This window comes from Micropterus salmoides, unplaced genomic scaffold (genome assembly GCF_014851395.1).
Source record: "Micropterus salmoides isolate LMB-PRFRI ecotype aquatic unplaced genomic scaffold, ASM1485139v1 Ms_hic_scaffold_7, whole genome shotgun sequence".
NCBI classification, from domain to species: domain Eukaryota; kingdom Metazoa; phylum Chordata; class Actinopteri; order Centrarchiformes; family Centrarchidae; genus Micropterus; species Micropterus salmoides.
The window spans coordinates 28,586,447-29,739,879 of NW_024044459.1; the positions used below are offsets into that span (position 1 = coordinate 28,586,447).

The window sequence follows — 1,153,433 nt, forward strand, 5'->3', positions numbered from 1 at the left end:
GCAAAGTGGGAGCTGCTGACATGCTGATGGGATTTGAGTTGGCTCAGTGACAACAGTTAGCATAACAGAGCAGTGTTACACAACAGATAAATGAACAATGACAAGTTATAATTATTACAATTTTTCCAGTTGCTGTTACACAAGAACACTTTTACATGTGCTTCTTCTGTATTACTTTTGAGATGTATTAATACAATGTATTTTTTCCACATAGCAATATTTATATGAAACTCATGCTTCACTGTCATGCCAATTATCATTTAGGATGACGTAAGAAGATTTGGAGCGAGGCTGAGTCTTCTGTCAGGCCTGTGAGTTTTGGCAAACGTTGTTGAGCAGTGGAGACAGAGGGATGTGAGAGGAGGCGGCGTTCGGTCGGTATGAGGCTTAACTACTTTCTGGAACTTTCTGAGACTCAAAACTCAACTCAATCAAATTCATATTTTCCTTTTACCTTAGTCTGACAATTTGGCGATGTTTTGTGGCGCCTTGTCTAGTTAGTTTCTCTTTGCCTTTCAGTTTCATCTCAGCTCTTTTTCTTGAAAACTATTCTGTTTCTTTTTTTACTATTTCTCTTTCTGGTAAACTTCGTTGTACTTTCTGTCTTTCAGTTTGGCCCCTCTCTTCTCTTTTCTGAGTGATGAATCACCACTGAGTCATGAGGGTCCTGTCCTGGGATGTGGCTAACTGTGCTAACTCAGCTGACAGGGATCAGCCAATAGGGAAGAGGGGCTGGACCACACCCTTACTAGTTCTACCCAATGCTGCTACTCCAATATCTGACTGCACACACTTTTCTTTACTTTCTAGGAAGCATCTTCCTTAACACTGTACAACCCTACTTCTTGTTGTATTTTAAAATGTTGTTCTTTATTTTTCTTGTGGTGTGTAAAGTCATAAATAGATATTACATTTCTCAAAAAAAAATCCCAACTGGTTTTGATTCTCTGTCCCGAACCGACGAGTCACTTTAGGACAAGGGCAGCCCAGTCCGGTCTACTCCAGTTCTGTGACTCATTTTAATCATTTGGAGCAGCTGGCTGGTAAATAAAAAAAAGAGACTAAAAGGCTTCTCTCATTTGATCTAACTGAGTCAGGCTTTTGGCAGCCTCTTTTCCCTCCAAATGAGCAGCGCTGCAGCAATGAGGGCTGCGCTCATCGTCACTGTGAGCAGTGCAGACAGAAGGAATGTGTGACACATTTCAGCGCAATCGTCTTCTGACCAGCTCACTTTCTGCTCACCGTGTGCTTGGCTGCTCTCTGCTCCTTTCCACAGCAATATGATATGGTTGGTGTATGAGGTGAACGTTAAAGTCACCTTAGCATTTAAGATTGCTGTCTAACTTTTTAAACACCCTGTTACAGTAAGATGTTTTTTTCATCTTGATAATGCACCAGGAAACTAGCTCTGAATATGTTTTGTGAACTAGTCATTTAACTGTCTACATTTTCAAATGGTAAGAAGTATAAAGTGATGTCAAGGCTGTTTACATTGATTCAATATCCAATATCTTTTCAGATATTATGTCGTTTTAGAAGGTTCTCAGCCAAGTTCGGCTTCCCTACTGCCACCTTGTAATTCAGGTTGGAGGATGACACTGAGGAAAAACAACAAACACCATTGATGACCACAACAGAATTTAATCATGAGACAGGATATTTATTAATTTCTCTTAGGCAGTTAACGAAGTGCAATTTACCCATTGATGTCAATGAAGAATTTGAATGGACACAAACAGATTTCAGGTTCATTAATGTGGTCAGTGAAAATACCTAAACACCCACACAGCTAAATGTTACTAAGACCACCACCACACTGCATGTGGTTCCCTCTGTTGTTCTCCACGCCTGCCGATATGTGAAAACAGGTGGGCGACTGTAAACAATATGACCTACAAAGCATGCAGCATATAAAAAGCTCCCATTACTCAGAATAAATGCTTCCTGGTAAAGATGTTCATGGTACTATCAATAGTGTAACATTGAGGCGAGAGATTTGCATTAAAAGGGAAGAATATATTGGAGTTCAATTAAAGGCTAAATTAAGTGTTTCTGTTCTTGCTCTTCAACCTAATGTTTAAGCACACTTGCTGTAATCCCTTCTTTGATGTGGATGTTGGACTCGTGCCTGAGGGGAATTCATGGAAATGGTGAAAAAGATATAACACTTCATATTAAATACTTTCATCATCTTAATAAAAATTATACTTCTGCTTCTGTTCATATCTGAGGTCTTTTCTCCTTCATCACACTAACTCCATTGTTCCGGGTTGGTCAGTCAGCTTTCCCATTGCCAACCCTCAGGTGCCCTGACTGCCTTGCATTTGACAACAATAACTGATATTGTTCTCATATGCTGTCAGAGCCTGAATGGGCCGGTCACTTTGCCTCATGCCATGTTGCTGCTGTTGGTGTTGGTGAACTGTTGGATCAAAAAAGCTGTGTCTGGTAGCATGCATCAGTGTGACATGAGGATTTTCTCTCTCTGATGTGTCACTACCTTTAGTTTGGAAAAGGCACACGTCTCTCCACTGAGGCCATAATTGGGTTCGCTCTGTCTCACTTCACTCCACCAACTTCCACCCCACTTGGTTGTCCAGCTTGTTATCTGTTAGGTGTGACTTTAGATGCTAATAGAACTGCTGTAAGTGATATCTGCCAGCAAGAGCAAGTGTTCTTTCTGAGGCAAACAGGACTAAGCTAAATTGAGATTAGAAAATAAACATAAAGACTAACGTGGCTGGTAACAGGTCATGTAAACTGGAAATTCTGCTTTTGATGATATTGATGATGATGATCATGATGGCAGGCATGGTGGTGAATGTGGTGGTCACAGTAAATAGCCATGAGAGGATGACAGTAGGGCAGCTATCACTCACATGTATTACGCTGTCACAACCCACAACTGGTGGGTGATAATCAAAAACTGGTCTCAGCCTGCTCGACTGAGCAATGCACACCAGGAAGAGAGAATGAGAGAAAGAGTTATATAGAGAGAGAAAGCGTTAGAGAGACAAGGAGAGGGACATCAGTTTGAGCGACATACCAGATAGCTGGCGACTCTGAAATACTTTACCAAGGCTCCAGTCCCTTTTGTGTACATAGTTAGACACATTTTATACTTTATTTGATTCTGCAATACAGTCACATCAAGAGTCCAATTTAATGAACAATCCAGCATATTCAAGCAGATCCCACTTCATCATGGCTGTACAGTTTTCAAGAGTAAAAAAAGCAATGTCTTTTCCATATGACCTGTGACTGCAGATATGGAACAGTACTTTGCTAGCTGTTTGGCTTTTATTATGTGTAGCCCAGTGCGAAGTCCACGTACCAGCAGCCTGTGTACATGTCCTAAACATCTGAAAACTAGAACAATGAACTGGGATTGAGGGCGATACAGTGATTTGCACACACTTTTACATGCATGAGAATAAGCACATATGCGTGCTCTCATACCTTTTGGGTAAACAGAGAAAAACCCAAATACATGGGCATACAGTATATTTAACTGAGCAAAAGCAAAAACATGGCACAGAGAGGATGATCTTACCAACCAGACAGCATAGTGAGAACAAGACAAGAACTTCATTTGCAAACATGATATGTCTACTCCCCTTGGATGCATGCAACCCAGCATGCGCCCCTCAGTCAGCCATGTTGGCAAGGCCACAACAGACAGTATTTCCTTTGCTGAGTCAAATGTCATGGAGCAACAACAGCCTGCAGCTACAGCAGCCTCTGTCTACTATAATGTGAGGAGAAACAACAAAAGGCATAAAAGAGACAGCTAGAAAATGACCAAAGAGAAAGTCTGTCTTTGTCTGTTTTTCTGTTCTTTTCTTGAATTCCTCATTCAGGTCTGCTCTGCTACACAACACTGTCACTTTCAATGAATAAACCTCCTCATTTCAATGAACATGCTGTATTGATCTATTAAGTCTATATCTATGGCTCAAGACATCCTGTTTGCTCCATCTCCACAACGCTCTCTTCTGCCTGACCTTTGGAGTCAGTGAATGGAAAGAGTCAAAATGTCATGTTATTTGACCTGGGTGTCAGCAGCTTCAAATAAAAACTGAGCAAATGTAGGACCCGCAGAAAATAAGACCGGCATGCAACAGCTCAAGTCTCTTTTGTAATTATGTCATCTCTATTGTGGAAAGTAGTTTGCATGCCTTGTGTATGACGAGTAATTTCTTTGCAGAGAGCTTGCCAAACTAGTCTTGAAACGTTAAGAAATGTCACTTTAAACCATAAAAAGACAGAAGTTATGTAAAGCCTATAATCGACACGCACAATCATGTCTATGTGTCAAGCAAAGTGTTTCTGTCCATTTGTTTAACAAAATAAACTTGATTTAATTTACAGTCCATAGTTAATTAAATGGATCTTTTACAAGATGCTAGTCTACTATCCCACTAAAGAGGATACAGTCTTTATTAAAATCAATATAAAAAATCAATAATTTATACATTTATATATGTGATTTAAAGGTGCCTAACCACATTAAATGGCATGAAACTAGAATCAAAGCTCGGATGGCAGTTACTGCTACTCTGCTACGCAAACTAGTAAAAACTTCAGCAGGCTTTTATCTGGGGTTTTTACATTTCATGATTTTATCACAGCCTAAATTAGTTGGGATATGGGATAACTGAACAACTGATAACTAACGGAATTACCAAGCTGTTCAAAATGGATACTTTTCAATTACAGATTACATCTAGAGAAAAACAAAAAGCAAATCTAGCTTTAGCTTTAGCTTTGACATGGCTTAGGCATTACTCCCTGGTCGACTGTCTTTGTGACAAAGTGCAGTAAGTGCGATGGTCTTCCATAGTCCAGATGTGTTAGACCAAAGTGCAGCCTAATCAGCAACACAAATCTTCCAATCTAAACTCACTTTTGACCAGATGTGTACAATAGTTAGGCTACTGTGTTGGCAGGTTGGGAAAAAACTATTTTCTTTAATAAAATGGCATACCTTTGATCACTGTAGCATTGCCATGGGTTACAACTAATACATCTATTATAACTTACTGTTTGTATTATAATAACGTTGCAGGCTACTGACTCTTATTTAGGCCTACTTCCATATTCGGCTGGAGAAGGCCAAAGTCTTCATCTAATCACCCAAGAATAAACACATACTCAAATTGTTCAAGCAGTGTGACGCAGCTGGCACAGCTGAAGCCATCGGATACCTTCCAGAAGTTGTTGGTGATGTCAGACATAGGGTAGCGGTGATGAGTGTGATTTAATTGACCGTAGATCACAAGATTGTCTAAGTCACTTTGGCTTGTCGAAGTGCAGAAAAAACTGTGATCTCATTAAAGAAAGGTCATCATTTGCCATCTTAATGAGAGGCAATATAAAAAACACACATACACACACACACACACGTACACTAATGCAGGTACATATTTGCATGATTTCCTCGCTGTGCTTATTGTCTGTGTCATCTCGCAGATATGAGAGACGATAGCTTAAACATATGCAAACACATGTACAAAAGCACACTCTCTCCACCACCCTCATTTAAAAATGTTTACTTTTAAACATATGAGTCACTTTTTGCTCTGTGGTGTGTTTCAGGGAAGGCTGACAGGAGCATGGGGAATGTAGTGGGAGTACAAGTGCCATGTGCGTAATACACAGATTCACAAATGCTTACTGGCAGGGCAAATCATCTGTACTTGAAGTTGACTGAATTCTGAAGATGTGAATGTGGACAGTAGTGCTTGCTCAGCTGTTTCTGTGATATGAAGACCTGAAGTGGTCTGGGTTGTGTCTCTAGCTTGCTCTCCTAGTAGGGAAAGAAAAGTGATGTTATCTGTTAAGCAAGATCCTGCCATGATATGCATACCACACTTTATCAATAAAGTCAGGTATGCAGACATGACAGTATGTTACGAATAGTCTGTATCTGATGCATAACTACCTAACCTTGGAGCTATGGTGAGTTAAACCTCTAACTTCCATACACTTCAGATTATCTGCAAGCAAATTATTGATTATTTGACATGTCACATATGTCACATGGGGTTGATTGGTTGATCAAATTACACCTACACTGCCAAGACACTTCTAATGAGGTATGTTTACAGTCTGCTACACTGTGAGACACCGAGTGCACAAGAGGTACATGTAATGCAATAACCTTCTTGCGTGTGCATTTTCTCCAAAAGAAGGCTGCAGTATATGCATAACAGATCTGAGGTGGATGTAGGATTTTTCTACATCAGCAGCCACAAGGGTCCATACTTTACATAGCGGGCATGGTATTATGCAGGGGGTGTAGGGGTTCCCCCCCTGGAAAATCTGAAATCAAGATTCTTCTTTTCCTGCATTCTGGTGATTTTTTATGGATAGAAACAACCACAAAACCTCATTAACAGCAAATCAACATGGTGATGGAATTGTCTTTGAAAAGGTGAAACAAAATTCAGGTGCCAGAAAACAATATAATTTTTGGGGGAGGACAAGTACAAATCTCCCCCAATCCTACATTCAGGGACCAATCAGATTTCAGCTGGGGCCAATTTCCCTGTGGCCCCGCCCCTGGAACAGATCATTTTGAGAAAACAGGGATATTAACCAGGGCAACAGGTAGCACACGTAAATTTTTCGAGTTTGTGACTCCGCCTTCTTCTCATACTCATCCCTCAGCACCACAGCGACCTACTGTCTGGCTGTATTGATTTAACTGCTGAAGAGAGAGATCACTGATAGTTCCAAAAAGAGACTATAGACAATCTGTGCTCTTTTCGTCATCCTGTGTTTGCTGTCTTCTGTCCTTTATTTTGTCAGACAAACTTACGTTAAGGATTTGGTGGTTTCACTGAGAGCTACAAGGCAACATCCATTCAGTATCCATTCAGACAGACTGTAAATGAGTGAATCAGCTGTTGTCTGGTTGTCTTCTCTCTTATCTTTCACTCTGGAAGTGTGAACTTCAGAGTATCCTTAAAGTGGGACATAGCAAGTGTCTCGCTGCTGACAGACTGCAACCACATACTATGTGTAATGTAACATTAATATTGCTGCTCTAGATTAAGAGGAGAGGAGAGGACGCTGGCATTTATTGTTCGCTTTTTCTGAACAGTATTTCTTTTTGAGTTTTTGCACGGATTGATATGAAATTGAAGGCTTTACTCACCTACTGACATCTCCTCCAACATCAGCGGATTGTTGGTCACCTTCCGCTGTCAGTGGTGAACACCCGGATTTCTCCGTCGTTCCAGCGCTGCTACTACGAGGTATACTCATGGGGCAGCCATCTAGCTGTCCCGGTCTGGTTTTGCCTCAAGCTGATACCTCTGCAGTTGGTAGCTAGCTGTCAGCTGCCTCCAGCCAGTCCTCCGTGCCTCATGCACCCCGCTGCCATGATATGGACCATCTTCTCCCTGTGCTTGACAGTCTTCCATCTCTGTGTTTAGATAATGGCTAAATGGCTCCAGGCTAACACTTTCGGCGACCAGCATGAAGCTCTACTACTCTATCCCACAGCTGCTAAATCTCAATAACTGCTCCATTCCAACGTGCATTGCAGCCATCAAAGAACTTGGACTTCAATGCCGTCCGCGTTGCATCTACAGAAGTTTGTTTACCATCAGTCTGACCAGCCTGCTTCAAACATTCCATCCATCTGGACCACTGTCGCACATCTGCCGCGTCATCAGAGCAGTGTCGCTCTCGGTGCTAGCAACACGGGAAACATCGCGAGATCTCTGCGCGCTCAGCTGAGCAGCACGAGAAACACGGCGAGATCTTTCCACACCAAGCAGGCCAGAAAACATGAAGTGGATTCCAATGTACTACGATCTCTGCAGAGATTCACCACAGCATCAACACTCAAAATAGAACTTTTCAATACACAATCCCACAGAAATAAAGCATCCTTCATATAAGACCACATCATGGACAAGGGATTAGACTTCATGTGCCTGACAGAAACATGGCACCAGCCAGGGGTTTACTCAGCGTTTAATGAAGTCTGTCCTCCATGCCATAAGTCCCCTCATCATGAAGGTCATTAACCACTCCCTCCAGGCTGAGCATGTTCCAACAACACTGAAAACCGTTGTCATCAGGCCATTTATCAAAAAACCCACCCTAGACCCAGAAGTCTTTGCCAACTACAGGCCCATCTCCAACATTCCATTCCTTTCCAAGATACTGGAAAGAGTAGTTGCTGCACAGCTTTAGGACCATCTAAAACAAAACAACCCGTTTGAGAAATTTCAGTCTGGTTTCCGCCCTGGCCACAGCACAGAAACAGCTCTGGTCAGGGACACAAATGACCTGCTGATGACTGTAGACGCTGGCTCCCCATCTCTTCTCATCCTCCTGGACTTGACTGCAGCATTCAACACTGTGGACCACAACATCCTACTTCACCACCTATGTTCCACTATCGGTCTTTCTGACTCTGTCTATGAGTTGTTCTCATCCTACCTCACCGGGAGAACTGAGCATGTTGCCTTTGGAGAGGCTAAATCCCTGACACACAACGTCACCTGTGGTGTCCCTCAAGGCTCAGTACTCGGCCCCACCCTGTTTATCCTCTGCATGCTCCCCCTTGGCCACGTCATTAGCCAGCATGGAATTTCATTCCACTGCTATGCTGATGACACTCAACTCTACCTCAGGACAAACCCAACCCCCTCTGCTGCTCTGCCATCATCCACTCTGACCACCTGCTTGGAGGAGATAAAGGCATGGATGAAGCAAAACAACTAAGGAACAAGCTAAGCTCTGCAGCTAAACAGCTCCAAGACTGAAGCCATCTTATTCAGCACCCCACACCAGGTTCGGTCATCTGACATTACCAGCATCTTTGAGGCTCACATCAAACATCTCTGCAAGACCTCCTTCTTCCACCTCAGGAATCGCTAAACTCTGTCCCAAACTTACTCCGGCAGATGCGGAAAAGTTTTTCCACGCTTTTGTCTCCTCCAGGCGGGACTACTGTAATGCGCTCCCCACCGGGATCCCTGAGAAAAGCCTTCAGAAGCTGCAGTACATCCAGAACAGCGCTGCTAGGATCCTGTTGTGGGTGAGCAAACATGACCACATCACCCCCATCCTCAAATCACTCCACTGGCTTCCTGTCTCACTCAGGATTGAGTACAAGGTCTCCCTCCTTACCCACTAGTGCATCCATGGTGAAGCCCCCCCCCCCCCCCCCTTCCTCAAGGAACTCCTCACACCACAGACCTCCACACCTGCCCTCCGATCTGCCTCAGTATATCTCCTGGAACCTCCCACAACCAAGCTCCGTACAATGGGAGATTTGCCACCGGTCTGGTTTCACTGGAACCACGGCTGCTGGGTTGGGACATCAAGCTGTGGCAGCTTTGCATTTGGCTAAGAAAGATGATTTCCACTTTTACAACAGCTCTGAACATCTCATCTGAGACTCTGTGATTTTTCAGCCTCCAAAATCACTGCCTCACAGATCTGATAATGTCAGAAAGAACCAAAAGGTGAAAACAATACAAGTGTGCTTTAGAGGTACTGCCAAGTGGATTTTGTTACCTTTGGACAGAGCTAGGCGAGCTAATTCCTACTAATTAAGTGTGGCCTTGTGGTATCAACCTTCCTTGTCTTAAGAAAGCAATTAAGTGTACTTCCCAAAATGTCAAACTATTCCTTCAAAACCAAAGACGCAACTCAACAGGGACCACCAAAAGGTTCCCAGTGCAACTCAGTGATGTGGCTGGGCTGGCCTTTTCAAGTCCCAAGGATTCAGCTCTTAACCACAAACCAATTAACTCCTCAAGATCTCTGCTGGTACACCCTAAAGACAGGACAGGAGAGGAAGACTTGAGGAAGACCCCAGAGAGACCACCTTTGAACAAAGAGAGGGATTATCATCTCCCCCATTCACAATCACGTTATATTATTGGATCATTTCAAAATATTAATCTTCTTTTAGTAGCTTCTTTTCTTCCCACCTTTAGATGGGCTCTTTTTTTTAAGACTTGAGAGATCCATTTCTCAGGGTTCATAAACTAATCTAAGACTGGTACCTAGTCAAACACTTGACCTCCACCATTAGATAAGGTTGTGGCAGGACTTCGTACATAGCTAAAATTACGTAACATTACATAACTAATATATGCAATCAAATATGCTAAGTGCACTGGGTTCACTAGTAGTTTTTATGTGGCAGTTATTTAGATGTCTATCAGCAGGCCTGACTAAAGGTCTGGAGGGCTTGGTGTTTGTTGGGCAGCAGATCCATTTTCCTTGTACTCTTAACTTACTGATGTCGGCTGCACCATGTCTCATTAACAGTGATGACATAATGCAGTCTACAGGCAATGCAGTTTACTCTAATGGATACATAATGGAAATATGTTGGAGCTGAAATGTCGACATGATGGCAGGCTGCAATAACGCATAAAATTAATTGCTTGTGTCTTAACTGCTTTTCTTAGAAGGGGGTAAATAATAACCCCCCTACCCTTTTTAGAAATTCTAGGATCTTTTTAGATCCTATAATAATAATAAAAATAATAGAATAATGACTTATTTGTTCTTCTTTGCTCATTACAAAACAATGTTTTTCTTCAACTCTCAGGGGAAAGACTTTTGGGGATGGGTGCCAAAAGTGATGTTATCATATTGCAGAAAACAGTGGAGACACGCACACTTGTTGTGTTTGGAAATGTGATATGATTTGTTGAAGGATAGAGGTGTTTCAGAAATTTCTCCACCCTCAGTTGTGGACAAGTCCCAAAGTTTGCTTGGTGCTTTGCCCTAAGGGATGAAAACTTGGCACAGATCTGGACAGAAAAATAAAAACAGGGGAAAAGGAGTTCTACACCACCAGCCACTCCATCTCTCCCACTCCAGTGATTGGGCAGAGTAGGATCAATAAGTTTTATAGATTTCAGAGCTAGGAAACTAAGGGCTCTGGTTCACTTCCTAAATGAAAATAAACTACTTCATGTGTAAGAGAGGAAAACTCATTTTTTCTTCCCTCATCTTATTCTTCCCTCTACAGTCTCACCCCCATCATTATCCAGTGGGAGGGAGGTATATAAAAAGACTCCATTTTGTAGTTGCTTCATTTGTGTCAAAATATCTTGAAGCAGCACACTCATCTCCTGCTGCTGCAGCTCTTTCATTATCTGTTGTGATCGTGACCATCCACCATGAACCTGGGCAGATAGCTATAACTCTTGAGCAATGGTGACAGTGGAAACAAATGGAAGGATGGATGATTCCCGCTTCTCTTTAGTCTATGCCTCTATTTTTCTGTTTTTCTGTCTTGAGCAGTAAAAGTAACAGCCTCTCATGCAACCAGCAGGCAAGTTCAAAAGTTGAGCTCAAGTAGGACAGAGGTAAAAGGTCGGTGCAAGGGTCTAATAGAAGTTGGATTTCAAGAGGTTCAAAGCTACTGTCAAAGTTAAAAGGGTAATACATTTACCCCCGCTGATTGTTGACGGAGCAGATCAAAGACGGGCCTTTGCTCTAAAACATGTATGCAACAGATAAAAATGTCCCTGAAGAGCGAGTATAAAGAGAAACTATAATTCAACTTTACAGTATTTTGAATATTCTCCACACTCCATTGCTTGAATTTTCAGATGCATTGCTCTCTGCAGACACCTGCAGAGCAGTCAGACCTCTTCTCAGTGTAGAACCAGTTTGTCAAATTCCTGTGAGGCAGTGGTCATTCACACAAACCATCCTCTGTGGAGGTTTGACCCTTGATCCCACAGTGGTCATAACATCAGAGGCACCCTCCAGCAGTAAACTGCCTCTTTGACATAATATGAGCAGTAAAAAATGGATACAGCACAGCTATATGTAAAATATATGGTAAATCATTTATTAACAATGTTACACAATTTTCTTCCTCAGCAGCATAGTTATGCTGAGGTGATCTCAATTGCTAGGTCTCTACAGAAAAAGAAAATCAAAATATACATTCAGAAAATGACTCCATAAAGGACTTCTTTAAAAAATTAATTTAGTAAAACATGTATGTATGTGTTCATATATATATATATATAAAAACAGAAGTACAGTAAAAATCAAATACAGTATCAAACATCTATATGAAAATGTTCTATTCAAAAACTGTTTTAGTGCAAAATCATTTTATAATATAAAAATACTGTGTCTGATATGAAGAACAGAGGACATGGGATCTTTGTGAGGTGAACAAGTTAGAGATGTGTGTCGGCGATGGGGATTCGTCTCAGCTCAACTATCTGGGAGTTGCTCACGCTCCCTCCGTCGTGGCTTCCAGGGATGGACTCGTTATCGCTGACATTAAGTCCAGACCCTAAAACAGAAAAAAAAAAGTTAGATTTCACTTCAGTCCAAAAACACAAAAAGCATTTATTCTTTATGCAGTGTATGTGCAAGAATTTCTGCAGCAGAGTGTATGTTGTTTTTGAGGTCTTTATATATTACATGTACCTTAATACTCAACAGTAGTGGATCATCTCGTATTCACAGTTTCATCACATTAGTGCAACAAATCCACACAGCTTATCTGTAGTGGCGATCATCTGTCACATTTGTCCTATGTAATTGATACTATATTAATTTTATATAATATTAATTATAATGTCTGTGTTATCACACAGCATACTGTACTGTATCTGATCAGTCGTGGGAACGAGTTGTAAACGGAGCAGACTGACAGACTGATGTAAGAGTGGAAGGAGGCAGTGAAACAAAGTAAGTCATTATGAGGACAAATCCTACAGCACGCCTGTTGGTAAAACAGTAACATATAATAAACACTTTCTATATAGTAAGTACTCACATATTCATATGTATAAATATTTTGGGCTACTATGGATTACTATGGATATCTACTGTGGGTGTTCAACAAGTAGATAGGAAGGTTACTATATGTTTTCCGTGTTGTTTGTTTGTTTGTTTGTCTGTTTGCAGGATGTCTTGAGAGCTTCTGGAGTTCAATGTGTTTTGGTAATAAATTCTGCAACCAGTCAAGAAATAAGAGATCACTTTAAGTGTAGATCCAGCAACTGCTGAAAGGGCTTCTACATGTTGTGAAATAGAAATTTCTGTGCATTTTCATATTAAAAATCACTGATGTGAAATCACATAAATAAATTATTTTAACATTTTCTATTATTAGGACAACAAACGTGAGATTTATTTCTTGGGTATACTTTTTACCTCATCTGCTTCTAAGATAAACTGTATTGATAATTTGTTCATCCTTAACTTTTCACTTTTCCGATTCCTAAATTTCTATTTTACAAGATGTCTTAATGTCAGACACTAAATACCTCTCTCTGTATTGATAAAGGCTGTTGGCTGTGTAAACACTAGGAACAACAATTGAACAAAGTTCAGGATTTTAATGTTCTGCTAAGTGGTACGTCGAATCCTTTGCATTATGCATTAAACCGTAACCTACAAAATAAGGTGATGTATGACTCTTATGACATAACCAGAGGAGTGTCCAGACCTATGATGCTTCATGCAGTCAGGTACAATATATAAATGGCAGCTTCTTCTTATTTGATAAGAAGACGCTGCCATTTAACAGTAAAACCAACAAGTTAACGACCAGCTGTCAGTCGTACTACGAAGAGTACATGTGTGAAGGTACGTGTGTGCCTCTGTGTGTGTTAATAGTTCACTACCAAATGAAGCGTGAAGACCCTGATTACAGCGCTACTTGCTGACCCTCGTCAGGCGGTGCCCTATTATGTAATTCTGATGAGCGATTTATCTTTACTGCTGACTGACTAGTTGAAATTAAAACCATAAGTTAAAAGTTCAGTGTGACGCACATGGCCTAAGAGAAGTTCAGAGGTCACCAGGGAGAGTGTGAAATAAGAAAATCCTTATGGCAGGTAGACAAAAAAAATCAGTTTTGAGCAGCAATATACAGAGGATTTTGACCCAAGTTTATCAAAAGAATTGAAGTTTTGAGTATCTGTTGTCCACTCAGCAAAGATCAAGTTTTATGTTTTCCAGAGACCTGCGAGGAGCCAACAGTTTTGACTTCATCAAATCTGGCAAACCTGCCTCTCTGCTACACTGAATAATATGAATGATAACTTCATCCTGCTGAGTTTGCAGATGAGGGGACCAACACATTCCCTGGCTCGGTTGCTGAAGCCTCGAGGCCATTTAAGGTTGAACACCACACGAGCTCAGGACAGCAGGGAGAGGTCAGGAGGAGAGCAGATCAGAGACAAATGTCCCGCTGCCACAACCGTCACTTTACTTGAGATGGGGAGTGACACACATGCATGGACAAACACACGCCTCTGCCTCTGTTTCACGTTGTTGCCTCACAAGAGGATATGTCCAAGTTAGAGTGTAACACTATCGTCTCAGCCTAGTGCACATATATTAACACCTGGTAATCTCGAACTCACACCTGCTAGCAAGGACATTTAATGTGTAAAGTTAAAGTTTAGTTTTTCTGGGATGCACGCTAGCATGTGCTGCTGCATTTAGGCTGCACTGATGCAGCTGAACAGACTCTGTGAGGTTCCAACAAAGTAAAGCTTGGGTTTCAAGATTTAAAGCCTGATGTGTCCCAAACAGGACAACCTTCTCTGCAAAGTCAAACTGAACCTTGGGACAAAAACATCAGAAGCCTGGCATTGCTCAATAGTTGTTAATGATTCATTTATTTTCCTTGAACGTTATTATCCAGAATTCCAAGAGATTAACCGAGAAAGTCAATGTGACCTGACTCAGTCGCAGTCCTATCAGGTTGGTCTTCACTACATATCTCTCATCTCTTCCAGAGCAACCAGCATATGACCAAACTCTTGTTATTTCAATGATGTGAGACTAAAACTGACTGGCATATACTTAAATCTGAGGTTTAAATGGTTAGCTTTCCATCAGCAGGAGCACTTACTATTGGCGCGGAGTAAAAGGGACTGAAAGATCTGAAAAGCAATAAATAACCAAAGAATAACAATCCAGGGACGAGTACCAGACAGAACGATTACCATTATAAATCTAGCCTCCCTCTGTTTAAAATAAACAAACAAATCACTGGTCTTTCAAAAGTCATGTTGTTTGCTCCTGTCTCGTGTCAATGTCTCGATATGAGTCTGTCTTCATTAATTGTCGCAATGCAAAGTGTGAAGTGATTAACTACAATTAATCTACAGCAAACTCAAATGACATTTATGAAAGCATCACACTACCATATTAATTATTACTTTATCACTTTATTTCTCATTTTAAAGTAACATAGTATGCAGCTTGTTTATAACAACAATTTAGATGATAAACTGTCTGCAGTATAAAACTTACACTGCAATCATTGGTTATTTTTTTCAAGTGTGCGAAAATGACTCCAGTGGAGTCACATTAACAGCAGAGGAGTGTCCCGGTGTACTGAAGATTTTGTTGGCTCTTGTCCAGCTGGGCCTGATTCTTATTCAGACAGTGTGAAGCAATTACTCAGAGATTTGAAAGAGTGAGGAGAGGACTGTCCATGTCTATGTGTGTGTGTGTGTGTGTGTGTGTGTGTGTGTGTGATATATCAGTGAGGTGTTTGGGCCCTCAGCTCATTAAACATTGATAGCAACAGAGGAAGAAAGGTTACCATGGCAGCAGAAGGATTTAAGGTAAGCAGAGGAATGACCAATCAGGGTCTGATGCTAATGGATGCTAAAGATACTGTAGGCATATGAAATAATAAAATACACACTCTTTGTTAGTGGTTAATCCAACATGAAATCATAACATATCTATTTTGCTATCAGCCACATGTGTCAGGCCTGGTTAAAAAGGTTTAATTTTGAGTTTAAAGTTTTGTGGCCAACACATTGCTTTTGATTGTGGTGACATTTTGCACAGTACCGGTAACCAGACTAAAGTCTAGTGATAAATTCAATATGTCAGAAATTAATCTAATAATTAAGGCACTTGAGTTGAAGTGGACAAAAGTGAAACTAGAAACAGTTTTGTGTTGACTCTATTGATACTAAAGTGGAAATTCAATATTATATTGTGATCCTGGTTACTGTTGCTGGTACTTTTTAAAACTCATGCGTCAGAAAATGACACTGTGTAAGAGAAACTCATTTTACATTACATAACATCTGTGCATTGGTGGGATCCTCACCAGTTTTTAAGGCAAATATGAGGTCATCAAACTCCTGCGACTCCTCGTCGGCGGTGACCAGGTTGGTGTTGATGAAGCCTCCCTCGGTGGTGTACGTTCCCATCACAGGACTGGGTTTAAACACACTGCTGGGCTGACTGCTGGGCCGCAGCGATGCTCGCTCCCAGTCTGCTGACACCTGAGGCACACAGATGCACATATACAGCCATATGAGCACATGCACAACTAGCACACAGAGATGGGGACTCGAGTTTGAGACTCAGACTCAAGTCCGACTTAAGTCGCGCACACAGTGACTTCTGACTCGACTTGAGACTCGTCCTCAAAAGAGTTCAGACTTGACTCGGACCCGAGGTGTGGGACTTGTGAACAATGTTTATTTTTAGGACACGTCTGATGAGCTTGCAGTTATTACCTATAACCTACCTACGTAACAAGTAGTATAAGCTGCGCGCTGCCACACGTGAGAGTGGACAACAAACACCGGCAGCAACTGCTGTGCCATTCATCATAAAATTTGGCTTTAAAACTTCATATAACAAGGTCCAAACAAAGAAGGGCTGAATGCAAAATAGGTTAGTAACCTGAGGTTAGTAAATATGTTTAGCTCAGCATTGGCCATTTAACGTTAGCTTGCTTCTTGCCTTAGCTACGACCTACCGGAGGTTAACTCTGACTGTCCTTCGTTATGAAAAGATGAATGAGCGCTTGTTTACTTGTGGCTGCAAACAGGTTCCAGGTTTATTGTTGATCATGTAACGTGACAGTTTTATTTAGTTATAACCATGTTTAACCATTTAGTTATATCATTATAACCACGAGTGACATAGAGAGTAGTTCTTAAGTTGCATATCATAGTTCACGTTAAAGACTGTCTTCATGTGTTGTTGATAAAGATCAGATCAATGCTCTGAAAACATTAACCTGATAATGCAGGGCAAAATCAGGTCAACCATTCTCATTATCAATACTCTCACACACATATATGCACATTTAATTCAGCAAATGGCTGCGTCTGTCAGCCATGTAATCATGTCTGTGATGAGTTAGGGTCAGCCAAAGTGCATGTTGTCTAAGCACCCCAAAGGGGTAAGGCCAACCCACAGGGCAGTGGGTTCACGGGGTGAGAGCAAGGTCAGTGGGTATAGGGTTTCACACTGAATCAGAACTAACAACATGGAAAGGATGCTGCCGGCAGAGAGTTAGACAGATGACAGCGGAGAATCAAAAATTATTCATTTTGGGTGAATAAACACTTCATGCATTCTTAAAGCAAAATACAAGAGTGAAGGGACAGAAAAAATGAGATGAAGATGGCAGAGAGTGAAACAAAAAGAGGAAACAACCACAATAATCACCCTGTGAATCCACAATCTCCCCTTGTTTTCCACTGTGTTCATTTATTATGAATGCCTCATCTGTCCATGTACATGTATAAATGTACGTGTATCTGTGTGTTGTACAGGCATCTGAGACTCGCCTGACTGTAACTGGCACAGAGCGTACCAGTGAGGTGAATTAGGCACCACCAGGCACCTCATACCTGTCACATCCACTTAGAGAGGAGGCAGTGAGTGGATGACTCGAACCTTTCAACAAACTATTCAACCCTCTGTTCTAATCTCACTTTAATTCCTTTTCAACCAATCCTCTCCACAAATCACCAATCATGTAAGACTCACCGCTCCTAGTGGTCTCTATCTGTACTCTTATTTTTCTTACTTTGCTGTAGCCAATTCTCAGATGTGAAGAGAGATTGAGAAGGAGAGAGGTAAGGGGAGGTTCCCAGGAGTAATGAAGTTAATCCCTGCCCCCTTTCTTCTCCTTCTTTCTTTCCCTCTCACCGGCTTAGTCCTTATAGGGTATTCTCCACGGACAACATTGCTGGGGAGAGTTACTACAGAAGTACTGCAAGTGTGTTTCCACTGTGTGCTTGAGTGTGATGTGTAGGTCGGATAGAAAGGTTGCAAGAGGAGTTAATGTGGGTGTTTGTGGGAGTTATGAAGACTGGCCACACACACACACACACACACACACACACACACACACACACACACACACACACACACAGATGTTACATAATGAGAATCAATCTGAAGCAGACAGGCCAAACAAATGTCTGAGTGTGTGAAAGTGAATGTTCTCTGTGGAGTTACGTTAAGCTTATGTGAGAAATGTGTGAAGGAGGACTGGGAATAGGCAAATAGAGCCATGGGAATGAGGGCATGGGAAAAAAAGGGGAGGGGACGAAAATCAAGCAAGAGAGAGAAAAGGTGGAACACATTTTTTTATAAGCTGGGTCTAATTTTCTGTTTTGGCTATCACTCATATAGGTTATGATAAGATTTTACAAAATGTCTGAAATGTGACAGCATGTGGCACCGTTTCTCCAAAGGGGCAAAGATCATCAAGTGGTGAGATGATTACACAGTTTGTAAACAAACGATTCAGAGTTAAAAGCACAAGCATGTGCATCCAAAATGTCAGTTTTAAGTTGAACCAGGAAGTGAATTATGTATTGGTTGCTGCTTCCCCAGATTTTAGCAAAGCAAAATGTTTTCATTACTAAAAGAACTGATGGCTAAATCTACAAGCAGAAGACACAGATCATAAAAAAACACAATTTTCCATTTAGTTTTGAGATGAGGACATAGTTAAGAGTGGAACATGTCATGTACGGCAACTAAAATAAAAATGCTAAGCATTAGAGGTGGAGAATATGGAACATACTTGAAATCCATATTATCGAGCTCTGTGTGTGTATGTACCTCCTCCATGGCGCTGATGAGATTCTGAGTTGATTTGCTTATGTCGCCCCCTACAGTGGTGGGTCCCCCACCCTGATACGTAGAGTCGGGACTGTCATGGCCACTCATCTCCACTGTGTAACTGGCTTTAGTCGGCCAACATAGCTGGTTGTGCATGACGAAGTACACTGCAATCACATACAAGCCCTGTAGAGAAAGAGGGAAAACCAGCATTAAGAAATTCTCCACAGTCTGATCTTTTGCAGAGCACCTGAAGATCATTTATGATCAGTCTAAAGCCTGTTTAGACAATCTGTTAGGACAAAGTCTGTGATGCTGGCTACATATTTTCAAACTGTGAAACACGAGCATAAATCTGTTAAATCAAGTCATACTGCAGTCAGGATGCAATGCATGGGTACTGGACAAAAGGTTCAACTTCTTTCACATCATTATTAGCAGCAGCATATCTTCCAGCATGATTAACATAAAATTACTTCATCATTGGGCCATGATGTCGTTGGAACAATGACAATTCCTCGTCATTACCAAATCCTCTTGGCCAACAGCAACGGGGCGCGAATTACCCCAAGACACCAGAGTGTCAAATACCACAAGCCCATCCCGTATTTCACAACACCCATCACCAGGCGATGATGGCAGACAGAGATGGAACGCACAAAGAGTGCAAGGCACAAAATGTGTGAATATGTGCACATACAAACACCCAACCTATCCTCACACACTTATTCAGACATATGAAAAGACTGTGATTCTGTCTAATTTAAAGTGACAAGAAATGGGCATAAAGTAAGTTCCTGGACACTGAAGGACAGTAATGATCCCTGACATCATAAGAGATATATATGATCTTTAGATATGCTAATTGTTAATAATTAATAAACCCAGATGTATTTAGTTGCCTTGTATGCGAAAAATACATGTCTATTAAATGTTCAACTTGTCTGGTGAGCAAAGTGTCTCATTTTTAACAAGATGCAGAGACTTAGAACTTTCAAAACTATCCCAAACAGAATGTTTTAAACATCTCACTTTATGACAAGCAGTATGTTACATACTCAAACTATAAAGCTGCATGTTACAAAACCACATGCATCTGTTTCTTTCTTTTCTGTGTCTAACAGAGCACAAGAAACAGCAGATCAGACAGCTGATTAGCAAAGAAGAGTAAACCAGCATGCTCGTATATAGTAAAGTGATCATCATTACCCATGTACCTGAAGAATATTGACATAGAAAGGGATTATAAACAGTTCTGATGGTTACAATCACCATTACAAGGAAGACAACAGGAACCGTAACTGGAAACTGTGTGTTTATGGGAGCACTGTAAAACAGGAACATTCAGCTTGTAAGAAGGAAAAAAAGGGTTGCAAATAGATAAAACACACAGAACACGTAACAGTTCATTGGCTGTGCTTTCTAGCCTGGAGTTACACTAACTGTGATTGCTGTACATCCACTTAAATGTATATGTGTCTGTGCATTAATGTGGAGTGTGAAGTGTGAAAAGGAGAGATTTAAACAATTTCATGGTTAGGAGCTAGGTTTGGCGTTATGAGTGTTTATACTGTCATGAGTTTTTGTTTGCATTTTCTGTGTATTAGGTTAAAGAAGGAAATACACTTTCATTGCGTGATAATATAAATCATTAAAAGCACAAAAGAAGCCATGTGTGTATTCACATATGGGTGTGGATGTTGTTAGCTATCACGACAGAGCTGTGGGTGATTAGCACAGATCATTAGCAGGCTGTGCAGCCTGAGGAACAGGCTTTACTACCTGAAGGGGGGTTAGGGTTAGCGGGGGGAGGAGGGGTGTGTGTGTGTGGGGGGTGTTATGAGCACAGATTGTTACTTGTTGTGTGAGGCCTGCAAAGAATTAGGATTTAGATGACACTGATCTGTTGCTTTTATGAGCACTGAAAATTATTTCTCACAATATTATCTCCAATGTATTGTGTGTAAGATTGTATAGACACGCGTGGGCCTGGGTCTTCTTTTCCATAATACCACACAGATATCCTGTGTCCTATTTTTAGGTGAGTACAAAGGTTGAATGAGGAAACAGGGGTGGAATTGAATTGTAATGGAGCATGGTGCTGCTTCACTGAAGTGGATGTCTTTGACTGTGACAATACAACGAGGTAAGGTTTACCGGCAGTGAGGCCGCCGCAGGAGGAAATAATGAGGGGTGGTACTGTGGTGATTTGATTATTGTCTTCTAATTGGGCCTGATGTGGCACAGATGTGGATGCAGAGTAGCAGTGTGGTATAATAGAAAACGAGGGAGGGAAGAAATATGGAGGGAGAAAAGAAACAAACTGTGGTCTGTGGATTAAAAAGTCAAATTTTCCTAATTATTACTACAAATATGACCAGTTTCAGAGTTTGGTTGTATCGAATACCCAGCTGCAGACTAAAGTTTGCTTTCTTCAAACACAGCGCTCAATAACCAAAGAGTAATCTGTGCTCTGATACACAAACACAGTGGTGCACAGCTGTAACATCTGCAGCTGTTTAATGGTGTTCGGTAATCAGCTGTTGGGGGGTGAGCCACACAACCACATCAACAACAACACCAAGGTAAACATGGAAAATTCTCCTAATGGAAAATTCACGGCATGAAGGAAACAACAACAACTGCTCTTCTAAACTTTGCAGCAGAGACCTGCAGTATAATGACTTCCAACCTCAAGGCAATGGAACAGAATGGAAAATTATCACATTAAAGACCTGAATTAAGGATAAGATAGCGTGTTTAAATAAGCAGCTAGTGGAATAATAATGTTGCCAGAAACAGGTGGCTATGCAGCACCTTAGTCTGTGCAATATGGAAGTACAAAGTTCGTTAACTCTTTTGGTAATTTAAACATTTACACATTGAGTGCAGCAAATCCAATAATGAAGTGACAATAAAATTAGAATTCAATCTAGTTATTAAGATGATGCTGGATGGGCGACATGAAATCTAATCTGAAGAGATTAGAGAGAGTTAATTTGTTAATGGATGTGACAATCATCACAACTTTTAGTTGACATTTTCTTGTGCAACAGTTTTCAACAAAGTATCCTGTAAATAGCCCTTTAATCAGAACTTCTTGAAATGGCACCAGGGCACATTAACACAGGAATTCACTTCTTTCATATGTCTTCAAAGGCCTGCATCTGATATGAATCATGACAATCTAATTGCTGTTCAAGGTGTTTGATAAGAAGTACATTTTCAGTCTTGTTTATCAGGATCCCATTTGCTTTCATTCAATCTCTTATGGCAATCCCACATAATGTCAGCCCTCTTACTCCAACTCTTCTCTCCTTCACAGCTAAGTAAATTAAGCTTGCTCCACAAAATGTGCATGGGCACACACAAATCTAATTGCAACCATGCTTGGTTCACAACAACAGCATCGACACATAATATCTTTCTTTAGCAGTGTTTTGTGAAAACTGGGTCAGACGAGTTTGTTTACTGCTAATCAATGTCTTTGGACACGCTTTGGCTTTGGGGCTCTTTACCTGTCTGTTCCACTCTGATGACTACTTCTTTATTCCCTCCACAGACCCAGATCAAACCCCAGAGGCTCCCGTTTTGGTCTGAACTTTGAGGTTGCAATGTAGGAGCTAGGATTGAAAATCAATTGCCATAGTTGTTTTCTAAAAGTCTTTTTTTTTCTCTTTTAGACAATGCTGCAAGGTTCAAAAGTTGGCTGTGAGGGTCAACTTGTCGAAAGAATTTCTTCCACCTGAAGCCAAGGGAAAACTGGATGAGGAGACAATCTATTAGGCTGGCATGAAGTCCTTTAATCGTATGTCTCCCCTCTCATTAGAAATTTCGCTGACAGCCATAGAGCCAACCAGGAGGGGACATGTGTTATACATGTGATGTGTGTGTGTGAGTGGGTGTGTTTGTGCGTGACTGCCTGCCTGTATGTTTGAGTTATTTGTGTGAAGGCCGACCTCGGAGGATTGGACACAGAGAAGTAGGAGGCCTTGGGGGCCTAAATCAAAGACAAGAATGCATTAAGGTCACTAAAGTAGGAACAAAAGAACTTTAATCTTGTGTTCCCATGGGATTAAAGCAGCAATCAAAGTTAAAAGAAAAATAAAACTGTGACATAAATTAATTTTAGGAATCTAACAAACGAATGGTTATTCAGTCTCTCAGAATCAGCTTTATTGCCAAGGTTTACACATACAAGGAATTTACTTTGGTGACTTGGTGCATGAATAAACATACAATATCTAAATATAAAAATATTAAGTTGACAAAGTAAATGACAGAACAAAAATTGTGCAAAAGAATTAAAAATCCTATTATTGACAAACCTGGTCATATAACCAGTGACCACTGACTTTAAAGAGCACCATCACACTATTGGTCAGCTGTAATAAGTGACCACATGATGTCACAGAGGGGAACAAACTCATAAACAAGTGCTAAGTGCGACATCGACCATTGGCATTGACATCACTTCTCTTCATTAGTCACTGTATCAACAGGAGAAGTTTACTTTGGTGCAACACTGTTGTCTTTTACATCTGGATGCCACATATCGTCACGGGTTACCACAGACCCGTTATGGCACACTTTACAGGCAGATGGTGTCTCTCAGAGGATGACAGAAGAGGATCACAGACATTTATCGACTGGACAAGAAAGAAAACCAAGGAGAGAGGGGTCGGGAGGGCTTCCTGGATATCTTTTTCGAAAAAAGGTTGTCATGGTCGATCAAAGAAGTTGAGTGCACATACTCAGCATCATATCGTGAGGTTGTCTTTGGGAAATAGACGTATTAGTGCTGTCAGCATTGCTGTAGAGGTTGAAGGGGTAGGGGGTCAGCCTGTCTGTGCTCAGACCATACGTCGCACACTGCATCAAATTGGTCTGCATGGCTGTCGTCCCAGAAGGAAGCCTCTTCTAAAGATGATGCACAAGACAGCCCACAAACAATTTGCTGAAGACAAGCAGACTAAGGACATGGATTACTGCAGACAGACTCAGCCGCCCTGATTTCCTCGGGCAGGCTGTCCCAGTATTCCAGCATGATATCGACCCCAAACACACCTCCAAGACGACCACTGCCTTGCTAAAGAGATACTGTAATTTATTCGCTCAAGATGCAAAACATTTCCACACTATATTCCTGTGCAGTCCAACGCTTAGCCACCCATCGTCACTATATTGAAGCCGTGCTAGCCTTTCCAAAGTGTCCGAACCAGTATTAGACCATCAAGTGACACTGTATGACTATAAAAACATACTTGTTCAGATGGTTTGGCAGCTCTCTTTGGTTGTTAAAAGACAGGTTTCACAGCAGGCTTTTTCAGTGAAACAGTTTAGTGAAATCCTCTCAGACAACACCGAACCTATTTTTTTCTGATCAGCCACATGCAATCAATAGTAATACTACAAGAAAAAGTTATTGATGACATTACCCAATACCAAAATGGAGAGAAAGTAGAAGAATAGAAGATAATAGAAGAATAAACTAAAAAGAATTCAGTTCACTTAGGATGCACACTTTTGTCACCTGTATATATCTCCTCTTATACTTGGAGCTAGTGTAGTACTTGAGACCGGTCTTGAGATCACTTTTTGATGGTCTTGGTCTTGTCTTGGACTCGACCGCATTTGTTCTCGGTCTTGGACATTGAGGACTCAGGATTTTATTTCAAGGGATATCAATAAATTTCTTTTGCATTATCTGATTTATTTGTTAGCATCCTAACTTTGACTGGATGGAAAACGTATTGCTTCAAATGCAACCAATAACCCTAATTAAAAATGTGTTGTTACCATTACCGATTTCAGCTCTTCATGTTTGTATATGGGTGTTTTAATAGGTATGTGGATCTTTCAGATCAGTTTGAGAAGCACCTATGATCTCGTTCCACATTTTATTGTGTGTCGGTCTTGGTCTTGACTGGTCTCAAACCCCTAAAGGTCTTGGTCTTGTCTCTGTCTCGATAAACTCTGGTCTTGGTCTTGACTTGGTCTCGGTTTGGGTGGTCTTGACTACAACACTACTTGGAGCACAGTGTCGGAATATAGACTGAGAACAGCAAACTAAGCAAGGGGTAAGCAGAGAGACAACAAATAGAGAAAAGCACAAATGGAAAGTGGAGAGAGAGATGGCAGTGAGAGGCTTCAGTGAGATGTGACACAGTGATAACCCCTCCTCTCTCTCCACTCCTGAGGCTCTTCTTGTGCTGCCTCACCAACACATCAAAGCAGAGCTTCAAAGTGGGATGAAGCAGCCTTCATCACTCTCTAAGTCAACAAAACATCAACAGACACACACACACTCACGCATGTACACAGACACACATACCAGACTAGTAGCCTAAATCATCAATATTTTATTTGTGGTAACTTCCAGAAAGCCCTCTTATATTATCCATGAAATGCAAACACACTCAGAATTACCACACAGAAGAAAAGATCTATGTTAATCAAAAAGTACACATGCTGATATTATTATTTTTGCACCCTGTAGAACCCTCAAATCCCCACACTTTTTCCTGGCTCAGAGTGCAGTTTGAAGTTTGCGAGGTAATTTGTAGATTTTAGTGTGCAATTAGGAGCTGTATAACAAAATAAATGAGTGTATCTTTAATGATGTAAACCCAAGTCCAACCTGGAAAAAGAAATGCTTGGCAAACTCAAAATACAACACACTTCAAGTGTGAGGGTGCACATCAAAACATTTGTTTGGATGAATTTCACTTCTTAACTCTGCACTTGGGACAAATTTATGTTAATGGTATCAGTAAATTGTCTTGCCTGCAATACAAGTTGGTGAGATGCTGCTGTTGATTGAGAAAATTGTATAAATTTAAAGTAGACAAGTAAGCAAGCATGTAAACAAACTAATAGATAAATAAGTAAATGAGCTCACCAGCAAACAGTTAAAGATGACGTAGAGGATGAGCATCCACAGGTACCTGTAGCTCATATGGAGTCCAGCCCACAGCCAGACCAGGGAGATGAGCAGGAACAAGTAAAGGACCAGCGGCACCTCTGGGCACAAGATAACAAACACAGGAGGATTAAAAAACAACATCTTCACAAGTTAGTACGCCAAAAACTAAATAAAATATATAATATGAGTATGTAATGTAATATCCAGTTGATAAGCTTGTAAGTACACAAGATAGTAAAAGCTTATGCCAGCTGTATTCTTTTTATGAATGTGCATGTACACATTCTCACACACACCACACACACACACACACACACACACACACACACACATACTACAAGTGAGTTTCACACTTCATGCTTGAATCTAGTTTCAAGTAGTATAGCATGTTTTTAAAGCAACGGCTGATAATCCCCAGTAAGAAGAGAAGGTTTGGGTGTTAGAGCCAGGAGCAGGCCTCAGGAGTTGTTTAATGAACCAGTTTTCACCCCCTTATTCAGCATTGGTGTACAGCAACTTTCTGCTCCAAAAGTCTTAATGAGTCCACATGTGGACCCTGGTTTAAGTGATTACTGTAAACTGCTGGAGAGAAGAAATACAAAATTGGCTGAGAAGACCTCAGACACACACACACACACACACACACACACACACTGAAAACCCTTTATGTATGCCAATAAGCAAGCACACATGCAAGCATGCGCTCAGGGCTGTACTCCCATTTTCCCCACTCAGGGCTTCATCTATTGAACATTTGCGATGCCACTAATGCACTGATCAAAAGCCAGTGCGGACAATCATTTAATTTGTGGAAAGGTAACAGACAAATGTAAATATATATATACATATATATATACACTTTATATTTTAAGGAGTGGCAATAGTACAGTGCAAAATAGAGTAGATTATCAAAATGGACATGAAATTATAACTCTGATTAATTCACTGATATAAAGAGTGTGTGTATGTGGCTAATTAATAATTACTTTTGAACAAACAGCCTGGTGGACAATGTTTTTTCAATTTTGTTTGATCGCTAATAGCTTCTAAATGCTTAACAATGACATTAAAACCAATCCTACATTGCCTAGTAACATTCTTTAGTATAAAATACTAATATTGAAATTGACAATGCTTAAAGGTTCAGTGTGAAAGATTTAGTGGCATCTAGTGGTGAGGTTGTGAATTGCAACCAACTGTCCAGTCTATCACTGCCCCCTACCCTTTCAAAGAGCATAGGACAGCTACGGTGGCTGAGACAGCACAAAAGGTTTCTCTTCTGAGACAGCATAGAGTAGTCAGTCCAGAAATTAGGTTTCTTTAGGTAGATATATTAATGATTTATATTTACTTAATTATTTAGTATATCCATATGTTACTGTGACTTGGACACTGACAAATAACATGGAAAATGTAAGCCAAGAGAGTGAAACATTGTCACTGTTTCTGCACCACAGCATTATAAACCACATAATAGATGAAATTTATACAAACATTGACAAGGGAAACACATTAATTCTATCTGTGATCATGGACCCTTGCCAAAACTGCCCATCAACAATAATATCTGGCCCGCGGCCAGATTATGGTGCTTTGATAGCTGTAAAAAATATAAATAAATAAATACTTTGATAGCGGTGCTGAATTAGATCTCAGTCAAGGTAGTAACAGTTACACACATAATCACTTCCTCTTTGTAGTTTTGCCTGCAAAATAAAAGTGTGAGAAGCTTGTTTGCTGTAATGCTTACTTGGAGTTGAATTGAGAGCTTTTTTCTTTGAAAAATTGGGAAAATAATTTAACAGAATCTGGCAGCAAATTAAAACAGATGTCATCCAATATCTGAATGTAGCAAAACTGTCGCAAGCTCCATCAGGAGGTAGTAACTTTAGCAGTAAAAAAGAGGAACAGAGAATGTGACGAACTTAAACAGGAGAAATTAGTAGTTCGGGGGTCGCCCCGGAAAAAAATCCTTGGGGAAACACAAATAGTAAATATGGCCCTAAAAACACATGCAACATGCACAATGCACACATGAACTGCTAAAATGCTCACTCTTTCCCCTGCATGCTGCATACAGTACAGTGTACACACACAACACTGTACACAGCATGCAGAAATACAGGCAAACAGATCTTCCGAATTAGGACTAGGTCAAGTGTTTTTAAGATAAGACAAGCCCACCACATGTTTCTAAACAGAGTTCTCCTGTAGCAACTGGCGCCACTAGTAACCCACTTTCTGTCAGTGTTGATAGACCACATACAGTATGTCATGCTACATAAGTACATAAGTAGAGATGAATACTTAAAATGTGTCTGTCCTTACTATAAAAGATAAGACAGATACATTCATATTCCTTTTAACAACTGCAATTGTAAGATTCATGATTCTTGATTAATGATGTGAGAGTTCAAGAGAACAATCTCACATTGAAGTGGAGACTGAATTAAGGCCACTGGCGTATCATCTATCAGTTCATGGTATTCCTCTCAGCTTGAAAAATCATTCCCTCTTCTTTTATTAGAACAGCTAATTAGAGGACAAACAAAATGAGCACTGCCAATCAGGAGCAGACTAAGTCAACAGTCAAGAGTGAGTCATCACAACAGAGAGAGAGTCAGAGAGAGGCCTGCTAAATAAAACAGCTCATTACTATCCAGCTTATTTCCTTCAAAAGGAAATAATGAAGCAGGACAAGGCAGCTGTTGAAATAAGCCAAAATAATGTATATTTTTAAAAGATGTGGCCCTTATAAAGACGATGGGTTACGGGGAAAATTAAAAAGAAAAGGCCGGATTTGATCAAATTTATAGCCTGATTTTTCAGTTTTTTTGTATTGGGGGCATCAGATTCTCTTTACAAAAAGGGGAAGAGATTTGTTTGCTAATTGGCCATCAAAGGTGCAATGCAGTAGTAGAATATTTTAAACACACCCTCTTTTTGGTTAGCATAAATTAGCATCGGCTTTAGCTCTGGTCTGATAAATACTGAGCTGATGAATAAGTAAAATCAAATGTATTAAAAGTGCATAATCACGCACACACAAGAGTCTCTCAACACACGTTACAATGGCAGTAGCACTAACAAACAATGCAACTGATAGATTATTAAGAAACACAAATTATATATATTAATAGGTAGAGATAAAACATTGATAACAATAGCAATAAATCAACAAGTTGCAATGAGAGGATTCAAACAAACAAAGATAATGAACCGACCAGATGATTACAGTAAATTAAATAATACGACTACGAATATAGCTGGGAAGACTGTTAGGAAGGGACTACAAAGCGGACCCAGAAGAACGCAGGAGGCGTGTTAGTGTGTATGACAGAAAGAGATGTGAGAGGTAACCAGTGCTAGCCCATGTGGTGCTTTATAGGTCAGTGTGAGTACTTTAAAATCAGCTGTAGTTTGTACTGGCAGCAAATTGGAAGAGGTTCTAGTTCTGGTTAGGATTCTTGCAGCAGTGTTGGACAGTTTCCAGGCTATTTGGCTGGGGTAAGCAAGAGAAAAGGAAATTAACAATAATCAAGCCATGAAGACATGAATGTATAGATCAGAATCTCTGTATCAGATAATGAGAGAAATGGGTGTATTCTGGCTGTATTACGGAGATTGTGAAACGCTAACTTAAAAGCAGACCTGATGTTGAATTCAAGCGACAAGGAACTCATCCATAAAGATACAGAGACACATATTTAAATGGACATATGTGTTTGGCCGGTCCAACAATAACAATTTTGGTTTTATCTGTGTTTAACATTAGAAAGTTAGAAGTCATCCAGTTATTAATTTCAGACAGGTATGCGTTCAGATTAGAGAGACTGATAGATCCACTGGGTTGAATAGGAATGTATAACTGTGTATTATCAGCATCATAATGAAAACGAACACAATAATTACATAATGGTAACACAGAAGAGAAGAGGACCTAGGATAGAGCCTTGAGATACCCCAGAAGTACCTATATATCTATATGGTCATATTTACCATGACCATATAGAGCACATTTTATTAAACTGACACAAAAGACACTGTACAAAAAGAGTACACAATAAGATGAATCTTATATATTACTTAACAAATGGATTTGAAGGCAACAGAAAATCAGCTTTATCCCAGATTGAATAAAATGCTGACCCCTCGATGGGAAATGGACAATGCATCAATTCAAAATTACACTGCGGAGTCACTCTAGCTGTAGTCTTCTGGTTGGTGTTATGTAGGACAGACTGTGCAGTTCACTTCACAAGTAGGATGGAAACACAGGGCGAGGGGCCCAAGTTTGCACAAAAAGCTCTCACGTAGGTGCCACTTCCCCCACCCTGTCAGTTCCACTCTGCTCCAAGTTCTGTTCCTTATCTCACTGCACTTTTCCTCTGGCTGAACCCTCTTATCCTTTCTTAGCAATGTTTCCTTCATTTTCTTCCTTTTCTGGTTGCCATTAAGACTTATTTCCTGTACATCTTCTTTACTTATTCTTACAATACTTTGGTCATTGTTTTCTATGGCCTCTATGGCCCATTTTGGGACATTCAGTCTCATTTTGGTATATGTTTGCTCAGAGTTAGAATAATCTGCTTAATAAGCATGTTCATACATTGCTTTACACAGTTTTTCTCACTCTCTCTCTAACTTCTCTCTCTCTCTCTATCTTGCACATCTGTCTCCATCTCCTCCCTGGTTTGATTTTTCCAGCCATGTAAGCACATTCCAGTCTGTGTACAAGGCAGAGCTCCCACAGTAAGGACAGGTTCCTAGAGCCAAATGGAGACTAACTGCAAAATGCTGACCGACTATTTGGTTTAGTGATACCATGAAGAAGAAGAAGCAGTAGAGTAGGCACAAGTGTTCCTTAGTTACTGTATGTGTGCATATGCTTGTATGGGTATGAGTATGCAAGAATGATGTGTAAGCCTTTGCATAAACAAACGCATGACAGGGTCTTAGCTTGTCATTGGCATCTTTCTGTCTGGTGGAGCTAAGTAATAAATAAACAGTTTACCATAGCCCCCGAGTAGTGCAATTTCTGCTCAAAAACTATTTCTTGTGATTTTCTCTGGAGACAAGTGAGCTACTTTTCTCCACAGGAGAACAGGCTCAGAGCTGGTTCCTGGTGTGAAAAGACAAACTAAGAGGAGGAATGGGTTCAACAAAAACAGCAGGGCAGAAAGTCAAGATGCTGCTGACATTACTGTCACACAGGAGGTCAGCAGCTGTAATAACAACAAGCTGTAATAAACAAACACTCCACACACAAGTAATGTGTGTTTGAACCATGTTTGAACGTACAGGCACAGTTTAAGCTGTTTTTATATTGTTTAATTGCAGAGAATAATCTGGTAAGAGAAATGATATTGTGCTCTTGTGATAACTGAAGAAAACACTGAAGAACTATAAAGAATTCAGAAGTAAATTCAGCAATTTACAAAGGAAAATAAGCCCAACAGCGATGGAAGAAGTTCTCCTTCTTTACTTGAGTAAAAGTAATACAGCAAAGAAATACAACAAATTAAGAATACCCCTCTTACAAGTAAAATCTCACTTAAGGAAAATAACAGATGTATTAGCAGCAAAGTGTACTTATAATTTAAAAGCTTTCTGCAGAAAATACAAACAAATATATTACATTATTAAATTGTTAATACTGATAGATGAGTGCATAAATAGCATTTCACTGTTGTGGCTAGTTGAGGTCCATTTAGATTGAACTACTATATACAATTTAGTCAAGTGGTTCCCAATCTATGGGTTGACCCCCTCAAAGGGTCACAAGAGAAATCCAAGATGATTAATCAGGTAGGGAAAAATAAAAAATCAAAGTTCAAATTTGAGTTAATTTTTGGGGATCATTGCTGTTTTTGTAAATTAGTAGATAATTTTACCTCATTGGGCATCAAAGAGGTAAAATTTAAATGAAACCATCTGAGAGGTTTAGAGAGGGGATTACTCTTTGGTAGAATTTTAACAATATACAGCTGTAATTAAAAGTCTTTGACATTTCAACCGAAGATAAGATAGAGGTGTTGCTATTTTAGTGTTTACAATAATGTCAAGTAATAATCTCCATGTTGGTGATAGGCAGTCTACTTATAACTAGGACTGATGAATGATGGGAACAAACTATTCCTAAAAACAAAACAATAAAATACTTTCAACCAAATACATCAACTTGAATTGACTTGATATGTACATGATGAAGCCATAACGAATATATATTCAAAGCTATCGATAACTACGCTATGAGAGCAAAATATGCCTAATATACATGTCTGACACCAAATAAAGCAACTGCACAGCCTTAAACACACAAAATACATAATACCGCACTTTGCAATCAAACCTGATTCATCACCTGTTTATTTCCACATTCCTGACCAAGAACAACAAGTTATTCATTCAACTCTGCTCACGTTGAAAAGTCTGTTCACCTCTGTATCGAAAGAACACCATATCTTGCAAACACACATTGTGGGTTCAGTGGGGTCTAAATTTAGTTTAGTTAGTTTATGTGTTTTTTATGCTGACATGTCTGACATTGGGCACAATGGCAGAGTTCCAATATTTGCTCAGGCACAGGTACATATCACACACTGGCACACTTTCTGGATTTCACTGACGTCAGAAGTCCTGCTATATCTCACACGGCCCTGTGAGTTTCACATGTGGGCTTCTCACAATCACTCACGCATGCACACACACACACACACACACACACACACACACACACACACACACACACACACACACAGATTAGCCCTCAGCTTATCTCATCAGTCGTTTGCTGCAGCAAGGCATTTGAAAATGTTGGTGAGCAAATGGCATCAGCTATCACACAGGTTCTGCACGAATGTCAGCTGGACAGGAACGTCAAGGTGAAGCTCACACTAATAGACTAACCCATATCTGATGTATCAAGGTGAATCAAAGGAGTTTTTATGATTGGTCTTTCATCTGACCACTGCATATGGCAGGACTGAAACTGATCAGGGTTGTTTTATCAGTGCCTGTAGCTTTTGAGAACTTGTACATAAGTCCAGGGAATGAGCAGAGGCGTAGTCTGTGCTAAAAACAATTTAATACTACAGACCTGTTGAGACATGTTGAGACAAATACTGATAATAATGCCAATACTGATACACTACTCTGCTAAAATCTTAAATAAATAATAATAATACAGGTCATATTGTTTGTGTGCATTTGTGTTCATGCTTATAGATGTGCATGTGTATATGTGGTGGTATTTTGTCATTATGCCTCCAGATAAAAACTATAAAACTGTTGCTGTCCGATTTTGAGCTTTTGAATTCATTTGAATGCCCATTCATGAGCAGCCTTTTCAAAGTGCAGCTGTATTCACAAAACTGGACACACATATTCACACCTCAAGGGCCGTTCCGTTGAGTTTTAGAAGCTGTTGAAACCTTTGTCGACTGCTTCTTCTCTTATTTTAGCATTAAACATACAGCACAGCATTCATGGTTTCCATAACCCTCAACTCACCCCAAACCTATCCTGTCGACTCTTGATCTCTGCTGTCCACACTGTCCCCCAGAGTAAAATGCTCCTGTCAGGAAAAAATCCTACATGCTGACCTTTAACCTGGTTTGTGAATGTAAAAGTATTGCTCTCTTGTTAATAATGCACACCTACCTGCAACTCAGCAAAACACTGTTTTGGTTTTATATACTACTTCAAAGGCCACACACAGTGTGTAGGGCAAACTGCTTGCCAGCCAAAGGACTGGCACTAATTCAGGCTTTGCTTTGTCATTGGAGGGCCTTGACTGAGCAAAACAAGCTAAAGCCTGCTGATTCTCACCGATGGCCACTGATTACAGCCATGATACTGAGGGACTAAAGTGGTTTGGTTAGGATCTTCATGTGCGGACGAAGTGACTGACTGCGCTAAATAAATGCCACTGATTCATACTGACCATAATTCCATGATGGTTATTTCTCTGTAAACAAGAACATTACATAAAGCACATGAGTTTTTTTTCCACACACCTTACAAAACTGCACTGAGTGCATTCAGTGCTTTAAATGATCCTAAATATGCAATGAAACATGAAACAGTGTCGTAGATAGGTTTTAAAGTTGCCATATTAACCCAAAGAACATCAGAGTGTATAAAACACTTTTCTACCATTATACTTTAAACTACTTTGCTTTAAACTGTGTCATTCCATTAAGTTGAATTAGCTGAATAAAAATGTGACTGTCAGCATTATTATTATTTCAGTCGGAAAAGCAGGTATTGCTAATGTTTTGTTCCTGTCTCATGAATCCATTTGGTATACACAGACCAAACAGAGACAGAGCCTGTAAGCTGAGCAAAAATAGAGGCTGAAACCTTTAGACAAAAATAGGGGTGGATGCAGTCTAGTTCCTGAGGGCATCCTGGCAGCAGGTTATTTGTTTTTGTGGTGTTATGTGTGCAGAGTGAAAAATTGCGTGATTGTGCACGTAAGCAACTTTATCTTTTTATGTGCACACATATTTTTGCCTTTTAAAGTAGAAGCACAAGAGTGCACATAATCCGTGCTTATGTATGACAACATTTATTGGAGTGTTTGTGTATACGTTTATGTATTTGGAGGTTTGTTGGGTACCTGTGCTGTTGGTTCGCCCGCGGTAAATGTCGTCGTAGTTCTTCCACTGCTGAGTAACCTGGTAGGCGTGGATGAATACGACCACCACCGCAACCAGACAGATGAGTGGCACCAGCACCGCCGTGCACAGAGCTGCGTAGATGTTCGGGATGAAGCATCTAGAGGAGGGTCATTCAGAAATGTGAGTGATTAGTTTTGTTTCAGCGTATGTAGAAAGAAGCAGAATGTACTTGAAAAGAAGAGAAATGGAAAGACAGAGTGGTGGAAGTTGTGCTAAAAAGCATTAAGTAAAGAGTGTGTCCTGCTCAAAGGTAAGCCCTAGAAAACAGAAACATATTACATGCATATATTGCTCACATTTACTCAAGTTAAGCCCTTGTTCCTTCAAGTTTCACAAACAGGATCTGGCCTGTGAGACCTCTGAGTCTCACAACACTCTTGCTCAACAGCAGCTTTTGCCCTCAGCAGCAAAATACGTATGTTTTTAAATCTTCTGAACAACCAGGTCCCCCTGCAGCTACAGCGGGATAATATCTAAGGCCAAAGACGCTTAAAAGTGTTTTTCTATTTAAAGGATGAGAGAACATTGCAAAGCACAAACAACACGTTACATTTGTTTCCTGCTTTGAAAGGGAGATAAACGTGGAGTGGTTATGTGAGTTCATCTGCTGATCCAGCCTAACAGCCGAAGGAAAGACTTTTGAATTTATTTGGGGACAAACTGGATTTCAGGCTTAAGAGAAATAATAAAAGGTCAAAAGAAAGCTTACTTCTTGAAAAAGTGGAATTCTTTATTAAAGCTTCCTGTTTTAAAAAAATACGATCAAGTAACTTATCCCTACAATTTGTCTAGTTTTTATCTATTTGTCTGTCTCTATGTTGTTTTCCTGGGAAATCTCATAAGTGAATGATTTTTCTCTGGGAAAGTCAACATCCTCATATAAACTGTAACTGCCAAACAACTATCAGAACACTTGTGTGACTTTGTCCTTTTCACACAACAAGCTCAGCCCCTGGTTTGGTGGGAGCATGTAAAACAGATAGCAGACTTGAGACTCACCGCAGACTTGAGAAATCGCAGAGAAATAATTGTGGTTATGCTAGTCATAACACAACATGAGGTATGCCAAATAAAGCATTGCATCACCCTGTCCCAGCAAGACAGCCTGACTATGAGATTGCAAACACACTGGAATATGGATATTTGTACCGCTGTGGCCTTGTGAGAGGAATGTGAAATGTAGTGAATATAGACAACATTACCAAGGGTCCCATTTCACCAACATCATGGTTTGAGAAAGAAGAAATAAAGTGAGCAATGCCTTTTATGGGGGGATTTCCATTGAAATGCTGCTGGGATTTTCTTTTTTATAGGTCGTAGAGGTTGTGGGTCACTGAAGTACAGGGCCTTGTTTAAGGAACACCTAATAGAATGGTAATAATAAGTGAGAGAGGACTAAATACTGTAACTGACATGAAATTCAATAAATACAAGTGTGCCAACATTGTAAGTATTCTATCTATATATATCTCATTTTCTATCTATATCATACAATAAAAAAAAACATTTAGATAGTTAAATATCAATAAACCTGCCTAATAATTATCTATTAATTATTTATTTATATATTTTCAGGTGTTTTCACAATGCACATTGATCAACATCAATGTACAGTGCTTTACAAAAGGCTCATTTTCAACTGTTGTTCCTTTGCCAGATGTTAAATTAGCCATTAAAACAACAACATGATACTCAACATCTAAAATTAGAACAGGAGGGGGCAAAACATGACGCAGCTGAACAGGAGACTCTATTATAATTTATTCGTCTGCTTTTATGTTCACAGTTTCTGTTTTATTCACACTTGAATTTAAAGACAGGTCTGTTACATTTAAGAAACGTCACTATTTAATTTATAGACATACAATGTATGTGCCACAGTAAACCCACAGAGCAGTTCCAGGAGCTCTCAACCACACAATGTGAGACCCAGCTGGATGAAGGAAAAACTTGACTATAACAAAAATATGGAATCATGACATAAACAGGGAGAAAAATGGAGATCTGTGATTTAAAGGTGGGGTATGTGATTCTGGAGAAATCCAACAGAGCGACATACTTCTATATTCCTGTAGCTATCGAGTCCAACATGGATCTACTTGTAGACTATAAAAGTACTATAAAAGACCTTATACTGAAAGTTGAAAACAAAAGGTTTTAGAATATACTATATGACAAAAACACATACAATTACAACACAAATACAATATATATGACACAAAAATGCTCACTGATGCAAAGTCCGAGCTTGACACCTGTTTACACACAGGCATGGTGAAACTGAGACAGCTTGAACTGAGAAAACAAGGCCTGTTCTGCCTCATCGTCCTCTGCCTCAAAGAGGAAGGTACGCTTCCAGGGGAACTGAATACTCTTCTGTGTCCTTGAATCGCTCATGTATACCCTCACTGTCTCACATATACCCACCCACAGGAAATACGCACTCACACGAGACCCCAAGGATAACAGCCACACCTAAGACCACTGGCTAATTTTGGACGGGATTTAAGAGTTCGAACTTAATCACTATTTGACTTCCCCTGTTACGCACCCTTGATCACACACGAAAGACGGCAACTCAAGCACATACGTTGCCCTGTAGAAAGTTTACTTTTGCAATTACTACACACACACTCACAAACACACACATACACTTCAACATAAACACCCTTGTCCTGATGGGACAGAAGCTGGGAAAGAACTCCTCATTCGTGACAAGATGATGAGCGGTTATTTTTAGTTCTCTCTCTCTCACTCACACACACACAGCCGCATAGTATATGGGTCATTTAAGGTTTCTCGCTTCCTGCTGTATGACAGCCTCCACCTCCAAGGTAAGGTTTTGACATGGGGAGAAACAATCAGTTGATTGGGCAAGCTACCTCCTCACATGATGTCACTGGCTCAGGTGTTTTTTATGTTTGTACTCTTGCCTGAAGTGGAATTTACCTAAGTTTAAAAAAGAAACTGAAGTCACTACGACTGACTCAGGCTGGTTTAAAAAACACACTCTTATGAAAACAAATTACAGTTGTTATCAGTTCTTAAGGCCACTTGTGTATGCATGTGTTTTGCACTGTCCACTCACACGTCTCCTTGCACCAGTCCATATACAGAGTGTATGGTCCATCCAAAGCCGCCAAGCAAGACGATGACCAAGACAATGATGACCAGAGCAGGAAGTCCCCAGCCCAACAGGAAGTAGAGCAGATATTGACGGTCTGTGTGCTCGTCATTCATCACCAGCACTTGCCAGAAGTTCACCGCCTGGGGGGCACAGTTTGAGAAAAGAACTTGTGTACAGGACTGGGAAGAGAAAAACAGTTATGTGCTTACACAAGTGACACCTTAATAGACTTTATATAATATATTTCTCTTAAACTTATAGGAGCCAAATAGTGTTGTGAGGAAAGGCATAAATTATTTATTTTTTCTTTGCCTGTGAGGACATTTGATCTTCGTTGTGAGTGAAGTACTAAACGCACACATACAATCACATTTGTACTGCACCCACAATAGCTATGTTTGCTTTGTAATCTAGCAGGCTTTGATAGTGACATCCATCTGATACACTAAGTCCTGCATTGTTACATAAGCAGCTTTTCTGAACACCTGTTGGTTACACACAGACACAATGTCTTATCCCTGTGTAAAGACCTCAGCAGACAATTGCATATATTTCAGACAGTTTTAAACCACTGCACCAGTGAAAACCAAATTGCAAAGGTTAAGTTTTAAAGTCAAGCTCAGAGGCAAAACACAGTAACTCTCCAACTTCTGTGCTACAAATTGATGACCTTTACTCCACCTAGCCTCATTTAGACCAAACTTTTTAGAGACTATAAAGATTTAACGTTAATGTAAAAAGGAAACAAATATTTAGGAATTATAAGCAAAGCAATTAAAAGTCCCTTCTTCAGTTTAGAGAGATAAACATTTACGCAACAGCTCAACAGCTATCATGAATAACAGCTGAGGGTGGTTATGGCTGTCCATCTGTCTGTGAACACTGACGTAACTAATGACAGGAGGTTAAGGGATGCTAACCTCCCCCTTAGATAACCTCCGTCTCCCCCACAATCATAACCATAGTGTATAATTACTTACACAACCAGTCCAGTTGTGTAACAGCTCGACTGCAATGCGCTGAGACAATAGCGTGATGTCGGTGTAGATTGAAGAACCTTTCCTTGACTGTGAGCATGATGGAGTTATTGAGGTACAATAAAAGGATTATGGGTAACTTTGTGCTGAGCTGTTGCCTCTGCAGTGTCTGTTGATACTGTAGCCTAAGAACAAAGCAATGGGTTACCAGGTTAAATGACTGGAATACAAATCAAAATGCTTGCTGACTAGCTGGCTTGATGATTGGTTATGGTTTTGTCACATGCATGGACTGTTTAAAAGGTTGGATCAACCAAATTACAAAAACAACAACTTTTCTGACATATAGTGGTATCTAGACATGCAAATCATTTTGGTTTTGTTTTGTATTTAGACTGCATTAGGGTGACAGCAGAAACTCAGAGACAATATCTCAACAGCTTGACAAATAAAACTGAAACTATCTACATTGCTGGATATCACAGAAAGTAAGTCATTTATCGTAATTAAGGGTTAACAGATCCTTCAAGTGTGATTGAAGCAGTTGCACCGTATGTCCGACGACATGGCCACTGGTAAACACACGGTCAAAATTGAATACATTTGTCTACTAGCAACTAACTACCTAACTACAAAAATGTGAAACTGGCACCCTGACTGGCTGTTTGTCTGACTAACAACTAGTACAGTGGAACAGGGTAGAAATACACTGTAGGCCAGAGCTGTACAGTATTGTTATGTAATATTATGCAGTTTCTCAGTGAGCTGAGGTTGACTCTGCAAGCCTCTGCAGTCAAGAAAAAGCTGGCTTGAATAGTGATTTTTGGCATTAAGTCAGCGCACAATCTCCTCACCAACTATTGGGTGTGCACATCCTCACCCACACACCCACACACAATGCAGTTATTGATTTAAAGTCTTCTTCATGGTCTGAGATGGGTTGCTGGCGCCCACTCATATCAGCCACTTAGCTGAAATCAGCTACCTGATAGGGGGGGGAAATTTGTGGTGACACAACACTGGGGTCGATACTGAGACGTCGGTGAGGACAGATGGGTTCTAGTGCTGCACATCAATGAAATCCAGAGTTGCAGCAGTATTTTCATTGTCAGCTACTATTGTTGCTGACAATAAAGAAATGAGGACCTTTCTGGCAGGGGTGTTACAGAACATGGGTAATGTAAGAAAAAGTAAATCTATGTAAGTGAGTCAGTGTGTGAGTGAGTGACCGAGTGAGTGAATGACTGAATAAAAAACTGAAAATCCTAAGTGATTTTTTTTCTTTTCAACGCTACATTTATCCTCCTATTTGAACTCCTTCTGGGGTAAATCATGGTTTAGGTTTTCTCCATTAGACCGTATCAGCTCTACTACCATACTAATTACTTCCATTGTACAACTTACTACAACCATTACACTGTGTCAAACCCACTTTAACGTCAAAACACATTTTATCTCACTGCCAATTTTCGTCATCCAAATTCTAACACTTCATAAGCCAAGAGAAAGCCTTTGGTGTGAACCTTTATCCCTTAAGATATCTCAGAGGGCGTCTGTTAAACATTTTGATGTGACAAAAACACTGCATACATCCATCTTATTCAAAGGTCTAATCTCATAATACTCCATCAATAATAACGTATGTGCCAGGGAAGATTATATCCACCACATAAACAACAATTACGTTCACTTACAAACGTCACAAGTTGGAAAAAAAATTGAGCCGTGATGGAAAAAAAGTTACATAAGAAAGTTCACTTGGGGACAGGTCTCCTCAGTATACTGGTCTGCTTCCCATATTTATGTGGTGGACCTCATTTTAACCCAGCCTAAATTACTTGTACACATTCTTAATATCTAAATCATGGTTGGACACAGAATGACAGTTTTATGAGATTTTGAGTCATGATGACAATGGATCCCATTTTCCACCTTAAAATGTGAAATATTATTTGGGCCTGAGCTTTCATTACTGTTTTCACAACACAGTCAGCCACAACCCAGTGAATATAAGTTGGTTTGCAGTCCGTTCTAAAAACTAAACCATGCTGTCCTAGTTAAGGTCAGTGTATTTTTAAGTTGTCAAAATCCTAAACAAATGTACAAGGAGTTATTTTAAAGTAATTGTTTCACTGCAGGGCAGGATTTGGAGGCAGATCAGCTGAGGTAAAGGGTCTATCCCTGGGGCAGCGTTCCTCCCTAGAGCGCCAGATGTATTCCGGCCCATGTTTACCACATTCCTGTGCTCTATCAGCAGGCCAAGTCATATATAGTCTCTCTGAAGGATTAAAATGGTCTTAGGCGAGATTTACACTGCACCTAAAAATCATAATCTTTTTTGGCTTTGTGTGTGGCATACATCTGATGTATTTAATTGTATAAACATTAACAGATTAATAAGTGCAGTATTTTGGTGTTTAAGCAGCAATGAAGTATAAATCTAGCCTTAATATCTTCATCATGTGCACATGTTAAGCTGCAAGGTGGGACTTTGCCTGCCAGGCTTTGTTCTTGGCAGTTCTATAAAAAAGAAAAAGACAAGAAAAAAGAAATAAAGAAAGAAACAGAGGGCAGATGGTCAAGAAGGAGGGGGAGAGGTGTTACTAAGTGGTACCAGTCCAGGGTCAAAGATCATGTCATGCAGCTTTCTGGTACATTCATCTTACCCCCAATCAAAACCTGCCTAAGCCCACGTAGTGGGGGAATTAAGTTTCACTAGTTATTACGTAAAAAACACATGCTTTATGTAAGGAACAAAAGACAAAAGAAAGAATAGGAAACCTGTTGATGCCAAGTCATGAGGAAAATAAGAAAAAGAAGAAAAGGGGGTTTTACTTATAGGGCCCATATATATATATTATATTATAATCATATCTGATAACAAAAGTGATGTTCAGATTAACTGCAAAACACTACAGTGACATATTAACAATATAATAAGGTTTAGCTGTATGGCAACAATTACTGCAAAAACAATTGGTTTAATGCAATAAGTAGGGTACGTTTATTAGTTGCTATGTAGAGTCAAGGGTGTCCAGTGTTGCTTCTTCTTGCTGTTACCTGGATGAGCATCCAAAAGAACTGACTGAGGTGGAAATAGTGAGAGAAGAGCGCCAGAGTGGCACAGCTGTCCTCTGAAAACATTCGGCCATGGAAAGCTGACACCAGGAAACACATCTGTAGAGAAAGAGTGAAAAAGACAACTTTAATATCACCATTACCATTGTGTGTAAATGAGCCTTTCATCCTATCGCCTAGGAAGCAGCAGCAGCAGCAGCAGCAGCAGCAGCAGGCTTTTATGGGAATCACTGCATGAACATAATTTGCTCTTTCTAGAGAGCATGGTGACAATGCGATACACACAGGTTCAGTAGGCCTTGCAGTGTCAGCCGGTCATATTGCGCATGAGGCATTTATTGCTTATTTCATAGTACATATACATTATATATATATATATTCCTATACATATTCATTTTTAAAGGAGACAGAAGGATTCAGATAGCCCCCCTACTTAAGCAGGGCATCCTATCCTGCAGACTGTTACATCACCATGCAGCAAGCTATACAGGCAGGAGCAAAAATAAAAACATCAACAAAATTTAAACCACCAATATGTTCCTTTCATAAGAATAAGAACTTCCACTTGGGTGTAACACTTCTCTAAATAACGGAATAAAGGGCAATGCAGAATCACAGCAGAAAACAGTTTGTGGTTAGTGTGTGTGTGTGTGTGTGTGTGTGTGCGTGTGAGAGAGAGAGAGAGTTTTGTAGGTGGGAACGCATCAGGGCCAAAATTCAATTTGTAACATTGGAGGTGGAAAACCCATGAGGGCAGCAGAAAATCCTGCTGCTCTGCTGTCCATCAGAAAGCTTCATTAACCTCAAGCACTGACAGAGAATGGTGCCAATGCAGCCGGACGACTGTTACATAACCTCAGCTTGTCGGCCTTCTGCCAGTGCCATGGACCAGAGACAGTGAATGGAAGAGAGCAGGAGACGATGGATGTGGTAACCTGGTGTCAAATGTTACTTACATTATATTCATGACACTGAGCATTCAGGGACATAGTAGCAGACACAGCTTCAGGTTAGAAAAAATCTGCTTAACACTGAGTATATTTTGTTGTGTATGTGTGTAAATAGTGTCGTAACAGCTCTGTGTCTCTTTATCCTACACATACAGTAATCACATCTGTTACCTCAAGAGTCATTTAATATGACTTAAGAAAAGCCAAGCACATGATTCTGAAGACAGATGAGGTGAGTTCTTTATGTCTCCAAAACAAGCTAATGTATTCTGTTGGTACCACCTTGTTTTGGCTAATTTGCTTAGCAAGGCAGTCTCTATGGCCTGCTTCTCTACAGGCTTTCTCTTCAAGTCTTTTTTCCCCTCTGTCCTATTTTCTTACATTTTGCACACCCATAGGGAAAATCCTAAAAAAACACTCCTGGATTTTCCAGCTCTTACTAACCCTGCCTGCATCCTCCTGTTGAGTAAGGGGAAAAGTCATGGCCTTTTTAAAAAAGAAATAAGAATCATGAGTCAGTTTCCCATCCATGCTCCAAGCCCTGCAGGGTGTGAGTGGGAGGGATGGAAGAGGAAGGAAACTCGTGCCTGAACTGCCTGGAATCGTGCCTGAGTGGAGAAGCTGTTCAGGTAGCTTATGGGAACAAAGATTATGCGGCGGGGTTGTGTGTTTTTGGCAGAGAGTTAGCTTCATCTGGCCAAAGGCACAGTATGACACACCATCCATCCTCTCAAAAGCAAAACAATGGGGAACTACCAAGCGAGAAATGCTAAATCAACTGCAGGACGCTAGACACATAATCATAAGCGAACATGCAGTACAGACACGCATGTTTGTTTAACACAAAAGGATTTAATTTTGTGAAATCAAGCGTGGGGCACAGTCAAGAGTGGGGCATGCACAAAGGGAGTGGCAGCGCCCTTTAGGTATTTTTGTGGCTGTGTGCACCAAGGGCACACATGGAAGTGGAGTGTGATATATTATCAGGGGGTGCGTTAGGGGCCTGTGGATCACTTTGGCTCATCTCATCCTTGTTAATGATTATTTGGGGTGATTTAAACGATATTTGGTTGGATCTACAGCAAATGCGACAATATCGTCAAAAATCAAACACTAGTAACACAAGTCTTAACATGCCACAGCTTTGAGCAACAAACCGGCACAAATTTAATGTAGCCTTTCGTGACAAACCCTAATAGCCACAGGGATAACCATTGAACCACTGAAACTACTGACCTGAGTTGAAACGATGACATAACAGGTTATGAGAAATGACCTTATAGGGAAGGAGGGCAAAGGGCTGAAAAGAGTGCGTGCAAGCAGTGGTGTGAACAGACCGGTGGCTGCCCACAACATGTTTATGTGCCAATGTGTTTGTGTCCTCCATGGAGCTGAGCTAGGAACTACCTGGCTCAGGTCAAGGATTGAAACCAGGTAAACAGGTATGGTGAACCAGTCTGCGTGAGTCAACAGGTAACAAGGTGTGTACCATAAAGATTTGATTTCATTAGAGCTAGCATCTGCATTTTCAAAAGACCCTAAATTAAGTAATGACTGGTACACACGCAACACAAACACACTGACAGGAACTTGATCTAACCTTTTATTGCTTTTGTGTCAACTACATAATAAGGGTCTGGCCAACATATCATACTTCATGCCATATGACTAAAATAACAGGTCAGGGCATTAAACTGTAAAAAGATCTGAACCACTAAAGTACATACGGTGTTTCTACATGGCTTATTTTCTTTTATGTAACATTGAAGGGGAGGCTGTATAGACACATATACACTGTGCAGTGTAGGTCTGAGTGAACTTTTTCAACTGAGCCATTATGTTTTCTGTAAATAGACAAGTAAGACTGCTGTTGCCATTAACTGGGGCAATGTGTATTGAAGGGTAGCGTTATCTGCCTAGAAACACTGGCTGTCACGGGAACCAATTTACATTGGAGGCTAAAAACAAGCCTCCAAATAAACACAGGAAACAGATCTTCGGATCCTTGGAGGAAGAAATAATGCCAGACATCCTGTAATCTGAGCCTGGCATAAACTAGAACATGCAATGAAACTACACCAGCGAAGACAATCTCTATTCTGAAACTAGCATGAGAAATAGGGTGTGACAGAGATAAGGGGCACTATAGGGAACTAATTACATTTAGGACAAACAAACTGAATTTCTAACACTAGGAATGCTAAATGGCACGAAACACACAGAGTAAAACAGAAGAGGGGGAAGTGGTATGGGGGAAAAGGGAATCAATACGGTTTCATGACAGAGCAGACTGATCCTCAGGGCAATTGTCAGTGTTTTTATACATTATCAGTACTGACATGCAAACACCTAATTTACTCTGCTGGAACAATTAAGCAACTGCCTCTGTTATATATAGTATAGTTACCTGTGAGGATGGAGGGGCTATCTTGGACAAAAACCCAAACTACATCCATTTGTTCTTTGATTGCGTAATTCCTATACCTGTTACTTGAATCTCACTGAAGAGACGACACGTAAAGAGATTGCTATAATTCAAGCAAGTGTTATATGGACCTTTGTAGAGGCTTCTTAGTTGAGATTAAGTAGGTATGGAGGTAACAGTTACATATGTGGCCATTGTCCAGTCAACTGTGAAAATAAAATTGGTATATTTTAGCACTGTAGTAATTATGACCTGCTACAGGTTAGAATGGTGGGTAGGTGACAGGTGTGGGTTTATTAGAGCCCTATCTACTGCTCTGTCCTTTGTCCTCAAGCCTCCTTCTCCTTTGTGTAAATCACCAGGACCTGACCTGATTAAACCCTCAGGCCTTATAGCCCTAAAAGCAGACTGTGAGGTGCAGCAGGACTCAAATTACAAGTCATGTCAGTGCATTGTTTGTTATGTGCGTGCTTTCGTGTCTGGAAAAACAGGAACCACCAGAGCCAACACACATTATGCCTGAATACAACTAAGTTATTGCCCTGTTGTGCAAAGATTACATATAAAGATGCTGTCTCACTCACATGTGATTTTGTCCACAACACCCAGGAAATTACCCGAGAGCACATGAGGGAGAGAAAGTAAGACATTATGTCATAAGGGAGATATTACTGTAGGAGACACAGGCCATGACAAGGTCTTTGAGAATACATATAAAAAGTTGAAAAACAAAGCAGCTTTTCTTCTGCAGAATGTTTTTGTGGCCTTGTCATCAGGCCCATGGCTTTAAGCCTGAATTACTGGTCCTTCTCCTAGGCTATGTGTCCAATCAGAGACCTCCCCTATGTTTTGTGTCCCTGAAGCACCCAGGAGACTGGCAGTTCACGTTTTTTGTTGTTGTTTTTGTTCCAGATCGACTGTTCTTTAGACAAGATTCAACCTCCCTTTGATATGATAAACAGGTCTGAAAGAAATAAATAGCTTATTTTCCAACCATAGCTCAGCAGCAGTAAATGATAAAGAAGGTGGCCTTAGCCAAAATTAAATCTCAAGAGAACAGAAACATGTAAGAAGCATTAGAAGCACCATACCGTAAAAACCTGAATAAAGCTGCCTGCACCAATTAAAGGGCACGACTGTTTGCTTATAAGGTATAATAAAGAAGATATATGCTGCAAAAGCAATCTGCACACAGGAAACTACTAAAATGTTGGTGCAGTTACTTTGTGCTGCTGCTGGTTGCAGCTCTCATCCTCCCAGTGTGTTTTGCTGCTAATCGATAGCCCTGTGTGCTCACTGGTAGCTAAATGTACCAGTGTGGCTAAAAATAGAATCTGCCTGATGCATTACATCATTGAGGGTATGGAGCCTTAGTTGTCTGCTAGACTATCCATCTAGACTCATGTCCAAAACACAACTTCCACCTCTCCCCTCCTCCAGGCTCCTTTATCCCATCCTTCTCCTCTACCCCCAACTCCCTCTCCATCCTCTGTTCCACCCTGCAACACCCCCCCCTCTATTTCCTCCTCCTCCTCTCTAACAGCTACCGGTCTGATCTAGCTGGTTCCAGCCTCAGCCTGCACCCTGGGTGTTTCCTCTTTTGCCTTTGTTCAGAAACAGATAAAGCGAAAGAAAGGTAGAAAGAGAAATATGAGATTATCAAGACACCCTAACTCCCTTCATCATTTTCTCGCTGAATCAATGCCTTCTTATCAAGCAACTTCATTCCTCATCACTATCAATCACGCCACTTCTTCTCATTCGCAGCTGACCAAGTAACACTAATCTGGCAACTTAAATATGTACAATTATGCCAGTTATTCAGTGCCAAAAAAAGTAATTTTTTCTTGCCTTACACTATTATTTATGTGCAAGCATCAGCAGTCTCCTCACGTGCTGCAGCCAAACAGTTCATGCATGTCCGCTGTTTACGTGCTGAAGCACACAGGACAGCCAACAGCAGGAAGCCAGTCACATAGGGATTGCTGATAGCTGGGTTAGTGGGCCAGCGTGTGTGGAGAAAGAGGAGAGATTTAACATTTGCTGACAAGACATGTAGGGTTATTAAAATAAAAGTGAAGACAAAAACAGACGAGCCCGGCGTGAGCTGCTGCATCTCAGTCGAGATGGAAAAATCTTACTGTTGCAAAGTGCCTTATGTCATTTTGAGATAAACAGAGCCGCTACAACTATATTTTGAGCCTCAGTGGACACTTCAATAACATACTATGCAAGAGTTGTTAAGTGTTTTTGAGCGTTAAGTGACTTAAGGTCAGGGTGTAGAAGTAAAGTTCTTAGTGTTTTGGGTTGAATCTCAGGCTGAAGCTTACTTGCTGAGCCAGTTGTTGGCAAATAAACACCCACACTTTAGTCTGTTTCACATTCAAACAACCATAACACCTGCTTCTGTGAAGCAGGGAGGGACATATCAAGAGCCCCTACCACATATTCTACGAATGATTGATTTATTCCCAGAATAAATCTGAGTTTTGATGTGATCCGGTGTGACACAGCTATATGGGACTGTCAGTAGCAGGCAGTTTAAACAAGCTCAAACATCGTCAACAAGTTACAGTGTCAGTAGTGTCATTGTTAATGGAAGCTAATAATCAATAAAACATTTTGTACAATACCTAATGCCTTGTTCCACATGTATTTCTAATGTATTACATTAAAAAGAATTCCAAATTACTACATGTTTTACATATACACACTTATTGTAAAGCATCTTAAATTGGGATTGTTTTTCTTGTTTTCTGCGTGGTGTGAAGACTAAATATAATGGTAATATGGCTCATCATAATCAGTTTCTATTTAGTGAACGCACATGTAGATGAAAACTACTCCCAATGACATTTTTGCTGTTGTTGCATCTCCTCCCAATGCTCATGCTAAACTCATTCAGAGACCAATGCTCATACTCACTCCCCCATAGAGAAGATCTCAGCAGTACCACCCACATGAAGGGCATTTAGCTGCATTCCAGCCGGCCTCCTCTCTTTTCTCCCATTCACACTTCAGTCAGTGTCTGCTGCTGGAACCCTGCAGCTGCTTTCGGTCGCAACAGGGCTACTTTCAAGAAGCCTCTTGAATTTCCTTCCTCAACATCTGGTGTGAACAAGTCTGGAGACCAGACAGAGAACTCTTTGGGCTGCAAGGCACGAGACACACGCACACGGATTCAAGTGCATACACACACCTATGAAAACACAGCTGCTCAAGGTCAGCTCCCTAAACACACACACTCAATGGGTCTACTTTGCTCTGCCACAAACCTCTGTGTGTGCCTATGGGCTTTAGTGGCATGACATGGGTGTGCACCAACCCACAAATAGATTTCTACAGCCTACTTCCATGGTATGACCATTAAACACAGTTGCTTTATGATATTCTAGGTCAATAGATGAAATACCACACAGCAAAACATCATAAAAACATGACCACTGTTCAGTTATATCACAAATGTGAAAGGAGTTTCTTTGTTTAATGGCTTCCAAAGCCTTTCACTCTCAATTAGATGCATAAAACCTTCCTCAATAGCACAGGCTATCTTTCCTTGTGGGCAGATACTAAACGGTATGTAACATGCACAAGTATGCTGATATAACAATGACAGTGCCATGTGAGTTACATCACAGACTTAAGCTACACACGTTTTCAAGAAATCACACGCTGAGCTTTTTATGGTGACCTGTTGCATCACTTCCAGACCGGTAGAAATTTCATGCTTCAACTGATCATCAGAAGAATGATGGCCAAGTCTAATCATATTGATCAGAGAGCCTACAGAAACCTACACAGACCCAGTAAAGCAGCCTCATCCACTGCTGTCCAACAGGCCATCGATCCAGCAGAGCTCCCTTCTGTGCAAACTGGCTGGTCTAAGTGTCAGTCAGTGGGAGGCTGTAAAGCCAATCAATTTGTGAAGGGTCTGATCAAGTTAACTACTGTATGGTCCATTCATGCTGCTCCCGCACACAAACCCACTAGACATTGCTATTACCTCACTGTGTAATTTAGAATTAATCAGAGCCACAGCTGTACTATGATACGCTGTGTGTTGTCTCAGACACTTCAAATACCACATCAAACTTAGAGTAAATTAGCACAATGCTTGGAAGACTTTGGCTCAATCCTACAGTTGTAATTAAACTGAAAACTGCAATTTTGTATCAAACTACTTTGATTATTCTGCACTAGAGAACCTCTTGATTCCATATACTAAGAGAGAAATATGTTTACAGCTTTAACATTTCTACAGTTGAACTCATTCAAAGGAGGATTTTGGTCAAACCATTTCCTACTGGATATCAGTGCAGCAATATCTTAGTGTACAAAAAGTTCTACTCATAAAAAGGAGAGCTCAGTGGAGTCAGTGTTGATCATGCACTTCATTTAGATCTGCTGTTGAACTTGGCTCTGGCGGTGGAGCTACAGGGACCTCTACAGGTCATAGTGATCAAGAGCTTGTCATGCTACATACTTCTGTATGAATGTTTAGTGTGTGTTTGTGTATAGGGTGGAATGGTTTCAATGAGTGGGTATGCGGTACATACGGCCATCTGTGTATGCTATGTATGTATGTTTTTGCATTTATTAATACGAGCATGAGCATGTATTTCATAACTATGGCATCATGGAGCTTTGTGTCAGTTATATGTGTGGGAGCATATTCACATGAATGAGCGTGGATATGTGTCTATCTGTCTGTCTGTATGTATAAAACTGAGACTAAATTCAAGCAAATTAAAAAACGGACAGAGTAAACTGATTACAGTTTGCTAAAAAGCCAGAAAATAAAATACCTTATTATAGTTATATTTAAATAACATTCACCATTTCCTTCCTCCATTCAGCATTTCCTGATTATTTGAGGAAGTTACGCGGCTCTTATTTCTATTTCAGGCCATTAAGCTGGCATTAGAGTCTCTCTCTCTCTCTCTCTCTCTAAGTAGTAGTTTGCAAGGCATGTGAAAATGGCTTTAAAGGCTTTTCAATAGATAATTACTTTACAATCTAAATATGAACTGTACAACATGGGTCAAAACGGACAGCATTAACATGAATATGTTGTTCTTGTTCAACCCAACCAAGAAAACAAGTGCAAACATCGAGCTAGAATGGCAACACCACTGACCTCATCAGCTTCAGGGTAAACCATGTTTTCACTTCTTTAAACCTCCAAGGTTCACTCCACTCTGCACACAGAGGTCTGCCAATACAAGCTGTCAAACTCCAAAAATAGAACAGGATACAGGGGACTTTGACAACTGTAGGCCCCTACTTCAGTGACTCAGTGACTGAGCCTGTCAGCCTGCTTGATAAAGTCCTTGATGGCAAACTGAATGACTCCACAGAATTAGGTAAAAGGTGCCTGCTGCAGCAGGGAGTTTAGTAAGAACAGCTCTACACAGACCAACAATAACTATTGTTACATTTTAAACAGATTTATTTGTGCCAGTGCATTTATTACAACTTGGCCTTAAATTCAAAGCTATGAATAAATAATGATACAAACCCTTGATTTGTGAGTGAGTCCTTGAAAATTAATTTGATAAAAAACTCCATATTGCAGCTAAATATTCATGTTTATGTGAATCTGTGTTTATGGACTTAACACAGTGACTTGTTGTAGTGTTTAAAGGTGTGTCTAACTGAGATATTCCATCACCTCAGAATTAACTGCCCAAGGCATTGACAGCTTGTAGGATTTTCTCATGGATGTGTGCTGCCTCATGTCTCACAGCTACCAGACAAGGCAGGAGCTCACTGTAGAGCCCTGATGAGGGAGAATGGCTACTGTGGCCTCCTGTTTACTGTGCTTTTTCTGGAAATAGAGGACAGTTCATAGAAGTGTTTCTAGGGTCACCAGCTGTTAGGACAACACACATTTGGCAAAAATGAGTGTGTAACTTCCAGAGTCCAGAAGGGCAGAGTTTGCCACTGCACAATGGATGGCTAGAAAAAGAATACCATTAATCCAATTTATATTGCACTTGTAGATATTAGCAAATCCCAGGGGCAGACAAGTAACTATGGACACACAAACATAACTGCTTGTAACCTATGCAAAAGCACAGTAAATGCTTATAATGAATAATGCATATCCTATACCTCTAAATGGAATTATTTCCTTATTATCCAATATTTAACAAAGTGAGTTAATGGTTCAACATAATCGGTTTCATATTATTGGTCAATTGTTTTCCAAGAGAACTGGACTGACAAGGATGTCTCGCATTAGTAGAAATACTGTATACGTGAGAGCATGTTTCATCCTCACGATGTCACACTGAAAAGACTAATGTCTGAACACCTTGCTAGATAAATATCTAGACTGATTCATGAAAAAAATGTTGCCTTTAAGGTATTTGTGCAACAGTACGCAGGTGAGGGCTACAGAAAAGGTTACAACACTTATGAAATTTGTTGATGTTTGCATGTACTGTATAATAGTCTATACAGTCTGTCAGGAAAGTGCTTGAGACCTGATGTCATAAATTAGTTGAATATTGCTTAATATTACCATGAAAGAGAGGAAATAAAGTGTGTATGATCTGTGGTCCAGTTGTACGTGACAAAGAGAAGGAAACTATAAAAAGGCTATGACATTAGCTGAACTTTTAATTCCGTGGTGTACAACCATTGTGTGAAGTTGATGTTATTGCAACATAAGGCAACATGATCAAGCAGTAGACTGTCTACAGATATGAGTGTAAATCTCAGTTAAGTATCCCTTTCAAGGCGCTTTACTTATCCAGCTGGCAAAAAAGCTGGTTGGATAAAGATGAAAAATAGACTACAGAACACATGCCACATGAAATATCTTTTTTAATTTTAGATCAGACCACCTTCAGAAGCTAGTGTAGTTTGCCATAAAACTAATCGACTGGTGGTAAATAAGCTGGTCTATTTGCAGTGAATGGTCTTCAAACCAAGCTCTCCAAGCACTAAGACTTGCATCTGATCAACAGTTAGTTGTGGTGACTGTAACAAAAACACTTGCTGCAATATACCAACAAAATGGAGGATAAGAAATACTTCTAACTGTCTTTGATGGAATCAATGCAGGTTTCTACACATTGATAAACCTGGTTTGCAACACACATTTGATAGGCCTCAAAGATAGACGCAATATGTTCTTGTGAGAAACACTGAATGTAAACACAACTGTGTTTACAGGAAAACTCCACAGGGTACTTTTAAGGACTAGCTGTCATTCCATTGGTGATGTTATTAAACTGAGGAAAATGGTCCTGGCAGACATCCCAAATGTTTGGTGAGTCTCTGAGAGTAAGTGGAGCGTCTGTAACAAGTTTAGGGAGAAGCTACATGAGAAAATATTGTCATTGGTCAAACTGATGAATCATACAGGATGTGACTAGCCATTTTGCAGAGACGGAGTGAGAAAGAGAGGGAGAGACAGACTGAGATAGTCTTTTTGCAGCTTGTAATGTCACAGCTCTCATCTTAGCCCAGCTGCAGCCAGGATGATAAAGGGGACAGAAAATAGAAACAATGACATTACTTGTCATTTTGTGAAATAAAGGTTGGGTGAGACGAGAAGGAAGAAGCCAGAGGAGCAGAAAGACAGTAAGTAAAGCACGAAAATGAAGACATGAAAGAAAATTTGGAAGCAAAAAATACGCTATTAGTTTGTATAGTGTAGCCTCATGCATTAGCCAAAAGAGACATGGTCACGATGAACAGTGAGTGCTGCATGGACGAAAGATGCTGCTGACTTGAACAGAGACGGATAATATTGAGAGGAGTCAGGGCAACACTAGGCAAGAGGCGTCGGACAAGCCAGGAGAGTGTAATGTGAGTCTCCCAATAGGCCGTCTTCACCTCTCCACTGTCCTGTGTACACACACACACACACACACACACACACACACACACACACACACACAGGCCCTGAATGCTGATACTTTATACCCTTACATCACTTGCCTGCCATTAGTTCAGACAGACAGAGAGTGAAGAGCTTAGAATTACATTCAAATATTATCAAGGACTTGCCATATACCTTATCTGGCTGTTTATTGTCACTGTAAAGAACATTTTTGTTAACGCATTTTAGGGACGTTTTATTTGAAGTTTCTGAGAAAAACATATTAGAAGAATCTGAGAGCGGACGGGAGAATGAATTCGTAATTGCTTTCTCATTCTGTTTCTAAACACTTGTGGGGATAAGCATAGAATACGATAAGCTATTCTCTGACGTAAACCAGAGAAGTAGACACACACAAAAACTCTCTCTGTTTATTGATTTAATGATTGATTGGTCTTGATGGGAACAGATAAAGTTCCTCAGGAAAAACAGAGTCACTCACTCAATATACAAAGACTTGTGTTGATCTTCCGTTCTGCCGTCAAGGACGCGTTAAGGGCTTGGATTACGTAATTCCTACATCCCTTTTACTGGAGGGCTGAGAAACTGCATGCATGCTCGTCTAAAACCTAAATCCCCTCCCGACCCACCCACGTACACATACATACTGACGTCAAACAGGAACTTTTAGGAATTCCGGCAGCAATCAGACAGCAAGTGAGGGAGGTGAGTGGTGTATGGGGGAGATAGAAGTGAGTGTTTATGTGCGTGTGTGTGTTTGTGGATTGAGGCGGGAGGCTCTAGAATGCTGGATCCAGTCCCAGAGCGAACAGGAAATCCTTCATAAGAATCACCTAAACACCTCCCAGATACTGAAATAAAGCACTGGGACCAATGGGGTAAACACTTCACTGAGTGTGTGGGAATGGCTGCCTGGGATGTGGATAAATTACAATGGATGATAAATTTAATTGTGTTTTGTTTGCAATAGAGTGGGAGATTAGATTTTCCTTTTTCACACCAGAACCTGGATACGTGTTCAAGCACACATATCGCCAAAATTTGATTCTGTATTTGACCAGGCTGAAATATTATATGATTTACTATATAAAATAGATGAAGAATTCTGTGATTCTTTCAATATAATTACATCTTATAATCATAACACTGTTGACACTTCTTCACCTTTCACTGAAAAGTATCTCATGTAATTTTCTGTTTGAAATTTTACCGTTCTCTGTTGGGAATCTCTTTGGCCAAGGCAAATACCCTTTCCCTTTTCTGAAACTAGGAGCTGAACGATGAGAAAAGGTGAGAGAAAGGGTTGTAAATAAAAAGAGAAATGAAACCATAATTTTTGTGACCTTGCTTGATTGATTGATTTATGTTTTGGTAAAAGGCTTATGATGTCAGTGATCTGTTCCCTGGAGACCATATGAATACTGATCTAAGAGTTTACAATGTGGTTTTACTTCACTTAGGACCACATAGAACAAATTAACAAATTAAATTCTCAGATTCAGTTTTTGTTCCGTTCACAATAAACTTCACTTTCTAAGTTAGATAGCAAGATAACTCAAAACATTTGAAAAATGTTAAAATGTTCGAGAAACACAAGATAAATGTCACATGTGGTAAAAAGAAAATCTGTATTGGGAGGGTAACAATCAGATCACAATCACACAGATCCTCTTTGAAAGAATATACAATTTTCAGGTTTAAAAATATTTCTTCCATGACATAACTTGCATGTACATTTGAATTTACATACATAGACTGTACATACTCACCATACCAGACCTCTGATTGCCCAAGATAACTGGGCTTTATTGCTGCTCGTGTGATGAGCCCTGCAAATCCCATGCACATTAATGCACATGCACACATACAACCAGGTGAGGTTCACTTGCTTAGTACATATGCACTGGGTAAATTTCCACTCTACACAGACAATCTTCGGTTGTCTTGCTGAGGGTAAGACAAACTGCTGGCCAGAGTCAGAGACTGCCCTGCACAACCTCTGATGTAACAAAGACATGTGCACACACCTACACATACATACACACACAAAACCACAGTCATTCACAGTGAGAGAACTCTCCCTTGAGATGGTGGATGAGACAAATCATTATTACCACTCAGTAGGAGGTTTGATGTCTATATCATTGTCGGTGGCCACTCTTTATTGCCCTGCAGGTGTCCGGATACCAGCCCACCAAAACCCCTTTGAAACCTCTTCTCTCATAAGGCTCTCCACAGCAACAGCCTTGCCCTGGTCCTTCTCACTTCGACTCGTCTTCTCAGACGCCCCGCCAATGCTTATAAAAGTTAACTTCTGAACCTTTAACTGAGCTGTAAAAAGTCACACGTCAGTCACAATGACATCAATAGTTAGGGAAATGGTTGTGATGGAACTACAGCGATGATGAGATGGAACATTTCCCTCTCACTAGTGTGGCCTTTCTTCAGTGGTTCCTTGAAAATAGAGCTAATGTTAATGTAATGTCTCTGAATTTTTCAGGCGATGGAACTAAGTGCATTTTATTTTTAACTGATGATGAAAAGGATGGTATTCAGAATACTAAGACGGTCAGACAATTAAAGTACTACATAAAGTGAACCCAAGCCTCCACCTCCATCTCTTCCACCTGCTCTCAATTCAGACTCTCACAGAGGGGTGGTGGTATTTTTCTTGTTCTCTCTCGTTGACTGTAGCTTTTGCAGTGAGAAATAAATCAAACCGGCAGCTTTAATTTTCTCCCCACAGAGGGCAGCGCCAGTGACTAATCAGAGCCAAGCCACCACAGATGGAGGGCCCTTTCTGTCTGAGGAGGTTGGTGCTGGACCTGACAGTTCAAATCAATGGTGAGGCACGAGCAAGGCTGAAACCCACAAGTTCAGGAGACATGTCTGTCACTAATTACCATTTCTATCAAAGATCTTTGGCCTTCTGAAATGCAAAACTACTCGCCTTCTATTGACTTCCTTTGACTGTAAATATAAAACAGAGATTCATTCCAAATTGACCATTTAGTGCTGTACAAGAGGTAAAGCTTCCGTTTAACAGTGATGTGGATTAAGATAAATCTTTACAGATATAGACTTCAACAGACCATAATGGTGATTTGGTTTTGTAGTTAGACATAATGATCCTGATCTCTACATGGATGTTTTTAACAAGTGCTGTTTACATGAAATGCAGTTAAAATGAATATTCTATGTCCCAAGCCCAAGGACAATTTTTACTTTATTTGTTTTCATTATTTAATAATAGGATCTTGTAGTAAAACATGTAGGCAAAACAGCAGCAGCTTTTCCACAAAGACGCTATACTTATCTTAAAGCCTCTAAACCCATTGTAGAAGCTTAGCTTCAATTAAACAAAATGCAGACTGACCAGTGTATGAGTTTTGGTGTGACGGCATTACTTATAAACAAAGTGGAAATATGAAAAGCCCTTTATACAAATGCTCACCCACGACTTTCTGTTCGCTAAATGTTACTGGATATCTACTGGTTACTGGTTATCTGTTTGTCAATAGGAATACAGGATGGATAAGCAAAAAGATCACCCCCATGCATTTACATAAAAAGAAAGTTATGCTTATTCTGTTTCTAGCTAGCCATCTCAGATCTAAGATAAAGTGCATAGTTAAGTTGAGACAATGATGTCAGTTGGTCTTTTTTAGTTCAGCACATCCTAAACTGTGAGCCCACCATTACCTCCAAAATATTCCCAGCATTTCCAGATGACCAGAGGGCTCTTATCTTAATACCAGGGTACACATTCAGTTAGGCCTTCACTTTGACAGTCTGGAATTCAAAGACGCCACAGAAACACACCCATATATTTTATAAACTATAGCACAATCTGAGACACAGGTGCATCCAAGGGAGAAGGCCATAACATGGTATACAGTACCATCAAGGAAACAGAACAGGATGGAATTTTCCATCCAAAACCCTTTTAGGTTCAGGGGCTCTGCCTGGGCCATAAACAGGTCGAGCCCAAGGTGGTTAGCCCCCAACGACTGCTTTAGTAGGGGCTCGTGTTTGTCAACCAAAGAGAGGGGGGGACCAGTGGAAAATTACCAGTCCCGCACTCGCTCACGCACACACACATGCACACATAAACACATGCATGGTCGGGACCAGCAGAGAGACTAACCTGCAGCCATGTATCTATCTCGCTCATTGCTTATGTGACAGCTTGCGTTTTTAATGGCTGAGAGTGCGGGGGACATGGTTGTGTTGTCAGGACGCGCCGGCCCGCAAACTACGCAACCAATGACATTCGATGATGTGTGTTCACATCTATGCACATTTCCAAGAAAATACCTGTGACATGTCTAGTGGCTAGAAAGAAGGCTTGGTAGCATACGGTATATGTGTGTGTGTGTGTGAATGTGTGTGCACTCTCAGTAGATGTTTAAAATATTTAAATATAAAGGAGCAAATATATGAGTGTTTTAAAAAATATTTTGTCAATATTTGTACGTCATGAAAGTGAAGATGTTTGTTGCACTACACACATTACAGCTGTGTTAATGTGTGTGAACTACTGATCCATATAGCACAGAGAGATGAATGCCTCTATAATAATTTCCAAAGGTTCCCAATCCATCTACATTTAAGGCCATGTGGATAATCTATAGATATGAACAGATGGAAATGCCAAAGAAACTACTGAAGATGGTGTGGGAGTATGAAGAATTCATAGGCTGCTCATTGTGTGTTAGTGCTCATTGTGACCTTTATAGTAAAGCAGTGTAATACTACACAGGATCTGAGCAAAGCTGTATTACCTGGGTTCCAAGGCAGCTCATCATCATGTGAGTGAGCAGTTTGGCAGCAAACATAGGGAAACGGGAGCACAGCACGTGGGACATAATGGCCAATGCAAAGCCTGAGGAGGTGGAAGTGGAAGACACGGAACCAATATTAATGATACATTAAAAATGATTTATATATAACAGAGGCTATTTATAACAATGTGGGAGGAATATGGAGGATCAAACTCTGAGAAAGGAACACACCAGAGAGAAAGCTGGAGAGAAAAGCAAGTAGGCGCTGGGCAAACACAAATAAACACAGGAAAACAAGTGGCATATGAAGAAGAGAAGACACAGAGCGTGTTTTGTACCTGAGATGCAGATAAATCCCGAGACATAGAAGGCCTCGTTGTAGGATGCAAGAGTGGCAAACTCTGCGTAGGCCGTGTAGATTGACAAGTGGGAACAGGCACATTCCACATAGTTCCCACTCTCTTTCACAACCCTGCAGTATCGACCATCTGCTGACCAGCTAGAGGAGAGAGGAGAGGATGCAGGAAAAGGCAAGGAAAGAAAAGTGGCAGACAAGTGAAGACAGCTGTTACAACATAGTATACAAAATACAGGTGAGGCAGATAACAAGAAAAGGCAATTAGCCTGATGTGTACGTTCAATTTGCTCTCTGGCGTTTTGGCGTCTTTGAGCATTATCTGTTGTCACCTTTTCCTTTCATCAAAGATGCTGTACGTGACAAACCAGAACATTATAATCATGTTTGATCTGGATTCGGTTGCACAACTAACAGACAGGAAGGGAGGGAGAGTCACATTGCACCGTTGACCTTTGTCAATTATTTTGTTTCTGTCCACCTTTTGCTCTCACTCCATTTCAGTTCTCTAATGCATTTTGTTTCCTGGGACAAATTGTCCAAGTAGGTGTTTCGGCCAAACCAAGCCCAGCAACTCCTAACTTGTAATAGCGTGTTCCAGCCAAGTCCCATTCCACGTCCCAGGAATATCCTCAACAAACTGACTCAGAGTGGGAGGACTGAGAGTGCAGTGGACTGAATGTGCAGATATTAAACAGAAAGAAGTGACTTCCCCTATTGCCACAGAGAGCCTGACAGGCTGGACAGTCACTCACCCAATAAGTGTGAGGATGACAGACACAGGTGAGAGGCAATAAACCACCTAGTTGAGATAACTAGCCACTGATACTAACAGGTAACAGTGAAGCTTTCATGGTCATATTATCATGAATAGAATAGCTGAGCATGTATCTGAATAGGTGTGGATTACCTTGCAGTGGTCTGGTTCCAGAGAAGGCACAGAGATCGGCCTGGTTTAACTTGGTGACCAGGTGAGTGGATACGATACACCACCTCATTGCCATCTTCTAGGGGTCGTGAACCTCTGTTCTGGAGGCTGGCTGAGAATACCTAGATATAAGCAGAAAGAGAGAAGAGAGGTTAGTTGTGGAATGAACTAAAAAATGAATGGTTAGGTTACATACTAGAATAATACTGCCACCTGCTGTTTAATCAAACACATTAAACACAAAATTCGTCTTAGTGATTCCCTACCTTCCCATTGAGAGCAGTGGTTGTACCATTGGTCAGAAACCAGTGTTCAGTTCTAAACTCAGTCAGTTGAATCTGGCTGAGGTTGCTACAGGCAGCAGTCGAAACAGCTGGTACTGCCAGCAGCGTATCTGGCAGCTGGAAGAAGTCTGCGTTACGCCCCCTGAATTTGTGTCCATTGATCTGTGTGGGGTACCACTGGAAGGCAGAGATGGTCATATACGGACATGTTTCCAGGATGGTATCCCTTCTGGAGAAATCACACAAAGAAGAACATTTGTAACACCAAGCATGAAAACCTTGCTATTAAAAGGAAAATCCTTAATGTTTTGATGCAACATGTATGGTCGGGTTGTGTTTATCTGTAAATTCCCAGAACATATTCAACATCATAAAACTTTAAAGCGGCATATCTCCCTCCCACTCTTCACTGTTTTGAGGGGGGACACTCACATCTCACACTGACTGTGCGCGAGGAGGGAGAATGCAAATCGCTCTGCCACCTCAGCAAGGTGGCTGAGGCCTCGAGTGTCGACTCTGCTGGGATTGGCCAAGGCACACAGCAGGTCATAGGTCAAATTGCGGCTACTTTGTTGTGAAATGGTCCTCTCTGCCTCTGCAAGCACCTGTCTCAGAGGAAATAGAGATGAACAGAGAGAGAGAGACGGATGGAGAACAGTTCTTTCTGTATTTACAGTTATTTCTGTATTTGCAGTCTAGCAGCAATGCATTGATTAACAGTTTGCTCTACTATTGTTTGCGAGTATTATCCCTCTGATATAATGTATTCCTGATTTGTCACTTTCTTTGGTTTAGGCCTCAGTGTTATGCAGCTTTCATAGTGAATTAATGCCTTCCCTTCTCCTGCTCTTGTGCTCCCACGTTTCCTCATGCTGTGTACCTCATTTCTGCTGTCTCTGCTCTCTCTTCTGCCCCCAGCGCACTCTTTCATATTAAATTACAGCAGTGCCTCCGCTTGTCTGGAGACTGAGCAAGCGCAACATCTAGACTCTAAAATCAAATAGAGTGACAACTGAGACCTTTTCAGATGTCAAACTGGTCCTCGGATCTGTCAGAGTGGTGAAGTTGCAGTGATATATGGCCTTAAGGGAAGGTCTGTTACACTCTGACACTGAGCTAAGCTTCAAGTAGTCATTATTACATTTAAAAATAAATCAATTTGCACAATGGGCTGGCATTTTTTTCGACCAAATATGATATGGACAGTATATGATGACCATTTGGATAAAATGACTTACTAATTATTAGCAAGTTTACTTGAAAAACTTTCATGCTTTAACAAACTCTCCAATATTCAAAAATCCTACATGAAATCTAGTTTTATAACTGATATTGGTAAGGAGCAGAAAGAACAGTTAAGTACTACATCAATTTACAGTACTTTACTGTTTTATCTCTTCCTGCAGTTACAATCAAAATGCATACAATTGGCATTTTAATAAGGTTTTAGTTTACAGGTAATGCTTTTGTCCACACACCCTCTTACCTTCCCCAGAGCTTCGTGTACGGCGGCCATCTGCTCACGAGTTACAGGTGTAGTGACCTTATCGATCAATCCTTGTAGCACCTGGTTCAATATAGTTGGGTCAAGAGGCTGATGTAATTGGTCCAGTAAGACCCACACAGATTCACTTGCTGCATTTGACACCAGAGTCACATTAGCCAGCCCAAACTGAGGGTGCACTCTGGTTCCCCCTGTAGCATTGTAGAGCTCCACCTGAAAGCGCTTTGGTGTGGGCAATGATGAGGCAAGGTCAGGTGTGAGGTAAATTTCCAGTGATGTGTTATGGTGGCCCACATCGAAGGTTAGCCTACCCTCCTGTTTAGGAAAGTCCATTCCTTCTTTAGCAGGCCGGATTATAGAGGGACCCACCACCTCGTCTCTGAGGAGTTCCTATAGGAAAAATAAATGTACACGATCAAAAGATACTGTAATATACCCACAAAATGTAACAACATTGACAAATATGGGCGACCAGAAAAAAGTGAACAAAAAGAACTGTACATCAGACTAGTCTATACTAATAAAGGCACAATTCTCATTCGGTAAACAGTGTCCACATGGTCTGCATTCCAATAACAGCATATGTAGATAGATGAGTGAAGCTGACCATGTTGTGAAAGCGTAATTTAAACCAAATGAGGACTGGGCTTTTATTATGCATCAAACCTTCTGTTTCGCAACATGCTTTAGTTCTGAGAGATGAAAGCAGATGACCTTGCCATGTGTCTCAGTGAGGTTTTTGATTTTTGCTGAGTGCACTTGACGCTCTCTGACTTTGATCTCTAATATCAAAAAGTGTGAGTGCCAGTGAATACTTTATGCCTGTGAACTGCACGTAGCCAAGATATTTCTAATCCTAAAAGAGGTTGGTAATGAGATTAAAGGACGAGGAAACATTGGTCATCATCAATAAACCATGGCCATTATTAATATATCTACATAAATAGTAGAACTGGTTGAAGGGCAGACTGGGACTACTACCATCACAAGAAAAGAAAAATAACTACTAAAAGCAATTATTTTATGGCTCACCATTTAAAAAAACTAGTAAATATGAAAAGCTCCTCACCATGCTACTAATTTTGCAAAATTGTTTTATAATGAAAAAAAACGCAAGAATTGTGCAGGCGTGACAACATTGGTGCTCAGCTGTAGCACGCAGAGCATGACATAATCATGTTTTTCTAACTGGCTTAAATAATGACAGTTTTACAAAAGAGACATATCAGATCAGTATACCATTAGATTTGTGTCTGCTGAAACTCATGGAAAATCAGGTCAACAAACCCAGGTCAGACACAGAAAGATATTTAAACATCATTCAGATATTCCACTTTTAGTGATTAGGGAAAAACCCTATTTCAGCTAGTAAGTCATTGGAATTTTATTGGCCAAGACTGAAAATGAGATTTCCTACTACCAAGAATAACACTTCCAAGGCAAAGCAGAATGAACAAAAAGTAATCCCGATAAATAAGCAAACAAATAGCAGTGTTAAACATAAATTGAACCAATTAAAAATTTTATTTCAAGCATTTGCACAGTGCATGTTTGTGTGCATTTGTGCATATGTGTGTCCACTTGTATTCATATGTATGCATGTGCGCCATTTATTATGTATGCTTGTGCTTCATTACTTATCTGTTTGTCACCCACCAGTGTGCGATATTGTATGGACATGACTGAAGCTGTGCTTCCTTGTCTGTAGACCTGGAGACTGAGCCTTGTGGTCAGAGGGGTGGCGATGGGCAGTCTATGGCCAACAGCGAAGTACACGACGCCTTGTGGATCGTCGCTCTCTGCCAAGGTGATGTTGGCAAAACGGGTGGTCTCATTAATGGTAGCCCCGGCACCCACCTGATAAATCTCCACCAAGAACCATGCCTGGTCCTCTGGTTCCTACGGTAAAACAGATGAGTGACTTATTAGGAATGCACCTATAAAGAAAATCATTATTCTACTAAATTTGTAATCTATCTTTATACTGTAGAATTTGAAAGATTTCAAGGTCAGCAAGATACCAACATGCCGTAGCACTGCTTTCACCAGTTTTTTCATCTCCGCCTCTCTCTCACCTCATCATCCTGGACCTCCACAGTAAGAGCACAGATTATCTCTCCTCTCCTACAAAGTGCAGTTCCTGAGGTCCGCACCAGCTGTCTGGTTAGGTCGACTCCATTGTTAACAAGAGTTAGACTTGCCTTGCTGAAGGTAACTCTCCAGAAGACCTGCAAATCTTCAAATGCTCTAAACAGAGGATGAAAGAGCAGACTAAATAACTACAAACAATAAAACATCTAGGTGGCAGTCAAATATGGAACTATTTCTAGGGCACAGTCTGTCATTAAGTTTACTTGTTAGGATCAGTTTTTAAAATCAAGTGTTGTTTTATTACCTGTTTTCCTGTCTCTGCAGATAGAGGGACGCAGTTCTGTTCTCTGAGTCCTCGTCCAGAACTTGGCCCATCAGAGAATTAAGACTAAACCCTACAATCCCGTTATGGAAGTCGCTCCCTGGTATGGCCAGAGGGAAGGATAAACCAGAAACAGAGAGTGCTAATTAATTTCCTCACAACCTCATAATCCTATGATGATTTATTTTGCAACCAATCATACATGCAGACTAATCAAATAATCTGCCCATTACAGTGATTATGTGAGGCCAAAAATAGCAGCTGGAGACTAATATAACAGTGACCTAATGCAAATCAAGTGAAACTGGCCAAGAACACTGGATCACTCATTGAGATAGCGTAGCAATAAAAAAAAAAAAAAAAAAAAAAAAAAAAATATATATATATATATATATATATATATATATATATATATATATATAATTTTAGAACACACTGCGCTCAAAACAGTAATAATAAAAAAAAATCTTCAATCTATAGTTTACTCAAACAAAGATCATTTGTTCATTATTTTACCAAGGATAGTGATCTTGGCAAATGCTCCAAAGCCCTGGTATGGACTGTCTGTGATTTGCGCTCCTCCCTCTGGATCACTGAGGTAAACAAAGAAAACTTCCTGTCCTTCGGGCTCTGAGTCATCCAGGATGAAGAGGATAACCTCTGTCTCATTCTGACCAGCCTCAAGGGACACTATAGTGGACATCAGGCGAAAGTCCTGTTCCTCCTTTGCGAGGGTCCCGACAGGTTCCAGAATAAAGGGAAAAGCTGCTGTACTTCCATCTGGATAAAAGTGCACAGCAACACAACTTAAAGCATAAACATCACAGTAAATAACAATATCATATATTGCAACAGAGCAATAAAGCAGTGGAACAAAACAGACACACACCACTATATGCTTGGACCCGAACCCTCACAGCCCCAGCCACACTGTTGGACCTGCGCACCCTCAGGACCACCTTTCGCTCCTGCTGGGTCTCCTCATCCCTGTCCTCTGGTATCTGGACCAGTCCAGGTCCAATACTCAGCACTCCTCCAGTCACATCACTAGCCAAGATGGTGACGGTGGCCAAACTGTGCTGAGGGTTGATGCGAGGAGAGGTATCTGCCCACGCTAAGTGTGGAGTAAGGACTTGAACATCTGTGAGGTTGACGTGAAAGTACTCATCAGCCTCCGAAAGGGAGTCATCAAGTATTGAAAGGCGGAAGGAAGCGTTGGTTTGGCGGGGGGAGTCAAAGACCAAACGGCCGTCTGGCACCGCAATGAAATCCTCTCCTGCTGCTGCGCTGCCTGCTACTGTTTTATAGGACAGGTGAGTGCTGTTGCTACGAGAACCGTAGAGTCTCTGAACATACAGTGTTATGGTCTGGATGTCCTCTGCAATGACCAGCTGGCGGGAATTTGGGGCAAACTGGTAGATTCCCAGTGGCTCCACTTCTGCCACAGTATATCCTGACCTGTGAGAGACAGACATCAGAGTGAGGCTACATTTGACACAAAAATTGTCAATTGTAATCACGATTCAGGAAATCATTGAATATATACAGCTCTATCACAACTGTGAACCACTGTGAAACCATTACCGGAGTTTGATAGTGCTGGCTGCAGAAGTGATGGAGGTGGCAGCAGTGATGTGTAAAGCATAGGCAGCCATCTCAGATGCATCAGCAACAGCTGTCAGAGATATGCTTTTAGTCTCTCTCCATGGGCCAGGGTCAAAGAGCCTGAATATGAAGAAAGGAGCACATTACCAACAATTAAGAATGCAGGCTGTCAGTAGTCCATGTTGGTGTTTGGTATCAGCCTGAACACCAGATTGCAAGTGCTTGGTCCCCAGAAAGAACTAATCATATTCATTGAGAATAGTTCATCCTATCAGAGATGAAAGCTCAGATTGCTTCACTGCCGTCCAGGTATAACTAATGGTTAACATGGTTAACCAAACAGAAGGGCATACACTACTATACATTTTAAATAGGGACACATTACGAATTAAATTATTCATTGTTCAAATGTTACTTAACTTTAAATCATTTGAAAGTAATAATGCAAGTCGTTTGAGGTAACATGTGAGTCTGCACTGCTATCAGTCAGAGATCATTCCCTCTCTGAGTCTTTTACCTGAGCTTGGGGTGATAGCTCCCAGTCTGAGGCCAGGCGGAGCCTGTCCTGAAGGATACCCAGTATTCCACTGCACCCTGATGTCCCCAAACAGCCCCGTTCGTGTGACTTTTGCTTCACATTTTCCTGTTTCTATACTTGAAACCTGCAGAGACAGGGAGGCAAAGCCAACCTGCACAACATATATAAGAAAGACAGTTAATAATGCTGTCCTCTTGGTGCAACCTTAACCAGTAAACCAGTAAAAAAAAATAGTTTCTTATAAATGTAATTATGTAGTACTTTACATTACTGACCTAAGTTTGGTTTAAAAATATACATATATACAGAATATTCTGTACTCAATGCCAGCCAAATGCATTAGCACTAGTGTGTTACATGGAACATTCAAAAGGCTCAAGAAGAAACAGGTGAGTGTTCACAGAGCAGTCAAGGCCTCAGCACTAACTCAGTTATAATGGCTTAATATAGGTTTCAAATTATATTAAAGTCTGTGGAGAGAGATATCAGAGGAATATGGTAAAGTACACCCAAGTTTGTCCTCTGGTAGCTGAGAAATAATTGAATAAACTGACGGGTATTGATTAACTGTCTGTCAGTACATGTCTAAATTGCTATACGCATCATATTCATGAATATATTATCCATGTTGTTCATGTAGGAAGGTAATGTTCAAATAATTGAATTCTTCCTAAACAAAAAAACTGCAAAGTGACAAAGTGAGTATATCACCATAAGAAACATACACCCTAATAAAACATCCTTGAGCATGTCACTCAATCAATAATAGGAGCACTGAACAGTAGCAAGTCTATCCCAAGTGCCCTGCAGAGGGGGCAATTAAAAAACAGATAAATCATATATCAACAAACAAAAAAACCCACAACCACAACTTGCCTCTGAGCTGGCAGCTTTTTCGGGCACAGTCACCGTAGCAACGCTGGCTTCGCGAAGGAGGCGAGGTGGAGAGCCGAGGATAGGACTGACTAGTCTGACATCAGTCAGTTCTGCTGTGAAGCTCTCACCCACTGACAAAAACACCTACAGAGAGAAAAGCATGAAAACAAAAGTGTTATACAGATGCCTAAAAACAACATAAACCTTTACATCATTCACAGAATTTCTAAGTCTTAATTTGCTGAACGCATGTCTCTGCACAAGAATGCTCATCTGTACCTGGCTGCTGATGGGCACAGTGACAGAACTGAAGGTCTGTCCCTCTCTGAAGAACAGGCTTCCTTCAGCTTGTCCTCCCAGTATCTCCTTAATATTTATCACCATCCCTCCACTGATCCTGTAGCCCACACTAGCGTTGCCAAACAGCCCGGCAAGCCGTGTCACATTCATAACCAGAGCTCTGGTGACATTAGACCCTGACCCCACTACCACTATAGACTGTTGCTCAGGGTTGAGGGAAAAGATACCATGGGGTTCATCGTTAGCACGCACCCTAAGGAGAGGGAGAAAGATACATTTCAAGTTAATTCAATCTGTCAAGGCTTTTTACCTGGAAGTCGGTCTATGTTATTGGGTTTAACAGAACTATCATGACCTGATGCGTGTTCTGATGAGGTTTGGGTTGGCATTCAGAGTAGCACCGCCCTCTACAGATGTGAGCTGGACAGTGTAGAGCTCCTCCAGCTCTGGCACTGTATCGGGCATCAGACTGAGGACAATTTCTGCCTCCCTTTGGCCTTCTAGGATCATCACTGAGCCAGCAAAGGCAAGGAAGTCACCTGCTATGTCTGAGTCACTCTGTATCTGCCAGTGCACCTGAGGTGTGAAAAAAACGTATTACTGTGTTAACACTTTAACAGTGGCCATAAAGAGTTTATTGATATCAGCTAGTTTAAGCACAGTAACTGGACATCATTAATAGATAATAAATGTATACTGATGTAATCTTACCGTTATGTTACCGATGACACCCTCTCTGCGTGTAATTAACAGCGAAATGTTGAATGGGCCCTCTGCTTCTGTGGATTCATTGTAGACACGCTCTCGAAGAGCTTCCTCAGTAAACTGGACTATACCATTTGGGTCACCAAACTTTTCTATCTGGGAGACAACACATTAGAGTATGGGTAAGCAGGGTAATGAAGGTTGCATCTCATTAGATTTCCTTCAGTAAAAAGCCCTTTAGTAATCAAATTGTAATAATCCTTGTTGAACAACCTTACTGATGGTGAAATCAAACGTGCAGGCGTGACAAAATTAAGTACCTTCAGTGTTATGGAGCCAGCCCGAGGATCAACATCCACCTCTCCAGACAGAATGCTGAGCTCTACAACAAATGTCTCTTCCACCTCCACTTCCCCGTGGGGAAGAATCCGCAGCTCTATGGTTCGTGTATTGTTCTCTCCATCCCTGAAGAAGAAGGTCCCGTTCACAGGCTCTCTAATGTCTGTATTAAATGGAGGAAGGACCTCTCTGCTGTTAGGGCCACGCACGATCCACGCAACCTGTCAGAAGGTTAAACCGGTTTGAATTAGTTAATGTCCATGAAGAGAAACTTCTGAGAGTAAACTGCAAACAACCATTAATGAGACGACTGAAGATTATTGATTTGATCTAAGATATTGTTCCTCATACCGTTGCATTGCCCACCAGGCCTCCTGCTCGCTTCAAAACAAGACTGAGTATGAGGGTGGAGTTAGGGTTGACCACAGTGATTAGGCTTTCGTTGAGGAAACGCACCACCCCGCTTGGAGAGTCACTCTTGGCGATGGTTACCCTTGCAACATGTTGAGAGCCTAGAACTGCTCCCCCAGTAACTCCAACCAGCAGGACCTCAAACATCTCTGCATATTCGCTGGGGGTGATAATTTCAGCATTAAACTGGGATTAAATAACATCTTCACTCATTATAGTCTTGAATTAATGTTTGTCCTGAGCTACTGAATTGTGTTGTCTGCTGACCTCCTGATGATTTATCTTCTCTACAGTGCTTAATGTCTTCCTACATAAGATCCATAGAAAATATGTGTGCGAGCTAAACATACGGTACAATTTACGGGATTAAGCTAGATATTTATTTAAATTAGTTTTAATTTCTCATCTCACCTGTCTGGGTCATCTATGATAGTGACATTGATGTAGCTGGAATTCTGGCCATGGACAAATATCACTGAGCCATTATTCAGGATGTAGTCGAGGTCAGGGGCTGCACTCAGGCCTCTAGAAATAAACTGAGCTGAAACTGTTCCATATGAGCCGACTCTCCTCACCACTGGGATCAACAAAGTGCCCACATCCTCCTCAACTGAAAGAAAGAAAGCCAGAAGAGAACAGGGATTTTACATATAGCAAATAATATTTTAATATCAAATTTTGTCTGACAGTAGAGGTTTATTTGTGTTTTTGCCTTACTTGAACATTTACAAGATTTAAACATCATCACAGTGCCTTTGTTTTGATTCTTACCTGTTATGTTGACATAGTCCTGCCTGAACTCCAGGATACCCTCAGCATTGTCATTCTTTAGTATGACCACAGCAAGAGAAGAGATGTTGCCTACAGCTGGAGGCTGGTCCAGTTGGAGACCTGACTCCTTCACTGTGTAGTCCACAGCACTGACCACCAGAGGGAGACACAGAATGAAGAGTCACTGACAAGAAATCTTTGAGAGTCAACCATAGACTGTATATAAAAAGCAGTCAACACAGTATTTTGACTAAATTAAGGCTCTGTAATGCCTATCTTGTGAATGACTACAACCATCCAATCTCATTATTGGCCTACAGTACTTGCTTTATCTTTATTATATTTTCTACCTACTATATTTTTTATTATGTACCAAAATACCAAAGCAAATTCCTTGTTTAAAATGTAAACATACAACAACCTTTTTAAACAATTACACTCACCATCTGTTGACATTATCATAACTATTTAAACCAACAAAGTTATTAATCTACTCCACCATATAAAGTTACTTTACCTGACATTAACTAGCTCCACTCCGGTGATGTTGAGGAAGAACATCTCAGGCACCTCGGGAAGAACGTCATCCTGGATATGCAGTGTGACTTGCTGTGAGGTTAAGCCTGGGGTGAAGAGTAGTCGTCCTGAAGCTGGAGTGAAGTCCACTCCACTGACTGCGGTGTTGCCTGAGGTCCTATAGGTCACCCACACACTGCCTAGACTGCCTAAGGAGCGATTAACTGTCACATTCACCTGTGGTAAAGAGAGAAAACATATAGCTGTGGGTTACTACTCCACCATATCACAGAACTACATATGTATCATTCTCATTTTGTTGACCTCACCATTCCCTCCTCCTCAGTTACGCTGATCTGCTGCTGGGTGAATGAGAACAGGCCATAGGGGTTGTCGCTGGCTGCCATAATAATCTTGGCATGCTTTGCGATGGGACTGATTTCCAGACCAGAGGTGGCGGAGTTCAGAGTAAGCTGGTACTCACGGCGCTCTTCAGGCAGTTCATCATTCAGTGCCTGGCATCATGGTAAGCACACAGAAAGACATTATTACGATGCATTTTGGTCTGAATATGTGTACTATGTATATCTGCAGTGCACTGACATTTCAGTGAACTACTCAATCTATTTTAGTCAGTACCTTCAGAATAATGGTGGCATCAGACTGTCTGTCTCTCATAGTCACAGTGCCAGAGATGGCTTCAAACTCAGAAACCACAGCTGGAGTGATATTCCAGTATACCTGGACCTCTCCAAACACACCTGGCCCTCGCACAAGACTGGGGGAAACGCACAAATACACACAAGGATTTTCACTTTACATTCTTGATAAATAAAGAGAGGCAGTGAAATATAAAGCTCTTACTTGTTTTCCCAGGTTAGTGATACAGTTTGATGTTTATCTCACCTGACCAAGGCGCTACCATTGTAATCTCCCTGAGGTTCTCCAATGAGTATGTTCCTGGAGGACTCTGCTATTCCAATAATCCCCAGGGCAGCCTTGTCTGCCCTGATAGTGATGGTGGCCATGCCTGGAGAAGTACGTGACAGACCAGGGTAATGATGAAGGATGGGGAAGATAGATATGAGTATTGCACTGATGGAAGACAATCATGAAAATTCCATTAGTTTCTTCAATCATCTGACCATCATCATAAATACTGACCATTTAGGGGGTCGATGATAGCACCACTCTCAAGAGGAAATAGCCGGACAGTGAAATACTCATCCCCTTCCAGTACAGTGTCAGCAAAGGCTCTAATCACAAACGTCTTCATAGACTCAGTCTGGAGAGTTTGAAAAATATAGCAGACTTGATGAAGAAACTTGCATGAAGCAACACACTGCACCGTACATAAAGACAGAAGATGGAGTGAGTATTTCTCAATAATTATTAGAGGGTAACAAAATAATTCAATAAAAATAATATCGTAACAATATGTGGTGGGACGGTGACCCCTCGTTCTTTACCTCAGTGAATACAAGAGTTCCATTGAAAGGTGAAAGGTCATTTGCGGCCTGGTCTTCCAGCTGCCACCTGAGTGTCACTGCCCCCTTGCCTCCTGCACTACGCAGCACTGCTATTGTGGCCACAGCAGCAGGATCATCCACAAATGCTGGCTCACTGACAGTAACCTGAGAGGGAATTGAGTAAGATGAGAAAATTAAATTACTAAATCCTACACTGTAGAAAAGGTAGTTATAGATAAGTTGAGAATCAAAGATTTCAGATGGTGTTTATACTTTATTTTTCTTTACAGTGGATGAATAGGAAGGTATGAAAGTAGAGTATGTTTATTTACTGGAAGTGTCCTTAAGTAGACTCACCTGTCGTTCCCGAAATCCAAATTGTCCAAGAGGTGAGTCGTTGGGTGGAATGCTGATAGTTACAGAGGTCACTTCTCCCAGTCGAGCACCACCTATCACGCGCAGTAAATTCACTCTGAAGGTCTCCAAAGTCTCCACTTGTTCGTCATCCAAGATGGTGATGGCAATCGTGGTTTCTCTCTAAAAATAAGGAAGCTGTATGCAATAACCTGTGGACAGCCTTGCATTATGGCTTTATGCGATAGTGAAAGCAGGTTCATTTCAAATGTATCCATTTACCTGCCCATCTTGAAAGGTTATGTTCCCAGATCTGGGGCTGAAATCATTAAAATCAGCAGTGATTGGCTGAGCCTCCCAGTAGATGACCAATCTTCCAGTTGTACCAGCGAGTCGCACCACTGACAGATAGAGGATGTTGTCTGGTGGTGGTACCTCATGTGCGAGCACACTTCCAGTGATATCCTGGACAACATCATTAAAATAATAATAATGTTTACTCAGGATCAAATATTATTTGTAATTACATATCTATTAGTTACATTCAGTCTTTTAGATGTGTCCCTACTAAGCTCTCTAGATACACACCACAGGTTTGCAAAACTGCACCATAAATATCACCATTAAGACATCATGTATAATGTTTATATATATAAAAGTCTCACTGAGATTAAAATCTCCTTTTCAAGAGTGACCTGGCCAAGAAAGCAGCATAAACAATGTTACAATTTTAAACACAAACAATACAAACAGACACACTACAAGCGAGAGAACACAATATCCAAGTTATGGTTGTATAGATGACACTGTGCTCACCACAGAAACATTGAACCACAGAATCCCTCGAGGGTCATCATTCTCCTGGATGGTGACCTCTGCTACTTCCATACCAGGCCTCTTCACACTGGGCTGCCCTGCTCCCAGTGACTGGGTAACTAGTGCCACACTGGTGATATTTACCAGGAAACTCTCTGCCAGCTCTGGGATGTCATCCTTAGAAAGCACATGTGTACATATACACTCAATAATGTAAAAACATACATGTGCATGAACAAGTACTCTCTCTCTCTCTCTCTCTCTCTAACAGACACATTTATACTTTCATTCATAAGCTTTGTCACTAAATGTATATCATTCCAACTGCTGTTAAACGTTCAGACAGCAGTAACCTTAAATTCTGCAAGATATATACAACATTGCGCTACTTGGGGGTAAAAATGGTCACCACAGGCCCATAAATGTGTGCTAAGATTTAAGATGTGTGAGATGAGATGTGAGACTAACACTTTGGCTTAGATTAAGCAAAAAAATCTATACTGATTGATACATGCATTTTAAGTATGCATGCTCGCACTCTTCTCTTTCTACTTGGTTTTACATGTTTAATGAACTGTTATGTTAGTACAATGTAAACATTCCTATTCCTAATATATTCTTCTGTACTCAAGAACATTTAATAAACTGCTCTATTTCTCAATGTCCTTTCTTACCGGCAGGATTGTGACAGTGACAAGGGCCACAGTAGCACCATTTAACATGATGATGGTGTTGTCTTTGGGGGTGTAGTCCTGTCCTGCAGTAGCCTGGTTGGATGGGGGTTGGTACAGGGCTGGCCTGGTCTGGTAATGGATTTCCACCTCACCTGAAGAGCCCTGCTCCCTCACTATAGAGAGGGTCACATTGACAGGAACCCCTGCGGGTTTGGAGAAAAGGGAGGTTACATAAGCAAATGTTAAAACACAGAACAAATAAAAAAAAATAAACAAATGATATATATATATATATATATATATATATATTTCCATGACCTATCATGTCATGGAAGATGGCAATAACAACCTGAAAGTAAAATCCCACATGGTTATGTTAAATATTGCTTGAAGTCCAGCATTTAGGTATGCTACTCTACTATTGTGGACTTCTCTGACATTTTAGGCCAGCCTCCAATACACAGATCAGGACAAATCCTAAATTTCTTCAAATCCTGGAAATCGCTGCAGATCTCTTTTACAGTAAATCTCAAAGTGTGATTACTATAATAGTTCCTTAAAAGACCTCATCCAAAAAACATGAATGATTGTTATTCAGTAACCAGCTAAATTTGCAGCAACTGTTACTGGAACAAAGAGAAAGCAAAACTGATGGATATCTTTGAATATGTTGGCAATAATGTAAACTAATTTGAGTAAATGAGACTCCTCTGCACCATGATCCAGTACAAACGCACATTTACTGAAAAATCATCACTCATTTATTTATTTCTTTTCTTACAGAAATTCTTACTCTGTGGTTCTTGTGTTAGTGTAAACTGGGAGTCCAGATGCCATCCAATCACCCCATAGGGAGAACCATTTGGCAGGATGGTGAGTAGAGCTTGTGCCCGCTGCTTGTCAATAACTGCAGCCTGTTGTAGGTCCTGCAGCCCCACAGTGGTAACATCCCGTAGGGTGATAGTGACACTCTCTCTCAGCTCTGGGACACCATCTGCTATCACAGTCAGGGAGATGATGGCCAACGACTGGCCCTCTGAAAACGTTACCTACGGTTTAAAACAAATTTGTTTATTTATAATTTTGACATTGTTTATTTTGGGAAGTATTTTGTCAGTATAATTAGAAATTGATCATACTGTATTTATGATAGGAGGGCAAGGTTTACTAACCACTCCTGAAGTGGGGAAAATGTCTGCCAGACTGCCACTGGCAGCCCAGTGAACAGTCAGTCTGCCAAAAGTCCCTCTTCTCCTCTCCACACTGAGAGAAACTGGATTATTTTGCTCCAACTCATCTACCTCCAAAGATAGAGAATTCTGCAGAGAGGAAATGAAAATATATTACTATATTACAATAGCTTGTGGAAATGTTTAAAAAGTATATTTGAAATTCTTCTGATGATCTAAGTAGCTTAAGGTACAAAGGCTGTAACACGATGACTGCTTTACATGACGGTCAAATGCACAAGCTGTGTTTATCTGCTTACCTGAGCAAAGCCGATGACTCCATGGGCATCATCGTTGGTTGGAACAATGACAGTCACCTGACCACCAAATCCAATCTCAGCCCCACCCTTTGGATTCTTCAGACTGACCTGAAAGTACTCCTGCTCCTCAGGTATGTCATCATCTATGATATTCACGGCTATCTCTAGCTCACTGTCACCTGGTGCAAAGTGCAACTCCCCAAAACTGAATGTGAAGAAACAAAGAAAACACAATGTCCGTTATTTAACTTCCATTGTGTCTTATTTCTTATTTCTTGAGCAGAATTAGCTTTTTCTGAGAAAAATCTTTCCTGTCTGTGACAATCTGGGTACCTGGGTATGAAATCAGACTGATTGGAGACAGAAGTGAATTCATAAACACTGGAGCTATTCTCCTCAGTAGAAGCCAAGAGGGTCTTGCTGGTGTTGAGAGACGGAACCATGAGAGAAAGGAAACTAAAGGCTGGTGGAGCCCTCAGGATCATGGTGAACAGGTTGACATCAGACCTCCAGGAGTATAGTGATGAGCTATTTCTTCCAGCTAGCAGGACATAAACTATGAAAAAGAAAAATAGTTAATCTGGATGTCTGGTCAATTAATTCTAATAGTACAGCCAACAAAAAAACCTTGCTTTACAAACAAAGGAGTTTATGACATTTATGCTTACTGATGCCAGAAGGAGCAGTGAAGGGGTGAACAGAAGTGAGGCCTGGGTGAGGAATGGACTGATAAAGCTGTGGTGAAGACTGCCCTGATCTCCACAGTAACACCTCACAGGATGGAGCGAGACCTGGAGAAAGATACAGGAATGCATGGAGACACACACAGATTAAGGTTTTTTCACGCTAGAATAGCCTGTTTATGTAAAGTAAGGACTGGTCTGACTGACACACCCTAGACTGACAAATTACAACCTCTGAGTCCCTCTGTGGCTCTGCTCTGCTCCACACTGAGGCCTTTCTCGTAAACCCACAACAGGTCTGAACCAAGAAAACTCACCACTTTTGCAGACTCAGAGGGGATATGTCTCATCAAAATATACACAGCGTAGTATAAATATATGATCTGGCCTACATTGTGAATTTCAGTTTGTGTGTCTTCTAAAGTATCAATGATTTGTTTGTACTATTCTAACCAACATCTAACCGCTGCAAAATCCACTAGAAAGTACACTGAGAGTACGACCACAGAAAAAGCAACTCATTATTGCAAAAACACAACCATCCTCTTAGTCAGTGGTTGAAGAAGTACCCCGAACTTTCACTTAAGTAAAAGTAGAAATACCACAGTGTAGAAATCTCTGGTGCAAGTAAAAGTATTAGAATCAAAATATACTTAAAGTACCAAAAGTGAAAGTACTCATTATGAAGATTTGCCCATTTCAGAATAATGTATATTATATTATTCGATTTTAATTATTGATGCATTAATCTTTACATTACTTGAGTTTACTGAACTTAATTTTCTGTAATTTAAATAATTTCAGTTAACTTAATTTATTTGAGCAGATTTTTAATTCAGTGTATTTGATCATTTATTTGTTGGTTATATTTTGAATTATCTATCTGAATTTAGTAGAATTGAGTAGTTATAGTCCAACAAAAAAACACAAATGACATCAAAACAAGACAGGTCACCTTCAATAACAACCAACAGGAGAGTGTCCTCTGCTCTTGTGTTGATTGTCTCCACCTGAATGGCTCTGCCGGTGAGCTGGAGAGGCTGTGGATTCTGAAATCTTCCATTGGTCCATTGAAGCAGGAGGCAGCTGAAAGTCTGTCTGTCTATGCACACCAGCAGGAAGGGCACAGCTGCACGAGTGAATGGAATTACACTGAGGATGTCCTGTTCGAAGTCAAGAGTCTGGAGGAGCATGAAGGAACCCCCAGTCCAAAGAAAAATCTGTAGCATGAAACAAACAACATCATAAAACTTTATTTAGTCATAAAGGCTTGAAATTCCTCCTTTAATGATCTTGACAGAACTGAAAATATTTAAAGATCTGTCAAATAGTGGAACAGTGACCTGGCTTGATGCTATTAGATAATCTCTGCCTTCAATGGAGAAGTGTTTCACGTCCAGAGCTTCGACACCTAAGGTTTGTTCCTAAAGAAATCAGATTGCTTCAAATAATACAAGGCAATGCCACAGTGTTACAGTAATTGTACAAAAACGTGACAGTAACATTGTGCCATGATTGTGTTTCTACTTACCAATGTGATATTGAGGTCCTTCTGCAATTTGAAGATGCTGAGGTTGGCAGCAGGGTAGAAGGGTGGGCCACTATGTGTGATGCCTATGTAGGTAGAACCATTCACTGCAAACCCAACACAAGAGCTTGGGTCCTGAATCCTAACAGACTGTAAGGACCAAAAGACAGAAAGACTGTTATGCTAGCAGTGTAATTTTCTATAAATTAGCTCATTGTTGGGACTCATTGCCAATTATTACTGGATTTTACTGAATTCTTTTACAGTGGGGACGTCGTTTGCTGTTGTAAGCCTACCTGTACTGGCACAAAAACACCCTGCCACTGATAAAGAGTGGCCAAGGTGTGGGAGGATCCAACAATTGGTATCCTATCCAGCCTCATAGCCAGGAAAGAAGGCCCTTTGGGAAGGGAGCACCAAGCAGAGGTGGGGTTGCTCTTAAAGCTCTGGTACACGCCAATTACCAAGAGGTGACCCTCTAGAAGAAAAAAGTAAAAGAGGGACGGAAAGAGGGATTAAAGGAACAACAGAGGAAACAAGGGGGATTTACGAGTGTTACATTTGTTGGTCTTACCAGAGGCAAAAGCTGTGTCAGACTGTGTCTCCCATTCCACACTGACAGCTGACTCCAGACCATTACTGCGAGACACGGTGAGGAAGACTGCTCTGCCACCTTCACTAGCAACCACTTTTGTGCTAGTTCTATACAAAAAACACACATTAAATAAGATTACATAAACATGATTGCATGCACATATTTGCATAAGTATGGTTGTGTGCATTAATTTTCACAGTTACACTTGTATAACATGTATAACATTATATACTGCACGTGTTTATGATATTCAAAGTTTTAGATCCTTCTGGTCCAATTGTATTGAGACCTGTTGATAGTAGGTCCGATGCGGAACAAGCCAGAAGGAGCCAAGTTCTCCAGGACAGTGATGAGAGTTTGGAGTTGGTCTCCCAGCCGTGCACCTCCTGTTGGGTTGGACAGGGTCGCTGTGAAGGTTTCATTCACTTCAGGCTCAGCATCCCGTACTGCCCAGATCTCCAGCATCTGAAACAACACAGATCAGACCGAAGACCTTCTGATAAATCAAAAAAAATGTATATGCTGTTTCACACACAAAACACTTTGACTACCATTTTTAAGCTTTGAGAGCAAAAGAAAAGAAAACTGACCTATTCATGTATGTGTTTGAATGCTGTTAGCCAATAAAAACTTCCCCTCACCTTAAATCTGACTCCATCCTCCAGTACCACAAACCCTTGCGCTGGCATCAAATCGCCCTCTGCTAGACTGCCGTTGGAATCATTGATGGTAAACTGAACAGTTACGGTGCCAAATGTGCCTTTCTCAGGGTTTCGAACCACGTACAGCTTGGCCACACTCTCACTCAGCCTCGACACAGATGTGGGCTCCCTCAATAAGAAATGCTTGCTGGTGTTAAAGGATATGACACCATGTCCATCGTCACTGGCCAGGATATTAACGGTTGCTGCAAGAAAATTATGTAGTTTAGGAAAATAATATCCTAGATAGCAACAAGTGCTCACTGGAACAATGTTTGAGGTACAAGAATTTTAAATTCCTACAAATCCTTTAAAACCTCCTGGCCAATCAGAAACAAGTATTTTTTATTGCCACGGTAAAAGACCTCTTTCACCTCTTTTTGTTGTTATTTTATTTAACTCCTAACCCTATTAATCCAAATCTCTACCATGTCTTCACCATGAATTGCAAATTTTGTTTTGAACATTTTAACTGAATATTATGATTATTCTATTGTATTCTCTTCTGCCCTTGTATCTACCTGTGGTATTGGTGCCCAGCTCCAGTCCAGGGGAAGGCTCAGACAGGATGAGCTGGAATCTCTCAGCTCCCTCTGGAATAGCATCATCGATGATCTGCACTTCTACAAATTTATGCCGTTCGCCATGAACAAAATGAAGAATCTGTGTGGACAGAGGGGTTTTAGGTTAAAAAATATTCTACTACTACATGTCTATGAAGACTCTCAGTCTTCCAGGTTAGCTTTCGGCTCTCATCCAAAAGGCTGAGGAGTCCTTTTGGATGAGAAGTGAAATGTCAAGACTATATAGCAAGTCCAGTTGCCCTTGACTTAGCCATTCTGGATATTCATGAAGGATGGATATGTCAATGTTTTTTGTGTAATGTTTCAATACTGTGTATGGCTGACCGTTTCACTAGTATTGTAGTCCAGTCCCTGTTGTGCTTCCAGGTTCTGAGCATAGAAGAAAAGAGAGACATTTCCATACGTCCCCTTGTTCCTGTACGCCACGAGAGTCAGTGCCCCTATTGTTTCATTCACTTCAAACCTGGAAACCAGAACATATTTGGATAAGAAAAACACTGAAGAAGAGTGAGTAAGAAATGTCTTATTTGTGGGTGCATTTCTTACATGGTGTTTGTCCATTCAATGACTCCTCTAATTCCATCATTAGCAGCAATGCTAACCTCTGCCACCAAACCCTGGGTGTCTGGGGAAAATACAACATACAAAAAGGAAACATATGGTGACCATTACACTGTCAATTGTTCATAATAACTGTTCAGTATTAGCATCAGCGCTGACTTCAGGGCTTTAACTAAAGCGCAAGCACCACCAGCAAGATGTGCGAGAGGAAACTGTAGGAGATCTAACTACCATCATGGCACATTTCAGCGAAGGATTACAGCTAAGAAGCGTCTCCTAAGTGGCTTGGGAGGCTGAGCAGTCGAGTTTTTGGGTGGACTGATTTATGACCCCCTGAATAGTCTTCTCCCATTCACTCTATGGCCAAGACACTGGTAGGCCAGCTACGGGTTTAGTTTGGCTTTCTCTCTCCTCACCACACAGTGCTACTCGGCTCCCACCAAATCCCCAGGCTTCCTCAATCATGGAAAGCATCAATCTCACCATCCAAGCCACATAATGACTGCTGCCAAAAGAGCGGCTGTGTGTTTACTGTGTGTCTCCATGCAGGAGGCAGATAGTATTCTGGGAGCCTCCAAGTGCTGCTCTGCCTACAGTGTTCTGTGTACTCATCACTTTCTAAAGTTACTCATTCATAAATTGGGCTGTGGTTTGGATTATGCAAAAGCAGTAGCAGTCGCTACCAAGTGCTGTAATGCTGTATTTTGACGGTCAACTAAAATTTTGTAGTTATGTAATGTTATGTAGCATACAGGATTTGATTGCACATCAAACTAGATGACATTTTAGGCAAAGATTGTGAACATAAGAATGTGTATTTTACCTGGCAATGTGCAATACACAACCTCTACTCATCAAATAGAGCAAATGGTGAGAAATTATAGAAAAGAAAAAAGGAATGTGATTTCATTTCATGCATAAAAAATGCAAAATTCATTAAAAAACAAATCAAACAAAAATAAACCACGATGTTTACAGCACATGTAATTTGAAACTGTAATGGAACAACAGTCTACGATGGCCAAAGCTGATTCAGTATATTCACCGTGGTACAGAATAGCTCTAAGCTGCTAAAATGACCATACCTAGTTTGGGAACAGTCGCAAGGGTCGTGATGAGCACTGCTGATGTTATGTTGACCAGGAAGAACTCCTGCAATTCTGGAATGTCGTCCTAATAAAACAAATGGACATTCAAACAAATCTGCATCAAGTAAAGCTTGTATCAGAAAGAGAATAAAAGCTCATTGGCAGAAATCAAATATTACTTTTGTCATATTGTTGAAACAAGATACTGCAACATGCAGGTTCACCTTACAGCGACCAGAAATTGAAAGGATAAATCATGCCACAACGGTGTGTTAAAAACCAGCCCAGTCTGACCTATTCTACCTATTCTGTATCAAGTTTGATGGACAGATAACTTGAAGAATGGAACACAGACATAGTCTTTACCTCTAGTATGGTGACAGGGATGGCTACAGAAGTCTGTCCATCTTGAAGAATTACAGAACCAGTACCAGAGATAAAGTCTTGTCCTGGGTCAGCGAGAGCACCCTCTATGTGGGACAGGTCCTGTAGAGAACCTTTTATAACCTCATATGTGATATTCACCGCTCCTGTACACAAACATTTAGGTATAGAATCAGTTACAAGGTAAAGAATTACAAAGTTTATATAGTTAACAAAGTAAAGCACACTGCAAAACATACTTGACCTACTGACCTGAGGCTCCAAACTCTCTATTTACGTAAATGTTTATGGTTCGGCTCTGTTCCTCTGTGGTCACTCTACGTGATGATGGGGCTATGGTCAGCAGCCCATAGGGCGCATCACTGGTGTCCACAGTAAGCACCGCCTCACTGCCTTGAACATCCAGGGCAGCATGGCCTGTCACCGCAACACCTGTGTGGAAGTCAGAGGAATGTTCATTTCAGTAATAATTCTGACCAGGGTTATTTTGAGGTGTTTGTGGTATCTTCACAAAGATTTCATGCACCACAAAGACACTAACAGTAGACGCATTACCTGAAGTTTGTATGTTGGACAAGGAAACTTTGTATTCATCTTTGTCTTCTGGTGTGACATCATCAAGAAGCTGCAGGACTATGGTGTCATTTAATTCTCCCTGTAGGAGACACACACGAAAATACACAATTACTGCTGGAGATACTGAACTACACCCGTACCATTTAAATGTAATGTCTTTCAGCTTTTAGTTGATTCTACAAGCTCTGTGGTCGATACCTTCAACCTCCCTCACTGAAGAACGATAATAACAACATGCTGATCTGTACAAAAGTCTGCCCTACTGTGGAATAAATGTGTTTTTCTATCCCACAATAATGTGTTCAATGATCTCCATCTATTATTTACCTCAGTAAAAAAAAGTGTCCCTGAGGTTTGGGTGAAGGTCCGGTGTACAAGGGGCCCTTGTACTGTCCAATCCACAGTGACATTACCCAGACCTGGAGCTGTTCTCAACACTAACAAAGACAGCCTCTCTCCTGTAACAAAAAATAATACAGTCAATTTCAGGTTGTTGTGAATGAAGGAATAAGAAGACTCTGCAGCACATAAGCCCTTCCTCAGCTTTAAATCAGTCTAAAATCTACATTTGACCAAATTGCAATTGTAGCTGAAAATATATGTTGTTAAAGATTGAAACAGTTATAGACATTTAATGTGAATTGCTTTTCTTATACTGCAGATGCCAGTAGCGGCAACTCGAGGTCTCTAATTGTATGGAATTTACTCAGGGAGACTTCAACCGCTCATGCATACATTATTTCAAGATGACAGGCACATCGGCCACCTGTTGCTGCATGCTGCCATTACTATGAGTGCATCCCCTTACGTTTGCACTCATACATAGTTAGGACACATCTCTAGTGACAGGGACAGTGGATAGGGTTTGGTATGTAATGTATGGGGGTAGTAATGTGCTTAGACATACATACTACCAACTGAATATCCAAACACATAACAGCAGTAATCAAAAATAGCTACCCACCTTCTCTGGCGATGACAGAACGTGAAGCTGGATGGAATCCCACTATCCCAGCCACATTATCGTTGGCCAATATCACTATGGTTACAGTGTCAGAACTGGGCAAGATTCGACTTCCTCCCTCCGTATTAACAAGACCAATCATGAGGCTCTCGTTGTCCTCCGGCTCAATATCATCTCTGATCACTATCTCTATTGTTTTCTTCAGATCACCTGCAGTCAAACAGGATAAAGTACATCCAACCTTAGTTAGGTGCACATGCTAATGTTCTTTTAATTCTTCTCACTATTAGATACCTAACAGCAAACTGCTTTAACTTTCATGTTAAGAACCCCATGATACATTGCCCAAATGTTGACTATTTAATCCCAAAGTCCCAAATAATTAATACAAAACTACATGCTATTGCTAACGGTAATTTATCATCCACATACCATCAAAGACCAGAGTCCCTCCAGTCCCAGTAAAGTCAGTATTCGGAGTAGCCTTTCCTCCAACAAACCTCCACTCAACGGTGACAGTTCCCAGATTCCCTCCTCTCCTCTCTATAACTAGGGGCACCACAACCATGGGCTCTTCTCGAACCTCTAGATAGAGCCCCCTATTAGTGGTGTTAGGACTGAGGCTGTATATCAAAAATACGCCAAACGCATCCCCATTCATTCCTATAGTGACCAAAGCTTTGTCTGGCTGGCCAATCGAGGGCAGGTTCTTCTGAGCCACAGTGAGATTTATCAGCTCTACCTTTAAAAAATACATGGTAAAATGTTTTATTTGTGATATAGTTTGAAGAAAAAAATATTAAATAAATAAGAAAATGTAATGCATGTAAAACAAACAAAACCATAAATAACAATGGGCAGTATATATATGATTGGGTTTTACCTTTAAGATCTGTATGGAGAAGCTTTCATCCATTTCAGGAAATGTATCAGTCAGGATTGGGACTGTGAGGTTGGCGACCCCTGACCCATCATCCATGAAGGCACTCTGAGCTGTCACAGGGGTATAATCACTCCCTGCCACAGCCTGGGCACTGAACAGGACAGCAGCTGCAGTGACGTTTTTTACATAAGTCATAACCTGAGATTTAGAGGTCAGCTTGTCAGCCCCTGAAGTCACCCAAGTGCAGGATGGTGGATTCACCCCTGATGACACAGAGAAGGCCTGGCAGGCACGCTCTCTCAGACAAGCAGCCGCACATGCAGCCAGGGGGTCTCTCTGACCAGTGATGTTAACGGTAATAAAGGGGGCAGGGGATGGATCGCCTGGTTTTGGGAGGTTATAGTACAGTAGCAGGTTCTGGCCATTAGTCTGAGCTATGCCGACAATGTCAACCTCAGAGGTGCTGTACACGATCTCCAAGCGACCAAAGTGACCGTCTCTGGAATAAAGGCAAAGCAGATAGAAAAGGTGGTTTAACGTGAGTAGGAGTACAAAAAACTTTAAACAAAACCATTATTCCAGAGGAAAAAGTAAGTAAGTAAGTAAAGTACCTCCTGCGGACAGTAATATTGGCTCTATAAACTCCCTCAAGTGGCTCCTGAACACGGTAAACAGACTGTTGAAAGTAGACTGTCCCATATGGGTTATCATTGGCAGGCACTATAATGTTAACAAATGTATCGGCTCCAAGGTTTCCTCCATTACTGGCGCCAATAAGCTCCACCTTAATTATCTAGAAAAAAACAGAAACAACATAAAACATTGCAACAAAACATTTTGTAAAATATTTCAAAGGAAGTATCATTTCACCTAATTCACAAAGGCATTTTCACTGTCAGCTTTTTACCTCAGTGATTTCAGGTACATCGTCAGCTAAAATCTCCACTCGGAGCGTCTTCATGGTCTCTCCAGGAGCAAATCTCACCTCTCCCGATGTGGGACTGATGTCCCCCACAGCTAGTTTACCATTGACAGTGGCCTGCCATTGGACCACCACTGTACCAATAGTACCAGCATTACGCACTATAGGTAACATGACCTCAATGGAGTTAGATCCTGGTTCCTCTATGGTAACTGGAACAGCTTGAAAGACTATGTGAAGAAAAAGAAAAACTTGCTTAACAATGAGAAATTTTTCAAAATAAGAAGAAAAAACTGACACATATCCTGGATAATGCCTACTAACCAAAGGCACCAAAAGGGTCGTCAGAAGGCAGTATGGTGATGATGGCACGTGTGAGCTCCCCCAGGAGAGCTCCTCCGGTAGTCTGGTTGATGAGCTCGATGAGAAAGGTCTCCTCTAGCTCAGGGACCACATCATTGATGACATAGATGGGTACAGATTTACTAGACTCCCCTTCTAGGAGAACCACATCAGTGGAGGCTACGCTGTAGTCTTCACCTATAGGATTAAACACACGCACATACATATGGACATAGCAAGCCTGCTAACAAATCATAGACAGAAAGATTCAAACCCATACTCCATGTCCAATACTTACTGACTCTGGCTGTCAAAGGCACTGCTCTGAACTTGACAGATACGTCAGCAAAAATCCCGCCGACACGTGTAACATTTATTATGGGCCCAACGTAGTTCTCAGCTACACTGACAGCAGAAGCTGACAGCTGGAGGACTCCAAAAGCATCGTCGCTGGCCTCCACTATAACCTGGGCTACAGTGTCAGTCATGGGGCCGAGAGAAGGGGAATTGGAAACTGTAAGGAACGGTAAGGAGATATTTCATCATTTTAGTGTGGTGGGGTTGATATAATTTTATATGAGGATTTCTTTAAAAAAATCGTACTGATTCTCTCCTGCTCTCCTTTGATGAGCTGAACACTGATCAACTTCACAAACACTGACTCGTCTCTTTCTGGATCCTTATCATCCAGCACTCGAAGGGTGATGTTTGCTTCACTCTGATTGGCCAAGAACACAACAGAATCCAGGAGGGGAATAAAATCCCGCCCCTCAGTGGCTCGGCCAACACCAGGGGTCCTGTAAGGTTCCGGATCTGCTTCCTTTAGTGTCCCATATGTGACTCGCACCTAAACAATTAAAATAGGAAAATCTCATATAGTTTGGTACATCCACCACATCTGTCATTCTGGTTTATTTATTTAATTATTAAAAGTCAAAGAAACAGTATCCCATGGGAGTTTAATTTCTTTACATCCTATTAAGCTTCTGAACCTTTTACAGTAAGACACACCTGACCCATCAGGCCTCTCTGTCGCAGGATGATGAGGGAGACAGTTGCGTCAGCTTCAGGAAGTCGGACTGACTTTGTTACATTAGAAAATACAAAAACACCATAAGGGTCGTCGCTGGCGAGCACAGTCAGAGTAGCAGATGTCTGCACACCCAGACGACCGTGGGAGACGTTAACCAAGGACACTGTGAAACGCCTGTCCAGCTCAGGCATCTCATCCTGGGCCACCTTGATGATGATGTTCTCTGATTTCTGACCTACACCAAAGGTGATGTTCCCGAACCTGCCGAGGAGCTCCCTCTCAGAGCTGGGATCAGCATCCCAGTACACAGTTACATTGGAGAGGTCACCAAAGGACCGATCCACCTGGAAGAGAGCAAAAAGAAAACATAGCATAATAATGAATCCTGTATGTAAAAAAACAAAACTACATTTTTCTAAAAGCAGTATTAACCTCTTGATACTAATGCAAAGACAAGGAAACAACTATCTTCTTGAGCATCAATGGGCAATTCCTAATTTTAAAATTTTATTACACTGACCTGCAGGACCACAGAGCTTCTTCCATCCTCAGGTTCTGTCCCATTCACAGACAGGGATTTGGGACTGAATTGAAACACTCCATGGGCGTCATCAGAAGCAGCAATTGTCACTGTGATGCGGGATGCAACTCCCAAGCTGGCTACACACAAAACACCAGATACGACCCTGTGTTATTTTCTGGTAATAAATTCTAGGAGCATTTTTAAGAGTTTCAGTTTGAAGTAAATGAAAAGTACCCAATGGTCAGAGAGGAGGGACTTGAAATGTGACTATCATCTTTCAATCAATCAAGCCAGTGATTCTGAAATGATAATACAAACCTTCTTACACTAACTAAGTGATATTATCATCAAGAGCATGAGACTGAAATGGCAGCTTCATAAAATGTGTGGAGGTTATTTCAGAGTAGGTGACAGCAGCCCAAACGTAGTATAAAAAACTGTGGTCTCTGACACTTAACCCTACTGAAAGGCTATTTGCTTTTCCCACATTACTCTACTTGGGTACTTCTCACAGGGTTCACAGTACAATGTAAATACCACACAAAGTCAAACACACTTGCATGTGCACGCACACACCTACAGATGTGTATATATGTGCTCAAGAAGACAGAGCTGAAAGATACTAACTGATAAAGTGTTAGGAGATATTTTTTGGGGTACTATGTCTGAGAAAATTCATATCTGAATTATTTCAACCATCCACTTCACCTAAGAATTTCAGTAATATAGGTGAATTTCTCAGCTTTCATCGTCCAAATCTGTTTCTATTCTATCCAACCATCCAACAATATTATATAGAAGATCAAAAGATATGTGTAATTTTGACGACATAAAATGTCTCATTGAAATATCAAAATATTGCTTGCCAGCAGCCTAAGGGAGCCTAAGGGAGAAATGATATGGGTGTGGAGGTGAAGGAATGGCAACCAGAAGCAGTTTGGGGAGAAAAGGAGGGGGATACTTACCATGGTGGTAATAGGATGGAAGGAGGAGGTCAGAGTCACTCTCCCCACTACCACTTCCTTCACTATGCAGAAACTGATCCACTGATGGATCACACACGAGGATCAAACAAGTGTCACACCATGTTAGAATCACACCAGGAGAGTTGAGATCGAAGGGCAAACGGAAAGGAGGGTAGATAGGTAGTCACGTAGGTAGGTGGGTATGTGGAAGCACACAGGAGCACAGCACACAAAACACACAAAAACAGTAGGGCAGACTGGTATTAAGATTGGTATTGACAGGGTTCTCATAAAAAAAATAAATATCAAAATGTGACTCAAACTAATGAAAACATTGTCTTGAGTTTATTTTTGGGCTCATATTTCTCACCTCCTCCATCAGCATTGTAGAGCTCCACTCTAAAAATCTTGTCCAGCTCAGGGACAGGATTGTCTATGATGGTCACAGTGATGAACTTTAACCTCTCCCCTGGAAGAAAGTCCAGCATGCCCTCTGAGTCCTGCCGGTGGAATACAGAGAAGGAGGAAAAATGTATTCTCTCTTCATGCACTTTATCGATACATCATTGCCGTGTATGAATGAGTAAGATTAAAGACTTTAGCGGAAACTAACCTCGTAGTCTTCAGGGCTAGATGCTGTGAAGGGGGTTGTCCTATATCCTACCATGACCCTTCCCAAAAGGCCTTGGGCTCTGGCCACCAGCAGACGAATTTGTCCATCTTCCTCATTAACAGTTATGTGGGCAGGTTCTAACGCTGGAGAGATCAAGCCCTCCCCTGGAGGGCTGGGCTGAAACTGCAGCAGGCCTGGATTAGAGAAGGGTGTGTGTGTGTTTGTGTTTGTTATAGTAATGGTTAGAAGAAAGGAAATAGGGGATAATGTAATGAGAAGGAGGGGAATGATGCAATGACAGCAGGAGGGCAGATAAGAGGGAGAAAGAGGGAGAAAATTGTATTTACATTTAGCAACTCAATAAGCCACTTGTCAGAACATAATAATTTATATAGAGATGGCTTATTGCTATTAAGAGTAACAGTGAAAGGACAACAGTGCTGTTTTTTGAGCATGTGGGTAAATACCATAAGGGTGGTCACTAGCTTTGACAGTGACCGTGTTAACAGAGTTATTTGGGTCGATGCTTGCACCGCTGGTGGGGGTGGAGCCTATCTTCCCGTCACCAGACTCTGCTGACACCAGCTTGATCTGAAAGGACTCTGCCAGCTCTGGGAGGTTATCATCCAACACCAACAGGTTCAGTACCTAACAGAAAGATGTTAATATAAATAAAAATATATTATATTTTGTTGGTAAAATGTGGTCATAGAGTCAATGTTGTGTGCCACAAGCATAAAGTATAAGCTTAATTATCAGCTGACACCTGTTGACTCATCAGTAAATTCACAAACAACCAACCAAACAACCAACCACTAGGTGGGGCTGGTTGTCTAAAAACGTTGCATATGGATGACTGTGAAATCCTGCTGTTAAACTGGACAAAGTATTTATCTGATATCAAGGTACATCACACTTGTTTTTATCCACTGAGTGATTGCCCTCAGTGTGACCCTGGATTAACTTGGAGGTGTTTTCTCCCACTGATATAACATCACATTAATACAGATTCTACCATTGAGTCACTCTCACACACACAGTACACACACCTCAGAGCGCTGTCCAGGCATGAAATGCACAGCTCCAGTGGCATTAATAAAATCCTGATGCGCTGGTGTCTTACTGTCCAAGCTATCCAGTTGGGTAACACTGTAGTTGACATAAACGTGATCCAGAGATCCCCGCATACGCTCAATCACACAAGAGATTATGGAGCCCTCCACAGTGGTCTGTGAGGACAAACAGGGGAATAAAAATGTCAATTCATTCTGAACCACTGGAGTAAATGATAAATACTGGTTGCATCCAACTGCAGTCATTTCATTTGTAATGGTTAAATGAGCTAGCTGCCTTACTAATTCCAACACAGTAATAATGTGATTTTAAGAGGAAGCTCCTGATAGCCCCCACATGCCGCTACGTCTATTTATCCCAAAGGATCAAGGATATAAAGAAGATCCTCTGGTTCTGATGGAATGCCATCCCCAGGCCTGCCACCTGTTGTGCTGATGGAAACGAGGAACTAGATCTCCCATTTCCAGTGCTGGAACTCCAGTTCCACAGGAATGCCCTGACTGGCAGACCTGCTACAGCCTCACCAGCTGTCGCTCTACCTGAGAGGGGCCAACATGAGAGCCCACAGATCCAGTGCAACTAAAAACAGACAGCATACTCTCTCTGCAGCCAGGCATGAAGACTGATTAAATATGCAGCAGGACAGGGACTGAGAAAAAAGTCAGTTTTCATTACGTGTTTCTATGTAAATGTTTTCTCCTAGACACAACTGAGTGATAACATTTAAAAATTTGGTCTTAAATGCAATTTGCGAGGTGCTTGTAGATGATCATAGCAGCAAAAATGGTCCACTAAATGCTAATCACTAAATACTGTGCACTTACATCAGGTATGCAGGCACCGGTGAATCCAAAGAGTCCGTTGGCATTGTCACTCTTCATGACTCGCAAAATAGCAGTGGGTCTGGGGAAAGGGAGGCGGGCTCCACCTTGAACTGCTACCAACTGTAGATAGAACACCTCCTCTCCCTCCTCCTCATTATCATCCCTGACCTCCACCACAAACGACTTCTGCCTCTCCTCCTGCCGGTACCGCAGATAACCTGAGATGTTACGCAGGTCTGTTTTAGCAGGCTGGTTGTGAAGCTCTTGGATTTGGCTGTGGTTCAGCTTAGTCCTGTACAAGCGAACATCCTGGAGAAGGCCCACGTACCGCTGTTTGCCCTCAGGATCCGACCCAATAAACACTGACGCAGGTCCTGGAGCAGAAATACACAGAACGAAACAGTAATGTTTTATATGCCAAATGGCCAAAGTTATGTTAGGCTGTATGGGTAGGAAATAGTTGGATACACATGTAAAACAAATCAGTCATTGCCTCAGGCTCAATGTACAGGATATGATATGACTGATATTGATGGTGACCAAAAGGACGTGTTGCCTTTAGCCTTTTGAGGGTTCAAAGATGCTGTACCCACTATGTGATTTAAAAAAATACGGATCTTAATACCTGAAACTATTTTACTTTACTTATGGAAAAAAAATGCATTTGACACATAGTTAACTCTTAAATTGTTTGCAAGTCACAAATTGACAAATGTATTTTGTAAGATAATACTAGTACAAGTATTTTTTTTATTATTATACTTAATTCACACCTGTAACTTTTCCATGAGTACGTAGTTGGCTTGAGATCGGGTAATATAATAGCAACTGTAAATTTAATCATTTACACCCTTTTTTGACCCAGACAGGGACATTTAATTATAATATTGTTTATTATTAACATTGTTAATGGTGAAACTAATTTGGTTGCAATGTTGGAGTGTATTTGGACCTCAAAGAGAATCTTTATTAAGGCCACCAAATGCCTAGGTCCAGCTCTTTCTCATTACTAATTTATATACTTACACCTGTTGCGTCTATCGCGTCCTCTACTTGCACAAAATGGGACAGATGCAGGAAATCTGCCACAGTGAGCAAGTACAAAGCCCTGACACAAAGCAATTCCTCTGTGGGTTGAATTACCAGTAGCAGACAATACACACATGACATGATTGATGATAATGTATACAACTAACGTGATTGAAGTTAGCCAAAGAGCCATCAGAATATTTCTCCTCTGGATGATTTTGGTCTACTACAGGCTGCGACTATTGTTTCCAGTAATTAGAGAGAACAGGAAGAAAAGAGGATGCCGACTGATTCCCTTTAGCAGCAACAATATCCAGCAGTGCTGAGGCTAAGTGGTCACTCAAGCATTGCAGAGTCCCAGTAGTCCCGAACAATGAGGAAGTGATGGAGAGGTGGGTGCGTGTGTGTGAGAATGTGCATTAGTGTGTGAGGGTGTCCATGGATTGTGTATCTAAGAAGTTACAACCTGTTGTTGCTCCATATGTGAACAATGAGATATGCTTGAAACCCTCTCACACACACACACACACAAACTCACAAAAGCAAATTCAGAAAATCACACACAGACCGTCATGGACATCATCACTAAGGACATGAGCTGTAGTTCTTGCCTCTCCGAAACTGACTATTGTACTGAGATGGCAGTAAACAAAAGCGTGGGAAATTGGCAAGTCATAATTTGGCCTGAGTAGGTTTTGGCCTTTGAGTGACACTTTGACATTGTAAAATGAATTTAGAAAATACATTTAACACTGCAAGAATTAAAAGTGTTACTTCATCACAGCTTCACATTCCAACAAATTGGTAAACAACATTTTTAATCTATAAATCCATCAGAATATAATTTGATATGGAGTTTTAAGGCAATATAAGACAACTGAGGCCAAATTTTGATGCCCAAACTAAAGGTGCATTGGTAGACAAAAAAAAAAAGCTCAACATAATAAACAGAGATATGGGGGCTCTATGTGCACAATAACCTGAACTTTACCACTATGCTATGCTGATAAAATAACTCACCATCAGTGATGCCCTCTCCTTTGATGCTCTTTAGTCCTCCAGGAATAGGGTTTCCATCCAGGAAGAACTCAATAATCCCATCATCAACAGTAATGATCACGTGTAACCAGGTATTGCTCTCTACAAATTTTTCAGCAGTGGCTCGAGCCATCTGGATATTGTTTGAGCCAATCACTGTATAGTACAGCATCACTGTGACATGAGACCCATTGGTGTTGACCTTCACTCCATAATGCAAAGTCCCATTCCCGGTTCCCTTGCAGACTATGAAGCCATCAGTGTCTGGTCCTGGCACTAGCCAAGCAGAGAAGGTGAAGTTGCCAACGGCAGCAGGTCCATCTTCAGGGGAAATGGTCCCATATGCTCCTGGAAGCCCAGAGAAAAACCACGTGTCTGTGGCTGAGTGGTGTCGCCTGGCATGAGGCCTGAGCTCAACCTTGTCTGGGAAGGAGGCTAGAAGGAGCAGGTCATCCATCAGAGGAAGGCCCTCTGGGAAGCGGCCAGATACAATCTCCCAGGCAACCCGCACATCACCAAAAGTACCCTGCTGTCTGAGGATGGTGAAGGAAGTGACATCAGCCATATCATCCACTGGGAGGACATCTTCCGCTACTTCTTGGTCCAGGTTGCTGTCAGTGATGGCAAAGACGCCAAATGGGTCATCATTGAAAGGGATGAGAACCGAGGTATTCAGAGCAGTCTCAGCTAGTCGTCCACCCGTCCCTGGGTAACCGCCTTAAAGAAATTATGGACAAGAGCTGAAGGGTTTTCAAGTAAAATTAAATGTATCCTTCATTTCTATCATTTTTGAGATTTTAAAGATAATGACTGCCACAAAATTTCATGGCAAGTTTAAACTCAGTGAGAGAAATTATTTGTTACAGTTATTGCTGCCACCTTTCTCTAGTGATCAATTTACATTTTTACATTATCTCTCAAATCTGACAATATGTCACTTTTATCTTGAACTCACCTGAGATATTAACCAGCCTGAGGACGAACAACTCATTGAACTCTGGAAGCTTATCTGAGATGGCCTCCAGGACAACAGGCTTGGTCTCTTCCCCTGTAGTGAAGGTTATTGAGCCAGATGTGTTGGTAAACTCCTGGTTTTCCTCCAGAGGAGTCACTGAGTCATTGGCAAACAGCTGCCAGAAGACTGTAACGTTCCCAAAATGGCCCCTTGCACGCAGGACACTGGAACAGAAAGAGGAAAGAGTAATAATTTCAGTAAAAGATCACAAGTAAATGAGCATGAAAAGCACAAATATAAAACTGTTTACAAACTTTTAAATCAAGATGTTTTGCACAAAAGAAACATGAATTGAAACGTGTTTCTTACTAAAAAGAATTGGTCTTGCCCTCTTTAACAGGTTTCTCTGCGGCTTCCAGGGAGAAAATGCCATTGGCATCATCATTGGCCTCAATCACCACAGTAGCTGTGTCTGCTCCATACACAACAGCATCGCCTGCAAACATGCATATTATAGTTAGATCATGTTGATGTTGCATTAGTATACTTAGGTCACCAAATCAGACAGACAGACAGACAGACAGATAGACAGCTAGACAGATAGACAGATAGATAGATAGATAGATAGATAGATAGACAGATAGATAGACAGATAGATAGATAGATAGATAGATAGATAGATAGATAGATAGATAGATAGCACTGACCATATTATTATTGTCATGCTAAATTTCATGCAATTGGGGGAGGCTCTCTCATTAACATAGCACACAATAACTATGGCAACCAAGCCCAGAGCTTATTATTCATGAAAAACAAGAGTCCAAAATAAAGCCGTCTCTCAGCAAAGGAGCTAAATTGAACACAGTCAAGGACAGAACCTCAATAAACCACAACCATTATACTTAAAGTTTTTTTTAAAACTAAAAATAAGAAAGAAAAACAAGGGAATATTTTGCTGAATAAGTATCCCCAAAACTGCAATAACCTCTCACAGGAACATACTTCAAGTTGCCAGATTATGAGTACACTGTCACAAGCATGAAAATCTGCTCATTATTAAACAGGCAAGGTAAAGAGTGTCAAGGTCTCAATATGAGTTTGACTGACTTCTAACATGAGCGTTATTGACTTTTAACACAATCACTATAAAGGGCAATCCCCTGGCATAAACCAGAGGCTAACCCTTACTCGACTCTACTCCATGTCAATCAGTAAACAGAGAGAGGCCAGTGGAGTGGCTGGTCTTTGTGTCTTAGAAAGTCTGGAGTCTGGTAATTAAGGTCCTGTTGGGGCCCACTGGTCTTTCATTCCTATCCCTGACACACAATACTGGGATTAAGAGAGCTTCCAGTGTCACCACAGACAATGCTAAATAACCCAGTTACTCCTCTCTGTACATACACAACTGGCATTATGACAAGAGAGGATAAACAGGGGAGAAAGTGTTGATGTTATCTTGAGATGAGGCGTGATCACCTGGTTCTTCTGCTACAAAAAATTAAAAAATGAGAAAAGCAACTGACTTCTCAGCCAATTTCATCCTGAGAGGGAATGCACATTACATTGTTTTGGTTACATCAAGGGACCAACATATATGATAACTAACCACTGCTATACTATACTACACTAACCACTTGTTTAAAGGAAAGCCCATACTCACCAGTAGCATTGTAGAGAACAATGTAAAAGGGTTCATCGGTCTCTGGTATGTTGTCATCTTCAACTGCCACAGAGATGCTCTTCATCCATTCACCCACTTCATACACCAGCAACGTGACATTACTGAGAACGGTGAGGTCACCTGGCGATGCCTCGCCATATTCCACACGGTACATCACTGTGGCAACAAAGTCTGCCCGCCCTGCCCTCAAAACAGTGAAGTTGGCCACTCCCCCTTCCTGAAGCCGCACGAGAACAGGTTCTGAGGAGAGGGCGAGACGTGGAAGGGGAGAAAGGGAGGAGAGAGGAGGAGTTATATTTTATTACAGTCTTTCAGAGGATCCTTCATAAAGTATCCAGAACAGTATCCTTACCAGAAAAGTAAATGGGGTCATCATTCTTATTAATCTGTAAATAGGCATTGAGTATGTTTCCCAGTCTTGCACCACCTGTAGCATTTAACACCGTGATAGTGAAATTCTCCATGGCCTCCGGGATCTTAAAAAAAAAAAAGAATTAAAATTCAAACAGGAAATGAAACTCTAAATATAGATTGCATGCATTTTTGAGTTTAGTTTCTCACTTACCTGATCAGGTACAGAGAAGAGAGTGAGGTTTTTGAGGTACTCCCTTTCCTTGAAGGTGATGTTTCCTTGGAGGGGGTTGACATCTCCAGACAGGGCTGGCTCCAGGACCCAGGACACTGACACTTCTCCAAAGCGACCCCTATTCCTCACTACAGGGTACACCGCTGAAAAATAGATGGAGAATATCTATTAAGATATTGAAACCTTCCTTAAAGTCATTAACTTTAGTATATGTGCATATTCTCTTGAAATATTGCCTCCGGTCAAAGACATCATTTTGGTATAGAACACAATAATAAAGTATTTTCTGTCCCACAGCTAAACTTTTTAGTTGCATAGCTCCTATGTATACCGTTATGCTAAGAACACACACTGGATACATTCACTAGAGGCTGAGAAAATCTTTTCACCTCTCCTGTTCTCGGCACCAGATTGAACAATGAATATGGCTGTGAGGACCAAATGTCTTGCACTACAAGTTGATCAAAGTTACTAGATTATTTACAATAAATCATTATTATACACTGACACGATACATACAACTTTTTTAATTACCTAGCACATACAAGACATTTTGAATACTTTTATCATAGTCCAGCTCATCCCACATACAGACAAATGTTCTGGGATTCCCTCCAATTAGGTCCATTTAAAGTGTCAATGAGATACCACTTGACATGGAAAAGTATCCCCATTATCTAAAGGACTGCTACTTCAAAGTACCCTGGTAAATCTCGCTCCCTTTGCTCTCATTGATGGCCACTGTCAGTCCTGATTGGATGAACTCAATGATGCCAAAGGGGTCGTCGTTCTTCCGCACTGTGATGTTGACCTCTCTGTGGTTGCCTAGGCGACTGGGTGGAGTGCTGTGGCTACTAAGGACCACAGAGAAAGTCTCGTCCAGCTGTATGCACACACACACACACACACACACACACACACACACACACATACACACGCACACACACATACACATGCAGACACACAGATTTCATGTTGTCACCACTATCAGACTGGAATTACTTAAATTTGTAGTGAATTAAATGGTTATTATATAGACTTGAAAAGTTAACAATGAATTGACCACGTTCTCACCTCAGGCACCCCATCAGGTGTTGCCACCAGTGCCACCACCACCTCTCTCTCCCCCGGTTTAAACTCCAGGATACCCGTGGCACCGTAGAATTCAGAGTTGCCCGAAGGCACGACAGCATATCGCACCAGCTGTTTCAGCAGCTGTCCCTGGGCTCTGACCACGTGCAGCTCTACAGCTTCACCCTCCTAGTTAAGTTTAAAGTTTACAGAAGTCATGTGAACAAAGGCTTGTTAGATATTTTAATTACACAAACAAAATTTTAATGAAATCGTGTGGTTTTAAGTTGCGGTTTCATGCAAGACTTACATTGATGAAGAAAGGACCTCTGGATAATGGGGAGAACTCAAATACTCCCCCAGGGTCATCGTTCTCCATGATGACAATCTCTCTGCTGGTGTAGCCCGCTTTCAGGATCTGATTCTCAACATTACTCCTGGGACAGAAATACACACTCTGACATGTAACTTTCACTGTTTCTTTTGTTGTGTTTTTTTTGAGCTTCTGAAACAGACATTATATGAGAAAACAGCTTAACTTTAATCTCAACATTCCTTCTACTGTGTGATGCTAATTCATTGTTGGGTCTGTATTCTGAGATCCTGCTGTTTAAACCACTTTTAATAACAATGTCAGTCAACGGCGTGCCTGCATCGTTATTGCTCCACAGGGGTGTATGTATGTGTGTGTATGTTGAGAAAATTGGAGCCAAGTAAGCATCACATAACGGGTAAATTAGAGACAAAGACATGACAGAATGAAGAACTCCAAACAAACACTCCCAGCCAAGGCGCTGCATGCATACAAACACTAACATCTTTAAAAGGGTACATAATCAAGCCTGGTTAAATTAGAGCCAAACACATAAAGAAGATTCTCTATTTACGTCCAACAACCACTCTCCTTTGGGTTCCCTTTTTTTTCACACCATCACTGAATACCCCACCCTACCCCAGTCCCCCTCATCCCCACGTCAACCAAAGACCCCAGAAATCCTGAAGTAGGCTCTTCTCTGAAAAACAAAGTCCTGATTCACGCCATACAAAAGGGCCAGGTTCACTCCACTCTCCACTTACCCGAAGTACACTATAAAGCGTGCAGTCTCCACCCTGCAGAGGAGGAGTGGGAGGGAGAGAGAGAGCTGCCATTCTCATCAGAACGTAGACTAACAGATGCACCCAAAACCCCCAAACCACTACCACAAGTGCGCGCACACACACACACACACACATACACACACATGCGCGCGCACAGAAATAAATACATTGGACGGGATGAGATAGCACTTTCAGCCTTTCCAATTCCACTGAACCCACTTATTGTAAGTTGGCTCTAAACATTACACAGTATCAGCTTCATGCTCTAAACCTCGAAAGGTTATTGTATTACAATTAAGTTTATGGGAAAAACAGAAGGGTTTAATGTGCCTCGGTGATAATTAACAGAATGAATCATTTTTATGTAACTTTTCATGCAGTTAATGTGCCTACCTATCCAGAGTGAGCAGTAAGGTCTCGTTGACTTCTGGGATATTGTCAGCCATGACAGTGAAGTTGATGGAAGCATCACTCTGCCCAGAGAGGAAAACCACAGAGCCACGTAGAGGCTGAAGATCTTGAGCAGTTATATCTACACGATTGGCTCCAATTGGCTGAAGACTCCAGAACACTACAGCCTGACCGTCTGTCCCATCACGCCGCAGAGGGAGGCTTACCTGCAGCACCAAACGTCACTAGAATTAACTTTCTGTACGCACATACAGTAAAGTCACTTTCTGAACACAGATATCTGACTTGCAGCATGGTGGCTATAAAGTCAGTGATTAGAGACTCTTCTCAGTTACAGTAGCAACATAGGAAACCTCTAATTTTCTTTTACAGTGGTGGTTAATTTAGCACTTTACGAAGTACATGACAATGATCCAAAATGATATCTCCAACACTTCAAATCTAACACTTACTCAACATAACAGTAGCATAATGTTAAACAAATTATGGTACATTATAGATCTATGCTGTTTTATGTGACAATGAACTCTCAAAGTCAATAGAGACAAACATCACAGAACTTAAACTACATGCAAATACTACCTCTGAAAACAGAAGTCATATCTTACTGTGCTGGTATTGCTGTCCTCTGGTTCATAAACCACCACTGTGGTGTTACTTGTAAAGCCGATTTCCCCATTTGCAATGTCAGGGGTGACAGTCAAAGTCAGGTTTAAAGGTCCCCCAAACATTGGGCTGTTTGAAGGAATTGGAAGGTTGATATTAACCAGCTCCAGTGTATTCAACTACGGGAAATAGAAGAAAGAACTCCATTAATACAAAGCTCAAACAGGGTAACAAGCAGATAGGTGTTCATATTTAAGTTCTGAAAAATAAAGCAGGTTACAGCTCTTCACCATCTGGTCACTTTTAAAGAAGTGATGAATTGCCCATTGGTGCTCCATTCACTCCTTTTATGTTTGTGCATGTATGTGTTAAAGGGTTTGACTGAAAGTGTGTGACGTGAATGTGGTTCTACAGAATGTGAAGAGGGCTTTTCTTGTACTTGTTGGCTCGCTTTAAGAGGTAGGTGCTGTTGTTAGTTTGGACAACAAATCCCAAAGCAACACGCCAGATTTGAGTGGCAGTGTCAAATCGTTCACACATGCAAATTAGGCACTACAACTTTGGATGGCACTGATTTTGGGCAGAAGTGCAACCACAAAAAGAAAGAGCACATTCTTGGTTGTGCAAGCAAACTTCAAACAATAAAAATTTTAAAATCTTAACATGAAATGTAGAAAAAAACAAACGAATCATATTTCATAGACATGTGTCGCTTATGTGCTGCTCTGTACCTTGTTTCCAGCCTTGTTACCTGTATTAAGAAATGAGCTCCATTCTGCAGAAAGGCATCATTCCTGATTGGCAGTTTGAGATGTACCATCCGCTCACGGGCAAACACCACATTAACGGACCTGCTAACATTCAGAACCTGGTCACGGGCCTTTGCTGGGTCTATTGGGCCTGCAGGAATGTAGAGGGCGGTGAGGGTCATCGACACATTACCCAGTGTACCACCGTCTCGCAGGAAATTTAGTGACAGGAAACGACCCTCAGGTTGGCTCTGGATGCTTTGCTCTTTTGCCGGGTCAAACCGAAAAAGCCCATAGACATTGTCACTGTCCTCAATGTAGAACACGGTCTGGGGGAATCATAATAACATTAACATTATAACATGTTCATATTTCAAGGTACAACTTTGCGTTGGAAGAGAACTGGATTTAACAAGTTTGACACATGGGTCTTAGCTCCACTGCAAATGAGGGTGCACCATGTGAAGTGAGGAGGAAGATGATTGATCTTTAGGATGTGAGGGGATAATTGCAATGAAGCCCAGATTTACCATCAATTACTTAGGATGAGGATTTTGTTGTGTATCCTGTTTTTATTGTTGCTAAGACTGTCTTGGGTCATAGGAAGAAGACTGAAAGTAGTAAAACAGAGCCCTGAGCTAACTTTAGAGAGGCATCCTCTTTAATTAACTCTGCTAAGACGCTAAAGTAGTTTTCATGAGCATTTCAACTGAGGCTCATTCCCCTGAAACCTACACTTGCCTGATGTGTTGCCTGGCATGTTCACAAATGCCAATTTACAGCTTAGTGTAACGTTAATGACAATTAACACTGATAAACGTGTCCCACTGTTTAAGTTGTTTATTAAGTCTTCAAGGAATTGCTGTGGAGCCAGCTCTTTCTGCACAGATGGCAAACAGACCCAATAACTTCACAACCTGACGTGGTGTTCTGGCGTGTGTTTGTATGTGACCAAAGCAGAATTTGTATGTGTCTCATCTTATGCCTTCAACATAAACAAGACTTAGATTTGCCTTCACACATGGCCAAGAGTCTTGGACAAAGATGGAAGCTATAAAAAACCTGTCACCACTTCACCCACGCGTTCTAAACAAACCCACACAGACACCACACACACAGTGTGTGCCTGCTGTTTCTGCTTTGTTTTGATTCAGCCACATTAAGGGAACACCCACGGAGCATGTGACACACTAAAGGGTTGACTTTTGCAGAATGTGCCAAGTTTGCCACTGTACCTTACAGTAGATCACACACAACATTCACACATGCATAACATGTGCACATCTGGAGGATATGTTCCCTAACAAGTGCAGCCTTCGGTCTCTCTGTTACAAACCATTATAGCAACACAGAGCAGCTATAAATAACAAAGAAAAAATTGGTCTATCAAAGACCTCCTCTATACTGACCTCCATGGGTTCGTCAACCTCCGCATTTCCAGTTACACTATTGGGCAGCAGCTTGAAAAGAAAAGCCTCTGCTTCCTCAGGTTGATCATCCGCCACAATGTTTATCGGAATCACAGCGGTCACCTGACCGGCAGCAAATCTCACTGTCCCCGCTGCTGGCCGCAAATCATCAGACACTGGGGAGCGGTCACTGGAGTTTCTACTGATGGACCAGTTGGCGGACACGGCACCATAGCTTCCTCCATTTCTTACAATAATGATGCTTTCAAATCTAGGGGAAATGATAGAGGAACAAATAAAGGATGGCTTTTTTTAATGCTGCCCTAGCAACTATATTTCGACACTATATACAGCACATGAGTATTTACAGGACTGTGAAGATCTTACGGTACCCATTCAATGGGATAAAATATATATGTCATCACAGTTTCATAAATATTTGTAAGTTATCCACCTCTGTATCAGGTCTTCATTGATGGTGATTGGGTGAATGACTGCGCTGCTGCTTATTGACAGGACACCATGAGGCTTATCATTGGGCTCAATGGTCACTAGCACAGCATTGGGTGATACTAGCACAGCATCTCCTCTGATGGTCTCTTCCAGCAAGACCAGATGGAAGGATTCTGCGATTTCTGGCACGGCGTCGTCAGTGATGTTAAACAGCAGGCTGGTCTTGTAGACAAATGGAGGGAATGTAACTGTTCTGACTGGCTGCAGGTCGAGGAAATCTATAGCTGGTGTGGCGCTGCCCAGTCCTTCACCGCTTACCACCATGTAATCTATAGAGACCTAAAGACAGTATAGTCCAGATGGTTTATATACATTTGTCTGATGCTTGTTTTTTTCTGCATCTATACTCTGTCCCTATATATGTACATTTATACAGTATACTGTATGTACAAGATCTCACAAAATGAGTACACCCCTCACATTTTTGTAAATATTTGATTATATCTTTTTATGTTTCAGTACTGAAGAAATGACAATTAGCTAAATTGCAAAGTAGTGAGTGTACAACTTGTATAACAGTGTAAATGTGCTGTCCCCCCAAAATAACACATCACACAGCCATTAATGTCTAAACCGCTGGCAACAAAAGTGAGTACACCCCTAATTGAAAATGTCCACATTGGGCCCAGTTAGCCATTTTCCGTCCCCGGTGTCATGTGACTCGTTAAGCCTAGTTCACACCACACAATTTTTAGCCCGATTTGCCGCTCGGTGACCGTTGGGCTGTGATCAGGGGTAAATCAGTGATCGATCGTTGGTCGCCAGTCGTTATGTGTGAACTACTCAACAACGCGTCCCCGACACATTTCTGACACATCGTCGATGTCTGCCAAATATCTAGCATGCCAAATATCTGGAGGAGTCGGCCGACTCGACATCAACATCCAGCCAATGAGAGCAGGCAGCCGGCATTGCAGGCAGCTACTTTTTCACCGCAAAACACTTTTTACTCACCTCCAGCTCTCTCTGTAGCTCAGACAATCCCTGCTACCTGCTTGTGCTAATCCATTCTTTCACCCATATTCTTCATCTTCATCCATAGTCTTTATAATTGCTATCTTTATTTACAACAAACAATAGCTGTTTTGTGTGCAGGATCGCTCATTTCCCGTTACAAATTTCACGTGTGTTTTCTTGACAAAACCTGGTTTGGAGACCAGCGGCAGGTGACGCAGCTGCTGTCAGCTTGTGTAGTGTGTGACCCCCTGTCACCGATCAGTCTCATGGTGTAAATGCCACAATGACTTCAAGACTCCCCTCACAAGATGGCAAGTTGTGTAGTGTGAACAGCACGGCCATCGGCCGACACTGAAAGTCATGTAGTCTGCACCAGGCTTTAGTGTTACAAGGTCTCAGGTGTGAATGGAGAGCAGGTGTGTAGAATTTACATCTGATATAAGAATTGTTGCTCTACATAAAGACGGCCTACGCTATAAGAAGATACCCAAGACCCTGAACCTGAGCTGCAGCACGGTGGACACAGATCAGGTTCTACTCAGAACAGGCCTCGCCATGGTCGACCAAAGAAGTTGAGTGCACATGCTCAGCGTCATATCCAGAGGTTGTCTTTGGGAAATAGACGTATGAGTGCTGCCAGTATTGCTGCAGAGGTTGAAGGGGTGGGGGGTCAGCCTGTCTCAGACCTCGGACCTGCTCAGACCATACGCCGCACACTGCATCAAATTGGTCCGCAAACAGTTTGCTGAAGACAAGCAGACTAAGCACATGGATTACTGGAACCATGTCCTGTGGTCTCATAAGACCAAGATAAACTTATTTGGTTCAGAAGGTGTCAAGCGTGCGTGGCGGCAACCAGGTCAGGAGTACAAAGACAAGTGTGTCTCGCCTACAGTAAAGCATGGTGGTGGGAGTGTCATGGGCACTGGGGAGCTACAGTTCATTGAGGGAACCATGAATGCCAACATGAATACTGAAGCAGAGCATGATCACTCCCTTTGAAGACTGGGTCGCAGGGCAGTACTCCAACATGATAATGACCCCAAACACACCTCCAAGAAGACCACTGTCTTGCTAAAGAAGCTGAGGGTAAAGGTGATGGACTGGCCAAGCATGTCTCCAGACCTAAACCCTATTGAGCATCTGTGGGGCATCCTCAAATGGAAGGTGGAGGAGCGCAAGGTCTATAACATCTACCAGCTCCCTGATGTCGTCATGGTGGAGTGGAAGAGGACTCCAGTGGCAACCTGTGAAGCTCTGGTAAACTCTATGCCCAAGAGGGTTAAGGCAGTGCAGGAAAATAATGGTGGCCACACAAAATATTGACACCTTGGGCCCAATTTTGACATATTCACTTAGGGGTGTACTCAATTTTGTTGCCAGCGGTTTAGACATGGCTGTGCGATGTGTTAATTTGAGGGGACAGCAAATTTACACTGTTATACAAGCTGTACACTCACTACTTTACATTGTAGCAAAGTGTCATTTCTTCAGTTTTGTCACATGAAAAGATATAAGCAAATATTTACAACAATGTGAGGGGTGTGCTCACTTTTGTGAGATACTATATATCATTAAAGTGGTTGTGCCTCATCCTTTAACAGTCAAAAAATTAATAGAAAGGAACCTTGGTGTCAACAGAGCCGATGAGCGGTCCATCCTCAGTCAAGTGACCACGGGTCACATTAAGGGCAATGACTCCTGCGGACTCTGATACTGCCATGATAGAGTGGGAGAACCGCAGTGGGCTGTCATTACGCCTGATTCTCAGCTGGACACTGCTGGCGTTGGACCTGAGGAGGGCTCCACCTGCCACGCCCGTTAGCCTGACTGAAAACACCTCATCATCCTCTGGAATCTGATCAACAAAGAGAAAGAATCACAATCACATACAACTGTACATTGTAAGTATCTGTTTCAAAAATCTGAGTATGTAACTTGCACACTTGCACAACCTTTAAAATGGCAATCTGGATAGTCTTTTTAAATGCTACAATACATTTTATTTTATTTTTATTAATTTTAGATCATCACTCCATCTTTTAACAATCAAGAATCGTCTAAGAAAGATGGGAAAGATTGACAAAAGCTAATCCATATATGTGGCCACATATTTGGATTAGCTTTAAATAAGGAGTTTGTTCAATACCTGGTCATCCTGGATAAGGATATTGAAGTGCACTACAGCTTGTCCTACAGGAATGGTGATGTTTCCTCTGTCTGGACTGAGGTCCTCAATGGCAGGGTTGAGACCTTCAGAGATCTGAACAGGTGGAGTCACAGTGATGGTTACACTCAAGCATGCCCATGCACTCTATGTGGATTTTCATTTATCATAAACATGCTGTATATAAATAATGGAGAAAAGAGGATTTCCTAACATGGAATTACATGTTCCTATTTGGTCTACATTTATCCAGTGGGATAATCTTACAAAAAGTATCTCCAACATCTCCATTTGTCAACATAAGCATCTATAACAATGTCAGTCTTTCTTAAATACTACTAAGCATCTTAAGTTTTAAATTTGTTGGTTTAATGCACTCACCTCAAAGTTCACAGTCACAGTCCCGTATGTTCCTTTTTCTCTAATTAGGGTGAAAGGTACATATTGGTTCCTTCCTCTTGGTTCATCGACTACAACCTCTTCTGTCTGAGATGAAAAGTGTGAGACAGTAAATCAAACAGAAATATAACCCCCAATCAGTTCAATTCAATAAATTGTTTGCATTTACTCATGACAGTAAAGAGGCACAGGGAATGCAGAGACAGAGGGGCAAAGCAAAACATATATTTTTAAAAAAGACTGCAATACAAACCAAAAATAAAGTAAATTTGAGTTTAAATGGGTCCTGAACAGGATTTCTGACAAATCAAAGACAGATCCTTATCAAGTACAGCCAGCAGATTCAAGTAAAATTTGCTATAACCAAAGAAATTCAGGAGAATACAAATGAAGAAAACAAAGCAAAGAAATGCTATACAAGAATTAATTCAGCACTCTAACATAGACAAGGCCAGGAGGCCTTTATTGATTCGAAGCAAGCCAAATCATTATCCAGCATATGAGACCATCTGGAGATGGTAGGGCAAACAGTTCCCAATATACCACAGTTACCATGGAAATGCTATACACTCGCACTGATAAATTATTCCAGGAGTGTTGTGGTTTTGATTTCCCCATGAAACCCACAACCACTAGATGGTCACTTCTCCCACAACCACAATACTGGCATGATTGAAACCATCTCAGCAATAGTGGGTCCAAGTTACTCCACCCCCGAACTCTGTACTTTCTACTACTACTTACTAACAGCAGTGGGTTACATAGAAACCAGTCACAAATGCAAGTGCAGGTTCGTATGGCCAGATAAGTTTTGCAAAATATTGGTGACCACAGGCACAAAATATTGTTAGTAAGAGGAATGCATCATCAACAGGTGTAGTTGGGGCAGGTTTCAGTAATGGACATCAATTCAGCACTTCTTACACCCTTCAAAGAGTCAAGAGAAGTGTCCAGGCGGCTTCACTTGTCCTGGGAAAAGGACCCCGGAGTCCTCCTCTAATCCAACTAATTTGCAAAGTAATAAAATAAAATGCTCTACTTGTTACAGAAGATGTTACTGTTTTGGCATTTAAAGTATGTTCATATCTGAAATAGTAACCGCAAACTCAGTACAGAACTGTAAGCAATAATGATAAAAGTTAGCATATTTGCATTACAATACTAACTATGACTAACTAATATGAGAAGTGACAGACCAAAGTGGATGACAGAGGTTTCTTACTGAGTTGAATGCAATTATTCCAAAGGCATTGTCATTGGACAGGATGGTGATGGTTGCCTTGTTAGGTGTTCCAAGTGTCACGCCATTAGAGGAGCTCTGGAAAGCACGGAGAATTGAAATGGTTAGATAAAAGCAGGCCAAATATACAGTATGTACTTTAAAACATCTTAACCTCATGTGAGAAACCAGAACGCCTGCCTTATCCACTGTCTTCACTTCATTTCTGTACTCCTACTGAGAGGCCCTGGTGAGAAGTTACAAAGACAGGAAGTGCTGGTCTCAGCCCAGTTGATTTGTCAGCCTAGGTCACAGCGGGATACCTCTTCGGGACTAGTGCTGTGCTCTGTGATTCAGAACTAAGACCTGACAAATGTAAAATCTCAGCGTGCTTACAATCCCACAGTGACGTCACGAGGCTTACACTGAGAGTTTTTAAACAACCGTAACCTATGATCTGTGCAAGGAAGTTTTCCTTTTTCTGAACCCTGTTAAAGACACAGACCACAACCTTGTTATTTGGTGTTACTTTCCAAAGTTTCCATTAGTGAGCTTACCAATGTTTTCACAAGTAGCTCATGGACCAACTGTGCTCAAGTGCACAAGCTTCCACCATATTCCAAAATCCCTTTGCAACACATAAACAAATCTGGATATAAGCTTTTAATATATATGCAGGCTGGAAAATGATCAGCTATGAGAGTCTTGACATAGCATAATAAACAGAAACACAATTTGCTCCCTATTTTGAAGTGCTTTTTCTCTGCCAAACACTGTAAGCATGCACATGCACATGTTACGGTGAGAGCAAGCAAAGGAGAAAATGAAAAACAAGAAATTGCTTAGGCCTCTTGCATTCATCCCTCTATTCAAACAGGGCTTTTCCCAGCTGTAATAGAGCTTTCTTTCCGCTGCCGAGCTCTTGTAGCGGTCAACTCACAGACACAGAATCCACACGCTTTTACAAAGCCAAGCCACTGGCCAAGCCAGGAAGCTGCTCGCAGACACATACACACACACACTCTTGTGTGCCCAACTACATAAACATACTGAAATATAAAGCGATTCACGCACACAGATTGGCTTCTTAATAGCCAGCTGTGTTAAACACATGTAGCACTACATAACCCTTGCCTCCCCCAACCTAATATGCTACAACCCACTCTGTGTTGCTACCTTCTGTTGCTGCACAGTGCTGGTAGGCTGCACCTGCTCTGGCCAACAATAATTCTACACCATTTCTATATAACAAGTCTTGTTCTGTCATACTTACTTCTAACATAGATAGTACAATAGTTTCTATTGAAACAGATTTATCTGTCAGAAATGATTCATGTACCATGATCAACCGCTTCTTTTCTTACTTGTGCTTGATCTACGACACCCCTTGTAGTGCACATCCATCCTCCAGACAGTCTTTCAGTAAGCTGATAGGGTAGCATTTGGCCAAAGCTTTGTCTCCGCTGTAGTGTAAACAGAAGGGCTAAGTGGGCTTCGTCTGGTCTTTCACTCTAGTAGCAGGCTAAATACGGGCTTGCGCTACAGGATTTTAACCAGATGTGACAAAAATGCGGCGTCAAATTGACAGTGTTGTGAAGAAAGTCACTCTTACTGACAGCTTTTCTGAGTTGTGTTTAGTAAATGTACATAGCTGACAATCAGTGATTCATGACCTTTGTCTTAGGTTCTTTTTTGTGAGGGATAAGACAGCAAGACCAGGCCCCCTTAGTGCATCAATCAAACTTGACAGCTAAAGGCTACGTAAAACCATGGAGATAGTCTCTAGGTGTAAGGCATCCCGGGCTGTAGTGGTAATTCTTTTGACAAGGATTTACAATTTCTACCCATTAAAAACCATTTTATAGCTGTCCTATCCAAGACAATGTACAATAGCAAAACCATGTTACAAATGCAATAATAACAAGCCATCTGTCTGTTTAATTTCGTTTTAATCTTGCAGCAACAGTACCAGAATAAAGTAGCATCACCAGAAAGTTGCACCTTCTGGTGAGATGTTGAGTTTTGTCAGAAAAAAAAAGTCTCAAAATGCATGAAGAGATTTGAATGTACTTGGGTGTGAATCCATTCATTCATTGTAACAGGCTGAGCTTTCATCATCAATAGTGTGTCAATTGCAATGGTGAACACACAACATATACAGAAATGAAATCCATGGAATGGATATGCTCATCAAAGTCAATGGGGAAAGTGAATGAGAGGATCACTTTAATCTACTGTGTGGTGAGGCTGTGGCTGTCAAAGTCACTTTCTTTTCACAAAGGTGTCTTTTAGTGGGGAACCTCAGAGACGCACACAAGTTTTGGCCCCACCCTGGCAAAGCCTAAGAAATGTCCTACAGAGCAGACAGATCAAAGACCCTGCAGCTCCAGGCTTACTGTGGTTGCTGCCCCCACTCTCTATTGTTTAGTAGCTGGGGTGTTTAAGACTGTCATGGGCAGAATTAAAACACTGGGACCTTGTGGAAAGGAATCTTGGAGGAAGAGGAGAGGGATTCGTCATCAATTCAGAAACACTTTTGGCACATAAATGCGATACATTTACTTACACAAAAGTTACACACACACACACACACACACACACACACACACACACATAAACTAACAGACAAACATTGGGCATTTACCTGTAGTATAAGGTTGAAGGTAAATGTCTCGTCGGCTTCAGGCAAGTCGTCGTCTTTCACACCAATTTGGATGGTCTTATTGGATTCTGTTGACAGCAGGAATGCTGCAGCATTGATGCCTTCAAAGTCACCTGTGTCGATTCCCTCTAGCTGAGTAAAACAAGCAAAAATAAAATTGTATCAATCACCATTTAACTAAAGTAAGACTCTTGCTTCTTTGCATATTTTCTGTTTGTTAAAGATAATTTTTGCATGTATCTGAAAGTGTGACATGGAGAGAAACAGGAAAGAGATCGAGACAATGTGGCAGATCAAAGATGGGTTTGAACCCTGGATGCTGCAGGTGCATGATTTGTGCCATAGGCGACTGAGCCAATCGGATGCTCCGGGCTTGATGTGTTTGTCTGTTTCTACTCTTTCCACCGGCTGAGAGCAGATATTGTGTTCCCGTCTCTTTCTTTCCTTTCTTCTGGTCCCTTTATCTGCTTGATCTTGAGTTTCAAAATGCATTTGTCTATGTCTATTAGTTTCCTGGAAAAAGGCCTGGTTTTACACAGTATTTTATGAACTAATAAGGAAGCCCAGGTATAAAAGTTCATGTAAGAAGAAATATGATTAAGATCAAGAAGCATATGGAACCCCCAAACCACACTCTCCAGCGCAATCAGCTCGCCTTACGAGACACCAACTGTGAGAAGCTGACACTAGTCCCCATGTGGGGGGCATAAAGGCAAAACCCATTCTGTGATTTCCAAGACAGTTTCTGCAGACACACTGTGTGCGCACATCTTTCAGCTATAGATTAAAACGTCCCAGATTCTCTCCTTCACTGGACATGAAGATAACAGCTGAGCAACCCGGCAAGGTGATGAGATACAGACAGAACAGATGATTTGACAGGATGATGAGTATGGACACACAATGAGCTTGTGGTATGTCTTACAAGAACCAAAGCCGTCACATTGACTGGGTCTCCCACTCTCTCCAAAACCAGTCGGACCACAGATGAGCTGCTCTCGTTGACAACAAAGTCAGTCTCCCCCACGAACCGTAGTGTGGCTGACTCAGATGTAGTGCCAGGTATGGACAGAGCCAGAATCAACCCAGCTAGCAGGAGGACAGGGAGCATTCCTACAACAAGGAGGAAGCATATGGAAGAAATATTAAAAAATATACAGGAAAAATAGACATAATGCATAAATAAAGCAGAGGCCAATGCTGGATATATTTTGAGTTTCACAAATTAAGAGAGCTACAGAAAGTGTACGTTCAGTTCATTCATTCCCTATGTAAACACACTCCAGATTTAGTGTTTTAGAGTTTTATTCAGAGTAAAGATGTAGGATGTGAGGAAAGTCAAAAAACAGAGAGGATGACAACATATTTACAAAGATTCAGAAACAACTCTTAAATATTCAATATAAAAATATTCAATTCATGCAACTTCATTAATGATATCCCATATTCTCTATACTAATGAATACTTTAAAATATACAGTCACTGTAGATTAAAACTAATATGATCTACAAGTAGTCTTGAGTGGCCAGATGTCCAAAAGTCCTGGCATTTGAAAATGTAAAGCAAGGATGACTGGCAGGCTTGCTGGTCATTGTGGTCTGAATAATTCCAATGGCTGTTGTCCTCATGTTGTCATAAATTCTTAAAGTAGTTGTTGTTGAGTTTATTCTTCCTGACCACATGCATTTAATATGTCATGACAGAATAAATGTGATCACTCTAGGTAGTTTCAGTAATTCAGCATGAAGCTTCAGGCAGCTTCCGTACAATTCTGTGCCGCCAACACTCTCTTCTCTCTCTCGCTCTCTAATTATTTTTTTTGCTCTCCTGCTTCCTCCAATCATCCTCATATCTCCGTATGTCTCTTCTCCTCTCCTCTTGTCTCCTCATTGGTCCTCTGCCTTCCCTCTCTTCTCCCCCTGTCCTTGCCTGCTTAGCTCTCTCACCCAGAATAATCCTAAAGCTGGATGGAGCCACTCAGACAGTTGTCATGGTTAACACAACAAAACAACACAGCATGACAAGTGGGGTGGAGCCAGCTTAAAGCTAAATTGCAGCCACTCTGTCCTGTCTTTTCCCTCCCCGCTGCCTTTTACCCATCCCATTCATAATCTGCGCCGCACAGCCTTGCCAACAGTATGAACACGTCTTTAAAAAAAAAAAATTTGCTCTTAATTACAAGGTTGAAAAAGAACATCAGCAGCTACGGTGAATGAAGTCATGCTGTTTGGGTTTTTTTCACAAGCAGAAATCGTTTAGGAAAGTTGGACATTGAAAATATCCCATTTTTCATATGTTCCATTACTGTTATATCAATCGGAGTTATTCTCAGTATTGGTGGGTTATAAAATAGCAACCATCCATCAATCAGTTTGTCAGCTCAATGAGGAGAACTGGACACTGTATATGACTCAATTGATGCAGATGTCATGGGTGTATGTGACAGAGAGAGAGCACATGTTAAGTGTGTGAGGGTTTGTGTGATGGAGATGATGTCAAGGGGCACGTGTGTGTGCATGTGTCATGCCCATGCCAGCAGTGGAGAGATTGCTGGGAAATCCATCAAAAAAGGATTTAGACCTGGTGGGTAGCAGGGCTGGACAGTGAGGAACAGAGGGTGAGGCTAAGGGGGAAGAGCGGTGAGTGTGTCGCCGGACAAAGAGGGCCGGGGCCTGAATAAATCCTGTTACTCGCGCTGCTCTCTCTCCTGGGGTTGGGAACTTCCTGCAACACTGAGAGCTTGAATGAAAAGCTATAAACCCTCTCTCTTGCACCATCTCACTGGAACTGCCTTACACTAGTCTAGGCTACACTCTTATGGGTAATAGTGCACCTGAGGGTGTGTGTGCAATTTCAAAGCATCTGGACACCTGCAAGTCTATATCCACTTGCCTGCCTAATTAAGTTACTGTATTTTGGACAGTTAAGGCACCAAATGTTTGTTTTGGTCATGGCAATACCTCACTGACCACAGTTTGGAATCATCACAATTTTATGACATAGAATAAAACATTTTTCATTTCATCTCTATGTCGTGTCTGCTTTCGGTGTTCAGAACAAAAGGTCCGACTTCCCACACACCATTTCTTCAGTAAATCTTTGTGCCTAAAAACCTCACTTCCAAACTTCCAAATGATCGCCTGACATCACTTAGACCACAATCTTTAAGATGGATAGTAGGAAGCATCCAACCCCCTAACCCCCTACTCTAAAACAGAAGGTTGTGGCCCATTTTGCATCCATTGATCCAGAAGCCGCACTTCCTTCAAAGTGCCTAATATAAAGCATATGCTGTGTGGATGGCACAGGTCTGTTTTATAAGCGGCAGGGCAGTTTTTGTGCTGGCATCATGCGTTGTGCCAACCCTGACCCCAGGAGCTACAGGGGGACCAAGGATCTGTCTGTCACAGCAGCAGGCGCCAGTGCCTGGCGCAGACCTCTTGACATTGATAAGACTAGTGGAGTCAGAGTCCATGTAGAGAGGAGCACAGAGACACAGTTGCATGCGCGCACACGCGCGCGCGCGCGCACACACACACACACACACACACACACACACACACACACGATTGCATACATGACTGCATTTGCCAGAGCTGGCACACTGTTTATCTCTCATATGCATCCAAAATGCAAGGTTTCAATGCTCAGATGGACGGCTGGGTGACAGGCCAGGACACTGGAGAGCTCTGAAATCTATGAAAACACACTGTCCATCACAAATATCCTGGGCCAAAGAAATAGAGAATGATGGCTGGGGCCAGGACTCTGGGACATGGCGCTCTAACAAGCCACAGACAACACCACAACTAAAGAGACTTCACATTCTGAACATCCAAAATTGCTATTATTGACTTATTCTGTGACTCTGACCTCAGTCAGCTGACTTTTCTTTTATACTGCATTATTTTATTTGCTGGAACTCACACAGAGTCCAATAAATATGTATTACCCACTATATATAGTGCTGGCTAAATATGTGACGCACATCATGTATTCATCCACAATCATACAACAATACATTGTCATTGTACTCCTTAATAAGTCATCAGGCGCAAATGAAAATTAACCATTGGTCTGGAACAATCCTGAATCATTCTTCAAAAACAATTAGGTACAAAACTTCTAAAGCTACTGTTTAAATCTGGTTATTATATTGTTAAGCCTTAAACTTGAACCTGCTTTCACCATAATCATTCTTGTCCAGTACATACTACTTCCAGAAAACTTTTTTTTTTCAATTTGCAGTCATTTAGAATTATGGTCCATCTTGCACAAGCAGGCTTTGTGCTTGCCAGGAAAGTTTCTTAGCACTGGGCACTGAGCTACAACACTAAGTCCACTCCTTTCCCCAGCTAAGCTCAGATCAAAGCTGAAGGAACAATGCATAGGCAACACACACAAAACTGTAAGTCTACTACGTAAAAAACAAACACACAAATACTATATGTAGAGAGTCTCCCTTCAGTATCCACTTGTATTCATCCATCTTCTTATCTGTCTTTGTCACACATCTTATCACGTCCTTATACTTGGAGAAAACCCCCTTTTCCTGTATCTCTGTGATGGATAGCTCATCACCAAACAGGATTCTCAGCAGGTTCAAACGAGATAGGCACCATGACCACTCACAGTGATAATATCAGTGCTGGTCAGTGTTGGTTTGACCCAGTTACGTTTCAGCGCTTTCCCGAAAACTATAACACTGGATCCCCTGCGGTCACACACACACACACACACACACACACACACACACACACACACACACACACACACATACACACTCTCACTCGATGATCTATTGGATATCCCTGTCAGAAGTGCTGAGGAGGTGTCTGGTTGCAGGGCTGCTCCCGGGGTCAGTGCTCGTCACTGATGCCTCTAGGGTTTCTCCTGACAGTGGCCTCTGTGTCGTAATCTTTAGCATCAATTATTCACTGCAAGCCTAAGACTTCACAGTTAGAGGATTGCAGTAAGCGTGACACTGCAGGATTCACTGTGTAGAATGTGCTATGTGCCGTCTGCGGTTAGTCAGGTGATCAGGCCATTGACACAAGTATACGTAACACACACGTGCTGTCACAGGCTGTCAAGTTTGACAGCGAGAGACTGGAATTTCTCCCTAGCTAGCCAGTTAGCTATGGCTCTGTTCTTTGTCGCATTAAATACAGAATCTATCGACCCTTTATTGTCACTTTAGCCCTCTGGGAGCTTCTCGAGTTAAAGTACCAGCCTCTACAATCATAGTCAAGGATGTTGCCTTTCCCCTAGTTGAAAATACTGTATTGAAAGCTTTAAAAGAGAAAAGCAATACTCTTACTTCCTTTTTGTTAGAGGGTGTGTGGTAGAGTTTTAATCAAGGGCTTTCCCATGAGGCATCCCTGCCCTGAGGCTTTCCTGGTCCTGAGACGCCCGTGGTGAAGAGGCTGTGGTTATATCTGGCAGTTTAGTCACACGCGCGCACACACACACACACACACACACACACACTCAGAAAGTGATATCCAGTTGTCTGACACTGGGAGGCCTGCAGTGGGATCTCATTCATCAATCTTACAGCTCTGGTCGGTGATCTGGAGTCAATCTGGCCACAAAAAAAACCTGCTCTGTCATTAACATGAACTAATATAACAGTGTTCCTGGAACGAACAGTTGTGCCGCTCCTCAGGACAAGTTCAAACTAAAAACCAACCATGAAAAACAGACATGACTGATACTGACAAAGTGATAAACAGATAAGTAAACAGCAACACACAGGGAGACAGACGGTGTGGCAGAGAGGCATACAGAAAAAGGCCAAAAAATAATCCAATCTGTATTTATGTATAACATAATGGTGACTGTTAAACAAATTTCTTTTGGCGATATGAACTCTGGAAAATTGGACTGCTGTCAAATATGTAAAAATGCCTAATTTGAACAGGCAGGGGGCAGAATTCGCTGAAATTATCTAGAACAAATGTCAAGAAAAAAATACTATGCAATAAAATAAAATATAATAATAATGTTAAATCTGTCATTTAATGCATACAAACAAAATGTTTCTCTTTTCATAGAAAGGCTGCTGTATTAGTTCAGTTCGTATAAGTTTCAGGCTACACGTTTGGCCCGAAACAACCGTGCCTCCTCAGGCTCTGTTTATTGGATTGTTTTCTGTTTGAGCTGCACTCCACACTAAGCGATGCCACCACTCCAGTGTGCGTCGGGCCCTACCTCAGAAACCACCCACCGTCCGTTCTCAGCCCGGCGTAGCCGCGGCTGCCATACCCGGTCAACTCACAAGCCCATAATTGCACTTCACATGTAGTTTCTCCCTCTGGTATTTTTAGATCAGTGAATGTTCTCGCCATAGAGGGAAGTTGGGGAGAAGAAATTAAGAAACTTAATAAGTGAGTAGAACAAAAACATACATCATTAAATCTGACAAGAACTCCGCGTTACTCACTAGGCTTATTTTGGAGAGCTCTGTCCAAAAACAGAATTCTATTTATTTTGAGGAGAAAAACAGAAAACCTACCATTAGTCCAACAAGAAGGGGGTGAAAGATTTTTGGAAAATGGGGATAGCAGTATGCAGAATTACGGCCAAATTATGCCATTCCACATAAGGGGAACTAGAAAACACTTGAATGAATACCTCTCTAAAGAACAAAAATGCACGGGGTCAGTCTCCCAGCTATTGTCAGACGATACTTTTCAACCAGGCATTTCTCCTTCAGGGGCAAGAGGCTGCCAATCAAGTGTGCATTTTACTGTGAAAAAAGAAACAGGGAGAAGGAGAGTTTTTTTGAGGTATTGTCCACATGGCCCTGGTCGGCTGCTCTTAAGTTGAGCCAATGGCATCTCGCATCTCTAACTAAAGACAAGAGTTTTTTCTCCTTCTTGGGAAATAGTGGCAAGAAAGAGAAAAAGGGAAAGTGGTTCCAATTGAGTAGGAACCAGTGCGTGAGCAATTTAGAGCGTTTTCCAGTTTGAGGACTGGCTGACTGATTAGCCTGTATGACACACAGTGATGGAGGCAGACAGAAAAGCACTTTCAGGGGATTAAACAAGGTTGTGCTCTCCACAGCCTTGCAGACCAAAGGGCCAAATTAGAAAGCGTATTACTTCATTGCATGTAACCAGCTGGGCCTGGATGAAATGCTAATTGCATTTCAAAAGAGTTCCCAAAACAGAAAGGCAACCCAGAACGGGGGTGTATTTTCATTGGAGAAGAAGCGGGGCTTTACGATTCACTGACCAGCACGCAATTTTAAGGAGCAGGCTTTTTTTCACTCATGCTCCTTTTTGTGTTTCGTGTGCATTTCTGAAATTGCCACAGTTCTCTATTCTTTTGTTTCTCCCACTTTTTGGCATACTGGCCTCCTCTCCAACAGAATCCAAACCATCCTATTCAGACTCCCTCCTTTTCTCTCGGCTCTACTCTTTATCACTGCTAAACAAGGACACGCACAGCACACACATCCTCGGTACAGTAGGTGTGGGAGAGCCCCTCTTTCAAGCCTTTGCAGCGCTGGAAAACTAAATGCCAGATGGCAAGATTGAGGAGGAAGCAAATCCCCGAACAGAACCTGATTATCATAGAGAAAAAGAATAAGAAAATGTTTTAAAGTTGTCGCTTGTTTGCTTTTATCTAGCTGGTCATTAGGATTGTTGTCTGTCCCGCAGATTCAGAAGCAATCATTAACAGAACTGATTGCTATGTAACTGTGAATGTGAGAGGGAGCATACACATTGAAAGTGAACAAGACATGCGTGTGTTTTTGGATCCTGTCATATACTTATCATAAACACACCTCCCATCAATTTCTCATCTTATCTGGCATTAAATAACATTTCAGTCTAATCGAAAACATTTCTCTCTGCAGTGCTTCTCAGATCACACAGTGAATGACACAAAGATGCAGGGTGTGTTTTCTATTTATTATCAAGTGATCCTGATCTCTTGAGACATTCTACTCACAAAGCTATAATCTATAATGAAAGGCATATAGAGAAACTTGATACATACATCTTTGTACAACAATAAACACACCCCGCCAGCTCTCAGCCATGCTCAGATCAACCACCCCCACCTACTCGAGGAATTCCTCTGCCATGACCAACTACAGTACAATGAGAGAAGTGAGGGATAAACAGAGAAAGACAAGAAAAGAAAGAAAGAGGGGCTGGTGTACGGGACGGGGCAGATGGGGGGGGGGGGGAATAATACAGATTGGGGCATACACACACACACTGGGGGATAAATAATGGTGAGGGTAATGGAGAGAACTAAGGGTTTTGGAAGATTGATCTAAGAGTCGGTGACCTACATCAACAGGTTTATGTTTTAAATAGGCACCCTGACTCCTCTTTTCTGTGGCTCACTGCCTCTGCCTCTCTCTCTCTCTCTCTCTCTCTCTCACACACACACACACACACACACACTCACAAAGACCCTCGTGAGAGGCAGTAGTACTAACAAAGAAGGAAGGGTCTATGGATGGATAGCCATGATGTCCTTACAGCTGAACGCAAAGTGTGACCCACTCAACCTGACCTGTCTAAAAAAGGACATGAAGGAGGGGGCACCACATGATGTCTTCCATGTGGCTCCCCCAAAATCATCTAGGTGAGGTGTAGAACTCATGGGGGTTTATGGCCGGACAGAGGGACCCATGTAGGGGGGCAGCATGTTTAAAGAATTGGAGCAGTGAAGAGCAACCGAATAGTGCATTCATTTATCAAATTAAGGCTGTGAAGCAGGTTTAAAGCTTTGGGATAATAATTCATTCAATGAAAAAAATCAAAGTAATCCTTCTTTCAACAGTCCTTGAGACTTCATTTAATTTAGAGTCTAGCCATGTTAATGTGAACCAGAGGCCAGAGGAAACAGTCTTCCTAAATGTTCTTTTACTTTTCACTATGTTTTGACATCTGAGAAAAGGATGTTGCTCTGTGTGCCTCCTGCACTGACTTTCCTTAGCTGCTTTAGTTTGATTTAATTACTTTAATTAATCTAATTGCCATAGAATGTGGTGGGCATATTACAAAAATATTAGAAATGAAATCACTGTTTGACTGATTAATTAAAATATTTGTGGTGGGATGTTTTTTAAATATACTCAGCAAAGAAGGCAGGGGCGGGCTCTAACCTATCTGAGGCCACCAGCTTTACTAACATCACAAGAGGTCAGAGTTCAAGTTTAATACTCAAATAGAGATGCTGAGCAGCTGTAAATCTCATCATTACCCCTACAGAATGCAAGATATAACAATAGGTGTGTGTGTAAGTGTGTGTATGTATGCAAGTGTGATTATAAGAGTTGACAGCGAGGTCATGGCTGAGGGTTTGCTGCAGCGACCGTACTAGCATCCTCTCACCGGGAACAATATGCGGTTGGTCAGACCCACTGAAAAGACCACAGGATTGTTGGCCATCGCTGAGGGCCCACCACTTTCCTGTCGCTCTGCTCCAAGGACAACAATTACTAAAACATGATACTGTCCCCTGTGCGTAAGCATGAACTGTCAAATGATTTTTGAAAACAAACAATTAAAATCCCAGAGAACATTCTAAGAGACTTATTTACAACTTGAATTTGTCCATTCAGTAAATCTAAAATCAGGGTTTACACACATACTGGCATCAGCTTTGATGATCCCAGTCAAATAAAACAACAGGAAGATGTGAATAAACTAGCATGGTTCCTTTGTTATTTGTTGCTGGGAGGCATGTTGATTAGAAATTAGAAAATGCAAAATGAGCTACATCAGATCTTGGCACTATAAACTAATAAATTTCAATTCTGTGAGTGGAATAGATAAATTTCTTTTAAGTTGTTGTTAGGCATTTGTTTATTCTTCTTTGTCCTTCCTTGTCTCTCTGATGTCTCCTCATAGGGTTGAGAGCATTAATTATACTGTCTGCCCACATGTAGTGCATTTTTTTCCACATTGGCCAAATATCACATAATTGAGAAGCAATAAACTGAAATGACACCAAACACTGAATGAGATGGCTTGAAACTAACCTCAGTTTTAGAACGATTATCTCTAAATCTCTTCATGTACAGCCTGGAAAACTGCTTAAATGAGCAGCCACGGAAAACAGCATAAATCCAAAAAAGCAACAGGAACTCTTGCTTGTGGAAATATTGTTGACCCTGTTTGCCTTACTAAAGTTTTCTTCATTATTTGTACAAATATAAAGCATTTTGTACTGTGTAAGTATGGGGAAGCAAGTATGGGGAAACATTCCACGTGTCAACTGTGCATGCAAAAATGTAGAAGCTAAGAACCTATTGCACCAAAAAATGTCTCTGGAATTTGGTTTGGTGTTTCAAAAATGTTATTCTAACACCTATGGTTCATACACTCAAATAAGCATTCAGTGAGCCAGGTCAGCCCCCGGTGTTGGCAGGTTTTAAGATATTCATCTGTCTTGCACCAAAGGATTATGAATTGTTCTACTGCAAGGTACTTCTGAGGGAAATGGTCATTTGAGGGAGAACTGGGAAAGTAAGTGCAACATTTTATCCTCTCAAAGAGTGGAAATAAAAACCAGACCATAACTAATAAGAGATGTATAGTCGGTAGGTCTATGGGTTTTCGCACCATGAAAAATGCAAATACAGAACACTCACTGAGGAGAAGTCTAACATTTTGCATTGTGTTTACTTATCCTAATAACAAGTGCTATATAAGTGAGCATCGCTCTCCTCGGGCCTGAGTTTTCATGTGATTATCTAAGAGGATAAGGTAAGATGCAGAAAACATGTCAGAACAACAACCAAACTTTCAGTATAACTAGCGGGGATGTGTCAAGGAAGTAATATGGAACTACTGTAGGATCATGAATATTGCCATATATAGAGTTGCTATCAGACCATGAGTTCCAGATGAAGATATCCTTTACAACTCTTGTCCCCAACAGTGATCCTTGGTGCACAGATCAGCTGAGGCGGCATGCAGCCTGTTGCAGGGCGGTTAAGCATGCAGAGCTGCGCCTTCATCTACTATTTCCCCACACACTGGGAACGCAAGCCCTCTCATCCCCAGAAAACATCAATCTCATCTTGTCTGCAATGTGCATCACTTCAGCACCTTTCATCAATGAACAAGCTCCGTTTATGGCACTGTCCCCTTTTGTACTGTGCAACCATTAGAGGGGTGAGACAGAAGGAGAGAGAGGCAGGCAGTAAAACAGTTTCCGCCCAGTGAATCACATTCAGGCCCTCACACAGGCGACTGGGGGCTGACCCCTGCCAGGCGATGACATAAACACTGACAAACAAAGGACCTGAGCTCCGAGCAAGTGTGGTTCTTTGAGGATCCAAATCTACAAAAATAGACCAACAGACGGACTATGACCTGTGGGTTTGTGATAGTGGAAATAGAGATTATAGGTTGTATGTTAGGTTTTTTAACGGCAAGTTTTGCTGCTGCAAACAAAGAGGGAGGACATAATTATTCAAAAGACTGAAGATAATTTCACCCTTTTACACAAAGATACATTTCAGAAACAGTCAACAGGGAAGGCTGGCGCTGAAGGAAGAGCAGGTGTAAGTGATGAATGGACACAGAAGCAGCTCCCTCCCTTCCTCCCTGGTGAGAAAGGGGATTTAACTCTCCTGAAACACCACAGAGGAGGCAACAAAAGAGATTTGCAAGGGACGCACCCAGATGACATCATGTCAAGTCAATTAGAGACAAGGTGGACATATTCAATTATTCAAGGACTGAAAACCCTACCCCATCAACTGTAAATGATGGAGCCTGGACATCTGCATAAAATACGCAAAGAAGCAGCAGCACAATGAGACTACAGTCACCACTCGTTGATTTAACAGTAACAGCACATGTGCGCAACTCAAAGTGTGCCGAGATTACTTATGGCCAAAGTAAGCCTATAGATTAGTCAACGGAGCCTTTATGAGAGGGTCTCCAGCCCACCATGTGTGGCAGTTCCCCCTGAATTGTTGTTTTATTTCAGTGGGAGAGGGAAAACCCACACAAAGCGCAGTAATCACACTGGAGATCCTGGATGTAACCATGGAAGCGTTTGTCTCCGTCCTCAATGGGCTACCCGGCCATTCATTTACTGATTGCGCTGAATCAATATTTAGGCTTTTCAATTTTATTAGCTGCTCTGAGGGGGATTTTTTGGCACAATGCAAAAAGAAATTAGCTGTGGCCAACCACTTTTAATCGTTTTCTTATAGTGTTATACAATATGTCTGCTTGAGCTGTCTGGCATAATTGATGAGGAGTATCGCTACTCATTTGTTTCCTTTATTCTCTGCACTATTAATCTACCACTGGCATTAGCGCCTGGAGTCACCAATAATTACTTACTCACTTGCTGAAAAATAAATCCAAGACATTTGCATTGTCCTAGAGGTAATGTAACCACAACAAAGGCTATTTCATCTCGCATCCAAGTCTTTCTACGGAATTATCCAGCAAAGTTTGGCACGCATCCGTACTATTAGCGCACACTCATAATGACTAACTAACACACACATCTTTAAAAAGAGACCAGATAAATCATTCCAATAACTTACCTGACACCTTGCTTAGCCTCTCTGTCCAAGATAAATTACTATAATGTATCTACTGCAGAGGATAACATCTATAAGTGCTCCCAGCTCCTTCTCTTCTCAAACCGCAGCCAATAACTGCACCATTTGGTACTGATGATTAAAACATACTGAATTCGGGTTTTCCTTCGGCAGCTTTGGGTTCCCGGTGAACAACATGCGCGTTTGTCATGTAACGGGACTGAAGCCGGGAGAAACAACGGAGACGGAGCGCGGTTCCCCGGTGTGTTCAGGACCCTCTCTCCTCTCTCTCTCTCCCTACGCACAGCTCCGGGCTGCTGCAGCCATGTGAGAGTATGAGCAACTGCTACTGTACACACACACGACTCGCTGTTCCAGCAGAAAGATTAGTTTGCAGCTACTCAGGGACTCCAGCTCGTTCCCCGGTCGCTGCCTAATGAGAGGAGATGTTTTAATCCCATTTGTCTCTCAACTGTGCTCCATGTGGTGGTGGACAGCTCCACCCAGCGAGCCACGGACGTTTGAAAAGCTAATAACTTGACCTCTAGCGCCATCTCGCGGGCTGTGTTAGAAGCGCCAGTGGTTACGTCATTACGTAAATATTCTGTTGACGTGGCGTGAGCAGTTCAACAGTAGCTAGCAGGCAGGTACCAGTTTACTAACCAAAGGCAAGGTGAGAGAGAAGACAATCCCGTGGAAGTATGGATATGACTCAGGTCAACTGATTGATCGGTGTCAACCTTCTTCAGGTAAAGGTAGTAGACTTTCTCCAAATATATCATTCTTTACTTGTGACAACTGACCGATAAACTGCAACTTAGTTAGCTATTGACGTTAGCCACATAAAGCTACTTAGCACTAGCCTAGCCGGTGTAGATGCTTAGTTTGCTTAATGTGGACTTGCGCTGTAAGTTACACCACCCTCCTATCGCTACAAGACCAACCTGACAGTGCGTGTAAGCCATTGCTCTGGTGGCTTAAACAGACGTGTTTCTAAAGTTACGTAATAATTCCTAATGGACTACGACATCGACTGAGGTGTATGTTTTATAGTAGTAACGTTAGTTGCTAACCGGGAATTTTGCCACAGTAACTCTTTGCAAGCGTAGCTAGTGAGTTAACGATAATCACAGTCCTGCATGCTTGATAAAGAAGATGATTGTTAGTGTCCTAACAGCTTAGATGGTTAGCTGCTAACTTAGCTAACATTACCTTACCTTGGTCAGAAACCTGGTATTTTGTTTCAAGTAACGTAACGTTAGTAACCAGAGGCTGCTTTGCTCACAGGTTAAAGCTGTGATAGGTGAAAAGATGGGTAACGTTGTGTGACAAGATGTCACATTAGCTGGTGATGTACCATGGCCGTAATAGGTATCAGTATACATGTTATATAAACAGAGGACCTTGACATCTTTTGATTGAATGTACTGCCTGTAAGGTCACTTGTCATACAGAAAGAGGTCCAATCTTATCTAGTTTAACTCTAGCCTGAATGCACAGGACTGTCAGAGAGGTTTTTTACTTTTTCCCAGCATGCTGAACAATGTGAGAAACGTATCATTAGCAAGTATACTTCACTGCTGCCTGCACCTGTTAATTGCAGGTTTCAGAGAGAGAAATGCATGTTTCCTCTTGCATGGTGGCATAAAGTTCACAAAGGCCAAGCCGTTTTATAGCTGTTGGTTGTAGTTTATTTGATTCATATTTGTAAGTTTATCTGAAACAGTGGTCACATTTGGTATGACATTGATGGCTGTAATAGTACAATGGTGATTTTTTTTTTTATGGATGTCCACTGTAGTCTCTCCCCCATGCTGTTAAGCTGGGGAAAACAATGACATCTATTGCTAGTAATAGTACCATACCGTTAAGCCATCCTCCTAAATAAATATTTGTTTAGCTTAGTTCAAACGTGTTTTCCTTGTTATCTTCTTTCAGGGTTAAGGATACCTTGATGGTATTCCGGAAGAATATGCTGTACAAGTTCAGGATTTGTTACTCAAGCCTATCCCTGCTCTTCCCAACACAGTGAAGAAAAAATGTCCAGTAGAAACCAGCTCTATGGGTTCCAGTCAGCCTCCATAGTGCAGCCTGCCAATGGCGGCCATGCCTATTTGTTTGGAAACAATGGCTCAGAGAATGACCTGTCAGAGGAGGATGGGGAGAGCTGTGAGCTGCGGCCACGTGGCAGAGAGAGGCTGCGGAGGAGCACCTCCAGAGAAAAGATGGAGGATATCATCTACCTGACCAGAGATATCCAGGAGGGTGACACCCTGAACAGCATTTCCCTGCAGTACCATTGCTCAGTACGTCTGCGCTCAGATCTGTGTGTGTGTGTGTGTGTCTTACCCAGTAGTACCCGCTCAACTCTTCCTCATTCCCATGATAAAGTGGACTACATTCTTTCATTCTTGGCCCTTTACACAATTAACAGTTATTATTGATAAATCTGTGTCTTACTTTTTTTTATACAATGAGAGATGTAGCATTATAAATATCTAGATCCAGACTGAACATTGAAAGCTTCAATGTTAAATGTTAAAGATGTCTTCTTTGTATCTCTGTTACTGTATTTTATCATTTAAGAAAACTAAGTTTCAGCTTATTGTTTAGCTGTCCGATACGCAACCAACTGTTTTGCTGTTTTGGTTCACTATTACTGCCCTCACAGTGATGTCAGCCTCAGGAAACAACTTTTTCTAACGAGAAGCTCTAAATACTGTGAAGGCCCATAATACCGATTCCACACTACCTGCTCAGCACCAAACAAAAGATAGACACAGTTAGCTGGCAGGCATAGTGAAGCATCAGGAGTTGGCTGAGACAAAGAACGGAGCTAAAAGGAGAGTGAATATTTACGTTTGCCAGGTGGCCAGAAACAGGACTGATAATGTTGCTGCAGAAGTTCACCACATCAACTTAAAAGGTCTACTTGTTTCAACAGAAACATTGACCTTTTAAGTTCTCAAATTGTATTAAAATTGTAGACAAGTATACAATATGGACAGGCTAATTAAAATGTCTTTGGTTGTTAAATTATAGTTTTTTGATTGAGTTAGAACGGTCAGTACAATTTACCAGCGCCCAAATAACATGGTAGTTTTTCTAATGGAAAACTTGTTGAATTGTCATTACATACCCTATGTTTAATTCCACCATAATCATATGGATAATATTTACAACTCTGTGTGTTAATCTGGGTGGAAAGGCTGCCATTTTAGTTTGTTGGTTGACTCAGAATCCAGAATATTTAGCTGACAGTGAATGTAAAATAACACTAACTGTAAGGGAGCATGGTTAGCTCACTTGGTTGAGCACCTGCCCCCCTGAAATATCTTTTAATAAAAACATTTTCTTTGTAAGCAGCATAGTAAATTCATCTTTCTTTTGTGCATTTCTCAGGTGGCTGATATTAAGCGTGCAAACAACCTCTTGACAGAGCAGGACTTCTTTGCCCTGCGGTCGGTCAAGATTCCTGTGAGGCGCTTTAGCGTCCTCACTGAGACTCTCAGCACTGGACCTCTCCCGTCTGCCTCCCCCTCAGGTGGGAGGCGCCTGCCCCAGATCTCAACCGTTACCTCACTCCCCTCTGAGTCCTCCACAGACTCTTCTTCTTCCACCGACAGTGTGGAAGGATTCCTCTTGGAGAAGGACAAGGACATTGAACGGCTGGTGAAATCCACAGGTCCGTCTCGGAGCAGTCTGAATGAGGTCGTGTCCTCCTTAACGCTGCAGCAAACGCAGCCACTGCTAGGAGAAGTAGAGTACAAACCAGCACAGAGAAAGGACCCTTATTATGGAGCAGACTGGGGCATGAGGTGGTGGACAGCTGTGGCCATCATGCTGGTCGTTGGTATTGTCACACCTGTGTTTTATCTGTTGTACTATGAGGTTCTCATGAAAACTGACGTCAGCCATCATGGCATTCCTACACAAGCTAATGTCAACATGCGTCCTGAAGATCACCATGGCAATAATAATGGTGACCTTGCTGTTGGAGAAGACAAACATGCAGGGCCTGGCCCTGGATACCTTGATGGAAATGTGGGTAATGGAGATCAACAGGGACCCGGTGGGGACAAAGCAGGAGACAGAGAACACGGAGGACATGAGAAAACATAACAAGGGATTCTACCTTTACATACAAATTTGTTGCTTACTCAGAGACCTAATAAAACTGGGTGGATGTTCCCATTTTGAGTAGTTTTTATAGACTTTATACATCAATGCAATCTGTCTGGTTTTCAGGAATAGGACTAGAATAAGGGTGTGGCCACAGTCGTCCCTTGTCTGTTCATTTACATTTATATACTTTTCAAGTAGAGCTGTAAGTATTAATTGATTAATCAATTAGTTGTCAACTATTAAATTATTAAAATAATCGGCAGCTATTTTGATAAGCCATTGTCAGAAAAAAAGTCCTAATTTTCAGATTCCAGCTACTCAAATGTACATTTGAGGACGTCATCTTGGACTGGTCTGGGCTAATCACAAAAATGATGGACAGATTAATCAATAATGAAAATAATCCTTAGTTGCAGCCCTATTTTCAGTTATAAATGGGCGGAAAAGATGCTTGGCTGAAATGTTTCGAATGATGGATTTATTGTTAACAATCAATGTACCCAATAGAATGTTTGTTATCGTCTATGCTGTTGCATTCTTTGTAAGCTACCCACAAACTGTGTCCAAAGATTTTGAAAACAAGCCGAGACAGACAAGCAATTCTGTTTATTCAGTGATGCGACCAGTGGTCACACCCTAAGAGATTCATTAATTTTGTGGATTTGGTTTTAAAGCAGTTCTTACTGTTTAATCAAACTGTAGAAATTTTTTGCCATGTTAGAAATGGTGTCCAATGCTGTTTGTTGGAAAGGTATGATTACTGCCTTTGTGTTTAATATAGAATTAATTTATTTCAAGACTATTGAACATTAGCCTTTATTTACACTATCAGTATTTGAGACAAGTTGAATTAGGTTTATGGATTTCCATGAAAGTTGCTTAATATCTTTTGCTTTTAGCTTGCCTGTTTGTCATTCCAAAAAACCTCGAAGAGCATGGTGAGGAAAATGGGAAATGCACAATATTCCCACAATGACTCATACTCATTATGTGAAATTTTACACTTTGTTATATAGCCCTTTTATTTTATCACTGTGATACTTCATGAAAAAGCATTAAGTGTTGTTGACAGTATGTGCCTTTCAACCTGTGGAAATGTGCTACAGGCTGAAAAATAAATACATCTATTTTGAATAAATTATTGCCAGTGTGCACATAGTTTGGCTTCTCTTATTTACATATGCCTTTACGGACAGCTTGCGTCTCAAGCTCAAACTTAACAAACCCACTATCACTCTGCTAAACAGTATTCCCAACTTATGTACAATATTTAACCAAAAGAAACAATCACATGACGATTGTCAACTTCAACCGTGTACGCATGCTTGAGTGACACCCTCTCAGTATGTTCCTTCACCGTCCATATTATCATCACTTTCTGCAGCAAAATCTTCGCCATTGTCAAAATAGCTGTCAATGTAGTCGTTTTCCTAGAAAGAAATAAAAGTAGAAATATTAAGTCTGCTGCTTACATATCGACCACATTCAGTTTGCATTGAACACAGTTAGGAATAAAGGAATTGAGGTTGTCATTTGTAATCTAACCTCTTCAATATCCTCTTCATCATATTCTTCCGCTTCAATTTCTTCCTCCTCATTCTTATCCTCAGTTTTCTTTTCGGTCTCATCGTCTGATTTTTCTGGGTTCCCGTCATCTTTCTTTGCCAGTTCCTGAAATGTTGACATTAACATTAAATTACTTATTTAAGCATTTGCCTGCTCAGAAGGACATACATAGTTGTATTTGATAAATCACACAAATTAACACATGTAACACTCAGTAGTTGAACACAGAACAAACAATCGGGGGAAAAAAAGCTTACATCTAATTTACTCAGCAGATCTTCTGCGTCTTTGCGTGATATCTTCACAGTTTTCTTCTTTATGCCTGTTGGATTTAATCATTAGGTCTGTATTCTTACAGTCACAGAAAGGGAATCTTATCACATGCATAATGGTTTAAATTTACCTGGTTTAGCACAAGGTTTTTTCTTTTGGGGCATCAATTCTTTTGGGAAGAGGTTCCAGTCTAAAATATTAGGAATCATATTTCCATTATTTTCCTTTTTTCCCCCTCAATATGCTCAAATTGCATGACAGTTTGTTATGCTTAAGTTACGCAAGTACCTGGAGTCCATTCCTCATCCTCCATCTGGCTTTGCTTCAGGTATCGCTCCGTGTACTTCTCCACTTCTGTTTCATGTAAACAAAGAGAATGTTCTGCTTCATTACACCCCCAAACAAGTCATCACATTCAGCAGTTTCATGAGGGTATCAACACAAAAAACAAAACACTGGTTGCTAATCCTTATTCTTAGCAACAGCAGTAAATCATAATTTTAAGTATAGAGTGAGCAACTATTGGCTGCATATATGTACTGTATATACGATTTTGTTTGTCCCAAAACAAAATGAGTGACTTTTATAGACATGATCTATCAAGTCCCACTGTAATTACAGTTAGCACGTTTAAAGGCATTCTGAAAAACCTTAATTGACTACCTTTTATGGATATATTTAGCTCATCGCTGAATAAGGGAACTCGAAAAGGCCCCATCAAGCCAGACCATGGAAATCATATTAAAACCACCAGATGAGGCAGCAGCTGTAACTTAATATTTCTGCCATAAATCTGCCTTTCCCCAGATACGACCCTAATAAAATGTCTCAGTTCCTAAGTGCTGCATTATCCTCACTGACAGCAGCCAATTGTCTTGCCATAACATTTCTATTGGATGTCAGGTTTCTAATGCACTACTCTCCCCCTCACCTGCTTTGTTGGACAGAGGCTTGATGTTGTGTGGTAGCCGCTGCATCGTTCCCCTCATCTCCTGCTTTAAGGCCAGCATGTAGTCCTCATCTTCGCCAGCTTTCAGTGGCACTGGCTTAAAGTCTGTGCTCTGCATGAGGATAAGATAGTGGAAGGGAGATAACAGCAATCAATTATAACTTTTCCATAGAGTTTGATATGTGTGTGATTAACACTATGGAGCAGATGTGGCAACATATTGAAAAAGCTGTACATTTATAGATGCAGTTTTAGTATCTCCAATTTATTCTTCAACAGATTACGTTTTAGTTTTATCCAATATGAGTATTTACAGTCAAACTCTGTATAGTAAAATGGTGCCAAACTGATGTGTGCACAGCCCATTTTGGTACAATGATCAAAATTGGTTTATCAGTTGACCGGGGGACAAACTCTCAGTCAAGCACAAGTGAAGGATACTGAAGTGCTTAACTTGAAAAATAAACAAATGGTGTTATTATTATTTATTATATTACACGGTATCCTGCAAACGTTGTGTAAAGAAAAAAAATTACAGAACCTCCTTAACTCATCCTAAACAAGTGTCACATATAAAGCCCGGCTTAAAATTAAATGGGACAAACTGACCCTTAGAGGCCTCAAATGTGGTAACATGTGGTAAGTTGCTTAGGAATATATACCACCAAATCAAAATGTCATGGTTGGTCTCTGGGTTTGTGTGCAAAATATAATAAAGCTGTCATGTGTAATGTGCCGTGTGTATTGTACTTGAAAGGCACTTAAATTTATGAGGATAGCTACAGAATGCACAGAAAATATGAGGAAGAGAAGTCAATTGGGTCCAAAAGTAATTTTTGCCCTATTTTCAGCACCATGCAGAGATTAATAGACGCATCCTGGAGCAACTGATAGTTCATCTCCTATAGGAGGATGCTCTAGGAAGACGTACTTAATGGGAAACTACTTTTAAACAGGTGCAGGCTCTTAACATGGCCATGACACATAGCTGTTTTTGCAAATATTTGCAAAATTTTTCATGGCTTGTACTTTAATTTAAATACATCATAACAGAACCTACACATCTCTTTGAATTGTCAAAAAAAATAAAAATACTGGTGCAGTTACAGATTTGAATTTCACCCTCCCTGAAATGTTTGGCATGCAACACTTGGAGGGCTTATGGGTGAACTGAGTATACTGCAATGTGATATGTCATTGTGTGTGTGAGTGAGTGTGCTCGGTACTTACTGGAAACAGCGGGCTGGGCCCCACCCTGGCTTCTGGCATGCTGCCCCTGCCGATGCCCAGAGCGTCAATGTTGAAGGTAAAGGCAGCTACTCCACGACCCTTGCCTGCCATGGCTGCAAGCCTCCTCTGTACCTGCAGCACAGAGTCCACATGTCTCCAGTCAACTTCACTGTGAAACACGTGTAGACACAACAAGTTACTGTACCACAGCTGCTTTCATAGCCTTATGCAGACTATGCAGCGTTGGTCAACATATATATATTGCATCAGAGACTCAACCACACATACACACAACCACACATAACTTTACAAGAAGCTGTAATACTCACTATGGGACTATTAGAGAATTGCTCCTAATGTGGAACGTTAAAGTTTGTGTATTTCAGGGCTATTCGGCGGCATTCAGCCTTTACCAAGTCTCTATGTTTTCACTTTTAGAGTTTACTTGTCATTAGCTTTCAGCTACTCAGTTCTATCTATTGTTCGGACGTAAACTAACTCCTGAAATCACTAAATTTAAAGGTAAACCTAAGGCAGATTTGAACGGCTGTGCTAACACCAGCATGGAAAACGAAGCACACACGACTCAGCAGTATGTGCGTAAATGTGCCTTTAACTCGCCCCTCCCCTACGTGACGTTTGAGAAGGCGTGGTTTATTTAAAGCCAATAGTTGCGCGCTTGAGGCTGTCGTCACTCGTGAGTTCGCCCAATGAGCACGCTCTTCTCCAACAAGGGTGTGTCGGCGGCCACCATCACACTAACCTCAATGAAAACATATCACCTCTAGCTAGTTACACCTCTCCGCCGAAAAATCAGCTGACAGCACGAAACCCGCAGCAGGTTACTTCGATACGTGCATGAACTGGGATGTCTGCAGCCGACTGGTACGCTCACAAGTCGCTCGGAGACGGACTCTTCTGGATCCAGGAGCGATTCTACCAGTCGGACAACCGGGCCAACATCTGGCTGCTGCGCGGCACACACCAGGACGTGGTGATAGACACTGGTCTGGGCTTGAGGAGCTTACCTGACTACATCGACGGCAAGGGGCTGCTCGGCAAGGATCCGCAGAGGAAGAACCCGCTGCTGGCCATCGCCACCCACGCCCACTTCGACCACTCGGGCGGTCTGCATCAGTTCCAACAGGTGGGCGTCCACAGCGCCGAGGTCGATGCTTTGGCCAACGGAGACAACTTCGAGACGGTCACCTGGCTCAGCGACAGGGAGATAGCCGAGGCTCCCAGTCCAGGATGGAGGGCAAGGCACTACAAAGTGAAGGCTGTGCAGCCCACACACATACTGCAGGAGGGTAGGTAGGAGATGCAGCCTTTGCAGATTTGTTTTAGGGGGGTGGATCTGTGATAAAACTCCACCTCATAAGGTCTAAATGCATTCGTCTAGGGATACGCATAATGGTCGATACCATTAGATGATATTCAATGGACTCAAGAGCTGTAGTTTGCACATTAGGCTCTACCATACAGAACCTTTTATCTCCACTGGGGGATTTACCCGCACAATGAATTCAGACCAATAATGACTTGCTAAATAAATCCAAGTCACATACTAACCTACACATGCAGTGTCAGAAATATAGGCATACAACATGTGCGGTGGTGAGGAACAATATGAGGTGAGAGGTAGCTTATACAGGTGTAAATGTAGTATTACATAACATGAGCTGGGCTATGTAAAAAGTGCAGAGACGGGTCATTAATCAAAGGGGGGGGGGGGCACTCTAAGGAAACTGTGTTGATTGTTTGTGAGATGAGATAAGACAAGAAGAAATGAGGTTTTTGCAGCTAATATGCTCATTCTTTAACTGTATTTGCAGAGCAGCTCTATTTTAAGCCAGTGTGCTGATGAATTTGGATTCTGTTACTTCCAAGAAAGAAAGAAGAAGAAATGGGCCATACTTCTGGAGAGCATCCCAAATATTAATAACCTCATAGCACTGATTTAGCCTTCACCCAAAGTGCTGTTAGCATATACACACCAAATCAATCACTAATGGACTAAACTCAGGACAACTAAGCTTTATCACTCATTTCATGATAGTTGTTGCACAAAGCTTTTATCTCAATGTATGGGAAGAGTAGCTATGTTTTTGTTGGAGTTTGGACCAAAACGTTTATCCAGTTATTGTCTTTAGTATTCTCACAGAGTAATTTCTGCACTTCCGGTCAATACACTGACTTGTTCTGCTGTGTCAGAGCCACTGCTGCATTGCAGTTGGAATATCTTTGCTTGATGTGTCAGTTTCAGTTTTCCGTTTCAATGATATACTGAATGTCCTGGACTCTGCACATCATGGTGATACGAGGTGACACACAAATATAACCCTGGCTTCATTCCATCCAGCCAAATTATGAGGAACATAAGGATTTAGTTACAAGTTATATTGTGTTTGTATGTGTGACTATGATACTACTTCTCCCTCTCTCCTGTCTAGGCGATGTCATCAACCTCGGTGACAGACAGCTGACGGTGCTCCACATGCCTGGTCACTCTCGGGGGAGCATTTGCCTCCACGACCGTGACAATAAAATGCTTTTCAGTGGAGATGTGGTGTATGATGGCGCCATGATTGACTGGTTGCCCTACAGCCACGTCAGTGATTACATCAGCAGTTGTGAGCGGCTGGTGGGGCTGGTGGACAGCGAACAGGTATCACACTGAAACACACCAGAGGTTGGCCTATCCATTTCAGCTCATTGTTCCTCCAATCCTCAGTTGGATAACTCAAGATATCCAATCCCATCTCCTAAAACAAAACATAGTAGATATATAATGAAAATGTCATTGTCCTGTTCAATTCAATTTTATATATATAGCGCCAAATCACAACAACAGTTATCTCACAGCCCTTTTCATAAAAGAGCAGGTCTAGACCGTACTCTATGATGCTATTTACAGAAGCCCAACAGTTCCCACCAAGAGCAGCACTAGGCGACAGAGGCAAGGAAAAACTTCCTTTTAAGAGGCAGAAACCTCAAGCAGAACCATGGCTCAGGGTGGGCGGCCATCAGCCTCGACCGGTTGGGGTGAAGGAGAGAGAGAGAGAGAGAGAGAGGGCAGGAGAGGAACAGAGAGAAAAAGAGAGGGATGGAAGAAGAGAGGGGGGGAGGGAGGCAGCCTACACAATATACACACAGAGGTACAGACAGTAAAGGTGATGTTGCTATAGACTAAATGAAAAAATGGTACAGATATTTATAGTAGTGTTAATGGTAACAGTCGTAATGTTAATGATTATAATAACAATAATAACAATAATAATAATAGGACTAGTAACAATAGTTGTTGTAGCAGAGGGTGTCGAACAGGAACACGGGGGCAGCAGGTGACCCGCAGCCACAGATCCAGACTCCACAGCTCCAGAGCCAGAAAACCTGCAGGAAGTGATATGGAGGAGAGAGGAGAGGGACGAGAAAGCACAAGACTACCAGAAAGGGGAGAAGTTGTGTTAGTAACATGCAATAATGGGATGAGGTTGCATACAGAGGGAGAGAAAGTAGAGGAGAGAGGAGCTCAGTGCATCATAGGACAAACCCCGGGAATCTAGACATATAGCAGCATAACTAACGGATGGTTCAGGACTAACCTGAGCCAGCCCTAACTATAAGCTTTATCAAAGAGGAAAGTCTTAAGCCTACTCTTAAATGTGGAGATGGTGTCTGCCTCCTGTTATGGTGTTTTTCAACAGAAGTGTCAAGTAAATTTTAGTTCACTACACTCAATGATAATCGGATTTTACATTATAATGACAACACAATTTTTTGTAGAATATAAATGTGTTGAATGGAAAAGATAGTAGTTTCCATGCAAAGCAATAGATTTAACTGACTTTATATTCCTGCTGTATGTAATAATCATCCTTATATCAGAGCTACGTACCACGTACTGCTGGATACAGATTGGTACACAGAGAAACGATCCTTGAGTGTACCACAACAGATGGTTTGGAAATTCTTGTACCACATACTGTACATCATTTTAAAGTGTTTAATAACTGGAAAATTCATTAAACAGGTTGACCAAGTCCTCCCAGGACACTACAACACCTTTGGTGCAAAGCGGCTTCACCGGATTGCATCCACATATATCAGCAGAGCTGGAACATGCCCTGCAAAATTCTCCACCTTTGCCTGGAGTACTCTGGCTGGGGTGGCGCTGCGGGCAAGTAATCCACGGAGTGCCTGCTAATGAGAGGGGATCATGGAGCTGGAGGAAGCACAAGTGCACAACAAAAATGTTCATGGAGGACATGAAAGAGGGTGAGGAGGGGAGACACCCGTCATTTATCTGTAACTAGATGTAAACTTGTTAATTTACTTAAGTAATCCAACAAGAATCATATAATTGCCAAACTTTGTGTAAAATGTCCATATTGGGTTACATAAGTCAATAATCAGCATCATAAGCATACAATATAAAGTATTTATTATTGTGATTTTGTTCTATACTAATGAATATGTATTTCTTGGATTGAATATTATTACATGTATGTTTTTTATACTTTAAGCAAATGTGAAGTTGCAATAGCACAACAATGGTACAATTCTGCACTGCAAACAGAAAGCATGGAGCTTTGGTTTCTCCTCTGAGGCATTTGAAACAGTCAGTATGGCCATAGTATTTCTCTATGCATTTTACAATGCTCAGTGAAGACTCAGTGTCGACTACCTCCTATGTTTGTAACAGTACTTTGTACTATTGACCAATTTAAGGCATTGCTATCGACAATAAAGCCTCTGTTCTACCTGCCTTTCTTGATAATTCTACAAGACAGACAAGTGCAGCTTCTATATGAAATTTCATCTTCAGTCGTTCACAAATGATGGGATCTCCTTTGGGATTTGCTGCTGGAAGGCATAGAATGTGATCCATCATTTGCTCAAAGTGCAAAGTACTTTACTGATCTAACAGAAACGTCTCCCACTGCAGGAAAAAGTGTACATGGTGGAAAAAAACAAAATTTTCCCTGAGACTATCTTTGTAATATACTATACAGAATTTAAATAAAGTGGGGTATATTACAGATTTACATGTAATATTTCTAACAGATTAAAAGATTACATATCATGTGGATGTGTGAAGAATAAGAGTCAGTTCTGAATTCAAAAACATTTATTATAATTAATGTTATATTATTTAGACATGAGATTTCCACATTTCTCATTTAATGTTTGCCTTCTAGGACGGCGTACATGCAGAACACAAAGCCTGCTAAACTTGCAAGGTTATAACATTCAATGTTACTTGTTCGAAATAGTTTAAGATCTGCACATCATCTGTTAACATTATAATCAGGTATCGATATAGCTGCATTTATAACAAAATCAATAATGTAACAAAAGACAAATAGAGGAGGTTTATTTGTTAACTTATAAAAATTAATCTACAGTAACAAATGTTGTTGTCCAAACATTTGACAGTTTTAATTCTTAGTAAAAATGGTTGCCCGAGTTCTGAGCCCCAAGGTGGAAACTGTTACCAAAGTAAAAGCCACAGTAAACAACAAAGACAGAGAAGAAGAGGCTTGACTGCACTGACAGAGACACTGACTCTCCTGCATGATTTGTTTTCACATGAAAGAACTAACTGCTGTTAACAGTTGTCTAAATGATAATAACTTATAAATAACAAAAAACAGGTGGCAAACAAGCCATTTTACTCTTGATCACTCATGATCTAATGGTTGACTCTGGTTTCATGTAAGTACTCAGTTTAATTTAAAGTTGCCTAGAATGCAGCCACCATAAAATTATTAAGAAATGTTTCAGTGTTGCATAATATTTGATAGATGAATGTTTCACATTTTATTGGAAATAATCTGGAACCACTTATGATGAACTCTCTTACTGCAGTGAGGCAGTGTAGCAGAATAATAAGTATGGCTTGGGTTTTCAATAATGCTTTGGTTAATTTCAGTTTTTTCTATGGTTCTGTTTGTAAGGATCGATTATTGTGCAGATAAATGTGTAAAAATTAAGACCAGAGCACAGATTCTTACCCTGAAGAGATCACAGTAATAACCAGTACAGTAAGTATGAGCACTTGCATAAAATTAAGCTTTCACCAGATTCATTGTTGAAATGCTCTCAAGTAGTTTAACATTTTAAGTCGAATCATGCAAAAAAGCAAAATGGTGCATAGTAATTTTAGCAGAACCACAATGGTGATGATCATCTGTTGTATTAATATTAGATACGTACACTTAAGTAGATCACAGTACAGGCAACAGACATCAACCCTTCCCTCCACACTCAACGGTTTCTAAAATTCGAAAAAACTGATTATACCTTATGTTCATCTTGCATGTTCGACCTGCCACATGCTCATTGGCTTTCATAGCATAAACACCGCAAACCTTTATTTATAAAATACAGATAGGATTGAACATCCAGTCGAAATAGTGCTAGTGCATTGATAGAGATGACCTTGAAACAATGTTTGAGTGGCCAGGATGGCTGATGCAGAGGACAAAACCAAAAAAATGATCTGGTTTCTGAATTAGATTCCAGGGACAGACAGTGGGCCTTGTGTGGCGTGTTTATCGGAGCAAGTCCTTAGCTCAAAGGATAACTTTCTCCCAAGCAGCATGGCCATAATTTCTCAAAGTAAGCAAAGTACCTCCCATTTAGTTTTGGACCATCTTCAAAATTGTGGCAACCCAGAAAAGTACAGTCGCCTGCAGTGATTGTCACCTGTCTTTTGTGTTAGAAGACATTCCAGTTTGCCCCAGGAGGGTCTTCCATGATCAATCCTCCAACAGGAGGCAGGCTAGAGGCAGCTTATCCTCCTCAGGGCTGTGCTTGTGGCCTAGCAGGTTGCCTGAGGTTGGTTCACATATGTTAAGCCAGTTAAACCATGGTATAATGAGCACAGTTGCCTTTAGGCCAGCATAAAATGTCTGTCAGGCAGGACAAGTTCACACCTGACTTTGAAGCCAGTTGCGAGGATCAAGTCTGGCCCTGAGGTTCCTGAGGCTGCGTCGAGCTGGGGAGGGCCTTGAGAAGGGGGCTCCCTCAGATGACTCGGGGCTGTGGCTGCCCTCACTGTTGCTGGAGCTGTTGCTAGAGGTGGAGCTGGAACAGGAGAGCGTGGTCTGTGTGCTGCGTTGTGACTGAGGTGAACGTGAGGAGATGGGGAGTGGGGTGAGCAGCGAGGAAGGAGGAGGCTGGCAGGGGCATTGGAAGTTCCCTCCTCCTCCATACCCCCGCCCTCGAAGGGTGCTGAGCTTAGCATCCAGCGACAGAGTGCGTGGCCTCACACGGGAAGGAGAAGATGACAAGAGAGAGAAGTTTGAAGAAGGCTCGGGCCAGCCACGGTGGTGAGAGCAGGGACTGGTGCTGCAGTGGCTGTCGCTGTCTGAGGTCAGGCTTGTATCTGAGGACAGCAGAGCCGTCTGTGGGCAGCGATGAGGGCTCACAGGGCTCCGGGGCATACGATGAGGGGAGGAGGGGCTGTGGCCAGAAATGCGAGAGGTACAGGGACGGGGGCGGCCAGCGCTTTTGAGGTTGTTCTCCTCAAACACAGACATCCAGGTGGGGGAGGTGCCCAGCTGGCTGCGGAGCTCCAGCTCCTGCATCCTCCGAGCCAAGATGTCTGACACAGTGCTGCTGAGGTCATCAGATGACTCAATAACTGCAGGAGAGATGCAGCAAAACCTATCATTATACTGCTGTATACTGAGGTTAGACCTGTTTTTTTAAAAGGATTTTAAGGTGACATCTTTAAATAATTGTTTGTCTTAAATCTGAGATTTTAGTTTTTTAGAAATCACATTTCTACCATTTGAATTGGTGATATAGTCATAACTTCTTAACTATAACTTTTTCTTAAATTTTTAAGACAGGCATTAGGATAGTTTTAATGCAAAATTAAGGAATATTTTTTGTTACATTTGGATTTTGGATGGATTTACAGACATGTTTGCAGTTTATGAAATATTTTTTGTTTTTTTAATATATATGAGTTTATGAGGACAAATTGCAGACAAATTAGTGTTCAGATCTTCTGTTTGTCTAGTAATGCATTGTAAAAGACTTAAACTCCGTAAAACATGTCTTGATGATTATTCATTTATGATGATGAAACATAACGAGCCTGTCCTGTTTTGCAGTATCTACTCATTATTGGCCAGATGAGGATAATCTTGGATTTGCAGTAAATCCTGGACTGCAAAATTTCTTTATATTCCTGTCTTTATATTTTCTACTTACTATGGTTATTGTTATGCACAAATACACCAAAGCAAATTCTTTGTATGTGTAAACCTACTTGCCAATAACCTGATTCTGATTTACCACAACACAATTTATATAGCCCTACTCCTTTTACTTCACCTGTCGTTGTAATAGGATGAGAGCAGAGCACGAATCTCAGCAGACACAGCGTTATCCTGCAGCAGAAGACCCTCACAGGAGGGTGTGGCAAGTGGGGCTGCCAGGGTAAAGGTTAGGAAAACCAAGTGGGAGATTGCCGAGAAAGATGGGGTGGCGTGAATAGGATGTGTGCAACAGGTGGAAGAGTTTTTATGTGTTTTGATGGTCATGACCAAAAACAATAAGGGTTGATGCGTGTTTATGAAAGAAATGAATGTTAAGGTGTGATGAGAGAACAAAAAAGATTTGTTCAAGGATAAAGATAATTCACCCGTTAAAAATGAATGATGAACGTTGAGGAACAACGTGGCGTTGGTCATGAATAATGAATGAGGACACAAGGAAATAATAAAGAAAGACAAAAGAGACAAAGCCAAGGAGTGATGGATTCAGGACACAAGAGGACAATTTAAAAGGACAAAGAGAGACAGAGAAACAAAGGACAGAGAGTGAGTCAGCGTGTCAAAGATAAGACCCATTCTATCTACAGTACAGAGAAGTAAAGCAGAGTGTGAGTTTGAGATATTGGAGAGGAAATTTAATTGACAGCATCTCTCATGCACATGGACCCAAGGAATTAAAGCTACACGCAGTCACATGCAATTCAGCCACAGTGCTTTCTTTCCCTGCTTTCCCTTTTATGTTTTTTCTACTTATTTTTTCAGCTAAAAGTGACCACAAATGTTTTTTGATTGCATATCCACAGTGATTTAAATCAGGGTCTTACCCATTTCATGATAGAGTGAGCCCTGTTTTGGTGTGACAGGAGCCGGTTTCCTTGGTGATGGCAGTTCAATTTTCATTAAGTCATCACAGCACTGCTTCCACTGGCCTGTGTTGAAGACAAATTGTCTGTTTCAACGCACCATTCAGCAGATATAGAAGTATATGTCCTTGAAATGGAAGCAGCTATGGGTGCCATATTGGTGTATATCACACACACTTCCTGTGTTACAGCATAGCAAGTACTTACTCATGTCATAGAAATGTTGCCAAAAGGCCTCCATCCACTGGTGTGTGTCCTCGCGGCTGTCTGCTGTCAGTGTGTGCGTGACCTCCTCTCCTCCGTACTGGTTACTAATACAGATATTCTGAACTTTACTGTGAGGGTCTTTCTCCGACGCACGTATTCTGGTCTCCTGAAACACAGGAGCGACAAAGAATACAATCACTGCCACAAAATGACTACAATCATGAATCTATGAATGCCAGGAGTCCTGAATGAAGAAAATTATGTGCTGCAACAAGTGATCATTATGGCAATTGTAATTGTAAATCCCTGCTGAAAATAAGCCATCACTAATAAAGCCACTAATTAGCCATCTTCCCAGCCATTTCCCTTCAGCACTTATCCAACAAAAGGTGCAGACTCCCAATTCCCACCTCCTCGTTCCACTCCAAATATGTCTAGACCGTTTATCACCACTAGATGGCAGTGTTGTTCCATTTGTCACACTGCTCTGTAGGAGAGACAGATAAGTGACGAACAAAGGATCATACAGAGCTGATCTGTTCTGACTGACTTGGCTTTAGGTCAGCTGTGAGCTGAGGGTCAGAGGCTACAAAAGACCGAATGAGTCACTATGGAAGGAATGAGAAGCCCCATAGGCATCAACTGTCTGACAGACACAGGAAATAAGATGATCAAGAACCTGACTGGCTGACTGACTGTTCTTCTCTTTAGTGTCTGGAGAAACGGAGGGATGGGAGAAATATGATTCCTGATTGGGTGGGGCTGACCGCTGTGTCTTGTCTCGTGTTTGCAAATGCTCAAGAAGATACAGAACAGATTTTAATTTAACAGACATGCCCGTTTTTTTCTAGCCTTGCTTAACATTTAAACAGTTACACCTGAAGGCTCAGCAATAGAACCACAGTTTTCTACTTTTGGCTTCTGAGGAACTCTACTGGGGCAACAAAGTACCTTGCTCAAGGGCACCTTAAATGAAGTTACTGAGAGAAGAAGTCATTTCTTATGTACTTTTTTGGCTCAGAGTCTACCAGTTGGCTCAAGATTCAAACTGGCAGCAATCCACAAGCCCACTTCCTTACCATCTAGGCTACCAATGCCTAAGGCATTACCAACTACACAGCTGTATGGGTTCTGTAAGGCTGGATCAACCTGTGGAGATTGAGTGTTTCTTCATTTTCATGTGATTCCTTTGCTGACCTTGTTGATGGCAATGGTGAAAGCTGGCTCAACATTAGCCTCCACATCTTCTTGTCGGTGGTAGCAGAAAAGGCTTGTTCCTTTTAAAACAGCGTACACTTTTGTCCAACCCTGAGGGTCACCTCCCAACTGCTGCGAGGTAGAGAAAATGATCAGTTAAGTGTAGAGTAGGGAAAGGAACACAAAGAGAGAAGGCAACATAAGAAGGAGAGGAGAGAAGTGGAGGAGGAGAAAAGGGCAGAAATAAACAAGGAAAAAAAATTTAACTATGGAAACCCTTGTGGGGAATAGTGTCACACACACAGCTGCCTACTTACCTTAACTTTTAAACATCCACTCATCATCTGCTGGGTCATACAGTGAGGCTGAGCTGCGAGGCGGCAACACATACTGCCATAGAGTGGCAGCCAATAAGAACACTCTTCTACATGGAGAGAGACATGGATGGGCAAAAGTAAACACCATTGATAAATAAAAATATCCCCAAAAGACATTCAAAATTCCACACAAACAGGTATAGTCCTATGCATCCACACACACACACACACACACACACACACATTCCCCCATGTCAAACTGCCCCTCTTTAACACACAAAACAAGGCGCAGGGGTGTAAAAGACTGACAGCTGCAGGGAGTGTCATGAAGTGCAGCAATGAAACTTTACAGCAGGCTGAAGGGCCAATGAATAAAACACTAGGGGCCTGTCTGTCTGAGGCTCTGGGCCCTTGTTAGCCCACATTATTACAGCTTTACACAGGAGTCACCTCACTAGCACGGTCATTATTACTGTGACCTTGACGATGGCTGTCTGTCAAAGGACGGTGCAGGAGAGAGGAAGGGGAGGAAGGAGGGGAGGAGTGGGGAAGACGCACAGTACTCTCAGTTTAAGGGAAAATATTAGAATGCAGGGAGGAGAAGTGACACATCGATGAGTGGGAGAAGGACAAAAAAATGACAGATGGCTGATTTGGCAGAGAAAAGAGAAAGCTGCTGAGGAGACAGATTGATGAAGGCTGCCACTCACCGTTGCCTGAGATGGTGAGGTCATGCGTGCGAAAGCTGTCCTGGACGTGTAACAGTGACAGGGTGGTATGAGCTAAAAGGTGGTACTTAGGGCCCCTGTCAACACACAAGAGAGGGGATAGAGATTTATTCTGTTTGAATATGCATGTTTATAGTGGAAAAAATATTCCTATCAATAAATATGCCTACCTGTACTGTTTTAAATATGTTATATGTCTCTATTCAATATGTATAAAATGTAAACTAGCTATTTTTAAATAGTAAACTCACGGTACAGAGGGGACTGGCAGCAGAAGTGGAGCTGCCCCTCCGTTGCTAACAGGACTACATGGTCCAGGCTCCATGGCTGCCCGGAGCTTCTTCCCCGCTGATCGCCCCAGCGAGGAGCTCAGTTTACTGGCTAGTTTCCTTGGCGTGCTTCCTGCTGAGTAGTCGTCCTCTGAGCAGCAGCTGTACAACTCAACACGCAGCTCAAAACCTGGCCTGGCTTCATTACTGCGAACAGATACACATTTGGCAGAGAACACACATGATGAACACGACAATATCAATGTCACTCACAGGCTGTATGTGAGCATGTGTTTTGTTATAGGGCAGACAAGTGACTTACAATACGATGGTGTTGTCAAAGCAAATATCGGTGAGTGTCCGGTCCACTATCACCATGTCTGTGTCAAAGATCTCTCCTCCCAGCTGCAGCAGGCAGAACACTGCACACCGATGAAGCTCTACAAAGGATAAAGTGGAAAGGCAGAACAAAAGAGAAAAATAAAAATGTGAAATGCCACATTTATGAGACATCTCAACAGCTTTCATTCAGTTGCATTACTTGAAAACTCATTTTCAGCTACAAAACACCATCATAGCCATAACAGTGAAAAATATACACTGATCAGCCATATCACTACGACCACCTGCCTAATATTGCCTAGGTCCCACTTTTGCAGCCCTAACCCGTTGATGAATGGACTCCACTAGACCTCTGAAGGTGTGCTGTGGTATCTGGAACCAATACGTTAGCAGCAGATCCTTTAAGTTACGAGGTGGGGCCTCCATTTATCAGACATGATTGTCCAGCACATCCTACAGTTGCTCGATTGGATTCTAGGGAATTTGGAGGCCAGTGAACACCTTGAACTTGTTGTGTTCCTAAAACCATTCCTGAACAATTTTTTCCTTTGTGGCAGGGCGAATTATCGTGCTGAAAGAGACCCCTGCCATCTGGGAATACCGTTTCCATGAAAGGGTGTACATGGTCTGTGTACTGGTTTCCACTTATTATTTATTTATTTACCATTCTCTATTTCTCTATTTCAGTGCTCCTCAGACTATGTCATATTGTATATACTGTATACCAATACACCTACCTCAGGCCATAAGGTCATAGGTCTTATTTATTTTTTCCAGCATCCTTTGTACTATGCTCCATCACACTGTGTACATGTGTACATGTATGTGTATGTGTACCTGTATATCATATCCACCTTCAACATGTACATAATGAGAATATTTTACTCTTGCATCCTTTGCACTCTGATTACTACACTATTTGTCAATATGTCTATATTGTTTTGTTCATAGTGTGTATATTAGTGTTGTCTACTCTGTAGTTTGTGTCTGATTTTATTTTATTATATTATTATTTTATTATTGTATAAGTACATCGTGAGCAATGTACAATCCTGAGTCAAATTCCTCGTATGTGTACAAATACCTGGCAATAAAACTGATTCTGATTCTGATTCTGACAAAGCTTGGGTAGGTGGTATGTGTCAAAGTAACATCCACATGAATGGCAGCACCCAAGGTTTCCCATTGCAACATTGCCCAAAGCATCACACTGCCTCCGTCAGCTTGCCTACTTCCCATAGTGCAACCTGGTGCCATGTGTTCCAATAGGAAGGGACGCACACACACCCGGTCATCCACGTGATTTAAAAGAAAACGTGATTCATCAGACGAGGCCACCATCTTCGATTGCTCTGTGATCCAGTTCTGATGTTCACGTGCCCATTGTAGGTGCTTTCGGCAGTGGACAGGGGTCAACATGGGCACCCTGACTGGTCTGCAGCTAACTGCGAGGCACTGTGTGTTCTGACATCGTTCTATCAGAACCAGCATGTTTAACCTCCAGTACCTCGTCTGTTGGATCGGACCACATGGGCCAACTTTCTCTCCCCACGTGCATTAATGATGCACCATGACCCTGTCACTGTTTTTCCTTCCTTGGACCACGTTTGATAGGTACTGACCACTGCAGACTGGGAACACCCCACACAAGCTGCAGTTTTGGAGATGCTCTGACCCAGTCGTCCAGCCATCGCAATAATAAATAATAAAGTCGCTCAAATCCTTCCGCTTGCCCATTTTTCCTGATTTTAACACATCAACTTTGAGGACAAAATGTTTACTTGCTGCTTAATATATCTTACACACTGATAGGTACCATGGTAACGGGACAATCGGTGTTATTCACTTCACCTGTCACGGGTCATAATGTTATGGCTCATCAGTGTATATAAGAAAGAGTAATTTTTGTATCATTGTTTTCGTATAAATAGTGTGACCCATGATGATACTATCTTCTATTGTGTGTTTTTCTTCTTCTTCTTCTTCTTCTACTACTACATAACCAAATCCAATCATTTTGCCACTTCTCAAATTCAAGGTTACAACTGAAAAGGCTGAGAGAGAGGCTGTCTGCTCCTCCTTATGTACTTGCCGGTCTACCGCACATTGACACTTAATATTCATACCTATTATTCCAAGTATGAGCTCAACACTTAAACACTTTAAATATGATGGACACATGAGAGAGGAACTTGCTTTTCCCCTCCTTGCCTCCGGGGCTCAGTTTATGTCTCAGTGTGCTTAATGACCTTGACTAACAGCCTCATTAAGCTTTGTTAAGAGGCTACTACCTGTCTCTTGAGTTCATTTATATGCACAGGTCATACAGATTAATTCCATTCAAGTTGCCTTCTGAGAGAATGAGCACTGCGACTGCACGAGGGTTAACTACATTGACTCTATAAAAAGGAGGTGGGATAACAAGAAGTCATATAAAGATTATCACTGTTATATTTTCAGTGCACCAATGAATACTGAAATGCCATAATAACATTTAAATATGATCTAGTTCACAAAAATATTCCACAGGACAAAATAACCAGGGAGTTCCTTAAGTGCACAACAGATTTCATTTGTTTTCATTATTAGTAGGGCAGTATTCTCTACCCTACTAACAATGACCCAGTTCAGCACCCGTGTGCTGCTGCTTCTCAGAGCCAAGAGGCAAAGCCAGCAGGACTGAACAGTGGGTCAGGTTGTGCTGCCAGGAGTTTCTCACTTCCAAAAAAAAAAATCAGTTCCCGTAAAATAACAGATATATCTGGTAAAGCTGGAACACATTGTAATGATCAGTTCCAGTAACTGTGCTATGGACCCTTCATAGAGTAAATAAAATGCAGTTAGCATATCTTTAAAATTGGAAACAAAAAGTCCATCAGTGTTTCCCCCCTAAAGCTAACGATAAAAGGTGATTTTTCTTCTTTAGTCATGAGGATTCCCATGCTGTGATCAGACATAGCTTTCACAGACATTCAACATCTTTGCATTAGCCATTTCATAACTGTGTGAAGCCACACACCTCTTCCCTCAGAGGCAAATCATTAATAAATCCTAAAGGCATAAATCATTAATTACACATCAATAAACGTCTTCACACACATACAGAGTTGGCTCCTCACCTCCTTTGTTCTTGAAGTACTCGGTGTCTTTCCACATGAGAGGGATTCGAAGATCTGTAACGACAACAGACAGGGGATTAGACTGCAAAAATGTTAATCACCCTTACTGTCTGTACTGATATGTGTGTATCAGTATGTGTGCCTCACTAAAGTATCAAATTACTGACTATGTGTGTGTGTGTGTGTAGGTGTGTGCGTGTGTGTGTGTGTGTCTGCATGCGTGCGTATGTAGCATGCTCTCCAGCTGGGGATCAGACATCCAGTAACGCTCCCATAAATATCTACCCACAAATGCACACACGCTCACAGTCTCACATCTCACATATATTACATATCACACATTACATATCACATACATATTACTTTCTCATCATCCTTTTAAAAACAAACAAACCAGAACAGCTTAAAAAATAAACCCTTTCACCCCTGTTGTCTTTCTCCCTGGTGTGAATGATCTCTCTGCATTGTGTCTGCCATACAGAGCAGCTCCGACTGCTCTCTCTCATATTGCATTAGGCAGCATCTACAAGTTCACCTCAGTCAATAAGGAGAGAGTAAAACATCTCTATTAGAGAGAGAGGAAGCTGGATCAGTCTTGCTGCTGCATTAAATCCTAAAACCAAAGCCATCACCAAGATTCTATTCCCCTCACATATTGCTTGGTCCATTTCCAAATCTCTAACAATAAATACGATAACTTGCTTGCTTCTCACAAATTCTCCACAAAATGTTCTCATTTGTTCTCTGTAATGTTTAATGTCTCCTAAAACACACACATCAAACATTCAGACATGGTTTTACTTGCCTGAGATGGCCACTTTTCCTTTGCACGGAAGTCTGTCGTCCATCGGCCCTGCATCCGATGACCTCCGCGTGACCTTCTGCATGACTTGAGCCTCTTTCATCCTCTGCAGCTCAGACATGTAGGCCATGATACGAGTGCTACAGGTCTGCAGGCTCTTTGCCGCTTCCAACGCCTGGTCTTTCTGGGAGCAGGCGGCCAGCAGCTTGCAGGCCCCATCGCGCATCCGGATCTCATGGTCAATCTTCTTCTGGATGTCGCTGTCCTGCAAGGGACAAGAGATGGTGGAGGAGAATACAGGGAAAAAGAGAGAGTGTAAGGGAAATTATGTATAATGACACATTTGAAAGAATCTTGTCTTAGGCAAAAGGAGGAAGACATTTAGAAATGTACAAGGGGTGAACTGAGGGAGGTGGAAAACAGGGATGGCTTCTCTAACAGATGCAAATAAGGGCATTTGGGCCCCTCGGAGAAAAGAAAAAGACATCAAGAAAATGTAAGTCTGCAGTAGATTAAATGTCTTTTGTGGATACATTATTGAGGTGTGTCTCTGAAAGCACTCAGTAGTCTGTGGTCATTAGTTTGTGTGGACATGGACAATATTCAAACACATGGCCTTCTGCCCTCTTACTGATGAGCCCACCCCCCATTAAGCAGACACGTGGATGCTGAATCATTTAGTGCAAACATTCATTACACACACACACACACACACACACAGAGGGAACAACACATCTTAAGTGAGAGAATAAAGAATCAAGCTGTCACGCATTGCAGCCTGCAGCCCAAATGACAGACCCCAGACCCACAAATGTAGATATACACGCAGCAATTACGATCCACTGTCCCTTTCCTCAATCTTTCTCGAATGGAAAAAAAAAGGTTTAACTAAATTTAACCTGGCTTATCTAGAGCAAGAAAGACATCCAGACTGTGATTTAAAAGAGTCTGTACACACACCCGCACTGTGGAGTGAACACATGCACGCACAGTCACAAACCCAAAGACATGTAGAGAGTAAAGGTTCCTCGATCCAAAATTGTCTGGCTCTGCTACTGGTGATGCTGTCCAGAGTTTAAACAAATCTCTAAGCCCCTCTTCACTCTGTCAACAGTGCAAAAAATATTGCATACATGAACTTAAAACAGTGCACAGTGAGGGAAAGAACTAACATATGGGGTAAGAGGCATGAGAGAGGACAACGGGACCCAGGCATCAAACAAAGACCAAGCAAAAGCAAAGTCGGGTTGACCTTGAGTGTTAGCGCCAGTGCTCTTTTTCAAGCCAAAACACCTTTGAATCACGCATTTGCACATCAATTGCTTCAATCCAGGGAATATCGACCAGTAAGGTCGCCTTTAAAGAACTGGTTAAACAAATCAGGAAAACATTTACTTTGCGTTTATAATGAATGAACGAACAAATGGCATGCAACACCTGCCCGACTACTTGAGTATGTGTATGTGAAAGGGTGTGTGTTGGTCCTCTTCAGCAATACATTTACAAGCTCACACTTTCCCCACAAATAATCTCTAATACTCCCTTTGCCTTTCTTATCCCACCCCTCTCTCTGCCTGATAAATGCACTTTCTCCTCCCCTACTCTGAAATTTCTCATTTATCTTCCCTCTCTCTCTGCCTGATTGTCATGAATTTTTTATATTTTTGATTTAAGCTTTTATACTTTCACTGCTCATTTTCTTCCGCTTTCTCTCACACTCAATCCGTTCCACTTCACTGTCCTGAATTAGCTTTTCTTTCTTCTCCTGCATACCCCCTTTCACCTTTCTACCTGTCTCTGTGTTAGCACGAGTGCCATACTTTATTCAACAGAGGAGCAGTGGGAGAGGAATTAATGTGGTTTGGACATTAAAGTCCACATTTGGACACAGATCCTCTCTTGGACGCATGCAGTGCACTTCAAAATGAGGTTTCTGATTAACCACTGTATTGGAAAAACTAACTCGCTTCTTGGGACAGAACCACACTTGCTCTGCATGGTAGTGAAAGCTGTAAATAACAGATTCTACTACTCTGTCTCTAAAAAACCAAACCATCAAACCAATAAAACACTGTCAGTAATAGTCTGACATGCATTACAGTATCACTTTTTTTTTTACTTTTACACAGTACAACATTCAAAGGGACAGAGGTGTTTCTCCTCAGAAACACTGCCAGAGCAAAGAATTATCAGACAAAATGAGAGAATGGGTGAGTGTATTTCTGCTGATCAAGATAATGATCAGTTTAGAGTCGTGTACAATTTACACCGTGGATGTTGAACACAATGCAGCTACGTAAGAAACCCTGTCATTAAAATAAACACTTTATCTGAATGAAAAGCAATTATAGTACTCTTGACTGTGAAAGAAAGGAGTCCAAATTACAGCAACAGCATAAACATAGATATAATTTAACTACTGGATGTCTACAGGGTACAAGTGGAGAATTCAATTTCTCAGGTCAAGTGTTTATGAGAGTTAAGTGGTTTACTGAGTTTGTGTCATTTTAACTGAGAAAGGGAGAACAAGAGAGGAGGAAGATTCACATTCAAGCCTGCATTTATGTTTTTTTATACAGCGAATACTTAACAGATAATTTATGAGACATCCTTAAAATAGAGTAGGAGAATAACACATGTATATTTCCTTGATCATCAGTTTTACAAAAATGAGCACAAGGTTTGAAATGCCTGTGCCTAGACAACAAACTTCTTGTCCGCTGTTTCTACATAATCGACATCGTCCTGCTTCCAGGGAAGACAGATAATATTCACTGTCAGCACTGAATATTATCTGAAGTGGGACTTTAAAGGTGATTTGATAAATCTATTATTTAATCAATCACAACTTTGATGATCAATTAATCGTTGAACCAATTCATCAAATATTAACATTTGTAAAGAAAAAAGAATAAGCTTCTCAAATGTGAAGATCTACTGTTTTTCTCTCTCTCAAAAAATAAACAACTGAATACAACACTCTGGACTTGATAGAAATTGTTATTGGCATTTTATAGATCAAGCTATTGTTGTTGTTGAAAAAAATAAATGATATAATATTCTATCAGAACAAAACCATTAGTTGTAAGCGATAAACATAAACAAACAAGGGGAAATAGAAATTTGTGCTGAGGATAAAGAGAGAAACGAGAGAAAGCCCAGCTCAAGCTGTGTCCAAATGTCCTTGTCAATGGTGGCACAGCAAACCATGCTGCATGCACCACTGAGCCGGAGGCTAGCCAGCCAGTTTTGAAGGAACGCACACACACACATATAGTACACACACACATACACAGAGTAAAGGAGCTGTCACCACAGTCCAGTTCTGTACAGTGGGTCTTAGAGTGTCCCGCTAGGAGGAGGTCCTGTATTTATAGCCGCTAAATTAACAGGCTTCTCCTTCTGGGGATTTCAGAATAGAAGATGAGCAGCCTAGATCTAACTCTAATCCACGTCTGGCTGTATGTCAGGCTAACAACAGTACAACAAAATGACATAAAGACTCACAGACAGGGAAGTAAGAGATAAACACACCAAACAACACAGGCTTACACACATGCAACAACAAGCAGTACAAATGTCTAAGGTGGATAAACTAATTCTCTTTTTTAAATCATTTAACAAATGCTCACAGGCACACAAATAGAACCATACAAATAAACAAGTTGTCACAGTTATTCTCTCACACAGTCTCTTCAGAGTAGCAGGTGTTAGACCAGTGGGCACTGCCAGAGAGGCTGCCTGCCTGTGATGGTGGCATTGTGGACAGCAGCCAGATAGAGGGTGAAGCAAGGGTGTATGGACGACAGGGATGCAGCGCATCAAGCAGTGACACATAGGCGAGGTGGTTCTGTCAAAGAAAACAAGGGGGGACTTGAGGAAAGGAGAAGAGAGGATGGGAGAGTGAAAAGAAAGGAGGAGATATGAATTGACAGGGCAAAAGGTCTGGGTGGAGTGTGAGAGGCAGTTGAGAGAAAAAAAAGAGATAAGAAAGGAAACTGCAAGTGGGAGAAAAGAAAGAGAAAGTACAGAATGTCAAGAGACAAGCAGGGTATAGGGGGAGGGGATGAGGAGGGAGGGATGGTGAGGATGACACGCAACAGGAAGGCAGATCAAGGTGCTGGAGAAGAAAAGACAAGACTGATGGGAAAGACACACAGTGGTGGCAAAAGGGAGGTGGCAATCAGGAAATGAAGAGAAAGAGATTTGAAATAGAAAGAGAGGTGGTGGGTTCAATATGAGCAAATCTGTTGCCGAGGTAATGAAGCATGAAGCTCTGTAAATGAGCAGGCGTGGAAATAATTGGGAGAGATAGTGTGTCTTTGTCTGAGAAGAGAAAAATATAAGTGTGTCTCTCCAAAACTAGACAGTTGTACTAATGACTAAAGACAGAATATGTCATAATACAACTTAAAGAGAGTTATGATGGAATTTGGATCAACTGAATACTACGTTTTCGTAGATGATAAAGCCGGTTAGCCATTAATTGTAGGACTGGTGGTTCAATTCCTGAGCACATATTGAAGTCCTTGAGCAAGACAACCAGTGTGTGTATAAAAAAGTCAAATCATTGTAAAGAATAATGTAATGAAAAATATAAATACATCCAATAAATCTATTTTTTTTTTCAATAGACACAGCAATAGTTAAACAACATTAGCTTCAAACTATCTTGAAAGCATCACTGTGTGGCCAACACAGCATATGCATAATGCCAGTGTAACCTTTCAGCAGGTCATTTTATGCCCCAGTAGATACCAGATGGTCATTTCCTCCATCACCTCTCTGTCCCCGTCTGGCTGTGTGTGTTGATCCTCACTTGTGTCTGTGGGTGTGATTTGAGAGACACTAACACATACACCTACACAAACATACGCATGCTGGTTGGGGATTTGACGCCACTGCAGATGGTGTGTAATGGGTTGTTTACGATGTGTTGTTCCGCATGAATAAGCTTTCCTGTTCAGATCACTGACCCTTGACCTCTGACCTCTATCCCTGAGCAGACCAGGTGACTGCAGTTACAGCATGGGGTTTAACACAGAAATGAGTATTATATTCATCAAGAAACAACACAGCTTTCTTTGTACAGCAGAACCATATTTTAAAAAAACAACACTAAATTGTGTTAAAATTTCTGAACAAAATTATCAAATTTTAAAATGCTGCAACAAATTTTAGAGCTGAAAATAGAACGCATATTTTTATTTCATTTCATTGTAATAGCAATCTCTTCTGTTGTCTGAAATATCTTAACAACTACTGGATGGACTGTCATGAAATTTGGTAAAGACATTTTTGTCCCCCTCAGGATGAATTGTAATCACTTTGCTGATCCCCTGACTTTTCATATACAGCCATCATCAAGTCACATTTTCAATTTGTCCACTACTTTGGTTTATGACTAAATACTATGCAAAACTATAATGACTAATGTTAGCATGCTAATGTGCTAAACTAAAATGGTGAACATGCAAACATTACATGTAAGCATTTTCATTGTTAGTATGTTAGCCTGCTGACATTAGCATTCAGCACAAATCACTGCTGTGCCAAAGTACAGCCTCACAGAGCATAGAGCAGCTAGCATGGCTGTAGAGCTGTACTCTTGTTAGATTATACCAGTTCAGACCTAGCACGAGTCTTTACTGCAGTACTAGCATATACTTAATAATATGCTGTACATATGAAACATTTAGCATCAATATCGAGGAATCATCCCCATGCTCCCAGGTTCCTATGAGCATCTCCTGATACAAATTAACATTGTATTGGGCTTATTTTACAGTTCTAAATTGCAAAAGAACTTAAGGGAGATGGACGTTTCAATGCAGTTTGAATGTCACCGTGGAGATATCAATGTCATTAAAACTAACTTGCCTGCAAATGTAAGGCCGTGGGTTTCAAGGAGTATAATATCAGTAAAAAAGCTGTGGGTGGGCGATATCAATATACTGACCCAGGGAAACACACATTGAACATTTGGCCTAAGGAAAAAAACATTGCTCAGAACTTAAAAGCCTTTAAAAGGTCTGTGGTCAGTGGATGAATTGTCTTTTTGCTCATCGTCCTCTGTAAGGAGGTCAGAGGTCGTGAAGCGGACTGCTATAATTGTGATGCAATCTGCATCCTCCAGTTAAAGGCTGGCTTCTCTAACCACTTTAAAACCATGCCATCTTTGCTGACTCTGAAGTTGTTTTCTTTGTGGACGGACTAGACACCACAGCTGACTGGCACAAGACAAAAGCTGGATGGACAGACAGAGTGAAAGAAGCTGATAGGAAAGTGAGAAGCAACAGGACAGTGGAGAAAAACAACAGCAAGACTAAAACACACTCAGATAAAAAGACTAAAGTCTTGGTAACTCATTCATACACACAAAAACAGACAAGCAAACACACAAGCTCACACAGTCAAAAGAACATGCACAATCTGTCAATCTTCACAGCCTCTGACATGAAGGCTGACACAAATGTGCTCTGTCTCTATTTCTCACACACACACACACACACACACACACAACCAAGAACTGCAAATTCCTGACCACTCCCATAAGTTGGGACTTCACTGACCAAACTGCTGGCTTTCAATTAGCCAACCACAACTATGTGCCTCGCCTTCCTCTCCACCCTCTTCCGCTACTTTCCCTCATGCTCACCCTCTTCCTCTCCCACACCCAGAGCACGGCTGCAGTTAATGATGGAGGGAGCAGTTGAGAGTGCAAAAGATAAATGAAGAGAGAGAGAGAAAGAGAGAGAGAAAAAAAATCAATGGAAAATTAGCTGAGAGGGTTAGAGTATGGGAGAAAATGAAATGTGATAAAGAAGATGCAAGTAGAATATAGGGAAAGAGGGAATAATGAAGAATGATGAGATGGAGTGGGGAGTGAATAGCTGGGATGGTGGAGGAGGAAGTCACATTAGCAGACTGTGAGTAACACACAACACATGTCACTATCATACGCATGCCCACAGACACATATCAAAGCATACATATGTGCAATGATTTACAGAACCCATAGCCTGGAGTCAGATTAGAAGAAAACAGACAACAATCCCAAACAAAAACCCAAACCACTTTAAAACAATGATCCAATTCACCAAACAACATCCCTACAGTGTTTCAGACCCCAGCTGCTACTGGGAAGCAAGGGCACAACAAAAGTGAAGGGAACTGGTTGGGTACTGGTCATGGAAGACAGAGAGGAGGGGGGAGAGAAACAGTAACCGGGTGGAGTGTTTGCATTTGCTTTTTACGACAGCTAAGCTGGCTACAAAGCAGTCCAAGTCTGTTCATTGCCAGGACACACTTACAAGACACACACCCAGGGCCCTCTCATATGGCAAAATGTGCCTGTGTACCTCAGTCTAGGCGCCAACATGCTGATGTCATTATTGAGGTGATTGCTATAGAGTTTCAACGGTGGACCAAATCGCCCTTATAGCTGGAACACTGCAAACTCTCCCCCCTCCCGACAGCTTATGCGTTCAATTATTTGCTGACAATAGACACTGTTTCAGCTTTGCTTGAATGGAAAACTTTGTGTATCCGTGAGTGCTTGTCCACATGTGCTTGTGTGTGCGAGCTTGTGTCCAAATGACTTTGTAGCCAGCTGTTCTCACACAAAGGCAGTGTGTTTCAATGCAGCTGGGTCCCAGAACACATGGGGTGGAGTCGGAGCATTAAGTGCTAAAGACAGAAATAATATGCGTGTGTCTGTGTCCTTAATCGTGTTTTATGTGCATGCAGGAGGTGACAGGATCTGCCTATGTATGCAAACAAGTGCACACAAGTGGATCAATGCATAGTCGTTCGTGTGTGCACTTCGCACGTGCAAGTGCATTCTTTTTTGGCTGCTGGCCCTAAGGAAAGCAACAGTGGACTGAATTTCAAGCTATAAAACAAATTTGTTTAGAGCTACGAGCGAGCACAGGGAGCTTAGCATCTGCCAAGCACTGATCACTTCAGCAATTTATAGGCACACTAAAGCTTGATGGCTCTTACACGGCTATGCACACTCAGCCTAATACACCAGGTCTGCATTATCATATAGTAGCACAGTGGGAGCTGGGAGAAGCAGCAGGCTGGCAAACCAAACTGCAGAGTCATTTGAAGGTAATGCATAGGTGATAGAAACAGAAAGTGTGTAAACACTTGTGTTAGTATATCTACTGTATGACTGTGTGTGGTCTGTCAGCATATGACGAACAGGCCTGGAGTATAGATTTATGATATGCTCTATACAGGTTCCAGACCAGATTCATAAATAACCTTGAGCTGGGGAAAATGCTTACATTCAACCTACAGGGTAGTTTATTATGAGTAAGAACGGCACAAACACACTAACAGCAGGACCCCCTCTTGATCCCCATCCATTTCACCAGAGGGAACAAACTGGACTGCATACAAAACACAAAATAATGCTATGTTCAGATATTAATAAACTGGATTGTAAATCCTCTCTGACTTATAAAGCAGAATCTAAAAGAAGTACAACAAAATGTAATGTTCTCTTCAAGGATCCAAACAAACCATAAAAGGTTTGAATTGCTGCTCATACAACTTACTTGCAAGAAATGTAATAATTTTATTCTTGAGCAGTTCTGGCATAGTTTTGTATGTTTCACAGCTTTTTAAAAAACATATTTTTGGGGGCATTTTTTGCCTTTATTGGATGAATGGGGAGCCCTCTCCCTCTTTCGTACCATGGGAATGGGGAGGTGACAAGCAGCAAAGGGCCACTGGTCGGATTCGGAAGGTAAGGTCTCAGTCTTGTACATGGGGTGCACACTCTATCAGGTGAGCTAAACCATGCCCCATGTTTCACAGCTCTAAAGTGAAGAAAACACGATCCACAGCTCCTGGTGAGGAGCGAGACAGAGAAGGGACAAGAGTTGTCACCAAGGAGCTTCCTTTTCCAATCAAACAGAAATGGAGAACCCCTAATGAGAGTAATTGGCAGACTGCACTGCATAAGGCAATTAATGACACACACACACACACACACACACACAGAGTGTTGTGCACTGTAGGCCTAAAACACAGCTACTGACTGTTATTCAAGTTGATAAGTGATTAGCCAGACTTTCCTGTAAGCCTGAGAGAGAGTGGAGGGTTTAGGAAAAGAACTGGTATGAAGCAGGTCCTCCTAAGCCCCTGATCAAAGACTGTTGTCAGTGAGTGGGGAGATAGAGTGAAGGGGATTTCATGACATTAAAAGATACACATGAGGTAAAAAGGCACTGATGTGACATTTTTAACCAATTTGTTTTCACATGTCGTTACAGCCTGTTCTTTTTCTAACACGTCAAATTAATGTTTGAAGAGAGGTGTTAGTCTGTGAACGGAACTTGGCTGTGTCCCTTATCGCTTACAGTGGCGGTGAGGGGGTTGGGTGGACTGTCACGTGGCACAATACTTTCTTTTAAAAGAAGAAAAAAAATAATTTGACTCTCCCAAGAACCTCAGTGTGTGTGCAAGTGTCATGTTGACTGACAGCTCTCTCAGTGTGACATGTTACTTCGCACCTCGGATAAGCATGGGGGAGGAGGCACAGGGAGGAGTAGGACACCATGACAGGCCTTGGATTTGATCTCTGCCATGTGTCTAGGCTGGCCAGCTGAACTTTTTCCAGTCTTTGCCTGACTGGTCAAGTGTATCACACGACTTTATTGTATATTTTAGAGGAGTCCTCATACAGCATGGATAAACGAGCAATACATTTTAATGAAATGCTATTGGTACCCTAGTGTTTGCTCATAGCATCCTATTCTTCTGCAAACATTCCAAATTCATTTGGAGCACGCTGGTGTGATTAACATCAACAATTCCCATGCTGCAAACAAAGAAAAGACAAAAACAAGAGTCAACGTGAACGTCTACAGAACAAACATTTTGACAAAACAGACTCCTTTCGTATCTATTTTCTTTTTCATGTCAGTAATTACTTAGGTGTTTTTCTTTTTTTTACAATGAAACCCTTCAATCATGCAATTAGATGGAAACATGTTCAATTCACAAGATGTATGAGAATGATGTGATCGAGTGTGTGAGTGTTGTTGGAGTGGGAATATAGGGACAGACAAATGGCGGATGAGGAACGGCTAAAGGGACAAAGGGAGGGTGTAGAGGGCAAGAGGTCACAGTGCTGCAGTTTCCCGAAGGAGAGTGACATCCCTGCTGGGCCCCGAACCATTAAGCTTCTTTTCATTCTCAGTGGGGTGAGGGGTGGCAAGTTATCTCACTACCACAAGCCCATCCTAACATTTGCTGTGCAACACACTGGAACACATTTCTAAAGCTCTCATTAGTTGACTTTTGCAAATAAGCCCCCCCCCCCCCCCACTTTTAACAGCCTGACACAATTTCAGTGACACACACAATGCTCGCCTCAGTAATCCTAGGCTTTCCTACTTGTCTGAATCAGGATGAGGAAATCGGGGCTAATTAGCTCAGCCGGCCTAACTAGCATTTAAGCCTGCCAAACTCTCCTCCCTCTTGTCTTTTACCTCTGCTCCCTACACTACAGACACACATGCAGAGGTGCAGATAAGCGCAAAGCATGTGGGGCTAAGACCATATTAATGCAGCTAAATCTGAAAATGCATTATTCTTTTCAGTTTAAGCCTTCTATTCACAATCAAAAGCACTCTTTAAACTGGGTACAACACTTGCAGTGTAGCATGGATGGGCAAAACAGAGCTTTTATAAAATCCTAACATATGATTGTCATTTAACTTAAAACATAAACAATCGCATATGTCCTACACCTCTGCTAACCATATGGGTTTGCTGTTTACCTGCTGCCATTAAACTGAGACTTAAAATTGATTTTTCTTTGTCTGTTTTGGCATTTAAGTTTGGACTTTGAAAAACATTTTTATAATTTTCCTAAACATCTGTATGGGAAACTCATCCCATACAGATGTGCTCAGCTTATTTTAATTAAGTTGAATAATTTGCAGTGATAGCTTGTCATGCCAATAGTTTTTTGGCTGGCAGCATCACCAGCAAGTTATTTCTACCCTGTAAGCGCACAGATGGTCAAAATATATATTCATACTGTATGTGTCCACTATTCTCTCTAGTTATCTTCTCTCCACTCTCCCGGATTACTCCACAATTGAATTATGCTCATTGCAACTTGGGCCATATAGAGGTAAAAGTAATCAGACAATGTTGTTTACAGCTTCTACTGTCTTAATCAATAATGGGATATTGCAATCTATGTAAATATAGTCATTTTCTCTGTCTCTTTCTTATATTCGGTGTGCTGTCTGTGAGCCCCTTTTCTAGCCAAGAGCTTTTTTTATCACTCTCTATTATTCATCACTGTTGCTACTGTTGCCTTATTTAGAGTATATGGCCACATGTGTATATATAATCACATGTGCTGCCCCCACGTGAGATCTGTTAGAGGGGAGGTGAGGTTATTGCTAGTCATGGAGGTGTATACGACAGAGAGAGACAACAACAAGGCAGCACATCCTCTGTGATGAAGCTGTGTGTATCTATGTAGAATGTGTGTCCTTGAAGCACTATCAACCAGCGAGAGCCCAGAAGTGATTATAATATTCATGAAGCTGCAGGACTTATGAGCTGAGTTAAAGCAAAGCCAGATATGACTAAACTGCCCTCTGCCCTTAGGGTGAAATGACCAAGAAAGGGATAGACAAGGCACAGCTGGAGGGTGTGTCTGTGTGTTAATGTGTTAATGTGTGTGGGTGAGTGGGGGGATTGTAGCTTATGCGCTAATGAAAGCCACTTATCACTCAAATGTAACAGTTTCAATCAATAAAGTCTATCTTATTTTATTTAAAAAAAATACAGGATTCATATCCTCAATTGGTCAGCAACCAGATGACACACTGGGAAGCATTGTGGTATGCAATTAATTAATGGCTGCTTATGACCAGGATAATAAAAGTAGTATTTGTTTCACTGCTGTGATTAATGACAGTCATTTCAATGTCATAGGGAACACATGTAAGGTGAGATCCACTCACAGTCCCTGAGTCTGTCACTTTGGTTCCACCCTTCTGCCCCTTTACAGCACATACAGCCTGCTCTGGTTACTAATGTCCACATTAACGATTGGAGTCTGTGTGTGTTGTGCATACGTGTGTGTTTGTGTGTACAAGCATGTATGCCAGTTCAGTGCAAGACAGATAGACAAATGAGTTGGGGAAGGCGAGGAGGTGGATAAGAACAACTGAGATTGAGAAGCGAAAAGAACAAGAGAGGGAATATAATTAAATGCAGAATGTGTCTGTGAGTGTCTCTTATCTCTAGCCTCCAGAACATCTCTAACAGATTGGGAGATCTACATTTACATGCACGCACACAAACTAGTGGAACACTTAAAACTTCTACACCCTCATTTACTCCACCACTTATCCACACACCAACACCGCACAAACAGACACCAGTTGTACATAATATTTACTCAGCTCCAACAGAACAATGAACAGCCTTTATCTACTGACATTAAAATGTACCAAAAGCTGGCTGAGATGAACGAAGCTAGTCTGAATCTCACATGGACTAACACTACAATTCAAAGTGAACCACATTTGTCTTTCCTGCTTATGTGCTGTGAGGGAATTAGTACAAAGCATTCATCTACACAGGACAGATAAACCATACAATTAACACATATTTAGGCCATATACACAGACAATATTGAAGCATGTTGGAGCAATAAGGGCTTTTCACTGAATACTGGATACTATGGAGGCAGTTCCTCCATAAACACAGCAGCGTGTAAAAGCTGCAATGAAAGGTAATTTTCTTTGTACTGTGAATTCTATTAATCATTTAAATGATATTTAGGTGAGCCTTGTTTTGAATTGAGAGAGGTTTACTGTCCCATGAAGATTTAGCTTTTCAGCCCAAAAACATTTTTAAAAAGTAGGGCAAAAGAGTAAATATTATTATTGTCTTTGAAACTTCGTATTTAAAGAATATAAGTTCACTTTCAAAGTACTGGCTATTGGTCATGTCAGTCTAAAAATATTGGAACTGGTCCATATCGGTCAAGTTTTTCCAGCGTGGAACAAATGCAGAAGAGAGGTCTGACACTCACTGACTGCTCAGTGTGTTGGTATTTATGGAGGCTCTATCTCAGTTAGCCTACAGACACACGAACACACAGAAAAATAAATGCTGGTAAATATGCTTCATTGTTGTTGTTTGGCAGCAGACCATTCGGGAGTCAAGCATTAACTGTGCACCACATCCCTTTCAACTTCTTTTGCTAAGCAAATCCATGAGCTATTTTGTGTCCTCTGTCACAAACATGCTTCACACACAATCCTGTCTGTCTGCAATATCTAACCACAACCCACAGTGAGGTATTATGTGACCATGCATGATGTGTGCAAGGAATGATGTCTGTGTGTGAGGGTGAGGGTGTATAGCTGTATCTTTGATATTATTATTATCGATTCTATATGGCCATGCCAGCATTTCATCAGAGGACCATGGGAGCAAGGTAAAGAGTAGCCAAGATGGATTATCAATAATACGCTGAACAAAATTATAAACGCAATACTTTTGTTTTTGCCCCTATTCATCATGAGCTGAACTAAAAGATTTAAGACTTTCTCTATGTACACAAAAGGCCTGTTTCTCTCAAATATTGTTCACAAATCTGTCAAAATCTGTGTTAGTGACCACACTTTGCAGAGATAATCCATCCACCTCACAGGTGTGGCATATCAAGATGCCGATCAGACAGCATGGGTATTGCACAGGTGTGCCTTAGGCTGGCCACAATAAAAGGCCACTTGAAAATGTGCAATTGCATCACACAGCACAATGCCACAGATGTCGCAAGTTTTGAAGGTCATGGATGTTGTTGTTGCCCATGAATTGAATATTCATTTATCTACCATAAGCCGTCTCCAAAGGCGTTTCAGAGAATTTGGCAGTACATCCAACCGGCCTCACAAACGCAGACCATGTGTAACCACACCCGCCAGGACCTCCACATCCTTCATCTTCACCTCCAAGATCATCTGAGACCAGCTACCCGGACAGCTGCAGCAACAATTGGTTTGCATAACCAAAGAATTTCTGCACAAAATGTCAGGAACCATCTCAGGAAAGCTCATCTGCATGCTAGTCGTCCTCATCAGGGTCTCGACCAGACTGCAACTTCGCACAACCACTAAAGCACCAATACAGTGAAACTGCACATTTTCGAGTGGCCTTTTATTGTGGCCAGCCTAAGGCACACCTGTGCAATACCCATGCTGTCTGATCGGCATCTTGATATGCCACACCTGTGAGGTGGATGGATTTTCTCGGCAAAGGTGAAGTGCTAACTAACACAGATTTTGACAGATTTGTGAACAATATTTGAGAGAAATAGGCCTTTTGTGTACATGGAGAAAGTGAGTTAATCTCATGATGAATGGGGGCAAAAACAAAACTGTGTGTGTGTGTGTGTGTTTGTTTGCGTGTGTGACTGTGCACACATTTTGTGGCTTCGCTCATATTGGCAACACAAGAACAATTCCGTTAAACAAACATAACCTAATCATGGATTGGCAGCACAGAAGCAGTTTAAAAAGAAAAACACACACACACACACAAAGGTAGCAGGTATTAGACAGCCTGTCTAACAGCGCTGTATAAATGACTGACAGCTCAGCATCTACTTCCTCAGACTGACATGACAGATAGATGCGGACCAGGTCTGATTGTGATCCGTTGCCAGCAGCTCTCCATTAGCTATTTGTCCGAATGTCTGTCTGTGGGACTGAGCTCTCTGCTCCATCAATCCCTTCACAATCTCCCTCTCCTGTCGGCCTGTTTATCTGCCTGTCTTCCGTTTGTCCATCACTGATTTCCCCATCCGCTGAAGCATCATGAGGCATCAATCTGCTTCTGCATAAATGTACATGCTGACCCATGTATGATTCTTCCAACAAACATATATGTGCTCTCATCTGTCTCTCACTCTGTTCTCTTTTTTTGAGGCACTAGTGTCAGGGCAAACCCATTGGGCTCAGCCTGCCACAACTCTTGCTTCTAAAAGGAGAAAGAAAAATAGGACAGAGCATTACTGAGAGAACTCTGCCGTGCAATGTCAGGGCAATTTTTGAACCGGCTTTGTTTAGTGTGTATTTGAGCTGTGAAGCCAGAAACTGAGAGCAGGAGAGGAGGACCAAAGCTGGCAAGAGAGGCTGTGAAATATTAAGAAACCTCTAGAGAAAGAAAGTGTGTGTATGAATAAGTGTGAGTTAAAAGATCTATAATTGGGTGGGTGGAGAGGCAATGTTATGGCGTAGCAGGGTATAAACGCCTCATTTTTCACGCAATTCCTAAGACAACTGGCTCAAGGAGACCCCCCCCGACCCCCCGACAGCTGCTGTCATGCTGTACAGTACATAGAGTAATGGGTTGCAGTTCCCCCTGTGTTTCTCAGGCCCAGAAGTCCTGCCTATCTCAGTTCCAGCAACTGCCTCCTGGGAAAAAGCAATGGACAATATCAAGAGAGAAAACAGAATGACCTCTACTGCAGACACAAAGCAGCATAGTGCAGGGGCAAAGAGAGGCAGCAAGAGAAAAAACATGCGCACGTACACACACACGCGCACACACGCACACACACACACACACACACGTGACTGCAGAGGTGAATGAAGGCTGGGGAAGGAAGAGAAGAAGGAGAGACAGACAGATACAAGCAAAGGGGACACTCGAGATATCTATCTTGATACACAGGCAGAGAAAGAGGAGAGAGAGACAGAAAGTTGGGTGGACAGACAGAGACTTGACTGCAGAAAGCTTCTCTGCAGTAAGTGGTTATTGATTGTAAGACAAGGGCCGAAGGATTCCATGGCCAATGAACTGACACAGGATGCTGACTTCTCCCCTTTGTATAATTGCAAACGCAATGAAAAGCTCAAGCAGGAATGCATTTAAAAGAAGACCAGTTTAACTGCAGCATGCAATGCAACACAGCGAAATCATAGCATAAAAAATCACCAGGAACACTGAATTTTGAGGATGCTGTGTAGTCACACTGAGGAGGAGCTCTGGCACATCAGTGACCTTTTCACTACTAATGATCAGAGATGTCTGTGCTTGTAACAGTAGTAGGGACAAAATGAACACACACAAACACACACACACACACACACACACAATACGCTTTGAGCTCTCTATGCACTGCACACACGCATACATGTACACTGGGATACAGACATACACAGAGACACAGACACACACAGAAGCACAGGCTGTATTACAGTAATGGAAAGATCACATCTGTCTTGCTCTTTCAATCCCTGACTGATGTTGATGCAGGTGACCTTTTTACTCAACATGAGGCTAAAATCTAAACTCTAGCTCTCTCGCATCAGGAAGCAGACTGTCATTAAGGAAAGTGAAGGCAATCAACAGACATAGATGTAGCCAGTTGTTTGGTTAATTTGTGCATGGATAGGGTTTCAGTGGTGATAGAAAAGTTGATTTTAGGAAGTGGTCTGAGCCACCAGACTGCTGATCAGATGTGCTCAAACTAAGAAACTAGAATGGCTGCCCGTCACATGCACTCATGACATGTGGCTTCTAGCATTTTGATGAAAACGTTTTTTTTGTAGCTGTCCTTTTGTAAAGCACTTTTCTGTGGTTCCGTGTGCACGTGTTTAAGTGGAAAGCATGGCATGGCAACTGCTCCCTCGTGATAGACGTGTCTATGCTATGTGGATTCGCATCCTCAAGGCAGACAGACAAAACAGATTTATGTGAAAACCATGTAATTTTAATATTGTATATTGTATATAGTATTGCTGTGAAAAATAAGCAATGAAAAGCTAAATATGCTAACACCAGCATTCAATTTAAAACCGCGGCTATTTTTGTGCTGCCAATTCAAGGCATTTAGGAAAGATTTATTCACAAGGAAGGTTGATGACTGGGAGATGTAAGTCATTATTGCAGTGACACCCCACAGTATTCACATTGTTCCAACTCTGAGAGGCTGGTTGATATATTACAGTACAGACAACAAGGTCTGACAATTTGAAATTGGGAGGTATTATCCCCCTACAAACTTTACTCCATTAACTCCAGCGACCCACAAGCATAGCACAGAAAGAGCAAGACAAAATGAGTTATCCAAGGTGACAAAAAGGAACAAATTCATTGCTTGCTATTATTATTTAGCTGGTCTTTATACCCACAGGACATGTAATTAATGTAGCTTTGTCTGCTCCCTGATGTAAAAAGGCACACATTGTCATAGACAATTAGTACAATATGGAATATATTATAATCAAACTCCCTTAAAAAGCTTGCACTTTAAAAAATGTGATGATTAGTCAAAGCTACTAACTTGTGCAACACAAAATAAAAGAGTTCATAAATCATTAGGTACCACTCTTTAATTCAGCATGCATTTTATACATCAATTATACAATTTACTCTGGTAAATTCACATTTTATTACTGGTTCATCTATTTTTGCCTCAGAAACATAGTGGGCAGTTAAAGAACAGTGTATACCAATCTAAAAGTTTACATTTTATTAATTAAATCCGCTGGTTGAATCAGCTGTTCGCTGAAAAATATCCTATTGATTCAAGATAGGTCTTGATTAAGTTCAATCAGGAATGCAGACTTGGAGACAAACAAGACAACTTTAAAATCTTAGGATTTTTAATAGGGGTCTTGCGTCTCTTGAAAAGTTAACAGCAGAGTATCAGAGTGAACTTCACACAATCAATAGCAGATCCATTGCGATGTCTCCAGATCTCTTAGGATCATACAGCCTGCGTGATCTGACAGTGACGAATTAATCCAAAGTGTGACGTGTAGCCTATTACAGCTGACTGACATTTTCCATTTAATCTGAAATCTGAATCTAAAGTGCTCTGAATCTTTCGGCAAAACACGTTTGGAAAACAACAACTGACCTTACCCTTTGATTGTTGGAGTTGTTCATCGTATCCAAATTGGAGCACTCCGCTTCCAAACTCTCCGAAACTGGCAGCACCGGCGCTTTAAGCAGCACCAAGGTCCGTTCAACGTCCCACACACCCAGTGAAATACCTTAACTCAGATTTTCCCTTTGAGGCACCTCCATCATAGGCAAAATTAAATATCCACTCAAAATAGCTGCCGCTTATTAACCTCTGAAGTTGTTAAGGATCCGCGCAGAAATCACAAACCACACTCGTGGCAATTTGGGAAGGATAGCGGTCAAGTGTTTGAACCCCTAGCTGTGGTATTTTCATTGTCATCATCATCGTCGTCGTCAGTGTCGTCGCCGTACGAGTAATTAGCTCCAGAGCTTCAGTCCTGATTCACACACACCACCACGAGCACAGGGGAGGATAAAGACTGACCGGCTGATGGACCAACCGAGAGCCGCTTCTGAGGAGGCGGGTTTGTGTGTGCGTGTGTGTTTTCCTAATCTGTGTGTAGCTGCGCGCAAGCAGAGAAGAGCGAACAGTCATTTGGCTCTCAAGGCTGTGTCCAGGGATCACCACGGGTCCTTGAGGAAGCTTCCCAGAGGCGTTGGCAGCGATTTTATGAACAGTGTCATCCCACGGTCATCACCAGACATACAGGAAATTAGATAATGTGCCAATATTATATATTTTTTCTCAGGGGGTTGTTGTTGTCATTCCACTGTAGTATAAACAGACATTTCAGTTTACTGTCCCATTGGTTTCCAATGTCCCTGGAATCAAAATGGCATTGCATGGTCTAAAGCTATTTGGGTGAAACTGACATAAGAAGGATTTGGCAGCTCTGAGTTTGGCCATAGTTTGAAGTGGGCTGCAAGTGTGTCAGTAAAATCCACTGTGGTCGCTCTGTGCCTACACCGCCCACAGTGGAAAAAAGCGTTTTTTCTTTTTAAAGCTATGACTCAACTTTTGTTTCACAAGGCACTGGTCAATATACTGTTTGGATTGCTGAACAGTTCAGGCAAAACACCCCTTTTCCCCACATCCTTGCTTGCTTCCATATTTTTGTAATTGCATGATTTTGACGACAATAAGTAAATACAGACACTATAATACCATCACATTTTAAGTTCCTCTAGTAATATACATTTGATATAATGATTTGTTGGCATTGAAAATTAAATGATTCTACTTAGAACTGGTCAGTGAATTAGACCAACATGTTGTCTATAAAGGAAAAGATAATGTTCCAATATCAAAACACAGTCTCCATAAATAATATTGGACAACTGCCTACAGTTGGTAAATTTATATTCAATTCTACTGACAGAACAACTCATCATTCCAGGGAAAATAAAACTCCTCATCCATCTACCTCTGCCCTCTCTCTTTCAGTGGCTGTCTTTGTTTATTGTCTGGTCCATATGTTCACACTGGAAAGTTGTTGCGCAGTGGAGTGCATTGCCTTGTCAACTGGTGATGTATGAGAGTGATTTGTCGGCAGGCGGAAACGGAAAACACAGAGGAGGCCAGCTAGAATAAGAGTGGGAATAAACCGGGTTAAGGACTCCTAGTTTGGCTCCACAAAATCTGCACTGGAAAACTACTGATGGGGTATTCAGGACATTGTTTGCAAATACAAGGAGACCAGTTATGAAAATATACCTCTGTAGTATAACTGTAAAGAATCAACGACTGTTCCCTTTTTTTTAATTGTTTTAACATTTTCCTAAATGTCAGCAAAGCAAAATGGCTACAATACAAAAACCACACTGCTTGTTTTGTTGTGTGTTGTTTGTGGGTGAGATGAGAAGTGAAATGAGATACAGCCCAGAGATGCAGCAGATGACATGTAGGAGGATCAGGATGGAGGAGGAGAGAGTTGTCAGTGGGCAGCCTTGGCTAATGGCAACAGAGAAACAAAGTCCATGTCAATGGTGCAATAATACATCTGTGTATCTGGCTGGGTAAATACAGCTCTTTACCTCTAGCTAAGGACCGAGCTGGGGGGGGGGGGACCTCGCACAGAAGCCAAACGCTGAGACACCAACAAGAATATTTAATCGGTAATAAAAATTTGCCTTCAACCCTCTAATACAAATCTATCATTCTCTCTCTTTGCTCATCTCACCGTGTGAGTAGATGTGCGCAACAAAAACAAGATGAGTCTTGATAACTCAGGACTTAGAGCTGTAAATATCCTACAGTTAATCAGATTAAGGTTTCATCATCAAGTAGCAGCGCCAGGGAGCCAGTCAGGGAAGTGCTGTCGGAGACAAATCTTCACCGGGGTGTGGTTCAGTGAACATGTGTAAGTGACACAGACAAGACAGTGGTGGCTCAAATAGTCCATATCCACCTGTCCATAGCAATATGGTATTGAGCAAACATATTTTAAGGAGTCTGGATGTAAGATAAAGCACATACTTGTATGGAGTCAGCATGAGTTTTGCATGAGTTATGCTGCATGAGTCAGTTGGACCAGCTGAATAAATGATAGCATCATTCCCAATGTCATTACACCGCCTTTCACAGGATGAGAGGACATTCCTCCAGCCAGACTAACCTATTCAGCCATCTCCCTCTGAGACTCGAACACTTCCTGTTGACTCACTGACAAGTGTTTTTTTCCCCCAAACAAAAATCCTCTCTGAGGCTACTGTACATCCACAAGATCACTTCCTCCCGACTGTAGATAGTAGACTGCCTGTTGTGTCTAATTATAGCCTAAAACATATTTCTACACTATTTCTGTTTAATTTGTAATCTTTTCTTAAGATTGAATAAGAATGAAATCTAAATTCCTATCACAGCCTGGAGGAGCATCTGCACAGTAAATAAGCTTACAAAAATTCACCCTTTGGGTTTGTGCAGATTTGAATCTGGTGCTTTTGTTCACAGCAGTTGTTGAGGGATGGCCTGTGTTTCTTTTTCACATGTTTCATCCACTTTTTTCACAGCCCTTTGTTTGAATAACGGTCTCTGGGCAATTTCACCTAAACAGAACCTCATGCCTCACCAAATTTCTTCATTGTAAGGTGTGAGACCTTTTTCTTCCTGTTACCACCATATTTTTAGACAACTATTTTGTTCATGGAGGCACAATATTGACATGACATTCATTGCAATTATTTATAACAGTTTAGTACATGTGGATTACACCATACTGTAGACTATGTAACTTTAAAATACTAAACTAAAAATTACTGTTTTAACATGCATGGCTCAGTAATTGGGCATGCTACCTGAATTGTATGGGAAAGGAATATTAAATCCATTTGGGTCTCCTATTATCCTAACAAATAAACTGCAATCCTTTTGTATTAATTGTGCAGCCATACTAAAGTATGAATTGTTTTTTGTTGAGACACAAAAGGAGAAAATACCTTTTCCACTTACTTACTGGAGTTGGACAGCCTAACAGCCCCCTACTGGCCATATGAAGGCATGACAATATCTACAGACATTGAAACAGGATCATTCCCTCCTTTCCCTTACTTTCATTGTTGAACTGTGCCTCGTGTCTAAGGAACTGTGCCCATATTGTTATGCATCATGTTTTTGTCTTAGGACCAAGAAGCATCTAGATCCCTGTTTTCCTCCCAGTGTAAGGCAGCAAGATGTGCTGGAGAACAGGTCATGGACATGACAGTTGTCTAACCTCAAGTATGCTTGCAAACAAGACAAAAACACTTAAGACTTCTCAGGCTTATTGATGTAGTCGTTTTATAACATACAAGCAGTGCTATTCATTTGCCTCTTATAGTAGTGGCAGAGTGCTTTACACACTAACTAGACCGCAGATCTTAAATAGCCTTTAAATCTAGATTACAAAACTGTGTGTATACCTCATCTATTTCAGTCACAAAACTGCTAACACTGACATTCATTATCACTACAACAGCGTCAACGTCTGCAACATGAGAAACCTAACAAACATCATGAGACACAGCTATTGCAACCTTCTCTTAAGTGTTTTGCAAGTTAAACCAACAGTGATCATATTCAAAGCTATATATACTTACTGTCAATCTTGATGGGTCAGTGACAGCTGCAGTGGCCAACTGTGAGGACATGAGCCGTGTGTGTGTTTTTATATATGCCTAAAATAGTGCCTCAATAAACTTACACGTGTAGTTACATAACAACCAGTTTGTGTCCAGTAACATACCAATACCACAGTGTGTCAGAGGGGCCTGGTGTAACAGGGGTTAATAGGGGGTTTCACTCCAGTTAACTATCAACCAATCATATCGAGCTATGCTTCTCCCCAGAACCAACAGGAATCCCTGTACAGTTCATTAGTCCATCCAGATGAAGAAAGGATTAACCTTTTCATCATCCTAAAGATGACAGGATTAGAAACACATATAACAACATATTGACACCTTTCAGCTCTGACAACCTGAGGAGGCACAGGTATTAGCTTCACTAAGGGTGGGGGCGAAGGAGAACACAACAGTTAATGGAGTCAAAGACATGTATGTTTATTTGTGTTATTTTTATGCAAGGAGACAGGATAAAATATTGTGGTACTAACACAACAGTGAGCCATGTATATAAATTTGTTTAACTCTGAAAGGGTATGATACACACAACTCCCACACAAACACGCACGCATCTTCTCCTAATGTGACCCTGAACTTTTGACCCCAAGTCCCAAACATGACATCATCTAGCTGGAGAGTTTGTTCCACTGATCTCATCACTGTAAGACACAGAGGAGGGTTTTATATTAGGGGGGGGGAGCTCTGTCATGCCTCTCAACACTTCATATAACAACAAGAGGCCCCTTTCAGCAACCTTGGCCCTCAGATCCACCTCAGCCTTAAGCCCCCCAGCTCCTGCTGACCCGCCTCCAAACCTTGGAATTCCCCCGTGACAGTTTGCCTCTGGCATTTAGTTTTTCCTCAACAGCACAATCATCCGTCTTCTCAAGACAAGGCATCCAACAACAGAAGTCACATAGGATTCAAGCTAGAATGGTCTTTCCATATTCTTGTTGCACAGATAACGAAGCCTTCTTCAGATACTGTGAGGCCATCTGTTCAGCTTTCTCTTTGTCACTTTAAGTATTGTATGATTCAAAATGATCATTGTTAAAACAAACAAACAAACCACTATTTATGTGACATTACTGTTATGTGTAGTCTCTTACACTGCGAAACTTAGACATGGAGAGCGAGACAATAACTTTGTCATTAGATCATAAATGAAAGAAAGAACAGATCCTCTCTTGTCCTTGATGAAAGCAGAATGGACTCTCAGATGGTCTCAGGCGGCAGCCCTCCAAATGCTGACAGAGTTGTTCCACCTGCCAAACACACCCACCCACCAGTGACACACACATGCATGCAGCAACTTAGTGGCCAAGGATCCTGCAGCGAGCAGTGATTTAATTAGACAATTAGGCTTTCTGCTTAAACACACAACTCTCACACACACACACACACACACATTTTTAGATCCCGGTGGGGACTTTAACCTGAATGCACACTAACCGACGGGGACTATAACCGTAGAGACTAGGGCTGAACGATTAATCGTTTTCAAATCAAAATTGCGATTTGAAAGAACGCGATTAGCTAATCGTGACGACGGCGATTAAAATGTAGGTTAATTATACAGCCCGTCTTGCAGTTACAAATTCATTCCGTTGTCTTTCTTGTTTGACAGATCTGCTGGCCAACCACAAGCGCCATGCGCCTCCTGTTATGGTCCTACTTACCAATCAGAGCGGGCACAGGGCGTGTACATTTTATAACAACAAATGTAGAACAACAAACTAGAGGAAAATGTGGGATCATGGCACCAGCTGAACTGACACAGGCAGCGGCTGTGCGGTAGTTTTGTCCGGGTCATCTCACACCTAAGTGTTTCAGCAGAGGAGCGTTTAGCCTACATGTTGTTAACGTGTTGTTAATTTGTCATTTTGCTTGCTTCAACGGATAACAGCTCTCTTTGAGCCCGTTCCTCTCTCTGCAGGCTAACGTTACATATGCACATGGAATATTTCAGAACAAGAGCGTTTTGCCTGTCTGATTTTGCTAACTTGTTCAGATTTTGCTTATTTGTTCAGTTGTCCTCGATTTTTGAACTTCTACTATGGTTAAGGTGGTCTATGGTTAAGTAGGCTATGTAGTTAAATTGTTTCATTTTTGTCTGTTTTAACTGTGTTTATTGTTGATGTACGATCGGAGTCTGCAAAGGGTGTTTTATCTTGAAAATCGACCAGATTCTCTATGCCGTTCTGTGTATGACTTCCTGTCGGGTTCATCTGCTCTGTGCTGCTGCTTGACGCAGCTTCCGTCAAAAATAGACTGGCAGTGAATATTGAACTTTAGCAAAACTTCAATAAAAAAAATTGCAGCAGAGAGGTTTTAGGGTTCAGGTTACAATAGGGTTAAGATTAGACATGCAGTTGTGATGGTAAGGTTTAGGATAAGGGGCTAGGGAATGCACTATGCCACTCAGATGCCCCCACGGTGATAGAGGAACAAATGAAAAACACACACCACATTCTTTAAGGTCAAAGCGATGCTGGTGATGCCACCAACGCTGCTTACTTCACTGGGGAATGGATTGTTTTAATGGTGGCAATTGTTAAGACAGCTCTTGCTTCATACTTGTCCTCCACCTCTCTGACTACCACCTACTCTGTGTTCCAGGGCACTCACTGTGCATGGTAAAAACGTTGAGAGGGACAGAGAGATCAGAAAGAGAGAGATAAAGATACAGAAATAGACTGAAAGTATTCATGCACAGTTAAAACTCCCCCACATACTGTACATATACCTCATCAAAGACACATAATTGCATAAAGTCACAGCATGAAACATAAACTTGCACGCAATCATGTAAATTGTGTATCGTGTGTGTATCTCACAAGCTGAAAAGCCCATAAACACATCACACAGACACAAGCATAAATTGTATCCATATGGATGAAGACAAAAGCAAGCTATAGGCTCAGTTAAACACATTACTAAATTCTCTTTTTAACACAATGTGTGTTCGCACACATTTTCAAAGACAACCATCTGATTAAACAGCCGGCGTTGCCACCTGCATCTCCAGAACATATTCAGATGCTCTTAATTCTTTTTTTTTAACAAAGGAATACAACATTTTTAATATTGCCTCTTGAAAACGGTGACTTGTGAGCTGTTTGTGCAAAGTCAAACATAGCTTTAAATCCAATCTTCGCAGATTTGAATAATGCCTGCAGTCTCAATTCAAACAGCTTAAGTGGCTCTTTGCAGCTGCAAAAAAAATCCTTTAACAGCTAAAAGCAAAGTGTCTTTCTGCGCATTCAGGTGAAAGCAGAGAGAGTGGAGACGGAGGATTAAAGACAGATGATGATGAAAAGTGAGATAAAAGAGTGGAAATACAGGCTGAAAACTGAGATAGAGGCAGAGCATCAGGAGAACAGCAGAGTGAACTTATCAAAGGGCTTTAGGCAGATATAACACTGAGAGGGAAGTGAATGACAAAAAGAAACAGGCTGGGAAGGTGTGGGGAGTCAGGTCTATGTTCCAATAACAACACCTCTCTATTTGGCTTGGTGTTTTCTCCTTCTCACTCTCCTGGGTCTTGCTTGCTGTTTTCCAAAGGAAGCTGGCTCAGGCCGAGGCATAACTGGCTCTTGCTCAAACAGAGTGCCTATTCAGACCTGTACTGCTCTTCCTAACTGCTGCATCGCCAATGGCTGGGGTGGAGACTGAGCTACAGGGGGGGACACGGCACTGTGGCGAAGTCCACAGGCGGTTAGGGGGAAGCATTGGGGTGCAGAGGTGAGGTGGGGAGCCAGATGGTTTGGAGTGAGTAGACTTGAGGCTGGCAGAGAGAGAGGAAGGCTTGCAAGAGATGGCGGAGGTTTACGAGTTAGATGTGCGGTTCCAAGATGGAGAGGAGGGCTTAGTAGGGAGCGATGGGTGTGTGAGATGTGATACAAAGCCCCCTTTCTCCTCTACCTCACAAACACACCGTGTCTGCTTTTGGCATCCAGCACTGAAAGAACTGTAACTCACTGTAGCTATCCATGATGGAGATGCCAATGACACGCTTACAAATACATAACGCACACACAGCAAACAGACTAAAACCCATGTACATAACACTTACAAGTGAATAAACTTGTCTTTTTCCACAAATTTTAGGCTGTTGCACAACTGTAGGAAACTCTTCCATCTAATTCAAACAAATGCAAAAAGCCCAGTCAATCCAGGTTGATAAACCTAATGTCCCAAATTAAATCAAAGCACTCCACTTGAATATATAGCTTACAGTGTTGGCTTATTACTCTTAGCAAATATTTACTCATACACGCTCTCTGAAGCACACAGATGAACTTAGCAGGGAGCAATGGTACGGTGAAGTGGTCTGTTGTAGAGGAATGTGTTTTGGCTCAGACAGAGAGCGAGCGCTGTTAGCTTTAGCACACCTTCCACTGAAGCAAGCAGGTGTGGTGTAACTTAGGCTAACTAAACAACCTCAAAGCTACCTAAATAACCGCACAGACACACACATCTACACACATCCACACACAGACAAATTTCAACTGCCGATGCTTCTTCATGGAAGGATACATTGATACTGACTTCTGTGCTAGGATGACGCAAAAGGCAGTAAAAATAAAACATTAACAAATTAATGGTGATAATGATAAAACAAGATAACAAGATAACTGGGAGGCACCAGACATTACAAATTAAATTATATGCAACTACAAGTCTAGGCCCTGGTAAGCCAAGGAAGTGAAGCTAAGCCTTACATGCACTATTTTGCTGTCCCCAGTAAAAATAAAATCAACCTTTGCTCTTACTGCATATTCATCATCAAGGTTGAAATCAGTCTAGCCAGAGGGCACAAGAAGATACTGGCTTTCTGTCCCAGAGTCCCAGAGTCAGAGCAATTGACTGCTGTCAAGTTGGCCAGGACCTTTAGAAAGCATGAGGTCTGTGGGGCCTAAATATCGGTTACCAGGGCTGATACTTTGAAGGCTTTATAAAACAGTTAGTTATAACAGTTATAAACATAGTTGAAAAATGGTGATATAGCTAATGTTTTCAGACACATAACAACAAATATGTGCAATGGAACAAATTTAATCATACAGAAAAGATATTTCAGTGTAATCACAGCACAATAGATTCAAATACAAGGAAAGGCTGCATTGATCTGGCTGGACAGACTAACATCTGATAAGTCCCTTTCAATCAAACGGTCAAGGCAGCTTGACCAGTGACCTGAGATCAGAAGAAGAGAGGCTGCATGAATACCAGCCAATGGATATTTAAGGCCTGCCTGTGGTGTCTTGAATCTGCAGAACTATTTGTGGCATGGCCACAGCTAAGTTTAGGGTTCAGGAGCGTGTGAGAGGTCAAACATGAGTCCCGGGTGAGGCAGCAAAAAACTCCCACCTGACCCCCACACGAGTTTGTTGTCAACTAGGGTCAGAGGTTGAGCTTCCATGACTGCACCATGTTAGGGTCAATGTGTGTGTGTATTTTTGCTTAAGGACTTCTATAGAAATTGTTGAGTAAAATATTAAAATACAAGTGGTAATTCATCTGGCCCTGCGATGGACTGGCAACCTGTCCAGGGTGTACCCCGCCTTTCACCCAATGTCCCCCCCCCCCCGTGCACAGGTTGACAGTGATCGAGTGTGAGTGGTAATTCATCTGCCTGATTACTAGCATAATAACCATGAAGGATCAAAAAGCATTAAGTAAATGCTGCTTGGTGGTAATCTAAAATTTAAAAGGGCCTGGACACATGTGAATGCTTTGGATTGTAAGCTTTTACTTGTATATCAGATAGTTCTGACAGACAGAAATCATGAACTTTGTTTCTCTATAACAAATTTATATCTAGCTACACTCCAAAAACTGAAACCAAAAAGGGAATCTCTTATAACTTCGAACAGATGATATCAGTAGCAGCCAGCTATAGCAGCTTGATGCTGCACCCAGTAGCTCAGTAGAGCACATACACACTCACACACAGAGAAAGTATTGTACTTTCACAAACAATGACTGACTTACAGAATGAAATGCTCAAAACAAATCCTGCCTTTTTATAACATGGAAAAAATTAATGACCCCAGAAACCCATTAACAAATGTCCACATTTAACTTGGGCAAAGCCACGATCCATGTATTCAAGGCCAGTCAGAAGGCTAAAGTTAGACCAGGGATTAAGTGTCCATCTATGGCCCTTGGGCTATCAATGTGGAGAAGGGGACTGGACAGGGGGGACATAGCCTGAAGAAAGCTGAGGACCAGGACAGGAGAAGAACAACATGGGGGCAAAACAAATAAAAAACAAACTATTTCTGTATCCGGATCTGTAGTGACAGGAAATTGTGCGTAAATGTATATTCATGGCAGGGAGGGTCAGTGACATCATGTTGTCACCCCCGGTGGGAAACAGTAATTGCAAAGGACCATTTCCTATTTCCCATCAGCCACCTCTCTTTTGAGGGGATTCCTGTATTCTGTGGGCCAAATGCTTTTTACACTTTGCATGTGACTAAATCACTGCATTGACTCTCTTATGGGCCTCATAAGAGACGAAAGAAAACAAGTGCACTGGAGCCAAGAATGCAGTAATTCCTCTTATAACAGACTTGTTTAAACCTGACAAGCAGAAAAGTTACTTCCAACTGAGCTTGAAAATAACACAATGGCTGCTCTCTCTCCCCTCCTGACACAGCAATTATACATGCTCGAGGAATGCTGGTACCTGAGGGCATGATCTTTTCACTTTTTAATTTTCTTTTTAAATGGCAGATGCCCTTATCTTCTGAAAGGACCAGTGCCGAAAAACAGTAACAAACTAGTTGTATTTCTGTATGTGTGTGTGCATGGGTTGGGAGTGGCTTTCAGTTATATGTGGCTGCAGGTAAAAACAAAAGAAAGGGTTTACAGTGTAATAACTGCAAGTTGTGATGACCCAACAGGACATTTGTGAAAAACCCTAGAACAAAAAAATATCCATAGCAGAAATTACAGTTAGAATGTGGGCCGTGCAGCTCAGCCACATACAAAGAATCCCTGTCTCATAAACCCACCCAGCCAGAGGAGACATGGAGGGAGGGAGAAGAGGGGGTGACTGAGTGAATAAGCAAACAAGTGAGTGTTTACCAGCAAAAATACTCTGAATACTGAGTTGAAGACGAGCACAACTTTGTATCAAACAAATTGAAATTCAACCTGGTTATTGCAGAGAAATGCCTCTTGCAGCCGACCCTGACTGTTGAACACCCTGTGAAGGAGTAGAAGTTTTTCCTCCACAGGGCTTAATAAGGGCCTATCATCTTGTTATTATGCACTCGTACCCATGCAAATTCCATTTTCAGAAATAAAATTGGAACGGAGACAACAAAATGCTTAAACGCACAAAGGTCTTCAGACAGAAAAGCCTGTTACTACATTCCACCATAATGCCCTTGATTCAATATGACAAAGTACCACTTTCCAGTCTATGTCTGAGCTGTAAACAAGTTTCTTCACCAAAGGAGGCTCACACAGGACACAGGACTGTGACAGGATCTAACAAGCTATTGCCCTGTCAGCTTGTTGGTAAAGAATACCTTGTGATAGCTGATTTATCAGGCTATAGGTGCTGTGAAAGCCTCAGGGGAACCTTTTTTATACTGTACCCTTGAGTGCTGGTGGCTTTAAAGTTTAACGAGAGTTTCAAAAATAGACCAACATTTCCAAAACATAACATCCCAAACAGAGAATAGACTAGGCTTGACACAAGCTGAACTTGGCAGGAATGTGTGTTATTTCATAATCACGTGTCTCTTATGTGATAAAAAGTCAGACACCTGGCACACTCTGTGGCACTTGGCACAGGTAGATAAACAAAGAAACACCTCACACATGAAGATGATGCCAGACTGCTAGCAGGTACAACACACCAGTGAGTGATATCATCTCTCTTACAGCCCCTGGGTCACACAGCTGAAGGCTTTTTCGACTAGATTCCAGTTGACATTGTGAGAAAGAAACAGCCTGCTTTTTACACCTCTAAACAGCTGCAGCACAGACAGCCAATATCTTTTCAGATTATGGGGCCATAAAGTAAAGCATATTAGAATTTCCTTTTGAAATTCCTGTAACATTTCCAGTGGCCATGTGTCTCCTCTTCCTTTCAACTCTGTTCAGAATGAAAAAGGCACATTTTTGAGATATTTCCTCTGAAAAATTTAAAGGGACAGAGATGGCGGAGATTTGCAAAAAAGGTGAGATATAACATTAATTAACATCCTTTCTCAGAACTCAATACTAGCTTACACACGCGCACGTGCACACACACACACACACACACACACACACACACACACACACACACACACACACACACACACACACACACACACACACATACACAAGGACTTATGAGGCCCATATGTGCAGCTGTGGACTGTGTGTGAACTTGTTGGAAGGGGAGACACAGAGAGACGGATAGCATACAGTGTTGTTTTCTGGTTGCTGTCAGTGGGAGCTTTGCCATCAGTAAAGGGGGAGACCACACTGTTGTCAGCTCGACTTGTTTGTCACACAGAAAATTCTTCAACCAACCCCTCTGCAAGCTTTAGAACACCCAAAGCACAGCTGCAGACTCAGTCAGCTAACAGTGATGCACTTTACCTTAGGGAGGAAAGACAAGTCTGATTTTTTTTCAGTTATTAGTGAGCCTGCTTGTATTCAGGGTAGATAGTCAACCAATCAAGAAAAACAAAAGTAAAAGAGCCTGAGACATGATCAAACACACCTCTCCCACTGACACACCCCACAACTTTGATATTGTGTAGAAACTGATGTCAACACTGCTTATAAGAGCAACAAAAATGCGTGCAGAGGATAAACTGGAAATTGAAGTAAACGTTTACCTGTAAACTTAGTGCAATCTGACGGATGTACATCATATTGAGGTCCTCCAATATCCAGAGTTTTTCCTCCATATTTGCGAGTTTATCAACTGGCATCCTTTAGGAAGATATCCACAAAAATAACGTCTTCTTGGAGTTAATGATCTGGTTAAAACCGCTACCCCGCAGGTACCGGGGAGATAAAGTTCATTATGACAGTGTGCTGTCCAGTCTATACTCGTACAATCAGCGCGTAAAACAATGCGTAAAAGTTCCGATCCCCATCCAAAACAAGACTGGTCGCTCCGGGAAAACAGACAGATGTGGTGTGCATAAAAGCATGGGCTGCACCGTAGTAACCTTGTGCATAAAAAATACCCCAAACCCGTTCACAGCGCGTATTCTTCTTCTCTACTTTTCTCCGGGCAACAAAGATCCTCTTAAACACCCACAGTCAACACCCAGCGGTAGCGGGGAAAGAATGGATCCTTTTAAAATGCAGTTCTTCTCTTTGTGTCCCTGTGTCCCGATTGTGAATGCAGTCTGTCCTCTGTGTGACAAGAGACCTCTCCACAAAAGGGCATCGCCTCTGCGGGAGTGATCGACACAACTAGTCCACTGTGTGCGCCCTGACGCTGCCTAGGCGCTAAATTAACCCCTACGACGCGCCTCTGGTGATAGTAATGAACTTTTTTCTAAAAAGAAAAAGAAAGAGGGAAAATAGAAGAAGAGATCACTGCAGCAGACCCCACGCCCCTTTAAACAAACAAATAGCAAATACCACACCACCACACAAGCATAGCGAGTGGGGAGCTTTGTTCTTTTTACTGGCTTGATAATAAATGGATAAATTATAACCGTGTCGGCTGGCGCTGTTCATGTGGAGAGGCAAGAGTGAAAATGAACACCCAGTGATATTATCTGTAACACCAACTTGATCAGAAAAAGTCTAGATATAGTGCATTAGTTAAATTATATCAGTCCACACTTCGGTTTTAGTTTTAGTTTAAATACATTTTTAAAAAACAAAATGGAAAACATTCATCCAGATGCAACTTTGTGTTGTTGTTAAAAAAATCTGAAAGCCAGATATTTGAAGAAGGAAATATGTGCCTTAGTAGGTCACAGGGTCAGTGTCATTTGGCAAATTCAAATACATATTTCATAGCACAGATCTTTTTAAATCTTTTATCACATAACGTTTTAAATATTCATTTATGTTGGTCCTGGCAAATCTTAGCATATCAAACAAAAACAGGTTCCCAAAAGTCAAGTCAACTTAACACTCAGTGCTGGGTAAAGTTAGATGCTACAAAATATGAGAAAGTTGTTTTTAAAGGAGAAAATGTTTCCCTACTTTGAAAATACAAGACATTTAAAGTCGTGTCAGGGCATTGACAGCCTTTCCCACCACTCCAGCTGTTTGTTGGCCAGTTTCCTCTGTCCTCAAAACAAGAGAATCCCAAAGTTTACTCCATGTGTCTTTCAGTCTTAAACAGTACTGATGTTTCCGCTTCTGTCCTCTGGGAAAAGTGGCTTACAGCCAATGTGCCTTTGCTCTTGAGAACATAAACATCAAGTAGCAGAAGAGAAACCCAAACATTTGTCCCGTTGTCCTCTCCAGCACAATAGGGGGCCTGGCGATTTCAGAGAGTCACTAACTGATTTCAAGAGCTCATCTTGAGGAAAAAGATCACTTCTTACAGTGAAGTAAATAAAGTATCAGGGTGATTGTTTTGATGGACGTCACTTTGACATGACTTTTGGGACCACCCCTCGCCACATACATGCCCATTTGGCACTTTGAATCATGTGCTGTAAAGTCTTTCACACAGGCAGACAGTGAAAACAAAGGAGCTGTAAAAGCCCTTTCACCTCAGAGGAAAGAAGGAGAGTAGCCACGGGTGCCAGTAGCAGGCCGGGTCATTTCCCCAACAAAAGCTTCCAGCCTCGAGAATTACTTGCTTAATCTGTCGCAGACACCAACATACACACAGTAAGAGAAGAAATGTATTGTTCTTGAGGTGGAGAGAGAAAAAGTTGAGGTGATTGCACAGAGGGAGGGTTATGGGTGCTCTCAAAACATTCTGGGACTTTTTTTCATATATAGTATGTGCATGCATTCGATTCACAGTCCACCGTGTGCAGATTCATGTTTATTCAATCCCCTCTTAAAGTCAATCTGGCATGCTGCAAAATTGGAAAAATATTTGCTGAAAAAGAACTTAAACACTATACTGAATTGTGTTAAAACAGGTTTAACTCCTTTAATGAAGTCATAAACTTTTTCTTACAGCTGTTCTCACTTTATTACTGACAGACATGGATGTATTCTTTAGAGAATGAACAAACAACAGGACAACTATTTATTATTCCAACGTCGCTTAATCCATTTAGTCTTTCGTTAGCCTCTCTATTACACAGCAGCAGTTCCTTGAAGCAGAACATGCTGCAGGTAAATCTCCCTGCAGAAAACACAAAGACTGACACCTTATGACAAAAGCCTAGAGGCCGAAAAAAAACAGGCTATTATCTCAATGACAGGGCACGCTGGCAGGCAGGCGTGCCGGCTATAGCTAAAACACAGAGCAGCGCTGCTTCTTGGCCAGGTGCCACTGAGGACGAGGCAAACTCAGGTATTCAAAGATAGCAGTGGTTAGTGGAGACAGCTTTAGGTCTGACTGGGATTTTATTATGTTAAATGGTGATAACCTACCTACTAATGGGTGGATGAGCAGTTTGTGTCTAAATGCTTGGTCTGACTGTAGTGGGCCAGATGTGCTAATTGCTGCCACGAGGGAGGAGTGACACAAATATATTACAAAATCAGTAAATCCAACCAGGAACTCTGAGGTCTGATCAAAACAGGGAGGATAAGGAAAACTGAACACCAACAGGAAGTACTTGTTCTATGAAAAGACTAGAAAATGTGGATAAAATCTGCCCCCCCCCCCCCCGCTGACTCTTGCGTAATAGGTTTCAAGGGGCCTGAACTGCTCTTAAGACAATAGCCGGTGCATTTCTTGTTTCTGAACGGATGTGTGGAAGAATATGGAAAACTTCCTGTCCATACACCTAATCAGCAGGAATGAAAAGGCTGGAGTCGTAGCTGAGGGTAACTGGGACAGCCAGTGGTGCTGCGCCAAAGAGATTTTACAGACAAATGTTTTATATGTAGTTCTTGATGTGGAGGAAAGAAAGGGTTTTAAATGACAGATTTATATTTTCATCTTTTAAAACATTAGTTGTTGGTCAGTCAGGTGGGCAATGGTGATGTTTTGGGCAGTGAAGTGTGGACGGAAGGACAGGCTATCAAGACAAATGGACTGCATACAATTTGCAGCTTTAATGCCTTACTTACCGAAGTGCTTGCCAGATCTAGGAATAGGGAAAGTCTGATGGGGTAAGAAAACAAGCTTTCAGATGATAAAAAAGGTTATATACAAGCCAACAGTTCAGCCAGATTATCTAAACCAGATTATTTGGAAACCAAAAGTAAGTCCACCTGAAATGTTAGTAATAAGAAATTATGATCTCAGCAATTAACTTGACTGTCATCATTACCGATAGGGACAAAGGCAAAACCTATGAAAATAAGACCCTAGCTGCAATAAATCACAATCATCCTTTAATATCGCCAGACTCCATATGCTTCAGAACACAGAATATGCCCACGGTTCAGACAGGCAGTCTACTATAAGCCAAAAAGAACTCTAAGGAGATGATAGTCTGGGGAGTGTAAAAAAAATCCAACAAACTGATGACTATCAAACAAATGCGATTTTCAGCTTCTAATCAGCACTCTCTTATCACCTCACATAGCAACACCGTATTTATCTTCAAAACTGTAGAGTCCGTGGTAAAGGTTAAAAGCTGTCTGTAGTCTAAAAGCACAGTGTGGCAGCAGAACAGGGCAAGGAAACAGGAGAGGGCCCCAGGCCAGCCGGGCTCCAAACCACAACAAAGAACCCTGACTGTCATCGAGACCCAATCTGAAAACTGAACCGCACCCACATCACGACTCCCACTCACCAAGAGAGACATACGTACACAGAGACAAACCTACACTTAGATACACAAATAGACAACCAGGCATAAACAGACATATACAAAACACTCTGAACCATGTGAACATAGTACACACATACACACAAACACATTTAAACTGTGGCAAAAGTGTGTCAAAATGATCAAGGTTTGATTGTCTGATTGCGGCATCCCAAACATTCATCCTCCATATTTTTTTCACACAGAGGGCAAAGAAGTAAAATAAGACCTATTACAGAGCTTTTTCAGACAGGGCACAGGGACATTGAGAGAAAAAGAGCTATCTTTCAACTGATTAATAGTTGCACACTGAAAATGGGATCTGCCAAAGCACCATGTTACAAATCTGTTCCTGTAACATGTGTCATAAATAAGAGGAATGTTCACAAAGGTCTTTAATTTTTGTGACTTCAGAAAGACGAAAGATAAAATTTAACTTTCTGTGATTGTGCACAGTTACAGGGAGAAACATTTTCTGATGAACACAGAAACAGACACACAAACCGGCAAGTCAGTCTACTGAAAATAAAAAATTTAATATCACAGGACTTCAATTACATGGCTGTGTTGCGGCAGGCACAGGGTCACATCTGTTTCACTCGACGACAGCAGCGTGTGACGAGCTGTGAAACCAGACGTATCGTAAGAGAAATCCCCCTGGAGGTCAGTTCTCAGTTTTAGAGCATGAAAAACCAGTGCTGACAGCTATGCACTCATAACTCAGACACAGAGACAGAGACACAACGTAATGACACTGTAAATCTCATTGACGGTCTACCTTGTTATTAGATGTATCACTTTCAGTCTGATCTAACTTCTACTTTAAGATTAGAGATGCAGGACGTGGACCCACAAATCATGCAGCTGGTGTTGTTCTACTGGAAATCCCATATTGAAAAAAAGGATGTGTGTGTCACAGTCTATGGATTAGCTTAGAAAAGCTGGGGGAGTAGCCTGCCAAATCACACAGCAATGACAGAACAAGGAGTCTTTTTCACACCTGGTTTGAGAGGCCATCTTATTTCTCAACATGACCCCTTGTACTCTTACCTATAAAGGAAAAACATGCTCAAATACTCAGTTATACACAGACACACACACATATCTATACAGACAGTGGAGCAGCATGTCAGGTGTAAGCAGAGCACTCTGGTTGCTTCCCAGAATAATTGCTAACTTTCAGGAACGCTACCTCAGCCATTCACAGGGGACTGCAGCATCTCATCACTCTGAAGAACTGGGGAACTCAGTGAAAGAGAAACGTACTCGTTAGGCAATTCATCTCCATTGATTTCTACCCCCAGGGGTGCAGGCTGTGCAACATCAGAGGAAGGTATGTATGGGTTTAAGAGGATATGTACACTAAGGCAATTCATTTACTATTTACTACTGCTAAAAATGTGAACATGTAAACTAACTTACTATTAATGAGTATAAGGTGAATATAAAGTGAATGTCAACTCTGTCAGGGAAAGGTGAATAAGAGGAGAGAAAGGTGCATCTTAGTTCCTGCAGAATCTGAAATGGAACAATGGCTCCCTCTGCAGAGCAGATACAGCAACACAGCAAAATGTGTCACCATGTGAAACACAATTTAAAATTCAGATAGGTTGCATAGTACTTTAGTAGCTCATAATAATAATAATAATAATAATAATAATAATAATAATAATAATAATAATAATAATAATAATAATAATCATAGCAGTAATAATAAAAAGACATTAATTTAATGTGTGTCCATGTAAAATTATAAAATTCTAACGAGACGAGACTAAGAAAGAGAAATAATGTTAGAGAAGGTAAATTGCTCAAATCTCTCTCCAAGCTCTACCAGACATGACAAAGATGAGCTCCACAGACATGAGAGTGAGCACTGAAGAGAAAGCCAGACACAAAACTCATTGATCCATATATAAACAGACAGGCTTTAAAAAAAGCATGAAATTCTGCACTTTTATTTGCTGTGTGGTCACTTCTACCAGACTGTCATAAATGTTTTTAGTAGAGCTCACACCAATAGACTGCTGTTTGCAGTAAAAGTCTGTCTGGGTAAAATCTAAGACAGAAGCCACAAATGTAAACATCTGCAGAAACAATATGAAAACCTAAACATCGGCAGAGAAGACATTAGGGACCATATCTCAAACTGACAAGCATAACATCTTTAAAGGTTACTGATTTTGGGCTAGCTAAGAGCGGGGGAGAAGACAGTCTAAGGAGGTAATTGACTGAACATGGTACTGAAAATCATGTAAACACGCACAAACCATTCATGTCATTGAATTGCCATTTAATAAAAATTTTTATTGGTGATAATTTTTATTGTCTTGCTTCCAAGAACACATATTTGAGTTAAAAATTACACCCAAATCATCAGCCGCAAACATCCCTTAGTCAGTTGTTTTTCTCATCTGACTGGATAGCTACATTTGGGGAATCCCCTAGTGAGAGCTGAGTCTGGATTGCATATACATGCAGTACACATAGAATTTTGAACTCAAAATACATACTGCATATGATAAAACGTGTATAATGTGCTCCCATACTGTATATGTACTGTGCTGTATATGGAGTCTTTTAGTCTATTAAATGTCAGAAAATGGTAAAAGAAAATGGCCACCAAACATTCTTAGAGCTCAAATGTCTTTTTTTTTTAACCAAGTCCAAAATTTAAGATATTCAATTTACAATGACATAAAACAGAGAAAAGCAGCAAATGCCCACTTTTAAGAAGATTAAATCATCAAATACTTGGCAAACGACTTAAACAATCCATTATCAGAATTGATAAGAACAATTTTTAGTTTTCTGACTAACTGATTAAATGACTAATTGTTTCAGCTCTAATTAGGTTGTATGTCAATGTGATCTCCAGGAATGGTTCTTAAAGGAAACACAGTATAATTTCTACCTACAGTATGGGTGATTAAGCCTCCAAATCCACCTGAGTGAACATTTGGACAAGCTGATCTCTTTCTTTTTCTTGAGGTAGGCAATAATGGAAAACTAGTGACAGACACGATTAAAAGTAATTGCTGAGACAGCAGGAACAACACAACAATACAACAAGATCTGACGCCACACCGTCTGCCACTGGGCCTAGTAAACAAACACATTAAAACACTATGCAGCATGTGGGGAAGGCAGACATGCATAATAGACCCATCTGCTCTCATCAAGTCAAACACCTGCTCGGCATCATCAAAACAGAGAGCAACATCATTGGTGGTTGTGCCCCTTTGCCCTCTCCTTACCACAAACACTTTCAGGGATCTCCTGGCCAGGCTACACTGCAAAAAATGTCCTTTCATCTAAGATACAGTTTTGAATTTAGACTCAATGCTGCACTAAATTATTTGGTAGAAAAGAGCAGTTTGAGGACAGAACTGCAATACAATACCTGCATCAATCAAATAAACACCTACATTTCCTGGTTATTACACACAGCTCACAGCAGGCATGTAGGTGACTTAGCTTGAACTCATCACTCTGTAACACAGTGCGATTGCATGAAAAGAAAACAATAGTCCAAATCAGTGCAGGAACAGGCATGCACAACACAACTACCCACCATAAAACACACACACACACACACACACACACACACACACACACACACACACACACCTCTAAGAACAGAATCGATTCCTTTCACAGTACATTCCTCTGTATGAAAGAGAGGCCCTGACTCCATTTCACAATAAACTCCGGTAGTTATGTGGTGTATAGGAGCAAGGGATAAAAAGCCTCTTTGTCCAGAAAAAAATGAGATAAGGTGCTCGAATAGAAAGAACATTGGAAAACATGTAGCACAGTGGGCTGACACAGACATGCCCCATATTTGTGTGGAATTGAAGGTTAATCACGTGTCCCTGGTGAAGTTACAGGCTATACTTAGAGCACACAGTGGTGTAATGAAATCACAAAGAGCGCAAGGTGACTTTTTCTCACTGCCTATCTGGGTTTATGATAACTTATAGCTAAGTGTTACCAATATTTTCAACTGTAGTTCACCGTTGACCTGTTTGGTTTGCATGTCCATACAAAATGTAACAAAATACAGACATGTCTGCTTTGTGTGTTACTTTACAAGGGGTGAAAGAGAGACAAACCAGCCTCCTTAATTTTGATAATTCCATTAAGTTTTATAAGAAGAAGAAGAAAACTGAAAAATACACACAGTTACATAAATGCCAGCATTTGCAACCATTTGCAAGTGTTCAGCACAGCATGTTTGTCAGAGAATGGCATTTTTCCCACATAGAGACAAAGCCTCTCATGTTTCTAAGCCCGGTGTGACAAGTCAAAAGTGGCTGACAACAAGTGTCTGTGACTGTAAATGAAACCGCACATTGTAATCTGTGTGTGTGTGTGTGTGTGTGTGTGTGTCTTTTTGTCAATGTTTAACAGAAGAATACGCAGTGGGGGTCTTATGTTCACAGGAAGAAGATACCTTTGGCATGAGGCAGTCAATATCTGTCTGTTAGCCCCCGATAGGTTATGGTTATGGTCTCTGGTGCAGTGTGTATACAAAGATGAACAGTGAAAATAGATTTAGAGATAAAGGGACATAAAACCAACAGCAATCTTCTACGTCTGTCTAGAAGTAAAGACAAAAGAGGACATCCTCTATGTAATCTGGATCAGGAAAGTGGGTTAGCCCATAAGTGGTGTGGCCCACATAATAGGGTTCTCCTGGGGAAGGGAGGCATTGAGGATGATAGATTGGGGAGAATGAAACAGTGGAATGATGTCAAAGCTCACAGAGGCAGGAAGCAGGTATACAGCTGATAGTTTACCTGCAGCATTAATAATAATAATAATTTTAAATGTTATATATATAGCACTTTTCAATACAGGGTCGAACAAGTCAAACAAAAATCAGTATCTAACAGAGTCGTGTATAACGAAGAATATATAAAACATAGAAGAAGTCAATGTACAGTCAAGGGAATATAATCAATCAATAAAAAGTCAATATAAAAATAGTGAAAAAATAAAATACACATCAACCTTTGAAGGCTTTTTTTGTATAAATGTGTCTTAAGAAATGAAATGAAACCAGTAACAAACTCTGGTGCCTGATCTTCTCTGGTAGACTGTTCCAGAGTGTAGGGGCCCTGACAACAAAGGCCCTGTCTCCTTTGGTTTTTAGCCTAGACTAGGATTAGCAAACAACGCCCAGGGTATCAGTCTGCGACCTGGCTCCTAGGGGGATAAGAGCTCAGAAATATATGAAGGTTCCAGCCCATGCCAGGCCTTAAAAGTGACTAGAAGAAACAGGCAGCAAGTGCGAGGATGCTAAAACTGGGGTGATATGGTCACATTTTTTGCAACAAGTCGAGCTGCAGCATTTTGAACTAATTGTAGGTGGTGAATTATTTTCTGACTAAGATAGATATAAAGGGAGTTACGGGAGGAGATAAAAGCATGGATGAGTTTATCCAGATCTATGGCTGAAATAAAAGACTTTACCTTGGCTTCAAAACACGAGTTCTGGTCAAAAACTACCCCATGATTTCTGGCCGAGGGCTTAGCGTGAGTTGCTAGCTCACCTAGGTTCGCCATGATGCCCGTATGTTTCTTTGTCATCATCACACATTTTACTGTCATTCAATCTGGGTTCCTCAGATTCAAAAGCTTTATCCACTTTGCTAACAAAGGTAGTAACTGAATGAGACAGTCTGTGATGCACGGAGGAAGTTTCCCATCTGGGGGAGCGGGAAAGCATCCACTGAATACGACACCTCCATCTATCTCTCCATTTGTCTGTTAACTGAGTCACTGCCAGTGACAGCGTCGCTCAGGACAGCGCATACTGTGTGAACAAAGACTGTCTATGTCTGACAATAAGCAACAGACCTTACTCAAGGAGACACTGCTGCTTAGTCACTGTCTAAAGGTGTGTGTGTGTGTGTGTGTGTGTGTGTGTGTGTGTGTGTGTGTGTGTGTGTGTGTTTTTATGTGAAACTGAGGCTGGCTGACAAACTGCAGTTATCATGATTGACTAATGACGAGTTCAAAACAGCAGCTTTCATTCATAACACAGAATGGTAAGGGGGGCTGTGAATGTGCTGGCATACATGGACATGCACACATCTCTAAAGTGGATACTAACAGTTTGTATGACTCACTTCCTCTGTGAGTGTGTGTGTGTGTGCACTGTACTGTTATCTTTGCTCTCTCTATTGACGCCTTGGTCAGGGTGAAGTCCTATACAAGAAAATGTGCCGAATCTGTAGTTGGGTGGGGTTCACTTGCAACATCAGCAACAGACCCTCAGCTGTTAAACTGCGCCCTGACACCAGTTGCCACATAGAGACACAAGCCACTAACCACATTCCAAGGCCAAAACACTTACGCATAAAAACATGTATAGCCCTCACACTAAGGTAGTCAACTCTGTATCCATTTACAGCAACGAGGACCTGGAAATAGATATCTGCATGGCATGAGAACACTATAATAAAATAATATGCTAAAAATGAACTGTTTTGAATTAAATTAAAATCATATTTTAGTTTCATGATGCTAATTTTACTATATGTCCAAGCCAAGCATTAATTGTTTTTTCCATCATGTCCAGTGTGTGTATGTGTGTGTGTGTGTGTGTGTGTGGGGGGGGGGGGTAAGTATTATTACTGTATAACAGCAAGGACATTACGTGATTTACATTTGATTTAAATCAAATTCCCCTACAAACAATAAGTCTATTGTGTTAAATATTAAACTACAACCTAACCTTGCCTTGTTGCTTAAAAAGATAAAGAATGTGAGTTCAATAGTGAAATAAGTAAGAATCTTTATTAAATACCTAATTTGAACAATACAGCTTTGTTCTCTCTTTCACCAAACTTATTAGGCAAAACAGTCAAGTTATTGCCATGGGAACAATAGCAGGACATGGTTGAATTTTACTCACAGCTTGAAGAAACTGAGATTAAACAATTTCTCATTTGTGCTAGCACTGAGAGGCTGAGTGGGAACAGTGCTCCACAATGACGTATACACAAAGACTGGGTAATAAAAAAAAGAGTTAAACATTCGCTAGTTAAAATATCCTTCAGCATACCAAGGGAGCCTCCAACCAGAAAGCTCCAGTGGTTGAGCTTTGTTTGAGAGAAAGGTTCTTAGAAGGGGTAAACTTTCCCCTGGCATCTCCCCTGCACCCCTGCAGTGTTCAACATGACATAAAAGCCCTGAGGGTCCACACACACACACACACACACACACACACACACACACACACACACACTTAAGTGTTCATACAGATTTAAGATGTACTCTGCACTAAATTGGGATCGAAATTCCACATCATAACTCTCACAGAACTCTATGGAGACCAGATGTGGCAACTTTGACACTGCTGTTGTTCAAGAAATGTGGCAGAATGCATCCACTCCTAAGAACCCCCATGCCAATGACCCCCTTTGCCTAGCATTTCATGCCCCAGCACAGGGCTTGGTTTGGGCTACAGAGCAGCGATGGCCCATTGTTCTGTGGGTACACAGAGCTGTCTTGAGAGGGAGACTCGGGGGAAGTTTTGGCATTCCTTGAAAGCAACTCTTTTCTCAATGGGTTCATGGTCTGAAGTGCTTCCTCTTGCTGGCAAAAACATCTTCCTGGCAACATCTATACGCCCTCTTTCCCTCTGTGGATGTCAGGAGCAAACATTTTCGTACATAAACAGGCTTAGTTCATCACAGTTTTCTGCCAGGCCACATTAAACACTAACAGAAGCCACACTGATAGGTTGCCGAACATGAGGCTATAAACCATACATCCGAGCATATGAAGAAAACATATCAGTTAGACAATATCTCAGACTTGGGGGAAATAACACCGGGATGCATCAGTTTCCACTGATAAAAGCAAAATATTCCTGATACCTGAGAGATGATAATATGAAGAAAAAAAAACAACAGGGAAACATTTCTCTAGCTGAACAGAGTTCTGATAGGAGCTTCTGCATCACGTTACACAAATTACTGGTTTGACCAACACATTCTTCTTTTAAGGGTGGGTGTATATATGCTGAGCAAAGGGGACACCCATAGTATCCAAAATGTCACTCAAGCTACTAATTTGTTCAGTTTGGACACTTATGGGTGAGAGTGTGTAGATCTACAGGGTGGAGAAGGGCAGAACACCAAAACCAACCAAACCACAGCTGTTAAAGCTTTTATTCAGCACAAATTAATGGCAGATTCAGAGACCTGCAGGCTGGGAGAGTGTGGGTGGATGGGTGTGTCATCACACACACATAACCACTTCCTGGCCGTGCATTGCTGGTTGTAGCCACAGTGTTGTGGACTAGTATGGACCATCCTTGAGTTAAACATAATGCAGAGTCGGAGCATTGAAATCGAGGACATTCCATCCCCACCTCCATAATAATAACCACACTAGCCCAGGCTCCCACTGCATGCCTGGGTGGCTTCAGCTGAAACAGCAGACGAGAACCGAGACAGAGCAGAGTGCAGAGACACACTGGTGGCCTTGTGGATCAGAGAGGAGGGATGTAGAAAACAGATGTCTTCTCTGCTCCCACTGAGAGCAGCAGGCAGAGGATCTACGGGACGGCTGCAGAATGGATTTCTGAACAAATGCTGTATGAACATGTCATTGTTTGCTCGGTTTCCCATTCTCCTTCCACTCTCTGACCATATTACCCTGTCAATTTGTGATACGCACACAGCAGAATGATTCAGCACCACTGGACCTCAGAGGATGTGGAGTCAGAACAGAGCCAGAAAGACTGTCAGTCAGGACTTGTCCAGATAATGCAGAGACATTTGAATTATATTCATACAGAAACAATAACTCGCCAAGGATATAATAAGTCTGAAAATCAACCTGGATGCCTAGCAATACAAAATTTTATTTACATAACTGATTGCCATAATTAGGCACATAGTCCACAGAAATTCCCAAAAGTCTGGTTCTGCACTCTCTAAATTAATTTATAATTATTTATTTAAATCATGCTTCCGGCTTAATTTGCCTCCAGCCTCCAGGCACACTAAAACACTTTTAAACTTATTGTTTTTACCATTTTACTCCATTCAAAGGATACTACACGTGTCCATTTAACAACAATCATGCTTTGAATATGGCCTCACTGGGGCATGGAGAGTCCTAAACAGCATCTTTTCTCTACCGAATCCACATTTTCATTGCCCACATACATACAAATGAGTGTGCAGGGCAAAGTCGGCAGTACTCACTTTGGTTCAGACCAACAAAGGAGTCTTTATCAGCTGCTTGAGCATTGTGCATTTCGTTCTCCGATAACGTACCATTGACTGACTGAAATTTGAGACAAGCCACCATTACATACCAGTACACATATTTACATAACAGACTAAGATGTTGCCTCAAATAAACACACACACATACACAAAAATGTGATATCCCTTGGCACAGTGAGAAGGGGGTGCTTGCACGGTGAGGTAGCCTGCTTCATTGAAATGCCACAGACTGGTTCCACAGTGGCATTGACAGAGCCCTAAAACACAGAGCCGGAGGAGAGTCCCAGTCTCTGAAAGAGGATCATTAGCATTGGCAGCAAGGGCAGGGACACAAATTAATCTTGTATATATGAGAACCAGCTGAGAACAGATTACAGAGTTAAGGAAGCCATGATTGTTGTTGTTATAAGAAAGGAAGTCTTTACCCTGATAAATAAGTAACACAGAGACTAAATAGGGGATGATAATATGAGTTAGGGGTGGGATATATCTGTGAAGCTTCATTTAAAGATGAATGTAAAGGCTTGGCATATGCCTGGTCAGTGGCTTTTTATCCCCTTTTCTTTTCATTTTTTCTCAGTCGTGCTCTTTACACTTCTGCTTCCTCTCACCCTCACCCGACCCCGCTGGCCAAATAAATACATGAATAAATATTATGTTAAATAAGTAATGAATGCCTGCACGGCCTAAAAAAGACCATGTGTCACTGCTCATCTCTCTTATCACAATGCCTCTGAGGAAAATTGCTTACACTGTTTGTACGCTCTGTACACAATCATCAGTTCATCTGAAAAACACATGAGATCATTCACTCCTGAGATACTGTGCAGATTTAACCCCATCAACAGTACTGCACCTACAGGAGGTGCTGCATGTTTTAGGCCTTTCCCAGCTCGTGTGTCAGATATGAACACCAGATCAGGATAATTCTGACTGCAGATCAATGTGATGGAGTGTGCCTGGCCGCCCTGGGGTAGTGATGCTTTCCTGTGACATGAATTATAAACAACTAATACACATAAGCTGACACTGTGTACGCGTGAACACATGTGTGGACAGGGTGGAAAAGCAAGAGAGATTCAGAGAGGGAAGGAGAGAGACAGAATTAATACCCTATCTTTTCTATTTGCGACATTGCACCATTAATACTCCTTAAGTATCCTCTTACAATTGAGTACTCCCTCCCTCCCTCATACTCCACACACACATCTGTCTTTTGTATTTTATTTTTTTACGTCTGTCTAGTATTACCAAAACAATTCTTATCAAAACTGTGTAGATCTAAATTGTGTGTTTAGTTTTAGGTAGTATTAATTTAACAGACACAAACATCCCTAAAACAGAAACATGTTTCTGACTGAAAAACCAAATACCGGCATTCTCAAGTGAAACCAAAGTAATATGCAAACCGAACAGGGCTCAAAGTAAAGTGTGTGTGTTTGTGTGTCTGTGTGTGAAAGAGAGAGAAATGATGAGATAACGGAGATAGACAGAGGTAGAACGTTCCATCAAGACAGCATTAATATGCTCTGTAAGTAAATATAATTAGAGGTTAGATTGGAAGTCGCTTTTGAGCCTGTCTGATCTGCCGACAAACAGTGGCTAATACAAAGCAGATGTTGACATGGAAGCTTTGCAGAGAGGAAGAGGAAAACATGCATGAAGAGGACCAGTTCTAATCCAGCGATAAACAGCTGAGAGGGATACAGAGCTACAGCTCTGACCTAGTTCTCAACTTTTGGAAGCAGCCCTTTTAGACTATTCCCTTGCAGGTGGCTGTCCACAAGCACTGTGCTTAGCAGAAGAGCAGTTTTGAAATTTTGCAGTGTTATTCAAAGAAACAGTTGAACAAGGTAAGTGTAAATGGGAAGGAAAGAAATTATGGAATTATTTAAATGAAATTAAAAAGGAGCCAAACAAATGTCATGCAATAACCATCTGAAGGTGCCATGTAGGGACAGGCTATTAAAACAATTTCATGGGAGACTGAACATAACGTGAGGCACATTTAGCTTACTATCAACCCACTACTGAGTCCCACAGACACACTCTTACCTCTCTGTAGAAATATTATAGGATTCTGGTTAGAATCGAGCAAAATGCAAAGTAGTTTGGAAATGCTGCAAATTAATAAGAGCTTTAATTTGTGGACGAGAATGCAGCCCCAGTTCCCCGGTGCAATATAATTAAAATATTGCACAAAGCAAAACAGGGCAGCCTACACACGCAAATGCCTGCAGAGCAAGATTAAAGTGCCAAATAAGTTAGTTTGCAGAGGGAGAGAGATCAGTCAAAGTTGTAAACAGAGATCCCCATAGCATGTGTGCGTCTGTGCGTGTGTTTGTTTGTTGTGTGTGTGTGTGTGTGTGTGAGTGAGAGAGAGAGTAAGAGATGAGACGGTGGTGATAACTGGCGGACAATCTTAGTCTCTACCTGTGATGTGTCCAGGAAAACGCTCTTTCTGAACTTCCCTCGCCGTATCTCCATTTCCAGGGCAGAGCCGCGGGCAACGGTTGCTCTCGCTGTTTGATTTCGGCAAAACATCGCCTCTGCTTTCTGGCAACTTCACAGACAGTCCTGAAAACACCGTATTAGCTGAACTTTCAAATATCGCTTCGAAAACTGCCCAACAGCCCAGCGCAGATCCAGGAGGCACACAACGGCCCCACCGGAGAAAAGTCCCAAGAGACTTAGGCAAACCCAGAATCAAATACTGGCGTTTCTTTTGATGTGGGAGACGAAACCGAAGCAAGTCCACTCACAGGGGGGGAAATCCTTCTTTCACAGTTGACTTTACACTTTCCCAAACACTGCCCTCTTTTGCGTCCAACAGTGACACGGTGAAACCCCATGTGGTGCAGCTGAGACCTAACTTTGCCTTGTCCTGTATACGGAGACATCTACAGGCGGTGAATGACGTGCACTCCGTAGAGATTTACTATTGCAATATCTGAGATGCCTGTTGTAGGCCTGTTCCTGCAAGTCATTCAGCAGCATAGTCTAGAGAAAGCATAGGAACCACATGGCCTTAATACTTCATTCTGGTATATAACATACAACATCTAACAAAAATTTAGGCTAAGCTACATGTTGAAGACATTAATCTAAATTAGGTTAATTGTATAAGAAAGAATTTTGTCTTGTTCATACTTAATTTATAAAGATTTCTGGCTGTGTTTTCTTACTGCTATAACATAGGCACTCTAAAGTTGTCATAAATTAAGCACTGTGAATATTAAAGTGGTGATGACTTCTAAAGTGGATAAAGTTGTATATCATGCTCAGATTTGATCATGATTAGATCTATGAAATGTACTTTACAAATACAAGTTATTATCTTATGTGACATATTCAAACAGATGCCATTTAATGGGCTGACCACTCCATTGAATTATTGTTTTTCTATAAAGTTCAGCCTGAATGGTTTGATATCACTGGAAAGCTTGATGTCTTCATCAGAATACATATGTATACATATGAATATATAAGAGATGTTTGGCCAAGTAATGTGCCTTGGAATGATGAATCCACCAGTGGAGCTGGGTTGATAAGGTTAATAGCACATGGCTTCTTAGCCTATCACATAAAGAGGTTACTAAATAAAACAGCCTATTAAAGGACCAGGAGCTTTTTAAATGTACAGTATGTTTCAGGTGATGCTTATGTGCTACTCTGTGGCCTCTGAGAATTCCTATTTCCTTAATACTAATAATGCAGCCTACTAGGGGGCTGTGAAGTGGGGGGTATGGGCTATAACAATATATTTACGAAAATCCGCAACAGAGCATGAAGATCCTGCAGGAATGTGAGTCACAATCTGTGGCGGCACCAGGACATTACTGGACCAGCTGTGAGTGGAATTTTGAAAGGTCAGAAAGTCATTCAGGTCCCACTGAGGCAGAGGTCACATTCACTTAGAGAGTGACAGAGGTCTGCTGGGAAGTCCCAGCCTCATGACACAAGATAATGCTGCAACGCAGTTAAGTCCAATCCTATAAGAAGGCACATTTTATCCACATAGGGGATGCCGTCCAACTCATGATTCTATAACTCATTCTATAAGTTTCAAGTAAGCAACGTACCATATCCTCACACGCAGCTTTGTACTGACTGATACAAGAGGCTAATTAGAAGGTAGTCAAAAGCCTAAATAAGTAAAAGAGCCTTTAGTGATGCAAGGCTGGATAGCAATGCATTAAGATAAAGTCTACATCAGAGTTGTGTAATTGCGAGCCATTGTTCACTGTGACTTTCCTACTATTTACAACATAGATGCTTTAATTAACATTAATCCACTGTCAAACATCATGGTATCATGTGATGGTGAGCATGTTTTGTTCGTTTTTGTCCGAATCATAAACAGCCTTGATTCCGCAGTCTGTCTGACAATAATAAAATCTAATTTTAGTGTCTGTTTCTTTGGAACAGAGAAAAATATAAACAGTGTTACCAATTACACTTCATAGTCCAAATTTATGTTTTCCAGTCTCAAAAACACACACTCTCCTCTGTTGGGGTTAATGGTGTTTGCACCACAATCTTAAACATGTAATGATGACTGTATATCTGCAAGGAGTGTTTGGTGCTCGGCTTCTACAGAAAAAGGGAAAGGGGCTTTTGCAGCCCCTGTTTCTCTAATCTCCCCCCCCCCAAGTCTTTTATTTAAAAAACAGGATGTTTGTTGATGTTGGGAGCTTGAGTAAATAGCTGAAGGCGCTGTAACTCATGCAGCAATGTGATCTCACTTGGCTGTCTGTCTGTTTCCTAGAAGGGACTATGTGAAATGCAGATTATGTTTACACGCCTCATGCCGCTTTGGTCAGTAGGGGGTAGACAGTCACAGAGGGGAGCAGTACTTTCCCAAGCTAGATCTGACCCCCTTTTAACTCCTTGCTGGGCTTCATTGACCCCTTTGGGCTGCTCACTTTGCTGCAGAGTCAGGCAAGCATCAGGCTTATGTGCAGGCTTTGCCATGGCAGATTTTAAACCCATGTGTGGGGAAAGGATAGGTCTTGTTTATCACCTCTTGTTTATAGAACATATTCTATTTCTAAATCCCACAAACTACATTTTCTCCCGTTATCGCCTCTCTTTTCTCTGTTTTGCCACACAAATGCACACAAAACAGCAAAAACAAAAGTGGCTGCTACAGTGAGAATCAAACAGCAGTCAACAGTGGCACAGCAACAGCTATAAAATGCAGACCGCAGTCAGCATACAAACAAAGGGGGCCACTCTTTACTCAGAAAGCAATGGCTATGGAGCAGCTGGAGGAAGATCACATGATATAAAAAGCAGGAGACAATCATGCTGTTAAACTGTACCACACAATTCTATTGTCTCTCATCCACACACAGACACATAGTGTATGACTAATTGCCCACCAGTTTAGAACCAGAGGAGTGGTATTTTAAGCAGGGAGCAAATCACCAGTATAGGAAATATGGGAAATCTCTTTGGCTTCCTTTCATGGAATGAAAGCGCTGCAGGCTCAGCAGAATGATCGTGGCTGTTCCCACTGTAATTACATGTGTTTTTCAATATTCCAAATATACACTTGCATACAGTATTTGCAACCTACTTCATCTACTGTTCTAACATTACTAAAACTCATACATTCCAGGAATGTACAACAACGGTTGCTCAGACCTAAAGTTATAAAGACAGTAAAAGAATGAAGGCTCTCATTCCACACAAGCAATAAATCCTAACACATCAGTGTGTCCACTTGAATAGTATTCAAACACCCCAACCTTACCTCGGACCTGTAAAGACCATTTTGTCTTTTTAAATGTCTTTTAATGATCTTAATGTTTAAATGACTTTGTGTAAGAATCAATCTTTAACTGCATAACTGGTCCAATGTGTCATACTGAGTTTTGCTACCCTCCTGAAATATGCACACATCTGATGTGAGTTGAAAACATTATGATGGATGTGATCTTATATTGGATGGTGGACGAGGAAACACCTCAGGGAAAACAGAGAGCTTGAATGTAAGGCATATACTGGAACGATTCTCTGAATTAACTGAGCGGAAAGCACCAGAGGGACTAAAGAAGGACTCGAGGCTGGCTTGCAATCACATTCTTAGCATGCCAAGACACACAACAGTTTACTTGCCAGCAATGGGAACCCGGAAATGGGGGAGTACCCCAAAGTTTTACTTTAGAAATGTACAGTATGGGGGCCCAGAATTTACAAACTGCCGGATGCTAACTTGCATATGTCGGGCCATTAGCATAATAAGCATTAATAAGCATAATCACCTATATGGACAACATTTCAGCAAAACCAGAAGGGGCCATGTTTCAAGTCCCAGTGGGCCAATTTTGATGAATTCGGATTACAGTTTGAGGTCATTTATGTGCTAAATACAGTGGATTGCATTTCAGATTCAAGAGAGTTAAATGTCATTGGTGTAAATGTTATAATATATATTTCTTTCTCCCCTCAGACAATGTTTGGGAAACGGCACCCCGCATCACATCTTTAGTTTACTTGGTAAGTTTCACTCAATTCCTGGATGCATATGGGATCATGATTAGATTATTTGATCCCATAGACACTCAACATTTGAGCCAAAATAGCCTAATATTGCTGTTTGACATAACTTCTGACTACACCAAATAGTTTTAAAAAAGGTCTGTCCTAAGGACTCTGATAGCGGGAAAACAGTTCCGAAAAACTAACTAAACTGTATCTCTGAAGTCTCACACATGTAGGTTATTCTATGCGATCTCTTTTTGATAACTAATGCAATAAGCAATGTAATATTGTTTTATTTCCATTCACTGAGCCTCCCCTGAAATTGTTTGGAGCCTCCCAAGGGAGGCCCTCCTCACACTTTGAAACCCCCTGCTGTAGCTGTAAAGTTGCTTGATTCCACCCATTTTTAGACTCCTTTTGATATATTTACTTTTACTTCTGTGCCGCCTGCCTGAATTTATTCATTTTTCAATTCAGAAAAAATGCTAAAAGGAATGTGCAAGAGTCTCATGCTCTACCGACTGAGCAAGCTAGGATGACAGCAGAAAAATGGAAGCTACCTTCTTCTGCTATAGTTGCAAAATCAGTATAATGATGTAATTGGCTCTCCCAAAAACGCTGCTGCCTCACATGGGGCCCCAAACTTGCCACTAGCATCATTTGAACAACATGTTTATGGCATGCTTGGGAAGATACCCAATCTGTGGCAGTCTTCAGCCTTCGCACTGCTCTGTGTTCAGGTAAAAATGCTGGACTCACTGCAAAAACTTCAGGCAATGGTCAGCCACAGACTCCCAATGACGACTGACCGGTGTGTGTGACAATAAAAACTATCTATAAATGGCTTTTATTTTGATATTTTTATGTTTACTACTGTGTCACCTGTCTGTCTTTCTTTATTCATCCATGCACACAGGAAAAATGGGCCAAAATCAGACCATTTTTTTAATGTATTTTAAAAGGGCTCTAACTGCCTTAAACTTGAACCATTAGGGCCCTTAGAATTCTACTTCTCAGAGGTATCCTCTCATCAGAAGTCAAGTTCAGCTGCAGTAGCTCAAGGTTTTCAGCAATCTGATTGTCATTCTAGTGTTTGAATCACCTTCACAAAAAAAAACAGCACCCAGGGATAGGATTTCCGCTTGTTGCCTTCAACGTTAACCTCAGGTGGACATAAAAATAAAAATATAACAGGAAGGAAAGGCTGGGGGAGTTGCTTGATCCCATCCCTCTATGACACCCCAACACCTCTTTCTGATCTGCTCACAAAAGGGACTGCAGTCGAAAAGTAAAAAAAAAAAAAAATCTCCTTTCCTAACCGGCTTTCCTTGACCTCGATGGCAAACGTCATGAGGTCAAGAAAACACACAATTATGGGATGTTACTGCCGTGATGAAACAACATTAGGTGCGTTTGACTTCATGCGGCGCTGCGCAGCGCTGACTTAACGTGATGCATGCTGGACTTAAAATAAGGCATGCTGGTTAGAAATTGTGTCGCGCTGCAAAACGTCACCATGTCACATGACATTAATTATATTATTAATGACATTTTTTAATTTTTTTATTCCCCGCCCCTGCAGTCACCTGCAGCTCACGTTAGACTATCAAGTCGGCGAAAGTCAGCCGCCGTCATCTCGAACTAATGTTCCACAGATTGATTTAATGCAGGCCATCTAAAGGTGTACAACACGGTCTCGGCGACATAGCTTACTTCATAAGCAAGATATCAAAAAGACATAAGGTAGGCCTGCCAGTCACCAAATAATGGAAAGGGTTGTCGCATTGAGGATGCTTGCTCACACTCACCCTCCTGCATAGGGTATTTATCAACATGAATCCCAATTATTGTATGTAAACACATAGAATGACCGCGTAACAGTGGTGAGCGAGCGAGAGGGCAGAGGAGGCGCTGAGTGCATATAGGCCTATGATGCGCGCAGCTCTGTAATCAAATACGATTTTACCCATTTTAAATAGTAAAAAAAATAATTAAAAAATCAATATTTGGCGGTCAGCGTTGATAATGTGGCAAGCCGCCACAAATAAATGAAGAGGTGGGAAACACTGAAATAATACATCACCTTCACTGTAGAGGTCATCCAGCTTGATCATTGCCTTAAGGCAAAAGTGTTGGCATCTGTCACTTTAGTAAAAATTAATTATTGATTTTGCTGAAGGCTGGCAGTCCATAGCCTTCAACATTATCCTCTCTTTGATCATTAGACTAACAGCTGGCATGGGTCTCAGTTATTGTTGACAGTTCAAGACATAGGCCCTATGCATATTCATGCATGGAATAATAATAAAAATCTTTTGTTATTCTACAAAATCCAAATACAACACTTTATGGTAGCCTATTTCAACAATCTGAAACATAAAATGGTGTTGAAACAGATTACAGCAAAGCAAATATAAAACAAACCAAAAGAAAGAAAGCAAGAAATTGTGAGTGTCATATTCAAATATCATAATGTGCGTCTGTGTTGCAAGGATTTTGTGGCCAATGGATTTTATCGTTTGAGTTTGAAAATGTGCGTCGCTTTAAGTATTGCTTCCGCAAGGAATTGTGGGATGGCATTATCTCCTTTCCTTTCCTAAAGTATGGTTCAGTACCTGACGGTCGGCCAAGCAGTTGCTGAAATATTGTCCATATTGGTGATTATGATAATTAATGCTAATTGCCCAACAAATGCAAGTTAGCATCCTGCACATCCATAGTCAACCGCTTATCCTGCGAACAGGGTCGCGGGGCATCCTGCACATTTATAAGATAAACTTTAGGGGAACTCAACAATTCCGGGTTCACAATAGGGCTCTACAGACCAAGTCCAAATAGACTAAATGTACAGCAGACACACAGAAGTGGAGTGTTTCTCTATATGGCATATGGTTATCCTGTACAAAGTTTAAACACCAAGCTCCTGTGTACTCATTTTTCACTCACATTTTCCTATAACGTGAATACATTATACTTGTCTGACTTCTGCTGGACAATACTTGCCATTACAACCACACATCATGGAGTCGGTCACACACATTTGGATAAGTAATCTCCCACAAACAATTAAGCTAATTTGCTCTTTAGCTAATTAGTAAAATAAATAATATATATGTATGAGTGAAACAACTGGCTGCAATTGCACACATGTACTGTCCAATAAATCTTCATTTCACAATAGTGCACCCGTGTTACAGTGCAATAAAATCAATATAATGAGCCAGTTCAGTGTGCTGATAGCCTTTATTTTAATCTATTTACAAAGAATACAAAACTCCTTGAACTCGGATGAATGTTTTCACTGTTCTCACCATGTACATTTCATTAATAACACTTCCTTCTGAATTGAAGAAGACACACATCAGGCACAGGGAGGGTGCCTGCTGCCCTGAGTAACTGAAATCTTGAGTTGACCATTTCATTTGTGGTGCAGGTTTGTCCAGTTGGCAGCTTCTTTGCGTCCTTGTTTCAACCCCTGTAAAAATAAAAAGAATATATATAGCTCAGCTCCCCTTTTTAAAAAAATAATCAAGGACTATCACATATTGTGAAGCTGGAAGGATTTGATGAAAAGGCTCTTTTCACTAAGGAGTGTGACAGTAAAAATGGAGTAACTTTACCAAAAAGGCAAAAAAGTGTCCAAATTACCATAAACAAACTACTTTTCACTACATAATGCAAGAGGCTGAACCTGCAAATAATAACTGTAAATCCCTTTTATAGCCCATAATGAGTCAGTTGGCTTCTGTGCACATACCAAGTAGTATCCTGTGTGATATCCACTCATGTACCAGGAGATGAGCACGCTGCCCAAGGCCTCATCATCCACCATGTCGGGGCTCATCGGTGGAGGTGGAGGGATCATCTGAGGCAAAGACAACAACAGAAGAGTGTGTGTGATCGCAACACTGATGCTGGAAGCTGACTGCATTTGCTGTCTATCACCGACATTCTTAATTGACATGTTTCTTATTTTCCCAGCTGGAAGAGTTAAGTGTGCGCTTTTTACATATAGATTGCAGACCCCATTATAAGACACTATCTGCAGCTTTTACATTTGTAATTAGTATAAAGATATATTCCAACTCACTGGTGGACCAAAAGGCATCATGGGAGGCCAGGAAGGAGGTACAGGACCGTGGCCACCAGGTCGTCTGTTTCCCCCCTGGCAGAGAACACAAAAGTCCAAAAAACATAATTGTTAAGGATTGAAAGTAACAGACTGTGATCTCAGTATTACCAAATATTACTCCAGACAATTTAGCTTGAAAAGGTGGTTAATGCCTTAAACAACCCTCTTTAGTGAATTCTACTTGTCATAAAATAAGTGCAGTCTAGGGCTGTTCAGTTCTTGTAATCTTAGCAACTCACATATACAGTGAGGAAAATAAGTATTTGAACACCCTGCTATTTTGCAAGTTCTCCCACTTAGAAATCATGGAGGGGTCTGAAATTGTCATCGTAGGTGCATGTCCACTGTGAGAGACATAATCTAAAAAAATAAATAAATCCAGAAATCAAGGTTAAATCAATGTTAATTTTTGGTACAGTAGCCTTTGTTTGCAATTACAGAGGTCAAACGTTTCCTGTAGTTTTTCACCAGGTTTGCACACACTGCAGGAGGGATTTCGATCCACTCCTCCACACAGATCTTCTCTAGATCAGTCAGGTTTCTGGGCTGTCGCTGAGAAACACGGAGTTTGAGCTCCCTCCAAAGATTCTCTATTGGGTTTAGGTCTGGAGACTGGCTAGGCCACGCCAGAACCTTGATATGCTTCTTACAGAGCCACTCCTTGGTTATCCTGGCTTTGTACTTCGGGTCATTGTCATGTTGGAAGACCCAGCCTTGACCCATCTTCAATGCTCTAACTGAGGGAAGGAGGTTGTTCCCCAAAATCTCGCAATACATGGCCCCGGTCATCCTCTCCTTAATACAGTGCAGTCGCCCTGTCCCATGTGCAGAAAAACACCCCCAAAGCATGATGCTACCACCCCCATGCTTCACAGTAGGGATGGTGTTCTTGGGATGGTACTCATCATTCTTCTTCCTCCAAACACAGTTAGTGGAATTATGACCAAAAAGTTCTATTTTGGTCTCATCTGACCACATGACTTTCTCCCATGACTCCTCTGGATCATCCAAATGGTCATTGGCAAACTTAAGACGGGCCTTGACATGTGCTGGTTTAAGCAGGGGAAACCTTCCGTGCCATGCGTGATTTCAAACCATGACGTCTTAGTGTATTACCAACAGTAACCTTGGAAACGGTGGTCCCAGCTCTTTTCAGGTCATTGACCAGCTCCTCCCGTGTAGTTCTGGGCTGATTTCTCACCTTTCCTAGGATCATTGAGACCCCACGAGGTGAGATCTTGCATGGAGCCCCAGTCCGAGGGAGATTGACAGTCATGTTTAGCTTCTTCCATTTTCTAATGATTGCTCCAACAGTGGACCTTTTTTCACCAAGCTGCTTGGCAATTTCCCCGTAGCCCTTTCCAGCCTTGTGGAGGTGTACAATTTTGTCTCTAGTGTCTTTGGACAGCTCTTTGGTCTTGGCCATGTTAGTAGTTGGATTCTTACTGATTGTATGGGGTGGACAGGTGTCTTTATGCAGCTAACAACCTCAAACAGGTGCATCTAATTTAGGATAATAAATGGAGTGGAGGTGGACATTTTGAAGGCAGACTAACAGGTCTTTGAGAGTCAGAATTCTAGCTGATAGACAGGTGTTCAAATACTTATTTGCAGCTGTATCATACAAATAAATAGTTAAAAAAATCATACATTGTGATTTCTGGATATTTTTTTTTAGATTATGTCTCTCACAGTGGACATGCACCTATGATGACAATTTCAGACCCCTCCATGATTTCTAAGTGGGAGAACTTGCAAAATAGCAGGGTGTTCAAATACTTATTTTCCTCACTGTATATATAATGTGTTTTATATATATATTTTGAAAACACATTTTCCATTGATCTTTTCATGACTTTATAAAAAGTGACATCAATACAGAGGGTAGACATATTAACATAAATGTATTGCAATTCAATACCCCAGCGCTAAATGTATAGTATTATTATTAGTAGTAGTATATTCTAGTTTTAGTCACATTGTAAACACTTGGACATTTCATTTTACTATTACATTTTGCCACAGCAAAGAGCAAGCCTTTTGACAGAACTTAAAAAAATCTAAATTCTTTTAATCTAAAATTTTAACATTTCACCATTTACATGCTCCCCCTCGGCCACACAATACGTCACCATGGTCTCCGTTTCCACCGTTACGCTGATGACACACAGCTGTATATTAGCACCAAACCATCCACTGAGCTTCCCCCTCAGTCACAACTGTCTTAATGAAATAAAAACCTGGATGTCATCCAATCTACTCAAGCTAAACAGCAGAAAAACGACGCTAATGGTAGTGGCTCCCAAGCCGCTGCTCCTGAGGGTAGGTGATCTACTCCTCAAAGTGTATGGTTGCTCCACCTCTCCATCCCAAGAAGTCCGCAACCTTGGACACATTTCCAGACTTCGACCATCACTCTCAGACTCTGTAACAGAGTCACTCATCCATGCCTTAATCACCTCCCGCTTGGACTACTGTAATGGTGTCCTGTATGGGGTACCCAGCAAGGTCCTGGACAGGCTATAATCGGTCCAGAACTCTGCTGCCAGGGTTCTCACACACTAGGTCATGGCAGCATATCACCCCAATCCTCAATCAGCTTCACTGGCTCCCGGTCAAATTCGGCATCACCTACAAAATCCTACTCCTCACCTATAAATGTCTCCATGCCACTGCCCCCCAGTACCTACTGGACCTTCTCCACACCTACACCCCCTCACGGAACCTGCGGTCCACTGACAAGGGGCTGCTCTCTGTACCCCACATCAGATTGTGGACTTTTGGGGACAGAGCCTTCAGCGTCACAGCCCCCACCCTCTGGAACTCCATCCCCACAGAGATCCGAAATGCTCCTTCTCTGGACACCTTCAAAAACCTTCTAAAAAGCCACCTCTTTCCAAAATAAAATTACTTTTTATTGTTCTGTCTCTGCAATTATGTGTAAAGCATCCTTGGGTCTTGTGAAAGGTGCTATATAAATATAATAAACGTTATTATTATTATTATCATCATCAACAACATTTTAATCTCAAGCAATTATATTGACTATGAAATAACTATGAAAAATTAATCATTACAAGTTAATTTTTTGCTGACTAATAAGGAAATGTGCTGAGGTAATCTTCTTACCTGTCTGAAAGCATGCATGGGAGGTGGGCCTGGAGGAAACCCAGGGAAGCCAGGACCACGCATAGGGGGAGGTTCTTTGTGGGTCTTGGACTTTTGGAGTTTACAGTGTGGCTGTTTGTGTTGGTTTGGTGTGGTTGACCGGTCACTCTCCTCTGTTGACGATTCTGCCTCCTTTACCTTAATTGCAGAGACAAAATTGCTTTAGCTTTGATTTGTTGATTTTTTATTCCATGGTGACTTCACATAGGGGAACTATCTTTGGATTTTTCTGAGCGTATAAACCCCCCCAGAAGATTTTTTTTTTTTTTTTTTTTTTTTTTTTAAAATCAATAGCCAAAGCGATTTACAATCCATATCAAATATAAGCGGTTTGGTAATTACAACTTTATCCTTGCATTGGTTACACTGTAATCTTTTTTTTAATGTGCATTGCATTTCATGGGGCAGTACCACGAAGCAGGATATAAGTGATGGGAGCTTTGAGAAGTAACTTTAGGGTTAACCCTGAGTTCCAAAACGGTTTTGTAAGTAGGCTACAACTTGTTGTAAGTTTTTAAGATATAACAGTAAGCCTACATATCTCTTCAAAATTTGTTTCATTTCCATTTATTATTCGCTCCCAAGTCCGTTTTACAGAGCCTTTCGCAGCCGTTAAAATAAATGGGTTTAATTTTGTGAGGGTGAATATTATGAGCATATGGCTCGGTAGGCCTATTGACAATAAGTTTAATGGGGTTATATGTAGTTTTTCACTAGCACTTTTCAATAAATCTCTTTTTACTGCTCATTTGTCAATGTGCTGTATCCTCACTTTGACATTAACCAAACGCCTCTTTTCTCTGTTGCTTGGAACAGCCACTATTCTGCTTCATATGTGAAGCAATCGGGTCGGTTCTAGCTGCATGAGCGCTCCAGAGCCTCTTGCCGACTAGAGACAACACCGCAGCAAACTAAGTGCAGTCCACCAACACCATAAAACGACTGGTTCCCAGCACAACATAGTCTCCAACAAAGTCCAACATAAAGTCCGACATAATTTAAGTCAATGTAGCGTTATCATGTAACGATTACTTACTTGAAAATATTATTGTTAACGTTGCAGTGGGAGTTTACCCGAATTTCCAGCAATGTTGTGTGAAGGTGTTGAGAATCAGTTTTTCTGGGCCAATTTGTACACCTTTTTGGCATGGACAGATATTTTGTTGCGTTTTCTTTATGCTAAGTTAATTTAGAACAATATTTGAAACACTTTTGAGTGTGTTAAATAAATTAATCTGATTTTTGAAGTTATGAGAAATTGTTAAAAGTGAGTTGGAATGACCACTTAATCAGAGCCGTAGGCTTTTCATGTGGAAACACCGACACCTAGCCGAAGCTGAAAGAATAAGGCTAAAATTATCATACAAGCCATAAGAACAAGTGCTGCTTGATTATGGCAAAAATCCTAAACACGATTATTTTGGTCATGATTGAAATCACGATTATTAACACGATTACTGATTGACTTAGGAAACAGCATGCATTCACTGAACTTTAAAAACTGAATGTGTCATTTTTTAAAATTTATTATGGATTCTCCCAAATTACCCATGAAATAATAATCGAATATTATTAACTTTAAACATCCTCTTATACACTGAGTGGAGCAGGGCAGGGGCCCTGTACCATGAAGCAGGATTTGAGCTTATCCAGATAACTTTGGGGTTAACCCTGGGTTTTCAGTACCATGATGGTGGTTCACTTCTTACTGGGGTAGATGGCCATGGTAACTTCTGCTGAACGGCTAACCTGCATTGGAGTAGGTTATGTTCCAGATAAGAGATCAACTCTATAAAAACGCCGCCTACTGACCAATCAGCTCTCTTGGGAAATCACCATCTGTTGGAGACCCCACAGACTTTATCAGCTGATTTTATGTTTGCTGCTAGTCATGATCTGAAATACACAAAATGAAATACTTGATGGTAGGTCATCATCTGTGCATTATGGAGGGGTATACACATTTTGGCAGACTGCATGTCCGGCCTGGTAGAACAAGTACTGTAATCACTTTTTGTGTATGAAAAGTGATATTTAAACGCAATGTATTATTAAATGATTATGATAATTTACCCTTTAAGGAGGGGGGTTCAGAACAATTTTCAGCGATATGCAACGGCTATCATAATGCGGATTACAAAGACAAAATACAATGTCATTGTCTACAATGCTGCATTCAGTTTAATGTACATTTCGAATCAAGTAGATGTAATTGAGGCGAGTAATGTGTTAAACTGATTACAGTGATCTTGATTTTCCAAACAGTAACACAGATAATCAAGTGATCAACTCCGAGGTCAGTTATAACATCGCCAGATCTATCGTGAAATAACTGTTTGCTTTACGAAGGAAAATATATAGTCCATAGTTGAATGTTTAGACAGTCTCAATGAATAATACGAAGTTCAAAAATACTTAACGTTAGCCCACAGAAGAATAAAGACATTTATTTTGATAGATAAGCGATATTAAAATGATAGATTAAACAACCTACATGTTATATTTTTTTATTTACTTAGGTGAAGTCTAATGTCCACCTTCACCACTGAATGCATGCGCGCTCCCGCAGCCGATGGAACACTTTCTATCAGGGGTAACTACCTGGGCGCTGCTGTAAAGGAAAGGGTGCGCTGGATTTATAACATAAGTCAAACAAGCGCCATTGCGAAACTGCTTGCGGCACAATAATAGTTTTATTTTGATTAACTTGTTTTTATAATCGTTGGAACCCCCAAAATCGAAATCGTGATTAAAATTTGATTAATTGCTCAGCCCTAATAAGAACACATCAAATCAACACATCCATATAATAGGCTATGCCTGTTAACTAAGGCATTCACAATGTCGGCAATTTTCTGTCCTACTGCATGTTCTTAGACTATGTCTATTTGTCTAATATTACAGTTTGCTCTTCGTTTGTAAAATATGACGCTTTGCTGCCAGTGGACTTTTCCATGTTTGCGATTGGTTATCTGCTACTAACAACTCATGGCTGGATCGGGAAACCCTGGGTTGATTTACAGAGTTGATAACCAGCTTCGTATGACTCCTTATTCCAATCCCGATTGTTAGGGTTAAGTGAAGCCAGATAACAAAAAGATATCCTGGGTATGTTGAACTTGCTTCGTGGTACAGGCCCCAGGAGTTGTTATTTGATAAAGATCAAGTACTGTAATTGATATTTAACTCACTTTGCCTCAACTGACCTTGTCTGTCAATCAGTTTCTACTATTAATTGCAGACTATAGTGGCCAAATAAAAACAAAAGTAAAGTATTTGAAAAAGTAAAAAGGACAGTATGTCAAAAGGAAACTTATATAAAATTTTTCTCATACTGCAAATATGCAGAATACAACAGTTGGCTCATCGCCATAGTGACTTTTTAAATGAATAATTACTCTAGCTTCTGTTCACAGTGAATGGCAAAATGTGAAGTTGGTGAGTCTTCTCCAAAGTCATGCTATCAAATTTTTTGTTTGTTTGGACATGACATCATGTCTTTTACATTTGGCACACGGGATTAATATAAATACACCACCAAACAAAATGGACTCAAAAGATGCAATGTACATCACCATTAACCCTGTTAAACAGGTAACAATATAAAAAGAAATCTAATGAATATGCTAAATGTATTGTATTGGATAATTACAGAGACAATCAATTATTTGCACTGCTTTACCTTGGTATTTGTTTCCTCATCGCCCTCAGAAATTTCGGAAAGCAAGTCTTCAAGATTGTGCTTCTCCTCGTTGCCATATCCGGTGTAAACCACTATACATGTGCCCCTCTTCTCGTCTATGGAGGAGATAGTGGCTGCATAGAGCTGGCCATCCTCTGACCAGTATGCAGTGCATGAGTCCCCAACCTGCCACTGTGACATGATATAAATTGTAATTAAGACCTCTTTGTTAATTCGTGAACTCTAAGCCTTCTTCCCTTCTTCATACTTATCTGTTGTGTTTAGTAATGTTTAGTACCAATTACACACCTCTTTATCTGGTGGTGCATTGTTTCTTTTCCTGCTCTGGTTCTTTTTGTTGTTCTTCCGTTTTTTTCCTGGTTGGTTTTTCTTGGAAGCATGTGGCTCATCTTCACTCTTAAGGGCAGTCTGACACACACAAAACAAGAGAAAAGCAGACACATAAGTGGCAAAACCCCCCTTAACATTATATATGCACATACACTGCAAAGCACCTATTTTACCTTGAACGATGCAACAGCCTTGTCATATGCCTTTATCAATGCAGTGTCATCCCATATATCCGAATCATCACTCTGGAAAAGAGAACATATTTAGAGCCCCCGCTGATGAAAACTGCTTTTTAAACAGGTATTTACAGTTCAGTACGAGATAGTAAAGATGTAAATGGCTTGAGGACTGTCGGCCAATTTGCTACAGTGCAGCTAATTTTTGCAGCTGCCCCGACATGTTTACCTTTGCATCCCCTGCACAGTGAGAAATTATGCTAACGTTATAAGACTTTCTGCAGATATAACGTTAAGTTAGATAATTCACGTGATGTCTGTCCACGACTGTATTACAACAAGGCAATATCTTGACTACTGAAACACGTTATGTACACAGTGGATTTCTGTGTTCGGTTTTCTTTTCTTCATTTCCTCTTTGTTACAGAACTTAACGTTAGCCAAACTCTGCGTTGGTTTGTAGCTTAGCTACCTAGCTCCCCATCTCAAACCAAACATATAACTGCCTACAACGGTTAACATGTGTTGTCATCTTATGGTCAGTAGTGTATATTAACTAACCTGTCCAGCCCCGCGAGTAAACAACACGTCTTTGCATCCATTCGCCATGTGAAGATGTGCAGATTACCCCTGCTAACTGCTAATTGCTAAACAACGAGCAACGTGCGTCGGATATGGCGACTTACTAAAGCGATGTTGACGTATATATATTGCGACACAGGGGTTGGCTTGGCAACGAAGGTAGCAGGTAGTACTCGACTTCTCCAAAACCCACAAACAAAGCAGATTGTTGTGTGTTATTGACTTAACTAACTTAAATTCCCCCCAACCAGACAGCACCGGAGACTGAGCGTTGTGTTTTGAGCAAGCAGACATGATCGATTCCGCTCTAAGTTCTTTGGGTGCCACAGTTGTCGTCGCTACATCCAGCGATGAGAATCACCCACCAGAAAACATCACTGACGGGTGAGTAAGTTAACGTTATTTAGTTGTTTCTGACTCCAATGGCTTTGTCGACCTTACATTGAAAGTTAACGTCAGGTTTTCTGTTTGTTCAACGCTAACGTAACGTACTGAACCTCAAACCCATCGGATCAATGTTGATATTTTGATTTTTGTTTCACCCAGAAACACTAAGACTTTTTGGATGTCCACCGGGATGTTTCCTCAAGAGTTCATCATTCGCTTTGCTGAACCCTCGAAGATTTCTACTGTGACAGTGGACAGCTACAATGGTATGTTCTGTGTCTGTGATAGTGTCTATATACTGTTACTGTTTGTTTGTTGTTTGAGAAATCAAGCAAAGCATTATTGTCTGAATTAAAGCCTTGAAGTTCCCCATGACTGTAAACACAGATTATTTCCCTCACAAAATGAACTGGCCAAAGCTAGTCCATTGGCGTATACTTACTCATTTTGTTAGCATTCAAACTGTATATTAAATCTCATATTTTTAATAGTTACTGTCTTTGTCAATGCTGTCGTCAACATTACATTTTACATTTACATTTATTCATTTGGCAGACACTTTTATCCAAATCTACTTACATTTGAGGAACAACATACAAGCATCAATATAGTAATATTTTATTAACAGCTGGATCATAATTAATGTTCCAAAGTATGGATGTTCCTTCAGGTGTTAGACCAATCTGACAATGGCCTAATTTTTCACATTTCTTAAATGGACAGAATCTAAACATAGTGGCCTTTGAAAACAAAAAGCAAATTACTACCAAATACATTCTAAAACTTAAGGAGAAATACATGAATGATCAGCTTTCAGCTCACCATTGATATACTCTGCCATGCCTTGTATTTTAGATTGTGCACTGAAAACAATCTGGTGTTTGTACCCTGCCTCTGTACATGGGGAAACAAAGAAAGTGGCTTGGACTGAGCCACACAACACTATTTCAGCCATGATTTGTCTGTCAGGTAACGTTAAATGACTTGCCCACAGACATTCAGCTGACTTTCCAGTTTGCCAAGATATGCTGTTGTTGTGAGGTTAGCAATAGTAGCAGGAGAGTTGTGTTGCTGTCTGGAACTGGTGTGCTGGTTCTGGGAAACTCTTCCTCTCTGCATGGAAGCTTACCAGCAACTGTTGCGACAGTTTGCTATCCCATAACTTAGCTTACTTTGTGGTATCATTGTTCGCTCTGTATCATGGTATTTGTCGTGGTTTTGAATTTCTCCATAATCATAAACCCCACCTCAAGACTGTGTTTCCTGAGACTTAAAGGTTTAGATCAGTAGAGTTTGTAATCAAGTAAAGAGGCCTATATTTTTTATTATGACCAGTTGATAAACACAGAAATTAATGTTGTGTCTATTCCTCAAACTCTTTGATTAGGCTATTTGTGAATACATTTACATGGTAAAAAAATTACTGATTGATTTGATTTTGGTTGAGATACTGGCCAAGAACTGACTGTGTGGTATTTTGAAGGAGTAAAAACATGATTGGAACAACACTTACAAAAATTATTATGAATTCTCATTAAATTCACATTAGTCACATGTAAGAGAACACAGATATGTGGGATAGATTTTGAATGTGCAGATAGTTTTGGACATCAGCAGAAAACCTGCTGAAAAACAGGATCTATTGAAGTCCAGTAGTTTATAACTGAATTAAAATTATATAATTTATCATTGAAATGAAATGGTGCCACATGCACATTTAAAGCGGTTACTTCCCCAAACAAAAGACTGGAGGGCGGGCTTTGATTGTGTGCAACAAATTTAATGGCGAGTTGTGAGCAATTTCATTCAAAACCACAAATGTCAGCCTCATGGTGGCATCTTCTGGGGACCACGAATGTTTGTACAAAATGTCATGTCAACCAACAGACTATTGCCATGCCTATAGTATTGCATAAAATGTAATTTTACCACATTTTACAACAATTATAATGCTCATTGTCAAAATGTATTTGTTCCTAGGCATGAGTAACAAACCAAAATGTTCACAGTTTGTCATATTTTATCACAAAACCTGAGATTATATGTTTTTCTTAATCGAAAAATATAACTAGTTTGTGTTGTTTCAGTGTTTATTTTCTCCTTTTCAAATAATTTATAGATATCTGCTTGTATTTTTTTCTTTTGCAGTCAAGCATCTAAAGATAGAAAAGAATACATCGCCAAATACTTCTCAATTTGAGTTTGTTACAGAGAAAGGTAAGGGGGGCTTCCATCTACAGTATCTGTTTGCACATTTGGTTTAAATGCCAAATAATTAAAATTGTGATTAACAATGATGTCTCATAGAATTTGAACATACGGAGGGACATCTTCAGTCAAATACTTTTTTGGTAAGTCGAAATGAAAATATTATTATGTAAAAGATATGAATATATAGAATTAACAGGTAAAGCAACTGCTTCTTTGTTTTTCTCTTTCAGCTAAATGGAAGCAGTGCAAACCACCTTCGTTTTATCATCTCCTCAGGATATGATCACTTTGTCTCAGTGCATAGAATCAGCGTACAACATTTACATACTTGATTGTTGTGAATTAAAGCCTCTGGGTGTATTTTATATATGGCTTTATGGTATTATTTGATATATATGTATGTCACTCTGATTTGATAAGTGACGCACACACACAGAGACATTCTCTCCCTTGCGGCAGACAGCTGCTACAGAAACTGTTAACCAGAATCTTATAAGCATATTCCATGTATATGTGGGGTTAATTGATTTGGAAAAGCAAATAATTTATGTCTAAACAAAATTAGTTTTATCAGTGAAGTTTCAATTGCAATTGCAGAAAACTACATGTGCATTTTAAAATCTGGTCTCAAATTCTGAAATTGGCTTGATTCCATTTTCTGTATTTGTGGTTATTTAATGTTATGGATTCACTTATGGGGCTTTTTATCCCACATTCAGCTGTTCCTGCTAATTCCACAAGCTGATAGTTGGCAAAGCTTTAGAATAAAAGAGTTGGATTGTGATGAATGGTAGAATTACTTACAAAGGAAGTTTCTCTCTGTGTGAGAGATAGAGTTAATTAACTAATTTTGAGCAGTGGGGGCTTAAATTGGCATCCGCGCCCCCTTTAGAAATGGGGAACCATTGGCGATGCAGCTGGGGGGTTGGGGAACCAGATGGTTTCCCAGCCAACCACTGAATCTCTAAAGACCGTGGGCCAATTCACACAAAGTATTCAAGCCACCTCCTGTACTAATATCCTCCACACACACACTTGCACACTAATACTGACTCCTACCTACCCCTATTGCCATTTTAACTTGTCTGTAGCAAAGGGTTCAGCAGTGTGCGAGGACACTTTGGGACTCCCTCCCCAATTACTTTGCTGACTGTGGAGGAGCTTGGGGATTTGCAGAGGCTGTGTATGTTGTAGCCTGGTCTGCATGCAGGGCTCAGAATAAACCAATAAAAATATGAAATACATGCCAAAATAACTAGCCCCCTGATATTTTAGAGCAACTAATTGCTTAGGGGTATGGCTGGGATATAGCACATTTGAGTATGAGTGTGTAATAAGTAATGAGGGTAAGGTATAAACTGATACAGTGTACTCATCTATTATTTACCGGTATGGAATATTTATTATAATGTTAGAGGTGAGGGTCGGGCCATGAATGAAAGCGCAAACTCACATTTCATAGGAGTATAATTTTTTTTTTCACAATAGTTAAAATTTTTTTGCTGTACATATTTATCCAGAGACCCTTTTTATATGTTGAAAGGTTTGCAAATGCACCTCCCCGTCACTAATGAATTCAGGCTCTTTTGTGCTTGACTGTCAGCCGATCAGCAGAATCACAGCAGGATATGAATGCATTATTATCATGTCACTGCAGGGCAAGTCACCCAGTGTCTTCAAACGGCGGCCTAACTGCTGTCCAATAACACTGACATCTGCTGGACCAAAACTCTGTAAGTCCAGATTCCATACAAAGAGATGTGTATCATTTCTTCCCCCAAACTGCTACTACACGCCATGGTAACACTTTACAATAAGGGACACAAAATTTTAAGTAGTTACCATGGAACAAATGAGGAACGAATGAGGAACTAACTGCTAAATGCGAAAACTCCTAATCAAATTTCTTCTCAAACTAATAATGATTAGTTAATTAAGATACAAGCGATTAATGAATCAGCAACAGAAACAACGTGATTATTCATGAATGAACGGTGAACGGCACACAACTAGTAAGCGTAACTACTCCTTCATTACTAATTACATAAACATTAGTTACAGTTTTTGTGCTCCCCAAGTAAAGTGACACATAATACTGAGCAGTTACTATGTGATCCTTCATTACTTCATCATTATGTTATGATTGCCTACTCTTTTTGTGACCCCCTAAAGTAAAGTGGTGCATCATACTGGGTGGTTACTGAATCATTACTTCATCATTAATTAAGTTAATCAGCAACGACTCATGATGCAAGTGATCAGTATGATCGATTCACAGACATTGATGAACTAATCATTACCTAAAAATTCATTAATATAAGATCTCCCAGTCTGTTCTCTAATAAAGCATAATTATCTGCTATATAGTCCGCTATTAGGAATTATTAGGGAATTTCTTCCCTACTATTTGTTCCCCACTTGTTTCTTAATTAACTAGTCGTTAACCAATTATTAGATACTCTATAAAATTTGATTATGGTGTTTTCTCATTAACTAATGGTACACTTGCAGTTAGTTCCTCATTTGTTCCTCTTTTGTTCCCTGCTAACTACTCAAAATGTTGTGTCCTTTTATTGTAAAGTGTTACCAATGCCATATTTAAACATCATCATCTTATGAAAAGGATGAATATTGAAAGCTAAAACATAATGCTTGTAATTGTCATCATGTGCCATTAAAATAGATCTAAAAATCTATTCTGCTGTAAAAGTACATGTGAAATGGCCGTATACATATTGCATAAAGCAAATGAGAGCATTGCAGAAAGGATACAATCATTCTGTATGTGATGTTTCTTATATGGTTATTTTGAGTAAGAAATCCCCTCACCCACCCAGCTCTGATATTTTCTTTCATGTCAGCCCAGTGACTTCGAATTTCTAGCTATCTCTTCTGTGTGGTCCTCCTTTCATGTTAGTGACGGAGCCATGCGCATTGACAATGGGCCTTAATTTGATTTCATTTTTGATTTGGTCCAATCAGCTTAGTTATGACAGGCGCAGAGCTGGAAAGAGCTGCTGCATGGGGAAGGAAACACTATAAAGGCAGAAATTAGATGATTAGACTGCAGAGGAAAACAATCTTCTCATTATTTAAGTCCAAGAAGGATGGAGAATCATAATGAGGGATTGACAAAGAGTGCAGTTGACAGCTTTGAATATATATCAACAGCATTCATATTTATTTCTAAATCCAGCATGTGCTTGTGAAGTTGTGTAATAAATAGTAACAAGTGTTTGACAAAAATTTGTTTTATGCAGTATTGTCTATTGTGGTGTGGTGTTCTTAATCAAAACTATTCAACCATATTACCTTTCAACATGGAGTGCATTAAAGGACAGTTTTTGTAATCATTAAACAAAAACATAACACAGAATAATCCAATAATATGTTTGTTGATTTTTTTTTTTAGATAAACAGCATTTTTGAATACACAAATTAAGTTGGCAAAGGTGTTAAAAAGAGCACTGATGCAAAAAAGACAAACATTTGCTGCTATTTAAATCATCCATGTTTGCACCCTAGCTTGTTTGTTGATACTAATTTCCAATTCTATCTCAGCATACCGTCTGTTTCACTGAGGCTTTTGTTCCCAGGGTGTGCAAGTTGCTCTTTGTTGGTTTTGTAGATCGAATTCAAAGAAATTTTCACCAGTACCACAGCTTTAGTATCAACTGTCCTTATGCTGCCTCCCTATTCGACCACTTTTCTGTGCTAAGGCCGAGAGTAAGGGCTGTAAAACACTTATCAGTCACTTGAGTTTGAGTGCCCCTGGTTACAGCACCTCACCTTAGCATTCCACTTAGTCTGTCTGGCACCAAATCTCTCCTGACCTGCTGCGGTAATGTAATGTAATGGTGGGTAGCTGAGTAATCTCAAGCAGCCTCATTACAAAGATTACCACACATTCTTGAGCGTAGTGTGTGCATATATTTCTGCCTGATAGTTGATGTGAGCTCCTGAGTATTGAGTGGGTCGAGTAGTAAACTTTTGCTTCACAATCTACTTTGCCCTTGTGGGAAGTGGAATAGCTCCAAAATAGTAGAGCCAAATGTCCAGGGCTGCTAGGAAGGATTGTTTGTCTCTGAGTGGAACAGTGCCAGCTAACTCTCACAAAGTTAGATGAACAATGTAGGGACAGAGATAGACATTACTGGAAGATCACCCCCTTTTCCCCTTAGTGTTTCTCTTAAAATATTTGCTTTAATTGTATTATATCCAACCCCCTTTAATGTCTTTCTCTCTCTCTCTAAACACACACAGAAGGTGAATCCAAACATTAGCATTTGCCATTCGTATCTGTCAGAAGTGGTCTACACTGTATTATGTGCATTTCTGTATCAGGAATTAACATATTGGTAGTGTAATAAACTTTCCATGCATCATTCAGGTATAAGGTTTGCTTGCTCAGACAATCCAGTGACCTAGTCCATTGGTCCAAAGTGTTAATTTCGGCTCAAGTTTAGATGGAGCCATAGAAAATTAAATTAAGTAATTAGATGACAACTGTGAGATTTCATCAACACAGTCATTCTGAACTACAGTGAACCCATTTCAGATGTTTGTGTTCATAAAGAAAAAAAATAGTTTCATATATCAATATCTGTTCAGTGGAGTGATGTTATTGTATGAGTGGAAACGATATGGTACCTGAATTGACACACGCAATGGCACTGCCTTGCGAAATAAATCACTGAAATGTTTTGAAGTTCTTAAGGATGAAAATGCATGACAGGATAAAATTATTTTAACATGTATTTTGAAGTGAAAAACAGATATGTAAATAGATATGTGCCTTGTTTTGAAATGGTTTAAATTTTCTGTGCGCAGTCCCCTTAAGAATGGACAGAGTGGGAGCACACAGTTACGTGGATACACAGGGCAAAGTGGATGATGATAGATGATATATCACTGCTATTTTCCATGCTGGGAGGGACAGATGTTAAGGCATAATCATGCTTATCATGTGTTACCATCAGATATTTACAATGAAACAGATAAATCAGCTATTGTCTGGCCTGCATCCATTAACAACTAATAAATGGAGTTTACAGTACAAAATTGTGCATGATTTGAACGATGAGTGATCCTGTTTGACAGCATGGTAAAAAAAAAAATATTGTCATTTGAACATTCAATAACTTAATATTTAGTTTTAAACAAATACTAAAAGTAGTCACAAAAAGCTATTTTCAGTTGTATTGTTGCTATACAATTATTGGCTCATGCACATTATATTAAATAACCAAATACTGTGTAAAACACTAATTAGCAGTGAATCTCCCGGTGTTATAATATCATAAATAGCTGTGGTGAAAAAACAATCAGTTCACTTTTACTGAATGTGTGTGAGTGCTTCCCATCAAATCTCTGTGGCAATAACATCGTCATATGTTTGTAACCCTGAGCTGTAGTTGATGTCTATGCCCAGCTCTGTCCGGTTCTCCAGTTCAGCGGTCAGCTCCTTCAGGATCCTCTCCAGGTCCTGGTTTTTCTTGTGCATTTGCAAGTAGTTGATCTGTAGCTGCTTCTGGTACTTGATGACCCTGTCTTTCTCCTTGTTCCATGTTTGCCTCTCCCGCTCGAAGCTGCTGGCCAGCCTCTCGTGTGCATCCTTCTCCTCCCTAAGTTGCCGCTTCAGTCTTTCCACCTCCCTCTGGAATAATTCTGTGGAGATGTGTCCACTGTTCTCCTCCCCCTGGCCCTGAGCAGGGGAGTCTGAGCCTTGGATTGGTCTTTCCGAGACCTGAGTCTGGGTATGGGCCTCAAGTTGCAAACTGTGCTGCACCCTCTGCTCTTTTGCCATGGCCAGATCCTGTTTCATTTCCTGAATGTCTGTCTCCAGTTTGCCTACTTTCTCCCTCAGCAAACCAGCCTCATTCTTCTTGCGCTGGAGTTCATTTTGGCACACCTGAATTTAAAATGTAAAATATTCAGACAAAGGCTGTAATTAAGAAGACTTTTATGAGTGATATAACAGGTCTAATGAAGTGTCAAATAAGCTCAGATTATATAAATCTGCTGGAACATGGACATCACTAACACAGTTGAGTAAGGTCACAGTTGAGTGTAGCACATAATAACAGGTATCCTTCCTATCTAAAAGGGCTTTTATATGATAAGCACTGTGTGGGAATCTTATTCACGCGTCCTTATTTGAAAACCATTATGCAATGAATTGTCAGTGAATCAGTCATCAACAGACTAACCTCAACCTCTACGGTGCGAGAGTGGAGTTTGCCCTCGTGGTCTTTATTCTGTTTCTCGAGCATCTCCATCTTCGCTGTGTTTTCCTTCAGTGAAACCCTGAGGCTTACTATCTCGTTTAGCTTGTGGCTGACGTCCGCCTGGCAGTCTCTCAGTTGCTGCTTCAAAAGTGAGATCTCCCCTGTCTTCTGGCACACCTACATTTGGACAGAAACAATAATGAAGGTGAACCAGTCATGAGTGATGTTGGGTGTGATATGGACCACACGCTGGTAGTTCAAGGAACAATGAACCGTTGGATACCCTTTCACTGTTTATGATGTTCTGTTATTTTCATTTTGATATATTTCCCTCCATCCAGCATCATGTACATTTTACAACTACAATGAACATGTTTTTTTTTTTGCATTTTCGATAAAGAAAGCTCAGAGAAAATGGTTGGGAAACACTGTGTTGGGCAGGTAACAAACAGTTGGTTTATCAGAGCTGGTTTGCTAAAAATGACTGGAAACTGGTCTGATGAGAGTGTTGAGACTGAACAAAAAACAGTAAGGTTGCTTACAGTAAAAAAAAAAAAAAAAAGAGAGCTGAAAGTTCCCTCCCAGAGAACTGCAAAGTTGGTGATAGTTCTCTATGGGTTCATCACTTTGATCCTTTAACATTACACAGATATTTGTTTAATTGATAAGTTCATTTCACACATCTTGTGAACGAACTCTGTGGCTTGGGACAATATACCTATGGGTGAGGAGGACTACAGTGATAGCAAAGCGGGAAGTTTTAGATTCAAGAAAAAGTACATAATCCTCCCGATTAAAGGCAACATTGTGAACTACTGAGGAAAATGTGAATGGAGAAGTTGGTCTATCTGACTCTTTTATGATGGATTTGTGTTTCTTATTAAACATGATATGGTGGATTTTTCCTTTAGTGATGGAAGAACATTATGTTCCCACACCTCATCAGCAGCCTTCAAGGTGTGTGCTGCAAGGTTTCAAACCCAACAGATATCACACATGACTCATGACTCACCTCCCATTGAGTTTCCTCGAGTGTCGGAGTGAGCAGTGTGCTCTCTCTCTCATAAGATCTCAGTCTGAGCTCAACAAGATCTTTTTCTCGGGTAAGCTTTGAGACATCCTCCTGAAGCCTCTCCTTCTCGGCCTGTGCAAGAGTTTTTTAAATTTTATTTCACCTATTCATGCAAGTGTGCAGTGTGTGGAATTTCTATGCATCTACTAATACTTTAATTTCTTAAATGAAATTAAGGTAAAATACTATATCTTAAATGTTTCACTGGAAAGGGAGCAGGGTTGGTGGGATGATGACGAACCAGAAATTGAGACAACAGGAAAAATAAATGGAGGTGGGCTGACCTGGAGCTGGCTGACCTGCAGCTGGAGTGCTTGCTGGGTTTTTGCAGCCATTTCGGACACTTGTCGAAGCTTTGTGGAGCATCGCTGCTTCAGTCCATCCATCTCCTCAGTACAGTACCTTTGTCTCTCCTCAAACAGTTGGCAGGTGTCTGTTTCCTTCTCCTCAAAAGTCACCTATTGCAAGGTGAAGACATCTCAATAAGAATTTGTCATGTTGTACAGTCTAATTACTGATCTTGATTAAGAGCTTTTTTTTGTAACGTGACAGCTTAGTACCTGTAGCTCCTGCAGTTCAGTCTCTCTCTGCAGCAGCCTTTGTTCCAAACGTTCAATTAGTGACTCATCTGTAGTAATAGGGGATCGAATCCCACCTGCAGTTTCAGAGAGAGGGCTTGGCTCATCTGCAGAAAGTGGGGAGCCATTAGCCTTAGATGCCAGTCCCCCACTGTTTAAACCAGCCCTGTAGCTACCGTCTAGGTTAGCACTATTCCCATTGACCCATGGAGGGAAATTGGGTTGTGCTCCCTTGCTGAGGCTGTTTGCGGGAGCTGAGCTGCCATCACTTTGAGTGACAGGGCCTGCAGAAGCACTTAGGCTGCCGCTGGTGCTGTGGGTGGGCAGGCTAGACATAGAGTTGCGTCCGGAGTCGGAGAGAGTCCCTGAAAGGAAAATAGATGACATTTTATTTTAAGGTAATTTGTCTGTCAACCTGAATAATCTAATTTAAGGCCATAGCTATCTCTATAATATAAAGACCTGATAAGGTATCTTGCTTGTGTCTAATGTCTGGACTCTTTGCTTTCTCCAGAGGACAAAGGATGTGGTCCAGGCTGTTGTGGCCTGTCTCTGTGGAGGATGTACTCCTGGGAATCACTGGCTTGAAGGCAGTGGAACGGACCAGTGACTTCTCAGCAGAGGTCTGAAAGAATGAAATGACACACAGTCAGGAGTGCACTTCCCTATTTTTGTTTTTTTATATTCAGTGGCTCCTCTTAGCTGACAGTATGGCAAAAAGCAAGTCCTCTTGTACTGTCACAGAGAGCACAAGAAGCCAAGGACGGGTCACATTCTGAAACCTGTAAATCATAATAACTGTCTTTAACAGAGAAAAATACTGTCACATGCTGTACAAATGAAAGGGATTGATTTTTCCCCCAAATCATGTCTTTTCATATTAGAAATAAAGTCACTGAAGCGTGCAGAATTGCTTCACTACAAGCTGGCTGTCTTAAAAGCCACACAACAGTAGTTGCAAGTAAAATTCACTGGACTGTCATAGAAGAGAAAACTAATTTCAAAGATGAACTTATACTCCACATGCCCCATCTGTGCTGTCCAAGAACATCACAAATAGTACAATACCTCCCCTCCTTTCTGTCCTCCTCTCCTCCCCTCTGTATCCCACATCTCTCCCCCATGTGCTGTCCAAGGGAAGATGAATAGCTCTTCTCTGTGATATTAATAATATGAGCTACTGCTGAAGTGTAAGAGGTAAAGCTTGTGAGCTCAGCATTCCTTCTCACTGACTTCATGACTGGAATGCCTTTTCTAGTTATTTTTCTCTCTTTCTATCCCTCAAACTCTCTTTGGCCCCTGATCTCTCTCTCCTTTCTCTCTTATTCCCTGCTCTGTCTCTTTTAAAGCTGCTTCCTATTCCTCTCCTTTCTCCCCCCTCTCGCCCCTGAGGAATAAAGACCTATTGAAAGAGACTAAGTTTGCCTACATATTCTTGGCACAGAAATGACTTCTCTGAGAAGATCAAGGCATTCTTAGGTCATTAATCTGGGAGGGGGTGATTAATAAACTGGGAAGGTTCAATGCAGGTTATGAGGAATGGCTGCTACCAATTAAACTACCTGCTGTGCATGTTTTATCCTCAACTTGGCTGTGAGGTTTTCAAAGTCTGCTGCTCATGTTATGCAGTATGACTTCTTAAAGGTTTTTAGAATAACTATAGCAACGGCTCCAGTCAAGTAAAAAACAAAGCTATGAAAATGGACATCAGAATCTCAATTAATATCTAAATCTAATATTCTTAAAGGAATCGTTTCACATTTTGGGAAATACACTTTTATGCTTTCTTGCCTAGAGTTAGATGAGAAGATTGATACCACTATCATGTCTACACCCTAAATATCAAGCTACCACACGCAGCCCGTTAGCTTAGCTTAGCGTAAAGCCTAGAAACAGGGCTAACTCGAAAAGTGTGCTCAATAGAATGCAGTTCTCCGCCAGGTGTGTCTGGGGATATGTGGGTGGGGATCAGGGAGTGCAGTGCAGGCTGTGTGTCCAGCATTTATGCATGTATATGTGTAATATAGTGTAAGTTTTCTTATATGGATGTATACAAAGTTTTTAATAGTAGATAGATAATAGTAGATAACAAGAGTTTGTATAGTATAGTCAGTTTTCTCTAATATTCATTGAATAGTGTTAAAATGTTGTAACTGAGCATCCTGGGTTTGCATTACTGTTTAAACTTAATACGGAAACAATAATAGGACAATAAGTCCAAACTTTAGGATTTATTTTTAACATTTTGTTATTTATTCAGAACACATTATTGTAACACACCTTACAAAATAAAACCCCTCCCTACCTTCCTCTCCCCTCACACAAAGAAGACCCCCAATTTTCCCTACCGGCTCCCTTACAGTCAAGATGGCAGCGTAGATAACAAACGAAGATTTATTCACTTTGGTGGATCATAACATTATCAGGTATGGAATTAATATGGAGATGCTCATGTTCAAGATGAGACCAAACTTTTCCATGGATGTCAGTGCACAACAAAACCCAAAATGTGGCCTGCAACAGCCTATGTAAGCCTTGTTTTTAGCCTAGCTGAATGTCGGAAATGGCTTTTGCTATGTTGTTGTGCATATCATAAAATGGCGAATACTGCTGAAAAGTTGACTAAGCTTTATGATCATTTATAAATGATAGGCTCAGTCAATAAAGTAGGGTTTTCAAAAATTGTGAATCACCACAGCCACAAGAGGTCCTTGAGCATACAATCATGTGCACAAATTATATAAGACTGATGGGTTCAGTTGTATGTGAGATTAGCTGCGGTCATAATTAGGGTAGTGTGGCATAAGACGCCCCGCTAAGCTCAATGTCAATTTATTTACACAAAATAATATTTTATAGTTTTTTTTTTTGTATCTTGGACATGGCCATGCTTAGGGTAACATAATATAAAGTAAAATACCTACAGTTGACAAATTGAGCAATGTGAGCATATGTGAACTTATAACCTCAGAATTTTACCTCAGACTTCCTAATAGTGAAGTTGCTAGTTAGCTAAAGGGACTATCCAGTGCCTTAATAACATCTAACTTACAAACAATCAACCATAAAGGGGCACGGCTACCCCAAACATACTAATCTAGCATTTTACCACTTTAACCAAAAACTATAAAAATCTTTCTCTCTAAACAATTGCATAACTTGTCTTAAATCTCCCCTTAATGTAAATATACATATATATATATAAATGGAACACAAATACAGCTTATTTTAAATGACAAAAAAATTACATGAACTTAGGTCAGAATGGTTTTGATAAAATAACTTCAAAAACTGTGATGTTGAGAAAAAAAACGTGACATTTTGTGTTTTTTGTTAGAATCCTCGTGGGTGGGTGTCTTACCCCATGTTACCCTACATCTGCATAAAAAAAATTTAATTGTTGTTTATATACTTTGTTTTTTGTACAATCATATATAACATGTTAATTAGTGAGCTTAAGAGTTGCATGAAAGAAGAAATAATGGGCATTTTGCTCACCTTCTCAATAATTTTTCCTGACTTAAACAGCAGTTTTGGTTGTTGTTGGCTGTTCTTTTCACTTGGATGATCTTCCATTGATCCTCCTCTGTGGTGCATTGACCTCGGTTTATGGCTGACCTTGAATGGAACAGGATACGTATTTTATACTATTTATTGTATAAGTGCAGTGTAATATATATACAATATACTTCTTAGTAATTAAAACCATATTGTTTGATCCCATCTGATTGCTTTCCTTGATGTGAAAATTAGCTTACCTTGATGTAAAAGAAATCTTCACTTCGTCCCGAACGGGAGTGGTACAGGCCTTTAGAGGGATGCGTGTTGGACGAGGAGCCCTGAGTAAAGCCACACTTAAGTAACCCATCAAGGCTGCAACCTCCACTCTTTCTATGATAATTTGCACCCTTTTTTAACCTATAGTCAGATGCTTTGCAGTGTTTGCTGTTGAGGCTGTTGCCATTGACAAGGCTGCTGACACTACCCATGGTCCTGCAGGCATAGGTGAGGGGATGGTGGGGCTGAAGTCCAGATGGTCAAGTTACACAGAAGTGAAGGGAAGACACAACTCATGACCACAGAGAATCACTGTCAGTGGCTTCATCTGCAAGATAAGAAAGGGGTAAAACCCAGAGAATATAGCTACAGATCATTAAACAGAAGATGTTCATGAAAGGACAAAGCCATGTCATTGTTTTCTCTGATGATTCAGTTCTCTAGTGTTGTGCGATTGTATTATTTCCTGTTCAGTCCAGACATGCAGTGTTGAAGCAGGTGTGTTCATATTTGCAAAACACTGAAAAAAACAGTCCATCTTGGCACTCTGCCTGGCTTTGTGCATCTAGATTTATGGCTCAGCCGTTGAATTTGACAAATAACCCTTTGGGTGCCCTTCCTCTAAACAAACTGGCAATTAGGCTATTCACTGCCTACTCAACACTTAGCTGGTGCTGCCATCTGAATAACACTATACAACCATTTCATAATTTCTGTTGAACTTGAACAGACAGACACAAAATTATTAAGCTTTAATTATGTGATTGGCTGGATTATGAAATAAAGATTGGAATAAACACACAGAATATGAATGGAGTTGTGTTTTTAACATTCTCATACAAGAACATTTATTCATAGGTACTAGTGAAGCTGTCTTTTCATTGTACCCACCTCCCTTTAAAAGACAACCAGACCCCAGATGCTGCTACTCATGATCTCTAACTCACAGGGGAAAAGTCGTTTCAGTAGTGACTTATTAGTAAAGTGTTCCATCTGATCAGGCCTGTGGGCTCCCCTAACCACCTGGTCCTCAGCCTTTAAGCATTTCATAATCACCACACCAACAAAGCATGGCACAAATGGCCTGCCGTAAGACACATATTAGTGTACCTATTTGGCTTGAGGCTAATCCATAATTATTGGTTACAAGGTGGTGTTTATAAGGATCCACATGGCTGTCAGTGTCATTCTCCTGAGGTGTTTGAGGGGCATGCTTAAATAGGGAAATGCTGAATGAATGCGGGAGAGCTGATCAAGGCTGTCACTTTTCATTGCCCAGAAAACACTGATAAGCAAGATGAGATGTACAAAATAGATGTTTCACAATGAGGAGAATAATAGGAGCATCACAGACAGACAGCAAGTGAGACAGAGTAGCATGCATACTGAAGAAAGAAATAAAGTTTCAGCGGTTGCTATGGTAGAATAAAAGGCTGACATTCATTGTCTATTTCAGTTGAATACAGGAACAGAAAGATAATCCTGAATTGTAAGAAGCGTTCTAATCGTGAAAGGATCACATAGACAGTTGGAAGTCTTCCAGCACAGCTTCAGTTTTGATTTTCTGTTTCATTCGGGATGGAATTCATAATATATTATACAAAGTAAACAGCTACTGTTGAGTAATGTTATGTGATGTTAAATTTGTAGAAGCAATAGTACGAAGCAAAGCAGTCCCCTGTGCCACTGATGTAAACAGTCTCTGACATGACTGCCTCTATTCCACTGTGCCTGGATGCCTGCCACTAAATCTAAACTCCAGCCTTCACTGTCACTCTCAGATATTAGCATCTACCACTGACATGAGACTGAAGTAATGAAACAATAGATTTTACTTACTGCCAGGTCAAACTAAGCATCCATCTCTAGCAAGGCCCCTGCAGAGTCATCTATCCAGTCCTGAAGAAACTGAACAGGCAGACGTGTGTATGTCTGTTTGTGTGTATGCACTTGAATAAACCAGCAGCAAATGCAAACTGCACACATATGACCAGGGCCAGAGGGTTCGCTAACTGTTCTGTGGAGGGGGAGGGTCTTCTGCTTTTCTAGTCGGTCTGTACCCAGCTTTGCATAACTGACATGCAAATTCAACTGTGTGTGTGTGTGTGTGCGTTTCGGGACCTCCGCTCCACCCAGGGGAGCCAGTGTACAACATGTGCTCCCATAGAACTGGCGTGTGCCGCTCAAGTGATTAACTCACAGTCTTCACAAAAGATCTTTTACACCCCCCCGTGTATCCCCCTCCTTTCCCCCCTATCACCCACAGACACCCTCCGTTTGTGCATCGATTCACTGTGTAATAACCATTCATCTCTTAACCCCCCCTCACTCCGTTCATCCATCAGTCCCCTCCCTCCGTCCATCCGTCCCAATTGGTGCCCTGCACCCACCCTGAACAAACAACACTTCATCTGAAGGAGAAAAAAAGCCGCTTGCCCTCTCTCTTTTCGCTCTTTGTCTGTTGAAGTGTGCCGCTCTTTGTGTGGACTCTTGTGTGCCGGTTGATGTATTCTCCCCAAACAGCCCAGGACCATATTTGAGTGTTAAATAAATGACTAGTCCTCACAATAAGAGGGCTGGAGAGCCTCAGTTTTATAGTGATTTACCACCATACTGTCTTTATGCTGTTGTTTGTTCTAACACACACACACACACACACACACACACACACACACACATACACACACACACACACACACACACACACACACACACCACGCTATTAACACACACTTTCTTTCACACAGTCTCCTTGCTGGAGTGCAAGTCTTTCTAAGGCAGTAGAGCGTTCAGCATCCCACAGAGAGCACACTGTTGACAAAACACCTTGTGGATGAAATACAATCACACATCATGACAGGAAAATATACAAGGTACTGTGTTCCAAATGAACAAACCACAACAACAGAAAAGATATAGCCCCTAAGCACTGCTGCTGACAAAACAGGTGTAAATCTTAAACCCCATTTTTGTCACAAGTAAGGTATACTTTCTTTTAATGTGAACAAAACAGACAGCTTTACCACATATCTACAGATCGAATACTGCTGATTCAGTGATATCATCACACAAAAATCAATACAGAAATCAGTTTGTTCAAATTGAACTAATAATGAACCGTGGGAAGCAGCATGACCCATAGTGTGATCTTTCAACATGTGCAGACAGAATTGCGCTACACTTTACATCATATTACATCACACTTTCTGAAGCTTTTTACCACAGTGTTTTCACAAAGAAAGTTTGACCCACTAATAAAATAATATATAGTGTCTCTATAGATCTACCATAATCGTTTTCAGCAGCCCCACTCACTCATGGTTTAAGCTGACTATCATTGTTCCTCGATTTGTCCCATTCAGCCCCCTAGGTGAGTTTGTCTGGACAATGATCCTGCCATTTCAGTTTCATGTTCCCACTCACTTTTTAGAGGGAACTGGTCAATTTCATTCCTATTTAATGCAAATATTGAAGTGATTTGAATATAGTTTCATTGCAAAATTTTAATAAGCAGTACTAATGTTATAACCTCACAGCTTTTGCATGGACAGTGTGATTAAAAACCTTTGGTGAAATGGGACATGGGGGGTGTGAGTGTGTGTGGATGCATACATCTCATCTTATATCTGATTGGCTGCATGTTTTTCTGTGTCTGCACAAAGAAGTGTGTGCACTTGTGTGTTGTGTGTGTGTCGTGTGTGTGTGTGTGTGTGTGTGTGTGTGTATGGGCGGGGTGTCACCATAGCTTTCGAGCCCCAGCTGACCTGCCTGACACAAAGCCCTGACCAGCTGACAATACATCCCCCCCACCCCACCATAACACACACACAAGAAGACACACTCACACACAGCCACACACTCCAAGAGCATAGCTAATCCATTAACACAACCAGTGGAAGGCAGCAGAGTGCTATAAAGGTCCAGGATTTATACCTGTCTCACAATGACCATGAAACTCTCCTCTGTTCTCACTGCACCTCCACACTGCCACGGTGCCAGATGGCAACACTTTAATTCTCACTGTCTTTATGGTAATTTCTAACAGATGCATGTGTAATCTATCTAGTTCAGTGTGTCTGTTTTTTTAGGTCACTCTCAGATGGCTTATTGTTCATTGTTTACATGTGCTGTCTTAAGTGCACGCAGAATTTTATACACTGTATCTCTAACATACTTGTGAGGGAAATGGTCAGGATTAAAGCAGCAGAGACCGATATATCCTGAATTTTAGTCCTTAGCACTTTCCATAATGCAACTCAATAGAATCTTTTCTTTAAAACCTTCATGACCAGTAAATGCCCATGTCATTTAAACTCTACACATGCAGGACTTTTGTTAAAAATTCAAAGCCCAGGTTAACCCTGATGACACTCTCAGGGTTTCTTTTTCTGACTGATAATGATAGCATGCTTCCTCCAGACTATTCCCCACAATGAGTAAACTGATCTTGTAACACACCCTCATACCTAAATGACAGAAGACGTACAAACAACATTTATGATTGTTGAAGAGCAGCAGCGACAGGCGTCCTCCGTTGTCACTCGGTACCCCTTTAGCATCAATGTTCAGTGCTACATATACACCTAGTATAAATAACTCAATAGCCTGCATAGCGAAGAGGAGGTTGGGGTGGCTGAATGGGTCAGAGACTGGGCGTTCACCCAGGAGACTGATATTTGTTTCCTATGTGAAACAAATAGTCAATGTTGATTGTTTTTAACAATAAAGCTACGTAACATACACAGCTAACTTAAGTTATGTAAATTAGTAGTTGTTTTGCCTAAACCTAACCAAATTCCAATAGTTTCACAATGGCAAACACGTGTTTTATTTTGAAAACCTAACCAGACGATGTATATTTATTATTGCTAACTTTACCTCGGAGACCCACACGTGCAAAGCTAAAGGGATAACCAGTATGTTAAAAAGCAACACCAAGGGGTGACAATTGACCCATTCATTCATCCATCCACACCAGCCTCCCTATACTACCTCACCAGACTTTGCTACCATCAAAAAATACTATGGCCACTATGGTCGCCGCCTTACAATAAGCTTCAATATTGTTCATAATAAGCTGCTTGCACCGATAACCTACACAGCCATATTTGTGAGGATGATGGTCTTGATGTGTAAAAGCAATGTAGTTCCCCTCCCATTCATTTTTCCAAAGAATGCCTTAGAAGTAAGACCTATTTCCGATTTATTTATTTAAATTTTAAAGTGTCATATTTTACAGGCAGCCAATACTTTTGATAACACTGTGAGATAATGGAGTTGAAAGCACAGATGGTTTTGCAAAAGGTTTTGATGTGCTGTGTTCAAGTGCTGGCAGGGATGTCTGACATCAAAGACTAGGAATTGACCACTGAAGAGAAACCTTTTAAACACTTAAAGCTCCCAAATTGACGTTATCAAATCCATCCATATTGGCTCACCAACTTCTGTATTGTACCTTTAATCCTGGAGGAGACATTAATCAATATCAATCCTCATTATGCTATTCGACCCTCTAAATCAATGCTGAACGTGAAGCCCCCCAGTGTGATGTAACATGTTAGATGACTGGAATCGATCTGTGGTTAACACAAATAAATTGATGATTCAAATTTAATGAAGCAGGCATGTCCCATTATCCCAGGCATGACACATTGGAAATTAAAGAGAGGAGAAGAAGGAACAGCTCACATGTGACAGCAGAACGTATATTTGAATGATAAGCTGATTGGTTGAATTATTGAGAAGTAATATTCTGACTCTTTCTCTGTCTGGCCTGTCAAGACCCCAGGCACACACACACACACACACACACACACACACACACACACACACACACACACACACACTGCCCTATCTTGTGTCTTACTCACTGTGGCTGAGTTGTGGATGAGTAATGTGGCCTCCAGTAGAACATCAACTGGGAATGAAGTGTGGGGTACAGACAGCCATCTATCTTTCACTTTCACTGCTAAAACATCTATCGACTGACCAAGCACACACACACACACACACACACAATGGCATCCAATAGTAGCTAATTGGGTAATCCTTTTAGTGCATTGTAAAGTAGATTGAGCATGAATAGGGATTCAATGCTGAAGAGAATACCAGACACTCATTACCACCCCAGAGTGAGGAGATGGAATACCAGGCACGGGGAGAGAGGCAGTAGCAGAAAGGGAAAGAGACAGACATGGAAAGACAGAGTGTGTGAGTGACAGAGATTTATATTCTGTGGCGCTAACATTGCACTGTTGACTACTGTATTGTCCAGCAAACAGTCAATGTCTTCTCTGTTCAAAGTTTGAGGGGTTTGGATACAGAGAAAGACTTAAGAACTGTATGTTCACTTGAATCATGTGAGTGTCATTAATTTGATCTCAGTGTCTTCTATTGGCAGCCATGTGGCCACATCTTTGACTAGAGGCCAGCTTTTAGTGAAGGACCCCCTGTTGAAATTAGATTGCTTTCAGATGCCATTATGCGCATCCAAATGAGACGTTAGGTCATTAAAACAATCAACCTCCTTGGGTTTTAATAGATAAGGAGGTTGTCTACTCTGCTCACTGGATTTGTATGGCTGGCCAACTACTGCTACTGTAACACAGGCATTTGCATAACCTTGGCAGCTGGAGTATAGAGGAAAATGTATTTTTAATGGAGTTTAAATGGGATCCTTTAGTGTTCCGACGAGGATGGGAAGTGATGCCCATGAATTTAAGGAGTCCTGAAATTAAATTTTTTAAATCTCCTTTTATTTTTCTTTATTGAGCTGCGTACAAGATTGATTATTGCCTTACAATACATCTCTGCACTTTGCTGTAATGCTTCAAACGTATGCAGTGCCCTGGAATCTGTCCAAAAATGGTTTTAAAGAGTTGTATGTGTCTTCAGTTAGATACACAAGATCACCGGCCAGCTCCATAGCCATGAAATATTTACATCTAAGGCTTTTATCCCACTCTATAAACAGCAACTGAACATGTATTGAAACAAGTGGTAGTATTTTTAGACATTCTGAATTATCACCCATCCATTGCCCACGAATATTTACCTTTTCCATTAGCCATCTCTTGTTTTGAACAGGATGCGTCATTTATGCATGATATGACAGTGTCAAATATATAAAATTTAAACTTGATGGATTGTCATAAAAGCTTCGTTGTAGTATCAGATTGTTATTTGTATAATAATTGAGATTTCAAAGAGGAAAGTACACTTCGTCAAAAATGTTATATTGGTAGCACATTATACTGACTATTGCTGGTTTCAGGTCAGTTTTCAGATCCATTTAAGTTCTGGTTTTGTAGTGAGATTACATCAGATCATAAATTGTGTTCCAAATTCAAAGGAAAGATAAACATTTTTAACTTAGTAGTAACACCTAACATTGACATTTTTTCACATAGTCACTGCACTATTTTTTAAATGTCTGTCTAATATATATATATTTTTTGTTTGATACAGCATCAAAGTGGAATGACATGCATAGGTAGGTGGAAAAGAATGAGGCCTTTCCTGGCACCGGGGCCCATTGACTCTGCAAGCTGAAGAATCTGTGATAAGGTTGTCATTCTGGAGCATAACCATCCTCCCATCCTCCTAATCTGCTGTGGCTGTGTGTATGTGTGTGCGTGTGTATGTGTGTGGGGATGGTGTAATGTGGGAGTAAGAGAAGACACAATGAGCTCACTTTCAGGGGTCTATATCATTCTGAAAGCAGCTGGTAACATGCGCTGCAGGCGATACCTGTGCTCAGCTTCAAAATAAAAGCCCCCTGACATTGTAATGCTAAATATTTCATTGTGGGGAAGCTCTGAATTCTTTCAACAGTTTGGGGTGTCATAACTGACAGTTGTCACGGCTGAAACTCACCTACTCTGTACAATTTCTCAGCTGATTCATATACCATTATAATATACTTCTATTTCATGGACGTTAATATGAAGCATTACTGAAAAGTTGAAAACTCTGCAACATCATCATGAGGTTAGACTAAACAAAGATGTTGAGATGCTGCACGACACACAGGCTTCACTCTTGAAAGGATGCTGCATTTGGGTATCTGGGACAGTTATTTTCAGAAGCGTCTTCTTTAGCAGGTCATGACAGCTCCAGTGGTTTGGTTTGTCACACACTACAGATATGGAACTGAGCTGCATTAATTCCCATGAAAAAATGCAACATATCAAAAATATAAAATGACCTCTGAAGTCACGATATTTACATCAAGAAAGGAATTCTGCACTAAGCAAAACAAATAGCTCAGCTTTTCTGCTTTAAAAAGACTAGAGACCTGTCTTTGCTACCTTCATCCTCCACAACCTCTCCTTGTGATTCTGTCTCTCCCCTGTTTTTTCCTTAGTACAATAACTTAAAAGCTGAACATGCCCTTGCAGGTACTCTTTACTTACCCATTCACCTTGTCACCACCACAACACCTACATTACTGTACACAGTTGTGATGTGACGAAACTGGGAGGTTGTGCAAAGGGGAAATTACTCCCCAAACAGATCTGTTCCTTTTATTGCTATTATATTATATGGTAAAATCATAAAAATATTTAAGAAAAGTAAAATTACTTTAGAGAATCATAGGGTGGGACATATATAGATGAACACACTTAATCCATGCTTAAAATACCTATAACAACCGTCTCTGTGTCCAGTGCCATTAATTTCCCTGAATTGCTGTGTATAGTGTAACATTTAAATGAAGCCCCATGCTGCTCCCTATTATTTCCCCAGTTTAACAACAATGGTTTGCCCAGTAATGGCTGGGCTGAAAGTAAAGAACATGATTGTTGTTTTCGGCAAAGAAAAAAAAAGTTGAAAACAGACATTTCATTCAGAGCTGGCATGTCCTTACACACAGAGATGATTTTACTTTGAAATTCAGCTTGCACATTAAAAGTAGCGAAAGACTTCCTTGTTGAGAAACTTTTGTTCACTCAGAATGCTTAACTATGTAAATAACAGACATAATTCAGTGTGGTACTCAAAAGAACAGAGTTTCCATTTTGTCCCTTACTTTGTACAAACAGCTAAAAAAACTTTTAAAAAGGCAGCTCCACTTAACAAATCACACACACTGAAGTCTGTGGGATCTGCTCGTACCACCCAGGCTCGCTCCTGGTTGAAGTTGCAAGGCTGTGAGCCCTTATTGATTCTCTACCATGATTTGTCCCCTGTCCCCTCCACTCAAATAGCCATAACCTTCCTTCAAGTCTGGCTGGAGGTGACTTACCTCCATTATAGTCTGCCTGCCACAGTCACAGTCACTGCTGCTGCTGCTGCTCTGTCTTCCAAAGCTGTTTGGATCACTGTGGGCAAACCACATTCAACCAGAAACTTTTGTTGCTGTTCTCTCTAGGTCCCCCTCTCACCCCTCTTCAACACCTGGTATGGCGCAATCGGTCCGTCCCATCTCCCATACACTGAACACTGTCACGTTCCTCCTTAAACACGCTCTTTCTCCCCTCCCTCTCTTTACAGTGAATCCTTGTTGCCTCACTTCTGAACTCCCTCCCACTCTCTCCTTCACTCTGAACATCCAACACTCCCTCCCACCCTCCCTCCGTTGCTTGCTCGTCCAGCTCTTGTACATTTCTCTTTAGGTGTGCACTATTTCTTTAGTATTTATTACCCTTTCATCCCTTGTTCCATGCATCCCTGCATCTTTCCCCACCTTGCTTCTCAATCTCTTTTTTTCTCTTTTTCTGGCATTATGGCCAGCCTGCCTACATTCAGCACATCATCTCTGCCCACACTACTTTATATGTAAGTGGTCTAAATATCTCTGTGTTGGAATGTGTGCACCTTCAAATGTTCCTTCATATTCATAACCATTGCAGCCTATATGATTGCATATGTGTGCACCTGCAAATATGTCAGTTAAGTGGCTGTTGGACTAATGACTCATCCATGCTGTTACCCACCATGCTCTGCTGCTGTAGATTTAACCTGCTTCACTGCGCCTGACTCTGTTGGCTCTCACACACAGGAAGCCAGGGGCAGATCTGTTGTGTGTTGGTTTATTTATGTAACAGATGAGTTGAATAAATGATCTGTAGTGCGCATGCATCTTTGAGTACATCCACCCATCCCTCTGTTTTTCCTTTCTGTACATCATTTTCCTGCACTCCTGTTTGCATGTCTTTCTTGTTCCTGTTGTCTTCCTCTTTGTTTTTTCTTTCCTCTTTTGCAGTCTACCCTCCTTTCTCATTCTTAATCTTTTGCCCCAAAACTCTCGACAACTGCTGCATCACAATTAGACGTATCCAAACTTCCAGTCTGTCTGTAAAATTAAGTTTGAAGTCGCTGGCCATGAACATAAAGTACAAAGTTTCTCTTTCCTGTCTGGGAATGTTGGTGATAATAATGACTGTTGCAAACGTCATTCAGTGGGTTAAGGGGTTAGGGTTAGGGGGTGTGCCAATTTGTAATGATATTACCCCCTTTACCGCCTTTATGCTCAGTGGGTGCCAGAGATTTGTATGTGCGTGTGTCTTTGTGCACTTGATACAAGCCTGTAATATTAGTTGTGGCCAGGGTGTATTTGAATGCACTCAGTTCAATACTTGACACTATCCTGGATCCCTTTTTTATACTGCCTTGTGCTATGGCTGACCACACCAAGGTTATTGATGTGATTTACCTGATAATTTCAATGTTACTCAGATCAATGTGTTTGCTTGTTAAAGGTGGGCTATAGTATTGTAATCCAATCCACATCTTTTTGTCAAATTCAATGCATATCTTATGCATATCTTACTCGGACTCGGCCACAAAACGCTATTCCAGCGGTGCTTATCTTCCAAGCTATACTGTTGTTGTGATGTTAGCTATAGTAGTAGGAGAGTTGTGAAAATCGTTGTCTGGAGCTGGTGTGCTGGCTCTAGGATCTCTAGGCTCTCTGCATGTTAGCTTTGCAGCAGCACACTAGCATTAGTTACATTACTTTCAGTATCATTAAGTCGACATCATGGTGCTGAATTTCTCTAGAATTGCATACCCCACCTTTAATTTACTGTTGAAACTCTGTGTTGTGCTGTCATTCTCCCTTGTCAAAGAGATCATCAATGGGACAATCCTGGTTAGATAAAGGCTAAATAAAAAAACAACACACTAGACAGTGTGTCATTATCTGCTCACTCTTCAAAGGCCCTTAATCTGACTAGTATCCTGTTTGCCCTCACATAAGCATCTGCCTGTGTGTGCATGAGTATATGTGTGGGCAGGACTGTGCATTTGGGGTTGTGTGTGTGCATGTGCAACATATAATTTCATGGTTATCTCAAAAGTCTGTGTGCTGTGAAAGAGTCTGTTTTTATCTGTCCAAAGATATCAATGATGGTGATTGTTAAAAATAGTTAATTATTAATTATCCGTCTACCTCAGCAGCCTTTTGTGCACGAGAGTAGTGTATGTTTTTATGGTTCTTCTTGTATTTATACTCACTGTCATATAAATCTTCTAGCAGGTCTCTAAAGATTGCATTACAGGAAAACAATTAAGAGATGTTTGTGTTTTCTGCCAAAATGAATGAACCAGCGTGATTACTCATGTGAGTTTTGTGTGTTGTGTACTTGAAGGAGCAGCTCAGGCTGTCAGACTAGGAATAGGCTGCAGCAATTGATTAGATTTTATGTCAAATTTGCTCTTCCAGAACGTGCCTCCTTTTCTTGGCCTGGCCCCATCTCCCTGCTTATCTTTATTCACCCCCACAGACACAGACACACACACACACACACACACACACACACACACACACACACAAAGGAAGATCAATACCTTGTTGAATGAAAAAACCTTGCATAATGTTGTTGACCCAGCTGGCCCAAAAACTGACCCTACCCAATGTCGGGTGGCCAGAGGCTGGACACAGATGGGTTGCACACACACAAACACAGGTGCAGATACAGTCAGAGGCTCCAGTTTTAGATCACGCTTTTATGTTACATCTTTTAGATTTTGGTCATTTTAATTCCAGTCTTTTATTTAGGCTAAGGCTGATTTTAGTCATCAGGCATAGATCTTAAGCTAACCAGCTACTTATACCGGCTGCCAAGATGCTACTGATCACACCATTAAAAACATTGTTTCAGCACCACTCCCCACACTACCAAATTTCTCTTTCGATGATTGCATGGCTATTGCATCCAGTATTTATCCTGGATGATGATAAACTTGTCCGTCTAGTCCCTCCCAAACTATTACTTCTGTGGATGTTTTCCAGCCTATCAGCCTAGAAGATTTGATGGACTAGGAAGATGAAACTAGGCCCATATATAAACTCCCACTTCTATCAAACATTTTAAAGAAACTTGTGCAGTGCTGGAGAGGCATGATGTCTATGATAAATTTCAGCCAGGGTTTCTCTCTACTGAAACTGCTCTTCTGAGGGTCTCTAACGACAGTCTAATGTCCTCTGATGCGGGTGAGTGCTCTGAGCTAGTACTTCTAGACCTTTGCTCTGCATTTGACACAATAGATCATCATATCCTGATTAAGAGGCTACGTGATTTGGTGGGCACATCAGGCTCAGCATTGGCTGGTTTACAAAACATCTCTTTGACAGAAGTTTCTTTGTCTGTATAGGCTATTTACTTTGTATGTGATTTCTCTCATGGTGTCCCTCAGCGCTTGGTTCTGGGGCCCCTATTGTTCTCTTTATACCTTCTACTCTTGGGAAAGATCTTTGACAGATTTAATATCACATATCACTTACTTGTCGATGTCTAGCTCTTTTTCTTTCAAACCCAGTGAGGCTATCTATATTATATATTAGGCTCCCAGATGCTCTAAACGCCAATTATGGAATGTAAACCAGAATTTCTTTTACAGCGCAATGCTGATAAAACTCACCCCCATGATTATGCAATTACTGGGCCTCTCACCTCTGCTGCTCTTTTCCTCATAACCGTAAATGCACGTAGTGACATGTGCACATACATGTAGCTCTGGATTTTGGTAAACCGGTGTTCTGATATGCACACACAAAGCCACACTCAAACACACACTCATACACACACTGCCGATCTCAAAATCCAATTTCTTATGTAAGCCTGCTCAGTGTTTACACATATGCCTTTTTTGGCAGGCTAGTGGATTTAGACAGCTGGATGTGAATCTAATATCAATCCATATTACACTGGATATTAAATAGACACTGTCAACTCACAATAGTATCACACTTGGAGCAAATGTGTAGTTTGATTTACTACTGGGATTTTAAACTGTAAGCAGCTATAAATATTGAAACGTTGGTATGATTTTATTCCAAAATGTCTGTCAAAGGCTCTGTTGGAGTGAAACATTAGTCTAAACTTAAAGTTGTTTTTTTGCAAGAAGCAGATAACGTAGTTATTTAGTAAATCAGTTTGAAAAAAAAAAGACAAAAGAAGAATAAAACATTTAAGTTTAATTTGAAGCACAGAATAAGTGGTGGTTTTAAAATAATAATTAGAAAGATTATTCCAGAATATATTTATAGGATTTAAGATTTGAACCCTTCATCTATACTTTACAACTTTACACAACTATTATCGCTGAAGAATGATTTTTGTGGTGGAAATATTTCCAAGATTAAAGTACCATTTCCCAAGGTACAATCCAAGTCCTTTGTGGGAGGACTTCATAATGGTAATCGACAGTAATAAATGAAAGCCAAACCGCTTCACCACAGGAAACTGCTACTCTTTTGGGTCGTAAACAGGTAGCAGTGACATTGACGCTCCAGTTTAATTACTGTGAACTACTCCCCAGTGCTCCTTCTATCTCTCTAATAGCATTTCCACTGCTGTCTGAAATGGTTTGTAGGTCCTACACAAGGCCCTCCATCATTTAAACTGTATATTTGGGGAACATTCACCCCTCCAGAGCTTGAATCACTCAGCCCCTATGAAAAAATTAAGTATGCATTTGCCTGATGTAGGTGCCGCTGCACTAACAAGCTGAATGGCCTTCGGTAATCCTCAGGCCTTGGTCTTTTCTTTCTTTCTGAAGTGCTTCTCTCTTTTTTCATCTCCTGTCAAGGCTGACAGCTCCACTGTGTATCAGCATGTTCACCTGGGGCCGAGCAGAAGGGCAGATAGAGATAATATTGACAGAAGTAGTCAGACACAGATAAATGATGTCACTCTTGAAAAGACAGAAGTGAAATGTACAAGAAATGGAAGGAAGGAGGAAAAAGAGATGGAATTTGAGTAAGAAAATAAGCAAAAGAGGTTGAGGCGAGGTCTGAGTGCACATAAGTAGGGCTTGAGCTGAGGCTTTATTGATTCTGTTGGCTTTGTCTGTCACTGCCTCAGAGGACATAGTTGGCCTATGATGTATGGCTGCGTAATCCTCTGCTTCTGCAGTGAGGGACACGAGTCAGGGAGTCAGGCACTACAGGGACCTCGTGTTACACTGCTGGTAAAGCAGGGGCAGGGCAGCCCTCCGAGCCCTGTACATCACAACAAGGAAGAGCAAGACAGACATTCACCTGCTTGTTGACCTGCAAGAACATGACTTCGCACTGAACTTGATAAAGCTCCAGCACTCACTGCCAGACAACAGACAGCATAAACTTGTCATCAATAAATAAAATCTATACAGAGATCTGAATTTTCCCCTGGCATAAATACGTATAACTTGTCCTGCCCGTTGCAAGAGATGAAGTGAGGCTGTGCACACACGTACACCCCCCCATAACACACACACACAGATGCTCGCACATCAAAGCAGCGATGGCTGTCTCTCTCTGTGCAAGGCAATTTGCTCTCCCCAAGATCTCTCTCACCAGCAGCATATAAATAAGCCTGGCACCAAGCAGTCAGAGCACACAGTAACAGCCTGTCAGGTTAGATGAGCACAATGAAGTTGTCTGTCTGTCCCCACACAACTGATGAGTGGCACAAGTTACACATTACACACCCACAAACACATACAGGGGTATTGGTATTGATTTAATGTACCTTGCTCAACTCTGCTAAGCCACAGTTTGATGAGGCTTTAATTCATCAACCTACTGTCTACTGCACTATCTTCACAGACGAAGGAGGATAAACTGACATTAGATAAAAGAATAGGGCCAAATACATACATACCTGCTTATCAATATACATCTTGACCCCTTGGAAATGTGTACAAGTTAGAGGTGAATGTTGGAACAGGGATGCCTTGGGCATTCACTGAATCTCTGCTTGGAGTTTCCAGCTGCTGTTTCACTCTCATTTTTTCTTTTGGACTAGAATTACACATAATCCTATTAAGTTGTGGGGTTAATAGAAGAACTGTTGCTGATGATTTCAGTTTTTGATGCAGGGGCATAGAGGAGCAGGATGACTGTGCCCATACGTTGTATGGATGGATCACCCCAATCCAGTCATTTTGCCTCCAAGGTGTTGTGTGCGTAATTTCACAAATAAAGTCATCCATCTCTCTCTGTGGTTAACACTTCACAGGCTAACAACAGTTAACTGCTTTGAGAAGTCTTAAGCATCTGCTAATAGGGATTATATGGAGTGTAACTAAGCTATAAATTGCAGTGAGGTGCACGATTCATGTAGCGTGAACAGAATAGCAGAATACACCAAACACCTCCTCCCTCTGAAATCTGTTTGTTTCAGAGAGTACAGTTAGGTTATGTTCGAGATGATGATCTTATTGAATTTTGTAGTTTCTTCTAAAGATTGATCGTGTAATATATGTAAATTGCCATAATGGCTAATCTATAACTGACCTTTGGGCTTCTTGCCAGCTCTCAACAAGTGTCTCGACTGAAAATCATGGTCTGTAAGCCAGTAGTTATTACTTTACAAAGAAGCCAAGCTTGTGAAAAATGGCCTTCACTATCATATATAATTAAGCCTCTGTGAACACTAGCACAGCACTAAACAAATGTGTTAATACTTGCTGCACTAATTAAAACTGAGGCCCTGCTACACTAATGCACTTATAGAAATCCTGCTGTAGACATAATACCAGCTTGTGATTGCACTTTATTCATACTGTTATTTTATCCGTCTTTTATTCTGTGCCACAAACTGCTCATAGGCTGGTACCTTAAAATAACCCAACTTCACATAACCCATTTTCCTCAGCCATTTTGTCAGTCTTGATCTTTCCTGATCACTTAATCCCTTTTAGCATGGCTAAAGTAACTAAGGTGTGTTGACAGTATGAGGCTGAACCTCACAAATCAGCTTCTTAATGTATGAAAGAAAAGGAAAATGTGGAGCCATTGCAAATCTTCCGTTGTAGTGGTGCTGAATGTAGAGAAGTTGCTTATCTTCTTCACAAGGGGGCACTGTTGCCATACACTTCATAAACCAAGGTTTCCATTATTTTTCATTTTCTCTTCTTTCTAGATGATATCATACATGAAATGAAATTATGTTATTACTTATAAGCAGGAGGGGAGTATTAACAACAGCTTCCCCATTTCTTTCCTTGTTTAAAATTAGCTGAGTGATCCAGGGGGCAGTCCCTCCATTGTGCTTGCAGCACACTGGGTCCCTGTTAATTTCCTATCTCTGTGGTGAGGCAGTCATTATCTGAGGATGGGCATCTACAATGGATAATTATCCAGGGAAAAGGATTTCAAACTGTGGAGAAAATACTGCTTTCAGCAAGGGGGCCTGAATGCACAAAAACACTGGCGAGCAGTTAGTCACTGCCATTACGTGTTTCTATCTGCCTTTTTCCAAATGCCCAGTTTTGAATTGGACCAACCCCCAACAAAACATTTTTAAAATCACTCCCTTCTCCCGTTTCCCCACATAATTCTATATGTACTGCTGTTTTAAAACTAATTTCCAAATGAGCTTGCTGGCTGGGGAGACCAGATAATAAGTGTGTAATTTGAGTGGACCACTGGGCAGAACGTGAGAGTGGACACAAACACCAATACATGCACACCAGTAAACACAGGTGCATACACATAAACACACGCATACACACAAACATGCCGAAAGGATATAAAAGTTGAAGCTGTGCGTGAGTGTGACATGTTTCAATCACTGTTGAGTTGATATCAGTAATTACTTTCCTTTGTTTCAAAGGCAGCTTTTTGGGGTGTGGGTGGGTCTCTTCCTTGGTGAGAAAACATAGTGAAGTCCAACATCAAACGCTCTCTGAGAGAGTCCATTTATCAGCACAGACACTCTCATTTTAATGCATTTTGACTTATAATTTTGATGAATAGAAAGGCTTCTCGACCCTGATAAGAATCCTCTTCGACTGTCAATCATTTTATCTCGAAAGTCGAAAGAAAAATTACTCAACATAATGGCACGTCAATGTTATCTCTAACTCTTACATGCAGATCAATACTGCAGTCAATTTCTTTGTGTGTGAGGGGACTCCACTGTAAGAGTTAAAACTGAGGCTAGCTGCCAAAAGTTTAAACAGATCCTGGATCAGAATCAGTTTGACCCTACAGTGCTGAGAGAAGTTCAGTTCCCTCAAATGCACTATGAACTTGAATAAAAAGCACTTTCTTATTCCACTGTGGACCTCTTATCCTGCAGAGATTGAATTGATGCTGTTCTGAGCGGTAAACTCAAATAAAATCCGATAAATTATATCAGACCAAAAGAACATTATTAATGACTTGGAGCAGTTTCACACACACACACACACACACACACACACACACACATACATACAGACATATACACTGCACACCATTCCCTCTTCCCTGTTGCAGTGATTGACCCTGGAGGGCAAGTGAGAAAGAAGCCAGATTTTGAAAAATACATTACAACCTAATAAGTTTATCCCCCTATAAGCAGATAAAGGTTAAATAAAATAACAGGAATTCTCTCTGGATCAGAAATAAGCGGATGACAACACTGTGCTCTGATTTGTTTCTGGTGTACTGGTTTAGTGCAATATAATTGGCCATACGGTCTGCAGAACACAGGTGATTTACAGATAAGTGGGTCTGCATGGGCCTGGTTCAAGCTAATGCTCAGCCACTAACGTCAGCAGTTGGTCTCCTTTTTGTTTCAACTCATTAGACCTGAGTGCTACGGGTGGACGGAGCTGAGAGTCGTAGAGCTGCAACTCTTAGAAAAGCCTTGTAAGTCTAGGTCTACAATACCTAAAATAAAAACAGTTTAACTTCATAGTGGACTTTATTCACTCCCACTTGCAGATATGGGAGCTGGGAGAGTGAAAAATGAGAAGAGACAGTGAGAATAAATATCATAATAAATTTTAGGCTCTGTCACGCTTAACCTGTCACTGTCACTTGAATACCTTAGTTTGGGATGTTGGGACACCCCCCCCGCCGCCTTTACCTCCTGACAGTTTCAGTCCTTTTCCTAAATATGTATCATTCTGTATCAGTGGATTAAAGGTCCCAGTTGGCTGAAGATTAAAGTAAAGATACCCAAAAGAAAGACAATTGTGGCCAACATTTTTTCCATCTGATTATGCATCATATAATATTTATTTTAACATTTACAGTCTCCATGCTAGAGTTTTGTTGTACCTTTGCCGAGCTTTTACTCTGTAATATATTCAAATGTACCCACATTTCTGAAGGCTATTTAGTCACTTAAATGAATCATTTAGGTCAGAAGACCAGCAAGGTGTATGAAAGGTTTTTGAATGCAATGGCCTTGGATGGAGTCTGCAGTGTATTAGCTGTGAAAATGCTTGGATCCTAAACAGAAGGAGTCTTAATGCTGCCATCTGGCCAACAATCTCCCTTTAAAATCAGAGCAAAAGACAAGCACAGCAGCACTTCTGTTGACAGGAAGCATTTGGAAGAACCATTTCTACAAGAACAAATCATCAGCTTTGTGTTTGTCCATTATTGTCTCATTGTCTTCCCCCATTAGCTGTAAGCATCAACAAGCAGTCATCTTCTCTTTCAGCGTACTTGACCTCCTCAATTAATCACCCCTCCTCTCTTCTCTTTCCATGAAATGTTTATGTCTTCCTCAGTCTCCAGCTCTACATGTCTCTATCATTTCTTTCCATCTCATGGAGTCTCCAGTGATATCTTTGTAAAAGATGGAGCAGTCATCATGTCAGTGATAAAGAGCAAGCATTCATTTTTTTTTTGATACATACCATATTGATCTACCTCATTATGAATCTAGCCTCCGAGTTGTGCTACTTAACTTAAAGGAGTAAGGGTTAGGCTTATTTGCTTTCTTGGGGAGAACTAGATTAAAAGATCAATACCACTCTCATGTCTGTTTCCTTTAACTATAAGGCTTCAGCCAGCAGCCATTAGCGTAGCTTCAACATTCAACATTTCGGGAAACATTTTGGAAATATGCTTAATCGCTTTCTGGTGGAAAGTTGGCTCATATCTGTCAGTTAGATATGAAGCTACAGCCAACAGCTGGTTAGCATGGATTAGCACAAAGGCTGAAAACAGGGGGAAACAACTAGTTTGGCTCTGTATAATGGTAAAAGAAATCTGACTGCCCAGGAAGTTACTGCTCCCAGTCCAAAAACAATTCAGCATACATTTTGTTTTTTGGTCCAGCTTAAACCAACTAGATACATCTAATGAGTAATCAATAGTTATTATTTAGTGCCATCTTCAGAACTTTACTGTCAGTTGTAGCTACAAAGTGCAGCACTTGGTATATGTCGGTGCTGTATCAGTATTCACCAAAAAACTGCTTTAGTGGGAGAAGGAGAGCACAGAAAACTGAAATAATCTTCAGCCAGGTTTGTGATTTCTCACTTTTTTGTGCCTTTTTTTCTCTTGGTCTTCGCACCCCTCTTCATATCTATCTCCCTTTTGCTCCCTCTCTGCAATACTCTGCTTCATACACACATACATACACTACCCACAGCCACTCAGTGTATATGGGCCTCCCCTCTCTCATCACTATCTAAGACATCACCCACCACTTCCATTTTTCCTCCGTTTCCCCAACTCACTCGTTATTTCTCACTGTTCAAATCTCTTCCTCCACCTTTCCTCTCTGCCCTCCCCCCATTCTTTCTCTCATTTCGCTCTCTCTATCTCAGCCCTGCCTTATGTGTGGTTGTAAGGGGAGGTGTTTTGACCTGACATTGGGTTTGTTCAGCACATCAGTCTACAGCTGCTGGAGGCCGTGTGAGGTCCTCAGGGGTCAGGGTTTTTCAGTTGTGGAGTGCAGTTCTCAAGCCACTACGCTCATTCGGAATACAAACCTGGAGCTCATCTCTTCAGGGGTGGGGTGGGGACAGGGGTGAGAGGGGATTCAACAACACCTCTTGTTCCCTTCATTCATCCCTCACACATTCAGGTGCACTCTTTCTCTCATCTCTCCTCCTCCTTCTCTGTTCCCCTCTCTTTCTATGCCTCAATGCATACATAAAGTACACAGACTCAGGGTAGTACAACGGCCCTGGGCAAAGACCTAAAAATACAAGCTTCCACACACCGTTGCGCAAGGCTACACACACAAATATACACACAAGATTTTACACTAAGATTCTCTGAGCTGCTCTCTACCTTTGCACTGAGCTATATGATGTTCACCTTCACTCAGACTTTCTATCCACTAAATAAATCTCTGTCCATACGTTCACTAGTTTTTGATCTGAACTTAGCTCCACTGTGTTTATAGCTGGACTACAAATCAGACATCAGGTGTTACCTAATGCAATGTCAAAAACACTGCATCACTGCTTAGTTTCTAATTTATTTATTTAACTACTGATTTGGACAAATCTGATATTCATTATAATAATGCATTTCCATCAATACTATTGGTATGGTATGTTGACATATCATCTCAGTCGGGATGAGTGAACCAAAGGCTATTTAATTCCAACAACAAGTCCAGAAGTCTCCCTCCTGCTTTTGGTTGTGCACCACCTATAAATATTTATAATTCATTAATATTATTTGCTTTGGTTATGATATGACTGTTAACACCAGGAAATAAATAAGACCACTGCCACAGTTGAGGCAGATTTGCTGGAGCAGCGAAATACTCTGTTTTACGGTAATTGATGCAGCACTGGTATACAGTATTTCATATGCTGAGTAATTTTCTAATTGGTCAAGGCGTAGCAAGTTATTGTGCAGCCCTGCAGCACCCTCGGTGAGAGGAAACACATGCTCATCAGAGAGAAAGAAAAGGGGGAAAGGAATGCAATGAATTGTGAATCTCCTTGAGAAATGCAACCCGAACTGAGTCTCTGAATTTTCAATGAAAATATTATTTTTCTGAATAGATTCACACTGCTAGACTGCTTGCTGTGTTTCTTTTTCCACTCCTAACTCCTATACTGAGCCCTTCAACACAGAGGTATGGATGTCTTTGCATAAGGGATTTTCACACCTTACAGTGTCTTGTATGAATTTTGGGATTAGATGGAGAATAGGTAGAAATGCTATATCATGGAAAATGTTGGCACCAGATACATATCCATCACCAAAGGAGTGTATAAAATGTAGTGAGCACATTTTTAAAGGCATTGCTGTCAAACTATTCATTCTTCCCATTCCTTATTTACAAAATACTGTAATCATGTAATCAAAATTCCAAAAAAAAAGCAAATTGCAAAAGCCAAGTGAAATTGACAAAAATGTTGGTGTATTGCTGTTGTTTTGTTTTATCCACTGGAGGTGTCTTGATGGGTCATCTGCTCTAAATTCAAACATTCTAGTAGCGAGAAAAGCCAAGGCTTTTTTTGGAGAGCTCCTGTAATCCAAAAATCCACCATACCATTTTAAATCACCACAGGCAGCAGGAATAATGAATCTTTCACTATGTGTACGTCATAAACATGTAAACGCGCTGGGCCGGGAGGTCCAAGAGTAATGAGAGGCAGTCTAAACAGTCTGTCATCATCTATGCTTTTAGAGTGGGTCCTTTACCAAGGCCCCTGCAAAGTATATTGGTAGCGTTATAGCATAGCGGTCCTCAATTTATCAATAAAAGAACCAATGTGTCACTCCAGCAAACACACAGCCGGCATTTGCATTCAAGATAACGAGACCTGTCATGTGAATTTTATACTCTGTCTCCTCGCTCTGTTTGTACTGTCCCTCTTTCTTGCTCTCTTGCCTTTCGTTTTTCCTCTCTTTGGAAATTCGGATGTAAGCTCCTCCTGTGGCCATGGTGCATCTTGTGAAGTTTCCATTCTAATGCATTACTGATAAATTATTCACAAATTTGTATTGCATTATAGCATTTCTTTTATTCTATTCTGTTCGAAAACTCTACTCTTCTCCAGTGTTTCATTCTATTAAGCTGCCCCCAATAATACCACTTGCAGAACTCTTCCTACCAACCACCCATTGTTGCATGTCGCTTGCAGCTTTTTTCTTTGGGAGCCTGTGTCAATTATGTTTGCATTGTGCCTTCACCTTTTGCAAGAATAATATGTTTTCTGAAAGTGCAAACAAAATTTAACACCTGATTCAATTGCAAACATTCTTTTGAGAATGAAAAACAGTATTAAAATACAGTAAAAATGGACTCTCTCTGCACAGACCAATCCAGAGAGGGTAAACAATATCTACAGTGGTGAGCAGCATTATAATCCCTACGCACAGGACTCCATACAGCTCTATGTATTGTGTGTGTGTGTGTGGTTGTGTATATGTACCTTCAATGGGCTGTGGCTGTACAATAAAGGCCAGACTACAGCTGTGAGTGAGACAGAGATCCCATCGCCAAATCCAATAAGAGGAGTAGAATTTCATTACAGATGTTCAGCTTGGATATGACGGCTCCATCAATAACCACCCCTCAAGTGAGAGGCAGAAGGGTGAGCATGACGCAGTCAAAGTCGTACAGCCATGGCAGAATCTATATCGCATTGTTTCACAGTTCCACTAGCATGAGTCCTCTTCTCCCTCCTTCCTGCATTCTCTCCCTGTCTCTTTGTTCTTGCTGATGTCTCTTTTTCGTCCTCTCTGTCCCCCTCTTTATTTCACCTTCACTTTTTTGCCTTGACAATAGAAATGTCCAGTCTTTCTTCAATGGAGCAAGGAATTACATCTCAAGTGGTCTGGTTCAATACTGCTGTCCACTCCCCTCGCCAGACAACAAAGATGTTTGCTTAAAAAGATATATGGCCTTTGTTTTGATTTCCAATTACTGTCTCTCTCTCTGTCTCTGTGTTTCTCTGCTCTTCACTGAAACAATTTTCAAACAGCATGTTATAAGTAACACCATTTATTAACAATACAGAGACAGTTTAACGATTACAGAGACAGTTTAACGATTCAAAAAGGACAATATCATTTAATGGAAAAAGATATCCTTTTTTGTTCTTTTTATAAAAAAAATGAATGTGCATGTGTTCTTCTCATTTTCTGTGTCAACGTAACAGGAGCTATAGCCCTTACTGACTTTTTTCCAATAGCAAATAACAATAGCATTTTGCTGAAGATCACTAACAAAAAGAGTGTACTTAAGATCATGTGTACAAAGTGTCTGGCAAATGTCATCCATCTTGAAAGTGTTGGTATGAATGGTCAGATGAAGTAACATAAAATTCTGAAGAACTCAAACCATTTAACTTTTTCAGATGCGTATAACATTTGCTTTTTTAGACTAAAATATCTGAAGGATTCAAACTTTTTCAAAACAGTCAACAAAAATGTTTTGAGGAATTCATAGTCCAGGTACTTTTCACTATCCTTCTATTGTCATTATATCATGAATGACCTTCATCTAGACAGTATTTATTACTTTGATTAAAATGTTTCTCAGGAATGACAAGGACAGGGTTAGATTAGATTGAACTATTTCACATATATATGGTTTTTCAGGCTTATTATTATATAATGTTAAAAAAAAAGGTCACACCACAAATGTGTCATTTATATTGATTAAATTTGTCTTGTCATGCAGAGAATCCACTGGAGAGGCATACATATTTGTGAAAAGCCACCACTTCACATTTTACCTGATTACCTCTCACTGCCATCTGGAACCCCCACCACATGTTTAATGCTTTGGCCAACATTTGTTTTATTTATTGTGTGTTTGAAAAACACATTTAATGGAAGCACATGCTGGAATTCCAAAATGCGTCACAGATGTTCTAATAAGCAAGAATTAGTCATTTAAATACACCTGTAGTATCAGCTAGAACAGCAAAGTGAATCTAACAAGAGCATCCCAGAGCATCAGAGAAAAGAAAGTGGTGTCATGACCAATACCATGTTCCTGTGATGCGCTGGGTTTAAACACAGATCTGCTTTCACATCCATCTTTCTTATGTTTCCCTTCTCTGTCCTCTTTGATTTATCTAAGAAAGACAAAAAGCCTTCTCGACAACAAGAAGGTGAGCCTTGCAATTCAGGAGGAAAAGCTAGACTCACTGGTGTTGCATCTCTCTCTCTCTCTCTAATCACTTTAGTTCCCTGCAATTGCCATTAAAATCGTATTGTAAATCTATCAACCAGGAAGGATTTCTCACATTACAGCAAAATAGTAACACCTTTAGGGGAACAAATGAAACCACAAAGACAATAATTTGGCTTACTGCTTGTGACAAAAACATCCAAACGTTTTTTGCTGGCATTAAAGAAATATTTAATCTCACAAGGATATATACTATACAATATGAGCACTCCATTACTTTGAATATATTTGTCTGCTGCTCTTTCTTTTCCCATTTTTTCCCCCTGCAATTTATTTTCACAGTTTATTACAGTGTTAAGGAAACATGCTGTGGCTGGGATTTTTCTGCCCAGGCATTGTAAGAATTCTCATTCTCAGCTCAGATCGCAGTGGTTTTGAGAGCCATTAGTTCATGCCATACATATTTATCAAGAATCAACACATCTAGGCTGTGTATCAAACTTGATAAACAGGATTTTATATCAAACATCCAGTTCTGTCAGGCATGAAAGTGATATATTTTCAAGCACATCTGTAACTATTACCAAACATTTTACTGGTGGATCTCTTTCGGGTGTCAACAGGCTGCCTACTATACTTTTCTCTTGTATGATGACATAAGCCACATTAACAACTCATTACAAGCGTTTACATCAGTTCCTGTGGTAATCTCCAAACAAAGACCGTGAACTCCACAGTAGCAAATGTATCACATATTTCTCAGACAAAACTCTTTGGCACCTTACCTAACACAGGGTAAAGGGTCCAATTGCATCAGCTACAAACTGCTGTGGAGAAGAGAAGAAGAAGAGACCCCCACAAAAACAGGTGGGTGAGCACAGAAAGGAATGATGGGACAGCAATGGGAGCTGTTTGTGATTGGAGCATTCCTAGCCCCAGTAAACCTTTCTTCTCTCTCTGCCATGTGCAGAGTGTTGATAAGAGACATCATCCCACTGACTCATTAATCAACTGTGAAATGTACAGCTACCTGCCGCTTTCTTATTCCCGTGGCCCCAAAAAACCTCCGCTACCTGCTTCCTCCGCTTCTCCTTTTCTGCCCGTCTGTAAAGAGAAGAAACAAACTGGACTCCACAAGGATTCCTTTAGAAAAAAAGAAAAGCAAACTGCTCTCCTTGCAAATTTCTGTTTCAAGATTTTTTACTCCTTCCCAATCATATCCACATGCAGACAGCCTTGTGTACACATGCATTCACATACAGAGACAAGCATGAACACACACACTCAGTGTTTAAACACAGGAATGCAAGGACACGGTGACAAAAAGAGCGCCCACTACTCTGCAGCTGGTTTGCGCTTGAAAGTTGCACAGTTGAGCACTTTGTTCTGCACACATAGACACATGTCCTACGCATTTCTGTCTCAGTAGCTTAAATTATGATCATGCAGACAGATAACCATGTTATTTTGGCTGCCACTGTTCACTTTTTTCCCTATAAAAGCACTTTATTCTGTCTCTTTTCAAGCTGTCCCATAGCTGCACTCTTGCACAGGTCTGTCCTAAAATCCCTGATACATTTCTAAATTGTGCTGTGTGTTGTGTAGGTCTCCTGCATATACATTCTCTTAAGCTGTGTAAGAACTGCTGATCTGCTGTCTTTTTCACCCCTAACTCAGACCCATTCCAGGGACAATAAAATGAAGAGGGGGATGGGGTGAATTTTGATCAGTTTATTTGCATTTTCTACATGTCAAAACCCGTAATTTATCTGCCAGTTTTGATCGCCTTTATGGGAAGCTGACTATATAATCACTCACAGTGCGTCATCACTTTTTCTGAAAAGTAAGCAACACACTGACCAAATCAAAGTTTGATTAATAGGCAGGGAGGTATAGACAGCATTGTTCTGGTGACAGCTGCGTAAACAGGGCGCCCAGAGAGCTTTTAGCTGTAAATGTTCTGATTGAGCAGATTGTACACTATACACAGCAGGGCAGAAGTTCACTTTCATGTTGCATTTATGTGAAAGAATATACTGCTAACAGGTAAACACTATGATTTACATTAATGACATGCTGCGGAGGCATGTTCTGGTTCCACACATAGAGTGAAAGCCCAAAAAACCAAAAACATTTCATGTTGTCAAAAGGGTTGAACATAAAGTGTCAGTCAGTGACCTCTCACAGTAAACAATCCAGAAACACCACCAGATTCTTGTTATCATCCAGGAACAAAGGCTGCAGTCTGTTTGCATGTTACCTTCTCCCAATAATCATCCTGCTGTAGACTTCTGAGCACTCAATATTTCAGGCACAATGTAAAATATATGGAGGTGTAAGTGACTGCAGGTAAAGAAGGGCCCAAGTGTCAAACTGAACATACACATTTTGTCAGTAAGCATAAATATATTGTATTTGTAATTTGATATGAAAATGTAGGCATATACAAATAATGAGGTTTTCATGCTATAAAAAGGACCAGTGTCTGTGTTGGAGGACAAATCTTGAGCACTGGGTTGTGTCTGTGGTGGGGTCTGCACTATATCACGGCTGTATTGCATTATGGACTACTGGGGCTGTTCTTGCCAGAGAATTTGCAGCTCTGCTTCATCTTTGATGGATTTCTCTCTCGGAAATTGTTTAATGTTGACATAACATGTTTTCTTATTCCCAAACACTGAACCAGAGTTTTACTGTTGATGTAGATGTATGTGTTAGATAGATGGATAGATTTGTTTAAATTGATCTGTTTTGTAAAGTTTTACACAGGTACATCATAATTCAAAAGTACCGCAGTATTGCCAGGAACAATGTCTGACAAAACAGAGATGCTTGAGGACATACTTCTGACAGTATTTACTTTTATTCATTTAGTTGATGCTTTTATCCAAAGCAACTTACAATTGGTATATATGTCAGAGGTCACACGCCTCAGGAGAAACTAGAGGCTGAGTGTCTTGCTCAGGGACACATTGGTGGATGTGTCACAGTGGGGGAATTGAACCCAGGTCTCTCACACTAGAGGCATGTGTCTTATCCACTGCACCATCATAAGCACCAAGTACTAATGTCTTCTGTATTATTTAATCTTTTGAAATACTTTCATTGTTTGAAATGATGGCTGATGTTACAAATGTGTGATTATTTGTTATACGACTGGCAAAAAATCTCTAAAATGTCTGTATTTTTTACCTCAAAGAGTCACCATATCTTTTGACATTCAAAATGATAACAAGACCGAGCCAAAACATCAAACACGGTGTCACTGTCAAATGTATTGAACGTGGAGCTCACAATGTGAAATTATACATATTATGTTCAAGTGTTTGACATTTTATATTCTCAACAGACCAGAGCAGTATAACCACCAGTTTAGGAAATCATTGTAATTTATGCCAGGCCTGACCGCACTGTCTATGGTGCAACCACAGTTAACAATAACATATTGAGCAGAGTTTAGTTTTACATCTGTTCCAGTGACAGATTGTAAACCTTTTTCTAAATCGCCCGGTAACATAAAGATGTTAGGTTCAGTAGCATGCATTTATGTGGCATAACACTATACTTGATGTGCCGCCTGAAGGCATAAACATTTTGGTGGAAGCACTGATTGTGCGTCAGTAACAGTCAACATTCATTCACTGCAAGGAAAAATTTATGTATGCAGAAACACAGAAAAACACATCGTTCATTTGCAAACATGCCAGTGAAAGTTTGAATACATGTCAGAGGGCGTATGTTTTAAAAAGAAAAGCAATACATCATGGGTAAAATTTATATTTTTAGTGTATGAATATAGTGATATATTCTAAAATAAAGTTCCAATATTATTTGGTCTGCTTGTTCTTGTTTGGAAATATACTATAGTCCAGAACAAATATAATTCTCTTCATTATATTTTAAAAATAACTGTGTTTCAGCAGTCATATTGAATGACTTTGAAGTCCTCACTGATGGTTGGCTGAAGATCTCAGCTCCTCTAGTTCAAAATAATGAAATCTGCCCACTTGAGACTTTCCAGTTGAAATGCTACAAATTTACCAATGTGAAATGATTTCCAGTCAAATGGAGGGATAGGTTTTTTAAAGTATATGTTAAAGGTTCAGTGTGTATGTTTTAGTGGCATCTAGTTGCGAATTGCAAGCTGCTATTCAAGATGCTACTACAAAGATGTGTTGGATTAGCATTAACAGAGTGTATAAAAAACATGCAGATGACTAGTTCACTTTACATGCATAGCAAACTAACCGTTAACCATTTTACAAATTACATGTTTACAAAATATATATATGCAATATGTGATTTTGCATGAATCTGTATACTCCTTTATGTCTCATGAACACTTTTTTGCAATACAGATTTAAGGAGGACTAAGAGATTCTGGTTATTCCGACACCACATGAATGCACTGCTCCCCACTCCCTTTCCATGCACACAAGAGAAGCTATGGTGGCCGACATGCTTAGTCGGCTAAATAATAGCTGTGGTCTTCCATTTAGCCAAATTTCTTACTTCTAATAAACCAGTAGACTACTACTCCTGCTACTACTTTATTACTTTAACTAACATTACTTGTTCTACTTCTTTGTACGTATTCAGCGTAGTGACGAACCGCACTCTGTAGAGCGGTTTGCCCATTTGGGCTACTGTAGAAACATGGCAACGCAACATGGCAACATCCATGTAAGAGGACCTGTGGTTTATGTAGATAGAAATGGCTCATTCTAAGATAATAGAAACGTAATGGTTAATTATGTAGGTTTTTTATACACCATTGAAAACATAGTTATGTATATTATGTTGCATTTCTGTCAATAGATAATCCTAAATATTATACACTGAACCTTTAAGATTTTTAATATGACACCCATATCGACATTGAAAAGGTTGTTGATCACTATCCACGCTGGCCATGATGAGATCTCTTTTTAGCATTTTCCCATTTCTTACAGTAGAATCACACTAGGAAGTGATCACATCACAGGGTGAATGATTACAGCAAATAACTATGCACATATGAGGCCTTTGAGTGTTGAAAGTAAGACAATCTCAACTGCAGGGACTGCAGATGAGAATTAGATTTTAGCTATGTCTGGTAAATAAATATATTCACAATCACAATGTATTTTAAGACTAAACAAACAAAATATTCCTTGTTAATTACTGAGTTTTAGAGATCCTGGTCCTGGAGATTCTGATCCTGGAGATTTTGTTACATTTACAAAGAGCCATGCTAGCTGTTTTCCCTGTTTCCAGTCTTTATGCTTTTTAAGACATTTTTGAATTCCTACAATAAGGGATCTTTAAAATATTATATGAAAAGAGGAACAATATAGTTAAAGGGCTGGGTCACAAGCACTTTCAAAAGCTGGTGGCTGTCCTTACTCTTAGAAAAAACTGCTGTTAATTACACTATGCATCATAACCTCTGCTCTCTGAGGGGGCAGAATGAACCCCCACATTGGCAATTTCAACTGCTCCTTATGAGCTACTTTTCTCCTCCATGTAAACATAGACGCACACACATTGCAATAATTGTCCACACACACTCAATGAACACAGTATAATACACCCACACACCGGTTATGGCTTTCCAAGCAGTTTGAGCTCATTTAATCTCATCTCATCTCATCTCTGTATACATTCTTTGTGATCAAACCTTTATAGACAAATATAAACGCAGATAATGAAGGCCTTCCATTTGTACCAATACTCAATACAGAGCCATCTTAGCATACAGTAATGTCCATTCAAGGTACTGTAGATATAATTCAGTTGAATGAAATAAAAGTGTTGCTTATATACATAGAGACAGAAATATACACATGTGCAGGTGGACGTATGGCGCACACCCATCAACAACAACATCTCAAATGACCAAAGAACCATTAACTGGTAATGTCGCAGACTTTAGTTCTTTTCACCGCCTGCTGAAAAAGTTTACTGTAGCACCCAAATGAAAGAGCTGTACGGTAGATTGATTATGGTCACGGATACTATACCAACACTTAGAACACTGAGTAGCCTTTACAGTTTAGAGTTTACACTTGTGTTGAAGAGACAGAATGTAATCATTCCCCTTCCCCGCCCCTAAATTTGTGGTCTGTTCATCCAAGAGAAGCTTAAGTCAAGAACCAATTCAAGACAAAAAAAAGTGTGACTGATATAGCAGAAATATGTCTCTTTCTCTTGCTTTCTCTTTTCGCTTTCACTCTACCCCATTTACCTCTTGCTCATTCATTTTCTCTGCATCAATTTCTTTTCTGTCAACCCTGTCTTCTTTTAATTATGTTGTTCATTCCCTCTCTCTCTCCTTTGGTGAAAAAAGTTCAGGAGCCTTGACATAATCAGCTTCAGTTCTCCAGGTGTCTCAGTCAGAGGGAGAGTTGTTCCTAGAGAATGGCCTTCATGGCCTCTCCTACCAAGGGTCTGTTTTAGGAGCCATGTGCTTCATCACAGTTGCGGTCCGCCCAAAACAATACATTAAATAAACAACAAAATCACAACTGCAAAATTTCAGTATTTTCCACCTTTTTCCTCTTTTTGTTTTTTTCCTCTTTCATAAATGCCATTTATGTCAACTGCCCAGAGATTCAGCCTTCTTAATATCAGTCTCAGAAATAACACCTTCTGCTTTTGGGATCAGCTTGTGGGTGGATGACCTCTTTTTTCTCCTCCTGGCACTTCTATAAGGCATGCTGGGCCAGGACCAGAGCCAAAACCAGGCTGGGAAGCAGAGCCCAGACGTTGGCACACAGACAGGCAGAGTGATCCTCTGGCAGGCCCCGGGTTTTGCCCAAGCCACCGTCTCTTGGTTCAGGATACTGGGCAGATAAAGGGACACACAGAGGGAGAGAGACGTGTAAAGGTTAGACATGACTCAGACACTCGTGCTGCTTTCTTGTTCTGGTATTTGATAAGGGAAAGGAGGAGGAGGCTGGCGAGACAGGCCAGGGTCAGAGGAGAAGAGAGGAGTCAGAAAGTCGGAGTAAGAGTGAGAAATTACATGTATCCATGGCAGACCCGCTTTGGCATGAGTTTTTGATCCACCAAATGTTTTGATATGTGAAGTATATTTCAAGCCCCTGCTGCTTAGTATGCTCTCTGCTTCTTAAACAAGTTGGCAACAAAGGAAAGCTTCTTGTGAAGACTTTTTCTTTTTTCTTAAACTCTTTTAGGTTGTGCCAGCAAGTCTCTAAACTGTTTTTAAAGCTATCATTACGGACTTTATTTACAAGAAAAACATGTTACGAAGCCAAACACACACTACAGAAGCCAGCAGCAGCTGTGGATTTCTTTCAATATTTCATAAGGCATAAATTACAGCAAGAAAAAACTGAAAGCTGAAAAAACACTTGCAAGACACCTTGTATGCAGTGTTACTGTGCACAATCAAAACTACTACAATGTTTATCCTTACGCACAAGAGAAAATATATACATGCACAGTTTGCAAACTGAGAGAAAGCCATTCAGTTTACAGACATGTTATGGCAGAGAGCAGTGGGAACACATCAGTCCAGATATTAAACTCTATGGCCTCCAGAGTTCCGCTGTTATATCCACACTGCAATGGCCTTATTATGTGCTTTTCAATAAAATTGTTAGCATTTTGAATATTTTTTCAATTTTCTTGGATTCTTGTAACACAAAGCATAACCATTTGCCTCCAAGTTAAAGTAGTCTCGCTCAATTTGCAGAGGCACCATTTTCACTCCAGCACAGCAATACAGAGGCACATCATAAGGAACATGAAACATTTTCTACTCCTCCTCCTCCACTACCATCATCATCCCCTTAACTCATCTTCACCAGTGTAACCTTTGCAGAGATTGCTCTTTGGTTCATTTCCCTGTACACAGAAAAAATGTCTACTCAGATGTTATCTATCAGCACCTCATCTTCTAACAGAACAAGGCAACATATAAACGAGAAAATAAATAATGAAACAAGAAAGTAGTGTTGAATTATATTAACAGGACAGGAGGGCTATTTTTTACTGTAAAGGGAAAGAGAATAGTATCCAAAATAGCTGCCCAGTACCTGGGCTTGTGCATTCACACGCAACACTCTACAAATTAATGGTTAAATGACACTTGCCAAAAAAATTTGGGAAAAAACTATGGGTAGCTTGACAATGCACCAAACACATCCGCGACTAAAAGCCAATTAATTAGCAAGGGCAGTGATGTGTGGCAGCAGCCTGTTGACAAGAGTCCAGATCTCTGGCTGCAGCCAATATCCACACAAATGCTTCTGAAAAGGTACACACACACATTAACACATACACATGCATGCACCGTGACAGAATACAGACAATGTCAAAACACGCACTCATTTACTCATGCTTTGACACATGCACAGGATAGAAAACAAGTATTTATTTAAACTGTTTATGAGAATGTATCAAACTTGTCATTGAACAGGCAACTACACATGTTGACAGTGTTTTTATCATTGATCAAATTTACAGTGCAATGGGGCTGCATTTCGCAAGGTTAGTTATTGAGTAACCCTGAGTTACGTAGTTTTTGCCCACAATCAATTCTATTCAACTGAGCTGAAAATCAACACATGACAGTGTTACATGGGAACACAGACAACACAAGCTTCCCAGTGGTTATGAGGTTTTGGGGGTTCACATACAGAAGCTGTTTTAATATTTCATTGAAAAGTAAACTCAAAATGCAGTACAAATGAACAGTTCAACTTGAACAATTATTTATTCAAGAATATATTAAGAGAGGACAATTTAAATCAGGATTACAATTATACGACAAACAAAATCCATCTTATCTGTGAGACCCACACTGACCCTGGGAATAAAGACATCACTGGGAGTTTACAATTTCCTTCATCAAACTCTACAGAACCATGTTAATATATGGAAAAACTATTGTTTTTCTTCATATAAATAAATCAGGACTTGTGATGGCTAGCCGTCTGACATACAAGGCTCAAAGCACCAAGTTTCAGCCCACATGTTTACTCACTGAGCATGGGATAAAGCCCGAAACCACTGGGAGTGACATTTTGAATAATTATGCATCTAAATAAGCTGAAAATACTCTATAAACTATAAGAGAGCCGTATGACTGACATGAACAGGATTAGTAACAGACTGCATATTCTCCTTTACTCACTCTTCTGTGACTGTGCTTCTTATAATAGGTCATCCTTTGGTGTCATGGTCATTTGTCATTCATCCATCTATCACAAACCTAATATATTCTGTTACCCAGGCTATTTGTACACATGTGTGCATGCATGTGTGTGCTTGCTACTACTGGACCCACGCTGGCCGCCATGAGATTTACAGCCTTGGACACTCAGTCTTCTGCCAAGAGGACTCATACCATAACAACACTCCCCCAATTTATCTGCCAGGGAAGTTTGACAAGTTTTAATTGCCAGGCATAGTTGTCTGAGAACACAGGGCCGCCCAAAATGTCCCTACCAGCTCCCTCTCTAATTATAAACTTCCTGCTTGAGTAATCACACGTCTTATTGTTTCCTAATTACCATTTTTACAATAAATTAAACACCACGCTGCAGTGAGACAGGCACAGAGCGGTGCATCAATACTGACACACACACACAGAACCTTTGGAGAAAGCAATTCCACCATCCATTCCCTCTCTCTCTCTCTCTAACACCTTTCCCAAACATACACACTGTTGTTGTTATCAGCGGTGCTTGTTCATTTATTCTTCTCTTTGCAGCATTTTTAAGGTTTTAATTTGCTGTCTTCACAACAATGAGGGTTTCTGCGTAAAGGACAATACCGCATGACTCGGGTGCAGTGTGACCATTTAATGGCTGTGAAAGCCCCTGGAATTACTCAAAATAGATGTCTTAATGGGAGCCATTCATTCAGCATGCACATTTGCATTCATAAATACTGAACACTGCTTGGATTTTGTGTATATCTGTAAGAGTCACTGAAAAATTACATTAAGAGTAACATCAACAGCAGCAGCAGCAGCTGCGGCAGAAGGTTTTACATAGTACAGTTTTATACAACAGTGTCTAATACAAGCCAAGCGTGGTAACTAGGTCTCCTGCAAAGGTGAAAAGCATCATTAGTCTTACACCAGAAGGCGGCATGGCACATCTAAAATACATCTGTAAAACAACAATATTTCATTGTGAAAACTAATCAAACCCAACAGCTAGATAAAAAAAGAAAAGAAGGAAGGAAAACCTCTCCCTGGCCCAAAGTACAGTGAAATATACCTGTTCTGTTCAAGAGAGACAGAGAAAGAGAGAGAGTCTTTGGCAGACAATATGGTTCTGCCATTTTCACATTTTATTTGAAGAGAAAATGAAGTACAGTTCTATTAAAAGACAAACACACATGCAGCACAGCAAAGAGTGATGTTTTTCTGCTCCAGACGGTGAACCCAGTTATAGCCAAGATGACTGCAGTCTTCAGAGGAGACGGCATTCAGCATAGAACAGGCCCTGGGCCAGTATTTTAGAACCTCTAATCCAGATTAAAACCCCCACCTCCCATTTCTTTCACTATTTCATTGTCTGAGAGAGAAATATAATATTTCAACCAAATGTCATCATCTTGGGTGTAGCATAAACTGTCTTATCATAAAGCGTCTGTTCTGATGTGCCAATTGCTATAACAAGCATAGAGATTGAATGTGATGTGACTGTGAATGGTGCAGCGTGTTGAGCTTTATGATTTTGCCTCTGTACAAAATCCTTCTTTCATGAAAGCAGAGTGGAGGAGTGTTTTTGTGGTTACTCTTGTAATAGGTCCATTTGAACAAATGTATGCAAAGAAGTTGCTGGAAACTGCTTAAAATGTATGGGTATGTTAAAAGAACCCCACCATTGCTGTTTGATTTCCACACAATGACCTGACCTATATAACGATATGATATGACTCCAGGATTAATACTCTTGATTTAAAAAGCCTATCTGACTGACAGATGGCAGTAAATAATGACTCTGCATTGCATTTTTCATATTAATGTGACATTTGCAATATCTCAAGCAATGAAACAATCAATGCAAACCTATTACCTTTGGGATGGTGACAAAGGGAGCTTCTGAAGTGCCTGTTGACCAGTCTGACCCCGTCTTCGTCGTCGCTGATGGCCCTGGGACAGACACATTTTTGTTCTGCATGTTGTCTATCCCATAACCAAAAGCCTTAATGGCATTTCCTGCAGGGACAGAGATATAAAGTCATTTGTTTTTGACTGCCGTCCCAGCAAGAAGACAGCTAGCAGACAGACAGCTCTAAGTCAACTTCTTGGTCCCCTGCCCAATCTTTGGCAACCGAGGGAACAAGGGAGGGCGGAGTGGGATTGAGGAAGGATGGAGTAAAGAGAGTACGGAGAGCCAGTCTTTTTGATTCGTCAGTAGGCTTGAGAGTTGCGCGCCAAATTAATCAAAAACAGCATTCACAGGATTGTCTGTGAAATCAATAATGCATTATGTTTAATATTTTAAGCTGTGCCTTATTTTTGAATTCCTAATAAGTGTATACTGTCAATTTCGCTAGTAATTATCCTTCTATAAGGTATTCTGCAGACACAATGGAAACATTTATCAAATACAAACAACTTTGTTTCATGTTCTCAGCTCATTACAAAAACCCTTCTATGTTGCAACAGCCGTTCTCAAATTTGCAACAAGCTGACCAAATAGTGGCATAATGTCCGCACTTGAGATGATGAACCCCAATTTGTTTGCCAGCAGTTGTACACACAGAAACGTAATTTTTTTAAAGCAGAAAATCAATCAACTCAAACAGAGGAGAGCAGTCTATGAATGCATATGAGTGCTTGTGTATCCACCTGCAGATGTACTGTATGCATGTGTGTAATTTTCTGTCTAAGTGCATGTGTGAGTCTCTGCAAAAATGTGATAAATCCCTGTTCAGTCAGCTTTTCAGCTAGATATGGTAAAATAGAGGCTGAGTACCTTTTCACTGCTCATCCGTTTAAAACACGAGGCTTGTTTCTCTTTGTTCAGCCAGAGAGAAGGCAAGGCATGTAATTGCTTGGCAACCACCTCCATTATAAGGTCAGCATGCAGAGATGACTTTGAATAGATTTATGTGACTGATCAAATTCAAAACATTCCCAAATAAAAAAGATATGGCATTTCCCCACCGCCACACAAAGGACAAACAGGATAGCTATGGAACACACACTCATAATCGGATGGACACACGCACACACAGTCCTTAGTACTCCTGATGCATGGCCACATAGATTTGTCTGTCACATCCTCTCTCCCACACAGGGTTGAACACGCACACATGCAAGTATACATACTGTACAGCACATACAAAGGCACACACACACACACACACACACACACACACACACACACACACACACACACACACACACACACACACACACACACACACACACACGCACACCCCTGCACACTTAACACATACAAAAGCAGCCTTCATGTTTCTCATTCTGTTCAACTGTGATTTAGGCTGCTGCTGCCAGAAAATAAGAGCACAGAGAGGAACAGAGCTCACCAGTGAAGCCTAACAACTTTGATGCTAACAGTGAGGCGCTAGTGAAGTACTGCTGAGACATGTGATGTTACGCATCTGTTTGTCAGGGTCAGCGTAGCTAGCTATCCCCCTACAGATGCTGTAAGATGGGGGGAATAAAGTCATAAATCAAACTAGTTGGCTGGAGGGCCGCTACACAGGATGTTTTACTGCACCCAAATGTTCAACTGAGTGATTAAGCTCATTGCCAATAGCAATTCAATTTTTTAATGACTCTGATAAGTTTTCCTTTAACCTCTGGGGATAACATGCATTGCCCTACCTGCAGGGACAGATGGAGTAAGAGACAAGGGAGGAGAGAACAAGCGTAACAGAGACAGAGAGGGGAGGAAAATCCGGGTTCAGACTATGTTTGGACTATAATTATAAAATCCTTTCAGCTGGGATGTTTTGGTTGGCCTCCACACATTTTTGACTAAATATTGAAAGTTCCTCTGTTGGACTTTCCATTTGCTTGATCTTGCAAATGGAGAGAGTGGAGAAGAGAGTGTGGATAATGAATGATTTGTTTAACGCATGGTTTTCAATTTGAATGTGCTTTGGTTGGTCGATCAGTGTAACAATATACATACAGTATATGTATGTATGTATTTATAGTACTGTTTTGTGAGTGTGTTTTGTGTATATTCTCCTCTCTGGTGTGTGGAAGTTTATCGCCTGTTCCCCTTGACTGCAGAGAGGAGATGCTGCATTTTGTGTTATTTTTCAAGACGCCTCCTCAGCTCCCAGCCTCATCCCTCATCCTGCACAGTCAGCTAAAACGGTACCCCAGCAATCTATTGAAATGGTCTGAAAGCATTATCCACACAATGGAACATGTTAAAGGCAATGGTGTCTTGTAGCGCTGATGACACTGCTCACTTGCCATAGCAAGGAAGACGCTTGCTGTATTTTACTTCTCAGTGAAAAAAACATACAGTAAGGATGTTTGAGGTAACCACTGTGTCATGCTGCACCCTGAGTTATGCATTAATGTACACATGATATGTATTTTCATTTCTGACATTATTTCATTAGTGCTAGATCTGTTCCTTTTCATGACATTTTCCTCCCGCAAGGGATAAGCCCTTTAACTCTCTCAGATTGAATATGAAAATGACATGCAAATAGTTTCTTTTGTATTAAAGTCTGGGCATATCTTGCCCAAAGGAAGGATGAGAAGTGATAAGAAATTACTAGTTTCTGAGAAACTAAGAACATTTCATTCCAACTCAATCAGTCGGCAAAGGGATGCCAATTGATAAGTTGTATCAAACTATGTAGCAGGCAAATTTTCATTAGGTGTTAACTGTCTCAGGGACATGTTTCATTGAGATGTTTATTTTATATGTTTCTGTCACAAATTCTTGTGAGTTCATACAGCCATTGTATATGATAAAAGTTTGGTTAAAAATGTGGTGCACTTTATTTCAACATGGAGTGTAATAATAGGTCACATGGCCAGAGTTTAGTCAAGAGCATAACAGTGGCATCCAATATGGATGCCGAGACCCCAAAATAACTTAATTCTGCACTTGGTTCAAAAGGCGCACATGGTTACTGTATGTATTTATTTATTTGTTTTACTTTTGTTTTACTTTCCGTGTATAAAGTTTTGTTGATTTAAATTGACAACTTTTTCAGTATTTTTTTTATTTTGTCACATTTTGGCAGTGCTAACATGTTTGGGCCTGTTTATCAACAGACACTGTAGCTTGAGAGACTTTAAAATGAGAGATGTATATTTTTAATAACTTTTAATGTAATTTATTTTCATGTAGGTTTCAATGTTTCTGCTGGCAAAAGACAGAGAGAGATAAAATAAAGCTTCAAAAGACATCTGTATGAAGCGTGACCATTATTTCATGGGTTACATTAGGACTTCAATAAGTTCCATCCTTCCATTCATGAAACCATAAATATTTTCACTTAATTCTTCCGGCTTTAATTCCTCTTTTGTAATAATCAAATAATATGTTCTGTTTAATTTAAATAAAATTTTAAAAAAATTTGGGACATTTTAATACCATGATGTCTGTAAGAGTATTTAGATCCACCCCCATTATTTCCACATTCAGTTCCCCCACCACCATCCACTCCTCAACATCACATCCAGTTATCTCACTGAAGAGCTCTATGACACTGAAAAACAGAATCTGAAATGAAACCATTAAAGTTGCCTTAGACTAGAAGTTCATGGTTAACACTACTCTTACGCGGCAGCAAGAGTAACTACCGCATCACACCCTTTGCTGTCATCAGTATTGCATGGCTGTTGAACCCCTATCAGTTACAAAACACATTTCAGATGCATGCAGAGTATCCGTGCATCGGGATGGCTCACTTAGGCATGTATTATCGGAGAAGTACCGCAGGAAGTTTATACATTCCTCTTCTTGGTTTCCACTGCCCTTACAGGTGCACCACGGGGAGATGGTCCAGTTGGAGAAGCTGCTGTCGACATAGTTGGGAGTAATTTCTGTCCCTAAAAGTTTGCATCCACATGCAAACAGACATGAAGACACACATACACAAAATAGGACAAACGGTTAAGGGTCACTAATGGACAATAATGGACTACATTTATTGCAAATAGTATATAAAATGGACAACAAGGTGTTAGTCATAGGAATGGGTTTGCACTGTTTATGGGAAGGTGAAGCATTCTGTAATGCTTTATTTTAGATGTAAAGAGGCCATTATGTTATGAACATTTTTGCAAAGTAGGTGCTTTAGGAAGTGCGTGTGCTGTTTGAATATAGCACTGCTGTACCAAAACATTTTAATTTTCAAATGTCTCTCTGTGTCAATGCTCAAAGCTGGAGTCATGGGTGTTGGATGCACTTTGTGTAGCATTTCCCAGAGAAATCCAGGAAGCACCGTGGCATATTATCACTTTATACTGCACAAATTTATGACACATGGTGGGGAAGCAGTGACTGATACTGAAATATGGACACTTCAGCAGTTATTTCATTTAAGTTTGCATTTGAAACTCTTTGTGAGCTCAGTGATGCCGTTACAGCATCACCACCAAGGTGCTGTTATCAAACGTTGGCTGGGATTGAAAAATATGCACATATTAGTCCCTGCACGTTGTTTGAGCAACATTTACTATAAGCAAACAGATGGTCATCAAGAGTTTTAATTAAGTAAACGCTCTCTCTGTGCCTCTGCTCCCTAATTACTTCTAGTAGGGAATGATGTCCAGTGTGCTGGGGAGATATCAGGCCAGGGGGGAACAAATGGAGAGTCTCGCTCCTCTGCCTGCTCCTCATGATAAAAGTGAAGCTAGAGTAGATTGCCGTCAAACAGTCTATAACCATCACCCTTTATCTCACCATGTGTCTGTAATTAGTGAAACTTTGGGATTTGGAGGTAAATGTGCATTTCACACAAACATAGTCTCACTTCATCACAGGGTCACCTAAAGCCCTGGTTGTACTGACCGATGAGCCTTGCGTAGGAGGCCAAGCAGGCTTGGTGATTGTCTTGGTTGGGACAGGTGCTCACTGCGTGCGGAGTCACCCAGCAGTTCACCTTGTAATCAGCCAGCCTTGACCTGTACAACAAACATGAAGCACAGACAGAAAAAGAGAGGCAGGGGCTCAGTGGCAAGCATCACAGATGAACACACATACGCAAATTCAAAGCACAGGGCCCCATTTCTGGCACAATTTTTACTCTACAGCAGCTGCCAATTGTGACCAGCTTTAAACTGGGAAAGTATTATGCAACATCTGGTTCTGGGCTGCAACAAACAGGTGCCCTGAATAGTAACCAGGTCTCGCTCATACCTCAATACAAACAAAATATTCACTATCTTCACAGCATGCAACATTTGTGCAAAGATGAGAAAGATAGATCAAATGCCTCTTTTGGCTGTTCCTTCCATGCTTATCCTGGACATCTCGACTGACTCCCAAACTCACTTTCCCTGCAAACCAAGGGAACTGATGAAAATAGTATGTTTTGTTTCGGCGTGTGTTTGTGATAAGGGCTTTAAGTCTGTGGAGGCCCCCAGGGTGGCATTGCTAATCCACTTAAGTAGGTTTATTGGGAGTAACGTGTGCAAAGTTGCTCTGTCTGTACTGTTCACATCACAGCTGCCCACTAAGTGAATCACAATCCAGTGCACACTTCTCTCTCTTTCTCTCTGTCTCTGTCTCTCTCTGTGCCATGACTCATTCATTCTGACCTGGTCTGACCACTTTTTGCAGTCTTAAGTTCAAAGGTACTGTAATGTACCTCAGGCCACCTTGTCCTTAGTGAACACAAACAAGCATGCACACACAAACACGCACACACATCCAACATAAACACAGAAAAAGGTTTAGTAAGGGCAGTTCACTGAATGCATTTTTCTGGCTGGTATCTAGTTGCTTGCCAGTGTTTGAGCAACTTAGTAGCTGATAAACAATAGCTGACTAGACTCATTTATGACAACTGCTCTGATAGCCTTCTCTTCTTTTCTCAGTCTGTTATACAGTCATTTGTTACAGTGTTTTTTAAGGGTGTTATGGGGGTTGTTAATAGCAATACATCATTCTCAGATTAATTGTGACACATTTTAATTACCATAAAGAAATGAATCACCATCCGGATGCCAGCCAGAGTGCAAGCCTTTATCTCGAACTGATACTGTTTGTTCCATACATTGTTCAACATTTTATGCCTGGACTCCACTAAGCACAGCTCTATAAGGTTGCATCTTTGTTCCGTCCACTGCACGGTTTCATACCCCACTGGGAGCGTTCGCTGACTTGCTCTGATTTTATTGATTTGTTCATTTTTCCTTGATTTTTGTGCTTCTACCATGGGTAGATATACTATGTAGTTAAATGGTTTCTTTTTTGTCTTTTTCAATTGTGTTTATTGTTGATATATAAGATGGGGAGTCTACACAGGATGTTATATTTTGGAAATTTATCTCTATGCCATTTCTGTGTCTGACTTGCACTCCAGGTCGATCTGAAATGTGCAGCTTGATGCGGTGCTGGTTTTGCAGATTTTGTTTGTTAACCTTTGGTCGGAGTCAGGCTAGCTGTTTACTCCCATTTCCTGTCTTTATGCTAGGTTAAGATAACTATCTCCTGGGTGTATTTTCATATTTAACGGTCAGACATAAATATAAATATTGATTGATTTTCTCGTCTAACTCAAGGCTACAAAGCCAATAAATGTATTTCCCCAAATGTTTAACTATTCCTTTGAGACAGCATTTTTGTCAGCCACTTTTTTCCCCCTTGTGCCAAAGTTTCAGTCGGAGGATTTCTCCGACTGAAACGTTTTTTCATTTTCACAGAATTTTAGTTCTTGCTATCCTGACAAACCTATCTACCCTGAAGTAGATGTTTTAACCTGTTTTTTCATTCGTCTGACAGGCACACTTCCATAACGCTTTTATGCTTTTAACCAATACAGCTGTCCACACAAGACACATAACAGCTTGTGCATGTGTTGTGCTCTCAGCTCATGTTTTGCAAATTTTTTTGCTGTGCAGACTCATGTGTTAAAAATGTACCTTCATTTGTGCCACAGAAACAGTATCCTCTTTGCTGACTTCATTCCAATAAGAAATGTAAGAGCCTTCACCCAAAATGTTGTTCACACAATGAAAATGTGTAAAGTCTTTACCTCATGATGGTGTCCATATATAGCACCTTTAAATACAGATTTTCCTCATAGAATTACAACAACTACTGGACAAAATATGTAAATTATGTATTTGCATGTATTTTCACATTCACACATGATTAAATAGCAAAACTGTAAAGGATTTCTTACGACTTATTGTCTATTTATCTGGTCATGTGAATTATACTGTAGTTAGTGAGAAACTATGACAGATGTATCTACAGCATTGCATTCATGCAATAATCAGAAGATTCATTTTAAAAAACAAGAATGTGCTGATGATGCACACCACTGCATGCCACAGTAGCCTAAACAGGTGGAATTTTAATGTCACAGAAATTAACATACTGTCTTGTCTTTAAATATGCATTGCAGGCGTATCACTTATTATACGTGCTACAGTGGTGCTACTTGATCACTTATTCATTATTTTGCGCCCTTTTCATAAGGTTCTAAAGTAATTGGATAAGATGAGATGCATTGTAATGACACTGAGCTTCTACCTGCATGTTTATCAGCAGACACTCAATCTATTACTTTTGGCAGGAGGGACATTGCCAAAGGTGTCATTTATACTAGGGATGCTGGGGACATGTCCCCACCACTTTTTGAAATGGCTAATTTTGTCCCCATCACTTTTTTAAGGCAAAATTTGGTTAAAAAACTTGCATATAGCTTGCAGTTAAATAACAAATGAAAATGCTTTTAGTAAGATTTATTTGCACATTAAGAAAACACGCAGTGCAATTAAAATATAGAAGAAACAAATGTTTTTCCATTCTCTTCCTCTGAACATGACAAAAGAGGAGGGAAGACTGAATCATGCCTACATATGTGTTGCCTCAGCAGGGATGATATTACATGAGAAAAGTTGATCTACAGGAGAAACAGATCAGAAAGCAACACGGAATGCTTGACAGCTGCACTGACTTAGATTCTATTATATTTATATATTTTGAAATGTCACTTGCTACCTGAATTTTGTGTTTGCTTTTACATAGATAAAAACATTTCCACCATAAATTGGTGCAGAAACTTTCACCAGAATGCAGGAAATTAAGTGTTTAAAGATCTAAATTTCCTGAGGGAGGTCCCCCCACACCCCCAGCTCATATATCTTGGCAATGAGGATATCTTGACGCCCTTGGACATTGCCATTCAGGAAACTCCTCCTGTTGTTGCAATGAGCTCAAGACCATTGTGCTTACTGTTGTGCTGCATCTCAACTCTGTGAATAAGGAGAGACAAGCAGATTTGGCTGAGGGGGAATATGGGGTGATGAGGTTATAATCTCTCTGTCTCCCTGTCTCTCTCTCTGTGTCTTTCACCACAGCAGAGATGCAGCCAATGTGGTGTGATGGGCTTGGGCCTCCTGGAGCAAACCCCACTCAGACTCACATCATTACTCCAACTCCTTCTCCATCCGCCCTCATATCAAATCACCCAGAGAGCCTCCCAATGTGACATGCCGCTAACATCACATCTAAAGCCATGCTTCAGAAAACAGGACACATAGTTGCTCTACCATGGCTGCAAAGGCTGATATGCACACATACTGAAGTAGCGATACACACTACATAATGTTAATTCACACAAAAAGCACACACACACACACACACACACACACACATAACTACAAACCTATCCCTCTGCACACCTGTTCTCCTCACTCAAAGCCCTCTCTCATCCATTCCTGTTCTGAGTGAAAGAAGGCCCTTGTACCCACAATCATGCCTCAGATGACAAAAAAAGATACAACAGACAGAGAGAGCGAGAACAGCTCTATTGTGCCTATACAAAGCAACCTTTAGAACCACATTTTCTATTTCTTATGGGCAAAGGGTCTTTTACTTCTGTGCTAACAAAGAATGTGAACGTCAGATTTCTGTAGGAAAGGCACAGACCACAGAAGATTAAAGAAACTGAACAAGCACTGTGTTTCTTTTTAGATGCAGAGCTCTTTCAGACAATGATGGTTTAAAAACAGTAATTTAAAGTTTAGAGAGGTGTCCTGAGTGTTCAGACAATGGTGTTCCAACACCAGGATGCAGCAAATTTCATGGCTTCCACTGGCTTTCCATTATACCTCGGCAAAGCGCCACTCGCTGCTGAAATTACAGGCTGTCTAGCTCAGCAGAGTTTTATGGTCATTTCAGCCTCTCAGCCCCCAGGGAAGTGGCAGGGGAGCCCCCACAGAGGTAGACTTCTTTCAACCAACCTGACACTTTAAACACAGTGATTCGGCTGAGCACTGAGTGCCTGTCCATTTAGCTTGGCAGTAATAGAAAACTAATGGCTTTTTATATGAATTCTTATTCCTATCACTTGATGCCTGTGACAAACAATGTGACTCAAATCAGATGAGTGTCAGTCTTGGAAACCATTTCCTCATGAAGGAGGAGGGGCAGGAAGAAAAAACAGCTATCAGACTCCACAGCCCTCTAATAGTTTCCTTTCTACATTAAAAACAAAAGTCTATTGAGAGTCTTATCTGTGCTGTCTACAAATATGAGTTATTCTACAAATGATAATTTCTGTTAAATGTGAAATTACAGCTCTTCAGTCCTATCACTTTCCTCAGTCTTCAGCCCAGAGAGGTTTAAGGAAACCATAACTCTCCCTTTTTGTACAAAAAGCATAACAATAACTATGACACAACAGCTGCCAACTAAATAGCAAATACACGAAGCAAATGAGAAAAACAAAAGATGTTTGTCTCGGTTCATCTTTTTCTCCATTCTTTTGTGTTCCTCCGACCTTATCTCCCCTCTTTCATTAATGTCTTGTTGTCACTGTTGTATAAACTGATTGTCATTGCAGCCTCAAGTGCTCATGTGCAAACTCACAGCTAGGGATTGTGACCCTAGTTTAATCAATAGGACTCAACAACCTCGTGTGTCCTTTTGTAACTTGATGCCAAAGGAAACAATAAGGCATGGCAAAGCTGAGATTTGACTATTACTTTCTTTTGACACTCTGCATTGTGTAGCACGGCTCATTGCATCATAACAAACCCTAACATTAGAGCACTGACCTTGTGGGTGGAGTGCTATGAATATATTTTGATTAAAAGGGCATAACATCTGTCAGAGTTATTTCTGTCTTTCCACTAAAAGACACTCTTTAGTGTCGGATGATTTGGTCGGCTACAGTGGCATTCTGCTCCTGCCTTCCCAAGTTCATTTCTGCTGGTGACACTGTGACAGTCTCTTTGTTGCTCTGGTCAGAGGTGATTGTCCATTTTACCCACAGCTATTTTCTCTTGAATGTGCCTGGACAGAGGCCGGCCTTTTTGGCAGCACTGTACTCATTGGGATTCGCAGTCAATACTCTAAAAGGGCAGTGTGGACAGATGGCATTCAGTCAAAACACAAGGCAGTTTAGCTTAGCTGTCACATGACACAACCTTTCGCCCCCTTACTCAGCAGAGAATTGAAACCATCAAAAACTGTCTTGTGACACAACCTTCCTTGAATTATTAAGCAGAAAACAAGCAACAATCCAAACTTGCACTTTCATTTAATTAACACACTTTTTATTTTATTTTGAAACACTTATGCATAATTGTATGCTCAGAAAATTGGCTTGCAGTTCAGTGTTTCTTTTCCTTTCTCACATTCTCGTGCTCTCTGTCCCTGCTTCTGTCTACACCACCTGCTGCAGATGTCTTACAACCACCTACTGAATGTTATGTCATTGGGTGAATGCTAAATCAAGCATACCACACACAAAAACCCAGCACTCTCTGTTAGGTATGAGTAGATTATTCAAGGTTATCTGAGCTCCCTAAATACTCTCTGAACAAGGCAAACATCCATCCGCCAGACAAGTATACACATCAAACAAATGATAAACTGTCCCTGAAAAAACGAGTTTACCAGTAATTAAATAGCTCTTAGTCACCAACCAAACAATTATGTGGGAAAAGTTTAAAGAAAGGTACATGCTGCAGCTATCAGTGAGACTCCTTAAGTACAAAGAGAAGTTTAGAGTAAGAATGACAAAGAGTGAAAGAGCAGGTACTAATTGACACATTCAAAACTGCCGACCATTCTGTAGATACGTCTAAAGTCCTATTGAAACTGTTTGCATTAATAATAAATATGGTACCTTTAGAGGGAGAGATTGTGTAGGAAAGGATGAGGCCTAGTCAGTAATGACTGCAGTTTTCCCCTATACCGTGTTCCCTTAGAGATTACAGTTGGGAAAGTAAATGGGCATATACTAATCCATGTATTGGAATTAAATGCACAACTCTTTCTTTCCAACTCCTGCCCCATCCCTCTCACTACTTCTCTTCCTCTCTCTCTCTCTCTCTCTTGCTTATTTTTTCACCATGTTTGCCACTCTCATGTAGCCAGCAAGCTGAGCACGTCTTCGCTGAAGCCCAGGCCTGATTTAAAGCCGCATACTGCAGCAAACTGTACTATGTATGAGGAAAAGGTCACCAATTGACACATGCTTTGCTTGCAAAACTAGAGCTTTACACTATCAGAAAAGACTCTTCACTTTGATAGCTTGTATTGTAACCAGAGAGATAGAAACAGTCCAGGTATTACCTTGAGCACAGAATTTTTCAGGTAAGCTTTTATTATTGTGAGGACCATTTTGGGTTTGAGGCCTTCAGATTGATGACATTTATGGAAACTAAGGGCACTTTGGCCAGTCCTTGCTTCTTCAACAGGGTTGAAGAAGCAAGGACAGACCCCAAGGACAGGGTCTAAAATCTACATTTGATTAGATTTAGGTTTAAATCTGCACTAATCAGCCAATGTTCTTATATTAACAATGTATCTAATGACTATGTGTAAAGTCTTGTCCACATCGAAGCTGTTTCAGCTGCATTTTTCAGTCATCCATCTCATGTGTCTGTCGGAACAGATACTCTTCTATTTTAATTAATACAGCTGTCTACACAGGCCGTGTAATGTGTTACGTGTCACTTGCACTATGTGCGTGTAACCATACACTGATGCATATTTACATGCATCAAGTCTTGAAGTGTTTTATTTGCATCCTGTGTAGACACTTGAGGACTGAAGCTGCTGCTATTGCTCTACTAAGTTCTAGCGTGAAATGGGTTGTTAGTAGCTGAGTGTCTTTCAGTTCACTGTTTTGGCTTTACAGGCCAACACAGACTGCTTTGTGTCATTCTTACCTCTCTTATCAACAATGTTTTCAGCCACAGCAGGCAGCTGTTTACAGTAAAAAAGCTTAAAGAAACACACATTACTGTAATAATATTACTTTTCCCAGTAACTAGTAGTGTAACTGATTACTATTTCCAAAACAGTAATGTTATTACAGTTAGGCTACTAATCCAAGTAACGCTGCATATCTGAACGCACCATCCTTGACGTGAATGCATGACTGCGCGGCAGGTCAGCGGCACCTTGTTCAAGTCAGCTGTTAGCCAAAAAAATTACCATTATTGTTTCACAGTCTAAGATATAAAGAACATTTTCGTTCGTTGTAAAGTTTGTGTGACCAGAAAAAAGCTTTCAACCGCAATCAGTTCTGCATCTAACTTATTGAAGCATCAGCTAAAGCAGCACAGCAATGTGAAACTTATGGAAAGAAACTCCTGCCGCTACTGCCAGTGATGCTTGCACTCATCTGGAGAGAGTGGCATTAAGTAACGTTTTATGTTTTGTAAAAATACTGAATACTGCACTTAAAATACATGTGCAGGAAAACAGTAGTTCAAAAGTCGGGATTTACTTGCTTTTTTTTTATTTCAGCGTTGTATGCAGCATGTACGTTGTTAAGAAACATTATGTTTTGAAAAAAAAAACAGACTTCTTGCTTGCTGCTGTTATTATGATGTTAGTAAAAAAGTCGGGAGTCAGGAGAGGCTGCTTTGTTTGGGGGGAAGGGAGGGGGGTGGTAGGGGAGGGGGGTGGTAGTGAAAGTAATATGGTAGTAACGAGTAACATAACTAGTTAATTTTATCACCCAGTAATAAGTAAAGTAATATAATTACTTTTTAAAGGAGTAATAAGTAAGTAATAACTTATTACAATTTCTGAGTAACTTGCCCAACACTGTTAACAGCAGACAGGCAAAGTCAGCATAGTGGAGCATTTAACAGCTAAACAGCCAGATATTTCTCTTAAGAGTTAGCCGAGACCAAACCAAAACTGGGAGGAGAGTAAACATTGCACTTAAATTCATTGGGTCACCAGAAACCTGACTCTAAATGAATCCTAAAGTCGCTCTGTGTCTGCTGAAAGTGTAAATTGGGAACTGTTTGCTAAAATGTTCATGTTTGCATTTCAACTTTATATGGTATAAATATATCAACGGTCTTCTGCACAAAATGACAAAAGAACAATTCTCTAATTCGCGTTTAAGATGGAAGAAGGGTTGAGTTTAGGCATGTAGTTGAGATGGTCAGTGCATTATTAACACATACAGATTTTAAGTAGCAGGCTGCCTCTTGTGAATCTATAGCTTGTGCAGATTTGGGATTGAGCATGTAATTTACATCTCTGCTCTCACTAGACCTGTACACAGCAAAGTAGTTAATTTCCTGAGAAATCTCTTTCCACACAGTCAAGTCTTGGCGGCTCATTATAGTTACAGTATATCATAGTCTCTATGTATGTGTGAATGGGAGGTTAGGGAAGGGTTAGTTGGAATGCACTGAGGGTCCTCACAAGAGCCAAAAGTGTATGTGTGTGTGTGAGTGAATGTGAGAGAAACTAATGATAAAAGTGCAACAACATCCTGATTTCTTTTAGCCTCGTATCAGAAGCTACAGAGTAATGCCATCTGGGCCAGTCATTCTCCCTGCACTGTTCTCTCTCAGTGGAGGCTTGAGTTGTCAGATACAACAGAGCAGACTGTTGATTTAGGGCAATATGTGTGTGTGTGTATGTGTGTCAAAGAGAGAGAGAGTGAGAGAGCGAGAGTAGTACCCTGTGAATTTTCTTTAAGCAAAGGCAGCCTGGTACAGTTCATCTCCCAAACTGGGTCAGGTTACCTGTACAATGATCGATTGTCTCTCAGCTCCCCACTTTGATAACCAGTGGCCAAAGAACTCAATCAAAGAGCACTCAGTGAGCTCGGAGACCGGGGGATATTAATCAAAGATAGAAGAATTGCATTGATCCTTCAGACAATCAATACAGTATACAACTCAATGCTCTTTGGATTAGACTTCCTTGGGCTTGTGTTGCGCGAACTGACATGGAACTGAATAGGGAGTTTCTCTGCTTGCATACAGCATGCATGCACACTACACTACCCAAAACAGCACATCCAAATATAGCCTATTGTCACTCTGTGGACTCAGCAGTCCCAAATGAATAGATGTTGGAACAGAGAGGGAAGAAGCTGAGAGGAAGTGAGGGAAATAGAAGAACAGTAACAAACGTAGGAATGTCCATTTTTGTCTGTTGGTGCAGGATTATAGACGGAAATAACGTAAACACGGCAGCAGAAGTACCACCAGGTGTAGGAAATAAGAGCTGCTCCATTTAATACTTGTTCTCTGTCCATCTCCAATCCCTAGATCTCCAGAGTATGTTAACAATTGCATCGCAGAGACCAGGAAGAGAAGGAAATTTTCCAGTGCAATATGCCACCTAAGACCAAGCCAACATTATATATTTGAAATCCTTTCAAATATTTATTATTTTTGTGTTTGATTAAGCTCTGGGCTCCACCTGGAACAATCTGAACAGTCCCCAAAGATAAAATCACAGCCAATCTGGCATCCAATGTGCTCAAGGTAAAACTCAAAAAAGAAAGTATTTCAAGGCATTTTTCATAGTGTAAAGCAAGGCGCTGCTGGTCTTCCAAAATAAATAATAAAATAGGTAAGTATACATTTTTAAATCCATTTTGACTTGCACGTGTTTTGAGCCGTGACCCTTTCTACATCAGAGTGTGTTGCAGTGAGCTGAGCTTGTCTTTGACATGGCCTGCAGAGTCTGCTGCAGAATCCATAGCTATACGCCCAAACCACTGACCTCCAACCTGCTGCAGTAGTTTTACGGCCTGGATCGATTCGGCGACCCTCCCTCCCTCTCCACCTCTCTCTCTGTCTCATTATCTCTCCCTCTGTCTCTTCCTCCTACCATTCCCTCCTCTCTCAATCCGTCCCTTGTGTTAAAATGAAATAGGCTTGGGCTAGCTGTGTATCCCCTGTTTGGAGTCAGACAGGCGTCCCCGGGGGAGACAGCCCTGCCGTTGAATGATCTTCCCCTGCTTTTATCAACACATCTCTGAGAGGGGAGAATGGAGCCAAGGAAAGTTTCCCCTGGTGTTGTATTTGAGTGTGCAGTCACTTCTGTGTTTAAAAAGTTTTGGAAAAGCTCTTTATAGGTGTCTGTATATAATCTGTGGACTTTGTCTCCATTAGCATGACAAATACATTTTAAATGTTTGTTTTTGAGTTGTTTGTCCAACACACTGAAGGTGCAGAACAAATTAAGAACATATTGTGTTGGTTAATGCAATATTTTATGATAAATTATCAGATCAAATAAAATAACAAATCAAGGCTTCCAAGGTCTTATAGGACAGAGCTGTCCTGTGATAATGCCTGCTATCATGTAACAGATAGAGGGCAATGAGAGAGAGAGAGGACACATTAAAAATATCTCACAGGAGGGTGATGATTGTGGATACCTCAAGGCAGGATGAAATCACCAATCAGAGAGCACTGTCAGCCCAGCACTGACCAATGACATCTCAGTTTAATTGAATCGTAGTGACATTCTCTTGCATGGCAGCACTTATTCACTGCACGCACCCAGATTATTAGAGTCATGTTCAAGCTGAAAGTGGTTGTGTGTGAGCATGTGGGTTTGTGTGAGTGTGACTGCTAAATGGTTGTTGGTGCAGGCCAGTGTGTGTGTGTCTGTACTGTATGAGTGTGTGCACTCTCATCAAGCTGTTGACCTCAGTGGGGCATTACGTGGCCACAGATAATGAGCTTTAACGTTCTATTTCATCTTTCTCAATACGAAGGTGCACAGCAGACACCCGGGGGCCTAAAGGTCAAAAAAGCAACTCAGCCTGAAAACAGATTACACAATGCAGGCAAGCAGGTAATTATTAAGACAATCATAAATCGGAGTGGAGGCAATAGAGTTTCCCTACTTTAGCATCATTGTAGTTGGATTTAGTGTTGGTGGAGAGCAATTGAGGTTTGCCATCAAAGCTCAGCCTCGAAGGCTGCTAACCTTTATGGAAACAGGATAAATGTGATGCAACATAGATAAACATCTCACAAGGAATTGCTATTTATGGCTAGCAAAACTCATTTCAATTTCATGTGACTGTGGATTATTATTAGTTATTATTTATATTGTACAACATGTTGTTTATTTTAATGCAAAGAAATCTGTTTATACTGTTTCAAATGGCTTCAAGCACTTTTATGTAATGTATTGGTTGTTGTGTCCTAAACAAATTCCAAACTTTTAAATAGTCAAACATGCTTTTCTGAAGAAGCGGCAGTTCTTTTTTTAGGCAGTTACTGCAAGTATCCAACCAGGGAAGGTGCTTTAATATTCCATGACTACTGGGGTTGGACTGCTACTTGCAGTATTAAACCCACAAACTCTGTCAAGAGCCATCACTGATTGTCTCCCTGTCTGATAATTCTTACATCATGAGTATTATTTTTAGCCCTGAGCTTTCAAGGGTCTAACACTTGGTCAAACTCCATTAGGCTCATAAATGAGCTTTTAAATGCTTAGAATTATTCAAAAGTACCACATTTTTTATGCTGTTAGACTAATGAATGTAGAGAATATCTCCTTCAGCCAGCTGGATGTATAGCCTATAGATTGCCAGGCATAGTACATGGTTCTGGGCGGTGTAAAAAGGTCTTGACAGCTGATTTGGCTGATAGTACAACTGCTGTGTTTCACCTGCTCCCAGCAGCACTAACACAAGGAAACATGTCACGGCTGGGTAGGTGTGAATTGAATCCGGTCACTTGAATCCAATCGAGGCCCCATGCAGCCAACGTGATCCACTAATGTTTTGTTCAGCTTAATTGAGCGTTGTCCCTTCAACTTAGCCTCACATCTTCATCCTGCGTCTAATAGCCACAGCTTCCCTAAAAGTCTAATTACTTCACTGGCAAAGTTACAACAGACAAATATAGAACTTTTGGATGCCATGGGAGGAAACAGGAACTCTTTCTAACTCTCGCACGGATTCAATTTTCTTTTTTCTCATTTTCCATGAATACAAAAAGATGATAATGAATCTTCAGATTTGTTTGGCAGGAGCTCGTCTCATACACACAACACTAAAATCTGTACTCTAAGAACACACACACACACAGACATGCATGCACATAAAACAAATGTAAGCCCTGCCACCCCTCGCAGGATACTCTTCCTTTTCTCTTTACATCCCAAATGCCACCCACCATTTTTCTTTCTTTTACCTGCAGAGTGGGTCCTGGCGGCAGACCCTCCGTAGCTCCAAACAGTTGGGTTTCTCCTTATCTTTATAGGAGCAATCTGGCACGATTGTCTGTCTGCGTCGTTCTGCACAACCTTCGGTCTGGCATGGGCAGAAGAGCAGCCGGTGGCTGAACTCTGGGGGCACACGGTCCAGGAACAATCTCAGTGCTTTGTGGCAGCGCTTCTTGCTGCAGGTTTCACCCTTGTTGGGGTCCTCCTTGCTGCAGGTAGCAATGTAGGCGGAGCGTTGCCTCTTGCAGCTGCCATTGAGGTTGCAGGCTTTGGCCGCATCAAGACAGGGGTTGCAGTTTTTCTCAGCATCAAGACAGTGGAAACCTTTTGGGGCCACTGTGAGCATCCCTGACAGTGGATACAAAGAAGAATGAGAACTCAGTGACTTTACTCAACCTAAAGGGTAGAGAGTCCTATGTTTAAGTCTCACAATTAATTGAAAACACTGATGGAAGACATAGCAGATGCACTTGAAAAAAGACCTTTGTATTACAGTCTTATTACATATATTTCTAAAGACGGATGATTAGTTAGAATTTAAAATGCTAGATTTTTTGTGATTGTTCGTAATTAAGCAAACAACCTGGATCAAATAAAATCACAGCAGATGTATATAAAAAACATACATCTGCTCATGTATTCCATTGATCATCTGACTCAACATCATCAATCTGAAATAGGTTACAGTGGGCTCAGCTGCCATACGAGTTCAACAAATAAAACAATAATCCTCACATCTCCACCCGTCGGGGAGTTCATTGCAAATGTTAGACTTGAACGCTGAAGGAGACTCTTCAATATCATCTATGCTTCTCTGTTTCTCCAACCAACAGTAAGCCACTGGAGGGATGCCTGCAGCTACCCTACATCCACTCTGACTGAATTATTTATTCAGTCTGTTTCAGACCTTGAGTGAAATATGAATGAATTGAGCTATGATTCCAAATTGGATGTTAATAAATGATTCATTTTCAGGTAATACTACGATGCGATCATCATAATATTTGTTCATTATCGGGTTGCTGTAGCAAGTTACTTCAATTTGATACAAATGATTCTGATATTTTTGTTATATTACTTATTAAGTTAACAATTTACGATATACTATAAACTATTAAAATAGTTAAATGCAAACAGAAGTCTTTGGGAAAATATTGACAAGAAAGCTCATTAATTTGAGTACTGGTCAGTGGAAAACAAAACTACACAAAACAAGTGAAGGTCAAGGAATTGTCAAAGACCCCATGATGTAATACACCCTGTACTGTATGACCCACTTATTATATGGTGCAAGAATAAGCTCCCTTCTGTTTTTTCAGTGTAATCAAAAGGTGAAATATTGCAATTAGCCCTCAGGCTGCACATCGGATTTGTGGAAAACAGATTATGCCATTAGATGTGTCTGTGTGTTGTGAGATACTGCGTATACCACAATGGCAGTACAAAAACATACCTTTTCCTGAGATATACTGGTAATAAAGCAGGATCATGTTCACTTGTGGCATCCCTCTCTTGTATTCAGGCTATATTAGAAAAGTTAACCTCCCTCCCCTGTAGATAATGATATTTCAGAGGTCGTAGCGGCATGGTGACACCCAGAGAGATTCATCTCTTATTCAACAGAACCAATCTCACTCTGTGTCTATCAGACAGCCAGGAGCAGAAAGTCCATTTATTTTAGAGGGGTGTGCTAGAGATTCTGTATTGTTTCCAAGTGGTGCATCACACGTTATCAATCCTAGAAATGGCAATACATAGAACAAATCACACGGGGGAGGGGGGTGGCAAACCCCCAAAATTAATGATTTCAGATCATGTCAGATAAAACAAAACTCACTGCCACTGAAGAATAGCCGTGGTAAAATACCAGGAGTTTGTCACAGAAAGAAGAAGGCACACTCACCGTTAACCAGAGCTTTCATTTAGATATATCAAGGTTAAATGTTGCAGGTGCTCTGATAAACAGGCAGGGTGTTAAGAGACATGCCCTAAATTCAACAGATGTAAGTGTTCAAAACAGTGCTGTCTTTTTTCATTGTTTGTTACAGGCCACCAGGGAGAACCTTTCTTTCTTCAAATAATAAGAGTATTCACTTTTATGACTGTTATTAAAATAAGACATCATCGTATCATCAAATGAAACTTGTTTATCCTTGCACTCTCTGAGGGGAGAGGATAAACACTCCACAACAGATGTCTGGCAGTATAACAAACTCAGTCTTGTTGGTGTACGTGACTAAAAAGGCAGACAGAATTGTGTTGAGATAATTTACTTAATGCAACTATAACATCAAACCTGACAGGCAGGAAAAGACAATTAGCTGACCTTGTCAAGTAGGAGCAGCTTGGTTGATCTGTGATTATAATGAGAATCGAAAAGAGAGCTGATTTTGGCACCGGGCATGAAGAGGCCGAGTCAGGACCAAAGTTTTACTAAAGTGGGCCAAGCTTGGCAGAAGCGGGCCTGAAGGGGGGCTGTATGGTTCAGCTGGAGGAGAGGTTAGCAGGGCGGCTGTCCAGTGGTTCAGGCTGCATTACATTGATGGATTGCAGCTCCTAAATCTCCCCTGGCCATCTGCAGGCTCTAATGTGGGCCACTGGGGGGTCCAGGATGAAAAGGGAATAGGAGAAGGATGAGCTCCTAAGATTTATCTGACCAAGCAGGGCTGAAGCCGCTTTTTGAGGCTGCAGCGATGGACGGGTTTTTACTACCTCTGATTGGGGAGCTGAGATTGAATTTGGTGCTCAACCCAAAAAGATGTCCTGGGGCAAACATAAGACACAAAGCCCACTTGATGACTTTGACGTGCTTACACACAAACAGGATGATAGCAAGAGCAGGAGGAGAAGAGGATGGAAGCAAAGAAGTGGTGCAGTATTGTGTTATAGAGAGTTATAATTGATTTTCCAAGTGCATTACAATGAAGGTTGTCAGCAGACATATTCTGCTATAATGTGAGGAGAAAGGGGTTGATAAGCTAATGATAGGAGATGTAGAAAAATGGAAAACGCTTTAAGAGGGGAGAAGAGGGTTGAGCTGTTGATTACAGCAGATAGAAAGATGACATGAGAGGACACTGACTAACAGATTGGACAGCCACTTACAGAGACATACTGGAGAGCTTTCAATTAATCCAGCCTAATTCAGGAAAGATGAACGACTCTTGCTCAGAATAATTAACCCAGCCCATCAGTAGTGCAATCAACAGCTCTCAGCATCACAATAGTTTACACATATCTATTAACGCACCTTGCTGACTGTTGTACAATACATTAATGAGGAAGCGAGGCACTGACTAAATGAATGAACAGATAGACAGGCGGGTGGGTGCATTGATTGATTAATGAATGTAATAAACACAGAGCAATCAGTGTCACTGAGTGCAGGAAAAAAAGTAATGTTTTTCCCATCATAGTTTGGCATTGTTGGTCGCAGAATAAACTAATATGTAATGTGTGCAGAGATGTTTTAGGTCTGCATTTTAGCACAATGTGCCGTATTAAATTATTATTATTATTTGAGGAATACAAAACATTAATTGACAAAAAGAGTTTCAAATTGTAGCACAACTGCCTCATATGTCTCATAATATTTAGTTGCTGTCAACAACAGTTAAACAACTGTAAATAGGCTTTTAATAGGGCTTTCTACTGTATGTGCATCATAAATTAGACGCCACTAATGGCAATGTAGTGGAGAAAGAAAGAAAGAAAGAAAAGCGTTAAAATGTGAGATAGGAGACACCTACAGGGAGATAAACAAGGAGAAACAGAAAATTACCTAAGACCTGTGTTCCAGTGAAAGGAAAAACAGAGGGATAACAAAGAGAGAGGTGAGGGAGGTGGACAGAGCATGTATGAATAAGAAGAAGTGGATAAAACGTTCACGTACACTGTATCTGGATTTTGATGCTTATTTTCCCAAAGAGTAAGGGATCTTCCTTCCCCGGTAATTGCTCTCCGTCAGCCTAATTTGAATTCTGCATTTCATATATCATCCCATACTCAAGGGACACTGCGCTGCAGAGGGGAGTTCAGCCCAGGTTAGGAAGAGGCTCTTCGCTCCGGGTATGTTCTCAGTAATTAGGAAAGGTGCCAAAGTTTGGATTTAATACAGCCCTGGGTGAGCATGCGAGAGCTTGTTAGGGAAGTCTTTAGTTCAGACCCCGAGGAGCATGTCAAGCATTTCCGTGTCAAAGGGCTCATCAGTCATTATCTCTGTACTCTGTGTCGCAGAGGGGTTTCCAGAGGGGAGGAAGAGGGCACTCTAGATCTACAACATCATCTCCCTAAGCCTTACTGAGCAAGTATAGACGTCATCAGAGGAAGGCCAGCGGAGTTGAAACTGAATTCTAACTCTAAGTATGAAATTATTGCTGCAAAATGAACCAGTTCAGAGAGAGCGAGGGGAGATGGAAATGACAAGAACAGACTAAATATTTGTATGTGAGAATTAATGTGTGCGGAGGTGGGAAAGTGGTGTCCAAAGGAATTTTAAATCATTGTAAACACACTTTTAAATACTTGAGCTGTTTATGAGCCTTTTCCATCAAGTTGAGCTTCCTCAACTTCCTCAGTGAATTTCAAAGTTAGAACATCCTCAGTAGTCCCTGTCAGGTTTAATATGCATGCTGTTAAGCTCCTTGCCAACTGTCATTGGCAATAACACATAATGTATTAAAATAATCTAATAAGATTTGTGTGCCAGGTGAACCTTCAGAATACTGTATCAATGATCTGCTTCCTTGTTCATGACCACCATGCAAGTAGGGAATATAAACTAAAAGTACTAACAACAAACATGTTCGGTGGATTATTCAATGGTAATTAAATTAATAAACTTGTTAGAAAAATGCTGACTATTACAAAGGGTCTCTGATAACTGAGCTTCAAACAACAACTCATTACTGACCCACAGAGAGACAGGCTAAGGGTAAACTGATTAGAAAATTCACACTGAATAATTACGCAAACAAAGTAATATAAATGCATGCAGGCACAATCACACCAATCTTACACAAACAAACACATGCAAAGATACAGTCAGATCCCTAATAACCTAAACCCCCTACCGCACGCATGCAAAAAAGAGATCTTAGTGTTTGCCTAAGTAATAGTAATTGTTATGAGGACAATGTGAAAATGTCAAACATTTCAGCAGCATGCTGAGCACGGCTGTTGCCCTGGTCCTTTCCCCCAGCTGTAGAAACAGCTTTCTGGATTTAATTGGATGGTGGGCACATTGAGCTGAGAGGTGAGAGGCTTAGTGCTGAGAGTTAGAAGGTCTAACTAAGGGATGTTAAACTTAATTCCTAGAGGGACCCCTGAATGCAGGATTCTACGCTGCCCTCTGCTCCTAATAAGTTAATTAGCACAGCGCTGGGTCAAGAGAACAGAATACATTTCACATGGAGCATATTAACAGTTACAGTTTTTTGCATGCTGTACGTAATATGGTCTTTGATAAGAGTCCGGGTGCATTGTGGAAGAAGGTTTCTCTCCCACATTCTTCCTACATGATGTCTTATTGATTTGAATCTTGAGTATATTGACTCGTACGGCAACTCTGCCATGAAACCAAAAAAGCAATGGTTATGCATAGTAACTCTAGAGGGGTTCTGCCTGCAAGAATAAAATGTAAAACATTTTCTTTTTCCACTTTGCTGCACTTTTATTTTCCATAATAGGAAACTCAATATCTTAAAGACATCAGCTTGTACTCTGGGAAATTGTGAGGAGTATTTGTCCCTGTTTTCTGATATTTTATAGACCAGACAATCAATTAATCAAGAAACTAAGTTGCAGCCCTACTCCTCATCATCAGGTATCTGCATGCATCAAACAAACTACAGTAATAGGATCACATCAGGCACCACTGTTGATTCATTTTAATCGCCCCAACACGTAACTTGGTCAGGCGATTGGCAGGTTGGGGGTTGTAAACAATGCAAATGTGCTTTTCTGTAGCATCTCCATGCTTCATCTTTTTGTTTGAATTAAGCCAGATTCCCACTGGTGTTCAATCCAATTTGATTAGAACTGGGAAAATATGCATTTATATTATTTATTGCGCTCAATTCTTACAGCAACTAAAGAGGTTTGGGGTTGATTATAATAGATTTCCTGTGGGAAAGACTCACTCAGCACTCCATATCATTTGGTGATGAAAATATTTCCAGTGACACAAGATGTGACACAATGTTTCTTTCTTATTGCAAGGCTAAATGCACCCCTTAGCTTTCCACTAAAGACAGTACTGTTCATGTCCCACAATGTCAAGTAGGAGATGTCAAGAGATAAGGACAACTAACTTTCATTCTTGACTTTGGTGTTTTAACAACATGTAGGAGTAAGCTAACGTAAATGTTTGTGTCTCTCCTTTAACAAGATGACTGCTGTAACTGGAAAGAAAATATGACCGGCTGATTCATGCACTGGATTGGAGCTGCTGAAAACTTAAACACAAAGTTCATAAGTTCATATGGTGGTAAAAGACTCCGGGTCGCATTAAGGTAAGAAAGTGTGTTAAGCTGCTTTTGTATGAAAACAATTGTATGAAACAATACTTTTGTTTCACATCCTGGGTCTCTGACTTGCACTGGGGTTTGTCTGCATTTGTACATACATCCTTTAACTTGCAATATTCCTTGTTTCTGTCGTTGGAATGGTTTTCATTGTGACAATTCAATTACAGCACAGAATCTAATAATAAGGGCCAAAGTTGTCTAATCTCTTTCTCAGTCTCAGGCGGCTGTAAGGAATATTTTGTGGTATTATTGAAACTTTTCATTTCTGCTGTATTAAAGATTCCATGTACTGCTGTCTGTGCTGTTGTGGAGCAGAGGTGTCATTGGCATGAACTCGTTCTCTCTCTGTGTTTCTCTATGTCTCACTCTCTTTGTTTCTGATATAAGTAACAGGTGTGTTCATAGTTATAAAAAAATCTTCATAGTGACATGGTGCATTGTGTTTTCAGGATGTTGCTGGGATCAGAATGTGATTATTGCAGCTTTTAGTTTTAACAAGGGTGACTTGCTAAAAAAGCCCTGCCTTGATTAAAGGTATAACTTCTCTGCATTAAAATGTCTAAAAATGACTACACCTATGTTATGTATTTTCTTTAGTTGTGTACTTACAAGGTCCCAAATGTTTTTAAATATTTTCAAACCCAAGCAAATCCATCATTGTAATTATGGTAATGGTGTGTTTCATTTAGTCCGAAGTCATAGTGTTTAGCCACACTTTTATGAGAAAGAGAAGACAATGAGAGAAACAAGAAAATGTTAACAGCAGAGTCCGGTGTCTGCCGAACACCGTCTAAGAAACACTGATTTTTAAAGTGAAACTGCTTTATTCAGTGTTTTTACCAGTTTTATCCATCTGATCTGTTTGCTATGGACTTCCTGAACGATCCCATAGTGACAGGAAATTACATACTGTGGCTTTAATAGAACTATAGGTTTACCATCATCGAATTTTAGATCCACCAATTACACTGAAGTTGTCAACAGAACTCTACCAAAGGAGAACACCATTGTTTAAATAGCATTCCCAGGGGTCACTTGCACTTGCAGTCAGCTGTCAATATTGTCCTATTTACATGTTTGATACCCTATATAACCTCTGCTCTATGTCCATCTATCATCTCCATCATCAGATAATCCTCTGCCCTGACACTGACAGCAGGGCATAGCAGAAGTGTCACAGGTCACATGAGTGAACAACTGCTTAAGCAGAATGTAGAAAAGCGGGCAGGTGTGCAGCATCACACCTCATGACAGTGGGCCAGCATGTGGCAGAATCTATCTGATACTGCACTGGAGAGCAAGTTTCTTCTGGCTGACAGTGAAGACTAACTGTGCCAGGTGTCTAGTGCTGTGTCAACTGTGGAGTAGTCCCTACATGAACCTGCAGCCCACATAGGGCTTCTAGACAACATTTCTTGCCTAGAAAGCAGAGAACCATGACTTTTTTCAGCATTTGATAAAATGCATTTTTCATGCAACCTGGTGACCTCGCTGACTTCTTAACCCAGCTACTTCCAGTAGCTAGCAAACTCTCAGCATGGCACACAGAGGAAGAAGAACAGGGTTCGAGAGACCACACTGCACCTCACCTCCACAGCAAAGGGATCAGTGGAAAAAGGCCCACTGATGTCAACGAGTATGCTCTAGTGATGAAACTTTTGCTGAGCAGTGACGCAATGAAACACTGCTGATGCAGGTGCACAGTTCCAGCCAAGCCAGGTCAGGATGAGCAGAATTCACTGCTGTATTTCTAATAAAGCCATCTTATAGCCATATTATTGCCACTGAACGGCAGCCACCACCCCTACTTAAGAGACAGACCCCACAGGGTTATATGTGCTCATTGCATGCAAATTTTCAGTTTGAAGATCTTCAAAAATGAGTGGCTTAGACTACACAGTCCCATTAGAATGAGAAGCCCTTGTGAAATAGTTTTCCAGGTATCAATGCAAAAACTGAACCCCCATATGTTCTGTTTAGTTTTAACTTCAGAGTGTGAGTGCCTACAGTAGTATATAATTATTTTACATTTCTATCACAACTTCTGTCCCTTATCTTCCTCCCAGACAAAAACTTTTGAAATAGCAGAGATTATTTTTCAATTTCCTACCTTTCCTCACGGAGAGTATACATTCCCCCGTCTTCATCAACCAACCAGATATCATATATTCCCTGGGTCTCTACACTGTTTAACATTTTTAGAAGTGATTATGAATACTTTTGTGTGGTTTAATAATCAAAGTGAGAAGTATTTCCATAAAACAAGTGTGTAATTACTTATCTTTTAGCCTTCGGTTTTCTCTCAGCGCCACAATCAATTACTCTTTCCTCCAAAATGATAAATAATGAGGAAAGCTTGTGGCTAAACAGATTTCAGAGAGTAAATCCAATATTTTTCCTTGGAGAGAATAGAGGAAACAGCTGAAGCAAAATGGATACAGTAATAAGTCCCCTGTTGTATCATAATATGTGTAAGGTACACTGCATTGTGCTCTTTGTTGTACTGGGGCACTTTTACTTGTACACAAGTGTCTGTACTCTTTGATTATTTACTTGGTTGATTGTCAGGACATCTCAAAACTACTAAACAATGACATTTTGGAAATTTTTGGTCATATGCCAAGGCAGAACTGTAGCTATATTTAAATGAGGGTGCACATGCTGTATCTACTCTGAATGATTTCGCAATAATTGATTGATGGCATTTCACCAAAATGTGGAGCTACAGCAACAGGAAAAGCTGAAATCACCATTACTCAGTGTCCATGAGTGTTACTTACTTGAAAGTTTATCTTTGTACAAAGCCCTAATAAAACTAATCACAAATCAGTATGATTGTTTGTGACTACACATTTTTAGGATGAATCTCAAATTGAGACACAACTTATAAACATTTACTGTCATTAAATGAGACATTTTCAGGATTCTTGGCAGAAGTAATGGAAGCTGTTTCTGAATGCTTTCTAGATGAATATGCACTTAAATCTGGGAAGGCAGTTTGCCATCATCTCTCAAAAACCCAAAGTAATCAAAGGCTGCAGAATTTCATATTTATTCTAGTACTCTCTGTTCTTTCAATATATCAAACAAGCACATTTCCAAAAACAAGTGATACACTGCTGATTTCAAACTACGGGGATTATGCAAAAAGCATGTCTTTCTTGTACCCCCCAGTTATAAAACAAAACAAGATACATCAGCCAAAAGAAAAGTAAAATGTGCTGTCTTCAGTGTTTGTAGATTGCTTTTGGCAAAAAAGACACACAAAAAAATAAAGACAATATCCTCCGGAAATTTCTTTCAGAACTGGATAAAGAAAACAATCGAATTTTCATGTGACTATAGCCTGTAGCTCTGGCAGTGGACAGACGTCGCCCCTGTGTCACACCTATTGTTCAACTCACTTCTCTGCACTGCATTAGCTATTGTAGTTGTGTCTTATAATGAGATCTACATTGATTAGTGATACCATAGCAGTAATAACCAGTACATTAAATAGCAGGCTCCCCTGGTGAGTGCTAGGTTGTTTTATTAGTAAACAAAAGAGGAAATCAAACTGAAACCAAATCAATACCTTGGAAAATGTGGGGTAGTACACTGAGAATATGCATATGTCACAATACAGATCAGACGATAAGCACCCAGTTTATTCAAAGGACAAGGACTGTTGACTGGTGCACTGCAATCAAGGAAAGATCAACGCAGGCTCAGGCGCCATTGCAATGTTATCCATCCCGATGGAACCTCTGACTCACCCTCTCTCGAATAAATATTTACATCATATTTCTAGTCATATGATAAACCATCAAGTTTTCAGTTAAGATCAAATCTATAATACCTGAAGAGATGGAGGCCAAACGGAAAGCATCAGGGTGTCGGTTTGGTGCTACCGGTTCATATGGGGAAGAGTCATCCATGTCTCCACCTGCAACAACAGTAAGGATGACAAAGAATTATTATCACTCAAGTGACCTGCTCTGCACTTTACCCTCACAGCAGAATCATAACAAAAACAGGCCTGCTCTATCAATAATCTTAAGGAAGCATTCGTAGGAATGTATTTCAGCTCCACTAACCTGAAAGACAAACAAAAACAGAAAGGAAATTCAGTTCACGATTCCTTTTTTGGCTCTATTTAAAACACACATCTAGTGGAAACAATTTAATAAGTAAGCCTTTATCTTTCGTTTGATGGATCGACTGAATGCATGTTTTGGATTGAATATAAAATTATACTCTAATGATGTCATTTCACCGTATTAGATTGGCTGACCCACAACATACTCGATCAGTTCTTTTTTTTCAACAGGATGCTCATAATGGTCAAATAGTTTCCTTTTGGAGAGAGTATTTGTTCATGCTGTAGTTTGATTTGGGGGAGCAGCAGAAGGACTAAAGCATGAGTAATAGATCTTCCCCGCTAACAATGTGTTGCCAGAGCTGTTTTGTAAAAAAGGGGGAAAAAAGAGAATGTTTTTTAATCAAATTAGCACTCAACTGACTGAGTCTCTCCCATGTGCCTGCTCCTCTGTAGGCCCTAATCCTGCATTTAAAATTCATAGCCATTCGGTGTGATTGAGACAAACCCTCCAGTGTGTAATAGCTTTGCATTCTGATCCCAACAGAAACACAGTGAGGGTGTTGTGAGGAAGGCTTGGAGGCCTGCTGCTACAAATGAGAAAATCTGAGACCTGTTGGTATAAGACTGCACTGCCTAGACAACCAATCTGTAGATCCAATCAATACATATAGAACATTTTGTTTATCAACATCCTCCTTTGATACTTTCAAAAAAGATGATGCAAGCTGATAAAATGTTGTCTTGTAGCTGTGTGAATGTGTGTGCCTGTGCATACCAGTGTTATTCTTGTCTCCTGTGCACATGTTTAATTATCAAATTAGAGAAATAAAAGCCACGATAACATCAGCTATGTGTTGATACTTCACTAAAAGTAGAATGCCTGTTGCACAATTTGTCCATTACTAACTAACCAAAAGCACAGGAAGATGTTTACATGTACACTGGCACACAGTAAAAAGGAATGACTAAACATAGAAAATTAAGGGAACCGGGAATTACTAAAGGGAATTTTCGATCATAATTTGTCCACAGAGTAATGAAAACCAACTTAAGAATTGCTTTATGTCTAGTTCTACATCTCCCCCTTCCATCAATATTGACAGTCATGACAAGAAGGTGCAGCTCAGCTGGCCATTCTCAGAGCACATATAGCTATTGACATCTGGCACAGTTGAGGATTGTATGTGTGTTTGAGAAAGAGAATAAGAGCAGAGGAGAATCAGTCCGGAGACACAAAGGAAAGAAAAGAAAAGACAGACAAAGACAGAGCAAAGTGGAGAACGAGAGAAGAGCTAACACAAAGAGGGTGACAGAGAGACTCACTGTTTGTCTTTTTTGTATTGAACGCCATGCATGCACATTAATTCATTGTCGTTGAATTTAGTGTATTTCCCCCTTTATTTTTTTACAGATGCCTTTGCGTCACCCATATCTTTTTTCATGTTAGTCTTGACATTTCTGTCAAGAAAAAGGGACCTGAGTGGCTGCCAGCCGCAATCTCCCAGTATGTCTAATTACAACTATTACCTTCTAAAGCTATAGTACTTTAGAAGCCTTTCAAGAATTCAAGACTACCACTTATTCGGCAAACAACTACCTTGACCCTCCTTTCATGTCTTTTTTCGGCAGAACACACAGTCAATGTGTATTTCAAAAAAAAAAACAGGCAAATATTCCACAGGAAAGTGTAATGCTTCTTCCAGTGCACCAAGAACACTTTGTACTGCAGAGTGCAACATGGACTAAAGGATGCTCTATCTTTTGCCAAAAGCAAAACATCTTGTTATGAGGTTGCTTACCATTTTGTTCAGGCAGCTTCTTACAGAGTAGCAAAGCTTCGCTGCACAATCAGCTGGGAATCAGTGTTAAGGCACATTAAATTTCATAAGTAGGACTGTACAGTGGTTATTCTATAAAACAATAAAGTCAAACCGTACAAGCAGCTGTAGTTAATGAATTTTAAAAGCTTATTTACATGAATGTTACAAGCCGTGTTGAATCATATAATTGTAAAACACACCATAATCACACACACCCTTAGGATGTGAAAAACCCCACAGCAGGATGCCTTGTTGTATTTAAAAAAAAACTGCTCTTTGACAGTCACCCTGGACCCAATTATGCATTCATAATAGAAAATTCTTCCCAGCTGTTTAGCGATAAGATGTTTTTAGCCACAGGGTAACAACTTATCGCTGTAATTAAGCCTCCGTTTGACTTCATTTGCTCTGATAGTATGGAGCATGACCGGCACAGCTCAGACAGACAACCAGGCCTTTCCCTAGTTACTGTTTGGCATGAGAGGAATACTGCTTTTAAGTGGATTCACAGTCCTCTCCTTTGCCATAAGGGGTTTTATGAAGCCGTTAGGGGCCATCACTCATCCTTTTCATATGCATTATCAATGAAACTAAACTCCTGAGGTGATGGAAACTGTCCCATGGATTTTTTTGTGGCAAACAGTTTATGGCTGGAAGCAAAGTCAATTTTAATTTCACCTTGTTTTGTTTTTAAAAGGTGTCCTTTACTTGTGATCCTGTTTAATATTGATTTTATATTAAATATCTATATTGTTCCCTATTTTTGCTACAGGCAATATTGGAAATAGACCAAATGCCCCTGTTACATATAACATATTACTTCTTATTTAAATAATAACAATATATTGCAACATTACTTCTGTTCTTATATTAATCACTTGCAAAAGAAAGAAAGCTTAGCACAGCCTGAGCAGCCTGAAGCACAGCCGGAGGTCCTCTGCAGAGCCCCGCTGGTTTTTGCACGAACTCGGGTGGTAACAAAAGGTGACCGAGCCTTTGCTGTCAGAGCCCACAAAGTTTGCAAATGAGCTGTCTGTGGCGATAAGGCTAGCCAGAACACTTTCCTCTCTAAACCACTTCTCAAAGCACACTTGTATTTGATTGAAATGTATCAAAGGAAACACTGGAAAATGGGAATTCACATTTTTATTACATTAGGATAAATGCATTAATCTTTCCTCTCAACTTCCTCCCATAATGTGCTCATTTCAACAACAAAAAGATAAAGTAAAGTGATACCACAAATGCATCTTTCTTTGAATTTCTTAACAGAACACAAGTTGAAGCATAAATTCAGTTAGCGGCTCAGCTTTTGAAGTGATATTGACATTTTAAACTCAATTTCAAACCATACAAATAGAATATTGGATTAGCCAGAATAATATTTCAAGTCACAATTCCAATCCAGCATGGCGTGGTGGGCAAACACAGCTGTGAAAATGAATACTGAAATCTTCAACCCTCCCTTTGGCTATGCGATTGTAATGTTAATGTGAATAGTTACACATTCGCTTACCTAAATCAGCATTTTAATACCTGGTGTCAGGTACTAAATGGTGAATATGGTGTAAATCCTGCAAAACTTAGTAAAAAAGGCTATCATCTTTACAGCACAGCAGAATATTGGGGAGAACATTAAAAAACAGGAAGCAGCAGTGCCTCCCAATATATTAGCCTCTTTTCACCATTTTACATTACATTTTATATCAACATGAATGCGTGGGAAAAATCCATCATTTTGCATGTTACAAATTAACAACAGCATAAATAGCTCATATTGAGCAACTTAAATATTTACTGTAAACATGATTGGTGTTGCTACATTGGTAAATGAGGGATGTTTAATCTAACTGTATAAAATGTGCCCGACTCAGTTGTGCTATGAATTTCTCAATATGGAAGAATGAAATCTTGGCTGACTTATTTCAACAAGCAGCTATTTCAATTAATGATGCACACAGTGACAGTGAGAAAGAAAGAGAGAGAGGGAGATAGTGTGAGAGAGAGAGAGAGAAAAGTAACCATGCTGTGATGACAGCTGCAGGGCCTGGTAGTTGACTTCTGCGATGCACATTCATTCAGCACCACTGTGAACCTTTCTGCCCAGACTGGTTCTTAATGCCCACATCATGACAGTATTCACTGAGCAGAATGGCCTGTCACTCACTGTCCCGACTGATAGAAAGCCTGAGAAGTCACTGCTATAAAAGGCTAATCTAAACCCCGCTACCTGGCCCTCATTTCAGCTGCACTGTCACACTCTATACCAGCTTCATAGTGAATGGGAGTCATTTCGGGCAGTTCACCTTACAGTATAGAAAATCATTAGACAGATTTATGAGGACAAACAGGGCCTGTTTTGTCATCATATTTCACTGATCCTTTTCACATTTTGGGATGAAAGATGAAAGGGGAGAAGGAGGAGTGAAAAGGACAAGAAGGGGAAAGCTCTGAAAGTCCTTATTGATCACATCCAGAGGCTATCGACAGGTCCCTTCCTCTGATGATGAAGTAGCCACCTAGCAAGTGCCGACTGGGTCTCCAGCGCAGGGAGGGAGAAAGCAGAGAGGACATATTCAGCATGCAGGAGCCTGCTTCCCATATCCCCTGACATGCAAGCCAGGCTGGAAAAACGTTCTGCTTATGACAGTGGATGGCTAAGGTAATGGCCGGTGACTGCTACCATTGCTCATAGTAATGATGGTTTCACCCAGGAATACTGTGTACCTTTGTACCCCACCCTGCCTCCTGGTTTCGCCCGTGACTCTTTCATTCGTCCTCTCTCTCTTTCACTCTTTGTGTTTTTCTGTCTCTCTCTTAAATTTTCTTCCCCCCTCATCATCTATCCACCTTCCTGTCTTCACCTCCTGTTCTCTTTCTTGCTCTCTCCATTTCTCTTCCATCCTGCCTGAGTCTATCATGATGTGCCCAGCATTCTTACACTGCCCATGTCATGTAACCTCCCAGCATTAGAGGCTAACTTGTGACACTAGCATGATGTAGTGACGTATTCAGAGGGTGACCTTTGCAACGCTGACATTCATGAAAATGGAGAAAATAAATCATTCCACAAAACTGTCTGATATTCTCAAAATTTCATGTAAAGACACTGTCTCATCTTACAATGAGACTGGTGTAGAGCACTGGTGGAGCTCTCCTTTCTCTCTCTGCAGTGAAGGTTGGCTCAGCTAATTAAACTGCACTGAAAGGTCCTCACAAAAGATCTTCGATCCAAGATCTTGGCTAGCTGAGGGTATGAAATTATGTATGTCGGAGGTGTGGAACTTATAGTTTAAATGACCAATCTACTGCAAGCCTACAAGGCTATATCCACATGAGGCCCAGGGCACAATTGAAAGAGAACCGCAGCCACCTATACAATATCCCTGTGTGAAGCAGCCAATGTTTCTTTCTTAGTAATTACTTCTTTAATAGATTCAAACTACTAGAGCTCATTGCCTCACACCGACACAGGCCCATTCAGAGCAGAAACCACCCATTATCCATCAAGAACGGCTGCATTGACGCATTGAATTCAGGTGCCATTTTCTGTTAAAAAATACAATTAACAGGTGACCATTAGCACAATTACTGATGGCTCAAAGAGTGGCTTTATAACACCGTTTGGGTTTTAGGCCAAATAGGGCAGTACAGTAGCCTAAACTGTGGCCGACCCCTCCCACCCTCCCACAAACTGTTTCAAACAGTGGCTGTGTGGTCCTCATACCACAAGAACAGATTGTTTCCATCTGCAGCTTGCCTCATCAACAAGGCCCGAATGTACATACAGTATATACTGTAAATATGTCTGTCACATGTAAACCTCATTTTGTAAATATTTGCATCCATTACACAAACTGCCATTTTCCACATATTCTTGCACATATTCTTTATTGTTCTTTTGTATATTTTATACCTTTTTTATTAAACTTTCTTATAATTCCTATACTAAATCCCTGAGGGAAAATTTGTTCTCTGCATTCAACCTATCCTAATTAATTAGGAGCAGTGGGCAGCCATTGTGCAGTGCCCGGGGAGCAGTTAGAGGTTCAGGGCCTTGCTCAAAGGCACCTTCGGCAGTCAAGTAGTCAATTTAATATTTTTAGATTTCTATATTTTGTGTTTATTGTTATGCACCAAGTCACAAAGGAAACACCTTGTATGTGTGAACCTGTTTGGCAATAAAACTGATTCTGATTCTGATTGTAGAGGCAACAATAGCATAGCAATCAAGAAGAAAGTCTGATCCCACATCATAGCTACAGGGCCTTGTTATTTGAACAGATTTAAAGTGCTGCAGAAATGTAGCTGCAACCACCTGCTGAAACGTGTCAAAATCCTCTCCGCTAATATTTCAAGAAGACACATCAAGCAACACTTGATAACGGCATTGAGTCACGTTGTTGTCACACTGTACTGAGGCACTCTGTGCTGCAAAGTGTATTCTCAGCAACAATGCACTATTTCATCACAAAAATTGTCAACTTTTAAACACCTTTTAAAGATTCAGGCCACTTGTGCTGCTCCTTGTGTGTCTGGACCTTGTTTGCTATAACCAGTGTAATTTACAGTTAAATCTCGTGGACACAGAACATGTTGCAGCTTGAGGGCCTTTCCACTCGGTTATTTTATGATGATTCTGGCTAAAGACTGAATGATTAACTTTTCAGTCTCATTGTAGACTGGCCATGGTAGACAGTTTGCTTTCAAATAAGTATGACATTTTCAGTTATCAGACTGAAGGAGCAGTGAATTCTCACTCTCAAGAGACATAGGAGAGGCGCATGTTGCTCAGTTTAACACAATGGTTGTGCATGAATGGTAGCTACTTTAATCTGAAATTCACTTTCATTGCACAGAACTGATGTCACACGACATGAGTCTTGGGGGTGGGTGCGGGCAAAGGAGGTGATGCTGATGCTTGGCTGATGGTGTTCTGGTTTAGCAATGATTAATACATATCTCACATACAAGGTGACATCACACTCTCTTCTGTCCTTCATCGTTTTGAACCATTGTTTAATGTCCTTCCATTGCAATCAGTCCATGGCATGAATTTCCTCAACTAGAAATTAAATTAATAAGACAAAGATAGGTGAACATTTTGAATTGGAATATTAAACTAATAACCATTACTTAAGCCATTACTTGTCTTGTCAATTAAAGTAAATTCACTTCACTTTACTGACTCGAATTGACTAAAAATACTGGCATGATGTTTTTTGTTCAAACATGTTGCCGAAGCAAGTAATGTCTCTGGCATCAGCAGAGGTGAGAGAAGGGTAAGCGGCAGGTTGTTTTTTAACATTTGTATTTTAATTTTATTGGCAGATGGTGACTAAACACACACCAAGCTTAAATTTTAGTCCACCCATCCATCCATCCCTCCATCCATCCATCCATCCATCGTCAACCGCTTATCCTGCGTACAGGGTCACAGGGGGCTGGAGCCAATCCCAGCTTACATTGGGCGAAAGGCGGGGTACACCCTGGACAGTTCGCCAGTCCATTGCAGGATTCTAGTCCATATGGATCATTATTATTAATAATAATAATATATATTATTATTATTATTATTATCCACTCCAAACTTATACCCACTGCTGGATCACAAATACAAAAACTAAATGAATCAAATAAAAAAGTTTTCACTTTTACTATTTAATTCTAACTGTTGGTTTATCAATGCAACCACTTTGGAGCTTAATGACATGAGCATCAGATGAAGGAGAAAGAGACGAAGCAGCAAAGTAATGAACTTAAAGAAGCAGACCATTCCAAGGTTGTTTTGAATCTTTGAATGTCATGTTCTTTATATCACTTAAAATACAGCCCCTGAACTGATTTACATGATGAGTACTTCTATGTGTTATCTATGTGTTTTGTTTGGCTGACAAAGTCCTTTTGATTCAAAAAAGATCTTCTACAGAAAGGTATGCATTTTAAATACAATCATATCTTATTCAAGTACGAACCTCCCAGGTTTGTACTTTGACTGATGTTGCGGATGTGATCCTTCCTTCATTCACACATGAAAAACTACTTAATTCCCTTATTCTCTTAAGTTAAAGAAATGCACATGATCCCACATAAATGGCATCCATCCATCAATTGTCAACCGCTTATCCTGCGTACAGGGTCGCAGGGAGCTGGAGCCAATCCCTGCCGACATTGGCGAAAGGCGGGGTACACTCTGGATAGTTTGCCAGTCCATCGCAAGGCCACACATGGACAAACAACCACACATCCACACCTAAGGACAATTTTGGAGACACCAATTAGGAGCGAACTCACGCAAACACGGGGAGAACATGTAAACTCCACATAGAAAGGCCGGGGCAACCGGGGTTTGAACCTACAACCTTCTTGCTGTGAGGCGCCACCACGCCGCCCCCACATAAATGTAATGTGCATAATTTTTTTATATTTAGTTTAAGCCATCACTTCATTGTGCACATTTTAGAAAAAAAATATTATGTAGAAAGGATCAAACAATTCTTTGGTGCCCTTGTTCAAAAGAGATATGTTTCTTTTTACTTGAGAACAATACTACAAAATCGTCAACAATAAGGCAAAACTGGTCTTTGATATGAAGCCCAATAGTGGATGTAAAAAAAGTATAGCTGGATGTTTTTTTATATTTCACATTCATAAAGCCAAAACAAAATTAAAGCCAAAACTTCAAATTAATTTGCTCTGACCTCATCAACATGTTTTTAACGTTAGTAAAATGTTTCCCCCCGCACTGTGTTTGTACAGGCCTACATGATTAATCATGTTAGCAGGTGCACTCTTTATTGAACTGTTTACTACTTCTTTCACTTGGGTCTGTCTGTGAAATAAAAAAAACATTAGTATACGCACTAAATAAGGTAGTGTGATAACCTTGCCTGAGGCAGTGAAGTGTCTGTGTGCTGTGTGTGTAGGGCTGGTCTGAGAGCAGGGCATTGTTTCAATCCCAGTCCACCCCTCGTCAACATCAGCTTTCTCCTCACAGACATGATGGTTTAGCCCTCAAGCTTGCAGGCCAACTTCCTACCACTGGTCAACATGGGTCATTAGAGACGTAGAAACTTATAGCCACAGCCTGATTTCTATATGGCCTTCAACACTTTATAATGGCTTTAGGCTGCAGAAAGTGGCTAAATATGTTTGTCCTCAAATCACCAGACATTACTTTTCATATAGAGCGTATCACATAAAAGTAAAATTTACACAGGTCTCTGCCCTCTTCGGCTTGTCACTTGGCAGTCGTTCTTGTCCTTCTCTAGCTCTACTCTTCTTTTAATCCATAGTTCCTTGCTTTTCTTATCTTTGTCTCACATATAGTCGTGCTCATCATCTCCCTACATTACATGAGAAAATTAAAAATTTCAAAACTACATTACACGATATCTAACCCAACAACTAGGTATATCTAAACCTATTTTGTCCACAAATTATTTCAGTCATGGAAGAAGTGGTTTAGCACCATTTTCGAGAGGGTCTGTTGGGATTCAGCCCATCATGTTTGTTTCCAGAGATGGATGTTGTACACAGATTGTTTCCAGTTAACAAAAGCCTGCTTGACTGCACAATGGATCGTGATTAGATTAAAGCTGCACTGTAAGAGCTTTTCGTTTCTGTTAAAGCGGGTTTTATCTCCGAGGGCGACAGGGCCAAAACGGGACACTGCTGAGAGGCATTTATTTGGAAAGAAACACAAGCTCTGTGAAGGGCATACTGCAGGCACAGGAGGTCTCCATCCTTGACAGCCAGATGACTTGCATGATGCATTCAAACACTTTGGCTAATGCAGCAATTTGTTGGGGAAAGGAGAAGGAAAGTGAGAAAGAGATATAGAGGGAGGAAAAAAGATCATTACAGAGGAGAAAGAGTAGAGGAGAAAAGAGAGAAAGACAGGAAGGGAGACAGAAGGCCTGGGGAGCATCCATGTCATTACATTTCCCTTGAACTCATGTCATGGACCCTCTGTTGCCATCAGTCTGATGAAGTGTAGCTGGTGCTATGAGCAGTCAGCCTGGCGAATCACTTCACGGATCACAACACAAAAGACCAGAATGCTCAAAGCTCGGAGACTTTGCAACATTTCCACCATTACCCCACATGTCAAAACAGAGTACATTATGTCCTCCATGATTACGTGGCATGACGCTTGACATCAGTCACAGAGACTTTGGCCACGTGTACAAGCATGCAGAAATGTCACTCTTAGGTTAACCCTTAAAGATGGACCTAGAGTTATATCAGTCCAGGAGGCTGCTTTATGCTCTCTACACGTATTGCAATGTAATCCTGGAGATGTCAATGTTACAACAAGAGTGCTGTTTTATGTCCTGCGTAAGTGGACACATAAGGGCCACTGAGCTATACGATTGCAACCTAATTACATGGTAATATGGAACACTTTAGGTGAAAACCAATAAGTCTACAAACAGGTCTGCATAATGTAATCCCATTATAGATCCATTACCTTTGAGAGGGTGAGGAAAGTAGGAAAGCATATATTTTTCATCAGGGGCTTCTGGGTATCTCTATAAGAGGGCATCAGGGAATAAGGCATCAACAATGGGTGTAGTGTACATCCTGCTTGTCTTTGCCCGGAAAGTATGCTGGTACTTGAGATCGGAACATTCATTTAAAATAAATGTTCGAATAATATAGAAGTTATTCACTTTAATATCAATGGAGGTGTGTTGCACATCCACAAACACGGACTATCTACTGCAGCAATGCATATTTTTTCAATGCACTCAATTTCTTTTATTCTTGCAATCTTGTGCTTGACCATGAGGCTCATATAGAGCCCTGCTATACATGTTCAGTAACAAAACCACTGAACACGTTGTAAGCTGAATTCATATATGGAATACAGAAGGAAACAAATGGCACAGAAGACCCATTTCCTTCATTATAAGCTGACTGGTAAAAATGTGAAAATAGCAGGTGCTAATTTCAACTGAATTCATGTGTAGTTTTACAAAGAGACAGCATGACTTAAAGAGGTATTATTATATTACAGTCTATTAAATTACCACACATTTAAACATGATGTGATATGCATTTTGCAAGACATAGAATCGTAAAACTATCTGCCTCCTACCTTCATTGAGCCCCATGTGGATGGTCCAGTAGTTCTGCAGACACTGCAGCTCCTTCTTCATGCCCCTCTTGCAGCGGCAGTCATACAGACGAGTACCCACCAGCACTTCCAAGGCAGCCTGGCACTCCCTGTTGTTGTCCAGCATGGCTTCTTTCTCCTTGCCCACAAGGCACTGGCGCATTACCCGGTACCGAGAGCTGCAGTAAGGGTCCTGGTTGCACATGTCGCTCGCCTGGATGCAGTCTACCCATTCTGGCTGAGCTCCTGGCCCAGACCCGGGGCTTGGAGATCCTGGAGAACCACTGGCCAAGGACACAGACAAAGCTGAGGGACCATCCCAGGAGCTCGCTGCCTCATCTAGGTAGGGAGGAGGAAGAGATCAGGGGTGACAATGAAGTGTGAATGAATGGGATTTTGAGTTTGTATGTGTGTGAGTGTGTATGCAAGTGCAACACATCATAAACCTGCTTTCACTGTTATTTTGTTGACGCAACAGGTTGGATGTGAGACCTCTAAACAGGTTTAGTGGCCTATGACATGACTATTCATGTCAAGGCATCTTTTAGCAAAACAGTGAAATCCCCCCTGGGCCACAAGAGTCTCACACACCTCTAAATGGGGTCTTGTTCTGTCTCATTTACTTTATTTTCAGTGGTCTTATGCTCACCTGTACTCACTTTAGTGCATCTAAAGCCTCCAAAAAAAAGTTAGACTGCAGCTTTCACTTTGCTATTTAATCTATTGACTAGATCATTGAAGAATATCTAATTATCTCATGTCAAACGAGCGCCTAATCTAGAACTACAGTTAATTTACATCTTGGTGACCAGAAAATGAGCTTGTAATGAGTAAACAGACTGGGGTGTAGCAGTTTGACGGGAGTCAAGATTCAAGCGCACCTTCACACGAACCAAAGTACGAGACAGTTCTGGTGAAATGACAAGAGAGACCCCTTGTGGTGATCTTGAGCATTGAGCGCCGAGAAGAGGACATACTGCATCAGTATCAGAGAGCAACGAGTAAGAAAAGAGTAACATCAACTTAACTGTTAAATATTTGATAATTCAGATGAATTTTACTGAAGCACTGCGATGATATCTAACATATAGAATATAATGTGTTGATGATAATATGATAATTGTTTGTGATAATAACGTGGTGGTGGCAATGATAAAGATGACGAAGATGATGATGATGATGATGATGATGATGATGATGGATATTCTAATATTCAACCAAACACAAGTGTGTAACTGTATAGATGTCCCGATGAATGACTAAAAGCTGTGTTACGCTGTTACAATAATTAGTTTTGTATTTCTACTGTGGTGGTTTAATGGATTCGATATAAGCGATTTACTCGCACAGACCAAGTTCTGTTTGTGGCTATTAAATATAATCAAATTAAACCATCCGGCTATAACTTGAACTTGCATCAGCCTTTTACTATGCACAATAAAAAAGCAGGAATAAAATTGTGCCCTGAAACAACTCCTGCATGAGAAAAGTGAACACATACCATAAAATACTCCCTGACAATGATTACTGATGTCAGAATTGATCTGTATGACTTATTGACAAGTAGCACATCGTTAAAGGACAGTTTTCATTATTTTACTTCTCACCTAAGAGCAGACGGAAGATGTAAAACCACATCCACACAGTGAGAGACTTCATATTGGACTTAGAGGCAAGGGAGATGAGTTGGGGTCCAATAAGACTAATATTTCCACCTTGTGAAAGGTTAATTCCCCTTTCCGGATCCTTGACCAAGGTGTAGGCTAAAAAAAAAAAAAAAAGATATAAAATAAAGATATCCTCAGTAAGACGCACCTCCAAAAAAAAATCCTCGACTCCCAACAATAATCCACGTTTTGTGGGGAAATAACAGACTAACCACGACACAGAAAAAAAAAATCTTTGTTATTGAAAAAAATCAAAAATCAAAGGCCAAGCAATCAATCAGTCAATCCATGAAAGAGGTTACTCAGGGTCCGTCTGCGCTGCGTTCATACCGACAAACTACTGAGACTTGATCTCTCCGCATTATAAAGGCTCAGACTTGCCGCTCCAATTGCCCCTTGGATACAAAGTGTCCCTAAAACATCCCTTAAACTGTCGGAAAATCAGCTGTCAGCTATGCCAATATCTCTAACGAGGTAGAATAAATCATCTGAAAGTGCTACAAAACGCTGACTGGATTTTTTTCCCCCACACCACCACTGGTTCCCTCAAAAAGCTGCGCGCTCCTCTGGAGTGAGTGAACGCTTCTTTTGCACTGACTGCGTGTGTGTCGAGGCATCACAGCACTTTATAAAGAGGAGTTTCTGTGGGCCAGCAGATGGCGCTGCCGGTGGGTGCTCTCATTGGAAAACGTGGGACTCGGTCACATCTAGGTCCAATAATAAATGTTCCCCTATAGAAAAAAAAAATCACCTCCATATTCCTGTAATTTTCTTGAGAGGGAGCTGGGGAAAGAAGCACCTGCGGTACTCAGCAGTGAAATTACATACCTCACCTGGCCTGGTGGTATTTCCTTGATCTCCTGGGGTGTTGCTGAGGGATTTCTGTGAAAGCTATAGGCCTACATTTTGATTCTTCTATAATATCATTCTTCCACGATTACTATCTCTTTCACAAGGGAGTCTTTACAGTGTTGCTCAGAACACAGCTGTGGGAGGAAGAACATAGGAAGCAAAAGTGTGTTGGCTATTTGCACTCATAGCAAGAATATCCGGTCATCCAGCACATAGTGAATCTTTTATTAATGTAAGTATTTAGCAGGGTCACTAAGCCAATTCTTTTTTGGCTGACATCAGGGCTTCATTCCAACAACTCATAGAAATGTGCAAATGACTTTTAGGGACAGGGTTCGATGGTAGACTCAACAATGATGGTAAAAATGTCATCAAATGTCATCTTTCATTTCACCAATAACAGTTCTGATGACATGCTCCCTCTCATTGAAAGTTGTTTTTTTTTTTTAATGAGCACAATGCCTACTATTATATATGTGTTCTGGGGAAATAAGCACACAATCCACTGAATCTGCCATTTTTCAAAGTGGTTTCACATTAAACAAAATTACTTTGTTGTGCATCATCGCTTAAATATTGCCTGGGATGTCATAAATCTTGAAAACAAAGTCTCCATTTAGAGGCTCTGACAGTGACAAACTGCAAGGCCACTGGCTCATAATGATGTTTGACTGTCAACCCAGGCCTTAAATCCAAGAGGGACAAGAGCTTGCTGTTATAATGGCAAAATCAGCCTCATTCTGCCTATATTGGCCCGGGTTTATTCTCAACTCCCCCCAGAGTTTGAAGTCTTTGTCATTATGAGGACACTGAAAAGCATCAGCCACCACCATGAATGTGTCTTGCATCTGTCCTGCATTAGCGCTGCAGCAACTGATACAGCTATTCTTCAACAGCAGAAATAGATTTTTTCAATGGCAACCTTGTGCTTCTTTTATTTTAGCAGATTACAAAGGAGGTGTTTCAAGTAATTTCTCACCGAAGAGCAATTGCATAAACTGTGTAAAGTTTTATAAAGTTGAGCAGCACTAGGTTTGGGAGGAAGAAGGAAAACACAGAAAGGCATGAAATCAAGAGAGAAACATTAGCTCCAAACACAGTGAATAAAACAGCTACATTTGCAATGTGGATTATTATTCAGGCCTCACACTATTTCCATCCATGATAGTGCAATATGGATAAATCCTCTACTCACAATTTTTTTTCTCGAGCCAGACTGTCAGGTCCGTGGTGGCAGTTTATTCTTGTTGACATTGCGCGATTCACCCCCCTCAGTGAGTATTTAATTGCTCCATTCTGACTTCATAAAGCATCTGCAGTTGTTTATTTCACATGTACAATTAGAGAGGGCCCACAGAGATAGACACACCCACACACACACACACACACATGCATGGCTCCGTACGTGATACACTCATTCATAAATAAGCATATACTTGTGCACTGGAGAAAGCCCTTGCAGACACACAAGCACGCAGATGCACATTATCTGTATGTCAGATAACCATGCCCCCACAAGATGGCTCAATACCGTGAAGACAGGGAATGACAAATCTGGATATAGAAGACATTGTTCTCACCATTGAGGGAAATCTGTCCCTGCCTCCAAGAAGTGTGTCTAATATGGTGAATATAGATGGTATCATTATGAATTCATGGGATGTGAAATAATGATACAGATAACAAGTTAAGACTCTGTACAATAACTTGTGCTTAGAGAGCCGGGGGGGCTTTGTAAGTGAGTGTGTTTTCAGAACTGAGAGCAGCTTGTGTGCTTGACCATCATTCAAACTCAGCCCAGGTGAATCCAACACATTTAAGCCATCAAAGTGTTAACTATCTAGGATAACACCTTGAATGAACCATTGATCCACATGCTCAACATCTCATCCCGTAATACTTTAAATTAAATGGGTTTTGGGAATCATTGATAAGCATTTGCTTCGCCTCACAGCTTTGCAAACACAAAATTTTGCTTGACATTTAAGAGGGCAAAGGTCGCTGTATCTCTATGTGCTGGTCATGCTAGTTGGAGGGAGTACTAATGAACTTATAGTATGTGCACACACACACACACACACACACACACACACACACACACACACACACACACACACAAGCACACACGGAGGTTAAGCATGAATGATTAGATTAGGAATTAGGGGCTAATTAATGTGTATCTTGGGAGACCTGTACAGCATGCTCATGAGGAGACACAGTTGAGCAGAGAACATGACAAAAATATAAGTGTTGTTAATTCCCAGTATTAAATTAATTTCAACAGTGTACTATAACTCTATTCCCTCCTGTTTTATTCAGTTCTGTGTAATAAGGGAAGCTAAAGATGAAACATCTGCCTGTGTGTACAGTACAGTCATAAAATATTGAAGGTTGGGACTTGCTGTTGCAAAATATATTTAAAACCTTACCCACTGTAACTCTTGACTAAAAGTCAATTCTGATATGTTAAAAAAGGCAAAAAATATATGGGTCATAATACATTTGAAACCTCTCAGCTTTCACACTGCTGTAGTGCCTGCATCAGGTGCAGAGCCCGGAGTAAGTTCAAATCAAATCGTTCAAATCAAAATCAATGTGAGAGAGAAAATAACCAATGAAATAAGCACCAGTAAAGTCAATTGTAGAGATGGATGGAGTGACAGGTTATGCTGTAGGCTACTTCACATCCTGTGTCGGGCCTTTGTGTTTTATTCAGCACTGTTCTGTTCAGCTCACAGTTTAATACAATGAAACAACAAACTGCTCTTGTTCGTTTTCAAGGTCCTACATGTCAGTGTTTATGTGTATGTCAACTTTGTTTTGGGTTGTTTTGAGCGTATAAACAGCGCTACGTTTGTGATGTGACCTCTGTAGACTCTCTGGAGGCTATCGACCAGTTACATCCATTTGTTTTCAGACGTTGTCCATTTCTATCACGTTACTTCAACAGAAATTGAATTTCCTCTGATGCATTTTTATGTTTCCTAAGTGCTGTTCTGTTCTCACTGGGAGTATAGCGTTTCCAGTGGCATGATGATGCAAAAACACTATGGGTTTAAACAGAAAAAGGGGAAATGGATTTTATTTTAATGTGTGTATTGACTTTCAAGCTGTTGGTGTTTCTTAAAAATATTTTCCATGTAGTTGAATTAGTTCTTCCATGTAAGCACCCTATGCATTGTCTAAAGACTGTTTCAAAATCTTACAAGAACAGTTAAGAGCACATAGAGGACAACCTTTATTAGCGTGCTGATGCCATGCTGGGCTTTCTGTCTTGTTAGAGTCCAAAAGATTGCCATTTTTCTGGCAATGACATTGACAGAAATATTATATTCTGTGGATAAAATGACTGGTTGCTGGTTCAGTTTCAGCAATTTGCCACAGAGCTGTAAACAGTGGCACTTCTAGCCCATCTCGTTAAACACGCCGTGGGTCCCGTATGGGATATTGACAGGGACCTCTGCTCTTCCCAGTTCAGTAAAGGTCTTGGCATCCAGGACAAGCAGGAAAGTACTTTTCTCCTGAAAACGGAAGAGATTAAAATGTAATGTAAAGAAAAAAGGTAACCCTTCTCCCAATGATGATAGTGAAAGTATCAAATCATAGTAAAAAAATATCTCTGTATGGTCAGGTCACACAAAAATATACACAAAGTCTGCTTTGCATGCTTTATGACTCACTGTGGTTATTGATCTTTTTCTTTATATTTCTCACAGTACAGTCTCAAAGTACACAGTTATAATCTAAGGCCAATGTCAAGTTAACAATGTCTGCTGATGCTCTTTTAGATTGATTTTGTGGGGGTCTTCTCGCAGTTGTTAACTTACTTCTCTGGGTGTGATAATGACTGACAAGACCACTCCATCATCTTCCTCAGTAGCTCTGGGCGAAGCAACAAAGACAGGCTCAGACGGGTACAAGCCGGGATAACGCCACACCTAGACAAGGAAGATTACATAAGCATCTCTTTCACTCGGAGCTGTTTCATGTTATAAAGCCAACTCCCAACCTGCTGCCCTCAGTGATAGAGAAATAGCATCAGAGATTACTTTGATGTGATAATGCCCAGCCCAGTTAACAATACGGTCTCCCTAAGCAGTCTTTGATTGATACAGACCTTAAGTCCCTTGGTCTGGACATCCATCTTGAGCAGGGAGTCACCAAAGACATGTCCAAAGCCACAGGAATAGAAGTAGCGGTAAGGTCTGCCATTGTACTGGTCATAGTTGATCTGAGGGAACTCAAGGCCACCGTATTGCAGCAGCTCATCATCGTGAAGTTCCTCATGGGTCATATAAACCTGTAGGGTCACAGGGAAAATTCAGGAGTTTTCTCAGATCAGTGCAAGTTTTACATTTTACAAAGAAATGTGCTCACTTAATGCACACCTACAGACCTGATTTACTGTTGCTGCAGTGCAACGCTGTGAGGGCTAGAATCAATACTGAATTACAGGTAAACGGATACCTGCACAAGATCTAGGGCATACATTTCAAACTTTAGTTCAGAATAATTAAATTTTAATTTAATTTAAAAAATATATGTACCTTCAATTGCAATTACAAGCCCACCTTTTTCGATCCGTCTTCAGTGACTGTGGTAGCCAGCAGCACTTTCACAGCTGTTTTTCAGCCGTCACATGTACATAACACCGCTCTGACTGAGAACTAAGACTGAGGACAGTGTATCACTGTGGTAGTCATGACAACTAAAACATCACCCTTTCTTTCAACATTTCACTGTGTGTGTGTGTGTGTGTGTGTGTGTGTGTGTGTGTGTGTGTGTGTGCGCGTTAAATGGCAATTGTTCAGCCGCATGGTGGACTCTCATTTTGACATCATTTTTATCTGCTGTAAGACAACTGAACAACTGAAAACTATCTTGCAGAAAGTACCTTCAATGTATTATCATGCTGGATAATTGCACAGTGTGTGGGAGGGAATTGACTGCATTCATCATGATTATAGGTCTCATACTTTACTTGATTCCAGTAAAACCAGATTGAGCTTAATGCACAGTTAAACATATTAGTTTATTTACAGAATGACCATACTGCACTCTGTTTAATCCTACCTCGCCTGACATTGTCTTCTTTGCTGTGGCTTTATAGTTATGCAGAGTGACAAGGTTTTGCTCCAAAGGAGTGTGTTCGTCCACAGTCAAGGGTAGGATGTATCGTCTTGGGAGGTTTCTGCACAGCGAGTTGTAAAACTGCCAAAAGAAATCAGACATGGAAAACTGTGAGTGTGGGTCCCTTGACTGAAAGGTGCAATGTAACCTCAGGAGCAATCAAACCCAAACAGATTAAGAAATAGTGACACAAAATCACGTTCCTATATGCTAGTAATATTGTTTGGACGCATTTTGATGTTATTTTTTGGTAAGTATGTTGTGAGTAAAGTAACACATGTTACAGATATTACAAAAGCTTATCGCATCAGAAACTGAACAATTTATGAAAAAGTAAAAGTAAACAAATCTGTACAATTGAACCAACTCTGCCAAAGAGACAGACTTTAATAAAAATTGTAAACAAGAGAGAGAGAGAGATGACCTTGAAAAAGGATGGCCCTTATACATAGAATAACAAAAACATTAAATGCTGATTCATGTTTTATATTTTTCATATTTTGTGGACATTGTTTATAGTAAATACTATTTAGGTGGATGTATGAATTGATGGTAATGTTAAAAATGCAAACTAGCTGAACAATGGTGGATGGTTATGAAAAACACTTCTGTTGAAATAGTTTAGTAAAAGCCAGCACACAGAGCTGCTCACTAGTGAAAATGAATAAAACATTATTATGTCGGGCATTAGTGATTATATGTGTGCTTGCATATGATTACTCAGTCAAACTGTATGCATTTACCTTATCCATTTCATCTCCCGTGCCTCTGCGGACGTTCTCCAGTGTGAATTCTCCAATGACTTCACCATCGTCCCCACAGCACATGTCCATAACCAAGAAGCCGTTGTCTTCAAAAGCATTGATCTGATGAAGCGTGAACATGGGTGCCGCACGGTACTTCACTTTGCTCTCCTGTTGGACCAGTCAGAACAACCAGTCAGGAAAATATCAACAAAATAATTAAGGCTTTTGGACAAACAAGAAGGAGTACCTATGTTGGTTTTCACATTTGAGGACAGGCGCCCTCGCTGCTGTTATTGTGTTGTACCTTCACATTATGAAAGTGTGATATTGTATGCTTAATGGGTATGCTGTGTAATGAGATGAGAAAATTGAGAGTAACAATGGATGAGAAAACTACACCATCAGAGTGTGACTTCATCAAAATAAATAAGGAAAAAACTTCACCATGCGTGAAGAGATTTGCTTGCAGCTTTCCTTCTTTGTTCTGACAATTCGGCAAATGAGTGTGTGCTTCCTACTTCATACTATTTTTGTATGAAGTAAGTCTGTTGCTGTGCATTAAATAAATCTTAACCTACCTTCCCAGTGTGCCGGTTGACCAAGTGGAAGATAGTTTCATACTGAGGCTCCCAGGTCATGACTTTATGAAAGCTCTTTCCCTGGATTCTGTACAGCATGAACTTCAGCAGATCCAGTTTGATTGGCTGCTCAATGAACACAATATAGTTCTCCGACATGACTGCACACACATGAGGAAATGTATGCATCAATCAAAAACACAATTGAAACATCTCATAACATATTTCATCATCATAAGTCCCACCATAACTTATGCTGGTTTTGGTTTCATGACAGAGTTCATTGTTTTTTGCAGTGCCCCACTGATTTGCCTCATAAATATTTTCATACATAAAAGAGATAATTACTGCAAGGCCATGTGACCTGTCAACAAAATTGTTGTGTTAAAGTTTCCATGTGGCCCCATGTTGTTTAATTGGACCAGTATTGGAGGATTTGCAAAAATGACGCCATGAAACAATTTTTCTGAAGTGGCCAAATCCACTGCTACTCCTTCTGGCCAAACAGTTTGCAAAGCCTCAGTACTGACCTTGCATGACACTTGAGACAAAAATATTGTGCTTGCTCACAAACATGTGAAATGGGGGCTAAACATATCCCCCTCACATGTACTGTAACTCGACTGACAGAAGTAATTATGTGGTGCCTTGTGTAACTGTACAATGTTCCATCACTTGTCAGATTTCTTGGTGCCAGACAGTCTGGCAGGCAAGGTGGTCTCTATACTGAGATATAATCAGGGATCTGGTGCAGTAAAAAAAAACAAATGGCGCAACACTGTGTTGGATCTGGCAGAGCAATGAAGTTGTGCTTGCATAGCTGATTGGCATAATCGCAATGCGTCATTATCAACAACTTCTTCATCAACTGCTTGGATATCAGTTGACTAGAAACATCCAATCATATTCACTTTTACTCCTTCACTTTTTTGGTGATAAACTAATGCCAGTGCTACCGCAGCTACCTAAACCATCCAAACCTCCACATTACACGCTAAGCTTTTGATGCTGTTGACTTTACTAAGATCTAACATTTGTGTATTTGTTTATTAGGGGGATTCGTCCTCTGAGCGAAGAACCTTTTCCTGTTGGGTTTCTTTAAGAGCTCCCTCAAAGAGCAGAGCCTATTCCACAAGATTTAACTGTGTAGCCATGTGCTCTGTGGTCTTGACATGGGTGTCACTGAGTGAAATATAGACATATAACAGTAAAAAACTGATTTTCAAACAAACAACAAAACATTAAAAGTCAATACACAAAGGATGTCTTGGTAACAGTGCTCTCAGAGTTAAGCCATGGAAGAAACTACAGCAAAAAGTTGATTATGTGTCTTTTTAACACATTTAATATTTTTTACGAGAGACAGAGAGTGTAAAAGAAAGTGGGTTTGCAAGTCAGAGGCAGATTTATAGACAAAGAGAATGTGAAAGCTGAACAGAAAGACAAAAGAGCTGTGATTGACAAAAAGAAGCAGGACGAGACTAGAATTCAAATTAGTAATTAATAAGAGCACAGAAAAAGTGTGACGCTCTCTTTCATTGAAGTACACTCACGCTGTCAGTGTAGGCAAAAAAAACAGAATCTCTCTTAGAACTCATTAATTCCACGTCAGTATACATCCAACATGCAGATCACTTTAAGAAGGCATAGCCTGATTGTTATACCGCAGGGTGTATCTCACCAAAGCTGTGATAATAGGAAGGTTTCCTGGGTTCAGCTGCACGGATGGAGCAGATCACTTTGGCTCCATGCAGGTCTGCAGAGTCCTCTGTTGCTGTCTTCTCCTCAGGAGGAGGCACACGGATGATGTTGTAGAAGAAACCTGAAGAGGCCAAAAAATAATAATTATGCAGTATTTGTTATAATGAATTACGTAAGGATATTTAGATAAATATATGGTACAATCTGGATACAAGTGAAGCAATGTTACCGCTTTTTCCATAAGAGTTGCCCATGTTGTATGTGGCCCCCTCACGGTCATAATGTGGATGAGCTGTAGCTGAGTTGACAGCAATATATTGACTCCAGTCCACCTTAAATGGACAGTATCATCATCTTTGTTAGCCTCATCATCATTATTTACCAGTCACACATCTTCAGTGTCTGTAGCCTCTAACTGCTTATCAGCATCAGCATTCAAATGAGACTTTTATATTTGTCATACTGACTCACCTTCTCCTTTGTCTCCAGGCTCTGTGGATCTATTCGTCTCATGTAGTTGGTTTCTGTGCTGACATAATAGTCTCCCTTGTACTTGACAAAGTTCACACTGGCGTTATCTGTGGCCTCTGTTCACACATACAGATGTCAGGAACATATTAAATTTAGCTCTTTAGCAAAGTGCATCATCCTCAGATATCACTGGAAACTACTTTTTTTCCCATCAATTTCTTCCTCCTTAATTTTTCCGAAGCTTTTTGTCATGCTTCAGATTGATCGTTCCCTTATACACACACACTTGTGCATGCACAAACACACACACACACACAAATATTGACTTGTGTTCCCTTTACCTCTATAAAAACACAATATAAGGTAACACCAGCTTTCATTAGGCTGCAGAAGCAATATGCAGTACATCACGTACAGTCAAGGGCTGACAATTTCTTTGACTTTTACTTTGTCTCCAGTAATCTGGAACAGCTGCCTTGTTACCTACAGTATATGCACAAATCAGTTGTATTGTATAATAATGCATGGCACTGCTGGTGCTGCATTATGCTGCACTGAAGTGGATTATGCATGGGAATATGCAATATGTAAAGAAGATCCACATACTAGGAATCTGAAAGCGTGAAAAGAAGCGTGCAAAGAAGTTCTTGCAGGGATCAGGCATGGCTAACGTCCCAAACTCTGACACCACGATGCGGTCCTTCTCTGAGTTGCGGACATATGAGTCACTTCGCAGGAAACGGCTGCTGTAGGTGACACTGCCCTCACAGATGTGGAACCGGTGCATCATGGCCATGCCGTCAAACCAGTGGGTGTATCTGAGAGAAGAAAGACAATTAATTTCTCACCAGGGTATTTGTGCAAGACAAAGGGGAAAGGGGAGAGAGTGGTGTGAGTGCTGTACGACAATGGATACACTGAAAAACACTCATAATTTGGGGAGTCAATTCTTTATTAAATATTGACAGAAATCCTTAATTCCTCCATCCACATTATTATTATTATTATTATTATTATTATTATTATTATTAGACTTTATTGTCCACCTTAGTGGAAATTTGTCATTTTTCATGAGGATCAAAAATGGAGAATTTGTCACAGGTGAAGCAAACTAGACGGTTGCTTGTTCAGATAATAATTACTGACTTTGTTTATAAAAAGCTAAGAACTGTGTCTCATTTATAGATACAGGTACAGATCACAGACCGTCTCATAACTATTGTTGTGAATGTATGTTATTGGCATTATCAAAAGACCTGTCAGTCAATTTTTCGTGTGATGGCTGGATTCAATCCTGTTTTTAAAATACTATAAATTACAGATAATGACTATGCTGTACTTCCTTTTTAGGGTTCATACCGCGTAGCGGTAGAACCCTTCTATGTTTGTGTGTTTTAGTTATTATTATTATTTGTTGTCTGCCGCGCCGGCTCAAATTCCCATGAGCTGGAATGAGCTAGAAACATGAAACTTGCGGGAATAACTGGAAATGGTGTGCATCAGCTTCCATAGAAATATGAACCCAATTAACCCCAAATAAGGCTTAAAAATGCAAACTTTGAAAGGCCACGCCCCTCACGACTTGAAATTTCTCACACAGGTGCAGCTCAATGTGCTCTACAAAAAAGCCTCAAGGACTATTAAGGTCTGCCTATAAAATTTTTCTGCCATTTGAATTTTTTGAAAAACACATTTTTGACATCTCCTCCTAGACCGTAGCTCCGATTGCCACCAAATTTTCAGTGAATCATCATTGGATCAAGCCTATTAAAATTTGTATAAAGCATGTCGATATCTCAATTACTTTTCAAGATATGGACCAATGAACTTTGTAAGGGGCGTGGCTATGGACATAAATGACCACAAATCAGCAACCAAATGTTCAGATAGGTGCCCCTGATATACCTGGACAGTTTGATGTACATAAGTCCCTAGGGGGCACTACAAGTGCAAGAAAGGTGCTTAGCATTACACAAATTACACTATAAATCCCATATTCATCTCCAATCATCACAAATCTCTCTGGATGTGTCCTCATAAGTAAATGAAACATGCCCTGAAAGTTTCAGTCAAACTTAACACCTGGGGGCGCTATACATGCAAACAAACTGCAGGGGATAAAACGCAAATCAGGCTACAAAATACACATTTTTTGTCCAATCAACACAAAACTTGCAGGATATGTCTAGATAAGGACCTCACACATACACTGCAAGTCTCATTCAAATTGACCACTAGGAGGCGCTATAAATGCACAAAAGGAAGCTAGGAAGGGGGGGGGGGGCACGGCCACCCTAATAAAATTGGTGGCTACCCCAGTGGACTCTGCCCCTCTGTCTCTAATCAGAATATAGAGAATATAGACTTGTTTACTGGTTACCAATTATTATTTATTCATCATTCTCTATCTCAGTGCTGGTAACACTGTTCATACTGCTATATTGTCATATTGTATATACTGTTTACCAAACCCACCTACCTCAAGTACACCTGCACATAATACTTATTCAGTCCAGCATCCTTTGCACTATGCTCATCGCACTGTGTACATGTATTCATGTATGTGTACCTGTATATCACATCCACCTCCAACATGTACATAATAATGGTAATAATAATTTACTCCTGCATCCTTTGCACTCTGCTAATTGCACTATTGTCTCAGTCTTTCTTTATTGTTGTTGTTTATAGTGTGCATATATGTGTTCTCTATACTGTAGCCTGCGTTTGATTTTATTATTGTATTATTGTATAAGTAAGTGCATGGTGAGCAATGTACAATCCAGAGTTAAATTCCTTGTATGTGCACACATACCTGGCAAATAAAGCTCTGATATTATGTCATTCCTGTGTTAAAAAGTTTAAATGTCTTAGCAGCATGTAGGTGTTGTCATATTAGGCTCTGTTTTTTTAAGAGAGGCCTCCGATTCGTATATGTAGATGCCTGTCACCTTTCTAAACTTGTGATTGGTGAAGGGGCGGGCCTAAAAGGCAGAGCGGAGCGGAGCTACGAGTCAGCCTGCTGCTTCCAGCGTGTGTTTTTCTCTGGAGGTAACTTATCCACAAGCTGCAGCAGACAGAAAGGTGAAATGTAATAATTATACAGACAGTCAGTAGCCTGGCTGGTTTATAATAAGTTTGTCACTCTGCTACACAGTTTTGTGTACTGTACTGTGTGAGAGCCGTACTAGTCTGCAGATAGCAACAGGTTAGCAACATCGCTAACAGCAAGCTAACGTTAAACGCTGTCGCTGCGCATGAGCTGATAAGCACCTCTGGCTTTGAGGGAGACCATCCTGTACTTGTCTTCATCTTCATCTTTCTGAGAGGATTGCAAAACATGACACCAGCGGGAGTTATCTGGACAATGCTGTGAAACTGAACTTACTTTAAAGGCTTAAACATGGCTGCCTAACAAACAGGTGGAGGAAACAGCTACAAGCTCAGCGACGGTCGGATCCTAATGTTTATTAAACTCCAGAAGTCCTCCAGAAGTTTGCCCAGAGGAAAAGCGGCGCTGCGCCTTTCTGCTGAAGTGAGCCTGCTTTGGTGAGTGAAGCATCGTTAATCATCCTGACTCTGTGCTGCTGCTCTGTGTATGGGACAAACTGTTGTGCTGGACCGGTTGATACCAGGCTATGGATTGTGCTTGTTGTCATGTAGCCGCTTTCATGCTGCTTTATTATCCGCGGTTATTATGCCAATATGGCGGCTGGCTGTGCTGGATGAAAGGTAAGGAGCCAGGAGTGTAAATGAACTCTCTCTCTCTCTCTGGCTCTCTCTGTGTTTTGTGGAGCCATGCTGTTTGTTGACATGTTAGAAACATAGCAGCAAGAGAGAGTATTGTAGTTTTACTGGCATCTATATTTTGAAAACATTTTAATAAAATAGTATGGTTAATAATACTAGTATATACATAGTGTATATTTCAATTAAATTATTATATAGTCTAATATGAAAGAAAAATATTAATTCTCCTTGATGTCTGTAATCCTGCGTGGGCTTGTTCCCAGTAAATGTTTTGTTCTTTGCAGTCAGTGCACTCCTACAAATAAAAGCTATAGTTGTTTTTTTAAGGAAAAGGTCAACAACAACACATACAGATACATAACACATTAAAACAGGATTTTTATGGCCGCTTGCCATAATGCAAACACATTTTTTACATCTCCTCCGAGATCGTAGCTCCAATTGACACCAAATTTTCTCTGGATCATCATTGGCCTTAGCTTATATAAAGTTGTATAAAGCTTGGTGATAGCTCCTTTCGTTTTCAAGATATTGACCAATAAACATGTAAAGGGTGTGGCTCAGGACATAAATAGACAAGAATCCGCAAGCGTTGGTCCAATCATCACAAAACTCACAGTATATGTCCACATGTGTGCCGGAAATATGCCTTGAAAGTTTCATTCAAATCGACCACTAGGTGGCTCTTTAAATTCATCGTAACTGGATGTGGAATGATACAAATCAAGCTATAGATCAGAAAATGGTTGTCCAGTTGTTACAAAACTTGTAGGATATGTTTTATAACAATGTTGAACCATATGTGTGAAATTAATTTGGTGGTGATATTGAGAAAAAAGGTATGAACCCGCGAATCGCAGCTTGCGGCTATATTCTTGTAAATGTTTTTTAACTGTTCATAAAAATAAAGTTCTGTTAATTTAAGTAATGTATGTACTTTAGTTTGGCCATGTTTCTTTTCATAGTATTTCTCAAATACCTGTCATTCCCAAATTCAAACTTCCCAGGGCCATTCCTCAGGAAGCTCCCATTGATCCAGGTTGGAACAGTTCCCTTGATGGTGGTGGGGATGGGATGAGGGGTTTCCTCCACAGAACGCACTAGATGCGCCAGGCTTTCCAGCCCACTGGCCTGCGGACATCGCTGCCTGCTGGCCACTGAGAGAGGAGAGGAGAAGAGAAGAGGGTTGCTGAATGGCGGATTTTTGATTAAAGTAAAATGTAAAATCTATGGAGATAAAGCAGAAAGGAAAGATTTAGATGCAATCATGATAGCACGGAGTACTTAAGCAGCAGCTGAACTCTTGGCCCCCCGTACACCCCACCTTTCTCTCTCTCACTCACTCACTCACTCACTCACTCACATACACACACACACACACACACACACACACACACACACACACACATCACCATAAATATGCATAGACACTTGGTATAATCCTGTAAAGCATTTATAGCTTTGAACTTTGAACTAGTGTGAATAAGGATGTGATATAAGATCTTACAGAAAACCACTTGTTAGCACAAAACAGTTGATCACGGATGTAACTAAATAATTCACCTTCGCAGACGGGCATTGTTGGTGTGGCCTACTAATGTCAACACAATCGTTAACAAGAAAGATCTTTAGCAGCTTCAGCTTTTTTTCTTTGATTGAGTTATTACCAGCTGTATCTCACACTTTATGGTCCTCTGCAGCTGCATTTCAACACTCAAAAACAGCCATCAAACTGTACAAGTGATTTAAAAATGGTTTAGTGAGGAAAAACATTATCTCTTCTGTGGTAGAAGACATTATGTACTATAACAGCTGCTGCTAGTATAATCTAATGGCTCTCTGGGGTCATGCACTGTGAATGACACCAGCACTATCTACTGTCTTATCTGTTATCCAATAACCAATTCACGTTCATTACCTCATATCTCCACACATAATGGAGATTGTAATATATATGTTTCTGAATATTATGCGATTAACAAAAGCAAATGTGGTTCAATACGGAGCCCCGTGCTGAGCTTAGGATGCAATATCACAGTTTTTTGACTGTGTGAATTGTTATTGCAACCAATCAGCAGGGCCAGAATTTTGTCCATTCCCATGGCACTAGTTCAACAGACAATAAAAATGGGAATGTGCAATAGAGAGATAACCGCTGTAGACTTTAACAATCTCTTACAATGTTGACTTTTGATTGTGATTACTGCAGCATTGCAAATGATGCCTGAATGTGTGTAGTCATTTTCAGGGGGGTATTTCATGTAGTTTCCTACATGCTGATTTCAAAATCAAGTCTCTTGAAACAGCGACACTGACGAGCCAGGAACTGTTGTGGATAATAGCTTCAGGTATTGCTTTGTTCATCTTTCATTTTTGGATAATCACTATTGCATCAGTAGTATATTTGAAACAGCTATTGCTTTAACAAAATGTTTTCCTCACAGTGCCAACAGTATGCCAGTGTACAAGGGACTGACCTTGTTGGAATTAACTGTCATATTCCTGCACATCTCTTTGATTTCTGTTCTTTACCGTTTTGCTGTGCAGGGACCTGTCAGACACTGTTCTTCTTTTAGTTAACAGCTGGGAATTACTAAAAGCTATTAATGAGACATTGTGCATATTCTTTTACCAGCTCTGATTCAACAGGGTACCACGGAGCAGGAACAATGGAAAATGCCAACATTTCCTATTGCAGCTTTGATTTTGAAATGCAAAATAAAATCCATTATGACTAAACCACAGAATGCCAAATATCTCTGTGTGCATGTGTGTTGAACTCTACAGAAGTGTATATGTTGCTATTGTCCCCGCTTTAAAGGGGGCTACACTAAGATGCAGCAATGTTACAAATGTTGACACTTAGTTCTGCAACAGGTAGTCATTCCCTTTCCCCAAAATAAATGATAAAAAAGCATTACATGCAAAAGGTACTTTACTGTATCTTGTCAGTTCATTTATCCCTAATACAACAAACCAAACATCTTTACTTTTTCTTCACACTCATATTTTGAATAAATGATGAATGAAATCAATCTGCTAGAATGAAATATTTAAGCTGTACCCCAGTTTCAATTCATTCTTCGATTGTTTTGGCTACACAGCTGAAAAAGGGTGTCTACTCACTGCTGTGTTTCTGGGGCTCTGTCGTCTTGGACATGGTCGTTTTGCGGCTTTGATCAGACAAACACAGAAGATTTACATAAGGCCTGACGAAAACCTTTGAACCTTTGGTCCCTTGCCAAGTCAAGGAAGCAATGTCAGGCACCAGTTACAAAAGTGACAAGATCATTGCTTCATGATGCAAGCCATTGTGTGCACAGTGTGACATAATACATCCGTATAGATTTTTTAAGGATAGCAGACACAAAACTATGCCTGGTATTTTTCCTATATTAATTTTTGGGTTATAGAGATTCCCCTGTGTTGTGACACTGTATTTTTAACAATACTTCAATAATAGAAAAAACATCAAAGCACATCCGCTTTCATACAATAAGACTCAGTACATAACACTACCACTAAGATACACAACAACAAACACCAACTCAAAGCCTGTCTAATACATACAATAGCTCTATATAATAATTTCATTTCTCTCATAATTGAGAAAAGAAGATCACTTAGCAACACAGCCACCAAATCCCAAATAAAAGTGGGAAGATGGCCCTCTACATCCATAGCACCTTCTCATCTTCAAGAACAGATAAAAAATGTTCTACACTATTCCTTGTTTAAACAAATACAACATTAGCATTTTATTAAAAGTATGTTGTATTACTTTCTGAAATAAAAAACTTAGAATAATATGGAACATTGAGTAATGAATTCCATTCCACCTTTTCTTAATAATGAACCCCTGGCAACAGAAAACGACCCTCTGATGACTACAGAGTAGAATAATAATGGTCTGTCTGAAAATAATGATATGTTACTGTAGAATATTTCTGTGGATTTACTTATGACAATATTTTTATAAAGCATACTAGAGAATAATGCAACCTGCTTTTGACACTTGCCTGTAAATATAAAACCAAGCCAAATGATTATTCATTGCTCACTCTTGTTCGACATGGGCAGTGAAGAGCAATGCAAGCTGCTTTTTTTATGAGCTACCTGTAACATTTTCAAATTACTTGTTGTGTTGGACCAAATCACTGAAGAATAATCTGACTGTGATAACACTAATGCTTGCACTAATCAGTTGGTTAAATAGCTAGGCATGAATTTTGTACAGTGTTTGGAGCAGCCATGCTTCTGCCCAATTTTACAAACATTTGATCAATTTGGTTGTTCCAAGACATTTTGCTATCAACAGTGATCCCTAATAGCTTTGATCAAAGGAAACTTTGCAAAGCACTGCTGTTAAAATATATATACACATGGACACAGGCAATCAGGATTTTCTTTCAAAGACCACCATGCAATATTCTGTCAGTGTGTCCAATTCTGATAAGCATTGTTTTCAGCAAGTGACCCTGCATGCAGAAAAAATAGGCCTCTCAGATCTATAATAGTTGTGGTGGATTCGAAACCAATGTTCAATGAATAACAATACTGCTACTTGTAAACTATGTGTAAATGCAGAAGAACAATACTCAAAGGGAGAACACTCAAATGTAGGAAAAGATAATATAATGAAAACTTAAGTAACAAACACTTTGTATAATACTAAAAATGACAGTTGTCGACAAGACAGCATAATGTCTCTAAGTGTTTTATAAATGTATAGGTTGGTGGAGGGATTAACATTTAAGACAGAGCAAGGGTGAAGCAATACATAAGAGAGTGAATGCCATTTTCAGCTAATTGATATTTATTTGTCACAAAAAAAGGCAATGTGGACATTATCCAATGAAAATAGAAACATAAAGTGACTGTAAAGTGAGAAGGCACAAATGCCAAATCAAATAAATAATACATTCAAGCAGTTCAACCCTGCGTGGTATGAAATGGGCTGCACCCAGTCCCACTGCTCCCTTTCCAGTCTTTCCCACTCAGCATGAAACAACTGGAAACCTGGCAAGTACGCACAAGACTTGTAGGAAGACCAGTTGAGTCAAGATGTGCTTTTCAGATTTAATTAAAGTAGTTCCCAACATAGGAGTTTCTAACGGATGATTAGCCAAAAATGTTGAGAAGCACTGAAGTAAAACCACAGTAAACAAAGACATTAACATGAAATAAACATATGTACCAACAATTGAAAAGTGAAGTCAGGCAAAGCCTTCTGTTAAGTAGGAAGGAAAATGATAAAAGCAAATCAGCAGCAGAAAGCCAAAGCTTGGATTTACTTCAGCCCTCGGGCCCAAAACACACTCCCTGTGGCAAAAAAGGCAGCAACTGCAAAATACAACTGTATATATTTTTAAGGCAAAAAGTTTAACAATATGTACTTTAGTGGGTTCAGAATGGGCTCAGAATTAGACTATTGCTACAAACCAAAAGATCCACCACACTGTTCTTGGTCATACTGCATACCAGTGATGGTTGTTGGATACAAAGAGGCATGCAAGGGAAAATTGTTTAAAAAAAACACACCACTGACAGCAGCCAATAGCACGAGCTGCCACACAAATATTTATACATTATTACAAAATCTTTCTCCTTTGGTCCACATGGGGCACGTCAATGGCCAGTACAGTGTTTACTGCCTCAAAGTGATATAAAGGAACCATAAACCTTACAGTGTCATTCAGGGTTCAGCTGCTGCTCTGATAGGGAAAACAGGCTGAAGCATACCTGTTACAAACCCCCAGGGGGTTTCAGCTGACGAGGTGTTCTGCTTTGCTCAGCCATGAAACCAGTTAGTCTCATCCCGCAACATGACAGACTGCATCTGACTGCATATAAACATATTTCAGTGGTAAGAAGCAGATTTTGTAGATCAGAGGTTTTGAACTCCGTATGAAGGGTCGGTGATATATCAAGTTATGTTTCGCTACAAAAACTGCATCATCTGTTAATCTATTTTTTAAATCTCTTTCTCTGTTTAATGCAGTTATATCAATTCAGCACCCAGTTCATTATCTTGTGTAATCTGGCCACTATCAACCTATCAAATTAATGAATACAAGAGGTTTAATTAGAAAATAGGAAAGGGAGGCATCTATTCTGGATACTGGCCTGTAATATGTTTAACAGTGTTTTAGAGATTTGAAGAGTAACTTTAATTAGCTTTCAACTAATTGCATATCACAGCTGTAGAGAAGCTTATGCACACACAACAGGGATGCATGCACACGTACACAAGTACACACAGGCAGACACAAACACATAGGCCAAGTATGCCTCAGCTTGTTTTGCTGCTGTAGTTGCCTTTCAAGTGTTTTTTTCATCCTATCAAGTGTTTTCTCCATTCTGTAAACTATAGATGGGTAACTCTAACCAAACTTTGAAACAAAACTTTAAAAACAACATGGTGCTGTATATCCAGCTGTTCTTTGTGGTGTATTCATTTTTTTACTATCATTTTCAATGTCAAAGTTCTGTCTGACCTCCTTTTCAGATGCTGCAACCCACTTAGAGTGAAGAGTGAAGATTTCTAAATGATGCAACATATAGCACAGAATTGTTCTCTTTTGTAAAAGAATATAAGTCAATTTGGTGTCTAAACAGATAAATTGTCCCATCTAGTGGTGAACGGAGAAACTAAATGATTCATGAACAAGTCCAGTCTGCCTCTGAGGTAGTCTGATGAAAATGTTTTTTTTTTCTTTCTGAAATACTTTGTATAACAGCACAATGTTTATTTAAACAGGTCATAGACCAGAGATGTAACAGCCCAAACAATTAGTAACACCTTGAAGATCATTATCAAGCATTTTATGTTGAAATACTGACCATTCCTCACCACCTTTCCTACTGACTCTACTTATTTACTGCACCATAACACCTAACCTTTATTGTGCCATGTAATATCACCCAAACAGTCTTTGACAGATTTACAATGTCTGCACACTGAGTCACCTCAGGCCAGCAATCTCTGACACTTTCATACCTCAGGAGTTGTTTCTATGTCCTCCGAGTCTCATAAAACATTCAAGTTTTGTTCATTCAAGTCATTATTACAACCTCATGATACACTGGGTCAGTGTTTTAAGCAGTGCATTTACAACAGCAAGTTAATGAAGAATACCAAGAATGGTTAAATGTGAAACATGCTGAGTGATATGTTTGGTCATACAATGTGCCAGATTCCTGCCACTGCAGAATTCACTGCAGAACTGTGTTCGTTGTAAGATGTCAGAAAGATTGTAGTCTAGCTGTCGATATTTTCTGCACCAGTGACACCATCTGTTTCTCATTGTCCTGGTTATTTATCATAGTAATGCTTCTGAGTTTGATTTTTGTTTTACATTTCCAAGAAAACAAGCAAGGACCAATGATCCAGATGTTGGCTTCCCATGCTGTTATGCAAGCAGTTAATTCCAGGTTTCAGGGAAGAGGCTTTGTGTCATGGAAAGGAGTAAAGGTGAGTTAAAAAAAACTAAATATGATCTGGAGGTTGTCTGGAATGATTCTCCAACATTTACAAACATACACATACCATGCATGTATACATATGAACCCTCATGAATACACATATTCTATGTAATGAGTAAACGAGAGTACATTGTAGCTCTACATGAAGGTCATGGGAAATGTTCCAGAAAACACACCTGTACGATTTGTCAGCCAGGCAGTTGCACTGACTCTCGTTGCCATTGGTCCATCTTCATCCTTGGAGACCGTGCCAAACCAATGTTACCGCATTCAGAGCGGGTGTTGTCTGTACTGAAAAGTTTAAAAGAGAGAGTGTGCCCTGCTGTCCCTCAGCAGAAGCATCAATCAACATGATCCCCATTGTGCTGGCCTCAGTGCTCATTGCTAGCGGTGAGAACATCTGGCTTTCTCTAATTCTGTGTGTAATTGTTTCTGCGTGTTTGCAAGTTGGTGTGTGTGCCTGCACATTACCACACAATCTTTTTATTGAAAAGAAAAATTGTGTGGGAATCAAAAGTAATACTATTGTTCTTCCTCATGAACACTCCCTGTTTCATGTCCATTACATTCATTTCTACCTCCACCTTGTCCAGCCCTTGGGTGCGGCACCCCAGCCATTGAGCCCCTGACTTCCCGTGTGGTCAATGGAGTAGATGCCAAGCCCCACAGCTGGCCCTGGCAGGTATGCTAATGTGTACACATCTGTCAATGTTTTTATATTTACTGGCAAACCTTATGGGTCTGGCATCTGCTTATTAGATGCCAGTCCCAGTGGCTATTGAAAATTCCATAATTAAATGGTTGCTTTTGAATTTAATCAGCAAACTATGCCATCCATCTATACATCCACAACCTGCTTTTTACAGTAACCTTGTATGTTGTCCATTTTCGTCTCCAGATCTCTCTGCAGTATGACAAGGACGGTGTGTGGAGGCACACTTGTGGGGGATCTCTGATTGCTGCCAACTGGGTCATGACTGCTGCTCACTGCATCAAGTACGAGAAGCAGAGGAACATAAACACACAAACACAAAATCACAACCACCAATGCCCTCATCTACGGGCAAAAGTCAAATACGGACAGATCTTCTGTGCAATGTACTGTACTTATTCTGCACCACTTATTCTGGACCCTAAACCCGATTTAACCCACATAGAAATGAAGATTGAGCAAATCATGAACTCCAGAGGGTTCCAACCCAAATGTCACACTAAAAAAACTCAAGGTCACCTGGACCGCTTCCCAGTTCAAATCCTCATCTTGCTGCCACATTTAATCATCAATTTGAGCTCATCAAATCGTTCAATTCTGCACTAAATCTTCTGTCTGGTTTAGAATTGGCCTCAACAGTCTGCTCTCTCCCCCAGCACCAAGCTCTCCTACAGGGTGTTTGTGGGCAAATACAACCTGGTCAAGGAAGAGGCTGGCTCCAAGGCCATCCTGCCTGAGAAGATTATTGTCCATGAGAAATGGAACCCCATCTTTGTGGCCTTCGGGTAAGACAAGCACTACCGTACAGTACAAGTCAGCCTGAATAGCCTGCTGTGACATACAGTACATCATGATCCCATCTGTTCTGTGTCGAAGTGACAAATTGCATTTACTCACTTTGACGCTATTTCTCTATCTCCATGCATGTCATATTTTTCCACAGCCAATAAAAAGTGCAAGACAAAGTAAATAAGAGTGGACCTCTTAAAGCATATTTTGTTGACCCTCAAATATGCGACCAGACTTTTTCCAAAGTGAAAGATTGGAGAGATAAAATGAGCCATTAAGTTGATTTATTTGTTTAGACATGATAACGATAAGAAAGAATGAAAAACCAAAGATTTTACTAGTTCTCGATGTTGTATCCAGCATTCTCTCTATCTCCTTTTTCTGCCTCTGGAGAAAGATTTCAAAATCGCTTGTCAGTATAACCGCCTCCCTAAGTCTCTTTCTCTCTCTCTCTCTCTCGCTCTGTTTCTGTCTTTCTTGCAGTAACGATATTGCCCTCATCAAGCTGTCGGAGTCAGTTACTTTGAGTGACCAGGTGCAGTTGGCATGTGTCCCTCCTGCTGGCACTGTGCTGTCCAACCTCTACCCCTGCTACATCACCGGATGGGGCAGGCTGTACAGTAAGTCACTGTTTGTGGAAGGCTGGGCTGTGTTTATGTGTCAGTTTTGTTTTTGCAGCTTAGCATTTCTGAAGTGTCTTCATGTTCCTGTCCTTCAGGGTGTGTGATGTTTTAATTTATTACCAGCTATGTGTGCGTGTGTGTGATCAAGGTTACCCATGGAAACCTCGAAAGTTGGGATGAAAATCACATGCATTAGATTTTAGTTGAAATCTTTTTGGGGGGAAGATCACTCTTAAATTGAAAATTTGTGTCGGACTGTGAATTTGACACTTGGGGAAATGCTGCAAAGCAGATTTGACAGACAGCTAGTGTATGTGGATGATAATAGACTGCCTGTGTGTTTTAGCCGGAGGCCCCATAGCTGATACGCTGCAGCAGGCTTTGATGCCTGTGGCTGACCATGCCACCTGCTCCCAGCCTGACTGGTGGGGTATTGCTGTCAGGGCCACCATGGTCTGTGCTGGTGGGGATGGAGTCGTGGCTGGATGCAACGTAAGTCTGAGGACAGAGAACATGATTTTCATTTATGTGTTTTCAGCTATTTCTTTTTTTTTTCTTTCAAAAAAAATCTGAGCTATTAAACTTGCATTGTAGAGCTTGCATAACCAGCTCTGGCAATGCTGTACTTAATTATCGCACTGAAGCAAAGTTCAATTTGAATGTAATGACTGTGTTCAGATGAAAACGTCCAAGAAATCAAAGGGGAGACATTTTTTTCACCATACTTAAGTGTTGTCTAGCTGCCAAGGAACATGACAAATGCTTCGTTCTCCCATTGTACTTACTGAAACAAAGACTCTGATTTTGATTCTCATAGTTGTGCATTGCCAGTCTACCAGTACGTCGACCAAATGAATAAAACATAATCCCTTCTTCTTTCTTTCCATGTCCAGGGAGACTCTGGCGGCCCTCTGAACTGTAAGAACAGTGAGGGCGTCTGGCAGGTCCATGGTATTGCCAGCTTTGTCTCTGGCCTTGGCTGCAACTTCGTGAAGAAACCCACTGTCTTCACCAGAGTCTCCGCTTTCAATGACTGGATCGACCAGGTAAGGGAAACACAAACAAATTTAAATTATGTTCTGAAGGAACACCTCCAGTTGGCTAATAAATGCTGTTTTCCTTTAGCTAATGACTTAATGTTTATGTTTTCAGGTTATGATGAACAACTAAAGAAGAAGTGTCAATAAAAATCAAAAAAGCTGCATTCGTCGTATGTGTAATTATTCAAACACATGTTTGAATAACAGACTCACATTTGATAAACTCACATCCAGATGAATGGGGAATGAACCCTAAATTTGTGATTCTGTGCTTTCCTGTGAGGCTAGCAGGAAATGGAAACAATGTCAACAAATGTCCAGCAGGTGTCCTCATACACTCAGAATAGGAAATTGGTTCTGACAATCTGTGCAGATTGTCCAATGATTCTGTCTGGAAAACAGCTACAACAAACAGATGAGATAGCAAATAGCTCACATAAAACAAGCAGGTGATTCAGACAAAAGTGCCCATCTACAATATGTCAAATAACATCAAGTTGCATATTGGATAATAAGAGTTAATGGTGTGTGTCGTTACGAAATAGACTTCATATAAAATATGAATGTAATATCCCTGCTTAAAACTGACCTGGTTTGTCCCCATGTCCTTTCAACAAGAGGGCTTTATGAAAATCATAATCCTCATCTGAGGAGTCTATCTTTCCTCACAATAATGCTCTGAAAATTAAGAAAGCTAGAATGGCAAAATTGAGATTAACACGTCTTTTTTTCCCCCACTTCCTGTAATGAGATGGGGATGAAAGAGTGGGAGGGGGGATTAAGAAAGAAATTCAATTGCCACTAACTTTCTGTTTTATCTCAATCTTTCACATTTGTCACATTTGCAAGACTCACACGCAGACACACACACAGACACACACACACTTATAGGTTTTGACAGGGTAATGGAGGTGTGTGAGCATCTTCATTGATATGAGAGGCAGTGATCAGACATGACACATCCTGCAAGAGCAAATAATAATGACTCTGTGTGTATGTGTGTGTGTGTGTCGGCATGCACGCGCATGAGTGTCTGTATATTAAGAGCTGACTGAGGGAGAGGCAGGGAGTTTTACTGTGTCCATGATTCTCTCAGGCTATGTTTGAGTGCATTTCTCTGATGATGAATCACTCTTCTGAAGTAGCTTTCACTGGAGTATCAGTCTGTGATCAGTGATTACTATCCCATCCAAGCTCTCATGTAGGCTACAGCAGAAGTGCTGCTCTCTGACTAATTCAGTCTGATTTGAAAGAAAAATGAAAGTATCCACAAATATTGCCTGTCTACAATTGAAGTGCATACATAAAAATAAACCTACATAGTTTTTACAAACCCTTTGTTTTATTACAGTGCACAGTACTGATAGTTTAACACTGAGTGAATATGGAATAATTTCATACTGAGTGCAGTAATACATTAAAATGTAATAAATAACCAGGTTAAAAATGAATGAATTACTGTGTCTGACCATGTCATGACTCCTACTATTAGAGAGGACACATTCTACTTGGTGCTGAATTTATATTAACTATAATACTGTGTATGAATAAGAAAATAATAATATAACTGTAATTATTGCATTATAGTCATTGGTAAACACAGACAGGCAATAACTATGTTCTGGGATTAATTAAAATTTCATTTTAGTGGTGCATTTAATTACATTCATTGGCAGTTATTACATTGACAGTCACTATATTTATATTTAATTTGAATACTGTATTTATTGAAGTATTGTTTTTACGTGTACCTCTGATTAAACTGCTGCTTTCTGGATCTGTTACCCTGCAACGCTTTTTTTTCCAGAGGCCAGTAAGGAGGCTGAGAATGAGGCCTCAAAAGAATGCTTTGTCTCTGCTGGAACTCTGTGGGTCATTGTGTCCCACTCTCATCACACACACATACACACACAGGCACAAACAAAGAGAGGGAGACAGAGAGCTGAGCAGAATCCCCCAGGGACACCCTGCTGTTGTGGTGAATACCAATGAGGCAACAGGTTTTATGTTGTTGCACCTGCTTCATGCAACTTGTTTTAAGCCTACTGAGCAGAAAGATGCTTTTAATTCACTGCAGCTCTGCCTCTATTCACGCCGAAATACTCTTAATGCTGTGCAGTTTTGAAATGGCTCCTTCACCAGTTGATATGACAGTTATTTTACAATGTGCCATAAGGAATAATCACCTTACTGTTTGAATGATGCTATGGTCTCTTTTACTGTACTGTGCAGTACTTCTGACTAACTGTCTTGGATGTTACAATGACCTTTTGCGAAAGTGTTGACCGTTGGTCCTTCGCAGAGGTGTGAGAGGAAAAGCCCTTGATGGGATGTTCCCAGGGCGTCTTTGTATAAATAGCTCAGTAGTAACGGGCAGAGGGAGGGTGAGAGGTAGAGGAAGGGCTGGGTGGAGGAGGGGGGAGGGACTTGGGGGATGATGAGCAGCCGCACTGACAGCAGCATCTCCGCTCTGTCGCCCTGAGCCTGTCAGCAGTCACTGGGAACCGGCCGGGACACCGCCAGCCTGACTTCATTAGCAGTCCGGGTCTGACCACCAGCGCGTGCTGCTGAGCCATATTGCCAAACGGTGGAGAGTTTGCTGACCTACTTCGAGACAAAAGTTCCCGCTTCACAAACAATTTGGTGAAGTTGCTGAAGACCGTAGTTCATTTTAAACATTTTATATCAACGCGTTTTGCAGCTGAGGCGGAGGAGACGACACCAAAGTACATCGGACACCAGAGAGAGGAATTAGGTAGGCTGTCGTGTGAAACATTAATGTGCTTGAAGTGACACTGAAAATAGCAAGCAAAATATTGAAATATAAACAAATGAGGCCATCGCCATTACTGGGCTTCTGCACAAATCTTTGACAAAATATTTTGAAATGTTGTGGAATGTCTTTTTTTAGGACTCTTGCAGATTTATAACGTTGTATTCATTATTAAGACAATTAAAAACAGCTTCAAAGTATTTCAAATTTGTGAAATATCCACAATTGAAATAGTAATAGGCTACTACACTTTTTCCCCAATAAGGACAACCAATAGACCAGACAATTGGCTGTGTTATAAACAGTGTCAGCACTCAGCACTGTTGATTCCCCCAACTTACAACACACAGTGAAGTTGTGGCCATGCAGCTGGGGAAGAAGGGAAGCAGTTCAGTCACATGATGATTCTGTTTGTCCACTGCAAGGTGATGCATTATGCACAAGCCTGTTTTTCATGTGGTTACTGCAGGCACAAGTCTGTGAGTGTGGTGCATGCAGTGTACATTTGGTTTGCTCCTGCAAGATATGCATTCTTTGGTGCATGTAGGCAAGTATTTGCATACATATTCATTCGATTGTTCACATGTGCACTCAAAAGGCCTTTATACTGGTCAGTGGTTCACAAGAACACATTCATGGTGTATTTTGACTCGAGCTTCGAGTTAAACCATTTCCTGCTACAGCCACAGAGCACAGAGCCATTGCTCAACAGATACTCTGTAGTTATCTACGTGTTAACTGTGGCCTCAGGGAGTGTGTCCATGTGTGTGTTTGTGTGTGGTAATTCAATCATGTGCTTCTGATCTTTGAACCTTTGAAACTGCCAAAACAAAATTCATTCTTTTAAGTTCTGAAACAATAAAGTGATTCACTGACACATTATTTTGTGAATGACGTTGGGCCTCTTTCTCTGTCATTAACAGACCGATCTTGTGTTCAGAGGAAATATATCTTGCAAATGAGAACAAATTATCCTAAAATAAATTTGAACCTCGAACATCTACTTTGGGATATGTGGGTTACGAATTATGTGTTATAAATGGTGATAATGAATAACTAGTGTGACAGCTGTGTGTTTTCTTGTGCACCACTGATGGACTGAAATCAATATGAGCATGCAAACAGTCCTCTGTTCCAATACATTGGTCACACTGATTTAATTTATCTCTCTAGTGCTCACACACACACACATACACACACCCAAACCCTGTCACATCTCTCTGTCATACCCATTCCTCATGTTTGCTCTAATTGAAACTGTAAACTGGATACGCTACATTTAGTGTCACTTGACTTCTGCGAAAGAAAAGTTCCTTGGGATGTTTTGGAAATATTCCACCAATTGGTGAGGGCAGTTTTACTGACAGTAATTCCACTTAGTGATTATGAGTGTAATTTCCCCACAGTGATACCACCAGCATCCTGAGAGGGACCCATCTGGTACAAACTAAGACCGACTTCATGCGTTTTAGAGCAGATCAAATGCATCACTGCCACCTACTCTGACTACATATTTATTTGGCTTGATCATAAAATGCCTATAAAGGGAAGGATAACTTTGAAATAAGTTCTTAACAGCAAGCTTGGGCTGTTGCAGTATTGCCCTCAGTTGGAGAGAGAAGGAAATATTTGGTATCATTAGAAATGCATTAGAGGGAAGAGAGAGTGGTATAGAAGCAAGGAGATGAGCTTGAGTTTTATCTGTTAACTCTGAGAGGGAAAATATTCTCACTCTTCTACTCATGCTTGAAATGACATCTCTCTCTCTCTCTCTGTCTCTCTCTCTCGCTCTCTTTCTCTCTCTCTACATGTCAGTCTCTTTCTTTCACACATGCCAGTACACCTCAGTGACCCATTTAAAATCAGCCACAAAAATGGCAACTATATTCCCACATGATACTCCTGAAAACACATTACTGCTGAAGCTCATTCAAAATAATTCAGCGAGAAAAGGTGCTTACCGGCACCTTCTTTATCATTTTAATAACTTCATCGCTCTCTGCCTGTACAAAGGGAACAAGAGTAAAAACGGATGTTGCAACACAGCTGAAAGGCACTTTATTGTCCTGTAATACTCTCCTATCATCCACAGATTATTATATATAACAAAGTCCCTAGAATTAATTTAGCACCTGTCTGACATTTTTTTTGTACATTACATGTTCTGAGATATTATAACAACATTGCATAGATTTAATAGAACCCTTGAAATGCTCTTTATTTGCTCTTTATTTGACACTGCAACATCTTTTATTGCCTCAAAAATCTTAAGAATAAAAAACCCTCCTGCAGATAATGGACATACGCAGGTTGTTCCATATATAGAGTCTGAGCTGACCTCACTAGTGGACTCAGCAGGCCCATGTGACAGGTAGGTTAACAGTGGTCAATTATGTCAACATGAGTGTGTGCACGGGACATGTGTGCATGTGCTGGGAAAATAAATTCAGTATATTCATGTGATGCCTTTTCTTTCTTTTCAGGAAGAATCTGTGGAGTTGAAGTGACCAACGTGGCACCAGTTGCAGACCTCAGACCCACCTCTGATGTGGTATGTGACCTGAGTCCAGTTGACCATGGACCATGAGCTGAGGATGGGCCTGTCCGTGTGGGCCATTGTGGCCATTGTTTGTAACTCTGTGGTGGGCGTCCTCATTGTCATCCTCTTCGTCATCCTCTACAAGGCCTGCAAAGTGCCTTCACACCAAGAGAAAGTGCCAGTGTTCACAGCAAAGCCGGAGCAGAAGAAGGCAGAACAGAAGTATCTGCTGACTGCAGCCTGATCATGACTTGAAGAGACTGACTTGAGATGTAGGCAAAATTCATCTTTGTCTATCTAGTAGAGAGCGTACAGAGCGTTAGACCATCTCAATTTTGGATGATCTTCTTTATTTCTCTTCCTCTTCAACCACTCTTGTCAATATTCTCACTCAGTAACTCCTTTTGTTTTAGAAACTGTTCAGTTATCTCCATCATTTGCCCCTCGTCTATGCCATTCAGTGGAGCTCAGAGTGCGCTAACTACGTTAAGAGTTGTGGCAAGACCAACAACAATAACAACAAGAGGGCCCAATCCTCTTATCTCTGCTGTGCATCACTGGGACTGTCCATCTGTCAGTGTGTTCGCTTTACACAGGCAGACCATGATCTCCCCCTCTACTCCATTTTTTTTTATCCCTACATATGAGGCAACTGAGAGGATGTGGAGGAGAAATAGCAAAAAGACAGTGGATTGTAACAGGAATGTTTGGGATGAAGGGTTTGGTTGAGAGTCAGAACAGCATGTTATAGTGAAAAAGAAAATGTAGCCCTGTAGCTCACAAGTGGCTTTGTGTTTGCTAGCTGCAGCACTAATGATGGCAACGTTGGAGCTACAAACAGACGACAGGTAGATGCTGTGTGAGAGCCAAGACAGTGCAGAGAGGGAGACAGACGGAGATTTGGTGGGGGATGATAAAGGGCAGGGGAAGAATCAGAGAGAGGATGCTTTGATGTGTTGTTTACAGAAAGGGAGCTCGCGGCCCCTGTCTGACAGTTTCCCTATTTGACACGCAAGTCTCCGCTTCCACCGATACGACTCATGGGATTAAAAGCAACGTCAGAAGTGTTACTGGTGTCCCGGTGTGCCTCTCTTTCATTTTGTGAGCTCTTCTAAAGACTGAGTAAGATATTTGTACACAGCGTTCACCAAAAGTGACAGACTGACTAAACACAGTCTCACATTAACGAGTGACTTTATTGAGGTGAATGTACAGCGGCTAACACACTAACTGTGTAATATCAATATTGTCTAAAGGATGGAAGAGAGATGGGATACACCAGCATGATTTTGGAAATACAATTATGATTGGTGCATATGAATATATGCACCAATCATAATTGTATTTCCAAAATCATCGGAATAAGTGCTGCATGCCTGTGCAGCAATGTATGAAAAAATAAAAAATGCAGATTTGATTTTCTGTCCAGCACTTTCTTTTCCACTTAATTTAAGGGATATTTCTGTGCAATTTACATTTAATGATGAACAGTAATTTGTCCAGAAATTCCTACTTGTGTAATTGATTTTTCAGTTCAGTTAAAATCAATTGTTTGGTATTTAATAAATCATGTACACATATAAGTTACAGCTTCTCATGTGTGAACTTTTCCTTTCATATCTATGTACATTGAATATCTTGAGTTTTAAAAAAAAGATGTTCGAAGGCATCACTTGGGATTTTGGCAACTTGCAGTGGTCATTTGTCAAAATAAACCTTTTTTTTTGCAGCCCTACACTTTTCAGAATAGCTGTTGTTTCACTGTGATGATTGCCATTGTGCTCCATGCCTTTTGTTACTGACAGTTAATGCTTTCCTGACATTATTGAATTATTTACTCTCGTTCATAGTGTGGTACGCAATCGGTGTTTCCATGCCCCTTTGGCGTGTAGCTTCCTGCTTCGAAGTAATGAATGCGGCAATGGAGCAGTGGATGAGACACATGCCTGTGGTGTGAGAGACCTGGGTTTGATTCCCACTGTGACACATTTACCAATGTGTCCCTGAGCAAGACACAATCCCTAGTTAATCCAGAGGTGTGCAATCTCTGTCATGTAAAGCAATTGTAAATTGCTTTGGATAAAAGTGTCAAGGTAAATGTAATGTAAAACATATTGAACTCAACAGTAACCAACCCCATACTGGTACTTTCACTTAGGTACTACATTTGATATTTGGCAGCTGTAGTTACTTGACAGATTTTGACTTATATGAAAATCATTAGATGTGTTCATAATACACATTGTAGTAGATTAGACTACTCAACAGTATATAAAATAAATGAGAGAGTAGATCCCCTTGACCAGCTACAATATAAAAAAATGCTTATACATTTTAGACATTTATGCAGAAATAATGTGTTATAATAATACAAGAAGAGGAAGTGCCCATTCTGCGTGCATATTAAGTCATTGTACTGTTGATACTTTAAGTACATTTTGCTGATAATATTTATAAACTATTAGTCAAGTAACATTTTGAATGCAGAATTTTTACTTGCACCACTTAATAAAGGCAGAATATTGGTTTTCACTGATTTCATCTGTTTTAGGGAACTACTGACAAGATTGTAAGAGTCATGGATTAATCACATTGAGACAAAGAACTGTTTAATGTTATTTGTTTACAGTAGAGATGGATCAGATGCATGTCCAATGATTGTGTGTGACAGAAACAGAGAGTATGAATACACGTATGCACATGTGTAAAACAGTGATTTATAGCACATATGAGACAGATGGTTAGGGCCTTTGGTGGGCTGTTGATTTGAAATTGATCATCATAAAGGCAACTCAACAGCTGTCTATTGTTTATCTGCTTCCTGTCTATTTACTTGCCTGCCAGTTTCACTGTCTTCCTCTTTGGCTGTCTTCCTCTTTCCTCTGTTTCTCTGTTCCCATCTAACCAGACCAGTGCCAGACTCATGCAAACTTGCCAGCACTCATTCGGTGATCTACTCCACTGTGACTGGATATGGAGGTCAGTATGTTCTGACTCACACAGAATTTGAACCACTGCACTGACCTCCACTGTTTTTCAAGTCAGATCTTCTATTCAAGGCAGCGGAAAGAGTTCCTTAATCGATCCTGTGTATGATACCAATGAAAGAAAACACTGAATAAGATATGGTGAGATTTGATCATCCATCTGTTCTCCTTCCCATCACACTTCCATTGATCCCTCCATCTCTTTGATGTTTACTTTGAGTTCATCTGTTGAATTCATTGAGTTCATTTGAGGCAACGCTACTGAACTCTGAGAATGCATTACACAGCACCAAAGCAATTTCCCGGGTCTTCCGATGATCGTTGAGATGAAAGAGGGTCACTGAACTCAACATGGTGTTATATAATGATGAGGACAAATGCAGACAGAGTGATAACTAATAAACTGCCAGTAATCTGCAGCTCCATCTGCACTGCTGGAGGGGTTGCATAACCCACATCAGCCCAGACTGAGTCAGTGTTTGTGTATGTATGCGTGTGTGTGTGTGTGTGTTTGTGTGTCTGTGTGTATGTGTGTGTGTGTGTGTGTGTGTGTGTGTGTGTGTGTTGTAATATAATTTCTAAGTAATCAAATGTCAATCTATGTTTTGGACACTACATGCCTATAGTGTGGTGTTTTTTTAAACATTTATATTACATAATCCATGATTATATTTTGTGGCTCCAAACAGTGTATTTCAAGTGTGTTTGTGTGCGAGTGTAGGAGAAATAGCTATCAAGTCAATCTGTACACATAATAATGATAATAATAAACCTGATTCATACAGCACTTTTCAAACCAAAGTTACAAAGTGCTTTACATAGCTGGCAAATTCACCAGTATAAAATAAATTCTGTGGTTATGTATGATATGTCACAGTAACAGCATGTATGCAGAGAACAATATGGGGCTGGATGGAGCCTTGGGAAACCCCACAGGTCAGAAGGGCCACAGAAGAGGAGGCATCACTGACCACTACCGAATGTTCTGTTTAATAAATATGATTTAAACCAGTCAGGAGCAGTATCCCTTATGCCAACCCACTTTTCAAGCGGATTCAATACAATAGAAAGATTAGCTGTGTCAAACACTGAGCTGAGATCGAGTCAACAATCTCCAGCATAAACTGTAATTAAAAGATTTTGAGGATTAAAATTTCTGAAAGATACTGTGATAATTCACAAGTAAACAATCTTCTCTATAATGTTTGATAAAAACTGTAACTAAATGGTCATGGCTATGTCTCTTGAAAAGTGGGTGTGCTACTTTGTGCTCAAGGCGGGAGGGAATACAGCCAGTGGACAGAGAGCAACGGATAAAATAGTGGGACCAAAACTGTTGGCATAACATCTAAAGGATTTTATGAGGGCTTTAGTTTGGCAGTTGTGTCCTTTAAAGTGCCCAGTGAAAGGCCCTCAAAATGACTGAGAAAGGCAGAGGGATTGCAGAATGGCGAGCAACATAACATTGCTTTGAGGCTGCCTGTGCTTAAGTATGAAGTAATTAAGTATAGTGAGTACTCTGCTGGTATCTTTGCTAAAGAATGATGCAAAAATGTGCAAGGGATACATGTGTGAGGATATTTTACTTTCTGGATGTATGAATAATTAACAAATTGACAAAATTCTAATCACATGTAATCAGATCTCCGTAACAGGACCCCTGTAAAGTCACAAACACTCATCACAGTCATTAAATCGATTTTGACAACAGCGCAGCTCTGATATCAAAATCATTATAATTCAGTTTAGTCAGTATGAATGTTTATTCTGTCAACAGAAGTCTAATTAAAGCATGAAACAACCTGAAATAATGATGGTGATAGGAAAAAGTATCAGTATGTATGACACAGCAGGAAAAACAATAGTGTGAGTGTGTGTGAGATATGTGGAGCAATAGAGTGAGAAAATTAAAGAAACAGAACTTAATATTTTCTTCTTTTCCCACAAAACGCCAGTGCCTCACAAAAGACAAGTGTCTCACATCACCCAAACTATTAAAAGCCGACCAGATATGCTGCTATATTCATATCTCATGCATATGCATGACCAAAAGTATGACCTCCACCTGTTTACATTTTGCAGACTAAAACACAATGACCTGCTTGACCCTGCTCACACCTCATTGTCATTCATTGCCCATCTAGCCTGTGTCCCTTCTCTCCTGTAGAATCAGACTGCCACCTGCTGGCTCAGCCTTTAATGCGTGCTGCCTCTAGTTGTAACCATGTTGGCTGCAGCAGTGGCTGACTGCTGCCAAGACCCTTCTCCATTATTGTGCAACAGAGCATGCTACTGCTGCTCTCTGCTGGTATTTCCAGGTAAGTTGTGTCAGTGACTTTCAATAGGAACGAGTCACAACGTCACAAATGTTCTTCTGGCAGGTCATCATTAGCCACAGGTTATGTTAGCCTATTTTCTAGAGAATGTATAATTAATGTGCTCCATGATGGTCATTTGATTTTTTTAAAATTTAGTTTAAAGAAGTAAGATTTTTCGTGCCAAAATATATGGTCATCCAATAATAGTTAGAGGCACACTGTACATTACTATGATTTAAAATGGAAGGTTTAATTAGTTTTATAATTAATGTACAAAACTATAATATAGAAGGTAATTGTTACTTGGAGTGGATACCCAACGGGGGCATACAGGGAATGAACAGAAAAATGCAATATCCCTGCAAGAAATCCTATTTTTGTGAAGTTTCTAGTGATGTTTCTGTTGACACTTTCAGTGAGACTCTCTCAACAGTTCAACAGTTTGCTCTAAACTGCATTTCTTTGTATTTTACATACAATGACAATAAAGTCTCTCTCTAATCTAATCTGCAAAGTAAGTTGCATGAAATGGAAGTACTCAAGTAAAGTACAATGCTTCAAATTTGAGTAAATGTACTTATTGTAGTAAGTTTGGATTGTATTGCTGCATGTTGTGAGGTGTACCCTGTTATTGTTCCAATTCCCTGTCATTTGTATGAAGGTGGATCATTTGAAGGTCTCAATTACAACTGTTTTTTAAACTCATCCACATGTCCAAGCAAGAGTATTGTACCTTGTTCATAGCCAGTGTTGGAAGAAGAGTGAGACTCGACATAAGTAAAATAAAATAATGTGAAAACACTGTATTACAGAGGCAACTGTTCTGCTTTCAATTTACTTAAATATAATTAACAAAGCAATATCAGTAAAACTGGTCATAATGCACACTGACCAGTGAGGTATATTATTACATATCGTTGTATTGTTGCTGAACACGAAGGAAGCATTCTAAGGTTGTAACCTTCTGACTTGCTTGTTGGGTAGTTTAATGTATAACAATACATCATATTTTATTAGCTGATGGGTTTATGTGAAGTTTGAAATTATAAATCTCAGATAAATGCGATTTAAAAGATTGAAAAGTAAAATGTCTTTCTGAAATATAGTGAAGTAGAAGTGTAAATTATTCTCAAGTAAAGTGGTACCTTGAAATTGTACTTAGTTGTTCAAAATGTACTTGACTAAATGTACTTTTACTTTTCACCATTGTTGATAGCAAACAGGATGCTAGTGTTGCCATGAGGCAGAAAGCTACTGCAGTTCCTTGATTGGTGACTGTGGTTGATTAAAGTCATATAAACTAAGTGATCCTAATTGTTCAGGAGGAAACCAAATATATTCAACGTTAAGAATATACTGTAACAACTATTACTGCTGTTTTACAGAGACATTTTTTAGACGTGTGTTTTGTCCCTGATCTAGTGCAACAATTAATTGGTTCCATGCTGTTTGTTTGACTGATTAATTTATTCCGTTTTAATTAAAATGCCTGGGTGAAGACAATTCTTAATTGACTTTCTGAATGATGGGTTGTTAAGTGGTGTGCCTCTGGTCTTTCTAGTATTTTTGTAATAAAGGAATGTCTTGAGTTTGCACTGATCTGCAAGCTTTCAACTAGAGTTAAACATTAAACACTGCATTTCATGCAAAGAGTGCCAAAGTAGAGACTGCATAGATGGTCAATCCTCTAGCTTCATTCAAATAGCCTACTGAAATTTGATTTGAAACTCATATGTTACTCCAGAGGTGCATAAGTGAAAGAAAAAAACAAAAAGAGAAACAAAACTTGCCTCACATAATTATATCAGATTGATATTATGGTGATTCCCTCACGTCACATCTTGAAATGAAATTACACTGACTGTAATCTATTACTCGCTTTGCAGGGCACCGCCTTGCTGCTCTACAAAAGGCCCCTTCTGGTCCCCGGACCCTAGCTTGGGATACCCTACCCGGAAGTGGGTGGTGGAGTCACCGTCACCCAACTGGTCACACCACCCTCGACACACTGCCTGCTGGGATGAAGCTCGCGACCGGAGAACTACAGAGATTGTTACAAATCTGAGATCGCTCACAATCTCGGCGATAACTTGTCGAAACGACCAATTACCAACAATTAGTTTATAGGAGAAGGGAGGAAAGAGGCGCGCTGCCAAAATGATGGAAGAAATAGATAGATTTCAAGTGCCGAGTGCCGTGCAGGAGGCGGAGATGCAGGCTGAGATGCAGCCGCTGGTAAGTCACATTTATAGGCTGTTATCTGTTGGGGATAATCAGTCAGTGTTTGGTCTTATTTTCTAATTCAAACTGTTATTATTATTCTGAGGCCTGCCATTCATAATGTTATGCCTTAGGATCCCGACAGGTCCATCACCTGCCATCACCATGCGTAATATTGGCTGATGTATCAATAGAGCATTTTCAGCAAGTTTTTTCCACTACAGTGTAATGTTAAAATGACAGTGTAACATGTCAGAGGGTAATTGATTAGCTCTTAGACTGGGATTATTGTTGTGTGATACAAGCAGCGTCCGGTCTGCTGCGTAGTGAGCAGCATCCGTCATGTCTGGCGAAAACAAGCATCCCATCCCAGCATTGCTGCTACATCCTCAGCATCCATGCAGCAAGTTGTTCCGGCTTCGACACCACTTATGTTGCCTTAACGTGATACTTGAGCGGTCTTTAGTCGCAAATAGGAGCTTGTATGTGCCTTTAAACCTATCTATGAATTTAAAAAATCAGTGTAAATGATTTGGCGGTGCGCCCCGTGGCCTGTAGCGGGGCCCTGGGTTACTGCAGCCTGCAGGGCCTCTGCTGCCCACGAACGGGGCCGCTGGAGAGCGAGACTAGACCCAAAGCTGTCTGACCTGCTGTCTCCAGGCGTCCCCATCCCTGTTCTTCATGTGGCCACTGCTTGATCAGGTCGTTTTTCTCCTTATGTTTACCCTGTGGATATAAGATGTGAATTTGTAGGAACGTTTCCCAAACTGGGATCCAGGAGTCCTCCAAAGGACCCCAGAGCAACCTGCACAAATCACTTTAAGCTAAAAATGTGCATCCACTTAACATTTGCTCAAAGGAGAGACTATAATTGTTATTTTGATTCACTGTTTCTATCAGCTGTAGTATGTGTATGTAGGTATAAATACAGAAGAAACAAGCTGTTGTATAATGTTTCACACACTGGCACTCATTAGATAGAGAGAAACTGTTCCTCACGTATTTTATCTATTTATGTTTTATTCACATTGTCTGGGCATAGTAAGGTCTATTATGCATTACAAAAAGTACATTAATTATTCATCAGTACCTCAGTAATGCACATTTCTGCTCATCTTTCTTTCCATGCCGTCTTCCTGTTTGTCTCCAGGACCCGGCCTCGTCCACAGCCTCAGAGGCAGACTCAGATACCAGAGAGGGGGAACCTGTCACTATTAACTACAAGCCTTCACCCCTGCAGATGAAAATAGGTGAGTAAGAGCTATAGTATTTGTAGGCCAAGTGTCTGCCTGTTGGAATCAGCACAGTAATGTATTTCCTGTCCTGTTAAAATTAATCTTTATGTGCAGTGTGTGACATTATCTGTAGGCAAGACAGAGGAATCAGAAGAATCTGTATACTAAATAGTGAGGATACATTTTCAGAGAGCTGTCCTATCAGAAGGCAAACCAAGAATGTGGTGATATGTTGCTATGCTGGTAAACAATTTAAAAGAAAAACAATCTGTTTTAGGGATGCAACAAAGAGTATTTATCAATGAATCTGTCAATTTTTCTCGATGAATCCACTGATCATTTAATCTATAATGTGACACAAAATGTTGAAAACTGGCAGTCACAAGTTCCAAGAAGTATTCAGCATACATAGCAGAGAAAAACAATAAATCCTCAGTTTTTAGATGCTGGAACTAGCATAGATTTGGTATATTAAACTATGAATTGATAAAAGTTGTTTTATCATCTCATTAATCAATAGCTTTAATCCATTTTATTGTTAGGCTTTTGGATACCATGGTGAAAAAGATTCTCATGTGTTTAAGAAAAGCTATACTCCTTAAAGGCTCACTTCAGCACCTTGGACAGAGTCCAGTGGTGAGCAGCAGCGTCTCTTTATTTTTTTTTTACTCCTACTGTAACACTTTCTTAGCCAAAGCCTTTAAGAACTAAGAATATTCAAGGATTTTACTATTCAGTGACAGAAATATATGAAAAAGGTCCTTTTAAAAGTATAACTCTAGCATCCACATGTGCAGTAAAGTGTCAGCCACTGTAGAAGCTCATTTTACTCTACATATGTGACCACAATGACGGCTACAGTTGTGATTCATATCATTCTGTTTAATCTCACGGGTTGTTCAGAGTCTTTTTATGACATGTAAACACTGTTATAAAAAACCCTGTCGATAGAATACAATTTGTGCATATTACTTTTATTGTGCATGATTGTTAAACTGGTCACTTTGATGCAAAAGGCTTAAATCTACATTTGTTGGCCTTTTAAAACCTTTTCTGGATTAAAAATGCAATATCATTAACTGGTGTCACAACATAAATTAGATACATTTTCTAATGTCACTAATGTATTAGTACTTCACTAGCTCAATCTAGACTAATAGTATTAGTTTATTAATTTGTTATCTGATCGGTGATGAGAATCAAAGGAGAAAATGGGACACGGCAGCATTTGATATCACATGAGGAGTCTGTTGTTTCTAAATGTATTGTCTCGTGCTTTTGGCATTTTGTGTTGTATTGTACATAAATTAAAGAACCTACTCAGTCCCAACAGCAGTGATCAGTTTCTGATCACGGAGAAAAATCCCTCCAGTGATCAGAAACTGATCTGCCTTGATCACATCTTGTACTGTGCCACAAAGCCTATAGTTTCTAATAGTACTATTAATAGTATTACCTCAAATTCAACCCAATGACCTTGCCTAGTCATCACTCTTCCTGATGAGTGTGTGTTTAAATTATACAGATTTTCTTCTCAAATCTGGGGACCTTTTTTTAGTCAGTTGGACAACTCGAGGAGTTTGCAGTTTTGTTTTCAAACCATTGTGACAAAATTACATGCAATAGAAGGTTGAGAACTTATGTATGTCAGCTAATTACAAAAAGTTCCCAGGTTAATTTAGGAATCATACACCAAGCAAATTGGAACATTTAACTGATGATATCTTGTCAATCTGTAGACAATACTGACATTAGTTCAACCTTAATCCATCGCTTTTTGTGTGTGTGTGTGTGTGTGTATGTGTTTCTTGTGCAGAGAAACAGAGAGAGCTGGCTAGGAAGGGCTCATTGAAAAACAGCAACACTGTAGGAAGTCCAGTCAACCAGCAGCCCAAGAAGAACAACGTCATGGCCAGAACACGGTAAGAGGTGAACGCTGTGGTCTCTGTGGAGAGAAAACGACATTGAGACTTCCTTCCTCTGTTAGTTGCTGGTGTCCTACTGATAGATTACAGCAATTAGAATATCTTTTGTTTTAGTGATGAACTCAATTTAAGTTTTGATTCTGGTGTAGTATTGCATGGTTTGGATTAGCTACTGACAGTAGACCACAAAAATTAACTGTACATAAGCACTGTAGAGTAAATAATGATGTAATTTGAGAAACTGCATGCAAAAACCAAAGAACAATACAACTTAAAATCAAGGCTATTTTCACAGCATTTGTTTCACATTCATTATAACCGTGAGATAACTTATTACTTGTACTGTGTGTAGATTTTATGAGTAAGATCACAAGCATGTTATCAGGGGCTTGACCAGATGGAATTTATTCTCATGTCCGTTATCTTTATCTGTCAGTGGGGCTGGTGAGAGAACAGTTTTATTGATTTAGGGTTTGTAAGACTTAGAGTTAGAAATGAGACCTCTTTCATGCTTCTGTTGTTACTGTAGTTCAGCTCTGATGTTGCCTCCAGGACCGCCTTCCTTTTCTTTCAACATCTCTGCCAGTCATGTTCTTACTCACCTCCTCCTGTTTGTGAATCCATTTTCCCTCCTCCACCTCTTCCTGTCATATTCTGTAGCACCCTTTTTTGCTGCTCTGATAATTTCTCCTCCGTCCTTTCCTACTAGGTTGGTAGTGCCCAACAAAGGCTATTCCTCTTTAGACCAGAGCCCAGATGAGAAGCCCTTGGTGGCCCTAGACACAGACAGGTGAACGCAGACACACACATCGATACAATTCTTTCCACATTAACATCCCAAAAACACAAATAATAAGCTAACATTCTTTTTTGTTGTTGTATTTTTGTTTCAGTGATGATGATTTTGACATGTCTAGATACTCATCGTCGGGATACTCCTCTGCTGAGGTGAGATACGTGATGGAGCAAATATCTGCCCCTTCATCTCATTCACTCACTCCCTCGTCTTCTTCCCTCCATTTTCCATGATTGTAAAGAGGCCAAGAGTTAGGTCTTTATAAGCCAATCTTGAAGCAAACCCATTTATATCCATCCTGCTCATAAATGTTAATTCCGTAGGCGTGTGCGCTCGCTACAAGTGCATGATTACATTGCAGACACACCTGCACACAAATGTGTATGAGATCATCTCCGGGTGTCTGCTCCTGAAAATCCTGTTTTCAACACTGCTGCCTATATAAGTATAAATCACAGACACGTCATCATATTTATTCCCCGAGGAATCCTCATTCCCACCCTCTACATCCATTTTCTGTCTCTAACAAGTCCAGGCTGTCCACCATGTTGTCAGAAATAATTAGCTAATATGCAGTAAATATGGTAACCCGGTTTAGCCATTATCTCTTCTTTCTTTCTACTAGCAATTAACAGCAAATTGTGAGCAAGCAATAAACCATGGCTACCATATAATTGTACTGTAGCTTTATCAGAGTAGTGAATTGTGGTTGTTGTTGCAATTCAGTAAAGTATACAGGTAATACAGAAGACTAGGCAGTTCACACATAAAAGGTAAATGCTGAGAATTAATGAGAAGAGAATGTTTCTGTTTTGCATGGAAACAAAGGCATTGTTTTGCAAATACAAAATCACACCAGGACAGTAGTCATCATGTTCATGACAAAACTCACAGCCATCTGTGAAAGTGCCTTAACTCAGTTTGCCATGGTTACCATTGTAAATTATACCCAGTCTAAGTCATGAGCTCAGAAAAATTAAGATTTGTAAGATATATAGCTGATAAAGTCAGAGGACAGACAGGTTTGTTGGTACAAAACCCCCAATAAAATGGCAAAATGTAATTTGTTTTTAATATATAACATTAACTAGTGAGTTTTAGAGATTTTGTTACATTAGTACAGAGTCAGACTAGCTGTTTCCTTGTTTCCAGTCTTTGTTCTGAGCTAACCAGCTGCTGGCTTTAGCTTCATATTTATGGCTTAGATTTGAAAGTTGTATTGATCTTCTCATCTAACTCTCTGCAAGCAAGCAAGTAAGCATATTCCCTAAAATGTCAAACTATCTTCAAGCTCTATCAAATAGTTTCATAATGTTTTTGTGTTCTGGCTTAAAATTAGGACTCGACCCAATTAAACCCAACTAGTGCTAGCGAATTTAAACCAATACCTGAAGTGTTTATTTTTGCTTTCATTCATTAGTGACTGCTATCCCACTAGGCTAATTCAACCCGTTAACTACACTTAACTATAAACTTAACTATGTTTCAATTCAATTCAAATTAGCTTTATTGGCATGAATATGTAACAACAATATTGCCAAAGCATCATACATACAGCATAAGAACAATCAATCCCATAAAGTACTCAAAGCGTGTGTGTTTGTGTTAAAAAAAAAAATAATGAAGAAGTATTAAAAATTAAAATAAAATAAATAAATAAAACGGTAAGCTGTTTGAAACACACACCTGTTTCTTTAGCTCTTTCCACTGGACATTGTGTATCTTGGATGGCATGACAGACATGGAAGCAGATGATCACCACAGATACAGTTCTTAATAAATTTCCTTTGTAAATAAGCAAACCTCGACCCAAAACCAGCCCAAAGCTACAACATGTCTGCACTTGTTGGGTTCAAGCCTGGTAGAAGAATGCAGATTGAGTAAGTAATGATGGACTGATTACCTCACTATGGAAGTCCTAAGCGGCCATCCATTCAAATATTTATTTTACTCTGTATTCCTGTGAATTTTCTTGTGATCTCAAATAACAAACCATAGCTGAATACAGGGGTCGGCTAGTGTGTTTCTTTATGATAATTTCAGAGTGCTTTACAGCGTGGCTGGTTAGTTTAGCTGGTAGAGTGCAGGACTTGCAATCCAAGGATTGCAGTTTTGACTCCTGCTCTCAATAACTGATTTTTTTCTTCTTTTGTGTCTTTTTATTATCCTCTTCAAAAAAGTTGTTATGAAGAGATTCAGGGGAATCCAATCACACATTTCCCAATGGCTATTTCAGGAAAGCCGTCAGGAAAACCTTAAATGGATTCCCCTGAATGAGAAGCACAGGAATTTCCTCTGCCTGGGAATGATGGGGAAATGAAAAGTCCATAGGTTGATGGATGTGGACCAATCGCCATCTCTTCATAAGAACTTTGTTGAAAAGGATTATGAAAAAAAAAAAGGCAGTCTCCTGAGAGGATTAAACCCCCAACTCCAAGAGAATAAGTCTTGTGCTTTACCAACTGAGCTAACCAGTGATATAATATATATTGTGAAATTACCATTAAACCACTATGTTAAACTACTGTTTTGTTATCTTGAGATCACAAGAACATTATCCTGTTATCACGGGAAAACAACATTTGTTATCTCAAGATCATGAGCTAATTATCTTGTTATCACGGGAAAGAGTAAAAAAATGTTTGAATCGATGGCTGCTTAGGGCTTCCATACCTCACATACTGATGACCTACTTTAGTTTATAATCAATTGTTCTGGGAGTAACAGGAAGTGAAATAGCATATAAAGTTCAGATTTTTTTTTGCAGAATCACATCTTTTCCTTGTGGCCCAGTAGCAAATGCTTTGTAGCCCGGTTCTAGTCCTCAGCCCTGAGTTTGAGATACACTTCTCTAACCCATCAACCTCCTCTGTCTTTCCTCCCCTTCTCCAGCAAATCAATCAGGATCTGAACATCCAGCTTTTGAAAGATGGTTACCGCCTAGACGAGATCCCAGATGATGAGGACCTGGATCTGATCCCGCCCAAATCAGTCAACCCTACCTGCATGTGCTGCCAGGCAACCTCCTCCACCACCTGTCAAATACAGTAACCCCGCCCCTCAGACCTACTGCCTTTTCTCCTTTCCACACAGTATAACCCCCCAATCTTCATCTGCTGTGAGTTTACTTCGCCACCAGAGTGGCGACAGTGAAGCATTGGTAGAGTATTGTAATGACAGTTAAGTGCTATGATGATAATGACAATGAGAAATAATCAAAATAACATATAGAAGGTTTGGTTTAAAATCTAGGAGAAGGAACACATATGAAGATATTCAATATGTATTTAAAATATGAGTAAAGTGGTGGTTTCCTCCTATGGTAGGACGTACACTTGTGTTTGAGAGCCCTTCTCCTGGTGAACATGATGTAACATATAACACACTGATATTGGTAGACAGAAAACAAAAGGTCAGTTGATGCTGTAAAGTGACTTCCATTTCCCTGAAGAATAAGAAACATTATCATATCTGCTGACTCAACTGTTCTGCTTACCGAATTCTGGTTGCATTTTTCTAGTTGTTTTTGTTTAAATGCTTACTTTTTTTTAAACCGGAGGGATTGGTATGATTGTATGTGTTGACATGAAGATGTTTTAGAAGCACGGACTGCGGACTTGGTAACCCAAATAGAGGATATCTGGTACTGTATTCGTTGTACTGTACAGGGTTGTAGCACTGTAGCACAGGCCAGGTCGTTGCGCTCATTCACATCACCTTCAACACTTTTGCTTTTGTTGCCCTACTGGCTTGAGATGTGTCAGTATAGAGTTTAGGAATGAATGAATGAACATGAATGGCTGAGGAACAAACTGCATGAAAAGCACTGGACTGAATTATTGAATGGAAAGTAATAAGTAGCCTGTTGCACATTTGATTTTGCATTTCTATTGTGCAATCACATGCTACTGTTGTGGCTCTAGCTTGACTTGTTATTGTTTTGAATTTGCACATTTTGTTTTTCATTTTTTGGGGCCATATCCGTGAACTCTTTCCTGCTTCGCAGTGACAGTGTCTTATCTGAAATGAACTGTGTCAAAAGGGAAGATTACATTATGTTGCACCGACCCTCTAACACATGATACTCACATGATTCACATATTATCAAGGCCAAAGGGATGGTGGGGTGCCTTTAGACAGATTTTTTCAACACACTCTTTTGTGTACCCCTTTATTATACCTTCTCTTAGTGTCACAGAACCTGATGATCACTGGACACTCCCTTCTTCCCAGTTCTGTTTCCACCCTACAGATCATCAAGGGAGCACACAGATTCAAACACCAGAAACCCTTTGTCATCTTTTACACACACACACACACACACACACACACACACACACACACACACACGCATGCATGCATACAGACATACAATGACAACATAAAGAGTGAGATGGCATCTATTTGTCTCTTTTGACTAATAGGTTGGAAATTGTTTTGTAATTACAACATCAAGGATCGTTGACTTGGAACACTAATATCCTTAATTTACGACTCTCCCCATCCCCTAAATCAGCTGATTATTTGCAGTTAGAGTATGCCTTAAGTACAGAAAAGTTTAAAAGATGTGTGTGTTTATTGCCGTTTTGATAATTTAGTTTATTTGAAGAGCATTTGCTGTCTATGAATTTATGCTTCTTTTTTTTTACATTTACACACGGGTGATAATTGTTTTTCTTTCTTTGGTTTTCCTTTTTTTTTAAAAAATGATTTTCTTGTATTGTAAACACTTCCATTACAGTATTTAACAATGTTATTGTTATGTGCGGTGTATAAAAACAATAATAAACACAAAGCTAATGGAGCACTCCCTGTTCAATCTTTCTGTTTTTGTTGTTACACCTTCTTTACACTAGTACTTCTTCATTTATAAAACATGTGAAATAGTGTCTGATATGGTTGTGTGATGTGGCACAGAAATGAAGAGCAAATGTTTAGAAAGAAAAATAATTTTAATGTTAAAACTTTTGAGCAGTAATTATTACACAGCTATGCATATTGTGATAACATGGGGTCTGCGTTGACAGTCCCAGATTACAGTACAGTAGCATCAGAAGTAAGGGCTTCAACCTGAAAGGCACCGACATCTAATCACAGTTGTCATAATGCCAGAAAAGAAAAATATTTAACTTTACAAATGTAAGTAGTTTATGTCCTCTGAGCCTAACTACACATAACTTTACACCTTATCTGGACATGTTAATGCATTATGTGGCAAGTATAAAAATTAAACTAATGACATCAACAATGTTTCTGGCTCCTGTAGTGGACAAATGAGACCTCTAATCCCATTAGCAATAGTACAAAAGATTACCAGACAATTAAAAAATACATTGTACCAAACAAATACATCAGAACATGCTACATGATGTAATTCACTGATTCACAAACAAAGTAATAAACAGAGCGCGCCTCAAAATGCTAGGACAGAAAATAAAAAAGGGGTTTTATGACTTTCTGTAGTGAGAAATGTTGTGCTTCCATGTCACCACCACGGGGTGAAATATTGACTAAATTGACCATGCATGGCATTATTCCCTGATAAAATGCATTCCAGATACAGAGTAAACAAAAGTTTCAATGTACAGCAACTGGCACTGTTGGCATAAGAGACAGTCATTGATATTCTAAGTATTATTGAATATCAACATAAAGAATCTGATGATGTTCATACAGGTAGTATTTCTTCAAGGTTGAAAATGTAGAAATTACTCTTTGCTACAAAACCCTTGAAAGGCACACACGTCCTTGTTTACAATCTTTAACTAAACATGAATCATTATGGTCTTAACACTAAAAAGTGTTTTAACAGCCAGGTGAAAAAGTAAAGTCTACTTTCCTTACCTGTTACCTTTACCCTGTTATGTTTTCCTGCACTATTGATACAATTCAAGAGCCTGAAAAAGCAACAGTATGTTGAAACATATATATATAGTATCTCATGATGAATTTGCAAATAATTGCATCAAAACATTCATCATGATGTGACAACATTTGTGTTTCAACACAGGAAACGTGCTGCCTAAACCTAGCTCACAGTGTACCTGATTTACTGAGTCTATGTCTATGGCCAAATATATGAAATAAAATACCCAAGCTCTGCAATTCTCTATAATATATATATATATATATATATATATATATATATATCTTTGTCTTATTACTCTATAATAATACTCAACTACATCATACTGAGTATATCACCCATCTTAAAAGGTAGTCTGTTTAATCTATTTACATGATAATACTGCTATACTGTACATTTGCCTTGTCCTGGACAGGAGAGTAACTGTACTAGTATAGTGCATGTGTGCAACAGTAATATTTACTGCCGATTATTCCCAAAACGTCTTAACCCACAATATCTCAGTCATAATTTGTTTTCTTATTCTTGTCGTCACCCACAAATGAAAACTGTGATGCAAAGTGAACGCATGTAGTGTTCATGAAAACTAAATGTACATGAATGCCTCTAGGATTGCAGATTTTTCCAGGGAAGGAAAGAAAATCACAGCACAAAGTAAAACTCCTCACAAATAGCAAAGCAACTAGAACCACCCTGAAAAACCCTTAATAAATAACAATCATCTCAGGGAATAAGAGGAGGACGTTCTAGTTTGATTACAGTCAGGTTCAAGCGTATGTTTCTCTTTGCTCTGTTGCACAACGTTACATGCATAGACAGAAAAGCTTAAAATAGTGGTCTGGCTGGTTGAGGTGTGTAAAGGTGCACACATCACACATGCAGGTGTGTTTGTGTTTGTGTCTGCTTCTCTATCTACCGCATGTACTTTTATCCATAGCCTATATGTACAGTATGTGGGTGTGTCTCACATCCCAGTAGGGCTTTGGTCTCCAGAGTCAGAGGAACACACGGACACAGAGCAGCGGCGTCTCTTGGCCGCACTGGAGCCCTCGAGCATGCTGGGATGGAAGCCTGCGTGTCGCCGGGCGTGTTTAGTCAGGTGGTCGCTCCTCATGAAGCACTTGTCGCACATTGGACAGTTGAAGCGCTTCTCGCCGGTGTGCGTGCGGTAGTGACGCGTCAGCTCGTCTGATCGGGAGAACTTCTTGCCGCAGTTTGGCCAGGTACACTCGAAGGGGCGCTCACCTGAGGAAACAAGTTTTGTATTAGTGCACTTTCAAGGACTTTCCTTTGACTGCATTTAGAAGTGTATAAACTCCAACCCCAACCCCTGTGTTAGTTCATATTGACTTCTCTTTCTTATTATTTGAGGATAAAGGAGACAAAATACAAACATTGTTATTATGAAGAAATGTTTAATATGCTATCGGTGCTATATATGAATAACCGTTTTGCTTTTGTTTGCTGAAAATTCATTCACAGACAAGAAATGTACTGCATGTTATCCTCCATAGTGATCTTACTTGGGTTTGAGGTCAAATAGACCTTTGGGTGGTCAAATTTGTTAGACTTATGAACTTATGAACTTTTCAGGTAACAGAAATACAAATGGGTAAAGAGCTGTGTAAAAGCACTGTCAACAACAACACACACAGAACATTAGGGTTAGTCTTTATCAGTGCAACACCTCATCTATAAACTTTACTCTAATCTGTGTTCACGTTTTTATTAAAAACACACAGACACAAAATTGATCAAGTGAGAGGAGGACAAAGTACAGACTTCACAAAAAGACTGCATGGGTTGGGTTTTTTTTATTCTCCTATAGCAAATCAAACTTTTGGGAGGGCCTGCTTAAACAGCATTTCTAGGAACTATTACAGAACACATTGACTTAAAATGGTAAGTCACGATAAGAGCCCAGTGAATGAAAAAAAAAGAAAAGAAGAAAAAAACAGCTATGGCTCCCTCATCCTCCTCCACGTGCTCGACTGAACCACATGTCTGCCCTTGTTTACAACCCGGTGTGAGGGGAGTGGAGGGGCGGTGACGTATGAGGAAATGGTGGTGCAGGGAGGGTTACCTTCGGACACGGACAAGAACGTGTGGGGACAAACAGTGTCGCAGTGACCTGCATGTGAATCAGATGCTAAGCTTTCGGTATTTAGGCTACTGTTACCCTCGTGTTATTACAAAGCCCTGATGCATGTAAAACAGATTCATCTCTTGGAAGATAACCCGAGGTTAATAACACTAACAACAAGCATTCGAGGCATCATTTGGATACGATCAGATATCCAAATAATCCATGAATTATTGCGTGTCAACAGCACATTAAAATACGCCCCCCTCCCCCCGCTCAGTCAGTATCTGTTCCGCTATGGGCCGGTCAGTCACAGTCAGACCCCCAGCAGGGGCAAATTCACAGGACCGCCTTTCCTATAATCTGTTATTTATTTGCAGGAACATGTGGTCTCTCACTTAACCCCTGTCACCACACAGACGGAACATGGGCTGTAGGTCTAGTCTAGAACACGAAACGTGCCTATCATATTCTTAAATATTAAATCTATAACGACCTCTTCATTTTTGGGGTACTATTTTCTGTTACAGCCATTCTAAAATGTAGACAGACTGACATGTCACTCATATACACATGTGCCCACCAGACATCCTCAGAACCGACAGGGTTTTAACAGTAATGGGGCATTAAAAAACAAAAACAAAATGATGGCAGAAGAGGCCCAGAGCGGTTTTGCTGTCGTCAACAGAATCGATCCCATTAGTTTCGTTGGCTTATTGTCGCCCACGCCTCCAGCAGAACCTCCACTTACCGGTATGGACCCTTAGATGGGCTTTGAGGTGGGATGACTTGCCGTACATCTTTCCACAGCCAGTAAAGGGACAGCAATGTCTTTTCTCAGGAAACTCTTGTCTCGCCGCCGCCTCCGCCCTCTTGTTCCGGGACTGTTTGGGAGCCACTGAGTCCCGGCTGTCCCCGGCGTTCAACCGGCAACTCCCCAGCTCTACCTTTCCCTGCGCGCCGGCGTCGCTGCCTCCGGCGCTGATAGCGTTAGGGTTACATTTGTTCAAGTCCAGTAAAATCATTGCCACCATCAGCAAAGTCCTGTTCTCCTGGTTCTCTTTCAACATGTCCTCTGTCCGACCCGGTGGTCGGCTGGGGAGACAGTCTGCGGAGACGTCGACCTCCGACATCACTACAGCAGATCCGGATGGGGAAAAGAAAGCAGTGTATCTAGGGTAGCTGTATATATTCAAAAACAATCCGACAAAATGGATACAATAAAGAAATCAGACCGCAGTCCTGCCAGGAAACATGCGGTTAACCATCCACACGTGTCGTCTTCGATGTGGCTATTCCGCAAATGCTGCGTTTTCCTGTTGAGGTTGCGGGGATAAATAAACACCCCCACAGGACAGACAGGATTTACAATCGTTCCCGGCGCTTCCTCTATGCTTCTCCCTATAAATCCCTTTTTTCTAACTGCCTTATTAATAAGACAGCGTTTAACCGACCGAGCTATTGTGTCTGCGTTTATTCCGCCTTTCTGTGCGCTCCCACACATGCGTCAACTGTCCTATTTCACTGAGAGCGACACATCTCCCAACTCCAAGAAACAATTTCGCGGAATCCCGCGGCGTCATTAGAAAACGGGGCTGTGATTGGCTGGGAGGAAACGTGACTCGTTTTTGGAACTTGTGAGTGATGGAACACTGGGCCAATCAGAGGCAGGTATTGGTGGAAGAGAGCAAGCCCACATTGATGCTACCTTCGGGAACTTAAGGTGACTAGGGAATGTGGGCAATGTTGCATCCGTACGAATGGAAATGATATAGCCTGCAGTCGCATATAGCACGCATATACAGGATATATATATTTATGCGCGCTATAGGCTATACAGCTATTCATTCTCACATAGCAACTCAAAGCATAGTGGGCTGTATGTTTCTTGTCTGCGGCTTGACTGGTCCATTTAGCTATTACCTGCCATGCACAACACATATTTACGACATGCCTTGGAAAAGCACTCCAATGCAGCATCTCAACCGGGGTACACTAACTCGTCACGCCCTATACCCTAGGAACCAAACTGTTGCCTCATTCTGAAGAAACCCGTTTCTTGCGGAAGCCTGTTTATATTATGATGATTATATTTTAATGCGTGTGTTTTTACTGCCATATTTTTAAAGAAGCTTGCTAGAGGAGAAATGAATGGATTTACATTTATTTTAAATCCACCATAGGCAAGATCACGAAGTGGACACTGACTGTGGGCGAGAACAACGGAGAAAAACAACAATAGACTTTAGAATTGCCAAAGAGCAGAAATTAGATGCACTGCATCAGATCACAGGCCATACTGACCACAGAGTCTGCAGTCCGAGGTTGGTTTTGCTTGAAGTACCGCTTGCAGCGTATGAATCAGTGAAGGTCAAACCATGCAATCAGTTCAGGTTAAGGGCAGAGTTGTACAATAATGCATCTGTTCTTTAGTCCAGTCCGTTTATATGGCCTATGCTTTTTGTACTTTAGGCAGCAATTGTTTACGTTTATCTGGTACGTTTATGTAAATCCTTATTTTTTGGCATCATAGCATTTCCGGGTTTACGGGTTAGATTACCATACTGTATTTTGAAAATAGGGCCTAACTGAGTAGTTGTCCATTTGGAAAAAGAAACTGAGTGGTAAAGCCTGACGATAGTACGGTTTCTGACAGATTATACATCAGCACCTACTAGCAGCTGTAGTGGCATCCAAGCATAGCGGACACATCAGGATTTAGGGGATGACCCATAAATCTGTCAGGACAAGAGAGACATATGTTTGTTTTCATAGAATCCAACCGACCCATAATGCATTAGCTGCAGCCAGCTCCCACTTTGTGTCCTAGTTTCAAAACCATGGTCTGATCCTAAATTAGGGCAGACCTCAAACACCTCCGTGCAGATGAAATTTTATGCTGTCAGTGTCAGTTTTGTGTGTTGTTGCTATCTCCACACGAGAAAGATATGAGACATGTTCTTTCAGCAAGGCTGCAGTTCTGTTTCGTCTGTGCCTCAACACTTCCATTCGTAGTGGACTTCTGCACTCTCCCTCTCAGGGTTTTATAGTGCGGTCTAGAGGTGTTAAGTGGATCTACTAATCTTGCGTCTAACAATACATGGACATTCAAGAGCTTATATTTATATATAAGCCTATATAAACACTCTGCAAGAGAGGCTATGCAGTCAGTTTACTTGAGAGTGTAATGACACCCTCAGCCAGAGGTGGGGGTGGGGGTCTTCCAGTGCCCTGGGTGGTTTTTCATGGGTAAAGTTCCTAGAAAATCCCACTTTGCTTTGTGGGAGCTGCAATTGAGCAATGGTGCCTCTGTGTAGACATTATTAGGATACATGCTCTTCCTGGGGCTGTTTACATGAGAATGAAGTGGCTCAGTCAGTCAAAGTATTGACACTGCACTTTTGTTGCACACAGCCCAAAGTCAGATGCAACTGTGCTTTCCTCAAAGATACATCACGAGTATGTGGCTGTGAGACTACTCTATACATTTTAAACCGTAAGAATGTCACAATGTAGCAGCATTTCACCACAGGCAAAGAGTGTCACGCCCCTCCAGAAAAAACTGCAATAATACACATCTTATCCTGTCTGCACTGGCTGCAGCAGTGACTCACTGTCTAATAGCAGATTTATCGTGATCCCTTAAATTATAGTGCTCACACGATATGAGTGATAAAATGTACAAGAGGAAAGGTTCAAGAAAAGCAGGGGTGATAACACAAAGTCCCTGTTTGAGCACAACAGATGCCGTGCACGGCAACACTGCAGGAACTTCTCGCCCTTTTTTCCCGGATCGTCCCGTACTGGAACCCCGCCTCCACCTTGCTCGATTCGGTGGCAGAACAGCCACGTTTCCAGGAAATATCTGGCTGAAAAACAGTTCCTTGGCCGGACGGGTACAGCCTGCAGCCGCCCTCCAGCTCCTCCTTCAGCAGAGCTGTAAACATTTCTTCATAAGAGGAGGTGCTTCTGCTTCTGCCGCTGCTGCCTCTCGCTTGTCTTCTCACAACAGCGCAAAAGTTCAAGAGTGCACGGCGCATCTGGGTCATGTTGTTATGTTTACATGAAATGGTGATTGTGTCAGAGATGAAGCTGTTTTAGTTTGCGGGCGCCTGCGCGTGCTGCATCAGAGAGGGGGTGGAGGGGGCACGTGCGTAATCTCAGTACAGAATGTTCCTTTCCACGTGCGGAGTGCGCTGACAGGCGTCCTTACAGATACACACTGTAAATAATCAGCTCATGTAATATAATGCATTGTTACAGAGGAAACGAGCTAAGTAGTTGAAAAAACAAATGCTAAAACATTAAAATGCTGCATTTAGGATACATGTAAACGAATTATTAGGCCTAGTCTAACAGTAGTACACTTAATGCATGCAGTGGGGGGGGGAGTACTCAAATTCCTAAATTAAGTAAGTAGCCTACTTGTTATACAGCACTTTCTGCGTTTTAATATTATGGACTATAGGTGCAATTCAATAAAACACAGAAAACGTGAAGCTAGTCAGTTTTGCAGAGAGAGTAAAAGAGGTGTGGGGGTGATTTTTGTGGCCATATGTAGTGGTGCCAAAAGATTTTGTTACTACTGTCCTAACAGGAACAACTTACTATTAAATGCAGCCATATCAGTCACTTCAAACAATGGAATAGTATCAACAAAGAAAGTGAACATTTAGAACATTGTGTGCTTTACAAAGGAAACATTAATCACCCCAGTACCACCTGTAATGCAGGTTAGTGTTCTTAAAGAAGTTTTTGCAAAGTAACACACACATGAATGCAGTCTTGTTGAAGTGGTGTTTTTCAGGTTGTGAGCTGTTTTTTTTAATTTAGCACACCAATGCACATACTTTAAAACCCACACAGCCAGCCAGAGTCAAGGACCAGAGCTGTACCATGAAGAAGTGATGTGTGTAAAAATGTTTCCAAATGGCAGAAAACGTGGCAATTGTCTTGAAATAAATTATACAAATTGTACATTTTACAACACATCACACAATATTTCTCTCTTCTCAGGAAAAAGTCAAGGCTGTGTTTGTGCCTCATGGCAGTGGGTCAAGTTTTAAAAAATGACAGTCCACCAAGCAGCACCTGTCCCCCTCATCTCACCAGCAGCAAGGGGGGGCTGACATCCTGCCTTAACGGCAGTACAGCACGTGTTATGTGCCTCGAAACGTGATGATTTACACACTGTGTGCTTTTGATGTTTTATGAGTGAGCTACAAACTGGGCTCTTGAGCCTAGTTTGAAGCTCACAAAAGTTTAGTCCAACAAGCTATAAACAACACTATGAATCTTAAAGTCCTAAATGGAACTGCAATGATTAATCGATAAGTTATCAACTATTAAATTAATCAGCAGCTATTTTGATAATCAAATCATCGGTTTGAAACAGTTTTCAAGAAAAAAAGTCAAAATTCTCTGATTCCAGCTTCTTAAATGTGAATATTTTGCGGTTTCTTTACTCCTCTCACAGTAAACTGAATATCTTTATGTTGTTGACAAAACAAGACATTTGAGGGTGCCATCAATGTCATTTTTCACAATTTTCTGACATTTTATAGACCAAACAACTAACTGATTTATCAAGAAAATAATCAATAGTGACGAATCAGTAGTTATAGCACTACTACTAAAACTGACATGACATTACTTACAATTCTCAGTCACACACACAATAAGAGTCAATCGTTTTGTCATTGATTGGTTAATAAAGATCCCGGTGAAGTCAAAACATGCGAGACACGAGGTACCAATCTATTTAATTTTTTATTTAACAATGCATGCCAGACATGATCCTATTCACATTGAAGAATACAGATTTGTATTTGCATCCAAATACTCACTACTTTGATTTCATATTATAATCTCTCTCTATATTTCTCTCAGTCATCTTTACAGGTCATTTCTGTACACTCTGAGTGGAAGAACTGCATGCATTTGAAGGACATTAAATAAAGTGTAACCAGTAGGGGGGTATGTCCCTTTCAGTTGTAGAAGCGTAACATCAGCAGTTATTGCAGAAAAACACATGTGCGTGAAACTCTCTTTAGCTTACGACTCACAGGTTGTCACAGGAGGGAAGGAGATATGTTGATTATCATCATGTGCTCATGATTCCACAAAACTGTAAGATACAGTATAGGAAAATATTTCAAAAATACTGTACATTAAGAATCTGTTGGATTATGTTGTGTCGGCATGCCTCCCTGTTACTGGTGTCATCCACATGTCCGGGTTCACACACATATACACACACGCACACCTCCCATCAATACCTTCCACAACAGTCATGTCAACATCTCACAAAACCATTTATAGAATCATGTTCACACGAGTTTAGAAATGCTACGGACATGTATACTATCTCATATTCCTTACTGCAAGGATGAAATAAAAATAAAAAGAAGAATAATTTCATTTTTCTATCACAAAAGGTCAAATAGGAGGGCCTAAACTTTCAGTCCGACACAGTCATCCTGTTTAGCCATGCAAAACTGAGTTGAGCTGTACGACCTTTGCTTGGCTAACCCTGTCTGCCACAGCTGTATAGGCCGGTCAGTAAAGCACAACTCCATCTGCTTTGGCAAAGTTTGGTTTGGTTCAGTGTTTGAGGGTCAACTGTGCGTGACCAAAGCCCTCTCTAACAAAATGTAATTCTTGTTGTTTGGATTAAGAACTTAAACTCCTGTGGGTGAACAATGTCAATCGATCATGTATGAAGACATTCATTCATATTCTATTGCCATTTCTGAAAACATACAACACAAAATACATAGATTTCCCTAAGATCCTCATGGACTCTGGGATAGACTCATAAAGCACAGTGATCATATTGGAAGCCTTCTGCTAAATACTAATTCCATTCTCTCTATATCTTTCTTCCCACCATGATATACTTCGTATCTTGCATCACTGTGGTAACGCTGTCCCTGAGCATTGACTTGGGGTCAACCTTTCCTCTCTAAAACACACTGTAACCTACATATTCGTTCAGGAAATTGCAAGTCTGATTCTTTGAACGTATCGACGGGCTACAACATCCCATTTGCCATCTTATAGGTATATAAGTGTTACTCCCCAATCTGTCCAACCTACATTGCCCAAAATAATCATGTGTCCACATAATCCCGATGATGTCATCAAGTTATGTTCAGTTAGGCTTAAGACTTAAAATATTTCACAGACAACCTGCATTACTAACTGGCGGTAAGGAGTAAGGAGTGCCTTTAACAGTCAGGGTAGGTCTATCAAAAGATGTTGAGTTGCACTATGGGAATTGTAGGACCCAGTGTTCTTAAATCATGACCCACACTAAAAGTCAGGATATCGCAGCCTCCTCTGTTTCTTCAGTTTTGACTATTCATTTTATTAAAATCTGGCTCTAGAAAGTAACCCAACTTTGCCGAAGTGCAGTACCTAAATCACCGGAGCACCTGTTTAAGGTTTGAGGGTTGGGTCAGGGTTGATAGATGTATGGACAGTTTGGATAAGTCAAATTGTCACACAGAGATAAGTTAAATGATAAACGTTCAAGCAATACATAGAGTTACTGCAACAACAGCAACCGTATGGTGATGCTATATCCTCATCCTTATGTCTCAGCTTTCATGTGCAAATAGACTTTTTTCTTCACCAATGATTCTCAGTGAGATCATTTTATGTGTTTTGGCAGATTCAAATAAATGTCCATACAAGCAATAATACAGTCTACTAATAATAACACCACCCACCCCCCCAACTCTGTACATCAGATGTGTTTATAGAGAACAACAAGGGTTTATGTGTGTATGCAAAAGCCACATGTTGAAAATAATCACAGATATTTGGGCTCTATGATTAGGGAAAAAACTAAAAAAATGAGAAATTTCACAGGTTTCTGAATCACTTACTCCATCCATGCCCAAAAGGCACCCTAAGTTTAGTATACTGGCAACAGTGTATTGCCTTGTCAACTTTTCATTAGAAAATTCTCATGAGCTGCTTGATAAAACATACAATAAAAACTACTTTAAATACTTCAAATATGATTTAAATGTACAGTATATCAGACAATTCTATATTTAATAAATAATATAATACATCAGCATTTAGTGCATGTCGATGGTCATCTTTTATTAAATTTAAAAGCTTAATTAGAAAATACTTAAAAGTTGACAAAAATATCACTGAGAAGATATAAATATTGATTTCGTAATTCAAACAGGCATTTACTGTAATAATCAATAGTGAGCAAGAAAATGTCAATAAATAGAATCAATCTCAAAATAAATGCAACATGATTAAACTGAATTTAATAGTGAGGAAATATAAAAAGAAACATAAAAAAATCTGTAATCTGTAATTTCACTTATCTTTACAAAGCTATCAGAGTAGGGCCTCTTCCTCCCACCAGACTTTTTCCATCAGAATAAAAAAATGAGAAAAATTTTAAACACTGATCTGGCTTTCATCTTAGAATATTAAAAACACCATGTTTCATCCTGCATGCCACTTAAAATGCACATCTTTCATATTTCTTAGCTATAATGCATATACTTTACAGCTTATGTCAAGCTTTAAAAATCATAAATTAGCTCTTTCTTTAGGAACTCTTCTTGACCTGTATATGATTTATAATGGGCTTAGTCATCGGTCATTTGCTTCCTTTTAAATTCTCCTTTTGCAGTGGCTGGCTTTGAACGCAATTAAATTAAATAAAAAGAAAAGGAAAAAAAGGAGAAAAGCAAATGAATGACAGTTACGGAACAGATGGACGGATCCATTAGGTGTAGGTGGATGTAAAACCACGTTAATACCACTGCCAAATCCTGAAGGAGGAAGGCTGAGCTACAAGAGAGCAATGATTGGTTAGGTGTAAAGATTTTTGGTGTCAGGTGCAGGCAAACAAGGTTCATATCTGGTTCACTCAGCAAGCATTGCTTCTGAAATAGGCTCAATGTGCCTTCTTGTCCCCATTTTTCTGTCAATTGCACTTGTTAAAGCTCTCAGCGATCAGGTCTGAACTAGAGTTTATTTTCATATTGTGTAAGATTTCACTGACAGCATATGTGTGTGTGCAAACATCATCATCATTTAAACTCTTCTGTCTCCTGATCCTGTTATTTTCCTGCTGTAGATTTATACCTCGACTCAGTGCTGCCCCCAACATTAAGCTGTAACACCGGATGTCACCTAATCTCAGTCTTCATGTCACACATTTCCTCTCTCATTTGTTCATGATAACGAGCTTTTCACTCTAATCACGTGGCACATAAACACATATTTTACTGTTCCACTTGACAGCCATGCCTGGAGACAGGTTATAGAGTAATGACCTTTTGACAGGATTATGTTCAAACACTGCTTTCTTTCTCTAGTTGAACTGACAAAAGAAATAAAAAATGTTTTGTAGGTAAATTATGCTACAAAAGACAATGAAAGGCAAATTTGATATTCCTTTGAATAAAGAGATACATATCTATTATTTGAAAAGTGTGTATCCAGAGGTAAGTTGTTGCCATGTTAGAGCAATCATTTCTGGTGCAACCAAGAGGGGAAATAGTTACTGATGGTTCCAAGAACTTCCTTGATTCCTTTGTGAAGCGGCCAGAAATGTTAGCTTATTTCTGATTGCTAGTGCTGGGGTCTTACAGAGTGGAGTTAGGATTATATGAAGAGAGGAAAATGTATTTAAAGCGAAAGATTTGCGACAGTAATGACTCTACGCTAAGACAAAATGAGGTGGCTGTTTTTCTTTCTTTCTCCTCACTCTTTGTCGCTCAGACTTGACAGTTTCTACCTTTTAATGCAGCTAGGAGTAACAGTACACTTTCTCTGACTAACGTGATTGATATGTGATGTAACACAGTGACAGATGTCTACTTGACATAAAGGTGGTGGGTGGAAGACATACAGTACAAATACACCTTCCATTGCCATAACACCCCGTTGAGAGTTATTTAGCTACAAGAGGAGGTAAAAACTACTCTAGATTCATAGCTCTTTGTTTTTGACTGGTGTACAATAGGACCCCTACATCTGACATCCTTCTCCCACTGACTCCTGATCCAGGGTAAAGTTGCCCTCCAGCGCTGACTATAAATAAACTTTTATCACCTTTTCTAACCTAAAACGTAAGTATATAAAACTGTAGATCTGGTCCAGATCAGCATCTATGGGCAACTTCACCCTGCTTTCACTTTTGCCCTTGACCCTCTCAGTTTTCCTCCCTGGTCCAATCAGTGTGTGAGTGTGCTGACCAGTGTTCTTGTCACGTATAGTTTTGTCTATCGAAGCTGCGGAAAGCTGACGGAGTGGCCAGCTTTCTCATGGAGAGGCTGTCAGTCTTAGCTGTTTCAGGCCGTGCTCCAGACTTGCTCCTGAGGAAGGGGTTTCTGGTTCCTGCCAGACCCCGGCCCCCTGGCCCAGGCCCCCTGTCTGCCCCCAGACCCGGTCCCCTCTCCATCCTCTCACTCACCGACAGGCTCTTCCGGTGCGGAGGGGCCAGTGTGAGGGAAGGATGGGAGTCGTCTGAGGAGCAGCTGTTTGCTCGCTCCAGCCTGGAGAAGGGGGAGCAGAGAGGGGTCCCACTGGGCCCGCTAAGGCCCCCTAGACGAGGGGTATCAGGGGCCGGAATCAAGTCCTCAGGGTCCTCTGGATCAGACTCTGTGTGACTAAGCTCTGCCTCTCTCTCTGGGTGAGAGGAACCAATATCTGAGGGCTTATCAAAGGGGAAGGAGGTGCATCCTCCGGGAGAGTGTGAGCGTTCTGCAGGAGTGTATGGAGCTGAGACACAGCGTGTATCGATGCAGTCAGTGATGCTGGTGTACTCTGCTGCTTTTACCTGGACCCCTGCCCCCAGACCACTGTAGCAGCCTCTTGGTGTGAACATGAGGCTGTGGGACTTGACCAGAGGGGGCTCATCCAGGAATGCTGTGCCTGCTGTAGAGAGGTAGCGGCTGCTCTTAGAGCGCTCAAGCAGCCCTGCCGAGGGAGGTGGGGAAGGTTCCATGTCCCAAGGAGGTAAAGTGGTGTCTGGTAAGAGGTGGGCTGAGCACAATGACAAATCAGCAGCTGCACTGTCATCAAAAATGGCTCCAGCTGTTCCGCTGCTGCCTGCGCCGTCCTCCGAGTGCCTATCGCCCATACCGCTGGTGGCAACGCTGCTGAAGTCCCGGCCTCCCGGCAGCACCGTCTCCATAGTATCCGACTGCAGCGAGGAGTCTCTCTGGAGCTGTGGGACCATACGGAGAGGATCCAGAAAGACTTCTGCAGGCCCCACCTCCTCAGAAGTTGAGACATAGATATCAATGCATGACGATGGACGGTGCTGCTGGGAGACTGACAGCGTCGCCAAGGGGAGGGGCTTAGACTCCTTGGTGGCGGCAGTTGAGGACACGGATTGCGAGCTGTTGGCTCGGTGCAGACTGAGTGAGCGTTCCTTGAAGAAGCTCTCGGCTCGTTCAGCTCCACTTGCACGTTCACCACCACGACCGCCTCCAACATAAAAGGAGTGGCTTCTTGTCCGTGTAGCCATGCCAGTAGGAGAAGGAGGGGACATGGAGCCTTCAGCTGTTCCCTCCAGTGCCTCCTGCAGGCGATAGGCATTACCTTCTGTGCTGTTAAAGCTGCTTTGACGGAGGATGTATGCTGCATCTGGGCACTCACCCTGGCGGAGTATGTATGCTGAGTCTGTGCAGTCAGATGAAGTCCGGGAACGCACTTTGTTGACCTCACCTCGCTCAACACCAGTCACGCGCTCCAGTGCTACAGCAATTCGCCCAATCAGCTCCTCCATTTGGGCCAGACGAATATCAACAGTCTGCAGTGAGGCCTTCATAAAGTGTTCCCTTTCATTCACTTCTTCCAGACGCATTGCCATATTCTCCACCCTGATAAAGTAGAGAAGAGAGGAAAGAAAATGCATTAAAAGCAAAGGAGATGGGAGGATAGCAGGGGAGAATGGTGGAGAATTCAGGTGGCAGACAATTTAAAGTCCCAACATACATACACTGTATGCTGCACTAGAAATCAACTACAATTACACAAAGGAATACAAATATTAAGGAAATACAGAAGCAATGAAAAGCACACCAAGGACGCCAATGACTGAATACAACACACTGCAAAAACTAAAATCTAAGTAAGATTAATTATCTTAACTGAAGGCAAAATATACTTGTTTTTTGTCTGACAAGATAATTCTTCTTACCAGGCGGCTTTTATGTTAGAGAATTTCACTTGTTTCAAGTTTTTTTGTCCTTAAGTAACAAGTGAAATATTCTTGTTCTGTTGGCAGATAATTTTGCTTATTTTAAGTAATATTTCCCCCATTTTATAGCTTTTTTTCCTTGTTTTTGACATGGGAAATAACGCGAAAGAAACAGGTGTAGTTATTTAATATAGTTCATATTTTTATGGTTTATATATTATAAAAAAGGAAAAGACAAAGAATATGGGTGATAGAATGGATTAGTACACACGGTTAGAGTTAACCAGGCTTAAGTGTCAAAACTGCAGTAACGTACATTAAAAGCTTGTGGTTTAGACTGCCAATAATTGATTTTCCAGATAGGGAAAAATTCGTGCTCGTACACAGAGCGCTGGACTTATTTTTATACCAAGTGTCCACAGCCTGAAAGCTTTAGGTAGAATGCAGAGAAAAGTTTTCTCTGGGGCTATGTCCGACCTTTCAGACGTGACTCTGATCCTCTCATCATTGGAAGAGTGGAATCGGTCATCTTTCTCTCTGAAGTACTCTTCTATGCACTGCTCTTCAAAGTCATGGACTTTCTTCAGCTCATCCTCTGTGATGAAGAGTTCTGTGGATAGAGGAGTTTGACGAAGTGATTATGCTACAATGTCTTAAAACCATATGTACATATGTATATATATATATAAGGAAATATATATATATATATATATATATATATATTAAACACTATTATAGTCAAGTTAACAGTGATGTGAATCAATTACAACATAAAAATATTGCTGTTCGCTCTGTTGTGTCCGTCCTGAGTTTATCAGGCTTAATAATGCTGATCTGTCACTCACTCAGTCCATAGTCCCTCTCGTCGTCGTCCTGCTTGCGCCAGCGACAACACAGATGCTTGAGGACCATAGTTATGTGACTGAAGATGATAAGGGGTGGAGGAAGGACGGGGCGCTCATGGAAGGTCATAATGAGCTGGTAGCGCTGGAACTTCCAAACTTGGTTGGAGATGGACTTCACCTCGAAGAATGTATTACTATGATGACGCACAATCACAGACAGAAATGCCACACCGAGCAAGAAATATTACGTCAACTGAAAGCTAAAATGAACTGAAAAGTAAAGTCATCAGTGGCACAACAAAGATAATGACCACTTCAGATAGTATACAGATTGATGAACTGATTCCTTCACTTAGCATGTTGCTGCACTGCAAGTATACTGAGATATAAATAAATGTAACATGTTGCTGTAACGTGTAATGTGATTAAACCTTCATTTAACCATTGTTTTTTGCACTGTGTACTTTTTGGTAATTAACCTGACAAATGCAAAGAAAAGGATGATCATCCTTGCTACATGGATTATTCAGAGGCACAATAGCAGATCATTAGCATGATAATGTCTCTGTGGAAGAAGCGCCATCCCATTACTGATACAATTTGACCCTAATGAGTGTGGCTTAATAGCAGCCTAAACAGAAATTACTGTCATCTCTTTTTTTGCACACATACACACACACGTGTCTAAAGGGCAGTTTTGTCTAAAACTGTGTTAATTAGATGCTGCTTTGAGTAACATCCAGGTCTTAGTGATACTGTTTTTGTGAGTGTTCAAGGAAAGAGAGAAATTAATTCTATCATCACGGTGCTTAAATAAGCAAGCTTCAGGTCCTGAGATGTGTGTAAAGCAGTGCAGTGTGTATAGTTTGTTACAGGCGGAAGGAGTTTACGTACTTGAACACAGCTATGAGTAAGTTGACCAGCAGTATGTTGGCCACCAGCAGATAGCATGCCATGATGGCAGGGACAATCCAGGCACCCGTTTTACAGGCAGGCAGGGCCACCACACCCCCATCCTCTGTAGTGATGTTCTGCCCACAGGGGGCTGCACACCGCCACAAAACAAATACACACACATACGAGTTAATACAAGGTAAATTATGTCTGTCAATAGACACTTTTATGTGTTATTTTTTAGTATAAATATGTAGATGTACAACATATTAAAAAGACATGCAGACAAATAATATGAACAGAAGATACAGCATACAGTAAATAAAAAACTATAATAAAATGAAAAGCAAATTAATATTAATTAAACACAAAAACATTCAAGCACATAATGTACACTGAGTGACAAGACAACAATAACCAAGAGACAAGCAGACCTGAAAATACCAAACAAAATGCATAAGTACATATTTTGCAAACAAACAAGAAGCATAATTTGTCTTTATGCTTCTTAAAGAGGGGACTAGAGAGAGTGGACACTATAATGGTCGGGGCTCATGTTCAGAAATGTGCATCTAAAAAAAAAAGTACACACAAAAAATGCATTCATCATGTCTCATCACAATTTGTGTTCCCAATATATTTAAACATATAATGGATGTTTAAAATATATTGTCACATATGTGTGCTATAGCTTCATTCAGCAATGGTTGATTGCTTTGAATCATTTGAAATGTATTTAGGATACATAGTATGTTTTTTCCATCTGTGATGGTTCAGTTGCTGTGGCTTATCTGGGGAACATTCAGCATTTGTTCTTGGTTTGTTTGCCTTTGAGATTCATTCTAGTCATGCTCATTATTGCTTGGTGTTAAATTTTTTCACACAGTGCAGCCCAAAGACAGAGAACTGAAGTAATTTTTCTATTTTTTTGTATTTTTACCTTCAAAAATTTTGATTAAAAACTCTGACAACTGAACCACGTGAAAAAACAGATTACTGATGATGAAAGGTGGCTGATTAATATATTCTGGTGTGTGTGTGTATTTATGTTTTATCCCTGTATGGTGTGGTGTTCATATGTACATTTCAATACTTCTGTTAAATGTTGGCTTTTTTGGTAGAAATATTTTGGCAATGTTGCAATTGCTCCAGTGAGAAGCTGAGCCGGCGTTAAAGGGAGGGTGACATGGTTTATGTGACAGACTGTGTTAACATGGCAGGGTCACTTCTTCAAATGAAACTGACTGAAAAGTCAAGGAACAAAATGGATGGAAGAAACATCAAGAAAATATCAAATGTTTAAGCTTTGATAGCTTATCTTGATGTGACATCTGACCATAAACACAGACCATAGAAGTATTAACTCATATTTGAAAAGTGCTACTGCCATGTAACAGTGGCATTTGCCAGCCAGTGCCAAAATTAGTAAGAGTAAAGTTGCTTACAAGATATTGTATAGCATTAGGTCAAGCTACTAGTCAGTCAATCAAAGATTTGGAGAACATAGGCAGCCTCATTAAATCAGGCTGTCATTCACTTTCAGAACTTTTTCACAACAAGATTCTGGTGTTTAAAGAAAATGTTGTTTAGATACAGTAGCTGACCTAATACAAAACACATGAGGGCAACTTTAACCTTAGAGCATGTGGAGCCGCATGCACACTTTTGTCTCAAGTGGTCTCTAGTGGTAGGGGTGGGCATGACACGGTGGTAATGTGAAGATGATGAAGGAGAGGTGGGATAGGTAGATGTGGTTAAATTGAGGTATATATCTATTGATTTACTGGGATTTTGACTGCACTGGGAAATGTGGAATGGACCGTTACTACGCCAGCTTGCGTGAGTTCTCAAGTAATTTTCGACCAGCCAGAGTTTTTCATTCAGCCTGTGCTGTAACTTCCTATTATGCTTATCTGAAACAAAGAATGAAAACATTATTTCAGATCTCTTCTCTTTGGGCCACTCCTCACATTCTGTACACACCATCAAATATGCTACCATACAAAAACACGACAGAACAGCACACGAATGCACTCTCACTCTCAAGACATTTTCTCACAGTCCATGTTTGATTTATTGAGTCAAACGTCACTATGTCTACATGGTATAAAATAACATAGAGACAAAAAAGATCAAGACAAACTGACAGTAAAATTAATGCCCTGATGTTGGATGCTGAGTAACTTGACAGGAAGATTATGTGGCTATGGTGATGTAGAAACAACATTTGTCAAGAATTTCCCTATACTCAACATTATGCAATGTATCTTGTGGTGTTTCAATATGTATGCGTACAAAAGGCCACCTTCCAGTAATATGTTAACCTGTGGAGGAATGGAATGAAAATAAAAGGTAATTGTGCACTGAGATAGGTGCGTATTGGGTCACATTGCTTGCATCTCTCTTCAGAGTCAGCAACGTTCTCCCCTAAATGAACAAAAACTATGTTTATTCAAGAGCTCTGACACTCTGGCCCTGAACTTACGGTCAATCTGGTCGGCAAACACCTCTCCGTAGATCATCCAGTAAGGCATGAAGAAGATGTTCCTAGCTAGCATCCAGGACGGGTCTTCATTAGGGTTTAGGATGGCCTGACGCGCCACCCCAAAACTCATCAGCACCACCAACATGATGATCACAAAATACATCATGTCGATCATCTGACAGAGGGAGGGGGAGGTAGAGGAGGATCGTCAGAGAGAGAAGGGAAAGGGTTTGCGGTGAAAAAAAAATGGAGAAGTTGAATATGTAAGAATGTTTGTAGAAAGGAACGATAATAAAACAGGGAGGAATGGATAAAGTAAAGTAAGCAGAAATGAGACAAAACAAGAGAACAGGAGGGGAGCGTGTTGGTCTGTTACAGCCAGAGAAGCAGTTTATAAATAAATATTTGATGAATGATGGTCTGAATTTGCATTTTTTGATTGCCATCCCTCTCAGAGTCTTGGTTGGTCAATCAAACTTCAATTTAATTTGTTCTGGAATGAAACCTAAACTCACTATTTAAAATGCACTTAATTTAGGTTAATCCCAGATTGATTAAGGAAGTTACAGAGCTGAAGTGGGGGGAAACCCTTCCACTGGGCTAATTTATATTCCACTAGGCTAGCTTCGGTGTACTTTTCAATTAAGGCTGACATTTATTGTCTTTCTAAAAAGCTAAAACACATCTAAGATAAAGTCCCATTTTAAGGCCAAATTGGAGCTACGATTCTCATTACAATCATTACTTTGTTAATGAGATGAATAAAAACTGGTAGAAAAGAAAACATTGTGATTTTCAGTTTTTTCTCAAAGACACATGAAAGACACCTTTGTAAAACTGTAAAACTGTGTAATGAATGCTAGAGGAATGGGAGATGGCCTGGAAGTATGATGGCACAGCTTAATACCGTTAATATTAAAGCATTTGCTTTTCATTCTCACAACCGCTCTGGCTTCAAATCAGCTTACTGCAACATCCTATATGCCAATTACCTGACTAAATAATTAAAGTCAAATCCACCCCAACCCCCCTCTCTCGAAATAATTGCTGATTTCAATATCAAAGACAGTTTGTGTCCAGTGGTACACAGCCAGTGTCAAAGACAGTCGAACATCAGACACATTCACATATTAGGCCTTTGATCCCTTATCTAGTTTTATCTTCATTTATATATCAGAGGCTCTAATCTTGTGCTCTTTGACATCAAATAATGACGCTTAGAAACACAGAACCTCTATTAGGACCAAGCCTGCAAACCACGTACAAAATTAAACCTTTGTAATCATGGGACTCAGTGTACTCCTATAATCAGTAAAGATCATGCTGAGTAAAGGTAGAAAATGTCAGACATAAATGAAGAATACATAATGAGGAGAAAAAATATGAGATATTGTAGATAGAAAAGAAAGGAAGACACACACACACACACACACACACACACACACACCATCACCCCTGCCACTTCTCACCATCTTGCCAATCATCATCACATAGGGACCAAGGTACTTGTTGACCCCAAAGATGTCCAGCAGCCGGATGTACCAATAGATAATGTTGACACAATAGATGACCCGCCCGTAGCTCATGAGAGGTGGCTCTTGGAGACGCAGGACCATGCCGACAGAGAATATGAGGATGGCCATGAGGTCTGTGATGTTCCAGTACTCCTGAAGCCACACCTTCACCTTCTGTAACAACTTCCCAGGCTCTGACATCAGTATCTGGAGAAGGGTTGGAGGGAAATTAGTTGAGAAAGGAAAAGTGATCATACACATCGAAAATCGAAGTGAACCCTAAAAGTGATTAAAAATAGAAGATTAGAAAAACAGAAATGCATTATATCATGGCCACCATTAGAGGGCAGTATGAGTTCACCTCACATGAGGTCTGAGACATTGTTGTGCTGCTGAGAATAATGTGACATAATGATTAATGCATTTCATACACTTCCAGTACAAACAAAGCCAAAGAGGGAGGCAGATCTAGATAGTCTAACATGGCCTCTTACCTGTATTTTCTATTTACTTTTTCTTTCTCTTTTTTTCCCATCTCTGTCTCTTATCTTCATTCCCACCACCCTGTTTCCCCTTCCTTTCTCTTTCTCTTTCCCCTTGACTTTCTTTTGCTTCCCCTTCAATGGCCGCCTCACAGTTTTCCCTATTTATTATGAGATATGATAACGATGAGCTTTGTCGTTAGTTCACTGGGTAGTGGTGAAAAGAATTGATTATTGTGTGTTCAGTATAGTTGTGCACGCATGGTGCATGTTTGCATGTAGCCACTGCAAAGACCTGTTGTACCTCTCTCATCTTTTCAATGCCGTTGGTAAAGATGTAAGCGATGACGATCCACTCTTGAGCAGAGGGCCACAGGTCCATCTTGACTAGGACGATGTAGTTGAACAACATCAGGTAGCCCACGTATGCCATCTACGAAAAAACACAACAGCAGAGGGCCACATTTATGGTTATGTGTATGTGTTCGTGTGCCTTTTCCAAATCAGCAAACTGTAGAGCATGATGAATAATTGACCCTCATTATACCTCGCTCTAATGCAGTTTTTCAGATCTGATAATAGTGATTTCATGTCAAGACACCTGATTGTTGTCCCCTGACACTCTGCCTGAAAATGTCCAGTATGCGTACTCCTGTGGCTGCATCTATTTAAATACATATCAGCTGTCCACTTTCATTTTTCCTGCACTTATTTGTACTTGTCATCATCCAGACTAGACAGACAAACGTTGATGCAATGCAAGCTATAACGATCTAAAGATGAGGCCGGGACGAACTGACACAAATGTATTCAACATCCATTTTTATGTGTTTTCCTCATTCACAGGTCCTGACATAACTGGATTTCAATCAGATATTTGACATGTTTTGATTCAGTGGTTGGTGACACAGTATCATCTGAGTTCATTTTTACCTTTAAATTACAACAACAAAAAGATTTAATATATTTAATTAATAATTTAATTTTAGCTTTGGGTAGGCAATTTATTTCAGAAGCATTTTTTTTGTTACGTGTGTTAAAATTCTCTTTACATCCCGACAGCAATCAATAAATTAAATTTTCTGACACAAAAATGAAAAAAATCCTGTATCTGTGGCTGTCGGGCTGTAAAAAGGTCTGAATGAAATGATTGGCTGGCCAACCCGCCTACCACTCATGCCCATGCACTCAATGCGCATGAAGATGTGTTTTGGGGGAGTGGCTTTGGAGGGAGGCCTGATGGGAGGGGGTGGTTTTTTGGTTACATGCTTTCAAAATCTAGCTGTCTCTTGCTAGTTCTCAAACATTACATACCCCAGGTTTAAATCAAACAATCCAGTGATGTAAGCAGGTTAAGTGATTTTAATTATGTCTTCTTTCAGTCCCACATGCACAGTTGGTTTGTGCGATAATTCTGACTAATACAACTATAAATGGGGGCCATGCTCTATGGCGGATGACAGGTTTGAATACAAATCTGGTAATGAGGTAAAGACCACACTTATACTCCTAAAACCCATCATCTGTTCTACGAGCGCAACAATGAAATACACAGTAGAACATTTTTCTTTAACCTGAAGGGCAGAAAGGAGACGTGAGGGGGGAGAAGAGGAGGGGAGTTAATAGTCAGAGAAAGGAAAATGAGATGAAACAAAAGGCAGTCAAAATATTTTCTCAGCATAAATAAAACAGTGAAAGCCCTGCTGGTGATGTAGAGATGTTTTCACTAAGCAAGCAAATTGAAGGAGCTCAAAACAGGTTATGGGAAACAAAAGGTCATCTTATATGAACATTACACACGCGCTAACAGGCAGACACTGTACAAAAGACAAGCTATGCAGAGACTTCTTCTAAGACATTTAGAGTTATAGAATCTACATGAACAGTGCTGTATGGAAAGATGTAAAGACACACACACACACACACACACACACACACACACACACACACATTTAAACACTCTCAAACTAAACATCAAATCTAATGATACTTATGTAATTAAATATTTAATCTATTGGCAATATGCCATGACTCAAGAGGTTTCAGTGTGTGTTTACACAGTGAACACAAACCTCCTTGTTTGATGTTCGATCCCTTTCTCTTCCTCACTCCCCTGTACTTTCCTCAGCATGTTGCATCCATCACTCTCCCCATCTCTTTCACACTAAACTTTCCCACCCCAGTAAAGCTGCGTAATTACAGGGTAGAACAGGAGGTTAATGACAATAGAGGCACTGTGGCAGTAGAAGCTAATGGCCAGGAACCAGCAATTGATGCTGTTGCTGAAATACAGTAGGCACTGACAGTGCCAACAGGAAGCTGAGTATGTAGGTGGTTGAAGCCGACACTGACCGTATGGAACCAGAACTTGACAATTGGAGCGTTGTAGAACTCGTATATCTTGCGTCCCATGGGGATGAGGCGGTGGCGGTTTTGAACCTCCTCAACATCCTTCTTTCTGGATGTCTCTGTGGTTACTTTACCCAGCATTGCCTGGAGACAATGCAAACCCCACATGGAGCGAGGGAGGAAAGAGTGAAAGGTGTGAGGGATAGAGGGATGGAGAGAGTGGGAAGAGGGAAGTGTGACGGATTGGGAAGACGGAGTGTGGGGGGAGATGCAGAGAAAGGATGGAGATGGGGACAAGTATGTATAAGGGAGGAGGGATGGGAAGAGTCGAAAAACAAAGAAAAAAGGAGAAAAAAGGAGAAGTGGAAGAGGGTTACATTATGGTTACTGCACAGTTTTAATATCACAATCAAAGAAGCAAGCACAGGCAATGTCATCATTCCAAAATGTGAAATGTGTGTTTGAGGTGGAGTGTTGGGTGAAGGCTGGTAACACAGTATGACGCAGACACAGACACTCATGGATTGTGTCTCAGACAACAATTACGAGGCAGAAGAGAGACATGATAATGACAGAAAGAAGACAGAAAAGGAAAAGGAAAAAGAGAAGACATAGATATCTCATTTCAATCTGTGACACATTTCCTTATCCATGAGAGAGGGTTCGAAGCCCACTGATTTTATGGGTCATGGTCTTAATGTCAAAGCAACACCAGACCTCTGAGGGAGTTCGTTAATGTAATTGTATTGTATGTCAGGAAGTATACTGCCCTACAAAGGCATAAAGCAGTGACTACATATTTGGCCAAAATTGAATTATATCCCGAATTTGACATCTGTTTTACTCTACAAAAATACTATGCCAGAGATAAATGTGCAGTTACTCTGTTTAAGCTTGCAGGAACTACAAAACGAACCTATAAACCAAATCAAAACCCCATGTCTGCATGTTGGCAGTGTAGTTATTGCATTCCGGCTCGGTAATCCAGAGAAAAACAGCTAACTAGACAGCTATGTATTATATTGACTTCTATATAAGTGTTAATAGTACAAGAAACACAGAAACTCTTAATCTGTATAAGATATAAACTGCAAATAATAATCAAACTAAAGTTATTTCTTTGAACAAACTAGTTAAAATGGAAAAAAAAGCTGAGAGAACACATTTTGTTGGTACATACTACATATTCTCTCAGCATCCCGTGTTGTGTTTCCAAAGGCAAAGTGCAGTACCTGCATTTTTTAGGTAGTGTGTTCTACATCAATTATTGTTTAGGGTAAAATAACCTGTCTAAAAAGACGACAATGTATTACAACCATTCTATCGGTTTTAGAGTCTGCCGTGCAGTCTATAAACTTTAAACCGTTTACTCAACTTCACTGCTTCTGTAGTTACTGCACTTAGCAGGGCAGTATAACAGACCTGGGCAAAGATAAAATGTTTTAAAGTCGGTCCAAAATTTTCAATACATGATGAGGAGTTGGTTCCCAGGCCACTGAATAGGTGGTGATAAACAGTGATACAACCATCAGAAGAAATCAAAGAAAAAATCACCATCAGTAAGTAATCAAGGGATTTATATTTTTTCCAAATATGTGAAACATGTTCAGCCAAAGTTTTGTCCAAGGCACACACAGACAGGGCCTTCAGGGTGAAAAGATTCAGATGCCAGTGTGTAAATCACACCATGCCTTTAATGTACTAAACATGCACATTATCCGATCAGCAAGTGGACACAAGCTATCACACGAGCTATAACATTCATCACAGTGTGGTTTATCTAGAGCATCTGAGGACTGGACAATACAATCTCCCTCTGTGGTGTAGCAGTCTGTGTTTATCTGTATGAATCTTTGTGTGATTCATAAGTATTTGAAGGTGCATTTGTACAGTTAGAAGCCAGTGCAATGTCAGGGGGCTCATTGCAAATGCATCCTCTGGCAGCAGGGGTCTTGTTTAACACCACAGTGCCTCAAGGACTGCATGTGTATAAAGGCCCACTTTTGTGAATCTTTGCGCTGGCTTGCTGGCTGTGCTCAATGCAAATGGAGAGTATGTACAGTGGTGCTGAAAGGCGTTCAACTTCACTTCAATCACTTAATGGGACAACCTTAGATCCAGTCTGTGTATTAACAGTGTCTTTCGTATTCAACACACAGACTGGATCTTGGTATAATCTCCAGAATTGATTGGACTGAAATGGAACGATCTTAATCCTGCTGTACATCCATGTCTATGCAGATGGACCAACTCTTCCACTGTGAGCCGGGAGAAGGTGCTCAGACTCTGCATGATTTAAGCTCTGCAGCAGCAGGCGGACATGGTTATATAATGCAAAAGCCTGGGCCTCCCATGCTCAGCAGCCGACATGCTGAGTGGTATGCTGCAGCAAGCCATCATCATGATGGGAGAGAGTGAGGGGCAGCAATCGGCTGACATACAGTACTGTACCTCAATCAGAACTGAGCTTGGAGAGAGGGAGAAAGAGAGAAAGAGCTAGAGAGAGAGAGGGGGAGCTGAAAGTAAAGGAAATAAAGAAGCAAAAGAAGCAAAGAGAGAGCTGGGCAGAGAACAAGAGGGACCAAAGGAAAGGCAAGAGAGAAACAGAGAAGGAGATAGATGGAAGAAGAAACATACACGAGGGAACCCACAAGCGGCGACAGACTGAGACGCTACAACTCCACGACCATGTCTTTGCTGAGACGACGAGAAACAGGAAAGGCCAATTTGGCTGGAAAGGTCCAGTTGGCCAGAATAGAGAAACAAGTATGTGTGTGTGTTGTGTGTGGAGTGGGGTTTGGCGGGGGTAGAACTGTGTGTATGTGTGTGCATATCCACATCTCAACTAGTCCACAAGAGATATTTACAACGGATACAGAATCTGGGCTGTGTGTTCAATGATCAGTTTTGTAATCTGAACAAAGCATGTGTGTATTGCCTAAAGTTAGAATATGTGTATAGATTCTGAGATGCGGGGCTGAGGTGGGTTCTCTCACCACGGAGTTGTACTGCGCCTCACAGTAAGATCTTACTGTGAACTCCATGTCTTCCTCCTCCTTCTCCTTGACTGGTTTCTCAGGCTCCTCCTCCTCCTTCTCCTGCAGGTAGGCCTCCTGATCCTGGGGCATGTAAGACATCTCATCCTTGTTTTTGAACTCCAGACTCAGGATGGACGGCGGCAGAAGCAGGCCTAAGATTACCTGGGTGACGAGGGAAATGGGAAGTGGAGGAGGAGGAAAGTTAGAGAGAAGAGCTAGAAGCGACAGATGTGATGAAGGTGCGCAGTTTCATCAGTAGCGGTGCGGAAATTAGGACACAGACAGTCTGGAACAAAACAGCCTTCATTATCGGCCCGCACATGTGAAACTCACATTATATAAATGTACCCTCAACAACACCTCCCCATCATGCCCCGGCCTGCGCGTGGCTGAATGACAAAACATTGGTATTTACGACAGCCAGGGCGAGGGTTCTTATTGTGGAAGTCAATTACAAAAGCATTAGTCCAGACAGGCAGCAAGGGTACTGCGCTGCCACGATGGATGAGAGGGACAAGCACCCGCAGCAGATAAAGGAGGCAGGCGTCCTGTAAACACTTCAGATACATACCAGTCAAACAAGAAAAGCCCGAGTGAGACTGTTACCACAGTGGGAAGGTGATGAACAAGGGAAAGAGAAGAAGATGGTGAGCAGTATAATTGAGCGTCTTCTTATCTCTGGAAGCAGCTGTCTAACTAATTTGAAAGTGAAAATTAAGCTATTTTCACTGCATTGACTGCTGGTTAAAAATTGCACAAAAATTTTATCCATTTAACTTTACATTAATTTCTGATGTGTAAAAGTATCATGTTATAATTTAATAATAAAGCAGTCTGAAGCCAGATGACTAGACTAGTGAATATATGAAAAGTGACTAGTGAGAAATACAATTATAACCACAGCACAGAAATTGATGCCTCAGCTTCTCTTGTCATCAGTGATGTCAAGGGGTCGAAAGCAGCGATTTATTGATGTGTGAAGTAATCAATGTATTCTTCTTTGCAATCCATAGTCCATATGTAGCCTCTAGTAACCATTCTGACATGAGTTAGAGTGTTGCAGGGTTGAAGCTGACTGCCCTCACAACTATGGAAACTCAAAAATGGGCACACATATTATTTTGACAATGTTATTTGCTGTATATCATGAACTCCTGGGGGCACCGAATCTTGTTTGTTCCACTTGTGGTTCCCTTTCTGTCTTTCTGCTCCAATGAGCTTGCTTTAGCAGAGCACTCTCTCTTTCCCTCCCTGCAAAGGCCAACCCATACTTAAAGCTGTCTTGCCCTGCTCCAAGAAGCTAGACCAGCCAGACCCATCATTCTGTCTCACTCTGTGTATGAATGAGTGTGAACCCAGCCGTCCCTTCAGCAACTCCCAGGGCAACTCTTCATTATAAATAACTCTAACCTCTCTGATCTGACCAGCTGCCCCCAATCACCCTACTGCCAGACGTCTGGAAAACTCACATGAGGGAAAATTGATCAAAACTCAACTAAAAGAAATAAAACCTCTCCCCTTGACTCAAGGGGAGGGGGCACAATTTAAAGGTTTTTTAGTAATTAAGGTCAGTTCTTCTGTTCCCTCTGGCTTAAGAGAATTCTTCGTAGGCCTACACTAACGGAGTTGTGGTTCAACCAGAAAGGCCACCTCATTGCACTCCTAATGTTTCTCCAAAGTATTACTATCCAATAAACCTCTTTCCTCCTCTTCCCCACCATCACAAGCGACTTTGACTGGCTCACAGTGTATCTTTAAGTGCATAATTTCACCTACATTAACTAACCTTAATTATTAAAATCCTGTATGTTAGTCTTGACTGCAAAAGCTTTACTGGGTAAATTACCCCAATACATATCTGGTTTCCTGACGTCAAAATCAGTTTTGGCAGAAAATTGGGATTGCTTTTAATCATCATGATTGATCATGAATCATGATTCTTTTTAGTCCCTGATCCTTTTATGTTTTGTATCTGTTTGTTGTGTTTGGGTATGTTTTTTGTTACCTGTACCTGTACTTTTATATATATTTTATATTATTTTTGCTGTCCACCTTGACCTGGACTCCCTGACAGCAGAGATACTGTATCTCAATGGCAAATTAGAACCTGACTGACGCTGGATTTTTAAGACTGACATTGATATTCGAGAACAATGTATATGTGGATATTTCAAGAACTGCAACAAATATATGCACTGATTTTACATTTTAAAGTTGAAAAACGAACTTGGTGCTCTCTGGTGGGCAAACTATGCAATGGCAACATTGTTTCTAATTACCTGCATTTAATTCTGCAATTTCTTGTTTCTGTATATGTATACAGTACAGGCCAAAAGTTTGGACACACATTCTCATTCAATGCGTTTTCTTTATTTTCATGACTGTTTACATTGTAGATTCTCACTGAAGGCATCAAAACTATGAATGAACACATATGGAATTGTGTAAAAGTGTGAAATAACTGAAAAACATGTCTTGTATTTTAGATTCCTCAAAGTAGCCACCCTTTGCTTTTTTGATAGCGCTGCAAACCCTTGGCGTTCTCTCAATGAGCTTCATGAGGTAGTCACCTGAAATGGTTTTCACTTCACAGGTGTGCCTTGTCAGGGTTAATTAGTGGAATTCTTTCCCTTATTAATGGGGTTGGGACCATCAATTGTGTTGTGCAGAAGTCAGGTTGATACACAGCCGACAGCCCTATTGGACAAGTGTTAGAAATCATATTATGGCAAGAACCAATCAGCTAAGTAAAGGGAAACGAGTGGCCATCATTACTTTAACAAATGAAGGTCAGTCAGTCCGGAAAAGGAGGAGGAGGTGTGATGGTGTGGGGGGTGCTTTGCTGGTGACACTGTTGGGGATTTATTCAAAATTGAAGGCATACTGAACCAGCATGGCTACCACAGCATTCTGCGACATGCATCCCATCCGGTTTGCGTTTAGTTGGACCATCATTTATTTTTCAACAGGACAATGACCCCAAACACACCTCAAGGCTGTGTAAGGGCTATTTGACCAAGAAGGAGAGTGATGGAGTGCTGCGCCAGATGACCTGGCTCCACAGTCACCGGACCTGAACCCAATGAAGTTGGTTTGAGGTGAGCTGGACCGCAGAGTGAAGGCAAAAGGGCCAACAAGTGCTAAGCATCTCTGGGAACTCCTTCAAGACTGTTGGAAAACCATTTCAGGTGACTACCTCTTGAAGCTCATCAAGAGAATGCCAAGAGTGTGCAAAGCAGTAATCAGAGTAAAGGGTGGCTACTTTGAAGAAACTATAATATAAGAAATGTTTTCAGTTATTTCACACTTTTTTGTTAAGTACATACTTCCACATGTGTTCATTCATAGTTTTGATGCCTTCAGTGAGAATCTACAATGTAAATAGTCATGAAAATAAAGAAAACGCACTGAATGAGAAGGTGTGTCCAAACTTTTGGCCTGTACTGTATGTACTGATATATTTGTCATAGGCTAATACTGGGTGGCCTTTGCTTCTAATACAGGTACATTATGTCCAAAGCAATTTACACTTTTCATTCCCACACGTCACACCTGGTAGCTGTCATGTACAACCACTCCACTTTTCTGTAAGCCACTCAGCAGACCCACAGTGAATTGAGCCACGTTTACAGTAGTTTGTGAGGGGATTTCTCATTAACTTACCTACTCCAACCTTTCTCAGGCAGTGCGTAGGAATTTAAGCATTCTAATACAACTGCCTCTCTAACACCAAAGCCTGAGGCCACTGTGGAGTGCACAGATATTTGATTTAATATAAGTACACATTTCTTTACCCACAGGTTATCCCAAACGTCTGGCCCACTTCTATTACCTTCAGGCCTGAGTTCTTGCGCATACGCAGGCGTCCCATCCACATGTCGGTCAGCAGCATCTGACTGCAGGTGTGAGCGATGAAATCTCTGTGTTTCGCCGCAACCGCCAGCTGTAGGCAGGTGGCGTTACTCCAGTTCTTTAGCTCGTATGTCAGCAGCTTCATGGCCATCTGCTCGTCCTGTTTATAGGACTGGTCTAGGAGTTCCACTGCCAGCTGGGCAAACTCTCTGGGAAATTATATGCAGGACATATACAGGCACACAGAGACATGAACACAGACAATAATACACTTTGTCCAAGCATGTAGAAATGTAATTAAACTGGCCAAGGAATCACTGACCATCTGGCCAAATTCGGAAGGAGATTAAATTAGCATACAAACACTTGACCACGCACAAAGATGTAACATTATGCATATCAACACAGCATACAGGTTGGTCAAGCATATCTAATTTCTTTAGTAGATATACACACAATTTCGGCAAAGAGGGCCCACATTCTCTGGTAATTATGTCTGTATCGTTTCCAAAGTGAAGAGGTTCACATGCACGCTGAACAAGAAATACTGTGTGCAGGTTTCGAAAAATGCCTAAATATGGGAATGTAATATGGCCAACACACACACATAAAGCACCACCCCTTGCACCAGCATTTTAATACGTCTCCTTCCAGACAATATAAATATAAATCAATACTCTGAGTCTAAGTTTTGCCCTAATTTCAGCCTCTGACAGTAGGCTTTCTTCGACACAGACACACTGTGCTTCATATGTAGTATCTTAATCCCCCCCCCACACACACACCAATTAACAGTCATTTCCATAGGCAGAATTTTCATCTGTTGGTGATTACCTTCATCTTAAATGCATATCCTAAATTAACAGTGATGCATGTTATTAGATTTCTGTATCTATGTCACTTACATCCCATGGGAGCCTGGAGTAGTCTGACACTGGTCAGTTTACAGGGAAGAAGGCATGTTAGTGTTTTTGTGTGTGTATCTGAACATATGCGCTGGAGTGTGGAGGTAAAAGTTCCCGTCTAGACTCTCCACTTAACTTTGCATTAATCATTAAGCGCAGAAATATTTCCGCGAGATAAGTCTTGCTCAACACTACAAATACACACCATACTGAAATATCACGTTTAAAACCACTCAAGCAGAGATGGCTTTTTTTGTGAGTGTGTGTGTGTGTGTGTGTGTGTGTGTGTGTGTGTGTGTATGAATATAACTTGTGTCGCCCACCTGGAGTTGTGGTTTAGTTCCTGGGAGATGTCATCCACCATGTCGTTCTCTGAGGCTTCGTGTGCCATGGCCTTACAAAGCTTACATGCTACCAAAGCCTTGGCCATAGCTTCTTCACCATGCTGCCAAAAGAACAGCGCCATCTTCTGACGTTTCATAAGCACGGCCCACACCATAAGCTCATGGAAGGGGAAAGGGAAGTGGTTAATTTCAGGATCATCCAAATCAATGTCCACTTCCTCCTCTCGTTTACGTGTCGTCTTCTGGCGGCCTCTGCGGATGGGCATGTCATCCTGGTGGAGAGTCACAGCAAGTGAGTGGGGTGGAAAGAAAGAGACACAAGAGATGCACATATTTTGGGGTGACTTGTAACGGATGATATTACAAAACAGAGTGTTTTAAGATGAGGCTGAGCTATTTATGAATGTATTCAGTCAAAGCTTGGATTCTAAACTGAAGTTACAAGTAAAACCAAGAATCTGGATCGTACCCATGACTTTATCTGTGGAGGACTAGCCCTGTGTGTGGCCACATCAGACACATGTCTAGAGGGGTCATTTCACCCAGCAAATGTTTTCATAATGCATTTTCTAAAATTGCTCACCCTCCACACGGTGAAAGTTAGTTGAATGTAGAAGCAAAATCAGACTTTCGGAGGACACAGGTGGTCAAAGTGCTACACACAAAATACACATAACAGGCATGGTCTTACACACTTGTACTTAAAATTTTCTTTGATTTTACTTTTTACTCTCTTTTTTACTTGTCCTTTCTGTTTGAGTTTAAAAAAAATAACTTCACCAAAGGCGAAATCCCCAGTGTCTCCAGGTTGACTCCCTGTCTCTGTCAGTTAGTGTCCATGTCAGTAGGACGGCACTGATCTCCAGTAATTTCACATTTTAACAATTAATTAATTGACGGTTGATCAATTACAGAGATCTGACAAAAGATTTTCATTGGTTCTTGATTAACTGGTTTCTTTGAGATTATCTGGACAAAGAAAGCTATGATTATAGTTCAGCAATAAATTATTCAGTAATAATAGACAGTGACACATTTATAAAAGAGTAAGTTTGTAATTTTATGGATATCGAATTATTGCAGCTCCATAAATGTATATCTTCAGAAGTGCCCAAGTAAACTTTACATGTTCTGTGTCATGGCCAGGTTGCTACACTGATTGAATGATAAAGTGGAATACAAAAAGAGGGCAAGGCATTAAGGTAAAGACTGTACATACACAAAGAAAGAGAGAACACACACTGACAGGGAGACGGATTTCAAACAGGCAGACATACAAGGGAATGGACAGCTGTGCACATTAGATATAAATACCTCTGACAAAACTGTAGACACATGCTGTGTTAAAAGCTTTATGATGTGGATACTTCATGGTATGTAAACCATGGATACATGTGTGTACACAAACCATGTATTATGTTATCTGGGTTGGTTAATAATTACCTATTCAGTTAATTGTAACTGGGCTGCTCTGACATGTATCATAAGAGTTACATACAGTTGTACTGTCTGGAGCCATTAAACAGTTATGTAGTCATATATTTTTGTTAGTTATTTTTCATTTCACAAATCTGAAAAAAAAATAACTTTGTATAAGGCAGTGTGAAATGTATTAATAATTGTATTTGACAACGAGCCTTAAAGTCGCTGAAAAGTGTATACAGATTGTCAGCAAAGTCAATAAAACAGGCCTCAAGGTCTTCCTTTCATAGACTGTGAGGCACACAGCACACACCATTACATGACTATTCTGCTGAAAAGATTCTGCAAACTGACTATACACTTAACACGTTATGAGGGAGAAGACAATGAAGCAGTGACGGAATAACAACCTTGATGAGATCAACACTCACCTCCATCCCCAGCAGTTTCAGGGCTTTGGGCTAGAAAAGCAACAACAACATGAACAAACAGAACAAGACCTTGTCGAATGTATGTTATAGAGTAATTTACTCTATAAGCACAACACAGCACAGATTGACAGACAGACTCACTCACATGAGACCAGAAATATTCTTTAATATGGCAAGTCACTTTCAGTATAATGGGGGTTTTTTAAAATGGCAACAACATTGAGGGATTAGCATTTTGTGCTGGTGTGACTGACAGTATAGTAAACATACAGCAACAATATATTATAGTTGTGTGTTTGCATGTATTAAAGCAAAGTATTTGTGCATTTGGTACAGTACTGTGTATATGTGTTAAAGCAGGGCATGTATGAATTATGCATTCATGAGCCATCATCTGAGTTGGTAAAAATAGCCCAGGACTCCTGCGGGGATTTTGATATCTGCATGTGTTTCAAGGCTTTGTTCTTGGTTAACATGTGTTTGTGTGTGTGTTCGCGCGAGTGCGTGCGTGCACGTGAATGTGATCGCACGTTCATTTCATCATGAAAATCATAGTTAAATCGGAACTGATTCTCTCTCCCTCTCATTTTGCCACTTTGCTCAGTCTCTGTCCGGTCCCTGTGCTTTCGCTTTATCTGTGTCTTTCCAGCTGCTTTGTTGCTGCCATGGCAGACATACAATGACATCAACAGGCCCATAAAGACTCACATACACACGTCAGACATTTCAGATGCATTTCCGCCACAGCTGTGTATATTTCTATTTTCATAACAGCTGAGATGGTGTGTGAGTTATTGAGGCAGAATTATACATCAGAGAAACATAACATGAACATATGCCATATAATGTGCAGTATGTGTGGTGTAAAACACACAACCACCAAACACTACAGCACATTATTTCAATGAGCAGTTCCTCCACTTTGGTTGAATATGTGCTAATGCGTGAGATGAGCGGTTGAAATGAAGCGGTTGAAATGAAGTGTCTATATTCTTGGGGTTATGATGGCACATGATGAAGAGCCACTGCTATCGATGGATGATGTGTTGCATCAAGCTAATAATTGCCTGAACTGTGCTGCCTCTCCATGATGTGGAAATGAAGAATAATGGGAGGGCAACCTCTGCTGATGAACAGCATCTTGATTTTAGGAGATTATGATTTGTGTTAATTTAGTGACCGAAATTTAAACAGTACAATAACAAATACAATTTCTAAATGTGTGTGTATGTGTGTGTGTTTAATGGATGTGGTGGTGGGCAGTCAGGCTGATATATGTGGATTTATATATTCCATCCTTGTGCACCATTATCTAACCCTAACCCAGACCTAGTGGTTTGGGCTTATAAATCAGCTAACCAAAATAGTAGTCATTTCCATTTATTCCTAGAGAAACTATTTCTGTCCTACCATTTTAGTCAAACATTTCCTGATATTTATAACTTAGAAATTAATCTCCTAAAGGAAATATCAGAATCCACATGCAGTATAAAAAACAGCATACAGAACAGTATGCAGTTTCAAACATAACGTGCCTCATGTATTTTCTGCTAATTCAGGCGTGTCACAACTAACAACATTTATATGTACATGCTAATTTACTGCTTGCATCAGCAAGGTGAAGTTTGCCCTTGAGTACACAATCCTTACACATTTTTATTATAAAACACAATTTGCCCATATTATGCATGCTGTCCCTATCAGGGCTAATTTGAACATGAGGATAATTTCCCTGACATTGGTCTTTGATTAATGACATGAAAAATTCCCAGTTGAAATGCATTACATGGTGGGATGCTAATGCAGGTGAGAGATCATTCACTCACCCTCTTGGGTCCAAAGAGGTTGTGGTATAGTGTTCTGAATCTCTTCCTGGTGTAGTTACATCGATATGCCCCTCCCATGAGGTATTCAATAACCAGTCCAATGTCGATGAGGCTGATGCGGTAGTCCGGGGGCAGGTTTCCCTAGAAAACCACACAGTGTTAAGAGGCAACAACCCATGCAAAACTGATTAATAAAGGAGGGTAAACAAGAGGGAAACAATAGCACAACACAAATCACACAGTCATCCACTCACTTCACAAAATCCATATCAAACTGTTTTTGGCTATGAAAAAAAAACATGATTATCGGATTCACCTTGAAGTAGATCCAACCGAACCCTGGATATTCTTGCTTGGAAAGAACACACAATGTCAGTGAGTAAACCGCACGATAAGCAAGAGCAGGGGAAATGACATACACAGAAACTCAGGCAAGATCTCTCTTCCGGCTTCTTTAACAAACAGTTATATCAACCAGACTGTGGGTCAGATTATATTTTTGTATTTTGAATTCTTTAAACTATGTGGACCTTGTCTGTGAAGATTCTCAGTCATCCAGGTCTTAGTTATCCAAGGAGGGTTAAATCAAGGTCAACTGGGCGTTGATTGAAAATCATCCAAGAGGCTTCTCTAGAGCTAAAGAAGCCTCTTCGGTGGTAGGCGAAATGTCTTCAAGGGGAAAGTATCTTCCAATCAGTTGCCTTTATTTACCCCTCCTTTGATATATGGACCTTGGTTTGAATTAGACATCTTGGTTGAACCAAAAACTGGTCACAGTTTCAGGTAAGGTATTACTCCTGAACGCTCTCTAGAACTTGAACCTTAAAAGCCCAAAGCAGTAACTTGTTCTCTTATAGAGGAACAGAAAATGAATAGCAGAGAATATTACGTGGGAGGAAAATTACAAATGATGTAAAAAATGTTTTGATTGATTTGCCATAATTTGCATTTAAGGAAATGATGAGATCTTCTCAGTGAGGTTCAATGCAGTCTTGAAGAGAGGAAAAGAAAGAGAAAGTGGTAATGTTTCATTAACCTGGAAGAGAGTGGCAATAGCATGGAAAAACAGCCAAACAGCTATTAACGCTGGAGGGGAGAATCCGTGTTGAAAAAAAAAACGTCCTTTCACGTGACGACTGTAACCATGCCAACACTCGCTGCTCCTTTTCGTGCCCTTAACATGCCCCTCTGTTCCTTTGAGCTACACCTTACACATCTTTACACCCTCCTTCACACAATCTCCAACTCCTCTGTCCTACGCATCCCTAGTATGTCTTCTTATCCAAAGATTACATGGCAGATGAGCATGGCCAACCCTGGTAGGCCAACTGATACTTGAAGTAGAGAGAGCCACAGACACTGCTTATGAGACACTGTCTTATCATACATCTGCGGTTTAAAGTAAGCACACAAAGCTTCACCTCCTCATCCTAGTGATATATATAGTTCAAATGGACCAGTCAGCAGTCAGACAAGCCCTCTTTTAAGTCCCTGTGGTGGTGAAGCTCAAGCTAATAACTGTTTGTTTACACCTCTTGTGAATATACTCTGTAGCTTAGAGCGCAAGAGTTTTTAATGGGGACGCTGCTCTACTGAAAATTTCTCTTTCCTGCCTCCATATATCATAGCCCTGGTTTTAACAGCAACTAGTTAAACAGTTGCTTTTGTTTACTTGTCAGCTCACCAGATTATCACAATGACACAATGTATAATGCAATATACTCTCAAAAGGTCAGTGTTTCCCAGTTCTCACATCCTGAAATCGATTAGTGAGATGATGACCTGCGATACAAATAAACAATCACAATTACTGCCCATTTATACTTTCAATTAGGCAAGAAACCTAAAAAGTAAAACTGTCCAGTTACATTTGGATTTTCTCCTACCTGCTCCTGATATCTGAGACTCGGGACACAAGGTGTATTGTGACCAACCTTTGGCCACAAAATTGCATTGTTCATTTACTCTGTAGGAAAACCAATTTCTGCTTTGGCAGCTGCAGTCCACGAGCCAATCTCTTTGATTCTCTGTTTTCTGACTCAGCTTTCACACAATCTAATGAACGGACCAGATTAAACCTACAAGCAACCTTCGTCGGGTCCTTACAGCTATTATTAGCGCAACACCTGCATCTGAATCAAAATAAGACCTGCCGATTGCTAACAGTATGACCAAGCAATCCAAAGTGAAGAATGAGAAAGAAAGAAAACAGCCATGACATGGCGAGTCAACTCGAGCAGTTAAATCTAATTTAGCATCGTACTATGATACAACAGCGATACACAAACACTCAGCTATTCTACAGCAATGACACACAGCTCTGCAAAAATAAAATGGGGGATGTTTTGCCATGCACTACGGTGTGTGTTTGGCATATGTATGGTGACATGTTGTGGAATATACACTGCATGTTCTCTCTGCACTGTCTTGAGATCAGAGTTGTGTTTAAAGAAAGCAAAGAGGTAAACCAGGAGTGATTACAACATGGAGTCTCTTGAGCGACTACCAGAGGACCATGCAGCATTACTGTAATCAGTAACACTTTAATTAATGAACACCTCTCAATGCTAATGGTGTTGTTGCTGACCTCTCCCATCATCTCTCAACAGTGGGATCACTCTTAATTGGCGTGCAGACATGTACTGAATGTAAAATTTTAGGTTGTTGACTTTTATCGCTGCTATCATCAAGGTGCTATAGCAGATATGCAGCAAAAATAATGAACCACATAGCCAAAACCTATGCTGAAAGAGATTCCACCATTTCATCGTTTTAAACATGATAATAACACAACCCTGTTGCAAAATAAAGTCTATGTTATGTAGGGGGAATGCTCAATTTCCTGATTCAAAAATTATTCATTCTTCCTTCACAGCCTCACAGCAGTTCCACTGTGGCCTCGGTTTGCTAAAATTCAAGTTCTGTGGATAAAGCAATGTTTAATACATGTAGTGTTTGTTTACCATGAAAGTGTATGCCTTAGAGAAAGAACAGAGTAAATTGCTGAAAAGTCATGAGAGGGATGATAGTCGTGCATAGCTCTACACAGCCACTGCAGCCCGCATCTCCAGCTGAAAGAGAAAAGCTGGCCTCTATTTGCAGTTAACAGCAACTAGGGCTACCAAAATGTAGACACACAAATTGATGCAAACAGAGTAACAACACACACACTGCAAAAAAAGCAACTGAAACGCTATGTAGTCAAACATGTCTTCTTTAATATACACATTCAAGCCAACATTCCCATACAGTGTGCCTGAACAGCCAAGGAGCTGAAGGGACGGCAGTGATGGTCATACCTTCTTGACATCTCTGACAAGGTGGTACAGCGTGTTGGACGGTCCATGTCTCTGTTGAAAAAGAAACACAACATATGAGGATATTATTACCATCAGTGACAGTATTTACAGTTCCTTAGAACAATGTTGACACTGCCTGCCACGCTGTTCACTACCAGCACCATATTTTTTTTTGTGCAAGTAAACTTTCAATCAACATTTTACTTTGAAACTCCCTACTGAACTATGTGCCAAAGGATGCAGTTCACTGGGTGTTATAAATACACATAAATGATGTGCATTTGTTATTACCGTGTTGTAGAGCTCCTCCAGTCTGGAAAGTGTGAGGAAACGATGCATACTGACTCCATTTTCAATCAGCAGCTTGACAAAGTCCACTCTGTCCAGAACTAAGGCATCTAGCATAGCCTGCTCCAGGGAACCGACCTAAGGCAGATGGGATGGAGAACACATATACTGAACATACCATACACAGCACACGCTACAAACTATACAGGAGTATAGTCTAAACTACAACAGGATTATAATAGGATTTCATATAACATGCGAGCGGAGCAACACTTACTGTACGATCTATTTTAATCTATATATCGATTTAATGTTTCTTCTTCTGTTTTATCTGTTGTGCATTTCTCTTCCATAAATCACAAATCCAAAATGAAGTGAATTTAAATACAATTCTTAGACATTTTAAGATAGCTTTGAAATATACAGTTTGAAAACTGCAAGGAATGCACATTTTTCAATTATGTTCACAGATAACCACGGCAATGCTTGATTATCATTTGCAACCATTTGTCAGTTGCTGAATCTTTCACCCATGACTAATCCTCAGCTGAGCATCCAAATTGCCCTTTAAAGCTGAAAGTATCTTTTATCTTTCTCCGTCCAATCATTTTTTAAATTTGGTCTTAATGTAAAGCATTGAGCTGCATTTCTTGACTTGTAAGCAGTATCACTTGTTATTATTAATATCAGCTGTTTCTGTAAACAGACAGTACTGTCAAGACTGAGGTACAATGTCAAAACAATCATGTGCTAAAAGAACATTTTAGTATGTTTATTCTCATCTATTTATGGCTCTTACAGGCCACTGCTGTCCGTAGATAAAGATCTGACTGCGGGCGATGTCCACTCTGTTCCATGCCAGAGCCAAACTCAGCTGGTCGGAGCTGAAGCGTTGGCACCTGAAAGAGGACACAAGAGAGTTGAGAGACAATGTCATATTTCTGGAAAACAAGGCTTCTTAAACACTGATACATAGTCAAAGATCCAAACGTACTTATACGCTGTTCATCAGTTGTTTAGTTGTTAAATCTGCTTTGTAGTTTTGTTGTTGATAAGGTAGGTAGGTAGGTAGGTTTTATTGTCACAATACAACAAGTTGTAGAGTGAAATAAACTATAATCACTGGAGCAGTGCTGAGGATGAACTAGATAATGATCTGTCTTTACTGTTTTTTTTATATTCTCTAAATGTACTTATATACTCATTGCCCCTGCTGGATACCATTACTGTTGTTGTTTTGATCACACACAGGCTACAGTATGGAGAACACATATATACACACACACTATAAACAAAAACAATATAGACAGATTGAGACAATAGTGCAATGATGATGGTTTGGTTGCAGTTTCTCCAGCTGTGTAACATTAATGGAAGTCAAAATTTTGTAGCGCTGTGGAGTTACAGTTGACTAATTATAGCTCCCTTTAATTTTACTTTAAGTGCTGGGATGTCTGCTTCTTTTGCGAGCTGTCTAACTTCAGGCTTGGTGGATCTTTGCTTTACTTTAATGTTTCTACTCTGTTCCTGCCCTATTCTGTATCTGTAGAGAAGAAGACGTCTTCCCATTGGGGAATTACAGCTTGGTCTTTGATGTATCACTTAATTTAACGCTTCACCTCATCTCTGCATAAAATGTGGCACACAACTGTGTTTGCTCTGATTTGCTGTGTCCATCAATATCACTCACAGTGCTCTGGTCTTCCATCAACATCAACATGGCTGTAGAAGAATAACTACAATATGTTCACACACGAAGATGAAAAAAATCAAAAATTCAAAACAAAAGGTCGAAAAGGTGGCAATCTGGACATATCTGATTTGGTTAATATGATACTGGATGAAGTAGAGGCAAGTTCGTCTTAAACACAACATCCAATGGACAACATACTCAGATGCAGCATAAAATGAAACAGGGACAGACTGGGACTGTAAATATAAAATCAAACCTCTCTATTTAGAACTGATTAGCACTGTACAGTATAATCCAATGTAAAACAGCTTCCCTTTAAAAATGTTATTAAATGTGCTACAAAAAGAGCATCTGCTGCTATTCACTGTTGTAGTGGCACACTACAAACAATGCGGACCAGTAAGATCTAACACAAAACCACAGTCTTCTGTTCACATTCCTAATTTACCTGTACACTCTGAGGGGTATGCCAAAATGAGAAAGATAAAGCAACAATTCTTCTAAGCCTTTAGAGAAAACTAGTGTAATAAAAGTAAAAGTATAATAGTAATCCCATGTGTGTAGACAAGACTGTAATTTTAATAGGCACACCAGTATCATCACTTTGTGCTCTCTACAGGCCTCTCTAAAGCCCTGTACAGCATTACTGGAGCTTAACGTTCAGACGGAGCCCTCCTAATAAGATGCAGAGCCCACTAATAAGAGCTTTAGTGGAGATATTTGTATATTAAATGGCAAGGTGGCCTTGCTTTATCAAAGGGCTGCGGCTTCATTCTGTCTGCCTGCATGGGAGATTGAATCGCAGCCAACTGACTTTATGGACCGAATCTTCAGGATACTGACTACCTCTGACAGCAGACCATCAATTACTCCAAACGGCCCTCAGGTATAGCATGTGTCTTTAGCTACATTTTCCTTCCTGCTCTGTCTGTTCCCACTCTTTTCGTGCTCTTGCTCTGTTCTCCCCATCACCCTGTATTCCTGACTGTGCTGTGCCTTGTTGAGCTTCAGGCAGTAGCTTAGTTCTTCAGCAAAGGAGTCTAATCCAGTGTTTTAAAAAGCTCTCAGGCAGGATGTGACTGTTTTCATTTTACGCTAAAAGCCTTAACGCGTCTCATTCACTCAGCCACAGAATGAGACTTGCATGCAAAATGACCGTCATGCTGTTTACCATAAAGCACCTTTTGCCCCTTTTTTCAGTGTTCCCCTTTCATCCTTTCACGTCTGATCTCTTCCTTTTCATTATCTTTTACCTCCTTTCACTCATTCATATACATGCCATTCTTATGACAATGGAAAATGAAATGAATATGAAAGGGCTAAAAAGTGAACAGAAATGAAAGACAGATCAACAGAAGGAGTCGGCAGAATACAGAGTAAGATGTGTACATAGGGAGTCTGAGATGAGCCTTGGGTCCATACATGTCAGAGATATAAATTATGTGAAACTGTGTTTTCACTCTGTATGGAATTAAATGTTTCTCTGTGGAACACTTCCTGAGATAGTCAATCATACACTCTGAATTGCTAAACAGTCCCACAGCACTCACTGTCTCTTTGTACATGTGCATGAGTATGTACCTGCTGTGTTCACACATGCATATGTGAGCAAATTCCAGAGTGCCTGGTTAGAGTCATATTCTTTGAAGAGGCAAGAGCAACCACGATCAATATAAGCTAATAAACAACAGATCAAAAGTATGTATCCTATGGGTGTGTGTGAGTGTGTTGTGTCGAGGGGTGGGTATGGAAGGATGGGGGCATGGGAAACACTGACGTGGGAAATAAGGTAGAGGATAGGGAACAATGGTGGCTGAGTGTAATTGCTTTGTCTGCACTTGACAAATTTTCAATTTTGTAACCCAGTTCATTTTTGCATAACAATTTGTTACAGTGTAAGCAGCTTCTGTTTTCATCCCTCTATATCTTACTGTGTCATGCCTTATGTCTGTGCTGCAGTTATCATGCTGATTGATGTACATGTAGAGGGGGAAACCAAGATAGATATGAGCCTTTAAATCACGACTTGCTTGCTATTGCTGTATACCGCGATATGATATGAGCAGCTCATGTGGCATAATAGCATATAGTTAGGCCACGTGTGCCTTTTAAAAGTGATCATTGACCTAAATTGATAAATGCAAATTAAAATACAATATATACTTCAAAAGAAATGGAATAATAGACACAATACTTTTCAAAATTCATTGGTGACTGTTAAGTGTCTTCCTGTAATTATTTGTCTCTAGACACACAGTTAATGAGCAGCTGTGTTCATGCTAATTGATTATTTTGCAGGTGTTGTTGTGATATCAGGGTTTTATTAGCATATAAAGTAGGAAACCTGCAAGCTTTTCTGAAACGGCTTCAATATCTGGTAGGGCACGGGAGCCACAATCTCCTCATATTTTAAGGAATGATTCAATATTTTGTGGAAAATATTAAGTGTGATACTATAAAACTGGAAACTAAGCAAAATAGCTAGCCCGATTCTGTTCAAAGGTAACAAAATATGCCAAATAGCCCCTCTAAAGCTTACCAATTAAAATGTTATATGTCATTTAATACATAAAGTTGGGAAACCAACAGGTTGTGAGGTGTTGGAAAAAGCCAAATATTTTAAAAACAAAAAGATTTCGATAGGAGTTAGTGGACCAAGCCAGTAAATACTGGATAATATTGGACAAGAATTATGCCCAAGTAATTTCCCCATCACTGTTTTTGATAAAACTGTAAGAAAGTAATTGTAATACATAAATCTGATATCAAGACTTAATGCTTAGGAGTCTTCCTGCCCCCCAGTGATCAAAAATTGCTTCATGGAGATTTGAAAAAGAAAATAATAAGCAGATGTCTGTTTTATTCCTGAGCTATGAACTGCTACAGTGCTTTAAAACATACACCTAAACTGGGACAGTAAGAGGAATGCTTTCTGAAATGATTAACATCCTCCTTTTATGCACAGAAACGTCCAAAAAACAACATCCCCGGAGAGCACCGTTGAAATGTATGCCACTTATTGTACATACACACTCCAGCACACACACACACACACACAAATACACACACCCACCTTTGAGTAATGCAGTGAGAATGGCAAGGTCAATGTCCTGATGACCCTCCGACCCCATCCGGAAAACTGTTATCTGAGAGACAATGAGAGAGACAGACAGACAGAGAGCCAGGTGCATTATTTCTACGGTTTGTAGAAGACTTTACGACTTCTATTGTTGTTTGATTAAATGGATCACGGCTCGTAACATAAAGACATTCAGTCACATGCGAGTGAGAGTGCTCTCGTTTGCTGGATTAAACTGCTTCGCTAAAAAACGCTGCTGCCAAGGTGCCAAGAGAGGAGGGGAGAGGAGAGGCATTGCTCCGATGTAATGTAGTGTATCTCCTCTCCAGACTCTCTTCCGTCCTCTCTTGTCTCTTGTAAAGAGAACACCACAACACTTTCACATACTTACACACATACATACAGTTCACTGTAGGGAGGGAATGAAGGGATTTCGCTGAGAAGGCGAATAAAAAGAATGAGAGTAAAAACATGACAAAGAGAGAGATCAAATGAATATGAAAACTAATGGTGTGCTCACATTACCTAAGAATCTTTTGCTTTTTACCTTTTGCTGTGTCAAACATTTTTTGCATTAGGCTTTAAGGATTTTTTTCACTCTATGGCCAGTTTAGGTCTATGTCTGTGTAGTCTGATATGTCTTTTAGCTGCATTTTTTTATATCCTGCGTGAGATGAACTAATGGTGCAATGGATGAAAGCCAAAGTCCACTGAGAGGGAAATCTGAGAAATGGGGCAGCTTTTCTGGATTTTTTTCCCCGTCACATATAGCAAGTGCATGTACAGATACATGCATGTGGGCATACATATTCGTATGTGTTCATGTGTGAAGGTCACCTTGTGGGGGCCGTGTACAGGAGAATGTGTGTTCTGAATGCCTGACAAGCTATTCCTCTAATCCCTCCATCCACCCATCCATCTCGTCCCACCTCCCTCTCCTCCTTGCAGCCCATCTCCCCTCTTTAAATGGCTTCATTTTGCAGTGCCCCGGGAATCTGCAGGCTTTGCTGCTACTGTTGCTGCTTTCCCTTGGGCAATGCTGCAATGTTGTAGGCTAACCCTCCACTTTCTCCCTCTATTTCTCTCTCTTTTCACACAATCAAATGCAGATAAGTATTTGATTTACATTGAGTATTTACAGAATCTACTGCATTGGCTTGTTCATCATTTGTACACCATGTGCTGATCACATGTTGGCTCCTTCCTGAGAGAGAAATGAGGAGTGAGACATTGCGTAACGCCTTAGACCTGCGCCATGCAGCGCAAATGCAATTATTAATGCGGGGAGCATCTACGTGTATGTGTGCTTGCGTTTGTCTGTGTGTGTGTGTGTGTGTGTGTGTGCAGCAATCACTCTCAGCCTGTGTAATCAAAAGGTCTTTCTCCAGGTGAAATAGGAGTGCAATGGGATGTGAAGGTATCAATTGAGGTCTTCATGAGCTTGGACACCAATGAGTTGCTGCTGCAGTGTGTAATTTCATATGTGTCTCTGAGTTCATTTATAGTGCGTGCGTGATTGTGTTTGAATGGTGCGGCCAGTGGCTAGATTTTTATTTGCTAGAATGCATCTTTGCCTTCACTCTAATAGATGTTAACAACACATTTAGGGAGCCATCTGTCAAACACACATGCAATACTATGATCTAACCAAGTGTGTGTGTGTGTGTGTGTGTGTGTGTGTGTTTAAGAGATGCAGTGACTCAAAAAGGTCAAAATATGTGGTGGGGAGAGATGGAGAGAGGGCGGGTGTTCTCATGTGCATGCCTAAATCCACCCAATCAGTACAGATTCCTATTCTGGCCAATTATTCATTATACCCTGTAGTTATCATTATAGAAGAATTAAGAATTTCCTTATGCACACACACACACACACACACACACACACACACACACACACACACACAGTGCCTGGCTGCCTTAAGGACTGAAGATGGATGACAGTGTGATAGACAAAAGATGATGATTACAGAAGATATTTGCCATCCATCCATTGTTTCATCCATCATCCTCCCCCTGTCCCCCAACTCTACAACAACCTCCCACTAGCACCCTCCTCCCCCTCCTCCCCCTCCTCCCCCTCCTCTCATCTTTGCCCGCTTCCTCCCTCTTCCCTTCCTCCAATCACACCCCCAAGGTGACCCGGTGGATATGCGCTACCTGTTATCATAAAGGGTCTCAAATGCAGAGGCTAAACAAGACAACCGCTATGACAACACAACGTTGCTAATTTAGTCACAGCGTCAATAGGCGTGTGCAAAGGTAAACAGACAGCTTCTCTACTATCTATTCGCTCCCCCATCTATTTTCATCATCTCGTACAAGCAAAGGTGTTCTCAAATATTTCTGAATTTTGAAATAGCTTTAAATGCTCCCTGCCTCTACACTGAGTCATCACCTCAATGGTCAACATTCAAGAGACAGGGTACTGACTTGTCTCTGTCGTACTCAATCTCTCGGCTGACAAGAAAAGAGGAGAGAGGAAAGGAGCGAGAACAATAAAGAGAGGGACACGAGTGGAGACTGGGATCAGGAGGATAGACGTGAGACATCAGAAAGAGGACGCACGTGTAAAGCAAAGGAAGACAGAAGGAGGGAGATTTTGTGTTGACAGATTGAAGGCGGATACAAGGAATGAAAAAGGAAGAGGCAGTTCAATCTTTCTCAGTATGACTGGGTTTTGTCGGAGGACTCCCACATCTTCAGAGAAGCTAAGCTACATGCTTAGAGGATCAGAAAACTGCTCTTCACGCTGCAGTGAGCCAAGCTGATTGGAAAACATTCATCTTCATTTAACAGGCAAAGACCCTGCTGATGCTGCTACATGTACAGACAAGGCTAGGTCGACACCACATACTCATACACACACAGGTTTCCACAGCATCTTCTGCAGTTCATACATTAACAATGGTAGCAGTTCATATTTGACAAAGCTCTGCTAATGGTTTCATCTGTGTGAATTTACTTTCTAGGATAAACCATTCTGCAGTCTGCAGGGAAATAAGTTTCTGTATTCATGAAATTTTAAACTGATAAACTGCCTTGCTGTTAATCAACCAAGGGATTGTCTTTCTTCTAGCATATTTCTCCGTTTGTGGCACAAACTACCTCATTTTTACATTTGCTCTACCCATACCGTATTGTTTTCCCTTCTCTTACTTCTTGTGTGCGCCTTCCCCTCTCCATCTGTCCCTCACACCCTCCCTCTCTCATGGTCCATTTAAGTTACTGTTTTCCTCTCCCTGTCTTCCTCCGACTCTCTCTTGTCAGATACCAGGACAGTCATCTTGCATCCATCCTCACTTAAGAGAGAGGGAGGGGGAGGGTGAAAGAGGCACTTCTCTTTTAATTAGACCTACATTAGCAAAAAAAAGCTAAAATCAGACCGTATAAATATTTAGAGACAACCTGTTGTCTTTTCAGTGTGCTTGTATGACATTCATATGAAACTGTTCCACCTTTGTGAAGGTAGAATAAAAGAAACAAGATAAGTAATGCGCATATACGAGGAAGATAATTACTCTTATCATCCAGACAAATTGATACAAATAAGGCCTATGCTTTATTTTAGTATTCCTTTTCATTGCACTTATATAACACATAATACACATACTATTCAGTATATATTATACTACATATGTTACCCCTCAGTAACACTCTTGCAGTGATTTGCTTCGCAATTATTTCCCCTTACCCTTCCTTGGAATCTAATAATCTATCATCTATCAGAACAGATTTTTTTCACTGGGAGATGAGCCAGCACACTCCTAAATTAGACCAAGAGAAAGTATAAAGCAGATAATTGGGACTATTGTTTGTAGATGCAAAGAGCCCTTCTTTGCAGCTACAGAGCCCTTTTTTTCATTTGATACTGCCTAACAAACTACACAACAATATCCATCCATCCATCCATCGTCAACCGCTTATCCTGCGTACAGGGTACATAACAATATATTAATGGTCAAATTCATCATGTGGCATCTTAAAATGACAAGTTTAAAGCAAAAAATGGCTACAAGGCTTCTTCCACTTTTGGTAAAGATAGCACGATAATATTCAACCACATTATTCTCTACATACATATAATATATTTAACGGGGGCCCTCCCCTAGCTAACATTGCTCCACAGCAGCCACACCGACAAGGCCGCTGCACTTGTGTCCGCAGACATTTATTTGTTTATCACCTTGTGAGTGCAGGCCGATTAATTGGTCTATCACTAGTACACACAGATATACCTTTCAGTGTGCACGCATTGCGGTTGAAAGTTTATTGCATTCTTGATATAAAGCATAAACAGCTGTGCGTATGATAAACAAAGCAGAGGCAACAGGGAAATAACTGAAGCATAAAATGTCTACATGAATAAACCAACATGCTGAAAATAAGGAAAAAGCAAGACACAGCCTTTCTTAAGTCTTCCTCTTTCTCTTCACTTGCCCTCTTAAGATGACACACACTCGCTATCCCTCTCTCATACAATATCCCAGCCAGTCACCTTTAGTCTTTCTCTTTCCCTCCTACTCTCTGGCTTTCGTACTGCAGAGCCAGAAAAATGAAAGCACGGGCATACTGGCACACAGACAAACACGCACTCTCATTGCCTCTATCTCTCTCACACCGTTACCCCTTTCAGACCGCTGCACTGACCCTGGATAAACCCACACTTGCTGCCAGTGTGAGTGAGGAAACCCAACTGTTTTGCGACCCTGCTCCTGACCTGAGTGTTAACATGGGTTTGACACTATTTGACTTTGGTATACAAGGGTAAATCCAGGTTTCTATAACTGCTATGAGATTGCAGTACAGCTGCTACAGAACTCGAACATGCATCCCTATAGTAGGTATTAGTTGCATCGTCTAGACCTCTCAAGTCTAAATGACATTCATGTCATCTGCATTAACTTAACAGTGTGAATAAATGAATAAAAGTAATTCACCTACCCCCCCTTCAGTCTCAGTAATGTTTTTTTTCTAATCTCCAGTATAAATATTGCAGCCATCAATTTTAATAAACTGAAGCTCATCAATCCTGTGCAACACTGTTTTAAATATAGTAATGTCAATGGGGGTGCATTTTGAACTGCACTCATCCACTACATGTTAATAGTGTTGCATGAATAAAACACAATGAACTTGTAGGTTTTAGGTATTTTACGTGGATCTGGGACTAGTTAGTTATTTTAGATTGTTTTTAAGTGTGCTGTCCGTGTGGTTGGCAGGTTTCTCAGGAAAAAGAAAGAATGCAAGTTTAAGGCACGTCCGCATTGGCTTCACTTCTCAGACCTGGAGATTCTCGCTTCAGTATGACACAGAAGACCATGCAGACAGTAGTTAACTTACTGTTAGACATGATGAACAGTTTGTTCACAATTTAGGACCATATTTGACGTTATTGTGTAAGTAAGGATAACAAACAAGTTTAGAAATCTGGTCCTTCAGACCCTGCATGTTAAACTACTGTTGTTGGGTAGGGTCCAGAAGAACTTCTCCTGAGACATTGGTTTGGCCTCATCTCAAAAGGGATGTGCTGCTTTTATCAAGTTGCCCTTTAACATTTGAATATTTGAGATTTCAAAAGTTTGGTCTGAACGGGAATCAAGTGAGTGGCTTTAACACAGGTTGTATGACTTTTGGAGGACTCCTGACTTACTGATCTCACTGATACGCCATGCTCTGGTTTCTCTAATCCCCACACAGTGACATGTGTATGGTCCACTTTTTGGGGTGTCTTGAGCCCAGCCAAGACAAAAGTGTTTCAGGCTTTACATGGGGCAATGGGAACTATCTTTTGATCATTGTCATTTTCAGTAACTCCCCTCCAATCAAGGGCTTTCTGAGTGTGATCAGGAAGGAACCTCTGTGGTGCCTATCAGCCTTATAAATAAGAGGAGGTGACACATCCATCTCTCTCTCTTTCTCCCAACAACCATAATCAACTTTGTGTCTTTGAGACTCTCTGCATGGTACATGGGCACTAATGACTGCAGTATGTGTCCACTGAGAAAAGCCTGAGTTTTTATGAAAGTAATACAAGGATGAGGATTGCTTCCACTGAATATATTATCAGAGAGTATGCTACCAAAGTTTTATGTCATTGGTAAATGTTTTATAGCTTTGTTAAGGTTATAAGCCACATATGACATATTTCTTAGTGTAGCCCCACATGTTTGCATTTGAACAAACTTCCTTTGGCAGTAAATGGATTATCAGACAAATACCTAACGGGCCTGTAAAATGCAGACATATTAATGCAAGGGTGGTGGACTTATATTATATATAAGTGAATATATATTATTCACAAAACGAACATTCAGTGCAATACATTTCAGTTTGAGAATGGCAGAGGCAACGGTTTTATAAGTTCAGAGAGATGCAGCATCAGATTATCTGGCCTCTACAGCTGCTCCTGCTGAGTGACTCACTCTCTATTGTTCTGCTCTGGTATATTGTGTTCAGAAGATCCATCAGTGTGAGCATCAGTCAGCCAGTGGAACCCCACTGAGGACGCAATCAATCCACTTACACGCTGCACAACCATGACCAGTTCTGGGCTGCCTGCAAAATACTACTTGTGCTCTGTGTGTGCTGTTCCGGTGTTTCTTCACATATATGTGTGTTTGTGTGTGTGTATATATATATAAACATACTGTATAAACTGAAACATATAATAAAATATTTAAATTATTCACATACAGTATTTTTATAAAACTGGAAGACTATCGTATGATTGAGCCACCTCAAACACCTCAGTCATTATGTTTCAAGATAAACTGGATTCTTACTCAGCACTTTCATTTTCACAAGTTGTGATAAAATTAAGCTTGAGTGTGTTGGATGCTACTAATTATTAATTTATTAGCAAAATGACACTGCCAACCAGCAGTACCAACAGTCACTGATCTGGGAAATATTCACCTCACTTACAAAAGACATTATACAATATGTTCAGTGTGAGTTGAGGCAAGAGCAACCAAGTAGTAAATAAGTCAATACTGATGCAGAACTAAGATACAGTAAACACTGCTAGCTTTTATTTGCAGCATAGATGATGTGTTACATTATCATCTTGTCAATGAGTATAAGGTTGTGTGTGGGTGTTTGCATGGGCACTGTATGCACTGCTTGTTTAACTCTTTCAATGACAGTGTGTGTGTGTGTGTGTGTGTGCCATATACCACAATGACTGTGGCAAGAAAGCATCATACCCTCTGCTACTGTGATCAAAATTACCAAGATAAACATGTGCACACAAACGTACAGATACACTACACATAGAGTCACATAAATACATATCACAACTACCTAAGAGGTTGGCTTCATGTGAATGACAGTGTTCTAAAGGGACTGAGACTTCTCCACAGGGTAGAGGCATGGGTGTGACAGCCACACTTGACAAGACGTGTGTCTTGACTGAAACACACTAAACACCGACTCTCAAGGTGGAGGCCATTTGGTCCTGAAAGTCATTTGAATAGATTTACATCCACTTAACATTACATGTCATGCATAAAAGATGGGATTATAATTGCTTCAATAAGAGTTTCATGATGAGCAAGCTTCATTTGACAAATCCATTTTGTTCCTCGTTCTTTATACAGCAGAGACATCGAAGCTTAAGTGGATGGCAATATTGTTGTTATTAGAGGTTTAATGTGGTGTGCACATGTGAGCCTGTGTGTGCATCAGTTTTATTCTGTATGTACTGCTCATATGTTATATACTGTACATGCATGTGCAAATACTGTATATGTGCATGCAGGTTTGTATGTGCACATGCATGAAAGTGACACTCACCAGCTCCTTCTTCTTCATGCACTCCATGAGAATGATGAACAGATGTTGGGCCTGTGTGCGGCTGTAGGTGAAAGTCTTCTGGATAGTCACCAGCAACTGGTCTCTTAGAGACTCATTAATTATGCTGTACAGAGATGTGTGGGGATGAGGGTCAGAGGCAAGGAGAAGAAAACGGTTAGGGGGAAGGAGGCAAATTAGATTTATTTGTCAGTAACTGAAACCAAGGTTGACTGTAGTCCCAGCACTACTATATCAAAGTCCTTGGTGAGATGTGATTCTGCCAGTTTACCTTTATCTGTATCTGGATATAAAACCATTTGAAGTCATTTATGTGTCTCATGAGGTATGTAACCAAAAATGTTTACTGTGTGTTATTAAAGTAATGCATCAGCACATTTCAGAAAGTGTATGCACTTTTTTAAGCGATTGCATCACTTCAGGTTTTTATCCTAATACCATATCTTTTTCCAAAAAAACTTAGCTGCAGAAGGACAATTCTGATAACAATCTTAGGAAGAATATTCCCACAGAGTGACTGCTTTTTCTACACTAGATAAAATGATTATTACTAAGCGTTTCTCCTTCGATTACAGCATACTGTGCACATGTACACACGTACCCTCCCTCCTCAGAGTATTTGTGTCCAAAGGCCAAGATGTCAGAGGCCCTGCCGCTGCCGTCACACACCACCACAGGGACGGGAGGCGTGTCCCTGAGGTACTCCAGTACAATGGAGATCACATTCGGGCCTCCCTCTACGATCAGAGCCACCACAGGCACACCTTGACCAATACCTGCACATGAAAACAAGTGGGTGCAGGGGAAACAGCCAGTGGAGAGTGATTGTAGAGAAGAAAACAGGGATGAACAATACAGAAAAAGGGGCAGAAATGTGGAGAGGGAAGTTAAGGAAAGTAAAACAAGGATAGTTAATAGGCTTTATTACATCAGCAGTATTTAATCTATAAATAAACTGAACTTTTTTTAACAATGTGCAAATGTGACACTTGTGATGTCTCATGACTGTATTGTCAAGACACTGTAAGCTTTCTACTTATTATAAAGAGTTTTTTTTAGTACCTGTACTAAAATTAACCAGCCCACTTTGTTCTATCTGCTCTGTTACTGTGGCATGAGTGTGTGTGTGCGTGCGTGCGTGCGTGCATGAGAGAGAGAGAGAGAGAGAGAGAGAGAGAGAGAGAGAGAGAGAGAGAGAGAGACTTTCACTGATAAATCCCCCACTGTTCCACACAAAATGGCTCCTTGCCTGCTAATCACGCTATTTAGAGTAATTATGCATAATTAGCAGGTGGGTTTTTCTGCACACTTTGTACAGGAGAAGGGACTGTAGATATCAAAGTTATTGTCAAACTCTCGAATGAATTCTCTGCCTTACTCTTTCTTGTGTTGCTCCCTTTTCTGCTTCTGGTTTCCTTTCCACAATATATATCTCATTATACAACTAAATATCGCCTTTAAGATACCATGAATCCTGTAAACCCCAGCGTCCCATTTTCTCTTAGCCCCAAATGTTCTTTCCCCTTTCAGTGGTCTCAGTCCAATCCATTTCCTAAACCCTTCTCCCCCCATCCGGCCCTTTCCTACTCTGTGTCTCACTTCCTGTCTTCCTCTCCCCAGTTTTTCTTTCTATATCCACTTAATTCTCATTCTTTCCCTCCCATTCTGTTTCACGTGGTTGTGTTTTCTGCCTGGTGTTTTGACTCTTCTAATTTGAAAGCTGTGTAACTGTCGGATCTTCCCCGCCCTGCACCCTCATCCTGGTCTGCATAATTCACAGAGCAGAAAGCATTGTCTGTCTTTCAAACACGCAGGAATACGAGCACATACAGATGCGCACTATACTGTACACACACACACACACACACACACACACACACACACACAAGCACATGTACACATTCAGAGGCATACCCAGCACCATCACACATTCCCTCACACAGCCTCATGCGGCCTTGCAACAGGGACAGTTACATAAGGAGAATATTTTAGGGGCCTCGCCTACTTCAAAGAGGTAAAACGTCACTGTGCCACAACACATCACACGACCATACATCAACAGAGCTGAATGCGAGAGAGACGCAGACTAATGACTTGCATTTTGTATCTGATTCTTCCATTTCTTTTGGATGTCTATTTTGGCTGTTACCTGCATGTGTGCATGAGCTTGCAGTTGTGTCGGATCAAGCATTGATATTGATGACTAGTGAGCTTTGGAAGCAGCACGGCAGTATCTAAAGCAGATTATTGTTCAAATGAAACCCACCGAGGAACAGATGAGGAGGGAAAAGCACAGCTGTGTCATTGCTAATTGGTAGGAGAGAATTCTGCCTGTGCGGACGGGCACACGCGCACGCACACACACACACACACACACACACACACACACACACACACACAAATACAGACAGAGGCACACACACGTAAACAAACCACAAATTACGTAAAATGATCTTTTAAATACAGTCTTAACTACTTTATTTATTCTGTGGGAACTCAGATGTATTAAAACGTGGATGAGGAAGGTAAATAGCGGTCTATTTATTTAAATTAAAGCTGTCCACCCAGTGCACACACCTAAAATGTCCTACTGTGGGTGCCCATAACAAACATAAACTGCACCAAATCAATGTTATGATACAATTCTTTTTGCCTTAAAATTTTAGTGGGCCTAATGGTTGTAACTGTGATAATTCAATGAGAAATCTTTCCATGTGTGATGCCCAGGGAAAGCGCTTTTTAGTTTACAGACATTAGTATTATTATGTATGTGTGGAAAGTTTTTCTGGATCCATGAGCCTGGCACATACCACACAGTCCAGTGCTGTTCCTGAAGGCTTGAGTGGGAATTGAAGTCCTAAAAGTAGCAGTGTTAACTCTCCGCCAACTGCTGCTTCTACGGAACTTGCAATTTTATACTTAAATTTAATCCTGTGATTGTTAGAAAGCTGATAGTCCTTTGAATTATTTTATCTGTGGAGGCGGATTTTGTGGTCTGAACTCTTCTTTTATATCACATAAAACACTAAGTATTAGAACACATGCATGTGGTTACATGAGTCAGCACTTTCAGAAGACCTATTGTTCTAGATGGAAAAGAAAACCATAGCTGGAGAGCTAATCTATCAAGTGAAGATGCAATCTTTTTATTGAACTACACCAACTGTTTACTCAGCCAAAGTGCAACACTCTTGTGCAGTGGACTGTCCATGTACATCTGTTTTTTCTCTCCATTTCTCACAACACTGTGTTTTTGATCATTCTTTCTTTGTGTTTGCTAATCCAGAAGTGAGTCGGGACTCTCCGTAAATAAAGGAGGAATCTGTACTGTAATGATAAATGCCCACAATTAAAGCAGAAACACTCTTGCATCTTCCAAAAACAAATCAAAACAGCTGTGTTTGCAGGAAATCTTGTTTATGCTACCCCCTCACCTTGCTGCTTGGATGCAGAGGTGTACTCCAGGGTTTGTCAATTGACCATGACATCACTGCTTGGTGTAGGTGCAGGTGCAACACTTCTGACCACATCCAACTACAGTGACTTGATAATCCTTAAGTGTTGTATATGCTCTTGTTTGTTGTTTGAACACTACTTTACAAGCGAGCTGCTGATCATGTCATTATAGGCTCTACATTCATGGCAGTGCAACAACCAGCGCAAGCAGCGCTCCAACCATTATTTTCCTGACCTTCCTGATTCGCTTTGCCTGTCTGTGCGGTATTTTATCCGGGAGCACAGCGTATGGTGCACAGGTGCGAGGAGAAGCACAAACAGGTGGGAGGTGTAAAGTGTAAAGTGAGTTGATTTTGGTGGAAAGGTGTGCTATGAACACATATCACATAACCTGTCTGTTTCTGCCAAAGTCCATCTGTTGCCACTTTGGTGATTTTATCAACAAGAGATAGCTAAATGCTTTGTAAGAAATACACACTACACAATATACCCTATACACGCTGTATTGTCTCTCTCAATGCTTTAAGCCCTTCCACCCCCTATTCTAGTATTGACTGTATCCATCCACACACTCCAACGCATCAGATAGCACAATCATGAAACCCCTACTCTCTCCTTCTCTCCCCCGTCTTTCTTCATCTCATACATAGTTTTAACCCACTGCCCACGTCTTGTCTCTCAGGAGGGAAACTACCCTGAAAACTTTCTATATTTACCCACGACGAGGAAGGAACGAGGAGCAGAAGGAATTAGGGAGGGAAAGAAGAGCGTGTAAGCAAGACACACATAACATGCTTAAATGGTCCTAATTAAGGATCCTGCAATGACTCATCCTCTGCGTGTGTGTGTCTGTGTGTGCGTGGGGGTGTGCGAGTGTCTGCGAATTTGTCCTTGTATGTGTCAAATTAGTATCAGCATGACTGGAGGAGGTGTGCTAGAGTATGTGGGTCATTGTCTTCGCGCCCCCCCCCCTTGTAAAAACACAAAAACACTCACATAGACGCATATAAACTGTCATATAATTGTGTCATTGGTGTGGAGAAAACATTTTCAATTGGAATATATGGGTTAATGGATTTTACCCCACGAATCTGCATCAACGTGCGGGTGTTTCTTCATTTTGTCAGTGCTGAAGATTATAAAGATTATATAGTCTTGTATATACTGTATGTTTGTGGGTTCAACAATTGTTGAGCTGCATCTATAGAAGGCAATGCATGCACCTGCAAACCAAACGAAATTATTTCGGTGAAAGTAATAAGTATTCAGGAAGCTTGAACATCAGACCCCATTACCCCATTCACTTCAAGCATCGTGGACGAATCGGTAGCTATCGGACATCAAGTTACACTGAGATTACACTCAAATTAACCGTAGTACTTCCTGTGTCATTAAAGCAACAGAAAAAAGTATCTCCGGTGATTTCAAATAATTCACTCATAGTTGAAAAATACAATTCATTCATGTGTTTGTGTTTATGGATTGCTGTTAACTCACTAGCTAAATAGTGGTAAGTGCAGAAGTTATTCTTCTATTAGCTTTTTTCACAGTTACCAAACAACAATTATTAAGCAGTTTGTGCCGCAATTGGCATTTTTAAAAGGCACAATGAGAAGGAGTTTCCTAAGAAACAATGCATACACCCATACAAAAGTAATTCCTCTCTATGTTCACCTGACCCACTTAAAGTGTGTGTTGGTGTCTGTGTCTGCAGAGACCCTGCCCTCTGTGCCTGCATTTTCTTAATTTGCTGTGTTTGGGACATTTCTGGTCATCAACTTTTGGCATTCACTCTGCCTTTGCCTTTAGTTCTAGCTCTAGCTCTCATTCCTCAACCTCTTCTTCATCGTGGTAATCAAAAATCCCAAATTTTCCCAAAGGTAGTTAGGTATACCGCTCGAGTCACAGCCTTATGTAGGTATTTTTTGCTGCAGCTGGTACATTGGGCTGTGTTCTGGAACTGCGGTCAGGGTGCACGTGCTTCTGGTGTTGCTGTGGCAAGTAAAAGGGGCAACCGACAAATCCTACTCATTCTGCATTTAAAATCAAACTTTTGTCCAGATTCTTATATCATTATGTCTTTAAAAACAATTTTTCCCCTTTAAATAATAATACAAAAGAAACACTTTGGCCACAAAATTCAGGGGGAAAATAACAGTAACAAATAAACTGATTCACACAGTGACATTATCAATACAGAGTATATTCTCTGGATACATGATTTGTGAGATGCACACATGTAGCCACGTATAAATGAAAGCGTATTTACTAAATGTAATTGAGATTTTATGTCTTACTTTACAACTTTGAATCTGTTTCTTGTATGACAAATAAAGAAGTTTAACTTGTTCTTGCCAAAAAATTCTGGATTCATCTCATATCACTATGTATCAGCAACTAATGAGATAGATATATTTCTACTCAACTGCACTGCCTTTAAATGACCCATGAAAGCAACAGCGAAAATGTCATCACACCACAAGTGCAACAGTCCCCGTCCGGGTAGTTGTAAATATGTCACTTTGTTTTGACTCTCACTCCAGCCAATCAGTGAACTGTTGGAAACACAGTCAGGTTTATTGCATAGTCACAGAAATCCTAAACACTAAAATTAAGAAATAATTGGTAAAAAGAATAAATTATACCATAGTAAAAAAAAAAGACTTTTTAATGCCACTCCTACTTTTCCAGACGACATTTACCAGTTCACACTACTGATCATGCACTCAAATTCTTTCCACACCACATAACATGTTGTCATCCATGCACATCCTCACCCTGGAACCATACCTGGAGCAAGTCTTGTATTCAACCTTACCCACTACTGCCTCTGTTATCTCCCCACCACAGGGTTGAACACTGGCAGTTCATGTTTATCATTTTGACATGTTTTTTGTATCCGTTCGTGCATGAACACACCTTACCCACAGTGACTTCAACTGTCGCCACACTGCCTGCGTACACTTACTCTCACGTGTCCGCAACTATTTTATCTACTGATCCACCCCCACAGCGTCAGATCAGCCCCACTGATTTAACCAGTCATTGAACCAGCACCTCCACAGGGACCAAAACCATTGACCAGAGGGTTTAATAAAAACAAATATTAATTTATGTGACCCGTAAATGATCGTCTTTAAAAATGAATGAACTTGTAAACATTTTAATGGCTCTGACTCTGCAGCTGTGTGATGTGTCAAAGAACAAGGGCAACCAAATAATCCAGTTGGTCACGCAGTTGGACAGCATAAACAAGGCGTAACATTAGCTATATCTGAAAAATCACGAGTTTGTCCAGGTACTGCTTGTAATGCTTGAATGAACAGCATTACAACCCTCTTGACTTCACATGTACCATAGCTTAACTATAATTTCTTCTGTATGGGCTGCTCCACCGTGGAGGACACAATGTCACACCCAGACTGCAACGCAAGGCCTTATGGCTTCTGGATTCAATTAGCTACGTATGCTATGATTAATGAAACCGCTGCTATAGGAGGGTGAGTGAAGGTTACACAGTAGACACAGTTAAAACACACACATGCCTGCACGTGTGCACACAATCACTATACAACATATGGCCATTTTTAATAATCCGAGCCATTTAGGTGAAATGGAAGAGGGCATGCCTCATTCATACTTGCAGACCTTTTCTGAACTTGTATAAACTAATAACTTTTATTCCTCGTTGGCCATGACGTGTGCATCAAGTTTAAGATCGCCACATTGCAAAACACTAAAGTGTGAGTGAATAAGATGCAGGGTTTTCTTTTTTTTTCTTGTTCGTTTAAGAGAGAAAATAAGAAAACATTAATGGATGAAGCCTATTATGTCCATTTTCTGGCTGCCTTTTCATTACCTCTTCCTGCCTTTTCAGGGAAGACACCTCAAGGTAATATCTCGCCTCTCTGTCTGCATCCTCCTCAGCTGCCTCACACGTCCTTCGCTCTTCATTTTCTCACTCTCCTCTCATCCTCTTTTACTTGTCATCTCTCTGACACAGGTGTGTGATTAAAAAGCGTCATGGCCACTGCCGGAGACACGTCAAAAGAGGTGTGCAGCGGTCGAGTGAGCTGTGCTGAATGGTGCCAATCGTTTTATGGATTTTCTTTCATCTTTAAGTTTGACAGTTTCTGCTAGCTTCAGGAGGATACTTTTAAATAGAAAAATAGAAAATATATTCCTGTGTGACCTTAAAGACCATAAATAAGAAAATGGATGAGCAATACAATTTTTACATCAACAATTTGTCTATGATTATGCAATGTATATTTATGTTTACGGGTTAGAAGCTTTATACCTCTGTTGGTGTGGAAGGCACAGTGTGGAGCATTTACCCTAGCGTGTGAGTGCACTGGCTCCATCCACCATATTTACAGCCTCCCAACCCCAGTTTCCCTTCTTAAAACATTTCTTTTGTTTACCCCCAACCAGAGCTGTCCCTCACATTTTCTTGTCCACTATCCACTGAAGAATGTACAAAACCGCAGGAAGCGACACCATCAAATATACAGTGCAATAGACACTGGAGAAAGTCTGCGGAGGGAATACACAGATCTTGTCACTAAGGGTGGTGTTAAAAGGTTTAAGGACTGCACAACTGTGCTCCAATGATGAGTTTTGACAGGTGCCAACAGTGCTGCTATAACCTGCAGTGAAAATGTGCAATGGGCAAAATTACCACAAATATCTTGTGGCACCAGGAAATCAATGTTTCAGTAAAATGACTATGACATAGAAGATTTGTAGAAGACATTATTTGACTAAGTGCAGTCAGACCAAAACGTTCACTTATTTGTTATATATAATCAAAAAATATGTTATAATATTGTGACGGCAATTTAATTGCTACAGCATTTCCGGCAGTCACACGGTGATAGCTGTTGCATGGAAAATCATACACAGGCACAGTAGGATTAGCTACAGGACTGCCCAGACATTACAAAAATACCACAGGGGAGATTACGCATATCTATCCACCACACTTCTTTCATCTTGTGTGCAGTGTGCAGTGGCGTGACTGTCTGTTGAAGAGAAAAAAGAGAAAATAAAAATAAAGAGCTTGTGGTTACGTGTGGTCCACAACCCACACGTTAGGCCATTCAACTAAACTGCTTTTTCACTCTTTACTTTCTTTATCCTCCTTTCCTTGACAGGACCTCGGGCTACACTTCGATCCCACAGGAGCGCCGCTGTGAGGAAAATTGATGCGCTCCTCGAATGACCGTGGACAGGTAATCAAATCAAGAAATGGTCCTTGTCTGCCAATGCTACAGTGGTGAATGAGGAAGTAGAGGATACACACGCACAACAAGGACATATACATGTGTAGTAACCGCACAATGGGGCTGCATATTGACTGCGCAATATGAATTGTAGCATTCGCAAATGTAAAATGTGGCAGTTTTGTCAACAGTGTGTTTAACTCCTGTTGGTGTGTGTTACCCTCTTCTGGTAATAAAATGGTCCGTTTGCTGATGTAGCTGTTTTAGTGGAGTTTTTCCAATGTTAAGAAGCTTAAAATGATTTAATGGGCATCAAATTTCACAGCCATGAAAAGATTAAATAATGATATGTATGCACTTTCTTTGATTTCTTCTTCAACATCACATTAATGACTGTATGCATGTGCAGCTGCCACACCTGTATTTTTCATTGGTGTTTACCATTAAGATTATTATTTTATTTTAAGCACTTCTGCAACACTATGCATTGGCCATACTGAACAGGTACTTATAACCAGTGGGGTGATTTTATATATTAGCTTTGTAAATCTACCAATCAACAACAATAGCTAGATATGATGATTATCACATGTTCTCAATTTTATTTAAAACACTGCCCAGAAAAATAAAGTAAAAGTTATGAGAACCATTTGGATTTAGGGCTAAGGGTCTGTTTTTGGGGTGGCACGGTGGTGCAGTGGTTAGCACTGTCACCTCACAGCAAGAAGGTTGTGGGTTCAAACCCAGTTGCCCCAGCCTTTCTGTGTCTCTCTGTCTTGCATGTTCTCCCCCTGTCGGCTTCCTCCCACTGTCCAAAGACATGTGGCCTAGGTTGATTGGCCCTGCGATGGACTGGCAACCTGTCCAGAGTGTACCCTGCCTTTTGCCCAATGTCAGCTGGGATTGGCTCCAGGCCCCCGCGACCCTGTACGCAGGATAAGCGGTTGGTTTGTTTTTGGCTGATACACGACTGCACCTCAAGATGCAACTCCAGCCAACTTGAGAGACAGGTTATAAAGTTGAAGTTGTTTATAAATATAACGTCAGACACTACGGATTTCAAGGTGAGTGTGAGAGAATCCGTGGGGTGATAGTTCTGTGTTATGGATGATCAGCAGCAGATATAAAGTGCACATGGTCACCTATCAACCTGTTTCATTAGTAAATTCCAGGCAGTGTAAGTGCTCGCCTTGGATCCAGACAATACAGTATGTTAAAGCTAGTTCACCGATGGATACATTAGGGATGGTACAGTACTTTACCATCATGTGGATGGCCCGATGCTTGAATGACGACTGGGCGTCCCTTTGCCTTCCCCGCCCCTTTTGTATGAGTCCAGGCATAGGATGACAAAGGGAAGTCCATAGGTCACATGAGTGGATGACGAACAGCAATGGAGTACATTAGTGTATCCTGTCAGCTCCAGGGACATTTCTTAAATCTCTGAAGTCAAGGGGTTAGGAGGAACATGGTAGTGGTTACACTAGTGAAATAAAAGCCCAGTTTTATTCTGACATTTAGCATACACTTATAAAGTCCCTACAAGTGAACATCAGTAGGTCTGACAGTGAGCAAAAATGGTGGACAAAGGTAAGGTTTGAGTCATGATCTTGCTCTCGACACTATAACCAAATATCCATTAGGTAAAATCTATTTCCTGACACCCACAGTTTTGAAATAAGCATTGATGCTAAAATGTGTGCTTTCATGTCACCCAAACCCTGAGGAAATTATTATAAAACCGCTTTATGTTGACAACAAAAGAAGGTAATAACAAATAAATCAGGGCCGCAAACAACATTGCTCTGACTCAGGTTTGTTCCCGGCCCTGACACCTTTTAAACAATGCTGTGAGAGGCAATTGAGAAATGTATTTAAAAGGGTATCAGGGAGGTTTGTGTGTGCTTGTGTCTTTGAGTATGTGTGTGTGAGAGAGAGAGAGAGAGAGAGAGAGAGAGAAGAGAATGAGACAGAGAAATGCATTTTTGTATTCATGCAAATCCATTTGGTTTCTAGCTAAGGTATAATGTGGAAATTGAAAACAGAGAAATGCAATGTGACAAGGGCTCAATGGTGGATGAACACTCCAGACAAAGGCAAATATGTGCCCGTGCAGACTCAATTACACATTAATATACACACAGGACATAAACGCCTACGTCTTTAGACACAAAAAACTGAAACCCACTCCTGCTGCCCTCTTCTGAGCATAATGTACATTTGATGCAACAAATTAGAGCTTCACAGGAATACATAACAGAGTGAGATTCTGTGGAGCTTAAACAGCAGAGCATTATAATACCCTGTTATTCACGTGTCTGTCAATATATACAAAAATACACCAACAAATTAGGTCATCCTACAGTCAGTGATATTGACCCATTGCTTTAAAATGCCTCCTGTGTACAATATTCCGATTGGTTTGAACTATCAAATAAAGCTAAAAAATACTATACAAACATATTTGATGTAGCATTTATATCTTTATGTGTGTTGATACGTACTTGGCGTATAACATGTAAATGTGTATGTACATGTACAGTGGGTGTGTGCTGGTCATTATGTCTGCGTTTGGTAGCTTTGTGCAGCACCCTGGAGCAGCGAGACTATCAAACAGGTTCATTTGAGGAGTTCATCTGAGCTGTCAGGAAGCTCCTGAAGGGAGGGACAGTTTCAAAGGCTCATTGAGTTTCACCACAGCTGGCTAAAAATACACTGCCTGACAGCATGTGTTCAGTATAAAGCAGGTAATGATAATTTTAGTCTGCTATAAAATAGATTTTGAACCCAATTAACCCACCGTGGCGGCGTTGATAAAACAAGGATTACAGTTTCATTGTGTTGTCATAATGAAACTTGCCGTGTCGTTTAAAAACATCTCCTCTGATTTAGGGTAATTAGTTCAGTCTGGCAATAGCCATGACAGGCAGCTGCAGTACATTTCACTCACGTGTGTTGATCTTCTGCAAGGAGATGTGTTTCTCTAGCTGCCGTCGCAGTTTGACCTCAGCGCCGTACTTTCCAGTGGTGCCATTGTCTGCCAGAATGAAGTGGGAGTGGAGACTGTTTAGAACTGTCAACTTGCTCATGGGGTTGGACATGGTCTGGTATGGACGCACCACCTAGCCAAGAGAAGATCACATTAAAAATTAAACATCTGAGAGGCCCATGGCTGACAGGGGTATGTGGAAACGTGAAAAACGACAAATGTATGGTTTAATGATGACAAGGGCATGATTTATAAGCACCACTGATGTAAGTACGGGCAAAAAAATTAATCTGGCAAAACATTGCAGTATGTTCTGATTGTCAGGTGTTTTAATTAAAGAAGCACTCCACTGATTTTTCACCTCAAGTTCAATTTCCTTGTCACAGGGAGTGTGCCTCAGAAACAGTTAATGTCCTCTGTGGCTCTGGAGAAAGCTTTCTAAAGTTTGATTATGTCCTCAGGGATTATCTTGGTTTAGGCTTGGAGGCTACACATTTTTAATGGCAAGCCTATGTTATAAACTGGGGCATGGAGTTTGAAAGGCATTAGCATTTAACAGGCAGAGAGAGACTAACGAAGAGACGCTACCGGTTGCATCATGGGAAATGTAGGATCCAGCATTTCGGAGCTTGACACATACTAGCAACCAAAAGTCAGGATAACTCTGCCTCTGCTGCACCGAGATCAGTCTCTTGTGAGTCCTCCAACCTTAATAACTGGAGTGTCCCTTTAAGACATCAACATTTAAGCATACAGGGTAATTAAAGATGTTTGGTTCCTAATAAATAATTTCACAAAAATAAAAAGACTCTATTTACATATGTATATTCAATAGCTGCTGCATGTCTTTTCTACAGCATATTCTACTGCAAGAGTAGCTCAGACACCCTGATGCATTCACACAATCTGTAATTTTAAACAACACATATTTTTGTACTGCTATTAAAGTTCCACAAAATTACACTAAAAATATTAATACAATATTAAACAGTTTCTCTGAAGCCTAGATTAGGTCTACTGGGGCAGCGCCTGACAATCTGAGGTAAATTCATCTGGTCATTAACCGTACAGTTCAGACCAATCAAGCATAAAAAAAGTTAAAAAAAGAGCTTCAGCACTTAATAATCTCATTTCAGCCACCGACATTAATCGGCTCTGTTTGTCTTGTTCTGGTGGACAGAGTGCAGCACATTCTCATGAAAGTTTAACTATAACATAACACTGATTCCAGAGATTTGAATGAGTCAGCAGCATGTGCTCTGCTGTCTCATGTGGACCTGCCAGCTGTCTAACTCACTTTGAAGGAGTGTTTATCACAGACAGAATTGGTTTACTCAGCATCTCAGTTAATAAACTGCAGTTTACAGGCAACTGTGGACTGCACATGACATTTATCACATATACACACGCAAACGAGGGCTTTAAGCATGCAAACACCCACTCTGTTTCATATTGGTCCATATGTTTGCTCCCAGAGACTTACATCTTTGCCAACAAGATCCTCTTGATTTTCTACGATGCCCCATGGAGCAATGCCAATGGTGCAGATCTTTCCCCTTGACTTGGAGGCGTGGTCTTTCAGTGCATCACCCACATGACGAATCACCCCTGTGTGTGTTTGTTGGTGTGTGTGTTTGTGTGTGCATACATGTGGACAGAGAAACAGATTACAAACTTAGTATGGATACGATCAATCCATAAACTTTCATAATGATACACTCTGCTGAGGAAGATAAAGATGCTGTGAAGAATCTAATAGGCGCAGAAGACAAAAGAACACACACAACTTCAAACGCAGACAGGTCGTAGCTCCAGGCCTCTAGTTGTTGTCCTCAGGGGAGCAGAAGTGAGACCTGGAGGCGATCTCATCCCATCTCTCCTGTTGACATTCATTCCTTCTCCGCCATCAACAGTCCCTCCAATCCATCCCTACATCCATTATTCAGACCTCTGTCTTCCTCTTTCTTGCCTCTGGACCCATTCTGTCACTAAATCTTACTTTCTATTTCTTTCTGTATTCAAGTGTGGGCACTCTACAGCATCCAACGCTGTATAATGTTTTTTCCATCTGTTCTTTTTCTTTCCTGTTCTTTTCCTGTTTCCTAAACATTATTGTCCCGTCTTTTTTTTGTTTTTCCATGCCTGCTACATTGAATCTAAGTTGCTAAAAATACATCTCTTTTTATAGACCTAGAAACAATACAAGAACAGTACAAACAGTGAACTCATACAGACAAAGTGAAACAGTGCTCATATGAAGTCCAATAGCAACACCTTTGATAAGGTTTGACCAAAGGTAAAGCTACTTTTTTAAAATGAAATAGCTGTATAAATTTTCAAGATACTAAACTTACATTTAGCAATTTTATGACTATCAAGATCAGAAACATGAGCCCCTTTTCCACTGCATGGTACCAGCTCGACTCGCCTCGACTCTACTTGCCTTTTTTGCTTTTCCATTGTGGAAAAGTTGTACCTGTACCTGCTACCAGGTACTTTTTTTCATATCACCTCCGTCGAGGTTCCAAGCGAGCTGAGGCAATCCTAAAATGTGACGTGAAAACACAGCAGACTACTTATTGGTCAGAGAAAATTGACACTATTCACTGCGTCATCATTGCGCGCGCCTTTTCGATTTCATCACTAAATCCACTTCTGAGAAGTTTTGAGGTGAGAAGTCAACTGCGTAGATTCCAAATATTGATAGTTTTATGAAAAGTGATGGCGGAACAAAAATGTACTTGAAAGTCTTCGGAGTTGAGGAGCTCCGCAAGTGGCAGCGGGGAAAGCCTGCGCCAACCCGCGCGAAGTACACATGAGCCGCCCGCTCATAGAGCCCTCTGCTCCCACCGTCACACACACCGCTGCAGCAACAACGGCAGAGGAAAACTCAGTTGTAAGGTTTTCATACGGCTTATCTGTCTTTACATTCTGAGTAACGTTTTAAATTAAATCAAGAGACAGCTGGATGTAGGTCGCTGGTGTGTGTCGCATTGAACATTACGTCGCGGCAGTTGTGTGTGGCGTTGCTATGACATCCAGCTACATTGAGGGGTACTATCTGCAATGGAAAACGGAGGACGGCGAGCCAAACCCGAGTCGAGTACAGTCGAGGCGAGTTGAGCTGGTGGAGCCAATGGTGAAGTTCCCTCACAGAGACTACTTTCCATATGCATCATAAATCTTGGTTTTCCTTATATTATTTTAACTTCCACCTCCTACTGTATGTTCAAGATCTAGTCCACTGAGCTCGTCATAATCCCTACTCCAGGCCAAATTCATCCACCTGCTTAGTACAAGGAAATTCTTGTATTGCTTTCACTGGAATGCCACTCCTTGAAAAGCACAAGTCCATGATAGACCCAAATGAAACAACCTTTCATTGACTTTCAGCGATAAGATAAATCAGTCTAGACTCCCTGACATTATTTTCATTAAAGATGAATGAAATAATAATTGAGAGCTATCGCTTCACCTGTCTGGTTTGACTAGTGAGTGCTCATAATATACTTAAAAGAACCCTTTCACAGTGAGCCAGTGGTTTAACATTTTTACAGCCTTGAGGGCTTGATTAATGGTTATTTAATAGCTCATAAAGTATGACGGACATTTTAGCACACTCATCATACGCACAAGCACCTGGCCACTCAATTTTTATAAAAAGTGACGCTGCAAATTAAAATATCCTTATGAAATATTTTTACACTACACATGTATGAATGTAACATGTTTTTTGAGTTTTTCGTGATAGTAATGGTTGTTTCTAAAATTAAGCTGCGTGTAGTGTACTTTACCTGTGTTGACCCCGCCGGTGAAGATCCAGGCTCCTGTTGTCATGGCAGCCTTGATGAGCCCTTTGCCAAAGACCTGTTTGAGTTTAGGCTGTAATTCAAAGTTCTGCAGGCCCCCGTGGACTGAGATGAGCAGCTTGGGCAGATCCAGCTGCCACTCCTTGGTCATCAGGTGGAGCAGCAGGTCAGGCTTGGTGTCATAAGACACTCGCACGTACTGAAAACAGTGGCGGATGTGTCAGTGATGTACAGTAAAGTGGCACATCTGCATCACCCTCAGGCACATGATGACTTGAAGTCTGCATGTGCCCGAGGCATAAAGACACAAACAGGAACACACAAATAAACAAATGTGCATACACTACATGATAACATACATAGAAGTATTTGGTGTGAAACAAATCTGTGAAGGCAATAATTTTTCAACTTACAACAATATTGAACAGATGTTTGCTATGATTGGAGAACCACATGCACTATAGAACATCTGTTTATCTACCTAATTCACCATCAGACACCCAACCTGACATGTGCCTGGATGAATAATTTAACACTGGGAATAAATCAGACATAATTCAGCCTTAATCATCTGAATTCCCTGAATGCTACAGAACGTGTGATGTTATTCTGTCAGCGTGGTTATCATAGACCATGACTGTGTGAATAATCAGACTTTTACTTTTTGGATGGATCGAACTTTTATCTACTGCAATGTCTACACAATTAAGTCTTTCAAATTATAATTATTTATTATAATTATATGTAATTATGCAATAATTATACTAATTTGAATGATTTTGTGGTTATCTACAGGCATGATAGTGTGATGAATTCTGCATATGGGTGATGCTTTTACAGTGTACAGCTACAGTGTAATTTGAAGAGAAGCTGGATTGAGGAAGGTACACAAGGATTCTAGATGAGTCCTCACTACATTTGTACTAGGAATATGTATGAAATTCATTAAGTGCCAAAAAAATCATTGAGCTGTTCAGATCAAGGAGTGAATTCATTTCAGTCAGCAAGGCACGCTCTCTCCTCTGTACCTGTGTGCTGTCAATCTGTATCAGTTTATGACAGCGGAGTTAAATATCTACAAATCACATTCAATTATTATGCACTTTCAGCTGTAGCTACTGCCTTTACCAAAGTTTTTACAATCCTCTTTTTACAGTATATTCAGATGGGGCCACTCAGTTTACTCAAACTTTGACAACTCATGTCAATCCAACAGCTCGTGTTATCTGTCTCGTTCTTGACACCCATGTTTAAATCTCCATTCATTTGTCCATCATTCGCAAAGAGTCAGATACTGAATATTAGATTTTGACAAAATTTGGGAATGAGGCATCTCGCTAACACATTCTACCATTTTCAAAAGCACACTTATTAACACAAGGAATCATAATAAAAAAACAGGTGTCACAAGATGACTGCTTGCTCCCTTCTGTTGTTTGGATGTGTATTTTTGGACCTCAAAAAGTGTAATGTTGTTCTGTTCTGGTTTGTCTTGGGATGTTCACTATCTCGAGAAGCAATGTAGATTTGTTAAGGGAGTCACCATGGCTTTGTTGGAGTGTCCTCCTCCCTGGAACTCAATGGTGCCAAAGGCATCAGTGGGGCTGAGCTGTGTGTGTTTGCTGATCGACCACTTCTCTGACAGGCTGTCATTCTTGGCCAAACGCTCTGCCTTATCGTTCTGACTGGATGAGATGCCCGGGGGCAGGCCCACATGCTGACCTATCAGACGACCACAACAGCACCTGGATGAGAAGAGAAAGTAGAAGTGAATGTAATTGTATATTGGCAATATTACACAGTCCTTTGCAGAGTACAAGTTAAAGCCACAGCTCTGAGAGAAACTACTGTAGCACTGAGAAAGGAAAAAAGAAGAGGTTGACAGGGAGAGATTGCGTGTGACTGAGAGAGGGAGAGAAAAAGCACGAGAGCTGCCATAGTCATGTGCCTAGCAGTAAGAGGAGGGCAAGGCTGAAATGACAGCTTGTCATCTGACTTTCATCTCATGATTGGGAGGAGAGGAGGAGAAAAATCTGTAGGCCGCTGCAAAATGTTATTGGCTCTGTCTCTTTTTGCCTTTGAGTTTTTATCTCCCTTGTTCTACTCTCCTCCTCCCTGTCAGCAACTACAGGACTTAGCAGAATGACAGTTATATAAATTTTAGTATTCCTATATGGGTTCATATAGTACTGAATGCAGCTTTCTTATGCTGTGTTTTAACCTTGCAGGATGGAGTGGGAGCCCTGAGAGGAAAGGGAGTCAGGAGGCTTTGATTATCACTTGACCTCTGGTAAGAGATGACTACTTTGTCTCCTTCTGCCTTGTGCACCAACACAAGTGTTTTTGACTAAAAAGAGAAAAGTTAATTTGATCTTCAGGAACATCTCTTTCCCTTTCCCGAGGCTTCCACCCGCTTTCTTCCAGTTATGCTAATCCTGTTTACCTAACAAACAGTGGCATTTCCTGTGTGAGTATGAGGGCCGGCACTGCAGAAATTAGACATGCCTCTGACTTTGACACCCGAAGCAACAGCATCAGCTGTGGAAAAGATTTCGATAACATCACTGTGACAGTGAGCAGAATGAGAGGAACGTTGAGACGTGTCTCTCTCAAAAGTAAACTGCACTTTCACAGTTACACTTTGCTACACTGGTAAGCAGTGTGCTCCTCTCTATCTTTAGCATAGCTTAAATGAATAATGTTTTAAAATGATGCAAAACATTTTACTGACTTCATGAACTGTCCTGGCCCTGAATTTCATATTTGTGGTTTTATCAGGCATAATGTCAGTGTTTTGGCTCATTAGTGTAGAGCATCTACCTGTGATGCAAATAGAGGCCAGCGTGGCTTTACTCTGAGGCATGTTTGAAAAGGTCAGTAGTGAAACAGGGCTCTTTATCTGCTTTACTGCTTGTGAGTTGAGCTAACACATTAGCTTACTCACTCATTACGGTCTTGTAGCTTTTGTAGCAAATAACAAAACAGACATTTTCCCCATTTCCTTTACACACATTCTTACTCACCTATGGGGGTCTTTGGCGCTCACTATGATATGAACACATTCTCTCTTGCTGAATGCTCTTTCTATCCACGATTTCTGTGCCTGCAGAAATGAAGACAGAAGAACAGTCAGTTTCTGTCAGATAATGGAGCTGTGACCCGACCATGCAACGATGAAAGCATACTTTGACTGTTTTCTTGTCCTATAATAAGACAGGTTCTGTTTGTTGTGTAAAATTAAACAATCTGAGCCTTGTTGTATACAGACTTATCTTCCACAGTCTATTTCGTCGACAGCAGCAGTCCAGTTTTGGGGGGTGGCAAACAGAGCACAATGTTGGACCTAGTGTACTTTTAAAAAACTTAAAAATGATAATTTCACATCCACGCCTTGTTAAAAAAGAAAAATCACAGCACTTTGGAAATGGCATACATACACAAATGCAACACACACACACAGTCCCTCACACATAATTCAAAAGCTAAAGACACTCTGACAGAAATGTTTTACGTTATTCAGTGACTCCAGCCCAAACCGCATGAGATGAAGAGCTAGGAAAGAGAAAGTGGATGTTAAATGCAGTGAGGCGGTAAATAATGTCAGAGTTCCAGTCCTAGGATACTGCTGAGTGTGTATGTGTGTGTATGTATTTCTATATGTGTGTGCTTTTTGTACAGTATAGGAAAACATCCTCAGCATAACGCAGCCACTGAAATGGCGTATTGGGACACCGTGATGCTCTGCAGTCACATCTGCTGCAGGTCTGAGTGACAGAGAGACTGACTGGAGCCAATTATCCTGCTAAGGACACCAACACAGAAACGCTGTAGTCACAGGGCTTGCCTCCAAAAATACATGCGTGAATGCTTGTTCCATACAAACAATCATAATCAATGTATGACAAAAGGCAATATGTTTGTATGTACTGTAGTAAACCTAATAAGCTAATAAGAAAGCGGCATGTATCATGAGCTTTATGATAAAAGTAAGAAACATGTCTGCTTGTTTTATTTAAAGTGGCAAAGTGAGTTTTAAAACATGCACAGTTAGGAGATATTCCTTCAGGTTCGACAAGAGGAAATACATAAACTGCAGTAAGTCCTACATAGCAACTATTTCCACCAACATACACATTCTTTTGTCTTGGCAGCCAGAAAGGAATTCATACTAAATGAAATGGATGTAAATCCAGAGACACACCCTGGATCCAGCGAGAACACAAATTCTCACATGTTCATTAACCAAAACAGAAACTGATGAATCAAAAAGAGTTTCCTCTAGTCATTCACACTGCAATGAGTGCTTTGGGAAAGAACACGGGTAATATTCTAAAATCGGACGGAGTGGTGGATGGAGCTGTGGCTTTACACTAATAGGTGATAAGGTGGATTTTAAAATAACAGCTAAACTCTCACAAGCACATCACAGTTCACAGTTTTTGGGCAGTGTCGTTTTTATAATTTTTTCTACTGCTCTCAAACGTGACATCAAAGGCCCTGATTCCAGACATACTTATCAATCATGTTTAAAATAATTGGAATGACAGCAACACAACACAATCGACTGCATGATTTTATCTCCCTACCGCCAACTAATTCAGACTAATTCAGACTAAAACAGACTCGGTCCACCTTGTTCCATCAGTCCTCACACCGAATTCATATTTATATCCCTGCCTTAAGAGGTCCATTTCTTTCAGTTTTTTCCCCCTCTCTGTAATAATTGCTTTTATGGTGATTCACTGGGGAAATAAAATCCAGTTCATCCAAACCAGCTGTGTATTGCATACTGTATGATATAGGAAATAATAATGCTAATAGCTTTATTTGTATAGCACTTTTCAATACAGGTAACAAAGTGATTTACAGCAATCAATGTAAAACTGAAAAGTCGAATCAAAATCAGTGGTGTGCAACGAATAAAACATAAAACAAGTCAATGTACAATTAAAGGGAAGATTAATTACACAATGGTTTGGACTGAATAAAAAAAAAAACAAGTCAATATACAAATAATGGGGAAATAAATTATGCATCACACATTGAAAGCTATTTTGTATAAATGAGTCTTAAGAAGTGAGATGAAACCAGAAACAGACTGAACAAGCCTGAGCATACATTTTCTGTTTCTGTGACTATGAGGATCTTACTCTCTGCCATTTAAATGCACTTCTTTCTACTCAGCACTTTGTGGTTCAAAGGTTTCACTTCCTGTGTTGACACTACCATTCCAGGAAGTGGACTATACCTGTGTGAGGTTTTGTGGTTAACAACACCAGAGGTCCAGAATTGGACCGAATGTCGCAGCGGGAATGTCACACAGACCAGACTCCCACACCCACAGCAGAGGGAACACAACAGCCGTGAGAACAAAAGGACAGGGCTTTTTTTTTTCTCCTGCTTTTTATTCTGGGAGAGCTGCCCCGGCTCTTCTCCCAGCCAGCAGAGCTGAGAGCTGCTTGTACAGGGCTTTCCCCACTGCCACGGTTACAACAACACACGACCCATCCGCCTGACTGGCCCTGTCACACCACGGCACACCAAAACCCATCGCAACCGGCCACAAACAGGCTCGGCCTACACACAGGCACACTTACCCTAACACCAGACTTCCCACGATTAACCATTACTCTGGGGGGCTGGGGGGCTGCTTTTAGAGATCACCCTGGCCACGATGACTCAGCGGGCCACAACAACACCCCCAGCCCCATTCTTTCCCTGACACGCTACAACTGTGTATTCATCCGCCAGCTCATCCTGGTACAAACTAGATCCGCTTAATGGTAGCAGCAGCAGAGGATTTTTGATTTCATTAGTATTGACAGGACTGATGGCACACTCACAGTAGTTTCACCTCAGAGCATGACAAAACCAAGAATTACTTCCCTTTGCATCCCTTCGTTTACTTTAACCCTTTCAATTCTGATTTCCCTTCTTTTACATTTTTCTCACTATTTCTGTCTCATTTTGTTGCATCTCTTCCTCTCACGCTTTCTAGTGTTGCTTATGAGATTTGACATGGTACGATGAGATGACACATGGCCTGCACTACATTGTGCAAATAAAATTTATCACCAAGGTGCACTCGCATGCACTAACACACCTGCTTGGAAGTGACTGTGTGGCAAGTGAGCTGCATCTGACAGCCTGTTAGGGGTTTTGACTCCATTACACAATGCTGTCAATGCCACCCTCCTTACCCTGTACTCTCTTTTGTCCCTTTACTATCATATTTCCTCTTTCTTACTGGTAATGGCAGGGAGCTGAATTAGGAACAATATCTAATCAACAGTTTAACCTCTTTGCTCTCGCCCTTTCCTCTCTCTCTTTTGTCTTTTCCTTTTAAGAAACATGAACGACTCAGCTTTTATAAAAAAGTGCTGCAGGCATATAGGTAGCCTGTAGCACTTTTGAAATTGGTTTTACTGCCATCTCAGTGATTAAAGTAAAAGTGAGGCATAGCTGTATTCCCTGTCATTAAATGTTTAAACAATCAATGTCAATAGACAGTAAACACATTCATAATTCATGATTCAGTCTTTTTATGATACAAATGATGCACTTTATTATTCTATCAAAAGACAGAACTATGCATTTTTTGATTCTTATTAGTAATAAGAATTCTTATTAGTAATATTCCCTGAAAACAATACTTTTGATTTGTGGTACATGAAGACAATATTGCATTTTTTCTGTACTCTCAATCATTCATCTTAAAACAAATACACACACTTAAAACCTCAATTAAAAGCCTGTCCCTTTTACTGGCCTGGTGTGGCTTCATGTTTTGACAAATAAATTCATGTCTCAATTAGACGCCTGGTCTGGTTTTATAGTAGTACTCTGGATGTATAAAACTTCTTGAAGCCCACCGGGTCACCTGCCTGAGCGAGTTCTAAGCTGCTTAAATGCATAGCAATATAAATGTTTAAACATTTGTTAATATGCACATGTTACACATCATTAGATTGGTTAGATTCTCCACAATTCAACAGTTTAGTTCATTTTACAGAAACAATGACCACCAAAGTATTATTCATTCAGATTTACCGGCATGGTAAAGGAATTAAAGGCCTGTCCCATATATAGGTGAGTTCAGTGATTTAAGCAAATAAAAGCCCGGTCTATTAATTGAAGTTTTACAGTAGATTAAATAAGACAAAGGGTAGAGAACGGAGATGGCTATTTTTTTAAAAACTCAATATTTTCTTAGATGGAGCATCCATATACATAGATGGGACTCTGAATACACCTCTCTGAATCTCTCTGACTCTGAATCAGAATCTGATTCTGAAACAAGAGACAATATCTCAAACACTGAACATTGCACAACAGTAGCATTAAATAAAAACCAGTACATAAAGACTGATACCCATAAATGGAGAGATACGAAGTAAAACTTTGAGAAGTGGGAGACTGCGTTTGTCCTGATTAACATCGATCATAAAATCAGCTGTAAGTTAAAAATCTTTGGATCATCTGGTTTTCAAGACTCACCTGTATTATGTGATGGGCTGCATTGTTGTGGCATCATAAGCATGGTTGAAGGTAGTGTTAGATGCATGATCCTGCCTTAAAAGTAAGATCACTGAACAAAACTGATCAGAGCAGCCCTGATCAGGCTACCTCTCAGTCCACTGGCAACTGGTCTACTCTGGGACTATTAGCACTGTGTGTGTGTGTGTGTGTGTGTGTGTGTGTGTGTGTGTGTGTGTGTGTGTGTGTGTGTGGGTGTGTGTGTGTGGGTTCGTGTGTGTGGGTTTGTGTGTGTGGGTGGGAGGTGGGGGGTGCTTATGGTACTGAAGCTGAAGTTACAAACTGAGAAAGCCCTGAAACACCTCTAAACTTTACTTATCTCTCAGTCTCCTCCTATGCATATGAGCCAAGAAATAAAATATAAAAAAACAAAAGCTCTCACATCATGACACTAACTATATATAACTATCTATATATAATGCAGTGCCCTTAGTGTCTGACCCCTTCAAAAATATTCAAGTCAGTAGGCTTCTTCTAGAAATAACATTCTTAAAGAATTACCTGCTGTCCTCCACTTCTCAACAGCACCTTACCTGTTTTAGATTCAAATTTAAGTTGGACTGTCAGGCTCTGTGTATGTGTGTGTGTGTGTGTGTGTGTGTGAGTGTGAGTGAGAAATAGAGAGTGTATGTCATTTCTCCACATTTCTGTCAGAGAACTAGACTGAGTCTGAAGGGGTGAGAGCCTATTAGGTTTAGTAACATGACATTTGTCCAGCCTGCTCACCATCCTTACTTTGTCCTAAATGACACACACACAGCCACAGCCACACACACACACACACATGGGTTTCTGCTATTACAGTTGCATTTTTTTAACAGTACAAGGGTCATTTCCTACCAGTTTTAATCAAAGGGATTAACAGACCTGTACATTATACCAACAAGGTTTAATTAGCAGGAGCAGTGGGGGAAACTGTGAACATAAGACTGTAATCTGAACTAAATGAAGTCTAAAAATACACAAGCAGGAAAAACATTGAAAGGAAAGAGATTGTACATTCCAAAATCTTTAATCCTGCTTAATGTAAAACACACACACACACACACACACACACACACACACCAACAACAAAATGTGAATGTAAGCGAAATCTACAGGACCGAAAAGGCTTCCACAGATCGGGTGTAAATGGATGCGTAATGTATTCAGTGTCATAACTCAGAATACTTAGGGGAGTGCACCTGAGTCCATACAGTCCAGATGCTGCACCAGAGACATGTGTGTATGTGTATATGTGTGAGTGTGTGTGTGTGTGTGTGTGTGTGTGTGTGTGCGCACATATGAAAACACACGCACGCACACACACACAGGCATACACAAACACATGCTTTGTAAAAACAGCTCAACGAACAACATTTGCACAGAAACTTAGTGTTTGCCATGTAAGGCACACACGCCCATGTCTGCCAAAACAAGAAGCTTATTTTCAAGTAATCTTAGTGAATAAATTGGCATCAAGCATCTATAATCAATGCTCCAAGCATTGAAGCTAGGGTTGATAATGTTGGAGAACTAGCAAGAGACAGCTCGATTTTGAAAGTATCCAACTGAAAAAATACCACCCCCTCCCTCTGAAGCCACTTCCCCCAAAATACATTTTCATGCACAGTGAGTGCACAGGCTTGAATGTGTGCAGGTAGGTAGGTAGATAGGCCGTGTTTATTACAGTCAGCCACAGACACCGGATTTATTTCATGTTTGTGTCAGAGCATTTGATTTATTGATTGCTGCCAACTGTGGTGTAAAGCTGATTTCAACAAATAACAAAACATGCTTCTGAAGTAAATTGCTTTACTGATAATTATATAATGAACCTGATGAACTCAGTGGTGAAAAGTGTTGTTCACAAAGTTGCACATATGGTACAAAAGATGATTAGGAAACAAGTATCATAACATGGAGAAGACCACTTTATGTTTTTAAATTTCACACTATTTGCCATTTGAAATACATTTTTCTAACTATGTTAACAGTCCAGGCAAATCTAGATCATGAAAGCACAAAAGCATCTGTCATTTGTTTTTATTTTTTTACAATAACAAGATAACAGACCAGATAAAAGTGTTTTGAGTTGCGTGATAAAAGTCCTGCTTTGGGCCTCTATTTGTCTTCATAATATAGCCAAGCTGTTTAATGGCCAAAGCTGATCAGGTCAGTCCCCTGTGACCAACTTCAGCACTGAATCTCCTGTTCAGTCAGAACTATTTAGCAACATATCTGTAGGTAACAAGTGCAATCGGACACAGGGGAGTGGCTGACCATATTCTTTGAAACATGGCCTGGATACTCTGGAAGGAAGAAGTTTCAGCTGCCACATTATAGGCAGTTAAGTTAAAACATATAAACTTAACCTCAAATATAATTGTTGTTCTTTAACTGCTGCAATTTGTAAAGTGAGTATTTAACTGTAACTGTGACGCAGATTAATTATCACTTCAGACTTCAGACAGATAAATTATTCTTAATGTCTCTGTGCAGAAAATAGCTAAGTAGTTTTAGTTTTGTTTTGGCCTTGCTGGTTAGACTCGAACTGAACTGCACTTAAGTTAAATTATGTTCAGCACAGGCATTTTACCTTCCTATCACACTCATCTCTTAATGTCACTCTGAGTGCCTCTGTCTCTGTTTATCCCTTCTCTCTTCTTTGTTGTTCTCCTCTATCAATCCCTTTGTAACCCCATACAAGCCAGAAGCAAACCATGCACACAATATGTAACCCCCAAGATGGGCAATATTATATACAACCTTCACAAGATAGCCATCTTGGACAAGTCAATGCAATGGCAAACAGCATTAGATTCTGACTCAAAGATTGATCCAGACCCACAAAGACCATGTACAGTAGTTACTGGTTGCATTAAGGATGAGGTCATTGCCTTTAAATGCAATCTTGTCAAGGAGAGGAACCACTTGCGCAAGTCAAATAGCATTCATTGACCTGAACACACACACACACACACAATTTATCTTTCTAGAGAGTAGCCGGCATGCATGTGTATGGGCCACACGCACGCGCGCGCACACACACACATATATATATATATATATATATACACACACACACAAAATGGTTTTTTTCCACTTCTTTCTGAATTCAGCTTAATAGAGATTTAAAGAATAAAACCAAAAAATGGCAATGGAGTAACAGAGATGATTTACAGAAGCTAGTTTATACTTTCTTACAAAATGGCCAACACACAACTGCAGGTCTACTAGAACAAAGTGCAGGCCGTAGGCTGAGCCTCATCTTTACTCAGCAGCTATTCTCCGGTCTGGTAAACAGGAGTAAAGTTGCAAAAGCACAATACAAACAAGCACAGACTACCTAAGCCCAAACTAATCTCTCCCAACACTCTATTGCGCTAAACTGCAAAATGGCCCATACACAAGATAACCAAGTGCAGACTGGGGGTTCTCTTCTGCTGTGCAGCACCAGAGAAAAGCCCCTATTCCCAGCCAACCTTTTCTATCTCTATTCTGCTTCAGTCTGGGAGACTGGAGGAGAGCAGCATATTGGTCAGCACACAAGATAACACGGTGTAGCATAAACCAACCTTTTATTTTCTCTCTCTGTAAGGTGTATTATTCAAGGCAAGCGGCACTTTTGAAGCAGATACTAAGATTATTGTGACTTTTCATAACACCAGTGACAGAAAGACCCAACACAAGATTTAGAGGGAAGACGTATTCCTCCTGAAGCAATTGCCCACAATTTCATCATGCTCACTATGTCGTCCAATTAGAACCATGTCACAACCAAATAAATAGCTTAGTTAAATTCCAAATATTAATAAGCACTAAAGATACAGATGAAATATTTATTTTAAATCCTGTAATTTGTTAAGTGCCACTGGGATTCTTTTGTTTCAGTCTCTTGGAAAACACCAATTCACCCTGTGCAAACTGGAATAACAAGCCTGTGAATGTTTTTCTTGAGCACTTAACAGCACGTATCATCCACCTGCCAAAAAATAGCAAACAAAGCACTTTACACTTAGAAGACTGGCTCCTTGTTTCATGTTAGTGGTTACTTTCAAAGAAATGAATATAGCAGATTTACAGAGGCACAGCTTACATAAATATTTAAACAGATTTACAGCGATCTTAGTTTTAATAGAGAGAAGACTGGGAAACATATGATGCTATAAACTTGCTCCTGAATTTAAAATAGTATTTCCAGGCTGCTGAATACACTAACTTCCAGTATCAGTGTTTATATTTACACAGTGTAACTCAATGATTTATAATCATTCGCAACATCAATGACCAGATCAGTGATGGTTTCAGATCTGTATCTGACCCTCCAAATCAATGACCTTGAGGAGACCTTCACTGCAATAAACTGGAATGAGATACTGTTATCCTGAGGTCTTCATGACAACTTGCACTCAGATTTATGGAGTTACTTACATGTAATTTATCGATTTAACTGCAGCTATATAATGTCCTATAGAGTAAAACACTTTTCCATTTCATTCAGCTCTCTATGCATTGTCATTGATTTATATAAAATCTAACTGAAATTCATCCCAAAAACATGAATCATCCTTTTTAACATTTGATATATTAATGGCTTTGTATGCAATGGACCTAAGTGCACTTCATTGCTGTGAGTCATGTACTCAGCAAGTAATTGTAAATCAGAGATCAATGTAAAAGGGATAAGAAATCCTGTGATGTTGTTGTTGTTGTTGTGAAGTTATGTGAGAATGGTGGATAGAAATGCAAACGAGAAAGGGAGATCAACAGTGACAGGTAAAAGAAACTAAACGGCGTGGTTGAGTGCAGGAGCCAAACACCCAAGGAAACAAAAAAGTGAAGGAAAACACAGGGGCATATATTGTTGCTTTAATCAGATGTGGTTAGGGATGCACCGATCTGATCCACAGAATCAGTATTGTTACAGATACTGATCACTCAAGACTTTCAACGATAAATTACATTCACTCCATTACGAGTTGTTTGACGCTAAGTCAGATTATTAAAGAACAATTGTTAAAATTTACGAAGACAATGATAGAAATCAAGTTTTACTCACTCTCTGAAAGGATAAACATGATATTGAAATCCACTGCATTAAACGGAACATATGTATTTATGCATGTATACTGCATTGTTTCTGAGAAAAGATCAACTCTCAGCAACAACGGGGGATAATCCCACCTTATAGCCACCTTATATAATTCAACATCAAAATGTGAAATAGCATGAGGAAAATAAATGTTTGTGTGTTTTTACAATGTACTTTCGCAGGCATCTGTCTTCTTCTTGAGTAGGCTGCTGTGTATTATACGTGCTTACTTATGTACTAGTGCGCATGTGCGGGTCTGTTCAATGTGTGAGTGTAATGAGAGAATGCTTGCTTGTTTTAGCTCCCGTCGTTTTCAATCCATCTCCTGAGGCTAGAATAAGCAGCTCTCTTTCCCACAGGCCTCTGTTAAGCCTAGTTGAGCATCTGGCCATGCAGACTCTAATCAACATTGGCATGGCCATTCTGTCTGTGACAGAGGGGGAAAAGGGGGGAGACAGGTCACACTTTTGGGGGTTGGAGGTGGGGGGCTGGTTTCAGTGTGAGAGGAGATGAGGAGGAGGGAAGGGGTAGAGAGTGGAGAAGATGGGGGCAGAGGTAGGTGGTGGGAGAGATAAGAGGTGAGGGAGAGGTGAAAGTGGGTGAGGTGGTGGTGAAAAGAGAGATGGAAGGCAGAGACGGAGAACGTGGGAAGATATAAACACCTAAAGACATAAACTGTGTTGTTTTAGTTAATTTGTGTAAGAGATATGCGTGTCAAAATGCTACGTGAGAAAGTGTGGAGGTGAGCAAACGGAAAGAAAGGCAGGAAAATAATCTGCAAATCTGTTGTAAATGGAGCTAGGTCAGGAATTCTACTAAAAGCAGACGCTAATAGAAAAGTAGCTGAAAAAGTGGACGTACAGAGAGAGAGAGAGAGAGAGAGAGAGAGAGAGAGAGAGAGAGAGAGAGAGAAACAGACTGACAGTGAGAAGAGATAAGCTGTATCCATTTTGTCTGTGTCAAGATGAGGGCAGAGAAGTGAGAAACCTTACATCAGAAGAAATGAGAAGCCAGCGGAGAAAGAGGCGTGATGAAAGAGAGATTGAGAGGCATGGGCCAAAGTGAATGACAAGTGAATGACAACTAGCCAGTGAACTGGAGCCAGTCTAATGATCACACAGCGTTTTAGTTAACTGCGGTTTGATTGACGCCTGTCCAGTAGCCTGTAAGAAGTGATGGTAGACATTGTAACAATGTTAAGAACGAAGAAAGAAACAGAACATGACTTTATTGACTGCTTTTTTGTTTTAATATAGGCTATTTATTCTTTATTTTATTGTCGTTTGATTTTAATTGTGTTTTAAAAATGATTCTTTGTGTGTTTTCTGAGGCTTTAAATAAATAAAATGATAATTTATTCTGTCTGACATTGCGTTATGTTAACCGATTTCTTGTTGGGAAGGGGGGCATTTTGTTTTGCATTTTGTTTTGCTAACATCAACATTATTTTCAGTTGATATGGAAACTATAGAAGCGGTTGCTGAGAGCAGTTAAAGGGTAACTTCGGTATTTTTCAACCTCGATCATGTTTTTGTGTCTCTGTGACTAATTGGGACAACATTTGATCTTGTATTGAGCTAGTGCGCTGCAGTCGGCAGCAGCAAAACAGGTCTGCAACATAATCCTGGTGGATATGTGTGCCCCGTCCAAGTACATCCACTAAAGTGCATGTCTGTGCAACTGATAAATGTCTGAAACTTATAATAAGTGTCTGACGACACTGTGGAAAGGATCCCTACAGAGAGACCTTTTTTTAAGAGTAAGATCATTTTTCTTTAACCGAAAAAAGTTGCTATATCTCTCGTCAAAGCCAACAGACTCCATTCATAAAAACAGTAATTTTACCTTGCAGAACACAGGAGTTGCTGGTCTACCGCTGCATTGGTCCGTTAGTTTATTTGTGCTATTGTGTGACTGTTTTAAAGGGTTAAAAACACCAAAGTCACAAAATAACACAAACCGTGACTGACTGATCGAGGCAGTGGTAGACCAAAGGGGTAAAATGACAAATTACTTCAGTGGACTTACTTGAAAGATACTGTAAGTTGCCCTTTTACTACACATTTTTAAAGTAGGCTGAAAAAATATGATGATTTAAGAGTCATCTCCATAAGTTGACTTCATCTTCATACTTTTTAATTTTTCATGGAGGTAGCTCGATAGTCATGAAGAAAGATGGCGTCACCATTCTTAATCCCACCAGCAAAGCTGTGATTTGTCAGTTGTTTCTCAGACCTATTCAAAATTGCTGACCAAATAGCACATGTGGGCGACAATTCAGATGTCTGGAACCAGGCTACATAACCTATTGTACTGTTACAACATGCACTGGTTATATTTGGAAAATTTCTTTCTTTTGTGCTTTTTAGCTTTAAATGGTATCTCTACCTATCCAGCACTGTTGTAACCCTCATTATTCTGTGGCTTCTGCTGTTTCACAAAATGGTTTTCTGATCAGACCACTGGCAATATTACTTGGACACTCTGCATGCTACCACCATTATCATGAAGTGCCATATTCAAGGCCACAACAAGAGCTGTTGCACACCACTGTGCAGAGTTGTGTGTATCTTTGTGTGTGCAGCAGACCAGCGCTAGTGTACTGTAATGAAGTTGCAGGTGCTGAGGTGGTCCAGGCCAAGGGCTGTGAAATTGCCTCTCATGCAACCACCACACTCTAGCAGATAAAGATTTTGAATATGTGTCTATGTGGAAAATACAGACAGAGTGAAAAGAAAAGGACATTTAGCAGATTCTGGAAAAAGCTCCAAAATGTGACGTAATTGCTCATATCGACAGCATCTGACCCGGCCTGCTCTCCTCCACCACATCTCACTTCGTCCTTCCAAGTTCTCACTCTTTCTTGTCTATTTCATCAATTTAAAATGGATGGATTGCTCAGGTGAACTGTACATGGATCGCATGATTCACAACACAATATTTTATTGAATTTTTGAAAATAGAATGTAAGATTAAGATATAAGCAGATCACAAAACCTAGGGGAAGGAAAAAACAAATAAACAAAAAAGGCATGGTATGTAAACATACACATTACATGAGAAGACCTTATACAGACATCTTAGAGCTTGGATACATACTGTACATGGATCAGGGATTACTAATGCAAAGCAGTAAAACACCGGAGAGAGTATTAGACATTCATGGGCGCACTGGAAGGATGCGAGGCCACAGGTCAATGCCCCCTGCATACTAGGTCTGCTGTGAAATTTGTGGGGTAGCTTAGAAGCCACAGCTTATCCAAAACCCTCTCACTCCCCTTCAGCAAAACTTTAAAGATTTCTCCATACCACTGGTTTACAGTAGGAAGCTTAATCCATTGAAATAAAATCATCGTGCTGATAGGAGAAGCAGCGTAGGATTGGGCGATATGTGAAAATTCTCCAACCACCCCATCGTCAGCCCAAAAACCAGAGATTACCAGTTTATAACAATTCCACAATTAACAATTCCACCAAGACTCACATGAAAGATATTGTTTGCGCACCGTATGGCCTCTGTGAGTGATGTGATTACCACTGTGAATAGTAGAAGGGACAGCTTTGTGTTGGGCCTCGTCCCAGATGAAAAGCCTCCGAGGCCCAGCTGTTGTCATTGGGAGCTAAAATATTGCAATTATTTTGACTGATATCACTATTCTCATTTTCATTGAAAAACTCATTTCATTGTTATTTTTACAGGAATCTGCACCAAACAAAGGAGTTTTCTTATGTCTCTATATATGATGTCTGTGGCAGTACATCTCTATAGCACGACAATATTTAAAATGTTATTTTGACACATTTGCAATTTGAAATTTGCAGTAGGGCACATTGAGATTTTGATAAAATTAATTGTTCAGCCCAACAGTGTGACCAGACAGAGTGTGCATACACATTAAGAATATGAACGCAATCTGATTATTCATTTTTAATATCACAACTGGCAAAGCGGCCACATAGTGATTCAGACATGGTTCCATTAGCGCAGCTCACAAGAAGTCAGAAGTCCAATGGCCAGGCAACAGTCAGATATGTCAAATGTCTTTCTGAATCTTGTACTGTGTGTCTAGGAGCTTTTTTCCTCTACTTTCCTTACATCGTTAGCCGTTTTAGATCCACTGATATAATAGTGCACAGTCCTGTGATATATAGCAATGATGACAAATTTTATTGTAATTGGAATAAATGAAGACACTAAAGAGAAAGAAAAAATGTTCTGTGCTGAAATAAATGGAGGAGAAATTACTTCTTTTCAAGAGAGAGTGTGTCTGCGTTTAATCATCCAACAAAAAAAGACACATTATTTCCTCTCTTCAACATCTCATTTTGGCAACACAAGTTGAATATTTCTGTGTTTTCCAACATAACTGAATTTGTATTTATGGTTACTGAGATGAAGCAGAAATGAGAAGTAAATTCATTTATCACAATCACAGACCGGCATTCAGAGTGTGGTCACAAAAATATTCCCAAAAGAACCCACAGACACCATATCTGTCTTTTTTTCCCTGTCTGTCTCCCTGTTGTTCCAAGCACAGCGGGAACAGCTGACAAGTTTCCTCTTCTGGCACACCATCAGTGCTGTTTCACAACACACAAAACATACACACGTATACAAAAAAAACTCTACCGAAACTAAAGTACAGCCAGAACTTTCCATTACACCAACACAGATTCAACCCTCTGCGTTATCAGAAACAAATCATTGCGCCTGTATTGAATTGCAGATCTCCTCCTTGGCTCGCCTCTCTCTGGAACCCTATTTCTGATCGATAAGCAGTTTGACTGCTTGGTAAACTCAATCTGACTCCCACAATTGAGAGAGACAGAGAGACTGGATCCACAGATAGGCAGACAGGAAGAGAGGTGGGGAGAGGAAGGAAGTCACAGTTTGTTCCCTCTAGCCAAAATGCATAGTGCCAATGTTGGCCCTGCTGCCACAGGGAGAGGGGTGTGTTGTTGTGTGGGGGGGTCGGAGCATGTGAGCGGAAGACGCGGGAGTATAACAGGCATTACATTATTGTGCAATGAACTAGCAGGTACAACTCAAACCACTGAACATTGTCAGTTTTTCTGTCTACCCCATGCCCCTGCCCTTTCCCTCCATTTTACGCATCTTCTAAACACCCCCTTGTCTGCATCACCTACACCATCCCCTCTTCTGTCTCTCTGCAGCCCGTCTAAGCTCCACTGACACAGATCCTGGCAGGGCAGGATGGTGTTACCATGGATACAAAACTAGGAGGAACCCCCTCCTACTTGCTTCCTGTGCCCCCCTCCCATAGCCCCTCAGGCATAGCTGGGAACTGGAGTGCTGATCTCTGGAGCATGCCCACGTGCGTCAGCACACTGACACGACAGTGAGCAAGCGGGTGGACGCACACGCGCACACACACACACAACAGGGTAACAAAGAACAATTACATATTTGCTTAGCACTATTTCCCTTATGGAAATATCTGAATCATATAGAAAAAGTCTGACTATTAATGAAAGGAAATGAGGAGCTGGGAAAATAGGACCAGGCTTTGTCTGTTTATCTGTTGTTCTGTCTGTCAAATATGATTCTGTTTGTCAGGTGAAATCTGACAAGCCAAGAAGGGACAGCGCCCCATCACACTGTGTCCCAGCATTTATACAATTACTGATTCATTGGTGTTGGCACAGAGGGAGCGGGAGCTAAAATTAAAGGTTAAAACATTTAACTTGCATGTTATATCTCAGAAACCACTGATTCTGATGATGGACAGTCTTGTTACTGACTGGCCCCAAGGGCGTCTTAAAACATTTGTGGAACAGAACTTAAACAAAAAGTATAAACAAAAAAGAAATTGATGTGTCAGATAATTGGTTACATTTTGTTCCCTGTAATGTTCCCTGTTTAATTTCTTCTGCATTTTTTTAAGTTTAATCCTGCAGGCTAGACTTGTTGTGGTTGTGAGAGGATATGCCTGTACAAGCAGGACCTGTAAAGTTTTGTAATAATGTCTTTGATATACTACCAACTTAATGTAATGCAAATTATGACTATACAGGAAACATGTGTGGTGTACAAATTATTGTTATGTTGACATTTCTGAGACATGCTCTTTTCTATGGAAATGGCACAGCATGGCGATTTGTTATCAGCCTGTTGGTTGAGATGTCTGATTAATGGTGCTGTCTGTCAAGTGTGTACAGTTCAGAGTAAATATGCCTGTCACAAATGTATTTTTTTCTGAACAATTTGTAACAAATGCAAATGTGTTTCACATCATGGGAGATGATCTTTGCAAAGACCGTTCACAAGAATAAACAGTTGTGTGTTCATTTATTTGGTCCAGATACATACTACTATTAATGTTTTACATTAGCAGTAGTATGGTTTTTGTAAGCAGCTCAAAAGAGTCCCCCGCCACACACAAATACAACCTTTTCCCACAAGTGATTTATACACACCTTATTCGCTACATGTATTTCCAATAAGAAATTGTTGTTTGTGAGATTGAGGAGTACAGAGAACTACAGTGAAATATCTCAATTCCCCTGCAGACGGCCAGTGGCCAGAAACTCATTCATGTGAATCAGATCTATTTTGTCTGTGTTTGCAGGGACACAATAATGTATCTGTGGTCAAAGCTGCTCCGACACAAAGCTCTTTACGGAGACCTGAGCCTTAATCCTATTGGCCCTCTTCCAATTTATCTATGTCTCTCTGAGTGTATATTACCCCTTGTCTAACCTCACATCTTCGTTTGTGTGTACGGAGGGCAAATAACTATGTATACATTTTAAAATATGAATGGTGCGTGTTGGGGCACAAAAAGAGAGATTAATAGAGACTAAAACTGAAGTAGTAGAACAGCCTTGCACAGAGTACATTGTAATCAAACTGTTCAGTACAGAAACCTTTGCACTATGAAAATGGCTATTCGTCAGCCATTAAAATGAGGATGAACTAATTAACAGTGTGTGTTGTTTGCATGAGCACATTATGACCTCTAATAGCGGTTGCTAAAGTAACTTCACAATGCAGGCATCACAACTACAGGGTCCTTTAACAAAACATGTTAAATGAGACACTCCCAACCTATCTGACCTCAGTAGGAAAGTCATTTTATGGAAAGCACACATACTACTACACGACATCAGTCACTCTGCTACCATCAGGATGTAGATACAGATCCCTGGCCTGGAAACAGGCTCGCTATAGAAGGAGTTTTATCCCCTCTGGCATCACACTAATCAACTAAATTACTTGCTAAGAAAGAAAGTATGTTTGATTGGTGTCAATTTGTGTATAAATGGGCTTCATGTTGTTTATAGGTGAGGCCAAGGCTCCAGACTAACTTTTTTCACCTCCGTCCAGAAATCATCCTGAAAAACAATTTGAACCGTCCTGAAGTTAATATAAAGCGTCCCAAAATCCAAATGTTGTTTCTTTACTTTATTATCCTCTATAGTTGTTAGTGACATAATAAATTATTATAAATTGTTGCTTGATTCAAACAAAAAGATTTATAAACAAAACTGAAAAGTTATCTGTTGGGGAACCTTTTTACCTCAGTGATAATTTATTTAATTTCAGTTCAGTTATAAACTCCTGGACTTTGTTTCGGCAGGTTTTCTGCTCATGTTTCTGCACATTCAGAAACTTACATATCTTTGTTCTCTTATATGTCCAGAAGAAAATCGTAATATTGAGACTAACATCATTATTTAATGAGAATTCATAATATTTTTTAAAAGTCTACCTGACCTATACTCTGCTGTGCTCCCCTTCAGACTGTACTGAATGAGACAAGTGCACTACACGAGACAAGTGCACTGCACTTCATCGGAGGTAGAAACCGAAACACCGCCAATCAGGCAGACCTCTCGGCACAAATCCTCACGTTAACTTCTGCAGCTCCGATAAAGTGCAGCTCACAGTCCCAAACAGAGCCAGATTGTGCTTCAGGTTTTAGATGTTTATAATGCAAAACTCTACCAGCAAGTCTGCTGGCTTCGTCTCAGCACGTGCGGGTTAATTTACGATCATGCCATATGCCAAGTTGCATCAGCTGGGTGGAGATTATTTTCAACGCTGGTCGGCGTTATGACAATATAGATTTGTTTTTCACTGTGTGAGAAGATTGATGTGTGTCGCTTAACGCTAGCCTACACAGCGCGATTGAGAAGTCAGCAGAGAATCAATGGATTTGTACCACGGGAATAGGTGAGCAGCCAGCCTCCTGTGTGAGTCTGGCATGACTGTTGTAACAGCGTGAGAAGACAGCCTCCGTTGTAGTCAGCGCTCGGTCGGTTCAGTTTGTCATTTGCTAAGTGGTCGTAATAAATAAACACACACACACACACACACACACACACACACACACACACACACACACACACACACACACACGATCCCTTTCATCCTAGAGGCGTCCTCCAGAATATTTCTCTTCGTCCCAAACACATTTTCTATCGTCCCCAGGACAACAGGACGCTGTTAGTCTCGAGCCCTGGGTGAGGCTATGTATGTATAGATGGTGGGAACAAATTTCCTGAAAAGTATAATAAAGAATCGAATCGAACTATTCACTGAGTTGCACATACTAAATACAGTACACACACACACACACACACACACACACACACACACACACTATCCATACCATTCTTTTTACCTGCCTCACTCTATGAGCATGTCTCTCTTCCTATTTCCTGAAAGTTATAAGAGGACCACAGAAAGTCCAAACAGCTTTAACTTTCTAGAACTTTGCTTCAAAATTTTATGAACTGTAACTTTTTTTTATTGCAGCAAGGGGGAATCTGCAAAAAGGAAAGGTAATAACAACCACTCTAAAGTATCTTTCTCTCTCTCTGTCTTTCTGTATCTTCATTAGCAAGTCTTTTTTTGTCTGAGACGGCAGGTCAGAACGACCTTTGTCGGGGGGATTGGAGAAGTTATCACTTTACTAAGAGTTGTTGTGTGTGTTCAGAAAAAAAACTAAGAAAACTGGACTCAGATGGTAACTTGTTTTAACAAGCTAGATAAAAGGTAATGCCCTGGCAGTGGCAAACAGCTTTGGTTTTATATATGATTTGATAACAATGTTTAAGTTGAGATTTACAAGAAATATTTTATTGCTACTGTGTAAAGGAAATACTGCTGGTAAAAAGCACCTTATTTGTTTAAAGTGTTTGTAAACCACACGTTATTGCACTTTTGTATATATAGCAGTACATTTAAATTAAAAGTGCATAATACACTACTTTAGAATTCATTATTCACTTTTGCGATTAATCACAAGAAAATCATGCAATTAATTGTCATTAAATAGTTTAGTTTAGTAATTTAATAGTTGCCCAGCACTACTTTAGATGTATGTAATTATTTATGTGTGGCAGAAGCTGATCAAAATTCATTTGTCAACAGCAACTATGCGATTCACGCCAGCACAGACAATTTGCACTGTTTTTGCGAGGGGAAATGCTGAACATCTTGTCAGCATTTATAGCAGTCTCAGGGGTGAGACACTGTGAGGTGTGGTCATTGAAACATGGGCCGAATGAGGACATGAGAGGAGGCTTGTGAAGCTAGCAAGGTGACCAACTGAGGGATAATAAAGAGAGCAAATGATGAGAAGGATGGAAGAGCCTGATGAGCGGAATAAATGCAGATTTAAATTTTTTTTTTAATATCTTCAAGTTAGGTTGAGAAGTGAGAGGCTGTGGCATTAAGATGTGCAGATTTTAACAGCGCGCAGCTCTTACTTTTTGTACTCGAATGTTCTTCTTCCCAAACACGGAGGTGAACCAATTTGAACTTTACACCTGTGTCACCACTGCTGTGTCTAATGAAAGTCTGAGGGGATAAGTACAACTGAGCGCATACCTTTCAGTAGGATGGGTCTCTAGGATATTAAGGGTGTGTCTTAGACAACTAGAGGCTAGTTTGTCTGAGCAGAGGTGTCCTCTCAGCTGTCGTATTCATTAGTGTTGATAATGAATGAAACAGTAGCTTTGTTCCCCGTTACATCTCGAGGTGATACTAAACATTCTGTTTGGCCCTACACCAGAAGTGGGCAGACTTTGGTTCAGGACATAAATGACTGCACACAGCTATTGTCTGCAGTGTTTGCCAAAGCAGGAGGGCAGTTAAGCTTCATTGACCTGGAGAGAAGGTCGACAGGTTTCTGACTCCAGGCAGCACAAAAACCTTTGCATTCGATATCAGACCAATATTAGGCCAGATCACTAGCTTTTATCTGAGAAGCTGCAGGAGCTGAACAATATAGATCATTGGAGATTCTATAAATTTGTGCTGAGGGTCTATCACCTCCTACAGTACATGTGTAATGCCAGGCTTCTCTATAACAACTATTTCTAATTGAAAGTTCTTACACCTACACCAAATACTTGCAAAGGTACATTTACACACAAAAACACCCTCTCTCTGTGGGTCAGGGCGACTTTTTATACAGCTTTTTTTTTGCCTGGAGTACATCCAGCATCAAAAATATGACAAGTTCACACTCCTGTTCCAAGGCAAAAATGGCTGATACAGATGGTCTATAGAATACTTTTTTCTATTAGTAATGGTATAATGTAATTTATGACGAGCTAGCTTTAGATGCCGCTCTTCAAGCTTTAGAAAGGCATGATTCTGTAAATGCCACTGTGTTGAGTTGGTTCCTGATGTTTATTATTCATGCAGTATGCAGAGATTGCACAGGTTGCATTTTGAATGGTTTCTCACAAACCAGCAATGTCACAGTACATGGGCAGCTGCAAGAGGTAATTTCTTCAGGAGTAACTGAAAAAGCACCTGGCAGAAAAAAAAAAGGTTGTATATTTAAGTGAGTTTAAAGTTACAACACTTTCACAGGCTGCCATACTGGCTGTTGACTTCTCTTAGATACATACAGTAAGAATGCATTTTCCTCCCTAGCACTGTATGCCGTGAACCGAGAGAAACAACCAACATTAGTGGCATTAACCTGACCCCCTCACTGATGTTTGTTCATCCATGAAGTACATCTGTCTAAATAACCAAAGCCCATCAACCATTTCCAAACCAAGTCTGACACTATTCAACTAGATCACGTCCCAGAATCTGACAGAAAACTGCATAATGCTTTATATTTAATATTTTATATTAATGATTCTTGACCAGCAGTACTTGTTTTATCTTTCTTATATTTTCTACCTACTATATTTATTGTTATGCACCACAATACCAAAGAAAATCTGTAAACCTACTTGGCAATAAAGTTGTTATATAATTCTAAACCCAAAGTTTTTCCTCCTGCCATGCTACATCTAATTCCAGTAGCTGGTGAACCATTTCAACCTGTCATTATGACACCTTGCCGTGAACCAAGTCAGGACAACAATGTGACCTCACTATCATGTTCACCCTGTGTCTGCCAAATAAACGTGCAGGAGTGAAAGACCTACAATAAATCCTACTATTGTAGAGTCTATAATGGTCATGCTCATCATGTTTGGTGACACTGGATCAGAATGAAGCTGATTCAACCCTACAGTAAAGGTAATTTTTGAGGCTGTAGTGAGTGATGGTGTTGACAGCCTTAGATTAAAATGTTTCTATTATCTTTTGTCCTCCTTTTTTACAAACTTCTTTACAAAAGCCCTCCCCCCATTAAGTATATTCCAACCTGTGGGAAACATTGATGTGTGTGTGTAGAAGTTAAATAGCCTTCGGGGTTATTTTAGTATCTTTCTCTGCTTTGCTGCGACATGTGTTTCATTAAAGAACACCAGCAATCAAAGCCTCTGTTAGCAGGTTCACAGGCTCCGTCCAGTGTACACGGTATAAACTGTAGGCAGATTTCCTCTTTCTGTGTGAATCTGTGAACCAGTCGCTCTGTGCTCAGCCTTTCCCACACAAACTCACGACAAGAGCCTGTCAGCAAAATCAAGATGAACCTTGGCCTCAAAGACAGGCTTAGAAGTGGGAGGAGGAAGAACAGCAATGCTCATTAAAATGATTTGTTCTTCCTACACTTTCAGCACAAAGCCATTTAAGGACGTTAAGATGCAATATGGTTGGAGATGAGATAGAGTGAGAAGTTAACTATAATTTATTAAAAAGGTAAAATAATTAAACTAATTGTGTTCTCTCTCTTTCTCTATCTCATGGCAGCAATGAAATATTTGTGTTTTGGGTGTTTTGCAAGTTATCCTTCCAGTTCAGGTCAAAGCTGAAGTTTGCATGAAAAACAAGTTAAGTAGTATAACAATATAAACGCAAATGGGGCAGTAAAAGTGTGTTTAAAGTTTAGAAACATTTTGAGTTTCACATTTCCCCCCTCCTTTGCCTCACAGTGGTTTGGTCCAAACTGTTATTTATTAATCAATGTTTCATTATAACCATACAATTGAATGGAACCCAGTGAGCCAGTGTTTATGCTGGTGCTGATGGGGATGCTAATAAAAAGTTACAAAAATGTTTGTGTATGCTGTTGATTATAGTTCTTAGAAAGAAAGAAAATCAATTAAATCAAGTAATTGGAATCAGCCATTTAAAAATGCATTTCTTGTTGCATCTCTTACTACAAGTAACATGACGATAAAACCTGCAGTTGAATATCTAAGTAAGAGACGTCCTCTGTCCCGGGGGAAACCTAAAATACCCATGAACCTAAGTCCTATTTAAACAACTATTACTTTGTGTTGTTGGCCAGATAAAATGACAGGGAAAAGGAAAACAACAAGTATAAAAAGTCATGGTAATTTGGTAACATCAGTCTCCATGCTACACTAATAATAGTAGTAACCAATACAAGTACAATTTTTGCTGTATTATTTTGTCCCCTTCAAAAATTGTTCTTGAGAAATTTAATGTTTATTGTCCGCCCCCCCAACTGTTATATGACATTTACACCCATGTTAGTAACTGATAGTGAAGCTAAAAGATAAAATGCAATCCTGTAACATTTGCATACCAGGTTTCACACAGAAAGAATACACTGATTGCAGAAAACACACACATGCACGCACACAGACGCACACACAGACAGGCCTCAGTTGACCAGCAAAGACATGATTGTCCCACAAACTGCATTGACTTTCCTGCAAGGAGAAAAATTGATAATAGAATCCAACTCATCAGATCCACAATCATCAATCCACACTAACAGAAAATCTATTAAAAAGCATTTGTCAGCATTTTTTTCCGTGACTGCCAGTGTGCATGACAGTATTGCATCATGTTAATTGGACTCATTTGAATAGGTGGAAAAGTCAATGGACGTCAAATTGACACCAAAATTAGGAGTTAGGAGTTGCAACCAGTCACAACAGCTTCAGCATCAGTCAAATGACAGACTTATAATTGCACTGAAAATAGAATTCATTATCTCGATTATGAATCATTATTGGCTAGTGTGTGTGTGTGTGTGTGTGTGTGTGTGTGTGTGTGTGTGTGTGTGTGTGTGTGTGTGTGTGTGAGAGAGAGAGAGAGACCATGAAATGTTTGTGTGCTGACATTATTGCTTTGCAGCTCCTGTAGGCTACTTATCACAAGAAAACATGAAAACCAATCAAGTGAGACTTTACATTATGAGAAAACGGCGGGCAGGCCATGGCCAAATCCTTGTGGTAATATTCTGATCTAGTGCTCTCAGCGGATTTGCGACTTTATCAACTTTGTATCAGCTAATGACGCCTTGAAAGGCAGCTTTTTTGGATAGAAGTTCGAGGAAGATATGTCTGTCCCTTCTCCTGTCTTTGCTCCCTCCCTCATCTCTATCATTGCTAATGGAGTGTCTGTTCATGTGTCATTGTTGGTGTGCTGTGGGAAACAGAGTCTAATTGGATGGGCAGGGTAAATAGTTTGTTTAACCACAGACATGACAGGGTAATAAGGACAAAAACCCTGGCACAAAATCTTCTTGTACCTTGTCTGCGACACACACACATAATGATGTGCATGCCTGCACATGCTGGTACAAACACAGAGAGACATGCATACACATACAGTAAGTATTTGTTTCTGCTTACTGTAGGTCTATTATTCTTTTCCTCTAGTCTCATCATTAATTAAGTCTTTATCTGATTCACAAACAGCCAACGGTGCATTTTAGGAAATTTACCACACACATGTCTCACACACATATTCACTTACTCCACAGACCGTATTGATTTTGACGCACACGTCAGACGTTGAAATTAACTTTACACCCACATGGACATTCTTTTTCCTCACCCTCCTTGTAAGTCTTATTCTTTTTATTCATGTCTCAATCAAGTGTAACATCATAATGTGAATTTATATTCAGTATAATTCTATTCACATCTGTATCCTGTATGTTTGTGTGAGAGTGTGGGTGGGTGGGTGGGAGGTGCATAGTTTTGACATCTGCTGCCCAGGCTTATCTCAATCTTATTCAAACAATCAGGATTAGTCAGCCAGCAGCATCTTGCCTCAGATAATTACCAGTTTGTGTGCTATTTGTCCTTGCTCAGCTGGGATTTGTGTCATGCCCTTTAATTGGACAAGGAGGAAGTGGATGGTACAGTAAATGGCCTGTATTTACACATCATCACCTCAGCAAGAAAAATCTCCTGCAGTGAAAACATACAAATGTCTATTAATTAGTGGGACAAGGAAAAACAGAGGAAGCAAGAGAGAGCGATAACACATAGCCATAAGTTGAGTCAGGGATGCCTGCACAATAAAAGAAACAGATATTGAATATAATGTGCACTTTGATTCACACACACTTAAAAAGATCCCATCTGGAGGTGTAACACATGATCTCAGGGAATTCAAATGAGTATTGTGATGTGTTGAACGGAGAGTGTGATGATAGAGCGTTATACGGTTGTATTATCTAATTAGTTATATAATACCAACATTGCAACATTAAAATGAATGAATGTCATCCAGTGACAAATTAAGCAAGAATTACCAACATACTTTTAGTGACTACAAGACCTTTTTAACAGAGCAGGGCAAATAAACAGTGTTGAATAGACAGCCCGAATGGACCCATTGCTGTTGTCAGGGCTCAGTTCAAGATGTAATGAATGAATTAGCAGGTCAGCAAAGAAAAAAAAGAAACTGTTTGCTCACTTTAGACTCTTAAGTGAGAAGCCAGCAAGAAGTCAGCAGGACCAGGTTTTAGTTTGTTTTAAATTTATAATTAAAAATATTGAATGTAGGCTAAAATGGAGGCATTCATTTCATCAGCATTTTGTATTTTGTGTAGCATGCATGTGTTGATTTGCTGAGATTAATGGTGTCAAGTTGAACATAATGTCCAGTGAAATGAACTGTCGGGCCAGCTGGGCCTCGGAGGACAGCACAATCACCTACATAATCAGCCAATCAGCACTGCCTCCAATCACATATACACGCACACTCTCAGCATAGCAATCACAGTGCAGCTCTCTCTCTCTCTTTCCTTCCAGTGGACTTCACCTAGTGTGTGTCAAAGAGCAGGTGCATGTCACAGTCTGATTTCACATGAAATAACTTGGCTTTACATTTTAGGTCAGCAATTCCATAATTATTAAAGTTTTCACACTCGCAGTGGGAGCTGAATGTCAGAGTTTACCTGCTTATCTATCAGTTGAGCTCCCCAGCATCACTTATCCTGAGCGCACACTCACAGACACATGTAAACACACTTACATCCAGTCAAAGTTCTACATGCTGTCTAACCCAGCAACAAGAAAAATTTAAAGTTTGGTTGGTTTAATTTCATAAGAAACTGAAATGCAATTATCTAGTAATGGTCCCCTTTTGAGGTCCAACAATATAGAAAATATATTTACCTGATAATATATTCTACGGTACTGTAAATAGGATAAACAATAACAATAAATAAAATCAGTTGTACAGATACAATATTACTGACTGTATGCCTCTGAAGTTAAAAACTGCGCAGTATGAGAAAATCGGTATTAAAAACTGTTTACATATTTAATCCAGAAATTCATGCTATAACCATGCATAATCATGTTATCAATCAAAGCTTCGCCATTTGATCCCTTCCCCAAAGTGATTGGCATTTTGCCGTGTTGTCTTGTCAGATTAATCTAGGCTTTATGCATTTCAACCAAACCAGTCACCAACAAAAAAACAATGAAGTCTCTCTGTCGTGTAGTGGTGTATCAAACAGATGTGCTCCGGTCAGCACTTTGGGAACACGCAGTAACATGTGGTTGGCAAGAATCGGACAAGCAGGTTAATCTACAACAGATGGACAGAAACAACAGGACATGCCACAAACATAGACAATGTCACCCTGAACAAACACTTGGGCAAGATTTTTTATTCACACTGCAGTCATCTGTTCTGAACAGTAAATATTTCAAATTATATGATAGGTAAATCAAAGGATGTCTTTATTGATGGATAATAACAATACAGAAGCAATTCTTTTGCATATTGCGGATGGAGAATCTCATCTCATCTCAATGTAATTTCCACAGGGGGGTTTAAGACACTGCATTCACACCCTTGCGCATAAGTCACTTTCTCACTCCACCCTCTGTCTCTGTTTGTGGCTCTCATACCGTGCACAATATGTCATTTCAAATGGAAGAGGAATGATTCGAAAGGCTTTTATGTTGATTTTCACGCCTGTGTCACGTTGAAATGACATCACATAGTCCGCTGGCTTTTACCCCTCGACTGAGGAAATGGCTTCGCAAACTCATCAACCACCTCATCAATGTCTATCAGTGAGAGTCACACTTCCTAAGACCTACCTTGATCCCACACAAAGGGTGGTGCGTACAAGTGAGTTAACACATATGCATGCACACACACTCTGAAAGGAGTGGCCCTCGGAAGTGACCTAAAGCTGAAACTACTCGTCTGACTAGTCTCTAAATGTATATGAGGTAAGTGTGGACATTTCATTGCAGATTACATGTCACTAAACAAGACTTGTGATAAATGTAGTGGAACTAAGTAATGTGTGCATTTATACAGCGTACTCATCAGCTTCAGTATCGCCAAGGGTTACAGCTCAGCACAGCTGAGTTCTGTTTCTGTCCATTCAGGCATGTGAGTGTGCAAAATTTGGGTTGTATGAAAGGTCCGAGCACGTTCAGGCAGTTCACTTTTTGGTTTTAAAACCAAAACCAAAATAATGGAAACCAACCAAACAACCAAGTTTAAAAAGCGATTTTTTTCAATTTTAAACTGAAGAATTAAGGAAGGCAGACAGGAAACATAAAAGTAAATACATCAAATTAAAAGCCAAGAGCATGGAATGGCCATTCTATACAAGTGTTAGAAGATAGATATAGTAGGTAAATAAATAAATACAAGCATACATAGGTTTCATAAATCAAGATCTCTTTTTTTTTGTTCTTTTTATTTATACCCGACATATCTTTTATCCAAAAACTGTGATATATTTATTTAAATTGTTCTGCTTTGAGAATATAGTGGTTCTCACCTTTTTTTCCTTGGTACCCCCCCTACTTTTATCTAAGAAAAGCTGAGCCCCCCCAACAGCTGACAAAACTAAATGTAACAAAAATATTATGTAATTACTTACTAATAGCGAACAAATTGAGTCAAATGACACCTCCATGGCTCTGTGTAAATCAATGCCTGCTCTTGGTTGGCCTTCACCAACAGTCTCCTGGTGTTTTGTTTCTTGGTATTGTTTAATACCAAGAAAAGGGGGTTATAATGTGTAATATTTACAAAATATAGGCCTACAGCTTGCACTAACTTAAGTGCTTTCAACATATACTTTACTCGGGCGGGCCGGAAAGGTATAGTTGCACCTGCCAATGTATATTTAGTAAACCACTTTAGCATTTTGCAGAGAAACGGTGAGGGAGAGGTCATCTGGTATTACGTTAATGGACAAGCAGGAAATGTGACATTACGGAGCGACATTGAACGCACCACTGCAAATGTCACTCACTAATGTTAAGTTTCAGTTTCGATCCACATGCGGCGCATTTGAACACTGAATCACAGGTGAATTTATTAAACAGGGCGACTTAATGAAATGTACTGCTGATGGAGAAAGTCAGCTGAGACACATACAGGGAGAGAGAGACAGAAAGAGGCAGACCAAGCCGGCGTGTTTGCCGTGAGAGACCAGAGGTGCAGGCTAGGTGTGTGAGGGTGTGGGGAGAAGAGCACAGGAGCAGATTCAAGTAAATAAACACTAAACTATAAGGTAGAATATGACCTACAATAACCTACTGTTAATACAAATAGCCTACAATATACACTGCTACTGAGCCCACCCCCCACCAGTTGCCTCCGCCACAGTTGCTCTGTCTTAATGAGAGCTCAACAGTCCAATGAGCGGGTGTGTCACCGTTCTGTCTCTCGGATCCGCGACACGAGATCATGGACTTTTGTGGTGTGATTTTGGTCTTTGTTTCAAAACCATTACAACCCTACTACTAAGTAGTCTGCCTACTATTTTAAGTGAGGAAAAAAATATATACAGACCTTTGTATAAATTATCTAGTGTGTTATCGCAATTTTTGAAAAAATGTGCAAATCAAAGTTTTGGGCGCCCCCTGTCATCACACTTTTTATAGCTATGGTTCGTTGTTGGCTACGTTACATAGCCTGCACTACAACCTCAATTCTGGACTTCATCAGTCCAAAGCCCTGACATAGGATAGGACTCTGATGATATATTTTTTGTCTTTATAATAATTTTTCATGTTAGTTTCCTATTTATGCTTCTTGACTTGCAGTACTTTGCTCAACTACACTGACTGATCACCACTCATGCAGTAATCCATCTTTGACACTTTGATACTTAGTTTTTCTGATAATTAAATTTACTAAAATTGTCTACTTTTGCACAGTTCTTCTACCTAATGTGAGGACATTCACATCATTTTGTTATTATTAGCGCAGTGTTATTTTGCCAACTGTCCATCCAGCTCAGATACAATAGCTGCCATGTTGTACACTATGAAGTTATCACACGCACCATGTCACATCATTTGCTGCATGTCTTCCTCCCTCTCTTCCAAATTTCCTGTCTATCTTAAACAGTAATAATAAATGCTCCTCAACCAAAAAGAATTTATAATTATTATTACTATGTGAATCAGTGGACGATAAGTTGGTTTACCTGAATGTGCACAAACCATGAAAATCTCCAAATCCTCCAATGGGTAGACATGCTGTAGTTCTTTCATTTTGCTTGAGATTGACTGATTTACGGAATAATTATTAGCCAGAAACGAAGAGGAAACTTGTTTATCAATGATTCATACACAGCTCAACATCATCTTCGAGGTTGCTCTGCATGTTTGTATGTCTTTTGTATGAACTTTTGTTTGTATACATTTTTGTTTGTGTAACTGTTTTGCAAGTGTGTGTCAGTATGTCCTTGTATTTGTGTATTTGTTTATGCATATGTGTTTGTTGTTTGTCCATATCTCATATCTGAACTGCTAGCTTAGAGAAAGATGCAGACTGTGACGCGACCTGGACTCAACTTTTGATTGCCGATGGCTGAGTTTGGGGCGTACATGTGTGTGTGTTTTTTTCCTGTCTGCCGAGCTCTGCACACAAATCTGTCCCTGAATCCAAAGATGAAGAGCCACTGGCACTGGCAGCCGACCTCTGAGCTGATAGGACCGGGTTAGGGGTTCATTCCAGGCGGATGAGCAAGAGCCACAGTGCATTGTGGGTACATGTTTTCCTTCCATGTCTGGACTAGCCTGATAAGGCAAAAAGAGCTGGCTAAGGATCAGGGCGAGTGAAACCTCTGTCTTTGCCTCTCTCTCTTTCACAGCCTGTCTCTTTCACACCCTCTTTCGTTACCAGGTTTTCACTCTCCATTTCTGACATGTCTCCCTCCCTAATTCGAGGTCCACTCTTGCTCTCAGGCTCTCTTAGTAACCACACCGTTTCCCCCGTTCTATTCCTGTTTTTCTCTGCTTTACATTGGGCCTCTTCACTCCTTTCCCTTTCCTACCTTTTTGTCTCACTCTCTCAGCAACTCATTACTGCCTTCAATCCTCAACTTCTCTCTATTTCTCTTTCTTGCTGACTCTCTTTCCACACTGTTGAAACACCTCATCACCTCCAACTCTTCCCACTCCCTCTCTTTGGCTTTCTTTTTCCTCTCCTCTCTAGCTGTCAAGCTGTCAGCCCGCAGACAAGTTTCTGTAAGACAAACACTGAGAAGTAGGGACATGTGAGGATTCTGGAGGACTTGGGGGTGTTGGTAGTTAAACGGGGTGGATGGTATGAACTAAGGCTGGAAATCTCTGGGAAACTCAATTTGATTTCATTTGGATTCAGGGTGCTACCATCTGGTAATTGGAAAACTCACATCCTAAAACTTTTTCTTATGCATGTTAATGGTACTGTTGCGGTGGCAGCCCGGCTTTTTCCTTCGTCTCGTATTTCTCTCCGCCCCGGAGCCCGGCTGATGACCCGCACCTGTGTCTCGTCAACCTCCACCTCCGCCCCCCCACACCTACCTGCCATCAGCCTCATCTTCAACAGTATTTCTACCCCGGTTCTCCACTCCGTCTCCGCTTGATCGTCGTCGCTCCAGTCCTGGTGCCACTTCAGCGTTCCAAGCTCTCTGATACCTCGTTCCCTAACCTGTTGTCTCCTGAAACTAACCCTGTCTTTTCTTTCTCCCCGCCAGGTCCACTCACCTCCGCCATCCAGTCAGCCAGCATACCTGCCTTCTCCCCTCGCCTCGCCTCGTTCCCCCGGCTTCCCTCTACGCTCCTCGCCTCTCTCGCCTCGGCCTCCTGCCCCCTCTCCCTCAATAAACCTCTTTTATAAACTGACATGCGTTGCGTTTGGGTCCGTTCTGTCCGAAACCACAGCAGGTACTGCAAAAAAAATGTTGCATCCTGTAGTGCTTCTCCCTCCCATCTTCAGCATAATGTGACTTCCCTATGGCATATACTGTAAAGGTAATTAGGCAGATAGATGTGAGTTATCGGCTATTTAGTTCACAGTCTGCGCCGGGGGAACACATTGGATTTGCACATCAATCAGGAACTGTTCAACACAGAATCACTATGTATCTAATGATCAAATACTTTCCCCACACATAGTATTAACAAAAGATAAGTGCAAAGGAGGTGACTTGAATTAATGAGATGGATCTGAAGAGAGCATGCACCTGAATATAAACAATTAAACATAGATTTAAAAAAGGAGCCATAAAATGATCTGGTTAAAGTTTATATTCCTCTATTCCTATAAATATCAGCTGCTAAAATGATCTTGCATTATCTTTGAATCAGCTGTTCTTCTCAGCATGTCAGTCAGCACCTCATAGTGTGCATTATTAAACTCAACTTATTCAACGACTTAGCAATCACACCAAACGTTCATAATCCTGATAGTTTTCCTCCTTCCTTATGATATCAGGTAACAGTGACGGTTGAGATGCCTAACTACATGTTCCTGGATTTTCTGGCGCGTAGTGATGACACATTTCATGGAGAGGGATATGCATAATAAAGCCAGGGACTTACTCCATCCGATGCTCCGCTGCACCGCTACCATTTGACTGCCACTTTAATTGCTTTTCTTCCCCGTATTCCCATCTCGTCGACCTGCCCCGTTCCATCAATCTATTCAATTCCATAGGGAAAATGCCTCCATACAAACATGCAAATATGGCAGCGATGGAGAGATTGTGTGTGTGTGTGTGTGTGAAAGAGTTTGCATGTGTGTGCACCCATGCATATTTGAGCAAGTGCATGAATGTGCACAGTTTTAACTTCATGTGCCATCACACACATACACACACACACATTCATTATAGTATGCACATGTCTCAGTGGGTGTGTACTTTGCATCCTCATGTGTACTCATGAGCTGGTTTCTGCCCATGAAATGACTCATGTGTGTGTCTCTCTCTTCACCTGTGGTGCAGAGCTGGGGAATGTGCGAGGTTTCCCCAAATAGCTACTCCCATTTCTAGCCTCTCTGTGGTCCAGGCTTTCTTTGTCTGCCTCCCTTGGCAGCAGCTACTGTGAAGCACCTGACCCTCTTTACCAGACTCACACACTCACACACATACACATATAATCAGCATCCAGTTCAGGACAAGAAAGCAGGTTCAGCAGAGCTCATAAACTTGTGTACGTCTTGAAAACAGCCATGACCATGGGTTCAAATCAATCAGAAACCTCCAGGTCTGAAAAGTAAAGCCAATAAGGAATTCTTTCTAATGACCAGCAGTGAGAGACTCAACCGGTTGCAAAAAGAAGTCTGACTGCACTCAATGGCAAAATGACCCTATTTCTCACTTGATTTATTACCTCCGTAAACATTTTCCTAATGAGTTTATGGTCTCAATCATTAGTTTCAAGTCTTCTTCAATGCAGCATGATGTTTATTTGGTAAATTATGGTCCCACTTAGAGGAAAATAGACGATAAAGCAGGGTATGCTATAGGGCATGGCTTATCTTTTCGCTACCATAGCGACCTGTCAATCAGAATAGAGGCGACTCTTATCCACTGCACAGTGTACATTTGACCAGCACTGTAAAAAAGCTGATAAGGAGTTTGCTGTTCATTTTTCTTGGAAAGTACATTTTGTTTTAGGCCTGATTTTGCTAGCCAAAATTAGTATCACGGCTAATATTACAGTTAACGTGAATTACAGATGCACCTTGCTAACAAAGTTAGCTAGCGCCACCCTCTCGTCCAAATATGGTTATGTACGGTCACATATGGTTAAAAAAAACAACAAGATGGCGACAGCCTAAATGCCAAACTCGAGGCTTCAGAACAGCTGTTCTGAAGCCACAAGCCAAGGCGTGACATCACGGTGGCTACGTCCACTTCTTTTACACAGTATATGGTTAAAAACAAACATGGGGCATGTTCTAAAAACATACAAAATACAAGGGATAGCTGGAAATAGGGCTGCAACGATTAGTCGACGTAAGCAACGATGTCAATTATAAACATTTGTCGACGTGAAATTTCATTGTTGACGCGTCGTTACCTAAAAAGATGCCGTTTAAGGGAGAGATAGCGATCTTCTTATTAAGAACATTTCTGGTTGTTCATTTCTAACTGCAATGCACTACATGGAATGTTAGGGGCAGTATCGCTTTTATTGTCTGCAATGACTGCTTGACTGTAAGACTACTCGCGAAGAAGAAGCCTTTATGCGAAAAGCGTAAAGCAACGGAAAAAACGTTTTTTTGTTTTTACAAGTTTTGTACGATATTTCATCACAAAATACACTTTTGAGAGGTCTTGAGGCAAGAAATCAACTCTGTAGAACTTGAATATTGGCAGTTTTACGAGAGTTGATGGTGAATCCAAAATGCGGTTCAACGTTTTAGGGGTTGAGAAGCTCCACAAGTGCGCGCAAGGCTAGCGGTCACACCCACAGAGCGCTCTGGTCCCAGTTACTTACCAGTGAAACAGCAAAGACAGAGCAGCAACGACAGAGGAAAGGCCACAACTATAAGAAAGTTTCAATGTTTGTACCCCTGTTATTCTGTCTTAACAGTCTGAGTAATGGTTTAACATTTTAAAGTAAATCAAGAAACATCTGGCTCGTGATGTAGCCTACAGAACATTCTCCACTTATAAAACTTAGAAGCACTTTGGAAAAATAAACTACAGAAGTATTATGAAAGGGGGCTGTTGCTTTATTATTCTAAAAAGACATTACATTGTTAGTGTACAGTTGTGGTTATAGTATTTGCTTTTAATGTGCTTTTATTTTATATAGTTCCAAAGCAAAAATCTTTGTTAAAAAGTTATGTTTTAAAGTTCACACCTACTTGGCAATAAATCAGATTGTGAGCTTATTGTTTTGGGTGATAAAGCCTGGCTGTTATCTTGGAGCAGCCTCTCCATAGTTATATGTGTTCTTGGTTTTGAGGTCTCATGGAAGGTGCTGGCTAAGAGAACGCTCTTTTAGATGTGTTAGCAAACATGTTAAGTGTAATAATAAATCAGTGACTTATAGGAGTATCCTACCCTGTCTTGTCTTCTTCCCTATTTTATCCCTGGCGTTGAAACTTGTGTTCATTCTGAATAATAAACCTCATTCACTTAATGTTAACATTAGCTAGTTAGGCTGTGTGCTGGAGACCAGTAATTCACTTGAAAGATATTTAATTAGTTAAATGGTTTAATTAGGGTTAGGGGCTGACAAAAATAATCATGACTAGTCGACTAAACGAATAAATAATTAACAGATTAGTCGACTACGAAAATAATCATTAGTTGCAGACCTAGCAGGAAATGGACCAAAACAGTGAACTTGTTTTCAACATGCCTGTATATGTTACACACCGCTGAACCAAATGCGACCTCTCCTGATCAACAAGTAAAATCAAGGGTTGTTTTCTCATCTCCACTCAACCATGCAACGTTTGCCTGTCTTCCTGAAGCTGTGACTTTCACCTGAAGTAGGACTGTCAAAATTTGTGTAAGAATGGTGCTGATCCTTAAAAGGAAACAAGGCAAAGCAACCAATGTAGCAACAAAGAGAGCACAAGCAGACATCCTGAAATAATACACCGTTTACATGCATCCAGATCATTTACACATTGTTCTACACACTCTGTGGATGTGAAGCTTGAAAGCTCACCTCACTCTTTCTACAACAGCCTGCTGCATGTTTTGCACTAAGCAAAAAGACAATGTCTCTAACTTATAAATCAGTGTCGTGAATAGTTTTTGTATTTTGTTAGCTCAGATCAAGTCTTGGATTTTTCTACAACTAGATTAACAACAGTTAAAATAAGAATGAATGCAATGTCTATTTAGTATATTTTTATATTTTTTGTGGAAAGATTACGTTAAAAAAATTTGAAATAATAAAACAAAAATGAATAAAGGATTTCACATTTGTAATTTCACAGTTTAGAGGCTTTCTGGCGACTGTAGGGCCCTAAGCTGTAACCTTTTTGCTTATTGTCATTTAAATAACTGGCACTGTACTTTAATTAAAAGCCAAGGACACCCATTTACTTGCTAAAATATACGAAATTTCTAATTCCGATCCCAATTTGCTCTGGTCAGTACTTTACACTGATTAGCATATTAATGATTCAGCAACCGATCCAATTGCAACTGAAAGTAAAGCGACCTTTAAAGTCAAATGCAATGTCATATTTGAACAAGCTTTTTCTAAAGTAAACCATTTTAACACAATTAATCGAGTCTGAGTACACGATGTAATCTATCTAATCTATTAAGAGCCATAAATGAGAAGCTGAGCAAGTCCCATTCTTGTTCTCCATCAATGATCTCCAGCTCCTCATGGCATTTATATAGAAGGAAGGTAATGTGCCACTGTAACTCTCACCCTCATGGAGTGACAGGGATAAAGCTTCATTACATAAGGTTGCTGGCAGGACTGGAGCTGGTGCTCAGCAGCACAGCACCTGCCAACAATCCCACAGAGCACCGGGCACACATTCATCATTACACAGACTTCCTGCATCCTATTTCCTGTATCCTTCCTTCTGCTCATTCATTCATTTCTCCTCACTTAGCTAACCTTTATTATTGTCTCTGTTCATTTCCTTCACGTTCTATTTTTCTGCGTACCTCTTCAGCCCTCCCTCCCCCATCCCCCATTTCTCTCTGGGAAAGTGATGCATCCTACTTTCCTCCTGCCTTTTGGGATCAGGCTGAAAGGCAGGGAGAGAGAGCAGAGCTGTCTAAGTCTCTGGTTGTCCTCATAGAGTGTATAATCCTCTTGATGTTCTGCCACTGTTGTTGCACATTCTAGAGGGAGGCACAGTATTAGAACATCCATACTGCATGTATGTGCCTTTCAAAGTATCTAAAAACAGAAATGAACATTCTGTGTGTACTTAGAGAAATATAAAAGCTGCACAGCTGTACAGAGTAGTGTACAGGACAGGTATATGAAATGAAGTTTAGGTTGCACATAATTGTTTGTACAAATGACAATCCATGCTTTGTATTAGATTTTCTGTGCCTTCTGTGAGCACCGGGGACCAACCATAAAACAAAATCCCCGCTGAAATGCCAACAAGCTGTTCTGTGAAACCTTTATTTGTTATTTTAGAAAACATAATTCATACAGTTACTGTTTCTACAAATTGCCTTCTGACTGCATTTGATCACATTCTGTATCATTCCTGTCCAATAAATCTCAACCTGCTACCGACCTTGTCAGGCAGAGTGACCCTCATTCCTCCTCATATGAAAATCATTTCTTACTGTAGCTGAGGCAGTCATTTAATTTACATAGATACAGATTAATGTACCATAGCCAAGATGTCTACCGTAGCAGCAGGTAAGGAAATCCTGCATAACTATTGCCAAATTTTCCAAAGAAGTCTCCCCAGGGGCAAAAACAGACTACATAACTAAAGATTATGCAATAAATATGGAGAAGGCTGAAGATCTGCCATTTGGATGCAACATTTTGCAGGACATTTAAAAGGTTGTGTGTGGAAATGATTTATGAGAGGATTGCAGAGATAATTTTAGACTGACTGTTGTAAAAATTGCACTTTGGAAGCCAAAGTGGAGCACTGCCATAATAACCTCTTAGATGTAAAATGACATCCATCCCTAAGGGTAGGGGCTGTAACCATAGTCTAAGATGGAAGTGTGAGTGTGTCTGTGAGAGATATTGAGAGGGTGGACTGGTTTGACTGGGGTGATATGGCCAAAGATATATCAGATATATTGGACAGGAGAAGAAAGGGAGATGACAGGGAAAATAAAAGGGAAGGAGGGGGCAGAGGAATCCAGAACTGAGAGAGCGTGAGAAGGACTGAAAGATGGATGGAAGGACAAAAATAGCCCTGTGTGGCCATGCTGTTCACTTTCATTTTCCATGTCCCAATATCCAATTTACAGCCCCCCATACACATGCTGGCACATATGCACACATCCTCACACATCTCCTTCTAATGTCTATCACATGCTTAACGCGTTACCCCAAATTACACACACACACAGGCATTTTTCACCTTTGTAAGAAATAAAATGCTCTAGTCCTACATTCTTTTACACTTTCACACTCACTCTTTTTCCTCAGTCCTGTTCCCACATCCATCCTGTATATTTCCTGTTCCTCCACTCCCTGGGGTGATGTAGCCGTACCACAAAATTTAGAGCTGTTCATTCCATTTAAAGGGGACAAAAGTTAGTGATAGATGGTTAAGGGTTGGGAGGAGATACAGGAAATAGAGATAAAGGCTGAGGCGCAGGAAAGGAAAGACGGAGAGTGAAACAGAAAAGACAACTTGCATACATGTGGCAGAAATTCCTGTGAGGCCCATAATGGCACACAGGAATTCCGCCTATTTTTCACCCAATTTAAAAATTGAGGCTTAATGTTACAGCTGATCTTCAAAGACCCTTCAAGCTCTTCATGAATCATGTGCGTGCGTGCATGTTTCAGCTGAGGAAAAGACCATAATGTCTCCACTGGACTCCATTTTGCCGGAGAGGGAATACACTTCGACTTAAAAGCACCATTGCGGCTCTAAGCCAGCAATACAATAACAATGTCTCTCTGGTTCGCCTGTTTTAGGTGCCTGCACATGTACATTGTGTGTGTGGATGTTCTGGGAGTTGATGTGTGCAAATGAAAGTATTTAGTGTTGTATGTGTGTGCATGACATTTGGCAGCATGTGTATATTTGTTTTGGGGTTGTAGTGTGTCTGTATGTTGAGTCAACATTTTAGAGGAGGCATTCGGGGAACTAAAGCTGCCCCAGCATGATTTAAGATGCCACCACTCACAGCTAATGACTTGAACCACTGAAACAATACACTTTGTGAGCTGCAGAGAACAGTGTTGGTAGGGAGATGGATACAGGGTGAGAGACAGATGATGACAAATATTTACAACAGAGGTGAAGAGAGAGATGAACTACGGTACAGAGACAGTGGCAAGTGATCATTTTACAAAGTGGAAAACATCAACAGCCAGCTGTAAATTCTCCTGAGCAGACATCATGAAAAAGGACAGAGAGAACTCCTGGAGCGTTATTTCTCTTTTTTCAATGAAGATTTAAGGAGGAAAAAAAGATTTTTCAGGCACATGAATGAACCATCACTTAATTCTGATTCTGATGACGTAGGGTTTCTTGATCAATAGACAGAATATGAGACATGAGGATACTTATCAGAGTGACATTGATAGACGTGGATGCTGAAGCAGGGAGGAAAACAGACAGAAAGGCACAGATTGAAGAGAGTGATGAAATGAGACATTACATAAAGCAGGACAGGCAGGGAGACCGCACGCTCTGTTCCAATGCTCTCTCAGATCAAAGCATTTTGTTAAAAGACTCTTCCTGTCATAAAGAATCTTATTCTCTTTCAACACTCTTCCTATTAAAAAAAAAAAACTTTTATTCTCTCCTTTTCATTTGGCTGTCACACTGCAGCACCAGCCCTCCAACACAACAGATAAGGTGCCAGATATGCTATCTTTTCATGGAGAACAGATCATTAGCAACCAACCACAAAACTCACTTGTTTTTTTGCAAAGAAACTTAAACTTTTTTTCACTGTACTGTTAAAATTAAATAAAGCTCTTAACAATGATTAATGTGTATTCTACAAATATGTGAGGCAGAAAAAAACATATGTGCAGGCAACCCTAAAATGAAGGAATAAAAACTAATAAAAAAACCACTTTCGGTTTTTTATTTGATGTCTCAAAGTGATAAAGGCCAAAGTACTGTAACTGGTTATGCAGCAGATACCACTGTGTGCGGCTCCATACGTTTGAGCTCCTTCAGCGCTATTAAATCAGCAATATGCAAAGAGTGAAAACAATAATATTCAATCTCTCTCAGTCTGTCTTTTTTGCATGATAAACGGCACTTCAATTTGAGCAACCAGGTTGGTTTGTTGTGAAAAATAAGAATTCCCTGCCATGTTTTTTGGGCGTTGAACTGGGTCAACAAACTGTGCAGGCTAATATACTGCGGTCAACCAGAAGCTTGTACAGCGTTTATAATGGGTTAGAATGAGAAGTTTTATCATGACTTAGCCTTTCATACACATACACACACAAAGACACACACAAACGCACACCACAATTACAGAGGCCATATCAATTATTTACAGTCTGCCAAATGCTCAGACATTCACAGAGAGATGTGCCTACACGTCCATTCCCATGAGGTTTAAACAGGTGACACTCTTGTCAGTGCAGATTATACAATAAGGTCACATGTGAAATTTCATGTCACGCACAATGTGAATTGTGATTACCATTTTTTCACTATTTCCAGACATTTTATACACAAAACAATGGGGGAAAAAAAGGTACATTAAGTGATAATGGAAATAATTGTTAGTTGTAGTCCTAGTGAATGACACTGACTGTACTGAATAAAAAAAAAAAAAAATCTCAGGCTGGGATTTGGACTATCACAGTGTCTTCAGTATCAGAGATGGAGACGCTGTGCTGTCGCTGTCCAGGGTGCTGATTTTGAAACGTCAGCTAACCTGGCTGCATTTCACCACACTGTCAAAGTGACTCTGATTGGCTGGCTTCAGTTCAATGTGAACAACAGCTTGATGGATTTCAGGCGCCTTGTTAACAATCTGGCTTCAGCTCTCACAATATTAGAGAGCCTTCCTGAGCTCGAGATGCAATTTCAATATTTTTCCAGTCCTCCTATCACACCTCAGCGTGCCTTTTCATTATCTTAACAGCCTTGACAATTGTATGCATGTGTGAGTGAATGGAAATGTATTGATTTATTGCTGACTTATTGATTAGCTGTAAATTACCACCGAAGGATCCATGCATATATGAACATGCCATAGAGCACTAAAGGCAACCACAACAAGCTTTAATTTAGCTAAAGACTTTAAATGTCAGACTTTTAAATATCATGGAGTATTAACAGAACAGCTTGACACTTTGGAATATTAACTTTACCAAGCTGTAACAATGATGTATTGCAGTGTACGTACTGTACGTTTGGACTGAACCAGGCTTTACTGTTTCCCGGCCTTTCCAGTCTTCATGCTAAGCTAAGCTAACATGCACCTGTCTCCAGCTTCATACTGAACTGACAGAAATGACAGTGGTATCAGTTTTCATCTCTTCATCTGACTCTTGGCAAAAAAGTGAGTTACCACATTTTCAATTTTCAATTGCACTTTTACGCGCTTTAAATGTTCAGTGTGTAATATTACTATGTTTTCAGTAGTGTATAAAGACTCTACATAACCATTATGTTTTTAGTACCTTAGAATGAGCCATTTCTATCAAGATACAACACGGGTCCTCTTACATGGATGTCGCCATGTTGTGCCACCATGTTTCTACAGTAGCCCAAATAGACAAAAGTCTCCACAAAGCGTGTATCGTCACTACGTTAAATACGTACAAAGAAGAAGAAGTAACGTTAGAAGTAGTAGTACTCATGGACTGGTTTATTAGAAGTAGGAAGAGAAGTGAAATTTGGACAAACGGAGGCCCACACGTATTAAGTAGCACAAGATCTGAAAAAGCATGTCGGCCAACGTAGCTCCTACTGAGCTCTTGGAAAGGGAGGGGTGAGCGGTGACTGATGGTGCATTCAAGTTGGAATAATCAGAATCAGTCAAATGTATTTGGACTGGTGATGTCCAAATACTTTAAAAGTTAAGTTCTGCAATACTGCACTCACACCAATTTTAATATGTGGGTTTAAAGAAACACAAAATAGCAGAGAGCTGCATATTAAATCCAACAGCTATAAACTACACGCACAAACCTTTGCACAAAAAGACAACCCAAGCAACATCTACATATAAATGCACAAAAATTATCTTTCACTTTCTATAAAACACTTTCTATACCAGTAAACAGTGTATCAGGATGATTCATGACTTAATGTCCTCATACATAATTGCCCTCCATCACCTGCATAAAATCACCAGACAGTTTCTAGGTCAAAGGTCAGCGTTCCTAACTCTAGTGCTGCTATGGATGCTGTTGTTCTGACTTGAGGGTTTAGGAGCTTTGTATACGTGTGTGTGTGTCTGTGTGTGTGTGCCATTGATGTTTGTACACTAGCATGTGAGAAATATCCACAGTGAAAGCTAGAAGCGGTTGCCAAATTATACATTTATTCTGAAACTGCAGGTCCTTTAAGCATGGATTCTCAGAGTGATTCAGCAGCTGACTGGTAGGTAGTGTTATTTTGTACTATCTGTTGCATTAATTCAGGACAAACGCATTTAGAAACAAAGAGCACAAACAGCATGACGACACATTGTTTCCTAAAGCTGGCTTGTTTAAAGATCCAGATATTTTAGAAAGCATAAAAGACAAATTTGCAAACAGCTTGTTTCACTTCTCATGATGTTCTGTGGAAGTGTGCCAAATAGGAAATATAGTCTTTCGGCTAGAATAAAGGAATTAGGTGTTAATTGGCAGCTTATGTTCTTGTTTTAGCTCATTAGTGAGACACTGTTTTAATTTAAATCTCATAAATGCGGTATTTGCTGTTTAATTGAGACATAAACAAACAAGCTTGGAGTCACCCTGTGACTCTGAGGCCTGTTCACACAGCAAAGAATAAAAAGAGGAAGCGCGAGAGAAAGGGGAAAGATGCCTCCCTTAGGCGTGTTCGTGACAACACGTTCTTTCCTCCAGTTTCATTCAACACTCAAGAAGCATTTGTTCTTAACACATTGGGATCTGTCAGTAAGTGTTGAAGTAAGAGAGACAAAGAGTGTGGGGATTTTGGGAGAAACAAGACTGACCTCCAAAAACATAAACATAAGTGAACAACATGTAGAAATACTGAGTGAGCAGCTAGTTTTCTTTGTACATGTACTGTACACATGCTAAATTTCCTTCACATGATGATGTTCTTTTTAAATGTAATTTTTCCAGTTGGGGTTTGTAATTTATTGTTTTGTTTGTTTGTTGTAAAAACATGTAATGTAACTATGTTTCTCTGGACAGGGACTACAAATAGTTTAAGATAGTAGCTGGAACAACATTATTGAAAGCAACACATCAATTTTTTTTATATATATGTTATGTGCACTCATCCTGCTTAAATAAACTTAGTAACAACAACATGCACGCACGAATGTAATGTGCATTATCACGTGACACATCAAATTCGAACACTCCCTGCTGTCCCAATCTTAATGATTTATCTAAATGTGTAAATAAAGCAAAATCACATTACATCCAATGATTACCAGTTCAAAAAACAGTAATAAGATGTTTTGTGCACAGTATCATATCAATGTGAACAGAGTTAAACAGACGTTTGTCATACATTCACTGGGTTGAGTGTATTACATATTGGTAGTCAGTAAAACAATTATATGCGGAGGTGCATTACTGTTGGCTGCACTGGTGCAATATCTGTATCCTTTAAGACCCCAGCCCCTTACCCTAATACAGATCAGATACATACAGAAAACACAGATCAGTTCTGTTATTAGCATTACAATATGTGACGTATACTAAATATGTGATATATACTAAAAGAGTACAGATGTATGGGTACAAGGAACCTTCATCTGTATCCAACTCTAAAATGTCCAGGCTTTTAATGTTAGTTAGTTTTACAACTACTTTTGTGCTGAGATCTACTTTATCTACCTCAGAGAATCTACAGTAGATACAAAAATGGGTGGTGCCACCTATGGGTGACAGATTGTACTTGTGCTCCTTGGTTGTACTGAATATTGTAGGTGTCAGAATTCACATAAAGAAGAGGAGATTTTTATGAATATCATGCTGTGTGAGATGAACTCCTCGCAGCTAAACTAGATCATATAAAGCCCTGCAACAGTGTTTCTTTTTATGTAACACACATTTATTTTTAGCTTTAGAGATATATTTATTTTTTTTAGCAGCAACATCCCGTCCCCCATGTATTTTGCAGAAGATGGAGTGTTATCTATGCTTTATGGGAAGCAATGGAATAACAAAAGGAAGAGAGAGAGACAGAGGAAATTGTAACAAAAAGAGAAAAAGGCAGAAAAACAAGACAAAAGAGAAAAGAGACAGGCAGACAGAAAGGACATGATAGAGAAAAATGCAAGGTAGAGACAAGAGAAGAAGGGCAGACAATGAATGACTTCATTAAGAGCAGCAATGAAAGCATTAATACTGTATTCAATGTATGCTGCACTTTCTTTAACCAATTACTGCAGTGCAGAGATATTAACACAGGTCTGGTTTCTTAAAAGGAGATGTGAAATAAAAATTTCCTTGAAACTGACAGAGAGGAGGCAGTTCTGAAAAGCACACAATCAAAATGTGAAATAGAAGAGAGGCTGTCACCTTAAAAAGCCAAAGAAAAGACAGAGGTACGTGAAACAAATAGAATTTTGTGGATATGAAAGTATTAAAGTCGCCAAGATTGGATGTAAGCTGTTTCTGATTCCCCGTTTCACACTTTATCCTGCTGAGTCTACACACACAATCCCAGGCTTAAACTTGTGAAAATCTTAGCTGTCAATGTTGCAAATCGATAATTATTTCAGGAACCAAAAGACGAGCTCTGACAGAGAGAAAATTTGGATAAAATCTACATTGTCAACCAAATCCAGCAATGAGCTCCTTCATAGAGGTTGATAAAGGATAAAAAAAGGTTTCAAAGGGACAATAAACAACAAACTGTGTGGCCTTCTGGCTAGACACACAGGATGAGAGCATATGGACCAGAGTGAAACCCCAGGTGTGGTATCTCCTTTTTCTAGGTGTCCTAGTTCAGGAAAGAACCCCCCTCACCCCTTGTCTACTAGAAGCATTAGTCATCTGTGAAGTGGCACTTGACCAATTACTTGCCATTTAAAAGGTCAATAAGAAGTTGTTGTAATAAATTCAATTACTTATTGAACACTCGTGTCAGTACAAACTTGATTCATTGTCAGTCTGGGCTCATTAATAGAACTAAGTACAGATACCATGCTTACAGACAGAAACATGCATTTGGGAATATCTTTAACTTAAACAAATCTGCATTCTAGACAGGAAATCATCCTCATTATAGGTAATATGTAAATCCACAAAGACTAAAGCCCATTCGCACTGACGGAACTCGACAATATTTATCTTTGAGCTGAATGAAAGATAAGCAACAGACAGAAACACACATGAATAAACATCCTTACACCAGGTTTGCACTCAAGGACATTTGCATGCACACATGCACAAAACTTTACACATTCTGCAGCGCTGTTCTCTAATTGATAACACATCAAACTGAGTCAATTCCACATCAATGCTTCAAATCAACATCAAAGCAAAGCTCCTGGGTCTTGCCACTGTGAAAATCATTATCTTCAAATGGTCAACATGTGAGCATGCTTCAGGTCTCATGCACACACACCTGCACACACAGGCTTTTACTCGTTACATGGTCTGCTTAAGGGTAATGGCAGTAAATTAAGATGGTGAAACTGGTAATATGTTTCTGATTACTGCATTAAATCATGAAAAAACACTGACTGGGGTCATATCAGCGGACATAGTGGTAGTGTTTACATGAAGCAGACAGTAACATTTCTTGGTGTGAATTTTCAATGTAATATTAAACATAAAGGTTCCAGCTCTTACTAAATGTACTTTTTGACTGTTTCTCCCACTCTATAGTAGGCCACAGAGTTCAAAATCATATGCGCTTGCAGAGTATATATTGCTGCAACGTGCCTGTAGCACTACATTATAAATGCAAACTCACAGAAAAGCATGTGCACAAACACGCACACACAATCTGTGGGACATATTTTCCCGCCCAAGGAAGACAGAAAACATCTCTGACAGCCTATAAATTGTAGTCACACTCACATGAACACACAATCACAAGTGTGCAGTTGGCAGCAACGGGCAGGTAATAAGTTAGAGGGACATGGGAGGAAAGTGCTTGCTGTGCAGAAACTTCCAACAGCAATGACAAGCCAATTACGTTAATTTCACACTGACAGCCTGATGTCTCTCGGGGAGGATTCACATACAGTAGACAAGGTTTCAGGGACCATTAGCCCCTGTAGCTTCATCCATGGCGCTAACACAGTCTAGGCTACAGGTTCAGCTGCTGCTACTGACACCAAAACTGTAAGAATTTAACCTTTGAAATGAAACATCAACTTGACACTTTGAAGCAGAATGAAAATTCACACTGAAAATTATTTTTATAACATTTTACAGCTCATCTGAATTCATTTGAGCAAGTATCTCCTGGTAACGATGCTGTTAGTTCTGGAACTGCTTCGTAAACGGTTGGACACAGAGGGAATATAGGATGGGAACATTTTCTGTTTTACAGAATTATTACAATTCAAATAAAATGTGTTTTGGTGTAGGTATGAGCCCACAGAGGGAATCACTTAATTCAGTGTTAATGCACTAAATCCAAAAATTTCACTTGATGACATCTTCTGTTTAAGCCATGGTTCTCACATACCCTGCACTTATCCAGGGAGAGAATGTGTGTTTTAGTGGCATCTAGTGGTAAGGGCTGCAAATTGCAACCACCAGCTCACGGTGCATTCATGTGTCCTGGATGTTCCCATTTCCCAAGTTGTGAAGTCGTTCTTCTGACTTCAGTGTGTGTTCATGTGCTCTTAAGTAGGGACTATTTTGATAGTCGATGATTCTATCAATTATTGAAATGAATAATCAACTATTCGGATTAAGAATCGCAAAATTACCCAATGCCTCTCATTTATCTATAAGCTTTTAAATTAAACTTGAGGTTGTTTAGGGTATGTGCTTATTAATAGTCAAGATAATAAAATGAAAACTGCTTTCAAAAATTAATCTTTTAATGAAGGTTTCTGCAGCAGAAGCTTCAGAAGCAACACAAAGTTCCACTTAAATCAAAACAAGTATATAGTGAGAAATAGGTGTCTGTGCAGCGCTGTGCGAGCCAGCTGATCTGCTTTCTAGTGACGGAGCAGTTTACACGCCGGTCCTGCAACACACCGGGACAAACTGACACATATTTATACAAAGAAAGGAATAACGTCCTGCGTTACATTTGCCAAATTTCCAAGAGGGGACCAATAACAATTTTGTAGTAGACAGCATTTTACATTTTTTCCACTAACTCAACAACTCTGATTTTTTTAAGGGAGTCTGAGGCAGATTAGCCGCCACCTCACGCAGAGACAGGAGAACTCTTTATTGTTTTTTTTTAGAAAGTATGAAATTGTCCGGTGTTGTCTTATCTTGTGCACTTGGCAGGAACACGTTCTCCAGCTATAAATGTCACCATTAGCAATGCATTGTTGATGCTGACGTTGTTAATTTTACTGTTCATCACTTTACTCGATTAAGCTAACAGTGTCGCTATGGACCGATGACGTCATGAATGAATCAATTATTAATTCATTGCCAACAAATTTAATAATCAATTTTTGCCAACTACGTCGATTAGTTGTTGCACTTCTACTCTTAAATTGTTATGTGGAATCAACATGGACGGTACTATAAAGATGTGTTGGATTAGCATTATCAGAGCATACAAACGACATGAAGACCATCTAATTCACTCTACATTGACAGCAAACTAATAGTTATAACCATATTACAGATTACCTGTTTGCAAAATATGTATATGCAATACGTGATTTTGCATGAATCAAAGTTCTGTATACTTCTTTATGTGCTATGTACACTTTAGTTCTCTTTTTTCAAGAAAGATTTAAGGAGGAAAAAAAGGTTCTGATAATTCAGACACCACATGAATGCACAGCTCACCCCTCACTTTCCATGCATGCAGGAGAATCTACGGTGGCCAACACGCTCTGTCGGCTCTTGTGCTAAATATGTGTACGCCTCCATTTGTCCAAATTTCACTTCTTCTCTGGCAAATGAGCTGGACCAGTTCTACTGCCGCTTTGAGAGTCAATCGGACACCATCCCCCGTGACTCCTCCGCTCAGTTTCAGCCTCAGTCCACCACTTCTTCCCCCCTCCTCAGAGCTGGCCAGCTCCACCCCCTCCCCTCCTCTCTCCATCACAGAGAGGGAAGTCAACGGTCTTTTCAGGAGGCAGAAACCCTGCAAAGCAGCTGGGCCAGACTCTGTCTCCCCATCCACCCTGAAGCACTGTGCTGATCAGCTGTCTCCGCTGTTCACAGACATTTTTAACTGGAGACATGCCATGTGCCAGCCTGCTTCAAAGCCTCCACTATCATCCCTGTCCCCAAGAAACCAAGGGCTAATGGACAAAACGACTACAGACCCGTCGCCCTGACCTCTGTGGTTATGAAGTCCTTTGAACGCCTTGTGTTGTCCCACCTAAAATCCATTGACTCCCTCCTGGACCCCCTGCAGTTTGTCTACAGAGCCAACAGGTCTGTAGATGATGCAGTAAACATGGCCCTTCACTACATCCTCCAGCACCTGGGCTCCCCAGGAACCTACACCAGGATCCAGTTTGTGGATTTCAGCTCTGCTTTTAACACCATCATCCCGGCCCTGTTGCAGGACAAGCTCTCCCAGCTGAGCGTGCCTGACTCCACCTGCAGGTGGATCACAGACTTCCTGACGGACAGGAAGCAGCACGTGAAGATGGGAAAACATCTCTCTGACTCCAAGACCATCAACACCGGATCCCCTCAAGGCGTCGTTCTTTCACCCCTTCTCTTCTCCCTTTACACCAACAGCTGCACCTCCAGTCACCAGTCTGTCAAGCTCCTGAAGTTTACGGACGACACCACCTTCATTGGGCTCATCTCTGGTGGGGATGAGTCCGCCTACAGGTGGGAGATCGACCACCTGGTGACCTGGTGCAGCCAGAACACTCTGGAGCTCAACGCTCAGAAGACCGTGGAGATGGTAGTGGATTTTAGAAAAAGCCCTCACTCTGCAGGAGAAGGTGAATCGTCCTTCTCTTCTGGACCTGTACTCCTCGAGGACTCTGAGGCGCGCAGGAAAGATGGCAGCTGACTCCTCCCACCCCGGACACAAACTGTTTCAGACTCTCCCCTCTGGCAGGAGGCTGCGGTCCATCAGGACCCAAACCTCTTGCCACAAAAACAGCTTCTTCCCGTCTGCAGCTAGCCTCATTAACAAGGCCCGTGTCCCCTACTGACACTACCCCCTTGCAAATGATACAAATGTCTCTGCACGTGTAAATACTGTTTCATCTCGTGTCGTGCACAGACCTGGCACGTCGCACATATTTGTTGTTGATTGTTGATGTATTTTTATGTTGTCAGTTTATATATTTATATGTACACAATATTCTCTTCCGTTGCCTTACTTCTGCACGGCACAGACCCAGAATAATGCACATGTATATATCTACAACGTTGTTCTTCTATTCCATATTTAATTATTTCTACATTTATTTATGTCGACTATATGTTTGTCTACGTGCAGCACCTTATCACCACAGCAAATTCCTCATATGTGTAAAATACCACTTGGCAATAAAGTTCCTTCTGATTCTGATTCCTTCTTGTTCTTGTCTCACTTCTAATAAACCAGTTGACTAATACTACTATCGTTACTTGTTCTTCTTCTTCTTCTTTGCACGTATTCATCATAGTGGCAAAACATGTTTTGTAAAGCTGTTTGTCTGTTTAGGCTACTGTGAAACATGGCAGCGCAACATGACAGCCTCCATGTAAGAGGAGGTGTATGTAGAAAGAAATGGCTCATTCTAACGTAATAAAAACATAACAGTTAATTATGTAAGGTTGGTATACACCACTGAAAATAGTTAATATTAAACTGTCAATAGATCCTCCGAAATATTACACACTGAACCTTCAATCTAATATAATAATAGTATAAATTCATTGTATTTTTTGGGTGATGTTAAAAACCTTCAATTTTGAAATTATTACTGGTGCAATTTAGGAGTATTTTTCCTACTAGGAATATATTGCATTACTCTAACAAAACTTCATCCTGATGTAAAGTTCCACAGTAAAGCAACTGTGAACATCCACACACACAAATAGACCCGATGCACATTGAATCAGGGATTACAATGATATTCATTTAACCAGGCTATACAAATGCAAATGAATGACATGTGAGCCCAGGCACTCTGGTTGTGTGGTTCAACATCACTGTTCTGTGAGACACTTTGAGCCAGATCAAAGGCTGAATAGGCACTCAAGACCTCCAACAATAACCCTCCTTACAGAGTGCCTGTAACTGGCTTATAAATGCTCATGAATGAATAAAGATGAGGTTTTAGGTTACAAATGTCTGTAAGCAAGCCATATAAAGGCACTCTGAATTTACAGAGGCTATAACACACACACACCTCTGCTCAGGTGATGACATGAAAAGGTGTGGTTTGCCAACTAAATCAGGCTAACTCTAACAAAATACACAAGTGAGGCTTTATATTGAGGTGCATTGTTGAATTAATTTTAAACACCTGTCCCCAGGGATTTGATGTTGCATATCAACCTTCCCTAAATCTCCTCAGTACTCTCCGTCATCTGTCATTTAACATTTGTGCTCACCCATCCCAACAAAATGATCTCTTCCTTACTTGAGTCACCTTCTCTCATTCCTTTCGCTTGGTCTCTTTTACCCTTTGTGCAACCCTCTTGCTATTTCTATTACACTGGCCCCCTGTAATCCAGTCTCCCCCTCGGATATCTTTACATCTTCTCTTCTCAGTGTCTTGTGCTCTCTTTTTGTTTCTTGCTCTCAATGATTTATAAATCGTTGCTTTTTCTCTTTCAACACACTCACTCACTCTCTATGAGCATCTTTCTAACATTATCTTCCTGCTTTTCCTCTGTCTCCATTTTTATATTATCCTTTATACTCCCCTCTGTGCGCATCCCCATAGTTATGCTGGCAGTTTTGCCACACTTCTCTTCATTTTCAACTACATCCTATCCTTTATCCCTTAATGCATGCCTTACATCCACCAGGTTGTGCACTAAGTATACTTGAAGCAAACCAGAGATGCGGCATAGCATCTTTTCCAGCATTCATCGTGTACCCTCACTTACACCTCTTTCTACTCATCTTCCTTTAGAAAGTATAATCAGAACAGAACAGCCTGACATTTTACTGTACACGTCGCTGGGCATCTATCTTCTTTTTTTTTTCTGACTTAATTCCCACTTTCCCTTCCCATGTGTTCTTTTACCTTTAGCAGGCGTACAGATGGCAGGAAGGCTGCATGGCACAGTTTTCTGATGGTCCAGTTTATTGGCCGTGGTGCATCCAGCTGGTTCATGGCGCCCACTCTTTACGGTGCAGCCACTGGTGCCCGGCAGCTTTTCCCGGCACCAGGATCAATGCTGCCCCACAAGGGGCTGCCCCACTAGGGGAGAGGATCTCCAACTCCAACTGCCGAAAAGCACACAAGTCCCAGGGCATGACCCTCGACGGACAACCATCAACCACTACCGCCACCACCTTGAAGCCTTTACTTTCCCAGGCAGATAAAGCTCACCTGGGCAGCTCTCTGCCCACTCTCCTTTTCGTCCCTCTCCTCTCCTCCTCTTCAGCCCACACAGATCCAAAGAGTCAGGGGCAAGCCAAACCTGGAGCACCAGGAGCATCTGAATCCTCTTCTACCAGAAGCCAGAGTGTACTTAGCTCTGGCGCGAAATAAACCCCAGAGCGTAGAGTATTTTCCCAAACAATGGAGCAGAGCACAGCAATGCACAAAAGATAAGAGCGCACAGCGTGAGAGGGATGCAGGTAGAGAAAGAAGAGAGAAGGCGAAGGAGGAGAGATGGAGATGTGAAGTGAGGAGAGGAGAGACGAGCAGTGCAGTGCAGTTTAGCGCATAGGGGAGAGGAGAGGAAAGGAGAGCAGCGCAGAGCGCATAAACGGAGCAGCCGACAGGCAGCGGTTTAGATTTGAGGCTGCATGCACAGTACGGTCTCCAAGATGAGAGAAAGAGAGAGAGAGAGGGAGAATGGAAAAGAGAGAGAGACAGAGATGGAGAGAAAGAGAGTGAATGGAAAGACGAAAGATAAGATCCAATACAACGTATGAAATTTAAACTATGGGAATAAGATTCAAGAGAAAATAATTGCTTCTGCGCATGGGGAAAAAAGAGGCACGATGGAGAGAGAGAGAGAGAGAGAGATGGGGGGGAGGGGGCAATAGAAAGAGGGAAGAGATGTGATAAGGCACTGTATGGTGGTCAAAAAGGGAAACAGGTGAAGTGGAGTCAACGCTGTGTCTAAGAGAGTGAATTCTGATGGAGCTTCAAAACTGAAGCGCATGAAACAACTGTGGAGCAGAGAGAAGGACGACCTACTTACTGATTTGCACGTGTTAGACATTAGATTTTGGCATGAAAAGATCTAAAGTGGTTAAACAAGAACACTAAAAAACAGGGCTGCTGATGTGACTGTCATATTGCATAAATTCATTTTTATGCCTCTGCACCCCCACCTCTCTCTCTCTCTCTCTCTCTCTCATTTGATGTACTTCAGTTTGCTGTATTGGCATGAATGTTAAGCTGCAACTTATAGGAGATAATAAAAAAAAAATAGAAAAGACAATTAACTTTCTCCTTGTTCAATGATTTAAGACCCAAATTGCAATTTTTGAACTGAATACACTACAGGGGTATTCACGTATGACTGACTTCTAGATGACAAAAATAAGCATTTCTTTGTCTCCACGGATCAAACTGAAAATATAGGCTAGTTTTACTTTTATTTGGAAATACAAATATCTTCAACAGCATTAGACAACATGAATCAACTAACTGTTGTAGCATTAGCGCTAATAGAGAAGTCTCAGTCGGGCGTTTATGAACAGTATAAAAAATGTGTGTCTCTATGTATTTACACCTTACAGTATGATATCAGTATTTTACATCATCTACTAACAAGTGAACCAATCTGTATTCGTTTTATGCTGTACTTTCTTCCAGCAACTCAGAAACAAATGCTTACAGGCATCTCATTTTAAGTTAATGTCAAGTTTTTGCCATCTACTTCCGCACAAGCCTGAGGTTTGATTAAAGGCTGATTATTCTCACTGTTTTAGGGCAGAAGGAGAATTGCATTTTGTAGTGTTTCCTGGTTCACACAATACCATCCACAGAGCTGTAGGAACCTAGAGAACATCAACAATGGCAAACCTTATCAGTGTGGTACAGCTCTCAAAGACCTTGAATGCTTGATTATGAAGCACGCAGACAAAAAAAAGGTAGCTATTTTTGCTTCATCTTTGTTCGTGTTCTGAATTTGGTGAGCTTTTATTTCTATTTCTAGCCTCTCTGACTGATTGTCTCCACTGAATTATGGCCTCACAATACTCAAACACCCAAAAGCTTGTCTAACAAAAGATATGAAAAACACAAATTAACAACTCTCTTATTGATAGATTTGGCGTGGCTGGACTGGTTGAGGAGTGATTCAGTGTGATTTGATTCTCTGGTGTGGAGATAAAACACTGATGGTTCAGAGGTGTTGATGACAGCGCACAATGCCTCCTGTCAGATTTGTACTGCACATTGTCATTGTAAAAAAGGGTTCAAAATAAAGTCACTATGACTGAAACTGGATTAAGCATCAAAATGTCTAAATATAAATGTGCAACACATGTTCAACGTAGCTGAGGCATTAAATCTATGCGCACAAAAGGTAAGATTATAATATGGGCATAGAATACAAAGGAAGCAGTTTGTCTTGTAGTTTAACTTTCATAAAAGAGGAAAATTAAGCTCAAAAGTAGTTAAAGCACCTCATTCAGTGAAGCAAGACAGGCTGTCAGACTCATGCTGGAAGCAAAATAGAGAACAAGAGAGTAATACGTAATGAGTGTTTTTTTTCTCTTCCTTAAATTAAAGTTAGAACAATAGCTGCTGCAATGCAACACAATATGACGAGAAATTAACAATACCTTGCCATACTGCTATCAAACTGCATCTTGCTGGGATTGTATTCTAATACATCAATGATACTAGTACATTATCACTAAACAGTATCAGTCTTAATCACTCTTGAGTCACCACCTCACAGTAAGTAGGTGTTTTGCCCTGACAGTCAGGGGACTGACATTAAGAATATCCACCCTCATTGGCCGTCGGCTCCCCAGGGGACCTCCGAGACCTCTGGGAGATCTGTCTGTCAACTGTAAAGCTCACTGTACTCACTGTGGAGAGGGAGGGAGGAGGAGGAGAAGGAGGTAGAGAGTAGAGTGTGCCCCCCCCAACCCTCTCGCTTCTCCATCTCACCACATGAAATGGTTCATCAAACATATCTAGCTCAGTTAATCACTCTGCACTGTCTGCTTCCTGACTCTAGATGGCAACCTTCTAATGCACAATCCCCATCTCACCCATCATTCAAACCTGTCTCCTATATAATGCTATAACAACAATTATGAATCATTATTATACTACCCGTTACTTAACCACAACAGCCCCAGTGTGACTGCCTTTTTATTACTAAATGCATCAGGATCTTGAACAGATGAAGTCAAGTCTGTATTATCTTCCTGCCAAAAAAAACAACACACACACTTCAACCACCAGGAGGCACCAGTTCAACACACCTGCTGCAGACAGAATGTGTCTTGTGTGTTTTATGCTCTCACTCTTCTTGGCTACACTAATTATCACAATGTTAAAAGGAATTAAAGCACTGGCGAAGAACAAGACCAGACAAGATGAGATTTAATTCTCTCACAGTGATTCAGTTCTCCCCATGGGAGCTTAACTTGGCAGATGAGGAAGGCAATTCACTGTGAATTACTTAAGTGCTTCAGCACTGGAAGCTTGTATCAGATGGTGAAGGCACAACAATAAATATTCAAAAACGTTTTGTTAGTCACGACTTCAGATGAAGTGGGAAAACGAGTGTTACACTGATTGAGGCGAATGGCGTTTTTATATTTACAAGAATAACAACAAAATATACTGCCATGTTGAACAGATACTGCCCTGTACTTGTAGCACGATTAATGTGCCAGCTGAAGTCACTTTGCCGTAGTGCCTATAGATGTGGATTTATGTGATATTAGGTAAATGTGAGAATGTGTGAGTAATTCACTCACGACCCACAAGTAGTCGTGAGGAAACTGTACATTTCATCAGCTGCTGTATGTACAAGTTAATGTGTGAGCACATTTACGTGTAGTAAGACTTATGGGTGTTCTCTGTAGCCCATTTCTTCTCTGAGAACTGTTACAGGTAGATCTCGTGACATCTGCACTGGGACAGAAGTGAGAAAGAAGCCCATTCCCACCTGTCATTCAAGCGAAGCAAGGGGGGGGGGGGTCCTGAGAAGCTGCTCGTTTACTGAAAATGTGAATCCTCTCTGCTGGTATTTGTGGAAAAAATGCTTGTGACAGAGTGGAGATCAGTGATTGTCTGTCTGAGTGAAAAAGATAGACTTGTGGAATATTATTGTTGAATTAAATCTAAACGTAAAGCAGTAACATAAGTGTTCTTCTAACATAGGCAGAGACAGTCACACTGAGCCAGACAGCTGCTACACAACAAGAGCCACAGCCTTTGAACAACAGCCACATTAGCGTTTCTTCTAACGCTTCCATGTCTAACTTACAAACACACTTTTGTCCTGCACCTTAGCTAGATGAACAACCAAACAAACAGTTTTACATTCACTGCTAATGTTAGTTTGCAGGTTAGTTAGCTAAAAAACATTTCCTTTTAATAATACAAGACTATTTCCAATAAACGTGAAAAAACACATTTTCATTATTTTAAACTTCAAAAAGGGATGACTAAATGTGATTTCATGATATGATGATCATGATATGAACTATGATATGACAAACCATTTCACAGTATAGATGGAAAAGATAACTTTACCTGAATCATTTATGTGTCGATGCTCAGTATTTTTTCTCAGTATGTTTTGTTTGAACTGAGGCTTTTGTAATGTACAGAGAGGTGCCCTATGTGATTCCTGTTAGAAAGCTGTGATTCAATTGAGTACCCTGCTGATTCAATTCAATTTGTTGCGACTCAGAACAGTTAATATGCCCTAACTGTTATGGTGTTTACTCCAGGGAGAGCATTCGCAGCAAGCCATCTACTTCTTGTTGTAGCAATACTCTCTCATGGTCAATTATGGTGAAAAAAGTACATGTAGTACCATAAAAGTACTGGAGATGACTGCATCCACCAAACAAACACACACAGTTACAAACAAACAACGACACTGTCAGTTTTTCAGTAAAACAAAGACTTGAAGGAATGCCATAACAAAGTTGTCTGATGTAGATTGATGGTGCCAAAAGCCTGTATCGAATTTTGCTTCCTCTCCCTCTTCTCTGTGTGATGCTCATCCCCTCAAGGATTCTCAGTAAGTGACAGTTCAATACATCCATCTGTATGCACACACACACACCACACACACACACACACACACCCCAACTACTACCCCCTACGTCCCTTGCCCTGAGGAAGCAGGAAGACCTCTACTGAGGGTGGTACACTCTTCCATCTGGAGAGAGGCAATGATTATTAGCCTGTGGGATGGAACCACACGCACACACAGTATAGGTCTCAAAATGTGTGTTTTCTCCACATTTGTTTTGCTACTCAACATCACTCACTATCGGCCACTGAGTTGTGCCTCCCATCACAGTTGTGTTGAAATGCTGATTGCGCACTGAATGCGTGCTAAAACATCTGTAACAAGCCTTTAATCTATTAAAATCACTTATACCCACGACCCACAAGATGTCATATGGAGTAGTTGAATCTAATCTAAATGTTACTGGCAAGTGCAAACCACAGTCAAACAGAAGCATTATCATTAAGACAGAGGTAAGAGACTGAGAAGATGGTACTAATTACAAATAATTAATTGCAGAGGTTGTCCAGTCAATTAATCACAGCTTAACATAATGTTATTTCAGATCAGTAAAGTTTCAGTGTACTATTTAGATATAAATAAACCTCTGGGCATGACAAGATGTACCTACCAAACCAAATTTACCTGAGCATGCAGCCTAATCTGAGAGGATCCTAAGTCCAGTGTATTCTTAAAAATACTAGACCTTCATAATAGATAGAAATAATAGACCTTCACATTGGCCCATTGTGGTTTTAAATTATAATAATAACAATAGACTGGGTGTACACATCCAATGTGCCATTACAGAACTGTTCAGCGTTATCAGGAGACTGTGTTATCACCTCAGTGAAAAACGTCCTCTGTGGCATTATCAGCTATATTTCACCACTCTTCAGCTAGCCGCCCTTATTTTCCTCCTGCTATTATAACACTTGCATGTTCTTTCTGCCTTTCTTGGTATTAATGTCCATCCATCTGTCGTGCTGGACAGCTGATATTTAAATGTTTGGTAAGAGTCAAACAAGTGACACTAATAGGACATGGATGGAAGGTAGGTAGGTAGGTAAAAGGACAGCAGGAGAGGTAGATAGCAACATTTGTAGGCAGGTAAATGGAAAGAATGAGGGCAGGTACAGTAGATGTGACAGGGATTCCATAAGTCGGGTTGTTGAACCCGGATGAGGGTAAATGAAACTGAGAAGAAGACAACTGGCAATGAGGTAGAGAGAAGAAGAAGGAGATAACAATGAAAATGTAGAGTCATGGAAGGAGGGAGTTTTCCCTCCTGATAAATTCAACCTTTCAGTTTATCACGTATTGTTCATGCTGTGAGGTAGTCTGACAAAGGAACAGCAAGAGTCAATCTCTTTTCTCTGCAGTAGAAATTATTTATGTGGCATTTCCCATAATAGAAAGTAATAAAAACACATATCTCAGGACTACATAATTGCAGAAGAATACAGACAAGCACCATCAGATTTATGGTTCAGATACTGGATCTTACATTCACTATAAGCACATTAAATGCATTAGAGCCAACTGATAAATCAGCATGCTGATATTATCAGCCGATATGAGCTAATGGCAGATAATTCAGTATCTTGTTAATAACAGCTGATTAATGACAATTAAAAAAGAGGACAGCTCCTTAAATCCTGTTATGATTGTTGATGTTGCATAGTCCACCAGAGGGCACTCAGCAACTCCCCCTTTTGGCAACACCTGTTACTACAGCTCCAAATCCACAGCAAAATACAGAAATAGGCATAATCAGCTGTACTTTTGTTCAAAGTACAATTTATAACTGCAATTTTAAACTGCATTATGTCATGTTATCTCGGTAGGGTCACTTACATATAACTAATGTGTGGGATAATCTTTGTTCATGTTATGTGAAAAAAAGAATATTGGCCGATATATTAGCATTTTGGATTTTAAAATGCTCAAATATCAAAATTGGTATCAGTCGGGCTCTAAAATGCATCCCTGAATTTACATCTCTGACTTAAAGATATTTGCTCCTGTAAACAAAATTGAACATAGTCACTTTGTAATTACAGCTGAATGTTACATATAGTAGTCATGTCATTCAACTTGATGGACACACTAACAGATGAGTACTGCTTTCATTAAATGCCCAGACTAAGGAAAAAGGTGACACCATACATCCAGAAGCCTTGCCCTGATTCGACAGCAAATCATACACCAAATGGGAGCAGACTAAACTAATCTCTTTTAGCAACACAACCATTTCAAATGTGTGATGGTCAAAATAGTGTTCCCAACAGGTAGGGCATTCACAGGAAAGTTCAGTGTGTACAGTGTGTGTGTGTAGGTGCAATTAAATTGCATGGAAGTATTAGGAGGAGTGTTTGTGTGTGTGTGTGTGTGTGTGTGCGCGCGCGTGCGTGTGTGTGTGCGTGCGTGTGTGTGTGCATGGTGTGTGCGTGCGCCTGTGTGTGTGCGCGTGTGTGTCTTCACCCGTAGCTAAAAAGCATATTCAAACTTCCCCAGAACTGAGGAAGGCATAAACAGCACACAGCATGGTGCAATTATGGGAACTGTCCCTGTAATTGCAAATGAATAATGTGCAAGGATTACTAGTGGTCCTTGGAAAAGGAATCATTTTGTAGTAATATGCCATCCAAAATCCAAGTACACGAAAAAGGTACTAATTTACAGCATCAGTACTCCGAATGTGCTGCTTTACATCCTTAAGTGTTGTGTTTTTGGTATGCGGGTATGGCCAACATGCCAATGTTTGACAAATGGTGGTGTTGCATATGTACAATCCTCAGAATAGTATCTCTGATCTGGTTCCCCTTTCTTTTTTCTTCTTTCGTTTTACCCAAAGCATCAAAACAACAATCCTGGAGACAGTGGCAATTAGTCCAGTGTTTGTGTGTGTTGTATGAGCATCACTGTCAAGTCACTTTTTTTATATCACACAGCTCAATTTTAACCAAAATCATATCAATTAAATTCAGCACGGACCAATGTCCAACAATATCTCTGACTTTCCACCGCAATCCAATAAATTAAGTGGTTCAACAAACTGATGCTGTTTTTGCATTTGTGGTTTGACGTTTTTGCGAGTTCACTCCTTTAGAATATACTAGCTGCGAAAATAAGCAGGCAAAACATACTGTGAATATCTCTTTATTAAATAAACAGTCCAGATTCAATCAATGATAAAAATGAAATAAAAACTTAAGTCCAGGTCTAAAAAGTCTGGCGTTAAGCTTCAAGTTTCTCAAGAAGTACATTTACAGTTTTTTGAGTTTCCATCTTCTGTCCGATGAAGCAGAGAAGTGTGACAAAGAACCATGGCGGGAGAACATCCCTGCAGTCTGACACTGACTGAGAGGGCAGGATTAGAGAGAAGAGAATGAAAGCAGAGAGTGAAGAAGATAGGGGAATGGACTGAGAAAAAACTTAGAGAAAGGAGGGAAGCGCAGAGGGCATGCCAGAGAGAGAGAGTATACTCATTTCATGCATCTCATTGTTGGACACCAGCACTGAGGCACTGTTGCTCTTTTACATAATGTCGCTTCATTAAAGCAGCAGAAGCGATTCAAAGCCTTTCATTGAAGTTTTCCATCCGGGAAAGAGAGTGTGTATTTGCATTTGACAACAACATTAACTGTCTACCAAGGGAATTCAGAACATATGTACAATGATGGCTATTTTGAAACAAAATCAAATATGATACCTAGTGCCAGTATCAGTAAGCCTTTTGGGAGCACACATGTGCACCAGCAAACAAAGAAGAATTTAACTATTTTAGCTGGTAGTGGTGCACACACTGGACCCTTCAAAGTCACATCAAAATCTAACTTTTACTCTACTAAAGTCTCTTAAAAAACTTCCACAACTGCGTGTAGGATGTATTAAGTAAGTCTTTCCCTTGCAGTTGACTATATGTAATACTTGCGTCAGCGTACAACAGCTATGATATTTTAAGAGAAGAAATTATTGAGCTCAACAATCATGTCAACGTCCAGACTGCTTTTCTTACTGTAGTTGTGGCATTATGATGCACTTACTTTAACACAGATGTTATTGATTTCTAAAATATCTTTGTGTGCACCATTATGCTAAAGCAGGAATTGGAGTGTGTCCAAAAACAAGCAACAGTGTCCAGCAGTGAAGCAGCTGTGTAATCATATTTGGGGTGCTAAATGTACTGTGGGACTCCCGGGTTTTCTGCTCTTTATAAGTCAACGTGTATTCTCATTGAGGCCCATTAGGTTTTTAAATGGCAATGATAAAATTGGTCTTTAGTGAAGCTTGCCCACCTCCACCTGCTGAGAATATATTCCTCCTACTAATAATGTATTCATCCTGCTACGTCCCTTTCCAAATTTCCCAATGAGTCCTAATGTAATATTTTTCATGAAACCTCAGAACCAATTAGCACTTGAACCAGGGAAATGGCAGTTGCTTCCCATTGAGCAATGACCTTTTGAAGTCAGTGCAGAACAACTACAAAGCCTGGATCTTCAAACTGCAGCCACCTTGACCGTATGACAGAATGATCAGATATGAAACCACAATTTATGGCTAATCAATAACATGTGTTTTAGGAAACAATTTATAAGGAGATAATAAATTGGCCAGCCAGCAATCCTCTGTCAGATTTGTGAGCTGGGGGGCCCTGACAGGAAAAGCACAGGTTAATAGAGAAGGAGTAACGCAGACGTTAATCTAGTGCCAGACCATGAAGTTAGAATCAATCCATAACAAGCATGATAAAGATGTACAGTAGGGATGCCAAAAGCAATATGATTTACATGTAATACAAGGTCAGGGCTTAAAGCAAGAAATCTTTCTGTGCCTGAAATGTGTACGGGGGTTTACGAAAGATGGACGGTAGGGGGCAGGAGCGTAACTTTGTGTTGAAAACGGATGGGGACATGGGGACTCAGATTAGGGTTCTGATATAGGCTACACTTAGCTCACGAAACATGAAGAAACACAATTCTGGGTTCACAAGAAAAAGACAAGAAGATAATTGTACACTGACATTCAATGTGGAAATATATGAAGGGAGGTCTGGGGGTCCTTCCCCTAGAAGATGTTGAGCATTAAACAGTTAATTTCTTGCATTCTGGTTACATTTTCTGCCACCACCTATAATCAGTGCTTGCTGTGGAAAATATAGGTGCTGGGCAATATAGCTGAAAATGTTATGACAGTAAAACATTTCACATCATTCAATATCGATTATTCTTATGATAAATGTCAAATCATTACAAGGCAAGGCAAGGGATTTTTGCTCCTGAGTGAAAGTTGAAGAAACCAGATGGTTAATTGTGGTTTTAAACAATTTTTATGGTCAGAACAAACACTTAATGCCAAACAGTGGATCCAGTTTCCCATATGTTAATTTATTTGTGGCGGGCCTATTTAATTTATTTTACTAGGCCTATTTAAAATGGTATTTGATTGCAGAGCGCCGTAGCGCATTCACGCAGCACGTCCTCTCGCTTGTCCGCCTCTCTCTCTCCCTCATGAACACCGCTGCACAAATCTATCCAACACAACGCTGTTAGACGCCCAGCTTAAAAAAAGTTACCAAGGTGCCACAGTTACACTGTCATTCTGTGGGAAACACAGGGATCATTCAAATCAATTATGATTAAGTAAATTTCAATTAAGTAATGTTTTTATCAGTCCCTTTTCCTCAACAAAGTAAAGTCATTTGTTCGTCATTCAAATGAATTAAATCAAACACTTATTAAACATTTGTTATATTGTTATTGAGGAAAATTATGTTGCAATAATTATTATTATTGTTTTATTGCCCAGCCCCGCTGGTACTCCACTTTCACATGGGAGCTCACGGCTGCATGAAACGCAGCGAGCTTCTACCTGCTCCGCCTCCGCCGACAGAGATTAGCAAACAGGCTGCAAGCAGATGAGCGCCACATAGAGCCCATCAGTACGCAAGAAAAGTCCCAGGACTTGTTACGTTGGCAAAGGTCCCGACGATCCAATCACAATAAAATATTTAGTCCAAAACACATAATTATTTCAATAAATACACACGGACTGCTATTGCGTCGCTTTATATTAGCCTAAATGTAAAAAAAGAAAAAAAGAAAAAACACCTCTACACGTTAACTTTTTGAGTGACACCTTAATTGACCCAATAGAAACTTCCATGCCCTGTTCACGGCCTACAAAAGCCAATGAGTGTACGCGTCGCCAGGAAGTGCCAGTCCCCTTTCTTTCGGTATACACAGACACCAAGCCACCAATTGTGCAGAGGAAGACTGGTGCTTCACACATACCTAACACGCGACAGCTAAAAAATATACAAGAATATTTTTCACAGACATATTTATATATTGTCGAATACAAAAACGCCTTGTGCCGGAGAACTTTAAGCCCTGCGAGCTTATAGTACCTTATTACACTACCAGAGCACTGCGCTTCCATCCCCCCCAAAACCCAAACTAAACTCTCCCTGACTCTAAAGCAGTTATATTGGTCTGAACCAACAATACGAATTTGAGGTTGCTGGGCTTGGTAGAAAGTGTTGACTCCTTTAAAATAGAAAATAATGCAATTTCTACATATGATGTGCCTCAGGGGAAAATAAGATTGGCCAAAAAACTGAAACCTGCGGCACTCCAGATATTATAAAGGCTATGGTGGAGTCAGTGTTGCCAGTGAAGATGAATTTTTTTCTAGGAAGAAAGAAAACCATTGAAAAGAACCACAAATATACAGACACGACAGGGCTGAACAATTTGGGGGAAACAATCTAATTGAGATTTTTCTGCCAGATATTGCAATTATGATTCGATTAGCGATTTTTTTGTGCTAAGTTCAATATTCACTGCCAGTCTATTTTTGACGGAAGCTGCGTCAAGCAGCACAGAGCAGATGAACCAGGCAAGAAGTCAGACAGAACAGCATAGAGATAAGGGTGTTTTTCACAGTTAAAACAGGCAAAACGCTCTTATTCTGAAATGCTCCATGTGGATATGTAACATCAGCCTGCAGAGAGAGGAACGGTCTCACAGAGAGCTGTGCTGCTGAAACACACGGACAAAACCGCGGCACAGCCGCTGCCTGTGTCAGTTCAGCTGGTGCCATTATCCCAAGTTTTCCTCTAGTTTCGTTTGTTGTTGTAAAATGTACACACCCTGTGCACGCTCTGATTGGTGAGTAGGGCCATAACAGGAGGCGCATGTCGCTTGTGGCTGGCGAGCAGATCTGTCACACAAGGACGGCAACGGAAAGAATTTGTAACTGCATGACTGTTTAAAACGGGTCAGAAGCGCAGTATAATTAACCTACATTTTAATCGCTGTCTTCACGATTAGCTAATCGAGTTCTTTCAAATCGCAATTTCGATTTGAACATGATTGATCGTTGGGCCCTACGACACAATGCACTGTCAAGTTTGTCAAAAGCTGCTCTTAAGAACACAATGCTTGCACTTGCTGGAAGTAATGCTAAGGACATTTGATCATAATTTAAATTTATTTATTGTTTGTTGTATTTGTTTGATCACATCTGCAGGGCATCCAATTTTTTTCAGACAGTGCGAGTATTTTTTTTCCCCAACTACTCCCACTTCTAAATTTGACAAAAAAATGTTTTATTATTTCATGCAGAAAAAACAAGAAGGAAGGGAGGGAGGTCTGCACCAGGAGATTTCCCGATGGCCTGAGGGCCGTTCTGGCCTGTTGTTAAATGTCAATTTGACCAGCAGTAGCAATAATATAGCAAGTTATTTTTTATAATATAGAAAGTAGGAGAATCCAGCATCCACTGGGTCTACGTATCTCTCTGTTTCTCTGCCAAATATACTTTGGCGACTATTAATAAGTCGGTGTCTTCCACGCAGCTGGCCGCGTTTTAGCGTTTGCGAGTGTGTCTAAAGCCTTTTCAGATGGGGAGCGACACTCCACCTGCGTGCTTGGATCCGCTGTCCAGTCCATGTATGCGCTCCTTATTTGAACAGACAGACAGACATCGCTCTGTGGGTAGTAACCATGGCAACGGCTTCTGTCCACTGCTTAACTTCTGCAGGTAACTGTATTTTCTTTATAGGCTACACACAACATTAAAATATATCTTCAAATATTGAATATAGATGTTTTTATTTTTGTGCTGTTTGCATTTTTTGATAGGCTATAGGAGAGGTTTTTGGACTACTGCGTTATCGGTCTACTTACTTTCATTGTTGTAGCTTATGTTCTGTGATTGTGTGTGCAACATTTTTTGATAATTTTGATATGATTGATTCTTGAATATAAAGATAATTATTTGAACATTTTAGCAAACTGCATATCCCATTATCTCTAAGTGTAGGCTAATTGTTTTTTATGTGGATGGAGTCAAATTCCTGGCCTGAATTATTGTGCCAGTCCACCCCTGGCTGAGGGAGGTTACATGGCTTAGATTTAGCAAACACACCAACACCACGAACTGTATCTAGTGCACTAGATGTAGTCCACAATATCTAGGGAAAACCAAGTTTGCTGAGGCAACTGGCACCACAGTTTAAACACGACATCTTAATGAAGCACAACCGCATAAAATATGCCGAGACAGATTCACCCTAACATTTTCAGTTAGGGGCTACATTTCCTTGGTAGTATTTTAAAAAACCTTTTGGCCACAGCCAAGTCTATGATGTATCAGTGTGATTTCATGTCCTGCAGGGCTAAGAGACATTCAAATACGAAAAATACATAAAACATCAGCATCAGAAGAAAATGGAATATCTCTCTCTCTCTCTCGACAGGAGATCAGTGCAATGCCCATCATCACACACACACGCAGAAATCTATAAATTCCAGATTAGCTTTAGTGCTTGCCGATCCAATCTTCTGAGTCAACAGAGCAATGCAGACATGTCTCAGTGTCAGAAGCCACTATAATGAACAGTCACTCATTTCACCTCAATACTGCAGTCAACTGCTGTCCTTAAACCAAAAGCCTCATTCTTCAGCACTCTGTGTGGCTTTACTAGACTTTGATTCATTAGTTCAGGCCAGGACCAAATTGAGAAACTTTAAGTGAAACTCTCACAGAGTGAAAGATTTTCAGAAGATTCAGTAAAGAGTACTGTAATTTTATTCATCACATTTCTACCTTTAGGAAAGGCCTACTTTAGTAAAATAATCTTATACATGCCAAAATTAGCTTATGTCAGACAAGCACAAGCCATAAGGCTCCTGCGATTTTGATGAGATAATTTCCCTCTGGCAAAGAAGGCAGCATTAGGATCAGTCTAGTTCAGGCTAGTTGTGTCTGAGAGCTCTTGGCTACTGAGTGTTTGACATAGCTTGTGTTTCCAGGTTGTCCTAAAAACCAGGCCTCTGGAACCAGCGAGGTGAAATAGTGAAATAGTCGTAGTACAACTAATGGTCAATGGTCAACCTCCTCCTCGATTTTGTCCCTCCATGATTGAAATAAGCCCCTGTTGAGAAGGCAGCACACAGACACACAAATGACAACTGTACAGCTACAAAATATGACACACACACACACACACACACACAAACAAATCCTTGAACTTCTATAGTTGTGAGGACCCTCATTGACATAATGTGTTCCCTGGACCTTTACCCTAACCTTAACCATCACAACTAAAGTGCTGACACTAACCCTTACCCTAACCCTTAAAACCAAGTCTTAACCGTTTGAAATACTGAGGACTGGTCCTCACTTTCCAAAAATTTCCTCACTCTGTTGGTTAAACTCGGTCCAGTCCTCACTATGTAGGAAGTTCACACACGCACAAATACTGAATGCCTCGCTGCAATACTGTGTATGAAAACAAAATGCCAAACTCCCCTGACATAAATTCTGCATTAGCCTTTCAGAACCTCCATGTTGCCGTAGCAACGTAGACATAGTGTAATTACCGTCTTGCCAGTCGGTGTAATAAAGCTAGACTCACAGCCCAGTGGCCCCGGGGCCCCTGGTAATGGCTTTTATGGCATCATTATTGCCACCCCGCTACACCAGGAAATACATATGAGGATACACTTTTCCTCAAAGCCCAGAGTCCATGTCATCAGACAGAAGAGCTTCAAAGCCACAGTTCAAAGAGAGGGTGCAACACGGGTTTCAGATCAACAGATCTATTCAGAGATGTCTACATTTACATGAATGGAAATATCTGCATTTATAAAGACAGGCCTCCCCTTTACAGGGTTTCCTAATTCTGGGTTTGGCAACTGGTTTGAGGAGGGACAGGAGTAAACTCTGGATGCTGGATGATACCTGACTGCTTTCTACTCATGAAATGAATTATAATCTTATATATCGCATTCTAAAAATACCAGGGGAACCCACAGCATACTACAGTGGAGGCAAGCCGCCTCACCTGAAATAAAGTGCGCCTCTGCTAATGTCTAGGAAAAACTTTCTCCATGTAAAACACGTCCACTCCGGCAAGTCCATGTTGTTTGTTGGCATACCATTTACACTAAACAATTCCTGGGAGGAACCCTGAACAACAATGATCAAATCTACAATGTATAGGCAAAAAAGAATACACTTGATCTCATAGTCAAGCCTTGTTCACGACTTCAACACATAGCACCAAAATCAGTGGGGCATAAAAAAAAACAACATATTTTTCTGAAAGGAGAAAGGGAAATGAAAATGTTTCAAGACTTATTATGTCTTTCCGCATAAAAAAAAAGATGTGATGTAATGCTAACTCTCTAATAAAAACTGTTTTGGCGGAGACATGACTGAGCATCCCTGACTGAGCATCCCTCGCTCCACTTCTGTTCCTCTCCTCCTCTGTCTGACTGAGAATAAATTAGTAGAAGGAATTCAGAGTGAGGCTGCTTAGAGGAGGGTTTAAGAAAGCTTTGATCAGGACCCATGCCAGTAATCTGACAAATCCATAAGGGGAGCAACTCAAACCATGTTCTTTTGTAAGAGGCTATATATTGCTTTGGCAAGTCACCATGCCCTGTGTTTAAGTGTATGGCTTTACGCCATCCTTGCTTGGTGATAATGAACACAGCTGCCCCTAATTAATTATTTTAGAGATTTAGAAATCTAAGAACATTAGATAACTTCTGGTAATTTATGATTTGGTTCCTCTATATGTTCACATTTCTCTGTGTGTCATCCACCCAGTAGATAGATAAGAAACCCATTGAGACTCTTGTTTTTAATCCCGCACTCCAGATAGAGCAGATTCACTGCTTTCTTTCACTTTGGCAAAGCACAAGTTATTTCACGTCTATATCCCTGCCACTCAGAATGAGTGCACTGGCCTGAAGGGCAAGGAGCACAAAGTGTAGACAAAGCTAACTTAAGGACAATACCACACTTAAATCACTGTGATATAATAAAAAAAGAGCTTCTCAATTTCATTCATTAGCCCCTCACAGTGCTCTCTTACAGTTCACTTCAACAAATGATCCAAAAGCCTTGCAGAGAGAAAGGATTATAGAGCTGTCATAATACCTGTCCCTCTCTTAAATCACATAGAGAGAAAATGAATGGATCTGCAGGCTGGTAAGATGAAACAGAAAGAAAAGAAAGAAGAGGCGATAAATAAAACCTAGAATTTTGATGAGACCTGATCATATACAGACACCCATGCATGTGTTGTTGTGTGCATGGTGTTGTCAAGACTACAATAAAAATGATGAGCTCTTGGTGGTGTATAATGTGGTATTTCAGCACCTTTTATTTTATTTTATTATTTATTTATATTTAAATCAGACAAAGAGACACAGCAGACAAACTCACTAATAGTTCAATGGAACTCAGGGGGCTGCAGCCCAGAGAGTAAACTAAAGTCAAACTGCAGTGATGGTGATGAGTGTTATTAAGGTCAGAATAGGCCTTCCATCAAGCAGTCCATGTTTCCACACACATAATCACACCGCATACACAGATACTGTCTCTCAGGTCAACTGTGGCCATTACCTCAGCAAGGTGAGTTGAGGAATCATTGCCACAGCTACAAACGTTTGCCATGCGACCTTATCAAACCCCGACTCTCTTTATTTCCTTTCCCCTCCCTTTTCCTTTTCATGGCCAGTGTTCATTTTGCCCTTTCTATTCCCCTGCCTGCAAAGTTCACCATCCACATCACCTGGCTGAATGGTATCTCAGTAAAAGATCTCCTTAGTTAGGCTTCAGAAAACGGGTTTGTTTGTGTGTGTGAGAGAGAGAAAGATAGATAAAATGTACCACTTTTATCCGTAACACCCTTAGACATCTCAAAATTACCATGCCTACTCAACCCCCTCACACTTAAAGCTCCATCTGTGTCACACACTCGTTCTCCTTCTCTGCCTCAACTACATACACAATCACCTTCTAGTAAGTACTTTCATCCTCCCTAAAGATTCTTTGTCTCCTCAGCACGTTCTCCCACTATCTAACACCTCCCACCGCGTTCACTGCTTAAGCAAACTCTACATGATACTTCGGGCTGTTTCCAAGGTACTGTTGCTACGGATGTCAGTCAACACCCTCCACACAAATACACACACCATCACTGCCATCAAATAACCAGCTTATTTGAACTACCGGTCTGCCACTGAAACGAGTGTTAAGCAGATTAAAATGTTGAGGACTTAGCTGTGTTGGCATGTCAGCAGCCCAGCCTCAGGTTCATTATGACTCAGCCCCACTGAAAGTGAAATGAAAGTCTACGGTGTGGCATAGCAGTGCAAGAAACTAACTATTACTACTACAACTAAACTCTCAAATGAAAGAAAAAGAACCTTTTGGCATTCAGGCGTCTTGTTTTGCTGCTAGTATACTTGTTTATTTGGTGCTGTGGTTACAGGGCAGTGTGGGGGTTGATGTGTTCATACATCTGTCTCTGTCCGTCTGCCACCCACTACCCTTGGCTCCCTTCCCTTCCCTTTGCTACTGAATTTCTCCTTAATTAGCTTGATGTGTATTACGATGGGCTAATGACTTACAAATAGGCCGTAAGTGCTGTCCACCCACGCTGTTGACTGTGTATAACTATGAAGGATGTCTCTATAAAAATAATGTGAATGAATGTGTATATAAACATAACTGCAAAACATAGTTGTTAATTAGTATAGTTATAGTGGGCAGATACTGGGGATATCATTAGGGATGTCCTAATCAAGATTCTTTGGCCCTGATCCCGATCCGAGTCCTTTAATAGCCTACTGGGTATCAGCAGATAGTAAGGCCGATCTGATACAATATATCCGAGCAGAATATACGCAATGTCGATTACTACCTAGTTCAAACTATTAAGTTTATCATCTTAAAATGTTGAGATGATATCAATAATAGTTTAACTGGGATGTTCTGACTCCGCTCATAATTGAACAGCAGTGTTACACCAACAAAACAAAGTTTAACTGAGACTAATAGTGTTAGTAGGATTTAAGCAAATGTCATTACCAGACCATCTGTACAGTTCATCTTTATTCACACTTGGTTTTAACACTACCTTGCAGTGGCTAGCCACATCACCCACGTTTGTCAGTAAGCTAGCTATTGTTAGTCTTTCCTTCTAATAAATAAGCAGACATTAGTATTCAAAAAGATTTTAAGAGAATACAGGTGAGGATGAGGAAGAAAGATGCACAGCACCACAGGCAACTTAGCCAACATTAGTATTAAGCATAAAATGGCAATAAATATCCCATTGATGCTATATGTGCTATTAGTTTTCACCAGTATTTATTGTTGCTCTAACTAGTATGTATTGTCACTTGCAGATCTCTTGCTGTATTGATGCTTTGTTGATGCTTGTATGTCGTTACTCGCTTGTAAGTCACTTTGGATCAAATGAGTAAATGTAAATAAATGCATAAGCCTCAATTGCAACTGTCAGTTAGTTTGATGTAAAATTAGAATTGCAGTCAACAGTGAGACGAAATTCAGAGACCAAACAAGATTCAAGTTTGTTTCCAGTTGCAGGAGTTGTCAGTGAAGCAGCTAGCACAAGTAGTGTGAGCAGAACTAGATCCCGGTGTTGTTAACCCATTCTTCTTCCCATAGTCTCATATAGACGCTAAAGGGTACCTTCTGAGGCACCAGGCTTTCAACTAACTCCAACGTAAACCCATCCACTGCAATGTTAGAGGCTCAGAGCAACTGCTCAGCCGTCCATTTACTCTTTGTCTGTGACAAAGTAGCTCACAGACAATTTTTCCTAAGCTGGTTTCTATAGCGCATGCTGTTCACAGACTAACATTTAAAGATGACTTGAATGCTGTCAGATACATGGCTACTTTCGGGGGCCATCTACAGGAATTGCACCTGTTCTTTAGAGTGTGCAAATAGATCAGGCACACAGATATCCAATGCCACCACATCCATCACTTGAAAGTTAAGGTGCATTTTTATCATTATTTAATTCATACTTACCAGTCTTTCTACTCTTTGGTAAGAAGTGAAAGATGCAAGATGGTTATCTCACAATCTAACCATACAAAATCATGGCCCTCAAGTCGTGCTGGCTGCTCCAGCAAAGGAGGTGAGCACAAGGAAATGCGCAGCGGCCAAAGGCCTATACACTTTCTGTGCAACATACCGCTTTGTGGCTGCCCTCTACCTTCAAGCAGATGTGTTGCCGCGCATATCAATGCTGTCAAAGATGTTTTAGAGAGCAGATGTGAACTTTCCCCACATAAAGCATCAGGTAGATTACGAAGACTCGCATTTGATAAAGAATAACACTCCCAGATATTTGCATTATGTGATCTCTAATATAGTTTTCTTTTTCCACTTTTAGGTCACACTTGCTACTCTAAGGAGAATTCAGGAGGCAGGTGAGACCCCACAACCCTGATTATTTCTCGCTCGCCTTCACCAAGACCTGGATGACCCAGAAGCTCTTGAGGCCTTCATCATTTCCAGTGAGGAGGAGAGGAGCTCAAGGGGACACGGAAACCAGGAGCGCACCGGGGCTCCAAGAGCTGTGGGACAGATTCTTCAGAAATGTTACAATTCTTTCTTCCTACCGAAAAATGTAAAATAGCAATCCTGAGCGCAGGTTCCAGCACATTGAAGTGTTCAGCCCTCAGTGTCCAGGGTTCAAAGGTGGTTACCTCAGACGAAATGACCAACATTTCAATGTTGAACACTGACAAAGTAATTTATTTCAGGAGAGGAAGCCACAGGTCTGCTATAGTTGACCTCTCACAAGCAGTACAACCTGAAATACTATGAACTGAAATGATTTCTGTCCCGTCTGTCTTGACGGTTACAATTAATTGTTGTGACATCTGTAAATGTTTAAATTACACCGTATGCCCTGCCTTTGCAAATCATGCAGCTGCTGGCCAGTGAAAACAGTGAATTGTTAGAAATGTACCCAAACCTATGCCTTCTATCAGCAGTAGTAGTATAGTTAATTTAAAGCCAAGGAGCACCTGGCTGCATGTCTGCGAATATCAATAAATGGACCAGCATCAGAGGCATTCCCAAATGCACAGAAAACTAGAAAGATTAAGCGCCATCTTTGTACACACCTTTTTGTAGGCCCTTTCCATCGGCCACCACCACAAGTATATTTTAGGCCTGTGGGAAACGCTCAGTGCTCTCTTAATTCATAGTCTTTCACAGTACGAACCAGAACCCTGTGCCTGAATAGCAGCACAAATGTGTTAAATTAAGAACTGATAAGTTGGTGTTAGATTACATTTACAACAGTATCTAAAAAAAAAGAGTAAAAAATACTACGGACAATGGCTAAGCTGCAAGCGCTTACACTTGGTTTGGAAGTGAAAAGAAATAGAGTAGAGGCTGGTTGGGAAAGCAAGTAAGATGTTCTGCCTCTGTTGTTTGAGAGACAGGGGGAGTCATCAGGGTTTTTCCTGCATAGAGAATTTCAAGGCAGCCACCTCCGTCAAATTTGGTCCCACCCCTAAACTCTGACGGGTGTCTTCAAGGTAAACGCTATTTTCTAGCAAGCGCTGCACTTTGTGTCATTTCGGTCACTGCGATTGACTTGCGAAACAATTTTATTGTTTCCAGTGACAAATTATGAATTTATATACGACTTTGCTGTTGTAAACTTTACTGTTGCTGCTCTAGAAACATCATTTAGTTATATTTAAAATATTCAATTCTGATCCGGTTCTGAATTTTTTCTTTTTTTAAATACTATATTATTTGAAAAAGTAATTATTTAGTATGGAAAAAGAACCGATAAGAGTATCAATAAACAACCAAACTAACGAGTATCGACAAGTGAAGTAGATTAAATCAATCATAAAATCAATGATACCCATCTCTACTCCTGAGAAAATGGCAGCAGGTAAAAACAAAGTTTGTGATAATTTATCACTCACAGTTAACGAGTTCATCTCTAGGGAGAAGGAGCAAATAATTTGTATATGGGCAAGTAAAGCCCGACCGGACAAGTGAAAAAAAACACATTAATATTGAACCCTGCTAATGTTTTAACATAAGAGCTACAGCCTCACTTGTTGGTCACAGTACGCCCTGGTTACTGGCTAATTTACTCAAAGAAACCTGACTGTTAGCTGTATCTATCAATTCAGATGGCAGCAAACTGTACTGATGCAAATGGCTTACTCTGAACACACAAGAACAAAAACATAATATTACCAACTAACTGCATGCACCACCAGGAATAATGTGAGGCAGAGAGGAAACTAATTGGTACAAAAACCAGTATTCACTCCTGACAGCTACAGCCCTATCTTTAAACTCCTGTTTATAATTGTTGTTTATTTTTTATTATTTTATTTCATATCAAAAGAAAGAAAGCACAAGGGCAAGACAGTGTTTCACTCAACTCTGTTCGAGAATCACTCCACAATCATGCTGGTCCGCAAAAAACCCTGCATACAAACGATCGGAAGACAAGGCAGCCACAGAGGAGCTACACTTCATGCTGTAACAACTCAACCGTCGAAGGACAGCAAGAAACTGGATGACTTTAGCTGTCAATTAAATCACCAACTTTTTGACTGACAGGAACGAGGTGGGGGAAGCCTTAACAATGTGTGCTCTTCCCACTATTCTCCCTGTCTATCAGTGGCTGTATCCGAGGACCCCTCTGTCAAGATGACAAACTGATGACTGTCTGCATCCGAGACTATACAGTTGTATAATAGCTGTATATTGGTTAATATTTCTGTTTGCAAGTGCATGTAACTACTGACAACTGGAGTTATATTAGTTGTTTGAGTAAGCATACTAATAAACTTGATACTTATATTGAAGATATGTCACTGCCGTGATCAAATGGCTTAAATTTGAGCTAAGCTGTGGGAGAGCTAGTTTTCAGGCACCCAACAGGGTTCTGAACCCATTACTAGTGTTTTTCAGAATTAAAATGTGTTGAAAAGTTGTCACTTGGCTGATCATGCTACAAATCAGCCCAAGAACAAACGCCAAATTTCCTACTATAACTCACAGAAAACACTTTTAAATGTGCGAGTCACTGATGAAAAGCATTCCTTTTAAAAACAGCACAAATCACTGACTGAACCATGCACCGTTTCCATAGGAACCGACAAATCTCCTTCCAACGTCTGCTTCATGAAGTAATATCACACTTGGGTTCATTGTAATGAGAGTCCAACACAAGCATTCACACATTTTCAGTTTAGTTTCCCCTGGGTACAGGAGATCCAAAAAGAACAAATTGAATTTTCAATAACAAAATCAAGCAGTCGGCCGTTTTCATGCAATGAATCAGTGAAAAAAAAAAAATCAGTGGTACTTATTGCACTTATTACATAAGTATTACTAGGTAACTTTCTGAAGTTGTGGATCGCGGAACATCATTTCATTTCGGCGCCCATATTGTAGGTTGGAGCAAACAGTCATGCGCTTACAGTCCTGCACACTGTACACACTGCATTGCGTTGGCTACAGTAACTTTTATGTATGCTGTGGGTGAAACTGAGATTTCTGCTTTTGTATACCAAAATCATCCTACAACAGAGATTGATTAAAGCACTGAAGCCTTGTGCTCATTGTACTTATAAGATATGACAGTAAGCCTACTTGCCACTTTGAACAATGTTTTTATTTCTTTTTTTATTTGCTCCAAAGTTAGTCTCACACCACCACAGTTGCAGCTGAAAGAATAAGGCTAAAATTGTCACCATAAGAACACATCTAAGCAACACATGAATTGAATGGAACACAAAAATGTAATTGTAGTCACATCTACTCATTCCTTAATGATGGGGAATTGATATTATAAGCCAGTTAACATACCTATTCACACAGTCTGCGATTTTTTGCCAACTGTCTGTCCTGCATTTGCTGGAACTACGTTGCTTTTAGCCTGGATAATGTTAAACTTCTTTTAATGTGTGTCTAATATTATAGTTTCTCTTCAGTTGTAAAAAACTGCCGCACTGCTGGTAGTGGACCTCTTAGGGATTGGTCTGCTACAAACACAGCTCCTTTTATGGTACCCATCTCCCGAGCATCAGTGATATCCGTGAGGTGAGGTACCTATGCAGAGTCTAAAGGATACTAAAGAACAGTACCCACCCATCCACAGCCTGTTCACCCTGCTGCCTTCTGGGAAGAGATATAGAAGTTTCTGCTGCCACACTACCAGACTGCAGAGCAGCTTTTTTCCCCAAGCCATCAGACTCTTAAGCTCAATCCATCCTCAGCACTGCTCCATTGATTATAGTTTATTTCCGTTGACCATTTTTATAATTGCTTCTATTTTAATGTATATTGTCTGCTATGTAGTAGAAGCAAGTTACAAACTCAATTTCACTCTATAACCTGTTATATCGTGACAAAATAAATCTACCTACCTAACTACCTTATGTGAACACGCTCAGCTGGATTGAGAAACCCTGTGTTTACTTACAGAGCTGATAACAGTGTCGTGTGACCAATTAGCCTGAACACGACTGTTAGTGTTAGTGAAGCCAGATAACGATAAGATATCGTGGGTATGTTGAACTTGCTTCGTAATACAGGACTCAGGATTAGAATTTCCTGAGGTTGCCACACCGGTGACTTCAGGGAAAGCAGGAAGATTTTCCAGTTCCATGTCTCCGTCATCTCCGACTCCAGTAGTGGCCATGGTGTCTCGAAAAGTGCAGCTACAGGCTACCGGTAAGCTATGCTGTGCTGACTTTGAAGTGTCCCAACTATGTTAGCAATAAGTGATTTTTTTGGCTACTCAATGGCACTGGAAACAAGTTGTTAACACAACACTGACGTATGATCACACAAGACCAATATTCACTCTCCTTTTAAATCCTTTTTTGGTCTCTAGCAACTCCAAAGGGAAATATCTGGCTCTTAAGCTGCTTAACGTTCCACTACGTTCACCAGCTATTTGCTCAGCCAGTTTGTAGAGATCTTTTCACTGGAAACAGCTGCCTGCTGCGGATGAAAATGAAGCTATGAGAGCGTTGAGACTGAAACAAAACAGTAGAGTTGCAAGCCAGATAGCTCAACTGAAACTTAGTATAAAGCTCCATAAACCAGTTGGGAGCTGCAGATTTGGCTATGTCTCTATCTCTGTACGTTCATCACTACGAGAGACCCCTTTCACATGGTCTCATAGTTTTCACATTGTCAATATAAAAATACAGATTATAGCCGCTTCAACAGCTATATGTCCCACAACATGTAACACACAGCTGCTGAACAATGTAAAATAGAGCTGTGTGCAATAAATATGTGAACACTTCAGCACTTTACTTGTGATCCCAGTGCAATAGGGCAACGTGCAATAAACATACTAGCACCTTAGCACATGCACTTTACACAAACTTCAGTGCAATGGAGCAATGTGCAACAACCATACTAGCACTTTAGCACTTGCACTTTAATCCATGGAACTGTGTTGTTAACAATGTCCTTTTACTTCTGTGTTTATATTTTCTTCTTGTGAAGTACAACATGTCGATGCTTCTCAGGTTCTTGTTCATGTGTTTTTTGATGTGTGATGTCTTTTGTGATGTTTTTTATGAAGCAACTCTGCACTGTGCCCAAGCAGAATTTCCCCTTGGGGACAATAAAGTTAACCTAACCTAACCTAACATGTTGTGGGACATAACTGCTGCGAAGATGACATTTTTTTCATGTTGATTAGATACTGACACCAAGATTGCAACTTGTTCTCTTGTGATACTGGAGCACAACCATTAACTCCCTTTACTAAGTATTTTTAGCTTGGTAACTTCTCTATGACAGTTCAGCATTTTGCCAGCTGTTTCGCATGAGTTGCGGTGTTTTCCTGTGTGACGCAGTTTTACAGGTGTATGTTTTTTTTAACTTGACAAATCTCAATAAACACAGAGAGAGCACCAATGGACCTAACAAGAGTAAATAAAGACCACTGAGGAAAGGGAACAAATTGGCAATGGGAGTTTCTGAGGTCATGTTCTGAAGTCAGAGGTGATCACAGTGGGCAAAATGTCTGTTTTCAAGACTACTGTGACAAATAAATGAGGCTCATTTCAGCCAAAAGCATCAGGGTGATGATGTGAGCTGCAAGGCTTTGACACTACCATATCTCAAACTGCCATACTCTATGAGGGAGAATCATCATGACATATTGGTTCATACATTAAAATACACACACAGCCAAGCACACAAACAGATACCACATACGCAATTCAAACTTTAACATTTTTTTGTCTTGCTGTAAAAAAGGGACAGGGGATTTCTCTAGCTGTGCTGAGCAGAAGGCCTCCGTGATCCACAGATGGCTTGATGAACTGCAGGGCATTCACAAGGCAATAATGAAAAAAGCATGTCACAAACTGAGACACACACTTTATCACACACTCTCACAGACTCTCACACACAGCCCAGCAAGTGGAAACAGTAGGTGTGTAAATACTATTCTGACCAAGAGTCAGATATATGGCTGCACTTATTCTAAACCACAGATCCGAACCAGTTTTGGTGTAAAGTTCCTCAAGTCAGCGTGGCTGAATATTAGGTAACAACTTTGTCTGTAGCAAGTCTTAGTTCCTAATTCAAAATCCACATCCAACAGAGGATAAAACATCAGACTCCAATGTATACAATGTACCAGCCAGGCTAAAGTTCAAAGTTTGGAAGAACAAGGGAAATCTCAACAAAATAGTTGTAGTGTGCAAAACATGTCCAGACAAGTATTACATGTACTGGTGGCACCACCAAACATGAAAATCACTTTAGAAGGTGGCAATAGGACACCAACGTTAACGTTACCAGCAGCTTCATGGGCCGTACTCCTCGGGTTTAAGGAAGAATTGGACCAATAACCATTAGTACTTCATTTGAAATGTCATTACATGAATGATACTGACCCGAGAACTAAAGTATACAAAGAATACCAATCAGCAGTATTTCAGTGAGTAAGGCTTTTGTGGAGACTGTTCAACGTTATACTGATCACTGACGTTTGTCATTGAGGACAGTTCAACATGTATAGCAGGAAAAGCCCAAGTGTAATAAATTATACTTTGTTTCGGGGCTCTGGTATTATGCACAAGCTCACTTAAATACTGAGAATTTGTGTATCTGAGCCATAATTAATGTTATTAGTTACAATCATACCTATCAATTTAATCTGCCATTAATGGTCTCCTATCGCTGTGACAGCAGACATAATCTTTGAGCATTTATACCCATGGTCTATTCACACAGGCATATAGACTATAATGACTACAGGCGCTTTCACACAGCCTTATTTTCTGGCGAACTGCGCTGTATAAAAAGGTACAGGGCCGGAAAGGGGGTCAGATTTGATCTGCCTCTGAGCCGGGAACTTTGGAAGCAACAGGGACAGAACAGTGTTGCAATGCTGCAATATTTTGTTCAGTATGAATGAGCGAATGCGGCATATTGGCGGACATTTTTCCTGGTTATTGAGGGATCTCTGTGTGAAAGCAGCTTATGACTGACATTTCCCTGACTCTTCTACTGGCTCTGTTGCACCTGTAGCACAGAATAAATGGCCCACCCACAATGAGAATGAGCAGATGTCTAATGAGCCAAGACTGACACATCTGTGGGTGTTTTTTATAAGACCCTGCCAGTCAAAGCCCAAAAACTTCAATTCATTTGCAAACATTTGAGAATTCAACAAATATAACAAAAAGTGCTTCTGAAATAAATTGGCTACCCTAGTTTTAAATCCAGTTTTAAATTCTCTTAAAGCTCTTCTCTCTCACTCTTCCTATCTTTCTTGGCCTGTAATTCTCCTCGTCTTCGTCTCAGTCAGCATATGATCATTGAGTAAAGGATTCTCAAAGCTGTGGAGTAATTCTCAATCTCTCTCTCATTTACTCTTTCAATTTTTATACCTGGCCATTACAAATGGCAGATTACAAGTGTCTAATGAATTGAGACTAGCAGTGGTGTTTTTCTAGTATCACTGTGGTTCATATCCGAGCAACACTAATCCCAGTGGACCAAGCTTAGCTTCTCTTTGTGTACACACACACACACACACACTTAAATGCAGGTAGAGACCAAGACAGAATCACACACACCTGTTCTATACTGATTCAGTTCTTTCAAATTCACCTTTACATTACATAGTGTACAAAACTATCTGACAGCCCACTATCTTACAGTAAACACTGCTTAAAAAAACATTTACTCTGAAATTTATATATAAAGAATATGTGTGCAATACAAAATAGCACTACCTACTAGGACACAACTGAAAAAACAGAAATGGATCTCATATCTCCAGCCATGCATATCTCTGTCTCCCACACATCTCCCAGCTCAGATATTGATGCCAAATATCCCCCCACAGATTTGCCAAGTGTGATAGTCCATGAGCATCAGCTAGCAGCCAGCTTTAGTAAGTCTGACCTTGATCCATAAACATCAGTGAAGTTCTGCATTTCAAAAATAGAGTGGCCGAGAACCCAAATCAACATCACAGAGAAGTTTCATCACTGCCACAACAACAATGGAGAAATCTTTCCCACGAACGTGACAGATGCAGTCAAAAAAAGCCCTACAAGCACCACAGCTCCTTCAGGAGTCAAGCAAAAAGTTGGGAATGGAGTGAAACAAAAAAAGAGAAGAGTAACAGATAGCAAGACAAGAGTAGGGAATGTATGTGCAACCAGTTTCCTCAAATAGTCAGTCACAGTTCTCTCAATAACTCCCAGTGGATTTTGACGGCAAATCTTTAAAGGTAATTGAAATACTACCAGATGTCTTCGGGTGTATCATTCATAAGTTTTGTAAGTGCAGTGTTTCTCTTCCAATCTTTAAGTTGTCCTCAAACTACTACTATACTACAATACTACTACCAATGTGATGTTGCACTATGAATAATAGCTTCACTGGAGAAATTAGCCAAAGTCATTGAAAGCCTCACAGCTGTCAGTTGTTCTGTTGATATTCAACTTAATAGCAGCAGCAGGTCATGTTTATTTAACTACAGTAATCCTCCAGAATAACTGTTGCCAGTCACCTGATCCCACTGAAACCAGCTGGCCCAAGCTAACAAACATGCCCTCTTTTATTTAGACAAGTGCATGTTTTATAAGTTCTGTGACAGCAGAATTTATAGCTGATAACCACGTGTCTATAAAGATGGTAAAATATCTAAGCTATTCATGCTGTTCATCTTGCATTGCATTACAAAGCCATAAAACCTACAGTTTCTTTGAAAACTTGCAAATTACACACATTCACCCTTCTCACCTCCGGTTCATACACCGGGTATGTTATTTCATAGGTTGAATCACTTACAGACTATGCACTCATTATGTACAGGGAGCACAGACACCAAAATAACCAATGGTCTTTGGTAGATAATGTTGGTGCTCCAGTAGGTTACTAGCATTGATTACCTTGCATCATCTCAAAAGTTAGAAAAGGAGAATGTGTAGAAACCTAAATGGTAATCTAATATGTTTATGTAGCAAAGTTCACACTATGGAGTATAATTATAAAATAAACCCAAATATAAACATGATTTTCTGTTCAGGCGATAGTACCTGGTTTCCAAGGTAACAGCTGATGGAAGACTGTTAAAAACAACTGCACAGTGTCTTACTTTGGGTAATACTAAACACCTTTTATTGCTCAAGATACTCAAGCAAACAAGTTAGCAAAAGGCACCACAGAGTGAAATATCTACCTATTCCTAAACTGGTAAATTAACCTTCCAAATGTCTCTACCCCATTTACCTCCTAATCCCTCAAGGTTGCTTAACTCCCTCCCATTGAGGTGCTATTTCGACAGCAGCCTTTCCTGTCCCATTTCCCTCCCAGCACCCAGGTCATTGATTTATCTTTGGGGGGAACGTGAAGGGGCCTGTGTATCCTCGAAACATCTTACCGGTGGCTGCTGAGAGTTGAGCGCCCCCCTCTTGGTGGAACCCCCTCTGGAGCTGAGCCTCTTCCATGACTCTGAGAAACGCCCCCTCGTAGTGGGACGCCCTGGCCCAGACGTCCCGGACGCAACAGATGAATCATCCCGTGTGGAGAACGGCCGATCCCTGCGCAACTCCCTCCGCTCGGCCCACTTCTTCTTGGAAGCCATTGGTGTTTAAAAACAATGTGGTCAAAGAGATGTGGGAAGCAGGGCAGCCACGCTGAGATCGAGTAGGCTGTTCTTTAATCAAACTAGTGCCACAGGTGGCATCTTCACTTCATTCTCAACTCTGCTGCCTACTGAACTAGTCTGAGTCTTTGTGTGTCTCCTTTTTCTTTAAGTCTTCCTTTTCACTTCAAAAGGTTGTGAAAGAGAATCTTTCAACTCCTCTTTCCTCTGTTTCTTTTACTTTTCCACCTCTTCTGATCTCTTGATCAAAAGGAGTGGGAAATCAGATCTTCACCTGCTCGGCAGAACTCCTGGGTTCGTCTTTTCGTCAGTGTAGCCTTCCTCTGGGGAGGGATGAGAGTCAGAGAGGAGAGGTGCAGAAGGAGAAGGTGCTGTTTGCACCCTGTTGCATGTGCTGTCACTGTGGCTCGGCCGCTGATTCTGTTTTCCCTCCTCACAGAGAGAGAGAGAGAGAGAGAGAGAGAGAGAGAGAGAGAGAGAGAGAGAGAAACAGGGAAACAACGCAAGGGAAGAGGGAGGGCGGGAGAGAGGAGGAGGAGGTTGGAGGGTACGATATTGAGATCCGGGTGAAAGGGGCTTTAAAACAGAGATGAAACAACAACAAGGAGCTCACAGAGTGGGCAGAAAAAGAACAGGAAAAAAGAGCAAATGACAGTGAGACAGGTGCAGCGAGGAAAAAAGAAGAAGGTTACCAGACAAGGAAAACGAAGAGACAAGGAAGAGTCTCTGGAGTGCAGGGTTCCCGTTGAGCATAGTGCAGAGCTGCTTTAAGCTGCCTGAGAGGCACAGAGACAGACACCCTGTTCAGTAAGTCACTCTCTCACTGTGTGAACACTGTGCTTTGAATACCCACAGCTACTAAACCTCCATCTCCTCCCTCTCCTCTTCCTCTTGCTCCCCGAACCTTCATTCACAATCTCACTCTCTCCCTGTGCAGGGCACACGTCTCCCCCTCATCTTCTTATTCCTGTTCTTCCTCTTTGATGTACATGGTTCACAGTTCATGAGTAAAGCCGCCTGAGCGATACCAAATAACACTGGCAGTCGAGCTCTTCTCTACTTTTTCAATACCCTGCCGCACCAATGGTCATCTTCTTCTGTCACTGTCACAACTCTCTGTCGCAAAGTCTTCAGCAGTGCTAAAAGGCATGCCATGCTGTGGAGTTGACAGAAGGTGAGATATTGAGCGATTTCTTCAGGTGCACACATGGTTGTTACTCTATGAGAATCTAAAATGCCTCCAACTCTATTTTGGTCAATAGAAGATGAGAAAAATATTCTGGGGCAAGAAAACAAGATGAGAGAGAGAGAGAGAGAGAGAGAGAGAGAGCAAGGTAACGGGATGGAGACAGGGAGAAAAAGTAAGGAGAGGTGACAGTGTCTGAACACCAGGGACATTGTTGTCATCGCTCCCAGCAACCACTCACCACCTGGGTGTAGCTCCAGTGTGTATTTACGCGCATGTGTGTGTGTGTGTGTGTGTAAGAGAGAGAGAAAGACAGAGAGAATAGATTGTATTTCTGAGCAAGTGAAGAGACAGAGAAAGTGAAAAAGAAAGACAGATACTCCCTGAAGGGTGAGAACGATTGGGCCAGAGTGACAGTGGGAGTAAAAACACATAATCACAACTTTTGATCAAACACGGAACGACACCATGGGGACTTCAAAGTTAGCCCTCACCACTGCATTGAATCACTGACACAATAATTAACCTTTTGCCAATTGTAGTGTGTTTCATCAGAAAAGATTAAGGGAAACACAAAGTGTTGCACAAAGCTTAAAATGGAAAATGTTCTCAAATATTAGTATCTGTGAGCTTTGAACTGTTCAGACAAAGGCATTTGAAGACAGAAAAGAAATGGCATTGTTTTCTATTTTCCGACATTTTATAGACAAAACAATGTGTTAACTAAGCAAAAATTCAGCTGGTGAATCAATAAGTAATGACAATATTTGTCACTTGCAGCCCAAGTGATAAATTGTTATCTGTAGAACATATGTATATTCAGACAGCGATCTATACTGTCTATAGGTTTGCAATATAATTTGGTGCATACAAATACAAATATTTATCTTCATTTTTATTTGTAACAATATAGTTCAGCTTATCTTACAATAAAGAACAAAAGCAAAACATTGTTTTAAATAAGTAAACAAACAATGTAAATACTCAACATTAAATTTTAGCATTAAAATTACATTTTCAGTTTAACTGATAAAATTAAAAGAAAAGTAACTTTCTCTACACAATGCAACAAGTGCTCTACTCGCAATTAGCCCACAGAACCATTTAGCCACTTAATAACTTCTAAAATTGTGTTTAAAACCATTTGTATCTTTACATGTAATGATAGGTATGTGTTTTGTGGGCCTGTAACACCTCATGTGGATGAATGCTTCACTAATTTGCAGGACATTTTGGAGGAATGGGTTCATTATTGCGTGACTTTCAGAGACAGGCGATGTCAATAATATCTTCATTAATCCTAACGTTACGTTTTTAGCATAGCTAAGCTAGCTAGTTAGCATGCTAATGGTCACCTATGGAAAAACTTCACAGCTAAGCGACCAACATCGCTTAAAATGTCTACATTGTGTGTAAGTACGTGACTTTTGTTGTTACTTTATCTTACCTGACAGTATATGTGATTGTGGGACCAAACCAGTCACCATGTGTAGCTGTGTCTCCACCCAGCAGGAGCTCAGTAACGTTACCTGCTTTCTGACATGTTGTCTGTTTTATGCTACCACTAAGAGTCACCAGTGAGCCTAAACTGACTTTTGGTCACATTGGGTTAACATTAATACAACAGTCACTCTTATTTCAGCTCTGGTCTGGTCTCCACCAACTCCCGAGACAAGCCAGCTGCTAGATGGTCGGCTTTCCTCAGGAGCTAGTGGTTATGTCTGCTGATAGGATACAGATGGTTTATAGCAGCCCCTTAGCTTAATTAAAATGTTAAACTCAGGTAATATTTTGTTTAAAGAAAGAATCTTGGTTAATGTCCAGGTGTGCTGGCCATTTTGTTTTTCATTAATGGAAAAATAAATTCAGGGTAGGCTTGTAATTCCGACTATATAAAATAAAATATTTGTTGTGGGTGATATGGACACTCACATACACACACACACACACACAGCATTGCATATAGTTTTTCCAACTTTTCAAAAGTCTGTGCAAAATTAGTTTGACAGTGAGACTAAAGCAATGATAGAAATTACATTACATTTACTCATTTGGCAGACTCTTTTATCCAAAGCGACTTATATTTGATGAACAACTTACAAGCGTGAATAAAGCATTCAGACTGTGAGAGATCTCAAGTTACTATAAACACTAGTAAGAGCTAATAGTGCGCAATAGTGCAATCAATCCAAGAGAACTGTAAGGAGACTATAAGAAGAGCAAATTAAGTGCATGTTAGAGGTTAGGGGTAAGAGAAAGTGTTCTCGGAAGAGATGAGTTTTCAAGAGCTTCTTGAAGTTTAAGAGGGACGCTCTGATGGCATGTGGTAGCTCCTTCTACCATCGTGATGTCACAGATGAGAGCAGAGTGGGACTGAGATTGCTTTGTGTGTAGGGTAACTCATACAAAAAAAGGTTATCACATAACATAATTTCTCTCTCAACTCAAATTTACAGTTTATTACATACCAATTACAAATGAAAAATGGGGAAACAGGGCAAAAAACTTGAGAAAACCTGTGATAGACAGTGAGAAAACATTAACTCTGAAAAGTAGAAGGGGAAATAAGAGTTGTTGATTTCACCCAAGAAGCTTTTAGGGAATTTGTTTAAAGTTTGAACTAGTCAATGTGTGTTCTAGCAGACATCTGCCTTCCTCTTGTCCCCCAGCACCACCCGCTTTCTTTAACATCAAAGATCCACCTACACAGGGTCGTGTGGTTGCCATGGTTACTAACCTGAAAACTGATGTTGCATCATCAGTGCTTCATTATAATCCTCCCATGTTTCACCATGTGAACTCATGTACAAATTCACATCATTACATCCACAAAAACACACATTTACCCCACACCAGCAGCAGACTCATTTTCTTAAACACACACACACACACACACACAAACTATGTAAGAAAATATCATGCTCACACTTGTTTCAGACTGACATATAAATGGCCCAACACCAAATAATTAAATACATTTAAAAACAGGAGTTGCAGGTCATTTTATTAAACTTTTCAGGAGTCCTTTTAATTGGCTATCTGATTAGTGGCTTTATTTTTTTTTTTACTGGGGTTGGTGTAGTGTGTCAAGATCACACTCTCTAACAAGTTACAGAAAAAAGAAAGAAAAGAGCTAAGCATGCCCCTGCAAAAGCAGCAGCCATTAACTAAAGGAATAACAAAATACTTGAGAAAATTGCTCAGTTGGTTTCTAATCTCCCAAAATAAATAGAATAGTTGTCAGACTTTCTTAAAAAAACATTACTTTTTGATTATCTTGAAGTGCTGGAAACCAACACCATACACATATTTCCATGTTTAATTACACAAATTGAGCTTGTGGAATGTTTCATCTGCTGCTGAACGAACCAATTTACCCATCTTTCATCCATAGCTTAGGTTCTTTTCTTAATCTGAGCTTTAAAATCATCACACATAAAATTATCTCCACAGTATTTGTCACTAAGAAAAGCCAAAATTTTCTGACAGTCAGACAGTACCCAACTTTTACTGAAAGTGAAGACCGGAGTGAGAAATCCTTGTAGACAAGTGCGCTACCCGGGCTTTGAAGTAAAATATAGAAAATGATTGAATGTTTTTGGACTAAAAGCGCTATTGCAATCATTTAAATGGTACGCGAGTGTTAATGTGTGTTTAGCTGTCACATCTCATTGAACTCAATATGCACATTTGTACTTAAAATTCAAGAATAACATTATCTTAAGAAGTGGACAAATTCTACAATGTTGTAAACTTGTTGTTGGAAATGAATTATATCCTTCTGAATTTAATTAGCAACAGTAAAAGCAGCTGCGAGCTTCTAAAATCATTTCAGATCCCAATAGCTGAAACAAATAAATAAAAAAATAAAGATATACAGTTAATACACCCATAAATATTAACTCAATCTAAAACTATGTGTTTTTTCGGACCCATTGTCTGTCTGTTATGTTGAAGATCATGGGGCAACAGGAAATGTGTTTCCTACCTTGATCTCTGTGCACAGAGGGGTCAGAACTCTTCTAGTGTGGGATTTCCTCGTCATTTTCCGCTGGAAGAAAAGGGAGATACAGAGAAAAAGTTAAGAAAACATCTGCTGTACTTCATAATGACATGAATAAGCTCTCTCATCAGAAAGTCGTTCAATTAATCACTCACCCTTCAAATCTTTAATTAATATAATATCATATATTTTAAAAAATTCCAATGTCTTTACGTTTGTGAACATATTAGTAATACTATCAACATTTTGAATAATGTTTGAATTTTGAGTCTTGGTAGTTTACTTACACTGAGCTGACACATCCCTTCCATCATTGAACTCCCTTTATTTCCATTTCTGTCTATTGCGTATGTCACAGTTCTTTTCATAATTATTGCATTAACTAAATTTATTGGTAAAGGAATTAAGGTCATGAAAATCCAGGTGATATAAAGTGAAGAATTTCTGCATACATTGTTTTCAAGGCTAAAGTGAAGGTCTGTTATTTGCAAATTGACTATTATCCTGAACTTTGCCTCAGTATTTTTCTCACACGGTACACGATTAAAATAAGTTGCACTGGATTAGCTCTCAATATGTTTTGGTTCAAGGGTTAAAGTATATCACATCAGTTAATTGAAAGTGTTACCCAAGACACACTGCATGAATGTGTCCAATTACTGAGAAAGATAACACTAGGCGGCAAACTGCAGAATGTGAATTTAACAGTAAAATACAAAGTATTGTAAACAAACAATAAATGTCTTTTTTAATAAAAATGGAGATTTCCACCACTGTTGTGAACAGATGGTATTTGGTGCCAAAGGACCGAAAACCAAAGAAAATACGAAGGTCTTTTTGTGTGCAAAGCTTTATTCACTCCTTGGTCGAATAAATAGATCTGATCTCATCGTGATTTTTATTCGTTCCTGTGATGCTGACAATCTGATTACTGCTGCTATAAGTCTCTTTTCTCATTCTTATACTCACCATATATATACTGTATGTGAGGAATGTCCTGATTTATAACTTCAAATATCAATATGTCCGTGTTCACTAAAGAGGGACAGCAGGAAAAATAATCAAATAGTTATGAATGGATAATTAATAGACGTATTTGCGTTTTGAAATTGAGTTCTAGTCTATGTTTTTAAACTTTACTTTTCTGAAAAGAAAAAAATACTACTCACCGTTCAAAGAGTGAGAGACTAAATCCTTAATTAGGATCCATACCAATAGCAAATATACCCTGGTTTTAATGGCAGGAGTCAGGTGTGACAGACTCCAGCAGGGTTTCAGCTCTCACCTGTCTCTCCCGTTTCCTTCAAGAGATTTGACCATCAACTTCTTGAGTTTCATTATAGCCAGTTTGACTTGACAAGCTGAGCTGCCTGTTTGTTCCTCTTCCTCTGACTTCACTTTCTCCACCTACTCGTCATTTTTTCCCCATCTGCAGTGGTTCCCATTCCCCATCCATCCATTCCTTTTATTCATTCAGCTGTGAGTGCCATGCTCAGATTCTGGCATGAAGCCACCTCACTTAAATGAGCAAAATCAATGTAGAAAATTGGTGTAATGAATTCATGATCGTCTTGTCCTTGAATACGGCAGTGTCTGTGTCCTTTCCACCAACTCTGCATTTATCTTTTCATAATCAGGCGTCACCACCACCTCTTTTTATTTTCACTTTACTTATGCAAATGGAAAAGACATCCCTCAACTTCTTTCATCTCCCCTCATTCTCATACCCTTTCACACCCTTGAAACCAAACCAGCTGGATCATGTGATGAAGATTAGGGGCAATAACTGACATTATGGCACACATTGAATATTTATATACCTGCCACGGAATCTGTTGGAAATGAAAAGAAAGTTTATTCCAAAAAGAGCACGAGGGCTGCTGTATTTGCTCCACTGATAATTAGCCTGTCTCCTCTCATATCCTAACACTAATTACTGCTTCCTCTCTCTGTGCGACAGAAAGGTTGGGGATGCATTTTTAAGCAGGCTGATGCCATCAATAATTCACACACAGCATTTACAGACAATATGTGTGATTCTGTTTGCCAGATTGTGTGAATTGTGTGAATTTCTGTCAAGGACGCCTGCTTTTGTGCATCAGGTGCACATTTACAGCTAACCATATTCTTTCTTCTGTTGTTTCAAACTTTCTAAAGCTGTCTGTAATTCAGCCGGGAAAGACTCAACTACAGTAGCTGTCAGGCTGTAAGAGGAGATGAGCCAAAAGCAAACGCAGCCTCCTGTAGAGAAGTGTCGCCAAAACTGTCCATACTGCTGCTAAAACTCCTACACATCTCACAGACTGTTTGACAACAGCCTAAAATGACAGCCAGCAAACCCATGATTTTCTCAATATGCTCAAAAAACGATGCATTTGTAATTTTTGTGTGTGTATGTGTGGGTTAGTATGACTCACTAGTGCTGGCTTTCCGTCCAAGCCACACATACACTAATGAGGGATAGCTCATCTGGTGCCACAGACCGGCTTAGAGACAAGCCACTAATCACTGAATCACGGAGAAGAAACCAAAGTATGTGCACGCTCTCACACACAAAAATTCCCTGACAATTCTCTGTTGAGGGAGGACTACTTGGGTTGTCACCACATTTTCTAGCTTCAGCCACTTTTGCATTGTAGAGATAAAACTCATAGAAATGGAAGACTTGAACATTTGTAAATCTATGCTTGGCTGAAACTGTGTACTAGGGAAGGGGTTTACTGTATGTTGTAGCTGAAGCTTTGAAGATATGTGTGAGAGAACTAAACATCACATATGACAGATGATCACATTAATCAGCCCTCAAAGCCCAAAGAAAAACAAAGCTAAGGAAAGACAAAAATCAAAAGATGATCAATCTGTTTAAGGGACAGAGGATCCCTCAAAGGCTTGTTCTGAAGAAATGTGCTAAATCCATGTTTTATCAGACTAACAGGGAGCAAGCTATTGTGGATGATTTATACATAGAGAGCATATGGTTGCTTCAGTGTCCAACGGTCAGCAGATGGAGGCGCAAAGCAAGAAAGAGAGGGAATATTGGGAGACAACTATCATTTATTTAGCACACCAGCAGCCGACCACTTCTCAGCATTGATCTGTTACTACGGCTCACACAATGCATTTTTTATCACCCAATAAAAATTCAACACATGACCACAGCAGTGGTCCCAAAAGCAAACACTTTTGTTATTTACCAGATCACTGTGCCCTATTTTCTACAACCCCCCCCCCCCCACACACACACACACACACACACACACACACAACTATTTGATCAAACTTTCTGTGTATCATCACTATCATTGCTCTTTGTATTACATTTTTTATACACTTTCCCCAAGCTTCATCTCCAAGAGAGCATTCAAATTCAAAATGGCCGATGTCTTACCACTCTGAAAGTCTCTGAGGCTCCTTTGGGAATCGCTTTCCTCTAACTTCACTTGAGTCTTGAACTTCTGAGTCCTCTTCTGAGCAAAGGTACTTCTTTCTTTAAAAAAAAATATCTAAACAGAAAAGTGTAAAGCTGGGCAATTTTACAACCAGATGAGGAAACAGGGGGAAAGCCAGATGATTGGAAGGAGAGAGAAATGGTGGCTGAGAGAAGATGGCTGGCTCCAGGAGTCAGGAGCCACAGGTGGGCAAGACGTCCCTCTGCTAGTGGAGGCGTGTTGGAAGACAGGGCATGACGCAGCCTTAGTACGTGTGCATCTGTGTGTGTGTGTGTGTGACACTGTCAGTCTCTATTAAAACAAATCTGTAGGTCCAAGAGAAACCCTGGGCCAAGGACAAGGATCCAGATATTCCACAATCATCTCATTTCAGCCTCAAACACCAAAACCAGCCAAACCATCCTCCTAATTATCATCACAGGTGCTGTAATAATCAATACTCTTAGTCGATCTCTGATTGGGTTTGCTGATTTGTTTAAATGCTTGTTAATGCAAGCCTTGACTGTGTTTGAGCCTGAAAAATCAGAAAGAGGAAGAAGATGAAGAAACAAAATATTTGTCATCTGGCCGCCATGAAGGTTAAATAAATGTCCGTGGTGACGAAGATGAAGCAGCGGTGTCCCTTTTCCTCCAATGTAGCGGCACGTCTCTTCTGCTCTTCCTCATTGGCTGGTCAGTCTGCGCCTTGTTTCCTGTCATAAACTCTTGCAGGGCCTTGTGATTCATCTGAGGTGAAAGAGAATCAAGACCTGGTTCTGCAGATCTGGCTGCTGTGTGGGCCTGATGAGCATCTGGCAGGTGGAACGTCATCGAAAAAAGCACCTGAGTCACAGTTACTCTGAGGGGCTGCAGGGTGGGAGACTGTGTGTGTCACCCTCAGTGATCCAGACCCTTTGAGCATCTCACCGGGGCAGGTTGCTAGGTGAGGCTATTATGACCCCCAACCCCACCCCAAATCCCTTACCACCCCCCAGACACAACCACGCATGCACACACAGACTGCACACAGTTTGAAGGGTGGAGGGTTAATGATAGCAAATAAAGAAAAGTAAACAGCGGGTGGCTAACGAGTGCTAATTTAGTTCAGCACTCTGCTATGAATTAATGAAGAGATCACTTGGATCCCACAGCAACAGCGGGGAGGAGTTGTCTTGTGGGACGACAGTGAGGGGCCCCAGTTAAGCCGCAGTTCATTTTAGGGCCCTGAGATGCCTCTCCGTTGTCTGGAAACACGAGCATGAAATAACGTCTCCCGTCATGGCCTGTCTGCGTGGATGCAGCGGTGAGATTGTAAAATGACTCATCCGTTTGTGGTCTGTCACATCAGGTACAAACAGCTACTGATCAGGGCCCAATTCATTTCCACACCGCTCCATCATGATACTGTGCACACCTGCTGCATACACACACATACTGTACATACACACCATAAACACAAGCCTCCTCAAGCATTATGCTATTAAATAAGCCTTCAACATGCTCAAATCAGAGAGAAGAGACAGGCCTAAGACGAGTACATGAACAAGATGAAGCAATTTAAAGATGCATAGCATCTTAGACAATAGGTCCACATAACAGTGTAGCAATTAGTAATCAATTACCTGACTGTGAGTAACAGAGAGGGGGTGGTTCTTTTCAACAAACGCGTTCTTACAAATAAAAAGAGACAATAATTCTGGAAGCTTGATGATGAAGCGGAGGAGGTTAAAGGGGGAGGACGAAGAACAGTGTGGACAGTAATGTGAAGGAATAAAGAGGACATTAAAAGCTTGTTTACCATTGTGAAGTTGTAAAACTAAGCACTAAGTGTTTTACATTAGTTGACAGGTGGACAAAGGTTTTAACTGTAATGGGAAACAAAGTCACTAAACCTTTATTGAAGGAGAGAAAGCCATTTTCATCTTCTTGTAATTTTGTTTGTGCAGATAATGACTGCCATATTATAACAAATAAAGAGCCAGGAAAAGAAGCACAGAGCATTAGCCTGTAGAGAACTTTTCTGAGCAGTAGTAGAAAGTTGTACCCTCATATTTATTTCCTCTCCATCTTGTACACAAACAACTCACACAAGGCAAGATAGGTGATAAACATAAACACAAACACACACACACACACACGACAAGTCTTTCCATATCAATGTGGTTTTAATAGATGTTTATATTGTCTCACCTGAGGACACACAAAATCTATATCTAATCAGAATGTGCGTCGGTGGTTTTGGGTCTGACTGATGGATCTCCCTTTACAACACAGAAATTACAACATACAAAAATGGTGTTGCCGGGTTATCGGGGGGGCACACACAAATATTGAGCAATTGCATTTTATTTTGAGCCAGTCAGGTGAAAAGGTTATCAGAGTAAGTATGTGTCTGTGAAGAATTTCAATCATCCAGGTTGTCGTTATCCAAGGTGGGTTGAAATCAAGGGCAACTGGACATGGTTTTCAAGATATTCGAAGACGTTTCACCTCTTATCAAGGAGGCTTCTTCAGAATATCAGGACCTTGATTTTAACCCACAATCCAATACAAATCTGCTGCCCTTTCTCTAGGGAAAGGTGTGTTTGTTTGGTAACCACACTTCATGTCTCAACTTGATTTGCTTTAAAAGGCAGTTGGTTTCACAGCAAGAATTAGTTTAGCTGGAGATTAAGGCTCGCAGCATCAAGCGTGATTGCTGCCATCATTATCATAATTTTTATAGTCATTGACATCACCTTGATTACCAAACACTAATGGCCTAATATTTCCATTAACATTTTGTTTGCCTCATAAGCGCAGATTTTGTTGCCTTCAGTAAGTCCTCAGCCATGATTCTGTTGAAAAAACACATTTGAGTTTTAATGGCTTCCACAAGTTCTCTTTACAGCTGAACAAAATGAAAATTACATTTAACTAAATTAAAACATCTTTTAATATTTGTTACACACATGGAGTCATTTCCTTTTCTATGAACATGCAATACAAATCAGTTGAGACTTACTGAATTTGGAAGTTTGGCATTAAAAATCCCATGCTGGGTTTTTGCATTTAAACATCTCACAGCCCCTTCAAGTCCCCAAACACAACAGTGAATGATTAAAACAAGGTATAAGCACTTTTGACAATAAAAACTGCATCATAATCCTTTTTTTATTGCATTTCTCAGGGCCTGATTAGTCAGTATCGTGCTGTGTGGAAAGTACATGGCATATTTTCTAGTAATAGCTCTGACTGGGACAAGGCTATAACCGTCACACCCATACCTCTTCATCTTCAGGTAGATAAGGTTAATTCACCATCTAATGGACTGGGGATCCGATGAACCATTTGATGTTAAAGGGTAATTGACTATGTCTGATTAGTGTTGTGTGTGAGAGATTTATGTGTGTGTGTGTGTGTTTTCAATACTGCCTGTATTACTAAACGCACTCATGTTAGAGGAAGCCAAACAAAATCGGCAAATCCCCTGAAAACCATTTTTAGGGGCTTGATAACAAAGCAACCTCTTCCTCGTTTCACATGAGGTCTTCCTTTCCTGTATGACGACGCCGAGCTGAGAAGAAACCCAGGCTGGACATGTAATCAAAAGCTGCCAACCCACTGACCCCATGCTCATGTTTGTGTGTCACTTTGCTGTTGTTACTGTGACATTAAGCAGACAGGAGATTTACATTACTCCTTGGGGCAGCAAGCACACCGGGAGAGAGGTTGTCATGGAAATGGACCCCTACACGGCTGTCAGAATTGTTTAATTATTCAGGACCACCATCACTGAGTATCAGCGGGTAATCAACAGGTACGACTGAACTGATTGAATGGTAAGATTAAAAAATTATACAATGTGGCCAGTTGGGGAATCCAGATGAAATTTTTTGGTATATACTCAACTGTTCGGCTATAAAGCTCCTGGGTGGACTCAGGTAATGAGTATGTGCTGCTCTGCTCATGCCAGCAATCCACTAATCTAAGGCAAGCAGGAAGCTATTTTTTCCAATATCAGTGTTCCTGTAAGTTTGTAAGGTGTATATTGCTTTGAATATCAGTTGGCTCAGGCATTACAGGCAAAACGCAAGCGAGGTAGGCAACATACTGTACATGTGACCAAGGTGTGCTTCCACTAAACAGATAAACATGCTTTTTTTCTGCATATTTAGTCAAAATTCAGTTAAGACCTTTATACAGTGTGGTTAAGATCATAATCTGACTTGTTGGCATTTGTTTTAATAAATATTTTATATATGCCAAATACACTTAAAGCTAGCTAGTAAGATAGCCACGGCTAGCCTAGCGAAATTTACTTTTTGCCCCCGTCACCCTGCAAGCTGTTTCAAGATGTTGGTAATTTAATTTCTTATCCCACATAAATAGCTGGCCATGTTGAAAAAACAGCCAAACATAACATTACCTGAACATTACCTATGCTTAAACTACCCCAGCTTAGCAGAGTAGCATTAACTGCCGTCTGAGCTTTTGACCGAGGCATTAACATTTGGATTTATGCAACTTATAAATCACATAATAAAATCTATTAAATTGTAAAATAATATATTATACTGGTGTCAATGTAATTATTAACAAATGGTAATGAGAAGCTAAAGAACATCTTTTGTATTTCCCCTCATACTCAATTTTCGTAAGGGCAGAGTGCCTTTAGGTCTATGTAATTTTGTTGTTCTATTTGTTTTTTGTTGTAAAATCATAAATCAGACTAAAAGACATCAAATGAATCTCCTATCCATGTGTTACACCGTTTGCCTAGTCATCCTCTCTCTGGTTTCTATTGTTTTCCTTTTTGCTCATTTGTTTGTTTTTTTATCTGTTTTACATAACTTCTGGTTTTACTGTAAAGTGTCTTTGAGTGTCCTGAAAAGCACTATAGAAATAAAATGTATTATTATTATTATTATTAACTTAAAGAAGGTTAGAAAGAGCTGGATAAAAATCCAGGAGAAATTGCCTATAAAAACACAAAAAATTAAATGATACAGTAACTACTGAGGTGTTACAATATAGAGTGCCTGTTGCTATACCCTTCTTATGAAAACAATATACAGTATATCGCTAAAGGCTACCGCCCACACTCCAGCACACACATAGGCATCTCTACAGTGTCATATTTTTAGCCTTGGCATTTCTCTAATTGTATTTGCACAGTTCAAAAGCTGGACTGTTACATAATTAAAACTCAGCTGTAAAGAACACTCAGTCCACCATTGCCACATAGAAACATAATCAAAGGATTTAAAAAGGAATCTGATTTGATATTCTCATTGCCTGCACTGATAATGTCTCAATGTAATCAATGTTTAAAAATCTCCAGGTCTATCTAACAATGAGAAAGATGAAGCGTAATCCCAATTGACTCCTTATGGCAGATGCCTGGGTGCCAGTGGGAGCTGCTGTCCTCGTGTGCACCGTTTTGCCTGCAAACTGTGTCACACCGATCTGTCTTCTCTCATTTCCAGAATGGTGTCAAGTGTGTGGGAGCACTCACTCTTCATGGTCACAGACCATTTTATGGAAAAGTAAATTCACTATCTGAGCCATATGGTGGGCTGTGGACTGTGAGGACTGCACTGTATTTCTTTGGGCAATGACAGATTTTATGTCCTTTTCTTGTCAAGGACCTCCACACACTGACACAGTAATGCTCAATCTCACTAGGATATTGGCGGCAGCAGTACGCCACATCTGTCTGATTTGAGGGGGCAGGACACTGAATCTATTAACTTTAATTTATCCATTTCCCTTGCATATGTTGCTGCTGTAATTTTAGTTTTAACCGCTAACTTTAGAACAAGTTGCTTCTTGGATGATTAATAAATCATTTTCTTACAGCAGCATGTTCCTCATCCATAATTTATAGCAGTAAAAGCAACTGCTGCAAACCATCTTGCCATATATGTTTACTGTACATCAAATATTTTACATGTTTGATAGAAGATATTAACTTTGAACTCTGGAAGCTCATTGAAACTCTACGATACCCCTCTGGCCACCTCCCTCTGTGTTGGCGACAGGTGTGGTGAAATTAACAGTGGTGGTTATTTTCAGGAGTGCAGTTTGAGGTTGATTTTGTTAGTGTACTAAAAGCTACCCAAGCTGGAAAAACAGACAGACAATGTTAATGAGTTATTCCAGAAATTATATACTACATACATTTACAAGTCTTAAACATTTTTTTTGTGTACATTGTCAATGGATACAATTTACTATACTGACTTCATTTCAGCATCTCAGATGTGAAAATGTAGATTTGTGCTAAGGGTTTTCCAAGAAGCCAGCAGAAATTCCTCAAAAATACTAGGCTGCCCCCAAGTGGTGCAAAAAGCAAACACTGACTCTAGTCACTTTTACTTGTCAGACCTTTAACTCAGGACAGGCCGTCCTCTTCTTGCTACTGCTGTAAGCAAATGGTAAAATATGATTTTATGACAAAGCTTAAATGTTTATTTAATCCGCAATTTCATACAAATGCTGAGTTTCCATGTTGAAAGAATCTGCTTTTTTTTCCTCAATTGAATTATCAATTGACAAAACCCCACAGTAAATACACACACACACAACCTGTTTGACATTTCCGTTACATGTACAGTTTGAGTTATAACATTAAAACCATATTTACAAAGCCCACTTCTAATTAAAAAATTAAGAACTCTGGTTGTGCATCTTCAAAGCATCAATTGAACAAAAGGTAAGGGTTGGAAAATAATTCTCGTTCTTTTTCTCATTTTAACAGTAGAGTGGTTAAAAGGCAACAAGGCAACTGTCCTTCAGAGGATCTCTATGTGTCTATCTCACATGCCATATACTCACACTCACACTCTCTCTCACACACACACGACACACAGTCACTTATCGCTCAGTGGGGGAGCCCTGCTCACATCCAAACACCCTCTGAAAGATTAGCCTTATACCCTACAGCTGGTATGTGATCTGTATGCATTTTGCTGCTCACTACTATACAGTCAGCGTACCAACTCTAAACAGGAACGCTGTATTGGATCATGCAACATGGTATTGCTGATAATGCACATGAAAAGCTCATGAATGAGGCAGATGAAAGGTAAAACATTCAATTCTGTTTGAGAAGGCAAACAAAAAAAGAAAAAAAAAAAATATATATTTGTGCTGCACATGTGACCAGCACGTTTGACACATCACTATGAAGAGATACAGTAAATTAAGAAATGAAATAAAAGATCCAGTAAGTCCATGTAGGAATCCATAAAAAGGTGCTTAAAGTCTTTAGTTGTACAGCTGCGCGATGATCAGAGGAGGTTTTCCAGTCAAAGATTAAATTGTTACAGACAAAAAAAGCTAAAATATGTGTGTAAGGATTGGTGGAAAGAGAATATTTGTATTACTACTCATAGAAGTAACTTATCTGTTTATTTAACATTTTTGTATGTCACAAAGGCAAGATAGCCAGATTCATTTTACTGCAAGCTACCACATATATTATTATCTATATTACCATTTAAATATTAATATGGCTTGTTGTGATTTGGTTTTAAAATATATAATAATATAAATGGCTCTGTTTTTGCGCTACATGCTCATTTTTGGCTTAATATTGCTGTTTAATTCCTAGATGCAATGGCATTTATTTTCATTATTTCCCTTTGACCTGTGCACATCCAATCCATCTCATTTCATTGTCAGTTCCAATCGAACATGGTCTCATTTCAGGGACAATGCAATTTATTTTCATAATTTCCTACTGGCCTGTGTGTATCTAATCCATCCTGTTCTGTTTTCACACTCAATCTCATTCATTCTGTTTACATTTACATAATAATAATAAAAACAATAATAAAGATTGGTAGGTAGATGTTACAGGTTGATTTGTGTTTGTGTTTTCTGTTGTCCAAGATAAACAACTGAGTTATTGTAGATCTCCATTTGATCACTTTGGCTGATAAGGCAAGTTGTGTCTTTAAAAGGAAAGTGCATTGACTCAACGGCCCCAACGCATACTTACACCTACACACACACAAAAATCACAAAAATACCCCGTTCATAATAAAATACCTTCTCTCCACTTGAAATTGGTAAACAGCTTTGCCATTGTTAATAAATTAAAGATTCAGCAGTTCACATTCATCAGCTGGTTGTGTGTGTTGTGTATCCGTGTGCAAGAGTGTTTTGGGTAGTTCAGTTGTGTAATTCACATTGGTCATTGTAGTCCTGTGGCCTTTTTGAGCAGCTCCAGGTCTTTGCGCTTTTGAGCAGCAGGTGCTGTACAGCCGTATGCCTCCAAGCCCAGGGGCAAATAACGCTCCTGCAGCCCCAGGAACTCATCCCCCTGCCCGGTTTGTAGCGAGACCCACGGAGGGGGGGAAGAACCACCCTGGAACCCCCAAAGTGTCAGACTCTCTGTGGAGAGAGGTAGCAATAAGAGTGTGTGAGAAAGAAATATAGTAACTGACAAAGAAAGGGAAACTATTTTAAAGCACGTCACTAACCTTTATTGTGCAGATCAGCAGCTTTGGTCATACCGAAGGAGACCAGATATGGTGCCACACCAACCAGGCCTTCTGGTTGACCTCGTGTTGCCATGAGCACTATGGACCTGTTGAGGAAACAAACACGCCTGTAAATTCAGCAAGGACTTGCATAATTCTGCTTTTCTGTTGCTGCTGTATATTTATACCATATTGCTATTGTGTGAGCAGTGTGATCCTATTTTCCCTGGCTCACCTCTTTGGTATTCCAGTTTTTAGGTACTGTTCCATCCTGGCATCCATCTTGCCAAATGAGGTTTTCTTGGTGACTTTCCCAGAGCAGGCATCCACTGAGACCAGGAAATACCCAGGCTGAGAGAAGGGCATAGTTACCCCATTCACCTGGCAGGTGATAGGAAAGAATTGATTTAAAAAATAACAAATAAAAACCTGATTTACACACCAGAGTGAGATACAGAGAGAGATAGAGAGATACAGGTGCTGGTCATATAATTAGAATATCATCAAAAAGTTGATTTATTTCAATAATTCCATTCAAAAAGTGAAACTTGAATAATGTATACATTCATTCCACACAGACTGATATATTACAAGTGTTCATTCCTTTTAATTTTGATGATTATAACTGACAACCATTGAAAACCTCAAAATCAGTATGTCAGAAAATTAGAATATTGTGAAAAGGTTCAATATTGAAGACACCTGGTGCCACACTATAATCAGCTAATTAACTCAAAACACCTGCAAGGGCCTTTAAATGGTCTCAGTCTAGTTCTGTAGGCTACACAATCATGGGGAAGACTGCTGACTTGACAGCTTTCCAAAAGACGTCCATAGACACCTTGCACAAGGAGGGCAAGACACAAAAGGTCATTACTAAAGAGGCTGGCTGTTCACAGAGCTCTGTGTCCAAGCAAATTAATAGAGAGGCGAAGGGAAGGAAAAGATGTGGTCGAAAAAAAGTGTACAAGCAATAGGGATAACCGCAACCTGGAAGGATTGTGAAACAAAACCCATTCAAAAATGTGGGGGAGATTCACAAAGAGTGGACTGCAGATGGAGCAGCTGGACGTCAAGACATGGGTTTCAGCTGTCGCATTCTTGTGTCAAGCCACTCTTGAACAAGACACAGCGTGAGAAGCGTCTCGCCTGGGCTGAAGACAAAAAGGACTGGACTGCTGCTGAGTGGTCCAAAGTTATGTTCTCTGATGAAAGTAAATTTTGCATTTTCTTTGGAAATCAAGGTCCCAGAGTCTGGAGGAAGAGAGGAGAGACGCAGAATCCACGTTGCTTGAAGTCCAGTGTAAAGTTTCCACAGTCAGTGATGGTTTAGGGTGCCATGTCATCTGCTGGTGTTGGTCCACTGTGTTTTCTGAGATCAAAGGTCAACGCAGCCGTCTACCAGGAAGTTTTAGAGCACTTCATGCTTGCTGCTGCTGACCAACTTTATGGAGATGCAACAGGACTTGGCACCTGCACACAGTGCCAAAGCTACCAGTACCTGGTTTAAGGACCATGGTATCCCTGTTCTTTATTGGCCAGCAAACTCGCCTGAACTTAACCCTATAGAAAATCTATGGGGTATTGTGAAGAGGAAGATGCGATACGCCAGACCCAACATGCAGAAGAGCTGAAGGCCACTATCAGAGCAACCTGGGCTCTCATAACACCTGAGCAGTGCCACAGACTGATCGACTCCATGCCACGCCGCATTGCTGCAGTAATTCAGGCAAAAGGAGCCCCAACTAAGTATTGAGTGCTGTACATGCTCATACTTTTCATGTTCATACTTTTCAGTTGGCCAACATTTCTAAAAATCCTTTTTTTGTATTGGTCTTAAGTAATATTCTAATTTTCAGAGATACTGAATTTGGGATTTTCATTAGTTGTCAGTTTTAATCATCAAATTAAATGAAATAAACATTTGAAATATATCAGTCTGTGTGTAATGAATGAATATAATATCCAAGGTTCACTTTTTGAATGGAATTACTGAAATAAATCAAATTTTGATGATATTCTAATTATATGACCAGCACCAATAGATAGATGTTTTTATACTTGAGGCCTGGCAAGCTTACAGTGATAAAGGAGCTGTTATCTCCTCTCTGCTCCTCTTTGCTGCTAAGTGACTTGACTTGTGTCTGGAGGTAGGAGGTCCATGGCTCACTGGAAAACACAAGCTGAAACACAAACACTTTGGTCAGCAGTGGTGGCTTCTGTTTTAAGCGGCTGAGCAGACGTCATCTTAAATGTAACACACACCTGTTTAGCACCGCAGCCTTTGCAGGATTGTGTACTGAGGGCTGGCATTGGCACCACTGCTGAAGGTGTCTTTGAGTACTTGGGGTAGGCCTTGGCTGAGCAGTTACAGGTCTGTTTGGAGGACGTGGTGGCCATGACCTTCACTCTTTCGCAGCCTTTTACTGAACAGTAGCTGTGACCCTCACGACCATGCCAGGCCCGAAGGTAGAGCCACAACAAGCTGGGTGTTATGAAGGGGGGACAGGAGAAATAGCCAGAACATAATAAACATTCATTAGGAGGCCTCACAAAGACAAAAAAAAGGAATGGATGATAAAATTAGCTGGAATGACACTTAAGACATGTTTCAGACTTGCTCAAGCATCAGTGTGAGAAGGTTGACCTTTGCATGTCAGTGCAAGTCAGGATTAAAAGCCGAGTCAAACTCTTAAAGATTAACGTGCTCCTTCTTTTTGAGCATGCTGCAATATTTCCAAGTGTGTGTGTGTGTGTGTGTGTGTGTGTGTGTGTGTGTGTGTGTGTGTGTGTGTGTGTGTGTGTGTGTGTTGGGTAAAAAAAAAGGAGAAGATTGGATTTTTTTCTCCTACCCAACAGTTGATCAAAGAAGTACTTCCTCTCCATCGGTCTCTTCTCGAGCTCTATGAGGGATGACACAGTGCCGTAGTCTTTGAGGTCATCAAAGGTGTTGCTTTGCCTATCGTTGATGTCGGCCATGATCTGAAATGTGGTGTCTGATGGGTAACAGAGACCCACTAGCACCCAGTCATCTCTGAGTGGGAGGAAGAGAAAGACATTACATCACACAGTTCCTCCCCCCAAGACCATGTACGACTAGTAAAAAAAAAAGTAATTACACTCGGTAGAAGTGAATAGTTATAATGTGATCAATTCAGAGAGATAAGAATATCCTCATTTTCAAATCAAATGCACACTGCTTACTTACTTGTCAAAGTTGATGAGCGAGAGGACAACCTCTCTTGGCGCAGGTCCACTCCAGTGCAGAGTGTAGCTCTTGCTCATCATCAGGATGGGCTGGTACTGCTGAGACAGCGCCCCCTGGCTGTTAATTCCTCTCAGTAGCAGAGGAGCAACAGGGTATTCATCTCTGCTGATGGATAAACTGAGGCTGGAGGCTCCCTGGGTCTGGATGTACACCTGAGGGAGAGGAGGATGTGGTAGAGTGCAAGGGTTAGGAAGAGTGCACAACAACAACAACAACAACAACAACAACAAGGATGAGGTGTGGAGACCCTGAATTACTGTACCTGAGCGTAGCGGCCACTGCAGATCACCCCACTCCACTGAGACATGTTCACACAGCCAGGATGTTGGATCAGGTAATTGTCTGCTCTGCCAACGTAGGTGTCTCTGTAGCCCGTTACTGACCCGTCCACATCGTGAAAGATGGAGTTTTTGTCACCGTCCAGGTCGTTTTCGTCGAACCACTGCCCCGGGCGACCAAAGAACGTCCGCAGCCCCACCTGAGGATATTATTTGTGTTTCAGTGTTGTGAATGCTTCCATATACATTTCAGCACAATGAATAATAAAAGGGTTATTATTGCTTTGTGCCAACAAATTGTTTTTGCCAATGTTTGTTTGGGAGTGCTCTCTCCAACGCAGCTGCTATTTAGTAAGAAATTACTTTTCACTATTACTAGCCATTTGCTTTCCATGCATATCTAAATGCAAATCTTGTTTCCCCTGGGAACAAGAAATGTAAAATACAGCCTTTTCATTTAAATTTCTGATAAACAAAAGATTTTTCAATCACTGCAAAAGGACAAGGCATTTCAATCTGGTGGCTCTTTACAGATGATCCTAATTTTAAAAGAATAAAGCCCCCTTTACATTAGTCATTTCATCTAGCAATTTACTTGATCTTTTTTAGATTGTCTGCCAGGTAGAGAGATGATTGCAACTACCAATCTAACATTTATTTTGTGGGATTGGGTGGGAGGTCTAATAAAGTTAAACTTGTGTAATAAGTGTAATATATAAGTAAAGGCTGTACACTGTACTATACTGTACTACCACAAGAGGGCAACAGTGATTTAAAATGGTTTCTAAACAGGCCTGACTCTGAAAGTGGTTCCCTTTACTCCTGTAGATTCATAACTACTGTATACTAAAAATAAGAGATTGAAAACAGGACCATTAGAGTCACATGGAAAGCTCTACTTTAACATGACCCTCAGTCTCACTGTTAACAGGTTTAAACAGTAACTGTTTAGTGTGCTTATGATGTCTAATCAAACCTGGATGTTTACTCACAGAGGACTGAAAGCTGAGCTGGGACAGGTTGTTTCGTGGGGTGAGCTGCCAGGTGTTTTTCAGGTTGAATCCGACTGCGCTGGTATAACGCTCTGGCGTGGGGATGAATCCACGAAATGTACTCTGTGTAAGCCGCACTGGACCATCATAGATCTGAAAACCTCGGATTGGGAACGTCCTACAGTGGAGAGGAGACAGCATCGTCCATAATTAGGCAAGACAATTGACAGAAATAAATGGGAGAGAACACAGCTGAAGTAAACAGAGTAACCGGAGTAAAGGGACAATCATTCAAATGGACGACCACAGTTTTAGTCATGGAGTCTAAAGCCCAAAACTTTAAAGGAGTTTCAGAGGAACATGTTATTAAAAACCAACACATTTCAGCCAGGCCATGAACTCGCAAGGGAGCAAGACATCTAATGACAATATGAGTTCCTCCATATTTCTTGGTCATATGGGCCATGAATCAATTTTACAATTCCAAGTGTTCACCTGAAAATGACTCCAACTATGTTAACATCAGTAATGTAAACATTATAGTTGATGTAGGCCAGTGGTAAATGTTGTTTTAACATATGCTTGTGAAAGGATTATAAGAAAAGAGACCTTAATTCCAGTGCAAATAATGTGTCACATGTGTAATAATATGGAAAATGTTGAGTTGGTTAAGTTAATAAGAATGATGGTGATGCTTTTTGTCAGATAAGAATATATGGTTGAACTGTGGATTTAATTTGTTTCCATAAAGTGATTTAAAGTCACTTGATAAACAATTGACTGGGCGATCTTATGCAGTTGCTATGAATGAAAGCTTTCTAAACTCATGTTTTAATTAAATGATCAAATTATCCATCTATTTTAGTGGAATTATCTTCTCTCTGGCAAGAAAAAAAAATAAAAATAAAGAGTTACAGCTCTGGCAGTAACCACGATGACGAAAGACAAACTGACTGCGCCAGATGTCAAAGTGCGGTCAGTAAGCCTGTAAAATTGTTATAAAGTTGAACATAGTGGTGACAGTGGTCAAAAACTGACATAAACCCTAGTTCTTGAAACTAAAAAAGGCAGCTATTTGCCAGGCTCTTGTTTATTTTGCTCTTCTCTTGTATAACAGTCTCTGTAATGAGAGAGCAAGAAAGACAGAGAGAACTCTAAGGAGACCCAGAGGGAACATAAAGCTCAAAACTCTGTTCTCATTAGGACTAACCACTTAGTTCGGCATGTCAGTGTATGGAGAGACTCTATGAACTTCCTCATAATGGAAGACCCATTTAAGGACGTGTGACACCGACACACTTTGGGTTGCCAAACATCTGTCTAGTTTACTTATCAGAGGGTGAAGTGTTAGTGAGATCTTCATAAAGTCCCTTCCAAAAATGATCAGAAACTCAAACTGATAAATGGTGAAATCTAGGTGAAGTTAACAAGAGCTCTGTGTCGAAGAAGCCTGATCTTGAAGAGATAATCCACTTGCTCTTAAATAAATGCTACAATGACTAATCCATTTCTAAGAAACCACATAAGTGTTGCCACCACAGTTTGTCATATCATCACTGGAAAGAAGTCAGTCAAAATAGAACTTCCTTTCACAAGTCCACCGCAGTTTGAAGCAGCTTTAGCAGTCTCATCTGTCCATCTACATGACTGCCTCGCTGGTTCTCTCTTCCTTATTTGTTTTTCCCAGCGCCATCCCCTGCAATTCCTAAAAAACTCAGATTTTTCCCTGAGTTCCTCACATTTATCTTTCCTCCTTTCATCAACTTATCCCTCCTTCTGTTTGCCCTCACTCCCCTATCCCTCCCCTCACCTGTTTCTAGGCAGTGTCCTCATCTTTGCATCAGCCCCTCCTGGGCCCCAGTATTTATTCTGCCCTCCATTGGTCCCTCGGTTTCGGCTTTCACCCACAAACAGAGACTGCGTTACCTCCTGGCTGGAGCCTTCATCCTTCGGATAGCTGCCATCGCTGGAGAAGGAGGAGATAAGGGCATTAAAAAAATTGTATACCATACACATATGTAAACATGTTTATAATGTTTCTTAGGGATGGTAAAGAAGGAAAGAAGTAGCACAGTGTTATGTAAGAAAGACATGCTTGTGACTACACAGGAACTTTAATGTGTCTGCTTTTTGCTTACTATCTATCAATCATGAGGGATTCTTGGCAAGTTCATCTGGCAGGGAGAGAAGGAATATTGCTAATATGGCTGAATAAAATCACAAGACTGTATGACCAGAATGATTTAGATTTAGTACACACCTGGCAAAGGATAATCCCACTCCATTGTCTGCAAAGCTGTTCAGAGAAAGAACAGAGGTATTTGTTTTACAAAATGTAGTAAAGTAAATGAAATAACCTGAGGTGAGAGTGTGCTGCTATTACAGCATTTAATGAGTGCATATAAAATAAAGTGGAACACTCCTTTAATTCTTCATCAGAAACATCCTCCTGTCTCTATAAGAAATTACATGAATCACATCACAGCCAATGAGTCGTCTCACCCAGAGTTCTGGATGACGATGTCACCTCCCCGTATCCACGCTCCTAAGTCATTGTTCTTGAAGGAGATGAGAGTGTCAATGACCGCCGCCACCCGAGGACGGTTAGGGTCAGCATTCTGGTGTGGACGGAATCTGACAAAACACACGTGAAAATATACAAACGTTTCTATTATTAGCCCTGTGACCTTCCATTGACTACATCCGTTAGCTCTCAAGCCTTCATCTTTACCACAATGGCACAGCTAATTTTTTCCATTAATTGTTCTGCACATATGGTCCTTATGTAGGTCAATGCACAAGACAGCACACATGTACAAGCAAGATAAATTTAGCCAATTTAACTTTTGGAGGGTTACGAGGGACTCATGGGTCTGATAATCATATCGTCATCATACTATAAATCCACATAGACATAATTTATAACTAGACTAAAAGTTTAAAGCCCCACTGTTGAACTCTTTTAGACTGCGGGCTTCAATGCTCACTACCTCCCACAATGCACAATGCGGGTGGTATTACAGAAGAGGACATTGTGCCATCAAATACAAGACAATACTCCCCTTGGGAGCATGAATGTGCCTAGAAAAGTTTTATGGTCATCTGCAACTAGATTAGGAAATATATTGTGTAAACCAAAAATAAATTATTTGTAGTCTTCAAAAATTGGCTCATCTTTCTTTAGCCTAATGGTGGTGCTCCATTCGGATCAGAAACATCTCCTCCCTCTCTCTCCCCCCCTTCTCTCTCACTTATGCAAGATTTATACTTAGAACACATTTTAACATTTAAAATTCTCCCCCTCATGCCTCTGAACATACACACACACATGCGCGCGCACACACACGCACACGCACACACACACGCACACACAGAGAGTGGCCAGCAGTCTCAGTGGACACGTAAGATTTTTTCCGTCTAGTTGAGGGCTCTATTTGGGTAGGGAGCTGCAGAGAGGAAATTCTATCTGTGAAGCCTTGTTTTCTCTGTCAACACAAACCTGACAGACCTTCCACTAAAATGCAGTAACAGAGTATAAAGCCATCTATCTATCCCAGTCAATGGCCATATACCCTAGTAGATATAGAGTAGGGAGTTAAATTACTTAATTCACAAACAGTTATGACAGTGGCATTAAACAAATACATTAGTAAACCACAAATGCCTTATTATTTAGATAATGTAAATGTGCACCATGATGCATATGATCCGTCTAATGGTGCACAGTTACAGGTTTTGGGCAAAATACAGTCCACTTGTCAGTTATAAGTCACTACCCATTTACATAACACTTCCAACTACTCGAAATATCCAAAATAATAAAAACAACTCTTGGGAGTTATTAATATCTCTTTACATAGTGTTAAATAACACATCTCTATCCTATGTAAAATGCTACATACACACCTGGCATTGTTATCTAGACACAGGTATTCCCGGGGGTCTGCAGCACTAGCATTGGTGGTCTTCACTCCTTTATCAATGAACAGCCCTGCCTAGGAAGATGAAAATATGATTACTTTAAAATGGCAAAATTTCTTTAAAAATATGGTTGGAGATCCAAGATGGGCCAAAGGTCTATTTGTTTTGGATTAACATAAACAAGACTACCAGTATATTGTACAGTGTGGGACCTGAGGCAATAATAAATGTACTAAATTTAAATCCTGGGCTAACACAATGCTGTACTGTGGAAAGTAGGAAAATTGGTAAACAGAATTCCTGTGAATAATTTAATGTATATGTGTGCAATGTATATTTTCATACTCCACAACAAATGGGTAAGTTTTATATGTTTAAAAAATGAATTGTAAAATAAATGAAAGGAAAAATGTAATATGTCTGTGTGTTTGTGTGTCTTATGTATATGGAACTCTGTGCTCTGAGTTGGTCCTGTGGTATAAGTGAGGTATAGTTTTAAAGCTTGGGGCTCCTTCCTCTATAAGAGGGGTTGCTGTGGTCAGGCTAGACAAAGAACTTACAGTTCACCTGCCCGACTTCTGTCATTACACAACAGAGCACTATTGTAGACCCTACGTGTGTGTGTGTGTGTGTGTGTGTGTGTGTGTGTGTGTGTGTGTGCGCGCGTCCATGCCTCTTTCGGGCAAGAACCAAGTGAGTAAGCAGAGAATTATGTGCAATCTTATTTCACAAATTATAAACACTGTATTTCTCTTGTCTCTACAAAACACAGAGACAGAGACGTTGAGGTTTAGCACAGCCTGGCATAATGTTTGTATGTGCAGGAGAAAGCACATACTGTATAAATATACAGAGGGTAAAATTAGTATCGAACATGTCACTATTTTTCTCAGGAAACATATATTTCTAGAGTTGCTACTGACACATGAACTTTTCACCAGATGTTGGTAACAACCCAAGTAATCCATTCTTACAAAAAAACAAATAAGTTAAGAAATTAAGTAACGTGTAATAATGTGAAATGACACAGGGGGAAAAAAAGTATTGAACACATGAAGAAAGGGGAGGTGCAAAAAGGCATGGAAATCCAAGACACCAGCCGAAATCTATCAGTAATTAGAAAGCAATCCTGCCCCATGTCAGTGCAAATTAATATCAGCTAGTTTAGTCCCAACTGATGGCCTATAAAAAAGTGTGTCATTACAAAGTTGTCACACAAGGAACTTTTCATGATGGGTAAAAGCGCTCTCAATACCTTTGCAACCTTATTGTTGCAAAACATGCTTATGGCATGGGTTACAAAAGGATTTCTAAATTTCTGAATGTTCCAGTGAGCACTGTTGGGGCCATAATCCGGAAGTGGAAAGAACACAATAAACTGGCCATGACCAGGTGCTCCTCGCAAGATTTCTGACAGATGAGTGAAAAGAATTATCAGAAGAGTTGTCCAAGAGCCAAGGACCACTAGTGGAGAGATTCAGAAAGACCTGGAATTGGCAGGTACAATTGTTTCAAAGAAAACAATAAGTAATGCACTCAACTGCCATGGCCTGTATGCACACTCACCACGCAAGACTCCATTGCTGAAGAAAAAGCATACTGAAGCTCATTTACAGTTTGCTGCACAACATTTTGGACAAGCCTGTGAAATATAGTCTGGTCAGGTGAGAGCAAAATTTAACTCTTTGGATGACACCATGTTTGGAGGAGAAATGGCACTGCACATCAGCCCAAAAACACCATACCAACAGTGAAGCCTGGAGGTGGGAACATTATGGTGTGGGGTTATTCAGCATATGGTACTGGCAAACTTCATATAATTGAAGGAGGGATGAATGGCAAAATTTACCGAGACATTCTTTATGAAAATCTGCTGCCATCTACAAGGATTATGAAGTTGAAATGAGGGTGGACATTTCAGCAAGACAATGATCCCAAACACACAACCAAGGAAACTCCCAGTTGGTTAAAGATAATGAAAATAAAGCTGCTACAATGGCCCAGCCAATCACCTGACTTTAACCCAATTGAAAATATATGGAACGAACTAAAGATCAGAGCACATAGAAGAGGCCCACGAAGCCTTCAAAATATGAAGACGTTTGTGTGGAAGAATGGGCCATAATCACAGGGACCACAGGCAAAGTCAGGTCCCTGCTCCCCACAGACGCCGTCTTAAAGCTGTCATTACCAACAAAGGCTTTTGTACGAAGTAATAAATAAATTTAAGGAAGTGTGTTCAATACTTTTCCCTGTGTCATTTCACATTATTACACATAACTTAATTTCTGAACTTATTTGTTTGTTTCTTTGTATGTATGGATTACTTGGGTTGTTACCAATATCTGGTGAATTTCATGTCAACAGCACCTTTAAAAATATGTTTTTAAAGGTGACATGTTAAACTTTTTTTACCTGCTGTATATAATAAGCAACACTGATGATACCTTAAAGTTGGAGTGTACACGGTTGTTGTAAAAAATTCCCAGGGGAGTGAGCTCTGCCTTGGTCTCTGGTACAAGCCCATGAGAGTCCCCGGTGGAAGAGCTGTGGAACACAAACCATATGCCAGCGTCCTGCGACAGGAAGGAAGAGTAGAGAAACGAGGTGATAAATGAGACAAGTCGTGTTGTCTATAGCAAAACCACAGAAAGAATAAACCAGGGGGGTAAGAGCTCATATGAGCTCAATGGCTCATTAAAGTTTAAAGGTACAACAGATATTGACAGACAATCTAAATATCACACACATACCCCCAACCAATATGTAGTACTTTACAAAGCCCTCCCCAGTGGACGTCCACACTGAAGAAATGAGGGATCTTCGTCTTCTACTTTCTCATTAGAAGTCTCACTATTCTATTGGACACTAAAGCCTTTTCCCAAATCCCATTTTATTGATGGATCACTTTATTATGAACATGAAAATGTTTAATTTTCATTGTGAAAAGTTCAGGAACACCAAAGCCAGTGCAGCTTCACCTAATACACTGCAGTTCATATACCAATAAGGGGATCATCTTGTTGGTCATTAATTTTTATTAATCCTTTATAAAAAAAGTTATATCTTATAAAACTCTGATGTTATTACCTGAGAACCAGCAGCGGCGTTGCTGATGAGATTGTTGTTAGGGTTGGCGATCCAGAAAGTTGAAACTGCCCTGGAAAACACCCCCGCCACACACGCATGGAAAGAGACAGAGACATGCATGCAGAAAAAATATATTAAAAAGGCAGTACCTTGGCATAACAGACTATGACTAATAAGCAGAAGACAGACGTCAAAGAAAATCTGTGATCTTTCAAATTTCCCCCCTTAATCCACCTCTCCAAGATAAACCCTGGACAGGGACAGCTCAGCCAACACACACACACACACACACACACACACGAGGCACTTTCCTTGCACTTGCTCCGACCTGTGGAGAGTAGGGGTTGTTATTGCATGGATAAAACCGCCCTGCCAATATCTCTCACACACTACATTTCTAACTACAGTATCTCTTTCACATGGACATGCACCCTCTGTCTTCTCTCAAGGTACGTCTGCACTATATCAACAGGTTTCCCACACTGACACTTGACTGAGAGTTGTGGCACAAAATCATTTGTGTTGATTTGGCCCCACTGTTCAGTGTTTTCAAAGATAAGGTAGTTGCCCGTTGTCTACTATGTTTCCCTCCTTAAACATCAAGCTACTTTAGAGTCAAGATGTTGGCTTATTCGTAGCTCTGTGTTTGGCAAGTGTCTTTGTGCTGTCCCTACTATTATCTGTCATTACAATAATCCTCAGTCTTATGCTTAACAAAGCCCCAGGGCTGCAGCTGTTGATGGTGGATGGATTAGGCCTTTTATATTAAAAGGATAATAAGAAATAGCCATTCTCTTCAGTGCTATATATGAAAATGGACCTCCATGTCTACATGATGGTGGTTCAGAAAGTCTGCACTGTCTGTACTACCTACATCACTACTAAACAGGACAATTTGTGACCAACAAGTAAAAAAACACACCCTCAAATTTAAGCGTAATGTATTAATGTTTCTGACATGATGGTGGAAGTTAAAAACTTTCATGACTACTTTATTTACTCTGCTGGGTGTGTAAACTTCTAAATAAAAAACAGATTTTTGCACCCACACTTTGATAACACCATTTATATAACTAGTCCTATAAGTCCTTGTCCTAAGTTACTGAATTGCTGTTGTTTTGAAGATGGTACAGAAACTGATGTAGTCTTTTATCACTTGGCTCAGTCCTCATATCTCTCACCAGAGAAAATACTAAGTAATTATTCTAATCTCTTACTTGCACTCTGTGCTGGGTGAGGGTGTGTAGCCCTTGTAGACTTTGTCCTTGATGCTGGTGCAGAGAGTCTCATTGCGATCAGTGGGCAGCAGGGTCCCAGGTCGAGTCAGCAGGCCAAGGTTGTGGTAGAAAGTGTTACGCTGCTCAATCCCGTCTTCAAGGAAGAAACAGTGACCCAAGGTGTCGTAGCCCACAGTGTTTTTCACCTGGGTCAAAAAAAGATCACATGATATTAAAAGAGAAAAAAAAAAATCACCATATGAGGATTTTTAGAGCTTTTAGAGGTCTCAACAGGAAAGAAAATAAGTACTTTATGGCAATCTTTCCCTTTCCATGGAAGAGGTAGTTCACAACTAATGGAAATATGCAGAAAATCCTGGTAAACAAGAGGGCTAAGACAACATTTGTTAGGCCCTCTTGGAATCATCAACAACCCGCAGGAAAATTAAGTATGTTCCAACTGCTAGATGTGCGTGCCTCCTTAAATACTTCAAATTCCAAGCTATGTAGAGACTGATGGTATCAAGAGAGTCACAGTGCCAGAAGGAAAACAGGAAAAATAACAGAGTCAAATAATGTTAGTAAATTCCATTTCCCACATGCAGCTTGGAAGAATGCTTTCAATCCTATGGCCTCAAGGACAAAAGTTAACCTATCACCGTTTGACGTCAAGATGGAGCATAACTCTCTCACATGCAACCACAAGCGCACACATGCAAACATGCACACACGCACACAAAGACATGTGATTTTGCAGTTGACCAACTGCAAACTGAGGGACTAATAAGGGGGATTAATTGTAAACAAGTGTACCTGTTTCCATAGAGACCTCTGGGCAGATAATTGTATAATGGAGCAAGATATGGGACAGGAAGGTTTCAAAAGGAGGAAACCAGCCATTACAGTAATCCTGTGATGGAGGCTTAAACTGATGAGTTTTCAACAGCTAACATCACATGGTACTTATTAGTGAGAGCTCGCTCACACATCCTCCAAACATACAGACGTTTTCATGTGTACAGCAGCCTGTTCTTTCCTCACATACATTATACAGTTACTCATCACACAAGCGTTACTAACCAGCAAACCGTTGGTGGCGTGGATGGTGAGGCAGCGGGAGAAGGAGTGGTGTATAGACAGTCCGTCCACATAGGTTGGCTCCCGGTAGCCTCCCCTCTGGTCCACATCCCCACACATGTGGAAGTGGAGAGGGTAGCGGCTTTTCTCGCCCTGCTGGCCCATGTTCTTCAGCTCCACGTGGGACAGATGCACCGATGAGAAGTTACCAAAGATCTGTGTGTGTGTGGGAGAGAGAGAGAGAGAGAGAGAGAGAGAGAGAGAGAGAGAAAGCCGGGAGTGGAGAATAAGTCGCAAAAGAGAAAGCGATTTTAAAATCGATCAAGCAAGAACAATGAGCTATTATACACCGCTAAGTAAATTAAACTGGGATTGTGAATGGTAACACAAGGTTTATATTATGCCACAAAAGTAGGTTCACTGCCTACCCACTCTGGTTCATTTAAAGGTTTAACTCTACAGTGTGATTTTCTGTGTTTGTCTATGATACCGCAGGGATATGAACTATAGCTCTGTTGGCATTATGCTCCAGTGGGCCAAACTGCGCCAAAACCACTGATGTTCCTCTTGACGAATAAGAGATGTGAGTTATCGAAGCACAAACTAAAAGCTAAACACACATAGGGATGCAAATATGCAAAACACAAATGGACAGGGGAGCAAATAAAGTTAAACATGAACGTCAAATAATCCAGTACAAATATGCTGTATAATGCTCCCTGGGAGGTCTTTTTGGGGGTATGGCATAATCCACACAGCCTGGTTCCTGTTAAGGAGGTATTGGTCAATCCCTCCAGCACACTATAACTCTGCCACATATACACACGCACGCATTTGCACACTTTGATAAAAACTAGTTTCTACAGTATATTCACTGCACATGGTGCCTCAAGACATACGTTCTTGCTGTATACACATGCATGCAAAGGCACACGTATGCATAAGTTCTTGCATTCACTTATACATACATATTCACACAACAGACTGACAAGACTGCCAAAAGTGTTATCTACAACCATCTATGTTCAGATGGTAGTAGTGTGAAAAATGAATAGAGATAATGTGCAATGGCAAATGCTGTTTGTGAAATGGCTGTTAGTTAGTCTGTTAGTTTAGGGGTGGGGGATGTCAAAAATTCTAAAGACATAGAGCCTAAAGAATGTTACTGTGTATTTGCCACCAAAGTGAATGAAATCATACCACCATTTACCAAATTACAGTGAACTCATTGTCTATGTAGAGACCTGTGTAGGTCAAGGAGGATATGATAATCCAGTTATTGCTGTGTTTGACCTGAATCTGTCACCTGTCTTCAGTGCTTTTAAATGAAGTGTCAGCAATAAAAATAAAAGTATGACATGTAGTGAAAGAGAGATGAACTGGGAACATGAATGATCCCCTCTTATTTAGGAAGGCGTATAAATATAGAATGTATGAACACTTTAGTTCTGCAGTATGTAAACTGACATGCAGATAACTGCAGACACAGTGACTGAAACATGCAGACTCGTACATAAGCACATATAGACATAAAGCACAATCTAAATAAGGGCCTTTGCTATAAAATCACACACACACAGATTGCACACCTTGATGTGGCCTCCATAGGTGTCGTGGCTGTAGAACTGGCACATGTTGTTTCCATAACATGAGTTTTCCATTTCTCCGTAGATGAGAATGTTTCTGGAGAGCAGAGCGACTTCAGCCCTCATGTCGACTCCATCTATGATCTCTCCAACATGGTTATACTGAGGCTTCCCTGGGCAGAACAGACAGACAGGAGTCTTGGTCATATGCTACAACTAGGTGAAATTCTCACCATTGCACAAAACTTGTTTAAGTCATTACTCTGAATGATTAGAAATGTCATTCATTTCATTCCATCTCCTCCAAAGAAAGAAAAGCAGAAAAGAAAATGAACACAAATTAATTTAATTTTACTGTATAATATAACATTTGGTTTCAAAGTCTTAAGGAACATTTTTTAGTCATACTGAGACCTTCTCTCTAAAATACCAGCCTAACATAAAAATGTAGGGGCAGGTAGGGGCGTTTAAACTAAATTAAGGTATTATATTTCTGAAACTGGTGTGCTTCCAACTGTCAACCACAGGAAGTATGCCTAGCAGCACTCACTCAAACATAAATAACTACCCACACCATAAAACCAACCAACCAAAATAATAAGACATGTAAAAGCAATAGTAATCAAAATCACACAAAACTAAATAATCAGTTGGAAAGTACCCTTGCCAACAGGGGGCAGCTGCCAATGATAACGCACAGCAGTAGTCCAGCTGCTTAGCCCTTCCTCGAGGCAGCAACACAAAAATTATGCACGTACACACACATTAATACACCCTTCTCCAGGAAGGGAGTTGGCGTTCGTTGACAACAGAGGAATGAGATCAGGAAACATGTCTAATAGAGAGATGGACAAAAAGTAACTAACAGATTGCAGAGGAAGGCAGAGGATGTGAAGCAGAGGCGATCTAAATCCACACAACCACTGTGGTTATTATAAGAGGAGGTTACCATTGAAACATGAGCTGACTATGTCTTTTAGGCCTCCTCCAATAAACTTACAGCACCATAACATCTGAACAGGAAATGAGATCTCTCTGGACCCAAGCATTAGCAGCACTACATCTGCTCATCACATTTATTGCCTATATTTAAGAATTAGTATAACATGTTCTATGTCTTCTCCTGATGCTGCTGCTGGCTCAACATTGGTCATGAGTTTTCTTATCTAATATGAAATATGTCTGTACTGTACTTACCAGATGTCTTCCTTCCTTTTTTCTTTTAAACATGCAGTACAAGTCAAACCTCAAGCCACACATATGAAAGGAGTGCGCCCTCAGAAAGCAAACACTACCACAGACAAAGCCAGTTTTGGTTTGCAGCCACGGCAACCAAACCTATTCTCTTAGGGCACACACACACACCACTGTCCTCTCTCTCACCTTGTATCCTGACCTGCCTGCTGTTGCAGTGAGGGCAGGGCAACAGGGTAAACTCTTCCGCCTGGTGCATGGAGTAGTCTGTGCTGGCAACTACAATCTGATCCCCGGGTCGCCAGGTCTGCTGCACTTCATCCTGCAGGTTCAGCACCACCTGGTCCACAGCATCCACCTGGAAGCCTGAGATGGGGAAACCTGGGGGGGCATAGCACTATAGTTAAAAATAAACTGATTCTGATGCATTTTATTATCTGTAATAGCTATGGATTATATCTTGTTTTAAAGATTAAAGATAACCATGATTTTCCTCATAGACTGCAGTTAATAAAATAGTTGTGGTCGATATCTACCAAAATACTTATGTAGAGAAAGAAAGTTAGTTAATCCCTGGAATTTTACAAGGTGTAGGCATGCACAGCCGTAATAAATAAACACAGCGTGTGTGCTAGTGCCTCACCCAAACCCCCCACACACTGCCCACCCACACACACTAACAGCTGCTTTCAGACCTGGTATTTGTCATAAAGGCAGGGTCACAAAAATACTGTCACCCACACAGTCACAAGAATGTCTTCCATGTCCAGATGATTGATTTGTAAAGCAGTTGGCTTTTGGTAAACTCCATCCCTCAGCCTGTCACCCTCCTCCAAACCCTTTTCCCCCTTCAAAGCTCACCTCCATTTCCCCTGAACAGCTTCAATGATAATTAAACCTGTTATTGTGAATAACTACAGACAAATAGCACCAAACATAGATGACCTACACAAAATGACAGAGGGCACAAACTAAGCACTAAGATGTATCACTATGTATTTTTGTAATTGCTGTCAACACTGAAACATATATGTGCATCTGCTTTTGAAATAGATTCCCTCATACGCTGTTTCTCACCATTCTTCCACTCGCTGAAGGCGGTGACTGAGAAGCCCACTCCGTCCACGGTGCTGAAGTTCCGCCTTGCCAGAGCTCTCCCTCCTGTGTCGTGGTTTTCATGCTCCCTAACGTCCTCTGAACATGACGCGTTACCACCGCCTACAACAGAGACCAAAGCCCACGCCTGTCTGGAGAGACCAGAGGGATGAAGAGAAAAGTGGGAGAGTCACAAAGGAGAGGGAATCATTTTCAGGCGTTACTGTGCAAAGAGTAGTTTCACACATCCATATCAAAGAACAATGAAAAAATGACGATGAAAATGAGCTTGACGTGTAGCTGATAGTGACTCCAAGCTCACTGTCAACACTCATTACTGGTTCATTATTACATCACTTGATTTTTACATCAGCTGGCTCACATTTGGGCACAAACATAAACACACAGAAATAACACTAAGAACATCATGACACTTCACATGGCCGATTCAATCACAGTCTTGTAGTTTTATGTCAAATCCTATAAATGAGAATATAACTTTGCACCAAAACTTATTTGGGACAAACGACCCTAACCAACATTTTAAGCAACTTGAAGGTAATGGTAGCTGCAGTAGCTAGAGGCAGCACCAGAATTAGTGGACCGGTCTCAGTGTAGGAGGGTTTCAGTGAAACAGTCAACAGGAGTATTAAAATCAAGTTTACATAATATCTTACAGATGTGACAGTTAGCCAGATAAAGGGTGTGGCCTGAACTGCATAATAATGTTTCTCTGTGTTTGGGTGCCTGTGTGTGTGTGTGTGTGAGTCAGGCATCAGCGTGAAGATGTGTCGATCATACATACAAATCCCTTCCATTGAGACTATAGATATGCCAGATGCATAACAGACAGACAGGGTACCTGTAAAAGACATTAAACTAGTGTAATGCCCTGAAGGCAGAGAAATGCCTGTGATTAGCCTGAAGTAGGATAGGATGTGAGAGAGAAGCAGGCGAGTGAATGTCAGAGTGAAAAGTCATGTAATAATAAAGAGACAATGAGAGGTAGAAAACTAACGAAAGGATATTAGATATGTCAAGGGATTATTAAAATGAGGACAGAGGATTTCAGGAAGGGTGTTCATATGGCTCAGAGAAAAAAAATGGGTGTACCTGCAACTTTTCTCCAATTCCTCCCTTCTCACTACATTCCTCACTATCTTATAAATTGGGTCATGTCAAGAAAATAATTCACTGAATAAGATTACAATGATTAAATAAGGAGAGGCTGAAATAATTTGAGCGGAGGAGCTCGAGGGTGTGGATGGCGAAAGGGATTGGGCGTGCTTTTTGTGGGCGTATGACCTACATCAAGACAGTGCCACTTGCGGCCTTGGCTATTTAAAATTTCATAGCTTCTAAAGAATGACTTGTTGCTTTTTTGTTGTCCAGCATTAGCTGATTGAGTCCAAACATGCTTTAAGCCCATTTGATAATCATGGATATAAATATATATATTAAAACCATTGTTCTAAACTATGGCATGACCTTTAAACACTTTAAACACAAACTGACCCTGACCAAAATGACATTTCTGCACTATTTAATGATTCAGTAGCCTATTTTTAAACCTATAAAATCATTTCTGGGTAGGAGACCAGGCTAGAGGGAAGTAATCTCAGCAAAAGTCTCTTATTTCCACTGAGGCACTGCTTGGCCCATTCCACATAGAGTAAACAGTACTAAATGCACCTTTACACGCAACTCTCAAGCTCAGTTTCATCAGGTACTATGATGGGGGAGTCTTTTTATCTTGAGGCTGCTGATATGCCTTTTATAAATCAACCATAGATGAGAAAGCAAAAATTCGAGGCACAAAAAGGATATAAGTAAGAGTGGCTGTTTCACGGTTTCCATTTGCAACATCCTTGATTTCATGTTCATCACCATTTTAACAACCTCATTGTTTGACAGGAATGAGCAAATGTGCAGAGGCCAAAGGTGAATTCACTACAGACAGGCATGGACGTGTGTTTATTTGTGTGTCAGTGCTCTCTTGAGTGACAAAGATTGAAACAGGGGGTCAACAGGCGTGAGGCAGGAGCCAACTAATTCATGTATCTGAGCCAGGAAGAATAGTTGACGCTACTGAGGTTAACCTTTGGAAATTTGAAGTCATTTGGGAAATGTGTTAGTTTGTTATTGTTTATTTTAAATCAAGGATAAGTTGGCGATCACAAGGGGTTAAAGAGGTTCATAAAACATTCCCTAGAGTACCCAGGTATGCATGGTGTTGCAGCACTGCTGCAAAAATAACAAAAAGCATTGGAATAAATAAAATCACCACTATATTGTTCCAGCTATTTATTCACAACATGCTATTACATGTCATAAACAGATCTACACTTCATTATACTCAATTCTATAGGTCAAATGCCTTTACCCTGTCTTTCAGCCTAAAATCACTCAGCCTAATATAGTGTGACTTTAATGACACATTAAACTGCATGCTTGCTCATCATTCCTCCTACCACAAGCAATTCCACAGAAAAGCTTTAGAAGAGAGTGACACACACACACACACACACACACACACACACACACACGTCTGATCTGGTGAAACCACTGTGCTGTGGATTTGAGGGGGTTTGTTTGAAGACTTGGCACCTACTCCCACAGGCGAAATGTGACACGGGAGAATCTGGCGTAGCACTTGGCTTTTCAGCCAACCAAGGACCAAACCAGGCCGAGCTACAAATAACTCCACTTTCCACTGAAAGAAACACATATGTGCATACATGTGTGTGATAGTAACAGAGGAACTAATGTAAAGTTAAAAAACAATTCTCTCATTTTATGAGCTTAAAGCAAGCATTAGCTCACATGGACAGGACTACACTCTATGTCAAGCTTCCAATATTTGTCCTTTTGAGGGAACAAGGACATAAAATTTTGCACAAATCCTGGAAACCTTCTGACCATGACCCCGTTATCCTGTGCGAGCTTCCTTTTCTGGCAAAGCATGGTACAGCGGAAACACAGGCAAAACAGGAAGAGGAATAACCAGGAACAATTCAGGGACATCCTAAATGAAAGGATAGACACATGAAAAAATAATATTTTTTCCAGGGAGGAAACAAAATGCTGGTATTGTCAGTCCACGAACTGGGACTTCAAAGGCGAGGGGTCTTCCTTGAGTGGTTAAACAAAAACACATTAACCTCCTTATCAGACCCAGGAGACCAAAAACAAACAAAACACTCCCAAAGACTTCCAAAAACACACCATGGAGAACCACTACAAACTCTCCAAGATCTGGCACATTCTGCAGCAAGGCTGAAACACAAACCCACTCATGCATATTTTCAATCAGTTAAACAACAGATGGACAGGGGCAACGTCAGGAAACCATGTGTATTTTCAGTTGTATTCGGTTTGAAAAATACACCATTTACAAGTCTGTACAACAGTCCTTATATTCATAAATTGGCACCATTTACCTGTACTGGAGATCACGGACAAAGCTGCTGCCGAGCGTCTCTTCAATGGCCTTCTTGGTATCATGCCGAAGACTTTTGACAGCCGAGTCTCCTACAGCCAGTGTCACAATGCGGCCGGCCGGCAGGGAGCGCAGCAGCTGGGTGAGCCGTTGACTGTCATTGTCAGACTCGTGTGTGTCGTAGCGTTCGGATAACAGCAAATAAGCTGTGTCCTGGTCCACCACGCGCAAGTTGATGCCTCGGCTGAAGTTCCTCTGGAAGGCATGACCCTCTGTGGCCAGACCGGAGGCCGGGACACTTCGGGTCAGCAGAGACCAGGAAACCCTTTCGGTACCATGTAGCTCCAGAGTCCCACCGCTCATGACGCCTATGAACTTGCGGCCCAGGCCAGGAACGTCTGGGACTGCCTTGTTGTCAGAGCGGCCCACAAGGGCGATGGTGGCACGAGAACGGTAGCGACATTTGGGAGCACCAATGTGAAGGGCTCCACCGTTTTCTATAAGGATGTGTCGGGTTCTCAAGGTTATGTTTTTGGAGCCATCAGCATTATCTGCAAAAACTACTCGACCTGTGAAAAGGCAGAGACACGCATGCTGCATGTTACATCCACACATCCATAAAGGGAACTTGATCTGCTGAACAATGTCACTTATCATATTTAATAAACATCAATCCACCAATGTTACAACTCAAAATGCTTCTTAACACATCATGCACACTGGTGTGCTTACCTCCTGACTGAATGGTTAGTGAATGGAAGGTAGCAGACGCTTCCAACCTAAACAAATGTCCCCTCTTGATAATGACAGCCTTCTCTGGTTGGTGGCCTGGATTCCAGCCACTAAGGGATGGGTCGTGGTCCGGACAATTCTCTGCATACATTACCAACAAATCCGAAAACCCTCTCATTAGACAGGAATATCCAAAAATATACACAGATGGTATATACAGCAGGGAACACATGTGTGGTCATAGGTTACATATAGAGACATATTTATGAAATCATCAACATTTGAATCAGTAACTTGTAGTACTGACCGTCTAACACATCTCTACTTGTGAGACTAAGCACGAGGATGAGGGTGAGGAAGAAAGCCCCGATCGACACTCCAAAACAGATAAATGTGTTCTTTCTTTGTCGGAGGCTCTGAGCGAGCTCCCTGCGCTGGTTCTCCTCTGACAGGCTGAAAGTGGCTTGTCGCTCCGGCGGGGGACAATGAGGTTTTATCGGCGGAGGCGGTGGAGCTTTGGCAGGTGGCGGCGAGCGGACTGGGGCCACCCGCCCGGGGACATAACCTGGAGACCTCTGGTGGTTGCCGTTAGGCGGAGCCACAAAGACCGGGAAGCGGCTGGGGCCATCGCTTGTCGGCATGGTACACGTGTCTGCTACCTGAAAGGAGAGAAATGAGCAAGACACGAAAGAGACAAAAAATGTGACATTTAAAAATGTCATTGAGGATGGGGTGCTCGTCCTCAAGAAGCACTGTCAAAATGTGTAAGACCTTTTCAAATCAATTTAGAACTTAAAAACAAAATGTTAATTTGATGGGAGTCTGAGAGACACTGAAGTTGTTGGACTTCATTATTTGAATCACACAATGGCATTTGCATTTTCTTGTAAAGACTGATAGGGCTAGGCAATGAATGAAAAACAACTGTGATAATTATCGCAATATAATTTTTCTCAATAACAATATAACAAATGTTCAATAAATGTTTGATTTCATTCATTTGAGTCACAAACAAATTAGCACTTCGTTTTTCTATAAAGATATTTATTTTGTTTAGGAAAAGGAACTGAGAAAGATTGGACCCTATCATACTCATGCATATTTGTTAAAAAAATTATTTATCATAATTGTTTTGAATGTTCTACCTCAGATTTGTTAAGTGATCTGCTGTTTGGCATCAGCTGTTTGTCATGTTCTGTCCATAAAAAATAGTTCAAAACCACAATTAACCATCTGGTTTCTTCAACTTTTCCTCATATATATGCAATGTTTTATCGTGATAACATTTTGGGCCATATCGCCAATACCTGTGGTACCATAAGGCAGAAGTTGGTGAAATGGTAAATCGAAATGTTAAGGGGTGAGACAAAATGAATTAAATAAAAAAAGAGAGTCAGACAAAACAGGTAAAGGAGGAAGAAGAAGACACTAAAAGAGAGTACATAAAATGGGGACAAAAAACAGTAGGATTTGAAAGGAAAAAAAGGGAAGAATCTGGGGAAACGGGCAATAACCCCTTATGGGATCTCACACACGGACCTCCTGGTAAAGATCTTGGGAGTCGTTCCTAAAAAGACTCTCAGCTTATCCCCTGGCTAGTTTGGCTCAGACTAAGTGACATTGGCTGCTCTTGTCCACAGTAACGAAGGAGGTTGTGAATAATGGATCGCAACATTCCTGAGACTATGTTAACACAGCCAAAACAGATGGCACCAATTACAGTAGGGAAGGAGAAGAGCGCTCCAGTTTGAGTGTGTGCGCTACTCTTTATTTCACACAAATGAAAAAAGTAGCACAAAATGAACTGAAGCCATGGAGACACACACACACAAAAAGGTCATTTGGGCAAAAACACATGGGTGTAAAGGAAATGACACTGCAGAAAAAAGGCTTCAGTGGCACCTTTCTTTAACACAAACACCTCATACTACTGTAATGACATCACAGCTTGCTACTATAGATCAAAAACAAAATGTCAGCAAGTTCAAGCTTTCACACATCAGATTCTGACCACGTCTTTTAAAGATGTGGTTAACATTTATTCATTTAGCTGACACTTTTATCCAAAGCAACTTACATTTGCTATATATATATATATATGTGTGTGTCAGAGGTCACACACCTTCGGAGCAAGTAGGGGTCGAGTGTCTTGCTCAGGGACACATTGGCGGATGTGTCACAGTGGGGAATTGAACCCGGGTCTCTCACACCAAAGGCATGTGTCTTATCCACTGTGCCATCACCACCCCTAAAAGTGCTCAACTGCAATAATTGTCCAAGACAGGCTCATTCAAACCAAAGACACCCTGAAAGTGATGACTTTCAGTCTTTAAATCATCCGAGTGCCAACCCACAGACACACACAACCAACCGTTGTCTTGCCAAGCCAATTAGTCACCAGTTTAGAACAGAGCACAACAAAACCTCTTCAACTCACAAACAAAGCAATGTACATCGAATGACTGCTCAACAAGGGCTCAGTCATTTATGTAAGATACGTCCAACAGCAGCTGTTGCACCCACTTCAACCTGAATTATCCCATCACAGTGTCTCTGAACTAGTCTTCATAAGAGTTTAGCTGACAGTCCATCTAAACCTAAACTTGAATGTCATCAAGAAAGGCACACTGTCTTTTGGATGTTCATGTTCTCATGGTCTGTGGCCTGCATTAGAAAGACCCATTGGGAGGATCTTGAAGAGAGGATCCCCCCCTGGCATCAGTCTTAATAACCCTATCTCAGGCTATGTTTTTATTCACATTCCTCGCCATAAAAAAGGCTGAAGCTACTCCCGCGCCCCTGCTATTAACTGACCTGTCAGAGCATAAAGGACCTACTCACCTTAGGGCTATTCAGCTTTGGGAAAAGACACTTGTGATGACAAGACTGCACTGCTTTTCATCTCATGCATGTCCTAATAACTTCATCCCCTCCCTCTCTCTCTCATATTTTCCTGATTTTAAGAGCTACTGAATATCAAACAGATGTTTGGGGGGGGAGCACTGGAGTCAAAGCGGGACAGACCATCACACATTCCTCAGCTGTAAAATAATCCTTCAAAAATCAGTAAGCCACGTGTTCCCAATACTAACTCAAAACTGTAAGCCGAACAGCGCTGTGACACCAGTAGACTATCGTGCACTAATAGTGAGTGCAAAGCGTGAGTTGGCCCACACTGAGCTAAGGTTAAACAAGGTGTGTTCATTTAAATGGGAGGATTAACGTTACATTAGTCACTTACAATGATGTATGGGTTGTTTTGGCCAAAGTTATTTCCACACCATAAATAAACAGAAGCTACTATAGTGTCAAGGGGTTGTTCATTATCGACATATCACAAAAGAAGAACCTGTAGGAAAGCGTATGGCACAAGTCAGTAACGTTAGGTTAAGTTAATAAGTTAATATTACGTTAAATCCACTTCTGAAAGTTTGACGGATGGGACACAGCAACACACTGCATACATCTTTTAAGCATTTAACTTGGACACACACAAAAAGCACAATTTGTCACGTTTTAACTAGCTTATCAAGCCCTACTCTTCACAATAAAACAGCCTGAACTCAAAGCTTCAACCGGCGAGTCCCCCTCACCCCCAACGGCTGACTGACAGACACAACGGTCGGACGTTGGGCTACATTACCGTCGGTGAGACTGTCCTGCTCCTCTCCCGCTCTGTCCATTCGCTCTTTGCCGAGTCTTTAAAACGCTTTCCCGGTGGCGGTGAGACGAACGAATACAATCTTGCCCTCGCAACTGTGCTTTCCGCGTCCCTTTTTATACACTTTCTCTTCACATGGTGTTTTTTTTTTTCTTCTGCCGATGGGCTGTCGTCCGTCCGTTCAGCCCCCCACCGTCCCACCGAGAGAGGAAGCCAGGCGCGGCTTGGAAGAGAGGAAGTGGTGGTGGTTTCAAATTCTGTCGGAAATATAAGACACACATGAGATTTAAAGATTGAAAAACACAGGATAAAGGTTAAAAGTGTTGGAGGTGATTATGATGTAGTTGCTATGGTAGAGTTAGTAGGTATTTTATTATTATTGTACGCAGACTATAACATCCCCCATTCAATATATAGTGCAAATATGTTGCTTTTTATATTTATTTTTACAGATATTCATAATATTAAAAAAAAAATAGTAGTACTACTTGTGTGCTACTCAAAGCATTAGGTCAAGACCAAACCTTCTCTTCACCCTCAGAAAACTTTAACATATTATTTGGATTTCTCAAGAATCTTCTGTAAATATTATTTACCTCCATGAACGTCTAAATGCTGTTTTTAAGCATTCTCAAAAATAAAAATATGGTGTTATTTTATTTGATTTTACGTTTGCATTTGTTTTTATGTTATTAAATTATCTTGTTTATTATGCTTTTATTTGCATAACAATGTATTGTATGAATAGTGTAATCAGGCCATTTTCATAGTATTGTTTAGACTGTAGAGTGTAACTCCCTCCAGGTTGCTAAAGCTCCCAAATTCCGGCAGAAAAATACTGAGGACATGACCTATGGTCAGTAAGAGTTGTGCCAGTAGCACTTGTCATTGTTATAGAAGTAGTAGTAGTTGTAATATTTTTTTATATAAATCATATATGTTGATGTATATATAGGAAGACCAGCATGATAGACTCAAAAAAATCTGTATACGAGATGTGGCGACTTTGGTGCAGGCGCCTCTACACCACCAGTAATACTAAGATTTATTTTGACAGAAATAAGATGAATCCTGTGAGAGGCTCCTGACTTTGAGTATGTCAATAGTGGCAATATAAGAGAGTGTTGTTAAAAGTTTTAAATTAGCAGCTTTGTGTGAAAGCACTGGGAAAGAAACAGTAAATTCCTGCATAAGCACACTTGTAATTTTGCAGCTAAAGCACAAACTGGTTGGTTTTCTTCTGTTTACTGATATGATAAAGCACACAATGAAGTTTTATTATGTGGCCTGTGTATTTCGATTCCCAACCTAACTTATGGAAGTTGGGGTTTCTGAGGAGGAATTGAATGGCCCACCAGGAGAACATCAGCAGCATGAACTGAAGGGAGGGGCTTATTAAACCTGAGCTACACTGCTGCCTGCTGGTATGAAAGAGAAAATACTCTACAACCAGTATTATTTCATCTCATTCATTAATCTATTTCTATTCATTTACCTATTTAATTATTTTATACAAAACCTTGGACCCATGCTCCATTCAGCCTCCCAAGTGTCCACCACCGTCTCCTCCACACAAACTTTGATATATTTTAAATTTAAATTTGTTTTTATGTATAGAAAAGAACAAATGAAAAACCATGAACAAATATAACGTAACCAGTCTCCCATGCTGGTGGTAGACAAGAGGAAAACCCAGGGAACAGACCCTTTATCTTGATATTCCAAATCATGAATTGTTAAATATTAAACCCTGGAAATATCATAAGAGTACAGAGTTTGCTGTGTCAGAGAAATAGAGCATAAATTCCATGATGTTTACATCTCTCATTTTAATTGCAGTAACACTGCAGGATTTCCCTCACATCCTTCCCCCTAACCTCTGTAATCTTCTACTGTGTCTCCTCATCCATATACTGTTGTCCCTGTGTCTAGGTAACAGAGTTGACCTCTTGACCTCGAGCAGTATCAAGTTAACATCTTTTCCCCCTTTCTGTGGAGTATGCTTTAAAATATCTCTTCAATTTGACCTGGGGAAAGTCCCAAGCTGTGTGCCTCATGACCACAGAAAAACATTGTGCTTAACAATGTAAGCTCTGCTTTATTATCTAAACAAAGATGGTGCAGTATTATGAATAACATACAGCCATTTATTATACACAGCCTCAAATATTACCTGCCTCTGACCCACAAAGGTAATATTTGAAGCTGTTGTGTTGGATTGGGCAGGTGTTTGATAGTGTGTCCACCCCTTTTGGAGTATCACAATTCAAAAATGTTGAGAGATGACAGAGCTTGTGCTCAGTAACTACATTTAATAAAAAAAAAAAAAAAAAAAAAAAAAAAAAAAACTTTGGACAGAAAATCAGCTTTTACAGATTTGAAGATATCTACATGACATGAGAATTTAAAGTTTTCAGACAGCATGGGACCCCAAACGCAGAGTAATCCCTGTGAAATTGGTTGTTTAAAAATATCTTGGTCGTGACAATCATCCTGACAGAGGGAGTTCTTACAACTTACTAATCGCTATTTAAAAGCTACTAGTACTTAATTATTACTTACCAGTAAGTATTCCATCAGCTACTGGTAACGATTCCTGTTTAACTAGTCACAAATGATTAGATACTTTTACTTCGTTTTTTGTTACTGGTGACTATTCCATTAGTTACTAGGAACTAATTGCACATTTTCTTCTCCATTAAAATAGGGCTCTGCAGTTCAGATATCACCTATTCATTAGTTACTATTAACTATTCGAACAGTTACTAGTAACCATTTCCATTTTACTAGTTTCTACTATTTAGATACTAGTGCTTATTTTTTAGTTACTAGTAAAAAAAAAAATAATAATAATAATCCTTATTTGTAGAGCACTTTTCAAAAACAAGTTACAAAGTGCTTAATAAAAAAAAAAATAATCACATCTCCACCATAACAGAAGCACTCACTTGTCCTGAGAACACAAGCTCATCACAATAAGATCAAGTCCCCATCCATTATACTGCATTGTTCAAGCAGACCGAAAATGAAGGATATAAAATGTTCCCCCGCCCCAAAATCAACAGCTCAATCACAAATTGGGTTGCTTCTCAAATACCATTTTATTTTCTCTATCCATAGAATCACTATATTAATGTTGTTAATACATATAAGTTCCTTTTGCATTGAAATAAGCTATACAAAATTAATCTAATCAAATTAGAGATGACATTAGTCAAAGTGACCAGTACAAAGGTCATCTGAAAAGCCTCAGTGATTGCCTAACATGGTTTAATAGTTGTCATATCAAGAGTTAGAGAGGAAAGAACTACAGTTGAGAGACGATGATGACAAAAGCTTGTGAAAGAAAAAGAAAAATGACAACATGTCCAGTACAAATATTATTTACAAAATGAAAATGAAACAAAGCACATAACAAATGAGTATAAGACAAATGAGTTGTGAGAAAAAGTAGTTTTCATAACAGACCCAAACAGTTACCAATCCTGATTTGGATCAGGTCAATCAGACACACGCCAAGCTATCTTTGCTGTCTCTCAGACCTGAAGGTTTACAGTAGCACCCAGTGGCTTATTGGTTATCACTCACCAACAGTATTTGACCCCTTTTGTGAACAAAGGCTCAAGTGTAATACAGGTATTTAAAATACCCATAAAAAGTTTTCATTAAGATTTAGTTCTGTGTTTGTTACACAGGCCAAAAACATTAAAGAGAAACTAGCAATTCGTGGCATGCAGTTAGCACTTTGACTTTTCAGGGCTCTGACAGTGCCTACAAGGAGTCATCAGCTGGTTAATGCTTTGTTTTGCCTCGCTCAGCATTAAAGGGCAAATCAACAGACAACAATGGATCCAGAAATACCATGCAGACAAAAAGAGAAAGTTAAGACAAAAGCAAAACATTCTGTTGATGGAGACCTTTAACGCTGAACCACTTAACGCTGACATAACCCATTGTCCCAGTCCACATATTATGAGTGAGTAACCAAGGTTGGAGTCCATTCATTTTCCCGTTCAAATGTCTTGAAGTTAACGCTTCTCCATAACTAAAAAGATAACATTTTAATTTTTTTCCTCCTTCCTGAAAATGAAAATGGGTTGACATCAGCTGTGTTAACAACGTTCACCATTCAGTCCTGATTGGCATTAGTGGTCTTGCTCAGAGCACAGACTGTTAGCTGCTGTCACAGTAGTTCATAGTATCATATTAGAAAAAAAAGACCGTTATAATAACTACATACATTTTCTAAACTTATCTTCAGACCCAAAAACAAGCTTGTCAACACTGGGCTTCATTGTAGTTACTATATCAAGGCAAATACTTGTTATTTTCAAAGAGGGGTCAGATATTTTGTCCACAAAACGGTCGCATTTCAAAAACATCAAGTTCATTGACTACAGTGTAGTGATGCTGATCTTACAGCAGGTAAACTCTCAGGAAAGAACTGTGGAAACCTTTTTAAAAGTCAGTGTGTGGGGAAATAAGCCACACTTTATTTGTCAACGATGTACAGCCCTAGCCTTTTAACTGGCTATATGAGGTGCTGACTAAGCCCCATCTTGCATCATATTCTTGTAGATTGTAACATTAAATTGTACCATTTTGAGACTAAACAGAGAAGTAGACAGTGAATACAGCTAACAGAGCTTTGGAGATGTTTCTAGATGTTATTTGTACAAAGTCCTTGGTCTGAGTCTCTGCAATATATTATACTAAACATTTGGCAACACTGGCACAGCTAGATAAGATGTCAGTTCTTCTTGTACAGTTCATCAGTGACAACTGATACGTGCAAATATCATGTATAATATAAAAAATAGAATAAACAGTAATCCAAAAAAGAAAAAAAAAAAGAAAAGCTAAAGTCATGGTGACTGCAGTGTGCAGGATTAAACCTGACTTCAAAGTCAGATGGAGATCAGTTGGATTAGAGAGAGTCTGGTCCACTTCTGGTCCAGTCCAGTTTGTAACAAGGCTGTTTCTCAGAACCTCAAAAAGCCTCAAGAGCTGGCCAGAGGTCTCCATTAAGAACCGTGGACCAGATACTTCTCAAAAGGCAGCTAAAATGTGACACACACACACACACACACACAAACAAACAAACACGCACACACGCACTCTCTCACATACTGCATGTACACACGGTATGTTGTCTGTGCAAGTGTCTACTTCCTCCTTCATTCACGCACTTTCACAATGTGCAATTTTCAACATGATAAAAAGAAAATCTAAAAGCAAAACAAAATGATGGGTGCTTGTAAGTTCACAGCTGCAGCATGTGGAGCAGACCGTGCTGACAGGCTCTGGGCCTGGGCGAACTGGAGCTCCAAGGGGGAGAGGTGCTCGATAATGACAGAGGACTGCCACCAAAACCTCAATACTACACAGACAAACACCACTTCTACCTGCAACACTTCACAAACCCCCCCCCACCCGCCAAAAAACAAAGTTGTACTCCTTCTCCATCATCTAACCTCTCCTGAAACCCTCTGCTTGTTTCGCATCCTCCCACTCCACGCTTTTTTACAGCTCCACTACAAGTTGACCAGCTCATGTGCAACAAACTGTTTCAGTCTCTCCAGGTATTGTCCATAGAGCTCCACGTCATTGTGTCCAGCCCCCTCCACCCAGAGGGGCTCCACAGGGCGCTGACAGCGTTCATACAGCGCCAGACCATGAGAGAAGTCGATGACCTCGTCCTCTGTACCGTGAATCACCAGTACTGGGGACGTCACCTTTGAAATCTTGTCGATGCTTTGGAGTAAGAGGATGAGAAAACAGAGAGTTAGGCAGGGATGTAAAAAAAACACCTAAAAGAAAGAAACAGAGGTTGAATTATTGTAATCATAAACACCATCAAAAAAATCACAATGAATGAGGAAACTTCACCAACTGACCACCAGAGGGAGCTACTGAGTCCAGCTTCCTGAATTGAATTGATGTGACACATCTAAGTCCACATTTGCAAGCTTTTGTGTGTGTTTTCTGGATGCAAATTCATTCATTAATGCAACCCTTTCAACCCTTTTTATTCAAATAACTGTACGCGGAGGCGGTGTGCCTATCTGGAGGTTTGTGATTCATTTGGCCTGACTTTCACACGGGCCATCTGTCCATACAGTGCACTCACTTTGGGAAGGCGTCGAAGCAGTAGGTCTTCTTGGTGTCGGGGAAGGCCACTCTCATGCCAGAGGTGAGCGGGGAGTGGAGGACGACTGCAGCGCTCTCATAGCGAGACGCCAGGTCCACAGAGGGAACGGTGCCAATGCTCTGGCCGTACACGATCACGCTCTCTGGCCGGATGCCATACCTGTGAAAAGGACACAGAATATCTGAATATCACGCTTTCACCGATCATGAACAGGGTATTTATGCTGCTCGTGGCCAGACATAGTTGGGTAAATTTTGTGTGCTCTACCAGAAGCTGGCAGGCGTCCAGTAAGGCATTTTGTTAATTATAAAAAGCAGCTTAGCTGGCAAAACAGTGGATTCCCTAAATACAACATTTGCTTTTTCTAGCTACTGTTACACTTGATTACCTTAAAGTGCTTCTCGTACTAAATCACTTTAGGTAAGGTCTGCTTTATAGGCAAGAATCAGACAAAAGATCCAGATTCTGTAGTAACAGTTCTCAGCTATTTTAATTGAGCAAGTTTCGAGCTAACATACATCTTATTGTATTTTCAAATCCTGTCAGTACCTGTAGTTAGAAGTTTTTTTGGATGTGCATACCCTACATCCTGTTTGTCTAATGTCTGCTTTTCACCCATCACATACTAAATACACTTTATCAGCCAATTGGTCTCATACCGGTTTCTCGTTTCCCCCACATGTTGCTCCATAAGCAAACACACACCTGTGTGCTAACTTACACATCTCTATTACCGGCTGAAACGTCATGCCACAGCGACTCAGTAATTATACAGTCTTCTAAAACAAGCACATAAAGATGGGAAACAGCCATAGTTCAGTGGCTTTCTGCAGCTTTTCAAAGCAGCTGAACAGAGAGGACCACCACTGTAGTCTCGTGATTCAGAGGGGAGGAGGGGGAATAAGAGCAAAACAAGCAGAAACAGAGCAGGACAGACACTATTACTGGATTTGAGGGCGAGGGAGAAACGGGGAGAGGGAGGAGGAAAAACACGGAAGAGAAGACATTCCACAGCTGATTATGGAGAACGTGACCCACTCTAGCAAGCAAGCCAGCAGTCAGGTGACAACCTGAAACCTAGTGTGAGAACACTGCATCCCGGTCTCTACTGCTGCACTGCTGGATAGTGCATAGTAAACAGCTGGACTTAAAATCTCTGCTCCACTCTATTAAATTTGGGAACCCTAACATTACAGCCTTTGCCACTGCTCTCCTATAATACACGATGATGAACAATACATTAACACCAAAGTCTGACACCACTCTACACTGCTGTGATGGATTATTATAATTAGGAACTCCACAGGCACAAGCTTAACACAACCTATGCAAAGAAACGATCCGCTGTAATGTAGCCCTTATTCTATGAAAGGGCACTAGGCTTAAGTGATGGCACATCCACTTCAAACAGATAATGGAAATGTACTAACACAGACATGTGAGTTTGGACAGTCAGTCATTAGCACGAATATAGGGACTGTTTACCGTTTGTGTGTCATCTGGCCTTCAAAGAGTATAAATAGGGGTGAAAATACTGGCACGGCACGGGAAAGCGTTACTGTAGACCATTAGGTGTTGTGGTGTTAACAGCACCATTAACTCTCCAAGGTTGACCATACATACACACAATTCATGGGCTGGAAGCTTATCTCGATTACCGTACACAACATAATGTAGCGGAGGCCAGATTCTCAAGTCTTTTTACAAACTGTATCAATGACACTGACCTTTCTGAAGAGTCCGTGCACTCTTAATGATTTGTTATCAAAATAAAAAAAATCATAATCCCTGTTAATGAAAATCCCCTTTGGTCCAGTCCAGTTTGTGGAGAGGCCGTTTCTCAGAACCTTAAAAGCCTCAATTGAAACAAAAAGAGTCATCACAGAAGGCAAAAAAAATGTTCGCAGGTGGCCCAGCTTAGACTCCCGATGACTGGCATACAAATTAGATTCCTACTTTTACCTGGTTTACTGTTCATTTGACAAAAAACAATAATGTTAAGTAAAAAAGGGATACTTTTTTTTGGCATAGCAAGACTTAGCAAAGTGAGTTTTTTACTGCAAGGCTTAAGCTCAACCAAGAGACAAGAACATGTGAGGTAGGTAATAACAGAGCTCGAGGGAAAGGCACTTTCAGTAAATATCAAACCCACTCTTCTCTTGTTAAGAGCAGTGAACTCTTATCCTGAAAGGAAGACGAGAGGAAGTAAAAGAACAAGTTAAGCAATCTGTGAGATGACTGCAACTGTGTTGACTTAGGGATAGTTTAATATTAACGCCTCCCAGGAGAGATTAAAGTAAATTGCTTAGTACAAGCTTTGTTTGGTTGCTTACCTCCCTTACTCATAACCAATCCATCAAAACTCCACCGTATGGAGACTGTTGTGTGTTATTTTGCTTGCTGTTATGTTAACAGTTTTATCAACATAGCCATCAAAGTACACCTTTATCTGTTATTACCTTAAGTATGCTTATCGCCTTTTACTTATGCTCATCTAGACAATGTTTTTTGCCATATCACCAATCCTACGCCATATGAACACTCAGTACATGGATACTACTACAATGTAAAGCTTATGCAGTGTCAATACAGAGAAGCTAAATTGAAACCATCTGACAGCTTAGTCATGAGGTGAAAGGATTTATGATAGCAAATGCAGCAAGGCTTTCCCCAAACCCAACTTGGCACGCTTCGCTTACAGCTTTACACCAACACCAAGCAAGTAGGATCATTTTGCTGAAGGACACACATATGAAACATAATGAATAATGCAAAGCTTGAACCTGTGACCTTCCACAACAAGGTCACGCTATCCGATAACCCACCCCGCTGCCTTGGCACTGTTGAATGGACTGCCGTGGCTTTTGCTTACACATTCTGGAAAGGCCAAGCAAAGAGGAGGAAAATCGCAGTGCAGATCTGCAGCTGCACTCCAGAGGGATTCGACCAACCCAGATCCACACAAGACACAAGAGGACACACCCCCAGGACCGGCCGACACTAGCCTACAATTTACTCCATTGCATTTCAGCTTGAATAGACCCCACCAAGCCACAGCCGCCATGTTACGTGATTACAACCCTCCCCCAGACCTTCATCAATTCAGTCTCCTGACAGATATCCAATCTATTATGCGTCACATCCTCCCGCATTCCCCTATTACGTCTCTCGCTCCCTCTTGACTGCCCACCTCTTGCTCCCTGAAGACCAAAAAATATTATCATTCCATAGCGGCAACTATGACTAATAGATATTTTTAGGATATCCTGAACATATGTACAGATATTTTTAACATGTCAGTGTACCATCTGCGCTACAGCAGGGGGATCCTCCACTGAAGCTCTCCAATGCTCGTCATTCTGCTTAGCACCTTTTTAATCATTTCCTGCCACAATATACTTGTTTATTCAGATTTGTCTTGACAATAAATAGATGTTGAGACCCCCCCCAAAAAAGTCAGCGTGAATTAAATATTAAGATGTGAGGACAGTAAGTATATTTTCAGCTTTGTTGCTCAGTGCAGTCAGGTGAGCGATATCGCACTCCACCCAACTGACTTAACAGACACAGCAGCCTTAGTCTATATTTGTCACTAACATTTCAGGTAAAGAAAAGTAAACAATTCACGGACATGGTGGCTTGTTAGTGAGAATTTCTATCCACTTTTAAAAATCTGAGGAGATAGACTGCGTTTCGATTTTGGATCAATAACGATGATTGACCCGTAAGGGAGTTTTGTCCTGTTTTCAAAAAAAATTTTTTGGCTTTAGTGTGGGAAGACGGAAATCGGTTGCTAGGCTACCGCTCAATATTAGAGTAGCAGGATTGACTGCTGGCCCGCCTCCATCTCAGAGGGAAAAAGGATACAGTGCCACTCCACACACACACACACACACACACACACACACACACACACACACACACACACACACACACACACACACACACACACACACACACACACACACACACACACACACACACACACACACACACACACACACACACACACACCACACACACACACACACACACACACACACACACACACACACACACACACACACACACACACACACACACACACACACACACAGGGCTGATGGCTTTTGTGAGCTTGGTCACTTTTTGGTCAATAAACCCAGCCTTTTATTCATGTTCCATTTTTTCTAATGTTAAAACAACAACAGTCACACCCTGACACATTCTTCTATTCGTTTGCATAATCCGTGTGTGTGTGTGTGTGTGTGTGTGTGTGTGTGTGTGTGTGTGTGTGTGTGTAACCTTACACAATTAGTGAATCATCTGGCCCACTCCCTGCTCAGGTGAAGGGTGTGCCTCATCCACCCCGGCTAAGGTAAAGAACACAGGAGGAGTGTGCGCGTCATGTGACTGGCTGAGGAGTTTGGTGCTTTGACTGTTTTGCAGTGTGGCAGGTGGCTGCCCTTTATGACTGTAGAGTAAAGTGAACGCAGCCTACATACACGCGTGTGTCGCACTCAAGAGAACATGAATCATAAGCAGAGAAAGACTGAAACAAAACTGACGCAGAAGAAGGCAGGATCTGGTGTGTTCAAAATGTCAAATGATTAAAACAAAACAAAAAAAAGACAAGGACAGAGTACAACAAGCAGAGAAAGTGAAGGAGACATGAGAGCCACTCTCTTCGTCTGATCTGGCCTGAGAGACATGCACGAGGGGTGTTGGCAGCAGACGAGTGCGAGGCCATGCAAATAGGCCTTTTGATGTGATAAACACAATGTTCAGCAGGGCCAAAAGGCCGGGTTATACCCTCTTTCTATCACATAGACAGTCGATTAGGAATCTGGCACAGCCCTCAGACATGGACAGCTGAGTCAAAAAGGCAGATGAAATGTTACTAGGGGCCTTATTTATACTCAGCTGTTAAGTAAAAGACTAAACGGTGAAGTATATAATAGCAGAAAACTATGCAAGGCAAAAAATATTTTTTACTATTTTAATATTTATGCACAAGATTTCCATAATATTTTCTGTTAACAAATCTCTCTTAACTTGTAACGTGCCCGTGAATCAGAATTGAAGTCCCACATTTTAATTTTAGTGATTAGCTATTCAGTCCCGAATGCTTGTAAAAAAAATCCTTTAAAACTGTCATCATTTCATTCTCTTTGTGCAAGAAAAGGGCAAAGATATAGCACACGATTCATGTGACTGAAATGCTTGTTGAGCAGATATAATGCCTGGGGTCTGAAGGCCTCAGCAGAGTATTTCACCAGCCAAAAAAAAAAACAAAAAAACAACAACCCTGAGGGCAGAGTCATTAACACGTGTGCTGTAACTGGAGAGACAGCAGAGCTCTTGCAGACAAACAGAGTGACTGACATGACCATAAAGGTGACTGACGCCAGTGGTATCAAGGTATCCCAACCGCAGATTTTACATTGACTCTTGTCATTTGGTTAGGCCAAAAACACTATGCAAAATGTACTTGGAGAACTAACCTTTGGTATAGATTTTTTGGTTATAAAAAGGAAAAAGTAGTACGTCCCTGGCAGGATGTCTGTGTTCCCAGCCCCATCATGACAAGTGTACATTAAGAGGAGCCATATGATTTTGTTACATTATGTTGCTGTCTTTTTAAAAAAAAATTTTAGTGACAGCCCAGTGTCCATTTTTTAGTGTTCATCAAGTCCCAAATGTATGGATTACATTAAAAGGTATAGGCTGCTCTAATGTTAGCCTTGTTCTAATCTTTGTATGAAACATGGCATTTTTCCAGCACATTCAAATGAGGAGATCTCGGTACGCCTCGGGACAGACCCGTTTTGTTATAAGTTCTCTTACTGTGGCATGAGCAGAATGGGGATTCCCAAAAAGAAACGTGGCCTTCAGACCTGCACCTGTACTTTGAGGGTGTTATAAAGTATAATGACTTAGCGTCGCTAAGATTTCAAAACAGGGCAGCACAGTGGACATTTTACACATAATCAAGGTTTAATGTCTACATTGCATGAATATCAAAATGAAACTGACTTAAGTAAGAAGAATCACAGAAAAAAGAATTCTAAAACCGTATATTGCCACTGTATCTCATGAACTGTTCCTAAATAATGGCCTGTACTGCGCAGAGACCCAACGCTTTATAGTTAGGGACTGTGTAAATGTGTGCATTATTAAAACTGATTGACAGAGTGATTACAACCGTGTGAACGCATAACAAAGCACTGCAGAGAAAGAACAACAAACACAAAACTCACCCTGTTCAACCCGTCTTTATGGCGAGAGCCAGAGGGAACTCAGTCTGACTGTGCTGTGGGACTGCTAACCACGGGACTACAAGGCACGGGTCAGTGCGCACGCAAATTGAGGCTTCTTGAATATCAAGTTATTTTCTTGTTCCTGTAACCATCTCATCTGATCTCGAAGAAGATTCTTCCCTGATCAACCTACAAAGTCATGTGATACAGTGTCAGAGATTCATATATAAATACATGCTCTGCCTTTTTTCATGTAGAGAAACAGCTTGTTACAGCTATTACAACCCAGAAGCCTTCAGTAAGTAGACGAATAGCCACCCTATCTGATCAATGTTAGCTGGCTTGGGCAAATTATGTGATGCCAATGTGGATTTGGACTATGATCTCAGTGCTGTTATTAAAGGACAATAATATCTTCGTAATAATATCTTGCCAAACAGAGTCACACTGATCAAAATTCATCACACATAATATTTAAGTATATATAAGCAACGTTTTTGAGACATCTGCAAACCATCACAGTTATTCCACTAAAATGACTGCAGTAGTGGAAACTCTACATGTTGTACTGCGATAAAAAGGGAAAGAAAAGAGAAATGATCGTTATTGGTAAAGCATTTCAACATCATGCATTTCTACAGAGATGTAAGACAGAGCCCGGGCCACATAGTGTGTGCAGAAGACAGGGAGGGAAGATACGTTATGCTGGGCAAATTTTATTCTAAAAACATATATATATATTTTTTGAACGAGTAGCCAACATTTGCTGTTACCACCTCCTGCCCCCCCCCACCCCCACACAAATCACTAAGCACGATTTCATATGATCTGAAGCCTGTGGTTCTGCTGAAATCACAGATCACGACTATGTGTGTGGGAGCAGGAGATTCCTTGGCGTATCAACAAAAGTAAGTAAGCAAGCAAGCTGTAAAATAAGAATAAGATGACAAAAAGGGAGCAGAACATCACAGCAGCCGTAAGTGCGCCTTTCTCTTTCAAGTAGTCTGGTGCTGTGTATAGAAAGAAAAAAAAAAAAAAGACAGAATGGGTTTCAGACTGTCCTGAAGGCCTTTCTTATTTTCTCTCTTTAACTTTCCATCACGTTTGACACACTGGTAAAACTGTTTGTGTGGCATTCGTGAAGCCTACTGAATGGAAAACAAGTGACAGAAAGGTTTCAACATTGGAGGAAAAGGAATGTACTTGATCCAACACAAACACACACATACAGTGCCTGGCCACCAGAAGAGCGGGTTCTTCTTCACAGTAGTGGCCTATTTCCTGTAAGCAAATCCTTTATGATCAAGAGTTTCCTGTTTAACTCACAAGCTTCCTTATTTCAAGGCCCTTATTTATAGAAGAGCAATCAGTATATTCTGTGAGACGGTAGATGGTGTAAAATGTACGAGAAGTGCTGAGAGAGGCTCACAGCAAAAGTCAGCAGCTAAGAAACAGTAACATTTTGTTGCCAGTGACCCTAGCAGTGTTATCCATCAGCACTTCTAAATCTCAGCAGCCAACATTTTCATTTAGCAGAAAAAGAACGTACACCCACATCAGCATTGACACATTGGAAGCTTAGTTTTTTTCCCTCTTTATGGTTGATTTGCAGTGGCTCTTCTCTTCAGCGTTTCCCTGGGCCAATGTTTCTCCATCAACCCTCTTAAGTCATTTGTTTGTCTTCCAGCAGGAAGCAGTATACAAAAACAACCAGGCCTACTGGATGAACTTTTATTCCTCCCTCATCCACATAAACAAAAAGGCACAAATAATGATGGACGCATTATTTTTACTCACACACAAACACTCCACATCCTGTTCTCAGGTGTGTGGCTGTGCATTTTCTTTTTATGCAAATATAAGAGCATCTGTCTTGTATGCGTGTGTAGGCTATACAGCTGCAACTAACTGTTATTTTCATCATCGAGTGATCTGTTAGCTATATCCTTGATTAAATCCATTAGTAGTCTATAAAGATGTCAGAAAATTTTGAAAAAGTTCCATCACTATTTAACCCAAGGTGTCATCTTTAAATAGCTTGCTTTGTCCGATGGCAAAGATTTATGTTTACGATCATCACTGAAGTTGGATCTTGGCCATTTTTATTTGAAACAAAAGACTCATAATTGATTAGCATAATAGTTCATTTTTTGTCGATCGACAATTTCAACTAATTGTTTCAGCTCTACATATGTGTATGTATTGAATGTTTGTGGGAGGCCACTACAGAGGTGACAAATGGTGCCCCTCTCCTGGCAAAACAGCCCCAAAGACATCAGGACAATGGCTCTGGTGTTACAAAAGGACAAAAGGAGGAGATGACGAGAAACGGCTAAACATGGATTTAAGGAAGCGAGGGACATGGGACTAAAGACACAGATTCAAGGGGGAAGGGGCCAAAGCTGAGAAACGAGTCCTTGCCAGCAGTGAAGTAGCCCTAGGCGATTTTGGACAGATACAAATGATCCAGGATTTAGGTAAACAATAGCTATCAGTAATATCCTTTTAGCTGTAAGGTCATTAAGAATTGTATTAAGTTTTGTACATCACAAAGAAGAGATTAAGAAATGGAGAAAACAGGAGGATGACATTTTCCCCCCAGAAGCTCACTTTATATTACATGAATCACTGCATGGCAGGAATTTAACAGTGAATTCCTCTGGGCCATCTGCAATGAAAAACCCACAAGAGTCCAGTGGCCCTTGGTTGTTTTTCATCATTACATAGCTCTGATGCATATTGATGCAGACGACATCAACAAGAAGCACTAAGTTCTTGTGAGCTGGAATATCACAGATAGCCCATCAGTAGACGTCAAATATCGGCCAATAAATATCTATCTATTCATAGCTTGCAGAGCAGAAAGATGCAGCAGAGCACCCACTCACACCTACATATGCCTGGCCGGCGTAATCAGAGAAAACACGCTCTTTATTATCGCCTACAAGAACATCATGTCATCACTACTACACAATTCCTCGTCATCTCCAACCATGATTTTATCAGGTCGAGTCTAATCACCCTTCCACCCAGCTCCTTCTGTAGACTCCTCACATCATCGGCTCTCAATTGTCCAGCCCCTTGTCATCCCTTCATGTCTGTTATTTTCCCCATCAATCTACATCAGCACCGTTTCTTCAGATTTTACTTTACATCTGCTTTTATTTCAGCAGTCCCCATTTACTGTGTCAAACTTCCCTATAGCTGTAGACATTCATGGCATAAGAAAACCAAGGAAGGTTGCCATTGTAAAAGTTTGTAGGGATTAACTCACCATTCTCTGAGTGGCCTCATCTAAGCCTCATCTACATTGCAATTTAGGTTTATTGTGCTCTGAATACTTGGGGCAGAGGAGCAACACCTGTGAGAAATCAAGGTTAGAGTCTGTGTGCTATTCAGTTACTCTAATATCAATGCTTTCATCACTACTAATCAATCACTGTTTCCTTTCTCTACAGGCTGTGCCAATATTTGTGTATATGTCCTCTTACATCTTCCCTCCATTCATCATCATCACCATCTTTCCTTACCGTGACCGGAGTGCCTGCCAGGCAGCATCCACATCGGCGTACAGGTTCTTCTCTGACGGTTTCCCAGAGCTGGCCCCGTAACCCGAGTAGTCGTAGGAGAAGACGTTGCAGTTGATGCGCGAACCCAGGCCAATGTAGAAGCTGCTCATCTGACCCAAGTCCACTGCGTTACCATGGGAGAATAACAGGGTGTACCGGGCGCTGGGCGAGCAACGTACAAACATGCAGGCAATGCGGTTCCCTCTTGAGGTGCGTGTCATGAAACACTCGATGGCGTCCTTCTCACGGGACGAGTATTGCCAGTCAGCGCGCTCGGACAGATGCAACGTCCATCGGCTGCCACTCTCATCACACATGAGGCTGTAGGTGGGCTCTGGGGGCAGGAAGGCCAGCTTAGAGGCGATCTTGCTGGGGCACGGTGGACAGCAGAACAGGCAACATAGCTCGCTGAGGGATAAATGGTTCATCCTCAAAACACTGTGACAGAGGGAGGATGGTTAAAATAGAAACTGTTACATTTCATCAATGGATTAAATGTAAGAATTGCCTTTGAGAACCATGAATGACAGAGAAAACAGATTCAACCTCATCAAACAAGGGTATCTGGGCTTCCTCAAAAAACTGAAACACTAATTTTCCACTGCATCCCCTGCAGACTGATCACAAGGAAAACCACCACAAGAGTAAATTTGTGCCACAAATTTGTTGAATGATGCGCTCTCCAAGAATATAAACACTCACCTTTGTTATACACAATCAATTGCCCTCTCCAGTGCATGGCTGTCAGGCAGGATTATAAAAAAAGATATAGCCCTGACCGGCTCCACAACCACTCAGACAGTATTGACTTAAAAGGCTTTCTTGTTTCACCATGCACCTGGATCCCAACCCAAGGCTACCTTAGATATTCCAGGTGCCTTTGAATTGCAGTGGCCAGCACTAGAGATGGGTGGCTTTGTAATTTGACTCCGCATAACTACACATGCCGTTTTGAGTAGGCCCAAGCTGTCAGGATAATGACAATGTGTTGTGGATAGTATTGCCAATAAAGGTGCTAGAAGAAAGAAATTACACCCTGTTATTACATGTTTGCAATTACACGCTTTAATATGCAAATATGCAATGCAATCGCAATTCTCTAATGGTCTGTGACAGCTGTTTTGCCAGGATACACCGGCATGTTGCTGATCTCGTGTCATGCACAGACCTGGCACGTTGCACATATTTGTTGTTGATTGTTGATCTTTGTTGTTGTATATTTTTATGTTGCCAGTTTATATATTTATATGTACACAATATTCTCTTCCGTTGCGTTACTTCTGCACGGCACAGACCCAGAATAATGCACATGTATATATCTGCAACGTTGTTCTTCCATTCCATATTTATATATTTCTACATTTATTTATGTCAACTGTATGTTTGTCTACGTGTAGCACCTTATCACCACAGCAAATCCCTCATATGGGTAAAACACTACTTGGCAATAAAGCTCCTTCTGGTTCTTCTGATTCTGATTTTTTTTTTACTGTAGCTTCTACAAGGTTTTGCAGGTCCTGCTGCATTACAGCATCCCAACAGCATAATGCTGTTTTATTTCACATTGACTTACTCTTACTGAATGATGGAGCACATAGGCAACAAATGTTGGCCATCTCCCATCACCCATAAAACTCTAAAGAAGCTACAGATTTGCAATAGGCTTCAATCTCCTGGTGGTATTTCATCCACCTTGTAATGATAATTTGTTTGGAATGGTCCATTTTAACAGAAAACGGGCATCCAGATTCAGGACATTGCAGATAAAGGTGTATTAAACCTAAAATCACTTGTTCCATCTTGATCTCTCTCTCTCTCTCACACACACACACACACACACTTTAAGATCAACTTAATTACATGTTTGTTATTTATATAAATAATTGTCTATACCAGCGATTACTTAGGGTGAATACTTTTTATAGTCACGTGTAACGTATGAATGGCATCCAAACGGAGGACGGAGCAGAAAAATACATACTGGAGGCTATGTGCTTCCCATATTCCCCAAAATAGTCCATAATCTACAGCAACTGAGACAGGATGGAGCTCCGGCGATTTACTGTAAAATGGTGGTGAAAACAGGAGCAACGTGTTCAGATTACAGCGATTCTAGGCTGGTTTGTGGGGGATAAATATCCAGTGGCTAGACACAGTTTTTGCCAAGTGTGATGGGCCAATTAGTCATGCAACACCAAGCATCTGCCCCTTAATACAAGAGAGCGGAGAAATGATCACATTACCTGGACGGCGGCTGGACGCTTGATTTGTTTTTGTTTTTTCTTTCTATTTCGAGGTGACAGTGCTGGCCAACGTCGCCGTAGTCAGGCGTTATATTCGCACCAAGCCAACTAATTTATCCTCTTCTCGACGCCAGGAGATTGACAAGGTTATCCTCGGCCAGATTATCCTCTGTTCCGTGCCCTATGTGTTAGCGATGTCACTTTCAGTGTGTGTATATCCCTCTTGGCACCTCAGCTGTGAGTTACTATTGGCTGGCCGCTTCGTCCTCCGGGTCCAGACAGCCTCCGAAACTGTAGTTTCTTTTCCCTCCGCTCGGTTTTCTCAACGTATGGTCCTGAATAATAACGACTCAGATTCATTCAAAACGTTCAAGTATATACAGCTCAGCAGCGACATGGGTGAACTAGATAAATCCCTGTCACACGTCCGTGGTGTGTGGTTTGCCGAGCAGTTCACAGCACTTGACTCAGAAACATCACCGCTTTCGTTGGGAAGCTGCTTGTTATCTTGGCTCGTGAGGGAAGGAGTACGTGATTGACAGCTGTATGGTCCAATAGCAAAGAGGTTGCTGTCACAGGTCGACCAATGATATAACGTGAGAAAATGTATGGGCGGTCCCTGTCGACGCCGCAGAGTGGTGACCTAATGTTTTGATTGACGTTAAGGATAACCAACCAGAGATTACTATTTCCAGGCACTGTCCAATCAGCGACGATCAAGGTGAGTGTCCGTCCAATCAGGTGACGTCATTGACCTAAAACTATTTTATTAAGCGTATTTGTCAATTGTGTTGAGAATATTGCCCTATTTTTTATTTAATTATTTTTATTCAGCACCTTTGTCTTAATTTAATTTAATTTAACCACTTTTGAGAAAAGCGGCGCTTTCGTGTTTTGACCTCAATGACGTTTCATGACGTGTTCGTACTTCTTCCGGGTCTCTCGCTCCTGGCATGGTTTTCGGATTTGTGTACCCACATAACTTAAAACATTGGAAAATAAGATGAGTTCTCAGAAAGGTAATGTCTCTCGGTCGCGCGCCCAGAAGCATCAAAACTCCACTGCCTTCAAAAACGACAAGTACGGAGCGACTGTACAAGTGAAGGTGTGTGTGGACAAATATAGTAGACATATGTAGCTACTAGCAAGCATGGGTAACTTAACGTTGCTCAGCTCAGCTAAAGGAACTTTTAAAATGTGAGTTGACGTTACGTTGCATATGGGTATAGGTTTACCAGCACTGACCTCTTGTGGTAATAATAATAATCTTTATTTTTAGAGCACTGTTCAAAACCGTGCTACAAAGTTCTTTCACAAGAGCAAAGACAATAAAACACATGAAACACGATTTTATTTTTGTTTGAAGCAATCTTCTCAGCGATAGTGCATTTCCTTTACAACCTGTTGTTTTGTCAAAGCCATGTTTATAACATTATTATCATAACCTTCCCACCATGTGTCTGCTCATGTGCTTTGTAGAAGGCAAAATCAAAGATCCACGATGGGCTCTGTCAACATTGCAAGGGTGTTCTTGAGTGGAAAGTGAAGTACAACAAATACAAGACACTAACACAGCCCCGAAAATGGTGAGTACACTTGGGTACACTTGCACTGCTACAACTGCTCATGACTGCACACATCTCAACTGATCTGATCTCTTACAGAAAACAAGCAAGTAATTGATGCTGAAGCCACTGGTGGGTATACGATAAAGCAAGAGAACATGGATTATAATCAGTCATTTATTATCAGTTAGTTAATCGAGGTATTCATTTTAGCAACAAAACACTTGAAGGTTCACAACAACTAAAATTAGCTGCCATTATCAAAGTATTACACGGGTGGATTTTTGACTCCTGGTCAGGGTAGAGGAGAAGTGTTAAGGCATTGTTGAAATATTGTGAGCCAGGCTCAGGTGTGAAGAAGTTTCAGATACTGATGAAGACTTAACATGGCATGGTTTATTGAGCTCGGCCGAGGAGACACAGTGCCAGCAAACAACATGTGAACACATAAAATGCCAACACCAAATCTGAAGGACAACATCTTTTGTCTCTTTTTATGTTTCTCTCTTCCCCCTGGTTTCCCTATTAGGTCATCTTTAGCTGGCCTTAACCTAGAACAAAAAATCTATCTAATGTTTAGACTCCAATGCTACATAATATTGGAATATTTACTATCCATGAGTTGTACTCGAATCGGTGGAGCCAGTAAGGTCTAAACATTCTTGCAAGAGGCGACCTTGTAAGATTCCCAGAGAACACTGATATCTGCTAGCCTGATGCCTAAGCTACTGTCTCTCCCTAATCAGTCTAACTGTTGTCTCTTTAACAAGGACTGTAACATAAGAGAAATAACTAGAGCTGGAAGGTCAGTGAACATTTGTGGGGTCAGCTAATGACTCCAAGCTTGACCTGTCTTACGTCCTCCTCTTACATCAATTAAGCACCCTAAGAAATATTCTATAACAGGCATCACCTTCACCTCCCACAATCTCTGACACAGAAGGGCAGACTTCGATTTAAAGAAGCCATTGGAAATGAAAACCAGACTCATTGGCTGGATTTGTCTGCTGTGTACATGCTTGTAGCAAACCAAGTGGCAAGTTAAATGCAGTACTACCAATCAGCATGTTGTTTTGGTCAGGTCAGCTGGCACTCAGGGAAACTCCTCATGTCCTGCATATGTCCTGCTAGCATGGCAAACCTCTGCTTCATCAGTTGAGTCAGGGATACAACAGTCAAACTCACACAGTCTTTGCAGGTGTGTTGCACTGTTGTATATGTGCAGTAAAATATTTTGGATGTGTTATTTGTGTATTTTTATTTGGGGGGGGGTTGCAAAATCCAGAGGGCTACCTAGTTGGTCCAGTGTGAAAATTGATGACATTAGTGCATGCATCTTTTCTTCTTTCAGTGTCAAGTGTTCTCAAAAGAATGTGAAGGATGCGTATCACATCATTTGTAAGCCCTGTTCCCTTCAGCTAGAGATCTGCTGCAAGTGTGGGAAGAAAGAGGACATCGTTATTCCGTGAGTGGACCTGTATTATTAGAGCGTGTAAAGATTCATACATACGTTTTCATAAATGATCGACTTTTCTGCTTACTCTTGAGAAAATCTATATCCAGTTGTATGACTTTCTTGCCCACATTGTCGCCAGTGAATCATAGAGAAGCCATTCATATCACGTGTCCTCGCACTGTATATGAATTAGACGATTGTGCGAAATGTAATACATGTGTTCTTTATCTGGAGGAAGGAAATAATCACGTGTTTTTATGAAGCAAATCTTTGTATTTTTCTTTCTTTTCATCTCTGTCAAGCATGAACAGTAAATTCTAGTGCACGTCTGCCATCTTGTGGACACTGAGATACATGACAACATATTTTTGGAAATGACTTGACTCATTGGTAGCATTTTAGCTTCAGTCTTGACTCATTTTGTTTTTCTCTCACTGTGTAGATTAAACTCACAAGTGGACAAGACAGACCAAGAAGAAGATGGTGAGCAGAGAAAGAAAGGACATGGACGAGGGAAGAAGGACACGGATAACTTGGACAGTGATGATTGTGATGATGATGATGACTTAAGTGACTTCGGAGATGACGATGATGATGAGGGAGAGGATTTCGACTCAGTACCAAAGAAGTCACAGGACAAGTCTGATGTGCTCCCAGATGTATCCCAAGTCCAGGTTAAAGACTAAAGACATTGAAATGGACTGTTCTCTTTCATTTGTTTTTACATATACACAAAACAGGTTTTCTGATCAAGAGATGAGATGTGATCACACTGAAATTAAGTGATGCACATCAACAATTGTTGCTGGTTTGATGCAAAACCTGGAAAATGAGTTGTCAACACCGGGGCAGATGATTCAGGAAGATTTCAGATGGTTATATGTCAGTTTCATTTAAATAACCTTTAGTACAAAAAATAAGATTAATTAATTCATGTATATGTAATAAAAAAAACCTGTACATTGTGTAAATCCATTTTAACTTCATTTATCCAAGATAACAATTAATTTCACTATAATTGACCAAATGGAGGCCTTGTGGTATTGGCAGCACTATAAGCAGAAGTACGGTAGAGGTTGTTTAAGTATAAGGGGAACCGATTCTAAAATATCGACTCTGTCAGGCACACTCATATTTCATATTTACACTCACTTGTTCCATTTTTGTTGAAGATGTTTTAGAGAACTGTTGATTTCAACTTTACGATACTTTTGGAGACTTCAGCTTGTGATGCTGTTGAATTATATTGTCTTAGAATAGAGGTCGACATTTTAAGTGTGTTGAAATATGTCAGAATATTGCTAGACTTTCTATCCTCTCTAGAATAAATAAATATGTAAATGCAGTAAAAATCTCAAAAACATTTTCCTTAGAATGACTCGTGGTTTGAGTAGGTTATCCTAAACACTTTAATTTCCACATATAAAACATACTGGAAAAACTCATTGGGGTAGTTCTGGTAGTGGTGCCATTCACATCCAAAACATTTAAAGTTCAATTAAAAAAGCTGTGACAGTTCTTAACATGATTATTCACTACTGTATAGCTGAGCAGTATTCTATTACTATAAAGCAGTGCAGCCAAACCTTTTTCTTGCTGAAAATTATGCAAACATTTTTCGTTGTTTGCAACCGCACATCACACTTCAGACTGAAAAGCCTGCCGTTACAAAATAGTGCCTTGCTTGCACGCTGTGTGTCACATCTGTGTGTGTGTGTTGTCATTTATCATGTGAGGTTGATAAATTTAAAAGGATGTGGCAATATTTCACTTTGCTTCCTCATTAGGACATTGGACATCATGCCATGGATGGATTAATCTCTAAGCTCATTTGAAGTATTTCTTATATAACTTTGTTCTGCTTATACTCTCATGACAAAATTCATGCAAATACCTTGCTACACCTTGCAGAACTGCTGACTTTGCCATGCCACCGTATGTCTAGGATTTTCTGTCCGCAATTAGCATAAAGTGTCAAAGTCAGGGTTCATCTTCATTATATGATACACTGTTGTGTGAGCTAGCCATCAAGAGTTTGGTTGTACAAATATATGTGTTTGGAAAGCAATGAAACCCTAAATGTTAATTGGATAGTGAGCTAAGACTATATAAAAAGAGAAATGATGGGGAAATGGGTGGTGCATCCTTTTCTGGCTGTAATTCATGGTTAGCACACAAAAACTCCTCTGTTGCATCACAATGTTTCAAGAAAAATAATTAATTTGTTAACTTTGAAAAGAAGGAAGTTTTTGATGTGTATGGGCAGAGACATTTCAGTGATTGTGATGGTTTTATAGCAACTACATTTTTTTTTACCCCATTACACTGTTATCATGATATTACTGATATCTTCTGCCCAGTTATTACCTTAAGATCTCTCTGCTCTATTACTACTGAATTACAAAAACGAAACCCTAATCTTAGCGATAACCACTCCCTTATTACCTTGTTTTTATGAAGATGTCAAAATACATTTAATATAAGGAACCATCTGAAACACCATGACAACCTATGCCAAACATGTACAAAGTACACTGAAAAAAAGGAACCAGTAACCACCCAAGAAGAAAATTTGTATACCTTAGGCTTACTGGCATGCAACCTAAGCATTTAATTAAAAATTTCAGGAGGAAGTGTTAACATTATTTTTGTTTTACCCTTGTATGTTTGGATATAGACTGTCTGTGACTGCTGTCTCTCTTGAAAGGCAGATGGTACAGAATGTCCTCTTTCAATGTATCTATATATATCTATGCAGCTTACTACCCAAAATGCAGTTTGATTGCAGCGACCAGTGTTGAGTATGAGTTCAGTAACTGAACGATAATTTGTTACACACTCACCGGTCCACTTGAACTTGTATTAAGTCCGTGGGTCAAATGACACTATTAAAATATTTAACACGTTCTCCCTTGTCTTTACTGTATTGGCTGTGTGACAATAGGGGCCCTATTATTCCACTCCTGAGTGCGCATTCTCCATAGAATACCTCATGAGAGATTTCCAAAAGTTAATTTAATGATATGTCTTGATCTGACAGGCAGACAGACACCCAGAATTAAGTACTAAGTGTTGTCTTCCAAGTTGTTGGTAGTGATTAAAGACTGCCTAAAGACTGAATTGCACAAAAAGCGTTTAAAAACGGTATATCGTGACATATAGCCTTCTACATTTGCGCAGAAAACGGACAGTCAAGTTCCGGGTTTTGTGTATCTGGCCTGATTTTCCAAAGAAACCGTGTGCGCTAGTAAGTTCTTTGCAGCTTACAAAGAAAAGCAATAGCCTATAGCGACTCTAGTGACTCATAGATATATTAGGCTATTACTAATTACTGTGATTAATTATTAAGTGATACAGTTAATCTGATTTACATGACAGTAGATGTTAGTTAGATGACGTTTACAGTAAGGGCTGCGCCTAAATGATTCATGATCGGTACGTGACACCAGCAGTATAAAGCAAAACCGGAAACGTATTTCTTTTAGCAGACTCACTCAGCCTTTGCGACTCTGTGGCTAATATACTATAACAACTTGACCATCAGACAAACTCCAACACACACATAGACACACACCCTATCTTCTCATTGGCCGCAGATTGTCTTTGACATCAGGTGCTGGCGCGTTGTGCGTAGTGGTGGTCAGAGCTCCACGAGGACAAAACCCTGGTGCGTTGGTGCTGAAGGCATCTCACTTCTCGACTGCGACAGACTTTGTGAAGGGATGGCGAACTCCAACAAACACACCGTCGAAATTGTCCACGTCTACCGGGGAACATTTATTCACTCGACCCAGCAAACAGCGCTGGAAGTCCTGGAAGATGCGCTCCTTGGAGTGGACACAGAGGGGAAGGTTTGTCGGATCTAAAATGTCTAAAACAGCTTTTGGTCTGGTTAAAACTTTTTATGGTTTGGAAAACAAATGCGCATATACAGTGACTGTAATCTATAATTTAATAAATAGGCCTATAGCCTATAGGCTATAACTTATTGTGGCTACTCCTAAACCTTGCGCACCGTTTGGTGTGAAAGACGTCTGGGTTTTCCAAACGGAAAAAGTGTGTTGTAAAATGTGTTTCATAGCCTAAGCTGTTGCTGAGCAACTTTTGGCACACTATCAGCTCTCAGACACAAAAAACTTCCTGGCAGTTTAAAGTAGCCTTTTCAAATACAGCAAGTGGGATAATGAATAAAATTCACAACCATAATCTTCTGAAACACCGAAACCATCTGAAGAACCATGTAATCTCCCTAAAAAGTAAACAGAATATGTTAAGGAGATGGAGTGGGCCTAAGGATATATGCCTAGACGTATTACAAGGACTGTGGTGCTGTTCACAGAATCTCACACAAAAACATCTTGTGACATAATCTAAGGGTTGTTGAATAGGCTATATTTGCTAAATGTATATGCTGAATATAGGTAGCTTGCTCCTAAGCGAAGTGTCTTAAAAATGCCTCTTCAAGCAATTATGTATTCAGCTCTCACAGCTTACTCTCTTGCAAGCACTCTTTTGTAATCATGTTTTCTTCCAGTAACTCTTAGCTGATTTTCATTCTGCCATCAGATTGCTTTCATCGGGAAAGGCACAGAACTTGATAGCCTGTCTCAGACCTTTGGATTCAGTCCATCTATAGTCAATACTCTGGCTCAACAGTAAGTAAAATATATTTAAAAATTACTAAATATATATAACTTTGCAATAATATTACATGGCTACATATTAAATTACTCCCCACGACCCTGTACACGGGATAATTGGTTGACAATGGACGGATGGATACTGTTTGCTGATGTTGGTTTGGCAGATGTGAACACAAAGTCTTCTTTGCATCCATCCATCGTCAAACGCTTATCCTGCATACAGGGTAGCGAGGGGCTGGAGCCAATCCCAGCTGACATCGGGCGAAAGGCAGGGTACACCCTGGACAGGTTGTCAGTTCTTATTTGCAAATGCAGTTATATTTATTAAACCACTTGAATGTAAAGCATGAGCATCATTGCATCAGTTCTTGTTCGGGAGATAAAAAACAGTAGTGTATGTTTGAACCATTTTTATTGCTTGCTGCACTACAGTGAGTTCTTCATGCCAGGAATGGTGGACACCCACATCCATGCACCACAGTACAGCTTTGCTGGCACGGCCCTGGACATGCCCTTAATGCAGTGGCTCAGTACTTACACATTTCCTGTGGAGTCACGTTTCTCAGACTTGGAGTTTGCCAACAAGGTCTACACTCAAGTAGTGGTGAGTTTGCTAGCATCGTTAAAAAAGTGGCCATCAAAATGTTTACAGTTGCTTTTTATCAGTCACACATTGTGCCTTGGGTGCTGAAGATGTGCAGCGAGCCAAAACTGAGCCTTGTGACACACTGTGTTTATGAGATTGTCTGTGGCATTGCAGTTTCCCCTTTTGGACCAATTGCAAAAGTGGAAAATTCAGTCAAGTCCTCTCTATTGTCAGACAGACTATGATTTGAGAAGGGTGTGAAAAATTCCATGGTTTAACAATATTTAGAAAAGAGAAAAATAATATGAATGTTGTCTCAATCTTGTAATAAGATCCCTGTGCTTTACAGAAAAGGACACTGAGAAACGGAACAACCACTGCATGTTACTTTGCTACTATACATACAGATGCCTCCCTCCTCTTGGGTCAGATTGCAAGTAAGCCATCCTATACTCAAACATAAACACACACACACACATTTTGACCTAAGTGATTTTTATTTTTTAGCATTTGTCCTATTTGTTCCTCAGTGATTTCTTTCTGTAGTGTGGATTAGCAAGTTAGAAACCCAAGTGTGTCATGTTGTGAGACAATTAAAGTCGAATTCTGGCACTGTTGCATATTACTAGAAAAGTCTTGGTATTGGCCAAAATACTGTAAAATATCCAGCCCACATTTGGAGTTGAAGTTGGAGATTACTGAAGGCTATGCACCTAGTGATACATTTTAAGGCTATTGTTGGAAAGTTAATAACAAATTTGGAAAAATAAGCCATATAGCCATAGTGATGTGGTGCACTGTCATGTCTGACATTGTCAAGGTCAGCCATGTGCCCCGGCAGATAACAGATTTTTAGGATCCAGGATCAGACTAAATAGCATAAATAGGATCTGATGTTATTGCTACACTATCACTCACGGCAGTCATGGGTTTATCAAACAACAGTTGTATTAAGATTCAGGAATGATATTGAGGAAAAGTGTTTTGCAATAATGAAACTGAAACCATCAGTCATTTATTTTACGATTGTAAACATACCAAATTACTTTGGTTACATTTATAATATTTCTTTAAGACATTGACTGGTTCATCAGTTTATTTATGAATATATCTATATTATCATATAGATTGATATCGATTGATAGACTTCTTATTTTGAAGAATCCGCAAATACATTTCATTATAGAAATCAACAACATTATATTGAAGCATTACATGGTCTGAAGAATAGTAAAGCAATTTAAACAGTTAAAAAAATGTGTAAAGATTGAAATATTTTTCTTTAATGCCTTGGTTACTTGCTACGTGAGACCCAATGTATCTAGTTGTGTCATGTATTATTCTGTCAGTATGTGTAGGCCTACTTTTGTTTTGGCTGAAGATTTTCATATGAGATGAATAAGATTCAATAAAAAAACATTTGTATTGTCTTTCAGATAAGAGCATTTTTTAAATTTAACTCAATATAACCTTTAGGGTATGTTTTCAACCTGTGTATGGTGATGAAGAAATGTTAGTGTGGTTTCAGAATTTAAAAATCCTACATGTTTACGGGTGTTGTCACACGGAACTCATATCTGAAAGAAGGGTCCTCCATCGTGCAGCAAAGGGTGTTACACACCTTCAACAGGCCAGCATTGATGCTCACTTGGCATTTTACCTCACTGGTTTCAGATGGCACTCAACATGGCGGACCCTCCCCGTGAACATGCAAACGGAGGGAAAGTAGTTAGGGGGAGGGAGTAGCAAGTACTTTCGGAAAGCACTGAACAAAACAGGAAACAGATAGACATTGAGCACAGAACAAATGCAAAACAAAACATAATCCAGGACATGAATTAATAAACTAATGCAGAAATTATGAAACCCTAACCAGAAAACCAAAATCTTAACACACTAAATGAAGAACAACACAGCAAATAATAAAACTGAAAAGCACAACCCTGACAGATGTTTTCAGGCTCTACTGAATAGTTGCTGTTACTGGCATAGCAGCTGCTCAGAATGTGATGATAGATCTGTGTGCCTTGTTTGACTGTGGTGAAGAGTCCAGTGCAAGACCTTAATCCATCAGATTAAGCCCAGTAATTGAAATGTGTAACTTTCATTACAGTTAATTGGACAGTGCTGGTCTTGACAGAATGGTCTTGCCTTCTCAACTTGTTCAGAAACAAACTTGTTCTCATTTTGTTCACCTTTTTGACTATCATCTTGGTGTCATGTTATGCAATACTGAACACACACACTCACATAAATGTGTAACGACACAGCCATATGCAGTGAACACTGGCTTTGGCAGCTTTACGCAGTCATTTTGTGCAATCAGGGGCACTGAACCTTCACCTTTGTCCTGCTCTGAGCCCGCGGTTCCATTTTGTAGAAAATTTACCTTAAGCGTATGTGTGCATATGCATGTTGGAGTAGTTCCACACATATTTTTAAAATTCATGCTTAATTTCTTCTTGTTTGTGTTGAATTTATTACTTTATTTTTTTGCAAAAGTAACATAAAGACAAAAACTATAAATGCAACAAAATTCAATATGCAATATTTTCTCTTATAAGGTCCAAAGTTCAAGGTCCTGGGGAAATCCGATGTATGTGCACATGATCTGCCTGATTTGACTTGAAATGTTTGGTCACAGTAGCACAAAGCTCTCTTACAGTCCCTAAGTAACTGAACATGTACAGTATCTGTGACACTACACTTGTCAAGCAAAACTTATTACTATAATTCACATGCCCTCTCTCCCAACCACACATCACATTTTTATAAAGTTAAGTTGATTTGTAATTAATAAAAATATGACTAATCAACAATATTTATTAAAAAGTAAATGTCAACAAAATTACCAGTGTAACATGCCACATTGGCCAAAACTACGTGGTGCACCCACTGTATGTTCTTACAAAAATCATCTGTCATCAGTACTTTCCCTTGTTCTTGTAGATTATTTACAATAAAGAATCTGCACACCCACACGGGTGATTTCAATGCACCTTTTTCATTTCAGGCATTCACTCATTTTGGCTTATCATTAAAGGAAAAGATGAAACAAATTTAGTTAACAATGGCTCAGTTGCATAAGTGTTCTAGTAAGCTATGCCAGTGAGCCAGCATGCACAATACCAGGATCCTGGGACTAGCTCACCTAAATGACATGCAGCCGTTTTTTATGTTATCAATGACACCTGTGCTTTTCCTGGTGTGAAATGCCAAAATGTCTGCTGTGAAAAAGCTCTTTTAGACCACCGCTTGGCTGAAGATGAGTTGAACTACGCTGGGAATAACATATTTACCAATAAGAATGATAAAGATGTAAGACCTGTAAGAACTAGCTCTGTGGCTGGAGGGATTTCAATCAAGCACAATCTGTGCATGCCCACACATTCACTAGGAGAGCTCTAATCGGCTACAATAAGTGAAACCCCTTGTGTGGGTTTACTTTGCAAAGAAAACCTTCAGCTGGGCCAGATCTCATCAGGTTCTCTCGCACACTGTTAAATATGGACTGATATTTGTGTCAGTAGAATCTGAATTTGAATAATTCATATCTGAATTTGAATTGCTCAACTTGAAAATTTGCATTACATAACTTAATTTTTGGTGCTGACACTGCATAGTCGAAGATTCGATGCTTCAATGGGCAGAGCCGGATTCGACTGTCAATCTCACAGTCAAAGCTTCGCAGTGAAACGAGGATCATGCCCCGCGCTCACAACCGCCCTACTGAATTTAAATATCATATTTTGAATTTGTATTGTTTAATTTGAATAATGGTATTGAAAAACTGAATCTGAATAGTATAATTTGAAATTGAATTCATTTGTTTGAAATTAAATTCAAATAAACTTGAAACTGAATGTAATATTATGAAACTGAATCCAGTTGCAACTGAAACTGTATTTCAGTCTCACTAAAATTTCAACTCTTTCTATACTTTCACCTTCAGTTCTCTCAATTCAAATTGCTTCTCTCATTTCAATTTCAATCCACAAGATTGTCTTTGAAGTTCAAAGTCACTTCAGGGTCCTTCAGGAAGAGCTATCGTGCAGATCAAGCCTGCATTCTTTCCAACAGCCAGCAGGGGGCAACTCCACTGCAAAAAGAAGCCCGGTTCCATTAGAAAGAATCAATTTAATGGCAAAATGAGCCTCATTCCCACCTGATTTATTACGTCAGTAAACACTTTCCTTATGAGTTTATGATCTCAATCGTCAGTTTCAAGTCCTTTAACTTTTCCCATATCATGGTAAATACATACATAAAGTGCATTGCATTGTATTTTCATGTTCAAAATGTGATATATAAATACAGTTTTAATATGTCGCCCATTAGTAACAAACTTTGTGGTAGCACAAAACGCAGTTAACTGAGTGGGCTATAGTTTGCTGACAACATTTCATACATAAGCTAAGTACATGAAGTTTGCTTTTTGAAGAAAAAAAAGGGAATCTTCAAAATAAACAGACTTATCTGATTAATGTATATTGATATTCTTGCTACTCAGTCATCCTTCTTTTTCTCACAGATGTTTTTGGACAGCGTGCCTTGGTGGGCAAGGTGTGCATGGACCTGAACAATTCTGTGGCACATTACAAAGAGACCATTCAGGAGTCTCAAGATGAAACCCGTCGGTGGGTATCATGGGATACGGCAGATGTTTTCAAAGGCTTTATGAATGTTAAACAGCATCAAACAGGATATGAGGCTTATGCGTGCCCTTTCAAAATGTTTCAGCAGTTTATTCAACAGTATAATACTGGGGATTTTGTGTAAGAACAGGCTGATTATTTAAGAAAACATTCCCAGAGGCAATAACTTATTACAGTTACACTGAATTTATTATTATAATATTTGATAGAATATGTAATAGACAGCGACAGATAGCAACAGATGCATCCAAAGATAATAATTTTCACTTGTATTGACATGCCTTGACTTTTAAAATTCCCTTTTACTATTTAATACTCCCTATAGTTATTATCTATATATTTTTAAGTCATATTTGCCTTATGTACCATATGCCTCTGTCTTGGTCAATAAAATTATCAACATTACCAATTTATATGGAGACATTTACAACCACAATTCCCTCCAGATGTAACTTGTATAGAAATTTTATTTGTAATTGTAGTTGCATCTTCAAATTTGTAAAGATGGCTGCTGCAAATTAATTTCAATCATTGTTTTGTTCCCTCAAGGTTCATTGTACAGCTTTTGGACAAAAAGGTAAGATTATATAATTCACTAAATAGAAAAATTCAAGGATGCACGAAAAAGTCAAGATTTTGAAGATTTTTAGATCCGCTGTTACTCCCCTGACTCCTGTGTTTTTCCTCTGCAGTACCCTCTTGTGAAGCCAGTGGTGACTCCCCGCTTCGCTCTATCCTGCACAGGTGCTTTGCTAGGACAGCTGGGAGAAATCGCTAAGAATAACAATCTGCACATTCAGGTGAGCTCACTGTGGCAACCAAACCAGGCTATGCAGGGGATAGTTGCCATGTTGAGACTATTTAGTGTTGGCCCTTTGGGGTTTTTGAACAATGAAACAAATACACACATGCAACTTACAAAGGTAGAATCCCGACCAGGAATAACATCAAACAAATACTGTAGAATAGAATTTGTCGTGAGTTGATTTATATTATACAGATTTATTTTGAAGGTTACACCACAGATTCTCTTAAAGTTACTTTTTAATGTCGGACATGTGTGCGTTTATTTTCAGAGTCATGTCAGTGAAAACCTTGAAGAAGTGCAGCTTGTGAAGGAGCTGTTTCCTGAGTCATCGTCTTACACGGACGTCTATCACAAACACAACCTTCTAACTAACAAGGTGAGGATATAGTCACACACGCAGGCAGACATTTTGTGGACAAATATAAATGCGGATAAAATATCGACCATGTTTGAAATTATTCGTGACGATGCTGATTCACAGACGGTGATGGCCCATGGCTGCCACCTCAGTGATGAAGAATTGGCTTTGTTCAGGAGACTGGAGCCTCTTTGTCTCACTGTCCCAATTCCAACATTTCGTAAGTTTTGGAGTTTCTTGAAGCTATACGTGACAGAATGCAATCAATATTTATACAACACAGATTTATAAAAATAAAAATAGCCCTTAAGCAGTATATTATAACAGCATTGTAAGTGCCTTAATGCAAAGATATGTAACAGAACTTTATTGATTCATGTGCTGAAATTAGGTGCAGGTTCATTGTATTTGTTACCTCTGTCTCTCATCTACATCTCTACATGTGTCCAGGTTGTTTAGTGGAATGTTGAACGTCCGCAACGTCCTGAAACACAAAGTGAAGTTGGGGCTGGGAACAGGTGGGAGCAGAGCAACTGTGTTGCCAGAGTACTTTTGACAAACTTTGTAACACTATAAAGAATAAGTGAAATGACATTTGATGATTTGGAAACTTGAGCAGGGCCTGCTGCAGCAGTGAGACAGGTGCCAGGACATGTAGTTGTCTGGTTTTATAGCAGTCTGCCATTTTAGTTTTTAGTGAGTACAGTCAGCAGAGACACCACCAGCTGATCACTTTGTTTGAATTTTTGTGTCCAAATTAAATTAAAAAAAGAACATCTGGTGTAATAGGTATTTTAATCTCGGGGCTCGAAGTAGCATAAATCAGAAAATTTTAAATGGACATACTGTTTTTTCATACCCATAATACATGTTTGTGAATAATTGTGCTTGTATCTGCATGCTTTGACTCTGTGTTTGTGGTGTGGATCAGATGTGGCAGGTGGCTACTCGGCCTCTATGCTGGATGCTGTGAGGAGAACACTGGACACGTCCAAAATCTTGAAAATCCAGGACAAAGAACAAGACACGCTCACCTTTGAGGAGGCGTTCAGACTGGCCACACTGGGCGGCAGCCAAGGTAAGACACAAACTCAACTGTCACTCAAAAACAAGAGGTAGCCTTGTGCAGATAGTGTTCTGTCTCTTTATTAGTCATGTTCTCCACAGAACAGAACAATCTTTTTTTTGCTGAAATGTCTTTGCCGACTCTAAGTCATTCTGTATGAGAGCGCTGCAGCAGAGATTGATTCAAGTAGCTGTAGGAAGATGTTTTCAACAATGACTGATTGAAATTTCACAAGAGGGCAGATCATACACAGCTTTTTTATGATGTGTTTTGTCTGTAGCCTTGTCCCTGGATGAACAAATAGGGAACTTTGAAGTGGGCAAAGACTTTGATGCCCTGAGGGTGAATGTAGCTGCTCCTGGTGGACCCATCGACCTGACCCAGTGTGATGGACCAAAGGTTGGTAGTGGGGCACTGTCTTAATCTATTCGCACACATTTACGCACAAACTAATGAAAGCAGAACATTTGATTTCAGTGTAATGCTAATTTATCATCACTTTAATTTCAGATTCTTTTGGAGAAGTTCTTGAATTTGGGTGAGTGTCAGTTTCAATTAATTTCCCCAAATGTTTCTGACTTTGATGTGCCAATCACCATTTACTCAATGTTTGTCTCTGTTACTCTTTGACAGGTGATGATCGCAACATACTGGAGGTTTTTGTGGCCGGGAAGAAGGTGGTGCCCTTCACAGAGCCAACGCCACAATAAACGCCTAACACTCACGGCCTAAACCCTCTGGCAAAGTCAACTTGAAGAGGATTTTAACTGTTTGGTAGAGCTGAGCTTGAATTCAATCTGTCCTTTCTTTAATGGTAATTACTAGGTTTTAAAACAGGAATAAGAAGCTTCAGCGTAGCTTATTGCTTGACCTTTACAAAACATATTCATGTACCAGCACTTGCTGCCTAACAAGGCATTTGTCATGTCCTCTTAGTTAAAGTACACAGTGTTGTAGACTTGTTTTTTTTTACTTAAACAGCTTACTTCAACTAACAAATGATGAACTGATGCTGGCAGCTAGTGTGTTAACTGCAACATATTTTCCTTGCAAGACCATAAAGTAACTTTGTGCTGGTTACGTAAAGCTGCTCAGTGTAGCTGAAGTGCCTGACCTGAGAAAATACAGTGGCTTGATGATCCCATGTTCATGTTTGTTCTAGCTCATGCTAGAAAATGCTTTGTAATAAGAAGACTGGGACTGATTTGAGTTATTGTCATTCTGTTTTTATACTGCACACTCCACTCAGGTGTTTTGTGTGAAAAAAGGCTCTTCACTTAGTTTCAAGTTGACTCCTTTAGTTTATTTGTTTGTTTGTGTACATCAGATTGCAGCGTTCAGTGTGGTGAAACTAGGGACTCACGATACAAACTTAAAAGGTTGCGATTTCAGCGTTCTCTGTAGCCTACTTGTACATTTTATTTTAACATTTTGCAATGCCACTATTTGTCTGGTTTACCTCAAAATCCACATCCTGATCTGACTCAGTTAAAAGGGAAATTGCACTTAACCTGATGCCTTTTCAGAATCAGACTTACCTAGATTTGCTCAATTCAAATGTTTTATGACTGTGAATGTTGATTTTAAGGGACATCCTAATTAAATGTAGGTATGTATTTATATTGCTATAAAAACTCTCATGAATGTTGGAAAATAAAGGGAAATTAAATTGACCAATAAATTAGTAAATTAAAATATGTTTAAGAGAAGTTTACAAGTTTACAACATTTTATATGTTAAAGTCACACTTTGTACTCTAGCAGATTAAAATAAATAACACCATCAAGTCTGTCTTGTTTTTTTTTAAATGCAGTATATCTCTCATGCAGTTATTAAACAAGCAGCTACTTATGGATTAACAGACCAGTCTACAGCTTCTTTAACAGTTGGTCTTTACCATCTGGGCCAGAGAGCAGAGAAGGTGAAATGGCAGAAGAGAGACACGAAGATGAGTCATGTTCTCCTGGCAGCAAGTCAAGGCCTCTCCCTCCCACTTCAAATAGACCACTGAAGCATGCGCACTGTGGAGAAGAAGTATTTCCACCAATCCCAGCCACTAGAGGTAGACACTGTAACTCATAGACGTCAGATATCTCATAGGCTACTTCCACTCATGCAAGGTGGGTTACATAAATTACAAAAAAACAAAAACAAACATACTGTCGTACTTAACTTTGTAACTTTACTTGCAGCCAGTAAAAAAAAAAAAACAATAACTAGGAAATGGGAGGTTTAAGGAGCCCCCCAACACATTTGCTCATATATCTTTGTCGCCCACTAGCTATCTTTATTTTTATCTTATCTTATAATTGTATATGTAGGTAGGCAACATTGAATAGGCTATTCTCTGTCACTGCAGATACTGTATGTTGTAATGGATACACAGTAGGTGCATTTGCAGGGTCAGCTTACTCCTCTCCATTTAAAATCGGAACTGTAAGAAGTTGGCACTTTCACGTATTCTTAAAATCAGAATTTCCATCTTCGATGTTATAATAAACAGGTATTTCCGAGTTAAAACAAGGCATTTTATGTTGAGATGTATGCGATTCTGTGTTGGCTCAGATGTCTCAATAATGACTTACGCGAAAGCGTTAGTTTTTGTTTTGATTAAAAAAACAAAACCAAAGCATAGACATATTTATATCAATTAATATAAGCAACCTTTAAGTTTTAGGGAACATAGATGTTTCTTTTTAGTTTTAAATGTTACATTGCCCATAATATTACAGCCTACAAAATGGCATGTAAAAAATATATTTAGCCTTTAAAGTAGTCTTAACCTGTTAATGTGTATGTAAAAAGTTTTTGAAACTCCAGATCCGCCTTGAACATAGCTCCAATTCAGATACCTGAGAACTTATTCCCTAGGTGTTACCTTTCAGGGAGACATGTCCCCAAACTGTGTCCCACCGCTGTAGCAGTCAAATTGTCAATTTGTATTGACTGGTTGATTTAGGTTTGAGACCACGGTTGGGGTCCAAGGCTGCACCTTGATTATTTGGCATCAGCAGGACCGGCACACCCTGAGAGAGATGTGCCTGAGAGACTACGCTCAGGGCTGAAATATCAGGAAACGGTAATAGTCAGGAAGTGTTGCTGTGGATCGAGTACGAGGAAAGGTTAGGCTACACATTTATTTTGCTTCACAGCCCAGCCTACTGTTTCATTGAACGTTAAAGCAATCTCAGCAGGTAGGTCTAAGGATATTACGCTGTGCACATTGATTTATATCTCCCTTTCTTTCGGTCTATATCTCTCTACTCAGTTGTATTGACTTTATATGGCCATGAATAGTAGTGGGATCACACAGTCCACAGTGTCCCCCTGTGTCTCTTCTTAAATGTAAAAACATATATATATTATTATATATATATATATAACATATAAACAGAGGGACAGGTGTGTGAGCTCCTGTACAATTTAGACTCAGTACTATTGCATTTTTGATGAAGACTATGAGAGCTAATAGCATAACGTTATAACTGTCTACACCATGATTCCCAAACTTTCTGGCTTGTCTCCCTTTAAGACAAAGCAATGTCTACTTTTCACCCCTCATCACATATCTCAACATATAACTACTGGTTGTAACATACAGACTTTTGTAACCAGTTCAATTAAAACGTGAATCCCCCCTCCCTTTTACTTTATCTCTATGAGTCTTAAGAGGTATGAATCGGCCAGTTATATGCAAGAAGGATTGCAAATTGTAGAAGAGAAACTGAAAAAGTACATTTTTGGCATCAGAATCTTTTTCTCTTGTCTATCCTGTTAATCATCTCAATCAACATTAACGCTAAAAAACAGCCCCTGCTGTTCAGCAATGCCTCTTTTTCGGGCTGTGGGTAAACGTGGGGCGAAGGCTCAGCCCGGGCGAAGGAGGATGAGGAATACGGAGTGGATGGGGGGCTGCGGGAAGACAGATGAGGATGGCTGTGTCCTGTCCTTGACACGGCTGTGTCTGCTGAGCCTTGCTGACAACATGAAGGAAGTGTGGGTGAAAGACTATGCCGACAAGTACCTGGATCATTACTCCTTCAGACACATCATGGGGCCTTTCAACTTACTGCGTGAGTTTGTCGGGACTTAGTAACTGCAAAACCCTGATTCACTGTATCAGCAAAATTCTTGATAAAAAAATGAAACTGAATGTCTGCCTGTCATAGGAATTAATTTATTTACTGAGCCAGGGTTTCCATGTTTTTCTTAAGCTACTTCCTCATGTACTTTCACAAATGTGGTTTTTACAACTCCACTTTATCTACAGAGTAAGTGATTTACAGAGTGAGCACTTCTAATCCTACTACAACATCTCCCCATAGCGGGTGAGCTGGTTGAGGAGCTGACTTGGCTGCTATGCACCAGAAAGCAGTTGTCCCGGGCAGCCCTCCACCTCCTACTAGTCCCCCAACTCCGTGGCCTGTCTCTGGAAAGGTGTTCTAGTCTGGTGTCCTCTGCTCTCTGTTTCTACATTGCTGCACGTTGCCAGGTCAGATGGAATCCACTGCTGATTGCATTTGCAAACCAGAGCTTTTGTATATCTTGTTACTGTTAATAACTTTTCACCATCTCTACAATTATTGCACTTTGAGTTTTTAACGGTTGTATGTGTGAATATCCAAAACTATTAAGGTGTGTGTGGCCAACCTTTAAAAGCCTTAAAATATATAGTTTTTGTTTTTTGGTTGTCCGGGTTTATAATTTTGCAGAAAAAAAGTTTATATAAAAATAAAGTTACCAAAATAAAAAACTTGGTGGTTCCCAGCCTGGGTGTGTCACCCTAACTCCCTGTAAACAGGATTGGTAGACACAATTTAAAAATCGGATCAGGATATTAAAAGTTGTTTTGTTCTTTTGATGTCTTATGTCCAAGCCTATACCTCCTTATTGTCCTTACATTTCCTCCTTTTTGTCTCAGGGTCTATGGAGTCTGGACCTATCTGGGGCCCAGCAGCTGCCTTCAAAGGCCCTGTCTGAAACGCTCTGCTGTCTACCTGCCCTGCGCTCGCTCTCCCTTGCTGGTACACCTTGTGACAGATGTGTAATCAGGACAATTGCCCATTGCTGTCCTTTGTTGCGCCATCTGGACGTATCCCGCTGTCATTTGCTTTCCCCTGCTGCACTACTTCCTCTTGGAGGTAGGACTTCAATTACATCCTCTGGCCCTCCATCTAAGTCATCTTCTCGCTGCGCCTCTACATCCCAAGCTTTTGTTCCCCCTTCTTGCTCTGCACCCCTGTCTCCTCCCCCCCCTGAGCAGTCTGCTGGCTCTGGATATTGGCTTTGGGGAACAAGAGGGAGACCGTGTGGCGGCAGCAGCCTACCTCCTCCTCTCCCTGCCCTGCCTAGAGAGAGTGGCCTTGGAGGGCCTAGCGCAGGCCTGCTATCTCATCAAGCACAGGGAGTTCGACCAGACGGAGGGGTTCACCGACAGAGAAGGAGCTCCCAGGCTGGTGGAGGTGTGGAAGGAGTGGAGGCGCAGGCAGAGCATGGACAGTTGGAGGAAAAAGAGAGAAGGAGCAGCAGCAGAGGACGAAGATGAGGAGAAGGAGGAGGAGAGGATTTTGTGGGAGCGGTGTCGCAGTGAGAGTGAGGAAGATGCTAGTATTGATGAAGGGCCAAGTGGCTCTCACAACCAAGCAGAAGAAAAAAGGAGTGGCATAGTTTCATCACAGTCGGGAGATGAACGCCTGATCCTGCGCCTAAAGGACGTCAAGTGCTTAACATGTGACTCTCTGGACAGTCTAAGTCATTTATGTCCAAACATCCACTTCATATCTGTGAATGTTGATGATTATGAAGATGCTAGAGGAAGAAGTCTAGGGTCTCTGTTAGCTGCAGGCCTCCAGACATGGTCAGGCCAGCTGCGGAGCTTCTCAATACACTACCCAGGCCCTCTGGTGGACCTCCTTCCTGCTTTGCAGGTTGCAGGCTCCTCCTTGATCTCCCTCACCCTGGAAGGGATGAAAACCAGCCCTCACACCCCTCTACTGGAGGTCATCAAGGCCTGTCCCAGACTCAGAGACCTGTTCATCTCTGCTGAGCCTCCCACCACGCCACAGGAAGAAGAAGACGATGAGGGTCAGCGGGATGATCTGGATCTTCCACGGTTGCCCAACCTCTGCTCTCTCACACTCAAGTAAGGCTACTATTGAGGTACACTAGATAGTACATGAGGAACTATTGACCCTTGCTTAGGTGTCCACATCATAAATTGAACAACTGAGCTGTATGATGCGCTAATGGTGTTTCTCATAGATCTAATACATATCTTAGTAATTACAGTAAAATGAACATGGAAGCAATCAGAATAAACTTTTTTTCCTCTTGACTTAGCATCATATCAAAAGAACCGCTAAAAACATGCAACTAGATGTGGTGACAGGAAGTGGAAGTAAGCACCCAGCCCAGCAGTCACAGCACTGCACTGTTAAATCGATTTTGAACAAAGCACATGATGAGTTGTTCAGTTTGCCACGTGCATTGACTTAGACCATTTAATTATATTGTTACACACTTAAGCAATAACCTGTGTAACCAGGCCTTAGTTTTGTCTCTAAGGGAGATTAGAGAAATTGATCACATAATTTCAGTCTGAATAAATTGCAAAAAATCAATTCTTAAAATATCAGTTCAGTTCAGTTCAATGTGCTTTATGGGCATGAATGTTTAAGTTAAAGCAGCAGTGCTGATCACGACACTTGACAAAGGTCACAGACACCTGTCATCATCCAATCACAGATCCCTCTCACGCGCCTCATTATACGAATTAATGTTAAATGCAGATACTGTGGAAATTGACAAGTGAAGTCTCGTAGTGTATCACTGTCAAACAAGAACTCAGCTAGAACAGCACCGACTATCTTGTTAAGCTAAGTGATGCATTGTTTCATGACTCAAATGTTGTGAAGAAGATGCACTTGGTAAGAACAATGATCACAATGAATGTTTTAGGACCAAAGACCGTAGGATATCCTGAATTATCTATCCCTGACTGACGGTGAGACTGTGTTTTACTCTGTTGCCACCGGCGCCTCAAACAAGGGAAATTGTTTCCAATGTCCTTGAGATTTTTTTTTGTGTGTCTGATGAAGTTACTTGACTTTTATGAATATAGTGATGAAACTGCAAATGGTATTCAAGTTCTGATTAACTGCCTGAAAAAGCATGAACTGGAAATAAAACACATCACAAGTAGCTATGTTCTTTTTAGTTTGTCATATGTACATGAAGGGGATAACCTTTTCTAACCTACAGTGCAAGAGTCACAAGTGTTTTGTATTAGACAAATGATAAAGGTAACAGGTAGTGGTTCAATTAAAGGACCGTGTTAAATGTACCTGCTGTAAATAAACTATTATTAAACCTACCAAATATGTAATTAAGAGATTAGCTATCATTATGACAAATTGCTTAAAACAATATACTGTATATTCACAAAAAAACTATACCCGCACTTCTGCAGCAGGCCACTTTTTGTCCCTTTTTTCATAGCGACAAAGTTAGCAACACTACCTGAAACTGCCCTAGCCAATTTAGCAGTTATAAGTTACAACAATAAAAATAAACCGCTGTCCCTCAGGTTGTGACAGAAGGACACATACTTGTCGGCAAGGTTTGCCGTACTTCAAATATTCTGTAAGCACAACCCACTGCATCCAACTCAATCCTATTTTAATAAAGTTCTTTAGTTGAGCTGAGCAAGTAATTGGCTGAAATGAGTATCCGGTACAGACAAGTCATTTTGTTGGTTGAGACAGAGACAGATAATTGTTTACTTGCTCATCCCTAGTCTTTAGGTGAAAACTACCTTGATTTCCTATTAAAGTAATCTTCTTATTATTATTATCATCTTTGTGTCTCCTATTTGTCTAAAGATTCTCCTACGAGCACAGCCAAATGAAGCCTGTCATATCCTGGATGTCTTTGAAGAGGGTGCTCAAGTGTCTCCTGACCGGTTCTCCTTTACTGGAGAAGCTCTCACTCGTCTCCCTGCCGTGCCCTCTGAACTGCGTTTTAAAGGATGTGCTAGGCGTAGTAGACTCGGACCTGTATCTCTTTGCAGATTCCACAGACTTGCCCCCCACGCCACTTGGACGGGTACAACACATTGAGCTGCAGCGGACAGATGTAAAGATGATGACAGTGAAAAGTATAATGCAACAGAGCAAAAGGCTCAAATATGTAGATGTGAGTTACTGCTGGCAAATCAGTCAGCTTGACTGGTTGGACTGCGAAACATACAGTAAAGTCCACATTGTCTGGTTGTGATGAAGAGACGGGCAGCGTCCAATACAGGAGCAACACTGCTGCTGACAGTGGATAAATAAGGCTTTAATGATTCAAAAAATAAAAATATGCACATTTTTTCCTTTGCATTAAGATATCCGCTTGAATGACATCAACTCTAAAACTTGTTATTTACTAACTAAAACAATGATTGATTGCCCCAAAACATGGGGCTTATTCATACACTGTAGTGCCTTGAATGAATTAAAAAATGTATCTTCTGTATGGCATTTTAAATAAATCCTTTGACTATCATGTTTTTCTAAAGTAATGTTGAATTGAACAGACAACATGTGCATGACAACAATGTGCTGTATATTATGTCCTTTCAGTACACGATCAGTATAAATAATATAAGATTAATAAGAAATACATCTATAGACTCATTTTTTAGTTTTCAGTTCTTTGATTTAAAACTGATATAGACAGAAGGTAACCACATGGCTACCTCTAACTGCTATTTTAAGGATTGCATCTAATAGCCAAGCATCCAAATTCATGTGTGCTTATTGGGATGATTAGTATTGTGCAGTATTACCAAAGCATATAGCACAATCCTGGCAATGTAACTATAATAATTCAGAATGTAAGAGCAAAAAATACAAATGGTTTACAGTATTATAACACCAACATGTTGATGTTACAAAGAAAGACAAATCATTGAAAACAAATAACATAAGACATAACAAGAGGCTATGATAGTTTTGAGATATGGTTTAAACAGGTGAATGGAATGATAAAGGTGAGAACAATAGAAGAAACGAGATAAACATCAATAAAAGTCAGTAAGTCAGTGGAAAATGCATCATGACACAGCCAAACATACTTCATGGAAATATAAACACCTAAGAGGGAGACTGTAGGGTGGATATTTTATGTCACTGCTGGTGACCTTTAGAAATAAGGGGGAGGACATAATCTTTAAAAACTTACAAAACACATTGGACTCCGAGTAGAGAACTAGAGCTTTTAACCGTTTCTGTACCAGATACATTGACTAGACGTCGAGGACAGCAGTAGTTAGGCCTTTATTAATTTGTTGTTTTTTGCAAGGGACAATTCAGCAGTCACTGGATATTGGTAGGGTGTTTCTACTAAATGTTAAGCCCTTCTGCACTGCTTGAGGATCTGCGAATGGACATCCCAGTCCACTTCAACTTTCTCTTCTCTGATTCCACTGTGGAAGTGAAAAACAGGAAGGTAAATAAAATGAATAGTAAGAATAGACATATATAGATAAATATCAGTATGGTCCACTACTTATTTTTTGGTAGGGACAATTCAGCAGTCGCTGGACATTGGTGGGGGGTGTCTCTACTAAATGCCCTTGGGACTGCAAGAACAAAGTTACTTGAGAGAAATGGGATTGGTGACTTGTCAAGTTATTGTTTCTTCCCTGTGTTGTGCCGAGTTCTGCAAGCCCGCTGAGAATTGCATTCTTTGTGGGGTTCATCAATGATAAGCAGGCCTATGTTTTCTGAACGTTTCGAGTCATCAACATTTTTATTACAATCAGTAGGCCAACAAGTTGCATTCCTTGAGATTCAGCAAAAAGATGTGTTCATATCCCCATTTGATCAATGTGCACAGCAAAGTGTCTAAAAAGGACTCGTGTGCTTTTCTGTGCATGAGCGGTACTTCTCCCCACGTGCATGCAGAACTCGGAACAACACCTGCTCACATTCCAGCAAATAGGTGGCGGTAATGCGCTTTAATCCCGGTTGCAACAGCTATTAAATGAAAATGAAGAAGAGAGGAGTACTGGGCGGGTTATCTATTTTCATCGCTTGCTATCCGGGCAACGCGGAGATAGAAACCAATCACACCGCGGTCAGGACATCCACGTCACTTGCCAGAGACCTGCCACATACTCGTCGTTCAACGTTAGCCAGCGGTTATCATCTGGCTGCTCAGAAATGTGAATTTTTCCAGAAAAGGATGGGACTTTTGACTCTGTTGTTAGTAAGTATGAAGTCTTTTAAAGGCCACGAACTTATAGCTTTGCTGTGTTGAAACTGACGGTGTGTAAAAACTAGTCTAATCCAGGCATTTTAGGTCGCTCCTACAGCCAAACGCAGCCACTCCACAGACGGCGGAAAGCACTCCCGTTGATGTTAGCTTGCGTTACCTGCTTTATGTTTTAACAGCTGTGTTACTCCGCCGTCATTACAATTTGAATCATTTCTGTTTAACGCTACAGTTTAAATACGTTAATATTTGCCCATTACAGCGTCGACATGTCCCAACGAAACGACGATATACTAGTCAGAGCACTTCGTCTAACGTTAGGCCTGTGTAATACAAGAGATCAGAAGTTGTCTTGCAACAGTTAGCCGCGTGATGTTAATATTTTTATATATATTTCCCCATTCAAAAGGTCATGATGACAAGTGAGGAAAACGGGATGGAACAAGCCAAATCCCCCTCCTTCAGCCGACTGATCGTTGATATAAACCGACAACTAAACCTAACCAACAAGTAGAAGACATTCTGCATCATGGGAAGGTTGGTTTGATGTCATTTGAGGGACTGTAGATTGATTTGTGAACTGTCTCATCTGTGACATTAGTATGCATCCTTTTCTCAGGCTCTGCTCGTTTTTTATCTGTTGACAGGATCAGCTTTTCGTGCCTTTTCCCAGCGTCATGGCATTTCAGCCTGTCCTCCCAGGTTCTTCCTCGGCTCCTGATACCTTCCCTCAGACAGCTGCTCTTCATCGGCCTGGTACTCTGCCTCATCGGTCTACTCTACCTGCTGCTCGTCACTGGAAAGGGGCACGGCAGCTGGATCAGAAAGGAAAATCACTTCCACAGGTAAACAGCTGCTCTACAGGTGCTCATGTTATAATGAACACAGGCAATGTTATCATAACAATTCTTGGTTGTCCAAAAAGGCATTTGGCAAGGGTGACTGATGTGGATGCAACAGACACAAGCAACCCCAACCTGAACTATGGCCTGGTGGTGGACTGTGGCAGCAGTGGCTCCAGGGTATTTGTGTACTGCTGGCCGCGGCACAATGGCAATCCCCATGAACTACTGGACATTCAGCAAATGAGAGATCAGCACCGCAAGCCAGTGGTCATGAAGATCAAACCAGGTTAGACAAGCAGTGCTTGGCTTCTCATTAATCAAAACAGTATTTAAAGGAGCCATCTTGTTATTTACCCACTATAAACAATGTTATTTCTTTGTAGGTATCTCTGAATTGGCTAAAACCCCTGAGAAAGCCAGTGATTATATCTATCCACTGCTGAGCTTTGCAGCCCAACACATTCCTAAACATAAGCACCAAGAAACACCCTTGTATATCCTCTGCACAGCTGGGATGAGAATCCTTCCTGAAAGGTACAGTTGTAAACTTACACTACTTCCAGAAACCCCAGATCCAAATATAGCTGCAAGAAATGTTCAGACCGCAGATTTAAACGGCACCAAGTTACACTGAATAGGGAAAAGCATTGATGTTTAAAATGCCATACAGTTTCTGATAAAGTTTCTTTGTTTGTTTAATCTCAGTCAACAAGAAGCACTTCTTGAGGATCTGCGAACGGATATCCCAGTCCACTTCAACTTCCTCTTCTCTGATTCCCATGTGGAAGTGATTTCTGGAAAACAGGAAGGTAAATAAAATGAACAGTCAGAAAAGACAGGAATACATATCAGTATGGTCTACTAATAGTTGCAGCTTTATTAAGATTCATGACTGTAAAACATTTTGATTATGGTTAAACATTTCATATAATGCAGTAGTTTAGATCCATCACTTCATGTGCATTGAAAGATTCAAATTAATTTGGGAAACAATAGAGCATTTTCTAAATTATGGGGTTCTCCACTGTACTGTAGGCCTAGTATTGCAAGATGAAGATGCTGGTATAAGTATATATTCACACTGTGTCATCATCGGGTTTAGGTGTCTATGCATGGATTGGAATCAACTTTGTCCTTGGAAGGTTTAACCATGTGGACAGTGGTAAGTACCCAAGGAAGTAATGTTTCAGGAGTGTACCATTTTAAAACGTAAATTTCAGTTTCGTTTTTTGGCATTAAATGGCTACACAGTGTTCTACATTCTGCAGTCTGCATGGAAACATGCATATGATGTTGGGAGGCCTTTCCACTCTACCACAAAAACAAATGTGTAGCAACACAGTAATCACATGATATATCCTCCCTGGCTGACTCTTCTCATCTGTGAACTGTCAATCTTTCAAGATGGGGAAGCTGTAGTGGACGTACAAGTCCCAGGCAGCGATCAACAGGAGACAATGGTTAGGAAAAGGACTGCCGGTGTCCTGGACATGGGTGGGGTCTCCACACAGATCGCATACGAAGTGCCCAAAACTGTAAGCTTTGCTTCTCCACAGCAGGTTATTATCCACAACCAATTCTGTTTTTGTGCCGTCTCTGGTTTTTGTCACTCACCCTTTGTTCTTCTCCCTCCTTCCAACCTCTGTCATTCCCTGGTTAAACCTGTATGCGCCATTTTTGTCCCGTGGAGATGACCTGCTCTCCATTCATCACTATTGAAGGCATACTGTAAGCCTGCTGCATGACTCCATAGCAGGACTTTTTGACTGAGAACATTAAGTACTTTATGTAGGGGCTGTCAAACGCAGTGGAAGTTGTCCGTTTGTGTTGTTGTGATTTTTGTACGAGTGGCAGGTTTGGCACAACCTGCGTGTCCATTTTGCTCTCATTCTTTTCTTTACACCACGTGATGTTCATTTGAATTTTCACTCTCCTCTTGTTCTGTAGTTTCAGCTTGCTTCTATTCTTTGATGTTTTGAGATACATTAAACTAGTCACAACAATTTTTAGGTTTACTCTTATGTGGCCTCAAATATAGGTGACCTGCTTTAATAAACAATTCATGTGTTGCATGCCAACATATGGATATTCACGTGTAATATACGGGTGGGGTCATCATTTCCAGGCTGATTTCTGTTTGTTCCCTAGGAGGAAGTTGCCAAGAACTTACTGGCGGAGTTCAACCTGGGGTGTGACGCACATCGTACAGAGCATGTTTATCGTGTTTATGTGTCCACCTTCCTGGGTTTTGGTGGAAATGCAGCACGCCAAAGATATGAGGAGAGCCTAATCAGAAATACCGCCACTCGAAACAAGTAAGATCCACAGCCAGATCTAATTGCTGGATTAATTTAATTGGTTTTGGTATTTTTGGAAATGTTTCCTACCAGTCAGTACACATTTATTTACACTGAATGGCTGATTTCTCCAGGCTCTTAGATCAGCATATTGGTGAAACAGCCGAGTCTCCCCTCCTGGATCCTTGTCTACCCACAGACCTGCAGGATAACATTGGTTCATCTACACAGAAGCTCTATCTGCGAGGCACAGGAGACTTTGACCAGTGTAGACAGATTCTCCAGCCGTTCCTCAACCGTACCAATGAGACCCAGACCTCTCTCAATGGTATCTACCAGCCACACATTGATTACAGCAACAGTCAGTTCTACGGCTTCTCTGAGTTCTACTACTGCACAGAGGACGTGCTGCGTATGGGCGGGGACTATAACGCTTCCAAATATACCCGGGCTGCCAAGGTAAACCCTACATAGTTGCATATCACATCTACTTGCATGAAACATGCAATATATACACTCAACAAGTAACTTATTATTCTCTATGTTTCTTAGAAAGCTTTATCTTATTTCCTGGAAAAAAAAAGAAAAAAAAAAAGGCACCACTCCATTTAAGTACAGTCTGTCAAAAAGCTACTCATCACACCATCACTGGCTATTTTTATTTTGCTGTGTTCAAGACGTACAGTGTTTTCTTCCTCAAACTGTTTCACTTACCATCTGAAATAATGATTTTAAGACACACCTCTTAAGTTTTTCAATGTTAAGGTCATTTAGTTTTACGTAAAAGGCATGTGCAGTATTTGGTTTAGGATAGGATTAGGAAAGTTCTAAACTTTCTACAAAGCCTTCTCTTATCCATCTATCCCTTCCTCCCTGATAGGCCTTTGAATTTTGTTAGTATAATTCTGCTGTATTTTAATAGTATTTTGTAGCAACAGAGGGTCACTGGATACTTTCCTGATGATGTTGTTTAACATTTACAGAGTTACTGTTCCACCCAGTGGAAGACTCTGAGGGAACGCTTTGACTCTGGCTTGTATGCCTCGCACGCAGATCTTCACAGACTGAAGTAAGTCACAAAGGATTATGAAACCGCTTCTAAAGCTCAATGAAAGACGAGATGCCAGTTAGTTAGGACAACAGTGTTTATCAGTGGCTTTATGTTTGTGTTTGCAGGTACCAGTGCTTTAAATCAGCATGGATGTATGAAGTATTGCACTCAGGCTTCTCTTTCCCAGCCAATTATAAGAACCTAAAGACTGCCCTATTGGTCTATGATAAGGAGGTCCAATGGACACTTGGAGCTATTCTTTACAGAACCCGATTTCTGCCTCTGAGGTAAGATTGTGAAAATGACAGCCTTTAATCCTATCTAGTTAAATCTGTTCTTAAGTGTGAGTTGAGGGAGTGATTGGTTTAAGGCTTGCGGAGACTACAGCTTTTCACTGTAATTAGCAGTAGAAGGTAAATCAAAGCTGAGGAATGTCACTTCTCTCAAATATATCCTGACTGTAAAACAAAGGTCTTTCAAAGCCTCTAATAAATGGCAAATTATTGACTCTAACACAAGAAATGAAACTGAATGACAAAAACAGATAGTGATCATTCAACAAAACCGATATCTTTCAATGTCATGATCTTGTTGATTTATTAATGGACTACTCCTAATAAATACATTCACATCTGTAAATACACACATGTGGTGTTAACCTTCAAAAAAAAAAGTTGGTCCTAATTCAACTTACTTTGTATAAGAGCAAACAGGTTTGCTCAAACAAGACATAATTTCCACTCTTACCAAAGAACTGAGAAATCTGGATTCTATTCAGGTCACCTATCAGGTCAAAATAGCTTAGGTCTTAACATATAATGAACAGGTCCAATTACTCAAAGCCGGTCTAATGTGTGTTTTTATTTATTTATTTATTTATTTATTTTGCCTCTTCCAGGGACATCCAGCAGGAAAGTCTGAAAGGAGTACACTCCCACTGGCGGCACAGCTTCTCTTTTGTCAACAACCACTACTTATTCCTGGCTTGTTTCTTCATTGTGCTGTTGTCTATTATACTGTACTTACTGCGACTCCGCCGCATCCATCGGCGCACGGCGCAGCTCTGCACCCCTTCCTCTGTACCTTGGTTGGAAGATGGCCTCGGCTCACCCACACTCCCCATCACTCTCTAAACTTTGTAGGGCATAACATTGCAGCAGCATGTCTTACTTTCCAATGCCAATCTTCACTCCTTTTCTCTCTGAGGCCATCTGCTTGTTCAATGAGCATTTGCAGGCTTCCACCCTGACAACAGGGCTGCTCCCTACTACGAGTTGAAACAAAAATGAAAGTGAGAATTGGACAAATAAGGAAGATCTTATGTGTGTCTTTCATACCTGAGCCATGAAAATATGTGTTGAAGTTATTTTGCTTAATATTGAAATGATATTTTTTTTCTTGCCTGCCACATTAAGTCAAAATCAAATGGCAACTGCCTCCATCAATTTTATTTCTAAAAAACAAACGGTACATTGCTGGCTAGCTAATTTCCAAAACTTAAGTAAATATGTGCTCACACTTTTGAAAGTTAGACAGGTCCTTGGCAGCAAGTTACTGGGCATTTGCCTTTCTTTATGCCTTTTATATGTGTATGATCATGTCTTTTCTTTTTTTTTTAAATAGTACAAGCACTCACCATTTCTATAGAAATGCAATACGATTTATAATTAGTGGAAGGAGCACTTTGTAACGCAGTTGACATGCACTTTTCAGCTGGAATGGTCTCTCTTTTTTTGTGTTTGTTTCCCAAATTGTTCTGCCTCAACCAGACACGTAGCCTTTAATAGCTATACTAGTGCAATACATGTCTTATCACTGTTAGGAGAAACTCTCCAAAACACATCTGCTCTTTTGTTGTTCTCTCTTAAACCTCAGCTGAAATTCTTCGTGTTGGGTTATCTGCCCCTTTTGAGTTGGATACTGTTTCATATATTTACGTTGGGCTTCATTTTCAGAAGCTGTCATATCACTGTTGTGAGGGGAATGTAAATGAGAGCACCCATTATTTATATGAAAATGGTCTAGTGAAACGTTTGCACAGATGAATGCGAAATAAATGTCACATTGCAATTCAGTAATAAAGGTTTATGGTATATCTGCCTGGCTGTTTATTTCATGAGGAGGAGAATCTGCCTGGCTGTTTATTTCATGAGGAGGAGATCAGACTAAATAAATGGTGTCTGGCCCTAGGCAAAGGCTGCTGGTAAAGGAAATTGCAGATCATCCAGCACTTGATGTTCTAATGTACTAATACTTGGTGCACTACATGTGGGACACAATAGACTATCCTGTTCTGTCCCCATAAAGCAATATGATTAGCCTTTATTTGTTGCAACTTCAGCAGTAAAATAAATAAGTCACTGCACTTGGATGGGAAGATATTTTATTGTAAACATGTTTCAATTCTTACAATGCAAAGTGTTTGGTTAACAACCTGCTTGTTCTGCCGTACATTTAAATCAGAATTTAGACTGAAAACATGGTCATATTGCAGAGATTGACTCTTGTAGTCAACAGCAAAGAACATCTAAGATTTAACATTTATCTCTTAAGTGTGTGAAATAGTGTATGATAAAGTGGTGGGCACTATTATATAGTACTTCTTCTCCACCATTAAAAGGTGGAGGTAGTTACAGCTCTGACTATAGTTTCCCTACCGAGCTTTTGAATAGCAGCTGCAAAAACAAGGCTTGAACAAGTGGCTCTTGTAGATGTCTGGCTCCTATAACGCTGAGTCACTCATATGTCACGCTGCTTTGCCAACACACCCACAGTGCGCTTTGTGTGTAGAGCTTGTGTTTCAGCGAGTGGTGAGCGTCACAATACAGTTAATGGATCAGGTCCAACTCATTCAGTGAAGATTTTTTAACTCTCCGTTTCTTTCTCTAGTAGAATAACATAAATTTTGAGTGGAAAGCTGCTGAATCTTTAGTAACATCAGTCAAATCAGATAATATCCTCAACACAAACTGTCAGTTGGATATCAAGGTGAAATTCAAACTTCAAGCCTGCAACTACAGACAGGAAGACAAAGAGATGTAACAAGAAAACTGTAGTGAATAATTTAGCCTCATTAAGATGATCGGTCTGTAACAGACTCATTGGGCAAATTTAATGTAAAAAGTAATTCAGGTAGTATCATCTAATGTAAAAGTGTGATAACAATGTCATGCTTGTTATTCAGGTGCTGAAACTAAAGCATGGATGCGGTGCACCCCATTTCTAAGATGCTTCTGTATTTAACGATATAGAGTAACTGTTCATGTGACGTGACGTAGGGATAATGTGTGCAGAGCGTGTTAAAATTTAAGAAGGTGGCATGAGGTTGTTGTGTAAGCTGCTCCCTTTATTTGAACTTATTATTATTATTTTGCACTTTTCTACATTTAAATGGTAAGATCTTTCATTGTAGCACCAAGTGGTTGCTTTGGTCTGTGGTACCCCAGTGCAGTTATTTTCTTCTACAAATTATTTGATAATTCTTCACTCCAAAAGACCAAAATAAGTGCGACCAAATTCTTGTCCATGGGGTTTTCAAACTTACCTCCCTCACAATAGAACCCCTTTGTTTACTTGCTTAATTATATTATATTATTATATTGTTTCATGATTGTGGGATTTTGCATTTCTTTATACAAATCACACACATGTAGGCTATGTGATCGCCTTTCGATAACTAATAATAGGCTAATTGTCGTGACTCTGAGTTATAGTTTGGATGTGAATATGACGGTGTATTTTCTCTGCTGTTTGTCCTCCATGCCCTTGGGTGGTGCTGTTCTGTGTTTTCCTAGTTTATTGAGTTGCAGGGGAAGGTGAACTGCTGATTGGACTGAAGACTGGCGGCACCTACTTTAAAGTGATACCTGACGACACAGTGAGGTCTCCTCACTGAGGTCTTTTTGCTGCCTCCCAGCCAGCCAGACCGTGCCGTGCTGAGCTATTTAGCGAGCGCTGAGTTGTATGATGTCTGATGAATCCTGCAAGTGTTGAACATTAATTTGCATATGATGTAAGAGAATCTCTAAAGTGCGGTCCTGGAACATCCTCAGGGGAGAGACGCCTTTTGTGTTTGACCTATTTTCTCTTGTTTATGTTTAGGGAGGTAGGTAAGGTAGACAGGCTGTATTTTCTTCTTTTCTTTGCTTGATGTTTACGTGGGTAACGATAAAAGAGGTTTTGTTTGCTGTTTTGGTCATGTTCTTCCACGCATATTCCCCAGATTGATGAATAAATCGTCGATAAATAAATGTATTGCACAAATCTTAAAGATTATAAGCAAAGCCAAAAACTATTATAACAACAAATCCTATACAACCCCCAGTGGTGCTCAGAAGTAACTAATTACATTAACACATTTTTAGCTATTCTACTTAATTACATAATACATTTTTAACTATTCTACTTTACTTGAGTATTTCTGCTTTGCCACTTTATGTTACTGCATTATATTTCCGAGGTCAATATTGTACATTTTACACGTGTATTTCAGAGATGGAGATACTTTGCAATTTTTTTCATTTTTTCGGACAGAGTGTGTGCATGATGCAATGTTTCCATAAAGTAGTTAAATGTACTAACTCGTCCAACTACAACATTAAATAGATGCATACGTGTTAATGCATCGGTAAAAATAACTGAGTGTATTATTAATTGGGCAATTCTGCACTTTTGATACTAAACCTAAAAGTATGTCGGTATTTCTATACCCTTACTCGAGTCAAACTTTGAAGGATTAGTAATAGAGTATTTTTGTACTGTAGTAGGTTATTAGTAGGTATCTGAATATTTTTAAACCATATTCAATACGAGGAAACCACAGAATTGGAGATGTGTCCTTTATATGAAAGGGGAAGTTTTCTGTGCTGTAACCTACTAATGGACATATGTTGCCTGATAAAGACCCCAAATACTTATCTATTTAAGCAGGACTGTGCGATTAGACTTTTGTCAAACCCATTCAAAAACTCAGAGACGAACGCCTCGACAAGCAGGAATGCAAAACAAGGTTGTGATGTGTCAGAGGAATCTATCACGGAAACTTTTCATTGGCCGCCCCTGGACCAATAGCCCGCCCTATTGAGCATCTGAAAAACGATTGGTCCATATTCACCAGAGTCACGCCCCCAGCCGCCAACGTCACACGGGCGCTGGAACTCTACTAAAGTGTTGCGGTTGCCCATGCCGCCGAGACGTCGCTGTGCGGGCTTGTGCGGAAGACCGAGTGGGAGAGCTCGCCACGCATGGAGTTGAGCTCGGACAGTGTGGTGGCAACTCTGGAGATGTCGCAGATCAAACGCACAGACGATGAGCCTTTTGATGGTGACGTTGACTACGAGAGCTTGCCGCCTCACGTCCCAGTGTCGACCCACATGACAGCAGGAGCCGTGGCTGGCATACTCGAGCACACTGTGATGTACCCCGTGGACTCTGTCAAGGTAAGGCGCACAGCCGCAAGGTAGCAGCAGGTTACACTACAGCTCATTCATTAACTGGCTACAAAGCAATGCTAACTGTGCAAACAGCTTGCTATCGCTTGCTAACCAACGTTAGCTGTAAAATGTTCAAACTGCCCATCCTCAGTTAGCCTCAGTTAGCTAATTTATAAACTACATCCTGTTTGGTAACTAGTAGACTGAGTAAACTTGTAAAGCAGGCTAGACTAAATTAAACCGAAATAAAAAATTGCTAACCGAGCATGTAACTTTAGTCAGTTTTACTATTTTCGCATCTTTCTTGACATACCTTTTAAGTTCGCTAACATAGCAAGCTTACTGAACACTCAGTGTAACCTGAATTTACCTATTTGATGAGCAAGTTTAAGGTTTAACAAAGTAACAGTTATTTTAATTATTAACACGTTTTTAAACACGTTTCCCCCCCCCCAGACTCTGTGTTTTGTTTTTTTCCCACCCATACAGTGAAACGAAATTAGTTATCCATACTTGTGTGCCTGTTACTGACGCAGGGTATGTGAAGGTCAAGTACCTGGCTTGACTGTAAAATATGTCAGACTGCCTTGAAATGTAAAACTGGACATATTACAACAGCTTTACTTAGGGCTGGGCAATAAAACAATAATGCTAATTATCGCAATATAAGTTTCCTCAACAACAATACAGTAATTGTTCAATATATCATTAATAAATATTTGATTTAAATTTCTTTGAATCACGAACAAATTAGCACTTAATTTTTCTAATAGGATAATAATTTTATTGAGGAAAGATTTACTAATCATATTTGTTGAAAAAGATTATAATAGTTTTGAATGTTGGATTGTCAGTGATCCACTGTTTGTCCCATTCTGAAGGAAAATTTAACCACATAATTAACCATCTGGTTTCTTCAATTTTCACTCAGGAGCAAAAATCAGCTTTTAAACTTTAAAGAAATAATGTTTTGACATTTATCGTGATAATTATCGAATGAAATGTTTTTACTGTGATAACATTGCAGTACAGAGTAGAGCTGACACATTTAAGCGATTTTAGTTAATCAAAAGAGGATGAACCTGCAACAATTTTGATAATTGATTTTATCAGTCAATCAAAAATTACAAATATGTTCTAGTTGCAGCTTCTGAAATGTGAGGATTTGCTTTATGTCTCTGTTTTTCTTTAAACAACATGAACTGAATATCTTTGCATTTTTGGACTCTTTGTTCAGACAAAACAAGCTCTTGGAAATTGTGATAAGCATTTTTCACCTTCTCATTGACAGAACGATTAATCAAGAAAGTACTCTGCAGGATAATCGATACTGAAAGTAAATATTGGGTTGAAGAGAATTGAGTTACAGCCCTAATGCACAATGGGGGGAAAAAAATAAAATATATATATATATATATATTTTATTGTCACAATATATCAGGTTTGTAATGTTATGTGGATCCTAAATATTTTAGCTTTTGGAAAATAATGAACTTACGACACTATAATCTTCGGTTACACTCACATGAGTCACAGGGAAGTTTGATCGTCCGTCGGTTCTGAGGTGTTAACTAAAACTTTCCACAAAAAGAGTTCACACACATAAATGGTAGCAATGACAACTTACTGCCCAAGTGGATTTTTTTAAATAGATTTTTGCAAAACTGAACAAGTGAAGGTCAAAACTGTAACCGTAATTAGGTTCAAGTTACCAAGGTGATACTCTGGAGTCAAATACAGCGGCTGTCCCAGAGGTAGACTATTGAGGATTGTAAATTTCATATTGTTGAACCAGCCTTGGTAAAAAAAACAAACCAAAAAAAAAAAAACACTTGGCGAAGACACATGAGTTCATAAACAGAGAAACCCCTTGTGACTACGACCCTTTGTACGACTGGTGTTCGGCAAGTCGAAAACAAATTTGCTTATTGTTAAATGCCATCTTGAAATTAAAAAAATTACTAGTTTTAAGCGTGTTAAATGTGGCTTGTGTCTGCAAAGCAAACTACAATCTTTTGGTTTGACTGTGAACTTTGCCCCTGCAATCCTCATGTTCTGCTCTGCTATTGTTTTCTAACAATGTAGTGTTGTTTGTGATAATTTGGCGCGCTGCTCTACGGCAACTATAATCTTGAAGTGGCACAGACAACTTCATTAACATACAAAATGTCATTATATCCTCTTTGTTTCAGTGTAGACAACTTTCCAAAGCCACAGGCCTTTATTACACAAACAACTGTTGCCATTTCCTCTTGAGGTTTTCACAAGCACCTTCCAGCTGTAGATGTGGTGCCCATTCAGTTTGATTTGGAGTTGACAAAGAACCGGTTTAGAAATTTCAGTGGATCTAAACTGATGAAAGAATTAATCATGGTTCCCATTTTTTCCTACTTACTTTGCAGCGTACGGTATGTAAAAACATATCAAGGACAGATGCCAATGCATTTATTTCCATTTAAATATTCTAAACTGTGCTTGATGAAGTAATGAAGTGGTGTCTCACATCTAGGGCTGCAATTAACTATTATTTTCATTATCGATTAATCTGAAGATTATTTTCACGATAAATGCTTTAAGATTTAGTCTATAAAATAAATAAAAAATGTGCAAAATGCTTATCACAATTTCCCAAAGACCAAAGTGACGTCTTCAAATTGCTTCTTTTGTCCAACAAAAAATTACATAAATGACAAAGAAAAGCAACACATTTATACATTTAAGAAGCTGGAACCAGCAAACATTTGACATTTATGCTTGAAAAAATTGATGAATCGATTATCACAATAGGTGCTAATTAATTTTCAAGTGTTGCACCTCCCCTCACAGCAAGCATAGCAGAATATCTGTTTTTTAATATGGTGGTGTTCTTGTTTTAAATTTCAGTAGATGATGATAACAATCGGCTGAACCTGTTAACTTACTGTACGCTTCAACCTCCAAGTAAAGAACAAGACACGGCTAGGACTCGGGGAGTAGCCCGTGCTAACGCTAGGAGGGGGATCTTATCGGTGTTGTGCACACTTGGAATCAGCCTCATGCAGTAAAGGGTGTGTGTGTGCGTTTGTCCTTCTGCAGTGTTGATTAATAAACTGTCACAGAGCCATAACTGCCAAAAGCTGAATTGCTGCGTATAAATTGGAAAGCTGTCACAGTAATGATGTAGTAGACGATGGGAAGGTTTCCTTTTTTATTATGCTTAAATGGTTTTGCTAGCCCAGTCAGACAGTGACGTTAAAAACATCTTTATGCAGATAACGCTCATGTTTAATTTATTTCAATAATTTGCTGTAAAAAAAAAAAAAAGTTTAATGTTTGATTTGCAAATCAGTCATAAACAGATTCTGTTGAGAACCTAATGATGATCTTATTCACTAAAATTCAACCTGAAACTGCTGGACTAATAGTTTCCCCTACGTTTCATCTTCAATCTCCTTTAAAATGTCATTGTTAGATAAGCATTTTGAGTAATCCATCTTTTAAATGCTTTATTGTTGTTTTTTTCATTATGATCATACATTGTATTGTAAAATTATTTTTTTATTTTTTTTATCAGAGACACAGATAACTGCTGCATTTGTTGATGACAGCCCTCTTTGTGGCACTGTTATAGCCCAATTATTAGTATGGCTTTTTAAGGCCAATACAGACATCAGTTTTTTAGAGTATGATAATGATATATGGGCTAGTTGTCATTTTATGGTTGATTTAAAAAAAACAAACAAAAAAACTTATCGTTGTTCTCTGGTATTCAGTGTCAAAGCAAGAAGCGACCTGCCAGTTATGCAGATAGGAGAGGCAAAAAGTCAGTGTGCAAGTAATGTAATATCCAGCTTAGACCAACAAGTTGTGCTGGATTTTTAATACTATAAACACATATGTTTAACCTTTCACTATAACTTTTCTGTTCATGATACATTCATGGCTTTTGGTTACTGAAGGCATTAGACGTCTTTATCATCAAGCATTCAGAAAGTTATCTAAAAAGTCATACGATACAGTTAGAATTGCTTTGTGTCCAGCATAATTTACCCATCAGATTATCTCTAAAGCAAGCTGATGTTGTAAGTAGTTAACATATTTTATCTATCAATTGCCCTGAATATAAGAAAAAGCACACTCTGGCTTCTGTCTTCCATATAACAATGTGATTTGTAGTGCATAAATTCACTCACACAAACTTAAAATGTGCTACCAAGTTCTGTGTGCCCCAAGCTCCCAAATCTGTATCAAACGGAAATGTAATTGATATTTTATTGTTAAGCCAAAGGAAGGAAAGGCATGGGACCATGCTGAGGAAGATAGACTTGGCCTATCTCCCGAAACAGCCCCAGATCTCCCCCGCAAATAAAAACATGCTTTGTGGTGTCCAGATAACTCTGCATGGTGGAGTAAAACAAAGAGCTGCCACAGCCTCCCACACCAGCCTTGGGGGAGACACACATCTCTCAGTCGTCTCACTGCTGCAAAGCACACTCACTGTCGGAACAATGTGACAGCGTTGCAGAGAACAGCACATCAAGAAATCCTGATTTGGCCTACACCAGGTGTCCACTTAACAGTCAAGTGGTCACACCCAAGATTTAGTGATTTACTGCCGTTGTTAAATCTAACCAAACTGGAGCAAATGACGACCATAAATATTGTTTATTTTTTCAGACAAGGATGCAGAGCCTGCAGCCGGACCCAAATGCACAGTACAGGAGTGTGTATCAGGCTCTGAGAAAGATCATCCGGACAGAAGGGATCTTCAGACCGCTTAGGGGCCTCAACATCACCATGATGGGAGCGGGACCCGCGCATGCGCTCTACTTTGCCTGCTATGAACGTGTGAAACGCTCATTAAGTGACGTCATTCAGAATGGAGGCAACAGCCATTTAGCCAATGGTACAAGTTCCCATGTCTCAACACAAATCACTTGATTGTGATACTAGCTGCGTTCACCCTGGGCTAAGCAACACAGCCTGCAGGGGTGTAGTTAAGTCATTTTAATGCCATATCCTGTTTACAGTTGCATGGATAAAGCCATATTCCAAACATGACAAATCCAAACATGCTATTTTTGGGATATGTCGTACAAAATACTTGTTTTTGACCTCAGCTAAAATAAGGCTCATATCTGTAACGAATTAATTTGAAGATCTGTTTGTCTTAACAGGTTTGGCAGGTAGTGTGGCGACTGTTCTTCATGATGCAGTCATGAACCCAGCTGAAGGTAAGAAGGGGGGGGGGACAATTCCAATAAGGTTACTCCATCTTCTTCCTTTTTTTTTTTTTTTTTTGATTTTCTTATCGTCAAAAAATCAAGAATGATTGCTAATGAGCCATATTGTCGCATTGTGACATTTGCCTTCTTTACAATGTACATGGGCACTGTAGTTTATTCCGACTCAATCGTTCATACACTGTGCTTAAAGACTCACTAGAACATCAATGTGGATTAATCCGCAGCTGGAAATGGTCCACAGCAAATGCACTTACTCCTGTTTGAGTTTTCTAAAAACTACGGTGCCCATCTGTTTCAGAAAAGGATCTAACTTGATATTATTTATAAAAATTGTACTGTATATTTGTGACCTTTAGCTCCCTCAAGAACAAATGGGCTGGTTGCCACAAACAGTGCAGGTTGGTCACACAGACCAACTAATGCATTGTTGGCTTTTGTCTTTTCATGGGGCTTATTGACAATAACAAATATAGAATAATCCCAGTCTTTAAAACCGCAGATAATGGTCTGAACTGGTCAGCACAATATAGTTAATGATTGATTTGGTTTTACCTTAACCATGGTATCATTCAAAAATGGTCATGTACAATGATAATTAATAACAGTCTGGCTTGCCTGTTAACACTTTTGAAACATATTTAACACATAAACATGCATGTGATTTTGACATGCAACAATATTTTTGTGGGGCGAACAAATCATTTCTTTTTAAAACCATGTTATTTGACATATTTTTGTCTTAAGTATAAAATGTATGTGCTAAAAGATGCTAACATAGTGTCTTGTTTTCTTCCGTGGCTCAGTGATAAAGCAGAGGATGCAGATGTACAACTCCCCATATCGAGGACTTTGGCACTGTGTTCAAACAGTAACGCGTACTGAGGGCGTGGGAGCCTTCTACCGCAGCTACAGCACACAGCTGACCATGAACATCCCTTTCCAGGCCGTTCACTTCATCACCTATGAGTTGATGCAGGAACAGTTCAACCCCCACAGACACTACCACCCTGGCAGCCACATATTGTCGGGAGCGGCGGCGGGAGCCGTTTCCGCAGCAATAACCACTCCACTTGACGTTTGTAAAACTCTGCTCAACACACAAGAGAATGTAGCACTCAACTCCATGAAAATCAGCGGTCACCTAACAGGAATGGCTAATGCCTTCAGGACAGTGTACCGGCTTGGTGGTCTGGCGGCCTTCTTCAAAGGGGTCCAAGCTCGGATTATATACCAGATGCCCTCCACTGCCATTGCCTGGTCAGTGTACGAATTCTTCAAGTACTTTATGACAAAGCAGCAGCTGGAATCTGAGGCAGGACCTCGGCCAATGTAATGGAAAGTGTGTCGGCGCAAAACAAACCTAGACTGGAACTGAGAAGACGCCAGCTTGAAGCGGTGTGAGCTCACTTTGTACTTTTTGAGGACATCAGTTATTTTCTCACGGGGAAATCCCGGGAGGTGGAGGAGTGGCAGCGAATAGCACTCCCTATTGTTCACTTACCTGTGTGTGCGTGTTAAAGTTAAGATGTTACACAACCACTATATGCAACAGAGATGACCATTCTTAGAAATCTTCTTCCTCCTCTGCTCCACAAACACATTAACCGCAACTTTCCAAACTCTTTTCCACATGTGGTGGGCGTAAAATGAATTTGTCTTGAATGATGTTTATAGCTATTAATATTGGAACTTTTTATTTATTTGGTTAGCTTCCCGAAGCTTGGATTTTATGGAGGCGGAAGAAACACAGTGCTGTTTGTTTTATTATTATTATTATTGTGTATTTATAAAGTACAAAAAAAGCCCATTACAATACATTCCTTAGTGTCGCTCCAAGGCGAACGGAGGAGTTGCTCTGTCTAAGTGCCTCAAATATTAAAAACTACTCTTTTGCCCTCTTGACAGATTCTTATTTCCGTGTTTCATTTTTGTTTGGTCCATGTTCATGCAAAGAAGCACATTGTTAGAAGAGTAAATCTTAAGTGGCTCTTTATGTCATAACTGACCACATTTGTTTAATCTGAATTTACTAAACTGAATCCTTTAATTATTTTTGGATTATCTCTGCACCAAATGTTCAAATGCAGGTCTGCAGCTTATTATTATTATTATTATTATTTGCTTTAAGTAAATACCATGTGTTTACCATGCCCTCTTTATCCTTCAGTATCAAGGTGTGTAGGCTGAAACGGTCCAGTTATTTGCCTTGTTAAAGCGCAGCACTACTATGCTCCTAAGTAACGCACAATAATAGTTTTTAATGTAAAGAATCAAACCTGTTACAGAAAGAAGGCAGCTTGTTTACATGTATTCAAAAACACGAATATAGATTTTGAGGGCGACTATTTCTGAGAAACTTTACTATCCGATACGGCTGATGAGGCCATATCTCAACCATCATGTACATTTGTACTGGTGTGATGCTTAGCTTCTAAGTGGCCTGTTTTGTTTACTTGTGTCATATTGACCTTGAACCTAAAGGTTGTAGATTGTATATAAAATATTTTCAGAGTATATGTTTTGCTGAAACTTCAAGTGTAGACTTCATGTGATACAAAATGTATAGTTGTAGCCTTTGTTTTATTTTGAAGCTGACCATTGTTACCACAAGATCAGTAATACCCTGATCAAATCAGCTGGTATTTATTTTATTGTCAGTCGTCCTGTTGTAGTTGCACGTTTCCTGTGTGCTTACTGCTCTCTGCAGTCTCTTGACTATTTTCCATTCAGTTGGTCAAGACATTCCTCCAGACACTGATGTAATCCAGCAAGCAGCCTGATTTATTTGTTTTTAATTATCAAGTTTTCTTTGTTCCTTTTTGGTAAAGTTCAGAGAGTTCATCAGATTCCATTGGTCTCAAAAACCCTTTTAGAATCATAGTGCTTGTACAGTAGAGTAATTATTAATATACCAAAGACATGGATTATATTCTATGCATATTCCTTTTAACCTACAATTATGACTCTGTTTTCCTGCATCCTGTGATTTGTCATTCCACCTTCTTTGCCCCACAGTTTCCACTCATAAGTGTTAAATTGCCTCATCTCTTGAATTCTTCTGTATATTTAGCTCTAGAGGTTTATTTTCTGTATTTTGGATCTTGATGTGTCAATGCTGCCTCAGCATTTTAATCTGATCCTCCGAAAGGTTCCATTGCCTACTGAAGTACTTGAGCAAAAGCAGTTAACAGTAAAAAATTGTATGTATGGTTTTCTGGAAAATTACATTGTAACCTAATTTTTATTTACTGATAAGCCACTTTAGACTATATAAACTGCTTGTATTGAATGCAATATGGATTTCACATCAATGGATAAGCTGTTTTGTCCGCTTGAATATTAAGATTAGATTAATACAGCTGTTTTATTCTAATCACAGTTGGGTCAGTCTATTGCCACATTGTGTTTGTTTTATTTTTCAGTTGGATCTACTGACAAAACTTTACTCCTTTTTGATTTGAACTTAATCATATGATAAACAAAAGTGAAAGACTACGTTTTTATTAATCACATTAATATATATTTCCCAAACGCCTGTGTCAAAGTACATGTCAAAGCAGTGTTTCTAATAGATGCTTAGTTTTTAAAGGAAGCAGCAGAACTGATATTCTATGTGGGTATTTCCATGATGTAAATATCTTGTATGCTATTTACGCACAGATGATTGAAATGGGAGTTGGGATGATTTTTTTTGCTGTGGGCCACCTCCAGAACAGGAATTGTTGGATGTTTTGACCAAGCAAATATGAAATGATTGTGATAATGCTGCTACAGTATGTAACACTGGAGCTGAAATAAAACATGCAAGTGAGGAATGCTGTGTTTTTGTTTTGCTTCTGAACTGAATCAATATTTGCTTTCATACTGTCTTGTCTCACTCAGTCTTTTAGATGTTGGGGAAAATGTTGGGTTGTTTTTATTCTGTATTCTACAGCCCCGAAGGGTTTTACAAGTTAATGGGGCTTTAATTTAAATTACAAAGAAAGTTGGGACCAGTGATGGACTGAAAGCCTTAAGGGAAAGTTAACATGAATAAGATATGGTTAATGTTGACCACACCATTCAAGGTAAAATAATCAGGAATATTTGACTCGTTTACTTTCTGCGTTAATAGTTTTCTTTAGAGATTTTTCTTTGGTAGAAAGTCGTTCAGCTAGAAACTAATGTTGATTATCAAGAGTTAGAGAAGTTTTAGCTGAATTTTTAAAATGTCAAAACCAAAACGAGCTGCATAGATAAATAGCACTGGTAGTAAGTGAGAAAATATGTTTATTTGAAATGCGTATGAAAACAACAACGCTTCTAAGTATCCTGTGTAACATGCAGGAATTACACGTCCAGTAGAGGGCAGTAACATTTCATTTAAATGTCGTCCTCACAGACACATAGCTGACATTCCTCATAGGAAGACATGACGTTGACATGTGCCTACTCTGAGTTTGGATCCACCACCAAATACCCAGACACATGATGATGATGTCATAATCAGCGCAGTACTGCTCTGAGTTTTGCAAACTGTGCGCAGTGTTTGAAGAACTGCCTGCAAGTCTTAAACTTGCATTTAAGATGATTTGGGAGGTAATTACTTTGCCAATACTGAGTGAAAAAAAGACAGCTTTCAAGTTAGTATGTTGAGTTCAGCTGCAGTGTTCTCTCCTCTGGTTCTTCATCTACGTCTCATTATTTTTGATCTCTTTTATCTGGATTCACCTTAGGTTTCCCTCACGTTCTGTTTACATTATAATGACTGCATAACCTGCAGCTTTCAAAAAAGTCACAGTTTTTCTTTTATTCTACATGGACATGACAACATTTTGACAGCAAATGCCCTTCCTCAGGTAAAGGTGAGGGTGGGAATGCACAGGTATATATAGATGTAGACATAATCGTTGCATTACTGGAAGTGGTCATCAAACACAAATGTAAGTATCAACATTGCAATAAATGTACAGGAGTAAATGCACGCATACTTTCATTTTTGCATTGCCCTCATGTTGTTCACAGTTATTGAAGTAGTAAATATAACATTTTGTTTCTCAGTTTTATTTATTTTGCTGTTTATGTGAAGGTAAATACTGCATTTCAACAGTGTGTCCTGCACCATAAAGTATGTTATGGTGGAAAAAACAGGCTGATCAGATTTTGTATTGAGATGCAGACAGTGCAGAGCTTTTATTCCAAACCAACATGCCTCAGGACACGTACACTTGTGCCGTAACGTTGTTGTCCCTGATATGTTTAGCTTTCGCCCTTGTCCATGAGCAAGTTGTTTATCTGAAGCGCACAATGAAAGCCCCCCTCAGCCCATGTCCTCTGTCCTTGTCATACTGTTCTCCAATTGCTTTAATCTGCAGTAAACTGCCCCACTACTTTATGTCTTTATCCCACAGATAAGAACACTGGAAAATTACTCTTCTCTCTCTGTTTCTGCCTGTCTTCCCCCTGTTTCTTTTTTCTTTCTGTCTTTTTTTACACACACACACCCATCCACCCACCCACACACACTAGCACACAGTTCGCAGCCATACAATCAATGTCAACCATCAGATAAGTTGGATGCATCAGTGTATCTGCTGATGGGACAAGAAATGCAGCTGCTCTACTGGTACCGTAACATAAGGGATCCAGTTACACTACCCAAGGAAGTTTATGAGCATTCCCATGTGAAAAGATCAGGGTCATTTTAAACCTCCTTATCAACTCCCACAAGTTTGTCAGACAGTCACGGCATATTGGAGCACTGACAAAGGCTGTCTTTATGGTTGGGGTATGGTTTTCTCCTCATCTGTTATGAAGATCTGCTTGTTTTTCAAAGCATCACTGGCCACCTTGAAGCAACGGCTCTAAGACCACGCTTTTCACTGCATCTCACAATCAGATCCCTAAATGTATAGGCAAAGAAGATAAACTCATGGGACTTAACGTTGTATTTCTTGGCACATATACCTGCTTTATTTCCGTATCCCAGAAAATCTTCAAGTAAAATCTATGATCCAAGCATAGAGGAGGAGATAAGACCGTGATGTTATAAACTTCTCCTTGCAGCTTTTCATCATTTACTTGCCAAATCCAGTTAATCCATGTGGTGTAGAGACAGATCTAGAAAGAGAAGGAAACAGACGAGGATGTTGTTCATGCGTCTTCTGTTTTTGTGAATCAATGTACCGTGTCTCTTTGAGCCTGCGAAAGTGCAGGTATTAACATAATAACCATAACAAAAATAATAGCTATTCTAACCTTCAGCTTCACCCTTCAACAAGCTCCTCTGTCTGATGAGTGTGTTCGTATACAGCCTGAAACTCTGAGAGACGCTGAGAGATACTGTCAGATTTTCAGTGCCGTCAAAACAGATGCTATCTGCCCTCTTCATGTCTAATTACCTGTTTACTCCAAGGACCTAGAATGAATGGTGCTGTTGATAAGGACTCACTTTAGTTTAAGGAAATCATTAAGATGCCTTTTTTCACCTGAACTTTTACATTCCAAGATGTGCCACAGTATGTTAAACTTTCTCTGTGCTTTGTAAGTTGATACATTCCATATGTATATATATATAAATAAACTGATGCCCATTTTAACAGGACTGAACGATTTAGGCTCATATCTATTTTAAAAGTTTAAGGAATGACCACCACTTGATCCACACAGGAATGTGGAGACAAACAATGTTTTTCTCAGTAAGGGGGAAGGAAATCCAAAGATTATGATGATCTTTTGACACTTGTTGCCTAAGCACAAGTCAGACATGTTCCTGGCGTGAGAGCTCTCAAGTCTCCCTTTATCAGTTCCATCAGTCCTCTGCTCACACTTTGGTTATGTTACTACAAACGTACCCTGTTTAAATATGTAAAGCACTAAATCCTGCATACCATCTTATCAGCACTGTACTGACTCAGCCCGGTATGCCAACCTGTATGAAGCTATGCTCACTTCTTAGGACGCATTGTTGGAATTCAGCTTTTATATAAATAGGTGAATTTGTAAATTATTTTTTCTAAACAGCTCATGAATGTCAGTAGAGGAGAGTTATACTTTTTTTCATTTGAGGCAATGATAGAAATCTCTTAAGGGAATATTTCACACCCTTATGTTTGTTCAAAGAGGCACTTCACTGTATGCCTACAATCCAACATTGTGGTGAAATGACTAACATGCGTACTTTAATTTGAATCATGCACATCCTTGGCCTTTCTCCTCGCTCAAAAAGATGAAGCTCAACAATGTTTGCCTGTGTGTGTGTGTGTTTTATTCATTCTAGTTTTATTCATATTTGGATCTGAAAATGGTCATATTTTGACTTTGCAGAATGATTTTACAGACGCCGATGCTGGTGAAAATACAGAAGATCAATGTTACTTAATTCGATTGCAAACACATCACATTTGAAGCAGATGCACTGACTAGCAGCAGCATACACATGAATGTGAAGGCCTTTTCATAGAGATATTAAGGTGTGGATGGGTTAGCTGTTAGCTGAGACAGACTATCCTGCCATCCAAAACATAATGCTGTTATTATTTTCTATTTTCATTCAGAAAAAATGTGTTTATATGTTACTCATATTACTCACATCAGCAGATACGAAGAATAACTGATAGACACAATCAAACTTCATCAAACCTTGAAGGTTCAGCCTCCTGGTTCAGCCTCCTGGTCTCACCTGTGGAGGGCCCCATACTTATTGTACCGGACGCGTGTGATAACAAAAGGAGGCGACATTCTTTATTCAAGTCATGGATAATATCAGTACACACAAAGATAACAAAGAGCCCTGCATATCTACCTGTCATATCTGTGGCAGGGCAGCTCAAGGACATAGCCTTTCTCATACTGTCACACACCTGCAGGTGGTTGATAGACGCCCTATAAGCTAAAGGTTAAATGCAACTGCCATGGGACGAGAGAAGAGTGCGCATGTGTGCAGTAAACCCCGTGATACCTGTAAATGTTGTAGTATAAGAAGTATAAGGCCTGTAGGAATATCCTCACAACTGGAGTGCGTACATGGTTGTTGTGGGGTATTTAGCTCAGACCCTCTGGATCCGGTCACTCTAATATCTAAAAACTATATTTTACATCTTATAGTCAAAATTGTATGTGAAACAACTGTAAATTATGTGCATGCGAATCTGGTTTAGTCATCTCTGCATAGTGTCTGTAATTTGATTAGCTCTTATTGTTGGAGTCGTTTTAACAGATATCTGGCAGAACATTTTATGGCAGACACTAGAGTGAACAACCATTTAATTAAAATGATACAAAATCAACAAAATGTGTCTCTGTAGGTTTGACAATGGAATTATTTGAACTGGTTGTCTGAAGGTCTATAGAAAATTCTGTATTAACATGTTCAAAGTATTTTTTTACTCATAAAGGTTGTGTTATTTTCCTGAATAACCAACAATGGCCACAGAGCTTTTTACTGCAATGTCTTATTCCCATCCCCGTCTCTTACCCTCTGTATATCACACAGTGATGATCATGTTAACAAACAGGTTTTGTTACTATACTAATGAAATTTACATGATCACTTCACTACTTCACGCAGTGGCACATACAAAACTGTCAACCTCTGATTGATGTATGAGATGGCGCAGTCCGTCTAAGATAAAAAAAATGTCTGACTAAAATACCATTATCTAACTGAACTACTCTGTTCATATTTTTGAAAGAAATTTTAAACTAATTTCCCCAAAATTTCTCAGATTAGAAATTGCAGTTTCTTAGTTTCACGCAGCTTTCCTTATGATATCACCTCAAGAAAACTTGAAGAGCAGTTTATCTCCATGTAATCAGGTCAGGGGCTCTTTAAAGGAATCACATCTCATTCTTTAGCCCTCATTTACAAGATCACCCTCATCTCTGTCTAGTCTTATCTTCTTATGTAGTTTTACTGTATTATCAGAGTTACTCCAAACTGAAAGTTTAAATGTCTTCAGTGTAAAACACCTATATTATTGTGTTACTCTTACCATGTAGTTTACTGTTGCTTCACAGTCAACTAAAACTAACTGTTATATACATTGGTTGTTTTCTGTATATATAAAAATTTACTGGTATAAACAATTTCAGTATTTTCCCACTGTCCCACTTTATGTTTTGCTGTAATATAATTTCACAACAAACTGGGCTACATCTCAAACTGTATTCCCCAAAACTTGACTTAATGTATTTTCCATATTTTTTCAACAGAGAGCTTTAAAAACAAAGTATAGTGTATCAACATTAATTTAATAATGAACTGCTAAAATTGACTTCAGTGATCAAATGTTTCATTGCGCAACAATCATTTTTTTCTTTAAAGCATGAAAAATGACAAGATGTGTTTGTGAACAAAATAATTTTAGATGGTACACTGGTAAAGGTAAAACATGGCCACACACTGGATTTAAAATCAGTGTCAAATAACAGAGAATCTACTTTGATAGTAAACATGAAGCCTAAACATAAGGGATACTAAACACAGGCTTATCAGTATACATCATCATATGCATTATTTCTGTTTCACCATATCGTTGGCCCCCAGGGGCCACCGTAGTCCCACAGGTAGGGTCTGTATTGGTAAGCTTTGCAGAAGGAGGTGATTAGTGATGATCGGACCAAATCGTCTCTCAGGCCCAGTCCCTCTGCTTTGTACAAGTCCTTACAGAACTCTGATGTTTGCTGCTTTCGTTTCGTCTTGTACCTTCGGTTCTGAAACCAGATTTTCACTTGGGTCTCAGTGAGTCTTAAGGTGCTGGCCAGGTGAGCCCTCTCTGGAGCGGACAGGTATTTCTGATGGTTAAACTTCTTTTCCAATTCAAGCACTTGGAGGTGTGTAAAAGCAGCTCTGGAGCGCTTCTGTTTCCCTGTGGAGGAAAAAGTGCTGGACTCCGAGGTACTGGGAAAGGAAGTGTCCAGAGACTCTGTGAAGGAGAGATGTGATCGGGTCATTAAAGAGGGAAACTACTCAGTAACAGTCAGTATGGTCTAATCTGCATATCAGGCTGTGAAGCACTGGCTAAAAAAGAAATTCCTGATCATCATAAGGTATTTTTAGCTATTAATAAAAAACACTGCAACAACTTCCCACCTATAACTAATCTCACATGGATTTATTGCATCTTCTCAAACATTATTCTGCAAAATAAAATCAAAAACACGTATCTATCTATCACATTCATGTAACTGACAGCCTGCAGGAGCCCACCTGTCTGCACTCCAAACGCTGTCTCCTGAGGGCAGAGTGGCTCTGACAACATTTCAGATTCTTCTTTCCATTGTGAACATCTGTCAATCTTCTGTGAACAGCGTTTGCCATTAAATCTTGTGCTGTCCTTAATGGAGAGGATGTCCTCGATGAGGAAGGAGGTCACAGGTTTGACTGTGTCTGACATTTCCATCCAGTAATCCACAAATCAGAGGCCTCTCAGTCCCAGAGGTCTACAGCGGGAGTTGAAGCAGTGTGTCTCCTCACACAGTCACACCGTCTGAATTTATACACGAGCAGGGGCGGGTTTACTCCGACTGCACTGACAAGGGAGGGAGGCGGGCCAACTATTACTCTACTTCCACTTTCAGTAACTTTCTTTTGTTTTCCCCTTCATATCAACTTTTTTTTTCTGATATCAAACACTGATAATGTCTTATCAAAAAGAAGGATTAATCATTACTGAATTCATTGATTTAAAATGGGCAACTTACATACTTATACAACTGTATATGGCTATGTATACATTTTATCATACATGATTATAGTTCCCTTTTTACGCAGATTTTGCACAATACTATACGCTCATATACTGGTTCATAAAGTACACATACCTAAATCTGTCCAACAGCTCTGCGATGAATACTACCTTCATGAAGGTATAATGAAAGATGATCTGTGTATTTATACTATATGTTTTGAATATTGTAGTTTAATGTTGTGTTTGTTGTGCACAAACTACTCATATCTATGAATGAACTTTATGGCCTACAAAATTAGACAATGTACTAGTATCAGATCAATCAATGTATGTTCATACAGAATGTCATTTTCCTTTTCAGAGGTGGACAAAACTTCTAAAATCCTGCGCAAGACACACCAGAAGTCCAGACAGAAATATTATTCAAGAGTAAGGTGGGTAATTTCTTTCAAGTTGTATGTCATATTAGCCCAGTGTAGTAGTGTCCCAGTGGGGGTGGGGGTGTCAGAGTGTGTGGTCATGCACTAATGAGTTTGACACATTTAGGCCGGCTCCTCAACGGACACAGTAATTTCTCGATGGCTGTTTGTTTGTTGTTCTCTGTGGTTCAGCCAGACTTTCTCCAGAGAATGAGACGTCTACTAGCAGTGTTTGTGTTCCTCGGGGAGTTCATGCTTTGTTTGGAAATGTGTGAATGTAGGTATGATAAACATGATCCTCTCTGTGCCCCCTGGCCTCCCCGCTGACTCCTCCACCTTTCTTGGCACCAAACCACACAGCGAGCAGTCACTAAAACCACTATGTCACATTGACGAGTGCTTGCATTATCACTGCTTTAATGTAATGAAAGTGCAACATTTAAACTTTCTGTCATCGTATTGTCACTTGTGTTAAGTGCTGTGTGCTTTATGTGCAGTATGAACATAAATGTAAGGCCACACTGACTGATGTAAACTTTAGCATGTTCTGTTGTGCGTTGTGAATCATCATTTATAAACGCCATCTGTTTTAAATCTACTGGGGTTCCTCTTAAGCATTAGCTGCTGTCTTGTCAACACAGTATTAAGATCATCAGTATGATATGTTTCACCCTGAGTTCTTTGTCTACGACCGTCTGTCTGCACAAGTATGTTGAACTGTAAGCACAAATAACTTTTATCGCTCTGTCTAGACACAGTTTTTCTTTCTGTTTTTAGAGTCCTTACGTGCCTTTTTGGGTCCAAACATTCTGAATATGGAAACAAGTGTAAAAAGAGGGTCATCTAGTAGGTCGGGAAAAAATTAAATTTTAGCAACTATCTGATTCCACTGAAAATTCAGATGTTTATTTCTAGCCCTGATCACTACATTATCATATTAAAAAAACACATCAAACACATGTCTGGTTGTCATCAAAAGCATATTCACTTGGCCAAATAAGAAAAAACATGCGCTCACTTCAATGACGAGGCTCTACCAACTATGCTGTCATGCTCTGCTGTCATTCTGAGACAATCTGCATGATTGCCCTAAGTTGAGAACAATGACATTTCATTTCTATCTATTGTGTCCTAAGCATTCATTGCACAGATATTTAGCTGCTCTGCATCACATGTGACAAAGTGGAACCTCTGACCTTTTAGCCTGGGGAATCATTTGTCTTCCACAGTACATGCTATGTGGTTACGATGTTTTTCTTTGAGCCACCGAAAGTTGTTGTGCAATCAATCTTCTGTTTTCCTGCTATTTCTTTGTCTGAGATGACAAGTAGTCAGTAATAACTGTGGATTCATCAGTTTTATCTGCTCAGCATCAGTGTTGTATAACTGCTGCCTACAACTGTGCTATAGCACAAGTTCTTCACTCTATGTATTGCCAGACATAACAAATATGTCATCGAATTGAACAGGTGAATGTGAGGTTTACGGACAAATCTGTTTTAAGTTTGCCATGTGAAAGTAATGTGGGGGTCTTCCACTAGAGGGAGCTTTAAAGCCACACATCCTCACAGAGCAGCAAAGCCAGTAACCACTTCAAACTGCAGGAACAACAACCATACATTGAGCTGTTTTATCAGAGTATAGTTTGAAGTAAGTCTGATTATGCATGGTCAATAGTTATCTGTCATGGATTGTTTCATCTTCATGTACCTCATAACTGCATGATTTAGTTGATACAGAGAGGATTGTTGGACACAGGAACTCTGCTCTTGGGTTTGTGAATCATCTCAGCACCAATCATAAACAGTAGATAATCAGACTGACATTTGAAGGCTATTACATAGTCAGAGATTGTCTTCTTTTCTAAAGCTGACGTAACTACAGCATGTAGTAGTTGAGTAAACCATAATGGGTCTTTCACTGATGGCCAGACACGTCATCCTCTATTTAAACTGACCCTCATCCCAACAGTGTAATCAAGCATCTTTATTTTGGGATTCTACCTTCATTCATACATATCTCTATCACATCATCTCTCTCTCTCTCTCTCTCTCTCTCACACACACACACACACACACACACACACACACACACACGCACGCACGCTGTTATCTCTTTTTCTATTCCTTTCTGCCCCTTTTGCACCTCAATTTCCCACTCTGTTTGTAATTATCATATGTGCATATTTGTGCACGACAATGTTTCACCAAATCCTGAAATGTGATCAGATCACAATAAAAAAATACTGCACATAAACTAAAAATGTATAACTTTGGCAAGTCTTTGGTGAAAGTGAAATAGAACCTTTTTTCTTCTTTTTTTTTTTTTTACTATGTTGCCTATTTTACATATAATTATTAAATTAATCATTTTAATCTTCATTAAAAAATCTTTTGCAAAGGTTAGCACATTTGTGTCAGAAAATGTAATTTATTTGTATTTAATATTTTTATTTTAATTTTTTAGTTTTTAACACACACACAAACACACACTTTTACTGTTTATTTTATTTTATTTATTTGATGAACCATAGGAATTTAATTTACAGTACAGGCACATGATTACTTTTTCTATTTTAATTTTTTAAATATATATTTTTTATTTTAACACACACAAACACACACTTTTACTGTTTATTTATTTTTATTTAATGAACTGTATGACATTAATTGTTCTTTTTCATTATTTTTAAGCTGTGGCAATATTGTTGTTTGAACTGAACTGAACTGAATTGAATTGAGAGAGAGAGAGAGAGAGAGAGAGAGAGAGAGAGAGAGAGGTATTATCTGATCTCTTAAAGTGTCTCTAGTCTCCTCTGTGTCTACAGCTTCATGCTTATCTGTACAGAGATGTTCCTTCAGCTCCTCTCTCCACCTCAGGCTCCTTGCTTCAGTGTCCATGTCCATGAAAAATGACACACTGACACACTATTCATTCATTTATAATTTGAAAGCTGAAGCATGCTAGTTGCATGCTGAGAAAAACTTTTAAATCTTTTCCACTATACACTTTTGATGTGATATTTTAAATCCCCCCACATTTCATTCTAGATTTATTTATTTTTTTTACTAGTTGCCATAACCTTCAGGTGCTGCATTTCTACTAAGTGTAACAACCAATTAACACCGTGAAATGTAATGCAACTTAGAAATCTCTTCTTTTTTACAGTGCAAGTGAATTCAGTCGTATCTGGGGCTCATCTGTGAGCGACAGGTCAGACTGGAACTGGTTCCCGTTTGATTGAAAGTTTAGAAAAGTTAAAGAGCCACTCTGTCTGCGGGTTTGTTTACTAAGCAAAGCTCTGGGACAGCAGGCTCTCCAGCCTTATCAGCGGATTTGTGAATGGGACAATAATGAGCTCAGTTTGATAGAGCAGCCCTTTCAGGTCACATCTCACTTCATCCATTAGTTGTTGGGGGTTTTTTTGTTTTTTTTTGATGGCTCTTGTTGATAAACTGCGCAAACGACCGCTCTATGACCAATTACCAAAGGGTTTCCAATCAGGTATGTTATTTTTAATTGGATCCTGAGAGGAACATTTTAACTGGGAGCAATTGATCGAGCTGTAGAGATTATAATAAACATTTCAAAGCTTTGTATGTCTAACAAATTAAATATTTCAATTTAACTGACTCGGTTAGTAGGCTAGTCATTTTTTGAAATACCGTTTAGATATAGCCTACATAAAGAAAAATATAAAAATTGTCACAATAAATGAAAATAAAAAATGATTTAATTCCAAGTAAGCAGATTAGTTTGTAGAATAGTTTTTGTCCCCATTTTTAAATCGTATACATAATTCACAATGTGTAGCTATTTAAAGTGTGAACTATATTTAGCTCATAATCGAAGAAAAATATAATGAAGAATATAAGAATATATACTCAAACAGCGGATTTTTTATTTGCCTAGGATTTTTTCAACAAGACAAAACTGATAATAGACGCAAGTCCATACAAAATATACATTAAAGATTTGACATTGATACATTTGATCGCTTTCTACTATACAGAACATTTGTAACCCTTCAATCACCAGCTTCCTACACCCTGTAATGAAGCCTGGAAGTGTCCGTGGTTAAAGGGCCCCTCGCTGTTACCTGTAAAATCACCCAGCTGGTTATTGGACATCTGTGCGGCAGTCACACCGGGTGCAGGTGACACACTGTGATAACTGCAGCCATACATGCTGCTGTTTCCGTATGCAAACACAGGATTATAATGTCCAAGAGTCACATTATAAGGTGCTGAATGTGAACCTGCGCTGCAGAGCATCCCGTCCCGCACCAGCACCGGCACCGCCACCCTCCTCGGCGCAGGTGGATACCCCACCAGCTCCAGAGACTTATCCTGCCTTTGGCGCTTGCATTTGTACCTCCTGTTCTGAAACCAGATTTTGACCTGTGTGGAGGTGAGTTTGAGGATGTGGGCCAGGTGTTCTCTCTCAGGGGCGGACAGGTAGCGCTGCTGTCTGAAGCGCCTCTCCAGCTCCGACACTTGGGGTTGGGAGAAGAGGACCCGGGGCTTCCTGCGCAGCCTGGGTCTGCTTTTTGAGTTTTTGTCACAATCAGGTGAACTGTCAAGACCGCATATCATCTCTGCACATGAGAAAAAAGATAAATTCAAACTTTGTCCAAACATCTAAATTTCTTCTTTTGAATTGCTCCAAAAAAGCTACAAACTTTATTTAAACTCTATAAAATAACTTTTAATATGTAATAATGTTTTATTTTTCTAAAATAAAAATAAAAATCAATTGATGGTGTTGAATGTGTTTCTGCGGCATTTCCCCATATCTCTCTCTCTCTCTCTCTCTCTCTCTCTCTTTTTTTTTTTTTTTACATAGGCCTGCTTTGCATTGTATTATTTCTGCAGTAGCCTATATTTTATAGTATAGACATATTCATGTTTTTTTTGCTTTAACATTAAAAAACTATTTTTACTAACTTAAAAATAAAGTAAAATGAAAAACAAGATGTGCTGAATAAAATTGCAGGAAGTGATTATTTTGACGTAACCTGGTTTAACAGTAAAATCAAAACCTATTACAGTAGCCTATATAGTTATTATACTTTCCTCAAGTTCATGTTTAATGTTTTAGTTAATAAAGAGCCTGCAAAACAGTAGAAAAATGAGCACTTGTGTGCCCCTTTTCTCCTTAAACTACGTGCACGTGATTACCTATAAAAATCGTAATAGTTCAACATAGTGACCGAATAATAAAAAGAAATCTCGGTTGCCATAAGTTTAGTTGATCAATTTTGAATTTTTGGTGATTAATTACTGCAAATGTATGCGCTTCTCGGTGTATTCGATTTTACTGAAGATAAATTAATATTTTTGTTTTCAAATTGATAGATTGTAAGGAAAAGGAAAACGTGGCAGGTTTTATCCCTCCTGTCAAACGCTCAATGACCCATTCCGTCAAGTGGGCCTAAACCTACAGTAACCAACCATCAGCAAGGCGTTTATACCTGGAGCTGACTGATTATCGTATAATCTCACCCTGCTCATTTGTCTCCTCTGCTGCTGAGTTGTGGGCATCGAGCTTCTCCTGCATCCCAGAGACGCACGGCTCAGGTTGGCAGTCAAACAATTCCCCGCTCCGGGACGCACCGTGCACGTGCTGATAATGCATCGGAACAACTTGATCAGTCATCAAGAATTCATTTTCAAAATCATGGCGGTGCTCCAGCTTCAAAATATCCTTCACTGAAAAAGGTGTCGTAGTGGTTGAACTGGGATGCATCACCACCCTCTTAGTTGGCTGTAAAATGATTTGGATCCTTTTCACGCGGTGTGCTCGGGCTTCTGGTGATGCTGCCGGACGTATCTCGTAACTGACTGGTTAACGAGGGCCTGGGAAGATTTAAATAATGCAAGGGTCCAGCTAGAGATCAAGGTAGAGATATATCTGTCACCCCTCTCAAAAACACTGGCCAACACCCAGCCTGCGCGCACAACTTCTCACCTTACACAGGAACACCTCACATCATATCCACCCTGCATGCTCTCTGTGTGAGAAGATAGGTCTAATTAAGAGGATTCATTAGGAAATAAGCGTTCACGGCTTAATTGCAGTATTGGCGTGATATAAAACTATTTTGTAACGATTTGTTTTTGTGACATGGGAGGGGTTGCTTACTGATTTTGTTTTTAAAAAATAACATTATTCCTTTTAACGTTGCTCTTATGGAAAACATACGCAAAAAACATCCTAGTTTTTTCATGGATTTCCAGACATAGGTGAAGGACAAAGTTTGTGGCCGAAAATTTATTGAAACAAACGCTTTTGCCTGATCAGAAACAAGTGAAACTACCCCAGATTAATTAACCCGTTTAAAAGGGAGTAATGCATTCAGTGTGTACCTAAACCACGCTTCTGGTCAGCCGAGTAAAGCCACTTAATCAGCATGCATGTCCTCGGGGGGCTGAGTGATCTTAGGAGATGTTGAACAGCTTTGCCATCAACATTGTTTTCCTGCCACGTTATTAGTGTTCTCAGGCCACAACAAACAGTAACACTATACCTGATGTTGTGGAAGTGGAGAGGCAGCGGCGCCAGCCAGCGATGCTTGACTGAGACCGAGACGCGCGTCCACACAGACAGGAACAGGGACAGACATGGCCTGTCCCACTGCAGGACGCAGGTAGATGTATGGAGGGCACTTATAAGTCTGAGCAGGAGTGTTTTAAAGCAGTGATTGAAACTGTTGACAGGTCCTTTATTTAGGCGACTTGAGCAATAACAGATGACAAGGTAAATTGTAACACTTCATAAAAACAAGCTTATTTAATAATGCAGAACTCATTATAATTGAATGCATGAATTATAGTAGGCCTATGTATCATGATTCTTGTTTCTTAATATTAAGAAATGATCAAATCACTATGAATTTATCAGCTAACACTTTAATGGACAATTTATGAATGCTAACTCACAGTATAGGTGGTAACTGTAACAGATATACATTTTCCTGAAAAGTTAGGCTGGTCAGTTAAATCTGTGCTCAGTTTAAAATGTGGGTGGAGTATGATGGCTTTACTTGGTTCAGAGAAATTACAAGAACTGTATGGATTGAAACTGTCCTAACAGAATTAACAGAACAACCAGTAAACATCCACATGGGGCCTTAGAAGAAGCAGGGGAAAAAACAAAACAGTGTAAGTGAACTATAGGACCATTGGCTTGCTGCTGTTGACAGTTGAATAAAGGTTTGAAGCTGTCTGAAACAAAATCCACCCCACTGCTGTGTCCTCAGAAACTGTTTAATCTGCACCTGTGGTTCAATCCACACCAGTAAACCCAGTTGCTGTGTCCTGTACAAATCCCCTAAATGCCACTAGAGTTCACTGTTTCTGAGGTTTTACTAAATCCTGCTGCAGACAAGGTCTAACAGAGGTTTATGGCTGCAAGTGTTCAGTGTTTGGTCTGTCATATTCAGCTCCAATAATTTTATTCATTTTGAAAAGCTCAAATCCTTCACCATGTATGACCATTAAGAGCTTTTGTTTGTTGTTTTGAACCAGTTTTGTTTACCATTTTGTAGTTTGTTTCATCCTTTTCTTTTGCTTAGGAGAACTTGAAGCTAGTTTAGTCACCCTGTGTGAGGGGTTGCTTCATGTGGCTTTGGAGCACACAAATAGTATTCCTCTTTGTTATGTTTCTGTGAAGCACTTGTAACAAATGTATAAGGTGCTCCAGTTGTCTGCGTATTCAGTCACAAGCCTCTTGGTTGTGGTTTGTTAAACCAATTTTAGAATGTGAAATATCTGAAAATATAATAAAAATACTTTAATTACTCATCTGCAATAAAATAATATTGTCATTTGAACTATATTTACCATTTACCTGCATGCTTTTCTTTCAAAGCTGCCATATAAACTTTATTTCATAAAGAATCTCAGACCTTTGGCTGTCTGTCAAAATAATTAAATGACTGTTTCCAGTGGGTAATTGAAGGAGCATGGAAGCAGGCAAGATACTGTAAGTGGTACAGCAAGTGAATTAGTGGCAAAACAGTCTGACCATAGCATGGCAGGTAGCTTGCTACGGTGGCTGCTGCTGCTCGTGTCATGTTAAAAAACAGATCACACTACTGCTTGTCCAATGGCAAGAATGTAACAAAAGCAGGGGCAAATCTGGAGAGGAACTCAGTGAGCTCATCGGCCAATAACGACCCCACAAGGCCAGTGACTAGTCTGTACAGAATACTGGATTATGCTTTAGTCATAGAAAAAGCAACAGCAATGGCTTCTTTCATCAAGGTGTGTAAGCTGCTGGTCTCCATGTGTCCACAGCAGCAGCTGTTCTTGACTTGTAAGGGACGTCCAGGTGACACCTGGTTCTTATCCAGATTCTGCCCTCTGCTGCTTGTCAGGTTGGTCCATGCCTGTTGACCCTCCAAACCTCAAATCTCAGCAGAGGATGTTCAGCAGTGATAAAACAGTGTGCTCATCACTACCTTCTCAACAAAGATGAACACTGACTTAATTAAGTTCAACAGATGACCCTCACAATCTCTGCAATGATGAATCTCAAGGCCAGCAGATACTGACTTGACACTTCTCCAAGTCAGGCTGGGAACTTCTGCAGTCTCCTCCAAGAAGAACATGCTCCTCTTCTCCTACAGTACCTTTTAATAATCAAACTCGCTAACTCTGGGCTCCAAACTATTCCTGATGAATGCAATCCGACTGGACAACTTGGTGGTGTTTAGTGAAATGAGGGACTGTTTAGCTCTGAGTGGAGCTATTAGTTGCGTTGTGAAGACGTAGAAAGAGAAAGAGTTCACAGAATAAAATATAAACAGAATGCATGTGTCAAAGTGCCATGTTCTTTATATCTAGATTCCAGCTAATTTGGTGGCATACAACTTAGAATACTGATTTTATCATTATGATCCATTAAGCGTTAACTAATCACATAAACTCATAGTGGTTTGATGATCTCTTAAAAGAGAGAAACAGGAATCTGGGATACATCCTGCATTAATTAATTAATTAAATCATTATTATTCATTCGTTAGTTGTGCATTACTCAAGTCTGCGTTTTAACATTATAATTAAGTCTTACCAGTTTATTTTTTCCATCAATAGGCTATTCAAAACAAAAGCTTAGCAACACAGACTAGAACAAGAGTTTCAGAGTGGTGAGTTATTAATCTGTAACAAATGTATCTTTCATCCATAAAGTTTTAACTGAGCTCTGTCTCTACATCACAGCAACAACTTTATGTCCATTGAGTGTCTGGAGGGTAGCTAGTGTTTGGAAGGGAGAGGAGAGGTGTGAGGTGTGTTTTTCCAATGATGTTTTTGAGGGCTTGTCGGACTAGCTGTTTGGCAAGCGTTAAATGAGGCTCATTTACTTTCATCCCTGTGACGTCACAGGGATGAAAGGGAAACAAAGGAGCTGTTTTCAAGCAGTTCAGAGCAATGTTTTCTGTGGGAGATGGGAACTCCATTTGGGCTGGACTTTGGGCTTTTTCACTTTTCAAACTTATTACATGCACAAAAAAGGTATATAACTCAATAAAGGAGAGACCTTTGAGCGCTTTGATTTACTGTATAGACTATAAAAATGAATTATGAATTAAAGTCTCATCATAAGCATAGCAGCTGAACCCATGAAAAATAGTCATGTGATTTGAACACATGGATATTTAGTTCGAAAATGCATTTGCATTTGGTGTGTTATTATATGTAGTATTCAACATCTGTATCCACTGTAGATGCTGCTTTAGCCACTCCCTGGACCTGCTCTCTAAGTAAGATGAATGTTTTGTCTTAAATTATGGTTAAACAGAACCTTAAAACTGCAATGCTTAGCTTCTCAACAGTGATATTCTGTGAAACCAACACATCTCGTAAACCAAGAAACCTGAACTTCAAAAGCAGAGGGTAAAAAAACTCTGAAGTCAACTTTGAATTGTTTGACACCTTGGGGATTTCAGGGTGTCCAGTTTGATGGGTAAATTACTTTATAATTACAGCAGAGTTCTCTGGGGGCTTAAAGCAATGCCCTCTCTGAGTTTCTGTGACTCCTGTTCCTTAAAATCAAAGCCTTTCCTATTGATTCCACCATTTGTCCCCTCACTGTAACATAAGAAGCTTGCTAAGTACAGTTTACCACAAAATACCCCTAATTCATCATACAGCAAAATAGGAGGTTGATAGCAGCTGAAAGAGGAGATAAAGGTGTCTTGTACTGAGTGAAACTGAACCCAGCAATCCTGTGGCCAACAAGCAACTAAATATACTCATCAAAATGTTATGTGACATTGACAATTCCTTTCAGGAGAGAGGGAGACGTTTTAGTGTAGACTTACTCTGTAGTTCTGAGATATGGGAGCATTTCCTCATATTCTCCATGGGATGCATTTGGGTTTATACAGAGACACTGAAGCAGAAAGATGCTATCCTAGGCAGCAGGGTGCTCAAGTGGTTAGAGAGGACCTATAAGTTACCTCCAAAACAACCAACCTAATACCAGTGTGTATCAATGAAAGGTTCATGATCAGGAAAACATGAACTACAGCTTTAGAGTGTATTTATATATATGTTAGGAGAGGCAGAATAGAGTAGTGTACCATTTTGCTACCATAACCAAGGTGTTTGCTTTGAACCTGTTTTCTATGCTATGGAGACATCTTACAGTCATGAGTGTATTTGGGATTGATTGGCACTGTATATTTGTCTTGAAATGGTTACAGTCATGATACTGCATTGCCTGCAACCTTATGTAAATGTAACTGAGCATTTTTTGTACTTTTAGTTGTGTGGTTTTATGACATGTAATCTTACTAAGTCACGTAAAAGTACTTCTACTAGAGGAGGATTTATACATTATGTTTGTACCCCTGGAAATTAACATTGAATCCACATACTGCACCCATTACAGTATGACAAAATCTAGGGATCTGGTTCAGATTCCCACGAATACTTTCAAACACTTTCCACCTTATCAGACAATTTGTGGGTCATTGTAACCAATATGTGAATCAATGTTTGCATTTTAATAATAATAATAAGTGTAAGCATAATAGCGTCAATTGCATCATCTGTCAAAGTCTTCTGATGCATCTGACCAGATAAATGTCAATCCCACATGTTCATGTATCATCACCTGCTCTTCTACACTAATTTAAACCCCTACTATTATCATTTGTATTACTGCTTCTTGAAATGTTAATGGTCAGTCATGATGTAGGTATTTTAACATATTTTGGCTGTACTTAAACACTTCTTAATTCATAAACCCCAGAAAATGGTTTAATGTAGTTTACTGTGAGGCAAGTATACCAGCAGTAACACATCCTTTGTTGTAGTCATGTTTTGACCAAATTAGAGCCAAATTGTGCAGTGTTTCAGATGGCAGACATATTACCTACAGTAAACCAGTATTGTCTTACTTATTCAGGCGTTCTCTGGGCTTCCTGGTAGCGATATGGCTATAACAGTGATGGAAATGTAAACACGACTTTAACATTGCGTTTCAACATGTTGAACATATGTGACATCCAGTTTTCAGCCACTAGATGTCTCTGCCGCACTGTGTTTATGCCAAGGGCTTTAATAAAGGGATTCATTTCGCCAACCTTGATGATCAATAAGTCAGAAAATAGCATTCATTTATGTCCTGCAGAGTGCACTTCACAAATTGTAGGACACACTGATGCAACTGCAAAAATAAAGCATATATATATATATCTTCATCTCATCTTGTCAGTTGCATTTTCATTGAGACTGAACTTGAAATATTTCCTTACAACGTCCTCAATGACCCTGTCATGTGTAGTCGTGTTCCTCTAAGTCTTATCATATCCTCCATGTCTGACAGAAAGGCTAAGCTGTAGTGTAAGACAAATGGCGCAAAGGAAAGCTAAAAACTATAACATCGTGTGGAACATGACTTCATCCATATTGGTGAAACCTGCCGGTCTTTTCCAATGTTCACTGTTCAGTTGGAGAGCTGTTAAAATAGTCAGGTACTGTGAGAGAAAGCAACATTCGAGAGCGTTCAAGAGCATTTCAACTGCACCAGTGAAGTGACTTAATATGATGCTCAATTGGCTCCATCAATTTGATTGGCTTAAGCAGACTTTGGTGCACAAATGGCATAGTGTTCTGCAAATTGAAAAAATAATAGACAACATTATCTATCCACCTATATTTTCTGTGCAACTGTGCAACCATGTTTGTAAATGTTTGGTATATTGTTTTCAGCATATTGAGAAGAAAAAACTCTATTGCTTTTGATTCTAAGACAAATCCAGAGGTACTTTGGCAGGAATGGATAATGCTCTGTTTCATCTCTTTCCCTTGCCACTCCAGTAAAATTTGATCTAATTTTATTTCCCGTCCATGGGTATTTCCCCACAGAAAAGAAGGGATAGTGATTGCTGGGTAAGATTGGAGTGGATCTAATCTTCCACTGCTCTCAGTCATACTCCATTTCACTGCACATCTAATTTGTCACACTGCTGATGAATATGCCACAAGTTTCATGGGAAAGAGAAGGACATAATGAATATAAAACACACTGGGAGAGGGGAGAGGCAATAGATGTACCACACTAACACTATGCATGCACTATGGATACAGTGCTTTCCTCCCTCAGAATTTGATCAAGAGGTTAAAACAATGCCACACAATGGTTGTTGTTTGCCTGCAACTCGTATGCAGGAGCTCCATAGACACTGATGATCAATGACTACACAGCCACTCTGTTTGTACAAGGAGAACTTACATCAGCTCAGTGCTGTGCACACCACTGTGAAAATCAGAGTGCTCTGTAGAGGTGCGCTTGTCAGAAATGCATGCATTTATCACTCATATTTGAGTGACAGTGTGAGCGTTGCAGGTAGATATATTTTAACATTGTTTCAAAGCAGAAGGTATCATAATGTTGTATCTGATGGCTCAAATGAGGCACTGTTTCATTACCAGCTTTAAAAAGCATTAATGTCAAACTCAAACAGATGGCATGAATTGAATCTGCATAAATTTTATATTCTAATTTCATCATTATTCATTATTGCCCTGGTTGTGATTGTCAGGGTGGTGATACACTCTGCAGCAGTCCAAGCGACAGGCAACAAAGTGAAATCTGTTCAAATGTATACTGTTAATAAGACGTGTTGAAAGCTAAAAGTCCATCCCAACTGCTTTTAAACATTACCCACTGCATAACTGCTGCTATGTAACTGAGCAAAAAGTGAGAGACACATTTTTTAAGTGTTTTGTTCTGTCCATCATGCTTGTGCTAAATTCATTGATGAGTTGAGAGTGAGTGTCTCTTTAAAGAAGAGCACGATAGAATCTGTGTGCACAGCTGCTGCATCACCTATCCATGAGACTGGAGAGCGGCTGATGAGAAAGCCCTTCAGGACTCTTCTCTAAATAGGCATGAAATTATATCTCCCTCTGACTGAGATTAGCGTCCATGGAGCCTCATGCGTTCTGCCCCCTCTTTTCCTCAGGCTCTCCAACCAAGCAGGCACTTTGCAGTCTCAGCTCGTTTGTGCTCAAGTTTAAGAAAGTTCATTTTCATCAGGAGGCGCTCTCCTTCATCTTCCTTTGTGGGTCCTGCAGGATTTGTCACATATACAAAAGGAATGTGGTAAACTAAAGCAATGTGATGTGCTTATGATTTGTGTCACTCTAGTGTCATCAAAGTGGAAAACCTGCAGGTAAGCGTACAGTAAATGGGACAGCAGTTACTTTTAGTAAGAACCAGTATTGGACAGAAACACAACTCCGAATTAATTTGCTAAAATTTGGTGATGTTTCTCTGTATCTCTTGGACATGTCATAAGCACCTGGATGCTAATTAAGCCATATCAAGTCCAAAGGGGATATTTTAATTTTGTGTCCATTGCTTGTTTCTGCTGCCCTGAAGTGGCCAGAAAATCAGTAATTGCAGGTTTAATGTGCCAGTGCTCTGCAACCTTTTTTGCCGCCATACTGGCAACCTGAAACCTAATGCTGTCATTTGCTGCTACTGTCACTGAAATGCTTCATAAAACATTTCATAAGCCCCACCTTGCCCCCAGCATACACCTGTAGGCACTGAGTCTACATTCTCATAGGTTAAGATTGCACATCCCCACGATTCAGCATTTACATCCATTTCACACAACTTGGCAGACTGAAATGTCACTGAGGCCTGATAACAAAAGTTGATGATCAGGTTATGGCCACACTTGCTGAAAGTTTGTAGCTGGAGTGTGCCTTGATTACCTGTTAGATGAACGTCCAAAATCATTTTTTTCTTTCCAGCTTGTTCTTTTAGTTTTGAGAGTATGAGGATAAAACCGACATTGATGCAGCTCTTTGAAAGTTGGTGCCAAGCGTTTGGGATGATGGCAACCCAAGGACTGAGCCTGTTTTCATTTTTCATGTTGCTGAGGACGTTAGAAATACCAATAGTCCTGGATATTATCATGGTGTCATGGGTGACACATTTATTTCACATTTCGTGGTCCGGTAAAAGAGGTGCTTGATGAATGGAATTAGCAATCATAAACTTCATGTCTTAATCAGACAACATTTGACACTTTCACTGATAATCGCATTATGATACTTTTGTCTTATGTGTTCTCTAAGTTTATCTAACCGGTAGGTCAGGCCTTACTGAGTATGCATCAGCTTCCATCTATTAAACAACATATTTTGGTGTTTGCTGATAAATAAATAAACCAAAGTCATTAAGTCAGCGGCACTTTCCTGAATGTTTTAGGGCAGTTGATGGAAAACAATGTAGAGGCCTAAAGGATTTCAAATTTGTAGATGTTGATGCAAATCTGCAAGTGATAATGTATCCAAATAAGTGAAACAAGAGCAAAGCAACATATTTCATACCATATGCCAGATATGATAAATATTTTATTTCTGATCAGCAAAAGACACACAATTGATGCATTTGTATCTTTCATGACTTTTCAGTACAGAGGAAAAACCCAAACATATACACAGTATGGGTATATATGTATATGGGTATATTTTAAAGTGCAAGTGATTCACAAGGGTCAATCATGCGTTACATAGCATCAGGAACCTCAGCAATCTTAAATCCTCGATAACTTTTTGAATCTTAGTAAAATAACTGTCACGTATTTATGAATACAAAATAAACTTTACTAGTCACCGAAGCTTTTTGATTTTGTTTAAGCGCAACATTTATCAATCTATTTCAAGTCTTAAAAGGAAAGAGTACCATGAAGAGCCAGAAGTGAGGGAGTCTTTAGTCTCTAGTGTTCACAAAACTCACCGTGGGCCAATTTAATAATGCTCCCGTACCACCTTAAGCACCCTATACTTGAATTAAAAACAACAAGTAATTGAAAACCATATACTTTTCTAACTTTTGTATTTTCTAACAGCCTTCATGGGTCACTTGAACTTGGGCATGTCCTCGTCAAAACAGACATTCAGTATACAGGTACATTCTCTGAAATTACCATTACATTTGACTTGGTGAGGAAACAGTCAATTTGCCCTTGCCAAATATGTTTGACACAAGGAATGTTCATAGAAAATAAATATGAAGACATGGATGGACAAAGAAAATGTGTAAATGTGGACCGATGCTGAGCTCGCTGTGTGTTGACAGATCTGAGCGGCCACAGTGGAAGGGCATCTGGACAGCATCATACAGGGAAGTAACAGTTTAGCAGCAGCTGTTGGGTTTTGGATTTACCCATGGACAACAAAGATACAGACATATGTATCAATAGTACATGAAGAAGCCCTGACCCTTCAGGATGCGAAATATTCAAACTGATTTCCATTCACTGGGTAAATAAAACATGCCTTAATTGCAAATGTGCTGAATGTTTCAATGCCCTTTATAGTGGTTAAGATGCAAAGTGCATATTTACCATAAAATAGTAAGCTAGGATACACTACAGTGTAGCTCTTAACTTCCCAAGTGATTCCTTCAGAACTGCTGTCCTTTTGCACCAAATGACACAAAAGAAATGATCATATTCACAGAACAAAAAGAAACACTAGTTTACAAAAACCACAGAAACAGAAAGTAATATAGAGGAGCAATGCCTTCACACTGTGAGTCCAGTATGAAAGCATACATGCTGCTGCTTTATTCACACAGCATTGGCTGGCACTGAATGAAATAAAGGTCAATTTATGTGTTGCTGTGAATCCTTTGTATGTGAGATTATTGCATAGTTTGGAAATCTTAACATAGCTATTAAATTGACAGTGACATCTCTGTTTTTCTGGTCTGTTCGCTCATATCAATCCAGGACAATATGTTAATTCACTTTTTTTCAAACAGGACTGGGTTAAATTCCTTTCGTGAAGTCAAAGCAAAAAATCAGGCAAGCAAACCCTTTCTGCCCAATAATTCCTTATCATTTTGTTATCAAAGTATTCTTGATTTGCAAGGTTTGAATGTTCAAGAAATGAACTGAACCCAGCCCTGGTTCCAAGTTCATCTCTATATTGCATTTTTTAATGTGCACGATGTATCTGCAATTTACTCCCAAGCAGAAACTAACTTAAGCCATTAATTATCTAATTGAAGTGAATGGCAAACCACCATCTATCTACTAAGTATAGATAAAACAAACACCAGCATTAAGACCCTTCTCAGTGACTTGACTCTGTAGTTATCTACTGATTCTGAAAGATTGTCTCAATCCCTGAAGGCCATGAAACATACAGTCGTATCTGCAAAAATGTTCAGATTTCATATATTGTTTTTGGAAGGGGATTGCTAAATGGATGACATCTACTGGGACTTTTTGTTACACTGATGTACAGTTATGATGCCTCTTAATATACACAAACCATCTTGAACTTCTTACCTAGTGAGACAGCCTGTCATTTAAATACACCTCACCAACAACCCATACATTGTTAAATACTTCAGAGCACCGATCAGAATTTTGCAACATTTGAATCAGCATCTGATGACAGTCACAGGGTTGTTTGCTTATGTTGTCAGGCGATTTTCTATGATTTTTGTTTACTTACTTGTTAACATGGGACTATAAAAAAAAGACTTTGGGACAAAGGGCCAAAACAGATTATTATCTCTCTTGGATCTTTCCCATCTCTTTCTCTACTTTATAATATAGATAAATTATATAATACAATACAATCACAAAACAAAACAAAAAAATCAAGGGATGAAGATAATCACTAGCTACAACTAGAACTGATCTCTGTGTAGGCATCTTAAGGAAAATTTATTTTAGCCTATGCAAACCAGTGCAGAACCATCAAAACTTCACTATGAGTGTTCTTGATGCTGGTGTTGGTTTTACTGTCATTATACCTGGCCAATCTTCAATAATGTGCACAAGCCTCCAGCGGCGAACAAGCACATCTAGCAGCTGCAATGACAACCTTTTTATCAACCAGAAAGTGTGTCAAAATTAAGCTATCATTTTGTTGTGGTCCCTTGTAACACCCATGAAGAAGATCACCTGACTTGAATGACCAACCTTGTTCCCCTATGACCAGCACAGAGTCATGACATGGGTCCCATTCAGTCACCAGAGTGTCAGCTCACTTTTTTTTTGGCATAGAGCTCATGTTCAAATAGGAGCCATGACTGAACTGCTTTTTTAAAATCTGTAAACTAATTAAAACTACAATAATGCATTAAAATAAAAAAAACATTAAATAATATAGTAGGAAAATAAATATCATTCCAACAAGGCTTTTTTTTTAAATAGTCATTCTCAATCTTGACACTGGAAGCCAGTGTGTATGTCACGTTATTCACCTCAGAGAATGATGATCATCAGTCCAAGAAGATGGCTGCTCTCAGTCTCATTGGTGAACGTGCTAATTAGCTACTGCACATACACTACTGCTTCATGCTCAGTTAAGAACATGGATACAGATTCCACTAAACATGGTCCCACGTATGCTGTAGAGCTCAACAGTCATATGCATTACAAGTGTCTGGATACAAGATATGCAAAATTGACTTTTTCTAATAGTTAGACTTGGCCATGATGTGGACAATCCTTATGTGCAGGATGATGATTTGAAACACATGACCATGGCGACATCTGCCATCAGAAAAAAAAACACACGCACAAAAAAACTATTATAAGTGCTATAGCTATACACTCTTTTGGTATTTCATGAATAGCATTCAGGGCAGTTTGTAGATATTTGGTCAGTTTAAGGTAACCTCTCAAAGGTTATCACGAAACCTCTACAGACCTCGCTCTGTATGAGCACTCTTTAGAGGGCTAGCTATGGCTGTCTTAGATAACTTGGTATACAGTACATTTTATCTGTTATGTTAGTGTCAGAAAATAGATATGAAACTCATTTCCACATCACATGCTCAAACTTTGACTGGCCTTGTCACTAAAATATTAAATACATCTACCAATCATTTCTCATTTCTATCAATGAACTAATAATAATCCAGGTACTGATCTCTATTTATGAACAAATGTCTGGATTATGAGATTTGTGTACGGACTTGTGCTCTAGAGGCGTGAAACACTATGGCTGTTTATTTAGTTTTTTTGTTTTTGTTTTTGTGTTTTTTGCTTGGCATTAAAAGACATCTTAAGGATTCATTTGCTTTGGAGGAGGTGAAGAGGAGTGTGCAGGACCATGTTGCGCAGATGCAACAGCCACATGTTCAACACTAACTGTGAGCATACACGTTTGAAAATAGTCGATGGAAGGGGGAGATCTCTCAAGCCTAAAGTGTAGGATATACAATATAACAACAATCAAACTCTGATATCAACTCTATGGGCGTTCCAGCATTCCCTAGAGGTGCATATTTCTGTAACTTCCAGTCTAGCGGAGGAATGTATTTTATCACCCCTAGGGAATAGAGGAGCTTTCGTGATGTTTTAAGGAGTGTGTGTGGAGTTTCTGAATCTGAGTGGAAGTTAGGAGCTGTCACTGGCAGAGCGCTTTTTGCCAAAATGACTGGCAGAGTCTCTGTTTCGCAGATTAGGCTGGATCTTGTACATATGGGGACCCATGGACCAGCGCCAGCTCCCACGGCCCTCCACTCCAGTTGGGATGGCGGCAGCTGCAGCCACAGCAGTGGATGGGCAGGGCTTGTTCTGCAGCAGCTGAATAAGCATGGTCATCTCTGGGCCCAGCCGCGACACCATGCTGGTCCGAACGCGGTCCACCGTGTCCTCATCACAGTCCATCAGACTCTGTAGCAGCTTACCATAAAACCTAGGACAACAAAACAAAGCACCACAGAATGTCTTTTGCGACTGAAGAAACCAAAAACTAAAGGGCAAAAATGTAAAATGTACAGCATGCTACAATATATTCCTGTTTAATGCCTCTAACAGTTCAAATCTTCATAGGTATTTATACATATTTGCACATGTGCTCTATAGTCTCTGTAGTCATCCATCTGGTAGTGACCACCCCCTCTGCTGTTACTACTAAGCCTTGTGCTCCACCCTCCCAGCCTTTTTGTATCTACTCCCAACTTATCCTACATGTAGTAAAACAACAATAGGAAGGAAAACATGCAAACTTGATATTCCTGTTTCATTTTCTTTCATTGTATGAAAGAATGTATAAAGCAGATGGTAACCAAAACACAGAAATCAATACAAATGAAGCCATCTGTTTTGCTGCATAAATCAGGGTCAGAGGGGTATTTGCAACATGCCAGTCATGTATAGTTGTCATTTATGTGATGATTGAAACACATGTCTCCCATTCACTTAAAATGAATGACAGCTGTATTTACTGTCTGATTGTTTCCTTCACTGGATAAAAAAAAAAAAAGAGTTTATGTTCAAAGAGCCTGTCGAACATCACAAGCTTCAAACTCTGAAATGACTGTTATTTTTTCCTGAATGCCACTTAACAAGCCATGTACAATGTGTACCAGATCATAACCTCGATCAACTTGTTCTTAAAGTATAAGCATATAGTAAATAATACAGTACTGATTACCTGTTGGGGAAGTGACTTGGTAGCTGTGCCACTTCACCAATAGCATCTGGGTTCGATCGGGCAACAGTGCAGATATTCAGCTTGCTGTAACACTCCTCTTGGACGTCAGATATCATTCTTTGGAAGGTGGAGCAGCGGCGAATGGTGGAGAATGCCTTCGAGGTGATGCCATTGGCAATGCACTTAAGGCTCTCCTTCACAAATGCTTTACCCTGTAAAAAAACAGCAGTGCTTCACACATTCTTGCCCTGACAGTTACACCCATATAATACGACACAGCATGTAGAAACAGAGAGAATGACATACTGCGTGTAGTCTTTGTGAAATTAGTGAAGTGTATACCTGAGTGTCAAATTTAGCAGCACTGTATAGGAAGGACTTGCAGATGTCATGCATGCCATCTGTGTCACAAGTTGAGTTTTCCAGGCAGGCGAAGGCTCCGCAGCCAACTTGGAGGGCACTGTTGAGACAGCGTGCCACATCTGCTGTGGGCACAGAGAATGGACCATCAGCAGGGGAGCCAACAGTGGGTTCACTGGGAATCACTGCACACTCACTGAGCTCATTACACAAGGGTTGTCAGGGTTTCAACAAAAAAATGTGGCGAACAAAAGAGAATTTTCATACTTTGGTGATTCACAAAAGACATACAGTCACTCGGGGCAAATAGTGACTTGACTGGAGATTAGACACCTTACAACTCAGACACTATTTGGCACAACTGCACTTTTCTTTTGGCAGGGATGTATATTCTACTGTTCTTTTCAGCAAAGCCTGGATGAGCAGCACCAGAAATACCAAAGAGTTTCCTGAAAATTGTTGGCGTGCCTGTTGACACACACAAACATACACTTGTACCGCTGGCACAGACACATACACACACACACACACACACACACACACACACACACACATGCTGCCACCAGACTCTGTTCTCAATTTTACACAAGCTGAATTTGAGGACTCTGCCTCACAACCACATTTATATTCGCTATTAACTAAGCACATGTCACAGTCCAGATAAACATCCAGAATTGATCCAACAATATCTACATCTACATAATGAAGTACACATTCAGAAAATGCTGCCATATTCATTTTAGAATGGTCACATGACTGGAATAGTTATTAGGCTGATTAGCCCACAAGTAACCCTGATCCCCATCTTTGTAAAACACATGAAACAGCTACCCCACAATAATTCAGTCCATTTTCCAAGTCCCTGCAACCGACATGAAATTTTACACCAAGACAGAGACTATAAAACATCATCTGTAAATCAGAATAACCAGATAGTTGGCTTTCCTTATTCCTCATCCAAGAATCCACTGCGATGGCAAGCTGCCTGACTCAAATCCTTTGTAATAACCATTAAGTATTGTCACCGCGGAGCCTAAGCCTACTTGGCAGACTTCGAATCTGGGGCCCCATGTTGACCTGCACAGTCAGATAAAGTCTGCCTGCCATCAGGGACCAGAGATTGTTCTCAAAATACAGAGAGTGAGCTGCAAATCGTATGATGATGAAGCAATTCCTGCAGAAGGGAACCAGCATCCCTGTTACTCATTGCCTTATATCAGTGGGCAGTACCTTTGTGTTAAAAAGGAAAGCACTTGAATCAAGCCATGCAGATTTATGATTTGCAGTGTAATGTACTGATGGTTATTACCAGGCCTTTCTTTTCTTTGATGGATAAAACATTATAAGTAATAGGGTTTCAAGACCCCAGTAACTAAACAGTGTAGCTTTTTCTGAGGCATACTGAGAAAAAAAACCCACAATGGTGTAGCCTACTTCTTTTCGGACTTGAAGGCTACACAGGAAGGCTACACAGGAAGCTTTATGTTTTATGCATTGAAAAACCTCTCAAGTACACTATGCTTTATGTATGTAATGCTGAATAGTGGAACCTATGCAGCAGCCAGAGCACTGAGGAAGAGACTATCAGCATGACACAGCCTGCACTCTCAGGTGTCAGCACCAAGGTTCATGCTCATCTGTTGCCGGCAGGACACCGGCATTAACCACAGCGCTAATCCCGCAGCCTTCTCCATGAATCAATGCGCTCGTTTAGACAGAAAAGGCTGCATAGGCCAAAAAAAAAAAAAAAAATTGTGAGAAAAAAAATCTCTACATAGTTAGCGAGCAAAGGTAAGGCTGAGCATTGTAGAAATGCTGTGTAAAAAAGCAAGCAGTGCACTCTGAGATATGCAGATAGAAGGGGCGTGTTACTTACAAGGGCTATTGACAGAAAAGCGTGCTCTCCTGGGCGAATAAGACTCGTTTTGATCCAGTTCGTATGCAGATGCGTTCAGCACCATCAGGAGAAAAAGTCCGGTCCTCAAAGGCATCGTCCTCTCAACACAGATAATACAACTAAATGTAAAGAGACGCCTTCTGCTTTGTGTGTAATTCATAAGATTAACGCTACCAAATCTTCTGCAGCGCCGAAAACAGAACAAATGTAGGCTATTACAAGTAAGCTTCCAGCTATCTCTTTACACTGGACTCCTCACTATCCTTTTGACTTGCATGACAGATAGGACCGATGTTAAGTCTGCAGGGGTTTATATGGGAGCGCTGAACAGTACGAGTTGTGCGTTTGGACCAATCAGAAAGCAGCATTCAAGACCGTGGTCTTGGTCTTTTCACTACTAATTCATAAAACGATATCCAGCAGTGTAGATCTTACAGCTCAAAATGAAGAATGTGGGCATTATTTCATATAGAGGCTTTTAATATATTTTTTTGCAATTTACCGTGTGTAACATGCTATACATTTTTCCATTAATATAATTTCATCCCGTCTCTTTGGCTTCAGCCACTATTACCTTCATTACTGAAGTAGGCTTAAACAATCAACCATCACCACTATGATCACTTATTATGAGGCGATTCAGATCTTACATACTGTTTTACATATCAACAGTTACCCTCTAATTCATAGGAGTTTTTCGCAGGAGTTGTATTTTTTTGTTTTCTGACTGCCCATTTTGTAAACATGCTGCAATCCTCCTGTGCAGGCTGACATGAAACCATGCTAGCATATGATATTGGCAAGGGTGCTATATCAAAATTATTATATTTATATTTTATTTCAGGCTTCTTTTCTAAGATTTATCATCAAATGTATTGGAGCAAAGGACCAAGTTACATCTTACCATTTATTAATTTAGCTGACGTTTTTATCCAAAGTGTCATGCCCAGGAACACATTGGTGGATATGTCGCTGTGGGGAATTGAACCTGGGTCTCTTACACCAAAGGCATGTCAGAGGATAACAATCCTGTTTATGTATTAGGACCAATATGTCATTTGTAGAAACACAGAATGCATGTGGAAATTTGCCAGTTACTTCCTGTGTCATAACAAAATTAGGAAGCTTAGATATTATATAAAGATATTCTACATTCCAATCTTTAATGTCTCTAAAGTTTAATATGAAACGTTGCAAACTTGTTTCACTAGTTTGGTGATATTTGGAACGATATGTTCGGAAGTGTAAGGTATAACAGGTTTGATTGTTACTAGTATAGATCATCAATGCACACATCTTTTCTTCTATCTGAACACACAAAATTTCATTGTGTTTGATATTTGTGGGTGTGGAGTTATGTTCTTCCACAGTTAACCAAACCCTAAGAAACAATTAATGTTTAAAATGGAGAACATCATTTAATGGTTTTTGTGTTTTGCCTCTTTTAGTTGTTAGTGATTGTGAGTTATCTGTGGTAGCGTGGTGCATTTGTTTTGTGGTCAAAGGGAGTGTCTAAAGAAAAACATTGGGGAGGGACTTGCTTTTTTATGATACAGCCCTTCTCATCACCACACTAATTTTTCTACAGTACCTAATCTCCACACTAATAGACCCAAGTGTATTTAACCAACTCGGTTAAATACACATTAAATGCCCGATATCAGCCCAGAATATTCAAATGACATGTGACTCTATTTTTTTTTATCACTCTGGCATTTTCCTGAACTTAATGTCGTGCTTAATGACACTATTGTCGCTGAACGTGGCGATAAACTATCTGCGTTGTTGACCTAAAGTGTGGGTAATGATTGCTGTTGACCTAATTCTCTATTCCCTTCTTCCCAAGTCAGTGAAATGTTGGCTCAGAGTCCACTAACTTGCAGCTGCACGTGCCGGCATACAGAGGATGATGTGTGGGACTCTAAGCTATCATTAATCATGGAGGCCTCACGCCTCTTCACCCAGTGCAACGCTCAACTATTACAGACAGAATCAGACGCTAGGAAGCTGAATTGTCCTGATAATAAGAATGTGGAATAAAAGAAAATGTTTAGTGATTTGAAAAATCTTTGTATGAAATAGATATACAAAAGAAACTTCTTTTTCTGCATAAATAGCTTTTAAATATCAAGTGAACAGACAAACTTCTCCACACTTTAAATTATTCAAGTCATGTTTTGCCATCAGATGTACAGTTCATTACAGGGGTCAGTGTGTGCCGAGCATAAATCACCCCATTAGTTTAATTAGTAAAATATTTGTGATATTTTCCTTGCACATTATGTCAAATCACATAACATGCAATTTTCCTGTTTCAGAGAGCAGAAAAGGTGTCTTTCTCCCAGTGCATTGTCAGGTGGGCATGGTGTCAAGCTGCTGGCACCTAGTCTCTTCGCTGAAATCCAAATATGGGCCCCTGCCAGCTGCACCAATAGCCTTTGTCATGGAAAGATAATATGAATGCAACAGCCTAATGAATGAGCTATTATCTATTGTCACATTAATATTATCATATCTGTCATTAACATCTCATCCCTGAAGGGCATCCGTTAAATGTTAGACATGTGATTTATGAGAATTTAGACAGTTCAAACTCAGCTTGAACACTAGTGACTATCTCAAAAGAGACCAGAGGTTTACTTATAGCATCTTTTCAACAGTAATGGAGTTTCCAGAGTGACGACTCGTGGTTGGCTTTCCTCCCTGCAAATTAGTTGTGAAAAACAATACGTCAAAGAGCAGCCTGCTTGCTTATTGGTTATGTCAGCACTCTTTAAATTAAACCTGAAGAAAACAACAATCTGAGATGTTGAGCTGATTTTCTTGCTTGCCGTGAATATGTTGCTGCTCTTGCATTTATTACAGCGGGTGGGATTTTTCGGTGTGTCTCAGCTGAAACTGAGGACCTGAATTGAGAGTTTATTCATGAGTTTGGAAGTCGGTCTTGTCCTTGTTAGCTCATCACTGCAGACTCTTCTTTTTTGGAGCATAGCCATACCACAAACACATTTGAGAAGACCACTTCTGCGTCCTCTGGGGGAAAGGATAATGAATTCCTTTGTCAGGTAGAAGAAGGTGATTCACCCTGTTTTCAGAAATATAACAGGCAACATTGGCATTGTGCTGGAGATAGAGGGCAGAGTTCACTGAAAGGACAAACCTGTTAAGCAGAATGAACAAACAGAAAAAAACTCCTGCTGCAGCTTGAGAGTTTTGCATTCATTTACATTGAGGTGGAAGAACTGATTCTCTGATTAGAGGTCACTTTGCATCAAAGTTGAATTTCGCCCTGAGCTTATTGCTGCTTGCCTGACGGCAATTTCCTCTATAATTATAGGATTACGAGATTGCGACTATGACAAGGGATTTGAAATTAGTGTAACAAATGGGAGGTTGGTCTTTTATCAAGCACAAGCAAATTAATCACAAATATTGCTAATGTCTGCACTAAAGCTTTTTAACAAGTTTATATAATGAGTTATGTAAAAGCACTTGCAAGATGTCACCTGAAGGACAATGCCAGTCTACATGTGTCCACAAGAGGGACTTTTGTCAGATGTTCCTGACTTACATTGGCTATTACTGTAAAGCGAAACCTTCAAACACTCAAATGTTTCATCTTATTGGAGGGATATGGGGAAACATTATGATTTTTACAACCAAATTACCCACCTTTTAAAACCAGTCAGTGGTAATGTGTTTGCACCTACATTTAGAATTTTCTGTGTTCATGTGTGACGTTTGGTCAGGGGGATAATGTGTTTTTGCTTTCTAGCGGCAGATGCTTGTGGTGTTCACATGAGAATAACACTTAATTTTTGAGGAAATATTTTGAGTGGTGAGCTGTGGGCAGCAGCTCTACACAGTAATGACAGACAGAACCAGGATCTGTCCAATACACTCATCACACAGCAGCGGCATCAGCTGTCAGAACCCCCCGACGGTCACTTTTAAATCTCCAGAACAGATTTGAAATAAATACCCATCCATCTACAAAACTCCAAAGATGCTGAGAAATATGATTAATCATAAAATATTTCTAAAAAATCTTTTAAAACTGCTTCCATTTATCAAATTATCCTGTCCAATGTTGAAACCACAGTTATCATTGAGAGGAAAACTAAAACTAAGATTTGATTTCTGTGGGTGTTGTGAACAGCCATTGTAAGCACAAGCATAGCTATTGTAAGTGGTATTCAAAACTCAGAAAGTCTGAAATTAGCTCTGGTTTTATTGTGGCTATGTGGGATTCACAATTCCTCGAAAAAGTATGATTTTGGCAGACAAAAAAAGTCACTGTCACATCACCAGAATGGAGGGTGTTATGTTTCAGTTTATGTTCTAAAGATTGTTAAATACATTTTTCTTAGGTAGTATCTGAATGGATGGTGTTTTTCCTCAAACAGATGTCTGCATGATTTGAACATAACACAGAAACTCTGGGGACCTGCATTCCTGAATGCGTATCCAATACGAGTAGCATAGCAGGGATATATGTACATCTGGAGGCTGGAATGAAAACACTCTGCAGTTCTGCAGCATGAAACATTAGGACCAAAACATTATCAACAATAGAAAAGTTGATTGCTACAAATGTTTTCACATTTTCCAAGTGCTGGTGTGAGATGGAGCTACAGATGACTATGTCTCTGCAAAGGGAGTAAGAATCAAAAAAATGTTAAAACACATAAATATCATGTTTGAACAGCATGGTTGGATGATTGTGGAAGAACTCTTCTTTTTGTCCATTATATACAGTAAAAATAATGTGTGAAAAAAACTTGATATGGCACTGACTGTAAGGACAACCTTGTCTTCTCCTAAAATACAGGAACTACATACTTGTTAAGGTTGGTGTGAAAGCACAGAATTCTTTACCACCAAGTGGTTGTGCTATTTTCAATTAAATATGGGGTTTTAATGTTTTGCACATCATCACATTTTGTTTTCATTTACATGTTGCACAGTGTGCCAACTTTTTTGCAAACAGGGTTATATATTCATGTTAAAACATGCAAACCATATTCACTTAATTGTTGTCTGTTCTTGTGTTAAAGCAAAAACAATAATTTGTTATTGATTGATGACATCAATGCCACCACAAATCATTTTTGAATGGTATATTTTTATCCAGATGTTCTTCACATACTTCAGGTTACATCAGGGAGTAGTATTTTGTGATTCACATCAGACTCCTTAATTGAGTCACATAGATTTTTGGTCCTGCTGAATTTCCTTTACCAGAGTTCATCCATGGCTTCAGCATGTCCACTCCATCATCAAGTAAGTTGTAGTGTTTTGTAGTCACATGCAAGCATCTGTGCTGCCGAAGTGTCCTTGAGCAAGATACTGAATATCAGCTACCAGCTCCATCGGTGTTCCTGCACTTTTACCTCCCAGTAAAAGACAACTGAAATGACAAATTTCTCCTCAGGTGTATAAAAGGATGGTGCTCATCCACACCAGGAGTCCAAAGACATTTTACAAGGTCACAATATATGTGTGTGTGTGTGTGTGTTTTGCTCCAGTTTTCTTTGGCAAGCTGCTAATTCTGATTGAAAACATTTTTAATGGGAAAGCTTTTGAAGTAAGATGGCGGGAATAAGCATTGTGTACTTGCATGTGCTATGCTGTTGAAGATACATTTAAAATGCATTAATTTATCAGAACCACACTATTTCCCAAAGGGCAGAGCTATTCACAGAGCTCTGTGAATCACAAACTGTACAAAAGCATTCCCAGAGCTTCATCACCCCTAATCATGCAGTGGCACTTTTTGCATTCACTGTTTGAAATGAAAGGTGCTGTGTGGGTAATATCCTCTGGTGCACAGGTGTATTTGCAGCGACTTTTTCCAACAATAGTAACAATAATTTTAATGTAATAAACAGAAAATTTATTTTGTAGTTTTCTTGTGAAACATTGGCAGTAGATAAAGATGACTGACACCTTTAGATACCCCGACGTCTTGGAAAATGTAAGGAAACTTACTGTATCACTATGCAGAGAGTACAGATGTGTCTGACCTCTTGAATGTGCACTCCAAGAACCCAATGAAATATTAAAAGCACATTTTGAGATTTGCAATTTTTCAGTGATTTATTCTTTTTGTCAGACCATTTAAATCCAATGTCACGGCTCCTCAGTTGAACATAGATGCTTGTGGAACAGTCCAATGTTTAAAAGCCAAAGTGTCTGTTGCAGCCACAATTAATAGACTAAGAATAGCAGAGTATAACATTTAAGCACTAGAGTTACATGGTGGATTTTTCTGGGTATTATGCCTTATAAAGCTATCTAAGTCACAGTGTAGCTTTGTCATTCATGTTTTCAACACTAAGAATAGCTGGTTGAATAAGACAATAGCCGTTCTGTAACACCTCAATGAATGTCGTCAAATTAAAAGTTTCCTCTCCTGGATTTTAGATAATTAGTTTAATTCCTCTTTACATTCCACAGCCCAAGCACACACATGCATTTGTGCAGTAATGCTTCAAACACGCACTCACACACACACACACACACACACCAAGCAAAATCACAGTGCATGCACCTTAGAAGGAGTCCGTCTGTATGCAACATGTATAGTACCTAGGCTATGTTCCCTTCACCCAGCCATCTGGTTTCAGTTCAGACCCATCTGGATCTGTCTCCAGCCCAGGCATCTCAGGAATACATTTTGGAGGGGTGCCCACATCCGTTCACACAGACAAGTGTTTTCAATTACTCAATTTTAAATGTCTCTAAAACCCAAGTGATTGAGCTTTTTTTAAGGCGGCAGTGGTGGTAAACACTACTTTAAAAGAGCTGCTTCAAAGGGAGATGGCTGCCCCCAGTAGGCTACGTAAGACAGAGACTGAGATACACCTTGACGACAGGAGCATGTCACCGCTCAACTCTGAAAGCCGAAGCACAACCACAGCTCGTCGGCCCCAGGATCACAACACATTCTTGTATGCTGATTTCAGAGCTACCGCAAATATCCTCTCAGCCAACATGAGGCAACTAGAGAGGCGAGAAGTGATGAGAACCATGCAAAGAGCTCATCTCATGTTGTAACTGACAGTATGATTCCTCAAGCACCCACACCAAAAGGACTGAGTTAGCTTTATGTGTAGTTGAGGTTTGCATCATGAAAAACAGAAGAGATTTTAGGTTTGTAGCAATTTATCAAATTGGGCACATTTATTGGTATTGATGAATTTCTGGTGTATGTTACATCGGTTACCAATTTCTTACTCATAATTTATGGCCATTGTTTATTCGAATCTGCTGCATTAATATAAAGAAGATAAAGGACAGGATGTTAACAAATATATAAAAAAAATACAGCAAAATAAAAGGTCAGTTTGTATGTTTCTTAGCCAGCTGCATTTTTTCATCACTGACAAAGAACGTCCCCATTTCTGTAAGAGTTGTGTATGTGTGTCTCTGTGTGTGTGTGTGTGCGTGCGTCACATCCTCACACATTAATCCATTCTGATGAATTCTGCTGTGTCAGAGTGACGCTTGTACCTGAATCTATTTTAAATTGTGACCAACAGCACATTTTAATGACTTCTGTGACTAAACCAGAGACCTTCTTCAGGATGCCCATGGGCATATACTCGTACAGCTCCAGTATTTCACATCACTGTGTGATAAGGTCTATAGTGTAGCACTTATACATTGTCACAGGCAGTGACAGTTAATCCAAAGGAAATACTGCCCCTTTTTTCAATTTGCATGGTAATACCATTGCAGATTTAATCTGAGCTGCACAGTGGTAGCCCTCATATAAGTTCCCGATTAGGCATCCAGTCCCCGTCGTTCACATCTATCTTGTATTAGTCTTGCAGCAACTCCCAGCCTCCTATTTTCTGTCAAATGTTTTAAGGCCTCCTTCAGACTGACAATAGTGCTGCCTAAAAAAGTAGTCTCCTCATTCATTTCAATGAGATTAATGCATTGTCATAGATAGGAGATGCTCTGGGAGGCTGTATTTATACACAGAGTTTCTTTGAGCTAAATGCTAACATCTGCATGCTCACAAAGAATGCTAACACACTGATGTTCAGCAGGTATAATGTTTACCATGTTCACCATCTTAATTTAGCATGTTTTCATGCATAACATTTGTACTTTTTCTCCATGAGGTTGTATGAGGTTGTACATTATATCAATTTAATTTCTAAATCCAACAAAAAGGCAGTGAAAACTGTCAACATATGGTCCTCTTTTAATATCTTCATATAATATAGACAACCCCGGGTAACTTTTTTAAAATTATTTTTTGTCTTCTTATACATTTATATACTGTTCTGTATACTTCTTTCTGTCCCATGTACATTGGATTCCTGTTTTTGCAATAAAGATATAAGGAGCTCCTTTTCCAAGCAGCGAGGAGAAGCTACGGTAGCTGACACACTCTGTCGGCTCCTTTGCTAAATAATACGTCTCGGCCTCCATTTGTCCAAATTTCACTTCTCTTCTTATTTCTAAGAAACCAGACGAATTCTACTACTACTTCTGCCTGTTTTTCGTACGGATTTAACGTAGTGATGAGATGCACTCTGTAGAGCTGTTTGACCAACTGTAGAAACATGGCCGCGCTACATGGTGACGATGTAGTTAGAAACGGCTCATTCTAACATTCTAACATCATAAAACATAATGGTTCAAATATGCAAGGTCTTAGCACACCACCGAAAACATATTTATGTATATTATATTGCATTTTTGTCAATGGATACTCCTAAATATTACACACTGGACCTTTAATTAAACACAAAAGTTCAACCAAGGATGATAGGAATGTCTTATTATGCAGGTATTTGGTCATAAATCAAAGTATTGGACAAATTAAATGTTTGACCTGATGATGGCGCTAGAGGAAAGGTTAAGTGGTCATCAAAGTTTTTAAAATTCATCATAAGGGGGACATGAATCTATCCATCCAATAGTTTTTCAGACGTTTTACTCAAAACCACAAATGTCGACCTGCTGGTGATGCTAGAAGACAAGTCAGAGGATCTCTAAAGTCAGGATTCATAGACGGTCAATTGAATAGTTATAGAGCTACCAAAGGGAGCCAATTGAACGACCTTGTACAAAGGTTGTTTAACAACACTTACAAAGTTACAAAGACTCATTTAACTATCAGGATGAAAAAATATTAAGTCCGCTGCACAATAAGAAACATTCTACCCCATTTCCCAAGTTGTGACTCTGTTTCCCAATCCAAACAAAGATAGTAGCCATAAATGACACATGTCCGTGCTCAATTTGTCTGATGTGAACCAAAATTAATTAAAATTTGTGTAACTTTCTATCATTTTATATTTCATACAAAAAAATATGTTCATATTTTTATTGTGTCACACGGCCAAGAAGATACGTAATTTCCGACTTGTATAGTAAATAAATTTGGAAACACTTTCAAAAACATTTTTATCATTTTGTAGATTCAACATGAACCTTGCATGTGTTTTTGAAAGCAGTCTGTCCTCTGTGGTCAAATTTCCATCAAGAACCAGGAGTTTAGAGGAAAAGAAAATTTTAGTTAATAAGACTGAAAGAAATTCTTTGCGGAGCTCTTGTTGTCTTCTTCAGTTTCAGAATGTGTGTGTGTGTGTTGCTAAAAAAGTAAATAAAGTCTTAAAAATCCCCACATACACCAACAAGCCATAACTCTCACCATTACACTAATTCCCTTGTTGTTAAATGTGTTTTATATACAGCTTTTATTCTAATCACCAGAACTGAACAGAGCTTCAAATCTGGAGGATCGTTGTGGTTTTGATTTATGATACTGGAGTGTTTCTCAATGGTCTTGCGGTATTTATCACATCTATGCGTAATCCCTAATCAGGGTTATGTACATAGCACTCCATCAAGAGCCCTTCAACATCGCTCGGAGAATGTTGACTTCGTAATTGAATTTGAGCATAGCTTATGATGGGAACATAATCCAGATGCCAGGATGTTTATGGTGTTGTTGCTTTGCGGGCAGCAGTGTACACAACCTCTGTCTCTCGCTGCAGCCAAATTTTCCATGGCCAGGGCATCCTTATGGTCAAAGAACATCTTCTGAAATGTATAGTAATTAACTTGGTGTTGGTAATGATATGCGTCGTGTGCATTAACTTAAAATTCTCCTTAACATGACTGATTATTTTTCTTGCTCAAATGTGTTATCTTCAACAGACAAGTTAAAGGAAACATCTGAACAAATGGGTGGAGAAACATAATGAATGCAGATGATTCCCTACAGGGCATGGGGGTCACTGACTATTGTGATGAGTATGAAAATGATGTGAATCATCATCATCCTCAAAATAACAAATAAGGGAATTTGTTTTGGAAGAGAGGTGTTCAGTAGAGTTGCGTGTTGTTCTGGAGGCTGCTTGAGACCCAACACCATACTAAAACGCATTCTTCAATACAAATTACTACAAGAAAATACATTCAGCCTGTTGTGTAAATTACTATGGTATCAAGCATATAAGATGAAAATCACCATGACAACCACAAATCAGGCCAACATATCCAGTCAAATTACAGCAATTACATGTTATTAGACTACAACTGGTGAGAGGCTGTGGCGATCAATAAATAAAACAATTAACAGAACCAAACATTTTGCAAATACTACTAGAACTACTACACAAACAAGCGGCTGGACACAAAACACAAGGAACATGCAACTCCAAAACCAACATATACAATCTTGCACCCACTATAACGGACTGCAGCCGCCTCTGCACCCAGTTGTTTGTCATTAACTGTGGCCTTTATCAGTTCTTTTTCATTGTTCTGTTATGTGTCTGAGTTGCTTGAGCTAAATGTGTGGGTTTCACTTTCTCAATGCTCAATTAAGATTGATTATGTAACTTGTTTTGGATTATGCAAAAGTGCTTGTGAGAGTACAATTTGATAATAACAATGCAATTACAATTACAAAAGGACAATTATTCACTCAGGGGCAACATAAACTACTTTCATACACTATTGCAGTGATCTAGGCCTGTACAGCACAGCCTTGACCTGCAAAACTTGCAAAGTTGAGCTCAAAGCCAAAAAAAAAAAGAAAAAGACATGAAGCGTCTTACCACAGCCCACTATTTTCATGGCAGACACCCTAACCACACAACCACCGTGATGGATAACGGAGAAAGCAATGGGATTTGTAGTAAAAGCGCTGTGCATCCTCACTGAAACACAGCCTCAATGTCTTCAGAGCTTCAGCAGCTTGGCTGATCGCTGTGAGTGAACGCAGATGGGATAGATGCCCAGCAGTGGAAAACGGGGAATAAACTAGCTTAATGAAAGCATCATGGCACAGTGAAAAGCCAGTCTAAGCCATCAGTGAGAATGCCCCGGGGGTAGGAAGATGGGCTGGTGTGCGTGCTGTGGGCTGGAAGCTTGCCTAGATCCAGGAGCTCTGTTGGCCCTCTGTGGGCTCACGGCAGTCCACTCCCTCACCATACAGCCCCTCCTGGGAGCAGCCAGAAAGCTTATATGCCATGCCACAGGTTAGGCCTTGAGGTATCAAGTACCATATCAGGAAAATTAAATGCTTGGTTGAGAATGGCAGCGGCCAAAGCTTGTCTTTCACGAATGGAGTTGCATCTGCATTCAATGTCCTTGACAGCGTGAGGAGAAGAAAAAGCTCTGAAGACTCATGTTTTAATTTTTGTCACAGAATAGACACAACATTTGTGTTTTTCTGGACTTGCATGACTGATCAGCTGTTTAGTAAAGAATTCCAGCAGATACATTTCCCAGCTGTTCATGGTTGCGTGCAATTGTCACCTGATATTAATTTCTTGCTTAAGTTGGATGTTTTACTGTCACCTTTGGTCACAGTTTGGTGCCTCGTTTCTGATTTGTGTAAATTTAAAGCTGCAGTTATCAATATTTGTACATTAACAAAGCGTCAAATGGCTACACGTACGTGAATTACACCGGTCAGAATTGTCACAGACTCTGTAGTTCCCTTCAGCTCTAGGGAGTTTAACATCTTTGAGCTCAATGTTTTGGTTTTAAGACCCGCAGCGTAACCATTTTGGTTCCACGGCCCTGTCATCAACATTGTTTTGCTGTTTCCAGTGACAAAGCTCTGATAAATCAATTTTACATTATCAACAGCACACAGATAAAGTTAGCAACTAGCCGGTGAGTTCAAAGGAGAGTGAATATTGGACATGCATTTGTCAGAAACATGGCCTTGAATGAATGCTAATGTTGCTCTGTGTGTGGCAGCTGTTTGTTAGCACATTTGCTATATCAACTCTTTGACTAAATAATATGTCATTGTTGTGTTTACAGTACCCACAAAAGTACCCCAAAAGTAAAATAAAGCAGTTATGACAGCTCTATAACAAACATGTATGTGTGCGTGAATGCATTTTATCCCTCATATTTGTCTTTTAAATGTTGTGCCTTATGTTGAATTGCAGCAAGGAGAAGCTATGAAACTTATCTTACTTCTGCCAGGAAACATTTATTTTAAAGATTCCTCCAAATAAATCCAAGTATTTTAATGCAGCCGCAGCTACAACATGTCCAGCTTACTCCATATATAAAAATCTTGTATTTAACTCTCATTATACTGTGGGTAATAAAATGCAGAAGTTTACAGTTTGTACAAATATGATAGTCCTTTCTTTATATATACACACGACAATATTCAAGGGGCGCCATGATATACATTTCTCCTGTTTGGTTTCTGATTTTTCTCAAAGTAGAACACAAGTTAATATATATAAGATATGTATGCTGTAGCAGACAAAAAAGCTATTTATTTTCAGTTGGAATTTAAGGGTAATATAAGTAAAGATCTTATTCAGTGGAACAAAAACCTAACATTTATAAGAATAAGTCCTAGTCAACAGCCTTTTAATTTAGTATACTTGATTTCAAGGTTTTTTTAAATCCTTTTCTCATCGACTTACATTCCTGTAACTATAAATAAAGTCTTTCAATAGAAGCCATTTTCCCCTCTCCACAGGGTGAGAGCAACCGTCATGATGAAGTTAACTTCTCCAAGGCTCTGCTGTACAATGCCACCGATCCACTGCTTGCTGCTGCGGATTTATTTCCATGTATTTCATCTTTTCTTTATTGTTTTTATATATTTGTTAAGTACAAGACTGTACGGCTTCACTTGAATTTTATTCTGTAATCTGTAGATACATACAGTATGGGTCTGAAGTGTTCCCAGGATTGTAAATACATATTCTAAATCTTTCATCTCTCACACCACCAAAACATTTACAGTATATAGCCTTCAATTCGTATACACAAGTTCAATTTGTACTTCACAAAACGGAAGGCTCTCCAGCAGACATATGGACACATAAGTTATATGGAAGAACAGATTTTCATTCAGTTTCTGGATTTGCAGTTCAGGCAAGCAACAGTTGTGCATTATCTCAAAGGCACAGAGTATAAGCAGTGTTCAACAAAAACATCTGGTTATTCTTGTAGTCATATGGGATACAGATATTAGGAAGATTGTCCCCTTTAAATGGGGGAAGTTGAGAAACTAAATCCAAAAAGGTGTAGGCTCCATCATCCGCCACGTGTCCTGTGAAATTATTTTTTAGAGCCATAAAGTACTTTTTCACTCTCTGTATAAGCTAAGTCAGCTAAAAGCCTAAAATGTAATGGCTGCTGTTTGCGGACAGTACGGGGAGTTTTCCCATAGTCTACTCAATGTCAACTCTACTGACAGAAAGGCCATTTACATCATCCAAATATATCCTCCTGCATCTCCGTGCAACTGGCAAAGATGGTGAAGTTGCCATGTACTTTCCACTGATCCATCAAGAACTGAATCCAACGGTGAAGCGAGGGAAGTGCAAACAAGGCGAGGCTGGGTCACAGCCTCTCTTCTTTGTCTCTGTTAGCAGGAGGGCGGATATTAACCCACAAATAGGAGATAAGGCAGATAAATTAAAAGGTGACACGGAGAAAAGATACATTCAGGAAGGACACACTCAGTTATTTTGTCTCTTATCAGTCATCTCTGCAAAAACAATTACTGTTAAATGAGATTAAAAACCATTGTTGAAGTGGTGTAATATTTTACCGGGTGTCAAAATGATACATCATCCCCACACATTCTTCCATGCAAGCTGATAAAACTTATTTAAGCACATATCGCTGCTTTTTCAGTTACACAAGCACAAAACTAAGATCCTATCATCGCATCAACACAGAGGAACACTAGCATTCATTCTCTTTTCAGCTCTGTTTTGTTATTTTGCTATTTTGCAATATCTGACTCTTTAAGCAGCTAATGCTCCACTGTGTTCACCATCCACCACTACTAACTTTGTCTGTCTGATGTTTGGTGCTGAGAAGGTAAAGCACAGTGCGCTTATCAGAGCATTTTTTTCTGAAAACAAGGTTGACGAGAATGGTGAGACTCTATTTTGAACCCACCTCCTGACTGGAGATGAATCAATTTGCTTGAATTGCAGGTCAGCAGAGAAATTGTAAAAGTGTATCGTCGGAGAAACATAAATCCAACATCAGCAGGTACAATGTTTACCATGTTCACCATTTCAGTCATGGGTGTTACCATGCTAATATTTGCTTATTAGCTGTTAACTACAGTCGAGTCTGATGTGAATGTCATTCATTTTGCAGAACCAAAGTATTTGACAAAATTAAAATCAACATGCATGATCTTATGTTGAATGGTGAAAGGTAAGAGTGAGGTGGAGAGAAATAAAGAACATACAGTCATAATTAGTGAATGGTTCCTTTTTTAGAGATTTATCATCTTTCAGTTGGACATACCGTGCCCAGCAGATGTGCTTGATCAGGGAAACCATGAGTCCAGTGGCTTTGGCACATATTCACAAAATCTTTCAGTCTCTTCATTAGACCTGTTTTGGAAAGTTTGAGACGAGTTTACTCCTTACTGTCCACAATCATTAGATTCAGAAGAAAGGGGATAACAAAGCCTTGCTAAAGGTATTTTCTTGCGTGGCTGGTGCATATGTGTGAGTCAAAGGGAAAGTAAATGAGTGGTGTTTTTATGACTCCTTTTCTGTGGCACTTTGGTCCCGTGAGTTTATATAACTTTGCTGTATAAACCACATCGAACACTCACAGTGAGTGGGACGAATAACGAAAACAAGAGGGGTCCTTATAACCTTTCATGTGAGCATTCTTGGCAAATCCATGTTCACTTCCTTGAGACATTTTAAATTTTAGCTGCCCTGTTGGAGAGCTCTTGAAAGAGCTGGCGCTATGATGGATTAATTGGCAAACATATTGCTCAGGAGCACGTGGATAGCGGTAACTTCAGTGTACTTTAATAGTCGTAGTCATAGATTTAGTAGGGTTAGGTGTGCTTGAGTTAAGAATAGGCAAGTGTGTGTTCTTTCTTTGATCCTGCATACGAAAATTGTCCAGAAAGGGTTCTATAAGCTCATTTAACCTCACAGTGAAATTGATTATCTCAACTCTGACCAGCCTCTGAGTGCATTGACAATCCTTGGTTAATTATTAGAGTTCAACAGACTCCACCAGTAACGTTCATGTCGTTCTCTCCTGGTATTTGTTAGTGTGTGTGTTTGCATTCTTGTCTAGGATGACAGATAAACCAGCTTTGCTTGCATGGAAAGCCGAAATGAAGAATGGCTTTGTGCACAGTGGGGAATGCGTAAACCACAGTGTCTGCAAATGTCCTCACTGGACCCTGGTGAGGTCTTTTGGGTCCCTGCAGTTTCAAGATGTAATGGTTTACATGCACAGCTGGCAGAGCAGCAGGCCATCATTCATAGTTATATTTGATTTGAAGCAAGTGGACTTTCTTCCCGTTATTTGTTTGAGCCTTTGGTTTTTATGGTATAATGACAATAATCTCCTTACTTTTCTACAACAAGGGTTGTCAAGTGTTATTACTTTCACGCTTTAGCCGAAAAAATGTGAAATAGATAAAATATTACTTTTATTGAAGCTCACCATGCTTATGGGACACTTGTGGCACAAATTCTGATCTGGAGAACATCTTCCCATATTATTCTTGTTGGTGAAAAATGTATTATCAAATTAGTGAGCAGACAGATCTTTACAGTGATCATAAATATGATTCCTAATTTGGGGATTCATAAATATTTTCTGAAATGCTTGAATTTATAATGAAAGCTCCGGTGGATTTGAAAGCAGAAAAAAAACAGACTGACAGTGTCAGAAGAGAATATTCATCTGTGTCTCTTTTAAATGCTGTATCACAGTGAAAAAGGACCTTGTAGAAGCTAATGTGAAAGTATTCAATTCAAATGGCAGATAATAAGCTTTTGATTAGTAGCCCAGGCAAATTAGTGGTACAGTTGTTTCAGCTTGGCCTTCTCTTTAGTGGTTGCAACTCCGTTGAATCGAGTAAAGGAAAGAAGACTTTTCTTCAGTCTGTTGGTCCCATAAAATTTTGCTTATTGCACAAGAGAGTAACCCTCTTGAAAATAAAATGATACTGTTGTTTAAAAACCTTATTTTTGAGAAGAATAATGAAAATACTTATCTGTCACACTCAGGTATAGAAGGAAGTCATGCAACATAAGAAGTAATCTAATGGTTGTTTTTTTGTTCATTTAGCGCTAGGTAATTATTCCGTTTTTCTTAACTAAACTTAATTTTCTCCTCCATACTTCCCAAGTGCACTAGCTATGGAGGAGACATGATAACACAAAGGAGTTTTAACTGAAAACGGCACAATTTAGAGACATCGGTTTTATGTGGAAAAGGAGAGCAGTGCACTTAGTAACACATCCAACAACACTGGCGGTGACTTTGTTGGGGGCAAATATTTTCCATTAAGAAATTCATGAGCTTGTAAACAGCTTAGGTCTTGGGAAGGATAGTTACTCTACTTACATCTGGGATGATAACCAGCCTGTTTGGAGAAATACAACTCATTTTGTTTTCATTGACATACCCTTTTCTGTTTTTCTGCACAAGAACAGCTCCCGGCTCACTTTGCACTAAGCCTGACACTAATCCTGTGGGAAACTCTGTAGAGGCTCCCGGCCTAACATTCACCTTCCGTCCAACATTTTTACATTTAAAAAACAAACAGTAGATTATAGATTGAGTGTTAGTGTGTGCGTGCATGTTCACGGCTGCCTTTCTTTCAGTGCTTAGCAACCTCTGCCTGCGTGTGAGCATGCAGGTGCACACAGAGCACTGTTCTGGTGAAGATGAGTCAGTACAAAGTCACTTTAGCTTTATAGAGGATGTTTTTAAACTTTAAAGGGCCACCTGTGAGCAGCCATAAAGCTGCCATTGTGCCAACCGTGTGTGAGCTGAGTCACATCATTTTGCCATGCTCAGCTCGTATTTCTCATGTCTTCTTCTTTGGCTCCGGCTCTTTGAGGTGATACTAGTCACATCAACTGACGCTATCATTGCAGTGAAACAAAAAACACTCATCTGTGGGTGATGTTTGCTCGCACGCGATAGATTTTAATTTTAAGAATAATTAACAAGTTCAGTGCTAATTTAACATACAACTAAAAGAAGCAAAGGGGCCATCATAGAATAAAGCAAACAAACAAAAAAACTTCGCCAAAATCGGTCTTACCATGTTCTTAAAATTTCTACTGAAACTGATTGCTAACAATAAACCTTTGGTCAATTAGACTATAGCTATATAAAGCATGATAACACAAGGTCATACTCTGGATCCAAAACAAGTCTGAATTACAGAGTAATCACTTTAGTGGATATTTTTTATGGTATATTTTATTTCGTTTTTTTATACCTTTAATTGGGTGCAAAAGTCTGGCATTCATTTTCTGTTCCCCCATCGCCATGTGTGGTGCCAGAGGTTTTCAAGTTAACCTTCCTGGAAAGTATTGGTTATTTTGCTAAATATGAGGCCTGCTGTTAGTCACTTTAGTGCCTCTCATTCACTTTATTTGTGTTCTGTGGAAAGTCTGGCTTTTATGATCGAGAATAAAGAGGATTCTTGCAAAGATCCAATAGCAGAAGAAAGGGAACAGCAAATGTGTAGGTGAGGAACAAAAAGTAGCAGCTTCTCAGCCTTTCTTATGAAACAGTCAACATGTCAATTAAATGACAAAGTATTACATTGTTATGTTTGAGAGCATTACTGATAAATATGCACAAATACCAAGAAGCTGTGAACGACTGCGCTCTCAGCACTTACAATCATTAACACCAATTATTCAGATCTTGAACGGGAAGCTGCGCAGCTTCCTGTTCACTTGACTTCCTCCTCCTCCTGTTGTTCTTACTGTATTGTTTATCCTGTGTTTCTTCCTCTACTAGTCTATCCATCATGAGCACTTCAAACGACTTGCCCTTCAGTCTGCACTCAATAGTCTTTCCCTTTCACACTTAAGTTGGTTCCCATGTGTTTGGAAAGCAATTCAATCCTCACTTGCTCATACTGGGACTCATCAGCATCCCAGAGACTCGCTCTCCAGTCTTCCCAGGATGCACAGCTGCTTTTCTGCGCTCCACTTGCTGGAAAATCTATTTTTGTGCAGATAATATTAGTTACATCCCCTGTTTACTCAATGCTGAAAACTGAACCATTGTATGTGGAGCAGTCAGAGTCCCTGGTGGCTCAAAGTCACGGTTAGAGGCAGGCAGTGTACGAGGTGTAGGATTCTGTCAAAGAAGAAGGATCACTCTGTCCTATACCTAAGCGACACAATGGTTGTGGAGAGACTCGAGGGAAGGAATGAGATCTATGAAAAATATAAGGAGCCAACATTATGTCATCTACAATAATCAAAGCTAACAAATCACACCTTTTGCTTTTACTGACTGTCTTGTTCACTGAGCATGCTGTTGGTAAAAGTCAAGGGGATCAGTTGTATGACAGCACAATTCTTACAAAATGATTGTCAGAATTGGTTTTGTGATTTTTTAAATGACTACTAAGCATGTCAGTAGGTTTTGAATTTTAAAATGTCTCTTTGGTTCTCTGGTAACAGTATTTTGTATTCTTATTGAATAATGTATTTGTTAAGTCCTGAATTCGGAAATAAAAAAACCCTACTTTGCCACATTTACTTCCAAAACACCACCAAATAGCACTTTTTATAACAATTTTTAGTGTGAAGTTTGAATTTTGTTGTAGATTGCAATCAATTGAATACCCTACGCCTCACCCTTTCCAAGTGTGTAGGGGAACCTATGGTGGCTGCAAAAAACGTGAAAGACCCTCTCTAGAGCCAATGTTTGGTTTATCCATTCTGGGCTACTGTAGAAACATGGTAGTTCAACATGGCGGACTCCGTGGAAGAGGTCCCACTCCTTCTATAGATTTAAAAGGTTTATTCTAAGGCAACAAAAACACGACACTTGTTATTTGCAGGTGACACTAATCAAAGCATTCTCATATTATATTAATAATATTATATTCCATTTATTCCATATTCTGCGAATAGATCCCCCTAAATATTACACACTGGTCCTTTAAACCTAAATATAAATGTTAGAAGTTTAATATTAATGTTCAATCTAAATCCTGAAGCACAAATTACATTTAAATTTTATACCTACATTTTGTCATCTGGCACAAACTGTTCGCATCTTAAATCTACATCTGCTGATATAAAGAAATAACGGATACAGACATCCTGGATACAAACACATGTTCACAGACGTTGGTGCTAAAATAAGTTGATTATCAGCTGTCCCAAAATGACACCATTGGCAAGTACCATTCCAGCGACAGGTAAGTACATAAGTCATGTGACCTAACACGTCAATATGACATGGTAGTAGTTTGGTAAGGTTTAAGCATCAAAACTACTTGGTTAGCTGTAGGAAAACCTTGTGCTTTGGGTTAAAATGATTACACTATGAAATGTTATTTAACTTTAAACTTTTCTTTCACATGGAACTCAAAACTCACTCTTTTGTGTGATCTAAAATTTGTGTGATCTAAAATTTTGACTTAACTGGAACTGTTAGTGATGTCTGGGTCTGCAGTAGGTTTTCACAGCGGGTAGTTGCACGGTGTCAGCTGCTGAGATTCTAACATGTCTTTTAACTTCAAGAGAAAAATGCGTAATGTTTGATGTTTGGAATGGTTAAGTGTCAACATGGAGCTGGTAAACTGAGCATTCACCACTTCAATTGGCGCCTTACATTGAAGAAAATGTGGACGTCATACAGCTTGGAGTTTACTTTATCTTAGTCAAACATTGCTTCCAAGAAAACCACAATGAGTTAATTGTAAGGAGGGAAATATCTTTCCCCGTTGCTGCATTGTGACTCAACATGAATAAGGTGGAAGTGGTACAAGGCAGCAGGGTCTCTGTGCTTTCCTCTGGGTTATGAGTGCAAAAGTTTGGTGTGTGCTCTTGTTGAGTCACAGATCCTTTTCCAAACCAAACTGGACTGAGGCCACATTACATCTTAAAACTGCTGTACAAATGAGATTCAAAGCTCTGGATCAATGCGTCCATTTTAAAGAAAAAAGAATTCAAACCAGCAACCTTTTAATAACCTATCTGATATTAACTGCAGATTGTTTCTCTACCACCTTCTGCGCACTCAAGATCAACAACATCCTTTGTGATAGCTGAGGAACTGACTGCTTTCTTTGGCATCATGTCATACACAGGAAGATATTTTTAGGCCGTCCTGTATGAATTAGTGCAGTGTTCAGTGTTCTCTCTGTGGGGCAGTTCAGATCTACCTGATTCAAGGGTTGCTATTAGCCCTTTTAATAAAGCCCAGATTGTGGGAAAACTGGTAGTTAATCTGACCCGGCTGTGGCTTGCTGACAGACGTTCCCACCAGCGGTGTAGGACAGAGGCTGCTCCATTTTCCTATCCACAGGAAAAATGCTATCAGCTCCCTCAGTGCTGCAGACTCTTTACTTGCATTATTTTCCCCTGAGAGATTTACCTTCTATCTTACTCTTGACATCAGCTGTGAGATTCAATGAATCCATTCACTGCCTCTGTGGCAGAATGGCAGGAGTAAACACAACTCTTCAGACATGGATACAAAAACCCAGTCATATGTCAAGACATGGCTGAAATTGACTGTGACAAATGAAAATAGTGTTTTATCATGCACACTATCTCCAGGGTCTCAGGTTTTTGAGAGACCTATACACTCTTGCTTAGTGTCATGTTTTCAGCATCTATTTTAACCCCCTTATCGATTTAGTGAAATCTTAAAATGTAATAGGATTGCATGAGTATCATTACATAAAAAGATGACAAACATGGTCCATCTTGGGGTCCTCAAGAACCTAATCACAGCCCCACACTTCCTTGCCTGTACATGTTGGTACTTGTTTGAGCTGTATATACCTGTACTGGCTCCTCTGGGTCTGGGTTTTATCTCTCATGGCTCACATTAGGCAGAACAATACTATGGTGGAAATGATCCACAATACGAAAAGACAGTAAGGGATGCCCACTTTTAGATTTCTTTTCTAACAACATTAAATACATACTGTTAACGCAACCTGGTCTCATGGGATATATGTACCTCTGAGTACATTTTTGCAGCTCCACAATTACGTACCCTCAGGTACATTTTGCCACAGTTTTGAGAAACAAATGTCCACTGGGGGTGCTAAAGGGACTGTACTGGAACACTACGATCACATTAGAGATGGACTGTAGTTGACTTTTTAATTTTTATTATTAAAAATTTACACTTTTATATAAATACACTATTTTACAGAAGTGAACATGTGTACGTACTGTCACACCCCAGCTCTTGGACTATAACAAAAAAGGGAGACACACGAGTAAACTAAATAACTAGTAAGTAAGTAACTAAATAAGAAAAATAAGCAAAACCAATGGTGTAGGGAGTGGATGGGTGCACATGTGCTGCATGGATGTTGTGCTGTAAAAACAAAGACAAGAAACCAAAGACAACATATCAAACCTTGAGATGAGGAGGTCCAACCAAGACTGACTGGCGCTATGGCTTAGAGCTGGGCTGAGACAGTACATACACATGTTCACTACTGTAAAATAGTATATTTATAAAAGTATAAAAGTGGAGGTTTAGGACTTTTTAATAATAAAAATTAAAAAGTCAACTACAGCCCATCTCTAATGTGATCGTAGTGTTCCATTACTGTCTGTTTCTTTAGCATCCCCAGTGGACATTTGTTTCTCAAAACTGTGGCAAAATGTACGTGAGGGTATGTAATTGTGGAGCTGCAAAAATGTAGTCAGAGGTACGTATATCCCATGAGACCAGGTTGGTATAACAACAGTTGTATCACCACATTTTTGAACCCATTTTGTTGTTTGTTATTTATAAATTGACAATGGATCACATGAACAGGGTGTTCATCCAACTCTGCAGTTCCCGTCAACTCTACACAGCATTTTAGCCTCTTTTAACTTTACATCCACTGACCCCAAGAGGCAAAAGAATCATCTGTTTGATGCTACTTCTCTGCTGTGACGTTTTTTTTAAATGAGGGAGTTCTTTCTAATAATGTCAAGTCTAAAATATCAATATTACATGTTTACATTCATGTAACAGTCAAGTACATAGTGCTAGCATCTTGCTTGGTAAAAGGTTATTTTATAGACTCCTGTGGGCTGTTGGCCTGTATTTTGCATATAAAGTTTGACTAAGTAGTAGTAGAAAAGCTCTACCCTGCATTCATAATGCTATGATTGATGATATTCTTTGCAACTTTGCAAGTCGACACGCTGTATCTCCAAGGGTTGCCCTGAGGCATTGTGGGACATAAAACTGATGTAAACGTTGGAAAATGAATGATAACGATTGATGTTATAATAACTAAAAACAATACTTTTTTTCTTGTGAGATGGAACCATTTGCACAATTTCCATCACATTTGGCAAATTTTATGCCTCTCTATGCGGCGCCACACTCAAACGTCAGATCCTTCCCACCTAAATCACATTACAAAGCCTCTAATTGGCATCCAGCTTTGTACCCTAAAACTTCTGAGCATGGTGGAACATGCCTGTCTCCGTGGTCCTCTGTTAATGGAACAAGCTTGTCTGCATGAGACCGTTTAATTCAAGCTGCTGTGTGATAATTTCTTCTGGGTCTGCTTGGTGCCAGGCCAGCAGGTGAGGACTACACAGCCAGAGCATCCTGCCCCATTATCCAGAGAGGACCTTAAATCTGGTTCCCATACATTTTGTTTTATAATTTGACTCATTTCTCAGAACTCTTTTCAAACACACTGTCAAAAAACAGCTACATTTTCCAGGTTTTTTTCTGTTCATAAAGAAAGCATGCGGCTAATATATCTATTTGAATCTCAGTCATTTTTAAGTGCTTTGTGGAAATTCCTGGGATCTTAGAAATACAAGTTCAAATAGTTGTTAGTACTTTTGAGCTAATTTTTACTTGAACAAGCAAAAAAAATTGTTTAATGATAAATTAATTTTTCATTTAATCAAATCGTCACGTTTTTAATCATTCATTTTGCAGCATTTTTGCAGCAGATGTACAAAAGGATGTAACAAAGATCGTCAGCTGGCATCAAACTCACCACTCCACTAGTACATGTTACAGTACTGTACATGCTGAACTAAGGAGATATAAAGTGACTGAACCTCATGAAAATCACTCAGTGCACTGCTACAGTGCTGATGCTCTTTAGTGGAGCTGAGGAACAAGAATCCTTGACAGCGGGACAATGTGCTTGTGGATAATCAGCTCAATAAAAGTCTGCCTTTCACACTGCCGTATACTGGGACTGCACAGGGACGCAATGTCGTGTTTTTTTCTTTATGTTTCACTTGACAAATAATTTCATGCTGGATGATGAACATTATTCTCTCCATCTGTACATGAGGATTTTCTCCTCAGGAGGTTGGTCTAGTTTATTGAAGGAAAATGCCAAGCGAATTTCAGAGTATTGTTATATTCATGTCTTGTTTTTTGTTTAATTGACGAGCCTTTGTGTGTAATCAGCAAAACTGTCACAGTATCCATTTTCAAGACAAGGCAAGGCAAAAAACCCACAATGTTCAGAGGAACAAAATGCATAAAATACAATAATGCAATAACATTTGAAAAAAACAAAAAACTGCCATTCTGCTAATGACCTGATAGAACTATTCATGTGTAAAGTGTTATTGTAGCGTCTTCAGGCTACACAACATCAGCACAGCTGTATATAGTTCATAGTTTTTCAGTACTTTCAAATATGATTTGTACTATCACAGGCTACATCCAATTAATTCTATGATACTAAAGCAATCTTGAATATTTGGTTGTGTTGAACAGGTCACAGAGAACTGCAGTCTTACCACAGTCTGTTCAGGGTAATTGCTTTTTATAGACTTCTCTTGTTTTGAGACTGGTGTTGAAAAGTGAAGATTCAGCCCCTACTGTGGGGGATTTACTTCCTTTGTGTGTGTGTATGTGTATCTGTGTGTGTGCATGCTGTTTTTCCAAATTACACTCTTCTCTCTCATGTCTGTTGCTGCTTGCACAGCTGATTTCAATATTCTGTGTGTCTCTGAATAAGAAAAGGAGAAAATGCCAACACTTCAATTTGTCAACTAATTTTTACAATCAAGCCTATTTAAAGTAATTGAATTAGCCCTGGCCAGACGCACTGTCTTGACACAGAAGAGAATCATTTTACTGAATTATTTTTGGAGAAAGGTTTCATCTAATGGAGAGTTATAACCAGCAGCATGCAATGCTGCAGACATTGGGAGGAAGACTGAAAATGGCGTATGCAGACACTGTAGAAATGGGACGCCAGAATAAAATTCCTGGAAGTTAGTGACATGCAAATAAGTGAGAACTAATAAAACAAAATAAATGAACTAAAAACCTGGGGTGAGTGCCCACGGCTGTCAAGGTGCCACTTGATGCCAATTTATTTTAGTAAACAAAAAGGAATTTCTTTACAAGAATATGTGACCAGTCAGGCAGCTGAGGTTTTGCTGGATCTTTTCAGTCCCAAACTTTTTTTTTCTCTTCCAGAATTGCCCACTTTGTTCACTGTGGTCCTGTGTGTCAGCTGTGCATATAATGGGTAAAATAAATACATGAGCACAAAGACCCTCTCAGAGTGTTTAAAACAAGCACAGTTATTTGATTATATGGCAGCAGACTAGATTATATAATAACACAACAGAAATGAGAAAGAACTTTTCGCTCTACTACTGTATATTTGCACTCCACAATAGTAATCCAGATGATACCACATAAGAGGTTCCAAGAGCTGGAACAATATTTTTGGGGTTTCCTGATTTTTGCACTGAAAAATATTTTAGTTCTCAGAAACTAATTTTATCCATGAAAATACTGAACAAGTACTTTTGGCAAGCATCTATTTATATGTTTTGCATTAAGCTCACTGCGGAAACTAACAATATTGGCTTCCCCAATTTTGTAAATTACATGGCAGAAAGTACAAGGTCTTAAATCTAAATTTAGTTGTTTTTGGCTTAGGTGAACAAGTTTTGGCAGAACAAATTGTAATAGTTTGTTTCATGAATACAGTTTTTCAGGACACGGTGCCTTGGGAGCAGACACGAGCAAAGTAAGTTCGTGCTGTGTGGGCAGCAAAGGGCTGACCTCAGGTTAGGACAAAAGGTCTAAATGTGCTCTTACATGAACCAGTCAAGACCCATGTATGAAGCTTTTCAGTTCAGATGAACAGCTACAGTATATAATGGCTGTCGTGTTAATCAACCACTATGTCTGTTTAATTCATTGTAAGACATTATCCTCACACAATTAGCAAAACAATTGTATATGTAGTGATGTTAGTTTCCAAGACAACCAAACCAGACCATTGCTTTTTGACCATGGATGACGATGTTGGACTGTCAGCTGGTCCACAATGTTGGTCCAGACTGAAATATTTCAACAACTATTGGATGGATTGCCATGAAATCTGGTACAGACATTCCCTGTGACTCACATTTGACACGTGATACAGTAAGTTTTAGGGGTATACAAAAGCCAAAACTTTACTTAACAAAATAATAAACAGCAGATGCAATGGTAACCTAAAAAACAGTGAACAAAACAGCATAATAATGAAACAGTAAAGGTGTAAGAAAAACCCATCAGCTTAATATGCTTCAGCTTCTCAACTAAATGTATCCAACTCTACATTTTAGAACAGCCAACCAGGAGCTCACCAAGGACACCCAACTGCAATCTTTCTCACAGGGGGGTTATAAAGTAGAGACATGGTTTCCTCAGTCTTAAAATCAAACAAATGTTCTGGGATGCAAGCACAGTATTTGGCTTTCTTCAAGTGTTGTGGGCACAATCAATGAACAAAACTATTCGCCCTGAAAGCAAGAGCAGGTAAGTGAACGCTGCTGATTGTTTATAATGTGTAATTGTTACACTTTTGCATTGTAGCGTTATTGAATGCACAAAAAGCTCACAGTTTTTCGGGAAAGGAGATGACTGTTTGCTCTGTATATTCAACTGTAGATCAAAAATGTGTTGGATGCCCTTGGAAAAACGGGAAACAGCAGGATTAACTAGAAGGAAAAAAGCAAACATGGTTCGATCACTGGAGGTCTTCATCAAACACTTTAGAAAACTATAGAAATTATTCCTTAAAGCATCGTCTCCCATCTTGAGTTATAGCACAATAATATTCAACTAATTTGATAAAAAAAAGTATTCTTTAGCACAAGGCTTTTGTTAACAGATCTTCCGTACAATGGAAGAGCAGCGAAGCGCCTCATGTCAGTGGTCTCCCCAGGCCTGTAAGTTGCACCTGACCTTTCCTCCCATCTGCCTGACCCTGTCTGTCTCCTGGCTTGTCTCTGGTTGGAGCAGCCCACCCTCTGCCTGCCTCAGCTCTGCATGCGAACAAGTCCGGATCTCGCCTGGGAGGAAGTGGAATGTTTTTACTGGGAAGTTTGGGATTAGACGACTATTGCGGGATTTTCATTCCATCTCTCGGTAGCTGCACTCCAAAGGAACCCCCCTCCCCCCCTTTTCTTACATCAGTAAGCCATCGCCAATGTGGATTAATTAGCTCTATCCCATGCAGAAAAAGCAAACTAGACTGTGTCCAAAAATTGCAGTACAGAGTGTCCATGACTGAATTGCAGCAGGTTCTGAAAAGAAAGCCTCTCTCCGCTGCCCATTGATTAACAGCCCCAATTTTTGTTTGTCATGAATTACAGCACTTGTATTTTCACTGCTTGGAAAATTTATATGAAATCTGACCTGCCTGTGTTTGCCTTTTTTTGGTCTGTATAACTGTGTTTAATTTCTGTTACATATTTGGCTTGTCACTCAACCTGTGGAAAAGCTCATGTCTATGTTGGTATTGAATATGGAGGTGTGGAAATCCCAGTGCAAATATTATCTCGATCCGGCGGTTACTGGTATTATCTTCGAACACCTACTGTCTAATTTACCCCTTATCATGCAGCGTGTCTCTGTATGTAGGTGGAATGTATGTGAGTGTGTGACAGGGAGAGATGGACATTTCTTTTCCATGCAGGAGACCCCCGGGGGAACTTCCTGTATTTTTGTAACCCGGATGAGAAGCTGTTGATAACATGAGTGTGTGGGCGCCAGCAGGCAAGGTGACATTAGCGACTACTCAGAGGAAGAGGAAGTCAATCAGCAGAGCGAGAAGGAGGGGGACAATAGCTATGTGGCATGAGTGGAAAGCCAAGTGGGGAAAGTGGGAGTAAACACACACAAGGTATCTCTGTCTGCAGGTCAGAGGGAATGAGGTGCTGTGTCTGCACGTGCGTGCATGTGTGCTCATTTGGGCATGGCGTGTGTTTGCGTATTTAAGCGCATTTGCATGTGTGTGTGTGCGTCTGTGTGTGTGCACGTTTGGGAGTGTGTGTGTGGGATTGCACAATTGTCTGTTTCGCACCTGGCTGGGCCAGTCATGAGTCAGCTGTGGTGAGAGGTTGAGCTGTATTCCCTGTCACACAGCTCAAAGTTGTGTTAACCTTTAAGACAAAAGGCTGTGACGTGTGTGCTTCTGCTAATCCTGTGAGGAAAGCCATCTGAATGTCATGTATTCTTCTAGCTGCCATCAAAATCTGATTTAAAATGTGTGGTTGAGGTCTCTGAGGAAACTATTCAGCAAGTCTAGCTGAATTGTAAGGGCATTTTGGTCTTTCTGCAAAGTGTGGCTCTAACTGCGCTGAAGTTCTTTTCTCATTTGTACTACAGTTCAATTAGAGGGACCCATAGCACATAGAAAATCATTTAGTAGAAGTGTGTACTTCTAAAAGATCTGCTGCTGTTTGTCTTTCAGTAATTCAAGTTGAGTGAAATTTGTGTTAATGACTATTTGTTATTGGACATACATCTAAACATCCAAAAACAAACCTTAAAAGCGCACATTACATACAGTACATTACAAACACAATAACACAAAACAATAAGTGAATGTGAACACTTTTAAAATCTCTCCTAACTTCTTTCTAACCTCTTTTTACTTTTCAAAAGTCACAGTGTAGAGTTTAAGGAAGATACTACTGACAGTATAAAAAATCTGGAGTTCTTCACAGATTTTTCATAATGTGTTAAAATATCTGTTGTTCTTGAATTCACTGTCTGGCCAACAGCTACCACAAAGCAAGACGGCAATGAAAGCATGAAGCAGATCAATGGGGTTACAGTGTGCAGTGGCCACATTTCTTTGTTTCATTAACCTTGTCAAAGCACATTTCACAGTAGCCTATATATGAAAGTGAAAAACACAAGGTCTATTGCGTAAGTGTATTTATTTGAAAGAGGCCAAATCTTTCCCCCGAAGATGAGTGAAATGGGGACAGGTCGATAAGCTGGCTGGGCTGGAGGTCACTATAGTACAAGTATTTCTTCAAAGTTTTTGAACACAGAAAAAGAGCCAGTCTAAAGTGTTCAAGACAAAGAGAAGCACAAAAAAACAAAAGAACAACATTTTTGGAAGGGAGACTCTTTGGAAATTCATTTTATTCATGGCCCCATGACAATTTGGTTTCATTTTATTTGACCCATCTTTAACCAAGTAAGACCCGCTGAGATCACTGATCTCTTTTACAAGGGTGACCTGGCCAAGACAGCAGTATAAAAAGATATAAGATATACATATCCACATCAAATAATTAGGATAACTTTAAAATAACTACACATACTGACAAGTACTAGCCGCAACAGTCATCATTGTACTTGCAGTTGATTTAAAGTATGAGATAGAGACAAATTCCTTTAGTTTCAAGTCTTTTTTTAAGGGCGTTTCAAGTGAGGAGACCAGAGCACATGAAAGCTTTTTCTCCCAGTTTCGTCCGTACACCTGGAACTGACAACAAGAACAGATCTTGTGATCTTAGACAATAGCTACAATAAGATTTCTGTTCAATTAAGGTGGAAATATAAGATGGTAGTTTACCCAGAATGGCTTTATAAAAGTACCAATGTTTGAGTCTCTGAGATGTCATTGGAGTAATGTGTGCAATGATAAGTGAGAGCTTGTATGTATCCTAATGGCTTTGGTGATCCTCTGACAAATACCTGCAAAACTAATGACAGTCCCATCAGTCTCACCTGTAGTTTTTGAGTAGTGCTAATTAGCAAATGTTAGCTTGCTATGACGCTAAACTTAGCCATCAGACAAAAGACATTCTACTTGCTAAGCATGTTAACATTATCATTGTGAACATTCAGCTCAAAGAACCACTGTGCCTACATACAGAGCCACTAGCATGGCTGTAGGCTTGGAAAACACAGGTGACTCATCAAAACTCGCACAACAGAGTCATCTGAACTGACACATGGAGACAGTCTCCAACAGTTATCCCGCTAAACACTGCAACTCACAGGGCTGTAAGGAGGAAACGTAACTGTCCATCAGATGGAAAGCCAAAAGCATATCTTTGTTGTACAGCATGACGCAGTATCTCGATCATAGGGGCCAGAATGTCCCAAGTTTTTCCCTGGAAGAAGAAAGGCTGCAATGTGTCAAGTGGGTGACGTCATCTGCGCTAACTCATCAACACTAGCAACAGCATTACTTCTACACCTGAAAAAGCAGCCTTTCAAGCTGAACGTGACAGTCTTTCTTTTTTTCATGTGGGCATGTCATTTCAGTCGAATCAGGGGAGGAAGTGGTAAAGTTGCTGTAAGATGACCTCATCAAAAGCCTTTAACCTGCTCTAACAGAACACTCGAGTGATCTACAAAAAAGAGCTGGGGTGTAAAAAAATAATTTAAAAGGCTGGGCAGGTGAAAGATGAGCTTGATGTCCTGTTTAACGATGACTAGTAGTAGGCAGAAAAGTGAGGTCTGAAAGCCCACAACACAGCGAATGTTGGCTACGTTTGCTTGTGTTTAGAGAAGCTTCTATGGAAACCTTCCAAATGGAGGTACTATAGAAGGGATGATTCACCAGTCTGGAGGTGATCATGGCATTAGGGGTTGTTAGGAAAACTGTAGGTAAAGAAAACCTGCCCATGGGGTGAACTGACACATATTTGTTTAAATTCTTTTACTCGGACCATTAAATGGCTATCCTGCGGGAGGGGGAATCGGGGTGATGAGTTCCTCATGAGTATCTGGTCTTAAGTGTGCATTAGTGTGACTAAACCTTAAGTGTCTATAGACAGATTTTGAACATGGTGGTGAAAGTGTGGTGATGACTGATGATGATTAGGGTATATAGAGATCTAAATAAGGTTCGGGTGTGTCCAAACTGATCAGTAAGTGAATAATGAAGATGTATCTGACCTGTGGGTGTGTAGATGTTTGACAAAGATTGTGAAGTCCTGATTAGTACAAAGTGGCAAAACGCCCAGAGTCACCTACTGTACAGACAATAATTCCCATGCTACACCCGTCATGTGCATGCCAAAGACAATCAATCCTAAGCTGCGGTCATCGCGGCTGCTCACTCACACGGTGAGAAAGGTCCTGGCTTTGCTTGGTTTGAGGTAAGCAGCTGCATCATAAATTCGTTTTTGAAATAACAGAATCCAGGATATCCTGTGGTTAACCACCAAGGCACAGATATCCGATTGTCTAACCAAAAGGAGAACCCACGCCTGTAATCCTGTTGGCTCTGACCGATGGAATATGGATGTTTCAGTAGATTTCAAGAAAACAAGAGTGACTCCAGATGCCCTTTGGCGTGAGGAAAATAACTGATTTAGTTTGCACAGTTGATTCTTGATAGTATTTGCTTGGCAAGTACGTACGCAAATACAGAACCTTTGTGGTTGATTGCTTTGAAACATTTAAGCCAAAATATTATTTTACAATGAAAAAAACTTACACACTTTTATTTTGTAATACACCTCACAGCATTGTCAGTGCAGTACAAATGATTCATGTGTATCCTACTCTGAAACTAGCCACTGTTGTGATATGAGGTGAAACTTCAGCAGCCCAGCCCCAACTACACAATGAAGACATCCTTAGAGATGGCCTGTGTTTACTGCCGGGTTGTCAGGGAGTCCTCCACAGTCAGGCAATAAGGAAGGGGATTATTTGCTTTGGCTGTGGAAGAAGACTCTAATCAGATCACTGTGAGATGTGGACACACTATTTGTCCTCCTCGCCACCCAACTCTCTTCATCCCTACGTAGTTTCTGTTCACCTTTCACCTCCTCAACTCTGGTCTTCCTGTCATGTTTTACAAACATCTTCTCAGGTTGTGAAAAACGTCTTAGTGAATGGTTTGCGGTGAATGAAATCATGAATGACAACAAACCCAGTGACTGCTGGGACACACACTTTTTATGTATTTGGTGTGTGCATCAATCTGAAGAAAATGCCATGAAACGTCTCTTTTCATGCACACTCTCAAAAGCAAATGTCAGCCTGTATAATTGTTTTCTCTCTCATTTGCTCTTCCATTGGCTTCCCTGCTACCCAGTAGGTGAAAAGAAAGAGGACAAGATAAAGTAGATTGCTCAGTTTGGGGGGATTTGTCATGTCTAATTGCCACATCGTCTCCCTTATCTGATCTTGCAAGGCCGCTATTGTAATGAAACACCAGTGGAGACAAGCCAGGAAAGGTGAGGATTACACAGCGTGGGCCATTCATGGCACAATCCATCCCTTCATTGCTCTGGGTTTTCCACACTCTTAGTCCAGGAAGTATAGCGGGGCATGTGAGGGCTAGATGTGGGCTGAAGGAGGATGGCAGGAGTGCTGAGGTAACCACTCTGATAAGTGATGCATCTCTGCACTTCATTGTGCATTGTGCATCGACATGACAACCCCATTGTGAGGACGCCCTGTAGAGTAAAGACGCAACAAAGGCTGATTATTTTCTGTGAGGGAAAGATCAGGTTCCAGCCTGTTGATGCTTTAGTGTGTCAGGAGGATTTTAGCAGGTGTGGGTTTCACACATCTTCAGATGACTATTATTAATGATGAACACTTTAATTCATCAGGTCAGTTTTGTTTGTGACAAGGCTAAATCTGTGGTGTGCAAGCCTTTGGTGCACACGCCATGGTTTCACTAGGTATTTCACAAGATAATTTTTTTATAGCTGAAAACTTCTCGACATTATTTACTTTTTAAACCAGTGCCAGTAACCTCAGTGGGTGATAAAACTAAATACTGATAACTGCTGCTACATTTTCAAAATAACAGAAGGCAAACCCTCTTCTAAACTATATTTGAAATGAACCTCAAAATCACTTTTTTTTTTTTAAAGTAAGGGGATTTAGTAGTGACTGAAGTTGTCTAATGTCCAAATGTCCAGTACAGTATGTGGGTATGGAGCAGACATCTGATGCATTTTCCACGTTCCAGTTCAGATAAAAGAAGGAGTTAGTGGTTGAATTTAATGGAAAGTAACAGTAATGGTTTTGAATTATGGTTTGGACTGAATTATGGGTATCACTCATGCGGTTTGTTCACAGACACAACAAAAATACATGTCAGACAAGCAACAGAGGATTCTCACTCTTATTCTGCCAAAATGCACTTTTAATGACATAAAATAGTGTGTTAAGCAATCAGAGAGGTGATTTATTGCCTGTTTTATGTGATGTAGTTGACATCAGCTGTGGCGATTCATTTCTTTGCTTGTCTCAGGCAGGAAGGCCTCTTTTGTTTGGTCTCTAACAGTCTTAAGGAAGGTCATGATGCAAGAGCCACCAGTGCCCCTCTCCTCCAATGCCGTGGGTGCTGTGCCAATCGTCTCCGCCTCTAAATCCTGGCTCTGGTTACGAAGTTGTCGGGCGCGGGCAGCGGGTACAGTGATGAAACGGCTGACAACATTGATGTGGTAGCTGCGCAAAGCCAACAGTTTTGTGACACACTGCTGGAAAGCCTCGCTTAGCCCCTCGCTAGCCTGCTGCTGGACAAAACTCTTTAGGGAGGGTTGCAACGAGATGTCCTGGATCAGTTGCTTGTGAGCAGGTGGCATGTAGTTCCTCATGCGGGTTAGAAAGGCACCTATGTAAGGGCAGTGTTGTCACAAACAGTCCTTCTCATTCCTCTCTGGCACTGTTGTAATCAATCAAAGGGAAAATCAGCCATCTTACCACTTTTTGCTTCATGTTTGACTCCTAGAAGTTCATCAAAGCAGTGCAGCAGGCTGCTCTGTGCAGCACTCCCACCTGAGAACTCCATTGGTTCCGTCTGGACCCCTTCATAAACCAACCCCTTTGGCATACATGGGTTGTCTTTCCACCTATGCATATGTACATGGACACAAACACATAATTCAAAAACATTGTTTCACTTTACAAATAAATTAATAATTAGTCAAATAAAAACAAAAACAGATTTCCGTACCCAGACAGGTAGATCCTCATAATGCCATAGAAGATCGAAGGCTCCACATATACTTAAGAAAAATCACTTTAATCAAATATACTTGTTGCTAGGGGGATATGGATACTTTTAAGGTATGTTTGCTTGATTACCATGCATCAGTTTGAGTGCATCTGTCATATCCTGTAATGACTGACTGATATCCTCCAGGGCTCTGGCCACAGCCTCAGTGTCGCCACACCTGACGCCATTGATCACAGTGGGAATGTTCTGCAACACAGATTGAGATGGCTTTGTCAGATATGTCCTTGATTTAATTGTTGTTAGAATGGGAATGGGTCAAGAATTCAAACATGATTAATTTTCTTCAAAAGTACATATTGTATCAAATTATCACCCTTAGTGCTGGGAGTGCTGCCAGCTCCACCAGCAGAGTAACCATAAAGAAACCTCGAACACTGTCTCCACCTGGGAGGCTGACCAGCAGCGCCAGGTTCCTGTATGATGCAAGTAAAACAACATCCTTTGCATACATCAGAATAATATAGTACATTATGTGGAGAGGAGCAGAATTGAAGTGAAAATGCACTTACTCCACGTCAAAAGGTCTGGCAGGGGAGACATTTAGATGAACATGAAAAATCAAGAGAACAGGTTTAAACCTGAAACTTGTTCAGTACACAACCAAACCACATGCAGTAGATATGTGGCCCCTTACCCCTCTGGATCCTTCTTCCTCCAGTTAGCCAGTACAGCGTCTGCATGGGTGAGAATTGGGGGAAGCCCTAAGCGCTGTGACACCTCCCAGTATGGAACGGCCAGGTTATGCGGCAGCATCTTAGGGGAAGATTATTGAAGATGGAAAGTCATTTATGTAAATTGTAGATTGTAGAGCAAGTAGACAGGGTGATACTTAGGGAAGGAAAGAGTCATTATGATAAAAAGAATATAACCTCAACTGGGTTGTTCTCTCCCTCCTGCCAGGCGTAGCCCATGGTCATCACGCTGAGGGCCAGGTGGGCCAGCCGTAACTCCCGGTGTTTCTGCAGAAACTGGCTGCTCAGCAGCGGCATCTGGACAGACAGAGTATCAACACTGAACCATGGCTTTTCAAATGTCTTTGTCGGTTTATTGTCCTCACTTACCTTGTTGACATGGAAGCGCAACTCGTGAGACTGCACAAGCTCTGGGACTCGCAGGGCAATATCCATCCATGGCTGGTAATACGGTGGGAGCTCTTCCTTTGAAAGTCCAGTTGGAGCACCGTGTGTATCATAAGAAAATGTTGGCCAGTGGAAATGAAACAGAACAGTACACAGACATGAGGGTATAAATGATAGGACAATCTAAGACATTTTCATTTTGACTTTTAAAGCCTTACCTAAATTTGCATTTCATTGTTTTATGTTGCTACATGAACAGTGACCCCGGACTTGGCAGAGTGTTTAAACAAATGTGATTTTGTAAACACATTCTGCTGTGGGAATACAGTTCATGACACAATGAAAACACAAAGAATGCCAAATTTTAACTACCCTCAGTCACTTGGTCTCACAGTATCACCAGCCATGAGTTCACAGTTTTATAACTGCTAAACTATTAGCACCATATTCATTTATTGTGAATTCAGTTTAGTTTCAGTGAAGTGACGGCCTATGTTAGACTTAAATTCAAGTTTTGAATCCATTTCAGAGACTGAGGTTTTCTGACAATGGGTCTATTTCATTATGACAGCTTGTTTATAACATGAAATGTAAGAACTGTGAAGAGGTAGAGACGTAAACTTATCCAGAGGGCTTTTCACCTACCAGAGGATCAGGGAGGATGAAGCCAAGCTCCTCAGAGACATGGTAGGAGTCCAGAGAGAAAAGAGATTTGGAGTCGGATTCAGCAGCAGCCATAGAGAAACTGACAGAAACACACAAAAAGAAACGATCCGATTATCTGAATGGTTGAAGAGATGGTATTTGGACACATCTGCTCCCCACAGACGTTATTGGGAAGGACTGGTGTATCATCTGTGCACAAAATTGGACTTTGATGTATGCACTACATGCAAGTTGAAAGTGTAAAGTCATGTTATTTGTATGCAGATTGAAGAGACTGGGTGAGAGACCCCAACCTGTCTGGACTTTGGCACAGGGTTCACTTTAAAGCTATTGTCAACAATATTTGCAGTTGCTTACACAACATTTATCCCTCAATTCTGCTGTTGCACAACTCTAAAGTAAAGTCTGGCAAATCAGTATGCTTGACTTTGTGAATCATTAAGAAGGGGACATCCACTGTTATCATGTTATGTCACCGTTTGACAAACTCCTATTGAAATATACTGCTGCAGACCTTTTTTTTTTTTTATTTTACTTTTTTCATTAATCACAAAAGCATCAAGTATCAATGATGTGTACATCACAAGACTTTTATGTTAGATAACATTTTTTTACAGAAGCCCTGAGAGGCAAGTGAAAAGAAGTTCTGGTGATCGGTGGCTTCAGGGACTGTGCTCTGTTCCTAGCTTCAGCTTTCTGGATCACTTTGATGTATATTGATATAGGAGTAGCTTGTTTAAAAGAGATAACCTATACCCTAACAAAAAGGGCACAAATTTGCACAGCAAGATCTATTTGTTTCTTGTTTTCTTTAATGAACAATACCCGGCCCTGCTTTCCAGTTCAGCCCCTCCTTCACAGGAGGAGTCAGATTATTCTCAACTGAACAAGATAACTTTGTGGTAGGAGAACAACCAATGTGCAAAGGGGGCAGCAATAGCTACATTCTAATACAGGTATATCCAATTCCTTGCCTTCCCATGTCAACTCCACTTACGCAATTGCAGGCCCTCATGTGAGATTACTTGTAGACAAATTGTTTTTATGTAACAATTTTATCCTTTCAAATGATTCATGATCCCTTCATGATTACAGAATTGTGGCTGACACCAAATGATCATGGTCTCCTACTCAAAGCCTTTAATGTTCCCACAAGTTTCTCTGGAGCGCAGGTCTCTGCAAGTGAGCTGCTGAATAATTTGAAAAATACATGTTCCTCCATCTCAAAATATATCACTCTATTAAGTCAGTCAAATCCAAGAATATTGTAAAACATTGTAAGCCATGTCACTGATACTCCCAGCCAGATATTGGATGCAACCCCTGAGAAATGTGAAGAATTTCTTTCCTTCTTTCCTCAAAAGATTACAGATTTAAGAAGTTTAATTTCTCCCTCAGATTCTCCAACTACTGTTGAGCGCGATGCAGTCTCCCTCTGCTCATTTAATCCAATCTCTCTGTCTACACTAAGTGATGTGGTAATGAACAAATTATAAACTTCTCTCTGTTAACTTAATTTTTATTAACTGAACTTACTGAACTTACTTAACTTATGCAACTAACACATTTATTTTAACCCAAACCATGATTTTTTCCTAAACCTAACTAAGTAGTTTGGTGCCTAACCAAACTGTGAGCAATATTAACCATGTGCACTTTCACAACGTTTACCATGTGTTTTAATTTGAAGGTCTAACCAGAACTTGAGGAGACCTGCGCATCAAGAAATAATGCTAAAGGGTACCCAGTGTGTTAAAAAGTGAGGTCAAGTGGCCTTGCCCAAGCTTCCACTTGTGATGACTTGGGAGTGAGAACAAGTTTCTTCATACATCTTGGGTATCGGTGACACTACTATACAATGGTTTAGGTCCTAAACTGAAAGACAGGCATTTCAGCATTGGCATCACTGAAGCCAGGTCAGCTGTAACAGCGCAATTTTTTTTAATCAAAACCTCAGCTGAGACAAACATGTAAAATGAATGGTTCAATCATACTTTCATCATCTCAGAAACATTTTAAGGATCACACCATTTCTTTATGCCAAAAATCTGGAAACTGTTATCCTGTCATGCTGTCATAACTTGTCGGTTAGACTACTGTAATTCCTTGCTCTCCGGCATCAGTAAAAAACATCTCTCTCCCATCACTATGCTGCTAGGATTTTGACTGGTCAGGCACCATCTTATCTTAAAGAGCTCATAGTACCTTACTACCCCACCAGAGCACTGCACTCCCAGAATGCAGGGTTACTTGTGGTTCCTAGAGTCTCTAAAGGTAGACTAGGAGCCAGAGCGTTCAGCTATCAAGCTCCTCACCTGTGGAACCAGGTTCCAGTTTGGGTTCAGGAGGCAGACACCATCTCCACATTTAAGAGTAGGCTTAAGATTTTCCTCTTTGATAAAGCTTATAGTTAGGGCTGGCTCAGGTGAGTCCTGAACCATCTCTAAGTTATGCTGCTGTAGGCCTAGACTGCCAGGGTGCCCAATGCCATGATGCACTGAGCTCCTCTCTCCTCTTCTTTCTCTCCCTCTGCATGCAACCTCATCCCATTAATTCTTCCCTTTCCGGTAGTCTTGTGCTTTCTCGTCCCTCTCCTCTCTCCTCCTATCACTTTCTGCAGGTGTTTCTGGCTCTGGAGCTGTGGAGTCTGGATCTGTGGTTACGAGTCACCTGCTGCCCCCGTGTTCCTGCTCAACACCCTCTGCTTCAATTATTGTTAATAGTCCTATTGTTATTATAATAATTAACATTACGATTATTATCATTAACACTACTATAAATATCTGTACCATTTTTCATTTACTCTATAGCAACATCGCCTTTTCTGTCTGTACCTCTGTGTGTATATTGTGAAAGCTGCCTCTCTCCCCTCTCTCTCCTTCCATCCTTCTCTCTCTCTCTCTCTCTCTCTCTCTCCCTCTCTCTCTCTCCTTCACCCCCAACCGGTCGAGGCAGATGGCTGCCCACCCTGAGCCATGGTTCTGCTCGATGTTCCTGCCTCTTAAAAGGAAGTTTTTCCTTGCCTCTGTCACCTAGTGCTTGCTCTTGGTGGGAATTGTTGGGCTTCTGTAAATAACATCACAGAGTATGGTCTAGACCTGCTCTTTCATGAAAAGAGCTCTGAGATACCTGTTGTTGTAATTTGGCGCTATATAAATAAAATTGAATTGAAATGAATTGAATTGGTTGTTCCTAAGTCCAGATTTACACTGAAAGGTGATGGAGCTTTTGCTGTGACTGTGGAATGACCTCCTTGCTGTAAGGAGGGCTGCAAACCATGTCTCTTCTTTTAAATCACTTTGAAAAAACCTATTTTTTGAAATACATTTTGTTGATTTCATTGATGTCTTATAACGTTGGAGTCAATTTTACTCTCTTTGAGTTTTATGAGCTTAGTTTTTATGGCTTTTAGTTAGTTTTATTTAACTTAAGAAACTTACATAACATAACTAAAACAAATCAATGTTGACTTTATGTTTCACATGGGAAACCAACACCGGTGTCCTGGGTCAAAGTCCAGTTTCTGACCCACTGGTCCCCCAACCACCTCCTTACTCTGACTTTTCTGTTATTTGTACTAGGCCTACTTCTGGTGTTGAACAATTACGCTAAAAGCTTCCCCCAGTGCCTTGGTACCAGACGCCGAAGGACATGACATGGCGTAGGTATTTGATGCCTTGGGAATGGGAATGGGCTGGATTTTTCTGTAATCCCTTTCTGTCATTACTTATGACCTGTTAGAAGTGTGTAATGGTGTCTGTATCTGCCAAAACCTTGCCCTCTGCCTATTTTATCTTATTTGGCAGTGTTCAGGACATTTCTGGATCTCAGCTTTTTGGAAGTGGGTTTAGCCCCCAGCCAATAACAGCAGCAAGGTGTGAGGTATAAAAATGTGGCAACCAGGTTACATTGCTGTATCTGTCTCTCTCCTTGGCTCTCTGTGTCAAAAATGTCGGCTACTGTAGAAAGAGCTGCGCGTCTGTTTGACCGAGGGCGGGGCTGAGCTACACATACAGGCAGAGCAGAGAGGCCACAGAATTGGATGAAGCACTTTGGCTACAGTCATACAACCCTTTCTGCAAGGTTGTGCAGAGGTTTGATTGTGTTTGATTTGTGCCTTAGAATGTAACTGCTGTGAAACAATCAGAAAATGACATTTAGTTTCTGTGATTTACTGCTTTGTTCTTGCTGACACCACTCCCTCTCTTCATTCACTCTCTAGCTCTGCTCTCTCTCTCTCTCTTTCGCTCATTGAGGTTGGGAGGAGGCAATTGATAAATGTCATTCTGCCTTTAAGAACAGGTTTGGGAAAACACCGTTTGCTGGGATAATCTTTTACTCTTTATAAGTTCCATAAAAAATAATGTGAAAAATAGTTTTTCATTTAAACCACAAGAGGCTGAAATGAGTATTACAACAACAACACTTCTTTCACCTGTTTTCACAGTTGAAAAAACAAATAAATGAGCATAGAAAGATTATTCAATTCAATTTTATTTTATTTATATTGCACCAGTTCATAACAGAATTTATCTCATTGCACTATAGAGCAAGTCCATAATCACCATAATCTTTATTGTATTATAAGATTATAATAATAATTTAGATCAGACTTAGAACTCAGATCTTTCTCTCACTTGCTTCTCAGCGCTTTCATAAATTTTCCAAGTCGTGTGTGAAATGCTGCACTTGGTTCACTACTTTTTCATTTTATCAGGCAGGTATGAATGTGTAACATTGCTGCATTTATAAAAAATATAATTACTATACTTTAGACAACTAAATCAATCTTAAATTGCTTTTACAGTAGACAAAAAGGCAAGAGCAGCCTACTGCTTCGTGTAACAGCACTGCCGATAACCTAGTTCAGCAAAAAGTGGCTGAAAGGCCAAAACATTAAAAAACAATCTTGATTTCTGAGAACACGAGTAAAAGGGAAATACAAAAGGTTATCTCCACCTCCACATCCAGTTCTATGTCCTCCTCGTAAATGAACCCCTTAGGTAAGTGTCACATGTTGACACTAACCTCGGGGCTATTATATTTATAATTATGTTTTACTTGTGAATACCTGTGTTTCATATTTTGATTTCTTCAAACAAGCACCTTAGCATAGCTTCCACATATCATAGATTTTTCTTTTGTCCTAGTGATTGACATGCTTTAAAGTTTGTAGAAGACCTCCACAATAACTACATACTTGTTATCATGGAATATGTGTCACAGTTTTGCTTTAGGTTCCATTTATTTTAATTTTGAAGAAAACTGTTCCACCCGTTGCTCTGTTTTTATGTCTGGTGTTGTGGCCCAGTATTAAAGAAAGGAATGAGGAAATGTTGACTGTCAGCCTCACCTGGTGGAGCAGATTGAATATTGCAGGAGTTCCAGTAAAACAGGCTATATTCTGTACATATGGACAAACTTAAAGACTGAATCGCTATCAGTCCTCCACAACAACACCAAAAGTGTATTACTACTACTGTGTATATGAAATGGTTGCAATCATTCTGGAGAGCTGACACACTGTGTCCACTTAGACAAGTAATTCAATCAAACAGGATATAAATCTGTAAAAGCATTTTTACAGAACGAGGAATGTGTGAATCAGCTCAACAAGTTGAGCCATTTCTTTCACAATAACAGCAGAGCAGCTTTGGATTAATGCATTCTGAAATTTGCAAGTAGAAAGGGCAACTGTAAATTGATCCTCTTGGTCCTGAAACAAAGTTAAGATGTACTAACAGTGCATTGCATTGTTAGACTGTGCCTGTGAATGACATAGTTTAGAGGAACACAGAGTGACAGAGGTAAAAGATAAACCAACTGTTGAGAATTTGATTTATTGTGGATTTATGGCTGTGAGGACAGAGTTACTAAACCGAACTGGAGTGGAAATAACCCATTGTCTGTGCACTATGGCTGTCAGTACCTGTGAGTGGTAAGTGGCCATTTATTTCTTATAGATCAACTATGGCTAGTAATTTCTTTGCTTTGCATCATGAGGTTGAGATATCTCACCAGCAATTGCACTGCCGCAAAGTGCTGAACAATAACAAAACTGAATTGCCAATAAGAGCCATTGCTGCCTGTGTCAGCACTGTTAAAGGCAAGAGAAAACCCATTCTCCTAATCATTAACACCATACTAATAACCTTTTTGGCTAATGTGTGATAACCCTGATGAATAATCTATCAAGTCCAGTGCACACCAAGCAGATTGAAGTTATTGTAAGGTGGCATCAATTGAGTTCCTTTAAATTTTTAAAACTATTTTTAGTATTTAGAACAAGTGTATCATCACAAAAACAGTGATTCAAACCTTGGTGGTCTTAAATATGGAGTAAAAAGCTGCAAACATGGCAGCATTATTGGCAAAAACAGTAATATGAGATTTTTGGTAATGTGCAAGAAGTAACATTTAACAATAAAAATAACATGTAACTGCATTATGATACTGTAATTTGACGAGGAAAATTATCCACTTGTGGATGTCAGTCAGTCAGGATGTCAGGAGTATGAAAGGCATTTACCTGACATGAAGGGTTCAACAAAGAGATTTGGTTGCATCATGCAGAGGCATAATGCACTATTTAAAAGAACCAAAAGAGTTCATTTGTACCAGGGAACAGCTGATTTTCAAGCTGAACAGCTAGGATGACTCATGCATTTCTTTTTGCAGGCCTCTTGAAAGATACTATGATAGGTGGATCTTTGTGTGCCATCTGATACCTTTTTTTACTAAATTTTTTCATGTGTCTGCCATTCATGCAACCACTGCATTGGTGCACACACACACTGGTGATGCACACACACAGTAGTCTAGTTGAGCCCCACCTGTCCCAAGTCAAAATGTAGACATGTCCCTGGATATAACACTATCAATTAACGCTTAAGGGAGCTGATCATTCAAGCTTAAGTCTGTTGTATAGTAGCCAACTGTGCATGCTTTATTTAACCCAGCGTGAATTCATCAGGGGTGTATAATGTATTTTATTATACTCACAATATAAATATCGAGATTCTTTTAATGGAGATGTAAATTAACACTGGAGCCCAGTCTATCTCAGCTGCGTAGGAGCTGTGTGGAATGAGATTTGCGCGACTTTAAAGTGGATCAGTGTTTTATAATGAATGGGTTTTTTTCGTCGGTGCGCCTGCCTATTATTAGCTACGGAGGCCTTACAGTAAGTGGAGGTGGTTCCATGACGGTCAGGGCTGCAGCTCTGCACAGACAGGCTTAAGATCTACGTTCGCATTTTTGGCAGTACGATCGGACTTATCGCACTGATCCAGAGGACCTTTCCTGAAACATCTGCGGTCGGCCGTCTATTTTCAAACCTTGTTCACCTTGCCAAGAAGATGAAGTTAAACACGAGCTGCCGTCAGGTGCACGCCGCATCCGATGGATCCCTGCTTATTGTCTCGTTCATCGAACAACCCCATGCAACACTTCCTTATGTTGCGGTAAGAGGGAAATTACACATTTCCTGCGAGGAAATCAAACTGGTTTAATTTCCTAATCGCTAGTTTTGCGATGAACACGGAATCAGATAAACAGGCTGAAGAGTCAGTGACGGGGTGTTGCATAACGTGTAATGCAGCAGAGCCTCATGACTAGTGTTTCGGTGGTGGAGGGACTGTTCGGTCCTTCTGGTAGGATTTTGACGTTTTTATCATCTCTATTGTGGATATCAACCGAAGCTGCACGCTCGTTTAATAGTTATTTATTTAGGACGATAGTCGGAAGGCTCGTGTATGGGTTATTTAGATTATCTGACCATATAAAATGATTAATTATTTCGCGAGTTGCGCAGTGTAGACCGTAAGAGGAAAGGGCATATGAATGAGCAATATTAGAGGTGAATTTCTTTAGTGTCATACAGGCACAGCTTAAGGTCAAACTATTAGATGTTGTCTTTGTAGGCTATATATTCATTAATGAAGGTGAGACTTAGCCTAGAGTGATGCAGTTTGTGCAGTCAATGAATGGCTGATTTTATGAATGGCTGCAAATGGCAAATTGTAACCCATTATAGTAATCTCTAGAGCATTGTATAAAAATATAGGCTATATCAAACTATAAAACTCTTGCTATAAGAGATAAATAGGTTACTGTTTTCTGTTTGCAGCATGACATCCTTTTGGTTGGAGTGTAGGTGACCAAAAGTGATACCTATGGTGGCCTTGCCATCCAGGCAGGTATGGGCTACAGGGCATCTGACCTCATTATTAAGTAGATAGCATTATCAGAGAATCAAAATATGAATGACTCATCTGGTCAAAGGCTACAGTTGCCAGTGCAGTAAATCGCTCAAGGGGGAAGATGCTGGGACAAAACCCAGATGGTGGTCTGGTGTTTGAGATTGGGACCCCTGGACATTCAGTACACAGAGTGGGATGTCCAGTGTGCTGCGGTGGCATAAGGCAGCTAACTCAATTAAAAAAGTGTTACAACTCTGGCATGACAGTAGCCTACCACATGCCATGTTTATATGCTGCTGCTGTTTTTGTTGTATAAAAAATCAATATCAGCGCAACTGATAGAGGATTGTCTGTTAAAGGCTGTGACACACAGAGATACAGGTTACAGTTCCCTTGGAAACCAGTCAGGCTACTTAATTCATCAGCCACCATTTTCAAGAGACAGAAATATTGTAGTCTATTTACCTATTCCCTCCATTTTATTTAACGATGGTGTGTTTTTGGATGTCAGATTTCTAGTTGTCATTGTTTTGAATTAGGACTGTGATGTTTGAAGCAAAGCTTAAAGGGTAAGGTTGCTTGGATTGTAATATAGGAATTGTAAACAGGGAAAGGTATTTTAGGCTTACAGATGGTTGAAGGGATTACATATCTGGATGGGATTGTATCAGTCTATGTTAACCCATAGTAAACAAACTAAACAGTCAATTTTGAAATGTGCTATTCCCTTACAAGTTAACTGAAGTGAAAATTATTTTTGCAGTGTTGGGCGTGTTGTAAACTCCATGGATCCCCCCCAAAACCTTTTTTGTTTGCTTGTTCATATAAAAAAATCTGGATCAGAAACAAGGACAGAGAAGTTGTGAATGGGCACAGGAAAGTCACGAGACGATCCATTGATAGCTCTGCAGGCAGAACGAGCAGTGCAGATGAGGAGTAGTCCCGGTGTCTAATGTCTGTATTGACCCATGTTCCTGTACTGTGCAGGACAAGAGTTTAGGATTTCTGGTGCTGATGCAGCTTTCTGGGCTTCTTTGCATTTTGACAGGTCCCATTTGACAGATTCTGATATGGACTATGAGAGGCCAAACGTTGAAACTATCAAGTGCGTGGTGGTAGGAGACAATGCCGTTGGAAAGACGCGCCTTATCTGCGCCCGGGCCTGCAATGCCACACTGACTCAGTACCAGTTACTTGCTACACATGTGCCCACGGTCTGGGCTATTGACCAGTACAGAGTGTGCCAGGAGGTGAGTATGCAAGCTCATAACATTTTAAGATTAAGTGCAAGCTTTCAGTGCTTTCTGGTCACTCTACTAAATTATATCTATACATAAAAAAAGCACCAAACACACTAAATGTGCCTTAAATGCACATTTAGCTGTAAGAATTCATTCACTAGTGACTTACATGAACTGATAAATAATACTGATAAATATCCCTGAATGTGTCATCTCTTATTAGGTATTAGAGCGCTCTAGAGATGTGGTGGATGATGTCAGTGTGTCCCTCCGCCTGTGGGATACTTTTGGAGACCATCATAAGGACCGGCGTTTTGCATATGGCAGGTGAGATATTGTAAAATTCAACGTAGATCTACCAGCACTTGCTCTGGTGCTACCTGAGTTAAGAGCACGTGTCCTGCATCTACCCTTCAGGTCTGATGTGGTGGTGCTGTGCTTCTCAATCGCCAACCCCAACTCTCTGTACCATGTGAAGACCATGTGGTACCCTGAGATCAAGCACTTCTGTCCCCGTGCTCCTGTCATCTTGGTGGGCTGTCAGCTGGACCTGCGCTATGCAGACCTGGAGGCAGTAAACAGAGCACGGAGGCCTTTAGCTAGGTAGTGGGACTACTACTACTAATTTTACATTTTCATGTGGAAGATTGTTTGAGATTTGTTTTAATTTACTTTTTTATAGTGCCAGAAATGGCTTTTAATATAGTCTCTCGTTTTTCAGACCCATTAAATCCAATGAGATCCTTCCTCCAGAGAGAGGCCGAGAGGTGGCCAAAGAGCTGGGAGTGCCATATTATGAAACTAGTGTTGTTGCTCAATTTGGAGTCAAGGACGTCTTTGACAATGCTATCCGAGCTGCACTTATCTCACGCCGCCACCTGCAGTTTTGGAAATCTCACCTCAGAAATGTTCAGCGGCCTCTCCTTCAGGCGCCCTTCCTGCCACCAAAACCTCCCCCACCTATAATCACTGTGCCTCCTCCCCCAACTACCACAGAGGAGCATCCAGTCGGTCTTCTGGAGGACCCCCACTGTGCTGATGTCATCCTGGTCCTGCAGGAGCGACAGAAAATCTTTGCACACAAGATATATTTGGCAACATCCTCTTCAAAGTTCTATGACCTCTTCATTATGGACACACAAAATGAGGAGACTGAAAGGCCCACTCGTGGTCCTCTCTCTGGCCGGGAGCTGCTGATGCGTGCTGCTAGCTTTGATGTTTGCGAGAGCACTGATGATGGAGACAGAGCCAACCTGAGGGCCTGCACTAGTGATGGGACACTGAAAGACTCCGAGATGAGCCGACGGGGCAGAATGCTGTCCTCGTGGAGCCGAGCCTTTGTCAGCATCCAGGAGGAGCTGATAGACGACCCTGTGACGTACAGCCCCAGGCCCATGACTGTAGTGCACATGGACCAGTCCATGCAGGTCGGCCCTTTCCGAGCAGTACTTCGCTATCTGTACACAGGTCAGCTAGACGAGAATGAGAAAGAGCTAATGCACATTGCACACATTGCTGAGCTGCTGGAGGTTTTTGACCTGCGGATGATGGTGGCAAACATACTTAACAATGAAGCCTTCATGAACCAAGAAATCACCAAAGCCTTCCATGTACGGCGCACAAACAGAGTCAAAGAGTGCTTGGCCAAAGGCACCTTTTCTGGTGAGTGGAAATCATTAATCCATGTCTGTTCATGTGTTCTGCTTGACATAGAGTGGATGCATGTGTAAGTAAGGTGCTATCAGTGTCTCAACTCTGTATTGCAGATGTAGTATTCAAGCTAGATGATGGTACGATCATGGCACACAAGCCTTTACTCATCTCTAGTTGTGACTGGATGGCAGCAATGTTTGGAGGGCCTTTTGTGGAGAGTTGCACCAAAGAGGTATGTCAACCTACATCACAATGGTTCATTGGGCTGTGAAATAAGACCAATAGAGCTCAAGTCAAGTCAGTATCGGGTAAAACATTTATTCCACATTGTTCACAATTTCCAGTGGCTTCTAGTAGTGGATTTATAAAGCAGTAGCATTTAAAATGTAATTACTTAAATATATATAATTATACAAAGCACACATCAATGCATGTACTGACCCAAGTAGAGTACCAATGAACTGTGTGGTCTGTGTACAAAGCATAATTTAATTAAGAGGATTGCAGGTCTGTTGTAATACAATTACGCTGGCTTCTGAGATGCAAACATACTGTAGTTGTGTGAGCTCAGTGACTTTGTTTTTCTACATTAGATGTTTAGATTTAGATGTGGCCATTTCAAAAGATCAAAAACTATGTGGCTCTTCTAAGCCAAAGACTGTCGCTGTTATTGTTGCTGCAGCTAAAAAAAGAGTTGAAAAAGTAAAAATGAAAAACACAGCCAGAGCCTTGGGTCGTGTGTCACATGTTCCTGTTTCTAAGGTGCTGTTTCCCAACACAACTCGCAGCTGTATGAGGGCTGTGCTGGAATATCTCTATACGGGGCGGTTTTGTTCTCGGCCAGACCTGGATGCAATGGAGCTTATCGTTCTTGCCAATCGTCTTTGCCTCCCCCACCTGGTTGCCCTTACAGGTATTACATTTGGTATAGTTATTACCCTGTAAACCACATGATTGTAATACACAAGCCATTGTGTGTTTCCAAGTTAATGCCTACAGTGACATTTCTTTCAGAGCTCTACACAGTCACAGTATTGACGGAGGCTGCGATGATGGGAGCTGACATTGATGGAGATGTGCTGGTGTACTTGGATATGGCCCAGGTAGTGTGAACTGTCAATCATCAGTCAACAGGGATGGCACTTAAAGTTCGCCTTGGCAAATTGGATATTTAGTAATGAGGGCATTTCTGCTGCTCTGGAGGCTGAAATAATCTTTACAACTAGTAGGATCTAGTAGGTAGAGCCAAACAGTTCACCAAACAGAGTGCAAGTCAGCTATTTGGCAAAATGAATGAATCTTCGGGGCAATATGCACCACTAAAGCACAAAAATAAAATATCCATTCAAAAGACCCTGTCTAGAAGAGCCCTGTGTCCGGGGGCCACCAGAGGGTTAATATGGCCCTGGTCAGATGTAGCTGCTTTATCAATCTCAACTATACTTTCTCACCTTCAGCTTTACTTTCTCAGTTGCCATAATAATCCTAGAATACTAAAATTAGATTGCTAATGCTAACATGCTAATGTTAGTATTAAGGTAAGTAAAGCTCATGAGTGCAGTTGATGAGCAACATCTTACATGTATTCAACACAGCTGACAAAGTACAGCTGAAACTGAAGCAAACTCTCACAAGATGTATACAAAGGTAGGGCCACTGTGCTCTTGTTAAACATAAATAAAGTAAAAAAAAAAATTGCATTCATACTTTAATGACTATGGCTTTTTAGTCCTGTCCATTTAGGTGCAGTTTAATTAATGAGGGACTGCATCTAAAGCAACAGCAAAACCCCACAGCAACAATGTGTCATGTTAAGAAACAGTCCACAATACAAACACGACAAATAATGATTTTGTATGTTGACAGTTCCACGGTGCCCAACAGCTCAGTGGTTGGTGTCTTCACCACATCTGCACCAATTACAACAGTGTCTGCCGCAAGTTTCCCAGAGAAATGAAGGCCAAGTCTACAGGTAACACACACATGATCTGGTAGCACACAAGTGCCTTTTAATGCCCTCTCATTCATAGTAAACATAAACCTGATACAGTACAGCAACCACTTGTGGTGCTACTGTACCTGAAGTCTTATGTGTCTTGTGTGGCCATTTGGAACATAACAGCGTGAAATTAAAACATGTTTAATAGGCTTTAAGGAAAGTCAGCCAATTTAAATGAAATCTGCCAAAGCAGATTAAGCTCAGTGGACCCATTCTGAGTTTTTTGCACTTCAGAAGCACAACAACTGTTTCATTGTATAATAAAGGACTCCTAATAGAATGGTTACTGCCTACACTGTACTGGTTTAATCAATAATCCAAAAAGACGATTGTACCATGTGGTTTTTAGGTGTCTCTTTTTTTAATGCAATAGCTTACTAACTCGCTTTTTTCCTTTATTTTACAGTAGTTGTAGTAAGAATTCCTCTGTAATGTCTTGTTAGCCTCTTTATTATTGAGAAAAAATATGTGAATATCACTTAAATGTGTTTCTTCCTTCTTGTAAGTGCTTAAAAGTGTTGCTGTGACCATGTTGAAATGCAAAACCTATTGTGGGTAAATGGTCTATTGAATGACTATTGAAATGGACTATTATTTTTGAAAATCCGACATAGCCTAGCATTTTCAAATTCCTACAACCGTTCATTCTGATACAGAGAACCAAGAATACTTTGAGAAACATCGCTGGCCACCTGTGTGGTACCTGAAAGAGGATGACCACTACCAAAGAGCACGCAAAGAGCGCGACAAGGAGGACTACCTGTACCAGAGGCGGCAGTGTAAACGCAAGTGGCTCTTCTGGAACCTTCCTTCCTCCCCTAATTCAAACTCTTCTTCTGGCTCATCCGCTGTCATCTGACCAAGTGGTAAGGCCAGCCCACTCTGAAGTACATCAGTGTGGATACAAGTTGTAAAAAGATACAATAGAAGATAAGCACGGCTGGCTAGAAACACCCCAATTGTTCAGGCACACTGTTTCTCTTCCTGTTAGTTTGCCTCTGTAGTCAAACGACACTCCTCCAGGTTTGCAAGGTTAGCTCAATCTGGCGGTTAAAGTAATACATTTTGTTACCTAGATTTTTAGCTTGATGTACATGAGATGCAAACCTCAGTGATATGAACCTCACTGACAAATGGCACAGTGTAACTGGCGCAAATAACAACTCACACTGATTGTTTACATGTTCCACTACCTGAGTTTTAAGTTTTAAAAATAGGACTCTGCTGGCACAGATCTTTCCATCTATGATCATAATTATCATGAATTAACCTGAACTGATCCAACCAAGTGCTGCTTATCAGCTGCAACAACCAGCAATTCAACACAGAACTTCTTAGTCTCAGAGATATAACACTTTGCCCTTAAGTGTTTGTACAATCTACCAAACTATTTGTACAGTATGATCTCATCAACAGGATGTAACAGTAGTATAACCTGCCAGGAATCATTTACTTTCACCACGCTGAATATGATTATGTACACATGAATGAAAATGCTTGACTCCTGTTTATTTTTGTTCAGTCAATCTACTTTTCAATGTTTGTGCAGACTTACACAGCTAAAAGTGGTGTGAGTCTGGACACACTAGGCATTTATGTATTGTGATCATGTGATTGGTGGCCTCTTGTCACAAAAGGGCTTTAGTTTACATGAATGCATTCGGTGTCCTGAGACACAAGAGATCCCAAAATCAAGGGAAATGGCTGTATTTTCTGTAAAATGCCAGCAAAAACCAAGCAGATCACTAATTTCCTGTGTTGCTTGACGAGGCTTGTTAGCGCACATGTTTCCTGAGTCCTTTAGTTTTACATTGAATGGTTTTATCAGCTTGATCACTGTCATCCTGGAAAGTAATGCATATTTCATCTCAGAGTCAATAGCAGCATTTCGATAGCTGAAGCGACCATGTGTACATTACCATCCGTCTGTGACAGTGTGTTTGACGCATCTGTCACTAGTGGTGATTTGGCCTTTAGAGATGTATTTTGGTTGATAAGAGGATGCCCCCTCTGATTGTCTGCAATTGGCTGTGTAAGACTTGTACATGAAGGAGGCTTCCTCATGCCCCAGGCTTCTACACACCTTGAGCACTTTCTGGACTCTTCTCCACAGAGACACACACCACCAGTAGCAGCAGCCTGGTGATCGGCACTAAAGACAGTATGGTGTCATTACACACTCTGGCAAATGTTAAAAAAGGAACTGAGGAAGAAGGAACTGAGGAGGAAGACCATGATATTTAAAATGTTTCAAATATGAATATAATGTTTTGCATACCTCACAGTATTTGTTCAAGATTGTCATCTACTGTTGTACTTGATTGTAGGATGGACTTGTAAGCAGGGTCCTCAGTAAAGATGGGTATTGTAAATTGTACAAAATATCAAATGAACCGCAAGTAACTTGCATCACTCTAATGTGCAGTTACCTAATGTTTTGCACTGCAGGCAGTGGTCGTACAGTATTACTGAGTAATACATATACTGAATATAGACTTGACTTATCCAACTTGCATTTAGTTACTGTGCAGCTACAAACTGTTGTTGAAAATAACTGAATACTCATTGTGCTGACCTCCAGTTACATCTGTTATATACTGTAGTATACATGCATTTACAGGCAGTTCAAACCAACCGTTGACTAATAGTAAAATAGGATAACAGTGCAAAGTAAAGTAGACATGTTTATATAAATGACATTATAAAGACGTATGGTACATCCATAAAACATGTCACGTCAAAAAATCTAATAAATAATTCTTATTGCAGCATTTGCTTTTGCAGCATATGTTAAAGAAAGGCTCGCTTTAATCCTGAATATGATTGGTTATACTTTTCCATGCAGTTTTTGATTAGACATATATTTAGAGCCCAACAAAGGGCTTAAAACAATATAGTGGTAAGAATCAATTCAGTGACATAACCAAATTCTTGCTTGTATTAACTCATAACTCTAATAAGGACACTGCATGAACAGGGCTCGCCAAACTAAAATAACAAACTAAAATAACAAACTAAAATAAAATTGTAGTAAAAAGTTTATTCATTGGCATTTAAAATGTAAGATGTAGATCAGTGGTAGTGCTGGTGCTCTAAGCAGTAGCTTTAAATTTTTCTCAATTACATTAACTTTTGCCAATTGCTAAGTAAACACAAGAACTATTATTTTGAATATCTTAATTGATCAGTTCTTTTGGCACACATGGTCAGACATTAGGCAGAGCCTTCAGGAGTATTGTACTCTTTTAGAGACATCTTTATCCTAATTCTGAATGTTTTTATTTATTAGACCATCTGACTAATAAATAATAATATCCAATTTTCACACAAAATACAGCTTATTGTAATAGTTTAACAGCAGCATTTGCCTTGGTGGTGTGATTGATAAATTGCATAGACATGCATTTCATTCCACAGTGCATTTCATTTCTCAATCATTTTTCTGATGTTTTGCATCAACAACACCTCATGCCTTAATGTACAGTGTAGTGTATGGTATTGAATGTAAAGTAGTGTTACTGTGGTTACTAGTTTGTTTGCTGTATGTTCAGTTACCATGGTGCTCTCTAGGCTGTGTGTATTTGTAAATGTATAATCCATCATTTGGATGTAAAGCAATCAATGTATTGTTTGGGGACTTTGATGAGCGTGCTTTAGTTTGAACACTGCATAGGTTTTATGTCCTTTTAAAGCTATAAAGAAACAAAAAACTAATTAAAGACTTTGACCATCAAGGCCACACTAGACTAACATAATAACAAACCATCAATTTGTGACATTAACCATGAAATGAATGCAGGGATTTAAAATTTGTTTCATTATTTTAAAGTTGCTAAATGCTATTGAGCTCTAATTTTAGAGTCTGCATAATTAAAAAATGATGAAATAACGTGGCCATTGGAAGTTAGATTGTAACTCAGTCATGTAAATATAAATTGTGTGATGACTTGGAATTCAGACTTGGCATAGCAATTGATACAAGCTATTGCGTAGTTTAACATAGATACTGTTTTTGTACTATGCATACTGAAATGTGTCTGACTTTGAAACTACAAACTTGCACTGCTTTGTAGCACCAGGTTAAAATTGCATTAGGCAGTATAGCAACATCATTAGATACCTAGACAACATCAGGTAAAAAAAAGTTTTAACATAAATTAAAAAGAAGTTGTCACTGGGGCCCTTTTCCATATGTTTGGGTGCTAATATCACCGCTGCAGAGAAGCACAAACCAAAGGGAGCTTTAGCAGCACCAGGAATATATTATATATGCTGCACAATCACTACTGCATAGTTTAAGAGGCCTTGTTCCGAAATGGTTGAAAATGAAATAAATAAATAAAAAAAACAATAAATGAAAAGAAAAAAAACTTGAATGTTTATCTCAGTGTTCAAAGCCTAGATGACATTTTCCTTAGTCATCAGGTATTTTTGTTCTCAAGAGCTGTTTTTATTGTTTGGGAGCTGTAAATCTGAAATTCTGTAGCATGTGTTCTTGGAAATGTGTAAATAGTATTTACTAAATAAAAAAGGATCGACATGTGCATTTTGGTATCGCGCCAGTCTTTTTTTAAATGTCATATGAAACTTTTGCAGCCTCATAGGTCAGTAGGATCCTGCCCTGCGCAGAGGCAGCAGCGACAACTGCGCCTGAACCAGAAGGACAAGAAACCTGCAGCAAAACACAAGTGGACAACTTCCCGAGAGATGGTAATGTGAATCGCAGATGAATGTAGTGAGATTTAACGTCTGTCCTCTGTCTCAACGGACAGTTAAGCACTTTACCGTCCGTGTTGACCTCTATGGTGTTGACACGTAGCCTAAAGCGTGATGCACTGCATAACGTTACATGTAAACAATTAGCTAAAACAACTGTAGGCTAACTTGGAGCTAATAATTTACTGCAAATCAAATTACCTCTAGAATGTTCTTCAGGAAGAATATGTAATTGTTTAATATAACTATCGCTATCTATCAGGAAATAAATAACTGAAAGTACTAACAGGAAAGGGCGTCTCATCTCTCCTGTGGCAGTATAGCATATAGTCACAATGCAGGGACGCATTAGCCGCAATTTCTTGCAGTGTGTCGCGTGACGCACATTTAAATATTGTGAAGGATTCAACAGTGACATTGAAATTATAATTGTGCTGCTGATGTGTCTGGGTAGTCCAACAGGTATGGGCAGGGTCAGGTGTCTAAATAGGCTCTGACTGACAGGTGGAATAGACTTGAGCTATTCTTCTTCCTAAACTTTTCTGGTATCAGCCTCTGAAATCTTAAGGTGTCCTGCTTGTCTGTGCCTTATATGATACTATTCTTAGTATCATTAGGTCTTCTTTTGCTCTGGGAACTTCTTTATGGCATTTTAAACAATTTAGACATTTTATAGACTAAGCAATTAATCAACAAAGTATTGTCATAATTTATTGTAATTGTTAGTTGCAGGCCTGCATTGAAGCTGGAAATAGGTAGAACGTGGGTTACAGTTGCTTTCCGCTATTGCCAAACACAATTTCTTTTTACTGTTCAGGAGCTATACTGCTACTGACAGATGAATGAAATATAACTGTTAATTATTAGAAATGAAAACTGTCAGCATGGACAGGCCTCCTTTGACCCTGACGTAACTGGCTTTTTCAGTCAGAGTATATTGCTCTGAGTGACTTAAATAAATAAACTGAACAAAAACTAGAAAATAAGTGACTAACCGAATACTGCTGTTCTGCAGGCTGTGCCGGCACCGTTTCTGGTGTTATGTGCTTGTGTTTTGGGGTTTTACCATGTGGAAGCAACACCAGACACCCTGAGCTCTCTGGATCTGTCCTTCTGTCAGTAAGTTGCCCACAAAGCTGTGATTCTAGTGTAGTTGCATACACAAAATGAACATGGCAAAGACAAAAGAAACTGAATTGAAGCTTCATTTGCTCACTCAATGTTGCACTTGAGGAGTGAGTTTCATCTTTTATCTCTCTTCAATAAAGCGGCGGACTAGAGGTGATCTATCCAGAACTGCTCATTGATGAATGCCTCATTATTCCAAAGGACCTGAAACTCAGAGAAAGAGAAATGATCAGCACCGTTTGGAAAGCCCCCCAGATTTACTTCTCTGGAGCACACAAGGTAAGGTGTGTGTGTGTGTGTGTGTGTGTCAGTGTTTTTAAGTTGTTTGCGGGGTGGGTGTCAGAGCAATTAAAAATTTATAGTAGGCCTGTATTTACGTGTGCAGCAACTTTAATTCCACCACTGTGGGTTATTAAATAAGAGATATTACCCAGTTTTTATTTTTAAGTAGTAGTCTTAACTGTCACAGAAGACAAATATTTTGCATGTTCTAAACGGATATCCACTGGTTTATCGGCTCTTAATCCTACATACTGCAGATTTTAGTCCTCAGCCCTTTGTGTCTGCTTATCATCTCCTCCTCTCTTATTAAACAGAAGAGTAGTCTTCAGACAAAGCTGTTTGAGCTTTTTGTAGGCTTCTTGGGGCCTTTCTGACATGAGGCTGTATGCAAAACTTTGTGTTTGCGTGATCAGTGTTATTTGGCAAACATGTACATGCGTATTTTTAACACTAGAGTGCAGTGATGGATAAGATATGCAGCATCTCTACCTCAGCAGAACAGGCTTTAAGTTATTGTCACAAGAAACAAAAGGTTCACACCATATTGAAAAAGTCTAAGCATGAAATAACATTTCTGTAGTATTTTAAATGTCCGGCTGTTCTTTAGATTTGAGCTTCTGTGCCACCTTCTTTAAACTGATTACTGAAACTCTGTAGTAATCTTTGTCACCAGAGGGTGGTGCTAGCACATCATACTTGATGAGCAAGCGTGTTCAACCAAGTTAATGTCCAATATACAGTTCATACAATTCAGAATGTCAGATAACGTTCATTGTAAAGTAGATAATACTGTCAATGATGTTCTTATTTCACTCACTGATTTTGATGGGTAAATGCTTGAATCTCTGTGAAGCTGCTAACAAGAAATGTCCATCTACAGTTAGGTGTCATTACAGTTATTATATTAAAATGTCAGCAGACAGCACACAGAGCTGTGCGTGCTTTAGAGGACCAGTGTATGAACCAGTATTCTTTTGTGTTAACCCATGTTTGATAAAAAAAAATAATTTTAAAACTCAAACAATGACCCTAGGACTAAAATAGATTACTAATGGTAATTCATTATCTGAAGGATTAGACTGTAATTGAAAGTAGCGCAGAAAAACTACAGTTTATTGTTTGAGTGTCTAAACATTTGCCATCAGAATGACATTTGCTCATGATAAAACAAAGGAAATGCTTCAAAGAAGAGAATGACATTGACATTACAGCCCTGAAATAACTTCTATACCACATAAACTGAAACTGAACTGAAGTTTGGAAAATGGGTTGACAGTACATGAAGTAGGGCTTAAATGACGTTTAGTATGTTCCTCTTAAAATACTTACTTTTGTCATGCAGGATATAAAATTATCACATAGAGTCATTGATGATGATCTGTGTAATATTCATTTATTTATATATGGATTTTTCAGAGGGTCATGTTTAGTATACTTTTATTGTTGAGCATCAAATTGAGAGGGACACAGTTCCCAATCCATAGAACCGCAGCTGAAGTTGACAATGAAATCACACCAGACGCACACCAAATCCTATATCTGTAAATTGAAAACTTAAATTGAAAGCCACCTCGATTTAGGAGGTAGTTTATGAATTCCAGAGCTAAGCAGTCTAGCTTGAACATGATCTATTGCCCTTCTCTCTCCCAAACTCCATTTGATCTATGGTCGTATTATCTATAATGCTGTCTTACATGATTCTCTTTTATTGCCAGAATCAGTGTCAGACAGCAAAACAGATTACATGTTGGACTGAATCAATACAAACTTTATTTACTGGGCGTTGAAATGTAATTCTCCATTTCTCCTGACAGTTAAAGTAAACACGCACTAAACACTGTGGTTGGTCTGCTAGTCCACCACGCTTTCTGTCACCACGCCATGCTGCCAGCGCTGCTGCTATTCTCTGCCACTCAGCCCTTGTACCCAGTAGTAGGAATACAGAATAGTGGCCGCTCATGCTCAAATCCACCCACTACACCACCCACTTCATTACTGGGACGGGATGCAAGCTTGCTGAGTAATTGTAATGGAGCGCAATGGGCAGTAGTCCCATAAACCCGCCTCTAAATAGGTTCTCATAACCAAAAAACAAAAAACAAAAGCAAAGGGCCACAGAAACTGCATATTTCTGTTTTCAAACTTCAGAGTAACGATTCACCACTTGAACTATGTGTGTTTAATGAAGAATTTTTAGAAGTCCTAATTACACTCCTTAAAGCCTTAAGAGCGTCTACAGTTTGAAGCAAGTGGGATGTGTATTGACTAATGAAACTAAACTAAAACAACATGACTTGGTTACAGTTAGTCTCATAAATAAAGTTAGTAATCAAGATCTGAAATTAAACAGATCTAACCATATTTTTGGAATAAGTTCAAAGTACTGGTTGATGATGGTGGCCATCAAAAGTTTTAAATGTACTTTCCATCAAGTTTTCTGAATAAATTAACCTACAATTTAACTACTACAACTCTACAAAGAAAAACAGAAGAAAATGAAACTTTCGTCTCCTGTTGAAGGTATAAAATGCTGTACCATGATTGTAAGAAACTTCAGGATAGAGCTGGTGTTTAAAGGGGAATGCTTAATATATAAGTCTCCATTAGAATTTAGTTACGCTAAATGTTAAACACCAGTAAATTCTCTGAAACACTAATAAATGAGTATACCCAAGCAGAGCTACAAATGATCACTTAACAGCTTTTCTTCACTATAGTTGTAATATTCAAGATTATATAGCACAGCAATCTCATGATTAGTGTCTTTCTGGAAATTAAGGTCAAACATGTGTCATGCTCCAGTCTCATACCCTGATGCATTCTCTTAGTAGGAACCAGAAGTATCTGTAAACTTCAGTGTAGTCAAGTATAATTGTTAAAACAATTGCAGTGACAAGCAGAAGACACCCTAATATGCTAATTCATATGTCATATTTGACATATACACTGTAGGAATGACCCTTGACACAGCTAGATAATAATGATACCAATTAGTATTTGACCTCTGGGAGTGAGACTTAGATTAGAAAAGTAGGTTTCACCCTTGTAAATGACCCGCTCAGCGGGTATAACGTGAGAGCCAATGCACTGCTGTCATGACATTGTTCCTGACTTTCCAAACTAACTCTTTGTTTATATTTATTTTAAATCCACACTGACACCTTGCTGTCTAAAGTGTCTTTGAAGACACTGTTGAATCATAGTAGTGAAGAAAATGCTTTTTTGTACATTAGACTGCAACAACCTTAGCGTTGACTGTTAATTATTTAATAAATATGCAGATTAACCAGGACTGCTGGAAGGAGTTTCAAAATGTTGAAAGGATGTAGCGACCCCTTGTCCTGTTTAAAATCTAAAGTCAAGATTATGTCTTAAAATGTCAAATTGCTTTTAGGAATTATTTTTTTCCCACAGAAAGGAAGAGCTAAGTGAGGTTTTTTTTAGGCTCTTTGGAAAACCAGCAAACTTGGCTGAAGGACAGAAAACCTGTCAAATGAAGCTTTGCCTGCAGAAAAGAATAAAATAATAGTAACATTAAAGAGACAAAAATAACCACATATATCTGAACTAGAGATGATTAAAATGCTCCATATATATTTGGCTACATGGCAGTTCATCCAGGTGTGCTTCTGGCACAACCTAAGATTGCTTAAGTGATTTTCCACCTTCTTAAACAAATGTATTTAATTCAGCTTTCAATGTTTACAGCCTGATTACATACATACAATTACAACATTTTTTAACAAATGCTTAATAATGCATATAGTGTAACTAGGGTATACAGTTGTTTTGAGATACTATATATATTTATCACTAATGCTGTCATTTCTCCTGGATACATTTCCCTGGACTTAGTGCAACATTTAACCAAGTTAAGCCACCTCAATAAAAAGTGATGCCTCTCTTGTTTTCTAAATAAACTAACTAAATCACTTATTCCTTTTAGAGGACAAGGGCATCCATGAGAGCATTCTTATTGTATGTTTGATTTCTCAGCTGAAATCACTGACACATTATTTCTTTAAAATAATTATGGATTTATTTTGACTCAAGCATGGTCATCTATCCTCGATGTGGTTGGTGTAAACAACACAGGCCACAGTAGCTATCTTTACCTCGTAGTTACTCCAAAAGTGGCGACAGTTTTGGAGTTGTTGTGTTCTTTTTTTTTCAGTAAGGACCATAGCCACAGGGCACATTCTTAGACATGGGGATTTCAAAGCCTTGTTTTTGGGTAGACATTTCTTGCATCTGGTGGATGGAATGAGGGTTTAAACCATTACTGCGATTAGAGCTGCCTCACTATGATCTCTTGAGCTTGCTTACTGCTGCTAATAGCTGTTTCCTCTCTATTTCCCTCTATCTTTTTCTTTTTCGCTTTCTCTCTCTCTGTGAATGATTTTTATGCTTTGCTAAAACATGTGGGGGCGTTGAGAGAGGATTTAAATGCAACGATCCCCCTCCTCTTTTTTTTTTTTGGGTGAATCTCAGCGTTCTTTTCTGCAAGCCTCTGATGACGACAGGGCAGCTTTAAGCCTGGCAGTGCCCACGGCAGGCTGCCGTCTCAGCGCTGCCCACTCTCCTCTGTGTTGGCATGCTGGAGAAAGCGAGGGTGGGGTTCCTCTTTAGCAGACCCTGTCATTCCTAGGAAAGCCTACATGTCCACCCATGCAGGATTCCTGATAGGTCTTCATGATGGGGATGTGAGAGCGCAAAGATAGGGATTTTGTTTTCAGTAGGCGATGGCCTTCATTCAGCAAAGAGTCAAGGATGTATATTTGGATAAGGAGACAAGGCACTTCCTTGATCCTTCACATGACAGTGAGGGTCAACAAGTGAAACATGTTCTGTAATATCCATCTAATTGCATATTCAGTGTCATCAGGTGGGTGTTTTCGGCTCTGCTGGATTAAATCAGCGTGTTTGGCTGAGATTCAGGGAGTTTATTTCCTTAGCTAATGTTCCCCTTTGTCATTGTAACACCCTGTTAAGCTGACCCCTGTCCCGCTCCATTCAGTCATTGCCCATTACTACACAACATATATGATTCATGCAAGCTTCTGAAGAGGAAAGAATTACAACCTTCTGCTACTCGGAGCACTGGATTGACTATGCATATTCAGTAGAATGGAGGGAGGCAATCAACCTCTTAAGCCACCTTTCCACACAGAAGAATAATAATTTGCATGTCTGTGGCATGCAGACCAATACAGGTGTAAGTAGAGACTCTAAGATTTCAGTTTTGCCCTAAGTTGGCAGGACAGAGGGCACCAATGTGCCATTGTTTCTCATGCATAAGTGAGATTGCACCAGACAATTTATATCTCATAACCAGATATTCTTTTTCTCTCCCTCTTTTTTCCTGCTTTCTTTTCTCCTCCACTCACGCATACATTGCCTTGTATACTGACAGTCTATTTGATTTTTTTGAAGCTACCCTTTTGTACCCTGTTGTCGCAGTAGCATGCTATTACTTCACCTTACATTTGATCTAAGAGCGTAGGCAGCAATACTTACTAAACTCCGTGGCTGTGAGTAAAATATCAGTTACCATGAAAATGTATTGTATTATCAATGGGAGGATAAGAACAGATTAAGGAAGCTCTGGGATGCTCTTACAGATGACAATGGTCAGGTTTCTATGCAAGCAGTGGTATTGGAGAAAATTATTTTCACCGTTTCACAAAAGACACGAGGAAAGGAGGTGGTTCAACATGTAAAGCCGACTCAACTTGATATGTTTAAGATGAGGTGTTTTGCTTCAATACATAGGAGCTTTTTTAGTATCGATAGAGAGGTCAACTTTTTTTTACACATCAATCTACAGAGCAATAACAATGCACCCATCGGTTGTTGAAAGGAAAGTTAATTTCCACATGTTGGAATCATGTGCAAATTTCCTACATGAGAGTACACATGATAATTATGAAATTCATTAATTAGTTTCAAACAAGCTTCAGCGCAGAGGCACTAGCAAAGCTTAGAGAAGGAGCAGGTCTTTAATAAAAATACCACCTGAACCTGTGCTCCTGATTATTATTCAGTATTCACACAGAAATTCTATCTTGTCAGTTCATATACATTGACGGCAAGATCTGTTCAAACAGAGATTCATAATCTGCATGGGAAGTGCATCTGCTGCTGTGGATACTTAGACAAACATACAAGATTAAATTTCTATTTATATGAGCCACAGAAGTCTAACATTTACCAGGGAGTCATTGTACGATCTGGAGACGACTCGGCCTCTCTTTGGCACAGTAAGAAACTTGAACATTTTATTAATGTGATCTGTCCAGCTGGGAGACGTCTGCAGCCTCATGATCCCAAAAATATCACCTTGAAAAAACTCCTGAGCTGCTCTGTGCCGTTTTCATTTTGTCTTCTTACCTTGTGCGTTGTATCTATTATTGTAGAAATCTCTGGGTCACCCAGGTGCTTTCTTTTTTAATGCTTTCCATCCTCTGGGAGGAGATTCAGAATTGAACTTGTAATGTAAACTTTCATTTGAATTCTTAGTTGTATAATAATTTACCTTAAATAAAAAGATTTTTAAGATTGAGCCTCTTCAGGACTTAACAGACAGCATTACTGTGGTGCTTACCGGTGTATTTGAAACTGAGGTAATTGACTTTTATTTCTTTGACAGCCTCTTTTCTTTAAGAAGTAAGTAATCACAAAGTTAAAAGTGATCATGTGAAGTTTACTTAAGACCCAGATGCTTGGCTTAGTGGCATTTTGCCCAAAATGTTTTGTGCTTCAAATTTGTGGTCCGGCACAGGGTTTAGTTACAGTTGTGTCCCAATCCTCTGATTCACCTTCTTTAGGAACAGCTTCAGGGCTGCTCACAATGCTTAACTCTCCATAATGCCATCCCCTTCATCTCTCCAGTGGTCTTATTGTCTTAACTCTGGATGGAGAGACGGTGTTAAGAAAAACAGGTTAATACACGTTTGGCACAGTGAAAGTAAAGTATCTTTTCAAAGATGCACTCTATTCAAGTTTTTCTTTGGAGAATATTTTTCATCGGATGTTTCCTGTTTCTCTCAACCAGTTTAGTTACGTTGCCGGTCTGTTTTTTTTACTGTTTTTTAAGATATATTGCCAGTGAGTCATTTTCCTTTTGACATTAAAAGCTTGCCACTAATGGTAGCCGCGATCAGGTCCATTGATGCGTTGATTGATTTGAGAACAGGGGATGATAAAACTGCCTTCCTTGTCATTTTCCTGATCCTGCAGTTTGGAAGCAGAGAAAATGTTATGCAAATGATTTGTTAATCCCTTTACATTATTTGTTCCATTTCTCCCTTTCGTTTTCACACTCAATTTCTAGCACAGCGAGCTGACAGGCGGACACCCTCAGATTTCTAATTCTTAAGATAGAAAAAAAAAAGTCAGCCATCCATTTTGTATTTAGAATATACTTGCTTCAATTAATTAATTTGACATGAATGATTTACTTCAAAATGCACAAGCCCTTCCAAGTACTTAACTTTAGAGACCTTCAACTTTAACCTCTTTCTCCTCTTCTGTGCATATGAGTCTTGAGTCTAAGCCGAGAGAGCACTGCTACATGTGACCAGTGTTTTTTTCCCCCTATAGTATTGTTGTCCCAGAGGTTGGGTTTAAAGATAATAAGAAAGAGGTGGGATGGTCTTAGATTCAAGAAGCTTAAAATGCAAAATCTCAAATAAGCCCAATTTTCCCTAGCCAATCGCGTTGCATTTTGGTGGGTTTGTGTTGATCGTCTCAACTGACTCACATACCGCCCCTCCCCAAATAAAAACACTACAGATTTACGTGGCTTTTCAAAAAATGTATCTAGACATTTATCCAGCTTAATCTTCTTAACATATTAAAGTGATTTGCTTTACCCTGAAGTGGCTGAAGCTGCGGGCTCACCGCCCCTCATGGCACTAAGACCTGAGAGGCATTGTGGACATCTTTCCGCTCTTGAAAAAGAGAAAGGTGGGCAGAAGTCAACCGGCTACTCAGCTGTGGAGCTGTGGCTGTCCCCGCTGTGCGTCCATTTTATTTTTTTTCGTTCTGTTATTAGTCCAACTGTTGCACTCAGTCAGTGTTCTTAGGCACATGGCTCTGCCAGAACTGCCCACACTGTGGTGTGGAGGTTTGGAGCTCTCAGCTTTTGAGCTGAACTGAAAGAGCTCTCTCACAGAGTAGGTGTTGGCAGGATGCTTTGTTTCTTTCTGTGAATGTCATGAGAGGTATGGATAATGAGAAAACTGAAGCACTGTGATGGCATGATTTATCCTGGTGCCAACTATATGCCTGACTGCAGATCTGGGCATTTTCAGATAAACGATGTGCTTAACCTTTTCTTCTGACGCGACACAAATCTGAGAATCAGTAGTGACAGTTGCAATGTGTTTTTCTTTAAAACGCCACTTTACAGACCGGGCAGCTAAAAGGTCTTGGTCAAACTCAAGTGCTGCTAATGTCCTCATTTGGCATAATGCTCTATGGATGTGCTTTAGGGCATTCGTTTTGCCAGATTGCATCAGTAGAACTGTAAGTTTAAACTTGAAGACATTCATTGTAGCTGAAGTCTGAGTCAGTTTATTGTCTTTGTGGTATTTAGCTTAATGTCTGTTAAATCAGACATGATGGGGTCAAAATAAATGTGGCTGTGCTACAACATAATTCATTTGATTTGGATAGGAGTTTAAAAAGCTTCCTGAAATATAAAGGCATTTCATTACTCTACTAAATGTAATTAAACTTACTCTGTAAATTAGTTTTCTTTCATGGATAAATGTGTAATTTTGTCTTCATTTTTGGTGAAGGGCTGCTACATTAGCTACCAAATTAAGACTGCAATCATTCTGCCTAGCCAAAGCAAAAGCATTGTACCACTTCTGTGATAAGGACATCACTGCTGACCACTAAACCTTTAAACGTCTGTTCTCTTTGGAGAACATTTCAGCCTGCAATCTTGCTTTGTTTGTTTTTTTCCTGCTGTAACATGATGCATGTGCTCAGTAGCATACTCGCCACCTAGCTGTTCATAGCAGGTTTTCTCACTTTTTCACAATGTTTGGCTCGATTGCTGCTGAAATATCTTTTACATGTTGAGAGGAGGCATCTACCTTAGTTTACTATGGCTCCTACTTAATGGCTAGCCAGTATCCAGAATAACTAGATGGAACTTGCAATGACAAGCATGACAAGCATGTATTGCTGCACCAGACGAAGATCAAAAATGGCATTGTAGAGCAACAGATTCCACTATTATGGCTATGAACTGCCATATTTAATACGTAGTACACATATACATTCAGAAAATATAAGAAAATAGTTGAAAATGTCAATTTCCTTACACTGCTTGTTTTGTCTGACCAATAATCCAAAACCCTAAATTATTCAGATCACTATAACATGACATTAAAAGAGTCAGGGCATCCTCATAATTGAGAAGTTGAAGCTGAGAAGCTGAGAAAGTTTATTTTTCTTTCAAAAAAATTTGTTGCAATTGTACAATTATGTTTTTTTTTATTTCATTCATGTACTGCAGTCCATCCCAGACTGTTTCAAAAGAAGATACATTAAAACAGTGGTGATTAAACAATGGTAGTTGTTTTACTGTGAAATAATTAAACTAAATGAAACATAATAACATGTGTTTCATTTTAAATGTTTTCTCTCTGCACAGAAGAGTTTTAGTCCACCACTTGTGCATCACTGTTTGTTATTATCGGTATAATGTACCAAACCTTCAAAGAAAATTAGACAATTTACTCTGCATAGCGAAGTTTGCATAACATACAAATATAATTTGCAGTATACATATATATACAAATATATACTTTGAATGTATGTTCATGCCAGATATTTTTGTATATGCATGTAAACAACCGGCTAACAAGAGTTGATTCTCAGTGATGACTTCCTCATTCAGAGAACATCACATCACCTCACTGTCCTATATGTGCTGCACCAGAATGAATTAACTATTATGTGTTTCAGTAAATGTGTCCACTTATATTAGGACCCCTCATGAAATAAACTGTGGTGTTCTGCTTTATCCCTTCAAATTGGCTGGTACAGTACTTGACCTCTCGTACTTGGACTAAATGTCTGACAGCTGTAAAAATCACACACTGAGGCTGTCCATACAAAATGTTGAATGTAGCACAGCCCCACACAGACGAGCACTTCAAACAAACTATGAGTGGTTGCTTCTCTTCATATCACAGAGAATAGGAGAAATTGATTGGAACTGGGAGGCTTACGACTAGATTTTTCTCAACCATAATATATTTTTTCTTTAAAACTGCAGCTTAAATTTAGATTTTTTTTTCTGGCTTTGTTTTTATTTCTTTGTCCAAATCCTATCGAGTGGTGCTTCAGGTTTTTCCTTGAGTAAAAACTTGATATTGTTGTGGGGAGGGAGAAAGGACTTTTTTCATGTGTGCAGGAATGTAGATTTCTTCCCCCCGTGAAATCCTAATTGTGCCTTGGAGGGCTGGTAGGGTATCTCTGCTCGGCTCAGCTCAACAGGATTTGTGTCTGTGTATGTTAGAGTATGTCTCTTAGCTTGAATGCGGATATAACCCTTTCATTGCACAAGCTGCTGATTTTTCATTTTTGCCGATAGGCTGATCCTGTGCATCCGTAGCTTTTTGTGGAAGACATTGTGAAAGTTTTTGTTTAGGAAGCTTCCATATTTTTTTTTTTTTGCCTTAAAAATTTGATATTTGTTAAGAGTTAATGCAGATAACAAGTGGAGCTCTTTCTGTGGATCAACCGTATCTGAAAATGAAGCTCCTGGGAGCAGGTCTTGTCAATAGTGTATGGTCAGATTGAGAATTTATCTCAGGTCAAAACTACTTCTGTCCCGTTTGCTTCTTGAATTATTGCTGTGCATTTATCTATGCAAATCCAGGATAAGATCCTATCTGCCTGCAGCGACATATCCCCTTGGATTTGGTCTATGTGAGTTAGGCAGGTTATGGTTGACAGTAAGGAATTGCAACAACATATATGCGAAGATTATTGCTGTAGTCATTAATTGTTGCTTGAAAGGGGATTAGGATTACCAGTCCTATAGAACACTCTAACACCTGTCCTTCCTCATATCTAACAATGTGACTTCAGTTTTCCTTATTTCAGTATCAGTTCAAGTTGGCAAAATAAAAAAGGCTGATTTATTCAAATGAATCATCAACGCTGGAAATGATTCAATATGTGCCACATTCAGATGGGTGATATATTATTCCCTTGGGGAGAGGCAAAGATGGAGCTGTGGAGCTGTTTTATTTGTGCTGTCTTTATCAGTGTGTCAGGCAGAGAGGCTGAGCTTGTTCTCTATGAATGGACGAGCCCTTGAACCATAAACCTGTACCTCCTCTGATAACAGTTTTTGCATTGTGATATAAGTGCCATTCTCTGTGATGTCCTCTCTGACAGCGCTAAATATATCAACATACACAAAATGATCTGTCAGACGAATTATTTTATTTCAACCAGTTCTCCAAAACTAAGGATTTTCAGTGCTGCATGTGCAGTGTGTGCTTTGAAGACATATTGTGGATTTCGTTAAGGATTCAAAGCAAAGCACAGTATTGCTGTTGCATTCCACCAAGCTTTGCTATTCATGCTCCTAATGTTTTGCCTGTAGGTAAACAATTTTACTGTACTTTTTTGTCTTCCTTCTGCTCGTTCAATGCTATTTCTGCTGCTGCGACCTTAGACTGCTCTGACGTCTGAGATTGCCACATCTTCTAAGGTGATAAGAGCGCTCCCTGAATTACTCAGAGCCCGTGTGATGACATGGCCCTGATTGTCAGACGGGTGGGCTGGTGACACTGGAACACAGACGGTGCTTGTCTGTTTGAAATATTCTGTTTCAAGCTTCCAAGCCCTGGGCAGTCCTCTCTCCCAGTCTCCCAACACCCAGCGTCGCCCACTGAAACAAGACTCTTCCATACTGGAAAATCTGGCCCTGTCAACTGGCAGTCTTGATTAGGTTCAGCCCACACGCCAGGCACCCCCCACCACCACTTCTACCCCTTAATAGGCACTAGAGTTTGCCACCCCATGTAGATGCCTTTTGGTCGCCATCCATGGATGGCGTCAATAGCATCTTCCTACACAACAGTGACTGAACGGAGGGCACAAGAAAATGTGGGAATAATTTACACTTTCCCACTGTACTACCATCAGAAACCATAATTAATCATGATAGAAAAAATGTGGAAGCCATCTTGGCTGGTGAAACACACAGTGCCTGTGAACAGGCCTGACACCTTTAACAGTTCTGATGGCCAAATAGGAATGGGTGTCAGAGTGCTTACAACTAAGCTCCCTTCATGGCAGCACATATCCCATCATCTTCAGAATTGTGTCTGCTGCATTTTGATTGTTCTCTAGAAAGTGTAACTGTCGCAAGCCTTTTCTATATTTCATTTAAATAAAGGGCAATTATAGATGGTCTTGAGTCATGTGGCAGTAAGTGTCAAAATAGGCAATTATTCTCCTATTAAAATAAACAATCATTTTTTCTCAAGCTTTCACTCTTCTCATTCCAAATAAAAAAAAAAAATCGGTTTCCATAATAACAATGTAGCTGCCAAAGTAAAATGTGATGACCCAGAGAAAGTAAAATCTTACAACACATGTTAAATATGAGCTTTAGGTTTTTACAGCTTTGAAATCTTGTGTGATGTGCTTTGTAAACTTGCTGTTTTCAGTTGCACATGCAGTGCAATAACCCAACACATCCACTTATCCCAATGGATCTTTATTATTTTCCTCATTTTTTCCCCAAATTCCCCTTAGTACTTTTAGAATCAAAATAGTTGATTTTAGATTCCCAAATCTTGGTGAAGTAATTAGAATGTGCTCGCCATTAACTTTTATAGGCTGCACTTGGTGGTAAAATAGCAGATCTATGTTTTTCCGTGTGTGACACGTTTGACAGGCTAATTATGGATATGAGTCCAGTGCTGTAATTTGCCCTGTTTGACTGTGTTGTGTTCTCAGCAGCCAAACTACATGACAAAAATATTTCCCTCTTGCCTCATTTAGCACGGGCTGGATCTGAGGCTCATATCCCAGCGCCTGGCTGTATGTTACTTCAGAGTACCTGTTAGTGGTAGTTACTGCGTTTGAGCATGTGCATTTGCAGAAATGCTTTCATGGCAGTGAGTAGGTGTATGTGTGTAAAGCCACCACTAGAAAGTGTTGAAAGCCTCAGCTAGCAAGATCGCATCCAGGGTGACTAATAAGCTTAACATGAGCACGGCTGTGTTCGCAAGCATGGTGCGGTGAAAGAAGTCTTCAATGTTGAGAGAAATGCAGAAATGGTTCCCAAGGCTGCTACTAATTCCTTCACCCCCCTCAAGCTTCAATCAGACTGTGAACCATCTTACTGTTAGCTATGGCTTCGTAGCAATTCCAAACTGCACCACGAAAGTACAACGCTTCACAGTTCAGGACAGACTGCAGTCAGACATGGCTAGAGTTTATCAGAGAGCTGTTTGCTTGTGATTTTAGAGGCCAAAATGAATGGATTTTTGAAGAATTTGGTAGTGAAGCGGTCATTTAGATTGGCTTTGCAGGATCTATAGGCTATAAATAATATTGCCTAGTCTCGTCTTAGCTTCCTTGTTGTGTAATTTTTTTTCCTGAAATGTAGTGTTGTAATGCATGTTTTTATTTTCAAACATAAAAATTGTGAAGTGATTATGTAATTATGTAAACTTGTGTTTCATATTCCACAGTGATTCCCCTTGAACCGTTGAAGCCTCCTCATAACGTAGCTCACTCCTCTGTTTGGCTACCTAGTGTGGAGCTAGTAGCTGTGTTGTCTTTAGGCCTAGACTTTGCGTTTCTATCCACATGTGGCTCCTCAAAGTGTGGATTTATAAGCCACTTCACACTCCACTCCTGTGTGGGAGGGAGGCTGAGTTAAAAATAGGCAGGTTTGGAGGTAGTGAGCAGCCCGCACCGTGAGGCGCTTAAGAACACTGAGGAGTATTAAAATTTTTTGCATATCTGTTTTGCATCATTTATGTTAATATAATATAATAACTGCATTATCTGCCCAATTACCTCTAAATATCAAGTGGTTTCAATTACATAAGACCACCTTTAGTGCATGTGTTTGTGTGTAACTATGTAGTGTGTGTCCAAAATAATTACATTTATTTAATATGCCTTCTTAAAGGGGGCTTTCCAGTGATTTACTGCCTTTTATAATGTTGGGGGACTAAAAAATCTCAAAATCGAATCAGAGGATGCTGAGATATCTTGACGTTTGACTGCATCACAGTAAATTATTACTTAATAAAAATGATGGTTACTTTGCTATGAAACCGCGATTCACCTTTGTCCCGAACTGTGTGGGGGGATCCTTCCAGATCATGGATTATCTACGATCCTGATGGCAAAGTAAAGCGCTGGAGATATTAAACACATAGCGTATACTTGAACTGGCGGCTAAAAGGCGGTTAATATACGTTATGCTGCTGACCTTGTCCACAGCAGTACATTACTTAGCTTCCGTGCCAGTACAGCTCTCTGCTTCTCCAAATTGGGGACTGACCGCTATCTACTGCAGGTAATACACAGACTATGGATAAGTACCTCATGCATCCCAACTTCAAAAATCCCAAATTATTAAGATATACCCATGTGTGCTTTGGTGGGAAACACTGAATGTAAATATATTGTGTTTTATTATTCTTTTATCTTTTCATATGTAATTATCAATTTTAGATTTTATTTGTATGATCTGCTGTACTTGCTCTATCTTTATCTTTGTTATATTTTTCTACCTATGGTCCACGTTAAGCACCAAAACACCAAAGCAAATTCCTTGCATGTGTAAAACTACTTGGCAATAAAGCTGATTCTGATTCTGATTTTAGTCAGTACACATGGATGTTGTACTAGTTGTGCATGAGTAGACATTACAGGGAATGTTTACATGCAAGCATTTGATTGGATGAAATGTTGCTTTGCACCACAGACAACACTCTTTGGCAGTCAATGTAAACGCTGCATCTGTTTTATATGTATTAAAGCTGATATCATATCATCAAGAGGGCATTGTGGATCGAAACAGCCTCGATTAATGTCTCTTGTACAAGTTGTGCAAGAGAAGATATTGTAGGGAACACAAATAAAATATGTTATCTGTATATATAAACAAACTTCTCACAATGTAATTCAATAACATCTTACCTTTAATTTGATCGTAAAAGCCCACATGTTTCAAAATTGACACCCCCAGTTTGTTTTCGTAAAAAACACGTGTAGTTTACTGGGTACCTGAGAACTGCAGGCAAGGGACAGGTATGATTTAATACATAATTCACAGCTTTTTTCTCACCCAATTCCTCGGTGGAAGTTTGCTGATCTGCCCCTTATGGCTGCCTATGAAGGAGGTTTTTATAATGCTGCTTGCAGTGAGAAACAATAAAGTTTCAAAGCTTCTGCAGATGAGAGGTGTGTGTGTGTGGGGGTGGGGGGGCTGTTATTAATGACAACGAGGACCTTCTCACCTATAAGGTTGGTGACCTCTAGGTGAGTGCCACAGCCACAGATCTCCATCTCATCTTTGGGTATACGGCCCCCTACTTTCAGTCCAGATTCAATTACTGCTGCCTGGCTGACCCTTGACCTCCCCTCTACCAGGATGAACCTCCTCTTCTAACCCCGACAGTGGTACCACTGTTAACCTTCCCATCACTCGCTCTTCTACCCCTTTCGTTGCTGTCCTGTGTCAGAAATGAGATCTTATTACTTTGTCCATAGTATAAAAGTCTATACATCTTTGCTCTATGAATTCACTTGACTTAAATTATATATTTAGTTTAATAAAAAATGTGTTTTTAATACCTAATTTTAATACTACAAAAACAATCATCTGTTAGCTGAGATTGCTTTTGTTAATCATATGAAACATTTACTTCTACAGTCGTGTTTTAGAGTTTGTATTTTACTGTTTTTACACATCGATCTTTCAACCTTGCTCTAAGCTGCAGTCGATGGTTGTTAAGCCATCGCCGTCTCTTAATCACAACACAGATACCTGTTAATTACCAAACGAGTTCAAGTGTTTTTGCTACTTAAACAGGGATTTGAGATCGATGCCCTGGGTCGAGCGGTGAGCACAGTTGACCATTTAATGAATCATTGTGGGTTCTGTGTGAAGAGACTGAAGGAGATGAAGAACAGGGAGGATAAAGCAGTGGGTATATTAATAGGCAGCTGCACGGACGACACTGTTTCGTATTGGGTCAGGGATAAAGCATGAACTTGTAAACTCACAGAGGGGCCTCTCCTCCCTCCCTCCCTCACTCCCTCCCTCTCACTAACTCACTCTCGCCCTTCGTGGTGTCATCAGTTAGCAGAGCTGGGCTCGATAGCCCAGGCAGCTCTATGAGAGCAGCGATTAGACATCTTTCTGATTCCCATCCCCAGCAGAGTTCACTCAAAGGTAAGCCAGTGGTTTACATCCTCAGAGACACTGGTCTTCCTCTGCCTTTGTTCTTCAGTGTCTTCTGTTTTGCAAATACTGTATCTATTCGATGCTATTGGCATGGAGTGGGAGTTTCATGTCACCTCCTGAAAATCCAACAAAAATATGAAATTATTATTTTTTTTTAAATACACATGCGTTTGTATCATATATAATCATGGAGAGGTATTAAGTTCATGTATTCAGTATATGACTCCACCCCTCAGTCTCTATAGCACCTCCCCCTTTCTTCTCTACCACTGACCAGTAGCTGTGACAGAGGCGGCTGCGGGGTTTATTCCAGCCGCCTGCCGTCTGAGTTGTGGTCCCAGTGGGCCATTTTGCTGTGATCACAGCAGGCAGTGGGAGGTTAATCCCGAGAGACAGACTCAATCTGCCCCCACCTCCAGCCTGCACCCAGGAGCCTCACATCACCTCCTCTGTAATGGCCCGATGAAGGTCTGTGGCCAACACCTACCCAAATTTCACTTCTGCTCTAAGCTCTTGGATTTTTATGACATTTTAAAAGTCCTATAGACACAATTACACAGCTTAACAGAGCGGGCAGATGACCTCTAAACTATTTTACCGTACTCTTAAGTTAAGTAGATAAGAGATTACACATGAAAATTAAAGCAATATGCAGTAGCTTTGTGTTTCCAAAAAACACAAAATGTAGTATCATCAGTGATAGATTTGATTAGCTGCAGTGTAAAAGCAAATCTAAATTTCTAATTATCATCAAGGCTCAAATGTTAAGTTTCCTCATTAGTATTAGTGAGTAATATTAATAACAATAACATATTTTTGGAAAATTTGTGCCTTCCAAGATCCAGCTATGAGAATTAGCTCCCCCGTTTAAAAACATGTTTTGATATACATTTAGTTTGTTCGAGCCCTGATAAATTATTTCAGATGGCAGAATATGCATCTGTTTTTCCCTGGAGTCTTTCACACATATCTGTGCGTAATTAATGTGGATTTTGACAGATGGAGAAAAAAAATGTCCTTGTAAGAGAGAAGGGTACATGCCACAATGTGTGAAGTGCAAGCATGGAGGGAGCCTCTTGCTGCCCATGCCAGCTGGACCAGCCAGATTCTTACAGGTAGAAATTCATGCACTAAATGTGTTCAGAAATCATTGAAATTCAGTGCCCACCATAAATAGGACATGTTTTTGTTGTTATAGTTGGAAATAAATGTGAACTGTTCTTAATACTGTTCTACATTTGGCTTTGGGAAAACTAAGCCTGTCCTATGCAGTGTATCTCCATCCATGGTAACGTTCGTGAAATATCCAATAAAGTGCTATTCCTTTCAATGATAATTGTGACTGGAGGTCATTTTAAATTTAAATGCTTAAATTGCCTTTTAGTTTGTGCGTGTGTATGTGTGTGTGTGTGTGTGTGTGTGTGTGTGTGTGTGTGTGTGTGTGCTGTTGTCTGAAACCATGTTATTTTTGAATGCATCAGGGCCTGACTTAAATATTAGTGTAACTACATTATCACAGTGTCTTTGCCTGGTAGCAAACATGTACAAATGAGGATTACAACTCTTCAGAAGGCAACAGGTCATGGTTGGTAAGCTGCCCGGGGGGGTCACTGATATAGAGTCACTTTTGACAGGCTGTGGAGGAGGCTCTATTGTTGCTGGTGTGTCTGGATGTTACCTGCAGGCACTATCGCTGAGACTACAGTATTATCCTATTATTAGGCTTAGTTGTTTACGCTTATTACTGCTTGTCAGGTAGGCAGAGAATCCTTCTGAAAATGAGCATCTGCAGAAAAATACATGACTACTTTATCTCATTCAAGTACACTGGCTTACGATAATTTTCAGAGGCCTTTAAGAATGTCATGATCATACACAACAAACAGAAATTCAAGGTTTATGTTTACATGCAAACATTTGATTGAATAAAATGTTGCTTTGCGCCACAAACAACACTGTTGGCTGTCAGTGTAAAGATGTAAGAAATGCTGCATCTGTTTTATATGTATTAAAGCTGATATCATTATGGTCTTGCTTCAGTTACAAGTACATATACAGTAAAAGGACATCGTGGATCGAAACAGCCTCGATTAATGTCTAATGTTTGTAGAAGAAGTGAACAAAATAAAAAAAGCCCATCATATGGTCTGGCAGATTTTAGGCACAGGACCAGGGATGACAAATGTGCTCTTGCAATAATTCAATCTGCTCTCATAATTCTCTAACTTTTAGGGACAGACAGAATGAAATTTTTCCGGCAGTTTAGCCACCAAGTCAACGTCCAATAACTGTGATCAAGTGTTAGTTAAGATGCTTTTTCTCTCACTTTATCTATTGACAGATTGAGGGGTACAAAGATACTGGGTAAGTGGCAGAAAGTTACTGTGAATATGTTAACGAGAGGATTTGGTATATGATCCAAAATGTTGTCATTTCATTGATGTCACAGTAATGATATTAAGTTTTAAGGAATAACCGAGAAAAGACAGAGCTGTACTTTTGCTAAAAAAAGACTGTACTTCAGCTGCCGATTAGCATGGCTACAAAACATATTCTCGTGTTGTTGCCTTTTTATAACAATACTGTTTTATGGAATTTTTTCCCTTAGCAACATTTCAGCCTTGACAGCTGGAGTGCAAAGCCAAACAAAAGGCAAACCCAACCGAACTGAGTTTGTCAGCTTTGTTTACTCAGTCGACAAATCAAGTGACTACGTAAAAAAACAAACAAACATACATTTTATGAATAGAATAAAATTCACCCTTTGCATCATTTTTAGGTAAAATAAGTGAATGCTAAGAAAGTAAAGTGAGGCATCTGTTTTCTAAGTATTTAAACTAAGCATTGTTAGCTGCAGAGATGTCTGTCAAGCCTCGGGCAATGTGATGCACAAACAGCACATGGCTGCATTTAGAAAGGGATCAAGCACCGCTGTTACTGGAACTGCCTCTGGGCCAATCACAACATGTGTAGTACTGTAGTAAAGAACTTTGTCTGTATTAAAAGTAATAATAAATGAATCTCCTCCTGTTTGTAGAACAAAATGTATGCTCTGGTGATGGTTGACCCTGATGCTCCAAGCCGCACCAAACCAACATCTGCTTACTGGAGGCACTGGCTGGTGGTGGACATACAGGTACAGGAATTCTGCAATAACATCTGCTTTCACTTAAAAACAGCCTAATGTGTTTTGATGATGGTGACACAAACATCATTTGTTATTGGATTTGGAACTCATATGGTACAAATTTATACAAGTCGTTTTGGGATTTTTTTATTTTTCTCTTGAAAATTGTGCATTTTCATAATCTCGGGGTCTCACTTGGCATGTCTTGTGTTTACATGCTGCACTTGGGCCGATCGCAAGGCTGAAAAATTATGAATGGTTTTTAAGCCTAACTTAGTGAAAAAAAGGATGCCAAGTTCAAAAAATGTTAATTTTTCATATCATGTATCTTGTGCAATAAATGCCTGTGACAAAAGTGTGGGAGTAAGTCTTTCTAAATGGCTGTGAAAGTTTGCAAGGCCCTGTCAGCAGCAATTTCCCTCTGCTGCAGAGAGCCTGGGACATGTCAATGCAGGCGTGTGAGACTGAGATTGAGGAGAGCAGCATGCGAGGCGCACACTCTTTCTCCCATAGAGCTCCAGTCCCTCAGCTCCCCCTCCAGTGGAGAGATCTTGGCAGAGTGTCCTCCCTTCATCTGTTCCCCCAGGCAGAGCAGCTCCCCCAATGATCCACACTTCTCCATATTTTACACCCCCGAAATGGGCACAGCTCCGATCCCCTTATTTCTCTTCATATTTCACTCCTTTTTATCCATTCGTTTGTGTGTTTTCACAGTCTTGCATTCTAACGCCAAATGCGTGTTGAGTTGTTGATTGCCTCAAATATTTGGAGGTTTGCAGACATTTTATAATCCCGCGGGAACCGGGAGATCAACCCAGTAGATTAAGACTAGTGGTCTGAAAAACAACCACACAAAGATGCTTCAGTGATGTATCACTGCTCCTGTTTCATTTTATAAGGCGTAGTTGCAAGTAAATGCCACATTGATTCAAAGATCCAAATGTGATATATCTGGGATACATATTTTAGTAAACCTTTCAATGGGTATCATTTCAGAATTGTGTGATTCAGCTCAGTGCTGTGCTTTAGAGATGATTTATTCAACCACATTCCTGCTTGCCTGGAAGAATCTGTGGATATTTACCTCATATCACTCTCATGCCAATGATATACAAAAAAAACTAGTAATTTCCACTTTATAAAATTGCATTAGGCATCACCTTTGCTTCTTATTTTTAAGCCCATAAAGTCTGTCTGGCCGTGTGACCAGCTGTGAATAAACAAATGTCTTTCAAGCACTCAGACAGACCACATTCTCTCTAGCAATTCAATTTCCTGTCACTTGTGTGGGTGTTGACCTGCGTTGCCCATGTTTGGATTGGCCAATGTGACAGGATGTTTTTTCCGATTGTGACTGGTGGTTGGTCAGAAGGGTTAATGAGCCTTTTGAGTGATGCCAACTCGTAGTGGGAGGTGTTTAATTGACCAGGGTGGCTAGGTGACATCACACAACCTCAGTTTTGTTATTTCAAGTGTCGATGTGAATGTTGGATTTTGTTTCAGTGCGGTTTTAGTGATTTTTGACCGCAATGTAGGTTAATTTATGAATTATTGCATTCATATGATAAAAGACTAAACTATATGATTGAGAAATGCTTCAGTTGTTCTCTGTAATTTTGTTGCATCGGGGTTTAAGGTGAAGAGAGTCAAGTACTGTACAGTAAAATGTTTGGTATGTAAATTGCTATTTCTGGCAATGTGTTTGATGATAGATTTTTTTGTAAAGCAAATAATTTTCTTTGGCTAAGTCAGGGGTCCTGCTTTCCTATGTCAAATGGATCAGTGTTTTGATCCTCACACGTCAAACAGTACGAGCTGCAGCAGCAGTATTCTTTTCATATATATTCATTAGTCCAAGGTCAGACAGTCTTGGCCTAGTTTGTAGATGTTTTCATAATTAGTGTGTATTCTTTATCCATATCCACATTTATGAAGGTAAAGATTTCCTTAAGTCAGCCGAGAGTGAAGTGAGGTCAGGCTGGACTGGGCAACATGGCGCCAAAGATTTACACTGATTCTTCAGCGAAGGTCTCATTAGAGAAGTGATGGTAACGGAACAAGGACACAGTGGAATAACCCATGTATTATAGACCCATCACTCACCTTGTTTTGAACTGCAATATGTAGCTAGCTCTTCACATATCAAAAACATGTACTGAGGATCTCCTCACTATGTGTCAGCCTGCCAAAACCCTCTTGAACCACAAATAGAGGTGTTTGAGAGCCTGGTATTTGTTGCCACATACTTTACAGTATTCCACTGTACTGTACTCACAGCATCCACAACTACATTGTGGATTTTCATGCTAATTTAGCATAAGATATAGAAACAGACAGATGTAATTGTCTTCCTGAAGAGAAAAGGCTTTGTTTACTCTTGATACACTTTAATAAAAATCCTAAATAAATAAATAAATCCTAAATCCTAAATTTCTGATGGGTTCTTCTGGATTGATGATTATAAAAACTTGAATTGCATTTTAGGAAGACCTTTTTTGTTAGTATTATCTCATAGGCCAGGTTATCTTGGGGGTCTTGTCTGATGTACCCTCCAAAGCAACTAGAGAAAAGCTGAAGTTATAAAAAAAAAAACAGGGTTAAAGTTTTCAGGGTGACTTCATGCTTTTTAGCCTGATTACTTTGCAGCAAAATATCATTGACTATAGACCATAGATGAGACCTAAAAACTGCTCAAGTGAATATAGCACTGCTACTCAGCTAGGCCAGTTACCTTGTAGCAGAATTAGTTGAACTGTTTGTACTCTCCATGGCTTGATTTAGGCAAACTAAATGACCAAAATGTTACTTAATTGAACCCATGACAAAGCTACAGGTACTACTGTAGGAGGAAGAAAAAAAGTCAACTTAGCTTTAGCTAGGGCTCGCTGTCATCAGCAAGCTTCAGCTGGATTTGTCTTTCTTGTTTTGACTGTTTTGTTTTTAGCTGTTTTCTGTTTTACATTTCTGTGGCATAAAAATAATTATATGTTAAAACAAATTCCACAAGTCAGACTCTGGTCTTAACTACATTTTGACTCAATGTCTAGTTACTACTAGACTATTTGGCTTTGTAAGCCAGAAATGTTTCACTTCTGCAACAGTAATATTTGGTGTCTTGTAAGTCCATGTGGGCTGGGCACTTGTATGCACATGGTACAATAAATAACATACATAACTCACTACATACAAACTATATCTTTTTAGCTTTATTCATCCATGTAAGCATCAACACACATTTATAAATATGCAGAATAACCATTCAGCTAGATGCTTTGTACAATCATAATTTAATGTTAATATCAGGTGTCAAATCGATTTAACTGGCTGTATCATTTATCACATCATTACATTTGACTGCAGAGAAGAATTTACTCCAGCAGTTAAGTGTAAACTGTGTGGCTGGGTGTCTCGTTTTCTCCCACCAGCTGTCCAGTTTCTTTTAGAACTAACATTATTAGATGCTGTATGTGCATTTTCTTTGCAACTGCCCATTTTCAATGACCCCTCGAGCTACAGAAACAGTAATTTAGAATCTTCTGCAACACACTCTGTGTTTTACATCAATTATGGACAATTACCAAAATAACCATCAACAGATTGTTGTCTAGCTCTCTAAGTCAAATTCCAGATTGTGAGCCTCTCCCTCCCTCTATCTTCTCTCCCAGAGTCTAAATCAATGCAGATGTTCCGGTATGGTCTCGCAGCGATAATTACTGTAACAAGCAAATCATTAGTATGTGAATAGAGGCAGCTTATATGAATACAGCACTGGGTTTTACTTTTACTCATTAATACTTATTCTCTCATTACAGTTTAAGGTTTGTGAGTCAATATGATGCAATATGAACTTGCACAAGAGTGCTACAGTTAAAGCCCTTTCCTGCTCTGAGAAAAGGTGTTTATTATCACTGTAAAATCCCATTTAAACAGCGATGCATAGCCTTAGGTTTTTTATAGATTTTTTTTCTTACTTTTTATGATTTATGAACTTTCTCTGCTGAGGGTTTTTATACATGTAAGGTGTTAGCTGTGTGAAATACTTGTTGTGTTTTATACTAGTGGTGTGCAGAGAAGTTAACATAGGAATAATCATTTCCAGTGCCTCAAATAATTTTTTCAAATAATTCTATAAAAAAACCAAAAATGTATGCTGTATGTATATATCCACCACAAGTATTGAGGCTATAAGTTTTGTTGTTGTTTGATTGGATTGGATAGCAGTTTTCTTATTGACAAGCTACATGAGATACATTTTAAACAAAAGAAGAAATTTATGACCCATCCTGGCTGTGGTCATTCAGTCAACATAGTTCTTCATTTCCAAATTCACTTCACTAAAGTCATTGCATTGGAAGCCATCATATGTTTGTTAACTTCCTCTCCCTGGCTAATTGAAAGCCAGTTGGATCAGTTCAGCACACGGCATGCTATGCTCATTATTATGGTGCATGAGGGATGTGCATGCTTTAACATCCATCTCTGTTGTAGCAGCTCCCAAAGGGGGACAAAGACTGTGTTCTGCTGCTGGTCAGGCAAATACAAACAGTGAAGTATTGTGACTATATCAGACCAGCTGGCTTTGTGTTTGTGAATTCTGCAGCCTACAGAGATCGTCTGCTCCACACCTCAAGATGTCCTTTAACTGCAAACTATTAGGCGTGTAACTCCTTAACAGCACTTCATTGAAAAAGGAGAACTCTGGTATTATTTTGTCTCTTTCTTATTATCAACCACTCACTCAAAAGGCCAAAACCCAAGCTGAATGCTTTGTCCTGCAAACATTTTTGTATTGTTTGTGTAGCGTTGATTGCTGTATAATGAAGAAGTGTGTGAAAACCAATGTAATGACTTGGCTCTTTTATTAGCATCTCATATTTTGAGGAACAATAGAAATTCATGTCACAGAGGAATAAGCTAGTTGTGGTTGTACAGACAATATTGGCTAATAGGATGAATACGTTTTTAATTACTTTTAAGGAGACAGTAATAAAAAGATAAAAGTAATCTTATCCATAAAAAGTGCACCCAGAGCAGTTCTTTAGTCAAGTATGGAACTTTCTCTTTGTCTTGTCACAGAAACTATATTGCATATAAACAGTGTGACTAGGGTAATACAGGTATGTCTTTATCTTGTTAAGTTATGGTTGATGAAGTTTGATGATCATGATCATGATGAAGTTTTGCAAAAATAGTCTCAGCCACAAATCATTAGTGTCTCATTAGCAGCAAATGATAGTACTGGTTGTTGAAATTAAATTTTTTGCCTCTGCAGTAGCCTTGGAGTTTGTTTTAGCAAAATACCTATCCAATATAGCAAATAAACATACATAATTGTATTGTTCTTTATCCTGTAATTATCTCTACTGTGGCATGTTATGATTTAAGCGTTTATTTTTGACAGACAGCTGCCCCCATATGGAAGCCAAAAACAGTTTCCCAAAGGCCATGCGAACCATAGCTAGCTTCATTGTGAGAACAAAGAACCATTGGTATTATTCATAATTAAACTCTTATTGTGTACTCTGCTGAATATTTCCATTCTTCTGCCTCTCTCCTGCTCACTCTCGTTTCCCCTCTCGGTACTTTGCACCTCGTGCTGGGAACATCTGTCTGGCGTCAGAGTGGAGCCTGGCTGTGCAGATTGGAGCAGGTAGAGGAGCACATTGTAGCCCAGCTAATGATGAGAGTGTCTGCCCTCTCTCTTGGAGGAGACGCAAGCTGCTGCTTCACGCTCGCTCACTCCACTCATACGCCCAGGGAAACAGATTTCCAAACATATGCAGTATGTTTTTAATCCAGTTGAGCACTTCATTTCCCAGCAAACACAAATAACCTTACGGGACATCCATATCTTATGACAAGGGGGTGGGCGCAAAGCAATTGAACAATTTTCCTTTTTAATGTGATTTTTTTTTTTTTGCCCCACCAAAGATGCTAAACATGCTCATAACCCAGGTTAACAGTTGCTTGTTTATGGTTTCACAAACTTTTACACAGAAGTGCCTCCTGGCTCCCAAGTCATATGAAGCAACTTTATCCAATCTAAACTCCACTCTGTGCACCTGTTGTCATCCTTTGTTTAAACTGAAAGTGACAGCGTAAACACATGTTCCTTGAGTGAAGTGCCTTAAAGAATTTGAACAGATTGTTGCCAATACTATATATATGTGAGAAGTAAATAAAGCACCTGTTAACAGTACATAATTAAGAGTTGTGCCAGAATGTAAATGTTTTAGGTTTTAAGATAAATTTCCAAAAAGTCCAAAAACAGCTTGCATTTTGTATTGGACATTTTTATATTGCAGCTTGAATTAGTTTGACCCTGATAAAGTTTACATGCAGGTCATTCATCTTTTTTCATAACTATCCGAAACCTCCCTTGGTACAAGTCAACAATAGCCCTTAACATCAAGGCACAGCTGGAGGTGCTTAACATTTAGAGCAGTGCTCATCCTGCTGTCAGCTACAGCCAGACAAATGTCAGAGGTGGTACTACATGGAGTTCAGCTTTTGGAAGTCATTCCCTCACTAAACCTCTCAGCCAGATTAGCTTGCTAGTGGTGGTTAGTTTGTCTTTTTTTTACTGTAGCTTGGCTTTTTGTTTTAGCTTTTGGAGTTTGACCTTTTCTAACTTATTTCCGTATTGAACTGTATGCGTGTGCTGTCAGCATGCATGCTGTGTGAAAGTGTTTAAAAGAGGCATATAGAACAGGAACCAGTGATTTGTGGGGCATGCCCACTTCTTAGTGACAGTACCTGTCACTGTAGCTGTGTCTCTATTGCTCTGCTACACCTGGACCCCCCTTATTCTTGTGTATGGACTGTAATAATGCTATCGATCTTAGCTTACTTGCAGCTTATTAACAAACAGGTTCGTCTTCAGTGTGGGCTGCTGCTCTCACTGTTCTCCGCCACCTAAAGGGAGAATTACATAAGAATCCTCCGCTCAGTTGTCAGCTCCATCCCCCGTCACACACACACACACACACACACACACACACACACACACACTACTGTAGCTGATAACCTACCATGCCTCTTGCCATCTCTATAACAACTGACCTCCCTGCTGTGGTTGCCGTGGTGAGATGATTGAGGAGGTTTCAGTGCATGAAGAACATGAGCTGCTATGGTTTCCTATCAGAAGCTGTGAATGCTGTTTGGACAGCGTTAGGAATAATCATCCATAAATTATAGTTTTCACATGTTGCCTAATAGTTTATTTCTTGGAAAACCTAATCCCTATTGATTTTACCGTGCAATTTAATTCTATTACATTTCTTAATCATTTATTTTATTTAAGGAGGTAGGCCTACTGTGTGTCAGTGTGCTACATTAATTTCTACCCTGCACACTGTCCTGGATATATCATGATTACTCTCCAAGAAAACAAGGACAACCTGGAAAGCCCTCTTTGATCCAGTCTGTCACACTATAGTCTAGTAGGTAAAAAAGGAGAACAGATTGGACCATCTCCATGCAAATGCAGTTTAAAAACCAGTAGCTCTGCACACATAAAGGCACTTCTTTTAATATGTGCCCCCTTTCTTCACACCCACGACCATTGTGTATAAAATCCTGTTTTTCCTGAAAAGATTTCTAGTCGCAGCCGCAGACAATGTTCCCCCACACAAGCTGTCGTCTTTGTCATACCCCCCTCCCCTCCTCTCCCCTCCACTTCAGTCAGTAAAGCAGGATCTCTGGCAGTCGGCCCCGCTTGCAAATTCATGTGTTTCAGGGTACAGGTGGGGGGCTTGCTGGAGTCTGCCTACCTGTTCCCCTGAAAACTGGTCAACTTTGACAGACATGGACGGACGGGGGGGACGGGCATAGAAAGCATAAGGGGGGGGAGAGGGGCGGGTAAATGAACAAATGTCAGGGTTAGTGGGGGGTTGCTGGGGCCGCGGCTGTGGAAAATGCTTCCTCTCAGGGGTGTCTCCTGATAGGGTACAGTGAAGGGGAGTGAGGCATGCTGATAAAAACAACTCACTAACAATTATGCTCACCTAAAATAGCCCTTACTTAAGTATATAGCATGCTTGCCAGTTAATTGTACACAAAAACAAAGACTTCACAAAAGACCTCCTGCAGCCAATGTATTTTCTTGTATTTTGGCATGATAATTAAGTGTGACAGCTATGAATGCAAAGTTGGCAGATATTATAGTGGCCTGTCTAACTCTACATACTGATTAATACTGTTTGTATTCCAAAAGTTTGGCTAAACTATAAAATTAGAAAATTCTAGTATAGGACAAAGAACTATGTTGTATAATGAACAAATCATTAGAACTGGTATAACCACTAGATTGTGTGTAATCAAATAAAGTGCACTCACATACCAGAAACAGATTGGTGTTGGAGGTATGACAATTATCTGTAGATGCTTGCAAATAGAAAAAAATATGTAGAACATAGTGTTGCTCTGTTTTATGAATATCAAGTAATAATTGTTCCTATTTTTGTATTTTTGAGTACGAAGAGATGAGTCCTTTCTGTGCAGATTACAGCCCATGTCTGCTCCTAACCAAGTAGCTGACTGCATGGGATTTAATGACAGCGTTGCTAATATTCTCAGGAGATAATGCTTTTCATAATGGCAAGCGAAAAGCCTCCATCAATACAATGCCTTCAGTAGAAGCCAATATTTTGTCCGTGTTACACTTGAATAATTTGTGTACGATTGCTGCATTTCCTCTGAATTTTTCTCTGGATTTGTTCAACTTGTTCTTATTGATATGCTGTAGGACTAACAACCATAAAATCTCCTAAGACCTCTGATCTGTACTATTGACCATTATCATAGCCAAGAGGTTTGTTACAATGTGGTATTTTTATGCTACAGTTGGTAAGAAACCTGTTTACATTCCAGGGTGCTGTATAGTTCACTTCTCTCCGCAGCTCAGTCGGATTCCAAAGCACTGTATAGATTTCTTTCAGCTGATGAAATTAAAAAGACAGCAGTGTGTGTGTGGTGTGCCTTCCAGCAACGCGATTTGCCTGTGAGTTCACGATACGGGTTGAGAGGGGAGTTCCTTTGGGGGGGATTAAATAGCTCCCTCTCTTCCTTCCCTCCTCCCCTGCCCTCCATACTTGCAGAACACAAACAGCTTGCAGGGCTGTGCAGTACTTGTACAACATGTTTGCCACAGTGCTGCTCACAGGTAACAATAAGCCAAGGTCAAAGGTTAAGAGGGATTGTGGAGCACAGATTCTTTGTGCAAACGGGCACAGGAAACCGTGCCCATAGTATCGCTGGGAGAAAGAAAAAGTGAGAGACATAGAGAGCGAGTTGGCTTGGAAGATAGGGGGTATCAGAAAGAACAAGACTGGGGCCAGTTTCACGAAGATATGTTAGATGGGTCGATAAGGTTGCGACAGTTGTAGGTATGCTCTCTCTAATACCCGTTTTGATAATGATATTAAGCTTAAAATGGGCTGAAAGCTGTCTTTCCATTGTAACAATCGCACCTACTGACAACCAGAGACAATGACAGCATTGGTGTTTTGTTCAAACCATTTAAAATGACCCATGTTTATATGACCTTCTTTAAGGAGGGCAAAATATCATAAATGGAAAGTGTATGAATTTGAGCGGTGTTCTTGTCATAGGTTTCTTTTAACCACAAAAGCAATCTTTCCCTAACCTGAACTTAACTGAACTATGGAGTTACCTGAAATCAGGGGTGGAAGAAGTATTCAGATTTCTATTTAAGTAAAAGCAGTAATACCACAATGTCAAAATACTGAAAAAACTACTATATGCATGTACATGTAAGAAGCATTTTCATGTTAGACGTTCAAGTTGGAGTTCATTTTAACAACTTTATATACTGCAGTTGTATCTGCAGTTTATAAAGATGCTGAAGATGATCATGTTTTATTTAAAAACTATCTGTAAAGTAACTGGTAAAAACAGCTGAAAAATACATGTTGTGGAGTAGAAGTAAAAAACGTATACCTAAAGTCGCCTATCTATTTACCATAGGGATCTACTATAGCAGATCAGAAAACAGGTCATTTTTTAATCCAATTACAAATTTTGATATGAAGATTGTGGGGTCAAGTAACCATCAATGTCACCTGCTTACAAAAAAAGAGAAAAAATATATGTATTTTTATATATTTATATTTTATTTCTCCAGAAAGGTTTACAGGTTTTGTAATTGAAAAGAGTTATTATTTACCCAGATTTACTCATATACAGAAAATTTTTACAGAAGATCGTGGAAAACAGTTTTGAGGAACCGATTAACTTGGACGACTCTGACTGTTTAAGCCATAGTGACAGTCTGCCTTTGTGAAACCAGATCCCTGCCTCCGTCAGGCTCTTTGAATGGGAAGGAGATTATCCATTTAATCTCTTAATCATGCACACTGTATACATAGTTGGTTCGGTGCCTAAAACTGTCCTGTCCTCTGTCCTGATCAGATGTATTATAGCCACCTTTTGCAATGATTCCCTCTTACCCACACGCTAATTCAGGTTAGCGCTGACACTGTTACACATGTTCCTCTCCAGCTGTCAGTATATTATACCCTTGGTGCCCTGTTAAAATGAAACCCAGACCAATGGTCCAGAAAATGGAATGTGAAAATATGTAGATTTTAAAACACAGCTTTTTAAAATCCCTTAATTCCCGCAAATGTATTCAGAATAAACGCAGATGTTTCATAACATCAGGTAACTGTACATTTTGCACAGTATATGTTCCCCAAAAGTAGGAATTAATAATGAAGATGCTTTTTGGCCTGAAATTGCTATTCAAACAATTATGTACTTAGTTTCTTCCAACAAATGCATTCCACATTATTGTTTTGCCTCATAGCAAAGCACCCAAAAGACTAAAACCTTTCATTTCAGCAAAGGCCGCTATTGGTCACCGTCAATAAAAGCATAAAAGCATTTATTTCCCACGTTTGTCAAATTAACAGCATACTCCATCTCCCATAGGACTTGTAAGGTTCATTAACCTTTCTGTGAAGTGGGACAGGTTTCCAGCAGTTACCATAACCTCTGTCTCGCTCCTACCTCAATTATAATAGAAGAATTAAACATCCAACGATTCAAAACAGTAATGCTGCCTCTTAAATCCCTTTGTACCAGCTCTCAGTTGTTAATGACTAAAGACACTGAATGAACTATAGAGTTATCAACAGATATAACCACGGACAGAAGCATATCAAATGGCTACTCTTAACAGCCGGGATTACTGACTGTACGGTTTTTGTTTGATGGCCAGATTTTAGTTAGTGTTTTTTACATGTAGGTTGCCTTTGTTGAATATAAATAACACAATTTTGGATTTATGGTACATACCCCAGTTATTATAAAATGATACAATTACAACTGTAATATTAAAACTATGCCGCATCTGCGTTGAAACACTTGTGGCTGTTTATTAGTTTATTAATCATTGAAAATTGAAAATTGCAAAATATTTCACTAAAAATATTCCCATCTAGTTGCGCCATGGCTCACCTTCCTTCCAAAGTCAAAAGAATAGACTGACCTTGAACTAATTAGGTGGTCAATTACACGCCTGTTGATCTTTTTTAATTTCTTAATAATTAGATTAATTTTGTAGGCACAGAGTTCGTTCTCTTGTCCACCTACTCCACCTTCATCCTCCACCTCTTCCTCTCACATCTTTTTCTCCTCCTCCTCCATGCCTAGGCCAACAATGTTTCAATACTTAATTTATTTTGTGTCACCGTTCACACTTCTAAAACTATTTTAATTCTATGCCATTGACTGTTTTAATAAGCCTAATCTTTCTCTTCCACTCCCACCCGTTTATATCTCCCCCATTCTCTCATATATTAATCAAAACCCAGCACATGCCTGGATGTATTTGTAGCCATACAGCTCTATTATAACCTATTAATTTACTATCTCCATGGATTTATGGTCTTAGCTCCAGGAACTGCTGTAGCCATGGAGCAGTGAGGCCTTGTGTTTGTGTGTGCGTGTCCTCTGATGCTACTTGTAGGCAAGCTCAGGCTGGGATTTTCCAGTGCCACCCCCGTCAGTGGGAAGCCCTATATGGGGACATGTCAGCGCCTTGTTTGCTTGTTGTGCTGATGAAGCTGGGGGTGGGGCGAGTGGGCAGCCTTGTTCAGGTTCCAGGATTCCCTTCAAATGAGTCAGCCAGCCCCCTCTCAAACTGACTGTTACCTAGGGAACTCAGGCTTGGGCTTCCCTCAACAGTATTTAAGTACAGACTCATCAGCACCCATACTCACACACAGACACACACAGGAGCTGTAAGGGCTTGGAAGCAGCACCCAGGTTGGATGAAATTATCTTATTAAAACACTCTCACTTTGGCCTGTACTCTGCCCTGTTAGGCCCAATCTGCTCCATGAGAAAGAGATGACCAGCCCAGCACGGCCACTTTGTTAAGGTGAATTTGTAATGTATGCAAATTAGGCTGAATAGATGGGTGTGATAATGAGTTTGGGTGGCTAGTTTCTTAACTCAGTGATTTGAGTAATGGTATGCTTCCGTGCTAATGAGTACAGCCAATGTAATTTAGGTTTGGTACATCACAGGGTGTCGGGTGATGTCAGTGATGTCTGGAGTTCACTTAATAACTGGACTGTTTATGTTTCCAACTCAGTTCATTACCAAAGCCAAATGAGTTTCTTTACTAAAGCCATTAGTCTAGCAGGCTATTGTTAAGTGGGTTAATTTGTTGATGCACTGAAGCAGATCAAGGGTGACTCCCTCACTAGCTTTCACCCTGTCCTGCTGAGGCCAATCCATCCCGCTCAGCTGATCACCATTAGGTTGCTCTACCAACCAGTCACCCCAGACTCAAGCCCATTACTCTCACACAGGCTCATTTAGAGACTCCAGAAAAATTGATTATTAGGGTTGTGTTTGATTTAATAGGGGTCGACATGATACGCTTTCCAAAATCAAAAGGAGATTTAGCTGTTTATTTTGGTGATTATTTTGTGTTCACTTATTTTATTTATTCAGTGTAGTTCATTGGTATTCTTGTATTTTCCCTGTTGTGATGGGGGGTATTCAATACTTGAACACAAAAATCAAATCTACCTTGCACATGCTCTAACTGCCATACACATCTACCAGCAGCACAACCGCGAAGTAAAGGTTGCCTGCTATAAAATAAAGGCTGGCAATACTCCCAGTTCATGTTGCGCTGGGTTTTGCCAGGGTCTGTTTGTGTGCCACCTTGATCTATCTAAGAAGAAGAAGATAGCGGGTTCACAACACACACCAGCTTTTGAAGAGCACCAGAGAGCTTCCAGTATAGGAATATGCTGTAGTTTTGGTTTGCAGTGTAGGTCAAAAGGTGAAGGTGCCGTCTATTAGCTCATGCCATACTTCAGCACCTGGTTCAGTCTCTTCACACTTGTTTTGCTTCCATTACAATATAGAGCTATATACTGGATATGGGTTAGATGCCCCTTTCTGAAGTGAAGTTCACACAGTTGAACTGAGGGTCATCGTCTGTGGTAATAGAAACCATCGAGAAAAAAGCAGCTCTGTGACCGTGCATGTTGTATATACTCCACAGAGACCCCCTATAGCCTTTATAAATGAAAGTCGTAGACCACCACAGGAAACCATTGGTGGTCTGCTGCACCATAGAGCTCGCTGTAGATAAGGTCTCAGATGAGCTCCTAGGTCCTGGCTGGTAGGAACGTGGTTCCTCATGATGGCCTTGGCGTGTCTATACGATACCAGATCCGTTTGGTCAACGTCATGATGCCTAGGTGACCCTTGTCGGCCTCGACCTTGTCTGCAGCTGGCATCAATGACACAGACTCACTGGGCTATGCATATTTTACTCCACAATGACAGCTGATGTTGAATGTGACAGAAGTTGACTAGCTCTTTTGAGATCTGGCAAAGATAGACCAATGCTGGGAGAGTACAAGGTAAACTGAAAGTCAGGCAATCTTGCTGGTCTCTTTTCACTCATTACTCTAGAGCATCTTCGTCATCCCGTCCTTTTAAATTCAGACATGGAAGATTACACTGAAGTATTCCATTTCCAGCTTCCTCAGGATAACTAAGTCCCCTAGTTGAGCAGTCATGTGAATTCTGTCTTCCACTTTGGAAAAAAACTGTGTTTAACCTGTAAACGGTGAGGTTCGGTGCGACACAGACTTTTAATTCACAATAACCCTGCAAATGAATGGGCTGATTACTGAGGCGAAGATGAGGAGGCAGTCATAAGCACTTGGCTTGAGTGGAATAGGCGGTGGGGGGGGGAGAGGGTTGGCTGTGGCGGTACAAGTCCAGCCTCAGAAATAGAGCTGTGAACACCATCTGTCATGCTCTCTCTCCCCGTCTGTTAGCCTGACTGCAAGTAAAAGGGAGAATGATGCTCTCAGAACTGCATTAGAAGGACGTGGGTGCTGATTGTCGTAGGTGTGGGTTTACAGGGTGTGCAAGGGAGGGGGAGGGAAGTGGTGCATATACAAGGAGGTACATGAGTAACTGACAAAGGGAAGCACTCACCCACACAGAGAAGGAGAAGGGTTGTTGGGCAAGTGGGTATTCCTGGTGAAACCGCACCCCTGCACCCACCCACCACCCCCTCGCGGACTCCTACCTATTGGCTCTTGTCAGAGGATTCCTAACGGAAGTTATGTAGACACATTATACAAACACACTACTCATCTTCTCTAAGCCTAAGAAGGCTAAGGCCTAGAAGAGTTGACACGTCATGTATAATATTAAGATTAATTTCAATTGTTGAGCAACTTTACCACGGTGATACCTGTAGTAGCTGTTTTTGTTAGCCACTTTTAGACCTACATGAGGTGCATCAGTGTCCCGTCAATAATCATTGGTGGTTGGAGTGTCAGGCTATTATGTGACCCACAGAAAAAGCTCTACTGCATTGCTTTTTCCATATTTTCAGAATTATTCATTGCTCATAACGTGTAGGTTGTTTGGGATCCTTTCTGTTTTTGTCTGAGTCAGAGTGTGAAACAGAGTCAGTAAAACATGAAGGCAAGCTGGGCCACGATGAGCAACAGGGAGAGCAGGATGAAGTGTCCGTAACACCACAGCTGGACTAACATTAGTTAGATCTGGTATCTAAAGAGGTAACTGACTCCTACATATGAACAGAGCAGAGACAAATGAACAAATACTTAGTGAAAATGGTTTCTTTAACATTTAGGAACAAGCAATGGATTATATAGTTTATAAATTCTTTGTATTGTAATTTTTATATTTAAATCTACAATGCTGTTTTCCACGATTGCCCTCCACAGGGATATCAGAGGTCAGGGTCAGCTATACAACACCTTGTAGGGGTTCTATTTTTTTCATGGGCCATTTAGCAGGGTACATGTTTCCTGTTGCAGAGTCCAGAACGCACGCCCTCCATTTGAAAGGTAGTGTCCCTACTCACTACACCCCCTGCTGCCACAAATATATCAGCAGATGTCTGGACACTCTCCAGCAACATCAACACAGTACAGAAAATATTTAGCTGATTGATTGTGACTCTTCAGAGATCAACTGTTGTGACATTTTCTTGACAACGCATTGTTGCAGTTAGTTTGAATTACATCAACCAACGATTTACTTTTTCATTTATATGTAAGAGTGAATTGGCAACTGAGACAAAGCAATATACCAAAGCCTCCTACTCCTGTTTGTTTCTCACTTGTTCTTAGTCTCTCATCTCAAAAGTAATGCTCTCCTCTTGAAGGATTGACACACCTTTATGCATCAGAGTATGTTGTTCTTTTCTGTTGAGTATGTAAAGTAGTAAACAGCCATTTTGACACTTTCAGATTTTATCTTTCTGTCTGCCTCTCCCACACTGCTCAGTGTGTGATTCACTATCACAGCTACAATAAAGGGTATTCCCCTAGTATGAGGATGCAAGGCGTATAGTCACATTTAGTTTGACTTAATAACTCTGGAATAACGCTGACATAAACCTAATACAGGTACTTTATGTCATTCTCTGTTTGTTTCTTTAGCATTTGAAGGAAAAAGGTTGGGCTTGTCCTTCAACTAAATACGTAGAAAAGTCTATTACTATAGGGTAACTATATTAAAGGATTGGCATACTTGTTCTTCTTCTGATCACCAATCCTCCATGTTGTTATGATGAACTGTTGGTGTCAAGGTTTAAGGTTTGGTGGCAGGAATTCATAATCTGTCATCTAGTCACAGTGAGTTGTAGTTTTTGTCATTGTAACATAGCTTTAAACTACTGAGCTTCTCTCTGTCTTCTTAATTGCAGAATTTCCCCTAGTAAGCTATACAGCATTTAAATATAAATGTATATGTTTTTATGTAACTTTTATACCTGGAACACAAGAAGAGTTTAAAGAGCAAACATTTAAGTATGTACTTTTGGTACAAATAGTACATAAATATAAACAATATATACAATATGACAGCAAAATGATGCAGTATTGTATATGTTCATCTCTATGAATGGTTAAACATTGATTGAAGAAATCATGTGACGTTTGATCCTCATAAAGATATGAATTTGAAATGTCCTGTGTAGCTAGATGAGAAAATATTTTGAAACACTGATAGTGTGTTTCTGGGTAACCGCATATATAATGAAACAGTTCCTAGTCTTTTTCAACTTTCAGTTGCTGAAATGTCCTAACTTTCAAATGTTGAAACACTGACACAGCAGCTGTGAGTACTCCATCAAGCTCTCTTGGTAAAGAGACACACTTTTTATATTCTGCGTTATGTAACGTAACTTTTATCCTCGGCTTGAGGCCAGCACAGATAATCCAAAAATAAAAGCATTTGTAGTTGGTCAGTATACCTATGTATATTGTACTGCAAAAAGTTACACCATTGATTCTTAGTGTATATGTTTGAGTAGGCCTATACATTTGATATTTTGTCAAATTTATGTATAATGTTTGTACACCATAGTATAATATACTGGAGAATACAGTAAACAAGAAATAACAAGAAACCAACACACTTGCTTCACAGTAGATTTTCATCCAAACCTTTCATTACATATTTATTAATCAACCATTTTTAATAAATGTATTTTATACTTTTCACTTGACATCCATCAGGTCAACTTGTGTCTGATGAGCCTAATGTTATTATCAAGATAGATATGCTTAGTGTATGAAGTTTATGCTGGTCTTGCTTTTATTGGGGAGCTTTACTGTGTCTGGGGTGTGGAGTCTTAGCACTTTTGTTTCTAACCCTGAGCTCAGAGTATCATCCTGGCTGAGGATATCATTGATCTAAGATTAACTTCATCAATGCGCTATGTGGCTTTAGATACCCCCTAACAAAGCTGTAATGGATTTACCATATGAAAAACAAACGTTCTGTAGTGCAGGAAGCCATAACATCTATCATCCATGCAGCAAAATTGTTTTTGAAATAACTTAAATAAGAGACCTGTTCACCAGCTCATTGGTGGTACAGCAGACATTGTGGTAACCTCATAATCATATTATGGCCCTAACTTGTGACGACTTTTCTGTTTATTTAAAACAGGGACAGGATACAATAAATGTATTGTACCCGATATTGCACAATGCTGATTTCTATCTGTTGTCCCTTTGCTTGTATGAATACACATACCACATTATAAAAAATGAAAATTCCACAAAACGCTAATAAATACTTCTGTAGTACAGACCAGTGGATATACATTCAGACAGGCTTTATCAGATCTTAGAAATAATCAGAAATTGATTATTGATTATTTCTAACTATATAAAATACTGCAAGAGAAAACACACACATAACCTGTGCTGCAAGATGATTCTTTCTTAATACTGAAAACACAGTTAGCACAGCGAGTGGCTGTCATTTAGTGGTCAGAACTTTTCTCTCTATGTGCCCCGCCCCCACAGTAGGATCCCTGAGGGAGGCCGCCCACCACGTGAGAATGTCTTTTAGATTAGTGTGAGCGAGTCCGTCACTCCCCAGTGAACATCAAGAGTCGGTGACCTCAACACTGCCTTGCCCTGTCACAACTACTATGATACCAGCACTGCTTGGGAATCAATACACCACTATAACCACAAAACTGATTATATTTATGATTTTGATACCTTGTGATTATTAATATGTATGTGATTCTATGTGAGTTCTGCATGTGATTGACTTGCCTTTTATTGTTTGTCTGAATTTTAATATTGCATTCAGTTGCTGTTGTTTTTACTCTCTGTATTATAATGAAATTAAAAGGGCAGAGGGTGCCATGGAGAGTGAGCGAGAACCGAGCATTAAGATGTGGGAAAATGTTGCACGCTCAAATGTTGACTACCTGTTGCTATGGCAATGGGTTTGGATCCTGCAGGCTGCAGGACTCTTGCTATTTCTAAATAAAGCTTTTTTTCTCACTGATCAGTGGATGAAGATACTCACAGTTGAAACTAATCTTCTGAATTTTACCAGTCTGTGTAAACACTGGTGCTCTGCTTTCTAATACTCACTGCTAAACCTCCTAAACAGCAGTTACAGGATTATAGATGATATGATACACAATAGAGGACACATGCTTTGCTACTACTACATGTTTATTTTTTACTACTATTTTTTACTGAAAGAGTCAAATATAAATTAATTATGTATCATGGCCAAGCAGCGTGGTCAGCATTTCATCAGGTGACAGGTGCTGTATTTTCCTAGTCCACTGTTCCACAAATGACTAAAAGGCAAACAAAATAAATCACATTCCCTGTCAAGAATATAAACTTAACACGAATACTGCAGTTATTTCTTTGATTACTGAAATAGGGGGATCAAGTTTCCAACAGTGTAATTTTTTATGGCTGAGAAAATATTTTTTTCAACATTCCCAAGTTGTCTAAAAAAACAACAACTACAAAATACCATTGTGTGTTCTGAGTCCACATTCCTAAAGATAAATGTGGCTTAATGTTTTATACTACTATGAACTGTATTTTGTTTGGTTCTATCATCCAGCAAACTGAAATGTCTGCTTTTGTCCTTACACGCTGTCTAGTAACACAGTACCGTTGTCACCCTTTGGGGGGAGCCTGTGTGTGGAGAAACTAGGACAGAAATAGGTGCTGAGACCAGATATTTGATGCCTGTGATGGGGACTTCCATGCTTACCTCAAGTGGGTTTTGGGCCATTTCACAGACAACATATTTAGTCCTTTTCCTCCCACTCAAGGATGCAGCCGTCTTGCAGTAAGCAGCCAAGTCTATTAAACAAACATTCCTGTGTGCAATTTGCAGTGTGAGGTGCCTGAATGTGTGCTTCCTGTGGATGAGGGAGTTTAACCTGACAAATATACAGTAGAAAACGCTTATGAAAAATATCTACGCTTCACATCGGCTTCTGTTTCTAGGCAACAGGAAGTTAATATACAATTAATAATATGGGAAATTGCTACCTGGGAATCCACCAAGTAGTTTAATTTGCTTGGGAACTGCCTTTTGTCTGGGAGTTGTCTCCTGTCTTCAGATATTAATACATAATACTGTTTATATATTTAACTTTGAAATATTTTAACCAAACATTATGGTGTAAGCCTATAGTGGAGCTTCCTGTAAGGTTGAATTTTTGAATTACTAGCTGCAAATTATCTTTTTCTCAAACATCACCTAAGTTTCAATGTTATGTCAATATATGACATATGATATATGACTGTATTTAGTTAATTAGGTGGCGTCTCCAGCCTCACTGTAGTTGCAGATTGTAGATGCAGTGGGTGCTATTTCAAGGACTGGCCACTGAGCTAAGTGAGCACAGAGGAATTGGGTTTTGAAAGCACAAAACTAAAGGAAGATTGGCATTGTGTTAGTATTGTAGAAAGCAAGATTATGGCCCACTGTACTGTCTTTCTTTTCAAATTGTTTGTCTTTCATGGTGAGGTTTGTCCCAAAAGTGAACTGACCTAACTATCCTTGATAAAATCCCCCAAATGCGTTGCCTGACTGACTCTGTGTCTAAATTACCAGGGCAATGCACTCAAGAAAGGACACATACAAGGGACGACCCTCACTGGTAAGTATGGTTTTCAATTGACTGTTTATTTTGTAACCTTAATTACATATGTTTATTTTAATCATGTATGTTGTATAAGCTGTATAATGCAATGTGGTAAATTATGTATTTGTATTATTATTATTATTATTATTATTATTATTATAAACATTTATTTTTGACTGTTGCAGAATTAAGTTTTACTTTTGATAATTCATTAGTTTTTATTTCAGGATCACTTTTTATTTTTTATAGCAGTTTATTTAACTCATTGATTGAGTTGCTCCGTCATGACTCGCTGCCTCTTGGTCATTTTAGTTCCTAACCGCCATTGTTTTTGCATTGTCATCATTTGTAACAAGTGCAGCAGTGGAGTTGAGAGTCAGATGTGAACCCAGAGAGAGTGAAGTTGGGTGTGTCTTGCAGTGTTGGTGTTGGTTAAAGAAGATGTATCCAAAGGGAAACTGTAGCCTGCTTATTACCCACAAGCCAGGGTGAAGGAAGAATGCTAGGAATTCAGAATTACAATTTTATGGATCTACAGCTGCTACTGGTTTATTGAATCTAAAAAAGTAATCCAGATGCACAAAAGGGGTGAATGAAAAGAATTAGGATGTCAAAGCCCACTGTTAGATTTTAGCTGCATCATTGCAATCTCAGCAGCCCTGATTCTCATTCTTTGTTTTTCCATGCAGACTATTCTCCTCCAAGCCCACCACAGAAGTCTGGTTTTCACCGCTACCAGTTCATGTTGTTTGAGCAGCAACCAGAGAAACCAGTGTCACTCGCCGAGCAGGAGGAGAAGTCCCGCGGTAATGACTCCACTCACCAGCACCTTGAGTTCACAACACTGTTGGCCACTGCAGTATCATCTATCATATACCCACACTGATCAACACAACTGCCAGCAGTTAGTTGTTGAATCAGCAGAAGAAAGATTACACCAAGGCATTAAAACTCAAGGCCCAAACATTTCCTCTCATTATAGTTTTTGTGTTTTAGGAACCTTTATGCTACTGAAGGATTTGTGAACTCATAATAGATTATTATATTTCCTGACATACAGTAGGAAGTTGGGTGATTTTGAATTAGGTATTGCCTCATTTGTTTGAGTGGGCATAATCCTTTATTTAGGGTGAGTTTATGTTTCCATATTGGGTTTTAATAAATGTATCTGCAAGACATCTGAAGCTGCTATTATTAGTGATTTGATTTATTATTTAATGCCCCGAGACACTCTTGCCAGACACCATCTAACCATCTTTAAGCTCAGGTTTTGGTTTATGGCTGTGTTTCGTCCAGACACATGTCATTAAGCACAATTCACAAACAATTATGCGCATTTAATCGAAGCAGTTGGAGTTACTTTAGAAAGATAATTTTCTCCGAGTGCTTAAACATAACAAGGGAAATGTTAATGAGGTTAGTGAGTAAGTCTGCTGCATTGTTAATGCCTGCAGGGTCAAGACAAGTATTGTTGGCTCCCATGCACACCTGCACGAGTCTGCCTGACCATGTCTTGTTAACCTCTGCCAAAACTGAAATACTTATCAACCATGTCAGTAGACATGAACAGTGTATATTTACTTCTAACTTTGCTTTCTGTTGATGTTATTACCAGATTACTTTCTTAGTTTGTCTCTTAAAAGACAACTGTGTTTGTCTTGCAGAAAGCAGAGTTGTTGTTTTGTTTATACTTCAGATTTTTTCCTCCCACTTGAAGACAAGTCTCTTGAAGGTGGGCAACTGCACTTGGATGTATAGTACAGTACCTCACAGGAGGCGTGCCCGTCTGTCTGTTCTACTCGGGTCACAGCCAGTGATTTGAGGGGAGATCAGGGCGGTTTGAGACTTCAAGCGTTGCGGCCGTGAATGAGTGGAGCTGCCAGTCTCCGCTGTTTGAAGTTTTGGCAGCTATGTCAGCAAACAATCCAGGTACATTAGGCTGAGGTCTGTTTGATGTTGAAACCTCTGGAAAAGGAAATGTCAAAAGAGATGTACTTTGAGGTATTTTACGCATTGGAACTCAAATTTGGGGAGGTTGAGATCAACCATTATCACATTGTTAGGGTATTCACTGTGTCAGAAGTGGTTAAGCTGAAGAAAGATAATAACATGAATAACAGCCTGCTGTTTAGAATATTTAAAAAAAAAATTGTGCAAAATAAACTGGAGCATACTCATTTTCTGCTACCAGCCCCGATACAGTAGTTGCCCCCACATTATGAGGCGATTGAACTGAGTGGATCCACCCATCCTTAATCTACTGGATGAGTGTAACTCCCGCTGTTGTACTTCCTCTCTCCTGCAAACTGTTCTCTCTGTTCAAGGGAAATGAAATTAAGAAATTCACTCTTGGATAATCAAATGTTTCATTTGATGGGTCAATTCTGGAGAGGATAACTGCCCTTTTAAAGAGGGTAATGGAAATAGACTGCGTGACATAATAAGAATGAAAGCCTAGTCAAGGTTTATGAATAGAAATAATATTGGATTTTACCGTTACTATTGGTTTGGATGAATTTAGTGGTGTACCTGCTGTATCATTACTGGCCTCCACTTGGCCGTGATGAGGACGGTATTCCCGCACAGACAAGAGATACGGAGGGAATCCCATGTCTCCCCACCTCCTCCGTTAAGTATGTTCACTTATTAGCGTCTGTCCTCCCTCCATGTGGTATGACACAGAGAGCATTTTTCATAGCCCATGACATTAATTGATGTGATTTGCGAAGGGAGAGCATTTAGTCGTGGGTGGGAGGCTCCTAATGATCATTTTCCACTTCCAGTAGCGCAGTCATTGACTCAATTTTATCGCAAATTTGCTGTCTTTTTTCTTTTCATCTCTGACCATCACTTAAGTAGTAAAGGGGGTGAACAATGAGGGGTGGACCAGGGCTGTTGTGAGGAACCGTGGGAGTCTGCTTTGCCTCCTGTGTTAAGGTTATGAATGTGGGTCAGTGAACTGATGAGGACAGCTGGTTTGTTACACAAGGAACTACAGGGGGGCTGCGCTCTTGGCACCGGGCACAGGGGCGTGATCATAGGGAATCCCCTTCGCTCTGGCTCAGGAAGGCTGTCCCTGACTGGAGGCTGCCCCTGTGCCAGGGTGGGGGGCAGGCGTGGGCACACAGGCCCTCGTGATACTTGCCCTCAATATGTCCTGCTACTGTTTAGTGCCACCGAGTCAGTTTGTCAAGGGAAACAGTGTTACAAAGCGCTAAGGCCTTGAGAGAGGCTATCAAGTGTTGTTTCAGTCTACACTGTACTTTTTGCACTGTTCACACATCCAACCCCCTGTCTTCTGACTGGGACCTCAACACCAGATACAGTAGATTGATCAGAAACAAAAACCGTGATGAGCACAAGAAGAGCAGCACCGGAAATACTGGCTAAAAATTTAAGTAAAAGTTGAAAATTAAAAACTGATCAGTTCTTGGCATTCATCCCCCCCCCTCCATTATTCATGGTAAATTACAAGGGAGAGGATGTATGTGACGATCATGTTGTGTGAATGAATGGATCACAGTGGAGTTAGCTACTGGATGGTGCACGTTGCTCATCTTGCCTCCTAGAGCCCCTACTGCCAGCTCAGCACACTCCACAGTAATTGAAGCCATTTGCAATGTTGCAGTGTGGTAATGGGCAGATCCATGTCTACCACCCACCCACAGCCTCTATCATTAATCAGAGCTGCGTGGAGTCAAGAGAGCCAGGATTTGGTTGCTACAGCAGGCCTGAGTTTCAGCCAGGAGTCGGCTGCCTTAAAGGAACACTTTGACGTTTGGAATTTTGGCTGGTTGTGGGGGGTTTTTGTTGTTGTTGTTTTTTTGTAAATTGTTTTTTTACCAATGCTCGTCAGGTTTGGGGTAAAAGTTTCAATATTTTTCCTCAACTCCCCTCATCCATAAATAGCTTCATAGTATTATTGAATACACTGCTGAAATTAACAATTACAATAGAGATAAAACAATGATCAATTAGTCGATCCACAGGTAATAATAGTTTACCTCATGCCAGATATTCCCTAGTTCCTTTGAGAAGCTAGATTTATTTATCATATGTGATAGTAAACTGAATATCTTTTGGTTTTGGACTGTTGGACGGATAAAACACATGTTACAAATGTTACCTTGGACTGTGGGAAGTTATGGGAATTTTCACTACTCTCACAATGTATAGACCAAATGGTGAATCGATTAATCAAGAAAAAAATCACAGATCAATCGTTAATGAAAGCAACTGTTAGTTGCAGCAAAAGCTGAAATAATTAGTTGATTAATCAATTAGTTGATCAACAAAAACCTAATCAGCAAATATTCTGATAATTTATTCATTGTTTGGGTCATTTATAAAGCAAATATTTTTGCAAGGGAATTGAAGGACAAATACAAAACATGTTTCCTGCAATGTGACAAACGGTGTGACACAGATCTTCGACCCAGGTCCCTCCCCGCAGCAGCCATCTGCCCTCTGAGCATCTCTGAGCAAAACACGTCGCTGCTCCAGAGGCACTGTTCTTCGGCTGACCCCTGACCTCTTATGACCACAAAGACGTTCCCCTTCATGATGTTAGGATTGCATTATTATGACTATGAATGTCACATGATAAAGCTCAGTTAAAGTCTTACCCTGATATGGCTTCTCTTACTCTATTGCCATGAACAGGATCACTTGGTTTAGAGTATTTTTGAGAGACTATAAGAGGTTTAACAGGGACACCGCCCACACCACTAAATGTAGCAGTTCTGTGTCACCTCACAGCAGTGCTGATCTTCCTGCCATACCCAGACGGAGAGGCAAGGTGGAAACAAAAGGGGAGGCAGGAAGACTTTAACATCGCCCTCAGGTCCCACACTATCTGTCCTTTCCATGAGCAGGCAGATGGGAGAGGTGGAAACACGTCTCTGCACTACAAACAGACACCAGCCTATTTTAAGGTCACTTGTAAGTCTAGGCATTTACAGGGTACCAGCCAGCGTGATAGCACCAAATATTGTGTATTTGCCTCATTTTGGATTGCATCCAATGATTGCACAGCTTTAGACAGGATTATGTGCGTAAAGCCTTACAAGCAGCGCCTGGTTTTGACTCTCCGTCTATCGTTAGTCTACAATAAAATGATCTTCAGTGTGACATTCTCCGTTAGAGGAAATGTTGCCTAATACTACCGTAAGGCATGTTCTGCCTATAAAAAGGGAAAGAGAAAGTTTGACTATTAATACATGACTGTCATGAGAGTTAAATCTGCCATATGACTAGTGAAATATATCCCTCTATTCAGTGTAATGTTTGTTGTTCCCCCAGCTGCCTCACCCCTCAGCTTTCTTTAAAGTGCTACCTGTAAGGGGTGAGGGACCTTGTTTTGGACATGCCGGGGAGTTTGGGGATCTGCAGAGGCGGTGCATTATCTCCCAGTGAAGCACAGGCCAGAGGGGCCACTGGGGCCATGCCCTATCATACAGACAGGTCACTTGACTCCATTACCCTCACTTGATTATTGGAGCCCTCTCTGCAGGCAATCCTCATTCACTGAAAGGACCTGGCAAGATTCAGGCACTCATCTGCTCGTCGCCCAGTTATTATTCATCATCTTCCCCAGCTGAGCTCAGAACCTGACCTGACCTCACGGCAAACCCAGCCACACATAGGTGCCAGTCTCATAAGCTAAACATGTAGGGAGTATCATGAAGGGTGCGTGAGCCTGGAAATAGTTGAGTAATAATCTGATAATGCAGTCATTTTATGTTTAAAACTTACAATTGAAACATGTGAAAATAAACAATCTACTTTAATTTTATTTTAGGTGATGAAAGTTTACCTATTTTAAGATTTGATTGGAGTTCAATACAGTTATATTTTCTGAAAAAAAGCCTCTAAAATCACAGCCTTAGATAAGACATTTCGTCTGAAATGCAAATGAATCTCCCTGATTTGTGTCTCCATTAATGGGAGGGGAGTGCACTTGATGTGCGTGGCAGCAGAAAAGTGTATTTCTTCTCCCAGATCTCCTCCACGATACTGGAAGATATGAAATGTGGGTCCCTGATGGCGAAAACAGCCACAGTGAAGACCTGTAAAGCAGCTGCAGCCAGAGGTGAAAAGCAGTAATGTTTCTGTCCAGGCAGAGTCTGACTCAAGCCGTAACTGTGAGACCATTCTCTCTACAGATTTGGACCATTTCAATAGTTGGCTTTCTTTTCAAAAGAGTAATTTTCCTACCCTATTCTTGAGCATCTGTTAATGTAATTACTCCACATACGGAAATACCGGAATGTCAGCGATTCCCTGGATTACGGAGGACGGCATTGTCTCATGTACACCCAAACTTACACTCATTCTCTCTAGAATCTGTTGAAGTTTGCAAGTTTAGAGCACACAGGGTTTTGTTGCCTTGGAATGATAATTGTGAATTTGTTGTGTGTGTGTGTGTGTGTGTGTGTGTGTGTGTGTGTGTGTGTGTGTGTGTGTGTGTGTGTGTGTGTGTGTGTGTGTGTGTGTGTGTGTGTGTGTGTGTGTGTGTGTGTGTGTGTGTGTGTGTGTGTGTGTGTGTGTGTGTGTGTGTGTGTGTGTGTAAAGGGAGGGGAAGCTGCAGGGAATCAGCGGTTGTCAAAATCTAAGAAGTGATATTGTCATACCAGCCGGATGGCCGTCTGGTGTTTGTTTAAAAGGGGAGGGAAGAAAAAAAACGGCCCAGGCGATTGAATCATATCTTCTTGCCAATACGTCCTTGCGTTCCCACCTCCATCATTACAGCAACATGTTTTATTTTCAGCAGTGCTGTTCTCAGTGACTCACATCCCAGAGCCATGTGCTGCTCAGTTAGGCCTCAGATCCCTTCAACACGGGCCGAGCGGTCATGAGAAATGCACCAGAGATTGCACTCAGACTGTACTAAATTTATGTAGGATATTGTTAGGATAAAAACATGTTGTCTAATAAACTTGTGAGGTTGAACTGCTTTAAGTTATTTTGATCTGCAAAGCAGTCTAAAATGAATATGGCTAAAAAACAAACCTGGGTTATAAGTACCTTCCAAATATCTGTAAATACTAATACATTTCTGTGTTTATGTGTCATCCTGCTCCCCCACAGGCAAATGGGATCTTCAGGCCTTCATCACAAAGTTTGATCTAGGAGAGCCTGTGGCCAGTCTACAGTTTCTCACCCAAAACTACAAAGACTGAAGGATTCTCAGATGCCTGAAAGATGCTGTGGAAGTAGAATTCTTCAGTACAATCATAGAAAATAAGATGTTTCCCCACTTTCCCTGAATTAAACAACAGAAATTCTTCAAAGCTTGCAACAGGTCAGCCCTCTTTGCCTCTATCTTATCGTAGAGTTAGAAAGAGATTTCCTCTTTGTGTTTCACCAGCTGCTAGGTTTTGATGTTGCCCTGTATCTCTGTCACGTGGTCTGGAGCGAAGGATTTGGGAGATAGATTTTGACCTCACTGGGGATTTCTTATTAGTTTCCGAACACTGTTGGCAAGAGAAGGAAGACGGCCTGATATCACAACTCGGTGTGGAAAGAGTTGATTCTAATTCAGGGGCGGAAACACGTCAGGGCCAAAAAAAGGAAGTGGGAGGTGAAACCGAGACCGCAACACAGCCGGATGCCGCAGTGGAACTTGAACCAAAATACTCTGCAGAGTGACAGGGCAGGGGGAGGGACTGCAGGGCCTGTGGTGTATTGGGTGAAGGGAACTTACTGTTTGTGTGATTGTTTATCATATTTCCATTGACCACTCTCACCTCATTTGGAAACACTGAGTTGCTTTCAGGTCCTTGATTGATTATTTTTTTTTTTTAAGCTCAAACACATGTTGAAGTGTCCTTGAATGTAACTTTGGGACAATGAACCTATTTTGAACTTTGGACAGTTGCTTTAGAGGCCCACCTGGAAGGTCTGTAGAGGATGATGTGGATAAACTTTTCAACCCTTTCACGAGGAGATACTTTTCAGACTTCATGGGTCTTTGTAGAGGGTGGGTCAGAGTACTCCCAATGAGGAATATTGGTTTCGAACCAGAAACTGTCCTCCGGGAGGGGTTTGTATCAATACCCCAGATGTCAGAAAAAGGCTGGATTTATACGAAGGACTTTGATGTTCTGATGATCAATCTTTAGTTGGTGGATTCATTGACCCCAATTTGGTGTCTCATCAGTGGGCTCGGCAGGAGTAGGTAATGGAGGTTTTTGTTCCTTTGGTGGTTAAGCCAGCCTTGGTAAACCCCTATGTGCCCCCTCAATGAACTCTGGGAGATCATTGATCAAATTGTCCTGCATCTGCTTTGTTTGCTTAGCAGTCGACTTAGCAGTCAAAGCAGCTGTGTCCACAAACAAAACAACCAAAACAATGCACATAAGCACAGTTAGTCAGACAGTCCATTGCTTTTGAACCAATGTTAAGTACCCGTCAGTTGGAATATCACTCTTGACCTTGATTTACCCATCTTATTTGACTTATGAAATCACATTTTTAACAATTGGCAAGTGCAGTATAATTCAACACTCATTGTGAAGCATGCCAAGTGGGAGAGCATTCTTCCAAAAAACCACCTACTTGAATCCATCAGTACACCATTGAAATGCCAAGATTTGTTCTTCCAAATACACTGTGCATTTTTTCTTTCCTTTATATCTTGGAGATATCCTGCCAAAACAGCTGGGTTTTGCCACTCAGCTTCCTTGAATGTGTTTATTTTTACTCCAAATGTCAGGAGAGTTGAAATATTCTGATTAAGAAAAACTGACAGCTGTAGTTCTACGGTGCACAGTATATTGCGTTCTCTGAAAAAAGGCACTTCTTACATCCCCTGATGATATGGGAAAGGCATTTAATATCTTCTTAATGTATTCAAACTTACATTAATTAAAAGGAATTTGTATAATCAATTCAATTGCCTAACCGGCACTAAGTGATCTAATATGCATGATGACTTGAGTCTCCATTCTTCTTTTCTCTCTGTTTCTGAAGTAGTGCAGGCGATTTATTTCACTAGAGATTTTATGGAGTTCATCACTTGTTGTGAGCAGTGGCAAAATGGATTTGAGTGTGACATCTGTTCTATGCATGTGAACAGTATGGTCTGCTGACCACTTTGCACCTTTATTTTCAGTGTGTTTGACCCCTACAGACTGATTTTGTTGCTGCAAATCTGACTGAAGAGATTCAGTGCGGTTTAGTCCACCTGAAGATTTGAATCCTGCCTCTGCAGCATATTCACGTGTACAGTATATCCTTACTTTTAGGCTCTGTTATACACAAAATAAACACAAAGTCAAACTGTGCACATATGGTAAATGGCCGGTACTTGTATTGTTGGCAGAGGCTAAGTTGTCAACTCCTACACAGAAACTGATCATTCACACACACAGCAATTTGGGGTTCATTATCTTGCCCAGGTCCGAGGACTGGGTACAAGCATGATGTTCAATTTGAACTACTGTATTGCAAACTTCTGAACTTACTAGGAAACTAAATAAACATACCTTCATTGATACAAGTTGCAGTTTTCATCCATGTCTGTCCAGACTCATATAACATATGTAGTGAATACTGGCTAAATGGAATTTATCACCATATTGATTATAGATATGATTCTACTGAATATAAGTTTGTTGAATTGATGAATGAGCAATTATTTGTATTATTATAGATTTATTGGCTAAATAGATTGATTACTATGTGAAGATGGATTCTTATAGAGTATAGCTTCTCAAAATGCGGTGTTTTGTTTTCTCCTGGCATTATTAGATGCAAAGCCTCTCTATGAGCTGTAGAACTAACTGTACATTGTTTGCGGTCATGTGATTCCAATGATCCTCAAAATGCAGAATTGATGAAATGGAGGAAACTCTGTACTGTGCTAGGTGTTGTTTACTTGTTGTATAGTCCCAGTCAACATGTGTGTGAAATCTGGAATAGCCCAATTCATTCATTCATTAAATTAACTAAAAACCCATTTTGTATTACTTTTGAGTCAAAAGTGTCCAACCAACTGTGAAATATGGTCACAATCTTCCCTTCAGTTCCTGAGCTATGGCCAAAAAGTTTTTTTTGTTTTTTTTCTTTTCATATTATGAAGTTGGCCTTTTGGGTAAAAATTGTTGTCTCCCAATAAACATCTGTGTGAAATTATGTCAATATTACCATATCAATGACGTTTGACCTTTGATAAACCAGATTCTAAGAAGTTCATCCTTGAGCCCAAGTCGACGTTTGTGCCAGATTTGAAGAAATTCCTTCCAGGTGTCTTGAGATATCGTGTTTGAGGGAATGATGGGATGGACAGAGGGACAACCCAAAAACATAATGGCTCCTGTTGCTGTGACTGTCGCTGGTGCAGAAGCATAAAAATACAATGTGTAACCATTACACTTTTTATGGTCAAGTTGGAGATATGAGGTATTGTTGGGATCATTTACTTATGAGAGCATCATTATTGGCAGTTTGGTCAGCCTTATTAGAAATGCTGCCAATATTACGGCGTACACGATCATAATAAAGGCATTTACTTTCAAAAGTACTGTAAAATGCAGGGTGTAAGGTTACTGCTGACATAACTGGCAACATTTTATCTTCACAGCTCTTTAAATAACAGCAAGGAACAATCATTTCAGCCTTCCCCATGAAGCTTGGAAAAACAAAACTAATTTGACTATATCCACAGTGCCTGGTTAGTTTTCCACTGTGCTTTAAAATGAACCTGTGCTTCCATGGAATCCCTGTATGCAAAGGAGCCTGGACGCTGCAGTCTAATACCACAACCCATAGACAAAGACTGCAGGCCCGCCCCATGTGGCCCAGCTCACAGTCGAGGAAATAAGAGTGCGACAGGTGGGTGTTCCAGCTGGGCTGGCCAACTTTCCAACCACAGAGCCACATAAACGCTTCCCCCAGGAGAGACACTGTAGTACAGTCTTCACCCTGGCCTGCAGGGATTCTCTCAATGGTTTGTATCTACAAACACAACAATTGAGGCACCCTATTTCCATGGATCTCCCACTGCACCGATAAACTTGTGCGATATCAATGGGTGGACAAAATAACAGGAAGAACACGCATTACAATGCAAGCTGATGCAGTAAACCTGCAATAAATGCTACATTTTATAATCTTAGTATATGCTTAAACTGTGTAATTTATGAGGCCATAAGTCACAGCATTGTTCTGCATTACACTATACTGTCAGGCTTTCCTGGTACTTAGTCCAATTCAAGTATAAACATTCCTGGGTTTGCTTTATTTTGCACTGGTACACAATTAAGGAATAAATTGATGTGGTAAACATTTAATGAGACTGAAACTGTTGTTTCCCACCCAAAGTATATTTTTACTTTTTACATTAATGTATATTACAAATTGATGTGTAACACAAGATTGATAGCCTCTTAACATATGTAAAACTTAATTTCAGCCAGATTTGTCACTATATCACAAGCTATTAACAGGGACAGAAAATATAAAAATAACTATAAAATCACTAAATCTGTGTTTAAATCAGGCCTGATAATAGCTGTACATATGCAGAACAACAACTCTGTGAACAGCTCAAACACAAGACTAATTTAACTTGTGGTGCCTTTTGACCTGGACCAATGTGTAAAAAGTGATACAGAGAACAAGCTTAGGGAGTGAGTCAGTATGAGGCAGATGATGAAGTCAACATAGAAAATCTATCTTTGGTCGGACACAAGAGTGTTGAAATTTGAATCAAGTCCATCATCATCGTTGTTGTCTATTTTGCCTCTCAGGGTACAAGACTTGGAGCAAGACGCCCTGAGAGGACTCTGGTATGAGTGCTACTCATAAAACACACTGATATACACATGGAGAACTTGCCTGTGGTGATGAGACACACTAGCTCACTGGCTGCTCTGTTTGTGTAAGCCCCCTAAACACACAGCATGATTCAGACTAATTCTCCCACACACACTGTTTACACTTCTGGTTCATTGAGGTACTAATAATTTATCAGGTCTCAATATTCAGGCACTGACATTTCATTCAGTATTTGTTTTATGAATTTTGCAAAGCCAAAATTCATTTAAAAAAAATATATTGTTTATCGTTAATACCAAAACTAAGCAAATCTTAACTAAACTATTAATTCGGACTTCAAGAGCAGATAACTATGATGTAATAGTGATACATGATAAATATATGAATGACACCACCGGCATTCAGCAACTAAAGTTTTTTTTTAGTAACAAACTAAATCATAAGGGGATATTTTCTGAAACGTTATAAGGAACCAGTTTAGGTACTTTTTTTCACAAGTTGGCAAGCTGGTGAAAAGCGAGCCATGACGCTTTGTCCACTGTCATCTCTTTGAATGTCTGTGGCTTCCGATCACTTTTCCACTACTACTTCACCCGGAACTCACAAGTCCAAATACAGACGTGAAGGGGCGGGGCCGGACACTGCCTTATTTGGAGTTTCCACTTCAGCGGTCAATTGGGCTCCAAGTCAAAGCAAGCCTGTAGATTTACAAAGCGCCTGCAATATTTACTAGATTAACTCCGTCAATTACTGCCTTTGTAAGTAATGCTGCATGAAATGGGGCTTTGAACCAGTGTTCTGCAATACAGGACGGTACAGAGTGTTTGTATGTTCAACAAAAGAGCAAAATGAAAGCACTATCCAAAGTAATTTTTCTAGCTGAGCTTATTTGATCAAAAAGTAGCTTCCTTTAGTTGGTAGTGTTGGTAGAATATTAACAGTTGGCTATGTAGATCTAACTTATGACATAAAGTATTGAACCCCCATAGCCACACACTCTGTTTCTCTCTCACACACAACTGCATAAATAGTTCCCAGTGTGCCTGATGGTCCACAACGGGCATCACAAAGTCTGACATTAACAACGATAACACGCTGTTTAGTCACGTTTCCCACAAGGACAGGAACAGAGGAGAACCGGCTCATCCCGAAGGAGAGCCCAGCTGGAGGTGACATGTAGATTTTGTCAACTTCGTTGCTATCTATCAGTCGGAGCCTTTTGCCTCCACTGTAGTTTCCACAGACTGACGCGCGGAGAGCCTGGCGCTGGGTGCTCTGTCCATATATGGTCATCTACGTCACGCAAATGTTCCATCCCCCTATTTAATACAAGCAAACTGGAGTCCCCTATCCAGCTCCAATAGAGCAAGTAGAGCTGCTCTTGTGCAACCAACACCACCACCTCCTCCATTGATTCACAGACTTCAAATTCCCCCACAAGCAGCCCATCAGCTTCCACGGTGATCAGATTAATAACAACTATAGCCTGTGATCACACAGGAGGAGATAACCAGCGCTGCTCGTCCTCCGCGGGATACTTGGATAGCTACAGAAACAGGATCCATCCCTGCTCCTCTCTCCTTTTTTCCACGCCTGATCCACACCTGTGATTTCCACTTTGAGGACACCCGCTGTAACTACTTGGATACCTGCGCGTCGTCCTTTATAAATGTCGGACTGAATATAACTGCTATGACAGGGAAACTAGCGGAGAAGCTCCCTCTTACCATGAGCAGTTTAATAAACACGATCCCTGACAGTCTCTACCCAGAAGAGGACATCCCGACGTCTATGAATATTTTCACCAGTACGGAATCTATTAACCACTATTCACAGATGAACACAGGTAAGATTTTAATCTACTTTTACGAGTGTGCGTGTGTGTGTTTGATTAAAGTGGTTCAAACTGCGATGTGCGCGAAAGGCAACAGTTGTCTTAAGGCTTGGAGCACCTGTTTGCGCTCTGGCTGTTGCGCACAAAGGCAGATTCCCGTGGTGAATACTTTTTCGGGGTCAGGTGTAACACTGCCCACTATGAATTAGATACACCTTTAAAATAATTGACTTTCAGGTCGGCCATGTGATTTTTCTTTCTTTTTATTTTCACCCTTGCCCGTAGCCGAAATGTCAGGATTTCAAACGTTGCGTGAAAAAAGGCAACTGGACTCATACCAAAACTTTTTAAATAATCAGCAGCTAAGATATTAGCCTATATTTGAGGAAAACTAGCATACTTGTAGTGGGTTTGAATTTCAAAAGCTGAGGCGTGTTTGAGGAAATGTGTTATGAACGGCTGGGAGAAAAGGGCTGTTTTACGCGAAGTCCACTAAAAACGCAATTGGCTTCTGATTGAAATTGAAAGCTGAGAAAAGGTGTCTAATTAATGTGGTCAAACTACAAATGACACTGATTTATAAATCTAACATCCACCCGCAAAGACGAGGCCTACTTTAGGCAATGACTTTTATTTCACAGATTGGATTTTATTCGTGTGTGGCTGCTTTCCCCTATATAAAAACATAGCCTATTTAGACGCCAGGCCCCTGAACCATCTTATATTCAATTTGCGAGGCCGGAGATATGGAATTATTTAGTGCTTAGTGCAGATTCCCGTATATTTCTGAGTAATTCAGACGTCTTTAAAAGGTGACTTGCTGGTTCGGTTCATTGTTGCCATAAAATCAATCACTAGCTAATTGTACAGGTTCACATCTGAGGTGATGTGTCAATGCTGCACGAAATATTCAAAATCTTTACTTTCCTTGTGTGGCTGAGAAGATCACCTTGTGATGCAACGACCACAATTTACATTTACCTGGTCGAACTTTGTTCATGAATAATGAATGAAAATTTTTATGTTCTTGTTTTTTTTGTTCACAAATTAAAACAACACCTCAGCTTGAATTTAACGCGAAATATTTCCCCTTTATTTACCCAAGAAGTGTGCGTGAAGTTATTGCAGCGCCAGGTCTTCTAAATAGTATACCTCATTTTTTAAACAAGTGAATTAAATATAACTGACTTACACGTGTGACATATTACCTTTTTCTATAAACACCGCAATAAAATGTATTTTAGGTGACCTCTGACTAGATATTTAAACAAATGGATGAAAAAAAGAGGTTGCAGAGTACAGGTGTGTGTGCTGTTTTATTGACGTCTCATCTTGGTGAAATTCATATTATAAACTCTAAAATTTATATAAATGAAAATGTTGCATGTGTGCTATTTTTTGTCAAATAAGAATAATACATTTTAAAGCACAATGCTGTGATATCACAGGTGGAGCCAGGTGTGTGCTGTGCCCTTCAATATTGACCTATAAGAAAGGAGTGGTGGCTTTATTCTGTTTAAATGTCCCACTGCTCAAATCACTTCCAAAAGACCAAAGATTAAGAGTAAAATGCATTTACATCAACTCTCTTTTCTCTTTTCTTTTCTAAATGTCATACCTCCCAAAAATAAAAAAAAATAGCCACAAGTGTCATAGTTCCCATGTAGCATAATTGAATGGTATTGTGTATTATACATAATTTTGCTTTTGTTTGTTTCATTATGATTTGCCTTTAGCCAAATTTCAGCAGGTTGTAATTACTGAGGGAGTGAGTATATAAGCACCCCTGTGCATAATTTTCTGCAAATGAAAAGAGAAATCCATTTTAACTTCTGTTTAACAAATAATTATTTATAAATGTCTTACATTAAGCCTTCAGAGCATGATCAAAACATAAGTGTATCCCCATTAAGCACATCTGGATTTGATAGTTTGTATGGCATCTTTGGAATAAGTTTAATGTGTGTGTGCATTCAGTGTGGTGTGGGACAATTAAAATATCATGGACATTTGTAAAAAATATTGTAAAGCTCACTAATGCAGGGAATGGATAGGAAACACTTTAAATTTTACCCCCATTATGTGCAGATGTTTTCTGCTGCAAATGTCTTCTGAGTCCTTGAGCGTGATAGATGTGGCGTCTGCCTTTATAATCCTCCCTGCTGTAAAGAAATCAGATCTTGCCATTCAGTTTGGCTGTCGTCCTGAGGGACACAATGACTGGATCAAAGGGGGTGTTTAGGTCTTGATTTATGAGAGCTTGTGGGATCTGAGAGAGAGAGAGAGAGACACCACTGTCTCACATGCAGCAGTCACACACTTAACTTACAGGTCTGACAGCGCTCACATTTCTTTATGAACTGTATAATTTCGGACACACCAAGGACTGTCACTTCAAATTCATATAGCTTGACAAAGTGAATATTCTAGACTTTTTTCACAACTTGTGCTACCTTATCACTTTTACAGGATTTTCCTCCCAACTGATTGCATTTCACATTCATGTTTGTGCAACCATGTGGATGATTTGTTCATGATATCTGGTTTTTAATTTGCTTTTATCTAGATAATATCATGGATCTGGGCATGGGAAGCGAGAAAGCAAGCGGAGAGATTCAGTATGGATCCAGCTTCCAGTCCAACCGCAGCGGGCAGACTGTCACTTATCTGGGGAAGTTTGCCTTTGACACTCCTCCATCAGGTGGCATTGGTGGCTCTGGCTGGTGCTCTGATAACAATATCATCAGTCTTGTCAGCGCTGGGATCCTGGGCGTTTCTCCATCACCCGGCACGGTAACAACGCAGACATCATCCTCCGCAGCCAGCATGGGCGGACAGACTTCAGATATGGAGCAGGTTTATGGTCCGCCACTGCCTGCCTATTCCACCTGCAGTGACCTGTACCAGGACCAGGTCTCCTTCCACCACAGCCCTGCCACCAGCACGGCTCTAGGCTACCCTGGCAATGACTATCACTCCACATCCAAAGGCTCCATGGATGGCAGCCTTTTCTCCATGATCCCTGACTACAACCTTTTCCATCATCAGGGGGAGGTTGGTGTGATGGAGCACAAGCCCTTCCAGACCATGGACCCCATCCGAGTCAACCCTCCACCCATCACACCCCTGGAGACCATCAGAGCATTCAAAGACAAGCAGCAGATTCACCCTGGTTTCATCGGCGGGCAGCAGCACCCTCCTCAGCACCACCCACCGCCACAGACACTCACCCTCAAACCCATCCGACCACGGAAGTACCCCAACCGTCCCAGCAAAACCCCTGTCCACGAACGGCCGCACGCCTGTCCGGCAGAGAACTGTGACAGACGCTTCTCGCGCTCAGACGAGCTCACGAGGCACCTTCGCATCCACACAGGTCACAAACCCTTCCAGTGCCGAATATGCATGCGCTCCTTCAGCCGGAGTGACCACCTGACCACACACATCCGCACACACACAGGCGAGAAACCCTTCTCCTGTGAGTTCTGTGGACGCAAATTTGCCAGAAGTGACGAGCGAAAGAGACATGCAAAGGTTCACCTGAAACAGAAGGACAAGAAGCCAGCTGACAAGAGCAGTGGGGCAGCTGGGAGCCACAGCTCGCCACCCAGCTCCTGTGGGGGGCCAACAGTGGGATCGTCATGACCGTCACTACGTGCACTTGGACTGGACCCTCACCATGCCCCATAAAGAGACTTAGGAAGAAGGGATCACGTCCGCAATGAGATAAATAGGTGACTCTTTTCCTCTCTTTTACACCCCCTGCTCTTTTCACATCCTTCTATTTTGAGATGGATGCCTTTAGTTTAAGTAAGAGGGAAGAGGCTGCTACGCCCTTCTCTTTCAAGTAACTCAGAGCCTCAGCTACTGTAACACAGTGCCAACACAAAGAAGGGCACCTTGGTACATTCTGTCCAAAAGGCCACTGTGTATCTATAGGTTTTGGGGTGGATACACTTTTGTAAATTTTACTGAGAATTTCTTAATTGGATGGAAGCCAGAATCCATCATAAGGGTCAAAACAGACAAAAATTACAACGGAGTTTAGTTAAAGAGTGAGTTGTCTGGGATGTATGCATTAATTTTGTTAGGGTGTTTAAAAGTGCAATTGGTTATGTTTGTGTTCTGTCATGGATACCTTATTAGTGGCACTTGACTGTCTTTTTGTTGTTTTTGTTAAAGTGTTGTGTTTTTATTTTTTATTTGAATGTTGTTTTCTCAAAAGAATGTGCCAAATGTATTGTGGTGATACAGCCAACCTTGTTCTTATTATTGTGCCTGACATTTACCAAACATAACAGTGATATCAGCTTAGCACACATGTAGAGTTATCAGATTCAAACACCGTATCTCAGATTTAGATTTACCTGCACAGTTTGGTTAAATCTAGAAAACGACTGAATGGGTTACACAAAGCAAACCGATGTCTTGTCCTGTTACCTGTACTTATAAAACAAACACGCCTGCATCAAATCACTGCCTTTGCCAATACTTATTTATTTGTAGTCACTGAGAAGACACTGTGTTTTTGTTGCCTTGTTTATATGGTGGCTTTATGTGGTGTTACCAGATATAATTGGTGTTGCTTTTTTTGAAAAGCTCACCAATACTGTTCATTTTTTTCAGTTTTCTTGAGTTCTGCAATTATATGCAATACATTCATGACATATGCCACCAACCCATAAATCAAATTAACTAAGAGCACAGTTAGACAGACTGAACTACTTAAATAAATGACACTGGGTTGCAAACCAGCAGTATATAAAAGCAAAGATAAATAAGGATTCACAGCGTAAAAAGGCTTAACTATTTGGTTTATGTCACCAAAAGATGAGCACCGTATGGTAAGAGAAAAATTAAAATGTTCAAATCCATGTTTACATCTTTTCTAATACAGAGAGACTGAGACTGAGTTGTAAACTAAGGAGTTGTTGTTTTTGTACAGTATGCAGGTAGCTACAGTAGTTTCACTTTTGTACTCAAATGCACCATTACTTAGTATTAAATTGTGCATATACAGTATGTGCATGCCTTCATGCACACTATGTAAATACAAATGTCTGCATAAACAATTGACTGAATGCTTGTGCGGAATGTGTCTTAAAGCTTTTAGTAATGTAGTTATAATACAGAATATTTTGTTGTGATAGATCATTGCAAAACATTTTGGAGCACAACAATAGTGCCAAATATGGTGTATTATCTTCCATAAAAGAAAAAAGACTAATAGCATTTGCACCATCTGTACGCTTTAAAATGGTAACTGGTTTAAGGAAGCACTAATGTGTTCTCTGAATAAACAACAAGATTTTTTTACATTTTGTGTATCTCCATTATAGTCGCAATCAGCTATTTCAATTAACACATCTTCCTCATTGTATAGAAAACAATGTTTTTCTCAGAAAGATAGGAGACTAAATGATTGGATCCTTTCTTAAATGAAATATATTACAGGGCAATGCCAGTATTTTTCACGTGTGGTTCCTTATTGATCTTTGTCCTGACAGAAGGAAATACCTCTTTTGTCATTCAATGAAACATTTTGTGTAGGCTCATCTATTCCATTAGCTTCTATGGGATCTTAAAAGTGTATGATAACAACACTGACAAATGCACAACAGTGACCACATTTGAAAAACGTACTGACGCCAGTGTAATTGCATTTTCTTAGAAATGTTTTGTTTTTAAACTTATCTCTGTAATGCAGGACATTATGCATTATGGCCCTGTGGCACAAAAGAAAAAAAGTCATAACTGAGATACTAATATGACATTTTCATCATTTACAGTGAATTTATTACATAAAGAAAAGTAAAGAAATAACAAATAAAAATGGCGACAACTGACAAATCGGGAATAAATATTACTGCAGGTATTTTCTTCTGTGATGGCTCGTATAAAAGCCAAAGTCAAAAATATTGGTACTGTTTTAGCAAAGAAATCAATCAATTGTATTCTATATATTATGTGAGAAATAAGAACCATGCCCGTGTGCTAAAATAGTTTCTGATTTTATCCTGTAAGTTTAATGCTCAAATGCCTCCTTCTTTTAAAAAAAACATTATTATCTACTTTGACAATATTTTTGGTCATTGGCTGTGCTCTCTGACTGTTAGGGAGTGTGGGCTGGATGGGTGGCAGAGAAGTAGTGTTACATTGTTATAAGCTGAGAAAAGAAATATTGCGATGGTCAGTAGACACAGCAATCAGAGTTCAACTGACAAATGCCAAGACCAAAAGAAAGGTTCAAAAAAGCAGTGCCAATGAGAACACTGTGCATGCAGAAATGGGCTTCCAAGGCCATGCTTTCCCTTTCCTGTAACAATCAGTTTTCACTGCTGAGCTTCCTGGCAAGTGTCCACTTATTTTCCAATTAATCTGGCCTCAGAGAGTCTTTTCTGAACTCATCTACATGGTTAAATGAACAGACCTCCTTGCACTTTTTCAGATAGTTTAAAAGTTCATACACCCTGCGACATCTAACTGTAAATCAATAGTTTTGTATCCTAAAAATATTTTATTGCATGGATGGGCATTGACAAATGAAACTTTTCTGAGGCTATCCGAATAGAATGCAACTGAAATGAAAATCACAACTTAACTGAAAATGTTACTTTTTACACATTACATTTCACAGTATTCCTTATTTCTGATTTTAGATAATTAGCTTGATAGTAACTAAGATTCAGACATTAGATTGGGAGTAGCCAGGTTAAATCTTTCAATGAATGGCTCTAATGTAAACATCGTGTAGCAGACAGCCTCCTGAAGTTAGCACAAAAGAATATATATAGTACATGAAGTGATAGGAAATACAAAATGTTTCTCTTTAATGTTTATCTAGAATAATTTGATGTTAGACACTGATCATTATGGATGGAATCATTTTGAATTTATTTGACCAAAAAATATGCTCTTGTGTGCTCTTGATTTGACACTTTGCTGGTGAGAATGGATGTTTTTAATTATAATATATAGAATGTGACCTCCTCTAAGAGAAAACTGTGTTTATGTTGCTTTGTGTTGATGAATGATTCCGAGTAAGGCGGAGACTACACCAAACTATTTCCACATCTAAATGAAGCCATGTAATTACAACTTTGCAAACTCAATATTTCATCAGTCATATCATCTCACTGTGTTTGTCACATTTGTTTTGTGACACTTTTGTAATGGACAGATTGATTTTGTAAAATATATATAATCCCCTTCCATCCCACTCCTCAATATAGTTTAGTGGTTTAACAACAATACAGGCTGCACCATGTTCTGCTAAACAATAATCCTTCTGTGTAATGTGTGAATGCTATAGATATACGTCAATTACTTGTTAAACAAACTCAGAAACAACCCCCTCTTAATAGTGCTTCTCCAAGAATAATTTATTTTATGTTTTTTATGTTCTATTGTCCAAAAGTGGGCGGCTGAATGCTCTGAAATAGGAATTTGCCTGATCCTCGTTCTCTGCTCCATGTTGGATCTGGGCCAACATCAGCAGCCATCTTTGTGCCAAACTGGGTTGCAGGGTTGGCTGATCAAAAACAATATGTGATGAGAACTCCACAGGAGAAACAAATCATAAATGTGACCTCAGTCCACTTGCAGTTGAAGGCAGCCTTGTGCTAATATTTGTGTTTAACTGTTTAATTTAGCCTCCGTGAAGTTGGCCTTGGGCAGGCAATAGGCTTGGGCTCATTCGTTACAATTTTTTTGAGATTTCAATAATGTGTAGATACTATAGGCTACTCTCGTCATCTTATGGACTACAGGTTGGCTTCAGGGATTGTGTGGTCTTCAGCAGTGACACTGTGGTGTTCAGATGGAGTCGATACTCACTGTTTTCTGTTGTGTTGTGTTTCCTTTTCATTACAGTATATCCTCATGTTTGCATGTGCACGGAAATGTTCCAAAGTGCTACCCTCAGATGCTGTGGGTGGTACTCATTTCTTTATTATGCATGAAAATAAAAGTCACATTGGGTGAAATGGGATAAACCTAACAACAATTCAAGACAGACAATTGAAAACACACACTGGGATAACTGTTCTGTTGGCTTTTTTTTTTTTTTTTAAAGAAAACAAGGGGTCTTGTTTAAAATGTTGTGGATGTCTTTAGCCTATTTCATGTTTTTATTACCTTATACTAAGGTCCTTTTATGATGAGCTGAATATTGAAATGAATTTTACTATATTCTTGTGATGGGGAGATGTGCTCCCCTGTTTACTTGGCACTTCAGTTTGTTGTAATGCAATTGTTTTGTTATTTCTATGTAAGTACTTGAATAAAGAAAAATATCACTTGCCTTCAGTTTACTCTACGTGGATGCGCACACATGCACGCCACTGCGTATACAAACCACACCTGACATTTAATTTGATGAATAATGCCTGCATTATAACACACATTTTATAAAACATGTAACCACTAGTCAGGCAGTAATATATTAACACATCGGGAAGGTTTATATGTATATTTTTCTCGCTTTGCTAGTCATAAAAACTTCCTTGGAGGAAACACGAGCAGCTTAGCCCCGGACTTCCTGTTTAATGCTCGACTGTTGACTGGTAGAAAGGGATGAAGTCTTCGGAAGATAATACAACTACCCAATGAAATCGGAATAAAAGTACACTCAAAATGAGCTGGTATGTACTTTGGTTACTTTAGCCTATTAAGTTAAAAGTATAACTTTAACCGATACATTAATAATGGCACAGGACAGCTGGCTTGTCGACCGGGCTCCGGCTATTTCCTGCTAACTTAGCGCTACACAAACAGTAACATCACAGTTTAACAGGTGTTAACTTTAGCTAGATAAACACGCGAATAACGTTAAAAGCTCTCAGACTTTTAACAGTTCATCGGCGAATAGCACCGTCTGACTTGTAAACAATAACGTTACTATAAAAGCTGCTAACATCGATCGAAGGGTGTCTGAGTATTTAGCTAACTGTTAACTTGGACAATATCTAACCTAGGTAACGTTAACGGTAGTTTGGTTGCTGAAGCTTTAGCAAGTGACCTACAGAAACGGAATTGACTAACGTTACTATCTGAAGTTATAGGTGCTTGTTTATAACTTACTCTTTCAATAAACTGAGGCTGTGCCTTTAGCATAACATTGAAACTGAATGTAGCTAACTGTTAGGTCAACAGGGTCAACACTGAAGCCATTTAAAGGGATTTGATCACTTGACAGTAATTCTGGTCAACTCTTAACGTTATTAGTTAACTTTGGCATTTTGACAGGAACTTCAGAACCACTGAGGATTTATGTTACTTTATGTACTCGTGTGTGTGTGTGTGTGTGTCTCGCTCTAACCCTATACATATGTGTATATATATATATGTGAGAGAGATGAAAAATGTGAATGCTACGTAGAGTAGTGACTATGAGTATTTCCTAGAAAGTAGGTGGGTAACTTAGGTCAGGGAGTTGCTACCCCAAACATGTTTACCTTGCTGTAACTAACAAAGCTGTGGGTTCCAGCTGGTATTCACGCATCTTGGGCACCCATATGTTCAAATGTGGTTTTAGTAGTGCAACACAAATTTGAGAGTTGCTGGGTGGGCTTTTTGAGTAACATTTACCTTTGGGCTACTAATCCACAAATCTTAAATTACTTACTGGAAGCAAGAGAAGCCTCTGACTGCTAACCACAGTTTAATATCAGGTTTTATGCGCATAGTTCTGCAGACCCTATCTTTGGGTTGCGTTTTTGGAATTTGAAGCATCTGTATAATTTGGTAGTATTGCCCCATAATTGAAGAGATATTTAGTCAATTGATCAACTATTTTGGTGACAAGTTATTCTTTTAAGTACTTTTTCAAGCAAGTATGCCAAACATTTTTTGATTCCAGCTTCTCTAATTGGAGAATATGGTGCTTTCTGCTATCATAGCAAAATGAATATGTCTGGGTTAGGGACAAAGCAATCCATTTGAAGACTTCACCTATTGTTGTGATGGGCAGTTTACACCATTTTCTGACATTGTTCCATGAAGAAGAAAAATAATTGGCAGATTAATCAATAATGAAAATAATATCACCACGTCATTATTAGGTTTGGGTATCGTTTAAAATTTTACGATACCAGTTCCAAAGTCAGTGATACGTGATGTGAATAGCAAATAAAAATGTACAGAGAAGTGTTTGACACCAGAAGATGAAGCCAATAGAAAGCCAAGCTTGCAACAGTGATGAACATGCCTGAGACCGCAGCCGAAGGTGAGCGGCTATTAAAATCACGCATGGACTCGGCAGTGCGGGCATTTTTCATACAGTCTGGCACATAAGAAAAAAAAGGCATGCTCTTCTCTTTCTTTTGGTGTATTGTTTGCGTGTTTGGCTGCAAGCAAAACCATAAAAATAGTAATTTTTTGCCACGATCTGGCTACAAAAAGTATTGAATGAAGTGGTTTGACTGGAGACGTTTCGATTCTACTCGATACTGGGCTGTTTCGGTCGATACCATAAAGGTATCAAGCCATCAAAGGTATCATACCCATCCCTAGTCATAATTACTGTAAGATGTGTATATACTTTTAAAACACATTGTGTCCCTTTTTGAAGATTTGGAAGTTGTTAGTCTTTGTAATGATTTGTAATTATCTATGGAGCCACAGATTATTATGGAATTACGTTCAGTGAAGGAAGAGAAGTGGTGTGAACAGTTGGTTTTATGAAATAGTCCCCATGGATGATCTAGCTGAATCTGTGAGTCCTGTAATACAAGGTCTTCCATCCTCCCTGAGAAAGTAAACAACAGAACATGTTTTGTTCATTTCTGATTCTTGACGCTTCTCTCATATAAGTTATGTTTATTTAAATATATCTATGTATGATACAATGTATAATCAATTGGCTTTACAGGCGCACATCATTGAGTACTAGTTCCTTACCTAGCCCAGGTTCTCTCAGCAGACTATTAGGCAACTCACCAAAAACATTGCTTATGAGAAAAAGTTCACTCAAGGGTGTCTGAGATTTTATTTATCTTTGGTGTCTCATGGAGGCTCTTTGTAGTAATAGCTATGATCTGAATGTGTAACATTAAGTATTTTGGTCATGCTTTCTTCAAAGGAAAATATAGGGGCAAAAATCCACCATAGGCCTACCTATTGTATTACAGTTTCTTTTCTTTAGTAGGCCTTTGTGTTGTCTTGGCAGCACCTTGTTTCATGTTTTATTTTCTTGAGAACAGTTGCCCACCAGATTGAGCAAGATGTGTAGTCATCTGTAAAGTCTTCATCTATCACCCCTTCTGTAGTGTGTTTCACATATGGTGATGGCTAAACTAAATGACTTTTAGTCTGAATAGATCAAATCTGTTGCTCAACATTGACAAACTTTTGTTAAGTTGGACCTTTTATGGTTATTTTACAAAATATTCAGCTATGGCTATACTTGATTTTTATATGTATGGAATGTTTGTGATACCAGTCCGCAACAGTGCTGCTGTTTAGGAGTTCATAAAGAGGTTTGCATAAATTCAGTGCTTTCTTCTTCATTCAATGTATAAATGCAGTTCAAAAGGAAATGGGAAGGAACTAACACTTATTATAACAAACTCTTTCAGTACGTCTGTGATGTGTATGTACATTAACGCCTTTTATAATACACATTCTTAGTGTCAGGGAAGACAGTAATCAAGTAAGGAAGATGGCGTCACTCAGTTCCATCAGACAATCAATAGCTGGCAAGCAACACTTCTACCAGCACGCACCACCAAACACAAGGTCACGAGTGGGGTGCTTGACCAGTGAAAAGAGTCCTTTATGGGCGCTGCTGACTGATGCATTCCAGTAGGGCCTGCACACTTGCTTCTATGACGTGAGAGGTTTGACTTTGGGGTCATCATCAGAACAATTCCACTTCCCAGCATCTTCAACTGGCCCTCTGTGCTCCATGGAATATTCAAGGTTGAATGATGCACTATCCCTATAATGGCATACACATTTGCAGTTTTCGTGAAAAGCCATTGGTTTCTTCCAGTCGGTGCATAATTTGTCCCGGATAGAGAAGACTGTCATGTCTTTGTTCTTGCCTACGTGCTTACTCGATGGCAGTGACGTGTAGCCTATTACAGCAAAGATCAGATAGCTCTGTAAATGCAAGTTGACCAACTTGCTGATAATGACAACAAATGTGTAACAGACATTTAAATGCATCTGGTCATGAAAATGGGCTATGACTGAATATTACATATCTCTTGTGTGAGTGAAGGTTTACTGGTGAAGTGAATCTTTGGATTCAAGTGTTGTAACATGGACAAATAATATAATGACTGTAGATTATATTGATCAAATTTTCCAAAGTATTTAGCACTTAATCCTTAGTCGGGGACAGCCTGATTTACATAGTCGAATCAGAATTGTCTTGCCTATAGTCGACTGTTAGTCGAATCACATATGCATTGACCCCTTCCTTAAGGCTTTAGGTTACAATTTTTGATTTATTCACGCACTTCCTTGCTTCTTTCTTTTCACATTTTTCTTTTCAGCATTATATGTTGAAATGTATATTGTAATAGGCTGTATGTTAATTTATTGGGAGAAAACTGGTAGTTTTCTGTAAAATCAGACGTTGAGCACCCCCATATCACCAAAACGGCATGATCTCACTTTGCAGCGAAGCTTTGACTGTGAGATTGACAGTCAAATCAGGCTCCGCCCATCGAAGCATCAAATGTTCGAATATTCAGGGTCAGCCCTTAAATACCAAGGCAATATTCAGCTGGTATAACACACACTTTTTCTGTCTTCTGTTTTCTTGTGGCCGGGCTTCTACCATGTCAGACACTAGTTCTGGGTTCACAAGACCTAACTTACCAATGTTTCTAAATGTGACAGCCACTACAGAAATATTGCTGTGTAAAGGAACATTAGAAATGATTCTCACAGTGACTACCATCCTCCTCTCTCATTCTCTCCCTCTGGTTGCCTGCTACATTTTCCCTCTCCCTCCCCGAAGCACACTTCACTCCGTGTGTTTGCCAGTTCTCATGAACAGTCAAAGAGAGTGACCACTTTCCTTTGGCTCTTTGTAGAAGTGGACATACTCTGAATCTATAAAATTAAGCACTCTTCATTTTGTACCCAAGCAAATATTTCCTTTGGTACATTAAAGTAAAAATCCACCCTAATACAGTTACGCTTGGACGGACTCTCTTGATGTCATCGAGAACCAAATGCTGGTCATGGTCAGCTCTGCCAAAATGTAGCTAAAGAGAACATCGAAAGCAAACATTTAAATATATGTTTCATGGTACATTGATGGCAATTTGAAACACTGCCATATTTATACTTAACTCTTCCATTAGGTTTTTGTAATTGGATGTAATAATTTTGTCCCCGACACACCCTCCAAAATCAAGAGAAATTTTCCCAGTTACAAGACAATAATCCATTATTTATTTTGAGTCAATGTAAAAGCTACATAGCCCACTCCAAATATTTATACCCTAAGGCAACATCCGTATCTGCCCCTAGTCCCCTTTTTTCTTTCTTACAGCTACATCAGTGATTATCTATGTTTGTCCTCTCCATAGATTGCTTACTTTATGACAATCAGACGCCGATCAGACGGAGTGCGGTGCCGGCTTTTGTTGATGCCTGAATGTTTTTTAAAAAGCAGTGCAACCTCTTGTCCTTAGCCTAACTGCGATTTTGCTGTGAAGTAAATTCTCACATCTTCTTTTTTTATACAGACCGGCTGCAAGGCACTTGCTTTGGCTGTGACTGAGGGTGAGATTCTGATCTCGATTATTATGCTGGTCAAAGGAAAACGGTGATCACGTCGGTACCTGAGACCCTCTGAAAGAGGAGACATCCTCTGAAAGAGGGTCTCAGGTACCCACCAGCTGGTCCCGGGGCTTTGCCTGGGTGATGGTCAGTTCAAGGATTATTTTAGGATGAATCGGGGACACTTTGACAAAGTTAAAAGTGAGCTAACACTGGCTTAACACAAACCAGTTAACGGTGGTAATGAAAACAACTTAGTACAGCATTAATTTGCCTCCAGGCCTGCTGTTTCTGTTCAAATCAAGGTAACTAGGTTGGTTAAAATCAAATCACTCTGGGTATGCAACAACAGCCATCACTAGACTTTCCTAATGATTGTTATTTTCAAGCAACCCTAAGCTTTATTGTCACCACCACAGGAGGCCCTCATCTCAATTAATCCAATTGGACAGGGGGGAAAATATGCAAATAACATCGGGCACTTTTCTGCTGAGTTTTTTCAGCTTGTGGCAAACGGAGCGCTATTGCATAAACGCGAGCTGCTCCGAGCGTCAAAAACGCAAGGTGCCAGGGTGCCTTACCCACTCGCAAAACGCTTACTGCCTATAGGAAAAAAACTGGAGAAAGACGCCTTTCCTTGCAAAAACTACACCCCGTCTTATCTGAACACAGCGTTTCTTTATTATCTGAGCATTAGAAACATATTTTGGACCTTCAGAGGTTTTTCTGGCATGCTCCTAGTTGCTGAAACCTATTCCGTCGTTACAGTTGCTCCCTCATTCAGGTCTGGCAAACCAGTCTTTGCTGGTTGACGTAAATCGCATCACTACTGGTTCGGCAGCTTTAAATTTCAGTTATAAAATTGTTGCTCGCTAAAATTGACACTCACTGTTATTGCACATATTTGTTAGTTAAGCTTTATTTATTCAGTCTCATTGAGATTGCTGTCTCTTTTACAAGATAGACCTGAGACAAATTGCATATATACAGCATCATAACAAGACAATTAAGTCACACAAAGCAGTCATCAAACAGGCACACTAATTAAAACAATCAGAAATATTATTAGCAAGAAAACCTTGAATGTCCCTCAGAGGATAGATTGTCTTCATTTGTTTTGCAGTTTATTCCAGTAGCAAGCTGCATAGTACCTATTAGTATAAATGATACTCTTGCGTAGCTGTGTGTAGTTTTACTTTCTGCCTGAATTGGGGTTTCATCATTCATAAACACCGGAAAATGTGTGTGGGTTAAGGTCTCCAAAAATCATGATGGCATATGCCAAACAAAGGAATACTGCTAGCAAGAGGAACAGCGGAGAAACTAGTGTTAAGAGAGGCAAGTCTGTCTGACGAAGCTGAATTGATTCTCAAGTGGTTGGTTCCAGATATAAAACTCAGTGAAAACTGATCTTGGAAGATGTAGTCTGGCTGTGAGAGCCTGGTTCTCCTTATTGCAGCTTTGGGAGAGCACTGAGTGAGCTCAGCTTCAGTTAACATTCAAAGAAATGTTTTCGAAATTATGCTGTTGTTGTATTTTGGAAATGGAATTTAATACAAGTTTAGAGACAGCTACATAAGTAATAATCAGATAAAGGTGAGTCACATAACACGGCCGTGAGTAATTTCTGTTTCTGTTATTTTCCATGATGGCTCACCCAAATGATGACACAATGGGTGAAACTAGTTTCCTGAGCCAACAGCAACAATGTCTTTAGACATCAGTAGTCAGTTTGGATTCAAGGGTAAATTCAAAACTTCAATTAAGATAACGCCAGGACAATTGGTACCTGATACAACCTAAAGCAGCACTGAGCCAGCAAATCAAAGGAAATCTTGATCCCTGTCACTATGAAACCTGTTTAAAAAAATAAAACAAAAATCTTATATTTTTTACAAGATTGATCCTGCTGTTTGACCATGTTGAGTTTTGTGATTGAGCTGTCATCAAAAGGATCTTCCCCACACATGGGTAGCGTTCACTGGTTGCACAACGAGCCCCTGCATCACACCCTCTCTTTTCCATCTCATTAGTCTACACACCTTTCTTTTGACGCAGCTGCTGCCTCACCCTGCCTGTCAGCAGCAACTGTCCATCATATAGCTTAGATTTCAGGCTATTAGTGCGACATCAATGACAACCCACAGCCAGGCACATTGGCAAGGCAGTGTTTTCTGTCTCATGTATTCCCATAGCACTCTGATGCTCGGCAGCAACTTATTAAGGCAAAGCCAAGGTTTTGAAATGGGGATAAAAGATTGTGTTTTAACTAAGAAAGAATATGTCTCTGTTTCTTTACCCAAAAATAGAGTCAGTGTGTTTTTGTCTTACAAGAGTGAAGAAAAGTTTGTATTTCATTCTGAAAATTAGGTGCAGCTACTGTAGTTACTCTAAACCCTATGACATGTTTTGTTTCCTGATTGATTTGTAGCACTGGTCTCAAGTTTTCTTTTAAAAGCAAGTCATTGTCCTGGCTGTGCCCTTTTGAGCCCCGATGTATTAGGGTATCTGCCTTATACTGTGAAATAGCCCTACTATTTTTCTGATATACAATATAGCGAGTGCATCTGTTTTTGATTGCCAGCCGGGGTCATTCGGTAAAGCCACACTAAGAAGAGGGGACAGCCACTTCTGTTTAGTGATATCCGCCTACAATGGGAACCAGATGTGTTTAGTGATGACATGAAGTTAATGTACGTGGCCTCAACAGCACAATCCGGAGAAGCAGGAATTAACAGCTTCAGATTGTCTTTATGAGGGATCTGAAAGAGGCACTTGTTCACCCGTACCAACCTCTAGTCACCCATCATGCAACTGATGAAAATCTAAAAATTCCTCCTTTGTAGATAGAACCTTTCCAGTTGCTTATGCTTACCTGACATTTCTTTTTGTGTGATTTCAGGATTCCCTTCAAGACTGGACAACCAAAGAAGCAGATTGTCTCTAAAACTGTAAGTCCCTCACTGGAACAAAAGTTGACTTGCTCAAAAAGGTTTAATGCCTAAAATTCAACCAAGTTTATGTAAATGAATAAATCAAAACTTGCTGTAGGGCAGTATTTATAAAATAAAAAAAATAACGTTTTGCAAAGGTTTAGATGTAGTTATTCAGCTTCACAAATGGCATATACAACATGAATAGTAGTCTAAATAATGTCATCAGAGTGCCAATTTGTCTGGCCATGCAAGGGGGCAGAGGTGGTTACCTTGAAGTGACAGTGAGTGGGCGTTGTCCTTGCTGGAGAAAACCACTTCCAGCGTAATGGGTCTGTGGCCCGGCAGTCACTGTCAGACTGGGTTTCCAGCTTCCTGTGCCATCCTAGGCAAAAACCAGGGAGTGGGTTAGAGGCAGCCTGGTTCGATGATCCGCTAGAGACAAAGTGTCAACTGCCTTCCTCGTTGTTTTGGCCACTGTGTTTAAATCCAGGAGCCCACAGAACCACACGACAGGAACCCATGCTGCCTCTGTAACCTGCTTGGCATGCTTTAGAGACATAGTTGGACAAACTGTTTAAGCCCTTGCTGACCCTGGGAAGTTGATGTACTCAAGTATTTTACCTGCAATTTGAACTACTGAAACCCAGTGGAGTTATAGTTCTATAGCTGAGGTCTGTGTCCCTGAAAAAGTACCTGTTCCTAAGAAAGTGGACGGCCCAGGAACTGCTGTTGTAAAGGTAAAAGAGTAAACCATTGAACCACGGTTGAGTGGTCACGTGAGCCTTGAGACTGCAACAACTTATGAACATCATTCATTCAGAATACAAACAAGCACTGGTTGTTGTTAGTATGCATTATATCCCTAACCATGTGGCTACTTTTTAATTTGCCATCTGTATAATTTGCCTCAACTCCTTCAGTTGATGTGGAACTGTAAACAAATGTATTCCTGACATAGTTCTTGGAAAGTGTATTACCTTAGAAGCGCTGTATGATTATTGTGTTTGACTACACAGATGTTTACATTGTAACTGTACCTTGTGTGTATGTATATTCTCCGCTGCACTGCCTGTACGTATGGCCTCTGCAATTCAGCAAATGTGCAATATCCTGTAGAGAAATACGTTATTGTACTGTTTTATCTATTGTTTTCACAGGTTTAGTAATTTACACACTTTATATTATTACTTTTGTATATTTAGAAACTTATGTTTTTAGCTCAAACTTTTATATTTTTAATTTTGTTGTCATGTTTATTTTATATGTGGGAATCCACCGTCCATCGCACTCAATAAAGAAATCTTAATCTGGATCTGAATACCTTGTGATTATTATTAATAAGCTGTGATTAAACAATTAAAATGAACACACATGTTAAATAATGGAAACACAGAATTTGACATGAAATGTGTTTTTGTTTTGTTTTTAGGTTGAAAGAGACTTTGAGCGAGAGTATGACAAGCTCCAAAAGTAAGTTTGCATTCTCAACCAAAGTCTACATTATGGTAGACTTCCAAAGAAGTTTTCTGTATGTGGTATTCATATCTCTTTGGAGAGTTTGTGTGATTTGTGTTTGTGTGTCTTTTGGTGCCTTCAGTTTGGTGAAAGGTGATTTCTCCCACAGCATATCTGTGCCCACATAATGCATTTTATTTTTAGTAGTCTGATTATCTGGGTCAAAAAAGCGCTAATCATAAACATTTAATTTTAAATGTATTTAGAAATAAAATGTGATTGTAAAGACCCAATAGTCTGTGTGGAATGTATGAAGCAATTCCCCCTTGTATTCCTTTGTTAATTATGGTTATTATGACAAGATAATAAGTAATAATGATAAGAACTAAAGCTGTACTACTAATATAAGTGATTGTATTAATTATTGTAAAATCTGTTATCATGCATTTCCTAGTCAGGGAAGTATGAAGCCAGAAATATCACACTGTGAAAAGATGTTGTGAACCTGGAAACATTGGGAGGTCTTCTCATAAATGAATGCATTATAATCCAAACTTTTAAAAAAATGTTTGTTATACAATTAACAATTTTTTTTTTTTCACGTGTTTACAAAGCACTCTGAGAAACTCACACTTTACATGCTCCTCATTGTACATACATTGTCTTTGTCCCACACAATTTGCCAGTCCCTGCTGTGTTTGGTCACTTGTTTTTCTCAACAGTGAACTGTGAAAGGACCCACGTTTGTGCTATGGTGGAAAGAGAGCTTACATTAGATATTCCTTTTAATTTCTGATAAACCTGCATTTAAGATAGAAGTTATAAACTTATGAACCTTTCTGTAAATGCTTTCATGAAAATATATTTAAAAAATAATATGATTTAATTTGTGGATGGAGACATGCTCAAGGTTTTTTACAAGTAACTTAAAGCCTAAACTAAAAAGTAAATTTATAAACTATTGACGGCCATTATTTAACCTGTCTACCTCGAATTGAGTGACAAGATAATCAGTGTTTTTATGAAACAAAAGAGAAAGGGGTTCAGCACACTGTAGCACCCAAGAACTGACAACTCGGTACAGCCGGGCCTTTTCTTACTGTGAGGCCAAAGTTATAGAAACTCCCTGAGGGCCCCACAGAATGAGTGGGAGCACCATTTTCCTCTCAGGTTTTGTTGAGTAGGAGGGCCCATTATCAGGAAGGTGTGGTGCCAATAGACCTTATAGATGAGTCAGAGTTGCAGGCATGTACAGACATTTAGATTCTCCACCCTAGAGATCCATATCAACACATCATGTTGCATCTGTGGCCTAAATACTGTATCCTTGGTAGGCTTCATGATGATTCCTGTTTTTAAATTCTGTCCGCCTGAAAAAAGCTAACTTCACTTGTGATTTGTGGGATTAATAATATTGAATCTAAAATGAGTATAACTGCCATGTGCGCACATAGCTAGGGACGGGGATCGAGACCCGGTTCCAAAAGGACCCGGTACAGCTACGCTCGTTACTGTAAGTACGTGCAATAAAACCTTCGCAAGTAAAAAGACAATACTTTATCAATGCACCTGCCTGTAAGGTAACGTTAAACATGTAGAAATGGTTAATTAAATCATCTCTGTCCTCAGTATCTCATCCTCTATGTTTTATACAAGCACAGCTAACGCTAGCTTGGCATTAGCCAAATGTTAAAAACAAGCTAAATAGAAAGCTGTCTGTCTGGAGAACAGACTGGTCTGTAGTCTTAAAAACTCTGATGCTCAGCTGCTGGCTGAGACAAAGCAGCCGCTCCTCCTTCTACCTGGTAACGTTACCTGCAGCCAGCGAGAGAGGAAGAGGGACTGATATTGTTGATGTTGTTCTTTCTAAACGTCACTCACTACTTGTGATGTCAGATAAAGTTATTGAGTTACTTTGCTGTTGTAAACATTAATGTTGCTGCTCTAGAAACAACATTTAGCTGTATTTAAAATATTAAATTAAAAACATCCAGGCCGATAATATGTACACTTCAATATATGTTTATTTATCACAAGTGATATGTCATCTCAATATATAAGGTTATGGTACATTGAATATTTTCCCCATACCGTGCAGGCCTACCTCATGCCTGCATGTTGGGTCTGGTCTGGTCTTACCAAATAACCATCAATAAATAATAGTAAACTATCGATAGTGGTATCGATAAAGAATCAGATCTTTAAGCAGTCTCAATAAGGGTATCAATAAAAATGAACAATCCCCATCCCTACACATAGCTAAACTAGAGCCTGACTGATACAAGAGGCCAATATTGATGTCAATATTTGAGTCGCATATCAGCTGATTTTTTAATTTTCACTTTTTACACAAACATTACATACATAAACATTCATAAGGAACCATTACATTTGTTAATTACTAGTGCAGTGCCCGTTCACAGGGGCTGATGTGATGCCTCCCTCTGCTTTTTGTTCAAAATGTGCGCCTCACATTGGTTTCACCTACAGCAGCGGTCGACAATAGATGGCCAAATAAATAAATACATAAATAACGAAATAAATGCCCTGATTGTGGCTGGTGCTGAAATAGATCTTAGTCATGACAGCAACAGTTATAAACATAATCACTTCCTCTTAAGTGATTGTGCCTACAAAATAAAAGCGTGATATAGTTTTTTGCAGCAATGCTTTATGTCAAGTTGAATTGAGAGCTTTTAATTTGAAAAATTCTGAAAGACATTCAAAAGAGTCTGTGGCGTGCCTAACACACCTCTGGGGGAAGGAAAAAAACCTCAGGAAATATGAGATTGGATTCCCCTGAATGAGAAGCGCAGGTATTCCCTCTAACTGGGGATTCCGGGGAAATGAAAATAAGGATCCATAGTTTGATGGATGTGGATCAATCGCCGGGACGCACACACTGTAGCACATGCTTGATTGAAAGACCTGTGCACTACTGACTGAGCTAACCAGACACTAATACTTTTATGGCAACCCCTGACCTACAGCATGAATAACATGTAAACAACATGTCAGTTGCGGAGTTACTGCTAGATCTTCAGCACTTCTCTTCGTATCAGCATATTCATACGTACAGCATATACCGTCCCTGCTACTAAGCACCGGCAGCGCTGTTTTCCAGTATATTTATTAATTCTGAATGTGTTGCATGTTCGAATTGCACCAAACATGACACTGGCCTCCCTTGGGTCCGCAGCAACACACCTGCCACGTTTGAAGTCGATTGGATGAACGGTTCCTGACATAATTGAAATACAAACAGACAGACCGACACAAAGAGATTCCTGTCTCTATTGGAGAGATGACTAAAATACGTAATGAGCTGGACATTGTAAGTTTGAAAAATAAACTTGTCAGTCGATCTTTTGGCCCCCGTTAAATACCTGTCAAGCTCTAATGTAGACACACACACAAAACAAAAACATGCAATGCAGCTTGAGGCTAACTGTCTTAAAACATTGTTTTATGTACCTTTTTGGAGCTATCCAACCAACCTTTCAAGATGAACATGTTGTAATGTAAGAGTGGTGTGAGAATTATTTTTTTTTTGCCATGAATTATTCTGCTTGGTCCTAGGCATGAGTCATGATTTTCGTCGTTAAATTATCAAAAAATAAAAATAGTTTATATGACTATTGTTATCTTCTCTTAAAAAAATATTATCCTTTTTTTCCCCCAGTGCCTGGTAGTATCGTGTAAAATGTTGGTGGTCTGCAACTAACTAACACATTCTTTTGAGAGTGAAGCACTGTCTATGTCTCTCTCTTAATGTCTAATGTACTGAAACCAGACCACTCCAGTTGGTAAATAAAGCAGTAATTTACATGGAAGTACAGTGCCCGACATGGTTATAAAGGGACTCTGGTGTGAATGGTCAGATGTGTGCCTGTTCCTTCTCTAGTGTCGTACAAAGGGTTTGTGTGTGAAAGTCATATGAAATGCAGTAGTATCTTTCCAGTTTTCAGTAGGCGATGTGGCTAGGTGATTGTGGCTGCACAGGCCCAACATTGGGGCACTGGAACAAGGAGCAGCAGCTGTTCCACGAGGCTGCTCCATTAGCACCTTTTTGGAGAGAGACTCCAGGCTCACCTGGCGCTCATCCAGAATGGCTGTCTCACTGTCAGTGCTGACAGTGTAGGGAAGATGCAAGAGTATTGTGCAACACATTTTAAAGTAGGGGGTACTATCTGGAACATGAGTCTCACATGCACAAACAAGCACCACAAGAACACATCTCAGAGCATGCTTGTTTGTTTACATGGTGAGACTCCTTCACCCTCTATCCCGCAGCCCAAGCTCCATGACTAGCAGGGTTTAACTGTTATACTGTTATTTTCCTCGTCTCTTATTTGTCTCCTTTCATTACTTTCCAGTGTTAACTGTCAGACAATTTACAAGACTGCTTTAGTTTTACATGATGCCCTCCATTGACTCCACTGGCATTCAAAACAAAGTCTGGTTATGTCGCGTGAATTTAACTGTGTCTACTTGCTGCCATCAGAAAGACAGAACGGATAAAGCTGATCACACCAGTATTTCCAGATGTTTCTAACAATGTCAGTAGCAATTTGCTAGTTGCAGGTGTGACTCAAAACAGAAATGCAATTTGTGATGATTGTGAAGATTGTCTGATCTTTCACAACCTGAACATGAACAATACATTTATTTTCCTGGTCTACATGTGTGTTGGGCAACCAACGTTATGGAAACTGGAAGAACCCTTCTAATTATCAGATACTGACTAAATCCTGCCTGAAGTTAATAATACTGACTTTGAAGTGAGTAGCATCGTCTACAATTAGAAGTATCTATTTCTAAATATATATTTTGATTGCTTTAGAGGAAGGCTGATTTGGCTTATGAAACCCAGTTACATCTAATTGGTGAGAGAAATGCAAGAAGTTGCTGTGGAGATTGCTCTGACAGAATGTCTTTTTTCCCGGTGGTGTGAAGAATAAGGGATGAAGTTACATCATTTACTGCTAATGACATTTTTGGAACAACCTCCATCTGGTCTGTGGCGATTGAGTGTGAAATCCTAAAAAATGTCAAGACAAACAAAAGCGTGTAGAGGACACGTTATGATAGAAAATAATAAATATTTTAGTTACCCTTACAACCTACTTCTTCCTTTCTAGCCCTGTTAGGGCATCAAATGAGTAAATAACTGAAATTGCTGTCACAATTTAAATAATTCAAATTATTAAATAATTCAAGTGCAATCTGACATGGGTTGATACTACAAAATATTTTTTTTGCTGCTGCTGTTGTTGACACTTGCCCAGGACCCCAAAATGCCTGTGTTATGATTGTACTGTGTTATTCAGAAGTTTAGAAATGTCTGTATTTAACTAAGATGTTATTTGGCTTCAAATCTCATGGGATTATACTGCACGAACTGTTTGGTTCATTTTATGATAACACAGTATGTTGTCCTTTTTTGGAGTTGAACATTTCCTTTACTGTCCTGTCACTGTTTTATGAAGTGGAGCTGTGTGAGCAAACTCACTATGTGTTCTGTGGTCATTAAACTCTTCACTGATAAATGAATGCTAATGATAAATAATAATAATTTCAAGGAACACCTATTCCTTAGGTGTAACAGTTTAAGCAGCCAGTGTTGAGGGAGCAGAGAACCAGGCACATTCATGTTTGGTTAATGCACTTGTGGGAATGCTAGAGTAACCCACTGTTTGTTTCCCAGCTGCTGAACAATAATAAAAAAAACTTCAAGAACCCTGTATTTGGAGGCAACTGACTGCCATTTTTGGTTTGCATAGCCATGTGTGTGTTACCACTGTCTTTAAATCTTGTGGCCAGTGGCCATAGTGCCCCCACCAGAAATCCTGTGGGATTACACAGCTATTGTCTTCCTAGTAAATGTAATCCCTCAAAGCAAAGATGGAAATGAAACCCCACCACGTTCCCTTTTTCATCAAACCAGGAGAAGTGATATGACAGCAGTCTCAGGGGAGATTCTAAACCCCTCGTTTGCTTTAATTGATATAATGAATAGTGTGTTTTCAGCCTCCATAGTCTGGTAATTGCCATTTTTAACACCCATCAATAGAATATGTGCAGTGGAATGATTGAAGACATTAATGCTTTTGAGCACAAATGTAGTTGACAGTAACAAAAGGATTTCCTGTATTATTAATTAGCTAACGGATGTTATAATAACATTTTATGTGGAATCAATGAAATGTGTAATTCCTTCTTGAACCATGTTTATATATATATATATATATATATATATATATATATATATATATATAATGCATATGCAAATTTCCTTTTCTAGGTTTTTGGTTTAGATCTTTTCTTTCGCCATGTCAACACGTCTTGAGTGGATAGAATAGATTTTGAATTGTATATAGAGTAATTATGATATGGGGGTGAAGACGGTGTACTTATTTTTTAATCACATTTGTCACTTTTTCCCCTTTCTGTTTCTCACTAATTCTGTTTGTTATACATTTCAGCCCATATTTCCCATTGTTTTCAGTGTTACTGATGCTCTACAGTATTACTAGACCAGAAGCTGGCTGATAATCATTCCTCTTCTTGTCTTACAGACTGGAGGATCAGACGAAGAAGCTTCACAAGGACATGAAGAAAAGCACCGAGGCTGATTTAGGTGTGTGCTGCCACCAAACCTGTGTGTTACCGCCGGGTGTGCCATTGATCTCCACTTGTTCACCAACGTACTTGATTGTTACTTGGCAGGTTTTTCAGGGCTAGAAAGACATTTGGTTTGGGCCTTCGCCTTAATCTTTTAGTGTGTTTGTTTTGGTAAATTCAATGTTCAGTTAGGGCTCGATTTGTCTACCATCTCTGCCTTCATTTAGTCGTGCATTTGTCAGCCACAGAAACCGTGTTTACTCTACTTTTTTATTTGCTTATTTGTTGGTTTTGGAGTTGTGTATTTGGGAAGCGTCAGTAGACATGGCCTGTGGTAAGTAGTCAGTTGTGGGGGTGGAGGAGCGGGGACGGATGGAGGAGTGAGAGGCTTCTTCATTTCCTCTCCTTTGTGCTTTGGAATATGGATGTCTGCATCATCAAAGTGTCATAGCTGTCAGGCCCTCATTATCGTTAATGGATTCCATCTGTTGCACAGGTCCCGTCTCCACCAACTGCTAACCAAACAAAGAACTGGACGTACTCTGCATGTCAGCAATGCATTTAATACACTGCTTTCTATATCGACCATCATTTATCAAGTCAAGGGTGGTGATATGCAGAGCTCTATTGAACTCACTGCCAATTAGCTGGTGAGGGCCGATAATATCTTTTAAGGGCTACTCTGGTTCACAATTTCAATTAGACTAAGTAACAGAAGGCGAAGAAAGTGGCAGGGATAAATGTGCTTTTCAAACTGAGAAATTGCTCATCTCCCTTCAGCCCCAGGTGATTACAAGAGACTTCAGCTTCACTTGTTTGCACACTACTAATACATATAAATAAAACACTACCCTCAGGTCACCTTTTTTATTTTCATGACCCTGAAATCAGCATGTCTCTGTTATACTAGGTGATGTCAAATCACACAGCTTGTTACTTATGAATGTGAAATAGAGAGAGATGCAGAAACGCCACACCCCAATAAAGGATTAGTTGAAAATTGGTCCATGAAGCCATTTTTTTACTACAGCCTCTCCTGTCAGCTTGTGTCACCTCAGTGAAGCTCATTCATTTTGACTATGAAGTTTTAATCTGATATGTGCTCTGTGTCTAAACAAAGTGGCATGAGTGCAGATTAACAGTAATTGGTGCTGTCAGTGTAGAAACATTGCAAAGATTCTTGGTGCTCTGGTGAATATTCAACACGGCAGCTAGCTTCACCAACCCCCATAGATTTTTACAATGGGGGCAGCACTGTGCAGTTCTACTTTTGCTCTTTAGTTCTTTCCCGAAAGCTCACATTTGAAGAGCCTACCACATACCAGCACATACCAGCACATACCAGCGCATACCGAAACTGATGACACGGTTTAAGCCTTGGTCTAATCCACAAAAAAATCTCCCTCTTGGTTGAAGAATAATGTGAAAATCTGGTGTTGATTTTAATACTAGAAGAGTGTGTAGATGAGGTAAGTAACCCTTTATATGGCCGTATGATTGTCTTTTCACAAAGTTAGTTGTGTGTGTTTTAACAGTGTCCTCTGCTTTGTTTGTGTGTGTCTTGTCAGCCATGTCCAAAGCAGCAGTGAAGATCTCTGCAGACCTGCTGAGTAACCCGCTGTGTGAGCAGGACCAGGCCTTCCTGGATTCCATGACTGCTTTAGATACAGCCATGAGAAGGATGGACTCCTTCAACCAGGAGAAGGTCAGGCTCAACCCCACAGTCTTTCAGATTTAAATTTTTTTGTGTGTTATCTCACTCTTTTGCTGTCTTTCTGTGCTTTGTTTTCTTGGCACTTGCCATTGGCACTGATATCATTCGATTGGTACCAGGGGAAATGTCTTTCCTCAGACATACAAAGTAGGAAACAAGATGAGTTTTTGTTGAAAATGCATGTTTTCATATTTGTCAATATTGCGCAGCCTGTGGACTAAAAACTATCCATATGTCTTTCCTTCTGCTGTTTTTGAAAAGCATCTGTGGCATCATCCTCTATAAGCTCATGCTACTGGTTATCAGCTGTGAAAATTGATGCATTTGTGACTCACTGGTGTCTAAAATAACTCATACAATGGGAAGGCTTTTTCTCAACAGGAATATATGCCCTACCTTGAAATTCATAGAAATAACGTGCTGCTTGGGTAGTGAACAACAAGTCTGTTTACTTATTTACTTTACTTACTTATTGACACAAACATCTGACTTCATTTCACTTTTTTTCACATTGATGGTTCACCCCACCCAATATAGTGTTGAAAATTTACAATTAGTTGTTTTCTTCATTCATGTAGAAGAGCTACTGTAATCAGCTTGAATCACCAAAGACAGACAATCCAACAGGCAGACCCAAACTGCCAAAGCCATCCATAGAGCCACACCGCTAGTGTGGCAAAACTGTGGTCCATCACTTCTCTCACTTGCGTTGCAGCATTTGTTTTGTTTTTTACTGTATTGTAATATTTAGAGTACTTGTTGATTCAGAGTGTGTTTCTTGTAATGTTTGTGCTTTTCACTCGTCTTGTGTTTTGTCCTAAGGGGCAACCAACCATAAGACAGGCAGACATCTCTTCTCAGAACTCGAAGCAGCACAGCATACTCTTGCCTGGCTCTCTCACAGCTGTACTTTGTGAAGATCTCCTCTTTGGCTGTCAGGCCTTTTCAGATTATTTGCCGGGTGCACTTCAGGTTTTTGATTAGAAAAATCGCCACAGGTAGTTATAATGTGAATCATAGTGGCACTGCATGTGTGCATCCTCAAGGCGCTACACTGTGAAGGGTAGACTTTTAAAGAGGAAAAAAATACAGGCGAACACAGGAGATCACACTAAAGCATATACCGATTGACTTTTTTCCATCTGTGTTTTCTTGACTCATTGCCCTGCTGTTAGGTGTTCTGGGCTTTTTGCATTTGTTGCCATAAAAATATTCCCCTTTCTTTTCACATTTAGTTGTGTACCAGAATGATTTCATAACCTTTTACACAACAGTGATCTAACAAGGTGGAGAAAATGAATACCTTCCTAAAAAAAAGTCCTTTTTTTAAAATTTCATGGTAAAATAGTAGTGTAGTATCTGAGGAGTAGCACACCATCTGCATTTGTACATATTGGGTTGAGTTGAACCTCATAAACTGGACTCATTTTCCATTGAACCTTTTCCCCAAGATATATGTCCATGCTACAAACCAGATGCCTATAGAAATGTTATCTTATCGTTAAAACTATTTACATCAATTTTGAAATATGAATGAAACCTGTTTTTTTTTTTTTAATAAATCTCATCACAAAGACAGACACTAGATTTGTATTTTTGTTATATTGTCATGTCAACTTTTTTTCTACTTTGATAGAAAGTGTGAAACTTTAGTTTCTTTCCTTTCTTCTGTAGCTTTAACATACCAGTCTTTCAGACTGGCTTTGCTCACAGCTCATCAAATTTTACAGGAGCAATTTTGAGTGACTAGACAAAGTAGAATGTGGGTTGGACTGAGCGTGTGGGTTTGTGACCCGGGGTGCGTATGTTCCAGGACTTGGCTTGGTCGAGTGCCCAGGAGAGCACTGCTGCCAGTTAGACTGTTTTCGGTATAGAGTAACTTTCACATTCTTCAGATTTTATAGAATATCAAATAAGCTATTTCTTTAATTTTCACTTTCTTTGAATTTGGAACTTCAGAGAAATTTTCATTAGTGCTGCCACGCCCAAATGGCTGTCAATAGAGAAGTGATGTTGGGTACTCTAAATCCTTTCCACTTCATTTGAAGACCAACATTTGAAGACTCTCTGTCTCCCTGCTTACCTCTGACTTTCCTTCTAGCTAAAATTGTAACCTTTATCTCCGCCAAACCTGAGAGGTCAGGCCATTACTGGATCCTGCTTGAGCTTGCATAGCTCTCCTCAGTACCCACATCAACTCATTCACCTCTCATTTTAATGTGATTTTGTACTTTCACATTTTAAGCGGTCTCCAGTAGCAAAAGGCACAGCTTGTTTTTACAGTATATAGTTGTGATTTCATTTCATCATGCTGTGTAGTTTTCCTGTTTGGCTCTGTGACTGGGATGTGTTTAACAGTGATTCAGCTAGGCAGCACAGTTTTTCACTTGTGGAGGACAACAGTCACCAACTGTATTGACGTGGTTGTATTTTTTTAAACGCACTTTCATCCAGAGTGGGTTTTGACAGCTAGGTCACACCTGATTCTCTCTGCACTTCTTTCAGTCTTACTAAATAAAACCCCCTGCCCTAACACAATCTTCAGTTCCTGGTTTGGGCAGGGCTGTGTGGCTCCTTTTTTTTGTAGAGTGGCTAAAAATGAGCTAAAGGCAAAATAGTGATTGTGAACACTTTTTGGTCAGCCTGCTATGTGGAATATCACCTCAGGTTTGGTAGGTGTTTAAAATCCAGCACAGTGCTCTCGAACACTACTCGAGCTTCTCCCTTCAAGCTGACTGTTGATTCTGACGGCACCAGCAGTAGACCCTATTGCTCCAGCACAACAGACACAAAAGCATCCACCCTTTGCTCTTCTCTGTGTTGAGACGAGATGTTCCGCCGCAGGGCCCGCAAGTGAGAGAGCCAGCAGATAAAACGTGCAGCGATAATGAAGGCAGCAGTGGCCCAGGTCTGTGTGTTTATTTCTGGGGCTGAGGAGGGCGCACAGCCCCGCCGGCACACTGCTGCCGAAGCTGAGCCCCAGTGTAGATGGCGGCAGCGCAGTAGAGGATGCTCCGTTTGGAGGGATATTGATTTCCTCTGCGATCTGTGTGTATTTTTGGGAGGCCTGTGTGCCAGGATGGCCTCTGCCCCGTGACTCACTGATGGAGACTACTGCTTGAGCGCTGGCCTCAGGCTCTGCTGGGCCTCCAAGGAATAGCTCTGCCCCCCCTCTCTGTGGGAAGGGGCAGAGGGTAGAGGGCACCAGCATGCTTAAGCAAATCTGCCGCTGTTGTTCTCCCTCCTCGCTGCATGCTCTCACCTTAGAAGCAGCAGCGCAGCTCAAGTCGGGGGGGAGTGGGGGGATGTGGGGTGGTGTGAATATGTAAAACAAAGAAAATGTGAATTCCCATGTACTTATTTGTTATTGGTTCTCTGTTTTCCCTCAAACCACAATCAACCATTTTGTACTTGGAAATCTGCCGGTGTGAAGCAGCGGGTGTTGCTGTATGTTCTCATAGCTGGTCAGGGCATTTTTACAAGGCACAGCTGCGATCTGGCTTCCTTGTTGTTGTGTGATTGACTGTCCTTCCAATAGCGAGTGAACATATGATTAGTGGAGCTGCTCGCTGTTCTCATGCTGCTGTCACTTCACATCTCGCTGCTTTAAATTCCACTTCTCTGCTCTTAGCATCTACTCTTCACTTGACTCGCTTGCCTGGTTAACTTACCGTTCTGTCGTGCTCGAAGATCTAGTAGTAACAGTCATATCAAATCTGCAATGTAAATGACGCTGGAAACTTTATTAATTGTGCACCAACTTCTGTCGATGAGACTTAGTGCCGGGGCTGGAGGCCTTGAGATGAGATGTTCATTTACTTCCATTTAACACCCCCCCTTCCCCTCCTTCCCTCCCCTGTCGTTTCTGGCAACCAGAAGGAGAATGCAGGAAAATATAAACTGTTATTGTTAAAATGTTTGTTTGCAAAAGAACTTTCATCTTGTAAGGCAGCCCACCCTCCACAGGATTTGAAATCAGTTGGGCTTTGCTTTCATGTCCGTCCCCTGACAGTTCCATCCTTTTGTATCTCAAGCTCAATGAATATTCAGGGGTTTCTCCTCGGGGCTTGTGTACAATAAAAGAGTCAACGTCACGAAAGTTTCTTTGCAAGCCCCCATCCTCTCCTTTTTTCTTGCTCTGTTTAAAATATATACACAATTGTTGATGTTTGTGCGCTGGCATTATTTAGCAGCTAATGAGTGAGCGATGTTGAAGCTATTTTGTTCCCACTTCAGTTTTGATGTAACTCAATTTGACAACAAATAACAATTTGTGATGTCACATCCCTTGATATAGTGGCGCTTATTGCTTATGTTAACAGTTGTTTTCTTTTTATCACAGGTCAACCAGATGCAGAAGACCGTCATCGATCCTCTGAAAAAGTAAGTGTCTATCTTGATTTCTTGTACTTCTGCTTTTATTTTTATTTTCTTGTTACCGCTCTATTGTAAGGGTTAGCTTTATATGTCTCGCTCTACTAGACCAGGGTCAAATAGTTGTTGACGATAAGTTTAGGGTTTGTTTTGACTTGCAGAGTGGTGGAGTTTTTCACACAAACATTGAATTTAAATGCATTGCAAACTCTCATGAAAGTACTGTAACGGCAATTTAGTTCAGTTTTTGTGGATTATGTGGTAAATCCATAATGACACTCAGGGCAGATTACGCCCCGTGCCCCATAACATTTTTATTATTTGACCCAGCTCTGCTCTTCACAGTGGTAGTGCAGGGCCACAGGAAGGACTGCAGTGTGGTAATACAGATTGTAAAAATGAACTTGGGGAGTGAGTGGTGCTGCTGTGGTGGTAGTGTGTCTGGAAGAAAGTTTATTTGGTTCCTATTCCTAATGCTTGCGCCCATTTGAGAAGGCTGTGAGTGCTATTCCATTCCTTAAGCCTCACTTTTTCAAACATGCGCGGGCGCACACACACACACACATACACACTCACACTGTGCACATGCAAAGCAGACATACTGAAGGGAGTGGTTGGACTATCCCACTCGTCTTCCGGAGCGCTTGTTAAGGTTTTGCTTCCTCCTCTTGGCTCCTCCCAGGAGAGTAGACATATGCTGTGTAAGAGAGCATGTGTGTATGTTTCTATTGCAAGTTTATGTTAAACCCTATAAGCCAGTTAATTCTTTTATTTTATTTTTTTCTCAAAATAACCAAAGTGAAGAGATTCCTCCATAAAACATAAATGGGTTGGGTCAGAGTCTGTGTGTTTGTGAGTGTGTGTGTGCGTGTGTGTGTGTGCGTGTGCGCTAAGCCCTTTCTTCCTCAAATGCTCTGGTGGCGGAGCAATGACAAGATGGAATGGTTCTAATTTCCTCTTCCTGGTGGGCGGCAGGCGGACGTGTGGGCAGGCTCAGAATATGGCAAAGGTCCCAGCTTCCTGGGCCCAGAGCCGTGGATTGGTTGAGGAGGAGAACTGTCTCAGGACAGTGCACACTCTCACACAAACATACACACAAACTCCAACCCTACATTTGGAGGGGGCGCTGTCTTACAAAGTATGGTATTTTAGACCATAAAGTTAGGCATTTACATGATTCTGAAATAGAGCAGAGGAAGTAAGTTCGTAAATGAGTTTTTAAGCCAAGCTAAACTGACCTCTTCATTAACTTTTTCCCTCCTTTAAAACACAGCACTATTAGTTATTAGTTTATGAGTGTCCTCTATAGAAAACTGAGACACAAAAGCTACTATACTTTAAAGCTTCCATTAAGATTCCATTAGTCCATCACTAATGAATATTTTTCATTGTTTACTTAGTCTCAAAATATTCTATTGATGATCTTGTGTCATAAAGAGAATTAGAGAAGAGTTGAAAAGAAGAATGTTAATGTTAATGGAAGACCTTGACTGGGGGGGGTGCGTGTGTGTGCGTGCGTGTGTGTTATGTACGTGTGTTAGGTATGTGCTTGTGTCCATGTGTGATTGCTATTTAAAATTTTGGCATCCATCCTTCATACTTAGTGTGGCAAAACGTACAGTAAACAAACAAAAAAGGGAGCCCTCCACTCCCCCGACTTCTCTCTCTCTCAGGCCCTGACGTGAATTTTATCTACTCAGCGGGGTCACTAAGTGACATCACTGTGTTTGTGGGAGTGGAAGGGAGGGGAGGGGAGTGCGTGGGCATTGAGGCATTTGTGTTATCTCGGCCTACTAACCTAGCCCTTTCTGCTCCGTTGCTCTTGTGGGTGAAACAAAAGTCAAGCCTGTTTTGGAACCTCTGCCCTGGGTTTAACACTGACTGGACCAGCCTCATTCACCCCTCGCAATCAGAGTAAGACTCTGGAGCAGGCTGCGAGGCCTGGCTGACGGGACTATTTGGCCCTTAGCTGTGGGGTGAATGCATCTTTGTGGGCAAGGGTTGAATTTGTCTCATTTTGTTGTGGAATTTTTGTAATGGATGTTTGTTTTTTTTTTTATGCCCAGATAGCAATGTTTGCTATGTGTGAAGTCCTCTATCTTTTTTCTCCATTGTATCCGTTGTATCATGTATCCAGGCTGCATGAGTTGTCTTGAGTTTTGATCAACAAAGCACAAGGCAAGTCGCGGCAGATCAAACTCTCCTTCTGCTGAGACAAAGGAGGTTCTTCTGACATGTACGTCACACACACACGAGTTCCCATGGCCTACTGCCCTTATACCATTTATAAAACAGGTGGTATTTATTTTACATTAACAGCAGACATATTTTAACTAAACTTGCCACATGATGACACTCTCAAATCTTCATCTGAGACTGTGACACATTGGAGCTGGTAATTTGCACATAAACAATTACCTTTGCCATATTTTTGTGGTTTGCTGTGTGTTTTTTGCAGTAGTGAGTTTTTATGGTGGCGTCGCGATAGTCAAGAGGGACAGCCAGCCTCCTAGACCGAGGGTGTCTAGACCAGACTTGGGCTTGGCTGATGGGTCAGACTGGCCTGTCTGTGGATTGGCAGCTGCTCATAAACACACTCTCCGGCCCAGAAGCTATTTCCGTCCAGCCTGTTCACCACACCCTGACCTGTCACATGGACAGTGGCGTGCCCTTGGCCCCCCTGCGGCCCACAGCCAGCTCATTTAGGCAAGACCACAAATGCAGACCTAGCCGGCTGACCGGTAGTTGTCCAGCCAGGGCCAGGACATCGAGGGAAAGAACAAACTATCATTACAAAGTTTGTATATTCACCTTCAACCAGGTCCTCTGCTGCATATTCTCGCGTGGGAGCTTTTGACATGGCTGAATCACTAAAACCTCTGGACACATAGAGCCCTGAATGTAACCGTGAGACATCAACACCCCGCATGGAAATGACAGGAATGGGTTAACAACCAGTTGGCTTTGTTCTGCCTCTTCCTTCTCCTTCAGCGCCAGGAGAGTAACGGCCTTTAAGTCTCTCAGTGTGCTGAAACATAGTAGTTGCTTGCCGTGTTTTCCCACTTTGGAGCACAAACAGCAGGCCTTCATGGTGTGTCATGAGGAAATCGCACCGTGATGTCAGGTGAAGTGCGCTGCTAAGAATGTGATCAGCCAGAAAGCTGGTTTGCTGCTGTCATCCACCAATAGGATTGTGTTGGAGAGCAGTCATGCCTAGAGGGCAGTTACATAATCCCTTGGCTCTTCAAGTATGTGTACACTGGAACAGATAGTAGACTTGAGGATCGGCATCCACCCCTGCCATAAACTGGGCCAAAGTGGTATTTTATAAATAGCGGTAGAGCGTGGGCCGCCGCGGGGCTGGGCTCCGTGATGTCACTCAAACAAGACCACTCCTTGCTCAACTTCCTGTAGTAAACAATCCCTGCTTGTCTGAGCCTCAGTTCAGATCACTTTCTACTTCCTCCTCCTGCCCTCTGTCAAGGTGCACAGGCAGACACAGCTGCGATCTAGGATTTCACAATCAGTCCACAGGTTCTCAGTGGTTCCCTCGTCTGCTGCACAGAGCAGGGCAAGGGTTCGCATGGAGAGGAACGTAAATCATGAAGCCCACACATTTTGTGGCCAGCAACACTATGGACGGAGGAGCGCATAATAAAGAATTGTAGTTGTGTGCCTACACAGTTAATGAAATGCTTTAAATGAGTCATTCAAAAAGGCTGTATCTCTCTTCGTTACAATTGTTTTTATAACTGACTCACATATAGCCAGACACCTGTGTGAATAATCTTGTGGCTGGCTTTTTAAAAGCACTGTCACTGGTTTGTTAGAAAGGTTTAAAAAAAAAAAAAAAAAAGGTTTATTAATGCTCTTCTTGCTTAGTTTGATTTGCTTTTCATTTTCAGCACTGCTGCAGTTGTCTTATTTCCTTTATTGAAAATGGAGCATAACTACCTCGCTTTAAAGAAAAAATGTTGGGCCTTCAAAGCATACTGTATTTTAACGGTGCATACATTTGGTGATACTTTATTCTTTTTAGTTTAGATGTTATCTGTCATCCATTAACTTTCATTTTATTTATTTATTCTTTTACTAAATATTGGGTTGAATATTTCCTCTATATAGTATTCCTGCTTCCCATTAAAAGCCGCCACAAAACCAGTGCAACAAGTCCCAGGATGGAGCTCAGACTCCTGTTGCTAAGTTACAGATGAGTGTTTTCCTATTTTTAGTGCTGAAGACTAGGTTTCTCGTTGCAAGAATATATTTTCATTTGGAATATGATAATTGTCACAAAATGAATTGTTTCATGCCATTTTGAACTACAGTAATTAGATAATAGATTAGAGGAAGCTTAATGCAGAGCTGTCCTCTGGGGTTTGAGAGTACCTCTACAATAAGATGTTGAGCATAGGGATTTTATTAATTCCTAATGACTTTTAATAAGATAGGATGCAATGCATTCTGCATTGCATCCTATCTTACAAATTTCATAGAGCAAGGAAAGCTTCTTTAATGATTTCAGTAACTTTAGTTTCTCCCAGAAAATTCTTCAATCTTTTTTTGAGCACTCTGGTGTGCGTGTCTGGGTGTTTTTTGTTTGCATGTGTTTCACGCTTGTGTGCCTGTGTGTATTTTGTTTTGTGTTTAGTGCCATATTGGTTGTGTCAAGAGATGTCTAAAAGGTTGTCTGTGTGCTGGTTTGGTGCAGGTACAGTGGTGTCTTCCCCAGCCTTAACATGGCAGTGAAACGGCGGGAACAGGCACTGCAGGACTACAAACGGTTGCAGTCCAAAGTGGAGAAGTATGAAGAGAAAGAAAAAACCGGGCCCGTTATGGTCAAACTACATCAGGTACTGTGAGTTTAAATCTTGCAACGTGCACGTGCTGGTCCACTCCAATGCTCCCTCTATCAGCAGAGGAGCAGAGTTCACTTGCTCTTACATGTTGTGCGTGTTGTGAATAGAGTGCAATAAGTGGAAAAAGACACAAATGCTGACTGGATATGAACAAAAATAGTTGAGCACATGCATACTGTACATGTGCGCTCCTTCACCCACGCAAGCTACCAAGCTCTCAAGTAGTGCCTTTTCAAAAAGGCACTGCTGCACATCTACAGGCACGTAATTGAGAATTGTAGACACACACATACACACTATGAGGCCACTACAGAAGCGCACACATTCACAGATAGCGCTGCAGCGTTGCCTATGCTATTGCCTCTAACACATCCTCACATGGCGAGCCACCCACACACATTGAGAAAAGCACTGTCAGGGGAACAAAGCCTTGAAGAGGCCTCTACATCCCTGCCCTTTGAATCCCTGTGCACTTAAAGAAATGATCCTGACAAAACACTCGTATGCGATTTTAACTGGGTATGTGTAAAGTAAAGTAACTAATGATCATACCATAATGTGGCAGATAAACAATATGTTGTAGTTTGAATATAGCAACTCCCCCCATCCCCTTAATAAAAATTCTCACCCTCTCACATATATTCATTGTGCATTCCATAACTCCATGCCTACAGTAGACTACCCACTAATACATTCACACAGATCAGTGGTGCTGGAGTCCACTCACAGCCAAGTCTGCCCACATTACCCACTCCTCCTCACTGTGGTCGTGATTACAGCCTCTTTTTTTGTGCGCTGCTTCTCCGTGGGAATTAGGCAAAATATCTTTCTGAACAATAAGAAAAAGGACACTAAAGATGGCTCCAGTGCTGAAATGTACTTAAAATACTTTAAACTACCTTGTATCTCTTTGCAGCTATTTGTTTTTCTCATAATCTGTAACTCTTTGCACCAGTTCTTGTGGAAGAATGTGTAGAATTATGTTTAAATTATAACATGAGCTGACATGAGTTGAAGTCGGGGGACGTTATGCAAATGTGGAACTGATAGTGACTACTGGTGACCTTTCTTTTGCCCCTCCACACCCCAGGCCAAAGAAGAGCTCCGACCGGTCAAGGAAGACTTTGAGGCCAAGAACAAGCAGCTGCTGGACGAGATGCCCAAGTTCTACCACAGCCGCATCGACTACTTCCAGCCCAGCTTTGAGGCGCTCATCAGAGCGCAGGTTAGTGCCCCCACCCTGAAGATGCACGCACAGCGAGGCGCTTTCACATGCGCACACACCCCCACCCCACTGTGTGCTTGTTACGCCCTCTGAGCATTGGTTGAACAGTGGATAAAGCATCTGATGGAAGGGAGTGTATAATCCTGGCAGTCTGTCTCCCTCCACGCAGTCCTAATGTGATTAACCCCCAGTGACGGCCCACACTACTGTGTTTAGCCCAGGAAGGCCTCATCTGTCTGGCTCCACTGTAGGCAAGTCTTTCTCTAACCTGAAGCTTCTATTAAAGCAGCTGGGCGTCTCAAGTTAGCGCCACTATGTCCCCCTCCCCCCACCCCAGACCTGCCTGGCCATGTCATTTCCTCTTTGGGACAGTCACTGGCACAGTCCTAATTAGCAAACTAGATTATCCAAGGCCTAATGACAATTGTGGACTTGTATGATGTACTTTAAAGTTAAAATTAGCAAACCTAGCAATCAACTATAACCAGCATGAAATATTTCCACAAATCTGAGCTCAAGTCTATTCTCTTTAAAGTTTAAATCACATTTTTTACCTGGCTTTGCATGGTGCAAGAGCTCTTATTAGCCACACTGATGCTATTTTATTATGTCCACATTATCTTTATTCATGTAGCTCACACACATGAATGAGCATTTACCCATGTTTACACACACACACAGCCACACGTGGGTGGCTAGTGGACCTCATCCCCAGCCTTTCTGCATGTGCTCGGTTTCATCCTCCACTCCCTGCTCTCCCAGCCGCTGTTGCTGCTCAGCTCCCAGCGGCAGCAGGAAAAGGCACAAAGGCTGCTTTGTTGTGAGCCTTCAGCTTCACTACCACGAGTCCTGTTCAACGACTGTCAGTGGGACACTTGGCCTGACCTGTCCACCTGTGCAGATGTTGAAGAATTGAGACATTGTCTTGATTTCTTTCCCCTCAGTTTTGCATTCTCTGCTGCATGTGTTCATTGTGAAAAAAAAACAAAAACAAGAAAACCCTACATAAGATTACTTTCTTTGTCCCTTTTCCAGTTGATTTTCTTTGTTTCCTGAAACAGTGGTCGCACATTGTTTAGGACTAACTGGATAGAACTATTTTTGTAGGTTCACAGATAAAAGTGCAACCTCTCTGCATTAATAACAAGCAGCTAGGACTATGGTATGTTAAAATGCCAAGACACAAGTCATGTAAATTAAAGCTCTGCTATACCCAAAGGCTCCTCTTTTTTATCGTAGGTGGTTACAGTTGTGTGAGGCTGCGTTTACTCCTCGTGGTGACTCGACTAATTGTAATAGTAGAGTGTCTTTGCTACAGAGGGCACCCAGACACTGATCTGGTGTACATTATCATCACTGGTCCTATGGACATTTCCGATGGTCCTTTCAACTAGCCACTTTGGGGGGGAAAAATATCCGCTTTACCCCCACAAACAGCAGTAACTGGATACTTATGGCCCACTCATGTGGTTTAGGTGGCAAATATTGGTATAAACATACAAAGGTCTTTCAGACTAAGCACTTAAAAAACGCTTGTAAAATGTGGTCTAGAAACTTGACTTTTTTCCCCATTTGGCTGACAGTGTCAAATATGCCCATGACAGAGTGAGACAAATGCTATTTCTATGTAAGATGTGTAATTGTTTTATTTCCAACTTGACCTCATGACCCTTAGCGAATCAGTAAGCATTTCTCCCACCAGTATCTTGGTTGGTCTTGCTGTCCTAATTTAGACACACACATGCAATTCCAGAGAAGCCAACAATGCCCCCTTAAGAGCACGGTATCGTATACATTGCTGCATGAATAAATATTGAAATGTGTGTGGGGGGGGTTTCAAGGGGTTGTGTTTCTCAGTACTTTCAATCTCTGCCTACTCTTCTGGAGTCTTGTAATGTGATTAAAGTCTATTAATCATCAAAGCAACTCTCTGGGGAGCCTGACTCATGAACTAAGGGGAAGAAGCAGGGGTGGGAAGTGTCAAGAAAGCTTTCAGTGAACACTCTATCTCTTGTTCAGACTGGGAGAGAAAAGCAGGGTCATTACCCACTGAAGTGTTGGGTTTTTGGGGGCTTTGTCAGAGTTGTTTGATATCTGTGGGTTCCCTCTTTCTCCTCTCGAATCACTTCTCATTAGCGGGGTTGAGGAGGTATGAGACCAGCAGCATCCGACTAGTGTAAGTAAAAGCAAGGTTAGGTTGTGCGAGTGGAACAGTTTTTCCTGAGAGGATTGACTCTGTCCAGTCTTTATCGGAGGACAGACAGTCTGTAATGGCAGAAAAGAACAGTCCTAAGTTGTTGTTTTTTTTTTTTCCTTTTTCCTTCCTGCCCCCCAGGTGGTCTATTTCACAGAAATGTACAAGATCTTCAGCGACTTAACAGACCAGATCGACCAGGGGGGATTGACTGATGAGCAGAGGGAGAGGGAGACCGAGGCCAAACTCAGCGAGTTGCGTGCTCTGTCCATTGTCGCCGACGACTGAGGGAGGAAAGCTGAAAAGCGCCTCTCTGAATGGATCATACTCTTATCAGCTTCCTCCGTGCAGTTCAAACGAACAGCAATGGCCTTAACCTGATTATCAGTTTGTTTCCTCGTGGCCTCATCACCCCCATCCCTCCTGCACTACACTTGCCTGTGTCATTCTCCCAGCAAAGACTCCCTGCAACTCCAGCAGCTGAAATGCCACATTAAGTAAGCCATCAGCCAAGTGCAACATTATAAGCCAATATGCTGGAGTTTTTTTTAGTAAAGGAATCAAGTAGTTTTCGTCGGAACTAATTAACAGGGTTACACTTCTTGGTTTCAGCGATGTCTACAAGCATTTGTTTCTAAAGTACAAAATGAGCAAATATTATTACAGTCAGACCTGCTATGTTGCCAACAATCTGTGAAATATAGTTTTTATTACCCGACTTTGAAATTACAAACACTACAGACTCAATGTTATTTAATGTACTGCGGGTTATCGGCAAGAAAATGTATTTCTGTATTTTAGCCTTCGCTGGTTATCTCTAAGTATAGCTGTGTGTTATGTTTTTTTTTTTATAATAATGAAAACATTACCTGTGTATAATGTGCCTACATTGTCCTGACTGTGGATGTAACATGAAAACTAACTTGTGTGAAGTGGCATTGTACCTGTGCAGCAGTGTCGAAAGGTCGACCACTCGGGCTGCCAACAGAAGGGAGTCCCGGTTGAGGTCGAATCACGGCCCAAAACAAAGGCTGGTGCTCCCTCTAGTGGAAAGGGCTGATCATGACACATTTCCTTTTATCCACACCATCCATCATTTGTTCTATTGTTTTGGTTCAGTTAGTCTGTTAGCAAAGAATCTCACACATTGTCGGCAGAAGGTCCTCTCTCTGTACTCTCTACACCAGGGTTCAAAGCCAACCTTTTATTATTTTTTTTTAGAAAGGGGTTTTCCTAAATTTTGGACCAAATCATACTAATGTTGATTGCACTCCTTTGTTTCTACCGGTATCAGGTACTGCCTCAATTTGATGAACAAGTTCTGGTTAATGTGGCTATATGGTGATGAACACACACGGATAGCTCCCATACCATGTTTGTGGATTTGTGAGGTGTCATACCAAGAAGTTGAATATTTACTCCTCGACAGACATTTTGTGATTTTGAAATCATTCAAGCAAATGGATAGTCGATTGCCTGACTTTGTGAGTTACACATAAATAACGGTATTAATGAAGGCGTTTTCTAAATAATTTTTTTTTACACAATAGTGGCTTTTATTTTAGGTTTTTAAATGTATTATCACAATCTGTTAAATAGCAGTGTCATCAGCTGTCATCTTAATTTATAATCAATCATGAAATAAATTAACTGTGGGAATAGTAACCATGTCTACAATCTGCATTTGACTGCGTCAGTGTTGTATTGTTGCCTTCAGTTTAAGTTTGGATACAAACTGCATGTTCCTAAGGTGAGTGCAGGAGTTGTCTATTTAATCACACACACACACGGTCACGATCAGTTACTAATCTATTTCTGTTCAGTTTTATTTTACTGGAATTAGTCAGTCCTGTCCACAAATGTCAATATAAGCAGTATTTACAGTTGAGCCTTTTTCCTTTTCTTTTTTACAAATCATTGCTGATTGAAACCCTCATTAGGTTTAACTTCAGGTATAGGATTATATGTTCAAACTGGGTTACAAAATCAAGATCAGAGATGTTCATGAAGAGCATGACTGCATGGCAATACGAGTGCCCAACAATCGTAAAATACAAACCTACAGTTAATAAGAGCTCTATCAGCAGCATCACCCCAAGTACACTTAGGGTGTCTCGTTAAAAGTCCAGACATGAGAAAAGAACAGGGCAGTGTAAATTAAATGTCTTATGCAGGTTGCTTCTTAATAACTTCTGTGATTCTTATGTCTACAACTAGACAATTTATCAGTTTGGTCCAATTCCCTGTGATTTTTCCATGTGAAGAGTTAATACATTACTGTGCGCAAGAGATGGTAACGTAGATGTGAATTAAAACTTCTTTGAAGCAAAATACCAGTATTCCAAAATATATCCAGATGAGGCACAGCTGGACATTTTTAATGTTCTCCCCGGTGCCAGTCCCATTTCCCCCCCTCCTCCTTATTGGACACCAGTAACCCTTGAATGTTGTGGGTGAATTATTGAGTGGAGTCTTTTCAAATGGTTGTCTTGCTGTACATGCTTGATATTTGTTCCTGAAAGACTCTGCGGATGTCGGCACGTCTACTCTTCAGCGTCGGGGTGAGAAGGCCGTTGGCGATGCTGAATGTCTCTGGATGCAAGTGAAGGTCCTTCACCTTAACAGAAAGAAAGGTGAGACACAGAAGTCAGTATTGTGAGGTTTGGAGTGTGCAAATTTTAACCAAGACCAATGTCAGCAGAGACTCCTCACCTGTTCAAAGGACTTCAGCCCTGCTTCCTTCCCCACAGCTGTCATGTCATCTAATACTGCCTTCTTTACATCCTGCTGGGTGGATCAATAACTCAAGTAAATTGTTCATAAATGCATAGAGTAATGTAAATGTTATAAAATTCATGGTTTACGTGACATACTGGATTCTGGCATAGTTCTTCGTAGGATCCCACAAATCCTCGCTCTTTAGCCCAGTCAACAAACACCTCAGGGTCAGGCACAACTATGCCTATGAGATAAGACTGGCAACATCAAATGCAAGAGAAAATCAAAAAGTTAACTCGTACCGCGGCAAATGTTTTATAATCGAAACCAAGTGAGTGTTGATCAGTGTATAATGTATTGTACCTGTAAACTATCTCCGTGCACAAACACCTGTAGCACAGGAACACAACGGGTGTAGACGTTTTCTATCTTCTCTGGAGCAATGTATTCTCCCTGGGACAACTTGAAGATGTGCTTCTTCCTGTCGATGATGCGTAGTGTCCCATTCTGGCAAAAGAAAAAGGCGTAAAATGCGCACACACACGCACGAGACTAGAAGACCCACAGACTGATTTATTGTGTCTAATCTTACTGGAAGCCACTGGCCCACGTCTCCACTGTGCAGCCAGCCGTCGCTGTCCAAGGCTTCAGCTGTCCTTTCTGGGTCCCTCAGGTAGCCTCTGAACACACTGGGGCCACGAATGCAGATCTAACAGGTCAAAGGCGTGAGAAGAGTCAGCACGCACCAGGCTGTATGGTAATAAGTTTAGCAGGACTGCATCTTTAGACTAACTCACCTCTCCGTCTCCGTTCTTAGCATAGTAGTTCATCTCAGGGATGTCTACCAGCTTCACCATGGCACAGGGCAAGGGAGCACCAACATGACCTGACAAAGACACATCCACAGGACAGGATTAACCAGCACGGGCACGAAAGCATGAGCAATTTAGGGGCAAATGTTAGTTTCCTACCTGCGCTCCAGTCTCCCGGCATAGAGAACGTGCAGCCTGCAGTGCACTCAGTTTGACCGTAACCCTCAAAAATCAGACAGCCCATAGTGGCTCTGAGGAAGGACAGCACGGTGGGGGAGATGGGTGCTGAAGCAGTCAGGGCGAAACGCAGATTACCTCCTAAACTGGCCTGAAACACAAGTGATGCACTATTTATGTAAAATAGTTCAAATAAAAATCATATTGCAGTCACAAGTAAAATTCCATTTTAACAGCATTTTCAACCTAGACCATATTTTCCCATCTGCATTGACCATAATGAGCCAAAATCTTTCTGTTCTTGCTCGCCTGTATGCCTGCTTCTCCAATACACTCCCACAGGACCAATATGCTCTGGGTGATTTTGGCACTGATTGCTGGAATACTGCTTCTCTTGTAAAGTTTGGATACAAATGTATTGACTATTTGCAGAGCTGCTGGTCTACATGTAACACTGTGTTAAGTAGTGCAAAAATATAAATAGTGACAATTGTAGAGTCCTGGATTAACAGAAAATATGTAATTAAAGACTGAAAACCAATGTGGTAAAAAAAATAAACATTCTTTGTTTGGGGGTTGAAGAGGCCACTGGTCCTGTAGGTCTTTATGGGAGACCTACAGCAAAGGAACTGGAGCTTTCAGCAACTGACCTGAATCCTGTTGAACACCAGTTTGTCCCAAAGACTGTTGTTACGTACAATCCCACTATTGAGCTCCGCCTGCTTTCTCCTCACAGCGTAGTGAAGCAAAGCCCGTCGCAACGGAGAGGTCACAGAACCCAGGATCTTTATAGGGAATAAAAAAACGTTGAAAATATACACAAACAAGGTTTAAAACATAACCAACCAAGACTTATGGTAGCCTAAGTGCTAGATAAGGCAGTAAATGACAAGATGTGAATCCAATTACCGACCTTGTCATAGATGCGATTGAGTAAACGAGGCACAACAGGAAAGAAGGTAGGTTTCAGAGTTTTAATGTCATCCATAAGAAGAGAAATGTCGCCTTGGTAGAATCCTACTCTGGCCCCATGGCAGAACATGGAGACCTGTGACAGAAATGGACTTAATTTAGGGTTTGCACACAAACACACCCACATTATAAAAAAAAAAAAAAAAGTCTGAGAAGAGGATCAACTACCTGAATCATCCTCTCAAACATGTGGGCAAGCGGCAAGTAAGAGATCGACACATCCTCTTGTTGGAAGACAAACGAACCCTGAGAGAAAACAAGAAACAAAATGAGCAAAACACAAGGGAGAGATAAAGTTCAGGCAGCAGCTCACTGCAAAGCCTCGCAAGGCAATCAGACATGCTGTATAATTTTTTCAAGAGCAGTTAGATAGCAGAATCTTTATTCAGGGGCAATTAGTTAAAGTACCTCACAGCGACAGGGGCAATCAAACAGCCAATTAATCATACCATTAGACACAGCAGGGAGAGGGACAGTTTTGAGATACAGAGACACAGGCAGATGGGAAGTGATGCTAGCTGTGAGGCTGTTCTCAATTAGACAAGGAGGTGGAAGTGTAGACAGACCTCCAGGATCTTAATGACAGAGGAAGTGTTGGAGGCGATGTTGCCGTGGGTGATCATGGCTCCCTTGGGCTTCCCTGGATAAATAAACAAGACATTATTGCAGTGCCCTGCGCAGCAAAGGAAACTACAGCTGTGCCATAAAGAGAGGTTGTTAGTGGGCACTGAAGGACACTTCTCTAATGATGTGAGTGAAGGATAATTACGCAGAGTCGAATAAAATCAGACGGTACCTGTGGTTCCACTGGTGAAGCAAACCACGGCCAAATCCTGAGGCTGGGGCGGCTACAGCAGGCAGCAATAAAACATGAGAATATGACAACAGCCTTCCTCCACTCTTAAATTTAAACCATGTTTACAAGTGAGTGTTAATGACATCTTATAGGACAGAAGCAACAATAAAACTGTCATCCTAGCATTTAGAGGGGGATTAGCTATTTACTGGAACCAGTTTGATGCGGTGATGTAGCAGCTGAGAGACGACAAACTCACCACAGGATCTTTGAGGTTCCGCCTTCCCAGGTCCTAAGATGTGGACAAAGAGGAGTTATTCATATCAATTTACATATCACCATCGATGACTGAATTAAAAGGAATACATTTAAATGAGTCCGCATTATAGGGATTGAGTACTTCCACCCTGCTCACCATGAGCTGCTCCAGTTTCAAAACCTCCACCTCGCAATTCTTCGCCCTCTCCACAAACGCATCACTGAAATCGCTAAAGAGAACCAGGCAGGAGAGCTTCGGAATCACGCCTTTCTCCTTGTTCTCCAACAAAGACACTGCTTGTCCTCCCGGTCACAGATCACCAGCGAGATCTCCGCTAAGGACGCACCACGACACACACATGAATTTATTTGGTCCCGTGCAGGAAAATTCAAGTGTTACAGCAGCAGAAATACAAGAACTGACGCATAGATAACTTACTATAACTACTACTATATACACACAAAGGAAGCATAAAAAACTAAAATAAAAAAAAGGTACTAAATACTATATATACCAACAGAAATAGTAGCTAAAGCTAAATAAATAGTGCACAGTGTGTTAAAAACTGACATTGTGAACAGAACAAACAGACAAATCACTCGTTTTCTCCTCAGCCTTAGAAAAAGTTCCAGTCTTTTTAACAGACAATAAAAAATAAACAAAATTAAAATCACATGACTGCACTTTGGGTCCAAACATCTAACCTGTGGGGCACAGTAAGTACATTATCTTCCACTCCACTCCATTTATCTGACAGCTAGAGTTACTTTAAATTTGCAGATTTAAGATTTTACATTGAAAACATAATAAGCTTATAAAATACAATTCATTGATAAATATTAAATCAGTGGTTCACAACCTTTTTGACTTACAAACATATATGAGATGTGTGTGGCTGTGTTCACAATCGCACACCAACAGACTACTGAATACTGAATACTGATACTGAAGTAGGACGTCAGCTTGAGTATGTAGTACATTCCAACTGCATAGTATGTGGATTTTGTGTATGCGCAAATCCCCGGATGTATACTATTAGCAAGAACTTATGTGTATGCGTTGCGTGCTTACTGGATTTAACCAGCCCGAAATGCATCACATCTCTACAGACTATCCAACTGCGATCACGTAATGCAGTCACATGACTGTTGCCTGAGTATACTTCAGTGTGAACAGACTGCTGGTACTGTAATGGCATACTTAATTGTTCAGTTAGTAGGCAGTACATACTGATTGAGCATCTAGTATGCAGTATGTTAGTATGCAGCCTGTGAGTTGTTAGCTGTGACAAACAGTGATTCCCCCTCTTCATATTCGTTACTCCATTTATCACATGCAGAAACAGTAATTTTACTTTTTATACTTAAGTACATTAATCTCATAATGTACTTCTACCCAAGTAAAAGCAGTACTTTTACCTATAATGAAGTATTTGTACATATACTCCTTTTACTTAAGTAAAAGGGTCTGGGTTCTTCTTCCCCTGCTGTAACCAACAAGGCCTACACCCAATTATCTCCTACATTGTCAGAACTCAGATTTTATATTTTCTTCAGTGCAGTTGCAAATATGCACACAGTTTGCAAGACTCTCAGACTCCAAAATAATATTCTAACGGAAGGGACAATGTGTGTTTCCCACCACTATGATCTTGCATAGTGGAATAAAGTCTGATTTGACATGGGAGGCTGGCAGACAACCCAATAATGAGATATATGGTTTATATTTTGTGGTGAACTATTCATTTTATAATAAAAATACATTTTCATGAAGGTTGTCTCACCCAGGTTGAGTATGTGGACCATGGCTTCCAGACCCAGTGTATCATACAGAGGCACCACCACCATGGAGTAGGTGTAGCAGGCCAGCTCTGAGATGATCCACTGTCACCAGCAGAGGGAGACAAAGCAGCAAAGTCATACTCCTCTCCGGTCTACACACACCATTGAGTACATGTTGAGTTAGACATCTAAACATTGTGATCTGTATTACCATGCATGCCATTTATATTTACAAAACAAACAAAACAACATTCACAATATAAAACACAGAGTGTAGATTGGTTTAATGAGAGGTTAAGGGCTCTGATGGAGCAGAAAATTATTTTTCACCTTCAGACTACACAGGAATTACAATGCATGACGGATATATTATGAAATGGGTTTGGGAGCAGACATGCGCCAATATTAGCTGCCCTGGAGACCCACTTTCAGCAGCAGCACTCCGCTCTCAATATGAATAAAAGGAAACACACTTGCAGGGCAGACACAGACAAAAGCAAACCATAATTTTAATTTTCAGAAAAGAATGTGATCCTTAGCTCCAAGGATAAGAACGAAGCTTATGGAGATGTGTGTACGAGAATATATTTCAGTTCAGGTGAAATACAATTTTGAACTAGAGGACTGCTTAGAGGCTCAAGGATCAAAATCTTGACTAGAGGCAAGAGCCATGCACGTCTCAAAGGTTATCTAGTTATCTAGACCAGTGAGGGAACAAGCGCCACGCTACAAAATAGTGATGAGTCCAAACCTCTGGTCTGTTTTGTGCAAATATCCCGACAAACTGCTCCAGATTCGACTTGCAGCCTTTGGCCAACAGCCCAGAGCCCAGCACCTGCGCCTGCTCAGCCACCTGAAGAGTTGGAGACGCTCAGTCAACAACCAGCAACAGATGACACAGAGGTGCTATGACTGGAGATCATAATACTAAAAAAAACGTTTCAGACCTCAGTGTAGGAGATCCACTCGTAGGGCTGCCCTGGCTTTCTGAAGCCAAGACATGGGCCATTTCCTGAGGAACACAAGACAGCTGTGTCAAACATACTCAACATTTATAGTAGGGCATCTGTGATATCTTGCTTTTTCGCTTTTTGGACTAAATGTCTTGAATATCACAATTCTGCTATGACCTACATCAAGTGAAACTTGTGATGTAAGTTGTTGAGCTGACTGCTACAGCTACAAACAAGCATGGAAAATATTTTATCACGCTCCAGTGGAATTAAATTGTAATGAGTAATTAGTCATTACACCACAGTTGACTAAATGAATGTTGTTGAATGAACAAATGAATGAGTTAATTAATTATTGAAACCAATTATAAAACATATTTTAATTAGACTTTGTGTAGACTTCAGTGTCACTGACATAACTGACTGTTTAACAAATGAGTTTTACTTTGACTATATATCAATAAATTATTTTTGGCTGTTGAGATATTTCATCCATTTCCACCGCACTGACTGTGAATTAATGATTTTGCTTGAAATCCTTCTAAATGTTTTGTCCAGAACATAAAAACCATCTTCCCTTTTAGCAATAGTTGATTGAGGGTGCTGTTGTGTTAATGCAATAGGGGTCGATAGCCTAAGACTAAAAGGGCTTTAATATTTTATTCTACCAACATAAACATTTCTTTGATATGATTACGCAATACAATTTAGGCTAAAGTTAAGTGAAAAGTGTTGTGAATGTGTCCCTTGTCACCACCTGTGATCCTCAGGCCTCTCTGGAACATGTCATAGGCCGTCTTGGTGTCATCGTAGTAAAACTCCATCAGTGTGTCATCTTTAAGAAGAGCCGATCGCCTGCAGCTGGGATCTCCCTATAACAAACATGCCTATCAAACACCTTAATACACTCCCACGATAATTACATGTGCCATTAACACAAGTCTAAACGTTAGGATGCCAATAACAGCGGCTGTGATCCACTCACATTCACAGCCACGGACTGGGCTTGCAGATCGCAGGGGGCACGCATGGGTCGAGGACGGGTCACCAGCCAGTACGCAGTGAGAGAGGCCAGGGCTCCTAAACCCAGCAGAGAGGAGGGTGACAGCGACAGGGAGGACAGGGAGAAGGAGGACAGAGGCAGAGATGGCAGAAGACTCCAGAAGTCCTCTGATTCAGACCCTTTGAGTCCCGCGCCGGAGCGAAGTGACCGTAACCACTCCCCGAAATGCATAACTGAGAGAAGAGGACATAAACAAGAGAAAAAAAAATACCCAATAAACGTGAAGCTATATGGTGTATTAACATCACTAAAGCTTAATTGTGTTGCAATATAAAACCTGCGGCATCTCCTGCAGAGGGCACCACACAGTAAACCTGCAGCAGACAGAATCAGGCTCACAGAGCCAGTATGTTCCTTTTACAATGTTTTTTAATGGTATTTATTCACTCATTATTCAATCTGGTGCAAGTTACTTTCTTCACCTCTTGTGCTGTGATGCCCTTTGTAATTGCCTTGAACAGTTGTAGCAGTATTGACAGGGACAGATACTTACATCAATTAACTAATTAATAAACTTTAGACCCCCCCCATTAATATTACACACATATATACGGTTTTATCTATTCATTTTATATATTTTTATAACACACGTTACTGTGTCAATAACTTTATTAAATTTGATTTATTTTTACACACACACACACACACACACACTTACTGTTTTATTTATTTACTTTTTTATATTTATTTTTACAGAATGTTTATATTTTAATTATTATATTTTGTATCAACACACAAAAACAACTTTTGCCGTTTTATTTTCTTATCTAATGAAATGTATGAAATTAATTGTCCTTATGTGCTTTATATATAGCTTTGGCAATATTGTTGCTATACATTCATGCCAATAAAGCTAATGTGAGAGCGCGAGCGCACGCCTGGCTCGGGCACCCATGTAGTCATGTTCAAAAAATTACTAACTGGTAAATATCTGATTTTTTAAACTCCCAAATATCAGTATCTGCCTCAAAAATCCTGCATCGGTTGGGCCATACAACAGATTGTTTTTTCAATTAAACAATTGTTTGGTCTGTAAAATGTCCAAAAAAAGTAAAAAACAAAAATGACCATTTCCCAGAGCCCAAGTTTACATCTCCAAAGTGCTCGCTTCTGCCCGTGTCCTCACATTTGAGAAGCTGGAACCAGTGAATGTTTGTCATTTGCTTAAGACTTAAATGCATTATTAATTATATAAACTCACTACAATTGTATAAATGAATAATTGATCATATTCCCACTGTATCAGTACTGGAAAATAAGATTTAGCATTGCACTCCTATGGACAGAACCAGAGATAGACAGGTTATCTTTTTTATTCTTCCTCGTCAAAATCTGGTGCCTACGTTACCCACAATGCAGCTCACCCAGTGTCAGTTTGGTTAGAGACTCTGGTGTGTTATGCTGGTAGTAAAGTTTGATGTAACAATCTCTCCACCACAGTAAAACTGGAAAAAAAAAAAAAAGTCAGGTTAAAAGGCTGAAACACACTGGGCCACAGCCTTGGCACCGCTCAGAGAGAGAAGAGAAGAAAAGGTCTGAGCTGTATAGATGGGGCGAGAAGGGGGGCGGTAGGGAGAGGGTGTGGGGGGGGGGGGGGGGGGGGGGAGAGACACCAGGAAGTAATAATGATTGGCTTAACAGAAACAGGCACCGAGGTTACTCTCAGTCATGTTGTGCCACTCTTTCATTCATTCATTTAAAAGAAAGAGAGAGCGAGAGAGCGACACACACACACACACACACACACACACACACACACGGGGTGCATACAGTAGCGAGGGGCTGGTGGTGAGGGGGCCACCCCCCTGATTCACTGCCAGCGACTTTATTGTTCATATCAAAACAGAATGAATGACAGAGAAAGAGGGAGGGGAAAGGAAACTTGAGACTGATCTATAACATCAAAACAAACTCCCGACAGCGCTCACCCACACACAAACTGAAAAACACGTCACCCATAAAAATCTCTGCTTTCCCACATCCATTTAACTCCCCTCCCCTCCCCGGACACCCCTCAACCTCTCACCCACTTTCTCCCCCCAGAGTACCCAATAAGAGAGGGGATAAAGAGTGATATCATACCCCTCCCTCCTCTTTAACCAGGCCGCTCCTGCACTGCTTCTCTTCCCTGCACAGGCAAAGGGATACAGCACTTGTCCTCAGAGGATTCATAATCTACTTTAAGCATCAGTTTATCTGAATTAAAACTACTCCGTTGCCACTTTACACCTGCTGGGGCAACAAAGCAGCTGGTGATCCCCTTGAGTCCTCTCAATAGGTAAATAAATGGAAAACAAAGGGCTTTATGAAATGTGAAACATCACAAAATTGAGTGCGCTTTGATGAGAGCTTCCTGTCTCTCCCCATTGCTCCCCCCCGTTTTCACTCCCATTCATAATGGCTATTGTCAAGGCCCAGACAGGGACCATTGTGTTCTAAGCTTTTACTCCCTGGAAGAAATGAGACAAAAGAAATGGCACACACATGTGAAAATATACTGAAGGAAAACAAATGCATCTTCACAGCCTGTGCCAGTCCCTGCCGGGGGAGAAAAGGCTGGATGTTTCAGTGGTTCACAATTTAATTTAAATTCAAGGGGGCTGATTGCATAGCAGGGCACATTATGTGGAGTCACGTTATTATATAATAATAGCGGATTATAAGTGTTTTGGGGATAAATGATGTTTGATCCAACAAACAAAACAATGTAAAAGTAGCAATATACTGACATCCTGCTATGGAATGCACACAAAATGCCATAAAAAATAAAAAAAACAACAGGTTCACAAGAAGTCGTCTGATGTGTAACAGGTAGCCTGAGGCAGTCTGCATGTCTGTGCGCATTTACTCCAGCTGACAAGCAGAGACACCGACGAGAGCGCAGAAGGTATTCAAGGTTACAGTGTGCACTGTGTGACAGAAAGAAAAAAAAACAAAAAATATGAAAGCAATGTAGAATTGGGAGTGCACAGAAACCAAAAACTGGTTTAGAGACAAATCTGGCATTTAATCAAGGATAACTTTAATGAATTAAACTGTCAAATGTCTAGTACACTGCATTCTGAGTGCGCTAAAACACAATGAGCCTCACATAAAGTGAACTAGGAGAGGTGAAAGACTGGGAAAAATTACTGAAGAGTTTACACATTAATTGTATAAGTAATATTAGTCTTAGGTCAAATCAGGGCTTAAATGTAGAAGTTGGGTATTGTGAGAGAAACCTTTTCAGGGTTAAGGTAGCTTCATCATAAGCTTTTAGTACGGTAATAAGTAGAATATATCTCTACAACTTCATCAGCATAGTCAGGTGAAGCCTACTTGAATAAACAAATGCAAAAAAAAAAAGGAGCCAGCGACAGAAGTCCATATAAATTCAGTAATGAGTTGCCGTTTCCGACATTTTCTTATTCAATTAAACTTAAAATATGGATTTGGTCAACTAGTACAGCCCCGATTAAGTAATATTCTATGCAGGAATTTTGCTTTTGAGGGAAGAATAAGTCCCTGGATTACATGTAGAGTGAGAAGAGTACAGTAGCCTACAGAGCTTCTGTGGTGATGAGAGCAGTGGTGGAGAATGATCCCCCTGACCTACAAAACTACAGGAGGTGACACAAGGAGGGGGGAGGATTTATGGGGGAGGGAGAGAGAGGCGACAGCATTTTGTACCCATAACCAGCAGCAGCAATGAACTCTGCACACTTTCCATGTGCCCAGAGAAGTGAATGGTCTGATTGGGAGTTACGGGGTGGGGGGACGACACGTGAGGCTGGCCGGGGCAGAGAGGGGGAAACGAGAGAAAGAAAGAACGAAACGCACGGGTGTTTTCTGGCTGTGATTCCCAAATGAAGCGTGAAGAACACAGACACACACTTGGTCACAATAAAGTTTTTCTTGTCAAGAAGGGAGGAGAAGAATAAATGAGCAACCACGCATCCTGCACATAGAGAACACCTTCACTTTCCACAAGACAGTCCAAGTCTCGTGTGGTCTCAAATTCACTTCAGACCAATCAGAATCAGGACTCCCAGACAATGCAACACTTTCTCTCCAGCCTCAAGTTTTTGGTTTCACGTACCTAAGCAGCACCAGGTTCAAACACCACCACGCAAGGGTCATCTTCCACATTTAGCTTTCTTGGCACTGCACCCCATAGGTCAGGTTTGAATCTAGTAGCTCTGCATGGTCCTGCATGGCCCGGACACACAAACCTCAGCTGCCACACTGCACTGTGTTAGGGTAGACTGGATATGGTTGCAACACTTTGTGCTCCAGCAACTATTACTCACTGAATTTTGTAGCTAGAGTTCTCAAACTTTTATACAAAGTACGCACATTTGTTCAGTACAAATGGCACCAATTCAATCCTCTACAAGTATTTCACAGACCTCATGAGTTGATGTCAAATGCAATGTGTTCCCTTGTTACAACCTACCCCACTAGGTTGTAACACATGCTGGGTAAGTTGTAACAATAAGACAAAAGTAGCAAAAACAGATGCCACACTATGATATGCTTAAAAAACAGATAGTGATAAAAGAACAATGTTTCTCTCTCACTGTAACAGACTTAGTATGGTGACTCATGCACATGTGTGTATGTTAATGCATCTATAGAATAAACTTACTTAACAGTATCCTTAATAAATACTACTACAATGAACTAAATTAAAGAACAGACTAAGAATCTTTGTACATCCTTAGGTCTAACAAACAAAGAGGTGTGTGTGGTGTCAATTTGTGTATATTCCTAATCAGAATCACAGTCAGTGCTTGAACTGGGCCGGTGCTCACCAGTACGCAAAACAAGCACTTTTGTATTTTACTCTTTGGCATAGTGAGACTTTTTCTTGCGCACTGGAATTTCTCACAAGCTGCCTGTACACTTCTCTGCCATCTCCACTGGCGGAGACAGAGTATGGAAAAGGTTGAGTGCCGATAAACACGCCAACCTGTGAACTACATGTGAATGGGAAGTACTGGTCACAGTGCTGACAAAGGAATGCTGGTAACCCTGGATTGCAGGCTCCGTGGGCCCAGACTGCAAAGGGTACTCTGTAAAATATTAAAATCAAGAAAGTCCCTAGTTGTATGCATAGCACTTTTACAACTCACCCCACCCCTGTCAGCCATTGTTTAGCTAGCTGTTTTAGCATAGTGGTTTGAAGTTAGAAAGGGGAAAAAATGCATCACATGTTGCCTAAGAAGCTACATTATAATCTAATATAAGTCAAACAATTATATCTGCATTAGTACAGATACTAAACAAAATATAGTCTTGCTCAAGAAAAAATTACTTTCTGACCTCAAATCTGTTTTTTCCTCTATATAGTCTGAATGTGCCAGTTTCCAGACTTGATAACCACCATGCCTGATCAGGGAGGAAGTAGGTAAATACTGAAATGATCACCTAACTCCTATCTTATCTCTAATTGGTGGAATTGGTGTTGTTACAGCTCTCCCCAGAGCTGGCATCTGGCCATGTGGACAACTTCAAACATGTTGCATGACTCAGAATACAGGGTTTCATGCAGGTAAAGTAAGACACAAAACCAAAACAGGCACATGATGACATGCATAAGAATGTGGTTTGACAAAAGAATGTCAGAAAACCTACAGTTCAGGACAGTTCATGGCTGAAACACTCTCGAACCATAATTATCCCCAGCTGGGATAAGGGACCAAACACCACAGCAGTGTGTTTAAAGCTACACATATGTGCACCACAGTTCTTCTAAAGAAGGGCGTACTCTGCAAAAAATATATATAAAACTTAAAGTCTGCACTATAGCCTCAAGTATTTCTACCACACACAATGAGGTCCATATAAGATAAAGTTTCAGTTGAGCAAAGGCTGAATGCACAAATCTCATAAAGTAACATAACTTGATTTTTAAGAACCACTTCATTAATTTTTCTTAACTCAGCAAGGCCTGTATCACCACTGGATCAGTTGAAGGCAACAATGAATTCTTTAAAACTTATATGCAATAGTTTGTTAACAGGTTGATTCATCACAACTTTGTCCAGAGTCAGCAGGCAACTCGGTAGCCGGGAAACTCAGCGGGCTGCAGCGCAACCTTTCTTATTTTTAGATCGGAAACCTAAGACGTCGTAGTTTTGATATGTTTCTGTATCGAATTGAGGCGACTGAAAACAAAACAAACAACAAAGAAAGAAAGACCAAACGGGACTTACCTCATGCAGGCCGCCAACGTCTCCTTGGATTGCTCTCCAAATTTACTACTTAAATCATGTGTCCACGCGTCAAGTTAGAGACGATATACTTATATTTCCGGTCAAATCATCAAAATAAAACATTTTGATGATCAAGCATCGTGCTTTAATCAGTCAAGGCCTAAAGTTCACCTATAGACAGATCATTTAAAAAAGAGAGTAAGTATGTTATTTTTTATTCCACCACTACTTGGCATGTCACATTTCAACATTATAGCAAACAAATGCATTTAAGAAGAAAATGTGTGAAAAAACTAATTTGACACGATGGAAATGTGAATGCTTTAACAGCAAAGGTGTCACTTTGTGTTAAAAAGTGGTGGAACATAAGGGCTCAGATTAGGGGTGTGAAGATTCACAACATTGGGGTCACGAGAACAAGACAAAAAAGTATGGGAAATGGGAAAATTAAATTTCTTAAGCTGTGTAAAGTGGTGGAATGTAACAAAGTACATGTATGTCAACATTGTACTGTATATGTCGATTTTATGCTACTTTATACATCTAACCCATGTACTTTTGTGCGTGTGCTTATATAAGTACCAATGATCTACCCAGTAGTATACAAAGTATCCACATAGGCTATGATAGGCTTCACAATGACAAATTACAACATTAAAATGCTCTATCTATTTGGTGATTAAAAGCAGAGTAATATAATATTGTATAATAATAAAACATGAAAAGAGCCATTCTGCATAATAAATAATTTTTCATTTAATCTTTTGAGTACATTTTGCTGATAAATGGCCTACTTCTTTATTTGCAATTCAGGACCTTTTCTTGAGATTAAGTATTTCTAAACTACGCTATTTCTACAGTATTTTGAAGAAATATTGAATGCTGAAATATATATGCGGGTAGTCTGGGTGTCCTCCTCCAGAGGATTTTAAGCATTAAGCAATTCACTTCTTGCATTCTGGAGAAATTTTCTGCACCAATTCATGGTTGACATGTCTTTATGGTGACGTTAAAATCGCATAACTTCCTGTGTTCATCTATCTACCTTTCTGTGGCTTGACGCTGTTCTGAGTGACTGGGCTCTGACGTAGGATTCATGCATTTTAGGAAGAGATCAAATAATGTTGTTGTTTTACGCACCCCCCCCCCCCCCCCCCCAAAAAAAAAAAGTGATATTGAGGGAGAGACAGCAGATTTAAGAGGAAAGAAAAGACATTGTGATGCAACTTCTTTGTTTACTGAGTGACATTCAACAGTCCAACAATACATCACTGAACTCTTAATGTTTAGAAATCTATAGACATTCTACATCAAAAACAGTCTGAGCTCAACACAGTAGGCAGCATGGTTCATTTATCAAACAATATCTGCGGTTACTGATACTGTCAGGAAAATATTATTAGCCTGAAAATATAATTTATTCCTGATGGCAGTAAGACTACGGACAGTGAATCATTCATGAGGACTAAACTGAAGGTTTGTCTTTGTCCAGTTCACAGCTGATCTGTCAGAAATCATCCCAGTTTGTGCACAGCTCCACTGAGCCCTTGGTGTAATGACCACATGTATTGCTGTCCAAAGGGTGCTTGACCTGAAATACAAAAGGTAAAGTAGATCTATTCACTGCAACAAGATTATCACAAAACAAAAAATTATAACCTAACTGAACATGTCTTACTTTGGGAATAACCGGTGGGTTTAATGTGCCTTTACAAAGCCCGTCCCAGTTGAAACCTTCAAACCATCTGAATAAAAACAGAGCATCACAACCTATAAAAACATTTTGTCTAAGTACAGGTCTTAGTGTTGTTCTTCTGTATAATAAATCTGTCTTACTTGTGCTTCTGAATGCCCTTGGTCCCATTTCTCTGACTGCCCAGCCTCTCTGAGGGATTGCTCCTTGGTGATGGAAAGCAAACAAGAACATGCAAATAAATAAACTATAAATTAATAATCAAATTGTGTCATTCAAGGCATGGCGTCACAGCAGAGTTCGTGTCCAGTATGCCTGCACCATTTCATTATCTGCTGATCTGTTTGTGTGTGTTGGGGCTGGAAGAGGGGAAATACAATGGTGGGTGGATAGAGATGTTTCTTATGTGTGAAAAAGCACCATAAAATAACTACAAAACATTAGCTATCGCATTATAATTCATGGGGTGTCGTGAGGAATATTTACAACACCTGCACAGTTTCTTTATGAGACAGGATGCACTTTTGCTGATGGTTTTTGGGAAGTCAATCTGATCAATACCGCAAATGGTTGCAGTAAGAATCTTCATCGGGTCAGACCCGCCAAATGGGAGTCTGGAGAGGAAAAAATTAGACTATCATCATCACTTCAATCTACAACTGGAGAAATGAGCTAAAAAAAAAAGTAGGGCTGCACAAAACTGTAAAACTTACCCACCACTCAGAAGGTCAAACACAAAAACGCCCAGTGACCAGAAGTCTGCAGATTTGTTATGGCCTTTGTTTAAGATGATTTCAGGTGCCATATATCCTAGTGTACCACAGAATGTCCAGGTTTTCTGGCCCACTTCGACCCTCTTTAGACATCTGGAGCCAATCTACAAAAGGCAGATATATCAGAAGATTCACAGTTGCCTTTGGTAAATTTCAATTAACTACTCAAAATGTGGACCTAGGTTTGTAACCAATTATAGTACCAATTTGGCATAACCATGCTTATCCAGAACAACATTTTCAGGCTTGACGTCTCTATAGATGACACCTCGACAGTGAAGAAAAGTCAAGGCCTCAACAACACAAGCTGTGTAGAATCTGGTGCTGCATTCATCCAAATATCCTCTGAAACGATATGTGGAAATGCTGATTTAAGCATCACAGCCAACAAAACAAATGTGTGATGTAGACAGATGTAAGACTTCACACTCCTGTCAGACTTAAAATTGCATTGTGATGCAAGCTTGGCTACAAACACACACACACACACACACACACACACACACACACACACACACACACACAAAGGTAGGACTACACAGAGGTAGGACTATGAATACTATAAAAAAAAGAGCCTTGCATCTTAATTTTCTTTAGTCCAAAAATACTTACTTATCATTGAGTAGGCTACATAAATCTCCACCAAGACAAGCTTCTGTCAAAATGTATAGGAACTCAGCGTCTCTGAAGGTTTTATGTAGCCTGTGATCGATAAAAATATTGCAAAGTGTAAAAAATCATTTACATATTATGTCTTTAAAACAATCCTAATTAGATAACTATTGAAGGGCAAACACCTGACTATGAATGGACAATGACTCTCCATCAAGATGCGCCTTTCTCTCAGGATGTGCTCTTGTTGACCGTTGTTGAGGATAAGCTTCTTCTTAAGGACCCTCATGGCAAAAAGACACTTGATGTTGCTCTTCAGTTGCACCTTACAGACGTGGAGATCAATAGATTACATTATAGAAACATGGAATCTCAAGGAGGCCGCGGCACAGGGGGTCTGTGTCAATGTGTGTGAGCTGCTATGAGATCAACCCTTACCAGGTCTACGTGACCAAACTCCCCAACTGCTAGACTGCAAATTATCTGGAAATCACTTAAGTTGGAAGATGAGAGGAGTTCAGGATCCTTGTCTGACCTGCTCGCAAGGAAAACAGAGATGAGCTTATATCTTCTTTTACAGGCGCAAATCACATGTAGTTGTTGTAGAAAATAGTGTTGTAATGCTCCTCACTCGCTTTTGGAGTCATGGCTTGGCTGCTCCTTGTGACTGCAGTCAAATACCAACCCGCCAATGATGTCTTTAAAGGTCCTGAAACACAGAAGCATATGAATGTTCTCCAATTCTCAATTTAAGAGCATAGTATAGCAACCAAATCATTTTTTTCCAATGCAGTGAATTTTATTAACACAAAACATCCACTTACTCTCTGTCTATGAACAAGCATGTGACTTCACCAGCAGCGATCACATTCGCAGTCCGAACATCCTCTCTAAAGACAGAGCGAAGCGAGTATCATAAGAAAATCACAATGTTATAAATGCAAACACAACATATAAAAAAGAAAATCATTGATCAAGCTGACACAAATTACACTTTATACCACCATGTGCAGTTTTTAATAAACGCTCTTGAACATTCTGCGTAACCTCATCTGAAAGTGTGTTATTTCCTCCTTACCCCCACAGAGCTTTTTCTCCAAACCACTGTCTCTCAGAGAGCTTAGAAAGGACTATCTGCTCTTCATGACATGGTTTCTCTTCTGTCACTTTCACCTGGCAAATCCAAAACGAGAGAGGAAATGAGACAGAAGTAATGCTTGGGAATAATATAGAAATGAGCCAAAGTCAATAATCACCATCCAAATGCAATTTCTAAAGCTGCGATGACATTTTGTCCCCCGCAATCTAAATCTTTTTCTCTGAAAGCCTCATTTCATCTGTGCAGCAGGCAGAGAGCATAACACTTTACCTGGCCTTTGCTAATGATATAAAAGGTGTCTCCTGTGGTCCCTTGTCGTATGATGTAGTCACCTTCAGCGTAGTGTGCCTGTAGAACATAAATGGCAGATGGAGGAGCAAACAGTGGAAAATCAAAACAAAAGAGGATGAAAGGAGAGCATGTTATAAAGATGACGGCTGGTAACAATGAAGGATTTGTTCTGATTTCATCCTAACACCTGCTTGTTAACTGCTACGACGCAAGGGAAAGCTGAAAATAGAAAAGGACTGCCTGTAAACAATCAATATTTACATGCGTTCCATCTGTGTCCACAAATAATCTATTGGCTGGATTCTGTTTGAAGAACAAGTGATAGTTACACATCACTGTGCTTTAGATTTTAAGCACTTAATCTGTACCTCCTCCATGAGATCAGACATTTTCATGATGACATCCTCTGGCAATGAGCGCAAGAAGGGAACGCTGCAGACACACAGGTACAAGGAACATGCTAACATAACATCCACAATGACAGCTTTGAAAAGGGTTTGATTTCATTTTCACACAGTTACTGGGTGCCGTATTCAGAAACATATCATAGGAGTGTTGATATTTTGTTCAGGCCTAAATACAGCATTGTGGTCGCAGTATACAAAATAGGTATTTAGCATAATTACAATTACAATTATAATATCAAGAATTGGTCTGTATATAAAGTAGCAATACAAAAGCGGGTTTGGGCAGATATAGGTCTCTCTTACTCTCTCCCCTGTAGAGGAGCACAGCAGCAGATGGAGGGAAAGAGAAAGAGCGGCAGCAGCATGCCAGAGGCCGGGTCAGAATTATACAGAGCTGTTAGGTGTTCTCACTTGTTATTTTTCAAATAAAACAAACCTTTGTGCTGCAAATTGAGTGTTTATTTTACAATATATTGTAACAATTAGCTTAGGCATTATTTCAGAGTTTAGTAAATGTCCCTAAAATCATTTCAAGGGGCATTAAAAAAAACTCATGTAGCCACTGCACTCTATATTCTTATTTCTATCCAGAAGCTGAACAACAGACCATATGTGCTCATCCTATCTAAACACATATGTGGTGTTTAAAACAGGAACACCGTGATTCCCATTCAACAGTCTATTCATGACAGGACAACATTTAAAATAGATTTTTTAAATGAATATGTCAAGCATGATAATACAAGCTAAATGATTTCTCAATAAGTAATCACATGAATATTTTTTAATTAATCAATACTATTTCTTAATCCCAATTCAATCATATTACTTCTTAACCTCATTTCATACAAGGTAGGTTGAGTGTGTAATTCTTTTCTTTCTTGCAATTACCTTAGGGTTTCCTGGAAATGGATGTTTTATGTCATCTTGAAACTCCCATTCCCTGCTCCCAGAAGCAACAAAACCAGCTCCAAATTCACTCCTTTTTCTCTGCTAATCCACCAAAAAGAGTGTTTTTAATCAAATTCAATGGCATAGAATTTAGAAGAGACGGTAAGAGACATGCCCCTCCAAATATCGACTGTGACTACGGAATTGTCCCAAGCAATCATTTTGAAAACAATCAAAACAATTAAATTTAACCATTGCTGTACATCGGTGTCTAGTAGCAATGTATTTGGTACACAAATACCAAATTGATGTGTTTTTTTAAGTTTCCATTTATTTCTAAAAAAAATACTGTTTTTATTGTTCACACCAACAGTGACATGAAACATTTGCCCTTGCTTGAAGGTAGTAGAATACAAAAGGCTTTCTGGGCCTGCTCTATGTCAATTGAAGTGTATCAGTATCATGTTCACCTGCTAAGCAGCTCCACTGAATGAGAAAGGCTGTTGAGACCACTCTGCATAAGTATGGTCTGGAAGCTCTTGCGGTCAATAACCCATAGCTTGCTGTCCTCTAGAGCTGTAGATCAAAAGACAGAGGCAGAGGAAGAAGAGGAGCTCAGGTGGAAACAGTAACAGTATTGAAACAGCTCTCAAAGACAATGTAGTTTGTGAAGGATGTGGATGTGTAATGCAGGATCAGCTACAGCTTAAAGAGCAGACAGCAGACCAGGACTCTATTAGAAAAGCTCATCATGTAGAATAAAATGAAATGTAAGTGCTTCATTTCCTTACAGAGAAGGACTTTTAATATACATCTAATCTGATATCCTAAACTATTATTACCCTCTTTCTTTATAATAGAGCTTGAAAGAGGGTTTTATAAATTAATAATGAACCATATTGATTGGTTCACTGAAGCTTCCTGCAAACGGAAGTAGATATCCTCTAGACAGTCTAATTAGATCCACCATCTGATGATATGGTGCTTCGGTGATATCTCAATTCCCACATTTGGATATACCCCATCGGTTTTCACTTTAGCACCATATGACATGCAATTCAGGGCTTTATTTAGATCTGAATGCTGTGTAGGATATTTTTAAAAGGCAAAACATTGCTCTCAATGGAAGATGTCCTGCTGTATATCCTTTGCCACCCTGAACTTTAATGGTCTTTCAATTGCATCTTTATCACTGTCTCAATCAAAGAGACCACACAAGCACATGCCTTATGGATGGTCGCAGATGGCAACAATGAAAAAAAAAAACTAATTTCAGGTCAGGAAGGAGATAAATAGAGTGGGCCCTGAACAGGTCCAAGGGAAGGCCTGACAGAAATGGACATGAACACAACATGGAAGGACAACAGACTGCCAACATGAGCTGAGCATTGTTACCGGAGGGCAGACACATAGTAAAGAACAATAAATTAGAAAGGTTGACTGGTGGCAAGATAAAGAAAGCAATAAAAAAATTAGGAATGAGATGCTTAGGACCAAACATTTTTTTCTATTTAGACTAATCCTGGCCATTTCCACAGCCTATTTATTTGTGAAACCAGGTCAGACGCACGAGGCGATTGCTGAGAAGGTTTCCCCACAGGACTCTGTGATCAGATGCTGGAAGGAAATGACAGTACATTTTTGTATTTTCTAAAGAATATCACAAATTCATTCGGCAGTAATGTATATATGATGCAACCACGAGAAGAATGAATTGAATACAAACTATTTCTGAAAATGTCATTTACAAAAATAAGCCTAACCCTTGTAGGGAAGAGATGTGGCAGCAGGGTTATCCAGTGTAAAGAAGAAAATGTTTTAAATTCCGCACCTCTCCGAGAAAACTGTTTGAGGCTGTGGTTATTTAAGATCTCAAAAGGCCTTTGATTTTAAATTCAACAGACGTCTTCAATCTGTCTAAGACCACTGCTAGAAATATGCCTGCTTGTGATATTCTCTCAAACAAGACTTATTTATATCCCCATCAAATCAGAATTAATTACACTGAACCTCTACACGTGTTATGGTGTGATAGATCTCTAGCGATATCTGCATGCAAGTATAAAACCAAGAAGCCAACACAGTGCTTTGCTACCTGAGACAGAGTAAGTGTGGGTGCAGTTGTAGAGCAGAGCCAGCTCTCCAAACATGTCTTCTGGCTCAATTGTGAGAACCTTCAGTCCGTCTTTAGTCACATCCAGCCTCCCTTCTGTTAATAAACACACAGCCAATGAAGAAATATAACACGTACACAGTAGGACTGTTACTTGCATGTGTTTTTGTGTCAGGATATGTAGAGAGACTGTCAAGAACCTTCAGCTGTAGTGTTTAAACAACAGATATGCAATCATCCTTGAGCCAAACAAGGCCGGCACCTCTCACTGGTTAGGATGACAAGAGGAAAATGGGGACTCTCCATTACCTGTCACATTACAAATGCAGCCAAGAACTCTGTGGACATTTAATCACTGATGAACTCTGCAACCTGGGCAAAGAAGAACATCGTTTCTCCTGTATTTTGTATCAAGTTGACATTTCAACACAAAACATCAATGTGGGTCACTTGTCATTCCCCCTGTAGAGGAGCACAGCAGCAGATGGAGGGAAAGAGAATTAAACAGGGCTGTTTGCTGTTCTCACTTGTTGCAAACTGAGTGTTTAGTTTTACAATAATGTAACAATAATACATTATTTCAGAGTTTTGCAAATGCCCCTAAAATCAGTTCAATGGGTGAAAATAACCCTCACATACTAAGTGACAGCCACTGCACTCTAAATCCTCTACAGGTGCTAATTCCTATCCAGAAGGTGAACAACAGACCATATGTGTGTTTTCATCCAGTCTCTGTTTGTAAGAATTTCTTTCTGAACACAAATGTGGTATTTAAAAAATGAAAACTGATTCTGTCCTATTCAGCAGTCATTAAAGGACAAAAGTTAAAATAGATTTATTACTATGATACAAGTACAAGCATTTTTTTCTCAATAAGTAACCATATCAATAATATATTATTTCTTAAGCCCAATTCATGTTATTTCTCATTTCATACAAGGTTGAGCGGGGAATTATTTTCTTTCTTGCAGTTACTAGGGTAAGTGGTAGCACCCAAAATGGATGTGTTAACATGCCATTTTCTGTTCAAATTAGCCCCGTTTACAGGGTGTTTTATGTCATCTTAAATGGCCATTCCCTGCTCCCAGGAGGAAAACATTTGCTCCAATTCTCTGCCAGTCAGCCAAAAACAATAGTTTAGTAATTTAGTGGGGACGGTAGAGGCATGCCCCTACAAATATCCAGTGAATACTGAATTGTCCCTAGCAATAAGTTTGATCAAAACAATTAAATACAACCACTGTTGTGATGGCACAAGTGCCTCCTCTCTTCTTGCTCAAACATGCAATTCTCACATCACTGTGTGTTGAGAGTGGTGTCAAATTTCTATTGAATTGAAGTATGAGCCAGCTGTGAGAAAACTGATACACACAGATATCTGACTGTTCTTAAGCACCTGTCATCGCAAGGAAATGTTAATAAATATCCTCAAGTATGATTAATGCTAATGACTGTAAGAAGAGAATGATTTACCTTCTAAAACATAAGCCTGCGCCCCGTTGGTCCCCTCCTGAATGACATAGCAGCCTTGATTGATGGTGGTGGGGTACATACAGGCCATGATGGCTTTGATTTCGCCTTCGTCAAGGTTCTTCAACAAGTAGTTTCTCAAAATTGCTGCCTGAATCAGCCTCTGAGACCTGAGGGCATGAAGGTACGATTTAAGGGTAAGTTATTGAATGCCTTGAATGCAGTGTCATAGTCTTGTTTGAAAATTATAAAAAATATTTATTGATTCTGAGTCATGCGGAAAAGAGGTCAGTGAGTTTTGAAAATGTGAGAGACCGATTTTATAGATAGAGCAGGTGGGAGCTGAGGGAACAAATGTGTGCTCTTACTCCGAGCTTTTGTCACAGCTTCTGTGTAAAACCAAGGCAAGAGTCACCGGGTCCAGGATGAAGGGCTCAGAAATGACTGTTTTCCTTTTGGCTCTCTGCTTGTCTTCAGTTTCAGTTGAGCAAACTACAGAAAAAAGGGCACTTTAAGTCAGGTTCAAGCCTTGTGCTACCAATTGATGCTTTAAAAAATTACATTTGAAAGCACAATGTTCTGTATAATGTACCTGCACTGGCTGCAGAGGGTCCTGGGAGTGGGACAGTGGCTCTGTAACGATCCAGTTCTTCCTGCAGTCTCCGAATAAGTTCATCCTTTGTATCCAACTCCAGCTCTAACTCATCTATTAGTGTGTCCCTCTGGCGAAGCTCCTCAATCTTTAGCTGCAGGGCAAATTGGAGGTCCCGAAGTGTACCCATTACCTGGAAAACCAAGGTGACAAAACGCAGCAAAATATATCTGTTTCTACAAAAAAAAAACATGCGCATAGCATACATGCATATAGAGTGGGTCCAAATACACAAAATTTCTGTTTCTCTGTTACAATCTAAGTTTACTCAAAGCTTGCCCTTCTCTAATTCATCTACATTTCTAATATTAATAATATAAACGGAGAATAAATAAGGTATAATGGCTACTTGGATTAGAACACATGGGGGAGAGTTTGCTGTATATGCTTATTTATCTCCATAATTGCTTGAGTTATGTAGACAGACAGATACAAGCAGGCAGGTACAAAGATAAATACAAGAGATAGATATAGATAGATAGATAGATAGATAGATAGATAGTTGGTCAAGTACAGTCCAATGACACAGTTTCCAATACATCCTTCTTTGCTCTGAGGGCATGTAGTACTTCTTGCAGTATTTGATTTTGTATAGGAATCTTCCATGTACAAATGCATTATAGATACAGAATGCTTGTGCAGTGCCTGTATTTCTTTATTTTTTCTTTCACCCTATGAAAAGGGAAGACATTTATTTAAAAAAGAAATGTTTTCAAGGGGTTTTCAAATGAGGTCATTATAGACCATTTAATAAATCACACACACTTTATGTCCCTGCAGGAATATGCTACCTTCCGCGCCCGGAGACACGCACTGATAGTAGCCTTTTGTAATGCATGACTGAGTTTTTAACGGAATGTTTGTAAACACAGATGATCTGCCTTGCAACACATAACGCCATATAGCCTATTGCATTTCACAAATCACACACACGCACAAAGATCACTTACCACCTGCTGCCTGTCTGGCGTTGTGGGAGTCTTCCTCACTTGTCTTGAGCAGGTTTGTCCTTGTTTGGCAGCAGACAGTCCACCCGACAGGTGCAGATCTCCTCTGTACCCGCCCAAGTGAAAGATGCTCCTCTCTTGCTCCGGGCAGGCTTTGCACAGACAGCAGGCAATCACATGACCAAGACAGTGGAGACCATGCGGGAGGCTGGAATGAGAAATGCACAGGCTGGATCCCAATTGGGTCAGAGGGTCTTTGAGGTATTTCTGAGCCCAGGGGAGAGGTGGGTCTCCGGCAGACTGAGCGGTGAACATCAAGCATTTTATGCTGTGTGGACCGATCAGAGGTTTATACTCGTCCACCATTGTACCTGTACACGGCAAATTGCCTTATCCTGATAGCCTATAGTTGCAAATTTCTAAAGTGACCGTCACACTTTCACGGAGATGTTTGATTTAATGTAAACGCCTAGCCTATAGCCTAACAGACAAAAATTATGCTTCTGTTGTGGTAGGACCACAAGTGTAGTGTTTTCATTTGGTCTGATGCAAAATGTTGGGTTTTCACATTAAAACATTTTGAAACGATGATTAGCAATAGTCACAATGGCTAATGGTTAATGCAAATAGTTGTAAATAATTTGGAGGAAAATTAAGACACAGGCCCCATAGCTTTGTTCAACAGAATGAACCCAAGCAAAGACATAGACAGATCATCTGAAGTCCATTTTATTTAAGCCTTCATAGGCGGCTTAGCACCAGGGTCATTATGTGCTTCCCAAAGATAAACAGGTTAGAATGTGGTCTTAGTTAATAGGCCAATCAATAATTAGAAAAAACTAAGCTAGATTGTAATAATATGTTTTTAAAGGTTGATCTTTGTCACTTTTAGACTCCAAACTCCATCCAGTGTTATCCATCTTTAATATTTATTTATGGTGTGATTATCTCGAGAAGAAGAGAGAGTTATTTTTTAAGGCAGCCATACGACCCTCCAGCCAGTAGGTGGCAGTAGCGTCACCGGAGAGCAGCAGCAGCAGCAGCAGCAGCAGCCCGCATGCTGGAGATGAAGATGGGCCACTAACAAGAGAAGAAGCCCTGTGGCTAACTTGAGCTAGCTAAGTAACTTGTGTATAATTTGTGGCTGAACCTTTGAAGGTACTGTTGTTGTGTGGTTGTGTTTTGTTCAAACCGTCGTCGAAAATGATCCTTACCGTGAAACCGCTTCAAGGAAAAGAATGCAGTGTGCAGGTAAGTTGAGCGAGATAGCTAACTGCTCCCTGTTATCTCTCCCTAATTCGCAACATTAGCTAGCCTTTACAGGCAAGCTAGCCGACTAGCCGACATGGTGGTCCCGGTCCTGTGACATGCCGAGCTGCCTTTTGGATGGAGCAACCACACAAATGATGCTTGAGTCTAAAAAATGAGGCTGTCAGACTCCACACAGGGTTGCTTAAATTGAGCCATTGTAGAAACACTCAGTTATGAAGCGATGTTAACTGTAGCTAGCTACCTCCTTCAAGCACAGCGGTGCTGAGTGGGACCTCTGTAAGTCCTTATTTGGTGCGTCTTGTAGGATAGGGAAGTCACAAAGCAAACACTTTAACAAAAAGAAGTATCGTTATCTTATGAAAAAGCTTTATAACTTAGCTACTAACCTAAAGATACTATCGTTACTTGCCCTACTCTCAACAATCTGTGGCGTTATTATTTGCTCATAAAGGCCAGTCACAGCCCCAGTTTGTGCCTCATGTTTTAAAATGATAACGGTACCCTATGGGGCACAAAAGGGGCCCCTGGAGCGCAACTTTATCAGCATTGTATGTGAGGGTAGGAACCACTGTTTTTAATATGATCAGTGTGCTGCTGCAGTAGTCTGTGGTTTTGTGTAGTTAAGTAATAAAGAACAATATTGATGTCAGAACATGTTTATACAAAAATTTAGACCATAATCATCTTAATTTATAAAGCATTTTTCAAAACCATGTTACAAAGTGCTTTCACAAAAGCAAAGACACGGTAAAAGCAGGAAGAAACTGTTTATAGAAACATAAATAAAATCAGGAAAGGCTCTCCTGTGAAAGTATGTTTTAAGAAGAAGGGATTTAAAAGGGTTCACTGACTCAGCTGCCCTGAATTCCTCGGGCAGGCTGTTCCAGATCCTCCAGGCCCCAACTGCAAACACTCTGCCCCCTTGAGTTTTCAGTCAAGAATCTGGAAGAGACAAAAAACCTCTTCCTGATGTGGTAGTGATTATATCAGATGGGGAAGTACATACTGGACAAAATTTTGTATTCAACAGAAGAGAAGTGACTCTTAACCCTATTCTTGTTAAAATGTGTCAGTTATAACGTGCAATGTTTCTCCTAGCTCTGCTATGAAATTTAAAAGTAGCATGTCAGTGGTGCGTTTGTCACTTTTGAAGAGAGTTGAGTTTGAATTCCTCATTAGTTGTCGGTTTTATGTAAAGTGGAGGCAAAGTAAGAACTTATGAAGATTGTCTACACTCTTGTGCAGTTTGAATACTCTTCATCTAAACGGAGAGAGATGCATTTTGGTCGTATCGTGTGAGTTCATCACTGTTGTTGTTCTTTCAGGTGAATGAAGATGAAAAGGTGTCCACAGTGAAGGAACTTGTTTCTGAACGTCTCAACATACCAGCAAACCAGCAGCGGTTGCTCTATAAAGGGAAAGCACTTGCAGGTAGATTTACCAACAGTGAAATGTTACATAACCTTTGTGCAGAACTGTAATTGCTTGAATCAAACGTTTACATTTTTGATTACTGCATACTATGTTACTTTCCTCAGATGAGCACAGACTGAGTGATTACTCCATTGGTCCAGAGGCTAAATTGAATCTGGTAATCCGTCCAGTGGGGGAGAGGACTGGAGCGTCGGGGACAGCAGCCGCTAGCAGCAGCGGCAGCTGCAGCAGCAGCAGCAGCAGCAGCAGCAGCAGCACACAGGGAAGAGTGTGGCAGACTGTGTCCACTATCCTTGCAAGACACTTTAGTCCAGCAGATGCAGCAAAAGTCCATGAACAGCTTATTAAGGTATTTAAATGCAGCATACCTGCACTCATACTGCTGTTTTAAAATTTAAACTGGATCCTTAAGTCTGAATGCGTCTTAATAGATCAAGTCTTGTCCAAATATGGCCAAGAAATGCAGTCTTTTTTTGCCCAAATACTGAAGTCATAACCAGTTTATCATTTTGAAGGTTGACTCCTTCTGGATCCCACGATCCATTAGGTGAAGGTCAGTTGCATTCAGAGACTCATGGTCAACTCGTAATTGGAAAATTATGATTTTTACCGAGCATGTGATATTTTAATAAGGTTTTAAAAAATGTTTTAAAAACACAGTACAAATAACAAACATCAAGAAACTCTTTACAAAAGACGTACAATAAAATAAATTATCAAAATAATAAAAGAAAAAATTGCATAATCAGCCATGCGTCTTAAATAATAGTAGAATGCCAGAATTTCCAAGTAACATAGAGGCATGTTGTGCTACCAACACAAGCAAGGGTCAATTCTCATTACCTGAATTTAGATAACCAGCATGTTTTCCCTATTTGTCAATATAGTAGTTTCACTTGATTTGATTGATTGTCTTCTGTGAATAAATATTACTTATTTATAGGCCTTGTTAATGGAAGTTATGTGGATATATTAGAACCTCACAACTTGTACAGTAACTCTGTTATCTTGAAATTTGTCCCAGTTTGTGGTATTTACAATTTGTAAAATTTGGCAAATTTCTTGTGATAAACCTGGAACCCCACCATGTACGATCTGCTAAAATAAGTTCAGTAGAATATTTTTTAACATGGCTGTTTCTCAGTGTTTGTTGTTTTGTTTTTCTTCAAGGACTATGAACGGTCACTTCGACAACTTAGTCTCGACGACATTGAGCGCTTGGCGGGAAGACTGCTTCATCCTGACGGCGAGGGCATGGATACCTCCTACATGGACTAAGAATGTCTTGCTGGAAGTTGCTTATTGTGATTTGTCTTTTGAGAGGTGCTCAGTGCTTGGAGGTGCATACAGTGTTTAGAGTGTGAGGCATGGAAATACAGTGTCTGTTTTCTTACAGAGAGCCCCAGCTGTGTGCCTAATCAGTGGCTGAGACAGATAGCATTGACTGTTGATTATCTCAGCAATAGGGCTTTCTTATCCACGACCAAAGAAGTTGGATAAGCAAAACATAAGCCTCTTTTGAATTGGTCCCCGTTGTTGATTTTTGCAGTAATGACACAAGACCTGATCACATAATATTTTAATACAAAGGAATCCATTTATGCTGTGGGTTGCGCATGATCTCTGGCTGCTAAAAGGGGGACACTAACCTCTACTGGAGGGTATTTGTTTGTAATGTCTGTGTTGGATGATGACCATATGTGAGAAGGTAATACTGGTTTTATTTCGTAACTAACTGATGTTCATTGTATGATTTGTAAATATTCTGTTTATATATATACATACATTAAAACATGAGGGGGAGACTAGGCATACTGTGTTGTGTTGTATTTTATGTGAAGTTAAAAAAGTCTAAAAAAAGATTGTAATGAAGGTTTATCTGGGAAGTTTTAAAAGTATTCAGCATAACAATTATAATTATTATATATAAGTTAAAAAAACGAAATAAAAAGATAGAGGCAAGCGGGTCTTACAAGGCGGGACCTCACAGTGCGTCTTTTACGTGTCAACCAATAAGGTGTCGGAAAAATGCTCATGAGTCATACTTTATGACCAATCAAATTGACGAAGAGTAATGCGGGTTCCGCCTATTGAGTAACCTGCTGTTATGTTTATTTGCTGCTAATTTTGGATAAAGGTTGGAATAAAATGCTATGTTTTTGACACTTTCCCCTTTTCTACGAACAATGAAGGACAGACACGTTGGATAAGGAGGCATATTATTTTTGTTGAACATCGGTAAGGTCATAATGGAGCAGCGGTTGTTCCAACGGCTAAGCTAGGGTTAGCACAAAGCTAGCATAAGTCGTTCACTTCCTGCATTTAATAATTAGCTTTAGCGAGGCAAAATTAGCAGGTAATACCTGTGCTGCTACATCATTTGTTGCCATGTAACTTAGAAGTTTGGTCAGTGCCGATATTGAGAGAGTAGATCGTTTTCAATTTGAAAACCATATTTAACGTGTGATCTGCGAGGATTTGGCACAGTGTTGGATGTATCTGATGTTTGGGCGTTACACCTCCTCTCATCAGGACCACTTTTACCTTTGGTAAAGCAATGCTGTCTTCCCAGGGAAATAACCATCGCATACTTGTTTATTTTTAAATATATTTGTCATTTGTGTATTTGCAATCGCAATAATTCAACACAGTGCCCTGTTTTTGTGTTTCTTGCTCAGAGTAGAATGCAGTCTATTTAATTCTTATGGGCGTTTGTGAGTAGTATTTTCCTAGATAGTGTTAGTCTAGTGTCAGTAGGATTAACGTTAAACGTCACCCGAGTTACTGTCTTTCTGTCTATTAATGTTTGCTTTATTTTATCAATTTAGTAAGCCACTCTATTGGAAGGATGGACAGTCTAATTCCCACCATTAACCGGCTGCAGGAGGTCTTCCTCACAGTGGGTGCAGAGATCATACAGCTGCCTCAGATTGTCGTGGTTGGATCTCAGGTCAGGCAGGAAAGAAACACAATGATAAGCTTAAGTATAAACTTGACCATTATCTGTAACTTTTGCCCGAACTTCGCTGCCATCATTAAAACTGTAAGGTCTCTGATTTGAGTTTGAGTTTTTTGATTTGATCAAACATTGAATATGTATGGTTAATGCACACTGATGGAAAATTGCTTAACTGCTCTCATTATGTGCCATAACAGAGCAGTGGAAAGAGCTCTGTATTGGAGAGTCTAGTTGGACGGGATTTCTTGCCTCGGGGATCAGGAATAGTAACAAGACGACCTCTCGTGTTGCAACTTATTAATGTTGCCCCTCTGCAGGAGAGACTGAAGATCGAGAGTGGTACCTACACATTTATTCATATTTTAAAGTTTAAAGAGTTGTATTGATTATCCTTGAAAAACGCATCAATTTATGATATACAGAATATAAGTATATTAAAGCACAGGAAGTTTATTATTTCTGTCTTTGCATGGAGTCTGTTTGAAGTAATTGTGTGATTAACATTTAGGCATAGCGCTTTCACTCACTGTTTGATTTGCAGCTACTCCTTGTAGAGCCTTAGTCTGTCTTTGCTAACATGCAGTCTTTCTTCCTCTTCTTATTCACTGCTTTTTCAGGGAATGGGTTAAATCAAAACGCCCAAAACAGCTACACAGGTCTCTGTATATTTGGACTGCATGGACTTGACTTTGTTTTTTTGTATTGTCTTTGTAGCCTCTTCATTTCTTTTGTGAACTCCTTCATACATGTTTGTTTGTTCTGATCTTCATCTGTCAAGCATAATATAAGTCCATTTAGAATATTTTCAATTTTCATTATTTCTCCCCAAACTGAAAATCTAACTGGAGACATTTCTGTAAAATGAATAACAGTTACTCTTCTGCATTTGTTCAGGTGTCAAAGCTGAAGAATGGGGTACATTCCTGCACTGCAAGAACCAGGTACATTTATCTGAAAGATTCAAATGATGTGCAAGCAGCCTTTTTCCTGTATTATGCTGCGTCTATTTGATGCATCATTCTCTCGTTGTTTTCGACAGATATTCACAGATTTTCAGGAAATTCGTCGGGAAATTGAAGCAGAGACTGAACGCAGTTCAGGTGACAACAAGGTGAAAGGAAAGCTTTGATGGAAACTCAGTGTTGCCATAAATGTAGCTTTTTACACTGCATACATGATGTCCTTTCCTTTTTTCATACCTTCCAGGGAATCAGTCCTGAGCCCATATATTTGAAGATTTTCTCCCCTAAAGTCCTTAACCTCACCCTGGTTGATTTACCTGGAATTACAAAGGTAAACACAGCCACTTGATAAGGATGTTGATTTTGTTTCATGTGGACAAACACAATGGTACTACATCATGATTAATGCTGATGATTGCACTACATATCTGCAATCACCAGAGATTCACAGCAGCACTCCATCTGTGCTGTGCTTACAGTAACACTGGCTGCTCATTGTTGTTGCCTCAGGTTCCTGTTGGGGATCAGCCAGAGGACATTGAGGCTCAAGTACAAGAGATGATCTTGTCCTTCATCTCCAATCCAAACTCCCTCATCCTCGCAGTGTCCCCTGCCAACTCTGACTTGGCCACCTCTGATGCACTGAAATTGGCTCGTGAGGTTGATCCAGATGGTAAAACATTTTTTATACAGGCGCCTCTCAGATTTCATTTTAATTTTCCTTACTGCCTGTCGGTGCTTATTATATAAGACGCTTCAAGTAGAAATACATTTTAAATTATTAATTGTGCATGAAGAACACATTATGCTCAAGTCATTTTAGGCTATTGGACCCATCAGTCTTGTGTTGCTATCATGGTGCACTCTGAAGAATGGATTGATAGATGATGAAAATCTGTCTGTAGTAAATGTCTGTGAGGCTGCTCGGCAAAGGCCTGTTGCACACTGTGATAGTGTGCCAGTTAGGATATCTGTATCTGGGACCAAATGTTCCCCTGCTGGCTTCACTCCTGCCTTATTTTCAGCTGCTCTTAAAAAATATAATCCAAGATCTTTGTTTGTGTGTCTGAACTGTCTGTCAGGTCGTCGAACACTGCTGGTGGTCAGTAAGCTGGACCTGATGGATGCAGGGACTGATGCTCTGGAGGTCCTTCTGGGTCGAGTCATTCCAGTCAAACTTGGGATTATTGGTGTAGTTAACAGGTTTGGAATAATAAATTATTTTCTTTTATTGTAGCTATGTAATGTTTTTAGCTTTACAATACTGCAAGGTGGCAAGTGGTATATCCTTATAACCTTGACCATCTGACCCCCCCCCCCCCATTGGTGATCCTCCTAGGAGCCAGCATGATATTAATACCCAGAAGACCCTGGAGGACTCAACAAGGGATGAACAAGCCTTTCTGCAGCGCCACTACCCCTCACTCGCCTCCCGCGCTGGCTCCCGCTATCTGGCCAAAACTCTCAGCAGGCTGCTCATGCACCACATCCGGGACTGCCTACCAGACCTCAAAACCCGAGTGACCGTGCTGAGTGCCCAGTACCAGACACGGCTCAACAGCTATGGCCAGCCAGTAGAAGACCACAGTGCCACCCTGCTGCAGATTGTCACCAAGTTCGCCAGCGATTACTGCAACACCATCGAGGGAACAGCCAGATACATCCAGACCTCGGAGCTGTGAGTCTGACATCTCTACAGCAGCAGGGTCTTTGTTGAATAGCAAATGCTTTTATGATGAAAGCAGCCTTTGTTGTTTTAGTAAACCATCTCTTTATTTTCTCAAGTTGTTACCTAATTTATCACTTTTGTTGCACAACTCAGCATTTTACTTGCATTGGTTAACAATGTGTGTCATGAGTGTAATGTCCTTGGAGTAATGTAATTCTAAATTGAAGTGGTATCAGCATTTTCTGTCGGCACCTTCATTTCTACAGCTCTCATACCACAAGGCGATTAATTCATGTAAATATGTAGGGAGCAAATATTGACCTTTTTTGGTTGACTGCATTTAATTTTGGTGCAATTAACATTGCTGACACACCGCACTGAGAAACAGCATTGGTGTCACAGCTGAAACCTTCTCTTCCACAGCTGTGGCGGCGCTCGGATCTGTTACATATTCCACGAGACCTTTGGCCGCACTTTGCAGTCCATCGACCCGCTGGGAGGACTGACTGAGCTTGATATCCTCACTGCCATCCGCAACGCTACGGTGAGCTTCTCCTGACTTCTGTTTGTGTAATTTGTTTAATTCAAATTCTTGTCAAGTTCTCTCATTTGAAAGAATAGCAGGTAAATAGTAGAGCTGGTGTGTGTGATTTGCCCTGCAGGGTCCGCGGCCAGCACTTTTTGTGCCTGAGGTGTCCTTTGAGTTATTGGTGAAGCGGCAAATTAAGCGGCTAGAGGAGCCCAGTCTGCGCTGTGTGGAGCTGGTTCATGAAGAGCTGCAGAGGATCATCCAGCATTGCTCTTCCTTCAGCACGCAGGTTAGCCCAAAGATGTTGATTGACTTCCTGAAAACAGAGTAGCATTGATTATGGCAGCACCATGTTATGAAAATATGTCTTTGTGTTTGTAAGGAGCTTCTGAGATTCCCCAAACTGCACGATTCCATTGTGGAAGTGGTGACTGGATTACTGAGGAAGCGCTTGCCGATAACTAATGAAATGGTAATCCACAGCTTAGCTAAGATGATCTTTCATACTAATTATATGAACTAACAGCCAAGTCCTATTGATTGCCTGAGGTGTTCTGCTTTTTGACTTTTAGGTACACAATTTAGTAGCAATAGAGCTCGCCTACATCAACACAAAACATCCGGACTTCACAGATGCAGCACAGGTCTCTGCATCTGTCAACAGTCAGCAGGTAGTTATTTGTTTTTTACTGCAGGTACTAAAATTAAGCATTTATTCTGCTAGGGTTAAAAAGCAGAAGTTGTGTTCTGTAAAGCCATAACCTAGGGTTTGCCTGATCAGTGTACAAGCATAAACCAGTTTGTTTTTATGCAAACCGATTGAACCGGCATTTGCCAATATGAGACATTCTGTCAAATTAAGAAAGGTAGCCTACATCAGCAACCTGTGCCGACGGCGCTAAATCTAACTTGCACTGCATTATTAATAAGTAATATGACGACATGATTAACATAATATGGTTGTTTAATGCTATATGAAATTACTTTTTTCTGATTCACTTATTTCTCTGGCTGTTGTCTCTCGTCTGGTCTCTCCCCCTCTAGAATTACGGCGCTGATTAAAATAAAAACGCTCTGTCAAATTTTTAAAATTCTCTATAATTTCTCGGTTATATATCGATTCATAACCGGTTTGATATCTGTTAATACCGAACTGGTTTGAAAATGTTTACATCAGCCCAACCCTACATTAATCATTATGTTTCACGTTCAAACAGTACAGCCCCCTCTGACTTCCTCATATTTCTTGTTGTCAGGCAGAGGCCCTTGATGGAGGGAAGCACTGGAAGAAAGAGAAGTTTACAGAAGAGCAACCCCCGGCTGCAGGCTTTGGCAGCCCCAGCAAAGGCCAGGCCATTAACCTCCTGGACACAGTGAGTTGTGGGATTAGCAGTAGGACAAAACACTTAGTAGTGAATACATCGCAGACTGTCAACATTTTGCTTTCCCCTCTCTGCAAGGCCGTGCCTGTATCCCGCAAGCTGAGTGCAAGGGAGCAGAGGGACTGTGAAGTCATCCAGCGCCTCATCAATTGCTACTTCCTCATTGTCCGAAAAAGCATCCAAGACAGGTTTGGATATAACATGTCCAGAGCACCTGTGGGGCACACGCCCATTTCCCCTTCTTTTTCTGTTGTTGAGCTCAGTTGTTCTCATGCTAACTTTGTCTGTGTGTCCACAGTGTGCCCAAGACAGTGATGCACTTCCTCGTGAACTTTGTAAAAGAGCATCTGCAGAGTGAGCTGGTGGGTCAGCTTTACAAGCAGCAACTGCTGCAGGAGCTGCTCATTGAGTCACAGGACACGGCACAGCAGCGGACCGAGGTTGCTCAAATGCTTGAGGTAAAATTGGCTGAAGCTTTTGTTCTCTGAATAGGTTCTGAGCATCAAGAAAAGCAAGTCCCTTCTCTTTTTCTTTTATCTGCTATTTGAAGGCCAGTGAATTAACCACCTTCTATTTTTTTTTTTTTCCTTCTTTCTCAGGCACTCAAAAAAGCCAACAACATCATCTCCGAGATCCGGGAGACCCATCTGTGGTAGCCAGAGGAAACGAACAATTCCCTTGTCATAGGACAGCTTTGAGAGTGTGAGAGTGTATGTGAGTTTACAGCCCAGAGAGTGATTGTGTGTGAGAGTGTGTGTGTTTGTCTATGTGTGGCAATACCACAGTTTTCTCATGGACCAATGACTATAGCACATTTATATCTACTTTTTTCCCATTAGCTGTCGCCCCGACCAGCATACAGGGGCTGTTACTTTTCACTGTGAACGTGTGTGTAGTGACGGATTTTAATTAAACACTCAGGCCGAAAGTGTTATTGCAAAGTTGAAATAAGAAAGACAAAGCTACGAACAAAATCTTTTTGTGACAAAATGTTTGTTGGGTCATAAGATTTTTGCTGTAAATGTTAAATGTTCATTATATGTGGAGTATTTAAGTTTGGGTGTTGTTCACATTGTACATTTCACACTTTCCAAACACGGGGTTTCCTCTGAGCCCGTTCAGCAGGTGCTAAAATTATGTTATATTACATATGTTCTTATTTGATGGAAATGATGTGAAAATTCATCTCAATCAGTGCTGTCTGCAATGCAACACTGCAGACAGACCCACGGACATTTGTAGAAATTACTGGATGAATGCATATTGTTTTTCCAGCTCAGTAGTGCTAATCAATATCAGGTTTATTTACCCGAGTCATTTACATATCAGCCCATTTATACTGTTAACTGTTGCACTGACCTTCTAGTTATATTCTCTCTGTCTCTCTCGCTCTCTTTCTCTCCAGATGGTAGGACTGCAGTATGCAGTAGCTTCTCCTTATTTCCTCGAAACCAATTGTTCATTGGCTTCCGCTGTTAATAGTACAGAGAGATAAGATAGTTCCCTATCATGGTCCCTGCAAAGTAGTAAGGATACTGCTCCAGGTATAAGAGTCTCATTATGTGGATTCCTCCTGCATGCAGTTTCTTGCAGTCCCGACTGTGAACTTACATCTCAAGTAAGCTTCTGTGCCAGCGGTCATTTCGTTGTGTAATATTGCTTGATGTGAAAAAATTATTAATCTTTTTCCATCTGTTCCTGACTTAGGTTGTTGTTCAGACAGATTCCTCCCCAAAGTGCTATAGCGATTGATGTGAATCTCTTCTCTTAGACAAAACAAATGGTTATCCTAAAAAATAGGCTTTATCAGGAAGACCTGCCTTAACGGGACCATCAAACAGTAATTCTTCTAACTTCTTCAATGTGATCAGGGAGTGCACACAACATCGTGTCAGTCTGGCTTTCTGAAAGCCCTGTTTAAGATTGCATGAGTGTTTTCTGTCTGCATGTGTGAAGTAATGAATGGCTGAATTATGTATATTTTGTATTATTTAAATGCGTATTATGATCATGTGTCAACTGCCTCTGAGTTCTTGCCTGCCAATATTTGTGATACGTGTTTACTGAATGAAGCCTGTTGAGATTGAAGGGACTCATTAAATCCTAACAAAGGACACTGCACAGTTTGTTTGGATGTTATTGACGACATGCAGTTATGGCAATTGATCAGTTTTCATAAGCTCTTTTTGTCTCCCACAGTCCCCACAACAATACGATAGATGTCATTAGACTGTGCTCACTTTATAGATCTCAAGTAACTGAAAAAAAGTCTGTTCAGTCAGATGAATCTGTCACAGGAGGAAGACAAAGTGCCCTGAAGGGTGACAACACACACACACAAACGCACCATAACAGTGACATGAGCACCGGACTTCAACCCTGTTTTCTTTGTGTTTGACTCCAGACTGCACCAGCTGCTATGGAAAGAGCTACATAGGTTGAAATCCCACTTTAGAATCATCCGCTCCCATTTAGATGATGGATTATTTGCTTTTGATGTCAAGGCAATCCCAAATTTAACCTGAACAGAGGTTCAGAAGTGAGATGATCGATGAGTTGAATGTGGCAGTAAGAGAGGAGAGCTGGTCATTAATGTTAGATGACAGTGAGCCAGAGAAAGCATTATTGGCACAACAAGGTAAACATGCCAAGTCAAATCAGTGCTGAATTTACAAACTCTACAACATATTAGTAAAACGCACAGCAGTCAAACTGCATCTACAACAGAGCCAGATTGGACTGCTTCATTTCATCTGGGGTGAGAGCACCATGCTTGAGAGGGAAGATGAACCACGAGCTCATAAAGTCTTACTCCGTGTGATTATTTTAAATTGCCTGTACTTTCTCTCCATCTGTAGCCAGTTATTCTGATCACCCTTTTTCAACACACCACACCTCCCCACCAACTGAAGCTAGACCAGACCATACCAACTCTGACAACAAGGGAGGGGGCTCGGCTGCAGTATCATGACGGCTGCATCATTTTGTTTGCATAAAACCAGCTTAATTAAAGTGTAACGAGTCAAAGACGAGTTTTGATTGATTGTTTTTTTTTTTAAATCCCTCCAGGATCTCCCGCCTTCCATCCGTGGATTACAGAGGTTTTCGGGCTGTATTCCCCTCCTCGTCGCTCCTCCACCGGTGAGCCAGTCAGCAGAGCAAGCTGAACAAAGCCATGGGAGAGAGGAGCTTCTGGGAAGAAATGTCTCTCACTGACTCTGTCGCCTGGACAACCGGGTAAGAGAGGAGGGGAGGGTGCACGGGAGAGAGAAAGGACCATAAGGAGCATAAAAGGAGAGGAAAACAACACATTAGTAACTGCTGAGATTAGCGGATTCCTTTAGAGAGTGTGTGGGGGTGGATTTTTTACATTCTCTTATGAGGGTTCCCTTAGTGTCTCTCTCTCTTGAGTTATTAACTATGACAATAAAGCAGTATTTTTTTTACCCCCACACCAGAGCATGGAGGGGATGAAACTGAAGAGCACAAGTTCAGCACATTACAAGTGGACCCAGTAGGCCTGAATGCTCCACCTGTAAATTCTCGGGTCATCAGCCTCAGGTAAGAGTCTCCTCGGTGCTGCAGTTGTTTGCTTTGAGAGGGATGCCTGTGTTTTTGCCTGATTTGATGATATAAATATTAGTTGTGCAGTTATCTTGAAAACGAACGAGAAAGTCACAAATGGTTCAACAAATCAATAAAAGCTCATCCCACTTGCCTGCAGGCAGCTTCGAATATCAGAGTAACTCTGAAGCAGACAAGTTTTGGGAAATAGCCTTTATTATGCGTTTGAGTCAAAAAGAAAAAAAATAAACTACAGTCACCGTAGTGTGGGGCTTATTTGTTCCGTTTTATTGAGGTGAGTGAGAGAAATTGCGTGGTACAGCCCCGGGATGCTTCGCACAGCGTGCACAGAGCCTTGTGCTTCCTTCGGTGCGAGCATGTATTCATCGACAATAAGAAAATGAACACCGCTGTTAGGCGCAAATGGACCTCGAGAGTTTGACTTGACTCCGGATTCACAGCGCTTGAAGGATAGAAGGCACGTCCGCTATAAACATACTGCTGAGCGCTCATGCATAAGGAATATATTCAGAGCGCTAGTGGTGAAATCAATGCCCCCTTTAAACGAGGTGGTATGCTGGCTGACTTTACACCAGGCTGAATGTGTGTGGGGCAAGAGGCAGCATGCGATATCCATGGAAGAGATAAACTGAGGAGGATGGGTTTATTTTTAGCTCCTGTCAGTAATTAAGGTAAAAAAATCTCTCAACTTTGTAGACAAGATAGAGAGAGAGAAAAGGCCGACAGATTGAAGGGAGGAAAAGGGCAAGAGAGTGAGGGATGGCGTTCAAAAGGAGGGCTGAGAGAGATGATTATAGGTGATGGGTTCAGGATCACAGCAGGCTTGGATTGCTCAGCGCTCCCACCTCACCTATCTGACACAATCCAGAGATGTAGAGGAAGGGTAAAAACGCTGACACTCAGTTTATCCGCGTTTTTTTTATTGGAGAGAAAATACATGTGAAATGTGGTCTAGTGGAGCACGACACAGACAGCCCAAATACATCACTGTTCTGCACAACCAGGTCCATCAAATGCAGCTGCTGTCCTTTGGAGCATGCAGGTGCAGTGTGACCACCTGGGCGCACTCTATTTAAAAAAAAATAAATCAATGAAAAAGCTACAGAGAAAGTTCAAAATTGAGTTTTAGGTGAGGAAAGGCAATGGTATCCAATACAGTCCCACAGCATAGGCTACATATACAAGAACTGGTTCATCTTTCAAGGGATTTATTTCATACCCCAAAATCTGCAAATAGATGTTCATTTCAGGCCTCAGTGCATTGAACACCGTAGACAAAGAAACAGACTAATTCATAAGAAGACAGTTTTAATATAGACTGAGCCATATGGGAGGCAACTTTTATTCCAATTAATACAGGAAGTGTTGAGAGTCAGGACAGAACAGACGCAAACAACGCTCAGGATTAAACAGGTTTTTATGAGAAAAACGGAGAAGTCGCTGAGGGAGTGGAGATGAAGTAGAGATGGACGCCAGGGAACGCAGGCACGGTGGACCAAGGAGCAGGTGGGGCAGAGGAGGCTGAGGCGAGGGAGCTGAAGGGAACAGAGGAATGAGGCGGAGAGGAGGCCCAGGGGAACTGACTGGAGGGATGGGAGAAGGTGTGGTGGCAGGCAGACTGGCGACGCCCGAGGGGAAAGGGCAGGTAGGTGAGCCCAGCTGACACGACGGTGGACGGAGGTGAGTGAACCTGGGGAAAGGCAGGCAGAGTTAATCACTGAGAGAACAGAGATGTTGCAGGATTCACAGAGGCTTCAGTAATGCAGCAGCAGCACCAGGTCAGGAGCAACCACGATCAAGCCAAGATTGCGTGGAGAACCGGGGTTGATATACTGGCAGAGATGGAGTTGATTGCTGGCAGGTGTGGCAGGCAGAGGAGACGGCTGATGAGGTGCAGGTGAGGATCGTCAGCTGGGCTCAGGAGCGGAGAGAGATGGAGAACACAAGCAAGGAGAGCGGAGGAGACACAGAGAGGCAGGCAAAACACGGGAAAACAGAATGCAGGAAAAAAGGAGGAACACACAGGACACTCACCGTCAGCCGGGCTGCCACCATAACAGAAAGCAGGCCAAATATGCTAAATTTTTAATCCACACCTGCAAAGGGTTTAAATCAGCTGTGCACTCCTAATCTTGAATGAACAATTCTGGGAGCTTGTAAACACATTAGTTATACCAGACTCTGCTCTGCGCGCAGCTCTGTTCACCACTTATAAATATTGTACATGAGGTGCAATGTTCTTGGAAGCGAAGAAGCATCAGACTCATCAAGAAGAGAGAAAAGGATGTGTCCCTGAAGTCGTGCATCACTTTAGTTCTTATCTTTCCTCCACTGTACCTGCATGATGTCTGTTGCCAGGTACACAGTAGGCAATAAGGTTGGCATAAAGCACAGAGCTCTGTCTTAATGCCTAACACGCACTAAGTCTGCATCATGAGTCTCTAATGAGTTCCTCAGACTGTCAGACTTTGACATCTGCACCACTAATCAGCCTGTTTTGATGTTGAAAGGGACACAAAAATGGAGCTGTGGAGATGTGCCGATAGTCCTCTCACTTAATTTTTTCCCCCATGAATATTAAACATCAGAAAAGCACAATTTCTTTGTTTGAAGGGTGACATCTGTGGTGTGTGTTTGTGACTTCAGGCATTCCCCAGGCTTCTCTGTCCTCCCGTTTCCCCCATCCACTTCTCTCGTCATATTCCTGTGCTTGTGTGCATGCCTCCTCTCATCTTCTGTTGATGAGAGCACCATCATCAAAACAAGCTGGAGAAGGAGCAAGGAGATGTAACAGGATTACAAGAATCTAATTACCAAAATCAACAGCTGTATTCTGTTACTGTAAATGCACAATTATATCTCACATTTTTGTTAAAGATCGGGCACATAATTGGTCACAGATAAACATTTAAAGGGGAAAAGGCAGCTTGTGTGGCATTACGGAAAATAACATAATACTGCTCATTTCCCATGTTGGGTGCAGTCTCCCCCCCCCCCCCTCTACCCAAGTTACAGCCTGCAAATTGGAACAAATTATTTCCCGTGTTATTATAGAAATAATAGGCACTGTAATCCAAAAGTAACTGAAAATAATTAGAGGATTTTGTTGCAATATTTGGTTCTCTGTTTTCACACTTTCCCAACACCATTAATGAATTTGTCCTCTAAAAGACCATGAAGCTGTGTGGGCAGACGCTGGTCTGCTGCTCTCCCATTAAAAGGTGCACTGGTGTCCTTGTCTGTGAGAAAGATGACATGGTCATTAATAAAAGTGTTGTGCAAATTTAAAAACAAAATGACCCAAAATAAGTCCTTCTTCACAGCATATTAGGCACACTGGAGCTCTTGGTTTTCAACTCAGCAGGCTTTCTTATCTCTTTCATAAAAGGAGAATTCCTCCATAAAAATGCATTAGCATATGTAAGACCTGCGGACATTTGAGAACATTAAAATCAGTCTCTCTCATAAAGTGAGAGTGCTATGGCTGTTAATGATGTGGCAATGAAAACATATCCATGTGCTGCTCCACTACCATCGAGCTGGAGACTGACTTTGTGGACACAGTGACCGCACACAAGGTGATTTTCTGCAGCAGGCATGAGCACATTTTCTCCTTTAGCACTACCATGAAATAAAGTTCATTCAGGTATAAGAGCACAAACAAAAACCCCATAAATCAGTAAGACTGCAGTTCATTTTAAGCCCCAGAGTTTGTCTCTCAAGAGTCTTTCTTCTCCGCTTTCTAACACCAGGCTTCTTGGTCATTTTTACAAATATTGATTAAATGGTATAATTTATAAATTCTTCTTTTTTTGATGATGGATTCTCACTTCACTTACATAGCTGAGCGCAGCTATCGTTTTACAGATAATCAAGATTCACTGTCTTACCTGGCTGACCTTAAAGAACTGTCCTAAAGAGAATAGATAAATTGCTGCTGTTAGCCGGCTCACTGCCACTTGAATAAAAACCGTCTGCAGTATCTTGTGTGTAGAGAAGTAGAAAAAAGTGGCACCTGTTGACACTATTAGTCAAAGGCTGCCTATCACAGGAGATAACCCCCTCTTATTCCACAAATCAGTCTAATATCTCACTCGCTCTTCTTGTCAGTAATTAGACAAGTGAGATGATTTAATTTGCTGCAGAGCAGACACAGCTACTTCGACTGCTGATATGTAGAAAGCCACCAGCAGACTCTTTCCGGGTGATAATGTTTTGCTCACGCTGACAGAGAGAAGAATTAAATCACAGCTTTTAGCCTGTCTCACCCTCAAGCTCTTGTGATCAGCATCTTAAAGCTCATCCATCCATTTTCTATTATAAGCCCTTGAGAAAATAAGGTCTCCTCTCCTTAGTTTTCTCCATGTGAGATGCCAATGGAAGCCCTTCGTTGACAACTGCTTGAGGACAGACTTAATTCACACATCCTTGCTTGCTATGTGCAACTTTGGAAGTTACCCTGTCCTTCATTTTGTCTGACGCTAATGTCAGAAAGGGGTGTTGCTTGAAGTGAGCGATGATTTAGTGGTGTTATGTGTCCCTGACAGGTGCCAGCATGGATGTGGAGGATGAGCCACTGCTGTTCCAGACCAGCTGGGGAGGGGAGGAAGAAGAGGATGAGGGGGAGGAGGAGGAGGGGCAGGAGGAAGAAGATGGAGTAGCACAGGCAGCAGGACAGAGCTGTTTCTCTGGGGAGGTGTGTGGGCTGTGGAGGGCTTTGGGGTGGGTGTACACACAGCCCTGGGCCAGTGGAGTGGTTTTAGGGGTACTTGTCCTGCTACCATGTGCCCTGTTTGCCTTCATGCTCCTCTACTGCCCTCCTCTGGACATAGACCTCTCCTACAGTGCCTTTGAGGTCCACAGTCACTTCTCTGCCGAGCGCTTCGACGCCCTTGCCATAGCTGTAAAGACTCAGCTGGGTTCCTGGGACAGGCGTAGGCGAGACTTAGATAACAGCGAGTCTGAGGCCCTGCGGGAGCTTCTGCTGGAGAAGCTGGGCAGACAGGGAGTTTTCAACAGGACAGATAATGAGGGCATGAGGTCCTCCACTCGTCAAAACAACCCTTTACATGCAGGAGATGATCAGAGGAGGGGAGCGGCAGCGGGGAGAGATAAAATGACTGTGCCTGATTTGGGTCAGAAGGAAATGGGGAAGCACAAGAACTTAGATCACATAGCAGAGGAGTACGAGAAGAGATCATGGGATGGAAACTCCACTTTGTCGCTCATTAGGAGGCGCAGGTTTGCTCCCAATTACTACTTGCAGAGCCAGGCTCTGTGGAGGATCGAGCTGGTGTATGTGGCTCAAGGGGAGGGCGATCGCAACATCTTCACCCCAGAACGCCTGCAGACGATTCACCACGTGGAGCGGCTTCTCATGCAGCACCCGCAGTTTCACCAGTTCTGCTGGAAGCCTCTAGAGATGCTGAGGGATCTGCCACTGGGACCGTCCTACTGCTCACCACCCAGCTCCCTCCTGTCTTACCTCTACCCCAGTGAGAGAGGAGGGAAGATATACTATGATGGCATGGGCCCAGATCTTGCTGATATTCAAGGTGAGTCCACAATGAAGAAAGGGGAACAAAGAACAGCTTTCAAGCATAAAGGAATACCTGTAAAAGTCCTCCTAACAGTGACTGTATTCCCAGGTTCTCTCAAGCTGGCCATCACCCACCCACAGTTCTACTGGTACGTGGATGAGAGTCTGTCCCCTGAGCACCTCTCCTCCTCTCTCTTACGCAGTGAGATCCACTTCGGAGCTCCTCTTCCTTCCTACTACTCCCTGCAGGACCGGTCTGACGAGCAAAGATCTCGCTTCAAAAACTTTGTGGTTCAGTATGCAGGCATCCTGGCCAAGCAATCTACCAGGTCAGGAGAAAATTACTGCAGTATCGACCATTTATTACAGCACATTGTCATTCCATTCAGGGGTTGTTTTGCTGCATTATTTACGTGTACTACACTTTGTTGCAGTTGAAATGTGATTTTGTATCTGCTTCCCTCGTCCCCAGCCAGGTGAAGGTGCTGTATGGGGGAACAGAGCTGTTTGATGATGAGGTGAGACACACTTTCCACAATGACATGATGCTGGCGGTCATCAGCGGAGCCTGCATTACTGTGCTCGTCTATGTCCTTACCTCCTTTTCTGGTACAGTACAACCTGTTCCTTATTTTACTTGCATTGGTGTGTATACATGTGTTTGAACTGTCAAAGTCGGTTATTTGGTAGCATATGCACAATTACAAGCTCCTTGCTGTTTTCTTGCCTCTCTGCAGTGTTTCTAACTTTCTTCGGACTCACTAGCATCGGACTGAGCTGCTTGATGGCTCTTTTCTTATACCATGTTGTCTTTGGTGTGAGGTACCTGGGCATTCTCAATGGAGTTGCAGCCTTTGTCATTATTGGCATTGGTAAGGGAAAAGCAATCCATCAACTTCTTCATAAATGGAACAGTTTGACATTTTGGGAAATACACGTATCGGTTTTCTTTCTGAGAGTTAGATGAGTAGATCAATACCACTTTCATGTCTGTATGTTAAAGATGATGCATAGAGCCAGCAACTGGTTACCTAAGCTTACTGTAGTATAATGAGTGCAAGCAGGAGAAAACAGCTAGCATCGCTCTGTGTAACGGTGACAAAATTCACCTACCAGCGACTCTAAAGCAGCAGCACACAAACCCCTGCAAAACAACAACCACCAGCAGCCAGTTAGTTAAACTAATATACTTTACATAAACATATCGGGTACTGTACAGAGGTGACTGTCATTAATCTTCTTCTAATGTGTTTTTCCCAAAATTTTAAACTATTCCTTTAAAGGTCGAAAAAAACAAAAAACTTTTTACAGTGCATTTACTATAATATGTGATAAGGCATCTCTTTTGTTCTCTCACTGTTGTTTAGGCGTGGATGATGTCTTTGTGTTCATCAGCACCTTCAGACAGGCTTCTCATCTGCACCAGCCGCAGCAACGGATGATCTACACAATTAAAACAGCTGGCCGAGCTACTTTCCTCACCTCCTTCACCACCGCAGCTGCCTATGCTGCTAACACCTTCTCCCAGGTAATCATAAGAAGAGGAATGCAGCCGTTAAAAGGAACTGTACAGGATGTATAAATGAGTCCCCTGCTATGGATGAATAGGAGTGCCTCTCTCAGCAGACAGCCATTTTCATGCGATAAGCACAAATTGAATGTTTCAAGGTCCTTTACACTGTGCTTCGTTTAACTGACACTTAGATCCCAGCCGTGCATGACTTCGGCCTATTCATGGCCCTCATTGTCAGCTGCTGCTGGCTTTGGGTATCCGTCCTGATGCCTGCCGCCCTTTGTGTCTGGACTGAGTGTGTGGAGCCTCAGGAACGTGCCTGGTTGAATTGGTGAGGCGTCATTTCCTAACGTTTTGTGTGTGATGTTGTTTGTGCATGCTGCGTGACACCACGGACGAGATGTAATCCCTTCAGCTGTCTCTCTCCCTAAACTTCCTCCTCCTTCTGAAGCTCGAAGCTATTTTCCGGCCTGTCAGCAAGCCACAGCCCTTTGTCAGATGAGGATGACGATGTGGCCCTTCTGTCAGTGGAGATGGAGCCAGGTGAGATTATTATCTCCCCAGCATTGAATGAATGATGGGGGGGGGGTAATGGGAAAGGGATTGAATCCAGGCTGTAAAACTCTGCTGTGCAGGCACCACTAAGCCCCTGTCTCTGTCTGGGCCAGGCTCCTGTGACACAGACGGCGATGCAGCCATTCTTTCCCTGTCAGTGGAGACACCTCTGTCCCCTCCAGGGCAGCAGCATGAGGGTGTGGTGAGCACAAATCTCCAGTGGGCCCTGAAGCACTTAGTGGCAGAGCCAGCTGTGGAGCGACGAAAAGCTGTTCTAGGTGAGATTTGATATAAACTAGAAACTCACAAGCATTTTGACACGGCAAAGCTCAATTTATATTCAAGAACTTCAACTTAACAAGATCAGGGAGAAACGTCTATGTATCTGTCAAGCTCTTGATCAATGATTTAGACATGAGAGTGACTTGCAGCTCAAATGAGAACTGTGGAGAAATGTAGTAATCTCTGTCCGGCCTGAGGGGATTTAATCTGTCAGAGGAAGAGCAATCGCTTATCATCATCGTATTCATCGTCCCTCTTTTCAGGAGTAACTGTAATTGATCCTTGTTCCTCATCTGTCCCTCAGCTGCTCTATCTACTCCATCAGACCCTCCTCTCTGCCATTGTTTATCATTGTCTCTCTGTCGGCCCAGGTGTCTTCCTCCTGGTTCTGCTCTTATCTGCTGGGTGCTGCTGTCTCCTGAGGCCGGCCACTCACGCCCCCCTTCTTTTCCGCCGGGACACAAACCTCCAGGCTCTGTTGGCTCTGAGGAGCAACCTCAGTGGTCAAGGCATCTCCTGCCCTATGTGCTCAGGTGAGACTGTGGCAGTGGTGGAAACACTCACCTGTTAACCTCAGAGATGCAAAATAAATATCTGAAATGTGTCCTGCAGGTGTGTTCATGGAAAAGCCCCACCCTTTGTACAACCACTCTTCCTCGTCATCATTTAAGTTTTCTACACATCAGCAGACCCCGAGCACAATGACCTCCACTGCTCCTCAGAGCTCGGTAAAACCAAATTCAAGCACCAACCAAACAGGTAAAACATTCCGCACGTAACAATCCTCTTCCTCCTTAATGTAAACCTGGTTTCAAAACTTTTTTGAAATATTGCACTTTGTACTTTTTTAGGCTCTTTACTTACAGTGTACATATCAAAGTTGGACCTCAGAACATCTACAACCCTTTACCGCTTCTCCCTTAACACCAGCACTCCTTCCCCGTGGAAACTGTGCAGCACAGAGCATGAAGATGTTTCATCATTTCAGGTTAGAGAGCAAAAAAACTCAACTTGATAATTTATTTCATATAATCAGTTGTAACTTTATGTCCCCCAACAGTGATATGTGCCAGTTAAGCAGCTTATAACTAATCTTGTTTTATCTGAATAGGCTTATAATCAGCCCAGCAGCAATTACACCACCAGACTGACAGTGTGTGTTTCCCGTGTGTACCACCCGTACCCCAGCTGGATGATCACATCCGCTTCATGTGACCCCCGTCATGGCTGGACGGCAGAGTTTTCCTTTTATGCAGCATCGTCTCCGCAGCAGCACAGCAGGTAAAAGGACAAATGAGGAAATCGGAGTTATAAAAATTAAGATGAACTTGTTTTAGTGGAAAATCTCCTATTTCCACTTTGCTTTCTCCTCTTAGGAGACTGTACTTTTCCCAGTGCCGTCTGAGACCTCATCCCAGCCGAGTGTGTGTCAACCCGCCTGGCTGCGGCGTCAGTTCTGGGCCTGATGGACCCACACAGGGAAGCTTTTATATTCCTCTCCCCAGTGGTGAGCGAGCTAGTGTCAGAAAGCATCATTAACATGAAGACGGTTTGTTAGCCCATCAGGAAAACTGTTTTCGCACTGCATGTGTCACATTGCTGAAATGTCTTTTTTATGTCATTTATTTTCGTAGACAGAGAATATGCAGTGATATGAAGTGTTATGACACTTTTTTCAGACTCTCAATCTCTGAACACACTAGGGGATTTTTCTACAGTACTCCAGTTGTTCACATACTTTCGCAGTATATGAATAAATGCTATTTAGAGATTTTTCCCTGATTCTATTTTCAAAGATCTGTCATCTTCTGCCAAAGCAAAACCATCCAAAACGTTTGGCTTCAACCCATGCAGCGGTGGTGCATGTGGCCAACCAGCGGTGCGTCCTCTGGTCGACACCGGGGCGATGGTCTTTGTTGTGTTTGGCATCTTGGGAGTCAACCGAACCGAACACAGGGACAACCATGTTATTGGAGATATGGTGAGGCTCGCACCTGTGTCAATATGACTGAATAATTAACAGAAATAAATCAGATCCAGATATTAAAATAACATTCACATGTGGTTAATGTGGTGTTTGATTCTCTCCAAAGGGCAGCATTATTTTGGATCCAGACTTTGATATTTTCCAAGAAATGGGGCATCTTTGCAAAATCTGTAAAGCTATTAGTGCAAACAGACAACTTGTGAAGCCAGGAGGAGCGCAGTGTTTGCCTTCAGGTAACACTCAAATTCAATTCAGAGTGAAATCTTTTATTTTAGCATAAAATATCACAAAACAATGACATAAACCTCACGGAGCTGAAAGGGGTTTTTAATTACTTAATTAGTTATTGATAAACAAAAAAATGTCTGATCAATTTTATTGTTAAAGTAATTTTTTAAACAGAAGTTCCAGCTTCTCAAATGTGAATATTTGCTTCTTTTATAGCAACTTAATTATTTTTGGGTGTTGGATTGCTGGTTGGATAAAACAGGACATCTGATGTTAACTTTAGGTTTGGGAAAATGTGATTTCTCTTGATCAGCAAATCAGCAGATTAATCGATAATGAAAATAATCAGTAGTTGCAGCCATAAAACCTTATTTATATAGCACAAAACTGTGATGTGCTTTAACAATGAGGTAAAAAAAAAAACACGCAGCAAAAAGGTAAAATATGAAATTAAATTCTGATCAAATAATCATATATATATATGTATATATAGAGGATGAAAGTGAGTTAAAGAAAAGTCCTTTCTTTTGTTCTCTTCAGGTAATAAACTGTCCTCTATTCTGCCTCTGCTCCATCCTGAGTGTCACTCTCTACCTGAACCAAACCTGCTCCCGGGGCAGCTCTCCCATGGAGCGGTGGGAATGCATGGAGGCAAGGTCCGCTGGCTGTCCATGGCCTTTGAGTCTGTAAGTGCCTTCCTCTTTCAGATTTTCATCTTCCTGCATCACAGAGCAGCACTTTTCCGCTTCACTTTCAGTTCGTGCCGTGCCTAATGCTCTACCTCTCTTCTCCCAAGACCACATACAAGGGGAAATCCTCCTTTCAGACCTATTCCGACTTCCTTCAGTGGGAGAACTTCATCCGGGAGCAGCTCGCCTCCCTCCCGCAGTCCTCCGCTCTGCAACGGGGTTTCCAGACCTGCGAGCACTGGAAGCAAATCTTCATGGAAATCATAGGCAAGTGAGGTGGCAATGCATGTTGAAGAGATCTGTTTTTTTCTTCTGCAAACTGAAGAGGGAGAGGGAGAGCAGCAGCATGTAAATATCTGATAATCTACCGCTCTCTGGTCTGTTTGTAGGTGTGGAGAGTGCCCTCTGGAGTCTGCTGCTGTCCCTGGCCATCTGTGTGGCAGCTGTGTCTGTGTTTACTGCACATCCTTTGCTGCTGCTGCCAGTACTCATAACCATTCTAGGTAAGAGATGAAGTTGCATATTCATGTTTGGAAGTGACTTTTAATGAATTTCTAAAATTGAATAATCAGGCCCGGTTCAGGATCATGTGTGTGATTACTGGTTTTTGGCCTTCAACAGGAGTGATCTGTCTGGTGGTGGCAGTTATGTATTGGCTGAGCTGGGAGATGGGAGCAGTGGAGGCGATTTCTCTGTCTATACTGGTGGGATCTTCAGTGGATTACTGTCTGCACCTGGTGGAGGGATACCTGCTGGCCGGGGAGACATTGCCCTCAACGCCTGGTCATAATTCGGTATGGCAGTGTAAATTTGTTTCACAGCAGCAATTATGAAAAACTTCCACAGCATGTTTTCTGTTTACACACATGCTGAAACAAACTAATGACTTAGATTTGGGATTTAATAAGGCGAGAAGCGGCCTGAAGGCTCATAAATCAAGAGGAGCAGCTCCTAGTAAACTGTGTTTTGTTTGCAGGAGCCTTCGGCAGAGAGGCAGAGGCGGACTCTGCAGGCAGTGAACCATGTTGGCGTTGCCATAGTGTCCAGCGCCATCACCACAGTGATCTCCACAGTCCCTCTCTTCTTCTGTGTGATTGTGCCTTTCGCCAAGTTTGGCCAGATAGTGGCCATTAACACCGCCGTCTCCATTTTGTTCACCCTGACCGTGACTGTGGCCATGCTGGCGTGCATGGCCCCCGCTCGCTTCAGCAGACCCCCCGGCGCTGTGTTGAAGGCCAGCCTGGCCGTGATGGCGGCGACAGCCTTGGGAGCAGCTCTGTGCTGGGTGGGAGGACAACTGGGAGCGTTGGCCTGGCAAACAATCAGCACGTAACCTCAACCGTTTGCCAACTCACACTGATGTCAGGCAGAGGAGTTCCTCTGTATGCAAAAATAAAATCTGTAAGCACTATTTTCCTCCCTCTTTAGGAGGAATATCAGATCAGTAAACGATCTTGTACTTTACAGCACAAAGATGTCAGAATTTATTCCATAAGTAGAAGCTGTTTGTCATCACAAAATACATCATTTCACTTGAATTGATCAGTGGATTGTAAGTATTACCCATTAGGGACCTCTTTAAATATAGTGTAAATGATTATGTGACTTGAACATTTGGGTTGACATGATGATTCAGCTGAGTTTTTTTTTTTTCTCGATCCGATATCACCTTCAGCCCTAGAGGTGGAGATGATGAGAACCACTGGCTGAGTCCCAGTTTTCATCAGAGTGTAACTTATTGAGTTGTGAAGAGCCACTGACTGTTCTGTGACCTGCTGTTGTGAACACTGTCAGGGCGTTGCGCTCTGACGTGTGTGAAGATTAATGTTACTGATTCACATGATTCATGGCCATCTTGTGAAACATCACTTTTGTGTTTTCTTAGCTGTGCACTGAATGTGTTTTCAGCCACATTTGTAACAAAAGGTTATGATGTCATAATGTGGCTGGATTAAAAGTTGTATTAGTCAAATGTATACTGTGCACAGTTTTGTTAAATGTGATGTAAATGTTTCAGTATGCTGCACTCACACATTCTGAAGTAAATCTCTGATGCTGCCAGCACACACTTGTTCTGAAGGGTTGTGCATACCAACACTCAAGACATCATTTCTCTTTTTTGATCCTTTCACATGTTTCTATCTTAGATCTCAAACTGCATTACGGTCTCTATTGTTGTCATCAGCACCAATTGAAAGAGACCTCTTGTCGGGTCCTCGGGTGTAACCTCCACACGCCCTCCATCACACTTGTAGGCACTCACTGTAACCAACTCTGCTCCCTCCTCTGCTCTCACACAATTTAGAGCACCACTCATACACCCATCTACGCCGGCTTCGGTCTGCCCTGTAGTGCAGGTGGGGCCATTTGTCAAACCACATAACACATTAATGGTCAGGGACTGGGACTGACTCAATTGCGGCAAGAGCAGTAAATTTTTGTTTTGTGTATGTGGTACTTGTGAATGTCAAATAAAACAGCTGCAGAAAGCCTTGGGTCTTTTCTTCTGTGAAAGCTCAGCATGGTTTTCTTCTGCATTGTTATGTAACAAAGCAGCAGGGCAGGATGAAGACCTGTCACTGTTTCTGGGAGAGCTACAGTCGACATCGTCACATCTCTGGCTGGCTAACGTTAATTATTCATATGAAATGGTTCAGATTTTACACTGAATTGCAGGGCATCAATGTTTCATGTCTGCCATTAAACAAAAGGAAGTTGTTCTACATACAGCGGTGTATGAAGGAAACCGATATATGAAGATAAAAACAAATACTTTGAGTACAAGCAGAAAAACCTTGGCAGACTGTTCTGTAGGGTCCTTATTTGATGAAGCAGCAGGACCAAATTTAATATGCTATAGTAGAAAAAGAAAATAGGTGTGTTATCAATTGACAGTGGAGGAACTTCTATAGAGTTTGAATGCCAGTGTAACATTTGTTTAAAAGTGAAGAGGAGACAATTTTTTAGTATGCTTCTTATGTGGAGATCACATTTCCTTCAAATAACAAGTATGTGCATAAAGAAATAATTTAACAAGGGTAAGATGTTATGTTTCAACAGTCCGCACTTACTGGAGCAAAGATACTGCATTTCTTTCAATGTAGTTTCTACGTTAATGTTTTTATTTGTGTTGGTTCCTCTATGCCTAAATGAGTGCGAGTTCACTGTATTTACTATTGACTAAAAAGACACAGGACACATTTCAATCTGATACAGACACGTGTAGTAAAGTTACACAGTCAGATTACAAGAATCCAAAATATGCTGAATATGCTAAATGATACCAATCAAAAAAGTGGGATGAGTATGTGAAATTCAGATTTCATCGAAAGCAAACATGTTTATGTAAAAAGGTACCTGCATCTTTCGTGAATGTGAAATATGTCTTGATCCTATTAAAGTGTTTGTCTGAAATGTCTCAGCCAGACTGCAGTCTCGTTACATCTGCATGTATTTTGCAGGACATAATTTTGGGATAAGTAGTTTGAGGGCCAATTTCAGTTGTGCCAGTTGTCTGTGAAACAACTCTGCTCTGCTCCTTGTGTTTTTATAAAAAAAAGCACAACAGAATAGTAATGGAAAAATTACTGAGGGAGTGTGAGGTTACATGTAGGGGAATGGATATTTAGCACGGTGGAAAAGGAAATGCTTTCCTACTAGAGTCTGAAATGACAAGCTCCATCTATAAATAGTGACTCAAAGATTAGATGAATCAAGGACATTTATATATGGCTTTGTTGTTAGCTAGATGTGAAATATTCATCTGAAACATATTTCTAGTGTGCAATTTAAGTCCTCACTTCTGTTTTACTCTCATGTCCTGGATTGCACTCAACTGGCAACTCAGTCAGCACAATGCAGGCTTGACTGAAATGGCACAAAACACGTTTACAGTTAGAGTCAATATTGTGAACAAAGGTCACACATCAAACATGCGTGTCCGACTGCTTCAGCGTCATACAAAGTTATTTTCATAGTGCTGAGTGAGAAATAAATGGAGAAAAGGAATGAGTGAGCAACATAGTGTATTCAACATAAACCAATGGCTACACATTAGAAGGCAATTGTAGGGCTAATTTCAACAGTACCTTTTCACCATTACATCATCTATGTACTTACTATAACAATAAATACCCGGGCTCATTTGGTTCTTGAGAAATACTTCATTGTACCAAGAAAAGGCATTTTCTCTGGAGAGAAATTATTTTACATCAGAACTGTAAATCAACACTGAAACATTGGTCATCTCTTTATTACCCCGTGTCACAGGGCACACACAATGTTCAAGTATGCCTGAGGAACTAAATGAAGCAATAAAAAAAAAAAAAAAAAAAAAAAAAAATGAATAAGAGATAAAATGCATTTAAAAATAAGTGAACTGGCATTGCATTTCACAAAAACTCATAAGCTCATGATTTTGGAACAATTCACTGTAAAGTGCTAATTAGTTCGAGCTGACAAAAGCACATGTTCCCTTTGAAAGATCATACACATTACTTTATACATGGAGGTACAGTAATAGCCAGTCATCAGGCAAGCAATTACCAACCAGAAGACATGGACCACAATTCATTTATTAGTCCTTTAATAAGATAACTGCTTCCTTAATTTCCTTGTTAATGGTAACAATGAGAATCTTGCCACTGGTTGCCAGGACAATTCCAATTACAAATGCTGGTGTCACTGTACAGTTTTCTTTTGTTCCTTGTAATTACATGCAATTGACTGACATACAGTATCAAAATCTCAAGTCAAGTCCTCCCAATCCTCTTACAGATAGGAATCCTTGAACCAAAAGGGAGGAGAGTGTAAAGAGAGGCGAGCAATTATTGAGTGTAGGACACCTTCCCATACTCCTCTTTCTCTCCTCCCCCTGGATGAGGCAGGTTGGCCTGACAAAAGCAAGGATCTGTCCAGCTGATGACTGCCTTCCCACAGGTCCTGAGAATCCACTGTGTTCCTTTGAGCCTCTCATCAAGAGGCATGTTAAAAAATAAAAACAGAAATAAGAAAAAATATCTGGAGGGGACTGGGTCAATAAATTTTCCCCTACTGTCCACCTAAAGCGGACGTTCATCCTCCCACCCCAATCCTAATCATAGAAAGGTAAAAACAAGGTGTACTGCAGAATGGCTTTACTCCTCACAGTCTGTGGGGGGAGCTAGAGCCCCTGGGAGCTGAGGTGCGGTTGGTGGTCTTGCGGCTGTTCTGTCGTGTCTGATTCATCTTGTTGGCCGAAGGTTTCCGAGCGTCAGGCTTGCGCCTCCCCTGGGGGCCCCTCTGTTTGCCCCTTTGCCCCGCACGGCCCCTTCCGGCCCCCGCTTGTCACTTGCGTGAGTGCAGTGTGTCCTGGAACTTGGTGCTGGTGTAGCGGACGTGAAATCCTTTTTTGTTGATTGTATCGTCAGAGCGGAACTTGATCACAATGGAGTCACCCGCCGAGTAGATCTCCTCTGGAGGCTGGCAGGAGGAACAAAACAGATTCATTTGTGCTGTTGCTTTCTGGTTCTTTGACTGCACTTCAATTAAAACTAAAGACTTCTCACATGCTGAAACTGAAGTCAAATCAGTGACCATGACGAATGGCTTCTGACTGCTAGTTCTTTAACAGCCAGGGGCCACATAAGGGTCCGGGACCAGGACTGGCCCTTTTAGGCTTTATTCTGAATAAGGGTTTGGCTGCTATTGAAGTGAGGATAAAATAGAATCTGATGATTAGTTCCAGGTGCACAACTCCACACAAGCCATTTCTTCCCAGAACAAAACCATACACCACACTTTTTATTTCTACTGTCTTGAGTATAATGTCAGCCAAACTGTTTCCAATGGAAAAAAAGGGGAATTTATCTGCATTATGTAAGCACAGAAAATATGCAACACTTGGCCTGGCATTTTGTCACAATAGTACTATTGCATGAATATTAATTTGGAAAGTCAAACTGAAAAATAATTAGTTGGTTGAGGTGCTCAGGCAGCTGCAGTGGCTATGACAAAGACAAGCGCTGCGATGTCAGAGCAGTCCATGCTTGTGCAACCAACTGTAAAACACCAGACTGTTGATTAAAGCTGCCATTCATAACATGAATAATATATCTACAATAGCCCATAGGACTTGGTTTATTGGGTAAGGAATTTAAAACACAAGAAGAAAGTAGACTACAAATTTTATTGTAGACCTAGCAATGTGTAGTCTAGTATTTAACTGAGAAAAGCCCTTGGGCTAAATGTAAGCCTCCTCACACTATAATGAGTTTTCACCCTACTTTAGAGTGAATTGTGTCAGTTTATTTTGACCTGTTTTATAAAAGGAAACTTGATTGAGGAGCTGTTCCTTGGGGTGCTGCGGGTGTTATGTCCCCTCCAGCGAATGATTCGTAGGAACAGGCGTGAGTAGAAGGCCAGAGCTCATTATTGAAGTGTGTAAATGAGATCAAGCTGTTCTCTGACCTAAGGAAAGTTGTGTTTCTATTCCCTGCTGGCCTCATTGTTCCAGACTCCGTCTGCAGCCTCAGGATTGGCTGATAAATTTGCAGTTACAACTCAACGCCAGAGACTCTGATAGGCTATCAGCACCCAGGGAGAGTGACTGTTTGTGTCGACCCATAACCGCCTCCAAGCAGCAACACTCCCAAACCCAGAGGAACACGCCAACTTTAACAAAGTGATTAAAGTCGGACTGGAATCAAAAGCCCCAGGGAAGTTCACAAAGTCACTCTTTTATAAACCGCTGGCAAAGGTTACTCAACAACAGTGCTAATTCCAAAACTATTGCCTGAATACTCCTGCTGTTATACTGTAAGACTAAAAAGTGCCAGTTATCTTTGTCAAAAAAAATATGAGACATTCAGACAGTAGGGGTTGTTGGAAAAATGTTCTTACCCCTGAGCCACAGTAACGTCCCAGCCTTGGAGACTTTGTGTCGGCTCCATCGAAGAGCTCCATGTAGTCATAGCCGCAGTCCGCCTCCTCCTCAATCTCAAAGGTCTGGAAGATGAGCTCCACGCCGTAGCCTTTCTCCGCAGAGATCACCCACTGACAGTCAGATGCCCCGGGGTAGTTATTGTCCCCAAACTGAGCATGGGAGAACAGGTCCTTGGTTTTGACTTCAGCCTTTAGGCGACCTCCACACTCTGAACAGAAAAGTTGAGTTGGACATTTTTGTAGGCAGTGTTGATAAGCTATAAGTGCAGCTGCTGTGGTTATTGGTCTCTGGCTCACTTGTGGTTTTACAGTCATCCAGATACAAAGAATTCTTAAAACACGCTCTGTTGTTACATATGAGTCATAATCATTCTCAGACAGGGTGGTGAATTTTGTGCAAAACTAACTCATGTGCATTGCATCAAAAATCTTTGTGAAGTCTAAAATGACGAATTGAATTAACTTGATCCCCCCAAAACATGAATGTTTAAATATTTTACTGCAATTGCGTCCTTTCTTCAGCAGGAAGAGAAAACGAATACTGCATACATTCTTACCTGCAGTGTGGGAAGCCTCAAAGCCTTTCTTCTGCACAGAGTTATCAGAGAAGAAGCGAATGAACAGCTTGTTTCCACCAGACGTGATGGGAGGGGGCTTCTTTGTGCCACAGAAGCGACCCAGGCTTGGAGCTTTTCCATCTCGCCCGTCGTAAATCTCAATGTGGTCATAAGCACACTCCAGGTGGGCCTCCATGTCGATCTCATTGAAGGTCTGCAAAAAAACAAGAGTTGTGATGAGTAGTGTTATAAATAGAAATTATGAGATCAAACTTTACGCCTCCTTTTATCAATCAAATGACATTATCTTGACAGTGATGTGTGTTATTTCTAGAAAAATAAAACAATTTAGGAAACAGGAAATGTTTGACTACATTATGTCGTGCATTGTTATTTGAAAATTGAGAAATGCATGACATGCTTTGATATTATAAATTTGTTACTGAAAATAATCCAGTGTATGTCAGTGACACAGCAGTCAAAGATGCAGATAACAGAAGGGGGAGCCACACATCATCGTTAGGAATGGTACAACAGCTTCTGACATAAGCACAGTAAACACAGATGTCCTCGGTGGATTTAGCAATTCAATTACACAATAAGGCACACAAATAAATACATGATTGAAGAGTGAAATTATACAGCGAGCAGGGAGGAAGAGACACATACGATTTTGATGCGGTGGCCTGGAGTGGTGGTGAGTGCCCAGGTGCATGCCTTTTTGCTGGGGTATTTATCCGGCCAATTGGGGCTGGTGATGGTACCGCTCACACTATTCACAGTGTGATCACAGCCAGCTGTAAAAAGACATCAGACAGACCTCTGCATCATGCATCACATCAATATGGAACTGGCATGCATTTACATTACTGCACTCAAATGGTTTTGGACACAAGTAAGCATGCGCTCATTGACCCCAGCGGCTACTCTGATCGCAACCACGTCAAAGAGACAAGAATCTGAGGCGAAATACCTTCTTTGCAGTCGTGTTTGTTCTCGTGCAGCACAAAGCCACTCCTGCACTGACAGCTGTAGCTCCCGAAGGTGTTGACACACTCATGTTGACAGCCACCGTTCTCCTTAGAGCACTCATCTTTGTCTGAGGAAGCACAAAGAACACAACCTTGACGACTGTTGGCTTTAATGACTGACAGGACTGACTGAATGAGAAGACATGTGATGCTATGCACAGCACTGCAAGAGGACTCACCTGAGAAGAATTGCGCTTTAAAGCCCTTTTTGGACACTGTATTGTCTGATTTGAACTCAATGCGCATGTTGTTGTACTGGGAGGTAATAGCTTCTGGTTTCTCTGCCCCACAGAACTTTCCATGTAGCCTTGAATCAGCTGAAAGCCCACTGCGCACTCCACGTAGTCATACTTGCAAACCTGAGCAGGGAAACAGAGCATGTGAGAGGCTGGACATTTTATTTGGTTTTAATTATGAGACACAGGGAGGAGAGGACGGCTCTATTTGCTATGAAAGTGGACAGATGTAATACAATGATAAAGCAAAAACAGAACAAACCCACCCCGTGCAGATTCAAAATAACCCCAGTGCTCACGTCATTGCCCTCAGTCTCAAAGACATCAAAGAGCAGAGTGATGCGGTACTGTGTGGGGGCAACCAGCTGCCAGATGCAGTTCTTGTTTGGGGGGTACTCTCTGGGCCAACCCGGACTGGTGATTGACCCATTCAGCTTGGTGATGAAGCCTCCACAGGCAGCTGGACAGGAAACACAACACGGGAAGAGACAAGGACAAATACTTAGCTTACAGATGGAGAAGTGTATTCAGAAAAATAAATATTACAATATGCAACAGTGTATGTTCCAAATGTTATGTTGCAAATCATACAGCCAAAATGAAAGCCCCCTGAAATCTCTTTCCTGTGTCCTGAATAAACCCGATTACTGCCTGAGCTGGCCGTGAGCTTTGTAGCAGTTATGCAATCCACATGTTACAACAACTGGTGTCCCCCATTCCCTCACCTCGCGATTATTTAGCCAAATTGTGCAGTGTTGATCCTTATCAACTGCGATAGATGTAAAGTTATCACATGTGAGCATTGGTGAATGTACCAATCCAAGTCACTACCGTTTGTTTATGTGAGTTCTTCATTTCATGGATAACACAAAATTGTATTCAACCTCTCTTTTCAAATATTGAATTTGCTTGTCTAATTTTTACAGATCTATATTTTCTACAAAAGCTAAAAAAACAAAACACAACAACACTCCATAAACCGAATATTGGAACACATGGCAAGCTGTAGGGATAGCGGACTTTCTCTAGGGGTTGACAGTGGTAAACTAGATATTGTACTGCTTGTATTCTAGTAGTTAGGCCTTAAACAACAACAACATATAATCTGATAAAAATAATGCTTGCATTGTTGTGACTCAAATCTTTAAAAGATAGTGCCCCAGCCAGCACAAGACTCAGTGTTTGCATCTTCTCTGGCTTTTAGGAATGACTGTACTTTTTGTTTTTGGGTGGCTAACTGTGTAAAGTCCTTTTAGCATGTAAATTACATGGTGAGCAGGGCTGGTGACTTTTCTCCCTGTACTTACCCTCACAGCTGCGCTTGTCAGCAGCCAGCTCATAGCCTGGGTCACAGGCACACTTGTAGCTGCCTAGTGTGTTGACACAGCGTTGCTCACAGCGACCGTTGTCTGGTTTGGAGCACTCATCCATCTCTGAAAACACAAAGATATGTTAGGACCCTTTTAGCTGGCCCCCTGGCTTACAAGAGAAACCCTCTCGAACACCACCAGAGCAAATCGGGTCGCACAGAACCCGGTGGTGCAAGGGCAACAAAAATCTGAAAATAATTATATGACAGACTGAGAGAACACGTCAGATAAGAGTTTACAACCCTTAGCCTCTGACCTTTGAAGAAGTTGGCAGCAAAGCCGGCCTTGTTGACAGAGCCATCTGAAACAAATTTCATCCACAGCTGGTTGGAGCTGGTTTTGATGTCATCTGGCTTGTCGTAGCCACAGAATCGGCCTAGCAGGGGACTGTTTTCAGAGTTTCCGTCACGAACCTCCAGGTAGTCATAGGCACAACTGTCATGTCGTTCAATCTGGCGAAAGGTTAGAGGGTTTGATGTTAGAGTTGGAAATATCATTAAAGTCATAACATTTACAAAAAGAAAACACTATTTTAATAAATAACAAAGGGCTGATGTCCTTACCTCAAAAGACTGGAAGGTAAGGCCTACGTGATAGCCCTGAGCTACAGTAATCTTCCACACGCACACTTTGTTGGGCCTGTAGTCATCAGGGTAGTTGGGGGACTGGATCTGGCCGTTGTCTTTCTTCACCTCCCCACCACAGATGGCTGCATGTGACAGTAAAAACAATACTGAGCTCCCTCCATAGCAATATCATCAGCACATGCTTCTGAAAAAAAAGAAAATGTGTGCTCGCTGTTCTGATTTACGCAATGTGGATTAGCTGAAATGCCTCCACCACCAGCTCCCACACACACTCACACACACATCATCCCTTTGCACAGTCTGGAAACAATGGAGCTGAATCTGAAGGCCAGCCAAAATCTGATTAATGCAGCGTAAAGTGCCTGACACATCAGCAGTAGGTGAGCCAAACACTGGGGATGTTACTCCAGCTTCTAGGCACATTGTTGGATGTGTGACTGGCCATGCGTTCAGTCAGCTGAGCTGGAATGGGGTCCAGCGAGGTCGGGTGAATGGGTGCTTACCCTCATAAACGGCAGAGAAACCTTTTCCCACCCAGTTACTGCTGCTGCGGAACTCAATCCACAGTCGGCTGTCAGTGGAGATGATTGGCTCAGGCAGCTTATCACCACAGAAACGACCTGGGTCACAGGTGAAGACACACCAAGATCTGATCACCACAACACCTGTGAGCGTTTTGAAATTCCTCTACACAACTATTTACTTCAAAAGAATCTAAAAGTACTGTGACAGGATAAGAGAGGAAATCAGAGAAAGTTTCCAAAAACATGCAAAAAAACCCACAACAACAACTACACTTACAATCTTTATTATAGCGTTTAATGTTTTAGACATGACTGGCTGAAACTAATGGAAGTGTCACTTTGTACCTCTGTCACCCATCAAAACTCTGCCTTTACCCTTAAGTTCTGTAAATCATGTACATTTTGATATATTTAAATCCATGTTCAGCTGTCACTATTGTCAATCCTTGTATCAATAGCACAAAAACAAATCAGACTCATCAAGGTTTTCTTTTATGATAGTGAACTGAATATCTTTTGATTTTTTTCCCGGTGAATTAAATCATGAAAATGTAATGAATTGTTGTAGCACCAGTACAGTATTCTCCCTCTAAAACTGACCTTTGAGAGGTGCCTTCCTCCAGTATCCATCTCGGATTTCCACATGGTCGTACCAACACAAGTGACTCCTGTACAGATCCATGGAGGTGAAGTTCAGAATGATCTTAAAAAACAAACAAAAAAAAAAAAAAACACAACACAAGAAAGCGCGATTACCAACACTGTTCATGCCAAATGCCACACACTGCTTATGCTCAGACAAATAAGTAGTAACAGACACCACATCAGTACAAACAGTCAGTGAGGCTCGTTTTAAAAAGGCATCTTGGAGATGATCTGGCACTTTCCACATGCCCATACCTTTTCCCCTGGTGTGACTGATATTCTCCAGATGCAGTGCATGTAGGCTGAGTATCCATTGGGGAAGCCGGGAGAGGAGAAGTTACCGTTGCTGTCCTGCAGACTGTCCCCACATCCTGTGCACAGAATCAAACACACACAGACCCATACATAACGCCTGAGCCATGAGCATGATGCATTGCCAATTAGCATATGCCTGAAAACACCAAATCCACTTATTCAAGCTATACAGACATCGGCTCTGAAGTAAATCCCCTGAAACCCCGCTGCAGAGACAGATGCTGGAATGATAGCAGCGAATGTGAAGTAAAGGGCAGCTCTTTTATGTTCAAAGGAACATCTGCTGATAATATTCACCCACAACCCCGCGCCTCACCCCTCCCCTCCCCCACCACCTCCAGATGATGATCACACAAAGGAATTGAGAGTGTGAGACACTTTCTCTGAGCATCCTCTGAAAATAAACCTGGCCCACTAAAAATAACCCAGCCCCCTGGAGGATGTGATGCATTATGTACGTGGTGCCAGTGAAAAACCAACCTTAGTTTGACTGGCAAAAATACGTGTGCCAGTGTGTGAGGACTGATTACAAACCCAATACACAGCCTCATGGAATGAGTGAGGGAGGCTCCTGCCAAGTGGGGGAACCATGTGTTTAATTAAGAGAGGAAATGATAGAGTGGATTGTATCTTCGGTTGTCCATCAGGAGAACAGTGTATGCATTCATTACTACCTCTGTGTTATCTTTACCGTGGGCTGCATTTAGCAGGAGTAAAGAAAACATCTCCGTCGACTGTTTGCGTTCATAGCTTCCCTCGAGGTTTGTGTGTAAGCAATAAAATGTGGAGCCCTGAGCTACGAGTTGTGTGTAATAATGCTTGGCAGAGGATTTGCCAGTACTAAGCCATTAACAAACTCTCGGGCACACAACGTGGATGACGAACGCTCCCAGGAATTCGGCATGAATGGGAGATCCGCGGCTCTTTAAGGATTTGTTTTTTTTCCAAAAAACATGTGGAGACTCACTACCTCATCCCCCACAATGTGAGTCAGATCATCCATACCATTTCTTTGTCACGAGACGATAGAGACAGAAACACACATACAGATTGATTTGATGTTAAAACTTCCAGTTCTACACTAAAACCACACTGGCTGGTCCAACGCTGGTGACCATCACTATGTTTATTCATTAAGCTTTAATATGAGGCCCACTGCTCAGCTATCTTGGCCTGACCTACAATTAACCATCTGACATCAAATCTATTCAACAGAAGCCTGTGCTCAATGTACATCTGTTAAGGCTATAAATTCTGTTTACTTCAACAACATTAAATCCTCTCTCCTCTCTGGAAGCACAAACAAAAGGGAGTGGTTTATGAAAGCGGCAAGCTTATGTAACTCTTCTTAGTGTATAGTCTCACAGTTTACATTTTGCATGTTATGATGTGCGGACATGAGCGCTGTCGCCAACAATCATTTTCATCATTGTCTTCTCGAGACCAGCTGCTTTTGCGTTCATCTGGGAAAGAGTGACGACCAACTTCCTGTCCTTGGGTAGTGTTTACACTCCTCCCAAATTGGGAGTCTCTCATCGCTGTAGCCAAGGAACCACACCACATCAATAGTAGATGCTTGGCTATTTCAACACAGAGTGCGCTGCATCTAGGGAAGGCAGGAGGAGCTACTGACCTCTCTCTCAGGGCTATGTTGCACACACATGCAAAAAGAGATAGGAAAAACCCATAGCAGACAGGATCCGTCATTTTGGTCTTACTGGAGCATTTGTAGAGTTTGCGTGCCTGTGCGATATCCCCTTTGCTCAGTCTGGTTCTCTGGCCAATGGGTGGTCGCACTCCATTCACATCGTAGCGTGGGAGGATGGTATCCAGGAAGATGCCTCTGTAATTCAGCAGGAGAGACTGATGTTAATGTTGCATGAAACCTAAGAGGCATACGCACAATCCTGATGAACTATTCCAACATGCATGCATGCCACCAAACATGTTTGCTCAGCGATTAAGTGATTTACCATTGATCAGTGCATTTCAATTACTGCCCCCATTATTTCTAATAGTTTCTAAATACTTTTGGGATTTCTAATGTGAACCCCACATCAAATGAAGTCCGTCAAGGTGTCTTCCAGCTAAAACCTATATATGCTAATGGGCTGCTTTTAATGACATTAGACCAGTGATATTTTAAAATAGATAATTATTGATTTTTTGATTCACGCACGCGCTTGCATGTAGGTTGGGGAGCTCATATCATTCATTTTCATTTGTAATTTGCTTTTTCTTTCAGATTTACTCGTCTCTGGCTGAAATGCAACAGATGGACAGTTGCAGTCACTTATGACTGTTTTCCTTTGAGGTCGGGGTCACACGGTCTGTTTCTGAAGTTAATGCTGACATCATTCTTTACACACGTCTGCCCTACAGATGGACCCAAACTGTGAGCTTAAGCCCTTCACCACAGTTGTGATCAAAATAAATTGCACAAGCTGTAAAAGGTAGGCACGTGAATAACTGCCACAAGTCCAAAGTGAAAAATGTAAAAATCAGGTAAAGTATTCACGTAGCTTTAAAAAAAAGGCAGATCAGAACAGTTAGTCCAGAAAGGCTCTTTTCACACTGCTGTCTCACTTGACACTTTGCTAGTTTATCATCTCCATTTTTCTAAGTATTGGCGAGCAACGGCCTGGCTCCCTGGCCGTTCCCATGGTGACATGCCTATCAACGCCAGGCATGTGCAAATAGAGCAGCCTGAGCTTACAGTTTAGACTCTGCCGTCCTGTGTATCTGTGAGCTTCCAGGAGCCCGTATGCTGGCTGTCGGTGAAAAACGCCACTGCAGCCAGTGTCAGAGCAGACAAAGGGCACACTGGCAGGTCTCTATTTGAGTTGGCACTGCTCCATGCATCAGTCCTAAAAAATATCTCTAGCGCAAAGGAGGGGGGCAGGCAGAGTTGTGGCTCGGGTAACATGCCCAAGACAAAAAGCATGGGGATCAGCCCTGCGTGTCCCCAGGAGACACAGCAAAACATCAAGACAAGCCATGAAATCTTCCGAACACCACCCGCAGCAAAGGCCCTGGCTTCCCACGGTGATTTACTGTAAAACACCAAGCAAACACACTGCCTAATAATGGACTAACAAAGAAACACACTGGCACAGGTAAATCAGCCAATCAGCGCTCAAGAAAAATGCTTGGAATGACTTGTGAAAAGCTAACAGGAGCCCCTTGTCTGCTAATACAGCTCTGTGAAACATTCCGCAGCATTAGCAGCCCTTCGTCTCTCATGTCTAAACAGTCTTATTGATCAACAGTTCCACGAATTAGGATAGTAACAGAGACACAGTTGGAGTGAAAACAGAACAGGGCGGATTACCGGACATAAACATACTTTAGGGCAGGGCCGCTCCGCTGTGCTGCAGGCTGTAGTGCATACCACAAATTTACAAGACCATGGAGGTTAAGTCCAAATCTTGACCAAAGAATGACAGCGAGTAAATAGATGTCCTCTCTTGTGCTGAGCTGTGTGAAATCCAGTATGAGATAAAACGTCTTCTAAAAAAAAAAAAGAACTATTTATCAGCAGCAGTGGATTTTATTATTTACATATGTTTCATATTGTATATCATACCATATGTTATTCTATGCCTCTGTTTCCTCATTTTCCTGTATACTAAACATTTAAACCAAACAAAACCTAAATATGTACAAAAAAGTCCAGTATTTTAGCTCCCTTCTGTGTGAAGTGCATTCTTGACCTACAGTTTAGTGCAAGGGGCCAGACAGGCATTTCTGTACATTGGCCTACACCCAGCTGCAGCCTCCATTTACACAAAGATTCCCTCTCTGCTTCTCAGAATCTGTTTGCTGCAAGAGCATGGCAGTTGATTTGGGAGAGTGAGAGAGTAACACAGGGCATGGTAGAGCTGGTGGTGGGGAAAATCTTTAAAAAAATATATACATATACAGCTGACATAGAGGGCCAAGTAAAAACCAAAGGACAGCCAACAGCTGGTTCTCATATCAGAGTGAAGTAGTTATGATCATAGTCTGGGCTTATGTGTGCCCACAGATCACATTACATCTACTCTGGCTTACTGAAAACAATTCCTGCTATAGGTAGAACACTGCATAGTTGAAGGGACTGTTCCTGCAGCTGTCCGAAAAGCTTCCCCCATTTTGTTTATCTATGCTATAGAGGCATGGGTCAAAATGCAGTTTTCATGCACAAAACTGAGGTCATATCCTGCACACAGCAACAGGAGGTAACCATAATATTTGTATGTAAAGTTCGGTTGTCACAGCTTATGAAATAATTTTATGTACATGGACAGTTTGTCCAGAGGCCACTTTGCCTCAGCAATGATTGAGCGCAGCAATGATTTCGAAATTACAATGATGACTCAGAAACTGAATCAACTTTTCCCAAGAGGTCTATTTTGGCTTAGCAGTCATCCAGCTGGTAAAAAAAAACCCCACTTGAAATTACCCACAGCCTAAGATGACAAACGTGCCATCCCAGACTGACCAGTGTTCAGTGTCATGGGGCTTTTACTAGTAAGAGCCTTCCTCTGATGCTACAACACCCCTGTGTAGTGCCGAATGACAGCACAACATCTGGAGGGCCTTCCTGTAGCATCGGACAGGAAGTAAGGAATGCTGTCAGCTGGTGACAAAACTAGGGACTATTTTTATATTTATATGACACCATTATGATTTTAAACAGAAGTCTCTATGCAACATGTTTCCAGTATCTAACAAATTCAATACCAAATTTGGTTTCATCTGGTTCTCAGCCGTTAAGTCATTTATGTTTATCAATTCATTTACCTACAGTCCAAAGTCTATGATACACAAATTTAGAGTCATGTGAATCTATTTACTGAGCCTGGGGGTCATTAGAACTTTGGCAGAACCTTTCCTACATATGTAAGGTAAACACTAATTGAGACAACAACATGTCCACTTCTCCATTCCTTGCCATATGTAGGTGATTATTAGGGGTAGACCTAAATGGTGCTTGGAGTGCAGAATACAAGTAGTAGCAAGCCATGTATTATAACACCTGAGTGCTATGAAGGTGCTTAAAAGCTTTCCGGCAGACATGGGGGGGGGAATCCCTACGAAAGCCTAGGGTGCACATCGTGAAATTAATCAAAGCTTCTTCAAAAGGGCCTTTAGGATCATAATGAGGTGGTCCATAGTATGAAAGTACAATTTTTAGACGACGCTTCACATAGCCTTGGAAGTTGTTGTTGTGATGATGCATGGCTATGGTTTCTGGGCCAGCCCGGCACCTGGTCCGACGTTGCTTTATTGGGGAGAAAGGGGGGGCCTTAATTTAAACAGGCTGTGCGAAGGACCTGGCACAATCCAGAGAAACACTTTCATTATGGTGACAAAAACTAGCTTTAACTTTAAAGACAAAATGTAAAATACGAATTGTATAAGTAAGTTTTTCAGAAACGTTGGATTTTAATCATTTTAGCTTGTGTATTAAGGTTTTGTTCCTACTGAACTGCTAATACTGCAAAAGCCATAATGAGAGTGAAATGTGTTTAAGGATACTGCTGTGGATGCCAGAACAAGTAAAAACCAATGAAGCAACTACTCAGAGTGGATCAGAGTAGATTTGTCAGCTTCTCATCTAACTGAGTCCGACAGGAAGAAGCTACATGAAACGGACAAGTCAGAATTCTTGCGAGGAGTTACATCACGCAAGTGTTTTTTTTCCCCCCCTCCTCTCCCCTCCACCCTCAGTATTCCCAATACAGCAAGTAACTTAATCTTGTCCAAATATTACATAAATCACTTTAGTGCTCCCCCAGTTTCCTTATAGCCAAAGGCAATGGGAGTATTGATTGTTGAAAAAAAGCCAAAAGAAACTGACAAGAAAAGGAGAGTCCTTAGTTCAAAATAGAAGCTTTTGTTGGAGTTACTTTACAAACATCCACTAAAGACCCACCTCATCCCAAGAAACCAGTTTCTATCTCTTTGCAGTTGAACTCAGAAAGTGACGAAACAATTCAGATCCAAGACAGACATTCAAAGAACAGTGAGCCTTTTCTGAACTTGATGTCCTCATGTTAGTTTTCTAATGATTTATTATTGGGGAGAATTAAGCTTTTCATTCTTTCTTCCCACGCTTTGGGAATCCTGCCACGTTACTCAGCAGCAGTCCATAGGCACGACCTGGTGTATTACAGATCTATCTTCTTTCGGCACAGTGTAGTGGTCAACACAGCGGAAGATCAGTTTCAATCTTGCTGGCAAACCGGACCGGGCCCCACCTGGCATGTGTATGTGATGATCCGAGTATTTCATTTGGTATAGGCCTTTTTTTCCTTTTATGTTGGATGCCCTTCCTGACGCAACCCTCCCCATTTATCAGGGATTGGGAGCGCCAATTAGGAACTTGACTGGCTTGCGCATCCCCAGTGGCTGGGGAGCAACCCATTAACGCATTAATTAATTAACAGCGACAGTTGTTTTATTGCACGTTAATGCAGTTTTATTTTTATTATTTTGAAAGTCCGTTGGGTGACCATGGGTCACAGGAGGGGTGGGATGTCGATCAGTCGGCAAATCATCCACCCCAACAAGCAGTGGAGGGAGGCTTCGGCAGACTACGCTGGATGCAGTGTGTGGGAGAAGTAGATAAACAAAAGCAAGACAAGCGAACAAAAGTCAGAGGAAGTGGGTAGCTACACACTGCATGCTGATTAGTATTGGGGAAGATGTCGATCTTAGGAACGTTCTTAAAATCACAACGAAGTCACACAACATATTCTTTGCTCCGGTGATCAGACAGGGAGACAAGCGCTCCGCGAGTAAGCGGCAGCTCTCTCTATGGATAGTAACCATGGCAACGGCTTCTGTGCACTACACAGCTGTAGCCTATTCAACTTAAGTTAGATTCTGGAAAACTCAAACAGCGAGGATCAGTCTCTCTTCCAATGATATGTGCTGCGTGTCGCGTACAAAAAGTTCAAGACAATTCAACTTCGGCAGCGGGCGTGTGCCTGAGGCGACCACTTTATCTCACTAACGGAACACTTGCTACTGAACATAGACCGTTTATGCTGCTCCCTGATAAAAGAAAAAAATGTTTCTGCTTATACCTGTTCAGAAAAAAAAACCCCAAGGAAACAGATTTGTTAACCTGTTGCTCAGAAAGTGCCTGTTATGATGTTATGATTGTGGCTCTGGACTTATTTTAACAAGTATAGCTTTGGTTTTGTATTTAATTTGATTACATTAATGTTTAAGTTGAGATTTACAAGAAATATTTTATTGCTACTGTGTAAAGGGAATACTGCTGGTAAAAAGCTCCTTATTTGTTTAAAGCGTTTGCAAACCACATGTTATTGCACTTTTGTGTATATAGCAGTACATTTATATTAAAAGTGCGTAATACACTACTTTAGAATTCATTATTCAATTTTGCGCATAACTATGCGATTAATTGCGATAAATCACAGAAAATCATGCGATAAAAAAATTTTAAATCACTGCCCAGCACTAAATAAGATCTATATAAAAAGTCATAAAACTATCAGCGAAAATAGAAGACAGGATTATAGATTAAAAGGCTGCAGCAGAGTGGGAAACAGCTCAGCCTGACTTGATCTCAGACTAGTTTTCATGTCTGGGGCATATGCAGTGGAACTTGGCTTGGCTCCTACCTGGAGAATGTATTCCTGGCGTAGTGCATGATACTGTCAAAGTCATAGACTTCTCCTAAAGAGTCCACCTCCCCTGGCTCCATCTTCAAAAAGTTATACTCCTGTCCTGTGGAAGAAAAAAAATGGAAACACGCAGTTGAAATATGAAGCTGAGTCATACTGTGCAACCATATGTATGTATGTAAGTCAAAAGGTGACCACAGTTCTACTCAGCCCAAACAGTGTCTCATACAACAGGGTTACAGATACAAAACAGCCACCTGCATTAGTGCAAAACACAGCCACTTTGCCAGGAATATTTTATGCTTTTTAGGATGACAAAGGTTTTAACATTTCATATTTTATAGACAAAAATGTCAAAACCCTGGCCTTGATACTGTGTCACATTTAGCCATTTAAATGCAGTTGACCAGTTCTAGAAACACTTGCTTTAATAGAAATCTGGAGGCTGACGATGGCGTATACCCCACTGGTGTTTTCTTTTTTCTCTTTTTACCATCTTAGCCCAGATTCTCTGTGTGTACAAATGTTATTTTTATTATTTTGTCTCTTACTGCATCTTTCCAACATTATTGCTGAGGGATTGCTGCGAGACCTGTGCTCCTACCTGGTTGAATGTTGTCCCTGATAATGCTGACGTGTTCATCTCGGTCGGGCCGCGTGTGTTCGTGCCAGAATCCAATCACATGACCCAACTCGTGCACCACAATGCCAAACTTGTCACAGTTTTTCCCAATGGATATGGCCTGGGGGCCACCTCCACGACGCCCCACATAGGAGCAGCACCTATGAATCAGCAACCAGACACACACACGGGTAGTGTTAACAAGGTCAAAATATAGTGACTAGACTTTATGTTTTAGTAAATGAACCAGCAAGTGGAAAATACAGCAGGAAGCCCCCCCCCCCAAAAAAGGCATGTTTCCCAGGGGAGAAGAAGAAGGGATGTGTCCTGGTTCTCTAACGTCTACTAGCTCCTATATTTCAACATGCTATATTAGGTATATAATGGAGCTTGTAATGAGAAAAACATTATCTTAACAACCTCCCATGTGTTTACAGGAGAGCTGTACGAGGCGACCCATCATCCACACATACAGCAGTGACATTCATTCAGCCGTCTGCCAATACAAACGCTGAGAGTGATGGTGGACGCTGGCTGGCTGCAGCGCTCCATCTCAGCGTGACATGAAAGGTTCAGTGCAGGAGTCTGGAGGACGAGGACGGGCACGCACACACACACACACACACACACGGCCGTGTGGGCCAGACAGCCGCTCTCTAATTACCCCGAGCCTTGCCAGGCTCTCCTGAGACACGCCTTGAACTTTGCACAGGACAGATGGGGGCCTGCTGAATATGCAGCAGAGTCAAGCGTTCCCACTGCTAACCACTGCCGCCTGCGTGGATAATGTTATCCCTGTTGCTCCAGAGGCCAGTTACGAGGCTAAAAATGGCTATCAACAGTTGGCCGGAAAAAGTTCAGTTTCATAAGCTGCATCCGCTTTCTGTTAAGCGGTTTGTGTTGAATGATGCATATCAGTGGGAGAGGTACATTGTGTGTAATGACATAATGGTTCCAGCTTGTGGTCGAAATCTGTGAGTTTAAAACATGGGAACAAGGAACATTTTAAGTTTGTGTGTCCCCTGGGAACCTCTCAAATACTTCTAACAGCTTTGGCCTCTTTCTCCCCGAAATCTCAAATTAATAGGTTTATCTGGTTTGCGTTCCCAAAAGCAGCAAGTGCTTTAATTAAAAAATGTTTCAACATTAAATAAAAAACAGCCCTGCACGCCTTCACAGGTTGTCGCTTAGCAACAACAACAGCCACAACCAGCACTTTCCCTGAGTATCTGTTTAAGAAGAAAGACAGAGTGGACACAGAGCCAAACTTCAGTGGAGTGCCTTAAACAGGGTTACGGAGAGGCTGAGGAAGTCTCCCGCTTGGGTGCCAATCTGTACACCATGTATGACACAAGTGCTCAGTGACTGATTAAGTGTGATGATGAGGCACAGGAAACATTCCTTGACACTGAATGGTCATCTCTCTTAGGACTGGTAGGGGGCTGAAATAACAACTCACACAGAGAGTGCGAACAGAGAGGATGAACAATGGAGAAAGGCTGCAGAGCAGGAGGCAAGGACAAGTACTTAGGCGCTAAATAATTAGCTGTAGATAATGAAGGCTCAGACAGAGCAAACAGAGGCTGACCATTGTTCGGTTCCTTCATGCGGGAGCTAAAAATCCCACTGACTCACCCACATGGTCGGTATGTGAAGACAATATAGCTCTCCTCCTGCATCCTCTCAATAAAGGTCACACAGGTGTGCTTCTCCCAGTGCCGCATGGCTTGGCGGAATATAGCCCGCTGGCTGCCTGAATGGGATGACAGAGGGTGAGATCAGTGGAACACACACACACACGAAGGGGATAGGTGGAATCAGCTTTAAGACATGGAAATGAAGTCACAAGATGTATACCAACATTATGTAAACCTATTTAATAATATTGCCATTTCATGATCTTGTATTTATTATTATATAAATATTGCACTACTTATTCTGCTTTTGAATAATTACCTGGCACAACTTTATTTTTTTTTTTTAAAAAGGTGACGTAACTAGATGACTATTTCTACTACTGCATGTCTTTATAGATAAATTTGGATTAGTTAAATATGATGCCTCAATACTTTATTTTCTGAAATAAGGTGAATTACAGAAGCAAGACACCATCAACATGTTTTCATTTTGATCACATCCAAGAATAAATGTTTTATACTTGAGAATTGGTGATCCTTAAAAGGATATAAATGTTGACTTTTGATTATGCATGCTACATAAGAGCATGTACATGAACATATTCTTTGTTAAAAAGAATAAACGAGTCTTCCTCAAAAGGAGGATTAGTAAATGATTGTTACTTACCACTAAAGTTACCACTGATGACATAGGGAATAACACCTTCAGGCCAAACACGTTCAGGTCTGGAGGTGGCAGCCCTTTTCCTGCGGCGTGAATCTTGCCTATTTTGGCTACTCTGATTGGTTGAGCCTGAAGATTTCAAATTAAGACAACAAACAAACATAAATGATTCAAGTCATGTCTGTCAGACAGACATGTCTGAACATTGTCTGAATATTTTTATGAAGAGCAAATATGCTTTCCCCGTGAATACCTCCTCAGATGACAAAGAAAAGTTTTTCCTAAAACTACAGGACATTATTCAGTTTGATGCCATTCATAAATTCTAATTATTATTTCTCATTTAGGAAATTACATTTACCCCCTTAAAGAGACATTTGTTCAAATAACATTGTTGCTGAATCCTTTCTTCTTTCAAATTAATTTCACCATTTTAATGTCACTCAAACACACATAAATGCAGAGTAACCATGGAGACTAAGCTCCCACCTAAACCTGGTGATTATTAAAAGAAACATCCTTGTGAACCACATGTAACACAATCAACTTATTGTACTTGATTATGCTGCAGAACAGGCATAACTATATTGAAGCCTTTAGGATGCATACAGTTATAAGGGGAAGCTCAAACATCAAGAAAACAATGCAAAGTATACATGTTTTTTGTTGGTTTTCAATTGATTTACTAATTGATGCAGCTTTGTGGCAAAATAATGGACAGGTTTTATCCATTGAAATAATTACATGACATTTTATGTTCTGCATCAAGTCATTAAAATAATAACTTCATGAATACAAAACAGATAATAATAGGAACACACCATTGTGACATTTAACAAAAAAAGTTTCTCTAGATAATCCAAGTATGGATTGCATTATACCAGAAAATGATGCCTTAATGTTTCATTTCCTGCAGCAACATCCTCTTTCAACAGAAAAGATGGTGAACTACAGAGAATGACACTATCAACGTGTTGTTTTCTTGTCATTTTAACCACATCCAGGAATACTGATTTATAAGTGAGAATTTGTGACCTTAAAAGGAAATAAATGTTTTGAACTTTTGATTACGCATGCTACATTGCATCAGCATACAAAAATAATATGTGTTGTAAACTTAGAATCTTTCCATATAAGAAGGATCAGTCAATGTGTGTAGGACAGAAAACTTCAGAAGTCTGATAACCAAGACCGAGGACTGAACTGAAAAAGACCTTTAGATACAGTTCATGCAATGCAGGAACTTACTGGATGTGCTGGGAAGAAGTCATAATTTTAAGTCCTACAATTAATATTTACAAAAACAAAAAAGACAATGGACTGCTGTACCTTTATATTGTTGTTCTTACCCCCCCCCCCCCCATTTGACCAAAACATTTAGGATAGGGATAGATAAATTTGATGTGCTTTGGAGCTTTTCTTTCCACATATAGACTCCAACAGCAGATGTCTTAGTTTCTCATATTTGGGTGAAGGAGCGCAAGCAAATTAAATCTGTCAGCGTTTCACTTTGAAGACAGCCTGCAGAATCCCGATGGTACACTGATGCTTGTTCTTGGTTCAGGATTTAATAATTGTTTTAAATAAATGTGAAATTAATCATTTAACATGTCGACCTCTATCCATTATGGAGTTTTATGTCATTGCTGCAGAAACAGTAGAGATTGGATTTCTGTCACAATTTCACCTACTGTAATGTTGTATGGAGAATGGAAATAGTCTGGAGGTGGTCAAAACTCCAGCAAAACTTGTAGTATAAAGAACAACTTTATTGTAAGATATGGATGACCCTGATGAAGGGCCACAAGCTGAAACATGTTGGTCACACAACACAGTTGCTCTTTCTACTACAGTAAAAGTATCACTGGAAACGAAAACAAGTACATCTGGTTTCAGTACATTTTGCACAAGGGTTGTTCCATAACAATACTCCTCTTTTCTAACAAAATTTGATTAACATGCAAGCCACAGTTTGCAGCAAGTTTTTTAAAATTTAATGGAAAAATGTGTTCTGTTGAATTTCAGTCTGCAGGAGTAAACCTTCGCAGCCTGGCGAGATCAATTAGCACGTACACTTGTGCATGTGTTGAGGGAAAGTCTGATAACAGCCAAATCTGCTCAGTTAACTGATAAGAAAAAGTGCTGGGGAGACAAAACTTGTGGAAGATGTGTTAATTACAACAAGATGATTACATCTACAGCCTTCATTCATTCAGTTAGATAGGCAAGGTTTTTAGGGTCAAAAGTTTTATTATTATTATTGAGTTAGCAGGGCTCTTTAATTTACAGCATGTGGGGCAGACAACAGCTCAGATCATGTGAGGGGATATGACCACACCTGTATCAAAGAAGGAGTTAACCATAGAGCTGCTGCGTTCAGGTTTATGATAAGTGAGCACATTCATGAGATGCCCTGTGAGATGAAGTGACAGGCAAGACTAGACAATTTGAATTCATTGACACCACATGGAAATGAAAGTCATGATTTGTTGTGTGTTTAATAACCCCCCCCCTTTTTTTTTTTTTTTTTTTTTTTAAATAAAACTTGACAATTTTGTACTTGATGTGTTGATTCACAACAACTATGACTGAAATGTAATATTCCTGGATATTTAATTAAAAAGTATTGCATGTACTTTGAATTTAAGAGGACCTCTGTGGTGACCTAATAAGGTAGATACAATAATGTGTAATGTTTATCTTGACCACTAATTAGGCCCCACACCGGTGTATGGTAGTCTGGTGTGTGTAATAAAATCATCTATATCTATAGACACACACACACACACTCTGTTTTCAAAAGAACTTATGCTACTGCACTGATATTTCATTTTGAACACTAGAGTAGCCTTTCCAATACACAACAATTACATGTGTTGTGACTAACCTGCTCAAGTGGACAAATGGATATTCAGAGATGAGTGCACACACAGTTTGTCTCTGTTGCAGTCCTGAGCCACGAGTGGATATTTTTAAAGCAGTTGAAATGTACTTTAAATCCTGCAAAATGTTTATTTTCCTCAACATGCTCATTAACTCAAGTGAAAAGCAGCAAACCAAAACCGCTCAAGCACAGATGGCAACACGCAAATACTTGTTGGTTCATGCTCACCTATAGTTTATTGGATTGTGAAGCCTATTGCTTCATGTTGAGCCACAACTGCTTTTCATTTTAAGAACATTTAACATGACAAAGCTTGGCGATTACTGTCAAACATGGTCATACAGGTGTAGCAAAGTGCTGTGGTAATATGACAGTTGTAGGAATAAGCATTTAAAGAGAGCTTGTGAAAAACACAAAGCGTTATCCGACAGGTGATTCTGCCGACTCTCAGCTGGAGATGATCTGAGTGGTTTGCAGTGTTACAGACTAAAATGTGTATAGAATTATTCCTCAACCATGTTCATTTCAGGTGCTCTGTTGCAATTTTATGTAGAGTGACAAGCCAAAACACTTTGCCTCAGTGCTCTAATGAGGAACTTTTCACCTTAAGTTGTAAATCTTTGAAGCAGTGGTTCTGTTGTTACCTGTGTCAGTGTGATTAACAGTCAGAACGGTCCTCTGAGCCAGATCTATTATTCTGTCCACTTTAAACAATCGCAGGTCCTCCTCATCCAAAGCAATGTCTCCCAGAAAGGCAGCTGAAACAGACAAATAGAGATAGCACATGTCAGACGACTGTACATCAACTCCACAATATGGAGCATCAGTCTGACGCCCAGAACTGCCTCAAGCTTTTCCTGCCGCTCAGACTGAGTAGGTTGCACGGAGGCCCAGTCAAAGCACTTGTGGAAGGCCTAGAGCGTGTTATACACATTTAAAAATATATACTTCATTCCTTTCTTGACTGATGTCCTGTTTACCCTTTCCTTGCTGTGAAATAAAAATAGAGTTGTGAAACAGCAGTGTGTCTGTTTGGATAACAGGAAGGTCGCCTTGTCTGGACTCCAAATTATAGGATGGAAATGTAAGAAACATATTGCACACAGCTCATGAAGATCCATGCAATGAAGACAGAATGAACTCAGAAACCAGACCACTGACATGATTAATTGGGCCATGTTCAGTCCAGATGTTACCAAACAACAAAACTCGCACTGTGTGCTTTGGCGTCCATGGATAGTTAATGAGAGCTATCGGATATGATACAGTGAGACACTGACCCTGCCTCAGTGGAGTAATATGGGGCACCTTGAACAAGTAATAGCTCTTTAATGAGGCCAAGGAGAGGGAAAATAACCAAAACAGTCCCACTTTATAAGGAATGTGTTTTATGGGATTCCTTAATAAATGCCCCATTTCTATAGAGGATAAGCTAGGAGTCCTCTCTGCAGAGAAAAGGCACTCAGTTTTTACAAGCTTTTAACACCAGCACGTCTCTAGAATTTATGGCCAGGCAAGTATGCAGGAGCGGGGGGGGGGGGGGGGGGGGGGTGATGGGAGAAACAGAGGGGAGAGAAAGAGGTGGCACTGTAATCCATGTCTGAACAGGAGAGGACAATGAGAGGGGAAGGGAAGAGAGAAAGAAGGCATATCCCCTCTGCCCAAACCGCAACTCTGAATAAGGAAGGCAGATGTGGAGCAGAGAGAAAATGACAGCCTTCTGGGTTTGTGTTTAGAAGTTAGTGTGATGAGGAGAGAAGCAACCCACAGGGCTAAGGAGAACGGAGAACCACTAAACTGTAAAGATAATGGGAGTGATTTACAGTGGTTGTGTTTGTCAAACGTTTGACTCTGTAAATGTTCAATGTGTCACTCCGATACAAGCTTCCCTTACTGTGAAATACACAAGGAAGTGTATTTTTAAATGAAACAATTAATCATTATCTCCTACACTCCTATAGAAGTTTGACAGGAGACTGAGACTAGACAAAAAGGGATGAAATGCACTACAGGAACAAAAGGCAAAAAACACTTGGCTCGCATCCCTTTCAAACATCGGCTGGCTTTGGCAGATGCAGGCTAGTATTCCTCTCTGCAGGTCGTAGAGGATGCACAGCTTAATGTCTGTCTTTGGGATCAGAGGCTAATGACAGCAATAAGAAACAGTGTAGATCACTACCGGCGAGACAGGGCATGCACAGGACAGGTTTAAATTCCAGAGGTCAAAGGGATCCACTAATTTGTGCTCGCAAAAAACACTAATCCACTCCAAATCCCTGAGACACAAAACAGACTTCTCACAATGAGCACCCGTTCTGACAGCCACTGCCAAAAACACCACTGATAAGGGGAAGCTACCAGATGTCGTTCAGTATAGGATGGAAAGGCTGACTACAGAAGGACATCTCTCTCTTTTATCTTCACATTTTTTTATTTGATTCCCAGAAGTGGCTGAGCACTGAAAAGAACAGGCAGTACTCTAACAATTATTTCCAAGTTGCTGTCATTTAAACCCATAAGCACTGAGAAAAAGTATTCAAAACAATTTTATGAAACTCTTTCGCTCCAAATTGTCTAAGGAAAACTGAACAACAATTGGAGGACGTTTCATTTCACATGTAGTGTCAGTCCACACATTAGCGGTGTTATGTGCAGGCTGTGACCAAATAATGAGGTGCAGGCTTTCTCCCACCCCCATGAGGTTCACACAGGGTTGTGCTCTCTGCCCAATCATCCACCACTGTGCTGAAGACAGGCCGGTTAATCCGCAGTGTCATTGTTCTCAGACAACACTGGAGATGGAAGTGAGCAAATGCACGGCCTGGCGGCCTTAGGACTCATTTCCCCCGGGCACAGCAGTCGTCCTGGAGACGCTGATGCAGGTTTATGGAAAGACTCGCAGGGATTGTGAATTAATCCCCTTGTCTCCTGGCTTTAATTATCCACAGACACACGGTTTTAGGAATCTTTTGTATGCAACTCTGGACTGGGATTGAGGACAGGCTATGGAGAAAGGTGATAAACTCATCTAGATACAGAGTACTGTAATGATATGAAGTACAAATGTGTTGTTCTGTAGATTAAAAACCAGTGATTCTGGCAGATGGCAAGTGATCACCATAGAGTACAGTGCTGCATATCTTTCCAAACATTATTCATTACCTAAATGACAACAGCTGCAGCTCTAATATCTATGCAGAATAGTAGGGTTGCTGTTCTAGTTCATATGTCCCTTTTTAGTCAGAAAAAACAAACAGTAGGCATTTAAGTTTCTATGAAAATCTGTGAGCATATTAAACAAACTAATGAGACTAAACTGAATATGTGACGATGAAATAATGATGACAAAATGTCAGCCTGAACATGTGTGTGATGAAGTCTAAACTCCCCCAGTCATTTAATTTTTTTCGTTAATCTAACCCATCATAATCCTTCTCATCTCAGACTGGCCCCATCAATCAGCGCATCCTGTCAGATTACACATGAGATCTCAATCAAATTAATCCCATTGATTCGTGTAATGCCCGAGCCTCGACCTCTGCAGTGTCGAGATACTCCAGGACTATTCCCATAAATCTCCTTCCGTGTATACCAGACCACGACATCTGCCACCGAAACCTACACAAACATCAATACTAAACCTAAAACATCAGCCTATATTTAGAAGGCCAACTGTGAGGTCACGATTTACTCCTTGTCATTTAGCACAGGCTTTTCCCCTATAAGACCTAATGATGAGGGATGAGAAGGCCCGGCCAATATGTAAGCCTGGAGTGCATCACAATACCCTGGCACCGCCTTTCACAGCCTGTGTTTGGTAACAAGCGCTATATTTGAATTCCAATAGAGACCAATAGCGTATTGCATAAAGGTGATGACCATCTGATGACAGTGTATCACTTTTAGGTTTCATTTGTTCCAGCTCTTTCTGACAAATGTTGGCCCAGTGCATTTAAAAACTACATGGGGAATATTGACACAAACTGTTTAAGAAAAAAAGCAAAATGTAAAATAAGGAATGACGAACTGTAAAATGGGGGCATGTTGTCGTGTAAATATGGTACCTCTCTCCTCTGTAAAAAACACCAGCTGTTATTTCCTCAGGAAATGCTTACCTTGACATTTCCTAACACTGCAATTTGAGCCCAAGGCGGGAGAGGGGGAAACAGCCTTATCTACACTTTGCTCATTTCAAAAAGTTAACTAAAGGTATAATTAGAAGAGAGATTCTGGCTCAAGCTACAGCGTGAGAGCCGAGTAATTATTTTCCAATAAAAGCCTGAAGTCTCATCAGCCACAAAGCCACTAAGATTAAGACCGAGTTACTGTCATCACACTGCAGCTTCAATCTTACTGACAAAATGAGAGTGGCTTCAGATGCAAAGGGCACACAGCAAGAGGCTGCTCCCCTTTAACATTTCATACTCCATCAAGCCCATTAGCAGACTGGATTTCCCAGCTCATCCCTGCCACTGATTACCGATAGACCCTACTGCCAGTCGAACCCCCTGTAATGACTCATCAGCTCGCCAGCCATTTATCTTTTTGAATGTCAATGATACACTGTATTTGAGCTCCTTACATACAGTAGATGAATAATTCATCGGCACACAGCAGGGATTTTCACCTATGACTTATTTTGACTAACCAGACTTTATATTTCTGGTTTAGACAGCAGACTAACACATACTCATACAGTCTGGTGTGAAGAAAGAGCAGGTTCTCTCAGAACAGATGTCCAAAGCAAAGTTTAAATGGGTGTGTGGATGAACTGAATCTGGAAGATATCTTCAACCCTCAACACTTTCCATATATAATAGCTATCTGCAGCGGAAGACACCTTAAGTATTTTCTAAACGGGGAGGGAACAGAACAACAACTCTTCCAGATGAACAGCAACATAGCACAGATTATTTAGAAAAAACAACAAACAGTGGATTATTAAGAGTGACTGTTAAGCAGCTCATTATGGTAGGCTAATTGGGCATCTTTTGAGCCATTTAAATGAGCTCTCCCAAAGCATTTGTTGTTACTTGGGCCACAGACATGGTATGATGTAGTGCAATATTAGTTCTTACTTAGCTCTGACGACAAACATATTGTTCTAACTAATGCAGCGAGATCGTGCCAATAGATTGGCTCCCTAATTACCTGAACCCCGCGGAGAGAGAAGTGGCAGGGGTCTTGTAATGTAAAAAAACAAACACCCAGTGTGGGCTCAGCTATGCAGCCTGTATTCCATGAGAAGAGAAAAGCATCTGCTTAAGTGTTGCTTAAAAGCCCAACAATGAAGTTCAACAGGCAGCCCTATCACATTGCATAGACTCAGCATAGGACTGAGGGATGGAGCTGGTTAACGAGTGTCATCTGTTTTGAGCTGCCATTTTCAGAGACTCCGATGAATGAAATCCTGAGATACAAATAAATCCAAAGCTTACAATTTTGTGAAAAAAGGCAATTCACTAGAACAGTCAACACAACCCAGCATCTGGGTCGACTTCATGTTAAAAATTCATGTTAATGCTGCTTAGCGGAAGATTGTTTTACATCTTACCATCACATTATAAAGCTCTCATGCTACCCAAGTGACTGAGCGCTCCTAATCTAGTAGGTCACAGTGGCTTTTCAGAGGCCCTTAACAGCAAGTGAGTGACACTTCAGCAAATAAAAAAAAAAAAAAAGACTTACGAGAAAATAAAAGCTCTGAAACATTGTTATCAAAAAGAAGAAAGAAACAGTCAGGGTCCAACCTCAAATAGGGAGAGTAATGACGCAAGTGTCAGTTGACGGCAAAAAAACCAAAACACAAATAAAAAAATCTTCAGAGATAGCGAACAGATAACCTACCAAGTCCCCTTGTGAATGACCTGCACTCACCTCAGCTGGGCCGGTGTGGCAAAGTGCGGCTGGCCCTCCAACGTCCAGCCGTGCTTTCGCTTGGCACAAGGTGAATGACCTACAGTCTGTGTGAAGTGTTTGGGCCAGTCAGAGGAGAGAGCTGGGGGCCCAGGGAGATGAGAAAACCACTTGCATAAGAAAGGACAAGAGAAGAAGGGGGTGTTCAGGTTACCCTGTCTGCTGCCAAAGCCACAGCAGCACGGGGCACAGATGCAGAAGAACGCATCCAAAGCTTGAACTACAGACGGCAAGGACAGACAATGCTGTCACAGAAGTCTTTAGTAGATTAAGGTGTCTGCTTTATAAATGAATGAATCCATACATGTCAAACTAGTCACTGCTTTCGTGATTATCATTTAAGTAGAGCAGACAATGAGCGTGACTGGTTCTCATCCATTTTTCATTTTGAAAATGGGTGGATATAATCTCAGTGGGTTGTTTGAGTCTTAAATGACTTCCTGGGATGCTGCCAAGTTTGGAGTTCTGCAAACTAAGGAATTTTCCACTGGTTAACTTCCTAAATAGATGGCATTACTTCAGTGTTATTGCACTGCTCGCTTCAATCAATGCACATTTCTATCATGTGATGAGTTATTTAATCCTTTGTAAATGTTAACATTTTTGTGGGATTTTTTTTTGGCTTAACTGGGGAGGAGTGGCATGCATGCGTTGTGGCAAGAAATTAAGAATTTACCAAGCACATTTTAAATAATCTGAGGGAGTTTAGTAAGATGGCCACCACTTGGTCAATTATCCAAGCGACCAGCTGTCATAAATTAGACAAGCACTGGAATGGGAGTCATTATACGTCACACCTGCATTCACTTTCAATGCACATTTCCCCCCCAATCAATTACTAAAAATCCTGCCAACAAAGAACAGTGTTAGGCAAGGACAGCCATACAGAGGACAAGCGTGAAATGCACTCCTCGCAGAGATTTACTGCATTAGAAACTTCACACGGCACGTAAGCATTTTCCTGGCAGGAAGCAGCAAAACATGAAAATGCTGACCTTGGGGCCACCGAAAGCGATCAAATAGACTGAGGATGAGGGGGGGGGAAGGAGAGACAATCAATAATCCAAGAATCATCTGTACAAGTCCATACAAGATATATAGACACTAGTGTGAGTAGCCTATAGTAAAAGATATTTTCTCTGGTGTATTGCAACTAAGTGAGGGGAAGTAGGGAGTAAAAGGGAGAGCGGAGAGATCTTGAGACATTTTGCTGTTAGTAGGAAGGAGAAAAGCAGGTGGGTGTTGGAAGAGCTGGAGACGGGGAGGGTAAAGAGAGTGGGAGTTTGTGCTTGTGACGGTCTCCCAACCACCTGTCTGCTGACATGCACAGGGGAAACCATAAACAAAAACTGTGCTGCATTCAAATGGCACTTAAAACTGGATTACTAATAATGAAGACATCCTCACAAACAAGACAATCACAGCTTCAGATTATCGAGTGGGAATGTCCCTGATGAGACATTTCCGTTAAATATCAGTGATTTCTTGGAAACAAAGTCAGAAATATAAAACAACATTGTCGAGCCTGCGTCAGTTTACCATTCAGTCTTAAGGAGTCATCTGAACATCACGTCCAGTAAATCCACACCAGTGATGCAAAACAATCTGGTATGACCACTTGAATGGTTCAAATTAAAACAGTGAAGCACAAACCGGAAGCAACATCTTCAGTGACTTTACATGAGACGTGATTTATCTACAGCCTGACCTTTGTCATGTTTATGTAAAGCCACAACACCCCTAAAGCACAGGCTCTGCGTCTCCCTTGACACTTACTCTTCTTCTCAGGGGCAAGGTGAAGAAAACAGGAGGGTAGCTGAGAGTCAGAGGACTGAATTGTGTTTTACACTCAGCTGCCACATCAAAAATTGTCAAATGCCAAGTCAGTAAGCTCTTCCAGTACTTTAGAGGTCATTTTGACTGAAGCCATCTCTCTGTATCTGTAACCTGAATACTTTCACCAGATGGAAAACACAATCTGTTCAAACTCCCCCAAAGGGATTTGGCAAGACAGGGAGTTCACAGTACACGCACACACATAGGGAAAAAAATAAATTACATTGACAAGATATGCTTTTGCCAAAAAAATGGGGAGATATGCAGGTCTCACCACAGCAGAAAATAAGCACACATATTTATACCTTGAGCCACAAGACAACAGAATTATTGTGTGCATAATTACTAAGCTCCACTGTACTCTCCTTTCCCCCCTCCTCCACTTTGTTTTAGTGGCTGTGTGAACAGCCGGTAGAGAAAAAAAAAAAAAAAAGACTATTTGTGCAGTGACAAAAACCAACCAGAAAGAGAGCAGAAGTCTTAAAAAAAAAAATCAAAGTGCAGATTTCCTTTGTTTGACCAACAGCTCAGGCTTTTTAATACACAGCAGACAGCCTGCGGGAACTACATTATAACATTTTGAGGAATAAAAGTTGTTAAAACCTGTAACTTTTCAACAAACACTTCAGCCAAAACTTTTCAAGTCTCGAGAAATCCAGAGACTCATTCTTCAAATTTTCATTCCTGCAATCCGTGTAGCCACTCTCCGAGCTGGGTTATCCTAGGCGATTCAGTGAGGGCTTCAAATGTTTCAAACTGCAGAAACTATGTCACTCGGTACAAAACAAATGCACACAATGTCTTCTAAAGCCTTTTAAAAACTCTATCCACTACTGTCATCGCTCCAAAAAACGTTTCTCTGGCCGAGCTCTGGAAGCTCCACAAACAGATTCGTGGCGTGTTTGCACCTCCACATGAAAGGTAAATCACAGCGTTGTACAGGAAAAAAGGGGGAAAAAATCTTACCAGCTTTACAGGGATCTTTATAGTCGATCGCCTCTGATGTGGCAGTGGGGTCCACATAGTAGCCTGGATCAATCGCCTCCAAATCGATCGCCAATATCACGCCGAGACAAGACAGGACAAACAAACATCTCGCCGTGAGATCCATTATTGTAGTGGGGGAAACGGCGAAAGGCGAGGTATAAAGGTAAAGGAAGAGAGAGAGAGACGAGAGAGAGACAGAGGGAAAGACAGAGAGAGAGAGAGAAAAGAGTGAGTGAGAGAGTGAAAGACAGAGAGAGAGAGAAAATGGGAGGTTTTTGGGGGAAACGAGATCCCTCCGGAGGGCGGGTTTTAAATCCAGCCTCTCTCCGGTGTCTTCTTGGCTCTGGGGGCAGTGATTTCTCTCCTCCAGCCGGAGCTTAGGGCTAGCGCAGAGTACTGCCTGAGAAACTTTGATGATATGGCAGTTCCACTGGGGCGGTTTCATTGCTCCCTAGTCGGTCCATCAAGGGTCCTTGAAAAGCCTATGAGAAACTATCCTTTGGTTCACTAGATATTATCTCATTGTGAATTCTGGTGATAGCTTTCCTTCTGCTGTCTCCACAGTCCTCTGTATATAGACCTTAATTAAATATTAAATCCAAGACCAAAGTACAGATATCATGTTCAGCTCCCCGTGGAAGGCCCCGTGGTGTTCAATTTTGGCTTTCATATTGTCAATAAAAGTAAAAAAATATATATATAATTTAAAATGAAACTGCACCCACATGCCAAATTTGTGGCTTATTATTTTCCGTATCTTTGTATAGTTTAATCGGAATCAGAATCAGCTTTATTGCCAGATATGTGTACACATACGAGGAATCTGACTCAGTATTGTACATTGCTCACGATGTAAATACAATAATACAAAATCACAATAATAAAAATAAAATCAGACACAGACTTCAGTGTAGATAACAAAATATACACACTATGAACAAAAACAATATAGACATATTCAACTTGTGTACACTTAAAATAAAATCATTCATTTTTCCTCCTCTAACACAAGAGCGCACTATTTACGCACGCATTTCAGCCACCCGCTCGCGCTACCACGCGTGCGCGTGCACAAACAAACAAACAAACAGTCTGAGCTTGACCTTTCTGGAATAAGCTTACTCACATGCAGTAGGCCTGTAAGGAGTCACGAGCAAATTGAAGTGATTAGAGCGCTGCCTGTTGGCGAAGTGCGGAACATTACACGAGGACGTTGTAAGTCAAAAGTAAAAAAAACAAACATACAAGGTTGGTGCATGCCATGATAGTTTGGAAAAAAAATAGTAGTTTTATTAATTAATTAATCGGAACAGGGGCTTTTCTGGCAGTGAAGACTCATTCATCATATTTACTGCTCACCTGAACTTAAAAAAGCACACATTTGTATATAACATTAATAATCTAATCTATAATATTACTGATTCATTTATTTCCCATCTTTTCAGTACTGTCTAGAAATATATATATATATATACATATAAATGTACACACAGTGTAAAGCAGATAAAGCAGTGTAAGACATATTCTTTTTATTTAGGCTACCTGTACCTGTATTAATATTTTCCATATACAGTTAGTTCTAGTTTAATGGCAATCCTACATATAACATTTCTTCTGACTTGAACTACTAATGTAGCAGCAGCAATGTTCTGTGTATATCAGTACATATCAGTTAAAGCTTATGGTCCTTCTTTTAGGCTCCAAATCCTATTTTAACTGAAAGTAAATGTCAACCAAAAAAGGTATTCAGAAAGGAAAGAATCCAAGTATTCCCTCTGTGACTCCTCAGTGTATCACACAATTCACACCGATTTATTATCAGTATGTGGGAGATTGGATGCAGAGACCTCAGATGGATTGCTTGAATATCCACTGGTGCTGATCATGGGGGGCTACGCCAGCAGCTCTGTTGTTCTCTGTCTGACGGGCATCATTTCTCCTGTCCCTGCCTATTACATACAAAGCCTGGCTTATATAAGACAGAAGAGACACCCTCCTCTCTTTATCTCATCTGACTGCTGCCTGTGTGGAATTTAAGACAGGATGTCTGCTGAGATGAGTGGGCTGTATTTATGCTGCTGCTGTAAACACGGCAGTGTAACTACCATGCACGAGAGTGAGTGCCTTCATTATATTTTTAATAAGATGAGTTTCTTCGCTTGCTCAATGCTGTGTTGAACACACAGGACCAAATATTTAGATTAGCAAATAGAGAACACAGATGAGTGACTTCAGACAAATCAGTTTTGTTTTTACTGTAGCAGTTTCCAACAAGAAGTCCATATACAATAAAGTGATGATACAGTGCAGATGGGAAATACTGCCTTACACAGTAGCTTAGACTATGGGACATGAGGTTATAGAGGCAACAAATGTGATAAATACTGTTTATCATAAATACTGACTACTGCTCATGTATTGCAGCTTTTTGCATGTTATTCAAAGAGAGCCGTGAACAGGTGCGCATTCCCATGCCTCTTTGACAATCCTCTGTAGCATCTGCAATCACATGATTGTGACAAATACTGACATGTTATTAGGACTGAAATCTAGTTTAGTCTAACATATTGAAATACTGTAATCATGTGAATATAATTACTGTGATAAATACTGAAGCCATGACTAACATTCAAACTTAGCACGGATATGGAGATATCAAGTTGTGACATACAAAATGCAAAAATAAACTTAATGTACACTCTTAAAAAGCTAAAGATTGAAAAAAAGCTGAGATGAAGGTGTATAGTCAGCATCAAGAGTTGCACGTCTGTCATTTTGTAGGCGGTACAATTGTGTTGTCACAGTCCAGGTAGGTTGCAGTTTATCCTCACATAATATAATTTCCTCCTTATAGGATGCCATGCGACATGTTTTATATCTGGCTGTCAGAATTTTCTAGCATGAAAACCAGCACTGAAGTGTTAGTGGAGTCGGTGCTACCCATCTGACAGCGACTGCCTGGCCTTTCCCTCCACCTCGACAGGGGAGCTCCCTGGAGGACGTGATGTAGATGTTCTGCATGTTGTGGGGTGGTGTGTTCATCGTTGCACGGAGGGTGCAGTCTCGTCAACAGGCTGTGGCTGGCTCATAGATGCCTCTGGCACTGCACAAGCTTACATCAGGTGTATCACCACATGGAAACCGTGAGAGGAGATTTTCACTGCTGTAAAAGGGCACAGTGAAATAAATGAACTCACAGTCCAGAAAATGTAATAATAAACCTATTTATATAAAAGTCTTGAGGACAAAGAAATGTTTGAGGTTTCCTTCTTTGGCTCTAGAACTGACTGACAACAGCTTGACAGTATCTTCATGTGATAATGTAAGGATATTTTCAGCCACATTATCAGAAGCGCAGCTCCCTTCTGTACACAGCCTACTATTTACATAAATTAAGGTAAGACGTAGCTGGGGAAGTCATTTTCACTCTGCCTTCATGGCGGGTTTTATGTACTTATTAAGATTGTACATCGGAACACGGAAAAAATAATTTATTGGTCAAAATACTTGTGACTTTAAAATAAGGGGGCTTCTGTGAAAAAAGCTGTTTGATAAATAAGGATCACTAATGTCCACACTTGAACATTTTAGTCAGTATCATTTCAAACAATAAGGAACCTCATCAACGTACCTTTGTTTATACACTTAAAAACCTTAACTGCCATCTGTGGACCTTAAAATGTACGTACTGATGTTTTTAACTTGCTTTTACGATCTTACCTGTAGCACTTTGAGATTTGCTTCAAATGTAAAGTGCATTACAAATAAAATGTATTATTATATAAGCTACAAAATACTATGATAAAATGCATAAAGAATTTAGGGAAGGTTATTAATTATTATATTAATTCTAGTTATGGTCTGCAACATTATGTTAGTTGCCATAGCAGTGAAGATAGTCATATGCTGCCCAAAAAGATACATTTCCTTGTTTTGTTTGCATTAAAATGTTGGCAGTGTCAGAGCAGAAAAGGCAGATGTTGCATGAAACAACAAGTAGCAGCAAACGTGCTTTTACAGATAAGTTACCAAACAATGACCTCCAAGTACAATGTGTCTACATCAGGAGCCATCAGATGCTTGAATGAGACACACCTTAGGCTCGTGGCTGCAAGCCGGCATCACAGCCTCCCCAGCTTGGCTGAGAGATCCCACTCTACTCGGCTGTGCTCCACGAAGGGTCACCGTTATCGAAGTGGGGGCTTTCTGCCCTACTGACAGACAAACAAAACTGTTCAGCACTAACAGCGAGACATGCTATTCCGCAAAATATACAAAAATGGACTTCTGGATTTGCCACAAAAGTTTTAAAACATGTTGTGATGGAGGGCATCGAGAATGACCTTTTTGGTTTGTGGTTAGGTTAGCAAATTAAAACAATAGCAGGGTGTTGGGCAACAAACATCATGAGAAGTTTTAGTCTAGTGAGAGGGGCGAGAAATCCAACTGCTTCACACAGCAATGAAAAACATGAGTTTGATTCCAGTCTTTATTGTAACAACAGGAACAGAGCTTGGTTAATGTGCTCATTTTATTGCTTTTCAACACATCCCGGAAAGAGGACAGCAGTCATACTTAGGGATATTATAAGCAGATGATTCAATGGAAGTTTACAAAATGTGACTACATGAAGAAGCAAACAAAATGAACACAAACATAAAATGATAAATCTAACAACCAAATTTGACATACAAAAGCAGCCTAGACTGAACGTTGTCATTAAATTTGGTCAACTATACAAACATTGATTTCAACTTAATTCAAGATTATTTTGTATCAAATGGTTTCACACATTTATATTTTACATTTGCATCCATTTCTACATAAACATTATGTGTCAAGCATAAGCTGGGAATTGTGACCTTACATTTCCCGCTCTTTCTGAACTTGAAAACAAAACATGTCGTATGTGGCTTATCTGCCCTCTGATGCTGTATAGCTGCACGTCTGACACCGCAAACCTTATAGCAGTCAGCTTCTTCCAGGCAAACTATCTACGCACACATGTCGACAGAGCTGTCCGCTACGGGCCTCTACTGCTGCAATCCTCCCTGGCTTACAGACGTCCTAACTACTGTTTCCAAAACAAAGGATGAATGAACCCTGGGCATTCAACGTGGCCGTCGTGTTTTGGCAGTTCGAGACATACCAGCGGTCTGATTGGTGATATGCGCCAAACCGGGCAAGCTGCTGGCAAGTTTGGCCAGCCCGCCATTGGTGAGCAGCTGATGGATGGCGGTGGTTTTAGCCACTCCTGTGGTGACCACAGGCACCGCCCGGAGCAGAGTACTGCTGCTGGTACTGACGGAGCTCAGGACCTGACCCTGGGGCTTGCCACAAACCACCTGAGGGTGGAGGAGGAGGATACACACAAATAGTTTAAGGTTTAGTCATACATGTAAACAACAACAGCCTTTCTTCTTTCATCTTTTAATCCCACCAGTAAACTTTTGTAACATGCAGTATTTACTAACTAGAAATTGGCTGTCAGTCTAGCAGACATAATTCCTTTGTGACTGGAGTTTAAAAAAGCAGAACGTCCACTGTGGTCATTCAAACTTTCACATAATGTTACCATGTAACCAAGATGTACCTGGGTGTTGGCTGCTGTGGACGGCAAGCTAGGAGTTTTGGTGACGATCTCCTGAAGACTGAAACTTAGGCCTTGTAGCAGACTGCTGGCGGAAGGTGCTGCAAACAAACACCAATGCAGTAAATAAATGGAGATTAAATTTGGGTGAAATCAAAGCAATAGGAACACAACAACTCCTGCTTTTACAAACTGCTCCCACCCAATCCCCCTGCAGGCCTAAACTAGATGGACACACACACGCGCGTGCACGCACACACCTCCCCCCCCACATGAAAGTCATGTCCAAAGGTTAAGTTCTGGGACTGTGACAAACAGCGATGGCGCAAGAGGTGATCAATGATGATGTTTACTTAATTATGTTGTCCTCACACACTGTTCCAGTGTTCAAAACTTTAATCCCACTCTACAAAGCTGTTACAACTGCACTGTGTGTTGAGGCAACTGCGCTGAGATTAGCTGCACAGTTTAAAGTGCAAACAGGCGTGCAGGGCAGGACAGGACAGAGATACCTTGGGCAGTAGCCGGAGCTTGCGCCTGGACTGGTGCGGAGGACCCTGACACCATGCAAGGCTGCACGCTGTTGAATGAGCTGGAGCCTGGGGACAGGGCACCAGACACCTCTGAGAGACTACCAGACCTGCAGTGACACACATAACCACCAATCTACTCAGGAGCTACCCCAGCAATTGCTGTTTGGCTATCACTCAGCTCCCAAACTCTGAGTACACCACTCATCAATCCCTCTGCACCAGACACACTTTTGTCCAATAGGGCGGCAGTGGGAGTGGGTGTGGGTGCAGGCATGATTAGGGGTTTAAGCGCTCTATACTGAGTGTGCCTGTGTGTAGCACAACAAGCTAGCTTACCGATGGCCTGTTAGAAGTCCCGAGAGCTCCTTAGCTCCAGCAACAGTCTGCCCCACTGTCACGGTTAAGGGCTTCCCAGAGACACCCACTGCATGGAAAAAAGGATCATATCATGGTGGTCAGTTATTTAACTTGGTAATATACATGGTTCTACTTTCACTTTAGCGAAGCAAAAACACATTTTTCTTTTCATTCTATCTAGAGATCTGTATGAAGGTTAACTGCTCAAATCTTCTGATTCTTCCCATCATGTCTGCCCACTGCTGATTTTATCAATCCACAAGAAAACAAAGAACAGTATCTGTTTACTCTGATCATACTAACAAAAAAGCCCAGGAAAACTTTCTCAATGTTTAAATAAAACAGAATGACTCCTCTAAAGTATTTACCAAGCGGCTACTTCTAAAGTCTCAAATGTAAGTAATGGTACAAGGTTTTGTACCTTCCTGTGGAGCAGGTTGATGGCGCCCCCTGCTGACTCGCTTTGGGAAACAATGGTGACCTTGATCTTGGCTCTCTTGGAGGCTTTGCTTGGTGTGGGACTGGGCGTCTGCCTCCTCTTGCCATGGGACCTCAGTTCATCTCTGTCCAGGCCATCCATCTGATCACTGGTTACCGGCACTGCATCACACACACACACACACACACACATAAACACAAGTATTCAATAGACTGCTAAGGTGACTTGAAAATAAATGGGCCGTTTCATCCTTCTGCAACCCTACCATTGATTGATACATTTTACACAATTTTCATTGTCGGTAATATAAATCTAGTGCTCAGGAATATAAAATTTATTATTATTTAAGACGTGTAAAATTCAAAGCATGACAATGACTGTTTAGTGAGCAGGCAGTGGAGTATTTTACTACGTGACATTCATATAAAGTCAGGGCAGTGGAAAGAAGGAAAGAAGTGAAAAGACAAAGAGGAAAGAGAAAGAAGAAGGATAGACACTTACCAAAAATACAAGGAGGGGTGCCAGGAGGAAGATTTTTCCTCACAAGCATGTTTTGTTTCATAAAAGCAGCAAACTGAGCTGGAATGAATTGGAAAGAAAGCCGAAAGGAAAGTTATAGGAAGAGAAGAGAGAGAGGATGAGAGGAGAGTATTTCAGTCACGTTCCATCTTGCCCTGACAGATATCGTTACGTGATAATCTCGTAAAAATGTTATTTGCCATCATGTTCCTAACTCACATACATCCCGCTTTTGCAAAATTCAGCAGAAGCTGAGGTGAATGACTCACTGTAACAAGTTTACATAAACAAGTGGGGCGAATGTGAGAGCTGTGTACACACAGGTCCCAAAGTTCACAGTGCACGGTTCACAGTTGAGTGCAGTGTGAACTAACCTTGTGCTTGCTTGTGTGTGAGTACTGTGCCAGAGCGCTGCATGTGTGTTTTGAGGAGCTGTGTTGCTGTGATCAGACTGGACTTCTGTGCTGGAGACAGACCAGATGTCTTGGGTTTGGGACTTGAAGTGGGACTGCTACAGACACTAGACAGGTCCTGAGAACACAGTGAAGAGGAGAAACACTGGATGAATAATGATCCATTAAGTCAGTAAACATGCTGACATTGTAAACCTAGTGCTCTTAATGTTCATTAGACACGACACTTAATTTGGACATGGTTGGAGCCAGCCTAAACGAGGTCTGTATATTCCTCCCAAATGCAGACACATTAAAAGGAAAGAAAACATTCTTAACCAAATCACTTCCCAGTGCTTTTAGATATTTTCAGTGATACAAAGTTGGTATGGCACTCAAATTTGAAAATGTGAGAACATGCCATTTCCCTTTTTTATGAAAACACAATGACTTTCGAAACCGCAACCATTTCTGTTATTTTCCATGACTGGACAGCTAGTCTAAAACTACAAAGTAAACAAAGCAATCTTTAGATGTGATGCAACTGTATTCAATTCCATGTAGAAACAGAAATATTATTTAACCTCTTAACATTCCTGTAAAATTCATGCAAAACACCTATTCAAGGCATATCCAAAGTAAATTGAATGTAGTTCTTCAACCATTTGTAGTATATACACATGGTTTTGGGCTTCTCTGAAAGATTAGACTCTGGAGTGTCTAACCCAAAAGTCAGAATGATTGTAAGTGCTACTGGAATTGATTAATACAAGTTTAAAACACACTAAAACTAATATATTTTTCATTTGGGACTTATTAGCTTGAAAACACTGTAGGGACACGTCATAAAGTCTTATCTAGTCCTAGTTTAAATTTTATACCACTACCATGAAAAATTACTATTTTACACAGGTTTTTCTAAGAGTTTTTATTAGTGTATTTTTTCTGAAACAGCTCTGCCCCTCGGCGGCAGGCGGCTGCATCGCTCCGTATCAGCTGGTAGCTTGACGAAGATGTGTTTTTTTTGCTGGTAGACGATGAACTTCCTACTTAAAGTTGGATATCATTATTTTCAGGATTTTATGGCTACACAAAGTGCCGGTCATCGGGACAATTGCTTGCAACTGGCTCGGCCTACCCACGAAATAATAGAGGCTGGCCCTTCCTTACAGCGCGGGCTCTCGTTGGCTATTGTAGGCTGCGAAATGGACATGTGAGCTCCTACTGGGTCGGATTTTGTGACATTCGAAAGGTTATAGTTCAGTGGCTAATTTGAATACAAGATATCGTATTGCTTTACATTCTAATCTGCGTTATTACGGTTATAATGACATATGAGCCACGTCTGCCGGCAAATATGAAACAATAGCGCAGCAGTCCCTGGGGATTTAGTGATGGAATAATGTGTTTTGGACTAAATATTTTTACTGGACTGGATTGTCTGGACCTTTGACAACATAACAAGACCATTTTTGTTGGAATATAATCGATCGGTGGATTACGCTTCATAGGTGAGTCGCATCAATTTTGATTGTACAGGTTGGTCTGACAGAGGCGCTGATACACCTGCTGTGGTGACTGTATATTGAAATAGTTTGCATGGGTTGAATCAAAAGGATTTTAGCTTTCAAACTGTGTGTCATATAAGTATGAAGTTAACATAGCAGTTGTGTGCCCATACCGAAAGCTGCCGCCAGGACCTGACAGCCTGTGGGCCGGCCGTTGGAATGTTACGAGGTTAAAGCACTTGTATAGCAAAATTAATAAATCAAAAATAAGTGACACTTCTATTCCTTTGAAAAATGTTGATAATTTTAGCCGCTGTTAACGGACCTCTGAACCCGATGGTGAGATGGGAACTCGAAGCGCAGGTGAGGAAGGTCGTCCTCTCTCCATGTCAAAGGGAAGCTCCCGTCGAGGCCTTTTCTTCTTCTCCGTGTCCAAATCCCTCATCTCCCCTGAACCATGGCCGTGGCCCTCTGCCCGAGCAAGGACGCCAGACAAGAAGTCAGCTATTTCGTCCTACAGTGATGAAAGAAGAAAATCAACATCATAGAGTTTGTATTCTCAAAAACGTACTACAGATGATGAAACACTCAGAGGAAACAGGGTAAATTGAATATTTACAGTTACCAACCTGAATGCAGCGGTCCACCATGGTCTGCGTCAGTCCCTCTGATTTCATCTTTGCTGAATTGATTCTGTAGAGGGAGGTCATTTAGTATTACTATTACTACTGAATGACATTTGAATTTTATACCTTTTAAGAAATCTTTTGAGACCCTTTCCAAAACTCATCACAGATTGGAGTTGAATGAATTGAGTTCCATTAGTCCTTTTACAAATCCAATGCAAGATATATTAGGTTTTATCTTTTCCAGGCAAACACCGTGGCTGTTTCTGAATCTGGGATGATCACAATTTGAGTTGATGGATTGGTTTTTGCTCCTCTGTTGAGACCATGCAACCTTTGAGTGCAGTGTTGCCCTGGCGCCCATCATTACTCAGAGGTCAGCGGTAGATGATGAAGCGGTGGCTGTAGCTTCAGCAGCGGTGAGTAGGGACATGGTATAGCACAGTAATGTGCGACAGATACCCGATTTATCAACTTTTAATACTTTTTAAGACCCCATGCACCCTGATTAAAATCTGTATACTCAGCAGGAAAGAATACAACATATGATTTCTTGCGAATCGTAGGCCGTGACTTACCTGAGGTTGTCATCTGCTCCTCCCACCACCACCATGCTGTTGTCTGCCCTCAGCTTCTCTCTGAGCTCCTCCATGCCTTCTATGCTACACTGCAGAGCATTCTGTCCGACCACAAACAACACTGGGGTCTTCATGTCCAGCAGCGGGTCATCCACATCCTGCAAACCAGTAATACATTAATATTCATTAAACTTCTGACAGTTCAATTTTCTAAATAGAAATAATGAAATAACAGAAAAAGAAAAATGCATATCACTAGAAGATAATGCCTTAGGTCTTACCCCTCTTGGCCCGTTGACTGTTTGCAGGGGGAAGCCGAGACACACCACAGCGGTCAGGTACTCCATAAGGGATACCTGTAATTAATCAGTATTTAACTGACTAATGATGCTTTAAAGAAAAGATGATCATTTGCATTTTTTTCATGGGTAAAAACCATTAGCCTCACATTAGATCAGTATGATACATGATGACAAGTCTTACGTGACAAGCGATGAGAGCACCAGCGTTCCAGCCAACCAGGATAATGGGTTTGTGCGGGAAGTGACTGTGAACCTGGTGATTACATTTATAAAAACATAATCAATACAGCTGCAGACACATCATGTCCAAAAAAAAAAAATTAAACAATACAGAATCTGTATCCTATATGGTTCTATTTTGCCTTCAGCGACATGTTGTGTTATTCAAGAGACATTTTAACACAATATAGTAAGTTTGTGGCTTAATGTGCACATCCTGAGCAACGAATAAGAAAGTACACTGCAAGGGCTAAAAAAGGCTGAAGAATGAAAGAATTAATTATTTTACAACAGCGACTTAAACTCAAACCCAACCTGATAAAACCAAATGCTGCTGTCCAGTAAGGCCACAGGGGTAACATCTAAGCAAGAGCATGTTTTGCTAATTTGGCCGTCTTTTAAACTATTTTGAATGTGCACATCAACTACATGAATTTCACAAAAAACTTCACTATAACACTGCAACCACAGATACCAAATAGTGCCAAAAGGAAAAAGAGCATCCTACCTCCATTACCTTGGCCCTGACAGTGCCCAACATGTGCTCTAGGCACTGTGTGATGCCAATATTTGCTCCACTGCTCACATGGCTGTGCACTGGGATGACCTGATATAGAAACAGCTGTTATAGGCACTGTGATTCATAAAAACACAGATTTATGGTAACAAAGAGATTTAACTAAGAGAGACTTAGGACCTTTCCCAAACAAGAGAGCTGCGACTGCCAGAATCTCATTCGCCGCGAGGTAGCGAGGGCAGGATTAGTTGGGCTTGATGGTGCAATTAGGATGAGTGGGGATCCAGGAAGCTTGCTCTGAAACATTTAAAAAAAAAAAATCGATCTGGTCTTTAACTGTTATAGATCATAAAGAACAAAGTAAACCAAGTTGTACAGAAAAATGCTTTTCAATACAAACAGCGTGAATGCTTTAGTATTACCGGTTTGTTTTGAGATAAGACTCCAACAGCTGGGTCCCAGGGCCGTTTCAGTAGCAGTGACAGGGCCTCTGCACTTGGAGCGCCAGTCTTTGCAGATGTCAGCAACATTCTGTCAATCAGCAAGGGCAACTTCCAAGACACAAAGAGGAATACTATGAATCAAGAATCCTAGAGCTTGCCGATACTGGAGCAGACATCTGACAGGAATTACAGACCAATTCTTACTCTTCACTTAATTACACACATCATACCTTGCTTTTGAGAGTCTGCAGCACATCCAGGTAAGCAGCAAGCATGGCGAGGCTTAAGGATTCAATCATGGTAGTGTGCAACCACTGCGTCAGTTTGGTGTCCCAGTTCACACTGGCTAATGCATGCCGCACCTTCCTGGCACACTTGTCCACAGCTATCCTTCGCAAAATAGGCTCATTGGAAGCCTAAGAGAAACAAGATCACACGAGACACCCTGTAACGTTTCAATAATTTTGAACTGAATTATTGAGAATGTGCCTTAACTTTAAAAATGCGAAACTCAAAATAGCAGATGTTTTCAAATTTTGCTACATGGTGGTTTATCAATAAATTCCACACATGATTTACCTTTGTCTCCACAAGCCCATCAAAAGATAAACAGTTACAATACTGATTTTGGCCAGTATAAAATTACCATTACCATTTTAGAATCTTATTACTGATCTACTCTCTTACTTGAGGGTTTGTTGCAAGACCAAAACAAAACGGTGCTTTCAGTAAACATATTGTACTGGGTTTTTTTCTCTGGCGAAATTCATAAAGGGTGCTGAAAAACCTTCAAAAATCTGAACAGAATAAGACCAAATAAGCACTACTTACATTTTCATTGGCCAGGCGGGCTAGTCTCTCAGCTTGCAGAGCTTTAAGTACTTTATTGAACAATTTGTTCTGGGCCACTGACCATCCAGTCCTGAAAAGAAATAATGATGTCAAACAATGCACTGTAACTGAGATATGTTCAATCATAACTTCTATTCTCAATGAAAACAAGTGTCAAGTAAAACAATAGATAATAATTGAACAGTGGATTGTTGCAGATGTTTGATTACTTGTTTATATGTTCCTCCCAGTCTTCCGGGGGTGGAGGACTCTCAGCAACCGTGCGAGCAAACAGAACGTGCCGCTCACACTCCTTCATCACACTAAGAGCTTTCTGATTATCATACAGAGGAACGGGTGTCGGTGTGACAGTTTCCACATCTATTACAGAATCAGTGTCTCTGCATACAAGGAAAGAAGATTGATGTTACTGTAAGGCAGCAAGATAGTTACTAAAGCTAAGAAACAGAGCGGGAGGCTGATGACGGTCCCGAAATGTAGTCTAACATGTAGTTCTGTTAGAGATTATGATTAGGCGCTTTTTGACTCACGACAAGGCTTCAGGCTGGCGACGAGGGGTAACAAAGAGTGTTCTTGTGGGCCGGGCGCTGCTGGCATCTGGATGGGCATTCCATGGCTTGGCATAGCTATGGTCCAGAAATACCAAATCCAGCTCTCTTTCATGAGCTGACAGCTGGAAAAGCAAGGATGTGCCCATCTTTCGTGCTGATACCTGGAAGTCCTTATCCCCACCACGATGCATCGTCTTCCTGGGCCCCAAAGGGCCCTGGGAAGAGCTCAACAACTTGTGTGGATTCAGACGTAACTGGCAAAGAGGAGATGAAATGTATTATTTAAAGGCTGACCCCCCCCCCCCCAACAAATTCCTTTCCTTTTCAAGGAACCATATAATGTGTTGAACATAATCTAGACCTGAAAAGTTGACGGGCAACAATTCCTACAACAGACTGAACGTTTACTGAACAGTGTAAAGAAAACATGTCTAAAAACAACAAAATTACCAGTCATAATGAAATATGCTGTTTACAAACTATACTATAGCAAATTACACATCTCTGGGTTTCAGCCTGCTGGTCAAAACAAGACATTTCCAACGTTTCCTTGGAAAGTGATAGACATCATTCAATATTTTTGTGAATTTCTACTGACTAAACGACTAATCGCTTAAATAACCAGCAGATTAAATGATAAGATAAACATTCGTTAGTTACAGCAGACGTTCACACATGCAGGTGCTTTGTCTACGTTACAGTGAGCACCAACCATTGACGTTACTGCAATGTACAGTATGTTGTTAGCTTAATATAACATAAATGACCTGCTCTGGGTTGAATATCACTTTTAAACCAAACATTAGCACATTGATTGAATGTGATAATAATTTACGTGGCGATCAGCCCAACATTTGCCATTTGTAAAAGGACTAACGATGCTGGCCTGGCATGCTAACGTTAGCATAGCAAGCTAAAAGCTAACAGAATGGCGCAATCGCTGTGTCCAGCTGCTCACCTTTTCGCTCTACAACTCCATGTTTGTACTGTCAGTTGAAACTCTTGTTCAAGGCCAAAGAAAGACGTTTTTTCTTGGAAAGTCCTAAGGCTTATATAAAACACAAATATTTAGTGCGTAACGTTAGCTTTACAAGCCTCACTTCCTTTTGTTGTGTGATTTGTTGCCATGTTAGGCTCCACCTCCCTCCTTCTCAGAGCACTAAAACAAGAACTACAGCAAGGGCTACATTTCAACCAAACTGGCAACCTAGTTTATGGCGCGTCAGTGAGTGACGCAAAACATGGACTGGATCAGGGTCTAGATCATTTACTCCCTCTACAAAAACACTCGATATGCCTGTGAATTGTCTTATTCACTTTAAATGCGCTATAGGATATTTCATGCACTAAAAATCGACAGAAGAGGAGACTTTAGGTAGGTAGGTAGGTAGATTTTATTGTCACAATTCAACAAGTTGTAGAGTGAAATTGAGTTTTGTAACTCCCTTTTGGTCAATGTGTGGCCCTGCGATGGACTGGCGACCTGTCCAGGGTGTACCCCGCCTTTCGCTCAATGTGAGCTGGGATTGGCTCCAGCCCCCCGCGACCCTGTACACAGGATAAGCGGTTGACGATGGATGGATGGATGGATGGTAACAGAAATAAACTATAATCACTGGAGTACTGCTGAGGATGAGTTTAAGAGTCTGATGGCTTGGGGAAGGTAATCTTGATGGTGATCCTGACTGTGATTTTCAGTGTTTATTGCCTATTTCAAACAAAATTGTCTTTATTAATATGTTATTTAATTTGGAATATGTTTCAAAATGCTATTTAGTATTAATGCTAACACTGACCTGAATTAGCCTACCTTTATTGTTGAAGGAAAGGGAGTATGAAATCTGTTACACCAAAGCATTTTGCTGTTAATTCTTGTAAAAGTAGACATGATAATGAGGAAATATATTTTGAAATCTTAACATTAACCTATTTTTAAAATGATTTGTCTTTGTTGTACATGGTAGTCTATGTTGTGTTTGTTTTTCTTTTAAGACAAATATAATCAGTGTGACCTCTTCCAGTTAACGGACCACCCCTACCCTCCCCTTATTTAACTCCAAAGGTCCCTACAGATAGGCTACACATTTAAAAGAGAGAGCCCTTCATAAAAAATACAGTGTTTTTAAAAGTCTTGCCTGAACACAGCTCAGACCAGACACGTTTGACTGCCACGATGGTGAGTTTTAAAATTGCTGAGTAACGAAATTCTCGTTACAATTGTTTGATGATAGCTGTTTTGGTGGGGTAAAGTATAATGCCAAAGAGAGTTGTTATAAAATTTGATAATAATTAGTTTTGACTCATCTTATGGCATGGACCCTAAGTCATGTTGTCAAAATGGCAACAGAATGATTCATCTGAGTTTTAGAGATATGATACACTGTTTAACTTTGGAGTTTCCCTGCTTTTTGCCAAATGCATGCTAGGACAAATATCCTGATTCAGCATGCTGAGATCAAATGTTAAGACTTGATGTTTGTTTCTATTTTCCTATGAAGAAATATTTGGCTGTGGCTTTGCTGCTTTGTGCTCTGGCGTCACTGACAAACGCTCAGTGCTTCCAAAATCCCATAAAACCAGGTGAAAGAAAAGGAGAAAAAACACAAACAGTATATTTATGGTTTATACACACAAGTTTTCTTTATCAGAGTAAAATCAAAACAGTCACACATGATGCAACATTATGACCACTTTACCACTTTTTGTTCCACCAATAGACATGACCCATTGTCAGGACAATGTGGATAACACGTGGCATGCAGTAGGATCTTCATGGAGGAACAGTGCATGTTGGGACTGTACTTGCACTGGATGTTGTGCTGGGTAAGTACACAGATCAAAACATTTTTGTTTGTTTTTTATGATAAGAAAATGTGTTCATCTCTGTATTCTTACTGTATGTTTACTGTGTGATTGCAGATTTTCAACCCCCAGGCAGTTCCCTGACGACTGTGTGTCAGAGTTTGATGCAAAGAGGTGTGAATACATTGTGCATAAGAAGAACGACCCAACCATACTTTGTCCAATTTATAGTGCCGTAGGAAAGTGACTGAGTGATCTGAGTGGAAAACTGCCTGTTGTGTTGGTTGGAACACAAGACCACACAGTGGCCAGAAACTGAAAATAAAATACTGCTAACAATGAAATTTCAAATTAATAATTAATAATTTCTTCATGATTTCCTCCTTTTTTCATATCTCTCTTTGTACGAGGGAAAGGAGAATTTCTGGTTACATGTCAAGGAACATTGATAAATAAAATGGCTTTCAAGTTTGTACATTTTTTACACATGGCCTACATTACAAACTGAGGTAGTGGTGATTAAAAGATTTTAGGCATTTAGGAGACAGGGGCAGTCTAACAAAAGACGCTAATCGGTTGCATTTTGAAAAATGTAGGATCCAGTGTTTATGGAGCTTGACCCATACTGTGGGCATGCTAACATTTGCTAATTTAGCGTCCTCAGCCAAAGTATTGGACAAATTAGAAATTTGACCAGATGATGAAAGAAGTTAGGGGATCACCTAAGTAATTACAATTCATCTTGAGGGGAACATGAATGTGTGTATCAAATTGCATGGTTATCCATCCAACAATTGTTGATATTTCACTCAAAACCAAAAATGTAACCTCATGCTGGCACTAGAGGAATAGACAGGGGATCGCCAAAGTCATTATGATACATTTTCTAGGAAACATTTATGTTCTGTGTTTATGTACAAACTTTCATGTCAATCCATCAAAGTCTAGATATTTCATTCTGGAGTAAAGTGGTGGATTGACCAACCCACAGAGTGATTTTGCTGCGATGTACTCTGGTTGACAAACGCTCAGTGCTTCCGTGCGGCCATGAAACCAGGTAAAAGAAAAGGGGGAAAAAAGCATAACAGTATATTTATGGTGTATACACACACGTTTTCTTCATTAGAACAATATCAAAACATTCACACATGATGCCACATTGTCACCAGTGAGTAACCTCAATGTCTGACATATTTTTTATTTTTGTTGGAGTTGTTGTACTGGGGAGAGAGAGGCATGTAGATGTGATCCCTCACTGGCTTCTTTCCAGGAAACACTGCCTGTCGTGTTGGGTGGAACACATGAACAATCAGGGAGCACTGCTGTCGGAAATTAAAGAATAAAATATTGCTACAAATGAAATTTCAATGAATAACATTTTTTTCATGATTTACTCCTTTTTACATAACTCTGTGTGAGAAAGAAAATACATAATTAGAAACAGATGATCCACAGAAAAACTAATAACTAAAAACAGTCAGTCAAGTCTCAACAGAATGGTGTGAGGCTTGCTGCTTATGTTTAGGTAAGGACAGCAGTTTCTTGAAAAATTGCCTAATATCATTGTTTATTCAATATTGATATTTTTTGCGCTTTTAATGAACATAATTTCATATACGTTCTTGATAATCGCAGACTAAACACCATGGCTTGACAGAGGAGGCGAGGCCATGAGCGAGTCAAGGAGCTGCGGCTAACTCAGACATGTTACATACTGTATATTATATTGTTTGATTTCTTTCCGTTATTTTGTCCATACACCTTTTATGCCCCAAACAAGTGAATGTATACTGGATGCAGTTTCCCTTGCCCTTTGTTGATCAACAAACATTTATTCTTCTAACTGACTGTGACAGCAGTTGTGATGGGCAGGGGGCAGCCAACAGGGACCTCTCTGTGATAAACATGTTTTGGTGTTGCTGTCCCAGTGACTAGAAAAAACTTATGGGATCAAAAGCATGAACTACAAATAAATACATCTATAATGTAAGAGTTTAATGCAAAAAAGAAAGACAATGAAAAAAAGACAACTTTTTAACAAATAACCAATGCCAATCTTTCTGTATGTCTCTTGCAAAGAGCCTGAGGTGCACAGCCGGGGTCTGAGGATCTGTCTGAAAACACACAAATAAGTCGCATTACATTCCATTAATTTCATGGCAGTGAATCTGGAGCTCTGCACATCTTCATTCAATTATAAGAAGTTGAGCATTTTTCCAATGACAGAATGTATGTGTTTTATGTAATGTGCTAGATCAAACAAATAAATTGATAATCAATAGAGGATCTCACGCGCTAAATTAGTTTCTTAAATGTCTTAACCTTTAACATTAAATATTTGTCACCCTATTTTACTGGCATCAAGTTATGTATATAAGTTATATATATATTATTATTTCATATTCAGCTGACTTGCAGTTTGGTTCTGTTTAATTAACTGGTATTCAGTCTTTTCATTCTGTGATTAAAGCCTGGGTTCAGCATTTTGTCTGGTCATTAACAACTATATTTCAAAAGTTTTTCAAATTGAATTCTGATCATTCATTCTGATTGGTTATTAGAGTTAATTTAGTGTGCTTATAATAAATGTTCCCATATATCATTGTAGCATGTTCATGTTTTTTGCAGAGTAAGTAAATTATCACTGATTCAGATTCATGTCAAAACAATTAAATGAATAAATGAAAATCTTTCAGGTATGTTTCTTAAAATAAGCTGGTGCTAAGGGTTTTATTATACTATTATTGTGCTCTAAACCATTATATATTATTATACTCTGCCTCTTAGGAGAGATGGCTTTTACAGAACAATCTCAAGTTTGGCATTATGATGACTTGTTTGTTATATATTATAAATATGAGTAGGAGCTCTTTTGTTTTTTGTTTTTTATGAGCTGCCAACAGTAGAAATGCTAAAAGTAATTGTGTCATTAACAGATTAGTATTGATAAGTGATTTATGGGGATCACAGTGATGACATAAACATAGGACCAGTGGTGGAAGAAGTACTCACTTAAGTAAAAGCAGCAATACTGCTCTGTAAAAATACTTCTTTTGCTCTTAATCTTTTGCCCTTTCAGAGAGATATTTTATCAGCAGCATTTTAAATAATGAATGCATTGATGTGTAATGTTTCAACTGGTGGAGGTGGAGCACAAGTGAACTATATGTATACTGTTGGATTACAGCTTAATCTATAGCAAATGGAGTAAAAAGTACAATTTTTCACTCTGAAATGCAAGGCAAGGCAAGTTTATTTGTATAGAACATTTCAACAACAAGGTAATTCAAAGTGCTTTAAATAAAACATCAACGCAACAGGGAAATATAAAAAAAGTTTAAAAGCAACATAGGGAAATTGAAAAAATACACGTTAAAATATAATAAAAGTTACAGTGCAGTGTACAATCAGGGTTAAAAGAGTTAAATGGAAAATAAAAACAGGCTGAGGGGTTGAGCAAATAATTGAGTTACAATTATTAACAGAGAATAAACAGAGAAGTACACTTAATCTACTCTCTCTAGCTAGTTTGTATTCGGGTCCATAGCAATCTTTGGGTCCACTGTAACTCCAAAAACCCTCGGACACTACAGAGAAACCAGGACATGTCTGTCCGCAGGCCACTTTGATCCAGTTATACTCTGGACCCACAGGCGCGAGATTTAAGATCACTCTGTTCAATCACACTCACATTATCTTTTCACTCAACTACCTACTCATTTCTCACCGTGTAAATATTTAATTAACAAGCAATGGTAAAAAGCTAAAAACAAAGTAAAAGAAAACAGGACATCTACTAGTAAAAGGCTGTGGTAAAAAGAAAAATCTTAAATATTTAATTAAAAGCTATGGTAAAAAGAAAAGTCTTCATTTAAAAGAACTGACAGTTTCGGCAGACCCGCAGTTATCTGGGAGTTTGTTCCAGATATACGGAGCAGAATAACTGAACGCTGCTTCTCCTTGTTTAGATTTGACTCTGGGGACAGAAAGCAGACCTGCCCCAGACGACCTGAGAGGTCTGGATGGTTCATAAAGCAGAAGATCAGAAATATATTTTGGCCCTAACCATTTAGTGCTTTATAAACTAACAGCAGGATTTTGAAGTCAATTCTTTGACATGCAGGAAGCCAATGTAAAGGCCTCAGAACTGGAGTGATGTGATCCACCTTTTTGGTCTTAGTGAGGACTCGAGCAGCAGCGTTCTGAATCAGCTGCAGCTGTCTGATGGATTTCTTAGGGAGCCCTGTAAGGACACTGTTACAGTAGTCGAGTCGACTGAAGATAAATGCATGGATTAGTTTTTCCAGGTCTTGCTGAGACATAAGTCATTTAATCCTTGATATATTCTTCACGTGATAGTAGGCTGACTTTGTAATTGTCTTAATGTGGCTCCTCAAATTCAGGTCTGAGTCCATGACTACACCAACATTTCTGGCTTGATTTGTGGTTCTTAACATTACAGACTGAAGCTGAGCACTGACTTTCAATCTTTCCTCCCTGGCTCCAAAAACAATAACTTCAGTTTTATCTTTGTTTAATTGAAGAAAATTCTGGCACAATTCTGGCTCAATCCAGTTACTCAGCACTTATGGGAGTATGGGATCATAGTCCCATGGTGAAATAGTTATGTAAATCTGTGTGTCATCTGCATAATTATGATAACATATTTTGTTGTTTTTCATAATCTGAGCCAGTGGAAGCATGGAAATGTTAAACAAAAGAGGCCCCAGAATGGAGCCTTGGGGAAAGTAGTCCCTGTCCTTTAAGTAGGATTCAAACCAGTTTAGTGCTGTGCCAGAAAGTCCAACCCAGTTTTCAAGTCTGTCTAGTAATATGTTGTGGTCGACCGTGGCAGCACTGAGATCCAATAATACTAAGACTGAAATTGGATGTCACTGAAGACCTTAACAAGAGCTGTCTCAGTGCTGTGGTGTGGTCGTACACCTGACTGGAAGACATCAACACAGTTATTTAGTGCCAAGAAAGCACTAAGCTGTTGAAAAACAGCCTTTTCAATGATTTTACTTAAAAATGGGAGATTTGATATGGGCCTATAATTAATTAGTGACCTGTCTAGATTGCTCTTTTTTAAGAGTGGCTTAATGACTGCAGTTTTCAGGGCCTGTGGGGAAAAACCTGTGAGGAGAGACATGTTTATAATTTGTAGTAGATCTGAGGCCATGCATTTAGACACATTTTTGACAAAACCTGTTGGCAGAATATCAAGGCAGCATGAGGAGGATTTCAGACGTTGTATTATGTCCTCCAGGTTTTTATGGTTAATAGAATCAAATTGTCTCATGCTATATGAATTGTTTTTAAGCGGACACAGGAACAAGACATATCCTGTACCTGATATGGAGGCACTGATTGCTTGTCTAATTGTTTGAATTTTGTCTGTGAAGAAGGAAGCAAATTCACTGCAGGCCCTGGTGGATAGAAGTCCATTATTAGTGTTTTTGGTGACGATGTCGGAGAAGAAGGACCGCCTTGCATTTCTCAGTTCTAAATTATAAATGCAAAGTCTTTCTTTATAGATGTCATAACGAACCTGGAGATTTGTTTTCTGCCACCTGCGTTCAGCTCTTTTTTTTTAAGTTCTAACCAGCGTTGCATTTCTCCATGGAGATCTTCTCTTACCAGGGACCACCTTCACCTTGGCTGGTGCAATGGCATCAATGACATTTGTAATTTTAGAACTGAAATTATCTACAAGCTCATTGACTGAGACCCGTGAGAGGGCAGGTGTCGAGGAGAAAGCCTCAATAAATTTTTCACTAGTGTTTTCGGGGATACGCCATTTTGTGATTACCTCTGTTTGTACATTTGTGCACGCAGATAGCACTCTCAAAGAAAACACAACAATAACCACACAGTCAAAGTCAATACAGATTATAGACAGCAGTTCACCAAAGTCAACAAAAACGTTTGCACAGTATTTAGGGGGCCTGTAGATATTTAGAAACCATAGAGAAGAGGAATTCAGCTGAAGAGCCACATATTTAAAATTCCCATAATCTATCTTATCGCATATCTTTTTGCATTGGAGGGAGTCATTAAACAAAATGGCAACTCCACCTCCTCTCTTATACACTCTAGCTTCACTCATAAAACTGAAGTTGGGAGGGGTAGTAGGGGAGTTGTGCGCTGTATTTGTGACATGTGTCAAACCTGGAGGACTTAGAACCAGTGGTGGAGGTGGATGGTGAGGGGGGTTTAGGGTAGAGAGAATGGGAGTGGAGCGAGGGAAGGTGCGGGGAGTAAATTTGGTCCCAGCTCTAACCAGGTCTTCCATGTGATCTTGAAGTCCAACAGGGGGGAGAGGGGAGAAAGGGTGTCTGGAGATAAGGGTGACTTAGATGGGGATTGGGAGGGTAAAGATGGTGAATCCTCACTGTTGGTTTTCAGTGAGGGAGGTGGAGGCTCTTCCTCTTGGCTCAGATGTCTCCCGTGATCAGAGCTCTCTTCCGGTGGGGGCTGAGGTGGCTCTCCTTTAAGGTTTCTGGCGTGTTGTGTTATGTCTTCTTCTTTCTTGTCTCTTGTCCTTGGCAGAGGGAACAGATGAGTGACGCAGAAAGTAAAACAGGTTGGAGCTGAACAATTTTACTCCTGACTTGTTAAGGCGAAGTCCATCTGCCTTAAAAAGATGTCTGCGGTCCCACAGAAAGTAAAAGTTTTCAATGAAATGCACTGAATGGACAGTACATGCCGTTGAGAGCCACGTGTTCAATGCCATTAATCTGCTGAATCTCTCAGCTCCTCTTCGGATTGGCGGTATAGGGCCACTGATAAACACCTCAGCATTCAAAGAGCTGACTGTGTTCAACAGATTATTAAAGTCCTCTTTCAACACTTCAGACTGTTGCTTCACAACATCATTGGCCCCGATGTGGAGTATGATGTTTTTCACAGTAGGATGTTCAGCCATGATATGCAGGATTCTTTCTGCCAAGTCAGACACCGTATCCTTCGGAAAGCAGAGTATTTTGGTGTTCTTACTGCACATGCTTCTTACATCGTTTACAGCAGAGTCACCCACAATGTAGAGGAGTAGAAGACTCAAAAACAAAATTAGAGATGAGTCAACACCTCTTTGACACAGAAACATAACATAATAAGCTTCCCAAATGTAGTATTGATTGCTGTTTCACAGTATCCAGGGTCACTGAGTTTATATTTATAATGGGCTGGTTTAAAAGTAGCCAGCAGACATTTATCACCACCAGGTGGCAGGACAAGCCAGTAGATTCTGGTGTTTTCACTGTATTGTCTTCATCATTCTCAATCTCTCCAGAGAGAGAGAGAGAGAGAGAGAGAGACCTGAAAATACAAGGAGAGTTTTGCAAAAACTCTTAGACATCCAGGGTCTGAGGATCTCTCTGTTGCATGGCCTTGTCATTAACAAAAAGCAGCAGAGTGGGAGGTTGTGGAGCTCGTCTCATCCTTGTGCATGCTGTGTTGGACCCAGTGATGAGAGGGTCCCAACAACAGTGAGACCCACGACACTTGTGCTTTTTCTCTCCCCTCCACTTCAATCTCTGAGTTACACACACACTGCTCTATCTTTTGGATTATTGTTTTTCTTCGATGCTGAAGTCGCCTGTGCAAGATTGAAAGAAGAATCTGTAAGGAGGATTAACTTTGCAACTTAAATTCTCTTTTTTCCAAACTTTTTCTCCATTGAAGTTGGTTTTATTCATCAGCTCATCTGTATGAGATTTTCTTCAGCTGGAATAATGCCTTCGTGCCTGAGTAGAGGCTCCTGGTTTCCAGTGGTATTTGGTGCTGCACTGGTTGTTCTCACTGCTGGTAATGCTGGACCAAACCAGGACACGCGGCAGGCTGGGTCGTCCTCCTGCTTTGGAGGCTTTGATCTTTACTTTGTTTTGGACAAGTGAGTTATCTGGCATACATTACCTGACACACACAGAGGGGATGGATGTATAGGGTCGTGTCTGAAGTCATTCATGTTAAAGTACATAACAAACAGTAGTTGATATCAGGAACAGTATTTTATTTTTTGAATTTGCAATTTTGATATCTTGCATTGTGTTTATCTCCAGTGATTGAGCTTGACTTGAAAATCTGTTGGTGGCATTAAAAAGGTATCATGACGATCATTACTTTAGGCACTATTGAGAAAGCATGTTAATGCATAAAGTATATGCATCATTTTATGTTGTTCTTGTGCTTCTCCTATCATGGTCTGCCAAAATGTTTCGATGTCATCACCATTTCTGTTATCATTACCCCCCACTGGTGTCGTGCCATGCAGGAAAATGGATGGATGAACTGTTGATGCATTGCTCTGATAGGCCTTAATCTACATTTCATCTTGGCACATGTTTACAGATGGTAATGATTAGTGGTGTGTTAAGTGTTCCCCCATTAATCAGTCAGCTGCAGGCTGCACAGTCTATAAACATTGTAGCGGACTGTTGTGTTTGGTGTCATCCTCATTCACATATAGAGCATGTGGGCAATGTTTATCAGAATTATCCACCATAAAGTGCATTAATTACCTGTCATTGCTATATTTCTTAATCTTCTTTAAGTCCTAATATAGTCAGTGTCTCTCAAGTAGGACACAGGATGTTTGGACTTCCTGCAAAGTCATTTGGATACATTGGTCTTGATTTAGAAACAGCTTCCATGTTTATCTTACCTTTTTTGGTGAGCTCTGCATTTCCCTTCAGCCACAATGAATGTTTACCTGATCAAATCACTAACATTTTGATGAGGCATGAAATGGAATGGTTTATTATAATTTTTGCAGTTATATGGGGGATATACATATACATGCATTTGTAAGTAAAACTTTAAATTTCCATGCTCTATAGTCCCAGATTTAGCTAAACAGGAATTGAGCAATCTCATTAGCAAAGCCAAGTTAAGTTATAACAGTTTCAGCTTCTCAAAAAGGGTCATTGTGATACTTGGGCAGTGTTTACCTGAGTTTTCCTGACTGGGAAAGCCCTTTATATTGTAGATAAATATGCACACAGCTCTTCTGGCACTGACAGTAAACTTAACCAGACTGTTTCCTTTGGACTGTAACAGTGAACTCATGACATTTGTGTTTTGCAAACCTGGCTTTAAACAACTTGTTTTGTTAAAACATTTTTTTACCACAAGCCAAAATGTTTGCCAACTAGGTCAAGAACAAATATATGACAGAACTCAGTTAACCCATAATTTTTCTTATCTGGAGATGGGATTGGAGGATTACAGTCTGCCATCTCCCTCTCTCCTGCTCTCCCTTAGGAGATGGTGATGGATTTTCCAGTTGTCCTACAGTATATGTCAATGCCAGCTCCAGGCACACTGCTGTTTCTCTGAGAGGAAATTAGGCAATTGTGTGTAATAGAGAGTAATTTTTTGCCATGTTTTAACGGCACAGATTTATATTACATTTGTGATGTGTCGTGCATCAGTTAGCTTTACTTTTCTCAATGCTGGATCTTAGCCTGCTCTGCTGCCTTTTAGCACCGATGTCCTCCACCTGCCCTCACTGTCCTCTTGCAGTTTCTGGCTGATCTCTCTTCGCCTCTCTTCTTCGTGTCTGCACTGCCCTTTCTCCATTATGTCCAGATGTTATGATGTTTCAGCCTGTTGGCTGGGCTGTTTGTGCTGGGACTTGTGTCTTGGTAACTATGGAGAAATAAGTGTTTTTTTAATAGATGGTGCAGGGTTCTAAAAACACAGTTTAAATGAAAGTCATTTTGATAAGCATCAGACACTGATACATGCAAGCTTGTGAACGGTTCTTTATTAACCTGATACAACTGTATATTGATATCTACAGATAATTAGATAATTAGATTAGATGATAGATAACTCTACTGAGAAGCTCCCCCCCCCTAAATCTTTAATCCCTTAATCTTTGTTTCCTAACAACAACAGAGCAGGCTACAGAGGACTGTGGTCATCGCTATACAATCCAATAAAACATCAAGTAAAAATGTGACTAACACCAGCTCAGTTTTAAGCAGTTTTTTTCGCGAAGAGGGAATTGAGTGCAAGGCGATTAGCATCTACAATGACCTGCATTATAAAAATGTTAACAGTAATCTAAGGAGTATGACATCATTGCTACTCCTCAGAGGCAACCAGCTGTGCTGCCACAAACATTTACTCATGCAGAACTATTCTGCAGGCTCTTTCTATTCTCATATTCCTTTTAGAAGTCTATTCCATGAATGGATTACTGACCTACCAGGCACAGGCCCAGGGCTGCAAAATGTAAGGGGGCAATGACGGCAAAGATATGCAAAATGACTGCATAAGGCACAAAATTACCACAAAGACACGTAAAATGACCAGAAAGAGATGCAAAACGACTACAAAACAACTACAAAGAGATGTTTAACAACTACAAAGTGACATAACATGACTACAAATGATTATAATGATTGATGCATAATGATTACAAAGAGATGCAAACTTTCAAAGACAAGCAAAATAGCTACAATGAAACACAAACCCACTACAAAGAGACACAAAATAACCAGTGACACAAAACTACTACAAAGAGACGAGAGACCATTAGTTGCAATTGTGTGTCTCGTTTAGTCTTGGGGTCTTGCTCCTTTGTAAATAATAAAATTTCTGTGCTCAAGGGCCCAGTGTTTCAAAATGTCTATAGTCTATGGCTAATTGACAACACTTAAATAGTGTTAAGAGATGAGGGCATGTAGTTTAGATGCACAACAATGGTTGAAAAAGGCATCCTCAAATTAATATTGCTTTGTATTCTCAGATCTGGGAGTGTGCAGAATCACTGGGCCGAAATCTACCACTTTGTTGAACATCTAGCTCATAAATTTATAAGGTAAAAAAACCCACCATCGTGTCATCAAGTGTTTCAAGAAATGATTACTGGTCTAATTAATAAGAGAATATTTTTCTCTTCTCCTTGCCCCAGTCCACAGTTGCGGATGTCCTTCATTGTGTTTTCCACTGAGGGAAGGATCTTAATGAGCCTGACAGAAGACAGGTGGGTTCTGATCCCCTCAAAACGTCTTTTAATCCTTTGCTTTTCTATCATCCAGCTGATAGGAATGAGCGTAATACCAGATTTGGACACAGGTCTCACATAGTTATGATCCTTCTGAATGTTTAAAGACCAAGAAGAGATTCTAGACAGATACTTTCCCTCGCTGTGATCTGTCTAGTGTCATCAGTCTGGACAACTACTTAATCGCATTGTGGGCAGTTCATGTGTCTAATCTTTCCTCAGCAGAGTGTCTCAGCAGCCACAAAATCTTTTCACTGTTTCACTGCTTCCCTCATATCTTATTCTACAAAGGGCTCATTTCCTGTCTATCTGCGTGACAGTTTCTTGAGCCAAGACACACGAATACTGTTTCAATTCATTCATCTGTTACACATTGCTGATATTTTCTGCTGCTCTTATGGAAACTATTACTCTGTTACCATGCCTTGCCGTGTCTGTCTTAAGTAAAAAGTATGTACACAAATTAATTTGACAAATGAAATATTTTCAATTAGATTAGATTATCAGCAATTTGGATTACTTTGTTTTATGTATGCCTGCTCAGGGAACACATTCGCAAAGGCCTGGAGGAGCTCCAGGGGGTTCGTCCTGGAGGAGACACCTTCATGCATGAGGGCATCCTAAGGGTGAGTCACAGCTGGTATCTGCTTTATCTCTACTCTGGCTCCAGAACAAACACCGCACAGTCCAAAAACTAAATGGCTGTTGTGTTAGAGCATTGAGGAGTACCTTTATTCGCTGCATGCTACCAGATACATAGTCTACTGATTCAAACCAGCTTTTCTTTTTTCACAGGCCAGTGAGCAGATATACTATGGCAACACTGAAGGTGTGTATTACTTTTCTTTTTTTTTTCTTAGATAGGCAAACACATTGTTTCTGTGTAGGGTACACCTAAGTTAGTATAAATCAGAACTTTAAGAATGTATGATTGATTTTATCTCTTTCTGTGGGTATTTGCAAAGTGGTTCCCAAAAAGCGGGTCACCCAAGAGTGATATAAAGGAAAATAATTTTTTTCTCCTGCATGAAATTGCAGCTGACATGTCTTTTACTTTTGAAAAACTGGATGGTTTTACTGCTTCAGGCATACAAATGATTAAAATTAAACAGCCTGCTCACAGCTCAAGGAAATATATAACTCTGAATGAATGTTTTGGAGTGTCAAAAGCCAAAATGGGTGGTATCAATGACTGTTTGAATTTACTCCTTGATGTGGAATTACCTTTGTGATAGCTCAGAATGAGTGTGTTCATTTCTTAATAGGAGGCCTTCAGGAATGTAATTCATAATTGTGCAGTTTAGATTTCAATAAATTAGACTGTGAGCCATCAGTGATTAAAAAGTGAGTGATAAGCGATTAGATTTATACTGAATAAGATAAGTGGAAATTGCAGCAAGGGTGACCAAGTTCTTTCTGTCTGCAGGTTATCGCACTGCCAGTGTTATCATAGCTCTGACAGATGGAGAGCTGCATGAGGATCTTTTCTACTATGCTGAGAGAGAGGTGAGAGAGATGAAGAGACGTTAAATGGGTCACACACCTTATAACCAGTTGAAACGTGACTGAGCAGGTGATGGATCACATCAAACACTGCCAACCTATACATCACCATTTGATCCTCTTCCTTTAGTCGGGAAAAATGGGGTCAGGGTGTCTGTCAGATTTATACATCTGAGCCCAGCCGTTTTCCTCACATCTGCCCTGGGATTAATGATTTATTCGTTCCTCAGACCATTCAGGCACTACAGGTGAAGGCGTGCAAAAGACTGAGGCTTTAATCAGTTTTGTACGCCCTCAGACACATGTTGATGGCAGGGATGAAATGGGGCTGATGTTCTCAGTAGCTGGAATTGTTGCTCCTTACAGCTGTGGGCTGCCTTATGTGATCATTTAGTGTCAACACCAAAATTCATAGGCATTATTACTTGGAAATTAGCTATTTGGCTTGTGTGTTCTGTTTGGCATTCAGTCATCTGTGTGACTTTTCTGTTGTTGTATGACTTTGGAAAAATATTTTTCACCAGGAACATGGTGTTGCCCAACTTCTTGTAAAACCTTGTTATAGGCTAGATAAAGCCCAGATAAACACAAGCCTTTTTAGGCTGTTTTCAATGATGTTATGAAATGCAGAGGTATAATTGAACCCAGGTGCTGAGCTTCTTCCTGTTTTTGCTGTGAATCTGTGCATACCTGACAGGCCAACCGCTCCAGAAGTCTGGGTGCCTCAGTTTACTGCGTTGGGGTGAAGGACTTCAATGAGACACAGGTCTGTTTTTTTGGTCTTTTCCTCAATGCCCCATGACATCTAAGCTACAGGGAGTAATGTGTATAGTAAGATTGTAAATGTGAGGCTTTGTAAATCCAACTTTATTTTGAAACCAGTGTTTTTAAGTGCTTTACATTTCTCAAAGGCACAGTTCAACCAAATGTTTAAACATTCTGCCACCATATCAGTCAAAACCATTTATACAACCACCAAAAATATAGCAAATAAACCCTTAGCCTGCTAACTCTCTTCCCAGCGAGCTGTAGATGTAGCTTCAGAGTTCTAACAAGGACATGAGATGTCTCTACTATTTATACAGCATTATCCAAGTGTTTGGCAGCCAAATTATTACAATGTGAGTCGAGAAGCCTTTTTTTCCTGCCTTATGTAGTGTGGAAATTGTTATTGTCAGATAATATTGTTGACTATGTTAATATGAGCCACTACAGTAATACTTAACTACTTTTAACGTGTATTTTGGTCTTTTCAATGTTTTCTTGCTTGTATTGTTGTCTTTTGGGTATTGTATTGTTGTCTTTGCACTTGTTGAAGCACCTTGTAAATTGTTTTTGAAAAGTGCTCTACAAATAAAGATTATTATTATTATTATTATTACTTGCAGTTTTTACACTTGTGATTGTAATAACCTGTTTCCTCTCTAGTTGGCAAAGATTGCTGATAGTAAGGACCATGTCTTCCCTGTAAATGATGGATTTGAGGCCTTGCAGGGGGTCATCGACTCGGTAAGCATTTCAGTTTTGCCTACGAAAAGGTTACAGCACTTACATTAAATATATCATCAATAGTACCAGTTACATTGTGGACAGGTAGACAGTTGACAAGTAACATGTCTTAGTGGTCTGTAAGAAATCATCTTGCTTTACTGGATTTACTGGAATGTAATCTCTCCCATCGCTTCTTCTTTAATCCGTCTCTACAGACTGATCAAATAGCACACAGGAAACAAGACAAAATAGGTTTAAAGCACGATAACTTATTCTGTCTGGAGCCTGGCCAGGGATAGAATTCCAGGAAAACCTGCTGTGACTGTGACTTTCCTGCTTTTGATCATCACGGCTGATGTCTGGCCAAACATGATCAAAGTGTGTGCTGTATCTCTTAAGACCCACCTCAGTGGAGTTGACTTAAATAGATGTATTTGCTAGCTTGAGAAATCAAAAACAGTCTGTTGTGATGTGGCTGTTGTCACTGGGATAGCAGATTTGTTGAACAGAGTTAAAGGTCAAGCAGCTGACTGTCATCTGGAGCAGATTAACAGCGAACTAAAAGCTGCTGCTTTTTATTCATGTGAGCGGGGCAGTGGGTCATGAATCAGTCTTTTTCGTCTTCAGGGTTGCAGTTGGTATGTTCCTGGAGAGCAGCGAGTACAGATTCATCTGCAGAACAGAAATAGGAGTAAATAGTGACTTCAAGCCCATAGATAAAATGGTTAATTAATCATCACATAAAAGTTATGGCTGCACCTTAAACCAGTCATTCAGTTTAGAAAAGAATACATTGCCATTATCAGAAAGAGACAAACACTGTAAGCAGTAGGAAAAATCTCCTTGCGTTGTTTATTATTAATAAACTATATATGCAATATTCCAACATCAGAGAAGTGTTGCATTGATAAGCCCTCTTCATCTCCTCAGATCCTGAAAAAGTCCTGTATTGAGATCCTGGCAGCAGAACCCTCGAGCATCTGTGCAGGAGGTAAGAAAAGATTTATCTCCCGTTCACCCTCCTCAGGCCACTCAATGAATGAAATTAGACAGGGGTGCATCTTTGTTGACCCTACATGATTTAACCCCTGTTGACATTGGCTCCCTGCTGTATGTTTAAAACTAATAATTATTGCATAATCATTTTTTTCCTTTAAATATATTTTTGACCTCATTAAAACCCAATATCTTGAAAAGTAAGTGGCAGCACTTCCCTTTACCACAAATTAGGCTTGCACGTTTGTGGAAGGTGACACAAAACGTATCTCATACCTGAAGAAATATTTGCCTAAAAGTTATTTACAGATACAAAAATTTACAAATAGTGACATGACCTATGTTTTGGGTCAATTAGACCCCAGAGTGGTTACAAAACTCCAATAAGAGAAATTACAATGGCCTAATTTGGAATTTTTGAGAGATAGTAAACAATACTTTTCAGTACTGTATATGTAGAGAGAGAGAAGATGGAAACTTGTGTATTTAACCATGTTTACAACCGGAGTCTCTGAGATTGCAAACTGAACAAAATGATTAGATAATGACATTATGACAACAAAGGCATTTTAGTAATTGTAATAAAGTTTTATTGACGTGACGTTTGTGTTTCTCCTCTCCTCACTCAGAGTCCTTCCAAGTGGTGGTAAGAGGAAACGGATTCCTCCACGCCCGCAATGTCGAAAAGGTCCTGTGCAGCTTCCGCATCAATGACACCCTTACTAAGAGTGAGTGAACCACTGAATATCTTTTCACTGTCCCTGATAATCTTAATGTGCTGTTTCATCACACATTAGAATTTTTACTGAGTACACATTGACTCAAAGCATCAAAGCTGATCGCTCAGTTCATTTACAACAAAAAACGCTCAAACAAACAGATCGGCCATTGTAAAATTCATCTGAATCTTTTGAGCATCTCAAAAGTTAAACACCAAGTCAACTGCACAGCTGGATTCCTCTATAATCAAAAATGCAGCCATGCTGGTGTTACTGGTACAGTGGCTTTTTTGTTTTAAACAACACACTGGGTAATTTTACTGCCTGGAAAGGAGCCAGAAACAAGAGATAAAGGAGAATGAGTACCGCACATGAAGCAAAAGGAGGAAAATGCCTTAAGGATACAACCAGTTATCCCATGATCTTTACTAGTGGTTTACAGTAAGGGCTGTTAAAACCACTTCCCATCAGCCATGCTGCATTAGCTGCAGGATTTGCTGGTCTCATTACAAAGCAAGATATTCACCAGCACTGAGACATAAACAAGTGGAGTTTATTGTTCAACTCCTTGCCTGAAGATCTCAAGCTCAATGTCCTTTTTTAAATCTCTTTTTAAAATTCACTTTTATCTTCTTAACTGATGGCATTTGTTGCAGCTATTGAAATTATTTTATCCTGTTTTATATGTTATGTTATATTATGTTTTGGATTTTGACTTGTGTTATTGTTTTTATTGTAAAGCACCTGTAAATTGTTTTTGAAAAGGGGTACATAAAAAGGCTATCAACTCTATCTTTTCAGTTATCTCATGTATATACTGTATGTTACCAGATGAGCTAAACACATTTTATGTTCACTTTGGCCTAAGTCAGCTGTACGGTCTACTCCACCTCCAGAAGAACGGCCACTGTCTGTATCCAACGCAGATGCGAGAAGAATCCTACTGAGAGTGAATATGAGTAAAGCTGCTGGGCCTGATAACATCCCTGGCCGTGTACTAAAAACGTGTGCCAATCAGCTAGTAGATGTTACTACTGGCATTTTCAACATCTCACTGTCACAGGAGAGTGTTCCCACCTGCTTTAAGACTGCCACCATTGTCCCAGTACATAAAGAGTTTGCAGTGTGCAGTCTGAACGACAACCGCCCTGTGGCACTCACCCCCATTCTGATGAAGTGCTTTGAGAAAATGGTTTTCCAGCACATAAAGAACAACATGCTAGTCAGCCTGGACCCTCACCAGTCTGCCTTCAGAACCAACAGATCCAAGAGCAGATGTCATCTCCACTGCCCTCCATTCAGCACTCACACACCTTGAGAACCTTGAGTTGATTGTTGATTTTAGAAAAAAAGGAGGCAAAAGCGCACACTCCTGTCTACATCAGTGGAGCTAAGTGGAGCGGGTGAATAGTTTTAGGTTCATGGGAATCAGAGGAGCAATAGAAAGCATCCTCACTGAAAACATCACAAACTTACATGGAATGTGCACGGCCCAGGAGATGAGGGCTCTGTAGCAAGTGATTAAAACCACCCAGAAGACTATTTGTTCCCATTTACTGTGCATCAGTGGTATCGGTGAGGTGCCTGCACAGAGCCCAAAGTATACTAAAAGACAGCACCGACCCCAGCCACAGCCTGTTAACCTTGCTGCGGTCTGGCAACAGATACAGAAATATCTTCTGTCATACCACCAGATTCCAGAGCAGCTTCTTCCCCCACTGACTGAGACTCCTAAATTCGTGCTCATTATATTTCAATGACTTAATTTTTACCTACGCATCTACTGTATATCATTACTGTATCTAATGTTTGTTTTTGTGAGTAGCATAAAGGAAACTACAGCTTAATCTTGTTATACTGTGTTGTAAAATGATAAATAAATCTACCTTGTATGCATTATATGTAGATGCAGTACTTCCAGAGAGACGTCCCTTAAACGGTGGTCAACATTCAGCACAGGCATCTTACTCTTTAAGTCAAATTCTTGCAGCAAACAAAAAAAAGTCTTAGAAAGCTTAAGAATTACTCAAAACTTAACAATTCCTCAGAATCACAATTATTTCTACATGATACAACATCCAACTTCCTGCAGACAAACAGCGTAAATAGAAACAATTTGAGTAAAATCATCTCCTTATGTCCCATTATACTTGGATGCTCCTCCTCCAGATTGATTCACCTCTCTAGATTATTTACACACAATACGCTGGAGCTTGTTTGCTTCACATCAGGGGTGAACTTTAAATGAAAATAATTAGGCTACGGTTAGCTTGCCTGGAGATAAATATGTGATTGGCTATATGGAAAACCATTTCTCTTCTCTCTAATCCATCTGTACACTTGCCCTTAGCTTAGCACAAAGACTGAAAACATAAGCAACAGCTAGCTTAACTCTGTCCAAAGGGAACAGAATCTATTTACTAGAGCATAACAATGCTTAACACCACAATTGGTTGTTTTTACACTTCTTTAGACGAGATACAACATGAGCTATAATTGAACTTTAGAGGTGAGCTTTAGAGGTCCGCAGATTTTGTCACCTTTGGACAGAGACAGGTCAGATGTTTCCATATTTTATGCTAAGCCAAGACACCCATCTCCAGACTGTTTCTTAATATTTAAGTTACCACTTACTGTACAGTGCTTCTCTAACAACTGGCTTTAAGTATTCCTTGTATTTATCAGACATGGCTAAGATTTTAGCCATGTCTGATAAATTCAAATACTTAAATTCATCTAAAATTCAGCTCAAAGAAGCCGCTGTTTTTACATAATCTTCTATAAACTGAACTTGGCGACAGTCCATTCCAGTTAATAGTCATCCTCTTAAGCAATAATTCAAAATAATTTACTGGTTAAAGTTGAACTCTGGGCATGGGTCTGCACCTCACGGTAAAACATGACCTCTCTCTATGCTTGGGGAGTAAACAGTAAAACACCATGACATGGACTCAGGATGTTAGCCACCATCTTTATCCTCATGGGACTTAAACAGTGGAAATCAGCTTTTTACTAGACTTTCTGCTGTAATTTGTCGTTTATAAGGCTCTCAGTCCTTTTTGTCATGCTTTAATAGTGTAAGGCCACTCTGAGTGCAAAGTCGTTGCAGAGATGAACTCTGAGTGGGACCATATCTGGGCCAGTTTGTATTGGCGCTGAGCTGTTATTGGAAGCGTTGCACCGCCCTCCCCTCTGTCCTGCATGGCGTTTTAAGAGAAGAGCAGCCACGACCCATGCGGCTGCTTGTGTTGATTTCCTCAGTTCTGGGGTATGCTCTCACCCTGCCAGAATAAACAGACAGGCTTGGGCGACGATGCTTGTTTGAGCCGCTTTCCTAAAAGCCAGCTGGACAAGGAGAGAACCTAGATTTGCCTGAAAAACAAAACCTGTGGTGGTATTGGTGTTTCTGAGAGGGATACAGATGTCTTCAGACAGAAGACATCAAAGCTCTTGTTTTGAAGAAACGCTCCCCCCAGACAGTTTGTTAATCATTTAACTTTTGTGAACATGTGCATGGTTTCCACTCTTATTGCCCAATACCTATTAAATTAAAATTAGGTTATGTAGCGTTATTCAGTCAATAAACTAAGCTACACAATGACATCATCTGAAAGGTGATTCAGTTCATGATTTGTGGCTCGGGAGCTTTTATGTGTCAGTGAATACTACTAACTGTTACCACAAGACAAGACAGAAATGTATGGCTGATTCTTTCACTGTTTTTCATGACCCCATTCCTTCTTCTTCTCTAGTGGTGAAGCCTTTGATTGTGGAAGATACATATCTTCTCTGCCCTGCACCAGTACTTCGAGATGAGGGCATGTAAGTCCTGTTATTGATTTCAATAAATGTGAGGTTTCACATGACACCATCTACTCCGTTTACCGCATAAATGACAGCCGAGACATTTTTTACTTTTCTTTTCCAGGGCAGCAAACCTTTATGTCAGTATGAATGAAGGTCTCAGTTTCATCTCCAGTTCGGTCACCATTACCACTGTGGGCTGTGTGAGTACAATACAATGTACTAGCATTTAGCTTTAAAGCTTTAAAGTTGTATTCTTTTGGCTGCATTCCAACTGTAAAAAACAAACCAAACAGGCTAGCACTAACAATAGATAACAAACTAGTAAAAACAACACAAACAATGTACTACAAACTTAAGATGATGTCTAACTGATGGATGCAAAGTATTTAGATCATTAAAGCAGCATCAATAGTCTTCAAGGACCAATTCCATGGAAGATAAAAACAAAAGAGCCTCTTCCCGCGCAAAGTATTAAGCACAGAGAACTGGTTTACATAACTTCAGTCTTTGTTGATGTGTCTGTCTCTGTCACAGTCTGATGGGACCATCCTGGCCATAGCTCTTCTCATCCTGATGCTGCTCCTGGTCTTGGCTCTCCTCTGGTGGTTCTGGCCTCTCTGCTGCACTGTGGTGAGCTTTAAACACTAATGCAATAATAATATGCACGCATGCTACATTACAAATAGCTTCTTGTCTACTCTTTTCAGATTATAGATGGCTTCTTTTGGAATGCAGTGACATTGTTTGCGGACAATAAGACAGGGAGAAATGTCTTTTCCAGGTCTGTCTCGTCTGGCTAACGCCCCCTAAGGCTTCTTATTAACCCAAACAACATTCCCATGGTGAGAGGTTAGGGTCTATGAGTCAATAAGGGTGTTTGGCCCTTTTGGATCCCGGCAGCTGAATTTTGTCCACAACCAGAAGAGGTCAAGGCCACCGGGTGAAAGTGTTTTAAGTAATTATGGTGCTGTTGAAATAATTTGCGCTTCCAGAGGTCACAGCAGGTAATACTTCCTCAATATATTCACTGAAAGATCTAGCAAACCCTTCCATAATTAATAAGGCTGAATAATTTGAATTTCCAGCTAGTGGTGGGGAAACATAAAAAAAAAATGCGTGGGTAAAAAAAAAAATAGGCTATTTTGGAGTTTTAGGTGCAAAATAAAAGAAAGAAAAAGTTTCATGAAAAGTATTTTTATGATAGTCTTGTGCACTGGATACAGTAAAAAGAGGAAATTTGCCTGGAAAAACATATTGGTGCCATTATTTAGACAGTTGTGAAACTGAGAGCATCACAATATTTCAACAAACTTTCTTTCTACCAGCCAATCTTTGTCAAAATCTCTATTTCTCATTTTAAACGAAGAGCGTAGAGTCTCTCTTCAAAATTCACTCCAATGTTTCCAGTGTTGGAAACAGGAACGTTGAGAATTGCCAGAGATGTCAAGCTTTTACAACATGGCTATCCCTCCCTTTTACTTTTTTTTCTGTTATTGTCCATTAAGTTACAAATTCAAGTCTGTGCAGCAAGTCTGTTTAGGAAAGCGATTCTAGGTTACCATGGGGAATCGTTTTGTGTTCCAGGATTTGGAGAAGCATGGAGGAAAATGACAAATAAGAATCAGAATCACTTAATTTGCCAAGTGCATTTTATTTTTTAGAAACTGTCTTTATTACACTGGTGAAAAAATACACCAATAGCTCATGCTGTGACATATAAGACATAGACGGCAACATGCAGTGTAGCGGCTGTACAACATACTCAGTAATAATCCGATCAACAGGAAAAACACAATGTATGAATACTATAAAACTGTATGGATACTATTGCTCCATAGAGAACATAAGAGCAAATAATACACTATTCATGAGCCTGTTACTTTTCAACAACCGCAGGCCAAAGAAATCTGGATAGCAGATTTCTAGGTCAGTGCATTGCTCTTGTAAGGTAGTAGAGGAAAAAACAATTCCTCAGCCACGTGGTGTTGCGTAATCGTCTTGTTGCACACAGAAAACACATTGCTGTGACTTGCAGATTAAATAAAAATCAGTTTTGATACATGTGTTTGTGACTTTTGTTTTGTTGTCACCCCCACCCCCTTCCCCTCTCACGGCATCTTTTTTTTTTACCCCCCCACAGATCATCCACGAACCCCCACCACCAGCTGTGGAGGAGAGTTCGGTAGGAGCTGCACCATCCCCAGTCTGTTTCCTATGACTCCAAAAAGCAAAAAGAAAAGCTCATTATTTAAGATTCAGACAGCTGCCAGTGTTTAAGTTGTGTAATTGTTGTTTATTCTGACATTTTAAACCTCAGTAACCATGTGGCGTCATTCAATCGCTTCCTGGCACAATACTATGATTTCACTCGTTTAGTAATTCATCAAATGTGATGTGGGTTAACGCCCTCTTAGAATAACAATAAAAAAAAAATTTAATTCATGTTTTTTAAATCAGCTTTTGGACCTGAAATATAACGTGAAATTAAACTGACTAATAACATTATTTCACGCGAATCAAGAAATACATGTTTTTAAAAACATTCTGACTTCCCAAATCACAATGCAATAAGAGCAAGCTAACATGAGACTGTGGGGCACATCATGCAGCAGTTATTTGCACCAATTAAACTTAAATTAGGTTTAATTGGTGATTTTAATCCAAAAAACAGACTCAAATGAGAACCATGGCCTCAAAGACAGCCTTCAGCCTTTATTATGGCTTCCTCTGTCTGACATCCTGGTAGATTATGAGTCAGACAGGGTGTATTAAAGAGCTGAAACATCACAAGTTTGGCCAGTGGGCTTTGTAATTTCCTCTGATCTGACAACCAGCACTGAGGGGACAAAAGTAAGGGTTGGGTTTGGAGTGGGCACACAGACAGAAAGGTATTTACTTCAGATGGACTCTCAAGTGACCAGAGAGAGGGCATTTTTACCAGGTAGCTCACAGGTGTTTATTTGGTATGTACAGTATACATTTATGTAAAAACAGTCAAAGGTTCATTTACCCTTTTATTGTCCCTTTATTTTTTATGGTTAGTCTGCCAAATGGCTCATTAAATCAAAATAAAACCTACTTCCTGTCACTCTCCCACAGGATGATGAAGACTTTGAAGCCCCTAAGAAGAAATGGCCGACTGTGGATGCCTCCTACTATGGAGGAAGAGGAGTTGGGGGAATCAAAAGGATGGAGGTGAGATCAAGTAAATCTCAAGTCGTCTGAACTATCTGTTGTGCTAATTAACATGGAGGAGGGGCTTAAAAGCAACCTGCTAAGATGTTACAGGTTTACACATTGGGGTTGCTGAAAGGCATTTGTAATTAAGGTCGTTTGATTGATTTACGACCACAATACTTCCAGAAAGTTCAAATAACACTAGTCCTCTCAATAAAATTCTCCGCCATTAGGTTCGCTGGGGTGAGAAAGGATCCACCGAAGAAGGAGCAAAGCTGGAAAAGGCCAAAAATGCCAAAGTGAAGATGCCTGAGCAGGAGTATGTGCCGCCCCCCACGCGGGTTCTCAACAACGGCATGCACAGACCCCCGGGGCCACGCAAGTGGTACTCACCCATCAAGGTGCAGTACCAACAAAAGCAGCCAGGAGGAAACTCTCATGGGAATGTATTTGGTCTGCAGATGCTCTTTCAAGTTTCATTGTTGACAACAACTAAAAATAGGAATTATTATTATTATTATGAGTTTCTAGTGTTCCACATAAAAAAAGAAATGGCAGAAGATTTGTGAGATATGTGTTCAACAAGTCTGTGAATTAAGCTCAGTTTACATTTAATTAAAAGCATTCACTGTTGTTTAATAGCTCTGCTGTTAGCATGTGTACTGCATGGAGTTACATCTGCTACAAATTACTCCATGTTAATCTGACTGAGGATATGTAAGTAATGGCATTATTAAAATGTCGTAGTGAAGTAGCATGAGATGTGTTAAGGTATTAATGCTTAGGTGAGTACTCGCACACAGTCCCTTCCTCCAGGGCCAGCATGGGGTTAAATAAGTCATTTCGAAGCCTTCCCTGTCAGCGGGGGATTGCTAATAGAAACCAGACTCGAGTTGGACTGACCTCCAGGGAGCAGGGCTGCACAGCCAGCAGTTTTGTGAAGGAAAACAGCTGCTTTTACTGCCCTTATCCTCAAAGTATTTGCTGTTTAAAAACTATGAAGAGTCAGTTCACAATGAACTGAAACCATTTCAGTTTGTCACTATGTAATGGCTGCAGGAATTATATAATACTGGCCATTTCATTGCAGCTCGAGCTAGTTGCACAGTGTGAACTGTGTAACAATAATGGTTGACTGTCAATATAAAAGAGCTGTTGTTTTATCCCTAAGAATAAAGTAAATTTAAGATTATTGTTATTTAAATGTTTAATTTCTTCTCTGTTTCTATAGAGCAAACTGGATGCATTGTGGGTACTTTTAAGAAAAGGCTACGACCGTGTGTCTGTAATGAGACCTCATCCAGGTGACAAGGTAAGAATAACTCAGATACACAGGTAGGCATCAAACGTGCACCATTAATCAGCAAGTATTTTACAGACTGACGTAAGGCCTTGGCTGTGCATGAGCATTTGGCAAAGGCGGAGATTCTTTTGTATCTGGAAATGTTGAGAAAATGAACCAGCTGTGAGCAATGAAGAGAGACTCATGGGAAAACTTGTGGTGAGTTGAGATTTAGACTGCAGCGTCTGGCTACAGCCCACTGCAATGTAAAGAGGTCTGGGGAAGTCATTATAAAAAGGCAAATGTAATTCCTCAAAGGCCAGCTGTATGGGGTGTGCGATGACCTCTGCTGTTGGCAGCTGACAATTAGTCTGAGACCGGGGGATCTGTGGGAAGTGTTGAAAAACTGAGGGAAGTCTAGAGTTTATGTATTACCCTCAAAGTTAAAAAAAATCTTTTTTTTAATTCATGCTATATATAGTATGAAATTTGCTTCAGTTGTGAATGTACAAACAATAGAGACTGTGACGTCTGCTGTTAAACACAGGCCTTTGTAGATAGTCTGGGGAAGAGCTGGTACGTTTATTTTTGCAAAGCTGTGTAGAATGGCACACAGCTGTTTTAACACTCAAGTCTTGGAGAAAGATAGCTGAATTGGGAGGATGAAACGATGCTCCTGTGGTGATGACTTAAGGATGTTATCATCATCATCATGAAGGTGAGAAGGAATAACAGGAGCCCAGTTTCCAGGCGTAAAATGTGATTTATTTGAAACTTGTTGTGAAGATACCAACTACAGGCTGATAGTGTATAAATGGGTATTCCATCAGTTGTGATGGTGCAGCCATCTAAATATAAGTACTTCACTTAGTGAAAGCATCATATAGCTACAAGCTAAGAAGTCTGATGGCTTATTCTACTCACTAACAGAAAATCATATACAATAGCCACAGCGCTAAAACACATTTCACTATATAATATATATTTCAACCACTGTAGCTCCGACAAATCACATCATCATGAATTATTTGGAGAGAAAGCAGCTTGTAAAATATGGTTCATCAGTTCAAATGCATTACACCTGAAAATCTTTGTCAGGCAAATGTAATTCAGTTGCTGAATAATGCATCTAAACACTTGAGTAAACATTCTCCAACAAGCAGACACAATCATCGACAGTAAAAAACTGTCTGAACTGAGCTGAAGAGACGTTATTAATATCCATCATCCACAACTGTTTTAGACTCTATAAAAGCCTTCACCTTCGGTTGATATTGAGATTGAAATCTCGACAACAGCAACGGTATATTTACTGTATGTGAGCTACATCTGCAGCCTGCAGTTTGTCTAGTGCTACAAAGACACAAAGCGGAGGACTTGAATGACTGTGACATGGCCGTTAAGTGCAAAGTGGACAAGGTGAAGGCCATGTGAAGAGGATTTCATGTCAGTGCCTCATGTCTACAGTGCGGCAATACAAAGCACTGAAGAGCAGAGCAGGAGAGAGGACTTCTTTGTAAATGAAGATAACTTGAAAAAAGGAGGACATGAGCCTCTCAAATAAAATCTTGTTGAAGTCACATGAAAATGTAGAATCACTTGAGCACAAAAATGAAACCCTCCCAGAGGAGAACATGTTTCCACAGAAGCTGTCCATGAAACCAATGGCCTTGAAGGCAGAACAGGAGAGCTTGGAGCAAGACACAGAAAGCTTGCAAGAAGTTTGTCTGACCAGCCCAAGGAGGAGGAGGAAAAGACAGAACATCGGCATATTCAAACAATGATTATTAAGGTTTGCCACGAGGCACCGAACAGTCCAGGATATGAATGAAGTATTGAGGCCCAGAAAGAGGATGAACTTCGAAAGCTCGAAAGATGAAATAGACTGTCTTGCTCTGCACAACAACCACCTTGCCAAGACGATTAGGTCACAGAAAGAAATGGACAACGTCCTCCATGCAACTACTGGGGACTTATGGGGCGGGTTTCCCATTATTCGGAAGGTCGGCGGTTCAATCCCCGGCTCCTCCAGGCTGCATGTCAAAGTATCATTGGGCAAGATACTAAAAATGTGTGTGAATGTTAGTTTCTGTTTGAGCACTTAGCTCAGTGAATGAATGTGAGTGAATGGTGAATGCAGATGTAGTGGTCGAAAAGACTAGAAAGGCGCTATACAAGTACGGAGCATTTACATTACATTACTTAAAAGACAAGAGAGAGACACGACATGAGGTTTAAGGAAGCTAATGAAAAAAACATCAAGTGAGTAAGAGGAGCAGGGGGAATGCTGTAAACACAGCAGCAAGGGGGTGAACTAGGCAGTCTGGATGGAAATGCATGGGTGAGATTGCACAAGAAACCATTTTCTGTTTGACTGTTTTGTTAGTTCCAGTTTGTCTCTAATGTAATCATTGTCCTCACATTCTTTTTAAAAAAAAATGTATTAAAATTATTACACAAACTGGGACTAAATATAAAGGTTTGACACGAGGCACCGAACAGTCCAGGAAGGGGATCCACTCAAGTGTAGTCCTCTTGTGAAGATGTCAGTCAGTTAACAAGGGCAGTTTATCTTGCTTCCAGGTAACATACAGTGCTATTAGATAGGCCTACTGAAGAAAAAGACAGTCTAGGAATATTCTCCGTTTATGTAAAGGAGCATGGGAAGCTACACCTGCCTACTAGAAATGAATCAAACTTGAAGGCGAACCAGTCTTTGAGGTGGGCTAGCTCGCCTTACTACACTCACAGTCAAACAATGTCACCAGCTCTGGAATTATATTCAGAGGGTTACATTCTTGTTTTTTTACTAGCACAGTAAGTACAGCAAACACACCACTCTGTGTAGTGTGTACGAGTGAATCCTCACTATAAAGCTCTTCATTAGTGCACTGGAAGAAAAGCTATGCTCTAGTATCCTTCATGATTTGCAGTAAACAAGCATGTTCTGGATGCAATTAAGAGTCTCCTGTCAAAGCCTTGCTTTTATAACTTCCCCTAAATGAATGCCATGGTGGGAGGAAGGAGGGCAATTGATCCTACTGCCTGCCTGAGAGAAACCCAAGTCAGGTTCCTGTAACGTGTCATATATTTCTGAGCCTCTAAAGACTGCTGTGTTTTTGATAATTAGTAAAGGAATCACGGGGCACAAAACAGTGGGATAAATAAAAGTATTGACAAATCTGTAGGTTAGCTGTAACACATGTGCAGGAGCACAAGAGACGTTAAGATCCATGATATTCACTGTCCCTCATGCACAAAAGGAATCCTCACCATATGTATGACATGCAACATTTTGCCTGTTTTATCTCAGGGGTCATTTCGCCCCTCTGGTAAACTGGAGGCACAGAGCAGCGCCGTCATCCTTTATCAGTCCACTGCAACTCCATGACTCCCTCAGTGCAGCTGCTCCCGGGGTGTAGCTTGTTTCTGGAATATGATAGTCTTGCTTGCATGATCTCACTTTGGTTTGGACCAGGAAACAGAGAGAGAGAGAGTTCCATCTGAGTAGAGCATAATTGCCCACAAAAGCTGTGATTGAGAATTATAGCACATGCAGAGGTAAAACGCAGTCATGTAGGTGTGTGTGGCCGATAGACAAGGCTTCTATAAGTGAGAGTCACAGTCCTATCAGCTATTGCCATCAGTCCATGCACAGAAAGCAGCTAGGGACATTTTTTAAAATCTTAGATTAATTCAGCTGTTAAAGTTGTGTGTTTTGTCAAAGAAATAAGGTTCAGAAAGTTCTTCATGTTAGGATGCCAACAATAGGTTTGACCACGCAGGCATCATGAGAAACAAACACAGCAGTGGACAAATATTATAGTAATCAGAGACTGTGAATGACAAATTAGACGGCAGGTCCTGCAGAACATTTAAGAAAATATCTGAAAACATTTTTTTATATTTCATATCTGCTTCTGGGTTTTTAAGCCCAGTTTAGTATGGTTTAGTGTTACATAAACATGGTTCTACTCTATCACTGCTTACATATGGAGACACGAAATTGATAAAATATAGTAAAGGTTTATCAGAGAAGTAAAAAATGTAACTGAATACATTAATGACTAATAACTAAAATGGAGCATTAAAAAAATGTAAAGCTTACTTTTTATTTGACTTACAATCTGTTTATCCCTTTTTTTACCATCAATTGACAAAATAAAACAAACCTCCTATTTTGTCTGAATTCTGAGTGTACACATTTTATTCACTGTATATAATAATATAATAATTTAATTCCCTACTACCTCATTATATGCCTCATGCAGCAATCCTAAGTGAGATAACCATGAGTGAATCTGAAAATTCATTTGTTACAGTTGTTCATACAGTATGTTGTTTATCATAACTACTCTAAAATATGCTTTGTTTTCAAATTTCAGGGCAGATGCATGAACTTCACCCGTACAAAGTCTCCCCCTCCTCACTACCCACACTACAACCACCACCACCCATCTCCCATCTACAACCCTCCCAGCAGGAGTCCTCCTCCGCCGCAGGGCACCCTCCCACCGACCCCCAGCAGCCGACCTCCATCATCTCCATCGTTCTCCTTCTCCACCCTTCCACCGCTGCCTCCGACACCTCCTCCCACCTCCACTACTCCCTCTCCTTCCATCACACCTCCACCTTACACGCCACCTCCCAACCGGGCTCTACCACCGTCCACCCTGCACATACCTGCCCCACCAGCGCTCCCACCGACCCCTCCACCCTCCACCTCCCCGAACGGTTCCCTGCCTCCTCCTCCTCTGGGACCTCCTCCGGTACGAGCACCTCCACCTGCCCGTGCACCGCCTCGCCCCGGCCTGTAGAGCTCTGGCAGCATACAGGAGAGAGTTTTAACAGGATTTAAAAAGGCAACTCATAGTCCCACCGGCAATCAGCACGACCATCCTTGATTGTACCTGCAAGCGGGGCATGAGTGCCCCGTGCCACGCTCATTGGACTGTGGCCTTTCTGCCTTGTGAAGTGGAGCAGTGATGCCTTGTTTTCAGCTATTTGTCTACAGTGACTTTTGTACACATTTAGCCCGACAGTGCAGTTGCTCTGATGCTTGAATTCCACAGACATTCCCTACAAATGAGGTCATGCAGGCCGGCTCAAAAACATTTGCCTCCGTGGTCCTCAGAGATGCTTCTGGCCCTGTTGTCCCATCCATGAGCACACAGATTGGATGAATCTTGACAAACCCGATAAACAGCTTGTAATAATGCCTCTGTCTGGACAACAAGAAGCACAGTCTTGTTCAAAATAATCATGACACTAAAGTATGTGCCTGTGTAACATTCTTATCTTTCCTGATACGAGTTGTTCCACATGCAGCAGATTTGGAAGAATCTGAAAATCCTTGTTTTTGTACTCTTGAATGTTGAGCAATTGCATGCAATAGTGTTTGAGTCAGCAGTTTTGTCGTTTTTATAACATTTCTACCTTGTTTATACAACATAAATACATTTTTATTTGTACTTTTATTGTGGAGTAGACAACAGTTTCTGAGATTTTTAAGGTTAGAAAAGCGTTGCTGATAAACACATGTACAGTAAGCTTATTGAAACAGCAATGCAACTTATGTGAACCTGTTTATGCAATGTTTGACTTCCATGCCATTTAAACCAGACTAATGTGAGTCATAGCTGGCCTATCATGCACATCAGAGTTAACAATAAATCAGGATTTAGACACTAAATTAACCCTATTATTATAACCGACCTGACCAAGATGACTGTAATCACTGCTATAGCTGCATTGTGCTCTGTCTATCAATATGTTGACAAACATATGTCAGAGTCAGGGAAACGCAATATGTGTAAATAATCATTTTGATATAACCACGTGTGTTCTGTGTGAGAGTGTGTGTGTGTGTCAGAAAGATTGAGAGAGACTACTATGTATTCAGACATCCAGTCTCACAGTAGACTGACCTGAGTCCGTATGCCAGTTTGATCAACTTAAACAAAAATAATCAGGTTGTTTTACACATGATGCTTTCAATTCCTCAAAGCACAGAACATGATAAAAGCATGGGTCATTTTACGTTTGGTGTAGGTTAAATAAAAGATTAATATGAAACTGTAGTTAGAGGAGTCTCAGCAGAATGCAGTGTAGATTGCGAGCTCATCTTTAGAAACCAGAAAGGGTCTTTCAAAGAGTCTTACATAAATGTCATGGCAAAACTGATGAGACAGTATGTAATTTTCCAACAATACACCATGTAGACACCTATAGTTTCATTGAAAATGAAAGTAAACAATTTAAGTATACAATTGGAGTCCTTGTCTGTATTTTTCTTCAAATATAATCACTGACCTGTTAACCATTTTGATTTACCTCCTGTTACACCTGTGAAAACAGCCACTGAGCCTTCCTTTACTCTCTAAACTTTCATTGAAAGCCTGTAAAGACTTTAAGGGTTTACCTTCATATTTCCTTGACATCTATAGTTCTTCTACTTTACAAACTCTATAGAATATATCCCACATGTCGTTTTCTACAGCATATTAATATATAATGCTATTCTACATTCTAAAGTAAAACTTTTTATCCTCTTTTCTTTCTTCTAACAGTAAGTTAGACCACTGATATTTCCACTGGGGCGATTGGGTTCACACTGTGCAGAGTGGCTGTTTCTGCAAAACGCACCTCACTCACTCCATGTGATGGAAAAAAGACAGAGAAAGGAGTATGCAGAGCATGGCTAACTAATTCCAGATGTTCATATGTTGCATTATGTCACATGCACGAATGGAGTGAGCTATCTTGGAAAATATTAGACACCATCTAATCCTCAGGAAATGTGGAACGGCTGCAGGAAAGGTGTGCTAGTGCTAATTGTTGGTGACAAAATCTAGCAACAGCAGACAGGACAGAGTGGAATAACGAGCTATAGCTTCTGAATGTCTGAACTGAAAGTGACTTTGATTAAATTTTGAAGTTTTCTGTTGTCACTTGAAGTTGACAGTATGCAAGGAAAGTTTATATTGGGCTGTTTTCAGGGAATTTTCCATGTCAGACAAATTCAATGCAAGATGTCTTGAGTCATGTTGCCAGCTTTTGTTTCCACTCTGTCTGAACCATTACGGCAGATGTCTAACATATTTATACAAACATTGCATCACAGATTATGACTGTTACACAGACTTCTCCCATATGATAAAAATTCAACCACAAAAGGCGCTTGTGTTATGCTGTCTCATTTAAAAAGATTTTTGGGTGAAGGCCATCAGTTTGAACTGCAGTTTCTCCAGATTTTGTCAGCACTGTAAGTGTGGCCAACTTTGTGTTAAACCAACATTCACTGGTGCCTGGCCTACATACAGCATGTGTGGTAGATTTGATTATCAAAAACATCAACTTGTGTTCTCGTGCACAGAAATCATTCAGTATTCAAACATAAATTCATGTGCTTATCTACTTAATTTTTTGGCATTATTGTAGTTTCAAGCTGTCAGTTTTACTTTCAAAGGGTCATCAGGAGCAAGCAAGGTCTAAAAAAAATACCAGGTGTGTCAGCTGATTGCATTAATTAGGCTGGTGACTGGTCACAGGCTTACACAATAAAATAAACAGTCAATGCTGTCAGCGTCATGAAAACAACTTCATTTCCTTAGAGCCGTTTAGACCATTGTTTAAGGTAAGTTCATATCTGGTAATTGCAAATGTTTCTGTAAGTGGTAGGATGTTCTAATTTTGAGACAGCTTTGGTAAATTATGTGTTTTTCTATATTGTCCATAGGTGAATGTCATTTCCATTAGGTTAAAAAGGAACTGGATGACTGCAGGACCTTCATAGTTAAGTGACCTCAATTATCCAACAGCAAGTTTAATTTTTACCAGATGACTGAATTCATGACAAGATGGGACAATCATGAAGATAATGAGATCCACTCAGAGCTAGAAATATTAACTTCACTTCAGCTTCGTATAAGAAAAACAGTATCCAGCCAAAAAGAAATTTGCCTTATTAAAAACTTCATTGCATGGATTCCCAAAAAAGGCTCAATGACATGGCTTAGAACATGTCAAAACAATGGAGGCATTGTTGGTGTTATTCGTTAAATCTGTGCGTTTCCTGTTGCAAAATGTCTGATTACACTGACCTCAATACACAGAATCACTTCAGAAAAGGTAGTTATTTACTTGGCAAAGCTTTATTCAAGCCATGTAACAAAATCACGGTGGTCACAACACATGCTGATAGTTTTTCAATCCCACTCAGACGCCATAAAGCAGCTGTGTTTGGTTTCCAGGTGAAGGATTTGGCTGCAGCACAGACATTACCTGAGAAGCTTCAAATCATGCCCTTTAACGATGAGAAACTACCCACAATGCTCGCCGTGGCTGGAGAATGGAGGCCGTCTTTGTCCAGGGCTGTGGCAGTCTTCTGTACTTCCTCTGCAGCCGCACTCGAAGCCATTATTGTACTTAACGACTGCAACGAAATCCTTCTGAACATTGCACTCGGTTTTACCAAGAGTTTAGTGTTTTGCCTGTCAACCATGCTGAGGCTGAATGCGTTTCTCAGGCTAACGCTGGCAGGTGTGCTCCTCTCACACGAGGAGCCTGACCAACATGGACACTCTCTCTGCTTCCCCTGGTCTTCATCACAGACCTTCACAACGAACAGCTGCACTCCTCTGCGCTGCGGAGGAGGCAGACCTGCAAACAGGTTAAAGTCGGTCCGGTCACTATTGCTCGCCGTGCCTGCCGTCTGCCGGTGTTCACTGTCGGTTTGCAAGACGATCTTGACCCTCATCAATGTGGCACAGTCGGCACTGTCAGCTCTGTGCCGGAACTCCAGAAACGGTGTCTCCACCATTATGACTTTATGTGGATGCATCAGACCATTAGTGTCCACCTTACAGATAGTGACTGGTTACTCTACACAGGTACTTGGAATTGTTTGGGATGTCTCATCGCTTATAAGCAGCACCTGAATGTCTCCTGCACCTGAACTCTTTGTATATAATGTACATAATCTAGATAAACTTGTAAAATTACTCCAAATGTACATCTGACTATTTCTATTACCTGCTTATAAGTAGTGAAATATTTGCTGTATTTCTATTGCTTTTAAAATTCTAATAAAAGTGCAATATTTGTTGTATTTCTACTACCTCTCTATTGACACATTTACTGACAGTATAATCAAGCACAATATTTGGCATCATTTAATATTGAGGATGTGTAGGACTATGACAAGCATGTCCTGAACAACTGCACCTCTTCATCGAATGAGCGCAGGACACTTTAAGGGAAGGACTTGACACTTTATTGCATCAGTTCCACTAATAAATAGTGCCCCACACCCTCCAGTAACCAACAGATGTTGCTAGGATTCAGTGCAGCATCCTTTGTCAATGCCTCCAGTCAAATCTAAATTTTCTCATGTATGTGGGTTACGAAAGTATCTGTAACATTATCCAGTTTTCAAACCCTTTTACTGGCTCGAGAAGCTCAATGTTGGGAGGAAAAAAAAAAGAAAAGTTAAGGCTTGATTGCAAAAGCAAAATTAATAAACCTAACATGTGATGGGACAAAAAGCAGCTCCTGATTCTTCACTACACAACTTTGTGTACAACATCGCTCTTTACTTGGCCTTCCAAACAAAGACCTTTGGATTCTCTCACATACACACTCATAGGCTTTCTATCTAAAACATCTACAGTCTGACATACTGCCATAAAACCCCCTATATGCCCCATTTAAGGCCTTGAAGCATCTACCAGCATCAGTATATGTTTAGATACAAAAACAATATAGGATGAACATATAAAATGTCTACATTTTGGTTTACAACTGCCAAACCCAATAAGATTTTTGGTTTGACAGGACATTTCAAGAGACTGTAACATTCACATTTCAAATCAAAGAGTAACTTCGATAATAAACTTTAAGAAAATGAAACGTGACAAAAAAAAAAAAAAATGCATCAAATGGTCCCAGTATTGCAGCTATGTCATGGTGGAAGGCCATGGGCTGCTAACTGGGTGCAACTTCTACTTCAGGTTAGTAACTTCATCTTGCTTGATTTACTTCAGCTTTCAGTTTAAATTTAAATGTAAAGCAGAGACCTGTTATAAGCACTTAAGTCTCTTTTGAACAGTGAGGCAACAGAGTTGAAAATAATCAAACACTAAATTGTGCACAAATAGCTTTAGAGTATAATGTTCAGAGAAGAATAAATGCAGAAATTGTCTATGGCAACAAAAGGTCACACTGGCCCAGTAAATGAGGCTTATTCTCGCCGACCGAGACAAGGGTCTGAAGTCCGAAACACTAGGTTTAAGACAAGAACAAACTTTTGCAACCTACCCAAGAACATTTTAGACAGTGTATTAACGCACTTTTCTGTGATCGGATTTGTGATGCTGCTTCTGCTAGAAGTTATGCGTCCTCAGACTAAAGTCCAAGAGAGAAACGCTGCAATTATGAAGTGGTGACCTGCGGCTTGGAATGATTTAAGACTGTCGCTTACTTCAACTGTGGAGTGAAGATGCTTCAGATGATTAGCTGCCAAAAAGAAAAATATCCCAACTACAAATCATTGCAGTAGAGAAGAAAAAAAAGAGCCAGTACGGTCTTTAAAACCTAACTTCTGTCAGTCTACTGCTCCAAGATGCTCCCAGTGAGACTAATCAGCGCAAATAAACATGGAGGGTTTTGAGCGTGAAAGTGAATAAACCCTAATGGTCACTGTCCGTTGCTACGGCTTCACAAACCCAGAGAGTAATGGAGATAAAGAGTCAGTGCTAGCCCAGACCTGCCACCACAAACACCACAACTCCAACAAGAATATGACAATGACACCAAAGAAAAAATAACGGTGATATACAGATGATATACAACAGTGAGATAAACAACGGTTGAGTGAAAGATTGCATTAAAAAACAGCCATGACACAAGACACAAACGAGACAGTTTTCTCTTGGTTTCTGCATACAGACGCTCCCTCGCCGCATCCATGTGTGTTTGAATACGTGTCCGCCAGGCTTTTGTTGTTAGGTGATGAATGTGGTGGTGTCGCTCACTCTACTGTCACAGACTTGGCCAGGTTTCTTGGACAGTCCACCTGTGTTCAACAGAAGAGGTCATTTACTACATGACCATATAAAATGGACAATAAGTAATACACACCTTCTGATGTTGACTTAATGCTACTGTCAAACTATCAAGTACGTTTACCAAAATCATAAAGAACTTTTATGTGCCAAATGTAGCATTTATTTTATGTCCAAAACCAGCATCAACACTGGCTATATTTATATGGCGTACTTCAGTTTAGCTGTTTACTTTGATCTCTGACATCCTGTAAGACTTCTTGTATACTCTTATGACTATTTTCCACACATGTGAACACTGGCATACTGGTGATGCTGAAGGTTTTTAAGTTAGAGACTGCGGCTGCAAATGGTGGAGATGTGGGATTTGAGAAACTGATATTTTACTGCATTTGCGTCTTAAGTGATAGATGAGGTTTTAAATCTCATCTGGCTAAACAGTCATGTTCAGTTACAGCTGAGCCTGATGGACCAGCACTTACGTCATAGCCTCGGAGGACCGCCAGGTGGAAGGACAGCAGCTGCAGTGGGATGACGCTCAGGATGCCCTGCAGGCAGTCTACACAGTGAGGCACTTTGATGGTGCGGCTGGAGTTCTTGATGGTCTCGTAGTCATCTTTGTCACAGATTACAATGGGGCGGCCCTGTAAATCAAGCAGATCATCTGTCAATGTGATGCTAAACCTCGATAAGAGTTGCAAAAAAGGTTAATCTAAAAGATCCCCCCCCAAATTTCCCCATCAGTTGATTTTCACACCCACATGTGCTGTAGATTACTGCATTGCAATGATGTCACACTGAGGTGAGCCCCTCCTTTGTATTTACTGAGGTGAAGGTCAGAGGCGTGGCACAGATAAGACTGTGAAAATGAGCTTAACATGCACAACGTGCTGTGGTAAAACGTTCAGGGACTTTAAAAGTGTGTGTGTGTGTGTGTGTGTGTGTGTGTCTCTCTCTCTCACCTGGCGGGCAAAAACTTGCTGCAGGGCATTCTGACATTTGCTGTAGGTGTGGTCTCTCATGATGATCATGATGACCGGCATGAGTTTATCCACCAGGGCCAGTGGGCCGTGTTTCAGCTCGCCAGCCAGGATGCCCTCTGAATGCATGTATGTGATTTCCTTGATTTTCTACACAGGATAAGAAAATCTAAGCTAAGTTTTTTGTCATTGCAGCTTACACCTCAGTCCATATCTGTACTTACACTGCTTTTCTAAAAGTTGCTGTGCTCAAGTGTTTTACTTTTCAAAAAGGAGGTTAGAGACAATTATCTATCATATCACCCACTGCCGAAATCCCATCTTTTTGGTGTCTTAAGAGTAAAAGTGAGAAAATATATATATATATATATAGATATATATATATATATATATATATATATATATATATATATATATAGATATATATATATATATATATATATATATATATATATATATATATATATATATATATTATATATATATATATATATATATATATATATATATATATATATATATATATATATATATATATATCACTTTTCTCATTACTGACTCACATCAGAAGAATCAATAAGCTGGCAGAAATAAGGATGTACTTGCTCACCAGTGCTCCTTCCAGGCAGGTAGCATAATGGTAGCCTCTGCCCATGATCAGTACACTCTTCTGCTGGTACAGCTCTTCTGCCAACTTCTGGATCTCATCATCCAAACTGAGGACCTCCTTAATCAGATCTAACACAGACGTAACAGAAAACCAGATATGATTAAAACTTGACTAAAAATGTTGGGCAGGGACATTTTACCATTAGGGACATGCCATCATATGCTTTAGATCCAGAGAAGCATGAATGCGCTTACAGCTGACAGCTGGTCCTTCATCCCTCCCTCTCTCTTGCTCTCCCTCTCATCACTTACTTCATCTTCCAAGAGGATTGTTTGAACAAACATTAGAAGTCAATGTACTTTGGATGTACTTGACATGTGACTGGAGCGCTGGTTTCATATCCCTATACATTTTCTCTCATGTGATCAGACTTCCTTGGCTGAACAAGAATACTCGTGGCTTGATTTACCTGGAAGCACTCTCAGACCCTGGATTATCTCACGGCGTCTCGGCTGCATGGAAATCCTGTCGTCACACATCAAGAGTGCAAACATGATCAGGGCAACAAACTGGCTGGTGTAGGCCTGCAGAGCAAAAAGTCAGAAACGCTGAGTGTTATAAATCTATATAGCACTATATTGAGAGGTGGGACTATACAATGACTGAGTCACCTTTTTATAGTTCATCTCCCTGTTTTCACAGTGAACTGTCTCCAGCTAATAATCTGCACCAGATGAGAAATGGAAGGAGGAGAGGTGGGTTTCAGTGCATGCCAAGCAGCATTAAAAGCTAGCGCTTCTCATCCTGGAAAACTTGGTGAACACACAACTCCACATCAGAGATCACAGCACACAACCCTAGCACATCTGAGACTTCATGCCTGCCGTCATCACTGCCCACTCACTCTCTCTCTGTGTTCCTTCATCTCACGTTTGGAGGCCTTCCATGCCCATTTGGGAGATTTAATCAGTGCTCGGGTGAAGCCAAGCCATTTCACGGGACCCTCTAGACTCAGAAATGCCAGTGTCTAAAGCCAAGAAAATAGCTGTAAAACATTTATACCGCCCACCCCTCCCCCTACAGCACGCTAACCACAGTCCCTCAGAACTCTTGACAGTGTGCGCTGTTTGGTCAGATGTGGCAACATATTCAATCCACATAGTAAACTGTGGTGTTTTTCTGTGTTCACGTCACCAACTTCTTTTTGTGGTTTTCGTGCAGAATATGCCAACTGTTACCCTTCAAAAAAGGTGACCACCCTTACATACAGCTGACACGTGAATGGATTTCCCTCACGCAAAAAACAGTTCAGGATGAGAAAACAAACTTTGTAACCCTGTAAATTCCCAATGGATACAGTTATGTAATCCAGAAAGGCAGTCCTTATTCCATTCTCTGTCAGTTGACCTGCCAGAAGGATTTGCCTTTTGTTAACATCAAAGTATTTTGTACACGTCTCAACTTATTCCATAAATCTTATCATAAATATGATCACAGTAAATGGAAAAGCCCCCCCCCCCCCTTCCAGTTCATACAAAAACAACCTCAAATGCATGAAAAAAAAAAAAAAGAAAAAGAAATAAAGCCCAAGTAGATGAATTTGGAGTCATTTAGCAGTTGGGTGCGATACATGTTCTCCGGTGATTTGATGAGCTAGGTTGTGCAGCATTTAGTTGAGCTGGGTGTGGGTGTGTGGCCCAGCCAGCCAAGCAGTAAATGATGGCGTCGCCGAGGCGTGCTCAGGGGCTTTGGAGCAGCGCTAGAGTCGCTGAGCCAAGCCCAAGGGCTGGGCCAGGGAGGGACTTGCTCCCATCTCTCTCCCCACTACTTCTTTGCTCTGCATCTGAAGCCAAACCGGGAGTGAGGTGGTGGTGGTGGTGGGGGGCAAAAAAACCCAAAGAATCCTAGCTTTACATGAATTGAGATGAGAATATCAGTCCTCTCCCCGTGGGATCAGAGAGGAGGAAGATGTCAGCTTCCAAGAGGAGAAGCCAGACTCACAATGGAGTTTTCATCTGGGTTTCATTCAGGGTCAGTGGGTGTTGGGTTCATCTGATGTGAGGTGCACTTTCTAACTAAAATGTGGCAGTTCCTATGGACATGTGCTTGAGACAAAAGAAATTATACATTTTAATCTCAATTGAGCAATATATGTAATGAGGCTTGGTGAGCAGTATCTGGTAGTTTATAGTAATCTCTGTTAGTGGTTTACATCCACCTGATTTGTCACCAACTGGTCGGTCTTGTCCATAAGTATTGACAAACATCCTCAAGTGAAAGTTATAAAACTGGCAGGTGTAGGTCAATTAAAACTAAGGCTGCAACTGACGATTATTTTCTAACAGCGTGTTCAGACCAAGTCAGGCACGTGCTGATTAGCTGCAGGGTTGTGCAGCAGTATGGGTATGTTTATTTGTGCTTTAGAACTTAACCGCCAGAATCAGAAGATAATTTCTCATCTTATTCACCAGCTGTCTCGCTACCAGCGCTTTCCCTCCTCATTCACACTCTAGGTCGCTCGACCACCGCTGTCGCCATCTCTCGCTCAAACACAAACCAAACAAAGCTTCTTGGTATTGCTAATTTACTTTGTAGACTGCAAGCCTGCTGGGTACAAGAAATAAACCAGGTGACATCATAGTTTGGTCCATGATTTGGATAGCGCCTTGTTTCAGTGGTATTTCAAGCTGACTGTAGACCACTGTGGCCGGATTGGCCACTGCAACGTGATGTCGGGTTGTGTTTCTCCAAAAGTTGATTCGGTTTCATCTTTTCCGCAGCAGGTCGCTGCGTTTTCCCCCCCCTTCTACTTTGTCTGCGGCCCCCACTGCCACAGCCTAAACACACCACCCACATTCAAACTGAATGGCAAGACCTGCGTTTATGAGACCAAGGCTGAATTCAGACCAAAAAGATATTAAATTTCATATCACAGAAGACATAAAACCAGCAAATTAACATTTGAGCAGCTGGAGCCAATCAGTTTTGGCATTTTTTTCCCCATTAAAAACTGACCAACTGATCAATTGCCCATCAAATTTGTTGCAGATAAAACAAAGTCCGGATTATTGTGAATTACTGTCATAATTTCAGGCAAGAGAATTATTTAAATATTTTATAGCAGCAGCCTGGGAAGAAGGAAATTTTGTATGACCTACACCTTATGTGAAAAAACATGGTTGTAGATACAGTAGATATTTCCCAGATATTCCAGCTGACTGAATACATGAGACATTGTGTGATAAATGAGTCTTATGATTAACACATTAGGGGGTTACCTTGGTGCTGGCTACTCCGATCTCAGGCCCGGCGTTGATGTGGACTCCGCAGTCTGTCTCCCTAGAGATGGAGCTGCCCACTGTGTTGGTGATGCCCACAGTCAGAGCTCCTCTCTCTTTACAGTAGCGCAGGGCCATGAGGCTGTCAGCAGTCTCCCCTGGAGGATTAGCACAAATGGAAAAACATAACAGTTTAGGCAACAGTTCTGACAATAAAATTATGATGATTTATTAGTTTGCAAGGAAATGATCTAAAACAGCTTCACAGAAAAACCACATGTATTTTGCAAAAAAGTAAATACCACCAAAAAAAAAAAAAAAAAACTCCCTCCCCACACATTCAGAAAACTCCACTGTGCTGTACAAGTTTGACTTAACAATTTGCTAACACCCAAGCTGAGCTCAAGAAAAGAAATCAGTAAGAACCAGAGTGGCTCCCAGGGACGGAAAGTGGAGGACATGGGGGAATGTGCACTAGATCAAGTCCAGATGGCACCGGCGTCCCCACCTGACTGGCTGATAAAGAAGCAGACGTCGTCTCGGAAGACGGGAGTGTTCCTGTCCAGGAAGTCGCTGGCCAGTTCCACCATGACAGGCAGCTCGGTTAGCTCCTCCAGGACCTGGCGGGTCTGTGAAAGCAAAAGAGCGCTGCTCAGCATCATTCTGTTAAAACAAGCCAGTCGAGCTCAGAGCAGAGAACACACCAGCACACAAACCTCATACCTGTGTCTCCACAATACAGACGTTTTTTTAGTGTGATGGCAATACAGACATGTTTCCATAATGCGCATTTGATCAAAGAAGAAAAAGCAGTTTGTTAGTAATAGTGGCTACTCACTGCCACACCGGCATGGTAGCTGGTGCCGCAGGCAATAAGGATAAGTCGCCGACACCTCTGGATCTCTTTGATGTGGTCCTTCAGTCCACCCAGGATCACTGAAAAAGCAAACCAAACACACAACCCATCATTATTTTCCACGTCATTAACAATCAAACAAAAAAAAAAAAGGGAATGCTGAGACAGAAGATTTATTTTAACATGTACGTAGCTCTGTTTAGCTGCCATTTGAGCAAAATGCATAAAGAGGCAGAATAGAAAATAGTGTCCTCATAAGTTGTGTTATTACGCCAATGCTTCACTGAGAAAAATAATTTGACCCAACTCTAACCTGTGTTGTTGTCAAAGTTGATCCTCCCTCTCATGGTGTTGACCACAGACTCTGGCTGCTCAAAGATCTCCTTCTGCATGAAGGCACTGAAGTTGCCTGTGGTGGGAGGATCAGAAAAGAGGGGAACATTTCCAACATTAGAAAAACAATAAAAACCCCCAACTAAATGTCTCTTAAGAACATGGTGATGGACTTTTTATAAAGTGTGAGCCCACATGAGGCTGTCTGAGAAAGGTCATGTTGACACACATGAAGTACCTGTAAATGCAAACCACAGCCTCCCAAAGGATTAAGAAAACTCTTTACAATGTTTTAGTTTGTTTTTGTTGCTTTGTCAACATATTCAGAGCCACAGTGCAAATCACAGCTTAAATGAAGGACAACAAAACATGAGACATCAAGGAGATAGTGTTTTTCCATCAATAATAAACCTTGGCACTGAAATATGCAAGCATTTGTCAGCCTGCCTCTGACAGCAATTTGGGTCAAGCAAATTAGGTTATTCAGCAGAAAGGCTCCAGAAACTGAAAGGGAGGAGAGTGGCTGAGTAATGACAGGACCACAAAGGAATGTCAATACCGGCCAAGATCAGTTTACCTCTGCCCTCTGCTGGATCACTGAGGAACAGTCGGTGGGAAAGGAGGAAATACAAAATTCATACTTAAATTAAATAGTTTGGTTCAAAAAATAAAAAAAGAGAAGCAATTTAAAGCCATCACTTTGGGCTCTGCACACTTGCGATGGGCGATTTAACTACTTTGACATTTCACAAACTAAATGATTAAAATCGAGAAAATATTCAGCAGATTAAATAATACTATAATTAGTGAAATAATGAAAATGCAGCCATAATCCCCATTAAGGGAGTAGTTTGGTTGGCCTTTTGGGAAATGTGTTATTCGCTTGATTGATGACAGCAGATCATTACGTATCCCACGTCTGGACTATAAATATGAAGCTGGAACAAGCAGCCAATTAATTTAGCTTGGCATAAAGACTATCCTGAAGAAATAACTGGCACACAGCCTCCCTTTAAAAAAAAGGCAATTTGTAAATTTTGTGATGAAAATAGTTTTTGTGCAATTAAAACAACAAGATGTTGTTGCAATGTTATATGAGATTGGAGACACGGAATTTAATCTTCTCATACAACTCGACAACGACAGCTTTATAAAAAGAGACAACTCTGTTCAACTGATGTAAATACTAAATAAAGTTTTTACAATTTAAATTTCAGATCATGTGTCAATCAAAGCAATAAATGCTTCACTGTCTTCCTAAACACAAACTGAAATGTGTGTCACCTCAGGCACAGAGGGGGAAGTGAGGGTCATAGTTCCACAACTGAGATGTCATCTGAATGCTTTCTTAAAACTGATAACTAATCCAGCAGGGTTGTAACTACCTGGATGATGAAAAGATTGGCCTATGGGCTGGTTGTTAAAAAGCCTGTTCAGCTATTTAAGCAGCCAATCTCCCATTAATACTCACAATAATAACAACAGGGTTCAGGACAAAATTACAAGGCAGTGTCCCAATGATTTACTTGCAAACAGGGCTTAGAGACATGTATGGTGGGGGTAGACAGAACAAAGGCTGACATACCACCTACCCTTCATGATCTGCTGGAGCTCCATCTGCAGGGTCTGGATGGCGCGGGCTGGATAGTCTCCAGCTGTACGCTTTATCCTGTGGATGGACAGGCGGCCTTCCATCACGGCGGCCACGTCGTCGTCCTCCAGGAAGATCACCCGGTTTGTGTGCTCGATCACAGCGCTGAGAAAGAGACGGACCAAAAAAAACGACATCAAAACTTTTGCACTCCACAGATAAAGCGGAGATGCATGGACATGGAGAACCATAAAGGCGGTGTAGAAAAGGTTGATGCAAAGACACAGGCATCTGCTTACCTTGCATCAGAGGCAAAGTAGTATTCCACAGCCTTCTCATCCACAGGGAACAGACAGGTGTCCTGGTCTGCCCTGGGTAGGGCACTGCAGCCCTTTTTGTCTTTAGCAGCTGATTAGAAGAAAAGAAAAACTGGGCCTCAGTCACACTTCAGGTGTGGATTAACTTAGACTAAAAACTGAATTTTAAACTTACAGGAGCGGTAGAGCACAGGAATATGATCTGTGGACAGCTTGTGATCACTCCTCACTCCCATCAGCAGGGGACTTCCCCTCCTGCACAGCAACATTTTTTTATGAGTCAACAACAACCAATATCTGTATTAACAACAGTTTGACAGCTTTAGTGGGAATGTACCTTGTGCCAACTGCCTCTCCAGGGTAGTGGACACTCTTGAAGACCAGGGCAAAAGCTCCCTCCTGCCCGGTGGAAGAAAAAAAACAAAACAAAAAAAAAAAACATCAGACAGTCTCTTCTATCTGCTATCACTTCAGGAGAAGCATTGTGCATTCACGTGGCCTTACCAGCTGCTGGATCACCCGTTCCACCAGTGTAGAAAAATTGAGGTCGTCACTCTCCCGGTTGTCATACATGTACTTCACCAGCTTGGCGATGGACTCTGTGTCAGTCTCAGATTCAAACTCATAGCCTTTGCTCTCCTGTGGAGATGTGGAGAGAGTGAGTTAGTTCTGCCACCTGTCTGTGCTGAAAAAGACATGAAGAATAGATGATAAAAGAAATTTCCTCACCAAGAATTTCCTCAGGTCTTTGTAGTTGGTGATAATTCCATTGTGAATGACAATAAACTCTGCAGACCGAAAGATTGTCATAAACTTTAGATACCGAGATCCCTGCACCCAGGTGAAACTGACTGAGCTGTTGTGGAATACATGGTAAAATGTTGAGCTGTGTTGAGCAAGTTAGCGTTGCATCTTTAACACCACTAACCATTTGTCTTGTCAGATCTGTGTGGATGGCTGTTAACTGGGCTTGGTACGCCGTGAGTAGCCCAGCGGGTGTGAGCAATGCCAAGGTGAACATCAAACTCCACGTCCAGGTCGATATCCTGCTGTTCTAGAGGTCAAAAAAACAAAACCAAGCACAGACAATATTAAGTATCCCAACTGTACCACAGTATACAGGATGAGAAATGAACCATTCATTTGTTGCTGATTTATTCTTGTTACATGAACAACTTCATCTTAGCTTACTGTGGATCTCCTCATCCAGAGCTTTCACTTTTCCAGAGGTCTTGATCAGTTGGATAGACTTGGCGTTTGACTCCCACTCCTTCCCATTGCCACCATCAATTCCCACTCCTGACAAAAAATTTAAAAAAAAAAGGTATTTATTACAGTCGATAAATGACAACAACAATAACAAAAAAAAGAAACTTCGAGACAGAGACTGATCCTTCAATTGTGTTTTGTTGTAGTTGCAGATTTTGTCCACGAAATGGCACTCTGCAACTTCCCTGTTGGCTATACTTGTGTTTGGAATACCACTAATTAGCTGACACAATCAGCCGTACTTTGTTTAAAGTACTTTTCTATTAAAAAAAAAAAAAAAAAAGGTTATTTTTAAACCTTATGTCATGTTATCTTGCTGAGGTCACATAACTAAACACGGTATATGTCTAAAAAATCCCATATAAGCTGGGCTATAGTATCATTTTATTGTGAAGCACTTTGTGATTTTTATCTGTGAAAGGTGATATACAAATAAACTTTACTTGGTATCAACTGGTTGAAAAAGAAAAAGTGTGCTACACTTTAAGATCTGTGTGGAATACAAAAGGGACTTAACATAAAGTAAATTTGCTTTATTAGGGGTGCGGTGAATCTACATAATGGTTGTTCAATAATTCGCAGCGAATATCAGTGTTGCTTTTTGTTCCTCACTCATTAGAATAACTAAACAAAACATAAGTGTGACTGATAAGATCAGTCTAATGCTACACTCACTATCAGAAACTTGGTGGCATTATCAGAATGAGTGTCCTACAGGCAGACAGTGAAGGAAAGAGGCCTGAGGGATTTAAAAAAAAAAAAAAAACACACACACACAGTGTACTAGTGCTACGAGCCCCCCCCAAGCCAATCTCTCACCAGCTGAGTCATAGCCTCTGTACTCTAGACGTTGCAGTCCTTTGAGGAGGATCTCAAGGATCTCACGGCGAGTTCTTGGCACATGGTAGTTGAGATAGGCAAAGATTCCTGCAGAGTAAAACAAAATGTCAAGATTCAGTTCTGGGTTCTTACTTCAAAGGTCTGCTTAGAAGTGCAACTGAAAGTGAAGGTTGACTGAAATGCCTTTCGGAGAGGTACATCCACATTGTTAGTTAGCTGACGCTCAATACTTAATGCCGTTTGCAGCCCTGCTGCCTAGTGATTAGGGCTGGGTCATATGGCTGACATCAATATCAAAATATTACTAAGAATAGGCCTATATCTGGATATAATGAAAGAAAAAACAATAAAAAAAACAATAAAAAAATCTAAATGTTCTCTAACACACAAAAATATGCTAAAAATCATCAGTCACAATACAAAAAACCACCAGAAGATGATGTGTGATAATACTGAATTTCTGACCTACACTAATAACATGAACAAATCTGTCAAGGCAGCTGAAACCAAGAAGAATGTAATGCAATTCCTTAAGAAATGAGAAAGACCATTTAGTTACGTCAGCCTCTATTAGGATACTATTTAGGTTTCCACATAAAAACTCTATGGTAGGTCATGTCATAACAACAGATATTGTTTTCTGTCAGGGATGTAAGACCTGTTGAGAGTCAAAAGCCTAGAGTGTATCTATTGACCTGGTGTCTGTCAAGATAATATCTCCTGCCTAGGGAAAGGGTGGTGAAGGAAGTAACTGTCACAATAACACAAGACATCTAAATATAGATTTTCACTTTTGGTCCAAGATACTTATATTCAAGTATACACAACTGCACATTAAAACTATCATGGGGAAAAAAATAAAAATAAATAAAGACTTTATTTATAAAGTGTTTAGAGCGTCACTCTGTAAAATCAGACTGCCAGTTGTTTGTGTGTATTTACTAAACTGGACTCCATTGAGTAACTCACACTGACAGGAGTGTTTGCTAAAGGAAAGGCATGAAAAACAGCCCTGTTACACAGCTAACCATTGACAGATCAATGCAAATGTAGAGCTAGAGGGCTGCGTGGTTCAACAGAGGATTCATTCAGAAGAGCAGATGATCGAGGAAGGTAATGAGGGCCAAATTGCAAAGGGAAAGTGTTATAAGCTGGCTAAAAAAATTAAATCACAAGACCTTTGCTTAAGAAATAGGTTTAACAGAAGTAAAAATTGAATCAGAACAAAGTAACATCTTAATCAGTAGATATTTACAGATAAGCATGTGTTTTTGGAATCCCAAATTTTCCAACTAAGGAAGTCTATCTGGCCGAGTGTAAGTGATTATAGTGACAGTGATGCATTACAACTTATCAGTCACAAGTGTGTGTGTGTGTGTGAGTGTGGGAGTGTGAGAGAGAGAGAAAGGAGTCAGAAATCAGTGGGCACTGACAGATAACATCACTAGCAACTGATCATGACCAAACGCATCATTTTCTAGGTAACGTTACTTTTTCAATAGAAGTTCGACGTTAGTGCAATATGACAGCGATAAACGAGTGTTAACTTACATCCAACCGGGCACTTTTATTCACGCTTTCATTTTAAGCCCTTAAAGACTCCATTCACAAAAATGTCTTTAGCATTTAACGCTAGAGTGTTTATGGTTTGTGCTAGTGGAAAGTTACTTACAGGATGGACATAATGTCACCGCAACCGACGTTAGCCGTCTGGCGTTAGCAGGAAGAGAACCGGACATCATTTTAACGCCACTCACACATGTCGACTTCACATCACACAGCATGTACAGTAAAATTAAACACTGGTTGCTTTATATCTGTCTAACGTTAGCTAACAGCATCAGCAGCGCGCATCTTATATTCGCTAACTGAGGTTAGCCACCCCTAGCTAGCTCATTCAACTGACTTGTACATTTAGCCTAACACAGCGATGCTAACAGGATTTCATATTAGATATTGGTGTTCTGGTAAATAGGGAATAAGACACATGTAGAATTTATTCAATACTCACCACACATGTTTACAGCTTGCCTGTCAGTTACAGCCACTCGGGTAGCTAGGTGCGCCTGTCAGTTAAGCTTCACCCCCTTCTGATTTAACTGACTCATAGCCAACCGCCTTCTTCCATGCAGCCTTCTGATTGGCCGAACGAACTGTCCGTCAAGTTGCACCAGGTTGCACCTACCGACGCAGGCACTCCTGACGTGGCATCAGGATGTAGATCCGTGGGCAGCCCATTTCCTAAATCGACGTGACTGCGCATGCATATGCCCTCTGTTAACTGGAAATGAAAGTAAAATCGAGCTAAACAATGCAGCACGATGTTTGCGTTCATTTATAATTTGCTAATAAAATGACAGATGCCTATAAAGCCTCTTTATTGCACGGACATTGCAAGGGTTTTTAGAAATACTATTCCTCCAGCACAACCCACCCACCTTGTAAGAAATTGTAAACCTTTTATTCATGAATTTTCAAATAATTATTTAAATCGTACAGATTATCCCTGTATGTCAAAGCCATCTCTGTGGTGCGAGGCATGTAATACTGATAAAGAATACAAAATTGATTTTGTATTCTCTATCAGTATTGTATTCTCTAATAAAATAAAATCAAAATACATTTGAACAAATTTAAAGTTAAAAAATATCTGAATCTGTTTTGTAATGTCTTACCATAGAATATAAATGCCTCTTCATGTCATTAAAACTCCAAGAAACATTAGGGTAAATGCCTAAATTACAGCCCACCTTAAGTAATATCTCTAAAAACGCTAAACTAGTCTGAGAAGTATTACAAATGTAATGATATATTCATTTGTCATAAGCATTTCTACTTGGAAAATTACAAAAGAAAAGTTTTGTAGTAGTAATAAATAGAAATAATGATTGATTATGACAGTGATAACTAGCAGCATGATTTTGTAATATTAAGCACGTAAATGATTCACACCACATACACAACAAAATACTGTTAGATTATGAGGCACAGCACTCAAAAACTTCAAAAACTTTATTTATATACATACAGTATGTATTTTGGGCTATTGACAAGCAACTGACTCTGAAAAGGTTTATCAATGTGAAATAATAAATACAACTTATTTCAGTTCTACAGTCATCCAGTGCTATGACTGAGCTCTTCGGTCACAATATTTTAAAATACCTTTATTGTACAGAAAATTGCTACCAGAATAAACAATAACATCTGGATAAACGATGATGGTGATGATGATGGGTTGTCACACACACAGCTGTGCTGTATATCTATGAGCTTCTTTTATTGCGACTCTGGCTTGCATTAGAGCAGGTGGACGGCGGAGGGAGGAATGTGTAAATGCAGTTCTGGTTTCAGTGTAGCTCAAACTTGAACAGCCTCCTCCTCATCATCCTCATCCTTCACCTGTGAGAAAATAATAAAATAAGAGTATTCAAGTAGGACAGACCTCACCATGTATATTCTTTAGGACAGACCTCACCATGTATATTCTTTAAAGTTTAGAGTTTGGTTGCCCTATTATTTTATGTGTGCTGATTGCAGCTGGCAATTACGAGCACCAATATAAACAGTTATCCAATCAAAAAGAGTACTTTAATATCATTATATTTATATATAGTTTAATTATTCAACAATTGACATCCCAGCCCTTACTGTGAACCAAAACTGAATACAAAATATTGATGAAGTCAGAAAGAAGTGTGAATTGCTGTAACTAAATTAAGCAGCAGGTTTGCAAAGCATCCTTTAGCAGAAGAACAAACCTGCTCCACTGACTCAACTTCGGGGACGTAAAACTGCAGCATGTTTTGGATTCCACTCTTCAAAGTAACAATGGAACTGGGACAACTGGTGCAGGAGCCCTGCAGTTTCAGTTTAACAATGCCATCCTCAAACCCCCGATACAGAACATCACCTCCATCCTCCTGCACTGTTGGCCTGGGGAAGAAGAACATCAGTAAGTGTGGGAAAAAGGACAGAAAGCCGTGGTAACAGGGGACAGACACTGAGTGCATCTTCACAAGCAGCTACCTTATTCGAGTATCCAGCAGTTCTTTGATCATAGCGACTACTTCGTCATCGTCATCTGATGGTGCTGACAAGCAAAGTGAAAATATTTTTTTAATGCATTTATAAATAGCTTGCCCTACTAACTAGTTCAGTGTCTTACCCTGCCCACCTTGTTCACATCCTTACCTGTATCTGCACTGGGTTTGCTGTCCTCATTAACAACAGGAAGTCCAGAAGAGAAAAAGTCCATAATGGCAGCAAATACATCAGGCTTGATTACTTTCCATTCCATATTTGGATCAGACTAAATGGAGATAGAAATAAAAAAAACTAGTTATTCCTAGAAATGGCATAACAACATGCTACACTATGAGGTACTGTATGTATTTTTACCTTTGATATTGTGATAAAGTCAGGGCCCAGGAACACACCCTTGACTCCATCAATCCTGAACAGCTGTCTGAAGACAACACAGAACATTACTAAAAGGAGCATTTTAGAATGTTTGAAGTTGTTTTTTTTAATGAGGCCATATAAACCAAACCAATAACAGAGATAATGCTTAAAAATGAAAAAAACAACAACCAATATTTCACTTATACTACAATTAACACATGTATATTTCATATACATAGCTGAAACTTCTAAACTTATATATCATTTTTCAACGCATTGCAATGTGCATTATTTCCAATAAAACTGTTAACACTGACTGATTTAAAGCTCATGTACATGTAAAAGCTCAGACAAGCAACCACAATAACAGAATAAAATCATGCATTGGAACACACATTTATAAGTACTGGATTGGACAGATAGAGGAACATTGTGCTCATCTTAAAAGGACACTGGCTGCAGACTCAAGGACAACCTGAGGAGCACACAGACGTCTTCCTGCTATTATTGTGCTTAACAAGAATTCAAACTGATTTGGTTCTCATGCTACTGGTACGGCAGGCGAATAAACCTTCACAAGCGACTTGCCAAACATAAGTCTAACTAATAATAACAATGGCTGCATTCCATTTAGGTGTGAAATGGTGGAACATAGCCATTATCAATATTATTATTTAAACCTGTGCTATATCAAAACGCATCTTGTCAAAAACTATTTATTACTTTATGTTCAGTAACCTGGTATTTCAGAAGTCATATACCTGGCTAAAGGTGAGCAGTAAGCATCACGAGGGCTGGCAAAATTCATAGTTCCTGATTCAAGAACTGTGCGACCAGGCAGAAACTTTAGGCTGTTTGGATTTGGTGTGTCCTGGGTCTGCACAAACATGGTCCTTCCTGGAAGGAGACAAAACATAGAAGACAAGAATGTAATCAGTTATATGGTAGGGGTGTGACGAATTCTTGAGCCACGATTAAAATATTACAAGAGGTTTCGTTAGATTAAAAGCTGTCTCGCAGAGCAAATCAACTCTGCTCAGCTGATGCGACACCGGCGTGTGATGGTTATCAAGTGAACCCGCTCTCTCACTGCAAGTCCACACAGTTGTGACGGAGTGGTAACTAACTGGTAGAGTTGCATTTTAACATCTAAAAATGATGTGTGTGCATTTATGTTAGATTGCTGCATGATCAGAAGTATTGACAGTTAGTTTTGGTTTCACATGCAACATGCAGTCCCAAACTGTGTCGTTCAAACATGTTGAAGGGAAATTCACGGAAAATTAGCGTGATGCACAGCAGGGTATAGGGCAGGTAGACTTTTAAAAAATATTATGAATTCTCATTAAATGATGACGTTAGTCTTGTAATATTATGACTTTTTAATGTGCAGAAAGTTTTTAACACCTATAATAAATGAGTTTATCATTGAAAAGGTGCCACAAATCACATTTAAAGAGGTAATTTCCCCAAACAAAAGACTCAAAAGAGGAGGGAGGACTAAATCATGCCTGCATGTGTGCTGACTCAGTAGGGACGACATTACATGCAAAAAGGATCTACAGGAGAAACATACCTGAGAGCCTTACTGCAATATAGTTATATTTTGAATTCTTACCTGTCACCTGCATATTGTGTTTCCCATTACATAAATAAAAATATTTCCACCATAAATTAGTGCAGAAAAATTCACCAGAATGCAGGAAATTTGTTTAATGTTTAAAATTTTCATATAACTTAGCATTGAAGATTTCTTAAAAATAGTGTTAAAGTCTCGTCTCGATATCGTGAACCCAATCTTGTGTCTCATCTTATCTCATGGAGTAAGTGCCTCGTCACACCCCTACTATATGGTGTTTTCCCCGAGTTAGAGAGCCACAAGATGGTTGCAGGTATACAAACCAGGAACAACCCAATGGGGGTTTTGTGGCCATCTGTTCAAGACTCCTGTGTTATGTGAAGGCCAGTGTAATCCGGCGCTCTGACATCCACTTCCAGCAAGACTGAGACAAAACACAAGAGATATTCAAAAGGTTACAGCAACAATCAGAATATATAGTTCAGTTAGACATATCATTTCCTCCCTCCTACTTGTGGATGTGGCAGTAAGCGATTCAAAGAGGCTGAGTAAGACTAATCTACTAAATCCCTTTTGTGCACAGCATGTAGTCCATTATCTTATTATAATTCATAACTGCAAGTGATTAATAATACAGATTAGTTTTTATTCTACACCACCTTTATCTGGCAAAATGCAGAATATCAGGATTACTGGTGGTTAACACTGCTACCTCACAACAAGCAATAAAATCAAAGCTACACAGGAGAGTCAACACCTCAATCGTTTCTGGAATTTGTGGCTTGATATTGCCTAACATTGTCTATGAAACAATTGCAATGTCCAGATGCGCACATGGACTCAAGGCTTGCCTGCTGACAAAGGTCACAAATAAATTTGGACTTGGAGGAAGTGCAACTTATTTTTTCCTTAATTTTGTTGACGTTAACGTTACATCTGTAAAGAATTGCTTAAAATATCACGACATTAAAGAGCCATTTTTGTTTAACAATGTCAAAACACCTTTAACAACTAACTGTGATCTAAGGAGTTAAAACAATATCAGACACATTTATCACGCTGCTCTGAGAAATAAGTTAATAATCTGTCTGCGTCACTCTGCAACTTAGCTAAACTTAGCTAGCTAGCTAGCCGCTAATATTTAACCTCAGTCGGACTCTGGTACTTAAGAAGTCGATGCATTCATACAAGCATTAAAAAGCACAACAAAAAGGACATCAGGTAAACAGGTAAACTTACGGACGGGAAAGTCTTGCTGAAATACCCAACAACCTGCCGACCTGTCTGTAAGTCGCCATGTTTGTTATTGATACCTAAAAAGAACGGAAGAGGGCTGTGCTATTTGCGGAAGTGACGCACTATTATTGTACGCTACATAAAATCGTCCCTCGACATCTAGCTAGTTGCGTTGGACAAGCGCAATTTTGTTAAATCGCTGAACTAAGAAATTGCGTTAAAAAATGCCGTGTGGCAAAAACTTTAGGAGGAGAAGGGACTCGTCAGACGTGGAGGAGGATGAAACAACTGAAGAAGTCAGGTAAAGTACTTAATTGAAACTGTACAACATGAACAAAGATACTAACTTGCTAACGTTAGATTAACGTTATGTCAGCTAATCAAACGTTAGCTTAGCCAACAGCCCGATCAACGTTAAACACGACACCATAACGGATTTTGTCTATTTGGATTTAGTTGTATTTTTAGCTAATGCCATTTAATGTGTATGCGTATTTCTTGTTTTTGTTTTTTTTTTTTAGATCAAAATTAGAAGAGGCTAAAGAGCTTCAGAGTTTGCGGAAACGACAGACCGGAGTCAGGTAACTTGAATGTTAACGTTAGTGTTTCTCAAACGTTAAACACGTTTAAAATCTATAGTATATTATGAGAAACATTTTAGATATCAATTGATTATCATATTTCCCTTTTGTTTAGTGTGACCGCTCTGTTGGTAGGAGAGAAACTGCCACCAGAGGCTGAAATTGATGTAAGTGATCTTTTTGTCTTCGTAGTAATTTGGATTAACCAGATTATGAGTGTTTAACTTACCGTTTGTTTAATGCTTCTCACAGAATGACCCTTTCAAATTGAAGACCGGAGGAGTTATTGACATGAAGAAAGTCAAAGACAGGAATAGGGACATGTAAGTAAATCTCTGAGCGCTTAAGTTATTTGCATGCAGTGTTATTAACACATTGTGTATGTACTAGTATGTCATTACATAACGAAAAATGTGTGTCATCACGTGTGACACTGATTTGACCCAAGATGACCTCTGTTTCACATGCAGGACAGAAGAAGAGACTGACCTCAACCTGGGCACCTCCTTTTCTGCTGAAACTAACAGACGAGACGAGGATGCGGACATGTATGTCTGCTTGTTTCACGCTGCAATAGTTATAGCATATAACACATGGATACTCACACACGGTGTTTCATAGAAATATTTTTCATGAATCTATCCTCGCAGGATGAAATACATTGAGACAGAGCTGAAGAAGAAGAAGGGGTTGGTGGAAGCAGAGGAACAGAAAGTTAAGGTGAAGAATGCAGAGGACCACCTGTATGAGCTGCCCGAGAGCATCCGTGTCAATTCTGCCAAGAAGACAGAGGAGATGTTGTCCAATCAGATGCTGAGTGGGATTCCCGAAGTTGACCTTGGCATTGAGTATGTATAAAATATTCTCAAAATGAGCCTGTGTTGATAATATTTTTTAGCGATTGAGTAGTTTTAAACTATTAAATTATGCGCCAACCTTCTTGATAATTAACAGGTTTATTTTCTTTTAAAAATAAGTCAAAATTCTCTCAGCTTCTTAAGTGTGAATATGTTCTGGGTTATTTAATCCTCTCTGACAGTAAACTGAATGTCTTGTGTATAGACCAAACAACCAATTGATTAATCGAGAATATAATCAAAAGATTAATCGACAATGGTAATAGTCTTTCATTGGCAGCCCTATTGTCTTTTTTAAATCTGTGAGAAACGCATTCTGCATTGAGACTAGCTGACAGAAAAGGTGCAAGTGTGTTACTGACTGTGTTGGGGTAGTTACTCAAAAAAGGTAATGGATTACACATTAGTAGTACTTTACTAGATTACTCACTGCTGAAAGTAACTAGTGACACTACTGGTTACATTACTTTTGGATTACTGCATAACATCACCTGCGATGCACAATAACTGCCAAATAACAAGTTACACCTCATATATGCCCAGATCAACACAAATCCTTACCCTTACAGTTCAAAAACGTGTAATGGTAATTTGAACTGTGCAGTTAACAGACCAAAGCCACACAACAAACTTACTGTAGCTCACTTGCTGAACTATGGCTTTAAAGTAGATTATTCCCTCTTACTGGACCTGCTTATCAAAGAAGTGGTTATACCTGATGATTCTGTCAAATCTTTTGTCAGACAACCTGTTCCTCATCGGAGTCAGAACAAGACTGCCCAGGCTAAAAGAGCCTCACGACAGGTGTGCTAGAGGGTATCGATGTACTTTCATGAAACTAAAACAATACATCGGTCCCTCGAAAGATTTCTTTAGCAGCTCTGCCATTTCTGCATCCTCATGAATTGCCGCTCAAAAGTGAGGTCAGAAAAGTGTCATGCATAAAAAGGGACGTTTGATTTATTTTTCTCTCCTCCCGTTTCGCGGATAGTTCAAGAACCAGTACGCAAGTAACGCAACGATTTTGTTATTAGTAACTGTAATGTGATTACTGAAGTTATCAACGGTAATGCGTTACATTACTGCGTTACAGACAAAAGTAATTTGATTACAGTAACGCTTTACCCCCAACACTTGTTACTGATTGCCCGTTTCTGTGATTCTCTTTCCCCAGTGCAAAGATAAAGAACATTATCTTCACAGAGGAGGCAAAAGCCAAGCTTCTGGCAGAACAGAGGAACAAGAAAAAAGACAACGGCACATCATTTGTACCCACCAACATTGCTGTCAACTACGTCCAACACAACCGCTGTGAGTTCTGCCAGTCTGTGAACATTGGGGTTGAAATAGTGAGAGGATACCAGAAGGTAATGAGAGGTGAAACGGTTGGTTAAATATGTGTATTCGCCTTTTCTTTTCCCCAGTCTATCACGAGGATGTGAATGCACCACAGAGGCACCACAGACACAGAGAAGAGCCCAAAGCAAGGCCACTCCGTGTGGGAGACACTGAGAAACCAGGTCCAGAAAGTAAGACTCCACACAGCCACACACCGCTCCTTATTGTATAGCAGTTCGGTAACACTAGACTGTAGGAATCTGTTATAATCTGTTTGAGCACACCGTAACAGGGAAACGTGAAACTGTGCTTTTTCCTATGAACTGGTTTGTACAAATAAAACATATAATCTGATTCATACGTTCTTCTTGTTACTCCACAGCGTCGTCACCACCCAACTACCGCAAACGTCCAAACAACGAAAAGGCCACGGATGACTACCATTATGAGAAGTTCAAGAAGATGAATAGACGATATTGACCTGGGTGTTTATTTTTTATTTTTACAGAATACTTAAGTGGATGGCACCAAATTAAGTGAAGCCTCCAAATGAGTCATGAAAATAAGAGGACTCCCAAGATAGTGGTGTACTTTGTATAGATTGTAAATAGCTCCCAGTGGTATACTGTACATTCGCTTGTTATGTAAAAGGGGAATTCTATATCCCTGAAGAAATTGTGTGGCTCAGGACTGTCTGATAATCAAGGAATTGGTCCAATAAGACCAGAAGCTGTAAAGGCATAAAGGAATAACATGAGACGTGTTGGACTGAGTGGTACACCTGCTCTGGTTTGTGAGGGATGTTTTTTTTAAGCCCAATGCTATGTCTTGACTTTTTTGTTGTAGAGTTGTTTTTAGGACTCGATTAAAAGACAAACACAAAAACGTCCACAAGCGTTGAGTTGTTCTTTAATGTGACCAGTGCTCAGAGTAAGAAAAAATGAAACATTATAAAATCAGAAGGTACAAAATAAATGTGAGAACTAACATTGGATACATAAGCCAACATAAAAATATAAAATATGTACTGGTATTTAAATGCTGCAAATATGCACTAAAATTCATAAAGTTGTCTGCATTTATTTATACTTCCTTCAGTATTGTATATACAGTATGAGCCAGTCTATGCATTTTAATATTCATTTTGAAAAGTTACTAAAACTGAGGGGAATGTTACATCTGATACATTTGACAGTCCATCAGTCTTTTGATTCTGGTTCTTCAGGTATATTTTGTTTGGTACAGTTTCTTTATTTTACTTATTTCTAGTAATACCGCTATACAAAAGATCTCAAATACAAAAGAAATTGACCAGAACACATTACAGTGGCAGACATAATCAGACACTAGTTCACGATGTGTAACGGAAACTAAATGAGCCAAACCAAACTAAGCACAAGTGTTAAAATCAGTGTCCTCATGGTTTCTCTATAGAGGATGTCCCGTGTCCGTTAAGGTGGTGTTGGAGGTTTGTCTCCTGTGAAGAAGGCCCCTCCACGTCCTCTCGCTCTCCCTGGGTAGAGCTGCAGCTACTGCCAGGGGAGGCCCAGCTGTCTCGTCGGCGGTAGGCCTCACACAGTGGCAGATCAGTGCTGTCCCACTGACTGTAGCTTTGCGGAGCGGAAACCAGTAGGAGGCAAAGAATCAGCGCAGCACAGAAAGAGAGGAGCAGACGAGAGCGGCAGGTCAGAATAAGCACATTCATACACAGACGTGCACATGAGGGCACACATACAATGGAAGCATGGAGGTTATGTAGAAGCACTGGAAACTGGATCCATGCATAACACTGTTTAGTTTAGTTTTAGTCTACAGACTGTAATCAGAGGTGAGGCTTGTTAACTGTTTGTTTTTAAGTTCAGCAAAAAGGTGTGATTAGTTGCTGAAGGAGGAGAAAGCAGAGCGAGTGCTGCGAGGTAAAGGAAGGCCCACACCCAGCTTGCTCCAACAGGACCGATACTTACTCACAGACAAAACAAACAAGACAAACTACTACAGTGTTTTGTCTCTACTTTATTTCTTAATCATTCTGGATCTACTGGAACAGCTGGCACAAACTTGTACACATGTAAAACCACATCACGTGTGCTAGAAAGACATGTGCAGGGTTACAGCTTGAGTCACGTGTGTTCGTAAGGACGGAATCAGTTAAAAAATAACCTAATTGCTTTGACAGAAAACGTCTACTTGAGAAACTCTTGAGTAGCTTCTGATTTGACCTCGAATAAAGAACAAACAGTTGTCCCTGATTTGACAGTGTATACCAAACATTCATCCATAGTTCATCCTTAAAATCTACCATATTAGGTCATCACCATTACATTTATGAGTTAAACATTACACATAAATAATCTTAAATGAATTACATATTTTAAAATCTATATTATTTTATAGTTTTAGTTCTTTCAAAGTGTAATTCTTCTAAAGGGAGTTGACTTTCCTCACAAAGCTCTGTGTTGCTACACCCAGAAGCCCTTTCACAACCATCCATAGATAAAACACTAAGTGTTTTAGATGCATGGATTTTAATGAACTCTGATCATAACTTTGAATTAAAACATGTTAGTTGTAAATGAACCAGGAGGAAAGGCCTTGTTATTTACGTACCACTAAAACATGCTCCTGTGTGCCCTGACAGTATTTGTTAAAACCCTTCTCAAGCCTTTTGGGACGCTGCAGACCAGGAAACTGAAAGTCTGATCACCATTTAGAAATAAACCCAGCTGTCCTGAATTATATGAATCCTTGTCTCAACAAAAAATAACAACAATTCTGGATGTCAAACAGCATCGAACGGCCAAAAACACACGTTAAACTGTCGCAGTTCAAGAGCTGGAAACATTGATGCTTCCTATATTCAGTTGCATACCCCTTTAATGCTGAAGTCCTCTCTAAATTACGACACGTCATAGAGCAGGAAAACAAATAAAAATGTAAAAGTGACATGAGCTGTATCACAACAACCCTCTGCAATGATTTGTGTTGATGAATGGTGCCGTTTGGATGTGACGAAGAGATAATTCAACCCGAAAAAGTTTCATGTTTAGGTGTTGGGTCTCTGCAGAGAATGGTAAAAGTGAGACGACGGTACACTGTGCTGGTCATGGGACAACAGTGGGACAGTGGGATGGGGGCACGTATGAGCCTACTTGTACCTGGAGGAGTAATATTCTTCCTCTAGCTCATACAGGTCGATGGCGATCTCATCACGGAGCGAGGTGAGCTTCTTGTCACACTCGTCCTGCAGCAAGCGGAGCTGCTGGTTTTGGAGGGTGATGGCGTCGTTCACAGAGGGAAAGTCGTTCAGTATCAGGAACTGCTTCAGATCGGACACCAGCTTCATCAGGGACTCACCAGCTCGTACCTGATACAACAACACAGAAGAGGGGTTTGAAAATCAATCACTATGTTTTTTTCTGTATGTGGACTGCTAAATCCTACAGGTCCATAAACAGTCACAGTGATTGTGATGCATTTCACTTTATATTCAAGCTCTGAACCCCACAGTCCAACCAGTTGGTCAGCAAGTACAAATGAATACTGCGCAGTCACACTTAACTCAAACCAAGATAACTTCATTTTATAATCTAGTGGAGGACTGGGGTGAAATGTTGGCTGTGAGGAATCGTGGGTTCTTTCTTCTGAATGTATTTACTTCAGAAAGTAGCAAGACAGTAGAATCAGTGTATGCCTACACGTTTACTGTGATTTCTTTAAAGTAACGTGATAATGTAAAATTCCACTCAAGGCTAAGTTACGCTGGTTTGAGAGCAGCCTGTCCTCCTCCTCCTCCTCTCATCTTCCCCTCTCCTAACTAAATACACTTCAACACTTCAGCTCACACCTCAGTATGTTGTATGTTCTGGACAACTGTGCTTACACTTACAATGTTGGCTGCTCTTACGTGCATCTCATAATGGTCCTGCTCTGCTTGAGTTGCTCGGGCCACCTGTGTCTCATCCTCTATCTGGAGAAAGCAAACAGTGTGAGAATAATACATGCTTTATATACTCGTATGTTTGGAGGGCAAAGTTGAGAGAGAGAAAGAGAGAGGAAAGGACAGGAAATTATGCCAACAAGTCCTGTATTTAACTAGTTCCATCTTATCTAACCAGTAAGAAGCATTTACGTTATGCTGTAATATTACTTGACTTTCCTGCTTTCCCACAGAAGTAACAAACATAACACATGGGAAGGAGCCGCGAAAGTGGTAGAACAACTGAGAAACGACGAGAGGGCGGTCTATCTAACGTACCTTTGCTGTTTTGATAATTTCTGTGAAATTGTCCAGGATGGACCTGATGTCATCTTTCAGTCTCTTGTTGTAGTTCTGCAGCAGCGTCTCTTTGCTTTGAGGGAGCACTCTCTGAGTAGCCATCGTGCTCAGGAAAAGGACAACACAGGGTGCGTTACCTGTTCACACTGAGTTAAAAACACAGAAGTCTATTCAGCTGACGAGGTTTACCAAAGCAGAAGAATACGTTATGTCACGAGCGTGCAAATGAGTTAACTTAGCTAACAATGAAACCGCGCGTGATTTTCATAACAGAAAGGGAAGCCAAAAACGTGCACCTATGTGTTTTCATATCTGTACTACTGCATAAGTATATATTATTACAGATTCTCTAGTGATTATCACTTACTTTGTCTTACCGCATACTTCGTAAACAACGTTACTGTATAAACGATATCCACTAATGCCTTTGCGCTTCTTCTTCTTCTTCTTCTTCTTGTTTAATGGCGGATAACATCCGGTGTGTCTGGATATTACCGCCCTCCAGCGGAGTGTCCACACTGCAAAACGGTGAGGCACATAAAGGTCATGTTTATATTTAGTATGGTTTTATCCTTATCCTCTTTAATACCTTTTTGTGAGATATATAGAAATCATATATAGAAGTCATTTTTAGATATAGTTACAATTTTTATCTCATTGTAGCATAAACCAAAGCACAAACTACTTAAATAGTATGAAACGTATTATCAGTTTAAGTTCTCATTATGTAAGAAAATGCCCTGTTAATGCCTTATATTACAATATTTGATCATTATTCTTGATTGCATTAACATATAAGCAGCTTTGAAGTGTGTAGTCGGTTGAAATGAAGCTATTAACAACTGTATAAACATGCTTTATTATGTATGTAAAATCTAAATCTCATCGCAAAGCGTTGTAAATATCTTTCAGAAACACGTAGTGGAGTGAAAAGTAGTGGCAAAGTTAATGGAAAAGTTCCTCAAACTGTAAAATAGGGGAGACCAGGTATGGTTGTAACATGGGGAGAGTTGTAACACCAATTCCAGATAAGATAGGAGTTAAGTGATCATACCAGTATTTACCTACTACCTCCCCAATCAGGCATGGCGGTTCTCAAGTCTGGAAAGTAAATTTTCTGACCAAGACTATATTTTCTTTAGTATCTATACTATTGCAGATAAAATTGTTTGACTTATATTAGATTGAAATGTAGTTTATTAGGCAACATGTGATGCATTTTTTCCTTTCTAATTTCAAACCACTATCACATGTTGGTGTGTGTATCGGCACTCGATCTTTTGCATACTCCGCCGGTGGACAGGGCAGAAAAATGTATGGCCGGCTTGTGAGAAATTCCAGTGCGCAAGAGAAAGTCCCGGTACGCCAAAGAGTAAAATATAGAAATGCTTGTTCTGTGTACCGATGAGTACCGGCCCACTTCAAGCACTGACTGTGACTCTGATTAAGAATATACACACATTGACAAACACAGACACACACCTCTTTTAGTTAGACCTAATTAGGTACATTTTAGTAGTATTTATTGTTAAGTAAGTTTATTCTATAAGCTAGATACATTTACATACAAATACATGTGCGTGAGTCATCAGACATAATCTGTTACAGTGAGAGAGAAACGTTCTTTTATTTCACTGTAATTGTTTTTGAAGCATATCATATAGTGTGACATCCATTTTTGCTTCTTTTGTCTTTGTTAAACTTACCCCAGCGTGTGTTACAACTTACCCCGGTAGTGGGGTAGGTTGTAACCAGGGAACACATTGCATTTGACATCAACTCACGAGGTCTGTGATATTCTTGTAGAGGATTAAATTGGTGCCATTTGTAGTGAACAAATGTGGGTACTTTTTATAAAAGTTTGAGAACTCTAGCTACAAAATTCAGTGAGTTATAGTTGCTGAAGCAAAAAGTGTTACAACCATACCCGGTCTCCCCTACAGTACTTCCACAACAATATTTCAGTGATGCTAAATAACTGCAAAATGGTGCAAAATTAGATTTTAATTTATTTAATAGTTTTTTTTATGACTTACAACAGAGTTTTCAAAGGCAGAGTGTGCAGCATAAGTATTTCGAGTGCTTTTTTTGTCCAACATCATCAGTCCTCCAAAGAATTTCTATACAACACTGGTGGAAATACATTTTACAGCTGTGTTACAATCAAAACACATTCTTAGGGAATCTTGACTCTGTGTCAGTGACTAAGTGCAACCTTCATTTATACAAGTTGGGTGAGAAAAGTGAGCATTTATTTATTTTATATATATATATATATATATATATATATATATATATATATATATATATATATATATATATATATATAAAAAACAAGAACAGAAAGATGAGGATTTTACATTGCAACAGAGGAATACATGAATTAAACTTTGGATTGCAACAGGTTGGATCCCCATTCTTAAAAGTGCCATGGTGGGAACCACAAAGTGTTCCATGACAAGCACGACGACAATAAAATATTCCCTAATGGCGATGGAAATAAAAGGAATGTCATCAGTCAGTCAACATTCAAGATCTCACTTTCATGATAGTACGATTACAATCCCTGACTGGAACTGCGAAGCATAAGTGTTGTAGACATTTGTGTGACTGCAGGAAGGCATTATTTTAAAAGTTGCAGTTAAGTTTCACTTTAGTTATTTGTAAGTGTGAGTCACAGTTAGTACACATTTGGAGTTCATAGAGATGTCTACGATATAGGTGCATTACAGAGCTGAATGAACATCTTGATGCATCAGAGTGCAGACACCAAAAGGAAAATTGTACATGATTGTACACAAGTATTTGGTGGTTAATGTAAGTGCACCAAAATGATGTTAATGCAGCAGTTTCTTTTTAGGAGGGTACAAAAGGCAAAAGTGATTTATGCTGTTTGATGTGGTACTGTAGCAGAGGACTACAGCGAGAGTGTAAGGCTTCTGAGATATCTTGTGAAGTATGGAGAAACAGAAAAGTGTCTCTTCTACATTTATATAACATAGGAACTATTATAATGTATTTTCTATGCCTAACATTTATATATGGTTCGTACGTTGCGTTGGAACAAACACTGATATTCTATTTTCATCAGACAGGACAGTGGCCACAAATATAATACACATGGCAAAAATGCAAACATTTTCAGAACCAAACAGTTACATTTCATATCAACAAATGTTATCTTTGAAAAGTCAATGCATCATTATCCAGCATCAGCTTCAAAACAAACTGTCAAGCATAAAGGACCCAAAACTTTTGACTTTGATTATGTAACTGTAAGGCCGTTTACAAATTTTGGATACAGATAAATTCCTCTGAAACATCTCGTCACAAAAATCACGCAAAAGTGTTGAGAGATTGAGGATGTGTTTCACTTGCTCCTTGTTCTATACAGTGTTTTTTCCTCTTCCACGCTTCTGTGAAGTTATGATCTTGTGATTCAAGCTGAATCCGCCCTTTTTGAGAACTAATACAATGGAGGGATGAGGCGTTATCAGATCATATTTTCACAGCAAAGCTCAAATATACAGAAAACTAAACTGCCACAGCTGCAGACCACCTACAAACTCCCTTAGCGTGTGGTATTGTAGTGCTGACACAAAAAGAAACTGAGGTAGGCAAGAAAACAATCAAATGCTTGACCACCATATTGTCTTTGTGTAGATGTACGTACCAAAAAGATTAACGACGATTCAAAAGGATGTGACAATAAAAAGCGACTAGCAGTAGGAGAATGTTGTCAGTGTTCTTACTCTAATGGATTCATTCAAGTGTAAAGATGATGCGCTATCAGAACTAATTGGAGCCAGTTAAGAATGAGATCCATGCAGGCCTGCAGTCCAGCTGCGGCGCTGGTGACAGCATGCAGTATGCCTGTTATAGTTTGCATAATTTAGTGTGCGTTCAGGGCTTTTCTTGCGGTGCCTTGAGGTGAAAGGGTGCAGAGACGAAAGGGTCTACAGCGCTCACTTCTGGGGTCCAGGAGTGAAGAGGTCCAACAGGGACTGATGCCACAGAGGCTTGCTTGGTCACATTAGACACTACTCTGTGAGATGCTACTGGCTGCTGGGGCACGGGTCCCTCAAAGTGTCGGGAATATTTGGCCAGAGCTTGGGGACGGAACGGTTGTTGGGCAACTTGACCCAACGCACCTTGGTCGGAGGTTACAGCATGAACCCCAGCTGCGTGAGGAAATGAGGTCTTGGGCTGAGCTCCTGCAGCCTCCTTCCTTTTTCCAAAGGGAGCCTGAGAGAATACATCGAGCTGCTGCTGAGCTGAAAGGAGAGCATGCGGAAATGGAGCATTTGCAAACACGTCGCCCACGTCTTCTTGCCCAATCCGAAAAGGGGCTTTTGCGAAAACATCCACAGCAACTTCTGCCCCCTTCGCTGGCTCATGTACATGCTGATGTACATACTGGGAATGATTGTGAGCAAAGGTGCTTGGAGTAAGTTGATGGAAGGTAGTAGATGGTTGTGTTGGTGCTGCGCTGGAGTGTGGTGATGAGTGGAGGGCTAACTGAGGTCCTTGTTCTTCTTCATCCTCAGAGTCCAGCAGCAGAGGTCTGGAGCCGCTGCAGTCATGGGCATCTACATGACTCTCAATGGCTCCCTCATCCTGCTGCTCTACCGTATGAGCTTCCTTTTCCTCATCTTCGTCGCTGGAGTGCACACACCCCTCGTTTGTTTGAGGATCTCCCATTGGAGGTTCAGACTCTTGTCCCTCAGCAAGCACAGAGTAGCCATTACTCTCCCCTTGCATATCTGTGTTAGAGAGCAGAGATAGAGGAAACCATATCAGAGGCAAACAAAAACATTTGACAGTATAAATATTGTAACATGAAACTTTACCATCTGAGGTCCAGGCGCCCATTTATCTACCAGACCATCAAACCTCAGTCACAAACATGACATACTATATGATCGATGGATCATCTGTAACCACTGAAGAATCAACGATAACGACCCAACAGTGAGAAACCAGCACAAGACTTACAACAATACAGACACATTCTACTCTGAACAAGTCACATAATACAGACAGATGACTAGCCAGCTCTACCGTTACAACATCAAATAACCTTGTTTCCACAAATTAGTTTCAGCAGAGCTGCAGCATCCTCAACCTCCAAAAACAGTGCCTCGTGTTAGGGGAAACAGTCACAGCAGTTATGCTTTTAGTAAGAATTAATTGTGTAGAGGGAGCTCAGAGGGAGTCAGTAGGTCTGTGGAAACAAGGACAAAGAGCCTTCACAGAAAAATTAGAGGTAATTAGGTATAGACAGGTTTGCACAGATGAGCACAGACAGATCAGTCTTACCTCAGCAGAGTAGACAGCAGCTGTTAACTGGCAGTTCTTGGGGAGATGTTAGTTGCAGCCATTAGAGGAAAACAGCAGTGTTTGTTTTGTTTTACATCTTGGATAATGTCCTTCATCACGTATCTGTTTTAAACTATCCACAGCCCATTTCACATTGTTGCACTCCAGAGTTAATCAAACTGAACAATGGCCTACAGATCATCAGAGACTGCTCACGTAATCATGTGAAACAACAGCTATCAATTCCTCATTATACAGTTTAGTCTATTTGTGGTACAAGCCCTTTATCAAGGTCCCTGGCCTGGAATCACACCAGCAGTGAACAGTAACATGATTTTAAAACACATGTCTACCAACATCCAGGAACTACTGAGACATAACAGGGTGAGACAAAAGGAATAGACAGGGAAACCCAGAAAACACTGGAATAGTCCTTTAAAGCTTGTAAGGACAACTGTACAGACAGACAAGTGTCTGCTGATGCTTGCACCAAGTGGTGCAAACGTATTTCTATAGTGTAAGGCAATCGCTAAATAATACTGAAATTTGAGCAGATACCATCAAGTCACATCAGAGTGTCTGTAATCTAGAAGGAAAAAACTCTGCTAATTAAAACAATGAAAACGGAAGAGCCAATCTTCAGACTGTCAATAAAGTCAGATGGCTCTTTTGCCCTTCCGAGTAAAAATCAAATAATATGACCCATTCACATTAATGACTTTTATTCAGTGTCTCTCTTTTGAACCTTAATTCATAAAAATAGAAGTACACACTCCACAATAGTCCTGCTTTGACATATGGACATTTGCCGAATCATGTCAAACATTTTGATGTAATCAAAGTCATTTTTATACTTGCCACCATATCAACCCAACAACAAGTACACTGGTTTCACATGGCAACACAGGTAAAACTCTACGGCCAAGGCTATAACTCTACAGGATACAGCACTGTAGTGTCTGATAAGAACATGAAGCATTATTGTAGGATTGCATAGATTAGCCACAAAAATGCAAATGACTTAACTGAACTATGAGATGTAAAGAAAAAAGTATATTTTTATAACCATGCTAATTCTTACAGTATTGTTGATGTTTATGACCTTTACAATATGTCATAGTGGAGGGAGGAGGAGAAGAAGTGTACCGTTTATTGTTTTCTATATACATATCTAAGGTGACATTTATAAAAAGAGACTAATGCCTATACGCAATCCACCTTCCTTGGTTAGAGAAAAGCCTGAATGAAAGGTAATACTTGGTGGGATTTTGAGATCAAAGATGTAATGAAAAGTCAGTTGTGTTTTTCAAGTCACAAAAGCCTTTCTTATGATCATCAGCCTAATGAAATAACAGCTATCATAGGTGAGAGGTGCTACAGAGATATCAGGAAATAAATTCCGTCATTAGCTCTGTTTTGCTGCCTGTTAAATACAAATCTATCTCAGTCAACTTACAAGTACCAGTATTATGTAAAGAACCGCGGTTGAGAAAAAAAAAATACTACCAAATCAGGTAAGTCATAAGCACTTTGTTTCATTAATTGATGACGACGCCTAAAAACAAAAGCACGAGCTGAATGCTTGACGTGAATGGAGAGAAAAGACAGAGGGACTTTGGACAGAGGAAAGGGTGAACATCTTTGCACTCTTAAATACAGCTTCATATGTAAATATTTTTTAAATCTATATATCATTATACATTTTACATATTTCATAATGGTTGCAGTTTATACATTCATTCTAAAGCATTATCAATAAATTGCCACATGTAATCATACCATGATAGATGACATGCCTTAAAATATTACACACACACACACACACACGTACACACACAACAAAATCTACTTTTACCAGTGCTAATGAGAAAATAAATGTATAGTGATTTTATGTACATATAAAGGAGTTTTCTCTCCATTTCTCCGGATGCTGAGATGAAGTCAACATTGGCCAAGTGACCTCTACATATCTGGTAAGAAAAGGTTGGCTAGATAAGACAGGGAGTACGTCAATGGGAGAGGGAGGTTTTCATTTAAAGCTTATTTGTTAGCACAAAACCTACACAAAATAACACAATGAAATCTACATTGTACCTCCCTCTCTATAACAGTGGTATGCTGCTAAAAATCTGCTCATCTTCACTGACCCTGAAAGCAGACAGACACACGCCAAACACAGCAAAATAATAAAGACTGTCCTTTTAGCTTTGGCATGGCTACAGGTCAAATTATTTGATTCCCTTTCGTTTCCGCTGTGCTTATCTTGACAATGAGTCAAATACATGACCCTACACAGAAACACATGTAATTATAAAATGCACACATAATATTAATGGTCTTATAAAGTGTTGTAGATAATGCTGCCAGTGAAAGCATCCTGCCATGGTAATGGAGCTGAATTAATCACCCATGTTAACACTGACTTCACCAGATTCAGGATTTAGACATCACCACAAGCGAATGATTTACAGGTGTAGTTTTAGGAGGAATAACACCCTGCGTGGTGACAATATACAGTTATGCTGAAGCTACGGCTTTTCCTACATTACATCCTACTACATTAGCTTAGATAAATAGCTGTAAAAACATGGCCACTGGTCTATATGGGAACAGAGCACAGAATTAAATTGATTTGACTTCCTAAGGTGGCGCAGACTGTCTCCTTTCCCAGTACAGTAAACCACAACAGTTTAAGGACTCTGTAAAAACTGCCCAAAGCTGAAGTTTTCTTCTTTACAAACTGGTTCAATCAGTGCAAACAGCTCTCAGGGGTTTCCTCCAGGGTGCGTCTTTGTTTGGTCAATAGTTTAGTTCAAAGTGTTCACAGGAGACATTATCCTGGAGGTCAAAAGCATTTTGACTCCTCACACTTTAGTCAGACCCCTGACACAAATGAGCATGCCTGAAGGTGGCGTGTTTAAATAAAGCTTCAACCCTGAACAAGTACACAGAGTGAACACGATGCAGCTGTGATCAAGCAGAAACGTGCGTACGATGGAAGGTGACCACCATGGCAGTGCACTCAATGAGGGATATTAATGCAAGTATGAGGAAAGCATGAGGAAGACCATGACGTAGCCGGGACAGAAGCAGACGATATGCTCAGCCATTAATGAAAAGGTTTTTACCAGCGTGGGAATGTCAACGGCCAGCAGATTTATATGAAACCAGCTTATCAGGCAACTAGAGATGGAGTTGAGGCCAAGGAGGCACATAAAAAGAAAGATTCCACTGCACCAATCTATGCTGGCTCCTCCATTTAACTTCAAAAAGGTGCTACATTAAGTGCCTCTGCTTCCCCATCTCTATCCCCCCACCCTCCCTTCCCTTTGTTAGGATTGCACACTGCCCCTTCGACCTCTCCCACCCCCTCTAGAGGTCGATGAGCTGATCCACCAGCAGAAGGGAGCGGGCCAAGTTGGGGATGTTGGACTCTGAACTGCCACTGTTGCTGCGCGAGTGACCACCTGAAACGTGGCAGAAAGAGAGAGAGACAGAGAAAGAGATGGACATGGAAGAGCCGAGGGAGATCGTGAAAAAAAAAAACAGGCAAAAAAGAATAAGTAACAGCAACAGAGATTGTATGGAGAAATTAAGAGCGAGAATTTGATGGAGATTAAGGGAAAATGATGGTACAGCAGAGAGATGCATGAACGGGGGGCAGAAAGAGAAAGAGAAACAGGCAGAGAGTGAGCTGGGATAATCTTTATACAGCTGCATCATTACAGGGGAAGAGTAAGGGAATGTAACTTTAACATGAGGAGATTTTCAAGATAAACTACAAAGAGCCAAACACCTGCAAGGCGAAGATAACTGGCTGTGTAACATTAGAAACAAAAGAGGGAAAGATGTCTAATGTGAGAGCTTGATGGGATAAAAAGCCTTAATGTGACAAGCACACCCATACAAAACTACTCACATCAGTAGTCACAGGAAACAGCTGGTAACTGAATTAGGGGCTAAGTCATTCATCTTTTTGGCTCATATTCTGGGCTTCAGCAGGTGTGAGTGCTCATCTCGGGATTCTGTTAACCTTACCTTGATTTGAGTTTTTGGAGATGAGCACAGGAATAGGGTCAAACTCGTCGTCATTGCCCTTCTCCCCACACGACATGAGGAAAGCAGAGTCTGCGGTGAAGGAAGAGGAAGTGAAGGAATGATGGAGGGGGGGAAAAAGTTAACTCAGCGAAAGAAAAGAGCAAAAAGAAAGGAGGATGCAAGTAGATTAAAAATAGATGGAGTCAGGGCAGTCACAGTATTTAAAAGCCATGCATTTTAGGTGGCTTTTGGCTCATCTACAAATGAGTCAAGGGTCTGTGAAGCGGTCATTCAGTGCATCTAATTCAATTTCTATATCACGTGTCAATTTGTTTTCTGTTTGAACTGGCCCTCCTGTTTTTGGAAGGATCTGTAGTCTGTGATGGTTTCATGGGCCGAGACACCCAGCAGACATGAAGCCAGCTGAGGGGTGCTGCAAAGGGGGAGGTCTTACCAGAAGCAGTCTGGCCAGGCGGCAGCTCCTCCAGACAGGATCCAGAGCCGGAGCCCGGAGGAGCAGAGGAGCAGGTGGAGGAGGAAGAGGAAGGGAGACCAGAAACAGACTGGCTTCCATGAGGAGAAGTATGAGATAACAGATCGCAACCCAGCAGAGAGTCCTCTCCAGTGAGAGAGTCTGAGACAAGATGAAGCAAAGCCAGAGGGACAAGGGGTTACAGATTGTTAGCTTAAGGAGCTGAGGAAAATGCATTTGGTTAATAAGACAGTTCACTGTTTTATCTCTGGAAGCATACAATCATCAGCTTCAAAAGGAAACTCTTGGTGGAAATTGCATTTAAAACGTACACCAAAGTTAGGGACAGGAGCTACAATACCAAAACCTACACGTTTCATAATATTACAGAACGATGTAGACTGTGGGTGGATTTTAGGCAAAATAAGCATCGATGATGAAAAATGTGTTACGTTTTCTCATTGAATAGGCTGCTTCACACCCTAGAATACCTCAGGGTCATGGTACACCTCACTGCTCTACACTACAGCAACTGTTCCAGTTACTAAAGTTAGCTGCCAGAAAGAGCAACAGGCCGAAATGATGTAGCTGTTTTGTCAGTGATAAATCTGTTTGATGAATGCAGTTGTAAAAATCCCTCAAAAAAATAAAATAAATAAATAACTCCGGTCAAGATAATATCAAAAGGTGACAACGGGATCATGACCACAGCTAGAAACAATTATTCCTTGTTGAAAGAGCTGCAAAGAACGAGGGTAAGATTTCCTATTCTGTGGTCCAGGATGCTAACCTGGCATGCTGGCAGGGATGAGCTCTGGCTGGCCTGAATGTCGCTGGGCCTGGGGGGCTTCCAAACCAGGAATCAGTGAATCCACACACACATCTGCCTTCGCTACATGGAGAAGAGCAAGTGGGAAAAGGGGTAATACAAAGAGATCAGTATTAGCAAAAATTGCCTTAGTAGGGATAACATTGATGAAGACCTTCTTTACTCTTTCCCCCAGTGGGCCTTTCTGACTTCATGATGATGTGAGTGAAAGAGGAGAAGGAAGGCAAGGAAGACACATGCAGAGCAGACGGGGAATTTTAGGGCAAGGCAGGGGACAAAAACAGAGCTAGTACCATTGGTGGAGCTCTCTGCAGAACTACTGAAGGGGTCAGCCAGGGTTAAGAGGTCGGGGAGCAGCAGAGAATTTTCAGGGGACTTCAGTCCCTCAATCAGCTTCTCTGTGAGCAAGCCAGGGAGTGACGATGGAGAGAGGTAATGGACAGATGGGCAAGAGAGAAAAACAGGCGATGAGGGAGGATTTCGCATACAAATCCAAATAAGGAACAGAAAAATTGAAGTGAGAGGAAAATATTAAATCCGGACAAAATAAACAAGCATAATTACAGTTTGGTAAAATTTATAATATGGTAGATATCAAGTTGCTGAAATTTGTTTTGGGACAAAATATTTTTAGGAAAACACATGAAAAGATGATTACTGCACTGTGCGAACATTTCAAGGTAATTTTACATAAAAATGACACCAACATCAGGTGACTTGCAACGTCAATGAAACCATAATAAAATCCTAAAATTATTGTATGATTTGTTAGTTTCTTTAGTTCTGCCCACCACAACCACACACTCCAAAACCAGTAAGATGAGTAATACATCACATTTAAAAGGACAAAACTCAGCATTATCCTTTACCAGTAGAATTATATTAAATAGTTACTGCAGAAAACATTGAGAATTATTCAAGCTCTTGAAGTACAAACTACAACACCAAACATTTTACCATATAAAACGAGCCACAGCAATCACTGAGTTTCTTCACAGTGCTCATAGATTGCCCCAATGTCACTGTCCACATGTCAACCCTCTTACAATGCAGACAAATCTTTGTTAAGTTGGCTTTACCAGAAGCTTTACCATTTAAAACGTTATTTTCTTTCAATGATGCACCTTTATTATTATAAAAAAGTACTGGTTTGATTAAGCTAAAATACAGTCCATGCATGAAACAATAAACTACTAACTCTTCACTGCAGCTCATACTTACTGGAAACTGTTATGGGGCAAAATGGGGTCTTAGACAAGGAATGTGTTGGCTAGAAAATGGCACAGCAGATGTGACCTTTTGCCTCCTTCACTATAGGAGAGAGGCCAAAGCTGATGAGAAGCTTTTTATAAATCCCAAAAAGCTCATTTTTACAGTAAAGTCAATACAGAACATATGTAATATTAAAAATGATACACAGTACGCTGTAACAAGGATGCTGCTCAGCGGGGGCTCTCTGCTCTATCAGCAGAAGTCTGACTGTGTTTGCTTGTGTGCATCCTATTTGACTGAGCGATTCAGAGAGACTGAAAGAGACAGCTTAGGGTGGGTGGAGAAGATTAACCACACCCTGATTATGTAATAGCCTCAACATTTTTATCCTTTCATTCCAGGCAACTACACAAAGGAGGTTGCACAGCTAAGCGTGCACTTCCAAAAGAGCTAAAGGCTAAACTGAGGTAAACATAAAGGGCTGGGTCATCACTTTAACAAGGCAACATGCTTAACTTTCTCTTGTTCTTAGTGCCACTAGTAAGCAGGCTCCTCCAGCAGTAAGGCAATCCAATTAACAAAAGGAGAATTTGTCCTTCGCGTTGCCAGGCAACAGCGAAAGCACAGATCTGCAAATGAGATGCGATCTAGCTGTAGCTATGGTCTCTATTCATGGAAGCTGACAAGGACCCACTGTGAGGCTGCCTGCTATGTCAACAAGATAAGACGTGTACAAATCCAAACCACAAAACTAGCACTCATAAACTAACACCTGGGACGTGTGATATCCAGGAAACTACTTCAGTAAATAAAAAAAAGTGACTCATAAGCTCTTTAAATCTATTTGTTCAAGAACCTAAGGTCCGACAGAATCAAAGACACATCTCGTTCTATGTCATGTTGTGACAAGAAAATTACCTGTGGTGTCAGAGAGGGAGACGGTATTAAAAGGGTCTTGGGCAGTCAACAACGCTGAACCTGCACTCATGACGTCTGCAGATCTTTCATCTTAACATTGCACAGTAAATAAAGATGGAAGACAACAAATGAAGGAACATGACAGCAGGAATAACAGAATAAGAGAGTAGGTGAGAGTTGGGGATAGAGAAGACATAAGCTAACTTTTATGACAACTCTAGACATTGGTCAAGACAGCAACACATACAGTTCCAGCTAAACGGTTGAATTTCACCTCTCTCAATATGGAATTGTTGCATGTAGATATTAAGAGAAATGTCCATTTGATGGCTGATATATTGCTCAAAGAGAAGCATCCTGGGATATAATGTATGCAAAGCAATGAGACATCATACTGAGAAGAATTAGGCAAGGCCTTACCTGGGAAAGCATTGAGCCCTGGAATGAGATTTTCACTGGAGCCTGTGACCTTCTCTCCTGGTGCAGCAGCTGCGCAGATACAATCATTTTTAGATCCCACAACTATTTACCAATGCTGCACATGTAAGTATGCTGTGAGCAAGTTGAACTTACTATCAGATAGCTTTGCAAAGTCTTTGTTAAGCAGCTCCTCTGCTGTTAGCTTGGAGAAGTTATCATCCCCAAAGGGGTTCCAGCTGGGCTGAGTGTTGGGTGCAGTAAGGGCAGCTTGGGCATCACCATCACCTGGATGATACACACTTTGCTGGGACGAGCAGGGGGAGCCAGAAGGAGTGGTGCTAGCCGATCTGCAGTACACAGAGGTGTAAACATAAACAAGGGTGGTGCACAGTGAAATGCGATCATGGGTATTAAAGCTGTGGGCACTGGTCTACTGATGTATGCAAATAAGAGTGAGTGAACAGAGTTATTTAAAGACTGAATCGACTGATTCTTCTTAAGTTGGATTCTCTGGGTTGTAAAAGGGTCTTTTATATGAATGGACTGTCTATTGCCCTTCTCAGCTCACTCAGTGTCATGAAAGCACAGTCCATCCTCAGATCACTGAAGGGAGTCAATTCTGCTCACTTGGATTTGTTGAGGCTGGCCTCAGCTGCGGCTGCCTGGAGTAGCAGGGTGGACTTGCTGACTGGGACCCCAAACACGGCACTGTGAGTGACATCGCTCAGGATGCGTCTGTGGCCACTCTTAGTGGGCATCTTTGGCGACGAGGGGGGTGTCAATGACCCGACTTTGTGAATCCCTCGGCCAGATGACTTTAGGGAACAGGAAAAGACACAGAGGAGGAAATATAAGGGAAAATGTCCTTCAAGCCAACAGAGAATTTCTGTTTAGTGCATAAAGAGAAATAAAGAAATTAGAAAAAAAACCAAGCATGCAAGATCCACCGGAAAAGAAAATCTGAAATAGAAGACTGATTATAAATTCCTTGAAACAACAAAAGAGAAAACTGTTATAGAAAAGGGAAGAAATGACACCTCATTAATCAAGGGTTAACTGAAACAAAATAGGTAGGGTGATAGTTGAAAGAAGCAGTTCAGAATGCAACACTAAATGATTTGGTTATCACATGATTTACACAGTATCTAACTGCAGCAATGTATTTCCAAAAGACGCATTTTAGCTATCACAGTGTCACATTCAAGATTATTATTAAGTGAGACCATTCCTGCCTTCCCTTTGCCCCAGTAGTGGAAAAGTAAAAAAAATCAGATGTGATTGGTTAGAGACGAGCTAGTAATCAACTCCCTTTCTCAGAACAGCAGCAGACAGCAGCAGGAGTAGGATGTTACCAAAACCTCTGGGTCAGCTGCAGGACCAATGACTGCAGACTCAGGGATGGGGGTCAGATGAGAAGCTGCTGTTTCATGTACTGGGGCTACATGATGCTGCTGCTGGTGTTGCAGTTGCAGGGTAACAACTGGAGGAACAGGCTTAGCTTTGGACTGCGGCAGGGAAGACACCTGAGACGCTGTTTGCTGTTGTTGCTGCTGCTGCTGCTGCTGGTGGTGGAAGCTCTGTACCAGTAGATGCTACATAGGAATACCACACAGCCAAGCATGAGGAAAGCCCTGTTGTCATGATTTATAGCTCTCTGACAAGTGTAGCAGCCTTTTATAGCATATTTTTCAGAGTTCATGATCTACCTTTTTGACAGTGCACAATGGAAAACAAGAGAAAATATAGGAAAGATGTGGTGAAACAGACACAATTTAGGTTATAATAAAAGTATTTTGTCCCTTAAACAGGCCAGCTCAGGCTAAAAACAGTAACAGAGGGAATAATCAGCAGTTTCACAGTCTGTTCATGGATGTTTAAATTCAAATTAAAGCATTATATTATATCACAGTAGTTGATTTTACAGTCTGGACCACAAGATGAACAGACAAACAACATAGCAGTGTTTGTATGTTTAAGATTATGGCTCATTACCAGCTCAGTACAGCAATGTGTGTGTGGTATCACATTGTGTTTGATACTGCATGAATAGTGATGTTGTCAACTGAAGCAGGACTAGCTGAACAAACAGATAATCCAAACTGTGTCTGTGGTCACTCACAGCTAATCAAAATAAATCGCCTGCAAGTGTTGCCAAGTACGCTCTGTTTTGCAAATGGTCCATTACACAAGTCAACATATAGGTCCTTTCAACCGTGAAGACTTCTCTAGGACCAGGAAGGACGTCTATACACCACTGTCAACATCAGTCAGCATCCATGAGTGAGATTTACTAAATGTTTTCTTGTTGTTCTGCCAGGATGCCTACCTGCTGGTTACTCTGTGGGCTTAAGAAGGCTGTGGCTTGCTGCTGCTTCATGAGGAGCTGCTGATGCTGTGGTGTAGCCTGTGGCTGCATGTTGGGTGTCTGAGCTGACTGTGGTGTAGCCTGTGCTGCAAGAGCCTGTTGGACAGGTTGGACAGCAGCTGCAGCTGTAGCTGGGACACTGATACCAACACCTGGAGGAAGGAGAATGCAAAAAACAGACATTTTATGGTGACCTAAAGAATGCCATCACAGATTCTTGTTTTCATCAAACTGTCAAGCAGTTGAAAGTTATTAAATGCAGTATATATGTGTTTGTGTGCAAGTATTTGTGTAATTGTATGCCTCCTTTAATGTCAAAAGGACCCTCAAATTAGAAAAATGAAAAGAGTATTTCAATAACTGGAATTATTTGGGCAAGCTAATGCTTTCGGCCCAATCTCCACTTCCCTCTGAGACAGAAACAAGGAAATACTACACTATATTCTAAAGTAACAATTCCTGCATTTATTTACTAGAAATAATTTAGTATAGCTAAATGAATAAATAAATATATTTGTTATTTTCTCTATTAGTGTTTTTTTCCTTTTTTTTTCTTCAAGACATTCATTTAATCCCCAAACACGACCCAGCAAATTACTGAGTTACAAGTGCAAAATAAAACAAACGAGTACACTGCTGTAATTAATGTGACACCACCATCTATTCTGTCTTTGGGCTGCAAATGGATTGCATTGTTAAAGTATGGATGTCACAGGACTCATAAAAAGACAATTAAAAGCCTTTTAACAACGGGCTAATCGACCCATTAGGAATACAAGCCCTAGACAAGGTTTAGAGTCAAATTCTTGAGCAGTTCACTATCATGAATCAATACAAGATGTCACTTTGAATAAAGCAATACAAGGACAACTTCCACGATAAGCAAAGTCCCTTATTACCCAAGTAAGACTGGTCTTAACTCTTACACACAGAAGTATCAAAGAGCTACTTATACCTATGGCCTGGGGTGCTCCTGCGGACACATTGGGTCTCTTTCGTGGAGTGAGAGCTGGCTGAATGGGGAGAATGCCTGATATCGGCTGGGGCTGAGCCTGGCCAGCTTTGGGCCGTTGTCGAGGTGCAATTGAGGTTTCTGTGGTAGGAATGGGGTCTGTGAGCCTGAAGGAAAGAAAAGAGAAAACTGATGGTAATGTAGATGTTTCTTACAATGCTAACACTCAAATGCTTTGCTTTTCACTCACCTGGCTTTGGTTTGACTCTTTTTGGCCACTGCTTCACTGGCTCTGATAGGCTCAGGAAGTTTTGCAGGAATAGGTGAATTCTACAACATTAAGGGGATTTGCAATTTTCATTTGAGTTTACATTTCAGTGAAGAAAACATTGACTCCAGTATCAATTTGCAGCTTCCATGAATGCATCTTCATTACCTAATGTCATAATACTTAAAGGCGTGAAAGGTGTGAGGTCAGAAATTTGGACCAAGTGCTGAGCTAACTTGTAAATGTATCTGACAAGGGAAAGATGTATGAAGGGCAGCCAACTGGCAGCCAACAAAAGCTAGAAGGATAGCTTTTCTCCCATATCACTGTCCTAGATTACTTTGCTAAGAAAGCAACAAGAGAACTGAAACCACTGTACATCAGATACATATAAATATATCACAAATCCTGCATTTTCCCATCTCAAATTCCTGCCATTCTTCTTTCCATGGTGACTTACATTTACATTTGGGACTGGACACTCTCGTCGAGCCAGTTTAAAGGCAAAGTAGGATATTTGGTAGATGTCTGGTCTTATATCTGGGTCAGGTTCCAGCATGTATCCTGGGAAATAAACAAACAAAGGATGTTAAGTTTGCTACAGAAATATGACAATTCACATTCAAACTTACAGTAACTGCACATATGCAGGATGTGCATGCTGTATGTAGGTCAGTGTATATATTCTGGGGAACAGGGTTACTCACTGATGAGACAGTGCATGTCCTGGGAGTAGCGAGAGTTGTCTGGGATAGTAAAAGTTCCATCACAGATAGCCACTTGGCTCTCCCCAAAAGGAAGTGTGAAGTAGCACAGCTTATAGAGTAGACAGCCCATGGCCTGTACAGGCAAGAGAATCAGTACACTTCATGTAAATGTCTCTGTCATGTGATCATACAGGCATCATTATGGTAATGAACACAGTCCCTCTCACCCAAATGTCAGCCTTTGTCGTGATCATCTTTCCACCATAGAGGTTGACCATCTCTGGAGCGCGGTACGACAGAGTAGTGTATCTGGTAAGATTTGAGAGCAGACCATTGAGCTTCAGATTTTTAATAAGAGAAAGGAGAGAAGGTATGAAGAGCTCAGAAAACTCACTTTTTAATTTCCTCCTCCACGACTGGCACCCCTTCTGTCTGAGGGTTTTGGAAGCGATTAGTGGCACTTCCAAAATCACAGAGCACATAGTGTCCACGGTCGTGCAGAAGAATATTTTCCACCTACATGAGGAAGACAAGATGAGTCCTGTCAGAACTGAGAGTATATGAGATAAACAACACTGTCACAATCAATTACTTGCAAATAATTGGCGCGGCCAGCAATTAGCTAGGCTAATGCAATGGGAAGTTCATGCATAATGGGAAATGAATTAAGACTTGCCTTGAGATCTCGATGGATGATTGGACTCTTGCACTGATGGAGGCGAGCGAGCGCCTCGCATGTATCACAAAAGATCTGTAACACCTCGGCTTCAGTGAAGCCCGTCTGTAACCGCTGGTTCATTAGGTTAACCACCTGCCCGCCTGCATAAAACAAACAGTTCAACTAAAAGTCTATGAAATGTCAGCTGATGCCAAGGTAACACTGTATCTATCGAATGGTTATGGGATGTAACTTTATGAATGGTGTTTTATTTTTGGTCAGTTTGAATCTGTGAGAAATACTTGCTTTTTAAAATCAATGGTCATAACAATTACCTATACCTTATTATAAACACAAAGCACTGCATTGCCATTGCTGCTTATACACATAATGTATTGAAATGTAAAATACATTTTCTAAAGTGGTATGTCTATTTAAAATAAAGTTTACACAAAATAGCTGTTCTCTGTAAACTATATTCTACAGTGGCATCAACAGCTACAGCTTTCTATAAATAACACCACTCAGTTATACAGTATATCGACTGAAACTGAAGTTACATTGACCGTGAAAGCTATCAGTTGAATATTTGCCTTCGAACAGCTGTGAGGAGCAGAGGGTAATGGAGCTTTGAATTCAACAGGAACAGAAAGGGAATGGGGGCTGGGCCCATTTACCTCGACAGAAGTCCATTAAGATTAGGACTTCCCACACATCGCCAGCCCCAACAGCAGTTATGCTTGAGTCCAGGAAACCAACTATGTTTTTGTTGCCCACTAGGTCCCTCTGTGTAAACAAACAGAGGGAAATTACCAATGACAATGGAGATAAAGCTTTCAGAGATTTCACAGTCCTAAAAGCTTTCATAGATTTTACACTTCTAAAACACTTGGCTTAACAAATTATATAAAACATCCATGTCAACTGTTCAGTCTATTTTTATCTGTAGAGACATGCTGATTCTCTGCCAAAGGTCTGGAAGTAATGACGATAACCATCCAGCAATAGTCATGCCACCCAGGGAGTGGCTGCAGGAACTGCTTAGTTTCACTTACATTAAGGACTCAAAGGATGGGCAAAGGAGCTTAGATGGCAACAGGCAAATTAAACATTTCAAGTGTTAAAGGGCCATTAATTAAATCACTTCTCTTACCATCACTATCCCTGGGTCAAAGAGTATTTTCAGATAATTTTCAGTGTTTGTACTTCCGTATGTCTCTGTGTGATGGTAAGTTACACACTTGCAACATTTTACTTGATGTCGTTAATCTTGGCCATTTTGCACTGCAAGCAGGTTAACATTAACGCACGCAGTCTGCTCTTACAACACATATTCTAGTACTGTCAAAGAGAAAATGCTGCACTCAGCCGTTAGTTACTGGACTGTCTTACTCACCATAATCTGTATCTCAAGTTTGCAGACCTGCAGATCATGTTCGTTGTTGACATACATCCTTTTGAGTGCACAACGTAGGCCTTGGTGGGTCCGCACCAAAAACACTATGGCAAAACCTCCTGCAAATGAGTTGAGAGAAAGATAAGGAGAAAGGAGAATGAGCACATACAAATTTCAAAGTACAACACCAACTACATACACTGTAATCCATATTTACAATGTCAAAATATCCTGTTCCTCTGCATTTTTGTACTTGTAGCTAACAGTGGCAATACCATTCATGTTGTCATACTGGTTTTTAACATAAGCTTTTCAATGATATTAAAAACTGGATAATTTCACTTTTTAGTTCAGCCACTGTCAGTTGCTGATATTCTGTAGTTCTCCACTCAGTGTATCTCACTCAAGTGTTTCTGACAGTGCCTTCAAACCAAATGTCCCTCAGCTGTACTCTGACCCTGACAGATGAGGTATATATTAATACTGGCAGCTAATGAGGCTGACTCATGGAATAGCAGGATTGGCTTTTGCTAACTAATCGATACATGTATGTATTTCATATTATCTTAGTGATGAAGTAAGAAAAACAGTCCTTCAAGGGAATACTGTATGTGATGACGCAATGGCCGGCTGGCTGGCATACTGGTAAGAGGCGCTTGAAACAGCACTGTGTGAGTCAGCAGCTGTGCCGAGGCGAAGGATGCAAGAAGCAGACAACACCGACAAGGGATAGCGACAGTAAGGGAGAGAATTCATCATCCCACCTTTGGTCACAGTGAAGCTGCCACTAGGGATGAAACGGTAACCGGTTTAATGATAAACCATGGTAAAATTCCCGACGGTTATTATTACTGTATACATTTTAATTACCATGATGGTTCCAGTACCGCTCACTATACTCACAGCAAATCCTGTCCAGCATCAACAAAAGTTAGACAGTCTCTCAGAAGCAGGCTAGTCATATTTTGGTTTTTATAAGAGAGCTGAGGGAAACTTGATTGCCAAAATTGCCTTATAGTGAATACAGGTGAGTTAACTTTTAGCTTTGGTTTGTCTCTCTGACTTTCTAACAGCTTGTAAACTGAAGCTCTCAGTGTTAGCTGCTCTTGTAAAAACGCTACAAATTGTTCTGCTGCTCTATGTGTTGTGTGTCTGCAGACTCTATTCGCTCACTGCACATAATAACGTTACGCAGTTTATCTGGCAGCTGTCAAATTAGTTGTAAAAGTGTGTGAACAGGAGAAACGCTGCAGACTCCTCTGTGTTTATGTCAGTGGTTTGGACTCATTGCAGTTACTTTCACTGTCTTCCAAACACTCAGCTGTATTCATGTAACTGTGCATGGGGTCATTGCATTCCTTGCATATTATATAAAATAACATAAAATTTAATGATAATGCACACTTAGATGGTTTTGATATGATTACAAAAAGTATTGGCTGTTATTATTTTAATGTTTATACAAACAAAATGTTAATTTTACTTGTGGTTTTCAATGTAAAATTGTTGAAATGGTTTCAGTGTGTGTATCAGCACATTTTAACAATGCCATGATAATACTGATAACCGTGATAATTTTGTCCACTATAATCGTGGTATGATATTTTCATACCATTTCACCTCTAGTATCCATGCATAGCAACGCAAACCACTGACAACCACATGGATGAATAAACATTCTTTTCAACAGAGTCAAGCCACAGTGAGATTATTCTGAAAGATTTTGTATTGGAAAATAAACCGTTTTGGTTGTACTTCACTGAATTACAGGATAGCCTATTTTCTTCACTGAGTTCTAGATATGAATGGACCTCAGCTTGCACTTGGTTCTCTCTTGATTTTATGTTGAGAGCACGTAGCAGATTTCACTGTGAAGGTCTGAATTTTGTTGTTACTGCAGCTCTTCTGCTCACAGTTTTTTTTTATCTCACAGCTTGTGTTAATGTCATGCACTGGGTTGACTCATCCTGCCAGCATTACTAAGCCAAGGACAGCTCCACGTGACTTGTCTGGGTGATGTTTGATAAAGACCGCCTTGGGCAACATTACTGTGTGCCGTATTATTTAAGAAATGAACGGAGTACAAAAATATGGGAGTCAGCAAAATGTAATCGTTTTTCATCAGGCTGGCCTAAATGGTTCAATAAATACAATAACCCTCAGACTTCTGAGGACCTGTATGTGACAGGGTGGAGCCAGGTCACAAGTTCACTAATGTCATCAGCTATAAATTCAATACTGGAAATTTCACAGTGAAGTGCAAAAATCTGCAACACAGTGCTGCACCAACAGACATGGTACTGGCTGAGTAATTACTGTCATTAAGACAGAGAAGTGATGTGCTTGAGAAGTGGGTTTAAATGAAAACAATATCAAACTAATTCAGTCTCTATCCTGAATCAGAATAGAGAGATGGGAGCACACTTCATGAGAACATGAAACACAGGTGTGTCTGTTTTTGTGTGTGTGTGTTATATGTCAGAGTTCAGACAGTTGAACCCCTACTGTCTTGCACAGTCTAATCTGAGATGCCTGTAAGGAATGAGAAGGATTAGCAGCCTTCTTACGCAACATTTAGCAGTGGTCTACAATCTCAGTAGACAAATAATTGTAAGCACAGCTACAAATAGCCTCCGCCTCTTGACGTAACTGACTGTCAGGATTATACCACTGTAGTTTATGCATACACAAGCAAATGCACAAAAAAATACACCTTTACGCACTTCCATGAATACAGTGAATAGTTATAGTGGTCTGTCACAATTTCTCATCAGTGTATTAGAACTTACATAACTACTCTCTAGGCTTTGGACTACTATGCATGTCCTCAGGACTACTATGCTGTTTATAAACATGCTCCCTGCAAGGTTACACAACAACGACAGCAAGAAATACCAGCACCAGCCTCACCTACTAGAGACAAAATTACTAGCATGGACTATCTAGTCTTAGTTGAGGAAAGTCTTTGCACAGGAAAATGTAATGACTCTGTTTTACAAATGAGTGTCATTGACTCACTGAAGCTCCATGTTGTGTAGTCTAATAGCAGGAACTGGGTACACATTGTCTGTTACAACATGTTACATTCACCTCCAGAACAGGGCTAATGTTATTAGATAGCCTAACTCTATACAGATAGAATAAAACATATCTTGTTGATAGTAAATGCAAAATGTTCCGACAACAATTTGAGAACAAATCACACATATCTGCCTGAAGCCAAAAGTCTAAAATAAAGACTACAATAATAACATGTTTCCAAGCATGAACTTTTAGGCCCGAAGCTACAAAAGCCAGTATGTCCCTCTGAATGCTTTTGTCTGTACAATGTGAAAAGTGTGTTCATTTCAGCCAATGACAACAGAGTTCAACAATGACAACAAAAGGAAAACTGGGTGGGGGGCATTTCCAAATGGAGCAGCCAGCTAACAGAAACTTAAAGCCTGGACTACAACCAAAACCATCTGAATAAATAGTCTAGTGACACTGGGGGGAGTCGTATTGCAAGCTGTAGGTTCACTGCTGGAGCAAGACAAAAATATGATCTGCAGAAAAACATTCCAACTAGGATTTGTGGAAGATTTTTAATATTGGGGAAATCATTCATTTTTACCATCTATGCAAAATTCTGAACAACTAACCAATCTCAATGTTTTCTCCTTTAAGTGAATGTCTGCATCAAGTCCAAAGTTTTTCAAGAACTGATAAGAAAACTGATAAGTCCACACTCACAGAAATAAACAAATTCTACAAACTGTTTCCACTGACATCTCATTGCAGTGTAGGGCTGAGGGTAGATGTCTAACCCATTCATAAAGCCACCATGTGGCCACACAGATGCGGCCCATCTATAGGACTGATGAATTAATCAGTCTTCTTTCATCTATTATTTAGTAACAGGCGCGCTTAGCTAACAGAGCATGGCAGACTCATTTTCTCATTGCAAAGACAAATGACCATAGGAAACCTGTACAACTCTCTCATGGAGCCTGTTTAACCGTATTCTGGTACAGACTACCTTGAAAGCAAAACATTTATCTACCTCACTCAATGAATAAGATTCACCCCCAGCTAACAAACGTGCCAGATTGTTTTAATACAGAAAGGTGTGTTATGAAATTTAGTTTTAAAGCCCCAACTTGTCAGTAGGTCATGTTTTATGTGGCTGAAAATGATATTGTTCATCCAAACATCTGAAATGTACATTTGTGATTTGGCACTCCCTTCACAAATATCAAGACAGATGAGTCAGCATGGCATTGGTCCTTTACAACAACAGAAAATCCAGTTTTACAATGTTCCTCCCAGCCTCTAAGTTAATAGTGCAGTCACGCAAAGAATAGTAAATCTGAACAACTTATAATTGTATACCACACCCTCCCCCACATTTCATATTTCATCTGTGAAATCGTCTCTTATTCCCCCCACTTTAATGATCATTACACAGAAGCAAGCAAGCTCAGGCCACAACTGAAAAGTAAAGTGAGGGCAAGTGAAGTACTTAAGAAGAGCTGCCTGCGGTGGTCACAACAGATCCAACATTGTGCCAATAAGCATGACAAATGCTATTACCATCTCTAAAAAAGGTTTTAGTGTATCATTACACTGGGGCTCTAGCTGGGCCATAACCCAACAAAAACAGGCCCACTCATTAATTAATGTTCCTTGTCTGCTCATCCTCACAACAATGTGGTGCAGTTTAGATTGTGGATCTAGTTAATCGTCTTTGTGTGACATGTTAGGCATTCATACAACAAAAAGCCACATCATTCACCTTCGGCGACAATTTCCTCGACGGTCACTTGATATCGTCCAATGGTAAAGACCCGTCCGATGAAGCTGCCACCGCCGCCGGAACCAGCGCCTCCTCCGCCGACTCCGGAGCCAGGCCCAGGGCCCACCAACTCCCGGCGAGAGTCAAAAAATTTCTTCATTTCCCACCGAGGTTAACCAAAGCACGGACAAGTCCAAAATGTATTCGTATTGTAACAACAAATATGAGTGGATATAACCAACCCCTGTTCGTCGAGGTGCCGGTGTTAACGCTGTAGCAGTTTTACAGTAATTGAATGAATGCAGCCAGCTATCTTCAAGCTAAATGCTAGCTAACTAGCTGGACCTCAAAATATTCCAAACACCTTTGTGCGACGCTCCTTTGCTAGCTCATAGTTTGAACAGCAGGCGGAGTCAAATATAGCTGAGGAAATAATAAGATATAATGTCCACACTGAAGTCACCGCTTTCCACTCTGGACCGAGAGCAGCGCTGGTTGGCTAAATTAGCCAGGTTATGAGCCCCGAAAAAACACTTGTTAGCCCTTAGCTCACTAAGCTAAGCAGCTAGGTGCGGTGACAGCTGTCAGTTGATAGACTGGCATACAGGTAGGTCCTTAGTGTCCAATGCAGCTTATTACACATCTCCGCTGATATCATCCACCCGAAATGTTACTTAGTTCACCAACTGCTCTACTCGTCTGTATTGTAGTAAAACTGACAGACCTCCACGGCTTGCGTGCGTCCAGCCGGCTGTAAGAATAAGGCTGGTCAACTAAGTTAATGACAGAGCTAACGTAGCTACAAACAGTGGATGCTAGTGACTCCTCTCCAGCTCCTCTCTGCGGACTCCCTCTGGCTGGACTTCTCTTGATGTGATTGGTCAAAAGAACAGCTACTTCCTGTAGTCTCTAGCTTTGGTCCCCAGTACAAAAACCAAATGGGCCCCACTCTTCAAATGTAACAACCTGTCCAGCTCAGTGCTGCACGGATCAGCTATAATCTCACAGGTACAGTAACTATAACCATCTTTTAGTAGTGCAATGCATGTATTGACTATTTCAAATAATATAGGAGATTAGAATTCGTTTTTTTTTTTTACCTTAAATACCTGTATGCAAGGTATCTGAGTGTTAAGGGAAACTTCACTTCTCTGCAATGAACGGCTCCTCTCTTTTTTACCACTGATCCATTTGAGAAAGCTTCCTTTTCTGTGGATAGAAATGGTACAATACAGCTTATTATGTCTTTGTTTACAATACAATACACCTGCAGTACAAGTTGTAAGATGAGGGCAGAAGGTGAGCTGCCAGCAGTAGAGAGGCTTTAGGGAGAACTCAGAATCTAATTTACAGGGATCCATATGAGGTAAGGTCTGAAGACAATGAAATATTGAATGCTGCAGAGAAATATGTGCCTACTGGCACAGCTCCACCAGGTAATATGTCTTACGTCTTAGAATATCTGTAATGATCTTCAAACAAACATTTCATATTTTGGGGATTTAAGTTGGGTTTATTTATTGTCAGAAAGTAACAAACCAAAAGTCTTGGCAGCGTTAGTTTTGGGATTGCCACATGTATCAGGAATTATATTTATGAGACAACTTTTATGGGAATCCTGCTGATCCCCGTTGTCTGTGGTGGTATTAAGCTCAAATATGACTTGAGAGTTGATAACCCATTGTGGGCAGCTGTGAACAATCCACAGTCTGTCTTTTCTTTTCTTTTCCATTTCTTTGTATGTTCTTCTTCTCTGTACTGAGATTATTATAATTCACTTTCTGCCATCTAATCTGTATCAAGAAATTGTGCTTATGTTTAAAGTTGTACTATATTGTGAGGTGCCTTGTGTACTGTTATTACTTCTTTCTTTTCCTTTTCTTTGACAAGTATAAAGGGAAGGAATATGTTAAATAAATCCTTTTCTTTCTTGCAAACCTACTGATATCGGTACTTGCAATCTTGCAGCAGAGTCAGTATGATAGGAATGTTCAACTTTATTTGCAACCCCACTGAAAAGTGCTAAAATGTGTTTTTAGTCAAAGGAATCCTGTTTGGCTTCAGTTTGCATTATCACATAAAAACAACAATGAGTAAATGAAAACCGCTCTGACACAAGAAGTCATGGGTCCCGCTCAAATATCTACAGTAATTCATGTAAACAGGGATAACAAACAATAAGAGAACAAGAATATTAAAACCCAGTAGACCTGCTTGTGTCTAACTTGAAAATCTGCCCATCAGTATTTAAACACAGGGAGTCTGTGGTGCATACACTTCTACTCTTACTGGGTTTTTTTGTTTGTTGTTTTTACATATAAAGAATGTGCATTTGTACTTTGGTGCATAGCAATAAAAATAGTAAGAGAAAGGAAAAAGAAAAAACTGTAATGCAAAAGTCAAGAATCAATCATCTAAAAGTATAAAATATAAAGAATTTGTGCAATGTCCATCCCTTTGTTGTTGCATCAATAGCCAAAATTATTAAAAATAGTCAAATTTCATCAGATGAAACATTGCACAATTTCTGAGTAAATATAAAAGATGTCTTTATGAAAGTCTGAGACTTTCTCCTGCAGGGGTCACTGTTTCATCACTAAATAAATGTGACCATGCAGACCCCAGTTGTTTTTTCACTTTCCACCAACTTAACAAAGCGTGATTCTTTGGACAAACTTTGACAAAATACTGTTCTTGCTTTTTTATGAATCTTTTTATTAATTGGTGGACAGGTTGAAATCTAAAAATAGATGATACAGTAATGGTTGATGGGACCAGCGTCAGTGTTGATAGTGTTGATTTTCAATAAGCCATTTTTTTAACATTACTCTTGAATGAGTAATAGTATGGCTCCATGAGAGAGGTTTAAAATTTCATGCAGGATGGATAGTGATAGGACTCTTTAAGTGATGGTGGTACTGAGTTCCATTGATGCGATGCTGTGAATGAAAAGACGGCCGGCTGAATGTAGTTTTTTTGAGTGGGATTGTGCAGACCCTGCTAGCTGCACCTCTGGTGCCACCTAAAGTGTTTGCAGCACAGATCATTAAGCCAGCACCAAGTACATGTGTTTTACATTTCTACTGTAAGTGGTTTACATACTTAATGCATAATGGGACTGTTTAAGAAACATGGATATTGAGTCATATCTCCCCTTGACAATGTATGTACGCATAATTGTTTGTTTACACAGTAGAGGACATTCATTCTACCACAGCTAATGCCTTGGAATCAACATAGCCACACTTTTTAAACATGTGGTGACCATTTTGCTAAAATAATTGAGCCATTAAGCTATTTGAGCAGCAGAGTTGTGTGCTCTGGTGATAAATGACAAAGTGCTGATGCATTCTTTCCTTGGTGTTCATCTACAAAATGCTAGATCTCTGCTGACCCAGAAGCTAAAGGTAAACATACTTCTTTTCTAATTTTGTGTGGTACTCTGAGAACCAAAACATCCTTACAATTTGGTGTCTGGATTTAGACAATGTGAAAAGGCACGGTCAAAAAAAGCAAGCATCATGTATGCATATCCACCAGTATTAGAGCAGAGTCTAATGGTGTCTGTGAACTCAGTAGAGAAGCAGTTACATCATTAGAGAAGTTGGATCTGCCGCTTTGAAAAAGGTCTCCCTAACTTTGATGTTAAACAATTTTTGTGTTTCGTAGTGGATTTGTTGTCACATTACTGAACCTCTGACATTTGACATATTCAAGATTTTGAAATATTAACGTGACTTCACTCAAAATCTGTCTTTCGAATATAAACCCTCTGTAGGCTTGAAAGGAAACAGACTGTGAGTTATTTCTTTTCTTTTATGTCAAAGTTGTAAAAAGTAAAACATTTTTCCTCATACCAAAACACCCATATGTAGGAACTTGTTCCACAGTCCTAGTTTTGTAAAAATATGACTAAATACACTGCTTCCCTCAGAATCACAAAATAACACAAGAGTTCTGGGTGGAGTGTCCCTTTAATGAAAGGCCATAAAACATCCCAACTGCAGATTTTTCTTCTTCATGCATGAAATGATTCAACACAAAATAGCATTGTCTTAATTCTCTGAGATTAAAGGGTCATGAAGTGGTATTAATGTTTTCTTTTTTTAATTATTTAAAAGTGTTTTTTTTTTTTTAGTAATTTCTAAACAGCAGAAAATGAAAACAAAGATTATTTTATGCTTTTAGCTTCATCTCACCTTAGTAACTGCCTGAATCCTATCAAATGAAAGGAATGAAAAGATTTCAAGCTTTGGTTGGCACTAATTGTGCGCCTGAGCACACTACAGAAATTGAAACCACTTAACATTAATGGCACAGCCTGACCTTTATCTTTCCTCAATTCCAGATAGGCCCTCTCATCAAGATGGCCTTTTTCAGCTTGAAATGACCTTTCATTATGTTTTTACATTGTTCTTAGGGTAATGTCATACAGTATATTGTCCATTGTCTATCTGTCGACGACTGGGTGTCGCAGCTAATGTTTTAACTCTAGGATGGTGGCTTATGTCAGTCCATACAAACACTACTCTCCCCTTATGGCGATTTGATCTTCAATGTTCATAAATGCAGAATTGCATTAAATAAGAAAAATCATCGCATGTCCGTTGGCCCTTAAACCAGCATCCAAGTTTTGATTAGATATTCCATCTAGCTTTCTGAAAACAGAACAAAGTAGTCATATGGTGATGTCTGTGTATTTTCAATCCCAATCAAAGCAGCTGGATCCCAGTTCTCAACAGATGGTAGTTTATTTTTGAAAAACAAATCTCACACGATTGTTAGATGAGGGACTGTCAGATTCCTTCCTATCTGCTGGCTTGTTTTGGCATTTACTACTATTTTAGAGTAGCTGAATATTAGACTTTTGGAGTGTGTGAGACATAATATACCCACATGTGAGAGCTGCAGTGCCCTCTTTCACTCCAGTAGCAGACACACCACACATCTGGATCTCATCCCCCTATAAGGGAAAGCCAATCATCACATACCTGAGCAAACACTCTGACTTTCTTGGGATTCAGCATTGGAGAGGTTCAAGCCTTAATTATTGCACCCATTTGTCAGAAGAGTAAAGATTTTCATAGGTATGGTCCAAACTCTGACATTATATAGAAATTCTGGACTCTGGCAGCTGAGCAGGCACATTTTGAAAGAAATCTGGCTCTCTTAAGAATACTGACACTGTGCAGTAAAGTGCATCTTGAGTATGAAAGGGAAAATTTTGGAGGAATAAGATGATCACATCCTTTATACCGTAGCCTGGTGCACGTCATGGTTCATGTCATAGAATATTGCTTTTTTAACCTGAACACAATCTGTCCCCCTTTTCTCTGCTTGAGTCTGCACCCCCTAATGTTCATCAGTTCCACACATTTGCCTCAAATGCTTGCTGGTAGTATAAAGGCAAAGGTATTGTACCATTTCTATCCACAGAAAAGGAAGCTTTTTTTTTTTTCATATATTCCAGCATCATGGGGCCTTTTAGCTAAAGTGTGTCTAAATGCTTTACAGAATTCTCCCAGCTTTTCTCCTCATCTGATTTTCCACCCTTTTTCACCCGTGTTGCACCGCATTCATTTTAGAAAAGGAAACAGGGAAATTAACAGTGCAGAAAATTGAGAGCAGATTTCCTTTTTGGATTTTTAGTTTGGCTGTGATGCATACAAGCTTCTTGTGATGCCTCATTGCCAGCCAACACAAGCGAATTCCTTTTTCATTCATCTTGAAGCTCTAATTTAATGAAACATATATTTTAAACCCCTGGAGTACAGAGACATATTGTCAGTGGTAAATAACAACACACAAAACGTGCATAGGTCAAAAACAAAAGGGCCACCTTTGGTTGCAGGCACTCCAAAAATACTGCTAGTGATGCATTAAGTTTTTTATTCTGATTTATTTTTAGAATTTAATGTGGCTAAATCCTAAACCTACCTACTATATCCTGGCATTAGGGCCGTAGCTGCCATTGAGGTCATGTCCTTGGTACTTTTAATTTGTGTGAATTTGTGGGGTTGCATTATTCCAATTAAAAACATATATGGGCATTTTATAAGTTGATTCTGGTATTTTTGACTCAGTATGTTTAAATATGACAGGTTTCTCAGCAACATCATTGTCCGATGAGTGCACACGCAGGAGGGTAGAAACAAACCAGACTGACTGAGCACCTAGGAGGAGATCAACATGAGAAGTTATTTTTGTGCCATAAACTGTGTGAATTGCAAGTAATGTGTAAAAATGTTCAATATACCAAGAAGCAAACCTCCTGTTAGCTCAGAGTGCATAATTAGCTATTAGCATCCATTGTTGTCAACAACTATTTGGTATAAGGAGAACTGACTTGTACTTGGTGAGAGCCATTCTTTTTATAAGCAATACTCACTACTGCCCTGAATCCACTTCGTTTGGATTCCTGTGAATGAACATAGGAACAATGTACTAGTAATATTAGTCTTGTCACAAACGGTCTGTGACATGATAGTGGGTCAACCTCATTACTATCCCAGCCTATGGGGTCGCATCAGCTGGGATAAAAAGTTTTCTAATATTAAGTGCTGCACAAGTGCATAAAAAATAAATATTCCAGCACACACCGGTATAATAGGATAAATGCTATTTTACTAGCAGATTACATTAAAAACAAACAGGTGCGAATTACACGTTTCACATGTTACTTCATCACATTCGCTTTGTCTATGAATTGTGTTCAAGGTAAGCCAACTTTATTTACATAACACATTTCACACAGAGGGCACATTCTGAGTAGTAAATTCACTGACAAAGCAGAGGGATACTGCGTCCCCTGCTGTCATGTTTGCAATGCAGATCACTGACATCAGGAAAAGGAATGATCAGCCCTTCAAAGAGCCGTGATTCTCATCACTACAAGATGGTGGATGGTTTTGCGTACATTATGTGTTCTTAACTCAAACAGCAGGAATTTCATATATACTAGCATTACTTATTTTAATGCTAATGTGTATGTGGAGCTTTAGTGCTTTCAACATGTTCTGCCCATTGACGGTCTTGGAGCCACTCACAGGTCATTAGGTCTGGAAGAGCTAACTATGGTAGGCTCAGTTAGCTTTATCACACTAGTTGCCATTCTCACTAGAATTTCATGCAGTCATGTTAGCTTTCTACAGTCGACATGTCTATCAATGTGAGGCGTTGTTATGGCTGGCTCATACACCAAAACACAGACACCAGGGTAATGAAAAGCACATAACAAGCACCACAGAGAAGCAGCCACAGCAGGGTGGAGAGAGAGAGCTGAACAAAAGATCTACCTATATATAGGTTCACACTTACCTGACTTATATAGGTTAAGCCCACATCTTTGCAAATAATAGTCTAGTTCATGTCTAAAATGTAATTTAATTGGCTGGAGTGAGTTGCTCAATTTAGTAGGCTACTGAAAATGTGTACAAACATTTAAAAATAATTTAAGTTTTTTGGTTTCTTACCCAAAATCTCTGAGAGTGGGGTAGTTGGGTTAGGAGGAACCTGTGACCTCATGTTGGAGTTGTAAAATAGCGTTCATGTTAACGTCCAAGTCTTTAATATGAATGAAATAAATCCTATTGGCACTTAACAATCCGTAAGTGCCTGAAAGCCAACAAGTATGTACACCTCACTCTAGATGTATTGTTGTTCAGTGTTGTTAACATGGGAATCCTTCTCATTTGTACTGCGAATGTGGCAGTAGTATTTCTAAAATCCTGGCTACAGCCCTGCCTGACATACAGGGGTCAGCAGGCATGAAACTGTGAATCACTAATATTCATCAATCCACCTGACACGAATGGATTTAGAGGAGGAAATCCATGCAGACACCGTGTTGTACCCCTGAGCCACCGTGATGCTGGCTACACTCTCCTGAATTACATTCTGTGTATGTTTGTGTGTCAGTGACAGTTTAAAAGACACATTCACCTGCTCTAAAGCAAAGTATTGAATGCATGAATAGGGTTTGTGGCACTGGGACGTGCTCCTTCTCACAGGTCTGTGGTGACAGGCAGCTATTCTGTCAGCCACAGACAATGCAGCAGCAGCTTTTGGATTAGTCTTCTGATTGAAGTAGCAGCAGGTGCGCTGACCTGGAGTGGATGGTGTTGACGGCCATAGTCACGACCTTCCCGGAACAATCACACTATCTGATAGAACTTGTGGCAGCTGCTACAACAGTTATGTGGGGAAAAAGCAAATAAAATCTCTGACCCTCGGATGGAGTCGTCTGGATGTTTGGTATGAATGTGTGTGTTTGTGTTAGCCTTGAGATGGGCTGGTGACCTATCTGGGCTTTCAAACCATGCAGTGCATGCTACATACACTGATATTGCCAAAAAATGCAATAATCTATGTATAATCTTTCTCTCTGATAATATAATATGTAATGTTTCTAGCAATTTTGTCCTAACTTATCTGCGTATGAATAGGTTTCACACCACTAAATGTCTAAGGGTCTCCTCTCCTCATTAGCATCTCTTATCGGCCCACCCAGCCAACAGTAATCAGTGAAGATCAGTGGAGGCAGGAAGAATGAGGGATGAAGGGAAGAGGCGGTGGGTAAACTTCCTGTGGAATGTGCCTCTTTTCTCCTATAAAGGGTGGAGTGCTTGTTACAGACAGAAGAGGGGAGCATTTTACCCTATTTTTAAATTATTTGTGGTCACAGTACACTAGGCAAGAATACTTCCCTGTGTTAGTAAACAGAGATAGTCCTTTCGGAAGATAAGACTTTTTTTGAGGAATGAGGAAATTACCTTGTGATGTCCAAGACTTCCTCGAGTGAATCAGAGTACATTTAACTCCTTTTGAACGCTGTTGGCTGCCATGTCAGATGATTCAGTTTTTTTCTGCGCATTTTATCACATCTATAAAGAATTATTTGGTCAGAGTTGGCCGCTAACTGGAGCAACACATTTATGTCAATTGTGGCTCTAAATGTGAAGCCCTTAAATGCAAACCTTCGAAAAAAAATATAAACAAATTTTGAGAACATGGGTAGGCAAGTACAATTTATTTTGTTTTCGTATACATTTTCTTTCTCTCTGCTCTCTTATTTCTCCTTGGGCAAAGGGTTTCTCTTCTTTTTAACAAACAGTCCACGCCTCCCTGTTTTTAGTAACTGTCCACTGTCATGTGACATAACCAACTGCTGATAACATTCAAGTTGTCCCTAATGGTATATTTTGGAAAAAATCTTGATTGGTCAGTAGCTGAAACATTATGCACGTCTGTTTGGTAAACTGAAGTATTGACATTTTAAGCAGACAGATGTTCTAGATATGTGCTGGAGATTATCATTTGTGATTGTGGGCTATATCAATAAAATTGGCTTGACTTTACTAAGTTTATCCGGTACCCTGTGTCACATAGCAAAGTAGAGTAACTATGATCATACTGCATAATATGATATGATTGGTAAAATCAACATTATCTCTTTGCAGCCCAAACCAACCAAATTACAAAATTGATCTAAAAAGAGAGAAAACCAATGCCCATCATGTGTTTATCTGATCTGAGGGGAGTAATAAGCAAAACACAGTGAAAAAACATGATAACAGATTCACTCAGAGCTGGACCACCATGAGATCACCATCCCGATGGGGAAACTGTCAAAACAAAGGCCATTTCAATGTCTATCTGTAGCAGCTTTGTCATAAATTGATATACACTTAAAACTCTGCAACAATAAAGAATTCACCTCAACAAATCAACTAAAAATGGCTTAACGGTCGTTAGCAACAGATGTATGTATGAGGTGCATTACAAAGCAGTCAATGGTTCAGCAACCGTTATGTTGTCAGTGGTTTAGCACTTTTATTCCTTTATCCATGATTTTAATTTTCCTGATTGAATTTCCTTTCTTTTATCAGATCATGTGGTTGCACACAATCAGTTCAATTATTATTATTTGATGACAAAAAAAAAACAAACAGGAAAGTCAGCAAACAGATGTCTTGGAGAGCTCAATGCTCAGATGGGGTAAAAAAAATTGTGGAAAGTTCACACTGTATTTAGACACCACTTTCTGTAGATGAAAATAAAGCTGCTTGTTCCCCAGAGTGGCTGGAACAGATATCCTTACCACTTTCATCCTACCTCTTGGCACAACAGACTGCATTCACCAAATGTACTACAAACCCCTGGTGGATTGTAGTACCACACTAATGAGTAGTCAGTGGAGTCCTTGGGCCTGACCCCAAGCTCCCTGGAGGCTGCTGAGCAGCAGTAACAGCAAAATGGATATGATGGCACTGCCACAACACATAGTTTCATTATTTCCATGTGTGACATGACTGGTTTGAAAAATGTGCTGTCGTGTAGTCATCTCTCTGCATTATGAGGATTACAAGAAGATATTCTGCATACTGTTTCTAATAAGTTTAATTGTAAATTTAACAAATGGACTTTTAACAAAAAATTACAAAATGCTTCAATGAGACTAATCAAAATCAATCTTTATCCGTCAGATTTGTAGTTTTCACTGTAGCTTTGCCCCATGAACCATACACACTCCTACACATATTATTTTTAGCATGTATATACATGACAGGATATTTACATATATTTTCAGTAAAACAAATTGCTTGTTTTGGCTTGGTATGTTTTTTTTGTTTTTGTTTTTTTAACTCTGTAGGTTTCCATTGTACTCTAAATAAATGATAAATTGTTTTGTTGTGGTTTCTTTTAGCAACTGACACAAAGAGGAAAAGTATTCTGGCACAAAGGGAGTGATACATGTACAGTTTCTCACAGCAGTAACTGCTTGTTTGAAACGAAAGGGACACACGTTTGACAGTTAGCAATAATTATGATTAACGTGGCAACTTTCATCAACAGAAAATCCAATGAAACACTTTAATCACCCAGAGAGGCAAGACTGCTATAAAAGGAAAGAAACCATTTCTGAGTCACAATTAGATTGAACATTGGCTTCTGAGATGAAAAGCACTGTGAGATAAGAAGGGACTGGCAAGTATGTTTCTGAGCAACAGGCTACAGTGAGTAAATTTGGACCAGTGGTGACATGGACTTTCAGCTTGGTATAACTGCTTTGTTTTTATGTAATTGTAGTGCCAGAATGACTGAATTCACGCTTTATTCTAGATCACATAATTATGGAGTGCTTACTGCCATCGGCTGTTAGAGTTGTAAAAGTAGCTTTACTGTAATTGTCAAATTGAGAAGTACAGTACAAAACACCACATTAATGACTTGTGCTTAATACATAAATTGTTTTCTTTCATAATTTGCTTGTTAGAAACCTACCTACTTATAGAAATGGAAAGCAATCTACTTCAGTGACCTGTGTGACTTTTAACCTATGTCACTTCAACCTAACAGGTCCAGTCTAATTTAATCCAGATGTCTAGCCATTATTACCAGCTGAGTTCAGAAGCAGGTCAGATTTGGTACACTATGCAGTGTTGACCAGTTTAACTGAAAAAATGTAATCAATTAATTATTACACATTATAAATAATTAATTGAATTACAGTCGAAAAGACATATTGAGCTTTAAAAAGCAGCCAGCCTACATTTTGGAGGTATTTACTGACCAAGAGCTAGCTTAATGTTAGCTGACCGCATAAAGCATTCCAGAAAGTCCAGCTTTCACAATGACTCTGTGGGCTTACAGCTGGCTATTGTTAGCAAGCCAGCAAAGAACACACAATATATAAACAGGACAACTTTAGAGCTAATGGGAACTGCCTTTTGGTAGAGGTAGACTACCTCCCTGCATACCCAGCCCCGCTGTGTCAAGCTAACACATCCTGGACCAGTCTCTCTGCTGAAGAAACTGATCAACACTTAATCAAACTTCAGGTAAGACAAGCTGAACCAGCAATTGTTGAAGTAACAAAGCATTACTGGTTTTAGTAACTGCTGTGTGAGTAATCACATTACTGTACTGCCCAATAATCACCATACGTACAGCTTGCTAACATGACCATTTTTAGAAAAGGACCCATTGTAAAAATTTTACTTATTAGTTGTGGCAACCATTTTCTTTTCCTATTAACCATAAAGGCATCTTCCTCTATAGGCTATTGGAGCTGACTGTGGCTCCATGTTCAAATGATCAAAATAAACACGACATTTTGATGCTTTCATGCCAGTCTGAATGATGTATGTACATTTCACCTGTATTAGTAAGATCCTTATATAAAGAATACTATGAACCCTGAAGGTCATGAGATAGACCAAGTCCATCACTGGACCTTCATTGCGTACGTGCAGATCGGTGTTCCCCCAAGTGGAGGCTCAGTCAAAGCCTACTTAATGCTTGGCTGAGGGAAAAGGTTGACAAACACAAGACAAATGATCAGTCACTGTAAAATGAGATGGATGGTGTGAATTGAAGCAGGCATTAAGGGGGTTGTCATACGCATCAGCAATGTTTCCTGCGCCTGACAGGACTCTGGTCTCCAAAATAACACACAGGTTTCTGGCAGGCAAAGCCCTTCAGATTGAAATAACAAACTGAGTGGCAGTAGGAGGATAATGCGTTCTCCTTCTTAGAGCCTGATTTCAGAAACGCTTTCTATGCTGCACATTTTCACAGCACATTACTGTAAAGTGGAAACATAACGTGCATTATTTTGCTTTCAGTGTTACAATTTCAAAAGCCGGTCTCAGTGCCACTACTTTTTAACTGGCTACTGTGACCAAAAATGATCACGTACTTCTAGAGATGTGGTAATGAAATCTGATCATGGCACTGTTCGTTTTGCTTATCCTACTCTCAAACAATTAGTGAAATTTGGACAAAATGTTTTCATAACCAACAGGAATAATAAGGAAAAACAACTACGTAAATAAGACCCAGACTTGTGCTAAATAAATTAAGTTGTTTTAATGCAGCTGTATTTTTGTTTGTTTTGTTTTTAGTTTTTTTTTTTTTTGCTGAACAGGATGCATGAGATTGATTTGGAAATTTATATTGACCTATAAATAAAAATATTAATATAAGACATAGCCAATGATGATTAAAAAAAACTGGCACAGTAGTTAGTGCTACTAACTCACAGCGAAAAGATCCTGATGTGAATATCCACCCTGTTTTGAAGTTGTCATTTGTTTATTTCTACAGCCTAAAATATGCAGTGCATCAGGGGAATTACATGTTGCTATTTTACTGCTAGAAAGATATTCGAATATTTGATGTAAGGATTGGTAACCTGTCCAAAGTGTTTTTCCGCCTCGATATGCCCCTTCATGAAAGTGGTTTATAGAATGTTTCTGGTTTATTACAAAACAGGTCTTATTTGTATTGTTTTGCATCATGCAGTAATAATAACATTGTACTTACCAAGTATGCTGTGCTCTGGGAACATGACAACATTACTAAAAGGTCATACAGGGCAAAGAACATGAGGAGGCAGACAATAAGACAAGTTTTAAACAAAGCTCCAGCCAAAATGATTTACAATAAAACAGGTAAAATCACCATAATACCAAAACTTAGTGTTTTGTAACATTCATCACAGTTTATAGAATGACTTCCTGATACAACTTTGAACTATCATACTGTCCACACACACAGTTTTCCTGTGAAATGATGTGTGTGTTTGAGAGATTTAGAGTTTTACCAAATAACGTGGTTTAGACTATCTGGCTAAACTGTTGGTTTGTTTACAACCTGTCTGATGAGCCGATGGTACAATGTTCTCTGTCCCGTCTGACTTGACTGACAGAAATGCTGGCAAAAAAACTACAAAACATATAAAACAATGTCATAACCTGGAATTATGCTTTAAATCCCATCAACGAGAGACAGCTACAGAAAGTGCCCTTTCACAAAGCTGTCATTTCAAACTGACCTTGAACAAGATCAAAATGCCTTATCGTGTCTAAATACAAGCAATTGACTGTGTTCAAATACAAACAAAACTTGGTGTATGTTGTTTTGGGTATTGTGGGAAACTGATTATCTCAACGCTTGGCTCAGCTGTGTGAATCTGAGTCTCTGGAAGTCAGTGTTTGTCTCCACGTTTTTAAGCCATTTTCATCAGCAGGACAGATAAGCCAGATCCAGAGGAAATATGGAAGAATACTCATTGGCTTTTATTAAAAAAAAAAGAGGGGGGGGGGGGGGTTGGAAATAACTGGAGGTATTTTGTTTCTGTCTCTGTTGACCCTATTCAATAAATCATTGTCTCCACCTATTAACTACTGTTTGATGGAGGGGGATGTGGTGTTTGTTTCCTTTAAAAGTCAACAGACTTCATCAAACTAAACCACATAGAAGCAATTTCCTTGTGTTTTTCCTTGGCTGCGGTGAGATATAAATCACAGTACCAGATGGGTGAGTAAAGTGGTGACAATTTGAAATAACCCCTCTTCCAATAGATCATTGGTTGTAGGCACATCAGGCTGGGAAAGGATTAATGAAGTATTAGATTGGTCTGAGTCACCACAGAAGTGGAAGCACCAGAAAGTTCACTTCACCTCAAAACTCATTTCATCCCACTGTATCTGCTGGCCTCTGACCTCAGGGATCAACACAACACATCATCACGTCATTAATGTTACTTACCGGGCTCAAACCAAAAATTGGCTGCCTTCAGTTGCTGACAGCATGAAATACGTGGTCAGCATTACTTTTTCCAAAGCAACCCTGCATTGACAACAGCGCCTATACACGGCAATGCAGTGTCCTTACGACACCATTTCCCAATCTAATCATGAATGTCTAATGTGTCCTGTTATCAAGCCAATTATCATGATGAGGGATGAGACTGGGACTGAGCTGCACTGTGGCAGCGTGCCAATATGACACTGCTGATAACGGCTCTGTGATGAACTCACATCCATTAATGTAGTAATGTAATCTCAAGAAGCTCTCAGCTTCTCTCCAGATATTTGATCATACTTGAATAACCTACTATTACAGGTCCAAAGGTGCAATACACTGTGTCTGATACGTTACATAACAGAAACACACTTAATACACACCTCAAATGGCTCTTTAGTGTATAGTGTGGAGAGGACCACTGCAATTTGTAGACAGACAGACAGACAGACAGACAGACAGACAGACAGACAGACAGACAGACAGACAGACAGACAGACAGACAGACAGACAGACAGACGTTTTTGTGCAAGTTGAGAGCCAGAGAGATGTCAGAGAGAAGCGAACGCCTCACCTGGAGTCAACACAAACACAGCAGTCTGCAAATGTCTGTAATGTTTTAATAGTCAAACCTGATATTATGAAAGTGAAGCAAAGATTGTCTGTGACGGCACAGCTGCTTGCACAGCTAGAGTTGTGCAAGGCTGCAATTAATTCTCATATAATGGTACAGGCTAAAAAATACAGAAAATGCTTTTTCCCTGTGATTTTTTTCCCCCCTGTAAATTTCTTTCTAATTAGGTAATGGTATCATGAAGTAATGTATTCCTAGTAAGACCTCAGTATAAACCAACAGACACAAAATGAATGGTAAAAATGTGTGTAATAAGGAAGATCCTGAGTCATTTAGGTACACAAATATACATTAAGAAATGGGCCAGTATGCAGAGTATAGGAAATAATCATCAGAAATTGGTTAATTAACTTTGTATCAAGCAGATAAATTAACAAAATTATCAATAATTTTTTCCCTGATTCAGAGTTATTTATGAAGCAATTATTACCAGTAATTATAATAAACAATATGTTGTTGAATTTACACTGCTGCACAATTAAGCGAACAAGAATCTTTCAAATGTATCACACGGTCTTCTTCAGGGGATTTCACTGTAGAACCTTTGGGACTTATTGGAAAATGCCAAGTGGATCTTTACTTTTTTCCAAAACTATGTAATATATATATTTTTTTTCAGTTTTGACTTGTCATAGTAGGAAAAGGGCAGGTATTACTAATAACATTATTGATGGCTCCGTTCTGTTCCATTGTCCCAGTAAATCATGTGTGACAGTCTTCCAGCATGCTCAATGGATTTGAAATTCAACCATCATTCATGTAATTATTTACACCCGTGCTTTTTCCACTGTGACATTCAATTCAAATAAATTCAGTTTTATTTATATAGCACCAATTCATAACAAAAGTTATCTCATTTTATCTCACTTTTCATATGGAGAAGGTCTAGACTGTACTCTTCATAATATTATTAACAGACCCAACAATTTCCACCATGAGCAAGCACTTGGTGACACAGGCAAGGAAAAACTCCCTTTTCAGGAGGTAGAGAAACCTTGAACAGAACTGTGACACAGGGTGGGCGGCCATCTGCCTTGACTGGGTGGGTGTGAGGGAGAGAGAGAGAGAGCAAGGGAGACCGAGAGGGGGGCAGCCAACTCAATATCCACAAAGAAATACAGAAACCGTAAAAGTGCTTGTGGTACAGACATGAAATTAATAAAAAAAAGTAAAAAGAAATTACATTACTTTGCACACACTCACACGTTACATATTCTTTAACACACGTGGTATTTCCTGATCATCAACAGTTAGCTTAAGTAGCTAAACTAAAGTTTTTCCCAGTAACTAGTAGTGTAACGGGTTACTATTTCCAAAACAGTAATGAGATTACAGTTACTAATCCAAGTAACTATGCCTTCCCAGAACGCACAATCCTTGATCTGAATGCGCGACTGCAGAGCAGGTCAGTGGCACCGGACCTTATGTTGTTCAAGTCATTTGTGTTAGCCAAAAATCTGAAGGAAGAATGGAGATGCAAATGTGTAAGTCAGCATTGTCCTTTGGACTGTTTAGGACGAGGTGTAACAGTGATAACATAATGTTGACCCTAATACAATAAATACAGCATGGCCGTAGTTGAAAAAGTAATCATATTACCATAATGCATGACTAAGTAATTACTAAGTAATGTGTTGCTGCCCAAAACATATGGGTCGATAAAATCTAGATATAGTGATTTCATGTCCTATATCTTCTTTGATTTAACGAGCAGCAAGACAAGTTTTAAAAACACATTTATTTTGAAATTGTCTTTCAGCTGTGGCAGGGACTGACCCAGGGGATAGCCATGTGGAGACCAGCATGGGGGCCTGAGAACAAGACTGGAATGTCAATGCACCAATTCACAAGCAACTGCAAACTGCACTGCTGGGTCTAAAATAAACCCCAGCAGCACTATACATAAATACATAGGTTTATGCAACTATTGCTTGTTTTCCTATATAGAACATATACCTTGTGTCTCAAGGGATCTTGTCTTTGAAGAATATAATTGTACTGAGTATTCCCATTGGTCTGAGCAAAGTTCCCACAAACTCCCATTGGCCATGGCTCTGTGTGTGTGTGTGTGTGTGAGATTAATCCATGGCATAAAGAAACCCAGACATTTCCAAGTTCACAATGGTCTCATGTACCCCACCCTTCACAATCCCTACCCCAAGTCCTCATTCCCGTTGTCTCCTCCAGTAAAAACAGCCTGTGTTATCTCCTGGATTGCTGATAATGCTAGTTGCGCAAATGCAGCACTGTTTGTTCAGCTATTATGGCCTAAATGCACCAGAAAAGCCTATGTACTTTGCAGACACTATCGGAGTGAAACTTGTTACACGAGTCTAAAAACAGATCAGTTACCCTGGAAATCCATCTGGGCCAGCTGTAGTGGGGCTACTCCTTGCACTGCAACCAGAGCTTCTTAATCACAAACATCAGAGTTTCATCATAGTTTTAAAGTTGCGTAATTCATTTACTGATAAGCATGCAGCTTTGTGGTATGCCATGATGTACAATCAGCTCACAGTTTCACTAATGCTGACTCATTTCTGTCCTTCAAAGTGGAAAACAAACAGGCTGCAGGTGGATGGGAGGTTTAGGCCACAAGGTGAAAGGTGAAATGCAGGTTTATCTGATCTGGAATGAAAGCCTAAAGCAATCTGATCATCTGATGTAATGTGTCTGGATTTACAAACGGCGCCTGACTAAAGCAGCATACCATCCCACAGACCCAGGTCACTCCCTAAAACCAGAGAGAGACGACATAGAGAAGGCAAACACAATACAGTGTTTGTGGGGAGGCTTGTTCTCAGACCACACACTAATAACTACAGCTGTTTTTTTTTTTGTAGGGGGGAAGGGGCGTAGTCTGTTGCCTGATCAAAGACTTGCTATTTCTGCTCGCTTAGACATGGAGGATAGAATGTCTCCTTTTACTGCAGATAAAGTTAACTTTCATATGGTGACATCATCGATGAAATCTGTGCAATGCAAGGCCTTGAGTCACTTTTGTAAAATCAATCCTCATAATGTATATGTTATGATATCCTGTTAAAGCCCTCAGAGTGGCCTGAGGATGAGATTCCTAGGCTGAACAGATTGCCAGCCTCATCAATCATCAAATCTCTTACCAGGATGACCAAGAAAAGTAATACACAAGCAAAGCAAAACAAGTAAATCTCTTCCCTTTAATGCGACTTTCATGTACAGTGGCTTTATGGTCAAAGCGTGGTCAATTATAATCTTGCCATCTGGCTCTACCTGCTTTAGGAACCACAGATGGAGGTCGAGTTTACACAGCACACACGGCAACACCATTCATTCAACACGCCGACATGCAGCTCTGGAAATTTCCTTTGTGCCATGATCGCATCGAGGGTTAAAAAAAGCTCAGTGGGGAAACTTGATTCACAGAGGTTCTGGAAATTGTCAGTGACAAGCCTGAGAGTGTGCACCTGTTATGAATTAACACATAGTTTAATACACTGTTCATACAGTTGTGCAGTGTAAATTATTATGTAGCAGCAGCATTCCTGAACATAATGTGATATTCAGTAAATTACTAAAAAACACATTATATTTAATCATATTAGAATCATAGGGTATTTCTTATTTAATATAATATTTCTACTTTTTTCAAACCACATGTAGAGCAGCTCTGTTCTCTGATATGCGAAGATGGAGTGTGCAGTCTATGATGAGATCAAATGCGTCCCACACCTGTTGAAGAATGTAACAAATGCAGGTGCTTATCAGGCTGTTAACCGCTTCTTCTGCTCACAGCGAAGTCAGAAGCAGTCTGAGCGGTGATCACTTTTGAACTGACATGTTAGACATTATCTACCTGGTGCTTCACCGCTAATTTGGACATGGACCGATTAAACTACCCATTCCAAGTGATACAAAAACACTAAACAGGAAACTGCTGGCCTCCATTGTACTCAGTAACACTCAGCCTATTTCTCAAGCATCGAATTGTGTTTGGCCTAAGCCTGGACCTGCCCTCCTGGCATCAGGGATCCGTCATGGTGGGGGAGGAATAGGGGAATGCTGGAGACAACCAAACAGGCAGCAACCCAGGAAACTCTCACTCAAGAAGGAAGCATGATTTCACTCTCAGATAAACGAGGAATTCAATTAGACGACACTCTGTGAGACATCAGGAAAGAGTGAGAAAGCAAGCAGCGAAGTGAGACAGGAAAGGCAAAAAGTGAAATAATGCATGTGTTTAACTGCAATGGAAAATATACCTTTAAAATACAGCATGAAAAAAACAAACTTTTCTTACATGACAGCATTTTTGACTTCACGTCTACAGACGACCAGTTTACTTGCAGACTCAACATTGGAAGAGACCAAAATAGACTGAGGTAACTCTAATCCAGTCCAATCCAATTCAGAGACTTGTGAAAGAAAAACTCTGTTGGATTCCCATGGCTCACTTTAGATGCCTGCATTAACTCTCCATGCAAGAAGAAGAGTGGGTGTTTAAAAAAATGCATGGGAAATCACTGAAGCATATTTAATGGACATTTTATTTCTCCAGCTGAATTCATCTCTTCCAGTGCACTCTCACAAAAACATCAGCACACAGGTCTTATCATCCACTCTATTAAGTCTAAGTGGGTCATGACAATAGACAGGATAATCAGATAACTTTATTTGATTTAAACTACAATACTCTTGGCAGCATGTGTACCTCTGTCTCTTGATGGGAAGGTCCTCTGTGCAAAATCACACAATTTCAAGATTAGTGACTGAGATTAAACTCTCCCTGTGGGACCACGTTTCTGGTGCCTCACTTGGAAAAGTAGCTATCATTTCAACACAGCATGGAAAAATCGTCTATGAACAAATATTTCACTTGCATCCTTCATTTAGCAGCCCCTACAGACATGTCTCACTTGGCACACTGCAGGGAAACCGTCATTACAAAATGGTTTGTGCAGTTTGCTTTTTGCACATCAGACAACGTAAACATGCAAAGACATGCAAGAATCTGTACACACAAGCATGCAGAGTGCATAAAATAATGGACAAAACATCTGTGCATGGATGAGCATGAGATCATGGTCTGTGTAGAGTGAGCTCAGGATTCATGGGCTAAACAACAAATCTACTGTAAAATCATTAATATATATAAATATATTTATTATTTTTTCCAACAAAAGTGAATGGGGAAAAGCAATTAATTTAATTGGATCCAGGTAAATTCACTTCAACTTTAAGTTGTTGTTCAAACACTTTTCACATTTCTTTAGTAAAAATAATTAGGTTAATTAAACCTGGGTCTGTCCTTCGAAGGCCATTCTACAACAAAAACAAATTTCTCATGGTATGCAACAACAATAAAAACTGCAGCAACAACAGCAGTAAGTCCAGGAAAACAGGACACGCCTCAAATCACAGGAATGGGAAACCGCCGGAGGCATTAACATGATGGAAAAGACAGAATTTCTTTCTTTCTTCAGTCCAATATGTGTAGCACAAGAGCAGTAGATCATTTAAATATGAGACTGTTGACAGGGCTGATAAACATAAGATACAAATGAGGAGTTACAAGGAGAGAAGGCAATTGCTTCCATATCTCAGCAAACAACTTCCCCTTGGCTATTATGTGCCTATTTGGCTTGACTCTGCTATTTAGTGCCATTAAAATAATTTTATAAGGGGACAATTCTTCTGGTAACTCCAGGTCTAATCTGCCAACATCAGTCTGCAGCAGCAATGGGAAGTGGAGATTTCTGCAGCTGGCAGAGTGAAGGACAGTGAAACACATTCATAAAGGATTAAAGTAGATGGTGAAAGTGGTTGGTTGGGTGAAAGCTCTATTTAGAAAACTATCATGCATAACAGACTAATTTCTTACTCGTAAACTTGTAAATTAAGTCTGAAGATACCAAGATAGCCAATATGTCATATGTATTCATAGGCATATTACAAGATCATGAGAGGCGAAAAGTCTTCAAGTATCTTCAACTAAGTCCAGTGGCCCTAGTTTTTTACCCACCTAACTAAAAAGAGAGTGAATATAGGACTTTCATTGATGGTGGCTAGAAAGCAGTTCGAGTAAATTTAATTTACAATGCAAAATATGCTAGACCTGCATGAAACCGTCTTGTTTATTTTTAAGGTCACAACTTAAAGTCACAGAGCAGTCAAGTCAAATAAAGAATGTGTCAAATTCAAGTCCAAGTCTCAAGTCAGGTCCATCAAATGGCTCTAGGTTGTCATTTCCAAAGAACATTTTGAGAGATCAGATTTGCATCTCTGCTTCACCCAGTATCATACAATAATATCTGATCTGTTTCTAGACAGCCAGAGAGACACGCAGAGTTAGTCCCGCCCACCTGATCACATTGTCATTCGCCTGTTGCTGATAAGCTGGTAGTTACAGCAGCAATCAGTCTCAATGACATGTAATTCCATTAGAAATCTGACCTACAGTCCTAAACTGTAATAAACACTGTGTTATTGTGGTTTCAATTCCCACTTCTCTACACTTTGGCTGACCTCACTGACACTTGCATCAAACCAGATGATAACCGGAAATAAGGTGATAATATGAGCTACACAAACACTTTGCCTCTTAAATCTATGCAGCATATTGTTAAAGTGAACGAAAGGTGAATATCCGCAGAGATAAAATATCCATTGTACAATACCCTCTGGTTTTAGTGAGTTGTCTAATGGCGCAAGTGTAGTACTCGCACCATTTGACAACTGACACATCAGTGTAGTGCAAAAAGCAAAGATTGAGCATTTTGTGCCAGTTTCTCTAAAAAGCATTTACAGCATTCTGGCTCAGTGGCAAGGCAGTATCTCTAATGACTTTGGGATAACAAGGCATGTTTCTCCAGCCATGTTGTTTTTTCCCCCACATAATGAGGATTGGTTTCCCCTAAGCAATGAGATGTCCTGTTTGCATTTTTTGGGCTGGTACTCGACTGGCCTTGCCGCAAAGGAAGAACCAAACACAGGGACCAGCTGTTCTATTTTAAAAGTCAGAGGAACAGGTCTAAGCTTGTCGACTGCCTACATATACCATTAGCAATGCGAGCAATGTTCCAAAGCAAAAGGAAGCTGGCTGAAGAGATGCTATCGCAGGGCGTGCTCTCATGTTTTCATGCCATTCGTGTCCGTCTGCTGTCTCAGTCTCAAGCCTAAAACCTCTCGCACCTATCTTCTCCTTCAAGCGTATCCCTCCTACACCCACGTATTTCGACGTTCACATCGATCTTGTTGCCCACGCTTTTGCTCTTCCGCCTCACCAGTGCAATTCAAGCATGAAGTGGCCAGACAGGATTCTTGCTAACATACGGGTGAACAGGTCTTGCTCGTTAGAAAGCAACCTTGAGGTGTGTCTTTCTAATGGTAGTCTAGCTGGCATTGAGGAGGTGAGCATGTCATGGGACTTGCGTGCAGCACAGGAATTTATAGGAACAAAGGAAGGCAGATGCCCCCCCACTGGCTTCTTGTGCCTTTATCTCTAAAGCCTCTTGGGATCACCAACAGAGAAATTGGAGATACTGTCATGACATTTCCCAAAGTAATAACACAGACCGTGATTTTGTTTTAAAAAAATAAACCAGAAAAATGAAGTCGCTCTAATACAGCATGTTGTTGTTTTCAATGAGGGAGAATTCGGTAGTAGATTGCACAACTCAGTTCCCTTCCACAACATTTCCTTTTCTCAGCTTTATCTTCAATCAGCATGTTAAGCCTTATTACAATATGCTTTACATGGCGCCAGGGGCTGAGCCTTTCAACAAAGTCTTAAAGGTGCAGTCACACTAGACACTAATGGATATTTGCTTCACCCCTCACTTGCATTGAAAATTTCATTAATGGTGAGTAAAAACTACTTTCAGTTGCAAAACTATTTTATTCCATTGAACACAGATGGAGAGTTCCTTCTGAATTTGCATAGCCAACCAGATAAGTATATTAACCACTGAAAGACAAAGCTCAATGGCTTTAAACACAGTGTTTTACATTACAAAACAATGCTGAAATGATCAATGAGCAGCAAATATTGAAGCAAAAGCTTGAAATTAGACTGAAGGGCCCCAAAATAAAGCAGAACATCATAAACGTGATTCAACAGGACCACACAACAGTAAAAATAACCAGATGCTTATATATGTTAAACCTGCAATAACGATTTTGGGCCGCTTGGAGGAGGTGGGGGAAAAGCTGTAAACTCAACCCCGACATATAATCACCTTTTTGTGATATGGTGAGCTTGTTAGCAAAAAAGTGGCTATTTACACATCCAGCAGATTTAGAGCAACATCCATTTTGAGTTGTGTTTCTGGCCATCAACTTAATCTTAAAAGTCCAACATTTGCTCTTTTTATAGCTTAGCTTTAGCAACTCCTGAGGGAAATATCTGGTTCTTTAGCTGCTAAATGCTCCGCTGTGTTCACTAGCTAGAACTAGCTAGTTGTTGTGAGGCGGTGATAGGCAGAGGGTAAGAGCAATTACAAAATGCCTTAAAATGATATGTTAGGGGCCTGCGATTTTAAAAGTGAACACAAACAAAACTGGGACTGTAGGTAAAAAGAAAAACAAAACAATATGGAAGTGATCATTATGTTGGAATGGTTTAGAAATTCCTGAAACTATGTGCTATAGATTCTATGGACTTGATAATGCACTGCCTCTTAACAGCATCTTTTATCACTCTATCGTCAGTATATTTAATTACTATTTGAAACAAAATACATGCAAAATAAATGCTGACATCCACTTGATGGACATAAAGAATTCAGTGGGTCTTTCATCATGACCAGCTCAGACACTGTCCTGAAAATTAGCCCTACAGACCCTGCCATTCCTCTTGGGACTTACAAACTGGAACTAGAATATGCTTACCAACTTACAGACAGTATAATAAAATAAAAGTCAAACTCTGCATACCACAATAACAAAGACTGAGTGAAAAGGGAAAAAAGGATTTTGTATATGATTTATGCTCTTAAAATATGTTTATGCAATGTGCTAATTTACACATCACTATGCAATAATTATATGTGTGTTTGAGAGAGACTTTTGAAGAGATGCCATGACTCATTCAGAACAAAAACAAAGACGTTCCATGCAAACAATGAGGATTAGTGATTTGTTATTAGAAACGTTGGCATGCATCCTGGGCATTATTTGAAACTTTGCCATTGTTTGAGTGCCAGCTTTTGAGATTTTTTGGTATTCTAGCATCAGCAAGCTTAGTTGCATATCCTCCACATGTGTAAGCCACAGGCTCCTGTAGATTAGTTCCACAGGGTTAAGCCATTGACGAAGGTTGACAGAGACAGCCAAACAAATGAGGGGGGGGGGGAGGTTGTTTGCACGTGTCTCAAAGACAAGACTAACTGTGACTCTTGCTGCAGAGAAACATTCATAGACCTAGTGCTGAATGAAAACATTAGGGTAGTTAAAAAGAAGTTTTATAATGTTGTTATATGCTTCGCTCAAATTAGCCAAAAAGGCATCGGAGCATGACATTGCTAATGTTGGTTGGCACTAGCAATCTGCGGGTAACTAGTTATTAATTGTGCTAGTGCTAATGATGTCCCGTTAAAATTACCACCTGTTTGAATGTAAATAGGGATATGACTTCATATACAGTCCAGTGTCTCCCACTTTCCCATTCCACTGTGGCCTGCCAGAGTCTAATATGTTCCACAACAGTTTCATAATGAAGCAAAAACATTCTCAAAACTTCTCATAATAACATATCAAATTGCAAAAGACTGTGCTTTACTTAAATAAGTATATTAAGAATGTATAAGATATTAAATCAGTATAAGGAGGTTAAAAAACTAAGTAAGTAAGTAACGCTTACTCTGAGTAAATTTTAAATGACCTACTTTTAACTTTTACTTGAGTACATTTTTATACTAGTAAATTTACTTGTACTTAAGCAATAGTTCATCAAAGTAACAGTACTTTTACTTAAGTAGAATGTTTTAGATCTCTTTCCTCTTCTGCCCTCCCTTAGAAAATAAAAACTGGCCTCGCCCTGTCTCTCCAGGAAATATATTTGACACAACCAGGGCTGGACTGGTAATCTGGCATACCAGGCAAATGCACTGGTGGGCCGACGCACCTTCGGGCCGGTGTAACATAAATTATGTATTTATATGCCAACGACCGACTCATAAAGCATGGACAACGGCCCATTGGTTCATTTTCTATACTGACACTGGGCCGGCCCAATCACATGTCTTACTAGCTCCCACCCCTCTGCTCTCTGTTTCCTGCGTTATGGCCCCCTCAAAACAATCTTTAGTGCGCGAAAAACAACCGATATGTTTGCCAACAAGGCTGCAGTAGCTTTCAGTATCAGCTGTGGTATACCCGACGTAGTGCAGACACAGGCACTTGAATAAGTAAAGGAGAGCTGTGGCCCCTGCCAGCAAGGAGGAGGCGTGTGTTTTGTGTGCCAGTGAAAAAGTGACAGGTCCGAGGGAGAGAGATAGCAGGAGGAGAGTGGAGGTGCAGCGGTAAGCACGAGTAGCTCTAACTGTAGGGAGGGAGCAGGGAGGGAGGGTCATTTACACTGGGGATGCTGGGGACATGTAGGCTACCCACCACTTTTTGAAAGCATTTGTTAAAAATGTTCTGAAAAATAGCTTGCACAAAGAAATGTTAACTAACAAACAAAAATGCTATGAAAAAGGTTTGTTTGCACAATAAGCCTGCAATGTGATGTAAATATAGAAGAAAACTTAAAAAAAGTAAATTAAGCTAAAAACAATAATATAAGCTACTGATTACTTCATTATATTCTATTATATTCTTATATTCGATATTGTCACCAGCCACCTGAATTTTGTGCTTCCCTGGTGCAGAAAATGTCCCCAGAATGCAGGAAATTAAGTGTTTAATGCTCAATGGGAGGACCCCCAGACCCCCCCTATCAACTATTTCATCAATATATTTTTTTCCTAAATAGTAGGCCAATTAAAAAATATTCTTGTCTTCTGTTCATGGCCACAATCTTGTGTAATGTCACGTCTTTCGTCACACCCCCAATCTGAGCCCTTAAATGCAAGGATGGTGTATTGGTGAGGGGTGTCCGACAGATTTTAGTGGGCCGCCTGGGCAAAAAATGCCAGGGACGATTTTTTGTCCCAGTCCAGCCCTGGACATAACACTCTCATCAGCAGGAGCTGCTAAAGTAATCAAATCACTGAACAGGCTGCTGATTTTGATGAGAAAAATTTCCTAATATAGAGAAAGACAGTCAAAAGATGAGCGTTATCACCAGTGGCATACATAAAAGCTTTTTTATGTAACTATTTGATTTGATTGAAGAAAAGGCTGTAATAAGCAAGAAATCTGAGATGAGAAAAAAATCCTAAAATCTCCTCTATGCTCCAAAAATGAGTCTACTGTCCCTTTAGCAAAATGAAAAAGCACTTTTCTGATTTTCTGAATCTTCCTTTATTCCAAATAATCCATAAAGTCCCTTACTATACGTGACCTAGCCAGTCTTCAACTATTAAATTTCTTGTTAGCTCAGTGTTAGACTATAATTTTGCATGATACCACCATGGGATCTAGTGCTCTAACTGAGATCTATGGTAGCTTGTAAAAAAGTTTTCACAGCAGAGGCCACATTAGATGGGTTGTCAAGTATTGACAGTAAATATTTACGGTATATCACCAAACTGTCTTAAGATCCTTTAATATTATACATGTCACAACTATTAAGCTATTAAACCCATATTGATCAAGGTCTTAAAGCCTTCTTTAACCATACCTGCTTATATCAATTGGTTCTTTGTTACTGCTTGACAAGTTAAGGCCTCACTTTTCTCTAAAGTTAGTAAGGCTCAAAGCTTACTTTTGGTAAAAAAAAAAGCCTTTGGCACAAATCTTTTGACTATCAATCTGGTAGCTACATTTTCAAAACAAACATGGCACAGTGCTGCATGGATACCAAGACCACTTTTCTTAGGTCAACATAACTGATCATGTTGTCAGTGTGCAGAAAGACAAGGCTGGTAGTGTAGAGATTAAATCTGGTATGTTCTCACAGGCAAAGCGGCGAGTTGGCACCAGAATGCACACATTCATTATTCCCTGTCACCTACAACTTGTCAAAAATGTGACATGATGGGTTGCAGGCCACATATTGTTAGTTTACTTCCATTGATTTGTCCATTAAATTAACAGATCTGGGGCTCTATTCATAAAACACAAGGCTAAAAGTAGCTCCTAAAGGTTCGTGCAGACCACACAACTTTCAGCGTCGGCCAATGGCCGTGCTGTTCACGCTACACAACTTGCCTTATTGTAAGGGGAGTCTTGAAGTCGTTGTGGCATTTACACTATGTTGGGGTCACACACTACACGAGCTGATAGCGACTGTGTCACCCGACGCTTGTCTCCAAACCACGTTTTGTCAAGAAAACATACGTGAAATGGGAAATGAAACAAACCTACGCACATAACAGCTGTTGTTTGTTATTATAAAGACAAAGAATATGGCTGAAAGAATGGATTAGCACATGCAGGTAGCAGGGATCGTTTGAGCTACAGAGAGAGCTGGAGGTCAGTAAAAAGTGTTTTGCAGTGAAAAAATAGCTGCCTGCTCTCATTGGCTGGATGTGGATGTCGAATCGTCCGACTCCTCCAGATATTTGTCATGCTAGATATCTGGCAGACGTCGGCGATGTATCAGAAATGTGTCGGGGAACTGTTGTGATGTGTCGTTGAGTAGTTCACACATAACGACTGCCGACCGCCGATCGAACGCTGATTTACTTTTATTTTATTTTTACTTTATTTATTTTATTTAGAACTTAAAATGATTTAGAAAAATTTTTTTTATTTATTTGATATAACCTAATCTAATATTTAAATTCAACTTAATAAAATGTTTTATTTACGTAAAATAAATAAAAGTTTTTTATTTAAAAGTAAATTTTATTAAATTCATTTAATTTCTAAGAATTAATTTGATTTGTTTTGATTTAACTTAATTGAATAAAAAGTTTTTATTACTTACTCATCGTCAACCGCTTATCCTCTGTACAGGGTCACGGGGGGCTGCAGCCAATCCCAGCTGACTGACCACTCTCCGTGTATGTTTTGCAGTGGCAGTTTGTCAATTTCCTTTTATGTTCAAACATAATATTGCACAGTTTGAAAAACATTTTACCTCCCCACAAAAGAAGATCTTTATACTGTTTTCCACGGCCCTTTTTTTTTTGTTTTGTTGTCAAGTTGATGGATACCACCCTAGTATATGGGGATTCTACAGACAGAAGCATAGCCGTGGGCTCACCAGTATGCCCTATGTGATCAACATCTACATGGAAAAAATAGAAAGCAGAGTCCTGAACTCCTTCAGACAGTAACATCAAGTTCACACGAGAGGATGTCAGCATCTACAGTTTGGCCATCTTGGACTGTTATCCGGACCCTTCATCACCGAGCTGATAACATACCAACAAGTGCCCAAACCCAAGAGAAGGAGCATAAACTCCTGAAGGATGCACTTAAAGTTTGTGGATATCCAAACTGGACCTTTGTGAAAACACCCACAAGATCCAGGAAGAACACCAACACTATGGGTGATGAGGAAAAGATGAGTAAATGCTCTCATTGTGATTTCATACATGTCTTGGGTATCAAGGATCAAGGATATCGTTATTGTCCCAAAGGGGCAATTTGTTGTACAGACAGCAGTCACTCACAAACAAGCAATATCAAAATAGGCAAAAGAAAAACACTACGTTAAAAAGACCATAGTTGGAGTAAAAACAACAAAAACAATAAAAACAACAACAATAAAAATAACAAAAACAATAAAAACAATTAAAAAAAATAAAACAATAAAACAATTGAATGGAATTACAGTGAATTCTTTAAAAACCCAATGGCAGCTGGGACAAATGAATTCCTATATCTGTTTGTCCTGCATGTCGGCGTCCTGTATCTACGGCCCGAAGGAAGCAACCTAATCTTCTCAAACAGAGGGTGGATAGAATCAGCCAGAATTGAATGAGTCTTCTTCAGATCCGTACCTCATATAAGTGTGGGAAGTTGTCCAAACTGGTGCCTGCAATTTTCCCGCATGATTCTTTGCAATCTATTTTTTTTTATTTCAGAGGAACTCAGGAGGATTTTGTCTGTGAACGTTTCCTGTCATCCAGGTCATAGTTATCCAAGGATGGTTAAAATCAAGGGCAGCTGGACATGGTTGAAGATACTCGAAGACATTTCTTCCCTCATCCAAGAGACGTCTTCGGTTCTGACGGACTAGCAGGGATACTCAGCTATTTAACCTCTGTGTGGTCGTCGTCAAGATGCTTGACACCGCTGGTTCCTTAGTGCGCCTGGCTATTGTAATGACAGTCGTTAGTCACCTGAGACCAAGTCTGAATGACCATTCTTAGCATCCTCACCTGAGGCCAAAAGTGAACACCACATGTTTGTGTTTGTGTTTGTGTCATGCTAAGACAGATACTGTTCCACCCAAAAGACCGCAAAAGCAATCTAGTTCATGCTGTCCAATGCAACGAGGAATGTACACAGAAGAGCCAGCTACTCAGACCAAGGCTCAGCTGTTTAATTACATCTGAAGAATAAGGGACACAACAATGTTTATATTCTGAAAAGTGAGGACAGATGGTTTGAGTGAAGAAGGAGGAGTGAAAGAAGCCATTTACACCAGAGTAGAGAAATTATCTCTCAACGGGAGAGGAAATCTGTGATACCACTTATCCCCCACCTACAATGCTGTCATTCCATCTCAGTATCTTCTACCAAGTCCAGTTGGCACTGATTTAACCTTTCTTGATGATGTATAGATTAATTGAATTTAAAGACCATAAAAAGTTGTGTGTATCAGGATGTGAAAAATTGTAATGATCTAAAAACAAACAAAACCCCTTTACTATGAGTGCATTCTTCCTTTGTGAAGCTTGTTATGTTCAATTAAGACATGGAAGTTTTTTAAACTATTGTGGGGTTTTAATTGGATAAAAAGTAAAGTGAATTACTCATAACATGAAAACACATAAAACACATACTTTACATACAAGTATAGAATATAAAAACACTTTAAAATCTTTGACTTGCATAGCTTTGTCCTCAGTTCCCACTCTCCACCCACACACCTGAGATTATCTGCTACTATCTTTCAATGGAAGGTTTTCTATCTACATTCCCTGTCAACCAGCATGTATGGCTTTTCCCCTGTGAGAGTAGTGTTTACATACTCAGTACATATTTTTTGTTTAAATGTGTGCAAGTGCTTATGCATGCATTTTTGTAAGATAAAAATAATCAGAGGAATGTAGTATATGGGGGATTGGGTTCATTAAGTATTAAGGTTAAGAGATGAGGGTTCAGGCTAAGGTTAGAGATTAAGGGATGAATAGAAGTGAGTGTAATGTCCCCACAGTTTTTTTTAATAGAACAAGGATGTGTGTATACTAGGGAGTGAATGTGGCTTGATATGTGGGTGTGTGCTTGTTTCATCAGTTTTATCTGGTGAATCTCCATATATTTATTGTAAAGGAGAATGCCCTGGTTACAGGTCAAATCATCTGTGGTCTCACCAGATCCACCGCAGCTGCATAAAAAACAGCATTTTAAAAGAATTATTCAGGGAGCTTTTCTTCTGACCCTTAAAATACAACAAATGACTTTGTCTTTAATGAGGCCACTTAATATGGGTGGTGTGGTGCAAAGCATGCTACAATGACCTGCCTTGAAACACTGTGGCTAGAGCACTGTGCTTGGAAATGTACATGGCAAGTCGGTGGAAACATTTGGTTACTGCAGTATGACCGCTGAGGATGCAGTCCAGTCAAAAGGGTTTCTGTGAGCTCAAATAAGGACTGTTTATGTGCTTATTACAAAAAAACCATCTTACGGCTGATTGACGGGCTCCTCGGGTCTTAATTATTATACAGTGGACAGCCAGAGAAAATGGGTGGTACACCTTGTTTATTAAGCAAGGCCCAAACTTCTCACTCTGGGCTGGGTTTTGACATTAGTCTGGAAAATGAGTGTATATCTTTCAGTGTGACTGTGCACACTGTGTATTGGAGCATGTCAGCATGTCACTCCACGTAATGTCTCCACAGTGTTTAGAATATTAGAGCAGGACAGTGAGAGTTTGCTGTGTAAAATGGCTGTGGATAGATAGAAAAGCATTTGCTTGGAACAATTTAACCATTCCTGGATATACAAATGTGGTATGAATAGACAAAAAAAGAGCAACTTAACTGATTTACATTTCCCAAGGTGCCACAACATGAAATTTCTTGTATCTTAAGTTTGCGATCTTTTGGAGGATAAGGATGACTGGCCAACAAGGTGACTGCTATGACTAACCATATCTTACCATCTTGAACATGATGTTCATGTTGGATCTGTACAAACCTGTCTCCGTTTCACAAACAATTGCTCTGCACTGAGCTGATCGTTCAACAGCTGACAACGTAGAAAGTTACAAAACATTTTAATATGCTTGAAACTATGGTGCCTAATTTTGTGTCACCATCATTGTTCTTGTCCTTTGCCTGTCAGGTAACATCAAAGTTATCAATATGGTAGAAATCAGGGGACTAGCAGCCATTCAGTAAATTGAAATATGTCTAAACAATGTAGTGTGCAATTTGAGTAAAAATAAGTAATAAAACAGTGTAGACTGTAAGGGGCTCAGTGGGTAGCACTTTTGCCTTACAGCAAGACAGTTCCAATCCACTAGCTGGCTGGGGCATTTCTGCAGAAAAGAGTGGGGGTACCCTGCCTCTTGCCCAATATGTGCAAGGATAGGCTCTAGCCTTCTTGTCTCCTGACTTGGGGTATAGACAATGAATGGATAGATGTTGACTGCTGGAAATACAAGACAGGAATATTGCCTGGATTACCAGTATTGTATCATATGCTGTTTTTCCATTACCAGTACCAGCTCAACTCACCTCAACTCTACTCGAATCGGTTTTGCCGTGCTCCATTTTCCATTGCAGATAGTACCCAGTGATAGTACCCCTCAACCATAGCCCTCAACGTAGCTGGTCGTCATAGCGACGCCACACAACTGCCGCAACGTAATTTTCAATGCGACACACACACCAGTGTCCCACACACAGCTGTCTCTTGATTTAAGTTAAAATGTTTCATTATTACTCAGAATGTAAAGACAGATAAGCGGTATGAAAACCTTCTAGCCGTGTTTTCCTCTGCCGTTGTTGTTGCAGTGGTCTGTGTGACAGTGGGAGCAGAGGGCTCTGTGAGTGGGCGGCTGGCCGGCCTCGCGAGCTCCTCCCGCGGGTTGCCGCAGGCTTCCCCTGCCGCCACTTTAGACTTTAAAGTACATTTTTGTTCCGCCATCACTTCTCGTAAAACTGATAAAACTTTCTGTTGCTGGCCTCTGTCAGATTCTCTCTCACCAATCAGTAGTCTGCTGTGTTTTCACGTCACATTTTAGCATCGCCTCAGCTCAGAACCAGAAGCAGGTACAGGTACAACTTTTCCGCAATGGAAAACCAAAAAAAGGCGAGTAGAGGCGAGGCGAGTCGAACTGGTACCATGCAGTGGAAAAGGGGCTTTAAAAGGGGCTTTAAAAGGGGCACACACACAACGATACCCTGCCTTCTGCAAAGTGTGGTAAAAAAAGCACTGTGGCAAATTTAATAGCAAAAAAAGATTCACAATGATTAAAACAAGTTTTAAAGAATTTAAAAAGGCTTTTCAAGTGTTCAATGAGGTAGGAAATACATTAAATATGTCTATTGGGCCTTAAAAGTACAAACAATGCTCTGTGCTATTCTTGTGCCCCTATTTTACCTTTTTACACTCAACTGTCTGTCTGGTTATTTTTGTCTCACATTCCTCTTTTGAACTGATAAGACTTTCATCACTGTGGCCATCAAGATTTCCCATGTGGCTAATCTCTGGCATGTTTACCTGACAGCGGATTTCACCTACTGGTGGATCTCACCTGGACTGCCATCAATTCAGTGAGCTCACAGGTGGTAATGAGTAATTATGGTGATTAATGTCAACTAAACCCCCAGCTAGCTGCAGAAGGCCAACATGCTGCTGACACTAGCTAGTAGTCATCGATCCCCGCATGAACCGATGAGAGCTGAACCAGAGCCCTTCTCTCTCCGTCTGTGTGTCTCTGTCACTGGCGCCAGCACCCTGCACTCCTGCCTTCCTCACTCTGACACTGATGCAGAGGATGATCAGGAGCAAATCACTTTTTTATTAAGATATAAAGCCAGTGTCAACCTCTGACTCTAATTTATTGTTTGCCTTTAAGCAATAATGGAAGACCTTGTGGCTGTATGGATTTTTAATAGTATGCTGTAATGGCCATCGCCAACAGTCTCACAGATTTACAACCTTGCAACGACTTGCTGCCACTGACCCAAGGTTTTAGGAGTTTGATGTGAATATCACAAGCAGCAGGAGAACGCAGGTCAGATTTATTTTTGTTTCAGTGTTTTCCAAATGGATATATTTTGTTATTATTAAAATTAGCTGAACAACATACTCCCTTGCTGCCCGTGTGTCCTGTTTTGTATCAGGAAACTTGTTTTCCACACAAACAATACATTGCTGACGGAGCAGCTATTGCAACTACACTAAGAAAATAAACATCACACACGAGTATGTTTTTTGTGACAGGAACAGGATAAGCTTCATGTAACCTGGAGTGTAGAAGCAGGAGACATCTGTGCCTTGAGATGTAGATTGTGCAAAAGGAGCAGTCACTATTGCTAAGAAATCACAAAACTTGCATTTCCATTTATTGTACAAACATGAGCTTGAGAATGGAAGCATCTGGATGCACTCAGGGTGGTTTTCAGAATGAAATACTTAAGATGGCCCCAAAAATAGCTTGACATTGTTCTCGGACGTCTCTCCTGAGACTGTATGGAGGTGCATTAATCCCCAAGTATTCCCCGGCCCCGGAAGAGACTCCACAAAATCTCTGCATGTGTTTCCACTTAGGGCATAATGAGTGTGATTTACCCACGACATGATAGTTGTGGAAGGCCAAATAGCTCGGTCTCTAAATCACCCTCCTCTCACCTCAACACATGGTCTCATACTGCAGGCTAAGGAACTGCTTTTGGGCTTTAACCCCCACAGGATGCATACATGAGGAAGAAATGTCCATCCATCCATCCATCGTCAACCACTTATCCTGCGTACAGGGTCGCGGGGGAAGAAATGTTCTCTGGTCAATTCTAATTTCCGTTACCTATTCTTCAGATTCTTGACGTATGATCTATATGTTATGTTATATATATTATACATTTTTTTTACAAGATAAACCAGAGCCATCATTAGTGTTCTGTTGTCAGAAGTTTTGGTTTGCACTTGCAGCCACCCCTTCCTCCTCCTTCCAGTCATGATTAGGTCCTCCAGCTAATGTAGAGTTTCCTGTGCAAAAGCAAAAAAAGCTCCCAAACAAACTCACAGGAGGAGGCATTCGAAAATATCTGATGTACAGAAAAGTCAACAAGCCCAAAGAATCCCAACTAAAATGATTATCTTAGTTAATCTGGATTTCGATCACAGCCCTTAAACTTGTAGGCTCATGAACATGAGCTGTCAGATTCAAAGTGGAGCCCTTTTTAAATGGATTAGCTGGACCCCTTTTGTATTGTGTGTTTACACTCATACCACTGGCTCCTGTTCTACATTTGTTTGACAGGATGGAGACATTAAACTTCTCTCTTGTCTCCTTCTGGAAAAGCTACGGTCGGCACTTCAGCAGATCCAAACACATCGTGAGGAGCCACTCAATGAAAAATCCACATCTCATGTTTAACAAATGGCCTACTATCAGTCCTGCTGAATATGAGCAAACTCAGATGTCAGCAAGATTTACACCCTTGCGTTTTCTCCATTGACAATGAGTGGGCGAATGCCTGTGTGTGGACCTTTCCAAGCATGGGGGTGCTGGCACTGACTAGATGGATTGCATTGTGACTTGAAATGTAAGCATGTAAAGTCCAGATGGCTGTCACGGACCAGGCATTCGCTAAATGCGGTTAGTCTTAACAGAGAAATACCAGACGTTTTTTAGAATACACCCTGATTGGAACATATTGTCTTTAAGGTTTCCATGGAGAGGCGGGAAACATTCCCAGGGTACAGTATATGTGGGGCGAGAACGTGTAATAAACAGGCTTTCTGAAGCCTTTTGACTTCTCTGATGATTTACAGCCTGCCATAATGAGCCGAGCAAATCCTGGACTGTTCTGTACACTGTATATCTGAATTGTTTTGTTTTTTTTGAGGAAGTGTGCAGTTGCTGTCAGATATGTCTCCAGAGTTACAACTCCTTTCACACAAAGCAGAGAACAAGGGAGAGTGTTATATACTGCTGAGGTTGAGTGAACTGGGAGAAGGCATGTTAATCTGAGGAATTTGCACATGATTAAACAGATCAAACATCACACATTTTGCCTTAACGGGTAAATTATATCACATGTAAGAAAAATCACAAACTATTATAATCATCAACATTTACATTACTCTTGTCAGCTGTGCAAAGTGAATGTAGAAAATTATTCTTGCAAATTACTTATTATGCAATGTAGTCACTGCATACACAGTACACCAATGTTACCGTTGCAGGGCTCTGTCTGTAATGGTGAGAAAGCTGTCGTGGCTGATTCCACTATCAACAACTCAGCTTGTGCCAGCTGCCATGCTTGACTAGACTAGGACCAGATCCAGATCCACCAATGGCATCTTCTCACGCAAAGACTAATGAGCAGCTATCAAGCTGTCAGCTCTACAGCGGTGACCTTCATCTATAGAAATGCTGTCAGCTGGGGCCTCTTGGTCATCAAGTTTTAAAAGGGGCCAGTGTTTTGCTTTTGCCCACATTTCCCTTTTGTGAATGCACTCACAACTCCACAACTTCCTGTCAGATGAGTGACAAAGTGACCCAGAGTCAGACCAATCCATTTAAACCATAAATGGTGCAAAAGGGAATGGAGACATTGTTTATATGATAGCAAAGGAAAGCATGCTGCAATACAAAACAATTTGATTAAACTTCTATTAGATTCTCTCTCACGACCGTTTGTTTTAGGGGTGACTTTTATTGGCAACAAATAAGTAAAGATGCAGACTGCTTTCTACCTACTGTAGACATACACACTCATGTTCACTGAAATGAAGAAAGAAATTCTGTATAGTCTGTGAAAGGTTCAATCTGTCTGTCACAATACATTTATCAACCAGAATATGATGAAGTACAAATCACTCTGAAAAAACCTTAAAATGTTGGGTGTTGCGTCTGTTCGCTTAGTTGAGTTAGATTTCACTAAGAAGCTGGAGCCAGCAGCTGGTTAGCTTAAACTGGCACAAAGACTGGAAACACAGGGAAACAGCAAGCCTGACTCTGTCCTCAGGTAACAAACTCCACCTACCAGCATCTCTAATATTCACAAATAAACATATTATATCTTGTCTGTTTGTACACAAAAGTTCATTCTAAGCTAAGCTAACCATCTATTGGCTGTAGCTCAATAATAAACAGCAGCAGAAATTAACACAGCATTGACCTATCACTTCACCTCATGTCAAGTTGATATGGCAACTTGTCAGCAAACAGTTGCTATTTACACATTCAGAAGTTACAGAGCAACATCTGGAGGCGTGTTTCTGACCACCTGGTGAAGTAAGTGTAATTCTTTTAGATCTCTTTATGCTAGTGTTGTTGTCAAGACTGCCCAAACCAAGACAAGACCAAGACCAGAGCTTATCGAGACTGGGACAAGACCAAGACTTTTAGGGGCTGAGACCAGTCGAGACCAAGACCGAGGGAGGGCGAGACCAAGTCAAGACCAAGACCAGTTCCCCACATTACATGACACACAAGAAATCAATGTAAGTATTGCGGGGAGGGGTGACAGTCGTCAAGGGTAACAACACATTTTTAATTAGGGTTATTGGTTGCATTTTAAGCAAAATGTTTTACATCCAATCAAAGATAGGGTGCTAACAAATAAATCAGTCAATGCAAAAGCAATTTATTGATATTCCCAAAGTTATGGTCTTGACTGGTCTTGAAATAAAATCCACAGTCCTCAATGTCCGAGACCGAGACAAGAGCGAGTACAAATGCAGTCGAGTCCGAGACCATCAAAAAGTAGTCTTAAGACCGGTCTCAAGACCAAGACCAGTCTACTACAACACTACTTTAGGTCTCCTTAGCTGCTCATGTTTAGCTAATCGCTAACTGGGCCTTACTTCTGTTAGGTTCTTAGCAAGCAGTGTACAGTGGCTTGTTAGATCTTTTTGGCTGCACAGCTTCCTGCTGCAGTTGAAAATCCACCAAAACAGTAAAGTTGGGAGCTGGGCAGCTAAACAATGAGCTGAAACTAGCTTTAAAGCTCCGTAAAGCCACATTGTTTTCATTGTGTCAATTGATACATTTGTTAATATACAAATATTGATTATACCCAAGTGAAAAAGAAATATACTTAAGTAGCACTTTTTTGGATGCACTTATCATATTTTAATTGTACTATACTAAGTGTATATTAAATGTGTTATTTTGGAACAACTTAAAGTATGTTAAGTGTCATTTTAGAAATACTTAAAGTCAACTTTAAGATAATTGCAATATATTTTAATATACTTAGTTGTGTTAAAATGGACCTATTTTAAGTACTTTTACTGTAATTTAAATATATACGTTTTTAAATTTAACTTAAAATACCCTTTTGTGCTATACTTGAAGAACAGTTTAAATATATTTTAAATGTGTTCCCTGAACATTTTTATTAGCATTTCAGCATATTAGTAATTTATTACTAGTATACTCCAAGAGCCACTATTAATATCTTGGGAAGCTGCTTTATGAAACCATTCAGTATGAGAATAATGCATTATTAATGCATTAAAAATATCTTGCAAAATGCCCTTTTATCATAATAAAAACCAGTAAAAAAAAAAGTATTTTGCAACACACACACATACAGACAACTAAAAAACTTTAATTTTGTGTATATTATAAAAATAAATTCCTGTACATTAAAAGGTACAGCAGCATGTATCACATCTTGATCAAAATATCTTCAAATAAAAATAAAAATCAGTAAAATGATGACATATGATACGGTTTGGACTGTGGGCCCGGCTCAGATGACCTCACGGCAAGCCATCCCACTTCTGACACCATATGCGGCCAAAGGCGAGAGCAGTCACCCTACCCAGATTTAAACATAGTTCTACAGGGTACCAAACATGCAACTTTGACCGCACTGCCAAAGAGCCAGGCTCGTTGGTATGGCATTCCAAGCGCATACTCAACTGTAGTGAAGGTACTCCGTCACAAGCATACAGTACAAATGGTGGAACCATACTGAAACTGAAAAATGTCACAATCCTTATCCTTGGAGTGGAGGGTTGGTAGCTTTGAGTAGGACTCATTGCATTTTCTGTGACTACAGACACTATGGGATTTGGAAACTGCTTTATCACACAGCATCTGTGGAAGGGAAAAGTAAATATTTTGTCTTTATCAAAGCTATATTACCTCTAATTAATAAACAACTATTGTCAGATTTTTTATTTTGTTTAAAGTTGCTGAAACACAATATGACATTATATCTAACTGTTCTGATGCTAACTGTTTAGATTCAGGTGCAGTGTTTCCTACAGAATGACAGTGTAAATGTGTGTGGGGGGGAGAGGGCGACTTTAGCAGGTGATATGACGAATTTCGCTTGCCTGCCGAAATATTTCATGAACGTTTAGAGCTGTTGATATTTCATTAGCAGTTAGTAGAAGCAGCATTCCTTGAATAATAGCAATACATATGTGGTGATAACCGCAGTTGATCAATGAGCACAGCAAAGAGTCTTAAAAGGTCCTATACAGGTGGATGCATAATTTGGCAAAACAGATGATGTAGGCAAATCTACCTGCTGAGATTTGCGTCCACCTCTTTTCTCAGCATAAAAGGGTGTTACCACATGCAAGGTGCATCTATGCATCTTCTCGGCAGGCAGGCAGAATTTGTCACCATGATGTCACATCACCATGACCTAACACTACCTCGCGGGAGCAAGGTGGTGCCAGGCGCCAAGTCTGGCGCACGCGGTTGTTTTTCTCTGGCTGCACAAAGTTGCAACCACCTTTTCCCGATCATTGTTCTAAGCTCACAGTAAGCTCACGCAGATTGTGTCTGACGGTGCTGTTTTTATACCCTGCCCCCGCAGTCGCCTGCATCTCACATTACACTAGCCTATCAAATCGGCGAAAGTCAGCCACAGTCATCTCAAACGCACCTACCCAGCAAGCAATAGCCGTCATTTCACCGTCTAGGTTTACTATAGACCTGATTTAGTCCGGCTATGAGTAACCCACTTCTAGTCGCAATAACTTTGTGGTTACATGATGTTTTTGCCAAAATAACTTGCAATGTGTATGATATTCCATCATTTAAGCAAGGTCTACAGTGATTACAAAGTTTTTTGTTTCATTTCTTTCACATGATTTACGTGCAGCCTATGCGTAGCCACGATTTAGCTAGTAGACAGACTGGCTAAAGTGGATTTTTTCCCTGGCAGCACGTGAGATGGTTGATATCCCATTATTTTTGCAATGTCAATAATATCTACACGATATTAAGTGTCATTAAATTGATATGGTCTATCTGTAGCCACGATTTAGCTCTTATTTGGACAGGCTACGTGTAGTCTGTTTTTAGCCCACCCAGCAAAATAGCCTAGACCCATTTTCACCATCTAATACACGTCTATATGTAGCCGTTCACTGGTAGTCTAATTGATGACTAGACTATTTTTGGGCTATGGTTAGACGTCTACCAAACTTTCACAGACAGCCCAAATTCAGCCCTGTTTTAGCCTAGACCCATTTTCAACGTCTATTAGACGTCTATATGTAGCCGTTCAATGGTAGCCCTGTTTTAGCCTAGACGTCTGGGCTCTGTTTAGACGTCTATTAGACGTCTTTTAACCGTGAAATTGCTTGCTGTGTATTGACTACCAGTTATGAATAGCGTGCTATCTTTGACAGCTGTACTGTAGGCCCATTCTAAAGTTAACATTGCTATCCTTATTGGCTAGGCTCCTTACATGCTGGCTAATAACTTTTTTAAAGTGTGCAGTGGTGTTCATGATACCAACCATTCAATTCGCAGACAGGTTGTTTGCATGCAGGAGAGAGAGAGGGAGCGACCGAGTGAGATGAGCGAATATGCGATGTGCAGCACTGCAATTAAAATGGGTCGCCAAATTTGCTTGGGCGGCTGTTAATCTACCTGGGCGGCCCGCCCAAGTAAAGCCTATGTGTGGGAAACACTGAGGTGAAATGGTTTTCCACAAGGGACCCGTCCCAGTAAATGCACAGTTCTTCCATTACAACATAATCAAAAACATTACATAAACAATACGGTACATTCAGCCAAGGGGCTGTATATGATAAAATGTTATTTAACAGGTACAACAAATAACACAAATATACAGATTTGCTTAACAACTGTTCTGTCTACATGTCATTTTACATTAACACAGCAGTCAATTTTTGAAGTACAAAAGTAGCCAATTACTTAATGTATAACAATATTTTAAATAAAATTATTTTTTCACAAGAATATTTGTTTATTTAGTCTGTTGACATGTATTGAGAGTAAGAACAGTGATAGTGTGCAGGAGCCAGAATAATAAATCATGTGCAGGAGCCAGAATAATAAATAATTCAGTTAGGCCAGTACTTCCACCTAGTTTAGTTCTTCATTTGCGTATCATTATAAACACTGTAATTCTATTCTTATAGCAAATCTTTATTATTATTCTTTATTTCATTTTTTTCCTGCTAGGGCAGGAAATTCCAACTCTGGGTTTAGCATTAAGTTGGTTAAAGTTGGCAAAGGGTAGGTTCAACTTTTAAAGGTTGAATACAGGATCTATGACCATACAAATGGACATAAAGTTGAGCAGTATTTTACATAACATCACAAGCTATTATATTGTGTGGAACATAAAAACATTATTTCAAGCACATCTTAAAACAATTCTCACATACACGTATGTGTACACTAACATTACTGTTATAACTGAGTTATTGGTCACTTTAATAATCCCCTCCATGGCTGCAGTGAAGCGAAATCTCTAAAAAACAGTGTACCTTTAGACTATTGAATAGTCTAACACAGATGCTTAGCTGATGATTCATAGTAGCTTCAGCTAAACTTTAGAATGAATTCATACAAAAATGACAACTGTGGTGTCTTTACACACTATATGGGCAGGAATAATGACTACAGTGACCAATAACTTACTGTAAACATGGACATGTGAGTATTAAGGTAGACTATAAAAATGTGAACCTATTCTTTAGCACACAGACAGCAACATAGTTGCATTTATTACTCTGATAAAGATCTCACTGGTCAACAGTGCAAAAGCAGAATTGAGGGCTCATACACACACATGCACAGGCCTGCCTTGTTGAAATCTCATGCATCAAATTCCAGCAACAAGTTACTGAGATTGTTGATTGTTCCTGAAATTTTAGTAACATTAAAAACTGCCATACAGCAAAAAGCAATACATTACTGTAACGTTAATTGCGTTTCTTTTGTAATGCGTTACTCCCAACACTGATTAAGGCAGACGAAAGTTGCTGTCTCAATTGTGAAGCTATTAAAATGCTAACTAACGTTAGCTAACAAACGTGCTAGCATTAGCTAATGTACACCAGAGCTATCCACCAAGTAAAATATTTCCAAACCCAGAGTGAGCTCAACTTTCGTTAACTTACAAAATTGTGTTTGTCTTGCTAACAATAATAACTTAAACTTACAAAGAAAGTTTTTGCTGGCAGTCTCTGCGTCTGTCCTCTCCTGCTCCTCCTTGCCGTCCCTGTGTACACATGTGTTGTTTACAAACAGAAACAAGTTTAACTACATTATGATTTAAAGTATGCTTATTTCTATATATTGTTGTTTGTTAAGTTAACAACAGCTTCCTTCTAGGCCAGGTTACCCTTATGAAAGAGGTCTCTGATCTCAACTAGCTATTTACCTGATTTAAAAAAATTTAAAGTAAGAAAAGAAATGAAAAAAAAAAAGAAATAATATGCTTTTGAAAAATATATTTTAATGTTAAAAAAATATAGATATAGATTAAAAATCATAGAATTTTAAAAATCAGGCCTGGAAATCAGGCTGAAACATGTGGTGATTACATAAATAATTACAATATTTTGCAGTAGCACACAATGAAGCATGTTTGGCATAAATGTATTTTTAACTCACTAAAAGTGTAATTGTTTAACAATGTACTTCCACAAAGTACACCTCAATAGTATTTACTAGGACTTAAATAATATATTTTTAATAAATAGACTAAAATGTTGTAAAAAATATACTTTTATTTAAGCATATTTATTAGAAGTTTAATTAAGTTTAAATTTATTACCAATTTATTCAAAGTATACTTTTGAGAAGTATGTTAAAGCTCAGGGGAATATATCTTTAATATACTTGTAGTAAGCATGTTAGAAGTATGAATGTACTATAGGCATACTATGTGAATTTCAAGTATATTTTCAGTGACTTTAAGAGCACTTCTTTTTGACCTGGGTAGCCACTGATCAGAATCAGAATCAGAAGGAGCTGTTTTACACATACGACGAATTTGCTGTGGTGATAAGGTGTTACACGTAGACAAACATATAGTCGACATAAATAAATGTGGAAATATATAAATATGCAACGGAAGAGAATATTGTGTGCATATAAATATATAAACTGAAAACTGAAAAATATACAACAACAAAGATCAACAATCAACAACAAATTCTTACGTTAGTAATGCCTTGTTTATCTTCTCATTAAGTGGAAGGAAAACGCAAGGTGGGAATAACTGCAGAGCAATCACAGCTGCAGTTGTAAAACTGATCAGACCAAAGAAGGACCTGCTTGGTGACAAGAGAGTTCAGCACTGCAGCAGAGTGCTGGATATCTGAAGTGAATCGCATGGAAGGCATTTGCCTGATTGTTCTTCTTCAGTGCACCGGCTTGAGTAATAGAGAGATAGCCATCTATTATTTTCTTTTACTGCTTTGAGTCAAAGGGAGGGCACTTATTTCCTGTTCTCTACAGTTTGGGGTGCCTCGTGCCTTGTGGTCTGCAAAGCTGACCACAAACTGTTTTACAAATAAACCTTTAGAGACCTTTAGAGGTGTAGTATTAAAGTGGAGATAATGAAATATAATCACAATTAAACAGCTAAACTTACCAAAGAAGTCCAATAATATTATGTTTACTGCAAAGCTAGTGTTCAACTGAATGACAAAAAACGTTGTTGAGTCTTGGAAGTGTGTGTTTGACATGATCCAGCATCATTTGACAATGAGAACAGAAGCCAGCAGTGGAAAAGCCTGTCACATTGTTGGCACAGTCAGGTGACACATACAGTTAATGGGTTAACAAGCTTAGTGTAGTTGCTACATTCATCAGTGATATTAAAGAATAATGGTAAACAGATGATTTTGTAGTTTTGATGCAACATTACTCACATTTTACACTCTCTAATGCAGGATTAGTTCTTTGCCTATAGGTCTATATGGGTGTCTATGTGTGTGTGGCTCTATTAGAGTACTGATCCTCTAATAGGGTATGGCTTCGGCACACAGTCACACTTTTCAACTCCTCCCCTCTGCGTTCAGTCAGGGTATGATTAGAGCCAATACAATCTTGGGCAACCTGCACTGAGCGAGAGCGAGAGAGAGAGAGAGAGAGAGCAAAAGAAAGAGGGGATAGCCACTCTGGTGCACTCTGGTGGTTCCTGCAACAGCGTCACTGTTGCTTGATCTCCAACAGTCCAACTGTGGCATTGTGGCTCATGCAAGATTCAGCAAAAACACTGCAAACTACTCTTATCCCAGTGGACGGATTTAAATGGACAAGGCTGGGTTTTCTTCTTAAAAACTTTTTTCACTGCCTGTTAATGTCTGCTGGATTCACGAAAGTGCTGCAGCTCTGTGAACTAACATTGTTTCGGCTTTGTGGACAGTTTGGATACATCTTTTTGGAGAACATGTTATTGTTGCCTACACTTCCACAAACAGTCACGTCTTTGGAAACATGGAAAATCACTACTGCCTTTTGAGCACTGCCAAACAAGACTCCCAAGGCGTGAAATGTAAGCAGTAACTGCAAAGTGCAGAATAACTATTATTTAGTAAGGAAAACTTCATCGGCTTTTTATTTTGAGCAGATGTATCATGTTTGTAAGAAGTGTAGATGCTTTAGTTTTAACTTTGACGTGAAAAAACCCATCTTAGAACATCTTGTGACCAAGTTGACCTGTGTATAATGGATGTCAACCAGAGCACTGCAGCATCCGACAGAGAAGGATCCTACCACACGGCGGAACCCTGGAGCCTCATCATACTGGTCATCATCATACTGATCATAGTGATGGGAAACCTGTTGGTCATCATCGCCATAGCTCGTACTTCACAGCTACAGACGACGACAAACATTTTCATTATGTCCCTTGCGTGTGCGGACCTCATCATGGGGGTTTTCGTGGTGCCTCTGGGGGCCACTATTGTGGTGACTGGTAACTGGCAGCTCAGTGAAACATTCTGTGATTTCTGGACTTCTGTGGACGTCCTGTGTGTGACCGCGAGCATAGAGACGCTCTGTGTCATATCAGTGGATCGGTATATAGCCATTACAAGGCCCCTCCGTCACAAGGTTCTGCTCAATAAGTGGCGTGCAAGGGTAATAGTTTGTTTAGTGTGGGTTGTGTCCGCCTTAATTTCCTTTGTGCCAATTATGATAGGGTTTTGGCGGGATGATGATGAAAATGCGAAGGAATGCTACGAAATCCCTGAATGCTGTGACTTTGTGACCAACTGGGCCTTTGCTGTTATATCCTCAATTGTGTCTTTTTACATTCCACTGCTTGTAATGATATTTGTGTATGCAAAAGTCTTTCTAATAGCCACGCGCCAGGTCCAGCTCATAGATAAGAATCGCATACGTTTCCAAAATGAGTGTCCAACAGCGCAGATGCAAGTTGGCCCCCACATCAACAATATCTCGCCACATGTGTGTGCAGGCTCCAGCAGCTGCAACAGCACAGTGCGGAGGAAGAGTACCAAGCGGAGACCATCACGGCTAATGCTTGTCAAAGAGCAGAAGGCCCTCAAGACTTTGGGTATCATCATGGGGACCTTCACTGTGTGCTGGCTGCCGTTCTTTGTCGCTAACATCATAAACGCATTTATGAGAAGAGAAGTTCCCTCAGAGAGGATCTTCCGACTGTTAAATTGGCTGGGTTACATTAACTCCGGCCTCAATCCTATCATCTACTGCAGAAGTCCAGAGTTTCGCACTGCGTTCAAGAACCTGCTGGGATGTCCGTGGCTGTCCACCCTGTGGCTTAATACTTTCTATAAAGAGCTGCGGACTCGCTGCTCCTGCTTTCTATGGCAGGGTGAGTCAGGCATAGCCGGCCCTTTCCAAAAGTCTCCAACCACTAGTACTGAGGGCAACGAGAGTCTGGCGAGTACTCAGGGAAGCAGCAAAAGTGAGGAGGCTTGCTCTGGTCCTCTGCAGTCCAACGGCAGCACACAGTTCAGTGACTTATCAGAACCACAAACCATATTGTAAGTCCCTTTGTCTTTACTTATTTTACCCACACAGTCAATTTTCTTTTAACTATGAGGAAAGAAAAAGTCCACTTCCTACTAACACATTAATACTTCTACCTCCTCAAGTACAACCAGTGAAACCCTAGTTTAAAGAATTAAGCCACATTGGCAGTATCGTGATTAGTACAACATTAATGTGCATTACAGTAAAGTTACACTCAGTGTTCAGATTTTTTAATTAATAAGATAGCTAAATAAACTACATTTTATAATACTATACATAATCCTACATTAAGACATGCCAGTGCATCTTATTAGAGAGTAAGTCATAGGCTTTTGATCAAATCTCTATGGAACTGAGAGGACAGTGGTACATCAGGGAGTCTGTGACAGCACCCACTGGTTTGAAATGTTAGATTTCTTATTTGTCTTTGTCTTTTACATGTGAGCAGATCATTCACACTGTGAAGCAGAAGTGTGAAGACAGTATACAGTCAATGTCACAGAGAGTCCGTTTAAGATTAGTATTGCACAATGACAGTGATAAAATAAATAAATAAATACACGTGTACTTCTCTGCTTGTTTCAGTTTAACAAATAAAAGCTGCCAACAAAATAACCAAAAAGAAAAAAAATCCTAGAGAATGGTAATTATTTGTATGAAAATGCATCATAAAACAGCAATATAAATCTAAATCTAAAAATAAAGTTTTAAACATTTTAAAGAAGTTAACATTTATGGGACTCCTTGTATAAATATTTTTATTTGTTATAAACATAACCAATTATAATCCAGTATTGCCTTTGGCTTTAAATAATGTTAAAGGTTTATATATATAAAATTTTGAAATTTGGACTTTGATATTCAACTGTTGTTTTCCTGCCCGCTGTGCATTTCGTAAGTACAAATCCATATTTGGACATGTTCTAATACATCAGTGTGCTGCGGTCTAGAAGTAAAATAGATTGGGTGGAACAGTGCAGAAAAATAAATCATTTCTGAAGCATTGGCTGCTGTTGGGGTGTCATTATATCACAAAACTAAAAGAGAAACGTAATATTTGGATTTTCATGCTTGATTCAATAAACGTTTGAGGACTGTAACTGTATCTGTTACTGCACTGTGTTACCTGTAATCAATCTTTGAATCCAGCTGATGTCAATGTAAAAATAACCAACAGATGGACACAGTGCAGTCTCTGGTACTGTATTTTGGTTAGTATATTTTTAGCACCCTAGTTAATGATAGTTAATAATAACACTAATTTGTTTTCTATTTTATAGAAACCTCCATACTGTAAATGCAGATTTCTGTAATCAGGATCTACAAAAATGTTATCCCATAATGATAAAGGTGACTGTAATGTGGCTTTGTAAAGCCACTGGGCGATGTGTAAAAGCCTGATTCGGCATGGAACGTGTGAGGACATTTCCAAATATTAGTGTGTCTCTCTGCCTGTAAGTGGGCCTCAGTGCGCCCTGCCCAACACCCCCTGCAACCGATAAATCTTTATCACTTAGGTACAAGACTTCCCCCATAACTGGAGAGGCTGTTTACAAGACTGACAGCCAGTGAGAACACCCTCTTTACCACTGGTTGGATGGCTCAATATCATAACACACCACTGTTGACAGCAGGCCTGCCACAGTATACAGGAAGATCCAGAGTAATAATTGGAGCCTAGAAAGTTTTTAAAGAAAGTTTTAAGTATCTGTGGGGGGAAAATAAATTTTGTAAAATTTGTTTTAAACTTGTTTATCAAAATTCTACAATCCAAGTGTTTTTAAATGATCAGAAATCAAATATTAAAATATTCCTTAAGATTTCAAATCTAATTACCAGAAAGCATTATTTTGTTGCAAAACCACATTACAGCATTAAAAGCAAAATAACACAAAGAATATAATGTACTTGATTAGTAGGGTTGTTTAAAATGCAATAACCTATCATTTCAACTCAAATTTAATGACGATGTTTGGTTGGTGTTTCCAAAACGTCATTAAATATTAGTTACTATCATGTAACATTACATTTTGAACAATCATACTTAAATTAAAATTGGTTTTAAGTGCCATATGTTGTCCAAAATTAAAAACTTATATATATGAATTTATCTTAATAGTATGCACAGTAAAGTGTATACAGATATTTATTTTCAGTACTGTACATACAAATATAAAATGATTGAAGTGGCACAACTCTTACACTACAGCCCTCGCCATGTGAATTCCCATGAGTAACCCATTTTATGATGGCGGGATGTTTCATTTCAAATATTTACTCTGTACAAGATATATTTCATTTTTCTCTTCTCGTTACATGACATCCGCTCAGTGGAATTTTATAGACATAATCAATGGGGCTGTAAAACGGGAGACATTTAGGAGCATATAAAAGTCTTCCTTAAAAGGAGCCCGGTGTGTTCTGTAGTAAATCACCCCAAGGGGAAGGCTCAGCGGACTCACCCTGCGCTTTGAGCAGGATTACAAATGTAAGTGAGACCAGGCGTTAGAAAATGACTCTGGCGGGGCCGTAGCTTGAAGATAGGTTCAAGTCTGGACTGCTGAAGTGGTTGGTTTTTGCTTCAGAGTGCCAATAATGCCATTCTAGGAATCTGCTAGGGACAACGTGCTGCTCAATCATCCCTGTCAACTTTCTATTTAAGCAGTAACACAAAAGAGCAATTGAGCAGCAAATTTCCTTTAAACCCTGGGACAACAGGCTTAGTTAAGTCAGGAGCTGATTTGTCACTGGGCTGATAAAAAGGGAGTTCCAACCACTAGACAAGAATGGTTACTAGGGAAGAGTAGCTGTACTGCACTGAATGGCCATTATCAATAGTTACTTTGTTTTCGTGGAAAAAACACGCAGGCATATCACTGCTGCCCTTATCAACATCCACAGCAGCCTTCAGCTTCTGTCACGTATGTTATGATAAGTGCAATTTTTCATGTATTCCCTACATAAGAGAATTTCTAATTCATCTTTCATGGGCACAAATTTGAATCTTTTTAGTTATCAAAGTGGAAGCAGAGGCAAATGTATTGGCTGTGCAAGTCCTCGTGACAAACCTAAGGGTTTAGCTGTGTCTTCCTTTGTCTTGTCATGCTGCTATAAAGTGAGACAGACAGTTGCTGCATTAGTCCTAATGTGTGTATTGGAGGTATTTAAGACTAAATCTTCATGTATTTGAAAGGCATGGCTGTGTGTTATGAGTGGGGGAAGTTTGTTAGCACAGTTTATCCATGATTGAGAACACTAAAATTAAGATAACAGAGAGTGGAACATTTTATTTCAAAGAGCAGCAGCCAACTAGGTTGTGTATGAAATTGCAGTGCAGAAATGAAGAATCTCTGTTAGATGTCTCATATACTGTTTTAGAAACACAACCAGAGCTCTCCTCAAGAGCATAGACACAGGACTAAAGTTGACTGTAGAGTTACAGTACAGGAGCCATACAGGCATGTGAACACATGGAAAACTATCATTATTAAAGAGCTCATACTCTGCAGGAAACATGTGTGCTGGCGCATCACAATTAAAGTATCAAGAGACACGTGAGGAAACAGCTCGAAAAACTGAAAAGAAGTATATGTTGCATGATCATCAAATGCACAGAAAAATATTTTCCATCTTAGAAAAACTATATGAGGATAAACATTAATGAGATATCATGTAAAAAGCAGACACTAATGGCACAGGGACAAGAAATCACCGAGGCTGATCCAGATTTAGCTCTAAAGCAACATCTGATGGGTCATAGGCTCTCGTGCTGACCTACTGTTGAGGATAGATTTTATTGACTCTTTTTTCATTGGTAGTTGACAAAAGAAATCTGCTCATGACAAAAAATGGTGTATATTTCGATTTATTTTCTTTTTCTCAGCTTGTGAATATATATATATGGTGATCTAAAAAAAGGCACAAATAACCAGACATTACACAAAGCACAGAGAGATGGTGTCATTTCCAGTATAAATACTGACTCACTAAAGTCACTACAAGTGTCTCATTACTCCAAATGATGTGTAAATATTTCAGATATATTAGTTGACGACTCATGAGGACAAATCTAAAAGGACATTGTGTTTATAATTCTGCCCTATCAGGTTTACAACTAACTGTGTGTTACAGGAACAAACTGTATCATTATGCTGGCTAAAAATGTAGATATAATTATAATTATTTCCTACAAATGCATGCTGTATCCCCCCAGAGTACCCGGTGCTGTATTAATGGACACTTTGTTTTTGCAGAGTGTGAAAATAATAGCATACAGTTAATATGGAAGACAATTTAAGAAATGTGTAAACAGTTATTTCTAATGCATCATGTTCTGTGCAGGACAAGTCATGTGTTATAGAGAGTGACAAGCTTTTTACTACCCTGAGCTGCTCCGGTGTGGCAGGTTACAGCTCCATGTGATTTCAAAGTGACCTGAATGCAGGCGTAATTAGTTGGCGCACATTAGAGCAACTTGATTGCTGTTTCAGGAGTGCCTGGCGTGCTGCTTTTTTTTTCTTGTGCTGTGAACCCTGTAATTCTGAGCTTTCCTCTGCATTGTGCCTCTGGCCGAACTTCACGCACCAACTTCCATAATGTGCATTTAGTTAGCTTAGAGTAAGATCAGGCCCAAGAGAGCATGAAACAAGAAGCGGGATAAAGCAAAACATGGTGGTAGTGACCTGTGGGAAACCTCCAACACTCCCTTTCAAGCCTGGCTGATGTAAGAACCAATCACACTACATCGGGGTCTTTAAATGGAGGCATCCGGGCAGTGGCGACCTTAAGCATACGGGGGCCCCTTTCAAAAGCAAATGTGGGGCCCTACCCAATCCCATGATTGGGCTGAATTTAATCACAAATCATCATCAATCTTAGAAAACATTAGCATATTTTAAACATACTTTCTGTCTATAGCTGAGACCTTAACCTTTCATTTGCTGCTGGTTGGAATATTCTAACATTAAATATGCCAGAGAAATATGGCAGAGAGTAAAAAGTGTGCAGGCCAGAGAGGTCAGTCTAAATAATGACATCATACTAAATGTATTCATGTTTTTTGCATTCATTTGAACAGCCAGCATAACTTATATCTAATAGTTATTAAAAACAATTTCAGAACATTTTAAACTGCAGACAACACCAACATACTGTATGTCAAAGCAGCCACAGCAAGTACACTGTCAACCACAGGAAGTAATGCGTGAGAACCATAGGTGTCATTTACACTGGGGACGCTGGGGACATGTCCCCACCACTTTTTGAAATGGCTAATTTTGTACCCACCACTTTTTGAAAGCATAATTTGTTAAAAAATGTTCTGAAATATAGCTTGCAGTTAAATAACAAATGAAAATGCTTTTTGAAACGTTTATTTCCACATTAAGAAAACATACAATGCAAATAAACAAAGTGACGCCCTAAAAGAGAACTGCAAGGAGATGAAAAGGGAGACAGCGCCTGGGTGCGAGAGAGAAGTGACTCGCAACCAGTTCATCAAAGTTTATAGTAATGCAGCGCAGTGAGGATACAGACGAGCGTATATAACATGGATCTATCTGTCTGTCACTATTAACAGAAATTTCAGTCTGCAGCGTAGCTCATGCACTCTGCAGAACTGTAGAGTAACATTAGGCTTGATGATCAAAGAAAGTTTTTATATTGCATCCACACTTCTGTCACGTTCCCTCTCTCCCTCGTCCACATGAGCTCTCTCTCTTTTTCTGTCTCTCTCTTTGTGAATCTGCATCACTCTTTTATCAAGTGATTTTTAATGCCTGGTTTAGGGGGTGCTGCAGCCCCTTTAGCACCCATACTTCCCGTGTCCATGCCTCTAAACATTTAGTGAAAGATGTAGTTTATTTTAAAAGTGGTGGGTGTGACCCATTTCAGTTGAAACATGTGAAACATACCACTGCATCCTGGGATTGAGGAAACACTTGAGTTGTCAAGCCATAATGGTTTGAATGGTCTGGATGGTTATAACGATTTAATTAAAAATATTCATGTTTGATTTCAGAGAATTGGCAACACTTCCTGTTTTCGAGCCATTTGAGGTAGTGGTAGTTTAACTTTCATAAAAGAATTGCCCTTTGAAATAAGTTTATACAATTTGAACTGAAAAAAACCTTGACATAATTTTGGAGGTTATAGTTACAAATTACAACCTTCAAACTGACCATAGAAGTAATTCAACACGTCTATCACTTTCAACCAAAACATTATAACTTTAATGAAGGATTCGTTGCAAGCCTGTTGTGTTGGACTGCATTAGTTTTAGCTAAGTGCACAGTCAAATTATGTTGTTAAATGTCAAAAATCACGTTACCTAAATGATTTCTAATTGCACCATCCTTTGAGAGGCAGAAAATACACATGTCACAGATGATGGATGGCTTTTCCTTAACTTTAAATGAGCTTAGCTCCTTTAACTTGAATCGAGCCTACAAAATATGTGCCGGCTATGTCTGTGGTTTGTGATTTAAAGTAATCCAACTACTCATGTGTCAATGTGATATTCAACAGAATGTATAAAATAATATTATTCCGGCAGTCTATTTCCTTTAAATCATCCATATGCATCAGCCTAAAATCACGATGGTTCTACTGTACATACTGTAAAAAGGGTTAGATTCCACAAAAGTCTAGGAATTCTGATGGAGACACATTGTAAAATGTTTCCTGCATATCTTTTCCCGTAAGTAGTCACATTTCTGTGAAGCTTACAGTTCCAGGTAGATTATGTCTTCCTGTGGAGACATGTGCTGTGGATGTGATAGCATCAGAATTCCTGTCTTGGTTGGGGGGGAAAGATAGAGTTTCACAAAACATGAGGTGAGGGCAACTTCGCAGTTACTTTTTGTAATTAGCAAGAAAAAATAGATAAAAGGGAACAGGTCCCATGATAGTATCAATACTGTTTTCCACATGAAAACAACATCTTACAAATAACCTGTAAGACTACAAACTGTTGTTATTGTCTATCTTATCTGATAGAAACTGAAATGTCATACATTGTGTGATGAGCACAGGCCAACAAGACATACAGTAACACACAGAAAAAAAATGTTAGGGCCACATCTCACAGGGCTGCACACCAAATCATAGATATAAAGAAATTCATGATGAGATAGCGAGCTGGCCTCTGTGTCTATCACTTTTCAGTTATACAAAACCAACAAGACTAAAAATTAGAACGTGTGCTCAGAATTTAATGGAGAAATAGGATGAAAAAGCTAATGCGAGTGATATACAGATGTCGGATCCTGTTATTGTGGGTGATTTCTGCCTTGTATCTTTTAGAATTGAGACTAAATAGCACCATTACAAGACAGTGTCATAGTGATTGCAATGACATTTGTCCCAGTATGATGTCACCTCATCTATTTCAACCATTTTTACAAAGCACTAGGTACTCTAAATCAAATTCATCCTCAGCACTGCTCCATGGAATATAGTTTATAATTTGCTTCTGTTTACCATTCTATGATTGTGTTTGTATAGAATATATTATTGCTATGTAGCAGAAGGGAGTTACAAACCACATTTACTTTTTAATAGCCCTGTTGTAATGTATTCATTTTAATAGAGACCTACATGCTAATGTGTCCATCTCTTTTCAGCTTCACACTGCAGGAAAAGGACGGATGAACTGTAAAATATCTGAATACTGAAGCAAACTATGTTTGTGTATCCAGCCGTTACTGTGAATCCTACAAAGGCTCAGACCAAATAGCAGTGTGGACGAGCTAAAGAAGAGAACAACCACCGGCCCTGATAAACGTAGCTGAGTGAAGCTAACCCCAAAGGGATGACTGGATTGACTGTAGATAACCAGCTGATTTGGTCTGTGGACAGGAACACTGACTGTCTCTGTGGCCAAGAGATGGAGTGCTCCAACACAGCAGCAACAAAGATGAACCTGCCAGCGTCATCTAAATACAGTTTGCAAAAGACTCACTGTTCCTGAATAAGACAATACTTAACTACAAGTTTTAAATGCATTCCAGTAAACCTTTGGACACAGTGTATGTGGCCTATGGTCTCAATAATGACAGCATTAATTCATGTTGTACAGTATATTTTCTGGTAAGTTATCTATTTATAATACACTGAATCTGTAGCGAAACACAAATGTTGTCTAACTTAATATAAGGTCATAATTCTGCCAGGGATGTCTTCACTGTCCAGTTAAGAAAGATTAATTTTCATGGCACAAACTCTTCAGTGTAAGATCAGCTAAACCAAAGCCATTTACATTCAGAAATTCAGTTCTTGTGTCTGTTTTCTGCATTCTGTGTCTTTATGTTCTGAGCCTGGACTCAGGATCCGCACAATATTAGTTATCTTGCTTAAATGCCCTTGTCTGTTAAGTTATACCACAGCTATAGAAAATTGGCTGGCTGTAAAAATTGTACATCAGGACAACACTTAACCATCAGTATAAATTATTGTGCAAGGTACAGTATTATAAACTGCAGGTAACCATAGCAAAATACGTCTAAACTCCCTACCTTTTTCCTTTGATAAGCTGCCTTGGTATAAGATCAGTAACTACATTAATAACCAAAATGTCCACATATAGAAAAATGATGAATTTCATCCATTATTTTACTATATTGGGACACTATTGTGTGTTGTTACTTACATAACATCATCTGTTGCATTGAGAAATAAAATACTATGAAACTGTGTAACATTGTTAACGTGTGATCTGGGTGCAAACTCACCACTATAGAAGCAAAGAATGGCTGTAACAACGTAAATCAACGTATATGAATTATCTCTATCTAGATAGATAGATAGATAGATAGACAGATAGATAGATAGATATTCAAATACAAATTCAACTGGTCATTCAACCATCATTTTCAGATCTAAAATTTCAAGTCATGCCAAAAACATGATTGGTAAAATACAGACACCAAAATTCAAGGTACAGAAATTTTAACTGAAACATCTGTGTTACAGTGTATAATTAATCAAGCCTGAATAGAATCAATAAGTCCACATCAGGTTACATTCTATCAGTCACATGATCCAAAAAAGGAAAGCGACTGGAAACCATGGCCGCTTGAATGTTGAATCTGAAGTGAAATTTCTTATCAGATTATGTGAACCCAAGTAGGGAAAGCACATCAATCCAGATAAGTGAGTTTCATCATATAAAACGTAAATGCTTTACATTCAGTGTTTATAAATGTACTTCTATGTATGTAATTGTTATGGCTTTTATTTGCCTCCACATATCACAGTCATATATCGGTGCATCTTCATCTTCTACAACAGTGGGTCCCAAACCTTTTGACTTGTGACCCCATAAAATGCAGCATTGTCTACTTGTGACCTCTTGTCACAGGTTATGACTCGTGGACATGAGTTGTGATCATCATGAGTCACGTTGACAGATTTTTTCCTTCTCAGTTTGTTTCACTTTGAGGTATTTTACAGCACTGAAGAAGTAGGAATCCAGCATTTTGTATGAAAAGATCATCTTGTGACCCCTCAGATTTATCTTGGGAACCCCTGAAGGGTCCTGACCCCCATATTGGGAACCACTTTTCCCAAATGTAAAACTGCTGCTGATACGAGCTCAAGAGACAATTCTAAAGAACTTGATATTTCTTTTTTTGTTTTTAATTCTCCACCCGCCAAAACCACCGTCATCTCTGGCTCTGCTACTGCTTGAGCAGACATCACGTTGTGTTATGAGAGGAATTTACAAGATTTGGGACTTTAAAAAATAAACCAAGAGCAGAATGCATGACATTTGAAAACAAACTGTAACCTGCATTAGCTCTGCCAGGCGGGCTGTGTGACTACTGAAATATCATCCAGCAAAAAGCCACAACAACTCGGAGTGGAAACAATTATCCTGTCTGAGAGTTAAGCCACCATCTTATCAGCTGAGTCCTGTTATAATGTTTTCCATGAGTAGGATTAGATTTAAATCAATTCTAAACATTTTTTGGGGGAAAAGAGAAACCACCACTTAAGATATCTGATAAGATATGATAATCGTAGACAAATTTTATTCACCCATATTGACCACAATAAGAATATGTTTCACACACACATTTCAAGTCATACTCCACATTTGAACAATGGAGTCAAATTGTTTTAAAAATGTAAATCCAACAAATTTTTTGTTGAAGGAGCAGCATTTGATATTTACTAATTTTATCAAAAGCGACATACATTTAAGGAACAACATACAAGCATCAAGTGGGGTAACTAGAAGAATACTAATATATTACATGTATCTTTCCTGGAATTATTATTAAAGTTTGCAATGTTTTCTATTTCTGATCATAAAAGAGCGCATTTGTTTTTTCTCTCTCATTCCTCTTGATTGCACATATGCAGATCACTCGACCTTAAATATGCAGTTTTCTGTTTAACACAACTTTTCCACTGAGCCTTTCCTGTGCCAAGAGCTTGTCCCAAGGTCAGTGTTACGACACAGTTTGCTTCAGGACAGACTGATATTTTCAGAGCAAGGGGCACTTCAGACAAAAAGAAAGCCCTTTGACACCAAATTTAGACTTCAGAGCTCACCCGTAAATCCAATTGAGTCAAAAGCACCTTAATTAGATAACGTATTGTGGATTCGTCATGTAACCTCTGCCGTGGCATCCTCTTTCTCACTTCTCACACAAATAGTAGCCTGCCCATTTTGTTCCTAGACTGTAATTTTTCTTACTCCCACAACTGGGCAAACACAGATAACCCAACATCCCACAAATATTTCAACTGCACCCATAATGCAGTTTGATGGGAGGAAAACAAGCCCGGCAATCGACAAAATCAAAAGGTAAATGTTTTGTTGTCAGTCCCTCAGAATGACATGAAAGGCCTTTTTTCTACACTCACCATTGACATTTTATAATCGCACAAGAAAAAATCCATCACAAAAAGGGCGAAGATACACACTGTCTCTGTAGTCCAGAAAACAGTGCTCCCCTAAAGCATATATTACATTTTAGTGTGACTCTCCCTATTATTTGCCTAGAACCTCAGAATCCACTGTTACACATGATAATGCTATTGCTTACATAATGGATTCTCTTTAGGCTGTAGACAAGAACTCTGAGAGTACTCTGAGCACAATGGATGAGGCAGGCTGAGTGTCTCTTCAGTTCCCCTTTCTTAAATTACTCCAGGTCAGCTAATTGACAATAATAACTTTGGCCATCTACTGCCATCTAGTGCAGTGATTTGTGACTACCAGCTTCATAAAGTGAACTACACAACCTGGCTCACTAAATTCTGGACTTTCTGTTTAACTAATTGTCCTAATTCATTTAAAGAGAGGCTTCAGGCCTTTTGTTGGACCACCAAAACAAACTTTAATAAGCAAGAGCAGATGGTCCTCCTGTATATTATTTTATTATTATTATTATTATTATTAATTTTATTTAGTCAGTTTTAGAGGTTGAAGCAAATACATGTACACAGCAAATTGAGAAGAGTAAAATTTTTGGTGTTTGTGAAGTTTGAGTAACGGCAGAGTTAATTATACTCTGGATAGAGACAAATCCTTTTAGTCAATTCTCAGTTGACAACAAGTTGGTGCCAAACAGAGTGTAAAAACATAGTGTCCCTAAGTGTAATTGTATAAATATTAACTCTTAACTTCTTACTCTTAACTCTGATCCTGGCTTTTACATTGGAAGTATTCATGTCACCCCGTCTCTACTTCAGTACACACCTGAAGCCATGAGAGTCTTCATGACTCCTCTGACTGACCGCACTTTTGACTTAACACTGTTTGATAAGTCAATGAAGTAGCATAATGTTATAGTTTATATTGATATTTCTTAACTGGCACCTACATATTAAACTTATGTAGCCACACTGTGACTAGCCACCCTAACACCTGTTTAATAAACTAACATGCATGGTTAATCTGTTCATTCTGTAAAATCTTTTAAGGTAATGTAATTAAATTCTTTGAGGTGCAAGTGTTAAAATAAATGGTTAAAACATCAACCATCTTTATTTTGCAAACTTTGTTTTCCAAGAATTTTTTTTTAGGAATATGGAGGACATATATTTACACCTTTAAAATGTTATGGGGATAACGCGTGTGTAGTTAACAAATGATCCTCTGAGAGAGTGAAAGTCTAACACTATATAAAAGTGTTAAGAAAAACTAACACTGGTCGGTGTTAAGAAGTATTAAATTTTAACTACATAAAAAAAATACACTAAATTAGTCCAAAAAGACCTAAATTAACACTCATTTCATTCATTTCAATTAGCTTTACTGGCATGAATGTTTAGGTAAACACATATAAACAATAAATATATATTGGCCTATATATAATTGACAATAAAATTACATTTTAAAAACAAAAGAAAGACACAGAGAGAGAGAGAGAGACTAAAAGCAAAATGTATCTAACTTAGCCTACTTTTTGACCAGCATTAACAGTCCTTGGTGTGGACCCATATAGGCCTACACACTTTAAAAGTGACGTTTTCACCAAAAGTGAAAACTGATCCTTTCATTTCCACACAGGCTGTCCTGTTTTGATCACTGCAAAGGCGAAAGTAAACCCACAAATTAGCTCGTTACAAACTCATCCATCGTTGCCCGGGTGACTGTATCTAAACGTGCTGTAGCCTGGCAACAGAGGCTAAACAAAAGGCTAGCGGGCTGATTTGGCAGGCTGGGTTGAAGATGAACCGACCCGGCGGCAGCATGGATGAAAAAGAGGGCAACCAAAATGGAGACCCGGGAGGTCATCTCTCTGTGTTTACCAGTACTCACAGCGCAACTGTGAGTCCTGAAACAAGGCTATTGTCCGCCTTCAAGAGAGACACTCAGATCAGGAGAGTTTACCTGGCAGGTAGAGGTGAGTCCGTTTGAGATTCAATTAATTAGGACGACGTTTGTATCATATCTGCTCTTGTAATGTGCCTTTCTGTAAGTTAGGCCTACAAAAACCTTAACAAAAGTTTGCTGAGTTGTACAGGTGTTATGCCTGTTATTCTGCATGCCCGCAGAGAAGTGCATGCACCTCGCGGGAGGTAACCGCTCATATGCTTTTCAGATGCTTTGCTGTGCACATTGATCAAAATGCAGATTTCTGCTGAATCTTAAGAAATGCTACTTCTACCAAGTGCAGGCCTGATAAAATATTGACGACTGTAAACGTTAATAAAATATATACTTCAAATCATTTATCACCAATGATGAACCCCACAAAGAATATTATAGCGTTTTTAAGAAGCACAGAGGGGTGCATTTAAATTTCTCTAACTTTACCTGCATTTGGCTCCCTCATCTTTAATTCAGAGCGCAATACTTGAATAGATAATGCAGTTGACACCCTTTTAAAGTGAATTGCTGACTCAATCTAATATCTAATAAATATTTTGTAGGAGCTAGCCTATTACTCCTAATACTAATCAAGAAATAAAGATACTTAAAGTTTCCATTTATGGCGCAGAAGCTCCAAAATATGTGTCAGTTGTTGGTGGAAAGCAGGCACAACATGTCCATGTGATTTCATCAATATGTTTCTGAATGGGGCATTTTGGGCTCTGGGTGGATCCCACCTATTTGTGCCTTATTCTGATTTTTCAAAATCTTCCATTTAACAGTATGCTTTCTAAGAGTCTCAATTACCGTTTCTCTCGTTGTGAACCTTCTTTTCCTTTCCAATGATTCATTTTTATTTTTTGCAGTTTGATACTGTGTTTTGTTGGACTCCACAGAGTGTTACAGCGAGGAAGGGAAGACCTTTGAACTGCGTCTTGTTGGAAAAATAAAGCAACAGTTAAGCGCTGATCCCACTCTTCGTCCAGAGTATCCACCTTCTCTTGGTCTGACAGAATTCACTCGGCGAGCCTCAGAGGTTGCTTTGGGGAAGAGCTCTCGTGCTATAGCGGAGAACCGGGTAATTTCAGCCGTACATAAACTAGTGACTGATCGATTAATTGGGCCAATATCCGGTATCTTGAGATAATCGGAATCAGCCAAATTCTGCACTCAAAAGGCAATAAAATAATAATAATAATAATAAAAAACATAATGATGTTCCCTTGTGAGTTTTAGGAAGGTGGTGAAAGAGTTAGTTTTGAGTCTCAGTCAACATTATCTTTTCTAAGTGCTCATTTCTCCCATCCTAAATGATAGCAAATCTAATCTAATTGTTTCACAGCAACAAGCATGTATAGATGAAGAATTAGCATATCATCCAGTTAATTTGTACATGCAGTCATTACCTGCAGGTACTGTGCAGAGGACTTATTTACTTCCAACTTCATTCTCAGAATAAATCAGAACAAGATCAGCAGCACTCAAGTATTTTACTACTAGTACTAATCATAACCCAACTCTTGGTGTTTCCGGACTTTTGTTGCAGGTGTTAGGTGTCCAAACACCTGGTTTTACCGCTGCTGTGCGTCTTGGAGCTGAACTCTTGAGACATTGGTATGATGTATGTGCTGATTGGCGTGGGCCGCTCTACCTCTCTTCCCCCTGTGATGGTAAATACTGCACTTTAAAATGCTGGTGGTAGCTAATAAATGGTAAATGGATGCGTATATATAGAACTTTTTTTACAATTGGCCTCTCATTCACCCAGCTGGGGATCAAACTGCCAACCCCTTGATCAGTGGACAACTCGCTGTACCTCCTTAGCCACAGCCACACTAGTTTGGTGATTGCACTACCAGTTTGCCTGAACATCATACTATGAACAAGACTTGAGGATGACTCATAGGTACACCACAAATGACAGATGTTTGGCTAACAATACAGCAGTTGCATCCATAGCAACATAAGTAACTCAAAGTAAGGTTAAAATCAAGGGTAACTGGATTGGGCCGAAGATACTCGAAGATGTTTCGCCTCTGATCTGAGAGGCTTCTTCAGTTTGATTGTAACCTTCCTTGGATAACTATGACCTGGATGACTGAGAACCTTCATAGACATAAGTAACTGTGACAAGTACACAATGCAATTTCTGAGATTTCAGAGGGAAAGAAGACTAAATATGAAGGATTGCACGTGTATAGATGATAACCGGCCTAAATACATATGTCAGGCGTTATCATTTTACACATTTCATATACAGTCTGTTCAGTTCATTTTTGTGGATGTAAATGATTTCAGGGAGATTTGGAGATTGAGGAAACCTTTGAAAGTGCAGTACTTCTGTACAGATGTAATGCCTGCAAAATATGTTATATGCATTACTATGTTTAAAAGTGTACAGTTAATATTATCAAAAGATATTCATCATAACATAAAAACATAACAGCATCCTGGAGTTTAAAATGGGATTGATCTTTTTTTGCCTTGATCCTCCCTGCAGACTCATTGGCTGCTATCTTCCAAGCAGCAGGGATCCAAGATATCTGTGAGTATTATTACTGGGATGACAAGCAGCGGGGTGTTTGTTTGAAGAAGCTTCTGGAGGATCTGGAGAGGGCTCCAGAGCGAAGTGTTGTTGTTCTCTCTGCGTCTGCCCACTACCCAACCGGTGCAGACCTCTCTCAAAATCAATGGGCTGTGATTACACAACTCATCATGGTAACTGACATGTACATTTATGCTCTTTTGCAGAGGCTCAAATTATTTATTTATCAGACAAGTAGCTCTTCATTCCTGCTTAAATCATCATTTGCTGTCTCGGCACTGTTTCCACAGAGGCGTAGGCTTTTCCCTTTCCTCCTGCTGCCTGCCCAGGCACTCTGTTATGGAGATTTAGAGCGGGATGCCTGGCCTGTACAGTACTGTGCATCGCTGGGGATGGAGCTCCTCTGTGCTCAGTCGTTCTCCCACTGCTTTGGACTATATGGTGAGAAAGTGATATTAAAAGAATTTTACTCATTTCAAGGATGTATGTGTGTCACTCCTATGGCCACAGGGACTCCAAATGTCAAAATGAATACTACTACTAATACTTCAAATTAAAACTGTAATCTGTAATGATAAACAAACACAAAGTACAGCCCAGAGTTTCTCTGCTGTTACAAGAAAATATAGCAAGTCAATTTGAACTCAATATTCTTTTCTTTTGTGCAGTCAGCCCCACACACAGCTATGTATTCATGTCTTGGCCATTGTTCGCCAGACAATGTACGCTCATAGTATCTACACTCACTGTCACGTGAGGCAACTCATCTTATCTGCTTGTGGCTTATTTTATTTTCTAATTAAAAAGTGTCCCTCAACTTCATTTTCAGTCAGAAACGCAAGCAAAAGCTAGTATGTCATGCTTCTTTACATCGGACTCATCTCCTACTTCCCATCACCAGGCGAAGCTGTTGGACACCTCCTGTGCGTCTTAAAGCAGAGCTCCCTCCTGTTATCTGTGCAGTCTCAAGTTGACACAATAATCAGATCACTGTGGGCCCAGCCATCTGTAGGAGGAGCACGTGTTGTTGCAACAGTGCTCTGTAACTCAGCCCATCTTGTTGAATGGTGAGTCACGCTCCACTTGAAGAATGTGGTTTGTACAGCCACATTGCTACTGTATTAATAGATGTCCATAGTGATGGACAAGTGTGCTGGTGACAAAATCCATCAATTAAAAGACGCACTTTTTGTGCACTGGATTGTTGTTGCACTGGATGTTTTGCAAATATTGAATTGTATACTTTAGATTACATTCCAAACATTTCCACTGTGTTCCCCAGGCAGGGAGAAGTAAAGTGCATTGTGGCGAGATGTAGGCTGATCAGAGACATTTTGAGGGACAGGCTGAGGCTTTTGGGAACTCCCGGTTGCTGGAACCACCTAACTCAACAAGGTGGACTGTACTGTTGTACAGGCTTGAATGGTGAGCAGCAGGCAGCACAGTTTCTACCATGTTGGACTTATGTAGTGCTTTTTGTCTAATGATCTAGAGCAACAAATAATTCACTGCACCAGCCTCTAATAAGGACAAGGCAAAACACGGTCTAATATTCTCAATGCTCATCTGTGCTCCTCTGTAAAATCCTTTCACATAAATAATTTGCATTTATGGTACATTGTTATAGATCTATTGCTTAATACAGAGTCAAGGCCTCACATTTTTGGCTCTGTTTGAAAATAACATTCAAGTTTTGCACTTTATACAATGGTATGAAATATATTTGTCTTACCTTATGCTGGTACAATTACAAGCCTTAACCCTAATCAGCGTTCATTAAAGCAAAATTCATGACTTTGATCAAGGGATTTGCAGGGGATATTTTTTGGTGTGTGTTTGTGATAATTTCACAATGGAGATGATTGTCAATTACATTAATTTACATGGACTCCCAGAACATTTTTATTTAAATGTTACAAATTCTTACAATAAAACAACAGCAAATCCCATGATACTATCATAAATACTTTCTTGTGTTTTCTTTTGTCTCTTTAGGTCAGCAGGTAGATTTTCTGTTAAAGAGGAGACACATTCACCTGCTTCCCAGGGGCTGTCTAAACATGAGTGCAATCAACGGCCGTAACTTCGAGTATATAGCCGACTCCATCCATCTGGCTCTGACCACTTCACTCTGATCATGTGGCCTTTGATCAAGATCTGAAATCAGTGTCAAATGAGCTTTGCAGCCTGACTGAAATGTTCAGTCTTTATAATTCACTGCCTTTTGTTACAAGGTTGACTTACTTCTCTTAAACATTTGTCACAAACGTCCATGCTTCATCTGAGACATTCTTGTGTAAACATATGCCATATTTTCATACACAAGCTGGATGCATTTTTTTGTCAGTTTTATACTTTTAAATATTGCAGATCAGTATAATAAATTTATCTTTTGCCTCATATTACAGATTTCTTCTGATCAATCAGGTTGTCTTGGTGCAGGACTGCACGATTTATAACTACAATCATATCTGACTGCCAAAGTGGCAGAAAGGCCAATTCTTTAATTTCTTTAAGTAATTTTATTTTAAAAATAATATTGAAATTGATTGGGTGCTTCCCACAGAGTAACCTTTTTTTCTGAAGAGTTGTATTTGTATCAGACTATTTGGGGGTTTTACTGCCACATGTCCTATTTTGTCATTAGTACCATTTCCTTTCAACTGTGCATTTTTAAACATATTAATGACTAATCCTCTTCTCTGTCTGTCTGGCAGTAATGGAGCAACGCAAAAATTAGCATTATTTTATTTTCCACATATTTGGAAAACATATAGCTTTTATCTAACTAACTTCATATTCTTGTGGGCCCTCTTTTCATTTGTGAGATATGCCACCATTGTCACTGCATGCTGTTTAGTTCTGGGAAACAGGTTGCGACAAGGTATTTAATGGAGGCTGCGTGCTCGCTGTTTTCATTTCAGTGACCTCGGGTGAACAACAAGGATAATCAACATCCACCATCATACAGAGTCTTAGCCATTAGACACTGTCTGGAGCCCTTTGATTTGGGTCTCATCATGCTTACATGTACACAGTGTTGCAGATATTTGCTCATACGTTTGAGGTTGTTGACATGCATCCTAATATTTCATGTACAGTTGTCCCCACAAACATGAATATAAAGGACTGCATAAATACAAATGTTAGCATGGAAACAAAACTGACTGCAAAAACCAAAAGTGACTTGTAGAAAGGTGTCGCTTTCCTTCCAGTTAATATCAGCACTTCACCAGAACAAACAGAAGTCTGGACCACGTTAGTATCCAAAACATATATGAATTTAAGTAAGAACTTAGGCATTTTTTTAAACACTGTAGATTTAGCCTATGCATTTAATCAGAAATAAATTTGATATACTGATGTGCCACCATCACCCAAGATTTTAACTCTTATAATAAAGAGCCTTATTAGAAAGTGGTACCCATTTCTAGCTGTACTAGCAGCAGGCTCAGTCAGCAGGTTAGTCAGTCCTTCAGAAATATTGCTATCATCAGGACAAAATTTTAGAGTGAAACTTTAACATGTCAAACACTTTAGCTTGGGGACTAAATTCTTGCAAAACTACAACAAGACATTCCCATCAAACTTCACTGTAGTTTTTGTTTAGTGCTAGTTAGCAAATCTTAGCTTTCTAACATGCTAACCTAAGATGAGGACATAGTTAACATTATACTTGCTTAACAATGGCTAGCCATGTCATTGTGAGTATGTTAGCACTCTAATGTAAGCTAAGAGCTACTGACTTACTAAATAGCTATCTTCACTGTTCTATACCCTCACAGATATGCTAGCATGGCTAGATTCTTAATATTATTTTTTCAAACAGCAACACTTATGTTAACCTAGACTCTGCAGTAGTACTCACATGCCAGATTGCAGGCTAAATAATCGAACATGTGAACATGAACAAATGATTGAACGTTGTCTTGTCTGAGGAGATCTCTAAAATTGTCACAGCCAGATGCCAATCGAAGCAGTTCATTTAGGGCACATGGGGTACCAGGGAGTGGACGCAGAACAGCCTTTCATTACCACAGGAGTAAATGATTTCAGGCGTTCATCTGCTGTCCTAGTCCTCTAGTGCACTTTAAAGATGTGCTGACTGACAGAGATCAGTGATTAGCCATGACTTATTCTGAGTGATTTAACGCTATTGACCTCAAACAGCCTGAAATACAATGTAAATGACAATAATTGTCAAATGATTCCCTGGAAACAAGTGGAGTAAGAATAACGGGAATTATCTGAACCATGTCATCCTCTGCAATAATAAAAATTGCTTCACTTGTACATGTAGTTGTACTAAAAAGCCTAAATGCTCTTGAAAGGATTTCACACACAAAAAAACTTCCCTGAATGGAAAAGTTTTTTTGTGTGACATGATAAATTTGTATCTTTGATGGAGCCATATTAAGGTTGAGCTTCCAGTTCTATATTGAAATATTTGTTATCAGTATATTGGGTTTGTTGTAAAAACTGTCTAATACTATTTAGTAGTGGCTTAGTCACAAGTAAGGCACTGGTTGATGTTTTGAACTGGGTAACCAGAAAGGTTTTTAGCAAGTTCTCGGAAATGTTTTTACTGTGTTGCTCTAAAACACCAAACAGGCTGCATTATGATGAAGTATTGTGTGTCATACTTGTCATTCAGGTGTGACTTGATCTGCAGAGGTTTCAACACATGACCTGCTTGGCCTGTGAATGTGGGAGACACATAGTTTTGCTATCATTCCTATCAGTTCTGAGTTCAGTCTGCTACAGTACTGCTACATAAATCACATGCATTTGCACATTTGCATTCATTTGACAGAATAGCCTTGAACTAGAACTGGAATCTACACCACTGACGGACTGTTAGCCTAGCATTTTAATACTACATAAACATATGGATGAGTTTTTTATGGACATCGGCAGTAACAATGAATGAGTCTCGCGGGTGTCATGTTTACATCTGCCAACCAAAGCTGGAGCCGATAATACACGTGACTACTGTAGAGTCATTTGACCCGTAGTGAATGTCTGCAAAAGCAAGATCCTAGGGTCTTTTTGTCTAGTGTAAAAGACACAGCAGTACTGTGTGTTAAAAGTTAATGTTGATGCAGATGTGATGTATAGGTATTTGGTCAAAGAGCATTGGACACATAAAAACTTTCACCTGATGAAGGCACTAGATTAAACTAATGTATCACTAGACTCCAGTATTTAGGCCTACATTTCATCCTGTGGGGACCATGAATGACATTGTTGTGGAGATATTTCACTCAAAATCACCACAAATGTCAAGCTGCTGGTAGTGCTTGAGCAGAGCTTTGGAAATCACTGAAGTCAGTGCTTGAAGTGGGCCGGTACGCACTACCTGTACCTTGACATTTTACTCGCGGGACATTTTCTTGCACACCGGGACTTCTTCCAAGCTACTCTCCTCTGCCCTCTCCATATCAGGTTCTCTGGGCTCTACGTGGCGCTCACCTGTTCCCTTTCTGGCCTGCCTGATAATCTCTGTCGGCAGAGAGAGAGGAGGGAGAAGAGAAGCTTGTGTGCCTTTCAAGCAGCAATGTGCTGAATGTAGCTCTTCAATGTCCCTTTACACTGGGGACATGTCAGAATAAGAATGTCTCCATCAGTTTTTGAAAGCTTTTGTTAAAAATGTTCTGAAAAAACATTTGCAACAAGAAATGTTAAATAACAAATGAAACAATGCACAATAAATAAACATGCAATGCAATTGAAATAGTCTATAGAAGAAACAATTGCATTGTCCAAAAGCTCATTACTGCATTATATTCCATTATATTTTTATATTTTCTCACCTGCCACCTTAATTTTGTTTCCCTTCATATAAATAATGACATTTCCAACATAAAGTGGTGCAGAAAATGTCAACAGAATGCAGAAAATTAAATGTTTAATGCTCAAAGTCGTTTTAATGTTATTATAATAATAATAATATTTAATAGTTTCACCTTAAGGTTGAGGATAGTGCAGGGGCATTTTCACTTAGGGGTGTGCTCACTTTTGTTGCCAGCATTTTAGACATTAATGGCTGTGTGATGTGTTATTTTGAGGAGACAGCAAATTTACACTGTCCAACAACAACCTGTCCACTCACTACTTTACGTTGTAGCAAAGTGTCATTTCTTCAGTGTTGTCACATGAAAACATATAATCAAATATTAATATAATACAAATATAATATGAACTCACTTTTGTGAGATACACTATATATTTACACATTTTAGTCAAAAAGTTGAGAATGAACTTCAAGAATAAGTGATGCTGTACCTCTGTTTATACAGATCCTGCTGACAGGGCATTGAGGAGGAAGAGTGGGGACGGTTAACCTCTATTGATTACAACCAAACTCTTGTAGCTTTAAATGAACACACCAAAGCCTCAGGCACACTGAATCCAGCTTCACTGCATAAAGTCACATCAGGATCTCCTATACCAAGCCTGGTCACCTGGCTTCACACCAGGCTATTAATTCAGAATCACTCTGCAAGCATATAGCCACAATTGATTTGTCTGCCCTAACTTGTTTAGGAGAAACTGGGAATGAAACACCATGCCTACAGAGCTCCATCTCTGACAGTCCTCCTCACGGAAGCCACTCAGCATTTAGACATCACGTCACTTCACCTCCTTATCAGCCTGCCCCTCAGTCCCTTTTACAAATATTTGTGACCAGTGAAGGATGGCAGTTCAAACATTACAGCCACTGTGGCAGTGACCTCTGCATTAATCCAGACAGCAGTGTGACTTTTGTTGCATAAAAAGGTAGGCTCAGTCATATAAATTCCACCTAATGGAAATGTCATGGTTCCTCTGTATTTCTCAGCATAAATAAGCCTACTGATCTTTTCCATCTGGTCAGATAGGCTGTACAGGCTACAGTGAAGAATATTAGGCTATTAAGCCCATTTAGAGGATACCAATGCAAAAATGAAAAGGAAGAGCAAACTGTAACTTCTCTTTAGCATATAGAAATAGCTTTTGTTGATAACTGAACTACTGTAGGAGTACTCTGTAGCATAGACTATGCAGACTATAGGAAGTCCACGGAGACACGCGCGTCAGAGCTGTCAGTCAACTTTAAGGGCAGATATAAAAGCGAGTGATCCCCGTCAACGGGACTGCACCTGTTGATCGACACGCTCTTAACGCTTCTCACAAAAGTAATTACGATGCCAATTACTGCTGGGTCGTAAAATAGGCCTATCAAAGGTTCGGAGTGCGGATGCAAGCCTGTAATTGCTGCTCGGAAACCCGCATGCGTTCAATTGTGTGAGGAGAGCGCATCTCCAGAGGCACACCGAGACTCCGCGCCGGATCTTTCCTGCACTGAGACTCTGTATCTGAAAACTGGGAATTAACATACAGTAGGTGTGCCACTTTTCCTCACATTCGAGATGCGCAAATGGTATGTTATTTTACTTTAGCATATAACTAAAGGTCAGTACTATAACGCAAATTTGTGAGCTATGAGAAATAAATATTTAGTTTGTTGGCTTTAATTTAGAGGCGTGTTCGTGGTGATATGTTCCAAAAGACTTTTCTATAACTGCACAGTTTATTTCTAATTTTATCGCAGGGTTCAAGGGCTGCATTTCTTTTTGAGACACTAATCAAGATACAGTTAATATAATTTTTATCTTTTTTGTTTAATCCTTAACATTGTTGGTTGTTTAACTATCAAAATGTATCTGATAGCACAATGTTGCTGCCACTATTTCAGCATGTAGCTTATCCTTCTTGGCAGAAGGGATACAGCCGTGTTAGCAGTTCTTTTATAATTTAACAAATTCTGCTGAGCAGGTGATCAATTAGGCTATTTGACATATATATTTTTCCTGATATAGCTATTCTATTCACTTATTATTAGAATCAGTGTGTGAATCAAATCTGTCGTCGTAGGTTCAGCGCATAACCAGCTGCATGGTCGCCTTTAGATGTGAGACGTCATTATCTGAGTGATTTCTGCGAGGACATTTCAGACTTTAATTGCCGTGACGTTTTTATTAAACATGCTGTCAAATCAGAAGGACCATATAGAAACAACAGCCGAGATTAAAGCTGACATAAGAAATAACCACACATTTAAAAATTATTCGGTAAATTAAATAAGCTTTATCCTATTTGTCCAGCCCAATATCACAAATCACACATTTGCCTCAAGGGGCTTTACAATATGTACAGCATACATAGGCCTATACAACACCCAAGAGAAGAGAAGTAAGTAAAAAAGGTGTTTATGCTGTAACAATTAAACATTTTAGTATGGTTTTAATTCTGTTATACTTTGAGACATGACTTATGTCCAGTGCCTCTATGTTGGTAACTTCAGGAATTTGGATTAATTGCCATCTGGAAAATGGTGATGTGGGGCATTTTGAGTGAATCTGAAGCAGAAATCTTTCCTCTGATATTTCTTTTTAGCAGTTACTGTATTAAAAAAGTGATTTTTACTTTGTTTCATCTGATCCACACTTTTCAGGGAGATCAAAATATTGTGTAACCAGAACCTCCAAAAAGGGTTTTTACTAAATCAAAATGTGTTGCTGCTGGGTGCATTCATCACCCCACCATGTGTCAATATTGTTCTATGTTGTCATGCAGTTATATTGTCATATGTCCTTTACATTTCCTCAACTAGGCCTACATATGCACATGCAGTGTGTCATGTGTGGGTAGATAATACTCTGGTGTATGGATATAGTCCAGAGCAGCTCTGAATCACACAGCAGTATTTTCTTTAATATTCTTTGTAAAAAAAAAAAAAAAAAGCTGATGTAATAAGCCTGACTCACAGTGACATACCTACTTTGTGTGTGAATTGTATTACAGCAAAACAACCCACTCATTTAAGACTTACAACAAAATATATGTGGTAGTTTTTAAATTTAGTTAAGTCAAGGGAAACTTTACATTATTGTTCTAAATGGAAGTTACTGTCAGCACAGTGATTTTCCCTTTGGTGCTACACAGGACAGGGACAAGAATTATAATTGGACAGTGGAACTTGCTCATTCAACTGCACAAGTTTTCTGCATTTACTCAGGAATATAAAAAAAGAGAAAGTTTCCATTGAAGTGAATTAATTGACACAAATTGTATAAACGTGTCCGCATGTCTGTCCATTCAGCATATTCTTGGCTTGATAAAGCTGAATCGTTTACTGTGCCTGTTGTTGAACCATGATTTCACCCCCCAGGTTAACAACAGCCATTTGGGATGGAGGGCACAGGCAGCAACTGGGTAGCTGAGCTCACCCCCCCGTGTACAATACGTGAGGTGAACGGGAGCGACACCGGTCAAGTCTTCGAGGTGGCACTGCAGAACGGCTCCTCCAAGCGCAGCCCCCAGTTTGTGGGCGTAGAGCTGCTGCAGTCCTTCAAGCTGCTCATCATTCCCTGCTACACTCTGGTGGCCCTGGTGGGCGTCTTTGGAAACTACCTGCTCCTCTATGTCATTTGCCGCACCCGCAAAATGTACAATGTCACCAACTTTTTTATTGGAAACCTGGCCTTCTCTGACATGCTGATGTGTGCTACATGTGTTCCCTTCACACTGGCCTATGCCTTCAACCCACATGGCTGGGTCTTCGGCAGCTTCATGTGCTACCTGGTGTACCTCATCCAGCCTGTGACGGTGTACGTGTCGGTCTTCACTCTCACAGCCATTGGTGTTGACAGGTAAATCATAATGAGTTGCCACTGTGAGGACTCAGGACAGATAAATAAATCTCCTGGGGACTTCCGATAAACCTTATTTACATGCATAGTGCATTTCACTGACATATCCTACAGTATAATGCCTCATCAGATGAGTGGAATGTTTTCAGCTTTGGCATTTATTCAAACCTGCCAGAAGCCTAAATTCTGCTTTGTCTGTGGTACTTGCAGTGGCAGAGCTGAATTGGATTTGATTTTAATAAAAAAAATGTTTTTTAATGTTTTGCCAGAAACTGTCATTTTGGTGTTGACTGCATTTTGACTGAGGTTATTTTTGAAGCTGCATTATTTGTGGCAGCTGTGCTTTCATTTGCATGTTGATTGATGTTGGCAAGTTATGCTGAATGCTGGTCTTCTCCTGCAGTTAACTCGTGTTTGGCATGATAGATAGATCTAATCTAATAGGCTATCTTCTTATCTGCTCCTTTTTAGATACTATGCCACAGTTCATCCTCTGAAAAAGCGCATCTCAGTCTTGGCCTGCACCTACCTTCTGTCTGGAATCTGGCTGCTGTCCTGCAGTCTAGTGGCTCCAGCTGTGGCTCACACCTACCACGTGGAGTTTGAGAATGAGGGCTTCACCATCTGCGAGGAGTTCTGGATGGGCCAAGAGAGGGAGCGTCTGGCTTACGCGTACAGCACTCTCTTTATCACCTACGTCCTGCCTCTGTCAGCGCTCTGCATCTCATATCTGTGCATCTCTGTCAAACTGCGGAACTGTGTCGTACCTGGCCACCACACCCAGAGCCAGGCGGAGGCTCAGCGCATGCGCAAACGCAAGACCTTCCGGCTGGTGAGCCTGGTGGTGGCAGCCTTTGGCGTCTGCTGGATGCCCATCAGTGTGTTCAACGTGCTGCGTGACATTGACATCGACTTGATTGATAAGCGGTACTTTCTGCTCATTCAGCTGCTCTGTCACCTGTGTGCAATGAGCTCATCCTGCTGTAACCCTTTCCTCTATGCCTGGCTGCACGACCGTTTCCGCGCTGAGCTCCGCAAAATGTTCACATGCCGCCGTCGCATCGGCATCTCGGCCAACAACTGCGCCACAGCCAGTGTGGTTTTGTGAAGTTCCTGTTTAGGCTACTGTTAATCCTTGCTTCTTTGGCACTAGCGTATCCTCATCCCATTCTGGTAATATTTGGTAATGCAGAATTAGATAGTTATAAATTGGTAGGATTCCTAAGTCTGTATGGTGTTCTAGCTTTCATTTAAGGTTGCCACGTTATTTGCTCCATAATTCAGTAGCACAGTGTCAAAAATGTTGCCATGTAGTTTCCAAATACTCACAAAAGAGTACTCCACCAATTTGGCATTGCACTCCTTTAAGATTGTCGGACTCACGGCGGATAGTTTGAAAAGAAAAAAAGAATCAACATCACATCAGCAAAACCAGATTTGTCACCTTTTTTATTCCACACACTCTTCTTCCTTGTCAAAACCAGCTTCCTACATACACAATGCATGAAGAGATGTAACTTGAGGCAATTTGTCTGATTTTAAGTGGCTACTTCTGGAGGTTTCATACAGGTTTTTTCACATTATGCAGTAGAATTCTGCAAGACCTGTAAACAGACTTTGATGTGTAAAATTGTTGGGGTTCTCTTTTAAGTCTGAACACAGTAAGTTGTCTCAATACTTAATTACTTCCTCTGCCATTGTGTGGCTCTCAGCAAGGAGCCAGAGCATTGTTAATTAAGGCACAAAACTAACATATAAACTTATATGTACAAATATATACTTTCATTTTATGTAATTTGCCAAAACAGCTGGGCGCTGTAATGTTAAGCAACAATTACTCAAGCAGCAGTAAATTATGAATTTGTTGGTGGCTATTTTCAGCTGTGGATATGGTGTTAAACAACAGTGCCCCTTTCATCATAATGAGGGAAGATGTCAGTCAGTGCAACGGTGAATCTCATTGATGAGTTTTTGAATAGGAAAACAATGAGGGTCTGTGCACAGAGGAGCAAGCTGTATCTGGCTTTAGATACTCAATACTTGTTAGTTGGATTAATTCATTGTTGGTTTTGTCATTGCATGTGATTTGTTGACCTGACAAACATACAGTTCAGTCCTATTGCTTTGAGGTTCGAACATTTGTAAAACAGCCTCTTGTAATTGCCATGAAAAAAAATGAAAGGTTCAGTGTGTAAGTTTTAGTGGCATTTAGTGGTGAGGGTTGCAAATTGCAACCAGAGGCTTTGTGCTCCTGATGGAAACGGCAAAATTTGAAAAAAAAAATCCTTAATTTTCTTGAGGTGGTTTTTGCCTTTGTCGAAAAACAGTTAATCGGCTGTTTCCGCTGTCGGCATCTTGCTGGATATTCCCATAATGTGTGGAGACATGGCTGGTAGCAAATTGTACGCTTGAAGCACATATGCCTGAGGACCTCTCTCCATTTTTCTAAGATCAAGGGAACTCGCCCCTGGTTTATTCACTCCGAACCAACTGATGGAAACGCACATATTTCGCATTTACTTTTTAGCGACATTTCAAAAATCCACTTAAAATTCGCATGACAATTAGATGGAAACGTACTGCTTTTAAGTTGGAATGTGGAACCAACGTGGACGCTAATAAAAAGACGTGTTGGATTAGCGTTGTCAGTTTATACATCTAGTTTATACATGCACAGCAAATTAACAGTTATAACCATATTACAAATTATGTGTATGTAAAATATGTATGCAATACGCGATTTTGCACAAATCAAAGTTCTGTATACTTCTTTACGTCCCATGTACACTTTATTACTCTTTTTGTAATAAAGATTTAAGGAGCTACTGTAGAAACATCGCAGCGCAACATGGTGACATCCATGTAAGAGGACCCACGGTTTAAGTAGATAAAAATGGCTCATTCTAAGTTAATAAAAACATAACGTTCGTTATGCAAGGTCTTTATACACCACTGAAAACTTAGTTATGCAGATTATATTGCATTTCTGTGAATAGATCCTCCTAAATATTACACACTGAACCTTTAAAGAAGGATTTGCAAACTTACTATTAAAATTATTACCCTTAGCCTGAAATGCAGCTGTACAATAAAATATGCTTTGGATGTTTCCATGGTAACATGCGTTTCTTATTCTTGTTGGTTTATTATATAGATATATTATGTGAGTAACAAATTTACTAAACTTAAAACAGCTGGAAGTAGGCAAACACACCTGATTAAGACATCAGATGAAGCAATTAAACATATTTCATTTACAAATATAGGTTATAGTTCCTTAAAACCATGGATAAAATAATTGCAGATACAAACAATGGTGAATTAATTAGTGTCTTTATTTCCAATAACACCATATGTTGCTCAGCATCACTTCTTGCAGAGGTTTTTACATCAACTGTAGTTATTTTCACGTCAGACAAACACTTGATAAATCAGGATGCACATTCTCTGACCTCTTGCTCCAGAAAAAGAAGAGAGGAAGCCATCAACCCTCCATCCAGCAAATCAGACATAAAAGTCATGAAAAAGGTTTTGAAGGCACAGGTCTGTACAGTCTGAAACTTAATATTGCTATCACTTCTGCCAAGACATAAAATATAAAGGCTTAGACGCAGGGTTCATTTAATAGTTAAAATACAAAGACAAGGCTGGTTGCTTATTAAGGATGCTGAGTCTATTGTTCCTCTGATGATTAGTTTTGGATTATCTATTGATTTTTATTACACAACATAAACATCACAGTGATTGAAAACTCACATTGTTATTATTAGTTTGTACTGTACTTTTACTTGCATAATATTTCAAACTATGTGCACAGGCTACATTGCAACCACATGAAATAAAATAATTGCTGTGCAATTCAAACATATATACAGTACATAGTAGCTGCTTGCTTTTATTTATTGCTGGTTTTCGAAATAACGCCTCTTTGGAGCAAAAAATTAGGCACAATATCTATTAAAGGCCTGGACAACCATCTGACATTCGACTGTGGTGAGTAAAAGGGGGAGGAATGTTATTGTCTGGTTTAAAAAATACATGACAGCCAAAATCATCAACAAAGAAAATAATAACATAAGACTTAAGTGGTGAGGGAAAAGTCAATGTGCACTTAAAAACAATCAATGTTAACCATGACTCAGCTTGTGAGGTCATAATTTATAGTTATAACCTGCAGAAATGCCGTGCAAGTGAATTCATCAATGTATTGCAAATATATTTATATGGAGAGAAATATTACATTCTTGCCTCATCAAAGTGGTGCATGAATACAGAATGGTTGTATAAGGTTATGTGTATGATCAATCATCGCACCGCAGTTACACAAAACCCAGTTCAAAGAGGAAACAAATATATATAGTAGGTTTAAAAAAAAAACATCATCATTAGTATATTAAATAAAGCTCAATCAAGTTTCAATCAAGTGAGGTACATAAATCAAAACATTGAAAATATTGCCAAGTTTTTAAAGAAAATACCAGTACCATAGTGTTAAAATAAGTACATTCATTTGCTTATATAAAAAAGGTACTTGCTTGTTATTAAGTTATCACCAAATGTTACAACTTCAGAGACAATTTTGCAGCATTCTCAAACAAATTTTGACTCTGGAACTAAAAAAAAAGTGCATATGCTCCAAGACTTTCACAGAGGTCGTTCCTCTCAGTACACAGTAACAAACACACCCAACATACATAACTGGGTCCTTAAGTGGGACTCTCTTCCTCCAGCAGCCAATACCTGCCTTACACTGGCTTGGCAGAGTTAAGAGACTGCAGGATTGTGGGTTTCTCGTCTATGACGCGGACCAGCAGGTTGTCTATGTACTCTTCAAGCTCAACGATCTTAGCGTCCTTCTTGGACAGGTCAGCTTGCTGCTTCACCACCATTGTGATCAACTCTTCCTGTGTCAGCTGAGTGTAAGGTCCACTTTGCACCGAGTCTGTCACCTGAGGAAAAGTGAGGACAAGTGAATAAAATATGTGTTCTAATTAAAACGTATTGATTGATTTAATTAAGCATTTGTCGCTTGAAACAAAACATTGTAGAAGGCTTTTTTTATAGATGCAGTGTTACATTTGTTACCCTATTTGCACTACAAAACATATTTTAAATAAATAATAACCAAATAATTTAAATATTTTTTATTAAAATTTTTTAAATTGCTTGGTTTTTGACAACTGTGCAAAACTCCATCTGCGGAGTGGAAAAAGAAGATAAGAGGATCATTTGATAATATTTTTTTGTCAAACTATTTCTAAGGTCAAAAATGAACCTTCAAGCTCAATATTTAACAATATTTTCAGAGTGACTGCTACAAGAATTCACTTTCACTTTGAAGAATTTAATTTCAACCCCAGGAAAATTTCTGAGGATTAACAAAAAAAAGGTTGATTTGTAAATATGAATAATGTAGATTATGTTAAACGGTGTGAAAAGATGTTTTATGTAATGTGACCCAGAATTCCTCCTGCAAGAAAATCCAATTAACTTGCTGTGTCAACAAATCTGTTTCTGTTTTGGTCCCAGTGTGTAAACATGACAGTACCTGAATCTTCCCCGGTGTGCTGTCACAGACCTTTATCTCTTTCACAGCAGGGGTGCTGTTGGGATGCTGGCTCTCAACGGAGCTCATGGGCTTCACAGGATGAGGCCTGTAAATACAGTGCATACATTATTATAAAGCCCTCAAAAACATTACTGCAAGTAAGCACAACAATATGTACAGAACTTTACAGGAAATAATAAAAATATATGATAAGCAGGAGAAAATATGATACAATTTAATCTAGTGTTGTGCAAATCATTCCACCATGACCCAAGTGCAATATTCAGAATCAAACTCCAAATGAGTTTACTCAAACAGTAAATCAAAGCACCTTATCTGCCTCCCCATACCACAGCAGCAACCAGAGGCCATATGCAAAGCCTAGATAAGCAGTCAACAAATGCATACTTTGTAAGTAGCATGTTCAATCTCACCTGCGTGGAGTTACGGCTAGCCCACCTCCATTGCTACTCTGAGCACTTAGAGGCATAACCTCAGAGGGTGAGACCCACGCTCGCAAAAGTGTCTTTCCCCCAGACAAATCTCCTGCCTCAAATGCTGGTTCCTCCATAACTACCTGCAGAGGCTCTGAGGAGGTCGAGGCAGAAGTTACAGAAAAAGGTTCAGCTCCAAATGGATCTTGTCCTCCATAAAAATAGCTTGGTGTTTTCAAATCAGCTTGAAGCTTCGGTGTGATAGGCTCATTCATGACATCTCTTGCGGAGAGGCTTTGCTTAGCTGTGAGTATGGTTTTTTCTTCTTTATATGGGTGTTCTTGTCGAGACTTGGAAGTCTTATTATCCGAGTGAGTAGTGGATGAAAGAATCCGTTTTTGTTTCGGTAAATTCCTTCTTTGGAAATCAGGACTGACTTGGTTAGAATCTTCATCTTTTTGCCTGTACTCGCTGCGTTTGTTTAAATAACTGCCATTAAAACTAGCAAATGGATCTGTTGGTTTCTCTTGACCAAAGTATTTATCAAAATCATCTGCCATCACTTCCTGATCTTCTAGTTTCTGCTCTTTCCGTACACTGCTGGTAAAAAGGTCATCTACTTCTGGGCTCTGCTTCAGCTGTGCCCATGGGTCTTTGGAAAGCAGCTCAGTACTGGGGAATGGGTCAAAATCTGCAAAGTTCTCCACTGTCTTCCTGACATTTTTGTCCACGCTGCTCATACTGGATGTTTGGATGTTACTGATTGAATTTTTGTTTGAGACTACTGGTGTTACAGCAGAATCTTCTTGCTTTACTGGCTCTCTGTCACTAACCCTCTGTCTGGGTTTGGCTGTGGGTGCCTCTTTGTTCACAATGACTTGCACTTTTTGTTGATCATTTGGTGGTGTTGTAATATGCCAATCCATTCGGCTAGATGGTCTGGGTGCATGTGTTCCTGCAGGTGATGGGAGACTTTCTCTGCTTGAAGCGTCAGATTCTACACGTCCTGGTACTGCAGATGGAGTAGGCCTCATGAGAGATTGGTGAGCGATATTCTGCCTCTCTCTTTGACTGGAATCCACTACTGATCGGAGTGGTGGAGGTGAGACTGATTTAGGTGGAGGAGAGACTGATTTAGGGGGAGGTGGAGGAGAGACTGATTTAGGGGGAGGGGCGACTGACTTAGGGGGAGGGGGAGGGGCAACTGATTTAGGGGGAGGGGCGACTGATTTAGGGGGAGCTGGGGCTGCTACTTTTTTTGTTGACATAGGTTTGGTCTCCTGAGGTTGTGTTGGATAATGTCTCATAGCAGGACTCTCCTGCGGGAGGGATGACTTTTGACCAGGTTCATGCTCCTCTGGGCCATCCACACTTATCTCTTGACCCAAAAATTCAGATGGAGTGGTCCTGTTTCTCTGATTGACCTCAGCGATTATGTGGTCCCATCGAGTCTGCCCTTGCACTCCGTGTCTCTTCTGAGGAAATAGAGTTTCATAGTCAGGAAGCGGTAGAGAGATGCTTTTGCCTTGCTGCGATCCATCTACCTCTACATATGCAGGGTTTCTGATCTGTCTGACTGTCTCATGTACTGGATGTGAAGGTGGAATGGGGGCTCTTCTCTTCTTATCCGCCATGGTGGGTGAAGATCCAACAGAGGACAAATTCTCTATGCTGTCACAAGGGGAACCAGACAGGTTTTGACTTATGTTTGGTGGAGTCAGGGATGAGTGGAGGTTGGAGAAAGTATCAGGGGACTCAGATGGGACACTAGAGAGGGTGGACTCAGAGGTGGCTTGGGAAGGACATGGCTGACTTGGGGTTTGGCAGTCAGCGGGTTCAGACTCCAGAGATTGAGGCAATCTGCCAAGAAGTGAAAACAAAGGCCTACAGGTCAGTGTGACCATCACGTTACCTGAAGTAATTTCCACCAATGTACAACCCGTCACCAATGCAACTAACATCTCACATGTCAACAAAAATACCCATCTACAGTGACACAATTTAGCCCTTTGACAGTTCAATATTTACTTTACTTTCAACTGCTTTCCTAAATCTGCACCAGACATCGTTGCCATTACATACAACAAAATCACTTGTTCATGAAATGGTCCATTGTTCAATGTCAGTGGCACACCTCCAAACAAAACTTCTGATATTCATGTGTGTTTCTATTTTTAGCGGTGACTTGTGCCCCATTTTTTCTGCTTTAAGATTATACCACTTGGATTATATTAGGTAGTCCAGCATGGCATCAAAATGTAACATCACAACTAAATAACACAAACAACTTAAAATCTAATTTCTAGCTGCTGTCTAGCAAAGCAACCATTCTAGAAACAAGGACTACTGTAATGTCACTGACAATAGCAAGCATAAGCACCTTACCATTTTGATTCAAATATAAAATGCTCCACTCCAATCCAATCCACAAACTATAAAAAATAAAAATAAAATAAAAATCTAAACCACTCAAGACGTCCCCACAAAGAAGTACTGAACTGTGGCTCCGTCACTCCTTATGAGCTCTGTTCAGTCCACAACCTGCTCACCAACACAAGCCACACCCAGATTACCCAGAGACCAAACAGGTCAAACAAGTCAGCCATCAGCCATCCATTCAAAGTTTTCAGTAATTCAAGACAGTCACAAGGTTGAATCAACAGAACAGAACAGAAACAGGACGAAAAGTTGTGAAATTGACAGATGGGGTGTAGGATGAAACTTAGCAGTTGTGTTTTGATTCTCTTAAATAACATTCCTAACTTATCTGCCTCTTACGTGTACATGGGTAACAAACAAGAGGAAAAAAAAAAAAGAAATTAGTGTGGCCTTTTCTTTTGGGTAAATAAAATGCACATACCACCAAAAAGGCAACACTTGTGCCGTTTCACTTGCAGGCCTATTGAGAGCACTATTCAAATTCCAGCCCAGCAACTCTAAGTATAGCATGACTACAAGCAACCAATAACATCCCCAGTGTCATCACACTGACATGATCGTAACAGTATTACATAACATTAGTGCAGAGTAACTTGTTGAGAGTATGTAATACAAACAAACATGAAGGCCTACCTGGGTTTGACTGCAGACACTTTAGCAGTGCGGTTGAGGAAGCCCAAAGCAGAGGAGGTTTGTAGGTTGTGGCTGGATTTCTGATGATCAGCTGGGCTTTCATTAGTGCTAACTTTAGGATCCAAACTTAAGGGAACGTCGTCAAACGGGTTGGTGGAGTGGTGGGAGACGGGTTGATCTTGATCTCTTGAGTTACTGCGGGGGGCTGGGATGGGCAGCTCCTCTTTAGGATGTTGCTGTAACTCCTCTTTTTTCTCCTCTTTCTTTTTGATCATCCCAAACAGAGACGACAGCCTGTCGCTCATGGAGGCCTCCTCCTGTCGTTTCTGATCCTCCGCTCTGCGACGCTCCTCCTCGAGCCTCTGGGTTTCTGCTGCTTCCAGCATCCTGCGTTCTTCTTCTTGCTTTCTCCTCTCTCTCTCCTCCTCCTCCATCTGTTTCTTCCTCCTTGCTTCATCCTCAAGGAAGCGCCTCTTCCTCTCCTGTTCCTCTTGACATCTGCGCTCCTCTTCCTCCTTCAGTCTCTTGGCCTCTACTGTGTATTTCTCCTCTTCCTCCAGCCTCTTGGCCTCTGCTATGCGCCTTTCTTCAGCCTGCCTTCTCTCCTCCTCCTCTTGGTGGCGTTGTTGCGCCAGTCTTGCCTTGTCTGTAGACTCATGGCTGAAGGAGGGGACAGGTACACTTATAATGGAATTTGCAGAGATATCAGAGGTGTGTTTGCGGACGTCCTCTACAGATCCTTGGCCTGAGCTGTTCAGACTGAGAGTAGAACCACTCTTGGACTCCTCCTCTGTGTACACGTGGCTGCCGTTGATGCACAGGTTGTTCAGATCACTGTTACTCTGCTTGGCCTTCGCTCCCAGTAGTGAGAAAGGACCCTGCGACACCTTGCTGTCAGAGCTGCCTGTTCGCTTGTGTCCCAGGAATTTAAATTTCTTTTTAACTGTGGGAGGACAGAGAGTGAAGCATGTTGTCATTGTTGACATGCAAAACACCATTATTTAACTTGCACTGTGCAGCAGAGGAAAGGCAGAACTGTCAACACACAGAGTACAGAAAGATATAGCTACCTTCAGGAGAGTCTACATTGAGGCCAGATGAGCGGCTGCCACTGAGAGATGAATTCTTCTCGGGATTCCCAAGTGTAGACATGGACTGTGAGATGTTACGCTGCAAGTTTGATTTGGGAGCAAAGAGGCTTTTGAGCTTAGATTTCTTTTTCTCTCCTGGTAACTGATTGAGTGACTGTGCATCAGCCTCTGTCTCACTGTCTGTGAGGACCTGGCTGACAGAGGGAACAATAGCTGAGGCAGAGTCAGAGAAGCCATCCTTTTTCTTCCCACGGACTTTGTCCTTCAGCTTAGAGATGCGCGAGCGCGGTTTGTCCTGCATAGAAAGGTCAAACATGCTAGCAGACATGTTGTTTCTCATAAATTGGACATCTAGCAGCACCTCCCCTCGCGGCTTGTCCTCTTTTCCAGACTTGTCCACCAGCTTGAACCAACTGCAAACGAAAAATGCAAAATGAATCAAATTAAAAGTTAATGATGTCATTTTTGAAACCTGACAGGGATATCCTGGCAGGTTTTTTTAGGGTTCTCTCATCAGCTAATTTAGACCCCTTTAAGACTTAGATACAAGAAAGAAACATGGCAATACAGGCAGACATTTCCACTTGAACTCAGTACATTTAGTCCCGTTTCAGATAATAAGACAGAATATGACAAATCAGTGCATTGATATGACGTGATTCTAAAAACTGTATAAAACAAGTAGACTTGTACAAAAACTAGCTGAATTAATTGAATTCCAAGTGCAACAATGGTTATTAACCGTTTCTAAAGATTTTATTATGTAAAGTTATTATTAAATGAAAATGAATAATGATTCATTACTGATGAATTGTTTTATTCATTAACGAAGCAGAAATGTCACTTTTCTGCATTTTTAATTTATTTTGAGCTTTGCCTGATTTACCATGATTTCAGAACATGATAGTAGAAGTTAATTAAATAGGATAGACCCATTGGGATGGGATATGTGATGAACATGTGATTTTGACAATAGATTAATTAATTAATTAATTAATAACAATGATAATTATTTGATTAGCTGCAGGCTTATTTAGTCCACTGAAACATGGATTAAATGGAAAATTAAACAGCAACAATTTTGATAAACTGCTTCATCATCCAAGCAAAATGCAAAACTTTCTTTGGTTTCAGCTTCTCCAATGATAGGACTGGTTGCTTTTGGCACTTCTACAATATATAATCATCATTTAAACGTCTTTGGGTATTGTTGCTCGGACAAAAGAAGCTATTTGAAGACGTCATCAATTATAGCCATACACTGCACATTTAAGTCTGAATCCAAATAAATGTTATGTTCAACTGCTGTGTAATATTAGTGTTTACAAACCAAGAGAGCCGTTCCACCAAACCATGTTTTGGTCATTAGGTTACTCTTTTACACAGTAATTTGATGTAGGGCTGGCCCAGCAAAACTGCCACGTAAACAAAACGTATGGGCTCACTTAAGGTGGGATTAAATGCTAGTTGAATATAAAAAACACTCGACATACTGTAAATAAATCCCCTGGCTCTTAATAGCGCCGACTTCAATTCTGTTGGTGTTGGTCTGCTGTGTCTTGTTAGACTTGGGACTCATAGGTGTCATTAACTAGTGTACAGCTTGTTCCAGTTCCTGTTAGGAGCACAGTGTCAACCACAGATAAAGTCTGACAGCTTTGTTCCGGCTCCCCACCTCATGTCCTCTCTGTTGCACAGTACCAGCACTTATTGTCTACAAGGGAAAGGCAGGAGTGTTCTGGAGAGCCTTTTCTAAAGCCATGCCAAAACAAGCAATTAGTGCCATTACATACAGACGCTTCCTGCTTGTATAATTAAAGCCTTGCTATTATTAGTTGTACCAATACTGTGGCAGAAGTGTCCATTATGGCCTTTCCCCTTGTAAACAATGTTGTTAAACAGCAGAGACTTTTTTTTTTTGGTCACAATTTGTGGCACACATTTTTTCATACCGAGTTATCATTACTGACAAAAAGAAATTCGAAGTGCACAACATGAAAATAAAGTCATTCCAGTAATGCAATACAAAACTCTACACACTAGGGCTCCTCGATTATTTTGGTCAACACTGACATCCCGATTATTTAGCACAATTACTCACTGACTTAGGAAAGATTATGTATTTACTGAAATTTTAAAACTGAATGTTTCATTTTTAAAAACAGTTTCTTAAACCAATTGTCAGTAAAGATGGTATAAATAATATGTAGGCTAATTTGTTAAGCTATGAGTAGATGAGAAGTCTACTAGCTGCTAGGCTAATTTGTGCAGTGTAAAATGCCGTAGCCTTAAGCTAATAATGTTGACTAACAAGTTATAGCAGTTATAAGGGGCACACTGGATTTATAACACAAGATAAAATAAGAGCATCCTTGTGAAACGGAATGCAGCACAATAATCATTTTATCTCAACGACCTTGTTTTCATAATCGTTGGAAGCCAAAATTGCTACACCTACAGAAATATCACAGTGCCAGTCAACTTTGTCTTCTGCATTTGGCCAAAAGTTCTCATTCACATCACACCATATGTCCTATCCTGCAGTATAACTGGAAAAGACTATTTTTTCATGTCTGATTCATCCCTGCCATTCCTCTGCAAATATGTCCAGACATGCACATGGTGTACATCTGATCATGCGACGGTGGTGATAAACTTTCCACCCACATGAGGGAAATATTTCCTCTATGAAGGTTGACTTATGGAAATAAAGTGCAAAAAAAAGTGACTCCATGCTGGGATGGGCTTTAAAACACTCAGAGACTAAAAGAGAAAGTTAAAACATCGCCCCAATAAATAACACGGTGGTCTGGATTGTGCCTCACTTGCCTACCTTTCCTCACCTGCCACAAGTCTTTCTTTAGAGGTCACCAAGGAATGACAACAGGTGCTAAATGTTGTATGTCCCAATTAGAAGTTTATGCATTTAAAAAAAAAAGATAGTTTTAGATGTAGCAGAATGTAACAATACAGTGAATTTGTATTATGTTTGGTTTTGAACATAAATATAAAAAAACAAAACAGTATGTAAAATGGGGTGTAAATACACAGAGCTTTGGTGGTGGTTGAATTCCGTCCACGTTGACTTCGGTTGTGCTAATGTGTGACAAGTTTTGCAAAAGTGAAGTCAGTACTGAGAAACATTTTCACAACTGTAAAAATGGTAAAGTAAAAGTCGCTGTGTGATTTCCTCTTTAATCAGTTTGCAGAATAAGATTAAGGTTCAATATAACCTTGTAAGTTTTAGTGAAGATACTGTATCTGTCACTGAATTTAAATATAAAGTGTGGTGTGCCACAAACCAGGCAGTTATCTGCAGTTCATGTTCCTGGTGCAGCATTCACTTTTGTGTCATGTACTGTAGCAGACATGCAGACAGGCTCTTTGGAGGATAACAAGCATAGGAGTGAACCAACATTCCTCAAACACTTTCAAACATGCAGGGAGTTGCTCTATGTGATGCAATGAAAGCTACACTCAGCCTAATTCAAACAATCTTGCTTACCCTCCCTAAAGTGAGCATGCCAAGTTAAACAAAAGCTCACTAAGTCTCAGCACAAGGACAGAGAGATCACACTTTCTCGAGCCAATAAAAAAAAAACAAATGGTTCTTCTTGTCTACATCAATTACAGCAGGGAATGCACTTTTTATTTGACGGTACAGAGATTGTTATTAACAGACTGACGGGGTGTACGGTTTGTATAGAGCCATGCCCGATGCATGCTCTAACTGATCCTGTTGGACTGGTTTCTGCAGTTAACTATCAACGGCACTCTTCTCGACTCATGTCTAATGATTAACAGGAGAGCCTGTATTATCATACCAGCCAACGCCAGAATGGCCAATAAAATAAAGGGGTGTTAATATCGATAGATTCCTGCATTATATTGGTTTAACACTCACGGATACCAGTTGCATTTCAATGGTTTTCAAGGATCAACTGGGAATTACATCGGATTAAATAACAAATATCTGCATAAAGCCACTGCAAGATTAGAAGATCAGATTTAGTTTGAATTCTCTGAAGGTGGATCTCATGTGTGGTGAATATTTTTTGTGCCACTGCTCTACCCTTTGTTTACAAAATAAATACTGTGGCTCAAGTGTCAAAGCAAAAACTGTAGGAACTAGTCCAATATTGCAACTCAATATCTAGAACAGAAACAACAAGCGGATTGACGGAAAATTAATCTGCAAATATTTTGACAACAGATTGATAGATATTTTATAAAAAAGGTAGATATTTTATAAAATGTTTTAGATTGTGAGAATCTGCTGCTTTTTGTCATTGTATGTGTTATAGTATATGCATTTAAAACAAATGTTTAATATTCCCTTCACACCCAATAGCCACCTAAATGTAAAAGACAACTTATATAAAACTTTTCATTTTAATTTAAATAGTCACCTACTTATTTATCTTAATGGCTGATGATTTGTGACAGTAAATGACTCCTATCCTAATACCAACTCCAATACATTGCACTATAAACTAATTTAATCTCAAATACACTCAACTACATGAGGCAAACAGCAGAGCTCCCTTTCAGCAGAGTCGTCAATGTCGCACCCTGTATCAGCACAACAGGCAAGCAGGATAGTAATCTAACACCACACGCTTCAAGTGACAGCATCACCCCATACCCAGCCTGCGTGTTGGGCCTTGAAGGAAATAGAGTGAGGGAGCCAAGCGGGGACAAAGAAGGAGCTCAGCCTTTTTAAAGTGCAACGAATGAACTTTGCCATTAAACTGTAAAAACTTACTGAGCAAACACGATAATGTTTCAGATACAGTGATGGTACAATAATCAAGTGAATGAGGTCAATCTAACACTCCAGCCCTTGGTTGAGTGATTACTGAGAACTCACAGCTACTTGGAAAGGTCCACCATTGTGGTATACGGCTGAGTCTATATTAAGCCATATTTATTTTTAAAATCTATTTTACAAAGAGGGTGTGTTCGTGTATCTATATATTCCATTCAACACTAACGCAGTGTTTTATTTTGATGCCTGTTACACCCATGTTACACCCATGCAACGTGATGTCATCCTGACTCACAAAAAATATCTGGGTGTGTGCAGACATACTGCATGCTAGTTAATAGCCCTGAAGAATGCACAGGATTAACAGCACCAATGTGAGAAAATTATTTCCAGTTGGGCCTCAATCACAAAGCTGGCAGCGACACAGTTGGCTTCACACCAATTTATGAAGTAAAAGTGTCAGCTGCACGTTAGGGTTGGTCAAACGGAGAGGGAGAAGGCTTAGAATTAGAATTATCTTGGACTGTTTTCCCAACATCTCCACAGTTTCTGCTTCTCCTCTCAAACACTGATAAGAGGATAGAGGGTCCGTCACAATGTTAATGTTTAAAGGCCCCTGTTAAGAAGCATACACCCAAAATGTATGATTAAAAGACTGCATAATGTTTTTGTGTTTATACTTGTCTCTGAAACCTGATTAGATGGACAAAACTCCTGATGGCCAATGTAATGTAGAGTAAACTCAAGGGTTGACGGATACCTTACTGCTAGGTTTCACAGTTTATGCATACATGATTAACTCAATAATTTTTACTAACTCGGCAACAAAAATCTAAAGCAGGTTTAATTTTTTTAATTTGTGTGTGAAAGGGTTAGAGCTACAATGTGCCAAATTTAAACAAAGATGGCTTTTAGTCAAAATCCAAATCTGTTGGACTGCTATGTTAGTAAAAATCATTATCTAATTAGGTGTTTGTTGAAAGCACTGCGATATTCCAACAACATTGGGGTGAGTTTAGCAGTAAGTGAGATGCTCTGCTCCTTTAAAGTCCGCTTAGCAATTATAAATAATCCATAAAACACGGTCAAATGAGTTTTACAGAAAAGGCTACAATATCAGCCTTGGCTCAAATAATTTAGGAGCAAAAAAATTCTAAATTAATATAAATAAAACCTGGGGATGTTGCAGGGTGTAAACCAACCTAATGTTTGATTACCTTCCTATTTATTTGTAGATTGCAGTTTGACCATGCTTTTAAGCTGTGTGTGGTGTTGCCTGAAGTCAAATTTCCTTTTAGTAATATGTGTTATTGGGCTTATTGTGTGAATGGACTACTTTCATTCTGTAAAGTTTTCAAGGACTTACTGGTGTGATGCTGCTACTGTAAATTACTGGAATAAAAAGGTAAACTTGGAGAAGACTAGTGGCTGTCTGAACTATTACAAACAACTTCTGTGAGTGAGTTGGAAAAAGGTTTGGCCCGCAGAAATGGTGGTCACTTACTCTGTCTTTTTGTGAGAGTTGTTGTCATGCAGTTCCAGTAAGTTCACCACAGCTTGACCCAAGAACTTGTCGAGGCCCACCTGAGCGCGGTGCATTACTATGACATACAGTGTGCAGCGTTCAGCGTTGCCCGGGTGGAAGAGCGGCAGGTCAAACGAAGCCTCTTCTTTCCACACTGGAGCGACACATTTCTCAGCCACAGTGGTGGAAAACTTGTCTTTGGCCACCTGGATGATGGCATAGGCGTCGTTGGTGCCATTCTTGCCTTTGACACGCAGGCTCCGAGCTTGATGCACCGTTACCTGGACACTCGTAGGGAACCATTGCTGGCTCTGGTCGGCCAGAGACATCGCGAAAGTCCGTTAAGCTTTACCAAAAGTTAATCCGAATTTTGTTATTAAGTATCTTACTACGCCGGGTGCTTAATTAACCTTTTCCTGAGCTGTGTTTTTTCACCTTCGGCGTCCTCTGCGCCAGGAGGTTTAGGTTACCTAGCTTGACTTCAGTTCAGGAAGCTCAGGTTGATGTCGCAATACTTCTCCAACCTCTTCGTTACGCTATGTCAGGGCCTCCGGTAACACTTGAGTTAACTCCCGGTTAACCAACTTAACGCCAGTGTAACCTTCACTGCGCTGCGACTAATAGCTAATTCCTTTAAGAGGATTTCATGAGCACAGTTTCCTTGCTTTGCCTCCCCTTAGATATATTGTTCACTTCCCTGATGTTATGAGTTCCCACCCATACTCTATATATTGCTGCCTGATTGGCTAATATTTCTGCCAGTTTTTAATGCCCGTCAGAGATTGGACAGTGGAGGAGGAGGGCGTTCAGACGTCGTTGACCGTTAAGTAGCATTGTCAACTGATCAGGAATCAGTTTACTCTCGCAAAAGTCATTAAAGAAAGACAACAATAACACTGGACTGAGACCAGTTTTGCAAATTTACCACCTAAAGTATTGAGACAGAAATGTATAGACTGTCACTGCTGGAAAATATATTATAAAGGGCAAACAAGATACAGATGTGCAAATGTAAAAATTTTGCCTTGAACGGTGAATGTTCTGACCCTCCAAAAATTTGGAGGAACAGTATGTTCAGATTATGACTGATGAAACACACGAATGAGCTAAATCATCCAGAAAACGCAGGATGCAATCACATCTTTTATTTCTCACTGCCATCTTAGTATCTTCAACTTGATGTGTCCACCAGGCCTCCATCAAGACGCAGTATCCCTAATAGTTGATCATTAATGGGGCGTAAAGTTGTGAACAAAATATTTCATAACACCCCATTTTCATGGGTCTTTGCAGGCTTGTGTAATATAGAAAGTACACGTCAAAGACTAAATATAAGTGGAGAGGGCTTGGACATTCAGCACAACTTAACATGCAGTTAATGCAGTAAATTATTTGCAATTGACAGTTGCTTCCTTCTTCGGCACAAGGCATTTTTACACACATTAGGAAAAAAATCCATTAGAAATTAATTATTATGATTTTTCAGTAAGTGTATTTCAATAAACATTTGATTTGGCAACATCGTAGTTACTGATACAAAGGCAAAGTCAAATTTAGACCTTGGTAACTCGTGGCCAAGTAAGAAGTTGTGCACTGATGACAGTATCTACACCAGATGCATAAAATCCCTGAACATTTGAACATTGAAATTCAAATTGAATGATGAAAAAAAACAAGTCTATCTTTATGTTTATATTTTTCCCCATGAGTGGTTAAGTTACGGTCACATGGAATAGATGGTAATTTTCATGTTTTACTTTGTGAATACATCCTACTCGGAGCTGGTCCAAAAGCTCATACTACTCAAAGAATATATAATAGTATTCACAACATACTGACCATATTAAAACACCTAAGAGTAACAATATACAGTATGTGAATATCTGGATTTCATGAAAACTTCCTCACACAGAACAATGTAAAAAAGCAGTGACGATGAGCTGCTTAGAAATACTATTTCCCGTTTATGTAATTTCCTGAATTGTAAGTAGTATCAACCTGTCCAAAAAAACAGAAGTACATTTTCGGTCTTTGTAAGTTCAATGTGAAGGCAACATTCTGATTGGATTTATTCAAAAAGCTTATGATCTGCATGCAGAGAAGGTTTTGTTTCATGTTCCTTATATGTGCGAACACCTCTAAAATTCTAGTGGCAAAGTCAGCCTGGGTTGGATAAGTTTTCCATTGCAAAACCTGTGCGATCTTCCTGATTTGAAACACAAATTTTAATCTCTGACAATGACTGACAAGTTTCTCTACCATCCAGGAGGGGCAGTCCTTCAGTTCCCGGGTAGCAGTGAAAATTGAACCAAGTGACTGGCTGAGAGAAAGCCAATTATGATTTCCCCCCTGATTTTTTCTTCCTGGATGTCTTAGGTAAGTGGAGCTCTGTCAGTGCTGTTAGGAGTACATAGAAATAAAAATAAAACATTTTCATCATATATCCAAAAGTCTCGCTTAGCTTTTTTTAATTCACTCAGAGATTCTGTACAGCCACATTCATGCAATTACTCTCCTATTTTATGTGCATACACACACTCACACACACACTCACACACACACACACACAAACACAAACTTACACAGAACACACAAAAGCATACATAAGCACAAGCAAACAGTTACTTGAAGCCAACAAAAGGGTGAAAGGTTGTCCACAGATTAAATGCATATATCTGTATGTATGTATGGAAATGGATCATCTTGCATTCCATTTCATGATATAGTTGAAATGCATAGAAAAGTCACAACAGTAAAGCTTTCATTAGACATCCAAAATCAACATGATATGCCAATTTCAGAGCTATCTTGTACATTTTCCGTGAAATCAATAAAAGAAATTAGTATCTTATGATTGAAAATGACATTTAAAAAAAACCTGCCTTATAATTTTTTACCATTTCACAGCGAACTCTTACAATGCTACGAAGGCAAAAGTACCAGTTTAGCGTCCTGGATGCCTTCATGATTTTATGTCTTAAATTATATAATTATTGTAATCAAGAGACCATTAAAACATAACCCAATCATTTAAGAGCCCATTAAGGTCATGCATAGAAGTTCACATAAGTATGGGTTACACTGTGGTTTCACTTTTCCACAAACCACTTTTCATTCCAACGGAGCTCTGGGATTGGTCTGTGCCACTCATGTCCTGCTCCAGCTCGAGCACTGAGTTTTTGAGGGTGCCATTTGGGGCAGCGGCCCCTGGCACAGTGGTGGTGACACTGTTCAAAGGGTAGGAGCAGCGCTTAGTGTCTCGCTCTGCAGCAGCTGCCAGTTTCAAATTGTCTCTGCTGGCGCAACGTCTCTGAGCACTGTGCATGGCCGCTCTGCTGGCCATAGAAGGCAGAAGGGGGAAGGGTTTGCGGCTCCCGCTACTGCCCCCATCACTACCCTCAGAGGGGCTAGTTGCCACTGACTCTCCAATGCGCTTCCCATTGGTAAGCGGGCTGGCCTGGTTCTCTGAAAGGCTGTGGTGGATGCTGCCATTCTCACTCGTGGCCTGTTTGTAAACTGCATGCGAAGAGCTGAAGTGCTCTAAACCATTGGGTCCTAAAGCTCCCAGGCTGCCCCCTCCTGCAGCAGTCCTTAGAGCTTTGAGACGATAGTGACCTCTGCCGTCACCCCGATGGTGATACTGGCTGCTTCCTTGTTTAGTTCTGCTACTCACTTTCCTTCTCTGTGGATGCACTGGGGCTGCAGAGTTAATGGTGGGCAGAATATTGTTCGTTGGCTTGGTGATGTTGTCCGTACTGGTGCTAGTGTTGTTGCCCACAGCGGCACGTGAAGTGTTGTTTGGATTGTCTTGTGCCACCTGCAGCAGGTTGGTGAGCTTGCAGGGTCCAGGGCCCACACTGCTGATTCCACTTGGTGTGGAAGATGACCGAACTGATGAGGAGTTATGAGAGTCACCAGGTGGATGGCAGTTGATGAAAAGTTGTGATCCCTGCTCAGAGGTCTGCACTCCATTTCCGGTAGTGCAGGTGTGTGTGTAAGTAGACATGGTATGAGAGCGGCGATAGCCTAGGCAACATGCCAGCCATGAGGCCTGCACATCTAGACGCCGGAAGCAGTGGTGCACCACCAGAAATACCCCCAAAACTGTGGCAGCCATCCCATAGAGACAGCTAAACAACAAGCTAGTGTGCCCCGTCAGCCACATTGCCATGGCTCCACAGCACCACAGAACCACAAACAGGAAGTGAGTTGCCACAAGCACCAAGAACTGTGTCTTCAACGAATACTGGTCCTCTGGCACCACAACTGGGTTTATAGGACCCACCACTGAGTCTGTTGAGAGAAGGCTTGTGCTTCCTGCCAGCGCAGGCTGGCTCTCAGTCACGGGAGAGGACAGGGTGGTTCCTGTGCATTCTTTAGCCACACGATACTTCAGGCGAAGCACAGTGCACAGGAAATAGATCCAGGTCACCAACACCACTAGACCAGCAGGGACAAAGAAAGACCCGAGACTGGGGCGCCAAACCAGCCAGCAGCTGCAAGAGGCAGAAAAAAAGTCTGAAGGGTCAATGCAAAACAAGGACATGTCTGTGTATTCAACGTATCACACATTATTCACTTCAGCACCAAACACAACAACACGATGTCAAGAGCCAAATGGCTCAAGGATAAAAAGTACTTACTAAGGGCTGTTGTCTCCGTAGTTGTTGACATTGACAGCTGCAGTGATCCCACAAATGATAAGAGGAACTCCACCAGCTATCAAATAGAACCTTGAATAACAGAAAAAAACATATCAAACACAAGTTCCCAGCTGCAGTTTTAGAAATAAAGAGCAGTTCTTGTTTGTGCCACAGGATGCTGTATGACCTTTGGCTGCTGCAATGTTTTTAAAGTGTGCATGTCGGTGTCATTTTCCTTTTTGTGTTTTTATGTCTCTCTGGCTATGTCTATAATCTGAACAGAGCTCTGTGATCCTTCACGCTCTTAGTGGGCAGAGTGTTACAAAGGTCAGTATTGGGCTCCAGAAGTCTGTGATTTAATGTGGCCTGATCTCATGTGGCTGAGTGGGCAAAAAAGGGGTGGCCAGTGAGGTCAGTGTATGATCACAGCTTCAGGATCACAGGGGCAGGGGGAGGAGAAATAGAAGGCAATATATGGAAAGACAGTGGACCCCCTAAATCACCCTGCTCAGATTTATGACGACCCCCCTCTGCTTTTGTTATGCTGGTGTCACACATTCCCCCCTCCCCCACTCTGAGTTCATATAGGCTTATAGCTTTTTTGTGCCTTACAGCAATACTCTGTTATGTCCCTCCAAGGTTTCCTTAAGAACAGAGGGGCTTTAGTTGTTGGGCACAATGATCCACTTTGATGGTGCACAGTCTGGGTGGCCATGCACAAGAACTCCTACATGAACCGTATTGACAGCAAACAACAATTTCACGGGACAGAAAGTGGGTAAAAGGGAGTTGTGGCTTGCTCACTGACCTGAGCATAGGTCGCTGAGTAGGTGGGGCAGGAGATTCTCCCTCCGGCTGCCGGGGCATTCTCCACACAGCCTCTTTGTAGATGACCCTGGCACTGACTCCAATCCACAGCAGGGTTGACAGCGAGGAGTAGTGAAGGGCAATGCCCACCTGTCACATGTTACAGTCAGATAAGACAACAAGCTTACACGCCACTAATCACAATAAGGAGACTGTGTAAATTAAGGACTTACTGCTTGACAAACCACTGGGTAGCTGGTCAAGCTTATGCCTCCTGCGTAGATGGCTGTTGTCATGGCGATGTGGAAGCAGGTATTCAGTAACGTGTGCCAGCTCTTTCTTGATATGTGAATAGAACTGTAGGGGCACAGAGCAAAATAATGAGGAGATGGAACAAATGACAAATAGCAGCGAGGAAATCTGTTTATGCACATACGCTACGGTACCTGTGGTGTAGTATGTGTGTGATGATGATGGTGAAGAGGCAAAGCAGGAGCACTGCAGTGCAGGCATAGACCACAGGGTGGAGCACCCTTACAGAGATGGGTGTGGAGTTGGGGAAGTCAGGCACCTCCTGGTAAAAAATCGCTCATAAGTCTAACCCAAAAAGTCTCACCCAATCCAGAATGAATGATAAATTAAATACCCAAGGCTATCCTACCTGCAGCACAGCGTAATTGCTAAGCAGAGAGCAGCGCATCGTGGAGGTGCTGCTGTCACTGTGTACCAACTGACAGCCCTCCTGGCTCCAGCTTCCGTGTTTCTCCAGTGCCTTCAGGCTCCATTGGGCTGACACAGCATCAGTGCCAGGGGACAAGTGGCGCAGCGACACCCAGATGGGATCCGAATGGTTCCACATGGGGCAGCCGTCTGCCACAGAAAAGGGGGCAAATTGCTAATACAAAACTGTACTGATGACTGAAATGTTTATTGCGCATTGAACTGAAAAATCAGTCATGGATACTTTTATACTGTTAAGTTAGTCTGTTTGGGATGCCCATTCTACCTTCCCTCGGCATGTCTCATGGTCTTTTATATTGATTTTCAACAATTCCCAGAATGGCCCTGAGCATCAGAGACTGGGACTCTTTATGCTCTTTATATGTAGGTGGAAATAACAACTATTTCATGGTGAGTGGACAAGGAACAGTGCTGTGGTTTGTCAGGCCTAGTAGCCCAGATAAAGTAAATTCCTTAAGTTTTTTTACAATGTGAGTTTTTAACTTCACGTTGTACAGCACAAATGATGATGAATGAGCACAAAAGAAATACAACTAATGATAATGTTGATAGAGAACTTGGCTCCCTGCCTTTTCTACAACTAATTTAAAACAGAACAGTGAGTGTTCTGTAGTTAATGTTTTTTTGTGTTTTTTTTGTTTAGAAATTACACTACAGTGTCACAGCACTGAAAATATTTACATGGCTTACAAGGCTATCTACAAGAACAGGAATACAAAAAAAGCCCCAGAAAAACTAAGTGCCTTTCTTACACTATTTTAGGATGCACTTTCCTTAATGTGTGAGAAAACAAAGGTGATTTCACTAAGTAGGCTGAGAAGGTTCCTCACCTAGGCCAACAAAGATGACAGGTGTGTTGACACTACGTCGGCGAGAGTGTTCCCCAGTGTTGCTGGAGTTTCCAGACAGAGGGAAAAAGCTGCCAGTTCTGAAGGCTACAAACTGCAGCTTACAGTCTGCCGGAGCATTAGGAGGAAACAGAGTAGCTGGGAGAGTCACAGAGGCCAGGGCTACTGAGTTCTGTAGAAAAAATAACACCAGACACATTTATGTTGAAATCTACCAGTACACCATGATAACTGTGAATGCAGATCCAACTAATTCCACAGACGCAGGAAGGGGTGCTCACGCCTCACCTTTAGGGGAAAATTGTTGAGGGAGGTGTTATGGGAGCCAGTGCTGCACCGAAAACGAAGCTGCTGCTCATGGGCAGACTCTGCGGTTTCCATTCCAAGGCTTCCCATTGAGACCTCACGACGCTGATACGCAGTGCAGGTTATGCCAGTGAAGTGGGCTGGTCGAATTAAGTGGGCCTCCATCACAATGTTCCTAGACACCTGTACGTAAGAAAAATAAAATTGATGTTTTCTGTTATGTGGGACTACAATGACCTGTAAATATATATACAGTGGGATTGTCTAGAAGCTCTTACTTAAAAAAAAGTTGATACTGCCTACCATGGAGAAGTCCTGAGCATGACTGTGTAGCTGAGGCCAGGCCAGTGTCTCCAGAGAGTAGACGATGGAGCTGCAGGCTCTCTTCTCTCTCTGGGCAAGAGCGAGGATCTGGTCATCCACCTGCATCAAGTTACTGCCCATCTCGACCAACACCTCTGACAACTGGAACAAACAGAACAGAAATGTTACAGTAAAAGGATAGTATTGTCAGGAAAATACATTACACACATAAATGCAACATAATCTTTCTCACCTCTCGCAGCTGGCTGACATATTCCTGAAACTTCTCCATCATTTGCGCCACATACAGCACATCCACAGAGTCAGTGAAGCCTGCAGCCTCCAGGGTGTATGTGCGCACCTGATGTGCCACAGTGACAGCATTGGACGCATTGATGGGCCTCTGTAAAGAAAGAGCAAAAACAGAAAACTAAATGATGAAATGAAACTAAATCTACATAGTGTTTACTGAATAGGAAGCATGTGCTGTAGTAAACCTTGCTCTGACAGCATGACTGACCAGGATGAAGGTATGCAGGACACGGGTAATGCCATTGGTGTAGTGACAGTCTGAATAGTCACCCTCTTGCCACTTCCCAGAACGGTCACAGTACCGTGAGGCTTTCTTCTGCTCAATACCTCCCTCCACAGACAGGGAGGGGTAGCGCAGCTGCAGGCAGTACTGATGTGAGGTGATGCCTGCCAGAGTTCTGGGCCACCTGGGGATTAACACCGAAGAAGAATGAGAACACTGAATCTTTAGGTATGTACAGTAATAATAATCACTGTAACTGCAACTAACCTGAACTCCCCACGGTTGTTGACAACTTTATCTTCTGGACAGAAGGAGGCACTGTTCTCCAGTACAACTATTTCAATGCTGCGAGATGTATTACCCCGCCCAGTGGAAACCACACACTCCCACTCTCCTCTGGCCTCCACATGTACGTTGAAAAGAATAAGTTCACTGGATAAAGAGGGTAGAGACAGCTCATTATAACACATTACCACCACATACTCCAATGTGTCTGAATGTGTCCAAAGTGTCTGAACTAGTTAAACATTCTTCTTTAAGTTTATCAATCCACTCAGAATTGTCTTTGCAGAAGAATAAAGATTATAAGCATTTGAATACAGACATCGCCTTCAGAGGACAGATTGCCAGAGTTACTTGAGTTTCTGCACCTGGTGATGAAGGTGCAGTCATGCAGCACACTGTTCTCCAGCTGGACACCCATCTCTGGGTCAGAGGTCACCAGCTGACCATTGTGACGCCAGTGTATGGTGGTGATCTTGTCCACCAAGGCAGCAGTGCAATGGAAGGGCAGCCGATCACCTTTGAAGACCACCTGACGCTGGGACGGCAGCAGTGACAGGGTGTGCAGCTCCAGAGGACCATCTGAGTAACATGGTGGGAAAAGACGCAGATGTGACCGTTACACATCGCTCTGAATTATTTCGGCTACTCTCTCATTACTCAACCTCAGCTAAATGTTTCCACAGAAGCTATTATGAGTCTGCTGTTTTAGAGCAGATTGAATGCAGGCAGCAGCAATTCATAAATGCAACCCACAGGATTCGTTGTCAACGCAGCTCATTGATACTTTTAAAAATATGTCTTTGCTGAGCTGCCGGGATAGATCTCTTTCAACCCTTTTGGTCTACTAATTCTTAGAAATACTGGGATGATATTGAGAGCTGTTATGAGTGCACTGTCAGTGTAATCCACAAGCCAATGTTCTCTGAAAGAAAGTGGTGAACCGCCTCATTCATATGCCTCATTCTAGCCAGGCTCTCACCACAGCTCAGCTGGCTTTCCCTTAGTCCACGCAGGGGCTTTCCTCTCAGGCTCCTGGGGTAGGCACACAGGGTTTCATCCCCCAACCGGGCTGAACTGCTGCGAAAGAAGCCCGGGACCCAACGGAGCCCGCAGTCACATGACAGGTAGTCTGAGTTGAAGTTCCTGGAGAGATAAGTGATGGTCATTTATTGTGGGAGATTTGAGAGTTTTCACTTTTCACTCTACCTGGCTCAGATACAGTGTTGCTTCCAGTTGCTCATCATAGGATCAACATATCATATCTGTACATGAAAAAAAGACTTGAATTCTAGTTGAATTACAGCCACCCCAACACTACATTTGATACATATAACAAATGTATTGTTTTATTTATTAAGACTGTTATTCTTTTACGCAAGAACTGTCAGTACTGCATATAAAAAAACAAGCAAACGTTTTGTTTTTCACCAGATTTGAAATGTTTGAAGACAGATTTATCTTCTGATTCATGGTAGCCTTAGTTCAAATATGTGTTTCATCTACAGATAATGAATAGATATTCAAATTCAAATAAATACATGTCAAATAAATCTTCATTGCATACTTGAGTTTTTCTACAGGTTTGGTAAAAGTTAGTAAACCCCATGCAAAAAAATATGAACTGAAAATAAATGCTATCTTTGTCTAAAATATTTATTGTTTTATTCGGATATGGAATGCTATGCGCTGTGCAAGTGAATTAGTTGGATTTAGAGTGCCGACAGTGTCTACTACTCACACTAGCTTGAGGGACAGCAGCTCCTGAAACACTCCTGGATCCATGGTCGATATGATGTTGCCAGAGAGGTTACTAGCAGTGCACAAGTTAGGACAAGAACAAGTTAGCTCAATAGCCTCCCCCACAACGCAGACAGTACAATATTTTCATAGAATCTATTTGTCTGTCTCTTACAGTTTAGTGAGATTGGTCAACCCCTGGAACATGTCTGCAGTCAGGCAGCCAATGCGGTTGTTGGATAGGTCACTAAAAGTGTGAAAAGACAAAGGAATGTGTTGGTTATTTTTGATTCAAGAGGACTCGTCTCAGTCACTCAGTCATAGATTGTAATATCTTGACTCTTTCAATACCCATGTTGTTTTTGTGATATCTGATCAAACATTACATATCTGACATACAGGTAAAACTGTGCAGGATCCCTTGTTTATATAAAATAAATAGTGATAAATGGTTTTCTTTGCTTTTTGTATTTTCCATTGCTAGAATGCTTAGAAAGTTGAACATCTAAATAAGCATGCCCACAGTCCCTGCCACTTTCCCTTATCTGAACTCCATGGGACCCCAGTAACGGTTTATCACCAATGGGGTAAAAGCATGGCCCCTCTCCTGCTGTCCACCTCTGAGTGTGATGTATAGCCACAGCCAGAGAGGGATCTGCTCTGTTGCACCTCTGACACTACCCAGCAGAGAGCTGTCCAGAGCATGTGTTTATCTCCCCCTGTTTGTTTTGAGAAGCCCCAGACCTTGCAGGGAAAACACAAGTAGTGGGAGGAGGGAAGGGGAGTCACGCGGCGCAGCACAGACGACCAGCTCCTACCCACGCCACAACCCGACCTCTGTGTCCAAAAACACAATGAGTGAGCAGCGAGTGGCTGCAAACAGCCACACTGTCACATCCAATGATGTGTGAGGAACTGTTGCGTGGCCCTGAGGTTTCGACGGTGGCGGCGCCATATATGACACTGGAGGAGCCCCACAAGGACCAGCAGAAACACTTGGCGAAGGAGGCCTTTATAGTCACACTAACACCAGGAGCTCAGCATAATGTATGACATCTGCCATGAGCTGCCAAAACAGAATCTGCTTAAGATAGATGTGAGGGGATATGTGGGTCTGTCTATTTCCACAACGAATGTGAATTTGGCAAATGATGCTGCTCATATCATAAAAAACCTACCCTGACTTATGATTTCTGTTCTGTTAATATGTTTGCTACTCTGAACCCCGAAAGGAATGTGAATCATGTTAATGTCTACTTACAGTTTCCGAAGCTCAGACAGGCCTTGGAAGGCTCCAGGCATGACGGTGCTGATTAAGTTGTGCTTGAGGTCCCTGGGGAGAGAGAAAATATTAGCTCAATGTGAAAATGCATGCAGACATGTTGACATGTCTTAAATGAATAGCTCAACATTTTTTGTTTGCTTCCTCTTGCCGAGAGTTAGATGACAATATCAATACCACTCTCTGTCTGTATTGTTAATTTGTAGCTTAGCATAAATACTGGAAAAATGGGGGAAAAGTTTGTCTGGTTCTGTTCATATATTTGTTTGTTTGATCCATAATAAAATCAAAGAGTAAGGATGACAGCTGTGGTTTTACGGGGGGTTATGCTGGATTATTTCCTTGCTCTGACTTTGTCAGGGAACCAGTGGAGACTCAAATAAGTTACTGTTCAAAGCCAAGAAGTATCTGCAAATTACCGTTTTTACACATTTTTTGCACTGATAAAAGAAACAAGATAAGTATTAATAACTGTGTTTAGTGGTGTTGGTTGGCAAAATTTGTTCCCATTGCACAGAGTCAGGCCAGCTGTTTCCCCGTTTTAAGTCTCTACGCTAAGCTAAGCTAACCAGCTGCTAGATAACTTCATCCTTAACAGACAGACATGAGGGTGGTATCAATCTTTTCAGCTCTCAGCAAGAAGCAAAGTACAATTCCCAAAATGTTGAGCTATTCCTTTAACACTGAGACCTCAAGAGAAGGTTAAGTTAAAGTGAAGCAGAGCGGAGACAAATTTCCTTAAACTTGCTCTTCCAGTGGGACACATCAGGGTATTTCTGCACACAGATAGGAAATCTTATCCCATCGGTCACATGGGCTTGACACTAGCAAGATGCAGATACTTGACCAAATAAAATATTAGTGTAATCTAAAACTGCTGGCAAGGGGCTCTGTCATTTTTCTGCTGGTTTCAAAATGACTTCCCATGACAAATTTGGCAATTGCAAACCATTAAGTATTAATTCCTTTAACTGCCTTTGAGGATTTAATTTTATACAGTCCTCTACACTTGAATCCAAGAAGTTTTTTATTGGCCAGGTGGGAATAGTGGCATTAAAGAAGGTCGAGAAACGGATGGTTATCGGCAGGACAGTGCCAATGTAGGTTGGAATGTGATCAATGTTCCAACAACATGAAAAATGCCTGCTCTCACTGTCAAACAGTCAAAGACGATGATTTCCTCACAGGAACCCGAAAGCATCAACATCGTGGGTGCATTCTTGTCTATTTCGCCAAGATGCCACTGTGGTAGGCAAGACCTCTGGGGACTTTCTGGTCCTTTTTTCCACTAAGATTATCTCTTGGTGCTGTTCTCGACCACGTAACCTCACACCATGTACAACCTCAGTCATCTCTTAACCATTGTCTTGTGTGCTTTCCAAGAGATGTGTTATTTTGATCAAACTAGGGCAGGCAAATTGTTTGAGAAAATGGCTTCCTGTAAAGAATTATACTGTGCGGTATGGCTGGGATAAAGTCAGAGATCAGGGGTTTTGCCATTGGTCCAAGTTCTCGCTAAACCATCGCTCATATCTGGATTATAGATGGGAGACAGGTTATAATGATGGAGCAAAAGCTTTCTGGCCTTGGACCAAAAGCTTGAGGTCTGTTGTGTTTATCTCAAAGCAGACAGCCTTGGACAGCTCAGCCCAGCACTTTGAGTGCGTGCCAGCTTGTCAGACAGAACACTTTGCAACAACTTTGCAGCTTTTTAAAAAGGTGGAGATGTTTCCACCTCTATGATTCTGACCAAGTTTAAAAATAGAAATCTGCTTGATATTAAATACATTTTGCCATTCATATCAGAGACAGAAAACAAGAATACGCTCCAGTATGAGTATGTGTGGCCTTGTGGGCCTGTCACGTCCCATGTGGTAGTCTTTGTGTGCTTATGTGTCCTGCTCTGAATGTACATGTGTTTCTGTGTGTCAGTAGCTGTATAGGATTTGTTGACCAGGGCAGGGGGAGAACAATACTGCTGTTTCCAGTCTGTGTGTCCCGGGGCTCATTAGTGCAGCGATGAAAGACGAGGCACTGCCCACTGTTTCCTCTCTCTGATGATCGTCTCTCCCTCCCTGTCTGTCTTTTTCACACTCATACACACATGCATTTGGTGTGTAACACTGACCTCCGTGTATATTCACTCAAACATGGATCTGTAATGGGATGATTAAGACAAGTAAGCAAGGGCCCACGTAAACACCAAATCCTTATTCGTTATTAGATTAGGTCAATCTTACGTTCTAACCTCATGTCTTTCAGAATATTAAAATATGCTTATTGTATTGGAATAAAACATGTTTCTCTGGTCTTTATATATATATATTTTTTTTCTAAAGCAATGTGATGCAGTCATTTTATTATTATTTTGGGCATTTTTAGCCTTTAGTACAGAGCTGATAACGATAACCAACCAGCGTATTCTTCTGTATAGAATTAGGGGCATTAAAGGGGAGTTCGACCTATTTTATACATCAGTCCGTTTACAGGTCTTGGGGAGTGCTACTGCATATGTGAAAACAGTTTTTGTAATGTCACTTGAGTCAGTGTTCATTGGGGCTGAAGAGTACAAGAAATCTGGAGGTGTGGCGTTAGAAGGAAGTGGGGCTACCAGACTTCTGTAGGCACTTAAATGAGATACAGATATGTTATGCCCCTGAAACAGGCTCTGAGAGCCACCACTGGCACATGACACTGAGAGTGTGTAGTTTAAAAGTACTCCAAGCTTTCTGAAGATCAACATTTTGCCCAGTTTGATAAAATGTAGTCATCAGCTAGCAATAAAAAAAAATAAGTATCACACATGTGCATTTCCTATGGTCTGCTCCTTTATACCTGGCTTGAGAGTTACAGTGCTGTGTGTGCTTTGGCCTGAAGAGTATCAGCAGTCCACTACTTTTGATACACTCTCTTATCACCAAGCTGGGGAATGTGGAGGAGCTCACCAGAGTCAACAGGACTTGAAGCAGCAGCCAAGCGCTTAGCTCTGCTGTAGCCCAAATTTCAGCGCTTGTTAACTGCCATAATCCAGACTAAATCTCTGCTGCAGCCCCTGAACACTCATCCACACTCACACTCAGGTTTATTTCCAACTTTATTTCAAACCGACAGTACAATACAAACTGCAGCTCCGGTAGGCCTAAGACTCAGGTGATGACTTGTCTGTGTGCCCTCTGGAGTACACAGCGCCCTCCCTGACAACAGCTTCACAGCTCAGTGGCCTTGACACTGATGACAACAGCTGTCACCAAGCAAGAGGATCATAGCAGAACAGAGACAAGAAGTACTTCACTGTTTTCACATATTTTGATGCTCATGAACATGAAAATATTAAAGTAAAAAAGGTAAGCAGTTGCAACTTGCAGCTAATACTTTATTCATTATCTTCAGTAGCAGCATGTAGATGAGTGGTGGTGACACATTATTGTTATGACTATGGTCTCCTTTTTTGAATCATACTTTGTAACCTTGGGAGTGCAGTGCTTTATCCCCTTCACCACATGTGGCCTGTGTGATTGGGTTGTGACAGACTCAAGCTCACTCCCAGCCCAGAAGGGGCTATTGTCTGCTGCCGCTGGACCTAACACCAGCGGCTGCCATTAAGAATGTCTCCCCCCCCGCCCCGCAAACTTGTCCTGATCAATGGGGCTAGTCCTCTGCCATTCTGAAGAGTCATTTCTCTGTGGGTATATGGGATGAGCACCTGGGCCCCATGCAGGCTGGAGAGGAGCGACGTGCTTGTAGGGCAGCGAGAGGGTAATAATGAAGACATGGTCTGTAAAGCGCTCCAGACGTAGAGTGCTCCATTATCAGGAGCACAGCGGCAGGGACTGGAGTGCTACACTGACATTGTTTAGGCCCTGGCCCCGGAGGGAGCTGGGAAAATGACTGAAGCCAGGGAATGGCCACTCATTATCGCCAGACTGGAATTAAGAATTTCCTGTTCCTGGAATTTTTTAATGGAAAGACATGGCATTACAGGGGCAATTTCTGTACTTTAATTTATATTCATCTCTTGATGCACACCAATATAAGCAATTGCCAGAAGACAGAAACAAATATACATGTCTATGAGTGGATTAAAGGCGTATTGGAAAAAGAAAGCAGGGGGATAACTGGCACCTTCGTTCCTGACAGAGGTCATTGGAGACCATTTTTGTGCCGCGTGTCATTTCCTGTCTGGTTGGCGTCTCTAGCAGAGGCCAATGCTCGTTTATTTTTACAGTTTCCTTGTTCTCCTTTTTTTACTGGCTAGCTTTCCCGTATAGGGAGGGGCAGGTGGGTTAGGGGATTCAGTACTGAGCAAAATCATCCCTGTGTATGGCCCCGCAGACCCCACCTCCCTACTCCTCAACACACTTGCTCACAATGGGGGCTCTGTAACACAGGCCCCAAACATACTCCTGCCTTCCCCCCAAAACAGGAAACCGGGATCTGCCGAGCTCTTGTTTTTCTACTAATTTCCTGCTTTGCTGCCCCTTCCCCAGATTATTTTCTTTATTTTTTTTCTGGTTCCTCTAAGATTGTATATACCTAATCAACTTTTTGTCTGTGTTCATCTGGAAACCAATTGCTTTGGTGTAGCCATGAAGCCAAAGGAGCAAAGGTGGACCTTTTCTATTATATTCACAAAACTGCTGTCATTTGGATTACCATTGGACACACACTTGAGATATTTCCTTTAATACCTGGACAGTCACGTGACCATCCATTGCATTGACTGTACTATGGTTCAAAATAAGGCCATCGGCTCTGCTCATGACTGACAGTGACAGTAACTGTGGATACAACTGCACTACCGTGAGCAGGATGTACAGAAATAGCAATACACACTTTTATTTGAAGTGTAAAATTTCCTACGTTGATTACATGTTTCTATAGTGTGCAGCAAGGGGAGCTGGAGAGTTTTCTGCCAAGGAAAACGGACTGTTATTGACTTCAGTTCTGGCGTTTAGAGCAGCCGAGAGAAGGAGGTGATGCTCATTTTGGCAGCTCTGTGGATTTTTACGAGATCTACCAAATCTACCAGCATGTACAGCAGTCAGAAACAATGAATTTAGTTTATGGGACATACAGTTTAGATCATAATATTTGTTTGCGAGATAAATGATCAAAACTGAAAGTTTGTCAGGGTCAGAGGTCATAATATATATATATATAAACAATGTTAACTTTAAAACAATGTTCACTTTATAACTGGGAAGGAAACAGGAACAAACACCTTTCATTCATATTATCAATGAAAAGGAAGACTCATGTCCTAAGTGAATTTTCAGCCAGTAGGTGGACTACAGCATGTAGAGAGTGGGAAGGGAGAGGAACATCGAGAGAACCAGTGAGCTGGGAGAGGGGAGATGCAAAAATAAAGCAGAAAAGAACACAAACGGAAGTGGGGGGAAGTGAGTCCAGAGAAAGCTCAAGTTCCTCTGGAGGAACTTGCCATTGAAACCATATCAAGTTTGCAGAATGAGTGTGCGAGAGAGTTATTGGTGTATAAAGTGTACGATTTGGTAATGGGCTTATGAGGGGGCTCGCTCGCTGTTTCAATAAACCCCCAGAGCCATGACTGAGCTAGGCTTGCAATACAAACACACCCCGTTCCTTCAGTTTATCTGAAAGACACATCTGGAGTCTATCAACTCCAGCAGCACCCCCCTTTCTGTTTCCACTCTCCAGCACGCTTAACCCCTTCCTCACCCGCTCCACCCTTAATGTCATGCACTCTCATTAGGTGACCGTTGCTTAAACGGGGGCCACTCAGTGGCGTGTGCGGGCAAACACTAAAACAAATGTGCATTTTTTCTGTGAGGGAGAAATGAGACTCCCATGTGCAACCTCCACAGCTGGCCTTAGCTGTCTTTAGGGTAGTGGACTGGTACATCTAAACCTTCTTACCCAGACTGGTCTAGACAGAAGGGCTCCTTGCCATGTCCACACATTATCCACTGTTTTTACATGCTATAGTGCTTCCCACCTCTGCTTTGTTCCCACTCATCAAGGTAATTTGCTTAGCCTGTGTGGAAATAATGTTAATCTTCCCCAAAGAAAAACAACCTCAGATTTAAGACAAACTGCAGCATTGCGCTTTCCTTGTCTCCCTCTCTCCGTCTTTCCCGCTCTCTCTCCAGCCACCATACCATCTTTAGCCATCTCGGCTCCACTTCCCCTGTGTCAGATGGTAAAGTTGTTTAAGTTGGACAACTTCCTAAACCCAGCTGCTCAGAATGGCAGAGGTGATTTCAAGGTCGTTTTCAGAGAGGCTCGAGGCAAAGATTGAGCGGCTTGTCTCCCCTTTTTGTAAAACAGATACTATCAAGTCACAAAGTAAAGAATTGGTCTAAGCATTCTTAATTATTCTTAAATATGATAATTGTGTAAATCTTTCCTATGATGCAGACATTTCCTAAACATATCCAGCATCTGCACATTCTCATGCTCTGTGTGACTTATTGGTCACAGGTTTCGGTACAAACTTCCCTTAATTCTTGTTGCTCCAGAAGCATAAATCACAAGCAACTCCGTATCTCTTGTTCTTGAATGAAGCTGTTACAAGTCAACAGGAAGTCTTGCATGATATTTCCTGTGAATACTTTCACGTTAGGTAGATTCATAGGGATAATTTCAGACTCTCATGTTGACAAAGTCTATCATGCTGCCAACACGTTCAGCCTCTCACCAGTCCTAAATACAAGTCTCACTCATGCCTTTCAGACCTGTCCACTGCAAGCGCCTGCTGCTCCCTCATCCATCATCATCGCTGCCCTCTGCACTCCCTCTTTGCTCTCTGCTCACTCTCTCCCTGTAGGGTGAACAGACCTGGTAATGAGGGCCCCTTGTGCCCTGCCTGCCTGTCCCGTGTCCCATGGTGCAATGGGGCCCAGTTGGACAAGAGCCAGACTGCCTCGGCCCTCTTTGCTCATTATTCTCATTACCTCGCCTCAAATCAGCACAGGACAGGCTGCTGAGATCTGTCCGCAACTCATAAAGGTCCCGGCTCGTTAGAGGAGCGGCCAGCGTCGGCTCCCATCAGATAGGGCGTGCACAGAGGTGGAGGTACTCAAATAGGTACACAAGCACAGCATCGAAGGCCCGGTTCTGTGTGTGAATGTGACTTAATTTGCATGTAGCAAGCATTGACACAGAAGCCTGGTATGATTCAACTGGTGTTTCACCTCACAAGCTGGAAAAAAATGAGGTATTCCAAGATCCAAATGTAGCTGTTGGATGGCAAGCCTATTTAAAAGAGCTACAAAAACACAGTAGTCCAGTAAGAGGGCAAAAACAAACAAGGCTAAATTGCTCCTCTGCACTTGGGTGGTTTGGCAGGTTATGAAGGCAATAGTGGCTTTGAGGAGGTTGGTCCCAATGAAAGGGCTAACTGTGTAGATTGCTGCACTGTCTGGCCCAGGCCTGGAGGAGGGTGGCCTGCCCTGGAGCTATATTCTCCAACTAACAACAGCAGATCAGACTGCATTTAACTCTGAATAGACGTCTGGTGTGAGTGTGCATCTGCTGAGAGAGTTACCAGACCCATTTGAAATGACTGGACAAGAAGCGAGGGTGCCCATACTAGGAAACACACTCAGAGTTACAGTACACACTGGAGTCACAACAGAGATGGGCCAAGAGTGAGAGTGTGTGTGTGCAGTCAGGGAGCAGACAGTGTTTATCCTTGTCACGTAGGGGAAGAGATGCAGTATAATTCCCTGATGTGTGTTTACTCAGCCCTAGTGGGCTGGCCTTTGATTACAGCACTGACCACATAATATGAGTAACTGTTCACTACTGCTGCAAATGACAAGCACATGTACACAACATACTGGAAACAATGACAAGACCTGAAGAGCGATGGCGGGCTGAAATCTCACAGTACGAACATGAAGCAAACAGAGACACAGACTCCAAACCTCTACTATAAACTCACCTCTGTTGTCATCCCTTCAAACCTCCATCACTTTTTTTCACATCAGACAGCAATTTTACCATGAGCTCAGATGTAATTATAAGCTGTGCAGGGCTCAATTAAAGGTTGAAGACGTCAGAGTGAGTGAGCAGACCTCCACTGCTGTGTGTCACAGAGCCAGCAGAGGTTGAGGCAGAGGAGTGAAATGAGGCCTGCATGATTTACGTTATGTTCTCACTCCCTCTGCGGAGCATAAGTATGTGTGTCTGTTAGTTTGTCTGTCTCTTCTGTGTCTTTTCCCAGGTCTTTTAGTTATGAGACTCCAGGAATGCTCCACCCTGTTGCCCCATGCTAGTTTTATCACTGATCTGGCTACACAGGCCAGTTAGTGGGTATGCTCAGGTTACCTGACCCACCGACCCGACGGCGTTACAGGGAACCTTGTCCACGCTTACAAAAACAAGCAACATCAGTTCATTTTCCATCAAACACTTCAAGCTACGGATCTGCATTGACTTTATTTATCATCATTTATTCTTCCAAGTAGTATTAGTCACAGGTTTGTGGATTGGTTTCTTCCTGTCAACAGCTTTATCAGCATCTTCAGTGCAAGACAATTGAGGTGAGAACTGAGAACCTTGCAATTATTCACCCACGGCGTTCACATGCCAGACATAAAAACTGCAAGTCAGCAAATTTGGCTTTTGTTCTCGCATGGCACGTCTGGTGTGATCTCCAGCAGGTAGCTAACAAGCTAACAACTGCAACAAATTACCATATTTTTCTTTCTTTCAACATTTTTGAGAGGCTCGTTAGCTTCTTGGGTGGCAGCTCCAAGTGGCATGTGGAACTAATATCCCTTCAACATACCCACCCCCCCTTCAATAAAATAAGTATACAGTATCCAGACTGAAGCTGCTCCGTGTGTTGTTAGCTTCCAGGACACCATAAAGCTTTACTGGCATGCTCTGTAAAACAGCATACCTTCTGATGGGAAACACATACTAGATGTAGTTCTCACATCAGGGTATCCAAGGAGCTAGAAGTGGTAGCCTGAAGCTGGTAAACGCCTGTTTTGATTGTGATGGCTGTAAAGTTGATAAAGGGATTAAAGGGATACTGGCTGCCAGCTAGCTGCTAGCCTCTCTACTGCTATACAAATGTCAAATGTCACTAAGCTACTGTAGTCTGAGCAATTTTACTAATTGGACTCATCTGACTCTTCCAGCAAATAACATGCTCACAATGACAATGCTATTATGCTGACGCAATGGCAATGCTAGCATGCTGATGCTGAGCACCATTTATGAATGATAACATTTTCTGATAGTCATAAACCAAAGAACGGGACCAAATTTTACCTAACGACTTCGATTAAAAGTTAGGGGATAACAAAAGGTATTACAATTAATCCTGATTGTAAAATCATCCTCTGGGAACCATGAATGTCTCTACCACATGTCATGGCAATCCATTAAATAGTTGTAAAGACAAAACAAAAAAATATTAACCTCATAGTGGAAAGTCACAGGGTCACCAAAGTCAGTGGGATTCATTATGTGGGCATCATGTATGTGATATGTATCAAATTGCATGGCAATCCAGCAAACAGCTGGCGAGATATTTCAGTCTGTACCAAAGTGGTGCACCAGCTGACCAACAGACAGACCAAGAGCCACTGGCATAGCTAAAAAGATTTAAGGCTAAGAGCTATTACGATAGGCAACATTCCCCACTATGGTTAATTTCCTGTTTGTCACCAGGACTGCCATTCATTTATATTTCCCCAGAAATTATACTGTCTATCACCTGTCTCCCTCCCCATTCAGAGAGATTACTGTACTGCTGAGGACTAGACTGTCTGTGAACCACAGGCGAATCTGCCAACACGCACCTCCTTCCAGGGATCTCCCTTATCTTGTCCCGTGGAGTGTGGCTTACCTGATAATGGAGGACTAAAGTGTAATTATGTGAACTTTTCAACATAACTCTGTGATAGCCAGTCTGAGTGTATCATCCTCCCTGCTGGACAGAAGCCCATGACTGGATAGAAGCGCACAGAGCTTCTCAGATCTCACTGATACACTGTCTGTATTTCTCTAAGGCCCAGAGGCAAGCTAAAACAAAAGCTCACACACGGACGCTTAAGATAAATCATATGTAAACAATAAACATGATGACACTGTAGCATCTGCAGAAGTGAAACAATCATAAAGGGTGATTGGCTACTCACAGTTTTTCCAAAACGTAAAGTCCAAAGAAGGATCCATTCTTCAGAACTCGTATTTTGTTGTGGCTCAGAATCCTGTAAAAAAAAAAAACCCAGTACTGTTAGAAATATTCCACTGGGACTATAGTGAAGATGCTGCTAACGTCAAATATGCTAAATGACTCTCTAAGTGAAAGTTCAGGTTAAACCAAACAGTGAGTGAACAGTTAACAAGAAGAGGATGAGAGCCAAGTGAAATGTCCACTTGGTGCTGCAGTCACACGAGATTAGCCTGACCAGAGACATTAACTTAAGATGTTTCCAATTAATGTTAAAGAGGGAATAGGACATCTAGATAATCAATCTTGATAATCATTTTGCATACATTTTTACATCAAAAGGATGGCTTTCCACATCAAACGAGTGGCGGCACAGGCCACGTTAATTAGCTCTTTCCCTACTGGCGTATCACTTGGCTTATAGGACTCTTATCGGACCAGAGGGCCACGGAACACTCTGGAAGTGAGGTTGAGATTGCTTTGTCTGACAGGGGATCATGGGAAATGGATATTAACGGTAATCACTATGGTCTGAGAGACATTCCATTGTCAAAGTCAGTTAGGATAGACCTTTGTATAGATTTTTAAAGGAATAGTTTGTGCAAACTATTTGCGAGATACCCTTTCTTGCCGAGAGTAAAATGAGAAGTTCAATACCACTCGCATGTCTGTTTGTTAAATATGAAGCTACAGCCAACAGGTGTTCAGCCACCTGGCTCTGTACACAGGTTAAAAAGATCACACTCACATAAAAACACTCAAACTGATTAAAAAATAACCTGACATTCTTTACAGCCTGGTGTTAAGTTCCTTTTTAACAACCTCTGATATGTCTTTTCACAACAACCCAAACCTCACTGGACCCAATGGAGACATTTCTTATTAGTAACATGTCAAGAAGATAGCATCCATCCCTGTGTTTGAAGCTGTTCCAACACAGTCTCCTACAAAACACATTTATACCATATACTGATTTGCTTTGCCAAATACCCAATGGTGGAAAACATAATTGCCACCTGGATTATATTCATTGGCAACGTTTATTTATTTATTTTTTCAACAAGTATGACATTCTTGCGCAGACTTTGGTTGGGGTAGATGGTTGGGCCTTCGAGATACAAAACATTGACACCAGAGACTGTGCTTTGCATTGTGCATCCCATGTGTTGTTAAGTTTAGGCCACTAAAACACCTGGGAAAGTTTAGGGAATGACTGTGGTTATGCTTAAAAATTGAAAAAGCCAATGCATCCTGTCTCATGCTTCAAGATGGGGTCAACTTTTTCAATATTCAGCCAAGACCAAGATCCCCTTTGCTATTGCTACTGCCCACGTCCCCTCAGCAGGAGCTCAGGACGCAGCAGAGGCCCTGCTCTGACGCCATCATTAACACACCCTTTAGTTTCACATCATCTTCGCCCCCAGCACATGGTGCTTAATGGGCTGTTGGCGACATTAAGTGTGTTCTTAATCGAGAGAGCATAGCTGTGTGAGCGCCTTTAAAAGTGGGAGCGGACTGTGAACAGTCTGTGAGATTTACAGATTCAGCAGCAGCAGTTGCTCCCCCCTCATTTCCTGCCACATCAATTAAAACACTGCCTTCAGCCTGGCACCTTCCAACTCAGTTAATGACCCGATTTAATCATCCAGTTTTGGTATACAGGGACACACTGGCCTCACATACTTCTTCACTTCAGTAACTTGACTGACAGCCACAGTATCAGGACGATTTGAAGACATTCAAGGACCAAACAAAACATGTAAAGTAAATCATCTTGCGCTCCAGTCATCCTGGACAGCACACTAAATATCGTCCTACAATTATCTACTAAAATTATAAACCAGAGACATGTACTTTTGAACAGTGCTGCAATCAAAAGACGAGAGCTGCTTTACTGATAATGACTATAATAATGAAACCGAGGCCTGTTTTACTTAGCATTAAAACCAAAATCTGTTTTATTTTAAAATGTGCTACATCAATAGAATTACCATCCAAAAATCCAGAAATAAATTTCTGGATTTATTTCCAAAGTTGAAGCCTCTAAAATTTACATTGTCCTAGATAACAGCCTTATTTCTAGCTTTGTAAAAAAAATAAAAACAAGTCATGTTCACAAATCCACACTGAATTGTTGAAATAAATCACTGTTATTAAGTCAAGACTTTTGACAAGTGGATGTTAGATGAGAGCAGAGTCGGTCCTCTCATGGCGTAGCCTGTATTTGAACCTATGACTCCTGGACATTTAAGGTCTCTCACTTGACTTTGGGCACAGTATCACTCCCGTAACTGGATGCAGGCCCGAGATGAAAGCTACAGAAGAACCGGAACTGCCTGAATAATTCAAAACAGATAGGAGAGGAGAAAGTCACATCTGGCAAAGAAGCAAGACATTTAATTAAACGCAGACAGTTTAGATACAAATAGTTCCTTTTTGACAAAGCCTTTTATGCAGAAAAAACTACCAGTCAGATGGTGCACTTGTTTGGTTTTGGTGTGCTTGATTGTGCATTTGTACGCGTCTTTATTATGCTGTATCGATGCATTTTCTATGAGAACAAAATACATGATTATAATATGAGTTGCAAAGTTTCCACAGATGTATTTTTTTGTGTGTTGTTTGAAGTTCACATGTGGCATCATAACCCTCATTTGTCTCAAGTTAAGACATTTCAACACACAGTATTTCAATTATCTTGCTACTCTGTATGACAGGACTTGAAAGCTGACTTTCACAACTAAACAAAGACCTCAAGATGAGCTAACCGAAACCCTTCCCCAGACAACAAAAGGCACAGATTTCCAGGAACGCAGAGGAGTTGGTTGGCTGGTCACTACTGTATAATCCCCAAAGCCTGATGTTTGTAGCACAGTTGTAGGACATTGTTCTTTCATAAACAATACAGAGAGTACAACTATGAGAAAGAGAGGGAGGCAGAACTCTGTAAACAGACAGAAATAGTTGGCGTTCCCATCAGGCTAAACAGGAAACCCAGCCAATTTGCTGTTTATTCAGAACCCAGTTTCAGAGGTCAGGGGTTGTAGAGAGAGCACTTCCTGGACAGCCATCAGACAGATGCAGCAGTGTCTGGAGGCAGGTGACGGCTGAGGCATATGAGGGTGCATCGCATACAAAGGTTAGAAAGAGCTTTCTAAGCAAAGACGATGAGTAGCTTCTTTATCATAGAAGTCCATGCTACTTGGAGGTCTAGCATCTGCTCAGTACTGCTACTGAGGTCTTACTGTACATGAGTGGCTTCTCTTCCCTCTGCAGAAGTGACAGATCAGATGGCAGATTTAGTTATTCTGCTTTCAAGAGCAATATGCTGTATGCTACATGGCATGACAGTGTGATAACTCAGTCCAGACTGTGGATGGTATCCCTCATTCACTTAACCCTTTCAGACCACAAAAGCCTCTGAGAAATCAGACAGGCTAATTGAATCCATCTAATCTATGTAAAAAAAAAATCAGGGCCACATGTCAGGCTTCAGGATCCCATTTACCCGTTTCATCTAATTAATTTACATGAAGATCAAAAAGCAGGAGGTCATATGAAAAGAGCCAGGTCAAACAGAAGCACAGACACCAGCCCTGCATGAGTAGTGTACTCATAGTCGAGGGGTTAAACAGGGTCAGTAAAACCACAGGAGACATAGAGTACATATACACCTCCACGTCACTTGTCACATGTTGTATTATGTTTTCTATTACCTTAAAGCCTGAAGGGGAAATGAATATGAATAAAATGAATACATATGAAATAAATAAAATGAAATGACTACATGTGAATTTTTCATTCTTTAACAAAACCAAGGCTAAAAACAAGTATGTTTTGAGCAGTGATGAACTTTAACAAAAATCAGAAGGATTAAGAAGTTGTATTTTTTGTTTATAATTTTTATCTAATTAATAAACTAATAACTTGTGGTTCCTAGAGTCTCCAAAAGTAGACTAGGAGCCAGAGCGTTCAGCTATCAAGCTCCTCTCCTGTGGAACCAGGTTCCAGTTTGGGTTCAGGAGGCAGACACCATCTCCACATTTAAGAGTAGGCTCTTAAAGACTTTCCTCTTTGATAAAGCTTATAGTTAGATGGCTCAGGTGAGTCCTGAACCATCCCTTAGTTATGCTGCTATAGGCCTAGACTGCTGGGGGATTTCCTATGATGCACTGAGCTCCTCTCTCCTCTACTTTCTCTCCCTCTGTATGCAACCTCATCCTATTATTGCATGTTACTAACACAACTTCTCCCCTTTCCGGTAGTCTTGTGCTTTCTCGTCCCTCTCCTCTCTCCTCCTATCACTTCCTGCAGGTTTTCTGGCTCTGGAGCTGTGGAGTCTGGATCTGTGGCTGCGGGTCACCTGCTGCCCCCGTGTTCCTGCTCGACACCCTCTGCTACAACAACTATTGTTACTAGTCCTATTATTATTATTGTTATTATTGTTATTATAATCATTAACATTACGATTATTATCATTAACACTACTATAAATATCTGTACCATTTTTCATTTAGTCTATAGCAACATCACCTTTACTGTCTGTACCTCTGTGTGTGGATATTGTGAAGGCTGCCTCCCTCCCCTCTCTCTCCTTCCATCCCTCTCTTTTTCTCTCTGTACCTCTCTAGCCCTCTCTCTCTCTCGCTCCAAACATTTTCTTGATTTTACTAATTTTGGCCTACACTTTCCATAATAAGTTGACCTTAGTTAATTGTGTTGAGTTCTCCAGCACATTTCTGAATAAATCCTGGTCTCTAAGGTTTTGATTAGGCTCTCCTAATCCTTGAGACAACTGCAGGTATTCACAATAAATACAATAAAGGAGTCAAGGTAGATTGCAGTGTTTTCAAATGTAAGTCACTTTGGATAAAAGCACATGCCAAATGAGTAAATGTAAATGTGTTTTACCACAAAAGTTCAAATTATGTAATCTACTGTAATATTTTAACATGGCAATCTAAGGTTTCCTTAAAAATGATGAAATATCCCCCGCATCACCTTAACCCAGATGTTGGTAGAGATCTTACAAACAAATACACTATTGTCAAAGCAACCTTTAAGAAAGTATTAGTTGCACAGAGTGTGGATTTACAGAAACATATTGTAATAAATGTAATGTTTTTTGTTGTCATTTCAATCCATTATTTATCAAACAAAGGAAATGACTACTACTAGCATGCTTGATGTTTCAGTAGCAAGGGCTATAGTTCAGTGTTAGCTCTGGGTTCCCTTGGTGCGTGATAGTGTGAAAAAGCAAAAACCATACAAATAGTCTTGTCTAGTAAACCACAGCAGCTCCTCCCTGCACCGTGCCACTCACATTGTTGGTTTGCTCAATTTGCTTCCTAAACCCACAAAGCCTTTGAGGGCCACAAAGGGGCATGACAGCATGTCGCAAATCGTATTTGCTCACTGATTTACTTCCGCTCTTCCCCCTGACTCCTAGCTGGAAGGCAGTCTCACTGTGACATACTGCCTGAGTTCTGTGGGAAGGCATAATGTGTGTGCGTGTGCCCATATGTCTGCATGTACCTGTGTGTACTGTAAACTGCAACTGTCTGTCAAAAGCAGCGTGCTTCCCACAGCTGCTTTTGGTTTGGGGTCATTGTCAACTGATCATTTCACTGAGGAATCATCTCTGTGGTGGAGCTGGGAAGGCTTGCTGTGTGGTGTATGGCACCAACACAGGGAGCAGCTACACAGAGGCTTTTCAGCTTTCCAGATCGCAGCCTGGTGCAGAGGGACAACGAGGAAAACACATCCTTCTGTCTCCTGCCCTAACCACAGCTAGAATGCTATAAACCCAAACTCAACAGGAAGTCCTGTTTGCACTCGGTTACCACTGAAGGTTTGGTGTCAATATCTTTGCAGCCTTCATACTGTCTCCCTATAGAAACACTTAAGTCCTGTGTTTATTATTAGCGGGAAGCATATACAGGAAATGCTCCATCCTGGTTTGGCATTTAGTCCCGGACATGAATGAGATGCATTTGAGAAAAAAGCGCTGATTCAAATTGGCCCCTTTAGCCCTCTAAATATTTAGCCGTGCTGGACTCAGACAGTGAGCTCTATGTAGCTACAGGCCTCTCCAGCAAACCACAAACAAAAAAGAGTCTCAAGGAGGGATTTATATTTAATAAGAATTCATCTGGAGGCTAAGCTCCCTGCTCTCATTACCTTATGTATTACTCTTTACAATCTTGGAATAATAGTGACGTTTTCTTTCATTTTGAATACAGAGCATTTCTGCAGCATCACCAGCTAAAACACCTGGAGCTGCTGCAGTGTAACTGGAAGTTGATCACTGATCAATTAGCGACATGAGTGCTAATTAGACGCTCCACCTCCTGTCCCACCCCAAGCATTGATCTAGCGCTTAAAGGCCAGCAGAGACAGAGAGATGCAGGTTCAGCCTAATAAAGAGAGTCAAAACAACCCAACAGGCCACTGTGTAAACATCATTTAACTTTAGATGGGTCTCTTACCCCCGAGGACCACACGCGAGGTGAAAGACAAGAACCCTTGAAAGAGATTGGGAACGTGCCATAAATCCAGTCCTTATTCAGAGACCAATGGGAGCCAGATAATGAGAGTGATTTTCAATGAGAGTCTCTAAGCGTCATTATTGAATTAAGCCTGGTTTAATTAGCATGCTGACTTGATAATGCACATGCTGGTCTGTGTCACAGCAGTGCTTAAGTTTATATAACTAAAAAAAATATTTTCCTTAGAGGTAATTAAATTCTGCTGAAAGTAATTTACACTAACAGCAAAGCATTGTGAAAGCAACTTTAACTGTGTATGTTACCGCTGAGAACATTCTATACAAAACGGTCAATGTTTTTTACTGCATTTTCCCCCTTTGCTTTCCATTCGAGCAGCTTCTGCTTGCCAGAGTTGTATTTCAAGTATATTGGCAGATCACAGAGGAGAACTAAGTGGACATGGCAGCATTTCTCTTTATATACACATCACACACATTGCACTGAGAGTAATGAGGATTGACATAGCGGATCAACAGAATATTGTGGTTGAACCAAAAGATGGATTAAAACATGTATTACTTAATTTGGCTGTTACTATGTTTTCCAAAGCCGCTTACTCCGTCCAAATGCCAGGTCTAATAGATCAAAAGCCATTACAAAAAAACTAGCGTACATTGCAGTTTAACCTCATAGACAAGGAGCTGGCCTCAGTCAGAGTAATTTATGAGCTGAGGGCACGTCAGTGAGAAGAGATAATGTGATCACACATGTGTTACATTATATGTTAAAAATAATTATAGCCTGTTTAAACATGTTTTAGTTAAAGGAATTGGAATTTAATTGTTTGTAAAAATTAGATTATGTTATATGTGATTTAGTTGAACAAAGTCTAGAGGTAAACTGGCTTCAAAATGAACAAAAGTGTGCAGCCTGTGATATGAATTGCATTCACATTGAGTGCTTGAACTTCTTTAAAGGTTTTAATGATAGACAGCAGTCTACACTACACACACACACACACACATACAGATACATAACTGCCTGCTGAGTTGGGGCTCCTGTGGTGACAAACTTGCAGTAGTAATTGGCACATTCATTAGTGGCAGAGAATTCTGGGTCATGACATGTCACAGGGTGTGTGTGTGTGTGTGTGTGTGTGTGTCACTAGTGCATACAGTAGATTTTATGGTACATACGGCACATATAGGTTTTCACAATCATAAAAAAAGACTTTGAACAAAAATATTATTGACACTTTTTCATAAAAATATGCCTTTTGATTTGTCATAGTAGGTAAAACAGAGTGTTACTAATAACAATAATGATGTCTCTGTTCTATTCAAGTGTCCCAGTAAGTCATGACAGTGTGACATTGAGGCAGCGTGCACAATACCAGGACCCTGAAACTGAAACAGCTGAAATGAATTTAGCCATCATTGATTTTATTATTTACGCCTGTCTTTTTTTACTTCTGTGAAAACTTTTTGAACACATATAACACAGAGGCAAACTTAGGTTAACTTTTAGTTAACTCAAAGAACTGTGTTGTAGCAGTCCAATACTTTTCTATGCTAATACTGCTGTCTATTGTTACCTGGTTATAAAGAACTTTACACACTAAACACTGTATTGAAATGTGCCACACAAATAAAGTTACTGTATATCTAAATGTAAAGACAAAGACTATTATGAGTTGTGCTTACTGTCTGATTTTTATCCAAATAATATGTCTGTGTACTTTTCCCAGTTGATGAATGCCTGTCTTTATCTTGATAAAAGTAGGTGGACCTGGTGTAATCACCAGGTTAAAAGGATGGAAAAAATAAAACCAGGACTCCATTATAGAATCACTTACAAAGTTGTTGTTTTTTAGCATATTATTATGTTGTCAATAAGCCAAAAACAAATACTAGCAATTCTCACAATTACAGAAATACATCATTTACACAGCAGGTTGTTTGGAATTGTTCAATGTGAAAAGACTGAAATGCCTGTGTCCTGATTCATGATAGTAGTTTTTCACATATTTCAGTGTTGTTTCTGTATTTGGCAGCTTCATCCAAAAGCAAGAAATCTGCAGTTTAATTTAGCTGGGAGATAACATGTTTTGAATAAAGTGTTTAATTTTGTCTCCGATGTCTGAGGTTTGGCCAGACTAAGTGTGGCTGTTTTTGTATGTTTATAGTTTTGGGAAAGTAAATTGTCATTTGAGGAAATGTGTGTGAGCGGGCTTTGGAAAAAAATAAAACTGTAAAAATTTCATATTGGCCAGTCTGTGTCACCCGCCCCCATATAATGAATATGGTCCAGATGGTTTGATTGTGTTTGGACTGTATATTATAGATTTGCTACTGTGCAGGCTGTGCACGACATGATAAATTTTGCCATTTTATAGTATAAAAATGATCCAAATCAATGACATTTACAGTGAGTGTTTGCACATATGTGATTGTAAAAAGTTGGTATTTGTGGCTTCATGCGCCTGCATCAGTTGAATCCAACCCTCGTCTCTGTCTTGCTAATGGACACTTTTGCAGAGACAAGAGGAGAATGGTTGAGGGAGGAGGAATGAATGAGAGCAGAAGCAGAGAGATCTCTCAGACTGGGAGTTGACTGTATCATCTTTGTTGCAATAAGTACTTTATAAGAGGCCTCCAGACTGCACTGACTACTCAGCGCCTGAGTCCATCCAAATAGCTTAACCCTTTCTTCGTAAAAAAGACGAAGAGCCACCTAAGCCAGCAGTCCCAGGAGCCCCTTGCACCCTGAGCCTGTCCTCACAGAGTCACAGCATTGAATGCAACAGAGAGATTAAATGCCCTCGAGCACAACAGGCACTTTAGCAGCAAATGCATGTCAAGATGTGAATGTTCCCATTGTGTCTGACCCACCAGAGGGCTTGGAGCAGCCACCAAGGAACGCTGCCAAGCTACAAGCCCCATTTACCGCCTGTCATGCAAAGGAGCATCCATGTAATTGCATGCAAAATATTTTCTGTGAAATCATTTTGCAAACCCTGATTGAGTAATTCAGTCATCAAACAGGGTGAGGAGGGCGAGAGAAGACCCATATATAAGGGGTGGAACGGATACTTGTCATACATGTTCATGAGAAATATATGAGTTGGTTGATTTAAAGTGTGTAGAGAATCTTGCATTACTTAGCTTTATTATTATATGTTCCTGCCTTGAGGCTAGATATGGGGAGTGAACTCCTGGATTTGATATGTGTAACCACTTATTATAGAGTATACTGCATTGTGCTTGGGTTACCAGGCTGGGCCAGGGAGTAAGGCTCTGTGGTTTGTGGCTATGTGTGTGTGTGTGTGTGTTTGTGTGCAGATTTAGATGCACAAATGTATGACCTATCAGATTTATTTAAACGGAAAGTGTGTATGTTTAACTCAATGTGTGTGTGTGTGTGTGTGTGTGTGTGTGTGTGTGTGTGTGTGTGCGGATAAGTGGCCCAAAAGCTACTAGGCTAAAATTAAAATCCGGGTTTTTGAAATGTCTCTAATTAGAGGTGGGAGGACTGAAGACTATTTTGAGAGCTGTGGCCATGCACGCCCTTCCCATATGTGTGTGCACAGGCAACACACACACACACACACACACACACACACGCACATACACCAACACAATATCCACTTTGGAGAGGAAGACCCTACTTAGAATTCAATGAGTTTTGTTAACAGGAACCGTCCATGAAGTGTGTTTCTTATGTTGTCTATACACAATTTGCTAAAGCTGGACAAGCAGTGAACTTTAAAGATGTAAACAAGTAGCTGCTATGAATATTAACAACCTTAGAACACTAGTAGAAATATCGCAGCCCTACTGTAAAGCTGCAGTAAATTATTGCAATATTTAGAGTCAAACACAAGTCAAGACAAACCAAATTGGAAAGTTTATGGCTGCAGAGCAGGAACACAATAGTCAGTTTAATCACCATCTAAAGTGTTTTTACACTTTTAATGAGGCAATTTAGTGAATTTAGCCTTTTCAGACAGTGAGTGGAATGTGGTGTATGCCTGGCTAACATTGTCTCATTGTTCTGTCTCATAACCAGCCTCTGTTTTCTGCTTCTGAGCAAAGGCTGCTGGGAAATCAGACTGCTTTTACAAAGGGTTGGCTAAAATCTTTCTGCCCCAGATACTCTCACGGTGTCTTTAAAGGCATCTGTGATGAGGCTGTGATTTTCGTTCTGTGGGGTTTTTTTCTGTGTGACTGCAGAGAATCACATCGCGACAGTTCTAATTACTGCACATCAACCAATTTTGACACCAGATTCCCAGAATTTCTTAAAAATCATAAAGCATGTTTTATAATAATATGGTAGACCAACATGCTTTCCAAAGAATTCAGATGAAGGAATACACATTCATACTGTATCTTTTTACAGTGGTTTGCTCCATCAACAAAGATTTTAATAAAAGCTTAATGCTTTATTTCATAACTGGCTCTGTCCCTTTGATTGAGGCTGTAAACCAACTCATATTTATAGAAGGAGTGATTGATAAAAGAATTGAAGTGACAGATTTTTAATATCTTGTGGTTCTATGTTACAGTAATGGCATACTCAACATTAAAATGTTTTGGAGGGGTAACAGAGAAATTATGAAGATGAATTACTGTTGGTTGGCTTACATGTAATCAGATAATTAAAAAGCGTAGCCACAATCTTTATTGATAAACACAATATTAAAATTGGATATGTGAGTCGGAGATTCATTTATTTGTACTTTTAAGCCTGAAAATCTGGCAGCCAATCAACTGAAATTAAAAATATGTGTGTGTGATTGACTTGATGGTTAATGTCATTATCCCTTCTTGACTATTGCAAGTCTATATACTCCTATATTGCAACTCCCCTCATCAACGTCAGCTGTCAAAAATTCAGCTCCGAGGCTATAACTTTTATAACGCAATAACTTTTCGAGCTCATCACGGCCTGGCACCTAATTGAAGTGTTAAGCTCCTGAATACTTGGGCATAACCTATGATCCTCATATGCAGACTTAAAGAAACATTTTATTACTTGAGAAGATCAATACCACTCTCATTTCTATCTGCAAAGTATTAAGCTTAAGGGGAGGCAAGGGGCAGCTGTTAGCTCAGACATGTCTGTAATGACAGCAGGACAGGAAAAAACTAATTTAGACAGCAGAGATTACTGTAAACCAGTTGGAAAAATGGCATACATAACAATGCCACGCTGGAAAATGCATTGTTGTTTAACTTCTAAATCAAAGAGGTTTAAAATTTGAATAGCAAGTGTTATAGTCTAATGGATGCCAATTTGTCTTAAAATGTGGATACTAAACTCCAGGAACACATTACATTTTTTCAGAAAGACGGATTAAAGAGATCTGGAAAGAAGCTTGTGGGATATATAGGTGAATACTTGGAGTGTTCAACCCAAGAGTAATCAAACAGTAAATTACAGATTACATTAGTGAACTCTTGGTATGCCTTAGATGACTACACTTTTGTCATGGATTTGTTCTCAAGAGAAAGCAAATCAGAAACAATAACACACACACACACACACACACACACACACACTGAAGCCACAGGCATTCCCACTATAGACACCCATTATCTCCATCTGTATCCATGTGTTGTCGACTAAGAGCAGGAACTTTGGGGGCCGCTGTGGTCGGACACAGGGAGAGGGAAGTTAGCGCTGGCAAAGAAAAGTCAAAGTCAGGCATTTTTGGAGTAAGATAAGAAGAGAACAGTGCGAAAGGAAAAACTAAAATAACAAAAGGCCACTGAGGGGTATGGGACTACTCTGACAACACATCTCTCTGTTATTGCCGGGTTTTGAAATATCGCAGCCTTTTAATCAACAAACACAACGAGGTGATAAGTGACATGCACATTCATCATTCAAACAGGTGGCCAGCTACAGTACAGCACAGTAGGTGTCTGGAGATGTGCCACTCTGGTCACGTTACCTTGACCTGCGAGGGCACAATAAAAACCCGGGGCTTATGTGGCATTGGCAGGTGCTGCCACTGAGTATCCAGTGTCGGGCCTTTGTTTGCTTTTTTGATTTATTGCTGACCACTGCACCACCTAACATGTGTGTAGGAGGGCCCACTCCCCCTCCTCTCAACACCTTTCCCCACATAAATAAACCCTATCGCTGAAGGAATGCCCAGGGTCCAAAGCTCTCCCTGTTATTGGAATTCTCCCTTCTGATAAGATGACTGTTTAGGACGCTTCATCGACATACTCCCACCTCAACACTGACTCACAGACCCAACATAAACCACCAACACATCTGCTGGCCCTTGGGTTTCAGTCCACACATGGGCCACAACTAAGAGACCGATGATGTGACTCAGAAGATAAAATGGTGATTAAAGGGATGCAGATTCATTCTGTAGCCATTCGATGATACTGTTGAGGTGAGCTGACTGTGAGTGAACAGAGACGCAGGGGACTGTGTGATAGTCAGCTAAATTGAACCAACATTGAATAAAGGGAAACCAGATAAATGTGGGGTTAAGTATAAAAATAAATAAATACATTTAACCTCCTAACATTTCCAGTGAAACCGTTAAACGTCACAATTATTTCAGCTATTACAAAGACAAGTGCAGCTACGTTGGTAAGATCGAATTAAAATTTTGTTGGTCGGCGGTTCAATCCCTGGCTCCCGCTGGTTGCGTGTCGAAGTGTCCTTGGGCAAGATACTGAACCCCGATTTGCCCCTGGCGGCTGTTCCGCCAGTATATGAATGTGTGTGAATGTTAGTTTCCGTTTGAGCACTTAGCTCAGTGAATGAATGTGAGTGAATGGTGAATGCAGTGTAAAAAGCGCTTTGAGTGGTCAAAAAGACTAGAAAGGTGCTATACAAATACGGAGCATTTACATTTACATTTACACCAGTTGAGAAGACTGGCTGGTAAATATAAAGCTACAGCCAGGTATCGTTGAGCTTAGCTTAGCACAAAGACTGGAAACAGGGGGAAACAGCTAGCCTGGCTTTGTCCGAAGGTTACAAAATCTGCCTACCACCACCTCAAGCTCATTCACTGACATTTGATTTAAGTTCGGGAGCAGCAACTAGCTGAAGTAGCAGTACACAAAGAAGTGGATTTCCTAAAATGTCAAACTACTGTTTAAATTAAGAACCCCAAATGAGCTAACCAGAGACAGAACAGTAAATAATTCTGTGCAGAAAACCGTTGTTGCACTGCTGAGTTATTGAATTGTGCTGTAGGCCTAAACATCACTGCAACTATTTCAGTCCACAGCGAGCAACAGTATGTCATGTTACTGTTGATCACTACTTTACATTTGCAGCTAATAACATGCTTCATTGATGTGAATTATTCCCAGTTTCTTTTTATCTTCAAACTGTAAAGATGGTTATAAATACTCCATCCATTCAATATGAATCTAAAAAATCTACAGCTAGCAGCTGGTTACTTAGCTCAGCATAAAGACATAATACACAGGGAAAAGCTTTGGTGCGAGAGACCCGTGTTCAATCCCCAAATATGCTCCAGACGTGTGCAACCTCTGACATATATAGCAATTGTAAGTCGCTTTGGATAAAAGTGTCACCTAAATGAAGTAATGTTAATGCTTTGGTTTTGGACAGAGCAGGCTAACTGTTTACCCGTCTTTCTAGTCTTTATGCTAAGCTAAGTTAACTGGCTGCTAGTTGTAGCTTCATATGAAGTTCAGAAATGTAAGTGGTATCAATCTTCTCATCTGACTCTAGGTAAGAAAGCCACTGGGCCATTGTTTGACAACAACCTCTTCAGTATAAACAGAAACCTTTACAGTTCATTCATTTACAACGGTGGTCCTTACTGATAAAAATATCACTGCCCTAGTTGTAATATTTTTATCTTAAACCCCTGACTACCAGCCAGCAACAATGACAAACTGGGCTCAAGTGCAACCGTGCAGGGAGGGACTGTCTTGCATTGCATCTGTCTTGGGTGAGGGGGCATCAGGCCAAGGACGGCCATGCTGACCCCCTACCCTGTGCATCTGTGCCCACTCATTCAGGCTGGCACCCACTGATCCCAAGCCATCAGTAACTGACAATGATGACAACAAAATATGCCAAGGGAGGAGCGCGCTTTCGACTTGCAAAAACCACAAGCTACGAGACACCAGCACATTCACACATAGACTGCCACTGTACATTCTCTTGATTTGCCTGTTATCCATTAAAACAGTAAAACAAACACAGCTGCCACTGCACAGCGCTGAGAAAGGAATTATTGCTCTGTGTGTTTCTGAGCTATAGGCTGAATGTGCATGATATGTATCCATTCGCAGCGCAGGCGCATATTTTTTTTTTTCCACCACCAAAATAACAGAAGTGAAGCTACACTGAGGAGCCCTGCCTCCTCCTCCCTCTCACCCCAGTGTCGAAGATCTGTTAGTCAGGGGCTGGGGAGTTGTCGGTCTCCGGGGGCACATCCCTCTGAACCGCCTGCCAAGCTTCTCCTCTCCCTCCTCCATCCTCTCTCTTGCTCTGCGCTCTTTCTTTGTTCCCCTCTTGGTTCCCTCTTCCCACTTTTTCTACCCCTCGTGTTCAACTCTCTCTTTCACTTCAGCCTCTTTTCAACTTCCATCATTTATTCCTACTCTCCCCTCAACAACGGCACTCTTCGCTTTCACACTCTTATCTGTTTTCCCCTTTCTACCCTTCTGCTCCTCTTCCTCTCCCAGTGATCCAGCTCCTTTGCAGCCGTGCATAATTAGGCCTAAACACAAGCCCCGCGCAGGCTCACATCTGGAAGGAGTTTGGACATGGCAGTTTCCTACCAAGACGACTAAATATTTAGGTTGAGAGTTACTGCGTGTGGATGAACTCATGATAGAGGGGGTGGGAAAGAGAAAGAAATGGGGAGCTGGAGATAAAGAGAAAGAGGGAAAGTGGGAGCTCATGGTGGAAAGTTGAGAATACCATAATGGATCATTAAACTAGTGATAAGTGTGAGTTTATAGAAATGTTGCTGTACTCAAAGTGCAGCAGAGGCACTGATGAGAAGAGGGGGCAATAATATTGGGGTAACTGGTTGCTCCTTCATGGCTGGCAGGAACAACAAACAGCCAAGTAATAGTTTTAATAAACAAATCCCCGTTGGGATTTCCCATGAGGCTTAGGGGCCTCAGCTGGAATGTTCACAGGGGCCAGCTGTTGTGCATTACACGTAGCAGCCAACCCCGGAAGCCTGGGCCTGGTGTCCTCCAGCCCTTGCCTGCTCAGCATGGAGGAGAGCCTTCCTTCAGGCTGCTCCAGAGAGAGGGCAGCGTGGCTGGCTGTCAGGCCATCCGATGTGGAGAGGGACTGAGGTGGCGTAGGGCATGGGGAAAGCTCCCCTGCTGCACCTGGGATACTGTCTGAAGTCTCTGAGCAGACTGAGGAATGTCAGGAATAACACGAATATCAACACAACTTCTCACATTCCACATCTGGAGCTAATGTCATGAGCAACGATGGGAGCACGGGTGCTTGAGGAACTCACCAAATCTTCAGGAAAATTAACTTTCCAGACACAGAGTTCCTGGGAAAGGTAAAGCTAAAATGGCGGATCACGGCTATAATCGTTCGCTCCTTGTACACAGCCTAAGAAAAGTGTCACAGAATGCTAGACATCTGTACAAAAACAACTCAACCAAAATTACTAGATGCGGGGATGGAAGATTATCTTCAATCACCTCGACCACTGCCACCCAAGCCTTTTTTTTCTCCTCTGGTTTCCAGCAATGTGTTCCCCAGATGTTTATTCCATCTTTATTAAGCAAGAAACATAAGGCCCTATAAATGGACTGCTGGCTGGCTTTAGTTCTCCTGGGGCATAAATCCCCTTACTTTACCTCAAATGCTCGCTGCAGTGGGGCAGTTGAACATATTTTTTAACTGTGGCCATATGCAGCTAGCATTTCTCTCACTGGGTCAGAGTACACAGACAGTAACATACTGTGGGAAGGAGCAGTGTCTTCAGAAAGTCTGAGTAGCTGTGAAGAAAGTGCTGCTGAACAAAACTGAATTAAAACAACACCCAAAAATGTGTCACTGGTAGATTGGTAGCCCATCCATCATTAAAGATAATGTCTTTTGGCCCTTTCAAGTTTTGTCCAAACAGACCACACAAATAACTGCTTCATAATTACAAAAATATCAAACTAAGCCCAGAATTATTGCTATCCAGTTCTCACCAAATAATTTTGGTGTTTTCTCATATAAAACACTCCAAGTGTGTTTCTGTTAATTCCAGTTTTGCCTGGCCAAGTCAGCTGGGCCATGTGGTAGTAGAGGGAGAAAAAGAAAGCTGAACTGGGAGCAGCCAGGCTGGGTCACAGGCAAATTTAAAGTGACAGAGTTGTGTCAAAGAGGCAGGGCCAGATGATGGCTATGCGGCCAGTCTTCCCTCTCACTGATCTTCCTAATGCTTTACAGAGAAGTGACTCTCAGCCCTTCCACTACAGAGTTAAACTGGATCAAGATGTAAACTTCTGACCTAATAAGCCTTATTACTGCAGCAAGTCCTCAATACAGTTAAACCCAAAGTCATGGGCTCAGAGTCATGGTTGTGTGGGCCTGCTCTGAACTTTGTTCATGTATTTCATATAAAATACACCATCAAAACTACATATTCACCCAATTAAATCCTAACATGGAAACACTCCTCAAATTCTCAACTCCTCCAATTAGTTCACACTTACTGTAACTACAGCAAAGGCTATGCCAGCTTAAAATTGATAATACATTTTCTTGCAATAAATCTTTATAGGATATTAAAGGAATACTGCTGTCATACCAGAGGACATGAATGACGCCATAATGTAAGGTCACCATGTGATCTCACCACTCAGTGCCGCAGACACAGCCTGCTGTTTAGGCCACAGCAAGATAATCATAATTTAGTGATATATCATTGGTTCAGAGGTAACAGTAAACTTGTCAGACACTCACAGACTGACGGTCCTGTTGGGCAGCAGGCTGGCATCCGGTGGTTCAGTCAGCTCCTCTTTGCTGCAGCTGACCCTTCTCCCCACAGCCTGGACGCCGTGCGCTTTGGACCGCTCGTCCGTGCAGCTGCAGCCACTGGTGGAGGCGAGCAACCCGGGACAAGCCTGGGAGAGCCTCGGCTCGGAGGCGGACAGCAGGAGCAGCATCAGTACCAGACGCCCCGGCAGCAGAGGGATGCCAACGCCGGGCGCAAACATTGTCCTTCGGCTGGATATCACCTCAGCTGCACCCCCGCCTCCAGTCATCCCATATCTCCACCATGAAGCTTTCAGAGGGGGGTGTAATGAGGGCAAGAAGGAACACAATTACCTTTCAAGTCTTGAATGAATGGTAAACTTGGAGATCCTCCGCTCAACAATAAGCACTCATCGTCCGGTCATTTCAGAAATATTCAGCACCCTCGGTTTTCCAAGAATGTCCCGTTATGTCATGGCAGCCCGGGCGCACAACTCCCTTTGGTCCAAATAGTTATTAAATTGAAGGGGTGTGTTAGCCCATCCAAACTTCTTCAACTCCTAAACGGGCGCAGTTTTCTGACTAAAAACGTTGGTGGTCGCATTAATTACCTTAAGAGATTTACATCACTTCTAAGATACTTGGGAGTGTCCACGTTACCGTTATTTTCCCACTCTACAAATTAATCCAGGGGTTGATGAGACTCACGACTTAGCAGTCACAGCCAGAGCCACACTGACATCTATATGAAGAAGTAAAAAAAAAAAAAGTATATTCTCAAACTTTTGCCGCTGTTCTTCAAAAGTTTTCCTCAGGGTTTCGTCCGACCGAGGTCTCAGTAGAATTCTCTCAAGCGCCACTTAAAAAAAATTAAACAGGGAGTAAACTATTAGTTCGGACAAGAAGTGAGCTGGTCTTCATCGGCTCCCGTGTAATTCCCAAAATCTAGCGATTTTGCCTGCTTGCCTCTGTCACACTCAAACTCACTTAGTTACTACCCCAAGTGCGCCCATTCCGTCTCCGTCTGCGCCATGGTCCCCGCGGTCCTAGCGCATCCAGCTCAGCCAGAGAGAGACAGGGAGGAGGTTTCACATGTGACCAGGGCTGTACCCACCTGAGCCTGCTTCACACACCTTCATCATGATACAGTCCAGTAGGCAATTTTCTTAATTGGTAGTAGGCCTACATGATATTAAAACACATTATTTGTGTCAAATCTGAAAATCATTTCAGAATATATGCATCTTCTCATTTGTGCTTAATCTATATTTGCATTATAAGACCAACTGATGAGGAATAATGACTAAATACCTCATTATCATTATGTATCCTTATAAGATCTGTACAAGTGATTTGTTTGCTATAAATGTTTGATTGTTGACGGTAGTGAAGTGCCACATTGCTGCTGTTTTGCTGCTTTTTGATTTGAACTGGCTGTTTCCATCCAGGTTGTAGAGGACAGGAAGGTTGTGATTTCAATGTGCACATGCACTGGGAGAGCAAACTAAAGTTATGAATGAATTCTGAAGGTCTCTTGTGTATTGTGTGTTTCAGCAGTTCAAAGGCTTTTCATTTAATCAGCGGGAAGCAGAGGAAGTAAAGACTTTTTATAGATACCCTTCAGAAAATTCTATAGCGTTGCTGCAGAGAGTGTTATGGCAGCACAAAACAATTTGATCTTAAAAGTAAAATGAGACTGAGCTGTCGTATTGTAGATGGTAACTTTATGATAGGCATTTTTCTATCCCAGAAGAAATTATTTTCATGTCCAGTTGGAAGCCAACAGGAAGGCAACAGCAAGCTCCCCATAATACACTGCAATAGATACTTCAATACAAGTTTTTATGCAGTGATGGTCACAGTTAGGGAGAGGGTGCAATAAAAGTGACCTTTTATATGACTACAAATAAGTTTTCGCAGTTCTAACAAGGCAAACTAACCTCCTGAAAGTAGGCATCTGAAGCCCAATTCAAAGTCAACTGAGTGTTGTTGTCAATGTAGATATAATACATGGCTAACAGGTAAATGCTCCATATTTGTATAGCACCTTTCTAGTCTTTTTGGCCACTCAAAGCGCTTTTACACTACATCTGCATTCACCATTCATTCACTGAGCCTAAGAGCTCAAACAGAAACTAACATTCACACACATTCATACACTGGTGGAACAGCCACCAGAGGCCCGCCTTCCAATTAACAGGCAACCCGCTCTACCTCCTGAGCCATAGCCGCCCGTACTGCCGCTAGGTCTACTGCATGTTCGACTAACGCTTAGATTTTAAGATACTCTGGGAGAAAAATATTCCAGTCACTCAAATCTTTTGTTGAAAGAATAACATTTTTTTTAATTAAATTTTCAACCACTGAAAGAATCACACACAATCCAAAAAATACAGAGGATCATAAACTTCCTCAAGGTCTCCTTTTCACATTTTTGCTTGTGTGTATATGGAAAGTTCCCAAAATACAGTTCTGTTTTAAAAATACTTTTTGATATACGAGAGGCCCGGGAGGATGGAGACCGGAGTGATTCAAATCTGGAGAGCATTTCAAAACCAGGAAAGCTTTTAAAAAGGGACTTTATGCAATTGGGCTTGACATGTATTCACTGACATATCCCAACTGCAGGCACCTCAGTCATGCGAGCATGCCTGGCAGTATAATGGTTCACTGTGCTCTGACCCACACAGTGGACCCCAGGTTTGTTATTCCTGTATATGATACTGTACATTGGAGCAGGCTCAGAAAGCCAGCATGATTACTGAAAGAAAGCACATGGAGTGGATGGGTGCCTGCTCAGCACCGAAACAGAGGGCTGTTTATCCAAGCTGTTAAATAAGGCTTCATGCACAACACCCCCCTCCAACTCCACAAAAGGCCCAAATCTCTCTCATCTGGAGAGCACAGTTTCCATTTAAAGTCACGTCCCAAACTGCACATTACATCAAATTGTACTTAATGGCATCCAGACAAACTTTAATGTCGTTCCAACATTTTCTCTCCATGCACCCACACCATAGCCCCCTCGCTCCTTATAGCCAAGCAAGTAATCTCTCCTTCTCCCCGTTCCACATCTGGACTCCATTCCAGGTGGGGTATTGAGAAATGGGAGAACCTCAGGAAGGAAAGGTGGAACACAGAGAAGCTCAAAAAGTACTGAGAAGATGTCTTGGGGGAGATTTTGGTGGGAAGTTGCGCAAGCTTTTGGGACCTATGACAGACGATATGCGAGATGTCTGATGATTCCTTTTGGGCATGTTGTCCTCCATGTCATGTTAGAGCAGAAACATCTAAAAACAACGAGGTTTTTAGCACTATCAGAGATGTGAACCAGACTACTGCTGAGAAGGAGGCATAGCTCAGGCTAGTGTTTCAGCCAAAGGATAAACAAAAGAAAACTTCCAGCCGGGAAGCAAACATAGGCCCTCTATAAGGCCCTTGTCTGTTGCAGTCTTCCTTGAGGGGCCCATGACATCTAGTGGTGTGATCAACAGCATGCAGAAGGCCCAGCCTATCTGAGCCGTTCTGTCAGTCTACCATAGGCATTTCCTGGACGGATGGATTTAATTAAGGATTTATGGGAACATTAAACTCACTGCTTCCACAATTTATGGGGTTATCAAATCATAATTTGGTGTTGTGTTTTTCTGCACTAAATACCTTTGTCGCTCATTAAGAATTATTAGCAGCAGTAGACATAACAGTAGTGGTGACCCTAAAGGCAGTAGCATTTAATCCAATATATATAGCACTGGCCTTTTGATGCTCAATCTGTATGTAAAATGGTTGAGTCAATATAGCAGTACACTACACTAATTCCTACTTTCACATTCATCCACAGATGTCATTAAAATATGTAAACATTACAATTTATGTGCAATCTCAGTACTGGTGTTCTGCTTCTGAGTACAGTTCTCTTTTCCTTCCCTCCCATGTTTTTTAGCCTTCAGTTACAGTTCAGAGGCACTTTTCAAACTGTAATGCTGCCCTCTTCTGTTGAGCAAAGAGCATATATAAAATAAACTGTCCACATCTGGCAAAAGAATAGACATAGACAAAATTTGTATTTAGCTTAACAGCAGTTCTATTAAATTGAAATGAGGCAACTACTTCGGGTGAATGAATTGTGATGAAGCAATAATTTGGATTAAAACAATTAAATTAATTAAATATAACCACTGTTGTCAGACACTCAGCAACTTTATTTCTAAAATCTCCTGCTGATAGATTTTTTTTTTGTTGTCCCCAATAACTGTGGCATGAAATATCTGCCCTTGCTATACATTTGCATCTCAAATTATTTTTTTCCTGTAATTGAATACAAAAAGTGAAATGTTTATATTTTCTAGATTCATTACACAAAGTGTAATATTACAGGCCTTTGTTTTTTAATCTTGAATATTACAGTTTAGCCCTCATGGAAATCAAAAATCCATTTCTCAAAATATTAGAACAAAGGATTTATAATACAGACATGTTGACCTTCTGAAAAGGTTAATTTATGCACTCATTACTTGGTCAGACTTGGCATGGAGACCCAGATTGCTTTGATAGCGGCTCTTCAGCTCGTCTGTATTGTTGGATCTGGGGTCTCTCATTTTCCTCTTGACAATACCCCATAGATTTTCTAAGAGGTTCAGGTCAGAAGAGTCGGCTGGCCAATCAAGCACAGTAATACCATGGTCAACAAACCAATTAAATTCGATTCAATTTTATTTATATAGCGCCAAATCACAACAACAGTTATCTCACAGCGCTTTTCATAAAAGAGCAGGTCTAGACCGTACTCTGTGATGATATTTACAGAAGCCCAACAGTTCCCACCAAGAGCAGCACTAGGCGACAGAGGCAAGGAAAAACTTCCTTTTAAGAGGCAGAAACCTCGAGCAGAACCATGGCTCAGGGTGGGCGGCCATCTGCCTCGACCGGTTGGGGTGAGAGAGAGAGAAAGAGAGAGAGAAAGAGAGAAAGAGAGAAAGAGAGAAAGAGAGAGAGAGAGAGAGGGATGTAAGGAGAGAGAGAGGGGAGGGAGGCAGCCTACACAATATACACACAGAGGTACAGACAGCGAACCAGTGACTAGTGGTTTGGGAACTGTGGGCAGTCCTGCTGTAAAAGAAAATCAGCATTTCCATTAAGCTTGTCAGCAGAGGGAAGCACTCTACAATCTCCTGGTAGACTGCTGCACTGACTCTGGACTATAGAAAAGTGGACCAACACCAGCAGATGACATGACACCCCACATCATCACTGACTGTGGAAACTTCACACTGGACTTCAAGCAACTTGGATTCTGTGCCTCTCCGATCGTCCTCCAGACTCTGGGACCTTGATTTCCAAATGAAATGCAAAATTGACTTGCATCTGAAAAGGAGTCAACTTTCCGTGAATATGCTTTGATACAGCCAGCCCTTTCAGCAATAATCTTCTGTGGCTTTCCCTACTTGTGGAGGGTTTCAATGAGTGTCTTTTGGACAACTGTCAAGTCAGAAGTCTTCCCCATGATTGTGGGTGAGTACTGAACCAGAATGAGAGATTAAATGCTCTTTTCAGGTCGACATGTCTGTATTATACATTCTTTATTCTAATATTTAATTTGATTTTAATGAGCTAAGCCATAATCAAAGATATTTCATTTTATATGTAATGAGTCTAAGATATAGGAAAGTTTAACTTTTTGAATTAAATTACAGAAAAAAACATTTTCCTGAGATGCACCTGTATGATGCGAGTTGAAGGCTATGAAAAGCAAGTACGGTCCTGCCATGTTTAAGATGTATAACACATTCAGGTTTCACACTTCATAATTGCACCCTGTCAAATGTTGGTGACACCCTACTTGTCAAACCTGTCCTCTTAGAGTGGAGGGGTGTCCACTCCCAATTTTGTAGCGCTCCTTCCAGCATTCATATGGTTTCAAGTCTGTAAGCAACAGTCTGAAGGACAAAGATGAACTGGGAATCTGAACAGGATGCATGATGACATTTGTAGGCTGCAAACCTGAACACTTAATCTAATGTACAGGTGCTGGTCATATAATTAGGATATCATCAAAAAGTTGATTTATTTCAGTAATTCCATTCAAAAAGTGAAATTTGTATAATGTATACATTCATTCCACACATACTGATATATTTCAAGTGTTCATTACTTTTCATTTTGACAACTAATGAAAACCCCAAAATCAGTATCTCAGAAAATTAGAATATTGTGAAAATGTTATGCAATATTGAAGACACCTGGTGCCACACTCTAATCAGCTAATTAACTCAAAACACCTGCAAAGGCCTATAAATGGCCTCTCAGTCTAGTTCTGTAGGCTACACAATCATGGGGAAGACTGCTGACTTGACAGCTGTCCAAAAAGACGACCATTGACACCTTGCACAAGGAGGGCGAGACACAAAAGGTCATTGCTAAAGAGGCTGGCTGTTCACAGAGCTCTGTGTCCAAGCACATCAATAGAGAAGCGAAGGGAAGGAAAAGATGTGGTAGAAAAAAAAGTGTACAAGTAATAGGGATAACCGCACCCTGGAGAGGATTGTGAAACAAAACCCATTCAAAAATGTGGGGAAGATTCACAGAGTGGACTGCAGCTGGAGTCAGTGCTTCAAGAACCACCACGCACAGACGTATGCAGGACATGGGTTTCAGCTGTCGCATTCCTTGTGTCAAGCCACTTTTGAATAAGACACAGCGTGAGAAGCGTCTTGCCTGGGCTAAAGACAAAAAGGACTGGACTGCTGCTGAATGGTCCAAAGTTATGTTCTCTGATGAAAGTAAATTTTGCATTTCCTTTGGAAATCAAGGTCCCAGAGTCTGGAGGAAGAGAGGAGAGACGCAGAATCCACGTTGCTTGAAGTCCAGTGTAAAGTTTCCACAGTCAGTGATGGTTTGGGGTGCAATGTCATCTGCTGGTGTTGGTCCACTGTGTTTTCTGAGGTCCAAGGTCAACGCAGCCGTCTACCAGGAAGTTTTACAGCACTTCATGCTTCCTGCTGCTGACCAACTTTATGGAGATGCAGATTTCATTTTCCAACAGGACTTGGCACCTGCACACAGTGCCAAAGCTACCAGTACCTGGTTTAAGGACCATGGTATCCCTGTTCTTTATTGGCCAGCAAACTCGCCTGACCTTAACCCTATAGAAAATCTATGGGGTATTGTGAAGAGGAAGATGCGATACGCCAGACCCAACATTGCAGAAGAGCTGAAGGCCACTATCAGGGCTCTCATAACACCTGAGCAGTGCCACTGATCGACTCTATGCCACGCCGCATTGCTGCAGTAATTCAGGCAAAAGGAGCCCCAACTAAGTATTGAGTGCTGTACATGCTCATACTTTTCATGTTCATACTTTTCAGTTGGCCAACATTTCTAAAAATCCTTTTTTGTATTGGTCTTAATATTCTAATTTTTGGAGATACTGAATTTGGGATTTTCATTAGTTGTCAGTTTTAATCATCACAATTAAATGAAATAAGCATTTGAAATATCAGTCTGTGTGTAATGAATGAATATAATCAAGTTTCACTTTTTGAATGGAATTACTGAAATAAATCAACTTTTTGATGATATTCTAATTATATGACCAGCACCTGTATATCTAAGTCTCACAGCCCTTGTACTATATGTAAATGTGTGGTGAAACTGAAGTCATCAGCGTACTTCTATACCAGTGTTGCGAAAACAGATATCCGTAGGTCAGTAGCAATAGTGCAATTATTTTTCATGTTATGTAATATTTCTTGTAACATTACAAACAAGGACTGATTTTCATGCCTATTTTTAAAATCCCAAATAGATCATTCTGATATAAAGTCAGGTTTTAATTCCATTTTCAGACATAAGTGAAGGAAGACAAAAGGTAAATGATATGAGCCACAGCTATTGTCATATTGTAAACAGAACATTTTCACAGCAGCCATTTTGACATTCATAGCAGGAAAAGCACAGGTGTAACTCATAACATTAATTACGGCTCTGCCCTCTTGTTGTGCATGCTGGCTAAATGGAGACATCAATGTAATTAGTTACACTTGTCTTTTACAGACAGTACAAAATGTCAGCTGTGAAAGGAAGAGCCAATGAACTTAAAGACAAATCTTTTTACATAAAGCATCAGAATAAACTAGAAGTGACTTTGTTTATCTATATATCACACACGTGTTATTTATTAGTTAAATATTTGCCATACCTGTGTGGTGAAGAGACAAAAAAACCCAACAACTATTGTTTGACCCCTGCCAGGTAATAATGTGATGTGTATATGTGTCATGTTAAGTCTGAAGTGAAAAAATACTTCAAGAATGGGCAGATCACCAAAAAGTACCGAAACAGTTATGATGCAGGAAGACATTTACTCACGTTAATTATTCCAACACAGTCATCATCACTGAGGAAGCTTCAGGTTGTGCGATTTTATTAAGTGCCACATGTGAACATTATAGTGTATCTCTGAGTACTGCTGTAACTGGACAAATGTAGTATCATTATCAGCTCTTTTCACACTAAATGTTCTGTGCATACATTACGCATTTTAAATGGTCTATATCATAGAATACAGTTCAATCACAAAAACATCAAAAAATATTTGTATATTGAATGAATCTATAGTCCCTCATAAGCAACAGCAAAACAAGTCAGCAAAATATGTATTTTCTCTCATTATTTCTACTCAAATTCTGCTTACAAAAGCAATGTAGAAAAACTCAAGGACTTTTGGCCCGACTCTAGCGCAAAATTCACAAACTCCTTTGTATCTGTAACAACATGGACCCCCTTTCCCTCTTACCCTCTCTTCTCTCTCTCTCTCTCACACACACACACACACACACACACAGCATGCAGAAGCCACCACACTTCTGCAGGTGAAAGCATGCAACCACACACAAACACACACACACACACAGCACTGTCTGTGTACATCTTTAAAATGGCATGCAGTGTGGGTGAGATTTTGGTCCCTTTGTGTCAGCAGGAGATTCAAGTGATTATCCCAATCATTAGAGTCAGAGAGCCAGTCCTGTTGAGTTTGTCTAAAGTGTTGGTGTTATGTAAATCTGGCCTTTGTACAATGGGATGTGGCTTGAGTTGAGCTACAAATAACGTAAAGAGACTATGGAGGCTGGGCCATATGAAAAAACAAAGCCCCAATTCTCAAACAGTTATAAGAAAAGGCAAGAAAGTGAATCATAATATTGCAAAGTATGGTTAAATGTGATCAGAAAAGAATATCCTGTGCCATATTGTTGACCAGTGTCCACCTCCATGCCCCATCCCAAGGTCCATAACTGAGTCCGATGAGGTGGAGTTGCAGACTCATTGGCGAGGGGACACGGTGGCCTGAGGGGAACTACCTGGGCCTTGGTGCCTCTCTTTGGCATGCTTCTCACAGTACATCACATCTCCAACCCAAAAGTGACCTCTCATCCTGAGGTTAAGACCGCAATCTGTGCAAGTGTAGCACTCCGGGTGGCGGAAGTGGTCGTCCGTGATGCGCACAGCCAGCGTGCTGTGGAAAGATGAATGTAGTCAGACACCAGACAAACTCGATCTGACAACAAAGTGAAAATATTTTTCCTCATTTCCAATGCAAATGAACTTTCGTGTTGCAAAGCTCAGCACAGACAAACATCATAGTTTCATTTGTATCATAAAGAAAAAGTGACGCGCTGACACCACAGTAAAAAAATATTAGCATTTGATACATCTTAGAAAGAAGTAAAACTACCCCACTGACAGATTTGTTTTTACATGATTTAGGTCAAATAAAGCTCAGTTAACCAAAACTGTCAACCAGTCAACCCTAATAACTGATACTTTGGACACATTCTAAAAACAAAAAAACCCAAAAGATACAGCCCCACTACACACTTTCTATCACACTCTACATGTGTAACATCTTTTACTGCAAATTATCATTGTAATTATTCACACACCTATGTTATTCCACTGAACGTGTAACTGTTGGTGACAGACTTACACAATGCTGGTGCCACACTTCTCACAGGTGTGGTTTTTGCTGACTCCTCCCACTGATGTGTTTGGTTTGGGGACGTCGGGCGTGAGCTTTCCTGGAAACCGCAGGGCTGCCTCTGGAGCCAAAGACACACACACACACACACACACACTCATGAACACAGCTGCTCATAGGGATGTTCTGACAGGCTTGCATCTCTCTGTTCATCACATCAACACTGTCTTGTCTTCACTGCTTTCTGTCAGCGGTGTTTGCATTTCCCCACTCATCATCACTGGCTAGTCACACATGGGACACGCTTCATGAAATGGGTTTCCACACATTGGTCATTATCACGTCATGAAAGAATGTTATTACTATCTGGATTTATTTGCCCCGCCATTTATCAAAGCTGGGGGGGAAGAGCAGGACAGATGCATTGCATGATATGCTGTTCACAATATAAACTGCACACAAGAGAGCTTTCCTCTACATCCTGCACAGGTGATGGCCATATGGAAGTCCACATTACAGTTCAGTAATTCACACGCCTGTTCTGCATGATGCCAGCAAACAACAGGAGGAGAAGATATAAATTGTGCTGCATTTGACATAATAGCTGAATCCTGAGACCAGCCCCTGCAAAAGGGGTTACTGAGATAAACTATCAGTCCAAATCTCAAACATATACACAATCCAATCGATTTTGCTTCTCCATGCAAACGCACTCATGTTTGAGCAACAATTGACATAACTGAGAATTGCATGCTAACAGCGATTCTTTCTCCTTTCCAATTGTGCACATTTGTTTGTAACGCAGAGTGCTTCTAACCTTTCTCGTCAGCCTCCAGGACTTCTTGCAGCATTTTAAAGGTGTTGGACTGACGAGGCGCCGTGCGGGACTCCTTATTCTCCTGGATCATCTTGTACACCTCCGAGTCCCTGTCAAACCTCTGCATGGCAAAGTCAGAGCTGGTACTGCTGTGGAAGGAAGAAATTAAAATTTATCACAGGTCATCACATTGACTAAAATCATATGTTGAGCACCTAGTGGTGTGTTCGATTGAAAATTTAAATGTCATGAAAGTCTAGTCTAAATCCAAAGGAAATGAAGGAAGGGCCAGCAGCTGGCTTTAAGACTTTGACCTTTGAGCATGAAGTCTAGATTGCACACCACAGGCAATAGGCCAAAAACTGTCTAATGGCACAGGCTCAACAGGACTCCGTCATATCCCCTTACAAGAGGCACTCTTCTCACTCAGAAAACAGCCTCAAGTCAAAAACACAAAGGATATAAGGAGACAGTGGATGCTATATAGCATGTGTGAAATCCTTTCTAATGCAAAATAACAGTCATTCAATCTATTCAGCAACCATGATTGTGTAAATGAATAAGAAAGCCTTATGCCTGACACAAGGCATGATAGAAAACAGACATGCTTTGTATCTTGTACTAATGTTTTAATAAACAGCCAAGAAACAATAAAAAAAAAAAATAAATAAAAAACTGCTTCCGACTTTGCATCCTGTGGGCGTTTCCAGCCAGTCAGTGCACAGGGGGGCAGAGGAAACTTTCACCTTTGGGTAGTTTACACTGTCAAGTCATTAAAATCATCAAATTAGAAGAAGAAAGAACAGGGACTGGCTTCACAAGCAAATTCTTTACCTCTGGTGTGGTGGAAAAGCCGTTACTTTTTACGGCTTCTTCTGTACTTAAAGTGTGGTTGGATACCACCAGTCCCTCCCTACCCCTGCTGAAGAAACGTGCATTAAATGTGGACTGACAGATGCACTGAGAGCAAGAAAAAGACTGTTCTTGTGTCAGTGTATTTGTCAGGACGAAGCTGGTGAGTGTTTGCTTTCAGTAGGAACCGGTTGCCCGAGTACACTGGTCTGGCCAGGTGTGGTTTGATGCTTTCCACCTGTAGCCAACTTGTCAGCCAGAGTCAGTCAGTTTAATCTGATGGACTGTCCCATCTGTTGTCACATACAACAAACCAGCCCAAATATTTACTCTTTAACCGACACCTGAGCTGTGAAGAATCTGCTCAGAGACGATGACCTGAACCTCAACCATTTAAACTGTTTGCTACTGTGATTTAACATACAAATGTAAAAATGTAAAGGCCTTGTATTTGGTTATATTGTTGGGCAAAATTACAGACCATATGTAGTTTGACAGTGACAGATTTGCAACAAACAAGTTGTGTTTACTCTGTACTCTGTTCAAGTCATGTCACATATTTGCTTTCAAACCCTTTGTAGTCTGTTATTTATGAAACAGAAACATCCACAAATACTTGGTATCTGCTTATGCTATTCGGGCTTTTGCCTTCAGTCTGTGAAACACATGCTCTGTTGGATTGAGGTCAGGTGGCAGACTTGGCCAGTCAAGAACATTTAGCTTTTTGGGCAGAATAAACTCAAACAAAGTTGCTTTGGTTTTATGTATGTTTATGTTTGGTTATGTCTAAATCAGGGGACTCTGCATGAAAAGGCATTTTGAGTGCTGCCTTTAAGTTAAAAAAAAACAAAAAAACACAAAAAAAAACTCTAAAGCTAAAAGTCAGCACTTTCACATCATAGTCCTGGTTTCATTTTAAGACAAACCCCCCCAAAAATGTGTTGCTGTTACATAAGTAATTATGGACCTCTATAAAACTACACCTCACATGTATAGGGGTTTTATAAGCTTTAAAAATAACTATGTGTTTTATACATGTATTGTTCCTGCCTGGATTTCAGCTTTAGGCTTCCTGCTAAATGAACATGGCTGAAACACGAGATGGCAAACACACAAGACAACAAATATGCGACCAAAGCAAATGCTCAGACCCTTTCCTCTGCATCACCGAACATGGGTCAAATTGAAAACAGCCCTCTAAAGAACACACTCCAAGTTCTCCACATGCTCAGCTCCACCCTCAGTCCATTTCCCCTTTTTGCCTCCCTCACCATCCCGTTTGAAATTGCAATCTCAAAACAAATGGAAACTCTAGGTTAAATGGGAGGAAAACAAATAACAGAAGTTCGGGTGAAGGGAAATGGCATTCATCTGAAAAAGCTGTCGAATGTGCAGATTTGCAGTGGAAGCAGTAATAAAGTATAAATAAAGTATAAAGTATCAGACAACTTCAGTGTAGTTTGTCATCTGGGACTTGTGCTATTTAATGTCCTCACATCTATACTACATATGTGTTGCTGGTTTCCATACCCAGACTTGGCACAGAGGAACAATGATAACGATGTAGTCACAGCACATGCATGTAGCCAAAACATATCCAAATCACAAAGCTAAATTCCAGCCATATTTCTAAAACCAAAGTTGGTACATCCTGACAAAACAAATCCAAATGACAAAACTGAAGATGACAAGACTCACCTCAAAAAGAAAGAAAGAGGGAACAAAGAAAGGGAGCTACTCAACTGTTCTTTCCAGTAGTGCTGTAGAAACTCAGAACATACAAGAGAAATAACTATTAGCACGCACATGCAGATGCTGAGCACACACCTCTATCTAAACCAGACGAGACAGAAAAACAAGTCTGACTGAAAGGTGTGCCTCTGGCCTGAAACTCATTGGCTATGCGACATGAAAGGGTGGGTAAATGGGTGTCACTGAGGCTGTGATTGGCTGAGGAGGAGCAGGGAGAGGCTTGGTGTGCAGGCCGGGGGCTCTAGACTGGGGGCCAATCGGGGGAGAAGTAAAATCAGACTTTTTTCGGAATATGGACTGCAGTTGCTGACACGTCATATCACTAGCCATGGTTACCCAAGGGGGGGACTGAGGCCAAAGTCAACCACCTTGCACTGTGAAAACACACACATCAGGCTCGCCAGCTGAGAGGATTATGTGAGAGACAAAAAGAAGATTTTCATTTCTGCTGGGACAAAAAACATTGGCAAGTAAGTAAGTAGATCCCAAAAATGTTAAAAGGGCAGCATCTGCTATGAAATGAGTCAAATTACAGCTACATCACCTCATCAGAGAGGGGGGCGAAGCCGGAAAAAGCTAACTGCAGTGCAGGTGGTGGACACAATATACTGTTTCCCAAAGGCCGAAAAATTATTCGTAGTTGTCGACTCAGAGTGCAGCTGCAAACAGCTCCAAGCACCAAGGGTCAGCTGAAACTCACAAGCTGACTAACGATGAATGCATGCATTGGTTAGATAGACTTTTTAGTGCACAGTCCACACAGAGGAAACAATTATAAATGTACAAAAGGGATGTTTCTAGCAGAAACTGGCTTCCCAGATAAATGGGTTATAATTCATCATCATATCCGCCGATACAACACTATATGCCTTTTGTCATGTTTATGCAACCATTTGATGTTAAAATGGTGTCACTGTTGATTCAACAATCCTGGCTGTAGGTGTTGATTTCTGAAGTTTGCATCTGTGGGTGTAGCCCCTACTGGCCTGTAGATGGTGCTGAATGACTGCCTGTATAGTGTACACACCCTGTTATGTTAAATTTCTTCCCCTTGTTACTGTTAATGTGTGTAGGTTTAGGCTGTGCGATACACTTCAATCTCTGAAGATGAACTAGTTTTGAGGTCAATTAAGATTTTAACATTATTTTTTCACTATAATGTGAGAGCAAAGCTGTGTCTCCCCCCTCCATTTCCAACAGATACAGTAAAAGCAATGGCTACCATATGTCTGGTTAAATGTGCTAGCTTGTATATTTGTACTTTATGTTCCATTGCAACAAAATGTGCAACTACAAGATTAGAAGTGTGTATCCATAGCAGTCTGCAAACAACTGGTCTCTTTACCTGCGACGAGGGGACATGGGTACATCCCGATCAATGGGGCTATGGGGTGAGTAGCGTCCTGGTGGGGTCGGGGTTCTGCTGGACACCGAGTTATTTCTGTTGTCTGAAGGTGAGAACTCCTGTGGAGGAAGAGAAAGTGAACAGAAGTAAGAGGGTGAGTAAGCATGACAGTCAAACTTTCTGCTGCAGCTGAAACCAACTTTGCAGAGTTGAGGAATCCATTGAGACAGTGTGCAAGTGCTTAGACCATGATGCAGTGTTACTGTAAAAGAATCACAAAAAGAGCTATGATCAGTGCACAGGCAGGAATTCACCAGCAGTATTTTTGCATTACTGCTCCACCAAGCAGCGTATTGGCATTGAACAAATGTAATATCTATGTTTCAAAAGCTCTAAATCTGCAAAGACTGTACTGTATGAAAACATTGACTCAAAGTCTAACATGCCATCATGTAGGATATATTCAGTGAAAATCATAACAAGAATTAACCAGGAGCTTTGTACACATGGAGAAACACACCACATAGAGAATACTAGAGATTGTTCTTCTTACTACTTAATCATTGTCATCACATTTGACTGAAACCTGAATAAGTTTTAGTTTTGAGTACAACTTACACAATATACTTTGTCATTGTTTGAGAACACGGCACCAAATACCATCAGTTTCTATTGCATGAGTCATGCCCAACATTTCTCTACTGCGGGCTGATCAGTCTCAACAATCACAGAAAAATCACCATTTATTTATCTTGATTACAATTTATATTAGAACTGTACTGCAGCTGATAGGTGATAGACTGTGTGGCAACACATGTTTGGCACTGACCAGTGTTGGTCTGATGGGAAAGACAGAGCCAGCATATACTTCAATAGGTTCCAGATGCAGTGCAAATCTCACAATTATTCATGGTAGTTATAAACAGTGTCCCTCATCGTGAAAAGAGAGAAGACATTCCACGCTGAGAACCTCATTCAGCCAAACTGAACACTTAGTGTTCAAACAATGGTGTGATTCAGGAGAAAATCTTAAGTGAAAAATGTTTGACTTTTGACAGAAGAGGGCGCTACATACCAATTGTACACAAGAAGCTCATAGCTTATTTGCCCGTGACTTTTTTATTGATGTTGTTCTTAGCAGAAACCAAAAGCAGCAGCACATAGTTACAAGATTATGGGCAAAGGTTAACATGTCAAATGAGAGCAAGAGTGAGCCAGTAGTCAAACTGACCTTAGGCACATGTTCACACTAAACACTGAGCACACCTGGACCAAGTCTACACAGCTCATAACTCAACCCAGACACTTTTACTGTCAGGAATCCCAACAAACAAATTGCTTTTAAGCACAGTGCTGTCTGGCAAGTCCACCTGTGATACTGACCACTTACTGGTCACAGAAACCATACTTGTGCACTGCTGCAAACTAACAAAATTACTTTGTTTAAAAAAAAAAAATAACAAAAAGGATCAAGTCCCCAAACAGTTTCACAACTTCCAGTTTGCTGGGGAAACAAAGCCATTACTTTATTTTAGGTCTGTGCACAGTCCAGGAAAACTTAGACTGCGAATCAAACAGACCACAGACAACTCAAGAGTACAGCTTTCACAATACATCTCACCAAGTTTTTCTCCCTCAACCGTCACCAGCTGGCATCAGTGTTACACAGGCTCCATCCAAGGGAGAAATGTCTCCTCCCAGCTCTTTGAACCAGTACACGTCTGAGACTCAAGTGGGAGCTGATGCTGGAGCTCGATGCTGACACAGTGGCACTGATGGAGTCAAAGATTTGTGCTTCCAATGCCAGCACCCGCTTCCAATTCAGCAACTCTTTGAACAATGTCTCTGTTCTCAATTGTGTCCAATTTTCCCTCTTCTTTTTCCTTAGTGAGTGGGCAGATTAGTGGTGCGTGCCAGGAAGCCTTTACCAGAAACGATCACTGGGACGTCTCCCTGAAATTTCTCCCAGGATAAACTCAACATAATAACTGCAGGCTCATTTGATCACATATTTCATATCATCAGAGTACACGAACGGAGACGTCCATGTCCTCTCCTGCTGTGAACCACTCTCAAGGGCATATACCTGATAGACATACCTGGTTTGGGGATTCTTTCAGGAAGACCTAGTAAAGCCACACAGTATGTACATGAGAATCCACACTAATGGAAACCATGTTACATAATGTTACATAAGTGTCTGGCTACTGAATGTAAATCTTTCATGGTCTCCAACAGCAGAAGAATTACAGATAAAATCACAACTCTGATCTATGAGACTCAAGAGGAATGCAATGAAGTAAAGAAAAACAAAAGGAAGAGGGAGAGAGAGAGAAAAAAACAAGCGCTCCACTGTGACCGGCAGTATGCAGCTGTGATTGAGCTTGACCTTAGAAAGTTCAAAAAAACTTCACAATCTCCCATCACAATCATCCATTCTACAGCCTTTTATAGCTGTAACCATGGCACGGCTGGCAATGGCCTTAAACTCTGCTCCCCAAAACATCTTTGTTCTATAGTCATCCCTGTTGTATTTTAAGCCATCAAATTATTACACGCAGCTGATCTCAGCATTAGAATGTATTTGGTAAACTGCATCATGGCAGAGCCAACAATGCTCCCATGTTTCATGCACCAATAAACTTAGGGTGGGGCACAGGCGCGCTGAGGAAAGCCTATTATTTTGTCTTGGATGGGAGCATGGTTCGGAGATGGCAGAGACCACTGGAGAAAATCAGCCAGTTCTTCCCAGTTCCTTTGGCTGGTGAGAGGAGGAAGCTCTGATTAAAGCTGCACTGAACTGTATAATCAGGAGCTCGTAGTCAACATACTCGGGATCATTAGTGCAAGTCACTGGTATGCTGTGCTGGTTTTGAGCTGCATATACAACTGCCAGTTTCATCACCTTCTTCACTAGCAAGGACCAGACAATAAACAGGTACGATTAAGTGATTTATTGATGATCGAAACAGAAAGATGTACGAGGCTTGCCGTTGCTGAATAGACATTCGAGGCGTTGTGTGGAGGCTACGATAGGGTATTTATGGAAATGCTGCGATGACGTGGTTGATGTGTGGTCCGGCTCCTGAAACTCTGCTAATTAGCACCCCTTATGAGTGATGGGGTCCTACATAGACACTACTTTCTGCCAAAGTTAGATATAAAAAAAAAAAAAAAAAAAAGTTAGGTATTAGGTTGTTAGGTATTCAATATTTTGCATGCGAGATCCCTATGTGCTTTTTTCACAGTTTGAAGTGGGAGGGATTTGGTTGGAAGATCATTGATTTCCATGCACCAATCAAAGCTGATTGCCGAAGGCAATTTTTCTTCAAACTTCAACTTTGATTATTGCATATTTAGTGATAAGCACTTTGTAACTTGTTTTTGAAAAGTGCTCTACAAATAAAGATTATTATATATTGAATCTTGTAGAGAGATATTAAATTTTTTTTTTTTTAAAAAAAAACAAGTTTTCAGGGGCTTTAATGTTGAAATCTTTAACTTTCTGCAGGATGTGTCCCTCTGCAGCAAGCCCCCAGGAAGTGCGCAGGGCTTTGAAGCCAATTTCACATAGTGGCCAAACAGTGTAATTACAACTTCCACATCTGTCGCGTGACGCAAACAGGCCCAAAAATTATTTCCCCCATAGATTCATTGTCAAAGACACGTCTGTAATTCAGCAGATAGTTTTTAAATAGGTACATGTGATGTGAACGCTATGCAGAGGATCTGAGTAATTTTACACCTGGAAGTTGAACGTTTTTGCTTCATGCGTCACTGTGTATCCACTGTATCCAGTTCTCTTTATACATCCATGCTTTGCAGTGGCAAGACATCTGCAGCAAAGATGGCAGACTAGTTGTGGAAGGTTGTGATGAAGCCTGCTGTTTATTTCAGTCATCCATCCACTTTCCATACCTGCTTTATCCCTGGCAGAGGCGAGGGAGACTGAGCTCATCCCAGCATGCATTGGGAGAAAGACAGGGTACAAGTTCAAGTTCAATCTTTGTCGCACCAGGGGAAATTTTATTTGCAATAGGGTTAAAACAAACATACTTGTGAAAAACACATCTTTGTTTGGTTGAAGATGGAGCTGCGCGAGTAGAGATGTGCAGTAGTGGACTGTTTGTTTTTGTTTTTTCCCCTTGTGTCAGCAAAATGTGACATTAACATAAAAATCCAAACATGAATGTGTCACTCCTGGTATACTTGCACTGTTCTGAATGTACTTTATTGGTCAACAAAGACAGGTGTAACCTGACAAGCCATATTTCTCAAAGCAGGAAATTGTATTACTTAATTTGAACTTGATTTAACACCATTAGATATAAACAGCTTTTAAAAAAAAAAAAAAAAAAAAAAAAAAAAAAGGTTGTTAGCATTTTTGGATGACTGAAGCTATAATGCCGGACTTTTACATATAAGTGAATGTCTGTTACATTCAAGCCTGTTTTGCCAGAGCCGAAGAGGGGGGAAACCCAGAGCCATATAGAGAGCTGCACAATACACCACTGGTGTAAAAAAAAATAAAAAACAATAAATAGCAGCAAGGATTACAGTCAATAATAGAACAGCAACCGAAGGCGAGGGTAAATACGGATAACCACTGGCACATGAATGTTCTGTTACTGCTCTCGGACAGGTCGGTATTTGTTTAAATTTATAACCTAATTTAAAGCTTTGGCAATTTATTTCGAATGCATTGTTATATTTGTTGAATTTTTATCTGTGGCTGTCACAGGACTGTAATAAGAACAGCCAATGAAATGATTGGCCGGCTTAACTACCTGTGCACTCACTGCGTGTGGAATGGAGTGGCTTTGGAGGGAGTAGGATTTTTTCAGTTGGATACTTTCAAAATCTAGGTGTCTCTTGCTAGTCCTCCAATGTTACCTACCCAAGGTTTAAGTAAATGACTGACTAAGTGTGACTGGTGATGTCTCACAGTGGGAATCGAACCCAGGTCTCCCACACCAAAGGCAAGCATCTTATCTATGCGCCTTCACCACGCCGTCCAGAACGCAGGTGAATCACTCTAAAATGAAAAACAAGCCTCTGTCTGCGATTGGCCACTTCAAGGCACAAATAAACAGGAAATGGTGAACTGAAGTGAAGGCAGCTGTTTCAGATCAAGGCACATGGGAGATGTTGGGGACAGCGCCAGTGGAGGAGCCTTCAGTCTGGCTCCAAGCAAGCCACTCTGCATCATCATTACCACCCTGCATCTTCAATTACAGGGCCTGGGCCAGCAGCGCACAGCAGCGATGCCTAGGAGAGTTTTTATTTTGGGAAGCTTGGTGCTGCTGTAAGAAAGTGCTATAACTGCTCTTTCACTGTCTCCACCACAGACATGACTGCTGTACAACAATGAGGCGGGGTACAGCAGACATCCTGAGCTGGGTAATAATCAGAGCTGTGTACAGTGTTTCCTATCCAGCAGCGTGCATTGGTGGAGGTCCAGAGCAAAGACCCGAGGCTGATGGTAACCTACTCGTTATCCACTGTCACTGATGAATCCTGCCTTGTAATTATGTCTGAGCGATGGTGCATTAGCGTGTCCACATTCTGTAACAAATAAAACACAGCTGAACACAGTACATCATTTTATATCAAAATTAATGTCATTAACATTCTTTACCTTTTTATTGCCTCATATCCCGCTGCTGCTGCTTTATGACTGAAATGCTGATCGGAATAATGATAGGACAAGAGCAGTGGGCTGATGGGTGCAGACTGACTACAGCTCCTATACAGGTTGCTTCAAGTGATGAGCCCAAATCCTCTATTCTACAAGTTCAACATTTAATATACACAATCTGTCTAGGGGATCCAGTTTTCTAACCTTAGGGCATGCTTGTTTAACTTTTTCAAAATAGGGATATAATCTTAATATACAGCCCCCAGTCCAAACTGCTGTACATGGAGTACGCTTTAGAAGTCAAGCACAATCTTCTCAAACCTCTATACTTTCTACATATAGATTCTTGGCCCAGGATTACATTATTCCATGTTATTGAATACTACATAAAATGACAGATCTTCGTCATGCCAATGCTTGTACCGCCCCCTCTCTCCATTCATTCACCGTGGTTACACATCAGACCGCTCCAGATATAAACCATATGTACAAGATTAGAGGCCAAATGAACAGCAGAGAGGACATGAAGACAACAGGATGACAGTGAGTATACGTAAATTCCCTCTGTGCATTGTTGCTGTGTCAGCTAAAATGGAGCCGAGGTTAGTGTTGTTTTTTTAAACTTTCTACAGTTTCCATTCTTCTCAACGCAAAAAAGACACATGAATGATACAGTCAAGCGTTCAGAAAGTGCTGGAGGAAATGTTTGGCAAAAACAACATCAGGTAAAAGTTTGTGTGCCCAGGATTCCTGAAGCACATGATGAATGTGGATGAACCTGATTGTGCCATTACAATTCCCACACACACACACAATGAATACTCATTGTCTCATGTGATCATAGTGTAGGTGGGTCTGAGGGAGGCACTCACCCACACTGCCACCAAAACTTAGAGACACAATGAGGAATGACTAAGAGTGTTTATTTATTCACAAAGGGTGCTACAAGCAACACATTTTTCATCCCTATTAAATTCCCGACATGGCTCCGACTGTAGCAGCATTTCAAGCCCATTAAACATCTGGAGTATATTATGGTTGGACTAAAATCGCTGGACTTCATGATACTTTCAATTTATGGTCGCCTGGATATCTCTGTTCATATGAATCAAAAGACGATAACAATTTAAAAAAAAGCTGAATTTAAACCAAGTGCGCTGAAAATTGTCATGAGCATGAAATCTTGATATGGTGCCACTTTTAAACAGCTCATCAGGGAAAATTCCTCCATAAAGGGGATAGAGCTCTAATGGTTAATGAGCCTGACAGAAACGCAAATGCAGTAATTAAGACAGAGACCATCTGGTATGCTTCACTCTCTGGTTTCATAAAAAGGTACAGTAACTACTGTATAACAGGACTACAGTATGACTTATAACGCAATACAACATGGAGGACAGCCAAATACTTACATTTCTACTAGAATTTAAGTGAATGGCTAAAACATAAATCTAAAATGTAAGTTTAAAAAAAAAAAAAAAAAAAAAAAAAACTGCAGTTGCCATTTTTCCAGCTGAACAATTATGATTTATGACCAACAAATGCAGCCATAGTAACCATCACCCCAAAAACGTAGATGTTGTCCTGTGTAAAACTTGGGGAATATGTGATGACATTTCTGTTTTTGCTGGCATGAATAAACTGAGCGTTATACGTGTCGCTCCTTCACAACAAGGTTTGGAATGTTAACATACCGTTCAACCACCTTCGTAAACACCAACTAGCTAAAAGGCCCATCTCTCCCGGTCAACATTTCCCCATAAAACTTGCAGGGCCGAGTGTCCCCATGAGTGTGCCCGGGGGCCTGGAAAGCACAGGGAATCAAAAGTGCCCCAGTTTGCTTTTCCACTCCAGGGGAAAGAAAAACAGACACGCTGATCAATCAGTGGGGATGAGGAGAGGCATGCTGCCCTGCGAGGTGGCCACAATGGACCCCGAGCTTAAAAGCTACAAGTCCATGTGAAAAGACCTCACACTGTCCAGTCACAGAGCTCACTGTGCAGGGAAGAAGAAGAAAACATCCCTCCACCTTGGCCACAGCCAGCACCACTCCCCCAACACTGGCTTGGCTTAGCAGAGCTCTGGCCTGCCAAACCAAACAACAGCCCCACTCATGTGAGACCTGAAATAGTACATTATTCCAAGCCATCATCGTCAAGGAAAAGATTTGCATGTCTGCATTTAGTGCTGGAGGAGAAGCCACCACAGGTGAGGTGCATTTACCTCTACTAGTGTCCAGTCTTGAAGACTTTCCAAAAACTTCAATCTTCAACCAACAGTGCATACACTATACATTTTTACATTATGACTCAATTTAAAAAAAATAAACTTAGTCCTATTCCTGCATGCCAAGTATCCATTTCTGCTCCAGAGTGATGACCACAGCTTTGCACTCTAGTCAACCACAACCTCCAGAATAGAGTGGGACAAAGCCAGCTGCTGGCATGCAGGCCTTCTGTGAGAAGACTGGTGGATAGAGAAATGTAAGGGATAGGGGATGTATGGATGGATACTTACCCTGCCCTCTTTGGATAAAGAGCTTAGTGACACATGTCATACAGCAAAGTGCAATCCACCCAATTTAGGATAAAGAGGAAAGGTTTGGTCTGCACAGGGCCAGGGCTGAGTGTCACCCTACAGGAGCTGGCTATCATACACTAGGGGGGATATTTATAGTAAGTAACCACCCTATCCCAGCACAGAAACAGGCAGCCCACTAAGGCCAGCCTCGGGAACCTCAAAGTGCGGCAACTACAAACCCAGACATTGAGCCTGGTCGTAATGGCCCAGTGACGGGTCAAAGCAGTTTAGCTTTGGCCCTGCTCATTGAAACAGAGATCCTGTTGTGGTCATTCCTGATGATATAAACAGACGCTCTGAATCATGATTGTGGCCGGCCAGTTACAATCGCATGCCAAGAGTCCAAGAATCTAGGGTGCCTTTACTCTTTTTGTCATGGTGGTGTGGTAGAAGATATTCAAGTCCATGAACACAGCCAGTCACATCATGGCATGACAAAACAAAGCACATCAATTTGTTGGAAACCGGGGTTGCAAACACATGTCTATAGCAAATCTCTACAGTTTTCTTTGCATTTGTCTGATCTTTCAAGGCGAATGTTCAGGGTAAACCGGTATGTTGGGAATATTGCTTGAGGACACTTCATCAGGGTGAATGCTTCTTGTAACAAGGACTTGAACCCACACCTTCTGATTAACGATTACTTTCCTTATTCAGTGCAGTACCCTTTAGAGCTTGTGCTGAAGATGTACTGTATAGATTTCCTGTTAAACACTGACATAGCCAAATGTTTACAGTTATGGGAAAGGTAAAGGTCAATGCAGATTTTCATGTCCCATTCTAAAATTGCAATTGCATTACATGAAGTGCATGAAAATCAAAGCGTTGTGCAGGAAGTTTAGACTCTGTGACGAGGTACAAAGGCTATTGTTGTGTTTGAGTAGCCTCTGGGCTGAGCACAGTGGTGTGATGGTTAAGTACAGTTTGGGAATGTCAGCAGGCTCCCTGGTGTCCACTCTACTCCATCCTGACCCCCGTCTCTTCCAGCTCCCATCACACAATGACAGGCCTTGTGACGCGAGGGGAAAAGCAGCACCAGCCTTCCACAGCCTCTGCCATCACAGCCACTATTGTATACAGGCCTTTTCTCAGGATATCCAACACCCTGGAAAATGGGGGATCCTGTTGCGCATCCCACTCTCCTCACTCAGGGAGCCAAAACAGGGGTGGAAAAGCCTTTTAGGAGCTTTTCAGAGAGGCTGATCACCTGATACAGCAGCGCTCTGCACCTCTCAGGCAGGACAGAAGCCCTTGTGATGGAGGCTTCACTTCTTAGCGCTCACTGGGATGCTGTGTTCCTGCCAGCCCGAGCAGCATAATGCACAGTATGCTCATGGCAGGCTTCTTCCCAGCCTTTTCCCCCCACCAAGAGCTCTGAAAGAACTCCACTCACTAATCACAGCAGTGCTGCGGGAGGCTCGTCACCACTTTAAAACCAGGGTAGACATCGCTTGGAGGAAGGGGTCAGCCAAAACCCACAACTCTCATCCACTAGGCTGGATGATGGTAAACACTGAGGCTGTCAGGCATAGACGGCAGAGCAACCAATCCAAATCAGTTTGAAGATCAGAAAAAGTAAAAAAAAAAAAAAAATTATAATTAAACAGAGCTGTGATTAAACATCTCAAATTGCAGTCTTCTCAAAACATTAATTCAAAGATACTGAATAAAGACTTAAAAAGCCATAAAAAGCCAAGCTGACATTGGAGCAGAGGAAGATAGAAGGAATGTTAGGTCTCCCAAAGGCTACAGGACAAGAACGGATTCCAATATAAGAAAAATGAGAATAAAATATGGTAAAAATGGTAAGGAGAATGGGAGAAAAGGCGACTCCATAAACACCACAAAAATGCGAGGCTGTCCCGGACGGACAGCTTTGACAGGAGCACATTCATTCCTAAGGGCTCACTGATGGAGCTCCGAGCCACAACATAGCTCCTAATGTGTTTCTTGGTAGGCCAATACGGAAGTGTGCTCCACCATGGTTTGCTGCCCACAGCCTCACTGTAACTCCACAGTGGGTTTTTGAATGTGGTTTTGGATCGACGGTGAAAACATCAGCATCTGTATAACATATCTACAATGCCTTGACTGAGAAATAATACAATGATAAACCTAACATGCAATATCAGTAAGCTGAATTGAGTGTGAGTCCTTGACCTAATCAGACCACTAGACCGTTTAGCTAAAGGACCAGATTTAAAAACTCTTCCAAAACAATTTATAGCTACATTTTAGGAGCACTGCCCTTTCATTAGGTTGGGGGATTCACAAGAGACAGATTAAAAACAATATTTAAATAGCAAAATTGAAGCAGCAGAGGCCAAGATATCCTGACTTTTGGTCCCTTGTATGGGTCACGCTCCAAAACATTGAATCCAACATTTCCCATAATGCATGATGCTTAACCCTTTCATTTTAACCCTCTCTGCCTGGTAAATGTATAGTCAAACTCAACCCCCAAGTTTGTAACACAGGCTTCCTATTACATTTAAAGGCTCAAGCCCAATTCAAAATAACCCTGATGACATCATCATAAGACTTTAAAAAGCCCCCTACAGAGCCGCAGAAGACATAATACAACTGTTTTCACAGGCTGGGTTGTGCTCTTCTTAGCAAATCTGTGGAGTTGCCCTTTAAAAAGAGCCAACACACAATTAGAATTTGAAATGGTTTAATTTAAATTACTTTTTAGTCAAGGGGGATCCATAGCACAGAAAAGCTAATTCACTGTGTGTGTAAAGGACTCGACACTAAGCGACTTTATCATCTCCAGTCCTTTCCAGCCTACTGTCTGCCAGAGGCGTCGTAGTCCAAATGAACATCACATATCACACTCATGTCAGTTTAATCAGCGAGCCAGTCAGAGAGCTGATTCATGTCTGTACACACATCCTGCATACCCTCCCCGCCCGAAAACAACTTGGAAGGAGACAACACACCATGTGGCTTGGCAGTCACATAAAATTAGTTATTAGGTGCTACTCTGGCCCTAAAGACTATTTTGTTGGGAACAGATTGACCAAAGCATTTTATTTTTACAAAGACTGGTCAAAAATGTTCTCAAAAAGTAATGACAGCAACCTCAACAGACCAACTTTTACCCCAGTTCCACCATGGCTAGACCAGTTCATCTTTCTCCCAGCGTGAAAGAGATCAAAACTACTCTGACGTAAGCATCCAGTCACAAAGACTGGACACCATTGTGAGTGACAGTGCATCTGAATCTTATTTAACATGTAAACAACACAAAGAATCCCAAACTCGAAGAGAAACTTTAAAAATGGACCTTCTCAGCCAGCTGCCTCTCTTGAATGTTTTGAAGTTCAAACCTCTGCATATTTATCTAACTTGATGTAATGTCCAGAGTTATAAAAATGGCTGGGATTCCTTGTACAAAAAGGTCTTGTATGTTTTTTCCTGCTCTGTCATCTCACATGTTCTATCTTCAGTGGGACCCATGCTTGAGACTAACCATCTAGGCATAGCTGAAATAGCTCATGATGAACTTTCCCACAACATTTTCTCTCTTTAACTCACTGAAGTCTTTCCAGACGCCCGAGTCCCCCTTCTCGTTTTTTTTGCTGGAATGGTAAATAAGCACAGCATAGTTTGGTTGTAGTCTCATGATAACCCCAAGTCCATATTTTACCGCTTACAGAGACTAATGAGTCTCCATTCAGACAACTAAAAAGGTTAAGGCCATTGTTTTGACGGAAAGTAAGGCGCTGAATGAAACAGCTCCAGACTGTTGTTCAACTTAATGTCAGATATTTTCAAAGACTGACCTTTGAAGTTTATACACTCCCTGCTATAAAAATGTCAAAACCTTTCTGTATCCTGCCTTTGCTGTGAAGTCTACATACAGTACACTGGAGTCCACAAACCTTTTGTAGGGCATCTTCTGTGGCATCAGAAAGTAACAATTCAAGAGGAAAGGCTAAGAACTGAAATACATTATTCTTACAGACTGGGAGAGTGCAGTCAAAATAAATACATCTCACAGAGCTCAGCACAGACTAAAAAACCCTTCAGCTGCAGCCTAAAACCGCAGCTACAGATGACTGACAGGTTGACTTTGTGGGGACATAACATTTACATGTATTTCTTCAGTATATTGTACTCCAGCTCCTAGATCCTAAACCTAAATGCGCGCCATGATACCCAGGAAATCACCCCATCATTATCGCACCATCTAAAGAATAGCAAACCTTTTTTTACAGCAGTGACAGTACAAAGACAGGAACACAACAAATTCCTCTCTTGTTTCTGTTTGGCGTAGAGAGTAATTTCACGCTCATTAAGAACCAATTGTCCTCATCTAATTAAAAACATTTTATAGTTGGAATTCAGCTGTTTTTCTTTTGCAGGGTGGCTGGGTGACTTAACAAATGGGACAACTCTTGACTGCATATCTCAATAGGCTGAAAACATTTGCTTTAAAACTTACAAAGGAATACATAGAGAACTTGGTGAAGAAACAATGGAAACTAACCTGTGATAGAGGTCTGGACAGCCTGTGACTCTTCTCTTCTGGAGACCATGAGCGCAGCTGGACACTGGAACATAAAGACAACAGAGCTTCAACAATACATGATTTTGGGGTGGGCAATAGGATGATACATACCGTGAGACTGACAAATGTCAACCCTCTGAGCTTCCTTCAAATTAATATATCTGGATACATTGAAAGTGTGTGTGTGTGGACCACTCCACAAATCAATAAACAGGACTGACCAGAGCACTGAATGGTGCAAAGCTTTACTTGCAATATTGGATTTGTATATCATTAGCGTTTGCTAGATTAGCCAAAAATAGATATTGTCTAGTTTTAGCAAATGAAGTATATTAACAATATATATCGATAGTAATATAAAATTATATATACACACACACACACACACACACACACACACACAAATACAAGATTTCATTTCTATCGCTCTATTCATAAGTTTTCATTTACACATAGTTCTACAGGTTCCTCATGGGGATGCACAGATTCTAATTCGATGCAACAGTAAACTTAATTTTGAGGAACCACAGTAGTTTAAATTATTTTTATACTGAAAAGTCACAGACTGATTTACTGCGCAATGTGACTAACAAGATATACTGTCATGCCATGCTCAGAGAGAACGTGGTGAACGTTCCACATTCTGCCTTTTGTTCAAATGAATGCAAACGGTGGAATGTGATATCCTGTGCATATCCTTTGTTACTACAGTACAATCCCATTGCCCCACTTTCTGTCTGTTACTCCCATACCTATTGACTCTGGGCCTGTTGTGGAGTCAAGAGACCACTTGTTGCAACCTTTTGTCCATATATAAGCCTATTTGAGCAGTGAATGGACGGGTTTTTGAAAAGGATTCAACTGTCCATCTGAAATTTCAAGCTCTAAAATGTCCGGAGACTCTTTTTCCTGTCCGTAGTGAAAGGCTGAGGCATCTATCCAACAACTGCAAATGTTACAAGCAAGCCAATATTGACATTCCACTGGAGCTTTTTTTAAGCAATTTGTTCATGTAAATTCCAAACTTTGCGGTACAGTGTGGATTCTTCTTGACATTAGTGACCGTGTTCAGATTTCTAGATATTTTATCTGCCTGCTTGAACATTGCAATGCTGATTTCCAATACAGCATGTCAAGTGAGCTACCTCTTGTTGGTGGTCGGTGTCAGCATCTCCCTCTTCCCGTCTGGGATGGCAGAATAATCTGGTGAATAAGGTCCAGGAGACAGCGATGCAGGGCTGGCAATGGTATACTCTCTGTAGTTCTGATTCTCATCTCGACTCACTATTACTGCCTCCTACAGAACATAGGAGTGTTACTCCATTGGTATCTGTTGAACGTAACTTGATCTTCACAACTGCATTTTTGCTATACAAGTAGCGAAAGGCTTAATTGAGCATAATAGACACCTGTGAGAATGTCAGCAGCACACACAAGTACAGAGAAGTAAATGCATTCCTCAAACATGTCTACATATTGTATTGAGTACTGTACGCAGTGCTTTGGGACTCATTATGATCTCAATACAACACAGGAAGAAGTACTAAATCACTGCAATGTCTTGTATTGCTTCCATCTTGAGGACTGTGAAATAACCAGATATGTAATAAACAGATGTGTGATGCATGCAATTTGCAAAAATGAAGGAGCATACCCTCTGTAGTCATAACAACACATTATTCAAATAACACAGGCACTTGTAAGCAATGATGTGGATCAAAGAGACAGAACACACAGTTCTGGACATCAGTTTGGTGTCCAGTAATTAAGACAAAGTGTAGACAGATTAAAGCTCCTGTGGAGCTGCAGCACCGACCTGGAAGCGTCCGGTGAGCTGCTCAGGGTTACTGATGCCATTGGTCTGTCCAGGGCTGGGAGGATCAGGTCTTTAAAGACAGAAAACCACATAAATCAATTGTCTGACAACATTGATGATATCTGCCTAACAAAGGTTTCATTCTCAATCTATTTAGCATTTAGGGATAAAGTCAGTGAGAATTTAAAAAAACAACAAAAAACTGAGGCAGTAAGGAAGTTGATGTTAAATAAACAAACATTTAAATCTGGTCAAAATGTCATAAAGGACAAGCTAATGTGCTCAAAAGTATGTAATGTGTTCAAGAAATTGCAAGGAAAATGCTGAGTTGTGCTGATTGTCTAAGGGTCATTGGTGTAAGTGAATTTATTTTAAAAGTGCAGTCTAGTAAAAACAAAAACAATTTTTTGACATCCCTTTTGCTAACGTCCTGGCAAGCATCCATTGGTATGTTCCCATGAATCCGAGATTAATGCTGACGCTTTAGCCCTTTTGAAAATATTCTCCCGATGTATCTCGTCTTTCCAACTAGTCACTTTGGTTTTACTTTCTTAAATATAAAACACATTTGGTAAGCAATTCCATCACTGGTTTTGGAGGGAAAAAAATTTGGGCAGTATATGTGCCAATGCAAACACACAGTGCCCCCCTGGCTGCAGGGCCAGAGGCTGACTGGCTTTTGGTGGGCCCGGGGTAATGAGGCACACAGGAAGGCCTGGATGCCTGTGGTAAATCATCCAGAAACACACCTCTCGTGGCCTAGGCTCCGCATACTGTGTACAAGAGAGGGATGGCAAGAAGATGAAAACTGATACAGCAGCCTTGAGACATTTCTTCCTGTAGGGGAGATATTAATGAGGCAGGCCTGAAAAACTCATTGCGTTGAATTAGGAACTGCAGAGCTGAAAAAATGTTCACCTCGTGCTTTAAACTTCCATGTACCTCAAAACACCAGAGAATGTGATGTTGTGGTCTTTAGACAATGAGACGTATTTTATAGGTCGGTGAGCAAATCAGTGTGTAGTCTTCTGAGAACGGAAATATTAAAAAAAGATTTAATACTGACCACAGTTCAAAAGGATTCAAATCCATAAGAAGCAAAAGGCACATACTTTGTAATGAGCTGTGACCAGCATTTAGGACCATGCAAGCCGCTGCTTTATGGGATATCGGCTAATGTTGGAAATGTTTTTATACTAGTGCTGGGTTTCTGTAATGTTGCCAAAGTGAACAGTTGACAAAATAAGTCAAAGTTCTCAAATATTTACTGCTGTTCAAATACAAGTAGACACACAAGACCTCTGCCTAAATAAAATTGACAACATTTTTTAAAAATCAGGAAATTTCTGATCAAAGAATAAGTTAACAAAACTATGAATCTGACAAATTTTCAGGTATTTGGTCTTTTTGGGTTGGAGGTTTGTGTGTTTTTGTGGAATTTTACCCCCCCACACACACACACACCTCTTTCTTCGAGAGAGAGACACAGGTTTTTGGTTGACGTGACATCATCCGCAAGAAGGGGTGTCACGAGATCTTGCTGCAAGAGATCTCGTGAGATTAAATTGTGACGATATTTCACGTCAGGTAAAAAGCTGTTTCACAAGACTTACGCAAGTGACATTTTTCACACGCTGTCAAGCTATACATTAATTTTCTCATGCAGTGAAATACAACTATATAACTGATAACTCCGCCCAGCTGATTGACACCAGCGTAACCCGCGGTAATGTAGCGGTCTTGCTATTTGGAACTGTGAGCTGCACTTTATTGGAGCTGCAGAAGTTACCGTGTGTGCAGATCTGGGGTGAGATTGCTGCCTTATCAAAAGTGTTTCATTTACTTTCAGTTTCAAATGCAGTATGAAGTCCCAAACGGTCTGAAGGGGAGGACGTTACTACCAGCGAGTTTTGAACATGTGCAGAAAATTTCCTGAAACACAGGAGCTAATAAAGTCCAGGAGTTTATAACTAAGTTAAAATTTAATAATTTATCATTGAGGTGACTAAATCATGACTCAGCAGCAATGATATGAGAAAAGTTGATCTACAGGAGAAACGGGTCTGAAAGCAGCACAGAATGACTGAGAGGTGCACTGCATTATATTCTGTTATAGTTTGGCTATAGAGTTTAAATTTTCACCTGTCACGTGAATTTTGTGTTTTTCTTTATATAAATTAATAAAAATCACCATAAACCGGTGCAGAATAATTCATCAAAATTCAGGAAATAAAATGTTTAATGCTCAAAATTTTCATAATTCAGCATTAAAGATTTTTTAAAAATAGTGTTAAAATCTTGTTCCGTCTCCATTGAGAACCCAATCTTGAATCTCGTCGGTTCAGTTTCTCGTCACACCCCTATCCGCAAGGCATCAAAGCACAATAAATACCAAACAAGGAGCTGCAAACAAAGCCCAGGGTCAATGACAAGACAGTGATGGTGTGGTTGCTTTGTCATGTAAAAATAGTCCCAGATAGTCAAGTCTAGGATGAACATGTCGTTGGATGCACCAATAAACCTCTGCCTCTGCATACACGCCTAAAAACAACATTTTCTATTCTGAGGATGGGCTGGTGCTAGCTTCTTCCAGTGGGCAACACCATCTGTGTGATGACAGCTAGTATCCATATCACTGTTGGTTTGAAAAGAATAAGCTGCCAACCAGATGTTGGGGCTAGAAAAAGGGAGCATTCTCAACTAAGCAAAGAACAAATCAAACATTACAGATTTGTGCCACCCAATTAATAAAGCTTTTGAGAGCTTGTCTGACTGTAATTCAAACAGGTAATACGCTTGATGGGTGGCATTAAGACAGGAGCCTGTGAGGTACAAAGTTGTTTTGGTGCTGAAATCCACTGAGTGGGATTAAAGACATGGCAGAACTACACAGTGGCATTGTCCTAGGCAAGCAAGGAGTAATGGTGTTGTTTCTGGCTTGGTAGGAGACATGAGGTCAGCAGGGAAAAATTCACTCACATGGACGCAGGACATCCAAGGAGGAAGTATGTGAAAGCGCATGTGCGTGAGTGTGTGTATGTGTGTGCACACACAGTAAGAGAGAATGTCTAAGTAAGAGTGTGACGGGGGCAACACGGACAAGAAATTAGAATTTTAGGGTGAACTTTTGATCAAAATGCCCGCCAAGAGCAATCCTGACTCAAAGGAAAACCGTTTTAGTAGCCAACTCCCTGTCATCCAAAGAAGGTCTTGGCAAATTTCAAAACAGGGTTTATTAAGATGGACCAGGGAAGGGAACTGTGTGGCTCTCATTCATGCTGGCATTTCCCCTGATTACAATCACTTGTTTTGTTTGTACAGTGCTTGCATGATAAAGTTTAAAACAGTGTAAAGAAAGATTGAAGCTGGGGCAGCTGTGGTCTTGGCACAAACAACAAAAATTAGGGAAGATATTCAGATGGGGAAGCTGCAGAGGGTTGCATGGTTCTGTAATGTAATTTTTTTTATGTTTATATATCCAACATATACACAAAATAAAACTACAAGTCATGGTAGCAGTAATATTTTTAAAGTATATTAATATTTTTATTTTAAAAGTTTACCTCTCCACCACAAGCTGCAGCTGGGTCTTTGAATTCTTGATCTTGTTCTGGGCCTCCACGTTCAGCATGTCGGCCGTGTTTTCCCCGTTGATCTCCAAGATAATGTCACCAGGTTGCAGGTTTGCCTTCTCTGCCTTGCTGCCACCATTAACCTGTTGAACAGAGGAATGAGATCCAGTCAGGTCTTCCTGGCCCCAGGTCCTGCTCGGAACATAACACTATCAGGAAAGCATAGACAGCTCTCCATCTTATGGCTGTGTGGACAATTTGTCAGTGGCTGACATTCTGCATCGACAAATGAGTAAATGTGATAAGATGTTGATGAGCTTCACACTTTTTTTTCCTTTATCCAACTGTCTCTCTCAACAATTCATAACACTACAGATGCCACAGCGTTTCACACACATGGAGTGAGGCAACGCGGGTCCACAGCAGACAGATTCATGACACCCTCGGGGAAAAGTCATTAGTGTGACACTACTTGATGGTTTGACTGGAACTGACCTTTGCAACCAGCCTGACCACATGTCAAAGCCAATGCTATACCACCACATCAGAGGGAATTCCACACTAATGGGCCAAAACGTCCTAGCAAACACTTTCAGCTTGGTTCCTTTGTCCCAGGCATTCAGACCCAAACACACAGGCTTACTAAAACAAAAGGCAAGATGTAGAGGTCGACGCTGCAACTGCATAAACTTGAGAGAAGTACGACATTTGCCACAAACAGCGCTCGCCTTACAATTAAAAACAGAGAGGCAATAAAAGAATGCAAAAATGCCAATCCAAGTCGCATTCTTACATCTCTAGAGGAAAAATGGATGTAAAGAGAATGCCAGTCAACAGGCTGTCTGTCAGTTTAGCCATGCAAAAGGGCAGAAGTGCCATGTCTGTGGGCCCACTCGAGAGACAATTAAGCGTTGCTGTGGTGACCCACAATAGTGCGTGCCTTTTCTGATCAGGACACGCCTGGTTTCACATAAACTAAGAGCAGTTGGGGGTTCTTTTCCAAGGCCTGTGCCCAAGTGAATTGGGGGCAAGCTATCTTTCAGGCCAAGAGGAATAAAAGAGGGCATCCATGACGTCTTTTTGCCCAGCGCCAACCACTTCAGATGGCCCAACCCTATGGCTGCTTAACTGCTGGGGAGGAGACAAGCCGTTTCTCAAACTGGGCTTTGCAAACTAATTTCAGTGATAAAGTTTCTCCCTCAGCAGGAATGTCACTTCAGAGAACTAGTTTGATATTTGAGACCAGCAAACATGCTAGTGTTTATTGAACAGCAGTAACAAAATCACAGACTTAAAGCCCATTATTCATGGGAAGACATGTTTTTTTAGCATAAGTTGTCAAGAGGCGGCAAACAATAAATGCTTTTGAAGTCAAAGTCTGTGTGAATCACTGGTTCCTCGCCATAATTTATCCTTTAAGGGTCTGCAGAGCTGCTGGGGAAATCTCACTGGAAAAATCCAGGCTAAGGTCCAGGTTGTGCAGTGGGCAGAACTGGGTGTCTCTGGCATGCAGAGGTTAGTATGAGTCTGAGTTTCCTGGTGGTGTTTACTGTGTCCTGTCTGCTTACAGTGGTAATGTTTCCGCTCCATCTAATTCCATCTTGTTCCATCTAATTTATTTTTTACAGTGACTTGGAAAATATGTTCAGTAAAAACAACATGCACATGCTAAAGTACAACTTTACTAATGCACATGTTAATGCATGCACATTAGAACAGAAACACAAACCCACTCTCACACATACTGCACTCTGGGGTCAGGAACCCCTCATCTCCCACCTCAGCTTCCACTGTACTGTAATCAGTGATTTCCCTCTAATGTAATCTACTTCCATTCTGACAGGTTCAGTAGTCAAGGAAATGGGTATGAAGCAGCCCATGGACGCAAACAAAGACAAGAAAAGAGACGTAGTGAGGAGGAAGTTGACTTTGCATGACATGCCATTATAGGCTGTGCTTTCACAATAACAGAGGATATGGTTTGATAAAGTGTGACCAGGTTCAAAAATATGGTGGCTGTCGGCGAGTACCTTTGATACAGTTATGGCCTTCTTGAAGTCCCTTCCTCCAAATATCCTGAAGCCCCATGGTGAAGGGCCGATAAGGTTCACTGTCAGCGCCATTTAGTGATCAGGTCAGCACACACTCTTCAAAACCCTGAAAGACAAAAAAAAGAAAAAGGAAAAACAGACCCAGTGAACATGAGACTGAGTGTGAACAACATGTGGGACATAAACATGTGCATGGCTGAATGTTTTCATCAGAGACACGTGTTTCTGCTGGCCAGACTTATTAGATCAACAGGTGAAGACATTTGCATAAGCCGCCTTTCATCTCCAGGAACACTTCACTTCCACTGACCTAAGTCCCCTTGACATGGATTGTGTAACCACATCAAATCGGAATGGGAAGAATCTGAAATCAAAGGAAACACGACTAACATTGCTAAAGAAAGTGCCAAAGCCTAATAGTTTCATTAAATCCAAATGCTCTTTGAGACAATGACAATAAACGCAAACAAAAAGTTGCGCAAGCGCAGTCTACAAGGGAGGGCTGAACGTTTCTGTGTTTCACTGTGACCAGTGTTTAATGTATATTTAAAGTGGTGTAATAGGACGTGACATGTAGCATGGTAGACCTTTAAGAGTTTATAAGAAAGTGCCGTATAAACATGTTTAACAATTCAGTTGTAAATCTATAGTTCCTTAGTGGACATTTAAAATTTGTATGGTCAGGGTTTACAGAAAAATGTACAGCTTTTGCTTTCCACAAAGTCTGTTGTGAATCTAAAACTGTAGCCTAAATCTTGTGTTTTAAAAGAAAAAAAATCACTGTAGATGCCAATGTATAGTGAAGCCATGTGTGGAGTTCTGATTGTTCTTTTCTCTCTTCTGGACCAATTTTTCTGCAGGTCATTAATGTAATATTAAGAAGAAACAAAAAAACATCCACAAGCTTTTTTGCTGTGCCTCTCTTTTCCACATGGGACATTTCACTTCCTTTGAACAATATTCTGGAGTTGACAGGCAGCATTGACTATCATGTCATATGTTAAGGCTCCAGGATTCTGTTAAGCAGTTGTTAATTATTTCCATCCATCACAAACATACACAGATACATGACCGGATAATCAAGTAACATAACTCCCGGGTGTAGATCTTTAATGACTAGTGAGGACTGATATTCGAAATATTACATGTTGCAAAATTATAATTGGTGATGACGGTGTTGTACGCTACCGTCTGTAGCTTATGAAGATCACAAGTAAATACTGCGTGCTAAAAGCGAGGATATCTGGTGAACTTGCAGTGACATAAGGATTATAATGTCCCCATCAGCAAGGTGCTAAAGGGTAATCAGATGGGTTACAAAACATGATCGTTGACTGATATTGACAATAACTGAATGCCTACATTCTCAATAAACCAGAGCATAATATGCTTTAAAGCATTTAAATAGTTATGCTGATGTTATTCTCCACTTGCAGAGAATGTGTGATGCCAGTTTACTCAGACACTGCTCGTAGTTGTGGATAAAGCTTGTCTGCATGTGGAAACAAAGTTCTGTGGCATACATTGATGATGAGATGAGCACTTACAGGTTCATAAACACATCACCACCTGCACAATGCAAACACACAGGGCTGCTGTGTATGTGACTGAAATTCATTTCACTGAGAAAATGTGCAGTTATTTCAGCTGAAAACAGCGTAACAAGTAATATACAGGTGCACACGTCAATGGCATAAGCTACCTTAAGTGTAGACGGCCTCACTCGAAAAATGTCTACACCCATACCTGGGTCTGTTGCTTAACTCACAACACAAATAAAGATTGGTCTTCTGTCAACCTCTGAAAGTAAATGCAGAATTTACTCTTTAAAATTGACTGTTATTTTCTACAGAGACAGCGCTATGCTAGACTTGTTTTCCAGAACATCATTGCAAACTGCACTTTAATTTGGACCTATTGGTCTTAAATTACCCTACCATTGGCCTCCCAAATCAAATTCAAGTCACTAATGCTTGCATACAGACTAATGGGTCTGCACCCATGTACCTAAACTCCATAATAGAAGCTTATGTTCCTTCTCAGCCACTGAGCTCCAACGAACGCCGCCTGGCTCTGCCATCCCTACACACAAAGCCATCACAGTCCCAGCTGTTCTAATCTGTGACACCACAATGGTGGAACGAGCTAGGACATGCCATCAGAGTAGGAAGGGCGTCTGTCTCCAACTTCAAGAAACTCTTGAAAACTTCTCTTCCGAGAACACTTTCTCTCCTAACTCCTAACCTCTAACATACACTTCCTGTGTCCTTCTTCTATCCCCTTGAAATTCACTTGTATTGATTGCACTTTTTTGTTAACTCTTACTTCTTTCCCTAAGAAGTAACTCTTAATTCTTTCCCCATTTACCCCCATTGTTGTGATATGTGCCATTAGCCCTTACTAGTATTTATTGCTGCTCTTACTAGTATTGTCAGTTGTAAATCTCATGCTGTATTTGATGCCTTGTTTATGCTTGTATGTTGTTCCTCAAATGTAAGTCGCTTTGGATAAGAGTCTGCCAAATCAGTAAATGTAAAAGTAAATTTATTTACTATTTGACTTGAAAGTTAAGGTTGATCCAAAGCACTGCATCCATAAAGTAGTAAAAGCCTGTCAATAGCCTTGACTACATAATACAGTTATCAAAGTTTCTAAAGTTATTGAGGAGCAAGCATGGAAAACTTCTGGATAAAAGTGGATCTAGGACATCAGGCACGCTACTTGCCTAAATCCCTCCAAACACATTTCATCAGCCGCACATTCCACCAGTGTTTGGGTCACAGTGCAGACCCAGTTAGTTATTAACAGTCTGGCCATTTAGCAGGGTTACTAGGCTCACCATCATTAGGGTCTCTTAATTGCGGTGGCCTCCAGAAATAAGTACAGTTGTGATAATGACAGGGAGCAGCCGCCCCAAAGTTTCCCAGCCACTGGGGGTGTCAATTAGTTCCATGAGCCTCTCCTATAGAGCAGCCATTATCAACAGGGCACCCTGCTAATTCTCTGCGTAAATATTCATGTTTAGGGTCATAAAAATGCTAGTGGTGGATAATGTCAAAGTGAAAGGATGGTGAAAGTATGCAGCAGGGCTGACAAACAGCGGAAAATAAAAACAACACGTAGTGGTGGCGAGGATAAGTGGCACACTCATGGGCTTAATTGGCCACTGATGAGGTTTTAAGACTGTACTGCAGCTCACATAAAACAAAGTGCTGAACACAGTTTGATGAAGCCTCACTATCACACAAAAGTACTGTTGGGTATCTGCCAATACAAATAAAAGGTGAATTCTGTTCTGGTGACATCTCGCTGCTTTTGCCTCCGAGCCAATTTGGCATTTCAATTCAACACACCCAACACAATGATAAGAATTCTAGTCATGAAGTCATTTCAATGGCTCGCAGTTCAGCATCAGCGACACAGCAGGGACCAGTACGAGAATGGAATCTGGTAGAGTAGGTGTCGTGAAATACTCACTTCTGACTAACACAATGAACAGGTTTTTTCATTCCTACTGTACATACCAACAAACAGCCGTCTGTCAAGTTTGACAGGCTACAAGAAGAAGCATCCACATTTCCTAGACAGGCTTATCCAGTGGTTCATTCAGTTGAGAGTTTTAATTATTATTAATCATCAACTATTTATCTCTATAGTAATTTTTGAAGAGTGCCACTTATCCTCACCACCACTATGTGTTGTTTTTAATTTCCGCTGTTTGTCAGCCCTGCCGCAGGCTCTCACCATCCTTTCACTTTGATATTATTCACCACTAGCGTTTTGATGACGCTGAAAAAAACATTTACGCAGAGATTGGTCCTACAAAACAAGTAAATGTCAACTTGGGCTTCAAGACATTGTGATGAGCGTTTTTCCACAATTTCCTCCCATTTCTACATTACTATTAATCAAGAAAATATTCAGCTCATGAATAAATGACAATAATAGTTGACTTGACTCGCCTGACTGAGTTATTAGTGAGGCAATATAAATACCTCTGAATTTTTATTTACATGCGGTTGTCCTTACAACATTTAACAAGGGGTTTATGCCAGGTGAGCAGAGGATATCAAGTTTCCTCCACCACTCACAGGAACAGAGGATCACCAAATCTAAAACCTAAAAAGTATTTTATCACTATTTTACAATGAAAACCTTTACTAGCACATGGACTAAACTGATTGTCAAAAATAAAATTTAGGGGATACCCTAGCCATTATAAATTTCAGCTATTAGCAGCTTGAGAATTACAAAAGTATCTGCATTCATGTCATTCAAAGACCCAAATCTCAGTGCTGCCATCCTGCATATGAAGTACACTTTGGGGTGGCAGGATTGATGACATGTCCAAAAGCTAAACCAGATCATAAGGAGTTCAGGCATCACTGCACTCAGACTGTATTTCAGTCTCTATAGGGAGCCTGTCATGTACTGTATGTGAAAGGCCTTTTGGAACTTGTCACATCTATGAGGGAGTGTTGCTACAGGCAAAAGAAAATGTGGAGATGTAAGGGGAAGAACAAGCTTTTCCGAACATTGGATTCAAGACTCATTGCTCAAACATGCAGAGAGCCTCAAGGGTTTCATTTGCAAAAAGTTTTCAATAACACATTTTGTGCTCATGGTGAAAACCAAAAGATTTAGTTTACTGACGCTCTCTCAATTTTGGTTAAGCTAAAACAAATATGACCGTTACATTATTGACATTTCATGCTACTCTTTGACATACTGAATGCCATGATGAAACAGTTTGTCGGTTATTCTCAGTTTAGGATACTTAATGTATAGCAGAACTTTAAAAAATGCTTTCGGTAACATAAATATACATTTGTCTTTGCTGTATTTGATCTGGGTGTAACAGCAAACAGTGTTCGAGGTATTTCTATTTGTGTCTGACTGAAAACTAGAAAAGACATGCACTACAAACCTAAGTACAACTCCCTGGCGGTCAGGGGCAGTGAGCCTAAGTGTCATTTAGGCTGAGGCTTGTAGACACACAATAACACCCAACTGAAGTGCAATCTTCAATTTAGCATGTTTACCATAACATGAAGTTAAAGGTAGTTTGGGCTGGAGGAGTGAAACCTGCTAACACAAGTCTGAAACTGTGTGTGTAATTTACTGAAGTGTGGCAAAGATTATGATGACTCACACGTGATGAGTCATTACTTTTGATCACCAAAACACAGCTATGGCAACCAGTAGTGAAGTGGACAGTTATGTTAGTATTTAATATTGATAACATGCATTAGATGGAAAGAATACATGGCCTGCTAAACATGTGGCATGAAATGGCTAAAAGTATGTGTGCATTGCAGGAAACCATTACCGTCATTATGCTTAACAAAGCTAATCCTAAGAATTAACACCTCATTTTTTTCCAAGGAATGAAACATTTGGGAAAAACAAGTCGTTAGAATATCTAGTGTAGTGGAAATCAAACATTCATGAAAATTGAATGGCATTACATTATGAGTATATATTTAACTAAACATCTGTATAATAAAATGTCAGACAGCAAAAACCTGGCCACCTACATCAACTCTTCTCCTATTCCCTGACTGAGACTGTTTTTCTTCTACAGGAATTCGGGGCCAAAATCCACCGAATTGTACTAAACTTGTACTGACTCTGCCGCAAGCTTACACTGACTGATGAACATAGCAGATGCAATACATTCAGCTAAAAGCTCTGGATGAGCTTTGATGCGAAGGAACGCTCTCTCAGATGAACCACTGTGGCTGCGGGGGAATATTCCTGGTATGAATCACACTTGTCGAGACTCTCGCTGGTGGCCATACATCAGTGTGAACTTTCCACAGCGCTCGTCAGTGATGCCGAGTACTGCTGACTCTACCCTGTGTGTCATGCACTACACTGACAGATCAGCACCTACCTGGACACACACACCCACTGAATAAAAAGGAGAAGAATGCAATAGCAAGCCTCTCCCTGGACTGAGCAGAGTGAAATAACATTCTAGGCATTTGACAAAGCACACCCAGTTGATCAGATATAGCCGCAGTCACTAGGGAGATGGGAAAATATCAAACAACAATTGATGACAAAAAGGGTGTTGATTGATGAGTTTCTGTATTGTTATATATATCGCTAATCACGCGTGTGTCATCAAATAATTACAGGCTGAGACATACCTGTAATTTGCATGGGTTACTCCCTTTTCAGTGAGAACACATTTGAAGGGTGCACACTCCTGTTCATGCTGTAACATAATGTTAAGTGTTACATAATCTTATCTACTACAGTACAAAAAGTCAATTTCTAATATTACAGGTTATTCATTTACCACTTTGCTGCAGCACTGCTACAGTGGACTGGATTGTGGCCACTGTGAAGAATAGTTTGTAACAAGACAAGGACTCTGTGGTACTGGCTCCACTTATCTCCCGCTGCATCATCATCATCTGGAGATCATGTTACTGCTGTTCACACTGAACAGACTCCACACTCTGCTGCTCAGCAGTCAGGACAGTTCGCCACATCCTCTGCATGCACCATTAGTTCCTTTGCACAAAAGACACACTAACAGCCACTTTGTTCATTACATGCACACTCTTGAAACACACACCTCAGTCCATTCAGAAGCATGCTTTTTTTTGTAAAATTGGATCCTCTGCCTCACAAAACAACTGCTTTTACAAAATTAGATGTAATGTGAAATAAAGAACAGTCAGAACCATCCTGCGACGCCTCTGCCTCGACTAAAACTGAAAACCACAGCCAAAAAAACACTTTCATCATTCAGACTTCCTGCAAAACATGTTCATCACAGAGAAAAGCTGCCTATTATAGGCCCAGTAGTAGTTAGCAAAACTAGAAGACTAAAATGTAGTTAAAACATCAATGCAATTGTAAAACAAACCAAAAAAATTATAATACTTTCCCTGAGTTAGAAGCTAACGAGTTGCCCCCCCCCCCCCCTTTTCCTGAAAAGCCACTGCATTTGCTCCATCCAAAATTACAGTGGTTAGTTTATGGTTCCTTGATGGCTTTAGCCTTAACCTATCCAGTAACAGCACAGTGTTCACTAAACAAAAAAAAAAAGCAAAGCCATCAGGAAACACAATATAAAGTGAAAGGAGGGTTAGGTAGAGCACTCACATGAAAGGCACGATCACAATGGGGAAGGTACACAAACAGTACACAGTGGGGTTTCCTGGAATGAGGTTATATATATATATATATACACACATATACACACACACACATATACACACACACACCTTAAAGTACTTGCCCACCTGCTGAGCCCACAAGCCAGATCTATTTATATCTGAAAATTAGATTAAGTGAACTGGATGAACAGCCACGTCTAGACAGTTTAAGGGGGAGAGAACGAGTGAATTTCAGAACTTGAACTACAGTGGACCTGCTAATTCACAGTCATCACTCTCAACTGGCCAATTTAAGAGGAAGAAAGAAGATAACAGCATCACCAGTTGTACTAAAAGTGACTTAAGTACTGACCTGAGGTTACACCTGGTCCAGCCCCTCCACAAATCACCCTGACTGAAATGTGAAAAAAGACGCTGCCCGAATACAGATGCAATGACAGTTTGGAGTTTGTCTAGTCAGACTGACTTTCTGTTTCCCCTTATCTCGTGCATCATTAGACAAAACAGCCCACATGTAGGTACTGCACACTTTAACAGTGCACATCAATCATAATTTACCAAGGCTTCACTGCATTCTCTGAGGTTCCCACAGGAACAGATATGGGTCAGGTTTAATAACTACAAGCCAATGATAAAGCACACCTCCTGCTTACCTACTTAACACGAGCCTGTGCTCTCACTCAGCAACCCCAACAAATAAACATGTAACCCACCATCTTTAATTAGCTAAGATGCTTTATGGACGTTGAGAGACATTTAATAATGCTATGTTTACATACCAAGGTAAGTGCAGTGTGATTTAGGGTATCTTCTCCACCTGTTAAATCTCTGCGCGCTCCTCGACACAACGCCGAACACACGCTCAGGAGACAGAAGGTCCTAATTCCCCTCAGCCTAACAACCCTGCGTCCAAAATGCGAACAAAACAAGGCAGAAAGCAGATTTATGAGTTCCCTCCGTCAATGCAGCAGCACCGGAGCGGAGGTGAAGCGATGATAGTCCCTTGTCTCCGGCACGTATGAGCACAACCTGTGGCTGCGCGCGCACTGGTATCACTGGGACTAGTAGGAGGGATGAGCTCGCGATGCCATGTGCTATTACCAAAATAAAAGCTCTGACACAGGCAGCACCGGGGCGTGTCGCTTCAGAGAGGAGGTAGGAGTGGAGGGTGCAGCAGGGATAATTGAGCCATTTATCCAATATACAATCTGGGGCTGCTTTTTGAGTCCGCGCGCCACCTGCTGACGGCACAGGGCAGAGCAGCGCGCTCCAACCAGAGCCACATCAATTAATTGGTGACGTTGTTCACCTGTCAGCTTGTTCATTGACGTTTATCACAGGTGTAGATAGGTCGCTGATTAGATGGTTCTAGACATGTGGTTTATGAATAAAGCAGGTGATTGTACTGAATCACAGAAGAGAAATGAAACAATTGTGGTTTCATTTGTCAATAATTATTTATTTTAATCTTATGTGTCCTTTGGTTATTTATTAAATGTGTATCAATAATGAAGCTGTTTCCTATTTTATATTTGCCTAATCCCAGTAATCCCAAATTCCTGTCTACGTTTTATGTCATGTGGCCAGAGTCAAGTAATCACTTAAAATCAAAACATTCACAACAATGGACATTTACTAAATCTTTTCTGAATCTCAATTGCTCTCATTTTATGAACATTTCATTTCATTTTCTAGTGCACTATAATGTAAAATTCTAGCCTAGGTTGTGCACCTCTTTGTGTGTTTCTGCTACACATTTGTATTTTGGGGGGTGTATGTATCAGTACTGGACAGCATTATGTTCAGATGTGTTTCTAATATTCTGCCCCCTCTTGTGTGTAAATGGGAAGAACAAAAAATAGAAACACCTTTCCATATAATATAAAATTCAGTACAATACCACATTTTACCACCACCGTTAAACATAATTGATATTCGAAATCTGAACATTATGAGCAATGTAAAGATAGATTTTATGGTAGGGCTGTTGTATCAGATTGAGATTGTTCATGTGTACCTGCTAAAGTGGCCACTAAGTGCATTCAGTTTTATGTAAAGGGAAACACTGTCAGACTAACGATTCAGGGTAAGTGTGATCAAAACTGTACCGTAAATGTTGCTCTTAAGGTCAGAATAGAGTTAATGGAGGGGATTTTATAAGAAAAAAGTACAGTCAGAAAGTTTTTTGTTTATAATATATTGTGTGAATGTATATATTTTTATGTTGTGGGTTAGGTGAACATTTGCAAGGTTCAGTACAAATGTCTGTATGCAGAAACTATGATGGATATATTCCTTGCTATTCAGCTCCATGCTTGCCTTAAAGTGTTTGTTGAATAAACATGTTTTAAAAGCATTTAACAAACGAAAACAACTTACTTTTAGTATCACTCTGTAATGTTTAATTGCTTTAAAAAATGCGTACCATACATATGAGATACATTGTTTTATAAGCAAATATATATTATACTTTCAATTTGATAGGTTACAGTCTGTACAAACATCTCCTGTGTCTACTAAATATGATTCATTTTTACAAAATGAAATGAAAATGAAATCATGAATATATCTTATGAAATTGCAAAATGGAGGAAGGATTTTTAATTGGACACTTGTCAAAGGTTGCACTGGTACAAACATTCAGTTAGTGGTTCTGGTGAGAATGTGAGTGAGAATGGTAACTCTGTAAACAGAGAAAACATTATAAAAGCAGTAGTAGCTAATGTAGCAGAAATAAAAGTGAGCTGGGATTGGAGAATTTAATAGAGAAACATCATGAAAAGTTAGATTTGGCACATCAAATACTTCAAACGATCATTCAACTATTTTCTGTAGAGGCAGTGTCTAGATTTAACTTCAACCCAGCTGATCTTGTATAACTTACAGAGATTCGAAATTTTATTTCATAAAGTAACTTCTATTACAGCACAGAACCCGATCTCTCTCATTACTTCCACCTTTGGCTTTCCACTCCGTGAGTAAAGTGGGACAAACATCATTTAAAAAGGCAAACATTCTCTATAACTTGCTTAAGAAACCAGTACATGCATTAATTATATCCGCTCTTCTGCATAGCCCTTTGAAGGGCTGAAAACTTATCTTGACATGTCCGAGCCCTTACTGCGCTTTACTTTTAGCACACATCTACAGATGTCCGTGTCGTTTCCTCAAACTTGCCCTGGGTATTTTCAGAGATCTGAAAGAAAATCTGAGGAAGATATTTGAAGGAAACATTAATCCACTGAAATGCCAGGAAAAAATGTGCCACCCTACTTCAAACTTCTCAGCAGTGGTTTGTGATGGCACTGTGGTGACAAAAATCTGAATGCAGCATCATACTTGTATCAGGAGCTCAGAAGGAACAGCGCTGTTCAGTGGGAAGGAATGCAAATTTCCTACAGCTGGAAATAGTTGTGGAACAAAAAAGTCCATTCTTTGCATCTGAAACAGTATCATCAGCATTCATTCTTTCCTCTAAAGTGATGTGTGTGAAAACACTCCCCAAGTCTCAGTGGAACACACACACATGCAGTCATGCAGGGAGGTGAGGTGAGAAACCACTCAATAGTGTCCCTGCCTTCACCCCTGTTCTGGGAAACAGGGAGAATATGCAGGTCTGACTAAATCAGATGTAGGAGTGTGGTGGGTAAATGGGATGAAAAAATGCTGAGGTGTCAAAGCAGGACCTGTTGGAGTGAGTTTAAGATATTAGTTGGGCTCTTATGAGTCCAGGTGGATGTGGGCAAGCAGGAAGTGAGGAGATCAAACTGGTGCCACATAATTCCCAGGAAAGGTCCCAAAAGCACGAGTCCGTTCTGACGTACCTACAGAGAACAGAGCACACGCTGTGGTGAAACATCAAAACAATAAATTAATTCATACATTAGCCTATAAAATCTCAACCAAGTTTAAGTTCACTGTGCCAATTACACCTGCAATGTTTCATAATGTCCACTAGAGGGGGGACAGACACTGCAGAATGTTTTGATAGTGGTCACAGTGAAATAAAATAGTTGCCTCAAAAATGTACATGACATGTACTTTACCTATTTTTAAAAAAATTATTATTCCTATTACAAAAAACAACAAATTTTCTGACCCTAAATGATATCCCATTATTGTACAATCAGAAAGGTCAGAGTGACCTAATCCTAATACAGACATTTTGGAGAGATTTCAGAGATTTTGGAGCAACGTGTTTATTTGTGCCCTTCAACACCATCAGAAAAACACTCATGGTGGCCCATAACTCAAAACAAATTATGTTTTTTTTCTTTAATTTGTCACCCATCTTTACATTATGTGCAGCTTTCCTAAACTGTTGAAGCTGAAAAATGAGGTCATAACTTAGTCCTTACCTACAAACCAGCCATCATCACATTTCTCCATCACTTGCACAATGTCTCCTTCTCTGAGCTCCAACTCATCTGAATTCTGTGGTTTGTAGTTGTAAACAGCTTTGTATCTAAAATATTAAAAAAAACAAACAAACAAACAAATGGTCTAAGACTCAAATTCATCAAAGGTGCAACACTTGGTCTGTACTGCAACGATGTGAACAAATACAAATCTGGAGACGTACGGTTGGCGTTGTGCTGCTGTTGAACCAGGTTTGTTTGGCACTTGCGGCAGATAGCTAAAATGTGGATTAGATGGAGCCGTTTGGTTTGGTATTGCACCCTGGAAGAAATATAAACCTCATGTCAGGCATTATGAACAAAGAAATGATGCATAACATGCCTACCAACACAAACAGTAAGACCATGTGGACATGCAGTGACTTTCTCGGGCATGCAGTGATGGCAGACCTGTGAGGGGTCAATGTATCTGGGAGTGTTCGCTGTGGTAGCTCCTGTTCTGTGTACAGACGCTGGTGACTGAGTGGAAGGTGAAACAGCTCTAGCCACAGAGCTCTGGTTAGGTGAGTGTGTCCCAGTCCAGTGGCTGTTCTGGTTGGTGGGTGAAGCACATTTGGAGGTGCTATGGGGCCACCGATTGGCGGGTGTCTGGGTGGGGGAGCGTGACTGTGAAGCGGGGCTGCCATAAGGTAGAGGTGAAGACGGCTTCAGGGGGGAGTGCTCGGGTTTGGGGCTGAGGGAAGTGGGGGTGAAAGGGGACAATGGTGACTGTGGGCAGGGTGAGTGGAGTGGACGTCCTGGACTCTGAGGTCCAGGGGTGACGGGAGACATGGGGCCAGGTGAGTAGTCATCCGTGGAGTATTTAGTGCGGGGCATCTTGTTGACCTGGACATAACTGGCTGGGAAGATGCCGCTCCTACTGGTCCCTGAGATCCTCCCCTCTAACCATTGATCATCAACACGCCTGGTAATGTCGATCACTTCACCCTGAGGACGAAAAAATAGTGGAAAGTTTTTATTAAGATATTAATTATTATTATAAAGATATATTATTAAGATTTTAAACAGAGAAAAAAAATCCAATTAAATACTTAAGTTTTTTTAACATATTGGCTACACAGTAGTCAGTAAATCATCATTATTTTATCATGCAGGCCTTAAAAAATGTAAACGATGTTTTTAAAGCTGCACTAGGAATCTTTTCAATTTGGCTGTCTGAATTGGCAGTGGTGGAAAACAGGACGTCGTCACTCATATTTCATGGACTTTGTACAGTCAGGCTAGCTGTTTCCATGCTAAGCTAAGCTAATCAACTGCTGGTGGCTTCCTATTTAGCGTACAGACACAGGAGTACTATCAATTTACTTATCTAACTCTGAATGAATGCTAAGATATTTATCCAGAAACTGACATGTACAACAAATGGTTTCAATGTGGAGGGAATGTATCTTCCTCTCTGCCACAAGGTCCACTGTGATACTCACCTTGCGAAAAGAAAGTTCAACAGGTAGGTCAGCGTTGAAGTTAAACAGAGCCACAGCTTCTCCGTAGTCCAACACCTGTAAAGTGGGATTCTTTATAGGAGTCGGCTTCTCTGTAGGAGGCAGAATCTATGAAGGACAGAGGAAACCGTTTTAGAGCCACAGGGTCTTAGATAACCAGCACAAAACAACAGTACGGGGAAAAAGAATTCACCTCCACGTAAGATGTGGGGAAAATGCCAGCTCTTCCATGATGTTCTCCTTCAAACCAGTTGGCATCTACCTGCCTGTGGATGTAAACAATGTCGCCTTTCTGCAGCGTGAGCTCCCTGCAGAAGGAACACAAGTTCAAAGTTCAAAATGTTTTATTGTTTCCAGTATGAAGAGAATTTAGACTTCAGATTGGATCCAGAGCTTTAAATCTGCTCTTGTTTTAACTTGATGTTTTCTTTCAGAAATGTAAGTGACTATGCACGAAAGGAAATGGCATATTTATTATATCAGCTCACACTGTAACTCACTTGGGGGACTGAGCCTGGAAATTGAACTTGGCTCGGGCCGCTTTCATCTAGAAAAACAAACAAATCATTCAGTGTTTTGGGAAGATTTATATAGATGTAGTTCATATGTGAACAATTCAGAAAATACAAAATGCCACAACTTCATTTTTGAAAGGTTTTCCAGCCTTTAAGGTAATAAAAACACCACAGAAACCTACCTTTTTCTCCTCTTTCTTAGGTGGGAGGTCCATGGTTTCATTTGCAGGGGAAAGACGTTCTACTGTGGAGCAAAGTAAAAGAACAATGTTATGAGTGAAGTCTAAAACACGCACTCTTTTGTTCACCAAATGTTTGTTTTGAATGTGCTGAGATGAAAAGGCGATCACAACCTTAACACACTGAAATATATTCAGGCTGGCTCTCTCTGGACTAATTTACAGGAAAAACAATTGGATAAAGCTAATCTCTTCCAAGTTGCACTTCCTATTTTTGTGGGCTTCCTCCCCACCCATCTACAGCTCCTTCTGATTCTATAGGAAAGCGTTCCATGCTCACACCAGCCACATCTAAAATGCAAAATACCAGAGCAGAACAAAACATTGGCAATGAAAGACAATCATGGGATCTTCAAAATGTATTAGATTACAGAAAGCTTTCATCAGCTACATGTTGCTTTATTGAATGAGTGGCCTGCTTACTGATCACTGGTCAGTGGGTTCCAGGAAGAGGAAGAGCAGAACATGATCAACTTATGGACAGTGCTGATAGGAATACGCTTTAAACTACTAGGGTTCTTAACAAAATTATCATTAAAGCCACGGTAGAGCTGGTGGGAAAATCCTACAGTGCATGTGTGTTGCAGAGCCAAAAGGGAAGAAACTCCATGTTTACCATATGTGGGAGCAGAAGTTGATGATGTGCCAACAGAACGATGGACAGGCTGCTTTGATGCTGATGAATTGCTGAAAAAGTGAAGACATGTAGAAAATGTAAGCTATTTGTGTTTTAATTACTGTCAATATGTCTTCCAAAGGCTTTCCCAGCATTTATTGTACAACACATCTGGTTGCAGCTGCTGGTATCCATACACTGGACAGAGATGAGACAATTATTCAGACAGTGAGAAGGCCATCAGATGATACTGTGTGACTCATGTTAACCTTGAATTGAAAATCTGGTTTAGATGACGTTTGGAGCTTAAATGATCTTTACAGCCCGGAAAACTCCATTCATGATCAGAGCCATGAGTCTTTTTGTTTCTTGGTTAAGAATTAATTTAAAACCCAAAGCTCCCTGCCCAGCTTCCTCTGAACTCATTTGCATATTTCCAGACAGTGCTGTTTTGTATCCCAGTATTTGCAGCTGGACGCTCATAGCTAAACAACTTGTCCAGATCAGATGACAGGAAACAATAAAAAAACACTGACAATTTCTTGCCGCTGTATGTTTTTTTTTTTCACATGTCCTTAGCAACAGGCTCTTTTAAAAAAGCCTCTTATCGCACCAAGCCAGAAAAGGTCAAAACCCATGATCTCAACTTAGCAAACAACAGCGAGATTCCTCCCAGAAAGCGTTCCACACATGGTGAGAAATGTGGAATGCTGCCTGCTGTTTGGAGTAACAAACACTGTACTTGAACGTGTTAAAGTTCAACAGCTTCCTAACAGAATCCAGCACAAAGAGTCACCTGATCAACTAACAGAACCAGTACGCTGCAAAGTATTAATGGTTGTGCTGTCCAATCAAAGTGCTGGGTTTCTTAAAAAAGCAGGAAGCAATGGGCACTTGCTCTCACTTGATGAAGCAATTTCAAAGTGGATTAAGAGGCGGGGAGTTGGGCTCAGAGGAGGTCTGTCATATAGTGATTGACCCAGGCCTTTCCATTAACCTGTCTAAATCCTACTTTAAGACCTGCTAAACATCACCATCAATAACACTGTTTACATTTCTCAAGCAGCTTGATATACAGTTTATCTCTTTTCCTCTTGGTGCTGAACAATTTCCATCACTTTAACAGTAACATGAACAGAAAATGTCACAGCTTTGTATAAAAAATAAGTCCTTAATCTACTTTATAAACTGTAAACTTAGATGAGTGAAATCTCAGTAGGCTTTATCATTGACCACTGTCATGTAATACAACACAGGTATAAGTTACACTATAATACAGAAAGAAAACCACTTCTAGTTAGTCTTTCAGTAGAAAAACGTGTCTGAAATGATAAGAATGTGGTTAAAAGGACAGTAGAAGATGTCATTATAACCTGCTAAATATCCTTTGAAGTAATAACATTCTACATCTACGTCACTGACCTGTAGTTTGTAGTCCCAGGCTTTGGATCAGTTACTGGATCCCTGGCCCTGGCCTCCTGAAAGCAGAGTTAAACACAGTTTTTTCCCTGCAGCCTACTGTATCTCACAGCTCAGAGGAAATCTCACAACAACTCAGACAAAGTAGAGGTGCTGACCACTCCCAAAGGAGCAAGAAATCCCCTGGGTCCTATCCTCCTCAGGCTAAAAAACAACACCGCTCATGATCTGTCTGAGCTGTCTGTGATTTCAGTCAAATCACAGCCTATGAAGCTAATTTAATCACACAAGAATCATGAAGAGCACGAGAATCAACAACATTTTTGGCAGTGTCTCTCTCTAAAACCCTCACTGTGGGATTGCAAAGGGAAGTCCTGTACAACATTATCCAAAAAAGACAACAACATGATTTAAAGGAAATTGATTGCAAAAGTTCATTTTCGGCAGCCAAATTTGCATGTGGGTGGGGGGAACTTGCAGGCAGGTGATTAACATAGCAGATCAATCCAAGTGCAAGGCAGGCAGGCGATTCCAGGGCTGTCATCCAGGTCACAGAGTAAAAAAAACATGTGTGGTCAAAGCTAGCAAGCAGGGGGGTCTCACTGAGACACACGGCCTTCATTGAGAGTGGGGGAGTAAGGGTGAGGGTTCGGCTAGATTGGGATGCTTCAGCAGAGAGAGTCAGGAGGGGGGCTCAGTACCTCACCCCGGCCTCGACGCTGCTTCTTCTGGGAAAGTCTCCTCTCCAGGCCCTGGATCTCCGAGTCCAGCTCAGCCTCAAATCGACTCAGCTCAGAAACCAGACTGGCCTGAGCCCCGAGCAACGATGGAGTTGGAAGGGCAAAATTAAAACACTAATACAGTGTACTAAAACAGTGTGATTTTTTTGGAGCTAATGGTGTTCCTTTTCAATGATTTATAAGATGAATCTTTTCCACAGTGAATGCAGAATGGCAGAAACTGAAATTGAAAAGCAGCTCACCTCAATTGAAGGGGACTTTGGTTTCTCAGGCTGTTTCTTCGGGGATAAAGTCTAAAGAAAAAGTAGAAAAAGAAGGCAACAGCAACACTGAACAGAAGTTTCTTTTGTCATAACATTGTTACTAAACTGATTTCGTTCATAGAAACCCAGGGGCCATAACTAGTGGTTGTATGTAACCAGTTAAAATTTAGTTTTAGGGCCTTGATTTCTTTAGTTTATGTTGTGCTGACATGATGCATATTCCTGAATAAAGTAGTGTTTAATTGCTTCAAAGAACCTGGCACACAGAAATATTATTCCAGCATAGGAATATTGGTTGGTTTTTGGGTGTCTGGGTAAATAAAGGGACAGATATATATGTAATTAAAGGTCTAATTCCTAAACATCTTTGATTTCTTACATTAATAAATAATTTTCAAGATAGAGGGAAGTCAATGCAATAATGATAGCTTGTCAAACCACATTTGGACACTGGCTGGATGGCAAGATACCAACAGAGGTGTAAGGAAACACTCATATTTCTTTTGTCCATATTATAGTGAACTTGATTTAACTAGCTAGCCAGTACAACTTTCACCTTCAAGACTTCACACCCATGGTGCAGCAGATTCTATCAAGCATTACTTTATAAGGCTCTGCAGACAAAACCCACAGACCCCCTGCTCCAGTTTCAGTTAGTTTTGTTAAATCTTGGCTGAATGTGTCTCTCTGAACGCCAAGGCTTTCCTCTCAGTTTGGGAGCCAACCACACTACAATCATAGACTATAATGTCACTGTGAAGCAGCACAACACCTGATATGGACTGTGCGCTGGTTTTCTAAACGCTGTCCAGGGGACGGAACGTAGACCGCTGTCACAAAGAGGAAATTAAATAAGTATTCATGCTGTGAGCTATTACACACCACAAGAGGTTAACGCCATAATACGGATCACAAGACTATTTCAGCTCCCGTTGGAGAGTGGAAACAAACATTCCTTTTCTTCACAAGCGTAGACACAAAGCACAATGAGCACCAGATCTGAGACATTGTCGCAAGAACCATTAAAAACACTGCTCTGTAAGTGACCTGGGGTGTGTTTAAACACAGAGGCGCATACAAGTGGCTGCACAAGACAAATTACAGAGATAAAAACATGTGAGTCAAAGTGCCAACCTCACCATTTTATAAATCCCTGACATTCAGTGCAAAACCAGATGGAAACACCAACATTAATCACTTAGATCATGTCTTTTCTTGTCTGAAAAGTCTGCTGGATCCTCTGAATAAAAGAAGAAGTGAGCACATCTGCAGGTAGGCAGCAGGTTCACTGTGGAGTGACCACATGCACAAGTTACCACATGTGAGAAGATAAATGAGGAATTAGATTATAATCCTTAAAGGAGCCTATCCTCAAACCTGTTCTTGAGCCTGGGAAAACAGTGCAAGACAAAGGATTTCAGTGATTCGAGCCAATAACAAAGCTGGATATACCTAGAGGTTGAAGAATTGTGCAGAAATATGTGTTCTGCTGGTGATATCACAGCTGATTTTTAAACTGTGACTGCATGTGAGGTCGTACCTGGCTGTGGCTTTCTGAGGAGGTGCTCTTTCCAGGCTCAAAGTCAAATATGCTCTTCGGTTGTGGGTGCTGCTTTCCCGGGTCTGACAGCTTATCTACATCCTCACTCCTGAAACATAACACCCCAACACACACACACACAGACACAGACACACACACAAGAAAAATCACGGACAGCAACTTAATCATGGCTTCATTGTGAGTGCCTACAGTAACAAATCCAAACTTGTCTGCCCACCACGTTTTCCCTCCTCTGCTCTTGGCCTGAGTTGGTATTCACATAAGTCACCTGCAGTGTTTATCTGATGTTCGAAATAAATAAAAACTGTCTTGGGCTAAACATCTAAAATACCGTATTTCAGTTGCTGAATTTGCAAAGGACATTAGTTTGACATTTTAGGGAACGCTTTCTTGCCGAGATTTAGATGAAATCCAAGAAGCTACTGAGCAAAGCCAGTAGTTTTCTCCTGTTTCCAGTCTTTGTGCTAAGCTAAGCTAACTGGCTGGTGGTTCTAGCTACATATTTAGACATGGTTAGTGCATCAGAGGCGAGAGTCAATCTTCTCTGCAAGAAAACAAGTGAGCATATTTCTCAACAATGTCAAACTATTCCTTTAAGTTTGATTCCTGCTTCTGAGCCCCTATAATGGGCCCCTGGGTTTTATTTTCTTACCACAGGAAAAACAACATGCAGCTCAGATTGACTCAGGACTTTATTAAATTGCCCAAAGGTGTGAAAGTGAGGGATTGTTAATATGTCTGTATGTGATGATTAAGCCACCTCTTGACCCTAAGGCAGTTACATCAAACCAGTGTAAACTCACCAGTCTGGTAGAGCTCCATAAGGTGTTAGTCTGAAGAGATTCCTGTCTGCTTCATTACTTTCTTCTGTGTTGGCAGATATCTGGGGCACTGCAGATCAGCGGATCAGTGCAGATCAGTCTTAAGTAAAAACAGATTATGTAACTGGACAGCACAACAATGTGGACTACGGTGGATTCACTTACGTTCGGCTGACCACCGCTCTGAATCCTCCAGATCAGGTTCTTGGGAAACAAGTACAAAAGAGAGACTTTTTTAGACACTGTGGTACTTTATATAGATAAACCAAACAAAATATAATACATTTCTTTTTCATACTTTTATACTCCCTTACAATATTCCTGGATTTGTCTTACAATGAGAGCTATCCACAATGCCAGTGTGGGAAGGAGTATTTTGGATCCTTAAGTACCACTGTGTAAAAGTTCTCTGATCCAAGTAAATGTCCTGCATTCAAAATTATACTTGTGAAAAATACAATAGTATCATGATCAAAATGTACTTAAAGGACCAAAAGTAAAAATACTCATTGTGCAGAATGGCACCGTTCAGAGTGTTATAATCTATATTATACCATTTGATTAATTTTACTGATGTTTAAATGTGTAAGCAACCTTTTAATGTTGTAGGTGGTCGAAGTGGAGCCAATTTTAATCATTTGGATTGTGTTTGATAGTTTTAAACTACAAAAAGTCATCATATTTCTGGATCATGTGTTTTGTACAAAAATATTTAATCAATAAAGTAACAGCTGTCAAATAAGTGTAGTGGAAAAAGGTTTATCTCCGCATTGAATAAATCCTGTCTTTCCTCCACCAAAGATCGCATTGCAGCAGTACTCCTCAGTGTTTTGAAATCTAATTTTATTTAAAAAGACAAATCACTTGCAGAGAGTTTAAAATATTCATCTTAAACTGATCCAGAGCAATCCTCTAAAACCACCTTAGTGTTGCGACAGTGCCTTTAACCACACAAAGAACAGGGAATGTGTTTCTATTACGCAACATGTACTTGAGACAAATGAACAGCTAGACTTAGGAGGGGCTGAGATAAGGAGCTAAATTATTGTCAGAGCTAATAAGCATAGATGACATAAGGCCTTAGGGCTCTTTCATCATGTTTTATTTTGCCTCAGCAATAATCTGTTTGCTGGATCACCTTTAGTACCTGACACTGACAGAGAGGAATGCTCTCTGGCGCTGTTTGTGAGGAGGCAGAGGAGGAGGAAGGGGGGGGTGTCCTTACCCTCTGGCTTTTTGTGGATCTGTCTGAACATGCTCTTGTACCAGTCTCTGGGCTTGTTCACACTCTGGTATAAGAAAAAAAAGGACGGTAAACAAATCTGGGTGAATTAGACTTTTGAGAAATATCGCACATTGGATGAAGAAGAATAAGAACATCAAAATGTCAGCTCAAATCTGTGTATGTTTGTTGAGAATGTTGAAAAAATAAATAGATATATCAATAACATTTAAAGCTAGTTTTTTTGATAGTCAGACAGTAAATTGTGCCTCTTTGTCTTACTGATCTGGAGGCAATGGGCATCCCGGTTTCATCCACTGGACCAATTCCTGAGAACTTGATGAGCCTCTCCTCCTTGGTGGGAGTCCAGCTGCGTGGTAAAGTGGCAGAGCTCTGGACGCCATTGGACAGTCCGCCTGAGTTACAGTCACAACAATAAGATTTCTGTAATTATGTTGTTTCAAATAATTATTTATTTCATTTGATATCTGGTGAAGTAAACAGCCAATAATTTGCTTTTAAACCTTACCACATCACATGAAGTCCAAGCTTTTGTGTACCACATGCACGTCAACTGACATTTAAACTGCTTTCATCTTTTACTCTACGAATAACAATTCAGTTTCTTTTACTAGTTACACGTCAACTGATATTTCTGCTACAGTCATCTCTTCTTTTTTTTTCCAACTAACATTTTAAATCTGTTCAATCCTTACACTTCAAATCATTTCAGGTCTCACCTTTGAACTAAAGAAAAGTTAAGCTCTTCTAACTCCGACAACTTCCACTATTCATACACAGTGTACTGCTTTCAGTGCTTACACATCAGCTGACACTCATTTCTTTAAGGACATCCACTTCAACTGACAGTTCCAGCTCAATGCAGTTCCCCTGATATTTCAGTGCTCTGACATCAATCTCCAACTTCTCTCAGCTCTTTCATTTCAACTGATACCACGATTTCATCTGGAGTTTGCACTAAAACTGAAAATTCAACTTTTTTCAGGGCTTTGCAATTTAACTGTGACTTCAACTTCTTGCAGGATTTGAATTTTGACTGCCACTTCAACTAAATCAATTGTTACTACTATTTCACTACTACTTCTATACAGAATAATTTCAGCAGAGAGTACACATACATTTTCTTCAGAAATTAATGTTTCAAGCTATTGTTTCCAAGCTCACATTCACATAAAAAGAATTAATGTTACACTTTGCATATGCTATAACACTATATTTAAAATCATAAGCATACCATGCAATTGTGAGGGGCCATAGTAAGATCCAAAGCTGAGAGTAGTTGGTCCACTTCCATTCACCTCTGACACCTTGAGAAGGACAGAATTAAATATGTGTATTAGTAATATAAGCACGTCAGTGTAATGTAACAACTGTAATGTAGTGTCAACTGGTGGTTTTCAAACATTGCTGAATGTATAGCCTGTGATGCACCATTTTTTCCACTGGGAGGAGCACTTTTACTAAATTCCAAGAACTCTACCTCTGCATTGTTATTAACACAGCCTCTTGGACAGTACTGTGCATACCTTGAACTCTCCTAATGCCAGTCCTGTGGAGCGAAAAGGGCTCAGAGGAGGTGTAGGGAGTCCTGGGGAGATGATCACCTCATGGGTCAGCTCTGGAGATGTAATGATCTGCTGACCGGAGGAAACTCCAGGCTCTCTAGAGAAGGTAATCTGGGAGCCATTTGGATCGGCAACCACTTCTAAACGTTGCTAAACACAGAGGAAATGAGAAATATGGATGAACAAAAACAATGTGTGAACTTTGCTCCTGTCATGTCCTCCTGTTGGCCTGGGTAAACACCGCTCTCTATGGGAGGTCATGTGAACTTGTCCAGTTATTCTCTAGAGAATAACCGGCCTCTGTAGGGGAGCCTCTGATGAAAAAGGCCCCTAATTTATTTAAAGCAGGACCAGTGGGAAGTGGTGTTCCACCCACTTCATCATCTCTCTTGCCACAACTGCAGAAAGGCCTCATTCAAGGTGCAGAGTGGGGGCAATGAAAAAGGAGAGGACCATTATGAGCCCATTAACTCTCTATTCACCAGGCCTCCCTATTCTCCAGCCAGGGGGTGGAGCCGAGGCCAGGGAGGTTGGGAAGGGGCCATTGATGTCAACCTCCAGCAGGGCTAGCAGAGGTTTTGTGGTCTCCATAGTGATATTTTTACTCCCCCCACCCATGATGGCTAGTCCAGCTTTTCTACTGGAACACTATGTGTTTGAATCAGGTGCTTTGGTCCTCTGTGTGGTTGCCAGGGGTCATGGGAAAGCCCCTGTACCTCGTGGTGATGGTAGTTGTTGTTGTTGTGACACTCAACTAGATAGACTTGTGTGACACTGGATTTAAATGTGCTTATATAAGACAATGGCATTTCTTAACAGTTGGAAATGTCAATATTTTGCATAATGAAAAATAGCTTTACCTGAGACTGCATGTGATCTGTTTCCTTGTGTTGCAGAAATCAAATTCTTGTGCCCAGCATCAAAAGTGTCTGCAAAAACAAACACGATGCAAATAAATGACTTCATCACCTTTTTCCAACAGGGCAAGGGTTTCAAACCAGTGAGTAGAGTACAGAATTCCCTAAACTGTTCCAACTTTTTGAGTCTTGTGCATGCCCTTTCTAACCCTTTGAGTCGTTACTTGTATGGGGTTCCACAAAGCCTCTCTGTCATACATCCAGGCAGCCCCGAGAACTGTTCCATTATCCCATCCTGCTAGTATTCCAAAGAGGGAAATTTAGCGTCACTCACTTTTCTCTGTTACTAAGGAAAAACCCACCCAGTGTGACTCACATGCCTGCTGCACTTTTCCCACTCATGCAGTGCTGTAATAAGCTGGACTTGAGGGGGCTGGCTGATGGAGAAGGCCAGCTACTGAAAGCGGAGACCAGCTCCTAATCAATTGCACCTCAGAAAAAAAACAGATTAGGCCTGCTGTTTCAACATCAAAGGCATGGTGAGAAAGGAGGGAAGGCCATTTCCGCTCCTGTATGAGGGAGGCACCTCTTATCTGCAGTGGCTAAATGGCCCATAATAACAATGTTGGCATAGAAACAATGGCCGCCATACAGCCCTGCATCCCTGCAACACTGGCCTCTGCAGGAACATTGTAAAGGTCTTTGTGCGCTCTGACTGCAGTCCAAACGTATCTTGTGTTATCTTGGAGGGAAAAAATCATCAAAGATAGTCATTGTTGAAGCAAACAATAGGGTTAATATACTGATTACACCATTTGTTCTGTTCTGGTGCAAACTATGGCTTTGTAGCTTGGCAAGAAAGTACTGAGCCAGGCTACTACAGGCTGAGAGCTGCCCAGCGCAATTTGCACTGATGAGTTTTCCATGTGGCATTTGCAGCTGAGCATTAGGGTCTATAATCATTGTGGTCAAGACCAAGAAAACTATAGGCACTCTGTGTCTCTGTGCACAAGGTTAGGAGACAGCACTGAGGCCATGCGGTGATAGAATCAGTGTTCCAGTTTCCAGACAACGATGTCACTATTTGAGTCATCATCACCCAATAAACCGCGTTACATAACAGGAAAAATAATGGGAACCGGAGGATTGTGTCTACAACAATACTGTTACTGCTCGGGCATGACAGATGACCTATCATCGCCTACAGCAATCACAGCCAGCTGATTATTCCTCTAACAATAGGCAACACTGCAAACAAGCTACATTTACAAATAATGGCTCAATGTAATCTAATTTGCAATGTGTTTGACATGCTGGTGCTTAATTACACCAGATCCCCCCTCAGGAGGCTGCTATTCACTTTAAAGGTGCAATGTGTAATTCCTGGCCACGTGTTCCAAACAAATAGGCGGCAGCATTTCACCTCTTTCTCCTTCTCTTCCCCCTCAGCCAGGCTACTCTCTGCTCCTCTGCTCTTTTCTAATCACATGTAATGTTGGAGCTTATCTTAATAATAACCTCATAAATTAAGGGTTGCTTCTTCTGCAACAATGAAGTTAAAAGATAATGATCTGTAATGACTTGTGTGTCTGCTTCTCTCTGACAAATATGTGGAATAAGTATTATTTCATTTAAAAACCACAATTACAAACAGCAATGATACTATTTCTAAGAATTATGGGGGATGGGCAGATCTTGAAATTTCATCATATGGGGGTGGGGGGTGGGGGGATTCAGGGGAATTGATTTATTTACACATTTATTTCACAAATAATATGTCATTTATGTCATTTATAGTAGATTATCTGTGTGTTTTCTTGCCATCGCATTAATTGACAAGCCCTCGTGGCAGCTCTGCTCCTTCGTCCTCCCATGCTGGACTGAAGGCAGGCTGGACGCTGAAGTGTCTCACTAACGTCTCTCGTGGTACAGGTGGTATTACACAAAGGCCAGGGGTAGATGGTTAGCATGCTAACTTCAGTCAATCAACACAATACATAGATGTCTTTGACATGACGTTAGAACTATGCTACATATTCACATTCTATTGGTCATGTATTTTGACTGTTTTAAACAAAAATTCTGGTCATGTCTTACACATTGTACCTTTGAAGGCCTGGTCACACTGACGACGTCTGACAATTCAGATTTGCCTTAATATTATTCAAATTAGGGACCGCTTTTTCTTTTCACTACATTGTTAAAAAGTTTTCATTGGAACTCCCTCCACTCAGAGGCACAAAAACTGAAACGCCCTGCTTCAGCGTTGCAGCATCCTGATGAGTAAGCAAATGTCATAACAGTGTCTCTGTGTCTCATTTCTCTGGGGAGAAATCCAGCAGAGAAATCCTCCAGGAGCACATGCATCCCCCCTTCCAGAGCACCAAACACAATCCTACCTAATAAGGAAAAATCACTGTCGATATCTAGCAAGAAAATCCCTGTCCATGTCCAGAAGTCTGGCTCTCCCTGGGTTTTCTCTGAACGGCCAGTGCATTCTTATGTAATTACTGAGACTCAGTAGCGGAGGCAGCTATAAGCTTTCACATGGAGACTGGATTTTTAGAATCGGTGGTGTGTGAGTACCTTGAGGTTATCTTTCTGAAGTTTATGAACTTTATAGACCACATATTTACAAGTTAAACCCCTGCAGTGTGAGAGGTCCATTATCACCACAGGATCGGTTTTGGAATGGAAGTCAAAACAGAACCATAAAAGGCCCATGTGCATCTCAGCTGAAGCTGAAGATGATGTCCTGCTTCAGATTCGCCTTCAAAACAGTATTGTTTATTTCCATCTTACTTTGACTGCAGTGTATATTCTGTCTACCCATGTTTTACATTAAGTCGGTCACAGAGTAACCGAGGACATGCAAAATGGGAATCAGGGGATTTCAGTCTTAAAATCACTGCCTCTTTCCCCAGGAAACTCATCCGGTCTCTGAAAAGATGCCAGATGTTAAACTCTGTAAACTGCACACAAAACAAACTCCACAAAACATCATCAAAGTAATCATTTGTGTTGTGAGAAGAAAGAAAGAAGAAAAAATTTACACATTAGTGAAGCATTTTTTTCTTCTCCTTTTTTTTTTTTTTTTTTACCAATAAGGAGCGGAAGAGGAACCAGACTATCATGTTGACTACTGTCTGAAGTTGCTGAGCCAGAGCAGACCTACTCAGCAGCTTCAAGGTCACCACACCCCTCTGATTCCTGTGAATCACAATGAGAGTTTTCCACAGCTAGGAATAGCAACATAATGCAATAACAACACTATTATAGGAAAAAACTGACAAACCCTGAAAAATGTGTGAAAAAGACAAAACCATTCACTCAAATGTTTTCATTCAGTACCACAGTAAGGTTAATTGATGATAAGTGAACTTGCTATGAGGTCAGCATTTCTCAACACTCATTAGTCAACAAATGTCCCTCTTCTAACGTTCAATTTCTTCCATAGAAGGATGTGACCAAGTCTCCCTGAGAAGACCCTGACCTACGGTGACCTCCTTCTCCACCACATGCAGAGCGTCGTGCATTGTTCTCACAGAGAACAAGGCTGTCAAGGTGACCCCGCATACCTCTAGTGAATAACAGTCACAGCGTTGACCCATGAACTTCTGCGACCTCTCTGTGCACCGTCAGTAAAAGTGATGATTTGCGGTCAGGGGGAGAATCACGTTGTCCATATATCATCTGTACAAGTAAGTGACGGCGGAGAATGTGTCAGTAATGAGCAGTTTTATAAAACTGTCACTTGTGAACTGATCTCCATTCATTAGCAGAAGCGTTGTTCTCTGCTTCTGTGCAGTGTAATGAGGAGAAATGCCGAGTTAATCATTGACTTCATAAGGTGCGAACTGCTGCACACAGTCCTATTCACATGGGGTACATCAAGGGAAACCGGCCAAAATACGAGCTCCATGTTTGCTTAAGGTGGTCATTTTGTTTCTGGAGCAAACACTGACCTGCGTATACATTTGACCGTAAACACGCTTAGTCATGTTGTACAACCTTCAAAAGGTATAAACAGATTCCGATCTTCTGATGAAGTATTTAATTCCTGGATAATAACTGAGAACATGACAGACTAAAGTCTTATCACCAATTTGCACGTAGACTACACAATGTGACTGCTGCCCAACAAGTTACATAACGGAGTTGTAAAACCGAAGAAATCCTGCCTTCAAAAGTAATGACATGCTAATTAAAAGCACATTTGGTGAATAAATAAAGCGGGCATTTATTTCTAAACACATTAAATGAGTCACTCTGCAGTTATGTGAGCAATGTTAGAGGTCCTGCGAGGTTGATCAAACAACCATTGCTGCCCTCTTGCAACTTAGCAGATGTGCGGACTCAGCCCATACAAGGTCCTGGAGCCGCAAGTTTATGATATGCGGTTATTGGGGGATACACACATTTATCAGGAGGGAAGTATTTCACCTCCTTGTATGGTGCTCCACATGGAAGAGTTGGCTTGTGTGCTTCTTGTCAATGGAGAGGCGATGTGTTCCCAGGAGGAGCAGCAGGGCAATAAATCAAAGCCTCACTCTCCAAGCAGAGCCCAACGCTGAGCTGGAGTACTGTGCAGTCTTCTCAGATTTGCTCTTACAACAAATGCACTTCATATCATTCAAGATTTGTAGAAGTAAAACTGTAATACAATGTGTCAGACGAAGCAAGAGAAAATACACAGTAACACAGAAACATTTCACAAATCCTCATGCCTCTCATTTTGCATCGTCAAAGCTGAGTGCCGCCTGTGGATATGAGGACTGGCAGCTCGGACCCAGAGTAAGATCACAAAGGGCATCAGAGCCGGCTGTGGAAATCACCTTGACAGTAAGGGGAGCCGTCCTGATTTCAGGCTATTACAGCCTGGAATCTGCGGCAGGATGTGAAAGTACTCTGACAGAACAAATGATTTCCTCGGACACTGTGGAGCTCAGCTGGCAGTTGTCGTTGCACACTGGGTAGAGCAATGAGGGATGACATGTTGGGAAACACTGCCCACGGTGCCCTTTCTCTTTCTCCCTGTGCTCCAGCTGTAACTCACAGCTGCTCTCGCCTCCACTTGCCCAAAAGCTGAACTCCCACAGGTCTGTTTCAACATCGAAACTACACAGATCACACAGGTCAACTTGTTTTCAGATGCACTGCAAAAGCATTTTTCTTTTAAGACAATGTGCTCGTGGGTAGGTCTGCAGAGCTACTCCAGTGGAGCCCTGAGCAAGTCAGACAGGTTACTCAACCTTAAAAAACCACAGCCGACCAGACATACGTTTCCACAGTCTCAATGTTAAAGCTCCCTCCCTGTGATATAAATCTGTGCTCCCGTGGGAAAGAGTGTACTCACCTTAAAAGTGGCACCAACAAGTGACCTCACACCTCAGTCGGTCTGCCTGCACGTAAACCACGCTGCAAGCCCTCCCTGCTCTTTTCCTCTCACTCATGAAACTACACAGGACACACAAGCATTCTGCCTCTTTCTCTCTCTCTCTCTCTCTGGTACTGCCTGCCTCCTTAGAGGACTTCCCGGTTGACAGGCATCACCATAGCAACCCCACTTCGCCCCCGTTCAAAAGGCACCCTGCTCTTGGCCTGTCAGTTCAGGGCACCTCCTTCAGTGAAGCCGACCTATTGTTGTGATAAGGTGATATTTCACAGCGCAGGGTTAACCAAAGGGGAATGCAAATAGTTTGTTACCTCCACCGCCCAGACACTGCCCAGTGACTAGCTTTATCTCCCCCATGCCTCCCTCTGCTTTTGTGTGCGTGTGTTTGTGTGTGTGTGTGTGTGTGTGTGTGTGTGTGTGTGTGTGTGTGATGAGTGCGAAGGCATGAAGGGAGATCAAGAGCTCTTTCTGTCCCAGTAGCTCTGGAAGTGTTTCAGAGTCATTAGTCTACACCATAAAGTCCACCACGGACAGAAAGTCCTGCTGACCTTTCTCCCATGATCACACACACACACACACACACACACACACACACACACAAACACGCACACACACACACACACACACACACATACACAAGCGATACTGTTTGATGTCAAGGTTGAAATAAATAACCTGTCACTGAGAGATGTTCAAACTATTCAAATCAGAAGAAGCGGTAGATGCACAGATAAGTCACATTGAATTCAAATTCCGGTAGGATGGCTGATCAAACCACAGAGCCAACAACAGTCCAAGAGAAATGAAGCAGTCTCACATTCTCACTGTTGCTCTTGCATACAGTTCCTGCCCAAATAAATCCAGGATTTCCAGTTTGTCTGCAGTTCTTGCCAATGAAGACGAACTGCGTTAAACCTGAAATCACACATGCTGACAGGCTTGTTTTGGCACTGACTCTGCGGCAGGTGACCTGAGTTACAAAGTCCACAGTGCAGGTGAATGAACCAGTCACCTGACAGCAAGTGCAGTCAGCTTTCTAACGCAAAAGTAAGTTGGTTTCTAGCAGTAAACTAAAGACAGGTCAAAGACTAATATTTAACAGGGTCTAGTCAATGGTCCATCCATTCATTTAAAAGTGGTGTGTGGATGTGTGTGTGTGTATGTGTGTGTGCATGTGCTGGCCAGTTTGAGCTTGAAACTGAAGACTCAGCGCTTTCTTAATAATTCAGTGGTCTGGCTTGGTAGAGCGAAACTCAGGGAAGATATCCATTTACTGAGCCTGTACTCCTAACAGGGTTGTTTTTGCCAAACAGTTGAGCCGCTGAACCTGAGGGGCAAGCTGGGCAGTGCAGGCTTCAGGAGGAGGCTCCTTTCATAATCTGTGTCCTGCCGGAGCAGACTTTCACCCTGCTGTGACCACATCTGACACCCTGTCACTCTGCAGCTAAATGAGGTAATCACGCAAGAGGCGATTGCAGCTTTGGCCCGGGACCTGACACCTCTCTCCCACACTGGATCCTTGTTCACTTTGTCTCAGTCTCTTCACTGAACAAAAGCAAGGCTTCACCAATTCCAGCCTCTTTTTTTGTTGTTACAGAGAAACATTGTAAGAGTAGGAGAGAGGCATGGTGTTGTACCTCAGTTCCTTCTGAGATGGATGGATTCCAGCATACCTTTACTACGCTGTAAAGACCAACCACTGTCTTTTCAGTGGTATGTGCCAGTATGTTACTACAGAAGCTCATTAAAAAGCCTGGCAGCCATTCCAGCGAGTGACTAAACCATGACATAAAGACAAAAATCTATTATATCATCCAAAACTATATCATTTGATGACTATATGTTTTTTTTTAAACAGCAGCTTCTCTCACCTCTGAGGGAACAAGGGACAGCAAGTCTGTAAAAGTCACAAGATAATAATAATAATAATACATTTTATTTATAGGCGCCTTTCTGAACACTCAAGGTCACCTCACAAAACATAAGAGACAAGATAGACGTTATCATCAAATGAAGATATAAGTGAAGAGCTTCAAGTCGACAGGTAAAGCATGACTGTTATGCTTCCACTAAAGTATAACCATGGAAGACAGGATCTGAACATCGTACAGTACTAGTACCAGTAGTGTCATTGGGGGAAGTGCTTGTGGAATGTCTCTGAGAACAAACACAAAAGCATCAGGGTTTATTCTACCAGTAAACAACATTTTTTCTGAGTTATGCATGTCCCAGGACTCTGGGACAAACAATCTCTGGTATAGTCATAAATCCTCATGGGACCTGCTGCTCTTAGGATGCTTATTTTGAGACGTTCGGTGAAGAAGAGGAAAAAATGAAAAATGAAAAAGAAATGATTGAGTACATTTCTAACAGGGAGATATTCACACACTAACACCAAAGACCAAAACAACAAAGCACAACAAAAGGGAAGCTTTTGGACAGAGGTCTGACGATAACCATCTTCTGAACCACAGACAGTAAAAGATTGGCATCTGCTGTAGTAAAGTCCTCCTCATGTCCGCCCTCTTCTATATCACTGCTGCAAACTGTTGCTCAACAATGTTCGGAGAAAATTTAAAAGAAGTAAGTCACAGAGGAGTGATAAACAGCCCTGTTTTGTTTGTCTCAGTGGTTTCCAGTGATAAACCGAGTGATGAAGGAAAACAACATGATGCTCAAACGTGTCGGAGACACTTTCCTTTCAAATGAAATGTCAGCCTGAACCACTGAATCACATGGCAGTGACAGAAAACTCCTTTCCTTTTCAATTGTAAATATCTACTTCCCTGTGATACTAAACCAGTCACAGCACAAGTTGTACTTACAGGCGAGTGCAGGCTGAGCAGTGAGGTCTCCTCAGTGCAGACGGAGCGAGGAAGTGAATGGAAATGAAGGAGGGAACCGCTTCTCTTCTCTCCCTCTCCCTCCCTCCCTCCCTCCCTCTTTCTCTTTCTCAGGCCAACAGGGTGTCTTTTATCTTTGGTGAATGATTCAGCGTGGGTCCGAATGTTTGACTGCGTGTCCGTAGGCGTGTGTATGTGTGTGTGTCTGTGTGAGCATGCACTTTGAAGCTCATCAGGGAGAAGGCGCTCAGTAATAGTTTCCATCCACAGCTGGAAATAATAGAGATTCCCATACAGGCTCAGTGGCACCGCCCTCCAGTGTTTTACATGCAAAGGAAGAGGAGGCGATTTCCATCACCATCTCAATAAATAGGCCCGACTGACACACATATTATAATAGCATGGTCTATTCACTGTGTCTGTCACATTCAGATCAGACACAAAAGACAGTCTGGAGTGCTTTCTATGAGATCCAGATGGCTCAGTTGTCTTCACCTGGTGTCTCACCTGTGCAAGCTCCAGCTTTACATTCATGAAAGAGTGAATTTCTTAGTCCCTCAAGTGTTTGTATGTAAGGCCCACACATACAAACACTTGAGGGCCTCAGAGAAGTCTCTATTTCCATGTTCAGTTCCGTACCAAGCCTGTCTTACTCAGCCAGTATGAGGAGAACCTTGCTGCAAAGCCAAGACAAGCTGGTAACTACTTTCCTTTTTAAGTTCACAGTGTCATCGCAGCAAAGCAGCTGTATTTCTGTCACTACAGTTTAAGTGTAAAGCTCCTGTGGAGCTCCCTGAGAGGTTTATCTGTCGGTTCCCACTCCTATGTTTCCTTGTCCTGAGATATTAGTCTGCGGACGCCTGCTGGATTCCTGCACTCTGACTCAAGTTCTCAGTTCTGCCATCCAAGACAAATATTTATCAGGTTGGATGCGAGATCAGCCACCAAAGGTCACATCTCTCAGCTTCTCTGGAGTCCATCTTCACGATGGGCCCGGAAGATGACCATGTTTACCCAACAGCTCCACAGTGACACTTTGAGCTTCAGTCGGATAGCAGTCCAGATGAGAAACAAACTGTAACAGATGTGGAAAGAAACATTTAGTTTAGGATTTGCACTGCAGCTTTGTTACATCTGAACAAATATTAGTATTGATTCTTATTCCATCAATGGTCTGATAATGTACCTGTAATGTTTGAAAATGGATCGTGTCTTCTAGCTGATGCTGAACAAACATCTATTTCCAAAATACCATAAACAAGATGCACTTTTTAGAAACTATCCACTTATCTTACTTTCACAGAGTTAGTTTGCTGCAGACATTCATGTGATAAGCAGTATAACACTGCCTCTTAGTGGTCCTGAGAAGAACTGTGTGGAGTTGATATTTTACCATGAGGAAAGACAGGTGTCGCCAGAATCACAAACACGCCACCATCTATCTGTAGAAATGGTTTCAAAGCACAAAAACTTAGAAAACATTTCTAATTCAAATCATACAATCCTACATATCACAGTAAATATGT

General features: G+C 40.5%; 50 protein-coding genes and 5 long non-coding RNA genes across 103 annotated transcripts; 28 read left to right on the top strand and 27 right to left on the bottom strand.

Moving 5' to 3' along the window:
• Nucleotides 1-11,825: 11,825 nt before the first annotated feature.
• Nucleotides 11,826-120,408, bottom strand: adgrv1 (adhesion G protein-coupled receptor V1). Its single transcript, XM_038704464.1, is given in 96 exon segments — nt 11,826-12,307; nt 16,109-16,286; nt 18,877-19,062; nt 25,778-25,899; nt 34,425-34,582; nt 37,574-37,752; nt 41,650-41,766; nt 57,682-57,782; nt 58,020-58,180; nt 58,947-59,086; nt 59,231-59,477; nt 59,681-59,853; nt 60,735-61,142; nt 62,409-62,651; nt 62,828-62,999; nt 63,148-63,265; nt 63,682-63,945; nt 64,055-64,623; nt 64,750-64,864; nt 64,867-64,890; nt 65,288-65,459; nt 66,185-66,328; nt 66,464-66,737; nt 66,840-67,060; nt 67,196-67,345; nt 67,510-67,749; nt 67,880-68,099; nt 68,351-68,549; nt 68,711-68,859; nt 69,228-69,463; nt 69,556-69,741; nt 69,866-70,004; nt 70,133-70,256; nt 70,391-70,511; nt 70,696-70,860; nt 71,053-71,232; nt 71,332-71,514; nt 71,866-72,042; nt 72,540-72,742; nt 73,333-73,588; nt 73,712-73,858; nt 74,029-74,233; nt 74,362-74,584; nt 74,697-74,819; nt 75,667-75,931; nt 76,055-76,135; nt 76,243-76,389; nt 76,536-76,717; nt 76,814-76,941; nt 77,124-77,299; nt 77,476-77,741; nt 78,057-78,198; nt 78,444-78,582; nt 78,666-78,744; nt 79,766-79,853; nt 80,135-80,298; nt 80,405-80,584; nt 80,708-80,807; nt 81,056-81,186; nt 81,693-81,902; nt 82,125-82,434; nt 82,576-83,074; nt 83,187-83,368; nt 83,483-83,727; nt 83,822-84,037; nt 84,138-84,353; nt 84,443-84,686; nt 84,851-85,216; nt 85,393-85,532; nt 86,361-86,441; nt 86,731-86,860; nt 86,974-87,167; nt 87,441-87,621; nt 88,023-88,202; nt 88,872-89,245; nt 90,921-91,655; nt 91,894-92,117; nt 92,263-92,389; nt 93,557-93,817; nt 93,930-94,053; nt 94,143-94,306; nt 94,866-95,046; nt 95,238-95,423; nt 95,545-95,671; nt 96,726-96,949; nt 97,352-97,528; nt 98,101-98,427; nt 99,508-99,778; nt 99,962-100,299; nt 102,605-102,835; nt 103,127-103,240; nt 103,526-103,630; nt 104,766-104,861; nt 107,407-107,556; nt 108,350-108,537; nt 119,970-120,408. Coding segments are annotated over 95 exon segments (18,615 nt in total). The 5' UTR covers nt 108,536-108,537; nt 119,970-120,408; the 3' UTR covers nt 11,826-12,188.
• On the top strand, nt 19,103-24,680 carry LOC119892276. Its single transcript, XR_005442529.1, has 2 exons — nt 19,103-21,022; nt 22,560-24,680. It is a non-coding gene; the product is annotated as an uncharacterized LOC119892276 (long non-coding RNA).
• On the top strand, nt 58,369-63,303 carry LOC119892277. 4 transcript variants are annotated; one of them, XR_005442532.1, is made up of 5 exons: nt 58,369-58,819; nt 58,954-59,007; nt 62,461-62,656; nt 62,743-62,963; nt 63,168-63,302. It is a non-coding gene; the product is annotated as an uncharacterized LOC119892277 (long non-coding RNA). The 4 variants fall into 4 exon arrangements; XR_005442531.1 differs by having other exon boundaries at nt 58,761-58,871; nt 62,743-62,849; nt 63,168-63,303; XR_005442530.1 differs by having other exon boundaries at nt 58,761-58,871.
• Nucleotides 64,356-73,293, top strand: LOC119892278. The gene is made up of 3 exons (XR_005442534.1): nt 64,356-64,478; nt 69,573-69,752; nt 72,546-73,293. It is a non-coding gene; the product is annotated as an uncharacterized LOC119892278 (long non-coding RNA).
• Nucleotides 120,409-120,564: 156 nt separating the features above from the next.
• lysmd3 (LysM, putative peptidoglycan-binding, domain containing 3) lies at nt 120,565-125,249 on the top strand. 4 transcript variants are annotated; one of them, XM_038704457.1, is made up of 3 exons: nt 120,565-120,715; nt 121,905-122,272; nt 123,369-125,249. In XM_038704457.1, exons 2-3 carry the CDS (start codon nt 122,006-122,008, stop codon nt 124,086-124,088), a joined length of 987 nt encoding a protein of 328 aa, XP_038560385.1. In that variant the 5' UTR covers nt 120,565-120,715; nt 121,905-122,005; the 3' UTR covers nt 124,089-125,249. The 4 variants fall into 4 exon arrangements, with proteins under 4 accessions (XP_038560385.1, XP_038560387.1, XP_038560384.1 ...); XM_038704459.1 differs by having other exon boundaries at nt 120,566-120,715; nt 121,996-122,272; XM_038704456.1 differs by having other exon boundaries at nt 120,567-120,721.
• On the bottom strand, nt 125,088-128,685 carry polr3g (polymerase (RNA) III (DNA directed) polypeptide G). Of its 2 annotated transcripts, none has more exons than XM_038704463.1 (8): nt 128,439-128,685; nt 128,110-128,278; nt 126,862-126,991; nt 126,219-126,284; nt 126,061-126,120; nt 125,915-125,979; nt 125,637-125,762; nt 125,088-125,521 (listed from the first exon to the last, which is right to left on the bottom strand). In XM_038704463.1, the coding sequence occupies exons 2-8, from the start codon at nt 128,218-128,220 to the stop codon at nt 125,432-125,434; spliced, it is 648 nt and encodes a 215-aa protein (XP_038560391.1). In that variant the 5' UTR covers nt 128,221-128,278; nt 128,439-128,685; the 3' UTR covers nt 125,088-125,431. The 2 variants fall into 2 exon arrangements, with proteins under 2 accessions (XP_038560391.1, XP_038560390.1); XM_038704462.1 differs by having other exon boundaries at nt 128,110-128,241; nt 128,439-128,684.
• A 156-nt stretch (nt 128,686-128,841) lies between these two features.
• On the top strand, nt 128,842-132,877 carry mblac2 (metallo-beta-lactamase domain containing 2). The gene is made up of 3 exons (XM_038704460.1): nt 128,842-129,419; nt 130,563-130,777; nt 132,143-132,877. Exons 1-3 carry the CDS (start codon nt 128,978-128,980, stop codon nt 132,314-132,316), a joined length of 831 nt encoding a protein of 276 aa, XP_038560388.1. The 5' UTR covers nt 128,842-128,977; the 3' UTR covers nt 132,317-132,877.
• Nucleotides 132,878-133,225: 348 nt separating this feature from the next.
• Nucleotides 133,226-191,261, bottom strand: rtkn (rhotekin). Of its 5 annotated transcripts, XM_038704455.1 has the most exons (12): nt 190,788-191,252; nt 144,251-144,512; nt 143,446-143,499; nt 140,307-140,424; nt 139,967-140,191; nt 139,698-139,792; nt 138,988-139,094; nt 138,671-138,802; nt 137,474-137,639; nt 137,228-137,332; nt 136,462-136,558; nt 135,626-135,760 (listed from the first exon to the last, which is right to left on the bottom strand). In XM_038704455.1, exons 1-12 carry the CDS (start codon nt 190,896-190,898, stop codon nt 135,754-135,756), a joined length of 1,479 nt encoding a protein of 492 aa, XP_038560383.1. In that variant the 5' UTR covers nt 190,899-191,252; the 3' UTR covers nt 135,626-135,753. The 5 variants fall into 5 exon arrangements, with proteins under 5 accessions (XP_038560380.1, XP_038560379.1, XP_038560381.1 ...); XM_038704452.1 differs by lacking the exon at nt 136,462-136,558 and having other exon boundaries at nt 133,226-135,760; nt 138,671-138,799; nt 190,788-191,261; XM_038704451.1 differs by lacking the exon at nt 136,462-136,558 and having other exon boundaries at nt 133,226-135,760; nt 190,788-191,253.
• A 6,806-nt stretch (nt 191,262-198,067) lies between these two features.
• Nucleotides 198,068-207,067, bottom strand: smn1 (survival of motor neuron 1, telomeric). Its single transcript, XM_038703508.1, has 8 exons — nt 206,914-207,067; nt 206,350-206,421; nt 206,135-206,254; nt 205,826-206,017; nt 202,105-202,281; nt 198,934-199,008; nt 198,601-198,708; nt 198,068-198,318 (listed from the first exon to the last, which is right to left on the bottom strand). Exons 1-8 carry the CDS (start codon nt 206,959-206,961, stop codon nt 198,262-198,264), a joined length of 849 nt encoding a protein of 282 aa, XP_038559436.1. The 5' UTR covers nt 206,962-207,067; the 3' UTR covers nt 198,068-198,261.
• On the top strand, nt 206,984-209,897 carry hspb11 (heat shock protein family B (small) member 11). Of its 2 annotated transcripts, XM_038703509.1 has the most exons (6): nt 206,984-207,100; nt 207,186-207,318; nt 207,481-207,587; nt 209,470-209,538; nt 209,629-209,672; nt 209,763-209,897. In XM_038703509.1, the coding sequence occupies exons 2-6, from the start codon at nt 207,227-207,229 to the stop codon at nt 209,862-209,864; spliced, it is 414 nt and encodes a 137-aa protein (XP_038559437.1). In that variant the 5' UTR covers nt 206,984-207,100; nt 207,186-207,226; the 3' UTR covers nt 209,865-209,897. The 2 variants fall into 2 exon arrangements, with proteins under 2 accessions (XP_038559437.1, XP_038559438.1); XM_038703510.1 differs by lacking the exon at nt 206,984-207,100 and having other exon boundaries at nt 207,110-207,318.
• Nucleotides 209,898-212,684: 2,787 nt separating this feature from the next.
• Nucleotides 212,685-246,636, bottom strand: lzts1 (leucine zipper, putative tumor suppressor 1). 4 transcript variants are annotated; one of them, XM_038703506.1, is made up of 9 exons: nt 246,247-246,636; nt 221,168-221,514; nt 220,908-221,027; nt 217,872-218,034; nt 217,392-217,774; nt 217,116-217,289; nt 216,772-216,903; nt 215,742-215,936; nt 212,685-215,443 (listed from the first exon to the last, which is right to left on the bottom strand). In XM_038703506.1, exons 2-9 carry the CDS (start codon nt 221,396-221,398, stop codon nt 214,895-214,897), a joined length of 1,947 nt encoding a protein of 648 aa, XP_038559434.1. In that variant the 5' UTR covers nt 221,399-221,514; nt 246,247-246,636; the 3' UTR covers nt 212,685-214,894. The 4 variants fall into 4 exon arrangements, with proteins under 4 accessions (XP_038559434.1, XP_038559432.1, XP_038559435.1 ...); XM_038703504.1 differs by lacking the exon at nt 246,247-246,636 and adding an exon at nt 230,434-230,638; XM_038703507.1 differs by lacking the exon at nt 246,247-246,636 and adding an exon at nt 230,434-230,638 and having other exon boundaries at nt 221,168-221,552.
• A 2,080-nt stretch (nt 246,637-248,716) lies between these two features.
• Nucleotides 248,717-297,887, bottom strand: LOC119892033 (GDNF family receptor alpha-2-like). Its single transcript, XM_038704105.1, has 8 exons — nt 297,240-297,887; nt 295,615-295,971; nt 284,449-284,535; nt 274,053-274,431; nt 261,451-261,563; nt 260,346-260,486; nt 256,501-256,643; nt 248,717-252,285 (listed from the first exon to the last, which is right to left on the bottom strand). Exons 1-8 carry the CDS (start codon nt 297,289-297,291, stop codon nt 252,148-252,150), a joined length of 1,410 nt encoding a protein of 469 aa, XP_038560033.1. The 5' UTR covers nt 297,292-297,887; the 3' UTR covers nt 248,717-252,147.
• A 2,550-nt stretch (nt 297,888-300,437) lies between these two features.
• bco2l (beta-carotene 15, 15-dioxygenase 2, like) lies at nt 300,438-313,753 on the bottom strand. Its single transcript, XM_038704033.1, has 12 exons — nt 313,654-313,753; nt 311,507-311,684; nt 307,384-307,595; nt 306,778-306,893; nt 306,536-306,638; nt 306,287-306,427; nt 304,606-304,766; nt 304,025-304,195; nt 303,225-303,362; nt 302,269-302,451; nt 301,979-302,089; nt 300,438-301,672 (listed from the first exon to the last, which is right to left on the bottom strand). The coding sequence occupies exons 1-12, from the start codon at nt 313,685-313,687 to the stop codon at nt 301,556-301,558; spliced, it is 1,665 nt and encodes a 554-aa protein (XP_038559961.1). The 5' UTR covers nt 313,688-313,753; the 3' UTR covers nt 300,438-301,555.
• A 4,509-nt stretch (nt 313,754-318,262) lies between these two features.
• Nucleotides 318,263-321,340, top strand: ela3l (elastase 3 like). The gene is made up of 8 exons (XM_038704034.1): nt 318,263-318,402; nt 318,606-318,694; nt 318,911-319,008; nt 319,381-319,509; nt 319,997-320,133; nt 320,483-320,628; nt 321,030-321,182; nt 321,289-321,340. Exons 1-8 carry the CDS (start codon nt 318,363-318,365, stop codon nt 321,304-321,306), a joined length of 810 nt encoding a protein of 269 aa, XP_038559962.1. The 5' UTR covers nt 318,263-318,362; the 3' UTR covers nt 321,307-321,340.
• A 2,267-nt stretch (nt 321,341-323,607) lies between these two features.
• On the top strand, nt 323,608-328,225 carry LOC119892349. The gene is made up of 2 exons (XR_005442539.1): nt 323,608-323,931; nt 326,433-328,225. It is a non-coding gene; the product is annotated as an uncharacterized LOC119892349 (long non-coding RNA).
• Nucleotides 328,226-333,763: 5,538 nt separating this feature from the next.
• Nucleotides 333,764-342,816, top strand: fam219ab (family with sequence similarity 219 member Ab). Its single transcript, XM_038703571.1, has 6 exons — nt 333,764-334,028; nt 335,164-335,263; nt 337,065-337,170; nt 337,883-337,963; nt 338,067-338,121; nt 340,862-342,816. Exons 1-6 carry the CDS (start codon nt 333,951-333,953, stop codon nt 341,018-341,020), a joined length of 579 nt encoding a protein of 192 aa, XP_038559499.1. The 5' UTR covers nt 333,764-333,950; the 3' UTR covers nt 341,021-342,816.
• An 86-nt stretch (nt 342,817-342,902) lies between these two features.
• Nucleotides 342,903-347,485, bottom strand: klf9 (Kruppel-like factor 9). Its single transcript, XM_038703570.1, has 2 exons — nt 346,670-347,485; nt 342,903-345,080 (listed from the first exon to the last, which is right to left on the bottom strand). Exons 1-2 carry the CDS (start codon nt 347,049-347,051, stop codon nt 344,800-344,802), a joined length of 663 nt encoding a protein of 220 aa, XP_038559498.1. The 5' UTR covers nt 347,052-347,485; the 3' UTR covers nt 342,903-344,799.
• A 4,195-nt stretch (nt 347,486-351,680) lies between these two features.
• trpm3 (transient receptor potential cation channel, subfamily M, member 3) lies at nt 351,681-495,297 on the bottom strand. Its single transcript, XM_038704231.1, is given in 27 exon segments — nt 351,681-357,791; nt 358,589-358,721; nt 358,957-359,150; nt 359,851-360,001; nt 362,336-362,510; nt 363,805-364,056; nt 364,636-364,764; nt 366,684-366,824; nt 369,677-369,880; nt 373,551-373,779; nt 374,799-375,091; nt 376,673-376,702; nt 378,499-378,639; nt 381,798-381,848; nt 382,089-382,223; nt 382,885-382,964; nt 382,967-382,984; nt 386,852-386,924; nt 394,654-394,777; nt 395,273-395,447; nt 406,303-406,474; nt 407,825-407,949; nt 410,136-410,349; nt 411,694-411,895; nt 413,174-413,253; nt 492,197-493,577; nt 495,055-495,297. Coding segments are annotated over 26 exon segments (5,346 nt in total). The 5' UTR covers nt 492,401-493,577; nt 495,055-495,297; the 3' UTR covers nt 351,681-356,170.
• Nucleotides 495,298-507,468: 12,171 nt separating this feature from the next.
• On the bottom strand, nt 507,469-535,266 carry cemip2 (cell migration inducing hyaluronidase 2). 2 transcript variants are annotated; one of them, XM_038703110.1, is made up of 24 exons: nt 535,042-535,266; nt 531,706-532,057; nt 531,399-531,539; nt 530,668-531,235; nt 527,210-527,379; nt 526,322-526,513; nt 524,942-525,111; nt 523,356-523,568; nt 522,276-522,481; nt 521,059-521,128; nt 520,416-520,544; nt 517,954-518,042; nt 516,550-516,681; nt 516,308-516,343; nt 515,858-516,013; nt 514,048-514,225; nt 513,040-513,255; nt 512,718-512,929; nt 512,368-512,543; nt 511,775-512,001; nt 511,591-511,692; nt 509,745-509,890; nt 509,510-509,616; nt 507,469-509,420 (listed from the first exon to the last, which is right to left on the bottom strand). In XM_038703110.1, exons 2-24 carry the CDS (start codon nt 532,037-532,039, stop codon nt 509,221-509,223), a joined length of 4,170 nt encoding a protein of 1,389 aa, XP_038559038.1. In that variant the 5' UTR covers nt 532,040-532,057; nt 535,042-535,266; the 3' UTR covers nt 507,469-509,220. The 2 variants fall into 2 exon arrangements, with proteins under 2 accessions (XP_038559038.1, XP_038559037.1); XM_038703109.1 differs by lacking the exons at nt 507,469-509,420; nt 509,510-509,616; nt 509,745-509,890; nt 511,591-511,692 and having other exon boundaries at nt 511,786-511,994; nt 512,362-512,543.
• Nucleotides 535,267-538,141: 2,875 nt separating this feature from the next.
• Nucleotides 538,142-553,782, bottom strand: abhd17b (abhydrolase domain containing 17B, depalmitoylase). The gene is made up of 4 exons (XM_038704001.1): nt 553,262-553,782; nt 550,980-551,456; nt 541,190-541,369; nt 538,142-540,813 (listed from the first exon to the last, which is right to left on the bottom strand). The coding sequence occupies exons 2-4, from the start codon at nt 551,444-551,446 to the stop codon at nt 540,594-540,596; spliced, it is 867 nt and encodes a 288-aa protein (XP_038559929.1). The 5' UTR covers nt 551,447-551,456; nt 553,262-553,782; the 3' UTR covers nt 538,142-540,593.
• Nucleotides 553,783-554,171: 389 nt separating this feature from the next.
• On the top strand, nt 554,172-559,188 carry cunh9orf85 (chromosome unknown C9orf85 homolog). Of its 2 annotated transcripts, XM_038702535.1 has the most exons (4): nt 554,176-554,366; nt 554,741-554,847; nt 556,178-556,291; nt 556,725-559,188. In XM_038702535.1, the coding sequence occupies exons 1-4, from the start codon at nt 554,265-554,267 to the stop codon at nt 556,966-556,968; spliced, it is 567 nt and encodes a 188-aa protein (XP_038558463.1). In that variant the 5' UTR covers nt 554,176-554,264; the 3' UTR covers nt 556,969-559,188. The 2 variants fall into 2 exon arrangements, with proteins under 2 accessions (XP_038558465.1, XP_038558463.1); XM_038702537.1 differs by lacking the exon at nt 556,178-556,291 and having other exon boundaries at nt 554,172-554,366; nt 556,725-556,857.
• A 351-nt stretch (nt 559,189-559,539) lies between these two features.
• gda (guanine deaminase) lies at nt 559,540-570,184 on the top strand. Its single transcript, XM_038702534.1, is given in 15 exon segments — nt 559,540-560,133; nt 560,849-560,937; nt 561,358-561,529; nt 561,861-561,948; nt 566,043-566,148; nt 566,716-566,743; nt 566,859-566,966; nt 567,243-567,350; nt 567,456-567,504; nt 567,507-567,552; nt 567,783-567,850; nt 568,264-568,410; nt 568,679-568,797; nt 568,909-568,936; nt 569,032-570,184. Coding segments are annotated over 15 exon segments (1,362 nt in total). The 5' UTR covers nt 559,540-560,004; the 3' UTR covers nt 569,109-570,184.
• A 1,018-nt stretch (nt 570,185-571,202) lies between these two features.
• Nucleotides 571,203-576,945, top strand: si:ch211-214j8.12 (uncharacterized protein LOC100000539 homolog). The gene is made up of 6 exons (XM_038702538.1): nt 571,203-571,592; nt 572,209-572,471; nt 572,724-572,890; nt 573,320-573,576; nt 573,659-574,540; nt 576,279-576,945. Exons 2-6 carry the CDS (start codon nt 572,225-572,227, stop codon nt 576,670-576,672), a joined length of 1,947 nt encoding a protein of 648 aa, XP_038558466.1. The 5' UTR covers nt 571,203-571,592; nt 572,209-572,224; the 3' UTR covers nt 576,673-576,945.
• A 1,552-nt stretch (nt 576,946-578,497) lies between these two features.
• entpd4 (ectonucleoside triphosphate diphosphohydrolase 4) lies at nt 578,498-584,949 on the top strand. Of its 2 annotated transcripts, none has more exons than XM_038703723.1 (13): nt 578,498-578,652; nt 579,068-579,195; nt 579,306-579,503; nt 579,584-579,789; nt 579,887-580,037; nt 580,209-580,312; nt 580,606-580,665; nt 580,908-581,062; nt 581,652-581,818; nt 581,935-582,259; nt 582,784-582,869; nt 582,977-583,138; nt 583,750-584,949. In XM_038703723.1, the coding sequence occupies exons 2-13, from the start codon at nt 579,188-579,190 to the stop codon at nt 583,982-583,984; spliced, it is 1,857 nt and encodes a 618-aa protein (XP_038559651.1). In that variant the 5' UTR covers nt 578,498-578,652; nt 579,068-579,187; the 3' UTR covers nt 583,985-584,949. The 2 variants fall into 2 exon arrangements, with proteins under 2 accessions (XP_038559651.1, XP_038559652.1); XM_038703724.1 differs by having other exon boundaries at nt 580,908-581,038.
• A 3,058-nt stretch (nt 584,950-588,007) lies between these two features.
• On the top strand, nt 588,008-597,323 carry slc25a37 (solute carrier family 25 member 37). Its single transcript, XM_038703968.1, has 4 exons — nt 588,008-588,289; nt 592,940-593,168; nt 593,440-593,496; nt 594,312-597,323. Exons 1-4 carry the CDS (start codon nt 588,095-588,097, stop codon nt 594,839-594,841), a joined length of 1,011 nt encoding a protein of 336 aa, XP_038559896.1. The 5' UTR covers nt 588,008-588,094; the 3' UTR covers nt 594,842-597,323.
• A 5,395-nt stretch (nt 597,324-602,718) lies between these two features.
• Nucleotides 602,719-603,957, bottom strand: nkx3-1 (NK3 homeobox 1). Its single transcript, XM_038702533.1, has 2 exons — nt 603,698-603,957; nt 602,719-603,413 (listed from the first exon to the last, which is right to left on the bottom strand). The coding sequence occupies exons 1-2, from the start codon at nt 603,888-603,890 to the stop codon at nt 603,013-603,015; spliced, it is 594 nt and encodes a 197-aa protein (XP_038558461.1). The 5' UTR covers nt 603,891-603,957; the 3' UTR covers nt 602,719-603,012.
• A 4,602-nt stretch (nt 603,958-608,559) lies between these two features.
• Nucleotides 608,560-610,412, bottom strand: nkx2.7 (NK2 transcription factor related 7). The gene is made up of 2 exons (XM_038704522.1): nt 610,102-610,412; nt 608,560-609,194 (listed from the first exon to the last, which is right to left on the bottom strand). Exons 1-2 carry the CDS (start codon nt 610,343-610,345, stop codon nt 608,629-608,631), a joined length of 810 nt encoding a protein of 269 aa, XP_038560450.1. The 5' UTR covers nt 610,346-610,412; the 3' UTR covers nt 608,560-608,628.
• A 9,036-nt stretch (nt 610,413-619,448) lies between these two features.
• On the bottom strand, nt 619,449-627,073 carry stc1 (stanniocalcin 1). Of its 2 annotated transcripts, none has more exons than XM_038704610.1 (4): nt 626,774-627,073; nt 624,880-625,019; nt 624,538-624,749; nt 619,449-623,796 (listed from the first exon to the last, which is right to left on the bottom strand). In XM_038704610.1, exons 1-4 carry the CDS (start codon nt 626,952-626,954, stop codon nt 623,496-623,498), a joined length of 834 nt encoding a protein of 277 aa, XP_038560538.1. In that variant the 5' UTR covers nt 626,955-627,073; the 3' UTR covers nt 619,449-623,495. The 2 variants fall into 2 exon arrangements, with proteins under 2 accessions (XP_038560538.1, XP_038560537.1); XM_038704609.1 differs by having other exon boundaries at nt 624,880-625,022.
• Nucleotides 627,074-659,661: 32,588 nt separating this feature from the next.
• On the bottom strand, nt 659,662-662,557 carry ido1 (indoleamine 2,3-dioxygenase 1). Of its 3 annotated transcripts, none has more exons than XM_038704041.1 (10): nt 662,285-662,557; nt 661,622-661,766; nt 661,430-661,549; nt 661,195-661,313; nt 661,070-661,084; nt 660,874-660,973; nt 660,629-660,746; nt 660,498-660,549; nt 660,245-660,393; nt 659,662-660,155 (listed from the first exon to the last, which is right to left on the bottom strand). In XM_038704041.1, exons 1-10 carry the CDS (start codon nt 662,323-662,325, stop codon nt 659,758-659,760), a joined length of 1,257 nt encoding a protein of 418 aa, XP_038559969.1. In that variant the 5' UTR covers nt 662,326-662,557; the 3' UTR covers nt 659,662-659,757. The 3 variants fall into 3 exon arrangements, with proteins under 3 accessions (XP_038559969.1, XP_038559970.1, XP_038559968.1); XM_038704042.1 differs by having other exon boundaries at nt 661,622-661,713; nt 662,285-662,556; XM_038704040.1 differs by having other exon boundaries at nt 661,622-661,717; nt 662,285-662,554.
• Nucleotides 662,558-669,484: 6,927 nt separating this feature from the next.
• On the top strand, nt 669,485-679,945 carry LOC119891797 (rho-related BTB domain-containing protein 2-like). Of its 2 annotated transcripts, none has more exons than XM_038703662.1 (10): nt 669,485-669,768; nt 671,555-671,756; nt 671,971-672,074; nt 672,165-672,350; nt 672,469-673,409; nt 673,514-673,632; nt 674,163-674,313; nt 674,415-674,503; nt 675,267-675,372; nt 676,056-679,945. In XM_038703662.1, the coding sequence occupies exons 1-10, from the start codon at nt 669,707-669,709 to the stop codon at nt 676,256-676,258; spliced, it is 2,163 nt and encodes a 720-aa protein (XP_038559590.1). In that variant the 5' UTR covers nt 669,485-669,706; the 3' UTR covers nt 676,259-679,945. The 2 variants fall into 2 exon arrangements, with proteins under 2 accessions (XP_038559590.1, XP_038559591.1); XM_038703663.1 differs by lacking the exon at nt 669,485-669,768 and adding an exon at nt 669,908-669,957.
• LOC119891798 (phosphatidylethanolamine-binding protein 4) lies at nt 679,946-731,241 on the top strand. Its single transcript, XM_038703664.1, has 7 exons — nt 679,946-680,109; nt 681,131-681,234; nt 681,384-681,522; nt 701,040-701,138; nt 721,074-721,119; nt 721,794-721,910; nt 728,194-731,241. Exons 1-7 carry the CDS (start codon nt 679,981-679,983, stop codon nt 728,283-728,285), a joined length of 726 nt encoding a protein of 241 aa, XP_038559592.1. The 5' UTR covers nt 679,946-679,980; the 3' UTR covers nt 728,286-731,241.
• Nucleotides 731,242-734,254: 3,013 nt separating this feature from the next.
• On the top strand, nt 734,255-740,035 carry egr3 (early growth response 3). Its single transcript, XM_038704546.1, has 2 exons — nt 734,255-734,731; nt 737,286-740,035. The coding sequence occupies exons 1-2, from the start codon at nt 734,578-734,580 to the stop codon at nt 738,362-738,364; spliced, it is 1,233 nt and encodes a 410-aa protein (XP_038560474.1). The 5' UTR covers nt 734,255-734,577; the 3' UTR covers nt 738,365-740,035.
• A 3,176-nt stretch (nt 740,036-743,211) lies between these two features.
• On the top strand, nt 743,212-775,505 carry bin3 (bridging integrator 3). Its single transcript, XM_038702421.1, has 9 exons — nt 743,212-743,361; nt 751,362-751,410; nt 752,825-752,865; nt 759,429-759,490; nt 761,043-761,179; nt 765,531-765,571; nt 770,274-770,415; nt 771,512-771,646; nt 773,982-775,505. Exons 1-9 carry the CDS (start codon nt 743,354-743,356, stop codon nt 774,126-774,128), a joined length of 762 nt encoding a protein of 253 aa, XP_038558349.1. The 5' UTR covers nt 743,212-743,353; the 3' UTR covers nt 774,129-775,505.
• Nucleotides 775,506-775,648: 143 nt separating this feature from the next.
• Nucleotides 775,649-789,629, bottom strand: acsl2 (acyl-CoA synthetase long chain family member 2). The gene is given in 21 exon segments (XM_038702420.1): nt 775,649-776,457; nt 776,553-776,624; nt 776,714-776,815; nt 776,922-777,065; nt 777,151-777,267; nt 777,356-777,444; nt 777,530-777,698; nt 778,198-778,332; nt 778,461-778,595; nt 778,688-778,765; nt 779,086-779,159; nt 779,316-779,367; nt 779,575-779,607; nt 779,731-779,868; nt 779,871-779,908; nt 781,358-781,457; nt 782,107-782,208; nt 782,303-782,367; nt 783,066-783,180; nt 783,294-783,544; nt 789,569-789,629. Coding segments are annotated over 20 exon segments (2,148 nt in total). The 5' UTR covers nt 783,543-783,544; nt 789,569-789,629; the 3' UTR covers nt 775,649-776,316.
• A 1,160-nt stretch (nt 789,630-790,789) lies between these two features.
• On the bottom strand, nt 790,790-800,780 carry prkg1l (protein kinase cGMP-dependent 1, like). 2 transcript variants are annotated; one of them, XM_038702426.1, is made up of 20 exons: nt 800,520-800,780; nt 799,510-799,702; nt 799,286-799,409; nt 798,921-799,087; nt 797,430-797,543; nt 795,805-795,910; nt 794,405-794,468; nt 794,016-794,093; nt 793,725-793,819; nt 793,471-793,536; nt 793,278-793,355; nt 793,085-793,181; nt 792,832-792,971; nt 792,647-792,736; nt 792,238-792,379; nt 791,975-792,138; nt 791,753-791,875; nt 791,405-791,467; nt 791,247-791,313; nt 790,790-791,159 (listed from the first exon to the last, which is right to left on the bottom strand). In XM_038702426.1, exons 2-20 carry the CDS (start codon nt 799,697-799,699, stop codon nt 791,076-791,078), a joined length of 2,052 nt encoding a protein of 683 aa, XP_038558354.1. In that variant the 5' UTR covers nt 799,700-799,702; nt 800,520-800,780; the 3' UTR covers nt 790,790-791,075. The 2 variants fall into 2 exon arrangements, with proteins under 2 accessions (XP_038558354.1, XP_038558355.1); XM_038702427.1 differs by lacking the exons at nt 795,805-795,910; nt 797,430-797,543; nt 798,921-799,087; ... (1 more) ...; nt 799,510-799,702; nt 800,520-800,780 and adding an exon at nt 795,335-795,794.
• An 804-nt stretch (nt 800,781-801,584) lies between these two features.
• ubl4a (ubiquitin like 4A) lies at nt 801,585-805,032 on the top strand. The gene is made up of 4 exons (XM_038702431.1): nt 801,585-801,767; nt 803,114-803,219; nt 803,327-803,571; nt 804,393-805,032. The coding sequence occupies exons 1-4, from the start codon at nt 801,720-801,722 to the stop codon at nt 804,498-804,500; spliced, it is 507 nt and encodes a 168-aa protein (XP_038558359.1). The 5' UTR covers nt 801,585-801,719; the 3' UTR covers nt 804,501-805,032.
• Nucleotides 805,033-805,179: 147 nt separating this feature from the next.
• Nucleotides 805,180-812,842, top strand: si:dkey-32e23.4 (dynamin-1-like protein). Of its 2 annotated transcripts, XM_038702429.1 has the most exons (18): nt 805,180-805,460; nt 806,051-806,172; nt 806,379-806,520; nt 806,799-806,837; nt 807,076-807,122; nt 807,221-807,292; nt 807,388-807,474; nt 807,654-807,816; nt 808,226-808,346; nt 808,483-808,821; nt 809,236-809,356; nt 809,475-809,630; nt 809,724-809,813; nt 809,914-810,012; nt 810,598-810,714; nt 810,802-810,911; nt 811,022-811,181; nt 811,323-812,842. In XM_038702429.1, exons 2-18 carry the CDS (start codon nt 806,071-806,073, stop codon nt 811,377-811,379), a joined length of 2,022 nt encoding a protein of 673 aa, XP_038558357.1. In that variant the 5' UTR covers nt 805,180-805,460; nt 806,051-806,070; the 3' UTR covers nt 811,380-812,842. The 2 variants fall into 2 exon arrangements, with proteins under 2 accessions (XP_038558357.1, XP_038558358.1); XM_038702430.1 differs by lacking the exon at nt 806,799-806,837.
• A 926-nt stretch (nt 812,843-813,768) lies between these two features.
• disp3 (dispatched RND transporter family member 3) lies at nt 813,769-827,590 on the top strand. 3 transcript variants are annotated; one of them, XM_038702422.1, is made up of 22 exons: nt 813,769-813,960; nt 814,182-814,284; nt 818,856-819,863; nt 819,957-820,176; nt 820,320-820,456; nt 820,585-820,719; nt 821,215-821,375; nt 821,552-821,691; nt 821,812-821,903; nt 821,996-822,193; nt 822,569-822,730; nt 822,810-822,956; nt 823,049-823,185; nt 823,309-823,478; nt 823,574-823,704; nt 823,994-824,178; nt 824,291-824,417; nt 824,953-825,098; nt 825,209-825,368; nt 825,491-825,604; nt 825,723-825,895; nt 826,078-827,590. In XM_038702422.1, the coding sequence occupies exons 3-22, from the start codon at nt 818,864-818,866 to the stop codon at nt 826,432-826,434; spliced, it is 4,092 nt and encodes a 1,363-aa protein (XP_038558350.1). In that variant the 5' UTR covers nt 813,769-813,960; nt 814,182-814,284; nt 818,856-818,863; the 3' UTR covers nt 826,435-827,590. The 3 variants fall into 3 exon arrangements, with proteins under 3 accessions (XP_038558350.1, XP_038558351.1, XP_038558352.1); XM_038702423.1 differs by lacking the exon at nt 813,769-813,960 and having other exon boundaries at nt 814,006-814,284; nt 824,015-824,178; XM_038702424.1 differs by lacking the exon at nt 813,769-813,960 and having other exon boundaries at nt 814,007-814,284; nt 822,029-822,193.
• Nucleotides 827,591-829,109: 1,519 nt separating this feature from the next.
• Nucleotides 829,110-859,707, bottom strand: bmp1a (bone morphogenetic protein 1a). Its single transcript, XM_038702425.1, is given in 21 exon segments — nt 829,110-830,561; nt 831,981-832,231; nt 832,580-832,793; nt 833,249-833,376; nt 833,553-833,678; nt 833,790-833,945; nt 833,948-833,969; nt 834,146-834,306; nt 835,154-835,279; nt 835,473-835,668; nt 835,780-835,925; nt 836,307-836,423; nt 836,928-837,030; nt 837,228-837,343; nt 839,006-839,130; nt 844,928-845,033; nt 845,535-845,713; nt 847,188-847,305; nt 847,857-847,982; nt 851,382-851,495; nt 859,456-859,707. Coding segments are annotated over 21 exon segments (2,910 nt in total). The 5' UTR covers nt 859,601-859,707; the 3' UTR covers nt 829,110-830,426.
• A 1,995-nt stretch (nt 859,708-861,702) lies between these two features.
• Nucleotides 861,703-874,399, bottom strand: kansl3 (KAT8 regulatory NSL complex subunit 3). The gene is given in 23 exon segments (XM_038704566.1): nt 861,703-862,639; nt 863,572-863,687; nt 864,626-864,821; nt 865,070-865,167; nt 865,579-865,706; nt 865,936-866,023; nt 866,366-866,390; nt 866,393-866,556; nt 866,897-866,974; nt 867,289-867,445; nt 869,140-869,328; nt 869,444-869,507; nt 870,019-870,176; nt 870,300-870,374; nt 870,502-870,573; nt 871,048-871,146; nt 871,237-871,353; nt 871,479-871,607; nt 871,730-871,915; nt 872,331-872,421; nt 872,561-872,731; nt 872,882-873,156; nt 873,861-874,399. Coding segments are annotated over 22 exon segments (2,619 nt in total). The 5' UTR covers nt 873,094-873,156; nt 873,861-874,399; the 3' UTR covers nt 861,703-862,633.
• LOC119892365 lies at nt 868,755-870,148 on the top strand. The gene is made up of 4 exons (XR_005442541.1): nt 868,755-868,817; nt 869,125-869,363; nt 869,688-869,859; nt 870,007-870,148. It is a non-coding gene; the product is annotated as an uncharacterized LOC119892365 (long non-coding RNA).
• A 995-nt stretch (nt 874,400-875,394) lies between the features above and the next one.
• On the top strand, nt 875,395-876,179 carry LOC119892364 (beta-microseminoprotein J1). Its single transcript, XM_038704567.1, has 3 exons — nt 875,395-875,482; nt 875,620-875,725; nt 875,822-876,179. The coding sequence occupies exons 1-3, from the start codon at nt 875,395-875,397 to the stop codon at nt 875,949-875,951; spliced, it is 324 nt and encodes a 107-aa protein (XP_038560495.1). The 3' UTR covers nt 875,952-876,179.
• A 6,877-nt stretch (nt 876,180-883,056) lies between these two features.
• Nucleotides 883,057-905,965, top strand: antxr1a (ANTXR cell adhesion molecule 1a). 3 transcript variants are annotated; one of them, XM_038703939.1, is made up of 18 exons: nt 883,057-883,598; nt 886,464-886,535; nt 886,629-886,700; nt 887,266-887,347; nt 887,517-887,550; nt 888,148-888,227; nt 888,922-888,990; nt 889,653-889,733; nt 890,646-890,706; nt 891,341-891,439; nt 895,183-895,252; nt 895,359-895,437; nt 895,772-895,867; nt 897,378-897,419; nt 898,337-898,432; nt 898,648-898,815; nt 899,646-899,726; nt 904,082-905,965. In XM_038703939.1, exons 1-18 carry the CDS (start codon nt 883,417-883,419, stop codon nt 904,511-904,513), a joined length of 1,896 nt encoding a protein of 631 aa, XP_038559867.1. In that variant the 5' UTR covers nt 883,057-883,416; the 3' UTR covers nt 904,514-905,965. The 3 variants fall into 3 exon arrangements, with proteins under 3 accessions (XP_038559867.1, XP_038559869.1, XP_038559868.1); XM_038703941.1 differs by having other exon boundaries at nt 883,057-883,329; XM_038703940.1 differs by lacking the exons at nt 886,464-886,535; nt 886,629-886,700.
• Nucleotides 905,966-909,169: 3,204 nt separating this feature from the next.
• On the bottom strand, nt 909,170-922,990 carry LOC119891939 (glutamine--fructose-6-phosphate aminotransferase [isomerizing] 1). Its single transcript, XM_038703942.1, has 19 exons — nt 922,845-922,990; nt 920,813-920,920; nt 919,916-920,023; nt 919,653-919,778; nt 919,454-919,512; nt 919,229-919,363; nt 919,062-919,123; nt 918,900-918,979; nt 918,707-918,815; nt 918,409-918,572; nt 916,797-916,892; nt 916,466-916,563; nt 916,136-916,256; nt 915,628-915,785; nt 912,819-912,933; nt 912,350-912,477; nt 911,722-911,889; nt 911,242-911,403; nt 909,170-910,770 (listed from the first exon to the last, which is right to left on the bottom strand). Exons 1-19 carry the CDS (start codon nt 922,849-922,851, stop codon nt 910,726-910,728), a joined length of 2,049 nt encoding a protein of 682 aa, XP_038559870.1. The 5' UTR covers nt 922,852-922,990; the 3' UTR covers nt 909,170-910,725.
• An 816-nt stretch (nt 922,991-923,806) lies between these two features.
• On the bottom strand, nt 923,807-928,184 carry nfu1 (NFU1 iron-sulfur cluster scaffold homolog (S. cerevisiae)). The gene is made up of 8 exons (XM_038703944.1): nt 928,056-928,184; nt 927,140-927,240; nt 925,999-926,134; nt 925,235-925,301; nt 925,028-925,145; nt 924,863-924,926; nt 924,595-924,769; nt 923,807-924,235 (listed from the first exon to the last, which is right to left on the bottom strand). The coding sequence occupies exons 1-8, from the start codon at nt 928,112-928,114 to the stop codon at nt 924,194-924,196; spliced, it is 762 nt and encodes a 253-aa protein (XP_038559872.1). The 5' UTR covers nt 928,115-928,184; the 3' UTR covers nt 923,807-924,193.
• Nucleotides 928,185-928,193: 9 nt separating this feature from the next.
• LOC119891941 (telomere length and silencing protein 1 homolog) lies at nt 928,194-931,717 on the top strand. Its single transcript, XM_038703943.1, has 9 exons — nt 928,194-928,353; nt 928,574-928,633; nt 928,749-928,800; nt 928,886-928,956; nt 929,104-929,181; nt 929,284-929,481; nt 930,665-930,801; nt 930,915-931,019; nt 931,211-931,717. Exons 1-9 carry the CDS (start codon nt 928,277-928,279, stop codon nt 931,306-931,308), a joined length of 876 nt encoding a protein of 291 aa, XP_038559871.1. The 5' UTR covers nt 928,194-928,276; the 3' UTR covers nt 931,309-931,717.
• A 235-nt stretch (nt 931,718-931,952) lies between these two features.
• LOC119891943 (mediator of RNA polymerase II transcription subunit 22-like) lies at nt 931,953-935,572 on the bottom strand. Of its 2 annotated transcripts, XM_038703945.1 has the most exons (5): nt 935,472-935,572; nt 935,084-935,250; nt 934,715-934,795; nt 933,984-934,192; nt 931,953-932,438 (listed from the first exon to the last, which is right to left on the bottom strand). In XM_038703945.1, the coding sequence occupies exons 2-5, from the start codon at nt 935,204-935,206 to the stop codon at nt 932,246-932,248; spliced, it is 606 nt and encodes a 201-aa protein (XP_038559873.1). In that variant the 5' UTR covers nt 935,207-935,250; nt 935,472-935,572; the 3' UTR covers nt 931,953-932,245. The 2 variants fall into 2 exon arrangements, with proteins under 2 accessions (XP_038559873.1, XP_038559875.1); XM_038703947.1 differs by lacking the exon at nt 931,953-932,438 and having other exon boundaries at nt 932,822-934,192.
• Nucleotides 935,573-937,415: 1,843 nt separating this feature from the next.
• LOC119891810 (AP2-associated protein kinase 1-like) lies at nt 937,416-961,423 on the bottom strand. 12 transcript variants are annotated; one of them, XM_038703702.1, is made up of 22 exons: nt 959,433-961,423; nt 954,659-954,777; nt 953,940-954,048; nt 953,281-953,423; nt 952,999-953,120; nt 952,832-952,913; nt 952,605-952,737; nt 952,358-952,461; nt 951,880-951,959; nt 951,633-951,796; nt 950,639-950,829; nt 949,665-949,904; nt 948,940-949,127; nt 948,466-948,659; nt 948,313-948,381; nt 947,893-947,982; nt 946,056-946,160; nt 945,724-945,825; nt 944,916-945,095; nt 944,462-944,551; nt 943,791-943,890; nt 939,731-939,867 (listed from the first exon to the last, which is right to left on the bottom strand). In XM_038703702.1, exons 1-21 carry the CDS (start codon nt 959,590-959,592, stop codon nt 943,796-943,798), a joined length of 2,760 nt encoding a protein of 919 aa, XP_038559630.1. In that variant the 5' UTR covers nt 959,593-961,423; the 3' UTR covers nt 939,731-939,867; nt 943,791-943,795. The 12 variants fall into 12 exon arrangements, with proteins under 12 accessions (XP_038559618.1, XP_038559619.1, XP_038559621.1 ...); XM_038703690.1 differs by lacking the exon at nt 943,791-943,890 and having other exon boundaries at nt 937,416-939,867; nt 959,433-961,420; XM_038703691.1 differs by lacking the exon at nt 943,791-943,890 and having other exon boundaries at nt 937,416-939,867; nt 949,671-949,904; nt 959,433-961,419.
• Nucleotides 961,424-1,003,398: 41,975 nt separating this feature from the next.
• On the top strand, nt 1,003,399-1,013,991 carry adrb3a (adrenoceptor beta 3a). The gene is made up of 2 exons (XM_038704038.1): nt 1,003,399-1,005,309; nt 1,012,921-1,013,991. The coding sequence occupies exons 1-2, from the start codon at nt 1,004,006-1,004,008 to the stop codon at nt 1,012,946-1,012,948; spliced, it is 1,332 nt and encodes a 443-aa protein (XP_038559966.1). The 5' UTR covers nt 1,003,399-1,004,005; the 3' UTR covers nt 1,012,949-1,013,991.
• A 3,740-nt stretch (nt 1,013,992-1,017,731) lies between these two features.
• Nucleotides 1,017,732-1,023,074, top strand: got1l1 (glutamic-oxaloacetic transaminase 1 like 1). Its single transcript, XM_038704039.1, has 8 exons — nt 1,017,732-1,018,158; nt 1,019,024-1,019,205; nt 1,019,674-1,019,797; nt 1,020,628-1,020,845; nt 1,020,963-1,021,113; nt 1,021,574-1,021,739; nt 1,021,955-1,022,097; nt 1,022,668-1,023,074. Exons 1-8 carry the CDS (start codon nt 1,017,984-1,017,986, stop codon nt 1,022,805-1,022,807), a joined length of 1,299 nt encoding a protein of 432 aa, XP_038559967.1. The 5' UTR covers nt 1,017,732-1,017,983; the 3' UTR covers nt 1,022,808-1,023,074.
• Nucleotides 1,023,075-1,027,809: 4,735 nt separating this feature from the next.
• prlhr2a (prolactin releasing hormone receptor 2a) lies at nt 1,027,810-1,033,690 on the top strand. Its single transcript, XM_038703017.1, has 3 exons — nt 1,027,810-1,028,054; nt 1,029,887-1,030,367; nt 1,030,839-1,033,690. Exons 2-3 carry the CDS (start codon nt 1,029,907-1,029,909, stop codon nt 1,031,473-1,031,475), a joined length of 1,098 nt encoding a protein of 365 aa, XP_038558945.1. The 5' UTR covers nt 1,027,810-1,028,054; nt 1,029,887-1,029,906; the 3' UTR covers nt 1,031,476-1,033,690.
• On the bottom strand, nt 1,033,684-1,047,504 carry rab11fip1a (RAB11 family interacting protein 1 (class I) a). Of its 2 annotated transcripts, XM_038703015.1 has the most exons (6): nt 1,046,785-1,047,504; nt 1,040,492-1,040,925; nt 1,039,422-1,040,364; nt 1,036,350-1,038,209; nt 1,035,916-1,036,021; nt 1,033,684-1,035,316 (listed from the first exon to the last, which is right to left on the bottom strand). In XM_038703015.1, exons 1-6 carry the CDS (start codon nt 1,047,132-1,047,134, stop codon nt 1,035,113-1,035,115), a joined length of 3,897 nt encoding a protein of 1,298 aa, XP_038558943.1. In that variant the 5' UTR covers nt 1,047,135-1,047,504; the 3' UTR covers nt 1,033,684-1,035,112. The 2 variants fall into 2 exon arrangements, with proteins under 2 accessions (XP_038558943.1, XP_038558944.1); XM_038703016.1 differs by lacking the exon at nt 1,036,350-1,038,209 and having other exon boundaries at nt 1,046,785-1,047,498.
• A 1,752-nt stretch (nt 1,047,505-1,049,256) lies between these two features.
• adgra2 (adhesion G protein-coupled receptor A2) lies at nt 1,049,257-1,086,910 on the bottom strand. Its single transcript, XM_038702739.1, has 19 exons — nt 1,085,908-1,086,910; nt 1,068,429-1,068,500; nt 1,058,272-1,058,343; nt 1,057,186-1,057,257; nt 1,057,012-1,057,083; nt 1,056,253-1,056,416; nt 1,055,639-1,055,852; nt 1,055,256-1,055,420; nt 1,054,974-1,055,172; nt 1,054,707-1,054,856; nt 1,054,454-1,054,615; nt 1,054,133-1,054,333; nt 1,053,827-1,054,016; nt 1,052,917-1,053,125; nt 1,052,702-1,052,829; nt 1,052,489-1,052,612; nt 1,052,257-1,052,405; nt 1,051,449-1,051,538; nt 1,049,257-1,051,301 (listed from the first exon to the last, which is right to left on the bottom strand). The coding sequence occupies exons 1-19, from the start codon at nt 1,086,207-1,086,209 to the stop codon at nt 1,049,882-1,049,884; spliced, it is 4,155 nt and encodes a 1,384-aa protein (XP_038558667.1). The 5' UTR covers nt 1,086,210-1,086,910; the 3' UTR covers nt 1,049,257-1,049,881.
• Nucleotides 1,086,911-1,094,262: 7,352 nt separating this feature from the next.
• On the bottom strand, nt 1,094,263-1,129,053 carry pdlim2 (PDZ and LIM domain 2 (mystique)). Of its 3 annotated transcripts, XM_038702741.1 has the most exons (12): nt 1,128,750-1,129,050; nt 1,127,142-1,127,359; nt 1,126,990-1,127,057; nt 1,120,814-1,120,940; nt 1,118,775-1,118,926; nt 1,115,212-1,115,281; nt 1,114,541-1,114,692; nt 1,113,375-1,113,438; nt 1,100,662-1,100,780; nt 1,096,713-1,096,861; nt 1,095,905-1,096,016; nt 1,094,263-1,095,433 (listed from the first exon to the last, which is right to left on the bottom strand). In XM_038702741.1, the coding sequence occupies exons 4-12, from the start codon at nt 1,120,904-1,120,906 to the stop codon at nt 1,095,241-1,095,243; spliced, it is 1,104 nt and encodes a 367-aa protein (XP_038558669.1). In that variant the 5' UTR covers nt 1,120,907-1,120,940; nt 1,126,990-1,127,057; nt 1,127,142-1,127,359; nt 1,128,750-1,129,050; the 3' UTR covers nt 1,094,263-1,095,240. The 3 variants fall into 3 exon arrangements, with proteins under 3 accessions (XP_038558669.1, XP_038558670.1, XP_038558668.1); XM_038702742.1 differs by lacking the exons at nt 1,126,990-1,127,057; nt 1,127,142-1,127,359 and having other exon boundaries at nt 1,096,713-1,096,858; nt 1,128,750-1,129,053; XM_038702740.1 differs by lacking the exons at nt 1,126,990-1,127,057; nt 1,127,142-1,127,359 and having other exon boundaries at nt 1,128,750-1,129,049.
• Nucleotides 1,129,054-1,130,349: 1,296 nt separating this feature from the next.
• On the bottom strand, nt 1,130,350-1,151,998 carry sorbs3 (sorbin and SH3 domain containing 3). 6 transcript variants are annotated; one of them, XM_038703091.1, is made up of 21 exons: nt 1,151,890-1,151,998; nt 1,143,673-1,143,741; nt 1,142,774-1,142,962; nt 1,142,482-1,142,554; nt 1,141,509-1,141,642; nt 1,141,230-1,141,293; nt 1,140,170-1,140,208; nt 1,139,987-1,140,074; nt 1,139,163-1,139,271; nt 1,137,602-1,137,652; nt 1,137,321-1,137,428; nt 1,136,623-1,136,678; nt 1,135,201-1,135,271; nt 1,134,528-1,134,589; nt 1,134,331-1,134,377; nt 1,134,024-1,134,138; nt 1,133,813-1,133,938; nt 1,132,779-1,133,315; nt 1,132,553-1,132,650; nt 1,132,329-1,132,435; nt 1,130,350-1,131,178 (listed from the first exon to the last, which is right to left on the bottom strand). In XM_038703091.1, the coding sequence occupies exons 2-21, from the start codon at nt 1,143,682-1,143,684 to the stop codon at nt 1,131,159-1,131,161; spliced, it is 2,106 nt and encodes a 701-aa protein (XP_038559019.1). In that variant the 5' UTR covers nt 1,143,685-1,143,741; nt 1,151,890-1,151,998; the 3' UTR covers nt 1,130,350-1,131,158. The 6 variants fall into 6 exon arrangements, with proteins under 6 accessions (XP_038559019.1, XP_038559021.1, XP_038559015.1 ...); XM_038703093.1 differs by having other exon boundaries at nt 1,130,350-1,131,794; nt 1,133,214-1,133,315; nt 1,151,890-1,151,997; XM_038703087.1 differs by having other exon boundaries at nt 1,130,350-1,131,794; nt 1,151,890-1,151,997.
• Between the last annotated feature and the right edge of the window lie 1,435 nt (nt 1,151,999-1,153,433).

What these genes read in the sequence shown, in the direction of transcription:
- lysmd3 (XM_038704457.1), top strand. Translation starts at nt 122,006, where the DNA reads ATGTCCAGTAGAAACCAGCTCTATGGGTTCCAGTCAGCCTCCATAGTG. An exon ending in CCCTGCAGTACCATTGCTCA is followed by an intron (nt 122,273 to 123,368) that starts GTACGTCTGCGC and finishes TGCATTTCTCAG; the next exon opens with GTGGCTGATATTAAGCGTGC.
- polr3g (XM_038704463.1), bottom strand. Translation starts at nt 128,220, where the DNA reads ATGGCAGGCAAGGGTCGTGGAGTAGCTGCCTTTACCTTCAACATTGAC. An exon ending in ATCTGCTGAGTAAATTAGAT is followed by an intron (nt 125,763 to 125,914) that starts GTAAGCTTTTTT and finishes TCAACATTTCAG; the next exon opens with GAACTGGCAAAGAAAGATGA. An exon ending in ATGAAGAGGATATTGAAGAG is followed by an intron (nt 125,522 to 125,636) that starts GTTAGATTACAA and finishes ATTTCTTTCTAG; the next exon opens with GAAAACGACTACATTGACAG.
- mblac2 (XM_038704460.1), top strand. Translation starts at nt 128,978, where the DNA reads ATGTCTGCAGCCGACTGGTACGCTCACAAGTCGCTCGGAGACGGACTC. An exon ending in CACACACATACTGCAGGAGG is followed by an intron (nt 129,420 to 130,562) that starts GTAGGTAGGAGA and finishes TCTCCTGTCTAG; the next exon opens with GCGATGTCATCAACCTCGGT. An exon ending in GGCTGGTGGACAGCGAACAG is followed by an intron (nt 130,778 to 132,142) that starts GTATCACACTGA and finishes TTCATTAAACAG; the next exon opens with GTTGACCAAGTCCTCCCAGG.
- rtkn (XM_038704451.1), bottom strand. Translation starts at nt 190,898, where the DNA reads ATGTTTTGCCGAAATCAAACAGCGAGAGCAACCGTTGCCCGCGGCTCT. An exon ending in GTGGATGTTTAAAAGTTAAG is followed by an intron (nt 138,803 to 138,987) that starts GTAAGTAGGCAG and finishes TCTACCTCGCAG; the next exon opens with CAGTTGGGAGGTGACCCTCA. An exon ending in TCACCATTGCCATCAACAAG is followed by an intron (nt 137,640 to 138,670) that starts GTCAGCAAAGGA and finishes CCTGTGTTTCAG; the next exon opens with GAGACCAGAATACGTGCGTC.
- smn1 (XM_038703508.1), bottom strand. Translation starts at nt 206,961, where the DNA reads ATGGCGAATGGATGCAAAGACGTGTTGTTTACTCGCGGGGCTGGACAG. An exon ending in TTACTCGCGGGGCTGGACAG is followed by an intron (nt 206,422 to 206,913) that starts GTTAGTTAATAT and finishes TCTCTTTTCCAG; the next exon opens with AGTGATGATTCGGATATATG. An exon ending in TGATGCCTTTTGGTCCACCA is followed by an intron (nt 198,709 to 198,933) that starts GTGAGTTGGAAT and finishes TCTTTGCCTCAG; the next exon opens with ATGATCCCTCCACCTCCACC.
- hspb11 (XM_038703509.1), top strand. Translation starts at nt 207,227, where the DNA reads ATGATCGATTCCGCTCTAAGTTCTTTGGGTGCCACAGTTGTCGTCGCT. An exon ending in CCAGAAAACATCACTGACGG is followed by an intron (nt 207,319 to 207,480) that starts GTGAGTAAGTTA and finishes TGTTTCACCCAG; the next exon opens with AAACACTAAGACTTTTTGGA. An exon ending in TGAGTTTGTTACAGAGAAAG is followed by an intron (nt 209,539 to 209,628) that starts GTAAGGGGGGCT and finishes GATGTCTCATAG; the next exon opens with AATTTGAACATACGGAGGGA.
- lzts1 (XM_038703506.1), bottom strand. Translation starts at nt 221,398, where the DNA reads ATGGGTAGTGTCAGCAGCCTTGTCAATGGCAACAGCCTCAACAGCAAA. An exon ending in CAAGCAAGATACCTTATCAG is followed by an intron (nt 217,775 to 217,871) that starts GTCTTTATATTA and finishes TTTTCCTTTCAG; the next exon opens with GGACTCTCTCCGACTCCGGA. An exon ending in CTCGCACCGTAGAGGTTGAG is followed by an intron (nt 215,444 to 215,741) that starts GTTAGTCTGTTG and finishes TTTTAAATTCAG; the next exon opens with GTGTGCCAAAATGAACTCCA.
- LOC119892033 (XM_038704105.1), bottom strand. Translation starts at nt 297,291, where the DNA reads ATGAAGTCTCTCACTGTGTGGATGTGGTTTTACATCTTCCGTCTGCTC. An exon ending in CCACATGGGGCTCAATGAAG is followed by an intron (nt 284,536 to 295,614) that starts GTAGGAGGCAGA and finishes CTGTTGTTGCAG; the next exon opens with GTGGAGACATGGATGACTCT. An exon ending in CCTTTGTCACCATCCCAAAG is followed by an intron (nt 252,286 to 256,500) that starts GTAATAGGTTTG and finishes TTATCTGCCCAG; the next exon opens with TATCCTGAACCAAGAGACGG.
- bco2l (XM_038704033.1), bottom strand. Translation starts at nt 313,687, where the DNA reads ATGTCCAAGACGACAGAGCCCCAGAAACACAGCA. An exon ending in AGAGCCCCAGAAACACAGCA is followed by an intron (nt 311,685 to 313,653) that starts GTGAGTAGACAC and finishes CTCCTCTCTCAG; the next exon opens with TGGCCAGCAGGCAGCGATGT. An exon ending in TCCAGACCAAGGGACTTAAG is followed by an intron (nt 302,090 to 302,268) that starts GTCTGTATCAAT and finishes TTCCTTGTCTAG; the next exon opens with GTGTGGCGTTATCCCGGCTT.
- ela3l (XM_038704034.1), top strand. Translation starts at nt 318,363, where the DNA reads ATGATCCCCATTGTGCTGGCCTCAGTGCTCATTGCTAGCG. An exon ending in CGGATGGGGCAGGCTGTACA is followed by an intron (nt 320,134 to 320,482) that starts GTAAGTCACTGT and finishes TGTGTGTTTTAG; the next exon opens with CCGGAGGCCCCATAGCTGAT. An exon ending in GAGTCGTGGCTGGATGCAAC is followed by an intron (nt 320,629 to 321,029) that starts GTAAGTCTGAGG and finishes TTCCATGTCCAG; the next exon opens with GGAGACTCTGGCGGCCCTCT.
- fam219ab (XM_038703571.1), top strand. Translation starts at nt 333,951, where the DNA reads ATGATGGAAGAAATAGATAGATTTCAAGTGCCGAGTGCCGTGCAGGAG. An exon ending in AGGCTGAGATGCAGCCGCTG is followed by an intron (nt 334,029 to 335,163) that starts GTAAGTCACATT and finishes GTTTGTCTCCAG; the next exon opens with GACCCGGCCTCGTCCACAGC. An exon ending in ACCCCTGCAGATGAAAATAG is followed by an intron (nt 335,264 to 337,064) that starts GTGAGTAAGAGC and finishes TTTCTTGTGCAG; the next exon opens with AGAAACAGAGAGAGCTGGCT.
- klf9 (XM_038703570.1), bottom strand. Translation starts at nt 347,051, where the DNA reads ATGTCGGAGGTCGACGTCTCCGCAGACTGTCTCCCCAGCCGACCACCG. An exon ending in CCATCTAAGGGTCCATACCG is followed by an intron (nt 345,081 to 346,669) that starts GTAAGTGGAGGT and finishes TTGTTTCCTCAG; the next exon opens with GTGAGCGCCCCTTCGAGTGT.
- cemip2 (XM_038703110.1), bottom strand. Translation starts at nt 532,039, where the DNA reads ATGCCGACAAGCGATGGCCCCAGCCGCTTCCCGGTCTTTGTGGCTCCG. An exon ending in ACTAACCATTCAGTCAGGAG is followed by an intron (nt 531,236 to 531,398) that starts GTAAGCACACCA and finishes GCCTTTTCACAG; the next exon opens with GTCGAGTAGTTTTTGCAGAT. An exon ending in AGGACACTGCCTAGAAACAG is followed by an intron (nt 514,226 to 515,857) that starts GTGAGGGGAGGG and finishes TCTCCACTGTAG; the next exon opens with GACGTTCCCAATCCGAGGTT.
- abhd17b (XM_038704001.1), bottom strand. Translation starts at nt 551,446, where the DNA reads ATGAACCATTTATCCCTCAGCGAGCTATGTTGCCTGTTCTGCTGTCCA. An exon ending in TGGCAGGCACTCCGGTCACG is followed by an intron (nt 541,370 to 550,979) that starts GTAAGGAAAGAT and finishes TCCTTTTCACAG; the next exon opens with GTATGGCATCCGGCCAGAGA. An exon ending in TGCTTCGACGCCTTCCCAAA is followed by an intron (nt 540,814 to 541,189) that starts GTGAGTGCACTG and finishes CTTACTCCAAAG; the next exon opens with CATCGACAAGATTTCAAAGG.
- cunh9orf85 (XM_038702535.1), top strand. Translation starts at nt 554,265, where the DNA reads ATGAGTTCTCAGAAAGGTAATGTCTCTCGGTCGCGCGCCCAGAAGCAT. An exon ending in CTAACACAGCCCCGAAAATG is followed by an intron (nt 554,848 to 556,177) that starts GTGAGTACACTT and finishes TTCTTCTTTCAG; the next exon opens with TGTCAAGTGTTCTCAAAAGA. An exon ending in AAAGAGGACATCGTTATTCC is followed by an intron (nt 556,292 to 556,724) that starts GTGAGTGGACCT and finishes CTCACTGTGTAG; the next exon opens with ATTAAACTCACAAGTGGACA.
- si:ch211-214j8.12 (XM_038702538.1), top strand. Translation starts at nt 572,225, where the DNA reads ATGCCTCTTTTTCGGGCTGTGGGTAAACGTGGGGCGAAGGCTCAGCCC. An exon ending in GGGGCCTTTCAACTTACTGC is followed by an intron (nt 572,472 to 572,723) that starts GTGAGTTTGTCG and finishes ATCTCCCCATAG; the next exon opens with CGGGTGAGCTGGTTGAGGAG. An exon ending in CTCTGCTCTCTCACACTCAA is followed by an intron (nt 574,541 to 576,278) that starts GTAAGGCTACTA and finishes ATTTGTCTAAAG; the next exon opens with ATTCTCCTACGAGCACAGCC.
- entpd4 (XM_038703723.1), top strand. An exon ending in GCTTTGCTTCTCCACAGCAG is followed by an intron (nt 581,063 to 581,651) that starts GTTATTATCCAC and finishes TTTGTTCCCTAG; the next exon opens with GAGGAAGTTGCCAAGAACTT. An exon ending in ACCCGATTTCTGCCTCTGAG is followed by an intron (nt 583,139 to 583,749) that starts GTAAGATTGTGA and finishes TGCCTCTTCCAG; the next exon opens with GGACATCCAGCAGGAAAGTC.
- slc25a37 (XM_038703968.1), top strand. Translation starts at nt 588,095, where the DNA reads ATGGAGTTGAGCTCGGACAGTGTGGTGGCAACTCTGGAGATGTCGCAG. An exon ending in ACCCCGTGGACTCTGTCAAG is followed by an intron (nt 588,290 to 592,939) that starts GTAAGGCGCACA and finishes TTATTTTTTCAG; the next exon opens with ACAAGGATGCAGAGCCTGCA. An exon ending in AGTCATGAACCCAGCTGAAG is followed by an intron (nt 593,497 to 594,311) that starts GTAAGAAGGGGG and finishes TCCGTGGCTCAG; the next exon opens with TGATAAAGCAGAGGATGCAG.
- nkx3-1 (XM_038702533.1), bottom strand. Translation starts at nt 603,890, where the DNA reads ATGGAAATGTCAGACACAGTCAAACCTGTGACCTCCTTCCTCATCGAG. An exon ending in AGCGTTTGGAGTGCAGACAG is followed by an intron (nt 603,414 to 603,697) that starts GTGGGCTCCTGC and finishes TCTCCTTCACAG; the next exon opens with AGTCTCTGGACACTTCCTTT.
- nkx2.7 (XM_038704522.1), bottom strand. Translation starts at nt 610,345, where the DNA reads ATGCATCCCAGTTCAACCACTACGACACCTTTTTCAGTGAAGGATATT. An exon ending in AGAGGAGACAAATGAGCAGG is followed by an intron (nt 609,195 to 610,101) that starts GTGAGATTATAC and finishes TCTCATGTGCAG; the next exon opens with AGATGATATGCGGTCTTGAC.
- stc1 (XM_038704609.1), bottom strand. Translation starts at nt 626,954, where the DNA reads ATGAATTACACACAAAGCAGAAGGCGTCTCTTTACATTTAGTTGTATT. An exon ending in CTTTTCTGTCAATAGCCCTT is followed by an intron (nt 625,023 to 626,773) that starts GTAAGTAACACG and finishes CTGTGCCCACAG; the next exon opens with CAGATGTGGCACGCTGTCTC. An exon ending in CCAAGTCACTTCCCCAACAG is followed by an intron (nt 623,797 to 624,537) that starts GTAATCAGTACT and finishes TTGTTGTCCTAG; the next exon opens with GTTTTATGGTAAGCTGCTAC.
- ido1 (XM_038704040.1), bottom strand. Translation starts at nt 662,377, where the DNA reads ATGGCTGCTGCTGAATCCGACTCCAAATCTCTTTTCTCTCTGGACTCC. An exon ending in TGCGCTTCCATGTCAACAAG is followed by an intron (nt 661,550 to 661,621) that starts GTAAGTGAGGAC and finishes CTGTCTGTCCAG; the next exon opens with ATGCCGCTGCTGAGCAGCCA. An exon ending in GAGAGAACAACCCAGTTGAG is followed by an intron (nt 661,314 to 661,429) that starts GTTATATTCTTT and finishes TCTTCCCCTAAG; the next exon opens with ATGCTGCCGCATAACCTGGC.
- LOC119891797 (XM_038703662.1), top strand. Translation starts at nt 669,707, where the DNA reads ATGGATCCCTGCTTATTGTCTCGTTCATCGAACAACCCCATGCAACAC. An exon ending in CAACACTTCCTTATGTTGCG is followed by an intron (nt 669,769 to 671,554) that starts GTAAGAGGGAAA and finishes GCATTTTGACAG; the next exon opens with GTCCCATTTGACAGATTCTG. An exon ending in CCACCTGGTTGCCCTTACAG is followed by an intron (nt 674,314 to 674,414) that starts GTATTACATTTG and finishes CATTTCTTTCAG; the next exon opens with AGCTCTACACAGTCACAGTA.
- LOC119891798 (XM_038703664.1), top strand. Translation starts at nt 679,981, where the DNA reads ATGAAACTTTTGCAGCCTCATAGGTCAGTAGGATCCTGCCCTGCGCAG. An exon ending in CTGGATCTGTCCTTCTGTCA is followed by an intron (nt 681,235 to 681,383) that starts GTAAGTTGCCCA and finishes TCTTCAATAAAG; the next exon opens with CGGCGGACTAGAGGTGATCT. An exon ending in ACTTCTCTGGAGCACACAAG is followed by an intron (nt 681,523 to 701,039) that starts GTAAGGTGTGTG and finishes TCCTGTTTGTAG; the next exon opens with AACAAAATGTATGCTCTGGT.
- egr3 (XM_038704546.1), top strand. Translation starts at nt 734,578, where the DNA reads ATGACAGGGAAACTAGCGGAGAAGCTCCCTCTTACCATGAGCAGTTTA. An exon ending in CTATTCACAGATGAACACAG is followed by an intron (nt 734,732 to 737,285) that starts GTAAGATTTTAA and finishes GCTTTTATCTAG; the next exon opens with ATAATATCATGGATCTGGGC.
- bin3 (XM_038702421.1), top strand. An exon ending in AGCAGATTGTCTCTAAAACT is followed by an intron (nt 751,411 to 752,824) that starts GTAAGTCCCTCA and finishes TTTTGTTTTTAG; the next exon opens with GTTGAAAGAGACTTTGAGCG. An exon ending in ACTCCTTCAACCAGGAGAAG is followed by an intron (nt 761,180 to 765,530) that starts GTCAGGCTCAAC and finishes TTTTTATCACAG; the next exon opens with GTCAACCAGATGCAGAAGAC.
- prkg1l (XM_038702426.1), bottom strand. Translation starts at nt 799,699, where the DNA reads ATGGGTACACTTCGGGACCTCCAATTTGCCCTGCAGCTAAAGATTGAG. An exon ending in TGTCTGATCTCATGGAGGAG is followed by an intron (nt 794,094 to 794,404) that starts GTACAGATTAAG and finishes TATGTTCTACAG; the next exon opens with GCACACTACGCTGAAGGTGA. An exon ending in TTTGACCTTCTGAGTGGTGG is followed by an intron (nt 791,876 to 791,974) that starts GTAAGTTTTACA and finishes TTTCCTCTCCAG; the next exon opens with ACTCCCATTTGGCGGGTCTG.
- ubl4a (XM_038702431.1), top strand. Translation starts at nt 801,720, where the DNA reads ATGATCCTTACCGTGAAACCGCTTCAAGGAAAAGAATGCAGTGTGCAG. An exon ending in TAAAGGGAAAGCACTTGCAG is followed by an intron (nt 803,220 to 803,326) that starts GTAGATTTACCA and finishes TACTTTCCTCAG; the next exon opens with ATGAGCACAGACTGAGTGAT. An exon ending in TCCATGAACAGCTTATTAAG is followed by an intron (nt 803,572 to 804,392) that starts GTATTTAAATGC and finishes TTTTTCTTCAAG; the next exon opens with GACTATGAACGGTCACTTCG.
- si:dkey-32e23.4 (XM_038702429.1), top strand. Translation starts at nt 806,071, where the DNA reads ATGGACAGTCTAATTCCCACCATTAACCGGCTGCAGGAGGTCTTCCTC. An exon ending in CGCCCAAAACAGCTACACAG is followed by an intron (nt 806,838 to 807,075) that starts GTCTCTGTATAT and finishes GCATTTGTTCAG; the next exon opens with GTGTCAAAGCTGAAGAATGG. An exon ending in TACATCCAGACCTCGGAGCT is followed by an intron (nt 808,822 to 809,235) that starts GTGAGTCTGACA and finishes TCTCTTCCACAG; the next exon opens with CTGTGGCGGCGCTCGGATCT.
- disp3 (XM_038702422.1), top strand. Translation starts at nt 818,864, where the DNA reads ATGGATGTGGAGGATGAGCCACTGCTGTTCCAGACCAGCTGGGGAGGG. An exon ending in GTCAGTGGAGATGGAGCCAG is followed by an intron (nt 821,904 to 821,995) that starts GTGAGATTATTA and finishes TCTGCTGTGCAG; the next exon opens with GCACCACTAAGCCCCTGTCT. An exon ending in ACCATGTTATTGGAGATATG is followed by an intron (nt 824,179 to 824,290) that starts GTGAGGCTCGCA and finishes TTCTCTCCAAAG; the next exon opens with GGCAGCATTATTTTGGATCC.
- LOC119892364 (XM_038704567.1), top strand. Translation starts at nt 875,395, where the DNA reads ATGAAGAAATATTTGGCTGTGGCTTTGCTGCTTTGTGCTCTGGCGTCA. An exon ending in CCAAAATCCCATAAAACCAG is followed by an intron (nt 875,483 to 875,619) that starts GTGAAAGAAAAG and finishes TTCCACCAATAG; the next exon opens with ACATGACCCATTGTCAGGAC. An exon ending in TGCACTGGATGTTGTGCTGG is followed by an intron (nt 875,726 to 875,821) that starts GTAAGTACACAG and finishes GTGTGATTGCAG; the next exon opens with ATTTTCAACCCCCAGGCAGT.
- antxr1a (XM_038703939.1), top strand. Translation starts at nt 883,417, where the DNA reads ATGAGATTTTCTTCAGCTGGAATAATGCCTTCGTGCCTGAGTAGAGGC. An exon ending in TCTACTATGCTGAGAGAGAG is followed by an intron (nt 888,228 to 888,921) that starts GTGAGAGAGATG and finishes CATACCTGACAG; the next exon opens with GCCAACCGCTCCAGAAGTCT. An exon ending in AGTGGTACTCACCCATCAAG is followed by an intron (nt 898,816 to 899,645) that starts GTGCAGTACCAA and finishes CTGTTTCTATAG; the next exon opens with AGCAAACTGGATGCATTGTG.
- LOC119891939 (XM_038703942.1), bottom strand. An exon ending in GCTCCAGCAGATCATGAAGG is followed by an intron (nt 916,893 to 918,408) that starts GTAGGTGGTATG and finishes CTCCCACCACAG; the next exon opens with GCAACTTCAGTGCCTTCATG. An exon ending in CCTGCCTGGAAGGAGCACTG is followed by an intron (nt 911,890 to 912,349) that starts GTGAGCAAGTAC and finishes TATCCTGTGTAG; the next exon opens with AAAATCAAGGAAATCACATA.
- nfu1 (XM_038703944.1), bottom strand. Translation starts at nt 928,114, where the DNA reads ATGGCGACTTACAGACAGGTCGGCAGGTTGTTGGGTATTTCAGCAAGA. An exon ending in CCCCCATTGGGTTGTTCCTG is followed by an intron (nt 926,135 to 927,139) that starts GTTTGTATACCT and finishes GTCTCCTTCCAG; the next exon opens with GAAGGACCATGTTTGTGCAG. An exon ending in ACTTTATCACAATATCAAAG is followed by an intron (nt 925,146 to 925,234) that starts GTAAAAATACAT and finishes ATCTCCATTTAG; the next exon opens with TCTGATCCAAATATGGAATG.
- LOC119891941 (XM_038703943.1), top strand. Translation starts at nt 928,277, where the DNA reads ATGCCGTGTGGCAAAAACTTTAGGAGGAGAAGGGACTCGTCAGACGTG. An exon ending in CGAGACGAGGATGCGGACAT is followed by an intron (nt 929,182 to 929,283) that starts GTATGTCTGCTT and finishes CTATCCTCGCAG; the next exon opens with GATGAAATACATTGAGACAG. An exon ending in GAAGTTGACCTTGGCATTGA is followed by an intron (nt 929,482 to 930,664) that starts GTATGTATAAAA and finishes CTCTTTCCCCAG; the next exon opens with TGCAAAGATAAAGAACATTA.
- LOC119891943 (XM_038703945.1), bottom strand. Translation starts at nt 935,206, where the DNA reads ATGGCTACTCAGAGAGTGCTCCCTCAAAGCAAAGAGACGCTGCTGCAG. An exon ending in AAATTATCAAAACAGCAAAG is followed by an intron (nt 934,796 to 935,083) that starts GTACGTTAGATA and finishes TGCTTTCTCCAG; the next exon opens with ATAGAGGATGAGACACAGGT. An exon ending in GAAGAATATTACTCCTCCAG is followed by an intron (nt 932,439 to 933,983) that starts GTACAAGTAGGC and finishes CGCTCCGCAAAG; the next exon opens with CTACAGTCAGTGGGACAGCA.
- LOC119891810 (XM_038703690.1), bottom strand. Translation starts at nt 959,592, where the DNA reads ATGAAGAAATTTTTTGACTCTCGCCGGGAGTTGGTGGGCCCTGGGCCT. An exon ending in CGAGGAAATTGTCGCCGAAG is followed by an intron (nt 954,778 to 959,432) that starts GTGAATGATGTG and finishes ACTCATTTGCAG; the next exon opens with GAGGTTTTGCCATAGTGTTT. An exon ending in GTGGAGGAGGAAATTAAAAA is followed by an intron (nt 952,914 to 952,998) that starts GTGAGTTTTCTG and finishes AAATCTTACCAG; the next exon opens with ATACACTACTCTGTCGTACC.
- adrb3a (XM_038704038.1), top strand. Translation starts at nt 1,004,006, where the DNA reads ATGGATGTCAACCAGAGCACTGCAGCATCCGACAGAGAAGGATCCTAC. An exon ending in TCAGAACCACAAACCATATT is followed by an intron (nt 1,005,310 to 1,012,920) that starts GTAAGTCCCTTT and finishes ATCTCTTTTCAG; the next exon opens with CTTCACACTGCAGGAAAAGG.
- got1l1 (XM_038704039.1), top strand. Translation starts at nt 1,017,984, where the DNA reads ATGAACCGACCCGGCGGCAGCATGGATGAAAAAGAGGGCAACCAAAAT. An exon ending in GTGCTATAGCGGAGAACCGG is followed by an intron (nt 1,019,206 to 1,019,673) that starts GTAATTTCAGCC and finishes CTTTTGTTGCAG; the next exon opens with GTGTTAGGTGTCCAAACACC. An exon ending in CTGTTGTACAGGCTTGAATG is followed by an intron (nt 1,022,098 to 1,022,667) that starts GTGAGCAGCAGG and finishes TTGTCTCTTTAG; the next exon opens with GTCAGCAGGTAGATTTTCTG.
- prlhr2a (XM_038703017.1), top strand. Translation starts at nt 1,029,907, where the DNA reads ATGGAGGGCACAGGCAGCAACTGGGTAGCTGAGCTCACCCCCCCGTGT. An exon ending in ACAGCCATTGGTGTTGACAG is followed by an intron (nt 1,030,368 to 1,030,838) that starts GTAAATCATAAT and finishes GCTCCTTTTTAG; the next exon opens with ATACTATGCCACAGTTCATC.
- rab11fip1a (XM_038703015.1), bottom strand. Translation starts at nt 1,047,134, where the DNA reads ATGTCTCTGGCCGACCAGAGCCAGCAATGGTTCCCTACGAGTGTCCAG. An exon ending in AACTCTCACAAAAAGACAGA is followed by an intron (nt 1,040,926 to 1,046,784) that starts GTAAGTGACCAC and finishes TTTCGTTTGCAG; the next exon opens with TTGGTTCAAGCTGGTGGACA. An exon ending in GTGTCTGCAGTCAAACCCAG is followed by an intron (nt 1,038,210 to 1,039,421) that starts GTAGGCCTTCAT and finishes ACTTCTTGGCAG; the next exon opens with ATTGCCTCAATCTCTGGAGT.
- adgra2 (XM_038702739.1), bottom strand. Translation starts at nt 1,086,209, where the DNA reads ATGACTGGAGGCGGGGGTGCAGCTGAGGTGATATCCAGCCGAAGGACA. An exon ending in GGAAAGCCAGCTGAGCTGTG is followed by an intron (nt 1,055,853 to 1,056,252) that starts GTGAGAGCCTGG and finishes CATGTTACTCAG; the next exon opens with ATGGTCCTCTGGAGCTGCAC. An exon ending in GACTGCACCTTCATCACCAG is followed by an intron (nt 1,055,421 to 1,055,638) that starts GTGCAGAAACTC and finishes CTCTTTATCCAG; the next exon opens with TGAACTTATTCTTTTCAACG.
- pdlim2 (XM_038702741.1), bottom strand. Translation starts at nt 1,120,906, where the DNA reads ATGGCGCTGACAGTGAACCTTATCGGCCCTTCACCATGGGGCTTCAGG. An exon ending in ACACCGACCACCAACAAGAG is followed by an intron (nt 1,113,439 to 1,114,540) that starts GTAGCTCACTTG and finishes TTTATGTTCCAG; the next exon opens with TGTCCAGCTGCGCTCATGGT. An exon ending in AAGTGTGGCACCAGCATTGT is followed by an intron (nt 1,095,434 to 1,095,904) that starts GTAAGTCTGTCA and finishes ATCTTTCCACAG; the next exon opens with CACGCTGGCTGTGCGCATCA.
- sorbs3 (XM_038703087.1), bottom strand. An exon ending in TATGGAGCTCTACCAGACTG is followed by an intron (nt 1,139,272 to 1,139,986) that starts GTGAGTTTACAC and finishes GTTATGTTTCAG; the next exon opens with GAGTGAGGATGTAGATAAGC. An exon ending in ACAGCAGCACAACGCCAACC is followed by an intron (nt 1,132,436 to 1,132,552) that starts GTACGTCTCCAG and finishes TTAATATTTTAG; the next exon opens with ATACAAAGCTGTTTACAACT.